The 1,075,050-nt window shown below is 42.0% G+C and overlaps 3 protein-coding genes and 3 long non-coding RNA genes across 14 annotated transcripts; 3 read left to right on the forward strand and 3 right to left on the reverse strand.

Annotated features, from left to right (window-relative positions):
• The first annotated feature begins 207 nt into the window (after window positions 1-207).
• IGSF5 (immunoglobulin superfamily member 5) lies at window positions 208-44,518 on the forward strand. 6 transcript variants are annotated; one of them, XM_045002503.1, is made up of 10 exons: window positions 208-440; window positions 741-853; window positions 5,048-5,126; window positions 12,023-12,343; window positions 13,430-13,738; window positions 21,875-22,000; window positions 22,557-22,581; window positions 26,834-26,946; window positions 29,144-29,220; window positions 42,344-44,518. In XM_045002503.1, the coding sequence occupies exons 2-10, from the start codon at window positions 848-850 to the stop codon at window positions 42,437-42,439; spliced, it is 1,152 nt and encodes a 383-aa protein (XP_044858438.1). In that variant the 5' UTR covers window positions 208-440; window positions 741-847; the 3' UTR covers window positions 42,440-44,518. The 6 variants fall into 6 exon arrangements, with proteins under 6 accessions (XP_044858438.1, XP_044858434.1, XP_044858436.1 ...); XM_045002499.1 differs by lacking the exon at window positions 42,344-44,518 and adding an exon at window positions 35,194-36,031; XM_045002501.1 differs by lacking the exons at window positions 21,875-22,000; window positions 42,344-44,518 and adding an exon at window positions 35,194-36,031.
• On the reverse strand, window positions 39,398-61,642 carry LOC123362155. The gene is made up of 3 exons (XR_006576356.1): window positions 61,518-61,642; window positions 58,142-58,210; window positions 39,398-42,496 (listed from the first exon to the last, which is right to left on the reverse strand). It is a non-coding gene; the product is annotated as an uncharacterized LOC123362155 (long non-coding RNA).
• Window positions 61,643-65,703: 4,061 nt separating this feature from the next.
• PCP4 (Purkinje cell protein 4) lies at window positions 65,704-139,409 on the forward strand. Of its 2 annotated transcripts, none has more exons than XM_044985117.1 (3): window positions 65,704-65,854; window positions 93,678-93,729; window positions 139,063-139,394. In XM_044985117.1, exons 1-3 carry the CDS (start codon window positions 65,846-65,848, stop codon window positions 139,188-139,190), a joined length of 189 nt encoding a protein of 62 aa, XP_044841052.1. In that variant the 5' UTR covers window positions 65,704-65,845; the 3' UTR covers window positions 139,191-139,394. The 2 variants fall into 2 exon arrangements, with proteins under 2 accessions (XP_044841052.1, XP_044841045.1); XM_044985110.1 differs by lacking the exon at window positions 65,704-65,854 and adding an exon at window positions 85,859-86,040 and having other exon boundaries at window positions 139,063-139,409.
• A 49,602-nt stretch (window positions 139,410-189,011) lies between these two features.
• Window positions 189,012-833,208, reverse strand: DSCAM (DS cell adhesion molecule). 3 transcript variants are annotated; one of them, XM_045002507.1, is made up of 33 exons: window positions 832,978-833,208; window positions 728,042-728,359; window positions 721,335-721,481; window positions 446,901-447,047; window positions 437,499-437,777; window positions 434,552-434,827; window positions 431,791-432,087; window positions 430,687-430,962; window positions 417,560-417,838; window positions 404,769-404,888; window positions 397,305-397,478; window positions 330,599-330,795; window positions 324,765-324,861; window positions 323,210-323,338; window positions 313,667-313,834; window positions 305,502-305,572; window positions 298,998-299,238; window positions 297,164-297,310; window positions 294,122-294,277; window positions 280,422-280,555; window positions 263,423-263,576; window positions 255,866-255,983; window positions 254,902-255,065; window positions 250,812-250,910; window positions 250,309-250,497; window positions 248,379-248,669; window positions 243,848-244,024; window positions 233,891-233,921; window positions 229,502-229,617; window positions 226,137-226,286; window positions 220,468-220,665; window positions 215,716-216,018; window positions 189,012-189,845 (listed from the first exon to the last, which is right to left on the reverse strand). In XM_045002507.1, the coding sequence occupies exons 1-33, from the start codon at window positions 833,018-833,020 to the stop codon at window positions 189,505-189,507; spliced, it is 6,027 nt and encodes a 2,008-aa protein (XP_044858442.1). In that variant the 5' UTR covers window positions 833,021-833,208; the 3' UTR covers window positions 189,012-189,504. The 3 variants fall into 3 exon arrangements, with proteins under 3 accessions (XP_044858442.1, XP_044858440.1, XP_044858441.1); XM_045002505.1 differs by lacking the exons at window positions 189,012-189,845; window positions 215,716-216,018; window positions 220,468-220,665; ... (17 more) ...; window positions 324,765-324,861; window positions 330,599-330,795 and adding an exon at window positions 377,419-377,550; XM_045002506.1 differs by lacking the exons at window positions 189,012-189,845; window positions 215,716-216,018; window positions 220,468-220,665; ... (20 more) ...; window positions 404,769-404,888; window positions 417,560-417,838 and having other exon boundaries at window positions 430,788-430,962; window positions 431,798-432,087.
• Window positions 475,529-618,358, forward strand: LOC123362159. Its single transcript, XR_006576358.1, has 3 exons — window positions 475,529-475,581; window positions 477,147-477,244; window positions 618,263-618,358. It is a non-coding gene; the product is annotated as an uncharacterized LOC123362159 (long non-coding RNA).
• LOC123362158 lies at window positions 559,242-602,498 on the reverse strand. The gene is made up of 3 exons (XR_006576357.1): window positions 602,389-602,498; window positions 563,500-563,574; window positions 559,242-559,361 (listed from the first exon to the last, which is right to left on the reverse strand). It is a non-coding gene; the product is annotated as an uncharacterized LOC123362158 (long non-coding RNA).
• Window positions 833,209-1,075,050: the final 241,842 nt, after the last annotated feature.

A 1,075,050-nucleotide genomic window follows, 5' to 3' on the forward strand; every position in this document is an offset into this window, starting at 1 on the left:
CCCCCGTAGTGTAGACCAGACCTTAGTAACGGCAGTCAGTATCATCACCAACCTAACTTCTCAGGTCAGATTTATGTACAGTTTTTTTCTGGATCCACATCATAGGTGTTTACTAAATTCTTTTCACAGTGCTTGTTAATGATTAATAAAGGAATATGCACATTGATTTTGGAATCTAACCTTATCTTATCACAACTACAGTGTCACTGCAAAGCACAGCCATGAAAAACAGTGAACAGAAACTACACTGAAACAGTTTCTTTAAGATCGTCCAGCAGAATGGCAAAGAAAAATAAACACTTTTGAGAGTCATTCAGTGTGTGTGTGTGTGTGTATGAGGAGTTATGTGCATCCAGGTGCCACTGATAGTAGATTTTTGTTCATGTGAGACTATCTGAGAATTTATCCAAGACTTTTAAAAGACAATCTTCACAGCGAAGGTAAGAAAACATCATCTGTATTTATTAGTTTAAAATGGATTAATGATTTTATAATGGATTTTTATAAATAAATCAAATAATTTAATCAGAATCAATCTAAATTGGAGTTAGTTAGTTTTAAAAATATTTCCTGGGGTTAGAAATGGCATTTGAAAAAGGCTTTTGGTTTTCCAACTGTGTGACCAGTTAACTGCTAAATATTCTGGCATAAGGAATTGGGTCAGAAATACAGCTTTAAAAAAACACTAACACTGGGAACAGTGAGCGTGGTAATATGTTGTTCTTGTATTCACGTTTCAGCTGTAAGTTAGGCCCTGAGCCTGCAATGAGCGCTGCTTGGGTGTGTCGTCATGTCCACAGAAGTTAGTAACACCACTTAATGCCCTACCGGAAGGCACTCAAATACTATGGTGGTGAGTGCGGCACAACAACCTTTATAGAATAAAACAGAACAGAACACGCAGAACCCCACTTACCTCACCTCCCATATAGAGCTCAGTCTTTATTCATGGACTAAAGTAGCTAAAGTTGGCATATCTTAGGTAGATTTACCTGGCCGTGAGGATGGCGGTGAGTTGACCACTGCCACTCCCCTGTCAACTCCGTTTCCACCTCTTGCCAGGTGGAGTTCTGGAACTGATGGCAGAGCGATCAGGGGATAGTGTAGATGTACCCTAAGAAGCTCCTAGGTACCAAAAGCTTGAGCTAAGCCTTAAATTCCATGTTTATTTTCAATTCATACTCATTTGTATGTGTCAGCCTTGATTCTCCATTGCTCTGCACCACGTGGGGTCATTTACCTCAGTACACGGTGGGTACAAAGTGGGTGTAAAATGCTGCCAGATTGGGATGGGCACATTTTATACCCAGTCAGTACTGGTGTAAACGACTACACACATTTCACAGTAATAGAGACTCAGGCCCCACATGAATGTAGGGGGCCAGATCCTGCACCTATTTATTTAAAAGTGTTCATCTGTGTCACTGAGTTTAATAGGTGCAGGAGCAGGCCTGGGATCTGCCAGTACAAGAGATTTAAAGCAAAATTGAGTCTTAACGACTATGCAATATTAAGTTTATAAGAGTAGCTGGTTGATATCTTTCCAGCTAATTGGTATGCTGGCTGAAAATGCTACTTTATCAAAATTGAGACTTTCTGTGGGAATGTATTAATTTCAGCAACATTTCATATAGAAAAAGAAAGAAATGAAGCATTTGAATAATGGCAAAATATTCTGTTCAACCTTATCAGAACAGAACATCTTGATTTAATATTAAAATGATTTTTCATTTCAATATTTTATATTCTATTATAAATAGCAATAGAATAGAATTTTATTTTAAAAGTCGAAACTGGAATGAAGCACTTTGATATTATTGAAACAAAATATTTTGATTGACCAGAAATGAATTTTCATTTTTGAAAATTTAATTAATCAGGTAATTATAATTTAGTTTCTATTCCAATTCAGAAGAAAAACAAAATCTGAAATCATGGAATTTTCTCAAGTTGCATAAAGTGCGGGTTAATAACTTTGGATTTGCTTCCTGGCCTGGAAATTTACCTCTATTATTTCTATTAATACTGGAGCTAATTACATGCAAACATTTTCAGATTTTGTGTGGTGAGAATAAATGCTGCAGATGAAAGAGAAAAGTTTCATTTTATTAGGAACTGGATCCAGTCTTTTTCAGATGTTTATTCACCGCACAAAATGTGAGAACCAGCATGTATCTAAAGTAAACTGAAATGCTTTCAGAATATATATATTTATATATATAAATCAAAAACATATCTAAGACCTTGAATCACTAACAAAAACACACACTAGCCTTTAAATTACAATTAAATGAACTGAAAAGGCATTTCTGTTGTTTGTTTATTTCACCTGCCAGGACCTGATTTCAGGGTTCTAGCTATTTTGCAAGAGGTAACCACAGCACAAATAGTTCCAGTGGGGGAGGGAGCCACATACATTATGCACATTCATTTAAGGGCCTTCATCCTAGGAAGTGCTACAGATTCATCTGAGGCAGAAATTTGCCTTTTCCACACAGCTATAATCACTAAATCACTACTGGTTATTAATACAGACCCTTAGCTACAGGCTCTTACTGTAACATAGCAAGGTACTGGATTTGTTCAAGAGAAATAAAATGGTCATGCCAGCTTTTTTCTCCATGTAGTATTGCTTTTAAAAGCAAAGAAAAATAAAACATTTTTATAGGGAACCCACAATGTCACTGCTGCGCTATTAATTTGTACAGGTTCCAGAGTAAGGGTCTGGCTGTCACAAAGCAAGGTCTATTTAAAGGCAAGAGAAGTTTGTTACAGGAAGTAAAAGTTGTGGCCACAGAACAGTGTCCTTTCATCCTCTTCCTGAATGCATGAGTTTAATTCCATAAAGTGTGCACAATGTGCAAGCCACGACAGGCAATCTAGGTCCCTCCGACATACTCCTTATAAATGTTAGGGTTACAATAAAACAAACTACAACTATTAGGAAACTGGAATTGTGCAGTGTATCTGTTTGGAGCTGGGGTGTGATTCCCAGCTTAAGCAGACATACTTGCACTAGCTTTCATTGAGCTAGTGCACTAAAAAATAGTAGTGTAGCTGTGGTAGCATGGGCAACAGCAAGTAGTGGCATGGGCTAGCTGCCCTGAGTACGTACTCAAGGGATCTGGATGGGTTTATGCTCAGGTGGCTAGGCTGTGCCACTGCAGCTACACTACTCTTTTTAGAAGGTTAGCTTGATGAGAGCTGGCAGAAGTATGTCTCTGTGAGCTGAGCCTCACAGACTCACATGTAGATGTGACCTGGGAAATGCAGTGCTAAGGTGGTACTTTCACACAGGACAATCCATACAACCTTAACTCTGCCCTCTTTGGGATGCCAGCAGAAGTTGGCTTTTGGGAGTGGGGGTATTTGTCTTTTCTGCCCTGAGTAAAGTGCAGAAAAATAATATTAGGACATACCCTAATGTACCAATAGCCTCTTTAATTGTCACTGCACAAATGGAAACCAGGAAATGCAGCTCAGTGTGTCCTGTTGTCTCTGTCAGTCAGCAGCTAGTAGTCTCAGGATCAATGGCACCACACAGAGCACACTGAGAGTCTTGTTGAACTATGTGACTAAAAGTTCTGAGTAGGAGCTGTGTTGGGCACAGAGAAAATAGCAATTTTTTGTAGGGGAAAGTAAAATATCGTGATGTATTTCCAGTTCCTCTTGGTTCTCTGCAAGGATAGAGCTAGGGTTGTGTAACCACCTTGTGTGCCAAGTGTTATCTTATCTGCACAAATGCAAATATCACCCATATTGTAGCCCTGTCACAGCTGGGAATATAAGAAAGGTAGATGATATTGTAACTGCAGGGAAACAAAACTATTAATATATAACTGACAGGTGAATGGGATTTGTGTGCAGCTGTGCAGTAATAAGACTAATATCAGTGCTTTTGAAAATCATGTTTTAACCATGATTCATTGTAGTTTGCTTGGTCAGTAATTCTCTGGAAACATAACCAATATGGGTTCATTATGGGTAGGCTAGGAAGCATCAGATTTTTATTTGGTAAATGTCAATAAACGTTGATTTCACTGGATACACATAAACCAAAGAAAAAAAATCCATTGGTAATAATCAAAATTTACTAATAGGCAAAGTAAGAAAAATGCTGCTTGAGAACGTATTTGAGTTTGGTTTAAGGATCTTTACTTTGTATATTTTGACAGCTGATACTGAACATCTGTATAGTCATGGTTATAAAACGTTAACTTTTTGAATCTCAACCTCTACTGTCATTAAAAAGTTATTGTCTGCCCCTCCCTGTTGTGTTACCCCCCACATAATTTCCCACAATTATGAAAATTTTAATAGATAAAAATAAATGCTTAAAACCTATAACTTTGTGCAACTGTGAAAATTTAAATGGATACAAATAAAAAATGATTAAAAATAAACATTGATATTAGCCATCAAAATTACAAATCCAACCCCAAAACTCAAATTCTGCCAAGCCTTGTTGTGAGGAAATAAAATGGGCTTGAAACCAGTGTGGATTCTAGCACAAAGCCCAGACAGAAGGGGTTTCAGAGGAGCACTATTCCCACAAAACCCACTATGCTGGGGATCCCAGAGCCAGCCAGAATAGCTTTAAAAGTGTGTGGTGCTGGTCAGGGCGGAAATGTACTGAGGGAGCCTGGAGCTGTACTCATTAAACGCATCCCAGGGGTAGCCTCAGGCATGAATCAAACCCCGTCCAATTACTTTAGAGAGGACAGTTACATGAGTGACCATAGAGTTCTTTAGTCTGCCAGAACACTAGCAGCAGCATGGGCGATGTCCTAAGAGTACACATTTGATTGCAGACAATTCAGAATTATTTCTCCCAGCTGCCCATGATCCATTTTCACTATATTAAAGGGTCTCCCTGACACCTTTAATCTTCTCAACGTGTGTGTAGTACAGGACACAAAGGGACAAATGTTTAAATGCTAGAGCGTCATAAAACCAGCAGCAACACATTACTGATTTCCTCAACAATTCTATATTGTGTAGCTTCCTTATAACTATCCAATGACAACTGCATGCCTTTTTGTCCTAGGTTTCGGGAGAAAATGCTCCAATGGATAGCCTCCAGAAATTTATCCCAGTCACTTTTATCCTATTTGCCTCACTAACAGGTAGGACACTTCTAATTCATGAAATGACTCATAATGGACACCATTCATAAACTAATTTAAAAGCACTGTAAATATCTATTACAGGAAGTATCAAATGTATGTTTCAAATAGTGAGTGAATTTATTGAATCTGCTTAGAAGGGATTGCTTTACCTTTCAAGCCTGAAAATACATCATGAATTTGGCTGGACCACAGTATGAAGGTGTTAGAAAGGGATACAGTGGGGAGGAGGGAAGAGGAAGAAGGTATAATGGAGTCAGGGAAGCAGATGCAAGGAAGATCGTGGCAGAGGGAAGGCAGACTTCCCCCTCCTCCTGCCTCTGCACTGCCTGGGGAAATGACACATCAGGCAGCAGAATTTCAGTAGGGAGCACAGGAGGAGATGTATCTGTCTGGGGAATTTATGAGGCTCCAGGCCTTTCCACCAGCAGGCGAAGCAGCACTAATAGCTGAAGGGAGAAGAAGAATTGTCCAAGCTGGGAATCTCCTAGCTACCTCTACTGGATTATTTTCTACAGGACGATATGTCTCCCTGCTGGTTCTCCCTAGGGGACTGAGAGGGAAAGAGGCAGACCTTACTACTTCAACCTCTCCCTCCCCTCCAGGGGAAATGGGAAACCCTTCCCCGCTCCTTGACTGAATCTAGGAGAAAGAGAATGGCCCTGTCAGGTCCCTCTGCCCTTCGAGCTTTCCATAGTGGGGTATGTGTCAGTGGGGAGAAGATAAGGCGTACACGGGTTGTTCCCATGCCACCACATTTACATGCTCACACTCACTTTGTTTGGCAGCTGCTTGGGGACATCGACACCTTTCACACATTTATTCCCTTATCTTCTATTTATTCCCTTATCATCTCTATGTCCTGTCTCTCACACAAGACACTACGGTGTCATTTCACCACGTCACCCTCTGTGATGACATAAAGCCACCAGAATTATGGAGCACCTCCCTTCCACTTTGATCTGCTTTAACCTCTGGTTACCTCACTCAGTTATCTCACAGAGACTTGAGCTTCCACAGCAGCCCAGCCAGCTAGGAGTGGTGGGCTAGCATGGCGAGGCTTACAAAGTGAAAACCAAGAACAGCTACACAGCAGCAGGAAGGAGGTAGGGGAGAAAATAAGGCACTTTCCCCTACTAGGTGACCAGTTGATAAAATACAAAAACCATCCCCACCTCACTAAAACTGATGCCTTCCCCGTGCCAGGATCTTCCTCCCATCTGATGCTTTGATTCCTTTACTTTTACCCCCACAGCCTCAGTCCTCCCAACTCCTGGGCCCTGGACCTTCCCACTCCCTCCTACTGCCCCTGCTCACTCACGCACCATGACAGGTCCAGGCCCAGAACAGGTGAGTCTGGCTCCTCCTCACTTGTCATCATCACACACAGCTTCCAGCCTGAGGCAGCAGAGCAACGTGCTCCTTTTCCTCTCTCAGCTTACTCCCTCCCTCCCTCTTCTTTCAACCTCACCTCAAGCAGCCACATCCAATCAGCTGGCTCCAGCTCTCGTTCCCCTCTCCTTTCCTCCACATCCAATAAATAAGCTCTGCTCCGATAAAGCAATGAATCCCCACACGTCAATTATCCTGGAAAGCAACTAATGTTGCCCTCCTTCCCCAAATCTATGTATGCTGCCCCACTACCTTTCTGCAGGCCCCTGTGCTATGGGTGGCCCATCTCTGCTCCTCTCCTGGGTTTGTAGAAACCCTCAGCCCCCAGCCAATCCTCCTTCTGCATCTGGTCCTTTTTCTTCTGTTTCTCCCTCCTCTATTCTTAAAGAAGCAGTGGCTCAGAGCCTGCTCTTCTCCCTCTCCTCTGAAAAAAGCCATGTCTCCATCTACTCAGTTTCTCATTTTGCTTCCTATCCTGAAAAAGCACTAGCAGTGCCTGAGCCACCCCTCTCAGATCCCTTCCTCCCCTCTCTCACTTTACACAAGACACAGCACTAGGAATGCTCCCTGTGTCCACACCTGGTGTCTCGGTGCTCTAGTGAAGGTGGAACAAATCCGCAGTGCTAACAGAGTGATGGGACTATTCCCTTGTCCCTTCAAACTGAGACAAGCTTAGTAAAGCAGGACATCTGGTGATCCTAGCTGAGTCAATAATTCACAAAGGCCTGTAACTCGGCATCATCCCACTAAACTGGTGAAGCTGACCCAGTGACCTCAGAAAAATATGTTCCTTCACATCAGCCCAGCAGGTAAGAGATGCTTAATCAACATCTGCCTTGAAATCATTCTAGAAAGCTAGAGATGAGTCAGTAATGTCAAAGTGGCGTAGCCCTTGACACCAGCATAGCAAGCTAGAGATGTTGAGCCAGAGGCCTCAAGCCTTGAAATCCTAGCCAGTTACAAGGGATGATTTAGTGAGCTCACAAAGGTCTGTATCTTGGCATCCTTCCAGCAAGCTGTAAGTGCTGAGCCAGAGACATCACAGAAACCTGTCTCATACCAACCAACCAGCAACTAGTGGGGCTGCGCCAGTGAGGCCACAAATACTTTGACATCAATCCAGAAAGCAAGAGTTGCTGAGCAGAAAATAAATTAAAGAGGAGAGTGTATGTGTGCGTGTGAGTGTGTGTGAGAGAGAGAATGTGTGTACAGGAGGTGGGGGGGGAGGGGAGAGAGTATAGCTCTCCCTCCTCTGCTAAAAAGAGGGAGCATTCCCCTTCCTTTCCATCTTTTACCTCTTATATGGCAGATGAAAGGGAGACTCAGCATGTGGGAGCATCTGTAGTGAGTGATAAAAAGAAAAAGGACGTGGCTCTGTGGGAATGCTTTAAAAATACTATAACAGAGATAGAAAAAATGATTAATGAGGAGGACTTGAGAGTAAACACATTTTTCCCACCCCATCCCTTGCTGTAATGTGTTCTGATGTGTTATTTATCAAGGACAAGGAATGTAGTCAGTGGTGGAGGGAGCAGAAGGAGAAATGGGCACTTTCTTCTCAATGCTTTCCAGATGCCAAAGCACCTGTTTGAAAATCTGATCCCCCTCTATGAGAGGAAGAGCAGGTGAGGACAGGAAAATGGTAGTAGGAAGGGATGGTTTTCGGACAAGTGTCTCATTAACTTGTGCACCATTTGCCACTGGCACTGTGTAAGTGTAAACAAAAAAAGCATTTATTTCTGAAGGAACCATAATACCTGTTCCAGTAAGTTTGTGTGACAGAATGGGGAATAACCTCTCATAGAACAATTGATATGCACTATGAACACCTTTGGATTGCCTTTGGAATATGTTGGATGGCTGAAACTCAGAGCTGTACCCTTAGGCTTAAGTGAAATATTCTTGTTATGAACTTTCATCAGGACTGATCCTTTAACAAACGTCTACTGATATGCCCAAGGCAATGCAAAGCTTTACTAACCCACACCTTATCACGCAAAAGCAAATGAATAATATGATTTCATGGAGCATTGTGCATGGTTTAGAGTTTTCTCCAGTGGAGAGTAATAAAGTGGGGCTAGTTGTCAGGGCAAGAATTTTCATCAGTGTATGGGGGAAGCTAGGTGCTGAACTTGTGTTAATAAGAATTGAACATATAACTCCCTGAAAAAAGCAATGAGAATTTAGTTTGAGGTCTCAGTTTTTCTCAATGAACATGTAAGATATTTTTCAGACAGTAAGGTGATGAAATTGATATTGAAGTGTATTTGCTGAATTAGGGAACACTGTACATTAGAGAGGAATGCTAATCCTGAGGTTAAAGCATTAGTCTTAGACTCAGAAGAGCTGGGCTTAGTTCCTGGTTCTTCCACGGACGTCCTTTGTTCCCAATCGGAAAAATAGGGGTAAGAATACCTCCTTTTCTATTTAGGTTGCAGAGTTCATGGCAGGGCTGTTTCTTATGATGTTTCTACATCGCCTGGCACAATGGAAGCTCATATTGATTTAGGCCTATGTCCTCCTGTAAAATAAATAATAAAAGTTAAAAAAACAAAGAGATGAAGTTTCTCTTTGAACAGGGCCGCCCAGAGGATTCCGGGGGCCCGGGGTCTTCGGCGGCGGGGGGCCCTTCCGTTCCTGGACCCGCCGCCGAAGTGCCCCGAAGACCCGTGGTGGGGGCCCCCCGCCGCCGAAGCGGGACCCGCCGCCGAAGCGCAGCCCGGTCTTCGGCGGTAATTCGGCAGAGGGGGGGCCCCGCCGTGGGTCTTCGGGGCACTTCGGCGGCAGGTCCCGGAAGGGAAGGGCCCCCCCGCCGCCGAATTACCGCTGAAAACCGAGCTGAACTTCGGCGGCGGGTCCCGCTCTGTCTTCGGCGGTAATTCGCCAGCGGGAGGTCCTTCCGCCCCGGAGCGGAAGGACCCCCCGCCGGCGAAGAGCGGGAGCGGCAGAAGCTCCTGCGCCCGGCCGCACAAGAGTTTGCCGGGCACCCCGGAGCGAGTGAGGGACCCCGCTCCAGGGGCCCTGAAAAACTCTGGTGGGGGCCCCCGTGGGGCTCGGGGCCTGGGGCAAATTGCCCCTCCTGCCCCCCCCTCTGGGCGGCCCTGTCTTTGAAACAACAGGTAAATGACAGAACATTTTTTGGCAGAAGATACAGGAGAAGGCATTTTAGTGTCTAACCACTCCTTAGACTCAGGATTCCCCTAAGCAATACAATGTGGGTGGGCAAGCAGTGGTACCATCTTCATGAGGGGCGGGCAAAATTTTTGGCCCGAGGGCCACATCTGGGTATGGAAATTGTATGATGGGCCATGAATGCTCATGAAACTGGGGGTTGGGGTGTGGGAAGGAGTGAGGGCTTTGGCTGGGGGTGCGAGTTCTGGGGTGGGACTGGGGATGAGGGGTTCAGAGGGTGGGAGGGGAATCAGGGTTGGGGCAGGGGGTTGGGGCACTGGAGGGTAAGGGGTGCAAGCTCTGGGCAGTGCTTACCTCAAGCAGCTCGCGGAAGCAGTGGCATGTCCTCCCTCCGACTCCTATGCGGAGGCACAGCCAGGCGACTCTGTGCACTGCCCCGCCCGCAGGTGCTGCCCCTGCAGCTCCCATTGGCTGTAGTTGCTGGTCAATGGGAGCTGCAGGGGCAATGCGCAGAGCACCCTGGCTGCCCCTAGGCATAGGAGGCAAAGAAGGGACATGCTGCTGCTTCCGGGAGCTGCACAAAGCATGGCATGTGAGGAGTGGGGCAAGCCCCTGACACCGCTGCTTGGCTGGAGCTTGAGGGCCAGATTAAAATGTGTGAAGGGCCAGATGCTGCCCCCAGGCCATAGTTTGCTCACCCCTGATCTACACTCTGTCTTGGGATTTTCTGTCAAGGAAAGGCACCTTTAAGTTATTGTGGGGATAGGTTAAATCAACAGTTCCCCCAGTGGATGTGAACACTCAGAATTCAATATATCAAAATTGTATAGCCCCACGGGACAGAGACAAGTTCTGTCACATATGTTTGTGAGGTCACAATCACAAGAAAAACCCTGGGTCAGAATGTTTGGTGGCTCAGAGAATTGTTAAGGATACAGAGTTTTTTTCACTTAAGTCAGTGGTTCACATCTGGCAATGGTCAATAATGACCAGAAGTCATGATAATCTGATGACTGTTGCTATAAATGGAGCATGTAAAGCTGGTTAGGGGTTTCAGTCTGATTCCTAGCTACTGTACCGACATCACACAAGCCACTGCTGTTTTAGTGATGTCATCAGCAGTTGTAGGTTAGGATGCCCTCAGTTAATAAAACATGTTACATGTTTACATATAATTGTGTTTCAGGACTTGAAACAACTGTAAGTTTAAAGCACTCCAGTTCACCTTTAAGATAATGATGCATGCTAAGGATAGCTGCAACTATACAAGGAAAAATGGGCTATTTCTGTTGAAAGGACAGTGCTTTTATAATGTATTTTATGATTTGGATAACTAACCGTAGAAGTGAAGTTTGCATTTGATTGGCTATTCTGTCGCTCATATACAGAGATATTTAGGAGACTGCAATGCAGTGGAAAGGCACAATGCTTTTAATGGAAACCTGTGAAGGCAACAAATCTCTATAACAGTCTTCCATGAACATAAAAGCAAATTGGTGTGTACAGAATCTTTTCTTTTGATGACTATTTCTACTGTCCTCCTCCTGGAGGGTTGAAGGAAAAGTGTATTTTCCCCCCTAAGGAAATAACAGTTTAAGAATTTGAGGTATAATGTAACTTTTCAAATGATAAATAAGTTAAAATTAACTGAAATCTTGTGCATAGGAACATTTTAACATATATTTAATTCCCCACCCATTAGTCTTCATAACTGAAACTTCTCCTCCAACAGAAGCCTTAACTCCGCTCTGTTGTGACACCATGAAAGGAAAAAAAAATCAAATGTGTCTTTAAAAATCAATTTAATCTCATCTGGGATCACAAACACTTAAAATGACTCAGTCATAATCACATTGTTTTTGCATGTTGTCACTACAGAGCAGGGTTCAGGTTGTTGGGTGCCCTAACTGCATTTCCATATGGTAAGTTGTTTAGGTTTCATTTAAGTTTAACTTTAATAATTGTGTATTTCCTAGGTTTATAACACTTGGTTTGGGGATAATACAATATCCTTGCAATGTATTCAACCTTAAAACTACTGATATAAAGTCAAGCTTCCTTATCCTTAACTCCATTTTAACATAGATTTTTTACTGGGAATTATTAAATGATAATGGGGATTTTAAGCTTTCTCCGAAACATCTGGTATCACTTATTGTTAGAGATATGTTGCCAATTAGAGGACTCAGTGGTCTTTTCTGATATGTTCTTCAGATGTCAAATACACAAAATATTCACGTGAAAAAGTGCTGTCACTCAGAGCCAAGTATTTTTGTTTTGTTGTCTTATCTTGCTGAATAGTCAAGGTAAGCCAAAGGCACCTCATTGACATTAGTGCTGGTATATTTACAATCTTGTTTTTTTCTTTCCAGGTTTTGGCTTTGGTTATTCTATTATAAATGGCCCAGCTAATGCAACAGTCCTAGCTGGTTCAGAGGCTCGGTTTAACTGTACTGTGTCACAAGGATGGCAAATTATCATTTGGCTTTTAAACGGGAATGCTGTTCTCACGACAATTCACCTTGGAGGAGCTGTTGTAACACTAGATCGCTTCACTCAGCAAAATTATACCAGTGGTGAGACTTTTACCTCAGAACTGATCATCCACAATGTCCAACAGAGCGATTCTGGTAAAATAGAATGCAGCATCCAACTTGGTATCCCCAACAGTTATGCCTTTCTTTCTGTGCAAGGTGTGTATGCCTTTTCATTTTTGTCACAGAATTTTTATTAAATTGTACTTAACAGAAATCCTGTGGCACAATGCCAAAATTACCAGTCTGTATGTGTACCGACTTTCAATGAATGCCCTATGTCTGCTAGATTTCTCATCTTGAAAGATGGATCAGTAATTTCATGTACAGATTGGCATTCCAAGGTAGACTGAGGCTGCCACTGCAAAAGACTTCTGTTGTGCTCACTTTTTCCTGTAGCAGCTCTTATTCTGTTTTGGGTTGTGTGAAAGTGCCAGAAGCCTGTATCAGTGCTGCCAGCCATCAGTCAAAAACAATCTCTTTTGGCCAGAGTCTTTATGGATTTTTTTCTCATTTTTGTACATAAAACATCTTTTGCATTTAAAGTAGATCTCCTTCCTACTGTCTGACCTAGGAATAGTCAGCCTCCACCCAGTTTGTGTTGGGGTTTAACATAGTGCAAAAATTTAGCCTGTGAGTCACGAGGTGATATCCTTCATGTGACTGCTGCTGTACACTACAGCGTCCAGGATACAGTAAACCTTTCATGTATATCAGACATCCTCTCCGTAGGCTTCCTCAAGTATCATTATTAAGAAAATGCATCCAATAAAATGGAATCTTCCCTCCATCTACTATTCATTTGTCCAAAAAAGAAGAAGCCTGATGCCCAGAGCATCACCTTTCTATAATCTTTCTGTGATAAACCTGAAGAACATCTCTAAGAGGCAACAGAGAAATAAAATCCTGATGACACATGGTCCTTTAGCTGGTGCAGGAGATATTTCAGTATGGCCAAAGAGTGACACTTCCAAAGCTTTCATTGAACAAATGGTGGAAAACTAAGTCTAGTTGTAAAGCCAAAATGGACTATAACATGGCCAAGAAGCTGCAATGGCTCCACCTTTATTTCATGTAAACAGCATCCCTATGTTTTACGTCTTCTATTTTATTTTCATTATTTTTTTAAGTTCCAAATTTCAAAATATGATTGATTTTTAGTAGCTAAAGATGATTTAAAACTGGCAATAAGACACCAGTGCAGTTAAATATTCTGAAGGAACAAATAATCTTTTCCCCCCACAGTTAATGGATCTTTGTTCATCAAAGATCACAACTCGACAGTAAGAAAGAACGAAACAATTGAAATTGTTTGTGAAGCCTTAGGATGGGCTCCAGCTCCAAACATGACCTGGATGATAAACAACTCTTTTGTAGATAAGTCCAGGTATGTTACTAACCACAGTCAAGGATCTAATGATCTTCACAATGAAGTGAGCACCTTAACTTTGACTCCGCTGGCCAATGAGACGCTGACTTGTTTAGCTTATATAGAAGCACTCCCTAAGCCCCAGAATGCAACTGTAACTCTTATTGTGCAGGAGTCTCTTGCAGGTAAGTGAACATTCTCTATACTATGCCTTTTTGTTTTGTTTTGAAAATCTTTTATTCCAGTTTAAGCAACATGACACCTGCAAATGTAACAGAATCAAACTCCAGTAAACAGTACAAATGTCACATAGTGTTAAAATCACTCCTGTCCTGAGAATCACTAAATTCTCTCTATTTCGAGCAGCACAAGGGAAGCAGAACTCTCCCTAATGCTCATTAAGGACTTCATTGGATACAAAATTGGATTTTCTGCCTTTTGCATGATCTCACCCCATGAATTTAGGCATTGAAAAAAATTGATTCAGGCCATGAAATAACAATAGATTTCTATCTGTCAGTCACATAAACATCTTTTGCTATGTCTTGTTTGCACAGGACTAAATCCTAATGTGAAATCTTGGCTCTACTGAACTCTGAAAGTTTTGCCATTGACTTCAACAGAAGTAGGATCTCACCCCTACTCACAACCCAAAGTAAACAGTTGTGCACAACAGAATGCACTTCACAAGGTTACACAGCAGGCATGAAGCTGTTCTGCCATTGCAGTTACAGCCTAGGAACGATACAGTGCTTGGTACCCACTGTGCTTCCTCCTGCAGGGTGCTGGCTGTTCCATCAGCCATGGATGACTGTAGAACAGTGGCATTCCAGCCGCATGCACTTTCCCAAGCTTCACTCCCACTCAGGAATTGCCATGCTCGATCAGACCAGTGGGCCAACTCGTCCAGTGTCATGTCCCAGATAGTGGCCAGCACCCAAACATATTGCTAAATTCCTGGCCTCACCAGCAACCTGTGGCAATTAATCCCACAGTTTAATATGACCCCGATGCCAGGGGAATCACCAATCAGATGGATAAGCTGAGCTGCCACCTGCATTGTGCTGCCTGAGTAGCACAAAGCCAGTGGAGCTAGGGGACAGGATCTGGCCCATAAGTGTATATCAGCAAACCTGTTTTTGAGGTAGTGATGGATGGTTTTCTGTTCCAAGTGCTTGCACAATAAGAACAAACCTCAACTGGGGCTAAGCAGCACTTGGTGAAACAGAGGGAGGAGGCATGAAAATGCCCTTTTTGGCCCCTCAATCTTGGGAATTACCTGGCCATTTATCCCCAATGCTGTAAAGCAGAGGAGTTTCAAGGCTGCTGGAACTAACACCAGCTGCTCATGGTCTCTAGGGGCTGTTACAAAAGGTGAGATTACTGGGGCACAAGGACACTTTTTTTCATCCTTCCTATGGTGGGAGCTGGAGGGGTGGTGTAGAAGCCCTTATGGTGACTCTGTGCCACCCAGAGTTTCCCCTAGGCAGAGGAGGTCCTTAAATCCATGTTTCTTTTAGTGATTGGGTGAGCGTGGACAAAAGGAGCTGAGCTATTGACATCAAGCTGACAGCTCTTTGACTGAGTTGGCACCCTTCGGAGTGTTACGTGATATGTGACTCATTCCGTGTTCTGAAATGGGTGGCACTGCCATGATGTATAAAAGGCATTCAGATACTACAATGATGGGTGTGGTATAAACACATAGATAGATAGATAGACAGACAGACTGGCTGGGCCTTTTACTTTAAGTGTGAGCCGTTGTTAGCAAGTTTCTCAGGACCATCTGCTTTGTAATGCAATTGAAAAAGGCCATTTTACTAGTTTTAATAAGACTTCCTCTAAGTTAAATTGCTTCTAATTACTGACTAAACAAAAGAGATCTGTCCTGAGGACTTAATAAAATGATTAAATTCCCCAGCCTACTCATTCTACAGCTATTGAGGCATCCACCCACAGTTTCCATAGTTACATGCTGTACATTAGAAAGGAGAAAAACAGATGTCACAGACACAATTAGTACATAATTAGCGATCATATAGGACCATCATGCATTCCTCTTTGGGAAAATGATTATGCAGTAACAGACACTCAAGATTTCTCAGCATAGGCATAGTTTGACGTCTATATTTGGAGGGGTGGCTCCAGTCAAGCCAATGGGACCGCACGTGGGGGTGAGAGCGGGCAAACTCTGTGTCTGCTCACAGGGGCACCATTTCGGATTTGGGGGGGTCCGCAACTTTTACCACGATTCCAGGGGCTGCTTAGGCAACTGAAAACTCTAATGTTTTTGCAGATAATTTAGAAATATCTGACAGGAGCACTGTATTGAATTCCTATATCAAGAAAGAAAATTAAATAAATATTAGACCCATTCAGCTCTAATACTAACATGTTCTGACATCTTGTGGCAAGTTGCTTATGGGACACTGGTTAGGTTTAAAATGGTAATGTATATTCCTACTCAGATACCTTTACTAAAGTCAGAAGAGATCATCGTGATAATCTAGTCTGATCTCCTGCACATTGCAGGCCACAGAACCTCACTCACCCACTCCTGTAATAGACCCCTAACCTCTGGCTGAGTTACTGAAGTCCTCAAATCATGGTTTAAAGACTTCCAGTTACAGAGAATTCACCATTTACACTAGTTTATTCATAATTGCACACGATATTCCAGATGAGGTCATTTGATCCTTTATTTCACTTGTAACATCTGAAAGGAGAGATGGCCAAAGTAAGGCTTGCTAGTTGAATTTCCTTGTGTTTTATTTAATGGCCGAGGCAAGGCATCACATAATGTTACATTGCGCCTGGCCCACAGGGACTTAACTAATCTGTCAGTTAGGCTATGTCCACACTAGAGGCCTTACAGTGGCACAGCTGTACCGATGCAGCTGTGGTGCTGTAAGATCTCTTGTGTAGCCGCTCTATGCTGATGGAAGAGAGCTCTTCTGTTGACACAATTAAACCACCCCTAACAAGTGGTGTTGGCTATGTTGGCAGGAGAAGCTCTCCCACCGACATAGTGCTGTGCTCAGTGTGGTGTTTTTTTCACACCCCTGAACGACATAAGTTTTGCCAATCTAAGTGGTAGTCAAGTATCAGGGGGTAGCCGTGTTAGTCTGTATCCACAAAAACCACAAGGAGTCCGGTGGCACCTTAAAGACTAACAGATTTATTTGGGCATAAGCTTTCATGGGTAAAAACCTCACTTCATCAGATCTGAAGAAGTGGGGTTTTTTACCCATGAAAGCTTATGCCCAAATAAATCTGTTAGTCTTTAAGGTGCCACCGGATTCCTTGTTGTATAAGTGGTAGTGTAGATATTAGAGAGACTAAGGTGAGGGCTTCCTCATGCATAATTTAGCAAAATACTATAGTTCTCCTGGGGCTGCAGTCCCTGGGACAAGCAGAAAGATCAAACAGGGAAGAGATTCATTAAACTGCCAAACTGGGAAAAGCAGATGATAACGATGACAGGAGTTGAGATGGGGAGGGGGATGGAAAGGAAAACTGGCACGTCTGTGGCTGTTTATTTTTCACACTGATTTATATGGAAGTGTTAAACCATACCGGCAGCAGCTGCTCCAGTTCCTTACAGGCACATTCCTGTTCTCCATAACATACTGAACTATGAGGGACAATGTGGTACAATGCCATCTTGCAGACACCGCAGATAACTAGTAGGAAGTAGGCTAGGCTAGACACAGTCAGAGGATATGTCTTCACAGTAGCTGGGAGGGAGGTCTAATTTGCAGCACGGGTAGACAAACACCTAAAAATAGCAATGTGGCCCTAGCCGCTTGAGTACGTATCCAAGGGATCAGGCGGGATTGTACTCGGGTGGCTAGCCCAAGCAGCTGCGTGTGCCACTGTGGCCACACTGCTATTTTTAGTGTACTAGCATGAGTAGAGCTAGTGCATGTACATCTACCCCACTGGGATTTACGCCGCTGCTGGTTAGACATACCCATAGAGTTCTCTGAGCCAGACACTGGATGCAGTCGCATCCATTACATTGTTGACGTAACAGCTTTTTACTGAAACCTAAGACTCCCTGCTTCTTCAAGAATACTACAGTCAGTCTGTTCTCATCCATGTTATAAAAAGAAAATCTGCTGTGTTTTACACACAACAATCTCGTTTCCGCCTCTGCTAGATCTTGTAATGGATTCTAGTGATACACTGTAGGAAGTACCTTTCCTGCTAGTTCCCTTTCAATCCTGAAAGATGGCTGTGCTCCACTGCAGTGAAAATTCCACACAAATCTCATCTCAAACAGAAGATTTGTGTATAAAAAAAAATGAAGGAAGATGATTCCTTAAGCAATGCACTTTTTTAGGTTTATTGAAATATCTGAAAATTATCCTGGGCACTTTGCTTGCAAGACTTGTTTCAAGCATGTAAAGTTTCCTGACATCAATGTGCAGGCTTTTTGTAGCCCTTGATCTCAACAGAGTGACAGTGCAGGGGACTGGTTAAAGTATGCACGCTGAAGGAGTTCCCACAGTATGGAAATAACTTAGAACTAATGTGAAAGATGCTATTAGAGAATATGCTGACAGGAGACTTATTAGACTTATATTAACCTGAGGTTACAGAGTATGGATAAAGTAAGGGAAAAAATTAAGGACACTTTTAGAACTACAAGTATATGATTATTATGCAGTGCAGGTTTCTTGTGCTTAGCTTTTCCTATCAATTAATATTGAATTTCTAATGATAATTAGAGTCCTCTGCTTTTAAATCAACATAGTTCTTGGGAATCACAAGTGTTAAAAACACTCCTCCTGAACAGAGTGATCATTTTGAGTGACAAGTACATTGGAAAAGAGCTGGTACAGAGCACAGGAGCAGTGCCATTGGCACCTTCCTGCTTCTACATTCCAATGCTGGCAAGTCTTAGTGATCCATGTATGTCAACCCTCAAGGGCAGGCACTGAACGAAAACCTTCCCTTGCTCCCTCTTTCTGCTCTGTGCTGCCTGAAAAGCAGACTATTCCTGAATTCGACCTGAGCAGCCATCTGACTTTGGCAAATGAACAGGCCATCAAGGCTCAAAGGCTGGTTAAATGAAAATCACAAGAACAAATGAAGCTGATATAAGAACTATTCCTCAAATCTTAGCATCCCAGTTGCTGTATTTACCAAGAAATGTGAAACTAATGAGAGTGTAGTGTTTGCCAAAGTATAACATTGCAGCTAATAAACAGAAATCTTAGGCTATCACATATGGAGATCTGTTTCTAGGACTCATTAAAAATATTGACTAACACACCTCTATTTATCTATATGCTGCTTGTATCTAACCTTGATATGACTTAGCACAACACATTATTTTCTGCATGTATCTTATCACAAATCTGTATTAAAGTTAACTGAGAAAGGTATTACAAGAAGCTAAATATAAAAACAAGATCTTAAAATAAGACTACTCACAATAACTGATATTTGGTAGCAATAACTTACTAAAAACATAATTAAACATACAGGCAAGATTAACATTTATTTCATATTTTAACTACCTTAAAATCTCCACAACATTTTGTATGGCATAAAATAAAATAAAATAAAAAAATAAAATGCAGAATTATGCTGTAGATTTATTTCTTCCGTGCAAAAAAAATCACAAAACACTTCATAATTGATTTATACATATTAACTATGAGGCTGCAGATTATAATATACTGGTAACCTCAGAAGTTATGGCAAGGCAGAACAAAAGCTATACAAGGACAATCTTAGGAAGAATGATTGAAGACAGAGACATGGAAAATTAAGGGCTTGATTCTGCTTCCCTGAATGTAAAATGGGAGTTTGCCACTTATCTAAATGGCAGCAGGATCTGGATGGTTAGTTTTCTCAGAGAGTGCGTTAAGAGCCCTAGACCAGAAAGAAGGATGAAACTTGTTGTGATGAGATTTGAAGGAGGACAGGATTCAGAAAGATGCACAGAGAAGGAAGCTGTTCCAGAGGTTGAGCACAGAATGGGAGAAGGATTGGTTGCTCAAAAAAACTGGGCTGAAGGGGAAAAAAAATTTGCTGTTTGAGGTGTGTAAGGAATGAAGTGAACAGAAAGTATTGGGGGGGAATTAGGTGTGTTGTGTGTGGCCAGAGGAGGAGGATGGATGCATTCATACACAGGATTTCCATTACTCTCATGGAATTAATGTTCACACACATAAGGGCAAAATATCCTCTTAGGAGAGAGAATTAATAATGACCATTGAAATGGAGACAATACATTCTTGAAGTGCTCTAGATGGATAAGGATATTAAAGTTGGAATCCAGGAACATTTTGGGTAGTAGTTTATAATTAGATCCAGGAGCAGCCCCTCAATGTTTAATTTGGTTAATTTGCATGATCAATTTATGTGCTGATAGTTCATAAGGATTAGAGAAGAGACTAAACTGAATAATTTGTGAACCATTCAATCTTTGGAGTGTTCAGAATTCAAATTCAAGTCCAAATATTGGGGCTGGGCTATTATGCTGTAATGGGCCAATCCAAAACTCCAGAAGAACATCTGCAAACTTTGGTGAGTCTGAAACCTGTATCCAAATTTTGCCATTCAGGCCCATCTTCAATTAGGAACACTAAAAAGGACGTGACACAAACAAATCCAGTGCAACCGAGGCAGTACTGTCAAGTCTGAACAAACCTTGTGCTTTTGGGTTGGATTTGAAGTCTGTTTTTAATATAGCTACCAGGACTATATTTTGGACTGCTTTTGGAGCCAGCCTTAGCTTTTGGGCTGGGGCTGCTCACTGCAGTTAGGAAGATCAAAGATTGGTCCAGTTAGTAAAGAGCACCACAGCTATTGGATGAGCCTGATGGACAGGGCCATATTACCATCAGAAGAAGTGTCTATTGCAGGGGCGGGCAAACTTTTTGGCCTGAAGGCCACATCGGATTTCGGAAATTGTATGGAGGGCTGGTTAGGGGAGGGGATAGTGTCCCGTCCCCCACCCCCTATCCACCCCCCCGGGTTCTCCTGCCCCATCCAACCCCCCCTGTTCCTTGGCAACCCCCCAGGACCCCTGCCCCATCCCTCCCCCCTGCTCCCCTGTCCCCTGACCACCCCTGGAACCCCTGCCCCTGACTTCCCCCTGCTGCCCCATCCAACCCCTCCTCTCATTCCTGACTGCCCCCCCGGGACCTCTGCCCCGTCCAACCCCCCTGTTCCCCACCCTCTGAGTGCCCTCATCCCTATCCACACCCCCGCCCCCTGACCACCACCCCCCGAACTCCCCTGCCCTCTATCCAACCCCACTGCTCCCTGCCTCCTTACCGCGCTGCCTGGAGCACCAGTGGCTGGCAGCGTTACAGCCGTGCCGCCTGGCTGGAGCCAGCCACAAAGCACCGGGGCAGGCCCTGGCCCTGCAGCTGCGCTGTCCCAGGAGCTCACAGCCCCGCCGCCCAGAGCATTGCACCAGTGGTGGAGTGAGCTGAGGCTGCGGGGGAGGGGGAACAGCAGGGATAGGGGCTGGGGGCGAGCCTCCTGGGGCAGGAGCTCAGAGGCTGGGCAGGAAGGTCCCACAGGCCGGATGTAGCCCGCGGGCTGTAGTTTGCCCACCTCTGGTCTATTGTATGTTGACAACTAGTTAAAGGGTAAAAGCTCTCAATTTAATGTTGATTATTTTGAGGGATATATGGTGAGCACCTTTTGTTTGTGGCAACCAGAAACAGGGATACATTGAATGATTTTGAAATCACCCGATTTAGCATTATAGGTAAAAAAAATAAAAAAATTGAATCATAGTTATGTGAAAACACTATAAATGCATATTGTACATCACTATGCAATATTATATGTTATAGTCTAGGAGGCAGCAATGTGTTAAGGTTAGCAATCTCAAACTCAATGGATGTGTTGTTAACATGCTTGTCCTTTGCAGTGGACAACAGAGGGTTTTTTGAATTATGCACCATAAGTGTGATCTAATACCTGTTGAAGCCAATGGAAAGACTCCCATTTGCTTTCAGTGAGGTTTAGATTGGGCTCAGAATGTCTACAAAATACATTTAAATGGGAAGAATGAAGAAAATTAGCAGCCTAGATTTGTCAGAAATATAACTAGCAGATAAAATAGAATAATTGTAACAAAGAATTATTGTGATCAAGGTATTTTGTGGTACTGGGTATCATCAATATAGGGTGAAGTCATTTTGAACACAAATGAGAAACACAATCCATCTCTTGTTTTAAATAATCAACAAGTAATTTAATAATGCTTCCAGAAAGTTGGTCACGCGCTTCAGAAAAAGAAAGGTCACAGCTCTGCTAGTGTAATGCTTCTTCATTTCATTTAATAGAAAATGGTAACCAAGAAGACAGCACACGGACACGGACTATTATACTTGCAGTCACACTGTCAGTTGGTTTTCTTCTTCTGATCATTATTATTTTTATAATAATATACTGCTGCCTAAAAAACAAAGGTAAATGGATTTTTGCTACTGGCTCTGCATTTTTTAAACCTTAAATTAGATTTAATCTATTACTGTTTCAGTTAAAGCACAGTGCACAGTTTGGTAAGGATTGTTCAGGGCAGAGAGGTGATTCTGATAACCAGTGGCTTGTAGATACTACAAATAGTTGCCTGCTGACTTCTTCCAATATAACTTGTTTCCAGTGGCACTGGTGGCTCGTTAGTATTTCCGTCAGTAGTAAAAAGGAAGGGTAAAATTTTCAAAAGTGGCTAAATGACTTAGAATACAAATCGCATTGAAAGTCAGTGTACATCTACACCTAGATTTGTACAGCTATACAGTGTACACCAGCTACAAATGCATTCAGTAAATTCTTTCCTAGCATTAATTTTCCACGTAAGTAAGTGCACCAGGCTGTTCTGTGACTGCAGATGGGAGGGGAGGGGGGCTATGAGATAATTTCTGTATTAAAATACAGTCTGAACTGTGAGAAAGTGGGAGAACCTCAGCAGCAAGCCTTATTTTATTTTGCTGTATTTTAAAAACATTTCTTCCTGTCTTTCAGAGTCCACCTATCAAAAGGAGTTGAGGTAAGTTGAATACCCTGGATTTCCCCCTCTGCTATGCCCCTTGGATGTTTCTGCAGCACCATAAAAGAGCCATTAGAGCCCCAGATCTGTCCAGGAGAGAACGGTGCAAGGCAGCTTTACACTGCCCCCTATAAGGCCCCTATCGCAAGCTTAGGCCTGAGGGGTGTGCCAGGAGAGGTGGGGGAGGGCCACAGCTGGTAGCACTGTGGGAATTCTGGGCAGTGCTGTCACCCACAGGCTGCCCTCCTACATTATTCTGGGGCCTCACTGGCTCCCCTCAGCAGCCCAGAACCCTAAGGAAGCAAAAGTGGCTCAAAGCCACCAGCATCACCCTCCCCTACCCCGGGATGCGAGTTTTATGCTGAGCCTCTTAGGCTACACTGCAAGCTACAGGTGTGAGTCCCTGCTTGTGGACACATACTGGCTCTAGCGAGTATAAATAGCAGCATACTGGGGTTGCATGGGCAGCAGCAGCCGCTTAGCTGTCTTGAGTACAAACCTGCCCGATCCCCGTGGGTATGTACTCGGCACGGCTAAGCCATACCTCGGTGCTGCTGTGCCTATGCTATTATTTATGCTCGTGCCAGTTCTCATCAAGTTAGTGTGAGCTATGTGGGAATTATACCCCTTGTTTGCAGGGCAGACATAGCCCAAAATCTCATTCCACTTTTAGTTTTCTTCCCAAAATGATTATACAATCAAGTCTACATAATTGGAAGTTATAACAGATACCGTGAATCACTATCTTTAAAAAAAAATACCACCCCCCCGTCAGAAAATTGCCCATTACACTCATTGGAGTGAACTAGCAACACCATATTACTGAAAACTGTAACTGATGTTCCCATAAAACTTCTTTTGAAAATGATCAAAATGATTTAGTTATTGAGTTCCAGATTCAGCAATATACCTAAGCATGTGCTTAATTTATAAGCATGTGAGCAGTCCCAATAAAGCCAATGAGAATACTCAGGTACCCAAAAATTAAGCATATGCTCAAGTTTTTTACTGAATATGGGTTTAGATTTGATCCTATACTTCTTGATATTCCTATTTTGCACCAGATTTCCTCCAGCCTCACACTTAGCATTTGCAACAAATTCCACAGGAGGTCACTGTGCACCAAAATAGCTCTCTCTTCCAAGTTTCAGTCAAGATTACTGTAGATTTACAACTTGCACAGAGCATAATCCGACTAGAATATCTGTGGTACAGAAGAAAGGTTGAAGCTGAGACAGATTGATGCAAATTAAATGAGACAGATTGGCAGACAAATTAGATGATGTCCCCTGCTTTTTTAAGGATCATTAGTTATACTATATAAAAAGCTGCCAGTGAAACTTGTCAACACTTCCTACTTAGTATCAGACACATCTGAATACAAAGCAAACCAATTGTTTTTGCATTACTGCATTAGGTTGAAACACCTTAAAATGTAGGATCCTGTTAATCAATATTAAGATCCTATTTGTCAGAACTAATGTGAACAGAAAAACTTTTTCAGTGGGGCTACTTTGTGTTATTCTTTTTAATTTTTTAGGTGACCAGTGTGAATTCAACTATAGTTATTATATGCTTCTGGGATAGTTAATCCTACTTTGTTTTCTGTCTCCTAGCTATTTTTGATTAATGACAATACTTTGCCTCTCACTCCATGATACTTAACTTCTTTGGTAACATCTTGTGTGAAACCTGGTCAACAGCCGCTTGAAAATCTGTCAACACAGCTACAGCAACACTACATAAATACATTTTGTCATTTGGTTCTCCTTTATCCATTATTTTATTGACCCATTAAAAGAATTCTGAGAGATTAATGAAACAATGTTTTCCTGTGAAGAAACCATGCTGAGTAGTCCCTATCATATCATGATCTTCCAGGTGTTTTGTTATTCTGTTTGTAATTATTGTTTCAACCAATTTATCAGGTACAGATGTATAAACTGGTTGGACTAAATCAACAAAGCATCTGAGGCCAAATGCAGGTCCAAGTCAATTTGTATTTTTGATTCAAATAAAACTACTGCAAAAGTATCTGTCATTATGGCTCCTGTTCTGAGTCCTGACCAGATTCACTATATAGCTTAATCCTGCTAGGCCTGAACCTATTGGTATGTCTACACTGCAGTTTGACACTGGTCCGTGCCAGCTTACACGGGCACACAGGGTTTGGTTGAAGGGGCTGTTTAATCATTGGGTTGATATTTGGGCTCATGCTGCAGCTTGAACTCTGGGATCCTCCCACACTACAGGGTCTTAGAGCCCGGGCACCAACCTGATCTTGAATGTCTACCCTGCAATTCAAAGCCCCTTAGCCTGAGCCCTACGAGCCCAAGACACCAGCCATGGATTTTTAATTGCAGTGTAGACATACCATATGATTCTCTGAGGAGGGAATCTACACAACAGATGAAGTCAGTAGTTCAGGGAGTGTAGATGCTAAAACACAATGTTCAAATCTCTTGCCCTCATCCAGGTTGCCCACGCCCACTTGTCTCTATTCACGGAGGACCCACACAGTGTTTTTTCCACAGGTTTTGAAGGAGTGCAAGGCAGGGCATAACAGTTATGTCTGGTTGCCTCTTTCCTGTGTACACATATTATTAAAATAAAAAGGAGCTTGAATTGGGCCCATGGTAAATTAAGTTGGAGCTTCATGAAATGCTACATGCTTTTTAGTCCCTAGTCTAACACAAGAAGTCCTGTTGATTTCAGTGGGACTACTCATATGATTAAAGTTAAATACTTTGCTGGCTCAGGGCCTTAGGGTTTAGATTGAATTTAGGAACTCAGCAAAGCAAAGACTTTAAGTACATGTGCAACTTTACTCATGTGAATGGTCCCAATGAAGACAAAGGGGCTACTCATGTGTTTAAAATTACACACGAGCGTAAGTGTTTGCAGCATTGGTGTGTTTGTTTTCTAGTTATATCTATAAATGAGTGCTCTCTATCCTCAAATACTGCATTGGAACAACTCTGGTTTCATATAGGGTTTTAAAAAACTCATTGCAGTCTACTCATCAGATCCTAACATCTATTTATTTAGATCTATAGAAGCATTGGCAATGCCCCTGTCTGACAGTCTAGGCACCTTGTACATTATGTTAAAAGTATAGAAATAAATGCAGCAATTTCCCCACATAATGGGAACAAAATAAAAAATCCCACTCCAGTTACAATTCCCAGCCCTTCTTCTGCATACCCCTGCCCTTAACTGGCTTGTCTCTCCCCAGAAGCCTGGGTAAAGAGATGGGCCTTGCAGCGTGCCCTGGAGGACCCCAGACTTGGGGCTGTTTGGAATAAATGACGAGTAAAATCCCTTGTAGTGCAACAGAGTGATAAATAGAGATGTATTATCTGCATACCACTGGCTACAAATGTAGGCGTCCACTCTGCAAATGTTTACATATGTGCTTGACGGAGGAGTAGCCCTATTGACTTCAGTGGGATGACACACCTGCTTGAGGTTAAGCATGTGTGTAAATGTTTGCAGGATCAGGGCCATAGGTCAGATTGTGACAGAGCCTTACATGGTGTGTTTGGGAGGGTGCACACAAGAAGCTTCCTGTTGCCTTGCACAGCTTGCAAAAAGACCTGTCAGTTATACCCCCTCCATTTAACTCCAGGTGTGCATCTCATCCCAAAAGGGAGCTTGGAGGGGGGGAGGTAGAGGCAGAGCCATAGCCTGGCCTCCCCACCAAACTGGTCCACTGAACCACAGGAAGCCGCTTGCACCCTCCTCTATGGTGTGGGAAGGCAGAGGGAGCAGACTGCATAGTGCCCCTGCACACAGGGGTACTCTCCCTATTGCTCCCAATGCAGGGCTGTGGTTAAATCACACAATCGAGGTCAGAATATGGGGTTGGGCTTTAGTTTTTACAGAAACTTTGAAATGGGTCACAGACTTGAAGTCTTAAGATGTTAATCATCTTAATTTCCCAAATGTTATTAAGCAGCTGATCAGAACTTTTTAAGCAAATCCTAGTTAGGATTTATACAAGACCGTGCATGCAGTAGGTAAATTCTTTCAAGGATTATACATGATTTTTCTTTACTTTTTTGGAAGTTGGATTCACCTGCAAGTCCTTTGACCCAGATCTTCAAAGGTATTTAGGTATCTAACTTCCATGAAAATCAATGAGTGTTAGGTCCTGAAATACCTTTGAGAATTTGTGCCTCTCTTTCTGTTGGATACTGCCTAAGAATGCTTATAGAATGTAGGTTTTAATGATTGGAATTTTTATTTCCAGAAAAGTTTCAACTAAGAAAACCAATGATGGTAGTGAGAAGACCAGGAGAAGCAGTGGTAATGAAAATTCTGGATACAGTCCAGAGGACCCAGTGCACACAAAACAAATGCCAAGTGAGTCAAACATGTCAGTGATAATGAAGCAAGCGTAATAGAGTTGGCTCACCGATTTCCAAGAAATATGCATTTTTTACTCTGTGCTACTTAAATGAAGTCTTAGAATACACAATAAATTATAGAAAACACAATGTGTGCCTGACCTTATTCAGGAAAGTTCAGATCTCTCAGAATGCTAGGGTGTTTGGAGGCTTCCAAACACAGTTGTAGTTGTAGGGGTGGACCTTTGCCCAAAAATCTAAGTGAATGTGTGAACTGAGCATTTGTGAAGTTGTAAAAACTTTGGTTATTAAAAAAAAAATCTTCCATATGCCTTTTCATTTCCAAATTCCTGCGAGGGCCAAAGATGGAGGTACCAGAATCCCACAAGAAAGACTGTTCTTGCAGTGATTTACAGTTTGACTGAAAGCAGAAAATGCAAGAAACATCACAACAAAGCCTGTGGGCATGAGATTTCCAATCCAGTTTTGCAGAAATTCGAATAGTTTAGCTAACTCTTGGAACGTTGGATGCTTTTCTGAATACAACCGCATCTGTGATTGTTTTAAGGCTCGTCCATCACTATTATTTTGCTACCCATGTTATTTAATAATAATTGCAGTTGGTACTATCATCTGTTTTTAATTAATTCAAGCAATAAATGTTGTATTGTTCATTCATGCAGGGTGACCCACAAAAGTACTACTCTAGGAATGATATCTCTGGGTAACATTTCAATATTCTCATAGTTTTTCAGGCATGGGTAGGTATTTCTTTGGTTTATTATCTTATACAATAGCACAGAGATATTCTTAGAGGATGATATATTTTTGGATGATATACTTATGGAATGGTGAACCCCACTGACATGGTCAGCTTCCCACCACAGTACATTCTGTTACCATGTAGTAGAACTCTTAATTAGAGCTGGGCAATTGGGTTTTTTGGGTGGGGGGTGAGGGGTGGGGGGAGAGGAAATAGTAAATTACCCCACAAATACATTTTTGGGAACACGAAAAATATTCAAGAATTCAGGACAAATTTTGTGACTAGTTCAGCCAAAAAAGGCTGATTTTTTTGAAATGTTGAAATATTTAGTTTTGACATTTTCAAAGTGAACTGTTTTGACATTTGGTTCCAAAGGCACATTTTCTTGAAAAAATGCCATTTCAAACTGACATTTGAACTGTTTAGTTCAACCCAAATCATTTTTTTTCAGTGAGAAATATCAAAATGCAATTTCAGTTCTAAAATAACGGACTTTTCCTCCTGCGTTTTCAGTTTGGCCTCCAAACCAAAAAAACTAATTATTCACTCAGCTCTAGTCTTAACTGTATAGACTACATAATCCTGGGGGTGGGGGAGGTTAAAAAACCCAACAACTACATTTTAAAGTGATGTTTTTTGTAATGTTTGCATTCACCAATGGTGACCACAGAGTTGTGGCTAGGGATTTGGTAGACCACTGACTGCTGTACCACTTCTGGAAGATATAGGTGGAGGTACAAAAATTGGAAAGAGCCCAATTCTTTGAACAGCTTATGTTTCCCCACAGAAATACAAGGAAAAACAATTGTCCTTGGCAATCCTTTTCTCCATGTTGCTGAATATATGTATGAAAATGTACTAGAGAGTTAAGATTTTAGCAATAAATGACTAATGTAATGCAAATTCCAGCTCCCAGACAGGAGGTCTGTTCTTGAACATATATAAACAAATAGTAAATGTAAATCTCAACCAAATCCTCAAATCCTTGCTTGCCACTTGTATTTATAATCAGATTATTTTTCTGTATCAAATTAAAGGATGTAAAATGATTGCACACAGCAAATCCAACTATGCATACTTTTTCCTAAAAAACAATTAAATATAAAGAAGTGCATCTACTACGAAGATTGCAGGGTACACAGAAGCAATATTTTGCTATTTCAATAAAGTATATACTTAGACAAGCTTAGATAAACTTCAGCAAGAAGATTCAACAGTCTCCTTAGATCAAACCGGCCCGGCCCGCCAGGGGCTTTCCCTGGACAAGCAGCGGACTGGCTTTGAGAACCACTGTCCTAGATGAGCTTCTTGAAAATTCATTAGGCAGAAGTAATTCTGCAAAACACTACAGTAACAAATCATATTTGATTTTTATACCAGAATGATTTATGGTTCATGCCATGTTGGACAGTGAATAACAATGATCTTACATATTCTTCTGTTACAGGAATCGCCCCTCTTCCCCCAATGGCTTCCAACTTTCATCGCCCAGAAGAAGATTTAGAAGTCAGTTCCGCATCAGAGGTAATTGGCAAATAACCCACTGAGATCGTAACATTTTCATATAGCCAATATGTACTATATTTAGATCATGGATTTCTACAGGACTCTGAAATTTAAAAGCCAAGTAGGGCTCTATTCTGGCCTTCAACATTATTCCTTTTAGCTTCTGTGAAGCGCCTGCTTTTCAGGACATACACTGGATGCTCATGCTAGTTTCTTAGATTTGCATCTAAAATTAAAAATCTAAAATTTGGTTAAAATGATTTTTGTTTTTTATTACAATGACGTTACACCTTCTTATCAGCCTGAGATATAACTACGCAAGATCGAGGCTCCTTATCATATGCCCTTTTCTAGTCCCAACCACCCAGTCCCATTAGATTATGGAGTTTTTTGCCCTGCTTTCAATGTGCAACATTTCCCTACTTTTGTGTGCAATAGTTGGCTAGTGTCCTCCAGCTCATAAGATGCTGCAATTCAGTAGCACTGTATGTACATAGGGCCTGATCCAAACCACCCTGAACTCATTGGGTGAGTTTCCATTCATTTCAGCAGCGTTTGGATCAGGCCCATACTTCGTAAAATGTTTTGAGATGACATGGTGATATAGGTATAAAGTACACTGCGGGGCATGCCCTTGGAACATGCTTTAATGCGATGGCTATTTTACTAGAACTTCTCTCAGGAAACTTTCCTGTTTAATTTCAGTGGAAGTAGGGAGAAGGGGATGGACCATTATCAAAGTGCCATTGGTTAGAAAAGAAATGTGAGCATACTCTGTGGCATAAAAGATGGTAGTGTATCATTCACAAGACTATCTTCTCACACATTTAGCTGAGCTGGCTTCTCTGCCCTCAGTAATTCATGATCAGGATAATATGGAAGTTCATTTCCTCTATGATTTTTGTTCTTCTCAGCATATAAGTCTCTTGGTCTATTTGATTTGGAGCTGAGAACAATAGCTGTTACAAGAAAGCACCAGGATGACACTGAGTGACAGACTCAGGTGAATGTAGGAACAACAAAGTGACATGAAGAATGGTGTAGCTCAATTCCATAATGATCTCCCCTGTATAGTACAGAATAAAGATATAGGTTATCACAAAGTAGCAGTTTGGCAAAACTGCAGTCCCTTGACCACTATAGGGACTTAAAAAGCTAACTTCTATACACAGGTGTCTCCCCGGCCTCTCTTGTGTTACTCTCTCCTGAGAAGGCTTTGACTACTTGACCAACCACCCTGCTCCATCTAAAGTTCTTTTGTAGACAGATCCTAGCAAGCTGGTCTGCGAAACTCACGATGCAGTGTTTTTGTCAGAGTGCTAACTCGATAATTTCACAAATGTCCCTAGCGTTTCCTTGTTCACTTTGGAATATTGATATTGCAGGATTTAGTAAGTACTTAGCCATACAACAAAATCTTTCTGGTTTATGTATTTATTTTTCTAAAATAACTCAGAAAAGACCTTTTATGCCTCCATCTTCCTCCTCTCCAAGGGTGAAATCCTGGCCCTACTGAAGTGAAAGGGAGTTTTGTCCATTTTGTCAGCCCTTTGCTATTCTAGATTTTCAGGCTTGTCTGATTTGGCATCTGAAACTACTGTTGCTGCTAGAAGTTACAAGTACACCAGTACATAGGAGCACATACCTGCTCACAAGGATAGGCCATTACACTGTGAGTTCTTTGTGGACTATTTTAGGACATTTTGCTATTGCACGAAGCTCTGCACAATGAGAAGAATAGGTGTATTTACATGTTTAAGTGCCCAGTACTAGGTGCCTAATATGTATTTAAAATAGGCACAAATGATGTTACATGCTCAGAATGAGGTGAGGCCTTGCATTGCTGACTACAGTCTAAGGGTGAGATTGTGACTTTAGACACACACAGCATCACTTCCTTTGCTATCTTGTATGGTTACCTGATACTGGTTCCACTGCACATGCTCTAAAATGCTGCACATATGCAAGTGTTTTTTCTGTGGTGTTACAAAACAACTGAAATGAAATACGACCAAATAATGGTTTCCATGTAGATTCATGCGGATTATTATTTACTGTTACTTTTAATTGAAGTTGAATGAATAGTTGTAGTACAATACTCATTTTCAAATAAAACTTGCTTAAGAAAAATTAGCTTTCAGTACAGCTAGCTAGTCTATTATTTAAACTCTCCCACTTTTGTATTAATTGAAGCTATTCCATTTGCAGCAGATACCGACTCACACATTGCTTGCTTGGCCTTTGCCTTTGCCTTGTACTGTAAATTGGGATCGGTGGTGCAGATATATAGAGCATGTGTGATTTGCACAGCTTTTATAAGCCAGCTAGCCAGGCCTGATGTTCTTGGTTTGAAATCAGAATTTTCCTTCTCCTAGCTGGATTGCTGAGCCCCACCTGCCCAGGCTCACACATTAAAAAAACAAAACCTCTGGGCTTTCTCAGGAAGACTATGTTGATAATCAGCATAAATATCCTAAGCAGTACTGAACTGTTTGAGAAGGGGCATTACTAGTTACAGCTCTAAGCCTTGCAATACCATCAAACTTGGAGGCCTCATAGTGTTTTGCTTCCACCATTCTTAAAGGGCCAAGGGGCTGGTTGTCTGAGGATGTGTCAACACTGCAAAAAAAGACCTGCGATAGCGAGTCTCAGAGCCCAGGTCGTCTGACTCAGGCTCGCAGGGCATGTGCGATGGGGCTAAAAAATAGTAGTGTAGACCTTTGGACTCAGGCTGGAACCTGGGCTCTGAGACGCACCCCGCACAACAGTTTTCAGAGCCTGTGCTCCAGCCTGCCACTTTTAGTCCCAGAGCGGGAGCCCCACGAGACCAAGACACTTGACCTGGGCTCTGAGACTCACAGTTGCGGCTCTGTTTGTTGCAGTGTTGACATAACCTACGATGTAACAGTTCTCTATCCACTGTAGTAGTGGAAGCTGGGGATTGCGACTCCTTCATAATCACAGTAACAACACAGATTTGCATTTTCCCTGCATGATTTTTTGCTGGGCCACCTGACAACATTTTCTTTATTTTCAGATTTCATGTCACCATTACAGATACTAACATTCTCACGAATTTTACAAGTCCTTTGACTCACAATATTTGGCATCTAAAATGAAAGATACAACTTAAAGCATGTATGTGCCACACAAGTGAATGTAGTACCTTGTGCCCATTCAATATGGCTGACGCATGAAGAAGCAGAGTTCAGTATTTATTCTCTTGTTTGTTCCCTTCTCTACTACCTCCTCACTTAAGCGTAGCTTCAAGCTCTAACAGCTGGTAACACACTCAGGAAATGCTGGTCTGCTCCACATTAATTTATCCTGTAAATTTGTAAAAGAGCTTTAGTATGCCAACTAACATCTCACCAATATTCTCTCAGGAACGAGTCAGTGATGTGGCATTCAGTTCCTATATACTCTGGTTTCTCTTCAAATTGTAAAAATCTTTCATCTTTACTAAAGATTTCTGTGGACTGGAACATGTACCAGTCTCTGTACCAGTCCCATATGGTTTAGTGGTCAGGATTCCTGGTTTTCACCCAGGTTCAATTCCTGCTGTGAGAACAATGCTTTGGGGGGAGGGATAGCTCAGTGGTTTGCACATTGGCCTGCTTAACACAGGGCTGTGAGCTCACTCCTTGAGGGATCCATTTAGGGATCGGGGCAAAAATCTGTCTGGGGATTGGTCCTTCTTTGAGCAGGGGATTGGGCTAGATGACCTCCTGAGGTCCCTTCTAACCCTAATATTCTATGAACATTTATGAATTTATACAGCACACTGAAATCTTGTTTATTTTGAATGAGATGTTTCAACATATAGAAAGCTGAGAACTATCTTCTGATGATATCTTGTATTAATTCACTGAAGAGTGAGCCTAGATCTTTCTCTATATTATGCAATTTAGAAACTTCTCAGGATAACTACTTAAAATAATCAAAAATCTTTCTGGGTAGCCATTCTATTTCAGATGGACTGCTAGCTAACAAAAATATCACTAATGCAAAAGTGTGAGATATGTTCAAAGCAATTGAAGATGCAACATCAAAATCATCACTAGCTCTTTTAATTGTTGCAACATTATCATGAACAGTTTGACAGCTGTCTTTCATTATCTCCCATTTTCTCACCATTGTCTGATAAGCTTTGGAATTTTTGGAACCCTGGATGGTCTCACAATATAAAGATGAAGCATTTCTCTTAAACTAGCTATCAGTCCAGTGTGCCGGCAGACCATGGAAGGGCTGTGTTGTCTATCTCTGATTTCTCACATCAGAGAGGAAGACAGGGCAAAATTAAGGTGGTTTACATCTACATCAGTAACTGCAGGCACATTCTTTTACAGAGGTCAAGAATTACTCTGAGGGTGAAAACTTTTTGTAATGGTATTTTACAATATGGCGAGAGAATGTTTAGCAATCTAACCAATGTCTTGGTCCTCCACAGTAGACTATGGTTTCACATGATGTATAAGTTTCCCAACAGGACACTTTGTGTATCTTTACAAACTCCAGAAATTCCACTTTCCACTGTCTCTTCTGAGTCCAGTGGCCATGGCTAGATCCCCAATCTGAACACAACAGATTGCCCCGTTAGCCCTTTGGCTTCTCAGTACACCTCTGCGTGTCTAACTTATATATGGTTGATTACAACAGTTTTAATATTTTATAAGGAAGCCTTTCCAGAAGAGACGGTGGTTTTGCAATTTGTGGACTCAATCTATGACATTATTCTCAAACATGGTGAAAGATTCCCCCCCCCAAAAAACCTGCTTTCTTATAGTCTTCCCTTACAGATTCAGAAACAAGGCTTCCTGCCAAAAGATTGGCCACATTTGAACACCGACTGATCAATTACTGCAGGTACCAATATGTCACACATGTTAAACACTGGGCTGCTCATTCAAGATATTAAATGTCTTGTCAACCAGGAAAAAAATCAGATGGCCAGACATATAACTGCATTTGTTCTTGGTTGGTGATTACTGTTCAACCAAACAGCATGTTCAGTAGCCCTCTACACTCCTGCCACTGCAGTCCCTGGCACAGGCACCTATGCTTCTTGCTTGTCTCTCTCTGTCCAGGTTCAGCAGACACTACCGGTGGCTCTTCTTCTTCCTTACCCTATTGCTCTTCTGGGTATTTTAATAGAAATGAAAAAAGGGGAGGGAGAGGAATTATGTGAAGAATTGTTTCCACATTCCAGGAGGATATGGGAGTGAAGACCCCAGCACCCGGCTCACGGTCCCTGGATGATAAGGAAGGATAAGTAAACATCTGGGTGTTCGGCAATACTTCCATGGAGGATAGGTGGGGGGAGTGAAGAACCTAGCTTCCAGCTCTTCCTCCCTGGAGGAGAATGAAGAGGAAATGAACACACTTGCTCCCCTTCATTGAAGGAAAGAGAATGGGAAGTGAAGACCCAAGTACTTGTCTCTCCATCCCTGGATGATGGAGGAAGGGATTGAGATCTCGGTGCTTGGCTTCCTTGACACCCAGAGGAATCAGCAGAAAGAAGAATAGAAGCATCAGTGGCAGCAGGAGATGGGCAGGGTTTGATGACAGGGCTTCATTTTCAAATGGTATTCATGCCTGGAGAGATTGACTCTAATGCAAACACAGTCACTGAGAATGAATAGAATCTGAATCCAAATATTAGCATTTTTCCTAGTCAAAACTGTATGTGTGCTCTAATAGTATTGTGAGTCCTATTATGTTCATAATGTACTCACTGCAGTGCAAATAAAGTAGTGTGCAGCCATCAGAAATATCATACCCATAGTACTGACATCTTAGGAGGACTGAGAGGAGGTCTTGCACATTCAGGCACTATAGGGCCATAAATAGGATTGCTCTGACCTTTATGTTTGTCTTCAACTCCTTGCGGATTCACATGTACTGATCTAGCCACAAACATGTTGGGTATCTAGCATCATGTGATTATTCAACGTGCATTCTGGTCATAACCTGCTTCCTTTTCTCATACAGATCTCAACACATGTAAGGTGGCAGTCAACTCAGGTCCCCAGATCATCACGTTCTCTTCCATACCACACTTCCATTTCACCTGTGCATCACCTTAATCATCATAGGCAGCAACCTAAGACACAAAACTACAAGAGGCAGCAAACGAGGACCCCTCACTTAAGGATCATTTACCCCAGGACCCTGCAATCCAGAAGCCAGCATCCACATAGCAGGACCCTGTACCACCACAAACACCAACACAGACATCAGCACCCACACACTAGGGCCTGGCATCCCAGAACTCAGCAACGAAAGGGTCAGCACCTACATACAAACAAACAACCACTCAGAAGTCAGCACCCACAACCCAGGATCCACCAGCCCCAGGGGCAGCAAATCAAGAACCAGCACCCTTCTGCCAGGACCAAACAATTTGGGGGTCAGCAACCCCAGTTAAGGAACCAGACATCCACAGGCCAGAACCCCCAACTAGTGACTCAGAAACCAAAGGATCCTCATCTGTAATCCAGGAATCATCAATCCAGAGGCCAGCACCAGCAACTCAAGACTGAACAAACGTGAAGCCCTCACCTGAACCTTAGATCCATCAATCTAGGAGCTGCCCCTGTGATCTTCCATACCACCAAGTGCAGCGGCATTACTTTTGTTTTTACAGACCTTCTACCTTTTGTTTTGCTCCTTCTTTCAGATTTGGAAATTGTTGGTTTTGTCTCCCCTTTCCTCCATTATAATCAGGAAGGTTTTGGTTGGGTTGTTCTTCTTTTTCATTTCCTCCATTATTGAGTTCCAGGTTTGTGTCTTAGTTCCCTTCTTTAAAATAAATTCCTTGTGTTTAGCATATTGTAACATTCTGTACTGATTGATTTAAACATTTCTTCTGTACAGTACATTCCCCAGCCTGCATGAAAATTAGATGCAAAGTGTTAGGCATCTAGGGCCTAATCTAGCACACAATGCAGCCAGTAGAAAAACTCCTATTGACTTCAATGGGCTTTGGATCAGGCTTCTGATTAGGATCTTAAACCATGTTGACATCAAATTTGGCATTTACTTTTAAATGCTTAACAAGGTGCTATTTTAAATTACTAGATGGGATTTGGCACCAAAGATTTTGTTTACATAGAAATCCTTGCTCCCTACCCCTTGGAGTAAAGCACTCAGGAACATACAGTGTCTCTTTATATAAACTGGCAGCATAGAACAACGCAGACAACAGCTGTCATAAATTAATCTCATCAGGATAGAAACTAATGTAAAACGTTCATAGACTACGAACACTGGTTCTTTTGCACAGCAACTGCACTGATCAATTCATACCATAAGCAAAAGATTTGGCAAATCATCATAGGGAAAACTAATGCTGTAGCATTTATCAGTTTAAAAATGATATGATATAAATATTGAGCTAAGGAGAAAATTGCCAGCAAGCAGAAGACGAGGCCAAGGCATCTGTCCAGAGGTACTGGAAAGTCTCCACTGTGAATATATTAGCAAAGGAAAGGCCACAGGAAGATGAGAGTTGCAGAATACTGTTTAATTGCATATTTTGTTACTGTCAGTGATGATAATGAAGTGTGCTTCTTGTTCCCAGTCACAGGAGTAAGCTATTGACCAAATTTATGCTTTGGGAGTAAGATACTCTCAATGCATTTAGCTTTGGTCCTTAGGGTTGTTTAATTTCTTTGAAGCACTGATTTCAGTCCTACATGGCATGATGCAAAGTCCACGCAACTGAAGTGCTTACATTGACATCAGTGCACGTTGGGTCAGGACCACAGGGTTTTTTTGCCCCAGTAAGGGCTATGAGGGCCAATTGTAAAGGTGCTGAGCACCCTCGGTAAGGTACTGAGCTCCTTCAATTCTCCTTGATTTCAATACACATTGAAAGCACTCAGATCCTTGCAGGACTGGGTGCTCTAGTAAGCAAGCCCCATAACTGGCCCACTTAATACATCATAAATGTCTCTGATAGACAAGATGATCATTTTGTAAAATCATCTGTATATGTAGAGTGGACCAAATCTATCCTCAGTGTAAGTCAATTATCTTCAGTAGAGCTACAGCAGGCTTGGATTTGGCATAATATCTGCAGTCCTTATTTTTTAATCCAACATGAGTCAGAGTTCCAGTAATAGGGAGGGATCTGGTTTTCATTCTAACTACTACAAATGACAGCATATACATTAGAAATATTAGTTAGTTGCGGTTATGGTTTTATGATGGAATGAGGCTGGGGTAGTGGCCACACTTATTGCATTACATATAAACAACATGGGGTCACTGTGGATTGTTTGAGAAGAAAAACTGCACTATCAAAACTAAATTAAAAGGCCAATAAAACAGAAATACAAGCCATGACAGAAAGTAACTTCACATTTAAGGGTGAAATGTACCATTGAGTATGTCCTGTTATGATGTTCATTGGCCGGTGAATCTTTATTAATAGGACAAGAAGTGGACATGACACATTTGAAGAAAAGGCAGTTCCAGTTAATAGACACAATGATGATTATTTTTCCCAGATGCCCAGTCCGGGGAGCAAGTTTATGATCTTGTTTTGGGCATGTGTGGGGAGTGACTTCGGGTGAGCAGGAGAGTATGGCTGATGGTGTTACACAACTGAGGGATGGAGGCAGTCTGTTCTGTGACATGATTTTTATCACAATGGATGTTGTGATATGGTGCATTTGAATTGCTTTTTTGCTGATTTATCCATTGAAATAAATATCTCAAATAAAATTTGGAATTAAGAGAAACAAATATGGGTAAGTAACCTTGAAACCTAAAACAAACAGGAGATGTCCCCTGATCTACCAGCTGGCTGACACTCAGTCCCACATCTGGAATGCACCTGACTGGAAGAGCTTCCAAAGAGGTCCCCCAGTCAGCCTCTTTAAAGACACACCATGCATTCAAGCACACAGAGACTCCTCTCACTGTAAGCCAAGCCATAACAAAGGCCTGAACCTGCAGGTTAAACCCCCACTGATTGCAGGCAGAGTTTTGCTTGAGTAGGGACTGGGCCTCTAAGCTGTGTGCTGCCCAGTAGCTCCAGCTGTGAGTACAGTAGAGTGAGTCAAGCAAACAGACATGCTTGGAAACATGCCTACTATATAAATTTCAGCAATTTGTTCTAATGCCGTTGGAGGTGGAGCTTTGGCTGGGTAACATAGGCAGGGCCTTCAGCTCATCTCACATTTGCATAGCATCTGGGTCTGAGGAGCTGCCATCTGTCAAACCAATTTGAAGTTCAAACCTCTGTTTCATAATAGCAGATGTGTGCACATCATTCATCTACTTGATGTCATACAGGAATTAAAATGACTACACTGTGCTTGTACTAGCTGAAATCTTTCTTTCACTGATTAAAGAAACACAGTTAAAGAATTCAACCCTGAAGTGAGCTGGTGCATGCACCAGTTTTATCCTTAGCTTCATCCATGGACTACTACTTCCTTTTGTGTGGCTGAAGAGCTGTAACAGACAGAAAGATTGATCTGGTATCCAGTTCCTCCCAACCAAGCCAATGTGATAAGAAAGGCTTTATGCTTTCAATAACCTTGAGGGCAGTTGATAAATCAGCATGTGTGGTTTTAAGCTTTTTACTGACAATCGTCAATGGATAAAGAATGTCATGCTATGACTACAGAGAGATTTAAAGCTATGAAGAAGGAATGCTACCATTTTGCTTCATATTTGGCAGAGGGGATCATTGTGACCATCTAAGAACATTGATAATACAGCATCAGATACTTCAATAAACGAGTCAAGCCTCACTGTTGCTACTTCTTCTCCTGTTAGACATAATTGACAATGAAACCATTAATCTTCATGAGGTCCGAGAGGGAACCTGTGAAGACTGGAAACACATATGTGCTGAATTATTCCAAAGAAGAAAAAGCTTTGAATCAAACCAAGCTGAGGGCATGGCATCCATAACACAATGATTGAAATCAAGAAGTTACTATTGTGCACCACCTAAGTATCTGAATTTCATGTATGAAACCGTATAATGCATCTGATCTTTTTAAATCTTCATTAGGGAATGCTAAATTGCTAGGGGCTAGATAGTACAGCCACAGACTGAGTAGAGCTGCGTGGCTGCAGGGGGATCTCGCAGACACTGGGCCTAATTCACTGCACTGTGTGTAGGCATTTACACCAGTGCAGTGTGGGTGTAAAACTCAGCCAGAGCAGGGTGATAGCCTTTTACACGCACTTTTCATTCACTTGGAACTGGTGTAAATGTATACACAAGATGCAGGGCAATAGTGAAGCAGGCCCATTGTGCTTTTAGGGGCATAATCCCTTTCTATAGTGCCTGCAGTGGGAGTGCACATACTGCCCCAGCCTTTTCTGGGTGGAGAGGGAGGAACTGCAATTGTCCATACCTTTGGATGGGATTTCCAAGGCAATAGAAGACTCCCCTTCCCCTTCCCTATCTACGAGCCCTAGTACCAGGGCAATCTGGCCATAACATTATTCAAGACTGCCTCTGTCAGTTCACCCTTAATAAAACAGCCACCACCACCAGCAAAAACTGACTCTACTATGGCATTGTCTAATGATGTGGAAAAATTACCACACATTGTGTTTGGATCAGAACAGCCTGAGGCTCTTTTATTACAAGCATGCAGGGAGACACAGCCAGCCTAGCTGGTCTGTTTAACAAAGGAACACAGAAGCTTATATAGCTTAAAACCATATTTAGTCAAACACACTTTTCATTCATAATATCCTTTTAAACAGAAAAACAGCTCCTTATTAGGAATACAAAAGCAACAAGCTTTCCTGTTTATTATCAGGTTGTACTTTTGCGGTTAAGGCTTCTAGCGATTACAGTTACATTTCGCAAGACTGGCATTTTTCATTCTCTCTCTCCTGCCCCTTGTACACAGTTATTTTAATCAAAGTTATCTTGGTCAAAGTTTGGGCCTACTCAATTTTCCCTTACACTAATAATGGTCCCAAACCCTATATCTTACAATAATACTACAGTAATGTTTTGTGCAATTGACTTTTTTAATAAAGTCAAACACATTGAAATATTTTGGTGCAACAAAACTACGGAAATGTCACGGGTCTACACTTTGCTAAACATCAGCTTTTAAGAAATTCCATATGTTGGGAAAGTTCAGAGCCAGTTTTGAACTATGCAATTCTGTTCTGTCTCTATTTGAGACTTCATGGTTATTACGTGCAACAAACAAACAAACTGAACCTCCCCACTATAAGTTTAATCTTTTCAATATGATTTATATTAGATGGGCAGCCCAGAATATCTGAGAAGCAGGTGGCTGCGTTCTGCAAACATAACATTTGCCTTCCAATTTTTTCAGCTATATCTGCACCATTTCTTTTATAAATCTGTAAATTTTTCTGCAGATAGCGATCCTGCACTTTTATTTACGTGACTTGTCTCAGATGGTCTGACATAATGACCATACCTATAACTGAAGTATCAAGAAATGCCCAATATTGTTTGGCCATAACCTGAACAATTGCTATCAGCTATTCTTCTCATAGGTACCACAGACCAAAGGAAAGATCCTCTGTGCTCTGGAAATTACAAGTGAGCAATGACTCTGCTGAGGGAGATAGACAAAGTCCTCAGACTGTTGCTAAATTGCAAGAGGCTAAGATCAGCAGGGACCAGCAAAAAGGTCCCTGAAAGGGTCTCTGGAGCAGAGATGGGCCACCTAGTCACTTCTGAAAGCACTACTCACTCTCCATTGAAATAAATAGTTAATAAACGTGGGTAAATTTGGCAACTAATGTATGTTTCAGTGATGCAGAAGAAAAAAGAAACAGACTCATGTTTGAAACTTATGACATGTTCCTGGAATAATTATATTTATCCTGTGGTTTTCTTTGAGGTGCTGGGAGCCATTAAATCCAAAGCTATATACTGGAGCAATATTGTCCACATTTGTTATCTAACATTTCCTTCTATGACCTATTAAATAATTCATATGTACCAGATGCATTATTTAAGATGTTAAATACAGGCAGAATACCAAAAGAACATAGATTTCATGCACTTACACTTTAGACTCAAGCAAACCACAGGAAGACTATTCAGTAGCTGAGATCCAGTTTCCTCATCTTGGGTATGATCCAAAGCCCCACTGAAGTGAATGGAGAGACTCCCATTGACTTCAGTGGACTTATGGTCAGACCTATTATGAGTCAATCATTGCTAGTCAACCGGGGACTATACTGGCACACAGATTGTCCAGGGTTTGGGGAGCCCAAAGCCAACTTTTTTTTGTTCCACCTGTCCTGATTTGCACTGTATGCTCCTCAGCCATAGTCGAGGACCTGGGTCATTGGCTATAATTCCCTGATAGTTTACAATTGTGAAACTACATTTGTGAAGTTGCACAATTATAATTTTGCAGTAATTTCTTGTCTTTGGAGCTCCTTAATACGTAACTATTTTCTTAAACCTCTGTATTTTTTTGAGGTTTAACAATCTGAAGTACATATGTCTTGGTTGCAGTAGCTGAGGATTTTGAGTCTTATTCTACCTCGTCTTTTCTCTTTCATATGATATTTGCACAGACTCATACGTAATTAAGAATGGAAGTCTGTTATACTAACCACAAATCTTCTAGGGGAGGATTTCCAAAAGCGCTCAGCACAGACCTAACTCTGGCCCCACTGTGATCAATTGTAAAATTCCCATTGCCTACGATGGGAGCAGAGGTAGGCCAATGCCTTTTGAAAATCCCACCCTAAATCAACACTGCAAAGTCAGGTGATCTACTTCTAAAATATTGCTTCCCTTTGGTTGGCATGTTTAATATTTTTAATTTTAGTATTAAGAGAACAATGCCAGAAGTCCTACTTTTATTTCAGCTTGTTGAATAGCTTCAGTAAAAAAGATAAGAGAAGAGGTATTTCAATCATTTTTTGCTGAAAGGGGTACAGATTACAAGGGTGTACTAGCAGCTCTCAGACTGCAAATGATTAATTAACAAATGCCAGAATTGTCAGTCCTACAATCAGTGTGTCACATGTGAAACATACATAAGTGTATTCTTTCTTCCCGATGCTGTTTTACTTTATACTTGGGTTTGGAGTGGGACACTGCATGGATTTCATTCGGATATAATCTAATACATAATTGTTTGTTAATTATCCACAGGTACCTTATAAGGTGCATCAGAACAGAGTATCACCTCGAAGACCTACTGATTATCCAGTCAACCCAAGGAAAATCAGAAACATGACACTTGTATAGGAGTTACTGCCCTTTGAGGTTCCTGTATCGCTGAAATTTACACCTTTGGATGACTTCCTGCAACACATAAAGATCACCATAATTTCACTTATATTTGAAAACAGGACCATAGATGTATCTATTTTTCATATAATGAACAATTCCTACCAAGAAGAACTAACAATCTTGACTTTAACATACACATTTTCAACAAAATTCTGTATACAAATGATGGACCTGATCCTGTAATAGGATTCAGGCAGGTGCACCTTGCAGAGCTCCACTGACTCCCAGGGGACTTCCCAATGGCAAGGGGCCATGCAGTGGAGTCCCATGGAAGTCAGTAAGGCTCCACGTGGGCACAAAGGTTTGCTCACCCAGATCCAAACTAAAAGATCAGAGATTATATAAACTGGAGATTTATTAGTCCGGAACAGCAAAATCTATTGCTGGGTAGTATAATGTTGCTTTTATATTACTTAATTTATACTTTCTGATCATCCCAAGCTCCATCATCAACAAACATTTCCATTTCTTATTTCCTAATATGAGCCAAGATTTCCAATAGGGCTGGTTGAGGATTTTCAATCAAAAAATTTTTTTTGCAAAAAGTGTCCATTTTCTAAAGAAAACTTCAACTGTTTGTCAAAAAAAGTAAACACATAAAAGCAAAAAATTTATCAGTTTTTGACTGGAAAACAATATGTCAGCTGAAAAATGTTGATTCAGAATTCATGTAGCAATGCCTCATGAGAGCTGAAGTTTGGATGTGTCATTTCCCTGTTCTTCTCTATAAGATGAGTTCTCTAGCCAGACATCTCTCTTGGCTTACTCTGGCCAGATTGTCTCATGATGCATCACAGTGGCTCATCAAGATGGGAGACTGTGGTGCATCATGGGAGATGTAGTCTGACCAGGGAGCTTGGCCTATAGAGGAAAATGGGGGCATGATGCACCTGAACTACAACTCACATGAGGCACTAAAGTGGCATTACCAAGGACAAAGTTTTCGTTTTCAGCCAAAAATTATGGGATGAAACTTTTTCAATTTTCAGCTGAAAAATTTCAGTTTATGATTTTTCACCAAAAAGTTACAATTTTCCATGGAAAAAACCCATTTTCTATCCTGCTCTAGCTGGCATATACTCATAACTTTCTAAGTTATCCTGTAATTTATATATTGATATTTCATAAGGATCAATACTTTTGAATGTTGGAAAGAAGTGATTATCTCTACAATGATATTCTATGCAACAAAGAGAATAAATCCAGATCCTGAATTGTGGGAAAATTTTGTTTTGCACTCTGAGCATTTTCAATTTAATTAAATTGTGACTATTGAATCCAGATTCTGCATTATTAGTATCATTTTACAGTTAGTCAGATCAAATGCTGAGGCCAATTCATATTTTGACACATCCAGTTGTCTACAAAGATATTTCAAATTCTGGAATACTCCCCCACCTTTTTTCTGTCTTGTCTATTTAGGATGAGATTTTTCAAATGAACTCTCATTGACCTCAATGGGACCCAAAACATTGACATTATACAGAGATAACATAAATAATTTATATCTAAGAGTCTATGTCTCCTTCCTTTGTATTAACAATGAATTGAGAAAAATCAATATTGTATTGGTATTAGTATTAATATATCTGATATCCCTTAATATTAGCGTAGGCTAAAGCAAATCTGTAACAAATCTAAAGATAAAATCCATTTGCAACAAAATGTAGGGCCCAAATCTATGAGAGTTCTGCTAGGTGGAATTCCCATTTAATTCCATGATCAGGCCTAAAGTTACACCAATATTCAAACTAAACTGTATCACAGAATAGAAAAATATAGCTTTGGTAAGGCTTACAGTACAAGTGAATGAATAACAAGCTCTCCTGCATCACTGTATTGTGGTACAAATATGAAAATTGTACTGAGAAGAAATTTTATTTAACATTTAGAGCTGGTTGAAAAAATTCTAACAGAACAGAAAATGCTGATTTGATGAAAAATTATCAGACATTTTGTTTTGATAAGGTAGAAGAACCTCATTTCAACTGTATTGTTTAGACTTTTATATTACCTTAATATAATATATATATATAAAACACTCAAAAGGCACTTTGATATGGTCACTTTGATATTTCTGAAACAAAAATGTTCAGAATTTTCAGTTCATGGGAAATTTTGATTTTTTGTTCCAGTGATAGGAAATTTTGAAATGTCAGAAGTTCCCATGGAACAGAAATTATGACATTAGATCAGTTCAGGTTCTCCACTAGAAAATGTTGATATGACAAAACTGAAATGTTTCATGCGAAAATAGCAGCATGGTAGACAGTTTCAATGGGCAATTATCAAAATGTTTCATTTCAATAAGGTCAAAATGTTTAATCTTTATCATTTTGAATATTATATTATTCTGTAACTTAAAAGCTAAAAAGAAACATTTTGAGGTTGAAATAAAATATTTTTGGAATGTTTTCATTTTGTTCAAAATTCCAAGATTTTGACTTTTCACTCCAGTCTGGGACAAAACCAAATTTCCAGATTTCATGCAGGATGGAAATTACATTTTTTGGTCAACTCTAGGTCAAGTCTGTCTTGGTCCCAATACATAAGAAAGAAGACATCCTTGAATGCAGAAACTATTGAGGTATAAAGTAACTATCTCATGTGATGAAGATACTGGAATACATCTTGGATTCTAGGATTAGGAGAATGGCGGAACCCCCTTCTTGAACAAGAACAGTTCAGCTTTAGGAAAGGACAAGGAACCACTGATGCCACATTTGTAATTGGGCAAGTGATAGAGAAATGGTTAGAGTACCAATAGGATAAAAGTTTGTGAGCATTTATAGACCTAGAAAAGGCATATGATAAAGCTGACAGAAGGAGGCTCACACCAGTGCTGAGGAAATATGGAATGTGTGAGTATTTAATAACTATGGTGAATGCCGTGTATAGATCACCTAAAACAGCGATCCCAACATGTTTTGGAATAACAAGCCCCTTTGAAGTAAAAGTCGGACTGCATCAGGGGTTGGCCCTCAGTCCACTACTGTTTATCATATTGATAGACCAAGTCAGAAGGAAGATCCCAATGGAAACAAAGTGAGAAGCTGCTATATGCAGATGACATAGCAGTAAGGGTATCCTCAAAAGAAGACCTAGAGGAAATAATAAATCAGTGGTATGACCATCTAAACAGCCATGGGATGAAAATGAACATGACTTAGATTGAGGTCATGTGAGTCAGTAGAGGTGCCACAGGGAAATTGGATATAGAGATTAATGGAGTACGATTAAACCAGACTGATCAGTTCAAGTACCTTGGTGCCTGGGTTACAGAAGACAGAGACCTTGAGCGTGAGATACAGTCCAGGCTGGGGAGTTGGAAGACTGTGGAATAATATCTCAGGTGTTGTGTATGAGAAGCATGTGCTACTGAGACTGAAATTCCAACGATATAGAACAATGGTGTGGCTCGCAATGCTGTATGGTGCAGAAACATGGAGAATAAAGAGACAGCAGCTGCAACACCTACAGATGCGATGTCTTCACTCAATAAAGAGAGTTACACAAAGGAAGAGATTACAAAATGAAAGTCAAAGTCCATGATGTGGCTGACAAAATCCAGGAAGCGCGACTTCACTAGTTTGAACACACACAAAGGATGAAGACGACCTGGTGAAGCTAGCATGGCAGGAAAGGGTGGTAGGAAAGAGACTCAGAGAAAAGTTGAGGAAGTGATGGATAGATTGCATCAAAGAAGATGGTAAGCAGGTGGACCTTAGTGCTGCCTCAGACAGACAAAGATTGTGGATATTTGCAGGATGACTCGGCTCCAGATGATGGGATAAAGGGAAGGAGAAGGTCATCTCTAGTACTATTGTTTAAAAATGCTTTTAATTCATTTACAGTTTTTTAAAAACACTACTGCTGTGATCTACAGTGTGAGATAGCAGGGAATGGCTGAAGTATAAATGTTTTTTATATCATAATGTAAGGACTTTCAAACTGTATTTTTACCTTTTCTCCTACTAATCTATAATCTAACGTAGTAATCAAAAAGTGCACTGCTATGCACAATAGTGAAGAACATGCGGATTCTATTGTTCTACTACAAGATATAAGATTAAGAATATTTTCACAATTATATGGTGCCTTTCATTCAAGGAAGTTCAAGTTTTTACTTGATGTATGGTACATGCTTTTTTGGGGAAGTTCTGTGGCCTGGGCCTGACCTCACAGGAGGTCAGACTAGATGATTGCAAGGGTCCCTTCTGACCATAGAATCTATTAATCTATATAGGACCAAATGGTCTGTTGTGTTGTTTCTTCTGGGCACATCAGAGAGGAGGTGCTGTTAGGGAGCCAATTATGGCTCCCTCATTCTTTGCCTGGCTCTTATCACAGGTGTGGGTTAACTCAGCCTGAGGCCCTGTTCTAAACTGCAGCAGCTGACTATGGGAGCCCTGTGGACCATTTGTTAGGAGGGGACTGAGCACAGCGTACTCCAATCACTCCCCTCACTACTTCAACATGCACTAAGGTCTACAGGGAGAAGAGAACAAGAATCAGCCCATGCCTGCCAAGTGCTCCTGCAGCAACAGAGTTACAAGAGCCTCTCCATTTGTAGCACATGAGTGATACAAAGGAATCTTGTCATTTATTTCACTGAGTTCCAGCTCTAAAAACACAGCCATCCCCAGAAGCAGATTCTGTAGTTTTCTTTTCATTCTGTAGTAGACGGCAGGATACAGCAATATGAATTATGCCTACATAACATGATGTTTATATGGTATTGTAAATGTCACAAACTAAAAAAAATGGACTTTTTTCAGAACTGTGCAGTGCAACCACAAAATGTATGTGCTGACAGACTGCATCTGTTTGCTTTGCTGTCAGAAACTGTAGTTCAATCATGCAGCTACGGTAGGTTTTTATATAGCATTAGTGTAAGGTTCATTAATGCCAAGAATATCTTTTAAAAGTATTAACTGGTAAAATGAAAATTCTCAAGGACATTGGCTAGGGTTGCCAACTTGGTAAAACCACTCCATGTTCCATTATTAAGTATTCTGATTTAAATTCTTTACATATAGGCCTGGAAAGAAATATTTCATGGACATACAGTATTTCATTGCAGAGTAAGGTTTCTTAAGGTTGTCTCCTTCAGTTTTGTATTTCACAGGGTATTAGGAATAAGCTACCTGAACCCACCTAGTCATAGCTATTTAAAAATAGCCTTGACTTCTTGCACCGGTTTCTCTTTACAACAAGAAAGCATCTCACATTTGAGTGGGTTGGGTAGAAGTAACTGATGCAAACTCTCAGCATTGCCCACAAAAGGAATTCACCTTATTGACTAAATATTTATTTCCCCCCTAATAAGATAGCATACAGCTTTCAGATATACTTAGTCTCAAACATTTATGAAATGGGGTGTATGGTACTTGGTTATCAAACAGAATTCAGCTAGTGAAAGTCTTTTTTTAATATATACCTTGTCTTTGTAAAAGTTGCATCTGATGAAGAGCTTCAGGGTATTGAGGCTACAGTTGAATTGTAGGAGAGTTGAAAGGGTGAGATAGTGCTTTACCATAGCACTTAGTTGCCAAGGCAACAAATGTTTGAGTGAAAGCCATAGGAAAAATAACACCTGAACATAATGTACTGAGCAACCTCAGTAATTTAAACATAACACAGAGTTCACTGAATACATTTTGCCTTAGAAGCCTTAAAAGTGTATAATGCTCCATGTTGCATTATGTAAACTTAATGTGAGAAGAATGTATAATCTCATACTCATTTCAGGACATAGCAAAGGGCCAGATTCTGCTCCTTTTGTTCCTTTGGCTTCAGTGGAAGTTTAGAGTGAGTAAGAGCAGCAGGATATAGCTCAAAGGCTGATATAGATCTAGTCAAAACAGGCAGATTTTCAAAGGCACATACATAAGAGCCATTTGTACCTTTGAAAATCTACCACACTGAGTAAAACTGATCATACTGAAAAATAATTTAAATAGATATAAGCTGGTTGAATTTACAGCTGTTATAAGATTGGGCCAAAATAGACTGCATCCAGGATTGACATTTTTTAATGCTTTCAAACATATAAAGATTATTTACATTTATTACTCACAACAATACCACAGGAAGTGGAGGTTATGAAAGGAGGGGATGGAGGAAGAAAGAAGTAACTGAAATACAAAATTTCATTGCATTTAATTCAGACATGGTAGATTCAGCAGAGGGTTGGGGAGATTCCACAGAATGATTTTTTTTTTCATGAACATGAACCCAGATTTTGGGCTTGTTTCAAAGCTCATTGACATCAATTAATTTCTTTCAATTTACTTCAGTGGACTTTGGATCCCGCTCTTTCTCAGTAACTACTAGACTCGTATAACTGGCATTTGCTTCATAAAACAGCAACTGGTGAATGGGTGCATAGATTTTTCAAGCCCTAAGGAAGATAATTAAAAGGTCAGTTTTTGTAACAGGTTTAAAGCTTGCTTTTTGGAAATCCCATAAACTAATTATCTGGATACATCTTTTTAAGTTTCCCCTACGGGGGAACAAAGAGCTCCTATCAGCATATGGAAATTGAATTAATTTAGGCGTTTTCATGCTTTTTAAGCACAGCCCCAAACTGATGAGGTGTGGAGCCGCATAACCTTAGTGCAATTCTGCCTCAAGAATTCCTAAAGCTCTCCAGAACACAGTGATAGCACAGGCCTGATACTATACTCTTCTGGGTTGCAACAAGCCTCCTCTACTGCACTGGGTCAGCTCTTTTGGGTCAATACATAAGGGGTAGAAGAATCATGTAGGGTGACCAGATGGGATGAAGAAAATATTGGGACACATGCGGGGGGCGGGGGGGGCAGTCCTGCCAGTGGAGAAAAAAAAAGCAACGTCCTGCTGGCACAGCAAAAAGCCTGGAGTCCCGGAGTCCCACTAGCAGAGAGAAAAAACAAAAAAACAGAGTCCTGGAGTCCCGCCGGCAAAGACAGGAAAAAAAAGAAAGAAAGAAAAAAAAACGGAGTCCCACCGGCAGAGAGATAGAGAGAAAAAAAAAAAAAAGGAAAGAAATAAAGAAGAAAAAGCAGAGTCCCGCTGGCAGAGCAAAAAAAAAAAAAGTACGGAGTCCTGGAGTCCCGACGGCAGAGGGGAAAAAAAAAAAAGGAGTCTTGGAGTCCTGGCGGCAGACTGGCGGGGGGCGGAGGGGGGAAACAGAGTCCCACCAGTGGAACAAAACAAAAAAACCCAGGAGTGTGAAATATTGGGACAAATTGCGTCCCGACCAAACATCGATCGGGATGCGGGACAAACGCCTAAAAATCGGGACAGTCCCAATTTTATCGGGACTCTGGTCATCATAGAATCATGGCCCCACTAGTTCCCATCTTACTATAGTGTGCTTCCGAGGGCTGCTTGCAGGAAGCAGTCTCTGTGCTCCAGGTAGGACAGGAACTGCAATTATACCCTTCTGCTGAGCAGGCTCCTTGAGCCTTTCTCTGAATTATGCATCCATAAACATGTGGATCATTGTAAAAAATGCCCCTTTCTAGAGCAGTGTTCCCTTATCCCTTGTTTGCTGATGCTTCTCCTCTTTCCCTCCATCCTTGGTCTATTGTCACTTCTCATTATGTTATCTGTCAGAGTATAAGCACTCAGAGCAGGCGTCTGGTCTTCCTACTGGGCTGCAAAGTGCTGCACACAGCAATGTGGAGCTACAGAAATAATAAGCATAAGTAATGAAATCTATATCACTTGACCCTCATTGACCAGACTGCTGACAAGTTTTGCCCTGCATTGCAGAGGCTGTTAATTTATCACAATGAACTCAATCAGAAATAATTAATGAAGAACTTCTAATGGATATTGATAAGTTGTCCACCAAACTCAGTTTTTTTCCACCCTCTTATACCACTAGACTCAGCAACTTCATAATTAATAAACCTTAGTCTCCTTAAATTCATCAGTTAATCCCTTTCCATGGGGTGGGGGAAGATAGAATTAACAGCAGATGCATTCTGAGGTCGTTAGGGGTGCTCTAGAACAGAAACTGTAAGAAGATCCCAGGAGCTACAATTACCAATGTTACATTACTGAGATATGCACCTGCTTGTGTTTGTTAATTTTACAACTGGATAAGAATTGCTTAACAGACACCAAACATATTCTTCCACTCTTGTTTTACACAACGAACGGTTATTATAACGTAGCTAGACTAACTGCATCTGAAAGGTAATACACTGAAACTTCCATCCGCATAGTTCTCTTGCTCTGCAGCACTCTTCTCACACGCTGGTGGGTTACTGCCCGTGATGATCCAAAGCAATGGCTAAAGTGGCTATAATTATAGCAATTTATATGAAAGGTCCTAAAGTGCAGTTGCTGTATTTTCCCCTTCTATGCATATATGGCAGCATAAGCTGCAGTCCAGAGTAGAGAGTCAGCTGGAGCTGCAGAGCTCAGAGGTAATAGTTCATTGAACTCAGCTTGCTCCTCTCGCTCTGTTTTCTGCTTTGCAAACACAGTTCTCAGATAATTGCTAGCACTGGGATATGATTTTTTTTTCCTGTCAAGGAGCAAGCGAACTTTATGATGGTTTAAAGATCTGACTGAAAGGTCAATTGGCATAATCAACAATTTAAGTAATAAATCTATTATCATTCTTTCAGTTTCATTACTTCAGCTAATGACTCCTTCCCCAGGGTTAGAACTGGCATTTCAGTGCTAGTGGAATGACTTTTCCCCACAGTCAGGTATGCTTCTGAGCGCGCATTACTGCCAAGGTAATTTATAATAAAAAACTCAAAAGGACACAATGGTTACTTTGTACTCTGATCAGTCATATATATTTTTAAAATATAATAGAATAGATTTATTAGGGGGATGGGGTAGATTCTGGTTGTACCTGCACATCAGTTTCTGTAATATTAGTCAAAAATAAGAAAAACATTCTGACAAAGCTTTTGGAAATGCACAGAAATAGTGCCACAGTTTTGGGGGGAGATAAATGCATATGACTTCACAGAATAAAATGACAGTAGCAGTTTTGGGGTAAATTCTCATCTTTGTTTTGCTTCTCTTTTAAAGAAACCTTATTGAGGTTGCAGGAACAAACCATCCCGATGTGTAGGAAGAAAAGTAAATATGGCAGGCAACCAGCTTGGCTCAACAGTGAAATCCTTGCTCATCTTAAACACAAAAAAACAGCTTATAAGAAGTGGAAGATTGGACAAATAACCAGGGAGGAGTATAAAAGTATTGCTCAGGCATGCAGGAGTGAAATTAGGAAGGCCAAATCACACTTGGAGTTGCAGCTAGCCGGAGATGTTAGGAGTAACAAGAAGGGTTTCTTCAGGTATGTTAGCAACAAGAAGAAAGTCAAAGAAAGTGTGAGCCCCTTGCTGAATGAGGGAGCGAACCTAGTGACAGAGGATGTGGAGAAAGCTAGTGTACTCAATGCTTTTTTTGCCTCTGTCTTCACAGACAAGGTCAGCTCCCAGACAGCTGCACTCTGCAGCACGGTATGGGGAGGAGGTGACCAGCTCTCTGTGGGGAAAGAAGTAGTTCGGGTCTATTTAGAAAAGCTGGATGAGCACAAGTCCATGGGGCCGGATGCACTGCATCCGAGGGTGCTAAAGGAGTTGGCCGATGAGATTGCAGAGCCATTGGCCATTATCTTTGAAAAATCATGGCGATCGGGGGAGGTCCCGGATGACTGGAAAAAGGCTAATGTAGTGCCCATCTTTAAAAAAGGGAAGAAGGAAGATCCAGGAAACTACAGGCCAGTCAGTCTCACCTCAGTCCCTGGAAAAATCATGGAACAGGTCCTCAAGGAATCAATTCTGAACCACTTAAAGGAGGGGAAAGTGATCAGGAACAGTCAGCATGGATTCACCAAGGGCAAGTCATGCCTGACTAATCTAATTGCCTTCTATGATGAGATAACCGGCTCTGTGGATGAGGGGAAAGCAGTGGATGTGCTATTTCTGGACTTTAGCAAAGCTTTTGATACAGTCTCCTACAGTATTCTTGCCAGCAAGTTAAAGAAGTATGGGCTGGATGAATGGACGGTAAGGTGGATAGAAAACTGGCTAGATGGTCGGGCTCAACGGGTAGTGATCAATGGTTCCATGTCTAGTTGGCAGCCGGTATCAAGTGGAGTGCCCCAAGGGTCGGTGCTGGGGCCGGTTTTATTCAATATCTTCATTAACGATCTGGAGGATGGTATGGACTGCACCCTTAGCAAGTTTGCAGATGACACTAAACTGGGAGGAGTGGTTGATACGCTGGAGGGTAGGGATAGGATACAGAGGGACCTAGACAAATTAGAGGATTGCGCCAAAAGAAATATGATGAGGTTCAACAAGGACAAGTGCAGAGTCCTGCACTTAGGACGGAAGAATCCCATGCACTGCTACAGACTAGGGACCAAATGGCTGGGCAGCAGTGCTGCAGAAAAGGACTTAGGGGTTACGGTGGACGAAAAGCTGAATATGAGTCAACAGTGTGCCCTTGTTGCCAAGAAGGCTAATGGCATTTTGGGTTGTATAAGTAGGGGCATTTCCAGCAGATCGAGGGATGTGATCATTCCCCTCTACTCAGCACTGGTGAGGCCTCATTTGGAGTACTGTGTCCAGTTTTGGGCCCCACACTACAAGAAGGATGTGGATAAATTGGAGAAAGTCCAGCGGAGGGCAACAAAAATGATTAGGGGGCTGGAGCACATGACTTATGAGGAGAGGCTGAGGGAACTGGGATTGTTTAGTCTGCAGAAGAGAAGAATGAGGGGGGATTTGATAGCTGCTTTCAACTACCTGAAAGGGGGTTCCAAAGAGGATGGATCTAGACTGTTCTCAGTGGTAGAAGATGACAGAACAAGGAGTAATGGTCTCAAGTTGCAGAAGGGGAGGTTTAGGTTGGATATTAGGAAAAACTTTTTCACTAGTAGGGTGATGAAGAACTGGAATGGGTTACCTAGGGAGGTGGTGGAATCTCCTTCCTTAGAGGTTTTTAAGGTCAGGCTTGACAAAGCCCTGGCTAGGATGATTTAGTTGGGTTTGGTCCTGCTTTGAGCAGGGGGTTGGACTAGATGACCTCCTGAGGTCCCTTCCAACCCTGAGATTCTATGATTCTATGATTCTCTAAATCCAGAATAACTCCACTGAGCCCACTTTGTCCAACAGAATAACTCCAGATGTACTCCAGAGTAGCTGAGATGAGATTCCTGCTCATTATTTTAACAATCTGAACAACAAATCAAAATATGCTTTAGGGTGTAAAAGTTGCTTTTTTCCAAGTTCTGCACTTAAGTTCTCTGCTCATAATTAGCTTTCCTTATTTGATCATGGTCCATATAGAGTGTATATATATCTTAGTAATAGTATTTTGATATTTTATAGTGAATTCAAATTTGGTATAGTTAAATCAGTATCAAACTGAAAACAAATGTAGAACTCAAAGCATAATTAAATATTTGACCTAACTAGGTAATACTGGGTGTCACCCAATTGCCTGAAAGTATGTGTAATATCATCTAATTCTCAGTCCTTATACTGATTATGGGTTCATTGTCTTGAACTCTCAAGAATGAACAGAAACCACATGCCAGGCAGTGAAGCCCCATACTTCTTAGTTCATGGATTATAGGTTAATCTTACTAGTTAGAGAAGAACAGGCTGTACCAGGTAAGACGTTTAATTTTCCATTAGGGCTATGTCTACACTTATGGTGGTGTGTAGAGTATATACACGACACCCACCCCAGCACATGTTTAAATAGCAGTGTAGATGGTGATGCACTGCCTAGGTAAGTAAAGACATGCCAGAACCTTAGGGAATATATCCTACCCGGCTCTTTACATGCTGCAGCTGTGCCTCCCCTGTCTACATGGCTATTTTTAGTACTGTAGTGTCCTGCTGCATCCCCCCGCCTGAGCCTTTCACTACTGAATGTAGCTACACAATGGCGTTTGGATGCAGCTTGCTTTTTGCCGCAGCGTGGAGCTGCATATACCTTACACGCCACCACCAGTGTAGACAAGGTCTATGTGTAGCAAGGATCAGACTCCTTCCTGGCCCTTTTCTCCTCAGAAGTCTTTTGGAATCTGGTGACCATTCTCACCCTTCCCAAAGATTTCAGAAATGGAGCCACCAGGAGGTAGCTAGAAGAATGAGGAGACACCAGAAGTGTCCCAGGTCTTTCAGGGAGGTGGTGGTGATGACCGCTGATAGGGTGAGAAAGTGGAGGGAAGCTGGCTGAGGGGAAGATGTCTGCAAATTCTCCTAATTGTGTGAAATTCCTAGCCATAAGGTTCACAAAGTACAGAAGAACCCCAAACCAAGGCTCAGTTCAAGTAAGTTCAGCTTCACCATACATTTTTTGCACTGCTCTATTCCATAGTAGTTAGTAGCCACTCCTGTACAATACGGTTCAGATTGTACCTGGACCTGTACAGGGGACACTACACAGGACTTGTGCCCACAGCCAGGGCCCTGCCTCATCTGTACTGGCCAGCAGAGCTTGCCAGACGAAGAGGCAGTGCTGCCCGCTCTCCAAGAGTGGTATAGCAGCTGTACTTCTCCTGCACACCTCAAAGCTTAAGAGACATTGTGACTTGTTGAGACACAATGTCTCTCAGAGGTCCCACTGGCTACCAGGGGCTTGTCTCCACTTACTGAGGGATCGATGCTTGGCGATCAATCCACAGAGGGTCGATATAGTGCAGGGGTTCTTGTGAAGACCTGCTAAATAGACCACTGATGGCTCTCCCATTGACTCCGGTACTCCATCGGAACGAGGAGCATAAGGTAAATTGATGGGAGAGTTTCTCCCATTGACCCAGTGCGGTGTAGTCACTGCAAAAGGTCGACCTAAGCTATGTCGACTCCAACATGTTATTCAGGTAGCTGGAGTTGCTTAACCCAGAGGATGTGAAGGATAAATTCTACGAAGAACTAGATGCTCTGCTATCATCAGTGCACCGCACAGACAAGCTGATCCTGCTTGGCGATTTTAACGCAAGAGTCGGATGCGATGCCACAGCCTGGGAAGGAGTCATCGGAAAAAATGGAGTGGGAAAGTGTAACAGCAATGGCCTGTTACTGCTGAAAACTTTTGCAGCACATGACCTTCTGATCACCAATACGGTCTTCTGCCTCCCTACCCGTAACAGGACTTCGTGGATGCATCACCCTTCCAAGCACTGGCATCTGATCGACTATGTCATCATCAGGAGAAGGGACAGACAAGATGTCAGGATTGCAAAAGCTATGTGCGGCGCTGACTGTTGGACGGATCACAGGCTCATAGTATCCAAAATGAAGCTCCGTATCATGCCAAAGAGACGACCACAAGACTGTAAGGCTCTCAAAAGGATCAACGTGTCGAAGCTGAAGAACAGCCGCATCACTGAAATTCCACAGAAATTTAGAGACGTGTCTATCGTGCACCTCTATAAGAGGAAGGGCAATCACCAGGTATGTGACAATCACCGTGGAATCTCGCTGCTCTCTACAGCGGGGAACGTTCTTGCACGGGTTCTGTTGAACCAATTGATCACTCCCCTGGAGCAGGGCTTACTGCCAGAATCACAGTGCGGCTTCCGCAAGGGACGTGGGACTATTGACATGATCTTCGCTGCGTGTCAGCTACAGGAGAAATGTCAAGAACAGAATCGTGAACTCTACACAACTTTTGTGGACCTCACGAAAGCGTTTGACTCTGTCAGTCGCCAGGGCCTGTGGAGGATCATGTCGAAATTCAGCCATCCAGACAGATTCATACTAATGGTACGTCAATTTAATCACGGTATGATGGCTCGTGTCCTGGATGACGGTGAAACATCTGAGGCCTTCCCAGTCACCAACGGCGTCAAGCAAGGGTGTGTTTTAGCACCCACTTTGTTCAGCATGATATTCTCTGCCACTCTGACTGATGCCTTTCAACACTGCACTGAAGGAGTAGGCCTGAAGTACAGAACTGACGGGAAACTATTCAATCTGAGGCGACTGCGTGCCATCACCAAGGTGAAGGAAACTGTACTTCGAGACTTTCTCTTTGCCGATGATTGTGCTCTGAATGCTAGTACAAAGCCAGAAATGCAAGCCAGTATGGACAAGTTTTCATCTGCATGCAACAACTTCGGTCTCACCATTAACATCAAGAAGACTGAGGTCATGCACCAGCCAGCTCCCCACGCTCCATACTCAGAACCGTCCATCACTGTAAATGGACAGAGACTTCAGGCAGTGGACCACTTCACATACCTGGGCAGTACCCTTTCCCGAGCAGTGTCAATCGATGATGAAGTAAACTGCAGAATTGCTAAAGCCAGCTCTGTATTTGGCCGATTGCGCTCCAACGTCTGGGAACGTCGAGGGATCAGCCCACCAACGAAGCTGAAGATCTACCGAGCAGTGGTGGCTTCCAACTCTGCTGTACGCCTGCGAGATGTGGACTGTCTATCGGAGTCATGCATGAAGGCTCAATCACTTCCACATTTCCTGTCTGCGAAAGCTTCTAAAAATCAGATGGCAGGACAAAGTGCCCGATACTGAAGTCCTTACCAGAGCCAGTCTGCCGTCAGTTCACACACTGCTGATGAGAGCCCAGACCAGATGGGCCGGACATGTCGTGAGAATGTCAGACGAGCGCATTCCTAAACAGCTCCTCTACGGAGAACTCACCCAGGGAAAGTGCTCCCATGGAGGACAAAAGAAGTGGTTCAAGGACACGCTGAAGACCTCTCTGAAGTCCCTCGAGATCAACACCGCCACATGGGAAACCCTCGCACTGAACCGTCCAGCATGGCACAGCCTCATTCACACAGGCAGTAATACCTCTGAGGCGAGGCGTACTGCTGAGGCTGAAAGAAAGCGTGAGCTGCGCAAGTCCAGAGCTGCCCGCACATCATTGACAGTGCCATCACATGTCTGCCCAACGTGTGACAGGACGTTCCACACCCGAATCGGACTGATCAGTCATCTTCGGATGCACAGAGCCCGGTCATCGAACGAATGAGTTGTTGAGGTCTTCATCGACAACGATGGACGAACATCATCAGGTTGACTGTGCCCTGTTGGTATAGCCTGCTAGCTGGGCTTATCTCAGTCTGATTCTATACATGAGTGTATGCGTGTAGGCCAACCTCAACATGAGTAAATTCCAGAATTCCTGAGACTAATAAGAGGTTGGCAGCTCAATAATGTCTGCTAGACCTGCTAGATGCTACAATGGATTTCTGCAAAAATAGCAGGCCTGTTTCTGATGCAGGGTGAAAGAGGGAGATATATTTACCTTAACTTTTACAGACAGAAAAGTACGTGAGTTTGGGTTGAGATTTGGGAAATTTCTTACTTTTAGTATAATTATTAGCAGTAGTAATTGTTTATATTATGATAGCAACCCAAGGCCTGAACCTATTGTGCTGGGCCATGTGCAAACACAGAAAGGAGAAAATCCCTGTGCTGGAAGGCTTGCAATTTAATAACACAAACATATGAAGGATAGAGGAAGGGGATACACTCACCTCAAGTCAATAGAAAGGTGTGGTCATATCTCTAATTGCATGCCATGTGACAATGCTTTTATAAATTCATAGATTGGGTAAATACTAATAAAATACAATATACCCTGTCTCTAGACAAGAATCATTGGTGTGATGCTCTCTGCAATCTAATTTGAAAGGCTGTACTAAGATACCTTTTGTGGTCTAATCGGAAGTCATGACTCCATTCTGCAGCCATTTCTTGGGGCAATGTAACAATCCACCTGTAAAACACAACACAAAAGGGATAAATTAATGCTCATTAACAATTCCTATTTTATTCATAGTGATATGCTCTAAAAGATCAGCCAGCAAATTACTGGCCTTACATGAATCAAATGTATGTTATCCAACACCCATCCTGTATATCAGGTGAAATCATCTGTGTACTATTTCATAACACCATTAAAGTTTTAGCTTCTGAAATTTTAAATACAAAGAGACGGTATGCTAAATATTTAAGAGAGGCTAGGATTAAATTCCTCTGACCTTCAGGAACTCTTCCTAGTAATTTATAATAGATGAGTTTACTTACTACTTGAAAAAGAAAAACACATACAAATCAGGGTTAATTAGTTTTACATTTGAGAATAAAACTATTTGTTAACCAACCATGATCCATATTTCATTAACCTGAAAAGTTTGTTCTAAAGGAGAGTTTCTACTTTACTCCGAGCTAAATTTATCTGACTTTTTATGATTATTTCTATGAATGTTGTATTTTTGGTTCAACCAGATCACAGTGTCATATATCACATAAGGCTTTATGGTACAAATTACATATCCAATGACTCTGGATTTAAGGGATGGGATTTTCAGAGGGAATTACTGCTGGCATTCTCTGCTCCCATTACAGTCCGTGGGAAACTAAGAACATAAGAATGGCCATACTGGGTCAGAACAAAGATCCATCTAGCCCACTATCGTGTCTTCCGACAGTGGCCAATGCCAGGTACCCCAGAGAACATGAACAGAACAGGCAATTACCAAGTGATCAATTCCCTACTGCCCCTCCCAGCCTCTGGCAAACATAGGCTAGGGACACCATCCCTGCCCATCTTGACAAATAGCCGTTGATGGACCTATCCTCCATGAATTTATCAAATTCTTTTTTGAACTCTGTTATAGTCTTGGCCTTCAAAACATCCTCTGGCAAAGATTTCCACAGGTTGACTGTGCATTGTGTGAACAAATACTTTCTTTTGTTTGTTTTAAATTTGCTGCCTATTAATTTCATTTGGTGACCCTAGTCCTTGTGGTATGAGAAGGAGTAAATAACACTTCCTTATTTATTTTCTCCACACCAGTCATGATTTTATAGATCTCTATCATATCCCCCCTTACTCATCTCTTTTCCAGGCTGAAAAGTCCCAGTTTTATTAATCTCTTCTCATATGGAAGCTATTCCATACCCTTTTTTGTTGCCCTTTTCTGTACCTTTTCCAATTCCAATATATCTTTTTTGAGATGGGGCGGCCACTTCTGCACACAGTATTCAAGATTTGGGCATACCAGAGATTTATATAGAGACGACATGATATTTTCTGGCTTATTCTCTATCTCTTAATGATTCCCAACATCTTGTTCGCTTTTTTGATTGCCGCTGCACATTGAGTGGATGTTTTCAGAGAACTATCCATAATGACTCCAAGATCGCTTTTTTGAGCGGTAACAGCTAATTTAGACCCCATTATTTTATATGTATACTTGGGATTATGTTTTCCAATGTGCATTACTTTGCATTTATCAACATTGAATTTCATCTGCCATTTTGTTGCCCGGCCACCCAGTTTTATGAGATCTCTTTGTAATTCTTCGCAGTCTGCTTTGGACTTAACTATCTCAAGTAGTTTTGTATCATCTGCAAATTTTGCCACCTCACTGTTTACCCCAAATAGTTCCACGCTATTTGCTGATTTAATCAGTTTTGGGCTTCTCTTTGAGGGGAGGGGGGGTGGCACGGCTTTTTTATTTATTTATTTTTATTTTTTATTTTTAAAGATGCTGGCGTTTTTTGGTAATTTTACCTCAAAGATCAACTTGCATTCAGGACTGGGTTTTTTGTTTATTTTTTTTTATGAATATGTTGAATAGGACTGATCCCAGTACAGACCCCTGGGGGACACCACTATTTACTTCTTTCTATTTTGAAAACTGACCATTGATTCCTACCCTTTGTTTCTTATCTTTTAACCAGTTACCAATCACTAGAGGACCTTCCTTCGTATCCCATGACAGCTTACTTTGCTTAAGAGCCTTTTGGGGTGGTGGGAAACTGCAGCCAGCACATTCCTCACCTGCGCCGCTTTCCGCCACCCCCATTGGCTTGGGACGGTGAACCAGGGGAGCCACGATTGGCCTAACCTGCCAACATGGCAGATAAACAAACTGGCCCGGCCCACCAGGGTGCTTACCCTGGCGAGCCGCGTGCCAGAGGTTGCCAACCCCTGTTCTAGTAGATTGGTGAGGCATGATTTCTCTTTACAAAAACCATGTTGACTCTTCCCCAGCAAATTATTTTCATCTATGTGTTTGATCATTCGGACTACTACTGTCTTGAATGGGAACAAATAGGCCAGCTCTTAGTGCCTTGGAAAACCCTTCCCAGAATATACAAAATACTGTAGATGGTTTCATTGCAATGATTCAAAATAGGGAACTATGTCTCTGTCATATACACATATATAATTCACGGTTTGTGTTAATGTAACACCGACAGATCCCGGTTGTTGGCAGGTGGTATTGAACCTGGGGCCTCTGGAGCTTAGTGCATGAACCAAAAGCCATATGGCTGTTAGCTAAGGCTCTAGAGCAGATTCATTAATCTCTCTCTAAGTGGTCTCAGTATCCTTAGATGGGACAGAGCACCACACCCAGGAAGTGCGTGGGTTACATACTTCCCCTAGCTGAGGAAACACGTCCCAAGCTTCAGAGTCTTCCCAGTTGAAATCCTGGATGAGCCACCACTTGTAACACTGACAGATCCCGGTCGTCAGCAGATGGGCTTAAATCTGGGGTTTCTGGAGCTTAGTGCATGAGCCTCTACCACATGAGCCAAAAGCCATATGGGCCCTTAGCTAAGGCTGTAGAGTAGACTCATTAATCTCTCTCTAAGTGGTCTCAGTGTGACTAGATGGGACAGAACACCACACCCAGGAGGTGTGTGGGTTATATTAATCTGTTACAAGTATTATTTTCTTAATATCTTTAAAAAGGTACTAATGGGTCACAGGGAGAGGATATTCTAGCACAGGCTGTGGGAAATCTGGGTCTAAGGTAAGGTCATGGACTCTTAAACCACAATATCATCATTAAATGAAAGGAAATACCCAAACTAGACAGCATTATTGCTGTTATAAAGCATTGTAACATAATGCTTGAAGAAAACAAAAGAATTTTTTTCCCCTGTGTGGCTAGTGAGGTGGTTGTGAAAAAACAGGAATTTCCATTAGTCAGATGGGTTGCTTTAATTTTCTGCTCTGCTTTCTCATTTAAAAAAAAAGTACCAGTAATTATAAAAATCATACTCACCAACAGGAGCAGTTCTGCTGGTACTATATCATTTCAGGCCTTGTTTCCTTTGTGCTGGTAAATATACCACTTTCCTGTTGACCACCCTCTCCTGGCTCCCTGGTCTCCCTTTCCCCACCATTCCGCCTTGTGAAGAGAGATATTATGTTACAAATATGGGAGTGGCCATGCTAATGAGATGATGTAATGCTAGTGTGGCTATGGCTGTGATGGGCCTCTGAGTACGGCTGCTATGGAGTAGCTAATTCTAGAAGCCTGAGCAGACCCAGACTAATTCATCTCAAACTGACTGGTGCAGATTATAAAAATGCTGTCTGTGCTTCTTTTCAAGCAGCTTGATTTCTCAATGGCTACACTTTGGAGAGGCTAAAATAAAAAAGCATAGCAGTTTCCAGGCTTTCCAGTCCCAAGCATTCATATCATGAGTCAGGCCTCAGAAAGTCAGAAGATTTAAAAATAAAAATAAATAAATAAATAGATGTCATGTTCTTTTTATTTTCTTTCTGGTGTCTGAGCCTTTATGGTGCACCCAGGTCATGTTTTCAAGCTTTTCTCCACAACCATGGGGGTTAGAAACTTCCTTGACCATCCTCTGTCTTCCTGCAATGTGCTGACTCATCCCCAGGCACAGGGGTCCCATGGGAAAATAGTATACGATCATGTAATTAAAGACTATTATAATGCATACACACAAGGGGGTGGGCATTAAGGTTGCCCAGGCATAATTCTGGGATTTCCTAACTTTTGAGCGTTTGGCTTTGCAAACTTAACATTCTTTTAATGTAGTTTTTTGGTATGTAATTATTATTTATACAGCACCAGATATACTAGGTACTTCCCAGGACAAATAGAATGGCAAGGTTCTTGTGCCTTGCCTTTCTATTTTTGTCCTGTGAACAGCTTCAGACAAAACGAAGGAGCCCTACAGCATGGGCAGCAGCAGCTCTTCTGAAACCACTGCCCATCTGAGGAGGAAGAGCAAGCAGAACAGTAACCAGACCACAACTTCACTTTATTGAGACCAGGAGGAAGAATGATAATAGCTACAGCCACCACATTAAGGACACTAGACTATCCAGGGGGAATGCAACTACTGTGCCACCATAATAATGCAGCGTCCCCTCCCCTTGTTCCTGGCCAAATCAGTTTGTCAGGGGTGGGGAGAAAAAGGATTCTGACCCTTTCCCTCTATGGAGAGGTGAACACTGGCAGCTCGATAGTGTACTTCAACACCCTGACTGCCGAGACTCTCCTTGGTGACCATCCATTGCACAGGGTGTATGTGGTAGGGAAAGAGACACATTTGCACCCTGTTCCTCTCTTGTGCACCGACAATCATGATGATCTTGTCCTAAATGTCGTCTTATTCGAAAACACACTTTCATGAGCTGTTAAACGGTGAAGGTTCTCAGGTGAGGCTGAGGAGAAATCCTTCATTTCTACATGTTGTTGACAACCTGATGCTTTTTTTTTTTTAAATCCAGAGTAGAAAGAAACAAACACTAAGCATGAAGACTTTGTCCTTAACTTTCCCAGTACCAGTAAAATGAAGTAGGGAAAGGGGTATACTTTTAACTTCATCCTCTTCCCAAACTTCAAAGAATAACTGCTGAGCATCTTTTTAAACACATTAATTCCTTTGCCTGAACAGAGATTGAATATTCTAAACTGATAATTAATATGCCTTTTACCTTTTAATTAAAAAGTTAACTGCCACGGGTAAGTGCCAGGTAATATTTGAGTGCTGGGTATTTTCAAATACTCTCTTCTGCCATAAGCAACCAGTCAGAGTGGAGACAAGGAAGCATTATTTATGCTTCTAAAGGTTTAGGGGACTTATAATGACTGAAGCTGGACATTGCTGAGGGACAAACAGGTTATCAGAGAGCAGATATCTACTTGTTACCTGCATCACTATTTTCTAGGCTGACCTAGAAACAGAGTTTTATATTTTGGGTTTTTTTAGGAAGGAGAGATGATTCATATTATACAATAAGCTCTATCCCACATGTCTCCTGATGCAAGACTGTCAATTTTTCCAAATTGCGTCTGATTCTTTTGTGACATTGACAGCTGTGGGACTCTGCTGTAACCATTGACTCATTTCCCTTGCATGGGCCCAGAGGTTAGACTGCAACTTAAGGTCCCAAGTGATTAAAGCTTATTTTATATTTTAAACCATTCACACCTTTGAAATTTGGTTTATTTTTATATTTTTCATGTTTTAATTGGGTAAGCTACCGGGTAAGTCTGGATGACCAGTCTCAAATCATACAGTGATTGGAGATATGCGTGTTAAACCCCTTACTATTAAGGAATTAATTAAAGCCTATAATTATAGCATGCACAGGGTAATTAAGGCTGAGCTCCAAATTCCATTCTATACCCCTTCCCTTTTCTGAGACACATACCTTCCTCAAACAAAAGACTTCCTGTCTGAAGTTCCCATGTTTGGTTTCAGCCCCAAAGTGATTTTTTTTTAAAAGAAAGTTTGAACAAAATTGGTTCAGCTGCTCTTGAGTTTATTTAGCAAGAAAGCATGAAAATGCAAAGAAGAATGGCACATATGGGGAAAAAAATCTGAAATTTTGTGCTGGGCTTGGATAACTCTTCTGTCTTGTTTTTCAGTTACCATTAAAATACAGTTCTACGCTGCAAAGTGACTATAAAAAACAGCATGTGGAGTTTGATAGCTATTGTCTCTCATTGATTTCCAGTTAAAATGCACTCAGTAACTAGCCCAGCAAATTCCACCTGGGTTCTGAAAATCAAACAAGATTCCAGCCAACTTACATATCATCACTAGTTATAAAAAGTGCTGCAGACCAGTGAGCCCTTTAGTTGCACATGTGTAACACATTGTCTTCCAATTAGCCCCTAGTCACATGTGCATAATTGTCTTCACATTGTTGCACATGTGAAAGTCATTGGAAGTTAGTGAACTCTACTATTGATGATGGACAAAATGGAACAGAATACAGCTCACACTCTCTTAGCTGCATTGGGCTTACAGGATTAATGGGAATAAAAAGCAGTAAGGCCCAGAGCCACAAAAATACGTAGGCAACTAAGTCACAGTTTTAGGCTCCACTGTGATCCACAAAACTCCCACTGTACCCTGTAGGTGCCCACATTCCCTCACTGCCTACATTTCTGCCTCTGAGCATGTGCACTGCTGCCACACTTTAGGCATCCGGGTGCCTGCCTCCAAGCATGAGCCATGAACGGAGAGAGAGAGTTGTTTGGTTTGGCTGCCTAACTGGCATGTGGGGCCTATCTGGTAGGAAGCCTCTGATTGTGCCTACCGGATTGGGTCCCGTTCAAAATCTGACAGGAGGAGGATGTGGTGGTGATGGCTAACTTATAATATTTAACCCAGTGGTTAGAACGCACTGGAAAAATACTTAGAGAGTCATTGGATCAGAAACAGGGTGAGAATGACTTGTGTAGCCCGGTGGTTAGGGCACTTTTGTGAGAGACCCAGTGTCTAGCCCCCTGCTCTAATGACTTTTTAATTACTTATCCACAGTGGAAAAGTTTCAGCAGGACAGCTTGTGGGAGCCCCACATCAGAATATCCCATAGCTCAGTGGTTAGAGCACTTTCCTGAGAGCTGTAGGAGACTCCTCTTCAAATCCTTTCTCCCTCTCAGTCAGAGGGGGGAATTGACCCTAGGTCTCCCACATCCCATATGTGTGTTCTAACCATTGGGCTATAAAAGTTATAAGATAGGCATCACCACTAACCGCTTTGTGTGCAGTGAGGCAGGTGCCCAATTTATTCTTCCAAGAAACACACAGAAAAGCTGGGTATGTGCAGGAAGTATGAGATTGTAATGAATATATGCATATACAAATATGGGACAGCACAGACACTCTTGTTCTCAGGAATACTGATTTATAAACTGGTTTGCTGTCTCCTCGCTCCTTTTGTTACAGATTATATGTTTTTGAATATTTTCATTTGTCACTAGGTGAAATAGTTGCATCTTATAATTAAAAGAAACATTTCATACTCACTATGTTTTCTGTTCTCATCACATATTTCCCCCTTATCAATGATCCTGAACTATGAACATTCCATTTAGTTGGAACGACCCAACCTGGAGTTTGAATCTGCTTTTCAGTTTGTACCACTAGGTGGCCCTTTGTGCTCTCGGATGTATGCTGAGGAGTTCAGCAGGTGAATGCATCTTATTGGTTTACTAGCGGCATGATGCCACTGGGCAGCCCTTTTTAAGAGAAAAGCCAGGAACAGTGGAAAGAGCTTTTGTACAGTCTCCCTGTTGTGAAGAAGTGGAAATCTGTGAGCTGTCATTTCAAAACAAACATGAGTGAGGTGAGTGGATAAACCTATTATCTGGAGAGAGAGATGTAGGTATCTGAAGCAGGAATAACACCAGTAACGGGGAAATGCAGCTTAAGAAAAATCAGATGAGTTTTTTTAAAGTCAATTTAAATCAACTATGGAATGAAAAGTTTGAGAAATGAAGACATTCATAACTGAGTAAATTAATGAATACATATAGTTAACAGGATTATATAATGCTTTGTTTGAATATGTAAAGCACCCAGAGCTAAATATTATTCTTACTCTTATAAATAAGATAGTTTGGAAATGACCAGGTAGTTCTTATTTTTTTACTTAATTAAAAACAGAATGAGATCACACTGTACCTCTTAGCATAGCCTGCAGACATATGAAACATCTGATCTCTGGTTGTGAAATATGAAATACATCTGTTTCTAACAAAGATTATTATTAATTCTTGTTATCTATTACTAAGTATAGCTCTATAGGTATGCATGGTACTTTGGAGATATTAAATAAGACAAGCTTTATCATCTTCTAAGGTTTCATTTTATGTTTTTGTTCAATGTAGAAGAAGTGAGCTGAGAGGTCAGTGGTGTAAAAGTTAAATATTAAAGTATAAACCTCATTTGAAAAATGCCTTGTTTGTAGTTTGCCAGTGCTATGAACTGGGTAGCTATTGTCCTGGGAAAGATTACATCTACACTTGTCCTTATAGCCAGCAAAGGAAAAATGCAAATAACATCAAGCATGAAAGGACCTTTGTGTATTTCGAAAAAGAAAGCTGAATATTCAGTCACTACACTTACTCTATTTGCAGTGAAAGAGTTTGGCAGTGACAAGCCAATATTTTTATTTTTAAAAGTGTATTCATTCCAAATATCAGGCAGGTTCAGCTAGTAGAACCCTGATTTCTATAGTTCATCTCTTTACCTCATCCCAAATCAATTGAGCTAGTTGTAATTATGTCTTACTTAGCACTTATTTTTGGAGGCTTCTTTTCTATCACTGTCTTTTTTGACAGATGGATGTTCCTTTCTTGGCAGTCAGGGTAAAATTAACAACTACACAAAGTATGTTTCTGCCTATGGCTATTGCTATGTTTTCTACCACATCTTAAATGACTGACTTGTGATATAAACACAATGAGGAGACATAAGGAGAGATGTAGAATAGTGGTCTTTGCAAAAGGGTCATACGGCAGGCATATTTCCGTTTCCATTATGCGTACCTGAACAGGCTAAGAAATGGGGAATCCTCATCATGTGTTCCTGCTATGTGTAATGTACATAGAATACTGAGATAAGGCACCCGTAACTCCGCAGCTTTTCATCTGCTGATTGGATGTCTACATTGAATAAACTGGATACAGTTCATATTGTAGCTTTTATATACAAAGTATCCCTTTGTCACATACATTAACAGAAATACTTTTTCTGCTATGGTATCATTATTCTGGTAAAATGTTAACTTTTCCTAACATAAAACGATGACAGGTTGATTATTATTGTCTATATCTGTATCATGCCAACGCAGTTTTGTATTACATTGCCATTTCAGCAGCTGTTCATACAGTAGTTCACAATGCAATAGTTTACATTCGGTTCCCCTCTTTGACATAACCTCTCTTTTCTCTAATCAAAGAGTTCTCATGAGCATCAAAGTCATCATATCTGTACAACAACTGGGATCCCATATTTTTATTAATATACTTACCTGTCCCACACTTCTAGCAAGTCCCCATCACAGAGGATACTGCTTTCCTTCCCAGTACATTTCTCAAGCCCCTGCCAAGTGTCTATTTAACAGTTTTTAACTCTATCATTGATGCTTCGAAGGACAGAGCTGCTGTCATCGCCATACAGAAGATGATAATGCTTGGAGCACTTATTTCACAAACTGCACTAGGGAAGAATGCCTTTAATTATTCTTTAGTTGATTATTTCCCTCTCAGGACAGAAAAACAAATGGAGCAGCCCAGGTTATCTTAATTAGAAGGGCTCTGGTTAAAGAACTGAGGCAAAAAGAAAGCTTGTCAGAAGACAATCACTTTAGTTGTCTGAGTGTGCAGTGTTTAGACTCCTGAAGTGGCTCCTGATGGATTTTGTCTCAAACATAGTAACTGGAAATGTTTAAGATATATATTTGCACCAGATCGTTTTGTTATCCGCCATGAAATCAGAGGATAATATGAATGAAAAGCCAGACTCAAATATGGCTATCAAATATCCAGAAGTGGGAGAGGGAAAGCAGGTAGGATGGTGAGGATGGTCCAGTGATTGTATTTTTTTATGCTAATCATTGTCACACTGTTAGTGGAGCTTAGAATGCAGACTTAGAGACATACAAACATAAGAACATAAGAATGGCCATACTGGGTCAGACCAAAGGTCCATCCAGACCAGTATCCTGTCTGCTGACAGTGGCCAATGCCAGGTGCCCCAGAAGGAGTGAACCGAACTGGTAATGATCAAATGATCTTTCTCCTGCCATCCAGCTCCCCTTAACTGAACTTCAAACCCTATTTGCTGCACCTTGTTTTATTTTTCATATTACTGCTGCACAAAAGTCATCAGTTTTGTTTCCCCTTTCTGGCCACATCATTACAAATCAACTCCTGAAAAAAGCTGAGGAGCATAAAATAGTCGTCAATGTGATCATGCCATTTTTTTAATTTCTCTACATTTAACTTGGTTTTGGGGGGAAGAGATAGATATTTGAAAGAAAAAAGCAACAAGGCTTTACTGTGGAATATTGACAACTGCAAATTTGTTTATGACACTAAGGGGTAGATCCACAAAAGGATTTAGGCACCTAACTGCCACTTTAGGTTCCTAAATCAAAATTTAGACCCTCAACATTCCTGCACAGCTGCTGCCTAAATTTCCACCACTGAGCATGCACACAGCTACCTATGTACTGATGCCCAAGAACCAACAGGATTCACAAACTAGGCCTTCCCCCACCTATCTTGCTTGCTCACAGGTCACCTTAGGCCGGGTATGTCTACACTGCAATTAGACACCCTCAGCTGGCCCATGCCAGCTGACTCAGGCTTGTGGGGTTCAGGCTAAGGTGCTGTTTAATTGTTGTATAGACATTCAGGCTCAGGCTGGATCCCAGGCTCTAGGACCCTGCAAGGTGTGAGGTTCCCAGAACTTAGGCTGCAGCCTGAGCCCAAACATCTACACTGCAATTAAACAGCCCCTTAGCCCAAGCCAGTGTAATGTAGACATATCCTGTGAGTACATCTACTGGACTGGTCCCCACAAAAAACACAGCAAGCAGTGGTTGTGCCCCCGTTAATACTCATTGGTCATGACATTCACCCAGGATGTGTGAGACTGGGGTTCATAATTCCCACTCTGCCTGATGGGGAGTGGGGATTTGAATGGAGGTCTCCCACCTTCTATAGCAGGGGTCGGCAAACTTTTTGCCATGAGGGTATAGAAATTGTATGGCGGGCCAGGAATGCTCACAAAATTGGGGATTGGGGAGGGGGTGAGGGCTCCAGCTGGGGGGGGTGGGCTCTGGGGTGGGGCTGGGGTTGGGGGTACAGGAGGGTACTCCAGGCTGGGATCTAGGGGGTTGGAGGGCGGGAGGGGGATCAGGGCTGGGGCAGGTGGTTGGGATGCGGGAGGTAGTCTGGGGTGCAGGGTCCAGGTGGCACTTACCTCAAGCAACTCCCAGAAGCAGCAGCATGTCCCTCCTCTGGCTTCCATGCGGAGGCACGGCCAGGCAGCTTTGCATGCTGCCCCATCCACAGGCACCACCCCTGTAGCTCCCATTGGCCGCAGTTCCTGGTCAATGTGAGCTGTGGGGTGGCGCTTGGGGCGGGGGTAGTGTGTGGAGCCGGAGAGAGGGCATGCCACTGCTTTCAGGAGCCATGCGGAGCATGGCAAGCCCTCGACCCTGCTCCCTGGCTGGCTCACCGGAGCCAGGGCTGGTGCAACCATTTAGGCGACCTAGGCAGTTGCCTAGGGCGCTAGGCTTTGGGGAGCGGCATTTTCTTTGGCAGCGACCGCGGCGGCTGGATCTTCGGCCACCCTGGTTGCGGCCAGCATTTAGGCGGAGGGAGCTGGGGCAGGGGAGTGCTGGGAGGGCTGCCTGCAGCAAGTAAGGGGCAGGGGCAGCAAGCAGGGGAAGTCCCCACCCTAGCTCACCCCTGCCCCGCCTCCTCCCCGAGCACGCCGTGGTTGCTTCACTTCTCCCGCCTCCCAGGCTTGCGGTGCCTAAGCTGATCGGTGCCGCAAGCCTGGGAGGTGGGAGAAGTGAAGCAGCGACGGTGTGCTCGGGGTGGAGGCGGATCAGGGGTGAGCTGGGGTGGGAGGGGGTGCCTCAGGGCAGAGGGGGGGGAGCTGCTGCGGGGGGGAGTGCCTCAGGGTGGAGGGGGGAGCTGCCACGGGGGGGCACCTCAGGGAGGGGGCACCTCTGGGCGGGGGCTCGGGGACGGGAGAGGGCGCAAGGTGGAAGTTTCGCCTAGGGCGCGAAACATTCTTGCACCGGCCCTGACCGGAGCAGGGCAAGCCCTGGACCCTGCTCCCCGGCGGGAGCTTGAGGGCCAGATTAAAACATCTGGTGGGCCGGATGCAGCCCCTGGGCCATAGTTCGCCCACCCCTGCCCTATAGGGAGAGTCTTAACCACTGAGATCCAGGGCACGGTCCTCTCAGTCTTGGTTCTTGAAGCTGCTCCACTCTGCATGGAAATACTTAACCAACGAAGTGGGTATTCACCCACGAAAGCTCATGCTCCAATACGTCTGTTAGTCTATAAGGTGCCACAGGACTTTTTGCTGCTCTTACAGATCCAGACTAACACGGCTACCCCTCTGATACTTAACTATAGAGTGGAGCAGAGACTGGAACTAGACTCCCCCATATCCCAGAGGAGTGTCTTAACCACTGGGATATGGAAGCACTTGTGCTTGCTCTCTCTGGCCCAATGAATATTTAAGTATCATCCAAAGTGGCACCGCTTCACTGGGAGAGATTGAGCTTGCCATAGGGCACTGTTTAGGGCATTCCTGTGGGAGACCTGGGTTCAAGTCCTTGCTCCATAGCAGGCAGAGTTGGGATTTAAACCCATCTCCCACAGCTTGGGTGCATGCTCAAACCACTGGCACATACAGGGGGTTCCAGGGCTGCCTCCTCAGGGTTTTTTTGTGTGGGAAAGGTCTGACCTGGCGTAAGCACCAAACTCCAGGAGCAGGTTCATGGCTGTGAATCCTGATCAGCAATAGGCACCACTGAGCGGTGGGGCTTAGGCCATACACCATTCAGCCGCATTTTTTATTGGCTAGCTTAGGCAGCTACCTGCTCAGTGGGGAGGCTTTTGTGCATTTCATCTGGAGGTGCCTAACTCTCCCCATACGTTGTATTGGGAGCCTGGGCATTTAATTTGAGGCTTAGGATTCCACCAGGCAGCACAGACCCCCCCACAACTTCCCAGTGCCCCATACAACCCTCCCCCCCACTGCCCAGCATCCTCACCCTCTCTGCACAAAGCCCACCCACAATCCCCCACAGAGGTCCGTTCTCCCACGCCTTGCCCCCCGGCCGCACCCACTGGGAGGTGACACTGTCAGCTGGGCTGAGCAAGGAGCCCTCCAGCAGGGCTGTGTGGGGCCATCTGCCCCTCAGCCAGCTCCACTCCCTGCCAGGACCCAGGAGCAGCAAAATTTGAATTTGTAGGGCCCCTAGAATACCAGTGCCCCTAGGCATATGCCTAGTGTGCCTAATGGGAAATCTGACCCTGGAGGTGGGATTTTTCAAAAGTACCTAAGCAGGATAGGTGTCTAAGCCCCATCGATTTCCATGGGAATTCGGCACCTAACCTGCTTAGGCACTTTTGAGAACCCCACTGGGCACCGACCTATTTACATCTTTAGGCACCTAAACACCTTTGTAAATGTGTCCCCAAATACTTGTTCAATAAGGGCCTGATCGTTGGATCAATGGGAGCTTGTCAGTTGTCTCCAATGGGTTTTGGTCAGGCCCTAGGGTTTTAGTTTTTGTTCCTTAGAGTTTTCCAGCTCCTTACTGTTAAATAGAGATGGTTAAATAATGACAAAAAATTCTGAATAAATTGTTCACAGAAAAATGCCAAAATACATGAGATAAATTATTCACACCTAAGAGTTCTGAACAGCTCTACTATTGAGCCTTTAGACTCAAATCTGGCATAAACTTGACACACATCAGTGGAATCATAGCATCTCATCACAGACATTTAATTATATGACACTTCATGGGCAATGTCTGGTCATGCCGACATTTTCTTATGGTATGAGGGTTCACTGGAGATAGTTCATCACACAGTTTTTACAACAGTCACGGACACATTTGTCTCCAGTATTAAATGTGAGGCTGTTGTTAGGAATCTGAGATCCAGACCTAGGCATGAGCAGAAGTCTCCCATTAAAGGTCATGCAAAATGTTGCAGTCCCCAAAAACATGAGCACTGTCATTCAGCCCTGCTGCTGTTTCTGTGATGAAGCATTAGCTGAAATAAGTGTGGCAGCTTGGAAACCGCTTTAGCAGGGATTTGTCTTGATGATTTTTTAAAAAGACATATAAAGGACCGGACTGAGGCTGGCCCTGTCCAAGTACAGAAGGTGAGAGAGCTAGAGTACAAGGAGCCTTCCTTCTCTTAGATGCTTGCAACAGCATGGTTAGAGCTGGGTGAAATTTTTCAGCCAAAATGGTTTTGGTGAAAAATGCAGATTTGGTGACACAAAGGGTGTTGTGAATTTGTGTCTGTTTTGCCAAATTGTTTTGGTCAACCTCCCCCTTCTCTCTGTCACAACAACAACAACACACACACACACACACACACGCCAGAAAAAAACAAACATTTCATTTTGACATTTTCTAAACAAAATGTTTTGATTTTTTTGTTCAAAACAACTTTTTGTTTCAAAAAGTCCCTTAATTTTATTTTAAAAATATTAAAAGCTTACAGGTGGTTAAAATCAAAACAAAATGTTAAAATTTTGCTGCAAGAAAACATTTAGTTTGACCCAAAAATTTTTTTTTCCAGTTAGAGCCAAAATGATCCCCTCCTCCAATTTTATATAATTGCTAGCAAACTAAAAAAATCCATTATTTTCCCAGCTTGAAGCATAATCCAGGCATGGAATACAAACACTAGAGTGGAAACTAACCTCCCTGAAGGAACTGAAAGGACAGGGGCCATGATATCTTAACCCCTCCACAATGCCTAGCAAAGTTGGGTGTGCGTGGGGAAAGGGAATACATGCTGCCTCCTTCCCTTTTAATGACTGAACTTGCACTGTGATCCAGGAGGAAATCTGGTTGAGCAGCTAAAATTCTCTCAGGACTGCCTTCTGCAATTTATTCTTCACCCCCACCCCCAACATCTGCCTCAGAGCAGCAAATTGTCTGTAGCAAAAATCAGGAGAAAATAAATATTTATGCAAACTACAGAGGTAATATAGGGCGGAATTCTGCAGCTGGCATCAATTGGGGATGCGGGGAAGGAAAGCACAGCACTTTTTAATTTTAACTTACACCCATTTATTAGCTGGGTGGCAAACTGCAGCTCAAAAGGGGAGGGAAAAGGGAGAACAGTATGTGTTAGACCTGTCAGTTTGCCTACTTTCTTCTTCAGCGTGGCATCAGAACATGATCGGGCATCTCTTAAAATATCCCTTAAAAGTTAGAAACTTGGAAGTCAAGTTCTGCTTAAGTTTGAGAGACTGGTGACCACGTAGTTTAAAAAGAAAAGCATGAGTCTTCCTGCCAGGTATGTAATTACTGCACATTTCAACACCATATAAATGTATTATTATTGACTACATTTAATCAATTAGAGATTTATTACTGGGTTTCATATCTTTCCATTTGCTTGTGAGAGAGTAACTACAAACTGGTGCAACTCTAAAGGGAAAAAAAACAACCCAGACAGATTCCTTTCATGCCTGAGTCTGATGAGGGTTAATAGGTTATAAAGTTGTCAACGGATTAACTGTCATGAAGACATGTTATTTTGTAGTCACGTTTCTGGAAAAACAGCATTCCATTTAGCAAAAGAATTATGAGGTTTTGCAATTTTATTTTTGTTCTGCATTGGAGTGAAATGGAGCCCTTTTGAAACGAGAGTGAGCAACTAAGCACACAGTAGCCCAGTGGTTAGGACCCTCACCAGGTATATAGGAAACCCAGCTTCAAGCCCCTACTTTGAATCAGGCAGAGCTGGGGCTTTCACCACCCGGTGAGTCCCCTCCCCCATACTATCTTAGTGTCTCTCCTGTCAAAACCAGAAATTCAATCCTGGACCTGAGAAACCTTCTAGATTACAACTCTGGTGACATTGATCTGTTTCTGCAAACAGTTTCAATTTTGACTAACTGGCATTTTCTGACAGAAAAACATCTTATAAAAAAATCCCAATCAGCTCTATTTAAAAGAGCAGTTCTTTTTCTCCCAGTTTCTAAATCTTGGGCCTGATCTAGATCTCACTGAAACCTATGGCAAAAAGCCCACTGACTTCAATGGGAACAGGTCGGTCTTTTTATCATAGGGAAAAGTCACCAGTCATTTGCTTACTGATTTGAATAAAATGTATTTGGTTTCTGTGCCACCATTTGCCTGACTTTCTTGTTCCGCTATTATGATGGCCAGGAAAATATCTGTCTCCCTCAGAAGAACAAGTGGACTTTACCTATGGTCTATAACTGTGAGCTCTAAAGCAGCAGTTCTCAACTGGGAGTCTGTCCCCCTGGGGGGTTCGTGAGCAGGTTTCAGGGGGTCTGCCAAGCAGAGCTGGTGTTAGATTCCCTGGGGCCCAGGGCACAAAGCCAAAGCCAGAGCCTCACCACTGAAGCCCAAGCGCCAAGCTGCAGTGGGGCTGAGGCCTGGGTCCCACTGCAGCAAGGCTGAATCTGGAGGGAAGGCCAGAAAACCGTTGTTGTGGCACAGATGGGCCAGGGAGTTTTTATAGCATGTTGGAGGAGCCTCAGAAAGAAAAAAGTTAAGAACCCCTGCTCTAAAGAAGAACCTGTAATACCACTAGAACCAGAGTGGGTGGCAAAAGATAGAGCAAGTATCGGCAACCTTTGGTCCACGGCCCGCCAGGGCCTGTTTGTTTACATGCTGTGTCCCCAGGTTTGGCCAATCTCGGCTCCCACTGGCTGCGGTTCGCCGCTCCAGGCCAATGGGGGTGGCGGAAAGCGGCGGCCAGCACATCCCTCGGGGCGCAGCCCCCACTGGCCTGAAGCAGTGAACCGCGGCCAGTGGGAGCTGCGATTGGCTGAACCTGCAGACGTGTCAGGTAAACAAATCAACCTGGCCCACCAGGATGCTTACCCTGGCGGGCCACGGGCCAAAGGTTGGTGATCCCTGAGATAGAGAATAGACCCAGGTCCACAACACAGAAAGGGGAAGGGGGGCATTTTCCTTCCAGACAAGAAAACTAGGAGAAAGAAGCATCCAACTGTGTATGTATGTGTGAGACTGTCTTTTTCTTTCTACTATCTTTGTTGCTACAGAGCTGTCACATCATTCTGAGCCCCCATAAACCAATATCCTTATACTGGCTACACTGTCCAGGATGCTCTAATGAAGATGGATAACCTGCAGTCCCTTATCTGACAGTATTCTACTGATCTTTCTCTCCACTTCCCTTGATGTTGTTTGGCAATAAAATAAAAAAACATGCTAGTTAAGTTAAAACTCAAACAACATGTATCCATACATTTGCTTGAAATAGATGTTGAACCTTCCCTAAAATTGAGATCCAGTGTTGCCGATCCCCACTTCCAATGCAAAATGACTTTCTGTTCTGATTTCTCTTTATCACAAAGATGGAAAAGACCTATTAGATCATGTAGGCCATCTTCCTGCTGAGGCAGGAAAATAGATGGCAGCATCTAGGCTCAAAGCTATGCAGCCGCAGAACAGTTACAGCTGCAAATGTTTTATCTAATGACAGGATTTTAGATCACAACTATTCTACACACTTGATGTCTGTATGCTTCATAGACAACGCTCGAAACTGGTTATTGTATCTCCTCATAGTTCTGGTTTGGGCAAGCTATATGTATGGGCCAGATCCCCAGCTGGCGTAATATGACACAGCCAATTTACACTAGCTGAGGATCTGGGATATTTATTTCTTTTAATATTTGTCTCAATAGTTAATTCTGCTAATCACAGGAATTAGAGATAGAAAAACAAAATAATTCAGCTAGTTCATACCCCTGCTGGTGCAGAATTGCCCCTTACAGTTTAGTTCCAGTGCTTTTTCCTGTCTCGTTTTAAATGTCTCAAGTAATGGGTCTTTTGCTACACCTCATGGAAAAAGTGTTCTACAATTTAATAGACCTCTAGACCCCCCCAAGGACTAAATCCTGCTTCGTGTTTAAGGCCTGGAATATTCTGGAAGTAGAGTTTAACAAAGGAGTCTTACTGGTTGAAACTCTCCCACGCTACAAACTTCATGCATGTGTGCGCATGTAAGAGTGGCTTTATTTTCTCATTGTTTGTTAGTCAAATAAAATCTTTAGTAAATTGAAAAGCCAGGACTGGCTTATTGGATTTCAAGGACATAACAGGGAGGAGAGAGCTGGAAGGAAAGCTGGAAAAGTTATACACAATAGAAACAAACTTGAAGGGAAGAGGGAGGAATGAGACACTGAGACATACAGTCAAGGAGAGAAAAGGAAGAGCAAATACATTGGATACCAGGGCCGGCCCACAACATTTTGGCACCTGAGGCGGGGAGTGCAAATGATTCCTCCATGCCCCCTCGCTTGGGCCAAAACTTTGAAAAGTCTCAATTCTGCCTTCCTCCAGCACAGCTCTCCACCATCTCTGTGTATCTAAAGCAGAGAGAATACATATGCACCAGAAGCAGACACAATTTTCTGTACTCTGGGTCCTCGTGGTGCCCCCACACAGTCTGGCACCCGAGGGGCTGCCTCAGTTCGCCTCATGGTAAGGCCAGCTCTGTTGGATACATAGCACAATTTGAAATGCATATGCAGGAGTACATATCCTGCACTTAAGCTAGGGCAGCCAAATGCAAGCCAATGTCCCTCCAGTTCAATACTTGGCTGTTTATTACTACTCTTCCTTTAGTTCATCCAATCAGCTTTGCAATCCAGGAGACAGTACTAATAGCCAAGCCAGTTTGAATTATCCTCTTCAGTAAGATTGTGTGAGGCACTCTATCATCATTTCACTGAGTTTGAGGGTTGAACATTTTTTTGGTTTCATGTAAAAGTTCAAACATGTTTGAATCTTGGATGTGGGCTTTTCGGCCAGATCCTCAGTTGTCGTAGACTGATGTAGATGCACAGAAGACAACGGCACAATGTCAGCTCGCATCAGCTGAGGAGCTGGGCTTAAAGATTCAAAATTACAGAAACAATGTATATTGAAAATAATATGCATTCTGGCACTACCCTTTGGGGGTTTTGCATGTAGGCTTCCTCCCCTCCCCCCAGCTGTCTACAAAATTTTAGAAATAGACGGAACATAGAAGTGGATCTAAGCAACAAGAAATAGTGAACTTTCATCATACTTGGCCACTGTGCTTTCCTTGTGAAACTCTGAAAGGTACTTTTTTTTTTTTTGCACATTCAGTGCAACAATGAACTTATTAAATACCTACATTTATTTTTAAGGTGAAACATAATAGGACTGGTTTTTGTCTGCCTTTCACGATCAGCAGTCATTTTCACCTGTGCAGCGTTGGTATAAAATATCATGATAATTTGATTGCATTTTAAATCCACTTTGCACAGGTGCAAATGACTACACTAGATACAAGGCAGCAGAGAATGAGGCCCAGTGAGTTTTGGGACCCAGAGGCACACAGAGAATGTAAGGTTGAATGCCTGGTACTAGTTTCTTGGCTTTTCTTCAGTTTTGTGTCTGTGAATGAGAAAGAGCCGAGTAAGTGAAAATGCTTGACACTACTTCCTGGCAGTCACTGTAACCTTACATATCACCCTGTCTATTTTCTTTCCAGTATAGTATGGTCACTTCCAAAAGCTTGGCTTCAGTTTAGGCTCACAGAGCCAAGCCAGACAACAGGGTTTTGCTTTGACTTGTACATAACTTCAAGCTCTCCAAAGTCTTACTAGCTCAATTTCAATACGTTTGAACAATAAGAGGCAGATTCTCTGTCCACTTATATCTGATTTGTGCCACTCCAGTGTCTCAAAACAAATGTAAAGCCACCCAAGTGGCCAGTTGAAGATTCTCCTTGCATAGGGGAATCTTCCAGTGGCATAGAGACAGCAATAACAGCTCTGCATCATCTCTCCATGCAGCTGCCAGCATAAGGATCATGGCCAAGGACAAGGGGTCTGGATGCAGTGCACTCACCCTCAATCCCCAGCTTGTGGAATAGCCCCTGTGAAGTCACTGCAGCTGGCATAATCTAGACAAGCCCTGAGGCTGCTCTAAGTTGCTCCTTGTGACTGGACTGGCAGCCTGGACATCAAGAGTGGCAAAGGTGAAATATAGCCACTTTTGCTGCTTCTCCTTGGAGCTGTACTGGATATGGAATAACTTGTCCTGTGGTTTTTGTCCTTCTGTGAAAACAGGAAGCTGCATTATATGACAATCTGAAACTTTCTTCAAATATCATCTGTTCAGACTTTGACTGGTCAGTTACTAGTTGCTAATGCAATATATACCGAAAGTTATTGAAATGTATCGTAATGCCTTTTTGTTTTATTTCTGTCTCTACTGAAATATGTAGGGAGTCCAGGGAGAAAGAGAAGACAAATGTGTTTTCAGTGTACAATTGAAAAAAACACTTTCATTCTTCAGGCATGTGAAGGAGATAAGTCTGTCTTAATAATGTTAGGATCAATATGTTCAGATACGGCACAATTTGTTGGTGCAAACTTCTGCCATTAATAACTGTGCTGTCCCTTGAAGACAGCCTTAAACTAAATTACAGCTGGGTTTGTTTCCTAGCAAATTAAATTCTTCTGGATTTCATGGGGGTTTGGAAAATGAAATATGAAGCAAACATTTGTTACAAAAACCCACCAGTATTCATTTGGACTAGGCATGAGCAAAAAGTCTGATACTTATACTTGGATTCGGATACTATTCCAATTTGGGGGGCCTAATAGTTGGGTAATATCAGAACCTATCATCTGATTCCAAATATCAGCTTCTGCATGCCATCCTCCAACAGCCCCAAGTCCCTGATCCACTCCCCACTGGACATTACAGTCAAAACCATCAAAAGCTGAACAGTCTTGTCTCCAGGCATTTAACAGAGCTGAGGTATTTTCCCATTAGAGAACCTTCCCTCTAAATGATCTTTCAACTGAAAATATAGTTTCTGCAAAATAAAAAATTTCCACAGAATTTTTTATATTTTCCCTTGGGAAAACCAAAGCAGTTGGTTTGAAGTGAATCAAAATATGTTGGTTTGTTGACCTGACATGGGTGATGTAGTCTGGCCAGGGAGTCCAGCCCATAGAGAAGAATGGGCCATCAGACATCCAAATGACAACGCCCTGAGTCAATGTAGCACCCATAGGGAGATGCAGTTTAATGTTTAACTGACTCAAAATGAAATGTTTTGGTTCCATTCAACAGACTAAAACAAAATATTTTGATTTTGGAGTATCACAAGGTTTAGTTTCAATCAAATGTGCCAAATGGAATGCTTTGCCATTTCTGAATCAAAAATTTTCAGACGCTGTCATTCTCCATAAAGTTTCAATATTTCAACTTTTTGTCCTGTTTCAAACATCAAAATATCAGAATTTCTTACCGGACTGAAATTCCGATTTCCCCCTCAGCTCTGCTTCCTATGCTTAGAAGCAGGTACACGGTCTTATTCACATCACTGTGAAGCAGCTTTCCCTGGGAGGAGAAAGTGTGAAGGAATGAATGGAGATGTGTTCAGATATGACAAGGCAGAGGGCATCTAATCTCCCCACCAACTCCACAGATATTATTCAGAAAAATGAATACAGCCAGATCATCCCTCTCCTCCAAACAGAGGTTCCTAGGGGCGTTTTTGTGCACAATCCTGACTTCTTAGAGTGCTGTTTAAGGGAAACTCCTTGTGGAGTTATCAGCCTCTCTCCAGGGAAGACAGAAAGCTCTGGACCTGAATCCAGACTTCTGGGTCTGGCCCAATCTATATACATTTTGCAGGTCAGGAGATATGTATTGATGGTCTTAAATCTAAGATAAGAAATAGTAGTAAGAGGAAGAGACCCTTTTGCTTAAGAGGTTTGCCATTTTTTAATTTCTGTCAACCAGATTTATCAATTAAAAAGATTTAGAGCATTTCTCTTAGGCCACCTTGACATCTTTTTTCAACTTTAATTAGGTACAGGCTGTATTACTGTAGACTGGAGGGGAGGTAATTTTTTTTTTGGCAATCAGAGTGGTGAGGCTTGTTCTTTGGCCAACTGAACAATGTTTGCCCTTTGCTAAACAAAATTTAATATGTTGCTTAAAGGAATTTCACATTAGCACACCAAGGGCTTGGTCCTACTTCTCTTACTCTTGCAAGTAATCCTACTAAAGTCACTACAACTGCGTGCCTGAGTAAAGGTTACTACATAAATACGTCTCGCAGGATCAAACCCTCAGCCTCCACCAGAATAATGAAGGATATCTTCTTAAGGCCTGCACAGTAATTAACAGGATTTAGGGAAATACAGCACATTCTTGCAGCTGCTTTCAAAATTAACTGCAAAGATTCCATTAATTCCTGCCCCCTCAGAAAAATATGTGATTACAATGTCTTCGGAGAAATATCTACTTAATCATGTTTTAATTCAAAATATGCCAATAAACCAAATATTAGACAGGCTACAGTTTGTGCTAATTATGTCGATTACATTTGCTCTTGGTGTAAATATTCTTTGTTGAGAAAATTACACTGAATTTGAATACAAAATTAGCGGTTTCTTGCTGTGCTGGTTTATAAATTCCAGGATTGCAATGGTAAAAGAGAATGAGAAAGAAAGCTTTTTCCCTCTGTACCTTTACAAGACTTAAAACATGACTATTATACTTCCCTTACCCTGAATAAAGCTGTTCTATACTTCATACAATTCATGGAATTCTATGGCAAATCGTTGCAATTGTAAACTATTAACAGATATAAGAACATAAGAACGGCCATACTGGGTCAGACCAAAGGTCCATCTAGCCCAGTATCTTGTCTTCTGACAGTGGCCAATGCCAGGTGCCCCAGAGGGTATAAACAGAACAGGTAATCATCAAGTGATCCATCCCCGCCGCCCATTCCCAGCTTCTGGCAAACGGAGGCTAGGGATACCTCCATCCCTGACCAGCCAGGCTAATAGCCACTGATGGACCTATCCCCCATGAATTTATTTAGTTCTTTTTTGAATCCTGTTATACTCTTGGCCTTCACAATATCCTCTGCCAAAGAGTTCCACAGGTTGACTGCTCATCCCATCTGAGATTTCCAAAAATAGCTATTACTAATTACACCATTGTAAAAATAAATTAAGAAGGACATATTTTCAGTGGAAATATGACCTAAACTGGTAATTTTAAAAAGCTACATCTGCCAGTTAATCAGTTAAGTATAGGGCCCATATTAACTTCATGCAGGGCCGGCCCACGACATTTGGCACCTGAGGCGGGGAGCTCAAATGACGCCCCCATGTCCCCTCCCTTGGGCCAAAATTTTGAAAGGTCTCAATTCTGCCTTCTTCCTGTTCTGCTCCTCTCATGGTATTGCTCTGCTACCTACCGATGCCCCTCTGCCATGTACATTGGCCAAACCGGACAATCTCTACGCAAAAGAATTAATGGACACAAGTCTGACATCAGGAATCATAACACTCAAAAACCAGTAGGAGAACACTTTAACCTGTCTGGTCATTCAATGACAGACCTGCGGGTGGCAATTTTGCAACAGAAAAGCTTCAAAAACAGACTCCAAGGAGAAACTGCTGAGCTGGAATTGATATGCAAACTAGATAAAATCACCTTAGGTTTGAATAGGGACTGGGAATGGCTGAGACATTACAAACAATGAATCTATTTCCCCTTGTAAGTATTCTCACACTTCTTATCAAACTGTCTGTACTGGGCTATCTTGATTATCACTTCAAAAGTTTTTTTTCCTTACTTAATTGGCCTCTCAGAGTTGGTAAGACAACTCCCACCTTTGCATGCTCTCTGTATGTGTATATATATCTCCTCAATATATGTTCCATTCCATGCATCCGAAGAAGTGGGCTGTATCCCATGAAAGCTTATGCTCAAATAAATTTGTTAGTCTCTAAGGTGCCACAAGTACTCCTGTTCTTTCTGCGGATACAGACTAACACGGCTGCTACTCTGAAACCTACCCCAATAAAGGAGAACTAACAACTTAAAATGCCTTGTTCAAAAATTTTAAGTAACATCATACAACATCCCAAATATAGTGCTGTGTTCTTTGAGCTGCATGAAACGTTCTTCAACTGACTGTATTGCACAATCTAGCACCTGGTTAAAGAATTCAACTTTGAATTGTTGTTTGGGGTCTCTTATGGGATTATCCCGTGTCAAAATGTCTTCTTCTTCGGTGACACTTGTATTCTTGAATGGGTGGGAAAATAGCTTCAAACTGGAACCGGTACAGAGAAGGGCTACTAGGATGATCCGAGGAATGGAAAACCTGTCTTATGAAAGGAGACTCAAAGAGCTTGGCTTGTTTTGCCTAACCAAAAGAAGGCTGAGGGGAGATATGATTGCTCTCTATAAATATATCAGAGGGATAAATACCAGGGAGGGAGAGGAATTATTTAAACTCAGTACCAATATGGACACAAGATCAAATGGATATAATAAACTGGCCATCAGGAAGTTTAGACTTGAAATTAGATAAAGGTTTCTAACCATCAGAGGAGTGAAGTTCTGGAACAGACTTTCAAGATGAGCAATGGGGGTAAAAGACATATCTGGCTTCAAGACTAAGCTTGATAAGTTTATGGAGGGGATGATATGATGGGATAGCCTAATTTTGGCAATTAATTGATCTTTGACTATTAGTGGTAAATATGTCCAGTGGCCTGTAATGGGATGTTGGATGGGGTGGGATCCGAGTTACTACAGATAATTCTTTCCTGGGTGTCTGGCTGGTGAGTCTTGCCCACATGCTCAGGGTTAAGATGATTGCCATATTTGGGGTCAGGAAGGAATTTTCCTCCAGGGCAGTTTGCCAGAAGGTCCTGGGGTTTTTTTGCCTTCCTCTGCAGCGTGGAGCACGAGTCACTTGCTGGAGGATTCTCTGCACCTTGAAGTTTTTAAACCATGATTTGAGGAATTCAATAGCTCAGACATAGGTTAGGGGTTTGATACAGGAGTGGGTGGGTGAGATTCTGTGGCCTGCATTGTGCAGGAGGTGAGACTAGATGATCATAATGGTCCCTTTTGACCTTAAAGTCTATGATTCTATGATTCAGTGTGAAGTTCCTCTGCCAACTTCTGTGCACCGTTCAGAACGTTCTGAAATCCCTCATCTGACCAGTAAGACTGTAGGTATGACTTTGCTTTGTCCAGTTGTTCCATTGCTCCAGATATATCATGGTCAACACCTTGGAGTCTCTTGCTTACATTTATTTCAAACAGTATGTCAAGCCACAACACTAAGCCACAAGGAAATTTGAAGTTATGTATATATTACTGGTGATTCCATTTCCCTCTGCCACTGTTCTCCCATGAACAGTTCCTGTCATAGCATTATCCTCCATAATGGCAACTATGGCATCATCTATCTTCCCAATTTGGTGTTTGATAGGCTTTATTGCCTCCACTCTACTTTCCCATCATGTGGCACTCAGTGGTTTCAGTGTCAGAGAGGATGTTCCCAGATGTTGCTTCAAAATTTGCCATTGATGAGTTGATGCAGAGAAAAATACAGACATGCTTTGAATTACATCAGGGGTTCTCAAACTGGGGGTAGGGACCCCTCAGGGGGTCACAAGGTTATTATGTGGGAGATCAGCAAAGAATCCTGTGGCACCTTATAGACTAACAGACGTTTTGCAGCATGAGCTTTCGTGGGTGAAGAAGTGGGTATTCACCCACGAAAGCTCATGCTGCAAAACATCTGTTAGTCTATAAGGTGCCACAGGATTCTTTGCTGCTTTTACAGATCCAGACTAACACGGCTATCCCTCTGATATGTGGGAGATCTTGAGCTGTCAGCCTCCACCCCAAAACCTGCTTTGCCTCCATCATTTATAATTGTGTTAAATATATAAAAACGTGATATTAATTTATAGAGGGAGTCACATTCAGAGGCTTCCTATGTGAAAGGGGTTACCAGTACAAAAGTTTGAGAACCACTGAATTATATTAAAAAATTCAGCAGCCTCACTAGAAGCTGATGCTTCATCACTGACCACCAAGTCCAATGAATGAGAACTGCATGGGACAAAAAAAGCTCAAGGGTTTAACTCTACACACCTCTGTTCTTTCCTCTCATGTTGGCACCATTATCATAGCCCTGACCTCTCATGTCAGCTATTGCAATTTCAGTATCTTCCAGCTTTTTAAGAAGCACATTTGTCATACCAGCTCCTGTAGTATCATCAGTGTCAATAAATTCTAGAAAATGCTCTCTGACAGTCACCATTGCAGGGACATTTTCACTAGTTCTGTTGTTGTTACAAAATGCACCATTAAAGTCATTTGTTCCATATGGCTGATGTCAGGTGTGCAGTCCAGAATAACAGAGTAATATCTTGCTGACTTCAAATCTGCCACAATCTTCTGTTTGACTTTTGTTGCCAGTAATTGTATGATCTCATTTTGAATTGTTTTTCCAAGGTAGTGGTGTGTGTACATTTCTTGGGTGGTGACTCTTCTTAGATGCTCCTGGAGTACAGCATCAAACTCAGCCACCAACTCCACAATTTCAAGGAAGTTTCCATTGTTTGGCACATACAGCTGAGATGAAGAGCCACACAGTACTAGGTTTTGGGTAGCAAGCATTCTCACAATGGCAATAAGCCTTTTCAGAACATTTTGCCAATAAAGAGACTCTGATGCAATCTTCTCTTGATGCTGATCATCTATGGTGGCCTTTAATCGTAGTCTCATCTCAAGCTCTTTCCACCTATAGAATGCTCTCTGGTGATGTGCTGCCTTCTCATAGCATGCCAGATTTCTAGCCAGATTTTTCCAATCCTTTGTTCCTGTAGAACCCAAAGTGGCTGGAACATTAGACTGGAAGAGTTTGCAACAAAAACAGTGTGCAGCATTCTCTGAGTACATAAGCCATGGCCTCTCCACTTATTTCACACCAGTAATGTGTTGGATGGAAACTTCTGTTTTCATTGGGGAACATGAAATTTGGGGAACATGAAGTTTTTCATTTGCTGTTGCCCATGCAGTACAAGGAAGTCCCTCAAGGTACTGCTCAAGTGGGTCCACAGTCCTGGATCATCTAGACTTAAGGAACTAAACTCAGCAGCAGCTGTTTCTTGCCCCTCCACCACACTCTTCTCTGATCTACACTTTTCTTCAGGAATGTGCATGGTTACATCCATTTAAGATGGAGATATGGATGCTGCAGTAGCTGCCAGGTCACCTGCACTCTGACTAACTGGAAGATCAGGCATCTCCTCGCCACTCATATCCTCACTGGGGCCAGAACATTTGTGTCTATGTATCTCAGGAGAGATCCTTCCTGCTTAGATAGAAAAGCTTTTGCCTTCTTCCGTTTTCTGAATGCTGCCCCAGAGGGGCGTTTTCTTCTTTCACTCATGACTGCTGTTCTGTGCCAGCTATAGTGGCTTTCAACACTCAATTGAAGGGGACAAATAAGCAGGCTGGTAGCAGGGCCTGAGTGATGGAAGATATCAGTGTCTTAAGGGCCTAACTGGCTCCTACTACTTCAGTTGACTGCCTGTTCTCCTCAAGCGGGTTCAGGGAAGCAGCAGGAAACAGGAAGCTCCCTGAGAAGCTGGTGTTAATCAGTCCAGGCTCCTGGGGGTGCTAGAGGTACATAAGAGGCTCCTCCTCCTCTCTCTCCCTGCAGCTCCTGCTGCTTTCTGTTATTCCCTCTCACCTTTTCTCCTGCCTGCCTGTTTTGTCTCTTGTGCCCTCCTTCCTTCAGCACAGCACTCCACCATATGCACCAGCAGCAGACACAGTTTTCTACACTCTGGATCCTAGTGGCACCCCCACACCGTCTGGCATCTGAGGCAGCCACCTCAGTTCACCTCATGGTAAGGCCAGCCCTGACTTCATGGGAGTTTTGCTTGTTTGTAGACTAAAGTATTCAGCCTATGGATGTTGGGTGGTCTATTTTTCCAATGAGGTTTAAGTGGCCTGATTCCCCACTCCAATCCACCCTTTATAGATCTGTACTGTACACTAGTGCAAAAAAGGTGTAAGACGTTGCCCTCTGATTTGGTAATGTTTTAGACCCACTTTGCACTCATTTTACATAGGTGTAAGTGAATTAATAAGGTGCAGAATCAGGAGAAGAAGCAGGTCCACAGTATCTAGAAGGCAGGTCTGCTCCATGTCTCCCGGTCAGTTCTGCTGGTTATTGAAAATATTACATCTGTCATTGAAATCTCATCATGTACGTATATGGTTGGTGGTTATAGAAGTGCATAAAATCATTACCACTGGCGATGCAATTTTTCAGCCATTGCAGTTTGGGTCAGGTCACTCCATTGTAGCCCACCTGCAGCACTCTCACTCATAAAGCTAATGGGAGAATCCCAATCAAAATGACTGTCCCAGCAAAAATTAGTACAATCAAGGGATGGTTAAATAGCATACTACATGACCATGTAGCTACTGAGAGGAACTGCCAAAATGTCCACAGAAAATTTTTATTTTGACAGGTAGATGCTGTTACTGAGGGCCAGATTCTGGCATGCTATTTTACACTGCTCTAATAGCACAAAACAGCTAGAAAATTGGCTCCACCGGTACTTGTGAATTCCCAATGTGTCAGGGTATGGTGAAAAGCTGGCATACATATTGGCCATAGCCAGGAAAAAGGAGATCTTGGAGGAGTGATCAGCCAGGTATAAGTTAGAACAGCCTTTGTGTCTCTCCATCTTATGTCAGAGACTGGAGTCATTTCTGGTAAGTCCCAGAATCTAGGAGCTACAAAGGTGGCATACAGTGACATATGCCCCCTCCCCCTAAGTTGTGCTGAATACAGCTCAGACACATCTGTCTACCCAAGTAACTGTATATTCAAGTATTTTTTTACTGTAGCTTATGTTTACTGTAAGGTGCTCAGGCACCATTGCCTATGACTTTTTTTCCATCCATATGTAAGACATAAATAATTGGGTAACTTGACTCACCTTGTATTTATATCCAGTGTTGGCTGGGTGTTCTGCATTTGATGAAATTATCCCCAAAAGACTGATGGGGAATGACAATTTTGTCTCATTAATATTCAGCACCACTTTCCTAGCATGGAAATAAGCAGAGAAACATGAAGAGGAGGTAAAAGTAGAGCAACGAGAAGAAGAAAGTATCAGAGGGGTAGCCGTGTTAGTCTGGTTCTGTAGAAGCAGCAAAGAATCCTGTGGCACCTTATAGACTAACAGACGTTTTGCAGCATGAGCTTTCGTGGGTGAATACCCACTTCTTCAGATGCAAGAGAAGAAGAAAGGTTTCTTAATGATATTAGAGATTCTCTAAAGGATCCCTGACCTCTAGCTAATCCTAAAATAGTAACATAATACATGTTCTGCAGATGAGCAATGCCACCCATACAGATGAGCTGATTTGGCATGGAGGGTTTTGATTTTGTATATGCAGCAGGCCACATGGCAACCAGGTTTTGGGGAGGCAACACCAATGTTTTTTTCAGCAAGGGGTTTTCAGAGGAGAAGGGAGAGAAAGCACATATGTGTGTGTTATCAGCTACCAGCCAGTACTTGCTCTCTGTCTCCCAGTTCTGCCTTATCCTCTCTAGTACATGGTCAAGAAGCAGGTGTATTAAAATAAATTCTAGCTTCATCTTTTAAAAGTCAGGTGCTCCTTACTGTCTTCATTAAGCAGAAGGTCCTTCTGTCTGTAGCTGGGGCATCAGCATCAGTGTTCCCCTTCTTAAAAGATTTTTTTTGGGGGGAAGATAGTGAACATCATTATGACTTTCTAATAATCCTTGGAGAAGACAAAGATCTGGTAAGTAGAAGACAAAAATTAACAAACTTTCTAGCTCCATATGGAAGTACTGACTGCTACAATTACAGGTAAACTTCTGAACATACGCTAGCATGGCCAAACATAGTAAACAAGAACCCTTCATTAAGGAAAAATTTAATCTTCCAACTTTCATACACAAATGTACTTGACACCCTAAATTTTCCAGGATGTATCTGCCGGCTCCAACTCACAGTTGCTTGGCTCTACCACTCCTTAGTTGTATATTGGTCTTTCTGTTTTTCCTTTCTGTGGGCTGTTTGAGTCCAATGGCTATTATTCCAACAAGATACTTGTGTTCTCTGGACTTATAGGGCATGGGTGAAATTCTGACCCCACTGAAATCAATGGCAAAACTCTCATTGAGTTAAATAGAGTCATTTTGAAATGGCACTTGAAAGGATTTTGATCTACCAATAAGATGCATTATTTTCTCCAGTGTCAGCTACCTATTTTTAAATGCAATTTAAAACCAAATGCAACTGTAGTCAATAGGAAACGTTCACCTGGTTTCAGAAAAATTTAGAGTATTTGAAAACTTTCCAGAGTCAGGGAGTGCAGGGGTGTGTGTGTATAGATTATATATGTAACAGAGAAGGAGGTCATGTTGAAGATCTGGATCCTGCTATTGGTCCTCAGGGTAGTCAGATCTGGGTTTTTATTTCAGACTTCTCTCTTATACTTTATCATATACTTCTCTCTTATACTTTACCATAAATACTTTGTACAATTTAAAGACAATGTGATAGAATATAGGGCATTTTGATTACAAGATTTGAAAAAAACACTATATTAAATTTATACTGTAGCATATGGTAGCAATAGTCATGTGCTAAATTGCATCTATCGTGTACTTTGACCTCATCTGCCGAATTCCTAATTTACCTTCACCAGGGCTTATTCTAACATTCCAAACTTCTGAGCAGCTTCAAAAAGTCACCAATGTTTAAAAATCAGCTTGCAAGAGAAGTCCTTCATTTGCCACTCAAATGTAAAAATTTTCCTCCAAAATTAGATTTTTCTGAGGTGCTGGACAAGAAATATTTAGTCCTGGACAGACAAGGGGAAAGTTTAAGGTCTGGTATCTCATGACCGTTCAGTAGTAGAAATGGGAAATCCCAAGCTTTCCTTGCTTGGAAGCCATGGAAGATCCACAGATATTAGACATTAAAGGAGTAACATTTTTATGTATGGAAAAGCTATTTTTATACAATTTGTAGAAGTTTTAAAAAATGCATGAGTTATATATTGTCTCTTCCTCTCAGGTCTGTGCAGTTGGACACACGGTAACCAAGGCAACTGGTTTTACAGGCAGAGAGATGAAAAATAGTAAATAGACATAAGACATTTGTGCAATAGTTTTTCTGTAAAATATGAGGTTGATACGGAATATATAATGGTGTGGTATAAAGGCTTTACAGGTACCAATTTGGCATGACCCATATAACTCTCTCATGGCTTTGAATAATGACACTCCAAACTCATGAGGCTATTGCCTTTATGCCACATCACATCAGCATGCATTCTCTCGCTCTCAGTTCTGCTAACTCAGGTTAAGATAGCAGTGAAGACATGGCAACTCGGCTTTTAAATGAGTGTGCAGCTCAGTTTCAACCATAGGCTCCTATAGCTGCTAATCTGAGCAGTTAAGAGCTGGGTTGCTGTGTATTCATGAATATTTTAACCTAAGTTAGCTAACAAGGATTAGCTAACACGAGTTAGCTTTTTTTTTTTTGCAGTGAAGGCATAGCCTATATTATATGTGTATAACTTCTTTGCTGTTATGAAGTTTGTAATCTAGCAGTGAAATAGGGCTTAGATGAGACCTATATGGTGCATAAACTTTGTTCTGCCTCTGTGCACATGGACAAATTTCACCCCATCTACTTATAACATTCTTATAGCATATTTCCTCTTTACTAAGTGCCAATGAAATAGGACTGTTTTTGTCAGTGCAAGCAAATCTACTCCCATTGCTTCTGATTTTAATTTTGAAAACAAGAACAGTTTATTTTCTCTGCCTACCCTTAAAAAATCACAGCAGTTCACACACATCCAAAAAATGTTTTTAAAATGGTGAAATTCCAACAATTCTATTTTTAATGTTAACAAATTTTGACCAATTCTATAGTTGGTCAAAAACACACATTTTCAACCAACATTTTTTTTGCAGGGTTTCTCATCAAAAATAGAATTTTGGACAAATAAAATCACCAAAAACTCAAAATTTGGAAAATGTTGACATGGATGATCTGTATCCCACTGCCTGTATCCCACTTCCACTTGACCTGTTCTTTACCCACTGAACACCCCATGGAACACCTCCTGTCTTTCACTTCTGCCTGTCTTCCCTTCCCTTTTTTCCCCGCTGGCAGGTCTTTCTTTGAAGCTGCCCTCTTCCTTTGGCTAATTGCATAACAGTATACCTGTCTACGCGTCAAATAATCAGTTAAACAAACCAAAAAACCCAACAAGCTCACACATGGGGTCCCATTTTACAACTTGTGTGCCTCAGCTAGTGTCCCCAGTTTTGCAGTTAAGTACCCAAATACATAGTTTAGGTGCCTAGGTACCAACTGGAGTACCCAAATGGCCATACTGGAAGCAAGGCTTAAAAGCTGGATTTCTCTTGTTACCCACTGTAAAATTATAGAAATATAGGGCTGGAAGGGACCTTAAGAGGTTATCTAGTCAAGCCTTCTGTACTGATGCAGGACCTACACCATCCCTGAAATGTTTTTGTCCATCCTGTTCTTAAAATCCTCCTGCAGTGGTGGATTCCATAGCCTTCCTTGGAAGCCTTTTCCACAGCTTAACTACCCTTATGATTAGAAAGTTTTCCTAATAGCTAACCTACATTTCCTTTGCTGCAGAATAAGCCCATTACTTCTTGTCCTTCATCCAGTAGCCTTGGAGAATAATTGATCACAGTCTTCTTTATAACAGCCTTTAACATGTTTGAAAACTGTTAGCAGGTCCCAGTCAGTTTTTTTTAACCTTTCCTCATAGGTGAGGTTTTTTCTAAACCTATTATAGTTTTTATTGCTCTCCTCTGGACTCTCTCCAATATCACATCTTTCTTAAAGTGTGGCACCCGAAACTGGACACTCTATTCCAGCTGAGGCCTCACCAGTTCTGAAAACAGGGGGACAATTACCTACTGAGTCTTAGATATGATATTCCTTTTAATAAATCCCAGAATATTAGCCTTTTTTGCAACTGTATCACAATGTTGACTCTCTTTAATTTGTGATCCACTATACCCCCCAGATCCTTTTCAACAGTATTACTGCCTACTCAGTTATTCCCCATTTTGTATTTGTGCATTTGATTTTTCCTTCTTAAGTGCAATACTTTGCACTTGTTTTTATTTAATTTCATTTTGTGGATTTCAGACCAATTCTCCAGTTTGTCAAGGTTGTTGAACTTGAATCCTGTCCTCCAAAGTGCTTTCAACACCTCCCAGCTTGGTGTCATCAATACATTTTATAAGCATACTTTCCACTCCATTATCCAAGTTATTAGTGAAAATATTCAATAGTATGGGACCCAGGATTGACCCTTCTGGATCCCCACTAGATACAGCCTCCCAGTTTGGCAGTAAACCATTGATAACTACTCTTTGAATATGGCCTTTCAACCCGTTGTGGACCCCCCTTGCTGTGACTTCACCTAGATCATGTTTCTCTAGTTTGCTTATGAGACTGTGATGTAGGACTATGCCAAAAGTCTTACTAAAATCAAGCTATATCACACCTACTGCTTCCCCCCAATTCACTAGACCAGAAAATATATTTCCCCCCTCATTTCTTTACTTTTATAAATACAGAAGAGATCAGAAAGTAATACATTTAATTTGTTAAATATATAGTCAACTCAAATAAGAGGAAATAATTAAAAAAACCAAAATATTAAAATATTAAACAAAAAACAAAATATTAAAAAAATAGTTTTCAGGCTGAGACTTTCATCAGCCAAATTTTAGCTCAAAGGAAATTTCTGTGGCTCAGTGATTTAAAAAAGCCTTTCCCCCACAAATGTTTATTAACACCTGACCACAATCCCTAACCATAGCAGTGCTGATTGGTACAGTATAATAGCAAAGGTCAGTAAAATACAAGATAGGAAAAGAATCTGAGATCAGAGGCAAAATTGAAGCCTTGAAGTTTTGGGGGGGTGAAGAATAAATTGAAAAGGTTCATGTTATAATTTTAATTTAAGTCTCAAAAAAACCCACTCCTGCCTGAAAATTCACTTCTGACCCTATTTTCTATATATACGGGATTAAATTAGCATTGTTTTAAATGCCACATTAACTAGATATTTTGTGTATTGCACTGAGAATTCTGTAGAAAAATATCAGGGGCAGAAAAGTAAACCCATTCCTTTCTTATAATATTTGGCATATTCTGTAGCCCTTTTCCCTCCTCTTCAGACAAATGAGTAGTGACTTTGATTTTGGAGGAACATTTAATGATGTGCCTTTGATATTCTGCAGAACCACTGCGTTAAAAATTCATATGGCCCCAAGCATTCATAAACTATGTTTCCTCCTACGCATGATAGCAACAAAACTGTTTATCCTGTTTTACTGTATAATCATTATGGTTTTGCACTTATATTCATTTTATGTTGAATATCTTATGTAATGCCTCTATCCTCTGATATCTGGTGTTTTCCTTGGAAAATCCTGGGGAAATTCCAGAAGGAATAAATAGTAAAACTGGCCAAAAGTGACATGTTGAATAGAAGACTGCTTTTGTCTCTTAAAATATGGTATATAGTTCAGGGTTTGTCTAGATATGAAAAGACAGTGTTGTGATCTGCAACATAATTTGTGATTCATTTAGTTTGTTGATTTTATTGATTCTGCTGCGTACAGGGAGAATTTATGCTATTTCTCTCCCAGGGCTATGTTCTACTAATTTGTGACAATATCTACACTAACTACTTCCAGCTGTGTGTTCTTCCATACTTTGATCATATTATTAAAAAGCTATCCCTTGTGTTGCACACCATGATGGCATCATTAAAGAGTGTAGAAGAACACAAAGACTCCAAGAGTTAATAATCCCAGCATAGTACAATTTTTAAAAAAAAAATAGGACTGTTGACTGGACTAGATTAAGGCCGAATACTTTGCAGGGGGGTTGATGGCAGTGCATACTGCTTGTTTAAAAGAGTTTCAATGGCCCTGTTAAGGTAAAATTGATTTTTCCCTTTCCTCCTGAATCCATTGCCATTAGCTGGAAGGCAATACACTTCCTTCAGATCAAAGTATGCATATGGCATGGAAGGCAAAGCTATCAAATGCATTTTGAAATGACTTTCACACATGGTCACTGAACTCTCACAGTCTCTGCTATTTTTGACTGAATTTAAACCAGAGGGAAATGTTCTGTCTCCATAGGGGATTAAACCAGATGGGACAAGGGAGTCTTCCCTCCAAACATCGGTCCTTATTCTTCACTCCCTTGGACCTTGTGTGGAGATTTGCCTTTCTGCACAGGTGGTGTAAAATGCACCCATCTGATTTTGTAGCATTTCAAATCCACTTTACACTGGGGTGAATGACTTCACAAATATGAGCCAGTCAAGAGAACCAGGCTCTAACAGTGATTCAAATTGAAGTCTGCAAACCCAGGGAATTCATATAATAACATCCCTTTTATTTCTCTCTCAGAGACAAGGTACTGGAGCAACAAATGGAAAAGACAAGACATCTGGTGAGAATGGTAAGACTAGATTTTATTTCATTTTGGAGAATATCAAGACAAGTTGTTTTCTTGTATCAAAATGTTTCATTTACAATATTGACATACATCAGCCTTTTCCTTTGCGTCAGTTTGAAAACTTGTGATTGCTGTCTTCACATTTATGTTTTTAGCATTTCAGTGTGAGCACAAGAGCCCTGATTTTGAACTTACAGGAGTGTCAAATAGGAGTAACTCTACTGAAGTCAATGGGTTATATGGGTATAAGCTAGTACAAGTGAAAACAGAATCAAGTACCAAATATATTTGCCATCATGGACAAGGAGATTAGACGCAGGGCTGGCCTTGCCATGAGGAGAACTGAGGCGGCTGCCTCAGGTGCCAGACTGTGAGTGTGAGAGGGGCGCCACTAGGACCCAGAGTGTAGAAAATTGTGTCTGCTGCTGGTGCATATGTATTCTCTCTGCTCTAGATGCACAGAGATGGCAGAGTGCTGTGTTGAAGGAAGGAGGGCACAAGAGACAAAACAGGCAGGCAGGAGAAAAGGTGAGAGGGAATAACAGAAAGCAGCAGGAGCTGCAGGGAGAGAGAGGCGGAGGAGCCTCTTATGTACCTCTCTAGCACCTCAGGAGCATAGGCGGCAGGTTTGTATAATTTTTGGTGGGGCCCAAAATGGTGGTGCCCCCCCGCTCCCGCCCTGTAAGCCGATATAAAATGAAGCTACAACGCGTCAGCGCCACAAGATTACAAGGGTCAATTAAAAGTGGAAAGTCAGAAGCAGCACTTGCCTACTTCAATATACGGTATTATATTTTGTTGCATCTGTTGTGATGAAGTGGGAATGTTCTTAATATTTTCTCTGAATACTGTGTGGGTGCCTCAGTTTCCCCTGCAAGATGCCAACTGAAGGTGTTGGGGACAAAGAGATCAGGTGGCTCCTTGTCCAGAAGAGACACAGAGGCCAGAGGAGGGAGTTGTCAGTTTGGAGCTGGCTGGGGAAATTGGGAGAGACCCAGAACTTGGTTCTGGGCTCCCCACCCCCCCAAGATGGACCTGACAGAGGGGTTTCTGTTTTCTGTACCAACAAGCTCTGTTTAAACTGTGTTCCCGTCATCTAATAAACCTCTGTTTTACTGTCTGGCTGAGAGTCACATCTGACTGCAGAGTTGGGGTGCAGCGACCTCTGGTTGCCAGGACCAGCCTGGGCAGACTCACTTTGGAAAGTGCATGACGTGGAAAGGGCATGCTGAATGCTCCGAGGTCAGACCCAGGAAGGTGTAAGCTTCTTGCCCTGGAGACAGTATGCTCCGAGAGAGGAGGCTTCCCCCAGAGTCCTGACTGGCTTTGTAATGGAGATGTTCCAAAGCATCACAGCATCCCCTTCCACACCGTGCACTTCCCAGAAGTCCGCACAGGCACTGACACTCCCTCCTCCTCCTTTGTCTCTTTTCCAGGCATTAGGAGGCCACCTGATCTCTCTGTTCTCCAACACCTTCAGTTGGCACCTTGCAGGGGAAACTGATTTGGGAGAAATGAAGTAAAAGCTGCCCAAACCGAGCTTGAGCACTCCTGAATTTTGAGGTGTTCAAATCTGGAAGGCAGGTGCTGGGGGTGGGAGAGGGCTGTGGGCTCCATGGGGGAGCATGGCAGCAACTGTCTGGAGCTGCATGGAGCCAGATACGCTGGTCTGAGTGGCACAGTAAGCGGTTTGGGGGTTGGAGAAGAGGTAGGGAGTTCCGGGGGGCAGTCAAGGGACAAGGAGCAGGGGGAGTTGGATGGGGCAGAGGTTCGAAGGGGCAGTCAGGGGACAGGCAGCAATTGGATAGGCATGGGAGTCTAAGAGGTTTATCAGGGGACAGGTAGGGGGTGCGGTTCCTGCGGGGGGGAAGTTGGGTGGGGTCTCAGGAGGGGGCCAGTTGGGGACAAGGAGAAGGGAGGCTTAGATAGGGGCTGAGGTCCCAAGGGGCAGTTAGGGGCAGGGGTCTCGGGAGGGGGTAATTGGGGGAAAATGGACCTGTGGGGCTTAGTTAGGGGGTGGAGGTTCTGGGGGGCAGTTGGGGCAGGGGTCTGGGGAGGGGGCAATCAGCGGACAGAGGCTGGGATTCAAAGGGCTCTGGGCTGCTGGCAGCCGCGGGGATCCCAGAGCCCTTTAAATCCCCAGCCCCGGCTGGGAGTCAGAGGACTCTGGGCTGCCTGCAAACCGCAGGGAGCCCAGAGCCTTTTAAATCCCAGCCGGGGCGGGAATCAGAGGGCTCTGGGCTGCCCGCTTGCGGCGGGGAGCCCAGAACCCTTTAAATCTCAGCCGCTGCTGGGATTTAAAGGGCTCTGGGCTGCCTGCAAACCGCGGGGAGCCCGCAGCCCTTAAAAACTCAGCCGCGGCAGGGATTTAAAGGGCTCTGGGCTGCCTGCAACCGGGGGGGAGCTGAGAGACCCTTTTAAATCCCAGCCGCAGCCGGGAATCAGAGGGCTCTGCGCTGCCCGCTGCGGCGGGGAGCCCAGAGCCCTTTAAATCTCAGCCGCGGCTGGGATTTAAAGGGCTCTGGGCTGCCTGCACCCGCGTGGGAGCACAGAGCTTTTAAAATCCCAGCCGCGGCCGGGAATCAGAGGGCTCTGGGCTCCCGCCGCAGCAGGCAGCCCAGAGCCCTTCTGATTCCCGGCCGCGGCTGGGATTTAAAAGGCTCTGGGCTGCCCGCCAGCGGCGGGGAGCCCAGAGCCCCTCTGATTGATTCCCGGCCGCGGCTGGGATTTAAAAGGCTCTGGGCTCCCCGCGGTTGCAGGCAGCCCAGAGCCCTTTAAATCCCAGCCGCGGCCGGGAATCAGAGGGCTCTGGGGCTGCCTGCTGCAGCGGGAAGCCCAGAGCCTCTGATTCCCAGCCGCCGGCTGGGATTTAAAAGGCTCTGGGCTGCCCGCCGCAGCAGACAGCCCAGAGCCCTCTGATTCCCGGCGGCGGCTGGGATTTAAAAGGCTCTGCGCTCCCCGCGTTTGCAGGCAGCCCAGAGCCCTTTAAATCCCCAGCCGCGGCTGGGATTTAAAAGGCTCTGCGCTCCCCGCGGTTGCAGGCAGCCCAGAGCCCTTTAAATCCCAGCCGGCGGCCGGGAATCAGAGGGCTCTGGGCTGTCTGCTGCGGCGGGCCGCCCCGAGCCTTTTAAACCCCCGCCGCCGCCGGGAATCAGAGGGCTCTGGGCTGTCTGCTGCGGCGGGCAGCCCAGAGCCCTTTAAATCCCAGCCGCCGCAGGGAATCAGAGGGCTCTGGGCTGCCTGCAACCGCGGGGAGCCCAGAGCCTTTTAATCTCAGCCGCTGCTGGGATTTTAAAGGGCTCTGGGCTGCCTGCAACCGCGGGGGAGCCCAGCGCCTTTTAAATCCCAGCCGCAGCGGGAATCAGAGGGATCTGGGCTTCCCGCTGCAGCAGGCAGCCCAGAGCCCTCTGATTCCCAGCCGCGGCTGGGATTTAAAGGGCTCTGGGCAGCCCTGGCGGCGGCGGCGGCGGCGGCAGCGGCGGGGGGGCGCTCCAAGCAGGGGAGAAAAAACATTGGTGGGGCAGAGCCCCTGCTTGGGATTTATTCATGGGGCTAAAGCCCCAGAGCCCCATATAAGTCGGCGCCTATGCTCAGGAGCCTGGACTGATTAACACCAGCTTCTCAGGGAGCTTCCTGTTTCCTGCTGCTTCCCTGAACCCACTTGAGGAGAACAGGCAGTCAACTGAAGTAGTAGGAGCCAGTTAGGCCCTTAAGACACTGATATCTTCCACCACTCAGGCCCTGCTACCAGCCTGCTTATTTGTCCCCTTCAATTGAGTGTTGAAAGCCACTGTAGCTGGCACAGAACAGCAGTCATGAGTGAAAGAAGAAAACGCCCCTCTGGGGCAGCATTCAGAAAACGGAAGAAAGCAAAGGAAGCTTTTCTATCTAAGCAGGAAGGAGCTCTCCTGAGATACATAGACACAAATGTTCATGGTGAGCCTTCCAGCCCCAGTGAGGATGTGAGTGGTGAGGAGATGCCTGATCTTCCAGTTAGTCAGAGTGCAGGTGACCTGGCAGCTACTGCAGCATCCATATCTCCATCTCAAATGGATGTAACCATGCACATTCCTGAAGAAAAGTGTAGATCAGAGAAGAGTGTGGTGGAGGGGCAAGAAACAGCTGCTGCTGAGTTTAGTTCCTTAAGTCTAGATGATCCAGGACTGTGGACCCACTTGAGCAGTAGCCTGAGAGACTTTCTTGTACTGCATGGGCCACAGCAAATGAAAAACTTAATGTTCCCCAAACTTCATGTTCCCCAATGAAAACAGAAGTTTCCATCCAACACATTACTGGTGTGAAATCCCCAATGGTGACAGAGTGGAGAGGCCATGGTTTATGTATTCAAAAACCCAGATTGCTGCACACTGTTTTTGTTGCAAACTCTTCCAGTCTAATGTTCCAGCCACTTTGGGTTCTACAGGAACAAAGGATTGGAAAAATCTGGCTAGAAATCTGGCATGCTATGAGAAGGCAGCACATCACCAGAGAGCATTCTATAGGTGATGGGATGAGACTACGATTAAAGGCTACCATAGATGATCAGCATCAAGAGAAGATTGCATCAGAGTCTCTTTATTGGCAAAATGTTCTGAAAAGGCTTATTGCCATTGTGAGAATGCTTGCTACCCAAAACCTAGCACTGTGTGGCACTTCATCTCAGCTGTATGTGCCAAACAATGGAAACTTCCTTAAAACTGTGGAGCTGATGGCTGAGTTTGATGCTGCACTCCAGGAGCATCTAAGAAGAGTCACCACCCAAGAAATGTACACACACCACTACCTTGGAAAAACAAGTCAAAATGAGATCATACAATTACTGGCAACAAAAGTCAAACAGAAGATTGTGACAGATCTGAAGTCAGCAATGTACAATTCTGGATTGCACACCTGACATCAGCCATATGGAACAAATGACTTTAATGGTGCGTTTTGTAACAACAACAGAACTAGTGAAAATGTCCCTGCAATGGTGACTGTCAGAGAGCATTTTCTAGAATTTATTGACATTGATGATACTACAGGAGCTGGTATGACAAATGTGCTTCTTAAAAAGCTGGAAGATACTGAAATTGCAATAGCTGACATGAGAGGTCAGGGCTATGATAATGGTGCCAACATGAGAGGAAAGAACAGAGGAGTGCAGACATGGACCCAAGAGTTAAACCTTTGAAGAGGCGATAAAGCCTATCAAACACCAAATTGGGAAGATAGATGATGCCATAGTTGCCATTATGGAGGATAATGCTATGACAGGAACTGTTCATGGGGGAACAGTGGCAGAGGAAAATGGAATCACCAGAAATATATACATAACTTCAAATTTCTGTGTGGCTTAGTGTTGTGGCATGACATACTGTTTGAAATAAATGTAAGCAAGAGACTCCAAGGTGTTGACTTGATATATCTGGAGCAATGGAACAACTGGACAAAGCAAAGTCATACCTACAGTCTTACCAGTCAGATGAGGGATTTCAAAAGGTTCTGAAGAGTGCACAGAAGTTGGCAGAGGAACTTCACACTGAAGCTATTTTCCCACCCATTCAAGAATACAAGAGTCACTGAAGAAGAAGACATTTTGATTACGAGGCACGGGATAATCCCACAAGAGACCCCAAACAACAATTCAAAGTTGAATTCTTTAACCAGGTGTGTAGCAGGGTAGTCAACCCACTCTGGCCCGGAAGGGGTTAAACCAGCCCAGGGAAGAGGCTCAGGCTGTGAGATGGCTGCTGCTGGGGTAAGCAGCAAGCCTGGGCTGGAAGGGAAAACAGCCACAGCTGGGGCCATGCCCCAGTCAGGGCCCAGCTGGCCCTTATAAGAGGGCAGTGGGCCAGGAGCTCAGACAGAGTCTCTCTCTAGTTGCTGAGAGAGGAGGGCCTGGATGCTGGGAGCTGAGCAGGGTACCTGAGTGGAGCAGGGATGGGGAAAGGCTAGAGGAGCTTGGGACCTGAAGCCTGGAAACTCCCCAGGCTGCAGGCCTTGATAAAGGCCGGAAAGTACTGGGGATCCAGAGGGGCAGCCCAGGGTAGGCAAAGGCAGCAGGTCCAAACCCTCCTTGCTGATGATGAGTGGCAATTATACTGCAGTCCACCCCAGTGAGCGGGGGCTTGATGGTGACTGGCAGTAGCCAAAGACTGAGGCGAGGTGGGGATAGGGAGTTGGGGGTTCCCCTGGGAGGGGAGACCCAGAGAGCTGAAGGGGTACTGCCAGGGGCAGCATCCAAGGAAAAGGAGCACCGGGGTCTGGGAGGGACACGGGGCCAGCAACAGGTGAGACTCAGGCCTGCATAAGGTGCTCCAAAAGCTGGAGAGCCAATTCCCTGGATGACCAGCAGGAGGCACTGCAGGGTGAGTTGTTACCCCATTACAAGGTGGTAGATTGTGCAATACAGTCAGCTGAAGAATGTTTCATGCAGCTCAAGGAACACACCAGTATATTTGGGATGTTGTATGATATTCCAAAACTCCTCACTATACCTGAAGAAGCCCTACATCAGCAATGCAGGACACTAGAGACAGTGTTGATGCATAATGACATGCGCGATATTGATGCGAGTGATTTAGGTGATGAACTGAATGCCCTTTCAAGATACATTTCAGCAGGATCAACTCCAAAGGCTGTTCTAGAATATATGTGCACAAATAAGATGACCACCCTCTTTCCAAATGCTTTTGTTGTTCTGCACCTACTTCTAACACTTGCTGTAACAGCTGTCAGTGGAGAACGCAGCTTCTCCAAGCTGAAATTAATAAAAACACATCTACGCTTTACAATGACACAGGAGAGGCTGGTTGGACTTGCAACCATCTCAATAGAGCATGAGCTGGCCCAGACTGTGGACCTTCAGCAGGAAGCAGTTCAAATCTTTGCAACCAAGAAGGCACAGAAAGCACCACTTTGATTATTCAAACAGATAAAAATGTCACTGTTTACTATGCAGACAAGGAAAGTTACATTTGCTGTTCAGGCGTTCGAAAGTTAAGTGTTACTTAAAATTATTGAACAAGGCATTTTAAGTTGTTAATTCTCCTTTATTGAGGCACGTAGCAGAGCAGTACCATGAGAGGAGTAGAACAGGAAGAAGGCAGAATTGAGACCTTTCATAGTTTTGACCCAAGCAAGGGGAATGGGGGCGTCATTTGAGCTCCCTGCCTCAGGTGCCAAAGTATTGTGGGCCGGGCCTGATTAGAGATGATTCAGTATTATGGACTGGGTCATCAGTGTCTGCTATATGACTGAGCAGGGTGCATAAAGACAAGCCAGCTGTCCCAGGTCTGCTCATGTCAACAATAGTCTCTCTGTGCTTTTATTCTGGGGAGCAGGTAATTGCGGGTTCTCATGCCCTTCTGGGGAGCTGGACACTGAAAAGGAGGCAGGAAGGTATAGGTTTGTGCCATTTGAATGCCGCTGTACAAGAGCTGACTCACTGCTGGCTTGCCCCCTTGTGTCAGGGCATGGCATTGTAAGCTTTCCTCACCTGTCACTCCCTGCCAACAGCCGTTCCAGCCCTGTGGCAGTCTGCCTTTTCTTGTGACTCAGTTATCCAGGCAAATCATTTATAGTCCCACCTCTCCCAGGGTAAAAGAGACCAAGAAACAAAAATCTAACGTTTTTATATCAGGTCTTTAGGCTCTGTCTAGTCTTATACCCTGTTGTCTCAGGGCTTTCAAAAGTGCTTCTCCCCTTGTATCAAGGGGCTCCATGCCACCTTCCTGTGTGACTGGCAGGTGAACCTAGGCCCCCTCTCTCCTCTGGGTTCCAACCCAGAGACCCAGTCGTGAGCAGGCAAGGTCTATTCAGACCCACCCCCTGATATCTGTATGGGCTTCTTCCAGGGCAAACTGGTCAGAGCATGATCAGCAAACATACAGCATGCAGCCTAATGGTTATGTGACATCATGTCACATGACCTGAAGATGAGCTGTGTGTAGTTTTGAAAGCTTGTCTCTCTCAACAACAGAAGTTGGTCTAATAAAAGATATTACCTCACCCACCTTGCCACGTCACTTTAGGCTTTTTTAAGCATAAACAGTTTAAAAAACATCCAAACAGGCCCCTCCTGTTCCTGCCCAGTTGAGCCTGCTTTTAATTAGTGGCCTTCTTGTAGCCTACGTCTCTCCCCTACTGTTTAATTAGGCCTACCTGGCCTGATTCACCCTCTCAGAGCCACTGTGGGGAATATATGCCATTAGAATCGCTTTCATTCTTCAGAAGCCTGTTCAATTTAATCTTCTAGAGGATTGGGCCAAAAGAAATATGATGAGGTTCAACAAGGACAAGTGCAGAATCCTGCATTTAGGACGGAAGAATCCCATGCACTGCTATAGACTAGGGACCGAATGGCTGGGCAGCAGTTCTGCAGAAAGGGACCTAGGGGTTACAGTGGACGAAAAGCTGAATATGAGTCAACGGTGTGCCCTTGTTGCCAAGAAGGCTAATGGCATTTTGGGTTGTATAAGTAGGGGCATTTCCAGCAGATCGAGGGATGTGATCATTCCCCTCTATTCAGCACTGCTGAGGCCGCATTTGGAGTACTGTGTCCAGTTTTGGGCCCCACACTACAAGAAGGATGTGGATAAATTGGAGAGAGTCCAGCGGACGGCAACAAAAATGATTAGGGGGCTGGAGCACATGATTTACGAGGAGAGGCTGAGGGAACTGAGATTGTTTAGCCTGCAGAAGAGAAGAATGAGGGGGGATTTGATAGCTGCTTTCAACTACCTGAAAGGGGGTTCCAAAGAGGAGGATCTAGACTGTTCTCAGTGGTAGAAGATGACAGAACAAGGAGTAATGGTCTCAAGTTGCAGAGGGGGAGGTTTAGGTTGGACATTAGGAAAAACTTTTTCACTAGTAGGGTGGTGAAGCACTGGAATGGGTTACCTAGGGAGGTGGTGGAATCTCCTTCCTTAGAGGTTTTTAAGGTCAGGTTTGACAAAGCCCTGGCTGGGATGATTTAGTTGGGTTTGATCCTGCTTTGAGCAGGGGGTTGGACTAGATGACCTCCTGAGGTCCCTTCCAACCCTGAGATTCTATGATTCTATGATTCTGCATCAATGCTGTAAACTTCTTCAGGGGTCTAAAATGCATCATCAAGTTCCTCTTCTCTTTGAAAAACTGCTCTCTTGAGCAAGAATTTGAAGATAAAAATTATTTTTAGATTTAAGCATTAGTTTTTCCCATTGACAGGAAGAGTTTGCAAAATATAGATGTATTTCCTGCAAAGTTGAAAAGACAGCCTTCTGGTCCAAACTGGCCGTATCTTTATCACCATGCACCAAAACTAGGTTAAAATGATGTGGTGGGCAATAGAAGTATGTTGCATATACTTTGTCTCCCTTTCCTGAAAGAAACTTTCTCATTTTTGTTTGGAATCCTACACAAGCTCCGTTTCATTGTACTGGCCCCATCATAACCCGGTCCAGACAGGTATTTGGAGTCTAATACATACTTCCAGAATAAAACATTACTTAACTAGTCACACAAGGATGCAGTGCCTGTCTCACTTATTGCCCCAAAGCTTACAAAATTCTCTTTTATATCTATTTTTTCCCTTCAATATAATCAATACGAACAAAGTGAAGCTAAATGGACATTTGCTCAACATAGCTAATATCCAGGGTTCCACCTACAATGGCAGTGAAAAACAGCTGATTTGCGGCTATTAAGTATGTGCCTCCTGGCTTTTGACGTTAAAAGACTTACGTTCATCAGTAATTGTTGTGCTCAAATATTTGATTGTCTTGGTGTCACTAATATGTTGGGGGGAAAGTTGTATTACATCTGGCAAGTAGTTTATTGATGCTCAAGTAAATACCACAATTATTACTCTCCAGCACTTCACTGTGGCTGTGGAAGGGGAGACCTAAAATAGCTTAAGCTTTGATTGTGTCAAGCAATATTTTAGTACATACCATTTCCTGATGTTTTCATTTGCTTCCTTATCAAAACATACATTGATACTATGACCCTTCATGAGCTGTAGAGCTGCCACAAGTGACTGAGTATGCTGCCTGCTCCTCCAAGAACAGACATCTTCCAATAGCTAGAACCTGTTATCCAAGTTGATTTTTGAGTTTCTGTATCCTCGAACACGCAACACCATGACAGTATGCAGAATCTGAAAGATATGAGTATACTAGTCACTTGATATGCAAATCTTCATGCAGTGCATTTTTCATTCTGTAAAATGAAAAGGAAAATGGTGGGTTGTAGGGAAAGAAATTAAACTGTTCATTTGGCATATCACTGTTAGTGGGCTGTCAAGGACCAGTCCATATCAGCATACACAGTTGCTCAGTTGAAATAACTGAATCTTGAAAGTGACTTTTATCAGATGGGAACTTCAAACGTGTTTCGTCAGGAAGATTGCTTTGACCTGATCACCTGAGGGTCTTTGGGTTTCTGTTTTAAGATCATCTGTGGGATCTTTAGCTTTGTTGGTTTGCGGCTTATCTTCAGGGTCTTCAGCTGTGCTGGTTTCAAGCAAAGTTTCTCTGGAAATATCATTGGCTACCACTACAGGTAAAATTTCAGTGGTACTGCACTAATAGTTTTCCTGACTTACTCGTGACACAACAACAGATTCATGCTTGTGAACTGAGATGCAGTTCTTGACTTTCTACTTCAGACTGAAGGGGTTGATCAGGAAGTTTACAATGTAATAGTTTAGAGGATCTCTGGAGGCAGTTTGCAACAACAAAATCTCTTTTTCTTTTCATTTTCTAAAACCAGACTTGTATTTGTGTGTGTTTTTCATTTCCAGAGATCTTCCAGTATGAGAATAACTAAGTTGGAAGTATAGGCCTAAATAAAGTGTCTTTTTGTGCTTCTTAATTTAGCCTTCAGTTGCAGAGGTAATCTTAAAAAATGTTGATTTTTCTCTACAGACTCTCCCCGGGGCCTTTTCTTTCAGCCTGCCAGTCTCTCCATTCTCTAGTGCTACAAGTGGGATTGCAGAATTCTGTCTCTCTCTCCTTGCAGTCCCCTTCTACTCTGGGCTTCCTCTCTTTATAGTAACCACCCAGCTCCTTGCCCAGCTAAGACTCCTATTTAATTGGGACTGGTCCCCACTCCAGCTGCACTAATTGAATATCCAGCTCTCCTTACCCCTTTCAGTGCCAATAAGAGATTTACATCCCATCACAAGCACAAAGCTACTATAAATAGAGGTGGTTGGGAAATGTTTTTCTTTTTATCCTATGGAAAACTTGACTTTTCATAAAACAAAACAAAACAAAAAACCACCAACCAAACAACCCCCTGAAAGTTTATGGCTGAAAACTCAATTTTCCGCAGAAAGCAAAAATTTTGCTTATTCAAAAACCCAATTATCCATCTATAAACACTTTTGAAGAACATTTTTTAACCAACCTTTGCTTTAATGCAGCTGAAAAATGGGGCAACTGTCAGCTTATGGACAATTCATGAATAGGAAAAGGACCAAACTTACCAAATAAATTGTCCATTTCAAATTCTTTGCCCAAGTCTAATCAAAAGAGAAACTGTCCCGGCAGCTCTGTGTAAGCTCAAAAGCTTGTCTCTTTCACCAACAGAAGTTGGTCCAATAAAAGATATTACCTCACCCACTTTTGAACTAACTGAAGGAAGGAAGAATTGAAAAAAAGGCATGAACAAGCCTGTTCTCACAAGATTTCAAGCTCATTTCCCCCAAGAGTTGAGAGATTTGGATTGTTCAGATATTGTTCAGATAAGGTTTGGATATGCCTATCAATTTTGTTATTCTGAAGTGAACCTCTGTACCTCTTGAGATTAACTCATCCTGAGATGTTATTTCTGTTTTACTTTCCTATTAAGGATAGATGATTTTCCCATCAGTGTTGTTTATATAAAGTTATAGTGAAATGAAATCAGTACACTAGGTTCCAAATATTCTAAAGCTATACAGTTAACAAAAATTAAAGAAGAAAGAGAAATACATATTTTGCTAGGGTTTTTTAACACGTTGACGCATTAGGCACAGATTTTGTTTCATTGCACAAGTTCACACACACAGCAAAGTCATTCATGTCCTCAAGTTAACTAAAAGGACGTCATAGAAAATATTTTAGTTATTGGTAAGGTTATTGGAGAGGTCTTTTTCTTCGCTGTTGCTGCACATTGTAAACTGAGATTGTTTTCCTTGTGTTTCATCATGAATAAAACTGTCCAATCTCCTAAATTAATACAGACTCAGAGACTCAAATCCTGCCGACCTTTGGTCTCAACAGGAATTTTGTCTGAATAAGGACTGCAAGGTTTGTTCAAAAGTAAATTAGATCTTTAGTTAAACGAGACTTTTTTATGCATGGTGTTGACTATCTATTATGTACAATGTAAGCAAATTTGGTGTCAGTAACATTTTTTGTGTAATGTAATGATAACAAAGAGTGTCCTGTCTATAAAATAAAGTTCAGGGGCTCCCAGGGAGATGGGTGAAGGTCCTTTATGTCATCTCAACCTCACACACTTGCCTGAGGGTCACGGACAATCTGATTGCCCGTTTGGAATTCAATTTTAAACAAAAATGAGGCAGCAAATATATTAAAATGAAAGTTGGACCCACAACTTTAGATCTTGCTCCATAAACTGTGTATTGTAGGTACTCCTAGTTAATTAAGCAAATGTGAATTATTCCTTTGGAAGCTGTGCATATATTGTATACATACCTACACACGCTATACAGCCTCCTTAATATATTTTGGCTGGAAGTCTGGAAAATGTCAACACCCTAAGCATGTTTCCATTGCTGCTGCTGCCACCCATTATCTCTGCTGATGCTCTCTCCAGGGTCAGGATGATGCTTTCCATTTTAAAGGAAGAAACCCCTTCTCTTTACTGAAGGCTGTCCAGCTGCAGAGTCATGCTAAGAAAACAGCACATTAAAACTAGTCATTGCCAATGTTCCCTCTAATTTTTCCCATGCATGTGCAGAATTAATTTTATGTGCACTAATATGGAGGTGATGTGTGTTGGGGGGGGAGGGCTCTGGCTGGGGGATGAGGGGTTTGGGGGCTCATGGCGAGGGCAGAGAGTTGGTCTTAGGGTGCAGGAGGGGGTGAGGGATCTGGCTGGGGGTGCAGGCTCTGTGGTGGGACCAGAGATGAGGGGTTCAGGAGGTGGGAGGTGGCTCAGGACTGGCGCAGAACATTAGGGTGCGGAGGGGTGGTGGTGGTGGTGAGGGCTCTGGTTGGGGGTGTGGGCTCTGGGGTAGGGCTGGGGATGAGGCATTTGGGGTGCAGGCTGCCCTGGGGCTGGGGCCAGAGAACTCCCCCGCAGCCCTCTTTCTGCCGGCAGCAGCTCCGGGGCAGAGGTGCTTCTTCCCAGAGACAGGAGCTCTGGGGACAGGGGACAGGCCTGTAGCAACCCAACACGCCCCAACTTGCTCCCCTCCTCACCCACTCCCTACTTCTCTCCTCTCCAGGCCCATGTGGCAGCGTGCCTGTATAGCCTGCTGCGCAACTGCGCAGCTTAGAGGGAACTTAGGTCATTGCCCTTCTTCCTCCACCACCCAATGATCTAACTGTTAAGAGGACCAGGAAGAGCTACTGGAGACTAGCACTGGGTGAACCATAGAAATAATTACTTTCAAGCATTCTGATGAATTAGAAGTGGAAATTTGATTCATCATGTTCAGATCCCTGTTTGCAGACACTGGTGCGGATGAAGTTTTGTTCTTGCAATGTTTGTGGGAAATGAATTTTGGGCCCATAGCAGAAATATACAACACTATGCATGTTGTTGCTGTTCTATTTGCTGATGTGTCATATGCTTAAAAAGGTTTATGTGAAACAGGTGTGCCTCTTCGTGGCTAGGTCTGTCAATTAGCTCGTGCCCCATCTGGTGCCCCCTTCTGTTGGTTACTCTCGCTGAGTCTGTGACCCTTCTCTCTCTCCGTGACATGGGGTGCACTCTCTTTGTTACTTGGCCTTCTGGTCAGGTCACTATATAGTTGCACTCCCCCTCCTTCTGGGATAACAAAGGTCCCACCAGACAAGCTGTCCATATGCCATGTCAGGCAGTCTTCTGTTCCAAAACCAGATCCTGTACCACTTTGCATTGCCCAGGGACCCTATAACTGGCAGCCAAGATCTACCCAATCCCACTCCTTCCTGCTATTTCCCTGGGCTTCCTCCACTTAACTTCTCTGGGTTGACCCTTCTTTCAGACCTAGAATCCCAGGGTTTATTTTCCACCCTGAGTGTTCTCCTCACCACCTCTCTGTTCCCAGAGAGTGACTCCAGACTCCCTCCCTGCAACCTATTTTTGCTCTAAACTCCCTGGCTTTATACTAACCAGCCTACTTTTGCCTTGCTGGGTTTCATGATCAGTGAAGCCTGCCTCTCCCTCCAGAGGCAGCCAGGTATCATAAGTGGCCTCTCAGGCCCAGATTAACCCCTTCACTCCCCATCACAGTTTCCAATAAAAAAAGGGCATTTTGTGGGACAAATAAGCCCATTTCTTTGCTCTGCTTTCCTTTCATTTTCTTATACTTTACATACTGATTGCAGTGGCATAGTGATGGGAGAAGAATTAGTTTGGTTCCAGCTGCTCTTTTTGAAGGTTAATTTATTTGATTAGCAAACACCTTTTTTGAGTTCTGCGCAAGTTTGATTTTCTTAGAGGTATTTTTATTGGACCCACAGGTACTAACTGTGATGTCCTGTCCCTTTAAATGTTTGAGCACTATCCCCCTCCCCAGTGGAAAGCCTCACTTTCCTGTTGTTTTCAGTCTTGCTGCCAGAAAGCTACCACCACAGCAGAAAGCTTTGTTTCTATCAGCTCCCTCTGTCCATCCATTTCCTTCTCTATGGGTAGAAATACAATACTAAGTCTGGAGGTATTTCAAGCCCATCTGGTCTTTTATTGTAAGTTCATGCATCCCTAACTACCAACTGTTTATAAGCAAAACTAATGGGACAGTTGCAGGCCTATTAATTTCATTTTGTACAAATGTATAACACACATGCAACACATCACTCCAGCACTGGAACAACAGACTTTGCTTCTATGTTCAATCACAAGGCGCTCATTTTTCAATGAATGGAAACTGTGCAAAACTTTCCAACAACCATAAGAACCATTGTATTTTCTCTCTCTCTCCTTGAAGACATGAATGGCATTGCTCTCAGCACAACTCATACAATGAAATGAAATCTGTGTTAAAGACTCATTTTTATATTAGTGGACATCTTGGTAAATACTCATGATAGTATGTTCTGGTTTGATCTCCACTAGATGGCAACCCTATCGTGGTAACAACATCTCATTTTGACTTCCACAGCTGAGACTTCTCATGTTCCAATCTCCCAGTGAGAAGACTCCTTTATCATTTGAGAAATATAGTCACAGCCCCAAATTCACTCATCTGGGACTGCTTTGTGGTGACCCTATTGCTCGTTGGTTCTTGAAGAAGAGCAACAGCAGAAAGTGGGCTTCAGAAAAGGCAGTAGATCCCCTCCCAGCACCTAACACTGGTGTGAGCTGTGTAGATTGGAAAGGGATGGAGTGGAGCAGTGTGGACTAGTTCCAAGAACTATTTTGCCAGTGCAGGGTAGCATGGCTTGTAGCAGAGGGAGATCATGTGCACAAATCATATTCCTAACAAATTAGGGACCTGACTAGACCCCTATGGGATCATGGTGCACTAGCTGGACTTCTCTTCTGCTGCTCTCTTTCGTACTCTATCATGCTGCTCTGTGGGTCCAGCGGGGAAGTGTGTGGAGAAAAAGGTCTCTTCTCCCAGGCTACCTGTGCAAAACAGGACAGGATTTCTCTGCAAAACATTTCAAGATGACAATTCTCTGTGTAACACACAACACCATGTCCTCCTCTTGTGTATGTGCAGCAGTTAACACAGTGGGCCACTGAATCCTACTATAATAGAAATATTAAATAATACCACTCAGCTGGAGCTCAGGGGCAAAAGTCACATTGACCTCAGTGGCAGCAGAATTAGATTATTAAAGATATTTATCTCGCCTGACAATTGTAAGTAGCTGTGGCTTGGCTTAGTGTTCTTCTACAGGTTATGATCAAGTCACGCTGAAGACTGAAATTTTACCATTGTGATACCATCATGGACTGATCCAAAGCCCATGGAAAGACTCACATTGACTTCAGTGGTCTCTAGACAAGGCCCGAGTATCCTTCTTGGCCAATATTTACAATAGTGCTATTAAGAAGCTTGTTATCCAAGAGTGGGGAAGAATAACATTATTATTAGGAAAATGGCACAATAAATTAATGTTCTTAGGAGACAAGGTTGCTTGTGCTACTTACACAGAAAAGTGAAAAAAATCATTCTCTGTTTTACTGATATTTTGTCATTCGTAATCTTTCCAAATAGCCTATTAAACCCTATAGGCACTTAAATAAAAATGCTTGGGTTTGCACAGGCACGGAAAGCAGATGCATCTCCCCACAGATTTCAGAGAGATTTGGCAGTACTCAACATTTCTGCAAACCAGGCCACATTCGTTTAGATGTCTAAATATGAGTGTAAGGACCTAAAAATGTATTCACTTATGTTTGAAATTTTTGCCCTAAATTTATATCTGTCTTCATTGCAGGACTTGAAGTAGCATATCATCTTAAACTCAGCTACCTATGAAGTCAGTATGTTTGATGTCCTCATTATTCAGCACAGTTGCTACTGTTTGAACAAGGTCCCCTGTCTGCCCATAGAAAGAGGGAAACAAGAGATGATAAACTGAGGACACCAGCGAGAAAGCAATGTTTAACTGGACTGTGGCACTGCTCTCCGAGGCATAAGACAGATTAAGCTTTGGTTTACACCAGCTTCAGTTGGGCTGGAGCACATGACTTATGCGGAGAGGCTGAGGGAACTGAGATTGTTTAGCCTGCAGAAGAGAAGAATGAGGGGGGATTTGATAGCTGCTTTCAACTACCTGAAAGGGGGTTCCAAAGAGGATGGATCTAGACTGTTCTCAGTGGTAGAAGATGACAGAACAAGGAGTAATGGTCTCAAGTTGCAGAGGGGGAGGTTTAGGTTGGACATTAGGAAAAACTTTTTCACTAGTAGGGTGGTGAAGCACTGGAATGGGTTACCTAGGGAGGTGGTGGAATCTCCTTCCTTAGAGGTTTTTAAGGTCAGGCTTGACAAAGCCCTGGCTGGGATGATTTAGTTGGGGATTGGTCCTGCTTTGAGCAGGGGGTTGGACTAAATGACCTCCTGAGGTCCCTTCCAACCCTGAGATTCTATGATTCTATGATTCATGCATAGAGCCCCAGCAGTAGGAAGGTTCAAAGCAGCCCGAACTACCAGCCTTGACTGGAAGATGTACAGAGGGCCAGGCACAGCTCAGACAGAGGGAGGCACTGGCTAAGAAGGGAGCATTGCCACCATTGGCAGGGGATTTACTGATTCATGGTATCCCTTCAACAGTCTCTACTAGCAGAGCTGCTATGGCACCCCTGCCATAATTTAAAGCTGCTCCCCCTTGGTGGAAGACAGAAACGCTATCACCGCTTGCCCTCTCATGGTATAAATCTCACCTGGGCACATGGAGCCAGTCTAGTGCAGGGAGGTGTAATTTACATTTCGTTTACCAATGTTGGTGAATCTGGCAAAGTGTGTTTTTAAGTGTACTTTCTATTCTAGTGGAAAATAGTAGTCAAAGAAGTAGTACTTATTTCCTATCCATTCCAGGTGCATGGCCTCCTTGTGCTTACTAGTCTTGTGATGTCACAAAGAGGTTTTCCATAGCTCAGCACTTGTCACCGTTCACCTCATTTCACATCATTCTACATTCTTCTTACATAAATTACAAGCTGTCACCATACAAACAACTCTTTACAACCTAGCACATTCTGCAGGGGAATAATTGCATCAGAACCAGTGGGCTCTGTCTTTAAATTTGGAAACATCCTTTTTTGCTATTAATAGAGCCCCTACTTATCTTCTGAAAGTGCATGAGGTACCCAATTATTATTTTTGTATGGTTGTAAATTACTTTCTCCATATGTCAACTCTACCATCAAACATTATGAATAACTACAATTACAAATTGTATGTATTTTCATGTGACTATTGTGACAGCTTTCTGGGACTGCTGAGTCAAGAGAAAAGTAGGACAGTTTTCGTTAACTCTTTTGGCAGGTAGAGTAGACCCACCCTGCGGGGCTAGGGTGATCATTTAACAAATGCCATTCTTCTTTCCAACTTCCTGTTCCTTTCTCAAATACTCATTTGATGTATGGTCTCTGCTTCAGAGTGTGTCCATAGAGATGCTAGTGGAACTGTGGTCTGGATCTCATAGTCCCCAAGGGTTACGATATGCCATGGCCACAACTGAACTTTTGCTTAAAGAACTCAGGCTATGGGCTATTTTGCATTCCATCACTTCTGTTTCAGTCTTTATCTATATTTCTTCTTTCACATTTGAAACAACACAATCTGAACTCCCTGAAATATGAATGCTTATATGCCATATTTTACAACACATGCGAAGAAGTCATCATGCTGTGCTTCTCATCATTGTGTGAATTATTAATAGGCATGGAAATATCCATCATAACTCTCCAACCAGCTATTCCCATGCACTGTAGTCAGCACTCCATTCTGTAATGGCTTTGTCCAAACAAGGACTTAGGGAGTACTTGCACAACGTAGGAGAGCTTGAGAACTGGGGACAACTATAGAATTGCTGTGTCGAGAAGACGAATCAATCATGTTTGCATTCACTTGTGTGCAATTCAGAGCACAATGGCACCAGAATCCTTGGCTGGGGCCCATAGTTATTAATGGGGCAAATACTTGTGTTTAGGAACTCAGAATTCACTTCCCACTAACATTTTCCAATACACACTCAACATTTATTATTTCTGGGTGCAGTCCTGCAAGTAACCTTGTTATTTGTGGAAAATGAACTCAAAAGGGAAGGGAACACCTCTGAAGCTAATTTGCTTACATATTCAAATTGAATATTCATGGAATATGTTTTGTAGTATTTGCTTAGCTATAGATGTCATGTCCTTTTGGCACAAGGGAGGTTCGTGACTGAGCTATCACACTGCATTATATACTACAGCATTGTTTATTTTGACCTTCTCTCTCATGCTGCTCATGTGAAAAATGGTCTGGCAGGCATTTGCTGAATCAATGTAAAACATTCTTTCCAGACTGAGGCTATCTCTGGCATTTTACCCCATGGCACCAGTTACAAGTTAGGTAAGGTGGCAGTGTCTGAAACTAATTAATATTGAGCTTCCTGGGTTTTAGGTAGAGTGGCAGGGGGAAGTGACCATGCAGTACACATGTCCTCAACTGTTTTCATCATTGTATTTTACTAGTGTCCTCTCCTTAGAAGTGATGTTTTCCAGAATGTGATGTCCAAATCAGTAACACATATCTTCCTCCTCCTTTCCACTTCTGATCCACAGATTCCAGCAGTCAAACTCTGCACCACCTTATACCCTTTAAAGCCCAGCTGATGTCAATCGGGACGCATGACGTGTCAGTCAGCACAGAATTTGGCCTCGTGTCCAAGCCTCACCTCTTAAAGTTGCAAAAATACCCTCTCAAGAACATCCATAGGCACATGGACATCAATTACAATTATACAACACCTTAACTAAGTGTGCATAAAAAAGTATCTAAATCCCTGCCATAGTTAACTTAACCATACATTATGTATATAATTCCTAACAGTCGCACGCTGAGAGTACAGGTGGGCCCTGCACCATGCTCTAATGATCAACAAACTCAGTCTCTTTCAGACCAATGTGGGAAGCAAATTCCAAAGTTGAGGGCCCTATACTGAGCCACCAGCCATTCATATCTAAGGACCATAGAAACAACACTCCAGGTGACTTATCTGCTGAGACAGCATTTAGGAGGAGAGCCAGTCATGCAGGTAACCAGGTGCTAAACCAAACAGGTCTTTATAGATTTATGTCCTCCCCATGACTGTTACTCCTTTAGTAATCAGATCTGATCCCCCAACTAGATGTTCAGTATCTCACACTGTCTTCCTCCTTCCTATCTCCTCACCTCAGCCAGCATATCTTAGATATAGCCAATCTTGTCCTTTATATTAGCACTCTTAGGCTGTTCTCACATCTTCCATGTGTGACGGAGTTACAAATGAATTACATTTCCTCTCTTAGGTGAGTTTCCACTTCTGAGGTGCAAGGCTAGGTACAGTTTCTGATCAGAAGAGCACTGTGTGCTTAGTTACCTAGAGAGAAAAATCAGCAGTCAAGAATCTTCTCCAAAACTTTCAAACCAAAAACAATTGCTTATATATGGTTTATTTAGTGTTAACACAACTTTTGCTGTGTGCATTAAATACAATCCACACCTTCTGAAATTACACACACATACACAAAATGATGATGTGGTTTTTTTGGAGAGGACTGAGGGAATATTAAGAAAAAATATGAAAAAATCTATGATTTAAAAAATTGATATAGCATCTGGGAGAGAAGATACTGCTCTTGTTTCTTTCTTCTTTGACATGTTTAGTATCATTTTGCTTTTTATTGCTACATTGCAGCTGAATATTTCATCAAATAATAAAGAGAACTCTCAATTCCACATGTTTTCTTAACCAGTACCTTATTAAAAGTTGCATCAAGTAAATCAGCACAGCAGTGACTGTATAGTCTGGTCAGTGTTCTCTCTCTGCACAGGAAGTTATCAGTTCTTGTATCATTTATCATGGATTGCAGTGACTCCACCAAATAAATATACCCCCTAATACAAAGAATACAGCATTGTATATAAAGTGTGTGTGTGTTTATCTGATGTGACTTTTAATGACACTGTTTAAAAAAAAACCCCAAACCCAACACATTGGAACAGAAAGATTCCTTTTTCATCTGATGAAATGTTCCCAGACAAGCACACCAAACTCAGAAGTCCCCAAGGGAATAAAAAAACACACAAGAACTACTTCAACTCCCCAAACTCTACCTGAAATTTTGAACCTTTTAAAAGAAATTTCTACCATTCTTCCTTTAAAGGCCCCCTCAGCAGAAAGCCAACTAGCTGGAACATATGGGACAGAAAAAAATCCTCACGTCTGATGCTCCTGCAGCAAATCTGTGTAGGTACTTATATGGCCCTCAACATCATAGTGTCTGAGTGCCTTCCAAGTGTTTAAAAATAGAGATAACAATAACTGTCTCTCTCTCTCTCTTTTTTCCAGACTGCAGGAGCAATAGCTTGATTAGTTTATACAGATTTTTGTGTTTGTTTCCTTATGCTTGTGTGTATGGTTGTATTTGGAAGAGATCTAAAATGGGGCACAGAGGAGAAGATAAGTCCACATTTTCAAAAAAATTAGCCACACTTTTGGGAGCTCACTACCGAAGGCATGCGTGCAAGTTGGAGATTTGAATGCATACATACCTATGTGAATGTGAATCTGTAAATGCTTACTGGCCATTGCATGCTTGCAAGTCAGGCACACGCAAAAGTTCAAGCCCGTTTCTGAAAATGAGGGTCATAAGGAGCACTTTTCATGGGAAATCCTGGCTCAGGTCCCTGCACCATTGTTACGGAGTGAGAAAATCAGAACTGCAGTGGCTCTACAGCACACAGGTGGGAGGCAGCCTATAGAAAAATAGAAGATAGCTTCATTAATTATTATTACTTATGACTGTACTATGGAAGTGTCTAGTGCAACCGAGCCCCATTGTGCTAGATGGTGTACCTACACAGAGTAAAAGAGTCCCTGCCACCCCTTCCCCCAAATAGAGAAGACAGGCAAAGGATAGGTGGAGAAACAGAGGTCAAGTCACTTGCCCAAAGTCACACAGCCAGGGCCGGCTTCAGACCCCAGCATGCCAAGCGCGCGCTTGGGGCGGCATTTTGCCGGGAGGGCGGCAGGTGGCTCCGGCGGACCTTCCGCAGTCATGCCTGCGGGAGGTCCACTGGTCCCGCAGCTCCGGTGGACCCTCCACAGGCACGTCTGCAGGAGGTCCCCCGGAGCCGCGGGACCGGCAACCGCCAGCGCGCCCCCCCCCGCGGTGTGCCGCCGTGCTTGGGGCGGCCAAATTCCTAGAGCCGCCCCTGTACACAGCAGGTCAGCATAGAGCCAAGAATAGAATCCAGGTCACCTGACTTCTAGTTGAGTGCCTTAGCCATTAGACCGCACTGCTTCTCAAGTACTGTCTTTTCTCACACACCCTTGTATTTCAGAAATTAGAGCAGAAAGTGCCTCTCTCTCAATCTCTCCTCTGTCACACTCTGGTTTTGCATTGTGCTCTTTGCCTCAGCTTTCCACACTAATTCATGGTGACTGAATCTGTTCTGGGTAAGAGGCTGTCTTAGTTCATTTGTACTTTTAATTATGTCAGTCACTTAGGCCCAGATTGTAAAGGTATTTAGGCATTGCTAGTCACACCATTGCAGTGCCTAATTGACTTAAGAACCTAAGTCCCATTGCCTTTCAGTGAGACTTAGACATGTAAGTGCCTAAATCATGTTGAAAATGAGACTTAGGCTGCTAAATCAGTTGGGCATTGAAATATTAAAAATCTGGGCCTTAGAGCCCAGAATGGGCATTTTTTTTATAGTAGTTATACATTGAAATAAAGGAAACTTTGGACATGTCCCAATTTTTTGCTGCTTAGCTCACTCAGAAATGTGTTTAAGTGCCTGTCAAATGTTAGTGAGTAAGGGCGTAACTGAAATTATGCCCTTGACAAGTACCATATTTCTTTTTGAAGTCAGCTTATAATTATCAGTGTGCTGCTTCACCACATACCAGAAGCAATGAGACCGCTTCCTGTGATTGGCACATACCTGACACCTACTGACTTGCTCCTTTCAAATGACAGAGGTAACATTTAAAAACCTTCCTACCACACACACTGTTGGGATTCTGTCTTGCTGCTGACATGGGAGTATGAGCCAACTTCATCCATAGTAGAAACCCAGTGAAGTCAATGGCATTCCATCAGAGATGAATTTGGCCCAGTATCTTTAGGGACTCTATGGGAGTTTATATGCAGACTCAGGGGCAGATTCATAGCTGGTGTAAATCAACCTAGTTCCATTGAAGTCAATGGAGCTAAGTTGATTTACACTAACACATGATGTCATTCTCAGGGTTCAAAACCTCTAACAGCATACGTCTAAAAAGCCTGATAAAAGTGGAGCAGCCCAGCAATTTACTTTCTAATTTAGTGGAAGTGAAAAATTAGGAAGGAAAGAAATCAGTACACAACACTAGTTACCAGTACATTCTAAAGCAGCAACATCACTTTTATTTTGACTACATGAACTAATTCATAGAACTACTCTTTCCCCATAGAAGACTTGTTTTTGGAAATGAAAAATGCCTCCCCATTTATATAGTTCTTCTGCTAATAATTTGATAATCTATTAATCATCTTCCAAAGGTTTTTATGATTCTAATATATTGCGTATTGCTGGCATAATGCATTTAGCCTGATGCTCTACAATCATTATGTAATTTGGTATAATTGGAAGTCCCTGCTCAAGGGAGTGCCAGCATTTCAAATGGCATAAGTGCTACAGGTTAGGATTGAAATCAAGGCTATTTCCAGTTGAACTGGTGTCCTGGATAGAGAAGAGATTTAGTGTTCCAATCCATCCCAGGTTGGGTCCCGTCTTCTATTATTCTCTTGACTCAGTGACCCTCCAGCTACTTACCTGTGGGGTTTTTTACCTTCTCTCTCCCCCTCTCAGTCATTGAGTGATCATGTTTAGTTCCAGATGTACCCCCAAATCCTTCCCAATGTTTACCATCTTGCTTTAGAGGAGGTACTGGAGTAACCAGCACAAAAGATACTAAGTTTGCATGTGAGTCCCAAAGCCAATAGTTGCACTCAGCTAAGTGGAAAACTGCATTTTTCCAGCTGCTGACATAAGTTCAGAGGGCAGCTCAGCGTGTGTTTAGCACCCCTTTATGTTAATCCCGAATTGCACTGCATGGGAAACAGAGAAGCCTTAGTGAGGCTGCTACAACCCTTGCTCTGGTGCAAGTGGGCAGAGCCTTGGCTGCATCACCCCCCTCACCACGCTGACTAGCACAGCTACTCAGAGTCACTAGCTGTCCAGGGGCAGGGCAACCATGGATTGTCCTTTGCTCGGTGCTCATGGCAAAACCATGACTGAGTCCATTATAATGCATGTGAATCCTTGTATACAAAAGTAGAAAAAGGCGAACTAAAGGGTTGTGACTTAAGCTGTAATGTAGGAGAACAGAAGGCTGCCAGAAGGAGTAGGCTGGAAGATGCTGGGAGTATGTGTGTGTGGTTGAAGGAGAATGGGCAAGCACAAGCTGGAAGACATCATGCCAAGGGATTGCTGCCAGTGGTTGGCGGATTCACAGGCTTAGAGAGCCAGCCGAAGGGAGGGCTGGCCAGGGTGAGCTTGAGCCCCATGTATTGCTGCAGCTGAAGGACTGAAGTGGGACAGAGAAGGTAGTTAGAAGATGGCATCAGCATGGCAGTGAGAAGAGTGGCTTTCCTTAATGGATGTGACACCTTGCACAGTGGCCTACCCATAATACTGCCTTTCACATGCAGTGGGAAGTTTGTACAGGAAAAATTTGTTCCTATACTATGATGGTCTCTGTCCAATATATTTATTTCTTCATTTTCATAAGCACTAAATTATTCACCACCACCACCCCAGTGCTATTATTATTGTTGTTGTTAATTTAACAAAGTAAGCTTACTATTTCTGGCCCTGATCCTGCACACACACAATGCACATGAATAACTTTCCACATGTGAGTAATTCCACTGACCTCATGGGTCCACTTGTGTGTAAACGTTTGCAGGACTGGGGCCGGTGCTCAACACGATGCAATACGAAAAGGTTCTGAGTCTATTAGCTTTTGTACATTATTTCCAATTTTATTTCACTTGCGTCAGAGTTTAGAGCAATGGGGTTGGAGTAGGAAGGACTGTGGAAACAACATGGTTTTGAAGTAGAATTTTAAAAAGAGGAGGAAACTTGACTACCTACAGAGTCAGGGAGGACACTGCAGGTGTAAGCAGCACCATGAGAGAGGGAACAGAGCTGCTTGTGTGAGGAGATAGCTGGCATACTAAAGTGTGGAACTGGCAGATCAGAACTTCCAGCAATTGTGTGCAATGATACTAATATTATTTAATAGTAATAATTAATAATAAATTAGATACTTGAGTTCTGTTTCTGCACTTTGAATTCCATCAGCGTTATATTTGTCTTAATAATCCATATGGTCCCATAGATTACTGATCCGCTCTGCATATGGAAACTATTCATTCTTGATTAGTTATTAGTGAAACAACTGATACTTCCCAGTAGACAATTGAGAAAACCCTTTATTAGTAACACAGTAAGTATAGGGCAATATAAATAAATAGCCCTGTTTGAATTTCAAGCATATTAAAAGCTGGGCTCATATCCAGGGACACAATGTGTTTATACATGATTTTGGAATTTATTCCTTATCTATTCTAGTCAGTCCCAAAGCAATTAAGGTTCTAATCTAAATTAAAGATCTCAAATTGCTATCCAGTTAATGGTAGAGTGTTAGCCTTTATAATCACAAATGGACTATTTCTTCCAAATAGTTTCTACTTTCACAAATCTCCCCCTAACCCTCATATCTGAGAATGTATTGGAACAAGAGCATCTCTCTCTCTCACACACAAAATCTAAGTCAGAGACTCTTTCACCTGCACATCTTCAGTTATACTGTACATTAATGGTGCGTTAACTTCCTAAGCATCAGGACCTTTGTCTTTTGTAGTGTGAAGCTCAGGCTAGCTTTGCTTTGTTACAATAGTTCTTGGTGGGATTTCTCTGAGTAAAAGATCATCATTGCTCCTGTACAGTAACTCCTCACTTAATGTTGTAGTTATGTTCCTAAAAAATGCGACTTTAACTGAAACGATGTTAAGTGAATCCAATTTCCCTATAAGAATTAATGTAAATGGGAGGGGGGGGGTTAGGTTCCAGGGCAGCTTCCCCTACTCTGCAAGCACCAGGGGCAGAGGGCTTGACCCTCAGCCCACCCCCTCCATCCCTTCCCCCAAGCCCCAACCCTTGACCCGCCTCTTCTCCCCCCCGTCCTCCTCCCCCTTTACTTCCCATGCTGCATCCTTGTTCCTCCCCCTCCCTTCCCTCCTTTCTAAATGTCGTAAGCCAGCTGATTGCCGCGTTCAGGAGGCAGGGGAGGGAGGGGGAGCCTGCGCGCGGAGTCATCGCTCCTCCCCCCCCACCTCCAAAACGCTGCAAGCCAGCTGATTGCCTCTGGCGGGAGGGAGGGGGGAGGCCCGCCGAGTCCTCGCGCCTTCCCCCTGCCCAGGGCAATCAGCTGGCTTGCGGCATTCAGGAGGCAGGGGAGGGAGGGGGAGCCTGCGCACCCAGTCCTCACTCCTCCCCCCTCCCTCCTGCCTCCAAAACGTGCAAGCCAGGCAGGAGGCGGGGAGAGGAGGGGAAAGGCACTGATCCGTGGGGGTCTGCCGGCAGGCGGGAGATGCTTGGGGCGGGGGCATAGGGAGGCTGCCAGCTGTGGAGAAAGCAGGCAGCCAAACATAAGAGTGGAGCATTACACAGCTTTAAATGAGTATGTTCCCTCATTGATCAGCAACATAACAACGAAACAACATTAAGCCCAATGACGTTAAGTGAGGAATTACTGTACTTGGGAAATATTTTCTACAAAGAAGCTGTGATTCACTGTATATTCAAACCATATTAATTCATTATAATCTTATCTTGCTAGGCACAAAATAATTTCATTTTTATAAGAGTAACTGTACGCTGATATTTTACTTGCAAGTTTTTTCATACTGCGCTGTAATTTACACATATCAGTGTTTCATTTAGTTGTTATAAATATTTACATGGCACCGTAGTATCTGCATACACTGTGTGTGGCTTGGTTAAAAGCAAAAAACCATTCTTCTATGTATAATATGAGAAGCTACCACTCCTTGACCCAGCTCAGCAACAAAATTTTGAATTGGAAGACACTGCCACTAGACCAAACAACAGAGGAAATGGAACTAGTACTTATCAATAAGCCCTGGTGCCTGTGACAGGCAGAGAGTGTGGAGTAGGAGCTGCAGGAGGAATCACATGTGACTGGGGAAGCCCACTTTAGGGCTACCTCAGCTGGAACATACTGGAAGGTCAGGGCTTCTGCCTCCAGTTTCCTTCAGCTTTTTTTTTTTTTTGGCCATTAGCTTAAACCTCCCATACAAGCACAGGGTATGTGGCAGGTCAGAAATGGGGAGATGATCTCTGAGCAAGGTGGAGTCCAGGTCTTTCTAGGTTTTGAGGTAGCCAGGACATTGCATATCAGCCAGAAGACTACTTACTAGTAGCTACTGCACAGCACTGGAGTCATATACATTCACCAGGCTACTTTGCTTAGAAAGCAGGCAGGTATTTTTCGCAAGCTGAAATTTCTGGGAGACCTTTGCAGTTAGTCGACTAGTAACAAAAGCACGGAGGGCCATAGCAAGGTCTGCCTCAGAGAGGAAAGGTCAGTCTCCTGCCCCGCAGAAGATGGAAACAGGTGTTTTTGGCCTCAGTGTGACCCTAAGAGTATTCCAGTGGCAGAGGCCAAGAAGGGGCTCACGGCACCAGGTATCAAAGTAGTAGCCCTGTTAGTCTGTATCCGCAAAAAGAACAGGAGTATTTGTGGCACCTTAGGGACTAACACATTTATGTGGGCATAAGCTTTCGTGGGCTACATCAGATAGTGAGTTTCAGTTGGCAAGACCAATTCAGTGTGTACCTGGGCTGCTTCCAGGGCTCTACTACCTAATCCAGTTGGGGTGATTTCAGAGTTCCTTTGAGTGGGCTGCCGCTCTCTCTGTGGCTTCAACCTAAGTTGTCTAGTTCTGCCACTGCTCCACATCACTGCCACTGCTCTGAGCCACCTATCATTTTGAAACTATGCCATTGTGCACTGGCCATCACCTTGGAGCTGCCACCAGTCTGCAGTGTCCACTGTTTAACAATCCCAGCCAAATTCTCAGATAGGGATCAGTAGTGTCTAAGACCATTAACAAAGTGCTTAGCAGCTGGGAGGCAGCTCTAGCAGAAGCCAAGAAAGTTTTCTCTCTTTCACGCTCCTTTATTGAGTGTGGCTTTATCCTCCTCCAGTGGTGATCCAGGTAGAGGATGACAACCTACTATTGCTTTCAGTCACTCTGTGAGCTCAAATGACAGAGTTCAGGGTGGTGGATCCAAATGTTCCAACTTTGCTTATGATCTGGATGGATGTCAAAATGGTTCCACCTGATAGAATTTCTGTTTGATTTAAAAAAAACCTAGGAAATAGCACACGTGTGCACACACACACAAATTTTATTAAAAGAACATTAAGGTTGCCATGTAAAAAGTTAGGAAAAGCCAGAATTAAGGTTGCCCATGCAACCCTAATTCAGCCCCCTTATATATATGCATCATGATACAGTCTTTAATTAAATGATCACATACTATTTTTCCACAGTTCACCTGCCTCATTCATCTCAGGGGATGAATCAGGGTCATACAATGGGGGTGGCTGCCTTATTTATTATATAAGTTGGAAGATTTTTAGTGAATGAGGTAGGGCACTGCAGGAAGAGAAAGAGGGTCTCATTGCTAAGACAGTTGACTGTTGCCCTGGAGATCTGGAATTTACTCTCTTACTCTGCCACAGAGTTCCTGTTTGATGCCAGGTAGTCACTAAGTGTCTGTTCCTCATTTTCTGAGGGCCTGACTAGAAATCCTGGGGTCTGGCTTGAAGAAGTTCTTAGTACTCACAACTGCAACTGGAGTTAATAGGAGCTGTGCTTTGCACATATGTAATGCTAAGAACACTAAAAAAAAATTACGCCCTAAGAGTCTCAGATTGGGCATCCAAAATTAGCAGACACCTTTGACTGTGCCTTAGCTCCCTATCTGTAAAATGGGGATAACACCATCCCCTCACCTCACCCAACTTTTGCGAAGATTAATTAAACACTCATTAATTAAACACACTATATGATGAGTGCCACAGAAAAGCCCAGGAAGAAATTAATACTTCTGTCTTCAGAGCAGGGTTTGAATTGTGTGCAGTAAATAAGGCCTGGAGACACACATTGAACAATGAAGCTAAAACAAAATATTAAACACTTGTTCATTAACTGAGCATCATGCATCCTGTCCACTGTAGGAGACAGAGGTTCTGGGAAGAATAGTTTATGATCACGTGATTAAAGATAACCGTAATGCACATGCACAACAGAGCTGAATTAAGGTTGCCCAGGCATCCTTAATTCTGGTATTTCTTAACTTCTGAGTACTTAACTTTGCCACCTTAATAGTCTTAACTTTTGTTTTGATGTATTTACTCACCATACACGCACACAAACACCACTTAGTTGAGGGAAAAGCCTTTATTTCTTGGATTCAATTAGGCTCCTACTGAGTTTAATATATTTCTAATTGCGATTGCAAGTTGTTTGTTAAATCAATGCCCACTCTTCCCTAATAAAATAGATTTTAAATTGCAGTTTTGAAAAAAAAGGCACCAAGTCAAAACTAAGTGAAAACAAATAGACAAAAACTCACAACCACCACAATCTTCTTTGTTTTCCTATCCCCTTCACACTGGAAACATTTCCATTTTCCTAATTGCAAAGGTTTTAATTGAAAAATAGACCATTTTTTTCACCTTTTGAATATCACAGAAATATTGTGAATCCACAAGAATCTAAAATAGTGGACATTTTTTTTTCTAAGAAATACCTTTCTGGGCATTACCATTCTAGTACTTCATAGCATTTCTCTGCCTGAAGGTTATTTTTTTGAGGTTCAAGCAAAATCCATCCTCCTTTTTTGAGATATGGAATACATTTTTCCATTATAAACTAATAAAAGCCATAAAGCCACTTCTGGTCATGCTCAGTGGGCATTTGCTAAACTTTCAGCAAAGTTTAACAAAGTCCTTCCGCCTTTGTGACATCACTGCATATTCTCCTTTCTGGTGCCTGGGCAAGGCGTAAGGGGTTGCAGCTAAAAGCTAATCGGGGACATACTCCATAAAGGAGGTGATCATGGTATCACCCTTAAAGTTCTGTTACTACAGTTTATTTGCCTGTATATAGTGTAAGGGTAGATTGTGTCTTGAAGGTAGACCCTCCACTGGGGCAGTTTGGAATCTCTCCATCCAAAGGGGAACACAGGAAGGCACTGTATTTTGAACAATCACAATCCTTCCCTAAGTCCCTGGGGCACCATACTTTCTTCTCAAAAACCTCAAGTTCAAAATAAGATGCTGGTTCAATGCCCCCTATGTAAAAGAAAAGTTGAAATTCTATTTTTCATTAGATGGAAAAAAGAAATGATTGAAGAAAGCTCTGTCTAGTGCCTTTGGTGCCTGACCTTGCTCATTAGTCTCTCTTGCTTAAAAAAAAGGCTCGGAAAATTGCATTACCCTATACCATCAACCCTCACTCAATACAGACACAAAAGGCCAGAGAGAGAAATCCCACAGAGCTCTAGTATTGACTTGTTAGAATTCCAGGCGTCTGCCAGCAATGTAGTAACTCTCTATAAGTAATGAACAAACATCTGAGAAGGACACCGTGCCCTTTTTGATTCATGTTCTAGTCTTTTAGAGAATCTATTAATTGTCATTGTTTTTCCCCTGCACTTAACAATAAATTTTCCAGTGTGCCAATAGGTGTTCTCTGCTACTTCTATGGGGGAAATTTAACTTTTGCTCAGGTGGATTCTTTGTAAAGCAGGTTCCTCAAGATCCCAGTTGGAAATGCATGTATTAGAGCTCAGACTGGGCAGAAATACATTTTAATCTTCTTAAGAACTCCTAATGTTTGTGTTTTATGTGGAGGAGTAACACTTTTCACATTCTTTCTCGTGGCCACTAATAATCCTTTCTTTTGAGTGAATTTCAAGTGTCAAAAATGTGTCATGTAACATTTGTGTAAGTTTACCAACAGTTAACACTGAATCAATGATTTGCCTATTCTGGGCTTTTAAAAACTAAGATAAATATTTATACCATTTTCATATGAAACTTGTATAGCGAATATCAAGCAATGTTCCATGCATAACTCAGTGGGTACCCATGCACGGCAGGGAGGATGGCTGAGTCCCAGTAGGGAGCGGCAGAAGATTCCCTACTTGGACAGCAGTGCTTGGAGGCACATGGGCAATATGGGGACTTATCTAAAGGCCACATGAGGCTCTTGATTCAATAGGCATTGAATCAGGCCCATGGTGAGACGCAGCCTTTGCTGTACCTTTAAAAAGGCAGAGGCGCCAACTTTGAGTTCTCGGGGGGGTGCTCAACCGCCACTCTGCCCAGGTCCCGCCCCCTCTCCACCCCTACCTCCAAGCTCCCACCCCCCCCTTCCCGCCCCCACTCCTCCCCTCCCCCCACTTCTTCTTGCGCCCGCTCCTCCTCCTCTCCCCCAGTGCCTCCTGCACACTGCTGAACAGCTGATCACCGGCAAGCAGGAGGCACTGGAGGGAGGGAGAGGAGCTGATCGGTGGGGCTGCTAAGCACCCACTATCTTTCTTCCACGGGTGCTCCAGCCCCAGAGCACCCATGGAGTTGGCGCCTATGTAGAAAGTGCTAGCCAACATCCCCCTGCCCAGCATGTCCATTCTAGTAAGCAAATAGGCTGTGCTGTGGTCCCACTAGACACACCCACTCAGTCCCCTCTGTCTTGCTGTCTTCCGACCTGCAGCCAGTCATGGCTGCCTTTCCCATATGTGTGCTAGACATAAGAAAATTCCCCCAGAGACCTCTCCACCCTACAGCACATGAGCATAAGAGAAGCCATAATTTGGCCTAATGTTAGCATAATAGTACAGCAGATTTTGTGTTCACCAAGGCAGTCAATTCCATGATTGTTTCCACAACAAGTGTAACTTGGGTCCTTGTTTACATGAAGTATTTTCTCTTAATCACTGTGCCATTAACTTTAATCCCCTATTACAGAAGCATGAGAAACATTGCCAAGTTAACTTCAAAATTGTCAGCATAACTTTGGTTAAGGAAATACTCAACCTATGTCCTATCAGCAGGCTTAACATTTCATATCCTTGATCTAAACTGAAAGGAGAATAAAAGGCGCTGATGTATTTGACTGCTCAACTGCAAAAAAGGCAGCAAAACATGCTGACCAATCAGTAAGTGTGAAAGAACTTGGTAAAAAGTCACCCCCCTAATCGACCCCCCTTACTGTCAATATGCTGAGCTATCCTTTCACCACAAGCATTAGGTTTGAAGCACATGGTTGGGATAACGTGAGGAAGCATGAACTACCTTTGTCTCTTTTAAATCTGTCCCTTTCTGGGGCAGGTAAGGGATTTGAGATTTTAATGCAGTAAATATAGAACCTTTTGTGAGTATTAAATTATAATTTTTAACGTGAAGGATATTCAGATTAAACATTTCCTCTGCACATAATTTTGTCCTTAACTTCCATGGAATCCACTTATGATGCTCTCTAGCTATGTGCTTCCTTCTCATCTTCTTTTAGTACTACATTGAGAAAGGGGCCAAGATAAAGCGGATTCATCTGTTTAAATAATGGGCAAGACAAAAGAAAAACACAGGAAATTAGCTAGAACTTTCCCAAGATACAGGCAGAAGTTGTTTTGCTCTAGGGAAGAAGCAAAACAACTATGGGGTACTAGTTTCCAAGGGAGTTAAAGGAACCGGTATCCTCCATTTAGTGAATGCCATTTTTACTGTAGGCGATTTAAATAAACTTCTTAAAAGGGGTCAGTTTATATGCTCATTCACGGAGTACCCCTTGTTCATTTCAAATCAACCCATGTGTATTATTCCACAGTCTTTGCCCAGGCTGTGACCAAATCACCTTGGTGCTGATTTGGCATTCTTTGGGCAAAATGGGAGCCTGGGATACAATGACACTGATTTTACTAGTAATCATCATCACATCGCTGCCAATCCAGTCGAGTCCATATTTCCTGGGTTCAGCTGGCAGGACATGGTGGGCTGCAGGGGGAAATGGCCAGACCTTCTTCTGCTAGTTTCTCTCCAGAAAAAAAATTCCTGGAGCAGTGGCTCCACTAGGCTGGTGCTGTGCCATGACAACTTTATGACATCAGCGACATGCTGCAGTGCCTGAGGTCACTGACATCAATCTTTTAGTGTTTAGATTTAAAATCAGCAATGGTAATTTGTGATGGCTTATATTTCCCCCCTCACTTTTATTCTTAATCTGCCCAATAAAAGAAATACCCTTATATAATCTTATTTGGGAGCCATTCCTTGATATATCATAAAATGTAGAGGTTATGAAATAACTCCCTGCAACAATTACTTTGTTATAAATGACAAATCCCAGAGGTGTTGTGCCTTGCACTATCCGCTGATGGACTGTACAATTAATTACATTACAATCAACACACAGTGATAGCCTTTACTCAGAGAAAAATATACCACTGTGACCATTACAAGCTCTAATATATCACAATTACTTAATTTAACTTTTCCTTATAACTTAACTTCTCATTAGCTACTAATAGAATTATCCTGGTGTACAATGGTCTCCTGAAACTGTCCTAATTTGGTAGTTTGAAGATGGAGCAGCATAACATTTTGCTCTTCTCTTTCCTGAAATTTGTTAGTTAAAGACGCCCCCTTTGACTCTATGCTGGAGTTTTTCTGAGTCCTCATTTTCCTGATTGACAAGTTTTTTCCTGTAACCCATGTCATCTTTCTTGTCTCTTCTTGCTTTTGCAGTGTATGTCACCTTTTCTACTGCTTTTGTATGGTACTTCATACTCACTTCCATTTCTTTGAGTTTATTCACTACACTATCTTGTGAAAGCCAAAGCAAAAGAGGCATTCTTGGAGAAATGTGGAAGTCATAAAATGAAGGAAGCTATATCAGAGTTGAGGATGAATACTTCTTTTGTGGTGTTGTTCATCAAGGCCTTGGGTGCCATTGATCATTGCAATTAATAATTGTTTGAAGTCATTTTTATTAAATTTGTTAGATGTCCAGGGTGGCACAATCTTCCAAAGGACTCGATATTCTACTTTTGAGTAAGGACTAAGGTCTTACTTTTAAACTTTACATTCTGAAAGTATAAGTGCACTTCATAGAAATTGTAAGCTCTTTGGGGCAGAGACTTATTCTGTGTTTGCATAGCACCTAATGCATTGGGGTCCCAGTTCATGACTAATGCTCCTAGACACTACCACTATAGAAATAATATATTCATCAGTTAAAGAATATGTTCCGTTTCACAATAGATACACAGTGAAGTTAGATAACATACAATACTCTTGCTGGAATGTTGCAACATAACCCTATTTTATTTCTTAGAATTCACAACAATAGCACACAAGAACCCCAAACTAAGAGAAACAAAGCAGACTGCTCCCTAAAACAGAGGAACAGCTCAACCCACCTTACTGTCTGTACCATGATCAATGGAACTGGAGTCAGAAAGCCCATGTTCCGTGGAGGGACTGCTATTGATCAGATATCAGGAAAGAACACAGGGAGTTAGGCTGGAAGCCACTCAGGCACATGGACAGAGCAGAGCACAAATGTTCATGAGATTCCACTTGTTCAACTTGCAGATATTATCCTCACTGTAGGAAAAGGCAGCAATGATACAGAAGCTGAACAAGACCATGTCAGAAGACTATAAACTTTTCTACAGTGATATGGGGAAAAGAGCATAAAACTCAGCCTAGAAAAAAATGCAACTCAAACAGCGAAGGTGAATATATTGGATGCTTGCTCACAGCAGAGGGCCTGAAAGCAGATCCCAACAAGATCAAAGCAGTCAGAGACATGCCAGCTCCAGTGGATGTTTATGGTCGCTCCAATCTGTAGACCGGAGCAACCATAAACAACCGCATTACAAATAAAGTCATTCCACTTTGTGCCCAATATATGACATTGACATTTTGTGTGGAAAGTCTCCAGCTTTGCCCAGTGTGAGTGGCATAGTGTCCACTATGGACACTACTGGGGCGCTGGGTGTCAATAATTTGTTTTTAGTGTTTATGTAAAAATATTTGTAAAATTAGGAAACATGAATCTTGATCAATGGAACTGAAGCCAGAGAACTAATGTTCCCTGGAGGGACTTCTTGATGGGACGCCAGGAAAACTGGAACATGGGGAGTTAGGCTGGAAGACACTCAGCGACACGTATAGACCAGTGGTCTTGTTCAACTTAATCTCCATTCAGCCTCACTCTTTGCTAATGAAACATTGTAGGCTGGCTTTCTGCAGGCAGACTGTTGCTCGGCCCAGACTGCATACATCCCTACAGACCGCTTTAGCATGCATAAAGGATCATGAAACCTCTTGCATTTAAAGTGATAGCTTGTAATTTTCATGCAGTTTACAATACACCAGAGTAGGGTGAGAGGGAGGTTCACTTCACACATTACTGAAATGCAGCCAGTTCTATGGCAGAACAGTGTAGCTGTTCATTTATACACAGCAATACCGTACAACAGCTTCGGCAGAAAGTATAATACAGGGAATTTAATAAGGCAGCATGAAAATTCCTAGTTTAAACTTGTCCAGTACATTGGGCTAATGCTCATATTCCTGCAAAGAGTCTCACAGGACCTTGAGCTGATTAAAAGTAGTCAGGAGAACCTTGGTTTTTCATATCATAAGTATAACACCTTCAACAGCATAGTACCTGCTGGTCAGGAATTGGTTCAGTAGTGATTCGGAAGGAAGAGGGAGTGCTGTCACATGACCATCAACACCACTTCCTGGGGGAGGGGTAGCTCAGTGGTTTGAGCATTGGCCTGCTAAACCCAGGGTTTTGTGAGTTCAGTCCTTGAGGGGGCCACTTAGGGATCTAGGGCAAAAATCAGTACATGGTCCTGCTAGTGAAGGCAGGGGGCTGGACTCAATGACCTTTCAAGGTCCCTTCCAGTTCTAGGAGATTGGTATAGCTCCTATTATTATTATTTATTCCTGTGGCACCCTGAGTTTTCCCTATGTGCTAGCCACTTGAGGACTGATCAGGCACAACCTTAGCTAATAAGATCTGATGAGATTAGAAGCTTGAGGTGGCATGTTCTATCTGGTCATCATTGCATGAAGTAGAATCCCTGTATTGGTATTTTAATTATATAACTTTACACCCACAATCGCTCCAAGATCCAAGCTAGCACAATCTCATATTTTTAAGCCTTTTAAAAAGTCTATAATTGGTGTATTAATATAATTATTGCTGAAGAAAGAAATGACTTAAAATATTAATGTTTCAGTACAAACAATATTTGTCACCATGTTAATTGTTGAAGAACATCATCTTTAGCAGGTTAGATATTAGTTTAAAATAGAATTTTGTAAATTTATCTTTATGGCTGTTCCTTTCTGTGTCATTATATTTTATCCGATTATACATAATTTTCAGCTATTGCATTTATCTTGTGTCAGAAATAATATTGCTGCTCTCTAACATTTTTAGAACTGGAAAAATATTAATCAGACACTTCAAAGGCCTCATGCTGAAAAAAACATTTTAAACTCATAAAAGAACCACCATCTTTGCCCTACATCAAAACTAATTTTTCACATTTGAGATAAAAACACTGCATTACCAAAGTAAAGGTCAATCTGAGGGAAAAAAGGATTCTGGCTGACTAATAAAGTCATCTTTATACCAAACGATAATTTACAGTTTTAACAGAAAGATGTTAATTCCTTTTCCCTCTTGTTTCTAGGAGTATTAAGGAATTGCTTGCTGCTGGTCAGATAAATAGCTGTAGATTTAACCTTATCACTAGTCACAACCTTTATTTCTCTTCACACTGAGTGTGCAGTCATACTAGAGATGCAGGTTCTGGGGTTTGCTGTTCAGGGTTAGGTGTTGATTACTGTGGGGAAGTTATACCATCCAGGCACCTGTTTCCTTCAAAATAACCAACTACTGCAAAAAAAAAAAAATCTCATACTTTCAAACAGAACAGGTTGCCTTTAAGATTTGAAAGTGGTATTTGAAAATGTAAAATTATTAATACCATAAGCTAAGGAAATCAGAACCAATATATTGGCGTGCAGAGAAAACTCCATCTCACCAAGTAGAATGGTTACAACAAAATTATATCCGTGTATACACTACCCTGTAGAATTTTAAATGCATAGATAGGAATGCTCTTCTTTAACTCCTGAGCTAGTTGGTAGGGATGTCCTTCTTTTAAAATAATGAAATTATTGTGTTGATTCGCATCTTTAGAATTAGATTCTCATATGCCATTGTACAGGGGTTGGGGGCTTCATTCCTCCCCCTCCCCCCCAAATCCATGTACTGACCTATCACAACTGCAGGGATGTGAAGGCACAGCACCCCAGCTGTGTCCTCAAACTTGGTAAGGAGTAGATAGGGCCACGCTCTTCTGACACAGGCAATAACTTCACAAAGGCCTATGCCTTGGCATTATAGCAGCAAGCTAGGCAAGAGGTGAGCCAGAATGGGACTCTGGTCTTTCACATAAGTCCACCAAGCTGGAGAAGATCAGCCAGGAATCTCACAGAGGGCTGTCTCTTTACATCAGCCCAGCAAGCTGTAGCTGAGTCATGGAGCTCACAGAACTTTGTGTCTTGACATTGGATCAGCCAACCAGAGGTCTGGGCCTAGATATCAACTCAGGAAGCTAAAAGAGCTGGCCAGACATGCCAAACCCGTGAGAAAAAAAGCAGAAATTGGGCTTGTTTTTGGCTTAATTGGCTTGTGAGTTGCTTGTTGGCTAGTTTTTGTCTTGCAGCTTGTTGTGTGTTTGGCTTGTAGCTTGTTGCAGCTTGTTGCTTCTTTTTTTTTTATCAGCTTCCAGCAAGCAGGGGCAAGGGTGGGGGAGAGAGTCAGGGGTGCACAGCGGCCCACCACAGTCCCAGACTGCACACCGGCTGGATCTAGTCACATAGTGTGTTGGGGTCCTTAGGGATTGGCTTGTTTTGGACTTGTTTTGAAATGGGATTAGCTTGATTTTTGGCTTATTGTGAAAGTCGGGGTGCTTATTTACCGTGTGAAAGGTGGCAACTGTGGAGCTGACCCATAGAACTGACAGAAGATAAGGCCAGCCCAATAAGGTGGAGATAGTAAGGCAGTAACCACACAAAAACCTGGTCTCTGACGGAGCAAACAAGCAAGATTAGTGGTAACCAGTTGTCATAAACAGATAGTTAAGGGTTAATGTCTCTTTTACGTGTAAAGGGTTAACAAGCTCAGTGAACCTGGCTGACACCTGACCAGAGGACCAATCAAGGGACAAGATACTTTCAAATCTCGGTGGAGGGAAGTTTTTGTTTGTGGTCTTTGTTTTGGGGGTTGTTCTCTCTTGGATCTAAGAGGGGCCAGACGTACATCCAGGCTCTCCAAGCTTCCTTAATTAAAAAGGTGGATTAGTCTTTTATTTGTTTTTGTATTTGCAAATGTGTATTTGCTGGAAGGATATTTTATCACTGTTGCTGTAACTTGTACTTAAGCTAGGGGGGAAGGAGTCTCTTTAGTTTTTATAAGCTGTACACCCTGTAAGCATTTCCATCCTGATTTTACAGAGCTAGTTTTTACTTTTTCTTTCTTTAATTAAAAGCTTTTCCTTTTAAGAACCTGAGTGATTTTTTCCCCTTGTTTGAGACCCCAGGGGATCAGTCTGACTCACCAGGGACAGGTGTGGGGACAAGAGGAGGGGGAAGGTGAATCCCTCTTTGTTTTAGATTCAAGGAGTTTGAATCAGTGTGGAGCATCTCCAGGCAACCCAGGGAGGGGAAAGTCTGGGGGGGGGGGGAAGGAGGGGGAACGGTTAATTTCTCCTTGTGTTAAGATCCAAGGAATTTGGATCTGTGTTCCCCAGGGAAGGTTTGGGGGGAATGGGAAGTGTACCAAAACACTGTGTTTTTGGTTGGTGGCAGTGCTATCAGATCTAAGCCAGGATTTAAGCTTAGAAGGGTACATGCAGGTCCCCACCTTTTGGACCCTAAAGTTCAAAGTGGGGAACAAACCTATGACATGATTGGCAGCGGTTGGGATTTTTTAAGAACCAAAAGCTAGTGAGATTTTGTTTTGTTCTCTCCTTCTAAGGCTAGGAAAGCAGGCTAGAGGGGATTGTTTTAAAAACCAAAGCAAGGGAGTTTTTTTTCCTTTCTGGCTGTTTGGAAAAGCAGCCTGAGGGCAGAGGTGTTAAGTTTTCTAACAAGGCTTTGTTAGAAGGGGATTCCAGCTGGGCTTAGCTGAAGGGTAATTACAGTTTGCAGAAGACAAGTCACAAACCAGTTTTTCTCGTCTTTTCTCATTCAGAGAAGTCCAGTTAAAAGCTGCGAGTCAGCAAACACAAGCAAAAGGCATTTGCAAATGAATGTTTGTTTTTTCTAACTCATTCGGGCATAGAAAGGTTAGGAAATCTCTGTAACACCTCCAGCTCCCCCTCTATTCCAGGGACAGATGGAAACTCTGTCTCTGGCTTCCCTCCTTTAACCTGAATCCAGGGGAAACCGAATGGTCTTGTCAGTTCTCTCGGCTTTCCTGGCCCTGTATAATGGAGAGGGTCTTTGGGAAGACCATGATTTGCCTATTGTGCTGCTCCACAGTCTGCGCACAAATCCACACTCTCTGGCAGGGTATGAGCCTTCATGGGAACTGCTGTGGAGTTTGGTCAAGTATTCTTTTGTCCTATCACACAAGATGATGCACCATCACTTTACCACATGGACGTAACATCCATGGGATCAGAAATGAGGAGCTCCCCACTTCAGTTTTGGTTTGCTTTAACCAGGGCCTGTACTGGCTGGCTGAACAGGCTGGGGTCAGGGAAGCATAAAGAATGGTGCAGCCTGTGTAGTCCTCTGAGCACTGGGCCACTTGAGGAGGCATTGACCCTACTGGAGGTAAAGTGCCTACATGAGCTAGCTTTCTGTGGGGGTGATGACATTCTTCCCCATCCCTTAGTTGCGCCAGTTGCTAAGTAATGCAATTCAACCCTTGAAAACAATGCATTCGTTGCAGTATAGTCTACCCACGTTTCTGTAACTCCTGTTGATCCTTACTGGGATAAGGAGAGAGTGTGGTACTTAGGGTCTGAAGTGTCATTACTATTTATAGTTTTCAGCCTATGCTCCAGTACAGTTTCATACCGAATGTTGTTAGCGGAAATGAAAAACAAACTTTGCTTCATTTATGGCAACATGAAGCTATTCTGAGAGCAAAGAGTGAATTGAAACTCTTAAGTTTAACTCTCTAATTTTCTAACCGTGTTTGAAACGTGTTTTTCCCTATACCCCCTTGCTTTAATGCCTCATAGGACTGTTTTGTATTCATGGCTTGGGAGGAAAATCTAACGTTTTTCCATATTCCTGTGCTGTCATCATTCATTTTGGTACAGACTTGAGAAGTAAAGAAAGAAGTTAGCCAAAGGCATTTGTGAGTAATTACACTTGCCCCACATTTCTCAGGAGTTAGCTGGGAAGCCTCAGTGTGTACAAGGATTGTTCACCTCTTTACAGGAAGAGTCTGACAAAGTTTCGTTATCCATCTAGTATTGGTTATTGCTTATAATTTTCTGCAGCACAAAAGAAGGTTAACATTCTAGTTCTGGAAATGGAATAGATAGTTCTGTAATACTCACTTATAGAATTAGAGATTTATTGGACACTGCAAGTTCCAGTACCAACTCCAGCACACACAGGCAGGAAGACTGAACTTGCTAATCACCCCAGATCACAACAACAACAACATAATATACAAGACAACAGCTTAATGCTAAGATAAGGATATAGCACCATCTACTGATGGAGGTGCTGTCTAAAGTGGCCAGTACAGATCATATAGTATTGCAGCTGGCAGATAGTTCACTATGTGAAATCATTTTGAGGGGTGTTATAAATGGGAGACTCAGCTTAACTTGCCCATATAAAATAAAAAAAGTGGGGATGAGGGATAATCTTTGGACAGAGGAGGGGAATCCTGTTTGTGTATCGGTACCAGCATTTGAGCATGTTAGTAGTGGACAAGTCTTAATAACCTGGGAGTCTGTGGTTTGTGAATGTTATGTTGCATTTTAGATTGGACATAATGCTCCATTGGGAGTCTAATGTTGCTGACAGCCATAGAACACCCTTAGAATGTGTCTTCACGGGGAAAAAATGGTGTGATCTGAACCCAAGTTAGCCAACTTACAGTAAAATCTTACAAAAGACAGTGCAGTGTGTAGTTTCACAAAAGGTTGCCAGTCATGTTAAAGATTTTACCTTGAGTTAGTTCAACTGAGTTAGCCAGCTCAAGTTAAGAACACACTTCCCCGCCCCCTTGTGAAAACAAGACCACGTGTGTCCATCTGACTCATTCTACATAGGGACATACCAAATCCAGTGTCTGACAGTGGCCAACTGATGCTTCAGAGGGAGCTTCTAGAAACCCCACAATGGATAATTATGGAATAACCTGCCTACTGGGGAAATTTCTTCTTAACCTTCTTCAGTTAGTGGTTGGTTAATTCCCAGAATCGTGAGGGTTTATAACCATTTTAAAACAAAACATATATGTTATCATAGATGTATCATGCGAGAGCACCATGTGCCGCCACTGTTCTTGTAAGTAACAGATTAGGTACCTGACTTCAGGTGGTTCCCAAGTAGACATAGGTACCTAACTCAGCCCAGATACAGGTGCCTAACTTCCCAAGATGGGCAGGGCTTAAGACACAGCCTCCTTGTCAGCCCCTGCTCTTGGCTAGCTCGGGCAGGCTTTTGTGGATCCTGTTTTCAAGTGCTTATCTCTGCACATGCATTGTATAGGGATCCTAGGTATGTAACCCAGGCTTTGTGGATGCCACTAAGGGGCTAGGAGCCTAAAAGTTAGGATGAGCATTGCAACACTTAAGTCCCTTTGTGCAGAGGCACCGAGTCCCTGGGCACACTGGAGCTTGTGCACCCACAGAAAAAAATAGCGGGTGTTCAGCACCTACCAGGCACAGCTGTTTGGAGGCTCAGGAAGGACTGGAGAGGGCAGAGAGCGGCAGGCAGGTGGGGGCCTCATGGGAGGGGTTGGGGCGGGAAGAGGCAGAGTGAGGGTGGAGCCTTGGGGTGGAGCATCCGTGTGGAAAAATAAAAGTCAGCGCCTATGCTTTGTGGATCTGGGCCCTGGCATTGAAACTCATATTTCTGTAATGGGGAGCAAGTATGGCTTAGGGTATGTCTACATTACGATAAAAAAAACCTGTGGCATGACTGTGGGTGGCCCAGTTCCGTTGACTCAAGCTCAGGCTGTGGGTCTAGCAGTGCAGATGTTTGGGCTTGGGCTGGAGTCTGGGCTCTGAGACCCTGTGAGGAGGGAGGACCTCAGAGCCCGGGCTCCAGCCCAAGCCCAAACATCTACACTGCAATTTTATAATCCCACAGCCCAAGCTTGAGCCAGCTAACCTGGGCTCTGAGACTCAGCACCATGAGGTTTTTTAATCACCATGCAGGCATACCTTTAGAGGTTATGAGAGCTGGGCTCTGTTCCTGGTTCTCCTACTGACACATTGTGTGAGTCTGTGCAAATACCTGCCTCAGTTTCCTCATGTATAACATGGAAATTATGTTTCTGTATCCCATAGGATCAATGAACGAATGTTTGTAAAGAGCTTTGAGTTTCTTGGATGGAAAGGTTTTAGAAGTGCAAAGTAATACTAGTGGGATTAAGTTTTCCACCAAGTAGCCTTAATTTAATTAACCTTTTGATTGCACTATGCAACCAAAATTATTGTATGATCTCAAACAGGTCATCACGATGATGGAGCAGCCAAACTTGAGCAATGCTGTGAGCAGGTGCACCAAGTCATAAAGCCACTCACTGAAGTTTGGCTCACCTGCCCCCCTCATGACAGAAAGTTGGGTGGGCTAAACCTGAGTGGTGCTGTGACCCTGCATGCCAGGTTACAATAGATAGAGTAGGGCACCAGTTCTAGCCCCACAGGAGAAAAGGAGCTGCTACTGCAGGGTGAATCATGGACACACACACACACACACAAGTCATGAGCAAATGGAAAAACACTATCTATGACTTTTTTCACACCATGACAAGCTTAAAGCCTTAACAATGATACAAAATGTCAAGCCTCCAGGGGCTCTCTAAATTGCATGGGCCCCTGTGCACTTGCACCCTCTACTCCTCTGCCAGTGTTCCCAGGCCACATCCTACCTCCCAGTCCATCATGCTGCCTCCCCACAGCCTGTGTTTAACACAGCCTCTCCTTTGGTTCCCAGGTTTCTCCTTAGGTCCTCTCAGCTCCTTCTTTCCCTGTCAGAACACCAACTCCGCGGGACTGCCTCTCAATTCCTTGCCCCATTTCCAGGACCACCTCAAGGATTAATTCCATCCCTGTGGGCTTCTCCAATCTGCCTTTCCCAGACTCTTTCCAGAGTCAGGGAACTGCCTACGTCCTCTCTCCTGGACCTTCTCTGTAGCTTTCACTTGCTTCCTTTACAAAGAAGACCCAGGTTCTCCCCAGCTGGGTCTAATAACAAATCAAGCCCATTATAATCTCCAGATGCAGCAAAGTAGACTGAGCTCTGACTCCTATTAATTCTTTGTTCACCTGTGTGGGGTAGAAGCCCCATCACAGATGGGGTAACAAGAAAAGATAGATAAAGAGCTCTTGAAATTTAAATAATTTATTTCAGAATTTGTTTTATAAATCTGTTACAATTTTCTTAATAAAAAAGAAAAACAAAATAATGTCAACATGTTTGTTTATTAATAACAATCATTATTTACAGAAGACCTTATTGTGTCATCCTTACTCATGAGGAAGATTATCTTGCTCTGAGTAGTTCCACTGAAATCAGTACGATTGTTTGGGATTAAGGTTCTGCTCAGTGCAAGAATCACTGAGTTGGAGTCCATAGTGTCTAAACTGTGGTAGGCACTTCAGTAAACAGTTGAAAAGACATGCAGTATCTCCACCCCCAAGTATTCAAAAATTATGCATTAGGTACCCCCTAATGATAAGATTTTTAATACAATCATGAGATTTCAAGAATAGTATATTTGGCATTCTTTTTATTTGGTCTAGGACAGGGATTGGCAACCTCTGGCATGCGGCTCACCAGGGTAAGCCCCCTGGCAGGCTGGGCCAGTTTGTTTACCTGCCGTGTCCGCAGGTTCAGCCGGTCGCGGCTCCCACTGGCCACAGTTCGTCGCTCCAGGCCAATGGGGGCAGTGGGAAGCGGCGGCCAGCACATCCCTCGGCCTGCACCGCTTCCTGCAGCCCCCATTGGCCTGGAGCGGCGAACCGCAGCCAGTGGGAGCCGCGATCGACCAAACCTGCGGACGTGGCAGGTAAACAAACCGTCCCGACCCGCCAGGGTGCTTACCTTGGCAAGCCGCGTGCCAAAGGTTGCCGATCCCTGCTCTAGGACTTTTGCACCTTTAGGATTCATATTTTAAGCTTATCTCTGCTAATGTGAGGGCTAGCTACTTCCTTATTCTTTTTCAGTTAAAGGGCTAGCTACTTCCTTATTCTTTTTCAATTAAAGCTGAATTTCTGGTGTAGTTCCATGACTCCAGGATGTAGGGCTTTAAGAAACACCTCAAATATTGCAAAACTCATGATAAAATTACAAAATATAGAGACACCAGAAATGGTCTCTGCCCTGAATATACTGTAGATTACAATTCGAGGCAAGACAAGGCAAGTTGTTCTGAATGAGTGGACCCCTGGATCTGCACAGAGCCCTACTAACGCCATTGGGGCTCCATGCAGGCATAGACATTCGCTGGCATGCAGTTCATTGTAGGACTGGGTGCTAAGTTTGGCCATAACATTTTATAAGTAGAGCACGGTGAAAATTTTTGGATGAAACTTTTTTTTGGTCACCTCCCAAGAATGCAGGTTGAAACTCTGTGCACGTTCATGTTGAATTCGCCATATTGTTTCAGTCAGAACTCCCAAATCCCTCGAAACAAAAATTCCAAAGAAGTCAAAATGTTTCCTTTTGACATTTTCAAAAGAAAACATTTTGACTTTTCAACTCACAACAACTTTTCATTTCAAATTTTAGGCCAGTTTTATTACAAATACTTTTAAAGGTTAAAATAACCTTGAAAACAAAACAAAACTTTTTTGGTTCAGACATCAAATAAATAGATCTTATTTATAATGAGAACTCTGCTATAATTAGAGCACCAATTAGAGCACTGGAGTTTCTGTGACCAGAATGTTAGTTCAGCTGCTGGGACTCAGCACTCTGTCACAGTTGCCTTCTGGTTCTCGAATAGCCTTTGTGGCTTCATAGACAGACTATGTGAGAGAAACAGGGGGGGGAGCGACTTCCATCTCATGGTGCATGAGATGCATGGTGCATTAATTTGTTTTTCATTTTCTCTGGACAGATGGACAGAAGAAAATTCAAGAGGACTTTGACATAGACATGGACGCACCAGAGACAGAACGGGCTGCAGTGGCGATACAGTCTCAGTTCAGAAAATTCCAGAAGAAAAAGGCAGGATCCCAGTCTTAGTAGCTACCTTGTAGTTTAAAGTGGTAGTTCTGAGGTGATCTGTCAGGAAATTAATAAATAAAACTAAGATGCATGTACAGAATATTTAAAACCCTATTGGCAGGTATGTAACAATGAGCTTGTGAGTGGCTTCATCCTTGTGATTATCTCCAATCCCTTTTCTTCTGTAACTCACCATTTTACTTGATGTTGTAATAAAAAGTTAGGATGAAGTAATTAAAGTGTCTTCTTTCATCTGTCTTTATATTAATACAGCAAGCACAGTGTTACAAACAAATCCAGCTCAGATACCTGTTTTCCTCTTCACTTACAGCTTGGAGACATAATGTAGCACCGTGTATTATGAGATTTTTTTTCTGAGGGAAGATATAACATGTCTGAGCCCTGCTTACCTCATTTAGAGAATTCTAGCTGCCAGTCAAATGTGACAATAAAATGATTTTTCCTGTAATGAGGTGAAAGTGAAAAATCACAGACAGGAGGTGGTATGGAGGAGGCAGGTGAGCCATTTATTTTCGTCTCACAATTCGGACAATAAAATGGTTCAGGTGAGGAAATCACCACCCACAGTGGGTCCCAAGATCGAAAACAGAGAACACAATACATCCCCATTTGGATCCTACTGGTCAGAATTACACAGCTTATGCCAGATGTCAACAGTTCTAGAAATAACCCTCCCCCTCCACCTCCCACCAACATACACATTCAGAGATTTGATGTAGAGGGAGATTTTCCCCTCTAAACTCTTTCTTTCCTGATTATCCAAACAATGAATGTATTTTTCCTGACCCTCTGTATTTTCCCATGGTTTGCTAAGTAAACCACAACATATGCTTTGCCTCCTGTTACAGTTTTCTCTTTCTCTAGGTACTTTATGTGACCATCCTTCCCCACCCCCACCCCCCAGTCACTGAAATATGTTAGCTTTTCATTAATACATTTAGCTCATAGCACCCTTGTAAAGTAGGGAAGCACTATTTTTCTGACAAAGTAAGTAAGAGCCAGGAATAAATTAAGATTTTCTGAATCCTAGTTCAGTGCCTCAACCACAAGATCATATTTTGTCTCTAGCTTTGATGCCTTTCTGTTGCTTACCTCCTTTAGAAATTTCACAAATAACTTGTGAATATGAGCCTAGTAATCTCAGGATATAGACCGTAGAGAACACAGACTTCTCATTTTTCTTTCAAAAGGTACACCACATCATATAATAAGAGCCTCAGGATGATAATTTTAAAATTGTAATGGGTTTTGGGTTGTGGTAATACCATTTTGTTTAGGTCAATAAATCTTTATAAAATAAAATAATAAAGGATTGCATTAACCTTGTGAGCTAGGTCATGTGAAATAGCATAAACTTTGTAATAGTTCCTTAATTGGATAAAAGCTATGGACAAAGCAATAGGCTTTTATTCTTTATCTGACACCACTTGGAGTAATTTAACTCACATGGTTAAATCATATGGTTGGGGCAGAATGAAAACCATTTCATTGTTGAAACACAGCAACTAGGGCTATTGGTAAATGGATTACTGACCTTTCAGCAACAGGACTATTTTTCAGCTTCAAGATCAGAGTGCAACTCACAAATAAAGTCTGCCACACGATGGAACAATCAAGAAGGCGTGAGAGAATGACATTTGGATTAATCGCTACAGACTTTGATGCAGACAATCCTTTTATAGCAGAGTATTTTTATACCACAGCTTCATTGCAGATTCCCATCCATGTGGGCACCATTCTAACATCTAACTCTTGCTTTTCATTGGTTCTTTGCTCATGTTCAAGTCAGAACAGTTTTAAACAAGGCTTTCCTTGTCACAAATCTGTACCCTCAGTAGACAAATATGGCTGTTGTTGGGCTGTGGGAGGGGTTTGCAGACATAGGCATGCTTTTCTGAAGCACATGACCTATATTCAGCCAATAACTTGCCCTATACTTGGGGCTATGCTTATAATTTTCATTTGTAACTCATTTTTACTTCCAAACACCAAGCTGGCACTCAATTCACTTGCCCTGGGAGTTTCCTAGCTGAGAATAGCTAATATCTCAATTACGTTTATGTTGCTGCTGAAATACCCAGGTCCCAACAGGTAATCTGAAAGATTGTTCCACAACAGATGCTCTGAGAGAATAGAAGGACATCAGCCCCAAAAAGTACCTATCACAAATCGGTCAAAGATAATGTAATAGTAGACAGTGGGTTGAGTAGATCTAGACCCTTGCCATGTGTAGGATTTTAACTGTGAATTCAATGGATAAAACCTCCAGACAATCACGAGGTGGAAAATGACGAAGATCCCATCTTTCCATAAGCAGCTCCAGAGACTGCAACACTAACAATTCCTGTGAGATGGCCCCACTAAATGGTTAATCCTCAAACTCATCAGTGAATAATCAGCAATGTCATGGAGACAGGAATCAAATGCTTAAGTCACTTTTAAAAAACCCCCAGCAGCTTATTTTTTATAATTATAGCTGTGTACATGCCTGGTTACGTGTGTAGTTAGGACAAAGTACAAATGTTTTATTGTTAGCCTATACTTCAGTGGGGAAGGCTTGTGGAATAGTCAGCTACTCATTCCATGGTTGTTTACTTCAGATCAGAATTTAGGCAGATCCTGGGTAAGTCCAGACTACTCACCATATTGGCGGGTAGCGATCGATCCCTGAATGCGCTCCCCGTCAGCTCTGGAACTCCACAGGAGAGAGCGGCGGTAGTGGAGTCGACCAGGGAGCCGCAGACGTCGATCCTCCACCGTGAGGACGGGAGGTAAGTCAGAATAAGATATTTCGACTTCAGCTACGGTAGCTGAAGTTGCGTATCTTACATCGACACCCCCCCCCCCTAGTGTAGACCAGGCCCCTGTGTGGTAATACAACCTGTCTTCCTGTGTCTGTGAGCTAGACAGCCAGGGAACTGCAGTGTCTGTGTGGGCCCAGCAGCCTCAATAAAGGAACTTCCTTCTGTTTACTACACCTACGCCTGTCTCTTCTCTGTTATGAGGGATCTGGCAAGTCCTCTAGATTTGCAAAGTGCTCTTCACATTATTAATTTTCTTCCTGGATTGCTTGCACATGTTGTCCATTCTCAGGCCAACAGTACATTTTCTTCTGCCTTATGGGATCCTAGTGAGCTGCCACCCCTGGGTGCCTCACTTGCATTATGACCAATGGTTTTTCTGATCCAGTTATCTACCTGTTATCCCACAAAGTACCCTGCAGCCCATGTGTGGTTGTGGTAGTGTTCCTGAATATCCTGTCCAGGCCCCAGTTCTGGCATCCAAGTAAGAGATATACAGGTGTCTTGTTTGTGCTTATTTCACTCCATGTGCTAATAATTAATAATGACATGTTGTTCTGGATGCAGCAGTAAAAAATATGCCTGTCTCCCTTTGTAGTTGTACATCTTATATAATGCAGACCACCACAAGCCTTGCTAGACTATGCAAATTGCACCTCTTTTTGACATTCACCTTCTTGAGTATAAAATGACCCATCTAGAATCAGCCAGGGAATCAAGCCCAGTGAACGTAAAGGTGCAATGTTAAGAGACTGAGTAACTGGAAAGATAGTTTCAACTATATATACACAGTGCATAGGCAGTAATAAATACTCTTTTGGATTGCTTGCAGAGCAGACTTTTCATCAGATCTGATTAGTGAAATGTATTTCAGCAGCTACTGTATAATCTAGTTCAGCCAGAAATACATCAGTTTGCAGCACATTTGAAATTGATCCAAAATATCTTGGCTGAATATAGCAGTGTAAATATGTCAGGAAAGATATTTAGAGAAGTATGAATTGGGGAGGATGGTGGCAGACAGCAGAGGAGGTTTGCTGAATAAAAAGAAAATAAATGTAGTAAATAAGGGGTGTGGGTGAAAGTTCACAGAATCATTTGAACGGAAACGCTAATTTGTTAAAAACTACTCTTACCCTTTTTTGTGGGGGTCTGCAAAACAAGTTTTTCTTCTTTGGTCTCCAAAAATGCCCAACTGCTGTCTACTATGATGACACCATTATGCTTTGGGCTGGCTTGAGGATTTGGGGAGGTTAGATGATTCGTTGAGATACAACCAAACGCAGCTGATTCATTTTAAATAAAATTTTGTGTGTGTTGAGAGGGAATCTTCAGACCTCCCAGTTTCCTGTTACAGAAGTGTTGCCCATGTGCTAGGATCCATGTGTAGTTGCCAATATTTGATAAAAGTTTTTTCCCTTCAGGGTAAATTGTTCAAACAAATAAGGGAACTGTAGGCTCCTCCTGCCAGAGGGATTGGGTGCATTTTGGTGAATTTTAGCACATATAGCACTTTACAGACATTTGGGGCCTGGTCCGAAACCTGCTGAGGTCAGTGGAAAGACTCCCATTGAATCCGGTGGGCTTTGGATCAGATCCTATGAGATCTCATTAATCAGCACAAAACTCCTGTGAGGTAATAACAATACGTAAGAATTGTCATCCTCATTTTACAGGGAGGCAAACTAAGGCAGAGAGATTAAATGACTTGATTAAGACCACAGTGGGAGTCTTTGTCAGAGCTGGGATTGAAATGCTGGAGTCCTTTGGTCTCAGTACCATGTTTAGTCCTTTAAATAAAGTTGTCTCTCCTGGCCAGAGGTTGCAGGCAGTGGCAGTGGGACAGTTTTTATCAGCTTTAAGATCTGTTATTGCCAGAGTGGGTGATTCTGAGCTGGGATCCTCTCAAACGTTGCGAAACCTTTAGCCATGGCTGTCACAGACACAAAAGTTGATTACTAGGAAGCTGTAAGAGGGTTCGTTAATTACTTATGGTTCTAATGGATATGTATACACTTGACATTTTAGTCATATTTTAACACACATTAACTCACCTGATTGTAAATTCTAGTGTAGAAACTCTACAGATGTTGGATCCAGGACAGGTGTGTGTGTTCTGTGTACACTAGACATTATAATCATGTTTGTTAATTAATGTGTGTTAAAAATTCAAATGGAGACATACCCAAGGTAAAATCAATTTAGTATTTTGGCCTAATGATTGGGTTGCATTAGTTTATATCAGGGGTCCCCAGCGTGGTGCCCGCGGGCGCCATGGTGCCCGTGGGGGCATCTAAATGTGCCCGCGTCCTGGCTGGCGGTGGTGCACCCGCCAAAATGCCACCGAATTTCTGCAGCGTTTCGGCAGCGACGCCTCTCGATGACACCGCTTGTTGCTGACAAGTGACATGAACTTGTCAGTGACATGAACATCGAGAGGCGTTGCCACCGAAATGCCGCCGAAATTGAGCAGCATTTCAGCGGGTGCTCCACCGCCGCCACGGTCCTTCGTCTGGCGCCCGCCAGACAAAAAGGTTGGGGACCACTGGTTTATATCTTCACAGTGAAAAGGTCTCAAAACTCATCTAAAAAGAAAGCCAAGATTAACTGTGACATTTCTAGTGCTCACAGTCCAGCTCTGAGTTGGTTACTTACTCCATCTCCTATAATGTGGCACTGCTGTTTTTATTACCCTTAAACTGTCCCTGACAGATGGGCTCCTACCCTTCAATAGCTCTAGTCCTGGTGAATATAAAACACTTCTTTGGCTGTGTGTTCCATTCTGAACTTTTCTTAAAGCTATAGAGATTCCTTTGTATTTTACCTAAATCTTCCTTGTGCCACTTATACTCATTTGCTGTAGACCAAATATGCCCAGTTCCCTTAACTTTCCTCACAGGTCTCATATTCCAAAACTTTTATAATTTTTGTTGCTATCCTGTGAACTCTGCCAGTTTAGCTACGCACTTGAAACTAAATGCCTCCATCCAGCTGAAACATAACCAATGCCAAGCACAGCCAAATAATTCCCTTGATTATTCTATATGCGATACTCCCCTTACCACAGATCTATATGGTTTCTGGCATTTTCATGACAGTGTCACTTTGTTGGTTCATATTCACTATTATTTCCATTAAGTCCCAGAGCCTCTCTGTGTTCCCACTGTCTAGTCTATATTTTCCCATTCTCTACACAGTTGTCTTCATTTTTAAAAGAATGTATTGGCTGTTAAGTACCTCTTCTATCTTTCTAACTCAAGTACAACTTTGTAATGCTGTAACAGTTCAGGAATCCAGGAAAATACACTTTACCCACAGCTCTTTACCCTGTAAACTGAGCGGGAATTTTAATTAGATCACACTTTTGTGTGTGTTTTCTAGTACTTAATTATTTCAGCCAGGTGCAGAAACACCAATGAACTTTTTTGAACTTAAGAAAAGGTTTGGATCACTTCTTTTATTCAAAAGAGTTGGCTGGTCTCTTCTTGCAATGATGAATTACTTGGTGGGAAAAGTCTGAATATGCTTATCTAAAAATAACCCATAAAATAAGCCTGAGGACTGCTACCCGCTTTCAGTGTGGTATGCTGTCGTACAGGGGCCAGACTGTGACGCTATTATTTACAATGAATAGTAGTTTACACCATAAATAGCCTTACCGAAGTCAATAGGCCTATTTGTAAAGTAAGATACTATTTCACCTGATTAAGGGTATTATAACCTCCCCCCCCCCCGAAAACACATAAAATAGGTACATTTAGTTTAGAGTTGAGGCAAAATGATATTGCTATTTTTCTTTAACCATCAACATTTCAGTAGGGATTCAAGTCTAGTTCACTTAAAATGCTTTACTATATAAATATTAATAGTGATAATAAAATACTGATAATAAAACAATAACAAAGCCAAAATCTTAAATTATGGTAGCACTTCCAAAGGCAGAAAAAAATATTGTCCCAACCCCAAAAGTGTACAGACTGGTATTGAACAAATGCATTTTTATTGAAACTAGGATTATTATTTTTTCAGTGCAATATATTTTTCAGACAATCAACTGTAGTTTATCTTCACTTTCTTTGGGCCAGTTTCTGATCCACATGCAGCTGCCACAGAAGCATAATGGGGAGTGGAACACACCCACCCACCCACACACACACCATGCCCATGTTAATATCCCTCCCTCCCTGCTTCCAGCAGTAGCAAGGGGAAGAGAGTCTACATACCCAGTATTTTTCCTGTCCTATGTAGGTAGGCAAGGAGTGGTCAGAGTGCATCATAGAAATAGGCAAAGTCTTGAATCTTCTGCACAACATATCAGGCAGCATAGCTGAGCTGATAGTCCAATAGCAAATCATTGTCCCACACCAAGTGCAAGACAGAGGACAGAGAAGGAATTCTGTGTTACATGCTTATTAAAATGGCCCTTATTAAAGATAGGTCAGAGATGCAAAATTTGGAATTTTTCAATCTTAATTTTCCCAAAGTTGTAGTTGTGTGTTTTTAGAGGCAGGGGTTTGATTCAGCCCATTAATGGTGACCGGAACCAGTAAAAACACTGGGATCTGGATTCAAACTTCCCCACAATTTAGAGAGTTCAGTTTGGAGGTTCAGTTTGAGGACATTTATTTCTAAAGTCTGATTTATACTAAGCTCAAATTCTCCTCTTGCACCTGCACAGTAAATCCAGATGCCAATATTCTGCTTTCTCTTCATGTGTGGGACTCCCATGGCAAGGTGGGCAGGATATTAGAGTCAAAATCTGTTGGGAGAAATTTGTTTTGAATATTTTAGATTCACTAATTGTTTAGATTTCTCTTAACAATGGAGGCCCCACATCTAGTTTCCAATGTAATGTTTGAAGTCTATTTATGTATTTGTATTTATAGATACAAGAAGGCACCTCTCCAGTGCTCTAGGTGCCCTTGACACCAAGTTAAAAATACATAATTAAATAAAACCAGCAGCCAATACACCACCATAGAACTCATACCCACACAACACTCCTGTCCCCACAAACAGGGCCTCCAAAGCCCATGGAAATGGATAAACCTTACAGCATGCACAGGTCAGGCTGTTTTGGACTGATGATTAGTGAGGAGCCACTATGCTCTTCAGTTGATTAATTCCCACAGAATAAACTCTACCACCAGCCTGTTGCTTTAAATCAAGGGGAAACACAATTTGAGCATCTCTGTTGGTCATAACTGTGGCAGCATGACATAAGGAGAGAGGTGGTGCCTCAGGCAGGCTTTAGATCTCATGAAAAACTACTGAAGCTGAGCAGCTAATTCGGGGTTAGAAGAGGAAAATTGGAAAAAGTTTCTAGCTCATATGTTTTGGGTTGCATAAAAAGAAACCTTATAAAAAGTATTAACTTGTAAAGAGTTTGGCCTAATTTTTTTGATTTTTGGATACCTCAATTTTGGTTGCCCATCCTGACACATCTTGAGGGGACATGATTTTCAGAGGATAGGTGCTCACCGCTGTCTGAAAAATCAGGTCTCTTTATGGTATCTCAAGTTGGGCACTCAGAAAATTAAGAAACCCAAGACTGCCACTCGTTTTGGAAAGTTTTGGCCAGAATCCAGACAAAAACCTTGCCATCATGTAGAAAGGAGTAGTTCTGCTAAACTAAGGAAGCTCCTTTGTTTTCTCATGATTCCAAAGTAACACATCCTGAACAAAGAGCTCCACTGTGTTGACTGGCTGAGTCACTGCCTGCTTATTAGTAAGAACCCTTCACAAGCAAAATGACAGAAACCAACAGAGTACATCTAATCCAGTGTGCTAAAAATGCTGTAGATTATCTACAGTAGGTCATAAAACAGCAAAAGATAGGAAGGAAAAGCTATTAGTACTAAATATGTCATTTAGTTATATAAGATAAGACTGCTCTATAATCACAGACTGGATGACAAGAATAAAGACATTGAATCAGCTACGCCTCCAGCACACGAAGATAAGATAAGGAAAATGGAATTGGGTATCGGGGTACAGCTTTGCTCATTGTTAATTTTAACATACATGCATTATATTATCAAGTGCCAATAAGGAATGGGATGGCTCAGGCAATTGGTAATAGGATACGAAAACTGTCACCCATTGCTTCTTGGTTCAGATTTGCCCATAGATCTGGACATATGTAATTGGGGTTATTCTTTATAGGCTCTGTTTATTCTTTTCTGGGAGATCTCAGAGGGCAGTTCCAGGTATTTGCTTATCTACCCTCAAGGGCTGTCTTGTAAGGGATCCTGCAAGGTCACAGTCTAAGTTGTATGTGAGAGACTGCTAGATGAGAAAGTGTAGCATTTTGGGCTACAGTACCATTACGATGTGCCAGAGCCTCAGCTGGTATAAATCAGTGTAATTGCAGTAATTGATTGATACCAATTTACACTAGCATGCCCCCTAAGTCAGGGACTGCAAGTGGGGCGCACAGCACTGAGTCATTATAGCAGTTGTATGTTGCTCAGTGAACCCCCTTATGCCAGAGGTATTCCACAGGGACTATTTCTGTTGGCCGCCCATGCCACTAAAGTGATGTATAAGAGCTGGATCATGATGGAGGATCTGGCTCAGCACATCTTCACACAGGATAAGTGGTTCAGCCATATTCTCAAGGGTCTTTCATTCCTCATATGTTCTTAGGGTTAAGATCAGTTGCCTAAAGCTTGGTAAAGAAGCAGCCCAGCGAGCATAGGTTTGCCCAGCTGCCAGGGTAGTAAGCTACAACCTACACTCATTGCAATTTCCAACAGCATGAACGTGTTTAAAAAAACATGGAGTTATCCTGTTTCTACATGGGAACCTTTGTGTTCGAGAAAGTATCTCTTCTTCCCAGCTCAATATGGTTTGGAAGTACTTTGGTCACCTTTAAAAGTATACTGGTTTTGCCTTTGGAAAAGTCACATTAATTAGAGCATTACCTAAGTATTGCCTGCTTAGTTATCTAAAACAAAACCGGGCAGTATTGTTTATGGGCAATACCTAGGCAACACAGGAAGTCCTGAGGTACTGTAAAATTTTAAAGTTCTGTAAAGCAACTGGCACATTTTTAAGGATCACAGCTTTATAACATACATTTTGTTTTAGAAAAAAAAATGAAAACCTCAATATTTGATCACTCATCTCTTCCTGTTCGGTTCCTAGAATTTTCCTGAGATATGGTACCAACCAGTCTCTGGAGAATGATCTAGCATTCCTTACAGCTAGGATAAAAATGGATTTAGATAAATCATATATGGGGAAATTAAAATAATTATTTACAAGGAAAGGCAATATTAGTAGAATTTTTCTGTCACAATATCTACTTACTCACTGAAGTCCCATATTTACAGTAAATAACTCAATACTATCAATCATTTTTAAGCAGTGAGTGGAAACACATAAAATATAATTTGGTCATAGGTAAATACAATACTATTTTTCCACTCAGCATTAATGCACCTATCCATGGATATTAGTAGGGGTGTCAAGCGATTAAAAAAATTAATCGTGATTAATCATGTGATTAAAAAAATTAATCACGATTAATCACACTGTAAAACCATAATAGAATAACATTTATATAAATATTTTTGGATGTTTTCCATATTTTCAAATACAATATATTGATTTCAGTTACAACACAGAATACAAAGTGTACAGTGCTCACTTTATATTTATATTTTATTATAAATATTTGCACTGTAAAAATAAAAGAAATATTATTTTTCAATTCACTTAATACAAGTACTGTAGTGCAATCTCTTTATCATGAAAGTTGAACTTACAAATATAGAATTATGTACAAAAAATAACTGCACTCAAAAATAAAACAATGTAAAACTTTAGAGCCTACAAGTCCACTCAGTCCTACTTCTTGCTCAGCCTATTGCTCAGAGAAACAAGTTTGTTTATATGCTGCCCACTTCTTGCTTACAATGTCACCTGAAAGTGAGAACAGGCATTCACATAGCACTTTTGTAGCTGGCATTGCAAGATATTTATGTGCCTGATGCGCTAAAGATTCATATGTATGTCCCTTCATGCTTCAACCACCATTCCAGAGGACATGCATTCATGCTGATGATGGGTTCTGCTCAATAACAATCCAAAGCATGTTCCTTTTAATCATTTGAGCAGATGTCACCAGCAGAAGGTTGATTTTCTTTTTTGGGTTCTGTAGTTCTGGCATCGGAGTGTTGCTCTTTTAAGACTTCTGAAAGCATGCTCCACACCTTGTCCCTCTCAGATTTTGGAAGGCAGTTCAGATTCTTAAATCTTAGGTTGAGTGCTGTAGCTATCTTTAGACATCTCGCATTAGTACCTTCTTTGCATTTTGTCAAATCTGCAGTGAAAGTATTCTTAAAATGAACAACATGAGCTGGGTCATCATCTGAGACTACTATAACATGAAATATATGGCAGAATGCGGGTAAAACACAGAGTAGGAGACATACAATTCTCTCCCAAGGAGTTGAGTCAAAAATTTACTTAACATATATTTTTTTTAACGAGCATCATCAGCATGGAAGCATGTCCTCTGGAATGGTGGCCAAAACATGAAGGGGCATATGAATGCTTAGCATATCTGGCACGTAAACACCTTGCAATGCCGGCTACAGAAGTGCCATGCGAATGCCTGTTCTCACTTTCAGGTGACATTGTAAATAAGAAGCTGGCAGCATTATCTCCATTATTATTACCATATATGTAAACAAACTTGTTTCTCTTAGCGATTGGCTGCACAAGAAGTAGGACTGAGTGGACTTGTAGGTCCTAAAGTTTTACATTGTTTTGTTTTTGAGTGCAGTTATGTAACAAAAAAACCCCAAACAAAATCTACATTTGTAAGTTGCACTTTCATGATAAAGAGATTGCACTATGGTACTTGTATGAGGTGAATTGAAAAATACTATTTCTTTTATGATTTTTACAGTGCAAATATTTGTAACAAAAATAATACCAAGTGAGCACAGTACACTTTGTATTCTGTGTTGTAATAGAAATCAATATTGTGATGTTGCACTCTATATGATTTTATGAAAATATGCTAATATAACTGGAATATGCTTCATGCAAAAGGTCTCTTGTAAGGTATCATTACAAAGCTTATAATCTACTGAGTGTGATAATCCTATTTGTATAAATGTACCACTCTTGATCTGAAACTAGAAATATGAAATATAACTCTGAGGGCCTATTGTAATTACACAAAGCGTGGTTTGGAATCTTGATGACTCCCATTAATTAGGACAATTGACTGCAGATGGCTCTGTTTTACCTGTAAGTCTCCCTGTGTGCTGGCAAGTGGGTAATGAAATCTTACAGTGACATGTGATCATGTCACCTGAACTGGAATCCATCTTTAACCTGGGGCTTTTCCACCGAGGGAGGAGGACCCAGAGGGACAAAGGATTCCTGCCTTATGCAAAAGATCTATAAGTGGGTGGAAGAGAGAAAAGGGAGAGCCATCATGAGGAATCCCCTAGCTGCCACCTGAGCTGGAACAAGGGCTGTACCAAGGGAAAGGTTTGTGCCCAGACTAGGAAGGCGTCCAGTCTGTGAAAGAAATGTATTGAAACATCTCTCAGGGTGAGATCTTATCTGCATTCAGTTTCTTACTGTGTTAGACATAGACTTGTGTGTTTTATTTTATTTTGCTTGATAATTCACTGTGTTCGGTCTGTCACTACTTGGAACCACTTAAATCCTACTTTCTGTATTTAATAAAATCACCTTTTACTTATTAATTAACCCAGAGTATGTATTAATACGTGGGGGTGGGGGGTGGGGGGTGGGGAGGGGGAACAGCTGTGCATCTCTCTCTATCAGTGTTATAGAGGGCAAACAATTCATGAGTTTACTCTGTCTAAGCTTTATACAGGGTAAAACAGATTTATTTGGGGTATGGAACCCACTGGGAGTTGGGCATCTGAGTGTTAAAGGCAGGAACACTTCTGTAAGTTGCTTTCAGTTAAGCCTACAACTGTTAGGGGATGTGGTTCAGACCCTGAGTCTGGGTTTGCAGCAGACTAGTGGGTCTGGCTCAAACCAGACAAGGCATTGAGGTCCTAAGCTGCCAGGGCAGGAAAGCAGGGGCAGAAGTAGCCTTGGCACATCAGCTGGCAGCCCCAAGGGGGTTTCTGTGATCCAGCCCGTCACAAATATATTTGAAAATGTAGAAAAGCATCCAAAATATTTAATAAAAATTTCAGTGAATATTCTATTGTTTGACAGTGTGATTAAAACAGCGATTAATCACGATTAATTTTTTAAATCATGATTCATTTTTTTGTGTTAATTGTGTGAGTTAACTGTGATTAATTGACACCCCTAATATTAGTACAGGCTGTGTTGAAAGAGAAGACATTGTCTGGAGATTGGAAGACTCCTAGAATGGAAAACTACCACTTAAGACTTCTGTAACACACACAAAAAAGATTGATGCTTAGCCTGTCCATTTCTGCTCATTTTCAATACTGCTATACTGATGAGTGTAAGGGAAAGTCATGCATTATACATTCATAGTCTATACACTTACACAGAAGAGTAGTAGTAAATGGTCTTTTTATAGTCAGAGAAAGGCACTTCTCTATTACCATATGTTTTCCTTAGCATTAGCAATCTACCTAAAATGGCTCAATTCATACATATATGAATGAGCCACACAGTGAGGTTATAATTCTGCAAGCCTTGTAGTAAATAAAACTGATTTAAAGGAGCAATTGACAATAGTGTTCACAGTTCATGTCTGTGAAGGTTTCAATATTAACAAGAAGAAGAAAAAGGAAGAAAGACATATGGAATGTCCAGTGACTGAGTAGGAGGGAAACTCTCCAATGACCAGTCAGTTATAGCTGTACTTCCAATATACATGCCATAAATGAGCCGTTGGTGCAATTGGACAGAGAGAACAGGACACTCGAGAATACTATTGGGTGAAATGTAGTGATGTTTCCTTTGTGTATGGGCTTGGAGCTTACCCTTATTTGTGTGGAGTAGTATTTCACTCCACAGGTCGTCCAACTGACTGGTACAAAAGGCTTGGGTATAGGCAGGGCCGGCTCCAGACCCCAGCGCGCCAAGCGCGTGCTTGGGGCGGCATTTTGCCAGCAGGGCGGCAGGCAGCTCCAGCGGACCTTCCGCAGTCATGCCTGCGGAGGGTTCGCTGGTTCCGCGGCTCCGGTGGACCTCCTGCAGGCATGACTGCGGAGGGTTCGCTGGTCCCGCAGCTCGGGTGGACCTCCCGCAGGCATGACTGCGGAAGGTCCGCCGGAGCCGCCTGCCACCCTCCCAGCGCACCCTCCGCAGGCACGTCTGGAAGAGGTCCCCCAGAGCCGCGGGACCGGCAGCGCGCCCCCTGCGGCATGCCGCCCTGCTTGGGGCGGCCAAATTCCTAGAGCCGCCCCTGGTTATAGGTACTGGTAATTCGAGTAAGGATGGCACAATCGCTCACTAAGTACTACTCTCAGACTCTTGTTTGCAGTGCAAATACTTGCATTTACAAGTTCAAAATTCATATTCTATATATATCCTCTAATAGTCTCATAAAATTCACTCTACCCACAAACATTCTTGCCCGTAAACTTGGCCATTAAAATGCTCAAAATAATGGTCAGGCAGCTGGTGTGTTGAGATTGCCTATCACCGCTGACTTGCCTCATTGTTTCCATGTCCTCCCCTATCTGTTTGTAGCGATTTGTTGTCTCTCACATGTAGATTGTTGCTCCTTAGGGCAGGGATGTCTTTACTCTGTGTTTGTACAGTGGGGTCCTGGCCAATGACTGGGGTGTCTAGGAACTACCACAAAGCGAACAACAACCAAGAACAATCAGGTTCACAAAACATCCAAAGGGGAAGTTCCTGTTTTATTCAAACAAATATTTATGGAAAATGTTTGAGGAATTTACCCAACTCTGCTTACCATGCACCCCCCTGTACAGCAGCAGCAGAATGAAGAATGCCTCATAGAATCATAGAATATCAGGGTTGGAAGGGACCTCAGGAAGTCATCTAGTCCAACCCCCTGCTCAAAGCAGGACCAATCCCCAACTAAATCATCCCAGCCAGGGCTTTGTCAAGCTGGGCCTTAAGATGGATGGAAATTCCACCACCTCCATAGGTAACCCATTCATTTCACTTCAGCTCTCATTTAAAAAACAACAACTTGCGTTATAGACTCATGACCTGTAAAATTTAATTTAAAATAACCTTTACATTGCAGAAGTTCAATAACACATGTGCCAAGAAAGACATTATAATGGTGGCATTAAAGCCCTCAGATAATAATACGAACCTCAGGGAGATACTTAACAATAGTGGCACTAAGAGGCACAGCCAGAATCAGCTGGACTTCACACTTTTTCCCTAGCAACCAAAACTTCCTCACTTTTGTTCTTTTCTCCTTCCTTCTGCTAAGATACTATCAGACAAATGGCTCTCCTGCTGATACACTGCAGATAAAGTTTGATTTATATTCTGCTGTTGCTGGTGTCAACATTTTTATTTTTAGGTAATAGGAAGGTTCTGTTGAATATCAGCTTTAAAGGTTACCCTTGTTTGCATGCCTTATACCACATTTCCCCCCCACCCTGTGAATCCATTATCATGTACTGCTGTCAGTGACAATATTCTTTAGATGAGATGAGAAGTCAAGATTAGTTAGTTTTTCTTGCTTGCCTCTTCTCTGAGCTATGCTGACCAGATGATTTTCACCTAGTAACTGCTCTTTCTTGGCAGATGGGGATAGTTGCATGATTGACTCCACCAGTTTAGGCCTTCTTGTAACTGTTACATTCCATTTTTCTAGGTAGCCCCTGGACGAGTATTCATTATTCTGGATTTGTTTTTCCTTCCTGTCTTAGTCTAATTAACACAAAAGAAAGCCTAGTCATACGCATGTAATATTGGACGGCAATTCGTTTTGGTTTTGTCCTGAACTAAGTGCAAAAATATATTGACCTTAGTCACAGAGGCTAAGGTTCTCAAAAGGGATGTAGGAGCACAAGTGTCATTGAAAGTCTGTGGGATTTGTGTTCTTAAGCCTCATAGGGTATGTCTACACTGCAGTTAAAAACCTGCAGCTGATCTGTGCAATTGACCTGGGCTCACAGGGCATAGCGTGCGGAGCTCTTTCACGGCTGTGTAGACATCCCAGCTCAGGCTGCAGCCTCAGCGAGCTCTGGGACCCTCCCACCTCGCAGGGTCCCAGAGCCCGGGCTCCAGCCCAAGCCTGGAAGTCTACACTGCAATTAAAAGCCTCCCAGCCCGAGCCCCATGAACCCAAGTCAGTGGCACAGGCCAGCCATGAGTGTGTAATTGCAGTGTAGGCATACCCATTGGCACTTTTGAACATCTCTCCCAGAATTATGACTGTTCTATATCTTATTGTAACGATTCAGTGGTGAACAAGGTTTCTGCCAGCTAGTGAGGTTTGTCAGCCCCTTTCATCATAGTGCGGTATTGTTAAAGAATTCTCATCAATAACATGATAAACCACATATATTAAACACCAGCTTCCAATTAGTAGCCACCAGTTTACACTGTCACAATTTCAGTGATATCTAATTGTTTTTACACCGAAAAATTAAAAACCAACATTCCATCTTATTTTTGTTGTTGTGAGAGCTGCATATGTTAACAATAGAGTAAAACTTTTTATCTGTAAATGGGGACACTTGAAAAAAAACAATTAACATTAATGGGCAGATTTTTTCCTGGAGCCATTGTATGAGCAACTGCTCACGGTTAAAGTAGGTGATGAAATGAATGAGCAAGATGGGCTTCAGGGGGGATTGCCACAAGACAGTACATCACATTTATGCTCTACATTGGCTTTTGATCCAATTCCAGGTCCAGTTCAAGAACCATAGCCCAGCCCAGAACCACAGCCCAGAACCACAGCCCAGCCCAACCCAGCTCCATTGGGAGTTAGGTGCCTAAATACCTTTCAGGAGCTGGGCCTTGTTCCTTATCTTTAAAGCTTTCAACTGTGTGATAGGGTGCTCAGAGGGCTGGCCAGCCTAGTGGTTAGAGCACCTGACGTCCAGCCTCTTGCCTCTCTGTCAGGGTAGTAGAGATGCCTGTTCCTGACCCTAAGCAGGAATTTTCAGCTCTCCACCTGCATCTGGGTCTTGGCCCTTAGGAGTGTGGTAAGGGGACCTGGACCTGGACCTGCTGTAGGATTGCCAACTTTCTGATTGCAGAAAACCAAACACCCCAGCCCTGCCTCCTGCACCGGACCTTCCCGAGGCCCGGCCCCTGCCACGCCCCTTCTCTGAGGCCCTGCCCCCGCTCACTCCATCCCCCCTCCCTCAGTCGCTCGCTCTCCTCCACCCTTGCTCATTTTCACCGGTCTGGATAGGGGGTTGGGGTGCAGAAGGGGGTTAGGGCTCTGGGGTGAGGCCAGAAATGAGGGGTTCAGAGTGTGTGTGGGGGCTCCAGGCTGGGGCAGGGGGTTGGGGTTCAGGGGGGTGAGGCCCCCAGCTGGGGTTGCTGGGCTGGCTTTGGTGTGGGGCTGAAGGGTTTGGAGAGTGGGAGGGGGTGCAGGCTCTGGGAGGGAGTTTGGGTGTGGGAGGAGGCTCAGGCCTGGGACAGGGGGTTGGAGTGTGGGAGGGGGCACAGGGTGTGGGATCTGGGAGGATGTTTGGGTGCGGGAGAGGGCTCAGGGGTTTGGGATTCAGGAGGGGGTTCGAGCTCCGGGCGGTGTGCACCTTAGGCAGCTCATGGAATTGGGCAGATGTGTACTGCTCAGGTTCAACGACCTATGTGCACACTTAACAAAATCTAATACCTGCATGCACACAAATGTTATAACTTGAAGTCAAAAGATCCATTTGCACCAATATATGCTGCAGGTAAAAATTCTAACACTTCCACATGAGCAGATGTTAAAATCATTCATGGATGCATATGTAACCCTTAAAAGGCTTAATTATTTGAAGAGGATCCCTAAAGTAGGCTGTTTAAGCTTTACAGATGATTTCTAAATCCAAGGATCAGGGGTGGGAAATGGTAAATCTGCACATGAAGCAGCCATTTTGGCCTAGAGAAGAATTGGGAGCAGGAAAGGAAAGTAACTTTCACTAGAAAGTAGGGCTGTCAACTGATTAAAAAAAATAATCTTGATTAATCATGCAATTAAAAAAATTAATTGCGATTAATTGCTCTGTTAAACAAAATAGAATACCATTTATTTAAATATTTTTGGATGTTTTCTACATTTTCAAATATATTGATTTCAATTAGAACACAGAATACAAAGTGTACAGTGCTCACTTCATATTTATTTTTTATTACAAATATTTGCACTGTAAAAAAGAAACAAAAGAAATAGTATTTTTCAATTCACCTCATACAAGAACTGTAATGCAACCTCTTTATCATGAAAATTGAACAATGTTACCCAAAAGTGAGAACAGGTATTTACATGGCACTTTTGAAGCCAGCGTTACAAGATATTTACTTGCCAGATGTGCTAAAGATTCATATGTCCCTTCATGCTTCGCTCACCATTCCAGAGGACATGCTTCCACGCTGATGACGAGTTCTGCTCGATAACGATCCAAAGCAGTGCGGACTGACCCACATTCATTTTCATCATCTGTGTCAGATGCCACCAAGAAGGCTGATTTTCTTTTTTTGGTGGTTCAGGTTCTGTAGTTTCCACATAAGCCTGTTGCTCTTTTAAGACTTCTGAAAACATGCTCTACACCTCGTCCCTCTCAGATTTTGGAAGGCACTTCAGATTCTTAAATCTTGGGTAGAGTGCTGTAGCTATCTTTAGAAATTTCACATTGCATTTTGTCAAATCTGAAGTGAAAGTGTTCTCAAAACAAACAACATGTGCTGGGCTGTCATCCGAGATTGCCATAATACAAAATATATGGCAGATTGCAGGTAAAACAGAGCAGGAGACACAATTCTCCCCCAAGGAGTTGAGTCACAAATTCAGTTAATGCATTATTTTTTCAACGAGCATCATCAGCATGGAAGAATGTCCTCTGGAATGGTGGCCAAAGCATGAAGGGCAATACGAATGTTTAACACACCTGGCACATAAATACCTAGCAATGCTGTGGTGCCATTAGAACACCAGTTCTCATTTTCAGGTGACATTGTAATTAAGAAGAGGGCAGCATTATCTTCCGTAAATGTAAACAAACTTGTTTGTCTTAGTGATTGGCTGAACAAGAAGTAGGACTGAGTGGACTTGTAGTCTCTGAAGTTTTACATTGTTTTGTTTTTGAGTGCAGTTATGTATCAAACTACTTTATTTAATTCCAGTTTTGCAGCTTCACGTTAGACTCTGTTTTTGAAGGTTTTTTTGTTGAAGAATTGCCACTTTTAGGTCTGTTATTGAATGACCAGAGAGACTGAAGTGTTCTCCTACTGGTTTTTGAACGTTATGATTCCTGATGTCAGATTTGTGTCCATCTATTCTTTTGCATAGAGACTGTCCGGTTTGGCCAATGTACATGGCATTGCTGGCACATGATAGAATATTTCACATTGGTAGATGTGCAGGTGAACGAGCCCCAGATGGTGTGGCTTATGTGGTTAGGTCCTATGATGTTGTCTTTTGAGTAGATATGTGGACAGAGTTGGCACCGGGGTTTGTAGCAGGGTTTGGTTCCTGGCTTGGTGTTTTTGTTGTGTGGTGTGTAGTTGCTGGTGAGTATTTGCTTCAGGTTGGAGAGCTGTCTGTAGGTGAGGACTGTCTTCCAAGGTCTGTGAGAGTGAGGGATCGTCCTTCAGGATAGGTTGTAGATCTTTGATGATGCGCTGGAGAAGTTTTAGTTGGGGGCTGTAGGTGACGGCTAGTGGCGTTCTGTTACTTTCTTTGTTGGGCCTGTCTTGTAGAAGGTGACTTCTCGGTACCCTTCTGGCTCTGTCAATCTGTTTCTTCACTTCACCAGGTGGGTATTGCAGTTTTAAGATGCTTGATTGAGATTGTGTAGGTGTTTGTCTCTGTCTGAGGGATTGGTGCAAATGCAGTTGTATCTTAGAGCTTGGCTGTAGACAATGGATCATGTGATGTGGTCTGGATGAAAGCTGGAGGCATGTAGGTAAGTAGAGCGGTCAGTAGGTTTCCGGTATAGGGTGGTGTTTATGTGACCATCGCTTAACAGACCTAAAAGTGGCAATTCTTCAACAAAAAAACTTCAAAAACAGACTCCAATGTGAAGCTGCAAAACTGGAATTAATTTGCAAACTGGATACCATCAGATTAGGCCTGAATAAAGACTGGGAGTGGTTGGGTCATTACAAAACCTAAACTTAATTTCCCCAATACTAATTTCTCCCTACTGTTACTCACACCTTCTTGTCAACTGTCTGTAATGGGCCACTCTCTTACCATTTCAAAAGTTATTTTTCCTCCTTTGGTATCCTGCTGTTAATTGATTTATCTCATTAGACTGACCTCACACTTGGTAAAGCAACCCCCATTCTTTCATGTATTTATACCTGCTCCTGTATTTTTCACTTCATACATCTGGTGAAGTGGGTTCTAGCCCACGAAAGCTTATGCCCAAATAAACTCTGAAACCTGTGAAGTCACTGACTCAGCATTGGTGCTTAAAGTATCTCCAAACAGGAGGGGTGAGCTGAATAATTCTGGTGAATGCATGTTGTCCTGGAGGAATGACATCACCTACTAAAGTTATATTTCAACATCAGGTGAGAGAGGATATGCTATCGGCAAGGGAATGGCTTGAAGAGGTTTCCATCATATACAGGGTTTACAGTTTAGTTCAATGGCTCTCAGCACTCCCACTATAAAAATTGTTCCAGCCCTCATGATGGAATCCGTGTCCCCCAGCAGGTCCAGAGAGTGTGGGGCTATGCAGAAGAACAGCCCTTGTTTTCTCAACCACCCTTTCTACACAAGCCTGCTATGGAGAGCCAGTAGGGTAAAGGGATTCCAGAGGGCTATTCTGTTTCTCTTGGATTCTGGCTAAGGGGAAACCAGTGGCATGCTCTCCCTCCACAGAGAATTGTGTCAGAGATTGCGGGCTCTACCTCTTTCCACCTCTGTCTCCTTAGGGGGAGAGGAAGCCAGCACGGGGAGTAAATCTTTCTGTAAAATAAAAGCAGCTAGGGGACACCCAGCTTGGACAATTCTTTTTCTCCCATCAGGAGTGATTGTGGTCCACTGACTGGCAGGAAGGCCTAGGACTCTATAAACACCTCTGTCTGCTGCTTCTGCCATAGATTCTCCTGCCAGATGCAAACTTATTTCACCGGTCAGGGAATAATCATGAGAAAAATTTAGCTCCCTCAAACAAAACCCAGGAAAATAATCTCTCCCTCTACTTTCAGTAGGGGGTAGGAAGGAAGCTGCTTTCCTTCTGACTTAAGCCCTTGAATGTTTGTGAGATGCTCAGATGCTGTGTTGATTGGGATGGATAGTAACCTAGTTAGGTAACTCATTTCGCATATATATCATTTTACTCTTTTTTACTCAAGATCCTTACAGGTTTTGTATTCACTTAAACTATTAATGTCCACCCTTAAAGGGTTTAAAGGCAGCTCCACAATTTGGGCCTCAAGAAAGTTAAATATTTTTTTGAACAGACTTGTTCTCATTCTTTATGAGTACATCTTGGGACCCCATTTTATTCTACAAGAAAAGTTTCTATCGTCACCCTTGTTAGCTGTTCATGGCTATTTGAGAGTAACTCAGTACTGTCAGTTTCCTCTGAGTTGTCTGGTTGTTTTTTTTTGTTCTTTTCCTGGCTAAAGTCATAGCATGAATCATTGGACAAAGTCATACTCCAATGGACCATTGCTAAAAGAATTACTTTCATTTAATGCCTGCTAGTCTTCCATGGAAGTTGCTGGGTGCTCAGTACTTTTGAAAATCTAGCCAGCCATCTCTAGAGGTGCCTAAATATGGACTTAGGCCCAATCCTCAAAGTCAAAGGGAGTCAGATGCCTAAATTCCTTTGATGATCTGGGTCTTAGGAACCTAATTTTAGGTAGTTTTAAAAAAAATCTGTTATGATTTACCTATGTACTCAAAGGTATTTAAAAGTATCTATTTCTCTAGCAAGAGGGGAAAAGATAGAATGTTATCAAAGAACAAAATGCACCTTTTGTAAGCAAGTTTTCATCAGAAATTCTAATAGAGATATGATGCGTCTCTTGGTGAGATTTAGGTGTGATGCTATGACTTCCAAATAACTTTTCTAATATTATCTTTAGTTAATGTATTACTCTTGCAGGTTCCTGAACTGACAGCCCTGGAGATTGAAGTCCTGTATACATGTACAGTATACATGCAGCATGGAAAGCAACGATGGAAGCTTCTGCATGTTGTCCCACAATGGACAAGTCCTAGGGCATACTGGTCCACCATAAGCTCTGGGGGTGATTTAGTAGTACAGTGTCCATGTTCCTTCAAACTTTGGATTCTTTACAAAGCCATTTAATGATGACATTTTAAGTAACACGAACACCTATTCTCTTTGGATATGACTGAGATGACCAACTTATTTCCCATGAGCCAGTGAACAGCTAGTCAATGGAAACTTTCAGACACTACTCATCTGGGCTATTTTTGAACCCATGTCCTACAAGTGAAAGGTGCAATATCAGAATTTACTGAGTCACCCATCCCTTCAACATCATCAGCTTATTATAGTGTTCTGGGCCAAGCTTCTTACATCAAACCTCCTTCAGTTAGGCCTGTGATGGGTTGCCCCCTTTTAAGATGCCTCCTGATGTACTGGGATACCACTGAGCCTGCCTGTTCTGCCAGCCTGGGCACCCTTTTTACCTGTCTTGCTGAGCTAGGCTCTTAAGCCTCCTCCAGCACGCACACAGGCAGGGCCACACCCTGCTGCAGAATAACACAGACACTGAGATCAGCTCTGAGAAGGCTCAGTTTAAGGGACTTGCCCCAGCACTCAGGTGCCCACCTCCCTTGGAGTGCAGACCCAAAGGTATATTGTCTTGCGCTGTATAGAAAAATCTGTACAGCGCAAGCTCATAGATATTCGCCCTCTTCCTCAATGTGAAGAGAGATATGCATGACTTCTTGCCCCCCCCCATTAGAAATTAAATAAGCCGGGTTTAATAATAAACAAAATAAATGGATTAACTATAAAAAGTAGATTTTAAGTGGTTAAAGGGGTAGCAAACAGAACAAAGCAGATTACTAAGCAAATAAAACAAAACATGCAAACTTGATTCACTAAAGAAATTGGTTACAAATAGTAATTTCTCACCCTATATATCGTTGCAGGCAGATTACAGAAAGTCTTGAAAGGCAGCTGCACTGGTCTCCAGCTTGAGACTTCAGGTATTATTACTCACAAGCTGGACCCCCTTCCAGCTTGGGCTCAACTCTTCTCTCCCCAGTTCAGTTCTTGGTTCCAGGTGTTTTTCAGTGTCTCTTTGTGTGGGGAGGCAGAGGAAAACCATGATGATGTCACTCCCCTGCCTTATACAGCTTCTGTGTAAGGTGGGAACCCTTTGTCTTCCAGTGGAAAAACACTGGCATTCCAAAAGGGTAGGGGGGGCATCCAGAACCAGGATACTCGGTCTCATGTCTCTGCAGGGCTGTATTACTCGCAGGCTGTCAGGAGCGTCCACAGGAAGACTAAGCTCTTTCACAGTCCATTGTCTCTGCTAATGGGCCATCAGCCTTGTCTGGCTTTTTCATTGTTGTACCTGAAGGGCTAGTTGGGGGTGTGTGGTGGGCCTGGCAATGCACTGCCTCTTTGGGGCGGGGGGGGGAATGGGGCGTCCGAACCTTGCCACTCCCAAGTTCATGTGCTTGCCTCTCTGTGTGTGGCCCGATGTGGCCTAATAGCCTCCCTTCATGCAATCACCCCTTGGTCAGGGTAGTGTGCCCTAACGATGCGAGTTCATATAAATTGCTCCCAGCATCAGAGCCGTGCGGCCCAATGGCCAGAGTCTATACAATCCCCTCACAAGCAGGGTAGTTTAGCCTAGTGGCCAGAGTCCAGGTAACTCACCCCAAACCTCTGGGCAGTGTGGCCCAATGGCCAGAGTCCATATGATTCCTGTGCCAGGGGATAGGGCCCTGGTAGTGGCAAGTTCCCCTTGCCACTGGCTCGACGGGGATCTGCCCGAAATACGCCGAGCCTCTATGAGACTTTAACGCCATTTTCTTCTAAAGTTCCTCTGGGTCACTTCCTACCATAACCTCCAGGCCCTCCATTTCAGGGGGTCCTCTGCTCTGTTCCCCTTCTGTGATGAACTCCGGCTGGGCATTGGGGCATGTCCCGGCTTGGCTGGCCGTCAGAGCCTGGAACACAGGCTTTCCCTCTTCAGAAGCTGGTGACATGCCTCCTTCCCCTCCAGTGGTCAGCCCAGACTGAGCAGCTTTTATACCTGTTCTCCAGTTGGAGCATGCCCAGCAGAGCCCCAAGGGTGTGGCTTCCTCTGCTAGGAAGGAAGGGTTAACCCCTGCAGTACCAGTGTGGGGCCGCTCTGCCTCGTCACAGGGTGTCACCCAAAGTAATACATTTGAAATACAGATACATGGTCAATATTCCTGACTTCAGATACAGGAATGATACAGGCATACAAATTGGATAATCACATTCAGTAAATCATAACCTTTCCAATGATATCTCACATGAGCCATCTTGCATTGTCTATCTCAGTTATGCCATATCCATATCGTAAGCATATTTCCATAAAGAATATGGAGTGTAATGTCAAAATGCCCTTATTTGTTTTACTTCTCACACTTAATCTCCTCTTAAGGGGGGAAGATGCTTTGTGACCATGGTTAAGATTTGCAGCACTCCATTAGCTGAGAGCAAGCCATGGCTTCTGACAAAAAGCAGCATGCTGGCCCCTAATGTTCTGCCACCATTCTGGCGGCACACAGTAAACTTTTGTCTGAATGAATTTGCACAATTCAAGTTTGTTTATTGCCCAAGCTAGCTAAAGGCCATGAAATGCTAATATTAGTGCTGAAAGCACGTTACTGCTTCTGTAAATTATTTTAGCCAACTTCTTTTGATGGCATTTGAGTAAGCTAAACTGCCAGTTGAACTGAATTTCTTGGGTAGTTCAACATAAAAAAAACATGCTGGAGATAGATTTGTATTCACAGGCATCTAATTAGGGAAATATCATAATAGTCAATGTGAATGCCTCCCAAGGAGCTGCATCTGTTCACCATGCATCAATTGCATATTAAGATTGCTGACTCCATTTCCGAAGCCATTAAAGCTATACAACCATCCAAATTTCACTGACAGCCTGCCTAAGTGAAAAAGCAAGGCTTCCTTCTTCGTTCTTCAGCCCTTTGTGTGTTAATTATTTTCCTCAGTGAAATAATTAATGAAATAGAAAGCAAAATCTGCAATCCAGCCCTGGTATGTCATTGGGAGCTTAGCAGTGGTGGTGAAAATGGATTGTGTTTACAGGTTTTTTCCCCTCAAAAAGAAAAAAAACCTAGTTCAGTATGCTTCAAAAATTAAAGTAAAAATGTCAGTTTCAATGATAAACTATAATGGGGCCAATTATTATTATGTGCATTGCAGAGGAGTCTAGAAGTCCCAGTCAGGATCGGGACCCCATTGTGCTGGGCCCTGTACAAACACAGAGTAATAGGACACTCCATGAACTGAAGATCTTACAATCCTAGGCCCCCAATCCTCCAAGAGCTCCTCACAGGTGGCCCCCTTCTCCTGTGTAAATCCCCAGTGAAGTCAAAGGAGCACTGCATGAGTTCTGGAGATTGCCATGCAGAGCAACTTGAAGGATTAAGGCCTTAGAATTTAGTTTCGGGGGGATGGGGGAGAGGGGAAGGTAGTATACATAATGAACCAAATTGTCCCTCAGTTACACCAGTGCCACCCTGCCGACTTCATGGCACATCCCCATTTTTTTTGTTCATTGACTTCAACAAGGTTACTTGGAGATAAGCAGATCCGCTGACAGCAATTCCAGGCCCCAGGCCAGAACAGTCAATGGGAGCCCTTCCAGCATGGCCAGGGCTTCCACCTGCTCACCCGGCTAGAAGCCCTGCAGCCCACCTGGGTGGATTTAAAAGGGCCCAGGGCAATTGCTCTCTTTGCTCCCCCTTGTTGGCGGGCCTGGAGATGAGTGTGAACAGTATTTGGTTCATTGGATATGTCATGATCCCACAGGCAACAGCATTCTTCTTGCTGCATGACCTCTTTCAGCATTTATGGGAGTTATGCATGTGCACTTGAGGGGAAAATTGATCCTGTGTGCCATCAGCACAATCCGCATTCTTTCCCCATTCCCTAATTAAATAGTGCACTGTATGCTTCCTTCCCTCTCTCTTCCTTTCTGCATGTTACTACTGTAGAGACTAAACTTCTCCTAAGCGATAAAGAATTTCTCTTCTCCCTATACAAGGAATCACTTTTTACAGACAAGGATCCATTTCAATGAAATTTAGGCACCTAAATACCTAATTTATACCTAAATACCAATGAAATTTAAGCAACTAAATTTGAGGATGTGGGCCAAAGCTATTAGGGTCTTCACTAGCAGTAAGGTGGAAGTACATTTAAAATCAGAGAGGAAAAAAACTCTCAGTATATACAATTATTGTTGCATTCAAAAATCTATAGACTCAGATCCATGAGCCAGAGTTTTTGTCTGCTGAATTATCAGACTTGTTCTCCAGCCTATTGGAGTGCAGCACTTCTACCAGTTTCTCAGTAAGATAGTAAGAACATCTTGTAGAAATTTGGCTAATATGCTGGTGTTAACATTCTTTATGGGTTTAACATTAAGGCTATGTCTACACTACATGCTAGGAATGTGGTTTCCCTGCTTGCATACACATCCTTGCCCTAGCTTTCATGGAGCTAGCACGAGTATAAGTAGAGTGTACCCACGGTAGCATGGGGAGCAGCAGCAGGTGCAAGGCTGAGTCATGCCATGCATGTACCCATAACTTTCAGGCAGGCTGTATTCAGCATGGCTCAGCTGTGCTTCTGCTGCCACTACTGCGGCTACACTGCTATTTATACTTGTGCTAGCCTAGCGCTCAGTGAGCTACTGAAGTATCTGCACATGAGCAAGGGAACCATACCCCTAGCTCACACTGTAGACTATGTTTCTTGTAGGGGTTTTGTGGCTATTATTTAAAGTTTTTAAAGCACTTTGAGATTGTCAGATGAAAAGCAATGTAGAATAGCAGTAGAATTATTCCTGAACCTTTACAAGTGATACAAAAAAACCTTGAGGATCTATACATACACTCTCTAATCATAAAAATAAACTTGTTGGCCAGCGATTTAGCCTGGATTAAAAAGTAACAGCTCCATTAAACTCAAAGGAACAAGCAATTTTGTTCAGGTTCATTTGGAGATTTGACGATACATTTGAAAAGTCCGGCAATTTTGAAAAATCAAATAGAAAATTAGAATGAGCTAGCAGCCCTGTTCAGTTACTGTTCTTTTAGTAAACAGACATAGCCTTTTCAAAAAGGCCTTGCCTAACACAGCCTTAGAAAACTGTTTTGCAGGAAGTCCTAGTTCAAAAATCACCACAGTTCTGTTTGTAGAACAAATGAGGCTTTAATGGCCTACATTCTCATTGGAATATTCATGATAATGTGCACTTTTTTCATTTAGGAAATAATTGTGTAGTAACGAGGCATACTGATTAATTCCAAATGCAGTTGTTATAGGAAACTAATTTACTCTGATTCTTGACAAGACTGAGAAAATTACCACGTCCATTAAGGAAATTAAAAAAACCAAAAAACATATGTTTTCCTTTACCTACTCAAGCCTTAAATATACCCAGCATATTTTCCACAATTAAAGCGCATTCTAAAGAATAAGGAGGCACATTCGGTCAAGTATTAAAAGCTCAGATGTAAGGTCATAATTATATTGATGTTAATAAAAAGCCAGAAAAGGCCACTTCAAAGCTTCGTACTCAAATATATGTCATATACTGGGAGTGAAGAAGAAAAGAGAAAATACAGCAATGAAGAATTTAAGGAGGCATTTGATCTCTTTCTCAGGGCAGGTCTACACTACAGCCTAAGTAGACAAAACTTACGCAGCTCAGAGGTGTGAAAAAGTCCCTGCACCCCCCGCGAGCGACGCAAGTTTTGCGCTGGCCACACCAGCGTTATGTAATCGGGGGACTCTCTCCCGCCAATATAGCTTCTCCTTCTTGCCGAGGTAGAGTAATTATGCTGCAGGGAGAGCTCTCCCGTTGGCATAGTGCGTCTTCACCAGATGCGGTACAGCGGCACAGCGGCACCACTGCAGCTGTGCCAATGTAGCGCTATAGTGTGGACTTGCCCTCAGGTTCTGATCCTCTTCCTCACCTGGTATAAATTGTCATAGCTCCATTCCACAGCTATACAGATGTAGACAGATATACTCATTCATATGTGTAAACACACACACACACACGCACACTAAATCTCCCTTCCTACTACACCTCTAGTCCCTGCCAAAAGAAAGTTATGATAAGATAATGGATATTTATACAATGAGCTAGATTCATAAAGGAACTAAGACAGCTAATTCCCACTTTAGAAGGCAGCTGAGCAGGGGTTTTTGAGGATCTCAATAGCACCCAAACAGGGGGGACTTAAACAGGAGAGACTGAGAGAATCCTACATCAGAATATCCCATAGCCCAGTGGTTAGTACACATATTTGAAAAGCGGGAACCTCCTGTTCATATCCCATCTCCTCATTAGGTAGAGGGGGGCTAGGAACCTCCCACATTCTGTTCCCTAACCACTGAGGTAAATGTTAAAAGGTAGACTTCCACCTGGCTGTTTTGTGTGGGGCTAGGCATGCTTTGAGAATGCCTACTAGATCAGACCCTGCAAGTGAGGTCAGAGGCAGATTGTGAGGCCGTGGGCCAGAGCAAGGTGGGGGGTCCATTCCCACCCCTTCTGCCTGCAGTTCCCTGCCCAGTGGTCCTGCTGGGTAGCTGGAATTACAGAGCTCAGTTAAATAAAGCCTATCTCTGTGGTACCCATCCACAACCATCTTCCTGGCTGCTTCTCCAAAACATTTGTCGAGGCTTGGCCAAGCCAGGAAACAGAATGCTTACCTTAGCATGTGAATTTCTCTGGGTGATCTCTCAATGATTCCCAGTCAAACCCAAAATGAACAGTGACACACAGCGTCTGCAGCGGTTTAGTAACACATTTTCATCTGTGCTTTTGATGAGAGGTTCTTAAGCTTGGAATAAAATGTGAACAAAATCCTGTGGGTTCAAAAACGGAGTGTGACCCCAAAACGAGAATTTCAAGTGATTTCAGTTTTTGTAAAGCAAAATATAAATAAAATAAAATGACACAAGAAATGAAAATGAGTTAATTGTTAACTGGAAATTATTTAAAAGGAAACTTGATTTAAAGTGAAAGAATTAAAAAATATAGTATGCTTGTATTTATGCTTTTTGTTTACTTTTTGCATTTTGCTCTACTTGAGCAAAGAAAATCAATTATGCCAGTTCACTTTAGTTTGTAGTCATTTTCACTTTCAGCATCCCAATGCTGAAATATTTGGGTTGTAAAAATTACAGGGGAACTTTAAAAAAATTAATTCCACTGGAATTTACAAAAAAAATCATGGAAAACTTTTTGTTTTACAATAGCTAATTTTGGGGTCAAATATAAACCGACAGTGTTCCCTTACGTATTTCCCATATCTTCTATAACTGTGTAGCTAAATACAATGGACAATTCTGTAAAGGATCTTTGTTTTGCATTTTTTGTGTGTAAACAATCTCATTGTACTATATTTACAGATGTTCTTTTCCCAACAACTTGTGTCATAGTTGTTCCTTGTTTTCTTTATCCATATATAATATAATAAAACAGTGACAAAACAAAAAAAACAAGCAAAGAAAAAAAACCCTAAAAGTATAGCTGCACTATGGCTCCTTTTAAGCAAAGTATTTAAGCATGTGCCTTACTTCAAGCATATGATTAAGTCCCACTGACGTTAATGTGTGAAATCCCATTGAAGTCAATGGGAGCTTTGCCATTCACTTAAGTGGAGCCAGGATTTCATAGAATGGGTCTTAAGCACACACTTAAGTACATCCATAGATAGGGATAGACTTAAGTACACGTTACTTGCTTTGCTGAACTGGGACCTGTCGTTGCAAGACCAAAGAAATGTAGCTGATAAAAATAAGGGAGTTAAGAGAAATGGAATACCTGTATTAGGTTAACAGATGAACTGTTGGAGGAAAGAACAGAGTACTCGTGGCACCTTAGAGACTAACAAATTTATTTGACTTATGCTCAGATAAATGTGTTAGTCTCTAAGGTGCCACAAGTACTCTGTTCTTTTTGCGGATACAGACTAACACGGCTGCTACTCTGAAACCTGTTGGAGGAAAGGTGGATCCTGTGGAATGAACAGATGAAAAAAATTATATAACAGTTCTAGTAATGGTACACTTATTTATTGCAACCTTAACTGCCTTTGCTCTGCCACATTCCATTATAAACTTGTATAGGTGAAAACCTTTCTTTAATCACTAATAGAAAATTACTTGTCCTGTCAACAATTCTGTTTACCTTTAATGAAACAAGTAGTAAACAATGAATTAGTGCCATTTCTGGTCTAAGGGTGATTCACCTTGAATTCCAGCTTCATCATGTGTTTCCCAAATCTAAAACTATCTGACACCTAACTCATAGCCCACTGGTTTGTTGCAGCATGTCACAGCATGTTTTTCTTTAACTATTTTGAAATGTTTAAAATTAAATAGTTTTTCCTCTTATTTTTTCAATAACTTCATCTTATTATTTTCCTTCTCCAGAGGTCATTTTGATTCATATTAAATTCCCTCCAGCAGATATTTCTGCTGCTAAACTAACATTTAGAGTTGAGGGACCCCTTTGGAATGTCTATATTCAACGTCAGATCACAGTGATGTTAAATGAACTCCTTTCAATAATTCATTGTAGGCTTACTTTTATCAGGCTCTTACAAAAAAGAAATTCAATTCATGGGCTTCAGTTTTGCAGAGCTGAGGAATTGCTGTCCAGTTGCTCCACCAACTGCTGTATGTAAGGGGACACCCTTCCACCAAAAACCAAACCAAAACCAAATATCAAAACCCAGCCAAACAAAAACAAACAAACAAGTGCTTTGTCATCAGTCAAGTAGAGAAGGCGATAGATTGAAAGGAGAATTTATAAAATACCTTCCAGAAAGAAAGGGTGAAGGTTTTTTTAAATCACTGTTGGGCTGATTGGTAGGTTTAAATACATCTTTTCTTTTCTATCCTCTCATTCCACAAGTAGAAATAGATTTCAAGGCTGAATGTATTCACTGAATGAATGAGATATACTGTATTGTACATTAGTATTGGGAGATGAAATGTGAATATTACCTAGTGACCCTGTGTGGGGAATCTCACATTCAGTGCTGCATTTAAGATTTGCCCACATTGGCAAATAATTCATAGGGTACTGATCCAAACCTGACTGAAGCCAAAGGCAGTCTTCTATGGACTAAAATGGATGCTAGATTGGGCCCATATGCAATAACAAATGACATGATATACCAATGTGAAAGCTTTAAAAAAATTAAGACTGTATAGGCTTACATACACAGTATTATATTATAAATATATGGACCCAAATCTAAGACTCCCTGCCTATTATAAATATAAATACGCACACATACAGAGTCAAATTCTCAGCTGGTGTAAATTAGCATTATGGCATTAATTTCAAAGAAGTGAAGCTGCTTTACACTAGGTAAGCTTCTGGTCTCTTGTGCGTCTGTCTATCTATTTAGGTGTTTATAAGGTTGTCCATCACCGTGGTATCAGAACATCTTCCACTAGAAGTGAACACAAAATTTTCTATCTCTAGAGCCTGTGCAGTGAAAGGGGAGGCCCGTGGATACTAGATCCTCCTCTTCAACAATCCTGGCCCAAATTATGATTATGAATAAGGAAGGGGAAAACATGGACGTTTCATCCAATATGGCAATAGAGCAGTTCATTAAACTTTTCTTATAGGGTACCATCTCCTGTAATTGTCAAATGGCAAAACAAACAAACAAACAAAAAACAAATCTTCTAGACCTCACCTCTTATTTTTGTATTTCTGCTGATCTTCTATTTGTTAAGCACAAGCTAGTAAATGTGTTTACAACTATACAGATGCAGCATAGGCTGACTGGGGTCAAATTCAGCTTTCAGCAGTATTTTTGAGCAGTCCTATTGAGCTCTCAGAGGTACGGAAGAAGAGATAAAAGAAGGGACTTAAGTGAACAGTTAATTGGATGACAATTTGGCTTCAATTTATAAGCTCCAACAAAGCAGAGAACTGTAAATGTCATGGTAGTTTGTAACCTTTAAAATATATGCATGCTAAAAAAGGAGAGTACCCATGCACCTTCCCTCCTCCTTTCCTTTATATTTCAGAGTGATTTCATTAAAGGGTAGTGCAGTCTCAGTGCTTCTTACATGTTATCTTACCTTGCCAGATCACCCTTTCAGGTGAGAAAGTCAAGTGCTTTGAAGAGCACTAGCATTCTATATTTGCCAGAAGACACAGATTAAAAGAGTCTGTTCCTCAGTATCTGGAGTGAGTTAGGGCTCAGTCCTGCCACCATTTACACACGAGTAACTTTACTCTCAAATAATGACAGGTTTCAGAGTAGCAGCCGTGTTAGTCTGTATCCGCAAAAAAAAAAAAAAAACCAGGAGTACTTGTGGCACCTCTCCTGTTTTTTTTACTCTCAAAGAGTCCCATTGAACTAAATGGGGACAAGTTATGTGAATAAACTTACTCATTTGCATAAGTGGTTGCAGAATTGGGCCCTTAATTATCAAGAATCTGACATCTGGTTGGTAATTGGACTGTTATCTTTATACACCTCTACACCGATATAACACAGGTTCGCATATAACGCGGTAGCAGCGGGGCTCCGGTGGTGCTTTAAAGGGTCTGGGGCTCCAGCTGCTGCGGGAAGCCCAGGGCCCTTTAAATCACCGCCGGAGCCCTGCCGCCGCTACCCCGGGAATGCAGCAGCAGGGCTCGGCCATCGATTTAAAGGGCCAGGGCTCCCTGCAGTGGCCGGAGCCCTGCCGCTGCTACCCTGGGGCTGCGGCAGCGGGGCTCGGGCGGCACTGTAAGAGGTCCGGGGCTCTGGCTGCTGCAGAGACCCCATGACCCTTTAAATCACCGCCAGAGCCCTGCCGCTGCTACCCTGGGGCTGCGGCAGCGGGGCTCACCGGTGATTTAAAAGGCCTGGGGCTCCCCATGGCCGGAGCCCCGGGCTCTTTAAATCACCACTGCAGCCCTGCCACCGCTACCCCGATATAACGGCGTTTCACCTATAACGCAGTAGGGATTTTTGGCTCCCCATGACCATGTTATACCGGGGTAGAGGTATAACTAGTCAAGTACAGGGATTTTGTCTGCATATATCCAGGAAGTTTCCGTGTCTTCCCCTTTTCAACTATGGTTTAAAAGGTTAGACAGGTTTCTAAGGTACTAAGATCAGTACTGAAATTCCTAGGAATTGGTGACCAGTACTTACACTTTGTAAAAATATTGCAGCATTTCCATGTGCTTGGAAACAATGTTTTGAAAACAAGACATATAAAACAATCCCAGAATAACATACAGAATTCCTAATGTATGGAATTCAAAAAGTCCCTGGGAGTCAGTATAATAAAAATGATAACACAAAATGGAAGCATCATTTTTTATAAATGTCAGCCCTTTATTAAGTATGTAGAAAACACTTTAAATGTATATCAACCAGCAAACCTTGCAAGCTTCTCTGCATATTAATGTGACCTTTTGTTAATAGTAGTTTTATTATCTTTGTATTTTTATATGTATTGCCCCAGTGGCCACTTTCTAGGCCTCTGGGATACTTTGACATGTGATTCAAAACAGAATATATTCAAGACAGAATATATTTTGGCTTGGAACCAAGAATATCCTATTGGTTGAATGAATCACCTATAAAAGTTATTTCTAAACATAACTATTGGCTGACACCTATTCAGTATTTTTGTAATATTATATTTTCTATATTATATCCATAAAACTAGGTTGCAAAGTCAAGCACTCAACAGTTAGGAAATGCCAGAATTAAGGTTGCCTGTGTAACCTTAATTCAGCCTCATTGTGTATATGAATTATGATACAGACTTTAATTACATGCTCAGCTAATATTTTTTTCAAAAAAATCGAAAAACAAAAAAACCCAGTATTCAATATTTAATTTTATCCTCCACTTTCAATGTGTAGCCCCAGGCCTTATTTAATACCTACCATCCAAACCCTGCACTGAATACAAAGTGATTAATTTCCTCCTGAGGGGTTTTATGGTGTTCTCTCTTCAGTACCTGAGTGCTGCACAAACATTACTTAATTTATCTCCACAACATCTCAGGGAGCTTAGGTGGTATTATTATTCCCATTTTACATCAGGGGAATGGAAGACTAGGGAGATTAGGCCCAAATTGTCAAAAATTTTCCTATAGGGCCTGATTTTTCTGAGTATTTAGTATTAGCCGATTTCAGTTGCAGCTGTGAATGTTCAGCATTTCTGCAAATCTCGCACCAGGTGTCTCAAATTGGGCACTCAGAAAATGAAGGACACACAGTTAGTGGCCACCTGTGCACATTTTGGTTTAAGGCCCACATCCACAAAAGCATTTAGGTGCCTAACGCCTATTGAAGTCAATGGGAGGTAAGTGCCTAACTCCTCTTAAGGATGTGGGCTGCAGTGGGATTTGCCTAGTCTTGCCCCGGAACTCTGTGGCAGCGGTAGGCATAGAGTCCCCTTCCCAGGGTGGCATGCAACTGCCTTAGCCATGAGCCCAGACCTTCCCTTCCTACAGTCTACTGGCTCAGCCATTACACATTTTCCAACTTCTGCAACAAATGAGGTGTGTATTAGAGAAAAGCCTCAGAGGAAACAAAATAACAGCTTTCCTAAGACCTGTCATCCTCTGGCTCTCTAGTGCTAGGAATGGCAGCTTTATCCACTTGGGAGGGGAGATTCCCCTCTTTGCAGTCTGACACGGCTCTTGGACCTAGTCCTGTGACATCTGAGCTTACAGTTGTGCCACCCTTACAACAACTGAGGGCTTTCCATTTACCACATCTCACAGAGCAAAACTAACGTTTGACAATGCAGCTGTTCCTAAATGTTTAAACTTTGATTAAAGCTATAAAAAGGACGCTACCAAGCATCAGTCTGGCTCTGTAATACAGACATGTAAATGTGTAGCAACGTCAACATTCGTATCATGCTGGGTTTAAAACTGGCAAATTTCAGTACACTGTGCAGTTTTAGCTTTTGAGCTGAAACTTTTTCAGCATTTGTGAACCCAGGAGACCATGTATACTGCTTCTTGCTGGCCTAAGCCAGACGTACTTGCTCACCATAAAACCCCACTGAAGTCATAGGGTTCTACAGGTTATAAAGCAGGACATAATTTGGGTCTGTATTATTATCATTATTATTTTACCGTGAATACAACTGGCTGTCACATAATTTGATCACTAATTAATTCTATTGTGGGTGTTAATTTTTCTGCTCTCCAGGTACCAATTAATTTGGATTGTGTTTTTACTGGTATTTTGATCACCTTAATTTGTTCAAGTAGGAGTCAGGGAAAATGCACCAAAAGTTGGCTGGGTTCTTTCAGACTGAAGGCATCATCTAAAAAAAGACATGCTGAAAATTGAGTGCTGGTTGAGCTCTGAGAGGAGCTAAGCACTGTCACAGGTTACTGAGCATGGTGACATAGGTTTCTAGTCCATCACCAAGCAAGTTGCTTGTTTTCTTGTCACACACTTCTTCTTCCTATCTCTCTTTCTGCATGGCTGGAAATTAAGAAGGGCTGCCCCTCTGAGAATTGCTTACCCACTCAAGGTTAATTTGCAGCTCTTCATCCACAGTTTTGGATCGGAGCATGGGCATGTGTGTTACTGCAACATGCATGGAAAAGTTACCCTGTATTTTGGTAGAAATAGCGAAGTAGAGGAGTTAGTAGGTTGGGCCTGATTTTCCTTGTGTGGCCCAGGTTAAGCTCAGACAGTTAGTTCCCTTGAGCCCACACCGAACCCATGTTCTGGAAAGCAGTCTATTCAATTCAGGCTATCTCACGGGGATAGAATACACTCCTATATTCATACGGTACACACTACTGTAATAATCTTTGTACACATTAGGCCTTGTGAGGTATCATTTAAAAATTCATAAGTTGCCAATCAGTAATATTCTGATAAAATATGTGTGACAACATTGTATGCGAAGTTATGATGAGGTTATTAACACATGTTCCAAATGCCGCAGCCCTGCCCAGAAACAAGTTGGCAAACGGGTCTGTCCTAAACAAAGGAATGTGTGCTCGCCTTAATTTGCATTTATGCAGTAAAGAGAGTCAGCAAGCAGGAAGGAGGAAAAAAGGAAGCTCAAACAGGTGAAAAAAAATCCATCCTTCCACAGAGACTCTTTGTCTCCCAGTTCTCAGCTATAAATGTTTTGGGGGACTGACAAACACCCCAAGACACTCCCTGCCCAGCACAGTCTTCTGCACCTGAGAAGACAAAAGGAAACAGCCGTTGGACTTTTGGGGGTGGGGAGGTGGAGGGGAAGAACCTGACACAAAGTTTTTGGTCAATAATCTTGCTGGTAGTATGTGGGGAGAATTTTTCTCTTGAATCCAATATAGTTTATTAAGTTAAGGTACTAGCAAGCATTTTATTTTTCTTGTAACCATTTCTGACTTTTGTGCCTCATTACTTGTACTCACTCTTTGTAGTTAATAAACTTGTTTTATTGTTTCCATCTAATCCAGTGTGTTCAAGTTAAAGTGTCTGGGTAACTTCATTTATCGTGATAAACTGGTGTATATTAAAGGAAAAACAAACTTACTATTTCTGGACTAGCTGGGAGAAGGCTGGACAGTGCAGTACATAGTTTCCTGGAGGAAAGTCCGAGATTGGGCATGTGTTTGGGTCATCCTACAGTATAATTAAGTCTGATGACAGCCATGGTCTCACTGGCAGGGTGCAGTCATGCATACACATCTGGGAGTGACCTGCACAGCGGTGGCTGGTTGTGAGAAGTCCAGGTTGGAGGCTACAGCAGCAAGGCATTGTAAAGGGCACCCCCAGTCACAGGGCAGGGATGACACAGCACCCCACTGGTCTGAATTCTACCTTGGTATGTCACAGTACCATCTATTTTCTAGCACTCTGCATATTGCTTGTGTGTTTAGAGGTTGCACATGGGGATTTGCTATGCTCAGTTTCCCATGGATTCTGAGATCAATGGCAGGTTCAAATACATAAGTGCTAGTGGATCATGCCATTGGTTGAGAACTTCAGTCACTAATTTTCAGGGCAAAATTTCAAGTCCTCTCAGCTAGTGCCCATCATACTGCTAGTTGAGTGTTATTTGAAAGTTCTAGCTCAGCCCTTTGTGCGCTGTTTCCATATGGGCTATACCCAATAATTTTATCAAGACTGTGTAGAACCAGTCCTAGTCTGGCTGTTCCATTTTAAACCACACACCATGAGGCATAGGTATTAATGTGGTGGTAATTGCTTTGTTATACACTGAACATGTTCCCTGTTAGCCTGTTAGTTTTGTAATAACACTGCTTGCATATGCTTTAAGGGGCAAGACCCCGGCCCTTTTCCCACATCTGCCCAGGGCCCCTGAGAGGGGAATTGATGTAGTTCTGCTGTACGATGTGGGGAGAACACATGGTGGTGAACTCAGCTTCATAGCACTATCTGTGTGCAGAAGGTGGGTCAGAGACTGTGCTGCTATGTTAAGCCACATCCCTTTGAAGAAGATATTTTAGGACCACAAGGACTTGTGTAGCTTTAGGACAGATGTAGCAGTTACCCAGGGCCTGGGGAGAGGTGTCTATTCCTCTAACCCCTTCACATCTTCCCTGCACTCAGTCAGCGATTCCAGCTGTGCACTGGACTGAGCATCCTATTCTATATAAGTTCTTATAACACATTCCTTTAGAAAACTGCCCATAAATGCTCTGTTTCGTGGCCTGGTGGGCAAAGGGTTTGAAAGCTCAATTCAGTACTGTGATCAATTGAGAATAAGAACCAAAATGACCAAAATAAGGGGAGACGCTGTCTGCTAGAAAGGAAAACATTTGCTAAAGGAGTTGGCCTTAAATTAGTAATACCTGCACATACACCCACAGAAGAACACTTCAAAGTGATGTGATTGCAAGTGGTTGATTGATGAGGTTTCACAAAGCTAAGCAACTTTCCCTCCTCTGTTCCATTAAGAAAAATGTACAGTGATAGTAACAAGAATGTGATAGATTTCACATTGATCTTGACGTTTTCTGTGCAGGAGAATGTGTATTTATGTCTGTTTGTTATAACCACAAATAAACAAACCAATCATAGTATCGATGACAGCTGGATCCGCAGTGCAAGACTGACTTGAGACTCCTGGAAATCCCATTCTGTTGTTCAGTAGATAGATGAGAGTATGCTCCACCGTCATTGTTGTCTTTCAGAATGTGCACTTTCTAAAGCGTACCTGGCTGTACCAGTGGCGATGCACGGCCAATCAAACTCCAGCCAAATTCAAAACATGTCCTGTGTGTCATATGCTGTGTAAGCAGGTGAGCACACCAGCCGAGTGTTATATGTAATCTTGCTGGAGTGGCTACACGTCCATGTACTAAACTGAAACTCAAGCAGTTTTTGGGAGTGCACTTTCAGTGTGGTGTGCAAGGAATTAAAGGCCAACACTTTCAGATTTGAGGGTCTAAAGATAGACACCTAAACAAATGGCCCAATTTTCAGAGGTGCCGAACACACAGCTCAGTGCCTATGAAAACCAGGCCACATATTTTGGTGCCCTTATATGGGTTTAGATTGCTAACTTTAGACACCTATGCCTAAAATATTGGTGTATGTAACATGTAAAATCATGACACAATGACACTGAAATATACCCCATTTCTCCTTTTCCCCAGTGTACCACACTAGTTTTAAAATAGCTACTCTAGCTACACTCTTCTCCAGTTGTTACACAACCTCCCTCTCTTTTATTAAAAACAACACAATTCTTGACAGCATTATGAGATTTGACTCTTGATCTTCTTCTCACTGAAATCAATGTCAAAACTCTCACTGATTTCAACAGTACAGAACAGAGCCCATGCTATTACTTTTCAGAGCCACTTTACCTTGCATCACTCTGCTTATAAATACTGAAAAGGGTTCACCTTCAAGGACAGTGACTTAATTAGAGCTGGTGGGAGCTGTTTGCCTACAAGTCAAAGCCTAATGAACAAGCCCCTCTAGGCTGGCTTGGAATAGTTTACCAAACCACCTGTCAGTCACCCATTTCCCTATGTTCAGGATAAAAGACAAGTGAGGCTGTTACTTTTTGGTTTTGGTTTTTAAATAATAGCTATTAGATTATTTTAATAGAGACTGGAATCCCCAAACAACATGAGCAGCTTTCAGTTCTTTGTATATGTTGGCTCAGGTGTGAATCTATTCTGCCACCAACTTTAATTTAGCATTCCTTTAGCCCCTGACTTGTGGGAGCTTTAAGATAACTTGCTCTGTTGGCAGCAATGGTGGTGTGTGCTTGGCAATTTTCAAGTTCAAGTTGATTCAGGTTGCAGTTAACGTACGTTCCCTCACAAAAGCATATAATTACACTATTAGTGAAGCTAGGGTAATTATAGAGAGGTGAAGAAACTGCGGTGGTGTGCAACCTTATAGCTCCATCATGCTTTTCTTTTTTTTAATTTGTGAACAAAAGTATCTTCAAACTAGGCCCCTGGAATAGCACTACTTACATCAAACAATCTCGGTGAACTTTTAGGAACCAATTTGTCTTGGTGAACCTAATGAAATGAAGGAGATATTAAAACACAGATTATCAATTTGTCTATGTAGAGACATTGACAGGTCCCACAGCGTCGGACTTCCAATGGGACTAAAGGCTTATGAACCGAAATCCTTAACAATATAATCCCATTTAATCTATCGGATACAACAGGGTCATTTTAACAGAAATGCCAAAACTAATTGAACACATGCCACGTTTTTCTTTATGGTTTCCAGAAAAATAATTCAGCATGTGGAACACAGCAATAATCCTGTGTACAACAGCAGCATCTTTTCCAGGTCACAAAGAAGTGAAGGCCAACAGATTCAAACCCAAGTGCTTAAAGTGACAAAGAATGTCCCAGTGGTTAGTGTGCTAGTCAGGAGTTGGGAGACCCGAATTTAGTTCTCTGCTAGGCTACTACCTCCCGGTGTAACATTCGTAGGAATGTAGGGCTGGAAGGGACCTGTAGGGGGCTTCTAGTCTGTCTCCCTGTGCTGAGGCAGGATTAAGGATACCTACACCATCCCTGACGGATGTTTGTCTAACCTGATATGAAAAACCTCATATGATGGGGATTTTACAATTTCCTTTGGAAGCCTATTCCAGTACTTAGCTCTTCTTACCATTAGAAATCTAATATCTAACCTAAATCTCCATTGCCCATTAAGCCCATTACATCTTGTCCTACTTGCAGTGGCCATGGAGAACAATTGATCACCATCCTCTTCATAACAGCCCTTAACATATTTGAAGACTGCTATCAGGTCCCCGCTCAGTCTTCTTTTCTCAACGCTAAATATGCCTATTTTTTAAACATTTCGTCACAGGTCAGGTTTTATAAACCTTTATAATTTTTTTTTGTTCTCCTCTGGACTCTCTGCAAATTATCTACATCTTTCCTAAGGCGTTGCACCCAAAACTGGACACCCTATGCCAGCAGAGCCCTTACTGAAGCTGAGTAGAATGGAACAATTACCTCCTTTGTTTTACATATGATACCCCTGTTAATACCCCCCAGAATTATATTAGCTTTTTTGCAACTGAATCACTTTACTGGCTCATATTAAATTTGTGATCCACTATAACCCCTAGATCATTTTCAGCAGTATTACTACCTAGCCAGTTGTTCCCTGCTTTATAGTTGTGCGTCTGATTTTTTGCCTTCCTAAGTGTAGTACTTTGCACTTATCTTTATTGAATTTCAAGTTCTTGATTTTGGACCAATTCTCCAATTTTTCAAGGTTATTTTGGATTCTAATCTTGCCATCCAAAGTGCTTGCAACTCCTCCCAGCTTGGTGTCATCTACACATTTTGTAAGCACACTCTCCACTTCAAGTCATTAACAAAAATTGTGAATAGTACTGGCCTCAGGACAGACCCTCTGCAGAATCCCACTAGATACATCTGCCCAGTTTGACAGCAAACTACTGATAACACTCTTTGTATGGTCTTTCAACCAGTTATAGTAAGTTCATCTAGACCACATTTTCCTAGTTTGCTTTGACATTGGGCAAGTCACTTAGTCTCTGTGTGCCTCAATTCCCAAGCTGTAAAATGGGGATAAAAGCACTGCCCTACCTCACAGGGGTATTGTAAGATTAAATACAATAAAGAGTGTGAGGCACTCAGATGCTAAGATCATGGATGCCGCAGATAAATAGAAAATGTTAGGCTCTTAAATCAATATCTAGCCACCAAGATAAAAGTGGTCGTATTTTCATAGAAGACAACAGGAGCTAGATATGCCCAACACTTTTGAACACCAGGCCTCATTTATTTAAGTGCCTAACTATGAGTTTAGAAGCCTAAACTTTAAACATCTAGATGTGTAAATTTTGACGTAAGGCTGTGTGGCTAAATGTACATTATTCACTTCATGCAATGTGAACCACTTTTACTATGAACGATTAACAAAGAATAAATACATATTAAATATGTCTTTTTACTTGGGAGTTCAAGGTTACAATATATATATATATATATATATATATATATATATATATATTTTTGGTCGGGTGAATCAGGGGAAACTTTTCTTATCCAATCAGGACATAGAGATGCCTAAAACAACGTTATTACTCTCCCTCCCAACTCAACACCTTGAGACAATGAAACTCTCTCTAATTATCCAAGAGAGGAAGAAATTCATTTCAGGCTTTAAATGATTTTCTGTAAAAGGCCAATACCACCATAGGATGAGAAGCACTTTACAATTAGTCAGTGGAGTTGCAGTCACTTACTCAAAAACTGAATTTAGCCCGTCGTGTTCTTGGATTCATCCCACACAATCACACTCTCACATGTCCATATGCACAGACTCAGTCCTGCAAAGTGCTGAGGACTCTCCACTCCCACTGAAGGCTGAAATGTGCACAGCACCTTGCAGGATCAAGCCACACACAATATACCTATGGCTTTTCTTGTGTCATAGCCTGTTTGGTGGCTGAATTGCAAATGTGAAAAACGTTTGTTTCAGCCAAGTGAAACATTTTGTTTGACCCAAAAGTATTATAATTCTTTGTGCTTTTGTTTTATTTTTAATTCATGTTGTTTGTGGGTGCTTTTGCTCCTTTTTTTTTGGGTTTCTTTTCCTATATTGGGATAAATTTCTATACAACATCATTTTGAATTAAAAAAAAATCTAAGCATTTTGTTTAGAACAAGGATCGGCAACCTTTGGCATGTGGCCTGCCAGGGTAAGCCCCTGGCAGGCCAGGTCAGTTTGTTTACCTGCCGTGTCCGCAGATTCAGCCATTTGCAGCTCCCACTGGCCATGGGTCACTGCTCCAGGCCAATGCGGGTTGCGGGAAATGGTGAACAGCACATCCCTTGGCCCGTGCTGCTTCCAGCAGCCCCCATTGGCCTGGAGCGGTGAACCACAGCCAGTGAGAGATGGGATTGGCTGAACCTGAGGACGCGTCAGGTAAACAAAGTGGCCCAGCCCTTACCCTGGTGGGCTGTGTGCCAAAGGTTGCCGATCCATGGTTTAGAAAATGACAGAACAAAACGGTTCCATTTTTTTCATTTTTTTGCCCGAAACTGTTCACCAAATTTGATCCAAAGGTGCATTTTTGGTGACTAAGCTATTCATCTAAAAACTTTTGCCCAGCTCTAGCCACAAATTGCCACACAGAATATACCATTTCTGTAGACTCACCTGGACATTCACAGAGACCTCTGAACACGCCCAGAATCAGCCTGTTATGACATTGCCCAGTAATTGCATGAAATCCACTATTGATGCAGTTCATAAATATGGAACCTTTGAAATCTAAGTTAGCTTTTGTAAGTATGCTGCATGGAAATGCTGATATAAGGAAATATAACCTATTGGATATAATTGTCAGCCTTAAACCAAAGCAGGTGTAGAATGTCCCCCTCACTGCATTATGCTGTGACCTAATATGTTCACTGGACCTGAATATTTCCTGGTGATAGACGTGTCTCTTTTGGGAGGAACTGAGATCTCCCCTGGGAAGCTCAGGTATGATCAAACAAAATTAATACTGAAAGGCATTTTTTTCCTTTCTGGAATATTCCGGAGTCAGCAGCAAGAGACCATTAAACCGTTGCCATGACCTAAGTGGAAATAACCTAGCAAAGACTTACAAAATTAATAGGCTGCATGTTTGATTTTATTTCTCCAAAGGGGATCTTCCCTCCATCCTCCTTCCCCCCAAAATATTTGAAAAAGAACTCAATTTAAAAAAAAATATAGAAGAATGTACTAGATTCTCATGTGGTGTAAATTGTGTAGCTCCTTTGACTTCAATGTATCTTTCAGATAGCTGAAGCTCCCTCTATATCTCAGGGGAGCACGGTAATGACAAAGTTTGAATCGACTGCTGCACAAGACACCAAATTATAGTTAGAAAGAAGAAGTGAGAAATCTGGAAGGTTGTTTGTTCTGTGACTTTTCGCGGCAAGTCAGCATAAAGTGCTTCAGCACAGATGTTCTCATCATTATGATATGTTGGAGGAATCGGTTGGATTCAGCACATTCATACTCACCTGTGTGTTGTTTGCATTGTCTATATAAAAATAAAAATTACACATACACAAATTCATCCTGGTGAAAGATGTTGGTTTGATAACCCTGGGAACCAGAATTCTTTGAGGGGGTAAACAAGCATGTGGACAAGGAGGACCCAGTGGATATAGTGTACTTAGATTTTCAGAAAGCCTTTGACAAGGTCCCTCACCAAAGGCTCTAAAGCAAAGTAAGCTGTCATGGGATAAGAGAGAAGATCCTCTCATGGATTGGTAACTGGTGAAAAGATAGGAAACAAAGGGTAGGAATAAATTAATAACTGGTCTGAAAAAGGGGTAAAGAGTGAAGTGGCAAAATTTGCAGCTGATACAAAACTACTCAAGATAGTTAAGTCTAAAACAGACTGAGAAGAGTTACAAAGGGATCGCACAAAACGGGGTGACTGGGCAACAAATTGGCAGATGAAATTCAATGTTGATAAATGCAAAGTAATGCACATTGGAAAACATAATCCCAGCTATACATATAAAATGATGGGGTCTCAATTAGCTGTTACCATTTAAGAAAGAAGTCTTGGAGTCAAACAACTCAATGTGCAGCAGCAGTCAAAAAAGTGAAGAACGCTGTGAATCATTAAGAAAGGGATAGATAATAAATAATCATATTGCCTTTCTATAAATGCATGGTATGCCCACATCTTGAATACTGCATGCAGATGTGGTCCCCCCATCTCAAAAAAGATGTATTGGAATTGGAAAAGGTTCAGAAAAGGGCAACAAAAATGATTAGGGGTATGGAACAGCTTCCATATGAGGCGAGATTAATAAGACTGGGACTTTACAGCTTGGAAAAGAGATGACTAAGGGGAAATATGATAGAGGTCTATAAAATCATGACTGGTGTGGAGAAAGTAAATAAGGAAATGTTATTTACTCCTTTTCATAACACAAGAACTAGGTGGCACCAAATGCAATTAATAGGCAGCAGGTTTAAAACAAGCAAAGGAAGTATTTTTTCACACAACACACAGTCAACCTGTGGAACTCTTTGCCAGAGGATGTTGTGAAGGCCAAGACTATAACAGGATTCAAAAAAGAACTAGATAAGTTCATGGAGGATAGGACCAACAATGGCTATTAGCCAGGATGGGCCAGGGTGGTGTCCCTAGCCTCTGTTTGTCAGAAGCTGGGAATGGGTGACAGGTGATGGATCACTTGATGAATACATGTTTTGCTCATTCCCTCTGAGGTACCTGGCATTGGCCACTGTCGGAGACAGGATGCTGGGCTAGATGGACCTTTGGTCTGACCCAGTATTGTCATTCTTATGTTTTTATATATTCTGTGCTAATCTAAAATCATTTAAAGCATGGTCAACTGTTGTACAAATCCAAACAGACCTCCACATCCTTAACTCTCAATCTCCAAGTCCATGGAATCTTTGGCTTTTCTGCAGAGACTGCCAGTTAGTGTAAACGAAGATGGCCCTTTAAAAGGCACAGAATAAGACATGGTCCCTGCAACAAGGAGCCCACAATTTACCACAAACAAAACAAAGGACAAAATGTAAGTAAAAAAGGGTGTGATGAGATAATATCTAGATATACAGACCTGTCGTATATCTCAATTTATGTCTCTGACATCCCCTTGTTGATGTCTAGCCTTCAGCTGAAGCTCAGCATGGCTAAAACAGAGTTCTTAATCATCCCCCGAAAACTCTCCCTGCTACCTTGTTTTTTGAGCACTATGGCCAACACCACCATCCTGCCTGTCACTCAGGCCTGTAACATGGGTGTCATCTTCAATTTGTAGCTCTCTCTAACTCCTCACATCCAAGCTATGTCTAAATCGTGCAGCTTCTTTCTGTATATCATCTCTGAGATGTGGTGTTTCCTATCCATCCATGTTGCTCAAATACTCAGCCAGGCTCTCATTATCACACATCTTGCTTATTGTATCATCCTTTAATCTGGCCTTGGTAAATATACTAAGGCTATGCCACCCTCATATCCATTCCAAATACTGCTGCAAAGATCATTTTCCTTGCCTGTCACCGACCAGGTCATCCCTCTCTCTATAGACCTCCACTGGCTCCATCTTCTGTATCCCATCAAACATAAGCTGCTTGTCCTCACTTTCATGGCCCTTCATGGCCTATCTCCTTTTTATCTATCATCTCTCAATCACTATTGAAATGTCAGCTCGCACTTCCGGTCAGCTTGTGAAGTCAGCTTCCATGGCTCACTTGTTACATTTCCAAACAAGCACCTTTGTGCTTTCTTCTATGCTGCCCCTCATGCTTGGGAGCACTCCCTGTAAACAGCTGCAAAGCTAACTCCTTAGCCTCCTTCAGAACCATCCTTAAAACTCTCCTTTGCCATGAAGCCTACAAAAAACTTGACAACAGCTAGGTTGCCGGTGTGCTGAGACCACAGCCTACCGTGCAGACCAATATCGTCTCATTGTTTTCCTTGTACTCCCCCGTTGGTCTGTCTGTACCTAGCTGTTATATCTTGTCTTATAATCTTTGGGTGCAGGGACTGTCTTTTGTTATGTGTCTGTACAGCACTGAGCACAATGGGGCCCTTAGATGCTACAATAATACAAATAATAACAACCCATTACGTATGTATATGGCCTCCATTTCTGTAGTATCTGAGCATCTCACCCTCTAATGTATTTTATCTTTGCAACACTCCTGCGAGATAGGTAAGTACTATTATCCCCATATTTCAGCTAGGGAACAGAGAGACAACGTGACTTGCCCAAGGTCACACAGGTAGGCTGTAGCAAAGCAGAGGCTGGAATTCAGGTCTTCAGCTAGTGCCCTAACCACTGGACCACCTTTCTTCCTCTCAGTGGATCAATGGAAAGGACAGAGAATGGGTGGTTGGTGGACAGAAAATAGGAGATTATTCCAAGCATGGCTAGGGGTGGATCATTGGAGGAGGTATGAAGTAGATAAATAGGAATTGCAACGGAATCACCACCTCCTGCAGAAAAATCTGTGCGAAGAGGCTTGGGGGCAGGTGGCAGTGGAGGAAGACTCCTCACTGAGGTTGTCCTTATTTAGTTTCCTACAGTTTGTTTTATCTGGTAGATGGGGTTTCACCTCCATCCCACTCCCAATGCTGTGGAACATATGGTAGGGTTTATCCCCCCAGAAGCTGTCAATCTCCACACTGAGTGTGGGGAATCCAACGGAGGGCCTATGTCTACACAGAGCTCAGGGATTGCCTTCCCCATTACTTAGGCCCTGGGTCTCTAGCACCAAGATCCACTATTTAGGCTTAGCTCCTACACAACTACCTCTAAAACTCTCCCCGCCTCATTATAAATGTTTCGCAATAAAGAGTGGGCTCCATACAAGAGTTAATGCAGACTCAGGTTACATTGGCTTTTAGTAGAGTTACCACAGGTTGCAATGTGTGTCCTCCTGGCCATCTCTCCCTATGTAGATCTATGAAGGGCATATGTTGGAGATAGTTGACACGCCAATGCCACTGTAGGAAAGGGGAAACCTCCATACAGCCTGGATCCTCTTTGCCTGGATCCTGGGTACCAATTCCTCCCATAGCTTGTTATTTTTGTGAAACCTGTAAGAACGTTAGACATTTTTCTACATGATCTACACTTAGTTTAATTGGGGTGGCTGCTCCTTTTCTATTTTGTGGGGTTAAAATAATAAAAGCTACAGTAGAGATTTTGCCCTCAACCCTGGGCACTGTCAACTATTCACAGTTACTGCATGCACCACAAGAAAGCAATTTCAACCAAGCATTTCTAAGTCTGTTGCAATAAATTCGAGCCCAGGTTCCTTCCCTGGGTCATTCACACGTTTTGATGTAAATCGATTAATTCTTTAAGAGACATTTTAACAGATGTGTGCTTTTGTCTTAATAATAAAGGAAAAAGTGTGTAAGGATCACAGAGCAGTAAAGACCCAGTTTTGTGGGGTGCTGAGTACTCTGTTTCTGATCCAGCAAAGCACTGCAGTGTGTGCTGGGATTTTTCATTTGATTTTCAGATGAAAATGTTGATTATTAAAAACCCAAACAAAATGGCAATTTCTATTTGAACCAAAATGAAAAAAAATTCAAGTGACAAGTTTACACTAAAAATGTTTCCATTTTTCATAGGCAACTTCTAAGTGAAATGTCATGTGAAAAATTGAAAAAAAATTGTAATTTGGAAATTTTTGCTGGAAAAAACCCTGGGTTTTGACCAGCTGTAGAATCAGGTTGGTGAGGTTAGTGGTCTACATGGAGAAATGGTCATCACTAAGACTAAGATTTTGTCATTGTTATTTTTAGTAAAAGTCACGGACAGGTCATGGGCAATAAACAAAAATTCACGGAAGGTGTGACCTGTCTGTGACTTTTACTGCTGTGGCTTCATGGTTTCCCCGCCACCATGGTGGCTGGGAGCTGTGGGGTTCCCCCTCTCTCCGTAGCAGCTAGAAGCTGCAGGGTGACCGTATTTTCCAAAGAAAAAATGGGATACCCCCAGCTGCTTGCCTGAGGCATCCCGCTCCCCCCGTCACTGGAACCCTGAGGAGGGCCCCCTCAGGAGTCTGTCACCTGTTGCTGGAACCTTGCAGGGAGCCCCTTGTCGCCTGTCACTGCTGTTGCCTGTCTCTGGAACCCTGCCAGGGCCCCACTGGCTGCCAGCACCAGTCCCATAGCCCCAGGGGCTGAAGAAAAGAATGGACATTAGCAGGGCCAGCTCCAGTGTTTTTGCCACCCCAAGCAGCGAAAAAAAAATTTAAAAAATTAAAGCCGTGATTGGTGGCAGCTCTACCACCGCCGCTTCGTTCTTCGGTGGCAATTCGGTAGTAGTTCCTTCTGTCCGAGAGGGACTGAGGAAGTCAGGGATTCCGTTACTTCCATGACCTCTGTGACATAAACATAGCCTAGTTGTTACCCTCTATTTTTCTGTTGGCCTGCCAGCTGAAAAGGCCTTTGGCCATCTTCATTTTGTCCCTTCTGCAGTAACAACCACATCATTAGTGCTTAGGCCCTGATGTAATGAAGCATGTAAGCACATGTCTAAGTCCCATTGACTTCAATAGCATGTGCTCAAATACTATGCTCAGGGGCTTTACAAATACATAATAAAATAATAAGACATACAGTATGCTACCCTATTGTTATGGATATTCCATCAAAGAGAGAAAGACTAGAACACAGAAATAGGAGCTTAAAGATTGCTAAGGTTATTTTTTTGTTGTGTTAAACCCACAAACTGTATTGGTTTAATACTTTCTATTTTCTGCAAAATAAACAATATTTTCATGTAAGCAAAAGATGCAATGAAGATCCATGAGTGGGGAAGTCCTTGGTAAAAAGATGTCTTTGTCTTCCTAAAAAGAAGAGACAGGTTGATAGAAAGCACATTTCTTATATTTGCTTAGGAAGTAATGCGTACAAAGATTTTTCTGGATGGCTGGAAAGACCCACCTTGTCCTGTCATAGGGAGAAGCTTGACTATTCAGTCCTGAAGTAGACAACATAACAGTGAAGCCAATGGAAATGATGCCTACATAAAGGACTAAAGATTTACCCCTAGAGCAAAGTAACACCAAAACACTTCTTGTTACATTTTCAAAACGCTAATAAAGGGCCTGATCGAAAACCTATTGAAGTCAATAGAAAGACTCCCATAGACTTAAATGGGTTTTGGATCAGATCTAAAGAGTACACAGAAGGTCCAGTGATGGTTTTGTTCCAAGCACCTCACTCCTTTGCAACAGTCTTGCCCTTTACTCCATTAGCAAGGGATCTCTGTCTGAGCAAACCCCAATACATTTTAAAGGCATGTCCCTGCTCTCCTTACATAGGCCAAACTCCATTCTAAATCAAAGATTCATAGAATCTAAGGCCAGAAGGGATTCTAAGGCACAGGCCATAGGACTTCCCTGAATTCATTCCTGTTTGAACTAGGTCATCTCTTTTATAAAAACATCCAAACAGCAAAGTCAATGAAGGTTTTGCCTGTGTAAAGTATACAGGGAGAAGTGCTGAAATAGTTACTGGACATAAAGAAAACCAAGCACAGCAGAAAGCAATGCAAGCAAAGATCACAAATAAAGGCAGAAGACCCTTTTATTTCGCATAGACAAAATGCAAAGAGTGTCTCATTAAATTATTTTAAAAAAAAGAAAAGAAAAACCAAAAGCAAATTGATCCCCCCCACACTCCACTGACAGCACTCATCCTAATTAACAACAAAACAAAAAGATCGATCAAGGACCCATTTTCTAATTAAAAAAAAGTGTGCAAACATGACAAAAGACTTTTTGATTTCCCAGATCAATGTCCCTGTTAAATTCACAAATAGGGTGATTTGTTTTCCTTCTTTTTAATCTTGTGTGATGGAACTTCCAGTTAAAATGTTTTATTTAGTCCCCATGCACTTTGTAGAAAATCAGTAAAAACACAAAAGCTTGTGAAGATCAGAAAACTGGACTTCTTTTACCCAAAAATTCAGATGTCCAGTCAGATGAAGCTCACACTCAGACAGAAAAAAAGCAGGAGAGTCTTTGCACTGTCTGTAGTTTGCATTTTTTTTCAAATATTTTGGCAATCTTCTTTAATTATAAATATTGGAATTCAATAAAAAAGGTAGCTTTGATTGGTTTTTTTAATTGTAAGTATTTACAGCCACTGTCCAGCCATGCTCTCTTTGTTATACCAGGGTGTAAGATTTTGCGTAGGGATTGTTTCCTTTCAAGTGGCCCCGGGAGTCCAGCAGGGATTCTTGGGAGCTGCTCATTTTAGCTGCCTGTCCTAGCTCAGCCCCTTCTCGCTGAGGTAATGTTGCCACGGCACCAGGTTGCCATGACTGTACTTCTCTCGTGGAGGATGTTTCCATAGGTATCGGCTCCAGAACTGTGGGACGCTTCAAGGTTCGGCTTTTCTGAGGTTCCAAGCAGGCTTGGCCCAAACCCAGGTCTCTGCTAGTGCCTGAAACTCCTCGGTTCAACAAAAAGTCCATTCTAAGATACGGTGGCAAATGCATGAGGTCACCTGTGAAGAAAAATTTGAAAAGACACCTCTTAGTTATCTTCATGCAATTCAGTAAAACTGCCTATTTGGCTGATATAGACTCAAGCATTTAGGCATCCATTTAATCTGATTTCAAAACAAGACTTCCCTGACCCAGTCAGAATGTTCATAACACAAAGGCAATGAAGCTGGTCAAAATGTATTTTATTTTGTATGAAAAAAAATTGAAGGACTTTTTTCATAATTTATTGTTAAAGACCAAAAAAATAAATAAATTTGTTTTTGGTTGTCAAAAACTGGAAGGCTTTGGCCATTGAACTTTGAAAAATATTGGTTTGGTTTTTAGTGACCTCCCCTCCTCTCCCCAAATTTTGACTAAAGGCTCCATCTAGCACAAAAATAATTAATTATATAACATCTGGATGAAATAACACTAGGTTACAAATTTAAACACACCAAACTCAAAATATAAAAAAGTGAGGTCCCTTATAGTAATATCAATGTGCCCTCTTTGCACAGCCTGTATGTCTTATGACATCCATCTCTGGTCCGCAACACAACACCATCTGAGTGGTAGAGAAGTTCTATCATCCCTGTTGTACAGATGGGGAACTGAGGCACAGAGACTAAATCTGTGGTAGAGCAGGGTATTGAATCTGGATCTCCAAATTACCGAGGTTAGTGGCCAACACACTGCAGCATGCGTCTTCCTTTCCTTATGGTTGCCATTTAACTACACACACATTCACTTATTAGCATACACATTAAAAGAGCAACACAGGGATACAAAATACAACACATGAACAATTAACACTGTTCAGTTAACACTACTATGAACCCTCAATTTTTTCATCTCTTGACTTTTGAGCATTTATAATTGTAGCCAATAATGCTACACTGACGGGGCTAGAGGATTTATGATTGCACAAATCCTCCCATCATTTTTTGCAGGCAAGGGGCGTCATACAGAGCTAGGGAACCCACTCCCACTGTTGAATTGGAATAGCCTCTTTGGAGCTGCTCTGTGGTCACTGTGCACCACGTGGGGAAGATGATGTAGGGTATCCTTGTTCTTATGTATGCATCTGCCCATCTGCTAGCCCTGCTACACAAACCAGTTTAATTTAATCTAATATTGTCTTATTCTTTCATAGACTCACTTGCAAAAATTCAAGGAGACCAGAAAAAAGAAACAAATTTAAAGCATGTCTCCTTCCAAAAAGCTTTGATATTGAAGATGCATCCATGGGTGATGATGGTGGGAAATACCTTCAGATCTGGGTGCTTAGTATAGCAGGATAATGACAATTCATCTTTTTTGGGCCTCCACTCCCATCCACAGCCACATAACTGAAGATCTCTACACTGTACCTCACCGGGTTCCAGAGTCTGGGCTCCAGCCCAAGCCCTAATGACTACACTGTAATTAAACAGCTTCCTAGCCCAAGCCCCATGAGCCTGAATCAACTGGTGCGGGTCAGCCACAGGTGTCTAACTGCTGTGCAGACATACCCTAAAAGGGGATGAGAGTTCTCAGAAGCTTATAGCTTTCTATTACAATGCAACAGCAACCACTTCCAGCATCCCATGATTTAGATAAATTGGAGAACAGCATTTTCACATGTCAGAGTACTCCTGTAAATGGATAGAATTCCCTTCAGGGTTATATGTAAAATTACACCCATATTTATAAAATGAATGCATGCCAAATGTTTTAAGTAAAAGTCCTTTCTAGCACAAATAATAGTACATACACCTGAACTGCTAGAAATGGCAGAAATACAGGCCGGTTTATATCAGTATCATAAACAGCAGAGAACTTCTTGATACCATGTTGCAGAGAGAGTTTGATGTGGACACAGTGGCAAAATGAGAACACATGCATGGAATTAAGCAACAGGCTGCAACTTTTATTAAACTTTAACACAAGGGAGGGGCGCTACCTGCCAATCATCCTTACTCTCCTATCCCAGACATTTAGTTGGTTCCAGGACTCCTTACCATATGACCCTTAACATGAGATGGCTCTCCTCAGTCTACCCCCCAAGACTCAGCTCTTTCTCTCAGTCCTAGCACCTTCCCTCTGTGAAGTGGATAGAGGGTGCAGCAGGGTGGGGACCGCAGCCTGCAAAGGCCACAAGGTCTCACCCTATCACATGAGCCCAAGGCCCATCACCAAAATCACAGGTCTTTTACCTCTGGGAACTGTTCATTTTATTCGCTTACCCACACTGGAAACCGGCCACAAGTTGAGCTGGATAAACAACTACATCCAAGTACCTCATTTAGGTAGTAAGCATGATCCTACTTAACCCATGGTGGCTTGAAAATGCTGCGAGAAAGGCAAAAATCTCACTGGTCTTCTGCCAAATGGCACATGGGAGAAAAAAATCCTTCCTGACCCCCTAAACAGGTAATTGGCTAGCCCTGAAGCATCTGTCAGGCTGGGTTCACATTCCTAGTTCGGGTGGGTAGGGTGGGCTGCTGGAATAGAGCTGAATAAGGCTCCACATGGCCCCTGCACTGGACTAAATTCTGGGAAGTGGGGAATGCTGGCCAAGAAGCACCCCTCTCCTTGAGCTGGCCAATGGGTGCCAAAGACTCCCATGGGAGGAGCTACATATTGTGCCTTGGCAAGTTCCTCCCTCCCTTTCTACTGGGACTGTCCCCCTTTCACTGCTGGCCCGGTCAATTGATGCAGGTGGGTGGGATTTTTGACTAATCAAACTGAAAGTTGCCCAATACTTTAAAATAAAGCAGATTCTTTACCTTGTCCTAAAAGTAAAGGCAATGTTATTGTTATCTAAAAATAGCTTCTAATCTAGCTTCTAATGTATTCATGATTTAAAGTCCAGGACAGAAAAATTGCTGAGAAGTTATATTTGGACAGAATCACAGTTTATTCCTGTGGATCTCCTGCAGGCACTGTCTGGCACCATATGTTTTATTCTAGTTACATTTCTAATACAGATGTACAGTACACGGTATTTAGCCCCCACATAGTAGGATGTAGTGCACGTCTCAGGATTCAGCTGACATACTGCAGCATCATTTATACAAGAGCAGGAAAAAGAGTGTGTGCCAGTAATCATATGGTTACCACTTGGAAGATGAAAGGCAAATTGTCAAGGGCCTAATAATTACTACTTTACACTTCTCTGATACCTCACCCCAGAGGAGTTTACATGAACACGAGCCACTTTAACTACTGCAGGACTGCAGCCACCACAAGGGTGAAGTGCACCAGTACACAGCTACACTGCTCAGCTGGTAAGGACAGGAAGTGAACGACAGTGTATGCAACTGAAATGGGAGGAAGAATTATGGTAGATGGTATGTAATTACCTATACAGGCCTGTGGGATTCACACGTTTATGCTTGCAAACGTTTTGAGGTTAGGTTATTAGCCATCAGGACCTGGGTTTTATGTTGCATCTGAACAATGACACACTCAGCAGCACAGAGCCCTTTAACACCATGTTGGAACATTGGTTCCATATGCTTCAGGGAACAAGCGCCATCTACTGTACTGAATCACCAAAACAATTTTTGCAAAAACGGCTTTTTCCCTGGAGATCACTCTCATCATAGTAATGATTTTAGCGCACCTAACTCCTACGATCCACAGTGCAAGATGATACAGCTGTACCACTTCATTAAGAATAGCATGGAACTGGTCATGTCTTAAATATGCCATACAAACTGGCCATTTATACCCATTGCAGCTTGCACTATATGTTCCACAATATACTTTATGTAACAGTAACAAACTCAGAGTGAAATCCAGATCTTGGATTATTGGCAGGCCCTACTCTCATATTAAGTATGCATTTCAATCACTTACCACTTTGCTGCTTCCTGAGACTAGTGGATTAAATATGGATTGTAAAAAAGAAAAGTGTTTAACTTCATATAGCTGAAGTTTTACTTTCAAGATGCTGGATAAAAAACAATATATATACACACATTTGAGAGCTTTCTGTACTATATGAAAGAAAAAGGTTTCTCTGAATCCACTTCTGCTAAGAAAGTCTTTGATCTTTACAAACAATATGCAGTAATTTTTATAGTAATTTGCATATGAAGGGGTGCACAATTTTAACAGGATTGTATTAATACATCACAAACTAAGAAGTGCACTAGATACAACCTAGATGGAGCTACTATAAGGTGGGTGCATAACTGGTTGGAAAATTGTTCCTAGAGAGTAGTTATCAGAGATTCACAGTCATGATGGAAGTCATAATGAGCGGGGTCCCACAGGGATTGGTTCTGGGTCCGGTTCTGTTCAATATCTTCATCAATGATTTAAATAATGGCATAGAGAGTACACTCATAAAGTCTGCAGATGATACCAAGTGAGGAGGGGTTGCAAGTGCTTTGGAGGACAGGATTATGATTCAAAATGATCTGGACAAACTGGAGAAAAGGTCTGAAGTAAATAGGATGAAATGCAATAAGGACAAATGCAAAGTACTCCACTTAGGAAGGAACAATCAGTTGCACACATACAAAATAGGAAATGAATGCCTAGGAAGGAGTACTGTGGAAAGGGATCTGGGGGTCATAGTGGATCACAAGCTAAGTATGAGTTAACAGTGTAACGCTGTTGCAAAAAAAGCAAACATCATTCTGGGATGTATTAGCAGGAGAATTGTAAGCAAGACACGAGAAGAAATTCTTTCGCTCTTCTCTGCGCTGATTAGGCCTCAACTGGAGTATTGCGTCCAGTTCTGAGTGCCACATTTCAGAAAAGATGTGGACAAATTGTAGAAAGTCCAGAGAAGAGCAACAAAAATGATTAAAGGTCTAGAAAACATGACCTATGAGGGAAGATTGAAAAAACTGGGTGTGTTTAGTCTGGAGAGAAGACTGAGAGGGGACGTGATAACAGTTTTCAAGTACATAAAAGGTTGTTACAAAGAGGAGGGAGAAAAATTGTTTTTCTTAACCTCTGAGGACAGGACAAGAAGCAATGGGCTTAAATTGCAGCAAGGGCTGTTTAAGTTGGACATTAGGAAAATCTTTCTAACTGTTAGAGTGGTTAAGTACTGGAATAAATTGCCTAGGGAGGTGGTGGAATCTTCATCATTGGGGATTTTTAAGAGCAGGTTAGACAAACACCTGTCAGGGATGGTCTAGATAATACTTAGTCCTGCCACGAGTGCAGGGGACTGGACTAGATGACTTCTCGAGGTCCCTTCCAGTTCTATGATTCTCCAAAATCCACTAACAAAGTATGTCATCTTATCTTGGATTTACCCTGAACACTAGCTATTTTGTGTGATGTGCACATTTTCATATTGTAATGAAGCAGTAGTTTTTGTAACAAGAAAGAAGCATAATTCCCTGCAACTTCTAAGATAAACAGATGATTAAAAGTGTTGAAAAAGAAAACTTTCAAGAATCTAACATCCCCCTTACTCCCCTTGTTAGGACTGGAGCCATATCACGGCATGAAAAAAGTCTTTGATTTGTTAGAACTAATATTTCTGACTGAAAAACAGTCTTTGAAATATGACCACAGGGGTCCACTTTAGCTTCCTAGATCAAGGGTGAGGATATTTTAAGAAGATTAAAAAGGATGGGAGAGCCATGGCTACAGAAATAACATAGCAAGATTTCATTTCTCATATTTCTGGATACATTGGTATATTTGTTGTCGGTTTGTTCCTACTCTGCCAAAGTTGAATTCAGTTGAATGTCAAAATTTTCAGGCAAAGCATTATGAGGTTTTAAGATGGTTCATTGCCTTTGATGCTCTAATTACCTCTTTTCAGTGCTGTGTGTGCCTTATTAGCAAAGAAAGCAAACCTTTCAACTGCGTAAGCACTGCAAATGAATACATTTAATAATTTATGCATTTAGGCTTAATTAGTACAAAAGCCATTCAGAATCTACAGCTTTCTGATGGGTTTAAAAATAAGAGATATACTGTCTGTGGAAAAATGGAGTATGTACATCAATTCTAATCATCCATTCAAATATGAGCCCAGCAATTTAATTGAGCATTGACTTTGTCCTTCCTTCTGAGTGGCCAAACCTCTACAGCAGTTGAAACAGTTCATACAGTTCATGTTATGAAGTGATATCTTCTAGAAAATTAAAATAACCAAATACTGTGACTTCCATACATGCATTTATCATTTATAATATCTTTTTCCCAGAAAAGGAATGTTTCCTAAGGCTGTGACTGCACTGCAAAATAGGTGTGTTTTTACATTGAGAAAGCAAACGATGGAAAATCCTAGCTAAGATGAGTAATTGTTAACTTCATGCAGCTAAGGGAGGTCAGATCCAGGCTGGGGGACATAGGGCTGACCTTGACTGGCTACAATGAGATAAAAACTACTTATGCTTTTCCTCCACTAGGATTTTAAGTGAGATAGCTATTTTGATCCAAACCAAACAACCAATTAACTCAAACCCAAACCAAGCCCACATCTTTTAACCTGTGAAGACATAGCCTAAGTATCCTTCAAACTTCAGAAAGTTTCGCCACCTTTTTTTTAAACTCTTCCACACAAGCCAAGGATCTGAGCCATGCTCATTACGGGAGTCTTGTAGGCTGTAAAAAGATACTCTTACCAGTTCGGTATGCAGTATCTGTGTGGTGTGTCTAATAGTTCGTGACTTTGCCAAATCAAAACCAATTTTCACCTGAACGCCCCAAAGTATTTCTCCTCAATGACGACCATTTTCCTGACAAATTTCAACATTCTATTCCCACCTCTTGAGGTATGAAATGGGTTCAAACAAAGTGGGCAAGATTTTGAATAATCAAAAAGGCTTTTCATTCTCAAATATGGCTAAACAGTTTTCACTCAAACATTAAAAAAAATTTCAGCTTGGCTAATCGCAGGCTAGGAAACATCAGTTTGAAAGAGACATTTCAGAAAGTTACAAGTGGCTGAAAATTGGGTGTCAGGAAATTCTTAGGTAGCCTTAAATAGGGTTGTTGTCTCAATCTAGCTGTAATACTTCTTACAATTGTTGCTGTCAGTATTTTGAAATGAGATCTTGCGCCCACATTGACCGTTTTATGCTGCACTGAACCAAAAGAGTTGTCTGTGTTGCATTACAATAATTTCCATAGCAACAGGCTATGGAGTTATAATAATCACAAAGAATAAGTGAAGCTATGAGAAAGAAAAAGCCTCTATTCAAACACAAACCTCTTAGGATTAGATAGTGCTCATGTTTTACTCAACTGAGTAGGGCAGTAAGAAGGATCACCCTTGTGCCTCCTTGCTTGGCCTACACAGATCTTGGGTTTGAATCTGATGGAGAGCACATCTCTTGCTTTGTGAATGCTAGCCCCAGAGAGAAACTCTGCTCTGCTTCCTCCCCTTCTTACTCACTGGCAGTCACTGGCCAGCCATCAGGGGGAAATAAGCTCTAGCCTTTCAAGAGCTAAAATTACTTATTCTCTTTCACAGGAAGAGGGAATCACCTGTTCCTGGCAAATAGAAATTACGTCATCCCTTACTAAGCACTGAGTCTCAGGGTATGTCTACACTGCAGCTGGGAGGTGTGATACCCTGCACAGACATACATTACACCTAAAATCCGCAGTTGCATAGGTTAGCTGCCCAAGTACAATCCCACCTAACCCCTTAGGTACATAGTTGGGCAGCTAGCCTGAGACACCACCTGTGTCACCGTGGTCACACTGCTATTTTTAGCGTGCGAGCTTGAGCAGAGCGAGTGTGAATCGGTCTCCCTGTGCTGGGAATTACACCTCCCAGCTGCTGTGTGGACTTACCCACAGGCTCAATTTAGCCCTTAAAGAAAATGAAAAGGAAAAAGATTAGAAAAATATTCACCCAATATTTTTTAAATGTTCACTTTTTTCAAGACTGCTCCAGTATGCAAGTCCCTCTAAGCGAAAAACAGGGAATGAACACAGCCAGGGTGTTTTAAATTAATATACTAATGTGGAAAACTCAACAGAGGGCAGAGTGATCAAACAGGACTCCACTGTGTGCTGAAGACTAGTTGAAAAGGAACTGAAATTTTCCCATGCAAATTAGTGACTGCTCAACTGAATAGAGCCCTCAACTAGCTCTCAACCAAATGGAGCCCTCCAGTAGCAATGAGCTATGGAAACCTACATTCTTTTGGGCACTTCAAAGCACATTGGATAACCTCTAGGTCCTCTAAGAAAACAGGCAGGGTGACTGAACAACAGATGAAACAATCTTTCAACTTTAATAGGAAGCTTTTCAGAACATATGCTTTGTAGCAGCCTCAGAGCTCTCTCTGGTTGCTGAATCCCTTAGAGTAGCCTAAGCCAGAAGAGGAAGTGTAACCGCATGCTTTATACCACAGCATTTGACTTTCTCCAGAAGAGGGAAAGAGAACCAGTGGGGAGGAGACATGGATCTTAGTTGGATGGTCTGTGCAGAGAGCCAGGCAGGATAACTCAATTAGAAAGAGCCAGAAACTTCCAGAACAGATTGTGGTAGTTACTAGGCATGCTCAATAACTGTTCTGAGGCTGTATAGGAAATTTTCATTGAGGGCCACTTACCTGGCAGGTTATACCCTAGTAGCCCTCTGGGAGTAGAGCCAATCAGAGCCTTATGGACTCAGTGACTGATTGGCACAGGACCAAGAAATGTGACTGCAGTGAGGGCTGGGTCCCAATCCCTGTACTACTTTGGATACATTTCTGTTGCACCAGCAACTGTGAGAACCAATCAGCTATTAACCCAAGGGCTGGAATGCCACTAGCTGTGGAGATCCCCAGGCTGTTTGTTTGCTGACAGGGCTCTGAAGTGCTTGAAAGGACTGAGGTGCTGCCAATCTCCTCCAGCTCTGAAGACTACAGGTGACACACGCTATATACTATGGTCACACTATAAAGACTGAGAAACCATCTCCAAGAGGAGATCAGCGGGGAATGTGTCTTGATGTGTGTGCTGAAGTATAGCAAGTGTTATGACAAAACCTTATATTTGAATCTTTGTAACAGAAACAAAGGGGGATAATACTTAGTCCTGTCAGGAGTTCAGGGGACTGGACTAGATGACCTCTCAAGGTCCCTTCCAGTCTTATGATTCTATGAGTCTATGAAAAGTCTGTGTAAGGAACACCAATAGCTTTACTGTGTAATAGCTTTTGTTTAAAAGTTATTCATAGTATTCCCAATACCATTTACAATGTTTGATACTATTAATGATGTGTTTAGTGTGCATTAAATATTTATGTACGATATGCTCTCTTTGAAATTGACTGGGACCTATTAACATCTATTTACTAAGGTTTTACGTAGAACACCCCTGAGGTTTAACTTGGTGTATTGCTTTTCAAAAAGTCCTGAAAAGACAAAATGCTGGCTTGTGCTCCAGCAAAGAGTCAAGCTCAGGTGCAGGAAGAAGGAGACTGCATAGTTATAAAAACTATTGCTTGAGTTATCCGCTGCCTCCCCTATTACAGAAGGACTGGGCCTAGCCTATTCACTCCTTTTTCTACCCCACACACTAACATAGAGCTATCATAGAACTATTATCTAGCCTGAGTTGGAAAGTGTTCGTCAAAGGAGTGGCTCTATTATTGACTAGCCATGTAGCCGGGAGAAAAAAGGAAGTGGAAGTGTAACTCGTTCTCTGATTGGCCAGAAACCTAGCTGTGAAAGCACTCACTAGTTCTCAGCTTGGTTTGAATCCCTTCAACTAGAGCTCAAATGCCTATGAAAACACCTCAAAGGGCTCAACTTTTGGCATATTTAAATGAGTTAAAGGGTTAATTTTGAATGGGATCCAATAGGGATACTCAATTTTTGATGCATTTTAGTAGTTTGCTAACTTGCAGCTAGGTGACTGTCAGCTTCTCTTTTTCATATGGGTAACCACCATGACAGTAGAGCCCATGCCATTCCATATTTAGAGTTTCTCACAGAGATGGAGATAGGGGTTTTAATAGTTCACAGATGGCACTAAAAAAACAAAAACAAAAATAACCCCAACCCAAGATGAAAACATGGACCTATGCCTGTAAGCACATAATGTAAAAGAAATAAAATCTCTATGCTACACTCCACTAGTGAGACACTCATTAGGAGATATCCAGAACTTCCCTGTAATATTTACTATATCTAGACTGGGATATTAAAACTCCTTTTGTTCCCCTCATGGCTGCATTTTATACTCGGGAAAGGAATTATATTTATGAAATCATTGTAGAGCTATATATCTATGCACACCTATATACTTAACTGCTTCTTGCAAGCTGCTGATGTTTGCGTGTTCACAAAAGCTTTTCCCCCCTAGTTTTTTGAATAATTAGCAGTTAAGTTTCACGCAATGAAACAAACCCACCTGCTGTTGACTCCATTCATCATTGTTCAGCTACTCATTTATAATCATAATCCAAATATCCACCGGGGGATGAGTAATGCTATAGTTTAGTGGCCAGAACCTCAGTTTGTGTAAACTGGCATAGCTACATTGATTTCAGTGAGACTAAACTGATTTACACTTGGTGAGGACCTGACCCTCAGTGATCAAAAATGAAAATTCCATCTCATATGGAAAATTTTAAAAGAATGTAACTTACTAAGATACTTAGGCTTAAGCCTTCTAATTCCTAAAACAGGTTCTTAATCAATGAGTGTCTTAAACAAAACCGCTACCACTATAATTGAACTGAGAACATACATTTGTATTAAATCAATGAAACATACTTAAACAATGCACCTATTAATTGGATACTAGCAGGCATAGACATTTCTAGTTTGAAGCCTCTAATAAAACAGTAAAAGAAGTACTTTTCTTCTCCTTACTGTTGCAAGCAGAAGTGGGACTGACTTACAGCACTAGACTTTAAAAACTTGTCAGTTGCCTCATACTTAAGTAAGCATTTGTATTTAGACAATCTTAGCACAACATCTTCAGTATCCAAGGTATTTGCTACAGTAGAAAGTACAAGGGAACATTGCAAAATCTTTGCAGTAATTTTAGTTATATGTATCAGGCAAAACTGGTACATCTTTAAGGGCAGCCACTGTGCTGCTGGCACTGGCACTAAGAATGAATGAACTCCAGATACCATAATGGAAGTACAGAATCCTTTGGATCCCACAGCTGGTGGGTGGGAGTCCAGGTTTTGACAATACCAGCACAGATGCAGATCTGAGGCTTTTCTAGTTCAATATGAATGCAGCAGCAAGATTGTAAAAACGACCTCTCTGGTTAAATCAACATTTTTGGCTCATCAGCCAAACTGCTTCATGTTTTTAAGGGCACTTAGAAACAATGATCTCCAGTCCATGAGGCAATAGAGAAAACATACTAAAGTTATCACTCAGTTATGCATGGTTAGTAACACTAGTGTTTAACAATGACTGGATGAACTGAATGAAAATTCTTTAAATATGCACCATCTCATAGAGTTGCCACTTTCAAGAACCTGGTACACCTCACAGTATATTCCTGGGATATTTTAGGATATTCAACTGGCAAATATAACCCGATTCAAAGCCCAATGAGGTCAATGAGAGTTATTCTATTGATTTCAATAGGCTTTGGATCAGGCCCTGCTGTTGAAATCCATGATTAAATCTGACATAAACCTTGTCTACATACAAAATACAAGTTGATATAGTCACATTGTTCAGGGGTGTGAAAAATCCACATCCCCTGAGCAACACAGTTATGCCACCCCAACCCTTAATGTAGATGCAGCTAGGTTGATGGAAGAATGCTTTCATTAACCAAGCTACTATTGCTTGGGGAGGTAGCGTTCCTACTCCAACAGAAAAACACATTCTTTCAGTGTAGGCTGCATCTACACTATGTGACTATGTCAGTGTAGACATGGCCCTAGAAATCCTATGAAAAAAAGCTCAAAGTTAGGCTTTCAATCTCTACTAATAACAATAGTAGGAAGATCTGGAAGCAGCAATCAGAATCAAAGGCTGTTGCTGATATATAACATCCCTGAAGTGATGCTCAGAGCACAGGTAGTGTAACTGGGTCTCATTATGCAAAGCAATGGAAGTAATTTGAGTGGTGATGACAGAGTGCATTGAGTAATTCTTGCTAATTTATCAACTGGGGCCAGAAATCCAGATTTTCTTACTTAAATTAAGAACTTTCTAGCTGCTGACACCAAAGGTTGAACACATAAAAATATGTATATATTAAATGTTACCATCTGAAGAAGCCTTCACACTGAGAAAAAATGCAGTTATGATAAGGCTATGCTGTTAAATTGATTACCTGCACATACAATGACACTTGTTACCTTGCACATTATGGTCTGACAAAAGCATGATCATGTTCTTGCAGGTAATCACAAACTAACACTTCCAGCTGCCAACATTTTAGATATGTTGTAAATCTAAAATTGTAATAAGGTCCCCTGACATAATGGAAAGAAACAGAACCTCAGGTATGAGCTAGTTGTGACAGGGACACCTGTAACTGACCACAGCATCTTATGGCACAGCTGGATCATTTACTGTTTCTATGGAAACAATTGTTTCTGGTTACTCTGGGATTGCCTTGACATGGCATATAAAAATTACACAGCATTTCACAAAACCAGCAAGATGAAATGTTTCACTCACTATTCATTAAAACGATGCTTCTTAGGTCAATTTAGGTCCAAAATTAAGGTTTTGTAAATCCAAAGTTTAAAAAAATATCAGATGAATAGAATTGTTTTCACAAACTACTGTTTTCATTAAAATAAAACAAATATTTTTAATTTGGATTTGAACATTCCCTTGTAGTAGTGTTTGCAATCTAAACATTTCAGCAATGGGCTAGAGCATCGACTGAAAACAAACTATAAATTTAACCCCTGCTTTAAGTATAAAACTTTGCCTTCCCTATGGAGTTGCATCCATTACCTCCATGGTATAAAAGACACTGGGCTGTTTAATTTTATTTTCAGCTGAGAGAAATACAAAGAAAGTCAACAATCCGAATTAGTAATGAAAAATAAAGATTTTTATAAATCTTTCATTTTTAATCATTTAAGTTGTTGCTAATAAAGAAGGACATTTGTGTTCTTTTATACATACGCATGATATAGAAAAACACGGGATTTTTTTAACCTGACAGAAAGTGAAAGAGAAAACAAACTACACTGTAAACTAAAGCAGTCTAAAATAAGTACTTGTGAAAAACCAGTTATAAACTTTCAAATGAGAAGAATGAAAATGAAGCACCAATTGAGAACAAGATGAAAACAGATCACAGTTCTGCCGTTTGACACTGTTACTGGAATCCGTGAGGAACTGGACTCTAATTCTGTTTTCTTCCGTGAGCTTTACTGATTCATATATAGTAGCTGCAGAACCAAGCTACAACTCCTGTACGCCCATTGAACTGAATATAATGTTCAGGTCTATCATACTCTGTTTAAACTGAAATGTTCACGCTAAAGCTAGCTGGAAAACAGGATTAGATCAAAAGAGCTGCAAGATTTAAGCATTAAAATCACTTCAGTATAGTTTCCAGTTTGATACAAAACCAGTACAGTCACTGATCTAACACTGTTCTAGTTCAATATTAATGCAGCAGCCAGGTTATACAAATTGTAAAAATGAACCTCATTCTGTAAACCAATTAAGGAAATGACACAAGCCAGTGATTTAAACTCTGTAATGAGTCTCTATTAAATGCAGAATTAAGTGGTTTGCAGAACATTAGCTTATCAAGGCTCAAAGATGGCTAAACCCCTGATATCCCAAGAAAGAAAAGCTGAGAGAAGATGTTGAAAATTTCTCTTTTCATCACTGATGTGCTGCCCCTGTGACAAGATGCAGACTGCATGGATCTGAATTTTGAAGAGGCCCTCCTGGTTTACCAACAGCACAATAAAACATAAATAATTATCCCAAGCATAGAGAAAAACATAATAAAATAAGATGTTAGATGCCATTCCTGCAAAGTTGATCCAAGGGAGTAACTTCAGAATCAGGAGATGTGTAAGGGTTCTGCCACACAGTACACATTAGGGGACTTGCTAGTGAAGATTAAAAAAACATAGTAAAAATCTATGCACAAACATTCCACCTGCTCCATTGTTTTCCTGCCTGCTTTGATTAGCCTTATCCATCCAGTTTTCTCAGCACTGGTCCTGGGTCCATTTAACTCTTTTATAGAGTCAAGTCGATGATTTGAATCAGTCTTGGAACTGCTTCCAGCAAACAAAACCTTGACTGAAAATATTTTCTATTGCATGTTAAGTCACATGATGCAAATATTCAACTGAAAAAGCATCCCCCTCCATCTGGTCACCCCATCTCAAAAAGAATATAGTAGAACTGGAAAAGTTACAGAAAAGGGCAACAAAAGTCATTAGGGGCATGGATCAGCTTCCTTATGAAGAGAGATTAAAAAGACTGAGACTGTTCAGTTTAGAAAAGAGAAAACTAAGGGGGGATAGGATAGAGGTCTATAAAATCATGACTGGTGTGGAAAAAGTGAATAGGGAAGTGTTATTTATCCCTCCACATAACACATGAACCAGTGGTCAGCCAATGAAATTAATAGGCAGCAGGTTTAAAATAAACATAAGGAAGTACTTCTTCATGCAACACCCAGTCAACCTGTAGAACTCATTGCCAGGGGATGTTATGAAAGCCAAAAGTATAACTGAGTTCAAAAAGGAATTAGATAAGTTCATGGAGGATAGGTCCATCAATGGCTATTGGCCAAAATGGTCAGGGATGCACTCCCATGCTCCAGGTGACCCTAAACCTCTGACTGCCTGAAGCTGGCACTGGACAACAAGGGACAACACTAGATAGTTGTCCTGTTCTGTTCATTCCCTCTGAAGCATCTGGCACCAGTCACGGTTGGAAGACAGGATACTAGGCTAGACTGGCCATTGATCTGACACAATATGGACATTCTTACATTCTTATATCATCCATTTCACTCTTTTTAGTCAGAATCCTGGAACAGCTGCTGAATGTCCTCTTGCAACATTTGTGCAGGTTGAGAAGCATAGAGTTAGTATTGCAAATCCAAGGATATTAAATAAGCACTGTAAAGGACTGGGTAATGCTCCCTAGGATATCTCTAGCAGCTACTGAATGTTGATGGTAACTGGAGAGGGAATCCAGGTCCCTTCACCAAATAGAAAGGATGGGCCTGATTCTCCATTGCTTTACACCTCATGCAGTCATTCACATTTCTGCAAATTCTCTCACTTAGCCTAAGTGCGAGTGATTATCAGGTATAAGGAAATGGAGAATTTGGCCCAATTTTTGATGAAAAATGGAGTGACCATATAAGTGCAAATTTTTCACATAGAGTTCAAAAAAGCAGGAAGAAACTCAATGTTATTCCAACCAGTTTAATCAACTCTATAGACTTGTCACTATAAAGAGTAATCTCAAATCACACAACCTGCAACTACACGATTTATCAAACAGCATACAGGTTTCAGTTTAGATGTGAACTTAAACCAAAACTCCAGATTCAAACACACTGAATCTTTAAGGAAATTCAGTTTTAGTTCTGGAAACAGACTTTGCAGCTTGGACTCACCTCTAGTTTCAACCACTGCAGAAATACAAGAGAGAGAAAAAAAGGGACATAAAACATTCATTTTCTCAGGTCAATGCTATTCTTGAGTCAAGCCTCACAGTCATTAATAAATCTCCAATGGCTGAGTTCATATCAGGTTCAGGTACTGCTGCCAGCCACTTTTCAGTAGAAATTGAGTTTCAAAATAGATTTCCCCTCCATGTTGCACTCTAATCTTTGGCAGGTAGAAAACTGAACCCCAGCTTCAGCATCATTCAATTCATCACATACCAGTTCACATCTCTTTTGTCTGAGTTGCAGGGCTAATGTTTGAAAAGAAAGAATGAACCCTTTGAACTTTATTACTGCATACTTCATTTTTTCCCCTCATTGCACTGAGTAGCTTATTTTTATCCATACTGAACGAGTCTGGAAAATAAGATTTGTGCCCAGGCCACTCTCTTAACTTTCACCTCCTGCTTGGGATCATAAAGCAGCACTCCACATGCAGCAACTAATCTTCAACATCTGCTTGAGGGGCTTTATGAGTAATTATTTCATAGAAGTGATTGCATTCTGCATCTCATGGGCTTGTCCTCACTTAGAAATTTTGCTGCTTTAACTATGCTGCTATACTTAATGTGGCAAAACCCACTGGCATAGATGCAGTTATAGTGGTATAGCTTACTGTGGTTTGGTAAGTGGAATAAGATATACTGATATAAGATGCAGTTATACTAATATAACTGCATCTTCACTGGGGCTTTTACTGGCAAAGTTAAGTTTCCAAAAGAATCATTTCCCTAACTAACATCGTTATGCCAGAGTAAACCAGACCTCAGTCTTCTGGTAGGCACGTCTAGCATTGAATAAATTAGAAACTAAAGACCTTATAAAAGTTGTTATTGATAAAGGGCATATAAGAGAATTCTTGGACAATGTAAGCGTATTTAAATCAGAGGATCTGGATAACATGCATACTAAAAGCTATATTGGGAGCAGTTCTTCACATGGCTACACAAAGGATAGAGGACAGCCAGGATTCCATCCCTCAGACAGCCTTCACTGGGTGCTGTGGGGACCGCTGGGACTTTATGCCTGACATAATCCTCATGGAGCAAGTTACCAAGGAGGGGTGGGGAGTAGGCAGAGCCATAATTCCTCCCCCCACAAATGACACTAAATCTATTTCATGTTATTATGACTTCTGTTGATGAGGCTATTACAAGATTTAAAATGATAATAACAGAAATGTATTTTTAATAAACTCCATGACTGGTATGTTTATTGAAGTTGGAATAATTGTTGTGATAACTCAATTTTGTGTTAATATTTTCAAAGCAGAAAATAGCAACATTATGAGAAAACTTCAATTATGTCATGGGGTTTGCTACTCACTACTGTGACACCTCCCTGTGGCCGTACCTGGGGATTATCTCTCAACCAGTCTGATGCACCCTCCTTCAGTTCTTGCTCCCCCCCTCTCTTGAATCAACTGCTCCCTTTTCATGGCTTGGCCTCCGGCTAGGTCACTATTGTTTTCCCCTTCCAGGGTATCCAAGTCCCACTGGACGATCTGTTTCAGGCAGTCGTCTGTTCCACTGGCCGGACTATGCCAATTCCCCAGGGGCTGGTAGGGGAACCCAGTCCTGCCTTCTGCTCTGGGTTCCTGCCTAGGGATCCTATGTCTAGCAACCATGGTCTAAGCAATCCTAAACCCTGCCACTTTTTCTCTGGGCTCTTTCCTTTCTCTGTCTTCTGGCCCATGCCTGAGTTACCACTGGAACCTCCGCCATTCACTGCGGCTACTTCACCCTCTCTTGGGCTCTTGCCAAAGTCTGTTTTCTCAGGCAGGATCCCAGAGTTTATTCTCCCCTAGGATTCCTCCTTGTCTCTTGTCAACTCCCCTCCTCTCTAGGGTGTGACAGTAGAGTTCCTCTCTACCACTACCAACTTCTCTTTGTAAACCCAGCTCAGCTCCTCCCCGAGCTGGGCTTCATCAGCCATTAGTCCCTATCAGCCCTGATTCTCCTCCAGGTGCAGCCTGTCACAGGGTAATTGGCCTTTTTTACCTGCTCAGGCCTTGTGTGAGGTAAACACCCCCTCATAAATTATTACAATTATCTTTTCTTATCTTCCATTAAAAAAAACCATTGAGAGGGCAGTGAAAGGCAAGAACGGGGCATGTCTATTTCAAATTAATAAATTCCAAGGCCAGAAGGGACCATTGTGATCATTTAGTCCGACCTCCTGTATAGAACATCCAGGCCACAGAACTTCCCCAAAATAATTCCTATAGCATATGTTTTAGAAAAACATCCGATCTTGATTTAAAAATGGACAGTGAGGCAGAAGTCACCATAGCACTTAATAAATTGCTTCAGTGGTTAATTAAAAATGTATGACTTACTTCCAGCCTGAATTTGTTTAGCTTCAACTTCCCACACCAATTTTTTCAAAGCAGGTACTAACACATTTATCAGTTTCCCAGGTAGACCACAGGCATTAGCAGTGGAAATTGCCTAACACTGATGTGCTAATGTGCCTCAGTCATGACCCAAAGGACTAGGGCTTGTGCTGAAATGATAGTTCAGTCTCCATAACTGGTTCAATCACAGTTGAGACTGCCAGATAGTGGCAACAGGGGTGCAATCTGTGATGTGGACACCTCTCCACTAAGAACCACACTAAGCCCATCAGCTCTTCTCACCTAGATGACTGGATCACCATGAAATGTTAATTGATTGAGGCACCTACTAGCCTGAGCTATTCTGACATTGTTGATCAAGAGGTAAAAAATCTCTATATTTTCAATTTCCAATTGCTTTCATTTGATTTATCCATTGTTCTCTTGAAGTTAGGTGAACTCCCAGACTTCCAGGAGCTTTGAAGTTGAGGATGATATTAAGTTCAACGCTAACAATATCTTGGCATCATTTTTCACATATTACATGTTATTAACACTATGAAGATGATGGACATTGGGAGTCTGTGACACAGTAGCCATTGGTGGTTCACTACTTTGTGTCATCAACTTTTGTCAGGCCTGACATCTAACCCACCTAATACCCTGTTGTCATGACGTGTACCCAAACAGGTAGCATGTAATATAACATTGAAAAACTAATAACTCACTGATCATTAATATTCGTGTGTGATGTATTTATGAGGTGTGTACAAAGAGTTATGGATTCATGCTGGAATTATGTTCTTAAAATGTGTTTGGCAAGCAGTGTGTAAGCCCAGTCTGCTCTAGACAATGGAACGTGTATTTGCTTGTTGTCAAGCAGAGACAATGAAGGCACATTTACATAAAAGATAAAGCCATCAACCTAGCGAATGGGGGAGACTGCCTCTTTCAGGAGTCTGAACCTCAGATGATAAGCAATTGATCAACTGATCAGACACAATATTACTGCATTATAAAAGTGCATCATGTAAGGTATTTTATGAAAGCTAATGACACACTGGTGATTAATATCACGGTAAAATTTATGTATTAGCACTAGATGAGGAATTATGAATACTCACTGATATTATGCTTTAAATTCTGTGATCAAACAAAGGGAGGAAAAGGTTTCTTCCAGACAGGAGATAAGGCAGCTATCTACCTGTCTCCAATGAAATTAAGCAAGGCATGATCAAAAACAAAGATAGCCCTATTGGAAGACCATAGGAAGGGAAGAACAGTATGAGGTCATCTTGAGTCGAGGGACAAAACAGTGAGTTTGAGAAGATAAAAGGTGAAAGACTAAGCCATCTTCTTCTCCATCCCTGGACAGATACAAAAGGCCAGAGCTCATGCAAGCTGAGAAAGATGGGGGCTGGAGTCTCTTGGAACTGAATATAGGTGTTTAGGCAAAGACCTTTCACCTAGGGAAACATGGGGAATGATCAACTTGTACTTCTGTGAAAGGTCCTGACTGAGAGAAACTCAGCCATGGGTGGAAGGAAAAAGATTGGCAAAAAATCTACCAATGTTGTAACTTGTCAAGTTAGGTCTTAGCCACTAGAAAGCATATTTTATTTTTATTTGCTCGTAACCATTTTGTCTTTATCCCTTTGTCGCAGGGTGGTCACCCACTCCTACCTTAAAAGGCTTAAAACAGCCTGGGGAGAGGGCTGTGACAGGGAAGGAAAAGTGGGGCTGATTGGGGGAAGCAGCCTCAGCTGGGGGCCATGCCCCAATCAGGCCGTGGCTGGCTTAATGGAGGCCCAGGTGGCCCTTATAAGAGGGCTGGGGCCAGAAGCTAGAGCAGGACTCTCTCTCTCTAGCTCTTGAAGGAGAAGGCCTGGCTGTCTGGGAGCTGAGCAGGGTACCTAGACTGGAGCAGGGCTGGGGGAAGGCCGGAGGAGCTGGGGAGCTCTGGCCTGGAAACCCCCGAGGCTGCTGGCCTTGTTAAAGGCCAAGAACAGGTATTGGGGTTGCAGAGGGGCAGCCCAGGGGTAGGCAGAGGCAGCAGGTCCAAACCTCCCTTGCCGGTGATGAGTGGCACTTACACTGCAGTCTGCCCCAGGGAATGGGGGCTAGGTGATGACTGGCAGTGGCCATAGTCTGAGGTGAGGTGGGGATAGAGGGTGGAGGTTCCCTGAGGAGGGGAGACCCAGATCTCTGTGGGTACTTCCAGGGGGCAGCACCCTGGCCTGAAAGGGTCACCGGGGTCCAGGAGGGACTTGGGCCCAGCGGCAAACGGGACACCGGCCTACAGAGGGTGCTCCGGAGGCTGGAAGACCTAATTCCCTGGACGACCAGCAGGAGGCGCTGCAGGGGTGAGCCCTGCCCCATGACACCCTTGTACTTGAACTCACTTAAAACCGATCTCTTTTTGTTAATAAACTTGTTTTGCTTTTAATCTAAACCAACCCAGTGAAACTGCTCTGCTCAGCTGTGTTTGAAATGAAGTGTTTGCTAACTCCAGTTAAAGTAATAAACCGTGCTTTTGTCTCTTTGAAGAAGCAACAAACCTTATTAATTCTCTGAGTGTTCCAAGAGAGGGCTGAGACTTCAGTGAAGGTGGTTTGGGGGAAATTCTTGACTGGGGGGTGTGTTGGGGTCCACTTGGGTAACAGTAACTAAGGTTGGTGGAGACAAGAATGTGGCTGAGGTGTAATGAACAGGCTGCTGGAGTCAGATTTGTTGAACCAGGGCTGCTTAACACACAGACACTCAGTGCATACTTGTATGTTGGCTGGGAATGTCCAAACAGGGAACTACAGCAGCAGAACACTTTAAGAAACGCAGGGTTTCAGGAAGAGCAGTGACACAACCTCTCACTGGTTTGGGTTGCACCCCAAAACATAACAGGCCTCCTCGTTATGAAGGGCCCATTTTGCACACAAAGTTTAAAATACTATCATACTGTCTCTCATGTCCCCTTGTTCTTCTAACCTTCATTCTAGCACATGATGCCATCACCATGGCATACTGTGCAGTATGACCATCACCAATACAAGATGACCTAGACTCAGAGAGCCAGTTAGATTTTGTACACCGAGTCAGCAAGGTTTGCAAAATCTGTAAGCTGCTCTGTGCCTGCAGAATTGTAAAAACTCCAGGTATCAAGATGCAATTATTAACAAGAAGATTCTATTTATACCACTCTTGGCCCATCCAGGAGGTGGATCAGAAAACATGTTCTTGCATTTTGAAACTTAGGGAGAAGGAGGTACAGTGCAGCAATTTTATTTTAATCGTCTAAAATGTCCAACTGACCATTATTTAGAGGTAAAAGAAAAAACACTGTGTTAATGTTGACATAAAAGCAAAAGCAGCAAATAATCTGAAGTCTCTCCAAAAAACTGTATGTGAGTTTGGAAAGATTAGCAAAAATGCTTTTAGAATTCTGCCTTTAGAACTCTGAAAGTGAGAATTCATAAACCATTTTAGTTCTCTGTTCCATCTCCTGCAGCTGTGATTTCTAAAAAAAAATATATATTTAGAAAAGCACAACTACTGGAATATTTAGTAATGCAACCCCTCCAATGGTACCTTATAAATATGCTTTGTGGAATATGTTCAACTGATATAAGTGAAAATGATGGAATGCTTGTGATGTGATGGAGAGAGAGACATATTGTAGCAGAATATGCTTAACAGTCTGCATTGTTTAAGAATAATTTAGCTGAATATTTAAATGATTTTCCAGTGATGCTGCATGTCTCTAATTTAGTATAAAATTATTCTTGTTTTCAGCTTTGTCAGTTTGTTTTATTAGGTCCTATCATTTTCTTTTTCTTTTAAATGACTCTTATTGCAGTTTAATTGACTAAATGTTAAATTCATGATTTTATAGTTTCATGTACCTGACTCTCCTCATTGTATAGACTAAACATTATGAATAACATAGGAGCAGAAATCCAGGTAAACTAGAAGCCAATTCTAAATATGCCACTTGCAGGTAAGCCTGAGCATCAGAAAACAGGCGATCAGAAACACAGTTGGCTGAGTATCAGAGGGGTAGCCGTGTTAGTCTGGAACTGTAAAAAGCGACAAAGAGTCCCATGGCACCTTATAGACTAACAGACGTATTGGAGCATGTGTTTGGCGAAGTGGGTATTCACCCACGAAAGCTTATGCTGCAATACGTCTTAGTCTATAAGGTGCCACAGGACTCTGTGTCACTTTTTACAGTTGACTGAGAGAGAAAAAAAGTCACAGTCTTTAATTTCATCCCAAAGGACTGAAAGGTTTACAGTGGATTGGAATAAGTAGAGATCTTCTATCACATATTACTAATTACACACTTAGAGTTGCATTTAAAGTGTAGAGGTTCCGGAAAGGCAGTCCTAATTCCCAGCTCTAGTGCTGTAAAAGATCACATTTTAAGCCTGCCTAGATGTGTGATGAGCCATCCAAATTGAATTCCAATGTAAAATGCCAACCTGGCATGATTATTTGCAGCTGTCATTTATAGGGATAAGTAAATATTCAAATATTTGGATTGAGATGACACTTTCTGAATGAAGCTGAGCTGAAGGGGAATAAGGGATGATCCTATTATTCAGATCCCTGAATACAGACCTCATCAAAAGTGAAAATGGGCTACCCTGCCTTTCTCCCTCCCTTCTTTCAAATAGGCCCCCAAACTCTCCAGTGCTCACCATTAGCCATCGTCAGTGGCTCAACCTAATGGCTGAAATGCTACTTGTTGGATGAGTCAGCCACTCTGACTAAAGGGCTTAATCCTGCAAGGTGCTCAGTACTTCCATGGATGCTATGTTCCCACAAATCAATGGAATTAATAAGAATAGAGGGTGCTCAGCATCACATAGGCACATCCAGCAGTTTGCAGGATTGAGCCCTAAGGTTTCAGAGTTTTGTCTACATTAATGAGAGCAACAGACTGTGGAATGGTTAGCTATGTACCTGAGTGGTCTGAATGTCAGCCCAAAATATCCTCAAATCTTTGACTCACGGACTTTGGCTAATATTCGTGCTATACAGCAAGTTATTTTATGCACCTCTCTCTCTATCCATTACCTTGCTCTAATGAAAAGGAGCTCTTACCATCAGGCTGTTTAGCTGCAGTATTTCCAGTCTTTGAAAATATCCAGTTGTTAACAATCCGGTGTGGAATGTCTTGTAAATTCTAAATATATTCTATTTTTAATCCAAAACTCTCTTGGGATTATTTTTGAACAATAGCTATTATTTATGCAGATATAAATTGGCAACAGGAGGGCTACAGAAGTTTGATTGAAAGGTGAGATCAGAAATTAGGAAGAAGGAGGCACAGGTTACAGAAAATGATGTAATACAAGAGACAGAGGAAAAGAAAAATACCATGGAAACAGACAGGTAGATGTGATCTTGAAAAAGAATGACATTAAATGAGAACCAGAATCAAAGAGCATTGTCAAGGTATGCACCTTCAATTGTTTCCATCAAGCAAATCTAAACATTTTAACATTTTTATTTCTTCATCATGCTACCAGATGCACAATGTTGTCTTTAAGTAATTATAATTCAATTATTATTAACTTCCTCATCATTTCTAAAAAATTAAATGATTGAAAATAATGCCCTTTGAGTCACCCATCAACAGTGTGGACACTGGGAATATTAATCTATCTTCTAGCATTCAAGAATCAACTTCCTTATAATTCCATATGTTGTCTAAATCTTTTAAGTTATAAAGTATCATTGAAAGCTCATGTTCAGAAACATTTATTATAAATGAACCATAATTAAGGCTCAGAGTCTGTCACGGAAGTCATGGATTCCATGACTTTCCAGGACGTTCTATGACTTCTGCAGCGGCCAGTATGTCTGGCCCCAGGGTCACCCAAGATGCTTGGGCAGCCCCTGGGCCACCCCCCCGCCCCCCGTCAGCACCAGCAGGGGTCTTTGGCTGCTGAGTCTCTCTCACACCTCCCAGCACCAATGGGGGTCCCAGGCCATGCACCGCCACACCCCACCCCCACAGCACCTCCAGCGCCCCCTGCCACAGAGCACTCAAGCTTTAGTCAGGAGTATATAGTAAAAGTCATGGACAGGTCACGGGCTGTGAATTTTTGTTTACTGCCTGTGACCTGTCCATGACTTTAACTTAAAATACCCGTGACTAAAATATAGCCTTAGCCACAATCATGTTGGGCCACTGGAACTTGCATCACTATTCCAAGTTATTAAATCTAATTACCATGTCACATGATAGATTGCTGCTCCTTATTGCAAAAGGAAATTAAAATTAAGCAAGAAAATGGGTGTGAATTCAAATCAATTTAGCTGATGGCCTCAGGGCTGACTACAAATCTTTAATTCACTGGAGGGGAACTGCTGAGATTTTAAACCATGAAGCTTTCCAACTCAAGCGTGGGGACTGAATTTTAGCACTGGCTGCCCTCAGGGAGCATGTACATTATTTAGAATACATTAGAACATTTACAAATATTAAATAAGCATAAATAATTTATTTGGAAAAATGAAAGGAGTTTACTCTTCTATTTTCCTGAGGAATTTATAGAACATGTCTGACTGATTGGAAGGGGCAGATTGTAGTTTTCCTTCAACTGTGAAATGTGGATATTTCCCCTAAGCAAAGTAAGAAAAAAATTACCTTTAATTCTTGTTTTATGTAGATTCACATATCCCAAGTGATCACCACTCTTGGGGTCTGTGTTTCCAGTGTGTAACCAGGTAGGAATCAGTCATTTTCTCCACTAAAGTATTTCCTCTACCCATCCCTCCTTCATCCTTTTGAATGGCTTGGTAATTCCCTTCCTATTTTATTACAACTTAATTTCTTCTTTTTCTGAGTCCTTTCAAATTATTCTTGTATACTTCTCCCACAAGCCTCTCCTGGCTTCCCTCCATGCTACTTCCTGCTCCTGGAACAACCTGTTCAACACTATTTGTTATGCTTGTTTCCTCTCTTCCCCCAAATCCCCTTTGTTCAATTAGTAGTATTTATTATTTGTGTTAGGATAGCACCCACAATGTATGATTTGCTTTCTAAACATATAGGGAGCCCTGACACCAACCCAGCCTAATGAACAAGCTTAGTAAAAATGAAATTACAAATAAAATAAATAACCTCAATGTTTTACTGTTTAAATCCTTCTTCACTTACATCATCTCTCCCTGAGTCATGTCATGATTGTCTAACCTAGACTGTAAACTCTTCAGAGAAGGGATTGTGACATATTTGCCTGCAGAGCACCATGCATACCTATGCATTGTATAAATACATACATAGTATTAGGGTGTCACTAAAGATATAATTTGTTGACTTCCAGGAGCTGGACTAAAATCAATAGGTACCCATCAGGCATTATTAGTCACTAACAACTTGGGATGGACTTAAGTTAATGACCTACCAGTGGAAGGCTCCATATCCCATTGTCAGTCAGGGGTGCTGGAACAATTTGTATAGAGGGGATGCTGAGAGCCATTGAACCAAATTGTAAACCCTGTATATGTTGGAAACCGCTTCAAGCCAGGGGGTGCAGCAGCCCCCCTAGTTCCAGCACTTATGTTGTCAGTCCCCTGAGGTAGCCTGTTCCCTTGATCTTAACATTTTTTGTTTTTTTTCCAGTTTCAGATAGTTGTGCTCTCCCCTTCATGTCTGTGCTTATGGAATTATAACACCTCAACAACGTCCTTGAAAAGGTGGTATATCTATCTGCAACCAACTTCAATGACATTTTGCGGCATTCCTTTGAGATTAATGAAAGGGTATTACTATGTCATTGTTTTTAATTTGTCTGTATACAGGAGGACAAACTTACACTGAATATAACATCAGTTACGATAAAAAGTGATTCTTTACTCTGCAAATACTTACCTTAAATATGAACATTTTCTTCCTTCAATCTGATATATCTTGTTCTATCTATCATGTTATGCATGCAGTGAAATACTCACCCAAAGTACCAAAAAAGTTAGCTCTGTACGCTTACCTGGCCGATGTGCCTTTGGAACTGCCATGTTCATCACGCGCCCTCCGTCCTGAGGTTTGGGGGGTGAAGCAGTAAATCTGCAGATCCCCGATTCTGATGGTGTGCTTGAGGTCAGACTGTCTGTGTATTCATTAGTCCCTGCCGTTAGCTGTTCCGATGATGTGTCTGATATAAAGCATTCTGTAATTGTGAACTTGGCATGTCTCAGCTGCTCTTCCATCTTAGCATGTTCATATGCTCTCGCTAGCTCTTCGTACGTAGAGGAGGCACTTTCTGTGGAGACCATGCTGCTTCTTGCTCGATCTAAACATCCAAAAAAGATAAACAGTGTGGTCATACCAGAACCTAAATCATTAATATTAAAAGGTTTTTAGTACAGTGTAGTTTTCCTGACTATGACTTGGATGAAATCTACTTCATCATGAATATTGATCTTTCACACTTAAAATGAGGTCTCATTGCCTTACCAGCAGCATATGAATCAGAACTGACTTGCTTGCTTAGAGGCAGAAAAAAACGTTTATTCAGTAAGAAAAATGTGATTACTCTTCCCTCCGCTCCTGCAAATTTATCTTTTGAAAAGTAAGTTTTTAGTGCTTTACACGTCAAAAGAAAAACAGAAGGCCACTGTTTATCCACAAAACAGACACAGCACTGCCAAGGACAGTTTCAATACAGTATCCTGTTAATGTGCCTCCGTCATGTTTCCGAGGGCTCACCTGGGCTGGGCCTGAACTGGTGAAAGGAAAACTCTTTCTGTATTCATTCACTCCTTGGCCCTTCTGTTGAGAATGCCAATAAAGGTACAATAGAATGGCAATGATTCTGAGACAGACATCTGTTTTCTGGGAACCGGACTGAAACCACCAACTCATCTCACATAGAGCAAATGGCTGCATCAGAAGGTAACAAATCTGAGACCAGAGCTTGAAAGCAGCTCAAAATTGGTAGACTCTTTGTTCATTTCATTTATTGATTCTTAGGCCAGCACAACATTAAAAAGTTAGGTTGATCCAGTTACATCACTCAGGGGTGTGAAAAATCCACACCTTGGTGCAATGGAGTTAAACTGACCTAATCCTCAGAGTAGACAGCAGTAGGTTGATGGAAGAATTCTTCCATTGACAGCCTCTCAAGGAGCTGGATTAACTAGACTGATGGGAAAACCATCCTGTTGCTGTAGTATGTGTCTACACTGAAGCACTGCAGCTGTGCTAGTGCGGTGTTTCTAGTGAAGACATCGCTTTAGACATCTAGCATGGCTATGTTTGGTTGTACAACTCAATACACAATTGTTTCATCTTTTAAAATAACAACAGATTTATCACTCTGACCCCATTCCTCTCCTAGAAATCAAAAGCATAGCACATATACTGTTTTGTCATCCCTGTGTTGTGTACCCCTTCCATGACCCAACTGTACTTTTGATTTTAAAAAACTATTTTAATTCTAATATAAAAACCCTACACATCTTAAAGGGCAGGGATAGAGTTGGAAGGTGTCTAGTAATTAACAACTTTTGTTCAAATACTATAGGTTATGAAGCAGGCTTGTAAAATCATTGTTAAAGTTTGCATGTCCTTTTCCATGATGATTGGATGATGATGAGAAAACCAAGGATATTTTACTTGTCCGTCAAATAAAATGACCCTGGATGAGAGGAATCCTGCTGTGCTGGGATATGTGACAATATGCTTGTGACGCATGTGGGAATTTTCTGTAACACTTTTATGAACTATCCATATGACTCTGTACCTATCACCTCAGTATTGCTACCCAATGAGTGACAAAAGGGTTAAAATGTTGCTCCAGGGGCAGGGCAGGACACCTGAGGTGTCTGACTCACACAGCTGCCTGGCTGGAGACCAGAATAATTAGCAATGGAGGTCCTGGAAGAGACAATGGAAACTCTTATGACCAAAGGTTAACACCTAACTGCAGAGGCAGCTGAACATGTGAACCCAGCCAGGCTGTGTCCTGAGAACAAAGGCAAGGTGTGTCAGATGTCTGTGATAAGAACTGGCAACACAGAAACACAGCAGCTCTCACGGGAGACTGAAGGACAAAGAGACAGAGCCAAGGTGAATTCTAGAATAGCTTGGCTGGATGCAGCCCCTAGCATTGGCCAGTCTGAACTCTCTCTTTATCTTTGCTTCTCTATGCTAACCTAAGGACTTCCCAATGCTGTATTCTAGTTGATTAATAAACCCTACTCTGTTTTGAAAAGGCTACATAAAGTCACATCAGACTGATGCACTTCAGCAAATATCTCCCAAAGGGGTAAAAATCTCTGAACAGTTGGACTCTCTGCTTCAGTTGGACTCACTGAGAAAAACTCACAGTGAGGAACAGGTGTTCTGGTGCCTGGGAGGCCCAGTGCCAGAGGCACTGAGGCCATGTGGCCTACCTTATGGAAGAATGTGACTCCTTGGGAGAGTCTGACACACTTAAGGGGTGCCCCCTGGAGATGGTCTACAGGTTGGGGCATAGCAAATCCAGGATCTTGCCCACAATCTAGCATGCCTATAATAAGGCTTTCACCATCCTTCCAGAGAAAGAAGTCTGAAACTGGAGGCATGTCTGATGGGCAACATGAAGTACTCTCTATTTAACCAAGATGGACATACTGCCTTCCTCGACTCTCCTACTTCCTGACAGCCCAAGAGAGTCACCTGGATTTCCATGCAGCTTCGCACAGCAATATCCATGAGCCATTAGGGCAGCCCACCACTGCGCTTTTTTAGATTTTAATTTGTACATTATTAGGGCCCAACCTTCCCTTTGAAGAAAAAAAAATATTCTACTGATTTAGATATGCATGAATCTTTTACAGCAAAGTACATGTACCTTGATTCTTAATTGAATAAGTCTTACAAATCTTTTTATTTTCATGTATCTATCCACAGTCATGTAAATTTCACATAATTTGATTTAACGATGTACCTTACAATGACAAAAGCACAGCCCATAGGAAATTCCTGATATTAATGTTGGATAGCGTATTTAAGCAGAGGGTAGATTTTAAAAGATATTTAAAAGGACGGTGTCCATTCTTAAAAGATAACAGCTTAATCCTACAAACATTACTGGGCACACAGTGCTTACTACTCTGAGTAGCCCAGTGGAAGTCAATGGGCGATATATAGTGCTCAGCACTTCTGAAAATCAAGCTGCATATTTAGGTCCCTAAATATGGATTTAAGGAACTATCTTTAGGAATATATTTTTGAAAATCATGGACTAAACATTTTTAGATCAAGGCAAGGCTAATGTCTGCTTTTTCTTACTCAGAGAATAACTGGTTTTTTAAAAAAACAACAAAAACCCCCTCATATTTCTATTTAGTGAAAAGCTATTTGTGTATACTGCTTTGGATGGTTTTCTCTTCTAGGGCCTGACTGTTCTGAGACTTTCCTGTGTAACCACTCTAAACCCTGAGGTGAAAGTAAGCTGGTACGGTATGGTATGGCGTACCAGTAAGAAAGTGGCTGCCGGTACACAGCCGACCAGACCAGCAGGGCCCCTGATGGTGAGGGGCAAAAGGGGCAGTTGCCCTGGGGCCCAGCGATTTAAAAGACCTTGGGCTCCCGGGCACCACCGTGGCTACCCCGGGGTTCCTGTGGCGATTTAAAGGGCTCGGGGCTTCCAGCTGCCACTGCTACCCTGCCAGCGGATGGAACCTCAGGCCCTTTAAATCGCCGCCGAAGCCCCATGCAGTATGGGCCAGGCAGTGCTGAAGAGCTGGCTGGGGGAGTCTGGCCCCAGCCCCATCCCTTCCACCTGAGGCCCCGCCCCTTCTGGAGACCCAGAGCCGCCACCCCCACCTTGCTTAGGACCCTGGCCAGCCTGTGTACCTATAAGTCTGTTAAATTACTTTCACCCCTGTCTAAACCCCCAGGGATTACAAGCAGTTGCTTCTGGCGAGCCTTGAGCTAGGCAGGGAGTCACCTCATCTGTCAGTGAGATGCCTCAAAACAAACATTTTCCATGTTTTTTTTTTTTAAACCTATCTTTGGAGCTGCTGTGTGAGTATTTCCCTGATCACATGATGTAACTCATTTAAGGCTGCACATTTTTTCATCTCTTGTTCAGTATAGAGGAAAAAGAAAATCAGCTTCACTTTTTAATCTCACAACTGCATTTTAACTGGGACACAACAAGGCTAGTATTAAGATTGAGTGAAGAATTGCATCTTCAAGTTCCCCCTTCTCATTAGTTATATAGTTGTTCCCAAAGAAAATAAGGGCTTTGTCCAACGCCCATTGATGTTATTGAATACTGAACTGGGCCTGAAAGCTGGACATTCCCCCAATGAGCAAATTACACCACTGGAAACAACTTACCTTATAGTAGCTCAAACCTTAAAACCATTCCAGTTTTGATTCCATTTTCCTGGCGCTAATACTGCCACTTCCTGGCTGGTGCCATTTCATGAAGCAAATTCTCATACCTCTCCCTTACAACTCAGGAAGTACATAGTTTCAGTGACCAGAAAAATTACTCACAGAACCATCAAAAAGATTCTGGAGTACATTTTCAGCATAGGAAGTCACGTACACAACGCCTGTTATCATAAATGGTACTATAACCCAGCAGCAGTTGCAGTTAGAAGGTATGTTTTTAAAATGCTTTAAAAAGAAAATAAAACTCTTAATCCCAGCAGCGAATATGGTAAATCTCATGCAGTGAATACTACTCCAGTTATGCTACTAGCCCTGTCTTTAGAGGAGAATTCTGCAAGTAACATTATACCTGTATCCTGCGAGGGGCTGACACTGTAGCTGTCACTTTCCTTGTCTACTGATCCTGCAGCTCTGGGTGTCGGCAGCCTCCAATCTGTGGTGAGGGTGTGGGCTGATATAGTGGGATGGGGTCTGTTGAGAGTCCATTGACTAGCGTACCTGTTGCGAGCTGTTGGCCCAGTTTTTGCATTCCTTCTTGTAGTAGGATCTGTGATTGACAAACAGAGAATCTTTGCCATTAAGTTCTTAATTAGTCAATGAAAAATCACTAGCAGAATAACTGAAATGAAGTGGTGACTGAGATGTTGTTAAAAACAAAAACTGACAAAAAGGAGTTAAGGATGAAAATGTGTTTCAGTGCAGTGCAGTGACTACATCCCCAAATTAGGACATTTTCTTCACAGAAATTCTACATGTTTATACAATCACAAATGTTAAACAGTCTGGGAATGAACAGGTAAAGGGATCCAAACAGTTCCCTACTGCCATGTAACTCTACTTGACTCATTATCACTTCATGTGAATCATAATAACTCCCCCTGACCCCAAATTTAAAAAATATAAATGAAAAGATTATAAATGGCTAAGAGAGTATATTATCACATTTCTTATTCTAGGGATCTTGCTTAATGTTAACATACAACAGTATTACTCACTACCAAAACCCTATTTGTTTATTATTTATTTATTAGTTTACATTTGGGCTAGTATGTTATTGATCATGCATGCTAAAGGGCTGCTAGCAGGTGCTGAATACATAGCAAATCTCAAAATCCTCCAAGGAGGAAAAGCTCAGTGGTTTGAGCAGTGGCCTACTAAACCCAGGGTTGTGAGTTCAATCCTTGAGGTGGGCCACTTAGGGAACTGGTGTAAAGATCTGTCTGGGGATTGGTCCTGCCTTGAGCAGGGGGTTGGACTAGATGGCCTCCTGAGGTCCCTTCCAACCCTGATATTCTATGATTCTAAGTTCTGATGGTAAATTTATTCATAAAGATTCTTACAGTGTCTGAAAAAAATAAAATCACCCCAATTCTTCCTTAGAATTAAAAAAAAAAATCAACTACTTATGTAGGGCCTAAAATATTTTATGCTTTGCTGCTCCAGAGACAATCCATCCATCCTTCTAAGGGAGTACAAGTAAGCTAACTGCCAAAATCGACTGCTTAGGCTTTGTTGACATGATCAGTAGCACTGGTACAAAAACAAGGTTTGTTTTTCATCGTATGTAGGGCCCTACCAAATTCACAGTCCATTTTCCTAAATTTCATGGTCATAGCATTTAAAAAATCTTGAATGTAATGGTTTCAGATATTTAACTTAAAATTTCACAGTGTTGTAACAAAATATAATCATGTAAAGCCCTTAAGACTCAGTGTTCCTCTAACTGGGGGTTCTGACCCACAAGGGGATCACAAACTATTGTAGTGGGGATCACGGTATTGCCACCCTTCCTTCTGCACTGTTTTCAGAGCTGGGCGGCTGGAGAGGTGCAACAGCTGGCTGGGTGCCCAACTCTGAAGGCAGCACTGCCGCCATCAGCAGCACAGAAGTAAGGGTGTACTTTTGTATACGTTTACCTTATAGCAGGGGGTAGGCAATCTATGGCATCGGTGCCGAAGGCGGCACGCGAGCTGATTTTCAGTGGCACTCACGCTGCCTGGGTCCTGGCCACTGGTCCGGGGGGGCTCTGCATTTTAATTTAGTTTTAAATGAAGCTTCTTAAACATTTAAAAAACCTTATTTACTTTATATACAACAATAGTTTAGTTATATATTATAGACTTATAGAAAGAGACCTTCTAAAAATGTTTAAATGTATTACTGGCACGCGAAACCTTAAATTAGAGTGAATAAATGAAGACTCGGCACACCACTTCCAATAGGTTGTTGACCTCTGTCTTACAGTATAGAGTAAAAGAACACAAAAGACCAGAGTTCATGGGGGACACCAGATTTCATGGTCTGTGATGCGATTTTCATGGGCATGAATTTGGTAGGGCCTTAATCATAAGCCAAAGGGAAAAGAAAAATCTTTAATTGGCACATGGAAAGTGACTAAACCAGGGATCGGCAACCTTTGGCACGCGGATCGCCAGGGTAAGGCCCCTGGCGGGCCGGGCCGGTTTGTTTACCTGCCGCATCCACAGGTTTGGCCGATCGCGGCTCCCACTGGCTGCGGTTCGCAGCTCCAGGCCAATGGGGGCTGCAGGAAGCCACAGTCAGCACATCTCTTGGCCCACTTCCCACAGCCCCTATTGGCCTGGGACGGCAAACCGCAGCCAGTGGGAGCTGTGATCGGCTGAACCTGCAGACGTGGCAGGTAAACAAACTGGCCCGGCCTGCCAGGGTGCTTACCTTGGTGAGCTACGTGCCAAAGGTTGCCGATCCCTGGACTAAACCACCAGGGAAAGCTTTTTCTTTTGAAGCTTCTATGGTGAGTAAAAGAATTAAACAGTGCTCTTTGACATTCAAATGGCAAGGCTGTTCTATCACTTAGGAGTGGGAGATTTGAACAAGAACAGGTTTAAGGATAAACCATCACTAGATACTGACTTGGACGTTGTTTCTGAATAAACATTCCCTATGAAGCATTTACAGCCTGTTACTTCAAAGGTGCAGGTTATTTATAAATACAAAATGGCCATGCCTGTTTGACCTTCTGTTCAGATCCTCCTCCAAAGCAAAACAAAAATACAAACTCAATGCCATTGATAAACACTGTATCATGCCTGCTCTTTAGAACAAGGACAATAGTTAGATGGCTAGTATCTAGTTATGAAAAGATAGCAGGTTATTGTTGGAAATTACTAAGAGACTAGATTGAAAATTTACAACTGACCCTGAGCAAGGCATGGTGCATAGCTGCGCCACCTCAGAAGCAAACTGAAGGGGGCAGTAGAGGCAGGTGCTGGGAGCTGTGAAATTACTACACCATTAGCAGATTTTTTCCTCCTCTGTGACAGCTGAGGTCTGCTGAATGGAGGGACAGAGCCTTGTCTCTGATCATTCCCCATTCCTGTCTGTCCACTGTTGCTGCTCTCCCCTAGTACTATGAATTGTGATATCAGTATTTGGATGGTCAGGAGTGGGGAGCAAGGTGGTTCCTTGTGCCTCCTTATTCTCCTGTGTGGCTTTGTAAGGGTAACTCACATCCTCTGCAGATGTGAAATCCAAGAGGCAAGTGAGTGTATGTGGAAGATGCCATCCACAAATTCCCTGTGTCTAACAGCTGCACTCTGCAATTAGACACTCATGGCGGGCCTGTGCCAGTTGACTCAGGCTTGGGGGCTCGGGCTGAGGGGCTGTTTAATTGCAGTGTAGATGTTCAGGCTTGAGCTGCAACATAGTTCTTTGCCATTTAGCAGTGTTCCCAGAGCTGGGACATAAGTAGCTATTCCTTGACTGGCATTTGGTAGCTATACTGTTTAGAAGATCTCAGCTAGCCCAGAATATCATTGATAAATAAACAATTGTCTATGTTTTCAGAACCTTTCATCCTGAAGGATCCCAAAGCCCTTTACAACTTACTGTGAAGTATATACACAGTGCGCCACTGAAACACAAACATCTGTAGCAGGAGAGGGCAACCACCAACAGTACACAACACATAGCACAGCACTGGGCAGAGGACAAATTATGGCCAAGGATATTGGAACTACTCTTGCAAAGAAAAATGCCAGTGGATCTTTGAAATCCATGCAAGTCATGTAGGACCCTCCGTTTTTTGAGATATCAGAGTCACCCTGAAGACATGACCTAAATCTCCTGAATCTTATTTGAGTCCATTTCCCAGACTTAGTCTTAGAATATCTTGAAACATGCATGAACTTTAAGGACCAAAGGTGAAATCATGGCCTTATTGAAGTCAGTGTAAGTTTTGCCATTGACTTCAATGGGGCCAAGATTTCACTCCAGACTGTGACTGTCCCAGTGCAGGTGAGCGGCATGGGTGAAAAGTGCACGAAGCTTTCCTCCTTCTGTGCAACTATGCAGGTGCCAGCTATAATCCTAGAGCTTATGCTCCCTGAATGCAAGGAACAGAAGAGTCTAATCAATAGACTTCAGAAAGGAGACAGAACAAATGGAATGAAGGCCCTAGCAGAGCCCAGCTGGATCGTGGACACTGCAACAGTTGTACCCAATTTTTGTCTTCTGAATAAAAGTTTAGATTTTGAACAACAATTGTGTTACAACTTAAAAAAGGATGATTCAACAGACTTTTTGCAATCACATATATGGATTCTGTTGGAGGGATGGTCTCTGCAGTGAGGGGGATTGGCAATCTCAGACTTCCAGCTTGTTTGGAGAATTGGTACTTTAACAAATCTGTTTAAACGCTAGTAGCTATTCCTGGGCCACAGCACAAACAGTTGGGCTGTTCTTCCCTTGCAGCAGAGAAGGCTGAAAATTGCATATCCTTGAGTCCCTCAAATTCATTTAAATGAGTCTGTTAAACTTGGGAAACACTACTCAAAATTCTAAGACTGGCCCTGTGCACAGCAGGGGTGCTGGAACAATTTGCATGGTGGGGGTGCAGCCATTGAACCAAACTGTAAACCCTCTATACGATGGAAACCACTGCAAGCCTGGGGGTGTGGCAGCATCCCCAGCATCCCTAGTTCCAGCGCCTATGGTGCACAGTTTTACTTTCAAATATTCAAGGAATATTAAAATGCACAATAAATATATTTTGCAGGTTTCCCACCACACTTGCTGGGATGCATGTGAACCAGACTATTGGGCTTGATTAAAAGCCCATTTTAAGTAACAGTATTTCCATGGACTTCAATGGACTTTTATTTGGAGGAGATAAGGGATGGAAAGTGTAAGTATCCTGGGGTGTTGTCCAGCCTCTAATTATACCTAGGAAAGACAAGTACTTTTGAAGTGCAGGATCTTTCAGCATTAAAGATAGTTAGATTTTAAAACGATGCAAGGTTCTATTATATTGTTCATTCTCATAATCTTGATTCTTCAATATAATAAACATCAATGACAGTATTTGATCTCTGTATTTCTATACATCCTAGGAATTGTTTATATACTTCAAGTATGCCATATTACTATCTAATAGGTATTCCTTAGATTAATGAAACTTTTTCAATTATACCAATATGGAACACATTTATAACTGAGTTTAGGAAGAATGTAGTGCAATAGTACATTTATTCATTTTGTTTAAATCATTGTAAGATGATCTCAGCATGGATATAGCTGGGAAAATGGATTTAATATAGTAACTAGAAATGTAAATGTTCAAAAATGCAGTAATCAGAAAATGTATTTTTCATATCCTAGAACATTAGGAACAATCACAGTTAATTGAGAAATTAAATAAAGATTGATTGCTGAGAAATAAATATCTATTAGCTATGAAAATCCACTAGAAACATTTGCTCAATAGAGTCTAGATGCTAAAATGCAGCATAAATTTCCTTTGAGGAATATTCAGGTCTGAATTACCTTAAATTACACCTACATTTTAACATGCAAAAGAAACTTTTGCTGCATTAACTTTAATATGTACCACTTTTACAGTGGGTCCAATTGTAAAAGAGACTATTTCCTGCTGCACAAAATAGTTTCTATACTACATTCGAAATAAAGGAAATACCACGATAATACAAATAGTGTGGTAACAATATCTGCTATAGGTAATATAGTCTCTTTTATACTCACTTGTTCCTGGCCGGGCATCAGAAACATCAACCAATGGTCCAGTAGCTTGAGAGACAGACTGGTAATGTACTGTGTGAGTAACTGTCAATGACTTCTGTTTAGATGTCTCTCCAAAATCAGCATCAGTTAATAACACTGTTGATCTGTCATCTATAAGCAATAGAAAATGAATATTAAAATAATAACTAAAGAAATGAATATTGGCTGCGGGCCTTCATTTGTGATATGATGACTTTAAGGGACACAGTTAGGCTTTTTGTGTATCCTAAAATTTAGAAACTTTCTATTGCCTGTAACAATCTTTTGCTTTAAGTACTTGGACTTTTTCCATTTTGTAAACACTGGTCCCCCCCGGCTCTTCATGTTTGTCATTAGCATAAGTGATTGTATCTGTGATGTCAAAAGGAGATTGTTAGCTCACTTGTGCTCTCTCTTCTGGCTGGCTTCGCCTCTGCAGCACCAGAACAAACATATTGCAGCATTAGGGCCTTCATCCAGTAAAGGGCTTATGAACTTGCTTTAGCATTTGAACACTCTTGTGGAAGTTGGTGGGACAAATCTTGTGCCTACAGTTATGCACACGCATAAATGCTTTTGTGGTCTGGAGCCCATGGGCCAAATCTTGCCTCTTCCTTATGTTGCAAAGTTCCTGCAGCACAACTGACTTCATGAACGGCTGCATGGAGGCTTCTTCCTATCTGCACAACAGGATTGGTGGAGTGGGGTACGGGAGAGAGTTAGACCCCAGGCCGAGTAGGGGAGAAAGAAACACTTGTGAATCCACTACTGCATGGATTCTCTTCAAAGAAACCGCAGAGGCCACTGCGGAGGATTCCTTCTGACTTTCCATACAGAATCTCCACCCCTCCCTGCACCAAGCCAGGCTAAAGGGGGGAGCAGTTGGTCCTGTGGCAGCTAGTAGCTTTTTTCTTTACAATTGTGATCACAGGGCTGGTTTGTTTTTTTAAAAGAAGAAGCTATACAGAATGCAGAGTATGTTGTCCACTCAATCATACAAGATTTAATAATAAGTCCCTTCCTGCCCCCACTATAATCAATGGTAAATCTTCCATTGACTTCACCTTGCAGAACAACTACATTTGTATGCTTAGTGTTATCCGGGTTTAGTCTCCAGGTTTTATTTTTACATTATTACAGTCTTTTTCATCTATTCTTAATAGTGATGAAAACCATGGGAAATTCCTGCTCTCATACCATGTATAGCTTTTTAATGCATTTCTAAAAGGCACTGCCAGCAATTTACCCATCAGCTATGGCTGATCCATTGCTTCTAACAATTGTTTTTTGTTTTTTGGGGTTTTTTTTTCAACTGACAAGAGAACATTAATGTGAACAATTCTTCACAGTAACATAACTGGCATTTTTTGCCCAAAAAAGGGCCCTAAATAGAATGAACGTTATGAAACCAAATTACACAGTCCCTGGCAAAAGAGGAGCTCTTACTCCGGTCATGAATAAAACCTACCAAAGCCTATGTGAAATCCTGTCAAAGTGCTGGCTTACTATTACTGCTTTGTGCACCACAGTCTATTACTGTGGCACCGATCACATTGCTGTAGTTAAGGAGCTAATGGCATTTCCATTATAAACCCCTATTGCCCAACTACTAGAACTCAAGAGTGAAATCTCTGTCGTAAAAGATTGCAGCACAGAAATGAACTTTGGAAACATAAAGATGGAAACAAAAATGTCCAAGTTGCAGGTGATGTGTGAATCTCATCTTCAAAGCAGCCTTATAAATCATGAAACACAGAAAGGGCTGAATCCTCTGGTCCAGCCAAATCAAGCTAGCCTGGCCCAGGATGTGATGGGACAAAGTTAGCTCATTCTTCCCCAATCCTGGGACTGAGTAGGAGCCTCAGAGCTAAGCTACATTATACCTGCTAGCTCCACTGGTCCTCTCCCCTCTGACCACATCCTAAATGTGACCACTAATATGATCTATATCACTGGAGGATTCCTCAATACAAGTGGAATCCTCTGCTGACCACTTAATCATAGAATATCAGGGTTGGAAGGGACCTTAGGAGGTCATCTAGTCCAACCCCCTCCTCAAATCAGGGCCAATCACCAGACAGACTTTTGCTCCAGATCCCTAAATAGCCCCCTTAAGGGTTGGACTCCCAACCCTGGGTTTAACAGGCCAATGCTCAAACCACTGAACTATCCCTCCCCTGGAATTTAAGCCAGCTTCAAGTTTCTTTAGACTGCTTTTTGTCCAAAATGGTAAAAATCTGGCAAGATCAGCTCCCTCTGTGAGAGCCCTGCCATTTTGTATAGCAAGACACTCATTAAATCAGTTGTTTTTGCGAGCTTTCAGCCATTTTGCGCTGAACTCTTAGGGAAATTGCTGTTTTTGTGAGATTTCAGATGCATCCCAGGCATAATATAAGTTATTTATGGCTTTTGACCTGAAACCAGAATGACAGTGGTGAGTCTGGTTCCAGGAGATTTGGTATCCAACCTTCTGAAATGTAAAAGATTTCACCTTCAGGGTCCCAGATTTAATGTATCTCAATTTTTTTCTTATTTATTCAGTGTAGCAAAATACAGAATAACTTTTGCTATAGCTAGGCAGATATATAATTAGGTAGTTTTATGTAGATTTGGGTGGGAAACAATTTTCTAGACCTGCAAAACTTTTAGAGATTTTTTAATTTTTTCTTGTCCCAAATTTGGGGCAAAAATTTGAAATCTCAAATATAAGAATGGCCATGCTGGGTCAGACCAAAGGACCATTTAGCCCAATATCCTGTCTTCCGACAGTGGCCAATGCCAGGTGCCCCAGAAGGAATGAACAGAACAGGCAATCATCAAGTGATTCATCCCCTGTCTCCCATTCCCAGCTTCTGGCAAACAGAGGCTAGGCACTCCCTGCCCATCCTGGCTAATAGCCATTGATGGACCTATTCTCCATGAAGTACTTCTTTTCATTTCACAAGCAGATAGTCTGAAAAAACTTCAGATTGGGTCAATCAAAACATTTTATTTCAGTAATTTTGAAATGTTTTGTTTTAATTTCAACCTTTTAAAAATAACCTTTTTTATAATAAATTAAAATTTCAAAACAAAAAATCATTTTAAAATGGAAAATTAAAGTTTTCATGTTGAAAATGTCAAAATGGAACACTTCACTTTTTGCTGCCCTACTCTACTTTAAATTTTCTAGGGTTCCTTAAAGCTCAAAATGATTCATATGTAGAAAAGGCTTCAATTCACTTTTCAACCATGACAAATTATCTTGCAAATTAGGACCCTAACCCTTTTTATGTATAAAGGATGCAGTGCAAAGTCCACCAAAAACATTTATTATATAAAGCAACATAAGTGCATTGACATTTTACCAATGGTCTCCATTGTGTCCCTCTCTTCAATCAGAAGCTGAGCTCTAGGAATATCTATGTGCATCCTCAGCGTCTGCTGCTGCTTGTTAAGTGTATCTGAGGTCCTGGTGTTCTTACTAAGCGCAAAAGACAGACAAACATGAAAACGCCCCCCATATGAAAAGATACTTAAATATTTCCTTTTAAAAAATCCGTTCAACTTAAGCTAATAAAATTACCATAGTCACCAAAATTCTCATACATTTTATTTTCTTTCTTTGTACTTTGAAGCAAATAGGTGGTATTAATTTAAAGTATATGGTAGGGAGATGAGAAAAAATAGGTGGGGGGAAAGGGACTGAGTCTGGCATTATTCAGTGGCTTATCTATCAAAAGCCCTTATTAAATCTTTTCGATGCAGCTATTCAATATTGAAACTGATGGGAACAGTTATAAAACTGCCATTTTTTTGCATTTCTAAGATTTGACTAATGAACCCTTCAGCTGACCAAACAGGTCAGTGGGAAGATGGTGTCTTATATAAATTTCTCATATTAATTAATTTTCAGCAATGATTTAAATCCGGAACATCATAAGAATTGGTAAGTTAAGAAATCAATCAAACATTCATTAGAAATTCCATTAATAATAATGAATTACATAAGGAAAAATGAAGACTTTAGTTCTGTTGACATTGCAGTAGTAAGAAATTATAAACCTTGTTAGCATTCATGGATTAACTCCTTTCATTGGATGTGGTATTTTAGAACAGGACTATAAAACAATTATTGTATCATCACACAAGCTATAACAAGTTTAAAGTCTGTGTACCAGAAAATTACTCTGAGAATGAGCCATCTACTAATAAGTAAATGAAAATGGGTAATAAAACTGAGCAGCATAATCATATGCAATTCAGAAATTGCAGTAAATTCCTCCATATTACACTAAAATCCAAGGACCTGTTCACCCCTTTCTATGGAAATGCTAACGGGAAGGAAGGAACTCTCCATACGGGCCCCCTGGTTTTCCCTGAATCATTTTGTAAGAGGAATTTCCTCCCCTCACAAAATGGGCAGCACTTATGCCTCTAAACCCAACAGATCCAATGGGATCCACCAGAACTGAGCTAGGACATATCTGACAGAATCTATTTTTCTAGTCTTTTCCTCACTTTGTCTATTTTAGGAATTATGGCTCCTATCAATGGTATTTAATGTGTTTATTCTCACAACAACCCTGTGAGGTTCATAGACTCTTCCTAGATTCTAAGATCTGAAGGGACCATTGTGATCATCTAGTATGACCTCTTGTATGGCTATAGAACTTCCCCAAAATAATTCCTAGAGCAGATCTTTTAGAAAAACACCCAATCTTGATTTTAAAATTGTCAGTGATAGAGAATCCACCATGACCTCACTCCCAAGAAGCCTTCTTCAAAAATGTCTCTCTCTCTCTCTCTATCAAAATTCTATCCTGGAGATGAGAAACCCTCTTAATAAAACTGATTTGTCTCCATGAATAGATTTTTTTTCAAAGAATTGGCATTTTCCAACCAAAAAAAATGGTGAAAAATTCCCAACCCACTCTAGTGACTGGGTCTTCAATGTTAGAAAATCCAGGCTATTAGCATCAAGGGATTATAACAGGAATTGGCAAACTTTGGCACGCGGCCCACAGGGAAATCTGCTGGTGGACCAGGACCACCTGTTTACCTGCAGCATTAGGAAGTTTGGTCAATTGCAGCTCCCACCGCCTGGAACCGCCATTGGCCTAAAATGGCGAACCGCGGCCAGTGGGAGTTGCGATCAGCCAAACCTGCGGACACTGCAGGTAAACAAACCATCCTGGCCTGCCAGCGGCTTTCCCTGACAGGCCGCGTGCCAAAGGTTGCCGATCCCTGGATTATAATCTCATAGGGAAAATATAATTTACTTACATTTTAATTACTCTGAAATTAAAAAAAAAAGAGACTCTACCTGATCAGAAGCCTTAAATTTGTCTCAAGGTTGCTAATTAGCTCCCTAGACATTGTGATGGCGTGTATATAACATACCTCATTTATTGACTATGGATAAATATTTTTGTTTGTTTGTTTTTTAAGCAAGTGAAATGCATGATGTGTTAAAGTTTGTTCAAAATGATTAAAGAGATGAACATCATTTTGAATAACTGATCTAGACATTAACCCCCCACTCAATTGAATGACTTAAAAATATGCACATTCACAACAGGGTTGAATTTTACACACCCATTTATACACAAAGGGATTACATATGGCACCTATGTAAAACTAAGGTCATTTTGGATGCTTGGTCAACAGTCATGACTCTTCATTAATTTTGGGGGCTGAGGTCAGCAAGTAGGTTAATGCAAAAGAGGTATGGAAAACGATTCCTTTGTAAATGTGAAGGCTGGGTTAGAGATTCAGGGGTAACGTATGTCTTATTCTATGCTCAAAATTAGAAACATGAGCCAGTTCCTTATGCTAATCAATGATGAACAGTTAAGAGGAATTTATCTGGAACTTGCTGCCAAGGGAGATTTCTAGACTTTCTAGATTTGTATATGATACTAGGTTTTGGTATAATATAAAGAAATCTTATTCATAATGTACCAAGAAATTTAACATATGTGACTCTGTGAGTTATTGGGGTTTTGCCTCCTTTGTCTAGAAAAGGCCTACATTTTCAAAAGTTAACTAGTCATTTTGGGAGCCTCAGTTTTTGGTTACCCAATCTGAGGTAACCCATAAAGGGGCCTGATTTTTCAGAATGTGCGGTGCATGTGCCCTCTGAAAAGCAGGCTGTCAGAAAGTGCCAAAAGTTGAGCACCCTTTGACACTGTCCTAAATCAATTTTGAAACTGTCCTAAATCACATATTTTTTTCAAAATGCCTATTTTGATAATTGTTTGCTGTTATTTATATCTTTAAAAGATATGTATGCAGTAGATGTTTTTAAATCAAGCAACCAGGTTTTTAATGGGATGGGGGAAGGAATGACTATCAGTACTCACAAAAATTAAAGGCTGGCAGAAATCATTGCAGATAAGTAACATGATAGCTGTACTAAGACATTTTGCCAATGCAACTTGATCTGATCTGCTATGTTAGTACTGGGTCTCTTTTGAGCAGAGGCTTGCCAAATATGCTGAACTACGTGGGTTTTTTGTGAGATGGAGAAACACCAAAGAATGACTCTATTGAAATAATTTTTACTTGTCACTTACAGTTAGCAAGGGCTCCAATCCTGGAAACATGCATATATGTAATTGTACCCACACAAGCAATACTATTGAAGTCAGTGGGACTCTGCAGATATGTAAGTGTTTGAAGGATGGGGGTCTATATTAACCCTATGTATCACCAACACACCAGACAGAGATAGTCTAATAACTAAGGTGTGCCGTAAATTCAAATGAAATCTAAAACCTCAGAGATGGGGGAGTTTGAATTTTTGAAAATGGTCCAAACTGGCAAATCATCAGATATCCTGGAGGTTTTTATTTTCTTAAAAATAAGTATGATTTTCAGTTAATATAAACCAAAATGGTCCTATTTTCAAAAACCCACAATGGTTTCAAAGTTCAACATTTTTTCCAGACAAACCAATAAACACTGAAAATATGAAATTTCCATATTTGCAGGCTATTGTTGCAAAAAGAGTCATTTTGTTGTCATTTCACAAAAGAATTATAGTTCTGGATAGTGAAATGACTCAAAACAAAACAGCAAAATAATAAATAAACTGTCCCCACTTTCACAAAGTTCTACTTATAATCAGCTAGCAATGATATGTATGTGTGTATGTATGTGTATTGTATTTTAAAATATGTGCTTCCCAGCATTTATTGCCTTCAATAAGATGATCTCTGAAGAGCAATTCCTCTTATGCATATTATGAAAACACTTCAGTGAACAGGCAAAATGTCCAAAGGGACCTAAACATGTTCTATAATTTAATCCACTAATACAGGGGTTCTCAAACCTTTTTATATTGTGGTTCACATCTTAATAGAGATATTGCCTCATAGGTCACCTTTTTTGCCATTTATGACTGCACTGATCACCTCTCTTTTCACTGATTGAATAAAATCGCTGCAGCAAGTTCAGCAACTGCTTAAATGCACATCCAATATTAGGAAGTGTTCAATGCATCTTCAGCCCCTTTTAACATGATGTTATAGGTGGAAACAAGGAGGTGAATCAGCATCATGTGACTGACCAGATTTCTGTGGAACTCTGCTTGTCTCTGGACCATTAGAATTCACTGGTGTGTTTGGCACATAGATACAAAGAATTCAAGAATGGAAGGTTTAATAATTAAGTTGTTCCCAGGAATGATTTTCAATATAATCCCCTGAACCAGAAACATCATTAAATTTGGAATTACTAAACATTATTCTTACCTCATAAGCATTTCAGCCAAACTCTTTGCATCTAGAAGAAAATAGGGCAAATATTAGTTCCCGATAAGTAGCTAGTTAACACTTTAATTTTTGTGCTACAATGAAAGTTTTTTGGTAGATGGATTATTAAGGAGTGGAAGATTCAGACCAGCCATTTATAAGAGATTATTCTCTTTCCTCAGATCAGCCATCAAGACATAATAGCCTCTAAAACTCCTTATTTTTGTTAAAACTGCATTTGACTATCATATATCTTTCTGACACGCAGAGCATGTATAATTCTCCAGTGGCAGTGAAAATGCTCAGAAACATATTAAAGGCTTTATTGCAAACTGTTCATCTTGACTTTGAAGAAAACTAAATTTAGAACAGAATAGAATTTAACTTGAAAAAGCTAAAGAAATTCAGTAGAAGAGAGAGACAATATAAAAACGAAAACAGCCCTAATAAAAGCATTAGCACTGTCCCTTCTTCAACACAATTAGCTTAAAAGAAATCAAGATAAGTTAAAGTAGTTCACAAAGTTTCAGGTACGTCTGAATAGGAGCAAGTCATGATATGAATGAGCAATCTCCTACCTGGGCACCACCAAACCAAATCTGATTGCCTGGAGAATTGGCCAAGGAAGAACACAAAAGAGTGAGTTTGTTTGGTCACTATCAGGTATCCACACCATTCCATTAGCTATTATGCAGAACTACCCCTTGGTGTTCAGAGGGAGCCCTACATACAAATCAGTAGGTAGCAGCTTATTCCAATAAGAGTCAGTCATTCAAAACTATCCCAGTGGGTGGACCCTTATTCCCTCACAGAGTCCCACTGACTTCAATAGGGCTCCAACCAGGAGTAAAGGTCCATGTGGGTGCATGTTTGTGTGTTTCAAGCCACTAGTTTTTAATTTTAATTTTAAAACTTTCCACTGTAATCCCCTAAGAACTAAGTCTCACACTGAGTCTCTACCACCTTGCAGTTTCTTTTGTCATAATGGTTCACTGTATCCTCAGCCTGACGTCTTTGAGGGACTACATCTTCCAGACGGCAGTTGGGAACTGGCAGTGAGGACAAAGCAGTTCTCATGGGAGACCAGGCCAGTGAAGGAGGGCTGTTCAGACAGATAGGAAAATGGGGTGCGTTGGGTCTTGTTCCTCCCAGGAGTCCCAATCCAATCTGACATCCAGTATTCAGAAACTGTCCCACCTGCCTTTCACAAAAGTCCCTGATGGATCTTTGAAATTAGCTAGATCCCCAGTTAATATACATCTCAGAAAGAGGAAGCTTTTTATGTTATTTATTATGAATATTTATTTACAGGTTTTCCAATTTCTAAGATTATGGGTTTTTTTCCTCCTGGAGATCCAAACTCAATTTGCCTCCGTAGCCTCCTCCTGCTCCTTTTATATGTTAATTCATTTGCTATGGATATCTAAATTTTAGATTGTAAACTGTCTGGGGCTGGGACTGACTTTATGTTATTTGTTTGTACATGTCTCCTACAAGGGAGTGCTGATCACTGCTTGGAACTGCATAAATACCCTTTGCTGTTTATGTGTTCAGGTGCTCCTTGAGGAGGGAAAGTTATAGGCACAAGTCCCATCAATGGCCCCAGTGCAAAGCCAGCAGTTATTTCAGGAACAATTGTAATGCCCACCACCTCTGAGTACATCACAGTCCTGATCGCTTCACAAACCTGTGCCATGACAATCCCCACAGCTGATTTGCCAACTCCAGATTGGCTAGCCAGGGACCTGTAGCAGACTGGGATAGCCAGCTTCCAGATGGCTATAGCAACCTGCACCTGGACTCATATATGACCTCCAGTACATGGGTATCCTGGCACCTGATGGTTGGGGTAAACTGATCACCAGCCTCCAGAAACATCTGCTTCTTCATGGAAAAGTTCTGGAGCCACTGCAGGTCATCCCAGGTCTGCATGATGATGTGATCTCACCAGTCTGTGTTTATGGCCCTGCTCCAGAAGCACCAATCTACATATGAGGAGTCTACAGCTAAGACATGAACAGCATCAGCTAGGTTGTAACTGGCATGTGAGTGTCCTTCTCTGAGAGGTGCCTTCTGCAGGCCAAAAACTGACATTGAAATGTTCACTGGCATCTCGCATATGCTCTGCCTGATTCCTGAAATAGGACTGACAGCATATGGTGGAGAAGTTCTTCCACTAGGTTAGGATCCATGCTGATGGCTCTGGCTCTTGGGGGTGTGCAGATACATAATGGCTCAGCTGGATATGTTGATGGGCAAAAACCACTCAAAACACTTTCAGCCTACTCCAGCTGGACAGACAGACAAGTTCTCCCACGTCCCACTATGAAGCAAGCCTGAAGTAGTGCTAGGAACTCTGGGATATCATGGGGTATATGCCCACAGAAGCTGAAGTTCTGACTCAGGTCTGAGCAGGGAAGTATGGATACACTAGCATGGTTGTGAAGCCCACGTTTCAAATGCAATGTGAATGCCAAGTGCAGGCTTGGAAACGCTGAGTCTGCATGCACAGGTCCCACAGACCCAAGCTTACAATGCTGTGTAGACATTCTCATAGCCCTTTCTGGGTATCATTATCAACAGAGAACAGATAAAAGGGAACCCTTTGAAGGCTGGTCGACTCAAAGTCTGTCTTTCAATGTTGCCTCTTCTATTTGTTTGTAAAATGAATATAATTATTTTTGTGGCATTTTTAACAAAACAATGACTGATGTGCATCCCCCCACAACCAAAACATGAAGTAATTTAAAAACTGGTGAGTCCAGAGATCAGAAGCAATCCCAGAACAACAAAGCAGTGTGCAGGTGCAACAGAGGGAAAGAAATGTGATAAGAAAACAAATCTCAAGTTTCAAGCTTTTAAGGAGTTGTTCTGTCAAATACTGGTCATGTGGAACCCTTAATTTACCTTTTCCTCCCTTGGCTCCTTGTTTGCAAATCTATCAGCATGTCCAGGATATTGGCAGAATTTGTCTTTATCTTCTCCCTGCCTCTGCTGAAATCTTTTACATTCCTTAATCACCTCTGGGGTCTACTGCATGTGTTGCAAGTTCTTCATACACGGTCTTTTAAATGTCACATCTCTAAACTTCCAAAGATGTAGGAAATAATGGGCAAACCATTCACATGTTCCAGGAGGCAGGAGCATATCACCACTAGCTTAATGCCTCACTCTTAATGGAGTTTTATTCAACTTTGACTATAATGCAAAATGGGCTATCTTTGCTTTTAAAATCCTACAGAGATTTGCAATACCCTACATCTTGACACCAGCCACCTTATCTATCTACGTTGGGTTTTATACCTCACTCTGACTGAAGTATCTGAATGTTTGTTCTCTCCTTCTGCTCATTCCATTCTTTCAGAAACCTTCTCTTTCCCTATGCAATGCAAGAGCAGATAGCGGGGGATGGAGAGGAGAGGGTTTTTTTTTTCACTTGAAATGCCCCATCTAATTTGAATCACTGTGCCATTGAGCCTCTCTCTCTCTCTTACGTCAATGGGTTTTGCTGTTAACAGTTGATTGACAATTTATACAAATGGTGCTACATAATAACAAGAACAATATTTTTAAAATTATAAACCAAACTAAGGGCCTGCTTCTGCTTCCAGCTGAAGTCGATGGTGGTTTTACGGACTTGGCAAGGTCTTTATGTACAAAAGACCAGGGAAAATGAAGCCTATATTGCCTAGAAAATGCAGCCACTGATGCAAAGTAAGTTCTGATTTCTTGCAGCTCTCAATTGTGTTTCTTGGTGCTGACAAGTTACAGCAATATTTGGGATGATGGAGAGACCAGATCCAAATATTATCCACAACTCAGACTTAACAACATTGCTGTGATACATAAAAACTCTCCTCTACCCTGCAGGAAGCTTTAAATCAGCAACTCATAGTTCCTACAGTGAGACTACAGATAGCTAGAATGCTGGTTGAAACCAAGGAAAAGTTTTTTCATTAAATGTTCACTCCTTTTTTTCATTGCAGCCTGTCCAATTGGCTCTAGAAAGCAAATACACTGTCAATCACCCAGTGCCACTTGTCTGGAATAAATGCAATGCAGCATCAATATGCCCACACCTGTGTCCTTTCCCCTTGGTTTCAAGCAACCTCTTTCCAGATAGTCTCAGCTGCTGCTCAGCTATATTGTGCTCGTCACTGGATCTGAAAAAAAAAATGGAGTGAGTTTATGTTGTCATCACCACAGACATGTGGTAGGATATCCATATGCTGATTTAGCTGGCCTTAGAACATTTGTGTAAGGGAGCATCTCCTCACAATTTCACCCAGACTGCCAGAAGGAAACCTGCAGCACTATGCAATGGTACATAAAACACTGAATGAGAAAACGCTGCAGTTTAACTGCAGCACCAATATTTAGCACAGCAATTGCCCAAGTTGGTCCATTGCCTCAGACAATAGCACACAAGGGCTATATGTGCCTTCCATGCTCTACACAAAGTTTACACGTGCATGGCAGTGACTTACTGAATGAAAACTAACGTATCGAGACTACATGAAGGATGACTCAAAGTCTGTGAATACTTTACACATTTGGTAAAAAAACACCTGTGCCAATTGCAATAAGACAACAATATGTTCAAAACATTAACTGAAGCAGAAATTCACACTCATTGGCATGCTAACTGTACATGCTAGAAAGGCTTCTGGTGCATGACTACATCAGGATGTGAAAAATGGGAAATCCAGCTTCTGTGCTCACTTTTGCTCACTGGGATCTCATCAGTTATATTTCTTAACCCATTTGGGTTGACTGGGGAAATCAGAGCTGTGCTGCAGTTTTAAATTGGGCTTTGCCACGTATCAGGTATCATTCTGTGCTGGTATCTCTTGCTTGGATAAAAGTGAGCTGAAATTCAAAGCAAAGGAGATACTGTTTTGGTAACAGTGGGGGCTAGGTTAATAGCAGAAAAAGAGTGAAAGTCCGCAGTTTTCTTGGTTCTACTATAGACTGAGTTACTGAATCACTATATGACCTCAGGCATAACTTGACCTCCTTGTGCCTCAGCCAATACGGCTGAAAAATTGGGTAAACAACTGGTTAAAAACCAAGTAGTGCCTTTGTACAGAGAGTTCTTGAATAAATAAATTATACATCATGCGACACTGGAGGAAGACAATTTTTAGCGGTCTCTACATTTTAAACCAATCATTAAAATGCTTTAGAAGGAAGAGAATACTGGGTAGGTTGCTTAATTTGCCTGGGCAGAACTGAAGCCATAACCCCATTCTAGTTCATAACCGTAACCCCAAATATAGATCATGGAAAGAATGCTCTTATGAAAAATGCACTGCAAGTGACATCAATCTATGAAAAAGATGTTGGGGCAATGGTGGATAATCAGGTGAGCATGAACTCCCATTGTGGCACTGTGGCCAAAAGAGCTAATGAGACCCTGCGATGCACAAAGAGGGGAATCTCAAGTAGGAGTAGAGGGGTTATTTTACCTTTGCATTTGGCCCTGGTGCTACTGCTGCTGGAATAACGTGAACAGTTCTGGTGGAGGTTGATACATTGGAGAGAGTTCAGAGAAGATGCACAAGAATGGTTAAACCATTAGAAAACATGCCTTATAGTGTCGGACTCAAAGAGCCCAATCTATGTAGCTGAACAAAGAGAAAGTTAAGGGGTAGCTTGATTATAGTCTATAAGTAGCTACATGGAGAACTAATATTATGAATGGGTTCTTCAATCTACCAGAGAAAGGTACATCATTATCCAATGGCTGAAACTGGATGCTAGACTAGAAATTTTTGACAGTGAGGGTAATTAAATGTTACAACAGTTTACCAAGGTTTGTGGTGGATTCTCCATTCCTGGCTATTTTAAAATCAGGACTGGATGTTTTTCTAAAAGATCTGCTCTAGGAATCATTTTGGGGATTTTCTATGTCCTGTATTATACAGGAGGTCAGACGCTAAATGATCACAGTGGTCCCTTCTCCCTCAGTTGTGTATCTTCAAGAAGATACACACACCATGCAATAATGTTCACACTTCCTAAAAATATTTTAAAAGCCTTTATGCAGAGAAAACAATTTCAGAATTATATTAAATGTAAATGTAAATAATGTCAGTGAAAAGTGAGTCAGTGATGGCTTTAGGATCATAATGATTCAATAAATATTTCTGTTCTGTAACTGGATAAAAGCCAGATGATGTCTTCATATCATATGATGAAATATTTTCCATTGTAACAGGAACTCAGAAAGATGTTAAACAGCATCTACTAAAGTTAGATATTTTTAAATCAGCTGTTCCAGACAACTTGGATCCAAGAGTTTTAAGAGAGCTGGCCAATGAGCTCTCTGGACCATTAATGTTGATTTTAATAAGTCTTGGAAAACTAGGGAAGCTTCGGATGACAGATAAAAGCTAATGCTCTGCCAAAATTTTAAAAGAGTACCTGGGACAAACCAAGTAAATATAGGCCTGGGCAAAATAATGAAATGGCTGATACTGGACTTGTTTAGTAAAGAATTGAAGAAGGATAATATAATTAATGGCAATCAATGTGGGTTTATGGAAAACAGAGCCTGTCAAACTAACTTGAAATCTTTCATTGATGAGATTATGAATTGGGCTGATAATGGTAATGGTGTTGACGTAATATACTTAGACTTCTATTTGGCATTTGATGTGGTACCACACAACATTTTGAATAAGAAACTAGAATGAGACAAAAAGCAATATAGCACACATTAAATGGATTTAAAACTTCCTTACTGATAGTACTCAAACTTTAGCTGTAAGAAATATTTTGACATTTGTTTTGATCCTGAAAGGGGATGAAAAATCAAAATATCAACTTCTATTCAGGAATGAAAAGTTTAGATTCAGACATGTCAAAACAGGGGTGTTTCTAGTGGGGTCCTGCAAGGACCAGCTTTTGGCCCTATACTATTTAATAATTTTTATCAATGACATGGAAGAAAACATAAAATCTTTCCTGATAGTCTGCAGAAGACACAAAAATTGAGGGAGTGGTAAATAATGAAAAGGACAGGTCACTGATACCAACTGGATCAGTTGGTATGCTGGAGGCAAGCAAACAATATGTTTTTCAATACAATGAAATGTAAGATCAGACATCTAGAAACAAAGACTGCAGGCTCTATTTATAGGATGGGGGACTCTATCCTGGGAAGTAGTGACTCTGAAAAAGATTTGGGGGTCATGTTGGATAATTAGAATAACATGAGCTCCCAGTGTGATGCTGTGGCCAAACAGGCTAATGCAATCTTTGGATGTATGAACAGAGGAATATTTAGTAAGAGTGGAGAGGTTATATTACTTCGAGGACTGGCTTTATGAAGGGTGGGGCCCAATTTGAATACCCGGCGGTGGTCCGGGGCTTCAGTGGCACTTCAGCGGCGGGGGGGGGAGGGGGGGTCTGCTCTAGGTCTTCCACAGCACCAAAGGACCCCTCACTGCCGAAATGCTGCTGAAGACCCCTGGAGCAAACCCCCAGCTGCCGAAATGCCGCCGAAGCCCCGGACTGCCACTGGGTAAGTAATAAATAAATAAATAAATAAAAAGGTGCCTAAGGCGCGGGGCCCTAGCATGGGGCCCTCTTAGGCACGGGGCCCGATTCGGGGAATTGAGCGAATCGGCCTAAAACTGGCCCTGATTACTTCTGTATTTGGCACTGGTGTGACTACTACTGGAATACTGTGTCCTGTTCTGATGTCCACTATTGAAAAAAGATGTTGTAAAACTGGAAAGTGTTCAGAGAAGAACCACAAATAATTTTTCTCTGGGTTGGATTAATTTAATAAATTAGAAGAACTTTAGGGTGAGTTTCACACTCTGTACTGTTTGACAGAATGGGGTATTGACTGTCTTGATAATGAAATATTTACACCCACTCGTGGGCATGTGAAAAGTCCCCATGTAATGTTCCAAAGCAGGTTTTCATTAGAATAGGTTGTCCGGGTGCTGAGGATTGTTTTGCAGCATTCTGTGTGTATGGAAAACATGCCTTATATCAAAAGACTCAAGGAGCTCTATCTATCTAGTTTATGAAAGAGAAGATTAAGGAGTGAGTTGATCAGAGTCTACCTTCATGTGGAATAGAAACTTGATAATAGAAGGCTCTTCAATGTAGCAAAGATACCATGAGATCCCGTGGCTGGAGGTTGAAGCTAGACAAATTCAGACAAATTCAGGAACAAGGTGCACATTTTTCATGAGGATAATTTACTATTGGAACAATTTACCAAGGGCTGTGGTGGATTCTCCATCACTGACAATTTTAAAATCAATGTTTAGAAGTCTTTCTAAAATATAGGCTCTAGTTATGCTTTAACAGGAATTAATGCAGGGAAGTTCTATGGCGTGTGTTATGCAGCATGTCAGAGTAGATGATCACAATGGTTCCTTCTGGTTTTATAATCTATGAATCTATGAAAACACAAATTAATTATCAGGGTAAAATTACTCTGGATGTGCATAATGATAATGCTTTTCACCCAATGATCTCAAAGCACTTTACATCATTAAAGGATTGAGTCTCACAATATCTCTGAGAAGTAGGTAAGTATCAGTATCCCCATTTTTATGATGAGGAAAACTGAGGTACAGAGAGACAAAGTGTGCCATGACTAATGTCACACAGGAAACCTACTGAAGAGCAGGAAACAGAATCCAGATCACCTGACTCCCTGTACTGTGCTTTAAATACAAGATCATTCCTCCTCTGTGACCTACGCATCTGTACAGTTCTAACGGCCCTGCATCAACACACATGCAGGTGTCACTAAAGGAAGGCAGGAAGCAACCTGAAGAAGAGGAGGGTGGATACTAATATTGGGAGGAAGATGAACAGGGATTTCCACATGTTATCTTGCAAAATCTATGGTTGGCCCTAGTTTTAATCATCAAGATCACATGTTGTGTGAAATATCTATGACTAATTTTCTTTCATGCAGTACTTGGAAATAAACTCATTTTAAGGATTACAAATATTTTTGTTATTATGTAGTGCAGGCTCTGAAAGGCTTTTAACAAAATAATTTCAGTAAGCCTTGATGTCTATTCTGCACGCTTCACAAACACAGCCAAGTCATGAGGCACACAGGGCAGGGTGCAGATATGGTACTGTCCCCCATTGCAATTAGTGGTGATGGAGTGATAAGTGCATTCATCAGAAGAAACAATGAAATTGCATTAATTCATAGCTTGAATAACTACCGTATGTCAAGTGCAGACACTTATGTATGAATAGGGTAATGATTAGAGAAAGGGACAACTCAACAACAAAGAAAACGAGATATAATAGGAGAGCAGAGTTAAATAGACAGTATAAAACTTTTTCCATTGGAAGCGAACAATGAAGTATGCTATTATTAAACTTCTGCTATAATACAGTACATTATATAATATAATTAATGTCCATCCCAATAAGCAATATGCAATCACATCTTTTGCAAATATATATGATCAAGTCAGAGAATTTATGGGCGTGTTTTTCTAGCTCATTGATATCTGGTTACTGCATCAGAATTATCCTAGATGTGTGGGTTATGTTTTCTTGAAAAGTGGATTTCCCTCTCTCCCAAAGAACAACCAATACGATCTTTCAAAGAAATTGTAACTAAGGGATGCTGAAATTCTTTAAAAAATAAATAAATTAATGGATACATGATTTTTCCCCCAGATAAAATAATCACTTTGCTTATGGAGATGAGAGACTTATTTTTCAAAAAGTTATTTCTTTACAATATTCATTTCTGTAAAAAATATTTTTTTAAAGACAAATCACCTGTATTACTATAGTTACTAACTTAATATCACAGGAAAATGACACTTTATGTAGAAAAATATCTTTGGTACACTCTACAAAGTCCCACAAGCTTTTCTCTTCACAGCCCCATTTATACATTCACGCTAGATGACTAGGAGTATGTGGGAATAAATGCCAGATGTCTTCTCTTACCTCTGAGTCTCTTCAGTCTCTGCTCCCTCCTCCTCCTTCGCACAATCAGCAGAAGCACAAAAAGCAGCAAGACTCCCACCAAGATACAGGAAATGGTCACCAGCATCTTTAGCCCTTCGTTGGTCGCCAGACCTTCCTCACTTTGGACAACTGATTTAATGAGTGGAGGGATTGTACCTGGAAACAGTGTCATGACATTAGATGCCTATTAATGAAGAGAAAAGGTTGAGTTTTCATAGAAACTGTACTGTATATTCCAAGGGCATACAAGCCATTAAGAGGGTTTTGTCATGTTCAACATGGTATTACCTTCACACATTACATATTTAACCATTACAAAGAAACTGCAGATCTAAAGTCTAACCTATTTGTTTCATTCTTTACTATGGGAAATTAGTATTTGTGTAACAGATTTACATAATTTATCAGGTATTCCTTTAAAAAGGAACGTACATTCACTGCTATGTACATCAAATGGGCCCTTTAAACAGAAACGTTCTTGTATCAGGTGTCTAAGTGGGCAGCACTGCATTGATCTTGAGTTCAGATAACCTACCTGCTGCTAATTCTGAAGCTGATAAAGACTTTCTGAGATTTAGCTCATGAAAGAAATAGGACAACAAGGATAAGAGGAAATCATGAGATTTTAAAAGTGGAGTAGGGGAAGTAGTTTATAAAGCACAGCCATTATAAGAGTCAGGCAACTTGGTCTTTTCATTTTGGGATGCATTTGCATTTTCAGCATCATTACTTGACATATTGTCAGTAATACTTCACCCTTCGTTTTCTTTTCAGGGATATGAGCAGCATGCAGCACTTTCTAAAGAAAGCTGTTTAATCATAAGAAGGTTCTCATTCACTTCCTGATTGCTAGTAACCTGCTATATGCATCCACAAATGGGGCTATAAAATGTAGATTTGTGTGGAACATGAGTAGAAATATGTAAGTATTGTGAACTCTGATGACTGCAGATGAACGCTATTTAATTTTAACCAGCTACTGAAGCGTAAAACTGGCTATCTGCTTGCTGAATGGATAGGAGGTTAGGATTAAAAAATAGATACATTCTCTTTTACATCTTAACTGCTGTATTGTGTCATATGGCTGTCTCTCATTAAGTAGCATACAAAATCATACAAGTATTATGATGTGATGCAATGTAAGTGCCATAATTACAGATCAAATGTAAAGATCTACACCCTTTTTGCAGAATAGCTACTTGTTTTGTACATAATAAGCACAGTGATACCCTAAAGGACTTTGGGTAAGCACAGGATGACACCTAAAGGACTTTGGGTAAGCAAAGGATGTGCCAATATCCAAGGTTATCTCAGATACTTCAGCACATTTATTTTCATATGATAGCATTTTTCATACACATTGTGTAGGGTTTTTTCCCCTTTGCTGAGCTACAGTGTTCACGTTATACCAGAAATAATGTGGTTTAATAGGAAACCAAGAATAATAACAGCTTTATAGAGTAAAGCATGAAAACACATTTACACAAAACTAACGGAAATAGTTAGCTAAAGGAACGACAGAGAGAATGATCAGCTAAAGATATGGAAAGAGCTGCAAACTAATGAAGGGCAAACTAATCTCTGCAAAGTAATCATCCCAAATTCTCCCACATACTAATGACTAAAATTTGCCTTCACTTACAGTTACACATACCCTTTGGCTAAGGAGAGAGTTAGGCTCAGTAGTATCTAAAAACATGTCTTTCAAGATGCTATATTTTGACTTAAGTGGTATTAAAATAGTGTCCTAACTTTAAATTAAAACCTCAGTTTTTAGGTAAATACATTAAATGTTCTATAGCTATTCTAAATAAAGTGCAAACCTGGTACATTATAGATGAGCACTGCTAGTTTAATACAATATGTACCTCAAGTTTAATAGAACTATATATGCTTCACACAATCAGCGTATGATGTTTAGTGTGTGTAATTAGTGCTGAGCGAAAACCAAAATTTCCATCCCATGGCAATTTCTGATATTTCAACATTTGTTTTCATCCCAAATTGCCATTAAAAGTTAAAATATCAAAACTTTTCACAGAACAAAAAGTTATAAATAATTTCAGCTTGCAAATGTTTTGTTTTGGATCAGTTCAACATTCATCTGCATCTGCCTGAGCTGCTGTGGTGCCTCATAGAAGCTGTAGTTTGGGTGCCTCATGACCCCATTTATCCCTATGGGCCAGCCTCCCCAGCCAGCCTACATATCCCATGATACACTCTGGACCTGGTACTCCAGAGTGTCTTATTCACTGCATTCCAGCTATTTTTGGCTGTTGGATGAGCCTTTGTGGGCCTAGTCAACTAGTGTAGTTTAGAGCTGCTACTGAACTGTTCTAATTTATTCCAGGATTAGAACTGAACCAGCCTTAGAATTAGAGATCCAAAACTGGCTCCTTTGTAGTCCCCCATGCCATCCCCGCCCCTATGCTCAGTGCATACTTACAGCTAAGAATCCAAGTATTTTGGTTTGAATGTAATTGAAATGCAAGCAAAAATAGAAGGGACACAAAATTCTGCAAACTGAAACCACTGGGAAAGGTTAGCTGACATGTGTGGGAACTGAAATCAAAGAATTTCACAGAGCACTAGTATGAATGCTCTAGACTTTCAGACTAACTGGCTGTACACAGAGCTTTACGTTTTAGGGCATTTAACCTAACACCTATTAGCTGTTCCAAACTGAATGCAAACCAAGCAACTGAAAGGATGTGCAATTCAGAACTTTCTGCTAACTTTCTGAAGGCTTTACCCAAATTCTACTATTGCTAACAAGCCCTCATCTGTAGCACTTTACATCTTAAAACCCCAGTACAATAGTCCTTAAACCAACTTACAGTACATAAATTCAGAAGTATTATTATTTCCTTTCTACTGGTAGGGAAATTGAAACAAAGACCAGTTAAATGCCTTGTCCTAGGTCACACAATGAGTCCAAAAGGTCAGGATTAGCACTCATGAATGGAACTGGTTGGAAATTTCACATCTGAATGATTTTCTAATAGAAAATTCACCTTCTGCAAAATCAAAATTTTCCTCAGGAATATTTAAATTTTGCCAGAATATTTTGAGTTTCCATTGGAAAATTGTCTCCAGCTCTATGGCTCCCCGCTATCTTGGCAGCCCACCAGAGAGCAGTTAGGGAGCAAGAGGACATAGGGAGTACATTTCATTTTGGCAACACTGAAAAACATCCCTGCTGCAGGAATGTTTTGGTGTTTCTACAACAAATTATTTCAGAATTTCATGGTTTTTGTCTCAATTTGGGATGAAAAAAATCCTTTCATGTAAATAAAATTCTGTTTCCCATCCTGCTCTACAAACTCCTCTGATTCCCAGTTATGTGCTCATTTTTCTAGATCAAACTCTCTTTCTCTAAGGCTGACTGTAGCCACTTTGGCTGTAGATCTTCACTACCAAAGCACTGTTATCAAACGGGATAATCAGTGTCAGAAATGTCTGCTGCTCTTTGTGAGATTTTCCAGTTGACCAGAAGCAGTGCCCCATTGAAATAGAAATACTTTTACAGTTTTATTGTCTTGTTATTGCAGATTCCATATTGCAGCACACAAAGTTAAATGGCACTTAGATAACGTTATGTGAAATTAAATTATTTACCGTCTACTGACCAAAAAGCATGTGAGCTGCCTTTTGAAAACAGTTTTTCAGATAAATTTAGTGGCTAACTGCTCAAGTTCTTTTATTATACACTCTGGTCTGCGCCTTTCACAACATCCCAACTTAATGTGCATCTTAAAACAGCAGATCCAGCCATGCAGTAATTATTGTGCTTGGCTTTTTTAAATGTCAGGAAAAGGCAGAAAAAACTGTGTGTGAAAGGATCGAGAAGGAGGAGACAGAAGGGCCTAAGTAAAACACTAAGAAGTCAGCTGATGGTTCTTGAGTTATAGCCAGCACTGATTGTATAACACAGTAAGGAAACCTCCTGCACCAAAATAACTTACTGCACTCAAAAAGGACTAGTTTTAACTATTAGTCCTGCACTCTGAGTTGTTCAGACTCAGACTTAGTGGGTTTGGAGTTCTGTCACAAAGAAACTCCAGGGAATGACACTGCAGCCAATCACACTCTTTCTGGTGATGGTTACAGGCACCAGTCATAAAAAAAAGATCAAAATGACTCTGGGATGGAAGAGAAACATTAGATATTACACAAAAATTGCATCTAAACCAGTGATTCTCAACTTATTTATCATTGTGGGCCATATATGTGACCCACAATATGTTACCTGGGCCACAGAGGCTGGGTGACAGGGCAGTGGCAGCCCGGACCCTGACTCCAGATCCCCACTGGGCCTGGGCCATCCTTTCCTCTTTGCCTGATCCCGGACTCCTGGAGCTTGTGGGGCTGGGCGGCTGCTCCACAGCAACCCCAGAGCTTGCGGGGCCGGGCGGCTGCCCCACCCTGGACCTCTGGAGCTTGTGGGGCCGGGCGGCTGCAGGTTGAGAACCACTGAGCTAAACCAAATACATTAAATGGACGCACTTACTGCCATCATAGTTGAGTGTGGCAAACTTGGCCTGTTTCTCTGCACAGCCTGCACTGTTGCACACTCTCATTTGCAGTTCATACCAAGTTGCTTCCTGGAGGTCATATAGTATGTAGGACTTAGAAAGTGACGTCCGCTGAGCCGTTGTCCATACTGTGGTCCGAAATGGCCGGTACTCCAGGGTAAAGGAAGTGATTGGACAACCACCATCATTCCAGCCAATAAGGTTCAATCGCACTCGAGTGGTGTTAATACTGGCAAAGAGTTCTTGTTCTTTGGAAAACTGTGGCTCTAAGAGAAAGTATATTTTACGTGAAATACTTAAAATAGATAAAAATGAATAAGGAATAATTGACAGGACAGTCCTGCCTTTTTCATAAATCATTCTCAAATTTTTCTCCCTGTTTTAAAATGTTTTTTTTCAGAGACCCAGATTTTTAAACCCAGAAATAGTGTGCATGCACTTCTGTGTGGACTGGACTTGCACAAGTCAGTTTGCACTTTTGCACAAGTCAGTTTGAAAATTTCAGAATGTTATTTACTGCTGCCCAAACAAAAACCAGATATATAGAAAACTAAGTGAAAGTGTCATAGAAAGGCAGGTAAACTTGGAAAAAAATTCTACATTAGTGAATTGCCCTTTAGAGCTATATTCTTCCTTTGAAGTAAAACTGATCAAAAATTTTCAGGCGTAAATTTTGGGTATAAGGGGTTTTGTCAAAATCAAAAGATTTTGTGGTAAAATGTTAATTTTGATATAATTTTCTGTTTTTGTGATGGGAAAACTCAAAGCAAAAGCATCAAAATGTTGGCATTTTGAAATGAAACACTGTTTTGTTAAAAAATGTCCAAATGTTTTGTTTTGAAGTTTCTGAATCTAAACTTTTCATTCCTGAAAAGCAGCTGATATTTTGACTTTTCATCCCATTTCAAGATCAAAACAAATGTCAAAAATACTAGAATTTCCCATGCTACAGAAATTCTGTTTTCTGAATAGCTCTATTTTGAAGCATATGGGCAAGTCCCATTAATGGTAGAGGGAACAGACTGTACATCTTTAAATTAACAAAAAAGGACAGCTATGCTAAAAACTTCAGATTCAGAGGTAAAATTTACCAAATCATTTTGGGACCAGTTAAATCAAGAAAGGTGCACATAAGGGCTTGTACACCTAACCTAGTCTGCCATGATAAAGACGTAGCTGAAAATGTTTTCAAAGAGACAAGGTAGCTGAGGTAATTGACCCCTTCTGCTTAACAATCTATCCCAACTTGTATTTAGTTCAGAAAATCTGCTTCCTTTCCCAGACTTTGAAAGCTTGTACCTTCCACCAACAGAAATGCTGCCGAATTTCTGCGGCGTTACAGCGGCAATGCCTCTCGATGACGTCTCTTGTTGGCGGCAAGTGGCGTCATCAAGAGGCGTCGCCACCTAATGGGCGTTTCGGCGGTGACGCCTCTCGATGACGTCACTTGTGGGTGGCAAGTGACGTCATTGAGAGGCGTCGCCACCGAATTTCTGCGGCGTTTCGGCGGCAACGCCTCTCGATGACGCCACTTGCCACCGACAAGTGACATCATTGAGAGGCGTCGCTGCCGAAACGCCACAGAAATTCGGCGGCATTTTGGCGGATGCTCCACCGCCGGCCAGGACGTGGGCGCATTTAGATGCCCCCGCGGGCGCCATGATGCCCGCGGGCACCTCATTGGGGACCCCTGATCCATCTTGTCTCTCTCATGCCCAGGGACCAACATGATTACAACAACAATGCAAACAATGTTTTCAAAAGCAATAACAAAATACTCAAAGCAACTAAAATTGGAACATCTGTGCTTCTCTTTCTAACCATAACAACAGAATTACTTCTATAGCAGGATGGGAGAGCTCACACTCATTAACTGTCTGAGTAAACATGACAGCAATTCAGTACCTTTTCCAAGTGTTTTGGCCTCTATGATCTCACTGATGCGTCCTGGTCCCACTCCATTCTGAGCAGTTAGTGTGAACTTGTACCAGGTACCACATTTCAAGGTCTCTAAACGGTAGGACCGTTCACTAGGGCTAATGGGAAAACTACCCCATTGCTCACTATTATCTTCAGAGTACTGCAGTATATAACCTGCAAGAAAAGCAAAGACAATGATAAACCAGCTACCTAACTTCTTTAGAAGATACAAATCACAAATTCTGCTGAATGTGACAAGATATTATGAGGATTTTATATATTAGGAAACCCTTTAGCACAGAAAGATATTGAACTCTCTTCTTACTGGATTAATTCCAATAGATTCTGTGTAATATAAATATACATATGACTTGCATATGTGACTTCCACGACCTCCGTGACAGACACGGAGCCCTAATCATTATTATATGCCAGGCCTCTAAAGAGATGATAATTTAGGAAGTTGCAGTTAACCTGAATTCTATTACCTCGGATAGAACTACCACCATTGTCTCCAGGTATCCAGGAAAGAGTGATAGAAGAAGATGTGGTTTTGGACACAGTAAGTCTTGGCTGGTCTGGTGGCACTGGATGGGAAGGAGTTAAAAATAGAAAATAGATTTAAATGATTATGCATAGCTTTAAACCATTCTAACAGTCATTTATCAAATAACTGTTTTGTGTGGCAAAAATGCAAATTATTTCTGTCAAAGTGTCTGTATAGTTGACATCCTCAGTTAGGAGCAAGCAGACAAGCTCTCATTTTTTATATTTAAATTTCTATACAATTTTATCTTTCATTTTTCCCCACTTTTTCTCTGAACATCTGTATTTCTCAGCACTGCTGTCCTGCAAGATCTCCTTCCAAATGACCAGGAATACACTTGGCCTCTCATAATTAACTTTCTATTAATTTTCACGCCTGTTTTAAGCGCAATGGCTGCAAGTTTAGCTGATGGAAATTGAGGCCGGTTTGCAAATAAATGGCACACACAGGGATGCATTTGCACCAAATAGTGGTAATCACATATGCAAAAGTGGTTACATACACATTTTTTGTTCAGCTCCATGTGTTGAAAATTTAGCTGTGTGCGTTAAATGGCACAGGAATGGAGTATCTCTGCCATGAGGAAATCCAGATTCCTCTTTGCAAAAGCAGCTTTTGCAAAGCCACAGCTCCTCCAGATGTTTCTCTTCCATTCACGATGCCCATCCACATGGAGGAGATGCAGCACTACCAACAAGAGGTGGGTGAACCTGGAGAAGTTTTGGTTCTGTTGCTGTGCACAGAGTCTATCAGACCCAAGAGTTTGCCTGGGCATAGAGGATGGATTCCCAGAGCAGAGGGCATCTGGGGCTGATTGTGGGAAAGTGACCATCCCTCCCTCTTTTTCACTGTGACAAAATATCATGATTCCAACACATGAGCTCATCTTGCAATATTCTGGTTCATTTTGGCAGACTCATACATGGCTTTGATTTCCAACTGAATTATTTATCTAGTCTTATTATGCCAACTGAGAATTCCTGAATGCGGAGACTAAAAATGCAGTGCATGCTGTGGACTCCTTGAAGATGAACATTTGCCAGGCTGATGCCGTTTGTTAAAAAATTAACAAGTAGTGGTAAGTGAAATTCCAAAGAGTTGATTCAGTTTGGATCAGAGGCCTAGGGTCTGAATATTTATCTAAACTTTATCTGAATCACTTGGATTCACAATTCTGAACTAGAAATTTGATGAGAAAAAGCTCTCATATGATTTCTGGGATTGCCTGGTTAGAGTTAGGCCAGAAATATGGCAAGGAAAATTTGTGGGGTATTTAGTCACTTCACGTCCCCTTCTGCTCCTAGTTTGAATCAAGAGAGGTAGAGGTTCAAGATTATTATAAATTAATATTTTTTAAAAAGTTATGTACACTTTACAATCACAACACAGGTTCAGTTCAAGTCGAGGTTTTGTCTGAAAGTTTGGATTTGTTCTCTCTCTACCCAACCAGGCTTATCCATCCATACTTTCAGGTACTGATGACTGGATAAAAATCTTTCTGACATTTGCCCTTTTCTGAGGGAATCCTGTCCCTAACGTTTACACATCTACATGTTCTTCCTAAGAATTCTATGATGTAGTCCATACTGTAAGAAACACCTCTGAAATCTCTAGGATTGGAAACTAGAGCTGATCAGGAACTTTTTTTATGATTTTTTTTTCATTAAAAAATGCCAATACATCAAAAGTAAAACTGTCTGAGAAACAGGTAAGTTTAATGAATCTCCTGGAGTGACATTTTTTTTGAGAAAATTTTTGAAACTGTCAAAATCTTTTGTTTCAATGTTTTCAAAATGAAAAATTCAGTTTGTCCAGTTTGAAATGACTTTTTGTTTAGAAACCTAAGCCAACTAGAGTGAAAAAGAGCACGAAGAAAAAAATGCCAAAATCAAACATTTTGAAATGATCAGAATGAAATGTTTCACTTATCCTGAACTGAATTAATTATTATTGTTATTGTTATTGTTATTGTTATTATTATTATTATTATTATTATTTTGGTTTGTGAAAATTTAGTCCTGATTCAGAATAAGAAAATATTTTCACACTCTTGAAAATATTCCCAGGATTGGAAAACTGTTTCTCACTCAGCTCTGTCAGAGACATCCTGCCCAAAAATGCTTGGAGGGAGCAGAATCTTAATATAGGCATCATCTCTTTTTTCACCATAGATAGAAGAAGTGAGAAAGAAACTGGAGGCTGAAGCATGTGAAATTGAACACTATGGGTGAAATCCAGACTCTACTGAAATCAATGGCAAAACTCCCATCGACTTCAATGAAGCCAGAATTTCATCCTATAGGCCAGATTCACTAGCATGCTTCAGCAACTAAGCGCTATTCGAGTGACACAAAGCAGTTGTAAATACAGCTGGATTTATGGACTCTTTGTGTTCCGCAGAGCAAAGCAGCTTGAGTAATTTCCTGCTGAAATTCCCATTCAAGTCACAGGACAGCAATTTGATCAGTGCTGATGTGAAGCAAGACCACCAATTTCACCTCGTTTATAGGGGGGCTGATCTTAGTTACTTAACTTGCTAAGTACAGTGTGAGTGCTGGAGAAAAAATAAACTCTATACTCCAGGGAAGATTAGTTACATCAGATGTACTGTATCATTTCTCCCTTATTCCTTTTGCTTTGGTACTTTCCACTGAGAGTTACTGAACATATTACACCCTAAAAGATTGAACATAACATTTTTCATTACAGTTCTCACCTTCTCCACTTAAGATCCAACATATTAGATGCCAGTCTCCCTTTATTCCAAAGAATTTATAGTGATTTGCTTTTAGTTATTGCAGTTTAATAACTTTGAGAATATACAATTATGAAAGTATGTATTAGAGTACAAGAAACAAGGATTCAACTTAACATTATTTCTGTCCCATTTCCCTATTGTGATCATGTTTCAGACATTACAAAAAAGCATTCCTGCTTCTTTGTTGGATTTTAGGTGAGTTAATGCACTCACTGATATTTGTTTCAAGGCTTAATAGATAGGGATACATAGAAATACCTACACTGCCTTAGAGACCACCTCTCTCTTTGTGTTCTAAATTGCTGAGCTGCTTGAGCTGACAATTTTTAGGACTGTATATCTGAGGACTGGGAACACAGTGTTTTTCAAAGAGCGTTCCATGTGCTCAGTTCAGTAATATATTTCCCATGTCTGATAAGTTTTGACAGTTAAGGCACATTGCAAGGGTTATTTGCTCAAGCTTTGCACTGAGGGGGAAAGAGGAGGAGAGTCTTGTGAGTTGAGGGATCTTTGTGTGTGTGCGCACATGAACATTGTGTGCTTTTGTTGATATTAGTGTTATAAATATTTTCACATTGTTTGTGCACCTAGCAATACCATGTTGGGTGACTGTATACATTTAAAAAATATTATAGCAGGTACCTGGTAATACCTGCTAACTAAGATTATAGTAGGGGGAAATATTAATACCCACTCTTATAGTCACCATAGCTTTCTGTACATTTCTCCTTTCATGCTGAAGTTTTCCATGCTAGGTCTCAGTCCAGGAAAATTTGATTTGGACATTTTAAACAAAATTCCTTCAGCTATTGTTAAATTTTGCAACTTTAAAATGATATATTTATATATACATAATAACAGTAAGAGCATAAGATGTTATTTTCCTTATATAGAACTCAAAACCAATTGAAAGTGAACACTGTGGACCTGATTCTGCAAATGCTTATCCACATGCTTAACTTTAAGTGAATGAACAGTCCCACTGAAGTCAATGACTTTATCATATTCATTTTCAGCTTGCAAAATGTATACCATAAAATAGACAGGATGATAAACTGCGAAGCAGCCAAGTCACCGTTACTGGGAGAACCTTTCTTATGAGTTCTCATGTCTCATTTTTGATTATTTAAATTTGCAAAAATATTGTTTATACATAGACATGCAAACACACGTGCACACACACACAAATATACATAACACACACTCTTACACATTAACTAACAGCCATGATAAGACCATCAAAACAATTATGTAAAAGGTCCAATTGGCTTACCTTGTACCTGCAAATTCAAAATAATTTCATCAGATCCCCAGTTGTTACTGGCCACACAGCTGTAATATCCAGAATCCTCTGCTTTCACAGTACGGATAACAAAGCTGCCATTGCTAAAGATGCTTCTTCGCCCATCAATCATCACTAGACTGGGTGTCCCGTTACTACCTCACAGGAAACAAAATGCATACATTAAAGAAGTTACAATCGGATTAAAACAAACAAAAGAAAGAACAGGACCCTCTTTAGTTAAAGCAGCACTGGAAGCATGCCGCTGGAAAATGCCAATGGTCAGTATTTGGATAAGTGGGAATCCTGGCTATGATTTGAATAATAAAGGAGAGGGCTTCCTCCTTAATTATCTACCACTTCAAAAAGTACAACCAACTCGGGGCATAATGTAACTCAGACTTGTACAATGCATCATAATCACTGGTATGGGACATGGATTTCTCTCTCATAGCTTCCAAGTATCACTGCTGATCCAATATTTGGATCAAATTATTGCCCATACAGTTACAGCAGGGCTCTCCAATGCATGATCAGTATGTTTAGAAAAGAGCAAAATGTGTGTTGTGTACTATACTCATGAATGTTTTCTTTTTAGAAAATTACTACAATTAGCATTTACCATGGATTTTGATTCACATTAGCAACACAATGATCACTGACACTACAGTTATATTCCCCAAGCCTGATATATAAATAGCAATTAAAACTATATTTAAAGTATTTAATATTTATCTCCTCCCCCCCTGTATTTTCAGTACCTTCTAACCCTTAAAGTCAACAAGTTTTAGTCAGTTGGACATTCTGAACTTTCCTTCTGAAGCTGTAATCAGTCTCTACACAGTGAAGCAAGGGTATATTCCTCTTGACACACTCATGCAGTGTCATGCCCAATCTTGCCCATGATTTAAAGCTAAAGCCCCTTTTTCAAGCTACACATATAGTTGCTGGTTACCTATCCTTCATCCATTTGACTGTAGGAGATGGGTCCCCAACGGCCTTGCAAGGAAGGACAATATCCTTCATCCAAGGGGTCGTTACTGTGCCACTGAATGTCAGAATTCTGGCTGGAGCTGAACAATAAGAAGAGGAAGACTGAAACAGAGGAGCTCTTTTTCATATATTCTTTAGAGTAAAAACACACAAATGCAAAATTAATTATTTTTACCCACATTATCAGCTATTTATTTGAACACAAATAATGTATTTTTAATATCTGGAGGAAAGAAGACTGGGGATGGAAGAGCCTTGAAGTAGAATAAATCCCCAAAGCTTTTAATCCCTGAGCCCTCTTTCCTTTCCTATTACTTTATGAAAACTTAATCTTTTGTATATTTATTGGTGGGAGCTAAGATGAAATGTTATATCAAAGGGATTCCCCTCTTTGAATTATCTTCTAGTCCACATTTTCTGGTAGTCGTATCTACAACACGTCAGAATCTTAAAGATTCTAGTTACTGAAGAACAGCATACCAGCATCCTATGATATCTCCTAGTTTCATTTTGACAAGCAAACACAAAATCTTATTCACCTCAGTGAAGTGAAAGTTGAAAACATTCTGAATTGATCAATAGTTGTTTTGATAATCTCTTTTATGACTAATCTATGTCTTCAATGGCCCAGATATTTCAAAAGTCAACATTGTTTTATTCCCTGCTCTTGCTATAAACGAGACTCATTTTTTACAAGTGTCAAACCACCTTAGGCTTTGTCTGTATGGTCCTATGCCCCACTGCATAGTCTTTCTAAGGTAATCCTGTGATCAGAGCTTGTTCCAATACCTGCTCTACTTCTGTGCAAGTGGCACGGGTGGAAAGATTCTTCGTTCTCATTTTCTCGTAGTTCATGGAATACAATAGGCTCTTTTGAAGCAGTCTTGCCCATTATCTATGTTTCCATCCAAAGTAATGTTAATGTAAAAAAGGAAACTATTACCCCAGATAAAACATTGTCATCTTGAACTCCAATGGGTACCATCACTATCCACAGCCTGGTGAGAGTTAGCAGTTTAGGCTAGATACCTACTGTACCAGAGTGGGATTGTTGGTGGAACTGCCAGGGTTCATAACCTGATGTGTGATTTTCAGTTAGGTCTGTATTTTCTGGCTGAGACTGGCTCAATGGGGAAAAACAGTGCCAGTGATTGAATATTATAGTGATGCACGCTATAAAAATGCCTACAATAGACAGACAGATAGATTTTGACAATTAGGTCAGTCTATGGATGGTTCATCTCCTCTAATGATATGAGCATTACATCAAAATTGTCCATAGTCGTGAACTCTCTGTCAATAATTCACTTCAGATATAGAGTGGAGGGGAAAATGTGGCTTAATGTGCCCCTGACCCTGGAGCCAGTCCCCGGTGCAACTTAAAACAGCCCTTTGTCTGATCTAAGTTGCTTCAGGTTGCAATGGTACCCATGGGCCATTTTGGCAACTAGAAATCGCCAGAGAAGAACAGATCATGGGAAATGTGATCACACACATGCTAAAGTCAGCAAGGTATCCCATCTGAAAACATTCATGTGGATGTGCAAGATGTGTCCTCAAATGCATGGCCCACAGATAATTTTAGCAATACAAGACACAATTTTAAATTCGGTCTTGCACCAGTTTGGGCCTACAAAATTGTTGTTTGTGTACTCAGAACGAGCTGTCTGCTTTGAAAATGAGACCTTTATGTTGTATGGGATGAATTTTAAAAATATGAAAAGTGTGGTTGTCAGGATCAAGGAAATATTTTATAAATTGGCTCATAGAGGAAACTTCATTTCATTCCACTTTAGCACATGCTTGCTTAAGCCATGAATTTTAAATGTCTATGGCTGCAACAGCAGGATGTTCAACACAAGTCAGTCGTGTGTTCTCTTCAGCATGCTATGACAAGCACAGACTAAAACATTGTATCTGGGGAAGATTAATTTTCTTCTGAATTGGAAAAGCTCAGATTGGTATTTTGAGCTGTGGGAACTTGGAAAATAGATTTGTCATTTTTAATAGATCCCTTTTGTGCTACATAACACAAAGCTGTTTTGTTTTTCGATATGAAATTTGCTAACTTTAGGAGGGATAGTCTCACCACAATTACTAGGGAGTTAGGCAAATAAATCGGAGGGTGCAGAGGGGATAGGAGTCTAACTTGAATCCACAAAAGCTAATAAATTCAAAGTTAAGATGGCAACTCCATCTTTAACACATACTGTACCTAAGGATTTCAGCAAAATGTTACTGTAGTATTTTTGTTCCATAATACATAGGCCCTGTGAGGTCATGTTTTAGCTTTCACATAATGAATTTCCCAGGTATGACCCTTAATGTAATTATTATTCATTTTTAGTCCTTAAATCTGCATCTAAAAGCACCATGCTGAAATTGGATGAAACTACATTTCATAGTGCATTTTTAATACTGATATTCTTCAAGCATGCATGTTGATCAGAACTGACAGTTAATGATCCATTTTTGTGCCAATTAGACAAACATGAAAATGAGAGTCAGCATCAAATGTAACTGAGATGTTTCATCTCAGTGGGTTCTTATCCTCTGCAAATAATATTTAAAGTAAAATCATACATAGAACAGGTCTTGAAGAGTGAAAGAAAATTACTTCTGTGGGCTGCAGTGGGACTGCTGGGATTCATGAAGAGAAAATGAAGCCATATATTATGTACCGGTAATCATTTTGGATTGTGATGCCTAGATTCTCTTAATGTATGGTAGAAGCCTGAGCTTATTAGAACATTTGCTCTGGTAAAAAAATGAATTAAAATATACACCAAAAATCAGTTCTAACGATTGAGACGAACAGATGAAATGAAGCCTAGGTAGTAGGACTACAGTATATTGCTGATAGAAAAAGAGCCAGACTGAAAATGCCCATTACTTGCTGATGCTAAACAGCAACCAACAAATACCTGCTTACTCTACATGTGCAGGTACTTCTGAAACCACCATCCCATCAAGGCTAATGAAGCACTGTCTTGAGTAAATGATATCACCAGAATAGCATGAAGTCAGTCAGTTGTCACTTGTGATGGTGCAGTGTTGTTTTCTGCGGTGCCATTTTCAGGTGCATATGTTTTGGGAAAGACTAACACTAGCATGACAAGACCACACAGTAGGAAAAGGTAACTGGATAGTTAAAAACAAGCTAACTAAAACAAACAAAACCCAAAAGTCTACCCACAGACTGACCACCTGGAGTGAAATCCTGCTTCCACTGAAGTCAATGCCAAACTCTCACTGATTTCAGCGGAGCCAAGATTTTACCACTGGAGTGTTTTTTTAAGTTAGTCATTCTGTCTAAGAAAATAGCAGTTAATGCAGTCACTATAATTTATCTACAAAACAGACCCAAAGATACCTTGAAGTATCAGTAAAAGCTGCAATCCACTTGTGAGCAGAGATGGAAGGAAACTAGAATTCCTCCTGTTCCACGGAAAATTCCAAATTTTAAACAAAAAATAATCATTCCAAAAAAGACCAAAAAATTAAATTGCAAAATTTCCCATGGAATAGATATTCATTTCAGAAGTGTCAAGAGAATATTTCATTTTGATATTTTCAAAATGTTTCTGAGACTACTTAAGCTCTCTTATACTGACTGAAATTTTCTGTTATTTTTTACTACTATTTTGGACTACTGCAAGATCCCTGACTTGAAGAAAAAAATTTGTTCATAGAGCAGAATTCCAGTAAAAGGCCTCACCAGGTTCCTACCAACCTTCTTGTGTAGTTTTCTTACTTTCTGAAGGTAACTTCAAAAGTTAATTACTCCCTAGGTTACATAGATTCATAGATTCTAGGACTGGAAGGGACCTTGAGAGGTCATCGAGTACAGTCCCCTGCCCTCATGGCAGGACCAAAGACCATCCCTGATAGACATTTATCTAACGTACTCTTAAATATCTCCAGAGATGGATATTCCACAACCTCCCTAGGCAATTTATTCCAGTGTTTAACCACCCTGGCAGTTAGGAACTTTTTCCTAATGTCCAACCTAAACCTCCCTTGCTGCAGTTTAAGCCCATTGCTTCTTGTTCTATCCTTAGAGGCTAAGGTGAACACGTTTTCTCTCTCCTCCTTATGACACCGTTTTTGGTTCCTGAAAACTGCTATCATGTCCCCTCTCAGCCTTCTCTTTTCCAAACTAAACAAACACAATTCTTTCAGCCTTCCTTCATAGGTCATGTTCTCAAGACCTTTAATCATTCTTGTTGCTTTTCTCTGGACCCTCTCCAATTTCTCCTCATCTTTCTTGAAATGCGGTGCCCAGAACTGGACACAATACTCCAGTTGAGGCCTAACCAGTGCAGAGTAGAGCGGAAGAATGACTTCTCGTGCCTTGCTCACAACACACCTGTTAACGCATCCCAGAATCATGTTTGCTTTTTTTGCCACAGCATCACACTGCTGACTTATATTTAGCTTGTGGTCCACTATAATCCCTAGATCCCTTTCTGCCGTACTCCTTCCTAGACAGTCTCTTCCCATTCTGTATGTGTGAAACTGATTGTTCCTTCCTAAGTGGAGCACTTTGCATTTGTCTTTATTAAACTTCATCCTGTTTACCTCAGACCATTTCTCCAATTTGTCCAGATCATTTTGTATTATGACCTTATTCTCCAAAGCAGTTGCAATCCCTCCCAGTTTGGTATCATCTGCAAACTTAATAAGCGTACTTTCTATGCCAACATCTAAGTCGTTGATGAACATATTGAACAGAGCCGGTCCCCAAACAGACCCCTGCGGAACCCCACTTGCTATACCTTTCCAGCAGGATTGGGAACCATTAATAACTACTCTCTGAGTATGGTTATCCAGTCAGTTATACACCTACCTTATAGTAGCCCCATCTAAGTTGTATTTGCCTAGTTTATTGATAAGAATATAATTCGAGACCGTATCAAATGCCTTACTAAAGTCTAGGTATACCACATCCACCACTTCTCCCTTATTCACAAGATGTAAGGTCCCTGCGGACATTGCAGTTGTGGTTATGACAGGAAATGGTTTTCAACATTTTGTGTGTTCTACATCATTAGGGTGCGCAGAAGTAACATAACTTCACAGGAACACAAACCACTTGCAAACTGACAGAATGCAGCTCACAGGACATTAGGGTGACCAGATCACAACACTAAAATATCGGGACACATTGGGGTGCTGTCAGCCCTGCTTACGGTCCACCCCCGCTCCTCCCAGGTTCCACCCTCACTCTGTCCCAAGCCTGCCCCCTCCCCGCTCGCCTTCCCCCCCACCATGCCCTTCCTCATCCAGCAGGCCCCTTGCTGGCTTGCTGCATCCCTCCTTAGTCCCCCACCCACCGCTCGCCTCTTCACCCCTCGCCTGCCACTCACCCCTACGGTGCCGACTTCTCCTCTGCCGGGTGGGTGCTCGCCCATGCCCTGCCTCTTCCCGTCCAAGCATCCACCCTCGCTCCACCCCATCCACCCCCTTCCCCCAAGTCCCCACCCCTGCCCTGCCTCTTCTCCACCTCCTCCCCTGAGCGCACCATGTCCCTGCTCCTCCCCCCTCCTCCTGGAAAGTGCTAAGTGCCGCCAAACAGCTTTTAGGTGGTGGGAAGTGCTGGGGGGTGGGGGGAGGAGCGGGGACACGGCACGCTGGGGGGAAGGGGAGAGAAGGAGGGGAGGAGGGGGGAGCTTGGCTGCAATTTTTCCTTGTGGGTGCTCCCTCCCGCTTGCCTCCTTATCTGAATATCGGGACAAATGGAGTCCTGATCGTACATTGATCAGGATGCGGGACAAAGGGTTAAATATCGGGACAGTCCCGATTTTATTGGGACATCTGGTCACCCTACAGGACATGTTCACAGTATAAAAGAAGATGATGCTACTTTTCTTGTAATTTATAAATTTTAAATTTTAAAACGGCTCACTTCATCTGTACCACAAAATAGAGCCCTGCACAGATACAAAATTTGTATCTGCATCTGAGCCACAATCTGCAAAAATGATCCACAGATCTGAAGTGGATATCTGCCGATTTGCAGGGATCTACCACAAAATACACCACAACAGCTGGTCAAACAGAAGTCTCCACACCAAACTAAAGATCAGATTATACCATGTGATTGTATTGGTCACCCTATTAAAGCAGAGAGACTTGACCAATGACAGTGGCTAATGAAAACAGATGGCTGCCCATCACCATCACAGACGGCTAAGAAAGATACTTACACATTTCACAGAAAGACAAAATAACAAATGCAAGAGAAGGGAGCTCACAGAGCAGGACATGTTAACAAATATAATTACAGAAAGAAGGATCAAATGGTTGGGACATGCACACCATACAGCAGAAGGGAGAGGTGCTAAGCAAGCACTGAATTGAGTACCAGAAGGAGGAAAGAGAAAGCGAGGAAGGCCAAGGAAGAACTGGCAGAAGACAGTGACAGAGGATACTGAATGTGCTGATATCACCTGGGAAGTACCACCATAATTAGCATCATAATCAATGGAGATACTGGACTGCCCGATGTGTCAGCGGCACAGGAGGAACTAAGGTCTAAGGTAAGGCCCACTACTTTCCATACACTAGATACTCTTTTAATGTTATTTGCTTGTAAAGTAGATAGTAAAGCAGCTTGGAAATCCGTAACACAAACATTTCTGCATAATTTAACTTCTAATAATCTTCTGAGATTATTCTAACAAAAATACAAACAAACTAACCTAGAAACAAACAAAATTCCCAAATTCCTTAGAAAACAATGACTAGTTTAGAAATTATAGCAGGCATATATGAGTATAAAATACTTTGATCCTCACAAGTGAACTGAGACAGCTTGTTTTGCCCAAGCTATCAACAGCTTATTTGCAAGTCTCACATTATTTTACTGTGTTGTCAAAACACCCTGCATTCCTGCAAACTGCCTACTAGCCTTATATTAGAGGACATGACATTGTATTAGTGTGACTTTTGCTTTCATAGATTGTAATTTCACCAATCCTGAACTGGCATAAAACAGCTTTGAGCTCCTCCTTTCTCCCCCAAGGGAGCTTCTCACACGTTCACCAATGAACACTCTGTCCCATGTCATTGTTCCTGGAGGGAACAGAACTGCAGGCACTGAAGATAAGTCAGGCCTGCTGAAGTAATCACAGCTAATCATAGGGGACTACAGCCCAGCACCTGGTCTGAGACTGGGAGGCATGTGTCATTCCACCCCAAGAGAGATGTGATAGCTTGAGGCCCGAGACCTGGCAGGGGTGCACTCACCCCTCCAGTATGTCCATCGTGAGGGCACTACCCCCCCACCCTTTGCAGTTCTGCCATCCTTATACACTGTTGTTTTCAGCTTTACTAGCTCAATTAAAGCTAAGACAGGTATACCTCTGATTGCCACACAGACAGACCATTCGGTAAACTTAGAACTGAAACTTAAAAATAAGCAAACCACAACACCAATGACAATTAAGGTATGTTAGTAACTGGTGTTCTTAAAAGACAAACAGACAGGCTATTTTATAAAGGGCAGTCTCCATACCTTTAGCCAATGGTTCCACGGTGATAATTTCGCTGCTGTTGCCTCTTCCTGCAGCAGTGACAGCCACCACCCAGACACTGTATTGTCGATTCCGACTCAAGTTGGGGATTCTGTAGGAAAATGAGTCAGGAGAGGCTTCAAACTCGCTGATTACCTGTGATGGGAGAGACAAATGTTTCCAAACTAAAATAAACAATATCTAAAGAAAGATTGTTGAGTGGAGTCGCTCAAGTCTTTTACCTCTGGACGTCTGGAGTGAATGATGGTAATTGCTCCAAATATACTGCACATGGTACTTAATAGGATAGGGCTACATTTTGAAATCAATTTATTCAGTGAATTTAGCCCTAATTTCTTTTTGCAAATTGTCTGTTCATAGATCAAGATTTTTATGACTTTGTTTCTTTTAATTGGGTTGATGAATAGTTTTAATTAACATATTTGACAATGGTACTCCATGAATAGTTCTTATTAACACGTTGCCCAGTGGGTTGTAGTCAAATCATCCTGAGAGAATATTCACTCATTTGTCTGATTAGATTCACCAGACATGCTTTGTGATGGGTCACCCACATCTTTAGGCCTGGTTCCTATACTTTGATTGAAGGACTTAACCCAGTTTCTTACTCCGATGGGATGATCTAAACTTTATAAATTACCTCCATTCCACGTAAATTTTGTTTAGTCACAAAATGAATTTTGTTTTCGATTTTAAAGATTCTCAGCTATGGATCAGGACGATAATAGGTATAATGCGGGCAGTGGACGGTCAGTCTTCCCCAAATTGCCACACCAATATGCTTCAACTGTGTGCTGGAGAGATACTAACAAGGTGCCAGCTAGTGCCAGTTGTGGTGAGATAGGTTATTTTGGATACACTGTAAACTATGTAATTAAAGAAGCATGGGGATTTAAGGATGGCCAGGGATTTTGTATGTAAGTACACACCGTACAATGAGGCTTTATTCTTCTGAGGGTTTGATCTGGGAAGGAAATTTTGTCTCAGGCTTGAACAGTAAATGCAACTGGAATAATACAATAGACAGTGCTGAGTATCAGGAGCTAGCTGTGATATTACTGTCTGACACCACACTATTACCAACTTACTTTCTCCTGCTGGTTCAGCTAGAAAGGAGTTGCAGTAAAAATATTGAAGCCAGTAGTTAACAATTACGTACAGTCAGAACATCCAGTTTTATTTCTAACATGGGTTCTGTGCATCTTGAATATAAAAACAGCCAGGATAACCAATCAGTTCAAAGGAATAAAACAGAATATTTTTTATATGCAACATTACACTTGGGTCTCATTAGCTAATGCCAGGCTACTAGAGTATTAATGATGCAAATTACAATTGTGTTGAGATTTTTTTTTATTACAAATAAATATTCATATAATTCAAGGTTCATTAAAACAGACAGGTTGGGTGCATGAATGCCCTTTGATATACAAATATCTCAGGGTGGTAAAGGCCAATTCCAAGTAATTGGTATTTCAAAGGAGACTTTGACCTGAAAGTGTTCACATAAATTGTCCTTCAAAAGGAAATTCAGAATAAACGGGCCGTTTCTCAGGTGTCAATTAACACCTCTGTAGTCTGAACTGACAGGAAGTCTCAGCAAACTGGTGGGGCAATGCATACTCCTCTACCCTTGAGATGGCATCTTCTACACTGGGAAAAATGGATCATGTTAGAACATTTCAGGTTTCAGAGTAGCAGCTGTGTTAGTCTGTGTCTGCAAAAAGAACAGGAGTACTTGTGGCACCTTAGAGACTAACACATTTATTTGAGCATAAGCTTTCGTGGGCTACAGATGTGGGCATCTGATGAAGTGGGCTGTAGCCCACGAAAGCTTATGCTCAAATAAATTTGTTAGTCTCTAAGGTGCCACAAGTACTCCTGTTAGAACATTTGTTAACTAACAACATGTTAAACTCCATTTTGCCTTTAGGGTGGAGAAGGAATGCTTTGTTTAAAAATGTGTTGTCTGATCACTACCTCCATTGCCACTGGGACATTTACTGCCATTCCGTTGGTGGAAGAATCACAACATTGGTGTCTCCAATTCCTTTTAAGCTCCCTCATGTTCGGCTCCTTTCCGACTGCCACAGAGACTGGACAATATTAGCACTTGTATCTACTTCAATTAATTATTCACTCTTTCACTGAATCAATTCATTAATTGAATTTGGCATAACTAGCAAATATATCCATATTCAACTGGTATCTTTTTAGCAAGCTTATTTAGCAAACCATTTCAGTTTCTAACTGGTTAACAGAATTCTTGCATTTCAACATCTAAGGCCTGGTCTACACTATGCGTTTAAACTGAATTTAGCAGCGTTAAATTGATTTAACCCTGCACCTGTCCACACAATGAGGCCCTTTATATCGATATAAAGGGCTCTTTAAACCGATTTCTGTACTCCTCTCCGATGAGAGGAGTAGCGCTGAAATCGGTATTGCCATGTCGGTTTAGGGTTAGTGTGGCTGCAAATCGACGGTATTGACCTCCGGGCGGTATCCCACAGTGCACCATTGTGACCGCTCTGGAAAGCAATCTGAACTCGGATGCACTGGCCAGGTAGACAGGAAAAGCCCCGCGAACTTTTGAATTTCATTTCCTGTTTGCCCAGCGTGGAGCTCTGATCAGCACGGGTGGCAATGCAGTCCCAAATCCAAAAAGAGCTCCAGCATGGACCGTACGGGAGATACTGGATCTGATCGCTGTATGGGGAGACAAATCTGTTCTATCAGAGCTCCGTTACAGAAGACGAAATGACAAAGCATTTTAAAAAATCTCCAGGCTATGATAGACAGAGGCCACAGCAGGGACTCAGCACAGTGCTGCGTGAGAAGCGTAATGGAAAGCCAAAGAATCAAATGGACGCTCATGGAGGGAGGGAGTGGGTACTGAGGACTCCAGCTATCCCACAGTCCCCGCAGTCTCCGAAAAGCATTTGCATTCTTGGCTGAGCTCCAAATGCCTGAAGGGTCAAAAACATTTTCCCTGGTGTTTCAGGGTGTATGTCATCAATCTACACCCTTCCCCCCACCGAAAGAAAAGGGAAAAAAATCGTTTCTCGCCTTTTTTCAATGTCACCCTATGTCTACTGCATGCTGCTGGTAGACGGGGTGCTGCAGCGCTGAACACCAGCATCCCCTTCCCGGTGGCAGACGGTACAATATGATTGCTATCCATCGTCATCATCAGCCCATGAGTGCTCCTGGCTGGCCTCGGTGAGGTCGGCCGGGGGCTCCTGGGTAAAAATAGGAATGACTCCCGGTCATTCCCGGCAGATGGTACAAAACGGCTGGTAACCGTCCTCATCATAGCAACTGGAGGCTGAACTCCATCAGCCCCCCGCCACTTTCATGTCTAAAGAAAAGATTCTGTACTGCCTGGACTATCATAGCAGCGGGAGGCTGCGCTCCTCTCCCCCCCACACCCTTTAATGTCCTGCCTGGACTATCATAGCAGCTGGAGGCTGCCTCCCCCTCATTTTATCTCACTAAAAGTCAGTGTTCCTTATTCCTGCGTTCTTTATTACTTCATCACACAAATGGGGGGACACTGCCACAGTAGCCCAGGAGGGTTGGGGGAGGAGGGAAGCAACGGGTGAGGTTGTTGCAGGGGCACCCCCTAGAATGGCATGCAGCTCATCATTTCTGCGGGATCTCTGGGGCTCTGACACAGAGCGGCTGTGCTCTCTGGTTGTCTAGTACACGTGCCCCATATTCTAGGCAGGACTGACTCTATTTTTAGACAAAACATAAAGAGGGGAATGACCCAGGGAGTCTTTCCCATTTTTGTCCATGCGCCCCCGGCCAACCTCAGCGAGGCCAGCCAGGAGCACCCATGATAGCAGCAGATGGTACAAAAGGATTGATAACCATCATTGCCAATTTCCAAATGCAAACGGTGCAAAATGATTGATAACCATCATCTCATCGCCAATTTACAATGGCAGACGGTGCAATAGGGATGGTAATCGTCTCTGCTACCTTGCAAAGGCAAATGAATGCTGCTGTGTAGCACTGCAGTACCGCCTCTGACAGCAGCATCCAGTACACATACGGTGACAGTGACAAAAGGCAAAACAGGCTCCATGGTTGCCATGCTATGGCGTCTGCCAGGGCAATCCAGGTGAAAAAGGGCGTGAAATGATTGTCTGCCGTTGCTTTCACGGAGGAAGGATTGAGTGACGACATTTACCCAGAATCACCCGCGACACTGTTTTTGCCCCATCATGCATTGGGATCTCAACCCAGAATTCCAATGGGCAGGGGAGACTGCGGGAACTATGGGATAGCTACCCACAGTGCAACGCTCCAGAAATCGACGCTAGCCTCGGTACATGGACGCACACCGCCGAATTAATGTGCTTAGTGTGGCCGCGTGCACTCGACTTTATACAATCTGTTTTTAAAAAACGGTTTCTGTGAAATTGGAATAATCCCGTAGTGTAGACATACCCTAACATTAACTACCAAACACTTGGGGACATCCAGTGACAAGGAATTGATTTTACTTCTAGCTTTTTTTCTTTAATTTCAGCTAGACTAATATGTCAGAGACTTACATTGAATAAGGGGGAAAGGGAGCTTTATGAGCAAGAAGATTAAATAATTAAAAAAAAGTTGTAATAAAACATTTTAAAGGAAATGTCTCCTTGTCATATATTAGGCTTTGCATGTCCCATTATGAATGCCCTATGCTGAAAGGAATGCTAAACTTGCTCAAGGGTTTCTTTCTACTGACTATTCTTGGGGGAATTCTGCACCAAAAAATTAAAAATTCTGTGCACAATATTTTAAAATTCTGCAAATTTTATTTGTCAAAATAACACTCTAGAATAAATGCTGGTAATTTATTTAATAATACCTGTCAGCAAGTATGTCTGTAACAATGCAGACAACAAAAGAGATTCAGGATTATTTTTTTTGACAAATAGATTCTTTACTAGGCATATTAATACAGAACTCTGAGTAATAATTCACTTAAACTACAATACAGAAATGCATTTCCTGAAACCCTCCCAAGCAGTGCAAAAGCTTGGTGGAGTCAGAGGTAACAGAGTACCTGAGGGAGAGGGAAATAATTGCTGGGAAGAAGCCTGAGAATGAATCTGGAGTGTTGGGTGTGGGTGGGAGAAGTATGGAATAGCGGGATGGATTCTTAGGGAGTTGGGGAGCCTCCCATATGACCCCAGCTCCTCCCATTCAATCAAGAACATTTGCCCCTGTCCTTATGTGTCCCTGTGCACCCCTTTGCCCCATCCCATGTGTCCCTGCACCCCCTTCCCGTCTCCATGTGTCCCTGCACCCACATTCAGCCACCCCTGCACCTGTCCCCATGTGGCCCTTCATCCCCCTTACCTGTCCCCATGTGTCTCTGAACCCCCTTCCCCCATGTGTCTGTGCACCCCTACTCAGACACCCCCCAGCCCCATGTGACCCTGCTTCTCCTGCCCCCATCCCCATGTGGCGCTGCACCCCCACTCCCATTCAGCCCCTGCCCCAGTCTGTCTCCCCCAACTAGCCCTTCTGAACACCAGTCTATGTGATCCCCCAGCAGTCTCTATCTGTCCTCCACCATATCCTGGGCCTTCTAACCTGGCCCAGTGGGCAGGGTGCTGTGAGGAAAACAGCCAGCTGCTACTGCTGGTGAGCCAGATGCTCTGTTTTGGCACCACAGCAGCCACTGGTGGGAAAAAGTGTAACTGCAGCACCTCTCCAGCAGAATATATTTTTGGGGGAGAAAAGCGAGACACATGAAGTCTGCACGTGCATAGTGGCACAAAATTCCTCCCAGAATAACTGACTGTGCTGGTGCAGTGGCTTCTTCAGCTCCCCTCTGTTGGGTTTATTGTTTGCTGTTTCAGTTCACTGTCTATGAAGCACAGCATGGACCATGACCTTGGAAAACCAGCTGGGTCTGTGCAGCATGAAATGGAAGCTATGTGACAGATTCTCCCTTCTGTGCATTCTCTCTTCTAATTATCCATGTAGACCATCTACCTGGTGGAATCCAGGCAACAGAAAGAGAATCAGAGGAACAAACATTCTAGGTAGCATACTTTCCCTCTCACATAGCCTCAAAAATATTACAAAATAGATTAGTTAATGCTATTAGAGACAGCCTTAACTATCCCTTCCAAACTCTGTGACTTCATCAGAGGGACTGCAAGGTGCGGGTAACTAGATGGTGTCAGCTAGATGCAGAACAGCAGCCGGGCCACCTGTTTTGCCATGGCTGGGGCAAACCTATGGAACCTGCAGAAGAAGAATGCCTCTATGCAGCAGTCCAGGTATCCACAGGGTTAGGATTAAGGCCAGGATTTCCTGTGGATACACAGCCAATGGGACAAGAGCAAGCTGCTTCCCCTGTCTGCACTGAATCTCAGCCAGTTCTGCACTGAGGACAATTACTGCCTTGGAAATCTCTCTCTGTCCTGACCCTGCTAAGATTCCAAGGTATCACAAGTGTTCCTCTCCTTTCACATTTTCCTATGGGATCACAGAGATCCAGGTTAGGACTAGGATGAATTGAAAGAGCTATTTGAAGACTGCTGAGAGAAGAATGAACACTGGGACTCACTTAGACTTATGCTCTGGCTTGTGAAGAAACAGCAAAGTCAGTGCAGCTAACACTCCCAGCATGAGCATAAAAAGCATCAAATTAAAATGTAAAAGAAATGACAGCATTACTAGAAAATGTGATTCTATTCTGAAATATGACCTTCTTATTCAATAGACCTGTTCCCTGGGGGTATTCAGAATCACAGCTCCTTAGATTAGTGACTAAAATAAGATGTTACTCCTTTTTACTCTTCTTAACGCTGCAGAGTCAACACAGCTAATAATAAACTGGATTCTATGCCTTCTTGTACATCACCATCAACAGAACCAGCTTAGTCCTTAGGTGCACCCTTTGCAAACCTACTGAAGACAATGGAGTTGCACAGGTGGTGCTGAAGAAATGAATTAGCCAGAAGAATCTTTATTACTAGTGGTGATGAGTAAGACAAAACCCAGTTTGAATCTTCCATCCTGTAGTGTAATCTATTCCTCAGTAATCCATTTCATGATTACTCCAATTGGGCTGGGATTTAGGCAGACACTGAGTGGGGCAGCACAAGCTGTGTATCTCAGTTGGCAAAGCAGAGAGCCAGGGAGTTACAGAACATATATGTGTCCAACAGCCTCAATAAAGAATCGCCTAGCTGTTTACTACAGCCAAGTCTTGTCTCTCATTGCTACACGTCACTGGTAGAGTTTGTAAGGGTGGCAGTTAGAAATAAACATGGTTTTACTTGTAAACTGAAGAGGTTTGGGCTTGGAGACTTAGAGAGAAAATAATCACAGAACTCCAGCAATGCTATTTGTAATGAGCCGCACTTTAAAGAAGAATGACTCTTTAATTTACAGACGTAAAAAACCTGTATGTGAAATCCTGACCCTAATGAAGACAATGTGAGTTTTGCATTGACTTTCAAAGGTTCAGGATTTCACCCTGTGCTTTTGGAGCTAAAGGTTGTGAGTTCTATCACTGATATATGTTTAAGAGGGTGTGAGGAATCCATATGTGTTGAAATGATCAGATACTCAGTATTTTCTGTTAAAATCCATCAGCTGCCAAATCTGAAGCTGGGTAATGAGACAAGTCCACCATTTTATGAAAAAAAAGGACGAGTTTTATTTTTAGCAGGGCTTTAAAAGAAGATGTGTTTAAAATGATATTGTATAGCATATCAGTGCCATTTGTGCATATCAGTTAATCTGTTATTTCCAATCTATTTTAGAGATATGCACTATGGCTAAAAATGTTAAACAAAAAATTAAAGCTGACCGATTAAAACAATGAATCTACAATTATTTGTGCTGGTAATAAAGCTGTAAAATAGTTATAAAATAAGACTATGGTGTATGAATAGGTAAGTATTTTTAAAATAGCTGAAAAATATAAAATAAGTCTATGTGTGGTTTATAAAAATAAGTATTAAATAAACAATTACTCTCATGCTGTATGAAGTGCCATGTAATCAAATTGATAGATACTTCCTGTAATGCATGTGGATTAGAGACAAAAAGCTCAGCTCCCCTCCAGCAACCTTGACTCCAGCCATGCCTCCCTCCTGAGTGCACCTTTTATCCATGACTCTGCCTTTTTAATAGTCACCAATTTTCTCTTTCCTCTTTTAAAAAATTGATCATACTCTTAATCTACAAGGCCTGTACCATACCCCCACTTTGTTCATAAGTGGTTTTGCATTATATTGTGTAGTTTTTGCTCATGTCTTCAAAACTAGGGAGGGATAGAGATGGATGCAAAGACATCTTCATCAGGGTTAGGATGCAGGCAGAACCAGTTGTGTTCCTAAATCTGCAGCTAGAGAGCTAGAACAGGAATGTATTTGTTCATCACAGGTCATCTGCCATACAGTGCCATGTATCCTCATGATATTTATATAAATAACAGAATAAATTACAAGCAGTGTAATAACCAACCTTCCTGCATTTTCTGCGTGCATATGTTCTGCGCAACAAAATAATCGCTCAAAGTGAGTAATGATGGGCAAGTCAGAGAGAAAAGTCACTTCAGTAAGAGGAAGATGAGGAAGACTGATTGTAATCTTTTCCTCCCATTTTATTCTATGGATCTCCTGTGAATGGTGGGTAGGGATCTGTCTCTTCTCTGACTGTACAATCACAGGAGCCAGCAGACAGAGCATGTATAGCGGTGCATGCAAAAGTCACAGCATGCAGGGATTATACCACCAGCAGATATCCATATGTTGTGTTTGACACGAGGACAAACAATGTAATGTAAAACAACGTAATACATCTTTCCTATTGGTGGATTGGTGTACAAGCCAAACCTGGATCAGATACTGACTACCTTATGAAGTAAGTTTAAGATGTAGCGTCTAAAACAGTGGTGGACAAATTTGGTTCAGGCAAAACAAAAGTCGAACAATCCTTAACCTTTGTCAATTCCCCAAATCAAATAATATTTTAGGGTCCAATTGGTTTGGTTCCCTGGCCAAACATAATCTTACTTCCTCTTTCCCCACAACTTCTTTAGGTCCTCTATCTCCCCGTCTTACTTTTACAGAAGTATTGGCAGACCTAGCCGAATCTGTGCCAGGCCCACTGCACTTCTACTTGAACTTGTTGGGGGCGGATTTATTTATAAATGCCATTTTTCCTCATATCTGTTGAACTAGGCAATTTTCAGAGTTTCCATGCGACCAGTAAACACTATGAAAACTAGTTTCAGTAAGATGAAGAGTGTGAAGCACTTAGTCAAAGGCAACGCACTTAAGGATCACAATTCTTCCATAATCTGCTGAAGTATTATGATTTCGTATGGCATTGCGTAAGGTGTATCAAATCACGCAGTCTCTAGGGTACCCAGTAATAGCTGTGCACAACAAAGATAGCTTTTCAAAGGAAAGCGATGATAAGAGTTTACATAACCATACTTTCCTAACATAAAAAAAAAATCCCCAGCAGTGTGTTTTTCTATTACACACACACTTTTACAAAAATAGACCAAATGAACTTGAAAAGTAATTTAGAAGTCAGTCTAGTCTACTGTTCAACCATTATGATTTGTCATGTAATTAAACCTTCCCTAATTACAAAAAGTGCATATTATTTCTTTGTCTACCATGGAAATATTTATGCAATAAGTAAAGAAAAAAATTAACAATTTTATAGCTGAGATGTAACCTTCTGAGAAAAATGGAATGTATAATGGCAACAAAGATACCTCCTAAATAAGGCAGAGGAAAAGGCAACACTGAAATCCTTCAGACATTCGAGGTCATCAGCAGAGGTGGCACACCTTCCATTTCAGTCCTCACTAGGTACAATAGGCCAAACTAATTCTGCTTTTATACTTCCCTTAGCAGGAAATCAGAGTGTTGTAGTGAAGTCATCTTACTCCACATCTTAATATGGTGGAATAGAAGACAAGAGCTAACTGACTTCCATTTAGTATCCTTTTAGCGTGCTGTTTTACTTAAATCGCTCCTTCTTCCCCATCTCTAACCATCCCACAGACAGAATCTCTTCCTCTTATTCACTCCCAGTGGAGCATAAGGCGTCAACCATTCTCCTCCATTCATTTCGTTCTTGAGCGAGGCAGCAAATTTCATCCCACTTCATTCCCATGCCTTTCATTTCCTCTTCAATGGTCCTTTGCCACGTCCCCAATGGTCTACCTCTCCTCCTTCTTCCTTGTGGTGTCCATCGTAGGGCAATATGAGGGTGTCTATCAGTACCCATTCTCAACACATGCCCCAACCATCTCCATCTTCGTTGTTTGACTTCATCCACTATGTTGTTAATGCCCGTTAATCGGCTCACTTCAGCATTGGTGATATGCTGCGGCCAGGGTATGTTAAGAATTCGCCTAAGACACCTTCCTTCAAAACCCCGAAGCCGACTTTCTATCTTCTTGTTGGTCCTCCATGTTTCCACCGCATAAAGCAACACAGAGCGGACGTTCGACCTGTAGATCTCTACCTTGGTTTTCATTTGCAAGATGGCCGACCTCCAAATGTTCTGAAGTCTATAGAATGCAGTTGCTGCAAGACCGATTCTGGTAGATATCTCCTTCTGAATATTACCATCCGCCGATATGTAACTACCAAGATATTTAAAATCGTTCACCTCCTCCAATTCTACGTCACATACTACTGTCTTCATCGAGCTGGCTGTTTTTACTTTCATTGTTTTGCTCTTACCGGCGTGGATATTAAGTCCCACGCACCTTGCTGCTCTACCTACTCTATCAGTCTTCTCTTGGCGGTCCATCTGAGAGCTTGAAATCAGGGCGAAGTCATCCGCAGACAGAATAGCTGATTTATTTTCAGTTAAATGACCCACTTCATGGAAGCAGCAGAATAACCTGCTTTAATGATTTTCCTTTCTAAATGTATTACCTCATGTGATGAGCTGAGAGCCTTTGTAACCGGCTATGCAATCTAGGTTTTAATACAGTATATTTCTGATAGATGTCACCATACACTGTTGAACTACATATATAGTCCACATTTTGCATAAGGTCACGAGTCCTTAGTCTTTTGCTCTGCTTTCCCATCACATCTGAAGTCCTGCTACTCTTCCCCTCTGTTTTTCCACCAATGAAATTCTGCTCTTTATTCCTCATCCGACTTTGAGCATGAGACACGTGTCTTTGGTCTGTCTCCCTTTTCCTATCCTGACATTGCTATTTCCCCCAAACAGGGAGGCTTCTGTCACTTGCTATTGTGATGCAGTTTTCCAGGCTCTTTCTGCTTCCCAGTTTTTATTTAATCTAAATTGGTTCATTCACCACCTCTTATATAAATGGTAATCTGTTTCTGCAAGCAATTAAGGTTAGCAGTCAGCTTTAAAATGTAGATGCATTTTTGTATTTTTCTCTGTTTTGCACAATGAAAAAATATTCTTCCAGAATGAAAAGAAAAGAGAGTATAGTTCACAATGTTGTGCGGTGTAGGGGTCCTCTACTGGAATCTTGGACAGAAACTGGGATTTCAATGAGAGTTCCTTTTCTGTTTTCATTTGTGAATCAAATTCTTCTGTTTGAAATATTCCAGCCAGATGCTGCCCTTTGGAATCAAAGTGTTTCAAGCTGAAAAATTCAGTTTCCCTTTGCCTAAAGTCAGCAGAACTTCTATCAGAGTCTGCCCTTGCAAATTGAATTTGGCTGTGAGAAGTGCTGGCAAATCTGCACTGCAGAAACCTACAGGGTCATTTGATGGATGTATTGAGTAGAAGTGTGCACAACATGGCCAGCAATAATTGTTCATTTTTTTGTTAATTCAGAGTGGTTTATTGTGGCTTTTATATACCCAGTGGACTCCCAAGAATTGCTTTTACTGGAAAGAACATTAACTATATTTAGGCATGGCAGAATTTGATTTTTAATTTTTTATAATTATAACAGATATCATCAATGTTTATTCTGAAGCTTTTTTTCCCAGTTTTTGTCCATTTAAATTTTCACAGTTGCAGGAAATTATGTGGAGGTCAGACAATAATGATTTAATGATAGTACACTTTGAGATTCAAAAAGTTAAACCTTTATAACCATTAACACACAAATGGTCAACATGACATGTGAACAAATGCTCCTTGTGCCCTGGTTCTGGTCTCAGCTCCCCCCTTGACACACACAAGAGGAAATTCAGTTCCATCTAGTTTGCTTACCTTTAAAAGTCTTGCTCCTCCTGGGGAGATTTGTAAAAGTCCCCCCCCACACACTCACAGGAGCTGGTTAAAGGAAATGGGGAATGTCCATCCTGCTTTCTGGCCTCCCTCCTCACCAAGAACAGCCAGGATCCCAGCAGCAAGAGAAGGTGCATCCCAGCTTTGCCTTTTAGTGATCAAAGGAGGAAAGTTCACCCACTGGGAGAGAGCAGTGGGAGCTGGCAAGCGGACAAAGTTTGCAGAAGTTCCCCAGATGGGAAGATCACACAAGATGGCGACAACGTGTTTTAGAGGCCATTTTCAGGAGCTGAGACCAGAACCAGGGAGAGGGGCTCCAGCTCAAGAGAAGGGCTCATCAGGGGCGTTAGAGAGAAGGGTCCCACATTAGCAGAGGAAAGGTCTCGTACTGGGGGCAGTCATGCAGTGAGCATCCTGCACAGCAAGGCTATGGAGAAATGGGGACCATGCGCAGGGGTCCATTATGGGGCACAAGGACAACAGGAGAAGTGTGATGCCTTTTAGGCAGTCACCCATCTCGTCTCAGCGCTGCCTCCCAGTCTGTGTGCAGGTCTAACCATTCTGGGGAGTGGATGAACTCTTGGGCAGCAATGCCATCGTGAGTGGTCCCCTGACTCCTGGGAATCCTGGAGTTGAAGTTGTCTTGGCTGAAAATGATCTGGGTTTGGGGGGTAGGAGGACAGGGTGATTGGGTACTAGGAATGTTTCTGCTTCATCAGGCACTGGTTCTGATTTACTCCAGATTTCAAATGCAGTGGCAGCGGCCGGGATGAGTGGCCATGAAGCTTCCCTCTGGAGCAAGAAGGCAGCCTGAACCCATGAGGGGGGTGGTGTGTTAAGGCTGGGGGCAGGCATCAGGCTGGGGAGCAGCTGCGCCACCCTTCTGGCAAAGGCAGGAAGGGGAAGAGAGGCCACCCCCTGCAGCGAGGGTCTCTGAAAAGTGAAAAACAATGCAAATGATGAGCCTCCAAAGGGAGGTGAGCCACACCTGGCATTTGCCTCTTGCATGGACAGCCTTTTTTCCCTGATGATTCAGGCAAATTATTCTGGGGAGGCTTAGCCTCCCCAAGCCTCTTATACATGCCACCCATTATAAACATAGAGTAATTAAAGAGATGTAGTCAAAGTTGGTCACCTTCATCTCTCACCTATTCTCTTTTTCCTGGTATCTTTTTGCAAACTCTGTATCACTCTGTTAATGTGGTGGATTCTCTGCAACCCTACAGGCAGCAGTTCAAGTAAGGGGGTGAAGTGCAGAGCACTGATCCTCTCCCTTTACTGAAAGCAGAAAGAAGGTTCTCCCCTTCACACTTTCTACTGGTCTTGGAGGAGATCGACTCCCCTAAAGCTCTACCTTCTCCTACCAACTCTTCACTGAGTGATGAAAAAAGGACAAATGAAGAAGACTCCTCAGTGGCAGCAGCAGCAGATGTACCTGGCCGGGGGGGGGGGGGGAGGGGTTGGGAAGAGAGAGAGTTATGGGACTCCAGGTCTTCTTGCCACGAGGTGGAGCTCTACCAGCACCTGACAGGAATAGAAGAATTGGCGAAGCTGAAGGTCACCTATTTTTCTTCTTTCTTCTCCTGTAAGATCTCTTCCCCTGCCGATTCCCCTCCCTGCCAAGTGGGGAAGAGAGGAAAATAGGCAGAGCTTGGTGCCTTTAGCCTCCAGGAGAAAAGGGAGCTTCTCACACAAGTTTCCCCAGCCCAGCCAAAACAGAGGTGGTTGGTGGTATAAGGATTATCCCACTACATAGTTGCACCCTCTATGAGTGCACACATGCACTCACGTACGCGCACGCACCCACCATTTTTGTTTTGCTGGCTATGGACCTGATTGAAGATAAGGACTCCTGCCAAATACATTTATTCCTTTGTCCTCAGACCAAGTCCCCCCACAGAAGATGATACCGGGCCACTTTGTTACATCATCTCCAAAGCCAAGATGGCATAAACACCACCACCAAAACTGATGAGCGCCTTCTTCTATTTTCATCTACTTTATGAATGCCTACAAATTAATGTATGGGACTGGGAGGGGGTAGAATTTATGGATGAGTGCAAAATTATATTATGGTTGCTGGGCGTAAGTGAGGGAAATATCTGGCTCTTGTTTAGGACACTGTTTTCAACTGTGTAATGTCCAAGAAGTGCCTATAATAAATCAGTGAGTGTTTTTTTTTTCTCAAATGAAAAATGTAATAATGGGGGCTTTTAAAACAGAGCTCTGCCAACTCCAGGGTACTATAGCAGCAGCATGCAATATGAAAGCACTGTTCTATTTACAATCGCTCTCTCTCAGTTTAGGTTTCAATAGACGATGGTAAAATCCTTATCTGAGGATGTTTTTATGACAAACCAAACAAACAAAACCAAACAAAAAACCAAAGACATTTTGTCTTAACAAAAAATATCAGGCTGAGGTCTTGTGGTCTTGTCTTACCCTGAGAGGATGCCTAAATTGTGGTTTACCGATGCTGACAATTTGGTGTGATTGGCCATCACTGTTCAAGATAGAGTGCTCTGTACTGAATAGGAGGTGCTGCTGGGAAAGTCATAATTATTTGAATCAGTAGAGTTTTATGGAGGAGTTTACACAGCCTGCCCTTATGATTTTTTAAATTTATAATGTATGCAAACAGCAAAAGGGTCCATATCCATAGGCTCTAGGAACCTTGCCATTACATCACAAAATTGCAGCAGCACAATGCAACATAGTCCAACACCAGCAGTGGCTCTAGTCAGTCCTAGCAGAACACTCACATTTACTCCACAAAATGTCTCTGTAGCATAAACCACGAGAGAAGCATTTTGACCCTAATAATCAGGTGTTAGCAAAACTTTGAGGTTAACACAATTTGTGAGACAACAAAAAAGAAAAAAGAAAAAAAAAAAAAAGGTTTGCCCAAGAAAGAATATAATCAGAGAGAACCTTCAAAACAAATACCAGTTACTGGATGTATTGTATGGTGCTTAATCTCCCTGCAACATAAACCCACGTACAACAATGTTTCCAGCAAAGAAGCTGAAGGAGGAAATGTGTGAGAAGTAAACAAAAAGAAGCAGCAGCACCGCCTGCTGTTTTTTCTAAACCATAGACACAGTTACTTAGTAATTAACCTGTTTGAAGCATCACAATCATGACCTAAAAAATACAGGCAAGGTCTGGTTCAGTAAAATTCAAACAACCTTCTTTGAGCAACACCTACTCCCTTACAGTACGTCTACACTTACCTGCTGGTTCGACGCGGAGAGTTCGACTTTTCGGAGTTCAAACTATCGCGTCTGATCTAGACGCGATAGTTCGAACTCCGGAAGCGCCGCGGTCGACTCTGGTACTCCACCTCGGCAAAAGGAGTTGGCGGAGTCGACGGGGGAGCCGCGGAGTTCGACCCCGCCGCGTCTGGACGGGTGAGTTGTTCGAATTAGGGTACTTCGAATTCAGCTACGCTATTCACGTAGCTGAATTTGCGTACCCTAATTCGACCCCCGCCCTTAGTGTAGACCTGCCCTTAGTAGTCAGTGCAGTACAACCAATAGCTAGTTTAACACCAACAGCAACACACCATATTATCAAGATATTTTGGGTTTCAACAGAGTGATTTTTGTAATAATGGCATTAGGGATAAAAATGTCAAAAACTGCGTAAAAGCCTAAGTCCCATTTCTAAAGGGCCAGATTTTCAAAAGTATTTAGGTGCCTGAACATGCAAACAGACACCTAGTGTGTTTCAGAAGCATCTAGGCAGGTTAGGAGCCTATTTCCCATTGATTTCAATGGGAGGTAGGTGCATAATCTCATAGGTGCTTTTGAAAATCGCAAAAGGGTCCTGCCTGCATCTTTAGATACCTAAATAGCTTTGAAAATTAGTCCTTAGGTTCCTAACTCACTTTTGAAAATGAGACTTGGGCACTTTTGAATATTTCCCCATAGGCCTCAGAAACAACATTTTTATTGCATCATAAACTACAGATATGTTCAAAGTACCATGGTTGATGAATACTCTCATTTAACATTCCCACACCCTTCCGCTACATAGAGAAATAAATATAAAATGCAATAAATAAAGGGTATTGATAAATATGTTACATTTGTATCAGAGAGACAACTATTGATGTTTATAAAGAATAGATGTTCCCCCAGATTTTAAAATAGCTGGATTCCTTCCTGACTGAGGGAGGGAGAAAGGCATGAGATGGCTAGCCAATGTTCAATTCAGTTATCCCTTGTCACATTTTCAGTAAGTAATAATGTGCATATATAGGATGGACAAATGCTTCTGGCACAAATACACATATTCACAAGCAAATATGCTCGTTCACACATCATTACACTCATTCACAAATGAATGCCCAAGCCAGAACTGTAGGAACACAGATTCAAATGCAAGTTGGAATTAGCAAATATATTCATAAATAAATGTTTCCACAATTTGCCCAGCTCTAATTGTGTCACAGATAGCTGGCAGTTGTCCTTGTGAGAACCAACTAAAAAGCTTCAGAACCTGTGCCTTTAAAATCATTCAACCTTGGAATCCTATGATTTGAAATGATTTGTAAATTAGTGTGCTGTATTAAGCTCTAAGTACTGTCAACAAGAATATATATGAAAACAGCAGCCCCTCTTAATGGAAAAAAACATTTCAGAGAAAGGAAAAAAAGGGAGAAAATTCAATAAAAGTGTTAGGCACTAAACATCTGGAAATGTATATGGATCGATTAATAATGAACTTCTAAAGTTGTTTTGTAGAACTTACTGTGGGATAGGGGTGTGAGCAGAACACTGTGTACTTTCGGATGACACCATTTAACTTAAATGGGGGGAGCCAGGACACAAATACTGTGGATGGTGATGCTGCAGCTGCTTTAACTCCAGCAGGAGGACCTGGAACTGAAAGAGCAAAATGTATAGTTATCAAAGTGGACCAACACAATCGAAAAAGACTGACCTGTACAGTACAGCATATCTAACAAGAAAACAGCTCAGAGGTCTTAATGTACTCAAGAAATGGAAAGAAAGGGGAAGAAATCCTACCAAGAGTCAATTGCATCCAGTGAAGTATTTACTATAATTAATATTTTATATATCATTCTCCCGCCCACAAATATTATTGAATCTTTGCAGAGATTACATATGTGAAATTATGTGCTCTACATATTTATAATATAAATGTGCATATATTTATATACCTCTATATCCACACAATTATTTATTTACAGTAAATCCTTATGTATTGCATCACAAACTACATGAAAAAACTAATTAAGGCTGCATAGTTAAACACTCAAGTCAGGAAATGTCATATTTAATTTTCTGTGTACAACATTAACCCTGCCTCCCTGTGTATTTGCATTATGAGAAAGAATTTAATTATATGCACTCATATTTCTTAAGCATACAATATACTGTATAATTTTTCTACAACTTCAGATATATAGGCATAGCCTCTTCCTATTGTGTACAATTTGTATATGTGAGAACGTCCATAAAATATTAAACTTATATGAAAAGTACGCAATAAATTGTACTTATTACAACATGCTACAAGGTCTATTTAGTGTGAAAGCCGTTTGATTTTTTTTTTTGACAGAAAAGTTTTCCACTGAAAAATGCAAGTCAGTAAAAAATCTAAATGTTTTGTGGGAATGAGTCCATTTCAACAAAATTTTCTATGGGAAAAATTCAGAATATTTCATATTGATAATGTCTAAACATTTTGTTTAGATAGTGTTGAACATTTTCATTATCATTATCATTTCAACTTAGAATACATTAAATATTATTTTAATTATAGATACACCCGTAACATAAAAATTAAAACAAGATTTTCAACACTATCAAAAAGAAATGTTTTGATAGTATCAAAACAAACCATTTTGATGGTTCCAAATACATTTTTTTCTGAATTTTTGAATGGGGAATTTCAGCTTATTGTTCTGATTCTGAATTTCTTTTTAATGTTGTAATTTCCTGTGGAATGAAAATTTTGGTTGCTGATCTGGTCTTTTCAGTATCATAAAAAAATTGCTACTAAATACATACCATCTTAGGGCCTAGTTCTGCAAGCTGATCTGCATAGACCAGAGGTGAGCAAACTACGGCAGCCTGTGGGACCCTCCTGCCCAGCCCCTGAGCTCCTGGCCCAGGAGGCTAGCCCCGGCCCCTCCCCCGCTGTTCCCCCTACCCGCAGCCTCAGCTCACTGCACAGCCAGCGCAATGTTCTGGGCAGCGGGGCTGTGAGATCTTGCCTGCAGTGCCAATGCAGACCCACGGCCGGACCCAGGTCTCTGTGCTGCGCGGTGGTGTGGTTGGCTCCAGCCGGGTGGCACAGCTGCCTGTCCTGATGCTCTGGGTGGCGCGGCTGTAGCGCCGCCAGCCACAGGTGCTCCAGGCAGCACGGTAAGGAGGCAGGAGCAGGGGGGTGGATAGAGGGCAGGGGAGTTTGGGGTGGTGGTCAGGGGGCAGGGCTGTGGATGGGGTTGGGACGGTCACAGGGTGGGGAACAGGTGGCTGAATGGGAGCAGGGGTCCTGGGGGGACAGTCAGGAAGGAGAGGGGGGTTGGATGGGGTGGTGGTGGGCAGTCAGGCAGGGGCAGGGGTTCCGGGGGTGGTCAGGGAGAAGGGATGGTTGGATGGGGCAGGGGTTCCCAGGGGGGGCAGTCAGGAATGACAGGAGGGGTTGGATGGGGCGGTGGGGCGCAGTCGGGGTGGAGGGTCCAGGGGACAGGGAGGGGTGGATGGGGCAGAGGTTCCAGGGGGCCCATCAGGGGACAGGGAACAGGGAGGATCAGATAGGGAGTGGGGGCCGGGCCACGCCTGGCTGTTTAGGGAGGCACAACCTCCCCTAAACGGCCCTCTGTACAATTTTGAAAACCCGATGTGCCCCTCAGGCCAAAAAGTTTGCCAAGCCCTGGCATAGACAGAACTTTATCCCTGTCCAGATCTCACTGAAATTAATAGGTACCACATAGGTGGTAAAGTCTGCTCGCAAGGAGAAGCTAGTGAGATTGGGGCCTATGTTTGCAGTTAAAATTAGTTTCATAGTTAAATGCCTCAGCCTTTGAAATGCATTTAAGGAAAACTTCAGTTTCTACATGTGCATAGACAGGGCCGGCTCCAGAGCCCAGCGGGGCAAGCACCTGCCTGGGGCGGCCCTTTCCCGGGGGGGCGGCAGGCTGGGCCGGCGGACCTGCCGCAGTCATGCCTGCGGGAGGTCCACCGGAGCCCCGGGAGCAGCGGACCTGCCGCAGGCATGACTGAGGAGGGGACGCTCGGCCGGCGGCTCCAGTGGACCTCCCGCAGGCATGACTGCGGACGGTTCGCTGGTCCCGCGGCTCGGCTGGACCTCCCGCGGGCATGACTGCGGCAGCTCAACCGGAGCCGCCGGACCTGCAAACCGCCCGCAGCTGCGGGAGGTCCAGCCGAGCCGCGCGACCAGTGGACCCTCTGCAGTCATGCCCGCGGGAGGTCCGCTGCTCCCGCGGCTCGGGGGCGCCTCCCGGGCATGACTGCTTGGGGCGGCCAAAAACCTAGAGCCGCCCCTGTGCATAGATAAATCAGCTTTGTAGTACACTGCCACTCAGCTGCATCTAATCTTTTTCTAAACAATGTAAGAAAGCTGATTGGTAAGTACCACCAACTACAATTTTGCTTAAGATGCAGACATTCAAAATACTATGGAAGCTTCCTGTAATCCAGCATTTTCTATTTATACCATATTGAGAATGTTACTAAGAGTCCAAATAAGGAGCTCATCATTATATTCACATCAAAATCCCCCCATCCTCCCCACCAATCCTTGCTCTGAAAGGCTAATTCATTTAGTAGATTCTATCCAATCCAGAATAAATATTGATGTTTGACAGCATTCAGCTCAATATTTATATCCAGCTCATTAGAAATGCTATTTGTTACTGCTGCTGAAGAATGAAACCTGGCTCTCCTGGGTAATTACTTAGCCCAGTGGGAGATTCCTTTATGGTTAGTAATGTCTCCTGAAAATCACTGCAACTAGATAAGCGAGTTTAAAATAATTTATTGCCAAATTAGTGTTTGATCCATGGGGAGAGGTTCTGACGGGAGTGGCTCTTATCTGTCAACTGCTGAAGGATTAATTCAAAATTGATCTAGAGTTTTCCAGACACATGAAAAGCTTTAATTTTCAGCGGATTCCTATATTTTCTCCTATAAGGTGCAGATATTGACAAACTTTAATTGCTAATAATTTTTCATTTTAGATATTAATTCGGAAAACCCTGAAGGATATTGCTGTGACATGTAAATCCAAGTTTGTTTTTAACTGAACGATGAAATTCAATAATCTTCTCTCTCTAGATATATATACAAACATACATACACACATATCCGGCTTCTGCATTCAGGAAAACTACATGAGGCTGTGAAAGTGTTCTATTCTGGAGCATAGAGTTGGTTTATATAATAAAATAACTGGGATGCTTATTAAATGTGATCTCTGAATATTCTGAAGAACCTGTGTTTGGTGGTGGTATGCGCTGCTGACCTTATTACTGAGAGACATGCTCACAGTCCTACACTGGTAGCCACTGTCACCATTGCCACTCTTTTCTATGGAACTAATAGTACAGCTGGGCAGGAAATGTTAGAGTTTTTCCTGCTAGAGTTTTTCAGAGTTTGAATGTTTTTCTGTCCCAAAACAGAATGAAAAATTGAAATCACAAAAAAGGTTGAGAGTTGATAATCTAGAAAAAATACAGACAAAAATACAATAAAAATACAGACAAAAATACAATAAAAATACAGACAAAAATACAGTCAAAACATTTTGAAAATGTCAGAACAAGACTTTGACAATTTCAATTCTTTTTTTCAAAAATGCGCAGACGGAGAGATTGAAACCAACCCCTTCTCATTAAAAGTTTAGATTTCAAGTAACTGATATTTTCCCATGAAGACGTATTTTGTTGGAAAATTCCTGACTGACTGTGCAAAATAGCTTCTGGTTATGATAGGAAAGATAATCCCACATGTTTTCTCAAAATTGGCTAATGGCTGTAGCAATTTTAAGAGGGTGAATTCAAAGGTGATCTTTTGGTTGCAGCCTGAGAATTCCATCATTCTCACAAGCTCTTTGCGTCCTCTAATACCTAACAATGACAAGCTAGACATGGCATGTACTATGGACTGTTTTTCAGTGACTGCCAGGGGTGAGACAGAATAAAGGTGAGTTGGGTGGAAAGAAAGACTCAACACCAAAACACTAAACATGACTCAAAGCTATCCTTATGATTGGACATTAGACCCCAAGTTTCATCCCATGGACAATATGAGCATAAAAACAGCATAGAGATAGCATGTTTCCTGCCATGTAGGAAAGGGAGCACTTTGTGCTGTCCCTGTGGCTGCGTGAAAATGTGTTGAAAGGTGGGAGAGGAAAATTATACTGAGAGGACGAGGATTTAGGGAATAGAATTTACTGATGGTAGAGCGTGGGGATCCAGAGTGGCTCCAGGAGCTCTCTCACAGCAGGTGTGTAGCTGCTATTTTTCTTCACAGTACTAGACACCCAGGAGGCAAAAGTGCCATGAATGGTACATTTGAAGGCTCTATCACCCCTGTGAGAGCAAAGCTTTGCTCTGTACACAGGATTTTGACTCTGCAGTATACAGAGCCAAGCCACTAACGATTATGTCTGGCACCCAACTCTTTTGGGTGGAAAAAAAGGCACTGCTGCCTAAACTTGTATTCCCTCTAGACAAGATGAGCAGAATGTTTTAAAATAAAAAAGAGTGAATTTGAAAAGCAAGACAGAAAGACACATGTATCCTTCTGGATCACCCGAGTCCCAAAAGCTGTATATGGCAGCTATGCAATAATACAAAATCAGACATAGCAGATTAAGGCTGCCACAAGGCCAAATTGGGCAGTATGTACCCACATCTAAGTGTCCCTTTTTAACAGAACCTTGAGTGAGTTAATAGCCCAGATTCTCAGCTTGTGCAAATTGGTGTCGTTCCATTGAAATCAATGGAGCTGTGCTGATTTACACTAGCTGAGGATCTGGCTCAATGGGTCTATCTAATAAAGAATAGAGATTCATTGTTTTAATTAAGGTTTTATAATGTATCATTTCCAATAAAGAAATATGAAGGACATAATTCAATCCCCATGCCATCAAATATAGCTTGTGAAAATGCAGTTTAAACCCAAGGAGGGAGAGAATTAGAAAATCTATTTTAATTTTTAATGATCAGTAAAATAAATCCACGGGTGAAGAAGACACTTGGCTTATGAGTGGCTCCATTGAGAGTGAAAAGGGTAGGGTAAAATGCAATGAATTCTTAAAATAGGAAGTTTCTGCTCCACTTCTCATGGTGCCACAAGGATCTCTGAGAGGAATAATTACTTTTTCCGAAGGATCCTGGGGAGAAAAGCTATACAAAAACATTAATGATGCCACCTTAAAAGGAAGCCTCATTTCACATTCTCAGCTGGAATCTCTCATTTCCTAAGCTCAACAGCAGCTATGTCTGACCTCTGGTGTCTAAAATCAGTATTGATTATTACAAGAAATCCAAATCCAAACTCATTTTCTCTAGCCTGATTTCCTTATCACTTGGGTTACTGTTTACATTTGCTACTTGGGAAGAAAACATTTTGTCTATTTCAGGGCTGCTAAAGCTATTCTAGATTTATGGACATGTATATCAGAGCTGGGAACCCATATTTAAGTGATGAATGGCCACAGTGTGCCTTTATCAATAATACTGGGACATACCAGGCCATTGATTTAAGGAAAACTTCCTACTGATGTAAAAACAAAAAAAACAAAAACGACATGATATAACCCAATAATAATAATAAAGAATTAGGAGGCTTGATGGTAAGGTAAAGACACTCAAGAATAAGTTTATTACTGAAGATTGGGATACTCTGGCCTCAATTGAAGTAGAGATGAGCGACCATAAGTAGAAGATATGAGCTCTCCAGAGCTGAACTCTTCTGAAGATGTCATATATTTACCACCAGAGTTTGTAGAAAGAGCAGCCAGCAGCATTATTCAGATGCTAACTTCCTCAAAGTTCAGGGGTGTTTGGCTCCATGGCTTTAGTTTGGACCATTTCTAGTTTTAACCCTCTCACTATCTTAACAAAGATCTGTACCACAATGAAAATAACTGCAGTGAAGCTGGTACAAGATATGTATATAGATAATGTCACTATTTCATATCTACATATGTTAAATGAGATTCCCTGTTGAAGAATTAAACAGTAGGGCCATTGAGCTGACTCTTGCAATATCTGAAAAATTTGGGCTTACTGGTTTAGGGCCAGATACTGCTTAACACCTCTGTGGTTTTTCAGGGAGGAGGAGGGTTAAAGGAGCCCCCTTTTGAACCAGACACAATCACTGCCTCTGTGCTTTTCAGAATGCGGAGACTGCTCACTCCATGCATCCCAGGGAGCAAGACACCCAAAAGGAGTCAGGGACAGGGCCGCTCAGAGGATTCAGGGGGCCTGGGGCAAAGCAATTTCGAGGGCCCCTTCCATAAAAAAAATTGCAATACTATAGAATACTATATTCTTGTGGGGGCCCCTGCGGGGCCCGGCGCAAATTGCCCTACTTGCTCCCTGCAATGGGCAGCCCTGGGAAAAATAAACCTTCTGCATCTCGGCACAAACCCAGTTTTGAGAAAACTTCTTTACAAGGTATCACTGGTTCTCAGCATCAGCTAGTGCTAAAAGGCACTAAAGCTCATTAAAAGGGTTGGACAAATATTTTCCGTCAAAACTTTTTCTGGATCGAAATCTAGGGGTTTTAAAAAGCAGAAAAAAATCACGGACAATGTCTGCTTTCCTTCAAAATTTGTTATGGGTTTTTTAATTGAAAAGCTGCAATTAGTCTGCCAAAACCTGAATATGATTTGGGGCTTCAGAAGTGTGTGGCCAAATATTTGCTGCTTGCTGAGTTTGATTGTTTAAAGAAACAATACAAGAATTCTGCTTAAAAAAAACCCAAAACTTTTGAAACACCTCAGCTCGTGACCAAATGCCTGAGCCCATCCAGTCAGAGATTTTTCCAGGTTTCTGATACTCTGCTGGCTTCCCTGACTCATATCTGTCTCCATAACTTTGGGTTCATTTAGTTTAGAACATAAGAACAGCCATACTGGGTCAAACCAAAGGTCCATCCAGCCCAGTATCCTGTCTACCGACAATGGCCAATGCCAAGTCCCCCAGAGGGAGTAAACCTAACAGGTAATGATCAAGTGATCTCTCTCCTGCCATCCATCTCCACTCTCTGACAAACAGAGGCTAGGGACACCATTCCTGACCCATCCTGGCTAATAGCCATTAATGAACTTAACCTCCATGCATTTATCTGTTTCCTAGAGACTGGCTCCATGGGGTCCCTCACAAACTGGAGAAGGTTACGGTGGGTTTGTCTTTAGTATCGCTTACGTACATACTCCACGAACTGAGCATTTGAGCTTGTTCCAAAATCTGGGATGAGCCTATGTTGTGAAAACTGAAATGCTCAAAATAGCACATGCATGTGAATGGACACAGGGTGCTAAAATTAAATTAACCAAGGGTTTCTCAAACTGGGGGTCAGGACCCCTCAGGGGGTCACGAGGTTATTACTGGGGGTCGCGAGCTGTCAGCCTCCACCTCAAACCCCGCTTTGCCGCCAGCATTTATAATAGTGTTAAATATATAAAAAAGTGTTTTTAATTTATAAGGGGGGGGGTTGCACTCAGAGGTTTGCTATGTGAAAGGGGTCACCAGTATAAAAGTTTGAGAACCACTGAATTAATCCCTCTCGAGCCTCAGGGAATGTAGGGGAGGGGGGATCTCCCTTGGTAGGGTCGGGAAGGAGGCAGGTGGTGTAGGATATTGCTCTTCTCATGTGATCCCTCCCCCAGTGGCTAATTTTAAATGAAGCTACCCTCCCCTGACATGAATCTCCCTATGGCACTGAAATTAAATGTAGACTATAATTTGGCATTTGAGAAGTGAAAGGGATGGTAGCCCTAATGAAAAAGCTAACAGCTTGGCTCTTCTGCAAGCCTCAAACTGCTGAATGAGCTTTAGGGTAGGGAAGGCTGTGCCTCCCAAACAGCCTGGCCCTGCCCCCTATCTGACCCCCACCCACTTCCTGCCCCCTGACTGCCCGCCCCCCGTCAGAATCCCCGACCCATCCTGCTCCTTGTCCCCTCACCATCCCCCAGAGACCCCACCACCACCATCCTGCGACCCCACCCTGCTCCCTGTCCCCTGACTGCCCCGACTCCTATCCACTCCCCCGCTGAGTTCTGACAGACCCCTAGAACGCTCACGATCCAACCTAACTGCCCTCCCCAACCTCTGCCCCCTCCTTGTCCCCTGACTGTCCCTGGGACTACCTGCCCCTTAGCCAACCCCCCCCCCCCAGCCCCGGCCCCTTACCCCCGGCTCCCCCCCTCCAGAGCTCAGCGCATCCAGGAGCTTCCCGGGACAGCCCTGCAGCGTGGCTCCGGCAGGGCCCCTGAGCCCCTCCCCGCTCAGAGCCGCGTGGTGAGGGGGCGAGGCTGCAAGCTCCAAGCCGAGCGGAGGGAGCTCAGGCCTCGCTGCAGCTCGCAGCCCCACCCCCTGACCACGCGGCTCTGAGCGGGGCAGAGCTCAGGGGCCTCGCCGGAGCCACGCTGCAGCGCTGTCCCGGGAAGCTGCTGGATGGGCTGAGGCTCCGGGTGAGGGGCGGAGACGGGGTCGGGTGGGGCTGGGGAGGGAGCCTCAGCCATTCTCGTGGGGGACCCTGCGGAGCCCGGGGCCTGGGTCAAATTGCCCCACTTGCCCCCACCCCCTCTGGGCGGCCCTGGTCAGGGAGAAGGAAGAGACATGACCCTACCCCTCCGTCATAAGACTGGCCAGCACACATTTGGTGGTATGCTCTACTCTCCCTGAAGGGACATAGAAGCGGTGCTCTCCCTCTGTACCCTCAGGTGCTCTGAGAGGAATTCTGCCTCCCTGAGACAGAATTCTTCCTGAGCTCCCCTGGAACAGCGTGTCCCACTCTTGACATGGGGGCGGAGCCCTCAGTGCTAGGTCCCTGGAATGGAATATTTACTCAAGTATTGCCACATTGGCTTTCCTGTCACCTCAAATGCAAAAGTCCTTTGAGAACATATTACAGTATTTTACAATTTTAAAATTATTTTTAGACATTTGTTGAAGCGAAAGACACATCTATAGCAACTTCAAGCTCATGGCATTTTAGAGTGCCACAACAAGAAGGTTGGTGGTGATTGGATGTCTAACATAGTGAATGTCAGTGAAAATAAGGTAGGGTCAGAGGCTAAAATAGGGAAAGAACAAGTTAAAAATTACTTAGACAAGTTAGATGTCTTCAAAGAACCAGGGCCTGATGAAATGCATCCTAGAATACCCAAGAAACTGACTGAGGAGATATCTGAGCCATTAGCAATTATCTCTGAAAAGTCATGGAAGATGGGAGAGATTCCAGAAGATTGGAAAAGGGCAAATATTGTGCCAATCTATAAAAAGGGAAATAAGGACAACCGGGGGAATTACAGACCAGTCATCTTAACATCTGTACCGGGAAAGATAATGGAGCAAATAATTAAGCAATCAATTTGCAAACATCTAGAAGATAATAAGGTGATAAGTAACAGTCAGCATGGATTTGTCAAGAACAAATCGTGTCAAACCAAACTGATAGCTTTCTTTGACAGGGTAACAAGCCTTGTGGATGGGGAGCAGGGGGAGTGGTAGACATGGTATATCCTGACTTGAGTAAAGCTTTTGATACTGTCTCACATGAACTTCTCATAAACAAACTAGGGAAATACAACCTAGATAGAGCTACTATAAGGTAGGTGCAAAACTGATTGGAAAACTGTTCCCAGAGAGTAGTTATCAGTGGTTCACACTCATGCTGAAAGGGCATAATGAGTGGGGTCCCACAGGGATTGGTTCTGGGTCTGGTTCTGTTCAATAGCTTCATCAATGATTTAGATACTGGCATAGAGAGTACACTTATAAAGTTTGTAGATGATACCAAGCTGGGAGGGGTTGCAAGTGCTTTGGAGGATAGGATTAAAATTCAAAATGATCTGGACAAACTGGAGAAATGGTCTGGAGTAAATAGGATGGAATTCAATAAGGACAAATGCAAAGTACCGCACTTAGGGAGGAACAACCAGTTGCACACATACAAAATGGGAAATGACTGCCTAGGAAGGAGTACTGAGGAAAGAGGTCTGGGGGTCATAGTGGACCACAAGCTAAACATGAGTCAACAGTGTAACACTGTTGCAAAAAAAAAAAAAAGAACGTCATTCTGGGATGTATTAGCAGGAGTGTTGTAAGCAAGACACAAGATGTAATTCTTCCGCTCTAATCCACACTGATTAGGCCTCAACTGGAGTATTGTGTCCAGTTCTGAGCGCCACATTTCAGGAAAGATGTGGACAAATTGGAGGAAGTCCAGAGAAGAGCAACAAAAATGATTAAATGTCTAGAAAACATGACCTATGAGGGAAGATTAAAAAAATTGGGTTTGTTTAGTCTGGAAAAGAGAAGACTGATAGGGGACATGACAACAGTTTTCAAGTACGTAAAAGGCTGTTACAAGGAGGAGGGAGAAAAATTGTTTTTCTTAACCTCTGAGGAGAGGACAAGAAGCAATGGGTTAAAATTGCAGCAAGGGAGGTTTAGGTTGGACATTAGGAAAATCTTCCTAACTGTCAGGGTGGTTAAGCACTGGAATAAATTGCCTAGGGAGGTTGTGGAATCTCCAACATTGCAGATTTGTAAGAGCAGGTTAGACAAACACCTGTCAGGAATGGTCTAGATAATACTTAGTCCTGCCATGAGTGCAGGGGACAGGACTAAATGACCTCTCTAGGTCCCTTCCAGTCCTATGATTCTATGATTCTACGTGCTCTGACAGCCCAAACATATAGTCTTACAAAATGATTTGAAAGGATTTCACTGTCTTTTGGGGTGTGGCTAAGACATACAGAGTGGGAAGCAGCATCTCAAGGCAGTTTCAGACAGAGTAATTGCTGCTGATGAACTAAAGGAGTTTCCAGTGTTGTAGCTGTGTTGGTAGTAGAATATCAGAGAGACAAGGGGGCTGAAGTGATGTCTCTCATGAAAACAAGTTAGTCCAATAAAAGATAAGCTCTTGAAAAATAAAAGATAAAGGTAAAAGATATTCCCTCACCCACCTTGTCTCTCTAAAGGAGTTAAAACATAGCTGCTTCTACTGAGCTCTGGAAGTAGAACTACATTTATGAATCATAAGACGTGCTCCTGCTTTCGCGGTTAATCCGTCTTTGTTCAAAGTAATAAAAAGAACTATGTAAATATTGAAAATAAAAACAAATCTGGGAACAAAGAGCCTGAGTAAAGCTGAGTGAATAATGGAAAGAAATATACATTAAGGGCATGTGTCATAGGGTGGCTCTGCCTGGAGTGCCCTCTAGCAGCAGGCTGTGACAGAACAGGCACAACTGCCTCAGTTTACCTTCTCAGGCAGCCCAAAACCTCCATGACAGTCTCTTGCCTAACAATGTCTCTCCTTGGGACCAGTTTATTACAAAAGCATAGTTCAAACAGCACATAACAACAGTCCCCAAACAGTCCATTTATCACCCAAGTGCAGATAGTCCCTTAAAACCCCAAGACATCTAGTTCCTCAACACTTCACATATCAAACTCCTGTGTCTGCCATCACTCCTGGGCTCTTCTTCAGTTCACTCCTGTCCTTTAACCAAGTCAGCTACCCTAGACTTTCCAGCTGGGATATAATCCACTCTTCCCAGAAGGAACACCCTTCCCCCAGACACTACGATGGAGGGCACCACTGTTCCTCCTGTTCAGTTAACTTTTCATATCTCACACAAACCACCAGATAGGCCTTTCCATTGCTCACCTGGCTCCAGCTCTCCACCACAGAGGTGTCAGCAGATAAACCCTACACTGCTCCCTTACCTTCAGCCCGTAGCTTTGGCTCTCTGGCTTAGAAGTCAGCAGGCAACACCCTCTCTTGCCTCCAGCCCTAGCTCACTGGTTTAGTCAGCCTGCAAACCCAACTTGCTGCTCTCCTGCTTTCAGCCTTCCCCCACAAATCTCCTACAGCTTCCTTCAAGCACCTCCAATCTTTTGGTCCCTGACAGCTCTCACCTGCCCTTTCCCTCATTAACTCCTCCAGGCAACTCCCATTTTATATGGGCCAGGTGCCCTCTTAAAGGTACGTCCACACTACCCGCCGGATCGGTGGGTAGTGATCGGTCTATCGGGGATTGATTTATCATGTCTTGTCTAGAAGTGATAAATTGATCTCCGCCGCGCTCCCCGTCGACTCCAGAACTTCACCAGGGCGAGACGCAGAAGAGGAGTCAACGGGGGAGCCGTGGCTGTCGATCTTGCGCCGTGAGGACGGGAGGTAAGTCGAAATAAGATACATTGACTTCAGCTATGCTATTCTCATAGCTGAAGTTGCATATCTTACATCGATTCCCCCCGGCCCTCCCCAGTGTAGACCAGCCCTAAAAAGACTCAGTTAGGAGGCAGCTGATGAGTCACAGGTACGTAGCCTCTTCCTTTCTAAAGGCCTAGTGCCATCCTGCAATAGCTTGATCCTCATTTGCCGTGAGGCCCCTTGACACCACTCTGTCAGTGTAAAGTGACATTAAAATGGGGGTAAATTTCAGAACCAACCCCTTAATACTTGGTTTGATTAACTTAATGGAATTCTTCAATGAATGAAAGTCAATAGGAGTTGGACACCCCCTCCCTTACGCATTTCTGTAAATCCCCTTCCCATATCAATTTTACTAATATTCATGCATTATCTATAAATTGGATGAATAATAAAGAAAAAAACTATTGACTAATTTATTTGAAAAAATATCACAAATGTCACTGAAGAAATTATTGAACTAATATTATTCAGTCAGCTCTGTGCCTCACACTCCTATCTCTGCCAAAACATCCTTGACCTTTGGAGAACAGATTTTCAAAGGTATTAAGGTGCTCAAAGATGCAGCTAGGTGCCTAGTGGAATTTTCAAAAGTGCCTAAGCAGGTTAGGCTCCTACCTTCTATTGATTTAGAAAGTCTACCTCAAGGATAATTAAGAAACAGGAACATGTCAAAGTTGTTAAATAAACTGTTGTTACATTTAAAAAAAATACGAACATGCTTAAAATTAATCACATTCTTAGATGCTTTCCTGAACTGGGGCCTTAATCCTTAACCTGGCCATAAAAGAAATGAATAAATAGAAATGCCCAATTTTTTTCAAACTGTGCACACAGCACTGAACATGTGCTCACAACTGAAGAGCTATGCATGCAAATCCCAGTTTGTGCATGCACACTGGGTGTTGTACACACATTGCTTTGAAAATCTGGGCCAAATCAAGCAGTGTCATGTGGCAGGCTGGCTATGGAGAAGTTCATAGTTCTTACCATCCTCTTTAGTGCGGGTGAAAATTTGTTCACTCCTGACTCCATCTCCAGCTCGTGTGAATGCCAACACCTGGATGCTGTAGTTGGTATATTTTTCCAGGGCATCAAGCTCTAGCGAGGGCTGTGTTGTAGTGACATTTTTAATCTCTCCCAGCTCTAGGGAACAAAAAGTGAACCAAGTTATTGGCAATGCTATTCTTCTTTTAATCATACATGTCTATATTTGTATAAAAATAAATCGGGAATCTTCTGATTAAAAAATATGCACTCATGGGGGGAGGGATAGCTCAGTGGTTTGAGCATTGGCCTGCTAAACCCAAAGTTGTGAGTTCAATTCTTGAGGGAGCCACTTAGGGATCTGGGGCACAATCAGTACTTGGTCCTGCTAGTGAAGGCAGGGGGCTGGACTCAATGACCCTTCAAGGTCCCTTCCAGTTCTAGGAGATAGGTATATCCCCATTAATTTAAATGAAAGAGAAAGAATATTTTGTGATTATTAAAGAGATACCTTAAATGCTCACACTGATCATTATTATAAAATAGAGCAGATGGAAAAAATGACATTTGAAATTTGAAATTTTTATCTCAGTTCCTTTTCACATGATAAACAGCAAATTTGTTTTTAACTTTTTAATTTATTTAGCCTTTTTTTAATTGAAATATATCAAAACCACTGTCAAAATGGTTATTGAAATTTTGCATTTACTCAGAAACAGCTTTTCGGTAAATAAAATATTTCTATAATGGTACTTACAATACTTACAATTTAAAAATTGATAATAATCATACAATATTTTCCCCTCAAAATAAAAACATTAAAAAAAGTCAACAATTTCTACAACAGTTTTCATGTCTGAAAAAAGGCCATTTTTTGTAAAGTTAAACAAACAACGCTTTTTGTTTGAAAAAATTTGCCTAGCTCTACTGTAAAGTGCACTATGGTCAGAAGCATTAGTTAATGATAGATTTAAATGTGGTAAAAATAAATTCACTTGCACGGAGAGATGGGGCTTATCACATAAACCTTAATGTACTAAGCTGGAAAACATGATTCATGTGCAAAAATGCTTTAAAAGAACAACTAGGGCAGAAAATATATCTAACAAGATAAGGAGATTCAAAGTTATAATTTCAGGTCCAATAGCTGCATTTTGCAGGGTATAGCAGGCTATACTGTTATGTAGCTTTTCAGCAGTGTAGGGCCTAATCCAAAACCTACTGAAGTCAATGAAAAAAAATTACCTTGTCTTGAATCAGGACTGCACATTTTCTCATCTTTATTTTTCATTCACCAATGAATAGTCACTGTACCTCATAAGATTTCTCACTTGAGCATTATCACCATAGTGAGCCTCCGGGTTACATTCTGCCCTCATTTACACCTGTGCAACCTCATGTTTGAACAGGTGTAACTAGCATAGGATAGAATTTGGCAAGACAATTGGAATTTAATTATGGTACATAAGAACAGCCATACTGGGTCAGACCAAAGGTCCATCTAGCCCAGTATCCTGTCTACCACCAACAGTGGCCATGCCAGGTGCCTCAGAGGGAGTGGACCTAACAGGCAATGATCAAGTGATCTCTCTCCTGCCATCCATCTCCATCCTCTGACAAACAGAGGCTAGGGACACCATTCCTTACCCATCCTGGCTAATAGCCATTAATGGACTTAACCACCATGAATTTATCCAGTAATATATGGAGATATACCTATCTCACAGAGCTGGAAGGGACCCTGAAATGTCATTGAGTCCAGTCCCCTGCCTTCACCAGCAGGACCAAGCACTGATTTTGCTCCAGATCCCTAAGTGGCCACCTTAAGGATTGAACTCACAACCCAGGGTTTAGCAGGGTTTACTCAAACCACTGAGCTATCCCTCCCCCCAGTAACTATTCCATTGATGGATACACACACCAGAATATAATCCAGCTCATTCTGCCAGAGCTGAGACAGCTCTGCACTGCTAGCAAGAGTTAAAAAAAAAAAGTTAAAATGTATTGTTCACTATAGTCCACAAAAAGGAAACAAATATTGAGGTGATATCATGATAAACTGCAGAATGTGGTAAATGCATGCACACTTGATCACCTCCCTTAGGATCTATATTAACTTTCCAAACATCTGAGCACTTCAAATACATGTTGGGGGAGGGGAAAGCTGCCCCAAACCTGTTTCCTTCCTTCACCCTAATTGTGGAGGCAAAAGCACATTGTCAGCATATAACTAAAAAAAAAATAAAAATACTGGGAGCAGATCTATCGAGGAGGATGGTGTTATGTTCACAGTGTCACTACTTAGTGTACACACACACTTTACTATGTAATTTTTGTTTCAAATCACATGGAGATGAAAAGTGCTACTGTCAGATAAACTGCAACTTGTTTATTTACCAAAATGGTTGAAATACTTTAAGCCATTTGCTAATTACAAAACAGAAATCCCCTACATTATGGGCCTCAAAAGCCAATCACTGAAGACAAGTCCATAATACAAAATGATTTCAGAGGTAATTCTGTTGACCTTAAGAAAAAGAAATGCCAGGTAGGTTTCTTTCCCCCCCCCTCGGAAAACAAGAAACCTTTGAGTATTTAAAAATATATATTTTTAAAAACAGTTGTGGTATTTAAACAAGGATTCCTGTGTTTAATTTTGTTCTTCCTGGATGAATAATTAGATAACAGGTATTTTGAAAATGCTGCTAAAACTAGCACAGTAATCTTTAAAGGAAAGGCAGTAGCTTCAACTCTGAGGAGGTAAAGAGGAACTGATGATACTCCCACACTTGCCAAAATTCTCTTTTGAACATGTGTGTGTTCATAAATAGTTTTGTAACAACCTGTCAGCTACTCAAAGTTCTGTACAAAATGATTCAGACAGAGATGTATGATGCTCTGTGTAAAATGATGATGAAAGAAAATGTAAAGTTTTCCGATATGCTTTTCATACTGGAGGACAAAATGATATTAACCGCTACGAATTTCCAGTTATCCTGTCATTGCTATTGGCACACACCTGATGGATTGGTTAAAGCTGCTTACCTCCATCCAAGAGATTTGCCCAGTAAATAACTCTGAATCCCTGTAGAATCCCATTCAGGGCTTCTTTGGCAAGTGTAGACCAGGAAATGGAGATCGTTTCTGGTGATGTAGCAGTGGCTTGGACATTCCCTGGAGGGCAACTGGGTACTGGAATGAGATATTCACCAATTTTAGCTCTAGATAACTTCTGTGCACAAGTAAAACTGTATTCTTAAGAGATTACAGTCACCAGTGTGAAACTGAATGTTTAAAATGCACATATATATTTTCTTCTTCATTGGAGACACAAATTAAATAACAATTATACCCACTTCTTGGAAGAGTCCCTTTCTACTACAATTTCAATTTTCATCACTTAAGCAAAATCCATTATTTTAAGCTGTTTCTACTTTGCTACCGATGGAACTGCTTGGTTACTGCTACGTTTGTTTTTGAAAGTACAGTTCACTTCCCAGAAATATCTTTGGACCCTCACTGACTTCCTCTTCATTAGGATTTGCCCTTGCTACTAAAAGGAAAATAAATTATAGAGCTGATTGAAATATACAGAAAAAATGATTTTTTGAATATCTTTGAGATTTTTTCTAAATCAAAATTTACAGTTTTTTGAAAAAATTGAAAATTTGAAAATGTTCTAAATTTTTGTGAATCAGCTTTAACAAATTTATATTTAGTAATTTCTGTTTCAAATGCACTACTTGCTAATCTATCATTTTGCCTTCTTGATTTATCTTATCCTCAATTCCCATAATGACCTCACAGTGATGTTACAAAAATGTTCCCAAGAAAGTACCCATATGTGCCAGATATAGCAGAAAAACTTTACACCTGTTGCAGTAGTAAAAACATGCATGTTTAAGTGAATTGTCTTCCATCATGCTGTATTCTGTCTAGTACTAACAGGATTTGCAGTAAATGTAAAACACCAGTGTTCTCTGAAGCATATGCCTCAAACACTGTAACATTCAAAAATGTACAAATGTGTTTCTCTGTTTAACATACATAAGGTCAGATTCTCAGATGGTGTAAACTGGCATTGACTTGAGTGGATTTATGCCAATTTAAACTGCAGAAAATCTGGCTTTTGATATCTTCCTTGGTTGCTTGTTTTAGAATTTACTTTTATACTGTTTTAAAATATTAAACTCCTCTCTATAGCATATGGAATAACTCTTTTTTTCCACTAGAGGACTCTCTATCATTATTTGAGAAGTGCTCTTCTGTGTGGTTTAGAAAAGTAATTCTGAATTGCTTTTCTCAGTGGACAGCCTGAAATATACAGAAAGTGCCAGTGACTTTGCTTTTATTAGTTTGGACATTCTTGGAAAAACTCATGTCTCATTTTAGGCTGGAAAATTATGTTACAGCATAAGCATAGCTCTGGGTTTCACAGTAGACTTATCTGAAAAATAAGTATTTTTACTTTACGAGATATCAAACCACACTATGATCCTATGTTGAAAGCATGAAATTGGCAACTGAGTCAATATCAAAACAAGGGTGTTTCTAAGAAAGGCTATGTTCTCAATCAAGTTCTCTCACAACTGCACATTATTAAATCAGAACAGTCGTATTTCTTAAACAGAACTATATTGTGTAGCTAGCAATTTGAAATTTGTACACAACATGCAAGTTGATTTGTTCCCTCCCACCTGTCTATAATATAACTATTGTTTCCAAGTGTAACCATTCTCTTATCTACTATATAATGAACACTAATCAGGCAGTAGATACAATTAGGTCAACGTATCCATCAGTGAGAATAAAAGGGCTGATAAAGAAATCATAAAATGTGTACAATGGTATATATGATATTTGCTTGCCTAGGACCTACCATCCTCTAGAGTAGTGGTGATGATTTCCTGAGAAGAAGGTCCTATTCCAGCCCGGTTACATGCCTGTACTACCATGCCATACTGGGTGAATTTTTTCAGGTTATCCAGGGTATAAACTTCACTATCTCCAGTGGTGTCAATACTGATGATGTTGAACTGGAAATTGCCCCCTGCACTGTACTCCCGGTAGCCTATCTGGTATCCACGAATAATTCCATTTTGCAAGTGCTTCTTTGGAGCCTGAACGGGATAGGAAATATTATATGTTAAGAATATATGTGGAAATGCAAATAAATTCTGTCCCTTAAGCACTTTGAACTGCACAGAAAGTCAATGTTTTCTTTAATTGAACACCACTCTATTTTTAGGTCATAAATTGAGGGAGTCACTGTTCATAAGGCAACAACTCTTTACTATGCTAAACAAATTTCGGGCCAAGTTGTTTATTATCCAGGATATAATCACCAATGAGTTAAAAAGAATTCCAGACTGCTATTTTACTAAAATAGCTAATGGTGAAATATTTTTGAAGCCTAATTTAGATTTGGAAGTTTTGTCTGGATAAATCAAGACTTTGAGGCAGCCACATCTGTTGTGGGCGCATAGATGACCTCTGAAGGCAGTAGTGAATCAGAATGTAGGAATTTCTACACTGAATGGCTATTGAAACAAGTGTTTGGTATCCAATGTTAAAAAATGTGCCCAGTAAATGTATTGTACACTATAGTTCTGAGTCACCATACAAGATTCCTGCACTCTGACTGACAGATCTTTCCATTTCAGTAGACTAGCATAAAATATAGTAGAAAATAAAATAAGCATTGTTAACTTGGTGAGAAAGTCTATTAGGAACAGAAATGTTTGTTATGTTTCCACTTACATAGATGCTGAAATTTGTTGAACTATATTTCATTTTGTAAAAATGTTCCAATATAATGCTCTGGGTGCATATACAATTATTGTAAAATTTACAACTACCACTTAGGGTCCATGTACAAAAACTAATACACACACACACACACACACACACATATATCCCAGCAGACTACCCAAACAAGCTCTCCCACTACCATCAGCACACCATACTGAAGTCTATAATCAGATTTCCTAGAGTAACGGGATTTTATTTTCAGATGCCTTGTTTATTTTCCACTGCATTTGGTTTCCAAAAAAGGAGACAAAGCTTCAGGCAGGAATCTTTTCTTAGGATAAGAATATACTTCAATTCCCCCAGTAATAACACATTTTCTAAGAGAGTGGTTGCCACCTCTTTTACTGTTTCAACGTGGACCTTTAGCTAATGAGAAGTCATAAAGACAAATATACATAGCCTAATCACTAAGCCCTCATACACCAAATCCTCACTGATTTCAGCAGAAGTATACAAAAGAGATGCAGAATCAGGGCCTAAGTTCATGCATGAGACCTCAGGTGGGAGTAGAACCATGCTTTCTGATATATAATGGACCAGTTATTTTTCTTGGTTTCCTGAATAACTCTGTCCTGTTGGGTGACTGAAGACATTCCTTTAAAAAGTCACATCTTATAAAAAATGCATTAGCTGACAGTGTGGCATCATAGTCTCAATTCTTTTACAGTTTGTTGCTCTTTACATGACTGTAAAACTTCATATTTTACCATGGTGGAGGGCGGGTGGGAAGCTGGTTGGAATTTAAAAAATCTGGATTTCTTCATGGGAATGCAGAACATTTGTCCCAGTTAAGAAGGAAATATCACAGTTATATTTTAGTGGGTAAGTGAGTAAGTAAAAGGCAAATAGTTTTCTTGATGGAAGCACTCCGCACTCCGTTTCATAACCATTGCATAAAATGTAGACCATCTTTGTGAATGGACAGTGTAGTTTTGTTGTGTAAAAAAAAATCCAAAAACAAAACTAAAAACAAAAACAAAAAATCCGCCAGAGCATAGACAGCAGAAGTATTAGAATACTCAGTTAACTGGTCATTCATTCACTTTCTTGCTTATATGTCCTTTTCTTATAATTTGTTGAAATTGAAAATTTGTTGAAAATTTTCTGTCAAAACTGGTTTTGGATGGAAAACTAATTTTTCTGTGAAAACAGTCTCAATGGAAAATTTTGATTTTTTTTTGTTCAAAGGCTGAATGTCTGAAAACCAAAATGTTAAAATAGGGTGCAGATGTGGCAGTAGAGGCAGGGGCGTAGATGCCCTGAGTATGATCCTGTTTGAAATGCTGGGCACGCACATGGGGTGGCTAGTCTTGTCTGCTGCTCCTGTCACCACAGCTACAGTCTATTTTCAGTGTGCTAGCTTGATTAGAGCTAGCTTGGGTCTGTCTCCTCAAGCTAGAATTTACACCTGCAGGTTGAAGTGCAGACATACCCGATTAGCTATTCTGGGACGGGTGTCTTTTTCTGACCAGAAACTCCACCTTGTACTTCAGAAAGTTTTGCTAAAACCAGTATATTGTTGCACGAAGTTTTGGCTGGGACAAATCAGTATTTTCTGACCAAAATTTTAAAAAAACAACAAAAAACAAAAAACTGTTGTGGAAAAATTCCTGACCAGCTTGTGCATAAATATGGATTTTGGAGCATTACTCTATGTGAGCAGGTTTGAAAATGTTAGCTGCAATGTTTTCCTGTTGTACTTTTTATATAGCAAGAACCAGGGGTCACCCAATAAAATTACTTGGCAGCAGACATAAGGAAGTGCTTCTCACAACATACAGTCAACCTGTGGAAATTGTTGCCCGGGGATGATATGAAGGGCAAATGTATAGCTGGGTTCCAAAAAGAACTAGATAAGTTAATGGAGGACAGGTCTGTCAATGGGTATTAGCCAAGATGATCAGGGACACAACTCTATGCTCTGAGTGTCCATAGCCTCTGACTGCCAGAAGCTGAGACTGGACAACAAGGGATGGATCGCTCCATAATTGCCCTGTTCTGTTTACTCCCTCTGCAGCATCTGGCATTACCCACTGTCAGAAGACAGGACACTGGGCAAGATGGACCATTGATCTGACGCAGTGTGGCCGTTCTTATGTTCTTATCTTAGCGTATGCAAAGCAATAAGGATGCAACCTGTTTGTATCCAAGAGGTTGTGTACATGTCACTTGTATAGCAAAGTCACCATTCCACCCCTAAATGGGGCCATAGAGACTAAGGCCCAGAGTCTCCCTGTCAGAAAAGAAGTCTCCCAGTAAGGATCATGATGGGTAAACAGTAGTCCCAAGGGAAAGGCACAGGAGGGCTACTGGCATAGCAGTAGCCTGAGCTTAACCAGTGAGGAAGATCCTTGGTCAAAAAAGAAAAAGAAAAGAAAGAAGTAGTCATCTTTTTTCAAACACCATGTTGAAACCTAGCATTGTTTAGATGAGCCAACAGATCATCTGTGGACACTTTATATTCTAGAACAGGGGTAGGCAATCAATGGCACGCTTGCCAAAGAGAGCACGCGAGATGATTTTCAGTGGCACTCACACTGCCCGGGTCCTGGCCACCAGTCCGTGGGGCTCTGCATTTTAATTTAATTTTAAATGAAGCTTCTTAAACATTTTAAAAACCTTATTTACTTTACACACAATAGTTTAGTTATATATTATAGACTTATAGAGAGAGACCTTCTAAAAACGTTAAGATGTAATACCGGCATGCGAAACCTTAAATTAGAGTGAATAAATGAAAACTCGACACAGCACTTCTGAAAGGTTGCCGACCCCTGTTCTAGAACAACTCTAAATACCACTGAATCAAAGTGACTGGTTTCCTGTCAGACACCTGGGGAACTGAGAGCAAGGGAGATTGGTGCAGCTGTAACCAAAATACTACTTCTTAACGCTCCATACTGAACTGAAAATAATTTTTATTAAGTGAATATCATGCCTCTTATGGAGCCTCTCTAGAGCAGAAGAGTGAAGGTTGTGGTTCATGGTCTGTGGTGTATGATAGCTGCAGTAGAGTTAAGATGTGCGTTTATGGATAGAAGAATAGAGGGTCTGTATTGATATGCGGCTTAAATGACCATTTCCTTGCTTTTGTGGTTTATGTCAGGTAGGTTGAGTGTGTAGCAACTTTAACTGTTGCACTGTTACTATTAATACTATTATTTATTTGTATATGAGTTATAATAAATTATCTTACTGCTACATTATAGTGAATGTCATTTGTTCTTTCAGTATAATATGCTATTGCATGTTCATTTTATTATAAAGTGTACAATGCCATCACTTGAAAAGTGTTGTAGTTTCACAGAGCAAATCAGTCTTGGCCATGATTCTGAATGCCCTCTGTACAAGAAAGGGACCAAGAAAAGCTCCAGCTGCACTAATTTAGATGCATTTACTTTCCTGACAGCACACAGAGACTAGGTAGTTAAATGTCTAAATGGATACAATTGCAGGCACAGCTGATTGTGCCCACATTTAATTAAGAGTGCAAAATTGTACCTATGATGACGGAGGCAATTTTTGAAAATTTAGGCCAGGAAGTTTCATTTCAGCTGTAAATATCTGTGTTGATGTGAGTTCATAATGCTTAAGAGGAGATTTTCAAAAGACACCAATGGGCAATGAGGTGCATAACTCCCACAGAAAGTCAATGGTGCCTAACTCCCATTTGTGCTTTTGGAAATCTCCTCCAAAATCAGCCTTTAAGTATTTCTTCATATAAGGCCAGAATCAGTATACGGTGTACATTATTTCAGAAGATGACTGTGTGCTCTCCTGCTAATGGTAAAATATATTAAAGTATGGCACTTCATGTATCCTCTTTAGCTTTCTCTACTGGTATGTTATGGAGCTTCATTTTGCCTGCTATATGATGCTATTCTTTGTAGCCACAAACCACTGCTACCTGTGAAAACCACAGCAACCAGGGGCGGCTCCAGGCCCCAGCATGCCAAGCATGTGCTTGGGGCGGCATGCCGCGGGGGGCGCTCTGCCGGTCGCCGGGAGGGCGGAAGGCGGCTCCGGTGGATCTCCTGCAGGCGTGCCTGCGGAGTGTCCGCTGGTCCCGCGGCTCTGGTGGACCTCCCGCAGACGTGCCTGCGGAGGGTCCGCTGGTCCTGCAGCTCCGGTGGACCTCCCGCAGACGTACCTGCGGGAGGTCCACCAAAGCCGCGGGACCAGCGGACCCTCCGCAGACACGTCTGCGGGAGGTCCACCGGAGCTGCGGGACCGGCGACCAGCAGAGCGCCCCCCATGGCGTGGCGCCCTGCTTGGGGCGGTGAAATGGCTAAAGCCGCCCCTGACAGCAACAAAAAGTATAACTGTACGACATGAAGGTGATGCAAACATTATCACTGTATATCTGACAACTAAAAAAGGACTAGCAAAGAATTTTTTCCTGATTGAACAAGTCAAGGCAAAATCACTTCCTTACACATCGCAGGAATTTTAAATAGGATGCAATTTGCTGCATTTTATAATTTTATCATCTCCCCTCCCAATCTGAATAATTATATTTTGCTATTAGATTTATATACTAAAAGCAATGCTTTGCAGATGACACATGCACCACAAAGAACAATGCATACCTCAGCAGCAAAGGAGAATCATCCCCAGAAACCAAGACCACGGAGGAAAAACTGAGTTTTGTGCAAAGCACCTTTAATATTATTTGTATTTTCATGTCACCCTCATGTTTGTGGGGTGGAGAAGAATAAATTTAGGATTGATGATAGGGAAACCTGTATTTGTACTTCAGTGGACAGCCCCTGGACACAGTTTTTTCAATGTATCTATTTTTAACTACTACTAATCTACTCAAGACTCCCTAGCATGTGAGGTTTGTCTGCATTAGCTGGACAATTCATTAGATATAGTCTGTCTGTCTGCACAGATGCTTCCTTTATATGCAGGATAATCTTGTTCCATCATGAACTGTCTGAAATGAGAGTGTGCTGGTATGATAAATTGCCAGCATTCTACAATTATTACCACGACACTCCAAAAGTTCTGTGTTACAGGGCAAAGTTCACATCCCATTACATAAGTTACAGTAACCATGTAGAATTTCTACACAAGTTTATGGCCATTATGCTGTAACCTTATTTTAACAGTTTACCCTACATATTTCTGAATATGGTATGGAAATTGCCACTCTTATTAAGATTATACATAGTGACTATGCATCTTTATTCTGTTCATCAGGATGTACAGTTTGGTTTAATATATTTATAAACCTACTGGTTTCAGTGTTAAACAACATATGTAAAACTTTTCAGTTATCAGGACACTGAATAAAAACAAACCAAGTCACAAGCATTAGAGTACAGCAGTAACAATAGAGATTTTTTTAAATTATATTGGAAAAATCGATAATTTTGACTAAACTATGTATGAACTCATGGACTCTACTTTTGATCAAATTGAGACATAGCACTGAAGAGGGTCTCCATTCCTCTATTCAAAATAAAATACTTCTGATCCACAGTTATTATAATATTCACCCTAACAATAGCTCTCTGAACATGCATAAATACTGCTAGAGTCCCTGTTTCCTGCTTTGGTTACTTACTTTCCAAGTGACCCGAATGCTTTGTGAAGATACAGGCTCAAGCTGAACTTCCTGAGGTGGGCCATCAGGAGCTGGTGAGAGAGACAGAGAGGGAGACACATCCATCATAAGGCAGGTTCTTATAATGTGGCAGAAATAAACAAAATATACAGTGTTGATGTATATTCAACACTGTGGCATAGAACACTGGCTTTGGGTTGGTATGAAACCATTTAACAGCATATGAAGCATTGAAGGTATTGCTTTACTCAAACAAAACCGAAAGGCTAAGGAGTCTCCACTAGCTGGTTGCGTGGTATTTGTGACAATGAAATGTTGTTTATTTCAAGATTTAGCAAGTTTGCAAATAAAACAGGAATGAGTCGCATGTGACTTTCCTTCAAAAGCCTTATTTAGTGACATGCTCATGATGCTTTTCTTTCCCTTTGAAGTCTTCTCTACTGATGTACTGAATGTGCTTTAAGCGGCTGTGAACGCGCTGGCACTGAAAAGACAGCAGCACCCATTCAGAATTAGGGAACACAGCAACTCTTCAATCAGCTTTGATCATTTCAGCATGTAGCTTCTGATTAAACTCGTTCTGTTAACTAAAGACTGAGCAAGTTCAGTACAAAATTATTATTTTATGAAGTAAAAACTGCACAAATAGTTGTTCTGTGTCTAAATATATCAGTGTGGAAGCCATATAAAGAATATCCTGCCTGATTAAATGAAGCCAGGACAGTTCCTGCTGGCTCAGTCAGAGGGAGTCTCTCTTATTATTTATATACTGCCAACAGTATGTGTGGTGCTTCACAAACAAATGGGAAGACAAAGTTCTGGTCCTGAGAAACTTCTATTTAAATTAGACAGTTACAATGCAATGAACACTGATTGGAGGCAGTTAGTGTTGCAGTGGGGATTTGTAAAAGAAAGGTAACAAAACCAAGTCGTTTTAATGGAAGGATGTGAAGGAAGAGATGGAGATATCTCAGAGCTCTAGTAGAAGATTTCTATATATATGAGGTGCCATAAATAAAAAGTAAGAAATCACAAATTTAATAATATGAGAAAGGAAGCAAAGGAGACTAGGTTGTGAGAGGGAGAGCAGGAGGAAATGAATGTTGCAATGAAAGCAGTCTGAGGGGTAAACAGCAGCAAATGACTGCAGTGAAAGGAGTCCATTTGGCTTACATGGGTGAAATTCACGCCTGTACAGAGACCTAGCATAAGGCTTATTCTCCATTGAAGTCATGTACCAGTCCTATTTTGTGGGTTTTTGTTGGCCCTGTGCAGTGGGGTGAATTTCACGCATGGTGAAGTGGAACCATTGCCTATAGCTCATGTGGGTCCTTAGTTTGAGGGCATGTCTACACTGCAATCAGACACTTGTGGCTGGCCCATGCCAGCTAACTCAGGCTCGTGGGGCTCAGGCTAAGGGGCTGTTTAACTGTGGTAGAAGTTTGTGTTGGGCTGGAGCCTGAGCTCTAGGACTCTCCTACCACGCAGAGTGCTAGAGCTCATGATCCAGACTGAGCCTGAATGCTTACACAGCAATTAAACAGTCCCTTAGCCTGAGCCCCGTGAGTCTAAGTCAGCTGCAATGGGCCAGCCACAGGTTTTAGTTGTGGTGTAGATGTACCCTAAGTTTCCTATGAAGTAACACACAGTAATGAAAACAGGGTAAGTACAACAGCAAGAGTGGGGTCTCTGCTAGTTCTTTAAGTCAACTCTAGACTCTGACCACCAGTTTACAGACACTAATGTCATCACTCTAGATATATTATTCTGTAGTAGATATGTGCAAAAAAATTTGGCTCATGAAATGAGCTGGTAAAATCCTGGCTTTTCATTGGCATCACAATATGGCAACCATAAATCCCCTTTATGCCCACAGTTTATTTCGTTCCTCCATGTGCAGAAACATATTCTCTGTCTCTGACGTGGAAGTTATTACTGTGAAATGTTTATATAGGCTAAACCTTTGCATGTCTGGTCTGAAGAATTCAGACTCACCACAGGAAGCTCATGCAAGTAGGAAGGAAATCGGAGAGAAACACTGCAGCAAACATTAGCTAGCGATTGTGCCTTATTTTTTGTAAAGATTCTGGATTGTGTTGCTACGTTTGGGATAACACATCCTGGACCCAGTTCTGCTCTCACATTGGTTTCAGACTAGTTCTCCTGATTTACATCCATGTAAGTGAGAGCAGACTCAGGACCTTGCCTGGGGGACTGTGAAGGAGATAGTTGCTGTTGAATGGGTTGTGATAAAGAATGTAGTGAGTCCATGACAGAGTGAATGGTTGTATACTGGGTCAGTGGGGAGCTGGAGGGGGGATGAGATAGTGTGAGGGCAAGTAGAGGGAGACAGGTCCTGTGTCTTGGCAGGGGGTTAGATTAGCTGACCCTGGTGGTCCCTTCTCGCTCTATGGTTCTATGAATCTAATGGTGATGACAGATGGTGTTATGGGCTGTGGGGTGCAGTAGATGGTATAGTGGAGTTAGAGGTGAGGGCGACTATGACAGAGAGTGTAGAGGAAGGTGAATGGTGGAGACAGACTGTGGGTGAGTTTGTGATGGAAAAGCCATGACAGAGGATATGGTGGGAGGGAGCAGACTGTGACAGAGGGTATAGCAGAGTGTGTTTGTGTGAGGGCATTGGGATAGGGGAGAGGATGGTGACACAGGGCATAGAGAGGAGAGGGGGAGTGTACTGTGACAAAGTGTGGGGTAAGGAGGCTGTGACAGAGGTTGTGGTGGAGTGAAATTAGTGTCTGCTAATTTCACTGTACACATTCACCACAACTTACATGATTATGAAGAGTTGCTAGGAATCTAACTACTACCCTGAAGGCAATGAGGTGAATTTCCAGTATGGTTTCCAGGAATTAACTAGGTGATTTTTTGCAAACACTCCATCCAAAATGTGCAAGGTTATGTTAACCTCTTAGGGCAGGGGTGGGCAACCTGTGTCCTGTGGGCCACACACGGCCAGTCAGGGTAATCCGCTGGCGGGCCACGAGACAGTTTGTTTACATTGACCTTTTGCAGGCATGGCCGCCCACAGCTCCCAGTGACTACGATTCGCTATTCCTGGCCAATGGGAGCTGCAGGAAGCAGCGCAGGCCACAGGGTTGTGCTGGCCCCCACTTCCTGCAGGTCCAATTGGTCGGGAACAGTGAACCATGGCCACTGGGAGCTGTGGGCGGCTGTGCCTGCAGACGGTCAATGTAAACAAACTGTCTCACGACCCAGCAGTAAATTACCCTGATGGGTCGCGTGGGGCCCGCAGGCCACAGGTTATCCATCACTGCCTTAGGGTATGCCTACAGTGCAATGAAAAACCCACGGCTGGGCCGTGCCAGCTGACTTTGGCTTGCAGGGCTCAGGCTGTGGGGCTGTTTCATTGCAGTGTAGACTTCTAGACTTAGGCTGAAGCCTGGGCTCTAGGACCCAGTGAGGTGGGAGGGTCCCAGGGCTCAGGCTGCAGCCCAAGCCTGGAATGTCTACATCACAATTAAGCAGCCCCACAGCCCGAGCCCCGTGAGCCGTGGATTTTTAATTGCAGCATGTCTGCACTGCAGCTGGGAGTGAACCTCCCAGCCCAGGCAGACAGACTCACGCCTGTGGGGCTCAAGCTAGCATGCTAAATATAACAGTATGGACATTGCAGCTTGGGTGGCTGTTCAAGCTCTGAAGCCCGTCCAACCAGGGGCGGCTCCAGGCACCAGTGCAGCAAGCACATGCCTGGGGTGGCAAGCCGCGGGGGGCGGTGTGCTGGTCGCTGTGAGGGCAGCATTCAGGCAGCCTTCGGCAGCACGCCTGCGGGGGGTCCGCCGGTCCCGCGGCTTCGACGGCAATTCGGCAGCGGGTACACCGAAGGTGCGGGACCGGCAGATCACCCACAGAACTGCCGCCGAATCTGCATGACCGGCAGACCTCCCATAGAAACGCCGCCGAAGGCCGCCTGACTGTGGTACTTGGGGAGGTAAAAAACATAAAGCCGCCCCTGCGTCCAACACCTCTGGTTCTGAGCTTGAGTAGCTAGCCCACGTCTCTGCCAGAACCACAATATCCACACTGCTATTTTAGCATGCCAACTTGAGCCATGCTAGCACAAGCCTGTCTACCTAGGTTGTTCCCAACTGCAGTGTAGTCATAGCCTTATACACATACACTAAATCCACTGAGCCTTTGATAACTATTTGCATGTGGGAGCCAACTTTCCTGCAGCCTTGCTTGCTCTAGCATGCCATACATTTCCCTAGGGCCTCACATCTAAGCATCTCTAAAGGATTTAGAGACATGATAGATTTAAGCCTAACAACATCACTGTGAGGCAGGTAAATGTTTTATACCCATTCTACAGACAAGGAGACTGAGGCACAGAGAAGATAAATGAGCATCTTAAGGTCACTCAGAGTCTGTGGCAAAGCCAGAAAGAGAACTCTGATATCTCAGCTTGCACTGTTAAACTTTAACAATACACAGAAACAAAGAAAAACAAGCCCTCTGCTTTCCTGTCAAACACTGAAGGAAATTAGCTCTCCTGGTCTATTTTTCAAAGCAATAGCTATTAAAGGTTAGGGGGGAAAGCTCCAATAGCCCTGAAATCAGCTCCAGATTAGTGAAAGGACAGAGAATATTGCTTGACTCTCTTCCTGCTGAAGGCATCCTTTTCAGTTTACTTTCTAATAAATAATGCTGGCAGCCTGGAGTCACACTAGTGTAGGATATGTAATTTGCACCTTTGCAGTAAAGGGGTTTGGATTTTTAAATTTTTAATGTTGTTTTTCTCAAGCCTTCATTTTGATCTCTTCCCTTAGGTGTCTCCCTCCTGCTCAGCACCCTGTGCTAATTTAACCCTCCTGATGTAAGAGCAGCGAACAGTCAACAATGACAAATGACTGCACTTCTGCATACTGTGCGACTGATCAAACCAAAACCAAGACAACAAATGCTGTTGCCTTGCCTAGACCTGACCTTCCCTCTGCTGATTGCTCCTTGAATAAATCAATGACTTTTGACTGCGGTTCCACATAACTGGCCTTTCACTCTGACTGGACAGCTCCTTAATGAGAGCAGTGAAAGGCCCAGTCATCCTGAAACTAGGTCAGAAGGCATTGGATAAAATGTGACATCTAGGTTTCAGCCTAACGGGGAAGCTAGTCTTTAATGGGAGGTCAGTTGCTGATGCTGACATATTAATTACCAGACAAAAGAAAGTCAGTAAGTAAGGAACACTCCAAGTTTATTAACAGCACATACTAATAACTTGTATGAGTATATGAGAAACACAATTTCTTTAGGAGATTTTGGGGAGGGGAGAGTGGGAGGCGGAGGTATTCCGGGCTCTGGGGATGGGTAACCTGTTTCTCTAAAGATTTCATATTTCACCTTGCAAACAGGAAAAACATTTCTGCATTCAACATGTAGTTTTAAAGCAAACAAATTACTCGTCCTTTCCTTGATATATAGTAAAGAAATCTGCCCCACCACTGAAGAATCATATAAAATTAAAACCCATAATGCGGAGTTCTGTTCATTCTCTCTTCCTTTTCTAACACAGACATTATTTGTGGGTGCAATATATATGCTAAAAAAGGGTATCAAGGGTTAAAAATGAATGCAGCTCATGTTGTCTCCTGTTTGCTTCCGTTTGCACAGTAAGCCCTTGTGCTCTTATTCTTTGTCACAAATCCTTGAGAACTGAGAATCTGATCTCACAGCAAGGGGTAAATTTTCACTGCAGTGATTTAGTCTTCTATTAATATTAATAAGATTTGCACAGCCAAATTCTCATATGTGGTCTGAAAACCATGCCACTGAGTGTCTAGAACCCAGATCATCACGTAGCTTTAGAATGCGGTGGGCGGCCTTTATCTGCCATAATCTGCCCCCAACCACTTACATTATTATTTTACCTCTCAACTGTACATAGATTCATAGATTCCAAGGCCAGAAGGGACCATGGTGATCATACGCTGACCTCCTGTCAAATGCAAGGCCCTATGGCTTCCCGAAAATAACTCCTAGCACATATCTTTTAGGGGAAAAAAAAACCCAGCAGGGAGGTATTAGCATGTTAGCATAGAAAAAAAATATGTGTGATGCAGGTATGCTTTTCAAACAAGAAATGGCAGATTCTAGTATGGCCTAGAGTTTTCAAAGGAACCTAAGGGATATAGGAATTTCAGTGGTGTTTGTATGTTGAATTTTCTTAGGCTCCTTTGGGAATCTCAGCTGTGACGTCTATTCATTTAATTGCAATATGTAACTTTGATGGGAGATATTTGCAGACATTCAACATTATGACGTATAATTCAAGGAAGAAAACGATAGGGCATTGGCTTCAGAAAGAGGGAGGCATCAGAGCAAAGGAAAGCAATAAAGGATAACTTCTTTCACTTCAGCAAGTGAGGTACATAGAGACTTGAATGCAAAGAAGCCACTGCATACTGCAATGACAGGCTCAAAAGGGGCTATCCCAGGCATTAAGGGGAAGGTGTTGGCAGGGTACTCTTGCCAGAACAGAGAGACAGTGGCGCTGGTATGACTGCTCTGTGAAAAGTCAGTCACTTGTCCTCCTGGCTGGAGAGGAAGTGCTGCAATGGCCAATGCCATCTGCGGTGGAGGACTGCATGAAAATTAAATTCAAGGAAACAATATTAATAAATTAATGCAAACTAACTTTAATTGACATTAAAGGGGTGGAGAATAGCTCAATAATAACATTATTCATGTAGATCAATATTTTCAATCTTGGGAATCTTAAGTTAGGCACCTAAACCATATTTGGGTGCTTAAATAGGGATTTAAATGCATAGCTTCAAGTCCCCAAGGTTGAAAATTTGGGGCATAGTGTCTTTGACCACTAGATGCCACTGAACAGTTTTAATGACAGGCCTGCACAATGACGTTTCTGAAGTCATGCTTTCTTGGAATATTTTAGCATCCTCTGTGAGACAGTTGTAGTAGCGTAGCTGGCATTTCAAACAGAAATTTCTAGTAAGGAAGAAAATTTGAGCTCAGGTAAGATTTAGACCAGTGGTTCTCAAAGGGGGGGGGCTGCAACCCCCTAGGGGTCCATGAGACCTTTCAGGGGTCTGCAGGGCCCCCCGGCTGAAACCCGGTGCACCGAGCCCTGGCACAACCCCCAACCCCCCCCAAAAAGCCAGCAGCTGTGCAGCGTGGAGCTGAAGCTGGCAGCGATGCGGGGCAGAAGCTGGGAGCCCTGGTGCCCCCTAGTCTGAAGCTGGGATTGGCATGGGGCTGAAGCCGGAAGCCCCTCCCCCCCCCCCCCCCCGCTGAAGCTGGGAGCATTGGTGGAGCCCTGGTGCCCCCGCCCCCATCTGAAGCCAGCAGCGGTGTGGGGCTGAAGCCAGGAGCCCTGGTGCTGCCCTCACCCGGGGGCTGAAGTTGGGAGCAGCACAGAAGTGAAACCCTCCCTGCAGGAAGAAGCCCTGAGCCTATGGGCAGAATTGGGGAGGCACAAGGGTGTTGCTCCCCCAAAATGCAGTGCCTTACACAGAGTGGGGCCATCCTGGGGGCCAGGGGCGGCTCTAGGTATTTTGCCGCCCCAAGCACGGCAGGCAGGCTGCCTTTTGCAGCTTGCCTGCGGGAGGTCCGCGGTCCCGTGGATTCGGTGGCACACCTGCGGGAGGTCTGCCGAAGCCATGGGACCAGCGGACCCTCTGCAGGCAAGCCGCCGAAGGCAACCTGCCTGCCGCCCTCGCGGCGACCGGCAGAGCGCCCCCCGTGGCTTGCCGCCCCAGGCACTCGCTTGGCGTGCTGGTGCCTGGAGCCGCCCCTGCTGGGGGCAGCCCTAGCTACCCCTCTCCCTGCACACTGAGTGGTTTTCAAACTTCTTGAATTGAATCCCCGCTTTGAGTTATATTTTTTGGTTGCATCCCCTGTGGGTGGCCTGCTGAGGTGAGTCAGGGAGTGGAGGTGGCACTCCCCCCCGGATTGCATTGTGTGGAGCTGGCCCTTGCCTACCACCAAATAAAAGTCAAACTACGCCTATGCTCCAGGCCCCCTTTCCCTGCCCCCCCCCCAGCCTGGAGCCCTGAGTCCCCCCTCGCCCCTGCTGGGCCCTGGAGTTTTTATAGCATGTTGAGGGGGGCCTCAGAGAGAAAAAGGTTGAGAGCCCCTGATTTAGACAATACAAAGCCAGAACGTACCTGCTTCATCCGTAGTGATAGTGAGCTCATTGCTTGCTTCGCTCTTGCCAATGCGGTTTTTGGCATACATGCGGATGTTGTAGGTGGAGGAAGGGTGGAGGTCAATGATAGTGGCCTGGTTCAGCTGAGGAGAGACATCTTTGGTTCGCTGAACAGAATCCCAGGAGTCTATTTAATAAATGGGGGGGAGAGAAAAAACTAAAGACAATTTTGCATTCATTTTGTTATTTCAAATATTTAAGTAACTCAAACTTATAAGAGAAGACCTCCTGTTTTCAGCATCAGCACTGGGAAAACTTTGTTAATACAACCTAAATGGCATATCACGTTTCTCTTCAGTACTCCTTCTCACTGATCAAAGCTCTTAAAGAAAGAATTCTCAACCTGGGGTGCATGAACAGGTCCAAAGGGCTTGCTACAACCCTCTTTTTTATAGTGGAAATGAGAGTGAGAGGGGTTCCCTCCCTTTTTTTTTTTTTTTTTGGTCATGTGGGAAAAGGATGAGATCCGCTGTCCTAAAGGAATTCCATTCAGTGCTCCTCAGAGGGAAGGTTGGTTACTGTGACAAGGAGCCTTGAAAGGAAGTTGTTCGACAGGAATGAAAAGGGGGACAGGAAGGATTCTTAAAGATGCAAAGGATCATTTAGAAAGATGAAAATGTTTTATATTTTAAATTCTTAAGGGCTCACTCCTGCAAGCTTATTCAATGAACTATGCAGATAATTAAGCATGAGTTTAAGTGGGATTGGGGCCAGAGTATTTGGCACCTTTCAGTATCGACTACTAAGCCATTGAGATGTTTTCAGGTTAACGATGCAGATCCACATTCAATGAGATTTAACATCGGTGCAGTCATTAATCCCATGAGTTGTTTGTATGTGCTTGTAAAAGGAGGAATTTTATCCAGATTAAATCAATATCTAAGGAAATCTGGGGTTATCCACATTTAGCATAAATTATTCACTAAACTTGCTTGACACATGGTAATAGAAAGGACAGAATTTAGTTACATATAGTAACCACTCGGCCTCAACGTAACATTAAATCAGTCCAAATAAAACAATGGGACTGATCTGTTTTAAATCATCTTGACATCTCTTATGTGTTGTCATCTGTCATTTCTTTCTCACTGTACTGCATATTCCTCCTTTAAACTCTGTAGTATCCTATGGGATTTAGCTGGGAGCTATACAGTGGTGTTGTTTAGCGAGGGTCACTGCAGGCAGCATCACGAAAAGCTCACCAGACAGAAAAGTCTTGGGTAAAAATAGGAAAGCATAGCAGGAAACAATATACCATGTCCAGTTTTTGAGGCAGTGTGTAATTCTTTCTCTCTGTGTCTCTCTGTGGCGTCCCTTAGAGATGGGCAAATTGTTTACATACTAAATAATTTTGTTAGTTGCAGAACAATTTCATTCTTCATCTGTTTGTCTGTATTTAAAAACGCCCAAACATTTAGCTATCAACTGATGCTCATTTAAAAACTCCTAAACATGTAGGTATCAATTGATGCAGTGCTAATCAACGGCATCTGAATTCATTTACTACTCTTCACTGCTGCCTTTGCAGTGGTGCTCCCAGGATGCCTAAAGGCCTTCTCTGGACATAGCCTTGATAACATTTGCTTGGAATACTCTTTGTACACTTTATGGACATTTTTAAATGGTGCTCTTGAGCAAACACTGACACTGTCCTGATGTGTTTTGGAAGACTGTTAACATTTGAATTAATTACAGTAGCCATCACCCTTCAAAACGCTGCAATTTGGGGATTGCCATACCAGAATAAACCAATTGTTCATTTAGTCCAGTATTCTGTATATGAGACTGGTCGATGCCTAATACTTCAGAAGAAAGAATGAAGCCACCATACTATACAAAATGGGGAATCATTCAGTGATGAACAAACCTCAAAATGTTTAAAGTTCATAAAAACATCCAGAAATGGGAGACTCTCTACTAGGTGTTCAGCTGGCAAAACATACTCCTATGCCACCCTCCTGCAGCCATTGTCACTGGAGGGCAAGAAGGAAGCATAGCTGGAATGCACTGCATTCTGGCTCTCTTTCGCTGTCAGTCCTTCGGGGACTACTGCCAGCTGATACATTTAAGAGCAGTCATTGGGCTATACTAATCTGCTCTAGGGCTGGGCAAAGAATCAGGGAGCTGCAACTGGCTCCCTGATGATCCCACAACTCAGATGTACCCCGCAGAATCTCAGGGCAGCAGAGAATCCGGCCTGTAATATTTAGCAATGGTTGTTGTTGTTAAAATAGTGGATAGGGACCTCAGCCAAGATATGTGCCCCATTGTGCTTAGCGTTGTAGAAACATAGAGAAAGACAGTCTCTGTCCCAGTTTATATCATGTCAACTGTTCTGGACTAAAAAGATCCAGTTTGTATGGAGGATTAAGTAAACTTCCTTTGTGGTAGATGATAATTTTGATCTGAATATTTTATAAAATTGATTAAGATTTTTAAAAAGATCTCCTTCAATGTTAAAGAGTTTTTTTAAAAACTATTAAGTTACTCAAAACAGAGTATCCAGCCTGGAAAACCCCCTAGGCTCTTTGTAGATTAAATAATGACGTACCAAGGTAAGGGAGGAAATGGAAAATCAGAATCTTCAAGACTTCTAGATATATTTTGTTCCAGAATGATAGTGTAGGTAAATACATGGATTTTAGAGTATATTTTATATGCATTTCTGAGGGAAAAATAAGAAAAGCTTGAGACACATAGTCAAGAAAGAAATTGTTTAATTTCTCTCCAATGTTGTTGCCAGCTGACGCAACAAAAAATAAATGGTGATTTAAATTCTTCTGCTAAATGATAGAAATAAAATTACTGTTCCTGTGTAGGCAGTACAGTAATCATCCACTGGGGTACTGTGATTGATTTATGGCTCTTTTGTTTTCCTGCTACCATACTAAAGCATTTTAAAATCAATGTATTTAATAGGGTTTTAACTTAGAAATAATATACAGAACAGATAAGAACAATACATAAATGAACCAAAAAGAAAACATAAAATTTCAGTTCATTTTCCCCCCTCAAAAAGAGATATTTTTTTTAAATCAGGCAATTCTCAGTGCTATATGAAATGAACATAGACAGAAAGGGTTTATGAAAATCCATAGCTCTGTGTTGTATTTTTCACTAATTCCTATGATAATAATTGAACCATAAAGGTCCATTTACAGAATCTAGCTAGGCTAAATATGTTTTATATTGTACTTAACTTCTGATTTGGGGGAAAGATTGTATATATAAATACTTTAGCCAACGTTGTGAATTTCTATTTTGTGTGTGAGATGCCATCTAGTGATACTATTTAAAACTGCACACATTTGTGGCACACTTTGCTAAAAGATGTATGATTTCTTGAAGCCATTCTTGTCAGGCTGCAGATAAAGACCTTGATTCTGCAAATCCATGTACAGCATGAAGCAAGGAATGCAGAGCTGTTGTGCTTAAATGCAAGTGTGAGCTGAGTCTATGTATGGGCACGAGGAAGGCTAAGCACTAGGCATAATCCTCCCTTTGTGCACCTTGCTCCCTAACTTTCAAGGATGCAGCATCAAAAACAGGCAGGGTATGGACAAAGAATGGACATGTTTGAGAAGACGTAAGCTCAAGCATGATTAGACACCTGGTTACACCGTGTCTCCTACCCCTTGTCCCTTCTCCTGCTAGAAGCCTGGAGTAATTTGTTGACCAGACAGCAGTAATTTCACTGCAAAGTCAGGTTCCTGGGCCATAGATGGATTAAGACACAGATGGGCACTATCAGCCCAAGCCTGGAATCTTAGGTCCTGAAGCCATGTGATAATATCAAAATCTCAACTTTTATTTAAAAAAAAGTTTCTGGCCCACCTGGTTGTAAAGAAAAGCTTGAAATCTGGACATATAAAGGATGCAAAAAATGTCTACCTAAGTCTGAAGGGAAACTGAGACAACAGCTCAGAGAGGGATGAATTACCCCATTCATCTCAATGAGGTGTTAATTCCAACACCAACTCCTCTGGAGAACCCTGCAACCTCTCCCCACCCTTTGTCCTGGAGGACTGTGTGTGTGAAAGGAGGATAAGAGCAGGGGCGGCTCTAGGAATTTTGCCGCCCCAAGCATGGCAGGCAGGCTGCCTTCTGCGGCTTGCCTGCGGGAGGTCCTCCGAAGCTGCGGGACCAGCGGACCCTCCGCAGGCAAGCCGCCGAAGGCAGCCTGCCTGCCGCCCTCGCGGTGCCGGCAGAGCGCCCCCCGCGGCTTGCCGCCCCAAGCACTCGCTTGGCGTGCTGGGGCCTGGAGCCACCCCTGGATAAGAGTCCCACTGATCCAACAGTGACATCCCAGTTATTGGAATAAGTATGGGAAGCCCCCCTTGCTGCCATCAGTGAAGAGAAGGTGTGGGCCCTGCTTCCATTCCTGATGGAGAGATGGGAGCCTCATGATGCCTATAAAACCATGAATGTTGTGGAGAAAGTGAATAGGGAAGTGTTATTTACCCCTTCACATAACACAAAAACCATTGGGGGTCACTCAGTGAAATTAATAGGCAGCAGGTTTAACACAAATATAAGGAAGTACTTCTTCACTCAAAACACGGTCAACCTGTGGAACTCATTGCCGGGGATGTTGCCAAGGCCAAAAGCATAACTGAGTTTAAAAAAGAATTAGACCAGTTCATGGAAGATAGGTCCATCAGTGCCTATTAGCCAAGACGATCAGTGATGCAACCCTATGCTCTCTATGTCCCTAAACCTTTGACTGCCAGAAGCTGGGACTGGATGGCAGGGGGTGAATCACTCAATATTTGTTCTATTCTGTTCATTTCCTCAGAAGCATCTGGCACCTGCCACTGTCAGAAACCAAGATACTGGGCTAGATGGATCATTGGTCTGATCCAGTATAGCCATTCTTACGTTGCCCTGCCTTTCTGTGACAGGAGAGGGGCCCACTGCCATTTAAAATGGGGAAAGGGCCATGGTACATGGGTGGGGCCCATGAGAGGTCCCATGTTATGATGCATCTAAACCAGAGATTGCCTTTATATGGTCCTAGGTTGCCCTGTGCTCCCCAGACTTGCTCATCACACTTTACCTTATAACACAACACTCAGCACCTGCATTGTACAGGATCAAACCTACAGTAAAAACATCATGGTGAGAGTGAAAAGGGCTAATGACAATGTTATGCAGTGTGATTGGGCAATAATTTCAAAAATAGATTATTAAACACCACATGCCATTTTAATCTGCAGAATGCTTCTTTCCCATGCTGCTCCTGAATGGGTCCCTCATATCCTCCTCTGCCTTTGCTACAGTTCATTCATTCATGTAAAAGGCCTTTGACTCATGTTCTCATGGAAGTCATGGAAACTGAATATTCTTATCTTCTGTGATGTCTCGTGTTTAACTACTTATCAGTACTCTTTTAAATTTGCAGGAGCTTCAGAGCTACAAATGCTTCTTACTTAGGCAGTGGGTAGGTTTGGGTGATGGAAGATGAGCTCAGGATGTTTGTCAAAGGTTTGTGGCCATTTCTGTCATTCTGGAAGTGGCAGTAAATCTGGTTGCTTTTTGAGAACAATTACAAGTGGATTTAATCAAAAGTCGGAATGAAGGAGGGTGTTAAGGTGGGTTTGGTATCAGAGAAAGAGAAATGGAGATGACATTGGGTCACTATTTAGGAACGGTTGTGAGAGACTTGCTGGTTGGATTGAGGGTTTGCTGGACCTATGACTTTAGCTTTTTTTCCCCAGTGACTTGTCCATGAAATTTTTAAATATTCACCTAAAACTTACTGTAGGTAGAGCTTTGTTCATTAACTGATATTTCTAGGCTGACACACATTTTAAGACTTGCGAATAAGACACTCAGGTATAATATAATCAGAAAAAACAATTGTACACATGTTCATGTTGGGTGTAATGTGTATGGCCATAAAGCCATAGCTCAGAGAGTAGTGTCCTGAGGTCTTTTCATGAATTCTCACTTTAAGCAGAAGTTCCAGAATAGATGGGAAAAGAATCACCTCTTCTGGTTTCTAGTCACCACTCTGACTGCTATACAATCACTAGGACCCAGGTACCTAAGTAGTCAGTTGGCATATCCATCAGTAACCTGCAGTGTTATTTCTTAAGTATCTAATTCTCTTTAAACATAACTATGCTGGTTATTTTCACTTGTATTCTTGGTAGGGTATTACAGATGCTTATCATATACTGGATGTTTTGCCTAAATTATCTTCTAGGCTGTTATTTCCTTCTTTCGTCTGTGTACACCAAGCATTGGGTTTAATATTAGTTCAAGGATCTTATCTTCCTAAGATCACAGTCTCTCTTAACATCTGAAAAAATGCAGCGATAACCCCTCTTGACTCTCTTTTTCTTCAGCATTGCTTTCCCCAGCCATTCTGCATAAGTTAACTTTACCAGTGCTTTTGTGTTTTTTGTTGCCTTTCTTTCTTCTTGATGATTTTTCTATAGAATTATGACCAAAAACTGGGCACAGTAGTTCAGTGCAAATGACCACTATACAGATTTTAAAGTTTTGTCTTATATACCAGTCTCCAGACCATTCCTTTTTCTTTCCAGACTCAAACTTTTATTATTATAATGTGCCCTAGTCACATAACCACTTTTTAAACTATTATGCTATCCTTGCTTCTGGTTTATCATGTGGTATTGTTCAGATGCAGTTTTGAAATCCAAGCACATTATGTTCACTACTTCACCCTTGCATGCACTCTGTATTATCACCTGAAAAGATTCCACCAGATTTACCAGAGAAGCAGGGGCGGCTCCAGGCACCAGCACGCCAAACGTGCGCCTGGGGCGGTAAGCCGCGGTTGGCGCTCTGCTGGTCGCCACCAGGGCGGCAGGCAGGTTGCCTTTGGCGGCATGCCTGTGGAGGGTCCGCTGGTTCTGCGGCTTCGGCGGACCTCCCACAGGCTGCTGCCGAATCTGTGGGACCGGGGACCTCCCGCAGGCAAGCTGCCGAAGGCAGCCTGCCTGCTGTGCTTGGGGCGGCAAAATACCTAGAGCCGCCCCAGCAGAGAAGATATAGACCCTGATTCTGGGCTGCATTCTTGCCTCTTTACATCACTCCTCCAGCCTAGCAGGAGAGGAAAGCAGTTGGATGGCTCCAGGCAGGAAGTCTCCAGGTGCAGGGGATTCCCTGAGCAGTGTAGGGGTAGGCTCAGAGTTGGAGGAGGGTGCGTCAGGGAGGGATGGCATTCTAAACTCCACTTCTTTTGGCTTGGTGGAGTGGATTACAGGTGGATAGGGAAAGCCAGACCCAGAAACATGGAAGTGCACACATAACTTAAAGTCATATCACCTGCTAAACTGCTCATCCTGGGCTGTGCTTCCAGGGATGCTAGACTGAGAATCTGGCCCATAATCTTTAGGGAACCATACTCGCTGGTATAATTTCAATTTTTAAATAATCTCATTTCCCCTTAAAAACCAAACAAATAAAAAACCCTGATTTATGAGAAGTTTATACAACCAAGTGTGATGTTTGCTTCTATTTTGTGGCACAGCATCCTCCTAACTCCCACTTCCTAATCTAGCAATAGTAATATCATATGCTATTTTTGCATATCACAGACCATGCACAGGTAGGATTGCTACCTCTGTGTTACACAAATGGGGATGTCCAGGATGAACCTGAACCCATAAAAATGAACAGCTGGTAGTGTGTACTGAGCACCCTTACAGACTTCCTGGGACAGCCACCTCAAAAAAAGAAACAATTCAGGGAAAACCCGTACAGTGGCAACCCTATGCACAGGAAAAATACAATACAGACTAATCAAATGCAAAATATTAAAGACATACAGTGGAATATCATTTGTACAATTAGTTATCAGTTTCAAAAAGTTAAAAATATAATATTATACAAATACTCTCTCATAATTAATTTCATCAGCAATATGTTTGCACCGATAACCATATATATTCAAAATGCATCAGTTAGACTATGTCCACAGATAATCTCCGTAGACAGAGTACAACAAACACCAGAATGAGAAGCAACACAAAATAAACAAACAAATTCAATATCCCTTTTAAATATCTTTTAAAGCTTACTTATCAATAAGGTGAATCTTATTCATCTATAATTTTCTGCTTCCTTCCTAGTCCTTTCTTGGGCCGTGATATACGAGAGTATTTAAACATAGGCTTAAATTTTAAGCATAACCTTAACTTGTATGGACTTCAATGGAATGCGAACATGTGCTTAAAGACAAACCTGTGTTTAAATTCTTTCCTGATTAGGAATGATTTCCTGAACCAGGAGTTATGTTTATTTTCTTCCAGTTCTTCAAGTTCTCACTGTTCTCCAATGACCCTTTCAGCTTTGCTCCATAATCCTTTATCTTTTTTGCATTTTCTATTCCTATACAGGGTATTTTCCTTCTCTCCCCCTCCGCCCCCAACAATTTGAAAGACTTTATTTGTGAGTGTGTAATGTCTTACAAAGTTGTATACAAAATGTTTGTGAAACAGATGGACTCACATCTTTCATCTACATGTTTGTAACACTAAATTAACCACAGTAGCATAACACACAGCAACCAAATATTATATGTGAGAAAGCATAAATGAAAGTGATGTCATGACCTTACCGGTAACGCTTTCTGCCAACTGTCCAAACACAGTTGAAATTCAAGCCAACATGCACCTTTTACATTACAGAGCAAATGAAGTTCAGCCCAGAGGCAGAGCTATGATATTTAATCCAAAGTTCGTATATTTAACAGTTTAAAATGTCATTGTGTCTCTGTATTTTCCCTTTAAGAATACGATTTAGCACACCTGTAGTGATACAGACAGATGGGTCAGCTTTACTTATGAGCTGCATGTTGATATGGCTGAATGCTGACCTAGTAGAAATATATCAGCTTACGTTGTACTGCAGATATGTTCCACTAGCCCGTCCCTTGCAGCATTTCAGAGGTTACTGCAAACTCAGTTTGGTGGCTCAGCAAGCTACTATACAGCTTGCTTTGTCTATCCTAGCACACTACTAAGACTGCAGTTTGGCACTTAACCCTGCTGTTCAGGTGAAATGTCACACAACCCTACGTACAACAGAAGAGAATTTCTGTAGCTCAGCACTCCAGATAAAAGGTCACTGTTCAGAGAAATTACCCCCCTGGGAAAAATGGGCACTGGGGGAAAAAAAACAACAGAAGGAGGTAAAGGTAATAATAGTGGCCTAATACCATTCAGCATCCATTGTGGAAGTCACAAGCTGGAATGGCTAAGGCTGCATCAGGAAATCTGTGGATATCCCAATAAAAAAAGGGAAGAGCAACAATCCAAATATAAACAAAATGGTCATAATACAAGAAATCAAAAAGAGTGACATGGCAAAAGACAAAGCCCACTGTAGAAAAATAAACAGACTGTGGAGGAAGAATTTCCATCAAGATGTTTTGAGTTATGATTCACTGTTTACAGTACAAACAAAATAATGAAGGAATAAAAACAAGTTATGAGAAATGGATCACTTGCAAATGAAGACTATCTCTTACCAGACTTGTTCTTGCATTCAATATCGTAGCCTGTGATCGGGCTATTTCCATCAAATCCCATGGTCCATCTGAGGGCAATGCTGCGTGCTCTCACCTCTCGGATTTCTATTTCAGGAGGATCTGGTGGCTCTGAGTTAACAGACAGACTCTGCTTTAGTCAAAAGAACGCTGGCACTAAGCATAAGCTATAATAATGAGCATGGCTCTAGGGTGGTCTGTTAACAGGATGATCTCATGCCATTTTCTCTGCTCCCTCATTAATATCTATACTCATTTAACCACCCATTGGAGAACACTCTGTGGAGCAAGGAAAAGTCACTTTTCAAAATCAGAGTGGCTGAATTTGTCTTGGATTACTAACTAATGGTAGACCTGCACAGATGCAACATATTGTAATATTGCTTAAACTCTACTCCCATTTGCAGAATTCATGCCAGGGGAGGTTCTGGCTATAATTGTCACACTGCGTTGGTACTTCTACCTTTTGAATGTCTGTGATGGCATATACATAAAGACAGTACTTTTAGGACTAAACTATCCAGGGTTGGGGGGAATAAGAATCCCAACCCTTTGAATATAAATACATAAAAGAAGGGTTCAAAACCAAGGGCCTGATTCTCATTTACACTAAGCCCACTTTATGCTGTTACACAATGTGGCATATATATTTATATATAGCTTATGTCCACTTTAAGATCCCTTTTCATTGCCAGAGCAGTATAAAGGACCCTTAGGGCAAATGAGAATCTGGCTCCCAGTTTCCTCCTGAATTTCTTGACAGGGCTGGTTCAGACATGCTGTGGAACCTGTAGTCACAGGGAACCAAGGATTGGAAGAAAGATTTGTTGCAAGTATTAGAAATGTTATGCTCCAAGGCATAAAAGCACATGAGCTAGTGTCATGTGGCAAACCAGCAGTGGCCAGTGGCTGAGTTCTGCCTCTGCTCTGCATCTAAAATACCATCACCTTAAACCACTCCACAACCTGCTGCTGTCTGCCCGACTGAACTCCCCACAGGAGGGAGAACCCAGCCCCAAGCAATACAGGCTACCGGAGCCTGAGTTGCACAAATATATTAAAATTTATTTTGACTGATTAAACTTGAAATATTTTGTTTCTAAATATATAGTGGGTTTAACATTTCTCCTGAAAAAACATCACATCAAATCGCTTTTGCTTTATTTCACCTGAGTTTAAACCATTTTCTTGATTTAAAAAATAAATAAACCTCAAGTATACCATCCCTACAGTATATGTGCTGGATGGATTTTTATGTCTGACAAGTAGATTGTCAACTAGTGAATATAAGAAATACTCCCTTTACTCATCTGTACATTTCTACAAAGACTCTGGAATTTAAGCTTCACTGTGATTGATTCTATGGTGCTAGAAAACATGAGTTTAAGATTCTGATGCAACTTCTAATTTCTCTGACAATTAGGAATATGTTTAATTAGGGACTAGCACCTCCCCCCCAAAACAGATTTCTGAGCATGGCATACACTTACTGTACTACAATAGTTGTGTTTTTTTCCTTATGTTGTCCTCTTCCTACCTTGCACAGTGAGCTGAATTATTCCACGGTCCTCCCCATAAGAATTGATAGCGTGGCAGGAAAAGAAGCCAGAATCTTCACGCACAGTTGGCAAAATCTAGAGGAGGATTGAAAAGAAGCCATTGATTCAACAATATGTACAGAAAGGAAATAAATGTAAGCATCTTTCAGATACAGGTTGGGGAAATGATACAAACTGTTTCTCTTTGCAGTAGTGCACAGATATTGGATGTGTGTGTGTATGTGGAATATGCAAACACCCATGTAACTATGCAGAATAAATATTAATGGCATGAGTGTAAGGTCCAAAAAGCTGGTATCTATCAAGACTAGAGGCAAGAGCTAAATCTGTTAGAAAGCTGGGCGTCTCCCCTTTCCAGTGGTAGAACCCTTTTTTAGCTCTGTTGGGTTACATGAGGTCAGATCTTTAATTTTTCACTGATCCAGGGCTCAATACTACCTATTCTGCACCTAAGATCACTTTAATATTTTACTTTGGAAGCATGAAAGAAACTTTTCTTTGATAGGTTGGTTTTTTAAAAAGGAGAATGGCAGATGTTTGAAGCAACTTAGTATGTGGAAGTAATCCTAGTGGAGATGGATTTGTGGGCAGAGTGTAGGTGAGGTGGTCAAAAATGCATAATAAATGCAAGTTAATGTACGGTGTCACAAATTATTGCAGGAAACTCTGGATATAAGCACCATAATAATAATAATATATATACGTATATATTTTATAGGTGGACCGGGTAGAGCCAGCTATTATTAAGCTTGCCTAACATTTCCCATTATAAGACCCTGTTGCTTATATCTTTGCCAGACTTTAATAATTTGGGCTGAAATTTTTTTTATACCAGGTGTTTGCCTCCGGCTACTGTGTTTTTTTTTTAATTTCAGTCACAATGGTCAAACCCCATGTTTTGGAACAGGGACCTGAAATTTGGCAGGGGGGTGACTGTGTCAAGGATGTGCCTTTTTTTCCATCCCCTTGAAAATCCACCCAAATGTAGCCAAGTTATAAGACTTTGAAAAATCCCAGTTTGTAAATGCACAATAGAGAGCTCTGACTTCAGCAGCTAAAATCTCCACAGACTGCCTCCTAACTGAGCATGTTCAAACCTCTGCCAGCTCGAAGTGCTGACTAGACTGCTCATGCATCATCCCCTCAAAGATCCTACATGTGACAGGACTGCACATGAGCTGTCCACACAAATTTACTGAGCATGCTGCATCCTCTCTCTTCTCCTAGAGCTGACCAGATGCTGCATGAGCCATACCCACAGAGTGGCTGAGCGTGCACCTTCCAGCCCAGGGCTACATCATAGAAGCTGGAGTTTCCCTGTAATGACTGCTCCCAGCTGCTCCAGGCCAGGATGGGGCCAAGCAAAGGAACTGAGAGCAGGGCCGGGGCAAGGATGTTTTGCGCCCTAGGCAAAACTTCCACCTTGCGCCCTCCCCTGTCCTCGAGCCCTGCGGCAGCTCCCTGCCCCCTCCCACCCTGAGGCGCCCCCCCCCGGCGGCAGCTCCCCACCCCCCTTCTGCCCTGAGGCGCCCCCCCGTGGCAGCTCCACCCCCGGTCCCGGGGAGCCGTGCGGCAGCTCTCCGCCCCAGCTCACCCCTGCTCCGCCTCCTCCCCGAGCACGCCGCCGCTGCTTCACTTCTCCCGCCTCCCAGGCTTAGGCGCCGCAAGCCTGGGAGGTGGGAGAAGTGAAGCAGCGACGGCATGCTCAGGGAGGAGGCGGAGCAGGGGTGAGCTGGGGCGGGGAGTTCCCCTGTGTGCCGCCCCCCCTGCCTTACTTGCTGCAGGTGGCCCTCCCCATGCCCCCCTGCCCCAGCTCCCTCCGCCTAAATGCTGGCGGCGACCGGGGCGGCTGAAGATCCGGCTGCCGCAGTGGCTGCTGAAGAAAATGTCGCCCCCCAAATCCTAATGCCCTAGGTGACCATCTAGGTCGCCTAAATGGTTGCACCAGCCCTGACTGAGAGAAAGGAACGTGTCTCTCCTGTGCTCTCATTAACTCTCTTGCTGGTGATCTAGGCAGTGTGGAGAAGACAACTGTCTGATTCTAACATACAGAGGGCAGGGAACTGTGGGAAGTGAAAGGATGGTCTTATGGTTAAAGCAGCTGAATGCTGCACTGGAGAACTGGATTCTATCCCTGCCACTGTCCCAGACTGCTTAAGTGATACTTGGCAAATCACTTAAACCAGACCTTTCACAGATGGTCACTAATTGTGTTTTCTCATTTCCTGGGTGTCTGATTTGAGACCCTTGGATCTGATTTGCAGAAGTTCTGAACACTCATAGCTGCAACTGAAATCAATGGGAGCTGTGCTTTTAACATCTAAAGTTCTATATAATGCTACATACTCTGAAAAATCAAGTTGTAGGTGTCTTAAAATGGACACCCAAAATTAGTGGAAACATTCGATAATAATCTCTCTGTGCCTCAGTTCCCCATCTGTAAAATGGGGATAATACCTCCACTTCACCTCACCAGGCTGTCTGTAAAGATAAATTAATTAATGTTTGAGAAGCCCTCAGATAGTATAATTATGAGTGCCATAGAGAATCCTATGAGGAAATTAATATTTTTATATTCAGAACAGGGTTTGTATAGTGTGCAGTAAATACGGCCTGGGGCCCACACAGAACAATTAAAATAAAATATATATCTATATATTCAACAGCTGTTCATTAAGTGAGCACTGTCCATCCCATGTGCTGAATAAGGCAGGGTTTCCTGTGGAAAAAACATTATGTGATCATGTAATTAAATACTATGAGGGGGACAAATTAAGGTTGCATGGACAACCTTAATTCTGACAATTCTTAACTTCTGAGAGCTTGACTTTGCAACCTTAATAATATTATTGTAACTTTTTTGTGCATTTATATCTATAACTCTCTCTCTCTCTCTCTCCAGTATATCTCACTACCATATTATTTCATGAACAATTTGCTAACCAAGAAAGGGATTAATGCCCCATTCTTGCACACAGAAGTGCTATCATGTGCACCCAGATGGAATCACACTAAAATCATCAAGATGGTTGTGGGTGCAGGGACTCGTGCTAATGTATCTATTTGCATAATAGATTTATTTGTATATAATAAATATTATTCATTGCATATGTACATGCACACACATACTTAGGACCTTATCCTCTCTCACTGAAGTAAATGACAAAACTCACATTGACTTCAACAAAAGTAGAACAGGAGCTTTACTGGATATTCTCCAAAACATCTTTCAGCTAGTGAAGAAAGCGCTATATTTTACTGTGAGAGTATACCTTAGCATCATCACAGAGCTAGAGTTATTTCCTTGAGTTCGATATAAAACATCTCTTATTGTTTTGTTTTTGTATAGTATAACTGAAAAGCAGTACTGGAAATCAACAAGAATTTTGCCAAATTATGGAGAAAGTTTTGCATTGGATTCTTTGGAAGGTTTTTTGAAAATCTGTGGGATTTTTTAAAATATATTACTAAATATACATGGAAAAACATGTTTTTACTAAATGTACATGTATGTTAGTAACTTATGTTTATCGATGAGTTTTAAATAAAACTCACTGTTTAATTCACCGGATCTTGTCTTTTCTTAATCCTTCCCATCTGCTGAATATATTTTTTTCTCAAAAATATTTTTCTTCCCAAAGACCTCCCACTTCCTTTTATGCCTCCCTTTGCAGTTGTTGTCAGTCCCTCCTCCACTACATCTTTCCATCCATCCCCAGACAGAAGACAGTAGCAGCTCAACAAAGGAGATGCAGAAAAGTGAACTGTTGCTTAGCCCTGCTGCCCAGAGAGAAGTGGGGGGAAAACAGCCTTGTTGGTGTCCTTCCCATGTAGAGGAGGGAGATAAGGGGAGACACCAGTGCTTCCAGGGATCTAGAGCCTGGAGGGATTCCTGATGACAAATCGCACTGGAAATGATACTTAAAAGTAAAAGAAGATCAAAGAAAGGTGCTCCAATTGTTACATTAGGCATGGCATCCAGCTAAATCTTTAAATACATGGTACATCTCTATCTCGGTTTAACGCGACCCAATAGAATTCGGGTTCACATACAAGGAGGTAAAGCTCTGACACACTGCTCTGAGCAGCGTGTTAAGGGTGCCGGGCCAGGCTGGGGCCGAGGGGTTCGATAAGGGGTAGAGGGTTGGGGCTCCCCTCGCAGGGTTTGGGTGGCAGGAGCTGTGGGAGGGCACTTTTGGGGACCCCGCAGTCCCAGAGTTTCCCGGGGGATTAGTGGGGGGCTGGGAGCAGCCTGCTCTGCTTCCCTCGCCCTGGCGCCAGCCGTGTCACTCAGGGGAGTGGGTTTGGGGTAAGGGATCCCCCCAGCTCTCACCGGCCCCAGCCTGCTCCACTCCACCAGCTCCCAGCTGCAGCACTCTGCTTCCCGCCACAGGTGAGTACGGGGGCATACTTTCCCCAACCTCCCCGCACTCACCGACAGTGGGAAGCGGAGCGGCGCTGGTGGAGTGGAGCAGGCTGGGGCCGGGCTGCTCCGCTTCCCACCGCTGCCGGTGAGTGCCTGTCAGGGGGTGGGGAGTGGGGTGGATAGGGATCAGAGCAGTCAGGGATAGGAGGGTGGAGTAGGGGGTGGGGTCCTGGGGATAATTAGGGAAGGGGGTCTCTGGAGGGGGCAGTCAAGGAACAAGGAACGGGGGGGGGCAAAGCAAGTTTGATATAACACGGTCTCACCTATAACGTGGTGAGATTTTTTGTCCCCTGAGGACTGTGTTATATCAGGGTAGAGGTGTATTTGGACCAAAAAAAGCAGCAGCATCAGATGTAGCCTGTGTTGATGTCCTTAGTCCTGATGTCAATTTCAACACTAAGAAGGGCTGTACTACAAAACCATGTTAGGATTCATCACTTGGTCTCAGCTACTTGGATAGTGTGTTATACATGTACTGGTAATACAGACTCCAGGCCAAACTGTGGCTATGCCAGGCTGGAGGTGGGGAGAGGGCACAAGAAGCCCTTTGTCCCTTGCTTAGCACACTTGTGCAGGAGGCAGCATTATTTGGCTGCAGGCTGCCGTAATGGAAGAAGGGACAAGCTAGCACCACGAGAAACGATACTGTCTCAGAATGCATTTCTTGGCAGAGTGAGGGAAGGATCATGGCACCAGCCCACTAGGATCGCTTCACTTGTTTAGCAAGGGCTACCTCTACTCTTGCTCCCACTACTGCCCATGCATCATTAATGCCAGTAAGTTGGTACACCTCCTCCCCATACCCTTTCCAACGGAGCCTCTTCTGGCTCAACTGAGCCCTGTCTATATTTGACAGATAAAGCAAGAGTCATAGCTATGACCCCACCAGAGAGCTGTATTTCACATAAGTAACAGCAAAGCTGTGAAATATGACTTCTTGCCAGCTGGCTGGATGATTTTTGCTACAATATCCAGGATCTGCTGAATATTAACAAACACAGCGCAAGTCCTTCTCATGTCCCTGAGGCACTTTTTCCTTTAACCTCACTTGGCTTAGGATATTGTAATGGACATTTTATCTGATTATTACTTTGACTGCCTGGGTGCCACTCAAGTGCAGATGGGAAGAGGGAGAGAAGGCACTTGAAAAACACGGGGCCTGATTCTCTTGGTACACTGGTTTTGTACCAATATGACTCCACTGACTTCAGTGGGGTTACTCCTGACTCAAACCAGTATAAGAAAGAGGAGCATCAGACCCAATGTCATTATTTTTAGATTGGGGGTGGTGGTGGCAGCTGTGCCTGGTGTCCTAAGCCATAAAAAACAGAAGCAAGCAATCCTCTAGAATGTATAAACAGGTCATTGGTCACTTTGCTTTAGTACCTGCAGGGTAGAGATGACTTCATCACCCACTTCCTTGGTGGAAACAAGATAGCGGGACATTTCAGGGTTAATGATTCGATCCTCTTTCTCCCAGCGGACTATGATGGGTTTCTCTCCATGTGCTGTGCAGCTCATCTCCTTCTTTTGACCCTGTGTTGCCAAAGTGGTGTTTGGATAGGAAGTGATCATAGCAGGAACTAAAATAAAAAAAAAAGGCAGCTCATCAGTGAGACAGCTATTGTAACTGAGGTCTGGCCTTGTAGTCTCAGGCTCAGCCACGCTCTTGATATGTCACTAGCTAGCACAAATACTTAGACAATGGTTTTATTTTCATTTTTATATAATATAAGAAATAATATTTTAGCTGAAGATGGTCCCAAGCCAACATCTGAGATCCAAACAATTCTTCCTATACATTAGAGTTCTAGGAATCTAGATTTGAAGCTTGAGTCCATCCTTATCTTTAATAAATTAAAATATGCATAGATACAGAAAATTACCATGAGCCATAAGCAGTCGGGTATGTGGCCTGTAAAGATGTGATGGAAGAACTTTATACTCAGTGTCATGCTACTATGATGAGATTCAGCAGAAATGATTGAGGAAGACCAATGGGACATGTATTTACATTTCTATTTATTTATAAACATATTCTGCATTATTGTCAGCATTACAGTGGAGATCAGAGCCCCATTAAGCTAGGAGCTGTACAAAAACACAGGAGGAACTTATGATCTATGTACGTAGAGTATATACCGTAATTATCATATGTACCGCACATGTTTATATATAAAGCTGATGCTAAATCTACCCCAATTTTCTCCTACTGTATTGAGTAGTCAGTTTGGACATGATTTTCAGCCTACTCACACTAAGTGTCTGCTATGTTGTCTCTACAGGGCTAAGAAGAATAAAAAAGCTGTACAATCTTACTTTTGTCACAATTTATATAAAGAAAATGCAATTTTCAAGTTTCATTTCAAAATCTACATTATGGCATAGATGTAATTATCTGTAGTGCTCAGAAGTCTTTTACTGCATGTCCTCCCCTCACAGTTCCTTAAAAAGACAGGCTCAGAACTGACAAATCCAAAACTGTACCTCCTCAACAAAATCAGACCCTGAAATCTCTGCCTTCTTTTGACACTGGGTGATGCAATAAAGTAAAACCACAGCTGAGTGACTCACCAACAAGTGGACCAGGTGCTGGGTTAGTTTGTGGATGCTGCACTGTACTATTTCTCTGCTCTGCTTGTTCTGGTCTCGTGAGCCAGAAGGTAACTGACATTTAGAAAAAAAGAACAGGAGTAATTGTGGCAGCTTAGAGACTAACAAATTTATTTCAGCATAAGCTTTCGTGGGCTACAGCTCACTTCTTCTGATGCATAGAATGGATCACACAGACAGGAGATATTTATACATACAGAGAACATGAAAAGGTGGAAGTATGCATACCAACTGGAAGAGTCCAATCAATTGAGATGAGCTATCGTCAGCAGGAGAAAGCTCATCTCAATTGATTGGACTCTTCCAGTTGGTATGCATACTTCCACCTTTTCATGTTCTCTGTATGTATAAATATCTCCTGTCTGTGTGTTCCAGTCTATGCATCTGAAGAAGTGGGCTGTAGCCCATGAAAGCTTATGCTGAAATAAATATGTTAATCTCTAAGCTACCACAAGTACTCCTGTTCTTTTTGCAGATACAGACTAACACAGCTGCTACTCTGAAACCTGACATTTAGGGTATGGCTACACTGGCGATTTGCAGCACTGGAAAGCCTCCACCAGCGCTGCAATTAGTAAGTGGCCACACCTGCAAGGCACTTCCAGCGCTGCAACTCCCTGGCTGCAGCGCTGGCCGAACACCCCTCTCGGCATGGGGAATAAGGATTCCAGCGCTGGTGCTGCAGCGCTGGTCATCAAGTGTGGCCACACACCAGCGCTGTGATTGGCCTCCAGGGTATAAGGATGTATCCCAGAATGCCTGTTCAGCCACTCTGCTCATCAGGTCAGACTCTACTTCCCTGGCCTCAGGTGACCCGCCCTTTAAATGCCCCGGGAATTTTAAAAATCCCCTTCCTGTTTGCTCAGCCAGGTATGGAATGCAATCAGTGAATCTTTCCAGGTGACCATGCCTCCACGTGGCAAACGAGCCCCAGCATGGAGCAATGGTGAGCTGATGGACCTCATCAGTGTTTGGGGGGAGGAATCTGTGCAGGCACAGCTGCGCTCTAGCCGTAAGAATTATGATACCTTTGCCCAGGTATCGAGAGCCATGCTGGAAAGGGGCCATGAGCGTGACACGGTGCAGTGCAGGGTAAAAGTAAAGGAGCTGCGGAGTGCCTATTGCAAAGCACGTGAGGGGAACCGCAGATCAGGCAGTGCCCCCACGACCTGCCGGTTTTACAAGGAGCTGGATGCGATTTATGGGGGTGACCCCTCTGTAAATCCAAGGACCACGATGGACAGTTCAGAGCCGGTAGAGGAGGGGGAGGGGGAGGCAGACAGTGATGCTACTGTGGTGGGGGAAGCCAGCCCGGAGGAGGCATGCAGTCAGGAGCTCTTCTCAAGCCAGGAGGAAGCTAGCCAGTCGCAGCCCCTGGAACTTGGTGCAGAAGAATCACAGGAGCAGGTCCCAGGTAAGCAGCTTTTATTGCAATGCAAAGGTTTTGGGAGAGTAGGGGGGATGGTATGGCTGCATGCCTGCATGCCTAGACATGGAATATCCCATTGATGTGGTCTATCACGTCGCAGTAATCTGCCTCTGTAATCTCTTCAAAAGTTTCTGCAAGAGCATAGGCAATTCGCGTGACCAAGTTTAAAGGGAGAGCCATTGTGGTCCCTGTCCCATTCAGGCTAACGCGTCCGCGCCACTGTTCCAGGAGGGGTGGGGGAACCATGCTTGCACAGAGGCACGCTGCATAAGGACCCGGGCGGAATCCGCATTGTTGTAGGAGACCCTCCCTTGCTTCTTTGGTAACCCGCAGAAGGGAGATATCTTCCAGTATTAACTCCTGTGGGAAATGGAGGGAGTGTTTCAGTGCTGGTTTCCCCAACTGCATAGCGCGGCAGGCAGGAACCCCAGGAACCCCAGGGTTAACAAAGCCCCGAAACAGGCAGCCTAGCCATGAAGCAAGAAGCACCCTGCTCGAGCAGACCGCGGAAGGAAACCCCAGGGTTAATTCCTGAGGGACATGGCACTGCTGCGTTTAACATCAAGCAGCCTAGCCATGAAGCAAGAAGCACCCTGCTCGAGCAGACCGCGGAAGGAAACCCCAGGGTTAATTACCATTACCATTCCTGGGAGGCTGTGAATTCTCTAGCAGTTGCTGAAATGTGTGAGGAATGCTTGTGAGACTTTAAAATAACTTCAGATTATACACAATGGAAGCTCTCTTAAAATGTATCATTTGCTGTATTTTTACAGTGACCTTGAGTAGTCCTGGGCCGGTCTTATCAGTGACTGAAAGAAAGCTTCAAAACCTGAGGAGGAAACCGAACAAAAGCAAAAAAGAATTGGTGAAGGCAGTTATGAGCCAGTGTGCAACAGAGAATAAAAATGCGCAGGAATGGAGAGAAAAGATGCATCACTGGAGGCAAACAGAAAGCAGGAGAAAGGCGTTGACGCTGAAGAAAACCACGAGGCAGCTTATAAACCTCATTGCGCGCCAAACAGACTGTATGCAGTCAATGGTAGCAATGCAGGCAGAGCACTACCGTGCCAAACCCCCACCCTCCCAAACCTCTTTCCCCTATGCACCAATGTCAGCTCCAAGTCCCGTTCCCCAGCATCCAGGTTCTTACCTACACCATCACCAGCTGCCCCCGACACCTGTATGGTCACCTATGAGCCCAGAGAACTACGACCCTTACCCTCTGCACTCAACCCCCATCACCATGCAACAGTACAATCCTGAGGTGCACAGCACTCCTGGCAGTACATATGAAAAACTATGAATGTACAGTTCAACAACCAACCCCCCTGCCCGTGTACTTCCTTTTTTTTAAATAAATGATTTCTTTGATTATGAATCAGTTTTTATTATTGCATAAAGTGAAAGATAACAAACCCCAATGAAAACACAGGTAACAAACATCAAGGAAAACACAGGCACTTAAAAGCACTGTAACCAGTGCACGTCACTCCTGGTCAAGGCAAAAAAACATTACTGTTGGCTTTCAGCCTCAAATTTCTCCCTCAAGGCATCCCTAATCCTTGTTGCCCTGTGGTGGGCGTCTCTAGTAGCCCTGCTGTCTGGCTGTGCAAATTCAGCCTCCAGGACTTGCACCTCGTTGGTCCATGCCTGGCTGAATGCTTCACCCTTCCCTTCACAAATATTATGGAGGGTACAGCACGCGGATATAACCGCAGGGATGCTGCTTTCCCCCAAGTCTAGCTTCCCATACAGACATCTCCAGCGAGCTTTTAAACGGCCAAAAGCACACTCCACAGTCATTCGGCATCGGCTCAGCCTGTAGTTGAAACGGTCCTGGCTCCTGTTCAGCTTCCCTGTATATGGTTTCATGAGCCAAGGCATTAATGGGTAAGCGGGGTCCCCAAGGATCACAATGGGCATTTCAACGTCCCTTACTGTGATCTTTCGGTCTGGGAAAAATGTACCTTCCTGCATCTTCCTGAACAGGCCACTGTTCCAAAAGATGCGTGCATCATGCACTTTTCCAGGCCAGCCTGTGTAAATATCAATGAAACGCCCACGGTGATCCACAAGCGCCTGGAGAACCATAGAGAAATACCCCTTGCGATTAATGTACTCGTAGGCTAGGTGGGGTGGTGCCAGAATAGGAATATGCGTCCCATCTATTGCCCCTCCACAGTTAGGGAAACCCATTTCTGAAAAGCCATCCACAATGTCCTGCACGTTCCCCACAGTCACGGTTCTCCTTAGCAGGATGCGATTAATGGCCCTGCAAACTTGCATCAACACGATTCCAACGGTCGACTTTCCCACCCCAAACTGGTTCCCGACCGACCGGTAGCTGTCTGGAGTTGCCAGCTTCCACATTGCAATAGCCACCCGCTTTTCCACCGTCAGGGCAGCTCTCAATCTTGTGTCCTTGTGCCGCAGGGTGGGGGCGAGCTCAGCACACAATCCCATGAAAGTGGCTTTTCTCATACGAAAGTTCTGCAGCCACTGCTCGTCATCCCAGACTTCCATGACAATGTGATCCCACCACTCACTGCTTGTCTCACGAGTCCAAAAGCGGCGTTCCACGGTGCTGAGCATTTCCGTTACCGCCACAAGCAATTTCATGTCACCCGCTTTAGGCAAATCCATATCATCATCGGACTCCTCACTGTACTTTGGAGCTGAAGGAGGAATAGCTCAACTGCCAAACGTGATGTGCTGGCGACAGTCAGCAGCAAATTCCTCAGCAGCTCAGGCTCCATTTCACAGCGTGCTGAACTCACAATGGCAAGAAACGTGGACGGCGAAACTGTGACTGCTGGGAAGTGAAGCGATGCACCACGGGGCGTTGGAACAGGAAGCGGAATGACCCACACACTTCCTTCCCCTTCCCACAATACTCAGCGCCAAAACGGCGCCAAAACGGGATGAGGTGCTCTGTGGGATAGCTGCCCACAATGCACCTCTCAGTACAGCGCTGGAAATGCTGCCAATGTGGCCACACTGCAGCGCTGGTAGCTGTCAGTGTGGCCACACTGCAGCGCTGGCCCTGCACAGCTGGATGACCAGCGCTGCAAACTACCAGCGCTGCAAACCGTAAGTGTAGCCATAGCCTTAGAAGACTCCTAAATTTTGACAGTAGCCTGATCACAAGAAAGAAGCAACAGAGCCACACAGAGGAACAGTGTGGCATCAGCTTTGTGTCCAATTGTATGTGTAAGTTTCTGAACAACATGGTCTAAAGCAGGCCAGGATGGGCCGTGGAGCAATCAGACATGTAGCCCATGGAGTGGACTCTGGGATGAACTCAGGGCCATTGCCTCTCCCCACCGCAGACATTGGCCAAAAACTGAGCACTGCCGCAAATGCTGTGATCTGCTGCTGAATATCATACTACATTACAGTCACTCTTAACCACCTATGGCTTTTCTACACAGCATTTTGGAGCACGCCACCCAGCCTGTGTCAACAGCCCTGGGCTAGCAGGGCTTGTGCTAGAGCAGTGGCTCTCAAACTTTTGTACTGATGGCCCCTTTCACATAGCAAGTCTCTGAGTGTGACCCCCCTTAAAAATTAAAAAGTCTTGTTTATATACTTAACACCATTATAAATGCTGGAGGCAAAGCGGGGTTTCGGGTGGAGGTTGACAGCTCATGACCCCCCCATGTAATAACCCCACGACTCCCTGAGTCCCTTTATTTTATTTGACCCTGAAGGGTCCCGACCCCCAGTTCGAGAACCCCTGTGCTAGAGCTCTAAAAATAGCTGTACAAACAATACTTTAAGTTGTAGCTCAGGCTGGAGCTCAGTCAAGGAGGGGTGTGGGCTTCAGAGCCCAGCTCCAGCCTGAGCTGCAATTTCAGAGTGCTCTCTATACAAATATTTTTAGAGTGCTAGCAAGAGCCCCTCTAATCCAAGTTGGTTGACTTCAGCTGGGAGGCTATCTCCAAAATGCTGTGTAGACATACACCTAGATTCTGCTCCCTGAGTTGCCACCTGAGGGAGTGGAGAAGTGCTTTATTCACTCACACATCTGGCTCCCCGTTTATATGGAGATCATGGCAGGTGAGAAGAAAGAACCATTCAGTGATTAGAATCCAGCCTGACCTGTGCTGCTGCTGCAGCATCAGAATGAGATGCGGCTGAGGTCCTTCTTTCTGTCTGTCTGATAAGCCAGCCACAAGCCTCCTGCTTCTTCCCAGGAAAGGAGCAAAGCCTGCTTCCTTTTCTTCATCTTGGAGTCAGGCAGGCTAAGTGTTCCCTTCTTCTGGGTGCTACCATCATTAAGCTGTTGGCTGAGCAGAGTGAGAAAACAGTCCCCATCTGAGGAAATGGACTGAAGTAAGTGTGCCCACAGATTGTATTTTGGGTACAATCTTGAAGATTTGTCCTCTGACCTTGGGTTTCCCGGTAGGCTACCACAGGCACAAGGTATAAAAAATGGTGCCATGTTGTGCCTCACCCTGCTATCCAGTGTTTGGAATAACAGTGGATAAAAGGGTGTGGACATGAGTGTCAATGGATAAGGATAGGCAGATATGAGGAGTGTCACCACTGTAATGATGCTGCCTCTGGCAGGACACAACTGAGAGTATCAATTCAGGACAAATTGCTTAGAGCAGGGCAGTTACAGCCCAAAGCTGGGTTTCCTTTATTATTAAGGCACACCAAATCAGCCAAACAGAGAGGACTTCGGTCTCACTCCACTGGCTAACCAGCAGTCATACAAGCAATTCCCTTAGACACTCCAGTTTCCCAGTATCACCACCAGTGCCACTTGTTATGGGGATGAATGCTTATGAAAACCAATACCCCAGTAAAAGAAAAAAGGTTCTCCCAATCCCAAGGGACCAAGCCCCAGACCGAGGTCAATATATAAGTCCAATCTTACTCACAAATCACTCTGTTGCCAATCCTTTAGAATCTAAACTCTAAAGGTTTATTCATAAAAAGAAAGAAATATAGATAAGAGTTAGAATTGGTTAAATGGAATCAATTACATACAGTGATGGCAAAGTTCTTGGTTCAGGCTTGTAGCAGTGATGGAATAAACTGCAGGCTCAAATCAAGTTTCTGGAGTACATGCACAGCTTGGATGGGTCATTCAGTGATTTGTTCAGAGCTTCAGTATGTAGCAAAGTTACTCCAGAGGTAAGAAGCAGGATTGAATACAAAATGGAGATGATGCAGCTGCCTTTTATATTCTCTGCCATGTGGAAGGACATCCCTTTGTTCTTACTATGGAAAATTACAGCAGCAAGATGGAGTTTGGAGTCATATGGGCAAGTCACATGTCCATGCATGACTCATTTCTTTACAGGCCGATGCCATTGTTTACATGTTAGTTTGAACGTTCCCAGGAAAGCTCAGATGTGGATTGGCATCTCCCAAAATCCATTGTCAGTTAAGTGTTTCTTGATTGGGCACTTAATCTGCAGATTTCTTTCTCAAGAAGCTGACCAAATGCTTCACTAATGCTACTTAAAATCAAACACATTGAGATACAAGAACATAGCCAATATTCATAACTTTAACTACAAAATGATACACACATACAGATAGCATAATCATAACCAACAAATCATAACCTTTTCATTGCTGCCATATGATGGCGTATATAACGTTGGTGGATGTGCAGGTGAACGAACCGGTGATGGTGTGGCTGATCTGGTTAGGTCCTGTGATGGTGTCGCTGGTGTAGCTATGTGGGCAGAGTTGGCATCGAGGTATGTTGCATGGATTGGTTCCTGAGTTAGAGTTACTATGGTGCGGTGTGCAGTTAATGGTGAGAATATGCTTCAGGTTGGCAGGTTGTGGGCGAGGACTGGCCTTATAACCGCATCTGCTCCAACACCTCAGACAGAGACCAACACCTACAAAATCTTCACCAAGTATTCTCAAAACTACAATACCCACACAAGGAAATAAGGAAACAGATCATCAGAGCCAGACGTGTACCCAGAAGCCTCCTACTGCAAGACAAACCCAAGAAAGAAACCAACAGGACTCCACTGGCCATCACATACAGTCCCCAGCTAAAACCCCTCCAATGCATCATCAGGGATGTACAACCCATCCTGGACAATGATCCCTCACTTTCACAGGCCTTGGGTGGCAGGCCAGTCCTCGCCCACAGACAACCTGCCAGCCTGAAGCATATTCTCACCAGTAACTGCACACCGCACCATAGTAACTCTAACTCAGGAACCAATCCATGCAATAAACCTCGATGCCAACTCTGCCCACATATCTACACCAGCGACACGATCACAGGACCTAACCAGATCAGCCACACCATCACCGGTTCATTCACCTGCACGTCCAACGTTATATACACCATCATATGGCAGCAATGCCCCTCTGCTATGTACATCGGCCAAACTGGACAGTCACTACGGAAAAGGATAAATGGACACAAATCAGATATTAGGAATGGCAATATACCAAAACCTGTAGGAGAACACTTCAATCTCCCTGGACACACAATAGCAGATTTAAAGGTAGCCATCCTGCAGCAAAAAAACTTCAGGACCAGACTTCAAAGGGAAACTGCTGAGCTTCAGTTCATCTGCAAATTTGACACCATCAGTTCAGGATTAAACAAAGACTGTGAATGGCTTGCCAACTACAGAACCAGTTTCTCCTCCCTTGGTTTTCACACCTCAGCTGCTAGAACAGGGCCTCATCCTCCCTGACTGAACTAACCTTGTTATCTCTAGCCTGCTTCTTGCTTGCATATATATACCTGTCCCTGGAAATTTCCACGACATGCATCCGATGAAGCGGGTATTCACCCACAAAAGCTCATGCTCCAATACGTCTGTTAGTCTATAAGGTGCCACAGGACTCTTTGCCTCTTTTGAACCTTTTCATAGATACCTCACACAATAACCTTTGTACAATATTTGTTGCAAATATATGACAGTGGTTGCAACAATGATCTATACAGTCACAGTTTATGTCAATAACGTCACACCCTGATATCCAGTGTTTGGAATAACAGTGGATAAAAGGGTGTGGACATGACTGTCAATGGATAAGGACAGGCAGATATAAAGAGTGTTGGTGGATAAAGGCGATGAAAGATTAACCCTTTCAAATGCTCTGGACTGAGACTAAAAATGTTGCTTCACTGCCTCAGCCCTCTCCAAGCCTTGGAAAGTAATGAAAAAATAAAGACCTTCCGTGTGTGTGTGTGGTGGGGGTGTGTGAGAGGGAGCATAGGAGAAACACAGTATATTATTGTGATAATATGTTCATATGAAGAACATAAAGAAAGTGTATGACAGAAAGAAAATCTTAAATAAATGATTTCAGATCTCCACTATCAGCCATTCAGGCAGTTAAAAACACAACTAGTACTTTTCCATGTCAACTCTTGCTGTAGGGTTGTTATGCAGTCATGGATGGGAGGAAAGGGGACCTGGGCAATTCGAATAGGAAGGACGTCTGTCACTCAGTTAAGATCTGGCCCACGCTGAAAAAGTTTGAAAGCTCTGTCTGCTGAACGAAACCACCTTCCTCTGAATCAAATCAGGCTTTTTACTTGGAGGTGCCTCGGGGCAGGAGTAGAGGGAGGACACTCCTTGTCAACCTCTCACATCCAGAGCTACTTCCACAGTACCCTTCTCTCCGCTTCTATGCCTGGTGAGTCTGCCTCTTTCTGTCAGGCAAACAGTCAATTTGTTTCATTTACATTTTTGTGGGTCTCACTTTCAGAAAGAAAATAGTGCCACTCAACTTGGTTTGGGGCCTTTCCAGTCTTTTCTTCCAGACTAAGCCATTTCTAGTGGACAGAAGAAGAAACCTTTTTTAAACGAATTACTATAATTGCAGTTTTCAAATGCTAATGTTTGGTGGCATGACCTTTTCACATGTCAGAGCTATTGATGCTTGGATATGACAATATGTCAGGATGCAGCCCTTTCCATTAGAAGGGTTTCTGAACCATAACAAACTGATCTGATAATTAACAGGGTTGTGGAGCTGTGGCTTAGAATTAAAAATTGGATCTAATTACAGAAAGGATTCTTAGAAAGGTTTTCTCTGGGGTATGATGCACTTACCAGGCACCATTATGCAGTCTGATTACCTATGTCTTGTAAAACTGTTTGTATATTAAATCCTGATAAACTTTCTTACAGAGAAGTGTTCCACATTAGAAATTACTTGGAAGAGGAAACTGAGTTGAGAGGAATTCCTGCTTTCATAAAAAGAAGTGGTGGTCCCCATTTCTCTAGGAGTCTCCCAAAATATAATACTGTACTGCTCAGCTGATTTATTTCACCAAAGCATGACTTTCCAACTATCAAGAAGGCCATACATACAGAGGGTCAGCTTTTGGGGCATGCACCCATTTGCATCTAAACTTACAAATCAGTAAATTAGGCATATACAGTTGTCCAATTTATGGACACAAAGGTGTGTTTTATATGTGTACCTGGGGGCACTGGCACATTTTGGCCCTGGTCCTGCAACTTTGGACAGACAGCTGCACCTATGCACTACATATCGTAGGAAATGAAAGGGAGGCCCTTTGAAAATGTGGCTTGCCAGTTCTAGCGCCACTTGCCTGAGCTTGCACCTTTGAATTTAGTCAGAGTGGGCATGGGGCTTAGAAGTTCACAAGCATTTTCTGTTTGTTGTAAACTATATTCAGAGGGTATTTCTACAGTAGTGTATGAACTCAATATTCACAAATTTGGTTAATCATGGAAGCTAGCAATGGAAAAAAAACAATTAAATAATCTAGTTGATTGATTCCCCAATCAGTATGGGATATAGTCCCCAAATAGAGGTTATAGCATGATGTAGAACTTAGTAAAAAGGGGGGAAAAGAGGACCTGGGGAATTATAGACCAATCAATCTAATGTTGATACCTGGATACTGGAACAATTTATTAAAATCCAGTTTGTAAGCACCTAGGGAATAGTAGGGTGATAAGTAATAGACAGCATAGATCTGTCAAGAAAAAATCATGCCAAGTCATCCTATTTTCCTTCTCTGACAGGGTTACTGGCCTACTGGATAGGAAGGGAAGCAGTAGATGTGATATAGCTTAAGTTTAGTAGGGCTTTTGACACAATCCCACATAATATTCTCATAAGAAAATTAGAGAAATGTGGTTAAACTGAAATTACTATAAAGTGGGCACATAACTGGTTGAAAAACTATACTCAAAGAGTAGTTATCAAGGACATGCTGTCAGATTGGGTGAACGTATCCATAGAAGTCCTTCAGTGGTCTGTCCTGGGTCCAGTACTATAATGTATTTTCATTAATGATTTGAATAATGGAGTGGAGATTATGCTTATAAAATTGGGAAGTGACGCCAAACTGGGAGGGATTGCAAGCACTTTGGAGGACAGGATTAGAATTCAAAATGACCTTGACAAATTAGAGAATTGGTCTGAAATCAACATGATGAAATTCAATAAAGAAAAGTGCAAAGCAGGAGCGGCTGTCACATGGATTCAATTGCACCCACCATGAAACCAGGAAGGCCAAACCTGAGTGGCACTGTGAATCTGTGTGCCAGGCCACAACGGCTGGAGTGGGGAGCCCAGCCCAGCCCCATGGAACAGGAGCCCCCACGGCAGGGTGAGGTCACTCTCCAGCTGCCCCTCCCTCTGGGCTTCCCCTCCCTATCAAGACAGGATTAGGGTTGCGGTGCTGGGGCAGAGGGAACTTTCGTGGGTGATCGGTGTCCCCCTTGATTACAGTATAGTGCATCCATTGAATTGAGCAGTTACCTCTGCCCTGGTACAAAGTATTACCACTTAGAAGGAAAAATCATAGGCATAAATGCAAAAAGGCTGTCCTCCAAAAAGGAGAATAACTGGATAGGTGGTAGTACTGCTGAAAAGGATTTGGGGTTATAGTGGATCACAACTGAATATGAGCCAACAGTGTGATACAGTTGCAAAAAAGGCTAATATCATTGTGAGGTGTATTAACAGGTGTGTCTTGTGTAAGACATGAGAGGTAATTGTCACACTCTACTTGGCACTGGTGAGGCCTCAGCTGAAGTACTGTGTCCAGTTTGGGGTACTACACTTTAGGAAAGATGTGGACAAATTGGTCAGAATCTAGACGAGAGCAACAAAAATAATAAACGGTTTAGAAAACCTGACCAATGAGGAAAGGTTAAAAAAACTGGGCATGTTTAGCCTTTTAAGAAATGAAGAAGGAGGGGTGAGGCCTCTGCGGGGAGGGGGATGGAGGGCTGAAAACAGTCTTCAATTAAGTTAAAAAGTTCTTATAAAGACGACAGTGATCAATTATTGTCCGTGTCCACTGAAAGTAGAACATGAAGTAATCGACTTAATCTACAATGAGGGAGCTTTAGGTGAGATATAGTAAGAATAGTTAAACTCTGGAACAGGCTTTCAAGGGGGTTTGTGGAATTCTTGTCACTGGTGGTTTTTAAGAATAGGTTAGACAAACACCTGTCAGGAATGGTCTAGGTTTATTTGGTCTTGCCTCGGCGCCTCTTGAGGTGCCTTCCAGCCCTACAATTTCTATGATTCTGTGTGTCATTGATTTTTTGGTTCGGGGGCCAAATCAAAAAATTTGAAAAAACTCCCAGTGTTTCTAAACTTAATTTGTTTTATTTTCTCACCAAAATGAAAACAAAACAAAACAAAACACAAAGTTTGTTTCAGATTGAAAAACACCCAAAATGAAACAAAACCATGAAACCATTTTTTTTTCATTTTTTCATTTTGCTTTGTTGTTTTAGGGTGTTTTTTATTTGAAATAAAGAAAAAAAAGTTTTCATTTTGTTTTGTTTCTGCTTTTTTAAAACTTTTTTTTGTAATAAACAGAGCTAAACTTCAAAATGAAAAGTTTCAAAATGAAAAGTCAAAACATTTAATTTCAAAATAGTCTAAATGAACCATTTTGACTTGTTTGAAAAAAAATCCATTTTTTCCAGCTAAATCTACTTACCAAATTTGACCTCAATTCATTAATATTTTCTCTAGTAGCATAAAACTGATAACAAGTATCTCTCCCTCTACTACGGAGTTGTAGTTCAAGAATGTCCTGGACACAAGTCCGAGAATAATTTAATTTAAATACTTGCTGCATGAATTTAATTACTCAAGCATTAAATCTCATATGGCCTACAAAATGAAAAAGGGGTATTTTAAATGCTTAACTCAAAAGGGTCAGCTTAATAAAAAAAGCTTTTGATATTTTCAGAATTTGAGTGCAGCGGCCTATAATACTAATATTTCTATGAGTACTCAAAGTCCAAAACTGATATTTTACATCTCAGTTATACATAAGAATCTTAAAAATCCATTGGGTGGCTATGAAACACAGATACTGCATCTACCAATTTGCATGTCTGAGTCACAATCTGCTTTCGTGGCAACTATGCATTGCCCCATACATTGAGCTAGTGGCAAAGGCAGAATTTAGCACTGTATAGCTGCAAAAAATGTGAAGTTTGGCTCTGAATCTGAATTCCCCGAGCTTCAGAGAAATTTGGTTTTGGGGTTCTTTTTTCTTTTCTCTAGTTTTAACTGTGCCAGCAAACAGCTAACTGACTGATATTTCAATACCAAACCAAATTCCATTCCTATCCTTTTTCCTTTATAAAAAATTGTGATGATTTGTGAGAGTCTATCTACGTGCCACTTACAAATTCTGGTTGATATTGGGGACCTTCTGTGTCAGACTGAAAACTATTTTGAATGCAGAGACTGTTTGCCTTCTCTGTTGTCTTTTGCCTCCATATTGAGAGATATCACAGGAGATAACAGGAGAAATTCTTGCACCTGGCACATGGTTAACAGTAGATGGTCATTAACCTCTGCTGACTGAACATTCAAATGGAATACCCTTGGACAAAGAGATGGCTGCCACCCAGTGAACACCAGTTTTTCAAGTCTGAACTTCAGGGGTGAGGTAACTAAGCAATGAATCACCTGACTTTGATCACTTGATGAGGCTGCCAAAAGGGATTGGAGGTTCTAAAAGAGAGGGCCTCTCATTGAATAGTGGATGGTGTGGGGGAAGAGTATGTGTGGAGGGATACTGACTGGAAGGATCAGAGAGAGACACTCTATGATTCAGAGGAGAAACAATGAACTGCAGGAGAGGGATCAACAACACTGCAGAAGACTTTGACCTAAGCCCAAGGAATGTTCCAGGGTGGTGAGGGAACCGAGGCAGGGAAATGTTTATAGGATCTGTGTATCTTTTGAGCTCGCTAATGTAAAAAGTAATTGTGTTTAGAAATCTTTGTGTGTTATGTGCTATACCTATCAAGTGTCCTGAAAAAATTGAATGGTAAAACCACAGTGTGCACAAGGATACAGCTCTGGGAGAGGATTTGGTGAAGCTACTGGGGGGTTAGCATGCTGGTCCTGGGGTAGCTGGGCCATCTGGGCCTGTTTTGTTAATCAGTAACAGACACAGGGCCTGTGCCCGGGAAATGTGCCAGAGAGGCCAAGAAAAGAAACAGTGTGACAGTCTCCTCAGAACAAGGGAAGCTTAAGGACAGAAGGGTCTACAGCAGGAGTAGGCAACCTATGACACACGTGCCAAGGTGGCACGGAAGCCGATTTTCACTGGCACACTGCTGCCAGCCGGGGTTCTGGCCTCTGGCCCCGCTCAGCCCCCTGCCTGCCTTGGTGAAGGGAATCCTAGGCCGGCAGCGGGCTGAGCAGGGCCGACGGCCAGGACCCCGGCTGTCAGGAGCTGGCGGCCGGAACTCCAGACCATCAGTTGGCTGAGCCGCTCAGCCCACCACCGGTCTGGGGTTCCGTCTGCCGGCCCCGCTCAGCCAGCTGTCGGTATAGGGTTCTGGCCACCGGCCCCTTGCCAGCTGTTGTCCCGGCCCCGCTCAGCCCATTGCCGGCCTGGATGGAAGGAACCCCGGGCCGGCAGTAGGCTCAGGGGGGCTGGCGGCTAGGACCCTGGCTGGCAGGGCCGGCAGACAGAACCCCAGACCGGCAGCGCAGGTGGCAGATGGAACCCCAGACCGGCAGTGTGCTGAGCCACTCAGCTCACTGCCGGTCTGGGGTTCAGTCCGCCGGCCCCTGCCAGACGGGGTCCCTGCTCCCGGCCCCACTCAGCCCGCTGCCAGTCTGGGGTTCTGTCGGGGGGGGGGGGGCCTGTAAATGTAAAATTTATTTTGGCACGTGAAACCTTAAATTACTGAAGACTTGGCAGTAGGGTGACCAGATGGCCCGATTTTACAGGGACAGTCCCAATTTTTGGGTCTTTTTCTTATATAGGCTCCTATTACCCCCCACCCCCATCCCGATTTTTCACACTTGCTGTCTGGTCACCCTACTTGGCACGCCACTTCTCAAAGGTTGCTGACCCCTGGTCTATAGGGACCCAAACACAGCAGTCTGGTGAGTGTCCAGCAGAGGGAGTGTTACCAGGGCTGTGTGTGTGACACAAGTATTTAGAATGGATCATAAGAAACAAAATATTCAAGCAAACTTTCTAGAAAGGACATTAGAAAAAATATATAAGAAGAAATCATTTTATTCTTTACTTACAACTATATCCCTCCTTAGCCTCTGTTTCCTCTAACACAGTTGTCAGCACTGAGTCTTCATTGCCATAGCAAGGACTCGTACAGCTACATATTTCCTTTCCCTCTAGAGCTGATTTCTTACTCTCCACAATCTATTTGCAATGATCCTAACCCATAAACTCTCCAAGACTCTCCTCTTATTCCCTCCATGTCAAAAGAAGATCTCTGGTATCAGAGCCACATTCCTAAGACTGCATGTTTCTCTTTCCTTCTATCTTTAACCAACTATTGTTAAGTGGTGTAAATAGCCTAATTAAATATCTTGGTTCTTTATTGACAAACCATCTTGAACAATCTATTTAATAAAATCAATAAAATATATTTCTCAGTAGAATTTACTTCATCCTTTTGGCTTTATTGGCATAAGAAATGTGCCAAAACCAAAACCCGAATCCAAACAATGTCTGACATTAGGAACATTCAGATTGAGATAAATAGACTGTGGAACAAACTCCCACAGCATGTCATCAAGGTCAAAATTTAATAAGATTCAAACAAGAACATTTATATGAATAACAAGAAGTCATAGCCATAGCAGTAAATACTTACTTTTGGAAGGGATATAAAGCATCATGATCCAGGGCTTAACCATCTCTAGTTATTAGGATTTAGGAGGAGGCTTCCCTGGGGGCCAGATTGCCCCACATCTGCCTACTGGGGGGTTCTTTGCATAGTATCTGTTGCTGTGCTGACCCCTGTTGAAGATAGGATTGTGGACTATATAGACCATAGGTCTGAGCCTGTATGACAGTTCATATCTTCAAGATCTGAATTTTGCAGTGTGAGCCCAGATCTACTGGTATGTATGTAGTGAGGGTTCTGTATTTAAAGCTGGTCTTCTGCCTGGAAGGATGATGGTTTAATTTTTTACATGTCAACCAGTTACATTCCCTTTCCTTCAGTGGACATTGTAGGGAATAACTTCACTGGTAGAGATTGCTAACTTCCCCATCCAAAATCAAGGTGCAGAATTCAGTAGAACAGGTTACTATTAAGAGCTGTTGAACTGATTCAGATAAAATAAGAACTTGTGCAGACACCTTACACCTAAATCTCAAACTAAACTGAACCTGGACTTTTACTGAGTTTCAGTAAAGTTTGTTAACTTGCCTTTATTTCCTCTCTTGCACCACTGCACTTATTATTTCATCAGGAACTGAAAATGGACGTATTGATTTACCGTTAGAAAAGCTATTTCTTATTCCACACCAAGGAGGCTCCAATAAGTTAGGATAAGTTTGAGATAACCATCTGAGCCAAACTTCTCAATCTTTTTAGATTCACCCATCACAAGGCATTAATAAACTGAAGTGAACCTGGCATGAATTCCACTGAAAATCCCTTTATAAGAAATTTGCAACGTTGTGAGTTTTTTCATTTTTTCTGTTTTTAGCTGAGTTCAACCAGTTAGATAAAAACATCCACCAAGGAAGAAAAATGTTAAAAATACCCTCTCTCTGAACATATAATGAATAATTACCACTATAGTGAGCCTCCAAGCAGCAAATAGGTGCTATATTCCCCAGGATTCCTAGAAGCTGAAGAAAGAACTGTTGATGGGACGATAGCACTTGCAGGCTCTCTATAGTAGGGTGAAGGAGCAAATGTGGTTTGCCCAATTCCAAACCATCTTTAAAACTAGGGTGACCAGATGTCCCATTTTTAAAGGGACAGCCCCATATTTAAGCCCTCCTGCAGGTGTTTGACTTTTTCTTTAAAACGGGAAAATTGTCATGTATTTTCTGTCTCCCCCACATCAGTACTGGTGGGTCCTGCTGCTGGCTGGATCTCTGCTCGCCAGCCACCCAATGAGGGGCCCAGTGGCCGATGATGGGGGTGGGTGTGCAAGGCTGGTGGCGGGGCGTAGCTGCAGCATGCAGGGCCGGCCGCTCTCCCTGCTGGTCCGTCAGTTCAGCCCCCACTGCATGCTGACTGTTGGCCAGCAGGGTCCTACCCCCCATCCTGTTTCTGGCTGGCACTGGCTGCGTGCTGCAATCTGCGTTGGTCGATGAGTGCGGGCGGGCACCAGGCAGTGGCTGATTATGTGTTGCCTCTGCTGCCCACCCATCGCCCGTTTATGTGCTTCCCCTCTTGCTGTCCTCTCCCTGCTTTTCCCCTTCACCTCCCCAGCCCTGCGGCTCTTCCATATCCCCCGCAGCAGTGTGCGTCCCATTCCCAGCACTGTGCAGAGAACCGGCCCCTGGTCAAATCGCTCAGCTCATCTACAGACTGGCCAGCAGGCTCCTTCCTTCCCCCACTGCCTGTGGCTGGGAGGTACCCCAGGAAAGCCCAAGACCCTCTGGCCTGGGGCGCTGGCCAGGAGGAGCTGACTGCATGTGCCAAATCCCCACACAGCGCTGACATGGGAAAGCCTCTCTGCCCCTTAGCTAAGCTCTGGAGTGGCGGGGGGAAGCAATTTCCAGCCTGTTCATGCCCTGATCCTGCAAGCTCCACAGCAGCCCCCCAAGCAGGGGCTTAGCATCCTCTTCACCCACCCACCCTGCCCTGGGTTCTGCCCCCAGGGAGCGCAGGGCTGCTCCATCCTCTAGGCACCCTCCTATGCTGAGCTACCTCTCTTGCTGGGTTCACTGAAGCCCATGCAGTCAGGTCCCCTGGGCCCTGGTGCACAATGCATCCATGGGGCTTACCCCCTTCCTGCTCGTGCTGTAACCGGGGGACAGGAGGCAGCAGGGTTATGTCAGTGGCCAGCAGCAGCCTGGAGGTGTTAGGTGCCTTTTGACACTGTGTGGGTAGGAAGGGACAAGCTGCTTCCAGCCACACACAGGAGTGGTGTGGGGTTGGGGGGGAGAAGGAAGAGATGAGCTCTGTAAAGACACAGGCCAGGTCATCCCTTCCCCCCATCCCCTGCATCTGGAAGCAGCTCCTATCTCTTCCCTCTCGCACAGTGCCGAAAGGCTGCTGTTGCTGCCCATTTTCTGGTGTGAACCCTGGCAGAAATCTGGGGAGGGGTGGCATGTGACCCTGCATGCTGCCCCCACCCCATGTGTTGCCTTAGGAAGATGAGGTGCCACATTTCAGGAGAGGCGGGTCCATCCCAGGAGCCCAGCCAGGCATGGAGGGTGGAGAGCTCTGGCCAGGGAGGGTCGGATCAGTCAGTCACCCTGCCATGTGAGAGAGGTGTACGGGAGTGTGTGTGTGTCACCCCACCCCGTGTGTGTGTGTCGGGGGGGCGTTAGAGGTATGTGTATCACCCTTCACTGTGTGAACCCTAAAGCCTTAAAGATAAGAAGGTAAATAAAAAGAATTCAACTACTCAGTATTTCTTTTTAACAGAGGCTCAGTCAACTTGATGTTAATTTGAACATTTGTACGATTGATTGCCATTGAACTCGCTTGAAGACGAGTACTTTTACCAGGTGTCCCGTATTCAGCATAGGGAAATCCAGTCACCCTATTTAAAAGTGTTCAAAGGTTTGAGTCAAATCCAAACATTGCATGGATTCAAGTTCTGCTTAAGTGAGGTGATGAAAAAAAAGAAGGAGAAAGGGTCCAGTGAGAAAAAAACCCATTGGAAAAATGAAGCAGAAAATGTAGCAGATAACAAGCAGAGTTAAAAAATAAATACAAAGGGAACTCGAGCAACAGTATGGTCTAGTAGATATGGTGGTAGACTGCTGTCTCAGAAGATGTGGGTTCTGTTCCTGGTGCTCTCACTGACCTGCTATGTCATTTCACCTCTGTTTCTTCTCCCACTCTTGTCTATTTAGCTCTTCAGAGCAGGTCCTGTCTGTCACTCTTTGTCTGTACAACTTCTAGCATACTAGGGTCCTGATCTTGGTTGGTGTTGTGACCCAGCACCCCATATTCTTCACAGTGATGTTATTATGATATGGTTATAGCTAGGGCCTTACCAAATTCACCGTTCATTTTGGCCAATTTCACTGTCATAGGAATTTAAAAATCATAAATTTCATGAGTTCAGCTATTTAAATCTGAAATTTCACAGTATTGTAATTTCACGGGTTGAGGTTCTGCTACGCTTACTTTTGCACTGCTGCTGGTGCCTTCAGAGCTGGGCAGCTGGAGAGTGGCAACTGCTGGCCGGAAGCCCAGCTCTAAAGGCAGAGCCTCCACCAGCTATAGCGCAGAAGTAAGGATGGCATGCTTTGGTATTGCCACCCTTACTTCTGCGCTGCTGCCTGCAGAGCTGGGCCCTCAGTCAGCAGCTGCCACTCTCCGGTCACCCAGGCAGCAGTGCAGAAGTAAGGGTGGCATGGTAAGGTATTACCACCCTTACTTCTACACTGCTGCTGGCGCAGTGCTGCCTTCAGGGCTGAGCACCTGACCAACAGCTGCCACTCTCCAGCCAACCCGCTCTGAAGGCAGCACAGAAATGAGGGTGGCAATATCACGACCCACCTAAAATAACCTTGTGACACCCCTGCAACACCCTTTTGGGTGAGGACCCCCAATTTGAGAAACGCTGGTCTCCCCATGAAATCTGTATAGTATAGGGTAAAAGCACACAAAAGACCAGATTTCATGGGGGGGAGACCAGATTTCACAGTCCATGATGCATTTTTCATGGCCATGAATTTTGTAGGGCCCTAGTTATAGCATAATTACGATGTATTTTATGCAAGAGAAGTCATGTGAGATGTCATTGAAAAGGTTATGATTTGCTGAATATGATTAACCTATTTGTATGCATGTATTGTTTTTGTATCTGAAGTTATGAATATGGACTATGTATCTGTATTTCAAACGTAGTTACACCTGGGTCATGTCCACTTGACAAGATGTTTTCAGTCTAGATAGTGGTGGGGAGGGGGAAGAGGAAGGGCCTATTCGGGGCAGTGGGCCAATAGGGAAAAACAATAGGCCTTAGGATAAACTTATCTCCCACATGGTGAGTCTTCTTGTGAATGCTCCAAACAGCCTGTGAGTGATGACTGCTATGACTCTACAAGGACATGTGATGAGACCACATGTCTCTAGACTCCATCTTGGGATGTCAGTGTTTTTCCACAGACCAGTCTGGGAACCAAACTTTGAAACATGGGGTTCCTACCGTATACTAAAGCTATATAAGGCAGGGAGTGACATCATCTGGTATTCTTCACTCCTCACCCAAGAAGACTCCTGGAAACACCTCAGGAAAAAAAGACTGAACTGGGTGTAGTGCTGGACCCAGGCTAAAGGGATTTTTAGCATGTGAACAAAACATCTGGGAATTCTAAGCTGTAAAACCCTTTAATATGCCCCCTTAGAATCCCTTGCCCCTTAAGAATCTGCAGCCTCCTTGTATCATCTCTTAGGGTGAGAATCTGCTAATTCATATCCAGTCTATTTAGTATATTAAGTTTAGTTAGCATTTTTTGTTTATTTGCTAGGTAATCTGCTTTGATCTGTTCGCTATCACTTATAATCACGTAAAATCTATCTTTTGTAGTTAATAAACTTGTTTTTGCTTTATCTAAACTAGTGTGTGGAAACCATAACTCAGGGGCAGAAGGCTGTTGCATATTCCTCTCCACATTGAGGGAGGGGGCAAATTTTATGAATTTACGCTGTATGGTTCCCTGTGCAGTGCAAGATAATATAATTTTGGGTTTATACTCCAGAGAGGGGAAGTGCCTGAGGAGCTGGGAGTAGCTTTCCCATGCAGGGGCTAGTCAAAGAGCTTGCCTGTAATTGCAGCTGGGTGAGTCCATACCTGGGTGAATGCTGGTGAAAGTGCAGGCTGGAGGTCTTTGTAGCTTGTCACAGCAGCACAGTGTGAGAGGGAGCCCAGGCTGGTGGGTCAAGGGGCTCAGTGGTACCCCAGTTCCAGGTGACACCCCGGGGGGAACCTGACAAAGAGGTTTCTATGTACTTCTTTAACTATAATAATATGAACAATTTAGCATAAAGCAGAAAAGAAAAAATGTGAATGAAAAAATAAATGTAGTATTTAAAACTTATGCAGGAAACCCTCAGGATATAGGGAATGCTCGCCTAGTGATAACACATACAGCAGATTTCACTTTAGCTAGAAAAAAAAACATGTTTTCTTTTCAAAACTGAAACACCCTTAAAAATAAAAGAATTTAAACTTCAGGAAGCAAGTTCACAGTTTCTAAATAGTTTAGCTAAAACCAAAACTAGATCAACTGGTTTGCCCATATCTACTCTATTGATTCCCATTAACTAATCTCCTTTCAAATACAAATAAACCTATAATATCCTACTGGTAAACGATTAAAATTTGCCATTTAATTTCAAATTTCCCTGTTGGTAGAGGCTAAGTTTAATACATTAGCTTCCACCTTTTAGAGACCTGAATTCAAATACATACAATGGCCCCTATCTAGCAAAGAACTTAAAGTCAATGGAACTACTCAAGTGCTTAAAGGTAAGAGTATGCTTACATGGATTGCTGGATCAGGGCCTATACAATAAGTGAAAATACTCATCTCATCTTAGCCCCCACTTAGTTCACATCATTTGACAACTCCGGAGACGCCCAGGCCTAGAACAGAAATAACATTGCCTGTCATGACTGACAGAGCTGTGTGAGAAAGATAGCAGTGTGGCTGGTTCATATTAATAGAGCCCTGCAAATCTGTGGATATTAACTTTATAACCATGGATCATTTTTGCGGATCGTGGATCGGATGCAGATACAAATTTTGTATCTGCGCAGGGCTCTACATATTAATACTATATTAATCACTCACTTTTAAGAACACTAAATTCACTCTCAGAAATAAATTAGAAAAATCAGCCCTATGATATCTCGCCAATTCTTCTGTAAATAGTGCTATTTCTAATGGAAGCAATGGCTTACAGTGGAGCTGAGCAAATAATGGAAAGCATTTTTTATTAGTATTTATTCAAATATGAAAATGAATTTCAGTGCGACTGCTTTTTGAGATCCTTTCATATTTGCTTGTCATGAATAGTGAAAATCAAGCTTTTTTGGCATAAATTCTTGCAAAAAGAAAATTCTAAGCTCAAATATTTGAATAGTTGTTGGAAGGGAATTTTACATTGTATATTTTATCATCATGTTTGGAATTCATCCCGATGAATAGAAGCAATGCAAGGTGACTTATGTAACTAATTAATGTGGTATGAATTTCAAAGTTCAAATAGCAAATATTTTGGAATAAACTGTTAGTGAGGTATTAATACAAGGGGAATACATTACAGATAATTTCAAACTAATAAATGAGAATTTTGCAATCTGCTCATGAACACTGTGGAAACAGAAAATGAGGGGGAGTCTGATGAATTAATTATTCAGTATGAATTACTCACTCAGCTTTAGTTTAGAGTACTGCACTGAAATGCAGGAGATTTTGCATTGTGTATGAAATTAATTCAGGCCAGCTAGTTAGCTGATTTTTTTAAATAATCAAACCTGGCAAACAATAAGGCCTTTCAGCCTTATATTTACATGTGTAACAGCATTTGTTAATTGACAGTTGCCTTGCAACTCATTTAGGTTTCATTAAGTTCTCTCTACTAGCAGGACAGTTGTCTGAAAGTAATACTTGTTGAGAAACAGTGTCCCATTGGATGAAAGATAAAAATACAGGGGGGATCTTGTCTTCATATTTGTTTATACAGCACCCAGCATTTTAATAGCCCCATATATATAATAAACTACAATTGTAAACACAAACAGAGTTCTTGTCAGTGACCTTGCAATCCCCAGATCAAAACACTTTTCTTACCCAAAACTTTATAATATGTAAAAACTGCAGCGTTAGGGCCTGATTACTGGGAAACCTTAATCCTTATGAATGAAAATATTTCTTCAGCCTGGAATTAATAAGCATTCAGGACATTCTTAAATATCATCTCTGCTGGCTTACTACAGTTATATAATGAAGTTACTTGATAAAAAGTATTACTCAAACATGTGTTTCCAAACTCAAACAGGCCTTATTTAATGCTAAGCTTTAAAAAGATTGACAATGTTTCGAACACTAGGCGGCTTCTCCAGAGCCTCATGATATGATTGAATGTGTCAGGGTAAAGGCTGTGAACATTTAGGGTTCATATCTTATTCACTCAGAAGCAGTTTCAGGTCAGATTATAGGAAAAGGAGTTGATTTATTTTGCATGGCAACTATGAATTTTAACCAAAAGACACATTAATAACAAGGTTTTTTTCTCTCAATTCACTACAGGCAAGTCTTTCCCTTTTCCTGAGCTTTTTCTTGCACTCATTTTATGTTCGTACACTACAGACTGCTGTCTGCAAATTACATACCAGAGACTAACAGTGCTTATATTTTTTCATTCTTTCTCTCATCTGACATAGTTCTGAAATGAATGTGACTTGATTCTGCATTGCCATGTGTTTACAATTCCCATTTTGCTAAGTGAACTTCCTAATAACCAACAGAATGAAAATGGTAAGCTGACAGCTTTGTTCCCTGCAGTGAATTATAGTAAAAGCCTGAGGAAATTTGGGAGAAATTGTGATATATCATATGAGACTTTGTGAGATAAATATCATCGAAGCTAGACTAATAGCTAAGAAGAAGAACTAATTGGAGATTTATAAACAGTTTATTTTTATTTTAGCATGATTCATGAAGAATTGGAAAAAGACCATCTTCTCCATAGGAAATTAATGAGCATTATTATTACACTACAAAGGATGGATTTCTCAAAAATGTATTGGTATTTGAAATGTTCATCCACTAAGAGTAAATTTTTCTTGGACCCTTTTTTTAAATCAGCTTTATTAGCTGCTGTGCAAAAGTTAAATCTAAGATCAACAGAAATGTTAACATATTTATAAGTAGTAGTAGATTATTCTGGATGTTTTCCCCTTTGCTTTGATCCTAAGTTAAGTTCAGTGCATGCACTGAAACACCATCAGGTTGTAATGTTAAATAACAATATATCTGTTACCACAATTTTAGACCCATTGAGTTTTCAAATGGCTTACTCTTACAGATTATAAATCAGTAAAAACCAGCGGAGGATGTTAGAGTCATTGGTGAGAGTTCCTATTTACTCTCTGATTAGTTGCCATTCCTGAAATCTTCTGTTTGTGTCCTTTGATAAAATCAGAACTAGGGTCTGAAAGTCCTTGGAAAACACAAGCTTTTAATCAGGAGATATTTTATAACCATGCTGCTCTCAGGGGCTTTTTAGATTTTTGAGCCTTGTGAAGTGACATGTGTAAATGTCCCTCCCAGGGGAAGAGAAGCAGGCACTAATTGAGGTATTGAGGGGGTTAAATGAAGCAGAAACACACTAAGAAGCTCCAGCTACAACAAAAATGAGTGCTGCTGAGCAATGCATGCTGGGACACTAATGGTTTTCATTCACTGCTCGTTCATGCAAGTAAGTATACTTTTAAGCACAGTGACTTGGGTCTATAACCGCACAGTTCTGAGCTAAAAAGCCATGAAATACGATCTGCTGATGTATACAAAGTAGAGCTCTGGTAGAAATACTCTAGTATTGTTTTGCCTTTTCCGAATGAATTATAGTTCTAGTCATAGATTGATAGATAGCACCTGATACCATGGTGATGGCTGAAGCATAAGAACTAGAATAGAATAGAAGCAGGATATATCTATTCATATATATTTGTGTGTGTGATACATACACAGAGACAAGGTGGGTGAGGTAATATCTTTTATTGGCCCAATTTCTGTTGGTGAGTGAGACAAGCTTTTGAGCCACGCAAAGCTCTTCCTCAGGTCTGGTAAAGGTACTCCCAGCAAAATAAAGATATTACCTCACCTGACTTGTCTCTCTAATATTCTGAAAACAACATGGCTCCAACTACACTGTATGGCACACACAGTAGATAGAGCTCCTCTGCATATAGATAGAAAGATGTGTTTATACACACACACACTCGATATGCATGGTTGTACATACATACAAGTAAGCACTGAGTCTAATTTAGACAAAAACAAGGAGATTCATGATATCAATAAATATAACTTTCTGAGAAGGTAGAATTATCCCTAGTTTAAATGAAAACCTAATCAAAGTTCTGAAGACATTGTATTTACATTAAAATGCATCTATCTTGCTTCTCCAATCAAAACTTTAATATTGTCCTTTGCTCCAGAGACCATTTGGGGAATTAGGCAGGCAGGTAGGAATCCTGACTGTGTTTGGACCAGCTCTGTGGCTGAGTATTAGCATCATCCACTGCTTTTTACATGTATTGTATAGTCTGGGTACATATAGTGTACTGTCAAATTTAAGGCCTAGGTCTTTATCTTCAAGGCAGTCAGTGAGTTGGGCCCAAGATACCTAAAAGATCATCTAAAGCTCTAGGATGAGGACTGTGGTTGACAAGTCTGATCCTTAGACACCATTGAAAAGAGTTCTTCTATACAGCTGAGAGAGCTTTCTTGAGGACCAGCCCAAGAACCAATGGCTACAGCATCTCAGCTCCATCTTGAACCTCCTCTCTTTCCATTCTAAGTGCAAGGTGTACTTCCTCAATTCAAACCACAGCATCTACACAATAAAAGTGCTTTAAAATAAAATAAAGTTATTTTAAAAATCCAACTTTGTATGGAATTTTCCTCCTTGTGAGAGGAAGGAAAAAAGAATGAACCACATTTGGCACATGTTAATCACCTCCCTCACCTCCCTTAACGATTTTATGAAAGGTGTCAGATGTAGTGATGGGCGTGCTGTGGTGTAAGAACTAAAATAGAATAGTAGCAAGACAGCAAGAAGTGCTCAGACACTGTACTGATGACCACTACATAAATACGTGTCAACAGAGATACAAACTCTATGGCCAAATTTTGCTATTGACGATACAGAACTTGGTATTTACAGGTCCAGATCCTTGCACTGCCATCATTTTTTGCCACACTCACAGCACAAAGAAGCCATAAAGCCAGTGTAGCCAGCCATAAGAGGTTTGCCCCCAGTGCAGTGAACACTTCCAGTGGCACCAAGCCAACATACCCTATGACACACACCCTCCCTGAGCCCAGGGGAAAGTGGCATGGCCTGGGCATCCCTACATGCTGCTGCAATTTGGCTGTTGTATAAAGCCCTTGGGGCCAATGGAAGTTGATGCAACTTAAATCAGCTTCATGGCTGCTCTGACTTATTCTAAGGGACTAACTTGTCCAGCCATTTGAGGATCAGGGGAACACAAAGCCATGTTTGTACTCCTCCTCGATTGTACTGTATTCTCCTGGGCCGTAGTTAATGCTTTGGACCGAAAGGATCTGATTTTTTAAAAGCTGTTTTTCATGGAGTTATAAATCTTGGAATAAGGATTTAAAATATCTTGAAAAGAACAGAGGAATCCCCCATCACGCCCATACCTAGTGTTTCCATTATTATGAGGCTTTTTGTTTTCAGCATACTCTGAAAAGAAATATGTTTCTACTTCTCTGGAGACCACGTTTATCCCTGGGCTAAGGAAAGGCATAATAAATTCCAGTGCCTCAGGCTGCAGTAAATTATAGCTATCGATCTTGTGGACAAAACACATGGTAAAAGACTCCAGACCCCTTTTTACCACCACTGACTGGCACATTTCATAAAATCTATGAAGACCTTCATTCATTTGGTTTATAGTTTCCTTTAATGTTTTGCTTTAAATGAATGGAAACACCTCCACTTCAACAAATATGTCAATGTGCAGTGAAGAAGAATGGCAAAAGGGATATCGTAGCTGCATGCAAGGTAAGAATTAAGTTATGTCACCCAGCATGGTTTAACACACGCTTTGTAATAGGTACTGAAATAATAAATCAAGCTAAGCCACCTGCTACAGTATTATGTTAAATGAGGACTATATTTTAGCATGACTTTTGATCAAATTGTCTACATTTACCATCTCGATTGCACCCACAAAATGGCTCTAGCCGTTGTGTGTACAAAACCCATGCCTCAGCACTGGTCTAGGGACAACACTGCAAGATGATTGGAGAGAGTCCAGCGGAGGGCAACAAAAATGATTAGGGGGCTGGAACACATGACTTATGAGGAGAGGCTGAGGGAACTGGGATTATTTAGCCTGCAGAAGAGAAGAATGAGGGGGGATTTGATAGCTGCTTTCAACTACCTGAAAGGGGGTTCCAAAGAGGATGGATCTAGACTGTTCTCAGTGGTAGAAGATGACAGAACAAGGAGTAATGGTCTCAAGTTGCAGAGGGGGAGGTTTAGGTTGGATATTAGGAAAAACTTTTTCACTAGTAGGGTGGTGAAGAACTGGAATGGGTTACCTAGGGAGGTGGTGGAATCTTCTTCCTTAGAGGTTTTTAAGGTCAGGCTTGACAAAGCCCTGGCTGGGATGATTTAGTTGGGTTTGGTCCTGCTTTGAGCAGGGGGTTGGACTAGATGACCTCCTGAGGTCCCTTCCAACCCTGAGATTCTATGATTCTATGAGTGGCTGATCCAGTCTAGTCAATTCAAAACCTTACTCTGGCCAATCTCCTACCACTATCCCTGCACCTGGCCAAACTTCCCCCACGGTACTGGAAGGCTGTTGTGCCTAATGGAGCAGATTTGACAGTGTGGTGCAATGGTTGTCATGTATGGTGGTTGTGCTAATGGTGAGGTTTGTGTCGGTGGGTGGAAGAGTAGATAGTATGCACCGTTAGGTGCCTTAACTTTTCATTTCCCTGCTTTTCAGGTAGCGTGTTAAATATGTAAAGTGGGCAGCAACTTTTACTGACAGTCTTTTTGTTTATGCATTTCCTCAGTTTTTTTAGACTGAGATAGGATCTCTGATACAGCAGCATGAGTCTGCTTTCATGAAACACAGGATTTCCTTGAAAGTACCCAGCTGGCTTAGGCATACACCTGCTAGAAAAACAATGAAAGAGTGTCGTGAAAATGTAGTTATTTTTTTCTCTTTACAGTTGTCATCTACATTTTAATAGAATTAATCAAAAAAAAAAAAAAAGCTCAGCTCCAGAGCCCCAATCCTGAACTGTCTGGACACTTTCCAAAAGATGCTGAACCACTCAAAAATGATGCTGTTCATGTCAGCCGGTGTCTCCAAGTGGGTCAGCTCAAAGTGATTCATCGTAACAACAGCTGATGATGACCTAAAATAATTGGTATGAACATCAGCTCTGTTCATCATTGCAGTCGGACATCACCAACCAAATTGACTAAGCCCGTATAGGGAATGGAGGTGGCATTAACGCCAGAATGAAAGTACTCAAGAAAGTTGCAGTACTCAAGTTAATACTACAAGTGCCTTGCCATAACCTTATCAAATAGCCTGTTTCAAAAACAGGATGTTAGAGTCAGAGCAATAGTTGATAAGACTGCCAAGAAAGGCATTTCTTGGGGGGCAAGGGGTGTCTATCAATTGGTTGCTTGGGGAAGTTCTGCCATTGCTCATATTGAACTTGTTCAGACACAGAAAATATTGGTCTCCTGTGTTGTCTGTCAAGTGTGTATGGAGTGAATACTTCATTGGTAAAGATTGTCATTGTCACCACCTCTTGACTGACACAAATCTTCTATTTATTCATCAGGAGACAAACATGTTCTGTTTATTAATTCAACAGTTACAACATGGATGGCAGCAATACAAGTTTTCCCCATACCTCCTTGCTAATGCCTCTCAGCTATTACTTGTACAGTCCATCCGCTGCCAAAGTGTTTTTGGGTATCCAAGTTGAATCAGTTCTAACCCTCCCTGTGTAACATGCCAACTGGGGAGCTGACTGTAACAGTTAGCTTCGTTATGTGGAAACCTGACTACTCAAAAACTGGACTGAGAACACCAAACAACTGTTAGATATTTTCATTCACACTAATCTAGTCAGATTCAAACTGGTGACCTAGAAGGAAAAGACTACTTATTTCATTATCAATCTCCAGAGCTACCAATTCCCTAGGTGGTCCATATTAATACTCTGACACATGGCGACTGATGTAGCTCATTAGAGTAAATCTACTTAGAATTACAGAAACCCCCTTATAAAGAATATTTATTATCTGACAAAAGCTGCTTATCTAATATGGATTGAATGATAAACAGAGCATAGTGTATTTGTTTTAAATCTCCACCCTGCACCCTGCAGTAACTAATAACGAATATCTTTCTATAACTAACAAGAAGAAGCACCACCAAATGAAGGCATTTAGAAAAATGTGGCAGAACTGGAGAAAGGAATAAAGCTATGCATCATGCTAGGGAAAAGAGCAGTGAGAGATATTATTTAATTCTATATTGTCCAAATCTTCCTTGCCTTACTCATGCAATATAAATCCTATTTTATACGTAAGATTCCTGTAATCCTAGTTATAGTTGATTGGGAAATTACAAAATTCACTGAAAAATTGTTTGTTGAAATTTTGAATTGATATGAAAAGCCAGACAATATTTTTGTGAAAATTTTCCCTAAAATTCCATTCATTTTTGGACAGCTGCACTTCCTAGAACAGCAGTTCAAACTAATTAAGGCAGGGTTACTCAGACTGAGGCTCGGGAGCCACAAGTGACTCTTTAATACATACAGAAACCATTCATCAAATGAACATTTTTTAGGTTTGCAAAGTCCAGCACTGAAACACAGGGAAATGACAGAATTCAGGCTTCCTGGGAAACCTTAATTCAGCCCCCTTGTGCCTACGCAGTATGATACAATCTTTAATTTAATGATCACATACTGTTTGTTTCACAGAAACCCTGCCTCATTTAGTTTGCATGATTCAGGGGTAGGTAGTAAATGAGGCTATTTCTAGGATTCGTCTCTTTTACTTGAGAAATTCATGGATATACACTGAATAAGACAAAGAAGTGCAGGAAGTCAAAGAATGGTTTTGTGGTTAAGGCATGTGGAAACTACACAGGCTAACTTAGTCCTAGCCTATCTTCTGCCACAGCGTTTCTATATTACATTGGGCAAGTTGTTTAAACCAACAGTTTGGCAGGTGGTCACTAACTGTGTGTTCCTCATTTTCTAGGTGTCCAGCTTGAAAGCCTGATTTACTGATGTGCGGAGCACTCACAACAGCAACTGAAGTCATCCTAAGAGGAAGTCCTCATTATCTGGGCAGATAAGAGTTTTCACTGGAAAAAAGTAAAGCAGTAGGTGCTTGTTGTCTTTTAGAAATGGACCTATAACTAGAAGAAACAAAATTTTAACCTTCTGTTTGCCAAAGACTCAGAGTCTGATGAAGCAATGCTTTCTCCAGGGCACACCTGGAAACTTCATGAAGATTTGTGGGCTTGGAGCCCAAAATGTACCAATATTAATATTGTATATTTAATTCAGTTGCTTTGTGTGAGTGTGGCATCAGCCAAGAGTCAGACAGTTCAGAGCTTGAGCTACATGAGCAACTCATTAGAAAGTTGACCTGTAGAGAGCTGTAAAAAAATAATTTAAAAAATGCAGTCTTATCCACAGCAGGGATGAAAGGAAAAGCCTGCTCAGTTCTGTCAATTCAATACATTTTTAATACTGCTGCTAACAAATAATAACCCTTTGATTCTCTTTCCAAAAGCCTGCAAAGTTGCTGGCAGCTCCAGTAACTCACCCAACTCCTATTGTCAGTTCTGCCATCTTCTGTGTTCTAATCTTTCACAAATCTCAATCCCTTCTACCTGTCTATCTGGAGCTCATGTTCCTTGCCTTGGCTTTGGCCAGAAAAAAAGCCTGTAATACCATACACAGTATTTTTCCAAGTCTCCTCCCTTTCTGAGCAGGCTCCTGCTGGGTCCTTTAATTAGGTTGTGTTCCTTTTAGAGACTTGACCTTTGAGGGAAGGAGGTGAAAAAAAGGCCAATGGAAATGTATTGTATGTATCAGGCAGACCTAGCTGGCAACTGCAATGCTGCAAACCTAAATAAGCAGGAGTTTTGCAGAAAACATCAAAGATTTGGAACTTCAGTTCAGAAAAAAACAAACAAGCCCAAAATTTGGATCATTATCTTAATCATATCCAATCATCTGAAAATTAGGCTGGCAATCTTATGAAAATGAGTCACTTGTCAAGAATTTTATTCTATCCTACACAGGTTTTTATACCATGCTCATCAGCATAGTATCTGGGTTCCTAAATTCCTATATTTACTACTTCTGGTAGGGATAGAAATATTGCAAGAACATGCTTTCATGCTGTTTTGGCACTTCCCCTTCTGGACTCAGCTAGAAACAAGTAGTACAGAGGTGTGAACTAGAATATCAGTGTTTTAAATGTTATCCATGTGATTTTCCAAATCTCAAAAGGATTTCTTTGTGTTCAGACTTGGACTTGCTTTCAACCAGATTGATTCACCCATCTGTATTTGTTACATAAAAAGGCATTAATTTCATGAGGATGTGTTTATTGAAATCCGAGGTCTGATAAAGGTAAATGGGATGGCAAAGGTCAGATTCTCTCCATTATTACTAGTATCTAAAGACTGAATAAAGCCACTGAAAGGAATAACGAGATGGTCAGGCAGATAAAGCACAGGTCTGTGAGAGAACATCTAGCTCTTATGTAGTGCTTTAGCTCATCAGACCTCAAAATGCTTTCCAAAGGAGGACAGTGTCATTATCCGCATCTTATAGATAAGAGTTCTATTCTCAACTCCATCACAGATTTCCTGTGTGGCCTTTGGAAATCACTTACCTTCTCTCTGACTTACACCATGTCGACACTACAAAACGATGTCAACCTAACTTACGTCAGCATACAGCCACCACAGTTATTAAATCTCTTGTGTGTGTGTGTGCACACTTGGCTCCTTGTGTCGGTGGTGCACATCCTTACCAGAAGTGCTTGTATTGTCAGTGTGGAGCATGTGGGATGGCTCCTGAAAGCCAGTAACATTCGACGTAAGCAATGCAAAGTCTACACTCACACCACGTCAAGCTAATTACATCTACCATGACTCTACACCGCTCGGGAATGTGGTGTTACTACATTGGCATAGAGAGGCACTTACGTCAGCAGGAGCCAAACTTAAGTGAAGACACTTCCACAGCTAGGTTGATGCAAGGCAGCTTACGTCAACCTAATCCTGTAGTGCAGACCAGGCCTTAGTTTCCTTTCAGTAAAATAGGGATAGCAATATTTATCTAACACAATGGAATGTTGTTGTGAGGCTTATTTCATTCATATTTGTGAGCTCCTTAAATGTACAAAATATTATACTACTCTCTGGAGTCTGGGGATGTTCACATCTAGGATTTTAGTTTGGTTCTGCATAGAATTAGAAGCTACCAGAGTATTTTGGATTCCATTTCTGGATCCAAAAATTCCACTAAGTTGAAGTCTTCGGACCTAAAAATTTCTCTTGGGACCATCTCTACTTGCAACAAGACTGACATGAGATCTGCCAAATGCATATGATAGTTACCAACAATGGAGGCTGAGGGGGGTGGGTGGGAGAGAGGGAACTGGTATATAATAAGAAGTAAACATTATTGCTATGCCATCTTATTGTATTAATATTTCCCGGTACTGTAACAGAAAATCCAATAGAACACAAATATAGAAACCAATTAACTGTAGTCTTATGGTTTAGAAAGAAAACCTTAAAATATAGCACAAATAAAAATAAAAAAACACTGTCAAAATGATTCGGAAACAATTATCTGCCCAGAATCTTCATTCATGCACTCCTGTTTAAAATCTGGACTGCTCTTCAAGCTTGGACTGGTTCAGATAAAGAACCCTCCAACTTCTGGCTCCCTGTATCTTTCTCATTAATCTTCACCAATAAGCCAAGATAAACTCATGGTATGGTAAATGGAATGTGCTTAGACACGGATAGCTCCCAAATTGTCCAGCTGCATTGAAGTCAAAGGAGTTATACTGCGGATAAACTGGGCAGTCTGAGCTTTCCTACAAATTAGCTATTAAAAGAAATAACTCACTAGTGCACAGGCCAGGAAAACTACTCTCCTGAACTACTCTGTCATGATATTCAGCAGCAGCTACAATATTTCAGTCTTGTCTGAATTCATGACAGAATGTGTGTCACCTGTCTTGCCATTGTCGAGCCTCTCTCAATGAGCTGGTCTTAGAACTTTTCAGAGCCCATCCAAGAAGACTTTGAGGTACCAATCCATCAGTAAGTAATATATTTATGAAGGGTTGTCGTCTGTGACCAGGCATGTACAGGCTTAAGACTAACTATTCATTCCTTTATGGGACAATATTAAAGTGCTATTGAATTTTTGTTGACAAGTAACCTTTGCATCAGTGAATTTTCTGGATGCTTACTCAGACTTACTGTGTATTTCCAACTGCCAACCAAGAATGTAGACCCTTCAAGATTTATCTCCCTTCACATTCACACTCATTCATTCTTTCTACAGGCCAGTATATTTGACACTTGAGTGACCTTCAGATCTAGTTTCCCCTAAAAAAATACAGTAACAGTAAATCTTCAATGGGAGTTTTGCTTGCATGTGACTGGGAATGTGCCATTCATATGAAGGAAAAAGAAAAGCAATGCATAGTGTAAATAGGGTAGTTTGATTGAATCATTTGTGCTTTATTTGTATGACATTTAACTTTAATAGAATAGAGTCTATATTATTCATTGAGGCCCTCAACTAGCAAAGCCCTTAAGCTTGTGAGTAATTCCACTGACTTCAACAAGAAAACCCATGTGCTTAACATTAAGCATATGCTTACAAGCTTTGCTGGATCAGGGCCTAAGGATGAAATTAACTATAATTGCAGGGGACTCTGCACTTGTAAGACCCTTAGGACTATTAGAGTGAAATCCTGGCCCCATTGAAGTGAGTGGGAGTTTTGCCATTGATTTCTATGGGGTCAAGATTTAACCCTTAGCCTTTAATGAAAATGGGTTTATAGTGGAACTGCTTGACAGCCCGTAACTATACCAGTAGTCACTGACAACAGCTATAATGAGTATGTTAAATCAGATTTAACCACAGTATGTTACAAAAAATCAATTAATATTTAGTAAGCATATAATTCACTTCTGCACATTTTTAATTCTAAAACAGCTATTGAACGCTACTTATTACCAGTTAGATCCTTGATTCATGATTAATGTACTGTTATTCAATCACAATAAAAGCCTTAAACAGTTCATTGTTGCATCATTCTGTGCATTTAAGATATCTAAAATCTCAATTGTTTGCTCTCTCCACTATTAGTCGCCTAATAAATTCACCAGAAATTCAGCTATGATGGTATTGTTTATCATATATGCAATGGTGACACCTGATAATTTCACAATCATTGCAAGACACCATGTGGTTTCTTTTGACATCTTGTGACAGGCTGTATTATCACACACAATTGTTTTCACAGGAAGCAACTGCAGCACGTGATCCTTGGGACATTGTATTATCTCCTGGCAATGGTGTCATTACATGTGTATACTATAATTAAAGACTACAAGAGTGATTCATTTGAGTAAAGCTTAGGAATCCATTTTATCTAAACGGAGTAGGAAAACCTAATATATTTTGGGCTCAGATCCTAAAACCTACTCATTTACAACCTGCTGCAGTGATATCGGGCGACCTATTAATTGCAGCACTTTAACCAAGAAGTGTTTATTCCCTGTTATATTATGGGATCTTGGATTAGGATCATTATACTAATGATTGTTCTCATGGAGATCAATAAGAGAAACACAAACCTAACGGTTTTACAAACCCTTTGTCACCTTTGCTCTACCAACTGTAGCCTGAAAACAATTAAATTTCAGAGTTCTTGACTAACCTAATGAAGCTGAAGTAATTTAGATAGCAAACCTACTACAGTTAATGCAACCTCCTCCACCCACACAAGAGATAAGGCAGAAAAATACATTTCTCACATCCTTGTCCATAAGCCACATACAAAGCAAAATTTCTTTAAGAGCTTTAGACAGACCAACTTTCAATATAATCCATAATTATTTCTATGAATTATGCTGTAGTAATGTATACCTCCTTAGCCATGTAAACATATTGTCTACAAACTCTAAGAAGGAGTCATCTGCCAATGCATTTTGATGCTAATGTTGATTAATATTTTGATGCACTTATACCAGTTGTAGTACAGTATTATAGCATCAAGTCATGGCACTTTGGTTGCAAATCCCCATTTATATCATTCTGGGGTGGAAAAAAAAACCAACCCTAAAACCTTTGGGAGTTCTCGAAATTTGTTTTCAGCACAAAATTTATTTCCTCCTCTCTTAAATTTGGTAAAATTCCAAGTGGTCTTTTTTAAGTTGTTAGAATTTTTTTAAAGTATGTTAGTGCTTGCAGAATATTTTCATATAGATATTTGCACTTGGACACAGTCATTAAAAATTTGTTTGATTTAAGCAAAACTCCAAGCCTGTCTTAAATTTAGCCCTCAACAGCAATTTCCTATGATACATTTGAAGAGACTGGAATTAGCTTAGACAAAATTAAAGATATATGAAAATAATCTCTTGGCATGCATTTCACATAAGCCTCTAAGGGCTAGTTCATATCCAATTCTACAAGTGGAGGAAAATCCACATCAGCTACATATTGTTATGAAGGCTTCATGCTCCTCCCCTAATCACTTCTTTCTGGGACCATAGGTAAGCTTCTCTGTTGGAATGAGAGGTGGGCAATGGATTATATTGACGGTGGGGCTTGAGGCAGGACAGGAAAGGACAGAGAACCAGTCAGGAATAGTAGCAGCATTGTCCCCAGATTTTGAAGCAGAAATCTGATCTGGACTGAATGCTGCTTGAAGCACCATTCATCCCAGCTAGGCTACATGGCTCCTGGGGCAGTGTGCTGCCAGGGGCATGAGATGATGGCACCCAGCAGAACAGCCCAAAGGATCGAGCTCTCCACCTCCTGGCCCTGAAGGTCCAAGGCTTCCATTTGGAATCCACAAATGAGAGATTGTACATACCCCTGCCTACTCTATGCCCCTCACCAGAACTCTACAGCCTGAGAAGATGACTGCTTGGAAACTATACAAAGTCAACCTCATTACCCTTCCTGCACACCCTGACATCTATTTTTATATGGGAAGGGAATATTTAAACTCAAAATTGTTACATTGCACTGAGGTGCAGAACACTAGGTACATATATATATTAAGCCTACACACATTGGCTCCCTGAACACTAAAAGAAACATTGTTGTGTTTATTTCAATTCTTTTACATTTATTTATTTTGGTGTGCAATGCTATATTTCTTTTAAACCAAAGAAAATTAAGCAACAACTGAGGGTACATTTATACTTACCGCGCGGGTCGACGCGGCGAGTTCGACTTCTCGGAGTTCGAACTATCGCGTCTGATCTAGACGCGATAGTTCGAACTCCGGAAGCGCCGCGGTCGACTCCGGTACTCCACCGCGGCAGGAGGAGTTGGCGGAGTCGACCTTGGAGCCGCGGAGTTCGCTTCCGCGGCGTCTGGACGGGTAAGTCATTCGAACTAGGGTAGTTCGAATTCAGCTACGTTATTCACGTAGCTGAATTCGCGTACCCTAGTTCGACCCCGGGGCTGTGTGTAGACCAGGGCTAAAATAACAACGATATACTCTGTTGATGCAAAGAAAATGAAGCAACAACTAGAGCAACTCGGTTGATGCAAAATTATAGTTGAATATTTAAATGCATGAAGGTCAGGAACTTCAGAATTACGGTTTCTAGAACTGTAACTCAATAGCGTAGTGTGTCACATGGATAAATTTACAGTTTAGACTAATGCAATGCTAAAAATGTCCAAGGGGCCAAGTCATTGTTGCTGGGAGAACTATAATCAAATTTCCTGACTTATACATGTGCTTAACCATAATGTTATATTGCCATCATTTTTTGCTTTATTTGTATTTTAAAAAATATTTTTGATCATATTAAGGAACAAAGCAAAGTATTGTTTCCTCTCCACAAAGCCTGATTCAGGACAGCACATGCTTAATCTTGAGCATGTGTTTAAGTCTCCTTAACCTCAACATGCTTAAGTGCTGTCTTAAAGAGAGATGCTTTCGTGAATCAGGGCCTAACATTCAAATATCCACACTGAATTAATTTGACTTTTTATTTATAGTATTTTAAATAATTACTCATTACCTCGTAGTCTAATATAACACTGTCTGTACAGCATACTTCCCCCCAAAAATCTTATAAGTCCAAGCAAACTCTAATGGTGCTGTAACAAGCATTACTGAGAAGTATTTTTATTTTTATCTGTGTAGTGAGGCGGCCTGGCCCGGCCGCACCTGAGAGAGAGGAACCAGAACAACCATCTCAGTGGGCGGAGCCACCACCACCTGTCCCCGCCCCCCGGAAGTCAAGGGGCGGGACAGGAAGTATAAAGGCCCGGCCCCAACGCTCAGTTGCAAGCCGGCGGCCGGAGAGGACAGACGCTCCTGCCCGAGCTCCTGCTAGACCGAGCCTTCCCCGAGCCAGGTATCCGGAGGTGGACGGACCGAGCCTTGACCGAGCCTTCCCCGAGCCAGGTATCCGGAGGTGGACGGACCGAGCCTCCCCCGAGCCAGGTACCCGGAGGAGGACTGGCCGAGCCTTCCTCGAGCCAGGTACCCTGAGGAGGACTGTCCGAGCCTGCCCCGAGCCCGGTACCCTGAGGAGCTGTTGGAGCATCCCCCTGACCCAAGTCCTGAGGAGCAGCCCGAGCGAGCCGGCTCTCAGCACGGCGAGGAGCCCATGGTGTGGGACCCAGCGCCCGACCCCAGAGATGAGCAGGTACCCGAAGAGGGGGAGATGGAGTGTAGCCCGGGGGTAGCCGACCCCTGTCAGGCTGTAGGCACCGAGGTGCCCATGTCAGTGTGTTGCGGTCAGGACCCCACTGACCAGCGGCAGTGATAGCCGCTAATAGGGCCCTGGGCTGGGACACAGTGGAGTGGGTGGGCCTGTGTCCCCCCCCTGCCACCCCACTCACGGGTGGCAGCCTCCCCCTTCAACCAGCGCTCCGGCATCGAAGCCTGCACTTACCTGCTGTTGCTCGGCTCCTGCTACAAGGACCTGAGCCCTGATTTTGTTATTGCTGTAGCTCAGCTCCTGCTGTAAGGATCTGAGCCCCTTGAACTATTGTTTGCTGCCCCGCCCTGACTGAGGGCCTGGGCTTCCTGACTTTGTTACTGCTCAGCTCCTGATGCAAGGGCCTGAGCCCTGAACTCTTATTGTTGCTCAGCTCCTGATGCAAGGACCTGAGCCCTGGACTATTATTGCTGCTCAGCTCCTGCTGTAAGGATCTGAGCCTAGAACTGCTGTGTTGCTGCCCCGCCCTGACTGAGGGCCTGGGCTTGCTATTTACTCTGTGTGCTCAGCTCCTGCTGCAAGGACCTGAGCCCCTTGAACTATTGTTTGTTGCCCCGCCCTTGAGGGCCTGAGCTTAGAACTGTTATTTGCTGCCCCACCCTGACTGAGGGCGTGGGCTGTATTGACTGCTTGCCTTTTGTTCAGCCCCTGCCTGAGGGGCGGAACCCCTGGACCTTCGGAGACTGATCACGAACTTAGGCCGTGTAGTGAGGCGGCCTGGCTCCCGGCCGCACCTGAGAGGGCCGAACCCCCGCACCGGACTGTTACAAACTGAAACAATTCAATTGTAAGTAGATCACAGACCTTAAAACTGATGGAAGAACAAAACAAAAAGTTGCCACAAAGTCAATACGAGGGATGTAAAAGTTCACTGAAAATTCAAATTTCTCATCTGGCTCAACAGTTTGAGACACAAGTGCTGCTAAAGCATTGTTTTTAACAGATAACGAGATGTATGCCTTGTCAAAGTTAATGAAAATATATTTCTTATAATTTAATACTACACAAGTTTTAGCAGGAAAACGTTTGTTTAATACAGACAACCTAAAAGAAGAACATCACACAAATGACACTTTAGAGTTACTAGGCTTATACTTTCACTGTAAATGTATAGGAAATCTAGGTAATGATATGAAGTGTGTTTTTTTTAATGTACTCTTTTTAAAGAAAAGAACTCTCGTTTTAAAAGAATTCTATGGAATACCACACACGTCAGATTTTTAGTAAATAGTCAATATTTTGCTAGGAAAACATCACACTGCATACATTTGGTATGCCAGACTCAAATTCCACTCAAACATTACATTACTTGCATGAGCGCTGTGAAAATCAATCATATATTTCATTGCTGAAACACACAATAAGAAGACTAAATGGATACAAATGCAATATCTTAATCTCATTAGAAGTATAGGAAGTAAAAAAAAAGGCAAAACAAAACAAATATAATATCTTGATGATGACTAATTCTACTTGTTAGATATGTAATAGGTTCTTAAGAAAAAGATGTAACCCTTCCCCCCCTTGACATTATGGGATGCAGAGATATCTATGAAGAGAAGGACAGAGCCTATGTGTCTTGAATTAAGACTTGAGACAATTTATTAGTTTTTCTATAGCATGGTGCTATATAAATGGGGCCAGGGGCGGCTCCAGGCCCCAGCACGCCGCGGGGGGCGCTCTGCCGGTCGCCGGTCCCGCGGCTCCGGTGGATCTCCCACAGACGTGCCTGCAGAGGGTCCGCTGATCCCGCGGCTCCAGTGGAGCATCCGCAGGCACGCCTGCGGGAGGTCCACCGGAGCCGTGGGACCAGCAGCCCCTCCACAGGCACGTCTGCGAGAGGTCCACCAGAGCTGCGGGACTGGCAGAACGCCCCCCACGGCGTGCCGCCATGCTTGGGGTGGCGAAATGGCTAGAGCCGCCCCTGATGGGGCACGTTCTTATGTTGATCATCTTGAGGTGGCTTGTCTTTCTGGGAGCTTCACCTCCCTTCATCTAAAGGCTTGTCTGTGCGGGGAAGTTATTCCAGTATAAGGTACGGTGTGAATTTAAAGCACTATATTTATACTGGCATAACTCCATATGTGGACACGCCTATTACAGTATCAGAGGGCCTTTTTTCAGTTTTGTTTATGTTGCTTTGCAAGTGGCTTAAACTAAGCTGAAAAAGCCACTCTAACTCCAGAATACGAGTGTTCACATGGGGAGTTATACCAGTGTAACTATAGCACTTTAACTATACTGGTATATAGGAAGAATTGGAAAAATATTCCAGGTAGACAAGCTCAAATGAACTGAATGGAATGGTTGGAGAGCAGCATTTATACTTGACAGCATGTGTGTGTATAGCCATGTAGGGAGCCTGGCTCACCCTCCACCTTGCTACTTTTTCCGTCATGAGTCAAATAACCTTAGGAACAATGGTTAAAGTAGATTGAAACAGGAGGGGGAGCTCTCGCCACACCAGCCAGGGCAAATGCAGCTGCGGGAGCTGCTCCTCCAGGGCAAGGGAAGAAAAAGCAAGTATGCTCTTCTGCACAATTCTTAAGAGCTTTGTAAGTTCTGCCAGTTTCGTGCTCAGGAGCTAAAGTCAAGAAGTGAGAATCCTGCGCAACTGGTATCTTTATGGAAATAGTTTTGTTGATAGCAAATATTTTAATAAACTTGAACTATTACTACATGGAATTTATAAATTAACAACATTCAAAACCCTTTTTCAAAACAATCGGTCTATAGGTTTGCTGCTTTAAATATGTTTGAGTTTAAGAGGGACTAGATGAGTAAAGCTGTTACTGGTATTTCATACAAATTTTCCTTTTGAAGAATATATATGTTTATAAAAGTAGCAAGGACACACAGCAATTGCATTTGCTTGTTACTCCCATGTCTAATGGATTATTAGGATCCATGAAAAATGCGAGTTAAGCAGAGATGTTTTATGATGAAAAACAAAATCCTGTCTGGAATATTTCAAATCAGATTGGCTGTATGATCAGGTACATGTATCACATGGAACCAGCAAAAATCATGAGGGCCAGGGCTTTGGCAGTCATGTTCACTATTTAAATACATGCCCATTTGCATTAAAATACATTAACTTCATTAAGCAATTACTTATATCTTAAATAGAGAGGGACATTAGGTTTGCAAACAGTGAGGGGATTTTCACTGATAACACACAATCATTTACTGGAAATCTACTCTGCCTTATTTCAGCTGGGAAAGTCGCTGTTTTAAAAACTGATTTCCAGCTGAAAATACTGGAGTATGACTTTAAATATTTGGCAGGGAGCCAACCTTTGTCAGCCAGAGGTGTATGAAACAGTGTGACGTGCCTACATCACAAAATGCCTCTTTCTTGCTGTTTGTAGTGTAGCTGTAGCCATGTTGGTTCCAGGATATGAGAAGACAGGTGACGTAATATATTTTATTGGACCAACTTCTGTTGGTGGAAGAGACAAGCTTTCAAACTACACAGAGCTCTTCTTCAGGTCTGGGGAAGGAAATCAGAGTGTCTGAGCTAAATACAATTTGGGACAGAGAGTTAAGCATAAGGGTTAACTTTGATGCTTTGGGAGTTCACCCAGACCACTAAGAGGTTGTGTCACCACCTGCCTTACAACTTGGGGTTCTTCTATGCTGTGCAGTTTTGGCTCAGATTTCTGACACCAGCAGCCTGCTTTCAGCACAATTGCCTCATCCTGACTTCTACCAGCTTAGTTATTCCTTGCAGGGTGATGCCAATACTGCTTCCAGCCCCAAGTCTCCCCAAAACAGTCTCCCCTGCAGTGATCAGCCCCTGTCACTGTAGTACTAATAAAACCTTATCAAGGTCACTATTCCTTTAAAGAGACAGTACACAGCACCAGCCTGTTAGTTTGACTGAGGTTTTTACTCTTCAGTTTGAAACACTGCACTGAGATGGTTGTGTAATAAACCAAGATTATGTTTATTAACAACAAAACAATAACAACAACAAAAAACAGATATTTAAGTTGAGGGAATTGAGCTAGACATGATTTAAATAAACAAAAGTAAAAATATGCTTCTAAAGTGAAAACCTAACTTAAACAACTAGAGTTTTGTTCAGGGTAATTTTCTCACTATAGTCGTTCTTCCAGAATGACTGGCAAGTTCTCAGCCAGGATCCAATACAGAGCTCAAAGCACTTGCTTTCTTTGTCTCTTCAGGTGAACGATACCAAAATGACCTTTTCTCTCTGCTTAAATCCTTGAAGTTCTATATTTGTTTTCAAAGTCAGGAAGCCCTCCTGGGGGCTCGGCATGCTGTTTCCACTAGGGAGCTGTTGCCATGTTAAATTTTGCAGTCTCCTCCCCCTGTCATCATAGTTAAGTGGTTGAGGCGCTACATGCTAGTTTGATGGCTTTGTCTACCTTTTTCGTAAAAGTACTTTCATTGTCTCTCTTTGCTCAGTTTATATTGGAGAAGCATTCAAGCATGCAAGACCACATTCCTTTGTCTAGTGTGGGGTGATTTAAGCCCTACCTGCCAAACATATTTTAAGTACATATTTCCAGTACATATTTATAATTTGTCATATATCACCCATACATACACCACACAATAATATTAATGACCAGCATGTTACCAGTTTGCACATATCATCTTACATGGCAGCTTTTAGATAAGGATGAGGACAACAGTGAGTTGGGGTGCACTAAGTCAGGCCAGCTGAGACTCAGTTAAATACCAGAGAGCCCCTTGCTCTCTGGCACTGGAGTACTGTTAGGATCACACTAACACATGTTGTAGGAGGTCACTTGAAATAGAGTGGACAATAAGGGTGGGTGAACACTTTTCACAAACTAATCACTCCATATCTGATCTTTCAATATTCACTTTCAAAGGAAACCTGCACAACACCTTCAAAAGGTGAGCCTGGGAAATTAAATTCATGACACTGCTAGACACTAAAAACCATGGACTTATTAGAGATATTGGTTTCATGGCTCATTACAACAATCTGTAACACGTAACACATATTGGGGAGCCATACTAGTACCCATGGCAGTTCCCAGGGTTTAGACAAAGTGTGTGTTGTTGAATGTAAAATTGTTATGGGTGAGGATGAAATGGATGAGTTTGGCGATGTGTTTGCGGTGGATATCTGAGGATTATTCATTTTCTTGTAAATATTTGAAGCGGGCAGCTATCCTGTCATTGCAAGGGACGCTGGTGTAGAGAGAAGTGACATGCACGGTGGCAAGGCTAAGGGAGGTTGTTCATGTTGTAGAGTTTGTGGAGGAAGTTGGTTCTGTCCTGGAGGAAGCTGGCCCTTTCTATGGTGAATGGTTTTGAAGATGGGTTTCTATGAATCCTGATATTCCTTCAGGAAGAGAGCCGTGGCCAGATATGTGTACACACACACACACACACACACACACACACACACTGAATTCTCCCATCCCTCCCACACAGTGGTCAACTAGTTAATGTTATATTGCCAGTTTACTTGTTTTACAACCCCACTTGTAAATTCAAACACCCCCTCTAATTTCAATTCCTGGGAAGGATTGAGTTCCTTTGTTTGTGTATCTTGGGAAGCATGTAGAAGGTCCCTGGGGTAGGCTCTTGAGGGCGGGGGGAGGGGGGGAATGAGTTTATAAAGTTTCTCTTGGAGTGGTGCGGGGAAGGATTTGATGATATCCTTAAATTCCTGGGTAAATTGTAGTGTGGGGTCTTCTTTGATTTCTTTATAGTTGGTGGTGTTACCTACCATCCCACACTGTAACCCATATGGGGTATCATCAGACCATTACAATCTATACTTGATGGGGACCCCATCCCAAAATAAATCTTTCCTGAAATCCCTCTTCTAGCTTTCAAACAACCCCCCCATCTCTATAAGTTCATCATCAGAATCAAGCTCCCCACAGACCAGGACACACCAAACCAAAGCGGCACCAGACCCTGCCAGAACAAGAAATGGAAAACCTGTAGACTTATCTCCACTGTTACAACAATCAACACCCCCCATTCCACACCTTTCAAGATCCATGGGTCCTATACATGCCTATGACAACATGTGGTGTATCTCATCCAATGCATTAAATGCCCCAATAACAACTATGTGAATGAAACCAGACAATTACGACCCTCTCAAATGAACTGGCACAGGAAAATGATAAAAGACAAAAAACAAAAGGAACGGTGAACCATGGCCACTGGGAGCTGTGGGTGGCTGTGCAAATGTAAACGAACTGATGGGCCGTAGGCCGTAGGTTGCCCACCACTGCAGTATATAGTACTATCATAAATACTAGTCATCATTGTTTATTTTTCTTAAAAGTTTAGGCCAAGATTTTAAAAGATAGTGCCTAAATTTAGGAGCCTAAATAAATGTCCAGCTCTTCAAAATGTATAGTATTAATCAGCTCCCACTGAAATCACTTGGAACTGTTGGTTATTCAGCATTTTTGAAAATCAAGTTATACAGCATGTCCCTTCTCTTAGGTAGGGTACAGAGTGCATCATTCTCTCTCTCTCTCTCTCTCTCACACACACACACACACACACACACACACACACACAAAGTGTTGGTGACTGTGCACAGTAATTAAGGAGATCAAAAAGGGAAGGGTAGCAGACTACTTTTTGTCATTGTGTGTTTTAATGGATGATGACACAGTGTGACATTCTGCAAAACTAAACATGGAAATATTCAGCACAAAAAGTTTTGAGTATATGGAAACAGGATGTGATATAGAAACCATTTTACCAGTCTTAACTATACTGTGCAAGTTCATTATACAAATGATACTGCTTCAACTTGTGTGATGGGACATAGCATGGGAAAGACACACAAATACAATAATAGTTATAACAATTACAAAATGTTAATCACATGCACACACTTTGCCCACACAGATGGATATATTTAGATTTCCAACTAGCTGTCCACAATGAATGCTGTTTATAAGTAACTTAAATCCCTAAATAATATCTGAAGTTGTAAAAGATCAATTAGCACTATTACCTAATCCAGTGGTTCTCAAAGCCGGTCCACCGCTTGTTCAGGGAAAGCCCCTGGTGGGCCAGGCCAGTTTATTTACCTGCCACGTCTGCAAGTTTGGCCGATCGTGGCTCCCACTGGCCGTGGTTCGCCATCCAGGCCAATGGGGGTGGCGGGAAGCAGCGGCCAGCACATCCCTCGGCCCGCGTCACTTCCTGCCACCCCCATTGGCCTGTAGTGGCGAACCACAGCCAGTGGGAGCCGTGATCGGCTGAACCTGTGGGCGCGGCAGGTAAACAAACTGGCCCGGCCCGCCAGGGGCTTTCCCTGAACAGGCGGCGGACCAGCTTTGAGAATCACTGTCCTAATCTTTTCAAAGCAGAGCGAGTAATGTTTCAGAGGCTCAAATTAATACTGGAACTTTAACAGAAGTCCATAAGGTAAAGAAAGTATTATCCTGTCATTCAATAATAACAATGCTTTTCTTCAACGAAAGAGTAAAGACTTTGGTGTTTATTCTCATCTTGAAGAATCATGGAATATTTTATACACATACATCCCCACACATTAATCTGAAACTACATCCCTGTAGGGACCTTTGCATTTGCCGGATGAAAGCTAAGTGTTAAATAAATGACACTAAGGGAAGCAAAATTAGTTTTACAAAGTAGTCTATTACTGTTATGACAACACTCTTTCACCAGTTAAATGAAATACTCAAATATTCCACCATATGATGGAAAAGAGAAAAAAGTCAATGCAGAACCTGTTAATTATTCTGTGGCCTGGTGGAGAAAGGTACAATTAACCAAGACTGTTCCGTTTTTAAGTGATTGGGACAATACTGTGAGTTCTTTCATTGGCTAATCATGGCTCTTTTTTTGACAAGACTTAACCCTGATTCACCTAATGAGATTTATTTAAAAATTAAGATACATTTCTTTAGTTCTTTATGATGGACTATGTACCATAAAGACATTCTTACAACAGTTTAAAGCTAACAGCTATTGTTATAAATGGACAGCTCCAAAGGCTGTCCTTGCTTCCAAAGAAACATGCAGGCAGTAGATTATGGTATATACTGGCATCACACATTGAAAATATCTGAAGAAAGGAAAAAGAAAAAAACTTTAATAGGCATTCAGACACTGATGCTGAGATGAAATCTTTGTTTAAGTATACAATTCAGGTCAAAGAAAAACAGTTTCCAACAGAGCAAATCTATCTAGGCGGCTGAAAACGACTGTACTTTACTAACCATTTGCAAGTGCTTCTTTGTGAATTACTGTACATGATGAACGCACAGCAAGAGGCAGTCTGGGAAACAAAATGCCAGAAATTCACTTGTCTGCAGGGATCTTTGACCTAATGTATAGTCCTCCTTTAGTCCTGCATCTTCTGTAACTTCAGTGTGTCTCCAAACTGTATACTTAACCTTTGCTTTTACTGTGATTATTATAGGATACACACATGGTATTTATACTGAATAATCATAGGATTTTCATAGAAAGATATGATCACAGCTACCATGTAACTCTTGAATAACAGTTTGAAGTACAAAACAAAAGACTACTAAAATGCTGTTCTTTTATCTCTCAAGACAAAATTGCTTCCTTTACAAAAAAATGCTTATACGTATAATGATGGAAGCAGCTGGATGAGAACCTCTTTGGCTAGCAGAGATACTTAATATTGTATTGAAAATCAAATATGCTCTTTGGATCCAAAGCATAAAATATTTGCATAGGAACTACGCTCTTTACATTTTCCTTTGCCACATGAATATTATGCAGCAAAATATATGTAACTACTGTGGAGTGTATGTGTCACTCAGTACTCAGGGATGGTTTATACTCTCTGCATATATTCTCAAAGGATGCTTCTTTGTTGGAATTCAGTGCCTTTTTCTTGAAAATGACTTTTTTTAGACTTAATAAAAGTCTTGGACAAATAGTCTAGTATAAGATGCTAACTTCTAAAATGCTCTCTAAGTTTTCCAGTGTGTTAAAAAGCTTGCCTGGGGAGGGAGGAAGAATGAGGAGTCTAAAATTAAATTCTTTGTAAGGACCCAGAATGCAAGATAATTTAATTTTTATAACTAATAGAGTGAGCACCTGGTAGAACCTATGACAGTCAAGATTAGTAAAAACAGTTTCTGTTATAACCCCCGTTTTCAAAAATGCATAACTTTTTGAAACAAACATTTTGTGCTGAAAATGTCCATGCTTAGCTCATCAGGAACACATGAAACTGTAGGCATGAAAAATCATGGATTCATGTTTTAAGGATCTGTCCACAACTTCTGCTGCATTTAACAATATTCTTCAAATTCTACGTTTTCATATGAGAGGTGAGGGGAAGACAGCTCAGGTATAGATTTGTAAATAATCAGTAAGGAGATGGTAGCTGAACATGCGTAAGTGGATGAGGTCACCTACGGTTAAGATAGAGAGGAAGGCAGGAGGAAGGGCTGAACCTTGTAGAATACCAACAAATATGAGGTGGAGGAAGGAGGAACCTCATAGATTATGGAAGAAGGGCAGAAAGATAGAAGAAGAATTAAGAGAGAACAGACTCACAAAGCTGACTGGTAGGATAGGTTGTTGAGGAGGCAACGACCAAGGAAACCAAAACCTTCACAGAGATCAAAGAGGATGAGGAAGGAGTAAAGGTCCTCCAACTTGGGCCTCAATCCTGCAATTCATTGCGTGTGGTTAGACTGCTGGGCTCGCACAATGCCCCACTGAAGTCAACACATCATAGGATTGAGGCCTTAGTCAGGAAGGGGTCACTTAGGCCCTGGTAAGAGCAGTTTCAGTAAAGTTCAGGGAGCAGAAGTCAGGTTGAAGGGCTTCAAAGAGGAAAGGAAGTCAAGACATTTTTTGTAGATTGCCCATTCAAGGTTCTTAGAGAGATGGGACATTGCCACACTTCAGGGTGCAGTTCAGATGAATATGGTGTTGTGTCACCTCTTGCCTTGCAACATTGGGTGTTTAACAATGCTTTGCTGCTATAGCTCCCAGCCTGGGATGCTCACAGCCAGCCTATAAGCATGCAGGGCCCTGAGTGTCTGTGTGCTAGACAGCCCTGGTTCAGCAGCTCTGACTCCAGAAGCCTATCTACAGACCCAAAGCCCCACTCTAGCTTCCACCAGCTTTGGTGACAACCAGCAAGTTGACACCAAGACACTCCCGGTCCCAAATTTGCCCCAAACCGTGTGCCCTGAAGTGTCCAGCCCTCTCCTGGACAGCTCAGAGAAATAATAAGGTTTATTTTGTTTCTGTAAAGAGAAAAAAGCACATCAAAACTTATTAACTGGCATAAATACAGCCTTCCCTGCAAACACAGCACTGAACTGGTTGATAGTAAAAATAAAACAAATGTATTAACAACATATACATGAGATTAAGTGAGTTTGAGTATAAGGAATGAAGATAGAAAGAGTTACATGTTAAACAAAACAAAATACGCTTTCTAATGGCTAAGATTTAACAAGCTACAGTCTTTGTACAAGGAAGATTTCTTACTAATCTTTTTCCTTTCCAGCCATGGCTGACTTTCTCTCACAGTCAGGACCTTCCACAGAAGCACAAAAGGCTGCTTTCCCTTGTCTTCCTAGGTGAAAGATCTTTGCCTAAACAGGTTTCTCACCTATATTCAGTTTTAAGATCCTTCAACCCCACATTGGTTGAACGACCCACCTTTCTCAGCTTGCAAGAACTCTGTTCCATTGTGTCTGTCTAGTGATGGATGCCAAAGATGGCTTCTGTCCTTGCATATATCTTCCAAAGTTCAATGAATTTGTTTCAAGAGGACGGATGACCTCATGCTTTTCTTCATTTCCTGTGGGTTTCCCATTCCTTTGTATGTAAATGGGGCTTCCATTGTTTTGATTCCACTATGCCTAATTTATGTAGGAGACAGGTATATAGCTGTGACGTTCCCTCCTCTCTGGAAGAGATCTGTTTTTTCCCTTTGTTTGGACACAGAGTGTAAAGCCTAATATCAAATGAGTATTCACAATTCCTTATATAATGTCAATACATACATTTTACCATGATATTAATCACCAGTGTGTCACAGACTTTCATAAAACACCTGACTCGATAAACTGTTTTAATACAGTCATGTGGAAGTAGAGAAAGATCTGACAGGGATTTGTAGGGGATCTTAATGCAAGACAGTCTCTGTTAGCAAGAGTCAGGCTAGCTGTAACCCTAATAACACGAGATTTGTAGAGGCGACGATTGCATGAGGCGAGTGGGAAAGAACTGTGTGAGAAGTTGTTGTGACCTTGTGTCAATAATGAGGAATGTAGACTGGCATCTCTTTAGAAATGAGAAAAACAAGATATCAGGATGACCTATGTATAAACAAAATGCAGCTGTTGCTTATTATTGTCTGTAATAAAAGGTATAAATGCTTGCTGTAATTGTTTACCTGTGGAGAGACCTGCCTGGGACTGGGGCACTCCCTTCCTCTATACAATTGTAAAGAGAAAATAAAGTATCTGACTCTGCTGCACCCAACCAAAATGTGAGAACTAAGTTTTTCTCCGACAGTCATATTGTAATTTGATTGTCTGTACCCCTATATTCACTCCTTTTATGAGACTATGATAAATTTTGTACAAAGTATGCCTTGTGAAGTATCTTTTTAAAACTCATAATTTGCTTATCACTACTGCCCTGGTAAAATGTGTGTGGCAACATTACATGTAAAGTTATAAAATTCCTCTGTATGTTATTACAAGACATATTCCAAGTCGGGGGTAGGGAGGGGGCAATCATAAACCAGTTTCCCATGGACAAAAGGCTAGCCAACACCTCATCCAGTGTCAACAAAATCAAATGGTGATAACCATCACCTAGTTAAGTGGCCTTCTTTGGCAGGAAAGAGGATGTGGGTGCAAATCTACATCCTGACAAAGAAACAGCTGAGGGTTCCTGTCCACGCAGACTTTGTTTCCTGAACCTCAGGCTGGAGATGATTCTTGAAGAAGAGAAAGAACTATAAATGGAGGAGGTGCCCCAAATTATCTGTTCCTCCTTTCCTCTCTACCCCTAGAAACCACAACACCTGGAAAACAAAGGAAGCAGCTTTGGACTGGAGGAAGTATGCTGACTGAAAGAATTCAGCCAATAAGACTCTAGAACCTGGTCAGAGAGATCTTTGCTTTGAATTTACTCCAACTTGTTAAGTTAGGCAATAGTTGTGATTTACTTTTATTATCTTGTAACCACTTCTGATTTTTATGCTTCATTGCTTGTAATCTTAAAATCTATCTTTCTGTAGTTAATAATCTTGTTTATTGTTTTCTCTAGACCTGCGTGTTTGGACTGAAGTGTTTGGGAAGTTCCATTTGAGATAACAGGATTTGTGCCTATCATTTTCTATTAATAAAATGACAAATTTTATGAGAGTTTGTATTGTCCAGGAGACTGCTGGGCAGTACATGACGCACATTTCTGGGGGAAAGTCTGGACCTGGGAATTTGCTGGTGTTACTTTGCAGTATAATTCAAGGATGGCTGGCTGTAGCATTCTTGCAGTATAATTTACATGCTGGAGGCTGTGTGAGAGCAGACTAGGAAGGTGTCTTTCACAGCAAAACAGTGTAAAAAGTGCCCCAGATTGGAGAACTGAGGGGGACACAGTTGTTCATCAGTCCAGGTTGTACTCTCGGTAATGTAACATGTATACAATCAGTTGATTCAATTGCTTATCAATTGAGGTTCTAACCCCCTGCCTTTTGTAGCTCAGATAAAGTTTCTCTTGCCTGCTGGAAGCTGTCTCTGTCCCATTTGTTAGCCTGAGGCTGTTTATCTAATATGCAAAGAGATCGTCATTGTCTCTGTCTGATGACTGGGCCAGCCAGAGAAGCAAATACACATTCTTTTGTCTAGGGCAGATCTATGTGCCACCTCACCCTGACATGCCTGGTTTAGACACACTTTAGTCATAATTTCAGCATATCTCCATAACTCTCAATAAACACTGTGTACATACATCATACAAGAATATTAATGATCAATGAATTATTAATTTTCCAATGATACATTACATGACATCTTTTAGATTCAGATTATAACCACAGTGAGTTGGGGTACACGGAATTGGTCAGGCCAGCCGAAACTCATTACCTGACACCAGGGAGCCCCTGGCCCTCTGGCACTGGGATGCTCTTAGGGTCACAAAACTTGCATTTTTGCTCTTTATCATTTGAGAATATCAGCTTCTGCCTTGTAGTTGAGTTTTGAAACATACTGTGATCAAAATATACTGAGAAGTGGCCTGATGACCTGTATGGAAGAAAGTGGCTTGATGGCTATGGATAGAAGAAAAGAGGAAAGGCAGATGAAAAATGAGAAAAGTTATGAGCAACATCCATATCTTGGTGCATCTTGGCCTTGGAGTGTATTTAAGTTGGTATATGCTTATAACTTTATAAACAGGAAGCACCCTCAAGTTAGCACTATAGTAAGTAGAGAGAAGAAAAACTAAAAAGGAGAAATGTTCATTTCTTAAAAACAGGGATGAAGTAATCAACACTTCTGAGGAGGAAAATAGTCACATGTACTGTATATGGCTGGTAAATTGATTGGTATCTCACTATCAGTTTTACCATATCTTCTTTAGAAGTATGCCATTTATCACTGATTTAAGCATATTCATTTTCTGTTAGCAAATTTAGCCCCAACTCCTGATGAACTGCAAATACAAAAAGTAAATGATGATGAATCATGCATGTATTTCCTATAATGGGAATTTATATTCTGCTGGGTGCCAACACACACACACGCCTTCCACATTAGGAAAGTAATTTAAATTTGCTCCATCATCAATGAAAAAAAATCTATTAATAATTGCACATATATTTTTAAATATTATTCAAGAAATGGGGTTGATATAACCACCAAATATGGTCAATGTATAGGGAAAAAGTGGAGTTGTATACCTGTGTCTATACGGTAGTATAAAAAACTCATCCGCCTGCATGTAAACTAATCAGAATCACAGATTAACTGTGTGCATACGTACAATATACTAGCTAATACTTCCTATTACATATTGAATAAAAATGAAACTACCACAAAACTGTTTTAACAGAGTATTTTGGTGGCACGGTAACAACTCCATATTTAAGGCAGCATTAATCTTTTGACTTTAAGAGGACTTTAAAACCTCTCTGTAGCTCCCAGGTTCAGCTTCAGCCAGCAGTTCTTCATCCATGAGCTGACCTAATGCAAGTACTGGGACATCTTGGGGGTAGAGGTATGTGATGAAGGATAGGTAGAGCTGTGTGTCATCTGCATATTGCTGGCACTTTAGTCCTTGCATCTGACAAGTTCACCTAGTCGCTGAATGTAAATGTTGAAAAGAACCAGAGAGAGAATTGATCCTTGTGCGACTGCACAAGTGAGGGATTTTTTGGTGGAGGTCCAGTTTCCCATCACGATTCTTTGGGTGCATCCCTCCAGGAAGAACTCAAACATTTAGTGCATTACCCTGGACTCCTGACCCCTGTCTCAAGTAGGGCTTGAGAATTTACAAAGACCCAAAAAGCCAAGAAAAGGAACCCTCTGGAGTAAGAGACAATATTCTATAACTATATAAGTGATGGAGAAAGCACAAGTTGTCATCATTGCAGAGGAGAGACTCTGCCAAGAGGGGTGTCTCATGAAAGGCGGGTCTGAGCTATCTGAACTAGACAAAAGCTGTAAGGATTGACTATTGGGTAAGAAGTACCTTATTAGACAGGAAATAACTTGTTAGTAAGTGTAGGCTATTGATTGCGTTTATGTTTTTCTTTTACTTGGAACCTTAATTGCAAACCCTTAATACTTGCTTTTATTTCAAACTCTGTCTCAAGCTCCATTAAACTTCAATTTGGTTTTACTATAAACCTAAGTGCGTAGGTGCTGACTCTGTGGGTGCTCCAGGGTTGGAGCACCCATGGGCTGCGCCAATCGGCTCCTCCCCATCCCCCGCAATGCGTCCCACTTGAGGAGGATCAGCTGTTCAGCAGCAGGCAGTAGGCAGTGGGAGGGTAGAGGGGAGAAGTGAGTGTGTGGTGTGCTCAGGGGAGGGGGCGTAACAGGGAAGGAAGAGGCGGGACATCGGTGGGAAGAGGCAAGGCGGGAGTGCAGCCTGGGGGGAAGGTGTGGAGTGGGGGCAGGGCCTGGAGTGGACTGGGGATTGAGCACCCCCCAGGAACTCGGAAAGTCAGCACCTCTGCGTAAGTGCCTTGTACTAAGGAGACTGGTGAACTAGGACTCGCTGCTTTCACGGAGGCAGCAGACAGGTGTACATTATGGGTGTCCAGAAGAGAAGAGACAGGGCACGCAAGTGTAACAAAGTGGGATGTGTAAATTGCTAGCCTGAATTGGGAAAGAGCTGGGCTCCTGGAGGCTGGATAGGAGTGCCTGTGTTGCCAACCACCACTGGGGAGGGCTCCCTTGGTGGGCACAGATCAGGCTCTTTCGTGCTGTAAGCAGGTGATAGTGATCCACACAGGGCCGCCCAGAGGGGGGGGCAAAGGGGGCAATTTGCCCCGGGCCCCGGGCTCCGCAGGGGCCCCCAAGAGAAGAGCAGAGGCTTCCGCCTCCGCCCCTCTCCTGGAGCCTCGGCGCTTGACTCCGGCCGAGCCCCTGAGCCCCGCCCCGCTCAGAGCCGCGTGGGGAGGGGGCGGGGCTGGGAGCTCCAACGGGGCCTGAGCCCCGCCCCGCTCAGAGCACCGTGGGGAGGGGGCGGGGAAGCTGCCTCCGCTTGGCGTGGCGCTCACAGCCCCGCCCCCTCACCACGCGGCTCTGAGCGGGACGGAGCTCAGGCCCTGCCGGCGACGCGCTCGGTAAGAGGCCGAGGCCGGGGCCGGGGAGAAGCTGGGGCTGAGGCCGGGGCCGGGAGGGAGAAGCGGGGGCCGGGGCCAGGCGGGGTGGGGGGAGAAGCCGGGGCCGGGGCTGGGGCCGGGCGGGGGGGGGGGAGAAGCCGGCGCCGGGGCTGGGGCCGGGCGGGGGGGGGAGAAGCGGGACCCGCCGCCGCCGCCGAAGCGCAGCCCGGTCTTCGGCGGCGGGGGGCCCCTTCTGTTCCGGGACCCGCCGCCGAAGTGCCCCGAAGGCCCGCGGCGGGGACCCCCCCCCCGCCACCGAATTACCGCCGAAGACCGGGCGGCGGGTCCCGCTTCGGCGGTAATTCGGTGGCGGGGGGGGGGCTCCCGCCGCGGGTCTTCGGGGCACTTTGGCGGCGGGTCCCGGAACGGAAGGGCCCCCCCCGCCGCCGAAGACCCCGGGCCCCCGGAATTCTCTGGGCGGCCCTGGATCCACACCAGATACCTTGGGTAACTCTGAAAAGTGTCACAATGGAATGACAAAATATGATCTGGGTCATTAAGGGGGCAGGATAGAAAAAAAATACAGAGCTCTCTCCAAATATATTTTAACAGTGCAGTAAGCAACTACAAGTAATAGTGAAACTCTGTTAAGCTAGTTGGCATATATTTGCTTAAAAGCCTATTTAGAAAAACATATATTATTCCAGAAATCTACATGCAGGCTTCATGTGATGGTACATCTAAACTGAATAATTTTGTTTTAAATTCTCTCTTTCAAAAAAGAAAAAGAAAACCCAAATGATAAGTGAGGACATTTTCCAATACACTTCCTGTAAAGTGGAAGCATTCCAAGATTAAAGTATGCCTCTTAACCAGCTTCCTTTATATGCCATTATATTCTAATGCCACTGACATTGTATTTCCATGACAAATGAATTAGACTTGAATATCGGGAGAAGAAAGAGAAAAAAAGAAAGAGAGGCGCTCTACATTTCAACCAGCCACCTATAATATACACTGGATTAATTTCCCTCTCTCCACAAGAATTGCATTGCTGTGACAAGTGAACTGTTCTCTGAGCAGGGCATGCTGCCCCTTTAACTAGCTCAGTGGTTCTCAAACTTGTTCCGACACTTGTGCAGGGAAAGCCCCTGGTGGGCCGGGCTGGTTTGTTTACCTGCCACGTCCGCAGGTCCTGCCGATCGCAGTTGCCACTGGCTGCGGTTCGCTGTTCCAGGCCAATGGGAGGTGCTGGAAGCGGTGCAGGCTGAGAGACATACTGGCCGCTGCTTCCAGCAGCTCCCATTGGCCTGGAGCAGCGATCCGCGGTCAGTGGGAGTTATGATTGGCCGGACCTGTGGACGTGGCAGGTAAAAAAAACGACCCAGCATGGCCCGGCCAGCCAGGGGCTTTCCCTGTACAAGCGGCAGAACAAGTTTGGGAACCACTGAACTAGCTTTACTGTATCTTATATTTTAAATATCCATTTTAATTCCACTCCACTCATTCCGCTCAACACAAAAGGTTTATAAGATTGATGAAGGTAAATATGAACTGGATAATTTTCTATGTAATAGCCATCACGGAAGTACCAGAATATCAATAGAAAAATGGAAACATTTTACTATTATTTATTCTGGTCCTGCTCATAATGTGCTAGGTGCTGTCCATATACATAGGAGACACAGATCCCAACCCTGTGATGAGCTCTGTTGGGAAGACCCTTGAGGGCACGCAGTTCCATTGCCTTCAGTAGGTCTGTGTCTGGGTGCTCATTGCAGGATCAGAGCCACTGTCCTGTCTCCAAAAAAAAGTTACAGTTAATAGGACGAGCAACATACCAAGGGCAGGGAAGAGGGATACAGTGAAAATATCTGTAGTTTTATACATATTTCACCTATCGTGATTATTTATACATTTTTAAATAAAAAGAAATAAAATATTGGCTACACTACACCATCTCCTTCAGACTATCCAGTAGTAATTGGCTAGTTTCTTAGAGGCCTCATAGCAAAAGTAAGTTTGAAAGAAGGCTTTGAAGCAGGAAATGGTAATGACTTTACTGCGTTGATCATCTCTGCAATGATGCCTTAATATTTTACATCCCTTATGATACCTCTGACAGCAGAACACTTCTGAAAATAGAATTACAGTCCCAACTGAATGTTCTCTATGTAAGTATTAAAAAAAATCCACATATACTTCATGTTTAATTTTGTTATGCAAGCACCACAGGGCTTGGAGAGACGACTATCTACAAGAGAAGATAATGAGTGTGATGTCGTTTATCCAGATAAAAAGATATTGTAGGTCTATATATACTTATCTATATTTGCCTTAGGGTAAGAATGTTTCATCTTCCTGCTAGCAGCATTGCTGGTGCAGCTAGTTTCCTGGGAAAGAAAAAGGTGCTGCTATTTTTTTTTCTCCCGCATAGCCAATTACAACAGGGTTCTTTCTTTAAAAAAAGAGAGCAAATTTCCAGTCCCTTCTTTAAAAAATGACGGTAATGTGATGATTTGCATACAAAAGCACTTTAATATTTGTACTGTAGTGCATCTGGCAATTATCTGACGAGATATAGCAGTCGTTTCAGCCATTTGCCACAGGCTTGACATTAGTGAGAAAAGTAAAAAGCATTCAAATCTACAGAAAAAAAGGGATATTCCAGTTTTCTACCAGCTACCTTGAACATACTTCACGTTTAATTTCACCCTGTTGCCACAAGCACTGTGTTGTTATGACGGCTGATCTGCCATGGAATAGCTGTAAAAGAAAATCAACAAAGGGTCGCTTCAGCGACTTTCAGTGCAATTTACTGGCACTTGTATCTTGCGGCTGCTGCCGCCTGTCGGGGTAATGACACATGATGGGTGATTAAAGTGCAAGTCCTTAAATCAAAGCTGTGCCGATGGTCTGAAGAGGCAGCAAACAGCACTCAGAGCTTGTTCATTTCTCATAGTGGGAGGACCTCATTAGAATAAAAAGGGGCCTGTTATACTAACAAGAGTGAGTATGTGTGTCTAGGGAACCTTTTCATGTTTTCAAGATTTACCATAGCTTTTCTCTAGCTTCTCCCAGACTGCATTCAAAAATAAAAGTACTACAATCCATCAACATTTACTTGAAATTAGAACAGAGGCTCCCAATAGTTTGTTTATACCTACATATTTCAAGAAAGATACACCCATCCTTTGGCCAGGAGGGTGGGGTAGAAAAAGGCAAGGCAATTGGGTATGGCAAGAAAAAGGCACTTTTGGGGTGTATATGCTGCTTTCAGTTCAGCTGAATTAATTTTTTATTATTTTTCGCCTTTACTTACTCCATTGTTCTGATGAGATGTTTAAGTCATTGAACTATGGAGTCTCCCTTTTCCATTGGCCAGAATCTCAGGCCTCTCTGCCTAAGGTGGCTGCAACAGATAAGAAATTTTAAACTTTGGCTCAAGATGGCCGAACATAGAAGGAGAAAATAATAAAACACAGAGTGTACAACTGGAGTTTTGTCATGGAAAACACTACTTATTGACCATGGAACTGCAAAATATGGAATAAGGCCAGATGAAGAAATAGCAGTCAGAATAGTTGGGCTTCTTCACAGTGAACTTGACACCATGAGACAATTGTTCTTCCTACAATGGATTTTTGAACATGCTACGGATGGTAATTTTTATTTCTTTACAGCACACCATGGGTGATTAGTTGGAATTACTTTGCTGAGGTAAGCACCAGGGCCGCCCGGGGGGGGGGGGGGCAAGTGGGGCAATTTGCCCCGGGCCCCGGGCTCTGCAGAGGCCCCCAAGAGAACAGCTGAGGCTCCTGCCTCTGCCCCCATCCTGGAGCCTCAGCGCATCGAGCGGCGTCCTCAGACAGCGCGGCAGCGTGTCTCCGGTGGGGCCCCTGAGCCCCGCCCCGCTCAGAGCCGCGTGGTGAGGGGGCGGGGCTGCGAGCTCCAGGCTGAGCTCAGCTCCCTCCGCTCGGCATGGAGCTCACAGCCCTGCCCCCTCACCACACGGCTCGGAGCGGGGTGGGGCTCAGGCCCCGTCGGAGATTCGCTGCAGCTGTTCAGCGATGCGCTGAGGCTCCGGGTGAGGAGGGAGCCGGGGGTAAGAGGCTGGGGCCAGGGGGGGTTGGCTTAAGTGGCAGGGAGTCCTGGGGACAGGGAGGGGGCAGAGGTTGGGGGGGTGGTCAGGGGGCAGGGAATGGGGGGGTTTGGATTGTGGGCATTCCGGGGGGGGTCTGTCAGGACTCAGCCGGGGGGGGGGGTGGATGGGGTTGGGGCAGACAGGGAGCAGGGGTGGGGTCCCAGGGTGATGGTGGTGGTGGGGGGGTCTCTGGGAGACGGTGAGGGGACAAGGAGCAGGATGGGTCAGGGATTCTGAGGGGGACAGTTGGGGGCAGGAAGTGGGTGGGGGTCGGATAGGGGGCAGGGCCAGGCTGTTTGGGAGGCACAGCCTTCCCTACCCTAAAGCTCATTCAGCAGTTTGAGGCTTGCAGAAGAGCCAAGCTGTTAGCTTTTCCATTAGGGCTACCACCCTTTCACTTCTCAAATGCCAAATTATAGTCTACATGTAATTTCAGTGCCATAGGGAGATTCATGTCAGGGGAGGGTAGCTTCATTTAAAATTAGCCACTGGGGGGAGGGATCACATGAGAAGAGCAATAGCCTTCCCAACCCTACCAAGGGTTCTCAAACTGTTGTCCTGGTGACCCTTTCACATAGCAAACCTCTGAGTGCGACCCCCCCCTTATACATTGAAAACACTTTTTTATATATTTAACACTATTATAAATGCTGGAGACAAAGCGGGGTTTGAAGTGGAGGCTGACAGCTCACGACCCCCAGTAATAATCTCGTGACCCCCGAGGGGTCCTGACCTCCAGTTTGAGAACCCCTGGATTAATTTAATTTTAGCACCCTGTGTCCATTCACATGCATGTGCTATTTTGAGCATTTCAGTTTTGACAACATAGGCTCATCCCAGATTCTGGAACAAGCTCAATTGCTCAGTTCGTGGAGTATGTACGTAAGCGATACTAAAGACAAACCCACAGTAACCGTCTCCAGTTTGTGAGGGACCCCATGGAGCCAGTCTCTAGGAAACAGGTAAATGCATGGAGATTAAGTCCATTAATGGCTATTAGCCAGGATGGGTAAGGAATGGTGTCCCTAGCCTCTGTTTCTCAGAGAGTGGAGATGGATGGCAGGAGCGAGATCACTTGATCATTACCTGTTAGGTTCACTCCCTCTGGGGCACCAGGTATTGGCCATTGTCAGTAGACAGGATACTGGGCAGGATGGCCTTTGGTTTGACCCAGTATGGCTGTTCTTATGTTCTAACCTAAATGAAGCCAAAGTTATGGAGACAGATATGAGTCAAGGAAGCCAGCAGAGTATCAGAAATCTGGAAAAATCTCTGCCTGGATGGGCTCAGGTGTTTGGTTACAAGCTTAGGTGTTTCAAAAATTTTGGATTTTTTTTAAGCAGAATTCTTTTATTGTTTCTTTAAACAATCAAACACAGCAAGCAGCAAATATTTGGCCACACACTTCTGAAACCTCAAACCATGTTCAGGTTTTGGCAGACTAATTTCAGCTTTTCAATCAAAAAAACCACAACAAATTTTGAAGAAAAGCAGACATTGTCCGTGATTTTTTTCTGCTTTTTAAAAACCCCTAGTTTTCGATCCAGAAAAAGTTTTGATGGAAAATATTTGTCCAACCCTTTTAATGAGCTTTAGTGCCTTTTAGCACTAGCTGATGCTGAGAACCAGTGATACCTTGTAAAGAAGTTTTCTCAAAACTGGGTTTGTGCCAAAATGCAGAAGGTTTATTTTTCCCAGGGGCGCCTGTGGGGGGGAGCAAGTGGGGCAATTTGCCGTGGGCCCCGCAAGGGTCCCCAGAAGAATATAGCATTGCAATTTTTTTTATAGAAGGGGCCCCCAAAATTTCTTTGCCCCCAGCCCCCTGAATTCTCTGGGCGGCCCTGGTAAGCACACTGCAAGCTCCATTATCATTCACTGGCTTTACTGCAGGAACAAGGGATCACTGAATAAAATTAATAGGCATTAGGTTAAAAACAAACAAAAGGAAGTACTTCTTTACACAACACACAGTAAACCTGTGGAACTTGTTTCCAGAGGATGTTGTGAAGGCCAAAACTATAACTGGGTTCAAAAAAGAACTAGATAAGTTAATGGAGGATAGGTCCATCAATGGATATTAGCCAAGATGTTCAGGGGACATAACCCTATGCTCTGAGTGTCTCTGACCTCTGACTGCCAGAAGCTGGGACTGGACAACGGGGATGGATCATTTGATAACTGCCCTGTTCTGTTCATTCCTTCTGAAGCACCTGGCATTGGCCACTACTGGAAAACAGAAAACTGGGCTAGATGGACATTGGGTCTGACCCAGTATGGCCTTTCTTATGTTATTATGTAGGTATTTTGGTAAGACAAACTCATTTAAGTGTGTCTTTATTCTGCAGGATAAAGGTACACAAAGGAGGACAGGTGTACATTTGTTTTTCACCTATGACTACTGCAATGTCTCCGTGATATGGTAGCATGTTACCTTTCAACAGTGGAAGATATAGTTTCACGGGACTCAGAGTTCCCTTATATAAGCCTCCATTTGTTCTTTGTGTTTTTGTATTTAATTATCATCATTTCTTTGTATTGTAGTAGCACCTAAAGCCCCCAATTGAGATCAGAGCCTCTCCGTGCCAGGTGTTGTACACACAGAGTGAAAGAATGAAAGACAACCTTGCTGTGAAGAGCTTACAATTGAAATGGAGTTACCAGATATAGGGTGGGAGGGGAAACAGACACAGAGAGGTGAAGTAACTTACCCAAGGTCATACAGCAGGTCAGAGGAAGAGTAGAGACTAGAACCCCAGGCTCCCAACCCAGGGCCCTAGCCACTGGCTGTTTTCTTCTCTGCTCTGAGCTCTTGTCACAGATCTCTAGCAGGGTTTAGCTAAAATATTTAAAGTGGGGTAGCTTAGCATGATAACTATTATCTGCGATTAATACATTCATGCTGGAAGGATGCATGAGTCTGACTCCAGGGTACAGCTTTAGGTTTATGTATTAATCATGTATAATTCAAATAGTCAAGAAGTGTATTTGAGAGGAAAGTGAATGAAGTGATTTTATTGGTAGACAAGACTTGCTGGATGTGTTTTGGTGTTCAGACTAAATGTCACCAGTCTCCCTGCTGGCACGCAAATGACTGATGGATTTAGGAAGGATCAGGGAAATCATGGCTGAATCCAGTTGATGATTTTAATAGGAACATACCACAGATTACTTCCTATGTTTTATACTGAAGCTTGGCTCCCATTAGAAATTCTTACCAAACTGTTTTAACATGTTATACATGCTCTAGTTTGGAATTAAAGTGTGGTAGTGTTCAGATGAACCAATCTGTGCAGTTAGTTTTTGAATGGTGCTTATTTTAAATAGACATCTCTTCTCCTATGACTCCTGGACAACCTTCAATTAACTTTAGTTCTTCTCTCACCTTCAAAGGCTTCTTATCCTCTGTATAATTTCCTTAGAATCCCGTAATTCCAACCACCACTGGAAAAAAGTCCATTTCTGGATGCCTTCTTTCAGGGCTGTCTCATTGGTTTTTTTCACATTTTATATATCCTGGCGCATGTGAAGTTTGAAAATTGCATATGATGAGCCCAGCAGAAAGACAGTCCTACCCGATGGTAATCTTCAGATGGTAAAGAGATGGACTATAATTGTTAGGCATAGACTATGTTTTTACGGTTCTCAGTCTAGCCCTTTGGCTGCTGCTCCAATATCCACTTTGGAGGCTCTTTCTCCTCCTCACCCTTGGAAAGTGGGGAGGGATAGCTCAGTGATTTGAGCATTGGCCTGCTAAACCCAAGGTTATGAGTTCAATCCTTGAGGGGGTCATTTAGGGAACAGGGGTTAAAAAAAAACTGTCTGGGGATTTTTCCTGCTTTGAGCAGGGGGTTGGACTGGATGATCTCCTGAGGTCCCTTCCAACCCTGATATTCTGTGATTTTCCTTGGGGCTCTGTCCTTTGGTACTTCTTTCTTCCCTGTATGCTTATTCCTTACGCAATCTCCATCAGTCATGCAGCTTTAGCTATATTGTCTGAGGTAAATCATCTTACAACAAGCGCCATTTGGAGCGCTAAATAATATAAATACATATCTAGAATTGTCACCAGGTGCTAGCAAGATTGTTTTTTAGCCTATATCAACTGCATAGTAAGTCTGTTTATTTGAGAAAAAAATGAGGAAGAGGCAATAAACCAGGAAAGTACATTAGTTCAAATGTTCATTCTAGCCAGTTATAAACTACCAATAAAAACACTTATCTTATGTTAACATCTACTTTAAATAGGGAATAACTTTGCATACTTGATACTAGAAATGATGGAAGAAGAAAGAATCCAGACTTTCAGAAAGATGAGATTTATCTCAGTTAATATAGAAGACTTCTCTGAAAGTGTTAAAGTAGACAAAGGAGAAAATGGAGTTGACAGAAACACTCATTAAAAATGGAAAAAATAACCTGCATATGAGATTATTATTATTTTTAATTCATGGTTATACTTTCAATGGTTGGCATATGTGTACATATGTTGCTAGTTGTTCAAGAGATAGGCCAAAAAGGAGGGGTGGAAGGAACCACTCCTTATGTCTCTTTTTCAAAGTGGTTTCAAGAGCTCAATGACTTTAAGTCTGTATTAAGCCACTTATTTCTTTCTCAAGTGACCTGAGATGCTACAGTTTGGTATACAGATTGAAAATCCATATAGTGTGTCAGGGAATACAAAGAGGGGGAAAGGAAGCTGATTTGTCACAAGGAATCTTCAAAGAAAATAAGTAGCAAAATATTTGTGTTAATCTTTTTGAATTTTGGAAAGGATATTCCGTTCTAACCCTGTCACCCAGAAATCACTACCTGTAGCATATTTTATCCCCTTCTGCCTTTGAGTAAAAGGAGGCAGTTAGAGTGAACACATGGAGCTGGGCAAACACGTTATGCAGGATCAATTAATGACTAGCACAGTGAATTTCACTGAGGAAATCTGAGGCTTTCATCTAGTAGCAGGGATATCCCTGAGGACTACAGCATAGAGGCCAGTGTGTGACAGAGTGGGAAAGGGAGCAAGAATAATCACAGGGGAAAATAAAACAACATACAAACAATAGAATACATCTGGAGAACACCACATAGGTATAGGGTCTCCTTTGGAGTAACAGCAGTTTATTACATTTCAACCATCATAATCCCCATTATAACTGGGGATTCAGCCATATCATAGGCACACAACTGCACTAGTCTACTGATGTCACTCCAGAAACCAGATTGCCCTTAATGTATGTTTGATTAAAACTAAGTCTGAATCTCCTTTAAGCATACACCCACATACAAACACTGTATGCTATAGCTGCTTTACTAATCCCACGCTGCGAACAGTATGTATGTGAGTGTGTATGTGTGAGAGTACATGCATGTGTGTGTTTGCTATCTTAGAGCCAGAGGGGTTTTCATTAGATTCAAACAGTAACTAACTCTCCAGGGAGGCCCCTGCTCTTATTTGATAAGGGATGCTCTTTTATCACACATGAAACTGCATGCAGTGATCAGACAGGCACTGTGCAGAGCTGCCAACTAGGGAGAAGATGCTTTTCTATAGCGTATTACAGAAATGTACTGCTACTGTGGTTGAAAACTGGTTCAAAAAATGGTCAATTACAGAAGCATGGGAAACTGGTGTTAAAACCTGATTTATGAAAACCATTAGTAATTGCTCATAATTTTGGTTTTGGAAATTTTGGATATCACATTACTCTGGTCATTTCTGCGGTGATCAGGAAAAATGGTCCTCTCCTTCGTACCAATCAGTGTGTCACTTTTGACAAAAGATAAACTAGAGCATGGAAGATGTTTGAGGCTATAACTAGCAGGTGTAATAAGATTCACACTAGTCTTTGCAATCCATTTACAACATTGAATACAACAGTATTCAAAAACTGTATATCCTAGACTACAGATCCAATGAAGAATTAATAATCCGGATTTTCCCTCCCTTTCAGGGAAAAATGCCTTTTTACTTTTGAAGATAGCCCGGTGTCAAGACAATTGACATCCAGAACTCCCAAAGCATTCAATCAATCTGTGAAATACAACAGACATGAAAGTGCATGCTGTCCCTGGTGGTCTCCAGCAATGCTGTTCTAATAAGTCAACAAGGAATGTTTGAAGGATGGTGTGTGCTGGTGTGTCACTATTTCCTGTACCTCTCTATGGTGAGGAAATGCATCAACATTGTGACTTCCTCTGGAATATATCTGTGACACTGATAAACCAGCTCTAGCCAAAACCATAGGCCAATTCACTTGTATGTGGATATCAAAGAAGGGTTGAGTGTTAGTATGAGTTCAAACTAATTCACTCATATGCTAATAGAAATCAAAGAGGGGATGTTGATTGTATTGTTTTTGTCTGTCTATAGCCTGTAGTTTGCTATTACATTACTTCTACATTATATATACCATGTAATTAAATAACCCTAGATCAAAGGTGTGTTAAATGAAGAGTGTATTCAGGTATTAGAACTTCATGAAAACGAATGGACTGTTAGGTGTATTGTTCTCATTATCTATTCAAAGGAAGGCCCATGTGGGTACAAAAGCTGTCAGCTAGCATTCTGTGTGAAGAAGATATAAAAGATGGATTCTAGGAAAGATCCTTCAACTCTGGACTGTTTTGGATTCCAGAAGAGTGGAAATACTGAGGGCGTGGACAGAGATCCCCAGAGTTATACTGGGTAACCCTGAAAGACTTTTGGAGACTAGCAGATTACCACATCTCTGCTATCCTTTTGGATTTACAAATGTAGACTCAACTGTTAGTGTATTTTACCTATTTTAACCTGTCAATAACTCTCATTTCTTTTTCTTAACTAGTAAACCTTTAGTTATTTTACTAGAGCAACAGGCTGTCAGTGTTGTCTTTGGTGTGAGATTGAGAGTATCCATTGACCTGGGGTAAGTGACTGACCCTTTGGGATTGGGAATAACCTGACGTGATGTGATGTTTGGTATAGCGACTAGTATCACAAAATCCACCTGTCTGGGTGATAAGATAGGCTGGAGAGCCTAAGGGGGCTGTCCGTGACTCCATGGTAAGACTGTTCTAGTGATCCAGGAATACACATTTGTTACTGGCTTGGTGAAATCTAATTATAGAACATACCACGAGTTTGGGGTGTCTGCCCTGTTTTCTGACAGCCTGACCTGAGATTGGCACTCTCGGTTGTGAGCCACTCCAGACAGCATGACAATATTATCATCTCTATAGTCTCACCTGTGTTTACATTAAAAGAAGTTCTGTATATATTATCATTAAAATGTATTGTTTGTATTATTGTAGCACCTAGGAGCCCCAGTCATGGTCCCGGGCCCCATTGTGCTAGGACCTTTACAAGCACAGAACAAACACATATGTTAAAAATTATCCCTCCTGCCCACACAGTAAAGTAGATATGTTTAAGCCCCGTAAAGATCTCAGATCAGATAGAAAAGGCTTTGACCAAATCTTTTGCAGAAGTAAATATGTATGTGTTTTCTGAAAACAATCAACCAATGACCAATTTAAAATAAATGTAATAACTGCTGCGTACGGTACCTTGAGAATTAGCCCAGGAATTCTTCATCCTTCTTCTCGGCCAACCTTGGGGCTTGCTAGCAGATACTCATAGTATTTCTCCTTCATTATTCATTCCTTGTCCTTACCCAAAGAATGTTCTTACCACATTCTTCACTGTTGAACTATAAGTAGTGTCAACGCTCTGCCTTTTCATCTGTTTTTTAACTCTCCTAAATAAACCTTACCCAGCTATACTGACATTCCAGTTACAAGAATATGCAATTGAATTTCAAAATCAAATTAAAAAAAACCTATTTTATCGGGAACAAACAAACCTTTGTAACTCTGCTTTGGATCAAAAAGAATTGCTTTTAGTTCTTACTTTTAACAGTGAGGTACATGGACTTGCTGACGTCCGCTCCCACATCATTGCTGACCTTGCAGAGGTAGTATCCACTGTCTTCCTCCAGCACATGTTTAATCAACAAGGAGCCATTTGTGAGAAGCTGGATACGGCCATTCAAGGCAATGGGCTGGAACTGGGGGACCCCAGCACCTACAGAAGAACCCAAAAGATTAATCAGAAGGGAAGAGGTGGGGAAAGAAGAATTTATTTAAAAGGCAGCACTACAACAGCTATCTATTATTACAGGCTAAATTCAATTAAAATGAAATGTTGCTTTCTGGCATTCTAACCATCTACAGAACAAACTGAATGCCTTTTGCCAAAACTAAAGTCATTCAATGGAAAAAAAGAAAAAAAATAGTCTTATCAATTATAACTGTAGTTACAATTCACTACAAAGTAGGGGGTGGAGACGGAGGGAAAAAGGAGTAAGAGGGAGAGGAAGATTTGCAGAGAGCTCCTGGGTAAAAAGCCACATTTGTTGTACATTTTGTGGCTGATAAATTATTCAAAATTACAGCTGAACAGCCACAAAGTCTGCATTCCTTATGCATATACCAAATGAATTCCTTATGATCATGAGGGATGTCTATTGTAGTAAACATGGAATGCTCAAGGGACTTTAAGGACCTTGTTCACTAAACTCATGGTAGCATGTGGACAAGCACATCAGTGAATATTTCCTCCTACAACTGACAGTCTGATCACACACAATCTCTGAGTCTCTGTGTTCTGGGACAGCATTCAGATTGATGCAAGAACACATCTAACTGCAGGTGCAGTTTGCTATAAAAGAACTATAGTTGGTGCACAACTCACTCAGAACATGCACTGGTCACTTTTCTATCAACAGTGAAATGAGGCATTGAACCAAACACAACTCTGGTGTAACTGCATTGCAGTCAAGGGAATTCAGCAGGGAGGGAATGCTGAGATGGAGTTGTTGATATTCATCTCCTTAAGAAAATCCTCACTTCTCAAGGTTAGATTTACAGTATTGTATAACACCCTCCTGCATGTGTCCATCAAATTCAGTTTATTTCAGATATATTTATTCTTTGCTAAGAGGTATCCCTTTCTAATAGTACATATTCTCATAGGGCCTGCATGAGGCCTACGGTGTACTTAAGTCCCACTCTTTTGATCTATTTTGATTCCATTCACCAGTGCTGTAGTGTTATTCTGCAAATTGTGGCGTCTGGGGTGGCCCAGTATTGAGATGTGCATGTAAGTGGAGGACAGCTTTGCAGCCCCACGCTGACTTGCGCAGAGCATTCCTTGGCTGGACATCAGGCAAAATAGGGAGTATGATGCTCTTAGATAATTGTTACTTTTTAAATAGTTTTTATGGCTCCTAGATACCACAGTGATGTCTGAATTTTATATGCATTAGATTAGATTAGACTGAGTACTGTAATATACTAGGATGTCTAATAACTGATACCAAGCATTCTATTACCAGCATCAGTTGTGCAAACAGAAGCCAGCTTAATAATAATTTTTGGATTGAAACAACCATCTAAAGGTAAATCTATGATATCTGCAAATATGTAGACGTAGCCAAACTTCACTCTTTGGCATGAGTAGGAGCAATGAAACCAAATTAAAATGCAATGTACAATTTAAAGGATTTCAATCTGTTAATTTTCTCAGAGCTGTAAAGAATGTAATAAGGTGTGAACAAAGCTGTTAAACTTTTAAAAACAAAAACAAAACCCAAACTGTGCAAATCCCTCAGGGAGCAGATATGGAAACTGTCATAAGCTGCATAAATGGCTCTGTGACATTTCACTCTATATTCTTTATGAAAATATGCTTATGAAATGGATATGACACAACTGATATATACTTTATGCAAGATGGCTCATTTGAGATATCATTGGAAAGGTTATGATTTACTGAATGTAATTATCCAATTTGTATGCCTGCATCATTTCTGTATTTGAAGTTAGGAATATTGACTATATATCTGCATTTCAAATATGTTACTTTGGGTGTCATCCCTAACTAGCCCTTCAGGTACAATAATGGAAAAGGCAGACAGGGCTAATGGCCCAGTAGCAAACACAATGCGCTGTAAAAGAGCTCAGTCTTCCTGTGGACACTCCAGACAGCCTACGAGCAATGGCTGCCACAGCCCTGCAGAGACATGGATCTGAGTCACCTGGTACTGGACCCACCCCATTGGAATGCCAGTGTTCTTCCACTGGAAGACAAAGGGCTCCCGCCATACACAAGAGCTATATAAGGCAGGGGAGTGACATCATTGTGGTTCTCCTCTGCCTCCACACACAAAGAGACACTGAAAAACACCTGGAAGCAAGGACTGAACTGAAGGGAGAAAGGTTGAACCCAGGCTGGGAGGGCATCCAGTCTGTGAGTGGAAATACCTGAAGTCTCAAGCTGCAGGCCAGTGTAGCTGCCTTTCAAGACTTTCTATAATCTATCTGTGACAAGATTTAGGGTGAGAAATTATATTTGTAACCTGTTTCTTTAGTGAATCAAACTTAGTTTCAAGTATCAGAGGGGTAGCCGTGTTATTCTGGATCTGTAAAGGCAGAAAAGAGTCCTGTGGCACTTATAGACTAACAGATGTATTGGAGCATGAGCTTTCGTGGGTGAATACCCACTTCATCAGATGCATGCACGAAAGCTCATGCTCCAATACATCTGTTAAACTTAGTTTGCGTGTTTTGTTTTATTTGCTTAGTAATCTGCTTTGTTCTGTTTGCTACCCCTTTAACCACTTAAAATCTGCCTTTTATAGTTAATACAATTTGTTTTGTTTATTATTAAACCCAGTTTCTGTAATTTCTAATGGGGGGGGTGGAGTTGTGCATATCTTCCTCCACATTGAGGGAGAGGGCGAATTTATGAGCTTGTGTTGTATAGATTTCTCTACAGCGCAAGACAATATACCTTTGGGTCTGCACTCCAAGGGAGGTGAACACCTGAGTGCTGGGGCAAGTCCCTTAAGCTGAGGCCTTCTAGAGCTGATCTCAGTGTCTGTGTCATTCTGAAGTTGGGTGTGGCCCTGCCTGTTTGTGTGCTGGAGGAGGCTTAAGAGCCTGGCTCAGCAAGACAGGTAAAAAGGCTGCCCTGGCTGACAGAACAGGTGGGCTCAGCGGTATCCCAGCACATCAGGTGGCATCCTAAGGGGGGTAACCCGCCACAGGTTCAACTTAACAGCTAGTTTAAAATACAGAATTCAGATCTGTCTTATGACTTGGCAGACATGGAGGCTGGTTGGACAGAAATGAATCATCTGCTTGGTTAGGTCCATATGCTTCCTTTCACACGTTAAAAAGGAGGACAGATCTAGAAGGGCCTGGGCCATTATACTTCCTGGAGGTGGGTCCACAAGCAGTGTGTACTCTGCCACTTCTTCTGACAGACAAAGTTTTGCTGGAATAACGGAATCATGCCCCTTAGATCTCCCTTAGAGCCCCTGTCTGCTCTTCTCCCAGGCTTCCCACACAACAAGGCAGCACAGCATTTGTCTTTGCTTCATTGACATTGACTGAGCCCCATCACAGTCCCCAGTGGAAAAACTGCCGAGAGGGATTTACTCTTGCTCCTGGCAGCACTACATTTTGGTGCTTTCATGCTGATTTGATAGAGGATTAAGCCACACAGAATAGCTGTTCCCTCAATTCCTTCCCACGTCCCACTGGCTGTACCCTACCCAGCTCTGTGGAGTAGGGCTTGTATAGAACAACTGTCAAGGAGAAAAGGGCAAATAGACAGAGTTGCTTAACCTCCCATGTGGCCACTTTTCCCTTCCACTCCTTAGCTGAACACTTTGATTCCCTTCCACCACACAGCCGAGTGAAGCATAATACCCTTCAGTAGCAAACTTATTGTGCATATTTCTGATCTGGAATCCACTGATTCTTGAATCATCATTAAACATTGAAGGTCTTGCTCATGCAAGAGAATAAAGGTCCCATTTCCAATCCCAAATGATTGAGCTGAAGCCATTTTTGCATGGGAATGGAGAGACTGGATGATTCAGGGGACAAGTAATAAGATGCAGTACCTCAGTTGCTTGAATTTGGCCCAAGTCTGTACTGACTATGGTTGCTTCCCTATTCCCACTTCAACATTGGTGGTTTCAGTCCAATTCTAATGCTACAAATGCTCTCCACACAAAATTCAACAAGAATTGCGTATGGCAACTAAATGACCTTTTCGCTTTTACAGGTACTCCTTCTAGAACAGACTAGAACTGAAATGCGTTTAAAGGGAATCTTGCACTACCATTGTCTATGCTTCGGCACTTAAGGTATGTCTACACGGCAAGTGGAGGTGTGATTGCAGCATGTGTAGCTCAGGGAATACTTAATTTTCATTTTGGTGACTGAACTGAAAAAAAGACTTTCAATTTTGTCCATTTTTTTTCATTTTTGTTTTCAACTGAAATTATTTGACAAATTCAGCCTGAATTCATGAATAGTTTCGGTTCACCAAAAACTGTTCTTTTTTTTGCAAATAAACTATTTATCCAAAAAAATTCACTGAGCTCTAATGTAGACGTACCTGATCTGGCTTTAATCTAGCTAGCATGGGTACCAATAAGTGTAGCCACGGCAACATGGGCTTCAGTGTAGGCTAGCCACACGAGTAAGCACCCAGCGTCCCATGTGGACTTGTATAGTCCACACTAAAGCCTGTGTTGCCACAGCTTCACTACTCCAGTACCTGAGTTAGCTAGATTTAAGTTAGCTTGTGTAAGTCTACATGTGCAGCAACCACACACCTGACCACCGATAGACATATGCTTTGATATTGTGTTGATAGATTCCTTGGAAAACCTTAGAGAGATTACATAGATAGTATTTGTATTGTTGATAGCTAATTTCCATTGCTATCAATTTAGTTTACATTTAGATAGTTGATTACAATATAATGTTTATATTATCATAGTGCCTAGAAGCCCAAATCAGGATCAGTTCTTACAGTGTTAAGTGTTCTACAAACACATACAAGGACAAGGGCCCTGTTCCAAAGGTTTGACAGTCTAATTTGGGAGGCAGTAGGGAGCATTATCAGAGAAATCACATGGATATATTTTTCAATGGGATTCTCTTATATAACTTTCTGTACATGAATTTGATATCCATCAACATTAATTACTATAAGCAGTGGGCTGAGTAAGCCTAAAAGAACACGGAATGAGAAAAGACTATGGGGAAAGAGAACGCTATAACAACTCATGAATACAACATTTGGAATGTTAAAATTTAACATGTGCAAATTTAAGCTTCTCTAATCCTAAAAGAGCTTACTTTTGGGACTGGCAGTTACATGGAAGATTACCAAGGCAGATGCACTGAACTTGGTAACATTATAGGATAATGTCTGCACAGATATTAGCTGTCATTAATGATTTTTCAACTGTATTAGTCACATTAATGTTGTTTCTCTTTTCCTACTTCTTTTTCTTGAATGAACCAACTTTCTTGTGGTTAGTGCAAGGGAAATAGTTAAACTTCATGAATTGTGTGTAGTGGCAAAGCCCAGGTATCTGTGCACAGATGCTCTCTTCTTGTATCCAAAATTCTGTGGGTAATTTGGTGCTCAGAGAAAGTGAGTGAAGGACTAATAGCACTGGTGAGAGACAGGCACAATTTGGGAAAGCATCTACATGTAGCTATGCAAGGGCATCTCACTGCTAACTTGCAAAACACCAGCTATTCCAGGCCAAAGTCCATCCTGAGCAGTGACTGTCAATCATGCATTACTGTGTACTGAGTTTTGTGACGTGACTGAATGTTCCTTAGCGACTAGGATAATATCACCTTGCTTATTATTACTTGTGTTTATTTATTGATTTAGGTCATAAGTCTGCAGAAGTGATAAGGTTGTCAAACATTATCCTGTTGTGCACAAATACCATTCTGCCTTTCCTTTTGCACTAACTTTAGAAACCTTATATTGGCCATGATGCTAACTGGTTTTCAGATTTGTTGATAATCTGTAAACTCTACATGGCATCTACAAACTTGATGGTACCTGTGCGCTTTGTTGTTAAAGGCCTCCACCCCAGTACTTATTTTGGATCCTAGTACAAACCTGTCACAGTATACAGTGTGCCATTTTAAGACAAGATGGACTGTGTAGCCTAGAGATCTGTACAACATTTTAATTAAATCTTCTGATGAAATTATGATGTAACAACAAAATACAGTGTCAGCATGAAAATATTGTCCATGTCAGCTAGAGCTGTTCTGGAAAAAAAAATACTGGAACTTCAAAAATTCAAACATTTTTGACCACTTCTAATATCAGCTAAAACTTCGTTCTGCATGACAAACCTACTTCATCCAAGATTCAGGAAGAGCTATGAATGGAGATCATTACAGGATTTTCACTTAGATGTGTACAACATCATTAAAATGAAACTACTCTTTTCTGCTACTAAAAAAAAAACCCTAGTGGTGCTTACATGCTGTTAGCTGGAATCTAGCTAGCCTGACTTGGCCTCCCTCTTCAGAATACAAATGGAATACAGAATAATTGTCTTTTCCTTATTAGCACAACATGGAAAGTGAAAATAAAAGCACATCGAGAAGTGTTTAAATTAATTCCATATTTTCTTCCATGTACTGGTAAAAACAAAACAGTGCTATTAAACTGAAAATGACATGTAGTGTTGCCTCAGCTAGTGCCCCCAACAGCACCAAATTTTAGCCAGAAGTCAATTGGTTTTTTTTCTCTACATACAACGTGGTGTGATAAGGTATTCTCTTTTATACTGTGGTAAAGGGTTAACATCTAACTAATGTATACAGTACAGTTGCTTTCTGGAATAACACCAGCTTTGACACAAGGTAAGCATTAACAGATAATTGGCTAAAAGACAATCTAGCAGGAAGCACATTTTAATTAAAAAGCTGTCAATTTCATGTGGTTAGCTGGGGTCAAGTGGGGACAGTTTTAATGCTCTGTTACATAAAAATAAAATGTTAAAGCATTATGTAAAGTGCATACTGAATTACTGGGTTATGCCAATACTATCTGACCTTTCTTCTTTGCAGAAAAGATATGATTGGCTGTGTTATCATGGATTTTAAAAGAAATAAAACCAAACCAAGTAGTACCAATGAACCTTGTTCTGAAGGTCACAGCAATCAAAGCAACATTTACCTTCCATACCCTTCTTCTTGGGACTTTATTCAGGTTTACTTTCAAGAACCTAAAATCACTGTAGACAGTCAAATGCCCACAGAGGAATGTATACACATACATGCAGATGCAATACATGAATTTTAATAGTACTACTTACTCTAAATATCAGGGGAATAAATTGTGGTACTCGTAACTCAAATTCAGTATTACTCCATGACTAGTGCTATTGAATTACATGGAGTAAGGTGCTACTAAACTGAAGTATGAGTACCAGAATATGGACCCAAATGATTATGAAAGAAGTCATACCTTTTGAGTACTTCCAGACAATGGTGGGTACAGGATAACCCTCTGCAGAACAATTGAGGATTACAGCTTTACCATAAATCCCATCTTGATCACTTGGTTGAACCACAAATCTAGGGGGAACTGAGGGAAAAACAAGGAATCATTGAGAAATAGTGCAGCTGAGAAGATAATTCAGAAAATTACTGGCCAACTCTAGGAATTTTAATGGGAATAAAAATTAGAAATGGGCACAAAATTTTACACAAAACAAAATAAAAAATATAACTTTTCAGTATTCAAATCTAACAGCTAAACTTTTTACTTTTGATTTTTCTTAATTTGAATTTGCACCAATTTAAAGCAGTTTTTGCCATTGAAAATGATATATATATATATATATATATATTGTGCACCACTGTGTGAGAGATTACAGGGCGGGGAAAGGTTGAATGGTAAATTCCACTTGCTGCCTCATGTGATCAACCTTAGCATCAGGCTCATATGATGACATATCCTCAGACTCAGCACAGGAGTGCTAGCTGTGGAAGACAGAGGTAGAACAGGCATCTAAGAACAAGCAACAATTTTAAAAAAAACGGCTGCCCTTTTGTATCAAAATAACTATGGATGCTGACAGGTTTTAGAAAAAGAGGAAATCAAAGAAAATAAAGCAGAAAAACAGACCTAAATATCATTGAACAAAGCAATATGATAACAAAAATATTAATACTACCTACCTCTTAGAAAGATCACTTTACTTTAAAATGATGTGGTTCAAATGAGTGCCTATCGTTCTATAAACAAATGTGGAATTTTTTGGCTGATCTCTACTTCTTTGAGGTCATGCTCAAATGAGAGAGAAATGATCTGAGTTATCTGATATAGATATGTATTGCGGAGGTCACTAGATGTGTTGGTTTTGAGGAACTGACCAGAATGTGCCAATAAGTATACACAATGTAGGAGATTAACTACTTGTGACAATATTGGCACTACGAGCTGACCATGAGGTGCCACTACTAGACATACTTGCACAGACAGACTTGCAAAGGTGACAACCATGATTTATGGCTTTCAGAGTTTGAAGTACTCTGAGCCGAAGGTGCTAAAAAAAAAAAAAGAAGAAGAAGATGGCCTCAGGCATATAGGGTCTAATCTAAAAGTCCATTAAAGTCAATGGGAGTCTTTCCATTGACTTCAATGGGCTTTCAATCAGACCCATAATCATAGATATTGACTGGAAGGGACCTCAAGAGGTCATCTAGTCCAATCCCCTGCACTCATGGCAGGACTAAGTACTATTTAGACCATCCCTGACAGATTTTTGTCTAAACTGTTCTTAAAAATCTCCAGTGACAGAGATTGCACAGCCTCCCTAGGTAATTTGTTCCAGTGCTTAACTAATGACCACACACTTGGAAAACAGAAGTGTATAAATTATTTGTATCCTCCATATGTACAAATCTTCTTGTTGTTGTTTTAGTGCCAGACAGAAAACCATGTTAAGTGACTGAGCCTGTAAAAGGTGTTATTTAATTTGATATATGGCATGCACCAGAAAAACAGTGCAATGGAAGCAAAGTAGAAACAGCAGAATGACCAGTGCTATACTATACCGATGACCTAAATTTTCCAGTATAGGTGGCTTAGTGGCTTATGTAAGTAGTACCATCCCCATTGCAGGTTTGAGTTAGCACTTGGAGCAATGTTATTGAGGGCAGACAATCATTTTACGAGTTTCTTTTCTAAATTAAATCCGAAAGCTTTCTTAAGGACACTGAATAATCTAATACAGTGTGAAGCTGTTAATTAACCAAATGTGAATAAAGACAACGAGCAGAAAACAAGAAAAGTCAGTATGTCTTAAATCGTACTGCAATAAACCTCAGGAGCTAACTGTGACAGAAACAATATCCCCCTTTGCACTGAAAAAGGCAGGTTCTCATTTATTACTTTGCAATGGAAAGGGCTACTGTATTTATTGTTCATAATTATTCCAGCTTTCCAGAGGATTGCCATGCTGTCAAGCACAAATCAAGTATCGCATTAATTCACATGAAAGCTATTCACCAAAACTGCAACCCTAGCAATCATAAACTTGGACAATAGTCTACATTATTCTATTCATTAACATAGAATATTTACATCAGCATATGAAATCAAATTATTGTAAGTCCATTTCATCACCAAGCAAATAGAAAAGCAGAAAAGGGGATCTGGGGTACTGATTCTCCAAGGCCTGCTAAAAAACTCCACTACTAGGCAGTAACACAAACATACTTGGGTTTATATGTCTCACAGTCTAGTGACATCAGCATGTTTCACCTGGAGAACTGTTAATGGGAAGCAAATTATCTTCAGGATTTCCCAGAATCAACAAAGAGGTGACCATCCATAAATTCTTCCATGAAAATAAACTGCTAACATTCTGTAAAACAAAATACTTTGCCTGATTCAGGAAACATTCTGTAACACATTTTTGGTAAAAAGATATGGTGCATACAAAGGTGACTGCCTGAGGCCCGGAAATAAAAAGCTACAGTTCTGATTAGAGTAGCACATGCCTCAGACAAGGATATGTTGGAAAATGGACATATTTATAATAAAAGGAGATATAATTTTAAAACTAATGAGACACTTGAATTTCCTCCAGAATTGGATGGAAATGTGTTGCACTCAGCTTGACATTGCTTGATAGAGATGGGATCTGAGTCAGTGGATAATGGGTCAATTCAAGAGCATAGGTATTCAGAGATTAAAATCCTAGTAACATTGTCAAAGGTTGAGAATAAAGATGTGTCCAGTACAGAATCAGTATCTTTAACCTTCGTTTTCCAAGGTGCAAAATACTATATCACCTAAACATTGTTAATACAATAACAACTGAACATAGTAGTTTAGTAACTCTAAATGACACTCTAAGATAATATGCAACTAGATAAATATGGGACTTATTTTGTCCTTCAAAAAAGTGGAGGCTACAATGTTACACTACTGATCAATTTTTGTTAAGTGTTTTGAGATCCACAGATATATTTGTTATCCGTGAATCTCAAAACACATTACAAAAATGGGTCAGTATCATTACTCCAGTTTTACAGACAGGGTAACTACACCACAGACAGCCCATGTCACACATAGGCTTCATATAAACGGTGCTGACCAATCACAACTTCCGATGAATTCAGCACATCTGAAGATGTCAACTATGAGTTAGAACCTAGCTCTCCTGACTCCCAGTCCTATGCCCAACCTACCAGATTTTGATGGGACAGGTGGCTTAGTGACATTGGATTCACGTCTGACTCCCTGGAATCACTTGTTCATGTCCAGACATGGTCTCGCATTCCTCCTAGAGCAGTGGTTTTCAAACTTTTTTTTCTGGCAACCCAGTTGAAGAGAATTGTTGATGCCCATGACCCAGTGAAGCTGGGGATGAGGGGTTTAGGGTGTGGGAGCTGGGGCAGAGGGTTGGAGTGAGGGGGTGAGGGCTGCGGGGTGGTACCGGGAATTAGGGGTTCAGGTTGTGGGAGGGGGCTCTGGACTGGGGCAGAGGATTGGGGTGCAGGGCAGTGAGGGCTCTGGCTGGGGGTTTAGGCTCTGGGATGGGGCCGGGGATGAGTGGTTTGGAGTGTGGGAGGGGGCTCCAGGTTTGGGGAGGGGCTCAGGGCTGGGTCAGAGGATTGGAGCATGGGGTTGGAGCACAGGCTTACCTCTGGTGGCTCCTGGTCAGTGAGGCAGTTGGGATGCAGAGGCAGGCTTTCCACCTGTTCTGGCACTGTGGACTGTGCTGCGCTCTGGAAGCGGCCAGCAGCAGGTCCGGCTCCATGCGGCTCTCGCCCGCAGGCACCACCCCATGCCAGCTCCCATTGGCCAGTTCCTAGTACTGAGTCATGGCCCAAAGTTTGAAAACCACTGTCCTAGAGGGATACGTTGAGTTTCTTGTACTTTGGGGGTGAATGCCTTTCAGAGAAGGCCTTAAAAACCATGCTCTGGGATGCTCTTTATGGACATGACAAATTCCACTGTACTTCCATAATGTATGGTTTTGCTCAGATATCCTTAGCCAAAATTTCCCCTCTCAGGAGCTGTATGTTGTACACTAGCTGATTACCACTTTACCACAACAGTTGTGGTTGCTGTTCAGTGGTGCTATGTACAAACATAATTTTCCATACCAGCTCAGGCAAAATGATCCATCACATCGAGTATCCTTCCTCAGGCTGTAGACTACCATGAGCATGACGCTTAAGAGGATTTTGAAAAAAAAAACCTGTCAAGGTGTACCTGGCCAGTTGTGCGTATAGTGTTGTACATGGGGAGCGGGGGAGAGGAAATCCCAGTCCCACCATGATCAGCTGATGCCCTGAAGCATGATATGTGATTACTTGTTTTACGAAAAGGAACAATAATTTTGTGAAATGGTTTATATCCTTCAGGATCAAATGTGTGTATATAATTTATCATTATTAATTTATTGCTACTATTATCGAATTTAGTGCCAGATTGACAACTGTGGAAATTGGAGTCTAATATTTAGCTACAGAACAAATACAGCATGAACAGCGGCATAAAAGCTTTCCCACACAGATCCACGAATACAGAGTGCTTCAACCCTTACAAAGATGAGTAATAAAGGAATTCATTTCTATGCCCATTCAAACTTTGGTCTCTCTGGAAAGACTACCTACAAGAATATCATTTTGTGCCAGTTGGGCTGGTATCTTTATTGCTATTACTAGATTTCCACTGGACACCAGAAATGTTGCTACAACAAAGCAAAATGACACAGACTTTTACAGTAGTTCAATGATCTTTCATCTACTTATTTTCTTTTGTCTTCTAGCCAACCCAAAGGACTTTCTTCTTCTATGACTGGAATGGGAAGTAGCCAGGTGATAAAAAGAAAGGACATCTTCAGTTTCTCTTTTTAAAATGTTTTTTTTTGCTTTTGTTTTTCTCAATTCCTACCCCCTGCAATTTTATTTTCAAATGAGTGATTACTTCAGTGTTACCAATACATTTTTCGAACATACACACACAAGCCGTCATCTTTTGATTTTGACTTTTGATCTAGTTTTGCCCTATAAAGATGCTCTCATGGTCCAGTTTCTTCAAGGCATTCATTGGACCTTGGAGAAATCAAGAACATCTGCCTGGTAAGGATTTCTCCAAGTTGACCAGGCTGATGAGCTTAAGTAAAGTCAACTCTGGGGAGAGAGCCATTAGTCTAGTGCACCCCTTGCTGTGGTATTAATGCTTTGGTCTAACCTGCCTACACATCACTTCACAAATACATTCAAAAACAGAATGAGACTATGATGGAGTGATTCCTTTCTGAATATTAGCTTTGGCTCCTGAGCTTATAAAGGTAGACATTTTATATTGATTTAGCATTGAGTTTCTTTAAGGTTCATTCATTTCCTGTGACCGATGGATCTGTGCTAAGGACTGAGTTGCGTAGGTCATCAGGCTCAAACTATTTAATGGTTGAAGTCAGAGGGACCTAGAAGGTATTTTCCCTCAATATCATGACTAAAAGATTCAGGCTTTAACAAAGAGAAAACAAAGGTTCAGAGAAATCAAAACGGATTGAGGAAGATAAAATTTAGTGCCACAGTGACATTTTTTAGACTAGGAAATATTTTATTATCTGCTTGTCTGAAAAAGTCCCAGAAAGTTAGGGAAAGGTCAATCAGTGATTGAATTACACACTGTTCACCAGTATCATATTGATGGACTTGATCCAAGGTTACTTAAAAGAAATAATTACACAACCATTGCTGTTCTTTAATTTAATTTTGCTTTTCATAAACCCAGATATCCTTCCTGACTGAATTTTAAAAACAGTATTCATCATATTCTTAGTAGCATGATCAGAGTATGTGGGATATCAGACTAGGCACTCATAATGGGCCTTTCTGGCCTTAAAAGCCATCAAAGTGTTTTTGATCCCAACTATCGTTAACAGTACATTATACCAGAGAGTAATTCTGAAGACTCCTAACATGAGCTTTTCTAGTGAGTCCCTGGAGTCAGAGGCAAAACAATCCAAGTGATTGGCCCAGAATACAATGTTCCATTTTTACATGAAACATTTGTAGTTTACATTTAGGTCATACTGTCAAAATGATGGAGGAAATTTAAACACCAAAGCAGCCACTGATGTATTAATGAATAAGATCATTACACACTGTTTTTTAGCAGAGATGAACAGTTATTAAATTTGGTAATTGGACCTATGGGATCAATTTAGCGGGTTTAGTGAAACCATTTGCTCTGCAGTTCTAGAAAAGAGATGTTCTTTGCCCAAGTGAGACAATGCATAGCAGTTCATGTTGATCGGGTACGTCAAATGAGAACACTAAATATGACATGAGCCTTTCAAGAGTAGCCTTCAGCTGCAATGTAAATACCAATAAGGAAATTAAACGGAGTGTTCAATAATGACAATGACCGTTTGTCTTCCTTTCCTTACTTTTCAATCACAGTCTATATTTGTTACAAAATGTTTTCAAAACGTCAGTGAACAAACACAGACTCTCTTCCTTTATGGAACATTCAAGGCTCTGGAACGCCTCATGGGCTGCTTAACTATCTATCAATATAAGATAGACCAAGCAAGCACAAAATGAAATCATATTTCCACTAAGGGCATTATGGGGGGTTATTAGGTACAGTATTTAAAGACCTTATCTCAATTTAAACTCATGATGTGTTCACACAAAAGAATGTTAAAATCATGATTTATGCATGATCACATTGCTTTCTTTGAAATCTCTGTTCTAGTAGTATTTCAGAATTTGTGAATTCATAATATATTTATGAGGGTTTTTCTCACCAATTAAAACACTTCTGACTACACTTTTTATTTCACAGTTATTTTACTCCTGTATTATAAAAGCCCCAGAGGAATTATTAATCATAACCTTTCTGCAGAATTTTTAACCAGCCTATTGAAGAGAGAAAATGCTGAATTTAATTCTGTAAAATGGTTTAAAAATTCTATAGGAAGGACATAGTTCTCTGAAATACAGCAGGAGTCATTTTCTTTCTTTTGTGTTTGTATAGTGTGTAGCACATTGAGGGTGCTACCAGAAATAAAATAATTAAAATAAAATAATAATAATAATTAATATAGATTTTACAGTAATTTTTACATAGCCATATTGATTTAATCCCTAGTAAATTCTATAGGACTTTTCCATAAAAACTGACAGGAGCCAGCATAGCATGAGTTTATAAAAGTGAACCTCATTATCATTCACTTGGCTTGATTACCAGCCATCTTTGAAAGAAGAGGGTGGATGGATTTCCCTTCAAGTGAGTGAGTTTATTTTTAAAACAAAGGACTAGAGGAGAGGCCTCCAGCATAACTCAGACAGCCCTGGGGTCACTCTGGCATTTTTATGTAGCACTACAGGGCTGGAGCATGGTGTAGGATCTGACATAAGATGCACACAATTCAAAGAAAATGTTTTCCACCATGACCATTTTTATTGCCTGAAAAATGGCAGAGTCTAAAGACAAATTAAAACACTTAAATTAAAAACACACAAGACTTATTTGACAGCCCCCCAAATTAACAAAGATATGCATGTTTAAAAATTACAGATAAATATGATTTGACAGAGAATAATTGAAGATTATTTTCTCCCCAATTTATGAGTCACCGTATGGACCCTTCAAAAGTTCATACCCTCACTGGTAATAAACAATTTCCTATCTTGCTTTACAGTATTGCAGGTATTAATGATGTTGTCAACAGCCACTGCAGGAGAAATACAGACCCCTAAAATCAACTGTTGGCAGATAAAATGCTCTTCAATTCGATATTGGATTGCAGTGTTTTTCGATGCTATTTTAAGTCTATCCATGGCTGTTAAATTATCTAGACTCCCAAATATTTTAAATGTAATTATCTATTTTATAAAAAGCATTTTAATTCAACTTTAAAATTAATAACATCAATGTAAAGAGCAATAAGGAAGAATAATATTTACGATGAACAGTCATATTTCTCTTGACTTTTCCATACCAGCACATGAGATTTCTCTCTACTCTTGTATAAAAAAACCCACACTCTTCACATAAATGAGACTTTTCCAAGAACCCATCCCCTGCCGGTTGGTAAGGCCAGTGTTTAAGTCCAGAGCATATTGTTCAGAAGCTGTTGGACAATATGGATTAGAAATGGGAAGAGCTTAAGTACCATTTATTCTCCCATTACATAGGGGAAAACTGCTTTGCTTATTTAGAAAACTAACACACACACACACACACCCCGTTCTGGCCTTGATTCAGGAAAGCATCCTTGTTCAGGTTAATATTTTAGCACATGCTTCACATTATGCACATACGGTACTTAAACCACAAATGAAATATAAACATGCCTTCAAGTTAAACAGTTAAGCACTTAAGTGCTGTCTTGAATAAGGAGGAATTTAAGCACCTCCTTAAGGGTTTTCTTGAAATGGGGCCCCTGCTTGTAAGTTGTATCCTTGTTCCCCCGTCTTTGTCTGTTTTTGTCTTCATGGACAGTAAACTCTTCAGGGTAGGTACTGTGTCTTTGTACAGCACCTCGCACAATGGGACCCCAGTTCTGACTGGGGTCTTTGGGTACTACTATAACACAATAACAAAAATAGTTGTAATACTGTAATAGGATAGTAAACTTGAGAATATACCAAAGGGAATGATCTAGCACTGGGCCCCAGAGAAATGGGTTAAATATAATATATAAAGCTGGTTGAATTTTTTTGTTTTAAATTTTTTTCAATGACTTTTCATCAATAGCTTTTTTTATGAAATATCTACTTTTAATTAGAATTTTTCAGACTTGTAATTAAAAAAATCAAAAACTGAAAAATTTTGTCTGAACAGACAAAATTTCAATGAAACTAAACATTTTGCCTTGCAATAATTTTTTTTTCATGGGGCGGGGGGGGGGGGGGTTTGGTTGCTGAAACTGAAAACCTCTCTCTCTCTCTCTTTTTAATGGAAACCCAAAAAAATGTTGCAGAAAATCTTTTACAAAAACAAATTTTTTTGTTTTCCTGAATTTTTTTCACAGTAAAAAGAAATTCCAAAGTATCTCTTCTAACAGGTCTTTTCTATCACTAACTTTTGGGATCCTATAATCACATTCCAGAGATTTTGAGTTTAAAGCAGGTGCAAAGACACAGAAGGACAATATCTAGCTAATTACAATAATGTTTTAGAGTGGTATCCACGTTAGTCTGTATCAACAAAACGAACAAGGAGTACTTGTGGCACCTTAGAGACTAACTCTAACTGTTGTCATCATGAATAGGTCGGAATATGAACGAGAGGCTACTAGGCAGCTCTCTAACATCACACTCTACAGGTCATTACCCTCTGATCCCACTGAGGGTTACCAAAAGAAACTACACCATCTGCTCAAGAAACTCCCTGAAAAAGCACAGGAACAAATCTGCACAAACACACGCCTACACCCTGACCAGGGGTATTCTATCTGTTACCCAAAATCCATAAACCTGGAAATCCTCGACGCCCCATCATGTCAGTCATTGGCACCCTGACAACAGGACTGTCTGGCTATGTAGACTCTCTCATCAGGCCGTACGCTACCAGCACTCCCAGTAGGGGTGAAAATAACTTAAAGGACTTACCAGTACGCCGGAGTCCTGAGCGGGGGCGTAGCCTCAACCGGAAGAGGTGTGACCTTTCAATATTAAAAGGCCCTGGGGCTCCGGCTGTGGCTCAGGGGCAAATTAAAGGGCCCAGGGCTCTGACCGCTGCGGAGCTCCGGGCCCTTTAAATCACCACGGGAGCCCTGCCGCCGCTACCCTGGGGCGGCAGGGCTCCAGTGGTGATTTAAAGGGCCTGGGGCTCCAGCCACTTAGGGGAGCCCTGGGCCCTTTAAAGTGCCGTCCGAGCCCCGCTGCCAGAGCTCCCGCGGTGATTTAAAGGGCCCGGGGCTCCCTGCAGTGGCTGGAGCCCTGGGCCCTTAAAATCACCGCCAGGGAAGCCGGTCCAGTCCGGCACGGTGTACCAGCTCTTGCCGGTATGCTGTACCAGACCGTACTGGCTTACTTTCACCTCTGACTCCCAGCTATCTTCGAGACACAACTGACTTCCTGAGGAAACTACAATCCATTGGTGATCTTCCAGAAAACACAATACTGGCCACTATGGATGTAGAAGCCCTCTACACCAACATTCCACACAAAGATGGACTACAAGCCATCAGGAACAGTATCCCCGATAATGTCACAGCTAACCTGGTGGCTGAACTTTGTGACATTTTCCTCAACCACAACTATTTCATATTTTGGAACAATGTATACTTTCAAGTCAGCAGCACTGCTATGTTTACCCTCATGGCCCCACAGTATGCCAACATTTTTATGGCTGACTTAGAACAACGCTTCCTCAGCTCTTGTCCCCTAACGCCACTACTCTACTTGTACTACATTGATGACATATTTATCATCTGGATCCATGGAAAAGAAGCCCTTGAGGAATTCCACCATGATTTCAACAATTGCCATCCCACCATCAACCTCAGCCTGGACCAGTCAACACAAGAGATCCACTTCCTGGACACTACAGTGCTAATAAGTCATGGTCACATGAACACCACCCTATACCGGAAACCTACTGACCGCTATACTTACCTACATGCCTCCATTTTTCATCCAGACCACATCACACGATCCATTGTCTACAGCCAAGCTCTAAGATACAACAACATTTGCTCCAATCCCTCAGACAGAGAAAAACGCCTACAAGATCTCTACCAAGCATTCTTAAAACTACAATACCCACATGCTGGAGTGAAGGAACAGATTGACAGAGCCAGAGGAGTGCCCAGAAGTCACCTACTACAGGACAGGCCCAAGAAAGAAAGTAACAGAATGCCACTAGCCGTCACCTTCAGCCCCAACTAAAACCTCTCCAGTGCATCATCAAGGATCTACAACCTATCCTGAAGGATGATCCCTCACTCTCACAGATCTTGGGAGACAGGCCAGTCCTTGCTTACAGACAGCTGAAGGAAATACTCATCAGCAACCACATACCACACAACAAAAACACCAACCCAGGAACCTATCCTTTCAACAAGGCCCGTTGCCAACTCTGTCCACATATCTATTCAAGGGACACCATTATAAGACCTAATCACATCAGCCATGCCATCAGGGGCTCGTTCACCTGCACATCTACGATGTGATATATATCACCATGTGCCGGCAATGCCCCTCTGCCATGTACATTGGCCAAACTGGACGGTCTCTACGCAAAACAATAAATGGACACAAATAAGATGTCAAGAATTATAACATTCAAAAACCAGTTGGAGAACACTTCAATCTCCCTGGACACTCAATTACAGATCTAAAAGTCACAATTCTTCAACAACAAAAACTTCAAAAACAGACTCCAATGAGAAACTGCAGAACTGGAATTAATTTGCAAACTGGACACCATTAAATTAGGTTTGAATAAAGATGGGAGTGGATGGGTCATTACACAAATTAAAAACTACTTCCCCATGCTAATTTTCCCCCTACTGTTACTCACACCTTTTAGTTAACTGTTTGAAATGGGCCATCCTGATGATCACTACAAAAGTTTTTTTTTCTCCTGCTGATAATAACCCACCTTAATTGATTAGTCTCATTAGAGTTGGTATGGCAACCCCCATCTTTTCATGTTCTCTGTATATATACACATCTTCCTACTGTATTTTCTACTCCATGCATCTGATGAAGTGGGTTTTAGCCCATGAAATAAATAAATTTAGCCCATGCCCAAATAAATTTGTTAGTCTCTAAGGTGCCACAAATAATATTTTAAAAACTGATAAGCAGGAGGAAAAATCATTCTCCTGCTAAAGGCAGTTCCTAGAAATTTTCATGTTCTCCAGTTTATTAGCATGATTTGTAGGAGATGCGGTTCTTCTAAATTAAAAATACGGAGAATCATACTAGAACACCAATAAAGGGAAACTAATATAATAGCAGTTTAAATGCTTTGTTCCCAAAGAATGAGTGGATTGGTGCTTCAAAATATTTTCCATAAATTAAATCCCGTGGCACCCATCTGTGCCCTAATGCATTCCTCGCAGGGGCGGCTCCAGGCCCCAGCCCGCCAAGCGCGTGCTTGGGGTGGCATGCTGCAGGGGGCGCTCTGCCGGTCGCTGGGAGAGCGGCAGGCAGGGTGCCTTCAGCGGCATGCCTGCGGAGGGTCTGCTGGTCCCGCGGCTCCAGCAAAGCCATGGGATCAGCGGACCCTCCGCAGGCACGCCTGCGGGAGGTCCACCGGAGCCGCGGAACCAGCGAGCGGCAGAGTGCCCCCCGCGGCATGACACCGTGCTTGGGGCGGCGAAATGTCTAGATCCGCCCCTGATTCCTTGGTTGCAGATTAGGTTCAAGGCTCAGTACTTTCAGAAAGAAAAAGTTATGTTTGTTTTTCTGCTTTATTGTTCTGTGTTCTTTAAAATGAAAGAATCATAGAATATCAGGATTGGATGGGACCACAGGAGATCATCTAGTCCAACCCTTGGTCAAAGCAGGACCAATCCCCAGACAGATTTTTGCCCCCAGATCCCTAAATGGCCCCCTCAAGGATTGAGCTCCCAACCTTGGGTTTAGAAGGTTAATGCTCAAACCACTGAGCTATCCCTCCCCCCAAAGAGGGGACTTGTCAGGCCTGTGGGATTACCATATATTCCACGATTTTATACCTCCATCAAACAGTGATCATTTGGAAATATTGTTGACTTCTGTTTAATTGGTGCCCTTCAGACTAATTACATATCTTACCTCTCACAATTAATTGGCTTTGGCGCTCCACAGCTGCAGCGTCATTTCTTGCTATACAGGTATAATTCCCATTGTGCATCAGTGAAAGATTAAAAATCCTTAAGGAGCTGGTGAAGTCAATGTTGTCAATGGTTACTCCAAGACTGGCTGGGATTGGCCTGCCATCCTTCTGCCAAGTGATTGTGATTGGCAAATCCCCTGAGACCACAACACATGGAACGAAGACTCGCTGTCCAATGGAGAACCTTGGAAACTCAAAAGGCTGGATGAAAGGTGGAACTGAAATGAAAAATTAAAAGAAAAAAGTTATTGCAAATACAGTATAATTATGGAAAACACTATAATTGTTGAAAAGAAAACTATCTTCAACCTGCCAGGTGGTATGTCGCATATGTAATAGTAATACAAAATAATAACTACATAGCAGTTTTTATCCAAGGATCTCAATATGATTCGCATTAATTAAATAAGCTTTACAGCACCTCTATGATGTAGGCATTATTTCCCCCATCTAACAGATGGATAAACTGAGGGGACAAGACCTTCAGAGATACTGATCACCTACAATTCCAACTCAAGTCAATGGCACCTATGAATGCTCAGCACCTCTTAAAATCAGACCATTACATCCTGATCCAGCAAGTTGTGTTTCCTGAAACATTCTCAATAAGGCCTCCCAGAAAACAAAAATTCCATTTTGCAAAAAAATCTTGAGGTTTCAGCATTTGGTGAGAGGGGACTACTGGCAGGATGATTTTAAAGAAGGACCACTGGCTCTCGAATTGACTCCTGCAACTACTTTGACAGACATACTGGTTTCACACCAACTCCCCTGCTGTCATAATTCCAGAATTACACCCAGGCAGTTGGTTTTACATCCACTTTTCCATTATCATAATCCTGATTTTATAATCTTACATATATGTGTGTACACATATATAATATTCATGTGTAGGCACATAACATATTATATATATCATACACATATACCAGCCATAACCCTCAAATAAATGAGTAAGAGCCAGTTATTAGAGAAGAAACACCCTGATATAATTCCTCTATCAGGTTTGCAGGAGGTAAGGTGGTGTAACTTCAGCGGGAGGTAGTGGGAAAGTCTCTAATCACAGAGATAAATAAGCTTTATGAAATCAGTGACATCACTTTTGAACACTGCATTCTTTTAAAACTGTGCTGTGTCGTCCTCTCTCTCTCGGAACTTCTTTTTCAATTAATTTCAGTAAGGGAAATGAAAAATTCCCCCAAACAAGGGAAATTCAAATGCAAAGAACTTAAACGAAAACAAACGAAAGCCCTGCCTGAACATGGCGTTAAGGGTAGAGGTGGCTGACATTTTTCAGACAGTGATGGCCGTGCTTCCCTTAATGTTGTCGGCCCAGTGCTTAGCGCACTCAACTGGGATATAGAAGACCCAGGTTTAAGACCCTGTACCTCATATCCAAGATGAGTGCCCTAGCCACTGGACTAGTGGCTGCGCTGGGGTAGCTCTCTCTCTCTGTCTCTTTCTTTCACAAGAAATTCCAAACTGGCCTTGAGTAAAGTTTAATCAAAGCTGCTAGGTTTCTGTGCCCGGTTTGATGAATTGGCATTTTTTGACAAAAAACTATTTTGTCAAAAAATTCCCAGCCAGCTCTACTACTCCTGTAGACACAAATACAATACATTTCATAAAGATTTATCAAACCAAAATTAATAGGTCATACTTTTCTATTTGCATTAAGCAACAGTACACAAAATATTTTGTTACATACTTGTACATGACTCATTCTCCATCACAAATACAGTCATAGCAATGCAACAGCTTCCACGTCTATTTTTCAGCGGTGCCATTGTTTGCATTTTTGGAAGTAAAATAATCAGAAGTACATAGCAGGACAGACATATTGTCTGCTGCAGGACTCAGGATACATGTCACATTTGTGTTTTTTTATTAATGGAATTCAGCAACCTCTACACTGTGTTAATGCATACAAAACAATTTTTAAAAAGTTGAGATGTGAATTTGGAAGGTTCCCACAGAAGGTATTTCATGTGAACATAGCAATAAGAGCAGCAAGGTTGCCAATTAATATAAAGGTACTCCAAAATATTAAAAAAAAGAAACAGCACTAGGAAGGGGGATCAGAGCTGATTTGCACCTGGCATATGCAATGGACATATCCACCAACTTTCACCTGACAAGACAGCACAAACTGTTTCCTTGCTTTGTTGAAAAGTATTAGACTATAGAGAAGTTGCAAAGCATATCAGCAAAGAGAGGACACAGTGTAGGGCTGTCTTATCATATAGTGTTTTCTCAAGTCTATACAAGGTTAAAATATCATTTCATGCAAACTGTGTATTTAAGCTGTTCAGGCCTCAATGCCTTGTCTCAGCTCACTTACAGCAGAGGCTAGGAAGGATATCAAAGCTAAAAATGTTTCTCACTCCAAACCTTGCAACACTAGTCTCACTAGTGCGGAAATGGAGTAAGGCCTTCCTTATGTACATGCATGCAACAAAGCTCACATTTACTGTCAGACATATTCTAACGATTGAACCAAGCATGAAAGAACTAGCAGATTGTTTGATGAAAGTATAAAGAGATCCATAGAACCCTTGAAAGATTCTAGTTTTCTCCTTTCATGCCTATATAGTTTTCATTTTCTAATGCAGCCTCCCATGCTCCGATCTGCAATGCAAATCAATGGGCACCATTTTATTTATTAGAGAAAAACAGACATTTCCCAAGAAAGGCAAAGAGGAGCTATTGAGACAGTTGTAACATAAAATACCTTAGAAATAGCCCATAATTGGTTTTCCCGTTACCAGAGAAGAAACTCTAATATAATTCTTTTATAAGGTTTACAAAAAGTAAGGTTATGCAACTTCCTCTAAACCATAGACATAAATAAACTCTATGGAATCAGTGATATTACATTTTAACACTGCATTTGTTTAATGATGTTGTATCCTCCACTCTCTTGGGCTTCTTTTTCAATTTGTTTCAGTAAGAGAAACGTGAATGAGAGCAGGCTGTTCAGCTGGGAAGCATCTCCTATGAGACTGACCCAAAAAATCACCACTTAGTTCTAATGGGTTTTACTATAGCTTGAAAATATAATAATAATTTTGATCTCACCATTTGAAGGGTTAATTTTTCAACAATATGTTTCAAAAATATAATTATATATATACACACACATACACACACCCTGTATTCAGTTACTTTAACTGTCTGGGCTGTAGTTGTCTGTTGAGAATATTTTGCTAGCTTGGCAGTTGGTAGTGTGGGAAGCTAAGATGTTTAGGTTTTTAGGATGGGTTAATTAGGCTTTGAGCTTTGTTTTGAGAAGTTGGCCTTGGCTAGTTCTATGAAGTTACAGCTGCGGGTGTGTTAAATTTGTTAACCAATTAGCAACTGCTTGCTTGCCTGCTTTAAGAGTATAAAGAGCATGCTGGAAATGAATAAAGTACTCTCTGCTTATGATCACATGGGTTGTCAGACTCTGTCCCTGCTCCTCTGCGATGCAACAAATGGTGACCCCGACGTGATTGAATGAGGACAGTGTTGGTGGCCTGAACTGAAAAGAAGAAAAGGAGGCGCACCTGAGTCTCAGTGTCGAGCGGCGGCCGCAGGGCGTCCGAAAAGAAGGGCGCACCTGAGTTCAGTGTCGAGCGGCTAGGAGCCGCAGGGCGTCCGAAAAGAGGGGCGCACCTGAGCTCAGTGTCGAGCGGCAAGCCGCAGGGCGTCTGAAAAGGGAGGCACACCCCAGCCCAGAGGTGAGCAGCTAACATGGGAACCGCTGCATCAGCGGAAGAAAGGACGGTGCATGAATATTTGATGCGCATCGCGGAGCGGCAGGGAGAGAAGCTCCCCCCTGATAAGTTATCCCGTCTGCTGCGGTGGGGACGGAGAAGGGGACTTTCTGTTCAACCAAGTACAATTTTTGATAAAACTGTTTGGGAGCGGCTAGGCTCCGAGCTTTGGAAGTCGGTGGCTCGGGGCGATAAGGAGGCCTTCTCCCTGAGTCCAGTATGGAATAAGGCGAAGGAGATAGTAGAAACTCTCGCGGCCGAGGCAGGAGTGCAGGCGGCCCTTTCTGAGCTTTGCCGCCCAACGCCCGGAATGCCTTCTGTGTTGCCGGTTGGAGCCAGAGAGTTTTTCGGTGGTGAGGACACGGTGATACCTTTGGCTTCCAACCCCTACCCTATGGATGATGTTGCCCCTGCTACGGCCCCACTACCCTCCAATGTGGCTATCGGCCCCGACATGATTGATCCTGCTACGGTCCCGTTACCCCCCGATACGCCCGAGCCTATGGAGACAGCCTTGCCGTATGCACCCCCTCCAAAGCCATGCCGTGTCCACGGGGCCTGGGGGTGCCACGATTGCGGGGGGACAGAGGAGGCTCGGGTGGAACATGTGCCATCGAACCCATATCCCGATTTGACTACGTTTCCTCAGTTTACTCAGTCTGATGCCTTCTATAAGGAGATGGAGCGCCAGGGTCGACAGCTGCAGCATATATGTGACAAGTTGGACCAATTGGAAGGTCTTCCACCTGGATCATCGCGATCGCATCTTCACAAGTGCTTTCATTCGACTCGCCCCCCCGCCCCGCCTGGCCCCGGGGACCCTCCAACTGGAGACCCTCCGGATCCGGTACAGCGCTGGCATGGGGTTTTAAGAGAAGCCATCCTTGAAGGTCTAACACCTGAGGCCTTTCCGGTGATTACGCCAGACCCTCAACACCCTAATCATAGACGGCGGGCCCCTTTGGACTGGAAGTTGATCCGTGAGGCACAGAAATCGATCATGGCTTATGGACTAGATAATCCGTATGTACAGTCTATCATTGAACAGATATTTGTTGGCCAAGCAATGTGTCCGTACGATGCGATTAAGCTAGCTGACATGCTTCTTACACCTACACAGAAACTGTTGTGGAAAGATGATTGGGCTAAGAGAGTTGACTTGGCTCTTGTCCGCAATTTGGATTTACCGGATGATGATCCTCGGCGCCTGGCCACTGCTGATATGTTTTTGGGAGCCGGTCGCTTTGTTGACCCGCACTTGCAAGCTCGCCTTGAGCCCCGGATCCTGCAGCAATCACAGGAACTAGCTTTGGCTGCCTTTAAAGCGGTGCCCCAGATGGGAAAGCCGGTCCCTCCCTATGCTAAAATTACACAAGGCCCATCGGAACCGTATTCCACCTTTTTGGATCGCCTTCGAGAGGCTATTGATAGATCTCCCAATCTGACGCCAGAAGCCAGAACTGCAGTTGGACTTGATCTTGCCACCCAGAATGCAAATCCCACTTGCCGCCGTATATTAGCCACCTTGCCCAAGACTGCGACCCTGATGGAAATGATTGAGGCATGTGGTAGGGCCGCTATGCTTGAGGAGACGGATAAGGCGGCAATTCATGCTAAGGCACAGGCCTCTGCACTGGCCGTGGCGTTACAACCCCTGCTCGGGGGACAGCGGGGGGCTAGAAGACCGACCCGGCCAGCCGGCCCCTGTTTTGGTTGTGGAAAACCCGGGCATTTCCGGCGGGACTGCCCTATGCAAAATGGGCAGCAGGCCTCTGATGTGTCACCTGAAGCTGCAACTGGCGCTTGCACACGATGTGATAAGTTTGGACATCGCGCCGCCGACTGTTGGGCGCGTTACACGAAGGATGGAACACCGCTGCCGGGAAACGGATCACGGAGCGCCCCTTGGAGGAGCGCGACGACACAAGTGCCTCCACCCGCCAACCCGGCTGCCTGGAACACCTCACCGGAGCAACCCGTGGCAGTGCCGGAGTGGACTTGGCCACAGCGACAGATGTAGTTTTAGAGACTGACGAGGTTCAAGTTCTTCCTTCCAACATCGATGGTCCATTAGGATTTGGACTGAGTGCCCTTTTGATTGGCCGTTCGTCGACATCGAAACAAGGTATTTTTGTTTTGCCTGGCCTTATTGATGCCGACTATACGGGGAATATTGGGATAATGGTACGTGCCCTCTGTCCCCCTGTGACTATAACTGCTGGTACACGTCTTGCTCAGTTAATACCTTTCAAGGGATGTGTGCCCCGACCGACCCCGATTGACCGCGGGTCTCGAGGGTTTGGATCCACTGGCCCTCCCCAAACTGCCTTTGCTATGGACATTACTTTGTGCAAGCCCACCCGAACTGCTCGGCTTCAGGGATCCGATGGGCGGCAAATCACTCAGGAAGCTTTTATTGGGGATGCAATGCAGAGTGGGGTAACTGAGGCACCTGGGACGACAGAGGTAGAAGATACTGTGTTTACCTTGGAATTAGAGCACACTGAAGCGGTTGCAGCTGAGGCCCCCATGCAGAATGATGTAGGAGATGCGCCATCTAACCTAGTATCAGAATGCCCAGGGGCAGTTGTAAATGGGGCCCCTCTACAGAGCGACATGTGTCCTCAAGAACTGCCTGTGTGTGGAAAGGGAGACGAAGAGGAGCAAGAGAATTTAGCTGTGCAGCTGGCAGATACTGGCTCACCCATTTTTAGTATTGAAAGCTCTGGGGCTCAAAAAACATTTGTGCCTGTTACAGCTGCAGCAATTGAAGAACAAATCATTGCAGAAACTGTAACATCTATGGAAACCTCAGCTGAAACTTTAAAGCCTTTAGAAGCAGTGCCTGGAAAACTATTTCCTGAACTAGTCCAAGATATTACCACTGCTCATTCGGGATTTGAGGCTGCAAACAGTAGGACTGAAGAAATTGCAACTGTGTTAGTATCAGAGATGTCTGCTGCTGCAGTGGTGGATGGAATGTCTGAAAGAGCCACACGATGTACACAACCTGGGCCCCTGGAGGAAAGTTGCTTGTTTGCTATGCCAGGATTCTTTTTGTTTGATCCTCCCTGAATGATTTAATTGATTGAGATAATTTTTGCTTTGCCTGAATGTATAGGATGATGTCCTGATAATTTCCCCCGTAGAACTTGAACCACGATGGTGGTGGAACAGGAGAAAAAACACTTACATTATTGATATTGCCAATGTCTAGAAATTCCTGACTAAAAAGACATTGAGAACTGACCCTGGTAAAGAAGCAAAGAATTGCACACTGGCAGGAAAAAATTTGGGACTCCTGCTAAAAACTGTGGTATTGATTGGATTTTGGGGTTTATTTTGCAGGCTGCGCCCTGTGTTGTGGAATTTTTTTTTAGCATGTATTGCCCTCCCTAATTGGATTGTAAATGATATTACCCCTCCCCAAAACCCTGTTTTTTAGAGCCTATTTGTTTTTTGTTTTTAAAGTTTGGGAAAACTCGGCCTAAAGGTTTGTTTGAGTATTTTTTAAAGCGGGAGTTGTAGGCATAAATCTAGGAAATTTGGGAGAATGGCTTTGAATTTATGTGACCCAAAATACCTTTATGTAAAGTGCTTTGGATCGGGCCCAGGCAGGCACGCAATAGATAGAGAACTTGAGGAGGAAAAAAGGATCGGGCCCAGGCGGCGGGCAACAGACAACAAGCTTGGAATACTGGTTGATAACCTTGAGGGTGTAGTTGATAGAAAAGGTAATTAATTACTAGCGAGTAATGTTAGGCAGAGTACAAAGTTAACTCTGTGGTTGCTGGAGGGAATAGCAGTTGAATTTAGAAGTAAGTTAGGATGCAATTGTATTACTGTAAATGATTTAATTGATGATGTAATTTTCCTTTTTTGCCTGATGGTACTAAGGGTATTTGTGTATTGTATGTAATGATTGATTGCCCAGTAGGGGTAGTTTTGTTTTGTTTTTTAGATATTAAGAAAATTGGTGTTAGCTGCATAGCATTTTATGTACCATGCATTTATTTACAGAGTTAAATTTATGTTATGTGTTTTTTGTTTTGTTTTGTGGTGTTTGTTTGTTTGTTTTTTTCTGGCCAGGATTGTTTTTTGTGTTTTATGTGGTTTATGTTGTGTTTTTTCTAGGACCCCCCCCTCCCTCAGTGTCAGTTTGATCGCCTGACATCTGAGGGATAATTTGGTAATAGAAGTTTGCCACAAGTTGGTGTGCTATTGAGTAGGGGGGAATCCTGTAGAATTTACACCATTTATTTGTTGTGCTTTGTTTTTGTTTGGTGTTGTTGGGGTTATGTTAAGAATTGCATGGTTATATAGGTTGGCTTTATAAAGTTTTAATTTTGGTTTGTGATAGATTGTGGTGTTATGTTGTTATAAGTTGGAAATGTTTTGCTAATGTTTTTATCCCTTTTTTTTCCCCTCCTTTTTGATTTTGGGTGGAGGGGGGAGGTGTTGAGAATATTTTGCTAGCTTGGCAGTTGGTAGTGTGGGAAGCTAAGATGTTTAGGTTTTTAGGATGGGTTAATTAGGCTTTGAGCTTTGTTTTGAGAAGTTGGCCTTGGCTAGTTCTATGAAGTTACAGCTGCGGGTGTGTTAAATTTGTTAACCAATTAGCAACTGCTTGCTTGCCTGCTTTAAGAGTATAAAGAGCATGCTGGAAATGAATAAAGTACTCTCTGCTTATGATCACATGGGTTGTCAGACTCTGTCCCTGCTCCTCTGCGATGCAACAGTTGTCCATGCTGGGTGTCTGCCACGGGCTGACACTTTTTTGAAAATTTCAGCCACAACCGTTTGGCTGTTTCCAAAACAAGGTTGGGGGAAAATATATTGTTATGCTCATGTAAACCATTCTAATAATCTTTCCTTCAAGAAGCTCTCGCACTCCCATGCTTAAGGGCAGGGACTTCAAATTTGTCAGGGAGGTGGCTTTTGTGCCACGGATGTGTCCTTTACTATCCCTGAAAAAAAGCCATTCACAGCTGGCCAAGTTATGACTTTTTGAAAAATCACATTTCACACATGCTCAATAGGGACTTGCTAGAACGTCACAGCTAAAAACTCCAGAGATTCTATCTGCACTCAGCATGCTCCAGCTCGGCTTCCAGTGGCGGGGGAAGGGAGCAGAGCTTTCCCGCAATTGCTGTGGACGGCTGTGGGTGAGTTGGGGACAGGCATCAGAAATGACAGCAGGGAGCCTGTCTCTCTTGTGCTCTCAGTGTTCCCTTGTCACAGTTCTCGGGCTGATGATGGGTGCTTCCTACTGGACGGGCACTGAAAAGTCCTCAGGGTGCCCCCCTCTGCCTAAATAGGAGTCCCTAGGATTTCTGGGGATGGAGTTCTTGGCTCCCACTCCCCTAGTCCATTTTGTCTGTTCTCAGCTTCTCTAATCCCAGTAGGAGTAGAGAGTAGCATCAGCAAGCAACTAATCAGCTTGCCTTGGGGCTTGCCGGACCTATCTTACCTGGCTGGTATAACTGGGTCACTGTCTCCTTGTAAGCAACTGGGGCAGGGGATGGTAAATGGCCTTCCCAAGGGAAGTTCCCATGAAGGCTTCCAGGAGTCTCCTCTGGGAAGTGTAGAGTTGCCATATGCTCTTTCTCACAGCTGCCAAGCAGCTACTGGGAACTTCCTGTTTTTAAGCCTTTATTCCACCCTTGACTTGATTGACAGAACCAGAGGGATGGGGCTAGCCTTGCCCACAGCAACTCTTTAAACCCTTCATCACCAGTGCGGGGTTCATACACCCTGTCACACCCCCTTTTGGGTCCAGTCAATATGGAGGAACAAGCTGCCCAATTCAAATGCAGAGGGAACAAGAGCTGTACCCAGGGGGTGAGGGAGAACTGAAAATGGTTGGACAAGGAGACTAGGATGGGGAGCTCATAGGGGAAGACTGGGACTGAAAAGCCTGTGGAGCAGAGAGTGGGATTGACAAGGTGAAGAGAATTGAACTGGAAGGAGGACACAGGTGGGGAAACGATAGGACTTAAACAAGAACAGGTTGGACAGGACAGAGCAGAATGGGTCAAGTTTGGGAGGAATGAGCAGAAGAGTCTGTGCAAACAGGAGAACCACCCTTGAGTTCAAGAGACAGTGGATCTGTGCAGTGGATCTAAAGGTTACAACCCTGTTGATCACCTATGGTCAATATGATGCCATAGGATAGAATTTTTATGTTTGCAATTTGCTTTATTAAAAAGCCAGGAACTTACCCACAAATAGCTATATTGAAGAAATATTATTAAGGTGGCAAAGGCAAGCACTCAGAAGTTAGGAAATGCCAGAACTGAGGTTGGCTGTGCAAATGAAATGGATGAAATGTAAGGGCTTGTGATATACAGAGGGTCAGACTAGATGATCTAATGGTCCCTTCAGGCCTTAAACTCTATGAAACTATTTCAAGATATTTGAATTCATATATTGAAGCTGCTCCACATTTTGTATTTTTCAGTATCAGACATAACAGTGTCAGTCTGAATTATAGAGGAAAAGATAGCACACTAAAATTATAATAGTTTACATTATATTTTCAAGCAATAGGAAAATACTGACTGTTAACTGCTAATGCTCCAAGGAACTATATATAATATGCAGGATAAAAATCTGTATGTAGTTATTAACTATTGCGACAAAAAATGTGTAGCTGTCCAGAATAATTTATGGCAGTGCTGGACTACAGCTAAAATATATAACAACTAAATTAAAATTTGTTCAGATTTGACGAGACAACAGAATAAAGCCCATTTTTGGAATCTTGTATTTAATGTAAAAATAATTTGTTAGGATACGGATATAGCTAGTTTATTTTTTTAAATACCTCACTCTTGTCAAGATAAATTAAAAGCCTCTGAATCGTTTGAGACTTTCAGAGAGAGGCAGAGTCACGTTTGAAATCTGTTATCCACTGGAAGTCAAAATGCCACCCACACACTTCAATGGGTGGGGGAACTTAATGGGGCTGGTGGTGAAGGAGGGGAGCTCCAGCAGCAAGGGTGGGAGACACATTGAGAGATACCAGTTACCTCCTCTCCCCCCAGAGTATCTGGCACCCATTGGCCAGCTGGGGTGGGGAGGACAATGTTTGGCTCACATCCCCCAACTCCAGGAATTTAACCTGAAGCCTGGGCAATGTGGGGCCTCTTTCATCTCCATTCCAGCAGCCCCATCCTCCTACCTACCCGGAGCTAAGAATGGGACTCCAGTCTGGCAGATGCTTTGGGTCTAGCTGTTCACACATTGAGGGTCAGGAAGGAATTTTTTTCTTCCATATGGCTAGTTGGCAGAGGACTGGAGAGATTTTTTGCCTTCCTCACAGCACCTTGGAGCCACAGTAGGTTAAGCAGGAATGTACTTGCTAATTGAGGTACCTGGTTGAGTTATTAATTCATCAAAACTTGTGGCTGGTTTCCAGTGCCATTAAAAAGATAAAGTGAATGGTTCCCAGAGGTAAAAGACATGGGATTTTGCTGATGGGTCTTGGGCTAATGGGATAGGGTGAGACCTGGTGGCACTCATGGGCCAAGGTCCCCACCTTCTGCCTCTGTCCCCCTAATAGGGGCAGGGTTGGTAGGACTCAGCCTGCTGAGTCGTGGGGGGTTAGGCTGAGGAAATCCTACCCCAAGTTACAGGTTATATGGAAGGAGCCCTGTAACTGCTGTACTGGAACCACTTAAATGCCTGGTACTGGAGACCAGGAGTGATGGTGGATGGCACCCCTCTGCTGTATTAAAGTTTAATAAAAGTCTTAAAATCCATCCACGTGTCTGAATCTAAGGCATCAAATCGCTTTCAGAATGGGCGTTGTGTTTTGGTCTAGATATCTGAATTATATCGGTATGGCACCAAGGCTTTTCTTTACAAACATAGTCAGAGCACTCCCATTTACATCTGATTATATTAGCTGTCATAAGCACTTGAAGAATGATATAATTAAAAGATGGCATTCTCAACCAGGGGGAACAGCAGAGACCATATCAGCACAATCACTAATTTAACATTCATTTTCACAGAGATGCACCAACGGCAGTTTTGCAACACTATTACGGTGACAGAGAGGATAGAGCATATGATAAAAAGTTGCAGTGTTAGCAGCTTTTTATAACAGATTGCGTGGAACAGTGCCCCTTCTGGGCTAAAGAACATGATGGGTCATTCCTTGAAGGGTTCACAGTACTACTGGTTACAAGCTAATCCCTCCACCCCTTCAAGTAATAAGCAATTAACATAATTCTAGAATGAAAACAAGAAAAAAAGCGTAGAAATGTCCTTGGTATCTTATCTAAGGCCTGACACATATTAATCAAAAAAAAATGCAAAAGGGTAGAAAAGCTTTTGAACAAAATCATAAGGGGAAAATGTACTTCAGTTCATCCTGTAGGCTTATGTGAAATGAACTTGTTAGTCATCTTCGATGGGGGACTGTACCACATCGCAGTATAACCTAGTTTTGAACAATCAGGCATAATGAGCACTTTTGTGCTTTTTATCTTTAATGTCTTTGTGTATGGTCTGGATGCAATGCTTGGAAATCATCATCATCTACTTCTGAATGTTTACATATCAGTTTCCACATCTTTGTATGGGAACTTTTGTATTGATTTCAAACATCCTGTTCCAAATTACAAGTCATGTAACATTAAAATGAACTTAGAGAAATGGCTCTCTCTTTAAAGCATCAACATCTCCCTGAAAAAAACAATTCCTATTTTTTTTTTAAATCAAGCTTAATTAATTTAGCTCTTGAATCTGTTTACTGCTTACTGGAGAAAAAAGGAGAAATAGATACAATTCATAACTAACAAAACCTCATTGCATTTTCTAGCAGCTGAAAAATAACTAGGTTGCAAAACTGACTTGAGTCATCAAGAAGAGACAATGACCTATGAAACTTCAATGAACGTAATATTGAATGACCAGTCATCCTCAGCCACTGAGTCATCTCATAAGAAAACAAAGGATTACATTCCATGCTCTTTAGTCTTCAGTTTTTAGAAGCACTCGAGTGCTCGTCATCATATAAGGCCAAATTCTCCCAGATTTACTCATGGTGAGCAGTACCTTACTATGCAAGTAGTCCCACTGAAGTCAACAGGACAAGGTAGATCTCAATGAGAGCAATTATGGTACAATAGGATATCTGTAGATGACCATTGGCTATATATCATGCCTACAAAAAAAATGCAGATTAACTGTCCTATTGCTTATTTTCTAATCACCTGTACAATTTTACATGTGTGGATTCTTGTACTGATTAAAAACCATCTGGCCATTAGCTTAGCTTTATATTTCAATATAAACATTACCTTTTACAGTCACATGTACACTCTGGCTTGTAGACAGCTGGGGTTGAACCAGAACATTGCATGTATATTCCCCCTCATCCACTTCCTTCTGCACATCTGAGAGTTTCAGCGTTCCATTGTTTTCAAATGCTACTTGGCGATGGTTAAAAGGAAGCAGGTCAGAGTTCTTGTACCATTTAATGGAGTAATATGGATAGCCAATCACACGGCAATGTATATAGGTGTCCCGTCCTGCTATTGCTGTGATATTTTTCATTGGACGGATGCTTGCTGGCCCTGGAAAAGTACAAAGAAACCCTTGAAAATAATTTAAGGGCATACTTGCTAGAGGAAATATTCATTTTTTGCTGATTATATAAATGTTTACAACATCCATTAATGTAGCCTGCATAACATTTTGTCTTAACATTTGACAGTTTTTGCTTTTAAGAACCACTTAAGCAGTCTCCCTAATCTTTATGTGCTCTAGTTTCTCTCGCCCTACAGCATACGTTCTAATTAGGGCTGTGGTATATGTTTGTATTATTGAATACTTGTCTGATAAAATCTTTGCTGCATTACAAATTAAAGGCTAGGGAATGATTTAATTAAATGTCAAATACTAAAACGTATGCTAAGCTAGAATCCTGTTACACATGAGAACATTGACAAAGTTAGCATTCATTCTAATGTATATAAAATATAATATCATGAGGATGGGTATTATGCCATGTAGAACTACAAGTTCAAGGTAACGTACCATGTGCATGAGTAATTAAAATGAATGTAGGACAACTAAAGGAGGAAAGGAAAATAAGAAACATATGCATGCAAAAACTAAAATAGGAAAACATATTAGTGAGGACACTAACCCTCATGCTTGAGGAAGGTAAGTTTAGGGAAAGAGATTGTATAAGAAGCTGACTTCACAAGCCAAAGAGGGAAGGGGCCTTCCAACCTTAAACCATACAACAGAGTTTCTAGAGGGGGTTGAGGGAGGTGTGAAGATGGGAGAACCACAGTATGTCAGTTTTGGCATTCCAAGATTCAGACCAGTGCATGCAACAATCTTCTCCACTACAATGAGTTATGTGTGTTTTTTTGAGGAGCTGATTTGACAAGCACCTCTTACGTTTATTCGAGCCTGGTACAGGATGACTCCAGCAGAGTTGTTGGCAGTACAGCGATAGACTCCCCCATCTCGAACTTGAGTGTTAGAGATATTCAGGTAGCTGACCACATTGCCCTCAGAGGTGATAATCTGGCTGATACGGTGATTACCATCTTTGATTATGGGATCTTCATCTAGTGTCCAGGTGATTGTAGGCAGAGGAGTCCCCTTCACATTGCACATAAGGGAGACAGGCTCTCCTGGACTCACCACTTTCTCACTGAATGCAGAAATGATTTTGGGAGTTCCATCTGTAGAGGAAAACGGAAAGCAAATGAACAGCCCATAAACCAAGAATTCTGAAAAGGACGCAAATCCTCCTCCTTCAGGAACATAAGCCAACTTCTAATTAATGAAGGTTAGGAAGGATTTTTTCCTGTGGATAGCTTATCTAATAACTGCTTACTGCAGGGTTTCTTTTGCACCTTCCTCTGAAGCTTCAGGTACTGACCACTGTTGGAGAGATGATACTGGACTAGATGGACCATTGGTTTGTTCTAATATAGCAATTCCCATGTTTCTGTGAAAAAGGCTTGGACACCATAGGCAATTGAGAAGCCAAAGAAGTAGAGTGTAAGCCTAAAATGGGGTTTGGGGATATACTTAAACATTTCAGTTCCTTTGAAAGTTAAGGACGAATAATGTTGGCCAAAGCCAGGCATAATTTGTGTATGCTAATTCCAAACATCTCTGCCAATTCAGTTCAGTCCTGCAATATCTCTCTTGTACCAGTATTAAAATAAGCCTTTTCCAAATACAAATTGCTACGCATGCTGATGATGACATTTTTTGAGGTAGCTCAGTGTTGTACACAAATCTACCAAGGTGGAGAGGACAACAAATATATTTTCTTGTGACTCATGTCACAATTTAACCAAAGTCTCCAAGGTGCAAGTGAGAAAAGAAAAAGGTAAGGATTTTCAAAGTATGGAGTAGAATTAAATTATTCTCTAACTGGATAGCACAGAAGTGTAATGGTTTTAACAAAAATGACACCCTATTATTATTTAGAAGGTTCTTTCCCAGATTTTGCAATACAGTACACTCTTTCTGTTGTTCTTTTTTAAATTACAGTATGCTTTAAGAGTGGTGTTTAGAATGGATTTAAATATAACTGGGGGTAAGAATGCATCTGGTTCAGCTCATAATATGTAGGAAGCAGTCTAGTAAGAGGTTTAGAAAACAATTCTGTATGCCATTGTCTGGATCTAATGCACTGTGGGGGCCAGCCAATTAGTTTTAAAGTTGAGAAAATATTAGCATCAGCAAAGACTATAAGAGGGTGGTTTAATCACAGTATAAAGAATGGCTTAAGCCTCTTGAAAACCCCTCTCTTCCCACCCAGTGGGCTTTGCCCTATGGGAATAACTCATTTTAATTCCATACAAGATGTAATGGGGAAGGACATCAGTGACAAGCATCAGTAACTCTAATATTGTGAGAGAATACGTAGTGCACTCTGCACATTTCATGGAGGCTCAGACCAGCATAATGCCATTGGAAATAGCCTCTCCTTACCTAGTAATCTCAACACAGGATCACACAGAAAACTGAGGGAGATCTTGTGATGTGTGTGGAGCTTGAATTGCTATCCCTACAAAATGTGCTGAATCTCAGCAGGATTAAAAAAAAAAAAAGTACAGCAGTGTTCTCTCTCCCCAGCACAATCACCTAAGAGCATCAAAATTATCATTTCCAGTACATTGAAACACCTACATTTCAGCAGGGACATTAGGTTGGGTTTCTTATATATTTTTTCTCTCTCCCTCTCTCTTTGTTCTTGTCCTATTGGATGCGTAACAGAGTATTTAAAATTTCTTTCTTCATCTCTGACTCTCTCTCTCTTCCTTTTCTTTTCCATGCATTCGCACTGTCATCTCTCACAAGACAAAAAAGCTATCGGCTTTTTATCCTGAATGGAAACTGACACACGACAAATAAATCAGTGAGTGTGCTCAGTATGCACCTCTGCCCTTTTTTTTATTCAAGTGACAGGCTTTTTTGGAGATGAAAGCAGACATTATTTTCCCAGCAAGACCCGAGTGTCTTTGAAATCTTTCCTGCTGTCGCTCTCTGATAACCTGCACTCTCTCGACATCATTATAGATTATCAATATGCTCTTTAGGCTTTCTTAGTCACAAGAGATGGTTGCCGAGGTAACTAGGTCCAGGCAGGTAATCTCTTCTTTTTCTATAAAGACTAAAAATAGTGGCCATGCCATGACTGCACTACAGCCTCATTAGTGAACCGGCTCTGTACAAATTGATTACTTTCCTCACTTGATTATTATGTGGAACATTGTGTCAGTTACTTAGCATGATCTCCAGACCTTCAACTGATTTCACAGCCAGCCTGAAAACTGCGTTTGGAATGAAATGTTTGATCCTCAGTAGGGATCTCTCTTCTCTCTTGTCCTGGAGTTACAGAATTTTGGATAGCAGCAGAAAATTAACGCAGTTGGTGGGGCTTCAGTAGGAGGAATATTTTTCAAATCAATTTATTTGACACTTGGACCTTCATTTCCTCTCATTTGTTGTTCTGGAGCACGAAGAGGCACAAATATCTCCCAAAGTGTGTGGCTAGTTTGATCCTTCCTACAGGCACAGGGTCTTCTCTCTTTATAATTGGAGACCACAAGCATATTATATATACTATATACATACAATAACACTTCACTGTAGCCAGTAACCCCACTAAAGCAGGTAATGACTAACCTTCTAGCACCACCTGAACATAGTCTTGAGCAGACATCTTGTCCTTGCGTACAAAGCACTGGTACGCTCCACCATCACTTTTGGCCATGCCATCCATAATGAGATTCTCACGGTTGATCCCCATGATCCTCACATTGTTTCCAGGGTTGATGATTTCACCATTTCGGTACCAGGAGAGTTCTTGGTCCTCAGTTCCAGTCACACTGCAGGACAAGGACACTTGACTACCAACACTGCTTTTAACTTTCCGTGGACTGATTGTGGCTTTCAGAGGCTCTGAAGATTTAAGTCAAAAGGAGGGGGGGGGGAAAGGAAGACATTATGTATCTTTTAAAAAAATATGACTAACAGGTGACCTTTCACTGAGAAAAAACACTAAATCACAAATACACATCTCTGAAATGAGAATAGGTGGCCATGTTTGATTTCAAGGGCCTTTTAAGGCCACAGTCTCACAATTAGTTCTGCACAGGCAGACCCCTATACCCAGCTGGAGTCCCATTGCCATCAGTGGGGCTCTGCCTGGATGTGAGGGTGCCCCTGTGTGGAACTCACTGTGGGATAAGTACACAAAGCAGTAAGATAGCCCACCTGACTTTATTCTCAGTATCACCATTTAAGAATATGAGGATATATTTTTATTGAAGTTTGATATTATGTGTGAAAGAAAATTTACAGTATTGAAGTAACAATAGTAAACATAAGCAAGGGAGTCTTTATCCACACACATACCAACAACTAAACCTACTGGATTTGGATCTGCATCCCAACCTCCCTACATTTTGATTGGGCTCAGTACATATTGTGACAGACCCAGGCCAGTGGGGTACAGGAGTCTGGTAGAAGGCAAATATACTGGTCACTGGATTGAGTAGTTTTCTGTTCCCTGAGTGACCAGAGCAAGGGCTGCACTAGAGTAATCAGGAACCTGCTAGAACCAATTAAGGCAGACAGGCTGATTAGAACACCTGCAGCCAATCAAGGCAGGCTAATCAGGGCACCTGGGTTTAAAAAGGAGTCACTTCAGTCAGGGAAGGAGTGAACCAGAGGAGAGGAAGTGCGTGTGAGGAGCTGGGAGCAAGAGGCGCAAGGAGCTGAGGCCTGGTCTACACTAAGCGGGGGGGTCGAACTAAGGTACGCAACTTCAGCTACGCAAATAGCGTAGCTGAAGTCGAACTACCTTAGTTCGAGCTACTCACCCGTCCAGACGCCCAGTCGACTCCGCCACCGCCGTTCGCAGTGGTGGAGTTCGAACTATCGCGTCTAGATTAGATGCGATAGTTCGAACTCCGAGAAGTCGAACTCTACGCGTCGACCCGGCGGGTAAGTATAGACCTACCCTGAGAGTGAGAGGGTATGCTGCTGGAGGACTAAAGAGTACAAGCGTTATCAGACACCAGGAGGAAGGTCCTGTGGTGAGGATAAAGAAGGTGTTTGGAGGAGGCCAGGGGGAAGTAGCCCAGGGAGTTGCAGCTGTCATGCAGCTGTTACAGGAGGCACTATAGACAGCTGCAATCCACAGGGCCCTGGGCTGGAACCCGGAGTAGAGGGTGGGCCCAGGTTCCCCCCAAACCTCCCAACTCCTGATCAGACACAGAAGTTGACTCAGACTGTGGGGAAGATCACTGAGGTGAGCAAATCTGCCAAATAAGCTCAGGACCCACCAAGGTAGAGGAGGAACTTTGTCACAATATATAACATACCACCATGAAATTTATATCCAGATGGGATTCTCCCCCAGGCTTTTTGTTCAATACCAGCTCTATCAAGAAATAATTCAAAATATAATATATCTCTTTTATTATCTGTGGATATGTGTTATGAATCAAATGTGATGAGATATCGTTTGTTTAGCATGTTTAATGACCAACATTTTACCTAATATTGGAAGCGCTATCAATATTGCTTATTTATTTTACCTCTCTCTCTCTCTCACACACACACACAAACACATGCACACACACACGGCTATAGATATAAGATGTTATACTATATTCTGTAAAACAGATGAGTTAACTAAAGAATTATATATATTTTAGACACATATACACAATTTCCTAGTTAACTTAATTCTGCTTTAAAGAATATTGTATAATATAATAATGTAAATATTATTATTTCCCTATTGAGGATTACTAGATATTCCTGATCTGTTATGAGCCTGTACAATATTAAGTGGATCTGATTCATCTACCTGTTATGAATGCTTTACAAATGTAGCCATCTTTTTAAATTTTTGAATCAATGATAAATTATCCTGATTTTCTTTGGATGTATTTGTTATTTGTAATTATTCACTGAATAATTTTTAGACAATGGATTGTTCACACACTTTTCCTTTTCACAATTTCTTATTCATGTTGTGTGGTTGGAAATCTAAGTCAAATGGTATTGTTTCTGCTCCTTTATACCAAAAAAATTAAACAGAAGAATAACAAACAGCAAATAATGCCTTTCCAATACAGCATTTCAGACTAATAATCATTTATGATAAAATTCATGAGACATTCAGGATTTTCATACATTTTCATGAATACTCCAGGATTATCTGAATATTCAAAATAATGAATAGCAGAAATCCCAGTGACCAGAGCTTGACACTTTTATTCAGAAGACAGTTTGCAATTCATCTATTTCTATTACTAAGCAAAATACATCCTTTATGTGAAAAATCACATAACCATGTGATAAACTGTGTTCATTTTGCACTTCTGATCTCTCATCTGCATTCTGCTCACTAATCCATCTCCACTAAGGCAGTTTATAACATTCCAAACCTTTGAGCAGCTTCAAGCAGCCACCATTGACAATAACAAAACAAGTAACAGCAACAAAAACAATAACAAAAGAAGCTTCTACAAAATATTTCTTTCGTTTCCTTCCATTGCAAAACCAAGCACAATCATGGGTTTGAAATTATACTTGCCACATTCAGTCCTGGACTTACGTTTTACATGTAGATGCCCTATCACCTCAGCAGTACCATAGTTGTTCCACACCTCACAAACGTAGTTGCCTGAGTCTGAAGGACGTGTGTTCTCTATCAGCAGACCTGTGACTGTCTGCCGAAACCTGCTATCTGGCTCCCAGGGAACATTGTCCTTCAGCCAACGGTACTTTGGTGCTGGGTGCCCCGATGCTTTGCAAGGCAGCTCCACTCGCTGTCCTGCCATGGCTTTACGTTGGTCAAACCCATCCAGAATAGACGGTGCTGAGTTTGCTGGGTCTGGAAAGCAAATAGATGTTTTCAGTGTAGTTAATTAAGATTATTACATTTTCTAAGCAATATGCTGCTATTTATCTTTCTTTTTTTAGTTGCTATCCCAGAATTTTATGTACTGTAAACTGCTACTGTGCACCAGTCATCCAGATTGTGGTATCTCAGCAGTACTGGCTTACTTCCAGCAGCATGTACTAACTAAACATTGCATGATTACTTGGAAGACCTCCCACTGGATTTTTTCCAGGTGGCAGTCATTTTTCACGTCACCCATCAGGAAAGAGAAAGAGCCAGAAAGTGTAAACACATTTCACCAAGAACTAAACCAACATATTTTGCCCACTTCTAAGTGGTCGGAGGGTTTTGAACTAGAAGAGTGAATTACTCCCTTGTCAGAAGAGAAATGGGCAGAAGCAAGGGGCAGTATGTTTGTAGTCTAATTGACAAATATTGTATATTCTTAAAAAGGAATCTTAGATAGCAAAAGTAAACTAGAGCTTATAACTCCAGCAAACTGCTCTTTGTCCAGGTTCCCAGAAGGGACACAAACAAGTCCCAACTGCCATGTGACTCTTGTTATTTCTATTCTAGAGAAACGTGCCATATCAACTCCATGTTTATGCTTTGATACCTTCACCAAACATAGGCACTACCACACAATACATGTTTATTACTACTGCTACTAACGTCAAATAAAATAAATAATGATCATAATATCAAATGTTGACTTAAATGAAGCTATTTTTCTTCTATCTTAATCAATGTTGCGACATTTTAACCATGGTAGACTCCACATGTTAAACTTCGCCCTCTCTCTCACCTAGCATATGTTGATCTATTTGTTGCACTCCATCTTCTGTGTACTATAGAGTTGTTATGCAAGTTACAAAAACAGTTCTAAAAAATGAAATGCCATTAGACTGAAAACAAATGGACTAAGCAGTCACCCACGTTAATTTTATATAAAAAGTTAGTAAAATGTGAATTGTGAGGTTTAATCAAAGATAACCACACAATCTTTGCCTCTGTCTGGATGCTAGCAAAACACTTGAACCACTATAAAATGGTTACTTAACCTTTCCGTAACTGTTGTTCTTTGCTGCCTCATGTACTGCACACAGCTGTAAAGGGCAGAATTGTCCCTGACTCCCCCTCAGTTCCTGTCCCCCAGAACACTCCGATAGAGAGGGGAAGGAAAGCAGGGTCTGGAATGGACATGTGCAACACATCTTGAAGAACAACAGTTACAGAAAGTTTACTAACTGTTTCTTCTTCTTTGAGTGACTGCACATGCCCGTGCCACTGCAGCTGACTCACAAGCAACCCCAAGTGCAGGTGGGTTCAGAGTCTATGTGAACAGGGACTGGAGGACCACTCATCCAAATTTAGCATTGTCTCTAGATTGTTGGGAGATGGCATAATGAGAGGTAAATGTAGGACAAGATTACCAGGTTGCTGCTTTGCCAATGTCTAATATGGGAATGTTAGCCAGAAAGGTCACAGAAGCTGCTTGGGACCTAGTCAAATGGCCCAACACTCTATCCAGAGTCTTCATGTTAGCCAACTTGTAACAAAAACAAATACAACTGGATATCCAAGACAAGATCCTTTGAGTGAATACAGAACTGCCCTTCCTACTGTTTGCAAATGCAATAAACAACTGAGTTGAAGACCTGCAATGTTTAATCTGATCCAGGTAAAAAGTGAAAGTTCTTCTAACATCAGAGCATGAAGGCTCTCCTCATCCTGATGACCATGATGCGCTGGAAAGAAAGTCAGCAAGAAGATTTCTTGGTTAATATGAAAAGTGGAAACCACCTTGGTAAAAAAAATTTGGGTGAGGATGATGGCAAACGTTTTCTGGGTAGAAACATGTCTATGGAGGATCTGACATTAGTGCCCTGAGATCTCCCACTCTTCTGGCTGGTATAATGGCCACTAAAAAAAGCTACATTCATCAAAGCATGCAGCTGGGAGCAGGTCAATAGAGGCTCGAAGTGGAGGGAACCCATCATCTTTGCTAAGATTAGATCCAGGCTGCATGGGGGAGCAGCGTTCTGCAAATGCAGAAATAGTTTGTCCAGGCCCTTTAAAAGTCTTACAGACATTGGGATGGAAAAAAGAGATCAGTTAGCAATAGGTGGGAATGATAGGCTAGATGCTGGGTGGAGGGATAGCTCAGTGGTTTGAGCATTGGCCTGCTAAACCTAGGGTTGTGAGTTCAATCCTAGAGGTAGCCACTTCGGGATCTGGAGCAAAATCAGTACTTGGTCCTGCTGGTGAAGGCAGGGGGCTGGACTCAATGACATTTCGGGGTCCCTTCCAGCTCTGTGAGATAGGTATATCTACACGCTGATTGAGCTAATCTCCAACACTTCGTGTTTTAGGGACAGAAGATAGTCCAGCATGTGCCTAATAGAAGCGAGGATTGGGGAAAACCCTTTCTGTCTGGATCAAATGGAAAATCTTTCATTTAGCCAGGTAGAGTGCTCTTCTGTGATGGTTTTGTACTATTCAGCAGCACCTCCTGAACTTCCCTAGAGCAGGACATCTCCACCAATGTCAACTGGGGGCTGGTCCCATTCCCACTCTTCTTGGGATTGCTCATGAGAAGGGTCCTGAATTTGCTTATCAAGTATCAGAGGGGTAGCCGTGTTAGTCTGGATCTGTAAAAGCAGCAGAGAGTCCTGTGGCATCTTATAGACTAACAGACATATTGGAGCATGAGCTTTCATGGGTGAATACCCAGTTTGTCGGATGCAAGTAGTGGAAATTTCCAGGGGCAATTTGCTTGGTGCTGGGCTCAGTACCAACGCTAAGTTGTTTGCAGCACTGATGCTCCTTATGGCCAGTAGATGGAGTTGAATGAGATGGATGCAGAGATGCTCTTGATTGAGGGGGAAACCCTCAATCCTTCTCAAAGCAGGGCTTAAAGCCCTTACACATGCTACATCTGTCACTTACGTGAGCCTTTCCCAAGCACTTAAAGCAGCTGAGGTGAGAGTCCCTAATCAGCACTGCCTTACCACAAAAGTGGCAGGGCTTGAAGCCCCGAGAGTGCAGCATAACTCCAGTACCCGGGCTGGTACCCAGATTAGGCACCAGAAACACACAAACAACAAAAAAAGCCCACTTTTTTTCTTTTTCAACTAATCTACGCTAACTAACTACAAAGATTCTAAAAATGGTACTGCTTCTACACTAAAAGAAAAGACTTGCAGAATCAATATAAGGGAGCTCCAGCAACTGTCATGGGAAGTAGGAGGGAACTAAGAGTGTGTGTGTGTCGGGGGTGGGGAGTGTCAGGGTGGCTCTGCCCTTTATACCTGCGTGTGGTTGATGAGTCAGCAGAAAGCTCTTGTGCCACCCCAATGGGCATCTCCAGGGGAAAAAACTCTCCAACAGCTGTGCCGTGGAGCACACAAACACCTACAGTGGAATGGACATGTGCAATCACTTGAGGAAGAACATCAGTTCTACAGCATGCTTTCACCAACTGTAAGCTCTACCATCCAAACCAACGATTTTACATGCATCAATAGCCATTGGGTCTATCTTTGGCAACACTACCTATAACATTTGTTAGCATGTCGTGCTGTGCATGTGCGGCTTTCAGAAATTACACTCTCCCTGTAACATTTTAGAAAAGCTGAAAGCAATCATAACAAAGTGGTTAACCTGCTCCTATTTCTTCTCTGGTTTGTAGTGTCAGACTAACTAACGTGAAGATGTTGTGTAACAAGAGTTTTCTGTATATATCCTGTTTGGCATCCTGCTGCCTCAACTTGGTTTTGATGGAGTCAACTCGGGAGAAATGCAAATATGGATAGGATGCTAGTAATGGTCCCTAAGATGTGCTGACACTTCAGTGGACTGTTCAACATAGCATATGTGTAAGGAGCTTCAGGTGCACAGTGATCTTCTCTGCTACTAAATGAAGTACGGATGTAGTCTTAATTACACCAGGGATGTGCCTGGGATGGCTATAGGAGCTGCATGTAGTGATACAACATTTTATATATTTTCTAACCAGACTCAAGAGGACACTAACCTGTATATTACCCCTGATGTGTGCTATTTTATGGGCATTTAATCAAACCACAAAGCTGATGAGTTGTGATGCTGCTGGTATCAACCAGATGATATTGTCCATCATGATGCTGGAGTGAAAAAAAGATCTGAGGCCCATCAGAACAAAAAGGTAGATGAAGTAGCACTATCATGAGGGTGTAAAATACAACAGATGCTACAGAGTAACTGAGAATCAGTGATGCAGTGAGAAGATCATAACATCCTGGCCACCTTAAGTCAGTTTGTTTAATTTTTTTAAAACTGATTTTATAATTTTTTTAAAACTTGGAAGTGACTTTTAAAATACATCCTGGCTGTGATTGTCAAAGCTACTTAAGGGACTTAGATGCCCATGTTCCACTAAAACAGATGAGGTTTGGATATCCTGTTGTGATAATAGGGCCTGCAAATTTACCCTGATTGTGAGCCCAACTGTAAAAAGTGAGTGTAAGTTCATGAGACACCACAATAACCCATAACAACAAATGTTTATGGAAAAGGGTACGAAAAGGAGACAAAGACTGAATTTTTTAAAAAGGCCTACTGATATTACTCAAGCACTGTGTTAAGATCATATTTGGTAAACAAGAAAAGTGAACCATAATTGGTGTGTCAGAAACCAGGCCTAATTGTTGACAAAATAATGAGGGGACAGGTTATTCCATCCCTCTGTTTGCAGGTCCTTAAAGAAAGAGACTTTGAGGAGAAAAATTGGCTACTAGAACAAGTTTCACCATCGTGGCTGACACTCTCCCTATCTCCTGGGACTCTGGGCCTTCGTAACCCTAATCCTGAGGGGTCCTGACAAGAGGGACCCAGATGACATCACAACCTCTACTGGCTCCAGCTGAATCCCAAACACCACCTAGGTAGATCTGAATTTTTTTTTTTTAAGTGTTTTCATCCCTCGTCTACAAGTTGCATATAAAATGGCTACACATTTTACAGGAAATTCCACTTCTTTGTTTGTTTGGTTTGGTTGCCACTTTTGTGCAACACTATTAAAAAGCTTCCAGGAGCAGGAGGTTTTTGAATAAATGTTTTCAGTTTCAAAGTGTTTGACAGGTCTGAGTGGTACAGTTTGCAACCCCCTAAAGTGAAAATCCATGAAGTGACATTCAGACCTTGAAACACGACAAGGATCACCTATTCAGATACAGGGAACTAAAGAAGTGGATTGAGGAAAAAAAAGATCTAAAATACCAGAGTCCAACATGCGTGTGCTTGCTTCAAGGAACAGTTATTCCCTGTGGCACATGCACTGGTTTACAAAGCATGTGTGGTGGAGGAGATAATATAGATATAGATAATACAGATCCATTTTGGGATGTACAAAATAAAACTAAAGTGACCCCTCTTTCTTGCATTCTGTTCCAATGTATTCAAGTATCTCTTCAATAGCCATATTTTCTCATATGCTAGTCCTCAAAAAGATTCCTGGTAGGAGCTCCTACAAAGCCATTAGCCATTTTTCAGTTAAAAACAAAGGAAAAGAGGAAAAGAAACCCAATTCTCTATTTGTAATCACCTCCAGTAAAGTAAACAGGAAAGCAATATATCCCAATTCAAAAATCTAAAGAAAAACAAACTGCAACAACCTCTTTAAAATATTGTGATTCAGCAGTCAGCTGCAGGAGGCTGTGAACAAGGACAATGGAAAATTGAGGCAAAACATTGTGTCTGACACTGTTCGGCTGTGGATTTTGTGTGTGTGTCTCCTGTTAAAACAAAGTCATTGGGAGGTGGAATTCTGTGCATGAAGCTAGATTCGGCTCTTGGTTACAGCTTGCTACACCAGGGATTTCAGCAGCATTGCATGAGTGTAAATGAGAACAGAAGTTAGCTTTTCAAGGGTGTAAAACTAACCACTTCAAAAGCCCCAAATGCTGAAGTTAAGGTGGTGTACATTAGGATGCACCAGACTTCCCACAATGCTGTGTGTGTGTGGAATAGGGCAGGAAAGGGAACTCCATGTAGAGGTATATCCCCTGGGCTGCTCAAAGTAAGCATAAGTGATGGAACAGGCAGAAAGCCCTCTCTCCCACTTTTTCCAGGAAGCAACTGGGGTAGAAATCCTCCTTTGTTGGTCAAGATAATGGCTTGATTACAGATTACCACTGGTTCAGTTTTAGCTTGACTGCATGAGGGAGTGGGGCAATATTTCAGGGCTGAATGGGAAGGATGGAAATCAACTTTTACTGTTAAGACCAAATATCTGGGATAATCAAACAGACCATTGTGCTGGACTTATATTTCCTCATCTGGCTGGAAAAATTAGGAGTGAGTGTTTCAACCACATGGGACATAGTACAAATAGCAGGACTTGAATAGTGAACTACTTCTGGATTGTATAATGAAATAATATTTAGCATTTACATACTGATTTATATTTTCAAAGGGGCTGACCAACCATTAGATAACATTCACAGAAGAAAGGGGAACAGTCGGTTTGATCCTTTTGCAAGACTTTGTGACCTAAGATCTCAGTCACAGCTGGCAAACTGCAAGAAGTGGGGATTTGTGGATTTAATCACCAGATTTCCCTCATAAAGGATTAATCCCAGAGAAGGAGAATGAGTCCTTTAGTTGCTGGCTTGTGACAGTTGCTATACCCAGGATGATCTGCAGGGCTATGACTATATAACAGCTGATTGATAGTGAAAACAGGTAATTGCTACAATGCTGTAATTAGAGCTTCTGTTTTCAAGTTTATTAATTTCATTTTTCAGAATTTATTTTTAGCACTTTTTGAGTTTTATTTGGATGTCCAAAAATCAGGGGCAGGTGGGCTTTCTTTTTTGTATATACTGTACTGTAAAGAGTAATCTCTTTGTAATATTCTCTAGCATGCTGTAATGTAGTACTGTTTCAGACAGCATTACATTAAAGCACACCAGTGAATCTTTAGTGAGCACCTGCCAGGTCTATACTGACTAATTAATGCACACCACATTAATGCACTTTAGAAATCATACCCCTGTAATCTGCATTACTGCTTCGTGTAGACAAACCCTTAGATATAAGTAACCATGTCTAGTGTTTATTGGATAAACACCAAATTACTTTCTTTTTTTAAAATGAGAGATATATGGGTGTTTTATCAGTGTTTATAAATTAAAAATGGGGGGGAAAAACCTCAGAAACCCTAGCTATAAACCATGCCATATGCATCAAAAAGGAAGGATAGCCTTTTGGGAGGCTGGGAGGGGGAGAGGCTGCGCACTTATAGTCTGGGACACAAAAGCAGCTGATTTTGCAGATGTGTAATGATTTTTGGATACAGAAACAGACATGTACAAAGACATTCATTCACACACACACACACTCTAACCATCAGAGGAGGGATGTTTTGGAACAGCCTTCCAGTAGGACTAGTGGGGGCAAGAAACCTAACTGGTTTTAAGATGGAACTTGTTACATTTATGAATGGGATTACATGGTAGGGTTGCCTGCAATAGCAGGGGACTGGATTCACTGACACAGAAAATCCCTTCGAGGCCTCTGTTTGTAAATGGGGGTTCTAATCCTATGCTGTGGCACTAAATCCCAGTCCCAGCAACCCTTGCCTCCTCTTGTCACTCTCAGCTCCCTCCCGGTTCCCTGTATTAAGACTGGGAACAGAGGGTAGGAGACAGGGGACATGGAGGAGCGCAGTATAACAACCCCTAGTGTTCCAAAATCATTAGATATACAACAATTGTGATGCTGGCTTTAAAATAATGAGATTGTAAAAGAAAAATAAAACACACTGCTCTATGATCTGCCTTCTCATTTGTAAGCCTGCAGGGTGAAGACACCTGGATGCAATTTAAATATGATCACTGACTCCTGCTTTTTAACCTTACTCCTGACACTAACACCCTTGGTTAAGTCACTTACCCTTTTTTCTTCAATTATGCCCTTTGGAAAACTTAGGATAGTAATGCATACCTATTTACCTAATGGAAGTGACAAATTAATGTTTGTAAAGCACTGTAGACCTACTAAAATTCACCAAATACATACTAAAGCCTAGCTCCTATTCTCTCCCCGCCCCCCCCCGGCCCAATGTTATTTGGAGAAGCATTAATTTTTTATGCAGCTTGCCTGTCCAATTTTGAAAATAACTTCCTTTTTGGACATGCAAATTTGTTTGCATAATTCAATCAAATCCCAGGACAAATTTTACTGACCAACCTCTTTTTCAAATTTTAGGGCCATGTGTATTTGATTACCAAGATACAGGAAGGTGGAGTTTCATTTTTAACTCTCTCTTTCCTAGCTTTATCTGCTTTTTACTCTTTGTGCACACTAATTAGGAAGACTAATACCTCAGTGATAGTTTGACATGATGGCACTGAGTGTTGCATTCACAGGCCCAGTGGCTAAAATAGGGTGACCAGACAGCAAATGTGAAAAATTGGGATGGGGTGGAGGGGTAATAGGAGCCTATATAAGAAAAAGACCCCAAAATCGGAACTGTCCCTATAAGATGGGGACATCTGGTCCCCGAGGCTAAAATAAAATTGTTAAATCATGAATATTGCAGAATGGGAGCCATCTCAATCAATATTTACTAGAAAGTAGAATAATAATAGCAAGTGAATCTTTCAAACTACAAGAGGAAAAGACCACATGCCTCTAAATGTACTCATGAAAAGGCCATTTGCGAGAAAAAAAAAAAGTTAAGATCTTACTGTAGAAAGCAACATAATTTTGTGGATTAAGAGCCAGGAATTCCTGCATTTTTATCCCTGTTCTGAGACTGAATTGCTGTGTATCCTTGGACCTGCAGCTTCTATATTTTGAGGGGATAGTTTACATTATAGCATTCTGGACAGTATTTTCCACATAGGATATAACAGAAAATAAATAATTGGGGGGGAAAAAATAGAAAAAGCAACTTAAATTTATAATGTTTCACTTCTACAGGAAAAGTACTGTAGATTCTTACCTACTTACATGTGCATTTAGTTTGCTAGACAAGTGATTATTAGTACCAGTAGTTCCTGCCTTATCAGTTCAGTATGCTAGAGAGAGAAATATGTAGGATACTAAGTTTAAGAAATTCCAGAGTACCTGATACAAAAAGTCTTGCGCTGTTGCTTTGTCTTGTTTCTCCAGTGTATCTGTGCCGTGTGATACATCGGTAGTTATACAATCCATCTTCATTCTGTACATCTACAATATACAAGGCTCCCGTGGATGTGATGAGAAATCTAGATCCTGAAAGACAAAAGAGTTTACAGTGTTCAAAACACCTGAAGATTTTTGTTGTTTTGTCTTCGGAGGTAAAAAATTGAAGTTTTCCTCATAAGAGTCTAGAGATAATGGGTTGCCAATCTTATAGTAGAAGCAGGGTTAGGCTGAACTTTGAATCTATTATTTTTCCTCATTTTTGCAAAAGACAAACTATTATTCTGAGCTGCTGTTGAAAACTACCATTGAAACATAAATATACAGGATATTGAGCTCCTGCTCACTTTGGATCAAATGCAGAGCTCAGTGCCCAACCTGAGCAGATGTGGTAGACATGGGACAGATGTCGTAGGGAGAGCGAGGGGAAAAGGCTTTTCAGCCATGTATATCTGTGGAGGCACTTTGGGAGTATATTTAAACCTAAAACATGAAGTGTTTACCTTTAGATGCTGCTTTTTTTTTTTTTGGACTATCCAAGGACCATTGTCTTGAAAATTTTAATTACTGAAATGCACAAGGTTTGTCTTTCAGTGCAGATTACTTTGAAACAAAACAGGCTTCTTAGCATAGTGGAAGGCAGATACCACCTCCTGGGAGATAGTATTTCAGAGCAGTACAATTATGGCTAAAATATACAATGTAAAGCTCACAAGGAAAAAAATCAGCATTTGTATTCTAAAATATTGGAATATCTTTAATTACAGTGTTTGGAGAAAATGGTATAGTCGATCTAACAATGAATAACTAACTCAATAAAAATGGTCAGCACCATTCCTTTTACATAAGAGGTTACTAGTGTGACTACGAGCTCTTTTACAGGAGTAATGCTTAGCCAAACAGGGATTCTTTGGCTGTGCAGGTTACTCTTCATACAGCAGCTGAACAATTTTACTGACAAACCTTGCAATGGGTGAAAACACAGAAATTAGAGATTTGAAAGTATCTATTAGATCATCTAGGTCTTGACTAGCCAGTATACGCTTGCTCTCTACATTGCATTTTCTAATTATTTGTACGGTCTACTTTTAAATGGCTCCAGTGATGGGGCTTCTACCACTTCTTTGGAAGACTGTTCTATGGTGTTTCACTGGTATTCAGTTAAAAATGTATGTTGCTGAGTTTCACCATATTACTCTTCATTATATCCCCTTGCACCATGCTAAGTAACCCTCCCTTTTCCATGGCATTTACAACCTATACACACTCAGACACAACTATACAATCCACTCTCCTCTGCTCTTACTCATCATTTGGCAACCTAACTTCTGTGCAGCATTTTCATACTTTGTAAAGATTCCAATATCTGTGCTCAAAAGGACACTTGCCATGTCATGCCAAAAACTCAGCGCACAGTCCAGATCCAGAACTTGTGAGGTATCTGACCAACATGTCTACAGAATCTAGACCTTTATTTTTTTTAAAGTTTATATTCCTTGTTTGCAAAGAAATCCTCATGTCGTGAACCGTGTAACCAATGCACAGATGTTTTCAGCCTGGCATGATCACTTCAAGAGATGTGAGCTGCCCTCATTAATCTCAGTTGGGGCTAACTCTTAAGCCTAATGATCACACTTGAAAGAATGAATTTTAAGTAATTTAAGTGTACAGTTATGGTCTTAATTATCTCATTTACCCAACCATGTATGAGAATAATGTAATTGCATGTGCAAATGGCCAAACAAACGTCCTAAAAGTGCCCTGCATCACTATCACCTGTATTTCTTCTTCTTAGCATATGCACAACCTACCTCAGGTGGCACATGACCAGGATTCATTACCAAATTTGGTCAGCGGGTTGGATCATTAGCTTCCCAGGCTTGGGCTGGGTACTGACAAGGAGTGCATTGTGAATGCTGTTCCATGTCCCCCTCTCCGATACCGACTGATTCTGGTTACAATAGTATCTTTACTAAGTAAAGCCCCAGTCCTACAAAGATTTAAGCCACTAAGGGATTATTCATGCATAAAGTTACACACATGCCAAAGTCTTTGCATATACTTGGTTTTAAAAGTTGAATTCCCACAGCATCTCCCACCTAATGCATATTATTTCTACCAATATAAGAAAAGGAATCTTATGTTGAGACCTATTTATATTGCCTATTGTTGCTCTAAGGGACATACGGTATATGCATGGATATGTAAGCCACTCCCAGACCCCACAATGCCCCTTTGCACCTCTGCATGTTATTGGCTGAGCCTTCTTTCCCCTACTCCAGCCTACAAAAGTTCTCACATGCGCCTATGTACACATGCCAGTCAAATTTGGTCGTATTTTTTGAAAAGCCTGTCTGAAAGCTAGAGAAACGTCACATTATGTCTCTGCACAGCTAAGAATTTGTAAATGACCATTAGCTGAGTAATGTATTAAACACAATTATTTTGAAATATAGAGTTATTGATGTACATGTAATCTTCTTCTAGTCTTAGCCCCACGTATATGGGCTTGCCCCCTTGAATGTACACGTAATATTAACACTATTTAAATGATCTCACGATCAGATATAAGAAAGGGAGTTGTTAAATAAAACCTTTACTTACTACATTCTTGAGGAATTTTTGCCTGACCCTCTTTAAACATGACTCAAAATAAAGAGCTATTGCCATCTGTCAGATTTATCACACAGTATACATTCCTCACCAACACACACTGTGTATAATTACAAGGTTAAAGCATTTCTCTTCCTCTTTTTCTTAATATATTTTACATATTTATGTAACACTTTTATAACTAACTCCTTTAAACCATAAAAATGCTAGACATAAAAGATGGCAAAACATAAAAGGGAAAATGTATGTAATTTCTGTCACCTTCTAAACGGAGAGCATTTTCATTAAAGCCGACAGGCTGTCAGCTGCAACAAAGCCTAAGTGTTGAGCATTCTGTGTACTGTACTTCAAAAGTGTTTAGAAACGCACCAGGATGGGGAACGACATGCATTTATTACACTGTTGATCTTGGGGAGTGTTCTGTTCTCCAGGCATATTTAATTTAATCACTTTTGGTTTTGCTCTAGCAAAATCAATTTTTTTTTATTTACCTACTTAATATGCTAAACAAGAATGTTTTTAAAGATGCATCCTTTCAGAGAAATTTAAGCTTTTTGTTTGTTTGCTGTTAGCAGGCTTCAAGGGAGGGAGGGAGGCAGAGAAATCACCTTCATCCCAATTAATAAAAGAACACTGTCAAAATATATTTCATAATTTACATTTATTTTCCTTGCTATTGAATGTAATAATCCCTTGGAAACTTGATAATTATAATAATTTTAGAGACTGATTTTCAGGGATGCTGAGTGCTTGCAGCGCCTATTAACTTCAATTGCAGTTTTCAGTGCTCAGCACCTCTGAAAATCAGGCCCATCATTTGCATATAGTGTCTTTCATTCAAGGATCTCAAAGCATATTACAAACACTGATTACTCTTCAGAACACAATTGTGAGGTAGGCAAGTGTTATTACTAATATTATACTTATAACTGTATTACAGATGGGCAACCAAGTCACACAGATTAACCAGAGACTTGCCAAATATCTCAAGGGTCAGTGGAAAAGATGGGAACAGAACCAGAGTCTTCACCTGTCTCCACTGTACAACTTCACTTCAGTATGAGGATGAATAGTTTGTGGATTCATAGATTTTAAGGCCTGAAGGAAACCATTATAATCTTCCACTCACACAGTAATTCCTATATGAAGTCCATATCTTGAGGTTGAGCTAGAGCATATTTTTGTAGAAAGACATAAATCTTGATTATAAACTTCCATGGAGAAACCACTACAACCACAAGGTAAATTATTCCAATGACTAATTGCCATCACTGCTGAAAGTTTGTACATTATATCTGGTCTGAATTAGCCTAACTTCAGCTCCCAGCTATTTGATATTGTTAGGCATTGTCTGTTAGATTAAAGAGCTCCTCTATTATTAGAAATATTCTCCTCGCATAAGTACTTACAGACCATGGTCAAGTTACCTCTTAACCTTCTCTCTGATAAGCTAAATAGATTGATCTTCCTAAATCTTTGATTGTAAAGTGGATCTTTCAGACCTTGAATCATTTTTGCAGCTCTTTTCTGAACCCTTCCCAGTTTTTCAACAGCCTTTTTAAGTTCACACCCCTGAACTGGACACGATATTTCAGCAATGGTCTCAGAAATACTGTATGCAGAGATAATACCTTCTCCATACTCCTACTTGATACTCCCCTGGTTATGCATCCAAAAAACATGTTAGTCTTCTTAGCCACAGTAACTAATGTTGATTATTCACCATAACCTCTGATGTCCTTTTCAGAGTGCTTTCCAGAATACAGTTCCCCCCATCCTGCATGGGCCTTGGGCATTGGTGGCACCTGACACTCTCCTGTTCTCTTTCTGTGGCACACAATATTGAAGTCTTCTGAGGACTGAAATACTTTAGTCCAACTAAAGTCATAGGGCTCAGTATAGGGGTATATGGGGAAATTTAATTGCCTGTGATATACAGGAGATCAGACTAGATGTTCTAATGATCTCTTCTGGCCTTAAACTCTATGAAATTATGACCTATATTCTTTGTTCCTAGACCTTGCATCTAGCTGTATTAAAACACGTGCTGTTCAAATGAGACCAGTTTATCAAGTGATTCAGATCATGCTATACAATTGACCTAATCCTTATTATTTACAACTGCACCAATTTCCGTGCCCTCTGCAAACTTTACCAGCAACCATTTTAGTTTCCTTAATCAAATTACTTTCCATCAACTGTGAATAACATTCAATTTGTATTTATATAGGAGACATTACTAAAGCATTTAATCTGAGGATACAAATAAAAAATTAATAATCATGAAAAGAAATAGACGGAGAGAAAGTAGGTCAAATTGGAGCCTGCCAACCTGAACTGTCTCCCTTTAAACCTCTTGGATGGCTTCTAAAGAAGTGCATCTCTTATTTTACTAACTGCTGCCGACTGCCCTAAATAACCCAGTGACTTCATTAAAGTTTAGCTGCATTGGCAAATATTGTATTAATTTCTCTAAGTGATGAGAGGCCACATTAATAACATGAAATTGCTCGTATGTAAGGTTTTTATGCCATCCATTAGACTGGATAATATCAAAGAGTAAAATAAAATTTTACAGGTCTTAGTAATAAAGTTAAGATAACTCCGTTTGGGTTTCCAATATGAAATTTTTCTCATGTATAATTCATAAAAGAGTATTTGAATGCTTTCTTGTGGAATTAGTGTATGAAAAATGAGCTATTTTAAGACTCTAACATTAATTATTCTTTTTTTAATGTTATTTATTTCCCCCTTTCTGGCAGCCACAGTGTTAATCTTGGAATAAGGGGTAATGTTATTCTCAAGATGGGGCAATAAAAAATATTTGATTTTCACTTTGTGGGAAACATATCATGATTTTGTATTATTGCAGCCTAAATTGGGTTGACAAAAATTAAAAGAACAGATGGTTCCTTTAATCAGATGCTAAATGATAATATAGCACAACTAAACTTTTATCAATTGTACCCATCACTTCCAACTGAGAAAACTGTTTTTCTAGCAATGATCTAAAATGGTTACCCTGAACCTTTCCTAAAAAAAGCCATTCTAGAGAATAACTTTCTCACCATTTTATAGCATTGCTACAACATGATTCTCTAAACAACAAAACAATCTGCATGATTGAGTTAAACAGTAGTGGTACTCTTCCAAGATCCACTCACAAAATATGTTCTATCCATGTGAGTCATCAAAACAGGATGCCACTCACAGTAGGTTGTGCTGATGTCCAAAATAAGAGTATGCATCCCTCTGAGCTCCACTGGCTCCCCTTCAGGGGGACTGATTATACCCATGGGTCCTGCTGGGCTCCTTAGCTTGCATAACTCTTTCTTGTTTTGTGGTGGGGGGGGGGGGGAATAAGTTGTGATATCTCTCAAATGTCACTCACTTTTGGCACTGAAATGAGATGTTATTCAATAATTTTTTCAGATCTATGATCCCCATCTCTTTTCTGACATGAGAAATAAAACAAGTAATCATTTAAAACATTTAAATCATGACCACTAGGCATCTGAGTTAATACCTTATTGAGATGAATGGGGCAGTTCACAGCTCTCAGAGGTATTGTTCCAGTTCTCTGCAGACTATCACAGACACTTCTGCATCAGTTATATCCTGACTTGGTCTACATTATCAGCTTGTATCAGTAAAACTACATCACTCAAGGGATTGGAAAATCCATCCCCCTGAGTGATGTAGTTATACTGACCTAATTCCTGGTGTAGACAGCACTATGTCAATGGGAGGCCTTCTCCTGTTGACATAGCTACTGTCTCTTGGGGAGGTGGAGTACCTATGCTGATGGAAGAAGCTGTTCCATCAGTGTAGGTAACATCTTCACTAAGGATTAGAGAGGCGCAACTGTGCCACTGCAGCGTTTTAACTGCAGACAAGCCCTCAGTTCATACTTTTGAGGTTTTCTTCAGAACTATAACAACTACAGAGTTAGGGATGGTGTTTTTCTCTCTCTCCTCTCAAAATGAAAGCTGACTTTGTAAAACAAGATAGTAGCTTCACAGAGCTGGCAGTACAGCATATAGGCTCATACCGGCTGTTCTGAGCCTTTATGTGAACTCAGTGGGATTACTTTCATGAGTAAAATTAAGAACCATGTGTAAATGTTTGCAGACTTGAGGCCCAAGATGGTTTCAGTTGTAGTGTGGAAAAGGCCTAAATTCTTGTTTTCATTGGTGGATAGTTTATTGGTTTGAGCTATCAAATTTACACACAAACACAGAAGTTTCTTAATCTTTCATAATTTTCAAAGAAACAGATAGGTTTCCATTGAAATAGCTTTCCAACCCAGAAATGATTCTGCTAACTAATAATTCTGCTAAGGGACATAGTGGATTTTCCATCATCTACAGTCTTTAAATCAAGACCGGATTGCTTTCTAAAAGATATGCTATAGGTTAATCAGAGGTCAAAAGCTAGATACAGAAATTATTTGGCAAAGTTCTTTAGCCTAAGTCAGGCAGAAGATCAGAGTAGATGATGATAATGGTGCCTTCTGGCCTTAAGAGCTATGAAATTGTGAATCCAAGAATTTTCCAAGCTCACACTCAAGGTCAAGAGTTTCAAAGTTTTGCATATTTATCTATCCTAGATCCAAACTTTAGACTTTTTCTGGTTTGCTCATCACTGCCATCAACTTTGCTTGCAGCAGTGCTGACATATGACTTCCCTTTCTGAGCTTCTAGTGAAAGAAATCTGAGTTTGCAAACTGAATAATTAATTTTCTGATTAACACAATTATTAGCCATATTTGGCTGAGCAGCTGTCAGAGTTTTGAGACACCACTGAGTCAGCAAGCATTCTCCCTCCTCCAATCCTTCAGGAAGGGGACAGGGAAAAAAGACCACCCTTCTCCTGTTTCAGTTCTCATGGGGAAGATAAAGCCCTCAGGTGCAGTTCCCCAGGTTCCCAAGAGAATACTGCCCTCACCCCATCCTTGAAATATCTCATGGGCAGAAGCCACTGTAGTTATATGCAAACCAGGCAGATGCTTGGGGGGCAGCCAGATGAAACCTGCTGCGAACCCATGGCACAAGGTTTCAACGCCACTCACTCAAATTTGGCCTGGCCACCCTTCCGTTATGGCAAAATCTGTGACATTACTAAGCTACAATAACAATCTGCTTTTACATTTAAAAAAATCTTTCCCTGCTCCTAGGACTATGAGGTAACTAAAAAAATGTTCAAAAATATGCAAACAACAAGTTCATTTTTATAAACTGACATGATACAAAGGACTAAGCAGTGACTAGCACCTAAGTTTCGAAGCCATGTTGCATTCAGATTCACAGGAAGTGGTCTGAATCCGATGACGCAAATCCAAATACCCCTAAAATTTATGGGAGTTTGAATTCATACTTTTGGTTGATACAAGCTCAACTCTAGTATCATGATACTGTCTCTCTCTAAGAGCAGAATAAATAAGAAAAAATGAATAGATAATCTTATTGTGTATACAGTTTAATCATTTTAATAAATTAAATATAATATTTAGATCTGTGATAATGGGCACCATAGAAAACTGAAAGTTACATTAGATAAATCAGAACATTTAAGGAGATGCTCCTCCTCATTTCTTTTTCCTTTCTCACCCATGTTTTAGAATTTGCAAAAAAGGGGGCATATTTGCTATCAGTTGTCAGTCTTACTTGTACTTGTATTATGTTCTGTTTGGGGTTTTAAAATTACGTGTTTATTTTCTGTTAAGGGATTGGTAGTTCAAGGGGGAAAGGAAAAAGATCAATATTAAATTGTACTTTTATGTACTTTGTCAAGATTTTGTTAATTAATAGTTATGTCAATGTTAATTATTTTTGTGCTGTTTGATCATGAAAAATGATTCAAAACATGTACATAATGCACAGTCTCTTTTCTCTAAATCTTCCTTGAGAGCATTTGGTCTGGGTAGTTGCAAATCTCTTCTGTAGTAGTTAGCTGTCAATCCTCCAGCATGTTAAGGAAAATTGTCATAATCTTAATACTGCAGTTTTAGACGATTCAGGCCTTTATAGACATTACTCTTGTCAGCTGCTTTCCCTCTTTCAGTTGCAAAGAAAGCAGTTAAGTTTTAAATCACTAGCTAGTTTTAAGACGGCTTTTATTAAACGGGTTCACTTGTGGTATATGGAGCTGCCTGAGGATTAAAATCAGTTCTTGCTGGTGAATCCTTAATAAATATGTGGCCTATAGGTGACCAGAAGCACAATACAGCTAAACTTACATTTACTCTATGATACCAGGAAACCTAATTCATCCCCTTTTCCATCAACAGGGAGATTTAAGAACAAGCAAGACATCACCCATTATATGAAGGAAGGACTTGCATTTCTTCTGAACTGAACAATGGTTAGGTTTATGCATCAGACTTAATGGTTTGTACCTTCAAAGTCACTTTGTATGCATAGTACTTTAGGTCCAAACATGATTAGCATTATGTTAGCATTAACATAAACATGATTTATGATTAGCATAAATCATAGCCTAGGACAGTGGTTCCCAAACTTGTTCCACCGCTTGTGCAGGGAAAGCCCCTGGTGGACCGGACCAGTTTGTTTACCTGCCACATCCGCAGGTTTGGCCAATCGCAGCTCCCACTGGCCGCGGTTTGCTGCTCCAGGCCAAAGAAACATGCTGCAATTTTTATGATTTGGCATGCTACGACAATTTCTTCCAGATTGCAAAGTAACAAAAAAAAAAAGGAAGAATATTCCTGTTTTTCAAAATCAGACAGCATAAAAATAGTAGAGATAAAGGCTTTAGACTAAAATTATTTTTGCTTCCCTTTCTTGATATTAAACTTTAATTTGATAACTCTATTTTCTGCAGGTAATGGTTTAGGGATGTGAACAGGCAGAAATAAGTTTCATAAAAAGAAAACTAATGTGGTAAAATCTGAACAGCTGGATGGCATATGGCATTTATTCTATGCTAATTCTCCAAAAATTCAACCTCTTAAGCAACTGCCTCATTAGAATGTATTAGGGTCATAGTTATTTCTTTAGACTCTCACAGGGACTTTACCTCGCAGGAAGAGGTCAATTTCTCTTGCTAAAATTCTTTATGATGCCATCCCAGTAGCTTGTATCATAGTACCCAGTATTAACATTCTACACTGTGTACCTCTGAACACCCTAGTCCCCTCCCCACCTCTAAAGAATTTAAATCAGAAACAAGATATACAGGAACTCCATTACTGGACTTTGGTTGATTTGTATTCTTTCTGTAGTGTAAAGATCATATTGTTCAAAATGTAGTACACTGAAGAGCAGAGGAGGCAGAGGATAGGAGTAACTATAAAATAAATTAAATTTTAAAAAACGTGCTCCAAGAGTCAATATATTGTGCTTCACTTATTTTTCTTCAAGACAGCAGTAGTGGCACCAGAGTCTACCAATTCAATAATAATGATTTAAGGCTGATCTTCAATAGTGACCCAACAGCTGGCGCCTCTTCTATTCAAACTGACATATAAGTGCACAAAAAAGGGCTTTAATAATTAATTACAAGTGGTTGGATGGGATTTGATTGTGTGACCAACCGATTATGTTTGTTGTCTTTGACCTACTCTTTCAAAACTGGGTCTTAAAGCTGCAACCCTTTTACAATAATCTCTTATTACCTGGCTATCTTTTAACATGTAGAATAGTCTGCCTGGGTATACCTTTGAGATGACTGTAAACAAAGGAAAGACCTGATTTCACTTGGGGAACTAGGATTTCAGGCTATGAAATGGAATCCTCTTTGGTGTTCGTACTCGGTACAGTGTTCTTGACATTCAATCCCATTTGGTGGTAGACATCCAAAACATGTGGGGGGGGCGTGCGCACGGGGGAGGAGGAGGGGGAGGGGAAGAGAGGGAGGGTGATTGAGTAGGGGAAACAGCAGGGAGAGGAAGTAATATTGCCTAAGGCCACAGCCGTTTCCTAATGCCTACCTTTCTACCTTGAGAAACCTCTGGTTACAGAGCTACTCTCGCCTTTCAATTTGGAAGCATTTTTTGACTAAATGTCTGTAAACGGGTCGGACTCACCCCTGCGGCACCTCCTGCTGGTGACTCATGGAATTAGCTCCGTCCAGCGCCGGAGCGCCCTCTGCAGGCCAGTGATCCACCTGTTCGTCTGGCCCCCGTGTCCCTCCCTGGACCCGGTGCCCCTTTCTCTGGGGTGCTGCCCCCTGGCAATAACCCCCGTCTCTCTGGGTCTCCCCTCCTTAGGTAACCCTCACCCTCTATCCCTACCTTGCCTCAGTGTATGGCTACTGCCAGTCATTGTCTAGCCCCACACTCTGGGGCAGACTGCAGTCTCAGTGAACTCATCCCTGGCAAGGAGGGTTTGGACCTGCTGCTTTGTCCTACCCCTGGGCCGCCCTCTGCAACCCACAGTACCTATCGGCCCACTCCTAGGCCGCAGCCTGGGGCTTTCTAGGCTGGAGCTCCCCAGCTCCTCAGCCTTCCCCAGCCCTGCTGCACTCAGGTACCTGGTCTCTCTTTCCCAGCAGCTAGGCCCATCTCTGTCTGAAGGCAGAAGAGAGACTGTCTGGGCTCCTAGCTTCCCTGCCTTTTATAAGGCCCTGCTCCTCAGTTTGGGGCGTGGCCCCCAGCTGTAGCCACTTCCCCAATCAGCTCAGCTCTGTCAGGCCACTTTTAACCCCTTAAAACCCCGGAGCAGGGTCCACCCTGCTACAATGTCAAAATGCCAAACTCTTTTTTAAAAAGGCGGATGGATAAACAATCATTGGCAAGAATATGCAAGCAGCTGCACTTCTAACTTAAACTGTGCCTATTTGCTTTAGCAATGTAGTGACAGAATATGGAAGACTTTCACCTAGCATGTCTTCTGGCCGAGAGGTAAAACTGAAGTGCTCCTGACCATTTGTGGTCATTAAATATCCCATAGCCCTTTTTACAAGAGTAGGATCAAGAGTAGGATTCAAGCATCCTGGCCAAATTATAATTTGGGGTAAATATTAGAACTGGCTGAAACTTGGAATTTCTGGTTCATAGGAAGCTGACATTTTGAAACGTGCTTTTGTTCCAGTTCAGACTGAAAGCAATTTTTTTCACAATATCATGTAAATTTGAACTTCTGTGAAATTTCTGTTTGGGGAACACTGACACATGGTATTTCTGAAACAAAATATGCTCCCTGGACTGTGGCTGACTGAAAATGATTCATGTCAGTTTCAGCCCTACCATTCAGAGTGCCCACTAGAGCCGAGGATCTCAGGGCTTCCAGGTTCCCAGCTCCATATCAGGAAGCCTGGAAGCCCTGAGTACCCCTAAGGTTTCTAGATTTTTTTTTAGAAGTTTTCCATTGGAACGCTGTTTGTGGTATGATGAAAGTTCAAATCGGAGATATTTCTGTGAAACATTCCAGACTTGACAAATCAGCACTTTGCAACAAACTCTGTTGTTATTGGACACCTGACTATGTTCTAGTCCCTGTTTCAACCTACACTGTACAGAATAATTATTCTGAAAGTAAAATAATCTTCAATTTACTCATAAAAATTCAAAATTCTTTTCAGAAAGTTTTGTTTTATTTATAGCATTTTGGAATGTGACATAAGATCAATGACAATATATCTTAAAAGACTGTTCACAACTAGACAATCAGAATATGTGAAGAAAAATATAGAGTGGTGCTATTAAGAAGCCAACATTTACCATATTACAGCTTTTGAATTAATTGTGGTATTTACTATATTTAAAATGTAATATTATGAAAACTTATTCATTTCATATCATGGTAAACATTTGCTTTTTAATGGTACTTATACTACATGTTATATATAAAGCTATTTTTTTAAATGATTTGTAAAACTTTTGGGAGCAAGTTTTGTTTGGAATATAACCAAGGTTAAATATTAATACACTAATAAGAGTATTTATGTAAGAAAATATCCTACGCCTGCATGTCTACACATAAATGTCTTTATGCATGTGATAAATAATATAAGGCCCCTGTGTGTGATAAATTATGTAAGTGATGTATAATACATAAATTGAGAGTTAACTGTGGGCAAAACTGTTCACACACAAGAAGTTGGAAGGAAGGAGTCCAGCTACCTACAACACTGTATTGAAGACAGAGAGAATACATGTAAATATCAAGTCTAGAGCACTAGCTTCTAAATTAAGTGTTCATAAAGAACAGTTATCAAGTCTTCGTATCCAGGAAGCAGAAATGGACTAGTGGGGAGAAAGTAAGACAAAAATGAAATCTTAAATTATCATTAAAAATGTTGAAAAATTGGAAAGGGCACAGTAAAGAGCTGCAAGAGTGATTCAAGGTCTGGAAGTCCTGCCTTACAGTGAGTTAAGCAGCACAGTCTATTTAGCTTTTCAAAGGAAAGGTTAAGAAGTGATTTATCACACTCTATAAAGCACCTTCTGATGGGATTTACAGACCCCACACAAAGGAGCAATACAGGGCCAAGAGGGCCCTGCCCCCAGGGGCAGCTCCAGGCCCCAGCACGCCAAGCGCGTGCTTGGGGCGGCATGCCGCAGGGGGCGCTCTGCCGGTCGCCGGGAGGGCGGCAGGCGGCTCTGGTGGACCTCCCGCAGGCACGCCTGTGGAGGGTCCGCTGGTCCCGCAGCTCCGGTGGTCCACCAAAGCCGCGGGACCAGCGGACCCTCCACAGGCACACCTGCAGGAGGTCCACCGGAGCCGCCTGCCGCCCTCCTGGCGACTGGCAGAATGCCCTCCGCGGCATGCCGCCCTGCTTGGGGCAGCAAAATGTCTAGAGCCGCCCCGGCCTGCCCCTCAGCAGCTGGAACTATACTCCAAATAGAGGATCTGCTTTAAAGGGGACTCTGACAGTCAAGCGTAGAGGGTGCAGGGGTCTGGGGGGTGGGGGTTGAAGGAGAGGCTGTGTGAAAAGATGAAGCCAGTTTGCAGCTTCTCGGACAGAATGATTCATGGGAGAAGGGTCTGGATTGAAGATAAGACCCAGCTGGTAGGTCAAGGACCTGACCCTAGTCTGTCCCCTGCTCCCTGACAAAGGAGAAAAACTGGACATAGATAAGTGGACTGGGGAGTTCCCATTTGGCTGTTTGAACTGCTGAGACTGATTGTGAACTTTCTGTTGGGTCAGGGGCTGGGGGACAGAGTGCTGTGATCCTATCCCAAACTGAAGATACAGCAGGGAGGTAGGAAGCAACCCATTCCAGGCTGGTCTGGTGTATCAGGAAGAGGAGACTGAGACACTCCTTTTCCCTTTCTCTTGGGCCTGGGCCAGGACTCCGTGGAAAGGGAGGGCCCGGGTCCCACTACTTTCCCCTCCCCAGCTCTGTGTGCAGGTGGCGGAGTCCCCCACGCTGCGCCAGAGATTGGTCCTGGCAGACGTCACCAGAGGCGGAGACCTCCTGGACTACAACCAGGGAGACTGGCTGGATCCCCTGACGCTTGCTCAGCACATGGGGCTCTCCAGGCCTCGTACTCCCCAGCATGTACTTCAGGAGGTGAGGGCTGCTTTGCCGCCTGCTGCTCAGGCCTACCTAGACCGGGTCCTGAGAGAGGGCATGCCCCACCCACCCTCCACCCCAGGCTCTCCAGCCCTTTTCATCAGGCCACTGCCCCATGGACCCAACCGGCCCCCCCGCCCCTTCACCATGAGCTGGCTGCACGACTTGCAGCTGGTTCATTTCCAGACCACGCCAAGGAAACATCTGTATGTGCTTGTGCTCCACACCCTTCACTTCCTCACCCTCGCATCCTGCCCCGGCACAAAGTGGCAGGACCTCATGCCACCTCTAGAGGGTAAGGAGCCCCGGTGGGCCAGCCCATACTCTGCCCTGGTCCCGAGGCCCACCAGGGATATGAGTTGGCGGCTCCTTCATGGGGCCGTGAGCACAGGCATGTACTTGGCGTGGTTTACATCCGTCCCGGACACCTGCCCCTCTGCGGCGTGAGGGAGACCCTGGTGCACATTTACTTGGAGTGCGTCAGGTTGCAGCCCCTATTCCGGCTCCTCACAAATATTTTGTTATGATTCTGGCTGCACTTTTCCCCTCACCTCCTTCTCTACGCACTCCCCATCCATGGCCCCACAAAGCCACAGGACCTTCTGGTCAACCTCCTCCTGGCCCTGGCTAAAATGACCATCTATAAAACCAGGGAGAGGAGGTTGGCCGATGGGGTCTCCTGTTACTGTGGGGCCTATTTCCAATCCTCCATCCACTCACACATCCGGGCAGAGTTCCTCTGGGCAACATCCGCTGGCTCCCTTGACACCTTCGAGGAGCAGTGGGCGCTGTCCGGAGTTCTCTGCTCGGTGTCCTCGTCGGGTTCCTTTTGACCTCACTCCCCTCCCTGTTATCTCATTAGTTGTCCCCCAGAATTATTTGGTTTCCAGGCCCTGTGGATCCTCCCCTTAGGGTGTGGGGGGTGTCCCTTTAAGAGTTGTGCTGGCGCATATCAACTGATTGCACACCCTGTGCTACTGTGATGCCCACCATCATAAGTGACATGCTGAAGACTGAACTGAAGACTGTTAGAGCTAAAAGCATGAGTCTCCACAGCTTCAGTTTAAGAGCCAGAATCAAACTCTGTATCTAGGAGCTGTTACAGACTTTCATTCTCTATGGATGAAGTGCAGAAAGGGAACACATGACACACTGACCAGTGGGTCACATAATCAATTGTGGTGAAAAGTGTTCTCTTAAATCCAAACCATTTACGGTTTTATAGGTTAAAACCAATACCTTAAATGTCATAAAAAAATGACTGGTAGCCAGTGCAGATTACTGAGCACAAGGTTTAATATGTTTCCTATGAGAAATACATAGTTACTATTATTACTAGGAAACTAGAATTACAAATACTGAAAACAAACAGCTCATCCTGCATGTAGACATATTTAATTGTTGGACAAAATATTCCAGCTTCTACATTCTATGGCTTTGCTTATCAATATTTTCCAGGCAATATACTCCATTTTTCAATAAAGTGGAAAATGTGTCTGTCACTGAAACTTTCAGTACTATAACTGTCAGATCTTATTTTCTCAAGCTGGGGTTTGATAGTAACAACATTCTTTTCTGGATGCTATAGTTAGACAGTGCTAGGTACCACAGGTGGAGCTACTGCAATTTACACCAGCTGAGTATCTGGCCCCACAAGAGGAAGCAACATGGAAAAAAAATAATTTATGCAATTGATGGCTTCTACACGCCATTGTCCAGGCTGATGCACAATTTTAAGGAGTTTTTGAGTAAAGCGTAAGTAATTTCAAGTTAGCCACTGAAGGAGGCTAAGCCAAATGGGTAATCCGGAAGGTATCCCACAAATAGGTGTAATAGAAATATTCCAATAAAAGCTATATGTAAAAGCAGCAATTCAAAAACTGTATCATAAATACTTTTAACTTTATAGACTTTGATGACACAACTATGCGATGGCAAAAGCCTGTTTTGGGAGTTGGTTTTTTTGGTTTTGTTTTGTGATATTTTGCGCATGAAATTGGTAGGTCTTCTGGAGAAGTTGCATCATATTGCCAGATATTCAAAAGCAATTTTACTCACAAAATAACAAAGGATGAAAAAGGAGGAGATGGAACTGAACCAACATTCATTCATGAGCCACCACTGATCATTTGCTGGCTTGTCACTTAAAAAAAAACAACCAAAAAACACAGAGAGAAAGAGAAAAAAAAAGTGAAGGGAGTATGCTGCTTCATGTCCCTGTCCAGAGAAGGATAAAGAATCCCCCCTTTATGTTTGTGCAAGGTCTAGCACTTTGTGGGTGCTACTGGAAACAACAAATAATATAATATATAATGAGAGCCTTATGTAATATTTAAATTTCAAGGGATCATTATAGGTATGATTTGTTTTTATAAGATTGATTCCATAAACCTGACATTCTATTCTGTTCATCTGGAAACTCAGATTCCCTTAACAATGTCTGCATTTTTGTGCTTCCTTTGTTTTATGCTCTGTTGCCTCTCTGAAAAAAAGAATATTGGCACCTACAAAGTGAATGACTGTGGAGCCTGATCATTTGCCAAGCATTATTAAAAGCTCCCTGAAATCACTCCAGTGCATTGCCCTTTACAAGCCATCAGCCATCAATTCAGACCGTCAAACATGATTACCAGCACTCTTTCTGAAGCCACTTCCAAGCCATTAGTCTGATCGAAAAGCTATGTCTTTGGTCCCAAGTGTATGCAAATCCACTATACCACTGCCTCCAAGTTACATGTCGACTCATTAACTCCAGAATAGCATTTACAGTGTTAAATCTCCGAGATAAGATGGCATTTGTAATGTTGAAATATTCCCTCATATAAATATGATTTTAAGAACATCCACACATACACCTCTTTCTCTCAAACAACTATATATTTCAAACACAATCAATTCTCAAAGATGTGTGAAATGTTAGTGAGTAACAGTTCAGAAAAGTTTGATTATGCAAATTATGCTATCTCCCTTCCTGCAGTTATGGAAGGTGTTTTTACTACTCTTGCATCTCCCTCCACCCCTATTTTAAACAACAGCAAAAGATCAGATAATTCAAAATAAGAATCCATCTAGGGCTGTGTGGAACATCTGTATAAAAATTGTAAACACTGGAAATTGGCCCCTTTTTGCATTCACATTGCATCTCAGAAAATACATCCTTTTTTGTGGAGTTTTCTGCATGAGGAAAAATTAGAAGCTGAGTGCTGGTTCCCCTCTCCCACTTCCTCCAAACTATCTGGATTACCATGGGAATTTCAAGATAAATTCTGAGCTGAGGTACTTAGGAATGGTCATGTGGTTTAAAACATGTGCTGTTGTTTTTGTCTTAATTGTCTGACTCCCCTCATGTGCTTAGGAGAGTCAGCACGAGCCTTTTTACTCTCTTTCTCTGAGGGAGAGGCTGGCTTTAGTTGTGTAAACTCATCTCTCTGAGCTAGTCAGAAATACAGTGACTGCACTCCCCATTTCAACCCACTTTTTTCCCAGTCAAAACTACGACTGGTAGTACAAGCGGCACAGACCGACAGATCAGAGAGTACTTCACTCCTCAAGGCGACTATTTTGTTTAATCACCCACTTTATACAGGTGAAGGACTAATTATATTTTCATCTATTCAGCATCCTATTAGATTTCATAGTTCTTCACCACATTACAGCACAGCACAATGTGTTCAAAGAATCTGCTGTGCATGTGCCCTAGGCCAAAATGATCAAACTCGGGTGCCTAATGTTAGGTACCTAAATGTACATTTAGGCATCTGAATCCATGGCCTGATTTTTAGAAGTGCTGAGCACTCACAATACCACCAAAGTCAATGGGAGCTTTGAATGCTTAGCACTCCTGAAAATCAGACCACGTGAATGTAGGTGCCTCACTTTAGGCGCTCAGTTTTGCAAAGTTCCTACTATCTCAGCTTCGAGATTGAGACTCACTCATGAATAAAAATAAAACATGCATGGCCATGGCTATATTTAATCCCCTCTTGACTACACACACAGGAAAGTAAGTGGCCTGCAGATATTTGACAGATCTTCCCTTATCAATTTAGAACAGAGCCCTGTTATAATCTCTCCCTATCATATAGTTGGGCAAGTGAGCAGCTTTTAATCTATTTGAAATTGTAACAGTCTCATATTTAGTTTAGAGTTGTATAACTGGATCACAGCATCCCAGGATCAGACATCTTTTTCATTTGACTGAGGAACCAGAATGAAACTGCACACAGTGAAGATGTCCTATAGCAACAAAAGCAGCAGAACTCATTATAAATGCAGGATATATATATGGAGAGAGAGAGAGAGAGAGACAGGTAACTAAAAGATGCACCATTCCTAGGAAATAATTCATAGCAAATAATTTATCAAATTTCACCACTTTTTCTCTTCACAATATGTTAGCAAGATCACACAGTCCTAAAACTGATTCTTCACCTGAAATTATTCATTATATTGCTGTTTTTTTTTAAAGATTAAAAAAAAAGCTTCTCACCCACTGCAAACTCTTTTACTGGATTTGAAATTAACATGTAGAGATGGGTTCAAATCAACTCTGGAACTGCACTCTGGGGACTTTGAAATCTGGATCTAACCTGAATTTTGCAGCTTGATCACTTCTACATTTATTTAAAAAAAACAAACAACCATACCCACTCCACACATATAAGTGGCATAAGCTCTCTTCATATTTATAAATGATATATTTTTAATATTTCTTTCATTTTATTTTTAATAACTCAGCCATCTAAATAGCAGAAAGATTCAACTTCAGATAAAACTATTAACCAACAACAGGTAGCTTTTTTGTGCCACCATTCTGTCTTTTTAATTTAAAGCTCCTTCTTTTCCCCCACTTTGCTCATTAGATCAGAATCCGCCATAGCTAGTGTCAGACAAAAAATCCTTGGTACCTGTCTTCTTGAGAAAGCACTCACTCCTAACAGGTCAGAGAACAAGCCCTCACTTCATCTTCCTCTACTCCCATCCAGAAATCCCAACCAGTGAGCACAGAAATCCTTGCAACCTGCAGTCAGAACTGGAGGTAACTGAACAGAGATGTCTAGAAATTTGGTGTAATTGCTGTCCTCAGGTTTTGAGGACACTATAAATGTAGATGGCAAAAGCATCACAAGCATCACCAGCAGTTAAACTCAAAACCAAAGACCCAGTTTTTTTGCTCCAGTGACTCTGATTTTAAGGATCCAGGTTGAACAATGACTTCTTTCCATTATCACCTTCTAGGTCTCCTGAGAATAAAAGATCCAATTTGTCCAGTCAGACTCCTCTTCCCCGCACACCTGAATGCCACTGGCAAACCTGACAGCTGAAAAGCAGGAGCTCAGAAGTGTTGGGGTTCTACTACTTAAAAGAGAAAAAGGCCTTGCCTAAACGTAAGGGTTATTTAGTTGAACTTAGCATGAATCAGGCTTTTGACTGTGTGTGTGCAGTGGATGTTATCAGCGCGGTAGGGTGAAGTCTAGCTTTTGCTGTCATTCTTATTCAGGTTCAGAGAGCTGATAATTAAAAACTAAATTATTTTTATTTAAACATAACATGACAGCAACAACAGTCTGCTGGAAGCTGCATCCTGCATTGCTTGTTCTGCCCTCTGGGCTCCAGAACCCATCTTCTAGCATGGAGGAGGGCTTTAGGTTCTGCAGGCACACTCCACATTCTAACACATCTGTGATGTCTACTGTACACATAGCCAAAGCCTCCTGGTCCATTAGTGACCCAGACATCAGCCTCACTTGCTCACCCCAGTGGTCCCTTCTTACCAACTGCACATGGCTGGCCAAAACCAGAAGTTCCCAGGCACAGCCACCCTCTAAGAGCAGTAGGGCATGCTCCAATCACAGTTCCTCCCAGACACATTCCCTTATATCAGGAGTTATGTGGGGGGAGGGGTGGCATAGAGTAGGCTATACCGATTCTCTGCTACCAGGAGATTCTGCCAACCAGCAGAATCTTCTGATGGCCACTTAGCACCTGAGCACCTTTAGCAAAAGTTTAATCAATTATTTAATTTATTTTCTGTTTTCAAAAGTGCCACAGTCTTAATTACTTTATTTTCCCAACAGTATAATGTCATGGATCATGCTTGTGGCATAAAATACCACTTTTAAAAACTCAAAATCCCAGTGTTGATGTAAACATAAAAAATACAAAAGCCACACCCATCAGTTATCGTGTCAATATAGGCCGCAAACAGAAGTGCATTTAAAATGTTTGCTTTCCTATGTAATCCTTTATTTTTAGTTGCATGTTGTCTGTTTCCATTTTTTTATTAATGGAATTATGCTGCATGTTTTGCAATAAAATCTTGTCCCAGAAAAGTGGCCATTAAAAGAATGTCCTGGATTGAATACATATCAATCAACACATTCTGGTAAATTCCAAGGAACACAAAGAAAAAACACCAATTGTTCCGGATTCTTATATTTCTCCATAATTTTATTCACTACTTAGATGTTGTGATATATACTTTATAAATACCCATGGCATTGCTACAATGGTTCATGTGCTGGGATGTTGCACCTTTCATAGTTGGCACCCAATTTCACTTATTTTTGTGCCACCCCATACGTTATCAGGGGGGATGGTTAATTGAGTTCCAGACAATATCTCCTGGCAGGCTGATACAACACAGTAAGGAATCACTCTGAATTCTTGTCTGTATCCTCAAAAAAAAATTCATATTGTTCTGAGCATTCTGAATCATAGGGTATGTCTACACCAAAGGCAGGAGGTGTAATTTCCAGCTCAAGTAGACACACCTACATTAGCTCTGATCCTGGTAGTGCACTAAAAATAGAAGTGTTGCTGTGATGGTAGAGGCAGTGGGAGGGGCTAGCTGTCTGAATATATACGTAGGTTCTTGAATAGAATAGATCACACTTACTAATAATGTAGATAAGCAGAAATTTTTTTTAAAATAACTAGAAATTTAACTTTTGGGGAATTTAAAGTTTTTAAATATTTTAGTTACACCTAAGGTAACTTTTTTTTTGGCAACAAGTGACAAAACACATTCTGCCCTCGGGGAGATAAAATCATTAGTACTGCTCCACTAGATCTTCAGTCTCCCTGATGAGAACAGAAAATACATGAAATAATTCATTACACTTACTAAAGACTCAAGCTGGGGTTTATACTGTACTTTAAGATCAAATGGCCATAACAACTTAATAGTTACATCATAGAAGAGGTCATGTGGGAGTAAGGATTTGCAGTCTCAGCACATAATAATTGGAATTACCTTCCTGTGGTTTTAAAACCAGATACTTCAGTATTAAACTTTAGAACTACTGTAAGTTAAAGTCTTTGTGGCCATTTCCTAACAAGTCTGCTAATATTTGCTCTTGCAGTGAAACTCGGGGGTATACTGACGGCTCTGTGAAATGTTAATAGAATAGACATTGCTTGCATATAGGAAACTATTCTACAAGGTATCACAGAGCACGTTTCAAAAGCTACAAAAACATAAATAGCTACATTTCAGCAACAGGCTAAGGGTTATGTCTACACTGCAAAGAGAGACGTGTTCTTAACTTTGGTTAGCTAACCCTCATTAGCTAAATCAGGTTAAAACAGCAGAGAAGACATGATAACTTGGCTTTTAACTTAGGTTAGCAGCTCAAATTAAAGCCTACAAGGAAATATGCGGTAGTGAGCTTCCAGCTGAGGTAGACAGACTCACAGCATGCTATAAGTATGGACATTGGGCAGCAGCTCAGGCTCTCAAGCCAATACAACCCCCAGGGTCAGAACTTGGTGGTTAGCCAGAGACTCACCCAGATCCATAACATCCACATTGCTCTGCTTAGTGCACTTGCTTGAGCCCCAACTAGGGAGACTCACTCCCCGTTGCAGTGTAGACATACCCCAAGGTAACCTGAGGTTGAACAAGAGCTGCTAAGCCAAGTTGCCATGTTTTCACTGCTGTTTTAATATGAGTTAGCGAATGTGGGTTAGCTAACCTGAGTTAACATCTTTTATTTGCAGGGTAAACATACCCTAAGGGGCTCCTTGTGAAAATGAGAGACAGAAAGTGTTTGTGTTTATGTATGGGTATATATATACATAGAGAGAGAGTAGATAGAAAACACGGTGATGTCTATAATAAGGCTACGCAAGCATTTCTATTCTAAATAGACATAGTGACACATTTCTCATACTTATAGCTTTCAGGCTGATATTTTGCACATTTGTTTTCAGCTAAGCAGTCAATTTGGTCTGAATGTTTGTGACAAAATATAATTTGGCCATATTCAGAAATAAAAGCATGAAAAAGTACACTTTGCCATTCTAAAAACAATAGTTTGCAATCTTTTTATTATTATTATTATTATTATTTTAGGAAAAAAGGCACCTCTAGAACCTCAACAGTTTGTAGAGATTTGAAATGTGGCAGACGTGCAGATCCTTAGTTATGACTGTACATTTTGGTGGGCCAGTGAAAAGTCATTTTGGCTGGGTTACAATGTTTTAAATTACGTACACCTAAGTGCATGCACACTGTATTTTGTATAGTATATAGAAATGACTTGCCGATAGACAACCACTGTTGTCTTGTGAATTATGCTTGGGCCTTAAAGAGACAAAATGGATGAGGGAATATCTTTTATGGGATCAGCTTCTGTTGGTGGAAGAGTAAATTTTGACCTACACAGAGCTCTTCTCAGGTCTGGCTTGGGCCTGGCAGTCAAGAGAGCTGGATTCCACATCTTATTTTGATACTAATTTGCTGTGTGACTACAGGCTTATTATTCATATTCTATCTAATCCCGATGTCCTTATTCATCAGGCAAAACTCCGATTTTCTCCAATGTGAATTTTCCCTCAGTAAGGACTTCAGGATTCATACATTTATGATTATGCTGCTCTCTCTCCTGTGAAGTATACTAAAGGGGCTTTATTTAGCAGGCTGTGTTTCAGTATGTCAAGCTGTCTATCTTTCTTCCTCATCCAGGTCTATTTTTATATACCAGTATGTTTCTACAGTACCCTGATCAGTAGAAAAAGTACTATAAGGATGTGCCATTCCTAACAGGTAGATACATTCTTGCATGTAGTACAGAATGTTGTGTTCCCTGTAGTGTCATTCATAATTCTATCTGACATAACTAGTGTTCTTAGGTTGATGTGTTTCTGATTAATGAGGCATTTGTTCTCTATCAGGTAGCAATTTCAGAATAGTCTATTTCCAATGAGTTATGAATATGACTTGATTATTCCCATTTGACCTAATCATGTGTTGGGATGATTTGTCGCTATATTTTTCCCAGAGGAATGACCAAATGTCGTTGCCTTGAATGTCACTGTTATGTCCCAGTAGTTAAATGTAGATGAAAAAAATTGCATAGTAGGCATGGAGTCTGTCTGTAGCATGTGCTATTTTAAGATAATTGCATGTATACAAAAGTTCTTGTGCTTTAAAAATGCATGCAACGAGTTGTATAAAAATTCTACAGAATTGCTCTTATACGAAATACAGCTGCCTTTGTTACAAAGATGTTTTAAAATGTATGAAGTCTCTCTTTTTTCTTTTCTTCTTCTTTTTTAATTGGGTCCTGATCAGGGCCGGTGCAAGGATGTTTCGCGCCCTAGGTGAAACTTCCACCTTGCACCCTCCCCTGTCCCCGAGCCCCCGCCCTAAGGCACCCCCCCTCGCAGCAGCTCCCCCCTTCACCCTGAGGTGCCCCCCTGCAGCAGCTCCCCACCCCCACCCTCTGCCCTGAGGCACCCCCCCCCGCCCAGCTCACCCCTGCTCCGCCTCCACCCCGAGCACGCCATCGCCACTTCACTTCTCCTGCCTCCCAGGCTTGCAGCACCAATCAGCTTAGGCACCGCAAGCCTGGGAGGCGGGAGAAGTGAAGCAGCCACGGCGTATTCGGGGTGCTCGTGGGCGGAGCAGGGGTGAGCTGGGACGAGGAGTTCCCCTGCGTGCTGCCCCTGCCCCCCCCTTACTTGCTGCAGGCGGCCCTCCCTGCGCTCCCTTGCCCCAGCTCACTCCGCCTAAATGCCAGTGGCAACCGGGGCAGCCGATGATCTGGCCACCGCGGTCGCTGCCGAAGAAAATGCCACCCCCGAAATCCTAGTGCCCTAGGCGACTGCCTAGGTAACCTAAATGGTTGCACCGGCCCTGGTCCTGATCCAAGGCTTATGCTAGTCAATGGGAGTCTTTTCATTGGCTTAAATAGAATTTGGATAAGGCCCATAGTGAATTCTATGACACTGTAGTTTTGCTTATGGGTCTCTGTGTGATTATGATAATGTGAATTGATTTGGTATTGTTTAATTCTGAAACTAAATGTCATCTTTGTCTATAGATAAGCACTGATACATGGTCTTGGGAAAAACACAACAATCTAGCATGGTTTTGTCATTTAATCAGATGACAATATAATAATAATTCTAATAATCATGAAGTCATTTCCATTTTGATGTCAAGATAATAATATTATGAAAAATAACAGTACTGTGCATGCTCAATGGCTAATTTTAAAACAAATATTTCTGCCATTTACATTTTTTTCAAATTCATGAAGGGCAAAATGTGATCTTGTTTCCCATCTTATTAGATTTGTTTAGATCTGGTTAAAAAGCAGTATTCCCCCCTTCCCACCCCAATTTGTTTATTCTAAAACCATAGGGCCTTACCTGCAGTCCTTACTTAGTAAAACACATTTGAATTTACGGACTAAAAACTCATCCAAACTCATCCTGGAATAGAACAAGTTACACTGGTCTACAATTTTTGAGAAGTCGTCTGCTTCAGAGATAAAATGTGATATTTATTATGTATTTTGATGTGCTGAATTCAAATATGACAAGTAAAACAACTGATTGGCTACTGTTTCTAAGACATTTAAGTTTTTACATTTTATGTCTATGTATATTGTGTAGATAGTAGAGTTTTAATCATAAATTGTAAACCTAGGTCTTTTCATGTGTTTATGGTTGCTTTACATGATAATATTTCATCTGTCCTGTTTATGTAACACTTTAAAAATCAGCAAAAGGGTTATATAAATACAATTTATTATGAAACAAAAGCCAAAAAATTATTATGTACATAGTTTAGTCCTATTCAGTGTCTACTCGGCGCTTCTTGGCTTGTCTCTTGTATTCATTAAATGGAGCATCTCTTGTCACTGTCCAGCAATAGTCTGCAAGCATTGATGGGCTCCATTTGCCCTGATAGCGTTTCTCCATTGTTGCAATGTCCTGGTGAAATCACTCGCCGTGCTCGTCGCTCACTGCTCCGCAGTTCGGTGGAAAAAAATCTAGATGAGAGTGCAAAAAATGTATCTTTAGTGACATGTTGCAATCAAGGCTTTTGTATGCCTTGAGGAGGTTTTCCACCAACAATCTGTAGTTCTCTGCCTTGTTGTTTCCGAGAAAATTTATTGCCACTAACTGGAAGGCTTTCCATGCCGTCTTTTCCTTGCCACGCAGTGCATGGTCAAATGCATCATCTCGAAGAAGTTCACGAATCTGAGGACCAACAAAGACACCTTCCTTTATCTTAGCTTCACTTAACCTTGGAAATTTTCCATGGAGGTACTTGAAAGCTGCTTGTGTTTGGTCAATGGCCTTGACAAAGTTCTTCATCAGACCCAGCTTGATGTGTAAGGGTGGTAACAAAATCTTCCTTGATTCAACAAGTGGTGGATACTGAACACTTTTCCTCCCAGGCTCCAATGACTGTTGGAGTGGCCAATCTTTCTTGATGTAGTGGGAATCTCTTGCACGACTATCCCATTCGCAGAGAAAACAGCAGTACTTTGTGTATCCAGTCTGCAGACCAAGCAAGAGAGCAACAACCTTCAAATCGCCACAAAGCTGCCACTGATGTTGGTCATAGTTTATGCACCTCAAAAGTTGTTTCATGTTGTCATAGGTTTCCTTCATATGGACTGCATGACCAACTGGAATTGATGGCAAAACATTGCCATTATGCAGTAAAACAGCTTTAAGACTCGTCTTTGATGAATCAATGAACAGTGTCCACTCATCTGGATCGTGAACGATGTTGAGGGCTGCCATCACACCATCGATGTTGTTGCAGGCTACAAGATCACCTTCCATGAAGAAGAATGGGACAAGATCCTTTTGACGGTCACGGAACATGGAAACCCTAACATCACCTGCCAGGAGATTCCACTGCTGTAGTCTGGAGCCCAACAGCTCTGCCTTACTCTTGGGTAGTTCCAAATCCCAGACAAGGTCATTCAGTTCACCTTGTGTTATGAGGTGTGGTTCAGAGGAGGAGGATGGGAGAAAATGTGGGTCCTGTAACATTGATGGTTCAGGACCAGAAGTTTCATCCTCTTCCTCGTCTGACTCAAGTGAGAATGATTCTGGTGCATCAGGAACCGGCAGTCCTTCTCCGTGGGGTACTGGGCGTATAGCTGATGGAATGTTTGGATAATGCACAGTCCACTTTTTCTTCTTTGACACACCTTTCCCAACTGGAGGCACCATGCAGTAGTAACAATTGCTGGTATGATCTGTTGGCTCTCTCCAAATCATTGGCACTGCAAAAGGCATAGAGTTCCTTTTCCTGTTCAACCACTGGCGAAGATTTGTTGCACAAGTGTTGCAGCATATGTGTGGGGCCCACCTCTTGTCCTGATCTCCAATTTTGCAGCCAAAATAAAGGTGATAGGCTTTCTTAACCATAGTGGTTATACTGCGCTTTTGGGATGCAAAAGTCACTTCACCATAAACATAGCAGAAGTTATCTGCACTGTTCACACAAGTACGAGGCATCTCTGCTCACTTTGGCTAAACAGAAATGTGTCCCTTTGCAAAAATCAAACACTGACAAATAAGAGAGCACGACACTGTATGATTTCTAGAGCTGATATAGGGCAATTTGTTCAACAGAGTGATGTAAGCTTTGTTATGATTGCATCATCCATGACTTCTAGGAATAACATGATGCAATTCATATCATGTATGACGCAATACCAGCTTCAGATTGCATCATTCATTGTTTTGCCTAAAAAGCAAGTACTGTCCAAACCCAGTCATAGATTTATTCATAGATCCAGTCAAAGATGTATTTTAGTCATTTCTGGTTTAAATTGAGATCCCTTCCCTTTATAACTTACTTATCCTCCGCTATTCCCAAGTCAAGGGTCATATATACTGACCCAATAGCATATCTTGAAAACTAGAGCCAATCAACAATTTTAAGCATCATTTTCGTTCTCAGTGACCCAGAATTAGTAAAGTTAGACTACATTTATTTCAGAAGCATTTTGGCTGTAGAGCAGTGAGAGAATTTGATGGACAGGTCATTATGATACAATATTTCTTATAGCAACACAGCAGGTGCAGTGTTGCTTTTGAAGAATAAACTATATTCTGTGTGGTATATTTGGGGGATGGTGGTTATTATGCATTTTTTCCACCAAAGTGGATTACATTTTTCAGGTGTCATTGTTTTAAGTGAGGATCCTGCAAACACCTAAGTATATGAGAAAGCACATTAACACATGCCTAAGTGTTTGTAGGGCCTAGAATGTAGTTTTTGTCACCATAAGAAATCTTAGCTGAAAACAGATATTTGTAAGAGCCACTTGCAGATTTCCCATTACACCATATTACAGTGGTGTCCAAACAAGATCAGGGCCCCATCATGCTAAGCGCTTTACATACACACAATGACAGACAGTCCCTGCCCCAAAGAGCTTTCTATCTAAGTAGACAAGTAACAGGGTGGGAGTGGAATGGGTGTACAGGGCAGGATCCAAGGTTACACAGCTCACCTGTGGTAGAGAACAGAGGCCAGTTTCTCCTGAGGCACAGTCCAGTGCCCTGCTCATTGGGCTACCTTGCCTCTGCATTCTGAGGTACTTGTATTTGTAAAACATTTAGTAAGGTAACAAAAATATTGTTGCAATATGTGCTACTTGTTAAAATAATGAGAGCTTAACATAAACATACTGTATTTCCTACGAGTGTGCAGATTAAAAACTTCTAGTTTTTCTTTAAAAGGAACTGCACAGTTTTATGTGTACTGGTTGTTTTGCTTCACACCATATTGCGAATTAATTTTTGCTTTTTCACGCGTGTTTTAAAACCACCCAGAAAGTTATTTAATATAAAAATAGTTTAAATTGCTCTCTGCACCTCTCTGAATTAAATAAAAGGCCATTGCTTTTGAATGGGGAGCACACTGCATAATAGGCAAAAACACCATCAAAAGTAGTAAAACTAGAAAAGTGATGAGCCTCAACATGAGATGAGGCAATGAGAAAGGAGTGCTGTCATCTAATAAGGTCTGTTCTCAGTAATTACAGCAACACAATTTGATCAACAAGGACTAAGTATCTTCATCTGAAAGGGATCGGATGAAATTAGTGCTGATGTAATAAGTACCATTTATCACTATTAGTGAGAGAGGTGTTGACAGGCCCCTGCTGTTGCCGTGGTAACACTGCAGTTCTACTTCTCTTTGTGTGGGTTTAAACTATAACAAGCCATACATGTCTAGAAGGTACAGAAGATATTGCCAAGGTAACTTAATTACACTCGGGTCATTTAGGGCCATCTAATACCATCAGAGTCACAATGTGGAGCTCTGAAATTTGGCAAAACTAAAGCCTTAGGCTTTAGAGACTTGAGAGTGGCCTCTGCAGTAACTTTTGGCTCAGCTGATCTGATGCCATTCCTTTACAAAGGGCAAATCTCCAGGTCAGCATGCTGTCCACAATCATATTACAGATGCCTCTAAAGCAGGTATGGACTGACAAAGTGGGTGTTAGCCAAAACCCAAACTAAGCAGCATTATAAAATACCCAGAATAGGAGAAAAATTAGTGAATTTAGGACTTATGAAATACCATAGTTTTTGCCATTTATATGTACATGTTGGGTGGAATTTTCAACAGGGAATCATGCCCCCAACTTCCACTGAAAGTCAAAGAGTTGGTTCTCTCTTAGGCCCTTTCAAAATCCCAGTCATAGTCACCAAGAAACTATGAGTGCATTTCAACCAATATATCTCCCACAAGTAATCGCTTATGTCTAGTGATTCCTTCCCATATCAACTTATGTAAATATGTTTGGCCATATCACCCTCTTATTACCATTGTATAAAGAATATCAAATCTATGGGCTTGTCTAAACATACAAGTTGTACTGCTTTAACTCTACCAATACAGTTAAAGTGGTGCAACTGCCTAGTGTAGAGTCTGTTATATTGGTAGCTGTAATGGAAGTGGAATAAGCAGTTTCATACTGGTATAACTGCATCAACACTAGAGGTTGTACTGGTGTGACCATTTTGGTAAAAATATCACACCCCTCACCAAAATACGTATACTCGTACAAAAGCTGTGAGTATACTAGGTCTTACATTAAATCACGTCAACTCCCAGTACAGCTCAATTCACATTGGCACTAACTACCCCTTCAAATAGAGAAAATCACTTCACCCATGGAAATGTCATCAATTATGTTCAGGGTGCAGATTAAACTGCACAAAGTTAGAGGTGTGAAATCCACAACTTAAAGTAGGATCAGTGCATGGAGCTGCTGCATAGACACCTGCAGGTGCTTCTTCAGTTTGTAGATTGGTGTATTAGCTGCAGCCCCTCCAACATTTGTGTTGTGTGAGAATCACAACCAGCATAAATATGAATCCTGTGACTCTCCCCTTGCTGTCAATCTTCATCAGAGCAGATTGGCACAGAGATCGCTCCTCAGTACTCAGGTTGGTCCAAAGATAAGCCTCTGCACCTGCTCTGCTGGCAGCCTCTCCCATGCAGCCCTAATGAGAGACATAGGAATAGGGAGGGCTTTGCATTGGTCTGCTTAACTATGGTTAAAAATTGTGCTTTTGCAGAGACCTGCTTCACTTCTACACAACCAAGTAGAAAAAATCTGTTTTGAAATATAAGTGCAGCTCTCATTGACTTCACAATAACCCTCTGATCTGCAACTGGACATATATAGCTAAATTACATGTTGTTATAACACTGTCTGATAATATATCATGTAATGTGATGTAAAAGGATAAGATCAATTGTACTTAATTGAACAAACTGTGAAATACCCCTCCCCCCAAATTCTCTTCATCAGATATTCACAATCAATTAATTTATCCAAGCACAGTCCAAATTACCATCAGTGGGTGGAAGCATCTTGGTTATTAAATTACCTGCAGCAATTCCAAACAAGTGAGTAACCTGTTTACTGCTTCCTGAAATTGTAATCATGTAATCCTGCAATCTGCCATATTTTATTTAATTAAAAACTTAATGTACCATAATATAATAGCAATATTAAAGCTGTCAAGGGGCACTCATCACTATTTACTTTGATCTCATCTATTAACACTAAAGAACAGTAGCTAAACTGCAAGGCAATAGGAGATTAATAGGGCACAGAGAAATGAAGAGTATAAAAAGTTCCTTCCCATCCTCCAATATATCTAGGGTTGCCAGCTCTGACTGAAGCTATTCCGGGAGGTTTTTTTTTCCCCAACATGCCATAATGTCATTTTCTTAAAATATCCTATTAAAATCTCCTCGATCACTATCAATCGTCACTGGGAGATCAATGTCAATTCTGGGAGACTCCAGGCCAATCCTGGAGGCTTGGCAACCCTAAATATATCTCGAATTCACATCCCATTTGTATAAGGTATAAAGAGTATGTATGAAGAATAACAATTTGAAATAGATAATAACTTGCTATGGAAGGATATAAATGAATGGTAGAACCTATTATATTAAGGTTGGACAAAAATATTTACCAGAATTGAATAATGATAAGTAATAATCACATACAGTTACATACTACTGAGCAACCCTACAGGATCCCTTACTCCTTTTCAAACTTATACAATGCACAAGAACCATTCATCATGAAATGCTGCCACCTTTGGAGTGAAAATCTGCAGCACATGAAGAAATCTTATCCAACTGGAACAGATGGGGAATTAAGTGGAAAATATATATACACCCCCTCTCCTAAAAGACTTATCAGAATATCAGGTAACATCTCTATTTGATGTTCTTCTGACAAGAAGTACTCATAAGAATGGCCATACTGGTTCAGACCAAAGGTCCATCTAGCCTAGTATCCTGTCTTCCCATAGTGGCCAATGCCAGGTGCCCCAGAGGGAAGGAACAGAACAGATATTCATCAAGTGAACCATTCCCTGTTGCCCATTCCCAGCTTCTGGCAAACAGAGGCTAGGGACACCATCCCTGCCCATCCTGGCTAATAGCCACTGATGGACGTATCCTCCATGAACTTATCTAATTCTTTTTTGAACCCAGTTATAGTCTTGGCCTTCACAACATCCTCTGGCAAAGAGTTCCACAGGTTGATTGTGTGTTTGTGTGAAGAAATATTTCCTTTTGTTTGTTTTAAACCTACTGCCTATTAATTTCATTTGGTGACCCCTAGTTCTTGTGTTTTGTGAAGGAGTAAATAACACTTCCTTATTTACTTTCTCCACATCAGACATGATTTTATAGACCTCTATCATATCACCCCTTAGTTGTCTCTTTTCCAAGCTGAAAAGTCCCAGTCTAATTAATCTTGCCTTGCATGGAAGCCATTCCATACCTCTAATAATTTTTGTTGCTCTTTTCTGAATCCTTTCCAATTCCATTGTATTTTTTTGAGATGGGGTGACTACATTTGCATGCAGTATACAAGATGTGGGTGTACCATGGATTTATATAGAGGCAATATGATATTTTCTGTCTTATTATCTATCCCTTTCTTAATGATTCCCAACATTCTGTTTGGGGTTCTTTTGACTGCCACTACACATTGAGTGGATGTTTTCAGAGAACTATCCACAATGACTCAAAGATCTCTTTCTTAAGTGGCAACAGCTAATTTAGACTCCATCATTTTATATGTATACTTGGGATTATGTTTTCCAATGTGCACTACCTTTTATTTATCAACATGGAATTTCTTTGGCCATTTTGTTGCCCAGTCTCCCAGTTTTGTGAGATCCCTTTGTAGCTCTTTGCAGTCTCCTTTGGACTTAACCATCTTGAATAGTTTTGTATCATCCTGCAAATTTTGCCTCCTCGCTGTTTACCCCTTTTTCCAGATCACTTATAAATAATTTGAATAGTACTGGTCCCAGTACAGACCCCTGGGGGACACCATTATTTACCGTTCTCCATTCTGAAAACTGACCATTTATTCCTACCCTTTGTTTCCTATCTTTTCACCAGTTACCAGTCCTGAGAGGACCTTCTCTCTTATCCCATGACAGCTTACTTTGCATAAAAGCCTTTGGTGCAGGACCTTGTCAAAGGCTTTCTGAAAATCTAAGTACACTATATCCACTGGATTCCCCTTGTCCACATGCTTATTGACCCCCTCAAAGAATTCTAGTAGATTGGTGAGGCATGATTTCCCTTTACAAAAGCCATGTTGACTCTTCCCCAACAAATTATGTTCATCTATGTGTCTGACAATTCTGTTCTTTACTATAGTTTCAATCAGTTTGCCCAGTACTGAAGTCAGGCTTACTGACCTGTAATTGTTGGTACCACCTCTGGCGCCCTTTTTAAAAATTGGCGTCACATTAGCTATCCTCCAGCATTTGGTACAGAAGCGTATTTAAATGATAGGTTACAAACCACAGTTAGTAGTTCTGCAATTTCACATTTGAGTTCTCCAAGAAAACAGTGCCACCAAAGATCATTCTGGAGGATTGGTTCAGTACTAATTCAGAGGGACAAACATCATCTACAGAATCAACATTATCACTGCCTGAAGTAGCCTCAATTTTCCTCAAAAATCTCCTATTCAAGTACTGACAAGGCTCAAACTTGCTTAGCTTGTTAGTTTTGAAATGATCACAACCTGAAGTGGTGTGGTTGCAGTACCCAGGCAGCAGTAGGTTTTTGCTATTATAACATGCATATACTGTTGGCACAACAGTATCGACTGACACACTGCTGTATGTGAATAGCAACACAGTACCATGTGAGAATTGGTGTTACACAGTAAGCACACTCCTCCCCTGCCTCCAAGTGCTAGTGGATTTAATGCACTAAGCAACCCTGCAGTGCTGATAATTACATCTGGAATCATAACAGATTTTTCAGCTTGCTGGCATTTCTAAAAAAATTTTAAAGTTTTGTTTCAGGTCAAACAGAAAACAGGAGGTTACTTACCTGTAACTGGATGTTCTTTAAGGCATGTGGTCTGTATTTGTATTCTAAACATGGGTGCGTATGTGCAACATAGGAGAGTAGCCATGGGTGGGCCTAGGTGGGCCATGGCCCACCCACTTAGCATCCAGGCCCACCCAAATCTGAGGAGAAGCTTTGTGCCTGCCCTTCAGAAAGCTATGGTCTGGCAGCTCTGCCTTGCCATTTTCTGAGCCTTCCCATGTGTGTGCCCAATTCAGTAGGTGAAGCCCTGTGTCTGGGGGCACCAAGGCTAGGAAGAGGGCATTGCTTTGGGGGAGAACCTGAACTAGCACAGTCTGTCATTGCCCATCCACCCGAAAGTTAGGACCCAGCCAAATTTCCACTCCTAGCTACATCACCGGTGCACTACGTGCTGGATGTTTTCAGCAGCAATGTCCATTGACCCGCACATGCATCTTATGTTGCCTCACGCTCCTGGTGCAGTTATAAGAGGCCATATGGGGTGACGTGTCCTCAATCTCCCTCTTACTGCTAAATAGGCTGCTGCAGCAGAGGGGATGGTGGGCAGGTATTGGAATACAAATAGGGACCACACATCTTGAAGAACCTCTAGATACAGGTAAGTAACCTCCTCCTCTTCAAGTGATGGTCCCTATATGTATTCCAAAAACAGGTGAGTATGAAGCAGTGATCAGCTTGGAGGTGGGTGCAAGGATGTGAGAGGTATCACCTGCTGCAGGATGGCATGTCCCTTGATCACATCTGCAGCTGCCCACTGGTCAATGGCGTAGGGTGCTGTGAAGATATGGATGAAGCGCTAGATCACTGCATGCCAGATATTGTGCCAGGGATGTCCACCAGGGAGGCGGAGGTGGTTGAATGTGCCCTCATGGAGTGGGCTGTAATTCTGCTGAACAGCATGGCGTTGGACTGCACATAGCATTCCGCAATGCATGGAGAGGTCCACTTGGATATGTCCTGTGAGGAGAGGGCCTCTCCTCACAGGACAGTTCTGCAATGGCCATAAAGAGGTGTGGGGAGGCATGGGAGCCATGAGTCTTGTCCAAGTAGAACGTGAGTGTGCGTCGGATGTCTAACAAGTGGTGTGTCCTGTCCGTGGGAGTGGAGTGCGGCTTAGGATTGAAGACCAGGAGATGGAGCAACTGATTGAGGTGGAACTCAGAGACAACTTTGGGGAGGAACTTAGGGTGAAGGTGCAGGGAGACTTTGTTCTTATGAAAGACTGGGTGGGTGGGGAGTTAGCCATCATGGCAGCCAATTTGCTGACTCGCTGAGCGGAGGTGATGGCAAAAAGGAAGAGGACCTTTATGGATAGGTGTGAGAGGGAGCATGTGGAGGTCTAGTGATGGCAGAGAGCACAAGATTAAGGTCCTGGGAGAGGGGGGAGGAGGCTATGTGTAAGGACTGGTGGGAAGCAGTTCTTCAATCCATTCAGAAACTGAATAGTGGTAGGGTGGGTAAACACTGAGTGTCCGTCCACTGGGGGGAAGAAGGTGCTGAGGGCAATGAGGTAGACACAGGTAGAGCTAAGTGTGAGCCCTTAAGTTCCAAGAGGTAGTCTACAATGATGGGCACACATATGTCCTATAAGGGAAGGTGGTGGCATTGCACCCAGGAGGTGAAGTGCTTCCATTTTACGACATAGCACATGTGTAGAGTCCTGTTTGCTGTGCATAAGTATACAGTGGATGGGTGTTGAACAGGCATTGTATAAGTGTGAGCCTCATCCAAAAACCAGGATGTCAGCTGAAGCGGGCCTGAGTTGGGGTGTCAAACTCTGCCATGTTCCTGAGTGAGCGAGAAGAGTGATTGGTGGGTGGGCGGACAGTCTGAGTAGATTGAGAAACCAGAACAGTCAGAGCTAGCATGGGACTACTGGGAGGACCATGGCCTGGTCATGGTGGATCTTGAGCAGAATATGGGGGAAGAGCGGAAAAGAGGGAAAGGCATATCCGAGACTGCTGCACCAGGGAAGGAGAAGGGCGTCACTCTTGGAATCTCAACCCTTGGGCCCTCAGGAGCAGTAGAGGGGGAACTTGCGGTTCTTGTGAGTGACAAAGAAGTCCCAAGGAGGGGAGCCCCAGGCCCAGTAGTTGGAGTGGAGTTGTGGAGCTCCTAATCGTGGTTGAGGTACCAGGTCTGGCTGAGTGTGTTCACCGGGGAGTTCTGTGTCTTCAGAAGGTACGCCACATGGAGCATGGTGTTGAGGTGAAGACACCAGCTCCAGAGGTGGATGGCTTCCATGCAGAGCAACTGGGGCCTGGTGCCTCCCTGTCCATGTATATATGCCATTGCAGTGGTATTGTCCAAGAGTATGTGGATGTGCTGATTGAGGAGAAGAGGCAGGAATGTGCGGCAAGCTAGTCGGACCATGCACAGTTCCAAGATGTAGATGTGCAAGCGCATCTCACAGAAAGCTCATTTCCCTTGCATGGCACAGCCATCTAGGTGCGCACTTCCTCCAGCTAGGGAGTTGTCCATGGTGAGGATGGCAATAGGGACAGGAGTGGTGAACATAGTGCTGTGTAGCACCTTGGTGGGATCAGTCCACCAGGTGAGGGAGACGTTGTCCGAAGGCAGGATCATCAGGCTTAGTCATTTCAGTGAGTTTTGGTGCCACCAGGAGCCAGTTGTACAGTTAAGGGAACAGGAGACCTTGACAAAGAGAAAAGGGGAGGACTCTGAACTGGTATTGGTTGTCGCTTATATGAAAATGGAGGAACTTGTGATGGGCCAGGTAGATATTGATATGGACGTATGCATCTTTCATGTCAAGGGCTGCAAACCACAAACTCTGGGGAAGGCAGAGAATGATCGATGCAAGCATCACCATATGGAACTTGGTTTTCCTGATGAAGGTGTTGAGTACGCAGAAATTGAGGAAAAGGCAGAAGAGGCCCCCTTTCTTCGGAATAAGAAAGTATGGGGAGTAGAAGCCCTTGCCGATGAAGGGGGCAGGCATGTGTTTGATTGCACCCTTTGTTAGGGGGGCGTTCACCTCGTGTTGGAGGAGGGTGCATTGGGCGAGTCTCCCCGGAGGCAACTGGGGTGGGAGGGGCAGTGGGAGGAGAAGGTGAGGAACCCTATAGAATAGCTGTGTCGTATGATCTCCAGGACCCAATGATCCGTGGTCATCTAGCCTCAGTGGTAGGCGAATAGGGCAAGACGCCCCCTGGAGGTGATGGGGTGGAGATGGAAGCAATGATGAGAGGGGTTCACAGCTCTCAACAAGCACATCAAAATTGGGCCTTCAGTTGGTGTCATGCCATGACAAAGGAGGTGATGGTAGCCGGTGGCCGTGGATGCTGGGGCACCATCAGCCAGACTTCTGGTACTGAGCGTAGGTAGGCTGATATGGGGGTATGGTGGAATGGTGGCTTATATTGCTAGTGGTGGGCGTGTGGGGTTCTAAATCGCCAGAGACTGAAGGGTCGCCCTAGAGCCCTTCAAGGAGTGGAAGGCTTCATCAATCTTAGCAGAGAACAGTTTGTTCTTGTTGAAGAGAAGGTCCTGGATGGTGGACTGGATCTCCCTGGAGAAGTCTGAGGATTGCATCCAGGCCTCTTGGAGCATAACAACACTGGCGTCCAGGGAGGAAGAGGATGTGTCCACCGCATCCACCACTGCCTGTAGGCAGACTTTGGCTGTCAAGATGCCTTCCTCCACCAGGGTCTGGAAACTGTGCTGTTTCTCCTGCAGGATATCCTCCAAGAACTCTGCCAGCTTGGCATCATTATTGAAATCATACATTGCCAGCAGAGCCTGGTAGTTTGAAATGCAGAACTTCAGGGCCACAGAGGAGTAAAGTTTGCTTCCAACCAGGTACAGGCGCTTTGCTGCCTTATCCAGAGGGGTGGAGGAGTGCTGTCATACCTGTTCTGTTGCTGCATGCACCACCAGTGAGGCCGGGGCAGGGTGGGAAAAAAGGAAATCAGATCCCTTGGATGGCACAAAGTAGCAACATTTCACCATCTTAGGTGTCAGGGCGCAGGACGCTGGTGTGTGCCAGACCTCTCATGGGATGGAGGATGGCCTTGTTAATGGGCAGAGCCACGCATGCTGGTCTTTGAGGCTGAAGGATGTCTAGCAGCTGATGGGGTCAGTCCTTCAAGAGGATACCCAAATCAAGGGCCAACCACTGCAGCAGTTCCTGGTACTGGCGGTAATCATCAGGAGATGAGAGGGTTGGGGCAACCTGTGCTTCATCTGGAGACGAGGATGCCACCATCAGGACTGGGTGGCACCAGTGGCACTGGCTCACACTCTGGGCCTGCTTCCAGGTCCAAGCTGGACGGTTCTGGAGGAGGGGCTGGGATGGAAGGATGTGAGGCCTGTGAAGGTAGGTACAGGCGGTGATACAGATCTCATGTGGGACACTGCAGCTGTGGGGCAGGATACTGTGGGCCCCAAGAACAAGGATACCACTACGGCAGGACCAGGGGTAGCCTGTTTGATGCGGTGGATGTGCTTGGGGGTCTGAGCTGCACTGGAACACCGGGGAAATGACAGCTCTTCTGTTGAAAATCCCTCAGAGTCTGAAGAGGCCTCCAGCAGCAGCGGGGCCATCAGAGTGGGCAGTCCCATGACCATTGGGTATGGATCCCAGCCCAGGCGTAGCGGTGTTTCTGCTGGTGTAGGTGGCTGCAGAGTCAAGAGGCTCAGGTTAAAAGGGGAAATCATGGGGAGCAGCGGTTCAACCTGCTGGGTGTCCAAGGCACAACCCGCTGACTGCTGAAGGGGGCGGGAATGCACGGAGCAGAGTGTGGGGACTCCTATTGAGTTGGAGGAGCATGCCTCGGAGGGCTGTCGCATTGCACGGCTGGCATGGGAGCCGACGGTACCAGTGCCACCTTCTTCCTCTTGACCTTCCCTCCCATGTGTGGAGTTGTAGGAGGCGGTGAGGCAGGTTCTGCATACAATGTCTTGTCCAATCAGGCATGGCTCGGGGAGGGAACATTGTGCTTTGCAGTAGTCCGTGACGAGGACCTGCTGTGATGTCCATGGCAGCGCTTACATCTTTCTTCTTGGCCTTATCATGCTTCGGTAGTGCCACTGGATCTGGGCGGGAGGTAGAAGATGAGGCACTCTTCACCAGTGAAGTGTGGGGCACCACTGGTTTCACCGGTCCAGGAGTGGATGCCATGCAGGGCCAGAGTGCTTCCTCCATGAGGAATTTTCAGAGGCACAGGAGATGAGCCTTGCAGGTCCACGGTGGAAAGGGAAAGTGGCATTGTCCGAGAATGAGTGATGGCATGAGGCACAGTTCTTAAACCCTTGACCATAGGGCTTAGTCCCCTGACAAAGTTGGGATGAGGCCCAAATGGGGCAACTATCTACACTAACTACCTACAAGCTATGTACACAACTAAGACAAACAACTGAACTAGCTAATGATATGTAACTAGATGCAACAGATGATCGTTCTCGTAGAGGCTACTAGTGCAGGGAGAGAAGATTCCGACTCCGACTATGTGGTGCTAAGAGGGAACTGGGGGCATTTTGCCCCTTACCTGAAGCACAAGGCATCATAAGGTGCGGGTTAACGTACACTGGTCTTGAAAACCTCTGGCTCCAGCGCATGGCACGCATGCACACCCTCACTGGAATACACATAGAGACCATCACTCAAAGAAGAATATTTTAGGCAAATGAAAAGCTAGAAAAAATTGAGTCAGGTCAAAACAATGTCATAAGAACATAAGAATGGCCATACTGGGTCAGACCGAAGGTCCATCTAGCCCAGTATCCTGTCTACTGACAGTGGCCAATGCCAGGTGCCCCAGAGGGAGTGAACCTAACACGTAATGATCAAGTGATCTCTCTCCTGCCATCCATCTCCACCCTCTGACAAACAGAGTCTAGGGACACCATTCCTTACCCATTGTGGCTAATAGCCATTAATGGACCTAACCTCCATGCATTTATCCAGTTCTCTTTTAAAACAAAACAAGGTCAAAACCTGATATTTTTTTGTTTGATTTTGGGCATTCTGACCAAAGCAAAGGAGGACTAGTTTCACAAAATGACCTGGGATGCATTTCCTCCTCCTGCCTGATTAGAAGAAATTTGAACCTTGGTGTCTCATGTTGCTAAATAGTCAGGTGGCTAGAGCAGTATCAGATATTCTAATGTGGGTCTTTCTCAGTCTCTCCTGTTGAAGCTGTTCCACTTGTTATAAATAATTAAAGAGTCATTAGAGCATGGACTTGAACTTGAGGCTCTCCCATCACAGCTGAGTGCCCTGACCAGCAAGTTATAGTGTCATTCTGATGCACTTTTCCTAGCTCAATGACTATTCATTGTCATTCACAGTGGCACTTCACAGTCATTCATAAGGACCATGAATAGTCATTGGACCAGAGAAAGAAAATCAGAATGACTCTACAGTCTGGGGTTAGGGCCCTAAATCAGGGAATAAGCTATTCCGTGAAAACATTTCACCAGCTCCATTAAGAATTACACATCCCATTCAGCATCCTTAAAAAAAACCCCTTTTTTTCTTACTTTGTTTTGCTGAGTAGTTAAACTAGCTGGGTTGTGGGAGGGGAGTATTTGTTTTATAATTCAAGGTCTCCATTTTACAATGTGATAATTTTTTGTGCATCACTAAGTTATTGAAACTGTGACAACAGTGGTTTATTTGAAAAACATTTATTAGCAACGTCACCAGTGGGGCAAATCAAGCAGCACAAGACGCATTAGATTTGTAAGTAGTGAAGGATAAATTAACACCATATTCTGCAGCTCGTAGGCTGCTAAAGAATGAGCAACAGATATGGTTTAGGTTACTCACAGTTTTCATAGATTCCAAGGCCAGAAGGGACCATTTTGATCATCTAGTCTGATCTCCTATATAAAACAAACCGCAGAACTTTTCCAAATAATTCCTAGAGCATATCTTTTAGAAAAACATCCAATCTGGATTTAAAAATTATCAGTCATAAAGAATTTATCATGACACTTGGTAAGTTGTTCCACTGGTTCATTACTCTCACTATTACAAATTTACACCTTTTTTCCCGTCTGAATTTGTCTAGCTTCAACTTCCCGCCCTTGGACTGGGTTATACCTTTATCTGCTAGTTTGAAGACCCCGTTATTAAATATTTGTTTCCATGTAGATACTTACAGCCTGCAATCACCCCTTAACCTTCTCTTTTTTAAATTAAACACATTGAGCTCCTGGAGTTTATCACTTTAAGGCACTTTTTCAATCCTTTAATCATTCTCATGGCTCTTCTCTGAACCCTCTCCAATTTATCAACATCCTTTTTGAATTGTGGACACCAGAACTGGACACAATATTCCAGCAGTGGTCACACCAGTGCCAAATACAGAAGTACCGTAAAATAAACTCTATGACTACTACTTGAGATTCCCCTGTTTATGTATTCAGGGCCGGCTCCAGGCACCAGCTTATCAAGCAGGTGCTTGGGGCAGCAATCCGGAGCGAGGCGGCACTTTCAGGCATTCGGCGGCAATTCAGTGGAGGGTCCCTCACTCCTGCTCGGAGTGAAGGACCTCCTGCTGAATTGCCGCAGATTGCGATCGCGGCTTTTTTTTGCTTTTTTTTTTGGCTGCTTGGGGTGGCAAAACTCCTGGAGCCAGCCCTGTATGCATTATCCCTTTTGGCCACAGTGTCACACTAGGTGCTCATGTTCGGCTTGACCCTCAAATCTTTTCAGAGTCACTGCTTCCCAGGATAGAGTCCCCCATCCTGTAAGTATGGCCTACATTCTATGTTTAGCCATAGGCGCTGACTCCATGGGTGCTCCAGGGCTGGAGCACTCCCGGGGAAAAAATGGTGGGGGCTGAGCTCCCCCCACATTCCACCCCAGCGCCTCCCGCCTGTCAGTGGGCCCTGCAGATCAGCACCTCCTCCACCCTCCCAGTGCCTCCTGCCCCCTGCGAACAGCTGTTTTGTGGTGATCAGGAGGCTAGAGAGGAGCAAGGATGTGGCGCGCTTGGGGGAGGGGATGGAACTGGGTGGGAAGAGGCAGGGCGTGGGTTGAGCAGTGGCAAGAAGAGGTGGGCTGGGAGGTGGGACCTTGGGGGTAGGGGTGAAGGGGGTGGGGCCTGGGGCAGAGCTCTGTATTAGCAAACTGTCCTCTTCATTATTTATTCATTATTGATCACTCCCCTAATCTTTTGTGTTATCGGCAAACTTCATCAGTGATGATTTTGTTTTCTTTCAGGATATTAATAACTGTGTTAAATAGCATAAGGCCAAGAACTGATCCTGCAGGATCCCACTAGAAACACACCTCTTCTGTGATGAGTCCTTGTTTTCAATTACATTTTGAGACCCATCAGTTAGTCATGTTTTTATCCATTTAATGTACGCTATGTTAATTTGATTTTTGAAGTGTTGTTGTAGCTGTGTTGGTCCAGAATATTAGAATGACAAGGTGGGTAATGTAATATCCTTAATGTATTGTATATCATTCTAGTTTTTTAATCAAAATGTCATGTGGTACCAAGTCAAATGGCTTATACAAGTCTATGTGTATTACATCAACACTATTATTATATTTGCTTGATAAAAGTCTCATTAAAAAGATAGCAAGTAAGATCCTGAAAAAAATTATTTTCCATTAACCCATGTTCATTGGCATTAATTATATTATTTTCCTTTAATTCTTTATTAACCAAGTCCTACATCAGCTGCTCCATTATCTTACTTGAGATCGATGTCAGACTGACAAGCCTATAATTGCTCAGGTCATCCTGTTTACTCTTGTTTAATATTGGAACAAATTAACTTTCTTCTAGTTTTCTGGTACTTCCCCAGTGTTCCAATACTTATTGAAAATCAACAGTAACAGTTCAGCACCTCAGCCAGCTGCTTTAAAACTCTTGGATGCAAGTCATCTGGACCTGCTGATTTAAAAATGTCTAACTTTAGTAGCTGTTGTATAACATCTTTCCAAGATACTAGCGATATGGAAAGAGTGTTATCATATTATATGACTAAATCATCTGTTTATCCCCAAATACAGAACAGAACTATTTATGGAACACTTCTGCGTTTTCTGCACTATTGCTGATAATTTTATCATTTTCATCTAATAATGGACTAATATTGTTAGGATTATTTTTGTTCCTAATATTCACTAAAAAGAATCTCCTCCTTTTTATTGTCCTTAATTCTGCTGGCCATAGATTTCACTTTGTGTCACTTTGCTTCCCTTATCAATATTCTACAGTTCCTAACTTCTGATTTATATTAATTACTATCAAATTCCCCTCTGTTTTGTTTGCTATTTATTATTCTTAATTTTTTTTTATAGTTGCCTTCACTTCTTCTCTAACCAAGTCATTTTTTTAACCATTATGGCCTTCTTCCTCAACTTTGAGATTGTGTCTTTTGGGGCCTTTAGTAAAGTGTTCTTAACAATTACCAATTATCATTGACATTTTTCTGATTAAAATCTTCCTCCCAGCTGATTTGTGATCAAGTCATGATGACTTGTGCCTAAGTTATCATTAGATTTTAGTTCTGTGATCTGTTCCTCTTCATCTGTCAAGATGAGCTCTAATATAGTATTCTTCCATGTTGGCTGCAACAGTTTTTGAGTTAGTAAATAGTCATCTATAATATTTAGAAATTCCAAAGATGTTTTAATACTGACAGAAGTATCAGATTTTTATATTTTCCTTTCCCATAATGTGGGTTTAGTGGCTAGGGAACTGATGAGGGAAACAGGAGACCTGGGCTCTATTCTCATCTCTGCCACTGACCTGCTATGTGATCCTGGGCAAATAACTTCACCTTCATTTATCTGTCATGTCTGTCAGATTGTAAACACTTCAGGGGTAGGGACTGTCTCTTAGAAAGTGTGTATATAGTGCCTCGCATAATGAGGTCTTAATCTGGTATGGGACTTCTAGGCACTACTATAAAACAAATAAATGCTAATATCATGAGCGGCAGGTACGGGAGGCTGGGTGAGGCTGTGCCTCCCCAAACAGCCAGGCATGGCCCTGCCCACACTCCGCCCCCAAGGTCGCACTTCAGCAATGCTGCTGGGCTCCAGGGGATAGGGAGGCTGCAGTGGTGTTGCTGCATGCTCTCCCTCCTGGTGCTTCAGGGCTGTGGGTGAGAGGCTGCAGCGGCACCACTGTGCGCTCTCCATCCCGGCACTGCAGGTCTGTGGGCACTAGCCAGCCTGGGGCAGGGGCTGGTGGCCACAGTGGGGGGGGGGCTCTGGGTTCCAGGGCACATGGAAAGGGCAAGGCCTCAGGTGGAAGGTGTGGGGGTAGGGCTGGGGCTGGGGGCTAACCTCTCCCAGCCAGCGGTTCATGCGCCGCCCATGGCTAATATAGTAATTCACCAACTGTACTCGTAGCAGTAATGCAGGATGGTGGGAAGGACACAAAATGCTGGTCCAATGCAAATAGAGCTATGTTTTTTGCATCCATTCCTTTACCTTGGATCTTAACGTTTCCCATTCTGATTCTTAATTTCCTCACTAGTTTTAATCTTTGAGCTTTCAAGTGAGGGAAGAGCTGCTGGAAGAATTCCATTTGAGTGCAGTATCTTTCTGGGCTTACATGAATATTTCAAACAAATGAGAAGACAAACAACATGTACATATGCTGACTAGCTCTGAGGACAACAGCAGTAAAATAGTGCTCTCAAAAATGGTATTTGTTTTATTAAAAACAACAACTACTTTTGCCCTGTTTGTCAGAGCTGGTTACAAACCTTAGGCCTCGTCTACACGGGGCATTTGTCCTAGCTAAGTATTGGTGGGCAGTGACTGGGTGTAACTGCTTCATTACACACCTCTAGTGTAGACAGGAAAAGTCACTATAAGCTGTGATTTGCCTTAGTGCAGTTTACTTCAATTTCAAGAAAGGAGTTAAATTGCACTAGTGCAAACCACAACTTAGAGCAAACATTAACCAAAAAATAAAAATAAAACAAACAGTAGCACACCATATAAATTCAATTTTAAATATAATGTCTTCTAATACAGAATAATCAAAACAATTATCCCTTCCCAGAATCTTCACACTAACATATATAAATTTTCCCTAATATGGGTCATCACCCCAGTTAGAACCTGTGACTGACAGATTCTTACTGCTTCAGCTATCAACGTACCAGGAGGACAGGGAGGGGTGGGTGTGTGTGTGTGTGTTGGGGGCGGGGGGAGATATGCTGTTATTCTGTGTGAGAAGCTGCCTAGAGACCCAACATGCACGTTATCAGTGGTTACTCAGTGTGTGAACCAGAACTAGAATATTGGGTGTCAGGAATCCTGGGTTCTAGTCCCAGGATCAGCATAGTGGTTAGACAGAGCATACTTGTGTTGAATGAAACCGTCTGGATAAGCGCAAGCTTTTGTCACTTGAATTACGCGATGATGCACGCTAGCATGGAGACAGTGATGGATTCTTAAACTGTATACTGGTCTGATCCAGATCCCACTGGAATTAATCCCAGTGACTTCAGTAGTCTTTGGATCAGGCCTTATATGGTCTCGCCACTAGAGGGAGAAAAAGACCTACACTCGCTGTTACTGTAGATTACGCAACACATAATTTGACAGCTTTCACCCAAAAGGTAATGTGGCTGTGAGCTGCCTGACTAGGGGATTGGGTTCTAGTCCCAATCCTGCCTACAGTGACCTGCTTCAACTGATCTGTTACCTTATTTGTAAAATGGGTGAATAATAGTTGTATCCCCCCCAGATAAGTAAGATAAGAGGTCTTGGCTAGAAAGAGTTGTGTAGTCCACAGGAACATTAAGAACAGTCACTAGAAGAGATGAGATCTTGGCTTATAGTTCAATGCACCTTCCGTTGGGGGTTGGTCTGTCAGTAAGAGACATTTTACTGGTGGTGCAAGAATACATGACAAGCCTGCAAAATGCCTGTGCACCACATGAAGTGTGTGACATTTGTTACATCTACCCTTAATTTTTTCTGCCTTTTGTTTATTGCAGCAATGAAGCTGTAAACAGTACAACTTGTTCTTTGATGGGTTGCTGCTAGCTGGGCTTTCATTACAAAACTATAGAAAGCCATTTTCAAAGTTATGTTTTCTTTTTTAAAAGTAGCATTCTTTAGTGACTGCATGATTAACAAGAACTGCCTGTTGTAAGTTCACCCCTCTGATTCAGTACAAGAGCAGTCCATTATGCTAGGAGGGATGTAATGTCATAACAGGCTGGAATTTCTAAAAGTGGTGTGATGTTCTAAAAAATAAAGCAAAGATTATGAAAAACCATTTAAATAATAATTTAATTTTACAAATAGATAGTTTTATTAAAAGTTAGTGCCTTGAAGTGAACAGCTCTCTACAACAGCGGCTCACAGCACAGCAGATGTCCTGGAAATTAAAAGTAGGAACAAGCGAGTAAGAGAATGAAACGTTTTTCATGACAGGGCCAATTCATCAAAACCTAAACAGTATGTGTGAGGGAAAAGGTTGGTTTTCATGAACTTCTCATTTGAAAAAGTTCGGGGAAAACATTTAAAAATTGTCAAAATTACCCATTTAGACATTTTCAAAACAAAAAAAATCATTTTCATTCTAAAGAAAATAGAAAGGTTAAAATCTAAAATAAATTTTTCATTGACCTGAACCAATTTTTTTTTTCAGATTGTCAATTAAAAAAAAAATTGAGAATACAACTATTTGTCCCAAATTAGGCCAGGAAAATGTTTCGAAATCTGGAAAAATTTTCCTAGGACAGAAAAGCATTTACCATCCAGCTTTGCTGTAAAAGCATATAGCATGTATCCAGTCTAATCAAAATCTCTGGTTCTATCACAGTGACAGTATGCTTCGCACAACAAACAACTTGAAAACTGCCAGGTTGTTCTTAATGTAGAGCACTGTACAAAATCTTCTATTACAATGAATCCTAAGATTAAAGGGGAAAGACAAGCAGGCTGAAAAGCAATCTATATTACTGAAAGACAGCATATCCACAGGGTTCAAGTGGTGGTCTCTTAACAATTGATGTTTTAAGGAGAGAGAGAGGTATTAGTGAAGTCCCAATAGCAATCAGTAGCAACGAATCATTCCGGAGGCCCCTCCAGATGGCAAAACTATTTAGGAACACTTTGGGCTTGGCTACACTTGCAAATTTGCAGCGCTGCAGCAGGGTGTGAAAACACACCCTCTCCAGCGCTGCAAATTGCGGCGCTGCAAAGCGCCAGTGTGGTCAAAGCCCCAGCGCTGGGAGCGCGGCTCCCAGCGCTGTCCGTTATTCCCCACAGGGAGGTGGAGTACGGACAGCGCTGGGAGAGCTCTCTCCCAGCGCTGGTGCTTTGACTACACTTAGGGCTTCAAAGCGCTGCCGCGGCAGCGCTACCGCGGCAGCGCTTTGAAGTGCTAAGTGTAGCCACAGCCTATGATGAGGAAGTATCAGAGGGGGAGCCATGTTAGTCTGGATCTGTAAAAGCAGCAAAGAATCCTGTGGCACCTTATAGACTAACAGATGTTTTGGAGCATGAGCTTTCGTGGGTGAATACCCACTTCGTCGGATGCAAAAGATGAGGAAGTCGATCCATTTTATCAGATACTTCTAAGTGGTTAACATAATTATTTAATTTGCACTTGCTGGCATTTCTCTACATTTTATTCAGTGGTAAATAACCCTTTGCCCAATTAATTTTGATTCTTTCTGGTATCTCAAATGGGGGCATTGTCTGCTTTACCATGACATTCTGTTTGGTCACAACAATACACTCTCCTGCAAATCCATGTAATCGTTCGCCAGAAGGCTGTCCAAACCAGGCAGTACTTTTCTGTTTAATCCTGAAAGCATTTGTGTGCATAAAGGTGGACAATGCCAAGAAGAAGGTAATCTAAAGTTTTTTACCTGAAAGGGGCTATAGACAGATAGAACTGCTTTATACTTGATGTGGGAGAGGTGTGAATACAATTAAGTGGTTACAGCAGGGTTCATGGAGTTCAGTAAAAGTAATTTTCTAAAGTGGAGTGCTGTGGTTGGTAGTATAGTAGAATGGGCTCATCCCAGCAGCAGCCTAAGGCTAATTTTTTTCCTATTACTCTCTTACGATTATTGAAATACACAACAACAACAACCCGCCCCCCAAGCTTTATATCTTAAAGGCCCAAATCCTCAGAGGTGCAGAATACCTGCAACACACACTGACTTCAGTGAGTTTCAGGTCTTTGGCACCTCTCTGGATTTGGCCCACTGTGTACAACCTACAGTAGTTTTTGCTGTTGATTAAAGAAGCAAATGTCTGAGTCAAGGGCTTTCAGTCATTCCAGCAGAAGCAGTTACTGTGTGAGGCGAATTACAACTATGCAGTCCTGTTGCTAAACAACCACCAGGGTGATATTTGCTATTATAGAAAACAGCATGGATGGGATAGGTACCCAAGTTCTGCATCCTTTTTGGAATTTGCTCTAATTTTTATTAGTTCGTATTTGACCCCCCCCATCAGTACCATATAATTTGACTACACACGATCCATTGTCCTTTAACATCTGTTAATATCTTAACACTCCCTCTTAGCTCTCTTTAATATGTATTCTTTGAGATGTTTCATTTATAGATGGACCCAAATCAAAACTGTGGTTCCTTATGCCCTGAAATCTGGGGGGAAGGTTTGAACTGGGTCTAAATTAACAGAATGGGTTATGCCCCTTTGCACCACTCGGGTGGCACAAAAGAGGCGTGAGCCAGCCACAAGTGTCTAGCAGATAATTCTACTGCCTTTGTGCTGCAGCCAAGCCTGGTGTCCCTGGTCCCACCCCTTCCTGAAATAAGGTGTGTGGCAGTTGCTGCACTAGCATAATGACCATTATGGACCCTAAGCCAGTCAAGCAGCAATGCTTTAAGTTACGTGGAGGCCAAAGTTGGCCCTCTGAATCGCTCTCTGTCCCTCCTCACCCACCCTCCTGTATCCTGTACTGAGTTTTGCTCAGACAGAAGGGAATCTGCCCCTCTATTGCTCAGGTCCCTCTCTAGTTTCACTGCACTAAAAAGCAAGTCCATTTAGAAAACCTGGCTCTTAGAAAAATCAAAACCATTTTAAATTGAATCAAGTAAAACAATAAAAAGGAAAATATTGTTTCCTGTTTTAAAAGGAAAATACTCATCAGAAGTTTTGGATTTTTATGTTTTCCTTTCCCACTGTGTGGTCTACTGGCAAGGAAACTAGACTGGGAATTATGAGACTTGGGTTTTAGTCTCATCTTTGCCACTGACCTGTTGTCTGACCTTGGGTAACTCACTTCACCTTGGTTTATCTGTCGTGTTGTAAACACTTCAGGTTTGGGACTCTCTTAGAAGGTGTTTATGCAGTGCTTCGCAATAATGGGGCCCTGATCTGGTTTGGGGACATCTAGGCACTACTGTAAAACAAATGAATATAGTAGTTCACCTACTATACTGGTAGCAGTTATGCAGAATGGTGGGAGGGACAGAAAACGTTTGTTCCAATGCAAATGGAGTTATGCTTTTTTTAATCCATTCCTTTACTTTGGATCTTAACATTTCCCATTCTGATTCCTAATTTCCTGTCATGTTATGTGTATCTGACTAGTATTCTTACTGCAGAGGACACATTTTCTGAATCCAGTATCTCCGCCACTGCAAATAAGGAGGGCTATCAGCTTCCTTTGCTCTATGAATATGATTGTTGCTTCTAAATTTAAGCAATTTCCCAATCTAACTGTGTCATAAATAAACAGATCAGGGTTAAGGCCTCTTTTACCTGGAAAGGGTTAACAAGCTCAGTAACCTGAGAAACACCTGACCAGAGGACCAATCAAGGGACAAGATATGTTCAAATCTCTGTGGAGGGAAGCCTTTGTCTGTGTTCCTTGTTTGCTCTGTGTGCTCTCTTTGGATCTAAGAAAGACCAGACATGTCTCCAAGTTCTCCTGGAGTATTTCCTACTATCTAGTATAGTGAGTATTAGTTAAAAAGGCGGATTAGTCTTTTGAGTTGCTTTCTATATTTGCAATTCTGTGTTTTGCTATAGAATTTCTTTAATTCTGTACTGTTATTGCTTTTACTGAGAAAGAAAGGAGGGGGGATTCTCTCCAGAGATTGATAAGTTTAGACCCTGTGTATTGTTCCATCTTGGTATTACAGAGACAGTTACTTTCTTTTTATTCTTTAATAAATCTTTTCTGTTAAGGACTTGGTTGGTCTTTCCTTGGGTGAATTCTCAGGGAAAGGGGAGGAGGGAGGAGGACGCATCCCTCTGTAGTTGGATCCCGGTATCTCTCCTAGGAAAAGGGAGGGGGGAGGAAGCAGGGGGAATGGTTTATTTCTCCTAGATGTAAGAACTCCATGGATTTGGGGCTCTTGGGATCCCCAAGGATTTTGAGGAAGGACTGTGTCCCAATACACGTGCATTATTGGGTGGTGGCAGCTTTTACCAGATCTAAACTAGGATTTTAGTTTAGAGGAGTCCTTGCAGGTCCCCATTTTGTAACCCAACAGCTCTAAGTTGGGGTGAGACCTATGACAAACTGTGACAACAGTCAGTAATCCTAAAGCCACTTTCAAAGGTACAAGTTTCTGGAGTGACAACATGAGCAATGAATCTTTCCCAAATTCCTGGGTTTAAATACATTTTAGCCCAGCCGCTCAAAAATATCTAGCACAGGAAAAGGGAGAAACATGGCATGCTCAGGTTATACAAGCAATTGTGATGTAGTAACTCAGAGAAGTTTGATCTATTAAAAATTCTGAGAACTTAAAACTATCACTTCTTTAGCCTAACTTACTTTATTACTGCAGTAATATTTAGACAATAGCTTGAGCATGTTACACAATTCATTCGATGTGGGAAGAAGACTGTCTTGCCCAACAGGAATAGAGAAAAAAGGAAATTAATCCTAAGAACAATGAGCATTTTGTAGTAAAGCAATAGAACAACAGGATACAATTTACCATAATTACTGCAATGAGAGAATGTAATTGTCCCTCCCCCTTATTCCCCATTTTCAGTGTTAAGGCCTGATCCTAGGAGAATATGATCCTTACAACTCCCATTGAGAGAACTGTAGTTTGCAAAACCCTTCCACAGCTGTATTTTCATATTTCACTTGCACTTCACTTCTAAGTCAGTTATGCTCAAAGAAGAGGTGCACATTTATATTGGCCCTAAAGTAAAGGTCTAACATTGATTTAATTTCACTTGCCAATTGCCCAATATCTATCTGTTCCTATGGGAATCTAGTGGTACAATTATGGCACTTAAAAATCCACATCCTATTTCTAAAAAATAAAGAGTGAACAACTGCCCAGGAATAAAATACAATTCCTGGTGCCTTGAGGATAAATGGAGTTGGAGTTAAGCCTGAGTTTATAGGTCTGGTTCTGTCACTAGGCAACAAGTATCTTGCAGCAGCCAGCACTTTTCACTCCTTTTGTTTCTTAATGAAGCCTGGTCCTTGACTGGTCAAAACACACACACACACAGGTAGTGCTGCAATTGTGTAGGTGCATCAGGCAGAGAAACATCTGGAATTTAAAAAACAGGGTTTTTGTATTGTGAGGATTACTGCACATATACTATGTCTTCAGTGAGGTTCAGTAGCTAAGCACAGGAAAAAGCTAAGTTGTAGGCACAGACCAAAGAATGGAAAAGTTTCCTTGATTAAAGCATAATTTGCTTGAAAACTGCAACTAGTTGCCTAACAACCTTGGAAAACTGTGGATTTGTAATTAAACCAAAAACATTTTTTTTAAAAAATGACTGCACTAAATCCTATGTTTATAGATTCTAAGGTCAGAAAGGACCATTGTGACCACGTAGTCTGACCTCCTTTGTAACACAAGCCATGGAACGTCCCCCAAATAATTCCTAGAACAGAGCTTTTAGAAAAACTCCAATCTTGATTTAAAAATTGTCAGTGATGGAGAATCCACCATGAGCCTTGACACCATGTTCCAGTGTTAATTATCCTCACCGTTAAAAACATACGCCTTATTTCCATTCTGAATTTGTCTAGCTTCGATTTCCAGCCATTGGATTGAGTTGTACCTTTCTCTGCTAGATTAAAGACCCCATTATTAAATATTTGTTCCCATATAGGTACTCAGACTGTAATCAAGTTCCCATTAACCTTCTCTTTGTCAAGCTAAATAGACTGACCTCCTTGAGCCTCCTGCTAAAAGGCAGGTTTTCTAATCCTTTAATCATTCTCATAGCACTTCTCTGAACCCTCTCTGAATTATCACCATCCTTCTCGAGTTGTGGGCACCAGAACTGAACACAGTATTCCAGCAGCAGTCACATTAGTGCTAAATACTGAGGTAAAATAACCTCTCTACTCCTATTGGAGATTTCCCTGTTTATACATCCGAGGATTGCATGAACTCTTTTAGCCCCAGAGTCATAATAGAAGGCCATTATCTACCAAATCTATTTCAGAGTTACTGCTTCCCAGGACAGAGTCTCCTACCCTGTAAATATAGCCTACATTATTTGTTCCCAGATGTATACATTTACATTTTGCCATACTAAAACACACATTGTTTGCTTGCACACGGTTTATCAAACGGCCTTGATCAGTCTGAATCAATGACCTGCCTTCTTCGTTATTTACACCTCCCCCAATTTTTGGGTCATCTGCAAACTTTATCAGTTATTATTTTATGTTGTTTTCCAGGTCATTGATAAAGATCTTAAATAATGCAGGACCAAGATCCCTGCGGGACCCTACTGGAAAAAGAAAAATACCCATTTACAGTTACATTTTGAGACCTATTAGTTAACCAGTTTTTAATCCATTTAATGCGTGCCATATTACATTTGTATTATTCCAGTTTTTTAATAAAAATGCCATGTGATTCCAAGTAACACACCTTACAAAAGTCTAAGTATATTTTATCAACACTATTACCTTTATCAACCAAACTTATGATCTCAAAAAAAAAAGATATCAAGTTAGTCTGACAGGATTTATTTTCCATAAACTCATGTGGATTTGCATTAATTACCCTCCTTTAGTACTTTATTAATAAAGTCCTGTATCAGCCACTCCATTATCTCACCTGAGATTGATATCAAGCTTACAGGCTTACAATTATCTGGGTCATCTCATTTACTCTTTTCAAAGATTAGCATATTATCCGTATCTTCCCCAGTGCTCCAAGGCTTATTGAAAATCAACATTAACAGTCCAGCAAGCTCCTCAGCCAGCTCTTTTAAAACTCTTGGATGCAAATCATAGGGACCAGCTGATTTTAAAATGTCTAACTTTAGTAGTTTCTGTTTAACATCATCCAGAAATACTAATACTAGTGGAATGGATATAGTGTTGTTATCACCATCTTATGAGACCGCATCATTTCTCCATCCCCACCCCTATACAGAACAGAAAATATGTATTGAACACTTTTGGCCTTTATACAATATTATTGATAATTCTACCACTTTCATCCAGTAACAGAGCAATACCTTTGTCAGGATTCTTTTTGTTCCCAATATATTTTTTTAAAACTAATTCTTATTGTCCTTAGCTCTGCTGGCCACAAAGTTCTCTTTGTGTCCCTTGCCTTCCCTTATCAATTTTCTACAATTCCTAACTTATTATTTATATTCATTACTATCAACTTCCCATTTCTTCCATTTGTCATTTATAGCTGTCTTCACTTCCCTGCCAAATCCGGTTGTTTTTTAACTGGGACAATCTTCTTCCTCAGTTGTGGCTTTTGGGTATTCTTAAATGATTCCCACTGACAGAAGAAGAATAACTTATCAGAATTGTTTTACAGAATTTAGATTTGGGGCCAAATTTAAAATTGACATCATTCCTTAAATTTAATCAGTTTATTCCCCCATATGGAACCACAGAATCTAGATACCAAATATGAAATTCATTTTAATTATAAAGGGATATTAAAGAAAGTGTAAAGAGCACAAACAAATAGTGGCAAGTTTGACAGTAGATTCTGTATGGTGGTCTAATCATTTATTTACTGGTAATTATAAAGAAATTCCACAAAACATCCTTGAAGTCCTACAAAAATCATGCAGACTAAGAATGCATTGCAATGCTAACAAAAACAAGAAAATGAAACATGATCATTGAGACATGCATTATCCTAGCACTTAGTACAATCTTACTTTGTTTATTTTCTCTTTACTTCTATGGTGCAAATGGTTGCAAGTTTACACCATATACTTCCAGTTCTGAACACCATTATCTTCAAAAATAAAAACACCCATATCATCCCACAATTTGTTGCCAACCTTAAGGTACTTGTTTTACCTGAGAGCACTGTAATTAGTATTTGTATGTACTGCACCTGTAACATCTTACAGCAAGAGCAGTGACACTGGCATACTACTTTAAATTGTCAGAATTACAATGTTGCACGATAGTGTAAAAGTACAGAAAATCCTCTATCCTCTCTGCCTGGAATTTAAACCCATCTTTCCTAGAAATGCACAGCCTCTGGGTACAATTAAGTTAATTTGACACTTTCTATCACTGATACAAAGCAAGTCAGAGAGAACTAAGCTCACTGTGCTGTCCTGATAGGATTTCACCAACAACTCTCAATTTGATTTGGTAATGTTTGTGCCCCTTTTTGCTCATTTTCCCATGAATATTTGGATAATTGGTTTCTGTTTATTTTTTGTGTGCGGAACTGCTATTATTTCATATTAATACCAATCTTCACACTTGTGAACAAGGTCATTTGTTATTTGGTATTCATCATTGTATACTCTCATGTTTTAAATAGTTTCAGTCATTCAGTCAAGGAATAGAAACAACACCCATGTGACTTAGATGACCAGCCACACAACAAATAATAGTGTTCACTTCACAAGTCAGCCATAGGCTGTAATTTGTTCTGGCTAGTGGTGCCATAAATAATTATGAATGATAAAACAAATTCAGGAAAAGCCACATGGGGTCAGAGGTAGTTCACAAACAGAATATGAAACACTCAATTCATTGAAAAAAGTCATCACTGCAAGTTGTGCACCCAGCTCTAGTCACACAGAAGCACAGGGTAAAGGGTATCTCAGGTAACTGGGTTCCAGATAATTCAAAGATTTAAAAATGTTAGCTAACACATTGAGTAACACCTGGATAAAAATAGGAAGTCAAAGCATACATTTTATTAGAGAGATGTTATGTACTAATAGCAGCCTACTTCACTCAGGAGGCCAGCCACTACATTTTTCACCAGTGAAAGCCTCTAGATCAGGAGTAGGCAACCTATGACACAGGTGCCGAAGGCGACACGCGAGCTGATTTTCAGCGGCACTCACACTGACCAGGTCCTGGCCACCAGTCCGGGGGGCTCTGCATTTTAATTTAATTTTAAATGAAGCTTCTTAAACATTTTAAAAACCTTATTTACCTTACATACAACAATAGTTTAGTTATATATTATAGACTTATAGAGAGAGACCTTCTAAAAACGTTAAAATGTATTACCAGCACGTGAAACCTTAAATTAGAGTGAATAAATGAAGACTCGGCACAGCACTTCTGAAAGATTGCCGACCCTTGCTCTAGATAGTCTTCATTATTGTTATCTCTACATAGAGCACTTTACAGTACTCTAGCCTGGAGATGATAAAGTTCTGGCTTACAGAGGAATCATAAAGAGTTCACTTTCATTCCCATCCCTGTCACAGACAGGCATTTGGAAACTAGACTTCTGAGTTTAGTGTAATGAAAATAGAGCCAAATATCATCAGCTTATACACAGCACACGATAGCCCAAACATCTCTCTATTTTCTTTGGTGGGTTTACTTGCAAATTGAACAGGAGGAGGTGATAAAATAAAACCTCACACAGCTAAAATATCTGCAGACTGCAGTACATATCTGTCATATCCTGGGGTGTAAACCAGACCAGTGAGGGGTTGTGTCATCACCTGCCCTGTCACCCTGGGTGCCTTAACTGCTCTGCTGCTGAAACTCAGAGAAATAATAAGGTTATTTTGCTCCTTAAAGAGAAAAAAGCACATCACAGTTTATTAACTTAATGGGGTAAATACACTTTTCCCTTCCATCACAGCACTGAGTTGGTTTATTGTAAAAAGTAAAGCTAGTTTATTAAACTAGTCCTATGTTAAGTGATACCAAGTGGAAGGAATAAAGTTAGAAAGATTTAAAAACAAACAACATTTAAAATATACTTCCCAATGGCTAAGATCTAATTTAACAAGCTACAGTCTTTGTTCAAGGTAGTTACCTTACTAATCTTCTGTTCCCAGAGATTTCAACAATCTCAGCTTGCAAGAGCTCTGCCCCTTGTGTACGTACCATGATGGACACCAAGATGGCGTCTTCTCTTTCCTTATATCTTCCCAAACTTAGGCCTTGTCTACACTACAAGACTATTTCGAATCAACTTAGTTCGAATTTGTGGATTCGACCTTATGAAGTCGAATTTGTGTATCCATACTAAATACACTAATTCAAATTTCTGAGTCCACATTCACGGGGCCAGCGTCGACTTTGGAAGCGGTGCACTGTGGGAAGCTATCCCACAGTTCCCGCAGTCCCCGCTGCCCATTGGAATGCTGGGTAGAGCCCCCAATGCCTGCTGGGGGGAGAAATGTGTCGAGGGTGGTTTTGGGTAAGTGTCGTCATTGAACCGTCAATCACAACCTCCCTCCCTCCCTCCTTGAAAGCGCCTGCGGGCAATCTGTTCGTGCACTTTTCTGGTCAGTGACAGTGCGGACGCCACAGCACTGCAAGCATGGAGCCCGCTGCGATCATCGCCGTTTTCTCCTCCTCGCACTTTATCGTCCACCTCTTCCACAGTCAGCTGATGAGAAATTGAGCTACTTTTCAATGGTGCTGCAAGCACTGGGGGACCATAGGGGACGTTTTGCAAACATCAACGTCGGGTGGCCAGGCAAGGTTCATGATGCGTGTGTTTTCAGGAACTGTGGGCTGCTCAGACGCCTGCAGGAAGGTAGTTTCTTCCCGGACCACGAAATAACTGTTGTAGATGAGCAGATTCCTAAAGTCATCCTCGGGGACCCAGCCTGCCCGCTAATGCACTTGCTCATGAAGCCCTATACAGGCGCCTGGGACAGCGACAAGGAACTCTTCAAATACCAGCGAGCAGCGTGACCTGTGACTGTTCAGTCTCTTTACAGAGAAGCTGAACCTGCCCCTGTTTCTTTACCCACTGACTGTTGACTCTCCTCTTCGGTTACAAACCCCGTTCACCCCGTTTCCCCCACTTCCAACACACGTGTAAAAATAAAATACATGTCCGATTGTTACTGAAGAAAGGTTTCTTTATTCATGACTTTGCGTTAAAGGGTTGAAACTGGGAGGCAGACTGTGCTGGTTAGGGTGTGCGGTGATGTAAAGACCGCCTCTAAACTCAACGAATGATAGGCTCCTGCTCCTAGAGCGGTCCGCAGTGCCGGAATGCTTCTTTCAACGGAGCCTGCCATCCCTCTTTTTCGAATTCTGTGTGCGGGGGGATATGTGACCTTGTGGCGGAGAAGTACGGATACAGATTCCTCTGCTGCGTGACTCAGCGGTCCAGGACAAGGACCGCTGTATAAGATCTGTAACCGCCCTCCCCCGCTACAAAGTCACATCCCCCCCGCCCACACAGAACCTGGAAACCACCTCCCATACCGACCATGGTGCCTACTGACTGCACTGTGTGTGTGACCCGCTGCTGATCCTGCCCCCGTGTCTGTACCCTGGGAAAGGTGACTGTCCTATGCAATTAACAACCCCCTTCCCCACGCCCCCCATTCAAACACAGTCTTCTTTGAAAAAACATGACGGAAACAGTAATTAACAGCAAAGTATTTTTATTACTTAAGTAGACACTTAGGGGATGGAACTGGGATTGGGACTTGTGTGAGTCCGGAAGGGAACGACTTCTGCAAAGGTAGGGTATGAGAGCTTTTGGGTACTTGAGCACTCTGCTGGGGTGCAGTGACAGTTTACACGGCCTCTGGCACCCCTACTTCTGGTTATTTTGGGTGAGGGGGGTATGGGACTTTGTGGCGGGGGAGGGCAGTTGCAGATACACTGCAGGGGGGCTCTGTCCTCCTGCGGTCCTGCAGAACATCCACAAGGCGCCTGAGCGTGTCCGTTTGCTCCCACACTAGTCCAAACATTGTTTGAGTCGCCTGCTTGTCTTCCTCATGCCACCTCTCCTCCCGTTCGCTGTGTGAGCGCTGGTACAGAGAGACGGTCTCCCTCCACTGGCTCTGCTGGTCCGCCTCGGCTAGGTAGCAGCCCATACGTTCATCGAACATCTTGTCCCTTGTCTTTTTCTTTCTCCACCTAATCTTTGCCAGCCTCTGCGAGGGGGATGCTGTGGCAGGTCTGGAGACAGTGGAAGCTGTGAGATGGGAAACAGGGAGTGAATTCCTTGCAAAGATACATTTTTGCGAACAATTAACTGAGTCTAGGCTGTCTCTGTGAATTCTGGGTTGAGACCCCTGTGCCTGCTGGGGCACAAATAATTTTCGCGGTGGATTCTGGGTAAATGTCGCCAGTCATTCCTTCCTCCGGGAAAGCAACGGCAGACAATCATTTCAAGCCCGTTTTCCCAGAATTGCCCTGGCATATGCCATAGCGTGGCAACCATGGACACTGTTTTGCCTTTTGTGTATGTCACCGTATGTGTACTAGATGCCGCTGACAGAGGCGGTCCAGCAGCGCTACACAGCAGCATGCTTTTGCTTTTGCATGACAGCAGAGATGGTTACCAGCCATATTGTACCATCTACCATACCATAAATTGGTAATAAGATGGTAATAAGATGGGCATGGTTACCTGTCCTTTTGCACTGCACCATTTGGTGCTGTCATAAGTGCCCCTGGCCGAGCAGCCAGGGGCGCAAAAGCAAAAATTGGGAATGACTCCCTGAGTCAATCCCTCCTTTTTGGTATCTAAAAATAGAATCAGTCCTGCCTAGATTATGGGCAAGTGTACTAGAGAACCACTGTATCATAGAACCAGAGAGCACAGCTGCTCTGTGTCCAATCCTGCATAAATTATGAGCTGTATGCTATTCACAGGGGGTGCTCCTGCACCACCACCACCTGTTCATTCCGGCCTTCCCACAGCCTTCCTGGGCTACCATACCATTGTCCCACCACTTGTGTGATGAAGTAATAAAGAATGCAGGAATAAGACACAGTGACTTGTTTGTGAGAAATGAGTGGAAGGAAGCCTCCAGCTGCAATGATAGTCCAGGCAGGACATTACTGTGGATGAAGGAGCCCATCATCCCTCTGCTAGTCCAGGGGCAATTCAATCTTTTCTTTACACAGGAAGGGTGGGGGCTGATGGAGCTCAGCCCCCTGTTGCAATGATGAGGACGGTTACCAGCTATACTGCACCATCTACCATGAAAAATTAGGGCCAGGCGCCCTTGATCGACCTCACAGATGCTAGTACGCATGGTTACCAGTCCTTTTGCACTGCCCCATGTGCCAATAGGCTGATGATGAGGACGGATACCAGCCATATTGCACCATCAGCCATCCATAGCGTGGGGGGAGCAAGGATGTTGGTGTTGAGTGCTGCACCATTGCGTCTATCTGCAGCATTCAGTAAAGATAGGGTGACATGTAAAAGAGTCGAGAGGATTGTTTTCCCTTTCACTTCTGGTGGTGGGTGGGATGTGTGCGCAAATTGCCGAACTATGCCCTGACCCACCGCAGACACTGTGTTTGACCCTAGAAGCATTTGGAGCTCATCCAAGAATGCAAATACTTTTCGGAGACAGCAGGAACTGTGGGATACCTTGCGTCCTCATTCCCCCCTCCCTCCATGAGCGTCCATTATATTCTTTGGCTTTCCGTTACGCTCGTCACGCAGCTGCATGCTGAGTCTGTGCTATGCCATCTGTCCATGGATTTATTAAAAATACTTTGGACCAGGCGCACCATAACAGTAATTCCACTACTTAGATGCATGAGTCTCCTAGCGAGATCACCGTGAGGACGGGCACTGAAGGAGATAGAGAGCGCATGCTGCGTGAAATCCATCACGAACCGATGCAGCCGTGCTCGGGGAGGCAATGCTCCCTGAATACCGCATGAAAGCCTCGCGCGGAAAAGGGTGCTATCATGGAGCACCCAATAAGGCAGCTCTCCCCAGGAACCTCCTGCTGATGCTTATCGATTAACAGAAGGAGAGCTTCGTGGAGATCTCCCAGGAGGATTTCTGTTCTATCACCATATATAGAGAGACCTCCTTCTCACACACTTCAGATTCCTGTTATATTAAGAATAAAAGTTAACATGGTTAAAGCACTTACCGACTGCTCCTTCCCCTGATTCAGGATCTGGGTTCATGGCCGGGGAGGGTTGGTAGGGGATCTCCGTGACAGTGATGAATAGATCCTGGCTGTCGGGGAAACCAGCGTTGTAAGCGCTCTCGCCTGCCTCGTCCTCCACAAACACTTCCTCATCTTCCCCGTCCGTGAACATCGTCGAGGAACTGTCCGTCGACACTGTCCCATCATCAGAGTCCATGGTCACTGGTGGGGCAGTGGTGGCAGGCTCCGTAGCGTCCGTTTGCCGCTTTGATTTTTTGGTAGCCTTGTCTGGGGTCCTTGATTTTCACGCGGCGATGCGTTGCATGACGGCTGTATCCTCTGTCTCTCATGGCTTTGGAGACCTTCTCGTAGGTCTTTGCATTCCGTTTGTTGGAGCGCAGCTCCGAAAGCACAGACTCCTCGCCCCACACACCGATCAGATCCAAGAGTTCCCGGTCAGTCTATGCCGGGTCCCTCTTTCTATTCAGAGATTACATGAACTCCTCTGCTGGAGAGCTCTGCATTGCTGCCGGTGCTGCTGAGCTCGCCCCGATGTCCAACCACGAAATGAGATTCTAACTGTCCAGAAAGGAAAAGGAATTCAAATTTTCCCGGGTCGTTTCCTGTGTGGCTGCTCAGAGCATCGAAGTTCGGACTGCTGTCCAGAGCGTCAACAGAGTGGTGCACTGTGGGATAGCTCCCAGAGCTACTAAGTTCGATTTGCATCCACACCTAGCCTAATTCGAGCTAGCCATGTCGAATTTAGGGTTACTCCACCTGTCGGGGTGGAGTACCAAAATCGAACTAAAGAGCCCTCTAGTTCGAATTAAATGGCTTCCTGGTGTGGACGGTTGAGCGGTTAGTTCGAATTAATGCTGCTAAATTCGAATTAAAGTCCTAGTGTAGACCAGGCCTTAGTGTTTTGCCCCAGATTCAGGACAAGTTCATACTGTTCTTCCTTTCCTGTGGACTTCCCATCTCCCTGCTGATTCATATGTATATGGAGCGTCCTTTGTTTTTAGTCACATTTTGCTTAATTTTGTTAAAGTCAGAAAGATAGCTTCCTTCCTTCCTGTCTGGGGGAAAACCTGTTTCTCCCTGTGTTTGGTCACAAAGTTTAAAGTATAATATCATTAAGTATCCATAATTCCTCATATAGTGTTAACGCATACATTTCACGTTGATATTAAATCACCAGTGTGCCATTAGCTTTCATAAAAGACCTTACTCAATACACTTTTGTAATACAGTAACATTGTATATAATCAGTTGATTCCGTTACTTATCATTTGAGGTTCAGACCCCCTGTCTTTATAGCCCAGATAAAGTTTCTCTCTCCTACTGGGGTGCGGACACCATGCTGTCTTCTCCCCTGCTTGATAGCATTGTTTGCTTTATATGTAAATAGACCTTGATTGCCTCTGCCTGATGACCAGGCTGGACAGACAAGTATACACTCTTTTGTCTACTGCAAACTGTGCTTATGCATTGCTTGCCAAACATTTTAAGAACGTAACTCTAGCACGTATCCATACCTCTTTGAGCACACCCTGCATATACATCATGCAAGAATATTAATGGTGAGTGAGTTATTAGATTTCAAATGATATATTACATGTCAACTTTTGGGTATAGATCATGATAACAGTGTGTTAGGTGTGGTGAGTATGTCAGGCTTGATAAGAGTTGCTGACAGAGTAGAAGCACCAATGGGCCTCTGTCACAATGCCACATGAAGACCAAATCAGATTGGTTGAGGAGGTGAGCTTTCTAGAGAGAGAGAAAGTTCACAACGTGTAAATATTTTAATCAAACACTAGTATCCACGTAGCAGATATTGTAAAGGACTGTGGTACTATTTAATTATTTGCATGTGGCAGAAAACATCAGTGACTGCTCTTACCTATAATCACAGTGCTGACAATGTATCAGGATGCAGCATAATGCTTCCATGTGAAGCAGGTATAGATCACAGGAAATATGCTACAGGCTATTTCATCTTCCTCCCCAGTTCAATTATGAAACAACTGTCTTTTCTTCTCAGCATGTTCCTTTTATCTTGTCTTCACATGTTTCTGAGTGATTTTTTCCCTCCTTCATGCTCTAGCAATGGTGTTGAATGCTAATGAGGCAATACTAAGTGTAACCCCAGGCAGCTCCTTAGGTAATTACTTTGGATATTAAACACACCTGACCCACAAACATTCAAGCACCAAGTCAGTCTGTTATCTGAAACAGGCATGGGTGTATTGGTGATGCCTGAATCACTAAAACTCTATCTCTTAAAACAAAACAAAAACAATCTAATCTCTTTGCAGAGGGAGGAAAAAATCCCTTTGTTTTTAATAGAACAAAGATTCAAGAAAGATATTTTCCTTCAAAATGTGGCATTTTCCCAGGCTTACTTTCCAGAGGTCTACAGTAATTAAAAATAATAGCAACTTAAAAGGTATTTTGTTTTACTTTACTTGCAATGTTGAAAGGATCCATTTTCTTTCACTGATGGGAAACCATGTGTCTCCTCCCAGCAGGAAAAAAATTGTTCTGTGATTATAATGGCATCATGCTGCCTTTCATGGAATGTTATAAGTCTAAGAGCTTGAGAAGAAAGAGGCAATAACACACACAATATAACACAGCAGTTTAATCTTTTTAGTAGAAAGAGTGAGAGAAGTAAATGAACATATTTTATTTGGTCTCTGAACTTTAAAAACTCTTCCCTCTCCTCTAAAACACTTAGAAAATTCAGGAATGTATTCATATATATGAATTGTAGCTTTATTTTGGGTGTCTTCAGTACTTTAATTAGAACAGGCTAGATGGCCCAGAACCAAATCCCTGGATCCAAATCCCCCTGGAGCTCAAATCCACGCCCAAAATTTGCAGCGCAGGTCCATCTCCATAACTGATGGAAAAATCTGAGCGAGACAGAGAGAAGTATTTGGTAGTATGTTGTACAAGCAGGGCTGGCCTTAGGGGTGGGTGGGCTGGACCACAACCCGGGGCGCTGTGCTAAGGGATGCCCTTCCTCCCCCTGCTGCTCTCTGCAGCAACCTATGCTCCTGCTTCCTCCTCCCTGCCTTGGAGCTGCTCCTGGCCAAGCTGCTCCAAGGAGCCTTCTGTCTGCTGTGCAGACAGGGGCGGCTCCAGGCACCAGCACGCCAAGCCGCGGGGGGCGCTCTGCCGCCGAAGGCAGCCTGCCTGCCTTGCTTGGGGCGGCAAAATACCTAGAGTGTGCAGAGCATGGTGGGGTTGAGGTCAGAGTGTCCCCATCCCTGCACCCATGTACCCAGTCTCTGCTGAGCTGAGGGGAGGGCACTCCCCCCAGACGCACTCTGTCTCTTTCACATTACCCCAACACATACTGTTTCTCTCTCACGCACACACTGGTGCTCTCTCTCTCTCTCTCCCACCCACCCACACACCGAACACACACACACTGTCTCTCTCTCACACACACATACTCTCACATACTCACCCAACACATACTCTGTCTCTCTCACACTCCCCCAGCACACACACTTACTTTCACACACACGCTGTCTCTCTCTCTTTCACACACACACACACACACACACGTTCCCCATCTCTTATCACTTCCCCAACATACACACTCTCCCCCTGACACACACTTGCATTGTTATTGTTGTTGTTACATCTTGTTACATCCTGTCAAAATGTGCACCGCACATATATTCTCTGTAATTTTATTCTTTCAAAGTTTGTTAAGGACTGCAGTGCCATTATTTTAGTATTTTGACTGGTCTGTGCATTTACTAATTTTATTCTCTTTTATGTTTAAATTTAATTCTTTGAGTAGTGAGTTCTAAAATGCCTCACCTATCCTGGTTAGAGTAATTATCATTATTACTTTGATTACCATATTGTGCTCTGTCATTCATTATTTAAAATGGTACAATCAAATAATAGTATCCTTCGAGAATGTAAATTTAGCTTGTACTCACCTTTTGCAGTGCCAATTTAAAAAAATTTAGTTAAACATAACTTTAGACACTGTGCAGATAAAGGTCGCTTATTTTTAAATTGTACTTTTAGTTATATCTGTAAAATAACTTAAAATTCATACAAAAATAAATGCAGTTCCAAGTATGATACTAATAGCAATGATGGAGTCAGAAGTTAGTGAGTCATGTACCTGATTGTGACTGGCAAACATAAATGCCACAATAATTAGAAAAATAAATTCCCATTCTTAATAAAAGAGGAGAAAAAAACATAATCGTGTATGTTAAAATTAAGTAAATACATTTCTAGTGGAGTAATTTCTAAGTTATTATTTGCAAAAAAACAGGAGTTTTCAGGTGCTTAAATAGTCCCTGGAATCACGGTTAAAATTGCTCCCCCCAAAAATCTGAAATGGTGCCCTTGGTGAGCCAGGAGTGACAAGAGGGCTGTGGGAAGGCCATGGGCTTTGGCAAGATGCAGTCCCAGTGTGACAGCGCAAAGCCTGCCTTGAGCCACAGGCTAAGCATTACTTCCCACAGCTTCCATTGGCTGGAAATGGCGAACTGCGGCCACTGGGAGCTGCAAGCAGCTGTGCCTGCAGATGGTCAATGTAAACAAACTGTCTCACGGCCCGCCAATGGATTGCGGCCTGTCAGGCCGCATGTGGCCCACGGGCCGCAGGTTGCCCACCACTGACTTAGATTGTAAAGTCTTTGGTACAGGCATCATAAATAACAAAAATATTTGTACAGTGCCCAGCACAATGTCATCTGTGACTAGGGCTTGTATGCGAGTCTAGGACAATACCAATAAAGAACAATAATAATCACATCCAATAACATATGCAAGATATAATTGAGAAATAGCAATTTCTATTGAAAGGGAACAAAAAAAGGAGAAAATAAAAACACAAAAATGCTAGAAAGATGAAAATCAAATGTATACAGAAAGAGGGGGGGGGAGAAGAACATGAGAGGAGAAAGAGAAAAAGAAGAGAAGCTTATTCATCTCTAGACCAATGTTGGAGTCCTATACTTGTGAGTTTCCTAAAGCCATTACCAAGAGAACAGCTAGCCAATATACCCAGAATAAACTACTGCAAGTGTTTTCCAAGTAGCCTGTTCTTGGGTGCAGAGTGGTTAATTGCCATCCTCAATTCCTGAACATATTTTCTTTACAGAAGACAAATAAAGCCTCAACCCCAGAGGAAATTTTGGGAGTTATCACATTGCAGACATCAATTTGCTACTTTGACATTCCCATCACTCATTTCTACACTATTACTCTTTGGGAGTTCTTTTTATTAAAGTAAAAAAACCCAGCTTAGACTCATTATGTTAATTTATAGCATTATACACATTACACGATGATATATGTAAGTGTTTCTACACGTATTCCACTGAACACTGCTTATGATGCGGCATAAAGGCTTGCACATGTTTCTAGTGGTTTTACATTTGTGATGAAAACTTTTTTTTTTTGGTCAGACAGTAATCAAGTACCATCTTATCAAAAACAACAACATAGTAACTGGCTAACAAAACATGTTCCTACAGCAAATTACACTAACCCAGGAAAGAGCCATTATTGGCCAAAGGCTAATTTCACAGACCTGCTAACCCCCAGATGCACTATAGTCTTCATTTTTATATATTCATTTTGACTGCTATTGAAGTCTCTAGGCACCTAACGAGATTTACAAATACACAGATTGTCCTATTAATAGAAATAAAGGCAATCTACCCAGCCATACGGTAAGACACAACCTAAATCCTCCTTCATTTCCCAGCCCCTTCTCTTGAAAACCCACAACCACTGCCTGGAAGAAAAGAAGGGTGTTGCAGCCTGTCTGAAGGTTAATATATCAGGGCTCTAGCAGAACAAGAAGAAGAGCTGAGGAACCACCCAGGGAATATCCTGCCAAGCAGCTTCCTTTTGTTTATATCCACAAGGCTCTAGCTTGCAGATTTCAGCAGATCACAAATGAGGTAATACCACACCAAGTGTGAGGTAGTGCCTCAAATCACCAGAAACCAAACAATTTAGGACTTTATAGATTAAAGCCAGCACAATTCAGCTCCACCCAGAAATGGACTGGCAGCCAGTGAAAAGCATAGTACTGGTAATATATGCTTCCCGTGTGACGACAATCCACTCAGTAGGCAGGCAGCTGCATTCTGCAGTAGCTTGAGCTTCTGAGTAGTACTGATGAGCAGTCCCATCTAGAGAGTATTACAATTATTAAGTCTTGAGGTGACAGACATAGATGATGGTGTGCAAGGCCTGAACTGGAGGTCACATCCTTCTCACTAGGCAGAGATGCAAAAACATAGCACCTTTTAGGCTACATTGTCACTCCAAGATTGTGAAGCTGATTTACAAACTGTGGCCACCTCTGTGATCCTGTCTAAATTAAAACTGAGCTAGCTTACCCTTGTCCACATTCAGATTTCATGGAAACATTGGGTTATTCGTTCCATTGCAACAGGCAGATTCACTGTTATGGATACATAGAGCTGGTTATCATCAGCATGCTGAATACACCGCCATCTGTGTTTCCTCACAACTTTACAGTTGACCTCATATATGTGTTTAACATGAAGGGAGACAAAGTGTACCCCTGCAGAACATCGCTCATTACAGAGCCCTCAAGGCTCAACAAGCAATTCCTGGAAATCACCCTTTGGGACCTCCAAGATAGGAAGGAACAGAAACTCTCAAAAACAACTCCACTCACTTCACTAGGATTGTCCCAACAAAAAACCTTGGGTGATGATTTGAGAGACAGCTGGCTATTAGCAGTATTACTTATTATTTGTATTACAGCAATGCCCAGGAGTCCCAAACAGGATCAGGACCCCATTGGGCTGTACATTGTATAAACATACAATAAAAAACAGTCCCTGCTCAACAGATCTAATAAAATCAACATGAACTCAGACTGTGAGCTCCTCAGAGCAGGGGCACTCCTTTCCTGAATGTATGAAGAAAATCTAACAAATTGTGCAGGCTACAGTACACACATTAAAAATGAACACATTCATTTTATTCTAATGTTGTCCTGAATATTGGTTCCATAGTATGGCCAGCTCTATGAGAAGACCCAGAAGTCACCTGGGATAGTCCATTTGTCATCATGGAAGTCATGAAATCCTGCACTGATCCAGAGGAATCAGATGTGTGGACCCTGAAATTATCAAGCACTATTAGCCTGTCTGTTTCCACCACCACCACCACTAATACCACCACAGTGAATAAACTGATCACCTCAGCAAAGTATTCCTGACAATCAGTGCAAGCCCCTTCACACCCCATCTCGGACTCAAGCACCAGCTGGACACACTAAGTTAGATGCATCTTCAGGATAGCAGAACACCTACACTTGAAATCAAATGCAAAAAGCACAGCCAGCACTGCACAGTCTGACCCCCCCTCACCTCATACGCTTGCAGAATAATAGCACTTTGATTCCAATTTTTACAAACATGATGGATTTTCTGTGAAGCAGCAATTTGAAAATAAAACTAAATCATCACTGAAATGATGATATCAGAGGGGAAAAACATCAAACAAACAAGGAACATGTTTTTAAATCTGTATCCAGCACAATCTAAATGAAATAAGGGCCAAATGCCAAAGTATTATACAACTAGCCATGTAACTATCATCTCCAAATTATAACACTACCAAACTCTGGCTCCAAAATCCAGCACAGTATATTAAACCAATGCCCTTTAAAATTTGGAACTCATTTACGATACATGCGTATGGCTGCCTTAGCTCCTAAACACAGTCTTCTGGCTATGTGCTATAATTACACAAAAAAATAAGGATAAACATGTAGAGATGTAGCCCTACAAAAACCAGCTGAGACTTAGTACTTGTGAGGTTCTGAATTAATCTCTTCTGTTCTTCTGCAGTGTCAGCAACAATGTGTAAATATCCGAAAAGGTGCGTGGGAGGGCAGGCAAGGAGGATAGAAGCAGCGGGATGAAGATACTTGTCAAAGAATTAGTAAGGAGAATGTCAAAATTTGATACGTAGGAGAGGTCCTTGGCAAGTGAAGTATTTTAACCTTTTCACTTCTAGCTCAGGCTAAAACCCAGTAATGCAAAATTGGAGAAGGAATAAAGTAAACCAAAACACTCAAAAATAAAAAAAGGTTTGGGAGAAAGATCAGATTTTTACTTATTTTACACAAAACCCATCTGCCTAATGCTACAAGGAATTCTAATATTAATCAACACTGTATATGGAAAATCTGTTAATTTATTGTATTGTATTGAATTCAGCAATTTTGCACCCTTTCATTACCATAGCATTAGTTACTTAGTTTTCTTCAGCATTAGCACCCATTGTGGCAAAGTACCTGCTTCTCCCCAGCTGGCTCAGTCCCTTTTTGCCTTGGGGACACAGGCTTGGGCAAAGTAAAAACCTTCCCAGTCACGCAGGGTCTGGCTGATCCTCCTCTCAGTCAGCCCCTTGCTGTTTTTCTCCCCTTCTGGGGACAGAGTGCAGTCTTCCTTGCTGGAAGAGGGCAGAGCCTTGCTGCGCCTATTTGCTGGCTGCTTCTCTCACTCCCCCCCCTCCCCCGTTTCCCTGCCAGGGAGGGTTTAAAAAGGTCACCAGCAATTGGGGCCAGCTGAACCAAATTAGTTCCCTGGTAACCCTTGTTCCAGCTGAACCTAATGTCTCACAGCTGCCTCTCCTCAATGGATAGGGAGAAGCCTTTTAACCCCCCTGGGACTAATTCCTACCCCCCCCTTTGTAGCCATTTGGCCTGGGTTTGCCACACCATTCACCCATTATGGCACCCATTCATGTAAACAAATGATGTGAACCAATTTTTTGCACTAGTGACAATGGCAACATGGCCCTGATCCAAAGCCCATTGAAGTCAATGGGTGTCTTTTCACTGATTACAGTGAGGTTTGGATTATGTCCTATATGAGCAGTGACTTCTGCATAATGGATGGAAATATTTTTAAAAAGATTCAACAAGATTGAGAGGAAAGGCAAAATATATTCCCATTTACTGGCTAATTGGCCTTCTGTTCGTCAGTCAGTAATGCACCAACACGGAGGGTATCTCGAGTCACACTGACAAGCTAGATGACAACCAATCATCACTCAGGATTTTCCTGCTCTCTAGGGCTCCCTCCTCTACTTCTCCAGTATGATTCCTTCTGATATCATGATATTGTTAACCTAATTTACCCCCCTAAATGAGATGTTGAGTCTCTTATCAAAGCCCGGGCTTGGAAACCCCAGTATGGTGAAAGTCTCTTTGGTCACCACCTTCAAGAAATATGACAAAAGGGGGAAGGATCCAAAGTCCCTCACAACTACTGAACTCCTTAAGACACTTAATGCAGAAGCCTTAACCCTGACAGTGCAAAGGTCAAAATCTAGGCCTTTGACAAAATCTTTTGCAGGTAATCTAAGATAGCTGGGAATCTAGCCTGTCTAGCTAAAAAAACAAAACAAAACAAAACAAAACACCAACCACAATAACCCCTCACCTTTCCTCTAGAGTCTGTACTATCTAGAAAAAATCACCCAAACCCAATAGAGAAAAAGGTAATTCAGTCATGTATGCAACATAGGCTGGCCCACCCTGTTGGAGATACCATTTAATAGTTTAAACTTAGAAAATATAACTATGTTAAATGCAACACATGTAGTGTATCAACTTACATACTAATACAACACAAAATCAGTTACAATAAGCATTTATATATGTATTATGGGCCAACACCAGCTGAGGTCTGGTGCTTCATGTTAAAGCAATCACCATTAAAAAACCCAGTATTTACCAACTAGACTAAGAAAAAGAAAGACAAGTAGAGATAGTTTTTGGTACCTTCTACTATATGAAAAATTTAAGAGCCTTAAACAAGGTCTTCATCTCTTTCATGAAATTGCCTTAGTATCAGTATCTTTAATGTAAGAAAGAAGGATTTCCACAACACTAATGACAGATCTAGGGTCTCTATTCTGTTGCCAAAAATTTCACAGCTAATACACAAAATGTAGATTGATTTCTATGTTTTATCATCAAAGTCAGCCTTAATGTAGTGTTTTGGTTTGGTTTGGTTTGGTTTTAAAAGGAAATGATGAAAAAATGGTGCTGTTATCTGTATGGCCCTTGTCACTTTGCAGACGCATAGCCACCCCACAGATTGCTACTAGAATTGGATCTAGGCATTTGCATTTAGTTCTCATTATATTAGATGTAAAGAGATAACATTACATAAAGACTTTGAGTGACACTCTAAACCAGCCCTGACATTTCAAGTTTGTTCTCGTCACCAAGCATAAAGCATCATGACTGCCTTGCTAGTTTATTTGAATTGTATAGTGTATTTCTAAATATAAACACATACATACATACAACAGAGGGAAAGGAGAAGAGGGGTGGGGGGGAAGGTAAGAGCAGTATGTCTTGCAGTATGACCTCTCTCTTTTCAGAGGTCACTGAATCACCAAACACTGGATATCCTGAACCTTTCCTCTTTAGGCTGCAAACACTTTTGAGAATGTGAAGGGAAAACATTAGAAAAGCTCTGCTCAGTTCTGTCACGTTGTCTTAGTGTGACATGAAATTCTGTGACATGTGACATTAAAAAAGGTCACATTGACAAGCTGACTACTGCAATGCCAGCATATTTTTCACTATCCCTAGCAAATAAATGGCAAATGACTTCATGTCTGTAACAAACAAGAAAAAAATAATTTCTTTCTGTGCATTTTAATAAATGCTACAATAAGCTTTGTTCACTCCTTATCCTGTTCTCACCCCTTTCCCTCAAGTGTTTTTCTGCAGCAGTTTTTTGGTTTGTTGGTTGTGTTTTTTATGCTCAAATACTACAAAAGATTCCTATCTACTGCATGGCCAGAAAAGGAAGCAAATTAGCTTCTTTCCTACAATATCTCAGATAAGGGTTAGAGCAGTAAGGGAGTAAAAGCTATAAAAGCAACATGTAGTAGCCCCAAACCTTCCTTTTGCAGAGTGATCAGCATTTCTGTAGATCATCTAGGAGCCTCCAGCCTCTTTCTGCTAACAAAGCCTTTGACTGGCATCACAACAATCAACTGCCATTATAATGAAGTTTCAAGATTTAAAAGGAATGGCATCCTTAGAGAGGGATGGGGCAGTTACCCTGTAAGATTTGCAACTCCTAATCAGGAAAAACAGCAACAGCAGCAGCTTTGCTGGAGAGCTAATAACACAGAATTTATCTGGTCTTCCTAGCTTGTATGTATTTAGTTAGTTTCCAGTTGCTTAGTGATGTGACTCTTCTAAAAAAATCTGCTTCATGTTTAGATTCTGATTGGCTTGTGATTATTATAGTGGCACTTTACAGGGTCACTACCCTAAATGTCTGTTAGCTTTTTTAATGTCAGCCATTCCTCTGATGGGCTTGTCTGTTTTATTGTACTTCCCGCAATGGTTAGGTGCTCTTGGGTGTTGCGGGTCTTCGAAATTTGTCTTCAAGTTGCCAAAGCTTCTATTTTAAAGAGAATGGCAAAAATAAGCATTTGTTTTCACAGGTATTATTTGTATCACAGCACCTAAGAGCTTCATTCATGGACCAGGACCTCATTGTACTAGGAGCTATATAAGCACAGGAAAAAAAGTCAGTCCCTGTTCCAAAGAGCTTACAATCTATGTGAGCGATTTACAAGGTTTATTTACTGGGCTGGTGGTCAATGGAGGAGTATAAATAATAATTTATCATTGGTTTATTTATAAGCTTGGGCTGGGATTTTCAAAGAAGCCTAAGGGAGTAAAGTGACCCAATTCCTGGTTCCTGATTCCCGTAGCCTCCTTTAAAAAGAAATAAGGAAGAAATGGCAAAACAGTGACCATTGGGCACATCTCTAAGTAGGGAATGAAGCAGAGGTGCACACCACTAAGGAAGAATCTGGAAGTGGGCAGGGCCATGGAGCTATTTCCATCTCTCCCCCTTTTGGGTCATGTGTGTCCTGAATTCAAGTACTGTAACGGTCTCTGCGTTTATCTGAAAGTGTGGGCTTTTTGGCCTTCTCTGCCAGCCACACCCACACAAGGGCCAGGCACAATCCAGCCCCAAAGGAAAGCGCTCAGCTTTGTAGAATGACCGTGTGACTGTGTATTTTAAAAATAAAAACCTTATGGAAAGAGTTAAGCTTGCAAGTGATCAAACAGGAAAATGTCAGTGTGGTTGCATGGGTGTCACTGAGTCTGGAATTTGCCCTACTCTGCAAGATGTGCAGAGAGCAGGCTTTCATATCTGCCCACTCTTTTAAACCTCATATTGTAAGGGAAGGGATGCTCTTTGGATGTGATACCTTAAATCAAGCCCTTACAAAGGATCCTGTAAACGTCATTGAATTCATTCTCGAACTTCATGGCCTGATATGATTATCACGGGACAAGATGACACCAGATAAAAAACATTTGACCCTATACTTCAGTTTCATCGTGAAATCTGAGCCTATATTGTGATGTTAAGGCACTTGCTTCAGAGTCTAAAATTCCTTTTTAAAAAGCGACTTAGACACTCAGGAGCTTAAGTCTCATGGAAAGGCAGCTCATGTGCTTTTGAAAATGTTATGCTTATGAAAGTTGGCTTTGAGGCACTAATAGGGCTTAGTTGATTTCAGTCAAATTGTTGCTATATCATGACTTTGTAATCAGGTCTGTCCGGCTCTTGGTTCTAGGTGATCAGATGCCGTGGTCAAGAACAGGTACCAAGGGCTGAAGCTGGATGTAGAGTCGGGACTGCACCAAGGGCAGGGCTGACACAGGGTCCAGGGACAGGCCATGAGTCAGAACCAGGGTCCAAGTTCACAGACAAGCCAAATCAGGTTCAGAGTCCGGAATCAGGCTGAAACCAGGTTGGAGTCAGTCCAAGGGTTTGAGGGTCTGGGCTGGAGGAGATCAGGAACAGGGGCAGGATAGGGCACAGACAAGGCTGACGCAGGCTGGAAGAAGGCTGGGGCAGGGACAGGGACAGGATCGAGGGCAGGCTGGAAGCCTAGGGCATCTAAAACCATGAGGCTACGGGAGGGTTCCTAGCCGAGCAGTACTGTTACACGAACTAACTTGTGGCGCTGACAGTGAGAGTGAAATACCTGTGCCTGGGGGCCATCTGACCTAGACCCTGCCCAGGGATAGCCTGCTGCAGCATGTCTGAGAGTGAGTCACTGCAGGCTCCGCTGGAGGTGGACACTATTGAGTATCTGGGGGAGGGGTGGGCACAAGCCCACCCACATCTGAAGGCCCTTTCCCCCACCTAAGAAGAGGAGCTACTGAACCCAGGGCTCAAGTAAGTTCAGGGGACAACAAATGAAACAAACAGAGATGGGAGTGAGGGTCACAGGGTCAAAAGCAGGGAGCCAGGAGGGGACACCAAGCAGAGAACCCGAGACAGTGCCCACTGCTCCTCGAAGGCATCTGGTGTTATTCATTGTAAAATTAGGCTCTCTAGAATATTGAGACACATAGAAAGCAGCAATACTGGGCAGTTTTCATGTAAATTTGCTCCACATATGCTGTTATACATGCACAGTACATTACACACTGTACATTTGAGAGTGAGGCAGAGAGATTTTCTATTAGAAGTTTGAAGTAAACTATTTAAATAAAATATTTGGATTCCTGTTCCTGAAGTGAGTACATTCCTATTTAGTGAGTAGTATTACAACTGTTTTCTACATTACAGCAAGTAATTCTAGGAGTTCTGTGGAAAAATGAACCTTAAATATTTAGAATTGCTTCACAATAAAGGTTTAAAGGCATTTTAACAATTTTAGAAAAACATAGTTTGTATTTATAAATATTCCCCGTTAGAGAGCTAATCCAAAACCCATTGAAATCAATTGGAGTCTTTCCACTGACTTTAGTGGGCTTTAGATCAGGCCCTAGAGGAGGTAGACAAAATACCATCTTTATATTCATCCAAAAAATTAAAACACCAGGCTTTCAGGGATTCCTTCTTCAGATATATAAGTTTTAAATATTTGTGCAAGTGTGCGTATGTTGATGCATACTTGGTTATATTTGTTAATGAGTTTTTAAATTGTTTTCTCCTTCCCAACAGAAGAGACTATAACCCCAAGGACCTGAAGCAGCAAATACTTTCAAAAAAAGAAAATACATTTGCAGAAATCATGATAGGCTTGAAAATGGCTTGCAAAACAGAAAAGTGGTCTAAATGTGTAGGATAATTTATTCACAACAAATCACTTGACAAGCTCTATGGAGAAGTGAATGCTGGATCTAAAGTAGCAGTGAAATGAGAAACAGCATTTAACCAAATTCAGCTCAGGCATAAATGGGTCCTACTCCCATTGAGCTAGGTCTGATTTCTTCATTACATTTAGATTTCAGTAGAAAAAGTGTAATGCACATAACTGAACCCAAGAACCACCAGATCCAGTGTCATCCAGTTTTCTTTGTATTGCATTTTCTCTTTCTAAAAAATATGAATGGCTCGAACACACTATTAAGTGTACTACTTAAACCAAAAATATATTCAAGAAATTCTGAGATAAGGCTGCCACGCTATCCTAAAGATACTCTGCCACACCTTCACATTGCAGAGACCTCCAAACAATTATGTATCATGTGGGCCATAATGTCTAGTTATAGAATGATCTCTTCAAAACACTGCACATTGAATACTACACACTGTCAAACCTGGACACTGAGGTCCGGATCCAACTCCCATTGAAGCCAAAGATAAGATTCCCATTGATTTCAATGGGAGTGAAATTGAGCCCCAAATGAAGCATGAATCCTAGAGAAATAATAATATATGATAATAGGCCTGTGTTGCAAGGTCCTGTCCCAGAGTGTGTCCCTTTGTGGGACACCATGGCACTGCAAGCATCCTGCATCAGTTTCCCTCTGTCTTCAGCACATTGCAGTCACTAAACAATGAGGTTTCTGCCCCTGTAGTCACAAGCTACCCTGATGCTCCTTCCCAGGGTCTCTTCCTTTACTGGCTGCTCTCCTCCTCTGTTTTAAAGCATGACTCCTGCGACCCTTCTTCCTGGAGTTCCTCTGTTCAGCTCTCTGACAGGTTCGGTCACAGAAACTCCCTCAAGACTGTCACTAGCTGTGCTGGGATACCACTGAGAGCAAACACCTCTGCCAGAGAAGGCTTCCCTCCACTCCCATCTTGCTGAGTTAGACTCCAGTCAGCTACAGCACAAGCCAAGAGGTTGGGCCATGCTCCCCTGCAGTGCACAGAAACTAAGATTCACTTAGCCCAGGGGCTTCTCAGTTAACAGGGACTTTCCCAGCATCCAGTATTCTGTCTTTCTGGGAGCCTAAACCCCAAATGAATCCGTTTTACTCTGTAAGAAGCTTACACAGGGTAAACTCATAAATTGTCTGCCCTTTATAACACTGATAGAGAGATATGCACAGCTGTTTGCTCCCCCAGGAATTAATTACTTACTCTGGGTTAATTAATAAGCAAAAGTGATTTTATTAAGTATAAAAAGTAGGATTTAAGTGGTTCCAAGTAATTATAGACAGAACGAAGTAAATTACCAAGAAAAATAAAACAAAACACGCAAGTCTAAGCCTAATACAATAGGAAACTGAATACAGGTAAATCTCACCCTCAGAGATGTTTCAGTAAGTTTCTTTAACAGACTAAACTCCTTCCTAGTCTGGGCCCAATTCTTTTCAAACCAACTTTGTGGTTTATGGCATGGGTCCAGCAATCACTCACACCCCTGTAGTTACAGTCCTTTGTCCTAGTTTTTTTGAGGCATCTCTTGGGGGTGGAGAGGCCATCTCTTAAGCCCGCTGAAGACAAAACGGAGGGGCTTCCAGAGCCTTTTATATTCTCTCTCTTGTGGGTGGAAACCCCTTTGTTCTTCTGTGCAAAATCACTGCAATAAGATGGAGTTTGCAGCCACATGGGCAAGTCACATGTCCATGACTCATTCAGCTTTTTGCAGGCTGATGCCATTGTTTACATGTTATTTTTAATATTCCCAGGAAAGCTCAGATGTGGATTGGCATCTTCCAAAGTCCATTGTCAGTTCAGTGTTTCTTGATTGGGCACTTACTCAGAATAGTACTTTCTCAAGAAGCTGACCAAATGCTTCACTGATGCTACTTAGAATCAAATACATTGAGATATAAGTACATCATCAATATTCATAACTTCAAATAAAAATGATACACACATACAGACAGCATAATCATAACCAGCAAATTACAACCTTTCTATAGACACCTTACTTGACCTCCTTTGTACAAGTTTTGGTGCAACTATAGGACCTTGGTTGCAACAATGATCTATACGGTCACAGTTCATGTCAATAACATCACAAGCTCCACATCAGAATTCCTCCCTGCTCCATTCCTTTTCTGGAGTCACTCCCAGTCTGTTCCTTGCCATCAATCCTGTGTTCAAACATCTTCTCCCTTGGGATGGGGGACCACTACTATCCTTCCTGGGATTGTGTTTCACTTCTGGGAAGCTTCCACAGCTGACCAGGTTCTGCTCTATCCCCAGGACACCCCTCCCTGCAGATCTCTCCTAATTTTTGTCTTCCCCCAGCCTTGGAAATCTTCTCAACTTGTCTCTTCCCCTCTTACAGAACCATAGGCTGCCTTTTTATCTCCCTGTACACCTCACTCCTAGTCACCTGACACTTTGTCATGTGACTTTACTTGTTTCCTTCACCTGGAGGGCAAGGTAAGTGTGACACAGCTGTAGCTGAGCTCCAACCCTCTTGAAGGGTAGGTTCATCCTGTAACAGCCCATTTACACTATGATCCTTTACACTACCACATTGGTTTTCTATGTATTGAAAATCTGTAGAGTAATGTAAAAGCAGCAAAGAATCCTGTGGCACCTTATAGACTAACAGACGTTTTAGAGCATGAGCTTTCGTGGGTGAATACCCACTTCGTCGGATGCAAGTAGTGGAAATTTCCAGGGGCAGGTATATATATGCAAGCAAGAAGCAAGCTAGAGATAATGAGGTTAGTTCAATCAGGGAGGATGAGGCCCTGTTCTAGCAGTTGAGGTGTGAAAACCAAGGGAGGAGAAACTGGTTTTGTAGTTGGCAAGCCATTCACAGTCTTTGTTTAATCCTGAGCTGATGGTGTCAAATTTGCAGATGAACTGAAGCTCAGCAGTTTCTCTCTGAAGTCTGGTCCTGAAGATTTTTGCTGCAGGATGGCCACCTTAAGATCTGCTATTGTGTGGCCAGGGAGGTTGAAGTGTTCTCCTACAGGTTTAAAGGTTCAGAGTTAAGGTTATAGTCAGTCTTAGCGTTGGTGTTTCCTGATTGAAGGTGTTTCATTTTTGCAACTGTAACCCTCATTTAACATAGTTTTTCAAGTGAATTTAGATAATGTTTGAAATGAGTACATTTTCTCATTGTAAAGTATACCACCAAATAAACGCTTCAGCTTTAAAATTTTGTTTTCAATGTTCAAGCAATACTGTATTCCTTCTATTATTGCTCATGTGCAATTAAAGAGATGTATTTAATTCCTTAATATTCATCAGAGTGTCAGCTGACCTGATCCATTCTCATGCGGCCATTCCTAGATGTATTCTCTATTCAGGAACACAAAAATCTTTTCCCTTAGATCTTAATATTCAGCCTAAGAACCTGTACACAAACACAAAGATACACTCTTCTTTATACTGGGGTGTGGCAATCTGTCCCAACTAGGCCTGTTCAATTAGTTTATCATTTCATCATTATTAATCTCTTTCTGAATTAAATCTGGAGTCCAAGACTATTGCTCGGCTGAATTTAGGGATCTTTTCTGTCTTTCATGGTTTGGTCTAAGCTCGTAGGTATATTTGTGATTATTTTATTCATTGATCATATTAATAAGAGTGTTTAGTAATCAGATGACTGCTCCATTGAATAAGTCAGTTCATTAGTCTGCATTATTTTCTTTTTACCTTACATCTTTCATTACACTTCCAGTTCTTTTTAAAATAAAATAGTGGGCTAGAAAATAAGTAATTTTAGGCCATGATACAGCAAAGCACTTAAGCACATGAATAAATGTAAGCACATTATTTAGTGCCATAAGCTGCAAATTCCAAACAGACAACAAAAAACTAGAGTTTATGCATCTGGAAAAATTATTGGGGTTTTCTTTTGTAAAAAAAATAAATCTAGTTTTGAATAGGTTAATAGCTACTTATTTTTTTAAGATACTCCTATGATTATTGGGGTAACCTGCTACTCTTGATCTCTGAATAGAGTTAGCATTCATGGACAGATAGGCTGGGCTGTGGATCAGGACACTATGCTACAATTAAGGCTACAGTTGAAATCTCTCTTCCATGTGCAGATCTAATTTTTTTTTTAAAAAGTTTAATGCCCAGATGGTCAAAACCACAAGCCATTTACCATACAAGTCAGGATGATTTCAGCAATTCAGTACCTTGGTCCTATCACCCTGCTGCTATTGATATGAATGAGAATTGTGTATGGCAGGGGTCGGCAACCTTTCAGAAGTGGTGTGACAAATCTTCATTTATTCACTCTAATTTAAGGTTTCACATGCCAGTAATAAATTTTAATGTTTTTAGAAGATCTCTTTCTATAAGTCTATAATATATAACTAAACTATTGTTGTATGTAAAGTAAATAAGGTTTTTAAAATGTTTAAGAAGTGTCATTTAAAATTAAATTAAAATGCAGAGCCACCCGGATCGGTGGCTAGGACCTGGGCAGTGTGAGTGCTATAGGTTCCCTACCCCTGGTGTATGGGGAAGGGAGTAGAGTGTGCATTGGAAATTCCCTTTACAAGTTATGGAGTTGTCAACAAAGTATTTTTAATGCTGAGAATTGATTTACGGTGACATTCTAAATGCATTATCTCGGGAGATTTATGAGTTATCAAAGAGCTGATAAAGGGATTGAATAATTTGGGCTGCATTAGCTGCACTGAAACTGATATTTCAGCAATGGTTCACTGCCTTCTCTCTGAGGATGGTATTTAAATCTGTCAGAATATGCGACATTTGAAAAGTTAATATACAAAATGAAAAATAATTTAGATTTTTTCTTTTAAAACAATATGCTTCTCGTTTCTGAATGACCTAGTGGAGTCTATCCCAACAACCTCACTTATTTATTATGTGCAAGGTAACGTGAGTGATGTTAATTAGCTCTTAAATTTACGTACAGGTGTCATTTTTCCATCAGAAAAAATACTGCCACATGAGTATAACCACAGATGGCATCAAGAAGAGAGATAACTCCCTAAGAGGGCTGTTCCTGCAGTTTTGAAAATGGGGTCCACAGATTTTCACAAGGGGACGTAGTTACCAGTAATCCATTTAATGGTTGCTGAATTGATATTTTATTCCTCCTTTTGAAATAGGTAGAGGACTAAAACATTAGTACACTCTGTGTAATTGACATTTTATTTTTGCCATGAATTTTAACAGCAGGAATAAAACACCAGTCATGCAGGGTCAGATTAAATAATAACTCTGACCAGTTTTTACTCAACAAATAAGTCCACAAAGCCATGCACACACTGAAAGAATCAATGTTTAGGGTGAAGGGAGGGTGGGGTAGCTTTTGACATCACGTTCACAATATTAATAAATTACTGAACAAGCAACTGGGAGCTTGCTCAAAAAAATTACAATATTATAAAACCAACTAATGAAAAGAAGAATTCTTCAAAGCTGTGAAATTGAGGAAAACTGGAATTACATTTAGCCTATCAATCGAGCTGATTAATTTAACATCAACACTGTGTTTCTTATCTTTAGGAAGCAAAATCAAGTGAGAGAGTATGCACTGAAATAGCATACTATGGGGACATTTCAGAAAGAATTAGACCAAACGGCAATACAAACCCCACAGGAAAAACCTTACTGGCTCCCCAGAATCTGTTTCTCCTCATGTTTTTATTCAGTCTAATGCACCTGTGTAGTCCATGTATTTATTTATTTATTATTCCTGTGACTTTCACCAAGGCAATTCATAATTGTTAATATAATTGCCTAAAGGCTTTTAGGTGTAAGTCAGTGAGCAATGAAGTGAGGTGGAAAAGTAGCTTCCCTTTGACAGATGTATGCTTGAAAACCAGGTGATAATAGGTAAAATGGTATTAAGGAGACTAATGACCTACAATAACAAGCCTGTCTCATTGTGATGATTTAATTAAAGCAGAGCTGCTGTAATGGTGATGTAATTATTAAAAATATATATCTGGCTTTCTGTGTCAGATCAATCTGTTGTTTCAATGTAAGAATAACAGGCAAATTATAAAAACGACCAGATCTAAGCAATTCATATAAATATTTTAATTTGCTCAATTGTAGGTTGAGAATATTTCAATAGAATTGAAAAAATAATCCACATTTGTGAGTTCTAGTCAGAAGCATAGAATGGCAGTGACATATATTGCAGCCCATTATTATAGTGCATAGCATTTTTATAATATAACTTCAAATGCTATGAATGGCAAAGATGACTATATAAATGACAAAGTACGCAATAAAGATTTTAGGAAGAAAAGTTTTGTAGCGTGTGACAAAATTAAATTTCCTCTCTCTCAGTTCTTTCATACTGCATTATTTTCTAGAGAGCAGAAGATACATTATTTAGAATTATCCAGGATGATATATACCTTGCTTCTACAGTCAGCAATTAGCTACGTTATGTAGCATAACTCAAAAGTGCACGTTGTAACTTTAAAGTTTTGTTTAGCAGAAAATATCTTCCTTACAATCTTACATAAATGTAATGCTCATGAAAAAAGCAAATTCACACAGGTGCAGAAACTGACACACAGAAAAGCTAAGCGATTGTCGACTGTCAAACAGCAAGTCAGGTCAGTGGTGGATCTGACTATGAGGGGATCCTCCTTACTCCCCAATCCACTGAAACTGCCCTCAAAAAAGTTATTGATCACCTCTTCATTTCCAAAGCTATGTTTACATTGCAGAGTTTTGTCGCCAAAAGTTATGCCGCTTTAATTAAAGCGCCATCGAATATCCACACTAGCTCCTTGTGTCAGCAGAGCACATCCACACTAGCAGCTCTTGCATCGACACAGAGAGCAGTGTGTGGTGGGTAGCTATCCCACTGTGCAACTGGCTGCAGGGTGCTCTGGGAGGGGTTTGCAATGCCTCATTGGGCAGGTACAGCATCACATGATGCAGGTTTTTCAATCCCATCATTCCATGGGCATCCTACTAGATTGTCAGCTGCTTTTCAACTGAAGTGTGTGTGTGGGGAGAGCATGTGCAAGGAGTGTGTGTGGGGAGGGAGAGACAGAGTGTGTGTTGGGGAAGTGTGTGAAAGAGTGGGTGTGTGTGTGTGAGAGAGAGAGAGAAAGAGCCAGAGTGTGTTGGGGGAGAGTATGTCGGCACGCTGTCCAGCTGCTGAAAGCAACCGGTCCTGAAGCGGGGGAGGGGGACACCCCCCAACATCAGTCCCCAGCTCCCTCCCTGGCTCTTCACAGCACAGCAGTCTCTCTCTCTCTCTCTCTCTCTCACACACACACACACACACACACACACACACACCTGCCCCTGTCTGCCTCTATGTTCCTAGTATGGGAAAGAGTAGGAACATTCCACCTTAATGCTTTGCTCTTTGTTCCTGGAGCAGAGCAGCAGGCTGAGCTGTCAGAACTCCACAGAGCTTTGAAAGGGGAGGGTGCATGCCTGCAGGGCAGCCAAGTTCAAAACAGCGAGCAGAGCAGTCACGGCAGGCATTGTGGGATACTGGGGGAGGCCACTTCTGGCGATATAACAAACAGCAGCGTCTACACTGATGCTTTCTCATTTTAACTTTGCCACAAAAAGCCCTATGTTTCTCATAGAGGTGGTTTTATTTTGTCGCCAAAAGTGGCATTGCAGTGTGTACACCTCCACTATTTTGCCAACAAAGCTCTGCAGTGTAGGCAAGGCCCAAGTCTTGTCTTCATTCCCGCTTCCTCAATTCCTCTGCCACCATCAAAGATTTTTAGGGTCGGAAAGGACCATTGTGATCATCTACTCTGACCTCCTGCTGAACACAATTGACCACCAACTTTTCCTCAGGGCTCGATGAAGGCATAGACACTATTGGCCTGTCCCTCCGGCTCCAGATCCTGCTGTTGTGTGATTACATCAGAATCTCAGCTTCCATAAAATAAATTTTAAAAATGATTTCTAGATTTCATGGTTGTGAAGAAAAACTTGAAAACATGACTCAAATGGAAACAGTGCAATGATGTCTGAGCCTGCAGAGAGTTTTGAAAAACAGATCTGAGAAGTGTGAACTACTCCTGGCATCTCAACAGGGGGAACATCAGAACCCACTGCTCAGGGTGGAGGGAAGACATTAACATCAACCCAATAGGGGATTGTGGGTGTGGCAGGAGTAGGTTGTATTGAGCTGGCACTCCCCACTCCCCTAAGAAAATACACTCTGGCTCCTAGGGTAACTATGGCAAAGAGGCCCTACTGCTGCTTCTGGGATGGGGATAATGGAGCATTGTGATGCTGGCCTTGACTCACTGGGATCTCTGGTTGAAAAATACTCACTACTGCAAGAGAAACATTTCTTGTATTGCTCCCTTTGCCCACTCCCATTCTCACCGCAGTGCATTTTCACACTGCTCTCTAAGCCTGGAACAGTGTCCCTCATTGGGTTCAGCAGGCACTTTCACTCTCCGCTTTTTGATCCCTTTTCAATATCCATTTCCTTTGCCTTTATTTCCTCTGCTGATTCCCACCACTGTGTGCTAGAGACGCCTCACTATTTCCCAACCTCCATCTCTGGCAAGTACTAGAGATTACAAGACTGGCTCATTAGAATATGACTCAGTAATTGTTATTAACTCCTCCTTTCCTATCTACTTCACTTGGGCCCAATCTGTGGCCCTCACTCACACTGAGTAGCACCTTACAGGAAAGGCAATACAATTCACATCCTTCCATAGCAGGGATGGATGGTGCAGTGGTTAGAGTGTTAACCTGGGCTATGGGACACCCAGTTTTAATTCATGCTTCATCACAGACATCCTGTATGACCTTCTGCAAGTCATTTAGTCTTTCTGTGCCTCAATTCCTCATCTCTAAAGTGGGAATAATAGCACTGCCCTACCTCACAGGGATGAGGTGAGGATAAATACATTAAAGATTGTGAGGCACTCAGATACAAAGTGATGGGAGACATAAAAAGTACCTTAGACGGATCAATTTAAATAGTTCTAAATGCAACTACATGTGATGTACCCTTGGTTCTATGTTTGTATAACACAGATTATACATTCTTTCGGGTAGGGAAATTTTCTCCTCACGTCTGTCCTAGTCTCTGTAAAAAGCCATAAACAACAACAGATGGTGAGTGAGCAGATAAACTCTGAATAAGCATCCAAACATTTATCTGAACTATCCAAAACACCTGAGTCTGAAAAACTGGGCTTGAAATCTTTCACGTGAGATTTCCAACTCTTTTGCTTCCAGTCTCATCTGGAATTACTGGGAGAACAGCATTTCTCCTGTTATTTCAGCCCCTGTAGACCCTGCTGGAAAGCAGAAGTGAACAACATTTCTGAACCTTAAGGAAGGTTTGGTTCAAGTTTTATCCTAGAAATGAGTGAACGTTTTTATTTTGACTACACTTGTGCCCAGCTGGAAAAGGACACAGGGTACCCAACTCATTTCACATAGGGCAATGAAGGCAGGTGAAAGTGATTTTCTGTCAATAGCACCCTCGACTGGAATTGAACTGGTGATCTAGAGGTGAAGATGTTGATACCTCAAAACCCACAAGTCATCCCATGACTCCACCCAATTAAGCTATTTTTCCATAGTTTATTTCTTCTTGCCTCTCTCCCCCATGTAAAATAACCCATCCCATTTAGAGGAAAACATTCTCATAATGCTTTTACCTTTTTTCAGTGTGTCAAACACACAAGCACCGTGTTTCAAATGGAGCTCAGACAATTCTTCCCATCCCCACATAAACTACAGCACCTGTACTTTCAAATTTATTCTAGCACGGTGTCACTCCAAGACATCTTGTTTTTTGCACCAGCATCATTAATGGTAGCTCCAGGAATAGTATGGTTTAAATGCTGCTACTGAGCCTGAAAAGATTGCACAAAATAGTTTTTGTGGGTCTCAAAAGCAGCAAATTTGCAGAGTGAGAATTTGGCTCAAAAAATCTAAACACATCTACATCACCTGAAGGCATCGTTATTGGCAGTGGAGAGCCCAAGGAATCCTTGAAGCTCATGTGGAGACACAAGGCCTTGCAGTGGAGAGCCACTGGTTTTGTGGGGGCAAACCGCTCACTTTTTCCACAGGCGTTGGGCAGGAGGTGGGCAAATTATGTTTGACCCAAACAAAGAAGGAAGATGAAACTCTAAAAGTGGAAAGTCATGGATTTACCTGTCTCCTGTGCTGGAGGAGCATATGCAGGGGTTAAGTCTCACAGAACATGCACTCTGTGTCAGCGTAAATTACAACAGAACTTAACATTTCAGAAGGAAAACAGAAAAGGAAAGTCTTCCAAATTCGTAACACTGAACAACACAGTCACATCACTTGGCTAAAAGAGATAAATCTAGTTCTAAGGTTCTTTGTTTTTTTTTTAAAAAAAAACAATAAAAAGGAAGGACTCATTTCAGTGCTTTTTACAAAATATTTAGTGACTCCTGATAAGGAAGGAGAACAGATATGCAAAACAGGAACAATTTTGTATGATTGGTTCCAATTTATCACTGGATAGTCACAAAATGCAAAACCTGCACCTTCTTCATACGTACACTGTCACTTCAGAGTAATACCATCAAATAGAAAATGAAAAAAATCTGGAAATGGGAAGAAAAAGGAAAATGAAAGCCATATAATAATGGGGAAATTGACAGCTATGTAGGTTTTGGTAATGCACCCTACATGAAGTTTGTTGCTTTCTGTTACCAAAGGACAATTTATACATAACAAAAGGTACTTCATTTTTTATTTGGGATAGCTAATTTGATTAAATAAATTTTTGGTCAAGGAAACAAGTGTATTTATTAGGGCACATTTCTGCTGCCACTGGCTTCTATGGCTGCAGGACTGGACATCCAGGGTGAGATCCTGACCTCACTGAAGTCAATGTCAAAACTCCACTAACCTCAGTAGTTTGGGATTTCACCCAAAGTCTCTCTAGTGCTAATTATTCAGCTACATTTTAACCTGGTCCCCAATCTTGTGAACTGCTATGCGTATGACTAACTATACTCACATACCTAGAAAGATTGGACCTTTAGATTGTAAGCTCCCCCATGGCTTACTCTCTCTGTAAAGTGCCATCCACACGTTTTGTGCTATATACAAAAGTAAAGGAACTGAAGAATGCAAAATATTTTTCTATGATCAAATTGTGGTGGCAAACACTACTGCAATCATAGCTCCACTGCATGACATTCAATCTGAAAGAAACCGGCACTCCACTAGGCAACACTACAGAGACCTTGTATAAACAAAGTGGCTATTGTATGCATAAAATGCAATGGAGGAGAGAAATCCCTGCATGTACTCACAGCTCTCAATTAGGTCTTCAGGGCTCAGTGTCATTTGGGATCCTTGCCATGCGGCCAAGTAATGGCAAAAATTCAACCTTAATTTCCTGTGAAATTGATGGATTTCCCAAATCTTGGCAAATGCTATATACTGCTTAATTGGACCATGTTAGATTCAAGTCATTAAACTACTGCTATCTATAGTGTACTGGCCTTTTTTCTTCTATGTATCATAAATACTTCAGGGTGTTTTTTCCCTTCCAGCGTCAGGGGGGCAACATCATGAATATTCATGAGCCATTACTAAGTAAAAATAAATTCCTCACCTAGTTTGTTAGCAGAGAAATGTCAGATTAAGCTTGAATATATGGTGATCTATCTTTGCTGTCAACGTTTTTTTTTCCTTAAAGATCTAAACGGGAGATGGAATATGCAGTGCACAGATTCCCAATGTTTAAATTTTCATCTTAAAATGCAAGCTGTATAGTATTTAGAACAAAATAGGCCACACAGGGCGTAATTGCCTCCCCCAACTAATGAATTTAAATAAAAAATGTACTGATTACCAAATTACAGTTTACCACATGAATTCTGATTAGTAGGAAGGAAAATCATTTATTTCAAGAAAAAAATTGACCTTGGCATTCAAGTAGGACAAACTCTACTTCGAAAGTGACGAACATTACAGTTATTTCTTTAAGAACTCTTTAAAAGAAATTCCCTCAACCAGGAATAGGCTCATGACAAGACTGCAACCAAGGTAATATGTGTGTATTTTGTTTTATATAATATTTTTAATGTTCTATCATTATAATGCTCACATAAATAGAAGCTTGTATGGAAGTAGGGGACATGGGAAGAGACAGTTTGTTTGGGTTACAAAAGGTCCAACCACACTTAAGTCAATGAAAAAACTGCCAGTGATTTCAATAGACACATAGGGTGGGGGAGGTAATATCTTTTATTGGACAAGCTTTTGAGCTACACAGAGCTCTTCTTCAGGTCTGAGAAATGTACTTAGAGTGTCACTGCTAAATACAAGGTGGAACAGATTGTTTAGCATATGTAGTTAACACACATCATAAGAGACCATTGAAGGTGAGGTGTCCTTTCACACCTCTGCAGTCATAGGACAAAAAGGGGGGTTACAGGTTGTTATAATAAGCCATAAATCCAGGCTCTTTATTAAGAGCATAATTTTTAATATCTTGCAAAGTTACAAATTTAAGCTCCCAGTCTAATGTTTCTTTTGAGAATGAGAACTGAGAGGTCAGATATGAAGTGATCATTTTGTGAAAAGTGTTCGCCCGCAGGTGAAATGGTGTTTTTATCTTTCATCATTTTTCTTTGTGAGTTCATCAAGAGCACAGTGATTGTCTGGTTTCGCTCACATAGTTGTTATTGGGGTATTTAGTGCATTGGATGAGGTACTCCCCATGTGTTAGACTCATGGATCTTGAACAGTGTGTTTGGGAGGAGTATTGACTATTGTAACAGTGGAGAGATATTTGCAGGTTTCACATCTCTTGTTCTGGCAGGGTCTGGTGTCTCTTTGAGTTAGTCCAGTAAAAGATGTTACCTCCCCCTCCTCCACCTGGTCTCTCTAATATCCTGAGACCAACATGGCTACAACAACACTGCACACAACTGATTTAAGTGGTATTTGGATGAGATCCACATTGCTTAGTCACAGGAAATAATCCTGCAGTCCTCACTCAGGCAAAAATCTCGCTTCCTTCAGGCAGTGTTTTGCCTGAAAAAAGACTGCATACTTTGGACCCATAAACAAACCATGATAAATTACATTATTCTAATTCTCATCTGCTGTTGAATACACTCCTTAAATTAATTTATTTACTAGAACTTATACTGAAGTCCAAAGAGCACTACAAAAACCCAGACACTAAAAAAATATATATTTTCAACAATATTAAGTTTTGCACTTTAAGTTTGAATACAAGTCTTGTCAGTTGTATGACCTAAAACAGGACCCAGTCCTGCAAACACCTCCTTCCAGCAGCAGCACTTACTACTGTGAAAAGACTCAGAAATACATTTTTGCCAGATTTGGTCCATAAGCATCATGGTCTATGTGAGAAATACAAAATTAGAAAGTAAGAGGGGGGAAAAAATTAAAAGAGAAATAAGCAGATGGCTGGAGGAGTTTTGCACTTAATGTTATTGTCTGAATTACATAAAGGTACGAGGAGAAATTTTCAAAACTGAGTAAAGGATAACGTAACTCATTACTTTTTTGATAGACTTGTGTGTCTATCCATTTTCTTTGAAAATGTTAACCAGTATGTACCATAGTCTACAGGTGAGAGCTGAGTGACCCTGTGGCTCCAAGTAGCTGCAGCATGCGCAGTGGCCACACCCTGGGCAACGGCTTCGACAGGCCGGCCAAACCAGGTGAGCGTAACTGATGGGACTCAAACCTTCAGTGAATTAAAGATATGCCTACCCGTATGAGATGTCAGCTCCGGCGGACTGGGAGAAAGAGATTACTATGATCCAACGGCCAAGAAGGTGGTTCTGCAATGCTTTGTGGAAAGCGAAGGGCTTGATGAGGCACAAAAGACGTCAAGGCCATCCACTGCAACCAAAGAAGTTACCAGTCGTGACGATTTTTTGTAACATTGGTGTTTGGCTTCTAAGGTCGAGAGAGTGGGATTGCTCCCGTGCAATGGCTCTACCACTTAAAAAGCTTTCACGCACAGGTCCTGTGCAAATCATCAAACATCATCATACCATCCAAGTCCTGCGGCGATGGGGGAGGGGCAAAGCGACAGGTGGAGGTTACCACTGGGAGTCGTAGTCCCAATCCTGCACGCAGGCGGCCTGTGGATAGGTGGTCGTTCAGCTCTGTAATTGGGGGCAGCAGAGTTGCCCGGCAGCATCCCAGGCGTCTGAGCAGCCCTCTTTAGGACAGCACTGCTCACCCTAGTAAGGGAGGTGCCTAGAAAAAGTGGCCTAAAAATTGCCTGCCCTACAACAGCTGGCCAGCAAGCCGCGGCTGGCAATTTAACCCATTCTGCGGCCGAAACCAAAAGAAAAATTTGAGAAAAGTTACCATTGGTGTATGGAATGTTCGTACCCTCATGGATCGAGAAGCTGTTGCAAGACCTGAGAGAAGGACAGCTCTCATTGCTCGAGAACTAGCCCGCTACAACATTGATATAGCAGCATTAAGCGAAACAAGATTGCCTGGGGAAGGTTTCTTGAGCGAACCAGGAAGTGGTTACACCTTCTTCTGGAAGGGTAAGACTGAGACAGAGGACAGAATACATGGTCTGGCAATAAAAACCTCATTGATGCATCAACTCCCAGACCTTCCAGTGGGTACCAATGAAAGATTGCTGAAACTACGCTTCCCACTAAATGCCAAACATCATGCCACCATCATTAGTGCATATGCACTCACTCTAACATGCTCTGACAACTCAAAGGAACAATTCTATGAAGATCTCGACAGACTGATCAAGGCCACACCTGTAACAGACAAACTACTCCTACTTGGAGATTTCAACGCCTGAGTCGGGGCTGACAACGAGAACTGGAAAGGAGTAACCGGGCCACATGGTGTAGGCAAAATGAACAGCAATGGACTACTCCTTTTGAGCCTTTGTTCTGAAAATGACCTGACCATTACCAACACTCTGTTCCGACAAGCGGATAAATACAATACGACGTAGATGCATCCTAGGTCCAAACAGTGGCATCTGATAGATTATGCCATTGTCAGAAGAAGAGACATTCGAGACGTACTGATCACCAGAGTGATGCGAGGCGCAGAGTGCTGGACAGACCACAGATTAGTCAGGACGTCTCTCCAACTTTACATCGCTCTCTCTCGGCACAAACGCCCTAAGCATGTGCGACCTGCTTTCAACATAGCCAAACTGAAGGATGCTCAATGTTTCAACAACTTCCAGAAGAGTCTTGATGACAAACTGACATCCCACGGACAACTGATTGGTACTGCAACCGAAAAGTGAGACCAGTTCAAGCAGATGGTGACTGACACAGCAATAACATCTCTTGGACCAAAGGAAAGAACACATCAGGATTGGTTTGATGAGAACCAAGAAGAAATATGCTCAGCTCTGGAAGTAAAGAGAAAAGCCTTTATCAAATGGCAGAATGATCCCTCCTCAGTCTCCAAACGGGACCATTTCAAGTACCTTCAGAGCAAAACACAGAAAGACCTCCATCAGATACAAGACAACTGGTGGGAGAGCAAAGCCAAAGAAATTGAGCACTATGCTGAGACCCACAACTCAAAGATGTTCTTCAGTGCTATTAAGACTGTCTATGGACCTTCTAAACTAAGGACCACCCCACTGCTCTCATCAGACAACACAACGCTGATTAAAGATAAAGAAGGCATCAACGAAAGATGGCGAGAACACTTTAGCAACCTTCTCAATAGACCATCAACCATGAATAATAATGTCCTCAATGAAATTCCACAACAACCTGCTCTGACAGATCTTGACTCTCCGCCGACTACAGATGAGATTAAGCAAGCTGTTAGCCAGATGAGTTCAGGAAAAGCTCCTGGAAAAGATGGGATACCAGCAGAGATATACAAAGCAGCAGTTCCAGCAGCACTAGCAGCATTCCACAGCGTGATCATCAGCATCTGGGAGGATGAAAACATACCACAGGACCTCCATGATGTCTCTCTTTTCAAGAACAAAGGCAGCAAAGCAGAATGTGGAAATTATAGAGGCATATCCCTCCTCTCCATTGGAGGGAAAATCATCACCCGCATCATCTTGAACCGCCTAATAGCCAGTATTTCTGAGGCAAATCTACCTGAAAGTCAATGTGGTTTTCGACCTGGCTGGAGCACAGTCGACATGGTGTTTGCTGACAGAAAAATACAAGAGAAGTGCATTGAACAGAACATGCACCTGTATGCTGTCTTCATAGATCTGACAAAGGCATTTGATACCATCAACAGGGAAGCCCTTTGGACTATTCTAACACGACTTGGCTGCCCAAGAAAATTTGTCCAGATTATATGCCTTTTCCATGACAGCATGACAGGTGAAGTATTGTCTGATGGAGCCACATCTGCCCCCTTCAACATCACCAACGGCGTGAAACAAGGATGTGTTCTCGCTCCTGTCATAAACAGATAGTTAAGGGTTAATGTCTCTTTTACCTGTAAAGGGTTAAGAAGCTCAGTAAACCTGGCTGACACCTGACCAGACGACCAATAAGGGGACAAGATACTTTCAAATCTTGGTGGAGGGAAGTCTTTTGTTTGTGCTCTTTGTTTAGGGGTTGTTCGCTCTTGGGACTAAGAGGGACCAGACATCAATCCAGGCTCTCCAAATCTTTCTGAATCAGTCTCTTATGTTTCAAACTTGTAAGTAATAGCCAGGCAAGGCCTGTTAGTCTTATTTTTGTTTTCTCAACTTGTAAATGTTCCTTTTTGCTGAGAGGATTTTACCTGTTTGCTGTAACTTTGAACCTAAGGCTAAAGGGGGCTCCTCTGGGCTATACGAATCTGATTACCCTGTAAAGTATTTTCCATCCTGATTTTACAGAGATAATTTTTACCTTTCTTTCTTTAATTAAAAGCTTTCCTTTTAAGAACCTGATTGATTTTTTCCTTGTGTTAAGATCCAAGGGGATTGGATCTGGACTCACCAGGAATTGGTGGGGGAAGGGAGGGGAGATGGTTAAATTCTCCTTGTGTTAAGATCCAAGGGGTTGGATCGGTGTTCACCAGGAACTTGGTGAAAAAGCCTCTCAAGGCTGTCCAGGGAGGGGAAGGTTTTGGGGGGACAGGAAGTGCTCCAGACACTGAAATTTCTGGATGGTGGCAGTGTTACCAGATCTAAGCTAGTAATTAAGCTTAGAAGTGTCCATGCAGGTCCCCACATCTGTACCCTAAAGTTCAGAGTGGGGAAGGAACCTTGACAGCTCCTGTCTTATTTAACCTGTTCTTTGCATGTGTCCTTAACCATGCAATGAAAGATCTGGATCGAGGTATATATTTGAAATACCGGCACGATGGTTCACTTTTTGACCTCCGTCGCCTGAATGCAAAGACTAAGACAGCGCAGAAACTCCTTCTTGAGGCACTCTTTGCCGACGACTGTGCCCTCATGGCTCACACTGAAAACGATCTTCAGCACATTGTCAACAAGTTTGCCGAGGCCTTGCAACTCTTCGGACTATAAGCCTCGGAAAGACAGAAGTTCTCCATCAACCTGTACCTGGATCAAATGCTTCTGTCCCGAGTATCTCCATTGATGGCACTCAGCTTAAAGTAGTGGAGAACTTTAAATACCTGGGTACTGTCATATCCAGTGATGGATCACTGGATACACTGGATAATGAGATCAACGCACGAATATCCAAAGCAAGCCAGGCACTTGGCTGTCTGCGTGTCAAAGTTTTAAACCACCACAACATCCGGATGTCAACAAAACTGCTTGTGTACAGAGCTGCTGTTCTTTCATCTCTTTTGTACGGGTGCGAAACATGGACACTATATAGGCGTCACATCAAGCAGCTCAAAGCATTCCACATGCGTTGCCTCTGCAACATCATGAAGATCCGCTGGCAAAACAAAGTGCCCAATCTTGAGATCCTCGAGAGAGCCCAGATGACAAGCATCGAAATGATGATCATGAAGTCACAGCTACGTTGAACCGGTCATGTCAGCCGCATGGATGCCAACAGAATCCCCCGCCATCTTCTCTATGGTGAGCTCTCCCAGGGCATCTGGCATATAGGTCGTCCACGAAAACGTTACAAGGACACCATCAAAGCCAATCTGCAGTATAGCAGTATCAAACCCAGGGTCCTTGAGGACACCGCCAGTGACAGAACACAATGGCGTGCAACAGTCAGAAATACCTGCATCGCCTTTGAGGAAGACTGCTGCCAGCATCTACAAGAGGCACGCGAATGACATCACAGAGCACCAGCAGCGCACAACCCACTGACTGCAAACTTCCCATGCACCATCTGCAGCAAAATGTGCACCTCTAGAATTGGCTTGTATAGCCATCAAAGGGCACACCATGAGACCAACAATAGATGATTTGCTCAGATTTGTCATCATCGGATCGATGGATTACCAATACCATAGTCTACCAATCCTACTAGTAAATATATATAGTTATACATAAAACACTGTAAAAGTTGCAAAGTTAAGCACTTAAAAGTTAAGAATGCATGAATTAAGGTCGCTCGTGACACCTTAATTTGACCTCCTTGAACATATGGATTAATATAGCCTTATCCAGCATCACATATGAAGTCTGTGACAAAGCCAAAAAATAGAATTTAGCTCTTCTGGGTTCCAGTCCAGGGCCTTACATTCAAGAGAACATTCTTCCTTGCAACCCTCTGCCTCAATCATCATCTGCCTTTGGCACTGAGTGAGAAAGGGGTTCTGTATAACAAAAATTATGTGATCATGTAATTATAGACTGTATCTTAATGCATACACAGAAGGGAGATGAATGAACATTGCAGGAGCAACATGAATCCTGGAATTTCCTAACTTTTGAACGCTTGACTCTGCAACCTTAGTGTTTTAACATAGTTTTCTGTAAACAATTTCTTAACAATTCTTTCTTGAAGAAAACTGAATCACAACCCTCCCCTTCCAAATTCCATCACATGGAACCATATTTACCCCCTGCATGAGAGGAAAAGGAAGGAACATAGAATCTAGGGTCCACAGCACAACCTCTACCACTTAATCTAATGATGTAATAGGTTGTGGTAAATATTTGTTATTCTATATATGGACCAGTCACTAGAGGGAAACAAGACACATATTTTACTAGTGGCTTGCACAACTATTTGCTAGACAGCAGAGGAATGTTAACTTTACTTATTTTTCAACCTGGACAGTTTACTTTGCTTTTGGACATGTGGCGATTATTAACGTTCTGCATGTTCTCTCATTAGTTCTAATAGATCTATATTAAAATGTCCCTATCATAGCTAGAAAAAAGAACCAACAGGCATTTAGACTTAAAGATGGAATATTCACATGGTAGTATTGGGCTAGCTTCTCAGCTGGAGTATGATATAGTTCCATTTAAATCAATAGAACTATCCCAAATGACATCAGCTGAAGGTCTAATCGATTTTAAGTTCTTCAGGGGCTGTGTCTGTACAGTGCCAAATACAATGGAGTCCTGGTTCATGAATGGGGTGCATAGGCACTACGGTACTAACAAATAATAAACAGTGTGGTTTATTTAGTCATCTTCAGTAAATATGCTAAGGGAATGATAGAAAGTAGGGAGCAAAGATTTTTCCAATCTTTGTTGTAAAGATACTCCTGATACATAATTACTACAATTTCTGATAAATCTGTTCTGACATGGCAGAATGTTGGCTTCCAACAACCTCTTTATAGAGAAGTACTCTGCAAATATAATTGTCTTCATACTGTTTTACATATGTGCACATACTAAGTCACAGATACAGTCCTTCTAGAAGAACAAAATATGCATTGCACTTGCCCATTTTTATTTGATTTGATCCTGCAGAAGAGGTGCCATTCACCACAGTAGGTGCAAGTTTCGACATTGCTACATCTATGGATAATGACTTTCACTAGTGAATTGAACTGTGGTTTAATACAGAAACCGAGCTGGACAAATCTTAGAGAGCATGGAAGACCAAGTACTTCAGTCGTACTTCTAAATCCTGCTGTAAAGAAAGGAGAGTGGCCAATGATAGCAAAACAAGCTAAGTGATGATACTTCCTAGCGTTCTATGTTTGACTACACCCAATTCCAGAGAGACCAGAAAGAAAGCCCTGTAAGATGAGCTAAGAATCTCAAGCATACTTCATGCTTGTTTATATTTTTGCTTGTTTCTAAGTTAAAGGAAATGAAACATGTTCTACTGGTGAGAGAGCACTTGCATTAACAAAAATAATTATAGCATCTGGGGCATTTAAAATTGAGCTAATTGCTTTGAATGACCTGCTTCTAACTGTGATTCTGTTCTTGTTTTGCTAATTTTATTCCTAAAAAATATTTCATTACACAGTTATGATCTTCTTGGTTCAGCCAATGCGTCAGACACATCCAACACAGTTACTCTGTAAATATCGCAGTGTGTAGCTTTATTAAATTCATGTAACATTTGCTACTGCTGGAGTTTAGAATTTCTTGTATCGTATACTATTTTCAGATACTTGTAATGTCATTTCATGCTTCATCATATCCTTCATTATGCTTTATCTCCCCAAGAAGACATAGCAAGTTTTGCAAAAGAACCTGAGGCCAGACAGCATCATGGTGAATGCTGACCTTAACATTTACAAGGTATTTGAGCAAGAACAAAAGTGGATCATGAAGCTTATTTTGAGAACGTGGCAAAGGAGGCAGAAAAGGGAACAAGATGTCATAAGTTATGACCTGCATTCAGAGCTATTAAATAACTTTGATCCAAAACTGAACTTTGTGCAAGGGCTATGCTGATAAACAAGACATGGTAAAACATGCTTAAATCCAGTAAGTCCTGCTTAGATGGAAAGAATATTATAAGTCCACTCAACTATCCTGAAGTGACTCAGTGTTCATAACTGGACACATTAGCAGTAGACGCAATCCCTGAACCTGAAACATGTGTAGATGCACCTATGTTGGAAGAGGTTTGCTGTGCCATAAAGAAACTGCAAAGCAGGCATGCTGCTGGATCTGACAGCATAGAATCCAAACTTCTCAGTGGTGCCATAGAGTTCACACTCGTAGCATTGCATCAACTCTTTGTCCAAACCTGGACTATTGGGAAGGTACCAGCAGAGTGGAAGGGAGGGATCATTAACACACTCAGTAAGGGGAAACGCCTATGCACTGAGTGCAGTAGCTAAAGGCCAACAATTCTGCTCTCTGTTCCTGAAAAAGTCCTCACACATGTCCTACTCGCTCAGCTTCTTCCTCTCCTTGTGAAACATCATTGCCCAGAGCAATTGGATTTCACTTCCAGGAGATCTACAATGGACACTATACTTGCTCTCCATCTTTTATCTGAAACCTATTGTGAATTCAACTGGCCTTTGACAGCAGCATGCATAGACCTAAAGGCAGCCTTCAATTCTGTCGATAGAGCTGTCTTCTAGAAGGCCCTAGGAGATATCAGTGTTCCCGACATCCTCCTGAGGCTAACTGAAGCGCTACATAATGACTCAGGGGCATAGGTACATTGCAGGACCTATAGGTCTGACAGGTTTCACTAGTTCCAAGGTGAATCAGGGATGTGTCCTGGTCACAGCCCTATTCTGCCACACAATGGATTGGCTCCTTGAACATATCTCTGCAAACAGAGGTAGAAATGTCAGTTCAACCTCTTTTACTGTCCTGGATTGTGCAGGTGATGTCATCCTCTTCAGATAGGATGCAAACAACCCCAAAGACACAGTAGAGAGCTTTTAGTACAAGGCAGCTGCCCTTGGGTTAAGGGATTTTGGGGCAAAAACAAAAATCCAGAGTGTTGGCATAAAAGTTGTGATACAAGACATCTGTGCTTCTGGACAAACTGTGGAAGCAGTGAATGACTTCATCTATCTAGGCAGTAAATTGTCATCAAATGGGCACAGCCAGATGGACATCCTAAGGAGAATTGGTTTAGCAGCATCAGCCATGGAGCACACACATAAGGTCTGCAGCCAAAAGAAGGTGAAACTATATACAAAGTGATGGATTTACCAAACCTTTGTACTCCTGATCCTCTTCTATGGATCTGAATCACGGACTTTGCTTAAACAAGACATCAGGAGCTGGAGACACATTGAATGCATTGCCAATGGCAACTATTGGGTAGGAGATGGTTTGATGTTATCAGTAACATTGAGAACTGGCCTTGAGAGGACTGAAGCCATCATCAGCCACTGCTGGCTGGCCCTTTCTGGTCATGTTGCCCACCTTGGAGACAAAGTCCCCACACACCAAGCTCTCAATATTGGACTTGAAGTCAGGAGGGGACACTGCCCAGTCATGGAGTGGCAGTGGTCATGCAGTAGTTCACAATTAATCTGGCTTTAACAGATCAGTACTAAGCCTGTGGAGCTCCTAGACATTTGGAATTAAGCCATATAGTGTGGCCATGGACATTCAACATTATGGAGCTCCGTTGTCTAAATGTATTTGATTGTTTTACCCAAGAAGATACAAACCATCACGGTTCTCTGTAGGTTAATGTACTTAGATTGTATAATGTAAACTTTGACATTACTCCATCCTTTTAGATATGGGACAAAAGCTCATGATGCCAATTCCTCACTCACTCACATCAAGTGTAACTCTATTGACTTCTATGGAGTTACTCCTGATTTTCACTGGTGTGAGTGGGAGAATCAAAACCATATTTCACATAATCTGGAGTTTTTGTCCATATGAAAAGCAGAACATCTTGTGCTCAGAGATTCACTCTGTGTGTGTGATGCAGAAATCAGAAGAAATCTAGATGAATATACTATAATTATTATTGGATAGTACAATCATGCCAGTTTCTAGAAAATGCCCTGTTCTAATTTTGGGCTGACAAGGTATCAAGTGTTTCCCACTGACCTTTTTGCAGGTTAAAGAATTATTTCTCACCACCACTTTTAAATGATTGCTCTGCTATTCCATTCTATGTTGATCAACTTGGATTACATTTTGCTAGGATGATCTCAGGCTGACGTGATACAACAGCATTTTTTTTCAAGAGATAGAGAGTATTCTGCTGCTAGGCAATCAAAGTCATTTTGCTTATTTAAATTTGTAAAACGCTATACTAATGGTAAAACTTTATTATATAAATATTGCTGAAGAAGCAGGAGTGTTTCCATCATGTCTTAAATGAAAGTGATTAGAGTTTATAAACATTAATTAAAAAGTGGAGTTTGGATGACATTGAAATTTTTCACAGAAAAACTAGTAATTTTCTTTGAGTGTGTGTGTGTATATTTTATATTTGAAAAGGTTAGAGAAACCCCACTTATTTTCACTTTTTTACTTACCAGTGGTGGAAAAATGAAAATTCCAAATTAAAGCTTCATTTCAATTTTTTTTCAGAATTTATAAAGGGAAAATGTTTGAACTCAACAAAATCTTCATTTTATGCAAAAATTCACAAAAAAACCTTCAAAACAACCCAAATTTCAACCTGCAGTGTTGAAGGAATGCAATAATATATGCCCTCCCTAAATTACATCACTGTGATTTGGGGTGTTAGAAGGCAGATTAGGACCATATTTTGTTATTACAATAAACACTTTTAAAAAGTTATAGCTTTCTGAGTATACTGCAAAAGAATATTGTCAGACTTTAGTGTACTATACATGGGTAGATGAGTGTCATATATTTGCTATTGCCAGAAAAAAACTGTGTATCCATGTTTTCCAAACCCACCAAGTCTCGATTTAGAGATTCAGGTACTAGATTATAACAGTGAAATCCTAGTCCAACTGAAGTCAATGGGAGTTTCGCCACAGACTTCACTAGGGCCAGGATTTCACCCTAGACAATAAAATTACATGGTTAATTATTGCTGCAAGGAGTAATCTACTTCTTTTGCCTATAACAAGTAACTTATACAGTTACTTGTAAGTTTGGATTTCACAGTGTCACAGATCAGCAGTTAAAAAATACAATTATACTTACATTTTGAAATATTAAAAATGATGGATTAGGAAACAAACACAATTACTAATTATTATTTGTATTATGATTGTATCTAGAGGTTCCAACCAAAATTAGGGCCCCATTGTAGTACATGTTGTAGAAACACTAGCATGAGCCACTATCTTCCAGAAAGATTTTACTATCTAAATAGACAAGACAGACAAAGGAAGGGAGAAGAAAGAGGCACTGAGAGTTGAAGTGACTTGCCTGAGGTCACAGAGTAGGTCATTAGCAGAGTAAGTAACAGAATCAAGGGCTCCTAAGTTTCAGTCTAGTACTCTAGCCACTGGACCATGGCACTAAACTTCTTTCAAATTAATTCAAATTAGAAAAATGTTTTTGCAGCATTAATCGTTGGAATGCAAGTTATCATGTCTCTTACATCTCTTCAGTGTAAATACTCGGGCCCCAATCTGACAGGGAATTGAATTAACAGTAGAATTTTTTTTAATGTGAATATGTTAAGCAAGAGTGTTTTCCTTCTCAGTTTATGGATTTACAAATGGCTTTGTTTTACAAAGTGGGCATATGCTGCCAGATTGTTGCCAACAGTAGCAACATCTGATTACTGGGATTTTTTCCTGTTCTTGCAGTTACTACCCATTGCTAATTTGAAGAAAGGTGCAAAGGAATGTAAGAAAAGGCATAAAGGAGAACTATTGATTGTATTTCCATCTCTAAGAGTAAATGGTAGAAGGAGTAAAACATGCAAAATATCTCAATATACTGCAAATGAACTGACAGCACTTACATGGGAGAAGTCGTTGGTTACAGGATTGAGTTACTTGGTCTATTGTTCTATTATAATCATCAAAGGAGAGATTCAGAGTTCTGAACAAACCAGTTTTAGATGGATTATCATTTCTGGCAAAATAATACTGCAAAATCAGGCTGAAATAACCAAGATAATGTGATATAAAACTGAGGCAGATCACAGAGGAGAGGAACTAAATTCATTGCTACAGTACTTAAACAAAATGACTTTCAAACAAGTGACTTTAATACATTCTTCTATTTATCTAAGAGGAAAGGATGAAAGTCTAGATTAGAAAAACAGATTGCTCCTTAAAATCTATGTACACACGAAGAAGCAACAATGTCAACTTCTTTGATTTTAAATAACACCATATAATAAAAATCATGTCAAGTATTAATAGTTTTTGGGGAATTTCAGCTGATGCCTAATTAAATATTGCAAACATAAAATTTCAAGCATAAAATGATAATTATAGTTTGAATAATTAGAAACTTTTGACACAGAGCAAAAAGATGGAGAAAAAAACCTCGTTTAAAAGGATTCTGTTTTATGTAGGGCACAAGAATATAAGGCTGATTTATTTCTGCCAACTCAAGGTGAAGGATCCAAGCTCTTAACTAAGGGATTGGCCTAACTGATATGGATTAGTTCTAAAAAATGGTGTATAAACTTTGGGACATCCAAACCACAAGTAAACTTTCTGCTTTCCTAGAAAAGCTTAGAGGGAGGTGAGAGCTAATTTGAATTCACATCTTCCATAGAAATCATAGAAATTCAGGTCTGGAAGGGATCTCCATAGGTCATCTAATCCAGTCCCCTGCAGGGAGGCAGGACAAAGTATTATCTAGACCATCAATGACAGATTTTTGTCTAACCTGTTCTTTAAAACCTCCATTGACAGAGATTCCACAGCCTCCCTAGGTAATGTGTTCCAGTGTTTAACTACCTGTACAGTTAGGAAGTTTTTCCTAATGTCCAACCTAAGCCTCCCTTGTTGCAATTTAAACCCATTGCTTCTTGTCCTGTCCGCAGTGCTAAGGAGAATAGTTCATCACCCTCCTCTTTATAACAACCTTTTATGTACTTGAAGATTGTTATGCCCTTCCCTCCCCCACCCCAGTCTTCTCTTTTCTTCTCCAGACTAAACAAACTCATTTTTCCACAATCTTTCCCTGAAGGTCTTGTTTTCTAGACCTTTAATCATTTGTTTGCTCTTCTCTGGACTTTCTCCAGTTTGTCCACATCTTTCCTGACATTGTGGCATCCAGAACTGGACACAATACTCTAGCTGAGGACTAATCAGCGCAGAGTACAGTGGAATTACTTCTTGTGTCTTGCTTACACAATCCTGCTAATACATCCCAAAAGGATGTTCCCTTTTTTGCAACAGTCTTACATTATTGAGTCATGTTTAGTTTGTGATCCACTGCAACCCTCAGATCCTTGCAACCCCTCCCAACGCGGTATTGCTCACAAACTTTATAAGTGTTCTCTCTATGCCAGGGGTGGGCAACCTGCAGTTTGTTTACATTTGCACGGCCGCCCACAGCTCCCTGTGACTGAGGTTCACCGTTATCAGCCAACGGGAACTGCAGGAAGTGGGACAGGCCACAGGGATGTGCTGGCCGCCACTTCCCACAGCTCCCATTGGCCGGGAACGGCGAACTGCAGCCACGGGGAGCTGCAGGCGGCCATGCAAATGTAAATAAACTATCTGGCAGCCCACCAGTGGATTACCCTGATGGGCCACATGTGGATTTTTGAAAACATGGAATAAAACCAGACACAGGACAGATCCCTGCAGGACCTCACTTCTTCCATATTTCTTTGCTGAGTTCTATGTCAGGAAATGCAACTTCACCTGAAACGCTGATGTGAAAAGATACATAAGAAATGGAGTTTACGTTCATCCTTATTTGAGATTCTTTAGGTATAGGCTGTTGAAATCTAGATTTAGTGAATTACTGTAGATCATTTTCAGATTAAATTAAAAATCAAAATGCTCATCCATGTAGAAAACAATATCTGTAATCATAGCAAATTTCCTAGTCCAGAGGCTGTAGTCAACATGAGTTATTTTCTAGTGAGAAGGCAGCCCTAAAGGGAAAAAACCTCAAGCATTCTGAGGATGGAATATTGTTTTGGAACAATGGCAGATAATGATTAAAAACCATCTCAGAAGAAGGAATGTATTGTGAGAGATCTCAGAATTTCACTGTACAGAAGTTTCTCTCAAACACAAAGAGATAACATGACAGCATATGGGAATGGGAATATTCAAAGGTGGTTTCCAATAATACATTCCATGCAAATGGGGAGTGGGAAGGGAAGGGATCAATTGCCCAGGGGCCTGGCGATTTACAAGGGCCCAGGTGGATGGGATAGATATGTATTTTATTAATAAAAAATAAGATAAAATGCTCTGTACAGAGTGCCGTCCCCCATTGTGACAGTAACAGTTTGCCAGAGCACTGCTGCACCCCGCTGGTCTGGCAGATTTCAGCAAGAGCAGCCTGGGAACCATGAAGCTTGCTGCCTCCTCTGGCTGTTTGGGAGCCACTGTGCCTGCCGTGCTGGCTCTCCGGTTGAGGGGCTGAGGAACTTGAAAAAGGGAGACTTGAAAGAGGAACAAGCTCCCTCTGCACTACCAGATTTCCTCCCCCAAGACTGCAGGCTCCTCGCCAAACACAAGCCAGCAAGTTCAGCCACCCAATCGAGCTGCCCTAAGCTTGCTGAGAGGCAGCTGGGGATAGCCCCCTCTTCGCTGCTGCTAGCACTGGCTGATGAGCTGCTATCATGAGCACAGGATGAGAAGCCACCTCCACCACTCTGCCACGGAATGAGATGCAGGTTTTCCCTCTGCCTTTGTCCCTGGCCGCCTCCTCGAATATCTGCCGCTAGTTGTGGCGTGCCATGCCTGCCGTCTCCTCACTGCTCTGGGTGTTAATGTCCCACAGCACCAGCAGTGCAAGTATTGTATTGTACATTTTAACTTTGTTGGTCATATTCAGTTACATTTTGTATATCAGTTTTTTCCTTGTCATTAGATTACACATGAATCACGATTAGGTGTTTAATTAGTCTATTTGATATTTTAGGTATTTTCTTACTCTATGCTTCTTTAAATGCCTTACATATTAATTAATTTCATTCCACAGTGTATTTATTTAAATTAAATATATAATTCAAAATAAATTTTACAGCTCATATTTAGGCTCACAATTTGTTTAATACTGGTGCTGTAACTGGAAAAAAAAGTTAACTAGATCAAGCAACAGCATAACTTATGCATGGTGGGTTCTAATGTGTTATCAATAAGATAAAAAGTAGTGTCATTAACCTCAACCATCCCTTTCAAGGGGGGCCATTGATTGTTCTGCCCTGGGGCCCAGAATTGCTGTTGGCAGGCCTGCATGTAGCAATTATCTGCTGGAAGGCAGTGTGGTTTGGAAGAATGTGTGCAGGACTGGATATCAGGAGGTCCTGAATTCTAAGGCTGGTTCTGCCAATGACTTGCTATGTGGCCTTGGACAAGTCACTTCATTACCCTGCCTCAATTTCCTCCTCTGTAAAATGTGGATAATCTTACAACACACCAAACTGTGAGGCAGGTGGTTTTATTAATTAATGTCTGTACAGTACTTCGAATATATAGTGCCAAACTCTGTACTGTGTAAACTGGCACAGCTCCACTGACTTCCCTGTAGATGCATCAATGTACACCAGCAGAGAATGTGGACCATGCTGTTACGCAAATTCTAAATATTATCATGCTGTGTTACTCCCAATTCACTCTGCTTCTAATTTGCAGATGAAATTTTTTCACCCCTTGTCAGTGTGAAAAACAAAAGTGCCTTATCTGACTCCTGTGATTTTGAATATCTTACCAAGGTTATCTCAAAGTCTCATTTCAGCCACAGTGGATAGACTCAATAGCATTTTCTTGTGCCTTAAAATCTGGTGTTATTGGTGTTGCCATCTTGCATGTCAGCTTTCTCCAAGGTGATAACATCCTTCCTATGAATAATACCTACAGAATATCAAATGGTGACCAACAAATCTCTTCTACAAGTCCATGTCATCATGTCGGCCACATCTCACAGTGTGACATTCCTCCATGAACAGTGTTGTCTTAAGCATTACATATGTAGGGGCTTTGATTCCTATTTCCAAGCCCACATGTAATACTAAGGAAATAATATCCACAAACACACATTGCATGGTGGGCTGGAGTCTCTCTTACATAGTCACCCAATTGCTTATTTTGGGGGTTGTATTCCATCCCTTTGCTAGTACAATTTTGCAATGTGTTTGCATTGTTCACTATTGCTCTGTCCATAGTCCTGATGATTTTAATGACTTTTTCTCAATAACCAATGAATTCTTTCCTGATTAGTGTGCTGGGGTGATTGGTTTCTTCTTCCCAGACTAATTGTTTTACATATTTCTATATTGAACTGCATTTGCCATCTGCTGACCTAATTACCTAAATAATCCAAATCCTCTTCAGTCTGGTTGCACTGTTTCTCATTCTTTGCTCTGATTCTAATTTTAGTGTCATCTACAAGCTAGGAAAGTTCCTTTTCCATATCTCATCAATATATTTATATGTACACACACACACACACACACACACACACACAAAATATTTATAAGTCCTAAAACCAACCACGAAGTTCTGACCAATGGTCACATTAGGCATAAGCAGACTAAACAATTGTTTAGAGCTCCAAGCAGCTCAAGATTTATAAGACTCTTCTGCTTAACAAACCTAAAGCATACCAGTGGATAATGTTTCTCTTGCCCTGCAGTAGTGTGGCACTAGTGCTTTATATTATGGGACAAAGTACCTTATTGACACATTGGTGGTATTAAAAATTGTGTTTATTACAGACTGATGTATCATGGTTTCTAAAGTGCTTTGTACAATCCCTCTTAAAAATGCTACAGTAGCGATGCAAAACACAATAGCACTTCAATAAGTGGTGGTGTCTGGGAATATTACTACAGAAGATGATAGCATGGTTTCTTCATTTTTAAAAAAAATGGGATGGCAGAAGGCCTCTTTCTCAGCATTGGTTTCAAATAAATGGGAGAATAAAAACCAGAAGGGAAAGACATTTGAAGGTAGTGAGTTAACAGGCTGCTATTTTTTTTATTATTTATTTTTTAGGGCTAGGGATTTGGAGTTTGCTCTAATTGCCTGCTTATTCCTTCATTATGGTTGAAGGGTTCTGGTAATTCACCATTATTAAATATTCAAGGCCTGGTCTGGAGGAAACATTCTTTGGGGATTGCTCTCATCACTCCAGCGCCAGTTGAGAATCCAGCTTTGTGCCTGTTCATGTGTGCAAATAAAGCTCTGCTTTTCCCTCTTTTATTGACTGCCTCCATTAAAAAGACGTCAAGCATAGCAGTAATGTGAGATTATCTAACAAATTAATGCTCGTGAATCTTTCATGGAACTTTCCCCCCTTTGGAAAGACTGGCTGTTCATACTTTGAAAGAAGAGAACGCTACTCCCCTTGAGCAGGGCTACCATATACACCGTCCCACCCCCCCACCCTTTATTACAGGAGAGTCTCTCCAGCTGGCACCGTCTGCATACCTATTAGCATCCAAACAGCACCCTCCTCTCACTTCTCAGATGAGGCTGACACGGATAAAAGAAATGGCCACATAGTGCATACCAATCAAGTGTAACTTGGGGATATAAAGAAATTGTGACCAGTACAGGGGAGCTGTCATTTGTATTACAGGAAAAGCCCCAACCAAGATCAGGACCCTACTGTACGAGGCACTATTCATACACATAGCAATAGATCATCCCTGTCCTGAAGAGCTTACAAACTAAATAGAGAAGACAGACGCATTATTTGTTATTATATACATACCATTATACTCGTATCTGTTTGAGGGAAAAAAACAGGGTTTAACCTCCCTCAGATAAGCAGGTGCACACAAATGCTCCATTAGTATGTGTCTATATCCTGGCTAGCAGAAACCTTGTATTTATACAGCCTCTTCTTACCCCACAATATATCATTTCAAGGAACAGGAATAAATCATATGGATAACTGAGTGCATCAGGGCACTGTGTAGTGTTAGGGACTATTGCTGGTGCAGAGGTTAATTTCATTTCCTGTGATGTTCTAACCGAGGTCTGAACTACACAGCACCACAGTCATAGCATGACACCCACTTGTTGGTGCAGATGAGCCACAAGTCTCATTTCAGCATGGAGAGGAACGGTTCCCAGTATACATTTCTTACTGGAGAAGGGTAGAAAAATACTCTAGGTATTACCTTAATTTGGGTGGATGCTGTTTTCACACCTGCATTACCAATGTTCCCCTTCCTATTCGCTTTGTAAATTATGGTTTGCTCAATCTACTCCTTGTGCACATTGAGTCATACCCACTTACTTTTTGCAGGAGGGAAAAAAATGTATTGCTTTTTGTCCCTGCTAACCTTGCAGAGACTACAAAGCTATGGCAATGTGACCTGGTTCTATAGAGGCTGTGCATCAAAAATTATATTTACTGTATTTGAACTGCAGGGTTAAGTGTTGCTTTCATTTATGTTTGTACAACTCTATTTAGGACAAGTATTATCAAAGGCAGAATCTGAAGATGAAGTTGCAAAGGCATGAGTTGGGCATCCATAAAAAACAAAACAAAACACACCACCACAACCTTGGCAATCTTGATGGCAGAATGTGGCCTATTTCTAGTGATGAGGCACACTTCTAAGGATTAATTACTATGTGACTGTTAACGGCTTTGAAAATTTAAGATGCTAGAGAAATGTTATGCATTATTACTACTACAGATCATGAGTCAAGTCAAACTTGGAACTCCTGACCTGAGCTACCCTGAATTTTGGCAAAATTTAGATTTGCTTTCTAATCTAGACACAAATAATTTCAGGGCAGCCTCTTCCTGGAGCCACACTATCAGACAATGATATTGCCACTCACTTCATAGGATAAAAGGCACTACGTTCCCCACTCACCGTGTCAGTTTTTTTCTAACAGGATTATTTATCACTGTATATTATGTTTTTGTATATTTGCAAATCTACATTTAATGGCTTAGAAAATGTAAATTAAAAGTTAATTACATTAAATATATAAGGGAATAGAATTGTTAACACACCACAAACAGCGTCAAGTGAACACATTTCAATAGTTGAATTAAACTGTGAAGTTATCTATCTTTATGAAATTCTGTGGCCTATGTAATGCAGATATGACACTAGGTTATCATAATTGTTCACTCAAGCCTTTAAAAATCTATGATTTATATATATATACATAAATATATATATACACACACACACACACACACATTTAATGCATCTTAATATCAGCATCATTTTTTTCCAAAAGAGTATATCAGTGTTGTGAAGTGAGGTATTGCGGGGAAATTATTTTGTACCCAATGCATGATCATCCTCCATTTCCCCCCCAAGTATTTTATACTAGTGAAGGCGTGAATATAATGCCATACTTCTATTTTCACAGCAGTAGCCTCTGAAATATTAACACCCAAACTATCTTTGCTTTTTTTCCTGGAGCACCTAACCAGACTAGAAATGCACCTCTGAAACACAAACTCAAGTCACTTCTGTCATCCGCCATCCTGAATTACCAAAGGAGGCCTATTAACATAAATTTCTGACAGGAGAAGGGCATGTCTTCTGTCATGGTCATGAAATAACTAGAATAAGCAAGTAAGCAGATGCTCATTTTCTTACAGAGCTGTCATGTGTCTTAAGTCCTATCCACATCAGGTTTTGTTACCTACAGCATGTCACATAGCTAAAAGAACTATGAAATGCTTAAAAAAAGTTAAGAAAGAATAAAAATGTCAAGTATTATGACAAAAAAATCTTTTAAGTTCTGTTCCTTTAGTACTGAAATTTAAGGGGTTCATATCTTGCCTACAGAGTAATGCCATAAGAACTGAGAACTGTTTTTATTAATCTTCTTCTATAAGACTTGCAATTCTTAATGCCTGAGGCAAATCAGCATTTGAAATATAACAATTCAAAATAATTCCAGTGTTCGACGCACTCCCATGACTTTAGCCCTGATACATCAAAGTATTTAAAACCATGCCTAAGTTTAAGTATGAGAATAGTCCCAGAGAAGTAAATGGATCTAGTATTATATTTAAGTTATGCATTTGCCCTAATGAAGAGAGACATACGACAAAATCCACTCAAATACCCAGGTTCAAAAGAGAGACATTGGGTTGTTTTCTCTACAGGCTGGCAGTATCTGAAAGCATCATGTCAATCAGACCTGCTTTGAGCAAGGATACATGACATTGTATTAAACATGACAACAGGCTCTTCACAAGGGCTCCCCTACGTTGCTAATACCTATAAAGCTGGAGAGAGGTTAGCAACAGTAGGACATTTTTTTAAAAGTTTCTCGGCTGTAGACGGTAACTCTGGATCTCTGCAAATCCCATGGTTTTCTTGTCCCCATGCCTCCTAGGATATGCGGAGTAGGTTTGTTTGTATAGTGTTTATTACTGAGGATTTAAGCAGTTAAAATTAACAACGAAGGTTCTGTACAGTAAGTGACTTCTGGGCTCATTTTGAAAAGAATCTTCACTAGCTGAAAGTTCATAGTAGGTTTGAACTAAAAAATGGCTGCTTTCCTTGCCATTGCATATTTATATTGACATTTTTAAAGCCAGTTAGGAGATTTGGCTGTCTGCTGGGGAGGGTATCATTATTATTACTACAATTTGCACACTTTCCACAAATCCATTGGACTGAGAAACATCATACCTGGCTTCCAAGTGTGTTAACGAATTACCTGCCAAGTCTCTAGAAACAACTAGTTTGGGTTGCTTCTCCATCATTTTGAAATGTGTCACATCCTCCCACTAGAGAGACATCTACTTTTCTTACTGGAACTCCAGTTCACATCTAGGACCGTCCATACAACAGAGCTCTCACTTGGTAAATACTATTGATTTGCTTCAAATTTCACACCTGTTTACAGTAACCGCAGTACATGTTGGCAAGAGATCAGGCAGTTGCTAAGGTGTGGGTGGTAGTCAGCGAGAACCCTGCAGCATCTAGTACTCCAATTAAACTATTCCCCTAGGATTTAAATTCACAACACAGGGTCATTTAGGACCTATTTAATGACAGTGACAAACAATGCTCCTAATTAAAAACCCTACTACTATTTCTGTTTGCAGTACCTCTGTGCACAGGGATAAAGACATTCTAGACTAACATTTTACCAATAACCCTATTAATTGACACATCCTTCAAATAATGAGCATGCAGCAATTATAAATATTTGGCATTTTTTCATTCATGTTCATGATGATGTAAGCTCCCATAAATAAGGAACACAGCCCCCCAACAAACAGGAACAATAATACCCAGCTGACTTCTGCAACTATGAAGCATCTTTCCAGACTACTGGAGAAACATTTATTACAACATACTGCACTCTTGTTTCATTAATATGTAGCCAATGTATAAAACTGCTCTGTTAATCTTAAAGACTAATGACTGCTGTCAGAGCTTTGTTACAGATTTATCTCTACCCCCAACACTCATGCACTGGGACAATAACGACGTACACTGCATCTGGTCCCAAGACCACTAATGAAGAATGCATATTCTAACTAATTAAAATACTCAATTCATAGGACTGATCTTATTTTCTAGGACCCTCTACCAGAGGTTTCATTAATGAGCCAGAGAAAGGACCAAATGGTAGAGTTAACCTACAAAATTTAATCTGAAGGAAAACAAAAGAATGATACTGTAGGTTGTGGGTTTTTTTTTCCAGTTTCTTTGCCTTCCTACTTTCACTCAGAGACTGAATAATCCAAACTTCAAGGAATAATAAAGTCAAAGAACAAGAAAGATTCAGTGTTTAAAGATTAATGTTTAAACTTGTTGTTCTACTAAGAAAGTGGTTAAACAACTTCATTGATGGGCCTGCAATTTTTAAAATCCTTTGGTGGCCAGAGACAAAGCAAAGCAAGGTTAATATAAAGCTATATTTATGACTGTACAACTCAGAAAAAATTCAAAGGAAAGTACTACAGACAGGGGCGGCTCTAGGTATTTTGCCGCCCCAAGCACTGCAGGCAGGCTGCCCTCGGCGGCTTGCCTGCGGGAGGTCCCTGGTCCCGCGGATTCGGCGGCGCACCTGCGGGAGGTCCACCAAAAGCCGCGGGACCAGCAGACCCGCCGCAGGCATGCCGCCGAAGGCAACCTGCCTGCCGCCCTCGCAGCGACCGGCAGAGCGCCCCCCACGGCTTGCCGCCCCAAGCACGCGCTTGGCGTGCTGGTGCCTGCAGCCGCCCCTGACTACAGACTAAATTTGGATTCTGGTGCTTTCCTTATTGTACATCCGCACTTAAGTATTTTTCAATCACTATAAAAGCAGCTAACAAGTCATACTTGAGGACAAGTTGGGCATGGAATTAAATGGGTTATATTCAACTTCATTTAGAACCCAGAAGAGCATACTCCATTTCTAGGGACTGAACAGTTCAGGGGATTAGAAGAGTTTCAGCTGTAGGCTGCTATTTTGAATCTGGCCAATGCTTTTAGTGACCAGAACTTATTAACCTCTGATGGCTCTTTGGTGGACTATATATAACGGTTTGGTGGACTATATTCAGTGCATGGGGGAACAGATATCTACATTACTAAAGCCATGACCACTATTACGTTTATGTGATTTGCTGAATTGGGGGCCTGCTTGGCAGATCATTTTGTTTTTCTAAGCTACAAGGTATTTTAGGAGATGAAATAAAATACATTAAATAGACATTTTATGTAAGAGAGAGACCTCACCACAGTCCCCCCAATAAAAACACTGGAGAAGTACAGTTCACAAAGGAATGCATTTTAATTCAAATATAGAAACAAAGATTATACTGGGGAAAATGTATTAAATGGAAATGCAACATTAAATCAGTAACAAAAAGTTGTTTTATTTCAGCAAAGCCAATATATTGCTGCACTGACTTTTTCAATACACCCAGAAAAGTCTATTTTCTTATAGATTGAATGTTGCAGTATTACATTTATCTTTCATATGGTCATTCTTCCCATATTTAAATTAAACTGTGTTCTTAATTGTTTTGGGAAGAATGTGTCAAAAACATAATCATTCTATTATTATTAGAATCAAAGTGAGAAATGTGGCATCCTTGGAAATGGCTAGTCTTCAAAATAAGTTCTGCAACAGGCCAGTTTGGTCCCAAGAATAAGATTTCCATTTCACTTTGGAAGAAAGTTCCAATATCACAGTAAAATTCAAATGAGTTCTGTGGTCTGTAGGTGATTCTGCTGAAAGTGAAGCTACCTTACTTAAAATTAAGACATGCAGTTGGGTTTATATAAGTACATTAGGATTGTTGTTGGGGCAGCAGAAGGGAAGAAATAGGTGGGAATAAATGGACAATTCTATAGAAAGAATTCACTCAAGATGAAAGCCCCCAAAAATCTTCTGTCCACAGGCTCAAAAGTAAAGTTGACCAAAATATGTTAAATCAGGCTTAGGTACTGTAAATCACATCTGCGTTTGACTTTAAACCTTCTGCATCTACAGTTTTCCACTACCTGACATACAATTGTATTTTTATTTATTGCTAACTGTACCTTCTAGTCCACACTTGAATCTCATTTCTAATTCCTGAATTCTCTTAAACCAAGTATCAGGGAGTTTTAAATCATTTTAAACATGGTTTTGGATATTATTCTTTTAGGGCTATATTGGAGGAGGAAAAACACAAAGGGAAGGAAACTTCCTCTTGCATTTACAGATGTCATAAAAATCATCCAAGTTGCACTGATGCATATTCTAATGTCCTGTGGTAATATCTAATGGGGTGAACAAGATGGAAAATACCTGATGTTCCTTTAAATGACACAAATGTTTTGCATTACAGGCCACAGAGGTAATGCATATTGCCATCAACAAGGACCCCTCTGAAATGTTTATATGCTGCTTCACATATTTTTCCTCTCATGCTGTATTTGTAGATCTGATACAAGCTAATCATCCTTGTCTAATGTGAATGACATTCCAAAATATCTATCTTGATTGCCCACTAGGTGTCATACTAGAAGGCCTATATTTAAAACATACACTTAGGAGGCACCTCATGTTCAGATAAAGCACATAAGATACCAGATACATTCTCTTTAAAAATAAGATACCAATGATACACTCAGAAAAAGTCATTTTCCACAGAACTTCTCTTAAAATAAAAAATTCCACACTGATATTCCTATAAGCATTCACAAGGCTTCAGTGTGTGCTTCATATAGCATATTCCCAAAGAAATACATTAAATGGGAAAGTCTTCTACTAATGGGAGACTCCCTGGAGAATCTATAATTACCTTTAGATTAGACATAAACTTACCTTTGCGTACCATTTTAAAATATCAAGGTGGAATTTCCTGATGGAATGTTTTAAAGCTAACTTTTAAGGCTGTGTTATAGGAATGGTGTTTAAAAAATAGACCAGTTAAGGAAATAAAAGGTAAAAGTGAAGTCTCAGTGTGGCAAAATGGAAAATAAGTTCACTATTGTTACTTATAGAAAAATAAGTAACGCATTTCACAATAAAGACCTAACATACAATAGTAAGTACTGTAGCATTTTGTATCATTACAGCTACAAGCTGTAGTGTTTTGAATTACTCCTGTTGCATACTGTACAAATATCTATTAAGCAATGATAAAAAAAGTCAAGAATGTTTTGGACTAAATCTAAAAACAGTCTTTACACCTTCAGAATCAATGAGTCGCTGGTGCAAATATTTGAATTTATACATCCAACTACCTGCGTGCGCCACAAAGCCAGTAGTTAGTTCCCTAAATGCTAGCATTTGTATTTACAGTAAATTGCACACTGAAAATTCTGCCTGCAAACTCAAAGGCGGATTAGTGACTCCTTTAAGTTTATTAGCAGCTTATGAAAGACATTGAGCTGACAAGCCTTACATCCAAAGTCTGCTATCCACAGAAGAGTGGCAAGTCCTCCACTCCATCCATAATCAACTTGTATATTATAACACCATTTTGGAAGGACCATATTAATGAGCAAGTTCAGGCTCCATACCAGATCACTTTCCCAAATGAGCTTTTGAATAGCGTGCCCACCTAGTCCCTAGTCCCTTTGGACGGCCTGCTAGCACACTTTCCAAATGCTGCAACTCAGGAGTGTCTGTTCTGGTTCTAATTAACTTAATTAGACACATTACAGGTAAAACACTACATATGCACTGGTTAACAGGAGTGTCAAAAAAAGTTGCATTCTACCTGCTCATACTGAATACCCTTATGGAGCATTATTGTAACACTTGATTAGCACTGAAATCTACTCAGGGCAGGTACCACTGATGCAGACTTTAATATCATGTGGTGAGATCTAATTATGAACAGGGCTTCAGTATTAAGATGATTATGGAAGTAATCATTTTATGTCTTTCTCAGAAAAAAAGCACACTAAAAAGTCCAAGACTGACTAAAAAAACTGATTTACTTCCATTAGAATGAATTTTAAATAATGGCTTAGTTTTATCGCTGTTACTTCCAAAAAATGCTAATTAATTCCAATTCAGAATGTATGTAATTATAATAGTTCTGCTGGAAAACAAATTATCCAGTGCCCTTGGGGTGAACTAGATGGAACATATTTTATATTCCTTTCAACAGCATAAATGTTTTACCTTTTAGGCCATAAATGTAATGTGCCAAATCATAAACATTTTTTTTCTCTCAAATGTTTACAGTGACTGTTTTGTTCCTCTTAGCATGAAGACACTAAACGAGCTGACAGTTTGCTTGCCAATCAGTTTAATCCTCCTCTCTCTGTGGGTTTGTGGGAAACTGTGGCATGCCAGGTTATTTTTGGCCAAGTGCTGCAGTACAAAGAGCCTTCAGGAGTCTTCATTTCATCAGTGGTCTAACTGGCAGCTGCTGTACCTGCAGAATGTGAATTGATATTACCATGGAAATAGAATAGTTCTTTTTTGTTTATTTGTTCGGTCATAGAATATATGGATCTGTTCTTGTATGGAGGATCACTTTAGGAAAAATCTGCGATGTGTGAAAGGAAAACACACGGTAGGGAGAGGCTTCACATCCACTTTTGCTTTCTGAGAGAATTCCAAAGCCTATTTGCGCTGACCAATGAAGAACATATTTTCTTATGAATCCCCTGTTCTCAGTTCATTTGGGTCATCTCTTGGTAAGAGAAAAAAAAAGACATTCATTTGTCTAGCTGTCCATTGACAGGAGTATATTTTCGTTAGCTTTGTCATAATGATCAGACCTCATATAAGCCACTCCTTTTAAAGGAAGATAAAAACAAACCATGATAGCTATATTCAGGATTTTTTTTCTTTTTTAAAAAAAACCTTTTATACCAATCATCTTTAATTACACACAGAACTTGTGAGTTTGTAATGAAAGCTGATTTCCATTAGCACATGACCCAGAGTCACAAACCTACTTAAAGTTGGAATCCCCAGCTGGATGAGAATTGTGGCCTGAAAAATGAAAATTGTGTGCCTCAGAATCACAGTCAGTTCCAGGAGAGACCTCTCTACCCTGGTTCTGTCTCCATATTTAAAAAACAGTCAGACACACATTCCCATGTAGCAATAAACCCATCATCATTTTATCAGACAGTATGTTAACCTTGACTCTCATACAATCAATTAAGTATGAAGTCACTAAAAGTGTCACAAAGCATATCCTCTAAGGAAAGTTTTCAAAAACAGAAAAAACTGCTGACACTGTTAATTGTTTATTTTCAGTAGAAGACTAAGAGTCCAACCAACAGCAAAGGAGCTGCAAATATCAGAATTTAGCAAGTCCTCTCAGACAACAGTCCAAAGACTAAGTCTGATTTACTGTATCTGCAGAATTCAGCTATCCTTGTGACTACAGTGTGCTCTCTCTCTTTCTTTTTGAGGCATACAGCTTTGTGTGATTTAAAATGTTTAGATGAGATATGAAAGTATAGGTGGCTATGGTATTATTATTATATAAATGCCATATCCCCTTGCAATGTAGTATCTGGTCAGGACTAAAAATTAAAAATATGCATGATGAGGTGGGATTTTCAAAGGCACCTAATGAATTTGGGGAAGAGGGATAGCTCAGTAGCTTGACCATTGGACTACTAAACCCAAAATTGTGAGTTCAGTCCTTGAGGGGGGACACTTAGGTACCTGGGGCAAAATCAGTACTTTGTCCTACTAGTGAAGGCAAGAGGCTGGACTCAGTGACCTTTCAGGGTCCCTTCCACTTCTATAAGATAGGTATCTCTCTATATATATAATTTATATTTATTTTAAGTCTCATTGAAAGCCATTGTGACTTGTGCTCCAAAAACACCTAAGTGCTTTTGAAAAATCCCAGTCCATGGTCTGCAGAGTCCCCTGCAAGTTTTATTGGAGGGTAACTGAGGTACCAAGATATCTTCCATTTCATTAATTGTCTTCCCACTTGAATTCTAGAAGAGAGACAAAACCTTCCTGATTGGTCCCTAACATTAATTGCTTCAATATTTCAATGGAAGGTGAGGCTTCCCCATGTCTTCTGCTTGTTGATGACATTGAAATTCTTGCAGGATTTTAGAAAAAAGTCTCTGCATTTGACACCCATCCAAGTCTTCCTATTTGCTTTGCTTTTCCTCTTTTCACTGCATGTCTATTTTAATAAATATTCAATCACATGGACCAACACTTCCCATTTCCTTTTTACTTAAGGTAAAGATAACTGAAGTAACGTATTAGATTAAAAAGAGGGATAAAATCATTTTGCTCAGACACATACTTTTAAACACATCAGTGTTTGCCTGATTTGCTTTATGGGGTAAGAGATGTTAGTTGAAGATTCAACAAAATATTAAAAGGAACAGAGGAAGAATGGAGACGTTTTTGGTATATATGCATATTATAAGATATTTATGTTATATACCAAATATATACCGTATATACCAAAATAGCAAAGATATGAGAAACAATAATGGTCTGAAATAAATATTTGAGACTAAAACTCACAGAAGAACCATTTCATGGGCACCTACCCAGTGATGAGCTGCTAAAATCTTAACAACCGGTTCCCTATAAAAAGTTCTGATTTAAGGGATGTGCCACAGCATGTATTTTTAGGGTTACCATACGTCTGTATTTACGTGGAATTTTTAAATTTTAAAAATTCCGCCCAGACAGTGATTTAAGAACCAAAAAGCCTGACATGTCCAGGAAAATACGGATGTATGTTAACCCTACCTAAAGTTCTTTTTCAAAAAGATGGGCCTGAACTAGAAATGAGCTCCTTTTCACATGTATGGGTCCCCACCACTCCCTAGGAGTGTGCTAGAGTGACCAGATGTCCCAATTTTATAGGGACAGTCTCAATTTTTGGGTCTTTTTCTTATATAGCCTCCTATTACCCCTCATCCCATCCCGATTTTTCACACTTGCTGTCTGGTCACCCTAGGGTGTGCACATGTGGGTCCCAGCTGCTCCCTGCCCCTCCCCCCTCATTGAAGCAGGTGTGCAGGGTTACTGCCCTGAGAACTGCAGGGCACCAGTGGAGGTGGGACTGGCTGCAGACAGGGGCGTGGGGCAGGGCTAGCTGGAGGCAGGGAGTGTGACACACAGGGCCGGCTCCAGACCCCAGCGCGCCAAGCAGGCGCGTGGGGCGGCATTTTGCCGGCAGGGCGGCATTTGGCTCCGGCGGACCTTCCGCAGTCATGCCTGCGGGAGCTCCACCGGAGCCCCGGGACGAGCGGACCTGCCGCAGGCATGACTGCGGCGGGTGCGCTGGTCCCGCGACTCCGCTTGAGCTCCCGCAGGCATGACTGCGGATACTCCACCGGAGCCGCGGGACTACCGCACCCGCCGCAGACGCTTCTGCCCCGGCCGCGGGAGCGGGGAAGGGCGGCGAGCGCGCCGCCCTGCTTGGGGCGGTGTAATTTCTAGAGCCGCCCCTGGTGACACAGGTTGGCTGCAACAGGGGCTGGCTGTGGGCAGGGGCTGTGGCTCTGGGCAGTGTGACAGGGTCACACGGGGAGAGCGGCTGGGAGCAGCCCGAGCAGCAGGACGCAGCCGGGGACCCACCAGGCAGCAGCAGGAGCCCCAGGGCCAGAGGTCCAAGGAGCAGCAGCAGCAACAGGGCCAGGAGGCAGCCCACATGGCTCCCGCAGCGCCCCCTGGCGGCCGGGAGGAGGAATTACAGGCTTCCCAGCCGGAGTCCATCAATGCTTCCCTCTCAGGGAAGCCAGTTAACAAGCGGTTCTAAAACCGCTTCTAAATTTAACAACCGGTTTGTGCGAACCGGTGTGAACCGGCTCCAGCTCACCCCTGCATCTACCTTGTTGATGGGTTAACAGCTCATTATTTGAAGCTATTTCTGGTAGTACAATGTGTTAAAACTACTGATGGGCTTATTTAAGACCTTGAATGAAATCCTTGATGTTAATAACAGTTTAGTCATCGACTTTAGTGGGGCCAGGATTTCATCCCTTGTATTTATAACAAAACAGGAAAGTTAATTGAGTTCTAGTCATCTTCCTTTGTGTTCCAGAGCAACTGGACAAAATAGGGAAACTCATTTGCCCAACTACAGGAAGATTGACACTGCTGTAGTCGATGCAGCAGGGATCGATTTAGCGGGTCTAGTGAAGACAAGCCCACAGATAGAAATCTGAAGCTAAATTCTGCACCACATACACCAGAGCTGACCTGCACCACTGAAAACAAGACCACCTATCTTAAATGCAGAATTAGATGCTTAACAAGGAGGCACACAAGCATAAAGCCCTATTAACATGTACATGTACATTTTAAACCTATTCAAGATATTTGCATGGATAAATTGTTGATTAAACACACTGAACATTTTTTTTTAAAGTTCAAGTTATTGGAGTTGTTGTTTTTCATGTTATCTATCTAATAATATTTATAACATTTGCAAATATAGGGTGGTTGTTTTTTAAGGATTAAATGGTCTATTTGCCACCCACTGCTGAATGTGTATTTCAGCACTGTAGATGTTTCAAGGCACTATGTATGAAAAGAAATGCATTGTGCTGCATAATACTCACATTCTTCAAGCACTGACAGCAGCCATACTAGCTCAGATTTATTTTTTCCAACACGGCTACTTTGTTTTTCTGACTCTAGAAAAGGCAGTAAAAGAGTCTTCATACAAAAGCTGAAGTATATAAACACCCCTCCCCTTGTCGCTTTGTACTGATTCAGGGTCAATTTCATTTTAGTTTAACTTTATTCATTTCAGTGGAGTTATATGGGGATGAATCTGACCCTGCAGTGTTTAACATAATTTTAACATGAAGGACTGTTGAATAGCAGTAGGAAAAAAATATGTAAAAATATGGTCTTTCAAATTTCCTATTCATATTTCATGACTTCCAGCACCTTCTTTTAAAATACTACTATATTTAGCGAGTGCTATTGCACATATAAATATAGAGTAGTGCCAATAAATATTTCTTTGTTGACATGCAGTGCGGAATTTTCAGTGCTACCATACATCAACACAATTTCTGTCAACCTATCAGTCTGCCTCAGTAAGAGGTAATAGATCCATTTCTGCTTGTATTTTAATCATAGAAATGTCTAGTCTGGACTTCACTGGTTTTGCTGGAGGACCTTCCTGAGAGTTTTCACCAAGACATCCTTTTTCCAATGTATTCATTAATTATTGGAGTTTATAAAATGTAAAAAAATAAAACAAAAAGAGCCAAAAGTTGTAAACATTCAGACTAAAATCTCTTCTCAGTATCGTTGCTTTCCACCACCTATCTCATGATGTCATAATTTCTTTAGTTCTCCACTAACCGTTAACTCTTCTAGGTCAAAGAAAATTTTAATTTATAATTCTTTCAGGCATCTCTTATACATCATAAAGGAGCAAAAAAGGACATATGCCCTTTTTGTTTCTCATATGCAAGTCACCTTTAAAAATAACTTAGGATGTTAGTCTGTAAACATATGACAAGGGCTGTGAACGAGCATGGCCTGACCTTAGTGGTGGGCAGCTGAAAAGAAGGAAAAGAAACAAAGACACCCCCAAACACACACATGCATGTGCACGCCTAGGCGCTGGACCTAGAGGTGCTGGGGGTGCTACTGCACCCCCGGCTTGAAGTGGTTTCCATTATATACAGGGTTTACAGTTTGGTTCAATGGCTCTCAGCAACCCCACTATAAAAATTGTTCCAGACCCCCTCCACACATGTATGCTCTGACACTTAATGCTGCAGAAATACCAGTGTCCACAGAGTGTTTCTCTACTCTGGATTATTTTATGGGGAGTTACATTTTGTTGTTTCTTCAGGCCAACCCAAAAGAAAGAGCAAAATAGTAAACAAAGGATGGGTTGTTTCAGCTGGAGGTAAAACCAAATAGCCTTCAACTTACAAAAGCATCTGGTTAGCAATGTACAGTATCATGTAAGCAAAGTGGTCAATTTTCCAGCTCCTCATTGTTTCCTGGTCTGGTGTGTGGGGGCTGTGCGTTTCCAGCCCCTGTTTCCAACTGTGACAGGACAGGCAGAAAGCTTTACTTTTGTCTCAAGGGTCCTCCCCCAAACTTCCGCTGCTTCCTCTTTATATTTCTGATCTAATGAACATATAAGTAAAGCTTTCCCTGCTTCTCTTACAGTTGGGGTATTCCAACCCCCATCACAAGCTCTTTTTGAATCTTAGTAATTTTCTCACTAACCCTACCTTCCCAAAATATTAAAAGGTTCCAACCAAACACATAACATTTGCAGCACACCATTTAGAAGACATGAGCCCCTCTTCCAAAAGAGAGGATATCTACACATTTTCATAAATTTGGGGAATTTTTGTAAATGCCAAAGTTTCAAAACTCCTCGTTTGATTTCTTCCTCCAATCTTCCAAAAAACAACTCTCCCTGAGGATGGAATGAGATACTGTATATAATATAGTTCAACAATATTCATTTCTTTCTGGGAAGAAGGGGATTTGGAAACTGAGCTTATAATTGGAAGCTAGCTTCATCCTCCACTAAGGAATACCTAATACTCCTCAATGGCCTTATCTAAAGCTCACTGAAGTCAACCAAAAGATTTCTATTGATTTTAATAATCAGAAACCTCTCTATCTGGATGTTTGTGCCCTTTGTAGTCCAAGAAGATACACAGTTATAAGCTATAAACAATCATTTTCTCTTGCTGTAAATAATTTAGCAAAACCTAGGATCCCTGCTTTTCTTTTTCCTCGTATGAGCTCTCAGCTGTGTTCATGTTTTGAAGATGGAATGTTAGAAGAGATGATCCAATTGTGATGACCCGTTGATGCTGTAAAGATTCTTCATTCAGTGGGGAGTAAATGTGATAAGTTGTTAAATAATTGATTATTTCAAGAGCTTAATGCTGAGTGCTTTTTATATACCAGTGCGCCATTTTATAGGTGTCAGTGTGTCAGCAAGGCTCAGCTCGAAACGCTCACCTAGAGGTATTTACAAAGTGCACTACTGGTGAAAGCTAAAAAAAAAAAGAGTGTGCCATCTGTTTTTTGAAAACATTTTGCTGTTTCATTTTAGTTTTTTTTTTTTAAAACAAATCCTTTTGGTTCAGATTTGTGCCTTAGGATGGGTGTTATTCCCACACAAGGACTTGTCAGCCAAACTCTGTATGTTTGCAGTTTTTTTCTGGAATTCTTCCATAAGCAGGCAGTATTTGCTCCACCCACACCAACTTATTTAGGTTTCATCCCCTAAACCTCTTACCTAATGGGCTCAAGGCCTCCACACTGCTACTCAAACCCTCTTGGCCCCTCTGTAAGACTTTGATGCCAGGTGCTCCAAACTGTGAAGATGCTTAGCTAGTAATTAACACGGAGAGGGTCATGACATAGACTCATAGACTTTAAGATCAGAAGGGACAATTATGATCGTCTAGTTTGACCTCCTGCACAACGCAGGCCACAGAATCTCACCCATCCACTCCTGTATCAAACCCCTAAGCTATGTCTGAGCTATTGAAGTCCTTAAATCGTGGTTTAAAGATTTCAAGGTGCAGAGAATCCTCCAGCAAGTGGCCCGTGCCCCATACTGCAGAGGAAAGCGAAAAGCCCCCAGGGCCTCTGCCAATCTGTCTTGGAGGAAACAGGGGCGGCTCTACGAATTTGGCCGCCCCAAGCAGTCATGCGCGGGAGGTGCACCGGAACCCCGGGAGCAGCGGACCTCCCGCGGGCATGACTGCGGAGGGTCCGCTGGTCGCGCGGCTCGGCTGGACCTCCCGCAGCTATGGAGGGTCCGCTGGTACCGCGGCTCCAGTGGAGCTTCCGCAGTCATGCCTGCGGGAGGTCCACTGGAGCCGCGGGCCGAGCGTTCCCTTCACAGTCATGCCTGAGGCAGGTCCACTGCTTCTGGGGTTCCGGTGGACCTCCCGCAGCCATGACTGCAGGAGGTCCGCCGGACCTGCCTGCCGCCCCTGCCGGCAAATGCCGCCCCACGCGCGTGCTTGCCGTGCTGGGGTCTGCAGCTGGCCCTGGGAGGAAAATTCCTTCCCGACCCCAAATATGCAATCAGCTAAACCCTGAGCATGTGGGCAAGACTCACCAGCCAGGAAAGAATTCTCTGTAGTAACTCGGAACCCACCCCATCTAACTTCTCATCACAGGCCATTGGGCATATTTACTGTTAATAGTCAAGGATCAATTAATTGCCAAAATTAGGCTATCCCATCATATCATCCCCTCCATAAACTTATCAAGCTTAGTCTCGAAGCCAAATATGTCTTTTGCCCCCACTGCTCCCCTTGGAAGGCTGTTCCAGAGCTTCACTCCTCTGATGGGTACAAACCTTCGTCTAATTTCAAGTCTAAATTTCCCGATGGCCAGTTTATATCCATTTGTTCTTGTGCCCACATTGGTACTGAGCTTAAATAATTCCTCTCCCTCCCTGGTATTTATTCCTCTCATATATTTATAGAGAGCAATCATATCTCCCCTCAGCCTTCTTTTTGTTAGGGTAAACAAGCCAAGCTCTTTGAGTCTCCTTTCATAAGACAGGTTTTCCATTCCTCAGATCACCCTAGTAGCCCTTCTCTGTACCTGTTCCAGTTTGAATTCATCCTTCTAAAACATGGGAGACCAGAACTGCACACAGTATTCCAGATGAGGTCTCACCAGTGCCTTGTATAACAGTACTAACACCTCCTTATCTTTGCTGGAAATACCTCGCCTGATGCATTCCAAGACTGCATTAAACAAAGAGTCCTGTGGCACCTTATAGACTAACAAATGTATTGGCACATAAGCTTTCGTGGTATTTAGTCTATAAGGTGCCACAGGACTCTTTGTTGCTTTTTACAGATCCAGACTAACACGGCTACCCCTCTGATACTTAAGACCGCATTAGCTTTTTTCACGGCCATATAACATTGGTAGCTCATAATCATCCTCGGATCAACCAATACTCCGAGGTCCTTCTTCTCCTCTGTTTACTTCTGACTGATGCGTCCCCGCTTATAACAAAAATTCTTGTTATTAATCCCTAAATGCATGACCTTGCACTTTTCACTATTAAATTTCATCCTATTACTATTACTCCAGTTTACAAGGTCATCCAGATCTTCCTGCATGATATCTTGGTCTTCTCTGTATTGGCAATACCTCCCAGCTTTGTGTCATCTGCAAACTTTATTAGCACATTCCCACTTTTTGTGCCAAAGTCAGTAATAAAAAGATTAAATAAGATTGGTCCCAAAACCGATCCCTAAGGAACTCCACCAGTAACATCCCTCCAGCCTGACAGTTCACTTTTCACTATGACCCATTGTAGTCTCCCCTTTAACCAGTTCCTTATTCACCTTTCAATTTTCATATTGATCCCCATCTTTTCCAATTTAGCTAATAATTCCCCATGTAAAACTGTATCAAATGCCTTACTGAAATCGAGGTAAATTAGATCCACTGGATTTCCTTTGTCTAAAAAATCTGTTACCTTCTCAAAGAAGGAGATCAGGTTGGTTTGGCACGATCTACCTTTTGAAAAACCATGTTGCATTTTGTCCCAATTACCATTGACCTCAATGTCCTTAACTACTTTCTCCTTCAATTTTTTCCCCAAGACCTTGCATACTACAGATGTCAAACTAACAGGCCTGTAGTTACCTGGATCACGTTTTTTTCCTTTCTTAAAAATAGGAACTATGTTAGCAATTCTCCAGTCATATGGTACAACCCGTGAGTTTACAGATTCATTAAAAATTCTTGCTAATGGGTTTGCAATTTCATGTGCCTGTTCTTTTAATATTCTTGGATGAAGATTATCTGGCCCCCCAGTTTAGTCCCATTAAGCTGTTGGAGTTTGGCTTCTCTCTCGGATGTGGTAATATCTACCTCCATATCCTCATTCCCATTTGTCATCCTACCATTATCCCTAAGCTCTTAATTAGCCTCATTAAAGACTGAGACAAAGTATTTGTTTAGATATTGGACCATGCCTAGATTATCCTTAACCTTCACTCCATCCTTAGTGTTTAATGGTCCCACTTCTTCTTTCTTTGTTTTCTTCTTATTTATATGGCTATAGAATCTTTTCCTATTGGTTTTAATTCCCTTTGCAAGGGAAAATTCTACATGGCTTTTGGCCTTTGTCACTTTATCCCTACATGTTCTGACCTCAATAAGGTAGCTTTCCTTGCTGATCACTCCCATCTTCCACTCCTTGTAGGCTTTCTGCTTTTTCTTAATCACCTCTCTGAGATGCTTGCTCATCCAGCTTGGTCTACAATTCCTGCTTATGATTTTTTCCCCCTTTCTTGGGATACAGGCTTCTGATAGTTTCTACAACTTTATCTTGAAGTAATTCCTGGCCTCCTCTGCCTTTAGATCCACAAGTTCTTCAGTCCAATCCACTTCCCCAACTAATTTCCTTAATGTTTTATAGTTAGCCCTTTTGAAATCAAAAACCCTAGTCACAGATCTATTTTTGTTTATCCTTCCATCTAGTTTGAACTGAATTAGCTCATGATTGCTCGAACCAAGGTTGTCCCCTACAACCATTTCTTCTATGAGGTCCTCACTACTCGCCAAAACCAAAGCTACAATGGTATCCCCTCTTGTTGGTTCAGCAACTACTTGGTGAAGGAATCCATCAGCTATCACATCCAGGAAAATCTGAGCCCTATTATTTTTACTAGCACTTGTCCTCCAGTCTATATCTGGAAAGTTAAAGTCTCCCATGATCACACAATTCCCATTAGTATGTACTTCATTAAAAACATTAAAAAGGTCTCTATCCATATCCAAATCAGATCCCGGTGGTCTATAGCACACCCCAAGCACTATCTCAGGGGAGGCTCTAGTAGCTTTCTTTCCCAATGTGATTTTTGCCCAGACAGACTCTGTCTTATCCATTCCATCCCTTCTTATTTCTTTACAGTCTACCTCATCATTGATATACAATGCTACTCCACCACTTTTGCCTTTATTTTTGTCTTTCCTAAACAGCACATATCCTTCAATACCTGTACTCCAGTCATGACTACTATTCCACCATGTTTCTGTTATCCCTATAACATCTGGTTTCACTTCCTGCACCAGTAACTCTAGTTCCTCCATTTTGTTACCTAGGCTCCTCGCATTGGTGTACAAACATCTTCATTTTTGCTGTTTGGCTTCACTCACATTCTTTACCCGATTAGGCCCAGCCATTCTACTGCCAGTATCACCTATTAGAATTGTATCTACAGTACCCTTCCTCCGTATGTCCATTCTCCTACCCACAGCTGTATCCTTTCTTACTTCGTTTTCTTCCCTCACAAAGCATTCATATAATGCTCTCAGGTGGTACAAATAAATCATAATAATTTTAGCTTTTGTGGTGTGGGGTTTAGATGCAAATGATGCCACAAGGCAGCACTTACCTAAAGGTAAGAAGTTTCATAAAGATTTAATAAAGTTTGTGAATTTGTCTAAATGCACACTTTCAGAGTCTTCGTGTACCTTCCTACCCACACAGTGTTCACTGTCATGCTATTCTTTGGTAAAAATCTCTGAGGATATTTAAATTCCACCTATATAACCACTGGAGATATTCGATCAGGACCTTTGTATAATGTTTCATCAGAAGGATAGTATCTCTAACAGTGCAAACACAGGATCCATAGTCTTGTCTGCCTTTTGTAGAAGGAGGGAAATAAGACCCAGAAGATCTGGGCCTGGGCCAAGTGCTGCTTTTGTGGCATCATTCACACATATATGAGGTGAACAGTGACTTGAGGTGCCTCAACTTTTTGAGAGCTCAACTTAAGACACCCTAAAAAGGGCCTGATTTTCAGAGAGCAAGTGCTTAGCTCTTTCTGATCATTAGGACTCTTTTATGGTGTCTCCAGTTGAGCTTCAAAAATCATTATTCACATTTGAAAATGTAAGCCATGTTTTTGTCTGTGAGGCCTGCAAAGGAGGTAGACAACCTCAACATTTTTATTTGCAGTCAGGTCCAAATTTTATACAAATATTGCCCTCTCCATACTACTCCAGTGGATGTGATTTAAAGAAACTTCAGATCAAATTTCAAAAAGATGTTTTGTGTATTACCATTTCCAATAGGGAGCTGAGCACAAAATTGTTCCAGGGTTAAAAAAATCAAATCAAATCTGTGCAGTAGCAATCAATGAATAAGCGAGTTTCTGTTTTTGAAAACTAGTTACTAGTATGAAACTGCAGGGGGAGAGTGCCAGTCAGGAATAATACTCATTTGTCCTAACAATAATACATGTAACATTCTGAAACTGATATATAAATATATACAAAGAGAGAGAGAGAGAGATGGGACCTTAAAAATAAGCAGCGACTACATAAAGGAATATAGAGTAGATGCTTTCATATTAACCATTTATGAGCTATCTAGAGTAAATTCTAGGGGGAATAGTGAGGGTTTTTGTTTACATTATTTTTTTCTTAGTTTTCCCCAGTACAGTCTGTGTTTAACACAAGTGGCGTGCATTGCAACAGACTAAATTAAAAGTCACGTGTTCTGTATCCACAGTGGAAGAGGTTGGGTTTACGATCTTATTAAAATCGGAACACTGAAAGTGGAAATCAGAGCCAAACTAAACTCAGGAGGAAATCCTTTTACTGACCTCCAATCAAAATGATTATTGCATCCAGGTGGCAAATCCAACATTATGCAAATTAATTCTCAAAGTTTATGCTACACATTTTGATATGAAGCATTTCACTTTTTCATGCTTTTCTTTTCTCCCTATTTTCTTTCTTCTATGTCCTTCTTCGGCTCTCCTTCACTTGACATCCTTATTTAATATCACTGGATGGGCCAAACTGATAGTTACTTTGACAACCAAAGAAAATAAGAGCAGTATGACATCAGTGACAAGAACAGAATGCATGAACAAGAAGAATAAATGGTACCTCATAAGACTCAGTCTGTCTCTCTCACATACTCTCTTTTCTATCTTATTTCTGCACCATAATAATGAAAAATCAGTTTCTCTCTTACATGTCCTCCTTTTAAGCTCTGAAGTAGTAAATAACCTGAAAAGGCTGCATGAATGTTTCTTTCTTTGCATTAAGGAAGGCAAGAGGATTTTCAACAGCTTTCTGTTATATGTGCTCTATACATGTCCTAAACAATAGATCAACAAACACATTGTAGCAACATCAAAGGAAAATAACAAATGGTGATAACATGCATAAAAATACTTATGGAATCATTATGAATGTTTCTCCATGGATTTGGAAATTAATTTAGAAAGCCCAGACTTTTTCCCATAAAGATTTTTTTTATTGACTTTTGGCTACTATTTACCTTCACATAATCATTACATATCATAAAAAATAAATGTTTGTTTTGCAGTACATGAAACAAAATATATACATATATTTATCCAATTATGTTTATATAATATTATAGATGTAGCTGGCAGCTATGGCTATTTCTACACTATCGAGACTATGCTGGCATAGCTATGTCAGCATAGCCATGCTTGTACAGCCCCCTAGCGTGGATGCAACATATGCTGGCAGGAGTTTTTCTGCTGGTGTAGGAACAGTCTCACTGAATGACATTAGCTATGCTAACAGAAGCACTCTTCTGTCCGCATAGCTGCATCTTCATTGGGTGTTTAGTCTGCATAGCTATATTGGTCAGGGCTGTGAGTTTTTCAGAACTATGCTGGTATAATTTTAAGTATAGACACAACCTATGTCTATATTTAAGGTTGCCCAATAGTTTCCATTATAAAACCCCATTTTCCATCGCATCTAACTTCATCAAATTTTAGCCATTTGGGCTGATGCTTTCCATGTCGGCGATGTGCCTCTGGCTGATTCCCCTTCTCCACCTCCCCAAGGAGAGCTGAAGGAAGGAGAGGCAGTCTGGGAAGTGGAGGGACTGAGAAAGGGAAATAAAGACAAGCTGAGAGGTTGGAGGGCAGGAACAGAAGGCACTATAGCCACTAGAAAACTGTCCATTGGAAAAAGAACCCAGGATTCCGGAGTTCCAATACCAGCTGGGCAATAATTTTTGAGCATTTTTTTCCCCCAGTGAAAAATGTAGATTTGGTAACAACAAAATGTTTGGTGAAGTTGTGCTGATTTTGCCAAACTGTTTTTTGGGGAAAACACCTCAACATTCAGGAAAAACTGAAATGTTTCATTTCAACATTTTTTCCAAATGAAGTAGTTTTTTTTGGGTTTTTTTGGTTTTTTTGGGGGGGGGATGTCAAAATAACCTTTTGTTTGGAAATTTCCTTTAACTTCTAAAATTTCCTTGTTTAAATGTTTAAAATTTCAAAAACATTTAAAATCCCCAAAATCAAAACTGAATGCTTTATTTTGGGTCAAATGAATCTTTTGTTTGACCAAAAACATTTTTTAAAACTTTAAAAATTGCCAGTGAACTGGATAATCCATTATTCACCCAGCTCTAGTCCCAGTATTCCTCTGCTGTCAGGAAACAACTGTGAAATCTACTGGCAAGTGTGTGTTTCATCCCACTCTGGTGCCTGACTCATTAGAGTGGAAAACAGGTTACTACAACTGAATACTCCATTAGCTCAAGCGGCAGAGGTCTGTGCGGTGGATCTAAAGATCCAAACCATGCTGATGAACCATGTGGGGCCCAATAGGAGTTTTCATCAGATGAAACCATTTTTTTTAAGGACTAGAAGAGTATATATGAGAACTATGTTAAAAGAACATTGAGGTTGTAACGTCAAAGACTTGGAAGTTAGAAAATGCCAGAATTAAAGTTGCCTGTGTAACTTCTTGGCTTTCATTCATTCTCTCTCTCACTCCCCCTACCACAAGCTTTCTCCAGTGCTGGGAGGGGAAGTCAGTTGCTGCACAGGAAGAGGGAGTGCTGCAGTATCTGTGACCCTTCGTCTCCCTGCACACTCTGCTGTCCATAGGATACAGACATGACACCCACCATAGCCAGGGTGGGGAGGAGACAGAATGCACTGAATGGAGAGAAGCAGCAACAGGAGGCTACATTGTACCTTGCAGTCCTTTCTAACCCTATGATTCTAGGGGAAGTCTATTTTTTAAATCCCCAGACCTGAGGCAGGCAGTGTTGGTTGGCCAAGGGCATCACTGACTAGGAAAATAGTTTTGGAGCAGGGAACATGTCTTAAACCCCCTCCCCCCCGCCATTTTTCCATCTCCAGCACATCCACACATGCATAGTGGTTGCATCTATGATTCCATCTGGCTGCTTTAGATATATGCAGGGAGATGCCTGAGAGCATGCTGTCGGTGAGCATGCTGGCTGGGGCACATGCAATGTTCATATTTTTTTCTTTGCAGCAAGCCTCTAGTAAGCACTATGGAGCAGAACACAGAAGGCAAGTGGGGATTTTTCAACAAATTATAACTGCCAATTCTGAACGGATTTTCAGCACAACGCACCTCTCTGACCTCAGAATTATCCACTTGCCAAATTTCAAGTCCTTGCTGCAAATTATGGAGGCATTACAGATATTTTCAAACATGTTTATGAATTATTTATTTATTTTTAAATAATGGAAAGTTTTAAGCAACCGTTCAACACATTGAACTGCTCCCAGAAACTAGTACGAAGACAGTTCAAGCAATGAAACAGATATTCCATGCTCCCCATGAGCAACACTAAATAAACAGGCAACTACATGCCACCCTATCTTACTTTTCTGGTGTAGTACCAGAAGAAAAAGAAGAAGAGAAGATCTTTTCAGTCTGTGCTCTGTTACTTATTACTACTTAAGTTTTTCTCTTTGTTTTTTTCTCTAGCCTCCACTGGTATTGAACACAGGGCCTTTGGATCATACGGAAGAGTGTATTATTAAAAGGAATCTATTTACATTTAAGAAAATAAAACATTTCCCCTTTGGAAAACATACTAATGACATATGTTGATTTGGCACAGGATCCGATTCTTGGTATATTATTTCACACCTGCTCTAGATAGTAGAATATCATTAAAAATAAGTAAATTACACTGATGTAAAACTGATACAACTGAGTGGAAATTAGACTATGGATGAAATCCTAGCTCCATCAAAGTTGATGGAAGTTTTGTCATTGACTTTAATGTGGCTAGCATTTCATACTATATCCTTTAGTGTAACTTCTGAGAGTAATTTCTGTTCCATTAGAAACCATATTTTGTCATTGTGCAATGTCAAGTCAGTTGAGGCCCTCCTCTGTATGCTGCCCAACAGAAGTCTTGCATACTAGATAATGCTAAGAGTTCACTATCTCTTGGGGTTATGTATTATCAGAAACTTTCTACTTGATCAGGAAAAATTTTTTGTCCAGCAGCATTTTCATTTTATCTTATATTTTACATTAGTATATATAGAGCAGATTGCAAATCTATAATTCTTTCATCTTGTACCTCCACAGAAAATACAATTTATTCCTGGCAAAGATATTCATGTTTGCTTCTCACTTTATTCCTATCTGAGATATATTATAGTTTTACCATTCTAGCTGAACTTTAACTCTTTTCTTTAAAATCATTGATAAGGGTCCCCTCCCCACATATAGTTTCTAATTTGTGGGTCAAATAGGCTGTACTTCCTGGTATTTAATTGTTCCTTGTACCTATTTCAGTTTAAAATGTTCTGTAATTCTCATTACTATTCCTTCGTTAATATGCAATATTTATGATGTGCCTATATACTTGTCCACATTTTTCAGCTTTTTATAACTATAAGTGTAGAGACTCTTTGTGATATTTAATATAATTAATTCACTTGGGGCCACAGAGAAAGCTGATTCTGTCAAGGAAGCCATGAAAACTTAACAAGGAGAGTGGTCAGAAAAATTCTTTGTTCCTCAAAAGAAATATCTAAAAACTCAACAGATTAATGGTGCATTTCAAAGGCATTTTGCAATTAAGTAGACCTCTTCATCAGCCAGTGTTTACTCTTTATTACGAATACAAATTTTCAAATTCAAGAGCAAACATCCAACAGGCAGAACTGTCAAACAGAAATGGTTTAAAAGTATCACAAATTGGCAGATATTGGGTCGACTCTTGCACTATGAGAGTTTTGTTATAGACTTCAATGGGAAGAGGATCAGGGCAACAATGATCATTTAAAAATGTAGGAACAAAATAGGGGCTAACAATCTGAATGAGGGAACAGTAAGAAAACTTGAATGAAATTTTAAACTTTTCATTGAAACATGTTTCTTCATAAAAGGGAAATTCTTTCAAACCTGTCTTAAAATTAATGTGAAATGAAAACCTCTCCCAGTAGCTGAGTGAGGCTTAGGAGATATAGAAATGTCAGGAGCATAAAAAGATAAAACTCCATCGACCAACAAAGAAAGCTGTGAAAAACACATGGTTTTGCTGTCACAATATCTTCCTTGGATCAAATGGTCTTGTGGGTTTAATAATGGAGAGTTTCCAACAGCAGGGGAGAAGAGACTTCAGTGGTGACAGAAGGAAATGACACTTTACTGTAGCTACAAAAAACAAGTAAAAATGCTGTCTTCTTAGGGTTAAAAAAATAGATATCTTGGTTCTCCAAAGCAGTAAGATTCTCTTCTTTCATTATCTTTCTGCTGAATAAAATATTTCATTTTAAGAATGGTGCTAGGCAGTGAAAATATACCCATTTATGCTTTTTAGTTTTGCTGCTTTTTTCTTTTGAAGTGGTAAGCCTTGTTAGAGGGAGCTAATCCTTGAAAAGAAATGTTTAATACATATGAAGTAGTCATCATGTGCAGCAATGCCCCTCTGCTATGTACATTGGCCAAACCGGACAGTCTCTACACAAAAGAATAAATGGACACAAATCGGACATCAGGAATGGTAACATACAAAAGCCAGTACGAGAACATTTCAACCTCCCTGGATATTCTACAAAAGATGTAAAAGTAACTATTCTTGAACCAAAAAACTTCAGAAACAGACTTCAAAGAGAAACAGCAGAACTAAAATTCATTTGCAAATTTAACACCATTAATTTGGGCTTGAATAGGGACTGGGAGTGGCTGGCTCATTACAGATGCAGCTTTGCCTCTCCTGGAATTGACACTTCCTCATCTATTATTGGGAGTGGACTACATCCACCCTGATCGAATTGGCCCTGTCAACACTAGTTCTCCACTTGTGAGGTAACTCCCTTCTCTTCATGTGTCATTATATAATGCCTGCATCTGTAACTTTCACTCCATACATCTGAAGAAGTGGGGTGTTTTACCCACAAAAGCTTATGCCCAAATAAATCTTTTAGTCTTTAAGGTGCCACTGGACTCCTTGTTGTTTATGAGGTAGTATGAATCTAAGGCTCACACTGAACCAAATATTCAAACATAGGGGCCTATGTTGTGCTTATAAAACATTGCTGTAAAAAGATTCCACAGGAAGAAATTAGGCACCTGTTTGAAAATGTGTCCGTTACTGCCTAAGGATTAGATAGAACATTTATTCTATGTTTTGGGAGCATGGGGTGATGTGCAGCTACATCACCCAGTAGGCTCTCCAGTGCAGAATGGTGACTCAAGGTTAATGATCCAAACCCTACTGAAATCAATTGGAGACTTTCTACTGATTTTATTAAACTTTGGATGAGGGCAAAAGGCTTAACTTAAAGATATGTAAGGGTCCTTTGGGGTAAAATTCATCCTTAGTTGCAGTATTAACCCAAAATCCTTGTTTTAAATCTTTAAGCTTCAGAACATTCTATGGAAACAGATAATTATGTTGTTCCCACAAGTAGCAACCAATTATCCATTTGAAACATCTTAGTTAACATTAACTGCTGTAGATTTTAGACACCATGGAATGGAATGTTCACTTCAGCCCAAAATCTCTCTCTAGAATAAAAAGAATGTCTCACTTGGCAAATGCTGATTATTATGTTTCTTTCATTCCTCAAGAAAACCATAATAGCCTGTAAGGCAAAACAGTTCTTTTCACATTGGTTGTGGAGGCACAGTAATTACCTTTCAAAGGGAAAGTAGTTCATATCAACTCCATGAGCTGCATTTAGGCCTATACTTTTAGCTCAGTACAGGGTATCTGAACAATTATGCATATAATGTCAGTTATTAGTTAACAAGTTTTACATGCATCAGACATAGAACTCCTGATGTACCATACTGTTTACCCCAAAAAATCCTCAAATAAATAACATACCATCAGAGGCGGCTCTAGGCACCAGCAAAGCAAGCAGCTGCTTGGGGCAGCCCATTTTCAGGGGCGGCAGCCAGCAGGGATCCAGCCTGGAAGCTGAGAACCAACAGGAGGGCCCTGGGAGCTGTAGTTCCTTGGTTAGCTCCCTGCCTATGGAGCCAGCCCTGGAGCAGGGAAAGAACTACATTTCCCAGCATTCCCTTGGCTGCTATCAACAGGAAAGGGAGGGGGAGGGAGTATGGTAGCTGAAACCTCAAGCTGCAGCTTGCTGTGAATGGAGAGCTCACTGCTAGAGCGGGGTGGCACTGTGAATGGGGAACAAGTGTGCCCACAGAGTAGAAGGCTTTTGCCCAGATATCCCCTTCAGAAGACATCCCCAGCCTGCATTAGGGATACTGGTGTGACCTCACCTTGCAGCCCCCAAAGAAGGAATTGGGTGGACTAAATGGACAGTGCCCCTCTCTCTCTGAAGCCTAGCAAGGGAGGTGCGTGGATCCCACTAGCATTTAAAATGAAAAGTAAGGGAGGGGAGGCTCTACTGGACCTGGGCAGCTTTAGATACAGTACCAGGCACGTAGGAGGATTTCCACTTCTGAGCCATGGAAGCAGAAATTGACTTTTCCTTTCCAGATTTAGCTAATATTCAGAAAGGGAATCTAGCACCTGCCTTCCAGATTTGAACACCCTCAAAATTCAGGAGTGCTCAAGCTCAATTTGGGCAGCTGTTATTTCATTCTCCCAAATCAAATATACTGATCCCACTGTAACTTGATGTAGAAAAAGTAGGATAAAATTGAGCAAGAAATGCGTCCCAGTGGTTTTTAGGACTGGAATTGCTATTTTCAACAGCCATTGCCTTTTTTTTTTTAAGTTTTATTTGTTTAAAAGGAAGCCAGTGGTATTGCATTGGCAAATTCCCCATAGAAACAAAAAGTGGAATAAAAGAATAATAAAAGTACCTCAACTTTTCCTCATTTATGGAGGACAGTCTTATAATATGCATCCAGATATCCTCCAATCACACAAGCTGAACATTGTTCCACTTTACTGCAGTTATGTAACCATATGGGAGCCAATCCCGTCTGTGTTCTGTGCACATCCAAAATTCCTGCTGAATGACCCACTCTGGGAGGAAGTTACCAGTGACTCAGGGCTGGGGCGGAAGGAGGGTGCAGGTGGCAGCGGGGAGAGCCCGGGGCTGGGGCAGCAGGGGGTGTGGGTGGAGGTGGCAGAACCCAGGGCTGGGGTGGCAGGGGGTGTGTGGGTGGCACTGGTCGGAGGGGAGGGGGGAGCCCAGAGCTGGGGCAGCACGGTGTGTGTTGGGGGGGGAGAGTCCAGGGCTGGGACGGCAGGGGGTGTGGGTTGGGGAAGGCCTAGGGCTGGGGCGGCAGGGGGTGCAGGTGGGGGGGAGAGCCCAGGGCTGGGGCAGCAGAGGGGTGTGGGGGGGAGCACAGGGCTGGGGTGGGGGCAGCCAAAAATTTTTTTGCTTGGGGTGGCAAAAGACCTAGAGCCGGCCCTGCATACCATTAGAGTCAAGCAAAATTTGAAATTTCCACCCTGTAGGACATTCCAACATTTCAATGGGTTTTCATTTTGGGGTGGGTTTTTTTTGTCCCAAATTGGTACAAAATCTGAAATTTTGGCTTTTTTCTCCACAGAGCAGGAATTTCAAAATATGTTATTTTGGAAATGTCAGAACATTTTGTTTCAATATTTTTGATCAAAATGAAACATTTCAACATTCCCAAAATTGAAGTGTTTCATTTTGGTTAATTTAATTGTCTCAAAACATTTCATTCTGGGTCAGTTCTATCTTAAACTGCTTTTTCCCATAGTGGTGCATTGCCTCATGGAGTTGTAGTATGGGAGCCTGATGCCCCTCATCATCCCCTATGGGCCAGGCTTCTTGTCCAGACTACATCTCCAGAATGCACTATGTACCTCTGTCAGAGGAAAATCCGCATTTCATTATGGAAGAGGTAGTCCTCCAAGAAGCCCAGACCATAGGAGAGAATGGGAGTCCAAATTGCAACTCCCATAAGGAAATGCTCTGATACGGAAATGCAATTTAATGTTTTGTTGAACAGGTATTGAATGAAACATTTTGGAAATATTCTGATTCAGGTCAAAGTGATTTCAATTTTTCTGATGGAAAACTGAAAATTCTCATTTTCCATTGGAGAACTCCTGACCAGCTCTACCCATCACCTTGTCAAATACTTACAGCTAGAACCCTGGGTATGGCTACAAGGTACACTGTACAGGTGAGGAATACAAAGATGAGATATAGCCCAGTTTCTCATTCTCCTGAAACTGGGCCAGCTATGTGTTGGCTCAGTCTACAAGGTTAAGTTAGAGTAGTCTTAGAGTTGCTCTAAGTTACGATGGATGCCAATGGCCGCTTACCTGGGCAGCTCCCATTTGGTGTGAGGAGTGCAGGTGGGAATGTGGAGGGGGAGGTGCAGGAGCTCCCATTTGGTGCTCAGGGTGGGGGTAGGTATGTGTGGAGGTGCAGGAGTCAGGGCAGGGGGCTGTGGGTGTGTGAGGAGGGTGCAGGAGTCAGGGCAGAGGGCATGTGAGGGGGGGTGCAGGAGTCAGGGAATAGGGTGGGGGGGCTGGGTGTGTGTGAGGGGGTGCTGGAGTCAGGGCTGGGGTAATGGGGGGTGCAGGGGTCAGGACAGGTGGCTGGGTGTGTGTGAGGGGGTGCAGGGGTCAGGGCAGGGGCTTGGGGAGTGTGGGAGGGGGTAGGGTGGGGAGCGGGGTGGGAGTTGGGACTCCTGGGCTCTGGGAAGGGGCTGGTGTCTGACACTCGGGGGAGGAGTGCTGGAAGCAAGGATTCTGGATTCCTAAGTTTCCAGCTGGGCTCTAGTTGTTCGAGGGGGTGGGGGGCAGACAAAGATTAAGGCTCTGGACTCCTGGGTTCTGCCCTCAATGCCGGAGGGGAGCAGGGTCCAGTGACCTGGGAGGGGTAAAGAGGCATGCCCCAGCTGTTCCCAGGGTCCAGCAGGCAGCGAGCCGCAGCCCTCGAGCTTGGGTTTAGGTTGTGGGATGCAGCCTGCCCCAGTACAGAGCTGAGCTCATCCCAGCACCGAGGCTCCAACCCCGGGGCAGCCTGCCTGAGTCCAGGAAGCGGGGCCGGCTGTGCACGGGGCAGGCGGGCGCACAGAGCTGCTGGGACCCAGGACCCTTCCCCACTTACAGGCCTCACGAGCGCCTCCTGTGGGGCCGGGTCTTTCTTCCTGCCCCTGCCAGTAGGGCCGCTTCTGGAGCCGCTCAGACTCCGTGGATACCAGGTAGCGGTATGGACACGCTAACCCGGAAACACAACCTCCCACCAGAAGTGACGGAGGTCAGAAAAGCATGTGCAAATGCCAGAGGGAGGGACTGAGAAGGGCGGGCTGGGCCGGGCAGGATTTTTAATGGCACGCTGCTGCCTGACGAGGTCCCGGCCGCCAGCCCTGCTCAGTTTGCAGCCGGCCTGGGTTTGGCCGGCGGTCGGGACCCCAGCAGGCAGCAGCATGCCATTAAAAATCAGCTTGCATGCCATCTTTGGCACACATGCCATAGGTTGCTGACACCTGTTATAGGCCAATATCATAATAGCTGGCAATAATACTTGGCCAGCATTAGCACATTCCCTAAAGTTACCATAAGACCTTCTGAAAACTATTAAAGCAATTCCATAAATGTCCAGTCACTAATACTAAGTCAGACTGGGTGTCGCTAAATGCATAAGAAATATCTGTAGTAACCCAGTTGGATTGTTTATTCCTCCTTGGCCCATTACCACAGTACATAAACTGTAATATACAGGTCAATAACTAACGGATGTTTGGAGGAAATATCTTAAAACCACCAAAAGGAAAGACTAATTTTAAAAGGTGCACGTAACCAAGGCAACAGCTCAACAGACTATGTGATGTAGACTTTCATAAAAGGAACTCTTGATGTTTCAATGCAACACTCACAATGTTCATGTTTTCCTTTTAAATTCATGAGCTAGATAGATAGATTAGATACACTTGGTCAAGCCCACAATATATTTGTTTATTGAGAACAAAAGTGCTCTGATTTCCTGATTAATTGCAGGAGTAAGAAGGATTTTTAAAAAAAAAAACAAAAAAGTTGCAGTCACTCTTAGATGTCAAATACCATTAAAGGCAACTCTGCCTGTTACTAGAGAAGATAAAAGCTGTATTTAAAAGCCTTGCCAAAAATGTCCTTTTCAGTACTAATTAGAATCAATGGTCAAAGCTGCAAGAGCAAAAGAAGAATGGGGTGGGGATGAACAAGAGAAATAAATATCATCTCTGACACAGACAGTATTTTTTTTTTTAACATCAGCTCACGGTAGAATTTTTTTAATGTAACATCTTATGTTTATATAGCACTGTGAGTAGGTACCCTTCTCAACTCCACACATAGAAAATCCACACACAGAAACTCCCTTTTCTTAGAGTATGCCCAACCAAGAAATTAGCAATAATACAGCATGAAGTGTAGCACAAGTCCTCTGGCCAGGCTTGACTGCTCCAAGGATTCCTACTTCAGGATTCTTCAGCTCATACCCTAGCTCAGGGGTGGCAACCTTTCAGAAGAGATGTGCCGAGTCTCCATTTATTCACTCTAATTGAAGGTTTCGCGTGCCAGTAATACATTTTAACCTTTTTAGAAGGTCTCTTTCTATAAGTCTATAGTATATAACTAAACTAGTGTTGTATGTAAAGTAAATAAGGTTTCAAAATGTTTAAGAAGCTTCATTTAAAATTAAATTAAAATGCAGAGCCCCCTGGACTGGTGGCCAGGACCCAGGCAGTGTGAGTGCCAATGAAAATCAGCTTGCATACCGCCGTCGGCACCTGTGCCATAGCTTGCCTACCCCTGCCCTAGCTTCTCTCTCTCTCTCTCTCTCTCTCTCTCTCTGGATGCTCCCACCTCCTCTTTCCCACTTGAGGTAATAAGTCACCTGATTCAATGAGTCAGCAGAATGCACTCAACCTTCTCCCATCAGGGAACCCCACCCTGCCAACAGGTGAGGTGTTTCAAGCAAACACTTGCCAGACTCTTACCAGCCTCTTTCATCCCAGAGGACCTGAAGTGTTTTAAAGGCTCAGTTCAAACATCAATGAACTACATTCAGTGTTCTAAACAGATCATGATTTTGTGACCTTGTTCTAAAAATGGACCTGAACTGCTGCAGATTTTTGGTTCCTGATTTTTGGTTTAGAGCCACCTGAATTTTACAGATAGCCTCCATGGCAAGGTTCCCTATTTTGTGATTTGGTTTAGGCTCATTAAAACTTGAAAGACTGAACAAACAGAGTAGACAAATGTTAATGAAGCTCTAAACTTTGTGAGATGGGAGGGGCATGGTCCCTAATGTTTCAAACTGGCCAACCGGTCACTAGATTAGTATTAATTTGTTGCCAAATACAACTTTGCTGTCTCATTTGTAAGAATCTGGAGGCCATTCTGTGTATCTGGAACATTTTCCCCTGCTATGCAAGGTGAACTTCACATAGTATCACCAAACAGATTTGGAAATTAACGCTGGTTTCATCAGCTGAACATTTTTAAGTCCTTCTAGATGTCTACTTTATGTGATAATGCTATAGACCCTGGCCCTCCTCTTTCTTGCAGTGATGCAAATCAGGAGTAACTGTGAAAATCAATGGAGTTACACTCCAGGAGAACAGGCCATTCGAATCTGTACATTTCATAGTTAACGCCAGTTCTAAATATGCGTCACATCCTAAAAACTGATTAGCCCTCAAGTCTCATATTCCTGGGCATGGACCCATTTTAACTAAATAAAGAAATAAGTAAAATATAGTGCTTGTGAACTGGCAGCCTTGGGCACTGAAATCTTCCTCTCTGTATTCCCAGAAGAGGCATAGCATGGGCACAGAGTCAGTGTAAGCCTCCCAAACCTACCCTGTCATTATGCTTCAGCTGTGTTTTGGAAGGTGCCCTCTTTCATATTCTCTTTAGACTGCCTTAATGCCCCAAATGCTTCTACTTTTAAACTAGACACTCTAATGAATCCCTCAAAGGGTAAAAGCTCAGTTCATCCTCCAGTCCTTGGCCTTACTGCTGAGACTATCACCAAGAATGCCCATTGTTGTACTGATTTTTGTGATGTACAGTGGACATCTAGTCTTTAGGGATTAGGCTGTAACTATTTATGCATTTTATATATGTAATTGAACATCTAGTAGATGGAAATGGAAATGACCTATATATATATAGGTCATTGGTTCAGATACAGGACTGGTAGAGAGTGAAAGCCATTTCCATCTACTAGATGTTCAATTACCTATATAAAATGCATAAATTATACATATAATTAGTCTGCCTATCCACCCTGTTCCTTGATGTTTCCATTGTTTTGTTATGTTGAGCAAATAAGGTGTTTTTTCCTCCTGTTCTAGGACAGGAGTCACAAAAAAAGACTGAGCTGAGGTTTCAGGAAAAGAGCCTCAAAATTTATGATGCAAAAAAGTTGGCATGCCTATGTATTCTCCATACTAGAATGTCCATTGGTCTAAATGGTAGGAATGTCACTGCACAGGATACATTTCACAATATGAGAATCCAGAGGTTAAGTGAAATAGTGCTGCTTCTTCTGAATCTTCATATCCAAATCTCTAGGGTAATCAACATTGCATCTTCTGTGAAAATCAAATCATATTCTTAAAATTCTTGCATTTTGTGAGGCCAGTAAAATAATAAAACAATCTAGAATTCAAGTTACCCCAAAGATGAGATATTTACCAAAATCCAAGTATAGATGAACAACCCAGTTCTAGAGAATATTAAAACCTACATTTCTTCAGGTTGCATTTAAAATGTGCTGACAACATAAACAGATGAGGAAATCTTTCATAATTAATGCACTCATAATTAATTACACCAAGCATGTCATTTAGTCTGTCTCTACCTCAGCTCCCTATACGTAAAATGGGTGTTTTGATGACATTAATAAATGCGAGGTACTTAGTTAGCATGGCGACAAGAGCCATATAAGTACATAGACATATAATTATAAACAATATCAATTACTTTTCCAGAACAGATATGAATCAAAACAGACAAATTATGGGTCAGAGTTAAGGTTGTTTTGTGGTGATGAAATATGCCTTTCTTTATACTTTATCACAATTGCCACGTGCATTAAGTTTTACAATATTTTCAATTATCTATTCCCTTTGTTTTAAGGAATTGGGTTTCACAAAATGGTGTGATAGATTATTACATTGCTGTCACAGTGTTAACTGGTTTTTCAATATTTTTTGTTTGCTTTGGTTTTAAATAGCAATTTAACTTGTTAATTATCTTTATATATAATATATAATTAAGATAATTAACAAGTTAACAAATCACTATTCAATAAACCATAAAAAGCAGCCAGCTTAGGCTTCTGTATGTAAAGAGAATAACTAGAACAAGTCTACCCCACCTAGGGGGAAAAACATTTGAACTCTTCCTGTAACAGTGTTTATTTAAAATATAAAATTCTCACTGGGTAAGGGTTGATGCAGCATGAGGAGAAGGGATAAGGAAGGCAACACCAGCTTTTTCTTTCCAGCGTGTTTCCTATGCCCTCAAAAATTTCTCTTGACAGCACCTCATGTGCTGAAGAGGAATTCTTCAATGTGCAATCAGCAAGGGGGTCTCTGTAGCTGCAGGTTGGCATATGGTGTCTCAAATTTCTCAGTGACAAGTGGCATGTTAGCAGAGCAACAGAGTAGCAGGGAAAAAAGACATTTTGCTAATCACTCCCTGTTGCCTGCACCCTCAGGCAGAATCATATTGCTTTATGCAGATGAGCTCATAACAGTTTCTTCAATTTAGCTTTTATATAAAAAAGTGCCAGCTCCTAACGCTATGTCAACAGGCACCCGAGGGCCTACCACTTTACATTGCAAGTGTATTACTATTTAAAGACGAGCTTTTAGCTTAACATCAGTGCTTGCCTTCAGAGTTTAATTACCGCCCTCCCCATGGGGCCCAATGAGCCATCTACTCCTCCTGAGGGATTTCTGCTTGGTGATGATCTTTAACTAAATAAGTAAATGCCAAATAAGCACTTCTTAAAGATGCAGTATCTTGTTTCTTGCCTGACTTTGATGACTGCAGAAGCTAGGCTGCAATTTGCCTCTGACTCGCAGTGTGCTATGTTGAATTTAGAAAGCCCAGTTATAAATCTCATGTTTAATATAAAGTGGTAGAGGGATTTTAAAAGAAAGTTAATGAAATCTTTATTAGGGCTGTCAAGAGATTAAAAAAATTATTCGCCATTAATCGCACGGTTAAACAACAATAGAATATCATTAATTTTAAATGGTTTTAGATGTTTACTACATTTTCAAATATATTAATTTCAACTACAACACAAAATACAAAGTGTACAGTGCTCACTTTATATTTATTTTTTATTACAAATATTTGCACTGAAAAAAACAAAAAAATGTATTTTTTCAATTCACCTCATACAAGTACTGTAGTGTAATCTCTTTATCGTGAAAGTTGAAATTAAATGTAGAATTATGTTAAAAAACGGCATTCAAAAATAAAACCATATAAAACTTTAGAGCCTACAAGTCCACGCAGTTCTATTTCTTGGTCAGCCAATCACTCAGACAAACAAGGTTGGTTACAATTTGCAGGAGGAAATGCTGCCTGCTTCTTGTTTACAATGTCACCTGAAAGTGAGAACAGGCATTCCCATGGCAATGTCATAGCTGGCGTTGCAAGATATTTACGTGCCAGATACACTAAAGATTCATATGTCCCTTTCATACTTCAACCACCATTCCAGGGGGACATGCATCCATGCTGATGATGGGTTCTGCTGGATAACAATCCAAAGCAGTGAGGACTGATGCATGTTCATTTTCATCATCTGAGTCAGATGCCATTAGCAGAGGGCTGATTTTCTTTTTCGGTGGTTTGGGTTTTGTAGTTTCCGCATCAGAGTGTTGCTCTTTTAAAACTTCTAAAAGCATGCTCCACACCTCGCCCCTGTCAGATTTTGGACAGCACTTCAGATTCTTAAAACCTTGGGTTGAGTGCTGTAGCTATTTTTAGAAATCTCACATTGGTACCTTCTTTGCGTTTTGTCAAATTTGCTGTGAAAGTGTTCTTAAAACGAACATGTGATGGGTCATAATATGCTATAATATGAAATATATACAGAATATGGGTAAAACAGAGCAGGAGACAAACAATTCTCCCCCCAAGGGGTACAGTCACAAATTTAACTGACACATTATTTTTTTAAACAAGCATCATCAGCATGGAAGCATGTCCTCTGGAATGGTGTCCGAAGCATGAAGGGGCATACTAATATTCAGCATATCTGGCAAGTAAATACCTTGCAATGCCAGCTACAAAAGTGCCATGTGAATGCCTGTTCTCACTTTCAGGTGACAGTGTAAATAAGAAGCATGCAGCAGTATCTCCTGTCAATGTAAACAAACTTGTTTGTTTTAGAGATTGGCAGAATAAGAAGTAGGACTGAGTGGACTTGTAGGCTCTAAAGTTTTACACTGTTTTGTTTTTGAGTGCAGTTATGTAACCAAAAAAAATCTGCATTTGTATGTTACACTTTCACGATAAAGAGATTGCACTTCAGTACTTGTATGAGGTAAATTGAAAACTACTATTTGTTTATCATTTTTACAGGGCATAGATTTGTAATAAAAAATAATAATATAAAGTGAGCATTGTGCACTTTGTATTCTTTGTTGTAATTGAAATCAATTTTGAAAATGTAGAAAAATATCCAAAAATATGTAATAAATTTTAATTGGTATTCTATTGTTATAAGTGTGATTAATTGTGATTAATTTTTAATCGCAATTAATTTTTGAGTTAATCCAGTGAGTTAACTGCGATTAATTGACAGCCCTAATCATTATTCCTTTGCTGTTTATTATCCTCAACATGTCATTACCTCTGGGCAGAAGTAAGTCACTGAAAGGAGAATCCCTCATACCCAGTTTTATTTCACCTAGATACGCAGATTCAACAACTATAGTCAGCCTCTGAAAGCAGAAACACTCTTCCATGGTATCTTCTCATTTTTCCCTCCCTTGCCTTGAAAGCTCTGTGATAGAGTGGCCATGATCATCATGTTCCTATTACATCTCTGGCGTTTAGGGCAGCAATGAAGCTCCTTCACTCCTGTCTCTTTCTGGCAAGTCTTTCAATTGTTCCCCAACTGTGCCCCAGTTTTTCAGCTCGGTTTCCACAGCTCTTCACCATGTTGCTTTTGGGTGGCATCGTTTTCACTTGTCTTCAGGTGTCCATCTTATTGCCACTCTGGTGATGGAATCAGTTTCCATCTGAAGCACATGGCCAATCCATTTCCAATGCCTCCTGGCAATGGTGGTGCTCAAATCCTCTTCATTCCATACAACCTGCCTCAGGAAAATCCTCCATATCTTTTGTCCCAAAACAATCTCAAACGAAGATCTATTGACACAGAGTGGTACTACTATGAAATTAATTACTCCCTTAAAATAGATATCTGAGTTGGGAACCCAAAGTAAGGGTCCAAACAAATATCCCTATTTCAGTAACAAGTTGAGTTAATTGGTGAAGATTACAGCTCTGTGAGCAACAGATTTTTTGGTGCACGGACACTTTCAGGGGGGAAAAAAAACCTGGTTCTCTTCATTTTGGCTTGACAATTTTCAGAATTTTCAGAAATTTGAAAATTAAAATAAGCCCCCCTTTGTTTCAGGTTGAATGAAGTGTCCCAAAACAACATGTTTCATTTAGATTGAGAGTTGTATGTTTCACGTTTAAAAAAAAAAAAGGAAATTGCTGAAATTGCTGAAAATTCCAGAACAAAAAAAATCATTTTGACACTCCAACCCTCCCTCCAAAAATCAAAGTGTTTAATTTTGAAAATGTCTAAATGAAGTGTTTTGATTCTTTTGGGAAGTTTTCATTTGTTTTTCAAGACAATTTGGGAAAACTGGAAAATTCGTGTAAGGCTGTGGTGTTTTTGAATCTGCATTTTTCATCAAAAAAGATTTTAGCTGAAAATGTCGTCCAGCTCTAGTTAGGACAAAGGTTCTAGCAAGCTGAATGGGCCAGTAAAAACAGAAACTGACACCCTAGTGTCTAAGAAGGAAATGGTCAAATGTGAGTGGATTATTTGGTTGATACAAAGCAGTTATAGACAGAAAGGATGATCCATTTACCTAACCCCCAGGACCACATGGACAAATACAAGAAATATTTAGCACAAAAAGCAAGAGATGAAGTTGCCAAGTGTCACAATAAAATGCCCCCCATGGCGTCCCCAGGGTCAGCATCAGCGTTGTATATTGCTAACACCTTTATATGCATTGGAAGGTATCTTGGGAAGGGTTGAAGGTGTGAGTGTGGAGTGGAAGATTCCTTTGCATGTTACAAGAGGCCAAAGGGGGAGGAAAGGAGAAAGGAACGGGTTAACTCGACGATCCAGCTAGGCCCAAAGACAAGGAACGAAACTGCAGCCCAAAGCCAGTGCACACAAACAAGCTCCTTGCTGCCAAACAGCCAGAAGCCTGTAGCTCAACCCCACCTAGCTATGAGAAAGGAGAACTGAGCCAGACAGAACTGAAGTGGTGAAAAATTAGTAGGATTGCGAAGGTCAGTGAGTGGAAAAACAACAGTCTTGTGACCCTGAAACTGGTGTGTTTGGGGGAAAATAAGGGAGCTGTGGAAGGCTGGTTCGGACTGGTACCGAGAGCATGGGGATGAGGGTCCATGGATGAAAATGCTCCTGGAAGAACCCAGGGCTTAAAACCTTCCTGAGAGCTGAAGCAAGTCAGAAATTTACAGCGGACCCTAGATGACCTGTATTCAAACTTTCCTGACTCCATGGAAACCATAACATAATGTCCTGGAAGGTCTATTGACTAGTTGTATTTTCTATCATTCTATTCAGCAGCCATTGGAGATGATATTGTACATATTTATCATGCATGTCTGAGATTTGTGACTGGCTTCAGAAATGAAATTCAGACTCAACAAGCACTCTGTTCTTAAAGCAGAGAGAGCAACTGAGCTATAGCCAAACTATGCTGAATTAATGAAGGTTTTGTAAGAGCTTAGAAAAAAGGGGAACCTTACATTAGACAAACATGGCCTCTTCCCCCTCAACATTACAAAACAGAAAATTCCAGGTCATAGCTTCCAAGTCATTTTCATTTGAGTGGGAAGGGGGGAAAATTATTTTGATTGTGTTTCAACTTTGCAAAAGTGAGAAAGCTCACTTTAAATGCATATTTCAGAAGAAAGCAGAGATCCAAGGTTTGGAAGCTGCGGGCTTGGCATGAATTATGTATGGTAGGTTATTATGGTGGCAGTCCTCCAGCAACATTTTGCTACAATTTTAATTTTCTTCTTTTTGATTTTCTATTATTTGTATTTATAAGACAAGCTGTAGAGAAATCAAAAACAGACGTGTTCTCGAAACAGTTATTGTATCACATATGGTGTCAATAGTGTCTGAATGCAAACTAGCCTCTTGTCATCACCAAGACTCTATTTTTATACAATATCCTTTACTATAAACATAACCATCTCTGTTCTTTTCTTTTTTTTTTTTTAAAGACAGGTATCATCCATTTCTTTCCTTAGCCCCTCCCACAAATGCAGGTGGGGTTACTGTGGGAAAGCTAAATCAAACAAGTGAGCTTTACATTTTGTTCTGAAGGCAGTGAGGTTTGTGGCCATTCTGACGTGTCCTGAATATGCCACTATGTCATAGCCTGCACACACATGAAGCAGAGCACCATTTGGAGACTGGATGAATATAGGAGAATAAAAGGGCCAAGTGTAGAATCTATTTAGCAACCTGAGACTATTCTTTGCTGGTTGAACAATGGACCTAGAACAAGACAAGTTAATGGATATTCTGCTGCAAGCACAAAGTATGAGAAATCCCTCCACTTTTACCTACATCTTTTGAGTAGTGAAGTGGCAGAAATGGACAAAATATTTCAGGTGCATCCTTTACCAGGGTCAACTATCATTTCCCTGCTCTACGATGTGCAGCTTCTGCACACACAGTCCCAAAACTGCTTTCTTGCCCCCACATTTTATTGCAACTTGCTCTATTATCCCAAGGTCTGTCTTGGCTGGATTCCACTCTTCCAATGAATGTTTGCTTCAAATTCACCTCCCTCTCCCCCTGCCCATGTATTCGCATGTATTCTTCCTAGCTGAAACTCATTTTATTTTTTTAATGCTTATGCCGTATTTAAACCTATCTAGGTCTCATTACATTAATGTTTGTCCTCAGTGATATTTGTAACAGCTCTTAATTTAATATGATCTGAGAATTTCATTAATGTGTAGGTAATTAATCCCCACTTCCAGATAAGTAGTGAAGATGTTAAATTAGATGGGACCTAACACATGTCTCTGAAGCTGCCCATCATTATCCCTTTTGGCCAGACTGCAATCCATATGTATCTAGGGTGGTACAAAGTAGGATGGACAACTGAATAAAACGAAAAGAAAGAAATTTAAGACCAAGTAGAAAGGGGGGTAACTTTTTGATAGTGAGATTTATTACATAGTGTAATAATATTTTTAGGAACTGGTGAAAGCCCCATAGTTTGGAACTGTTAAAGAGTGGACAGCATCGTCTGGAGAAATTACACACACACAGAGTTGGGGACTCTTGGGTAATAAACTAACAAAATTTGTTTTAAAATGATGTTTTACTAACAGTTAAATGTGAATTCAGTGTTGCATTTTCCCATCCCTGCTTCCACTTCCTAATTCAAGCTAGGAGCTGGGAATTACTTGTTGGTGAGAGTGGAGATGAAAGCAGACAGACACTAAACAAGCAGTATCCTACCCGAAGTCTTCCTGGGATGCTACAGAGTGATCATAAACCACCCGTGGGGCCTTATTTACAGCAGCATTTCCCCACAGTTGGCCGGATCAGGGCTAGACAGCAGTACTGCACCCTACCTACATTAGCACTCTCTCCCTTGCAACTGAACAGGTGCCAGGACAAAGTATGGACCAGTGCTAAAAATTCAGTGTATATGTAATGTCTGCTTGTGGGGGACAAAAGTGAGGGCAGATAATTACTGTAATGATCAGGGAGGGGAAACCAAATTTCTCCAGCTGTGTGTGGAGGTGGCTGAGGGGGTGGGGATGGATGCTGCCACTGCTAGCAAGAGCAAGCGAAGCAGAGAAAGGAAGCCCGCCAGAAGGGAAGGACAGTGCCCAGCTGCTATAATAAAACAAGGGTGAGAACTGGGGAAGAGCTGTCCTCTATGAACAGCTCGGGCTTGGATTGCTTCCAGGATCCAGTCGCAGCTGCAGCACAACCTTTGCTGCTTACTGCACGAACAAGAAAAGGAACCAGCAGCGAGCAGCACTGCACAAAGATGCAGCTGGGTCACTCCAGCAGCAGCAGCTGCTCACAACTGGGGGACTCCAGCACCCCCAGTTACTAGTAGTGGTCACCTCCTTTTCTTCCCCTTCAAGCTCAACCTTTAGAGGAAGAGGCAGAGAGGGCAGGAGTGTTCTCCATTACTAGCATTAAGTCCCTAAGGGGCAGAAGCAGGTAGACAGCAGTTCATTTCCTGCCCCTCCTCAAAGCAGTGAGTAGATATAGGAGCTGGGAAAGTGCATATTCAATTATTAAATCACTCTCTTTAAACAGTTTATGGAACTTACTTCAAGCACCAACAATACTTGCATGCTGCTGGAGATTAAAAAAAGTTTTGACAACCATACATTAATGGACCAGATTATGAGCTGGTGTAAATCAATGTAGCTGCACAGAAGTCAACAGAGCTACGTTACGTTACACCACTTGAGGGTCTGGCTCCATAAATCTAACCAGAACACAGCACTAGTCCATCCTCCACTGAAATAATCTAGCACCAGCAGGAGGGATGATCCACTAACTTCCTTCTGTCTCTAATTTCTATGCTTCACATGACAGCACTGATAGCCAAGTCAAAATGATTTTTTTCAAGTAAGATTGTCAGACTATTTACCAAACATTTTACTGAAATCTATTTGCTGGCTTTGCATCAGACACCAAAGCCCTGATCCTGCAATTAGCTCCAGATCAGGGACTGATATTGTAGCGATACAATCAAAAGCAGTCAAGGTTGTCCGGTTTATAAACCCATGCTGATAATGGCTCAGATGTCCTTTATGGTTTGTTTTATCTTCTTTGTGTTTTCCCCATCATTTTACAAGGAATTGAAGTTACCCTACTCTGTGTTAATTGCTAAAATGGTTCTCCTTTTTTGAAGGTCAGTAAGATTTCGCCAGCCCAATTCTCCATGACTTTTCAAAAATAAGCAACATTGTTTCCAAAAGGGCTAGATTCTGTCACCCTTACACTGAATTGCATCTTGCTCCATGAAGAGACCCATTGACTTCAGTAGGACTACTTGTGGAACAAGGTGTGACCCAATACAAATATGGTTATTGGAGAGTTGTCACTTAGTTAATCCCCTTAACATCCAAGAATGCTTATCACAGGGACCCATTGCAGATGATGTACTCAAATTTATCAGTCAGTCTCTTCCCTGCTTTCTATCAATTCATGTATTACAAGAACTTTCAAACTTCTCCATCTCTATTTGTGTCTTTAACAAAAGAAATCAGACTTTTATAAAAGCAGTTTGGTATCTGAGCCATTTTGGAGTCAGTGACTTTATTTTCTTTGTGTATTAAATAAGGGAATTTTGTTTTCATTGCAAACTTTCACAGATATTTCATGACAGTGCTATCTCCTTGTCAATGCCAAATCTGACTTGCACTACTCGTCATTTTTAGCATGGTTGAATTGTCTACTGTTATATGTCACATGACATAATAGGGTGAAGAGCTGTATATTTCTGCACAGTCTTCTTAGATTTATTCCTTCACTAAATATTATAATGGGTATTATTTTACAGACAGATAGCTGACATATTTCAGTGATTACAGTAAAAGAGCATTAAAATCAGATAAAAACAGATTTCTTATGTTTTAGACTTGGATTATTGTTAAAATCCAACCCGGAAATTGGAACAGTCCTAAGCATCTTTGTTTATCTGCATTACAGCTCCAAACCATCTGCACTTAATTGTAAGACAACAAATTGTCTGAAAATCAGTGAGGATTAAAGGACAAAGCCTCTTATGAACAGTTTATATTAGTGAAATTTAAAGACGACAGAGATCACAGTACTCCTTTTAAAATGTTTTACGTCAATCAAGTCCCTATGCTTGTGTTCTTAGTGTATGCAAAAATATAGACTGTCACCACATTCATCATTTTATAGAGGCAATAAGTGGTTTATCAGAGTTTTAAACTCTGCTGATCAAGCCATCGCTAGTTTGTGAGTTCCCTGACATTTGGCCCTAAAGTTCATATCTGGCAAAGAGATCAGCTGCTGACACCAAGCATTCAATTGACTCCCATGTTTAAGAAACTGGGGCAAAGGAGCAGAAGTCAATTTGGGACACATGCTGAGAACATATGTCTTTTTTTTTTAAATGAGGTCTACTAGCCCTAACCCATTTTTTCTGCCTCAAAATGAAGTATATATATGGTGCTTAAGCTAGGTGGAATAGGGAAACATTCTGATCCTTGGATGAACTAAATGAGTGTAGCTCCACTGTGGTCAATAGAATTATGCTGATTTGTAGCAGCTGGTCTAAGATATATACTGAATGTTGCAGAAATACAGTTTCAAACAGCTGGTTGGTTCAATTATGTTCATGTCCCCTTTTATTTATTTTGTTATTTGATATTCACCATTTGTCCAACAAAAATAGTGAGACTTAGGTAGCCATTCACACACAATGAATAACGGCCATCTACAGTCAAAGTGAACAGTCTGGAAAAAACCCATATACTGACAGCCAGTCATCTAAACTATCTGGCAAATTTTGCAAAGAATTATACATCTGCCAAGATTAAAATGGTTTGCAAATCATTTGAAAATAGAAAAAATAATCATTAATTAGCTAGTTTACTCACAATAAGTAATTTGACCAGATCCTCAAAAACAAATCACTCTAACAACTCCAGTGTTCTCTCCTCTCTGTGCTCTGCCCCCATTCTCTCATACTCCAGGACTCCTTCACTTTTAATTTTCTGTATTCTCCCACTCCCCTTTTTTTAAAAAACCAAACCCTTCCTATTCCTGTTTCAGGTTTTGCCACCTCAACTCATGTTGGTATTCCTCACCAATATTGCTGTTTGCCTGACTCTCCTCTGACTTTTAACTTTGATGCTCTATTGCATACATATATATATATATATATACACACACACAGAGAGAGCTATATACACAGAGATATTAGTGCTGTCAAGCAATTAAAAAAATAATCATGATTAATCGTGAAATTAAAAAAATAATCATGATTAATCATGCAAATAATCACGCTGTTAAACAATAATAGAATACCATTTAAATATTTTGGATGTTTTCCACATTTTCAAATATATTGATTTCAATTTCAACACAGAACACAAAGTGCACAGTGCTCACTTTATATTTATTTTTTATTATATATATTTGCACTGTAAAAATAAAAGAAATAGTCTTTTTCAATTCACTTAATATAAATACTGGAGTTCAATCTCTTTATCATGAAAGTTGAACTTACAAATATAGAATTATGCACAAAAAATAATTGCATTAAAAAATAAAACAATGTAAAACTTTAGAGACTACAAGTCCACTCAGTCCTACTTCTGTTTCAGCCAGTCACTCAGACAAACAAGTTTGTCTACATGTGCAGGAGATAATGCTGCCTGCTTCCTGTTTACAATGTCACCTGAAAGTGAGAACAGGTGTTCACATGGCATTGTTGTAGCTGGTGTTGCAAGATATTTATGTGCCAGATGCGCTAAAGATTCATATGTCCCTTCATGCTTCAACCACCATTCCAGAGGACATGTGTCCATGCTGGTAACAAGTTCTGCTCAATAACAATCCAAAGCAGTGTAGGCTGACGCATGTTCATTTTCATCAGCAGAAGGTTGATTTTCTTTTTTGGTGGTTCGGGTTCTGTAGTTTCTGCATCGGAGTGTTGCTCTTTTAAGACTTCTAAAAGCATACTCTACGCTTTGTCCATCTCATATTTTAGATGGCACTTCAGATTCTTAAACCTTGGGTCGAGTGCTGTAGCTATCTTTAGAAACCTCACATTGGTATCTTCTTTGGATTTTGTCAAATCTGCAGTTAAAATGTTCTTAAAACTAACAACGTGCTGGGTCATTATCTGAGACTGCTATAACATGAAATATATGGCAGGATGCAGGTTAAATACAGAGCAGGAGATATACAACTCTCCCTCAAGGAGTTCAGTCACAGCATTATCTCCCGTGAATGTAAACAAACTTGTTTGTCTTAGCAATTGGCTGAACAAGAAGTAGGACTGAGTGGACTAGAAGGCTCTGAAGTTTTACATTGTTTTGTTTTTCAGTGTAGTTATGTAACACAAAAATCTACATTTGTAAATTGCCCGTTCACAATAAAGAGATTACACTACCGTACTTCTATGAGGTGAATTGCAAAATACTTTTTCTTTTGTTTATTGTTTTTACAGTGCAAATATTTGTAATTAAAATAATAATATAAAGTGAGCACTGTACACTTTATATTCTATATTTGAAAATGTAGAAAAACATCAAAAATATTTAATACATTTCAATTGGTATTCTATTGTTTAACAGTGTGATTAAAACTGATAAATCGTGATTAATTTTTTAAATCACAATTATTTTTTGAGTTAATTGCATGAGTGAACTATGATTATTATATTATTATATATAAATAAAACACACACACACACATATACATACAGGTTGCCCAACTTGGGGTGGAGTGGGGGGTTGGGGGAAGAAAGAGGGATATCTTAAAAGTAAACACTCTCACGGCATCAGTACTACAATCTTTCTGAAGTTAATATATGGCAGTACTGATTTTGTTGATTCTTCATCAAAATAAAGAAAATCCAAGCTTTGCATAACGGATCAGAGACTGAATCAAAGATTTGAAGGAAATGTCTCCTGGCATCCACAGAGTAAATACAATGAATTTACCTTGAAAATAAGTGGTTAAAATATTTAAAGATGAATGGGAAAATAAATTTAATAATCCACCACCTAGAATAAACATATATTTAATACACTAGTAAATACTTATTCTGAGCTACTGAACACACTAACACTGTTATGATTAGTTTCATCATCTTATATTACCCATATACTACTGGCTGGGTTCTGTATTACAATGATGTTTATTCTCAACAGACTTTTTGTACATGATTCTGTGTCTTAGCTAAAAAAATGCAACACAAACAGTAAATAATCCCATCGTTGCATTTTCTCAGTAAAATAATGTTAATTAAGTTAATATTGCTTACTTTGTGATTTGTACAGCTGGTAGAAGTTTCTCAAACAAAAAATGTTTAATTGAAAAATTGAATTTTTTTGCTAAAAATAATGTTTTCTCCCCCAAAGAATTGTTGGTATTGTTGATTATTATTTTTTACTTGCAAAACGTGTCTCAAATATATTTTAAAATTTATCACAAACATTAGAAGATTCAGGGTTTAGCAAACAAAAAATTCAATAGCTCTGTCAATCATGTTTAATATGTTTATTTTTTAAATTGAAAAAAACAACACTTTTTAAAATTGGCCTATTACTAGAAGGGACCATTGTGATCATCTATGGTCTGTATTGTACAAGACTAGAGCTTCCCCAAAATAATTCCTAGAATCCACCATGACTCTTGGTAAATGATTCCAACTGTTAATTATGCTCACTGTTTAAAATTTACACTTCGTTTCCAGTCTGAGTTTGCCTAGTGTTTCAGACACTTCGAAGTAACTTTCCAAAGTATCAGTATAACATTCACTTGTGAATTAAAGGCCCTGATTCAGCCCCTGACTTAAGCAGGTACATTGCTACTTTGCTGAATCAGAACCTGAATCCAGATTTTGATATACATTTTCAAAGTTGAAGAGTTAGTGCACTAACCCACAATGAAGTTTAATTCCTTGTGCATGATAATTTTCCATGACGAAAATCTGTGGTCCTAACGCCTTTTTACCTCAAAGGAACATAAAGTTTTCTATTCTGAATTTTCTCTGCATAATTTATAATGACATATGTCCCCAACTGACTTTAAAAGTCATTTAATATGTGTAGGTGTCTAAAGCAACTTTTTAACAGATGTGCCAAAAAAAATGTGTATCCCCCACCTGATGGAGCAGGACTGACCCCTCAGTATTGTGTAGTTTAATAGGTACATGATATTTTTAAACAATTACAAACCTGAATTGATTCTTTCATATTTTGAAGCCAGACACTTTCCCACAACTAACAGCAAATATTCATATTATATTCAGGGATATTTTCACAAAATATATTAAAAATAAAATACTTAAAACGTATATAAAATATACTTCAAATGTCATGCTTTAAGATTTTCTATTTCATTTCTAAATTTTGTATTATGGCAAAAGGCTGCCTTAAGGATTACATTGACAAAATATCTTTCATAACAAAATGTCTCTACTACTACTTTTCTAGTTAATTTTATACATGTAATTTATTAATGCTGGATATAATATTTTTCTGAGCTTAGGGTGATCTTTTATACACAAAGGTATAGGTCTGAAGATTTTTTTAAAATAAATCCTCATCAGATTTCTTTTTCATTTGCAAAATTGAACTACTAATGGAGGTGGTTTGTGGGGTGGTGTAAACATTAGATATCGATACAAAAAATAATAATTACAAATCCTGAAACCCAGATCCGCAGCTGGTGTAAAGTGGCATATCCTCAATGAGCTCACTATCATCTATTTTCTAAGACATATAATACACTGAAATCAAAGGCCCTATGCCAGTTTACCCAAGTTTACCCCAAGTGGGGGTTTGCCCCCTCTGTGTAACCCATCACACTGTCTTAATTAAAAATATTGATACCCACAAAAAATGTGTGGGATCTTTTGCTACCCACAATCTCAAGCTGAACGTAGCTTCCAGAGTCATTCTGAATCTCAGAAATTCTCTGGCCCATGTATCCCCCTCTCTAAAACAGTAAAAGCAATAACCAAAAAAAGTCCAGAACAAAGCAAATCAAAATAAATTCCGCTGGGCATTATGACTGATGTCTAGAAGTCCCCTAAAGTTGCTAGGTATCCTAGTGTAGGATCTCATCTGACCACTGGCTATATGAGAGGTTGGTAACTGCCACCATCACCATTAAAACTTATCCAAATAATGTTTGATTCCGACATTAGCTATTAGAGATCTTTGGAGATACAGGTGAGCCTCGGGCACCAACCAAGACCAGAGGGTAGAACTGGTTGGAAAATGGGGGTTTTCCTGTGGAAAATTTCAACAACAAAGACATTCATTTTCATCCATGGAAAATTTTGACTTTTAATTGAAAATCCAAAAACCAGACACTTTTGACCAAAACCCAAAAGTTTCCATCATAAAAATTGAAACGAAGTACTAACTTACTCAAACTATTTTGGTTTGTTAAACTGAATTAAAATATTTTGTTTCAGAGCAGTTTGACCTATTCAGCCATGGTGCTTCATGGGACTTGTAACTCCGATGCCTCCTGCCACTTTTACTTCTATCGTCAGACTACAGCTCCCATTATTTACCATGGTCTCTACTTTTGCTGACCTGTTGCAGGACTTAATGGGAGTCACATGGTTGTACTGCATTATGAGACATGTCATCTGGTCAGGGAGCCCAGCCCATGGACAAGAATCCAAACTAAAACTCCCATTGGTCACCACGGCACTCACCCACTGTGAATGAGACTAGGCTCTTAGGAGCCTAAATTGGAAACTTTACCCAATTACAGTTAAGTATTTATATTAGCTCAAAGGTGCAAATCAGGCTCAGGACCCCATTGTGTTGGCACTGTACAAACACATACAAAGATGGGTGAGGTTCTGATGTGCTTAGTCTAAGATGAGGAGAAACACTATTTAAATATAAAGTTACTATAAAACAGAAGTTTAAATCTTATACACCTATGAAGCTTGACACACAAGTGCAATATTTATTTGTGCACATAATTTAAAACATTGCATAAAGCAATGAAAGCTTTGCAATATGCTCAGACAGATATAGCTCATGACATATGGTATCAAAAGAACATTTTTAACAACAACAAACACTTTTACCCTATATCTTTTCTAATTCCCTGAGGTGGTAGGAAATGATAGAATGGGGCTACTAAACTGACCTTTATTAACTGTTCAACTCAAAATCAGGATTCTGTTACAACAGTTTCTTAACCCTCCCCCTTCTCTCCTCTCCCCCAGAATTAGAGGGAGCTTTTTGCTAATGCTAGAGTGGAAGATTATAAAAATGTTGTCACATACAAACTCCAGATTGGAGACATATTGCTAACTGTTATAACAAGTATAAAGTGCAAATGTTCCAATTGCCTGCTCATCCCACTATTGCAATTTCAAACCATCTAACGTACTGCTGCTATTAATTCTTAACCTCAGCCTAGAGCCTTCCAGGATTACCTGGGATTTTTTTGCTAGCCCCAACTTGTTTTCTAATACCCACTCTCAAAATTTTAGACTTACGTCTGTCTTCATTATTTCTTGACTGGTCTAAAACAATACAATCTGGCTGGGCATGAAACTGTCGGCCTTGAGGAAATGACATCTACAAAATGGACATGTGGACTCACTAAATTGGTTCCCTACAGATATCACATGAAGTTAAAGAGCACAGTCTTTACCTTCAAGGTGCCTAATTATTTGGGATTGGGATACTAAAAGACTGCCAAAAGCTCAAAGACTACTGTTGACAACTCCAATATTTGGCACAATAGAACTGTCTATATCAAGGGTAAAGCTCATTTCTGTACAAGACAGTTCTTCCGGTGCTGGTCCATGTCTGTGGAATGAAATCCTCAAACAACAACAACAACCACAAACCTCCCCACTCTCCACTGGAAGAGCAACATGCACTTCTTCATCTTCACTTCACTAATAAACATCACACAGAACATCATTCAGAAATAACAATACTCTACACACAATCTTCCTCCTGGGGAGTGGAAGAAAGACAGACTGAGCCACATATGACAGATGCTAGTCATGTTAATTACTGCACTTTTGAAAGAACTCAGACACTACATTGATGAGCGTGGTATAAAAGATCTGAAGAAAACAGAACAGAAAAAGAACAGAATAGGAACTTCAGTTCTATTTGCATGCAGCCACATTGATTGCAATGGGAATGCACAGGGGTATCAGAGTAGAAGCTGTCCCAGCGATATTGCTACGGTATCCAGACTGCGCATGGAAGACCAAAAGGTTCCTATGTCAGCTAGCCTATGACTGCTAGACTGCTCCACTTGGATCCTCACATTGGCCCTAGGGGTAAAGTAATCTTTGGCTGAATGGCACAGGAGATTTCTCTTCACATTGGAGGAGCTGAACAAATCCAGGCCATTCTGCTTTTTGCTTCTCATCAGGGCTACCATTGTGACAGAGTGGCATATTAGAAATATTATTGGCATTGTTGTCTCCCTGTTTTCACTCTTTCACTGCTACGTTGTCACTGGACATTTTTTATTATGCTATTTTAACCACAGATTTTCTTTTTCCTCTATTGAGAATGCTAACATAGCACTTGGACATAAGCAGTTTGTTCTGGTTCTTTTTGTGACTATGAACCATTTGTCACAGATTGTTGATTGAACAAGCACAAGGAGTCCTTACAGGAGGATCAAATTATTCAGTCAGAGCAGACTAAAGTTGAGGGGAGGTGGTCTGTATCTCTCAACCTTGAGGTTTGAGATACCCAGTGTTAGAGATTGTTGCGAGTGGGTCTCTTGATGGCTCTAATGCTCCGTATGGGACTGGAGCATTATATCACTCACTGTCTGGGTTACATAGCCAGGGGTCTGACGAGGGATTGAGGGATTCTCTTGTAGCCATCCAGTTCTGAGTTCTACAGCCAGAGCTTCTCTTTGATGCAAGGACTATTCACAATTGTGTTACCTGACCTGTTTAGTAAGCTAGCACTTCCCATCATCCCACTCCAGAGCCAGGGCCAGACTGGTAGATACAGTCAGCTCAGATAATATCTTTAGAGCAGCCCACAAAATTTAATCACCCTTCCCTTCTATTCCCCACATTCGCATGTGCATGTGCTCTGTGTGTGGAAGTTTTAGTGGACTTATGTCAGTCACTAAAAAGACAGTGCTAAGTTCTTCTGCATACTCAACATTAATGAGGTTTAGTTATTGTAACATTTTGGAATGAAATGATCTATTAAATTAGATTACCTTATGATGTCTCCCTTCATTTTATTCTTTTTCGTTTACTTTCATTCACTTCATTTCTTCTTTCCCTCTAGTGTGTATCTTGATGAATCTTCCCTCCATTTCCCAATAACTCCACCTGATAACTCTGACATCACAAACTCACCCTCTGCTCCCATGCACCATTTCCCCCACTACAACATAGTCACTCATATTAAATCAGACCTGCTGGGCAGGTCGCTTCCAAGGAATGCAGGTCCAATCAGGGACCATTTCTTCACTCATGGTCTCTGCTGAAGGTGTTTTTTGTTTGTTTTGGTTTGTTTTTTGTGCGGGCTGGGGGGGGGGAAGCTTTCTTCTTTCCTGCTTTCTTTCCCACAGAAGTAGCAGAAATGAACCTAGATAACAAAGTTATTTCAGTTTTCCTACCTGAGGCCAGGAAAGGGAATTGCCTGCTTTGGTGTTTCAGCAGTGCCAATAAGTGGTGCTGGTGAATGGAAGCATGGACTTACTGACACTCAGCTCACTTTACTTAGACTAACAATAGACATGGGGAAAACAACTGGTGCATCTGGCCAACTCTGCAGCCCAAGCAAGGGACTGGTCCAAGTGGCCAAAATGCCTGCTAAGTGGATGGGTGCCTTAGTTAAGACCAACCTAAAACTGTCCTTCTGTCCTCTTTTAGACATACTCACAATAATATTTGTTAGACAGTTGAAAAACACTACCACTCTTACTAACTGTGGCTCTCGCTTTTCTTTATGTCTCAACGACTGCCCTTGTGTGGACTATCTGTTGCACAGCACTGCAGACATGGGATATTTAGTGTCTCTCTGTGTGCTTTGAAACAACCCACCAATACAGCCTGAGTTTTTAAGCGCTGATGTTTCCAAGCGCACTACTAAGGCTGAAGACATTCTACGGAGAGCACTATAAATAGTTATGGGTTTTTTGCAGGTAATGAAGACTCAAACAATGACAATGAGAACTCTCCTATATGTGGTTCAAACTGATCAGAACTAAAGCAGTGGGTTTTTAAATTGAGATTCCTACTTGAACATGTTTTCAACTATATCCTTGAAAACATATTGTTTTCTAAGTTAGAGCAGTGCAGTGATTTGATACATTACTTAGAATACTGATTTAGTGTCAGGCATAACTGTTCCAGGAAAGTAATTTCTCTGCTGCAATAAACCAGGTTTATTGGGTAGTTGTCTAGTAATGCATCTGCAGTACGATTATTATTTACTATCACCTGATTTCATTCTCTATGTAGTAATGGTTGATAGACAAACAAAATTGCCAAAACAGTTTTATCTCTGATCCGCCATGAAAATAATAAAAAAATACAAGAGGCATTCAATTTTCATTCTTTTACTTAGCAAATCTTCAGATTGCATGAGGAGGAGATTCGTTTTCTAAGTCAGCTCTTTCACTTTGCTATGGTTTAAGTACTCCAATCAGCTCTCCTCTACTAATTCTGACACCTATCATTGTTTATTTCACAAATCATAATGTGCCCACCAACTAGAAGGGGTTTTAATCCCTGGTTACTTTTAGCTTCATGTAAAGGAATGTCCTTCATCAGGGACAACAGGATATGGGATAGAATTTATGAGCCAATGTATAGAGCTGACTAATGGTCAGAAATCATTTTTATTATAAATATAAAATGGCATTTGGATTAAAGGACAACTACATTTTTCAAGATGACAACCACCATGCACCTTAGACAAGAGACTCTAAAGCCCATGGTTTGTGTGCATGTGTGGGGGCAGAGGGGTTAACAGCTTTTGCACATTATTTTAGACTCACAGCTATGCAAGAATGTTAGAAGAGAAAAAAATTAGCCAACAGGATTTAAAAAAATAAATAAATGTTAGACACAAAATCCTCCCACAAGGTAAACACTTAAAATTATTTTTTAAAATCTATATAATATATTCCAGGAATGTCACTCTGAAGTCTAAAATATCTGTTGAATCAGTAAGAGGCAATGGAAACAGTTACAAACATGGTTGCAAGTTCTTTTTGTTCAAAATTCTACCAAGTTAAATCATCACTGGGATTCACAGTCTGCTACCATCCAAAGTCTAACTTCTCAGGCATTTTGACTTTACAAATTACACCTGTGTAGTGTACAGCTATAGTAAGGCAGGTATCTGTGCCATGCCAAGACTCCTAGACCATTGTGATATCAGAGGTAACTCAAACAATCACCACCCTTATACTACAGCTACTTTGCATGCAACAATTTCATTGGCTGTATGATGGAGGCTACACAGATGGGGATTACTTGACCCATCCGCTATACCCACCATGAACCCAACTGTCACCTGCATAAATTCAATACAAATCTATCAGCACAACCCTCACAGAGGCAAATCAACACAACCATCCACACAACACAACAACCAGCATACACAATAAACCACTTCTTAATTTGTAATGAAAGAGGTGTTGAGGCTCAAGCAATTAGATACCAGGGCTCAAGCAATTTTTTTTAACATTCATAATTGATGCAGCAAGCCCTACAAATTGCCAAGTCTAAAGGTGCCGGGGCTCAGTCCTGGCAAGCCTTGGCACAAATTAAGCACTGCAATACACCCCAAAACACAGCCCCTCACTGCAGCACACATCCCTCATTTGCCACACACAAAAATCCATACAACTCTGCCAACACAACATAACCTACATGCAATTTTTTCCAGCCACTCACACAAACCCCACAAAGAGCACACATCATAAACTCAAACATCATTCTGAAGCCTTGAAAGTTTGTTGAGTCACTGTGTAAAGAGAAGGAAACAGTCACACAAGTGGTTGAGAGCATTTTTTGTTTAGAATATCACCAGTTCAATCATCATTGGATCTTCTTTCTGTTACAAACTCCCCTTCCCCCCAATTTTTAAGTTCTTAGCCATTTGGGGCTTTTTTACACATATTGTTTTTTAATTGCTCCTGTTTAACAGCATGGGCTTTCACCTACTAGTAACCATGTAAAACTTGGTAATGATCCTAATACAGCTGAGTCAGGAATGAGTCAGGAATGTTCTTCTAATGTTCCTGCAATAGGTCTGGTCTTAGAGTCAGAGTCAATAACCTAACAGAAAAGTGTGTAAGATACACTTATCACAGGTAAAATATATAAATAAATAAATAAAACAGATTTTTTTTTTTTACTGACAAAATGTATCTCAGTTATAATGTTATGTTAAACTGACCCTACTTTTGCCCAAAGAGTGGAGTTTCAGGGATCAGAACCTGATTAATATAAATTAAAAAACCATCTTCTGTTTAGTGGTTATCAACAAGCCTAGATACCATCTTCACTGTTCTACTTTACAAGACACTGTTATGAAAGCTAGAGAGGAAGCTGATGATGATGTACTATATTATTGAATATATTTAGTGAAGAGGAAGAGATCAGACTTTTAGGAAAATGATAAAAACCTCCAATGGTAATGAGAGAAGATGCAGTAGCAAAAGATCAAGAAGTTCCACAGAATAAGAAGATGTCGCAATGGAAAGAGATTGAAATTGGTTACTATTTATATGCACCGTTACCAAGAAGCCAAAAAGAAAAAAAAATTCTCAGTGCAGTTTTATACTCAACATTCAAAGTACATTAGCGAAGAAATGAAAGAAGAAAAGTTTCTGCAAAAGGAATATCACCATGTGCAAATGCCTGCCATAAGAACTCACCTGAAAAATAACCATGTGCCTTTAAAGGAATCCTGGGGGAAAACAGGCACACAGGTCCAGAGTTTTAATAGTGTTTAGGCATCTAAAGATGCAGACAGGCACACAATGGGATTTTCAAATATGCCTCGGCACCTATCTGCATCTTTAGGTGCCTAAACACCTTTAAAAATCTGGCCCACAGTGCCTATATTACTGAGGCTTCACCCAAGAGCCTCTTCTATTGCAAGGACACTCAAATTCTCCCACTGATAGGCTACAGAATGTGTAACAGGTGTCAGAAGATATGGACCCTATGTCTGATTGTCTTCTCACTGACTGTGATGTAAGTTGAAAGTAGCTGCATTGGAATCAATGGAATTACACCAGTGTAAAATCTGGCAAAAGAAGACTCCGACTTTATGACTCTGAATAGCATTGATTAATCCACATCTTATGTGGACATCTAATACAAATTATTTAATAAGGTAATTTTTCAAGTGGTTTCTTAGAACAGATATTTCATCCTTTTTTTTTTTTTTTTACATAGAATCTTTCTGCATGCAAACAGTGTATTTCTTGACTGTTGACTCTTGGTTCTAATGAAAAAACCACACACTGATATTATTTTCCTTTTCAGCTTGCTTATGATGAAGCAAGTCTTAGTACGCCTCAGCTTTCTCTTGGACTCCCCTACCTGAGCTAGACTGAACCTAGCTAGCACAGATAAGAGTCACTTTGAAGACAGCACAACACGGGCTTCAGAGCAGGCTAGCGATCCAAGTACATACCAGGGGTCTATGCCTGGTTTGCACTGTGCTGAAGCCCTCATCCTCTGTCTTTACTGTTGCTACCCAGGCCAGCCGGATTCAAACTAGCTTGGGTAGGCTTGCCCATGTACCATTTTTGCTATATAGACATACCCTCAGTCTGTAAAAACAAATGTAGCACTACACATCCTTTTTGCTTCCCTCACCCCTAATCAACAATCCTGCATAGCTTAAGCAGCTGAGAGCAGAAACTTGCTTCAGGTTGTTATGCTGACATTTTTACCAAATGTACGTTACCAAGTAGCAAACTGGGATTCTCAAGCATAGTAACCTCTATAAAGAAGCCTAAGGGGTAAAGTGCATATGTACCTATCTACACATCCAAATCACAGCTGGACAATTGTTCCTAGCTACTATGAGAGAAGATATTTTAATAGGTTTTCTGATTCTACAGTACCTCTTTTCCCCCCCGAAAGATACTTTGCTTTGGAAGTAAAATATAGAAAATGGTCAAAGCATGCATAAGTCTGGATTTACAGACCATGCTGGCTCTTAGCAGGCAGCACAAGGAAACTGATTATATTTGACCAGGAAACAGATGCTGCAGGGAACTCAGAGGTGCAGGACTGCATTAAAACTTTAATGATTTTGCCATTCAGGACGGAAGATAATCCAGTGATATACCACAAGGAATCTGTTACTTAAAGTTCATGTAAGCAATACTAGAGAGTACATTTTACAGCAAATTCTATTTCGACCACTACCGTATTTTAAAGGCATAAGGCTGAATTATCACATAAGCATAGGAAATTAGATATAGAAAAGACCAGTTAGATCATTGTGTCCATTCGCCTGCTAGTGAAGGATTGAATGCCTTTATATGTGATCCTTCAGACAGCTTGCAATGCATATTTCAATACTTAATCTGAGCCAATCTGAATGAATTTTTCAAATATTTTAACTCAGATTTCTTTAACAAATGAGTATCTATTCCATTCAGCCACTAATTTTATAATTCCATCCAAAAAATTATCATCCTTGTGTGAAGCAATTTGTTCCTTATATAGCATTGCTGTTTATTGCTCATGGGTCTGATATCCCCTAGGGCTGGGATTTTCAATGAAGTTGTGCACCTAACTCACTTCTGGAAATCCCAGCCAATGTTCTTATAGACTCATATTAAACCTCCGCCCCCCACACACATTTGAAGTCAGATTTGCTAGATTGATTTGTTGCCCTTTTTCAAAAAGACCAGTGCCACATTTGCTGTTTCCAATACTCTGGTATTTGCCCACTCACCATTATTGTGAAAAATAATTGCCAGAGCGTCAGTAAATTAATTTGCTAATTCCCTTCACAACCAAAGACACATGAGCTGGACCTAACAATTGTGTATAAGTGTTGACTGTATACATCATAGACTTATTACCTTTTGAGTAAAAAAAAAAGTCATTCAATAGTTCAGTGGTTTGACCATTGGCCTGCTAAACCCAGGGTTGTGTTCAAAACTTGAGGGGACCAGTTAGGGATCTGGGGCAAAAATCTGTCCCAGGATTGGTCCTGCTTTGAGCAGGGGGTTGGACTAGATGACCTCCTGAGGTCCCTTCCAACCCTGATATTCTATAAAATATCAAGGATGTTTATGCTTTGTTATGCACATAAACAGCCATTCCATCCTTATTCAAAATTTTCCTCAATACTAATTTGTTTCACAAAGCCTCTCAATGGTATTCCAACACTGGAAATGCCTTATTTTATTTTTAAATTAAATTAAAATAAACAAACAAGGAATCCATGGAGAAAATAGCTTTAACCTCTGTTCTCCACAGCTAAGTTGTCCCCAATGCAGGGGTGCTAGTTCAATTTATTTAGTGCTGAGAGCCACTGAACCAAACTATAAACCCTGTATATGATGGGAACCACTTCAAGCCAGGGGGTGCTGCCATACACCCCAGCACCTCTAGTATCAGCACCTATGGCCCAATGTCCACGCCATATTTGCATACCTTTGCCCAAATCACCTCTCCTCATCTTGACTAGCCTGTTGTCCTTTTGTTGTGTTTTGGGCTAATTTAAGATTAGAAGCCTCTTGAGGAAGAAACACTGTATTTATATTTGCCTATAAATTGCTATGTACATGTATGGCACCATACACATTCTAATAATACTATATGAAAAGTATTCTCCCTCCCACTTCTTTAACAATTGTAGTATAGTTCTATTTATTTATGACTTTACAATATAGTATTGAATATTGTACATTATGTAAAAGCAAAGCAACTCTAGTAACATGAGATCTCATAGCATTGTTCTGGTATCCAGTTGTTGAAAAGTGGGGAAGAAAACAACAATTTGTGTGTCTCAGTTAAATGTACACTTGGAGGTTTTACTGTATTTTTAGATACTTTATATTAAACCACTAAATGTACAAGGTCTTCATTATTTCTTAACTGTCCATACTGCTTTCCCTGTTTTACCTCTGCAGTTCATGAGTTCAGTCATTTTAAAATCATTATTTTACTTTCTTCCTCTCTTTCATTAACATAACTATTTTCTCTCTAGGATTTGTTTTCTGTCTGATGTATTTGTACAAATACAAATTCACTTTGATCTGTTTTCCTACCAATAATGTCTACCCTTCCCCACTTTAAGCCTTAATTAAATCAATCTGTTCTTGTTTGAGTCCCACCCTCCTTCTCTATTTCCAACGTGTTTTGCCCTCTGATCCTTCAGCACTCCTTCATGAAGTCATATTACCACTTCTGGTTTCTTGCATTTTTCGAGTAAACAGGGCAATTGCCTCCCATGTCTTAAATATGACATTCCTGTTGATACACGCTAGAATTATATTAGCCTCTGACTCAACTGCACTGGATTGTTAACTCATATTCAATTTGTAATCCACTATAATCCTCAGATCATTTTCAGCAGTACTACCACCTAGCCAGTTGTTCCCCATTTTGTGATTGTGTGTTTGATTTTTCCTTCCTACGTGAAGTACTTTTCACTTGTCTTACTGAATTTCATCTGGCTGATTTCAGACAGTTTGTCAAGGTCATTTTGAATTCTAATATTGTCCTCAAAAGTGCTTGGAATCCCTCCCAACTTGGGGTCATCCTCAATTTTTATGAGCACACTCTCCACTCCATTATCCAAATAATTAATGAAAATATTGAATAGTACCAGACCCAGGACCGACCCCTGTGGGACCCCACTAGATACGTTCTCCCAGTTTGGCAGTGAGCCTTTGATAACTACTCTTTGAGTATGGTATTTCAACCAATTGTGCACCCAGTTTATAATAATTTCACCTAGACCACATTTCTCTAGTGTGCTTATGAAAATGGCATGTGGGACTGTGCCAAGAGCATTACTAAAATCAAGATATATCATGTCTACAGCTTCCCACAACCCAGTAGGCCAGTAACTTCCTGGAAAAGAAAAAAATAGGGTGGTTTGGCATGATTTGTTTTTGACAAATCCATACTGGTTATTCCTTATAACCCTACTATTCTCTAGGTGCTTACAAACTAATTGCTTAATAATTTGTTCTTTCCAGGTATCAAAGTTAGGCTGACTGGTCTATAAGCCCCTGGCTCCTCTTTGTTCTCCTTTTTAAAGATAGGTACTATGCTTGCCCTTCTCCAGTCTTTTGGGACCTCATCCTTCCTCCATGAGTTCTTGAAGACAATTGAGTTCCTTCCCTCATTTTTAATATTAATTGTGTTGAGTATCTGGTCACCGTGAACTATTTTAATGGCAACTGAAGCAAAATGGGCATTGAACTCCTAAGCCTTCTTGATTTCATCAGTTATTAGCTTTCCCTCCCAGCTAAGTAGGGGATCTACACTTTCCTTCATCTCTCTCGTTTCTAACATATTTAAAGAATCTCTTATTACCTTTTTATGTCTCTTGCTCTATGTTACTCATTTTGTGCCTTAGTCTTTCTGGTTTTGTCCCTACATGGTTCTGCTATTCATACTCCTCTTTAGCAATTGGTCCATGTTTCCACTTTCTGCAGGAATTCCTTTTTGATTTTCAGGTCATTGGAGTGCTCCTGATGGAGCCATATTAGTATCTTTCTATTCTTCCAATCTTTCCTTCGCAATGGGATAGTTTGCAACTATGCCTTTAATATTATCTCCTTGAGAAACTGCCACTACTGAACTCCTTTATCCCTTAGATTTTCTTCCCAGGGAACCTTATCTACCAGTTCCCTGAGTTTGTTAAAGTCTGTTTTTTACGAAGTCCATTGTTCTTATTCTGCTGCTCTTACTCCTTCCTTCCCTCAGAAACATGAAATCCATCATTTCAGGGTCACTTTCACCCAAATTGCCTTCCACCTTCAGATTCACAATCAATTCCTCCATGTTGGTCAGAATTAAGCCTAAAAATCACTGTTCCTCTCATTACTTCCTCCACTTTCGGAAACAAAAAGTTGTCCTCAGTACATTCCTAGAACTTAATGGAAACATTGTGTTTTGCTGTAGTACTTTTCCAACAGATAGCTAGGTAGTTAAAGTCCCCCGTTACTGCCAGGTCTTTGGTTTGGGATATTTCTGTCATCCTAGAAATGCCTCATCCACCTTTTCTTCTGGATTTGGTGGCCTATAATAGACGCCAGGCATGACATCATCTACTTTTATCTTTTATCTTTACCAACAGACTTTCAACTGATCTGCCTTTCACCTCCTTCTGGACCTCAGAACAAGTGTACATATTCTTGATGTATAGTGCAGCACCTCCTCCTCTTTTCTTTCCTGCCTGAGCCTCCTGGCCAAGCAAAACCCCTCTATGCCTATATTCCAGTCATGAGATTTATCAGATCAAGTCTCAGTATTGCCAATTAAATCATAATTTAACTTGTGTTCTAATACTTCCAGTTCTTCCTATTTATTCCCTATGATCCTTGCCTTTGTGTATAGACATCCAAGATGCTGAGCAGGATTCCCCCACTGATTTCCCCCTTTGAACCTAGTTTAAAGCCTTCCTCACTAAGTTAGTGAGTCAGTGCGTGAAGATGCTCTTCCTCTTCTTGGTCAGGTGGATCCCATCTCTTTCCAGTGGATCTCCTTCCTGGAACAGCATCCCATGGCCAAGGGAGCCAAAGCTTTCCTACCCATTGACATAATCTATGCAGCCAACCATTCATCTCCAGGGTATGCTGGGACCATGCCTGGGACCTTACCTTCAACCAGGAGAATGGACAAGAACGTGACCTGAGTCCCTGACTCCTTCATCCTAGCTCCCAGAGCTATGTAGTTACTGCTGATCTGCTCACAGTCAGACCTGGCAGTATCATTAATGCCCATGTGGGTGAACTACAGTCATTCAGCAGAGGTCTGAGCACTTTAAGTCCCATATATATAGTCTCATGTGGTTTCAACCCCATCAATAGCTGATCCAGAAATTTTAAATTATTATTCTGTTCCAGCCCTAAGAATTAAAGCTCAATAACTCTTTTATTTTTTTCCATTTTGACTTTGAATGCTTTTTATGAACTTGCTTCTTTGCTCATTGGTCACGCTGTCTGCACTTTGGCTCTTTGTAGTAGTGTGATCATACTCACGGAAGAATCTTTATAAATGGTGCCTACATAGGGAAAAATGGAGCATCACTATTTTTTAAAGTTACAAGTCATTAAAAAAATGCAGTGGATGATAGAATTGCCATGTCTTCTCTTAATGGATGATCTGCAAGTATGATTATTACGAACTATGACATTTTTCCTAATAGAAACAACTTGACTGACTGAAAATTTCTTGTGGACGTCCACGGAAGAATCTTTATAAATGGTGCCTACACTGAACATCTTCATATGTTTTTTCCCATTCTTTCTATCCTGCTATCAACGTACTGGTTCTCTCTTGCTTTTTTGATGACATTCCCTTTGTGAGCCATATGATGCAGTTTCCCTGAGTGACTTGTGCTTCTCTTTCTCCTCCATCGTGGAAGCAACTTGATACTTTGGGAATATGTAGCCCTGCCCTGATCTTAAGAAACAGGAGCACTACGTATCTTCAGTATCAGACTGTTTGTTTCTTCTACTGGCTGTTTTATGTACTAGTGATGCCCTTGTTTCTCATTAGACCTCACTTGAGGTCTAGGCACTTTCCAAGAAATTTAATGGTTTGCTGCTCACTCAGTTGGTTATGCCCCTGCTGCTATGCAACATTCAGCTCTGCCCTCTATTGCAATCACTCCCAGCCACAGGAGAGTTTCAAAACAAAGCGTGCTAACAAGATCACCCACCAGATCTGAAATCATCTGCTCAAACCATCACTTCTAATCTACTGCTTTATTCTACTTGCTTCTGTAAAATCTCAGAAGCAACTCCTCAGGAATTCACCTTTTTGATGTTTTCCTGTACTAATAACTAAAGAAAAAAAGGGATGGGTGGGAAGGAGAGCATGCCATCAGTTATTTTCCCACTCGATTACATATCTTATTCTGGGCTCCTTTAGAAGCCAGGTTCTAATGCTAGGATTCCTAGTTATCATAGCCATGCTAATGGTAAGCTTTGGTTGAATGGCAGTGCTGAGGAGGAAGGTGACAGAAGGCCTTCATTTTAGTTGGCTGCAGTTGCCTGTTTAATATTGTACAGTAGGATGCTGCTTAACAGCTTCTGAAATGGTGAACCTGCTGCAGATTCAACATCACCAATTAAAAGATTTCAAGTCTCCATAACATCACACAAAGAATCAACCAATTTATACATAAATGTTTATAACAACATGTAAGAAAATTCTTCTTGTTCTATCTCCTCACTTCTGTACATTTGATCTGCTTTCTTTCCCAACAGGCTGGGAAATGTTGCAGTGCTGAATAGCAATGGCAGAATAAGGGATCCCCGTATATAATTTATGCTGCATATCAATTTCTAAAGTGTTTTGAGATCCTTCAGGATGAAACAGATGAGATCATATATCTATATATAATTTTCTTTAGCACTTCTGAAATGATCAGCTTACTAGAAAGTGGTCACAGCCCTGAGTAGGCAATTGTATATAATTATATAAAATTACAGAGATCCTCAACCACATTCACAGCTAAATCAGTAAGCCTGGAAAGTAGAAGACACAATTTAACTCTAACATGTTCGATTTCTGTAGAGTTGTATGGATAAAGTGAGAAGGAAAGGTAATAATTCTGAACTTCATCCCCTCCCCCAGCTTCTACCCTCCTTGATTATTTATTGTAGGGTTCCCTTGGGTGGAGGGGATAAGGGGGGGGAGGGATAACAGTGTTCAGATCTCTGAGTTTGCAGGTTCCACTTTTAAATAAAATACAGGGACAGAAGAGATTCCTAAATGTGGCTTCTTTAGGATTTGCCATTGAGCTATAGTCCCATGCTGAGGCAGATTGAAGCTCACTAATCATGGTGTTTTCCATCCAAGAATAGCACTGTTATCAGCCACATGCAGGCTTTGACCCCGTAGGCTGCCTATTGTGCAGCAGGTCTGCTGCATCTTGGGCTGTCAGCAAGGACAATAGATTGACCTGATCAGTTTTTGCAAATTGAAGTTGCTTGAGAAAACCAGGTTTAATACCGCTGGCTGGATGAATTAGAATGAGAAAGAAGAAGAAGAAAAAGAAACATCCACATAGCATCTTGATCAGTCATTGGCAGGACTTTATACCTGCAATGAATCTGATCTAGACAGATAGGACTCATCCATTTTAATAAAAAAATTAAAAATAATTAATTGAATTTATTTAGCTGATTAAGAAATCTGCGGCCAGGCTATGGCCCACAAGTATACTAGCTGCAGATATAGGAAGGGACAAGGAAATAGCAGAATCAGCTGAATGAAGTAGATTTACCAGAATAAATAGAAATGAACTAGTCTTGAAAAATAAGGTAAAAATTGAAATGTAATAGGGAAAAATGGAGCATCACTATTTTTTAAAGTTACAAGTCAGTAAAAAAATGTAGTGGATGATAGAATTGCCATGTCTTCTCTTAAAGGATGATCTGCAAGTATGATTATTATGAACTATGACATTTTCCTAATAGAAACAACTTGACTGACTGAAAATTTCTTCTGGACATACTGTTATGCTTAGTTATAAGATTAATAAATATGAATAATACTAGATGAAAAAAATATGTATAGCAACACTAAAGCTATCTGTGTGTGGAACTCCATCTTTGTAGTGTTTGCATGAAAGAGTCTGTTCTTTTTCCATACCATGTATAAATCACTAACGGCAATTATACACAGAGGAAAAGGAGATTATACCTCATAAAGTAGGCTTAAGACAAGAGGGATAATTCAATTCCCACCCAACAAGCTTGTGGACAAACATTCTTTTCATTTAAAATATATATATCAGTATATTGAGGCATTGGCATTTGCACATATAGCTATGCAGAAGCCTTTCTTTCCAATTCAAAAAGAAAATGTATTTGTACATAATAATCATTTGACGTTTATTATTAAAAGTTACTTATAGCTTTTTATATAGCACAGAAGTTGGAACATTATAACACCTCTAGAAATATAATACCACAGGAAATGAGTAGTGGAAACACCATCAACACAGACACATGATACAGTATATTTACTTAAATGAATCACTTTTGTGGCATTCCTGAATGTCTTATTCTAAAGCCAACTGCACACAGAATTTCTAGGTCAGCGCTGGTCCCCAAAATAATTTCTATTTATGGGGATGAATTCATTTTTAAATCCAGTTCTTGCCAAGTAAGTGGTGCACTTACCTTCTCTCCTGCTCACCCCTATCTGTTATCAATACTTACATTTCATGGTTCAGATTTCTCCAACTAGTTTGCACTAGGCATGCACTCCAAGAAGGAGAAAGCCAACTAAAATCACCGTCTGAAGACATTGCACTATGGAAAGCATAGGCAGATATACAATTCCTGACTGGATGTGCAAAAGGTATTTGTAATACTTTACAGGGAGCAGATATTACAGACCAACTACTCAGATACACACAGGATTTATTCTCTCCTTGGTGAGGTGGAGGGCAGCAGAGGAGGAAGGCTCACAGCATTTTTGCCAGAATCTTCATGCAGGGGAACTCCCCAATGTGGAATGAGCAGGGCATTCAATTCCTCAGAACTCACATATCTCAGGAGAATCTTCTGGAGGCAGTATGGTGGCTAGGCCATCAGCATGTTTCCATGGTGGCTATGGGACCCTCTTCTCCTTCTTGCTCCCTAGCAGTGTTGGGTTCCTGGGAATCTCTCTCTTATGGCTACTGCCGTTGATGGATGTTCCTGGAATATCCTCTCCCCACCAAAGCAAGGAGGTTCTCCAGTGTGGAGAGACTACCAGGCAAAAGATGATCCAGACTCAGGCTATGTTATTAACTTTTAGGTGGATTTATGACTCGCAACCACAGGGAAGCCCTGCCCCAGTCCCTCCCCAGCCCTGAATCTGCCATCTCTTCCCCCTCATGCAAACTCCCAGACCTGCAGATGTCTGGGAAAGATGCAATGGAGAAACATGCAAACTTGGTATTTTTTGAAATCTCACTGAAGTTTTGGTTCACCCAAAATGTATGTAATGACTATTTTCTATATATTACAAAATTAACTGTTGAGTCATGCTGTACTTTCACATAAGCAAGAATATTAACTGCAGCACTTGAACAAATATACAGTTTACTACTATACATTCAGAGAGAAAAAAAATCTTATGTAGAAGCTGTACTTTATATTTACCATTCCAATATCAACATGTTCCAAAAACAATGGAAAAGTTCATTTCTTACCGATAATTCCCTGATTCCATAGACCAGTAAGAAGGCCTAACAATAAAATGTTTCTGGAGGAATTACCCAGGTAATTATTTTAGACAGTGATCATTCTGTGATTCCAGATTAAAGAGGAGAATTACTTTTGACAGGTCACTACCGAACACTGTTTGAGTTGGCTGCATAAATCTGTTGGGGGTATACTGTTATTTTAGTTTAACACAACCTATGTAATCAATCTTTAAATCAATCAATGTAAATACCTTTTAATGACTAAATTAATATTTGATTAAATGAAGTTAGGTATTTTACAAGTTAGAGCAAGCAAAGTACTCATTGTTATCAGCCAAAACACTAATTTAAATGATGAAAAAGATGTGAACAGAAAGGAAGGAAATAAGCCAGGAAATTCAAAATGAGGGATGTTATGATTATCCACAGGTCAAACCAGAGTTTAAATAAACAAACAAACATCATAAAATAAAATAATCAATAATCAATAATAAAATAATGATAATAAATAATGAATACTATAATGATAATTAATAATAATTAATAATAATAATGTGGTGACACAAAGAAGATATAATAATGGATACCAATAAATCATGGATCCAGGTATTATAAGAAATAAAATTGGGAAATAAACCCACACACAAATAAGAGAGAACTACTACTACAGGAGTACAATTCCCAAAGTGTAAATAGAAAAAAATTAGGGGCTTTCTTCTCCACTCCATGATACCAGCGTTATGTCACTGCATTTACACTGATATAAAAGGCCATGCAACAGAGTGGAGAATCAAGTTCAAGACAGTAAAAAAAACCAACAAACAACAATTCAACTTTGCACTGGCTATTCCAAAGGTAGGCCTACTGTCCTCAATATTATTTGTCACAGCTAGTGAACCAGTGGGGTATCACTCATTAGTAAGATGCGTAGAAAGGTACTTGGCCCAGAAATAAACTTAAGCAATCAGATCTAAACTTCAAAGCATGATGCTGTATGTATCTAATGGTTCAGTCCATTACAGCAATGGAAGCCAGCTGTGAATTTCAGATCAGACCTCCCTAAAGTTCAGGTGTATTTAGAGAGTCAGGATTTTGGGCTGGACTATCCTCAAATGTAGAAAAATCATGATCAGGCCCGAGTTCAACAAATATAGAAAGTGAGAGGAGAGTTGGTCTAAATGTCTAGCTGTCTAATGAATGCAGTGAGAACACAAATTATACAGGTTGTTACACAGAGTTCAGTGGTCACTGAAACACTGCCTTTCAAATCTCAGGCATAGCAGCTCTACAGACAGGGAATACAGGAGGGTATTAAAGGAGAGGCTTCAGGAATGACAAGATTCCTGACAATTTGATCCTACTACTGAGACATAAGATGCTCTCCCAAAAATAACAGACCACTATGCAACCTGAAAAAATCCACCTTAAAGGGGGCCTGCAACCTAGAGATGAAACATCCCAGAGGGTGTTGACCATCCCCCCTATTATGCAGGATCAGATCCAACAGTGGGGGCCTGCACAAATGATGTAAAATTCCCTGGTGCATGATTTCCATGATTTGTTGGCTTTCAAAACCTGTACAACTGGTGTAAAATCACTAGATGGTGCTTAGTGTTGGCCTTCTTTCAGCAAGATCCTTCCTGTTCTTGTCCCACTTCTCCCTCTCCCTATTTCAGAATTTTCTTTGCTCTTTTCTTCTATTGCTGCAGAGGAAGTACAATACAGAAAGGAGAAGTTGAGAGAGCTGAGAGGTGAATTCCAATATTACAGGAGAGGAGGCAAAGAATACTGAAGGTCAGGAAGGGGGCGCTTGGGTGTCTATAAATCTGCCTTCTTGTTTCCCAGAAGATGGACCCATAACGTTGATGGTCTGTAATCTTTTGCAGGATGGAAGGAAAGGGGGACAGATAGCAAACAATCTGTGTTCACCTTAACTAACATTTCACCACTTTCATAAGAGATGTGAAATGATCACATAATCGGATTTGGTTTGGATCACTCAAACTTCCAGTGTTAAAATGGGATGGAATTTAATCCAAGCTAAATTACTTAACCTTAATAAAAGCCTTATGTAACAGGCAGTTTTGAGAAGGAAGAATATATGCAACTTTTATGCACAGCTGGATATCTAATGACATACTAGTCTCTTGTCTCTGTATCTAGTATATTTGGAAAGGGTTTATTTTTGTCTTGTTGTCCCTGTAATCGTTATCTGCTCTATCCCAGCAGGAGAGGATTTCAGATAGGTTAAGTCTGCACACTCTATTATCTTCCATAGTTTTCTGTGTAAAGTTAAGTTGCCAAAGTATTTTGTGGTGTGTGTGTGCCTAGACCAAACACACACAGACAGACAAACAGATTCAGGAATGTGCTTTCATTCAGTTGCCATAATGCTTGATGAGAAGCACCAAACAGGAAGAGCCTCTGCCTCCAGCAAATAGCTTCCAATGCAACCAGCATTCAATACGGACAAATAATCTATGAAAATTTAGTTTGGTATCATCCTGTCTGGCAAGGAACCATTTCTCAACCGTTGTGGTTGTGAAATCCTCATTTGGGGGGAGGGATAGCTCAGTGGTTTGAGCATTGGCCTGCTAAACCCAGGGTTGTGAGTTCAATCCTTCAGGGGGCCATTTGGGGATTGGTCCTGCTTTGAGCAGGGAGTTGGACTAGATGATCTCCTGAAGTCCCTTCTAACCCTATGAATCTATGAAATGCAAAGTTCCTTAGGAAAGACCAATCAGTTCACACATAAAAAAATGGAAGGAGTACTGTGGAAAGAGATCTGTGGGTTATAGTGGATCACAAGGTAAATATGAGTCAACAGTGTAACACCATTGCAAAAAAAGAAAACATCGTTCTGGGATGTATTAGCAGTAGTGTTGTAAGGAAGACAGGAACAGTAATTCTTCCTCTCTGCTCCATACTGATTAGGTCTCAGCTGGAGTATTGTGTCCAGTTCTGAGTGCCACATTTCAGGAAGGATGTGAACAAATTGGAGAAAGTCCAGAGAAAAGCAACAAAAATTATTAAAGGTCTAGAAAATATGGCCTATAAGGGAAGACTGAAAAAATTGGGTTTGTTTAGTCTGGAGAAAAGTTTTCAAGTACATAAAATATTGTTACAAGGAGGAGTGAGAAAAATTATTCTCCTTAACCTCTGAGGACAGGACAAGAAGCAAGGGGCTTAAATTGCAGCAAGGATAGTTTAGGTTGGACATTAGGAAAAACTTCATAACTGTCAGAGTGGTTAAGTACTGGAATAAATTGCCACGGGAGGTTGTGGACTCTCCATCATTGGATATTTTTAATTACAGGTCAGTCAAACACCAGTCAGGGATGGTCTAAATAATACTTAGTCCTGCCTTGAGTGCAGGGGACTGGACTAGATGACCTCTCGAGGTCCCTTCCAGTCCTACAGTTCTCTGATTCCTCGCTCCTTACTCCTGATAACTGCCTACAACATGGGCTATAACTCCCAGCTGGGAAGACAAAGCCACTTTCTAAAATAATTTCTTGCATGAATACTAACTCTCAGACAAACATTCCCCTTTACATCTTAAACTTCACATAACAGTATTTGTAAAAGCCTTATCCTATCTGGTGTCTCATCCTCACACTCCTCTGCCTTTCCTTGTAACTCCTGCCTACCAGAGGTAAGTTCTCAGATTTCTTGTGAAGGGGAAAAAAAAGTCTTTTTGGGAGGAAGACACGGTCTCCATATGCCTTAGTTTGTAATCCCTCAGGGTTTCTTTCCATCAGAGGAAGCAGCAAATCTGACCTTCTCAACATTGGACCTTGACCCAGGCTGTGGCTGAAACACACTAAATTCTTATACTCCCATTAACATTAAATGGACAGCCAGAATACATGAGTACAAGCAAACATGGCATATGAAGAGGGAAGCTAGTAATGTGCCGCAATCAAAGATGGTTATTCAGCCAAATGTGGGAGATATGCTGGCACGATACAGTTTCTCAGCCTGGAAAAGTGGAGTTCCTGGAGTCCACTGGCTGTTACCTTTGTAACACATACTGCCTCCCCTCCACTCCTTTCTCCCCCAAAAAAGTTGCTGTTTTTCTTTTAAATTAGAGTTATGTATAGCAGAAAATGGTGAACATCAACTGATTTTCCTGATTTGATGAAAAACTGCAGGGATTTTTTGGGTTGAAAATTCAGTTTTCAGAAAACTGATCTGCTCTACATTTGCATTAATGTTTTCCCTGTAGGCAAAAAAAGTTTGTACTTCCCTAATGTATAATGTTAAGAAAGTGTAAACACAAGGAAGTGGATGGATCAAATGTACTGGTAATGGAAGAAAGTCAATTTCACTTGTGAATCAGCAAATAGAGCCGGAATGACAAAGTCACGGGTTAGCTCTTGTGAGGCCCAATGGTATGTCTACACAGCAATAAAAGAGTCTTGGCACAGCCGCATCCGGCCCAAGTCACTGACTTGATCTCCCAGGTTTGGGTCGCCAGCTATAAAACTGCAGTGTAGACATTCAGGCTTGAGCTGGAGCCTGGGCTCTGTGACCCTGCGAGGGGGGAAAGTCTCAGAGCCCGGGATTCCAGCCTGAGCCTGAACGTCTACACTGCTATTTTTAGCCTGGCAGCTTGAGCCCTGTGAGCCTGAGTCAGCTGACCCAGCCTCTGAGACTTGGTGCTCAGGGGTGCTGGAACTACGGGGTGCTGAAGTAGTAATAACAACCAAATACATGATTTCTATTTTTAGCAACCCCACTAGAAAAATTGTTCCAGCACCCCTGTTGGTGCAGTGGGTTTTTTTAATCGCAGCATAGACATACCTTAAGTGAAAGGAGTTCCAGTCCTCCATAGAAGGGTACCTGGATTGCAAAATATTATCACACATGAACTTTGGATGCCACGAAAGCTCCACGGGGCTAGTATGGAGGGATACAGTTAACAGGATTGTAGACATAGTAAGGCATTATGTTTCTATGCCTAAGACTTCCCGATGATTACCCTTATTGGCAGTGGCAGCAGAGAGCTCTAGGTGAGAGTGAGCATGGAGAGTGAACTACACTCTTATCCTTACAGATGTCCTCTTCGGCTCAAAGCTGAAATACTTTAGTGAGATGTATGGGGAGGTTTGTACCACTACCTCCTCTGTCCTGAGAGTACTTCTCCTGAGAGTAATAAGAAGACTTTTGTCACCAGTGCTCTGTCAACTCAGCACTAAATGCATTTAAAAATAAATAAATAAATAAGAACGCCAATAATAAGAAAATAGGTATACATATCAAGGTGCAGTATCTCACTTTTAAGCCACTGTTATGCTATGACTTATGGGAGGTGCTGATCTGCAAAATTCATAATGAAAAAGCAAATGAGATTTCCTGGTACTGTAAGCCCCAGAGAGACTTTGGCTGCTACAAAAAGGTATTAAATGTTTAGTACCACTGAAATCAGGGCCCTCTGAGAAATTCAAATATATATCTATTTATAAACAGGGCTGTTTAATTGCTAGAAAAGCGGTGGGAAACAATGAAGTTATGTGTGTGTTTTACTGTGTATAATGCACCTGGGTCAAGTATGATTAATGGTTATAACGCACACAGATGAATGAAAAACGTATTTATCCATGGAACTCTTTTTGCATAGTTCAAAAATTATACAGTGTATACATGCCAGTGTATTTTATTGTTCTGGTATACATCCACCTGCTCTAACCACTAGAAATTTTTCTGAGCACTGTTTATCTTTAAGCTATTTGCAAAAAGATAGTTATATGAAACACAAGCCAACAAGACATAAGTATGATTAATTATATTAGTCAGTTTCCTTTGTATAGCTGCATTAGAGCAATCTTTGAGACCTCACAAGTTTTAAAATCTTCCCTTCATTCACTGACTCAGTGCTTTAGGGGTCTTTCATTCTGAGCCTAGTGTGTGTTTGGTTTAAATTCTAGTGCAGTCATCTATCCCAAGAATCTTAGCTTTGGGATTCTTTGCTAGTCACTTTCAATATGCGTTACTATGGGTACTAGAAAACCTATTACAATACAAGGGAAGAGCAACAAGAAAGAAAAAGATAGACACATTTTTGTAGCAAAAAGAAGTGGGTAGGGGAAATTTCACAAACACCAATAGGAAAATATTCTCTGTGGCCTTTTTCTCTTACAAAGGCTGAAAGTCTTAATGTAGTTAGTAGCCAAGAAATAACTGAAGGGGAGCACTTCCCACCTCCCTTGAATTGAACAGACTGTACATTAAACAGTGTGACACTCTAGTTCTTCTCACCTCTCTTGCAATATTATGGGAGTAAATATTATTCACATCAGAACAGCACTCTGTCAACAAGTCTCTTTTACTACTGAAATAATCAATGAAGAAACAGCAATCTGCCCTGCAGCCTTCTGCACTCTCCAACATCTACAATAAGATTTCTACACGCTGGCAGTCAATATGGTTCAATTAATGTTTAATTCATGTTTTCTTCCTGAAGCGAGATGAAAAGACAGAACATTTATCAATAGCAGAGCTACAGCAAAAACAAATACTTTTTGTTCCAATATTACCATCTTTTTGAGATGCAAGACACCATAGCTGAGAAAAGGCAAAATGTCATCTGCCTTTTATTTTCCAGAGCTAGATTAAGCTCTGCAGATGATCAGATGAAATATTGGTTCTAAAATATATTGTGAGGGGAATTTTAAATTGTTGTAGCAATCAAGCTTAAGCAGTGTGTAGCCACTTTCATTCTTTCCAGTGGCAATACTCTGAAAAAGACAAAACATCAAATTTAACCATTCTTCATTTCACCTTGCTAAAAAATCTTCCTCTCTCTCCAGTTTATTTCTGGTCATCAGAAAGACTGTTGGTCATCAAAGTGAATGCTTACTGCTAATAGGAATTTGATTGAAGAATTCCTTCCAAAATGGCCATGATGTCTCTCTGCACAGCAGGTATCAGTCTCTCTGAAGGCACAGGGTATTTTATCTCCATGACAGAATTGGTGTCCTACACCCAAGGGTCTAGGAATATGAGTTTAAATCTAATTCGCACCTACAACCCACCTCATCACCCAACAGGTTTTAGTAAGTGTTTTTTCTTCATTTCCTTTTTAGACGCTCTTAACAGGCAGACATGGCTATAGTTCTTTTCTGTATTAACCTCTGGGCCCCCTTCCTAGATCCAAGTCAGTCACCAGAAGAGCTTGTGAGGAGAGAGTATGCAGTAGGATAAAACCACAGCTGCCCTTTATGTAATAAGTGTTTTAATGTTTGTGGGTACAATACTAGTTTACTGTGGGGCATGTTTCTGTCCATTTCCCTGGAAGTTCCCCATTACTCACACTGGAATGTCAGATTGGGAGATGGTGATTTGGAGGGTGGGGAAAGGAATGGTTTATACTACATGCAGGGCCAGTGGGTAGCAGAGAATTAAAAAGGAAGCAACATTTTTGTGTGTTCTCAGGGTACAAGGCCAGGAATTTTCCATGTGGCCTATGAATCTGAGTTGAAAATATCCACTCTAAAGCACTTGGCAAGAGAAAGAAATGCAATTGACCAAAATTCATATAGAGAGTCACAGACATCAATAAATCTGTAGTTCTCTCTCGCACTTTATTATGGATATCTTCCCCCCCACCAGGTGAATCAAAATATTTCTTAGTTTGGGAACGTATCCTGTAGTTCTTATAAATACCCTACGTTAGTGACTCGGATTGATGACTGTCTGATAAGTTGGGCAGGAGAAGAGAGTGAATAAGAGATATCCTATATATCGTTCCTTTGAAATGGGTACATATTATTTTGACTTCACAATATTTAGCAAAGATAACTTTACAATCTTTGCCCAATAACATTGATTAATAAACTCAGTTCAACATTCAGAATCATATTTGTAATCACCACAATACTGTGCCTCTTTCACTGCAGGCAATGAGCGCTGAAGTATAACACATGAAATACTATGAGGGGTCATGTCCTCACATACAGTACATCAATAGAGAATTAGGTAGTTGTTTTTATTCTGATCAACATCCCAGGATTCATTTAATGTTAATATTCAGCACTATAAAATAGTATTCAAGGTTAGAGCAAGGACTCAGTTTAGTGTTATAACCAAGACCTATATACTTTGCAGCTAGATGGGCAGAAATCCTCTAGTTTTTGCAAGGTGTCTTAATTTTTGCAGAACTCTAGTGCATCAGGCTGGACATTAAGTATGAACATGAATAATATAATGAATACAGTGTCCCATGTTATTTATCTTTATATTAGATTTGATGTGTTTAACTCTGTCCCTACATTTGAAATTTTCAGTGGGACACGGATATTTATACTGACTGAGCCTAACTGCACTGAAGAGGTTTTGAAGGGGGAAGAATGGAAGTTTAAGCAGTTGGGTAGGGGAGTACTCTAGAATGCATGGGAGAGTTTGGAATTGTGAGATAAGTACATGGGCTAGATGTTTATGTCAAAATGGTCATTAGTGAATCAATAATGCTTAGAGGGACTAGTTACATGTGTAAAGAACTTGCCTAATATAGGTAAGAACTACTGACTTTAGTGAGACCACTCATGTACCTAAAGATTAAGTACATATAAATAAATAATAATAATTGGAGGTATACCAATCTCCTAGAACTGGAAGGGACCTTGAAAGATCATTGAGTCCAGCCCCCTGCCTTCACTAGCAGGACCAAACTTTGCTCCAGATCCCTAAGTGGCCCCCTCAAGGATTAAATTCACAACCCTGGGTTTAGCAGGCCAATGCTCAAACCACTGAGCTATCCCTCCCCCCTGGCTAGGTGTTAGAGAGATCATAGCCAAATGAAGAAATGGTACTGTCAGGCACATACCCTGTAACTTCAGTTAAAGGAGACTGCTTTAAAGTGCATAGGAAATTTCAATAAGTAGGGCATCTGATATCTTAATTGTGGACCAGCTTTCACATATACATATGGAAGAGAATCGTAATGCCTCGCTTTTCTTTTCTGGGCGGAAGATTGCCATAGACCTCAGTCTGAGCTCCAGTGGAACTTTGTAGCTCAGTGGAAAAAATATAGTAACCGAATTTTGGTCTGGTGAGGGCTCTTAGCCACTCCCCACTAGTACATAAAGAGAACAAAGACAAGAATTGAATCAAATGTTTCATGCTGTAAGCAAGAGGCAACCCCACGTAATATTTTAAGTTACATTTATCATTACAAAATTGTTCTTTGCTAGTTATGTCAAACTAAAAGGATTATTTGTACAAATACTGAACTTATTTTAAGCATACATTATAGTTGCATTACTTTCATTTGTTCTGTGTTCTAAAGAAAGTAAAGATATTTGAGTTTCATTTAAAGTAATTTAATATCAGAATTTTTGCAGATTTCAGGAAAACACTTTTTTGGAGGGTGTTTTCACTGAGTGGTAGCTGGTCAGAAAAACTGGTTGCATATGATTTAGGAATAATTTAACTATTAGTGTCCAAATCAACACTCAGCTAGTTTGGGAAACAGACACCTTAAAAATCTACATAAACTGGAAATATTACTGCTGAATTATATTATTTGGTTTATAGTAGCACCAAGAGATACCATTCAGCATGAACAGGGCACTTCTAGGTATTTTACAAAAACAGAGTAAGAGAGATCCCTTCAAAGGCCACTCTATGAAAACCTAAGTCACAACACTGAGCAGTTACTCAATCAACTAGTTCCATTTAAGTCAATGGGTCTAACCATGTGATTAACTTCTCATCAGTGGAAGTAGGGTGTTCAGTAGGGTGATATCAAGTCAGTGCCAGTGAAGTTAAGTAATCCTACCTGCACCCAATTTGCTGCTATACTTTGATTTTAGAAAGAATGGCTAGGGTTTTCCCCCCTACAACTGAAATAAAGTTGCATATTTAAATTCTACAGTCTGTATCTAGATTATGACATGTTTACAAGGGAACAAACATAAATGGAATGACCAGAGGAAACAATATTGCTAATAAAACTGTATTTTTCCCCATAATACATAAAAGCTAAGAAGGTGGTGGGGGAGGAGGGGTATGTGGTTTTTGTTTTGTTTTGTAGGTTTATTTAAACATTTTGTTCCCTTTTAATCCTGACTAACCAGAAGGCTATTTAGGTACCTGCTAGGTGAAATATCTCATTTCTCTAGAAGGTAAGAATTTCAGCATTTTGCTCGCCAATTCAGCTAATGTTTAATTCATTGCCTTGTCTGCTAGCGAGATTAAAAGAAAGAACATTTATCAACAGGAGGGAGCAGTAAAATACGACCTCGTGCTCTGATCCTAATTTACAAGATGATCCAGTTCCAACTTCTTGATAAAAGATGTATATGAAGGGAGGCCTAACTTGTGATTGCAAACCATAAAAAAAAACGACTGGGACACAAACATAACTGATGATAAATCCTTTAGGCAAAGTACAATTTATGATCTAGTTAAAATGGAATATCTTGGCACCTAATGTCATCATAGTGCTAATGGGATATATCTGTTGCCACAAACTGAATTCTCCATAAAATACATTATTTGCTATTTTCCTATTTCTCAGCTTGCCTCTGGCTTTACTCTAGGCAGGGACTAATAACAGAGCATACTGCAAGGGAGTCATTTTTGCACAGTATTTTGCAGAATTCATGTATTCAGTACCACTCTAAGAAAGCACAGGTATTTTGGATCAAAAATCACTGCATAGATCAAATCTGCAGACTTACATGTCCAACGGGGAGCTACAGAGAAAGAGGAGAACCATACGGAAATGCTTTTTAGGGATTTGTGTCTATTTTTGAGCCATAACAAAGAGGTGATTAATCATAGTGTGTCATGGAGCAAGTCATGTAATGCAGTACGTGTATGAGAGGTAGGCATTATCAAGAGAATTACTGGTCATGACTTTCCTAATGAAAAGCTGTTTCCGCCAAACGGGAGAATATAACTGACATGCTAATTTTTAAGGTCTACGATTTCTATCGTAATAGTTCGGAGTTTTGATTGCAACACTTCTTATTTATGTTTTATGAGTTCCAAAATTCTAGCATATTCCTTAAACGCTCACCCCTTCAAAAATGTACTGAGTTTTATAGTTCTGATTAGGCAGTTTGATTCAGCTCTATGGGAAGCAAACTTTCATATCTGTATATGAACACTACATGATATATTGAGCATACCAGAAAGAATGACAAATGCAAACTGCTGTAGGCTCACATATCTGGAAGGCTGACATCTAGAAAACTACTGAACTGCTATAATTTCTATAATATAATGACGTTGCATCATATAGAAGAATCATAGAAGATTAGGACCTCCCCCACTGCAACTTGAGACCATTGCTTCTTGTTCTGTCATCTGCCACCACTGAGATTAGCCTAGATTCATCCTCTTTGGAACCCCCCTTCAGGTAATTGAAGGCTACTATCAAATCCCCCCTCACAGTTCTCTTCTGCAGATTAAATAACCCAAGTTCCCTCAGCCTCTCTTCATAAGTCATGTGTCCCAGCCCCCTAATCATTTTCGTTGCCCCCGGCTGGACTCTCTCCAATTTGTCCACATCCTTTCTGTAGGGGGAGGGGGGCAAAACTGGACACAATACTCCAGATGTGGCCTCACCAGTGCCAAATAGAGGGGAATAATCACTTCCCTTGATCTGCTTGCAATGCTCCTACTAATGCAGCCCAATATGCTGTTAGCCTTCTTAGCAACAAGGGCACACTGCTGACTCATATCCAGTTTCTCATCCACTGTAATCCCCAGGTCCTTTTCTGCAGAACTGCTGCTTAGCCAGTCAGTCCCCAGCCTGTAGCAGTGCATGGGATTCTTTCATCCTAAGTGCAGGACTCTGCACTTGTCCTTGTTGAACCTCATCAGATTTCTTTTGGCCCAATCCTCCAATTTGTCTAGGTGACTCTGGACCCTATCCCTACCTTCCAGCATATCTACCTCTCCCCGCAGCTTAGTGTCGTCTGCGAACTTGCTGAGGGTAAAATTCATCCCATCATCCAGATCATTAATAAAGATGTTGAACAAAACCAGACCCAGGACTGACCCCTGGGGCACTCTGCTTGATACCGGCTGCCAACTAGACATCGATCTGTTGATCACTACCCATTGAGCCCGACAATCTAGCCAGCTTTCTATCCACCTTATAGTCCATTCATCCAATCCACACTTTTTTAACTTGCTGGCAAGAATACTGTTGGGAGACCGTATCAAAAGCTTTGCTGTACCACCTGATAGAAAAAAAGCTGGCAAACATATAAACAAAGGACATAGTGTAGGGGGTTAAAAAACCAAAAATTACTAATTTCTATTTTGTTATCAATTTTTCCCACTGTTTTTATTTTAATATAATGGAGTCTTTGTTGATATTGCAAAATGAAAGCGGGAGAAAAATTCAGCCCTAAGGGGAAGGAAAAACCTTGCAGGTTTCATTTATTCCTCAATCATTAAGCACATCCTTTCACAAGTAGATTTTATCAAGAGAGATGTGGGCATGTTTCTGGAATGTTCCAGAAACTCAAAAGAAAGTAACAAAACTGAATGAACTCTACGCCTGTAAGAGTTCAGATTAAGAGTTTCTTCTATTCCCTCTCTCCATTCACAGCATGGCTACAGCTTACTCCATCTTCACCATTACTCTCTAAAAGAGCCTCTTCTCAGTTCTCAAAAATTGATTGTATGTGACTGAATTGAAAGAAGCCTGAAAGTCTGTTTAGGTTCATCTATCATTAGAAGAAAGGAAAATAATGTGTGGACTCCCTTTTGTTTTCTGCATGACATCTGCACCGGGCACTTCCTCTTACTCCCTAACCCCCTCATGTCCCAAGAAACACCATCGAAAACAAAATCATAATGCAAAATGCCCTGACTCCACAACCAGAGAAATAGCTACTGAATCCATCCCTAATGGCAGCATCAGTCTCTAGAAATTAAAATGTCATTATTTAATAATTTTCTAGCCTGTGAGGATAACCTTGGAAATACGGCCTGAATGTAAACTGAGGCTGTGTTATTCTTCTGAGTCTGAAGCAGCATGAAACAATTACTCTGAAGTGGCATAGGTAACATACAAACAATTAAACTATTAACAAAGCCGATAATTTAACGTGAGTTTTGGGGTTTCATATTCATATCAATGGGGTATTAATTCTGAAACACAAAGTTGTGAAAATGTCAACTTTGTTAGCTATTTGCTTGCTGATCCTTTTATCAGAAATATGCAGCCAACATGCATATCTCAGAAGCACAAACCCACTCCCATATTCCCCCCTCATTGTCAAAACCTCCATTCACTCACATCTTCAGATTTCCCTCTCTGATTTAGCTATGCATTGCCAATGGACAAATCTACAGTGTACTGAAAACCAGAAATGTGAGGACAGAGTCAAATAAATAGAATATAATATAAAATAGGTAGAACAGGGCCTTTTGTCATGGCTGTATTGCTCATATTCAAATTAAATTCATTTAAATCCTCCATTTTTGAACGTAAAATAAGCTGTTGAGGAAATGCCTGCATGCCACACACCAGAGCACTTTAGAATGCTGGGACCTCAGTGCAGAATTTAGGTCCAGTTTGCCACCAGGCACAATGAGCCTTGCCTGTATGCAGGATACAGTACTTCCTTCTCCTAATGTTAAGGGATTAAGAACAAGAGCAGTAAAAAAAAAAAAAAAGCAACAGCATTCTATGGGGAATCCAAGTCTGTCCCTATTAGAGGGAATGGTTCTTCAAAGCCACGCAGCATGTTGTTACTGCATCAGGGGCACTTGCCACCAGCCTTTTTAAAATTGCTTACAGCGTCTTCTGCCAACACTGCCACTGTCTAATCAGATTTACTTCTACATTTTAATATTCCCCAATTTACCAGAAAGTTCTCCACTGCAATGAAATGGACCACAGGAACAGTGACTACTCAGAAGATACTAAGGGTTTCTGTGGATTTCATATGGGTTAATTCCTGATTTTTCTTGTAGGATTATTATAAACAGAGGGCACTTGGGTTCATCCCACGGTGAGTTAAAGATAACTTGAGGAGAGATTTTTTTGACTATTTCTTTTACTCATTCAGAAAAAGAATATGAGATATTCATGTTTTTTTTTAAAAAATACAAGGAGTGGGGAAGAGGGCAATCCTTTGCTCATTTGTGTCATGCTTGCCAAATACAAGATAAACTCTCAAAATGGCAATAAATATGGGGTAACTTTTCTACTTAAGCTCTGATTTATCTTGTGTTTTGTACCCACGAGTACAGTGCAATGCTGGAGGATACTTCTTTGTTCCATTCTCCTTCTTTCAGGGTATCTAATACCTGCAACCACACATCATTACTTTGGGTGTCACCTCTTAGTCTTTAGTTAAGCCACTAGTCCATGGATAGCCAGAATGAGGAACTTAACAAATGTTTGCTTGCTGAAACAGGACCTTATATATGTACATACTAAATGACTGAGGACCAGATGAGCTATGAAAACAGCAGCATCTAAATTATAATAATCTAGTGCAATAAAACATCCTTAGCAGATTTCTGCACAGACACATGAAACTGTATCAAATTAAACATCTTTGAAACTTCAGGTATAAAAAAAAGTCCCAGGTTCTACATTAATTTCTCTCAGGCAGTAGTGTCTACAGCTGGGGACTGGGGATCAGGGCTCCTGTGGAGAGTAGAAACCCATTTACCAAAAGGGTTTTTCCCCTGCACTAATCCAGCTCCCTTTCATTCTCTACATTTAACAAAGGGCCTACATTGTAAGCCTGTCTTTTCATTCATTCAAATGTTTCCCCTCAAGGGGATGGAACCACAGCAAACTGCTAAAGAAAGCCTTGGAAGCCATTTAAATCTGCCAAAAATTGATCAAATTTAAATTATAAAGAAAATATATTTAAAACCATTAAGATATTAGAATCCATCAATTGTTAATTAAAAACATTAAAACAGTCAACTTTGGTGCAAGGACCACCACAATACAGGAGTTCTACATTTGGCCACTTATCACATATTTGATAGGTTACATCACACATTGGCAAATATGAGGGCTGAGCGGCCTGTGACCTACTCTCAATTCTGGATCTGCAGAAGGCGCAAGGTACTGCACGGCCAGTTCATTAACTGCTGGAGTGCAGTTGCTATTTCTGTTTGCACTGGCTGATCTTCCTTATTTCTCCCTCTTTCCACAATACAATTAGTTCTCTTGATAGGTGACATTGTTCATCTCCTTTAGGTTCTTCCCATTAACTTAGATATACTATTTTCTTCTATCATGTGGCCATCTTCTATGACCTTCAGTATAGGAACAATGCTATTAAGGGCAACTGAACAATGCTGTTTTCTTCAGAAAATGTAGAATATAGTAAAGCTTCCTTGCCAGAGAGTGCTGTGCTACTGCATTAATATAAACAAGATAACTATGCATAATAGCAAAACATGGAAGTTTTATTTGTAGCTTTCTCCAGGAGTGTTTGAGTGCACAATCACTGCCCTCTTCCAGTCTTCTCTAAAGTGCTCGTAGGCCCGAGGCTAACACATGAAGAAAGGTGATATTCATAGGAATCCCAGCTTTGTGGAGAAAAATATTAACTAGAACTGGGAAAAAGGAAAAGGAAGGTGAAATTAACATTCGTTAACAGCTGATCTCATCTACTGTTTCTGATAGGCCTTAAACAGCTTGCCACATTCTAGTGGCTTAACACAGTAACAGACATGTGCATGTGCTGCTTGCTGCAGTTAAAAGACTGTGATCCAGTCGGCCTGGGAGTTGCAGTTGTGGTAGTGGCCATGAGTAGAAGAGACAGAATGCGGGGAGGGTGAGAGAGAAAGGATTTTTAGGTAACCCTTAGGGCTTGGCTACACTTACAAATTTTCAGCGCTGCAGCAGGGTGTGAAAACACACCCTCTCCAGCGCTGCAAATTGCGGCGCTGCAAAGCGCCAGTGTGGTCAAAGCCCCAGCGCTGGGAGCGCGGCTCCCAGCGCTGTCCATTATTCCCCACAGGGAGGTGGAGTACGGACAGCGCTGGGAGAGCTCTCTCCCAGCGCTGGCGCTTTGACTACACTTAGCGCTTCAAAGCGCTACCGCGGCAGCCTTAGAGGGAAGCTTCAGAAGCTGGATTTCAGACTTTTACAGTTGTGATTTTGCATTGGTGCCTAGTTGTGGGTCAGTTTGTGATTGGCAGAGCTCTGAAATGGGGATGTCTACAATGATATGACAACCTGTCACCACCAGCAAAGTAAGAAGGTGCTGCTGAGTTAATAAGCATGGGAGCCTTTAAAGAAACAAACACAACAAATGAAAAAGGGTAGGGAAGAACATAAGGTGGTAAACAAAAAAATACACGGAACTCTACCCTCCATCTCAAAAACCAAACCAAAAAAATGACCTTTTCTTCCACAATGGATTATTCATCCCTCATTCATAGATTCCAAAGCCAGAAGGGACCATTGTAATCATATAGTCTGACCTGCTGTATGGCACAGGTCACAGAACTTCCCCAAAATAATTCCTAGAGCACATCTTTTAGAAAAAAAAATCCAATCTTGATTTAAAAATTGCCATCAATGATGAATCCACTACAACCCTTAGTAAATTGTTCCAATGGTTAATTACTCTTACTGTTAAAAATTAACACCTTATTTCCAGGCTAAATTTGTCTAGCTTCAGCTTCCAGCCATTGGATTGTGTTATATCTTTCTCTGCTAGATGGAAGAGCCCATTATTAAATATTTGTTCCCCATGTAGCTACTTCTAGACTGAGATCAAGTCACTCCTTAACCTTCTCTTCATTACGCTAAATAGATAGAGATCTTTGAATCTATCACTATGAGGCATACTTTCTAATCCTCTAATCATTCTCATGGCTCTTCTCTGAACTCTCTCCAATTTATCAATATCCTTCTTGAATTTTGGACACCAGAACTGGACAAAGTATTCCAGCAGCGGTCACACTGGGGCAGGGGTGGGCAAACCTTTTGGCATGAGGGCCACATCTGGGTGGGGAAATAGTATGCAGGGCTCTGGCAGGGGGTTGGGGTGCAGGGTGTGTGATGGAGTGTCGTGTGCAGGAAGGGGCTTGTGGCAAGGAGTTGGGGCAGAGGAGGGGTGTGGAGTGTATGAGAGGACTCAGGGAAGGGAGTTGGGGTGCAGGAGGGATGTGGAGTGCAGGAGGAGGCTCAAGAGGTTGGGGTACAAGGAGGGGTGCGGCGGGGGCTCAGTGCAGGGGATTGGGGTGTAGGAGGGGTGCAGGATGCAGCAGGGAGCTCAGGGCAGGGAGTTGGGGTGCAGGATGGGTGCAGCAGGGGACTCAGGGCAGGGAGTTGGGGTGCAGGAGAGGTTCAGGCTCCGGCCTGGCGCTGCTTACCTGGAGTGCTTCCGGGGTGGCAGTGGCGTGCACTGGTGCCAGGGCAGGCTCCCTGCCTGCCTGCCTGGCCCCCACGCTGCACCACTCCCGTAAGTGGCCGGCACCACATCCCTGCAGCCCCTGGGGGAGGCAGGGCAGAGGGCTCTGCGCGCTGCTCTTGCCTGCAAGGACCTCCCCCAAAGCTCCCATTGGCCGCGGTTCCCTGTTCCTGGCCAATAGGAGCTGCGGGGGGCAATGCCTGCAGGCAAGGCAGCGCACGGAGCCCTCTGCCCCCCGTCCCTCAGGGGCCACAACCAAAGTTGCAATCTCATCAAAAAAAGGTATCAAGTTAGTTTGAGAGGATCTATTTTCCATAAAACCATGTTGATTATTTTATTGATTATATTGCCCTCCTTTAAATTCTTTATTAATAGAGTTACCCTTTTAAAATATTGGCACAAGTTTAGCTGTCTCTGAGCCCTCTGGAACTTCCAGTATTCCAAGATGTACTGAAAATCAATATTAATGGTTCTGTGAGCTGATCAGCCATATCTTTTAAAAACTCTTGGATCAAATTATCTGGACCTGTTGATTTAAAAATGTCTGACTTTAGTAGCTGCCGTTTAACATCCTCCTGAGTTATTAGTGGAATAGAAAGAGTGTCATCATCATCATTATATGATATGACTACATCGTTTGGTTTTTTCCCAAGGGAACAGAAATATTTATTGGACACTAATGCTTTTCTTGCATTATTATTGATAATTCTACCATTTTAATCTAGTAAATGATCTATACCATTGTTAGGATTCTTTTTGTTCTGAATAGATTTAAATAGTTTATACAAAGAAAATATTTCTTCATAGTGACCTACTCTTTCAACCCTAAACATCACTGTGCCCCTATGACTTAGGACAGCAGCGTTTCTGTAGTGGCATGGAGTGTGTGGACCATAGACAACTATGTAAAATATGTAAAATTATTACTGATATCCATCTTTAATTTTGACATATCCAATATGCTAGGGCACACCCTGCTTATAGTTACTGCTAAGGAGTTAAGTTCTCAGATTGATTTGTTGTTTTTCCCAAGAGAAAACTCAAAACCTGAAACGGTGACACATTATAATGGTGGTTGTAATTTGTAATGTAAAATACAGGTGCCACTATGAGTCATTATTACTTCAGGAAACAGGTGCCTAGTAGTGGCAACTTGTGGTTCAATGGGATAACGATGCTGCATTATCTCAGTAATGGTGCTGCAGAGCATGTGTCACCACAGCATCCTGTTTGATGTGAAAGACAGTTTTCAAAATATCGCAGCTGGACAAGTCTTTCCCCTCTTTGGCCTACATATTTACTGAAGTGTTGCAGAAGTCTGAGCTAAAGAAGCATCTACATTATCTAAAGGAGCAACTATTGTACACTGACCCTTATACCCTTTATTTGCCATACTACTCCATCACTTTATTATTTCAGAATAATGAGCAACTATATAAAATGTATTTATAAGCATGCTGCACAGTAAGGGTTAGGCTGATATATTGAAAAAACACAAATATATAGCAATTCTCTAATTATAATCCAGATTAGAGCCTGATTAGATTATAAATGTAAAATATCAAAACAGGTCACAAAATAATTCCATTGAGTTAAACAGAGTTATGCTGTGACTACTCACTGTATTTCACATAATCACTTGTCATCATTGCAACTTTCCTGGATGTTTTCAGGACATTAGATTGAAGACAAATAATTCTGAGTCAGTCTCATGACAGAAATGCTCAAAATCCAGTGGATTTCACAATCTCTGTCTCATAGTGTCAGATTATGCAGAAGGCTCCTGGAGTAGTGTTTTTATATATATAACAGTGTATAGATTTATATTTTTAGTTTTACGAAATACTGATATTTCTCAGTTATCCTGTACTTTGGTCCATCCAAATCATTCTTGGTGGCTCTACCCTGATATTCCTTGCTCCTGCCATGCATGTTCATTTAAGATTTCGCCATACCTTGAGTTGTGGGGGCTAGTTCTGTAAGGTAAGTCAGGACCAGCCCACCTGTGGTAGGCTCTGCTAATGAGAATAAGCCAATCCAGATTCACCTGTGAGTAGTTAATTACCTAGGTAGCTGGGTGGCAACTAATTAGTTGGGAACACCTGAGCCTTATAGAATCATAGAATATTAGGGATGGAAGAGACCTCTGGAGGTCATCTAGTCCAACCTCCTGCTCAAAGCAGGACCAACACCAACTAAATCATTCCAGCCGAGGCTTTGTCAAGCCGGGCCTTAAATACCTCTAAGGATGGAGATTCCATCACCTCCCTAGGTAACCCATTCCAGTGCTTCACCACCCTCCTAGTGAAATTGTGTTTCCTAATATCCAACCTAGACCTCCCCCACTGAAACTTGAAACCATTGCTTCTTGTGCTGTCATCTGCAACCACTGAGAACAGCCTAGCTCCATCCTCTTTGGAACCCCCCTTCAGGTAATTGAAGGCTGCTATCAAATCCCCCCTCACTGTTCTTTTCTGCAGACTAAATAACCCAAGTTCCTTCAGCCTCTCTTCGTAAGTCATGTGTCCCAGTCCCCTAATCATTTTCGTTGCCCTCTGCTGGACTCTCCAATTTGTCCACATCTCTTCTGTAGTGGGGGGACCAAAACTGGATGCAATACTCCAGATGTGGCCTCACCAGTGCCTCATAACCCTTTTAAAGGGTTATGAGGGCTCAGACTGGAAGCCCCAAAACACAGTAAAGAAGCTCCTGAGGAATGGGACTGCTCAGGAAGCTGGCTAGAGAGCTCATTATAAAACAGCACCTAGGAAAGGTGCTCCTGGAGCGGGTTTAAAAAGGGTTGAAGGTGGTAAAGGCCTGGTCCCAGTAAAAGGACCTTACCACACAGAAACATGAGGTCTAGATCATTGGGAACCTACACACTACTCCGGAGGAGAGCTCCAGAGGTTTGCCCTCCACTGGGGCCCTGAGTCCAAGGAATGAACCTGTCCTCAGGTGATGGCAGAAGGCCTGATTCTAAAGATGGCCCTGGGTCAAGAGGGCCTTACTGGTGAAAGGAGAAGGATGGACTCGGGGGTGGGGGGCAGCAGACCAATATTAACTGCTCCCCTCTTCCTCAGCTAGGACACTGGGGGTGAAGACTTGCTTGCATGTCTGTTTGGCCTTTGATTAAATAAATTAGACCCCTGAAGGGGCATCATTCACTCTGTACAAGTCTTGTTAAACTTACTGATAGCCCATAAGGGGGAACTGAGTCAGGGACACACATGCCATTCTACACTGGGCCACCAGCGGGCATGCGGGGCCCCCCAGGGCTAACACAAGGGGAGGCTCTGAGGAAGAATGCCCACACTATAACACCCACCAATGACCACAGCTAGCAGCTCTGCAGCACTTTTTGACAATAAGCACCCTCCTGCCACACATCTTTGACTGATTAATTTGGCTTTTTATCTCACTTCTGCTTTTCTTATTCATACTGTTTAGGCATAAACACTGTTACATTGCCGCTTGAGATAAAGTCATGTTTTGGAGCAGTATATGGACAATGTTATTTTCTGATCTATTCTATAGTTCCATGGAATAAGTTTATTGCCATTTCCTTTCGGATGTAATATACCAATGTATCCAATTTTTAACATAACATTCCTCCATATACAATCTTTCATTCTTCCCCCACTACAATTTCCATTCACATAATACATTGTACTACAAAGCAACCTATTGAACCTGGATAAGAGCATAACCTTTTAACATAGAGTTTCATTTCACCTATTAGAAGCGGTATGGTTTACTTTCTTAGCAGCGTCAATTTGCATACTGATAGCTGTCTTCCTCTTTTAATCACTACATATAAAGCTACCGTATTTCTGTAATAATTCCAATGCACAACATATATTATTTCTTTTGATGTATTCAATCACTTCTAATGGCTAATGAATTTTTCCCCCATACTCTTTTGTGCCAACATGAATGTTTGCAGGAAATGTGATTCCTTTATTTTTTCTAAAAATCAAAGAATACATATAGAGAGTCATTAATGGTTTCAAAAGAATTATATTGTTTTATGTTGAAAAAAACGATGTCTCGTTCCCCTGCATTCTTGGGTTCTCTGCCACTTAAACGTGAAATAACTACAAAGTCAACAAATTCTCATTAATATTAATTACTTGCCACAGGGAACTGCATGCTGATGGTTTATAGTTTCACATGGAAGAAACAGATTATTCAGACAGAGTCAGGTGAAAGGAGTTTAGGGTCTATTGGCTGATTGTGTCAGAATTTACCGCAGAAAGAATGTAAGAGGTATAAGTTAATGAAAAAGAATAAATAAGGTACTCGCAAGGTTAGGGGACCCATACAATTTCCCTCAAAGGTATCAATAAGACTATACTTTCTGCAAGCAAAAAAGAGTGGTAGCAGAAAACATAGCTATTTTTATAAATGCTTAATGTTAGCATGCCATGTCTCACTGCATGCACAGGGCCAAATAAACCATTAACATTATTTCTTATTGGCAAGAGCACACAGAATTTATATGCAGAAGACCAGGTATGTGCCTTTTTTACAAAATGCACATTTATATCCCTATGTTATGAAATAGGTTAATTTAAAAATATTTTCTCTCCTCTCACAGCATTTTGTTTTAATATATATTTATTATATATATTAATATATATTGCTAGTTCGAGGTTATTGTTTACACAAAATTTCCAATGGCACTATCAAAACCAGCAGTTTAAAATATGTTCAGTCCTTCAATTTTCCCCATCACTACTCTTCTCTCTATCTGTATTGGACATACTGACCTACATAAGAGTGTGAAACTATGCATTACTGTCAATCTGCACATTAATGTAATGGGTATTTTTAAAATCTCAGAGCTAGGTATTTTCCCATTTTGCAGCCCAGTGAAATTGCACTTATGCTGAATTCTGTATTTTCACAAACCAGTGGAAATTCACAACTTTCCTAGCAAATGAAAAAAGCTGAATGCATGCATGAGAGGGTGGGAAGAAGAGTAGGTTGTGATGGAAGCTGTCTTTTGTTTTCACTAAATAATAAATGTGATAACAGAAGGTACACCTTCTTCCTTTTTCAAATTAACCCCCCCCGATACATTGCTAGAGAATAAGAATTTTGTTTACCCAGATCTATTCTTCATATGGAATGAGAGTATCAAAGATATGATACTCTTTCCAGTTTTATCTCCCTATTGGTTCTATCATTAAGGCTGAACCTGCAAATATAAAATTCTCAATGTCAGCATCACTTGGTGGTTCATCAGTCTTGTTGCCACTGACTCACTAATTGATTGTAGTTTCTCCAATTTCTGGGTCAGTAGGTTTCTTACATGTAGCTATTTTACAGGTAAGCATTAACTATAGCAGAACCCTTGTTTATTAATGCAGTGCTACTGCACCTTGGTGAATAAGAACAGAAAAGAATTTAACACAGCATTCTCAAACATATTCCTTTTCATCTCCTATAATTTTCATTTTGAATGACAAAATATTCCCTCTTCAAACTTGAAATTCTACATTCCCTAACAAGTTTTTAAATTTCCTCATTACCGTAACTGTGATGTTGACCCTGAGCTCTGTCTTCCACTTCCAATAAATGTCTCTCTTATGTTGAAAGGCAAAAGAGCACTAGTTGTGCAACATACCCATCTATGAAGAGAAGATGCAAAATCAGTCTCAGAGAGCCTGATTCATAAGCTGGTATTCTCATCAATAGAGCTATTTTCCCAAACAGAGTATTAACCCATTATGGATAATGCATTTGTCTCAAATTCTCAAGTTGTTTTTCATTAGGTGTTTTGAACAAGATATTTTGGCTTTTTATTAATATTAGAATTGCCAAAACTATGATTGTGGGGAGGTTGTGTACTCTTTAAAACAATACTTTGATAGGAATGATTTGTTATGTTACTTTACTGATCAATTATCAACCTCTAGTTACCTTTTCATCAGTTGCTTGTCTTTGCTATTTACATAATGGACAATGCATTCTGCTTTCTTCTTGTTGAGTGTTGATCTCTACAATAGTAATTCCGAATAGAGGAACACAAATATGAAAAAAAAAATACTGACGTTTATTTCCAAGGTAGTTGTTTATAAGAGAGATATTAACATCATTTTGAAACCAAAAATCATGGTAAATTGACTGTAGGCAATTCTATATGTCAGTAGGCTGTCCTTCTGACCTTCTTTGGCACAGAGACATACTTTGTTAAGACTCGTATAATTTCTCCAGTTATTTTATCTGACAAGGAATCATCCCATATGGAAATAAGGAAAGTAAGAATGATGCTGTACAAATACAGATATACCGTATATACTCGATCATAAGCTGGTTCGTTTATAAGCCAACCCCCCCTCAAGATAGATAAGTAAAAATAGAAAATTTTTATAACCCATTCACAAGCAGAGGCTATAATTCAGGGATCAGCAAACTTTGGCTCCCAGGCCATCAGGATAAGCTGCTGGTGGGCCGAGATGGTTTGTTTACCTCGAGCGTCTGCAGGCACGGAGGTAAACCTAAGTAAACAAAGTGTCCCGGTGCGCCAGCTGCTTACCCTGACGGGCCGGGACAGCAACTGGTGGGGAAATTTTTTGTGGGGGAGAAGCTAGGGGTCAGGGGAGTAACCCCTGTGACCATCCCCCATATGAGCCCACCCCTAGCCTGGGACCCCAACACTCTCCCCATCCCATCCCTTCCCACCTTATCTGGGGAAGGCCAGAGGAGAATGTCAGACCAGGTGGTGAAACCGCAGCATGTTCCAGCAGGCTGGGCCGGGCGGCACGGATGCAGCGTGCTCTGGGGGGAGGGGCCAAGCGGCATGGCTGCAGCCTGCCAGCCCTGGAGCTCAGGACTGGCTCTAGGCACCAGCAAACCAAGCAGGTGCTTGGGGCAGCGCAATTCCAGGGGCGGCTTTTTTTTTGCTTCGGCAGTTGGGCTCTCAGAGGTTTTTGTTTTGGTTTGTTTGTTTTTTTTGCTTGGGGCAGCAAAAAACCTAGAGCCAGCCCTGCTGGAGCTGCAGCTGCTTTGTAGGCTGAGGGGAGAGCAGCGTGGCCAGAAGCAGAGACTCTGGCCCCGCTTCTTCCCTTCTGGCTCTGCTGCCTCTCCTTTCCCCTCTGTTGAGGGGGGTGGGGGCAGTGATGAGCTGCCAAATTTTTAACAACGGGTTCCCTCCTCCCTCCAAAATTTTAACAACGGGTTCCCTCCTTCCCCCCCCTCCGTGGGGGGGGGGGTCGTGCCCCATCCAACCCCTCATGTTCCTTAACACACACACTCCGAGACCCCTGACCCATCCCCCCCTTCCCTGTCCCCTGACTGCCCCTTGCCGCCCCACCCAATCCCTCCTCTCATTCTCAATGGCTCCCCAGAACCCCTACCCCATACAACTACCCCTTCTCTCTGTCCCTGAGTGCCCCCACCACCTCATCCAACCCTGCTCTTTCCTGACTGCTCCCTGGGACCCTTGCCCCCATTCAATCCCCCTGTTCCCTGCCCTCTGACTGCCCTGACCCCTATCCACCCCCCCACAACCCACCCCCTCCCTGCCCCCTTACCACACTGCCTGGGGACCGGGTCCACTCTGCCAGGACCACGACCGGCGCCGCGGGGCCCGACTCCCCGGGCCGGGCCGGCACCGGGGCCCGACTCCCCGGGCCGCTTGGCCCGACTCCCCGGGCCGGGCCGGCACGGGGGCCCGGCCGCTCGGCGGCAGCCGTGGGGCCCGACTCCCTGGGCCGGCGCTGGGCTGGAGGGAGCCGCGGTCTGGGACCGGGAGCTGCTGAGCCAGCCGCACCTCCCCTCCCCCTCTGCGCCCCAGCTTACCTGCTGGCTGCCTCCATGCTGCTTGTTCAGGCTTCCCGCGAACATCTGATTCGCGGGAAGCAGGGGAGGGGGAGGAGAAGGGGGCGGAGCAGGAGAGGAGTGGGCGGGAACTTTTGTTAAATTTAGCAGCCCTTAACAAGCGGTTCTAAAATGGCTGCTAAATTTAACAACGGGTTCCCGCGAACCCGTGCGAACCCGCTGCAGCTCACCCCTGGGTGGGGGGGCTGTGTCTCATCTCTCCCCCTCTCTATACCTGTTCATAAGCCGACCCCCTTCTCTGGTTGTTCTTTTTTTTACTAAAAGAATTTGGCTTATGAATGAGTATATACGGTACTATTTAGCTATCTATGCTCTTGAAGTGGCATAGCAGTCTGTATTAGAATGCCAGTATAAAATGCACAAAACCTTGGCTTTCATGTTATCTGACTGATACACTTAGAAAAACTGCAGAAGTGCAGCACTTTGGACAAGTCAAAAATCCAGTTTCCTTGGAGCCAGCAAAAACAAGATGAGGATGCCTGCTCTACACATTATTTTATACATGTGAAGAAGGAAGGATTTTGGGCTTCCTGCATTTAAGTTGCATTTAAGAAAGGAAGATATAAATTTCTGTAACAGTGAACTATTGCTGCTTCACTAGGAACACTAGCTACCAAGACTAGCTCCTGCCCTACAACAACAGAAGGGATGTGTCAAGAATCGCTGTATAAAGGGCAGAATTGGACAGGAATCATGGAATCAAGCCAGACAGTATTAACCTGCCATTGGTCAACATGTTGAAGATACAATAAAAGTTACAGTGGTCCTAGAATCAGTGGCACAAAATAAATCAATCAATAAAACACAAAGGGTAAGAAATGTATACCTTAAGGCCTTTAAACAGCTGTAACCTTGGAAACCTAGCATTTCTGGTAGAATCAGAAGGCAGGGCATGAGCTGTTAGAGATGATGACGCAAACTGCTGATCCTCTGCCAATAAAACTGTGTTCAGCCTGTCCCATAGTGTATGCGGATTTGCTTTCCATCTTCCATAAGCTCAGTTTCATGTTTCAGGTAATAAATTACAACAATAAGTGAAACAACGGGGTTGCTGGGAGGGGACAAATGTTAAATGGGGTTTCATATGGGGTACATAAGCATATATTGATTGATTTGTAGTTCAAACACTGAATGACATTATGGAAGCTTATTTTGTGTAAACAGCTTATCTTACAGGAGTACATGCCACTTGCACTAGTCCTTGGTGGGGAGAGCAACAGCAGCATGAGAGTGAGAGGGGGAAGCAGATTGAGCCTGATCCCAAACCAACTGAAGTTATTGGGAATCTTTGCCTTGACTTCAATAGGTCGAGCAGATTAAAAAGGGTCCAGAAGAAATGATAGAGATTTTCTCCTTCATTTTAAGTAGTATTCTGATATAGACTAATAGATTTTAGAGTTAGAAAGATCCTTTAAGATTATCTGCTCTGACCTCAGGTATACCACAGGCCATAGAATTTCACACAGTAATTCCTCCACTGAGCCCAATCACCAGAGGTTGAAATAAAGTGCCCAGTCTTGAAAGACACCCAATCTTGATTTAAAGATTTCAACTGACAGAGAGTTTACCATAACCTGGCTGGCAATCTGCACCAATGGTTAACTGACACGCTGCTAAAAATCAAACCTGAAATAAAACCAATACAATTCTGACAGGCTTCCAGCCACTGGTCACATTACACCTTTGCTAGACTAAAGAGATCTGAAGCATAAGATATCTTCTCCCGGCGTGGGTGCTTCTAGGTGGTGATCAAATTAAAGCACTCCCTTCATTAAGCTAAAGTGGTAGAGTTCCTTAAGTCTCTCACTCAGATCATTCTTGTATCTCTTCTCTGAACCCTTTCCAATTTTGCAACAACCTTTTTACTCTGGACTGTACAAGGGGAAACAGGATGCCAGTAGTGGTCTCACTAGAGCAAATAGACAGAGATCATATCAAATCCCCAGTCCTGCTCAATATGCTCATCCAAGGATAATACTAGCCCTTTTTGCAGCAACTTTGCAATGGGAACTCATGTTTAGCGTAGAGTTTTTTGGGCCAGAATTTACACAGAAGAGTCTTGACAGAGCTGAAAAGTCTTACACAGGCACCAGGGCTGGCTCCAGGCACCAGCGTAGGAGGCAGGTGCTTGGGGTGGCCAATTCAAAGGGGCGGCACTCCGTCCAGTATCAGGGCGGCACGTCCGGGTCTTCGGTGGGAATTCGGTGGCGGGTCCCTCATTCCCTCTCTTCCTCTTTGAGCTGCCACCGAATTGCTGCCGAAGAGTTAGAGAGGGGGGACCAGCTGCCAAACTGACTGAGCTGCCGCCGAAGTGCCGCCGCTTTTTTTTTTTTTTTTTTTGCCGCTTGAGGCAGCAGAAAAGCTGGAGCCGGCCTGACAGGCTCTCTGTACTGATTTATAGAGAATGTTAGTTACAAGGAATTCTCCAGTTACACAGTTACTGCACTTTCTGTGTCACTCAGTTCCACTGCCCGCCTTCAGTATCCCTGTTTTATTATTGGCCTCAAGTACCTTTTAGACGCAGACTTTCTAAATGCTGGTGATCCCACTTCTCACATCTGCGCTTGATTGTCTCTCATTCTGACCCATTGTCTATCTATGCACGTACACTGCATCTCTCTTCTTAGTAGTACAATAACATTCCTTAATTATTCTAACCTAATTAGGTGCAAGGCCTTTCACTGTTTTCACTTGACAAAGCAAAAACTACAATTTCACCAAAAGAACCCTACCCTGCCTCATCCCATCTCTACTAAGGGGAAATACCTGGAGATTACTTTATTGTTCAAATGGTGAAGAACACAAGATGATAGAGTGGAAGAAATTTAGCATGCTTGAAAAATTTTGTAAAGCGTTGTTTAGTTGTGCTTTATGTGCATATATTACAATGGGCCAGTGTACAGAATAAGTCCATTACAATAATAAACACATTGGTTTAAATATAGACATATATGTGAAAAGTGTTGGTTTCCAAGGCTAAAGAATTCCTTTTCTTTAGAACAAGATTTCAAAATCTTTTTCATATAGAGTGGACATCAGCTTAAGAGAAAGATTGTATTATGGACTGTCACCTCCCATTCAAAGTCACGTAAAGCACCTCCCTTAACATTCATAACATCCTTGTGGCAAGTAAAGTAATAATTTATGCAGGAAAGTAATATTAGGAAAAACTTCAATGCATTTTTTGCTGAGTTTAAAGTGATGTAGCAGCTGGAAGAAGAACTAGAACCACAGCTCTCCATATACCACCAGCAAGTGCTCAGTGGACCCAGCAGTCCATGAACCACAGTCTAGGAACTACTACTCTAGAAATGAGGTTGACAGCAGATCTTCTAGGTTGCATATTAAAATGGAAAACATTGTTTTAGTAGAGGGTGGAACAGCCACTCAGAAGACTGATTGATTGACCTGGACGTACTTCTATCAAGGTACTGGACACATTTTAAAAACAAAACAAACATATTAATAACTTCTTTGCAAGAACTACTGGCTTAATATAAAGGTGGTGTGGAAGGTATAGTTCTTATAACCCAATATTGTTTTATGTACAGTAGTTGTATTGGTGTCCAGCCACCATGATGATGGGCACGTGTGATTATATGAGTGAGACAGATAGATGGATGTCTATATTTCCTGAATACAAAGTACTTTCCAAATATTGTCAATGCTAAAATAGAATATACTGAATGTATGAATTTAAATGTGGTTAAAACATTCAGGAATAAAAGGTATTAATCAAAAGACTCATCTAGCAATAAATCTCTCTGATGAGGAGTAAATTATTATGTGTATTTATAATGAGTCCATTGTCTTAATAGTTTCAAAATAAATGCTTTATTTTCAGATGTGTGTAATTACCTTTATATTTCTCTCATTTACTACCAAATACACTAACCATCTCAAATAGCTACAATCTGTTTGCAAACAAATCCCAGAACTTTTTTGTCTCCTTCACAGGGCTCTTATTAAACCAAACATAGCAGCAGGTCTCTTCAGTAGAATCAAACCAGAATATACAGGCTCTGCATTCTCACACACATGATTATTATAGTTAACCATTTTGTTCTATGGAAGCTGATGAATTCTGATCCTATTCAGAAAGAGAGAGGAGGGAAAGGTCTTACAGACATAAGTACACACCCCACAAATAATATAACAGATGCTGACTCCGCCCCCTCGGCACTTAATCCTACAAAAAGGGACAGATCTGGGCTTCAGTCACATTCCCCACATCTTGAAGATGCTCATTCCGAGATAAACATATATTGAAGATAGTCAGCTATGATGACATCATGGAATTTAACTGCACTGTGTCCTTTCCCCATTGTCATTGCTTAGGCAAAGGGGAAAATGTCTCAAGGCATACTGGCAGCAAGCCATTCACCAAACTATCAGAGAGCCTAAAATTCTTTGTAAACACTTAAAAATATTACTACATGGATTGAGGGCATATTGCTTTCAGTCAAGTAATGAAGAATCCTATTACTAAGAATCAGGTACAATACTGAAAACAAAACAACCTCCATCAGAAAACAGTTGTCTTCCTTGTGCTTGTAGGGACTCGTACCCAGTTGGATGATCAACAGCCCAGAAAAGCTAGATCAGAAGTATAGCTACTTCACCCCTTTCGGCTATCTTAATAATCTTAAAACATCCCTCCACCTTCATTAGATGTGCAAGATCATACATATTCTGTCAGGTGGACTTGAGAGAAGCAGGAGCAAGACTCATTGTCATAAGCTTCTGTCTCCTTAGCAACTGTTCACATCTATCTTAGATACTTATGGCTCTCCCATAACCATACTATCTGAGCACCACACCAGGTGTTAATGTATTTATCATCATAACACCTCTGAATTAGGGAAGTGCTACTATCTTCATTTTATAGATGGGAAACTGAGGGTAAGAGAGGGTAAGTGACTTGCCCAAGGTCACATTGGAAGTCCATAGTGTGAAACAATGGACTTGCCTGCAAACTACTGCATGGCTTAATCAAATTTTTGTTGAATGGCTCATCTAGGGGTGCAGAAATCACTTTTGTCCATAGTGGAGTAATTACAAACACTTTGAATTTCAGAAAGAATCCACAGTGAGTAGGTTTTAATGGTTTCTATTTAATACTTTTATTCTATTTTTTAGAATAAAAGTATTAAATTTAATAATGCTAAAAATATATGGAAATCTGTGCTAAAAACACCATCAAAAATTCTTTCGCCTTAATTTACCCCAAATTTTTGTTTCATACCTGGCTGTTTTGACATTACTTAACACCAAGAAGTGTTTAAATTATATTTTGATACCTTAACATGGATTTTAAGTGTGCACAGGGAACAGCTTCCAACTTTGTGCATCTGCACTGCTTGTATAAGGCCCGTATACACAATTGCTTGAATGTTATGCTAACTATATAGCCAAGTCACGGATATGCCCATGTGAGGACAATGAAACAATAATAGATTTTGTTTCTAACACCCAACATCATCTTGATGTGAAATCAAATTGGCAACTCTGCTTAGTGGGAGGAGAGGAAGAGACAAGCTGTGCTATGAGTATTGTTATCTTGGGAACAAATGCCAATTTACAATGCAGTACTTTATGCAGATCTGTGCATATCCTCAGGGTTTCACTTTGCAGGGATTCATCTAAACTTTCCTTTTGGTTCATGAAGTTCATGACCCAATAATTTTCATTTCTTTTTTGTTTGTTGTTAAAAACAAATATCTGAAACTCAGATTAATACTGGATTGAGACCATTAACAACCTCCTGGTTTTGCACAAAAACATAGTGAAATAATGAATTTTAACACAAAATCATAATCTGGGTCATGAGTTCTCAAAACTGAGGCAAAGTATGTCCTTCAACCAACAGTGTCAGTATTTGTACAGTAACCCAACGTTTTACAATTTCAAGTGGTTTGAGATTAATTGTGGATATTTTGCATAGCTAATAATGTGTGTATGATACATGTACATTTACGTTTATTTAAATACCAAATTACCTCAAACATCTAAATAAATAAATAATAATACCTCAATTATTATTCACATCAAGCAGCATAAAAAAATATACCTGTGGTTAAACCCAGAAAAAGATAAGTAACATTTTCTCATCGGGGCTTCCTGACTCCCTCTTTACTAAGTGTCGCTGCCTTTTGCAGGGTTCAATCTCTTGGGAATATGGCCCAGAGAATCCCATTCTTTTGCTTCAGCTGACACAGTTCTTTTTGTGGCAGATGGTTTTAAAATATTTTAAAGGAGGTGCTCAGTGTATCGTTAAGAATCCTTCTATCAAGCACTGAGCAACAGATCTCTCTAGAAAGGGCTTACTGTGTTTCGTGTGCAGTCTCCTGAGTAGTGTGAATTTATTAACCAATTTGAAGTGGTAAAAACGTGATGTGTATATGCACAGAAGATCCAAACAGTATAAAAACCAGCCAGGAAATCAATCAAGCAGCTTTTTAACAAAGGTATTTCGAACCGATCAAAAGAATAGCCTAACAGATACATGCAGCTGATCTAACACTCATTACATTATCATTTCAAGGAAATGTCTTTTGCAACTGAAAGGTGAAGGCTATCCATAATGAGCTCCTTCTGAGTCAGCAACATGACACTTTTTTATAATGCTGAGACAAAATAAATATGTGGCAAACACCAAGGAGAAATTATTCTCTGCAAACAAATGGTTTTCTGTATGGAAGGGCTCTTGCTTTGAAATGGAATGCTGCTTAAAAGCCATGAAATGTAGAAAGAAGGAAGGCTTTAATGTGGGACCTTTTCATTAAAAGAGTGAAAATGTAATGTAGAGGTGGTTGCTGTGAGGGATGGGTAAAAGGGGTGGGAAATTATACTTTGCCTAACATTAGCAGATTCAAATATATGCTGAGAGTGCAACTCTGTTTGATTTGGTGCTAGAGAAGCTGTGTTTGATATTTGCCACGGATCTCTCAGTTGGAGAAATGGGCTAATAATTGTATTCAAACAAAATGTATTTTGCAAATGAATGAGACATAAGGAAGAGTCTCAGAGACAGGAAATGGCATGGGCTGCAGCCTCCGCTGGAATAAATCAGCATAGGCCTATTAAATAATAGACCTATAGATATTTATACCAGCTGAGGATTTGTCTCTAATTTTATGAGTATATTTTATTACTTTCTAGTAGAATAACTGGCATGGACCAGGAATGGGCAAGTGGTTCATTTTTGTAACCGAAACCGGCCTACCCCAGCAATCAGTGCTTCAGATGACATACTAGCCTATAGGACACTGTGTGCGCGCATGTAGATGGAGAATAATAATACTGCTCAAAGGTTTGTTACCAACATGTTAACAAAGGAGCCTAACAAAATAAACAAGATGAACAGGGATGCATGTGTTTACAGCAAGTAAGTGTGCGGGAATTGGGAATTTCCCCCTTTAATAAAAGCACCCTGTCATAAACAGAACTAAGGCTGGAGGCAGTGCTACTTGGCAAGCAAACATATATTAGGTGTCAGAGTAGCAGCCGTGTTAGTCTGTATCCGCAAAAAGAACAGGAGTACTTGTGGCACCTTAAAGACTAACAAATTTATTTTAGCATGAGCTTTCGTGAGCTGCAGCTCACTTCTTCGGATGCATAGAATGGAACACACAGACAGGGGATATTTATACATACAGAGAACATGAAAAGGTGGAAGTATGCATACCAACAGGCAGAGTCTAATCAATTGAGATGAGCTATCGTTAGCAGGAGGAAAAAAAACTTTTTGAAGTGATAATTAAGATGGCCCATAGAAGGTGTGAGGAGAACTTAACATAAGGAAATAGATTCAATTGGTGTAATGACCCAACCATTCCCAGTCTTTGTTTAGGCCACTGTTAATAGTATCTAGTTTGCATATTAATTCAAGTTCAGCAGTTTCTCTTTGGAGTCTGTTTTTGAAGTTTTTTTGTTGCAAAATTGCCACCTTCAAGTCTGTCACTGAGTGGTTAGAGAGGTTGAAGTGTTCTCCCACTGGTTTTTGAATGTTATGATTCCTGATGTCAGACACTTCAACCTCTCTAACCACTCAGTGACAGACTTGAAGGTGGCAATTTTGCAACAAAAAAACTTCAAAAACAGACTCCAAAGAGATAAATCGATCCCCAATAGATCGATCGCTACCTGCTGATCCGGGCGGTAGTGTAGCCATACCCTTTGTCTTTTACCTTGGCTACCAGCTTTTATTAGGACTCCTCACCATGCATAGTTCTGATCTAACAACGAAAAAACCAAAATATTCCCTTTGCCATTAAGTTACTAAGGGGAAAAAAAGTTGTTTAAATATCTTTTTTTGTCATTCTTCCTACCCTCTCTCATCTCTTTTCAAAGTGATATTTCAATTCATATTACACACACGCACAAGTGCAGGCTGAAATTTACAAAGCCGAGCAAGGGATTTAGACACCTAATTTTCAATGGGAAATGGGCATTCAGGCTTTTTCGTTGATTTTGGAAATCTCAGTCTTCATGTTTTAGCAGGTAAGACAGTTTTTGGCTTAAGGATATTATCTTCTCTCCCCCTACCCAATCCCCCTACCTCGTCCCTCACTCCCAGCTGCCTTTCTATCATCAACCTACTCTTTGGCTGCCTTTAAAGGATCCCAGAAGCAGGTGAGAGGCAGAATGGTAGAGGCAACATGAGATGGAAATGTGAAGAGAGGTGTGTGTTGAGCAGAACAAAGTGACAGTTTTACATTATTACTGCCTCTAAAGCGCCAAGCTGCCCTTTCACCCTTTCAACAGAAGTCTGGGGAACTCCAGTTTCTTTTAACCAACTCTGTATTGTATAAAAAAAAAAACACCAAACACAAACAGCTTGGGGATCATTCCTGTTGTTTATAATTTAAAAATGGTTGGAGCACAGATTGCTGCTGAAAGATCCTGGGGGTTTTGGGGAACAGAAGGAAGGAAGAGATCCTTCTGCAACTTAGGGTATATCTTCACTACCGGACGGATCAGCAGGCAGCGATCGATTCAGCAGAGATCGATTTATCGCGTCCAGTCTAGACGCGATAAATCGATCCCCGAGCTCTCTCCCGTCGACTCCTGTATTCCAGCTCGGCGAGAGGTGTAGGCAGAGTCAACAGGGGAGCGGCAGCTGAAGTTGTGTAACTTAGATCGATACCCCCCTCACTGTAGACCAGGCCTTACTGTTCATAGTGAAAAATGCAAGCATCCATTGCACAGCTACCTCTCCTCCTCTCCCTTGTTTTCAAAGGAAATTTAATGTAAAATTAAAGAGCCATAACCCTACAGCAATAAGCCATGCCACATTGTGAATTAATACAGCTACTGGTGCCCTTCTCCAGTAGAGGAAGGCACTTATATTAACTATGTCCTTGGGGCTTTCTCAACAGACAAGAAGGGATGGTCCTCACCCTGAGGAGCTCACAGCACACTCAAGCATACATGCAACCACTGGGGAGGTGTGGTATGTTCATCAGCCAACTTTAATACCTTGTTATTGCCTCTTCAAGGTGGCTGTGGGATTAAGGCATTCTCATTCCTGCATCCCTACCCGAACCTTTTTTGTGTACAATTAAACATACACACCTAAGACATGCACTGAACGGCTACTACTGTATAACTTGTTATGACAGATAGAATGCTATCTGGTTTGCATGCAGATCTTGTGTGAGCTGCTATAGCAGAAGTTTGTTCATTTTTTACTCTAACTTTGCATGTTCTCACTGGCTCCAAAGTATATGTAATTTTTCATGTCCACCTGTAGCACACTACCTTTGTTGTGTTAGTAAATATCTGGGGTTTTATAGCCTTCCCATCACCATGACATCTGAGCACCTCTCAATATAAATATTTAAACTCTCACTTTAAATAATTTCTGTATATGTGCAGTAGCTAATTTTCAAGTGTTAATCACTCGGCCATTTTTGGTAATTAAAAATAATGCTAGCAGATCTGTGTGGATACTAAAAAGGAAACTGGAAAGTTTGGAGGACTATGATTGAAGAAATATTTTTTGTTAGTACAGTTAATATAGATTTGTAAGTGTTAGTGTCATGACTAAAATTTAGTGTAATCAGTGAAAAATGCAATTACAAGTCCAAAAATTTCCATTGTACACTTGTGCGAGCTGGGTTAGGTTTTCCATAGGTGTTTGTATTGCTGTATTATTATTACTTTTACTCCACTAGAATGCACGTACATGTTAAAATATTCAATGTGTGGCAAGTGCTTGTAGAATAATAAACTCATCACGTATATTATTAATAGGTAGAATTTCAAGAGTAAGGCAAGCCAGTGATAGGGGAGTGTTTATCTCCAAAATAAAGTATAAGGCAGAGAGCATTCTTCACAGAGAAGTAGTGGTAATAGGTGTAACAGAAAGAGAACATTACAAAGAATGCTGTTTCCAATTATTCCAGTCTGATTTTCCCCACCATATCAGTATCAGATTGATTTTTGCAAGATGGACTTATTGTAAGCACTGCAAATTAACAACCGCATGAGGAGTCCCACCTCTTCCCTTCCAGCCTAAACTTCCTGAGCACATCTGCCATTGACAAACACCACTGAATGAAAGCAAACACAATTGAAAGGTTCCAGTTATTACGGCTATGAGTATTTGCTTTTCTCTCATTGATCACCTGCCCATTTACTTACAGCAGCTGGAATGTTATCTCCATGTGACTATCTAAAAAGGTTATCTTACACACAGATGAACAGGTGATATACTTGTTGACACAGTACAAAATATTCCTCCTCCGCTTGTTGTAAAGAGTTTGACAAAACACAAGCATAATTGTTGTTTAAAATGTATTCTGTGATGACAAAAAAGTTTCCTAGACAATATGGTTCCCTGTTTTGGTAGCATCTTCCCATATTATTTCTCTTTATTTCTGCTTAAAATGCTACTGGGCTACGTACAATAACTTGTGCATTTTGTACAGACCCTCTATCCATTTTGCAAGTTATTATTTTACATGTGGTTGGCACTGGCAATTGGGTCCAACAATTTACAGTTGACTCTTAGTGCTGCAAAAATCTTTAATATATAATTAATCAAGATTCTTTTACTTAGGGTTTGAATGAAGGGGGTCAGGGGCAGCAAGGATACACTTTCAAGCCCTGCCTCTGAATCAAGATCCATCCGCAAACAAATTTCTGTCCATTTGACATGCCAAATTGAGATGTCCCTCAAAACAGATTATGTAGATGCTCAAAATACGGTCATGTATGCTCTATTGGGTTCCACTGGGCTCCTTTGGTTTGACTCATTGACAGAGGAGTTCCCATTGGCTCTGCAGAGTTCCTCAGCAGTTGCTCAGATGTCCTGCTGAGCTATGCTAGGCTTCTTGGTTTATTCTTGATAGAGGGCAGGGAAGTGGTTACACTCTCCCAAGCGCCACAGACTTCAGGCAACAAAATAAGCTGTCCTTCTCAGTAATTTGTGCAGATTTTTATAATAGGATTATCCATCTCCTTTCTTGCATGATTTGATCAGTAATGAAATAATTAAATAAGGTTGACATTTACATTATCCATGAGCATCTGTGCTAATGCTTCATTGAAATGTAACAGGAGTAGTTCACACCTCTCCAAGCTTTTGTTTCATTTTGCAAATTCAGGGAGATATCTACACTATAGAATTAGACTACACTGGTCTACAATATAGAATTAGGTCGAAACAAGGCAGTTTATGTTGACCTAACTCTGTAAATGTCTACACTAAAATTTTGCTCCTGCCAACGTAACTCACCAGCTACTCTGATTTAATAACTCCACGTCCACAAGAGGCATAGAGTCAATGTCTATGTAGTTCGGTTGATGCAGTGTCTGTATATGCTGCATTGCTTATATCAATTACTGCTGGCTTTCAGAAGTCATCCACAATGCCCCACACTGACAGTACAATTGATACAAGCCGTCCTGGTGATGATACGCACCGCTGACACAAGGAGCAAAATGTAAACACCCACAAGCAAGGTAACAACTGCGGCAGCTGTTTGCCTACATATGTTAGGTCAACTTAATTTTGTAGAGTAGACATGGCCTCCATTCATAGTTTGAAGGGTTTCTTTTGAACAGTAAGTATTAGAGGTTTCTTTTTCTTTTTTTTAAAGTTAGCTGAGACTTTGGTGTACAAAAAGGCAATTTAGAAAAGTAAAGGCACTCTCTGAGTCCACATACTAAACCTAATTGGAAATCTTCATCTGATACAATTGAGAGAGATGTTTGGCACTGGTATTTTAAAAATACACTTTTTTCTTCTACTGTTAAATTTAGCTGTTTATAATAAATCCCTATTGATTTCATAAACCTATATATGAGCAAACAGGTCTGAAATCCTCCAAAGCATTAGACATGGTAATCACCTCCAGTTTCATGGAAGTTAAACAAACAAAATAATAATTGGTAAGCATATTTCCCAGTAATAATGGAGGCCCAGAGATTTAAGAATCTGGATTATAATCTGAGACTGAAGACAGATAAAAATTCTGTAAAGTGAAATTTAGCTTATTGGAAGAGAAGTGAGTGGAAAAGAAAATTTTACTAGTAATTACAGTAAGTAGCTTTACACTATATAGAAAATGGAAATCTAAACATTATAATATATTTACATTCCATAAACCTTTTAATTAGTTTGAAAATACTGAAAGGTAGGGAAGGGTCCAAATTCCAGGAAAGCAAAATATCAAACACTAATACAGCCTTGGACTGAAATGGAATAACTTGGAAAAAAATCCTGGGAAACTTTAGAAAGAACCCTACTAAAAAAAATCCCAATGCTCACGTATTAAAGGTTTATACTTTTTGGAGGCATTGTTACCAGAGTGCCAACAAATACAATAAATATAAAAACAACAGTACCAAAAGCAAAACCCCATAGGGGGGTTTCATATATTATAGTAGCAAGCACTATCCAGCTGAAAAGCTCTAAAGTGCTTCTAAAAAATTAAGAGCCAAGTTCTCAAAGCCATTTTACCCAGTCTCCCATTTGTGCACACAAAGCTTAGTTCCTGCAAACAACTGGTAGTACATTTAAAGCACTAACCTCCAGGTGTATCAGAATGTAACTATGCAATCCCCACCACTCCTAAATGAGTTTTAGGCAGGTAAATACTACCTCCTGTGCATGCAGGTGTTAGTGCTTGAAAAATACATATGTAGCTCTGGACAGGCACAGAGCTGCATGCGTATAAATACAGACCACTTTTTGAAAATTTGCCCCTTACTCACTAAGTCTTATAATATATCTGTGAGATAGACAATACTGCAGCTGAAGTTCCCACTGTTTTTAAGCATTATTTATTCTGGAAGGCTCCCTTAAGAGCACTCTCCTCCCTCAAATATTCAACAGTCTAAACAACTGATTTGCAATGAACCACAGGAAATAAGCAATCTCAAGTGTCAGATTTATTCTGATTGGCTCCAACCATCAGTCTGAGGTCTTGAGTATTACAGATTTGTTGGATTGCACTAAGAGAGGGAATTCATTGTCCTAGAAGCAGAATTGTGTCCAGCCACACATTTCATGCCAGGCAAGAAATTAAGGGCCAGTGTTTTTACAACATCGATTGCCAACCTTTTTAAAAAAAAAATAGTGTATTGTGGCTGTTTTCAATAACTGCTCCATCAGTTGATGGGGAATATGAGTATAGGGGTTTATTTCTAAGAAAATGTTCCAAGTGTGAATGGAAGGAAAGTTGTCAATGCTCTCACAGCAAACATGATTGATGAGAATGGTGAGGTTGAGGGTGTCTATGACAACGGTGATGAGGCTGATGACAACATCCTGTGTTCATCATCGAATAACAGTTGCCATTCAAGTGGAAACATTATTGCCATTCTCCTGCTAGTCAGTTGAAGTGGTGAATATGGCTAATTGCCCAAGGTGCACAAACCAGACACGGCTGTAACTTTGAGTGATTCACACCACTGATTGGGCTGGGATGACAGCTGCTAAGAATAATATGTGAACATCTCCAAGAACCGTTAACCTCTGGCATTCAGGCAGATCCATTATTTTCTCAACTGAGCTGCAGTGACCTCTCTGAAATTGTCTAATTCAGATTTTGACAACGATGGGCTAAAACTGAGGAAGTCATCCAAAACCAATGTCATGTTCCAAGCATTTCCTGAAAATAGGAAATAAACTATAAACTTCTTTCCTTATACCAGTTTACTTACTAAAACATGGCTGGTTAATGTTTAATGTTGACACTCAATGCTGCATCTGGGGGCTAAGTGAAGCAAATAGACTTTCAAAAGGACAAGTTATCCTTATAAGATGTATTTTACTCGGCAGTATCAAAATGAGTAAATCTCTGCAAAAACAACAACAACAAAAATGTGTACGTTGTATATAAATAACAGATATGTATGGTTTTAGATTCTCCATCAAGAAAGTATATCACAGTGGCCATGCATTTTTGTTCGTTAATTATTGCTTGAGTCTCTGCTGCGTCTACACTCCTTTTGCCATGTTGTTGGCCGTTAGTCTCCTGTGTTCTACATAAGTAGCTGATGAAAACCTATCTAACACATTATATGCGCAGAGTTATTCTGAATTTTACTATATTCCTTCTTTGGATTAATTTACTCCCTAATTTTCTGTCAGCCATTTAATCGCCAAACTGCATATTCCATCCTCAGGTCATTATTAATCCTTGTGGCATTCCATTAGTCACCTGCCTCCATCCGAAACTGCTTCTATGCAAATTACCCTCTTTGATAACCTATTCTTTACTCTCAAGTATCCCACGCATTGATCTCTAACTTTACAGATTAGTTCAGGTAAATTATTTCCATAGCTATTCGCATAACATCACATTATTTCTTAAGTAATAATTTTAAAAAGAGAATTAGATTTGCTAGGCATGACCTCCCTTTTGTGAATCCATGCTTACTTTTTAAAATTAAATTGCCTGTTTAGGTGTTCTATTATCCCATCCCTAATTAATGCAGAGTGATTTCCCCTTCTCCGACATGAAGTTTATAAATACGTTATTTCTGAGATCTTCCCTAGACCTCGTCCCAGATGTGTTGCAGAGGTTACTAACAGCCTGGAGAGAAGCAGTTGTAACTCTCCTGCATATAGCTAACTCTTCTCGGCTCCCTACACAGAATACAGAATTTAGACTTAAACTTTCATGCTGCAGACAAGCTATAGAGTAGACTTTATATTAATGTTTTTTTAAAAACTACAATTAACCTCAGGGTCCAATTAGTACAACACAGTAAACTTGTCTTTACTAAACATGAGCAAAAATTTTTCCTTTAGCTGAAGCTCAAGATGAACAACAAATGCTGGCAAAGCAAGAGAAACAAAATGGCTCTTAGAAAGAGCATGTGTACACAGCACCTAGAAGAATATGTCTCTGCTTGGGCCTTTAGGTGCTATGAAACACAGACAGTACGGAAAATGGCCCCAATCCTACAAATAGATGCACCTATATGGACCTTTATGCTATTATAGACTAGCATTGACTTTACACTGGAGTGAAGCTCCGCTTCAACACATCTGAGGGCAAGATTGAGGCCAAAAAATGCAAATACAGTAGTCCCCCAAAGTTTAAGCTAATAGATTGGATAAATGTTGAGTGACCTAGCAGCACTAGAAAGATTTTCTTTGTCAATATTAGATAAATATCTTTAACTATTTCAATTCTCTTTTTGTTAGTATTGTCTAAATGACACCATCAAAAGAAGTATATTCATTTTTTGAATGCTGCATCTAACATGAGTTTTGGGCAGATCGCAACTCCCCAAGAAACATGGGTTCAGGACAGTTTTGCCTGCGCCAGTGTCAGATATCTCTGTTGTCCTATCTCTGGTGACAGAGAGGTTGGTTCCAATTGGTGCAAAGGTGTCTTTCTCAGAGCACTATGGAATTGGAAGCTAGGCTTTCTATTCTCCTTTCTCCAAGGCATCTACTCTGATGAAGCCCATCTAAACACAGCCAGGGCCGGGGAAGAGGGGAATTGCCTTCAGATCCCTAAGAGAGGTGTCAGCTCTGAGCTCCTGCATAGGTATAACATGCTGAGGCGGTCACAGCAGATAGTTTCAGTGCTGTTTTAATGCCTAAACAGTGACCAATGCTTCAGAAGACTTTGCCTAGAGCTTCTTTTGGATGTTGGGCTGAAGCCAGAGCAGATGCCTTTGCTCACTTGGCAATACTGGGCCTCAGTGTTGCTGATAGCCATTCTGGGCCCTGCATTCAGGTGCCAGTGCCTATCCCTTTAAGGCTTTTCCTGTGAGGTAGGCTTGCAGTCTCAGCGAGTCCATCTGTGATCCCAGCACACTCTGGGGGTGAACACTCGGAAGACTGAGCAATGTTCTGGGGAATAAGTTTCCCCAACGCATATGAGGCACTTAACACACACGTTCAGTTCCCTGGTAAATTCTCAGGCACAAGGTGCACCTCTGAAGTTAGAGTTGCCAACTTCCTACTCTCACAAAACCAAACACCCTTGCCCCACCCCTGTCCTGCCCCATCCCATGCCCTGCCCCTTTTCCGAGGCTCCGCCCCATTCACTCCATCCCCCCTCCCTCTGTCGCTCACTTTTCCCACCCTTACTCACTTGCTCATTTTCACTGGGCTGGCTCAGGGGGCTGGGGTGCTTTGGCCCCACCACCTGGGACAGTGGGGCTTGGGCAGGATCAGCTTTGGTCCCTCCTACTGGGGTCATGTAGTAATTTTTATTGTCAGAAGGGGGTTGTGGTGCAGTGAAGTTTGAGAACCCCTGTTCTAGGGGATGGTCGTGCAGCCCCAGAGGACCCAAATTTGCTAAGAGTTCTGCAAGCTTAAGGTATCAGGAGGCACCATCCAACAGCTGGAGGGGACAGATGCCCTTGTAAAAGAATATATAATATCCCAGCAATAATTTGTGCTTTTTTTCCCACTCTAACCCTTTCTTTGTGTTTTATTGCTAACCATGTTATTTATTTCTATACTTATAAAACGAAACATAAGCCGGAGCAGGCCAGAGATAGTAAAAATGGAAAATCTCTTTGTGAAGTAGGGTGACAAACATGTCCCTTCTTGAATTTCAACAACTAAAAGAGCTGCTCATGTGGACTTTAGGACCATTTTTTTAATGCTCTGCCTTTTTCTGAATCATACATTTTGGGATACGTGCAAACCCATATATAGCACCAGTAAATGTGTCAGAAAAGTTATTTTTAAATGTTTGCCGTGTAATAAAATGCAATGCTTAGCTCATATTCTTTTCTTTAAATTTCAATCCTTTATTTACTTTTTTACTATTATGGGATATATAGAGCTACACTCTTGCTCCAAACACCATTAAAGGCCATATAAACTCCTTTTAGTTCTTTAAATTCTAGCTCTGAACCAAACACTTCCCTATCTCTATTTTGATGTTGTTTGGGCTATTCATCTTTTTTATATGGCAGTTAGAGGTATATACACAGAAATTACTGCACCATTAATGGGAAAGCATGAGCTTTCCTTGCAGAAAGGATTGTAAAAAACTAACATTTCGCTTAAGCTTAGGCATAACATTTCCACAGCAAGAATTTGGCTTTATTAATGTCCCATTAATATCAAGAGGGATTTCAAAGCAAAATCTTTCTCTTCCTCTGCTTCAAACATTAAGCTCTTGAGGCTTGTCATCACTTGAAAATGAGGTCAAGTTAGATGACATGGTTCTTCAAGGTTACATTTTAGTACTGCATAAAGCATGGCACTGTAGATAGAGACCATTATGCCACTTGATCATGGGTAAATCCTACTGGACCTATAGGGTTTGTGTCAGCTGATTATAATTGACCCTATAGGTCCAGTAGGATTTACCCACAACCTGCTGAAGCAGTGTTAAAACACAACTCACCCCTGCTGATTACAAAATCATATTTAACATCATGTTAATTAAAATGACCTAATTTTCTAGAGAAGACAAGAACTTAGAGACTTAGAATGTCGTTTTGAGGGTTTTGTAACTTACGGCTATTTTGAGTTTATTTTCTTCTCTTTTTTTTTCCCTCCCTAGTTTCATTACCTGATGTTACTCTGAATTGCCTGTGTCATTTTTCTGCTACATCTTTCTGTTTTTATTCAAGTAATTTTGAACGTTATTGTCCCCCTGCCATCTCCAGTTGTGTACCAGCAGCAAATTTCATAACCTTATCACACATTCTTTCTACTAGGTCATTTCTGTCTGGGGATATGTTCATTGAAGGAATAACTAAGGTATTTTATATTTTCCAATTTTAAACAAAAAAGAGGCAAATGGTAAATTAAAAAAAACACCACATATGTTTAGTGATGGTTTCTAAGGATGGGTAAAATTAGATCATTATGCCAAAACTATTTGAGAAAGTTTCATTTAGTTGCACTTCTTGTTTCTCAATCCCTCATTTTAGCATAACAGGAATATTTGTCCACTGCTGTTGCAGCCTGATGCTCCCTCAGTAGCTATGCATCAAAGCGTACAGCATGTCTGGGAAGTTCTAAACCTGGTACATCTTGGGGCTAGTGAACCTTCCTCTGAAGATTCTAAATGGTGACAGGAGTTATGAAGCTTGCTGTATGAAACAACAGCTGACATTGAGAAGGGAGACCTGCCAAACATCTCTTACAGAGGTTCTTGCAACGGAAGGGAGGCATTAGAATCCCTATACGATTGTTGGGGGTGAGGAAACAGGGCCATAGCCACTCCTCTGATGAGTGCTGCAACTGACAGGCTGAGATAGGTGCCTCATAACAGAAGCAGGGTGCAGAGGAGGAGCATATGCATATGATTTAACTTAGTTTAAAGAGGGGGAAAATGCAGAAACCTCTTCCAAACACACTGACAGCACATCACTACTTTTGTATCTTATTTCAGAATTATGAGATAGATGCAGAGTTTTGTCCTTGAATTTTTTCAGTTTCAAGAATATCAAAATACGCTTCTAAAGCAGAAATCACACAACAATGGTTCTATACATGGTCTACTAGGCCAGCATTTTTGAGACCCAGCAAATAACCCATGCAACAAGGTTATTTTTGAGACCCTGCATTGAGATGCAGTGATCTTGTGAGTCACCCTGGCAGCTACCCAATTAGCTCCAAGCCAGGAGTAAACTATTAAAAGTTTGAGTAACAATCTGAGGCAGAGGAAATATTAGTGACAGAGAAATCCCTTCAGGGAGCAACCCCAGAACAGAAAAGCTCAGACTGAAGTCTATCTCTGATGTCACGTAAGTTAACAGAAAAAAGAATATCAGGAAAGGTGTAAATCTGACCATATCTAGGTTGGGAATGCTATCTCCTTAAACACACTCAATGGATCAGTTGAATTAATTTTTAGTCTTGAAGCCATCATGAGGTGTATAAAAAATTCCAAGATGTAGTTCTATGAGAATAGCCCTCTCAGACAGAAGTAGAAGTCACAAGCAGATATTTCGCTACTCATTAGCATAGACCAGATTTTCAGAATGTTCTCAGAACCTAGCGGCTCACCCATCCCCCACCCCCATTGAGAACAATGGATAAACACTTTATTTAGGTACCTAAAATAGGAGTTGCATGCTGAACTCTGAAAATTTTAAGAGCAAGTTAGACAAACACTTGTCAGGGATGGTCTAGATCAGTGGCCCATCATGACAATCCGCTGGTTGGTCATGAGACAGTTTGTTTACGTTGACTGTCCGCAGGCACATTCGCCCGCAGCTCCCAGTGGCCACGGTTCACCATTCCCGGTCAATGTAAACAAACTGTCTCGCGGCCCACCAGCAGATTACCCTGATGGGCCGCATGTGGCCCACAGACTGCAGGTTACTCACCACTGGTATAGATAATACTTAGTCCTGCCATAAGTACAGGGGACTGGACTAAATGACCTCTTGAGGTCCCTTCCAGTCCTATGATTCTGTGATTCTATGATTCTAAAATCTAATCCATGGATGTGTAATATTCAGAAAAGGGGTGTTAGCTGTCTACCAGCATCATTAAACCTTGCTGCCTTGAACTGAGATTTTCTGATATACCAGTGCTTGAGAAAGAAGCATAATTAAAAAGTACTTTATGGATCCACTGATCTAGAAGTATTTTAGAGATACAAGGTGCACCTTTCCCTGTTGATCTGTTGTTATAATTCTCACCCAATCCCAGCTGGTTCAAGAAAAGTGTGTTTTAAAGTTCCTCTCACAACCTTCTGAAGAGTGGTTTGTAATACCACCAGGTGGATCAGCCAGCCAGCTGAGGTGGTGATGACCTTTCATCTAAAACCCCTTCTTCCCCCCAAATAAAATTTCTCTATAGCTATGATTTTCTATCATATCTTAGCATGCTATACTGTTGCTGTTGGTGGTGCTACTGTAATGCTCCTTTTATCTATTTTCTAGCTGTTATGTGCCTGATAATTATAATGTAAATGGGCTTTCATAGCTACTGGGCAATTCTTGTTTTTACTCTCTTTATAATAAATTACTCTTATTAAATTACAAATAGGAGCCTGAGGCTGTAGATTTGATACCCAGAGGCTATTAAAAACTTTCAACCTCATTTCTGACAACTGGGGAATTACACAAAAGTCCTCACATATGTTACAGTTACAATAAACAAGCGGTAGTTGCTTGTATCTTAAAGAGTATTATCTATTCTGCAGATATATTTTTCTTAACATTTTATGAAGACACAAGCTGTTTTATAGCTTTTAATACTGTTTTCAATGCTGTATGGTTTGTAACACCATTTTACAAGCCAGAAAATAACATTTATTTTCATGTACACCATTTCCTTGGCAAACAGCAATTTCCCCTAAACAGCCCCCACCCTCTCAATTTCCAACAAAGCTGAAATTAACATTACAATTTCTTTTCATATTTGCTTCTTGGTGGATGATGTTAGCATGTAACTCAGGCCCTGTTTACATGAGAAAATTGAACCAGTTGAACTAAAGATGCGATTTTAAACCAATTGAGTTAAACCAGTGCAAAACACTTATTTTGGTTAAATGTCACTGATGCATCTTTCTTGTGTAGACAAGATCTACAAGCAGTTCACATTAGACAGCAGTGGGTGCAAAACCAGAAGAAGGGAAGCACACTTGGGTCACAGAAATATGGTGGGTTTTTTTTTAAAATCCTCTAATGAGTGATGGATTTTTAAAAAGTAGATATTTTTGGTGGCAAATAATATTTTTAAATGGTCAAATCTGAGTTTTAATAAATTGGGTAGGTTTTAATGAGCTTTAAAGTGATTCATTTTATACTTGTTAAAAGAATTACTTTAGGAGCTGCTAAATTTGGAGCTTAGGTGATTAAAAAGCACTTAACAACCTTCCTCTTTTTTGTTTGTTTATTTGTTTGTTATTTTCTAGGGAGTGAACACAGCTAATGCTATGTCATGATTTTTAAAGGTACAATAAATTGTCAAGGCAGACTTAACATTCAATGGCAAGCCATATTGTATCAGTGCAAAACAGGTGTATAGATGTTTGAATTTCTGTGTTTATTAAGAAGCTTCTGTGGGTTAGGTGCCTTTGAAATTCTCTATTGGGTTTACACTGCTGTTTCAGCCTCTCTTCTTCCATTAACATAGACTATGCACATCTGCGGTGGACTGTGAAAAAACCTCAAACATTACAAGATTCACTTTGCTGACCTGAAGGAACAGGCCTCCTGAGTGCTAATTTTCATTAATTGAAGCTGAGATGCACAGCTGAACTGAATCTATATATCCCAAAGAACAATATCCACTTCCATGTACCTATCCTCCATAGTCTAAACCAAGTATTAAACACTGGACAACACACACTGGTGGGGAAACAAACAGTCCTTGTAAAATCTGACTCATGCAAGTGAGCCTTACTTTATGAGAAAAGTCTGACTAATTTCAGTCGGGCTACATTAATGCATAATGGTAAGAAGAGTATTTCATTAGCTCTGTTGGTTAGCAGGCCAAGGGGATCTTTCATTCTGAGTGCAACATAACAAGTAGTTCTACATCAAAGAAAAAATAAATTCCAAAGTAGTAATGTGTATTGATAGCATTTAAATCAATACTTTTTTCTACAATATACTGTGTTTGGAACCCAATATCAGAAATAAAATAAAAAGAAACATAAGCTTGTTTCACATGACAACCTTGTGCTTTCACTGGGATTCTTCTAGGGTGAACAAAGGTTAAAGAACAGTTATTTTTCTAAAAGAAAATATTCTTAAGATGAATAAAACACAATGAAAATCTTTTAGACCAAGAGAAAAAATCAAAATGCATATGGTCATGAGAAAAAGGAATATTTTCCCCCAAATATTTTCCTAATAGATTATTTCAAACATGATAAGCCGCTTTGAGGAAACCTAGGTGACTCTAGAAAGATTATGCAAATAATTATTTCATTTCTGCTCTTTTTAGGGTGAAGTATCCTTGCCATTTTTAAATCTGTGAAGTCCCACCATTCCCTATCTCCACCACACAGCTGGCAACTGTAGCTAATGGATTATGCATAATATGCATGTGAGCCCACGAAGCAAATACATTTATTCAGAGTTGAAAAGAAGTGGGAATGCTGCAGTCCTCTAGGCACAGAGCAGAGATTCTTAAATACATTTTCATGATTTCCCCCTCCCCCACATCCACAAGAAGAGGTTAAGTATCACAAAAAAAAGTAAAGAAATCAAAGGCCCTTCTACTGCTGCTGTGTGTTTTGTATTTTAAAGTAGGTTAATCTATAGAATCTATTCTCCCGTCCGGGGACATGTGCAAATCCCCATTAATGTTAATGGTGGTTACACAAGCGTATCAAAAGAATGGTCAGTCATGATACCCTTTCCTACCTATTTCCCATAGAAACAGTCTATCTTCTCCTCACCTCAGTTCTGGGCATAGAAACATTCCAGCTCTATTATAATGGCAATGACTAAGACTACAGGCATAATAAGGAAAAGATTTCCCACATATTTTAGATCATACCTGGTTCATTTAGTTGTGGTACTAGCTAGATAAATACAAGTGTTATGTTTTATGGGCTCCTGAGGTTGTTACTGCCAACTCAAACACAAAGCTTTAGTTAGCTCTAGCTGATTGTTAATATTGTTGGTACAATGTTAGTGCCTAAGGAATGATCAAGAATAGGGCCCCCATTGTGCTAGGCACCACACTGTCAGAGCAGTAGCTGGTCCCTGCCCCACCGAGCTGACACCCAAAATAGACAAGACAGACACTGGGGAGTTAAAATGTATATTAAAAAGTGATACTTCCACTGCAAAATTTAGGATCAGGTCTTCAGCTGGTGTAAATTGTATGTTGATTTATACCAGCTGAGGATTTAGTCTCAAGATCTTGTTAAGACAAAACTGAACAGCTGCTATTACCGGAGGGGTTAATGGAGACATCTTTTCTAAATGTAAATTCCATTTTCTGCTTTTCCTGATTTCAAGCACAGAAAAGCAGGGACTGTAATTAGAGAATGGGTAGTCAGCACCGTTCACCAGTTGTGCGTAAGCTTTAAACTAATAACTCAGCAATTAGAAGAAAAATGAGCAGTAATTACACAGATTTTTACTCACTGCTAGACAGATGGAACATTTTCTGCTCATTATTGGCAAACTGTCACTGCATTTATTTCATTTTTAGTGTTTACTGTTTGTTGTAGTTTGATTAGGAATAATTACAGAGTAGGAAAAATATGAAAGAAATGAATAGCTTTTGGGGGAGAATACAGCTGTTTCCACCCCCATCATCTTCAAGATGAACATAGCCTCCTGTTCATATTATTATTAAATTAAGACATCACCTTAGAGAGCTTGGTGACCGAGCATGTAAGCACATTAGCCTTCCACGTCCATGGGGCTGACTCAAATTTGTTTCAGATCACAAGTGACCTTGGTCATTTCCCTAGTGGGCTTTGTTCCATATTACAAAACTATGCACCAGTTGGTATGCATTTATTGCGATTAGTAGTCCATTGTCAAAATAGACCAGGAGTTGGAAAAGATTCCTAGAGGTACTGCTGGTAGGGCCTGTGCTGAGGAGAAAAACTCTTTCATTTGTTACATCATTTAAATTCGTATGCAGACAACGCAAAGAGTGACTGACACCTCCCTCTCCATGACATAACTGGTAGTTAAGATTGCTGCAGGCCCTTGTGCTGGAATCCCCTAAATTTAAATGAGAGGGAGCTGGCAGCAGAGCTCTCGCTATGAGGGGACCTTGGAACTTGCTCTCCCTTTGGTCCACCAGAGCCTGGGTTTGTTAATCATAGAATCGTGTATGTGTAGGACTGGAAGGGAGATCAATAGGTCATCTAGTCCAGTCCCTTGCACTCAAGGCAGGACTACATAACAACTAGACCATTCCTGACAGGTGTTTGTCTAATCTGGTATTAAAACTCTACAGTGATGGAGATTCCACAACTTCCCTAAGCAATTTGTTCCAGTGCTTCACTACCGTGACAGTTAGGAAGTTTTTCCTAATGTCAAACCCAGGGGTCAGCAACCTTCGGCACATGGCCCATCAGGGTAATCCACTGGCGGGCCACGAGACATTTTGTTTACATTGACCATCCGTAGGCACGGCCCCCCACAACTTCCACTGGCAGTGGTTCACCATTCTGGCCAATGGGAGCTGTGGGGGGCTGTGCCTGCGGATGGTCAAGGAAAACAAAATGTCTCACAGCCTGGCAGTGGATTACCCTGATGAGCCATGTGCCAAAGGTTGCCGACCCCTGGTCCAACCTAAACCTTCCTTCTTGCAATTTAAGCCCATTGCTTCTTCTGGTTGTTAGGCTATAGCAAATCCATGGCTTTAGAGGTCAGGGAACTTCATAAAGGTTACGCATGTAGACAAGCCCTATTACTCAACATTTTTGGAAATGAAATTCTACAGAACAAGGCCCAACAGCAGTTTTATACTGGCATAGAACTGCTGAAAAGGAGTGGAGAATTGAGACCTAAATGTCCAATTCTGATCGCTGTGGAATATGTATTCTAACTGAGCTGAGACAAACAAGGATTGTTACTGACATAATTAACATACAAATTAGAAATGTCAAACTGAAAAATTAAGAGGCAGTCCTTCTTAAAGCACAAAAATCACTGACATTGGTCCATTTAGTGTATGTTAATTCTATTTCTAGGAATGCATTCATAATATTTTCAGGTCATGTTTCAGCTCAGCCATGCTCTGCATATATATATATATATATATATATATATATATATATACACACATACACACACACACACACCCCTTCACTAACCTAATTAACAATATTCTGTGATAAAAGCATTTGTCTCCAAGTCCCAGCTAGTTCAGAAACAGAGCTTCCTTTTGTCTATCTTCATTGAGAGCAGAGCCTTACAAGGATATTTAATGACACAAGCTTCATTAGACTTGGCTCAGAAATGTCCATATTTATTATGCTACTCATAGCCTTTGGGTTGTAAGGATTTTTCTAGACAGATTATTAGTGTATTTGGAAGTGTGGAAAACATCTCTAAGTATTTGCAAACAGCTTAGACTGGATTCTGATCTACTCCAAACTGAAGCATCAACATTCTTCCTGTGTTTTATTTTTATGTTTTGTTGGGTCAGTGGACTACCCTACTGCACATGTACATAAGATGCAGAGGGTGAAAAAGAGCTGAGAAGAATTCTAACTAATCTTGTGTCCTATGAAATTTGTCTCAAAAGTTTTTTCTTTACTTAGGATTTTGAGCCATGATTCCTATCCAGAGTCTAGGTTTAGACGCACAAATACCTGTCTGTAGGATCTTCTCAAAGATAGGTTAATACAAATAAAGTTATTTTTGGTAAGCTTCAACTAAGTATGACAAACATCTAGCAGGTAGGAAGAAAGTAAGATCCCAAAGGGTTCTCTTAACTCTCTATTTTTAGGTAATAATAGTCACCTACTTCCATTCTGCTTTAGCAACAACAAGAGATAGAAAGTCAGGCTCAAGTAGTCGGCATTCTGTTGGCTTTTCTTCCCTTATTACCACAGTGACAGAAATTTCCTGCAATACTCTTCTAAAGTCTTATTGAATTAAGTTTCACTATCTTTGGTGTCCACTGTATTATAGTTATGTAATATTGCAAACCTGGCTGATCAAAGGACTATACTGAAACTGTGGCAGACAAGAATGGTATTTTGGGACAACAGGTGTGAACTGGAATTCCTGGAAAATATCTAAGGGGAGATGAATGCAAATGCCCCTCCAGTTATGCAAAAACCCAGTCTTTTGAAGCTATGCCCTGAGGAAGGGACCATTGTCTACTGATTACCTGTTCCCAGAACCTGAAGATCAAAGACCCAAACTGCATGGGTGCTCTTGTTCTGAGCTAAGGCTGTTATGAACTTGTAGCCACAGAAAAAAAACTCTTTGTGGAGTTTGAAGAATTGGCTACTATCAGAGCCTTGTTTGAATTGGGGTGAGCTCTGGTAAGCTTATTAGCATGTATGTAAGTTCTTTTACTGTTTTTATATGTTTTCTCTGTAATGCTTTCACCTTCAGAATAAATATGCTTGCTTAAAAAGAGCTGTGTGGTAACTTAACTGCTGGCAATTGTGCTGTTTATAGCCTCTAAGGCAGTGGCTCTCAAACTTTTTTACTGATGACCCCTTTCACATAGCAAGCCTCTGAGTGCGACCCCCGCCTTAAAAATTAAAAACACTTTTTTATATATTTAACACCATTATAAATGCTGGAGGCAAAGTGAGATTTGGGGTGGAGGTTGACGGCTTGTGACCCCCAGGGGCGGCTCTAGGGATTTTGTCGCCCCAAGCACAGCAGGCAGGCTGCCTCTGGCGGTTTGCCTGCGGAGGGTCCGCTGCTCCCTGCCTGCCTGCCACCCTCCCAGCGCCGGCAGAGCGCCCCCCGTGGCTTGCTGCCCCAAGCACGTGCTTGGTGTGCTGGGGCCTGGAGCCGCCCCTGGTGACCCCCATGTAATAACCTTGCGACCCCTTGAGGAGTCCCTACTCCCAGTTTGAGAGCCCCTGCTCTAAGGAGAAGGCAAAGCACAGATACTAGCCTATTTAGGCAGTTTGGCTTGCTGGGAATAACACAGTATAGGCAGGGAACTGTGCAGCCTGGAAAACCCCAGTCAGAAGGGAGAGAGATATGGATCTCTTTCCGTCCAAGAGAGGTGACATCTGAGGAACCAAGAGTCTAGAATCGGTGCCCTTGGTGGACCACAAGGCAGAAATAAAGATCCAGTTGCCCTGAACCATGATAACCACTGTCAGTGAAACCTGCTTTATAATGCCATAGAACATGCAAGGCAAGGTTTTAACAGTATGCCTGCATTCCTAAAACACTCAGATTATGTCCATGAGAGTATACTTTAATTCCAGAGCCAAGCAAGGATTAGTCTCTGGTTCAGTCCACAGGTTTAGTTGTTTTAAAGCTGATACGTGAAGATGGAAACAATGAGACTGTGGCCTAGACATTTAAAAGAGATGGGCAGGGAATTGTTTTTCCATCCCATGAAAATGTTTGAGAGTTTGAATTTTTTTTTCCATCTCAAATCAGGATGAAAAGTCAAAATCTGAAATATTCACAAACCAGAAAACATTTTTTTTTCATTTTAGGTCAATTGAAATGTTTCATTTAGATTTCTACTTTGTTAAACCTTTTTTCACTCTAATTAGATACAATTTTGAAACAAAGTTATTTCAAACAGGAAAAAAAACATGAAATTTTCATTTTGAAAAATCTCAAAATGAAATGTTTCAACAATTTCAAAACTTTTCCTCCACAATTTTTTGAGTCAGAAAATTCATCAAGCCCACATTTTTTTTCACACAGTTTCAGTTTTTATGAATCAATGTTTTTGGACAAAGATGACCCTAAGTTTCATTGAAAGCTACTAGGACTTCGGCACCTAAGTTACTTCCAAAATTGTCCTTTAGGCTTCTAAGTATGTTAGGCGTTGCAACATTGAGTGGAACAGAGACACTTTTAAAAATCTTACCCTATGGTCTTAGGCAAAGTCATTGCAGGACTGGCTATGTACTGAATAAAATAGCTGAACAAGCTAAAGGGGATCTTATTTTAGTTGCATCAACTGAATCCCACCCAATATAGTCTGCAGGAGTTGGCAATAAACTAGCCCCTCAGGTTTGCCTGAATGTTTAGTGTTTAACATTAGGATCGACCAATGAAAACACTTTATAAAAGGTTACTTATTCATGTTCTCAGTCTACGCAGCAGCTAAAAGAAATCCAAAATGGTGGTCACGGGGTTTGGCAGGATCTACATCTCACCACAAATTACTCTGCAGTTTCTCTTCTGGAACATCATACTTTTCTGCAGATTGCCATGTATCTTTATCCTGATTAAAGACATTTCAGTTATTAAAAAAGAAAAGCTATGAATTGAACAGTTCAGTCACACACATGTAAACATAATATCTAATGTTATCTATTAGAAAAAGTTTGTCCCTACAATAGGTCTGCACAAATATCACCACTGACGGTGATAGGGTGTAACCTGAGGGCCAAAGTTGTGTAAACGGGTCTTCGTATAAATGAGAATCAGGCCCACAAAAGTGCTTTTAAATATCTTGTGAATAAACAGACTCTGGGAAATAATAGTCTCAATCTGGTTCCTATACATGAATTTAAACAATGTCATTTTTTGGAAGCTGATATGCAATCTGGTACTTCTTTCATGTTCACTAATAAAGTTACACATAAAGAGAAATACTTACGGTACAGGTCCAGTAACATGCCAAACAAACCTTTAAATGATCAAAATAATGTCCTTGATAAGGTCAGAACTTATGACACATGCATGAATGTTTTAGATCAAATATCTTCTTTGATTTTTTTTTTATTTTAAGTATATGAATGGCTAAAGAAAAGCAGTAGTAAGGATAATTGGCAAACAAACTGTACAATCCATTTGGAACCCCTCTCCTGAGGCTCACATTTCCTCCCTGGTGTTTGCTACTTGGAGTGGCTTCTTCTCTCTCCTCACATGGGCTGGGTCCTGGGTTCTTTTCTGTGACACCTGGTGCCTCCACCCAAGGTGACTTCTCACTGTGGCCGGAACACATGGGTGGTGTCCATTGGGAAAATTAATAATGCTACCACTGCTGGCCAGGAGTATAAAACCCAGTACACAAAAAACAATAAAGTACACCAACACAAACCCCAGCAAAGAAATGACACACCCAAAAATAACAGTAAAACAAAGGTGGACTTTGTTGGGAGCAGGAAAATAGGATCTGGGAAAGGGTTAGGGTTAACTAATAAGTATTAAAACATCAACAAATCAACTAACTCCCCACCTCCCAACGCTCAACTCTTCCCAACCCCAGCTACCTCCCTGTTTCCTTCCCAGGCAGGTGGTATGTTGAGAGTGAGTCCAGAGATGAGTGCTGCAGTGCTGTGAACGTTGGCTAGCTTAAACACACAACAAAATGTGTCTTTTTACAATGTCTTTGCCCTGGTGGGACAGGTTCCTCTCCTGGCTCCCTGGTCTGGATTGCTGTAGAACTTTCGATTGCCTCTTGGTAGCCAGCACCAGATCACATCTCTGCTACACTGGGTGCTGGCATTTGTGGGGCTGGAACTTCTTGACCCATGCACTAGATCCCACAGTAGTTCAAAGACACTCTTTGTGGGGAGGGGGAGTTAATCAGAGACACGCTGGACTATTCTGATTCTCTGTAAGCTCCCAATTCCCAAACACACAGCTCAAAATCTGAAATTAAAATTAGTCTCTTTGTCAGGCTGTCCCTGCCTACAGAAGGGCTGAGCAGCCCTGGCTCATCATTGGCCCAGAAAACTGCCTGTCCCTATAATTCCATGCAGAAACTTGCCTACTGACCTCAGCAGGGGTAAAGGCTATTCTATCCCCAAACCTGACTTCAAGCATGTCAGAGGGCTCTGAAGCTCAGTCCAGAGACCCAGAAGCTGGTAAACGCCAAATGAGAGTTACACATTGAATAATTTATAGTGCGTTCTTTGATGTAATCCTAGGGATAACATGTTTATAGATAATTGTGAAGTGTATTTTGGTTAGGATTGTCTGATTTATCTGGTCCAGTAACATGAAAAGGAAATAAATCCAGATCCAGCCAACTTAATCTAAATAAACATTGTAGGTGTCTGTCAACTCTGAAGGTATCTGATTACGTTCTAGCCTTTGCGGTTAAGTTATTATCTCAAATAATCATGTCTTAGTGATCTGGCAATTTGAATGCATCGATTAGAAAAAAAATATTAACTGAGTAGCATGTACAAATAAAATGTGTCTCTAGTAAAAAAAACACATTAAAATTGTTTATTATTGTAACTTATTCTTCTAAAGAAGACTCGTGGACGTTTACGGACAGTGTTTATGTACCAAAAGCATTAGTGACTAAACCAGAACATATTAAAAATATTAAGCAGATTGTCTCTCTAAGATTGGAATGCACATACCCTTTCCCAGTTACCTCTGGCTCAGCTGTGAAGACAGCAAGTTTTTTCCCCGTGATTAAAGAAATATCAGACCAATTTAAATTCTTTGCCACCCTCTCTTAATTCAAGGACTGATCAAATGACAATACTAATAAAGGACTGTTTTATTAAAGTGTTATGTATCTTTTATATATTTACGTGAACTTTGCACTGTTAACCATTAACCCACATAGATTGTGGGATGGAGCAGTACTCAGGTCAAGAGGGAGTAATGTTTTCCTTTTTAAAGTAGTAATATGAAGAGAAAGGGTGAAAAAAACATTTTGTGCCTTTTGTGTGTGCGCTCTTTTACAATGCGTAAAGGAGGCCTAGCAGGATTTGTTTATTTTGTAGCTTACAAATATGACAAATGTCAAAGCTGATCCTCCCTGTTTTGCTGTAGGTCTTTCTTGGAAGACCCAAGATGTGGTTTGGGGGCTGATTCAGCTCTTACCTGCAGCAGAAAGAGTTTTGAATCTTTAACAAGAAAACTTTTTTCCCCTGATGTTTATTCAGGCATTTAAGTTCCCCAAGAGTTTTTAAAAAGAAAACAAAACCCAAAAGGTTTCAAGCAGTGTGACCAAAAATCACTTCCTTCTCAATCAGAGTTCACTTCAACATAGTCAATGATGCCATAGACTTATCAGTTTTCCACTCAGCTATAGAGACTTCCAGGAAAAACAAGGTAAAAAATATAAGATCTTAATTTTCATTTAAAAAAAACAAATGAAGTAAAACAAAAACATTACAAAGCCAAAACATCTTTCAGGACTTCTTTGGATAAAACAGATAAGTTAAGACAGCACAAACCATTCTGCCACAATTGCCTCTCTAGATGACCTTTAAAGAGACCATTCTAATCAATGGGGCCACCAGCATGGAGCAGTTTGCAGGATTCGGTCTAAGTGACTGACCTAAGATCAGGCAGTGAACTGTTTGTAGTATTTATAACACCTGCTAAGAGTGAAATCCAAATTCTCGCCCAACTGAAGTCAATAAGAATTTGCCTTTCACTTAAGTGGGGCAAAGATTTCAACCCAATACTTGCATCAGACGAAGTGGGTATTCACCCACGAAAGCTCATGCTGCAAAACGTCTGTTAGTCTATAAGGTGCCACAGGATTCTTTGCTGCTTTTACAGAACCAGACTAACACGGCTACCCCTCCGATACTTGAACCCAATACTCCTGACTCCCAGACCTGTGCAGTATCCACTGGGTGTAATTCCCACCCAGCTCCAAACAAACTCTACATATTAGTTGTAAAGTTAAAACATCACTCCTCCTGGGGCCTGGCTTTGTAAACAGAAAGGTTAATTCCAAAACTGTACATTGCATACATCTCAGCCTAAGTATTTCACCAAGGCTTGGCTTTTCCTAAGGTCCCTTCCCTCAGGCCTCACACCATCAACCCATCTCCTGGAGGGAAATATCTATCTCCCTTACATTCAGGTTCATGTGTAAGAAGCTAGACCTGCCCCACTGAGTAATAAAACTGCAACTCCCTGCTGGGCTCCAACACTTGCTAATAAGGTGAGCTAAAGGAAAATCCTTGTCAGCTTGTTACACAGCCTCTTTCAAAAATAGATGTCATTGAATGACCCGAGACCAGAAAAAAAAAACATATTTTGTTCTGGTTTTATTTTTATTTTATTAATGCCAGAATAGACTTTGAATTGACTAATGGAAAACAATCGTTCTCCAAATATAACTGCTTATTGGCCTCTCTTTCACAAAGAATTTATGTGCTTGCTCTTCTCTTCTCCTTCTTTAATGTTTTTCCTCTCTTTTTTCCCTTCTTTTTATGACATAGTTAAAGCTGCGACAATTATGTAGAATATAGGGGTACTAAACAATGGCCACCACATTTGTCTTGAGTATGCACTTGGGAGAAGATTAGTATAATGGGTAAATATTGAAACCTATATGAATTGCCTATGTTACGGCTATTAAAAAAAGTGTAGAAAGTGATATATTCTATAAAAATAGCATAGGAAAGGCAACTGCATAAAGGTAAAAGTTAAACTGAAAGGCTGAGGGCTTGCCAATTGATTCTTAGCTGAGTTAATATTGCTATTACAACAGTATAATAGGTAATATAAAGTTATTGATGTTACTAATTGCACCATGACACCTACTGCACCACTGTTCTGTCAGGTTCCTAAGCAAATTGTAATAAATACAGTAATTACCCTTTTCAGTTAGCTAGTAACATTTTAATATTCCACACACTGAAAAAATTGTCAGAATCAAGATATTATGGAAAAACCTTACTTCATTAGAAAATAATCCAGAGATATACATGGGGTGTTTCATTGCCCAATCTACTATCAGAAAAGGAAAGGAAGCAATTCCAGTGTAGTACAAAATTCTAAAGCAGAGGTTTTTTACTATCTATTGTTTGTAAGATAGAAGTCCCCAGAGAGATCAGCACACCACAGTGGTAGGTGTTGTACAGAAGGGGAACTGAAGCACATAAAGACTAAAGGACAGATTTTCCAATGTATTCAAGCACTTAAAGATTCAGACAGACATCTAGTGGGATTTTCAAAAGTGTCTAAGCAGGTTAGGCAACTAAACTCCCATGGTTCTAGTTAGGTGACAAACCTGTGTAAGCAGTTTTGAAAATCCCCCTAGGCACCAATCTAAAATCTTTAGATGGCTTAATACCAATAAAAAATGGCACTAACTGACTTGTTCAAGGTCATAGGAGTTTGTGACAGTGTGGGGGAACTGAACCCAGAGCTTATGAGTGGCAGCTCACTTCTTTAACTACAAGATCATCCTTTCTATAGTTCACCTATAAACTCTAAGGCGTTGTCTACACTATGCACCTTTTAGCGACACAGCTGTGCTGCTACAGCAGTGCCGCTAAAATGCACACACTGTAGCTGCTCTTTGTCGGCAAGAGAGAGCTCTCCTGCCAACAAAAAACTCCCCCCCCCTTTTCCAAGCGGCAGCGGCTTTGTCAGCAGGACAGCGCTCCTACGGACAATGCGCTGTTCACACCGATGCTTTTCATCAGTAAAACTTTTGTCATTCGGGGGGTGGGGTGGTTTTTTTACCCTCTGTGTGAAATAGTTTGAGGGGAAAAGTTAGAGCCTTGCTGGCCCAAATTAAGATTTAGTCTTTACCTTAAAAGAGGATCTTACAGATCAAAATAAGTCGCAGTAGGAACTGAGAACAACCACTGTGGCATTCTAGGCCCTAATGAATGGATGACAGAAGAAAAGGGATCCTTGCACTCTGCGACATGACAAGTTGGTATAAGCCAACTAAAAGCTGCACAGCTCTGTTAATTAGTATGCAGTAAATATGAATGTCTATGGGCACATACAGTAGTCAAGCAAAACAAAATCCATTTTCAAAGCTTCATGTGTGTGCCATACTCCGAACAGGACATCAGATAGAAGGGAGAGCATAATGCAGAATGCATGTGAGAGAAGAATGGGGGTGGGGGTTCTTGGCTACCAAAGTAATGGATGTCTCACACACCACAGATAGATTGGATTAGATGGGGATTCAGTTGATCAACCCATGTAACCTGAAATGTGTAACCCTTTAAGTCATACTTTAATTATTGATTTACAATGTTGATTTAATAATGAAAAAAATAATGATAATAGAATTGGAGCCTCTACGTTCTTCTGATCCACTTCAGAATAAATCATCTCTCAAATATACTTTATATATTCTGTATATGGGAAAATTTTAGTGAGATGGACAAAATTAACCAAGAAAAATAAAGATGATTATTAGGTAAATAAAATATATTGATTGAAATTAAGGTAGAGAATAAAATAAAAACATTATGGATTTGTGGGTGAATTTATATAAATATTTATCAGTTAAAGTGAGTTTGGTTGACTTCCAAGAAATACCAAAGTATAAATCAAAGGTCTCTTAAATCAGTCTGTTAAAATTAAAATGCAACCAGGTACAACTCTTTGAGATACCTTTATCCTAGACTATTTGGCAAATTCTGACCCTTTCAGTGGTAAACGTATTTTTAAAAGTACTGCATTTCTTTTGTGCAGTTCTTATCCAACCCAGCATCTGTTCTTGCTCAGGATTGATGTAGACTTTCTATAGATATGTTACTAATAATGCCATAAAAATTAGACACATTTATGGGTCCAATGTGTCCAATGGTGACGTATTATAGGAGCAGTTATGGTGACTTCCCATTTAAGCTTATCATCAAATTAAATTCTACTGGCCTCCCCACATGGTGCAATAACATACCATAACATTTGTATATTAGCTAGGACATAGTCCTTAATCTGCCTGCAGAACTCTCAAAGATTTAAATAAGGGTGATGCATATGGACAGATGACAAAATAAGGAGCTTTGGCCAAATTTTCTGCTAGTGTGATTCCATTGACCTCAGTGGAGTTGAGCCAGTGGAATATATGGCCCTTGTGTTTATTCTGGGGGTGAAGGAGTTTATTCCAATTCCTTGCAATTGGATAATATTAATTGTCAATATAGTTTATATAAACTATCATTTCTAGCAAAGGGAGATGATCCATTTTGATTAGAGTTGGTACAGTGTGATTAGATTTTCAAGTAATAATTATGCATTCCTCACACTGAGAAATGTGAGCTATTCTGTAATTTACTTCAGAGATTTATCAGTGTTGTAACCAGAGTACAGGCATTATTCAATATCAAACCCCATGGCAATGTGGTGAAAGCCTGGCAGGAAAGGAAGTATTATTTGCAATTAATTGAAAGAAAAACTGCATTTTGCAGTATGAGCTGGATTATTCCAAGATAATATATGACAAAATAAAATCCATAGTCACAAGCATATAGATTTGGAATGTTTCAGAATATAAAATAGTAAAAAGCAGATTTTCTTCTATAATGTTTTTAAACCTATTCCTATCAAGTCCAGAGCCTTGTTTTTAGAAAAGGCAGGCTGTCTCCAAGCTATATCAAGCCTGTTCATCCAACCTTCCCTTTTGATGGATGTATTTAGGTCTATGTGAATCAACTTTGCCCCCTTCGTCCAAGGAAGAAGGAAAATAACATCATTTAGGTACCTGAGGTGACAACTCTCTGTCACATACACATATCAAGTTTTATAATAGGATTCAATGCAGGCTTTTTCACCTTTGAATTCTGAATTCAATAAATCTTGGGAAACCATAAAAGTGCTGGATGCTAAATTATCCCTCCTAGCCCTTTAAGCCTAGCAAGAACAATAGAGCCCTTTCAAACTGTTGGATCAGAGCTCGAACCCCCCACATGGTGGCAATCATCCCCAAGTACAGTTTTCTGCTTCTTTGGGGGCAAAATTTCTGCTTTCACATATAAAAATATTTTTATTAAGCTGCAGATTCATAAGCTCTGAAATGTTTCAGCAGCAGCTAAAGTCAGCCTGTCAAATTTATTTATTTTATTTATTTTGTTCCAAATTGAATCCACAACCACTGGCTGTCTAAACCAGTTAGCTCAAACTCAGGCCACTAAATCTTGTCCTGATGCTGTCCATCATCTGCAACACAAAGCCATTTAAATAGAAATGAATTATTTGCTATTTTTCCATGGCTAACAAACTCTAATTTGGAATGTTGCCATATTATAAAATAGACAAACCATATTATCACATCTACACTGTGAATGCAAAAATCCTAATTTTCCTTTATAGCAATTTTTACTTATTTATTTTGCATTCCCTCACTGGTACAAGTCTACTCTTATCATTTATCTTACAATGACACACCACTGGTCCCTCAGCTCCCTCGGGAATCTGAATACCACTGGATTTCCATTTATTTTCACAAAGTTTCCAGGCACTCCCTGGTGTGCAGTGAGCAAAAAGCCATTGTCACTTACTCCATTAGTGGCTGGGCTGTCAGACAAGCTATGTGTGCATTATTTTTTTTAATACCGCCTCAACCTGACAAGACTGAACTAAATTGCATTATTATGTACTTCAGTGTGAAAAGATGGTCTGTATGTACAATCCTATCATTTTTGCCTCCCTTTTCTGGAGAAAAAGGCAGTTACTTTTGCACTATCACCGCCATCACCATCACAATTAGTCTTCCAGCATAATTGCCTCAGTACAGTTAATTGTGATATTAGGCACAGTCTTTCTACCTGTCTGTTTTGAGGGTAAGAAAAGTCAAGAATGAAGTGTTGGATTGCAATTAAACTTGACATATGCACAGAGCATGACCTTCCTTGGGCTCTTAGATATTATAACTTCCCAGGTCAAAGAGGGGGATGATAGTTAAAAGGGAAACCTAGATGATGTGAAATTCCTTTGACTTACATCAGGTCACAGCTTGACAAAGGAAATTTGCCTTGCAAATTATACTTACCAGAAGTAACATTGCTACAGTCCTAAGAGGACACTAGAAAATTAGGTTCAGGAGTCAAATTGTACCAATTGCAGAACCTTTGCATTCAGAAACTTTCTGAAATAGATTTTTATCTGGATGTATACAACACTATCTCCATTTATTTCTGGAATCATGGTACGAATTTAACTTCATATGGATGACATGAGTTTGGTAGTCTCAACTCTATTCCCAGTGAACACTAATTTAGATCACAAGAGTAACTATTTTAAATATAGTGAGACAGATTGGATGGTGTCTGCTCTGGAGAGCTCTCTTTAGCCTGGTCTACACTAACAAGGTAAGTCAATCTAAGTTATGCTAGTTAAGTTACATAAAATATGTAACTTAAATTGGCGTAGCTTAGATTGACTTACAGCAGTGTCTACACTGCACCATGTCAACAGAAGATGAACTTCCATCAACATAGCTTCCATCTTTTGGGGAGGTGGAGTACTGAAGTTGACAGGAGAGTGCTCTGCCATTGACTTATCGTGTATTCACCAGACCTGCTAAATCGATGCCTGCTGCATCGATTACAGCAGTGCTGATTTAGCTGGTAGTGAAGACAAGTCCTTTGAGCTGACATGGATCATATATCAAAATCAGCCTTTGAGAAGATGTTCACTCTAGGTCAGGAAAAAAAACTATTACAGCATTATGTTTTGCACAATGCAAATCTCGTGTCATACTGGCTGACAGAACAAGAAATATTTACACAGAAGCAAATATTCCATCGTTTTAGAAAAAAGGAGCAAAGTATTTTCAAATATATGAGAAGGTAATGAAATAATAAAGTGACCCTGCCCTATATTTTAATATTATTTACTATTTAACATAGGAACTACCATATTGCATCACTCCAGTGGCCCACAATAGCCTGTGTTTGACAATAGCCAGACATACATCACAATAGTGCTCAGAAGCATCATGGCTGTAGATGTTGTACAGCCATATAGTAAAACACAGTTCATATCCCAAAGAGTTTACAACCTTAGTAAGACACAGTAAGGTGGATGAAAAACTAAGATGAAGGAGGAAATCGGAGGAAGGATGGAGAAACAGCAACAGGAACTTGTTTTAGTTTTAAGGCCAGAGTGGACCATTATGATCATCTAGTATGGTATGACCTCCTGTATAACATAGGTCATAACATTGTTAGTGATTCCTGCATCAAACCCATAACTTCTATCTGAGCTACAGCATAACTTTTAGAAAGCTATCTAATCTTGATTTAAAGACCACACATGACTGCTCCATGTCTCTAGGTAAGTTGTTTTAATGGGATAAGTATTTTCACTGTTAAAAATGTGCACCTTATTTCCAGTGTGAATTTGTCTAGCTTCAATTTCCAGCCATTGGATCTTATGTGGTTGCCTGCTAGATTAAAGAGCTCTCTATTTTCAGAAGTCTTCTCCCTGTACAGGTACTTATAGTCTATGATCAAGTAACTTCTTAGCCTTCTCTTTGATAAACTCATTAGATTGCTAATCTTTAGTTCTCACAGTAAGGCAAATTTTTCAGACTTCCTCAAACCATTCTTGTAGTCCTTTTCCAAACCCTCTTCAATTCTTCAACATCCTTTTTGAAGGACAGATACAAGAATGAGAAACAATATTACAATAACGGTCTCACTGATGCCGCAGTCAGAGGTACTACCACCTCCCTAATCCTACTTGATATTCTGTCTATAAATCCAAGGATCTCACATTAGCAGTGCAAGTTACCCAAGTGCTACTGTAAAATTAACTCTTAGTTAATTATGTCAACATTTAACTCTGAATTAAAACTTAAAAAACAAAACAATTTGATTGGTAAGTGGAAAGTGTGTCTTAATTTTTTTTGCGACTGTGTTTTGTATTTTTTCATTGAAGGTCAAATTCTGAAGTCAATGGGATGACTTGTGTGAGTATGATAAAGAGTTTCTAAACAATCAGTTACTTTTACATAGTGTGTGTATGTATATATACACATGTACACAAACACTTCTTTTTTGGACAAATAGTTTATTCACCAAAAAATAATAATGCAGATTTGGGTCAACTGAAACTATTAGTGAATTCAACGTGAATTTGCAGAATAGTTTCAGACAAAAAATTGAGGCGGGAGGGCTAGATTCAGAGAAGAGGAGGTGATATCCTTACATCCTATAGCCCAATGGTTAGGGTATTCATCTGGAGTATAGGAGACTCAGATTCAAATTCCTGCTGTCAGGGTTCCTTCCCCACTCTGAACTCTAGGGTACAGATGTGGGGACCTGCATGAAAGCCCCCTAAGCTTATTCCTACCAACTTAGGTTAAAACCTGGTACTCTGCCACCACCAAGTGATTTAACAAGAAACAGGGAAAGGACCACTTGGAGTTCCTCTTTCCCCAAAATATCCCCCCACACCCTGGGGAAGCTTGAGAATAATATCTTAACCAATTAGTTACAAAGTGATCAAAGACCCAAACCCCTGGATCTTTGGACAATGGAAAAATCAGACAGGTTCTTAAAAGAAGGATTTTATTAAAAAGAAAAGGTAAAAATCATCTCTGTAAAATCAGGATGGAAAATAACTTCACAGGGTAATCAGATTCAAAGAGCCCAGAGGAACCCCCTCTAGCCTTAGTTTCAAAGTTACAGCAAAACAGGGATACCTCCCTCTAGCAAAGGGACATTCACAAGTTGATAAAAACAAAGATAAACTAATATGCCTTGCCTGGCTATTACTTACAAGTTTGAAATATGAGAGATTTATTCAGAAAGATTTGGAGAACATGGATTGATGTCTGGTCCCTCTTAGTCCCAAGAGTGAACAACCCCTAAACAAACACAACCCTCCCCTCCCCACCAGATCTGAAAGTATCTTGTCCCCTTATTGGTCCTTTGGATCAGGTGTCAGCCAGGTTACCTGAGCTTCATAACCCTTTACAGGTAAAAGGATTTTGGTGCATCTGGCCAGGAGGGATTTTATAGTATTGTATACAGGAGAGTTGTTACCCTTCCCTTTATAGTTATGACACCTGCTTTGAAGTACATGTGTACACACACACACACACGCCTATAGCCTGGTGGTTAGGAGGGGGGAAATATTTTGTTAGACCCAAACAAGTTTATTTTTATTTTTTTTTGGAACCACCAGTGAACCAAAAAAGTCAGTTACTCACCCAGCTCTGTTTGTAACATCTGTCCTACATTCCCCCTGCCTCATCTTTCTATTTGCTCTTTTCTTGTCATAGTTACACACAGATTGTAAGCTCTTTGGATCAGAGACTGGGTCTTTTTGTCAGAAGGTGAATGGGGAAACAGAGGCACTGTGAAGTGAAGTAACCTGCCGAAATCACACAGTAGACCAGCAGCAGATCTAGGAATATAACAGTGCTTTGACTTCCAGTCCAGTGCTCTGTTCACTAAACTACACTGCACTCAGTATCAGTATTATTTAATTCCAGGCTGCTGCTGAATCTTTAAAGACTTGACCTTCAGAATTTCAGAATCTGCACTGTGATGCAATTGAGCAACAGTGAAACACCAACAGGTTACGATAAGATGAGATGGAATTTTATTGCTAAACTGAACCATAGAGTATCTAAGGAATTCTACATGAATCTTTGTTTTCGTGAAGCTTAATTATTGCAAAATTGCCTATCTGCAAAATACAGCTACATTCAAGTACTGAATTTGAGAGTAAAGCATGAACAAAGAGAAGAGGCTTCCCACGAGATGTCTCTACAGTCTGTACAGAGAGGCACAAATGTAAGCACATTAAAAAAAAAGAAAAAGATCAGACATTTATCCTGAAAAAAACTAGAACTGCTGCCATAGAAAGGAAATTACATATGGTTTCAGAAATAAGATGTTTTCAATCATAATACAACTTTCATAGCAAAGAGGGTCCATAACAACTGAACAGCATAGTATAGGAGAAAAGCAAGAAATAAGTAAGTTGTATTTATTATAAAATAAAACAACATTTCAAAGCATTAGAGATCACACAACATACGTCACTGCTAGGAATGATGACAAAAGGTCACAAGCCTCTTACAAATTCAGTCTTTTAAAACAACAGTCATGCATAGTGTAATATGTCATTCCTGGGGTTCATTAGCTCCTGCTATAATTTCAGACTCTGTTAAAGTTAGCTCTGAACTAGGCATTCATGTGGGAAAGGAAAATGCATAGGCTCAAATCTTTTCAGGAAAAGCAGGAAGACAGACAGAACCACCAGCGTGGCATGCTGCCAACATACCAACTTTATGTCCCTTGTCTTACAGTCTATGGAATAAGGAACGTGTTAGCGGCGTGACCAGGGGAAAGGAACTGTGGCTGGAGCATTATTTTCTCATCTGCCGCTGTTGCCTCTGGAAATATAGGGAGCCAGATGTAGGTTACAGCTGAACCCAGGCTGCTGCAAAGGTAGCAAACAGCCATCTGTGATCTCCTGCTCACTCAGTCTTGCTCAGAATAAGTTCAGCTCAGCTACTGCTCAGAATGGGGACCATAATATTTTGGGTAAATAATGTGGGAAAACAATGACTTAGCATGGGAGTAGTGGGGGGCAAAAATCCTAACTGGCTTCAAGATTTGATAAGTTTATGGAGGGGATGGTATGATGAGATTGCTTATAATGGCATGTAGCTGATCTGCGACTGCTAGTAGCAGACATCTCCAATGGCTGGTGATGGGACACTAGATGGGGAGGGCTCTGAGTTACTACAGAGAATTCTTTCCCAGGTGTCTGGCTGGTGGGTCTTGCCCATATGCTCAGGGTCTCTCTGAGCTCCATATTTGGGGTTGGGAAGGAATTTCCCCTGGGTCAGATTGATAGAGACCCTGAAGGATTTTCAACTTTCTCTGCAGCATGGGACACAGGTCACTTGCAGGTTTAAACTAGTGTAAATGGTGGATTCTCTATAACTTGAAGTTTTTAAATCATGATTTGAGGACTTCAGTAACTCAGCCAGAGGGTAGGGGTCTATTACAGGAGTGGGTGGGCAAGGTTCTGTGGCCTCCAATGTGCAGGTCAGACTAGCTCAGGGGTAGGCAACCTATGGCACGGGTGCCGAAGGCGGCACACAAGCTGGTTTTCAGTGGCACTCACACTGCCTGGGTTCTTGCCACCAATTCGGGGGGCTCTGCATTTTAATTTAATTTTAAATGAAGCTTCTTAAACATTTTAAAGCCTTATTTACTTCACATACAACACTAGTTTAGTTATATATTATAGACTTATAGAAAGAGACCTTCTGAAAACGTTAAAATGTATTATTGACACACGAAACCTTAAATTAGAGTGAATAAATGAAGACTTGGCACACCACTTCTGAAAGGTTGCTGACCCCTGGACTAGATGATCATGATGGTCTCCTCTGGCCTTGTAATATATGAGCCTATGCGTCTACAAGATGACAAGTAAAAATAAAATAGCAATGTTGTTTAAGCCAATATAGTTGGAGATGACCAAATTTCCACTCCATCCACTTTTAAATCCAGCCTGTGAAATCTGAAATAGGTAAAGACAAAAATGGAATATCTTGTGAGGTAGCTGCAGGAAGAACTGTGGATAAATCAGTAGATGGTACCCTGTCCTTTGAGTCAGTACTGAACTAGTGACTACCATGGTGCTAGGAGATGATGTGCTGCAGGAGGTGCTGTTTTTCAGGAAAAATGTAAAACCAAGGTCCTTGTGTTCACTAGTGATTCCATGACACCTTTTACGTGAGTAAGGGTGTTCACACTGGTTTCCAAATTCCAGCTTGAGCAATTACATGCCAACTATTTAAATTTCATGTAGATATAATGTACTAAGATACATTTTCACTGAAAATCATCATTTTTATTACAATCATTAATAACAGAACATAAGAACGGCCGTACCGGGTCAGACCAAAGGTCCATCTAGCCCAGTATCTGTCTACCGACAGTGGCCAATGCCAGGTGCCCCAGAGGGAGTGAACTTAACAGGCAATGATCAAGTGATCTCTCTCCTGCCATCCATCTCCATCCTCTGATGAACAGAGGCTAGGGACACCATTCCTTACCCATCCTGGCTGATAGCCATTTATGGACTTAACCACCATGAATTTATCCACTTCTCTTTTAAACGCTGTTATAGTCCTAGCCTACACAACCTCCTCAGGTAAGGAGTTCCACAAGTTGACTGTGCGCTGCATGAAGAAGAACTTCCTTTTATTTGTTTTAAACCTGCTGCCTATTAATTTCATTTGGTGACCCCTAGTTATTGTATTATGGGAATAAGTAAATAACTTTTCCTTATCCACTTTCTCAACATCACTCATGATTTTATATACCTCTATCATATCCCCCCTTAGTCTCCTCTTTTCCAAGCTGAAGAGTCCTAGCCTCTTTAATCTTTCCTCATATGGGACCCTCTCCAAACCCCTAATCATTTTAGTTGCCCTTTTCTGAATCTTTTCTAGTGCTAGAATATCTTTTTTTGAGGTGAGGAGACCACATCCGTACACAGTATTCGAGATGTGGGCGTACCATGGATTTATATAAGGGCAATAATATATTCTCAGTCTTATTCTCTATCCCCTTTTTAATGATTCCTAACATCCTGTTTACTTTTTTGACCGCCTCTGCACACTGCGTGGACATCTTCAGAGAACTAGCCATGATGACTCCAAGATCTTTTTCCTGACTCATTGTAGCTAAATTAGCCCCCATCATATTGTATGTATAGTTGGGGCTATTTTTTCCAATGTGCATTACTTTACATTTATCCACATTAAATTTCATTTGCCATTTTGTTGCCCAGTCACTTAGTTTTGTGAGATCTTTTTTAAGTTCTTCACAATCTGCTTTGGTCTTAACTATCTTGAGAAGTTTAGTATCATCTGAAAACTTTGCCACCTCACTCTTTACACCTTTCTCCAGATCATTTATGAATAAATTGAATAGGATTGGTTACCCCTCTCCATTCTGAGAATTTACCATTAATTCCTACCCTTTGTTCCCTGTGTTTTAACCAGTTCTCAATCCATGAAAGGACCTTCCCTTTTATCCCATGACAGCTTAATTTACGTAAGAGCCTTTGGTGAGGGACCTTGTCAAAGGGTTTCTGGAAATCTAAGTACATTATGTCCACTGGATCCCCCTTGTCCACGTTTGTTGACCCCTTCAAAGAACTCTAATAGATTAGTAAGACACGATTTCCCTTTACAGAAACCATGTTGACTATTGCTCAACAGTTTATGTTTTTCTCTGTGTCTGACAATTTTATTCTTAACTATTGTTTCAACTAATTTGCCCAGAACCGACGTTAGACTTACCGGTCTGTAATTGCCGGGATCACCTCTAGAGCCCTTTTTAAATATTGGCATTACATTAGCTAACTTCCAGTCATTGGGTACCGAAGCCAATTTAAAGGACAGGTTACAAACCTTAGTTAATAGTTCCGCAACTTCACATTTGAGTTCTTTCAGAACTCTTGAGTAAATGCCATCAGGTCCTGGTGACTTGTTAATGTTGAGTTTATCAATTAATTCCAAAACCTCTTCTAGTGACACTTCAATCTGTGACAGTTCCTCAGATTTGTCACCTACAAAAGCCAGCTCAGGTTTGGGAATCTCCCTAACATCCTCAGCCGTGAAGACTGAAGCAAAGAATCCATTTAGTTTCTTCGCAATGACTTTATCATCTTTAAGCGCTCCTTTTGTATTTCGATCGTCAAGGGGCCCCACTGGTTGTTTAGCAGGCTTCCTGCTTCTGATGTACTTAAAATACATTTTGTTATTACCTTTGGAGTTTTTGGCTAGCTGTTCTTCAAACTCCTCTTTGGCTTTTCTTATTATACTCTTGCACTTAATTTGGCAGTGTTTATGCTCCTTTCTATTTGCCTCACTAGGATTTGACTTCCACTTTTTAAAGGAAGTCTTTTTATCTCTCACTGCTTCTTTTACATGGTCGTTAAGCCACGGTGGCTCTTTTTTAGTTGTTTTACTGTGTTTCTTAATTTGGGGTATACATTGAAGTTGGGCTCTATTATGGTGTCTTTAAAAAGCGCCCATGCAAGTTGCAGGGATTTCACTTTAGTCACTGTACCTTTTAACTTTTGTTTAACTAACCCCCGCATTTTTTCATAGTTCCCCCTTTTGAAATTAAATGCCACAGTGTTGGGCTGTTGAGATGTTCTTCCCACCACAGGGATGTTGAATGCTATTGTATTATGGTCACTATTTCCAAGCGGTCCTGCTATAGTTACCTCTTGGACCAGCTCCTGCGCTCCACTCAGGATTAAATCTAGAGTTGCCTCTCCCCTTGTGGGTGCCCGTACCAGCTGCTCCATGAAGTAGTCATTTAAAGTATCGAGAAATTTTATCTCTGCATTTCGTCCTGAAGTGAAATGTTCCCAGTCAATATGGGGATAATTGAAATCCCCCACTATTACTGGGTTCTTAATTTTGATAGCCTCTCTAATTTCCCTTAGCATTTCATCATCACTATTACTGTCCTGGTCAGGTGGTCGATAATAGGTCCCTAATGTTATATTTTTATTAGAGCATAACATTTCTATCCATAGAGATTCTATGGAACATGTGGATTCGCTTAAGATTTTTACTTCATTTGAATCTACATTTTCTTTCACATATAGTGCCACTCCTCCCCCTGCACGACCTGTTCTGTCCTTCCGATATATTTTGTACCCCGGAATGATTGTGTCCCATTGATTGCTCTCAGTCCACCAGGTTTCTGTGATGCCTATTATATCAATATCCTCCTTTATCACAAGGCACTTTAGTTCACCCATCTTATTATTTAGACTTCTAGCATTTGTGTACAAGCACTTTAAAAACTTGTCCCTGTTTATTTGTCTGCCCTTTTCTGATGTGCCAGATTCTTTTTTATGTGACTGTTTATCATCTGATCTGGCCCTTACATTATCCTCTTCCGTCCTCTGCTCCTGACTATAACCTGGAGATTCTCTATCATCAGACTCTCCCCTAAGAGAAGTCTGTGTCCAATCCACATGCTCCTCTGCAGCAGTCGGCTTTCCCCCATCTCCTAGTTTAAAAACTGCTCTATAACCTTTTTAATGTTTAATGCCAGCAGTCTGGTTCCACTTTGGTTTAGGTGGAGCCAATCTCTCCTGTATAGGTTCCCCCCATCCCAAAAGTTTCCCCAGTTCCTAATTAACGTAAACCCCTCCTCTTTACACCATCGTCTCATCCACGCATTGAGACTCTGAAGCTCTGCCTGCCTACCTGGCCCTGCGCATGGAACTGGGAGCATTTCTGAGAATGCCACCATAGAGGTCCTGGATTTCAGTCTCTTCCCTAGCAGCCTAAATTTGGCTTCCAGGACATCTCTCCTACCCTTCCCTATGTCATTGGTACCTACATGTACCATGACCACCGGCTCCTCCCCAGCACTACACATAAGTCTGTCTAGATGCCTCGAGAAATCCGCAACCTTCGCACCTGGCAGGCAAGTCACTATACGGTTCTCCTGGTCATCACAAACCCAGCTATCTACGTTTCTAATGATTGAATCTCCCATTACTAACACCTGCCTTTTCCTAGAAACTGGAGTTCCCTCCCTCGGGGAGGTAACCTCAGTGCGAGAGGCAACCCCAGCACCATCTGGAAAGAGGGTCCCAACTATGGGAAGGTTTCCCTCTGCTCCCATTGACTGCTCTGCTTCCCTGGACCTTTCTTCCTCCTCAACAGCGCAGGGGCTGTCTGACCGGAGGTGGGACAATTCTACAGTGTCCCAGAAAGCCTCATCAACATACCTCTCTGCCTCTCTTAGCTCCTCCAGTTCCGCCACCCTGGCCTCCAAAGTCCGTACGTGGTCTCTGAGGGCCAGGAGCTCCTTGCACCGACTGCACACATACGCCATCCGCCAAAGGGCAGGTAATCATACATGCTACACTCAGTGCAATAAACTGGATAGCCCCCACTCTGCTGCTGGGCTTCTGCCTGCATTGTCTCCTAGTTAATGAAAGGGTGGTTTAAAGAAAGAGGTTTTGAATGTAGTTTGGTTTATAGGTTTTAAGGGGACTGAAGGGCCACAGATAGGACCGACAAGGGACCCCCGCTCCCTTCCCACTCCCTTCTAAACTCCCTTGTCAAACTCCCTGTTAGCAGCCCCTGGTCGCTTGTGCGCCGCTTTATAAAGCCCTGGCCTGAGTGAATGCCCCGCCCACTGATTAAGGCTTAGCCAATTACCAGAGGCTTCTAGCTTTCAAACTTTCCTTTGAAGCTCACAGCCTCCAACTGCCAGCCACAGCACACGGTCCTTCAAACAACCAACCAAACAGACTGACAAACACAAGCTCAGCACACAGCAAGTAACCCCCAAACACAAACAAACACACACTACAGATGGTCACTTACCCCACAGATGCTGTATTTGCTCCTCTTTCACCTGGAGAACTCCCTTGTGAAACTCTCTGTTAGCAGAATGCAGTCACAGTAGCAATTTACCCAGATGCTGGAGCCCTTCAAATGGCAATAGCACTATACATGTTAAGTGACTTTGTTTAGACATCTGGGGGGAAAAATAGCTTCTGGGCATAATCTTCCATATATCGACAGGAGAGGCACAACACTGGCATCATCCTCACACTGTCCAGCCAGAATCTCTCAGTCTGACCTTACTGGGTCACTGTCAATCCTTATTTTCACTTGGGAGCATCATTGATGTTTAGTGCCATTCTGGTGGTTGTTTCAATAGGTAGACACTTGTCACCTAGTAACTTGATTAAGACCAACTACCCAGCAGTCTAACCATATTTGAACAAATGATCTATAAGTCCACATCATGTTTTGTAGTTGTCTGCATTAAAATAAATAAATCAGATATCTGTACGGACCAGCACATTACAGTCTGAAAGATGGCTTGCCTTGATGTCATATAAACAAGGCATCTCTTTGGCCATTTATTCTGTTAATAGCAGTGACCCTTCATAGTGTACTGCCTCCCCAACACTGAACCTGGGAGATATTTGTCAGAGGCAAGAAAATCTTAGGTCAGAGATGAAGGAGCTGCTAATTACTCACAATTACTGTAAGGCTGCAAGAGTTTTACAAGTGTAAAACATATTGTGAGGTTTATGACGATAATGAGGTAATGGCAACAATCTATTTTCTTATTCTGAAAGCATTAAAATACCCACTCTTCTCACACCAGTTAAGCTATTAATGGGTCCCCTATAGATGTCAATATCCAGTGGGGATTCTGGTTTGTCTTGGCAAAGACCTCACTACAATTCCTAAACTAGGGAAGCTTCCTGAAGTGTCAATCTGTTATTTACACATTAACCCAAGATGATGTATATCTCAACTTGAATATTATGCAAAGGATTTGCAGATGATCGCACCAAGAAACATTTGGTGAAGAGAGACATAATCATGCCTTTTGGAAGGCAATTATAAATAAGTGGATAAGGTAATCCTTTTGTGTCCCCAGGCAGTCAAGAGCATGGATTAAAAGGACTATTTTAGTAAATGAAAAAGGGCTAAAGTCAATTTTGCATGGGTAACTATCACTCAATGTGGAGCAAAAATGGATTTGCAAAGCATTTAAAAACATGTTCTTTGCACCTACCTATACAGAGGTTAGAAGAAAAGTTTCCCTGTATAGTTTGAATGTCTGGTTGTAAAGCACTTTAAGATCCTTTGGGATGAAAGGCCCTACGGAAAAAATACTACTACTAGCAGATCTTTATTTGTCTCTCTTCCATTTTCTTCTCTTCGTTATCCAGCTAGTCTCTCTTCCATTCCCCTTTCTGGTCCACTCACTTTTTTCCAGAGTCCCCTTCTCTTACGACTGTTCCTCTTTCCTTTCAAAGCTAATGAGAAATAGAATTCTCCTGTAAACCACAGAGTGCGTGTAAGCAAGAATCTAATTCTTATTATGCAGCAAATATAATTTTAAACTATCATATGCTAACTACAGAATATATCTATCCATGATCATCAGATAGTCAGAGCTATTTTGTACCGGGTAATCAGAGACTGTGTGATTTCTTTGTTTATTTGTTAAAAAAATTGAGTTTTTGGCTGATGTTTTTTTTAAAGCTGATTTTCAATACTAACTCATTGCCTCATCTCCATCATCACTTTCACTATTTTAACCCCTCTCCACTGTGAGCTTCCAACTCTGTGAGCTTCTTCTGCAAATGAGTCTGCAATCCTGAAACTGATGGACTGTTGCATCCACACAGAACCCCAGCACCACTAAAATCAATGTCCACTGTAAATTTTAGGATTGGTGTCTCAAAGGAGCTGTATATAAAAAGCAAAAAACAGTACCATCTTTGTCATAAAGGCAGTCTTGATGGTGGGAATTGTCTTGGTGCCCTCTCCTGCTACTATGTTCTTACCTGTAGCATTGTGTATGCTTACCAGTTTATTCAGCTATTTTTGAGAAAAGGCTCCCCCACCACACCCAAATCAATATATTATAATCAAGCGATTAAAGCGGATGTGTATTGTTGCCTTCAGCGGGACGGAATCAGTATTGCTCTAATATGTTGAGCATATGTCTATCAAGCCGCTAATAAATAAAAGATTTTCCTCAGGCTCAAGTGTCTGTGCTTTGGGAACATGAGGTTCTGAGTCTTACTCCCACAACTGGAATGAACTTCTGAGTGGCCGTTGCAGATGACTGGCTTGTGGATTTGTGGCATACAGCGGTAGTGGTAGTTAGGGTCGTCTCAGGGTTTTTTGTTTTTGTTTTAAGTTAAATGAGAATTAACTAAATTTAAATATTTTTATGTTTATTTTCACAGCATGTTTTACATTTATAGGTGGGTCATTGGAAATTGGTGGTTTTGACACTACTTTTGATGGTTTAAAAAGTAATTACATACAAAATACTTGAGTGAAATATGATGGCTTTGACATTAGACGCATTTTTACTACAGTTGAGCCTTTTGTCATTTTCCCCATTCCAATCCATTGCTTTTCTTACGTAGCCCTAGTTCTCAACATTTCTAGATTTCTAAGCATCCGGGGGAATATTGTTTGTAACAAGTCAATTAATTTAATCCACTTTATTACTTGTGGCTAACCCTTACTTACAATTGTTTGACCTTTCTAATGGAATATCTTTATCTTGACATTTGCCATTTTCTCTGTCTGGAGGGAATTTAACATCTCTCCTGTAAGAATATATTAAATTCCAGAAAACCCTACTTTAAAAAATCAACATCAGCATTGCATAGTTAAAATGACAAGTCAGGAAATACAAAAGCTGAGGTTCCAATAATATTAACTTGGAAGAGCAGCACATCCAGTACACTATATTACATATATCTAAAATCACAATATATTAAGCTACTGTACATATTTAACCAAAAATTGATAGAAGATACTATGACTTTGTAACAATTGATAGAACATTACTGTTGGAACCTTAATATTTGCATTTCCTGACCTTTGATTTTAGTTCTGTAACTATAGATGTAAAAAGAACTATTAATGAAATGTTAATCTCCCTTGTTTAAAAGAAAAGAAAAGGTCATATGCTTAATAATGTTAGCATTTAAACTGCACCAATTAGATTCTAAAGAGTCAGAAATAAGCTAAGATATTTATCTTCCTTTGGGATTTCATAAATCCCCAACACGACAATAAGTAGGTGCTGAACTGAAACAAAAGTGGGTTGGTTCGGCTCTTGGTTTATTGCCATTTTTGAATCTGAAAACGGGATTATAATGGGAACTGTTTTGTAACCATAACAGATACTGCTAGGTGCTTGCTATAATGCACATGGAAAGGAAAATAGTTCCATCAGTGCTATAAAAACATATAAGAGGACATCCTCTCTGCCTAAGGAGCTTGCCACCTACTACAGACAAAACAGATCAGACATATACTATATAGTACTGCTTCAGGTGCCAGAATAAGTTTGAGTTTGTACAGGACTGTTGCTGACGTTTTTTCCAAAAGTTCTTCACAGAAGTTTGCTTCTGAGGGCGATATTGCTATATTCCTTCTCATAAACACCATGATCAATAAAAAGCAGTTCCGAAACTTGGGGTCAGGCCACTTTATTACAATGGATATATTGAATTCTACAGTATTAGAAACCTTCAATTACTTTATGTGTGGCTCACTTTCAAGGATATGCAAATGAATATTTTTCGTGAAATCAAACTAAGATTCATGGAGAGTTCTAAGAAAGAGCAAATGAGGGATTTGCAAACTTTTTCCATTGTATGGACTACATCTTAGGAAAGACAATATCAGTAGCTCCTGGACACCTTGTCTATTTATGGACGATCCTCCAACCCCCTCACCTTCACATATCAGCTACAGCAATTGCTTGTGTAGTAAAACAAAATTAAGAAAGCAATGTATTATACCTTCTTTTAAAACGTATGTTCTCTCTAGCATGGTTATCCAGCCAATGGAATTTCAGAACTAGATCTACAAACATCTGTATCACCTTTGTTGTCTGTGTACTTAAGCCTAGAATTCACTCTTTTAAAAGTTGTTCTAGATTTTATTTGAATAAAATAGTTGAGAGTTTCACTACATACGTAGGGTCTAAAACAAGACATGAGGATTCTGAAATGGTAGCTGTTGAATCTTGTGTATGGGAAGAAGTGACCTAACATGTACGATGTAGCCAGTAAACCGAACTGAGGATCTGAATTTGAGGAGTAGTGACAGAACTGGGTTGGTTAGGAATTTTATTAAGTTCTATTCCTTGATTCTGTGACCTACAATCAAGTAAATAAACTAGGAGCTTTGTTAAAATGTGAGCAAGTGCCTCCATTTGTTTCACTGATAAATTGAGGGTATTGGATTCAGCTACCAAACACCTGTAGTTCAGTTTATCGAGTAAACTTCTGATATGTTGACAGTAGTTAGGTGTGCTGTCTATTCCGGTAGCAAACACAATCTCTAATGAGGGATCCATCTGAAATGATCATCAAGGTCATGACAAGTAAAGATACCCATCATTTTAGTGATTTACTAGTTTTACATGCTGGTAAATATAGTCAATACCAAAACTCACGATGAGTTGCTATTAAAAGCCATTCTAGACGTACAAACCTATTTTTGCCCCTCTTGCCATCATATGGTCTGAATGAACAAGACTGAAAATGCTAGCTGTAGAAGCTGAACTCTCTCTAAACAATTAGACCTCAGTACCAAATCTCCTCCTCTCCTCCATCAGACAAGCTTGGCACTGAGCCTTTCAACTTAAGAACAACATTTGAATCCATGTATTTAAAGTTGCTTTTAAGACTGATATTTGAACATCATTTTTCATAAAACAAATGCAATCCACTTCTGCTTGTAACTCATTAAGTTACTAATACTTTAGTGACTGGGCACATTAGTTTTGTTGTAAGGTAATCAGCCCTATATCCCCTCCAGGGGTTGACTTTGGTGAGTTTACCTCATGTAAAACTAAAGTGTCCAGTGTCACAGCTACAAGGGGTCCAGTGGTACAGTCTCACCAGGGCCCATGAAGTAATGAGGGCCCAAACAGCAGATGCTGCGCTACCTTACACACCATTGTAATTATGCCACAGGCTACCTGGGTAGATGGTGCTCTGAGGAACAGAAAGCAGCCTGCAAACAGCCAGGCTGCCAGGGAAGTGCTTTCACCCCCTACCCAGCCGCTCCCCACTCCCAGCACGTGCAAGATCACAACTGTGGCTCAGCTTCATGTCACCACCGATACTGCATCTGCCACTCCACCCTTGCCTCCCATGACCCCTACATCCTGGGCCCTGTCCCTTCCCCTGCCACCTTCAATGTACACTGTGGCCCCATTTCAATAGCTAGGAGCTTATCAAGACAGGTGTGGGAGGTGGACTGGGGGGGGGGTTCAGGCTGAGGATGCAGGAATTGCTGGGGGTCAGATAGGAGGTGCAGGCTGGGATGGGTGTGTGGCGTGCAGGTGTCCTGTTGTGGCTGAGCTGAGAAGCTCTAGGAGAAGGGTTGCAGGGGACTAAGGAGGAGGCAGATGGTGGGAGGGTTGTGGGGGAGTGAGTGGATGGGGCGAGAGATGGGAGGTGGGTGCCTGGTCTTGCGGGGTGGAGGAGAAAGCTGGGGAGAGTTGCGAGGGGCAGATAGGGAGTAGGTGCCCAGCCCTGAGGGAGTGTGGAGGAGGTGGCCAAGGGAGGTTTGCACAGGGGTGAGGGATGGATGGGGGAAGTCCCTGATCAGAATTAATCTCTTTATTCTCTTAGTATGTGTTTCTCCTAACTAGGCTAGATTCACCGGTGCACTCTAGCGCCTATGCAACATTTTGACAAAGGAAAACCCATTGTCAATCTGGTCTGATCAGCCAGTTTATGGAGTGGCCCAAAAGAAGCTGTAGAATACAAGTGAATCTTGCCTTATATTGGGGTAGAATCAAACCCTATCCAAATAGTGTGTATATCTTAGAGGTACTTAGAAGACATTACAAATGTTGACGTTGCGGGTGGGAGCTGGACTTTTCATGTAGGTCAGGTAACATTTCTATCATATGGAAGCAGACTGACAGTGATGCAAAATGAACTAGGTATCACAATCTTTGAGAAGTGCTGAGGTAGCAGTTTTGTGAATAGAATTTTAGTTTAGTTTAGTTTTTTAATTGCATGGCAGTATGGATTCTTGTGTTTGCTTTCTGTGACACAGACCACATTTTCAAGAGTGGTTTGAAGATTTGTGACAAAAGTTGTTTGCATTTGGTGCCCACCCACATGACTGGCGAATGCAAGCAAATGTTATTTGTGCTCAAAGTACAAGTTTTTCCATTGGCAAAACTGTGGGTTCAGGTATAAAGATTTGGGGCTTGATTCCCCATTGCATTACTTCCCTTTTCACACAGTATAATTCCATTCATTTAATTCCAGTAGAGTTGCACCAACCTGAAACTAGAGTAACACAATGATGACTCAAGCACTTGGGCTTTCTGACTAGCTACATGTGTGCTTTGGCTGTGCCTTGCTACTTAGCTTTAGGTATGGCACATAAAAACTGAGGTACACGTGTTATGATAGGTGTATTTATTACTAATGTGTGAGGTCTCATAATTGCTGTTATGCAGATTTTCAATTAGCTAAAAATTTACTGGTAAAATGTTAGTTAGGTTTTGAATATGGGTGCTTTACTTGTGACTACATCACACACAAGATAGATTTTGGAGACTCTCTCACCTGTAACAGAATTACCAACTTCAGATAATTTCTGCAGGACTCCTGCATTATAAAATGTAGCATTATATCACTGCCAGTGAGCATTTTGTATAAATGTGTAAACAGAACTTTTCTCTGCGTAGATAGCTTGCAAAACTGCATAGACATAGCTCGCACATTATGGTTGGGTTGGGTAATTATGGACGGCAAGGAAAATGTTAGGTGTCAGAATTGGGAAGGTGACCCCAACCTATTCTTGCACCCAGCTTTCTGAGACCTTGCTACACTCCCGAAAGTGCCTGGTCTTCATTGTGTCTTTACCTCTAAATTTCTGATGTGAGCTACTTACCCCCAATGTAAAAAACCACCTTTTTAGCAGCAACAACAAAGCTTTAGTATTGACTGACCATCATCCAGTCATATGCAGGGAGATGAATCAATAAAGATATTCCATCTTGGCTCTAACAGCACAACATCTCTGCAGAAAAAAAGTTTTGCTTTAAGTAATGCTAAAATATATGTCCAGAAGAGCAATTCTTGACTGAATCTCAAATGGATACACAAAGAAGATATTCTGGAGGGTAAAATAAAAGGCATGAGTATTTTCAAATGATCAGTACTGCAGCTTATTGGATTTCAGTCTAATGTAGGTCAAATGTACCTCTCCAACTATGGTGCTGCCCAGTGAGTCCAGGGAGAGAAAGAACAGAGTCTTTGAACTTAGTGCTTCAAAAAAAAATGTTACTAAAAGCTGGTCAGGTGGGTACTATTGGAATGGAAGGGGTCTCCGGAGTCCTGCTTCTCAGTGAAGTGACTGGATGCCTCAGTGAGGAAAAATTCTATTTGAAGGACCAGTTTGAATATTCACCTGTAGAATTTATGGTTACTCTTTGTGACCTATAATGTGATATTTTTAAAAAATAGGTTTGTGCTCCTTTTGACTTCTTTAATAATAATAAAAACAAGACTACAATTTTTGTTGCTGGTTTTTCTAAAATAATTTTTCTTCTCTTTTTATACCTTTCAAGGTATCAGTATCATTATTGCTCCTCTCTGCTTTTCCTAAAAGATTTGTTCCAGGTTTTAGATATATATTTGAAATTTATAACACCTTAATTAAAGGAGTTTAGAGTGTTGAATCTAAACGAAAACCTCCTCTCTCTAGTGTCATCAGGCATCAGAATTTAAAAATATTAACAAAAAACAAGAATTTTAGAGAGTCTGACTAACTATCCCTTCTCTCTCTGCTGATGTTTCACTTCCTTATAGTTTGTAATACAATAATTTTACTGGTTCTCCAGTCACCACAGAAATCTCAAGGATGGTCAAGTCCTAAATTTCTAATTAAAAAAAATCCTTGGTTGTTCTTCATTTACCATAAAGCAACACACAGACACATCATTTTCCCTTGCTTTGGAGGTCACCTTTAAATGAGCTGCCAAGAATCACTAACTGTGCAATGGCAGCTGGCTACCATGAAAAATTAGAAGCAGGGAGAAAATGCAGACCAAAAATGGTAGGCCTGTATTAAAGGCTGCCCAAGGCAGACAGCTGAAGCCTTGCCACCTAGGACTGACAGCTGGAGCCCCAGGTGGCAGGGCTCCGGCTCTCAGTGCCCCACTGTGCCACATACTGACAGTGCAAACGCCTCTGATAAGGATGCACACAACCAACAGAAGGTGCTAGTGTGGACATGCCAACCCGATTTAATTACTGTGGTGGCTGAACATCGACATAACTTACATCAACTTAATTTTGTAGTGTAGACTTGCCCTCGGGTAAGAAATAGTGACAACTTTTTTGGGATCCAGAGAGTCTGCTTTTAAAAGGACACAACTAATGTAACCTAAAAGAGGTGCCAAAATGCATCATGCTATCTGAATTTCTTTTAAAAACTTCATCAAAAATGCTTTTTAAACACCCACCTTCCAAAAACTTTAAGTCTAACATTCATAACTTGACACTACAACAGTAATTAGCTATGTAGGATGCCTGTATTTTGCTAATGTAGAAACATTAAGTAAGAGCCTATAAGAGTTATTTTAATTCCAGTATGTAATGTCTGCATTCTCAATAGGATTAAAAAGGTGTAGACACAATTTATAAATAAATTCATACTAGCAAGTCATAAGCCAAAAAGTAATAAAGACGACCCCAAATTCAGGCCTTTTGAAGAAAATGGGAGTTTTGCCAATATCCCTCAATATAAGCATTCATATAAAGTAAAAACCCATACACAAGTAGATCCTTTCTGCAAATAACCTATTTCCATTGTTGAACTAAAAACAATAATATAGTAAATGTGGGCAAAAAATTGTAAACATTAAATTTCCTAAAAAACAACAATAATCTGTTGTACAGTTACTATATTTAATCACCTAAACACAACCAATGCACAGCACATTCAAATTCTAAATGACTCAAAGGGCTGGAGTTTGATACTATAAGGGAACAAAATCAATTTCTGTGCTATTCCATAAAATAATCCACACTCCACAGCCTCCTCCCCCGCCCCCCCAAAAAAGGCCAGACTCTCCCTCTATGCTATAGACTGATGAATGGGATCATCAAATGTTCTTTGCTTATCATTAGACTCACGTTTCGCTTGCCTCTGCACAAAAACTAACTTTCAGTCTTGCTTGTTTATATAAAGCATAATTCAGGGTGTGTGTGTGTTACATGTAACTACAGTATGCATTTAAATATAATCTGCTTGCGTAACCCACACATCTTCTGGGCATGGTGTTCTGTCCCATCTAGTGGCACCAAGACCACTTAGTGAGAGAGAGAGAGAGAGAGAGAAAATAAGTCTGTTCTACAGCCTAAGGTAAGAGTCAGTTGGCTTTTAGCTCATGTGATAGAGGCTCATACACTAAGCTCCAGAGGCCCCAGATTCAATACAGCCCACTGATGACCAGGGTCTATCAGAGTTACACTTGCACACATATATGTACTATAGTGAGTATTTTTCTTATATATTGATTTATATATTGTATTTAGTGGCACATATTAACCTTTTGCATTTTTGAACAATTAGTTGGCAGGCATGACCTTCTGATCAAAAGCAGCACATGCTAGTTGTCCCACACTCTTGCTAGAAGGCAATAATCCTTGTATAAAGGGAAGTATGAAGTCCATGCATGTCACCTGCTATTTCTGCTGTTATTTAGGAATGTCTCTTGAGCAGCTGAAGGGAATCAAGGAAATGTTTCCACAAAAATTTCAGCCAGTCAGCCAGCAAACAGGTGCGGGGTGGGGAAGGGTGATTTCACCAAAAACATTCAAGTTCAAATTTCAGAATCTGAATGATTTTGACCAGCTCTATCCACATCATTTCTTAGGCACCACACAACCAGTTTTTACAGTAATCCCAAAGATTAACAAATCCAAGGACAAAAGGAATTAAATTTTGGATAATAGAGTAGTTTCATAATCTGTTTTTAAGCCTTTGACAATATTTCTTTGCTGTTTTCCATCCCACCCAGTCAATACTTTTTATATGTATAGGCAAACACACAGAATGACACACTATTCAATGATTACATTACAAAATTAAAATCAAAAGATCTACATATAATCAAAATATGCTTGAGCTGATGGAGAAGTGTAACCAGCTGTTATACTATGCTCCTACATCTGTGACACTGTTGCAAGTTGAACAGTTGAGAAAATGCTGGAGGATGCCATCACATTTTGGGGTGTACGTGCCATAACTTTATTTTCCTAGTTTAAGAACTGCTTTGTTTCTCATTTTTTTTAAATGTTTTATTCTAATCTCCTACCACAGTCTTCTGAAATTAATCATAATATATATTCCTCCACCTCCTACATCAAGAGCTTGTCTATACTTTTGTCTAAATCAGCACTGCTGAGATCGATGCGGTGTCGATTTAGCAGGTCTGGTGAAGACAAGCTAAGTCGATGGCAGAGCGGTCTCCTGTCGACATCTGTACTCCACCTCTCCGAGAGGCGGAAGGTAAGTTGGTGGGAGAGCATCTCCATTAAGTAATCTCAAGATTTTACAGATATAAACCCAGAGTCAGCAAGACACTTATGTGCTTAACATTAAAGTACCTTGCTGAACTGGGACCTTCGATCCATCCTGCAACCCACTGGACAGTCTTTGTGTGGAAATTGGATGTTGTTTCATTCGTTCTGCAATCAAGATGAAAAGCCAAGGGAAAGCTCTAAAGGCTTTTTAGTCAAAGAATGAAGCTTGGGATAAAATACCAGTAAAGAGAATCTCCTGACTGTGTAATTCTGAAGGTAGGAAGAGAGATTCTGGACATAGTGTCACCTTATCACAAGAGGACACAGTGTATGATGGGTCAGCCATTAAGGCTCCAAGCTTCCCTACCTCCTGGCTGAGGTAATGGCTATGAAGAACAAGGTCTTGAGGGACAAATGAAGGAGGCAAAAATTCCCCACAGGTTCTAATGGGGCTTTCGGCAGTACATTGAGGACTACGCTGAGGTCCTATGGTGGAGCTGGTTTGCTGACAAGAGGGAAGAGGTTGAACAGGCTGTTGATAAACCTTTTAGTGGTCAAGTGGGTGAAGACTGAAAAATCCTTGATGCGGGTTGTGTGTGTGTGTGTGTGAACACCTGTGATAGCAACTAGGTGAACCTTAATAGAGCTCAGCAATAAGCCTGGGTTTTTTTAAATTCAGCAGGTAAGCAAGATTGTGTGCCAGACAGGACACAAGAGGGCTAGCTCAATGGTTTGAGCATTGGCCTACTAAACCCAAGGTTGTGAGCTCCATTCTTGAGGGGGGCCATTTAGGGATCTGGGGAAAAATCTGTCTGGGGATTGGTCCTGCTTTGAGCAGGGGGTTGGACTAGATGACCTCCTGAGGTCCCTTCCAACCCTAATATTCCATGAGTCTATGACTGGAAGGGACCTTGAGAGGTCTTCTACTCCAGTCCCCTGCACTCATGGCAGGACAAGTATTATCTAGACCAGGGGTTCTCAAACTAGGAGTTGTGCAATTTAAGCCCATTGCTTCTTGCCCTATTCAGAGGATAAGAAAAACAATTTTTCTCCTTCCTCTTTGTAACAACTGTTTATGTACTTGAAAACTATCATCATGTCCCCTCTCAGTCTTCTCTTCGCCAAACTAAACCCAGCAAATTTTTTCAATTTTCCATCATAGGTCACATTTTCTAGACCTTTAATCATTTTTGTTGTTCTTCCCTGGACTTTCTCCGATTTGACCACATCTTTCCTGAAATGTGGTCTCCAGAACTGGACACAATATTCCAGTTGAGGCCTAATCAGCACAGAGTAGAGCAGAAGAATTACTTCTCATGTCTTGCTTACAACACTCCTGCTAACACATTCCACAATGATGTTTGCTTTTTTTTGCAAGTGTTACACTGTTGACTCACATTTAGCTTGTGGTCCACTATGACTAAGGCTATGTTTTAGTCATGGATATTTTTAGTAAAAGTCATGGACAGGTCATGATTTCAACTAAATACCCCTGGCTAAATTGGGGGGTGGGGAGCGGCAGGTGCTCAGGGGGGTGGCCCGGGGATTCTGCGGTTGCTGGGGGGCAACATGCATCCTGGGACCCCCACTGGTGCTGGAGAGGGAGCTGGCATGCTCCCTACTCATCTCCTCACCTCCCCAGAAACAGCGACATCCACCTCGCTCAGCTCCTAGGCAAAGGCATGGCCAGGCAGCTCTGAGCACTGCCTATGCCCAGAGAGCTGGCTCCGCAGCTCCCATTGGCTAGGAACTGTGCCCAATGGGAACTGTGGGGGAGGTGCCTGAGGGTGGAAGCAGCATGCAGACAGGGGCGGCTCTAGAAATTCCGCCGCCCCAAGCAGGGTGGCGCGCTGCGCCGCTCGCGCCGCCCTTCCCCGGTCCCGCGGCCGGGGCAGAAATGGCTGCGGATGGTCCCATGGTTCCGGTGGAGCATCCGCAGGCATGCCTGCAGGAGCTCCGTCCAAGCCGCGGGACCAGCGCACCTGCCGCAGTCATGCCTGCGGGAGCTCAAGCGGAGCCGCGGGAAGAGGGGACCCTCCGCAGTCATGCCTGCGGCAGGTCCGCTCGTCCCGGAGCTCCGGTGGACCTCCCGCAGGCATGACTGCGGAAGGTCCGCCGGAGCCAAATGCCGCCCTGCCCCGACAATGCCGCCCCACGCGCCTGCTTGGCGCGCTGGGGTCTAGAGCCAGCCCTGCGTGCAGAGCTACCTAGCCACTCCTCTGCCTAGGAGCTGAGCAAGGGGAATGTCGCCACTTCCAGGGAACAGCCCGAGGTAAGCACCGCCCAGAGCCCAGCTCACCCCGTCCCACACACCAATCTTTTGCCCCTTCCCACATCCAAACTCCTGCTGCGGTGCGGGGAGCGCAGTGGCCCGAGACTGCTCCAGCAGCAGCCAGTGCAACTGGCCCAGGGGCTGCCTGAGCTGCTCAGATGGCCCCTAGGCCAAGCACAGCACCCACTGCAGAAGTCACAGAGGTCCCAGAAAGTCATGGAATCTGTGACTTCCATGACAAACTTGCAGCCTTAACTATGACCCCCTGATCCCTTTCCACATTACTCTTTCTTAGGTAGTTATTTCCCATTTTGTATGTGTGCACCTGATTGTTGCTGCCTAAGTAGAGTACTTTGCATTTGTCCTTATTGAATTTCATCCTATTTACTTCAGACCATTTCTCCAGTTTGTCCAGATCATTTTGAATTTTAACCCTATCCTCCAAAGCACTTGCATCCCCTCACAGCTTGAGATCATCCTCGAACTTTATAAGTGCAGTCTCTATGCCATTATCTAAATGCAGAAAGGCTTGCTGAGGGAGTCCACCCTGGCGGATAAACCACTGAGATCTGTACTGAGTGTAAATACACACCAGTTTCATAATTTTACAAATTCAGCGCATAAGGGCTGGGATCTTGCTTCTCCTTGTTGATGGATATAATATGTTGCTGCTCTGGTAGCCAACTTTATTCTGATCAAATGGCCCCTGATGTGGAGTAGAAAATGCTGGCCAGCGTAACAAATCACTATGAGCTCCAATATGGAGGATCTGCCTCCTGAGGGGTCCACTGGCCCTGAGCTCTGAAGCATATCAGGGAGGTGGCTGTAGTGATGACCCTCAAAGAGGAGGCTGCAAGAACGCAACTCCCATGCACACCTTTTGTGCCTTCTTTTACTAGTTAGAGAATCCAGGACCCTCTGAGGTATGGACACCCTATCAGATAGAGTTAGGCTGTGTTTGTTGAGGGTGTAGATGGTGAAGAGCTAGGCCTAAGTGAGTGGGAGGTGTTACCTAAATGGTTGGAAAACTCATGAGTATCCAAACTTTTGCATTTCATCTATAATTAATCTAGTGGCTATGAAATTATTTTAAAAGATAGAAAGCTTGGAGGGTCAATATAGATAAATCCTCGACTGTGTGAAATACTGAATTTTTAAAAATCTGAAAATGTTGTGATAAATTATAAGCATCTTTCAATGGCTCAAAGGATAATAAAATGTCACAATGAAGCATTTCATTATCTCTTTATTCCTTCCTTAAAGATTCCACTTTGCAAACTAGGGGAAAATAAGATAATTACTTATAGGAATTAGAAGAGGTAGCATATTGCTATACTGCAACATACTGGTAATTATATTTATCACTTACATTAGACTTTATGCATACTTTTAAATTAATTTTCCAACACTCACAGGTAGTAGTTCAATAAGTAATTTCATTTTACAGCTTGAAACACAGTGGGGTTACATGATTTGCCCAAGGTCATATATCAAGTCAGTGCCAGAAATTACGCTGTAACTAAGTCCTATACTTAGACCACATGGTATAACCTTTAGGCCACATTTTCAAAGCTCGGGTTGTCTCTTCAGCACATTTTTCATTGTTTTATATTCACTGGTATGTCTGCATTTTAATTTTATTGCCACATGTCTCATTCTGAGGCCATTTCCAACGCCAGATTAACCCAATCCTCGGTTCTGTCCTGCTCTTCTGGACCCTCACTAGTTTTCTTTCTAATCTCGTTGTACAATTCTCACACCTGCTGGTTATAAAAACAATAAATCTAAAATGGCCTAATAGATTGTCATTACAATAATGTTGGACCTACAGGACCAAGTTCAGTCCAAAAATCATTTTTATGATCGTCTTATAAACTCCTGAATACAAGATTTCTGAACAGAAATGCTGATAGATATCTATAAAAGTACTCATATAAGATCGCTATAAAAAGTACCCATATAATAATTGTAATGTAGAGGTTGTGATGGTACCTCCCATAAGGCTCTATGGAAATATGCTTAGAATGTGTTTCATGCTACATAAGCCATGTAAGATATCTCTGTAAAGGTAATGATCCACTGAATGTATTATTCCTATTTGTATGCATGTATCATTTTTGTATTCGACGTTATGATTGTTATGAATGTTGGCTGTGTACTGGCTTGATTTCTAAATAACCCTTAGTAGTAGAGCATTTGGTCAGTTCCTGGAGAAAGGAATGTTGAAATTAAGTACTTAATCAAGAAACACTTAAAAGACAATGGATCTTGGAATGCTCCAATCCACATAAGAAGTCTATTTGAGGATGTTCAAGGTAGCATATAAACAATGGATGCTACCTGTAAAAACTGGAGCTGGACTTTGCATAGGAGTGAGGAGGGGGTCTCCACCCACAAGAGAAAGTCTATTTAAACCCCTGGGTGACCCCTCCATTTTGTCTTCAGTTGGCTAAAGAGACAGCCTCTCCACACCCCCACCCCATCCCCCAGGATACTTGAAAGAAACTGGAACAAAGGACAGTGACTGAAAGGGGTGTGACATGTGAGTGATTGCTGGACCCAGGCTAAAAGGAGATTAGTCTGTAACAGGGAGCATTCTGGAACTGGTGAGGATCTTATCTGTATTCAGTTTGATTAGACATAGATTTGTGCATTTTATTTTATTTTGCTTGGTGACTTACTTGGTTCTGTCTGTTACTACTTGGAACCACTTAAATCCTACTCTCTGTATTTAATAAAATCACTTTTTACTTATTAATTAACCCAGAGTATGTATTAATACCTGGGGGAGCAAACAACTGTGCATATCTCTCTATCAGTGTTATAGAGGGCAAACAATTTATGAGTTTACCCTGTATACGCTTTATATAGGGTAAAATGGATTTATTTGGGTTTAGATCCCAATGGGAGTTGGGCATCTGAGTGTTAAAGACAGGAACACTTCTGTTAGCTGCTTTCAGGTAAGTCTGCAGCTTTGGAGCAAGTAATTCAGACCCTGGGTCTTTGTTGGAGCAGACGGGTGTGTCTGGCTCAGCAGGACAGGGTGCTGGGGTCCTGAGCTGGCAGGGAAAGCAGGGGTAGAAGTAGCCTTGGCACATCAGCTGGCAGCTCCCAAGAGGGTTTCTGTGATACAACCTGTCACAGAGGTAATAGTGTTAAAGATAAATTTTAAAACATCCCTCAAACCTGAGTTGCATGAATCTTGGTTGTGGTACCGTAGGACAACAAAGCAGTCTTAACGAAGCAAGCAGGGCACCCAGATGTGACCATATACTTCAGTACTCCTCATTAATGCACTGGGTTGAAGCCAATACCTACTTGCACCTCAGCAACTCGTGAATCTTATGATCCTGCAATCAGAATGAAGGTGAAAAATGCCTGTGTATTTAACTAAATAGGTCCCTATTAGGAATGCAAAAATGGCATTGATTTCATTTAAGAGGAGCAGCTTGGATGAATGACGTAGTTAAACTGCTACATACAAATCATCTCAGCTCTAACAGTTTTAATTCAGGAGAAAATACAATATTCTGCACAAATGTTCTGAAGGAGTTTGTTAACATACAACATGTTAACTTAATTGAACTGAAATATTCAGTATTCCTTTCTCCATATAAGAGTCTGGGGAAGAATGTGGGAAATTAACAGTACTGTAGAAAACTCCAGCTAAGCCACTTAACTTCCACACATGATTCAGATAAGGTATTAACTGGAGAGATTAGAATGCAACTTGAATTCAGCAGTGCATATCATTTGTAAAGGACATGAGTCACAAAGAAGAAGGGAAAGAAGTCTCCAGTTTTAAATGCAATTCATTTTCACTGATTAAAACACAGACAATCTTCAGTTTTCTCTGACATATTTAGGGCATTTTTTAATACTTGTTCATACTGCTTCCTTATAGTGATTTATTACTAGGCAATATCACATGCAGTAAGAAAATACATCTAAATAAAATGAAGCAGCAAAAGGCAAACCGTTTTATTTGATTTTTACTGACTATATTTATCAGCAGTGATTTCCCATCACATTTCTTTTAGCAAGCTTGACATACTAACTTTTCCACACAGGGAACTCCACTCCAAGTCAAGGGAGTTCTGGCAATGGCAATCCGAGATCATGCAGGATTGGGTTTACACACAAGACAAAGCAGAGGCATTCTCACCACAAAACTGTGGCCAGGGGCGGCTCCAGGCACCAGCGCTCCAAGCGGGGGCGCTCTACCGGTCGCCGCAAGGGCGGCAGGCAGGGTGCCTTCGGCGGCTTGCGTGCGGAGAGTCCGCTGGTCCTGCAGCTTCAGCGGGAGGTCCGCCGAAGCCGCGGGACCAGCAGACCCTCTGTTCTTGGGGCGGCAAAATGTCTAGAGCCACTCCTGACTGTGGCCATTGTTCTCCCAGTTCTAATTTCTTTTGTGTCTTTGTTGGAGGTGATGGGGAAATGCACTGAGAAAACTTATAGGGTGTGAAACCTTTCTTCTGCTAATCCAGTATTTATAAAAGAAATATATGAAAATGAAGGCTCAAACCAGAGGACTACACATTAGGAGACCCAATTTCTGTTCCCAGCTTTGCCACAGAGTCTCAGAACTTGGGCATGTTAATAAAACTCTTTGGGTCTCAATTTCTTCATACATAAAATTAAGATAATAATACTAATACCTCACAGAGCTTCACAGGGAGATTTTCAACTGATTTTCATCAGGACTTGTGTTCCTAAGTTCCTTAAGCACTTTTGAAAATGTCCCAAAGTACCTTAAGATTCTTGGATGGAAGGCCCTATTGAACTGCAAAGTATTAGTATTAATAATGCTATTCCAGTAACAAAATTATAATGGATATGAAAAACAGGGTAGGCAAAAGTAGTAGAGAAATTTTTTTAAATCCTTTTAAAAATTAGCACAGCACCACAGAATGTACGTATTTGTCCCACCATGACATTTAGGGGAGATCTTTCTATTTTCCACCCTAAAAATGCTGAGTATTTGTTGTACCACTGGTTATACTATCTGACTTTCTATTCTTTTTCGCTTCTGTTGCAAAGTTCTAAAGTTGCTTTTTGGCAAGGCATATAACTTCCACTTAGGTAGAAATGGTTGGGATTTTTCATTGAATGTTAAATATCAGCATGGGGTAATTTTCAGGGACAGAAAATTTTATGAAACACTAATGTTTATGAAACCAAAAATGTTTGAGAAAAAAAAAAGGCCATGAAGCTCACAAAACCTCTTACTTCACCAGTGTTCCCAGCCTTGCATTCCATATTTAAATATAACATGGTGCAAGTGTATTAGTCTTTGATACATTCCTTGTGTTTCACTATGTTCTTTTTTCCAATCTCTCCCTCACTCCATTAATTGCTTATGCTTTTTTATTGCAGGAGTACTGAGGAAGTTGAATGAGATTTCAGATAAATGAATTGCAATAAAAAGATTATTGTAAGTCATGCTACATGCACATATAAAAATTATAAGAAGGCTGAATATACAGATCTAAGACTTCGCACAGATATTTTGTTTTAAATGAGAAATTTGCTTCAAGGCAAGTTATTTCATTTGTAAGGACAATTTCTTCTTTTTTGCACTGAATAGTACTTTACATAGTTTAAATGTAAAAAATAGTATGTGGATTTTTTAAAAAGAATTAAAGGATCGCCATCACATGAAATCTAACCAATTTTTTAAAAACAGGAGATAAGTCATTTTGCACATGGCACCAATTCATTCAGTCATATTATTGTGATAAAAATAAAAACACAGCGCAGATTTTCTATTTTCAAATAAATGGTTCTCTTTCTTCTGTGTTGCCCGACTCACACAGAATTGCATAAATGGACAAAGTAAACAGTATAAAAACAAAGAAAACCATCTCTCAATGACTGCTTTGAGGGTTACTTCCAACAGTGTAGAAAAACACAGCACAGAAATGTGATTTTTATATTGTGTCCCTTTGAATAACCCCCTACATTTTATTATTTATATAAATACCAAGGTGTTTAAAAGACACAAAAATAACAAGCCCCAAAGAGATTTTTTTTCATTTCAAATTCAACTTATTCCCTGACTCTGAATACCTTTCTCAGAGTGTGTCTGTCATGTGGTGTCCTCCTTTTGGAAACAGATGTTTGGAAGGAATTTATTTTTTCCACAACAAATATGATCAGAAAGAAAAATGCTGTAAGTCAACTTTGTTTTCTCTGCTGAAACATGTAATCCCTGAACTGAGTTGCTCTGACCTTCCACAAGTAGCAGGGTGATCCTTCTCAGGGAATTTATGAGTATCACCATCTATTTGAAAAGAAAGCCCATGGATAAAAGAGGAAAATTAATTTGAATGTACAGTGAGAGTGAACATCAAGTGCTGGGCCATTCCCCAAATGGAATTTAGCCAGACTTGATCCTTAGGCAGAGAGCCAGAGATAACGTCCTACTGGTTGTACATGCTATATTTTTCAGAAGTAGATATATGTCGTGTGTGGAGTGGGGAGGTGGGAGAGTCTCTTCCTCAAAGCAGGCTGACAGTAGGATTTAAAGACCCCGGAGCATTAATCTTATCAGCTGTCCATGTTACCAGACTCAAAACCAGGGCAGCAGTAAAGCTTAAGTTTTTGCTAGAAGAAGATATATGGAATGATCCACCTAAAACCACTGCAGTGTAATTAAGGATAAATCCTTCCAAAAAAAAATCTTATGAAACTAAAGTTTATAATCTAGACCACAAAGATCTATTGAAAAGATGAATATGTTAATTCATAATTAGTTTCAATCAGCTCATAAATTTCACTAGCATCAAATTACTCTCCACAGTGCCTCCCTCCCCACTTTATATATAAAGTTCCCCATGCTTCTGACAGCAATTCAAATTTGGAAGCCAGGGCTCAAACACACACATTTAGAAATCAAGCTTACTGATTGTGATTGTCTGTGATATACTATTCAGAACAGCCTACTCAGATGGGGAAGTTGGGTTGGTATTCCATGCACAGGTGTGGATTTTTTTCTCCTGAGAGGTCAAAGCTCATACCCCACTGCACTGCCACAGAAGTGCTCAATTAGACAGGAGGACAGTGGCTCACCTGAGACATCAGCAGTGCAGACATGAATTTTTAACTCTTCTGTGCAATGAAGCATCAGTTGTTTTCAGTCCAATTCACTGCATGAGATGGAAAAATCTTCGCTTTATATCAAGCTAAAATTCTTGTATTAATTATTATCAATTTGAATAAAATGCAGATGGAGAAAAATGGCAGTACAGAGAAAGTTAATACACAGTTTTCTGTGAACTGAATTTGATTAGATGGTTTTAAATGGATTCTGAATGTTAGAAGAACATATTGGAATAAATACAAGACCATTAAAATAGAAAAAAAACAGGTAAGCACAGAAAGAAAGACTGAACTGAGATAGAAAAAAAATAGTTGCCATAGATATATACCTACATACTTCATTTCATGCACTCATAATTCTCTCCGGCAGCTGCATGATTAATTCAAAGATTTATTGATTTTTTTTTCCTTGCACAATCCTGCTGACCTGCTTTTGTTGACAGGTCTGTGTGGATCATACTACTCTGTCAGCTGAAAGTATGGCATCATGTTGGTCTCGGTGGCCTGGAGTAAACATTTTTAGTAGTTCAACATAAATAGCATTTGAGTGCATGATAAAAACATGACTTGCATCCGAAGAAGTGGGTATTCACCCACGAAAGCTCATGTTGCAAAACGTCTGTTAGTCTATAAGGTGCCACAGGATTCTTTGCTGATAAAAACAAACACCCTTTGTTTCTAATTGGGCAGATGTGAACTAAAAAAAACAGTAGCCTAAAAGCTGAGAAATATACTGAAAGTATAATGCATTTCTTTGTATTAAAATAGTTGTTTAGGGTTTCCCCTACAAGAAAGCCAACAGATTCAATTCTTCTAACAAGTCACTAGAAAAAAAATGGGACGGCCTCTTATTGAATGCCAAAAAGTTTTAACTGTTATTGTGTGTACACAGGATGATCAATTATCATCAAGCAGGAGGATAGTGCTTCTCCCAGAAAATTAGGAGTAAGAAGTTCTTGTAATTATTGCACAGACCACAGGTTGTAAAATGACCCATATTCCTAAGTAATGACTGATCATCTAAAACTTAGGCTGACCAAATATATACATTTTATTGGGGTCTGCATTTTGGAGACCAAAGTGAAGAAACAGAAGAAAAGCTGTTCTTATGATATTTTTAGCCAGAGTGAAATCAGGAGGTACCAGATATCTCAATAGAACTGATTTTCTAGTGATCTTTTTCAGTTCAATTTTGACTCTCAAGAGAGATGGATGGATCAGAGTAAGCATCTGAATTTTGGATGTCTGTCCGTCTGAACCTCTGAACATTGAAAGGTTTATCCATGGCAACAGTACTACACCCATTAATGGAGTTATTTTACTTCAACCAGTTAGACTGGTCAAAAAACTTCACCAGAAAATACTATTTCAAGCTTAATCAATGTCAATGTCAGTTGTTATGAATTCACTCCATATCAAAATAAAAAACAGGTCAGACATCATTGCTAGTGAAAGTTTCTACATTTTACCACTTTGAAATCACAGCTAAACCACAAATATATAAACTTGGAAGGATTAGATCACTAAATGCCAATTTCACCATACACACATCAATCAATACATATACATTTCCACCAATGATAATAGAAATTTACAGATAGGCAAAGTAAGAAAAATGCTGTTTGAGAACTTAAGAGTTTGATTTAAGGATATTTACTTTGTGTATTTTGACATATGATGTTGACAGTTTATGTTTTAATAGTTATAAAGTTTTAACTTTTTGAAACTCAATGTCTGCTGTCATTACATAATTTTTGTCTGACACTCACTCCCAATAATTTCCCACAACTGTGAAAATTTAAATAAATAAATAAAAATAGGGAAAATGCTTTAAATAAGCATTGGTATTATCCATTAAAATTATTAAAAAATAAAAATCAAATTTTTATAGGGGACAACAGCTTTATGGTGTAATAGTTTCTGAGCAGTAAAGCATTATTTCATTAAAATGAATGAGCTGATACGTCAATTTCATCCCTTCATATCAAATCCATCAGTAATCACAGGATGTTTTTCTCAGGTCACTTTCAGAATTTTGTTGGAATCATCTCGAAAACCCAGAGGATACTCAGTATCTATTCACCAACATATATAAAATTATGTAAATATCTAGGAGGGTAACAAGATCCATAAGCAGCTAACAGCATGGGATAATAAAAAAAAGAATGCTATGATCACTATTTTTGATAGAATTGCAAAGTTAGGGCTAGATCCACACAGATGAGCACACCCATCCGCATCTGTATTACATATCATGGGATTGGGGCTTGAATGAGTAGAGCCCATGAAGAAATTATAGGCTTGGACAGTGTCTCACATGCACAAATTAAAGTCTTGGACAGGGCCTTGAACACATAAGCAAAGTCACATGGATCAAAAACTGTCTGAGGAATTGTAAATAAAGAGAAATAATAGAATGCAATGTGTCTGGTACAGGAAAGGAGTCCAGTGAGCGACTGTGAAGTTTAATAGTCCATTCTATCTTAATTCATATCTTTAATAAAGATCCAGTGAAGAGGAGGGGTAAACACCATGTTAATAAATAGTACAGAATATTTGGCAGTGCAATGAACTCCAGAAAGAGGACAGAGAATAGGGAGACAGAGTTGCAAGAAAAATCTGGCAGGCAATAATATGTTATTTAACCTGGAAAAATACAGATAAATTCAGGTACATCTGGGGGAAAATAATCCAATGCGTAGATATTTCCAGTGAGAGACAGAAACATTGCTGAAAGTACCTATTCGTGACTATGGATATCAAATTAAACATCAGTGTACAAAATAATAAGATAGCCCAAAAAATCAAAACCAAAACCCAATATAATTTGGCACTCACGTCTTGTAATGTGATGTATTGTGCAACAGGCTGCTAGGCCTGTGCTGAGCTCCCCCATACATATTGTACTGCAGCATTGCCATAGGCCATATATTAGAATCATCATGCAATAGTCTGAGAAGGTGAAAGCACCTTTCTTTTTGGCACAGGTCAGGCCCTAGAACATGGTGCTACTTTCTGGGCCCTTCAGTACCAGAAAGATGTGGACAAAACTGGAAGGAGAACCTGAAGAGAAATAAAATTGATTAAGGACTGAAAGGACTCAGTCATTTGGAAAAACTAATTATTATGCATATATTTATATTTGGTGAGGCTATAATGACTAGGGAGTGTGGCATGTAATTGCCTATTAATATTCTAAGGATGGTGATACAATAAAGGGAGAGTGTTGTAACGAGGAAGAATGGGATTAAATTAGAAAGATATATAGAGATTGAGTGTCAGGAAAAGCTTCCTAATATTTGAAGACCTGACCCAGGAAGAAGATCCTCACTATTTCTCCTTCCCCACTCGAGGAAGGAAGGAAGGGCAGTGCCCCTTCTCCTCTCCAAGGTACCCATGCCACCTCTTCTTCCCCTCCTTTTGTGCAAGATCCCTCCCCTAGAGAGGTTCGAATCCTGTCAATATTCCTATGCTCCTTATCTTTAAAGGGAAAAAGAAAAAAAAGGCTGCGGAAGAAAGAGGAAGAGATGGGGTGGAGAGATTTAAATGAAGGAGAAGGAAAAATAAAAAATAAAAAATGCCATTTGCTTCCTAGGCACTCTTCAGTACTGACCTATCTACAGTACCTTCACCCACAGCTGTGTCCTTTCACTTAGTGTAATACAGATAAATTAACCAAAGGTGGGGCAGATTTCTGCTCCCTGGATTTTTGGTACATCCCTTTATGATCGATCCCTTCCCCCCTCTCCAACCTCCCACAGGCATCCATCCACATTCCCAATACTAAAAGGAAGAAGGGGCTGGGGGTGAAAAGTCTGAAAGGTCAACTATTACCCAGAAAGAAAATAACTGTGCTACTTATGTCCACTCCATCTGTAGCCACTCTAAGAAATACAAAACAGAACACTGCTTTCACAGCTCCCAACCCAGCTCTTGCACATATGCTCTGCAATGCTAGCTCAACACTAAAAAACCATTCACTAGCCATGATCATAAATCCAATGAACCCTCTTTCCCTTTGTCTACATTATCAAAACATGATTAGATGACTGCGGACCTGTTGCTAGCCCATAGCATCCCTCCAGGCTATTCCAGACATCACTGTGTCAGAGGGCCCGAACCAAAATCCATTGAAGTAAACAGAGAGACTCCCATTGACTTCAGTGAACTTTAGACCAGGCCCAAAATGCACAGAAAGAGTATCTATCTACTCCTAAACAAGAAGAATCTTTCCTGGGAAAAAAGTCAGAATATTTCAAGTGTATCCCTTATTTGCAAGTCAACAAAATCTAAGTTAAAAGTCATGCCAAACAACTGACCTCCAGATCATGAAGGTTTTCCCAGAAAAGCTGAGAGAGACTGTGGAAGAATCCCAAAAACTCATTGCCTTAGGAAACTTCAGGCTCATGGAGATGACACATCTGATGCAATGGTCCAAAATTTTCTATACACCTATAGACCATGAATTGCCTGATCAACACATGTAATTGCTCACACCCTAATCTAAAAGTGGATATAGGAGATGGAAGTTCATCTCTATCTTGATCGGATCACTAACCCCGCCAATCAGACATCATAACACAAATTCACGAAGAGGAAACATTAGTCACCACGGTGTGTCATCAAAGCCTAACAGTTCCAGTTAAATTCCAAGGCTTCCTTATGAACACCATAGCCAACTCATGGACTAAGTAGCAGAAAGGCAGGTGAGACATTATTCCTCCCCCCTATTGACACACTCATATCCAGACATATCCTCTCCCACCCACAGTTTAGCATGGTTCTCAGATTATCAGACTCCGATACAATGTAACGGAAAATATAGATGAAATAGATACCGTATATCAGCCAGTGGGAAGATTCTCCAATGAATGGGAGAAACGACATTGCTTGAGTCAGCTAAAACTGAACTACATAGTCACAGGAGAACATACCACAAACTTGGATTGGCAGGAGAGGTATACAAAACCTAATCGATCCTTCCCATCTCTAATTTCTATAATGTGGTACTCCCCTCTTTAAACACTACTACCAAACGTAGAAAAAGTTGCAAATGCAATAACCAGGCATTACTTAAATAATCCAGTACGTTACTTTTCCCTAATGGTTCCTTAGGAAAATAACTTTGTTGAAAGAGAAAGCTAAGAAGCAATATCAGTTTTAGAAATGAGTGAGCTTTACAATCTGCATGAAGCTTGGAAAACACATTGCTGTTGCAGCAAACTTAAAGTCCAATCCTGAAAAATGCTGAGCGTCTGAACTTCCTATTAACGTCACTAGCAATCAACAGAAGTTGCAGGTGCTCAGCAACTCTTGAAATCATGCCCTGAAAAAAAGAAAAAGGAGGAGGAGTCTGGCTGTGGCATTTTTCTGTATAGTATTACAATTTAAAAGAGTATTTTAATTCCTTAGCTGCATTATTGATATTATGTTAGATTATTCAAAAACTCTACATATGTTTAAACCTCTTTTACTGTCAACATTAGGTCTATCCATTTAGATTTTTATTCTGTTCAGCTTGGACAATGAAAAATCTTATAGCTAGAGCATTTGAAATTATGTTATATGGCTATTGATTGTTAGAGAGAAATGGGTGAATTTTGGATGCATTTAAATCTGGATCTCATCTTTGCATGTGGGACCATCTTCTATATTGACAATATTTCTAAAGGACTATAATTTATATAGAAAACTATCTACATTCATGAATAATATTCATCAGAAAATTTAACCTATTTTAGCCCTGCACAGCGCTCACTATTAAGGAGAAAAATACTCACCCCAAGGACTTTGAGATGCTACCATGATCTCCAAATATAAGTACAGATCTTAGATACCACTACGTGGTAACTACTGGCAAACAGGACTGCTGACCATCAGTCACTGCAATTCATAGAACTCTTGGTGGAAAGAGAACCAAGAACCCTTGGAGCCTTCTAAAGTTAAGACTTAAAGAATGCAGTGTAAATTATGCAATTCATTACATTAAATGCAGGCCATTGTGCATCAGTGACACATTCTCAAGCCTTGGTCCACTGTGTCTTATTTATGGCCCATGGAAAGTGCAGAGGCTCAAAGACTCTACAGCTGTCATCCTCATGTCAATCAAAGCCCTTCAGGGACTTGTTTACCTTTCATAGTTCTATACCTTTCAGTCAAAGCTGCTATTCTTTCACTGCTAATTAAATCCCCACAATAAATACTATCTCTCTTCTTTTTGTACCTTTTTTAAGTCATTATATTTTTCACACAACTCAGATCCTTTCAAGGTTTGTTATTAGACAGGAAAAATGGGGGAATTTACGCAGGAGGGTCCATGCACCTCTTGTTAACCTCATTAAACTACACAGGTCCATTAAAATCTCAAAAAACCCTCACAGTTCTCATCATCTAGCTAGCGTGGTATTCAGAATAAACCAAGAACAGATATAAAGAATGTGTGTGTTTAGATTATATACAGCTACCCCTTCAAATATAGAATATTGCAAATATTTTAATATAAAGTTTTTATAGACAATATTATTGAGCTATTTTGTTTATATTTTTTCTCTTTTCACTTCCATTTTCTTCTAATGCATATCATAGTACATCCTTTCTGCTGTCTTTTCAGTGTCTGCTTTCAGTTGTCTGTTGAATATTATAGAAAAATCAGACAACGTTTCAATTTGTTTGTGTCTCATACCGCTGTAACCCCCAGAAAGACAGGTTCTCTCTCACTACGATTACAGTTTATTTAACCTTCTCCCTTCCACTCTTTTCCTCACTTTTCCCCACTTAATCTTCTCCTTCCTTGTCCCTTCACTGTTCTCTTACACTCACCCCTTTTAATAATCCCCTTTCAGTCACCACTCCTGTCCTCCACTCATCCCAGGAACTGATCAACAATTGAAGGGGTATGGAGCTACTGTTTACCCACCCACCCCCGGGAGAATCAATGACTATTTTGCCTTTGCCTGTCCTCTTCCCCGCCTGGCTATGCTGTTTGTTGGGGCTGCCTGAAGTACACAGAGCAACAGTTCGGAACTGAGACAGAGATCAGAACCAAGCATTAGTCCCCTTTTGGTGGCTGAATGCCGAGGATGAGGGGTGGGGCAGCAGTGGCAGCAGAAAACACAACAGCATCATGCATTACACTTTGTTTTCAGTTGTCACTGCACAGATGTGCTTTACTGCACTCTTTAGGCCCTTCTGGAAAAATGGTTTTCAGTAGTTGCAAAATCAACACAGCACAGTGCCAGATTCTAATGGAGTGGCAATCTGTGGGGGTAATTTCATGAGGGAAAGCAGTAAGGACTAAGAAGAAACTTTGTATGTACAAAGTTAGCTAGTAGTCACATGATAAGATTTACAACAAAGGATTACTTAAATTTTCGTGTTTAGTGTGACCTGCAAGACATGATTCACTAGAAAGCATGTGGGGGTCTCAAAGATCTAGCTACAATACTTAAAGACACAAGTGCAAGTCCCTCTAAAATTGCTCCAAACTACTGTAAATGTTTCTATTTTTCACATTTCAAATGTTGTTAGGCAAGGCCTGTATTGTGGGGGAAAAGTGATTAAGAATTGTTAGTGCTAGGAAAGATGGATGAGCAAATACCTGTCTGAATGGATATAATTTTTCTATTTGTAGTTTCTAAAATTGATTTTATTTTAAATTTTCACTGAAAAAATTTGTGGAAAAACGTTTTCATGACACATATTCACCATTTTTATTAAACACAGGCAACTAGTGCTTTAAATTAAGGGGAATCTGTTAGCAACAGAGCTCCAGATACGGTCCAGACCTCTCTTCTGGGGATGCCTTCCAGTGGCCTCCTACCCCTTCACCTTTGCACTAACCCTGATCCATGGCATGAAACCAGAACCAGGAAATAGAGAAAGGTCTCTTACCAGCAGTCCTGTGCATTACAGCTTTATTACACACAAAAGCTCCTATGGGCAGCTTTCTGCTCTCAGATAACTTCAGTGGGACCTCCTTATGCACAACCAAAAGCACAATCTAGCCAACAGATTATAAAGTTACAGAGGTCTAGCATGTTGCAGCATTATGAAACCAACAAGGCTCCTACTGTCTGAGCTAAGACATATTTCCTAAGTGTTCTTCTAAAAAACTAGATTTTGGTATATATAATGAGCAGCAATGCTTTTAAAAGCATGCAAGCATGCAGAGGGTTGGTTTTACATAGAAAAAAGGACTCCTAACATACTGTGTAATAGTGGAGCATCTGAAAGAAGGATGGTGGCTCATTTGCAAGTCCCTTTATTCTAAAATTCAGGATGGGATCTCCATATATTTTAGTATCTGAAATGTTCACTCTATATTATATCTGAAAGGACTGTATGCAAGTGTAACGAATTCAAAAGCAAAAATCACTCTTCTAAAACTAGAACATGCAGCACCTGTTAGCATGCTGGTTTGTTTATCTTTTTTAGGAAGTCTCACACTTCCCTCCATGAGTCTACACTTGCTGTCTTACTTGTGTGTTCTTCAAAAGATAATCCTTATGGGAGATTTTCAACTTTCTCCCTTTATCGTACTGTATACTTAGTTTTATCCTACTGTTTCCATGGCATTTTGTCTAATACAGTCTGTGATAATCTCCAGTAAATATACATCCCTAGCAGATTCCTTGTAGTGGTTTCTGCTCATTTTAACTTTCCTTTCTGATGACATCCACTACTCACTGATAATCAGCCACATTTTTCTTTTAATCCTATCCTGTCACTAATGTTCTAATATTAAATTGGCAGATGCAAAAACATACTATTGCCTATTTCTTTTCAACACTTCACAAAAGTTGATCAGACACACATGGGAAAGTTGTTCTCATATTTGGTACCTATGTTAGTATACATTTTCCCTCAAAATATTGATCACTAGTGGAAAACAGATCAATAGTCCTGTTATGTCTAAGCATCCTATTCATCAGCACTGGGAATCCAAGACTTTGAGGTTAATCACTATCCACCATTTGAGTTCATGGCCATATTATTGTTGAATTGATCAAGGAGAGAAATCAAGGCAATTGTCTCATAAAACACATCATTTTTTAAAAAGCTAGCACTATTAAGCTGCTGCTAAAGTACTGTGATAGTAAACAGCAAACCCTACAGTCATTCTAGTTAAACTGGACTGATGTTCCCTGCCTCCCTTTAACACTGGTATTGAGTAGTTCATCAGAACAACTGTAATTAAATATAGACTTTATATTTGATCTGTACTGTGACAACCTCAGGAATTAGATTCTCTAAATTATTTTATATGATATGGCAAGATACACTAAACAACCTTTAAAAGAGCATCAGTTTTAATGGATAGTTTTTACTTGCTTTGTGACTGCACACAATTTTTTTTCAGATATGCTATTGTAGGATCAGAGCCATGATAAATGTATTAAGTCTTCATTTTTAATGGCTTGCTGTACTGTTTCTAAAACAAATAAGTTCCAGATGTAATGACTTATTAGGCCAATCCACCCTATCCAGCTCATGGAAATGCAGTTCCATACTTTTTTTCTTCCAGGGACATAACCAGACTGGATTTAATGGAGGAACAAGACACGGACAGGAATGAATGGTGATACTGTACTGCTCTCTGTGTCTATAAAGATGCTTTGGGATGAGAAGAAGATTTTTAATGGATGCAGCTTCATCAATTAAAAAAGTCAAAAGTCCTATGAGAAAAAAATCTTTAGGCCCAGCTGATCAATAAAGGACTATTATTATGTTCCTTCATAAGAACATAAGAACGGCCATACTGGGTCAGACCAAAGGTCCATCTAGCCCAGTATCCTGTCTTCCTACAGTGGCCAATGCCAGGTGCCCCAGAGGGAATGAACAGAACAGGTCATCAAATGATCCATCCCCCATTGTCCATTCACAGCTTCTGGCAAACGGTGGTTAGAGACACCATCCCTGCCCATCCTGGCTAATAGTAATTGATGGACCTATCCTCCATTAATTTATCTAGTTCTTTTTTGATGCCTGTTATAGTCTTGGCCTTCACAACATCCTCTGACAAGGAGTTCCACAGGTTGACTGTGTGTTGTGTGAAAAAATACTTCCTTTTGTTTGTTTTAAACCTGCTGCCTATTTATTTCATTGGGTGACCTCTAGTTCTTGTGTTATGAGTAAATAACACTTCCTTATTTACTTTCTCTGCACCAGTCATGATTTTATAGACCTCAATCATATCTCCCCTTAGTCATCTCTTTTTCAAGCTGAAAAGTCCCAGTCTTATTCATTGCGCCTCATATAGAAGCCATTCTATACCACTAATCATTTTTCAGTCACTAGAAGGACAGATGTTGAAGGCAGAGGCTTGACTAACTAGGTAGACTGTTTCTGTGTACTATGTAGTCATTGCGGTTTCAAGAGGAGCAGCATTTCCCTCTACAACAGTAGGGAAGAGGCTGCAGAAACATATATTGTACTCTAGACTTCAGAATTATGAGGAAAATTGAGCCATCCAAAGATGTGGTGGTGTTCCAAGAGGGTAGGAATCAGGCTGTGAGGAGACAAGTCACATTGGTGAAATTTTTCAAGATGTTCTGAATTGATAATTGAGAATGAAGGACCTTTTAATAATATTAAATTATCTAGCTTAATAGACTATTTTAAGATTAAGAGAAATTAAACAGAAACCCATGTAATTATCTGTTTGGTCATTTTAATTGTATTATATATTCTTTTAACAGGTTACAATAATAATAAAGATATTTGTAACATTTAATGGCTCAATCCTGTTCTTTAATGCATGACCACAAATCACATCATCTGTATTTTATTTGCGATCCCAGAGTCTCAACTACTATAACTGGATCTGGGGAGGCAGGTCCCTCTGTTCAATGGCAGTATGCATGGGTGCAGGTTTCTATCCATGAATATCAAATGGACTAAAGTGGATTTAGTGCACTTAAAAACTATACCGATATCAGTGGACAAGGTGACTGATCACTTAAAAATACAACATTTCTGTACCAAACGAATCTATTTTCATACTGTCTCAAAAATATCTATGAAGGGACAAAACCTTTTAAACAATAGTTTTACCACAGACAGGAAGTCACATTTAGAAAACAAGATATATAGAAACAAAGAATTCCATTTCTATCAGCACCACATTTATCCAAAATGGAGGGTGGTTAACCTAGGAACTTACAATCTTCAACTCATTTCAGCACATACTGTAGCATAGTATAAACACATTCTTAATATACAACGCACTGACATTTAGCTCTGATTATTGTCACATTGCTGCAATACTCAACAGCTGTACTTTCACATCCTGTGCATGTACATCATTTACTTGAGCATATAATAGCAGATGTATTCTGTGTTTATCCACATAATGCACATTTCAGCTGTAGAACAACAACATGAACTTTCCATGTGATGAAGTCTCTATACACATATGTTGTTCTATGGATTTCTTACATAGTATTAGCTAGAAAATGTTGGATTGCTACGGTGAAATCCTGGCTCCCCTGAAGTCAATGGTAGAACTCCCACCATTGACTTCAATGGGGCTAGGATTTTACTCCTAGACCCGTTTGTGAGGTTAAATCAGTTCAATGGGAGTCTTTTTTTTTTTTTTTTTTTTTTAAAAAGAAAAGGGCTCTTTGCTGCATCTATACATACTTTCAGTACATACTGTAGATGTTTTGCGGGGTCCTAACTAGAAAATTCAAATATTTTCATGACAGTTTGCAGTTTTCCAACAGCAAAGTAAATTTTCTGTATACACAGCAGTGCAGATAGTTATTTTTATAAACATACAGTTTAACGTCAATATATGCATAAATATATTTGGCATACAGCAAAAAGTTTATTATGTCTGTGGATAGTATATAAGCTTTCACACTGTGAAAGCTTTCAAATGTTGTCTATAGGCATATCTGGTACAAAAATATTATTGAAATATGGGAGTCAATTGCACATATTTAAAAGAACCAAAATAAATGTAACTCGAGATTTCTTTTACTCCATAACTAACTTCACCACTAGAAAACAATCACAACCCAACAAACAGATTATGACACCCAAAACAAAAAATTATATGGCAAACAGAATTTCCTTTTAAAAAAAACATCAAGTCAACACACGCCACAATGCCAAGAAATTCTGATTTCGTGTCTAGTGTAAAACAAAATACATGTTAATTTCCCTGGGAGCAAGCTAAAAAAAGCCAGAGCTGTCTCAAAGCTTCAAGTCACACCTAATCACGAGGATGCATCAGAGCTAAATGTGCTATACATTAATTACAGTGGAAAGATGAAATATCATTCAGTTATAATCAACACAAAGGAACCACCGAGCATTATGGAAAACACAAACCATATCCAATAGGGAAAGAAAGCCATTAAAGCCTACCTGAGACAAGTGAGACTGTGTCTTTCTCCCAAGAGACAACAGTGATGTATGCCTCCACAGAGGAGGGGATAATGCACTTGAAGACCGCTACATTGCCTCTCATGGCTTTCTGGTCCTCCACACGGACTGTGTAGGGTTCCCGTAAAACTAAAATGGAAGAATAGTGAGTTTTTGTTAATGAGTGAGATGGTAAAGCCAAGGTAGAATTAAATAGAAAGAAGTCCTGTTTGGAAAGACAGGTGGGTATCATTTCCCCAAGGACTGAATGTAAACAACACATTTCCTCGGCCTTTATAAAGGAAGTCAGAAGATGAGCTCATGCCCATCACTCCTTTCACTTTCACATGCCTTACAGCAGACTTAGTCAAAGCCACAAACCCAAAATGGTGGGATCATGCCCTGCTCCAGTTCTTGCATTGATCTTGCACAATTCACCCAGGATAAAGACAAATTAGGCAGGCAAGTAAAATATTATTAGACTTTCTTCATCCTAATGGCAAGGGTAAGAAAGTAAATTTTGTGTCTTGGCTGGTAAATCTGTGATAATTTTACACTGCTGATCTGAAGAGTCTCCCTGAAAGAACTCCAAGATCCTCTTGATTACTCCAGTAGTATACTATACCCCATCACATTTCAGTGTTCATCCTCTAGTTAATTCTAGGTGTAAGGGTAAAATCATTTCCCAAGGGAAACAGTCTCTACATGGAAAAAATGATGCTCTGTCTCATGCCAGCTTCTTTAGGTTCTTATACCACACTTCCTTCAGAAGCTGGGTGTTCTACTTTGCCAGAGGGAGCATAGGCTCCCCCAATACTGGTGGGAGATTCCCATATGGTGGTTCTGTTGAATTAAGCTGCCAACCTTCTCTTGGTGCGAAGATAAGTGGGACAACCAGAAGGATGGGAGAGAGAAATTTAGGATGGAGGAAAGCGAGAAGAGTTGAAAGTGCTAACTGTGGACTCAACAGAGGTGAGTGAGAGGGAAGGAAGGAGGGTGCTCAGATTTGCAGAGAAGTGAAGCGTGTTAATAGACTGAAGGTCTCAAAGGTTGAGCAGAAAAGTGAGAGCAGAGATGGAGTGGGCAACACTGAAAGAAATAAGGTAGTGATCACAAAAGGGAAACTCTGATAGTGAGGTACATTAGTGGGAATAGTACTAGTGACCCAGCTGGCAGCTTGGAGAATTGATCTAGAGATGAAGGTCAAAGGAAGATGGTAGGGAGTGGAAGAGGCAACAGCATCTACCAGGTCAATACGACAGCTGAGCATTTTTGGAGTAGGCGGTGGAAGATAAATGGGAGAAGAGGAAATCCATGCACTGTAATCAATGAAAAATAGAGATGAGAAGCCTGTGGACAGTAACTAACAGGAGAGGGAGATAGAGATTAATGTCTGATGGAGTACAGTTCAGAAGTGGAAAAGTGAGAAGTGGCATGAGGGAGACAGTAGGAGCTCAATATCACCATTGCTTCATATCCGGGCTGTGTGAGAAGAGAACACTACAAGAATGCAGCTACAAAAGAGGTGTTGGAGAAGGGGAAGGCCAGTTTCAGTGAATACAAAGAGATGAAAGGAGCAAGAGGCAAAGCGGCCACGCAGGTCTACTAGTCATCATTACCAATGAGCGTAATTTCAGTGCCCTAAGGTAATCGTGTCAGTAGTGCTATAGGACCATTGTATAGAAACTTCCTCTACTCCCACTGCAAAACAAAACAAAAAATTAAACAAAAAAAATTCACTGAGAGCAAAATTTAAGTTTAAGCACATTCACTCTAAGTGGGTGTGGCTGTATTTGCTTCCCAGTATTTAGAAAACTAAGTGATTGGGCAACAAAATGGCAAATGAAATTTAATGTGGATAAATGTAAAGTAATGCACATTGGAAAAAATAACCCCAACTATACATACAATATGATGGGGGCTAATTTAGCTACAACAAGTCAGGAAAAAGATCTTGGAGTCATCGTGGATAGTTCTCTGAAGATGTCCACGCAGTGTGCAGAGGCGGTCAAAAAAGCAAACAGGATGTTAGGAATCATTAAAAAGGGGATCGAGAATAGGACTGAGAATATATTATTGCCCTTATATAAATCCATGGTATGCCCACATCTCGAATACTGTGTACGGATGTGGTCTCCTCACCTCAAAAAAGATATTCTAGCACTAGAAAAGGTTCAGAAAAGGGCAACTAAAATGATTAGGGGTTTGGAGAGGGTCCCATATGAGGAAAGATTAAAGAGGCTAGGACTCTTCAGCTTGGAAAAGAGAAGACTAAGGGGGGACATGATAGAGGTATATAAAATCATGAGTGATGTTGAGAAAGTGGATAAGGAAAAGTTATTTACTTATTCCCATAATACAAGAACTAGGGGTCACCAAATGAAATTAATAGGCAACAGGTTTAAAACAAATAAAAGGAAGTTCTTCTTCACGCAGCGCACCGTCAACTTGTGGAACTCCTTACCTGAGGAGGTTGTGAAGGATAGGACTATAACAATGTTTAAAAGGGAACTGGATAAATTCATGGTGGCTAAGTCCATAAATGGCTATTAGCTAGGATGGGTAAGAAGGTGTCCCTAGCCTCTGTTCATCAGAGGATGGAGATGGATGGCAGGAGAGAGATCACTTGATCATTGTCTGTTAGGTTCACTTCCTCTGGGGCACCTGGCATTGGCCACTGTCGGTAGACAGATACTGGGCTAGATGGACCTTTGGTCTGACCTGGTACAGCCGTTCTTATGTAGATGTATATTTCTGGAATAAAGAAGCCATGGACTTATAAAATGGTGACCTCTTTACAACTGCTCCTCAAAAAAAAGTGCGTCTGGGCAGATTCAAATTGTAAGTTATGCATGTACAAATAGTGAAGGGTTTCGAATTACAGTGCAACCACTAGCTCATGAACAGGAAAGTGGTTTTTTTTTAAGTTTTACAATCTGCATAGACAATTATATAGTTTAAAGGTTAACACGTCTAAAAATAAAATAAATCAAAATTAAGTATTAAGGCATCATTAGTCTAAATATATATATTGCTGATTATAAATAATGAGGCAAAGTAACTAACTCTGATCACAGACTTGCTGGATTGTCAGAAGCATATGTTCTCTTACAGTAGCAACCTTGGAACACCTCTTCCCATGTGAAAGAAGCCAGCTACCATCTTCTTTCCATGCTCCAGTGAAGGGCTTGCAAAGCACAAGGATCTCCTTTATGTGGCTAACTGTCTCCTACCACTAATGCTCCAAGGATAGCTCGCAAAGCATGGGCTATTTGGAGAAGGTATCATGACACAATATTATGAACAGGGCTAGTGCAAGATGGTTCACATTTTTTCTGAACTACTTGTACAGTTACAAAAACCTGTCATGTCATTAAAAGCCACTTCCAGGGCAATGTTTCCAAGAAGCAAATGTACACAAACACCTGTAAATCAGTGAAACTTGACAGAGGCAGAAATAATCTTATTTCCTCAATCCCTTGCTGGGGAGGGTTACAGTATCTGGACCTTGACATTTTGGCATATGGAAAGGGAGAGGGCACACGTTAATCAGATTTCCAAACCAAACAATTAATCTTTGGAATTTGCAATATCCAAGGGGCTGAGATAGATCACAAGTACTTATTCAGTTCCAAACTGCATGAGACAGTTCTTGTTTGTGTATATGCACTAACATTTTTGTTTAATGCACCCACAATGTTGCTAAACCTCATGATTTTATCATGAGCCTTGTGATTTCTGCTGTTTTTCTTAAAGCCCCAGATCACAGAGTCATTTGATTGCATGAGACTCATCTTTCATGGGGGGGGAAAAAAGTCTCTAGCTTTCACAGTTGCTTGGGAAAACAACAATTTGAAAGCAAGATGGACCTACCTCCATCTACCCCCGGTAAGGATCTGGCCCAAAGAGTTTATCTACATTACATGCAAAGCCAAAAAATTTTCAGCTCAACCATCTCCTTTGAGCACCTCCACCATCCACAAAAATCCACAGGATAGCCGCTGGACAGGCTAAGTTTTCTTCCAGGGATTTCCCAGGATGGATGCCAGGGATTCGTTGCCTCTCCTGACCAATCACGAACTAGCTTTGTGTTAGACTATTCAATTAGTCACATATCTAGCTTTAAGAAATTCTCTGATTGGCTGGGAAGGAGGGCACTGCACCCACTTTATGCGGCGCTGCGGGGAGCAAAAGGCCATTCCAGCTTTCATAGCAGCTCTCTACCTGCTATGGGGTAAGGCTTAGGCCCAGTTGGTCCTTTCCTCAGGACTGCATTTAATTACCAAATAGAGAGAGGTTTTATGTTGACTTATCGCTGCGTTCTCCTTTCTGCTGTGGCCAAGCCAGAATCATGTTCAGGCTTCCATATGATCCAGCATTTTGTGTCAGAACTTTTGGGGGACTGTGTAGTCTTTGCCAGAAATTACATTTTGTCATCTCTTTGCTCTCTTCATAACATAATAGGCAGGGGCTGCACTGGTAGCTGGGTTCCAAATAACCGTGTTTACTAACTATATACAAATATACAAGGTCTCGCTATCTGTACACACTGCTACTCTGGCAGGGTTCTGATGGCTCCTGCAATAAAAAATAGGGAGGCCCACTAGAGGGCTCCAAAACTATTTATAGGGATATCACCCAGTTCCTATACATTGCAAATACATTGTCCAGATTCTGTAGGGATCGCAGGGAGGGGTATATATATATATCTCTCTCAGAATTGTGGGATTGGGCGTATCCCTGGGACTGAGACTGAATGATGGAGATAGCTTGGTATCAGGCTCAATGGCAGCTCTAATGCTCTTGATATTTCTTGGTGAGGAGGAGGGGGGATTTGTGATCCAAGCCCTGTATGCAGGCCCAGATGGGCTGGGCTGTTTATCTGGAAGGATAACTGTTTTGACAGTGGGGAGAAAGGGTGGAATATGGCTGGGCAGAAGCTGCAGGCACACTTTGCAGAGGCTATAGTTATTCCCTTCTTTCCTTTGCTTATGCTATTGATGTTTATTAGCAAAATTGCTGTCTTTTGTGCCATAGACTATCCTTAGATTCTAAGGTGGTGTCTTGGTGACCCCACGAGCCACAGAGGGAACAGGAAAATGGCTTTCACATTCAAGTACCTATTTTCATAATTACTTCTTATATACACCTATATACTGGTACATGATTGGGAGTACAATGGAGGTATGTGCACATTTTCAGCTGCTTCATAGGCCCCTGGAGCTGCATGAACCTCATTGCTTGATCAGAGCCTTAGTTAGCAAGGTTTCAAGATACAGTCTTCTTTAGGCAGTCACATTAGTGTATCCACAAAATTAGTGTATCTAATATTTGAATCTTTAAGCATCATTAGCATGCAAAATTTTATGAGGAAACCACCCAACACTTTAGAGTTTCTACTTAAAAGAAGCTCAAGGAAAGAACTGCAAGGAAGTAAAGACTGAGATGTACTGGCAAATCCACAGGGAAGCTGATATGACATCTTCTCTCCCTAAAAAGATCAAATCTCTTGTCTACAGATTCAATAAAACTCAAAAAAAGTATATTCTGCACAGAAAATGAATGCATTTTTGTAGACTGTATGTTTTGGATAGTGCATTTCATTAATTTCTTGATGTCAGTTTTTCTTTGTATCTTCTAATTATCACTTTTCATGTCTTTGAAGTCATATTTAGCATTAGTAAGACTAAAAGTCAGGAAGTAGAAACTATTAACTGGCATAATGCACTTCACTATCTGGTTTTTCCTTGTTTGCAAACAGAGAATCTTAAGAAGAGCTATAACCCCAAAGCGCCATATTTGTGCATGGTTTGCAATTTCTTTAATATAGCTACATGACTGCAGACACTCTAGGGGACAGATCCTCAGATGTTATAAATTATGCTGATGTAACTGGTGATTAAGCTGGTGTAAACTGAAGTTACTGGTGCTCTCTGACAATTTCTATCTGCTGAGGATCTGTCCCCAGAATTTTTTTTAATTAAAATTTTGATTAATTAAAATGTCTAGATACCAGGTTTCAGAGTTCTGTGCACTAGTAGAATAGTGGTAATAGACTTGAGTCTAATTACATTTAAAATCAATTCTCCCTTTTTAGGGACCACCCCTTTCTATTCAGTCAACTCAGAAAATAGTTGCCAAACTGGTATGCCCATAATACAAAAAATCCTTTGCTTACTTTAAGTTAAACATAAAGTGATTCCTATATATTTACAATACCATTTTATTATTATATCTCAATGCACATGTTCATCTCTGTTGAGTCACAAAACCAGATCACAACTAAAGACAGGCAAAATAAGGGGAAGATTTTGTTATGCAAAAATTGGATCTATTAGCCATTTTCCAGCCCCCGCCCCACCCCACCCCAAAAAAACAGTGCAGGGCGAGTCCCTATTCCCCCACCCCCAACTCTTTGAAGAGTAAATAGATTCTGATGAATGGCCCATCTCTAACTGTTCAGCTGGGAATCTTGGCGTCTTTCAGAAACTCATTTGATTGATGGACTTTGGGATGGGACTTTTAACTTCTCTTTTATAAAAATAGGCTAAGCCAATATTGTTTCAGTTGATTTTATTAAGAACTCTAGGGATTGCCTTCTAGACCCACAGTCTTTGCTCCAGTTCACAATGGCTACTACTTTTTAGCCAGAAACACATGGTCTCCCCCCGAGCCCAACTTGAAGTCATGAAGTAAAGAACCATACTTACCGGCCTTAATGTGAACATCCTGACTTCTGATTTTCCCTGAAGGATTTTCAGCTGTGCAATAGTAAGTGTTATCATGGATTAAGTTATTAAAGCTTGAAGGAGGGAAGGGGAAAATTTGGAGAGTGCCATTGGGGTGGACGTGGCGGATCCCTGGGACATCATAGATCTCCTCGCCCGTTGCTAGGTACCATCTGAGTGTCACAGGAGGGATCCCTGCTGCAGGACAGGGCACCAGTGTCCCTGTGGTGCTAGCAAACACTACCTCTTGCAAAGATGCATTGACAAAATACAGGCTGGCATGTAGATCTTCACTGAAAACTGCAAGATAAAACAGACAAATGTGTATTTAACAGCTAAGAAAATATTACTGCACATATCACAATTTTACTCCTACAACTTAGTAGTATGATAGTGAGGCTCAGGACTTTTCTGCTCCTTTAAGTAATTTCTTTTTGTAAAACACATAAATCACAATCAATTTTGAACTGTTATGACAGTTGATAGAGGTAACTAGAGCAACTGGATCCTAATATAGGATAGGACAATTTGTTTGTGTTTTGTCAGAATAAAACAACTGAAAATCTATGGATCTCAAAACACAAAGCAAAGGAGTTACTCCCCAGCAAGATTACCATTAGTCTGGAAAGAAGCAAATTAGATCACCTTTCCCATTGCTGATCCAGTATTCTTGCTAAGACCAGTCAAATACTAGCAGTAATTTACTTCAGTGAAACTTTCAGTAACTACAATTTGCTGTCTGGCAAAGGCTGTTAGCATTTATAAATAGAATTTGCTTTTATGTATTTTTCATCTCTGAGGTATATCAAACAATGTAATGTAATGAGAAGAACTGAGCAATTAATGAAAAAAATCACCGTTTCTTAAAAACGTAACAAGAAATTTGTAGAAAAAATTATTTGACCGGCGCTAGTAAAAAGAGTTGGATACGTTTAGTAGAGAGACTGTTTAAGGCTAACATGTCAACTATAGTTTGCTCAGCAATAGCTCCCCCCTGGCCTTGGGCAATAGATCTTGTTATACTGAGAGGGTAAATACTGGCCAGCATAGGAAGTTATCCCCCCATTCTTTTATGAAGGAAAGCCAGGAGATCATTACCTTTTACCCAGAAAACCAGAAATAAACAGAAGGAACCTCACTCTGTTTCATCCATAGTATGAGACCTCTAATACAGCAGCATCTCCCTACTGCTCTGTGTTTGAGAACATGGCAGTGGAAAGCTTTACTTCTACATTTCTAGAAATTGGGATTTATTTTAACTGTACGACCACACCAGTGCTTTATATATTTTTGCATTTAATATACACATAGTATTTACCCTAAAAACTAGCCAGTTCTACCTTAGACAAATAGCTAAGGTTGCATTATTATCTGCATTTGCACTTCACTACAACTTGAATTCTATAAACATTGAAGTAAAGTTATCCAGGGTAACTGGCAAGTTTTAAAAAGGTATCTATTGTGTATCAGGCCAGAGTAAGTATCTGCCAGAGAGTTCAATACTGGCCTTTATCTGAAAAATGCATCACCTTGTGTTGGGTATAAAGAACCCCTAGCAACTACAAAGCTAATCTTGATATGGTGCTATCTACTTCTGCTGCTCAATCTTATGGTGGTTGGCTGTGTAAGAGGGAGGGTTTCCTTACTTCTCCTGCCCACTAAGGGGGTGGGTGATAAGGAAGGAATAAGTTGTTTCGTGATACTTCTTTGAAGACCATAATGGGTTGGAACAAGTGACCCTTCATGGTGACCCCCCACAAAGAAAGAGGAGGATAGGTCTGGCACCCCCAGAAGACCTTAATGGAAGAGATCCTCTAGACCCATTAGGTAGCAGGAAAAGCAGATTGTCCACCTAAAAGACAGCAAAGCTAAGTGGAGAGGGATTTCTGGGGAAATCTCTGGAGGCAGGCTGAAAGGATCTTGTAGGTTTAGGAATCTGAATCTTCTAGCAGACTGACAGGAGATGGCTTACAGCGAGCCCAGGCAAACAGATATTACAGGTGCTGGTTCAGAGTAACACATAGGAAACAGATCCTTCACGGTTGGTTCAGCTATAGTCAAAACTTGATTTTATTTTTTTTTAAGCGAAACAAACAGATATGAACTGAATACATACAGGAAGAAGATGGTGTCACTTCTATATAGTCAGATTTCTAATTATAGCCACACTTTAAAGTAGGGAACAAAACTGATTGTAACAGGATAGAGAATGAAAAAAAAAGATGTGGAAGTCACCATTGTTCATTTAACTATAAGAGCTATTCTCTATAATTAGAACTGAAATATTATTTAACATATTTTAATATTCATCTCCAAAGAGGAGACACTCACAGTAATAAATATACTGTACAATCACTAGCTCTTAATATGCTGTGCTGCATCTCAACAGATGGTCAGGTATAACCAGTAGGTTTTCTGATTTAGGATGAAGAGGTATATACCAAATGGTCAGCGTCATAAAATAGAGAAGATTATCAGACATTAAGTTTGGTGCCTTACATAGAGCCTAACTTTTCCATGCACAATTTAAATCAAAATGCTATGCAAGTGAACTGGATGCAGACTAGATGTTATAATACACCTTTAAGAAAATATCACCTATTCCAGTTGCTTGGTATCCCCTGTAGCAACTTTCAATACTCCTGACTAACTTTTCATCCATCTGCCTATAGAATAATGCTTCACTTTAAAGTAGCATCTAGTACACATTCATCTTAATGGAAGCCACATGCACATATCAAAAAGAATCCCTGGAAAGTAATTGTAACGATATAATATACACACAAACAGAAGATCCAGATGTATTTTGTTGCTGAGCACAATGGACAAGCTGTTTGGTTGCATACTGCAGAAAAAAAAATCCAGAATGGGATAATATCTTTCATTAAAGAACTATTTCTACTATGCTTCATAGAAAAAAATAATTTGCTGAACAACAGAACAGATAAGGTACCAAAAATTAACTGAAACTGAGATAAGGGGGGGGAAGTATAATTATATGTTGTTGTACCTTAAAATTTGTTAAATATTAAAATAGAAAATATGGGGGCTTAGTCGGGAGAGCAGCAGTGAGACCACACCTGATGGCACTGGACAGAGGAGAAAGGGGTAACTGATGAAAGCAGTCAGGGTAAGGGTGAAAACAAAGAGATGAAAGCTTGAAATAGGAAAGACTATGAATACAAGCAAAGGATAAGAAGATCAGACAGATGTTGGAACGAACCCATACATTTTCAGAAAACAATAAACTTATTTATTTTAAAAACTGGATCTAAAGCTGACTTGAAGAAGTCAATCCACATTTCCCAGCACAGAGCACAACATGCTATAGATACAAGTAAACACATTTAGGCCCTGCTCCTGCAAATTGTTCTATGTGGGCAGACCCCAGCACTCACAAGATCATCCACTGAAGAGTTTCAGGAGGTCTGCCTATGTGGAGCAAGTTGCAGGGCCCTGGAGCTGATATGAATCCAGACTGGACTTTAACTTTCTCTCCTAAACCAGAATCTGTTTACTGGGTCTAATAACCGTCCGTTTTGATAAGTATAGTCCAGTAATTATCCTGTCTCCCTGCCTGAGAGCCACTCGCTTCCTACAGCTCTTTAATAAGTCATGAGTCCAATGTCCCTACATGTATTCTGTATTTGAAGGTCTTATGACAAGGCCAGCCAGTCTAATAATTTTTCTGCTTGATCCATATTGCTGGTGTCTACAGGTCTCTCTTGCTCCAGAATTCACACCACACTAGGCGAGACACAATAGGGGCTGCTAAAACTGCTGATTATACAGTGGGATCAAAGGCAAAAGGAAGGTGAGGTCACTCAGTGTCTGCAGGGGGTGTCATAGTAACTGTGTGAGAGAGCTAGACATAGGAATTACCATAGCGATTCAGGCCAGTGGAGAGGTCCATCTAGCTGTAGTATAACATCCTGTCTCCAACAGTGATCAGTACCAGATGTTTTGGGGAAGATGAAAGAAACCCTGCAGGAAGCAGTTATGGGGTAATCTGCCCCAGGGAAAGTTTCGCCCTAACCCTTGTTAATTATTGGTTTATACTCTGAATCATGAGGATATAGATTCCCTCCACAACTGTTCATTATTTTTTTTTATTCTTGCTATGACCACTCAAATATTCATGTTATCCATATATTGTCCAACCCCTTTTTGAACCCTATTTTTCTCCAACTCCATGAAACTTGTTGCCACATAATTAAGGCTGAGTTGTATATTTCCTTTTATCTATTTTAAATATGCTGTCTTTCATGTTCCACTGAATACACTAACATTTCTTTGTTTTTATGTTCTTGTCTATTTGCTCTTCAAATTCCATTCTGACTCTCATAGTTTCTTCTACAATAGATGAATTGTAGACCTAATTTCCTTCTACTGTAAAATAATGAAGAAGCAAGTGAGCAGTCTAGAGCCTATACACAAATACTGCAGGGAGGGAGGAACAGATGCCTAGAGCCGTGAGCCCACAGCATGTTTCTAAGGATGGAGAAAATTCTGAGGGTCATTGTAAAATCATGAAAAAGAAAGGAGAGTAAACAAGAAATTGAAGAGGGAGCCTGAAAAGATTTGGACAAGTATTCAACCTTCTACAGATTATTTGAACTGCATTTCATGAGATTTGACCATTGCAGGTTTGTGTAGAGAGTAACACTCCTTTGTCAGTTTGGGTAAGGAGTCATACAATGCATTCTTCAACTAATTTAGCATTGGAATGTAAAAGGAAATTACAACAATCAAAATATCAGAAGTAGATAAGCAACAGTTCTAGCAATAGTTGAATTTCAATATTTATAGATGACAGACTATACATACACAAATATTTAAATAGTACAATTTCTGTGTGCATCAAATTTGTAAAGCTATTGAAATCTAATACTAGTTCTATTGAAAAAATATACATTACTCAGTTAGTGATTATTTATCAGCATTCTAATTTATGTTGCCTTCATTTTCTACATTAAGGGCCAAATCCTAGCCTTACACTTGGTTATGTAAGGAAGAATTCAGACCTAAATTAATAAAACTTTTAAAAAACACAAAAATATTTTCCCATTTTCCCTTTGATGAATCCAATCTGGCATTATAAGACATATGAATCAAGGGCAAGTTTAGAGGTAAAGAGGGCCCCACGTATCATATTTTACCAGAAAATAAAGTCAGTGTAGAGTAGATAAGTGATGTAATTAAACCCTTTGTGTTGTTCTGCACAAGAGCAGACGTGTGGCCGCAGAATTTGAAGCAATGGTGCAGTAGAACATCAGGTGCATGGTGTAGCACAGGACTTCTTGGCTCTTTGCTCCCCATCAAGTTCATTAGGGTTGACTGGGAGGTGGAAGCATAGGAGCCATTGGAGCCACAGCTAAGCCAGGACCCTCAGAGCTTGGAAGCCAGGGTTCCTAAACTCAGTCCCACAGCGGGGCTCCCAGAAGCCTTAAAGGAGCCTGGAAGCCTTAAGACCTTCTGGGGTTTCTAGGTTTCCTGCCTCGGAGCTGGAACCTGCCGCCTGGTAGCCCCAAATCAAGCCCCATTAGAGCTGGGGCTCCAAAGGTTTCCATGGCTTAGTGAGGCTGCTCTGCAGCCACAGACCCTGGACACCCGGAGACCCCAGCAGTCTACCAGGTAAGCTGGCAGGAAGCCACCTGTCTGGTGCGGGTTCCATCAGAACCCTTCCCAGGGGTCATCAGAAGTTTGTCAAACCCAGAAAATTTCTGAGAAACACTTCAGATTCAATGAATTGGCATTTTCCAGCTAAACCCCATTTCTTCAGAAAATTCCAGACGACAGCTAGAAATTAGTTTATTGGTCAGCAATCAAATATTTGACTTTATTTAAACTGGTTCAATCACACAGTGTGCCTATCTTTAAAGTTTCAGCACCCCTGGTAGTTAAGCATAAGTCCCATGAACAAAGGCAAGCCAGCAGCAAACCCCCAAAGTGTAAGTAAGGAGTAGCAAACTGTACAGTGCAGAATAAAACAAAACCTCACACTCAGTGGATATCAGCCCTCAAACAGCATTCCCTTCTCAGGATGTTCCCTTGCACTGCTGAGCCAGGCAGCCCACTCAGCAGATTGGGGCTTTTTTGTTTCAAATGTGGGAGCACACTCCAGAAGAGAGGAACACTCTGCCAGCAATCACCTTTGTGATTTTCAGCAACTAGGGAGGCCTGGTTTGAGCATCTCTGCAGACCAATTATGGCAGGTATTGACACAGGATGAGAAGCAGTTTCTGAAGTATTTAGGGGTCTAAGGCCACTTAGGGTTTTATTGGTCAAAACCCAGCACCCTTAACTCCACCCAAAAAGCCTTTGGACAGCAAGTGTAGATTCTGGAGCACTGATTGTATAGGGTGTAGTGCAGGGGTGGGCAAACTTTTTGTCCCGAGGGCCACATCGGGGTTGCAAAACTGTATGATGGGCCGGGTAGGGAAGGCTGCGCCTCCCCAAACAGCCTGGCCCCTGCCCCCTATCCAACCCCTCCCACTTCCTGCCCCCTGACTGCCCCCTCGGAATCCCCCAACCCATCCAACCCCCCCTGCTCCTTGTCCCCTGACCGCCCCCTCCTGGGACCCCTAGCCCCTTATCCAACCCCCCAGGGACTGCACCCCCATCCAACCCCCCCTGCTCCCTGACTGCCCTGACCCCTATCCACACCTCCGCCCCATGACAGGCTCCCCAGGACTCCCACGCTTATCCAACCCCCCTATTCCCTGTCCCCTGACTGCCCCCCTGAACCTCCCCCCCATCCAACCGCCCCCTGCTCACTGTGCCCTGACTGCCCCCCAGGACAGGGGCCCCTTAATCCAACCCCGTTGCTCCCTGCCCCTTTACCATGTCGCTCAGAGCAGCATGTCTGGCAGCTGTGCTGCATGGCCAGAGCCAGCCACACCACTGTGCTGTGCTGCGCTGCCCGGCAGGAGTGTTCAGTCCCGCTGCCCAGAGCACTGCCCACGCGACGGTGTAGCTGCGGGGAAGGGAGAACAATGTGGGAGGGGCCAGGAGAACAAGGACTGGGCAGGATGGTCCCACGGGCCGGATGTGGTCTGTGGGCCGTAGTTTGCCCACCTCTGGTGTAGTGCATCACTAATTAAGTAGGCAGCCCCCATACTGTACTAAATTTAGTTTCCAAATAGATTGATGGGGTTTAATCCTATATATGGAGTCCAACCTTGTTAAAGCTGCTGGGCATAACAGCTGCCCTCCATTCAGGCTAAATGGGGGAACAATTATATGCCCTTTTGTTTAGAGACAAGAGAAGCAATAGGAGCCACCAGCCAAAACAAAGGTCACAGTGCATGTAAGGTCACTCAGAAATCTAAACTATGTGCATGGAGGGATTTCACTACAGGTGAAATGCAAATTCAGGGGACTGATTGATTTGATTGCTGTGTGAGTGTGAGTGTGTGAGAAAAGAAACACCATGGAAGCACCCAGAGAAGGAGAAAAGAAGCCTCAGACACAGCCAGAGAAGCACTTGTAGTGTGACCTTGAGAAAAAGCTAAGAGAGACTGCTTTGGGTTAAAGTGCTGACTGAGAGAGGCTTGCAGTTGTGAGCCAAGAAGTCATCTGCTATTTTTGCTGTGTTCTGGGAAACAGGACAGGGTTTCTTTGTAAATAAACAAGATTGCAGCAAAGAAATACCTGACTCCAGCATCAATTTGTCCTCCTGTTGGAAACAACCTGCAGGACCCTGAATTTTGGCTAAGTGCTTGGGCCAAGAGGAGTACAAATATATAGGGATTATATTGAAAGAATCTATACCTATTCCCATTCCCCACCCCAGCCCCTGCACAAAAATCCCTTCAGCTTTAATATTTAAGATGCACAAAACAAATTATTAAAATTGAAGCTGGACAAAAGAAATAGTTTAATCATAGAGAAGACTCAGAAGAAATACTCACTTTCCTTAAAAACTGGCAAAGAAAAGAGAACATTACTGGCATTAAAAGAAGTGGCACCCAGAGCAATAGCTAGAAATTTGGTGGCCATGAGGGTTTACAACACAGCTAGACCTGGGCAAACAACTGATTTTTTGGTTCATTGGCAGTTAAAGTCAGTTTGGTTTCCTAATATTAAAAAATTTCAGCAAATCAAAAAAGTTGACAAAAATTTCATTTTAGTGGAACAAAATATTAAGTCTCTGGGCATTTTTTAATAAAAGCAAGGGAAATGAAGGACGGGAGAGATTCATAAATTGTGTGGGGAGTGGGATCTCCCTTACAGCCTTCAGCCCAATGGCTAGAGAGCTCACCAGGGATGTGGGAGACCTATATTCAATCCCCCCTCCTTCCTGCCTGATGTGGAGCAGGAATTTAAACTTGGGTCTCCCATATTGCAGGAGTGTGTCCTAACCACTGAGCTAGGGGGTACATCACTCTCGGTGTCTCTCATTGAAGCTGTTGTACTTTGTATCAATATTTGAATAGTCATCGGGCCAGAGAGGGTAAGCGATACTGACTCTACAGTCTGGTGGTTAGGGCACTCACTTGATAGGAGAAGACTCAAGTTCAGATCCCTGGGTCAATGACTAATTTATACACAGTAAATGGCACTATTTTAAGACTACTGTGGAAGGGAAAGAGAAAGTTGCAGAGATCTCCTTTTGTCCATTGTAAGAATTTTTCAAGGTGCTTGGATATCACTGTAGTGAGCATAGTATACAAGAAAGATAGATTAGGTAGACAAGTCTTTAAATGTAGTCAAACATTCCTTCCTCTCCCCAAAAACCCTACCCACACCTTGGTAAAAAAAATGGAATTGACAAGTAAAAATAATCATGATTGCAAGGACTATTCAAAGAGACTTAATGAAGTAGCTTCAGCCAGAAGAAGGTGGTCAGAGAAGCATGGTATATAATACACTGGCTGTGATCATGTCTCCCTCTAGTGACTTGCTCCAGTGACCAGTGAATGTGGAATTGCAATAGATATTAAATATTTGTATTAGAGGAAGAAGAAAGTGAATGAACGAATGAATGAAGGCCAAATTCTGATCTTAGAAGCATACACAGCTCCTTTTAAGTTAGTGGGAATTTGATGTTCATACCTGAGGGAAGAATTTGGTCCTCTGTATTTGGGGGTGAGAAGGTAAATGGAGATCATACAAAGAACAAAACTAGGGCAGAAATAAGGCAGACACTCAGGAATGTTGCGAAAAGTAGGGGAAAAGAAAAATGGCATTGAATGACAGCAAGTTAGAAGAGGGACCTCAAAGGACTCTCTGAATGGTACCAAGAGCATGAAGGAAAAATTGAGTGCATTGAAGCATAATAATGAGAGATAAGGAGAGTGATAGATTAACACAAAATATTTCAAATACAGAAAACAAAAAATGAAGTCAATTACACAATCATGCGATTAAAAAAATATAATTAACAATGAACCGACAATGTGGATATTAAAATAGTACATCAATATATAAATGAATATGGAAGCACCAATAAAACCAATACCCTATAGAACAACAATTTTAAGTCTAACCAGAAGCAAAGCAAGAGATGATCAGAAAAAAACATTTACTTGCTACAAGCCACTTCAATCTCCTTGCCCAATGCTGCTTTCTTGTAAGAATTCAAATAAGACAAAATAAGATTCTCTTTCCCCAGAACAAAACTTTCAGAATTTGTTCTAATCAGACCAGTAAACAGATAGTTTTACTAGAGGAAAGGATTTACTAAATACTTCCTATCTTCTGGCAAAAAACACTAACTCATCCCCTGCTCTAAGTAACAGAACAAGTTTCTCCAATCTCTCCATAAGTAGCTCTGAATGGTTTTCCTGAACAACGCATAATTAAATAGTGCCGGTCAAATATTTTTCAACTAAACATCTTTTTGTCCGAAAGTGCCAATGTGTCAAAATTTAAACTTTTCGCTGGGTTGGTTTTGACACATTTTTCAACTTGAAACAAATTGAGAACAAGTTTCAAAGTTTTGACTGTTTGTTTAGAAATTTAAGATAGCTGAAATACAAAATAATAATAAAGTGGTTGAAACTGAAACAAAATGTTTAGATTGACCCAAATAAAAAATTTGGGTGGATTTTTGATTTGTGGAAATTTGAGATTTCAACTTTTCAAGCCCAATTTGGGAAAGAAATTTTTCAGTATCTTGAAAAAATTTGCAAGGAAAAGCTGAGAAAGGCTATTTTCTGTCTAGCTTTACCAGTAAGTTCCGTTCTCCAGGAACTCATTATACCAATCTAAATGGATTAAACTAACTGAAATGTCATGAATCAGAAAGCTGAAAAGTTAAATTTAAAAAAGGAGCCAAATAAACATCCAGTTCATCTCCCTGTTACTGTAGCATTGTTTTATACAGTATTTTTTCCAGTCCATTTTCAGTAGTGTGTTTACTTGCCCAGAACCTTAAAAGAAGAACTATAGCCTGGCTACCTCCAGGTCTCCTATATTACGGGAAAGATACTGATTACATACTTCCCTTATTTCCCTATCTTGTCATGTCAGAAGCTAGGACTAGTAATATGGCTGCTAGTTTGGACTACATATCCCAGCCTGCCCTGCTCTTCAAGTTCTGAGAAGGAAACTGGTAGAACCCACCAGGACCTCTCATCATTGTGGTGGAGAGTGGAGTTTCAGCCCATCCTATCCATGGGATTCCAAATGAGGGCTGTAAAGCCAGCATCAGCAGCTTCGGCTTCTCAATGAAATCCAGACGACTTCTCTCTCAGTGGCAGTGTCCCCTAATGCCACAGGCAAACTTGGATTGGAATAATACTAGCCCAAGAGGTTTTCCCTTAGAATCATAGAATCTCAGGGTTGGAAGGGACCTCAGGAAGTCATCTAGTCCAACCCCCTGCTCAAAGCAGGACCAAACCCAACTAAATCATCCCAGCCAGGGCTTTGTCAAGCCTGACCTTAAAAACCTCTAAGGAAGGAGATTCCACCACCTCCCTAGGTAACCCATTCCAGTTCTTCACCACCCTACTAGTGAAAAAGGGTCTGTACACCCAGTTACAGTCTGTAAATTCCATTAATATGCTACTTGCTTCCTCTTCCAGGTCATGATACAGATCCCGAACAAGTCAGCTACCAACTCAAATCCCTTTTGTAATGGGCACCTCTCCGCCATCTTGATACACTGTATCATCAGAGGGTAATGAGGGGAGAGTTGTAAGATTTAATCATGATAATAGATTAAGTTGTCAGGGCAATTTTCTAGAGGGAATCCACATGTATTGGTGTTATGACTGTTTGCCCATTCTCCATTATTACTTATTCCCTGTATAGTGCTGGTATGATAGATATTAAGTTTGTTTTATGTCAAATTCCATACTGAAATTAGATGTTTATTGCTTTAATGTTCTGGCACAGTGTCAGTTAGTGAACTGCACCTGTCATAATTTATATTTATTGTACAAGAAAATTCTAGTTATTTTCCGGCATCACTGTAGCAACCAAATTCGTTAAATATTCAGAGTCAGTTTACACTCTGATAAAAGTACAATTCAAAATACAAAGCAATTCTTGGCCGTACTATTCTACGAAATTCATGCAATCCTGTAGTGTATTACTATTGCAGAAACGTGAAATGGAATGATCAAGGGGCAATATGGAACACAATGTGTGCAAATAAGTTTTGTTAGCTTGCATATTGCATATGTCTTTTGTAACTGGTGCCTCTCAAAAAACCAAACAATTTTGTTCCATGGAATACGTTTCATAGTTGTAGAACTACTTCTCATGTAGTGTATTCTGTACTGGTAGTCAGGCTATTAGTATTTTAGGGCTGAGAAGTATAAAATTACAGTGTATCCAAAAGGAACAAAACCAGACTGTGCATTTCCAAATTGCTACTCCTATTCCATGTGCCTACTCTCAATTTATTATTCCAAGGGTGTATTCATCTGAAGCAGCCTCAAAACCTCTAATGAGGATAATTAAGTAGGCAATTGTTTTTTTCCATAGAAAAAGATTACAAGTCAACAAAAAGCGCACATTTTTACATTGCCATTCTTACAGGATAGCATTTTATATTAAAATCAAAGCAGGCTTCCTCAATTAAAATAAGAGGTCCTCAGGTCAAACAATAAAATAAAAAGTGGAGCCCACAAATGAGTTGCATTTCTGGAAGTGTGAAAAGTGGGGTTGTTTGGTATAGTGCATGGCAGGGACGTGAACACAGATACTAAATGACAAATACCACATGGAAACCTCAATTAGTTAGGAAGGTATCATTTGTTTGTGCCCAATAATGTCTTGACAGATAGAAATGCATGTGGAACAGCTACTTCATTGCTTATTCATGCTGTAATTGAACAGTTAATGTTTTAAGCTGTGTGATAGCAGTATAATTTTTTTGGGACGGGGGGAGGGATTGGTCATTTCCTTTTTAAAATACAAGAGAAGTTTTAATAGGACACTTTTGACTTTTATTTGTTAGCTTGTTTTCCCATGAGCTCTTCTTGCCTCTTGCAGTGGGAAGCTCAGGTGAAGCCTATTTGTTATTTTACAGTAAGAATAAAGAAATGAGCAGACTTGAAGAAAGTGGTTTGATGGTCATGAATAACCACTCAGAGACAAGAGAATAGTCCAAAAGGTACTTTGTGTCTCCCCCAGAAGATTTAAAAGTGATAAAGAGGAGGAAGAGGAACATCTACTGAGCAGCACTCTGTGGCCTAGTCAAACAACTAAAAATATTAGTTAGCCCCTTTTTAATTTTGAATTGCAAAATTATCTCAATTTTTCAAACATTAATTATTTATATGTATTTGCTGACTTGAGTTTTCAGCCTCTGAATTGCTTCAGTTTAAATATTCCTTGTTGGTGGTGTGCAATTGGACATCTACATAAGAAGATAAGAACAGCCATACTGGGTCAGACCAAAGGTCCACTAGCCCAGTATCCTGTTTGCCAACAGGGGCCAATGCCAGGTGCCCCAGAGGGAATGAACAGAACAGGCAATCATCAAGTGATTCATCCCCTGTTGTCCATTCTCTGGCAAACAGAGACTAGGGACACCATCCCTGCCCATCCTGGCTAGTAGCCATTGATGGACTTTTCCTCCGTGAATAGGGCCCTACCAAATTCCTGGTCCATTTTGGTCAATTTCCCAGTCAGAGGATTTTAAAAAATTGTCAATGTCATAATTTCAGATATTTAAATCTGAAATTTCATGGTGTTGTAACTGTAGGATTCTTGATCCAAAAAGGAGTTGCGGGGAGAGGGGTTACAAGGTAATTGGCGGCTAGGGGAGTAGTACTGCTACCCTTACTTCTGCAGCACTGCCATTAGAGCTGGGTGGCCGGAGAGCGGCAGCTGCTGGCCAGGAGCCCAGCTCTGAAGGCAGAGCCGCCACCAGCAGCAGTGCAGAAGTAATGACACAGTACGGTATTGCCATCTTTACTTCTGCACTGCTGCTGGCAGGATGCTGCCTTCAGAGCTGGGTGCCCGGCCAACAGCTGCCGCTCTCCGGCCACCCAGCTCTGAAGGCAGCACAGAAGTAAGGGTGGCAATACTGCAACCCCCCTAAAATAACCTTGCGACCCACCTGTACCTCCCTTTTGAGTCAGGGCCTCCAGTTTGAGAAATGCTGGTCACCCCCATGAAATCTGTATAGTACAGGGTAAAAGCACATAAAAGACCAGATTTTACAATCCGCTACACGTCATGGCCATGAATTTGGTAGGGCCCTATCCATTAACTTATCTAATTCTTTTTTGAACCCAGTTATAGTCTTGGCCTTCACAACATCCTCTAGCAAAGATTTCCACAGGTTGACTGTGCATTGTGTGAAGAAATACTTTCTTTTGTTTGTTTTAAACCTGCTGCCTATTAATTTCATTGGGTGACCCCTAGTTCTTGTGTTATGAGAAGGAGTAAATAACACTTCCTTATGTATTTTATCCACACCAGTCATGATTTTATAGACATCTATCATATCCCCCCTTAGTAGTGTCTTTTCCAAGCTGAAAAGTCCCAATCTCCTCATATGGAAACTATTCCATACCCCTAATCATTTGTGTTGCTCTTTTCTGTACCTTTTCCAATTCCAATAGATCTTTTTTGAGATGAGGCGACCAGATCTGCACGCAGTATTCATGATGTGGGTGTATCATGGATTTATATAGAGCCAATATATTTTCTGTCTTATTATCAATCCCTTTCCTAATGATTCCCAATATTTTGTTTGGGTTTTTTTGGACTGTTGCTGCACATTGAGTGGATGTTTTCAGAGAACTATTCACAATGACTCCTGATCTTTTTCTTGAGCAGTAACAGCTAATTTAGACCTCACCATTTTATATGTATAGGTGAGATTATGTTTTCCAATGTGCATTTATCAACACTGAATTTCATCTGACATTTTGTTGGCCAGTCACCCAATTTTGTGAGGTCCTTTTGAAACTCTTTGCAGTCTGCTTTGGACTTAACTTTCTTGAGTTAGAAACAGGAAGTTGTTTCTGCATCCTGATTGGATGACAAACTCTTACAATTAAATCATAACAAGTGAAGGGTAATGTAATTCCAATACTAAGCTAAAGTTGATTAAACTTTCAGGATTAAAAAATGCACAGCAGTTTTCCAACATTCAAAGATCAATATTATGATGCCATTAATTTGAGAAAAAATTGGGAATTGGTTTAAAATATTGGACCTGTTGTAATGATTAGTCAGGTTTACACTAATTTGCTGTACACTCTCTTTCTGCATATACCCGGAGGCTAAGTCATTAGTCCTGCCTTAATGTAACCAGTGGGTGTAGACATTTCCCTACGTGTCAAGATCAGTTCAATATTACCCCAAACCTTATGGAGTTCTATTATACCCTCTTGTTGTTTTTAGAGATTATATGACTTTTAAAAAGGGGAATTCCTACTTACTAAGTTTCACTATTAATAGTTAACTTGTTCCTCCCACGTCCTCTCTGGAACCCGTTTCATGCTCTAAATACTATAACTACTTCATGATCAGCAGGATTATATACATATAATAGCATTTGTTTATCTCATTGGTGGAACAGTATTATGAGAAGAATAAAAGAAAAACAGGGGGTTTACTAGCCAAAAGTATTATTAAAATAGCTTTTGGGGGGAGGGGGGCACCAAAGGAGAAAAGGATAGTTAATAATTCATGGCTTGAGTGCCTACCCCTCTTCCCATGCGGTACACAAGATCTTTTTCTCAGAGTAGATCCTATCCCTGGGAGGGAAATATTTCAACAAAAGAAACTAGGAGAGAAGAATGGCAGGGAGGGTAAGTTTGGACCTGCTGCAACAGAGATGAGGGAGATATCGGTTAGAAGAAATGGGGCATGAGCTGGAGGTAAGGTGAGAGGTGATAAGTAGGAAACAAAATTAAATAAGCATTATTTAATCTCACTACTACAGGGGTGAATTGCCCCTCCCCAAGAAGTCTTATTAATGTCTAAATTATCCCCAGCTACACACTGAAAACAATACCCCAACACCACCAAGATGTCTGAAGCATCACTAAGCTAACCCAAGCTTTCATCTGGCACCTTACACTTTGTCTCCCCCTCCTCTACCATGTCTCTACTCAGACTGTGAGACCTTCAGGGTCTTATGCAACTTGATTTGTCTGTATGAAACTTAGTAACTTTTGGACACTAGGGCATGCACAAACGGCCCAGTGAAGAGGACAATGTTAGCACAAAGTAGGAGCCATTTCGTTTGTGCTCAGAATGTCCACATGGGCGGAGTTACAGAGCAGCACTTTGGGGGCACACTGCTATTCAGACCCCGTAGTTTGAACTGCAAGGCAGTGCAGAAAAAAAACAGAAATCCAAGGTTCAATCACCACATACAGCACAGTCAAGTGCATAATTACATGTCCATTATCAGCATATAGAAAACAGCACAATAGAATCCTTCTTGGCAACATTGTTCTCAGAGCACTCTGAGTCCCTATGCTTAGTGAGTGACTGTAGGTTCAAAGGCAGCCACGGTATCTCCCTTCCCCTTATTTTAAAGGGATTTGTAAAGGGTAACGTCAGAGTTACCAGGCAAACTGCACCTCTGACCCCACAGATCTCAGGGTCCCATTCACACAGGGGACTACAAGCAAGTACCCAGTCTAACAACAAAACAGACTGTATGCATATCTATATTTTCCTTAAGGCTCACCGTTCCCTGGAACTGGGGAGGTCCAGCTCCTCTAAACTCCTCCCCACAGCCTGTCTCCCTAGACATCTGCTCACAAGATTCTTGTGAAGGGGATTACAAGACACTTTAATTGTTTGGGGCCCTTTAATTAGGTAGTTCTAGCTCTAGAAAAACAAGGTTTGAAACTCACTGGAGACAGAGGACACAGGAGTCTTGAAACTAACAGCTTGGCCCCTTGTCTTTCTAGGGTGATATCTAGATGGTATTATCTGGGAAGCTACTGAGTTGCTTTCCTGTTTGTGCTTCCCACAGCCCATACTGAATCCAAGTATTACAGCGTATAACAACATTCCACTACCCCGATATAAATGTTATGCATCCTCTCTGAATAACTAGGTGACATATCAATATTCGTACATAGCAGCTCCTTTTGTATTCATAACTTTATTACATACCAGCTTTACTTGTGTCACAAACTGGACCTTCCTTTCCTTGATGTAAGCCTCATCCAACTGCCTCTGAGGTCAATGGAAAGACTCATTCACTTCAATTGGAGTTGGATCAGGCCCTAAAATGGTGAGGGGAGCACATACGTCACATGAGGACGGTCCTACACACAGAGTGAAAGGCACTTTCCAAACAGGACTATATTTTCCATCCAATTTGACTAGAAACTTAGCCCAGTCTGGCCCATTAAAATGTTGACATGGCACTGTAGTAATAGGATTTCCTTTTTTAAAACCTGTATAAACTGGGCCCTAAAACCTTCTAAAAAATGTTCCAATACTCTTGAAAGCCTGGAGTTGCTATAAAATAGAACAAATAACATTCTGTTAGCTAGTGCTATTATCTGATATCAACTCATAAAGAAAACATAGGAAAGTGGACCCTGAAACAGATTTTATCTCAGGAGTGGTGCAGAAAGCGTAATGATACACAGTACTATATATTGGCCAATGGAAGGAGGACACATTTTCTTTTGGCTCACAATAAAACATTACAGAATGTCCTCCCAACTTCAATATATATATTACTGTGCTCTGCAACAAGAAACTAAAATACGGACTGAACTAGACCAGAACTTTGATTGTATCATTCTAATCCCAGTATGTACAATAGAGACCCAGAAACAGAGCAGTAAGGGTTTTGCAAGTCAGGATTTGCAACCATAGCAATATTGCCAAAAGCATTGGGTTATTCCAGTTCTGTTCTTTACTAAATATAGCAGCCTGTTCAGACAGTACAGCCATACCTAAAGCCACAAGGGGCCTCTGGGTTCTAGTAGCCTCTCTACCCCCAGCCCACCAAGGACAGGTTGAAATGCTATGTGCAACATATGCTGCACTACTATATTATGTCAGGTACACGCTCATTCATTTTGAGAGAGCTGAGACACTAATAACTTGAGCTCCCTGGAGAGCATTGGGACATCTTCCCCTTTATCTCAACCCTGACTGGATCACACTAAGTTTATCTCCATTCCTTTTCAAAAGAGGAAATTGCTGGGAGAGCAACTTGAGCCAGCTTCAACTGGTGGATGGGAAAGAGAAACTGAGGCTTGGGCCACGCAACTCTGGGCCATACTGAACAACTCTGGAGGGGGGCCCAAGTTTGCTTGACACAGCCCTTTCCTAAACTAGAAACCTAGTTACAGTCATTTCCCTTTGGAATTCATAGCCTGCTGTGCCTTCTCAGACAGATACAGAGCAAGCAGTGTATCTAGCGTATTTTGTAGCATAATGCTAATTCACAACTGTACCAGGCATTTCCCCTTGGGAACTGGATCTCAATTTGATTTCATTCATTTTGTCAGTTTGCCCATCATATTAGACAAGGCTGGATTGGCTGAGTCACAAACATCCCCTCTACAGAACAAGAGTGGCACACCTTTATCTAGCACATAGGCACTGAGAACACAATAAGAACTACTTCCCATTGCCCATGCGAGAGTTCGCACCAAAGAGAACACAGATTCTAATCATGCTGAAAAGATAGCCCACAAGTAGTGCATGGTGCAGCCAGAGTAAAATGTCCTTCATGTCAATTTGGACAGCAAGTACAAGTTCAAATATAGTCAGGTCGTCATGGGTCTAAGCAGATATTCTCCCTTCAGTAAAAGGAACAGAATCTGTACTGAAATTGGAAAAAGACTCCTAAAATGATCTGACTTTAGTCAAGCATCAAAATAAAGCTATTAATTATGTAGGCACTATATAGTTAGATACTGCAACACAGTGAGGCACAGTAAAGAAAAGATGCCTCTTTAGCACTTATTGATCAGCTTCATTTTTAAGCTACTTTGGAGTTTGCTATGAAGTACTAATTTTTATTTAGTTCTCTCTCTTGATGAAGAGAAAGTATAATGGACTGACTACTCTTGGCCTCTATTTCTCTAGAAGACTAGACGAGCTATGGTGAATTACGTGTACCCAAGAGAGTAGATGATTTTCACCCAGCATTTTGGTCTCTAAGAGTGTAATGATTTACACACTTCCTCCTCATTTACTTCTATTTCTTACAAAAGACCAAAACCACCTTATTCCATCAATCCTTGGGCGGCGGGAAGCTCAGGCTCACTTTGAAATCTGGGTTTTCTATTTATGGACAATGTTTTCTTTTTAAGGAGGACATCTCATTAACAGGAAAACTAACTTCCTCATCAGCCAATTGGAGACACAAAATGGGTGAGGTAATATCTTTTATTGGACCAACTACACTGCATTATCAGCCAATTAGCATTCCCAAGCATTCTGAAGGATTCCTAAAATAACATTCGGTCCTTGAAAACAGAGAATCATGTGTGCTGATCAGCTGAAGAGCAGAGATTTCCAATGAATTTAAAAAAAAGTAACCAGGTGCACAGTATGTGAGCATTTTATATACCCCTGCCATACAGTTATACTTTAGTTATTCTTAATAAAATACAAGACTTTTGTCTTAAGGACTTCATAGCCTTCCTGAAAAGCAAGCATACAACACACCAGACTTGGACTCAGGAGATCTGGGTTCAGAACCTGGCTCTGTCAAACTTCTTGTGTGACCTTGAGCAAGTCATTAAGTCTCTCTGGGTATTTCCCCCCCCCCCATTTGTAAAATGAGGCTAATAAAAGTTTGCTTCCTCACAGATGTGTTACAGGAATGAATTGATTAATATTTACGACATGCTCAGATACCACAGTGATATGCGTGCCATAGCTAAACCTATCAATACATACTAACTTAATCTTATATCACCTTTGTCTTTGTAGAGCAGACACCAGCTTCCAAGTGCTTGTACCTTATTTGTCCCAAAATGATTTGCCTACTTCAGATTTTTGTTAAACTTCATCCAGTAGAAAATAGTGTCAATGGCCTGAAATTAATGACTGACCCAAGGGAATGCTCCTTCAAGCCTGTATCAGTTAAATAACTGCAACTAGTCCATTTACTGCATTTTCAATAGGTTCATTTTAAACAAACCCTCTGTTCCAACTCCTGTAGCATAATACTGTAAAGATTGTGCCCTGGGGTGCTGGTGCTGCCTTAAACAGTTTGTTTACATAAAACATTTTCTTTTTATTGGCTGAAAGCGATTGTAAAACAATCGGGGAAGTGGGGGTGAGGGTTAAATATTTGAGTTTCTCCTCCCTTGGTTTTCACACCTCAACTGCTAGAACAGTGCCTCATCCTCCCTGATTGATCTAACCTCATTATCTCTAGCTTGCTTCTTGCTTGCTTATATATACCTGCCCCTGGAAATTTCCACTACTTGCATCCGAAGAAGTGGGTATTCACCCATGAAAGCTCATGCTGCAAAACGTCTGTTAGTCTATAAGGTGCCACAGGATTCTTTGCTGCTTCTATTTGAATTGAGGTTGCTATTTGGTAATAGTTCTCTAAAGAGCAGGTAGATATATAATTTTCACAAGATTTAAAAAAAAAAAAGGCATTTCAAAAACTAGAGATATCTTTATGCACAGACAGGACAATGTTGGACTGTCTACCTTGAGCACCAAGTTTAGATAACTGATCTGGGAAGACTGTCAGAATGTCTGAGGGTTGAAAATCACAAGAAACCAGTGATGGAGAGAGATTAATAAAGGATTCAGTCCTGCAAATCCTTGCTAATGTAAAGGGTATGACAGGCCAGACGCGAACTGTCCAAAGGAAAAATGTCCCAGTTCTACCTTTAGTGTCACAGGTTAAATTCCCATAAAATGGGAGTTTCACTTACATAATTAGGCCCAAAGGAAGTGAGAAAGTGACTTTAAAGTTCTAAGCAGTTACATTACCTAATAGGACAGTGAAACAGTGTATGTACTCTAAAAGATGACAAGAGTAGTATTTAATGAAGGGTTTTGTAAAACGGAAGTCCCATAAAAGCTTAACCACGGTAGAAGATACAGAAAAGGGCTCAGACTGCATCCAGTAACTTCAGCTCTATTAAAACATTTTATAGCAGCTAAAGGGTACATTTTCAAAGCATTTTGTGCTGTTTTAGTTGCCTAAATTAAAACCTGCACAGTGCTTTGAAAAGTATATCTATTCCTACCTTAACTTCTCCAAAGGTAGTAACCCCAATAGTTCCTTATTTTTCATACACTGGTATGGTGAAATATACTAGCAAGGGTATGCCACTGCTGCCCTCCTGCATTCCCCAAATAATCTGGACCACAGTCATTATCTATAACAAAGGCCTGTAAGACCCATCTTTTACCCCTCAGCCTGATGGACTCAGTATGAGTTGATGTGAACACGGCAGTTGGGGTCTTCATGAAAAGTTGAATCTGCAGTTCATCAGTCACATTAAATAATAACTAAGGCCCAATAAAATGAACCTATTTGACAAAATACCTTTTTTTCCACTTTTACTTCTAATCAGTGCTATTTAAGTACCTGCAACATATAACTGGCAGCAATGTAGATTTTGAAGTCTGATTTAAAGTATAAATAATGATCAGATAAAAGATCTTTTAAGCAAAATCAAAGTATGAAATAGTCATTATGTGTAATCATTATCAAAATTTAATGGCATTTTCTGGCCATGAGCTGGCATGAGGGTGTCTAATCACCTTTTATTATTTTCCCTTCATGTTTGTCCCAGCTGTCTAGAAAAATGCCAGCTGCCACATGTACCTTTGGCAGGTTAGTCTAGTGCAAATAAGGCAGAAGTCCCTGAACTCTGGGGCATGTCCCCTTAGGGGGGGGCATGGAGAAATGTTCAAGGGGCACAGCACGGGGGGCCCGGGCCACCCCCCACAGGGGGCGGGGAGGAAGAGTCACCCAGCCCTGCTCTGCCGCCAGCTCTGCTCCAGCCCCACCCTCAGCTGTGGCCCTGGCTTCTGGCTTCAGCCCCAACCACGGCCTGGCCGTAACTTCCACTCCCAGCCCTGACCCCAGCCTCAGCCCCTGGCTGCAGCTCTGTTCCCAGGCCCAGCCTCAGTCCCAGGCCCAGCCCCGCTCCCTACCCCAGACCCACCCACAGCTGTGGCTCCAGCCTCGGCCCCCTTACCCCTGTCCGTGCCCTTCTCCCAGCCCTCATTCCCAGCCCGATTTGGGGGTGGGGGGGAGGCACGGACAGGAATAAGGGGGGCATGACCATGAAAAGTTTGGGGACCACTGAAATAAGATATCTGGGGCAATTATAGTGTTATAGTTCAAAGGATATGAAGAGCCCATGTTGGGATGAAGAATTCTAATACTAACTAATACTAATATTAATTCTATCCTTTAAAAATTGTCATATCACTTACTAACCAGGCTAAGATAGGAAAAGCCACACCAGAAGACTTCCTTTCCAGTCAGACAAACCAACCCATCCTGTAATACATATCATACAAGACTACACACTCACTAGTGAAAGAGAGATCGGGAAATACGCAAGAGTATATATTTTTATGTGTGCATATATATGTAAACATTACGCTATGTGCCTAAAAATACATGCTCAGGAAAAAATGCAGTGGCAGAAGAGGTGTAGCAGTTATACACTTCAAAATGCCCATACCTTGCTTTTGCTTTATTGTTTGTTTATTTTTGTTTGTTTCTATTTTGTGAGCACTATTTTGCTCCTGGGTTTAGCGGGCAAAGGGCTTCCAACCATGAATAACTGCATAACTTCGATGGAATTACTCATAGGAGGAAGTACCATGCCTGGTATGGTGTGCAGGATCAGGCCCTCAAATTGGTTGTAAAGGTACTTCTATTGAACTTATCCTTTTTCAACAGATTTCTGTGTTTTTAGTTTAACACGTAATCTTCCATTTGTAGAACAAATTAGCAATACCAAAGAAACTCAAAACAACAAACACTCCTTAATTTCTTCTGTTAAGCCAGTCAAGGCAGAAGTCAATGAACAATAGCAAAATAACTATAGCATTTGCTACTTAGGCACGATGGAAAGGAGGGAAGAAGAGTTAAGGACTATGAATGAAATCTTGACCCGACTGAAGTCTATGGAAATTTTGCCATTGACTTCAGTGGGGCTAGAATTTCACTCTGTATTTTCATGCATTGGTTGATATCTGGCATACTGTGTTTATTTGTTTCATTAGTTTCCAATGAACTAGGCTATTAGAACAACATCCTTCTGATTGTGTAGTACAGAGACATTTAGGCGTCTGTGCGGGAGTGCTGGATCTAATCTGTGAAAGGATGATATGAGATGTAATTTTCTGGGCCAAAGAAAAGGCTCTGGATTGATCCAAAAAGTATTGGATTTCAAGTTGTCACTCTGCCCACGAATGGGGGAACACTAATGCAGCCAGTGGAGTCTGCACACACACTGAGGAAATATGGGTGTAACGGGTTGGACTCACCCCCGCGTCGCCTCCTGCTGGTGACTCCGGGAATTAGCTCTGTTCCAGCGTTCGGAGCGCCTTCTGCAGGCTGGTGATCCACCTGTCTTCTGGCCCCCGTGTCCCTCCCTGGACCCGGTGCCCTTTCACATGGGGTGCTGCCCCCTGGCAGTAACCCCTTTCTCTTAGGGTCTCCCCTCCTTAGGGAACCCCCACCCTCTATCTCCACCTTGCCTCAGTATATGGCTACTGTCAGTCATTGTCTAGCCCCACATCCTGGGGCAGACTGCAGTATCAGCCTTGCCTGTGATGAGTAGGAGGGTTTGGACCTGCTGCCTTGGCCTACCCCTGGGCTGCCCTCTGCAACCCCCAGTACCTGTTAGCCCACTGCTAGGCCGCAGCCTGGGGCTTTCTAGGCTGGAGCTCCCCAGCCTGTCCCCAGCCCTGCTCCACTCAGGTACTCTATGTCAGCTCCTAAGCACCCAGGCCCATCTCTCTCTGTAGCCAGAGAGAGACTCTCTGGGCTTCTGGCTTCCCTGGCCTTTTTATAAGGCCTGTGGCTCAGTTTGGGGCGTGGCTTCACCTGCAGCCACTTCCCCAATCAGCCCAGCTTCTAAAGCAGCAGCTCTCAAGCCCTGCCAGGCCACTTTTAAACCCCTTCAGGGCTGGAGCAGGGTTCACCCTGCTACAATGGGTTTAAGATCACCTGGCAGAATCTCAGAGGTGAAAGAGAGACTGCGCACAACAGCGTGAGAGGAGTTTGAATACACCCTTGCCCTATTTGCTACTTGTACAGACAGAAGAAGCCATAAACAGAGGACATGTTCAGACAGAAGACCGTAGCTTTTATTTGCTCACCCAGATACATTTTGAATTCAGGTTGGTTCTCTCTCATCAAAGCCAGGGTATAGACTAATATCCCTCACATCTCTGAGGCGTGTCCTAATCTTGTGTAGAAAAGCTTATTGTGGTACTGAGAGCACACTGATCAACCCTTCACTTTTGGCTACTGGTTCGGATATTTTTGCTCTGTCTTTCTCCCTTTCCTCCTCCCCTCTCTGTTGTATCAAAAAATTTCAGGAATGATTATTCAAAATGTATTTTCTTCTTCATTTGTAGGAATTAAAAGGGAATCTGGACAAATCCTCCAGCTACCCCCACCAAGACCACATTTTCCCTTTCTCTGGCCTTCTGCTTCTTTACTGAGAGATATCAGCTCCAAATCTCCAACAGACTGGCTTACTACAATAGAACACCAACTACTAACCAGCGAACACAATAGAAACATGCAAAAGTAATGCTTAATTGCTAGCAAACACAAACTGTAACTTCTACAATTAAAAAGAGACAAAAGTCAATCAAAATACTGCTAGGAGGTCTGAATTTTACCAACAGAATATCATGTTTTAATAACTGCTGCCCCTTCCCCCCAACCCCCTCTCCCCATCACTTGTCCTTACTGTCGGTAAGAAGTGGGAGGGCCACTGCCCAGACACCATAGCATGCATTAGCCAGCTTCAAGTTCTTTTGCACGAGATACTGAACATTTTGGCTAATTTTGCAAACCTTAGTGCTTAAAGTTAATTCCTCAACATCTAATTCCGTACTTCAATGCCTATAAAACATGGTCTGTTTTTCAGAACTGTGGAGACACCCATGGGTCCCATTGATCTACAGTTGTGTTCAAGTTTAGAAAACAAAAAAAAGGTAACAAGCAGTGCTCAACACCATAATCTGATTAAGGACTTTTTGCTTTTGTTTCAGGTTTCATAAATTAAGGTGTTCTTTGTAACTCAAGAATACCTAGTTTTAATCTGACAGTATGAGTTTAAAATTATTCTGTTTTTTGATTAAGTGAGATCCTACCTTCAATTTTTTTCAAGTGTCTTCTTCTCACATACCATTTTCTTAAAGAATATTGTTACCTGAAAAGTCTCAGAATCTAGGTCATTACTGGGTGACAGACCCAGAAGGACACAAATATAAAAGAAGCATTTGTTCCTCTGTGCAAGTAAAACTGAATTTTAAAAAACATCGACTCAGAAACAAATAAGGTGATAATTTGATCAAGTAACATGATTTTATATGCTAAAGCAATCACTGGAGATGTAAAGTATAATGTTTTGATGTCTTGACTATTACAGTGGGTGTGGCAATTTAAACTGGGATTTGTTTTGAGATCTTAAATCCTCTATTCTTTATCCTCAAGAACTTTGAAAATGGTTTTCTTCTTCCAGTTCCTGGCCCTAGGGAATCTTTACAATGCACATTCTTCTTATGAATAAACAAATATGCCTTACCTTCTGGGAAGAATGCAAACAAATCACAGTATTGATTACTGCTTTTCACTAAATTGAATATTTAAATTGAACTTTAATAACAATATACTACTGAGATCTTAAGGGGGGGGGAACAAAAAGGGCATGATGCGGGTCTGAGCTGGTATGAATGTCCCACTTTGTAACTCCTAGCAATCTCTTCTCAGTCCATACCAAGGGGTCTATATTCTCCCAGCTGATATGCTTTAACATTGCACTTTAAAAATGGAAGAAGATCAAAGTGTAACCTACACACCTCCTGGTGTGGTGTTCTGTCACTGAGACCACTTACAGAGAGTTTAATGAGTCTGCTCTACAACTTTAGCTAATAGTTAGTTGGCTTTTAGCTCATGCACTAAGCTCCAGAGGTCACTGGTTCTATCCTACCGAAGACCGGGGCCTGTTGGCATTACAAAAGCACATTAGGGAAACTGTAGGGTCCATGCAAACAGTTAGTACACTACACGCTAGCGTGCTGTTGAGCTACACCCCAGTTTCCCAAGCTTAGAGAGCAAGCTACAAAAGATTAGGACACCAGCCTTGCTTTCCTAGGGAGATAAGAAAACCTCTCTCTGAGAAACTGCTTACATTTGGTTGGTTGGTTGGTGTGTGTGGGGGGGGGGAAGTTTGTAAAGTGTGGGAGTGGTCTTTGAAATACATATCTGGGAATAAGATTTAAATGGTTAAAGCTCATTTTTACCATGAGTTCAAACCATAGACCACATTCATAAAAAGGAGTAGAGTGTAAACATGAAATTATTGCTGCTAAATGTCTAATACTGAAAATTGATATAGCAGATACTAAATCTGTTATCTATATTTCTACTAGAGTTCTGTAAATATTCAAATTCACTAGAGATTTTCTGTAAACTATATTCATGTTAACGAATCATGCACAGTGAACACTACTTAAGGGGCACGAATGTCATTTATGTTTAAGTTAGGGAAGTGGTGGGAAGAACAAAAAAAATTTATTTGAAGAATATGGGTTTGCTTGTAGCTTACATTTCTGAAGAAAAGGTACAGTATCATTAAGAAAGCTAACTCCCCTAACAGGGCACAGTTTAGTGCAACCATGTCTGGCTTCTTGCAGATTTCACATTGATTTATTTGACTAGATTAGGGGTGGGAAAACTACAGCCCAGGAGCCGCATGTGGCTCTTCAAACATTTTAATCTGGCCCTTGAGCACCCGCCGGGGAGCAGGGTCTGGGGCTTGTCCCACTCCGCACATACCCTGGCTCCACGCGGCTCCTGGAAGCAGTGGCATGTCCCCTCTCTGGCTCCTATGCATAGGGACAGCCAAGGGGGCTCTGCACGCTGCCCCCACCACAAGTGCTGTCCCCACATCTCCCATTGGCCAGGAACCACACCCAGTAGAAGCTTCAGGGGCAGCGCCTGTGGATGGGGCAGCATGCAGAGCTGCCTGGCTGTGCCTCCATGTAAGAGCTGGAGGTTGGACATGCCCCTGCTTCTGGGAGCTGCTTGAGGTAAGCGCTGCCTGGAGCCTACACTCCTGGCCCCCTCCCGCACCCCAACCCCCTGCCCCAGCCTTGATCCCCCTCCTGCCCTCTGAACACCTCAGTCCCAGCCCAGAGCACCCTCCTGCACCCCAAACCCTCATCCCCAGAGCCCGCACCTCCAGCTGGAGCCCTCTCCTCCTCTCCTGCACCTCAGCCCTGTGCCCAAGCCTGGAGCCCCTTCCAACACACTGAACTCCTCATTTCTGGATCCACCACAGAGCCCAAAACCCCAGCCAGAGCCCTCACCCCCTCCTGCACTCCAAGCCCCAATTTCGTGAGCATTCATGGCCCGCCATACAATTTCCATACCCAGATGTGGCCCTCGGGCCAAAAAGTTTGCCCACCCCTAGACTAGACTGAAGTTCCCAGACAAAAACTACTTGGACTACAACCATCCAGTGGAGAAAAAAATAGCCTTAGAAGAAGGGTTTATCTGAGGTCTGTTTAAAGATATTGATATTAATTTACTGGAAGAAAACTCTATTTGAGGTACGGGAGGAGCCTAAGTTATAGAGTTGAGCCACTAGAATTCTTCTGCTGATGATATATGTGACATCAGTCTTGTGGCGTCACTACTGGAACAAGGCCTTATAGTTCAGCACCAATATAATGTAGTTGAGATATTATGGGTAATGTAATTCAAAAAGCAATTTTCAAATTAATTTGATTGCCAACTGCATTTTATTTACTAGCACACTTATGTAAGGCAGCATTTAAATTGTTTGTTTAAGCTAAAAAGCTAATTCAAGGCCATTTTAAAATACCTTATTTGGATCTTTGCACAAAAAGTATAATGAAAATGGCGTCAGATAACAGGACAGAAATTTAGTGCAGGGAGAGGAAGTCTCAAAGCAGGGTAGGGGAGACAAAAAGAACAGCGGCTAGAGCTAGATTTGGAACACAAATAATTGTTTGGAGACCCACTGGAAAATGCCATGGTCACCCCACAACATGCATAGCGCCAGCCTAGTGGTTTTGGAGGTGGTCTGTCAGAAGATTCTTTGGGACCACTCCCAAATTTAATTGACATATATCCCTCTACCCCTCTCCTCGGGAGCCAACAAATCTTACCGCGTTATAGGTGAAACCGCGTTATATCGAACTTGCTTTGATCCACCGGAGTGCTCAGCCCTGCCCCCCACAAGCACTGCTTTACTGTGTTATATCCGAATTCATGTTATATCGGGTGGTGTTATATTGGGGTAGAGGTGTACATAGTTGCATACATACATACAAATAAAGAGGGGCAAGAGAGTTGACTCTTTGGACCACTACCAGTCTCCTCTATTAGTGTTATTGTCTGTGGTCAAGTACATACATCAGTCATCAGTAGGAAGTTCTGAATCATGACTAATTAGCAGAGAGCGTTATTATGACTGTGGTCACATACACACAGTACAGTCATCAGCAGGGATCGAAATAAAGAACTCTGTACTAACCCTTCCCCCTCCACCCCCTCACACACACCGACAACTCTACAACTTGAGCTAAAAGGAAAACTTCCTAGCTGTAAGTAGCAAGATGTTATAATCCCTGCAGCAAATTGCTAGAGGGACACATGAATTATACAGGTTAGGACAATGTATTACACCTGCATACAGGAGGTGTGAACCTTTGTCTTTTCAAGGGAAAACTCTCAATAAGATAAGCATCTGGGGGCTGCTAGTCTTCCTCCTCGCCCAAGCCAGAGGATTATTTGAACAATTCTGGTGAAATGTAGGTTTTTTTTTTTACTGCCCTTTTCTTCAGTTAATTTATTGCACAATCAAAAGTAGTCTTCAATATTAATATAAATAAGTGTTCAGAATAGCTAACTCATTCCTTTCTCCCACATTTAGAGATCTGGGATATCTTTCAGGTAAGTAGAAGAGTATAAAGTATATTAAATTTAATTCAGCAGTTCAAAAGTTACACATCTTTTCTTGCATATCTCCTTCCTCCCTTTCTTTATACCAGTTTCCCCCAAACTTGGGACGCCGCTTGTTTAGGGAAAGCCCCTGGTGGGCCGGGCTGGTTTGTGTACCTGCCGTGTCCGCAGGTTTGGCCGGTCGTGGCTCCCAGTGGCTGCGGTTCGCTGCTCCAGGCCAATGGGGCCGCTGGAAGCGGCACAGGCTGAGGGACATACTGGCTGCCACTTCCAGCAGTTCCCATTGGCCTCAAGCAGCGAACCGCAGCCAGTGGGAGCCGCGATCAGCCAGACCTGTGGACGCGGCAGGTAAACAAATCGGCCTAACCTAACCCAGGGGCTTTCCCTAAACAAGCAGTGCCCCAAGTTTGGGAAACACTGCTTTATACCCCTCCCTGTTCCACTCTTTCAGTCTCCACTCCACACCTTTTCTCTCCATTCTCTTTTAGTAAACAGTGGTTTTCCTAGTTAGCCATTGTCTGAAACAGGGCATCTAACACCAAACACTTCTAAAAGAAGGTGCACAACTTCCATAATGGAGTGTTATGCAACAATATCCCTTTGGAGAGTGCTTCCTCCTACTTCAACCACCAACCTTTGGAACACAGCTGCAGTAATGTTAAATGGATAGCAATCCTCATTCTTCAGGATCAGATAAAATATACACAGGTGGAGGAAGAGAACGTTCATTATATCTCTTCAGAGAAAAACCACCACCACCCCACTCCCTTCCACACACACAAATATCACAATTTTTCCCCTTCCTATTCTTGATTTTGACAGAAATTTACCAGCTCTCCAATTCATAAAAATGAATTATTTATTTTGTATCCAGCTAAGCTCTTTGTCTCCACAATATTGAGTGGCAGTGAACTGGATAGGCCAGGCATTACTTAAAGTGGTATTTCCTTTTAATTTCATTCAGTGTCCTGTAGGTCTTGAATGATGAGACACTCCTGTTTCCTTTCTCCATACTATTTACTAGTTTTATACACCTCAGCCATGTCACCTCATCATCTTCCCTCTCTAAGTCAGTTATCCATTATCTTCTTTCTCTCTTCCACTCTCTTATTGAATTCTCTCCATACCTGCAATAGCTTTTATTGTCTCCATCTAGATTTCTATTAATTCTTTTGAAGTGGGGGTGAGCAAAACTGAACTAATCGTGACCTCACTGCAGTCAATGGCAGTTTTGCCATTTACTTCAGTGGGACCAGGGTTTCAGTGTTTACACAATATCATTATAATGTTTTCAGTATTATACTTTATGCCTTTCTTGCAGAAACTTAACCCTTTATTTGCTCTTTTGACAGCCATCATACACCGAGCATAATTTCCTGCAACTATAGAAATTTAAATAAATAAAAATTTAAAAAGCTAAAACCAAACATATCCATTTTACTTATAAAAAAATAACTGAATTCTGCAAGACTGACATACTAAATCACATTTTACACCAGCTTCCAAATAGTAGCCACCAATTTACATCACATTACCACCTGGATTACATTGACTTCCACTGGTAAATCAAAATTAAGCACCACTACCACAGCACTCCAATGTATGGATTATCTCCATTTAAAGATGTGAAAGATAAGGCAGAAAAGTGAAGTTACTTCATCATGGCTGCAGAGAGATTCTGTATCAGAATGTAGGTTAGAAAGTGTTGGTGAATTATTCTAAATTCCATGCTTAGTACACTGAACTACATTGTAATATTCTTTCTTATACTATTAAACTGCATTTTGTTCTAAAAACTCAAGGTAGGCTGCAGAGGAGACACATATTCTGTGCTCTCTCATGAAATCTTCATTTTTATTCTTTTTTGTAGGTTTTTCTCACTATAAAACAAAGAACAATATAGCTGCAAGTACCTGCTCACTGTTTACGAACAAACTACTTCTTTGCAAGTTATTAGAGCTTAGGTTTTTCCAGAAGCCAACTAACTTTTCTCTTCCTCTTGCAAGGAAAAGCTTCCCATTTACTACTGTTGAGAAGTGAGTGGATTTTTCATGACCTGGCAATAGTCATAAGCTATTGTAGCATGAGGGGAGAGCACATTGTCAAAAACAAAAAACTTTAGTGCAGCCAGAGATCCCACCTCACCGTTCCTCTCTCTGCTAGAGCAGCTAATTAGAGCCAGTTGGCATTTCTGATAAAACTGTTTCACTGGACAGTTTCCGATTCCTAGAACCCAATGTCATGTTTTTGTTGAAACATCACTGGTTCAAGAATTTTAAGTGAATCAAAACTCTTTGGTAGGTAGGGTGAATTAAAGCTCATCGGATTGGTGGGGACACTGGTCTTCCAGGGTCCACAGCTTTTGGGCAGCCCCACCATGCCAGGGCTTCCAGACTCCCTGCTGTGGAGCCAGAACCCTAAAAGCCTCTCAAAGCCCAGTTCTAACCAGGGCTCATCTCTCTGCCATGCAACTGGAAGCCCTAAAAACATGAGCTTGAGCCAGAGCTTCTCAGGATTTTTAAGAGCTTTGTCATGGAGTTAGAAGCCTGTGTCTTTGGCTCTGGGGGCAACCCCACCATGCGACAGGCCCCAGACTCAGGGCCTCGGGGCTTCCATGCTCCCCAGCCTGATTCAAAATAAAACCAAGTATTGAAAACACACAAAACGTTTCCCACAAACTGGAAATCCCTCATTTAGACCAGTTCTACTGCCAACAGGGAGCTCCACTCTCCAAGACAGACAGTTTGCTTTATTTTCCATTATTCCAACAGCATTTCTCAAACCACGCCCATCTGCAGCCCAGCGGGTTGGGGTTAGAGGGAAGCTGATTACACTATGAATTTATATACTGAGAGGGACTTGTTACATAATTACCACTCCTTCCTGTGCTAGCCCTAACACCTTTGCTGCTTCTAGCACCCATTGCTCTAGTTCAGGGGTCTCAAACATGCGGCCCGCGGGCCGCATGCGGCCCGCGGAGCTCTTCCCTGCGGCCCGCGGAGCTCCCCAGGGCCGCCCAGAGGGGGGGGGCAAAGGGGGCAATTTGCCCCGGGCCCCGGGCTCCGCAGGGGCCCCCAAGAGAAAAGCGGAGGCTCCCGCCTCCGCCCCTCTCCTGGAGCCTTTCCCTCCCCCCCTTACCCCCCCCTCTTACCCGAGCGCGTCTCCGTCCGAGCGCCTGAGCCCCGCCCCGATCCGAGCCGCGTGGGGAGGGGGCGGGGCTGGGAGCTCTGGGCTGAGCGCTGCGCTCGGCGTGGAGCTCACAGCCCCGCCCCCTCACCACGCGGCTCTGAGCGGGATGAAGCTCAGGCCTCGCCGGAGACGCGCTCGGGTAAGGGGGGGGGAAGCGGGAGCCGCCGGGGCCGGGCCGTGGGGGGGGGAAGGGAAGCGAGACCGGCCGGGCCGGGCCGGGCCGGGGGGGCGGGAAGCGAGACCCGCCGGGGCCGGGCCGGGGCGGGGGGGGGGAGGGAAGCGAGACCCGCCGGGCCGGGGGTGGGGAAGGGAAGCGAGACCCGCCGGGGCCGGGCCGGGGGGTGGGGGAGGGAAGCGGGACCGGCCGGGGCCGGGGCGGGAAGCGGGACCGGCCGGGGTGGGGAAAAGAGGGACCCGCCGCCGCCGAAGCGCAGCCCGGTCTTTGGCGGTGGGGGGCCCCTTCTGTTCCGGGACCCGCCGCCTAAGTGCCCCGCCGCCAAGCCACCAAACAGCTGTTGGTGGCGCTTAGCACTTTCCAGGAGGGAGGGGGGAGGAGCGGGGAGCCGCGCGCTTAGGGGAGGAGGTGGAGAAGAGACAGGGCAGGGGCGGGGCCTCATGGAAGGGGTGGATTGGGGGTGGGGCCAGGGGCAGCAAGGGGGCGTGTCAGTGATGCGGCCCTCGGGCCAATGCACTAGTCCTCATGCGGCCCTCGGGGTCATTTGAGTTTGAGACCCCTGCTCTAGTTACAAAAGTGCTCTGTAAATGAGAGATGTCTGTATATACATAAATAGTTACTAGATAAAATGGCAGTCAACAGGATTCATGAGTATGTACCGTAATTACTGAGTTTTGTAGGTTCAGTAAGACTTGTTGTGCACAGTATTGCCGCCCACAAGCATCAAAAAAATCAAAACTCGAACCTTAAAATAAATACCCCCCCACACAATATTCAGGTCCCCTAAGAAATAGGTAGAATGACTACAAACTAACCTTCTGTATACAAAAAACAATTATTGCTCCTTTCGATTAATGGTAAAACCATTAAAATGGTTTCTTTGTAAATATATTTCATTTCATTTAAAAATGCATATACTTTAATCATATCTATTTGCAAGAAATATGTTGTCCACATATATGTTTTTATATTACACACACACGCAAAAGAGAGTTCTCAGAATATTTACATGGCTTAGATTTAAATGCCCTTACTGTTCGGTTGTCCCCAACCCCCTTTTCTCCTCCTTCACTTTATGTCTCAGGGATTAGGATTTGTGCAAGCTCATCTCCAATAATTGGGAATGACATAATAAGCAACAAACGCCTTGAAACCAAATTAGGAGAGAAAAAAAATCAAGTTACATATTATGCTTTTTCTAACCAATGGCAATTAGGCAAAGAAATTATCTATCTAGGGAGGTAGCTGGCACATCGTCATTAGAGGTCTTAAGAGCATGATCAATAAAACACTTGAGGGACTAGCATAGGAAAACATATCTTACTCCATACCAGAGGGCAGACTAAATGACCCAGGAGGACATTTCTAGGCATATTTAAGACTGTAAGGTAATACTTTTAATCTGCAAGAAGAAAAATTATAGAAAGCAAAATCTCATTTCTTTCTCGTTTTAAGGGTAAGGGGAAGCTGCTATTTTTGTTTTTCTAAATTCCCTTATATCCATTTTCTAGTAGTTTTTCTTCTAGTGATATGTTTCCATGCAATGTACTTCAAGTGACTCCACTTAGATAAAAAGGTCTTTCAAATGATCTTGTAAAAGTATTTTCTTACAAATGCATAGATAGAAATGGACTTTAAAGGTCAGCCTTGTGATTTTCAAGATGCTATGTTCACATATTCCGTTAAGGGGCACCTGCCTTGCTTGCAAATGAGGAATGGTTTGTTCTAAAATGGACGCAGATTGATTTGTGTTTTGTTTAATGAAATCTAAAATAAAAACCAGCATTAATTCTCCTAATAAACTGCTTCTCCTTTTAAATGCCACAAGCTGGCTTTTCTGGATAAATAGTCAACCAGAACCAGCTATCGGGACTGATTCTTCCCTTGGATGCACACGCAGTCCTTCCATAGAAGTGAATGGCGGTATGCATGTACATCTAAACACAGACTGCAATCAACACACACCAATAAACTTGTCCTGCAATCAAAATAATTCGGTTTCACAACCTGATTCTAGTTATGTGTTAGAAAGTTTTCACAAGTTAAGTATCAACACACAAAAAGTTAGTCCTGTACAATATAAAACAAAAAGATCTGAAAGTTTTCCCTTTCTAGCAGGTACACAAGATTAAGAGGTTACTGGAATCATATAATGACACATTAATTGTTTGAAAGATGGAGGATCACCAGGCCCTTTCTTCACTTCCCTCATCCAATGCCACATCCGTCCTCCTCTGAAATGTCATTGGCCAATTGTGGAGAAAAATAATTAGTTTCACTCTACTTCCTGCTAATTATGGAGTGTATAATCTGCCAAATGATGTACATGCTCTTGTTGACTGTGCCCTACTGCCTCCCCTTGCTATCACAGACATACGCACAGGCAGGCAGCGAATGGCTTACCAGTGACAGCTGGCAAACCAGCCTCTGGGAATAAAACATTTTAGCACTTCATAAATTTCTAACAAGGTTTCAAATTGCTTCAGTTTCCCTCCTCTCAGCTCTATCAGCCTAGCAAAAGGAGGGAAAATGCTAATTAAATCTACAGCGGGAAAGTATAACTGGTAAGATAGTTCATTATTTTTAACAAGTAGCAATTAGACCACAACTCCAAGGAAAGTTGGAGTCCTCCCCCATCCCAATGGGCAATGTGGAAAAGCCAAAATAAATTCTTCTGTCTCATTGGTTTTAACCCACTAAAGAGTAAAATATGTTAAAGAACAGCTGCATAACATTCTGAAACTTAATGGAAGGTGATGCACAGCACACTAGAAACCTGAAATGAACACGCAACACAGCTGAATGTTAATGTTGAGGTTTCATACCACCATTTATAACATACGGTTTCAAAATTCCTCTGTAAATCTGCCATCAGGATAAAATGCTGAATTATTATTGATGTGAAAATGTACTGGATTATTGTGCATCTGACATCTTGTCAATAGGAATACAGCTGATGTAAAGTAATGGAATGCAAATGACAATTGATCATATTTATAGCACACTATCTTACGGTGAACAAAAGCAGCTCTCATTTTAAATGTGAAAACAGAGGAGTAGGTCTAGGGACAAGGACAGCAGGAAATCAGCTTCAGTTAATTCAGTGATAAGGAAGGGTCTGAAAGACAGGGGTATACATGCAAGATGGGAGTGTGGGATGGAGGAAGGGAGAAGAGGCCTCTGGGAAAGATTATAAAATATAAATATAAAAATTTTTTATGGAAAACAAACACTGCTGTAGATAGTGTAAAAGAAGAGACTGATATTGCCCACCATCATACCTATTTTACCTAATGCACCAAATTCAGCCCTGGATACATGCATTCCTATCTCATCATAATTAGCGGAAACCACACACACACACACATTTGTTGGCAGAATTTGTCCCCTTTGCTAGTAGGGTTTTATTTAGACAGAGTTCGTGTACTGTAACTATAGTGTCAGTACATCACTCTTCACCTGAAATAAGAATCAGATACTAGGAATTAAAACAAAAGAAAATAAAACAGTGAATTTGAATCACATGGCCACAGTGGAGCCCTCAGCTAAACAATGTCAACTCTCATAGGTGGGAACTGAGGACAGTACACACCAGAGAAGATGCCTTTATTCTGCTCTGGCAAAAAGAAAACTGTGCCATTAGGACAACTGACTGTAGTGCCCTCCTCTCAGTTGATTCTCAAAACACAGATGCCTCTTCCAGACAGACATTTGCCATGAAGTATGTTTGTTTGCGTAGGGAAGATTAATATAAAAAAATATATTGTCAAATAGAGAGGCAAGTTGGGTGAGGTAATATCTTTTATTGAACCAACTTCTGTTGGTGAGAGAGGCAAGCTTTTGATCTTACACAGAGCTCTGCAGGTATGTGTCAGTTCGAAAGCTTACAATAAAAGGTATTACGTCACCCACCTTGCGTCTCTAATATCCTGGCACCAACATGGCTACACCACCACTGCAAACAATGTTGTCAAATATTCAGTCCCCCTAATTATCTTACCAGTGTGTAACAGGAGGCATCCACACTTGGACATATTTCTGAAAAATGACTTGCAATAAAAATATATCGAAGCTGCTGTTTAGTTTTTGAAACAAGTAGGCTTTAAAACTAAAAAATGTCTGAGTGAGCATACTGAAATATCTGCAGACTGCTACCTGTTTTTGCCCATTGGCAGTTCTAAACAAAAGTGACCTACTTATGTCTGGTTACCCCATTTTCTAATTAACCACAATAACTTAGGGCACTGATGCTATCTTTATGGCATGTGATGCCTGCTATGCCGGCCTCAAGTGCAGTTTGGAAACTCAGAGAAGATAGGCTTGTAAGGTTGCATTGCAGCTGATCCTGAGTCAGTGTCACATCTCTTCCCCATAAAAACATCCTTCACAGGCAGTTACTAGTGTGTTCCTGCGAGAGGTTAGTGTTTTATCATAAGAAGTGGAGTCAGAGAGAGGACAGGTGTTAAAGGGGAAGAAGGCAGGAAGGGAGGGGACATAGACCGAGAAGAGGAAAAGGCGCGTGAGGACCGATTAAAAGTAAGAGAAGGGACAACAGAAAACACATTATGCTGGCCTCATATCTGGAATTCGCACTCAGAGAGATTCAGAATTACAGATTTAGGCTGATTGCTGAACCACCATATCCTACATCTCTTTCCATGACATAGAGTTGATTCTCATACTAGGGGTTATACAACTCTCACAAGTCACCTTCCACAGATTCAAAAAATTCACCAATAACAACTTCTCCATCGCGCAGGTAATGATTAACAGCAAATATATCTTTTCTTACTTTCAAGTATCAGAGGGGTAGCTGTGTTAGTCTAGATCTGTAAAAAGCAAAGAGTCCTGTGGCACCTTGTAGACTAACAGATGTATTGGAGCATGAGCTTTCGTGGATGAATACCCACTTCGTCAGACACATCAGCTCCCCAGCTCCTCTAGCCTTCCCCCAGCCCTGCTCCACTCCCAGTACCCTGCTCAGCTCCCTAGCTGCCAGGCTCTTCTCTCTCTACAAGCAGAGAGAGACTCCTGAGCTTCTGGCTGCTCTGGCCTTCTTATAAGGCCCGGTTAGTCTGTTTGGGACATGGCCCCAGCTGCAGCCACTTCCCCCAATCAGCCGGGGTTTTGCTCCCTTCCCCAGTCCCAGCCCTCTGCAGGGCTTTTCCAACCCCTTCAGGGTGGAGCGGGTGCTCACCCCGCTACAAGTCGATGCCATGGTTCTGTCTGTAGAATCAGCAGCATCCAAACCTGCTTAAAAGCAAGGTTCTGGCCACTAACTTTCCCTCATCCACCACGATGAGAAACTCTTCTCTTACGTCCTCTGGCAATCTGTCTCTAAACTTTAAGATATTGTCCCAGAGGTTAAAATCGTAGTGTCCCAGCAATACCTGCTGGTTAGCAATTCTGAGTTGTATAAAGTTTTCTGCAAATGAGGTCAGTCTTCTTTGCATCTTTTCCTTTTGGAGTAGATGCCTCACAGGCAGCTGAGACCAACCTGAGTTGACTTTTTCAAAACCTTGGGAGGGGACATACTACCAGCACTCAGCCCTTTTTGTTATGGTCGGAAGGGAAGATGGAGTCGGTCATAGCACCTCAGTGGGCTCCGTCATTAATTGAGATCGCCACTCGAGAAGGTCCTACAGAAGCTAAAACATCAAACAGCTTGTGAGACCTCTCTCAAACCTCGTCCATCTGAATTATCCAAGGCAGGACCCATCCTTTTTAAAAGGTCCTGCTAGGCTTTATCATCATAAGGAGGAGGTGAGGAATCCTCTGATCCCACTGCCTCATCAGAGGCAGGAAGCCAAAGCTGGATGCAGCAAAGCCTCCTCTGATTCCTGCAAGGGGAGATTCCCCAGAGCAGTTTCCTCTTCCTCGGTACCAAGCCTGCTAGAGGGAATGGTTGCCTGCTGCATTTGGTGGGATGGGTCTTGATGCCTACTAGATGAAGTAGAGTCGTGAGGGTGCAGAGACAACCTGGGAGAAGGGGGAAATCCGAAAAGGTTCCAAAATGGCCATTGGTAAGGCACTGGCATCCCATTTCTTCCAGGCCATGGACCTCTACTGACTGGCCAAGACAGAGCCTCTGGTGGGTACCAACGGTGGTAAGCACTCGGAGGGAAACTATGAAGTACATAGCATGACTGCAACATGTATGAGCCAACCTCTGAATCTAAAGATGAATCAGCTTCCTCCAACTAAGGGAAGGCTGTTCCTGTTGGTGCCAGAGATCAGTGTTGGAAGCCATAGAAGATGGTACCAGAGAGCTCTTCACCAGTTCCCCTCTGGACAGCACTGTACAATGTGGCACGCAAGTGTCTAAAGGTGCTCATAGTGCCACATGCTGGGATGAAGCCGTTGGCATGGTTTAACAACAGCTGATGGTATCACATGAGAGCGCTCTTGGATTGCTAGTGAAACCAGTGCCAAAAAACTCTGCAGATCCCTTGATGCAGCATATGCTTAGGAGTTAGCAGCACCAGGATAGTCTCTTGTTGCTGAGACAAGGAGGATGGCTCTGCACAGCTAAATGATTCTGCTTCAGGTGCCATTGTCAACAGTGCTGCCTTGGGGAGTGCCTTTGCCTCGAGCACACTACACTCTCTTTCTCAGCATGCTTGGTCGACTTTGGTGCCAGGGACCTTGATCTCATGGATACGGAATCCTTCAAAGACATCTTCTTCCTTAGCAGCAGGATTCAGCCGAAACAGGGGGAGTGCTGCTGACAGAAACAGATGTTCTTGGTACCAGTTCTGAGCAGGGAGGCTCTGAGTGTGGGCACAGGGCTGCCTCCACCAGAATAAATTTAAGTCTGGCTTCCCTGTCTCTTTTTGGCCCTTGGCTTAAAGTGTCTGCAAAATTTGGCACCAATCCCTAACACGAGTCTCTCTCATGATACTTCAGGCAACTGGACTGCGGGTCACTCGCTGGCATCAGTTTCTTGCCAGAATGGCAGGGTTTGAAACCCGATGACTGAGGCATGCCCTGGCACTGGTGTGGTACCCAACAATGGGAGCCAAAGTGTATCTAAAAACCAGTCTAAAAATTAAAATGTATTACTAAAACTGCCTAACACTAAATAAGCACCAACTATGTACAGAGAGTGAGAAAAAATTGTGATAGCAAGATAACACTGGTTCTTGTATTATTTACCCCTTCATATAACACAGGAACCAGGAGTCATCCAATAAAATGAATAGAAAGCAACACATAATCAACTTCTGGAACTCATTGCTGGGGGATGTTGTGAAGGCCAAAGGTATAACTGGGTTCAAAAAAGAATTAGATAAGTTCAAGGAGAATAGGTTCATCAATGGCTAGAAGCCAAGATAGTCAGGGACACAATCCCATGCTCTGAATGTTCCTAAATCTCTGTCTGCCAGAAGCTCGAACTTGATAACAGGGAATGGATCACTTGATAGTTGCCCTGTTCTGTTCTATTCTATTCATTCCCTCTGAAGCACCTGCCACTGGCCACTGTTGGAAGGCAGGATACTGGGCTAGATGGACCATTGGTTTGGCCCAGTACAGTCATTCTTATGCTGTTATTAACACACTCCAACAACCGTCACAGGCAGTAAGAAGGAACTGAGGGTTGTCGGAGAGGCTCTGCATTTTGTACCATCACACAACAGCATGAGGCAGAGGGCATATGCACTGCCCAACTGGTACCACTGCAGAGAACAGTGCACTAGGGATCACACACCTGGAGTGGAATGGATACATGCAATCGCTCAAATTAAAAAAACAACTTTTAAAACCCCACAAGATGACAGATTTTGGTCTCAAAACAGTAATGGAAATAGAATGCAATCTCCACTTACATGAGTCCCCAAAAGAGTTCCTAAATCAATCTGGTTCCAGAGCTAGTTTGTCAGGCAAAGATTTGGAAAGACTGACAATGGCCATACAATCTATGCTGGACTTGTGAGGGTCAGTCATGGGCTACCCCACTACCAAAATACATCTACCTTTGAACAGGTTATAGCTAAGTTCAGCCTCTTTTGTATGCTACAAAAATTCTGCACAGACCAGTGTGTTTTGTTTCTAGACTAATCTTAATTTCAAAGGGTGGGCTTTGCTCCAGAGATGTTCCCATCTGTTGACTACAGAAAACTTCACTGAGTCATAAGTATAAGAGGAAAGAAAATTTCAGTTAACTCAGGCCTGAAATTCACACAGCTAACTCACCTTTACCTAAATTCTCTGATCATTGGACAAGGTTACACTAAAGCACTTCTGGGTCAATCCAAAGCTTTTGTTTATCCTAGAAAACATGCTGCATTTAATCCTTCGGTTTATTACATCCAGCAGCACACATGGAGGTTTAAGTAACCTGCATTACATAATCTGAGTGATAACTTAGTACAGAAGACACCAATAAAACATACCCATTAAAGCAATAAACCTCTTGTAAGAATAAGTGATTTCATGATCAAAACTTAAATAGAAAGACCATGTGTATAGGTATTGTTTTATATATCACAACTTTAACAAAGGTAAGGTTGACACTTGGTTCTTAATCAGATCATTGTTGCTTAATATAACTGGTACAAGAATTAAAAATTCTCCATGCTGCCCATTTCCTAGGCAGTCTTTGACTTGACAATGCTTGCCTGCCCCATCCACATAAGAGTACAGCTATACTGCATCTGGGAGTGTGCTTGCCAGTGACAGCAGACAGACATGCACTACCTCTGCTTGAGCTAGCATGCTAAAAATAATAGTGTTGCGGGGAGTAGCATGAGTGGTGGCTCGGGCTAGCCAAACCCAAGTACAAACCCAGGGGGTACCAGTGGGTTCATACTCGGTGGCTAGCCTGAGCTGCTGCCTGTGCCACCCCCAGCTAGGCTGCTATTTTTAGCACTCTCGCTCAAGCAAAGCTATTGCCTCTGTCTGCTCTCATGGTGAAGCATTCTCCTCACTGCAGCGTAGATGTATCCCAAAAGAAAAGAAAAAAACCCACAAGATTCCACTCCAAGCAAGAAGCTGCATCAGACCAGTAATGAAAGAGTTAACTCACTCCATGGTGCCCTGACATTTCTAAATAGTGTCTGTGGGATTCTAATGACCTCACAAAATTTTGTCAAGCCAGGCGACACAAGGGAGGGATCCTAACCTTTTCTTAGATCATTCACTGCTATATCTTTTGCTTTATACTAGGATCATCTGCAAGTTATTAAAATAATCAAGAAAAATGAACAGTTTCACCAGCATGAGCCAGTTTATACACATCCCTATTCAGTGGGACACATTCCATTCACCATTCTTGCTATGCCACATGCCAACCTCTGGCTAAAAGGATAGGATTGAAAATATTTAAACTCAGATGGATGATGTGTGGGACCACTATACATTTATATTACCTAGGACTCTCAATATGCCATCAAATATTAATAATGCTTTTAGGATATTCCAAATCTAGAGACAAAGACTTAAAAATATAAAAAACAACTGGAGAATGTCCTTCATCTAAAAGGCTTTCATTCTGAATCTTTTATTCCACATGAATTCCTGTCACTGGGAAGAATCCAGAAGTACTAAATACTCCTCTATATGGAAAAAAGGGGAAATATAATAACGGTATATGCTTTATTGGCACCTTTAGGCTCCAAAGATAACCCCAGCAAACTAGATTTATATAGGCAAATGTGCTAGTTACAGGACAGAAGAAATTAAAATACCAGGGAGAAAAAAAAGCATTGTCTAGGTCCCTCTCATACTCATACAAAGTCAGAAATATTCATATTCATGTGTACAAAATAAGACTTATGCAATGTACCAAATACACAAACAATTTGTGGGTATTTTATTAGAAAGCCCTAAAAACATTCATTTACTTAAACAGCCACACAGCTCCCTCGTCCCATCATAAGAGCACTGACGGAAGAGTTATCAAAACACACCCTCATTTTATTGAAGCATATGGCCAATGACTCTCAAACTTAAAATTATACTTTAAGATCCAGTATAGCGAATACATGATCTTGAAGTGTAAAATACTCCTTTTATTCAAGTAAGCAGCAAATAGGCATGTAGCTTTTTCTGGTGGAAAAACTAAATGCTAATGATATTTTAGTATCAGAGGGGTAGCTGTGTTAGTCTGGATCTGTAAAAGCAGCAAACAGGCCTGTGGCACCTTATAGACTAACAGATGTATTGGAGCATGAGCTTTCGTGGGTGAATACCCACTTCGTCGGATGATAAAATGATATTTTAGGATACAGTATCTTGCACTGATGAATATTCAGGATGTATTTTAAGGAGGATAGAAAACATAGCATTTATGGTTTTCCATACTTTAAAAATAAAAAATAGGTTGAAAGTGGAGAATAATCAAGATTTGTTTATATTGTAATAGCACCCATCTCTCACATAGTGCTTGTCATCAGTAGATTGCAAAGTGCTTTAAAAAGGAGGTCACATTATCGTTATCATTAACCCCTTTTACATATGGAGCAACTGAGGCAAGGTGAGGTGAAGTGACTTCCCATGGTCCCCCAGTAGGACCAGTGGCAGAACTGGGAACAAAACCCAGGTCTCCTGAGTCCAAGTCTAGTGCTCTATCCACTAGTCCACATGGCTCAGGTTGTCAAATAGGTTTTAAAGATATCTATTTAAGAATTTTATAAATCAAGAATATTTCTACAGACTACTGCAGTATCTGTGCTCCTTAAGGAATCCTAGGAGAGTAACACTGAATTATATCAGAAACACTCTCAGCATACAGTGAACACTGATGTCAGAGACAAGGCAGCTATGAAATACCATGGGTCAATGATGAAGTTAAAACTAGGGCTGTCGATTAATCTAACTGCGATTTAAAAATTTAATTATGATTAATCGCACTGTAAAACAATAGAATATCAATTGAAATTTATTAAATATTTTGGATTTTTTCTACATTTTCAAATATATTGATTTCTATTACAACACAGAATACAAAGTGTACAGTGCTCACTTATATTATTTTTATTACAAATATTTGCACTGTAAAAATGAAACAAAAGATAGTATTTTTCAATTCACCTCATCTAGTACTGTAGTGCAATCTCTTTATCATGAAAGTGTAACTTACAAATGTAGATTTTGAGTGCAGTTATGTAACTAACAAACAAAACAATGTAAAACTTTGAAGCCTACAACTCTACTCGGTCCTACTTCTTGCAAATTGCAAAGATAAACAAGTTTTTGTTTACATTTACAGGAGATACTGCTGCCTGCTTCTTATTTACAATGTCACCTGAAAGTGAGAACAGGCGTTTGCATGGCACTTCTGTAGCTGGTGTTGCAAGGTATTTACATGCCAGATATGCTAAACATTCATACGTCCTTCATGCTTTGGCCACCATTCCAGAGTATATGCTTCCATGTTGATGATGCTTGTTAAGAAAATAATGCATTAATTAAATTTGAGACTCAACTCCTTGGCGAGAATTGTTTGTCTCCTGTTCTGTTTTACCTGCATTCTGCCATATATTTCATGTTATATCAGTCTCAGATGATGACCCAGCACATGTTCGTTTTAAGAACACTTTCACAGGAAATTTGACGAAACGCAAAGAAGGTACCAATGTGAGATTTCTAAGAATAGATACAGCACTCAACCCAAGGTTTAAGAAATTGAAGTGCCTTCCAAAATCTGTGGAGCATGCTTTCAGATATCTTAAAAGAGCAACACTCCAATGCAGAAACTACCTAACCCAAACCACCAAAAAAGAAAATCAACCTTCTGCTGGTGGCATCTGACTCAGATGAAGAAAATGAACATGCTTTGTTCCGCTCTGCTTTGAATCATTATCGAGCAGAACCTGTCATCAGCATGGATGCAGTATTTTGAAATGGTGGCTGAAGCATGAAGGGGCCTATGAATGTTTAGCACATCTGGCATGTAAATAGCTTGTGATGCCGGATACAACAGTGCCATGCAAACACCTGTTCTCAGTTTCAGGTGACACTGTAAACAAGACGTGTGCAGCATATCTCCTGCAAATTGTAACCAAACTTGTTTGTCTGAGTGACTGGCTGAAGTAAGACTTCGTGGACTTGTAGGCTCTGAAGTTTTACATTGCTTTATTTTTGAATGTAGGATTTTTTTGTACATAATTCTATATTTGTAAGTTCAACTTTCATTATAAAGAGATTGCACTCAGTAAGTGTATTAGGTGAATTGAAATATACGATTTCTTTTGTTTTTTACACTGCAAATATTTGTAATTAAAAAATAAGTATAAAGTGAGCACTGTATGCTTTGTATTCTGTGTTGTAATTGAAATCAATATATTTGAAAATGTAGAAAAAACATCCACAAATATTTAAGTAAATGGTATTCTATTATTGTTTAACAGTGCAATTAATTGCATGATTAATCGCTATTAATTTTTTTAATCACTTGACAGCCCTAGTTAAAACAGCAATCAAGGCAGGTGAATTTTGAGGGTAAAATTCACCAACTGCCTCATTATGCACTGACAAACTATTTATGTGATTAAAAAAAGTCATACATGATATTGTGATGTACATTGATTTTATGCTCTATTTCCTGAGGCTACATATTCATTTTTAAACTAAAAAGGTGAGCCTCAACATCAAACTGTTAGAATAGTTGTAAGAGTATTGATGGGCATCTCTATAAACAGCAACCGCATATTTACATACATGTAAATAAAAGAGAATGCAAATATCTGACCATCAGGACCCTGCAGTTGGTGGTTAGTATCAGAGAGGTAGCCATGTTTGCTGCTTTTACAGATCCAGACTAAGAGTCCTGTGGCACCTTATAGACTAACAAAAGTTTTGGAGCATGAGCTTTCATGGGTGAATACCCACTTCGTCGGACCCCGACGAAGTGGGTATTCACCCACGAAAGCTCATGCTCCAAAACTTTTGTTAGTCTATAAGGTGCCACAGGACTCTTTGCTGCTTTTACAGTTGGTGGTTGTGATGCCTTGTTCCAGTGGCCTAATGGACAGAATACAAGAAAGTGCACTAGTTCGGCATATATCAGCTCAAATTATATGGCTGAAAGGATAGCTATTCTCACCACACTGAGAAAATAAACAGCAGAAATAGAGGCATATGTTGTGAGATTTGTTGACTTGCAGATGGCAATTTTCAGTTTCTTTCAAATAAACCAGAATGCTATGATCAATGTAATTCATAAAAAGGCTCAGAGTATCAGAGAGGGAGGCAACAAATTGACTTTTCAATGTATTCCATCATATGTAAGGGAGTGAGGTAGCTGATGATTTGGCCAAAGTTGGAAGGTTGAAATTCAGGTAGGAATGACGATAGTCGAAGATATCGACTATGAGTTGTCAAGGAAAATTTAGCTGAAATAAGTGGTTGAAAGATAAAAGAGCCTCTGATTGACATTGAAGTATCTCGCTATTGCAAGCTTGCATACAGGGCACACTATCACAAGCTTGTGTACAGGGCACACTTCAGGAATGAAAGTCAGCAGCTATGGGACTAAGATATACCCACTCTGCAAAATGTGTCGGGAGCAGGCGTTAACACCTGCCCACCTTTCTGAATGGCATATGGTAAGGAAAGTGATGCTCTTCAGATTTGACACATTGGATCAAGTCCATATGAAGGACCCTGTAAGAGTTTCCCAATTCATGCTTGAACTTCATGGGTCCGATATGACTATCATGGGACAAGACAAAAACAACAATAAAAAATGTATTTTTCTTTGTACCGTACAAGCTACATTTAAATGGGGGACTAATGTTGGAAAGACAGACAGAAGATTTGCTTGCTCTACAAAGCACAGAATGGTATGGGTAAAACTACAGAACTGAACAGGAATACTCTTTATCAAACTGTTCCCATACTTGCATTTGTTAAGCTTAATACAATGAGACTAAATATCTAAGCACTGAGTAAAGTTCACTTGGGCCTAAACTCACTCAGAGTTTGCATAGTTTTTTTTATTATTATTATTGGGTGTTTTATTTGGGAGACAACAATGCACACTTGTTTAGATTTAAATATATAATATAAATATGAGAATAGGCAACAATTATTGTGAAACCAGACCACACACTCAATGAATGAATTTACCACCACACTCAACTCAAAGAGGCACTATCAAGATTAATCAAGATAGAATGTAATGTTCTCTGCCACAAAGTCCATATAATTGTTTGTACCTTATAAAAGGACCTTTCCTTTGCCAAAAGCCCTAACATCATGAGAATACAAATATAATTCTGCTGCAAAAGTTAAGAGCCACTTTTTATTTTCAAGTGCCCAAAGAGTTATTATAAAAAGGGTGGGCAAAGGAAAGTATTTAAACAACTGCATGTTACTGTGTGTTCAAAAAATGATATGTAGTAATTGTACAGATTGTAACCAGAACTTGCATGTCCAGTTGTTATAATCGACCACACTGAACAAAAGATGACATTACTATATACAGAAGACTCACATTGAAGCCACATTCAAAATTATCATGGGATCTCCAGCATTCTTCCTCCCCTATCACATTTAAAAATAAAGTGCTTCATTCATTTTCTTACAGCAGAACCAAAGGCTGTGGTACCTCGCAGCAGCAAGCCCAGCAGAAGCAGGAAATGGCAGGACCAGCCTTCCACTATCCCCCCACTGCCAACCAGATACATGGCAGTGACCAGGACACCAGCCCAACGGTGCTTGATACAGCACATGTCCATCTCATATCTGCTTTTGGGAAAGCTAGCAGGGTTTCAGTGTACAATGGAGTCCTGGCTGGAGTTTATAGCTGTTCCCCGTTTCAGCAGAGGGAAATAGCAGTACTTCCATCTGCCCTTCCCACCAGCTGTCAATCCCCCCCTCAGGCACAGCTGCTCCTACAGATGCAAGGAATGCAATCTGTACTTCACCATACCCAGGGAGGTAAGTCAAGTTCAATATGCTTTTACTGTTATGCTCCAAGGCCATCATACCTCTTCATAAACAAGATATAACAGGGCATTGTTCTCACACAAAATGTAATAGAAATGGGAGGAAGCTATAGCAGTGACTGGAAGCAGAATTATAAAACTTGAATAAAGGTCTCCACTACCCCGGCATTTGGTTATTCTTTACACAGTACTTGACCTGCACTAACTAACAAGGAGAGAATATAAAGAGGTAAAATGTTCTTACTAGAGGATTTTTCTGAACAGCTTCAGAATGTTCAATTTGTTCTCATATTACTGACACACTTGCTGTTGGCTTCCAGTTTGGTTTGGTTCAATTCATATTTTAGACACAGTTGTGGATCAGTTCTTATTTTATCTAAGCCATTTCCTCCATCCCCGTAAGATTTAGGCTGAGACTACCAAGTAATTTCATATAAGCCTCGGAATTCCTCTTGGATTCTTCTTTTGGCTACTGAACTTGAACTAATGACTTTCAAATGGAAAAACTAATTCATTTAGCATTTCTCTAGTTCATACTATCCCAGTGTATAAAATAGTTGTACCACTGCCTGTCAATCAGTCTGCTGGAAGTTTCACTTGTGAATTCTGGGAGATAGATTCTTAGTGATGTCACAAAGCTTCCAAGTGGTAGTGCAGTGTAATGTCAAAAAATATGCAACTGCAAGTCACTAGCTTTTCTGCAGTAGTGAAACATTTTTAAAGTGTCCCATGAGCAATTAACATCAGTTCAGCCCCACAAGTGCTAGCAATCGTGATAACATTAGTATGGATGGGCTGCCAACTTCAGTTGTCATTTTAAATACTGTAATGATTAGCCCTGAAGCCTGTCTACACGTGGGCTCCCAATGTTGCTAACACTTGTGGAACCAAAGTGGTGCTAACAATGGTGAGACATTTTTTCCAAAATTTTCCTAGTTTGGCTACTCAGGGGCCAAAATGACCATGATGACATTAAAGCAGCTGTCAAAAGGATGAATGTTTGCAGTGTCTCCATTTTGCCTCATAATCCATTAAAATATTCATGTTATTAAAATGTCATAATTAGAGCTAGATGAAGTTTTTCAGATGAAATCTTTAAGCAAAAAAGGAAAGAAAAAAACCACACATACACACATATCCAGAAATCCTAGAACATTTTGAAAATTTGTATCAGCTTCACCAAATTGTTCATTCAGAAAAAAAATTCAAAATTTTGCTTCAAAATGACTGAGGTTTTAAGCTGTTTTGGAATAAACAGTGAAACAAAAAATCTATTATCCTCCTAGCTTTAGTTGTGATATAGTCTTTCCAGCAGAAGTCTCAAGATTCCAAATGACAAAATAAGCCTTTGACGATAACTCTGAATGTTTTATAGAGTAAAAGTAAAGTAATAAGTAAACAAAAGGCTAACCACTAAAATATTTCTTTTGTAGCCATTTTCCTCCACTACACCTTTATACACTGTTCAGTTCTGGAAAAGCATAATTTTCAAGCCATATGGGGAATAAATTTTTAGATTTACACAAAAATGTACTTTGTGTGACAAAAAAATATTCACAGTACTTTTCCATCAAATGCTTCATCAGAAATGCAACAGACGAGCTCTTCCTGGGGAATTCAGAAGAGGGAAAAATGTGTATAAATCATTAAACATAAATACAGAGACCTGGCCCATAGTGCACCAGGCTTCTCTTGCCACAAGGACGGCACAAGATTAAATTCACTGGAAGATTAAGAACATTTGCAAAAAGTTAAGTTGTCCATTACTAAAAGTTGTGACTAAGGCCAATAAACCACCATAGAGAAAAAGGGCAATTACTCTGTATACCTAAATGGTCTACCACATTCTGTCACAGGTTATGGTTTCTGTAAGGTTGTATGGGACTGAACTTGTAATCAATATGTTTCTACTCTTGCTCGATAATTACACACCCCAAGTGGTGGATAACCAATCTACAGTTGCACTATCAGAAGATAAGACCCTGAACGTTCTCATAGACTAGTATACTAGTCGTAGGCCTAGCATTTCCCATATCCAGAGTATCAGGATTTCAATGATAACTACTGTGGGGTTTTGTTTGTTTCTTTGTTTTTTTAAAGATTGCAATCCTAAAATACTTCCATGTCCACAAGGAGGCTGGAATCAAACAGCTTTCCTTTAAAATTGACGCACACAGAGACCTAATGTTGGCTAACCTGGTGCCAAAGGGACCTCTTTGGCATCAGATGTGTACAGGACAGCTTTAGTAAATAAAATGTTCCTCTCACAATTGTATCCCAAAACACTCTACAAAACTAATATAAAAATTTTACTTTTAAAAATATCAAATCTTTAATGAATTTTAACAAAAATAGGAATCCCCCCACCCCCGAACAATTACAAACTAGTCAGTTTATTCACAAACACTGAGTAAAATCCTGGCCCCACTGAAGTCAATGGCAAAACTCCCACTGACTTCAGAAGCCAGCATTTCACCCTATGAATATATACATATTATATATACAGATACCACACACCTACCCCTACAGACTCTCCTTATATGTATATATTCTCTCCCTTTCTTCCTACCTACCTTATTTATACATATATACATGGTATCATCTCTGTAACAATGTTCATGTAAGCGACTGCTTTGACACTACCTCTGCTAATTCCCATCTCTGACAGTTGGATTACTGCGGTTCTCCTCTATACGCCCTTGCCAGCTTGCAATTCTCTACTTCAGTATGAGCAGAACATTGCAGTCTTCCTTCTCAGATGCAGGGGATCCCAACCACATCTCCCAGTGCTCAAACAATTCTACTGGCTACCCTTTCCTTTCAAGCACCCGCTCAAAATGTCCCTCTCATTTTTAAAATCCTTCATGCATTTGCTTCAACCTGTTTCATGCACCTGGTCACTTTCTATTCATCTTCCTGCTCATCTTGCAATAGCCTTTGCGTCCCTCGTGGAATGGTACTTGTGTTAGCACGAACTTTATATATTTTATTCATTTTATTTTTTTTGCAGCCTTTGCCATCTAAAAGTTCTTGAATCTCTGGCTAACCTAGTGAGGAGGGCTTTAAACTAGGTTCACCGGGGGAAGGAGACCAAAGCCCCGAGGTAAGTGGGGATGTGGGATACCGGGAGGAAGCACAAGCAGGAGATTACAAGAGGGGAGGACTCCTGTCTCAGACCAAGAAAGCGGGACAATCATCGGGTTATCTTAAATGCCTATACACTAATGCAAGAAGCCTGGGGAACAAGCAGGGAGAACTAGAAGTCCTGGCACAGTCAGGGAATTATGATGTAATTGGAATAACAGAGACTTGGTGGGATAACTCACATGATTGGAGTACTGTCATGGATGGATATAAACTGTTCAGGAAGGATAGGCAGGGCAGAAAAGGTGGGGGAGTTGCGTTGTATGTAAGAGAGCAGTATGACTGCTCAGAGCTCCAGTATGAAACTGCAGAAAAACCTGAGTGTCTCTGGATTAAATTTAGAAGTATGAACAACAAGGGTAATGTCGTGGTGGGAGTCTGCTACAGACCACCGGACCAGGGGGATGAGGTGGACGAGGCTTTCTTCCAGCAACTAACAGAAGTTGCTAGATCACAGGCCCTGGTTCTCATGGGTGACTTTAATCACCCTGATATCTGCTGGGAGAGCAATACAGCAGTGCACAGGCAATCCAGGAAGTTTCTGGAAAGTGTAGGGGACAATTTCCTGGTGCAAGTGCTGGAGGAACCAACTAGGAGAAAAGCTCTTCTTGACCTGCTGCTCACAAACAGGGAAGAAATAGTAGAGGAAGCAATAGTGGATGGGAACCTGGGGGGCAGTGACCATGAGATGGTCGAGTTCAGGATCCTGACACAAGGAAAAAGGGAAAGCAGTAGAACAGAGACCCTGGACTTCAGAAAAGCAGACTTTGACTCCCTCAGGGAACTGATGGGCAAGGTCCCCTGGGAGAATAACATGACGGGGAAAGGAGTCGAGGAAAGCTGGCTGTATTTCAAAGAAACCTTATTGAGGTTGCAGGAACAAACCATCCCGATGTGTAGGAAGAGAAGTAAATATGGCAGGCGACCAGCTTGGCTTAACAGTGAAATCCTTGCTCGTCTTAAACACAAAAGAACAGCTTACAAGAAGTGGAAGATTGGACAAATAACCAGGGAGGAGTATAAAAGTATTGTTCAGGCATGCAGGTGTGAAATCAGGAAGGCCAAATCACACTTGGAGTTGCAGCTAGCCGGAGATGTTAGGAGTAACAAGAAGGGTTTCTTTAGGTATGTTAGCAACAGGAAGAAAGTCAAGGAAAGTGTGGGCCCCTTGCTGAATGAGGGAGGGAACCTAGTGACAGAGGATGTGGAGAAAGCTAGTGTACTCAATGCTTTTTTTGCCTCTGTCTTCACAGACAAGGTCAGCTCCCAGACAGCTGCACTCTGCAGCACGGTATGGGGAGGAGGTGACCAGCTCTCTGTGGAGAAAGAAGTAGTTCGGGGCTATTTAGGAAAGCTGGACGAGCACAAGTCCATGGGGCCGGATGCGCTGCATCCGAGGGTGCTAAAGGAGTTGGCCGATGAGATTGCAGAGCCATTGGCCATTATCTTTGAAAAATCATGGCGATCGGGGGAGGTCCCGGATGACTGGAAAAAAGCTAATGTAGTGCCCATCTTTAAAAAAGGGAAGAAGGAAGATCCAGGGAACTACAGGCCAGTCAGTCTCACCTCAGTCCCTGGAAAAATCATGGAACAGGTCCTCAAGGAATCAATCCTGAACCACTTAAAGGAGGGGAAAGTGATCAGGAACAGTCAGCATGGATTCACCAAGGGCAAGTCATGCCTGACTAACCTAATTGCCTTCTATGACGAGATAACCGGCTCTGTGGATGAGGGGAAAGCAGTGGATGTACTATTTCTGGATTTTAGCAAAGCTTTTGATACAGTCTCCCACAGTATTCTTGCCAGCAAGTTAAAGAAGTCTGGGCTGGATGAATGGACGGTAAGGTGGATAGAAAACTGGCTAGATGGTCGGGCTCAACGGGTAGTGATCAATGGTTCCATGTCTAGATGGCAGCCGGTATCAAGTGGAGTGCCCCAAGGGTCGGTGCTGGGGCCGGTTTTGTTCAATATCTTCATTAACGATCTGGAGGATGGTGTGGACTGCACCCTTAGCAAGTTTGCAGATGACACTAAACTGGGAGGAGTTGTTGATACGCTGGAGGGTAGGGATAGGATACAGAGGGACCTAGACAAATTAGAGGATTGGGCCAAAAGAAATATGATGAGGTTCAACAAGGACAAGTGCAGAGTCCTGCACTTAGGACGGAAGAATCCCATGCACTGCTACAGACTAGGGACCGAATGGCTGGGTAGCAGTTCTGCAGAAAAGGACCTAGGGGTTACGGTGGACGAAAAGCTGAATATGAGTCAACAGTGTGCCCTTGTTGCCAAGAAGGCTAATGGCATTTTGGGTTGTATAAGTAGGGGCATTTCCAGCAGATCAAGGGATGTGATCATCCCCCTCTACTCAGCACTGGTGAGGCCTCATTTGGAGTACTGTGTCCAGTTTTGGGCCCCACACTACAAGAAGGATGTGGATAAATTGGAGAGAGTCCAGCGGAGGGCAACAAAAATGATTAGGGGGCTGGAGCACATGACTTATGAGGAGAGGCTGAGGGAACTGGGATTGTTTAGTCTGCAGAAGAGAAGAATGAGGGGGGATTTGATAGCTGCTTTCAACTACCTGAAAGGGGGTTCCAAAGAGGATGGATCTAGACTGTTCTCAGTGGTAGAAGATGATAGAACAAGGAGTAATGGTCTCAAGTTGCAGAGGGGGAGGTTTAGGTTGGATATTAGGAAAAACTTTTTCACTAGTAGGGTGGTGAAGAACTGGAATGGGTTACCTAGGGAGGTAGTGGAATCTCCTTCCTTAGAGGTTTTTAAGGTCAGGCTTGACAAAGCCCTGGCTGGGATGATTTAGTTGGGTTTGGTCCTGCTTTGAGCAGGGGGTTGGACTAGATGACCTCCTGAGGTCCCTTCCAACCCTGAGATTCTATGATTCTATGATTCTTCAACTCTCATCAACTTGCCATCTATTTTGTCAAATAACTAACTCTGTTCTTCTCTGTAGTACCTATTGATTTATCTGTTATTGCACTTTACCTCTCTTCCTTTTTGTTGTTTTTGGTTGGTATGGGGTAGTAGTTTCAAGAGTCCTATATAAACAAGTAATGTCAGACATACACAAATGATATGCATTCAATAAGATGAAGAGCCTTCTGATAAATCATTATCATGTACAGCTGACCACCTCATCTGCCCTTTGCCTGCTAATGCATCTCCAACATGAGATATTGACTGATCACATGATACAGCATAGTGTAAAGGTTCTATTAGCACTCATTCAGGATAACACCAAAGTTACGCTGATAAAACCTCTATACTGAGAGTATGGTGTAATTCCAAATGAGTGCTAATAGGATCGTTATACCATGCCACATCAGCAGGAATTCTCCATTTGCAAACAAGTGCATACATATTTACATATGTGTGTTTTACATATGGTGGCAAGCTTCATGATGTAGGCTGGGAGAAGTGTATGGAGGGATTTTAGGGGGTAAAAAGGAGATTTTGAATGGGATCTTGAAATTAAGGGAAAACTAGTGAATCAGAATGATGTGCTCATACTTCACATATGAGAAGGAAGGCAACAATGTGCATGCTAGAGTTGACAGCGGTAGCTTGGCAAAGGCAAATAGAAGGGAGCTGCAACACTCAATTGAGAAAAGAGGAGGATTCCATCAGAAACAGTCTCAACAGCAGTGCACTTGTGATTATAAACAAACAGACATGCGTAAGAGAGAGAGAGGAAGAAAAGCAAAGTTCAAGGTCAAGGATGAAGATGATGATGCTAAGGTTTCAGAGAATGAAATTTAAGTATTTTCACATTTCGGGGATTAGGGACCTGCAGGCTAAAGCATGTATTTGATAGAAAAATTGCATCTTAGTTCAAAACAAAAAGCAAAAGGATAGAAATCTTTTCCCCCATTCTTCCCAGTTTACTGACCGGAGTCAAAGGAAATAGTTCCACAGGTCACAATGAATGAAAATGCTCTTATCAGTAGAGCAAAGGAGCCAAATTGGGCCAGAAGATGAGAGGAATGAATCATCTCTTGTTGCTCTTGAGAAAATGAGAAATTAAAATTCATGGAGAAACTGTGTCTACTTCATGCATATAACATGAATTGTAGGGGGACCAAGACATTTTTGACAAATTGGGCCTTAAAATTAACATGCTTATTAATTCATAAATTAAAAATAAGCTCAGTTACTCTACCAGAGAAAACTTTGCTTGGTGTTGTTTCCCTCTTCCTTGCTAGTTATTTTAATATCATCCCTGCTGTAAAAACAGACTTTAAAAAAAGAAATCATAAAGGACTTTGCATCCATCTTGAACCACAGTGCCTCTTTGCATCTCCGAGTGAGCTGAAAATTTTAATTGAAATGATTTTTCATGAGTTAAACTATAAAGGAGAAATAAGTGATACATTTAAATTATTTATGCAGCTTATTTATAATTAATTAGCTTTTTCTCTGTGCACTGCCAGGCTGTACTGGAGTGTTTGATTTTTAAAACCTTCTCTATCATCAGGCAACAATGGATGACTGCTTTTCTCATGTCACTTTTGTTTTAGTTTGCTATGGAGACTCAGACAACTTGAGTTCAAATCAATGTTGACTTTAATGCATTAACTCTTTTGTAGTCCACATTTTGGCTGGGATTTTCAAAGGTGTCTAATGAGTGTTAGAAACCTAACTCCCCATGAATTTCAGTAGGATATGGCCAGTGGTGAGCCTGAGCTGGTTCGCACCAGTTCGCGCGATCCAGTTGTTAAATTTAGCAGCCATTTTAGAACCGGTTGTTCCAGGACAACCAGTTCTATAAGGGCTGCAAAATTTAACAAAAGCTCCGGCCCAAGCTCTCCTGCTCCGCCCCCTTTCTCCTCCCCCTGCCCTGCTTCCCGCGAATCAGATGTTCGCGGGAAGCCTGAACAAGCAGCAGGCAGGCAGGCAGGTAAGCTGGGGAGGGGAAGTGCGACTCCGCGGCGCAGCCTGGCTCGGCTCCTGCCCCGGGCTCCGCGGCAGGGGCTCCTGCCGCCCCGGGGTCCGGGGGGCGTGGCACGGGGCAGGGCCTCCTGCCGGTCCGGGGTCCGGGCGGCGCGCGGCGGGGCAGGGCAGGGCCTCCTGCCGGTCCGGGCGACGCGGCGGGAGCTCCTGCCGGTCCGGGGTCCGGGTGGCGCACAGTGGGGCGGGGCAGGGCCTCCTGCCGCCGCGGAGTCCGGGCGGCGCGGTGGGGCAGGGCCTCCTGCCACCGCAGGGTCCGGGCGGCACGCGGCGGGGCCTCCTGCCGGTCCGGGGTCCGGGCGGCGCACGGCGGGGCGGGGCAGGGCCTCCTGCCGGTCCGGGCGGCGCGGCGGGGCGCGGCGGGGGCTTCTGCCGGTCCGGGGTCCGGACGGGGCGGCAGGGCACAGCGGGGGCTCCTGCCGGTCCGGGGTCCGGACGGGGAGGCAGGGCACAGCGGGGGCTCGGCTCCTGCCCCGGCGTCCGGGCCCCAGCCCAGCTGGGCCCCCATCTCCAGGCAGCAAGGTAAGGGGAGCAGAGAGGGCATCTTGGATAGAGCCTGGATGGGGTAGGGGTCCTGGGGGGCCATCGAGAATGAGAGGAGGGGTTGGGTGGGGCAGCAAGGAGCAGTCAGGGGACAGGGAAGGGGGGGGATGGGTCAGGGGTCCCGGGGGTGTGTGTCAAGGAACATGAGGAGTTGGATGGGGCATGACCCCTCCCCCGGGGGGGGAGGGAACCGGTTGTTAATATTTTGGCAGCTCATCACTGGATATGGCTACGTAATTCTCTTGGATTCTTTTGAAAATTCCCAGCCATTATTGCCAATATTGGCAACACCAAACATTCGAAAACCAAGAGTCAGGTCCCCCAAAATGCATGAGGTTAGCTTAAAACAATCACAAGGATTAAAAAAAGATAATAAATGTTTAGTCTTTGTATTTGACTTCTGAGTCTTTAGGGTTCATGTTTTCAAGCTTTTCTCAGTAACCACAAGGGCTAGAAATGGCCTTCTTTTTAAACTAAAGCCAAGATTCTCACATCATCATGTGATTCCAGGAGTTGGGCTATATGATTTGCAATAAAAATCACAACAGAGGGCAAAAGTGTTAATCTAAAAAACAAGTAAACAACTTTTATAGAACAGGGAAAAGGTTTTACCTGTTTATTTTCACTTTTTTTGGGGGGAAGAATTCATTAGAGCACCTAAGAGGTCTACAGTAGCAATGTATCTCCTCCAACCTTTATGGAGCTCTGTGACAATGTGGATAGGCCCCGCATTGACGGGAAAGGTGCCAGAGAGATCCTGTGTGCAGTGTTAGCCCTCCCTCTCCAGCCCTGACAATCATGTATGATGGGATGAGGCCTTTAAAAAGGAGGATACTACAGTAAGCTGAGCAAGAGAGATCACCGTGAGCAGACAACTGCTGGAGTGACTCCTGAAGCTTCAAGGGGGAAGAGCCATCCAGGAGATCTCCATCCCCGACCCTACGAGTAGCACAGCAAGCTCCCAAGGTAAACCTGACAGAGGGGGCCCGATTCAGCAGTGCAACCAGAAGGACTCCTTGCAAACTGCTACCGAGACAGCCCAGAAATAAGAAGGCACTGTTGGCCTTTGTCCCTTTGAGCTGGCCCCAGAAAGAAGTTATTCTCGAGTGTGCTGGGACATTTAATTTTCCTTTTGAGCCTCCATCAGAAGAGACTTAAGAAGGCCTGCAAAGGGTGGGATTCCCCCTTACAAGGTCTAAGAAACAGGGACCTATGTGTAAGCTCCCACCCACACAAACACTGTAGATAACTGGGCATGTCCAGTGTCTTCCACCTTCTGGGAATAACTAAAGGGGACTCTTTTTTACAAGCTCCCATACTTCCAACAACTTTATACACCAGGAGGTAACTTTGGTAATACAATAAAATGGTGAGAATCTATAGTTTATATGGCTGGAGGTGAAATCCATGTGATAAATGGCAGAACCATGTGACAACAATGCTTGATAAACTGATGTCACCATCTCTACTTTTCTCAGTCAACTGATTTCCCTCCCTTAGTGTAAAATTCCAAACAGCTGAGCAGCTTCAAACAGATGCCATTTAGAACGTACACAAAGTATATTTATAGAAATATATGAAAATAACTGACTGCTTGAGTCACTTATTTTCTGTATTGCCAACCCCAGTCATTTAAAAAAATGTAAGTCAAGCCCTCAGCTTTAAGACAGGCTTAAAAATTAGACTAAAAATGTTGGGGGGTTTTTTTAAACTTTTTTTTTTTTATCCTTTGTGGTGTATTTATGTCATGTCTTCAAGTTTTCTACTGCAACTGTGAGGTCTAAAAACGCTATTATTTTGAATGAAAGCTGAGAGTTTCATGTATTCAAATGACTCCAGAAACTGGAGCTTCAAGAAAAACACTAAATGTCATGAGACTCCTAATAAAATCCCAAGAGTTGACAGCACAGCTTTCTCCAAATAGGAGATGTACTACAGACAAAACAGTCTATAAGATTCAATGATGTAAAGTACAAGTTCTCCACTTGCAATTCTATTAAAATAAATTAGCCTTAATCATGGAAGACTATTGGAAATTTAGCCCCACAGGAAAAGGCAGAAAAATGTATCTCATCAGAACTGTACTGTTTAACTATGTGTGGGCAATCTGGATTTTCTGATATAATATTTTATCCAAGATTTACTAGAAATGAGAGGGGCAAGTCTCCAGAAGCTTGAAATTTTGCATAAACAACCTGTATGAAATGTTGGGTTTTTGTTTTTTGTAATTTGAAGAACTAGTTACATAAAAAAGACATTTTCAAACTCTTCAATTCATTTCTCCCATCTCTCCCACCCTCAGCTGCCCACAGGTCTCCCAAATAAAGGAAAAACTTATTCTAGGAAAAGAGGAATCGTGGGTGCTGCAGATGAGGAATGGAACACACCCACCTGCCCTTTAACTATAAAACACGGTCGGCTGGAAGTGGGAGTACTGCAAATTGTATGTTTCATGTTTTTTTCATGAGAAGTGTATTCTCCCTCCACCCATTTCCCCCAGTAATCTCTCTTCAGCAGAACACAAATGCAGTGCTCAATTCATTCTCAGTCAGAAATATTGTAAAAAGTTACTGTCTATCCCTATATAAAAGTAATATACAACGGCATGCTGAGTTTAAGATTATGCTATTTTGCACACAAAGCTGAAGAGATAACAATTCAATACAGTATAAAATTCTATTTTTGGTTACTTTTTACACTCAAAAAGCTGGCAGTCAGACAGTCCTAGAAAACTATAATGGTCTATCTGCACATAAATAGTTACACTAGAGGCAACAGCCTGAATTTTCCTATATCATCTTAATACTCCTTTGAACTATTATTTTTTAAAGTTAACTACCCAGGAAAGGGTCAGAATTGAACTGTTACATTGAATCATTTATCAGAGACGACTTCTAGATTCAAATGCTAGAAATCCAAGCAAAATACTTGTGTGTTCAATCACTGGTGCAGGTTACAGACCTCAAGGTGAATGATTAAATGATAGCTGGAATAATTACTAAAGCTCTGATCCTGCAAATAGATGCATGCAAATAACTAAATCACAGTCCGAGTTCAGCCAAAATATTCACCTGAGTACATTTACTCATGTGCAAAAGTATTTGCAAGATCAAGGCTGCAATTTGATCCTCCTGTTGGGATCAAACCCGACTGTTGGAAACGCAGATAGGTTATGGTACTGATGTGTTTTAGGCTTTATCTTCACTGCAGAGTTAATTATAATTATCTATACTCAGGGCTTACATTCAGCCAGAGCTGTCCAGAGCAGAGCTCCAGTAAATATTTTCAACCACCCTGGAGTTTTATAGGATATTGGGGGAGGAGATGTAGTGAGCTCTGGGAAATGCTCTGAGAATTTAAGCCCTGTCTATACTCAAGAGAGTGGCCGCACTGCAAAATAACACTTGAGCCACACAGAGCAACTGTGTTAGCAGCTGAGGAGTTGTGCTAACTCAAGCTGTAGCCTATACCCCCTGAGGGGCCAGCTATCTCGTTTTTATGTGTGAACAGAATTTGAGTTTAGGGTCAATGCTTGAGTTATAACTTGAGTTAATTCAGCAGTGAAAAGATGCCCGCAGAGATTAATTAACCAATTTAATATATTATTGTCTTTAGTTCAAAGGAAATATAATACTGGATGTGTTTTACATAAACCTACACATCTGCCATAAATTAATTCTCATTCAACAAGATTAAAAAATTCATTGAAAAAAAAAAAACCACTACAATTTCATTAATTTACCTAATAAGAGGTCCTAGAAATTTCATTATGTACATAAGTACCTACCCCAACTTCAGGGTTTGGGGGTTTTGTTTGTTTCTTTGTTATACTTACCTTGCTTTTTGCACAACCCTGTTATCCTTCTGCTCTACTTTCAAAATTTTACACATTTTAGAGCATCCTAATGCTTTCCATGGAAACACACACAAACTTCCCTAGCAATGGGGCTTTCCTGGTAACACAAGTTTGATTGCTAAAGCTACTGATAATTAGCAAGCCCAAATTATTACTGGAGAAAACATACCAAAATTTTAGCATACCGCACCACATCAGCAATGCCACATAAATAGAAAAAAATAATCGGGTCTTGCCTTCCAAAAAAAAAAAAAAAAAAAAAAAAAAAAGAACAGCTCAAATATTTATGTAAACTCCAATACTTTTTTTTAGTGCCGTATCTAAAATGTACTGTTATTAGTGTACTGGCAAGGTGTCCTTTGTGCCCTAGACTGAGCCATAACTCTCAACCTCCTGAAGCTCAACTTTTAACAAAATATAAAATGAAGGACCATAAATTGTCCCATAACCTTAGTGACCTAATCTTCTTTCGCACATGTGCATTTTTCTAAGTCAGTTAGTAGAGTCACAATTTACAGAGACAGTGAGGAAATGAGTTATCTGTAGGTCCTAACTAAATCTCAGTCAACTACTCAGAGTGATGCACCTCATATTCTGGAAGGGCAGAGAGAAGAACTCAGTTCTTCTTACAGACAGACTTGGTTCCCCCCCATAAGGTCGCTACATTATACTGTTTATTTCTAATGTGAAAGTTATATGTAGTTAAAGGGGAAAAAATAGCAGAATTACACGTGTTTCTTTCCCTTCGGGGGGTTCTATTTCACCTTTTGATTTAATCTTGTTTGATGTTTCACTCACCATATTAGAAGTGTTTTCAAAGCAGACAGTCTCCCATTGAATCTCCTTCCTAAAATAAAAGCTTATTATGGCCGATGATTTATGTAGGTCAAGAATAGTTTTGCAGATACTAGTGTAAATAAGGTATAAAAATGAATTACCCATTGGGACTTCCTGTGCCGTCGGGTATGATGATGTTTTAATTCAGATGGTTACACAAAGTCGTACCTTTGCAAAATGAGGGTTGTTTTTCTTTTTTAGAATCACAAAATTTCATGTCCCGTGGCCTCAGGGTTTTTCTGTTTGCTTGTTTTGTTAAAAAGCTGTGGTTTTGGCAGTCTGCCTTGTAATCATGTTTATTACAGGAAAGATTTTCAAATATAGTTTGCAAAGAAGTGTTTTTGTCCTGTTTGCAGGTATTTTGATCTCTACACATTTAGGACTAGATTCTGAATCCCTTAGTCCTACCACTGAGCAGTTACTCCCACAAGTTGTCCCACTGAACTAGCCCCATTCTGGGTACTTTTGTTCAGCATAGTGTACATAATTGCACCATTTCCCCCCATTGTAGCTGTTTAAACATAATCCAAATGTGATACCCTCTCTCATAGCGGGTAGCCCCACTAAAGTGAATGGGGTCACAATCTGGCCCTTAATATCTGTGAGCAATATTACAGTAGGTACCAGTTAACATGAATGCCTTATTCCACAAGTAATCCCATTAGGTTCACTGAAACAACTCATGGTGAAAAAATACCACTCAGCATGAATAAGGACACTACAGTCTGGCCCTGTACAAATAACAGAAGGAGGCAAAGGTAATGTATTTGTTTGAATTTATACTGCACTTAGCAAGCTCTGCTCAGCTTTAACAGCCTATTTTATTAGATACATTTTAAGGAACAGACTCCAAATAACACTACCACATCACCAATATGTGTAATGAGTCCAACTTCAAAAAATAATAATAAATAAATAAATAAAAATCAGCAGTAGACCCCAAACCAACCTTGCTCTCCACAAATATTTTGGAGATCATCACTACAGAATTTCTCAAAGTTAACATCTGTAGAAGCTGATTTTAAAACAAATAATGCCCAAGCACATTATGTGTTGCAATGGGATAGGTCAGGACACAGTGGTGACCAATCCCAATTGTCATCATCATGTGGATTCCTGTTGCGTTCAACTTTCTTGAGAGTGTTAAGGGAACCTGATTAAACTGATAATAGAACCAGTTGGAACAGCCAGGTAAAGTATACCAGAAAGAAGAATTCTAAATCTTGCATAAAGCAGCAAATAATTCTTTTTCGGCTCTATGACTTGTTCTTTAAAAGACAGGGATGAAATGATCAAACACGAAGATGAAATTCGGGAATCAAACATAACTCCCATTCAAAGCAAAGGGGGAATTTTTCTTGGGTAAAGACTAATAGTCTGATCCAAAGTCCACCAAAATCAATGGGCTTTATAGCAGGCCCCTTGAGGATGCATCATGGACATTGCCTAATTTTTTTTTTTTTTAATTGTACCAAATTCCATACTACTGAAGCACATCTTCCCTGGCCAACATCTTCAAATTGTCTCAAAATTCTGGCAGAAGTGTCAACTAATAAGCTGTGGAACTACAAAAGTGCTTATTGTGAATCTCACAGCCTCACCAGCTAGCGCACAAGAAATCTCTGAGTGCTTGACATTTTTATTTTAGTGGAAAATTTTCAGAAGCAGGCCTCAAGCACAGCAGCCAAATTTACCAGCTGTAAACTTAGTACACTTGTGAAGGTGGTAGACTGGAAAAACAAGTACTACGACTCCAATATTTAACCACCTCTATCCATTACCTGTGAACAATGACTGTGGTTACGTGACCATCCCATTGTTTCCATGAAAAATGTGTTAGTCTTTTTTAGTTAATTAAAAGAGGCAAACAAGTGACTTTCAGAAGAGAAGCCTGAATCTTTATCAATCTTTATCAGGATACAACATGAGGGTATACAAAGCTCCCTCGTGGTTTGAACAACTCAGCCTTCTTACCACAAGAGCTCAGCAGCAGAAAGTAATTTGTTTTTAAAATCATAAGGATTATCAGCAGTAAAATTGATACAGATGGAACCACTGACAGGTTGTTTTTTTCTTTTGCCAGCTCTCACTTTAGTTTTTAAAGACAGTGAATAAGAGGATTCTGGGTAGGTGCTCAGATACCACCATGATGGGAAACATGTGTGTGAAAGTATATATTATAGACACAAGAGATTAGATGGGGCTCTTCAACTGTAATTTGCATCAGTGCAATATCCTTAACCTCCCCCCCCCAATTTTTGCATAAATTAAATTTTAAATAGCTTGTAGTGCTCTGGTCAGTTCTTAACACATTTTGCTTCCTAACAGTCCCTTTCTTTTTAAAATAAATAAATAAATGCAAGTTTGTGAAAGTTACTAGCCGACAATCGTGGAGAGATAACTATGTATCTACAAACATGTGAAGCACAGACATGTGCAGTATATGCTTCCCCAGACTCCTGCTGAGTAAGATGAAACATGTTTAAGGGTGAAAACTTAGGATGAGCCCGAAGACAGAGCTGCCATTTGTGTTTCTGTTTAGACTGCTAAAAAAAGGGGCCATGAGGTGATGTGGATGCATGCCCAACGGATTGGATGGAGACCACAAACTAATCTGACAAGACAATAAATAACCGTCAGGTGGCAATGATTTTGGATTACTGCAGACATGCACTTTTATTTAAACGGGAGACTTGGAAATGAACGTCTGTATATCCCATTACAAATTCTAGTAAATGATCAACCAGTGCCCCCATCCCTCTCTCATTTTGACCTGATGCTGCCTCGCCACATAACATAATATACACTTAATGCATTAAACTATTTAATGTATAAATAGGGCCTATTCCCACACTGACATATGTGCCATTAGCTCATTAACTTTACTGAGAACTCTAGACGCTGAAAATTGCTGATTTACAAATATGCTTATATACACTAATCCAAATTACATACATTCTAACAAACCACTCTTTCCATCTTCCCCCACTCTCCCCTCCCATGCTACACAATGTAACTACATTCCAGAGGTTCAGGTAAGTGGTAAGTATTTTCCACTGATGTAAATGATCAATCTAAGCATATTGATGTGGACACAGTGGCAAAATGAGGACAGACACCTGCATGGAATTAAGTGACAGGCCACAATTTTTATTAAACTTTAACACAAGGGAGGGGTGCTACCTACCAATCACCCATCCTCTCCTTAATTTGTTCTAGTGTGGGGGTTACAGGGCTCCTTACCATATAACCCATAATGCGGAGTGGCTCTCCCCAGCCTACACGCCAAGACTCAACTCTCTCTGAGTCCTAGAACCTTCCACCTGCCAGCAGGACAGAGGTTGCAGCAGAGTGGGAACCTCAGCCTGTGAGGGCCACAAGGTCTGACCTAGGCCCACGAAGGCCACAAGGTCTCACACTATCACATGAGCCCAAGGCTTATCACCAAAACTGCAGGTCTGGGAGCCATTCATTTTATTCTCTTAACCGCACTGGAAACTGGCCAGAAGTCGTGACAAATAAACAACTCCACCAAAGCACCCAAGTTAGGTACTAAGCAGGTTCCTACTCGACACACTGTGGCTTGAAGATTTTGTGAGGAAAGCAAAAAACTCCCTGGTCCTCTGCCAACTGGCCTATGGGAGAAAATATTCCTTCCTAACCCCCTAAATAGGTGATCAGCTAGACCCGCAGCATCTGTCAGGCTGGGTTCCCATTCCTAGTTCAGGTCAGAAGGATGGTGCTGCTGGAATAGAGCTGAGAAAGGCTCCACATGGCCCCTGAGCTGCTTAAATCCTGGGAACTAGGGAATGTTGTCCAATCAGCACTCCTCACCTGCTGCTGGCCAATGGGTGCTAGTCACTGGCGTGGGAGGATCTACCTATTATCCCACAGCAAGTGTCTCCCTCCCTTGCTCTGGGACTGTCCCCCTTTCACCACTGGCTCCATCAAGTTCCCCCAGCTGTTGATGCAGGTGGGTGGCATGTCTGACCTTTTAAAAAGACAACAATACAAGCAACTTTCAAAAAGAATGTAAGATGTCATCTCCTTATAAGGGTACAAATAATATTCTTGTAGTGAGAGTATTATTGATTTTTGGAATCAAATATTCTGTGTGAGCAAAACTCTAGGGTAAGTGTGAGATGGTATGTACCCGCAGGATATTTTCATTAAAACATATGTATGTGTTCTAATAAAGACTGCACAGAATTAACTAATTCTGTCCGCTTTAATTCTGACCAGATAACTAAAAGAAAATATATACTAGAGTACACAGTTTTTTCAGCGATAACAATGGCTGCCACTTTCCATTTGGTGGGAAATTGTCAAGATAGTTGGCAGGCACGGTGGACAGCTGGTGCTGCATTTCTTGTATCTCTAATAACAGCATCAGCCCATATACTCTTACCAGATCATCACTGACTAAGTTGGTAACCCATATAAAATCAGTCAGCCAGGGGCAGCTCTAGACATTTCGCCGCCCCAAGCAGGCAGGCGTGCCTGCGGAGGGTCCGCTGGTCCCGCGGCTTTGGTGGACCTCCCGCGAGCCGCGGGACCAGCGGACTCTCCGCAGGCACGCCTGCGGGAGGTCCTCCGGAGCCGCGGGACCAGCGGACTCTCCGCAGGCACGCCTGCGGGAGGTCCTCCGGAGCCACCTGCCACCCTCCTGGCGACCGGGAGAGCGCCCCCTGTGGCATACCGCCCCAAGCACGCGCTTGGCGTGCTGGAGCCTGGAGCCGCCCCTGCAGTCAGCAAACCAGCAAGCTTCACAATGATCAGCTTTTTGATTCCCATTTCTGTTAAGCAACACATGCAGAGGTGACCTATTTACATGGAGTATGGGGTACAAGTTACACCAGTTTATAGGTCAGTATTGATGACCAAGTCATAGAGCTGTAGTGATGGACATATGGAAGAGGACAGAGTTAAGATTCTAATACAATGGTTCTCAAACTGGCAGCCTGTGGTCATGGTTCTGTCTCATTAGGAAAGCACCTGACACTGTTCAAGCTCTGATGCTTCCTGATGACTGTAGTCCAGGATACAGCTCTTATGGTTTCCAAAAAAAAGATTTTGTTCATCTAAAATTCAAATACACAATTCTAGTTTGCATCATTTACAGCTGTTTCTTATTTCTTATCTCATTCATTATTTTAATATCCAATCTACAAAACACACAAAAAACCATGCAAAATAGATTATCTTAAAGTCTTTTGGGGGAAACAAAAATCCCTTCTGGCAGAGAGCAAGCATGAGAAGTTTATTTTAGCCTAAAAGGTAATTGTTTTGGAAATGAATATGCCACTGAAAATAGGGTAGGCAATAGGAATTGCCATCTCAACCATCATTATTATTAGAACAGCTAACAAATAAGTGCGCTCTGTCAGTAATAGATAAAATTGCAAAGCTTGATGTGGATAGTGCAAAATACATTAAAGTTTCCAAATGAGTAAGCAACAAATGAAGGATAATCCTTATTTGTGAGAAATCCATTCCAGCAAGAAATTGATCCGGGGACTTCTGAATCGCAAACCACTAGGGCTTTCCCCCTTTCCACCACTTCAGTAATAATCTGCTAATGGCGCGTAGGCAAAAATTTTATACAGAAAAGATACCAACTTTTTTTCCTTGAAGGTATTATTTCCATATTGACAATGAATTGCTTAATCTGAAAAAAACAGAAGTGATCAGGTGTATTTGGCACAGCCACACTTTTTCCAAACCTCACCTACCACCTCTTCCTTTGCAGCTTTCTGTGATTTCCATAATTTACTCCTCACAGGATGTACCATACATAACCTATACCATTATTTATTTAATTATATACTTTTAAATGTTAAATGTGTCACCGCACAGTTGCCAAGTAAAAAAAAGAAACAAAGATTAATATTGAGAGAGAAAGAGATCCAAGTTCTGGAGAAGGTATATAAAAATTAAACATGATAAGATCTCTGGATCTGAAAAATCATCAGGTTTAAGGTCAGCCACGAGTCCCCTCACTGTCACATCCAATAGAATGCAGTGATTGTAGAATCAGGCATTGGAATCTGCAAACAGAGTCACAGCCTGCTGCTCATTTCTTAATTATGTGGAAACTGATTTAGTGCTTGTGCTCAATGCGCAATTTTTCAAACAGCTAAATAAGCTTCTAACCTTCCATTCTTCAAATATGGGAAAATCACTAGCTGTTGTTTGAGACTAGAGACAGTAAGAATGCCCTGCTACATCTTCACTATACTTGTTTGTGTAGACATTTCACTGCATTTTTTTTAATTCAGCCCCAAACTACAAAAACGTGAAGATTTTTGGTTTTCTAATGCAAACAATCAAGGAAAGTAGACACTGAAATATTTGCAAAAAGAACAGGAGTACTTGTGGCACCTTAGAGACTAAAGCTCATGCTGAAATAAATGTATTAGTCTCTAAGATGCCACAAGTACTCCTGTTCTTTTCGCGGATACAGACTAACACGGCTGCTACTCTGAAAACTGAAATATTTGTTTTGTTGAAAATCCAATTGTCTGTCCAAAAGAAGTTAATAGAATTTTTTTTACCTGCCTAATTCAAGGCTATGCACAATACATACAGAATTTGAGAACAAAGCCATTGGAGTTATAAAGCAACTAAAACAAAAACACAAAAGAAAACAATAACTATTTCAGCTGCAATGAGTTTAACTGATGAAAATGACAACATGCGGATTTGTATACAACTTTCCAAGAGTAGCTTCTTGACTAAGAAATTTCAGTCTTTAAATTAATTTGATAAAGTTATAACCTAGCAAAAATAGGAGTTTAGAAAGCAGTGTGAGAATGGAAATATTATTTCATCTTAGAACATTATCTGCAAATCTCTGTGATGCCACTCTGAAATCACACACAAATAGCAGCATATATTGTAACATTGCATGTTAATACCAAGACTGGATTCTAAATTGGATGTTTTTCCTGACAGATATTTCAGCTGTGCTTTATAACAATACAGGTGACTCAGAGACATGTTGTGTCTCTTTATGTATTTCATTTTTCTTTTATCTTTTTCTCTGTATACAAAGGTGAAAAATTATTTTGGAGGTTCTCTTGTAAAAAGTATATTTTACAAAACTATAGCACTTTTACAGTGCTTGACTTTATAATATTATTTAAAAGGGAAAGATAAAAAAAATAGTCCCTATTTTGCTACAAATAGCTTAATCTAACTCCCACGCAAGTCAGTGACTTCAATGGGAATTGGTCAAGCCCTAACAGGGTATGGATGCTGAACATGTTACAACTTGAACAAACAATGCATCTTAGCTATACTTGTTTATGTAGATCTTTCACTGCATTAAAAACAAACAGTCTATATAGCATAAGAGCATGAAGTGAGAGCAGTCATTCCTGTAAATTAGCAAAGGTTTATCACAGCATCAGCATTTCTTCTGGCTGACCTGGTAGCCCACAGCATAAAAATGGACTTAATTGGGTGCAGAAACTGCATTGGATTCTTTCACAGACTTTCCATTTAGTTCAAGTCTTCCAGGACATATCCATTTAGTGTAAACACACTACTGTTAAAAAGTAAATAAAAAAATCATTTATACCTCTATGATAAATGACATTTAGGTTGAAACATTATCCATGAAGTAACCATTTATTACAGAACCATATATTATACAACTCTCATTGAATTTGATTCAAATTTACAGGTGTGCAAGAAAACCTAGCTACCAACATGCCACAGAGTAAAGCCTTGTGATTTAAAATATGCTACCTTTTATCACCAAACGGCAGGGGAATACAAACCTTTACTTTGTTTATTTTACTTTTTAAAAAAATCTCAATCCCGCTTCCCCCCCACACACACACACACACACTCCCTGCAGATGAGGCAAGAGAAGGAGCTAAAAGCCTGCTCCCTTTTGATTCTGAACAGCAAAGAGAGTCAGGAGACATGGGGGAAGTATGAGGAAGTCTGTCACACTTTCCTTCAGAGATCCTCTTTCCTCAATAGATTTCAGTTGTAGGGAGCTGAAGATGATTATACTAGGGTTTAGATCAGTGGTTCTCAAATTTTTGTACTGGTGACCCCTTTCACACAGCAAGCCTCTGAGTGCGACCCCCCTTATAAATTAAAAACACTTTTTTATATATTTAACACTATTATAAATGCGGGAGGCAAAGCAGGGTTTGGGGTGGAGGCTGACAGCTCGTGATCCTCCATGTAATAACCTCACAACCCCCAGTTTGAGAACCCCTGGTTTAGATCCATACCATCTTGTTGCCAAAGTACCACATGCCAAGCGTTTAGACAGATGTGTCTCACCCGCTGTACTCACTGTAACACAGCATTTCCCAAACTTGAGACGCTGCTTGTGCGGGAAAATTTGCCGGTGGGCCGGGCCGGTTTGTTTACCTGCCGCGTCCGCAGGTTCGGCCGATCATGGCTCCCACTGGCCGCGGATCGCTGCTCCAGGCAATAGGGGCTGCTGGAAGCTGCACGGGCCGAGGGATGTACTGGCCGCTGCTTCCAGTGGCTCCCATTGGCCTGGAGCCGGCCAGACTTGCGGACGTGGCAGGTAGACAAACCGGCCCAGCCTGCCAGGGGTTTTCCCCACACAAGCGGCGTCCCAAGTTTGGGAAACACTGCTGTAACAGATCAGCCGCCTTCCACACACCCTCTCATGGCCAGGGGCGACTCTACAGCAGCCTGCCACAATTTCCTTTCTTCCAGGGCTCCTCAATAAAGTTCACACACACAGACTTCTCTCTGTGTATTTAGCCTGCCTTCGGGTCTGGATTTATTAATATCAAAGCTGAAAACAAAACTCAGAGTTGCAAATATAGGACTCAAAATCCAACTCAGTTCCCTGCTGTTAGCAGGCCACTCCCAGCCCTACCAGTGTGGGGGTCTCTAATTCGATCAATGTGCTGCTTGTGTCACTTGTGTTCTCATATGGAGCTCTACTTCTCCCTTCTGCAAGTTCCCTCCCAATGGAACTATCCTGCAGGACCCACGTCCCCCAGGGCTGGTTTTCTCCAGCCCCAGAATCAAAGGAGCACACACACACACACAAACAGAGTGCGCCTGAGCAGATCAGGTCAATCAGCACTCACAAGCTGACATCTTATGTGTCCCTGGACTCAGCAGGCTGGGTCAAGCAGCACTTCCAAGCTGTCACCCTCATGTGCCCCTGGACTCAGCAGACTGGATCGAGCAGCACTTCCAAGCTGCCACCTTCATATGCCACAAGTTCAGCACGTCCCTATCCCCACTTTCACATTACAATTGTTCTGGTAGTAACCCACTTGATGAGCAAACCCCACAGGATTTTTGGGCGCTGCAGGGATCTTTAGCTTAGGTAAGAGGAGCGTTGCTGCAGAGCAAATGGGGAAGCCAAAACACAAAGGAGAGAGAGAGAGGGAAGGAAGCAACCAGCTTAACCATGAAAGTTATTTATTGCCAGGTAATAACCATAGGGTAGCCAAACAAACAAAACAGTTACAATATTAAATCTAACAAATTTAATTATAAAATTCAGGTTTAGAAAACTGTAACTGATCTCACAAGTCAGGGTTAGAAAGCTATACCTAGAGTAGAAAAAAAAAAAGAGAGAGAGAGAGAGAAAGAAAGATGGGTTCTCACCACTCCGTGAAGCTTGAATCGATCAGCGGTCCCAGGTGGTGGTGGTGGTAGCTGAGGATCCGGAGTGCTGGAGACAGGCAGAGCCCCCAGCAGGATCAGTCAGGAGAAGATGAAGTCCCAATGGAACTGATGCAGATTTTGGATCCAGGCATCAGAACACTTATTTGAGCATGGGTAGGCGTTTTTGTAGGGAAACAACAATGGCTCAAGGGAGAACACTGGATTTGTTTATGGGTAAACTGATGGCTCAAGGGAGTATACCAGGGTTGTTTTGTTCAGGCTAGACAATAGGAACTGATCATTCCTGGCTACGGGCGGTGTTCCTTCGAGGGAGCTCCCAATGCAATTAGGCAGCTTCAGTATTTTGGATCCAGTAAAGGATTTATTACTAGAATGGGTCTGATAACTACTGAGCTGGGTATGTGCAGGTGTGGGTTCATTAACCTCTGGAGCAGAGATCCCCCATGATGCAATGCTTCCCTGCTTTCCTGGTCCCATAGTTCAGTGTGGTTCTTGCCTTGGAATCTCTGTTCTCTATTCTGTATGCTAATAGTGATGCTTCCCTGTCCCATCTTCAATGCAAATGAGGCGAGGGGAGTTTCCTTAATCCTCTCACCCTCGTCTGGAGGGGTTTAGGTGCGTCTCCCACTGCCTTTTCATTGCTATTTGTAAGTCTTTCTTCTGATCAGCTTTGGTTCAAGCAGAGGCTGGGGGTTGGGGTAAGTCAGACAGGCTGGATACTGCATCTTGGTTCCCCAAGAACACAGAGCTGACAGGTAACACCCTGTTCCCTTGAGGATGACAAGAGCTGCAGCCGTCTTCTCAGAAATGTGAAGGCAGAAAAAGGTGAGCTACTCCAGAGACTCCCACAGGGACAAGGACCCACTGCATTGGTAAGCTGTCCTTCCTTAGCTCTAGGGGTCCCCCGCCCCAACTAAGCTCTATCTCTTCCGCCTTAGGAGGAGATAGTGATGCTGTGGAAGGTGCACTGGTGCTTCCTGGACTGAGAAGTAGCAGTGAAGCTGACCAGAGTACATGGCCCACCTCTGGTCCTTGGACTCAGCTACTCTGTGGACAGTTCCTTCCTCTGCAGAGTTCCAAGACAGGCACTTGCTCCTCACCCCCAGGAGTTGTTCCTCCAGCCCCACTGGGGGGGGGGTTAGAGGTTGTGGAGTCCTTCTTTTCACCTGCACAGCTTTGGGGTGAGCTCACGTTATGGTGTTAGGTTAGAGGATGGACCAAAACCTCTGGCTTTTGGTGGAAACTGCTGACTTTCTGCCCTCTTCTCTGATTTTCTGACCTCCCAAGCATGTGTCTTTGACCTTCCTGGCTCACTACAAAAGTCATTTTCCTCATTGTGCTCTCCTATGGCTGCTGAGTGGCAGGAGTTGAATGAAGAGATTCCCTCCCTCCCTTTCCAATTCCCTGCTGGCTGCTCACCAACCTCTACTCCTGGTTACTCTTCTCCCATCTGCCCCCATATACAGAAACGCAGCAGCAGCTAGGAGAAGACTACAGACTGGCAAGCAGGGATAGGAGAGGATCCTCTGCAAGCCATGGGAAACTTAGGAGGAGAAGGGGATATGGGCACTGCAGCAAGACTCCTAATCAAGGCCCTGAGAGCTAGATGGGGTTGGAGAACTACATTAGGGTGAAACAGGGAAGAATCTGGATCATCACTAAGGGGAGGGAGAGATGTGAATGTGGTGCTTAAGACATTGGGGGAAGTGGGACAGATTAAGATGGGCGGTAGAAAGGAAGCATTTGGAAGGGTGGCACGGTGTGGGATGGGGATTGTTGTGTATTTGGTTGTCATGGGTTTTGTTACTATGGCAACTGAGTTAGACTATTAAGGGATAGCTCAGCCGGTTTCAACCGGCTGAGTGAGCTCTCTGTTTCTGTAAATAAAATGGAGGTTTTGGTTAGCTGTCTGCTCTCTGGCCTCAAGTGATTGCTTCCTACACCGGCTGCCCCTAGGACATAACACTGGCGACGAGGGTGGGATCCTGGCGCTGCTCTAGTAACAGAAGGAAGTAGAAGTCAAGGTAAAGACCAAACAAAGAAAAAAAAGCTGCTTGTTTGCACTGACTGTGAAAGTGAAACTAAAAATCATGGCTACTCTGACCAGGCCCCTGGAGCCTTTTGATGAGAATACAGAGCAGTGGCATGTGTATACTGAGCGTTTTGAGCTTTTTGGTATTGCAAATGACATTACAGAAGCGAAGAAGGTGCCAATATTCTTAACTGTTGTAGGGGCTAAAACCTACTCTCTGCTACACAGCTTACTACACCCTGTTAAGCCTGAGACTAAATCTTACAGTGACATTGTGGAAATCCTGGGGTCTCATTTCTCCCCAAAACCACTGGTAATTGTTGAAAGATATAGGTTCCACAAAAGAGACCAAAAGGAAGATGAAACAGTTGTACAATTTGTAGCCATTTTAAAAAAGCTAGCAGAACACTGTGAATTTAAAGAGATGTTAAATGATGCCCTGCATGACAGGTTAGTGTGTGGCCTCTGCAGTGAAGCTATACGGAAGCGCCTACTGACAGAGGCTCAGCTTACATTACAGAAGGCTGTTGATATTGCTGTCTCCATGGAACTGGCTACAAGGGAGGCACAATACATCGGTGCATCCCCTAGGGTGCAAAAAGTGTCACAAGAACTGACCCACAAAACGGTGCAGAGTCAAGAATGTTACCGCTGTGGTAAGCTGGGTCACCAGGCATCAGAATGCTGGTGTAAGGACCTGGTGTGTCGACACTGTGGCAAAAAGGGACACATTGAGTATGCCTGTAAACAAAAGAAAAAGAGGCCTGTGGTCTGGCCGACAAAAAGAGGAACCTTGCATACCCTAGACCAGACCCAGGATGATCAAGGTGACACCTCCTCACAAGAGGAAGTGCCACTGCATGTTTTGTCTTTGGCAGCGGGCTCACATGAATACTGGGTAACCCCCTTATTGGAGGGCAAACCTATACGCATGGAACTAGACACCGGTGCAGCTGTCTCGCTGGTTCCTGAGACTGTGTATAAGGAAAAGCTACAGCATCTTCCGCTTAAGGCAACAAAAACTGTTCTGAAGACGTATACAGGTGAAGCTGTGCCCATGTTGGGCACTATTGATGTTAAGGTGGAGCTCAATGGACAGGCGGCTAAATTGCCACTGTTTGTGGTGAGAGGTGACTACCCAGCCTTAATGGGTAGGTCTTGGCTTGGGAAGATTCAGCTGAACTGGGCAGAAGTGCACCGGATGACTAAAGAAGAAACCAGTCTAACCCCTATACTAAGGAAACATGCTGCTGTTTTTGGAGATGATTTGGGAAGTATGAAGGGAATCACTGTGACATTGAACATTAAACCTGGCAGTCCACCAAAATATCTGAAAGCCCGAACTGTGCCATATGCCATCAGGCCAAAAGTTGAAGCAGACCTGGAGCGCCTGGTCACCAATGGAGTCCTAATACCAGTTACCCATAGCTCATGGGCCACTCCTATCGTTCCAATAGTGAAGAAAGATGGCTCTCTCCGGATTTGCGGTGATTTTAAAGTCACTGTCAACCCAGTGTTGTGTGCAGAGCAATACCCGCTTCCCCGCATCGATGACCTCTTCGCAGGCCTGGCTGGGGGACAAAAGTTCAGTAAGATTGATCTGAGTCAAGCATATTTACAGATGCACGTCGATGAAAAGTCCCAAGAGCTGTTGACTATTGTGACTCATAAGGGGCTTTATCGATACTGTCGCCTACCCTTCGGAATCACATCGGCTCCCGCCCTGTTCCAGAGGGCTATGGACCAGATCTTGTGTGGCTTGTCAGGAGTTCAGTGCTATCTGGATGATATCCTGGTCACTGGAAGAAATGAAGAGGATCACTTAAAGAATTTAGAGGCTACCCTACAAAGACTGGAAGAGTATGGCCTACGAGTTCGCAAAGACAAGTGTGAATTCTTCAAGCCCTCTGTTGAATATTTGGGACACATCATCGATTCTGCAGGTCTTCATAAGGCCCCTGCAAAAGTTAAAGCTATTGTGGAGGCTCGCCCACCTCGAAATGTAAGCCAGCTACGCTCATTTCTAGGACTACTGAACTATTATGGAAAGTTCATCTCACAGTTAGCCACACTGCTAAAACCACTTCATGAGCTCCTTGGGCAGAACAAGGCCTGGAAGTGGACTGAAGCCTGTGATGTTGCATTTAACAAAGCTAAGGATGCATTGTTAAATTCTGAAGTTCTAACGCACTTTGATCCATCCTTACCCCTGCAATTGGCCTGCGATGCTTCCCCTTATGGAGTGGGAGCGGTCGTGTCACACATTATGCCTTCGGGAGAAGAAAGACCTATTGCTTTTGCTTCACGCACTCTAAGCAAAGCAGAAACTAACTACGCCCAAATCGAACGTGAGGCATTAGGAATTGTTTTTGGAATTAGGAAGTTTCATCAGTACCTGTTTGGGCGAAAGTTTACTCTTCTTACAGACCATCGACCTCTGACATCAATTTTTGGACCCTACACAGGCATTCCCCCATTAGCTGCTAGTCGTATGCAACGTTGGGCATTGATACTTTCTGCACACACATATGAAATCAAATATCGGAAATCCACTCTGCACGGCAATGCAGATGGCCTCTCAAGGTTGCCTTTACCGGTCAAACATCAAGATAGTGCCCAAAAGGAAATCTTCTACTTTGAACAGGTAGAGAATACACCCATAACTGCTACTCAGATAAAGAAGGCAACCCGCATTGACCCAGTATTATCCCAAGTTATGGACCTGGTGATGCATGGAAAATCTCGACAAACCTCTCCGGTCTCACCCGACCTTGTTCCCTACATGTCCAGGCGGACGGAGTTATCGGTCCAATCTGGTTGTTTGTTGTGGGGGAGGCATGTCATTATTCCACCACCCCTGAGATCACAGATGTTAGAACAGCTACATTCCGGTCACTGTGGAATAGTGCGCATGAAGGAAATTGCACGAAGCTATTTTTGGTGGCCTAGATTGGACAGTGCTATTGAAGAGAAGGCAAAAGCTTGTATGTCATGTCAGAGTGTAAGAAATGCACCCCAGTGGGCACCCCTACACCCATGGGACTGGCCTGAAAACCCGTGGCAACGTATTCACGTTGACTTTGCTGGCCCCCTTGAAGGAAGCATGTTCTTGGTGGCAATAGATGCCCATTCTAAATGGCCAGAAGTCTCTATAATGCAGTCCACTACTGCAGAGAGTACTATCCAAAAACTACGAGGACTCTTTAGTCGTTTTGGTCTGCCAGAACAACTTGTGAGCGACAACGGACCGCAGTTCGTCTCTCAGGAGTTTCAAAATTTTATGAAGGCAAATGGGATACACCACATCACGTCAGCACCATATCATCCGTCCACCAACGGATTAGCTGAAAGATTTGTGCAGACAATGAAAAACACTTTGAAATCAGCAAAGGGACAACACTCCATTCAAAAGCGTCTGGATACCTTCTTACTTTCCTATAGAAACACACCTCATGCTACGACCCAGGCTTCCCCAGCCTTTCTAATGATGGGACGACAGCTGCGCACTTGCTTTGATCTGCTGAAACCTTCTGAACCCAGACAAACTGTGCAACATCAGCAGCAATATCAAGTCATCAGACGGGCACCCAGAGCAAAAGACCGAACCTTTAGCCCAGGGCAGCCAGTTTTGGCTCGGAATTATACTTCCAGAGCTAAATGGGTCCCGGCCACAGTCATCACTCAAACAGGACCTGTTTCCTATACAGTCCGGAATGCAGAGAATCTTACCTGGCGGCAACATGTAGATCAGCTGTTGCCAGGTCATGCCAGTCTTCAGGACCCATCTGCAGTTGAGGGGTCTGACTTCACCCCTCCTGGTGAGACACCGAATCATGAGTCACCTGTTCCTGACTGTTCTCCTCCATTACTGCCGGCAGCTGAGATACTCCTTTGCCCAGCACGAGCTGATACCACCTCCTCACCTATTCGTGCTGCGGACCCTGAGCCCCTAGTACTTTCGGGTGCAACAACACCAGAAGTTCGCCGTAATCCACCTAGAGACAGAAGGCCTCCTCATCGGCTGGATCTTTAGTTAGGGTGAACCCACGGTTATGGGGCAAAATAATCCCCAGGGTTTAGCCGGGAATGGAGGCAGTCTACCCTCCTTCTCTAGTTTAGTGTGTGTTTTATTTAGGGGATGTTCTTATTAGGGGGGGAGGAATATGTTGTGTATTTGGTTGTCATGGGTTTTGTTACTATGGCAACTGAGTTAGACTATTAAGGGATAGCTCAGCCGGTTTCAACCGGCTGAGTGAGCTCTCTGTTTCTGTAAATAAAATGGAGGTTTTGGTTAGCTGTCTGCTCTCTGGCCTCAAGTGATTGCTTCCTACACCGGCTGCCCCTAGGACATAACAGGGATAATTTATGTGATCATCTCTCTGCAGAAGGGAGGAAGGTGCTCCTGGAGATTCCAGAAGGGTAATGATGTTTCATGCTCCCACATGTAAAAGATACTCAATTACTGAGAAAATGTATGCAAATTTATGTTAGAGCTCTCAGACTTCTATTACCCGGTCAAGTCTGGATGCAGAGTGAATCCTGTCTTTCTAGACACTTAGCAAAGGGGCTATATTCATGCTCCCTGCCCTGGTCAGCATCCCCTCTCAGTACATTCTCCTCAGCTCTTCGGTTTTAGCTCTCTTGTGCAGGGCAAACAGAGAGTGTCTGGAGGAGGTTATGTTGAGTAACATCATTAATACGAGATCAGATTTGCCATACCCTGTGCTGTCATCCTCTTTTAATCATTGGCAGGGGGGAAAGCTATCTTCTTGTAACCATAAAGTTGGAGGGAGGGAAAACAAGATTCACTTTAACAGAAATATCACATTACAAAACCTCCACAGGACACCCACAATTTTAGGAGAAAGAAATACAAGTTAAAATTGAAACTATTCTGTATTGCAGCAAGTCTAGAAGGTATAAACAACCCTGTTTGTGCCTCAGCCCTCTCTCTGAAATGAACACAAATCTTTATGGCTCAAGTTTGGTTCCTAAGGGTGACAGCATCCTCCAGTCAAAAGGAAGGATCCCTTAGTACCTCAGAAGCAGTTCCAAACACAACCTTAAACATTCACAGCACAGCTACACATGGATTAATTTTCTTGATATTCAAGGGGCGGAAAAAGCTGCCACACTTGCTTTCCTGAGATGTGTGTTAACACTCTCTCAGTGGGTCACTCAGTGGTATCTTCTTTAAACGCAAACAATGACACTGAAATTATATTTCCCCCAGCCCTCAAAAATGAGATACAGTGTTATATTTGCCTTCTGGGGAACTACAGTAATTTTTTTTTTAATCCACTACCTGCTGCCGACTCATTAAACATCTGCTCAGACTGACCTTTCTCTCTCCCTCAGATTTGATAGCAGATAGATATTCACTGAGGCCTGGTCTACACTGGGGGAGGGGGTCGAACTAAGGTACGCGACTTCAGCTACGTGAATAGCGTAGCTGAAGTCGAACTACCTTAGTTCGACTGACTTACCCATCCTGACGCCGCGGGATCGAAGTCCGCGGCTCCCCCGTCGACTCCGCCACCACCGTTCACGGTGGTGGAGTTCCGGAGTCGATGGGAGTGCGTCCGGAGTTCGAACTATCGTGTCTAGATTAGACCCGATAGTTCGAACTCCGAGAAGTCGAACTCTCCGCGTCGACCCGGCGGGTAAGTATGGACGTACCCTGAGATTGCCTAGACTATTAAAAAACGTAAATAATCCCCCCACACCTGACACTATATGACTTTTCCATCACATCCCTATTAGTCTATGCAAAACCCTAATATAAACTGGTTTTCCCCTGGAAGCCAAGGAAGTCACCCCTGATTTGAAATACCTTATTGAAAAGTTTTACCTCATGGACAGTACCTATAGCCCTTTTTAAGCATTTAAAAGGCCCTGCCACAATCTTAAAATAGATATTTAGAAGGATATGTGTAAATTAGGATAGGGAAGGGAACATACATTATATAAGATTGTGCATAATGGGACTGATCCTGAATCCATTGAAGCCAGCTAGTATTTTGCTATTGATGAAAATGAGGGTAGGAGCAGGCACTCATACATTTAAAACAGTGAGACCAAGTTAAATCATTGCCAGTGTTAAACCTATAGTTTGTTATATTGCCTACTACGGGGGCACCTTTGATTAAAGGTGACTTTGCCTTGACAATTACCTAGGAGCTAATAATTAGTGTGCCTCTAAGTGCCTTTTAAAATGTGCATACTCTGGCTTCCAAGAAAGGCTGCAATGAAAGTCCCTAGAAACAGAATATGACATCATAAGAATGTTTTGCAGAAGCTCTCACTGCATGTCCATTTATATTAGTCTCATCATCCATAACAAGTGTTTAAAAAGCAGAATAGCAACCAGGATGCATAATGCATTGTGTCATGATGCATAATAATTAGGACTCATCCTCCAGCTCCAGAAGTTCAAAAATCTCTCCAAGCAAGCATTTCATTCTAAAGGCTTTGACAAAAACACCATTTAGAGACTTTCAAGTTTACAGCTATGCAATTTGTCATCATTTATATTAGAAAGAAGGTAAAAATAAAGATGATGATAATGCAACGCAATTCTCCACTACATGAATCTCCTGTTGACTAAAACTCCCTTTGCCTGGCAGTCAAAAAAATTATTAACCTGCCAATTACAGATTGAGTTTGTGTATTTTTTTTTCCCACAGAATTCTTTAAGCAGCACAATATTGGGCATTCTATGCTCAAGTATTAGCCAGGGTTATTTGCCGTTGGAATATTGATTAGCACAACCCCTTTGGGAATTATTTCACTTTTCCAAAGCAAATTAAAGATCTAAAAAGCAATTCTCAACTTAACTTCAAACGTAGTTATTTAAAAATGGACGATTAACTCAATTACTGTCTAGTGCACAGAGCAGTGCCTTCCAGAAGCATCTAATGGAATTCTCAGTTAACTCTGCAACCAGATTACCTCAAAGGACTCCCCTTCTCTAGGGAGAAAAATAAAATTGGTACAAGGGACTATATTTCTCACTTGAATAAGATGCACACTTTCCTTCTAGGTATATTGTATTTGAGAAAGATGTGGGCATGGTCTGTTGGGGCTTTTAAAAATATTTCATAGCTAAGCAGGAGTGCATGGAGTGATTAACCTTTCTTATAATGTTATTTACTAATTCACCAGCATTTCTTGTTTGGCTACTGGACAGAGAGTCACCTGTTATTTTCTTCTCACTCTTAGGCCTGGTCTACACTAGGACTTTAATTCGAATTTAGCAGCGTTAATTCGAACTAACCGCTCAACCGTCCACACCAGGAAGCCATTTAATTCGAACTAGAGGGCTCTTTAGTTCGAATTTGGTACTCCACCCCGGCAGGTGGAGTAACGCTAAATTCGACATGGCTAGTTCGAATTAGGCTAGGTGTGGATGGAAATCGAACTTAGTAGCTCCGGGAGCTATCCCACAGTGCACCACTCTGTTGACGCTCTGGACAGCAGCCCGAGCTTGGATTCTCTGCCCAGCCACAGAGGAAATGACCCGCGAAAATTTGAATTCATTTTCCTGTCTGGGCGGTTTGAATCTGACATTCTGGTTGCACATCGGGGCGAGCTCCGCAGCACCGGCAGCAATGCAGAGCTCTCCAGCAGAGGAGTTCATGTAATCTCTGAATAGAAAGAGGGACCCGGCATAGACTGACCGGGAACTCTTCGATCTGATCGGTGTGTGGGGCGAGGAGTCTGTGCTTTCGGAGCTGCGCTCCAACGAACGGAATGCAAAGACCTACGAGAAGGTCTCCAAAGCCATGATCCAGACAGAGGATACAGCCGGGATGCAACGCAGCGCCGCGTGAAAATCAAGGACCCCAGACAAGCCTACCAAAAAATCAAAGCGGCCAACGGACGCTACGGAGCCTGCCACCACTGCCCCACCAGTGACCATGGACTCTGATGATGGGACAGTGTCGACGGACAGTTCCTCGACGATGTTCACGGACGGGGAAGATGAGGAAGGGTTTGTGGAGGACGAGGCAGGCGATAGCGCTTACAACGCTGGTTTCCCCGACAGCCAGGATCTATTCATCACCGTCACGGAGATCCCCTACCAACCCTCCCCGGCCAGGAACCCGGATCCTGAATCAGGGGTAGGATCTGTCGGTAAGTGCTTTAACCATGTTAACTTTTATTCTTAATATAACAGGAATCTGAAGTGTGTGAAAAGGAGGTCTCTGTATATATGGTGATAGAACAGAAATCCTCCTGGGAGAACGCCACGAAGCTCTCCTGCCGTTAATCGATAAGCATCAGCAGGAGGTTCCTGGGGAGAGCTGCCTTATTGGGTGCTCCGTGGTAGCACACTTTTCCGCGCGAGGCTTTCACGCGGTATTCAGGGAGCACTGCCTCCCAGAGCACGGCTGCATAGGTCCGTGGTTCGTGCTAGATTTCACGCAGCATGCGCTCTCTATCTCCTTCAGTGCCCGTCCTCACGGTGATCTCGCTCGGAGACTCCTGCATCTAAGTAGGGGAAGAAATGTTACGTTACGCCTGGTCCAAAGTATTTTTAATAAATAAACGGACAGACGGCATAGCACAGACTCAGCACGCAGCTGCGTGACGAGCGTAACGGAAAGCCAAAGAATCAAATGGACGCTCATGGAGGGAGGGGGGAACGAGGACGCAAGCTATCCCACAGTTCCTGCTGTCTCCGAAAAGCATTTGCATTCTTGGCTGATCTCCAAATGCTTCTAGGGTCAAACACAGTGTCCGCGGTGGGTCGGGGCATAGCTCGGCAATTTACGCAGCCCCCCGACCCCCAGAAGTTAAAGGGAAAACAATCCTCTGTTGACTCTTTTACATGTCACCGTATCTGTACTGAATGCTGCAGATAGACGCGATGGTGCAGCACTCAACACCAACATCCTTGCTCCCCCCACGCTATGGATGGCTGATGGTACAATAAGATGGAAATCCATCCTCATCATCAGCCTATTGGCACATGGGGCAGTGCAAAAGGACTGGTAACCATAACGACCGTACCAACTTGCTTGGAACAGGTCGGTCAAGGCCGCCTGTTGCTAATTTTTCATGGTAGATGGTGCAGTATGGCTGGTAACCGTCCTCATCATTGCAACAGGGGGCTGAGCTCCATCAGCCCCCACCCTTCATTGTAAAGAAAAGATTCAATTGCCCCTGGACTAGCAGAGGGATGAGTGGCTCCCTCCTCCACACCCCTTAATGTCATCTCTGGACTATCATTGCAGCTGGAGGCTTCCTTCCACTCATTTCTCACAAACGACTACCTGTGTCTTATTCATGCATTCTATATTACTTCATCACACAAGTGGGGGGACAATGGTATTGGAACCCAGGAAGGCTGGGGGAAGAACGGAATGAACAGCTGGGGTTGTTTCAGGAGCACACCCTGTGAATAGCGTTCAGCTCAAAATTTATGCAGGATTGGACAGAGAGCAGCTGTGGTCTCTGGTTGTATGATACAGTGGTTCTCTAGTACACTTGCCCATAATCTAGGCAGGACTGATTCTATTTTTAGATACCCAAAAAGGAGGGATTGACTCGGGGAGTCATTCCCAAATTTTGCTTTTGCGCCCCTGGCTGATCGACCAGGGGCACTTATGACAGCACCAAATGGCGCAGTGCAAAAGGACAGGTAACCATGACCATCTTATTACCGTCTTCTTACCAGTTCATGGTATGGTAGACGGTGCAGTATGCCTGGTAACCATCGCTGCTGTCATGCAAAAGCATAAGCATGCTGCTGTGTAGCGCTGCTGGTCCGCCTCTGTCAGCGGCATCCAGTACACATACGGTGACATATACAAAAGGCAAAATAGGGTCCATTGTTGCCACGCTATGGCGTGTGCCAGGGCATTTCATGGAAAACGTGCTCGAAATGATTGTCTGCCATTGCTTTCCCGGAGGAAGGAATGACTGGCGACATGTACCCAGAATCCACCGCGCAAATGATTTGTGCAACAGCAGGCACAGGGGTCTCAACAAAAAATTCACAGAGACAGCCTAGACTCAGTTAATTGTTCGCAAAAAAGTATCATTGCAAGGAATTAACTAACTGTTTCCCATCTCACAGCTTCCACTGTCTCCAGACCTGCCACAGCATCCACCTCGCAGAGGCTGGCGAAGATTAGGCGGCGAAAGAAAAAGACAAGGGACACGATTTTCGATGAATGTGTGGGCTGCTACCTAGCCGAGGCGGACCAGCAGAGGCAGTGGAGGGAGAAAGTCTCTCTGTACCAGCGCTCACACAGCGAATGGGAGGAGAGGTGGCGTGAGGAACACAAGCAGGCGACTCAAGCAATGCTTGTACTACTGAGGGAGCAAACGGACACGCTCCGGCGACTTGTGTATGTTCTGCAGGACCGCTGCAGGACAGAGCCCCCGGCAGTATCTCTGCAACTGCCCTCCCCCGCCACAAAGTCACATTCCCCCCTCACCTCAAATAACCAGGAGGATGCCCGCCCTGGGCCGTGAATACTGTCACTGCACCCCAGCAGAGTGCTCAAGTAACCAAAAGCTCTCCTACCCTACATTTGCATAAGTCCTTCCCTTCCGGACTCAAACAAGTCCCAATCCCAGTCCCATCCCATAACTGTGTACTTAAGTAATAAAAATACTTTGCTGTTAAGTACTGTTTCCGTCATGTTTCTTCACTGAAGACTGTGTTTGAATGGGGTGCGTGGGGAAGTGCGTTGCTAATTGCATAGGACAGGCACCTTTCGCAGGGTACAGACACGGGGGCCGGATCAGCAGCGGGTAACACACACAGTGCAGTCAGCAGGCACCGTGGTCGGTATGGGAGGTGGTTTCCAGGTTCTGTGTGGGCGGTGGGGATGTGACTTTTTAGCGGGGAGGGCAGGTACAGATCTTATACAGCGGTCCTTGTCGTGGACCGCTGAGTCACGCAGCAGAGGAATCTGTATCCGTCCTCCTCCGCCACAAGGCCACATAGCCCCCCGCACACAGAATCCCAAAAAGGAGGGATGGCAGGCTCCGTTGAAACAAGCAGTCCGGCAATGCGGACCGCTGTAGGAGCAGGAGCCTGTCATTCCTTGAGTTTAGAGGCGGTCTTTACATCAGCGCACACCCTACCCACCGCAGTCTGCGTTCCAGTTTCGACCCTTTAACGAAAAGTCATGAATAAAGAAACCTCTCCTCAGTAACAGTGTGACATGTATTTTATTTTTACACGTGTCTTGGAAGTGGAGGAAACGGGGAGAACGGGGTATTTAACCGAAGAGGAGAGTCAACAGTAACTGGGTAAAGAAACAGGGGCAGGTTCAGCTTCTCTGTAAAGAAACTGAACAGTCACAGGTCACGCTGCTCGCTGGTATTTAAAGAGTTCCTTGTCGCTGTCCCAGGCGCCTGTATAGGGCTTCATGAGCAAGTGCATTAGCGGGCAGGCTGGGTCACCGAGGATCACTATAGGCAAATGCACATCCACAACAGTTATTTCGTGGTACGGGAAGAAACTACCTTCCAGCAGGCGTCTGAGCAGCCCACAGTTCCTGAGAACACACGCATCAGGAACCTTGCCCGGCCATACGACGTTCATGTTGGTAAAACGTCCCCTATGGTCCCCCAGTGCTTGCAGAACCATTGAAAAGTAGCCCAATTTCTCAGCAGCTGAATGTGGAAGAGGTGGACGATAAAGTGCGAGGAGGAGAAAACGGCGAGGATCGCAGCGGGCTCCATGCTTGCAGTGCTGTGGCGTCCACACTGTCACTGACCAGAAAAGTGCACGAACAGATTGCCCGCAGGCGCTTTCAGGGAGGGAGGGAGTGAGGGCGTGATTGACGGTTCAATGACGACAGTTACCCAAAACCACCCTCGACACATTTTTTCCCCCAGCAGGCATTGGGGGCTCTACCCAGCATTCCAATGGGCAGCGGGGACTGCGGGAACTGTGGGATAGCTTCCCACAGTGCACCGCTTCGAAAGTCGACGCCGGCCCCGTTAATGTGGACTCAGAAGTTCGAATTAGTGTATTTAGTATGGATACACAAATTCGACTTCATAAGGTCGAATCCACAAATTCGAATTAAGTAGATTCGAAATAGTCCTGTAGTGTAGACAAGGCCTTAGAATGGGGATTTTTTGTTGGTTTGTTTTTAGGAATGATTTACTGGCAAAGAAAGTTTATCGGTCATTAGTACCTATTTAAGGTACTTATATAGCCCCCATTGCCATGGTATCTGATTGCCTCACAGTTTTTAGTGTGTTTATTCCCTTTGAGGTAGGAAAGTACTTGTGACGCAGAGGCCCATTGGTGCCAGCTGGCAGAGGGTTCACTACTCTGTGACAGCAATGCCTAACAGGCCTGACAAACTCACTACACTTAGCACATCACGTTCATTGTATTTATTCATAAATAATATCATGTAAAGTATCTATAAATGCTTGTCATACTGATTCTCATAACCATTGTACGATGTACATACAGATGATATTTAAGGAGTTGTGTATGTGTCCTGTAAATACATTTTAGAGTCTATGTCCCAGGCAGGGTTGACAAACAGGTTCTGCCAGAGAAAGGGATACATATTTACCCACCTGCCTATGTTCATATGTAGATTAAGCATTGTAAGCCAACACAGTGGAAGCCGAGTTTGCATATGGAGTCAACACATGTATGTAAAGACATCATGGAGCCAGCATACCAGGAAAGTAACCACAGGGGTCATTCTGACTCTGGGGATAAAACAATGAGTTTGGGGAAATATACGGAGAAGCAAAAGGACATTTTATGATCCATTCACTGAGGAAACCCCTTGAAGAGTGGGAAGTGTTCATGAACACTTGGATCCTGGTTGAATGAAAACCAGCTAGTTCAGCAAAAGACTGAATTTGTGGGGGGAAATCTGCTTTATTCATAAGTATAGACCCAGACTTGCATTTTATGTTTTACATGTAACCATTTCGGTTTCCATTATCCTTATTCATTATCTCTTAAATCTTAGTCTTTCATAATACATTTAGGATTATTTTCACTATAACCATATCTCAGGGCTGTGAGATTATAAAGGGCCTGATCTTGAGTTGTACTAGTCAAGGTGTGTATACACTGTTTCCTTGTGGACAGCAAACCTGGTAATTTCTGTTAGTGTCCAGCAACAGGGGTTGGATACTTCAGAGGGACTCAGGTGCTAGGATACACCTACTGCTAACATGCAAGGCAAAGTAAGGACTGGTGGAGGCCTAGGGAGATTGTTTGGATAGCTAATGGGCTGGTGGTATCAGGGAGCTGACCACCAGTTAAGCATCAACAGGTTTTCCTCTCAGTGGAGGCAGATATTAAGACAATTTACAGTCCCCAGCCCTCAGAGAGCATCAAAGTACTATTATCCCCATTTTTACAGATGAGGTACTGAGGCACATATCTTCTCCGTGATTTGTCTAAGATCACATGAGATGATTGTGGCAACATAGGGACTTGAACCCAGCTCTCCAAATTTTAGTCTACGCCCTAACCACTGGACCATCATTCTACTGCTTAATCAGCATATAAAAACACACTAGTAAAAAAATGAAGTGTAAATATGTCTAATTAAGAATTCCTTCAATTAGTTCTCAATTTAATACATGTTAATTGTAGGAAAAACAATGTGTACATCTGTTGAATATTACATATGCACAGTAATATACATCCCAATTACTTCAGTCACATTTTTCTTATTTCAGGTTCTAAGATTTCATCAATTATAAGCTTTCATTAGATAGCATAAGTGATAATGAGTCATAGATCAATAGAACTAAAATGTTGGTAGCAGCACTATGTATAGTTTGTCAATCAATATGCCTAAGAGCATGTAGATATTAACTGAAGTTCATTGTTGTTTTTCAGTCATGAATAAATACTACCTCATATCATATGTACCCTCAGATTCTGTAAAATTTGTACCCTATATTTTTGAAAAGGTAATTTGTAAAAGACTCAGATATTTTCCAATTTCATATCTTGCACAATCTTTGTGCATTGTCTTAAAATATGCGCACTGAGGATCTAGTCCCCAAATTTCTTGATTTCTTTCCAAAGGGGAGGTAGGTACCATAAGCTTTTGATCTTATCTTAAGATGTCTGTGTTATCTATACCAAGGATTTAGTTATACTTCATATCCAGCTGATTTCCTAAAAATTGGTTGAGTTTGTGTCAGAACACTTGGTTCTTTAGGCAAACTCCAAAACCAGCTTGATCTTGGCCAGGTGTTAAATGTATAAATCCCAGCAGATGTATTAGATACATGTATAGATGTATTATGGACTTTTTACCTGGGAAACTATGTTGGGAACTACTGCCTTACCATTCCAATCTGTGGAGGGAAGCAGTATGGAGCGATGTTTGTATGTGATAAGGGTGGAGGAGGGAATACTGGGACTGTCCAGGAGCCAGCCCTGACAGGAGCAGACTTTTTAGAACACTTTTAGTCAGCCTGTAACTACCTATTTATTCCTTCCTGCACATCTCACATATGGAGTGACGAGAGTGGAAGGCCATCACTTTGGGTCAGTAATGGCAGAACAGGTTGGCTGGGGCCCCAGGTAAGCAGGCTGGGGAAGGCTTTGAGATATTAAAGTATAACCAGTAAGACAGGTAGCTTTGCTATTTTGTCAAAATATCTGTCTACCTGTCTTGTCCCTTGAGATAGGAAGACTGTTCACTCTTTATGAAAGGGAATGTGTCTCTACAGACACCCGACTGGACACTACCACAATACAAACAAACAGTAAGCTGTTGTGCTGGTATTATTTATATCCGGTCATATCCAGAGATTGTCCATGTATGTGCATTTTAAAATGATCTATCAGATTGTGTTTTTGAGGCTTTACAAATTAATTTACTTTGATATTTTGTCTGATAATTTTTTCTAGAAACTATAGCAAATAAATTTAACTGGTCCCAGGTGTAAAATTTCCAGTTAATAAGATTAAATCACTCCAATATTCTTTTCTGTGGCAATTTCATTGATCTGCTCTTTGATCTCTTTCTTCACCAGAAAGGGTTTCTAAATATTCTGTCTAATTTTTTTAAACCAGCTTGAGATCAGTATGGACAAAACTTGAAAGAAATATTGACTCTATGGAAGCACATTTATTTTGATTAAGTTAGCTCTTCCAAGAAAAGGCAGAGGTAATTTGTGCCAGCTGTTTAAATCCAAGTTGGTTTTAGCACAACATAAAATTGAATGAGATCAGTTTGTGCATCTTTGAGGACAGGTTTATTGTGATTATTTACATTTGTGATGTGACCAGTTGGTTGGGAAGAAAAGTCAAGTAAAGTAAGGGGTGAGTTTTCTTTCCTCCAACCCATGTATTTGTACTGACAGGAAGTCATGAGATGGAACTGTGTTCTTTAAGTGAGTACAGTGATTTAACTCTGTTTAACTTCACTAAATAGTATAAGATGTCCGCAAAGTGGGCTATCCTGTGCTTCTGCTCATTGATCATAATTCCAAATCTGTTTAGTTGTTCTGGACAGCAGTTGCTTGTTTTACTATAGAGATGACAACTATTTATGAACTAAAACACAAGAATTTGCTGCTCATTCCTATACAGGACATACTGATTTCTATCCTAGGCCACTTTCTGTCTCCCTTGCTATCATTGGCTCAGCATCTGTTGAGATCTGTTCCTTGCAGTTCACAATAACCATTATATATTTAGGAGGAAGTATGAACACTCCAAATAGATTCCTACGCAGTCACCACTGGCCAGAAGGATTGAAGTTGCAATACTTCAATATGGAGAGGAGGAAAGATTAGGAGAGTGGTAAATAAAGACGAGGACAGATCACTGATACAGAGTCATCTGGATCATTGGCAAACAATGTGTGATTCAATATGGGTAGGTATAAATGTATACATCTATGAACAAGGAATGTAAGCCGTACATAAAGGAAGGGGGATTCTATTCTGGGAAACAATGACTCAGAAGAAGATTTGGGGGTTGCAGTGAATAATTAGCTGACTAAGAACAATTCAATAAGGATGTTGATAAATTAGAGAGGGTTCAAGGAGCTAAACTTACTGAGCTTAAGATAATGTTAAAGGGTGACTTGATTACAGTCTAAGTATCTACATGGGGAACAAATACTTGATAATGGGCTCTTCAATCTAGCTGAGAAAGGTTTTATACAATCCAATGGCTGGAAGCTGAAGCTAGATAAATTCAGACTGGCAACAGGATGTACATTTTTAACAGTGAGAGAAACTAACCATTGAATCAATTTTAAAAAGGTTGTGGTGGAGTCCACATTGCTGATGATTTTTAAATCAGGACTGGATGTTTTTCTAAAAGCGATGCTCTAGGAATTTTTTCATGCAAGTTCTAAGCCCTGTGTTATATTGGAGGTCAGACTAGAGGATCACAATGGTCCATTCTGGCCTTAGAATGTATGAAACAGGAAGCATACTTGGACTTCTTGGCAGGGGCACATAAACCCATTCTCCAAACAGTAGATGCTGAAAACCTTCATTTAAATCCAACCTCCACCCCCGCACCCCCCCACACACACACATAATGAAGTAGTTGTGGGTTTGATGGCCACTCCATAAGATAACCTCCAGGAAGAGACCTTGGGGGAGCCAGACTCCATGAAGTTAACCTCAAAGATCCCCCTCCACTTCCCATTATACCTTTGGGAGAGTGAGGATGGATCAGGATCCACCATCCTAGCAGACAGGCAGCTGTTTGGTAGTCAAATACCTCATTTCAATCAAGATCCATGCAGATCCTGGTATCTCCTATAGCAGAGGTATCAAACACCCAGCTTCTTGCAGGCCAGATCTGGAGCATTTGGTGTATTTATATGGCCCACAAACTATATTCATATTCTGCAGAATCTCTGTTTTCATTTTTAAGTAAGCTAGTGTCTAGTCCTCACACTTGCAAATAAACCTTTCAAACTGTGACCCAAGAGTAATCAGTCTGCTTGAGTCTGCAGACAGCCTGAAACAACGACCAAGACATGTGGACTCTCCTGTCCTCATTACAGCTCATTGGAATGTTGAGTCTAAAAGCCATAACACTTTAAAATGGCAGCATTAACTATTTCATTTATCATTTTTCAGCAGATAGAATAAGAATGAAGCTAACAAGGGAGTAGGAATTGGGAGCTGCTGCAGGGCAGGAGATGTAGAGGAAAGAAAGGAACAGGAACATACATACACAGTGAATGAAAGGGGTGGGGTAACAAATAGCAAAAAGAATCCTGGTCATAAAGGCAAGCATATTTTCTAATGAGCAAGACTGAATGCAATGTCCTGAACAAATAATCATGTTAACAATAAAAAGACCACTCTCCCTTTGATCTTTAGGCAAACAGCACGTTGATTTTTGAGAGAGTTCTGCTGTAGCTGCGGGTGATTCTGTAACCCTTAACGTACACTTTAACCCCTGGATTATAATTAAATGGAATTCAGTTTTTCCCCCAAAAGGCATTTTACAGATGAGAGAAGGGTGGTCCAGTGGTTAGGCTACTATCCCAGGACTGGGGAGAGCCAGGTTCGGTTCCCTGCTGCACCAACAACTTCCTCTGTGACCTTGGGTAAGTCATTTAGTCTATTTACAGTCCCCCCCTCTGAATAATGGGGGGATAACAGCACTTTCCTAACTGTGCAATCTATACAAGAAACTCAACCGCCTCCAGACAACAAAGACATATGGTTACATTTAAATCGAGGAGTTTCCCAAAATATAACCAAAGGGCACTACCTAAAAGTAGCATTTGATACATATCACATGAGCAGGTGAAAATGGGATTTTGAAGTGTGTGATGACATTTGCTATCTCTCATCTCCTTCGCTCCACGCCCCCCGTCTCCCTGGATGTACCAGGTGCCTCTCTTACATTGAATACAGAAAGGATTTTAAAGAAAAAAATATTTAATTATGGACAGCGCCAGATGAGAGACACATGCAAGTTAAATGTGTATAGCTCTAGTACAGGAATTATTATTATTTGTCTTATGGCACCTAGGAGCACTAGTCATGGATTGGGACCCCACTATTCTAGGCACTGTACAGAACAGAAAGATGAACCCTGCTACAAGGATCCTATCATTTAAGTAAAAGACAAGAGACGGCTGTAGAGAGGGGAGTACAAGGAGCCAGCATGATAGGCAGTGGGCTCAGCATTTATAAACAAGAACACTGTAATAGACCACAGTACCAGAGACTAATTTTACATTAACCTATTTATATTTTTTTAAAGGCAAAGCTTGAGAAATAGAGGGAAAAAATACATAGTGTACATTAAAATAGAACAGAGAAGCTTGAGTATTTTCCCAAACAGAAACATAGAAGAGTGCCAGATACATAGAAGGATCAGGGATCTGCCAAATTTACCAGTAGGTTTGTTATTTCAGAATGCCACTGAAGTGGCAAAGAGTATGAAATCATTTAGTATCCTAATTTAAAAGGATGAGAACATTTACAGCACCGTGTCCATGCATGTTGTATTTAGAATGGTTCACTGTAGTGGTAAACTGCTGCACATTGCCAATCTTTTACCCCAAATAAACCCCTATAATAGGATGGAGGAACTTCTAAAAACCCAGAGACACCATATAGAGAGGGCATTGGTGCTGGGGGGGGGGTGGAGAGAAGGGAGGGGTTGGTGAGGGCTGCCCCTTATGCTTAGGCTTAGATTTGTCCCTCTGGTACACATGTGTGTTTGGCACAATGCAATTAGCTCTGACTTCTGTTGCTAGACACCATTAGTTTTGCATGCATTTAACAGCATAGACATGTTTCTCTAGGAAAAGGGAGTATGAGGTCCAGTTTTGGGTACCACACTTTAAGAAAGATGTGAACAAATTTGAATGAGTCCGGAGAACAGCAACAAAAATGAGAGGTTTAGAAAACACGACTTACGAGGAAAGGTTGAAGGAACTGGGCATGTTTAGTCTAAAGAAGAGAAGACTGAGGGGGATGATAATCTTCAAATATGTAAAAAGTTGTTACAAAGAGGACTCTGATCAATTGTTCCCCATGTCCACCACGGATAGGAAGAAATAATCAGCACATGCAACCACTCCCAGCTTGGTATCGTCCGCAAACTTTATAACTGTACTCTCTATGCCATTATCTAAATAATTGGTGAAAATATTGAACAGAACCCAGAACTGATCCCTGTGGGATCCTACTCAATATGCTCTTCCTGCTTGACCTTTAAACACTGATGATTACTGTCTGAGTACGGTTTTCCAACTTTTTGTGCACCCACCTTACAGTAGGTTCAGGTAGGCAATATTTCCTTAGTTTGTTTATGAGATAGTCATGTGCAACAATACCAAAAGCCTTACACTATATATATATAAATATAGTTAAAGCAGCGCATCCACCCAGAGTGAATGTAGTTATATTGATATAAAGGTGCTTATGCTGGTTTAACTTATTCTCATAAGGGAAGTGGAATAAATTACACTGATATAAGCAACTTTATACCAGTATAACTGCGTCCACACTAGAAGTTGGACTGGTATAACTATTTCAGTAGAAAAATTACAAATCTAACCAAAATAGTTAAATCAGTATAAAAACTGTGAGGAGCCCAGGCCTTACTATTGTGACTAGCATAATGTGGCCTTCATCTCAGCTGGGGCCTCTAAGTGCTACTGAAATATGAATAATTACAAATGAAAAGATCAGGGTCTCCCAAGCTGAAGGTTTTGCATGTAGCCAAACTGTATAGCTACTTTAGCGTTTGTTGTGATTAACAGGTATATTCAAAAGTATAGAGGTGTTGGAGGGGTTTGTGGTTATTGTTTTGGCAAACCTCCTTTGCTCATGTTACTGACAGTATGTGGATTTTCTCATATTAGTCGTGTGATGAGATATTAAAATCCACTATTGCTATATGACTCTGCCTTGTAAAGACCAGATGTGGAACAGGGGTGTTGAGCAACAGCACTTTTAATTAAACTCCCAGTCTCTAATCTTCCTCCCTATTTTGATTTGTACTTGTTAAAAAACAAATAAAGAAAAAAAAACACCCTATTATATCATGGAACAGCTACAGTACGGGCTAAGTTGTTTTATGGACAACCTGGCAGGGGTTGAATAACACTTAATATGGGTTTCACAAATGGTTACTAGCACTGAAGGTAACAAAGGGGTGGGGATGTGTAGGACCCAATATCCTCATTGCCTTGCTTTACCTTGCTGCAGCTGGGGTACAGAAGAGGGAGATCCCCAAACACAAAGCTTGGCATCTCTTTGTTAAATTTGTCTCTCACACTTCCCCTGGGAGGAAGTTCAGTAGGATTCTCAGTTGGGGAAAAACAAACAAAAAAAGATTTTGCACTATAATTGGAAATTAAAACAAAGACTTAAATTACAGGGTAAAGCAACCTCCCGAGCTACCACAACCCTTCCTGAACTCTTGCAGCCACCGCTGCCCTACAGTGACTGCTAGAACAAGCCACCGGTGCCTACAAATGTTATTGTCCTGACCTGACAAATATGGAAAAAGCCACATTGAAGCCAAAATGTCTCCCTTTTAAATGCAAATATGTGCTACAAATTAACTTTAAATGCCAACAGTGCAGCCTCTGTTTTATTTACGAAGATTCTTTGGGGATCACTCCAAAAAGGGCCCTAGTATTCAAGGGAAAGGAACAAATGCAGCTAAGTGTTCATCTTTTAACCACACCGAGTTTATGAATTCAGTATATTCTGTGTTCTTCTCTTGCTGGAGATTATCTACTGTACTTGACATGCAAAAACAAACCTGGATAAAACAGGGGAAGTGGGGTTTGGTGTGGGGGACCCTGACAAAATACAAAAACATTGTTCTACAAAGAAGTCTTCTGGACTCAAACATTTCAGCTTTGGAAAGGGATGTATTGTTATGAGGAAATGTAAACAGTAAATATCAACAGACAGAACTCTTTTCCCCTTTCTGTTTTATCCCCCTCCATATAATTCAGTTCAACTAGGGGGAGCCACATTTCCGGTCCTCATAATGAGGGTAGGAAACAAAAAGGCTTCTCCTCCCTTTCCTAATGTCAAAGAGAATCAATGGTGCTTTTAAAATAGAAAACACTATCCACAGGAAAAAGCAAAAGCCTCGTATCAGGCTGCAAACAGGAGCGCTTAAGCACAAGGCATTCAGGCAATGGAAAATGCATTCAGAGCGTTTAGCACACAGGATTAATCGAATTATAATTTAATCATCTGATCAAACACTAATTAGCATAATCACTTGAGGGGAAAAGCTGCTAGAGGAACAGACGAAGGAACACCTTAGGCACCCAGCACATTAATGACGCCAGATCATGCACAGATGACTTTTTAAAAAATAAATAAATAAAAAGGAAATTGAGGTTTGTAGTGCTGGAAAAGCAATTTAAGTTTGTCATCTGGATTGCATGTTATTCTTTAACCCTGAAGAGATGTTGTCAGAACCAGATTTGCCATGGCTATGATTTCTTAATTTAGACATTCACCAAATCCCAAGGACAGTTCTGCACTAGATTATCACAGAAAGATTTAAGAGTGGGCGCATATTTTAGCCCATACAATTTTATCATAATCATCTCCAACCTTATCCTGAGAGTCTCCTCCCTCCCCTCCCCCTGCACACACACACACGCATGAGTGTTTAAGGATAGATCACTTGGATGACCTTCAGGGATACAGTAAAGTATGTGTCCTTTTACAAACCCTGCGTTTGTAGTAATTAGTCCAATGCTGCACTACTTGCTTTTGGTGGCTCAGTTAAAGGGAGGGTGAGGCTGAGGGGAGGAAAGGAAAGAAGACCCATTAAGTGATGTTCTCTGTGTAATAAAACAGCGAAATTTGGGTTGTAAATCCATTTCAGTTATAAAAGCAGAAACAGCAGAAAATTTCCTGAAGCAGCAAAACATTAAGCATACCCTTGATGTTTACCTGAGTAATCAAATGACACTCATTTGTATAGACACAGTGGGGGAAATGTAGTGACAGAAGGAAACTGGAAAATATTTTAAACAGTATTTAAAAAAAAATCTATTGTTTTTGTTTTATTCTGACGAAAGATGGGATACGAGTTATTTTTAAGGCAACTAGTTAGCCTTTTCAAATTGACTGTTCTAGTTGAGTTTCGTGGTACTAAATATAGTGATGTGGGAGTTTATTATATGTTAGTGAGCAAGCCCTGAATGAAAGAAATTCCCTACAGTACAATATAACCTAGTAGAATAATTAGGCGCTACCTACATTTTAAAGATTCCAGATCATAAGGGATAAACTGTGAGCTAATTTAAATTGGCTATATCCCCCACTAAGGACCTCTATCGATAATCCTTTAGGCATCTCAAAATAACTTTACATTAATAAAAAAGGCAACCAATTACAATACAGCACCCATTATTTTTCCTATTATTTTTCCACATTATGCTTAGAGGGGATGCTATTTTAAAATATATAGTTCAGTATGCACAATTTTAAAACCACACCCCAAAGTACAGTATGCATTTTCTGTAGAGGAAAATTATTACGCCAAAAACAAAACCTCAAGGGCTAAAAGTAATATGAACAGTATAGTCATCTAAAAATAAAATAAAGAGCTGAATCTTCTCAGTTTTTAAAGATGTGTCACCAAAGATCTTTTCGTGCTAAAGGAGCTGGTACAATTCAACTGACTTGTTTTGCTGCTGAGCCAGTGAGAAACACTCATGTTGCAAACATTCCTGGATTTTAATCAATCATTCATTCATGCAGCAACAGACCGGTAGCCCACTTAGTTGTAGTATGGATCCCTTGATGCATGAGCTACAAGATTTTTAGAATTTTTTTTGTGGAGTTTTTAATTACTTAGTTTAAATCTACACTGGTTTTTACTAGATGCTAATTTAAAAAAAAAATCAAATAAACTCAGGAGACTGTCATCTCAGAACAATCACACTAGGGGGAAAGGGACAGACAGTGGGGATGGAACAGCTGGTAACACAGTTGAGACTACAGCCAAGGTCAGAGATAACATGGTACAGGAACAACAAAAATTCTCCTATTGGCTTATCGTTACACAGCAATCTTTAGCCAGATAACAGCATCCCCTGCTGGTATCAGCAATGTACCTCTATACTCTGCAGTCTGCTCCTTATTCAAAGGGAGCTGCCAGTATTGCACCGGACCATTTTATATAATAACTCAATGCTTAAGTTATTCATTTCTGGTTCCTATCAATTCACTACAGATAAGACCTTGGCACAGCTGATATATATTACTTCAAAAATATATATTTTAAATAACTTTATTTAGGTTGCAAAGTCAAATATTAGAAGGTTAGGAAAGGCCAGATTTATGATTGCTCATGTCACCTTAATTCTACCCCTTTGTGTACTCATGCCATGCATTAAATGCAGCAGGGCTCCTGTGGGAAAAATAGTAAATGATCATGTAAGAATAGATTAGCAATGCAGCAGACTTTTACCACTTGAGATACCAGACTAACTGCATCAGCCGGCAGCAGAAGGTTGCTATCCCAGAAGGTAAATGGGCTTCTCTAACTCAATAGCTTTATCTGGTCCTCCCCTTCCCCCGGCTACCACTTACATTCGTGCAAATTGTTTCCCCCTTTACTTGTTACAACTGCTGCTGCTTCCACTTCATCCTGCCCCCTTTTTTCCCACTATGACCCTTCAATTCTCTTTGCCCCTTTCTACCCCCTCTCAACCCAGCTTCCTTCTTTACCCTCTCCTCTCTCCTACTCCAGCAACTCTTGCCTGTTCCCATTCGTTATTTGGAATATCCCCCCCAAAGCTGGCTAAAAGTACTTTTCATAATAAAAACAAATACAGTGAAAATAAACCCAAAACTAAACACCCAACCTCAACAAATCTGCAAATAATATGATGTGAGCCTGTCCTTATCCTGATCCCTTTGCTTGTAGGCTGTACCTGTCTGCTTCTCTTCCCACTTCCTCACATTTTGATTATAGGCTTGTTTATACAGTGCCTAGCACAATGGGGCGGTGATCCAGATTTGGGCTTTTGGGTCTACCGCAGTACAGACAATAATAAAGAAGGAAAGGGATGTTGCTTGGTGCATCGAAAAGAGGTAAAGTATTTCAAGCATGCAGCGAGAGTGAGAGGAAGGAGAGAAAGGGAATCTTCCTACATATGTGAAGCTAAAAGTGTGGACTGAAATTTAAAAAAAAAAAGTATACCAAAAACACCACCAGAAATACCTAAAATAACCTACACCCTGGTTAGGGGCTCACAGATTAATGGGTGGACATTATGACACAGCATCATTAAATTTCAGTTTTGCCAAATTGTGCCTGTAATCCAACAACTTCCGGTTCACCAGGCCCAGAGAGATGCACAATTAAACAAAACTTTAAGGCACCTAAACACAAACCAACCATTAGAGCAGGACATGATTCTTAGTGGTAGTGGATTTGGTACAGTGCTCCTGGGTCCCCTCTGAGGATAAACCAGCATGGGCCTTTTCTATTTAAAATGTGTCCCTTGTGTATATCTAAAACTGGCCTGGATTAATAACTCCCTTGTTTCCTCTTTCACCACCATTAGCCTAACCTAGCAGAACAGCATATACTTCCCCTCTCTAGCACATGTTCTAGTCTCCCCATCTTTATGTGCCAACAGCCAGAGAGTGTTTTGTTTCTAGTCAAACAAACAAGCAAAGATCCAAAACAAAAAATAAGAGTGGGAGACAGATTGTCCGGTTCAGCTAGTCACATATGATCTTAGAGAGATTTCCAGTGGCCCTGGTTTGAGCCAGTACATAATTTGGAAGTCCTTCCTACTCTCCCTCTGCCCCATCTTTTAATCTTCTTCATGCCCTGACTTAATAGGACTTAAAACCATGCTTAAGTGCATAAAGATGTTTTCCTGAATTAGGACAATCAATAGATTATCCCTTGCTGCTGCAGTTGCACAGCAGTCCACGCTTATGGCAGAACCTAGGATGAGATATCATGGCCTGGAGAAAAAGTAATTTAATATTTTTATTCTTGGCTGCTCCATGGCATAATTTCTATATTTATGGCAGGTTACATAAATTAAAAAAAAAACACCTTTCTCTGCTTTCAACTGTAGAAAATAACATTGTTGAAGTCAGGTGGGAACAATGATTTCTGATTGCCTAACCCATCAGGGAAGGGAGGTCAATTAGATTCAGAGCTAGCATTTCTAGTTTTATACATAACCTTCCATTGTCTGGAAAAGCAGATAATTGATTCATTTCAGGGAATACTAACCCCACTTTGTGACTTGTCTACAACAGAGGATATTACAATAACAACATACGGGTTCCTCAGAGGTTGCATGTTTCACTGTATGGCTGGTCCTCTCAACCAGCTTATATCCTTGGGTTCACACACCTACACCCCACTTAGACTCTCATTTAGTATCACAGAATGATGGTACTAAACAACTAGTGGCCTCAAGTTAGTTAAAATATGCCAATCATGAAGATACTGCTTAAGAGCAGCATTGAAGCTAACGAGCCAGTGCCAACCTCCATGAAGTCCCTTCATACTGTGGCAACTATAAAATGAAGCAGTGAGTGCAGCCACTCTGCATTGGGAAAGAAAGAAGTCCTTAGCATGCAGACTTCAACACAGATCAATCATTTGCAAACACAACATGGCAGCATTTCTTTTCCCTGGAATTCACACCCTGGGAGATGCTTGTCGCAGAGTTGCTCTGTCTATGCTTTATGCATCTTTACTCATAGCTATGGCAATTATAAAGATAGACACCAAATTATTCAAAGCTTCAATGCAACGCATTTTAATTCGGGTCACAATGTATTAACAATGTTATCTGTCCCATTAGAATATTTCTGGTCACTCCAGAAATCATGTCTCTAATTTCTTATTATGTAATAACAGCCACCTTTTAAAGGCTATTTGTTTGTTTAAATAATTATTATTTCTTTTACCCTTACCTGAAAAGAAACCTGTGGGAATATCACTTTTCAATATTTGCTGACAGTACAAAGAGAGGTATCATAATTTAAGACAAACATTCAGTACAGGATTAATGTGTAATTAAGTGTAAGGAGACAGCAGCACCTAAAGTTGGACATTGGAGCGAGCATCCTGTTCTTCCATACACAGTAGTTTCCAAGCCATCACACATACTGTATATAATTTTGTCCCTGCTTGTAACACTGACAGCGTTAGATTAACAACTGCGTGCTTGGTCTTCATTTTAGGTGATGCAGCGCACGTTCAGATGCCTTGAATGGTATTTCATCAACATAGCCTCTGAGCTGCTGCACTCCCATTTGTTTGCATCTGGCTTTGTAGCTGCCATTTAAACATGGACCATGAGTGCCACTCCCAGCGGTGTTCCTGTGCTCCACTGTGTTCCTGAGCTCATGTGTGGTCTGCCCTTCTAGAATGTTCAGCAGATTGCCTGATCAGTGATTCAGCACAGTTTGCTGCACTGCTCTCTCCCCGCGTTACTAGGAAGCTCCAGGGATGCAGGCGTTTAGTATGGAGGTGACTCTCCTTCTCAAAGCCACTGCATTTAAAAATGGCTGTCTATAAATAGGACTGCTGGCTCATTCTTAAATCTTACTCTCTGCCTCCTGAGTAAAAATAACTTAAATAGGGACGCAGGCAAGACTCGTTAATCTCTGTCATTCTGACTATCCATCCACTAGCCTTTCTTTCTTCCTATCTCAATGTCTATGTCCTTAATATCTGTTCTCCCATTTCACTATGAGATATATTTATGCAGCCTATTTTCTCTTTTTCTGGTGATTAAACCATTACTTTAAAGGGGGGAAATATTTAGAAAGTCATGAGAAATGAATGACATACGATAGCTGGAGATCAGTGTGAAAAATCAATGGCAAAAACCACCAGGTAACAAGTATCTGTGGAACGTGTGGTTTACTTTTAAAGATCATTTTCTTCAATGCTTTTTTGTGATACGAAAGGCTCTTCTGAAACACTTCTTCCATTTTATTTTGTTGAAGATACCAAGCTTTAAATGTGGTTCCTATAAGACAGTGTAGGCCCATGAATTAATGAAATGAGATGGATCTGTAAATAAGCGAGGTTAAGAAGGTGGGGTTTATTTTATGGAATAATACATATAATGTAACAGCCTTCACCCACTCATTCACCTTGGAGTAGGTATTCAGGATCTTGTAGTCTGCAGTACATTGGAGAACCTTATTGCTCAAGAGGGTTTTGTTGCTACTTTTACAAAATTATGGTATCAGTAACTGTATAAGGAATAATAATTTTTAAAAAAAATCAAATATGCTGCAACTTTAAGTAATCAGGGCAAGATAATAAATTCCCACATCTTTTTAAGGAATTTTCATTTTGGCATGCTATAGGAACTGCAATACTAAATCAGAACCAGTGTCACACTTAAAGAAAAGTTTCCACTCTAACAATAGCCAGTACGAGATTCTTCAACGGAAGCTGTGTGATGGATAATGCATATAATAATCTGGCTTTAGGGGAAGTTTCTTCCTAACCCAGAGTGAATAGTTTGCCTATGACCTGAATAATTAGCAATGCTACCACTTTTAAATAATAGAGCTAACTGGAAAATGGATTTCCAGTGCCATGAAGGATTTAAAAAACACTACACATACTCATTCTGAATGGAGAAAAAAGCCAAAATTTCCAAATTTCTCACAAAACAAAATTCTGAAGAAAAAAATCATTAAGGCGTTTTATTTTGATTCATTTTAAATATTTAGTTTCAATTTTGACATTTTATTTTTTTTAAAATTTATATATAAAATAAAGTAAATTTTGGGGGGGAAAAATCAAAACTTTCCATTCTGAAAATGTTGAAATGGGATTATTAAAAATTTGCAAAAAACATTTTTTCTATTTTTTTTCCCCAAAACAAAATTGCTAAAACTGGTAAAATTTTACAACAAATGTCAGTTTTGTTGAAACATCAGCTTCTGACCAAAAAAAAAAAAAAAAATCAACTGGTTCTACAAAATAATACTAATCCTAGCTTGTGCAACTTCCAAAAATGTATAGGCCTTTCTGATTTAGAGTTTTGTATTGGTGCCCGTCCCGGTAGTATCTGATCATTTATAATACAATGTTTTGCAAACACCTTTGAAAATCATGCCATGCATTCCTGGCCCTGCTATAGACTGTTTATAACACTAATCAAGTCAATAACTTCTGACTCACCTTCTCGAGCTTTGGGGTGCTGAGAGAGGCTTAGATCAAGATTTTCAAAAATGGGGCCATAAAGTTAAGCTCACAAGTCCATAATTTAGTCACTAAATAGATGGCCTGATTTTCAAAAAAAAGCTGAGGACCCATTAGCTTAAATTAAAGAAAAGGCTTGATGTTTGATGGTGTGGGGAGTTGAGTGGTACCTCTATAAATGACATAATTCAATACAGTGTGGAACTGCTGAGTGTAGGCAGGTTAAAATCAACCAACCTCAGGCTATCCATTAGCTTTCCCACTCACCAGTTCCTTTGACCTTTAATACCCAAAAAGCCTGATACTGTACCACTGAAGGGAAGGGAGTTTTTACCATTGTCTTCAACAAATGCAGAATCAAGCCTCAAGTTCTCATTACAGCTTATTGCTATTTGTGGAAATCAACCTCATTTTAAACTTTAATACAAATGTAGCCTCTAGACTTCTTGTCATTAATAATTGTTATTCAATGCTCACAGGAGGAAAAGAAAACAGAATAGTGAGCTCTGCAAATTAAAGGGATAGTGACCCTGCAAGACAATCTACCTTCATAAATCCTCCCTTCGGTGACTGTTTATTCCCACTGTTGTTTTGAAGTGTTGATAGTCTTGTGTGGTTTGCTGCCCACTAGTGTCCTGTGATACTGACACACTAACATGCAGACACCATGTCGTAGTATCTCAGTCTGTGTTTGGTGAAGCTGGTCAGGAATTCTTAATGTGCAGTAATTGCTATATTCTGGAATATTACTAAAAATGTAAAGAAGGGAAATGAGTTCTCTTTTAAAGTGGAGGAGCAGATTTCTGTTGCACTCTGTCTAGCTTTCTAGTTAATGCAAATTTCATTTTAATCACTCAGTGATCAACTAATACTTATTGCAAGAAAAGAATTAAAAGCCTCAGAAGTAACAAGGTCAAAATCAATCAGTAAGATTGGGTTATCCACAAACACTTCAATAACTATATATCAGCACATGAAGTATCATACTACCTGAGAGCAAGGCTTTGGCTACTCAAACTATATTTTGATGTCACAGCTATTCAAAAAAAACCTTCCATTGGGAGGAAAAGCCCTATTTATATCAGTAAAGGTGTTAGCCTTCCTGTTTGTTTCTAGCAGTACTGATCACTGTTTCTTGTGGCAAGTATTCCTATTACCTCTGTTGTACCTTCTTACAGTTTTTGTCTACTCCCTCTGCCCCCATCCCAATTTATAGTCTGGCTCTTGTCCTGCTTGCAGTCTGATATGCTAGTAAAAACTCGTTTGATATATCAAAGATGGACATGTGCACACTGGGATTCATGCATTATGGATACAAAATGGAAATCATTTTAATGGGAATTTATTTTTAGTATCAGCTGTACTGTATTGGGTACATCCTGGTGTTCCATTGATCTGTGTTGAAATCAATGGACCACAGGCAAACAAGAGTTACAGTGGAAGAGAAGCCTGCAAATGATTTCAGCATATTTATGTCAACATATTAAAATGTTACCAAGAAATACCGACATTTGAATACACAGAGCAATAGCATGTCTAGCAAACACATTTCAAATAAGCCAGTGTATTGCTGGGTACAGGAATTCTGAAATGTGTAAAAAAAGTTTGACCTTTTTGATTTTTTTTCCCCATGAAGTAATCAATAAAATATGCCTATACTCATTGGGATTGGACTAAAGTGGATTTTTTCATTTATATCAATAATTTTAAATGCTTGCTTCTAGAATATTTTAATACAGTAACCCAGAAGGTAAATTCTCAGTGTGTTGCTCAAGGTTATAACTGCATGACTCACCTTACCATCAGTTGAAGTTCTTCAGCTTAATTCACTGTTTTGAAAGGGTACCCCCATCTTCTCAAATGGGTTGACTGTATTTATGGTTAATAATAATACTTTTTTATCCATATTTTAATAAACCAATAGTGTTAATAAATAAAATCAGTAGTTAGAAATAACAATTGCAGTTAGAATTTGGAAATTTTGTTCCAGAATCCTATTATTTGGATATTGTCGGTGTACTAATATTCTATTGCACTCATAAGTAAGATATTTTACAGACAGTAAGTCCATTCAATGAAGGTACCATTTATCGTGATGAGATTTATTTGTGCTGAGTGATTATAGGGAGAGATGGAGGCCAATCCTGCTGTCCTTATTCAGATGGCTCCCAGGGACTCTCCAATAGAAATTTTGCCAGATAGAAAGATTGCAGGTTTGGGCCCCAGGGTTGTTAAATACAAAAGAAAAGAAATTAAAAATAGTAGTTTTACCTGCTATACTAGATTTTTATTTCATTTTATAATATATCTAGACCATAATTAGATTCCACACACACTTGGGTGCGAGAACACATGTGTGTTGTAAGTAGATTTGTGCATTTCCCTGGGGACTTCTGAAAGGCAGGTGGGTAACAGCAACCACAGAAGTCAAGCTTCAAGAGTTAATTTTTATACAGTATCATAAAAGAGTGCCCCATATTCTATAAATATATAACATTTGTATTTGTGTATACTGTCTATACTGTATTTTCCTTCAAACACAGAAGTATTAATCATTTTCAAAATATCACCAAAATCTTACGAGAGTCATGTGAATAGTGTATTCTAAATTCAACAGTGTAACTAAAAGCACTTTCACAATGAGCATTTGATGTTTTAAATGCAACCAGACACTACCTCAGGAAACACTTATCACATGTATTCTCATAATATATATTTATCCATAACACCCCTAAATGCAGAAGTATCATCTTCCCAGTTTTCATGCTGGTATACATACCCTGTGTGTGTGTACATATAAGAATCTGCAATACACACAGAGAGAGCTTACTATCTTATATTTACTATATCATTGAAAATGAATGTCAAAACACCCCATTTTAACCAGTTTTTAAGTTAATAAAGATTCACTGAACCATCCATTAGATATTTCTAGTGTTGTAATATTTAAAAAAATTGTGGTGTGTATGTACCATGTATGTACATATACACACAGAGTGTATGTATATCAGCATAAAATCTGGGAAGATACATGTATCTTCTGTGTTTAGAGTGTTAAAAAATTCTCAGAATACATATTTATCCTTATGTTTGATTTTAGTCCATACTTGTGAATGTTGAAACTGTGACATTGCTGCAGACTACATGAATAAATGAGAGAAAGTGTTTTTCATGCAATTTCAACCTTAAAAGGAAAACAAGGTTAATTTATTATTCTTCAGAATTGCAGATTTTTTTTTCAGGTAGTCTACCTTAAAAGTATGCAATTTAAATGGGTGTGAATTCATGTGCGTGCAGGGTACACATGTATCTGTCTTTTAAAGACCTACAATTTTTGGACACAAATGTTGCAGTTCTAATTTTCTATGCAAATCCTTGTTTAACTGAATAGCCCTGATAAGCGAATATACTTTCACAGTGATCCTGTGTTATTAAAAGCAAATATTTTCTCCAAGGTATCTGCCTGCAGTGGATACAGAAAAGGCATAGTGCCATCTGACAAAATAAATAAATACATTCTTCATGCCAGAACTTATTGCAATGTCTTACTGCTAGGAGGATTTCAAAATAAAATAAAAAGTTCGGGGGTTATTTTGATGATTTTACATTGTACAGTATACTGTGCATCAAAACATACTTCTCGATGCATCTTCCTTACTCCCTTACCTTCCTTCCTGCTTCATCTCTTATTGCCTTAATTTTATGATATTTCTTTCTATTCATACTGGATTTGCTTTGCCTGTCAATGTATTTTCTCATCGAGTATCTACCTAAGCAAATATGAAGGCACTCTCATCCAGCATTCATTCGTCACCCTTTGCTTGGAGCTTCAATTATATTTGTATCTTCCAGGGAAAATTTTACACTTTACCCTGAGTTTATCCCTCATTCATTCATTCAAGCAACATTTTCCTATTCTGTCTGGTTTGCCTATTTTGAAAATTGTGTGCTTAATCTTTCCATTTTAACTGCCAGTGTACAATGAATTTTAGGCAGAGCTATGTTCTCAAATTTGAAAATAGGAAGGTAAAATAATAGGAATAACTAGCATCACAGTATACAGCATAATTTGTTTTCTATCCTAAAGATACTATATTTATTTGCATATAGTTCAATATGCACCTTAGGATGATACATATGGTCAAAGACTAACTATGCAAGTCTAAGTATTAAATATATAAAACCTCACCTGTATTAATAACAGCATTAAAAACTGGGAAAACATTTATCTATTGCAGAGGAGTACACAAACAAGGGTTTATTTTTTATTGTCTTTCCATTGTTATTTCCCCTTCATAACTTTGAAATTGACTGAAAGAGTCTTTAATCTTTTTTAGATGATGTAATGCTTATCAGTGCATATTTTTACATAAATGAGTGTGTTGAACACATAGCAGGTACCTTCTTAGAGAAATGATGGCGAGAGGAAATTTAAAAATATTTTTCCTTAAATAAAAAGCCTGCATTAATTTGGTTAAATCACATGACAATTTAAGAATTGAAATATAAAAACATGAAAACAAAAACAAAATCCAAAAGCTTGATATACAAGCCCTTCAAATTCACTCAGTATGCTCTTACAGATTGATGCTCTGCTTGGCAAAATTCTGTACTTTTTTCAGCCAAAAAAAGAAAAATTGCATCTATCCCTATTTCATCAAGTACAGTTTTATTCTGAATGAGGAAGATATATCGTAACACACTTAGGTTATGGGCACTTACTTTGCTAGGTAAGCTAGTTTAAATGATTACAGAGCAATTTCTTCCTTCTCCCGACAGCTGCTAACAACCAGCGCGATGCTTTAAACACAAAAGATAAAAAATCATCCTATTCCCTTTGACACCCTTCCCAATTAGCTGAAATAAAATGAATCACAAACTAAATGATTATATTGCTCACCATTCAAGATGCTCTGGAACAAGAAGATAGCCAATATCCACATGCCCCTGCTCCTTTCTATCCTCCCAGCTATGTGCTTTTAGCTTTCCACTCTTTTCCTTGCTTTCTGTTTCCCTGTTTGTCAACTGCAAGGTTAAAGCTGCAAGCTAAGAGGGAAGATCAGTCCAGCTTATTTTGCTGGTAGCAGTGTAGCTGCTTGGAGAATGCGTGTATTTGTATGATTGTCCTTAAAGCAAGTGATCTGTCTCTCCTTTAGCTTCTGTTCTCCGCTGACACTTGCTTGCTAGCTTTCTGTTTCAGAAAGATGCAGCTAGAGGGAAAAGGGAGGCGGGTGCTTTAAGCCCAGGTGTGTCGTTAGCTCAGGGAGACACCAGCAGGTTTGCAGAGGCAGGTCCACAGGTGAAAAAATCCTCCAATGCAAGCATAAGATCATCGCTGGTAATATCCAACCCAGATCTGCAGAAACCAGGCTGCATATACACCACCCTTCAACCACCACATCCAGGCAGCAAGCAAGCAGACTGACACATCTTTCCTCTCCTACAGATTTAATCACATTGATCCCTCTGCTAACCTTCTCTGCCTCTGAGCAGAACAGAGGAAAGTATTAACCCTATCACAAGCCTCTGTCAATTTTAGCCCTCTGCAGTCTTAAAGCAGCAGAAAGTATCCATAGAGGGGAGAAAAACAAGACGAATAGAAGAACATAGTAGAATATTATACAATTCTATAGTTGGCTGAACTGCGTCCGTTTGGCATCAGCTGAGTTTTATATGACTAATGTGTTGACAAGTAGTAGGGGGTGGCACTTCTGGAAGGTCATAGCCTAGACACAGAAGCATGTGAAATAATTTACTGAGATTCTTAACCAAATAGTAAACTCTATTTCCGACACTTTTAAAGCACCCAATACAATTAGACTTTGAAGTGTTTCTTTACTGTGGGAACTGATTTTGTTTCCTCTTTTAGCAAACTGTAAACTGCAGCCTCACTAACTAAAAGCAATCTGTGCTTCTACCTTGTCTTTCATGATGTGAAGGCCAATCAAAAAATAGAAACATTAAAATAAAATAACTAGAATCAACACTGTGAACTACACTGCAGAATTAGGCTAATTCAAGATTTGTGTTAAAATTAGTAAAACATATAACAAAAAAAAAAGTCATTTATTATTGGGCTGAAGAATCTTGCATTGTCCAAAGGGAGCTCTGCAGGGTACAAGCTTAAAGTGGGGACTGGCACACAACACATCAATATTAAAAAATACCTGCTTTGTGGTCGTAAAGATGGCCAACTTGGCAAGACCCAGCCTTGTTCGCTATAGTGGAACCCAAGAAAGGATGCCCAAAAATAAGACAAAAGGATTATTATAGCCAGAAAAGTCACTAGTATAGCCAGACAGGAAAGATACACAGTCCAGAGACTTCTGTGGTACATTAGTAATGGACTGAAAATGGACTAAAAAATATCAGAAGCATGATATAACACCATAAGAACATAAAAATGGCCATACTGGGTCAGACCAAAGGTCCATCCATCCCAGTAACCTGTCTACCAACAGTGGCTAATGCCAGATGCCCCAGAGGGAGTGAACCTAACAGGTAATGATCAAGTGATCTCTCTCCTGCCGTCCATCACCACCTTCTGACAAACAGAGGCTAGGGACACCATTCTTTACCCATCCAGGCTAATAGCCATTAATTGACTTAACCGCCATGAATTTATCCAGTTCTCTTTTAAACCCTATTACAGTCCTAGCCTTCACAACCTCCTCAGGCAAGGAGTTCCACAGGTTGACTGTGTGCTGTGTGTGTTCCTTTTATTTGTTTTAAACCTGCTGCCCATTCATTTCATTTGGTGGTCCCTAGTTTTTATATTATGGGAACAAGTAAATAACTTTTCCTTACTCACCTTCTCCACACCACTCATGATTTTATATACCTCTATCATATCCCCCCTTAGTCTCCTCTTTTCCAAGCTGAAAAGTCCTAGCCTCTTTAATCTCTCCTCATATGGGACCCGTTCCAAGCCCCTCAGTTGTAATTCTTAAGGAAGCTAAAAACCAAAATGAAAATCAGCAAATTGCATCAGGGACAAATGGTTCATTTTCTGCATCATGTTATAGCTGGGGTTGTGGTCAGGAAAGGCAGGAGGATCTCAGTTCTTCAATTTACAGTAGTATAGCTGGGCCTAATAGGGGGCAGGGACTAATGGCTCATGGGGGTAAGTGGGGAAAAGTGTTTCTTAAAGTAGAGCGGAGAATACTGGGTGGAGACAAGGGGGGGGGATGCAAATTTTTTTTTAAAAAAAAGCCAGTTTGCTTTGATGGGATTCAATACCCTGAATATTAACTTTTCCATAAATTGTTTTCTTAGGTTGCAAAAGCATTGGTGACAAGCGAAATCTGATGAATACTCATGTGAATGAGTTTTGGGAAAGGTTTGGGCCAGACTTATTCATGCAGCCATCTTTGAATTGCTTTGTTTTCCTTCTTTTTGTTTGTGTTTCAGTCAACCAGTCAATCAGAGAACAGAAACAATGCCACATGATCACCCATACTCTCAATATGTGAAATCATAGTTAGCATGCACTGTTTCAAGTCTGGATGCCAAGAATGGCCAGGTTCATCATTTGGGATTTAGGGTGCATTAGATTTTCATCCAAGGGGAAGAATTTTATTTTCATTTTTTTGTATTATTAGTTTGCCAGGCCTCTCTTTTAGTATATTTTACTGAAAAAGAACATTGTGGATTAAGGATATGGAAAAGCAATTATTTTTTTAAATCTTACCAAAACAATCCAAGAATTTTCCAGAAAAATGTCAAAATTTATATTTGTGTATATATAGATGACGCAATTTATATTGCGTCTTTTCTGGAAAAATCAAAATAGCTGCCATAGTTACTCTGTGGTCCTTCATCAGATCACCTCTATCAGACAGAAAAGCTGTTTAGGCTCCATCAGAAAGACCAGTATCAAAGCAAGATCATTAGATTAATTTCAACCCTGTGTAGAAAGCCAGCACAAGCCCTATCCACCACATAAATATCTCTTAGTACTTGAAAATAGGGCTTCAGTGGGATGTAAGGGGCACACAGACCTCATGCTCACCTTCTGCACAGTAAGTATATATCACCCTTACTTTCTAACTTTCAGTGGTTACCTTACAGAGTCTAAGGGGCATATCCTCAGCTGGTGAAAACTGCAATATGTCCACTGACTTCCATGGAGCTATGGCAGTTTGCACCAGCTGAGGATCTGTCCCCTACATTTTTAAACACTTACCATTCCAGATGATGTGTGGAAACTATTGTAATGGGAACTCATTAAGACCCTGAAACACTTGGGCCAGATTCCAATAGAGCATCTAGAACAAAACATTTTCTGACAGTTCTGCCCACACATACTCCAAATATAGTGTGTCCTGGACCAACACAACCTAAGCTAAAAAGACTACTAAGTCCAGGACAAAAAAGCACAAAATTCAGCATTCTGAATAACAAATGCAGGAAGGTTTGAGTGGTAAGATCAGCAAACTAGCCTGACATCCTTTATATACTCTGTTCCCATTCTTGATGGGAAGTATTGTTGTTAGATACTTGATTTTGATAGCACATCCAACAACTGACTACAGCAATCTCATAGACTCAGACTTTAAGGGTAGAAGGGACCATCATGATCATCTAGTTTGACCTCCTGCACATTGCAGGCCCACAGAACCTCACGCACCCACTCCTGTAATAGACCCATAATCTCTGGCTGAATGACCGAAGTCCTGACATCATGATTTAAAGAAAGGTGGACTCAAAATGACTATAAAGAAGGTTGAGTAGGTTGTTGTATTCTAACGGGCTGAACATCTAATGTTCTAATAAGAAATATAAGATTGGACCAGTCTTACAGAGATGATGTATTGGGTCCTGAAGTAAAATTCCCTTTCCTTTATGGACAAAGATAGGAAGACCTATCTACTATAAGCCAACACTGATTTGGGCCTCAAGGACTTCTGTGAAAACCTTTCACAAAGACTGATTGGATTGGAAATAATAGAGATAATCAACCTAATCAGACATAGGACCATGACACTACTCTAAGGCTTTAGGAAGCTCACCCAAATCTCTTCTACTGGAGAACTCAGCAATTTGAACAGAGCACCTCACTGCAGTTTATTACATGTACCTGGTTTCCAAATTCAACTTCTAAAAGATAAGAATAGTATTTAGAGGCAGGGCTGAATTTACTGTGAGAAAGTGGTCAGAAGAGTAGAGAAGTTAACATTGGTGAAAAGGCTAGATGAATAAGAAGACAGACCTCCAGTGACCATTATCATGGATCATTCATCTCCCAGCTTCTGAAACTCTTTTGCATCTTTTGGTTATTATTGATTATCAATTTCTCATCTAGGTAAAGGTAACCACTACAGGTGTAACCCTGTAATGGAAACAGAGCTAACATTAAGGGCAATCTTTACAAGTGATATTATTTACCTGTCATGATGCATTGAGTACCATTGAAAAGAGTTACAATTCTTTCAACTGAAAAAAAAAAACCCAAGATGGCAATATATACCGAAATGTTTCGTTTTTTATTAAGCTAAAGCTTACCAGAAAAATTTGTTGGTAGCTAAAATGAAGGATTGGTGAATGAGTTAGATTAAAATAAAGTCCAGTCCAAACTTTTACCCAAATCTCAAATTGTATCCAACTCAATCCTATTTGAATATTGAAAATAAAAAAGCTTGATAAACTCCCCTCCTCCCTCATTTTCATATGATCCTGAGATTTGTAGTTTGGGCCATTGTTAGAAGAGAATGCATTCAAAAAGTCTGTGTGGAGTGAAGGGTGCAGGAGAGGGGGACTTTTCTTGCCATATTCCAGCCTGACTGGAAGCAAGTAGAACCAGGAGGAATCTTGTGAGAAAACATGTTCTCACAAGATTCCATGTCTGATTTCATACCAAAGAGATTCAGATAAATTTTGAATGCTTGTCAGATCCAATCTCTAAATCTTTTGCTGTTCACTCACGACTGGTTTAACACTTATTTTCATTAATTCATAATCAGCCATTTTGATCAAAATAAGTTGAATTTAAGCAGCACAAGTCAAGTATTTTCAATGGGATACCTCAGAACTGAAAGCCATTTCTAGGTCTATAAATATTGCTATTAACTTAATGGTGAAAGACAATGAGTTTGGAACATAAAATAACGAAACAAATTGGACTAATAGAATCTATATGTCCTCCGTTGTGCAAGCATTGGAAAGATTCTTTGATATAAAGATGTCTTGTTTTTCCCAGTAATGCCAGGGGATATGTATGATTAATTTCCTCATGTTCCCCACAAAGCATACATTACTCCATGAAGATAATATGCAAAAATATTGCATTCTAAGGTGCCTATCTCTTCCTCTTCATTGTATAGGGAGCCTAACTCAGCTTTGCAGATTGTTGTGTTGTTCCTGTGATTTTCTAGGAACCTGAAACTAAGGTGCCATAATGCTGGGCGTAGCAATGCCTAAGTCCCTTCATGGAGCCCACCCTTGGTTTATTAGTCATGATATGTCCATGAATCAATGCATCATAAATGTTACTATAGTATTCATGTTAAAACTACTAAAGTTGAAAGCACATAGAAAAACAAAATGGTTGTTCTATCAGTATTTTCACTGAAGTTTCTCTTTCCTTCAGCAGCTTCTGTTTCTAGAGTTCTAGGAATGTCCTGCAGAATTTTTTTTTAAAAGAACCTATTTCTTATTGAGTATGGGAGAACGCAGTACCTGCAAAAATGGTATTAAGATTGTATATGAAATTCATATTCTCTTGGGAACTTTTCTTCCCAAAATTCCTTTTGTTGCCTCAGAGATTATCAAGTTTTTCTAGTCCAAAAGAAAAAACCCAGCAACAAACAACAAAAACCACCTCCTAGACAATTAGAACTGATCAAACACCAGGACAACATTTTTCTTAAAAAGTTATGAAAAAATTAAATTCCCCACCACCTCAAAATGTCAACAATTTCCTCAAATCAAAATTGTGAAATTTCCAAAATTTCTGACCAGTTCTACTAATAACTAATTGTAATTATTAAAGAATATCACTAACAGGCTTTGGTAGGAAGTTCATTCAGTTCTCATTGGCTGAAAGGATGGTGACTAGAACTGTAAGAATTTAAGAAAACGTGTCCATTTGGGGTAATTTTTGAATCATAACATGTAAAGATACAAACATCTACATTTATGTGAAATTTTGGGGGGGCCTCAGGATTTGGAAGAATATCTAGCATTATTTTTTTCTTTTATAAAGAAGAGAAACGTAGGAGAGGATGACTAATTTCACATATAAAACATGTTCTTGTGATAGAGCTGAGGAAAAACTGCATATAAGGTAACTGAGGGTGGAGGGTCAGAACAGTGTGTCCAAGGTTTCAGACAACTTTATCTTGCATAGTGTTGGGCTTACAGTATTACAGGCAGGGTTGGCATTTGACTTGCTGGGGCCTTGGGCAGAAACTAAGGAGCCAAAGCAGAAGCCTTCACAGGGCTGAAGCTGAAGTCCTGCTTCACAGGGCTGAAGCTGAAGCCTGACCATGTAACTTAGCTTTGAGGGGGCACCCTGTGGTGTGGGGCCCTGGGCAATTGCCCTGCTTGCTACCCACTAACACCAGCCCTGATTACGGGAAATGCACAGATGGCAGATGGTGGTTAGTCCTGGACCTGGGAACCAGACAGGAGTATAAGAAGCTATAGAAGTGTTACAGCACTATAGATGCACATCTAGAATACTCATAAAGAGGAGTACTCTGCCCTTTACATGTCTGATGTATGCACAACAAGAAGACATGAAAAAGCTGAGCCTGAAATTCTGTTTAAAACCCAACCTATTGTGCTTTACTACTGCAGCAGTATCAAAATCAGTGACTTATGCAGACCATACAGTATATGCCGTGGGAATTTCACTAGTAAATCTATCAAAGGTGTCAGTCAGATTTTTAACAGTGTTTAATTATAAAAGAGACTGAGTAATCAAGTGGTCAGAATAAATAACTGTGATCTAGGAAGATTCGGGTTCTAGTTTTTGTGGAATATATAGCCACATCCTTTAAAAATGCCATAGGAGCTTGTGAGGAAATTTGGGGTCTTTCAGATTCCAAGAGGCTTTTTCGAAAATGAATGACAGTCTCAGCGGTCTGCAGACCTTTATTTTTAACTATTCCTACAGTGCAATCCATTAAATACTGTAATTATGCAAGAAGGAGTTTATCCCTGGTCTTGAGTCAAATTCTGCCTTCATTTACCTGTGTGGAACTCCTCTGATTTAAACAGAGTTGTATCTATATAAATGAGAGCAGAACTGAACCCTTTACGTGGACCACTTCTCCTCTGGTCAGAATCAGCATGCAGAAGGAGCCAGGAAGAGCAGTGTTCTGCATGTCTCAGGAGATGCAGAGTGTTCTCTGTATTCTTGTCGTCCACAAATGGCTTCCACCTGTGTAGACGTGCTGTTGAAGAGGCACGTCTGCTGCTTGAAAATTTCTATGACTATGAATCTTCCCAAGTCTTTTATGTATGTGATAGGGAGAAAGAAGTGCAGCTACGAAGCAGAGTTGCTGAGCAGAATTGTAAAGGTGGGGTGTAAAGCTGAGAAAAGAAAAACCAATACAAAATACATCTGCCCATTTGGGGCAATTGCCATCTGCTTTCCCCAGCCGTCCCACCATCTCCACTTAGTTATTTGGAGTAGATCTGATGACCAAATCTGACCCCAACTATTTCTTACACCATGAGCTGTGCTCTGTTCCTGGAAAAAGTTAAACAGGACAAGGGGAAATGGAGAATATTATCCTTGCCATCTTGTTTTATGGAAAATGCAGAAAAAAACAAAACCAAACAAACAATCAATCTATTGTGTCTTCCTTGAACAGTCGTAAACAAAATAAAAAGAAACAGGCTGTCCCTGTCCCCATGTTTGCATCAGCTGCTGTTCATTCTGGAAAACCACTGACAATCACTCAGTTTAGAAAGAAAAATGAGTGCACATCACATTGGAAGTTTTAATTTTCCCTATACATCATCAGAACCTTGACTTCTCAACAATTATCTTCTTTCTGCTGATCACTTCCATATTAAGTTTTCATCCACTTTTTTGTGCCATTGGTGATGTCACAAATATTCCATACTAAACATGACATCAGTGACATCATTACAACATCAGTGGCTGAATTTCTAATGTAAGGCAAAAATGATGAACGAAAGTAGGAATTAATAGCGGGGAAGAGAAATACAGGACATACAGTAGAGGTCAGTGTCTTAGAGGAACATGCCCAGGGCTGTGAGCCCAGAACTTCTGATTCCTACCTTTGCAACTGAATGACCCTTATAACACTGTACACCTAAACAGCACTTTACAACCACTGTTAGTCCCCACCATGCCTTTTCTGTTTAAAGCATCATTGCCCCATTTTACAGTTGGGGGGAACTTATGCTTCGAGAGGTTAAGACCTACATTTTCAGACATATTCACTACATGTGGATACCACACATGAGATCTGCTAGAGTTTGACAGTTGGAGGGACAAGGAAACTCATTCTATTTAGCAACATGGGAAACGTATGGTGATCCTGACACTGCTCTTCCCATACCGATCATTGACTTCTGTGGCACTCTGCATAGGTGTAGGGGTCTGCCTGCACAGAGCAGCTCACAGGATTGGAGCCAGAGTGATCAGGAAATCATTGGCACACATCTTGTTAATTTCATAATTTTTTTTACCCTCAGCTGCCCTCTAATCATTCCCAGGTGTTTTTGTTGTTGTTGTTTTGCCACATGTAAGTAATGGTGACTCATTAAAAAGTCAACATATGCTAACAGTTATTTCTTTTTGTGAGTATAAGGAAAAACTGTTATCTCAGATACAGCAATGTGCTAACGGTTGATAACTGTTTGCTTTTAATGGCAGCCACTTTAACAAAATATTTTTAATGTCAGTTTATAGGAGGGGAAACAGACAAAGAGGCTAAATGATTCACCTGGGAGACACTGATCTAGAGGTTTAAGCATGGGTCAAAAGCATTTTTCCCTACTAGTCTTAACCAGCTCTAGAAATTTTGATCCAAACATAGGCCTAGATCAAAACAAGGCACAAGAACATATTTTAATGAGCATCAAATTCACCCACACTACCACATTTAAAAATAACCACAAACCCAGTGATTACCTGTGCATAGTACTTAATATTAAAATCTTGTCAGTCCTCTGAAATTAGTAGTGCTCTTGGACAACTTATTAACTGTATGTTTCCTCAACATTCTGTAAATCTGATTAAATAATTTTTGCTTGTGTCCATTATATATTCATAAGTGCAATAAACATGAAAACTGTCTTTAGATTAAATTTCTTAGAAGACGTAATTGAAAAACTTTCCTCTTTTTCCAATAAATTATGTATAACCTCACTTAAACCATGTGGCAAGACAAATTAACAATTGTAATTCCAAACCAATCAAATCAAAATACAGACAGACATTAATTTTTCTTTATATTACATAAACACATTACTGAAAGGCATATAGTTAGCTGTGTCCTATTTCAGAAAATAATGTACTTTCACAATAAAACCAAACCACACTGATCACTAATGCCCAAACAGCAGCATCTAATTCCAATTGTAGCAGATATGTTGTTAAGTTATGGATGGTCACTTTGCTAGGTAAGCTAGTTTAAATGATTACAGAAAAATTTCTTCCTTCTCTCCACAGCTGCTAACAACCAGCGCAATGCTTTAAACAAAAAAAGATAAAAATTCATCCTATTCCCTTTGACACCCTTCCCAATTAGCTGAAATAAAATGAATCACAAACTAAATGATTATATTGCTCACCATTCAAGATGCTCTGGAACAAGAAGATAGCCAATATCCACATGCCCCTGCTCCTTTCTATCCTCCCAGCTATGTGCTTTTAGCTTTCCACTCTTTTCTTTGCCTTCAGTTTTCCTATTTATCAACTGCAAGGTTAAAGCTGCAAGCTAAGAGGGAAGATCAGTCCAGCTTATTTTGCTGGTAGCAGTGTAGCTGCTTGGAGAATGCGTGTATGTGTCTGATTGTCCTTAAAGCAAGTGATCTGTCTCTCCTTTAGCTTCTGTTCTCCACTGATACTTGCTTTCTGTTTCAGAAAGATGCAGCTAGAGGGAAAAGAGAGGTGGGTGCTTTAATGCCAGGTGTGTCGTTAGCTCAGGGAGACACCAGCAGGTTTGCAGAGGCAGGTCCGCAGGTGAAAAAAATCCTCCAATGCAAGCATAAGATCATCGCTGGTAATATTCAGCCCAGATCTGCAGAAACCAGGCTGCATATACACCACCCTTCAACCACCACATCCAGGCAGCAAGCAAGCAGACAGGCACATCTTTCCTCTCCTTCAGCTTTAATCACATTGATCCCTCTGCTAACCTTCTCTGCCTCTGAGCAGAACAGAGGAAAGTATTAACCCTATCACAAGCCTCTGTCAGTTGTAGCCCTCTGAGTTCCTACAGCAGAAGAAAATATCCACAGAGGGGAAAACCAAGACTGATATAATAAAGTGGAATTTAATAATAAAGTGGAAGTTACTAAATTTTGATTATATTGGGGTCTTGCTAGTATCTATTTAATGTTTACTGATAGTTATATATAATGGCTATTAGGAAGATGTATAGAAAGATACACTGGAAGGACCATCAGGAAAATAAATTGAACTAAATCATATTGAGCATTACAATTTTTAAACTGTCCTATGTCTGTCCAGTTCTATTTTTAAGTAGTGTTACACAGTACTTTTTTAGCTGCAATAGGCTCACTGGGTTTGAAATCTCTTTTACTGAAAGGAACAGCTGAATTTCAAATGTTAAAGTAAATGAGAGAACATAAAGTTATCAAACCAATAACTGTATTGTGCAAGCCAGAAGATAATGCCAGTGCTCCAAGGGTTAAGATCTAGATTAAAAAGTGAAGAAGACAGGGGCCATGAAGATGGGCTCAGGAAAGTTGTTCCATGAATGGGGTTCCCTGTGAATGAAAGCATGATGGTGGTGATTGTGTGAGAAGTTTACGTTGGAATGTGGTGGAAAGGAGATGATGTGGGGCAGCAAGGAGCTTCTCAAGGGAAGATAAGCTGGGGGAGGCAGAGTTGTGTCATGTTTTGAAAGGGGTGACAAGCTATTAGCAGATGGAGAGCCAGCAGAGGGATTCAAAAAGGAAACAGACGCCATCAAATTAATAGGCAAGTAAGCTGACCTCAATGGATGTATTTTGTAGGGATTAAAGGGGGAAAATATGTGTATATTTGGGAAGCCAAAGAGGAGGATCCTGCAGAAGTTGAGGTGGATATAATATGGACATGGACAAGAGATTTGGTTGTGGAGGTAGAATAAAAAGCATGGATCTTGGCGATTCTGAGGAGGAAGCAGCAGCAGGATTTGTGAGGCAAGGGAGAGGGAAGAGACAAAAGAAACCTCCATACTGAGGTCTGAGTGATTGGTAGGATGGATAGAAAAGAGGGAGAGGAAGTGGAGAAATCTAAGGATGAAAGAAAAGAAGGGGACTAGTTAAATTTAAGTTGCTTCCTGAGAAGTTTTTTGAGGCTCAGCTAATGATCCGTTTACTCCACCTTTCCCAGCTGTCTCTGCAATAAACATAACTCCACAAATTATCCACAAAAAAAATCTCCTTCCATTTCCAACCCTAGAACACTGAAGACCACTTGTGAAGACACTGCATTAAAATATGAGTATTGAAGAGCAACTAGGCTCTTAATATATTGATCTTCAAGGATCCCAATATCCCAATTACCTGCACATTGCTCCTTACATTTAAAAAAATATTAGAAACCAGTAGGATTTTCTGTACGTTGGAACGTATGTATCTAGTGCTCATGTATCTAGCCAGACTGTCTTTGGAATTCTAGAGACAAGGTGGGTGAGGTAATATCTTTTATTGGACCAACTTGTGTTGGTGAGAGAGATGAGCTTTCGGAGCTACACAGAGCTCTTCTTCAGGTCTGGGAAAGGTACTCACAGTTGTCACAGCTAAATATGAGGTTGAACAGACAGTTTAGCATAGGTAGCTAGCGCATATTCTAAGGGGTCATTCAAGGGGAAATGGTCCAGAATTCTAGGCACTTTAAAAATAAATAAATAAATAAATAAATCACTAGTAGAGGCCAGTACTGCCCTTAATTTCAACATAGGCAAACTGGCTGGTGAACCAGCAGAGGAAGCTAAGGTGTCTGATGGCTTTAGTCCTGACTGAAGTTTAATTTGTCCTATCTTCTCTGCCTATGATTCCTATACTCACATACACTTTTTATCTTCTGAGACCCTGACCCTGTACCTGGGGATCCCAGTGTGACTGACTTCATGGGACAAGTTGCAGGATTGGGTCCAAATACTTGACTATATAACACATTTTAATACTAAAGGATGATACTTCTCTGAGTCATGTGGCACACAATGGAGGAAATTTCAAAAGCACTTGCTGTGTGTCTGACTCTGCTCCCACTGAAGTTAGTGGGAGTTTAACCAATGACTTCAATAGGAAAAGAGCTAGGCTAATGCTGAGTACTTTTGAAAATCTCACAGTGAATGCACAGCTATTAAATACACAAAGTTAAGTAATATAGGACATGCTCCAAGCTACCCAATTTCAATATGGTATGTTGATGTCACCTCAGAGGAGGTTTAATCCAAGTTATTCCATATGATTTATCTATCTTAGATACTTATGGGCTCCCATTACCATGGCATGTGAGCACCTCACAATCTTTAATGTATTTATCCTTACAACACCCTGTGAGGTAAGGCACCACTATTATTGCCATTTAACAGGTGGAGAACTGAGGCACACAAAGGCTAAGTGACTTGCCAAAGGTCAGAGAAGAAGTCTGTGGCAGAGGAAGGACTTGATACACACACACACACACACACACACACACACCGCTCTCTCAACTCCTGGGCTAGTGCCTGAACCAGTGGACAATCCTTCCTCTCATGGCAATGGTATTAATATACTGAGGTATCCTTTGATGTTGAATATTTGATAAAAATTTCTTACAGATACCTGAGATTTTCCAAGTGTAATTTGTAACTTCTAATTTATGAAGTGATTCTTTTCATTTGTTCTCAAGCCCTTTCTTCCTCTAAAACCGTCTAGGTAATTGAAAATGTCAGTAATTATATGTCTCCATCTATTTGAATGTTCATTGTTATAGTGATAGTTCCAGGGGGTAACATTACTAAGGATTTTAGAGAATAGCTTACCTTTATGTAAAAACCACTTTCAATACCTTGTGAAGAAAGGTGGCAGCCAGTTTTACCCTCTGTAAATATGTAAAGATCACATCGAAGTTCTCTTTAAAGGCTGTTTGAACAATTTGTACTAACTGTACCGGCAATATCCTTGTTTTGCATCTACAAAGGTTGACGAGAACAAAATGTAAATGGAAAAAATGCCATGGAATGTACAAGTGAAGGCAGGTTGTGGACCCTTAACTCTTCTCCGCTGCAAGTTCCTATTACAATGCAGTTTAATTGCATGTTCATAAACACCACTCAGTGGCCTTGCTCCCAGAGGCTGATGCCATATTCCCTTGGCCCAATTCCCAGGGCCATCTAAAAGCTGCTCCGTTTGTGGCCAGCTGAGCCATAAGTGGGTTTAGCACAACAGGGATACAGAGTCCTGGGTCCAAACAAGTGCTCCTCAAGCAGCCAGGCCAGGGACTTATCCTTCACATCACACCCACCAATGTTTCAAATGGTGCTGAGATTTAGCCTACATCCAGAAGGAATGGTTGTACCCTGCTTGCCAAGCACAGATGATAAAATGCAGTCTTGGCAATAGCTGCTAGCTGAACACAGAGGGACAGGGGCAGCTCTCGAAAGATAACCTTGGGTTATTGAGCTGAGCAACAAATGGCAGGCAGTCAAGCATGCTGATATAATTTCTGCCAATTCTTCCAGTTGTTTTCCTCAGTCTTCATCAAATTGAGCTTCAGCCAGCTCATCCAAGCCCCAGTCTCATGCAGGCTCTGGCCAAATTGCTCACCCAAACTCTCTGAACTGGAGGAGATGAAGAATAAATCTGGGTGTCATCAGCACACTGAAGGCATCAAAGCCCACACCTCTTCATTAGCCTTCTGCAATCCATCATATAAGGAAGAGCGAAACCATTACAAGGCAGCTCTACCATCCCTTATTAGAAGTTTCAAAAACCTCAAGCCCAACTGTATCAAAGGCAGCCAATAGAGCCAAAAATAAACCAAATCAAACAATCCCCAAAATACAGCCTACACACCTGCTCTTCATCTGCTGGCATAAAATCAACTATTTCATCTAGCACAGTTTCTGTGCTTTACCCACACCTGAAATCAAACTGACTGGGGTCATGGAAAAACTCCAGATTCTGCTAGATCTGTGTCTTATCACAAGTTTCTCAATTACTTCTGTGAAAAAAAAGAGTCAAATGGGTCTATAATGGGCAAGTCTGTCTGTATGAGAAGATGGCTTCTTGAGCAGAGGCTTAACAAAGGCTTCCTTAAAGGAAACCAGAACCCACAATCCTCCAGAAATGAAATGCTGACTGTCTTAGAGCTAGGAGTAGATCCAGAACTTCCCCATTGCTATTCAGCAACCAGGAAGAGTAGGTAATACCTAATAACTCACCAGAACCTGGTATTCTTCCAAGAGTTCTGAAGGAACTTAAATACCAAATTGCAGAACTTCTAACTATGATATATAAACTATTACTGAAATCAGACTCTGTACCACAGGACTGGAGGGTAGCTAATGTAAAGACAATTTTTTGAAAGGCTGCAGAGCTGATCCTGACAATTACAGGCTGAGAAGCCTAATTTAATACCAGGCAAATTGGTTGAAATTATAGTAAAAGACAGAATTATCAGACACATAGATAAATACAACATGTCGTGGAAGAATCAATGTGGTTTTTGTAAAAGGAAATCATACCTCATCAATCTATTAGAATATTTTAAGGATGTCAACAAACAGGTGGACACGGGTGATCCAGTGGATATAGTGTACTTGGACTTTCAGACAGCCTTTTACAAGGTCCATCATCCCCAAAGCAAACTAAACTGTCATGGGATAAGAGGGAAAGTTCTCTCATGGATCAGTAACTAGTTAAAAGATAGGAAACAAAGGGTTTTCACAATGGAGAGATGTAAATAGCCGGGTCCCCCAAGGGTCTGTACCGGGGTCAGTGCTGTTCAACATATTCATAAATTATCTGGATGAGGGGGTGACTAGTGAGCTGGCAAAATTTGCAGATCATACTAAATGACTTGAGATAGTTAAGTCCAAAGCTGACTGCAAAGAGTTGGAAATGGATCTCACAAAACTGGGTGACCAGGCAACAAAATGGCAGATGCAATTTCTTCATCTGTGAAATGGCGATAGTGACACTGCCCTCCTTTGTAAAGCATTTTGAGATCTACTGATGAAAAGTGTTATATAAGAGCAAGGTAGTATTATTAATGATGTTTATTAAGATTGTTCCTTAAACGGCATATGGTGCACAAAATAAAGAGAATCCCTGTTTTCAAGAACTTGCAGTTTAAGTTGAGGTGGAACTTGATGCATGTTGATTACAAACACTAAGTGTGGGAGTAAATGAGGGTCACTCTGAGGTTATGTGATTGATCAGGTTGGCATCATGGAGGTTCCAAGCATATATTGATTTTTCAGCTGTGCCTGCATGTGAGATATGGTTTCTTTGAAGGGAAAAATGGGCTTTATAGGCTTCAAGAAAAAAAGTATGTTTTGAGGAGGGAGCTTAAAGCTCTGTGAGGAAGACCATGGTCAGCAACTTTGCTCCTATGGCACAACAAAACTTTCTACAATAAGGGTAAAGCTCATCTGTGCAGGAGACAGAACTTTCCCAGGGGCCAGTCCCAGACTGTGGAACAAACTCCCACAGAAACTAAGGGCCTTCACAAACCTCACCACTTTCGACTCTAAGTGCAAGGTGCATTTCTTTGATCTTGCATTCTCTAATATAAACACATAGAGACTCTCTCTCTCTGTGTGTCTGTAACACTACCAACAGAAAACATTGCACTGTGCAGATTTCTCCCTCTGAGCAGAGGATGAGAGAACAAACCACATGACAGATGTTAGTCAAGTTGCTAGATGCACTTCAGGGAGGCAGTCAAACAGTATGTTAATGAGAGCAGGATAAGAACTGATTTGGAGAAGAAGAGCGTTAACAGAATATGGGTGGTACCCAGTGCCCCCACAAGCTCTCATCTTTCTGACCATTCTCATTTCCACCTATTATGAATTTCAAAGAAAGCCTGGATACTAATTCAGGCAGCTTCACTTTCTCCAAAGACAGAAGTGACCGTGAAAATGGTGTTCTCAACAGAGCAGCAACCCTGGAGCCCCACAGACCTGAGACACATCTTTTTGGAGTTCTGGAGCATATTAGAGAATGCTGATGCATTCTACACCAGTTTACAATACAGAATTGGAACCACTCAACTGCTCCCCCCCCCCCCGCACACACACAAAAAATGCCTATCAGGTATAGAAAAGTAATGTTCTTTAGTGACCTCAGCTGCTGAGATCTTTTGCCTGCAATTGGATGATACCCCTTCTTTATGTTCTTTTTAGCATCCTAAACATCCCTGCAAAGAACAAATGGAAGGTCTTTTTCATGGGCCAAGTTAGACAGAAGTGGGTCTCACATCTGCAGGACTCAAATCTTCAGGTTGTCATGGGAAGACCACAGTGCTAATATTGTTGTTTTATTTCACCATCCTATAGTGAGACTTGCCTCAGCAATAAAATCAGGGTGGGGGTATAAGTATTAGCATTTTAATTTATGTATGTCTGCTGATTGGAGTAAAACTGGTTATTAACCCACATGGAATTACTGATTTCCCAGCACTGCCACTTCAGTGCATGCTCTTTGCTCCAGGTAGAAAATAATGCCTTAAAATGTGTTGGTTAATAAATCATTGTCAGATTTTAATATTAATAGTCCCTTTGAAACGGACTCTTACCAAATATCACAGTTAGTGGCTGCTTTGCTAATGTGTTAATGGGTCATTAACTAAAACCAGTCATTAGCTGCCAGTGTAATAACTTCCATAAGGACTTATTAAGGTAACCTCATATATTATTAAAGAGAAATTTCATGGATTTAATTTTTTAAAAATTTGTCTCCCTCAGGCTTCCACTGATATTGCTTCTAAGGTGGAAATGTTTGCATATCAGATAATGATAAAGTCCACTTCTATTCTTTTTAAACAGTCATAATTTTATTTCTAAAGTTGCCCTTCTCTTCTCAAGCACTGGGAGGCACTGTACATCGCGTAAAAGGCTAATGCAGCAAAAGGGTCTTTTTTTTTTTTTTTAAATACTCTTATAGTAGTCACAATTAAATAGACCAATTTGAGGGGGATCTGGCACAGGAAAAAAGAAGAAAGATTAAATGATTTCATCTGTGTTTATTATCAAAACCTATAAAAGGAAATCCTATTTTCATACATTGCATCATCAAACTGTGGAACTCATTGCCACAGACAGTCACTGAGGCCAAGCGCTCAGAAAGATTCAATATGAGACTGGACATTTATATGACTATCAAGAGTATCCAGAATTCTCATAATTTATGTGGACATTTCTGGAAGGGACATTAAACCTTGTGCTTCAGGGCTTAAGCCAATCCCTATTAGAGTCCAGGATGAGATCTATCTAGAGGCAGATTATCCCATATCCACCTACTGTGGGGGTTTTGCACCTTCCTCTGAAGCACCTGGTACCACTCACTGTTAGAGAGACAGGATACTGAACTAGTTAGACCATAAGTGTGATCGAATATGGAAATTTCTATATTCTTGTTTTTTCTTTTTTCTTTTTTTTTAAATGGATGGATTTCAGGATTCAGGAGCTTCCACAGCTATTGTTCACCACAGAAAAGGAACAAATGATTGCCTGGTGACCTACAGACATTTAAAAAAAACCCACAGTGCAATCAGTTGCCACACATTGGTATCAGAAATATCAATTTTTTTCCTCCATCACTAAGAATGTGAGGTAACTTTAGCTTTGATTCTGCAATGGGGTCTATCCTGGAAGACTCCTGCACCTATGCAGAGCCTCGTTAACTTCACTGAAGTGCCACCGAGATGTGGAGATGTGCCCATGCTGAAATTATTACAGGATCAAGGCCTTTGTGGTAACAATAACAATTCACTTTTTGTTAGGTTTCACACTGAGGTGAGAATGATGGGATCCCTAAAAGTTCAACAGTGTGTGAGCACAGACTGTCAGCATCTAGAAGTACTGGACATAGGGTACCAGATGTCCCGATTTTAGAGAGACAGTTCTGATATTCAGGGCTTTTTCTTATATAGACACCTATTACCCTACACCCCCATCCCGATTTTTCACACTTGCTATCTGGTCACCCTAGGACATTCTATCTTGTTCAAAGAAAATATATTTTAAAACCCATATTGTTATGAAAATTGGAAGATCTTATTCACAGTCATCTTATGTGAAACAAAACAAATCAAGCCGTCGAACCACTGTAATTTACATCACTGCAAAAATAAAATTTTGATTTACAGGCTGTTAAAGGTTAGTAAGTTGGTACTAAATGGTTCAAATTACATCCTGTTTTGTAATCTGTGGATGAGCTGGAATTATTTATGAATGCCATATTTTCTCAGAATGGTCTTGTTTTATTTCATCTCTGCAAGGCAATGCTGCAGAAATTCATCTAAAAATATTGCAGTGATAATGTCTTAATTTATACCTCATGGGGGGGGGCATAGAAACAGAAGGGATGTAAATGATATCTGATGATAAAACTTCACGACTTCCTGTTTTTGAGAAATCACCTGTGAAATGTCCTTGTATATTAGAAAAATCTTCAGCACTATCACTTAAGTACCTTGTCAAACTAAGGATCCCACAACTGAACATGGAATCGTGAAAAAGTCTTACTGTTTTTGTGCCTGATTAATTATAACATTTATAGCTAGAGTTGTATTGTTTTTTTCACTAGCAACTGCTGATATAACTGTTAACTACATAATCGGTTGAGCTCAGTGTTGATTGTACCTTTGTAAAGCAAGAATGCATCTTTCACAGGGTGGAGAAAGAATGCTGGGTGCATGATTATTATGCTTATATGCAACTGCTTTTCCATAAACCAATGTATTCCTTGTGATAAAATCACAACCCTCCTGAACACTATGAATCAAAAAGGCTAACACATCCTGGTAGAAGCATTTGGTAGCATGACAGGATACAAAGCTTTCCCTTACCAGTAAAGACTAGAGATGGCCCCAAATCAAGACTCTCAATCCAAAAACCAAATGGGAAAGTTCAGATCTGAATCTGAAGTTTGTCACTCATGAAATCTCTGATAAAGATTAAATTTACCAGCCAGTATAAAATAGCTGAAAATCAGAACTTATTTTCTAATTACTAATTATTCAGTGTAATGATGTCTAGAGTAGGTGGAAGGCAAAATGCCAACAGTCACGTGATGAAAATCAGCACTAAAGTGAAAGGTTCAACATCATGCTCCGTCTAAGAAAGCTCACAACCCCTCCTCCCCACTTTGTGTCTCTCCGCTGGCTCCACTGCAACAAAAACAAGCTGTTTTTCCTTGCATTTAAGGCCTCTCACTAGAGAGCTCCACCCCAAAAACTCTACTGAGTTGTTAAGCAGTCGCTCCCCAGCCTTTGCTCCGCCAATGATGCCAGTCTTGATTGTCTGCCTATCCACTCCCACATCAAGCACCTCCATGCTTTCTCTCGTGCCACCTTCCCCAGGTGGAGCCACCACCTCATCCTCTTACATCCATCCTCAACGCCACGTTCTGCTGGAATGCCTACAAATCACTATCATCTGCAAGTGGCAAGCTGTACCTTCTACTTTCCTGCTGAATTCTGTTTTACTGTTACCTCATCTCCCCAACTCACCCTCACGTTATTTGTCTACTCGTTGTGCTCTGTCTGACACCAAGGCTGTAAGCTCTCTGGGGAAGTGACACTTTTTGTTACTTTTCAGAACAGTGCCTAGCACAATGGGGCCTTGATTCGGGGGCTCTCCTGGGCACTCCTGTTACAAATAAATAATTATAAGAACTCTGCAGAGTTTGTGCGACCAAATCTTTATTTTAAAATGTGCTTTACGTTATTGTAAAAGAACATGTGAGTGACTGGTCAAAGAGGAGAGCTCCGAGTATTATTTCAGTAGCAACTGAAGTGCATGGGGCACTGTCCAAACAAGTAAGGGCCCAATCCAATGTCCATTTAAAACATAAGAACATAGGAACGGCCCTACTGGGTCAGACCAAAGATCCATCTAGCCCAGCATCCTGTCTGCCGACAGCGGCCAGTGCCAGGTGCCCCAGAGGGAATGAACAGAACAGGTCATCATCAAGTGATTCATCCCCTGTCGCCCATTCCCAGCTTCTGGCAAACAGAGGCTAGGGACACCATTCCTGCCCATCCTGGCTAATAGCCATTGGTGGTCCTATCCTCTATGAACTTATCTAGTTCTTTTTTGAACCCTGTTATGGTCTTGGTACCTACTTTGGTAGGTACTGGAACAGGGCCTAGTGCAGGGGTCAGCAACCTCGGGCCAGGCCAGTTTACCTGCCGCGTCAGCAGGTTCGGCGGACTGCAGCTCCCACTGGCCGCGGTTCGCCGTCCCAGACCAATGGGGGAGGTAGGAAGCCGCAGCCAGCACATCCCTCACTTGCGCCGCTTCCTGCCTCCCCCATTGGCCTGGGACAGCAAACCGTGGCCAGTGGGAACTGCAATCGGCCGAACCTGCCGATGCGGCAGATAAACAAACTGGCCCGGCCCGCCAGGGTGCTTACCCTGGCATGCCATGTGCCAGAGGTTGCCAACCCCTGGCCTAGTGGAATAAGGACCTTGCCTCAAGGAGCTTATCCTGATTCCCGTGGAACTACCTGTATGTTAGGCAAGCCAGATTTGACCCAGTATTTACAGTTAAAGAGCATGGGATTGAATCTTCACTGCCTTGCACCTTTGTAATGAATTACTCTTATGCAAAATGGGTGTAAAAACACAGCCATTATGATCTGGAAGCATTTTCCACCTACTTTGTACAGGAGTAAATAATGGCAGAAAGTGAAAACAGGGATGGGGGAGGAATTAATCCCTACATGTTACTATTCACTAACTAGCTCTCAAAGGAATATACATTAATGGAATAGAAAGCCAGTAATGGTAGCATTAAAGCAGCTAATAGGCATAAATCACAGCACACCTACAGTAGGAAAATCTATCATCTGGGTATGTCCTACTCAGTGATTAAGTGAGAACTCACCCCAACATGAAACAAATTGAGCCCCAGCTTTCAAGGTGCAAAAAAGGTCAATTAAAGACATTTTCTTACCTCTCCACATATAGTGGGGGTGTTAGCATAGGTGTTATTCGTTTATTTACCTTGTGTTAGCACCTAGTGGCCCCTTTCAGCTCTCATGGTGCCAAACATTATATATATGCACACAGTAACAAATCATTCCAACCCCATAGTGTTAACAATTGAAGTAGACAAGATGGAGAAAGGGTGGAGGGAAATTATTATTTTTAGAGCAGGTTAAACGTTTTTGTCTGAAACATTTTTTGATGAAAAATAGCGCACTCAGCAAAATGAGAATTTTTATGGGAAATGTCCAAATTTGACCATTTAGATGGGGGAAATTTTGCTTTTAGGGTTTTGAGTTTTTTGATGAAATCCCAAAAACTTGTGAAGAAGCATTTGGTCAAAAAACTTTGTGAGAATAAAATACATTTCATAACCAGCTCTAATTATCACTCATTTCACAAATAGGGAACTGAAGCAGAGAGAGATTCAGTGACTTGCCCATGGCCACACACAAATTCTTTGGCAGAGACAGGAACTGAACTCAAATCTCTGTTGGCCTAGTCCAGGACCTAAAGCAAAAGACCACTGCTTCTCTCCTCTCTGCAAACTCCGCATAATACATTATTGTATAGCATGAAATGTTAATTCAGGGCTTGTCTACGCAGTGGGGTAATGCGCTACAAGATTATGATTTCTAAAGCACACTAATATGCTGCACATTCATTGGTCCATGTAGACTCTGCTGGGGTATGTCTACACAGCTTTTTGGAGTGAACCTTCCATCCTGGGTCAACAAACTCAGGTTAGCAGGGTTCACTCTTGCCCTCGCTCTGTGTAGACAGCACTTTGAAGTTGCAGCTTGGGCTGGAACTCAGGCTCTGAAGTCTAGGCTTTAGAGCTGTGTAGACATAGCCCTGGTGAGCACTAAAGGTTCCCTGGTGTGCTGTAACATAGTGCTGTCTGAAACAGTAATGTGTTAAAGCACACTAGGGAACCTTTAGTGCACACCAGCAGGGTTTAAGGGACCAAATAATGTGCAATATGTTAGTGTGCTTTAGAAATCACACCCCTGTAGAGCGCATTACCCCACTGTGTAAACAAGCCACCAGTGATGAGCGAACCCAGCACAGTGGATAACACCAGGGCAAGGCCAGTTGCTCTCTGAAGAGGTTCCCCAACCCAGTGTGAAAAAGAAAGAGTGGGGGGGAGATCATGAAGATAATCCTGAAAGATTCTTAACAGTAAACTCCCAGCTGCCTCTCAGTGGAAAACACGTGGCCACTTTATCCATTGACATGAGGGGTAACAGAGGAAGAGTGAACAATCTGCAGTAGTTGTAATGCATCTATATGGCTACCAGTGCCCAAATGATTGTATTAGACTTTTTCATTTATTTCTGGTTCTTAAAGTAACATGATAGGTTTCCTTTCATTTCCATGTTAGAAAGTACACTAACTTAACTTTCACTAACCTGCTGTGCTGTTTAGTGCCAAAGGCAACAACTTTTTAATCCAAAGCAAAAGTTAGAAAATGAAATACATTTACCAGGATAAAAAAAAAAGGACCTCTCTCAACCGCTCAGGTATAACTGTGAGCTAAATTAACAACATATATTGTCAGCTGGAAGCTCATTTGTGTGAAGAATTCTTAGTACGTTTTGACAATGTACAGGCAGAGCACGGCGATGGAGCTAAGCATCTTTCCCTTCCTTCTGGCTGTGCAGTAGTGAGCAGGTGCGGGAGGTGACACTCCCCTAAGGCAAGTCACAGCCTTCAAAGGATGGAATCCCAGGGAGCATCTATTCTGGATCCCATTTAGGATGCAGAGAGGGACACAATGTGTAGTGGAAATGGAAACATGGCCCTCCCTCAGAGGCACAGTACAATGAGGAAGATGCCAATTTTCAAATCCAAAGATTAAACAGGAAAACAAGAAATAGTTGGAATCCCCACCAGCAACCCCCTCCATCCTCTATACTTTTAATAAAGCAAAGGGACAAAACATCAGTTTGATTTATTTCTTATTGCTACCAGCATTAGCTGAAACAACTAGCTGTACAGCATCAGTGTAAGTGAATTAAAATCATAATGGGCAACGCTGAATATGGTTTAATCCTGTACCACTGAAGTCAATGGGATTTCTACCATTGACTTCAATGTAACAAGTATCAGGGTTTAAATGACAGACAGTGCATCAAGCCTTATTCTTCAGGGTCTCTAAACAACACTAAACCAAGAATGACAGAATAGCCATTAATTCACAGTCAACTTGATATCACGGATTATTAATAATTTAAGTCTCTTCTCACCACTGCTGCAGCCCCTGCACCTGGCTGTTACAAAGCCTCTCGTGCAAGTAGAGACTCACTACTCTCAGAGGTGGCAGAGGATCACTTGGTGGTTTTCTCACAGTGCATCTCCACACTTTGCTAATTAGTTAGAGAAACCAGCAGCACATCTCTTGTCTCTAGTGGCAGGCTATTAAAATGAGAATAAACTGTTCAGGAGGGATAACTATGGCTGCTGCCACCTCTGCTGGCCTCGGTGAATGGGGAGTTGTGCAGGAGAAGCTGCAATTTCTGTTAGTACATCTAATGGTGCATCTACTTCCAGTGCACTACCACACTTGTAGCATCCACTCCAGCCTCTGGTGCTTCCTCTCACTGAAAGCTTGGGGGATGGGAGCACTTTTTCTAGGCTGCTAGTTTTTTCTCTCCACCCTTTTGACACTCATTTCTTTTTTGATTTTTGTTCTGATTTTGTAATAATTTTTCTTGAAGAACCACAAGTATTGGCTGCTTGTTTTCCTTCCAGTATTTTTAGACTAAACTACCTCTAGAAGCTCACTTCTACTTTTCTATATTTTAATTAATCAATCTCCCTATATCTGTTGCCCAAACTATTAATTTAAATTGTGTATGCCTCACTAATTACAAGTCTTTATGGATCCAGTAATGAAATCTAGATAAACTAATATAGTTGCTGGGTATGTTTAGGGAACAGGTCAGAAGGCTGAGAGAGTTCAGTTAAGGTTACTTAGGAGATTTTTTTTCTCCTTGAGAGAGAATATATGTATGTATGTATGTAGTGTTTTTCTTGGGGCTACTCTATGTGATATGTTGCTGAAACTTTTTGTTGTCTTTAAATTTAAGTTATTTGATTTAAATTTAAATGAATATTTGATTAGAAGCCAAGATTTCTTTGTCGGCCATTATGCAGTCTGAGGATGGATTGGGGAACAGGATTGATGTCATGTAAGTAATGATTGACGGAAGCGGCTCTAATCCCAGTGAGTGAAATTCCCATATTCACTCTTTGTTTTGCCTTTTTCTGAAGGTTTAATTCAGCCAGAAATAAATTTTAGTGTTTTAGGTAGTAAAAATACATAGTATGTTGGAACCTGGTAAAACATTACTTAAAATAAGATTGAAATGGTAAAACTAATTTTAATACTATTTATATTTAGAGGGGAGTGTGTGTGTGTGTGTGTGTGTGTGTGTTTTTAAAAAATAGTCCAGATGCAGGTAAACAGACCCCTTTAAAAGTGAACAGGTACACTTTCACAGGCCTTGGGTGGCAGACCAGTCCTCCCCCACAGACAACCTGCCAACCTGAACCATATTCTCACCAGCAACTGCACACCGCACCATAGTAACTCTAGCTCAGGAACAAATCCATGCAACAAACCTCGATGCCAACTCTGCCCACATATCTACACCAGCAACACCATCACAGGACCAAACCAGATCAGCCACAACATCACCGGTTCATTCACCTGCACTTCCACCAATGTAATATATGCCATCATATGCCAGCAATGCCCCTCTGCTATGTACATCGGCCAAACTGGACAGTCTCTAAGGAAAAGGATAAATGGACACAAATCAGATATTAGGAATGGCAATATACAAAAACCTGTAGGAGAACACTTCAACCTCCCTGGCCACACAATAGCAGATCTTAAGGTGGCCATCCTACAGCAAAAAAACTTTAGGACCAGACTTCAAAGAGAAACTGCTGAGCTCCAGTTCATCTGCAAATTTGACACCATCAGCTCAGGACTAAACAAAGACTGTGAATGGCTTGCCAATTACAGAACCAGTTTCTCCTCCCTTGGTTTTCACACTTCAACTGCTAGAACAGGGCCTCATCCTCCCTGATTGATCTAACCTCGTTATCTCTAGCTTGCTTCTTGCTTGCTTATATATACCTGCCCCAGGAAATTTCCACCACTTGCATCCCAAGAAGTGGGTATTCACCCACGAAAGCTCATGCTGCAAAACGTCTGTTAGTCTATAAGGTGCCACAGGATTCTTTGCTGCTTTTACAGGTATGTGTGGTATTCATCTCCTGCAAAGCAACATTTCTCTTACATTACAGAAATAGGAATAAGTATCTCCACTTCCTTTGTAAAGTACTTTAAGATCTATAGATGAAAAGTACTATATTAAAGTCAGCTTTTATTTAATATACCTATAATTTTATTTATTAAGACTTTTGTTCAAACAAAAAGTGAGAAAAAGTAATGAAGAATGCATTCATGGAGATGATTTAAAAAGGAACATTGTATTAGCTGGGAGACAGCACATTGCACTTTTACCAGTAATTCACAAGCTAATTCCTCCCTGCACTTGTCCCACAACACACATACTCCTAAAATGCTGGATTACACTAGGATCAAAGCTAGTGGTTAATCTACAGATTCACATGGCAAAAAGAGAAGAAAACATACCCACTCACTCCCCACCCCCACCCCCGGTAATTGGGCCCTTTTTAGAAAAGCTCAGCATGAATTTTTGGGGGACATTATTCTCAGACATGCAAAAACATGCCAGTGCTGTTCAAAAGGTTTAGCATAAATATACTGTAGGTAATGGTGAGAAAGGCTACGCTGTGGCTGGCAGCTGCAATTGTTAGTTTACTGCTTGCACCATTAATTACTTTCCTGAACATTCAAGTCGGTATTTGTGACTTGAATATTTATCAGTAATTGCTAAATAAGAAAGCAGTCACCCACCATTGCTACTACCAGGTGCATGATTGTGTTGACTTATGTTCAATATTCCCTTTAGGATGTGCACACGCATGCACGGGTGCTAGAACTAGGGATGCTGGGGGTGCGGCAGCACTTCCTGGATTTAAGTGGTTTCCATCATATACAGTGGCTTCAATAGCTGCAACATTCTCTTCAGGGGGAGTGGCAGAGAGTTAAGTGGCCAAGAAACTTCAGCATCTCTTAGCTGGCCACACACTTTTTCTTCCCTTCACCCCCTCTTCCCTGCCCACCTCTCTAGGTGCTTTCCCCTGTACTTCTCATGCTACTAGGTGCTCCGTGTCTTCTCTCCCCACCTGGTCTTCTTAGGGATGTTGCTGCTGCAGTTGTATGAAACAGCAGCAGCTTCATGTTACCTATCAAAGAAAAAGTGATTCCCTGACTCATTTTCACAACAAGCTAAATTAGAGTTTGTGTCGATTAAAACAAAATACTGACCAAGGTTGGTCACGTAACTCACCATGAATCTTATTTTGTCTGAAAAGTGAGGCTGTCGAGTCCAGCAGCCCTGTACGCAGGTGATGATTCATTGCAAGCTGTTACAACAAGCAGGGTTTTCGTGTCTATAACATTCTGTCCAACAGTATACAGTAAACAAGTCAGCTAGGGCTAGTCAAAACATGTTGGTGACTCTGCTCCCCCAATACAACAGGTTAAGGTGCTAAACTCACTCCCTTTCCAAGAGTTTATCTTGTAAACTTAAGCAACCACAGAACATAAAATTAGGCTTCCACTTAAGCATGATTTTGTTCTAAAGATTTCTTTCTGCAAATTCTCTCTCCTCAAAGTGGATAAAGCAGCTGCAAACCCACATCTAGCCTAGTGGGCATTAACGAGCTACACCTGCCACTATGAAGCCTGGTCTACACTAGGCGTTTAAATCGGTTTTAGGAGCGTAAAACCGATTTAACGCCAAAACCGTCCACACTAGGAGGCACCTTATATCAATTTTAATGGCTCTTTAAACCGGTTTCTGTACTCCTCCCTAACGAGAGGAGTAACGCTAGTATCGGTATTAACATATCGGATTAGGGTTAGTGTGGATGCTGATTGACGGTATTGGCCTCCGGGAGCTATCCCACAGTGCACCAGTGACCGCTCTGGACCGCAATCTGAACTCGGATGCAGTGGTCAGGTAAACAGGAAAAGCCCCGCGAACTTTTGAATATTTCCTGTTTGCCCAGCGTGGAGCTCCGATCAGCACGGGTGGCGATGCAGTCCGAAATCAAAATAAAAAAAAGAGCTCCCGCATGGACCATGCGGATGTGATCGCTGTAAGGGCAGGCAAATCCGTTCTATCCGTTCTATCAGCGCTCCGTTACAGAAGATGAAATTCAGAATCCTTTTTTAAAAATCTCCAGACAGACGCCATAGCAGGGACTCAGCGCACTGCAGCGTGAGAAGCGTAACGGAAAGCCAAAGAATCAAATGGATGCGCATGGACTGGAGGACTGAAGCTATCCCACAGTTCCTGCAGCCTCCTAAAATTATTTGCATTCTTGGCTGAGCTCCAAATGCTTCTAGGGTCAAACACAGTGTCCGCGGGTCAGGGCATAGCTTGGCAATCTACTCACCCACCCCCCACCCACCCCCAGAAGCGAAAGGTAAAACAATCCTCTGACTCTTTTACATGTCACCCTATCTTTACTGAATGCTGCAGATAGACGCGATAGTGCAGCACTCAACACCAACATCCTTGCTCCCCCCCCCGCCATGGGCGGCTGATGGTACAAAAGGATGGAAATCCATCCTCATCATCAGCATAAGCTGATCGTACAAAAAGATGGAAATCCATCCTCATCATCAGCCTCAGCTGATGGTACAAAAGGACTGGTAACCGTCCTCGTCATCAGCCTATTGGCCCTAATTTTTTCTGGTGGATGGATGGTGCAATATGGCTGGTAACCATCCTCATCATAGCAACAGGGGGCTGAGCTCCATCAGCCCCCACCCTTCATGTGTAAAGAAAAGATTCAGTTGCCCCTGGACTAGCAGTGGGATGCTGGGCTTCTCTCCTACACACTGCTTAATGTCCTGTCTGGACTATCATAGCAGCTGGAGGCTGCCTTCCACTCATTTCTCACTAACAAGTCAGTGTGTCTTATTCCTGCATTCTTTATTAATTCATCACACAAGTGGGGGGACAATGCTACGGTAGCCAAGAAAGGCTGGGGGAAGAACGGAATCAACAGGTGGGGTTGTTACAGGAGCACCCCCTGTGAATAGCATACAGATAATAATTTCTGCGGGCTCTGACACAGAGCAGGTGGTTCTCTAGCACACTTGCCTATATTAGGCAGCACTGATTCTATTTTTAGATACCAAAAAGGAGGGATTGACTCAGGGAGTCATTCCCAATTTTTGCTTTTGCGCCCCTGGCTGATCGGCCAGGGGCACTTATGACAGCAGCCAATGGTACAAAACGATGGAAGGTGCAATATGGCTAGTAACCACTCTTGGCTTTTGCGCCCCTGGCTGATTGACCAGGGGCACTAGCAGCAAATGGTACAAAAGGACTGGTAGCCATGATCATCCTCAGTTCCAATTTATGGAAGGGTTTGGATGGTGCAATATGGCTAGTAACCATCTCTGCTGTCATGCAAAAGCAAAAGCATGCTTCTGTGTAGCGCTGCTGAATCGCCTCTGTGAGCGGCATCTAGTACACATACGGTGAGAGTCACAAACGGCAAAAAAAGCTCCATGATTGCCATGCTATGGCATCTGCCAGGGCAATCCAGGGGAAAAAGGCGCGAAATGCTTGTCTGCCGTTGCTTTCCCAGACGAAGGAGTGACTGACGACATTTACCCAGAACCACCCGCGACAATGATTTTTGCCCCATCAGGCACTGGGATCTCAACCCGGAAGTTCCAAGGGGCGGGGGAGGCTGCGGGAACTATGGGATAGCTAGGGAATAGCTACCCACAGTGCAACGCTCCAGAAATCGACGCTAGCCACGGACCATGGACGCACACCACCGATTTAATGTGCTTAGTATGGCCGCGCTCCACCCGATTTTATAAATTCTGTTTTACAAAACCGGTTTATGCAAATTCGGAATAATCCCGTAGTGTAGACGTACCCTGAGTCATCATTTGCACCTTTATAGCAGTGTTTTAATTCCCAATAAAAGGTTGAGTCCAAAAAGAGATGTACATATTAATAAGGATCCTAGACCATGCCACCTTTATGTTGTAACTAATGAAATAGGTTACATGAAAAACCCCACATTAAATCAGCAAAGAATCCTGTGGCACCTTATAGACTAACAGACGTTTTGCAGCATGAGCTTTCGTGGGTGAATACCCACTTCTTCAGATGCAAGTCTTGCATCAGACGAAGTGGGTATTCACCCACGAAAGCTCATGCTGCAAAATGTCTGTTAGTCTATAAGGTGCCACAGGATTCTTTGCTGCTTTTACAGATCCAGACTAACACGGCTATCCCTCTGATACTTGACACATTAAATCAGTGTGGGTTTTGTTCCCCATCAGTGGCTGGATCACTTAAGTCAGTGGTTCTCAAACTTTTGTACTGGTGACCTCTTTCACATTGTAAACCTCTGAGTGCAACCCCCCCTTATACATTAAAACCACTTTTTTATATTTTTAACACCATTATAAATGCTGGCGGCAAAGCAGGGTTTGGGGTGGAGGCTGACAGCTCGTGACCCATGTAATAACCTCGCGACCCCCAGTTTGAGAACCCCTGATTTAAGTCTTATAAACCTTATGAGCAGAGCTAGGCAAGAACCAGATTTTTCATTTCATGACTTGGAATTTCTAGTCTCTTGCAAAATGGAATGAAAAACAAAAAGGAATTTAAATTTCCTACAAAATAAAATTAAGGAAAAAAGTTGATTTAGGATTGATTGAAGCATTTTGACTTTTCACATTTTTTTAATTAGTGTTAAAAGTCTTTTCAAAATGGAAATTCTAAACATTCTGTTCCAAAATGGTCAAAATGAAGGTTTCAACTTTTATCTAGAAAAAAAACTGGAAAAAATTTTTTTGTCAAAATTGTCAAGTTTCCATGCAATATTTCACTTTTGACAAAGTGGCATTTTCCAACCAAAAAATACTTCATCAGAAAATTTCCAATAAGCTCTACTTTATCTTTGAATCTGCTGCTGCCCCAAAGCTAATGGACCAGTTTGTTTGGGCGTTTTAGAGGCTCATGCTTTTGGATTCAGATATCCCAGGTTCAATCCCTGCAGGTGACCCAGCCAGGGGTGCTGTTACAAGTGATTTGATCATTCTATCAGAGGAGTATGGGTCTAGAACAGTCTCCCAATAGGAATTGTGGGGGGCTAACAACTTAATTAGTTTTATGAGAGCTGGTGACATTTATGAATGGGATTGTATGATGTGGTTGCTTGTGATGGCAGGGATCAGAACACAGCCGCCCTTGCATTCCCTTCTGCTTTATGTCTTCTGTTCCTAAAATCTCATGTGTCAGGGCTTCAGCAAGCAACTTTCAGGGGTCAGAAAGGCATTTATCTCCCACCCTTCCCCCAATGTATTCTGGGTTTGTTGTTTTTTGTTGTGGGGAAGGGGTGGGGGGGTTTCTGTTGTTGTTGTTTTTGCTCTCCTTCCCCTGAAGTATCAGAGATGGCCATGGCTGGACATGTGACATGGGGTGGGCCAGTTCACTGAGGTGGCACTCAGCATTTTGTCAGGAGCTTGGCTGGCTGGTTTTTGCTCACATGCTCAGAGTGTTACTGATCACCACATGTGGGGCAAGGTAGGAATCTTCCACCAGATCAAACTGGCTGTGACCTTGGGGTGTTTTTTTCACCTTCTTCTGTAGCATGTGGGTGCTAGTCACTTGCCAGGATTATTTGGGTATATGTCACTAAATCATTTCTCTGATTTTGCAGAGCCTCAGGCATCAGTGTACCTTGGTCCCCACCCTGTGGCCTATAATTGTTTAATCTCCTGTGAACTATAAGACCTTGGTATAATTTCAGTTGTCAGGTTTAGTGCGTGGACACTGGGTGCTGCTAATGGCCTCTGATACACTTCAAGTCTGACTACATAATCTGGTGATCCCCTCTGGCCTTAAACTCTGACTCTCTGAGTTCATTGTATCATCTAACTTTCATTGTGTTATGTGGTGTTATGGTCAATTCATATGCTATTATATATATAATCAATGTATGCTAAATGGGTTTACATTGTAGGAATACAGAAGTATGAGATTGACAAGTATTTAGGAGTAATGAGTATGTATTGGGTATACAAGTAAAGCATGGCTGGCACAGAAGGCCCACAGGCTGAGACTTGTAAGACTTTAGCTTACCAGACTAGACTATAAACTTAAGAATGCTTAACATGAGTGGGTAAGGCTCTGCCAGTAATGTCACAAGATTACTGTAAAAGATGTGCCAATAAGTGATATTATGAAAAAGTAGATTGCAATGGACCCCAATGTATTGTCCAACACCACAAGACACCGGATTGTAACGTCTTTGAATGTTCAGTCCTGACCGCAGGTTGCCATAGACACATGTTGTGCGTAGATCCTAAAAGAGTCAGAGGAACTAAGAAACAACCTATGAAAAACTGGGCACCAAAATATTTATTGGGTGTGGAAGTACAGATAAGGAAAAGAGGGTTGAAACCGTTATGCATGTGCATAAGATTTTGTACTTGTGATTGTGTCTGTAGTCACTGGCCTTGGACTGGGTATGTTCCTAGCATCTCCAAATTTGAGAAAAGCATCAGAGGTGACTTTCACTTTGTTGAGCTTGAAACTCCAGCAACCAGAGCTGAACCCATAGTGCTGTCATACAAAACTGCTATATTTGATTTAAATAGATCAATATGGTACAATGTTCAAAGTGTGTTACAGATCCTTGCAGCAGTAGCTTTTCACGTAAGTCAAAATGCAACCTTTTATTGCTTATACTACACCTAAAGGTGTGCTAGGCACCTTCCAAAACAGATAATTAAACAAAGTCCCTATCCTGAAGGCCTTACCAAGGGACTCAACAAAACGGCATATGACTTGAGTTGATTCTGGAAGTGAGCCGCGCATGTCATTTCAGCATTGGAGGCAGTGAAAGTTAGTGTGTAGATATATTGACAGCTAACAAAATGTTCCGATTGCTGTATGCTATTAATGAAACAGAGAAGGCTCTTCTGTCGTTCATTTTTTTCAGAATAGTCACACCACAGCCAAAATAGTTACCATTATTCTTTAGATTACAAGAAGTGTTGGGAATCAAACTCCAGTGCCCTAAGGTCCTAAAAGCCTGTCTATATCCTGCTGAAATTCAGAAAGTTTAGTGACATCTAACTCTGAATCTCTCTCAGACAATGAGAGTCTAAAATTAATGCCCTCTCTGACATTAGCATACCTTGGATTCCACAGGTATGCATGTCACAGACTAATCTCACAGACCACTCAATACTGTGCTTGTTCAGTTCTCGGCCATATGATGCAGCCTGAAGCTATACGAAATGCTCAAGATTATGTAATAGCGGTATCATTTCCTGGTCTTGCTTTGTGATTATAAATAACCATATTACTTATAAATGTATCTTCAAAGAACATTACCAAAACTACCTAATTAATCAATTAATTCTCACAACACAAGACAAGGGTTTCACCATGTTCTGGAATTTCTTTTTCAAATTTTCTCTTGTCTGCTGATCAAATGGCTCAGAACATCACCATCCATGATGAATTGGTTCTCTCTTAGATAATCAGCTTCCACAAGCCTCAGCTGATGGATATACCCGTATATAGTCAGAGTGAAAAATGGCACAGTGATGGCATTTATTCTTATCATTCACAAGTCCAAAAATATACAGTAAAAGAAACATGAAATACAAAGAGTTAAATAACAACCAAATTACTAAAATTATCTTGTAAGTACTGCTCAGGTAACTGAAGAGACACAGACACAAGATAAACAAAATGGGACAGGTTCATGCTGGATGTTACACCAGAGAAGTTCATGAAATTACATCAGGCATCCTTGTAGCCAAGCAAGGCTTACAAATACACATTCCGAGGAATCTTAGAGACTAACCCCGCTTACCTCACTTTCTCGAGACCCAACCATCTCACCAACTAGTGTGTGTGTCAATGACTGAGAGGGACCCACCAAGAATGACACATTTTGTTTGATCCTTATCTAACGTGATTTCCATGCCCCATCCTTCCTGCACAAAACAGAGACTTGCTGTGCTTATGTCCAGCCTGCAGACTGAATAATTTTAATGTTTAAGCTAGATGAACCAACAGCTATGAAGTCATAGGCCAAATTCTGCTCACAGTTACCCAGGCATTGTTCTCATTGACTTACACGGGATTTGCATCCACATAACAGAGAAGAATATGGCTATGCATGCTCAAGTCAATTTTATGATACTCTAGGTGGACCTCTGCCTCCAGTCAGTAGAATGTAATATAAGGACAACCATTGGGTGTCAGTTCACATCAAGTCATTGGGAGGGGGTTGTCCTTTTGTTTGCATAGTTACAAAGTGAATTGCTCCATTACCATAGGTCATAAAAGGCCCATTAAAAGCACTGTCCTTCTACCCAGCAGAAGAGACTGCTCTTTGTGAATCACCTTTTCCCACAGATACTTCATGAACTTCAATTTCATTAATTCTCACAGGATCAAAAAATATATTTTATTAAAGAAAAATGTGCACACAAGCCATATCTTGTCACAGTGCTAAAAAGGCATAGTTGAAATGATTTGAAGATAATGACCTGTATGTCTCTGTCAATCACCTCAGTCTTAGGTCAGATAAGCATTGAATGATTCATGTAAGTGTTATGTATGACATTCTTTGGTATTATTTTATGGGGGCTTTATTATTTTATTGTTGTATTTGACACTGTGATTATATATAATTGATGGTTTCCCTGATACTGCCTAGAAAGAGCTCATAAGGTGATACCCATAAACTCAAGCATGTTTACTTCTATATACACATGGGGTTCATCTTATGAGTCTTCTTGACCAAGTCATCATTATAAAGGAAAATGTATTCTCACTGAATGAAGTGGTTAAATACATGCTTTGACTGACAATGGAAATAATTTTCCAACAAATCCCACATATGGCAAAGCAGATAATTTCTTTAGGCAGTATTGTCCCACTGTAGCATGATGAAACAATGCATAAGAGCTCTCTCTCTCCATAGCACTCAGAAATACTATGACCTCAGGGCTCAGAAGTTTCTGCAACTTCATAGTTTCTGAAACCTTTACTGCACATTGCAGTAGGTTTCCTGATAGAATTTAATTTAGATTTAGATTCAAACCAGGGACGTTCAAGTCAAAGGCTTCATTTCACTTTGCCAGACTCCCAAGGCCACTAAGAGCCCTATTCTTCTTGGAACATTTGGTATACCAGATTTCTACCCTAATTTTTCTTGGTTTGTCCACTCTAATCTCTGCTCACCTTTTATATTAAAAGCGGGAATCAAGTTATTTCACATAGGAAGAACTCCCTCCATAACTGCAAATTTACTATCTGCAAGTTCACTTACCTCTAGTCTCCACCCCAGAGGTGAATGCGTCAGAAATTAAACACTGTTCAAAGTAAACACTCCTTTCATAAGCAGAAAAGGAAAAAAATGGACATGAGTAGCATTAACCTCTGCTTCATCTAATCTGTTTCCATCATGCAGGTCAAACCCTTAATTATACTATCTGTTTGAGAACAATTTTAGAGCTTGACCTACAGACAATTTTGCTGAAAATAAAAATTTATTTTCTTTGTATACAAAAATAGACATAATCCTGCATACAGCATACATGCATAATAGATATTAGAAATACAATTGTCTAAAAAATCAGCACAGTTATCTTTGATGTTATGGTTTTAGGAAGGTTAATGAATAATTTGATTTTTCAAAGATATTGAATATATGAACGGCATGTTTTTAAATATCATATTTAGTTAAGCGTAAATGGCCAAGACAGTACATTCAAACTGACAAGGATTGAATGGGCTGGATTTCGATCTCTCCTGACTGATAAAAGTCAGGAATAATTCCACTGAAGCCACTGGAGTTACACCAATGTAAAAGCAGCATAAAGGAGATCGGGAGCCTGCCCAAGGGGGCTGTGTCCAGCCCTCAGCCTGAAGAGAAAGTTCAGCTCAATGTGGGTCATTGTGGAGGGAGAGGAACTAAACGGAGAGAAAACCCTCAAGGCTTCTTGATGTTCTTGAAAGACCCAGGGGAATAAGCTTCATAGACAACTGTATTATAGACAGCAGTGTCTATCAAATGGTTATGCTACTGCACTACCTTTCTAGATACTATTTCCTCTAGAAAATCCTTTCATACTTAATTTCTATTATTCTACTGGTGAATAAAGTCATAATTCCTCAGTTCTAGGCTCCTAAATATAAAAGCAATGCATGTTTTATTATAATAGTCACAGAGTCACTGTTGTACAGTAATAAATAAGCCTGATTTGGTAAGATATGTTGTTTATATGCTTTCTATTCCATCTTGAATTAGCTTGAATTAAAATATATAACAACTGCAACATCTGTAAAAGAAAGAATGCAACTTGAACCTTTCAGCTAAGCTCTCACACAGTACCTGGACAATAGCCAGGGGACCTCAGTAAAACCTTCCACAGTTGGTGGTATAACTATGTCCTTGCCTCAGGGAACTTTAGCATTACAGTTATTAAATAAAGCAGCCAGCCTGGCAGTTGGCTATGAGAAGCAATTTATACCATTGTAAATGGATTAGCAAATTGTAATTTCTTTTAACATTTCAGTTTCAATTATTCCAAATGGATGTGCAGTTATAAATGTTAAGGAATTGTTTAAATGTTTCTCAATGTAAAAAGTAAATATATGTTATAGTTTTTGTTTCCCTGGTGTATTTCCCTGGTTTTTCGCCTCTGCTTATAATACTGATTTTGTGAGTTGCGGTATAAGTTGCCCATTCGGAGACCAGAAGAAAAATATTTGTGCTCTTGAAGATATAGGGTATTATACTAATCAGGAATGTATAGATTTGAAATGTCTTGAGGACCAGAAGAAAGCCTCTGGCTGTTCTTATCCTGCATTCTCAGCTGGTATATTTTAACATGAACACCCTGGAGCAGTGCATGAGATACCAGGAGAGAGACTACACCAGGGTATCGGGAGGGTGGTTGGGGAAGGAGGGAAAGAAAACATTGTCTCTTAGCGTGCCTCTGTGGATTTTCTCTAAAAAGGGTTAATTAATATACATAGCTAACAGCTCAGAAGCTATCACACTATCCTAAAGTGGTTTCAACAATATCTCACCTGATTTTTTTAAAGGATGTAGCAATTAAGCAGTAAGGCATGACAAGGAATATGACTACTGGCATGGGATAATCGCATCCTTGGGGTGTGATAGAGAATGCAGAACAGATGAGTGGTTCTAATCCCCTGAGGGTGTGATTACCTCATGATAGCTGTATCCACTGGAGAGACCACAATGCTATTATGAATTGTTTTGCTATTATACACAAATATATTATCTAAGTGAATTACTGTGTGCATTGCAACTAACATTTTGTGTCAGAATGCTTAGAAGCAGGAGGTTATAACTGTTATAAACGGGCCCCTCAAAATGCTTCACTGACGCCCATTAGAGGTAGGAGAATTCTACCAGGAATCCTGCATGGTGTAGAAAATTCCCACTTTTTAAAAAGGCTTGTGCATTTTTAGCCACACTTGCGAGCTTAGTCAAAGTTGCTGGAGAATTTAAAGGGGAGGGGAGCTGGGGAGGGAGGCACAAAACTAGGACAGTAAGAAACAATAAAAAAGACTAGCTCAGTTGAAAGCAGTCCTGGAGAAGCCCAAAGGCTATGATGGCAGTCAGCACTGATTCAAGGGAAGGGAGAAGTCAAGGACAGGGAATGTCATGTGAGAACAGCAAAGAGGCAACACAAGAGTGCTTAGCATGGCCCATTCTTCTAACATCAGAGCCAATGAAAAAGTGCATTGTTGTATTTGTTTATTTGCTGCTTGATATTACTGAGAAAAATGTCCAAAATATTACACTTAAAGTAAATATCTGTCTTCTCCCTCACGCCGACTACTCAAACCTAATTTAAAATGTGCTATCTACCAGAGTCAACTTAAAATAGTTATTTATAAACTAGGTTAGCAATAAGAGAATGCTCTGTGCAGTATCAGCCATGTCAATATGCAGATAAGAAGCTACAACATATTTGGCCCCAAAAGGATAATCAAATGCTGAAAGGAAAACTATGCTAAGCAACTAGGGCCTAGTTTTCAGCAGGCTGCATCTACTTGCAAACATTCTACTGTGCATCCATGCCCCCTAGTGCATTAACACCTGTGCTTGTAGATGATAGAATTTTCTGGCAAAAGCCTCATTTACCCAGTGGGTTTTGCACTTGCAAGTTATTGTACTCTCGCACACAAGTGACAGAAATAATTGTCCATGTGCTGATGTTTGGCATTTTTGGTGTGCTATCCTTTTGTGCATGAACACACACCCACCCACACACAGGAAGGTGAGGTTCAGGACACACCAAAAAGAAGGCCCATAATTAGTTTGTTAAATTGGCCAATAAGTTCTTTTACTAATTGCTAGAGCTGAGCAAAGAAAAGTCACTCTCTTTTGTGGATGATTTTGAGATTTCAAAATCTGGTTTCATTTCAATTTGGAACAAAACCCAAAGATTTCAAAATTCACCATGAAAGGAAGCTCCAGTTTTGGGGCAACCCACCTGACAGGAGTGCCCCAGAGCTGTGGATCTTGGAAGCTGGAACTCCCAAAGCTTCCAGGCTCTTGACTTCCCTTCAGCCAGACAGACAGGCTATGGGGGAGCTGGGTGGGTGAGTTGGCAGGAAACCAGACAGATTTCTAACCCTATCTGAGTTTCATCACAACTGAGTCGAAATCAGACCATCTCTGTGAAACGTATTTTGACTATTGATTTTGACTAATCAGCACTGTTTTTTCCTTGGAGAATTTTGAACCAGCTCTAGTAATGGGCTGATCTTTCTGCCCCAAATCTACGTACTGCCATGTGGAATGTTCTTAGAAACGCACTAAGCAAGCTGTACTTTTGTGGTGCACAAAACTTACTTTGGAGTTATGAGATAGCAAGTGTCACAGGTTTGCTGACCCTTGAAGGCAAGCCCGACTCAGCCTGGCCTGTGACCAGACAGCTATCCCATAGCTGAGAGTGATGGAGACTTAATTATAATGACTAACCACAGTGGGGGGAGATTAGTGAGAGGACTACTTAAACAGAGCTGCAAACTCTAGGGGAAGGGGAGCCAGGAAAGGGAAGGGCCTGGGGAAATCAGGCTGCAAGAGGTCCACAGATCTCAGGCTGAGATAGAATCTGTGAGGAGCAGGGAAATCCCTGAGGAAGCTGCAAGATTCCCTGGGGAAAGGAAGCAGTGAGGGCAAACCCACAAGGAGGAAGCAAAATAGGTGAAGCCCTGCAGGACCCAAGAAACAGAGAATTTCAGTGTAGCCCAAAAGGGGCAGAAGAAGAATTAGTTTAGATATTTATTTGGACTTAGAGTTGGACCTTGTGTTACCTTGGAAGAGGATCAGCCTATAGTTGACCTGGCTGAGGGTCAAGCACTGGAAAACATGCACAGAGGCAGGCCATTGTGAGGCTAAGGAAGTGGCCACCAGAGGGGCAGCTAGAGTCAAAGTCCTCTGCAACACCACCACCTGCCATCAGAGGGCGCTATGACAGTAACAACACAGCAAGGAAATTGTTGCAAGGGAGGGACTGTAATGAAATAACCCACTCTTATAGTAAAACATTTTACTTTTGTCACTGAATAATAATACATTTCCTTCAGCACAGGCTGAATTTCACCCTAAAGTACAGCTGAAATGGGGATTCAGTGGTGTATAGGCCTTGTGCTGGTCTTCTCCACAGCAAAGAATTTCATTCACCCTTAGTGATGAAGTCAAAAACACTATTCCCCCTCCCTACCCCTGAATCTGTTATCTGACTTTGATATTCTCTGTGCTTCCATACAACTGGAGACGTTGTTTGGATTACTTACTTTACTTAACATACTGCCAAGAATGTAGTATGTGCTGGAGCCCTGGGCCCTTTAAATCACCGCTGGAGAAGCCGGTCCAGTCTGGCATGGTGTACCGGCTCTTGCCAGTACGCCACACTGGACCGTACCGGCTTACTTTCACCTCTGAGTAAGGGTGACAATATGTATAACATAAAAAACAATACAAGTTCTTATATGCATGCTAAGAGCTTAGTTGAGGTCACCCAATGGTCTGATGGGGCCTCAGTACACCCAAGTCTTTCCAACCCTTTCCAGGAAGACTTGTCCCCCCTGTCCTTCCCTCCCATGCCAACTTTTCATAGAAGGTCCTGTCCATTTGTGGTTTGAGCATTGGCCTGCTAAACCCAGGGTTCTGAGTTCAGTCCTTGAGGGGGCCATTTGGGGATTGGTCCTGCTTTGAGCAGGGGGTTGGACTAGATGATCTTCTGAGGTCCCTTCCAACCCTAATAATCTATGATTTGCTGGATCAGAAAGAAAGTCATGAGTCAGTTTAAACTCAGGCTATTTAACTAAAAAACCTTTCTTTGTCTGTTGGTCACTCACTGGAGAATCCAGTTTGAACTAGTATATACAAACCTCTCCAGGTGGTGGTACCTCTCTAGAGGTGTTACAATATGAGTGAATTTGTCTAATCACCCCCACATACACTGTGCATAGTTCCTGGAGGAGTTGTGGTCACCTTCTCACATAGAATTACATACAATACCTGGCCCACAATATTACATAAACTGAATACTGTAAGATTCCCCCAAAGACATTGCAGGAAATTGCCAATTCTGTCAAAAAAGGCACTCAATTCTAGCAGCGTCTGCCCCTTGATTCCCAGTGGGTTCCACTAACTTCTCATCTTAACTATAGTTTTTCTCTCTCATTTATTTTGCTAAAATTCAGCAAGTGGAAGACTCAATGGGGTTGGTTTGTCTGGAGGCTGTTTATCTTGTCTATGCTGCTGCTGAAAAGCTTCTACAAAGTATCAGTATTTGCTCTTACTGAAATCTCTCTCTGATAGAACTTTACTTTACATAATATGGCAGATAAACCAAAATGAACTACCTGATCCACAGGAGAACCTCTGCATGTACTGATGCTGCTGGTGAAGTGAGTGATAATTACTCTTCCTGGTTGTCACTTGGTTCTCTGACCTGGTTTCATATTTGACATTCTCTTATTAAAATGTATCCTTATTTTATAGTTTGAGGTGAAAGCACTTGGCTGACGATTTTTGAAGCTATAAGAAATGTACTAGGCATCGTCTATACGTTGTGTGGATTTTAAGGTTGATCAGAGGTGACAGATAAGACAGCCTTGGAGAGAGAAATCTTATTAAGCCATAGAATAGGTGCAATGCAAGTCTCAGCAAATATCCACTAAAGTATCTCATGCCTGTCCTAAAAGAACAACTACTAGGAAGGAGAGTTTAGTTTTCATATTCATTTAGGGTCTGAACCTGCATGTTGCTGAGCTCCTCCTTGCAGTATCAAGCCCTTAACCTTTCTGCTGAGACCGCCAAAAATTCCAATTAATGGTGGTTGTTTTTGTGACATCTTTGCACTGGAAACTAGAGACCAAATGACCAACAGATAGTAACAACTTTCAGCCATTTACTAAACCTGGGCTTGATTTGATTTAGAGACCTTGAGGACACCAGAGAGATTACTGATGAACCCGGGAAGCTGAATAGCACTTACTGCCTCCTCAGCTGCCCTAGAACCTGCATGGGGCATATAAAAGTTCAGGTTCTTCTGGAAGAGACAAAGCACTTTTCTGGCAGGGAGGCTTGGGGTCTGGGGAGGGGAGGCATGGCGTGGCTGGGGCAGCTCCGGCCAGCCTGGGGCTCCTTCAGGCAAGGGAGGGCAGGCAGAAGAGGCGGAGCCAGCAGCAAGCCTCCCAGAAGCGGGACTTCACCCGCCGCCCATGTCTCCCCTTACTAAACCTCTGGGCAACCCAGTAAACCAAAGTGTAAATCTTGAACAAATGTAACCTAGCCCTCATTAAAAACAACTGTTTTTTGTTCTGCAGCAACATTTTAACATTATTTGGTGATTTTAGCAACTTTGCTTCACATAAGATTAGTTTTCACTACTGTAATACTAGAAACTTTTTAGTTATTTTATTACTTAATACAGTATTTTCATTTCCAGAACAGCTACATTTGCTATAGTGTCGTCATTATACACAACAGGGACACCTTTAATTCAGCTACCTCTGGTTTCCCAAAGTTCTGGAGATTTTGTTGTTGTTGTTTTTTAAACTAAGAACTCCCAGAGGCCTTGGCCATCATATCACTGAGTATAAAGGTTTTTCTACAACAGCCTCTGTTATTCTTAAACTTCAAAGGCCAGATACTTTTTAATTTGTTTGCATTAATTTTGGCAACAAGATTGAGATTTGAATATGTTATACCAATTTGGCATCGGTTTGGTGTCTCACTGATGCACAGAAAGATTGAGAAAAGAAAGAAATGAACGTGGATGCCAACAAGCTATTTGAGATAACTAAGGCCTGGTCTACACTAGGACTTTAATTCGAATTTAGCAGCGTTAATTCGAACTAACCGCTCAACCGTCCACACCAGGAAGCCATTTAATTTGAACTAGAGGGCTCTTTAGTTCGAATTTGGTACTCCACCCCGACAGGTGGAGTAACGCTAAATTCGACATGGCTAGCTCGAATTAGGGTAGGTGTGGATGCAAATCGAACTTAGTAGCTCCGGGAGCTATCCCACAGTGCACCACTCTGTTGACGCTCTGGACAGCAGTCGGAGCTTGGATTCTCTGACCAGCCACACAGGAAATGACCCGGGAAAATTTGAATTCATTTTCCTGTCTGGGCACTTTGAATCTGACGTCCTGGCTGGACATCGGGGCGAGCTCCGCAGCACCTGCAACGATGCAGAGCTCTCCAGCAGAGGAGTCCGGCCAATCCAAGAATAGAAAGAGGTCCCCAGCATGGACTGACCGGGAAGTCATGGATCTGATCGGTGTGTGGGGCGAGGACTCTGTGCTGTCGGAGCTGTGCTCCAGCAAGTGGAATGCAAAGACCTTCGAGAAGGTCTCCAAAGCAATGATAGAGAAAGGATACAGCCGGGATGCAATGCAGTGCCGCGTGAAAATCAAGGACCTGAGACAAGGCTACCAAAAAGTCAGAGCGGCAAACGGACGCTCCGGAGCCCTGCCCCAGACATGCCGCTTCTACGAGGCACTGCATGCCATTCTAGGTGGGTCTGCCACCACTGCCCCACCAGTGACCGTGGACTCAGTGGATGGCATAGTGAACCTGGACAGTTCCTCCTCGATGTTCGCCGATGTGGAAGATGAGGAAGGGTCTGTGGAGGACGGCGCAGGCGACAGCCAACACAATACCGCTTTCCCTGACAGCCAGGATCTCTTCATCACCCTCACAGAGATCCCCTACCAACCCTCCCCGGCCGTTAACCCGGACTCTGAATCAGGGGAAGGATCAGGCGGTAAGTGCTATAAACATGTAAACATTTATTTTTTATAAAACAGGTATAAAAAAATAGAAATACTATATATAAAATTTTCAATGAAAAACTATATGAAAAGTAGGTCCACACATATAGGGATTGAACAATAATCCTCCAGGGACAATTCAAGAAAGGTCTCATTTAGGTCCTCGAAAAGCCTCCACAGGAGGTTCCTGGGGAGAGGTGCCCTGTTGGGTGCTCCATGGAAGCACACTCTTCCGCGCCAGGACATCCTTATGTAGATGGGAATCATCGCCTCCACAAGCATGGCCGCATATGGTCCTGGTCTCTGCAGGGCTTCCCTTAGCATCCGCTCTTTGTGACTCCGAGGGACCCGCATCAGGGTGATCTCGTTCATGAAATGCTGCATCTAATTAGGGCAATTAGTGTATTGTTACTGTTGTGAATGGTTGACTTTTACTTTGCATAACAATGACCCTCGCTTAACAGCCACGTGTTGTAGGCCACATAGGAAAAGCATACATTGATCTTTCCCGTGCACTGGCGGGAGTGGCTGGAAAAGGGTCAGAGTATATGATTTCCAGATTGCCTTTAGCGGGAGGGCACAGCTATCCATTAACTGATAAGCAGAATGTACTGTAAGGCTTACCAGGACTGTCTGCTAGACGGATTCAGCTGTCTCTCCCCACTTGTCCGCTCTCCTGTGCAATGCCGCAGCCAATGAGAGCGTATTCCGAAATCTCGAACTTGTCCTGAGATCTCGTGAGACTTGTTGCCCTGTATGGTCTTGTTCAGAGAAACTGACTAGACTGTGTTCACTGTTCGCAAACATGTATCTGTTCAAGGAAATCAGTTACTTTTCCCATCACACAGCTTCGGCTCTTTCCCGGACTGCCCCGGCATCCCCCTCGCAAAGGCTGGCGCAGATTAGGCGGCGAAAGAAAAAGACTAGGGACGAGATGTTCGCGGAACTGATGGCTTGCTCCAGAGCCGAGGCGGCAGAGCAGAGACAGTGGAGGGAGACCCTATGTCAACAGCATCGCACACACCTCGAACGGGAGGACAGGTGGCGGCAGGAAGACCAGCAGGCGACTCAAACACTGCTTGGGCTAATGAGGGAGCAAACGGACACGCTCCGGCGCCTTGTTGATGTTATGCAGGACCGCAGGCAGGAGGACAGAGCCCCCCTGCAGTGTATCTGCAACCGCCCTCCCCCGCCAAGAAGTCCTGCCCCCCCCACCCAAAAGTACAAGACGGCGGGTCGGTAGGGGCCGTGAGAACTGTCACTGCACCACTGCATAGCGCTAATGTACCACACACCTCTCACGCTATAAATTTGTAGAAGTGCTTCCCTTACAGGCTCACCCAGTCCCAAATCCAAGTTTCATCCCCCCAGTGTGTATTAGATTATTAAAAGCTGTTTGCTGTTATTCACTGTTTCGGTCACGTCTTTCGTGTCAGAGGATTTTTTTGTGTATGGGGGGGGGAGGGGATTTATAATTGCACGGTATAGCCTACATTACCAGGGTACAGACTTGGGGCCATGATCAACTGCAGGGCACACACACACTGCAGTCAGTAGGCACCAGGGTCACTCTGTGTGGTGTATGCTGCCCCGGGTCATTCTGTGATGTGTATGCTTGTCCAGGGTCCTAGCGCCTGCCACCCCCTTAATGTTAAGGCACGCTGCCCTTACCATGCACTTCCACCGTAGCAACGAGCCTCTCCGCTGCCCTGAGCCCCAACAAGAGCCCTCATCCACGGACAGATACTCACCCTTCCCCCACACCCCTCACCCCTTCCTACGCCCAAACCCGCAGCCCACTGCCGTCATCCAAACCCCTATCCAAAGAAGGCACCACTCGCCCCTTCCTGCAAACCCACCCCTTCCTGCAAACCCTCCCCTTCATGCACAACCACTTGCAACCGTCCCCCACCCCAGAGACCTATGTAGGAGCAGGAGGATGTCATTCCTCTATGGAACAAGCGGTCTGTACATCAGTGCACACCGTGCCCAGCACAGTATGTGTCCATGTTTCAACACCTGAACAGAAATGCAAAGTAAAACAAAGATTTATTAATAATGAGTGTTACAATTAATTTGCTTTAAAACGTGCTTTGGAAGTGGGGGAAACTTGGAGAACGGGGTATGTAACCGCAGATCGAAATCGACACATACAGACACAGGCCCAGGGTCAGTTTCTCTTGAAAGCAAGTAGAGAGTCATAGGTTACCCTGCTCTCCGAGGAAACTTGCTTTCAAAGCCTCCCGGATACACAGCGCTTCCCGCTGGGATATTCTCTCGGCACGGGTGTCTGGCTGAGCGTAAACTGCAGCCAGGCGATTTGCCTCAACCTCCCATCCGGACAAAAAGGTCTCGCCCTTGCTCTCACAGAGATTGTGTAGCACACAGCAAGCAGCAATAACTATGGGGATATTCTTTTCGCTGATGTCCAAGCGAGTCAGTAAGCTCCGCCATCTCCCCTTGAGACGTCCGAAAGCACACTCCACCACCATTCGGCACTTGCTCAGCCGGTAGTTGAAGAGTTCCTTCTCTCTGTCCAAGGCGCCTGTATAGGGCTTCATGAGCCAGGGCATTAGCGGGTAGGCTGGGTCCCCGAGGATCACTGTAGGCATCTGCACATCCCAAACCGTTATTTTGTGGTCCGGGAAGAAAGTACCTGCCTGGAGGCGTTTAAACAGACCAGAGTTCCTGAACACACGCGCGTCATGAACCTTGCCCGCCCACCCAACGAAGATGTTGGTAAAACGTCCCCTATGGTCTACCAGTGCTTACAGCACCATTGAAAAGTAGCCCTTTCGGTTAATGTACTCGCTGGCCTGGTGGGCTGGTGCCAGGATAGGGATGTGAGTCCCATCTATAGCCCCACCGCAGTTTGGGAATCCCATCGCGGCGAAGCCATCTATGATGTCCTGGACGTTTCCGAGAGTCACTACCTTTGAGAGAAGTTGCTCAACGATTGCGTGGGCTACTTCAATCACAGCAACCCCCACGGTAGATTTGCCCACGCCAAAGTGGTTCGCTACTGACCGGTAGCTGTCTGGCGTTGCAAGTTTCCAGAGGGCTATGGCCACTCGCTTCTGCACACTCAGGGCTGCTCGCATCCGGGTGTCCTGGCGCTTCAGGGCAGGGGACAGCAAGTCACAGAGTTCAAGGAAAGTGCCCTTACGCATCCTGAAGTTTCGCAGCCACTGTGATTCATCCCAGACCTGCAGCACTATGCGGTCCCACCAGTCCGTGCTTGTTTCCCGGGCCCAGAATTGCCGTTCCACACCATGAACTTGACCCATTGCCACCATGATCTCCACTGCACGGCGTACCCTGCTTTGTGAGAGGTCTGCGCCACTCTGTGAATTCCTGTCCTCACCGCGCTGCCGGAGCCTCCTCGCACGATTTCTCAGCAGCTGACTGTGGAAGAGGTGGACGATAAGGTGCGAGGAGTTGACAACGGCCATAAGTGCAGCAATGATCGCAGCGGGCTCCATGCTCGCAGTGCTGTGGCGTACGCGCTGTAACCGACAAGAGAAGGGCGCGAACAGATTTCCCGCCGGAGCTTTCAGGGAGGGAGGGCGTGATTGACGGTTCAATGACAACAGTTACCCAAAAGCACCCTCGACACATTTTTCCCCCAGGAGGCATTGGGAGCTCTACCCAGCATTCCAATGGGCAGCGGGGACTGCGGGAACTGTTGGATAGCTTCCCACAGTGCACCGCTTCCAAAGTCGACGCCAGCCCCGTTACTGTGGACTCAGAAATTCGAATTAGTGTATTTACTGTGGATACACAAATTCGACTTCATAAGGTCGAATCCACAAATTCGACTTAAGTAGATTCGAAATAGTCTTGTAGTGTAGACAAGGCCTGTGTCACAAACAAGAGGTCTCAGGCCATGGTTAAGGAGGGTGATCCCAAAAGCAGAGTGAGACAGAATTTCTGTTGCAGAGTGGCTGAAATATAAAATAAGCTGCCAATGATACCAACAGAAGAAAGAAGCATTAATTAGTTCAAGAGGGATTTAGACAAATTTTGGGTAAAGGTGGGAACTGTTAAGTCACAAGCTAGACTTTTAAGGTTAGATGCTGATTACAGAAGTTGATCTAACAATGAAATAAATATACACTCATGGGAGGACAAAAGCCAAACTAAAATAAGGTCAATAAGATCTGATACCGGTGGATGACTTATTTCAGGGTGAATGAAATACTTTGTTCAACCCAACATAAAATGTTTGTTTCATCTGAGCTCTTAACTTTGATATAGAAAACTGAACTTCATAGCTAAACAAAAATTCCTTTTGAATAAAAAAATCTAAATGTTTTATTTCAAAAATGTCAAAAAAAAAAGTGTTTGGATTTTTTGGGAAAATTTTTGGTTTTGTGTTTCATTGGTCTGCAGCCATGGAGTCTTTTTGACCTTACCAATGCTATTAGAGTCAGAAGCTCTGGCTTGGTGACAAGCCACAGGCTTTTGTGAGCCAACTGGCTCAAAACCCTTAGCTTGCTAGACTAATTTCAAGATACAAGCCACTGTGAGGTCAGTGAATCAGCACACTAATTCACTGAGATGTTGCTAAGGAACATGCCTCTGTGAGGTCACTGGTGCAGCACTTCCAACTTCCTGGGGTGGTGTCAAGACATAGGCTTATGCAAGGTCATTTGATCAGTATCTCTACCTGTATGGCTATATAGGTTAAATTTTTTAAAATATGACTATAGGCCCATATTCTGTGCCCTGGGTATCTATCCCATAAATTAAACAAAGGATTATCCAAAAATACCCCTACCTCAGTAACCTCCCTCCTCAACAGCCTTAGAGAAGAAAGAATAAAGATGAGTTTTGCATCATTTGCAGAAGATTAACAAATATGGGCTCTGGCAGACCAAAATGGGGAGTGAGTTTCAAAACCATGGACTGCTCTCAGAGAACGACCTACCAGAAATTCTCTCTTATTGATATTGAGATAGCTCCAGCTCAAGTTCCAATGCAGATCTCAACTGTGGCCATATGTCACACAGATACAGATGATCTCTCAGGTAAGTAGGTCAAAAAACATTTTGGGCTTTATATGTTAAAACTAATGCCTTTAATTCCTCTTGGAAGCTTCTGGAAACCAAGCACAGATAACAGAGAACTGGTCTAAAAGTGTTCTCAACATGCTATTCCAATAATACGCTCATTACAGACATTTTATCACAAGGTGACAATTGCATGAATCAATTGTGGCAAGGTCCACATCAGTGTGAAAAGGCTCAGGTGAAAAGAAATTGCTCTTGGCCACAACTGCTATCTAGGCATCCAAGAGCAGCCCACTATCAAATGCCCTCATGTTGTATGTCTGTTTTACAAATGGTAGTCAAACTCCCCAATGCAATGTGCTGATATAAGTTCCACCAACTCATCCAGCAGCTTTTCCCATCCCATTGGCATTAGGAAATGATCTTGGAACCATTAGCAATTGTCTTTAAGGACTCATGGAGGACAGGTGAGGTCCCAAAGGACTGGATTGGGGGCAAACATAGTATCTATCTTTAAAAAGGTGAACAAAGAAGACCTGGGGAATTATAGACCAGTCGGCCTAACTTGAGGATTTTTTTCAAAATGGAAAAGATGTACAATTACCAAGATACCACGAGAAATATTTTCTTACAGAACATTTGGCCTGATCACAAGCCCCAGAAACTTTATAGGAAAGCCTGACCTCATGAAAGTTGCAGCCCAATATGTTGCAGATTCCTAAGGATTTGACCCACTGGGAATTTATCTGAACCACAGAACTAGTTGATATTAACCCCTCATAGTAAGGCACTGATGTAGTGCAAATGATAGTGTGGATTTCTCTTTTCTAAAAGAATAATTCTTATTTAGAGGGTTTCTGGGAATCCGTTCAATTATTGGCTTATGAAACTTGTTAACGTTGCTTATGCGGGAAGGCTGCCTCATTACACAAGTGTACATTGATCAGAGTTAGAGTTTCCTTGTATAGCCCAAAAAGGTAAGTCCTCTCGGATTCCATATTTAAAATCTGCAGTCAAATGCACCACTTTGCCACATCTATTCCAGAAGCCTGTGCATGAGTAGATCTTGGGGATACAGTATAGGCCACTGCTTGCATCCGAAGAAGTGGGTATTCACCCACGAAAGCTCATGCTGCAAAACTTCTGTTAGTCTATAAGGTGCCACAGGATTCTTTGCTGCTTCTACAGAACCAGACTAACACGGCTACCCGTCTGATACTTGACAGTATAGGCAGGATACTGTGCAGGCAATACACTCAGACTGCTATGAAGGGCTCTATTTGCTTGGATTTTATACAAGTTTTAGTGTATAGTGTATATTCCAGTGCATGGGTAAATCCTATGAGACTTCATCTACTGCAGTCTGATGACTGTGCTGTAAGAAAGAGGCACCTCTTTCTATGCCACTTATAGTCAGTGAAGCTCCATATGAATAACATAGAAAAATCCCCTTGATTACAGATCTAATTCTTTTCTGTTTGGGGTATTACCTATATTATTATGAATGTACATAATTCATTTTCTGCACCCCACCCCACCCTTCAATTGTTTTGCAATTGCTGTTATGACTCTGCAGATATTCCAGTAGGAGCAAAAAAGGCATGTTTCTGTACCAAGATTTTTTTTAAGTTATTAGTTGCTATATTTTTAGTCCAGAACTGTGAAGAAACACATGCAGCACATTATGATAATGTGCTATGCCAGGTTACACTGAGTCACATTGTGTTTAAACAACCACTTTATTCTACCATCTGCTACATAATGGGCTTTTTGATAAATGTGTGTCTGAGCTTTGACTATGGGATGCACATGAGTATTGAGGCTGCACTTTTCCAAGATGTTAAATGTGCCTGAATCTCCATCACGCTAAACTCCTGTACGCTTTAGCAATATGCCAAAGCCTTAAAGTGGGTGTAATTGCAATGCCCTCCCACTTTACAGCTCCTTTATACAGCTAGAGCAGTTTAAAGGGGACAATGTAAATGAGAATAAGAAGGGCCTTTCTGGCCAGTGACTGTGCCGTTCAATAAAACATTAGAAAATACGCTGTTGGGAACAATTCTGCATTGCACACCATATTGGGTCTTTACCAGCTTCTAAATTCTGTCATTCCATTATACATACTTTTCTGCTGATTCTGTGATGCTAACACATAATATCTCACTGCAAATTTCCAGCATCATCCTGTTACTTAAAAGTCTTTTAAAACTACAAATTTAGCAGTTGTCTAACATACTAGATAAAATACATCAGGCACAATATAACTCCAGTGCTGTTTAGTTTTCATAGAAATTGCCATACCAGGTCAGTCCAGTAGTCCATCTAATCTGATATCTGCCTCCAGCCTTGTCCAGCACCAGATAAAGTATATTTCACTTGTACAGCAATTTTCATCCAAGGTGGGTAAGTAGTATTAGCCCCATTTTATACAGCTGCTTCAGGAAGAGCTGTGAGACACCCACAAAGGACACTTATGTAATAATATGTCCATGTGGAAAGTTCATTCATGTTCCTAGTTAATTAATACTTCACTTATATCCAGAAGCACAAGGGGTGATACCCCATAATTTTTTATTCTAGGATATATAACTGAGGGTGTTTATTTACATATTCTATTACATCTATTCTTTTTTGAAGTCCTACTGTGTTCTTTGTCTTGATGATAGCTTGTAGCAGTAAGTTCCATAAGACATTGTGTGCTTTGTAAGACAGAAAAAAAAATCTTTGTACCATTTTTAAAATCCTTGCCTTACTTATTTATTGAGAATTTCCCTTTGTTATTGTGTTATGAGGAACAGTAAACACAATAGCCCAAGTGACTCCTTCCACATAATAGTCTTTATTTTATGTATGTCTATCAGGTTTCCTTTTATAAGTTCTTCTCTGAACTAATTACTTCTCACTTGTTTAAATCTCACCTCACAGGAAAGTCTTTCCTGGCCTCTAATCATTTTTGTTGCCCATCTCTGGGCCTTTCCCATTTGTGCTATGTCTTTTTGAGACAAATTAAAAGTTGAACAGTATTCAAAATGAGGGCATTATGACATTTGCACTATTATTCTCTATCACACATCCTTAATGCCAGCCTAAAAATCATATTTACTTTTTGACTGAAGCAAGGCATTGAGATATTCACAATGATACCTTGGTCTTTTCCTTGAGTGGTTACAGTTAAGTTAAAACTCATCAATGTTATGAGTAGTTCAAACAGTTCTTTTCAATGCACAATGCCTTGCACCTGTTGAAAGGAACAACTCCAACTCCTCCTACATGTTGACTGATTCTAAAAGCATACATATGTCATGACATTCCATTGAGTTTGGAGTATTTGTCTCTTGGAATCACAGTAAGAACTTCCACCCCCCGAGGCATCCCCAAAACTGGAAACAAAATCGGGCTGAGGTATCAAAGGGCTCTGCAATCTGAGTTGCAATCTGTTTCGTTTTTATATGCAGAAAAATATTACAAAGAAAACAGTGAAAATAATGTTACACAGCTGCTGTGCAAGACTGCCCTAGTAAATGACTACTTAGGTCTAGGCCTAGTCCTGAGGATGGAGAAAATAATCTTGCCAATTTTATTTTAGGCATGATTTTTTAAAATCCAAATCTAACTGTTACACCCACCTTTTTAATTATATATCATAGTGGAATTACTGTACCCTTACAAAATAGCTACCATAATAGTGATGTGATGCACTGAACAATTTTAAGTCAAGTGACCGTTAAACAATGGTCCACAAGTAGCAGCAGCAGCAGCAGAATTCTTACTATATTTGGAGAAAAATATAACTTAAGGGGCTTTGTACCTGAAATAATTTTAGACCTACCTAGAGAAATTCTGTCCAGACTGGATTAGGTTCCAGTATTCCATGTTGTACTATATCATTCAACAATGGGAGCTGAACTGATCTAATATAAGAGGATAGGGTGTGTTAGCACAATATGGATGTTACAGGTATATAATAAACTGTGGGGCCCACCATCATTTTGGAAGCAATTTCATGACCTAATTTTTTCCTGTAATTAGTAAGTAGTGATCAGAGTTCACTGAACGTCTCACATGGACTGCACTATACAGGAACATTTTCAGAGGTTCCCCACTATATGAGAATAAACTTTAATTTCTCAATTGCTGTGGATAATTCCACACTAAATGCCATGGGACTTTAGTTACCAAGAACTGAAAAGTAATTTATGTCCAAAATAACAGGGAAGAGTCTATAAAAGTACCTTGAAGATTGAATTTTTTATGGCTAATCATTTTAGAAGCAAAACATCCAAAATCCCAATAGTGATGTATGTTACTAAAGCACTTTGAGAGCCTTCGATGGAAAAACATGATAAATGCACAAAGTATTATTATTTAAGGCCAGATTCATCCCTGCTGTACCTCCGTAGGAATTTGACCTATTCTATATAGTTTTATTACTACTACTAGAAAAAAACAAGGATATTTTTAAATTTTTAGTCTTACTGGATAACTACATATCCATTGAAAATTATAGTGACAAGATACCTTATGAGTAATTGCCATCACTTAAAAATCACTTCTCTGCTTTTAAAAAAAAAATAGCTTAAACATTTTTTCTCCTTTATCTATAAGAGAGCTATCTCCCATGTGCTTAAGTGTGTGAATTACAGCTAATGCACATCCTTGGATACTTAACCTTTGCTGATTTAGAACTCTGGCCTGGTCAAAATTCATTTTCAGTGTATTTTGCTGCAGAGCCTCTGCAGAGTTTCTTCTCCTGCTGAGATGAATCCTGATTCTACTGACCAAAGTTGCTATCCATGGAGCAAGTTCTGAGCAAGTCCCAGCTCTAGGCATGCCTTCTTGAGTAGAAAAAAAGCCATGTCTACCCAAGAACATATGTGAGAACATAAAAACGGCCATACTGCATCAGACCAAAGGTCCATCTAGCCCAGTATCCTGTCTACCGACAGCGGCCAATGCCAGGTGCACCACAGGGAATGAACAGAACAGGTAATGATCAAGTTATTCATCCCCTGTCACCAATTCCCAGCTTCTGGCAAACAGAAGGTAGGGACACCATCCCTGCCCATCCTGGCTAATAGCCATTGATGGACCTATCCTCCATGAATGTATCTAGTTCTTTTTTGAACCCTGTTACAGTCTTGGCCTTCAAAACATCCTCTGGCAAGGAGTTCCACGGGTTGATTGTGTGTTGTGTGGAAAAATGTTTCCTTTTTTTTGTTTTAAACCTGCTACCTGTTAATTTCATTTGGTGGCCCCTAGTTCTTGTGTTATGAGAAGCAGTAAATAACACTTCCTTATTTACTTTCTCCACACAGTCATGATTTTATAGACCTCTATCATATCCCCCCTTAGTCATCTCTTTTCCAAGCTGAAAAGTCCAAGTCTTTTTAAACTCTCCTCATACAGAATCCATTCTCTACCCCTAATAATTTTTGTTGCCCTTTTCTGAACCTTTTCCAAGTCCAATATATCTTTTTTGAGATGGGGCGACCACATCTGCATGCAGTATTCAAGATGTGGGCATATCATGGATTTATATAGAGGCAATATGATATTTTCTGGCTTATTATCTATCCTTTTCTTAATGATTCACAACATTCTGTTCATTTTTTGACTGCCACTGCACATTGAATGGATGTTTTCAGATAATTATCCACAATGACTCCAAGATCTTTCTTAAGTGGTAACAGCTAATTTAGACCTCATCATTTTATATGTATAGTCAAGATTATGTTTTCCAATTTGTGCATGACTTTGCATTTATCAACATTAAATTTCATCTGCCATTTTGTTGGCCAGTCACCCACTTTTGAGAGATCCTTTTGTAGCTCTTCGCAGTCTGCGTGGGACTTAACTATCTTGAGTAATTTTGTATCATCTGCAAATTTTGCCATCTTACTCTTTACCCCTTTTTCCAGATCATTTATGAATATGTTAAATAGTACTGGTCCCAGCACATACCCCTCAGGGACACCACTATTTACCTTTCTCCATTCTGAAAACTGACCATTCATTCCTACCCTTTGTTTCCTATCTTTTCACCAGTTACCAATTCATGAGAGGACCTTCCCTCTTATCCTGTGGCTACTTACTTTGCTTAAGAGCCTTCGGTGAGGGACCTTGTCAAAGGCTTTCTGAAAATCTAAATATACTATATCCACTGGATCCCCCTTGTCCACATGCTTATTGACCCTCTCAAAGAATTCTAGTAGATTGGTGAGGCATGATTTCCCTTTACAAAAAACATGTTGACTATTCCCCAACAAATTATATTCATTTATGTGTCTGACAATTTTGTTCTTTACTATAGTATCCAAGGATGTACATTAGCTGTAATTCACACACTTAAGCACATGGGAGATAGCTCCCTTATAGATAAAGGAGAAAAAAATGTTTACGCTATAGTACTATAGTTTCAACCAGTTTTCCCGGTACTGAAGTCAGGCTTACCAGCCTGTAATTGCCGGGGTCTCCTCTGGAGCCCTTCTTAAAAATTGGCATCACATTAGCTATCCTCCAGTCATTCGGTGCAGAAGCTGATTTAAATGATAGGTTACAGATGACAGTTAGTTGTCCTGCAATTTCACATTTGAGTTCCTTCAGAACTCTTGAGTGGATACCATCTGGTCCTGGTGACTTATTACTGTTCAGTTTATCAATTTGTTCCAAAACCTCCTCTAATGACACCTCAAACTGGGACAGTTCCTCAGATCTGTCACCTAAAAAGAATGGCTCAGGTTTGGGAATCTCCCTCACATCCTCAACTGTGAGACTGATACAAAGAATTCATTTAGTTTCTCCATAATGCCCTTATAATCCTTGAGTGCTCCTTTATTATCTTGATCATCCAGTGGCTCCACTCGTTATTTAGCAGGCTTCCTGCTTCTGATGTACTCAAAAAAAAATTGCTATTACTTTTTGAGTCTTTGCCTTGCTGTTCTTCAAATTCTTTTTTGGCCTTCCTAATTATATTTTTACACTTCATTTGCCAGAGTTTATGCTCCTTTCTATTTTCCTCATTAGGATTTAACTTCCACTTTTTAAAGGATGTCTTTTGCCTCTCACTGCTTTTTTTACTTTGTTGTTTAGCCACGGTGGCTCTTTTCTGGTTCTCCTACTATGTTTTTTAATTTGGGGTATACATTTAAGTTGAGCTTCTATTATGGTGTCTTTAAAAAGTTTCCATGCAGCTTGCAGGGATTTTACTATTGGTTATATACCTTTTAATTTCTGTTTAACCTCCTCATTTTTGTGTAATTCCCCTTTCTGAAATTATATGTTACAGTGTTGGGCCGCTGTAGTGTTTTCCCCACCACAGGGATGTTAAATTTAGTTATATTATGGTTGCTATTACCAAAGGGTCCAGCTATATTCACCTCTTGGACCAGGTCCTGTGCTCCACTTGGGACTAAATCAAGAATTGCCTCTCCTCTTGTGGGTTCCAGGACCAGTTGCTCCAAGAAGCAGTCATTTAAGGTGTCAAGAAACTTTCTCTCTGCATCCCTTCCTGAGGTGATATTGTACCCAGTCAATAAGAGGATAGTTGAAATCCCCCATTATTATTGAGTTTTTTATTGTAATAGCCTCTCTAATCTCCCTGAGCATTTCACAGTCACTATCACCATCCTGGTCAGGTGGTCTGTAATATAGCCCTACTGCTATATTCTTATTATTCAAGCATGAAATTACTATCCATAGAGATTCTATGGTACAGTTTGATTCATTTAAAATTTTTACTTCATTTGATTCTACGCTTTCTTTCAGCTATAGTGACACTCCTCCACCAGCACAACCTGTTCTGTCCTTCCGATATATTTTGTACCTCTTGGTATTACTGTGTCCCACTGATTATCCTTATTCCACCAAGTTTTTGTGATGCCTATTATATCAATATCCTCATTTAAGATGAGGTACTCTAGTTCACATGGAAGAGGAATCATTTTGATGATATAATAAGGGCTCAACTAAACCTGCTTGGAGGCAATAATGATAGCAGTATTTCAGGAGGAAGACTTCGAAGTTTGACTACAGAATGTTATTGGTGAATGAGCCTTAAAAGTCTTGTGCCTACTGGCACTTCATCAGATATTTAATGGATTTGAATAATAAGTTAATCTTTCTTTTTGTAAAAACAGGGTATAAATCTCATCCTGGGGAGAGGACTGAATTCCATTTTGAATTATAGCTTGTGGGCCAAAGTGAAAATTTAGAACAATAAACTCCCATCCACACTAGAACTCCCAAAGGTGTTGATCACAAAGCTGGACAAAAACAAACTTTCAGTGGAACAGTTATGTCAGAAAACAATGTTTCATGGAAATCAAAATGTTCCAGAGGAATGTACAGACTGATGAAATTTTCACTGGAAAAATGTTGAAATGAATAATTTAGACTCATTTAGATAAAGTCAAAATAAAACATTTTCACCCTATCATTTTAAATCACTGTTTCAACATTTATATTATATTGAAATATTAATTGTATATTATATATTATAATGTTGCGACATTAAAACAAACTGATTCAATGTTTTGAAATGAATTTTTTCCCCTCAATTTCTGTTCCATGGGAAAATTTCAACTTTCATTCCAATTCAGAATGAAAACAAGTTTCAAAGTGTCAGAATTCCCGTGGAATGGGAATTCCATTTTCAGACCAACTCTAGTCAATGGGAGATTAGCAGAGAGCAGGTGTGACGTCCTGACCTTAATGAAGCTAATGGTATTTTTGCCATTGTCTTGAGGGGAGTAGAGAATTTCACCATGGGTATAGAATATGGCCCTAATGTACTAGCTAGACTTTGTTATTTTTGATTGATTGTTCAGAACTTAATTGTCAGCATCACCCAGTAGGAAAATATGCTCCTGTAGCAGAGAGAACTCACTGCTAGCCAGGGCCGCCCAGAGGGGGGGGCAAAGGGGGCAATTTGCCCCGGGCTCCGCAGGGGCCCCCAAGAGAACAGCGGAGGCTCCCGCCTCCGCCCCTCTCCTGGAGCCTCAGCGCATCAAGCGCCAAGTCTCCGCCGGGGCCCCTGAGCCCCGCCCCGCTCAGAGCCGCGTGGTCAGGGGGCGGGGCTGGGAGCTCCAGGCTGAGCTCAGCTCCCTCCGCTCGGCGTGGATCTCCCAGCCCCGCCCCCTCACCACGCGGCTCTGAGTGGGACGGAGCTCAGGCCCCGCCGGCCGCACACTGCGGCTGTTCCGGCGAGCCGCTGAGACTCCGGGTGAGGAGGGAGCCGGGGGTAAGAGGCTGGGGCCGGGGCGGGGGGGAAGTGGGACCTGCCGCCGAAGTGCAGCCCGGTCTTCAGCGGCGGGGGGCCCCTTCCGTTCTGGGACCGCTGCCGAAGTGCCCCGAAGACCCGCGGCGGGGACCCCCGCCCCCCCCCCGCCGAATTACCGCCGAAGACCGGGCTGCGCTTCAGCGGTGGGTCCTGCTTCGGCGGTAATTCGTCGGCGGGGGGCTCCCACCGCGGGTCTTCGGGGCACTTTGGCGGCGGGTCCCGGAACGGAAGGGCCCCCCGCCGCCGAAGACCCTGGGCCCCCGGAATCCTCTGGGCGGCCCTGCTGCTAGCACACCCCATTACAACTGGGTATGGCATAGCAGGCTCTTTCCCCTTCTGGCACCCCCTGCTGATAGCTGGTCTGGCCCCTTTCTTACTGTAACTCAGCCCTCTGGCTAGGTCATATTTTAGTCCACCCCTTGTGTGGTAACAGAAAATCCAACAGAAAACAGCCCAATGTCCTCACAAAAGGTCTCAGCCCCAACTCTGGGTCCATGTTCTCCATTCCTGTCTCTCAGTGCTTCCAGTAGTTCTTACTCCCTTATCAGGGGCTTCGCACCATCTTCTCTGGTGGCTAGTAAAGGAACCCAGGTCCTTCCACTCCACTGGGTTTCAGCCCAGAGACACTGCAGTGATCAAGCAATTTTTGCCTATATCTCATGTCCCTGGTACCTCACAGTGCTTCTTCTGACTGTAGTCATTTACCAGACCTTCTCCACACAATCTCTCTAGGTTTACCCTTCCCTCAAGCCTCTTCCCTAGAATCTCTCCTGCAACAAAATCCCAAAATATGGACAAACCCAACTTCACCCCTCCTCAGGCTTGATCTTCTGTCCCTCTTGGCTGCTTGGTTTTCCCTGCTTTGTTCCTCAACTGAACACCTCCAAGGGCTTTCTCCCTGAAGTTCCAATCCCAACTGTTTTTCAAGGCACACCACCAAAGCCTGCTCCACCCCACTGGCTGCTCTTATCTTTCTCCTGGTCACTTGTCAGCCTTCCCTATTCAGGAGAGAATCCCAGGACCAAATGTCCCCCGGGATTTCTTGTTGATCCTGTGGGTCTCTCCAGTCTCTAGCCCAAGGCCTAGAGGGTGACTGCAGAGTTCCCTCCTTTCTGCTCCACTCTTTTTGCCTCTGTAGCACCACCAACCTCCTTCCCAGCTGAGCTTCATCTCTAATGAACGTTGTCCCATTCTCCAGCTGTAACCAGGTAACAATTGGCCTCAGGCCCGTATTAACCATTTCACTGCCTGGGGGAGGTACACACCCCATCACTGCTCTTCTTCAGGGCCATCGTTCTTTCTGCCCTTTGTTTCTCTTCCTTCCCCAGCCTCCTTTTTCTATTTCTATTTTCTTTTCTGCCTTTGATTCCCCTCAACAATTCTCAATTCACCTCCCACACCTTGTTTTTCTCCCAGCCTCTTTCCCATCCCATCAGCTAAAATAAGCAAAGAAATAGTAAATGTTGACATTTAAAATGTCATTTTGCTTTAATGTCAATGCCTCAATAAGATTAATGGTAGGTGGGGAAGCACACACTTCAGACATTTTTTTTAAAATAGTTTGCAGATTCAGGAAAGTCATACCACATTGGTTACACTTAGTTCACATTTGGAAGATTTTCTTCAGAACCATAAGGGTTAGACATTTATTTTTAAACTTAGATTCTTGCAAATGTTGAATGTGCCACATGGACCACAAACACATCGTGCAAGTCATGTATTTGACATTTCTGCAACAATATGCGTTTTCTGGATTCTGTAAAATACTATGCACATTTATAGCATTAATTGTTTATTATTAATAGTAATAATGTGAGATCTTTATTCTGTTTTCACTCAGTAATTGTTTTTGAAAACCACAGATACAGCACAGAATAATAATAGTCAAGTTAATCCTAAAATTGTCTTGAATAAAAATAAAAAAGCCATATGTTACTGATATAAAAAAATTACTGCAGTGAAGCAGATGAAGTATGATATCACACCATACAAAAATATATTGATGTTAACCACTTTATAAACTGCATATGGAACAGATATTCCATACTCTATTAATAATCAACACTTCTGAAAAGTTTGAGTAAACTTTCAGAATTAAGTGAAATTTACAAATATCATAGGGAAATTGTCTAGTGCAGCATATTTCTATAGCTTGTACAGATAGCTTACAACACATATGATCACCCATTAAGAAACATTCCAGATTCCTGGGAAAAGTCAAGGTTCAAGAAGCCCTAATTCTGAAAAGTATTACACATAGGTGACTTTAGAGACCACTGATTTCAATAGGGCTCTGTCCAGATGCAGGTATTCATCACATACAATACATGGCAGAATCCAGGCCATAAATGGACCACTCAGTGCTATTTTTACCACCTCCCTCCCCAACTTAGCCTATAAAAAAGATGGCAGTTGATTTACAAGCTAGTAAATACCAGTCTTCCAACAGCCAGTCTTGTTGCAGCCTTCCTCTGCAGCATGGCGCACGAGTCACTTGCTGGTTTAAATTAGTGTAAATGGTGAATTCTCTGTAACTGGAAGTCTTTAAACCATGATTTGAGGACTTCAGTGACTCAGACAGAGGTTGAGGGTCTCTTACAGGAGTGGGTGGGCAAGGTTCTGTGGCCTGCAATGTGCAAGAGGTCAGACTAGATGACCATATGATGATCCTTCTGGCCTTAAAGTCTATAAGGTGTGCCCACTGCTCAATGAAGGTTACTATGAAAAAAACAGGAGTACTTGTGGCACCTTAGAAACTAACAAATTTATTTGAGCATAAGCTTTCATGGGCTAAAGCCCACTTCATCGGATGCATGCAGTGGAAATTATAGTAGGAAGATATATATATACACAGTGAACACGAAAAAATGGGTGTTGCCATACCAACTGTAATGAGAGTAATCAATTTAAGGTGAGCTATCATCAGCAGGAGAAAAAAAAAAGTTTGTAGTGATAATCAGGATGGACCATTTCCAACAGTTGACAAGAAGGTGTGAGTAACAGTGTGTGTGTGGAGGGGCAGAAATTAGCATGGGGAAATAGCTTTTACTTTGTGTAATGACCCATTCACACCCAGTCTTTATTCAAGCCTAATTTAATGGTGTCCAGTTTGCAAATTAATTCCAATTCTGCAGTTTCTCGTTGGAGTCTGTTTTTGAAGTTTTTTTGTTGGAGTAGTGCAACTGTGAGGTCTGTAATTGAGTGTCCAGGGAGGCTGAAGTGTTCTCGGACTGGTTTTCGAATGTTATGATTCCTGATGTCAGATTTGTATCCATGTATTCTTTTGCGTAGTAATTTATGTCACTCAGGGAGGTGATTTACTCACACACAGGTGTGTGCAAGGGGGGTCAAGCAGGGGCATGACCCTCCCCCCACCCCCATGTGAATTTATTTATTAATTTATTTATCATTGCTAACTTGAAGGATTTTATCCCCAGTCTCATGATATGTTATTTAGAGCCCCAGCATTTGGAGACAAATGATTACATGAGAATTTTGGCTTTAATTTTTAAGAAAGTTACTTTCCAGTCCCTATGACTGTGGAAGAGAGCTTGGAAATATGATCTGAGCACAGTGTCAAAGCTCAAAAGCTAGCAGGCAAATAAAAAGAATCATGGTTTAGAGAGAGAGAGAGGCTTGCGGGACTAGATATATATCAGTGTTGGTCAATGTTGCTTTCACTGTACACATACACAATATTTCCATTGGTAATAGAAATTTATAGCTAGGAAAAGTAAGAGAAATTCGGCTTGAGAACTTAGAGTTTGCCTGAAGGATATTTACACATGCAATGTTGACAATTTGTGTTTTGATGGCTATAAAGCTGTAATGTTTTGAACTTCAACATCTACGGTCACGAAATAATTGTCTGAACCACCCATAATTTCCTGCTGCTATGAACATTTAAATCAATAAAATAAAAAAATGCTTAAAAATAAACAGATGTTATCTATGAAAATAGTTTTAAATAACTAATTCTGCCAAGCCCCCTTCTCTCTCTTTAATCTCATGATTTTAAAGTCAGTCACATGATGTTGAGGGCCTGACCCAATTTTTTAATATTTGGGGTTGTCAATAGTGACTTGCATATTCAACCTGCAGCCAATACAAACTTTAACGCTTATACTGTACTTTACAAAACAGTTTCTGCAATGGTATGCTGCTTGGGGGAAATTCCAGCAATAACCTTAAGATAGAAGATTGGTTTGAAACTAGACACAGAGTTGTGTTTCCACCATCCAACAGCATCACTGGCAAGTGGGATGCATCAATACAATACGATCACTGTGACGGGGTGTGCATACCCCACGCTGGGCCGGAAGGGGTTAACCCCACACTACGGGTGGAGGAAGTCCTGCCCATCAGAGCATACTGGGCATGCTCCAAGTGCTATGCTAGTATAAAAGGGAGCAGCCTGGCTCAGTCTGGGCTGATCACTACAGAGGAATGACCTCTGGTAGGGGCTCCAGCTGAGGAGCTGTCACAGTCCTTGCCTGCGGAGGCTGGAAATCCTGCGATCTGGAATGGAGATCTGTGGCCAATGGGGCCCCAAGGAAATTATCTGTGCTGAGGAGCCCGGAGACCCCAATGCCCCAGGGACTGTAGTTTCAGAAAGCATGGTAGGAAGTGACCCAGGGAGGGTGAGCAAATGGCATCTCACACCCATATGAGGTCAGTGTGTTTCCATGGGATTCCCTGCTGACCCAGTGGTGGATCACTCTTCCACTGTTAGGGCCCTGGGTTGGGGCCTGGTGGAGTTGGGTGGGCCTGTATCCCCATACCTGGGCCACCGGGTTCCCCCCTCTCCCGTGGCTGCCCTTTGGGTATCGATCATTAGACCACACTGCCCTATATGTAAGGGCTGTTATATTGACACTGCCCTGTACTGAGAGTTACTATATTGCCTCTGACCATTAGGCTATGTGGCCCTGAACATAAAGGTTGCTGTACTGACCCCAGCCATTAGGCCAGGCAGCCCAGAACCCAAAGGCCACTGCTTTGACCCTGACCATTGGACCTCATTGTGGTGAGGCCCAAGACAGTTGGGTAGGCAGTAACTGCAGTGTCCGCACACCCACTGTCCACCCTGACAGGAGATGGGGTGTGCATACTCTGCCATGATCAACTACAGGTTGAACCTCTTTAATCCGGCACTCCCTGGTCCGGCAACATCTGTGGTCCAGCATAGGCACTGACTCCGTAGGTGCTCCGAGGCTGGAGCACCCACGGGGAAAAATTAGTGGGTGCGGAGCATCCACTGGTGCCAAGCTCCCCTCTTTACGCCTCTCACATACCAGTGGCCCTGCACTTACCACCTCCTCCTCCTCCCTCCCAGCACTTCCAGAGTGCCACGAACAGCTGATTTGCAGAGTTGAAGCTCCGGGAGGGAAGGGAAGGATCTGGAGCCGGCAGCTAGGACGTGGGCAAGGGGCCGGCGGCTGGGATCTGGGGCTGGCATTGGAACCCCTGGGTGGGGAACTGGCGACCGGGCCCCCAGGTGGGGGGCCGTGCTGCAGCACCCACCACACTCCCACTTCCGGTGCCTATGGAGACCTGCTGGTACTCTGCATTGACCTCCTGGGGTTCTGCAAATTCTCTGGTTCGGCACCCGGTCAGGTCCCAAGGGTGCCGGACTACAGAGGTTCAGCCTGTATATCATTTTATCAAAACAACTGTCAGTGCTTAAAGTAGACTGAAACAGGAGTGGGAGCTTTCCTTGCACTGATCAAACAGGAGAAAGAGCAGTCATCCAACCTGGAGAGAAGAGGGGGAGTGCTTCCTTCTTTTTTTAAGCTGTGCTTCACTCCTGCTCTGCCTTACTTTAATCTCTGGCAATTGCTCAGACTTGCTCATGTAGGACCTCCCTGTGATGCAGTCTGATTTTCAGAAGATGGGTGCTCAGCACTTCTGAAAAATCAAGCTCTTTCAAAGTGTCTCTGGGCACTCAAAATAACTAATCAGTTCTGAAAATTTAAGCCTGAGTTTAGAAAAAGAAGATAGGTATAAACTTAAGAGGGTCCAGAGATATTGTAGATTTCTACTTTTTTGAAGAAAAAAAAAGTCTATTATACTGTGCCAGTGCATGCACACATACAATTTTGGTTGAAATTTAAACAATAAGAAACCCCCACACCAACCTGAGAGCCGCCTGCATGAAAAATTTCAGCTCTAATGATTAAAGTTTGGGAAAACTATTAACCACTAAAAACAGGGTCTTATAATGGAAAGTGTTGAGCAACCTTCAATAGGTGGTACTACCAGCTTCAGTTATAATATATATAGCGAGAGACCACCACTTCATATGTATTCTGATAAAACAATTTTAACAGAGAAACTTTCTGAAACCAGAGCTTTCCTGAAACCATGCTGATAGAAGTAGCCCTGAACTGAGAAAGACAGCATGGTCAAGAAACAAGAAGTTACTATGGCAACACTGTTTGCGCAAAAGAAGAAACCCACGGTTAAAAGGGTATGGTCAGTTATGTAACAGAATGGCCCCACCAACACAGTGACAGTTCAAGGGACTAAGTGTCCTACTAGAGCAGAATGACAGTCATTTGGCCAAATGACTAATACTTTCAGTCATCTTGTCAAGTGACCAATTTCACTTGGGCATTTGACCAAATGCCTAAAACTCCCAGAGATTTGGGGATCTGATTGAAAAACTAAGTGAAGGCATTTGAGTACAGGCTGCAAATTGCATTGTGAGGGTGATATTTACCCGTACCCCTGTGCACAGGGCCAACAAAAGGACTACACACTAGCTTAAATGGAGTTCAAAAGATTATGCAGGTCCTCTGCACTGGAGCAAATGTGCCCCTCAGTTAAACAACCAGAAAAATATCCATGTTATACTTTATTGCATGTCAACTCTGAGAGAGTATCAAACAACCACTAACTATGAGTGCTCTGGGGTTTTCTATCCAGGGCTGGCTCTGGCTTTTTTGCCATCCTAAGCACACAAAAAAAAAATTCGGAGGGGGAAGGGGGGCGGAGCAGCAAAGCAGGGGGAAAAAAAAACCTGCGTGCAGCGGAGTGCGTGCCCGGTCTAGCGGGGGGAGGGAGAGGGAGCGGGGGGAGAGAGAGAAGGGGGGCGGCCAGGGCTTCAGCAGGGTGCTCGCCATGCAGCCCCTCCCACCGCGCCACCTGTTGGGAGGGCTCTGTGCTGCTCCGGTAGGCTGGGAGGGAAGGATGCAAGCTACCCTGCCGAGTTTGTTGCAGGGCACTCCCCTCCTCCGCGCCGCTGCCCTCTACAGGGCGGCCAGAGCAGGAAACTAAAAAGGAAAAAAAAAAGGGGCAGCTGGAAGGTCGCCCCTTAGAATCTGCCGCCCCAGCACGAGCTTGCTCAGCTGGTGCCTGGAGCTGGCCCTGTTTCTATCTCATGCACTTACTTGTTGAGGTTTATGTAATATTGGTTGTTAATGATTAATATTTTAGGACACAGGCCATTTCAAATTTCTTAAGCAAAGCTAAAACATCCACGCAAAAAAGCCAGAAATTGAGATTATCAAAAGTCCATCAAATCTTCAGAGAGATTGGCAACAAGACCCATCAAAGATAAACAAATTCATATAAACTAAACTGAATTAAAACAGATTGATATTCTGCTGTTAAATGGCCAAAAGAAGGGTTCCTGAGCCATTCTGCAGATATGCTCTCTCTCAAGGGATATGTCCACTATCTGTACAATATTTCCAATCTACCAGCCAGAAATCAAACCCAGTTTCCCCCTATGGAGGTGAATTGCATTATAATTAGGCCTCCTCAAGATGCATGACAGTAGATAATGATAGAGAAGCCAGCACTAACATTAACATGAGAAATAAAGGAACACAACAGAGACTGCTTATATAGTAGAATGGAGAGTGGTCTCTCCATCACTGAACATCTCCCAAACAAAATGAATTTTCATAACACCCATGAAACATAGGAAGATATTATTACATCCATCTTGCAGAGGGGAAATTTAGGCACAGAGAAATTAAGTCACCTGCCCAAAGTCTCACAAAGTCTATGGCAGAGCTGGAAACTGAATCCAGGGTTTCCACATATCCCTGTTCTTCACCTTTTACAGAAAGCTGGCTTTTTGGTTAACCAGCACCAATAGAAATGTACACGATATAAACAGAGTTGCTGGCATGCAGTAAGCAGTATTATATGGCATTATACAATCAGAGACTGCGTTGGTGTTTAGTTTTGTTTTTTTTAAGCTTACTCCAATGCTATTTCAAAAAAAGTTATTCAGACCTTGCTTTCCCATATCCTCAAGAGTGCCTTGTGTAAGGATAAACCATTGATTTTTTGCTCTCAGGCAGACAGCTACAGTCATAAACATGCATTAAGCGTAATTTCCCCAGGATTCATATCATTTGTTCTCCAGGGTTTCTTCTTTATGGAAATTGAATTTTGAACAATTTTTTGTAATCTTTGCTATTAAGATTATAGATATTGAGATCCATTCAGGATATGTACAGGGCTCAACATTTTATTTCTCCAGACTTCCCTGAAGAAGTATTTTTTGTAGGATGAAAAGAAAGTATTTTCTTCCAGCACAAGTCAGCTGCAATTCTTTCTTCTTTCTGAGCTGACTCCCAGCTAAGTCTCATTAAAAGTTATGTAAAAGGGCCTACCTTTCCATTACTGGAGTAGCTCATGTATTGACCAAATTCTTTGCCTGAAATCTAATTCTGATTTTCACTCGAAATCTTCTGAAACACACTTTTTGTGCAATGTTTCAGTGCTATACCCTAGAACATGGAAAGCAAGAATCTTAAACATAAGTCTGTTGCTGTAAGAGACTTGATAGACCAATGTGGCAGAGCGCTAGCCTTTTGCCTTTGGAAAATGGGATTCAGTCCTTATTTAGGTGACGTGAAAATGCATTTATGGGTCATCTTAATGGGTCTCATCTTAGTCCACTGTGGACATGTGTCCACACAGCTAATGCAATATTCGGTTGTCAATATTTGCTCAGAGATAACCTGTAATAGCAGGTCAAGACTAAGGTGCATCAATAGATCTGTTTAGGGAATCTTACCAAAAGTCTGTCCACATTATGTCTTGCTCTTCTAGGTAGTACTACTAGCACCTGCACTTACATAAAAACCCGGTTCCCCCTACTCACCACTTTTTTTCAGCATGAGTATTCTAGAGCTTGAAATAAACCTACTACTCTCCTTGCACTGTAGCTAGATGCCTTTCCAACGTTTCATCTAAGCAATGATTACAAGAGTGTGAATATGATGGTTGTGTTGATTGTTGTCAATGTATAATTTGTTAATCTCAAATTATTGAGCAACCATATAGTACATTCAGATATTCTTCCCCCTAGTAATTTCAGAGATACAATACTGAAAGCAGGTTAGCAATTTTCACATACAAGACCATTAACAGGTACCATAAGAAGTGATTAGGCTTTTATGATGTACAATATATACTACTGTACATGAGATATTTGTTACAGATTAGGAACACCTCCCCTCCTCTTTCACCATCCTATTTCTAAATGTCCATAGACAAAGAATGGTGAGTGAGGCTTATTTTAACCATTAAAACCATGTGTACACTTTGATTAAATAATTCCCACAGAACATCTCTAATGAAGAAAAGATGTGCAAATGCAACTTCACCACAAATGCTGGGTGGTCACTTGTACACTCCGCTTCTGGTCCCACTACTGACTGTCCCATGAAAAATATTGGTTGTAGCACATTTGCTGCCTATTTTTGATATTGAAAGGACACTGCAAAGGTCCTGATGAAAAATGATGGCGTATTTAAAATATTAACTGTCACCAAGTATCTTTGTCAGTTCATTTTTGCATTTCATTCAGCATGAACATGGAGGCCCAGCTCCAGGAAAGCACTTGCAGGAAAGTACAGCCAACCCTTTTTTCTTCAACCTTAGACAGACACATAGTATCTTCTACTACTCCTTGTATACCAGATATATAGCTCTTCCATATGTCATTTATATAGAACTTTTCCATAAAGTCCTACAAAATTTAGTAGAGAATATTATACAAAAAAAGTAGGAATATTACCAGTCCACAGAATTCTTAGAACAGAAATATTATTCTCTTTTTAAGTGTATAGGCTGCTATAAAAATCCTGCAGATTTTTGAGTCATTTCTATGAAACCTGCTAGTTGCATCCCTATTACATTCTACAGAGCTTTTCTTTAAGGGCAAGATGATATTACATAGTATCCATAGGATCCAAGACTGCATCATAGTGCATATGCACCAAGGGCATAGTTAAGATTGGGGTTTAAGGATGCACATACAATCTGCAGCTTAACAGATATATTTGGGCATAAGCCTCACTTTTTACCCATGAAAGCTGATGCCCAAATATATCTGTTAGTTTTAAGGTGCCACCAGACTCCTTGTTTTTGTGGATACTGACTAACACGGCTACCCCCTGATAATCTGCAGCTTGTGGCATGAGGGCAAACTACTGCATCCATGCAGATTCCCACTGATTTAACTGGGGCTCTGCACCAGTCTATACACATGACACAAGCTGCAGGATCAGGGCCTGTCTGGCATTTGTAAGGTGAGTGGGTACTTGAGTGTTTAATACTGAAACCTTTCATAGATTCATAGATTCTAGGACTGGATGGGACCTTGAGAGGTCATTGAGTCCAGTCCCCTGCCCTCATGGCAGGACCAAATACTGTCTAGACCATCCCTGATAGACATTTATCTAACCTACTCTTAAATATCTCCAGAGATGGAGATTCCACAACCTCCCTAAGCAATTTATTCCAGTGCTTAACCACCCTGACAGTTAGGAAGTTTTTCCTAATATCCACCCTAAACCTCCCTTGCTGCAATTTAAGCCCATTGCTTCTTATCCTATCCTCAGAGGTTAAGAAAAACTATTTTTCTTCCTCCTCCTTGTAACAACCTTTTATGTACTTGAAAACTGTTATCATTGCCCTTCTCAGTCTTCTCTTCTCCAGACTAAACAAACCCAGTTTTTTCAATCTTCCCTCATAGGTCATGTTTTCTAGACCTTTAATCCTTTTTGTTGCTCTCCTCTGGACTTTCTCCAGTTTGTCCACATCTTTCCTGAAATCTGGTGCCAAGCTGGACACAATATTCTAGTTGAATCATAGAATATCAGGGGTGGAAGGGACATCAGGAGGTCATCTAGTCCAACCCCCTGCTCAAAGCAGGATCCATCCCAAACTAAATCATCCCAGCCAGAGGCCACATCAGCAGAGAGTAGAGTAGAAGAATTACTTCTTGTGTCTTGCTTACAACACTCCTGTGAATACATCCCAGAATGATATTTGCTTTTTTTACAATAGTGTTACACTGTTCACTAATATTTAGCTTAATATTCCACTATGACCCCCAGATCGTTTTCTACAGTACTCCTTCCTAGGCACTGATTTCCCATTTCATATTTTTGCAATTGATTATATCTTCCTAAGTGGAGTACTTTGCATTTGTCCTTATTGAATTTCATCCTATTTACTTCAGACCATTTCTCCAGTTGATTTTGACATTTAATCCTATCCTCCAAAGCACTTGCAACTCCTCCCAGCTTGGTATCATCCGCAAACTTTAAAACTGTACTTTTTATGCCATTGTCTAAATGATTGATTAAGTTATTGAACAGAACAGAAGCCAGAACTGATCCCTGTGGAACCCCACTTGATATGCCCTTCCAGCTTGACTGTGAACCACTGATAATTACTCTCGGGGAATGGTTTTCCACCCAGTTATGCACCCACCTTACAGTAGCTCCACCTAGGTTGTATTCCCCTAGTTTGTTTATGAGGAGATGTGAGACAGTATCAAAAGCCTTACTAAAGTCAAGATATATCACATCTACCACTTCCTCCCTATCCACAAGGCTTGTTATTCTGTCAAAGAAAGCTACTAGGTTGGTTTGACATGATTTGTTCTTGAGAAATCTATGCTGTCTGGTACTTATCAGCTTATTATCTTCTAGTTCGGAGCAGGCAAAGTATGGCCCACGGGCTGGATCCAGCATCTCAAAGCTTTGGATCCAGCCCACGGGATTGCCACCCCTATGGTGCCGTGGGCCCTGCACCGCTGCTGGAAGCAGTCGGCACCACATCCCTGCAGCCCCTGGGGGACAGGGAGGCAGAGGGCTCTGCATGCTGCCCTCCTCCAGGCACTGCTCCCCGCAGCTCCCATTGGCCAGGAACAGGGAACCGTGGCCAATGGGGGCTTCGGGGGAGGTACCTGCAGGGAAGGGCTGTATGTGGAGCCCTCTGCCCCCTCCAGGGGCCACAGATATGTGGTGACAGCTGCTTCCGGGAGCAGCATGGCGCAGCGCAAGGCCAGGTCAGGCAGGCAGGCAGGCAGCTTGTCTTAGCCCCACTGCACGCTGCTGCCACCCCGGAGCCACTCCAGGTAAGCAGCACCGTGCTGGAGCCTGCACCCTGAACCCCTCCTGCACCTCACTCCTCAACTCCCTGCTCTGAGCCTCCTCCCGCACCCCACACCCCTCCTGTGCCCCAACCCCCTGCCCTGAGACCCTTCCTGCACACCGCATCCCTTCCCACACCCCGCACTCTCTCCCGCACCCCACCCCCCTGCCCCAGCCCTACATTCATGGCCCTGCATGCAATTTCCCCACCCAGATGTGGGAAAGTTTGCCCACTCCTGTTCTAGGTATTTGAAAATTATTGCTTAATTATTTGCTCTGTTATCTTTCCAGATACTGAAGTTAAGCTGACTGGTCTGTAATTCCCTGGGTTGTCCTTATTTCCCTTTTTACAGATGGGCAAATATAGAGCTCTTTTCCAGTCCTCTGGAATCTCTCCCGTCTTCCATGACTTTTCAAAGATAATTGCTAATTGCTCAGATATTTCCTTGGTCAGTTCCTGGAGTATACTAGGATATATTTCATCAGGCCCTGGTGACTCGAAAACATCTCACTTGTCTAAGTAATTTTTAGCTTATTCTTTCCCTATTTAGCCTCTGATCCTACCTCATTTTCACTGGCATTCACTATGAGAGACACCAAATTGCTACTAACCTTTTTGGTGAAAACTGAAACAAAGTCATTTAGCACTTCTGCCATTTCCCCTTCCCCCTCATTGAGTAACAGGCCTACCCTGTCCTTGGTCTTCCTCATGCTTCTAATGTATTTGTAGAATTTTTTCTTGTTACTCTTTGTCTCTAGCTAGTTTAATCTCATTTTGTGCCTGAGCACATGGCCAGTACAGAGTTTCAGGACGGGGACAATTGTGCTCTAAAGATGTCTGAGGAACCACCTCACCCAGTGTGGGAAGGGAAAGATCAATGTGCAGAGGATAGCTTCTGTGTGCAGATCTCAGGGACACAATGCAGCCCTATGAGACCATCTGAGGAATTATTTCATCTGCACTGTAGGAGGAAAAGTACATCCTATCCAGACTACTTGCACATTCATCCTAGAAGACTAAGAACATCATTAGAGAAAGTACAGTACATTGTGAAACAGCTTTTTCCCTAGGGAAGTAAAGAACATTCCCAAACCATACAGTTAACAATAAAACACTAACGTAATATAGTGCATCTTTCTCCGCAGAATGGCATCATCTTCTGTTTCTTTAGAGCTGTGAAAAATAAAGCCACACAGAGAAAAGGTGGCATATTTCTCTTTTTTGAGGCTTTAAGGACTGGGCAGAAAAAATTATTTTCCTCACTTTCACAAGCAGTGTCGGCAGTTTTGCCAGCAGTGGAACAGATTTATTTGTTAGTAAGAACAGAGTCGATTGTTATATCTTTCAGATAAATTAATATGCAAAACCCCAAAAAATCCTATGAGAATTCTTCTCCTATTTATTTGAGATCTACTGTAAGACAGAAGACTATTTTATTTTTAAGGTGAAATTAAGGCCAGGTCTCAGCCCCCTCCTTTCACAGCTATTAGGGGTTCTATGCTCAGGGAAAACCATGTGGTTCTGTTGTATCCAGAGGGGATGAAAAGCCAGAACCCAGCAAACCCACCAGAAGCTAAGGTCTTCTGTTTATTATAGAAAGGAAAATAAACCTTACATTCTAGTGGCTGGCAAGGCCAGCTTTTCCACCTTGACTTGCTCAAAAGCCTCCGTTCTGACCCAAAGGGATGATCTAAGGGTGACAGGTTAATTTAGTCTCCAAACCCAAGCTAACACACATATCAGTTCATAGCCTCCCTGCTGAGACTGTTAAAGTTACCAGTTATGACTGTGATGTTTGTCACATGGACATCTGTGCAATATACACTGGACCCTGACCACTAACTCAAAAGTATTTCAGGTGACGCAGATAGAGACCCTAATAGATTTGGTTGCCCAATACTTTTCTTATAAGAGCCTATTTTCAGTTGCTCATAACCTTACACATTCAAACTGTTCAAGCTGCAATTTAGGTGTCTGTCTCAGGCTGAATCTTTTTTGAAAGTTTCAGCTAAAATAGTTCAGACATTTCTCAGAATGAGGTCAAAGAAAGATGATTGTTTTGTTCCCGTTAAAGACATTCTTACAACCGTTTTATTGAGATGCTCTAGTGTGTCCATGCTTTGGAGCAAGAACTTTAAATTTGACAAGCAGGTTGTCCTAATGCCAGGATGTAGCTTTTACCATCTCTAAAAAGTACCCACATTTGGCCAAGTTATAAGCCTCAAATTAAAACAAATGATTTGCACATACTCACTAGACACCTGTTGGAGATCGGCAGCTAAAAAAGATGGCTGAAGAGCCCATCTGCACTGAACATACAGTACATGCTCCATCCCACCTGCCAACCAGACTGCACATGTGCTCTCCCCACAGAGCAACTGAGCATGCTCCCTCCATTCAGGGGATGGAGGGGCTGAGTAGGATTTTCCCTGTAATTATTCCTCTTGCCTGACAGGGGCTCCTATGGTGGCAGGCACAGACACTGAGAGCAAGGAGACAGTCTCCTCTGTACTTTCAGTGACCTCACACATATATTGGGCTGAGGCAGCATGAAGAAGAAGTAGGAACCTGCCTGACTCAAATGCAGAGGGCTAAGAAATTAAGAGGTGGAGGAAAGAGCTACAGTGTGGGAGTGGGATAGGAGCAGGAGAAGAGTGGGGAGGGCAGGAAGAGAAGGATGGGTCAGGAGTTTGGCAGAGGTGAGATGGGTAGGAGCAGGAGAGAAGAGAGGAGAGAAGAGAAGAGGAGAGGTCACAGAAGGGTCTGTAACCACTGGAAACACCCTCCTTCAGAGCCTGATATGGAACCTATAAGTTCTAGGTCTCAGCATTCCCTTGCTGTCTAGCAAACAGCCGAGACACCCACCAGCAGGGTCTCTCTCCATTCCCCTCTTGTGGCAGAAGTCACAGCCATCTGGTGCTACCAACTACTCTTAGCTCAAGTGGTAGAGGACGGTGCTGTGGATGTAAAGATCCCAACCCTGCTGATGACCCATGCAGAGAGTCTATATGATTTTTCTTTTTCAGTTTAAGTTTTATAAAAAATGAGGAAATTACATTTTTAAAGCCTATGTTAAAAGAACACATTCTATCCTATGTGCTGAATGATGTCGGGATCCTGTGGGGGAAAAATAGAATGTAATTGTGTAATTAAATCATAATGCAGGCACACAAGGGACTGAATTGAAATAAGTATGGGCAACCATAATTTGGGCAGTTCCTAAGGTCTGAGTGCTTGACTGAACAACCTTAGCATTCTTTTAATGTTGTTTTGTGGGACATAATTTTATATATAGGCTACTGAACAGCTTTCAGAAAATGATGACTGAGAGGCAGTTCTTGCTTCTTAGCTTCTCTCCCTTCTGTGAGGATTACATTTACATTCCCGTGAAACAAGGCTTTCTTCTGTCCTGTCTCATGGATTTACCATTAGATATTAGGATTCTCTGTGGAATGGGTCTTATGCTCACTCAGCAAATCCTTTCATTTTTTCTCAGGGAAGCTGCTGTTGGGTACTCCATCACTCTGACATTTTTTCAGCCAGGATAATGATGGAGCAAACAAGCAGAGCAGCTGACTCAGGAGCAAGTTGCAGGATTGCAGCGTGCCTAAGTATTGAAGCAACTGCTTATTTTAAAACAAACATCTTGTGAATTATAAACAACCACCTTCCACAAAATTAGAAATTACAGCAAGACTGAGCTGAAGTTAGTCAAATTCAAAAGAAAGGCTCTTAATGCTCACGAAAATGCAACAGCAAATTACCCTTTAGAGCTTGTACAGAGCAGATGATTAGGAGCTAATCAGTAACTAGAGAACCAAAAACATGCTCAGCTATAAGAAGGCAATGCCAGACATATCAAAATTGGGATAATGGTAAAGAGCAGGGATTATGCAGTATTTGGGAAGGGTTTTTTAACAACCAGTCATATATTCATCTGTGTGTCATGAATCTTATCTAACATAGTAAAAAGTTAGTCGTATCTAATAAAAAAATCTCAGTCACATAATGGCTAGATGAATCCATATTTTGTCAGACAGTCTACTAATACTTTCACAGGGTAATGTAATACTGTAATATTTTGAAATGAGACATTAATCTACATCAGGATCATTATTTTCTCTCAGATGTGTAATATTTCATATCATGGATATAAACTTGCAATCCTGTCTTACTGAGGAAAATAAAGTCGTATTACCACAATCTTCACCAAATAAATTCTACCTCCAGTTTTTTCCCACTTTCTTATTCCACAAGCCTCTCCCTCATGGTACATGCCAGAAAAACAGCAGGTTGCTTTCACATTAGCAAACGGTGGGGTTTTCTTGTGAAAATATAGTAGGGATTTTTTCTTCTCAGTACCGCGACTGGTAGAATTTCTTTTGTGCAATTACAAATAGTAAATGAACATGTTATAAAGGCCTTAATACGTTTTATGACATTTCTTTGTACTGTTCAATTTCTGGTTTCCTTAATTTCTATCCTTTCTTTGTAGGTACTGTATTTCTCACTTGCCACTTGAAGCAACCTGAAATAACCAGACACAATAGCCTAAATTCTCTTGCTACACCAGTACAATTTCAGTGGAGTTGCCCAGTTTTGTGGAGAAAATGATGATGCAATGGAAACAGAACCCATAGTGCCATTGCTATCATGGCTTGAAAGGGCAAAACTTTCAAAATCAACTGTGTAACTTTGGAGCCTAAATTGTATTTTCAGAATTCACTTAAGCACTTAAGAGCTTAAGTACTATTGACTTACAATGATACTTAGGCCCCTAAGTGACTCAGGGCCAGATTTTCAAAGGTATTTAGGCACCTAAAAATTCAGATTGGCACCTAGTGGGATTTTCAAAAGTATATGCCTTCAACTTTAGAAGCCTAAATACCTTTTAAAATCTAGCCTTTAGACACTTTTGAAAAAAAAAATCTTTACCTGTTTCAGAGGTCATCACGATGTCAGTCCTCTAACACTATTTGCAGTTTTATTTTACTTTTTGTTTCCCTTTTATAGTATTATTATAATAGTAGTAGTATTTCCTTTATGGCATTATCTAAGTGCCCACAGAATACATATTAGGAAAGGATTAGGAAGGGTGCATTTTTAAAAGTTGCCTAAATATAGATAGATGGACTCAAACCAAAACCCCAGATCCATATGCCCCTGAAGTTTGGGGGTGTTCAAACACTGAAACCAGATCCAAATTTTGCAAAATGGCCCCTTTCTCAATAATGAGCCAAAGCAAAACCCAATGAGCCAAAGCAAGAACACCCCAAAATGATGGGAAGTTTGATGTCTACCAAAATCTGAATTTGCTGCTTTGATCCCCATTTAGGCAACCACTTTAACAGCCTTCCATATTGGTTAGTGTGATGGCTCCACCTTGCAAATGCATGTATTGCAGGTAAGTGGGACTGTTTTAAGTATTTTATTTGTCTTATAGCCCATAGGAATTGTTATTTCCTCTTGGGTATACCCTGAGCAGAAGCACTTTGGTAAAAAGACCAGTTTGACTTAGATCACAATACCTCCATCAAATCTTGCATTTAAACCTTTGCCTTGAAACCTTATCATGTGCTACTATGTTGGGTTACTTTACTCACTGAAATGCCTGATCAGAAAGGTTTCTACCAAGAGTTACGTCATAGTGGCACTATTTATTGAGATAACATTTCTTATAGGCATTTTTAGAGATTCATGTATCAGCAGCAGGTAAGTAGTACTGGGGCCCAATCTGAGGCCAACTGAACTCAATGGCAACACTCCCATTAACATAAATAGGGTACAAGCAGGTCAAATAATAATCCCATTTGATGTAAACAGCAAGATTCCCCACTGACTTCAATAGTGCACTAGCAGACCCTCAGTAAGCAGCTGGGCAGGGCAGGTCAGTTCTCTCAATCCCCATCCACATGAGTATATGTATTGAAAGTTTCAGATTAGAGTAACTTTTTATAGCCAAGATATAAATCCCTGGAAAATGAGGTTTATATTGAATTTGCTGACAGACTCTTAACTAGAGTGCCACAAACAGCACTGTTGTAATGATTAGTTGAACAGGCTGATTACTGGGCTTGTCTGCGCTCAGCAATGGCAAAAACTCATTTGATTTTCAATACAGCTAGCCTCTTGAATCAATAGTTTGTATTCTGTATTCCAGCTGAAGTACTTGCATAAAAATGAAAAGTATTATTTTACCTTAATGTTTTATTTTTAAAGAGAATATAACAAAATTAAACATATTTAATGTTTGGCATGCAGTCTAATCACAGGGAGAGCTTACCTGTTTGCATTATATGCAAGGTGTGTGTTTTCTACATAGCCATATGTTGATATAGCCTATAACGTATATAGCCTACATTTTCAAAAAAGTGGGTAGTGATTTTTGGGCATCCATTTGAGACAGCTTAAAAGGGCTTCATTTACAGAAAGTGCGGAGTGCTGCCCCTTTATGACATGCAAAAATTGAGGCACTCAGAATCTCTTGTTACTTTTGAAACGATAGGCCATAATATGGAGACCGCTTGTGCATGTGTGTGCAATTGCATAAAGGCAGACACAAAAATTAAATCATACTTGAGTTCTTTACATTTAAACAAACTCCATTCTCTCCTTGGAATCAGTGTCATCATAGCCAGTCCAGCAAATGTTTGTATTTAATTAACAAGGTCACACTAAAACTGAAATCACCATGGTAATATAATGTAGCCCACAAGGTTAATTCTACTTCTGTGTTTAAATTACTTAGTTCTTTAGCAATAAATTGAAATGCTTTAAACAAAATACCACATTGAAAAAACTGTTTGAGATCTCAGATCACTGAAGGACCAAATTCAGGATCCATTGGGTGGCAAATTGGCTGTGAAATGAGGATGCCCAAAGCAGGTGATGTCAGGGTTGAATCCTCTCCCTACACTATAAAGTTGCAGCAGAACAGAATGAAGCTCATGTAACTACCGGACCCATTCTCTCATGGTCCATCCACAGTTTGAGCTGGAGGTGTATGCCTCAGCTCAAGACGACATACCCATATTTCCTCTGATTGAGCGAGGTTGCTAAAAATAGAGTTTAGCTAAGGCAGCGTACCCATCTGAGATGTTAGGCACATACTTAGGGTGGCTAACCCCTGCCAGTGTTTGTGCTGCTGCAAATACACTCTGATTGATCAGCGCTAATGTGGGTATGTCTCCCCAGGCTGGAACCTCCACCTCCAACTCAGACTAGAGAACCCTAAATTCACACAATGTGTTGGCTATTGGTTTCAAGTACTTGTGAATCCACTGACCCATTCCTTTCTCCCTCCTCCATGCTGAGGCTCAGGAATCCCCCACAGTATATTCCATGGAATCCAGGTGGCATGGCCTCTCTGTGTAGAGGTACTGCATTCTTCCTTTATATCTTCATGTCTTATTCACCTGTACGCAATACAATTGCGCCAGTTTCATTGTGTTCCAGGCCTTCCACTCATGTAGATTGGAGACAAGGTGGGATTAACCCCTGTGATTAATTTGTGAAGCTATACATCATAAATTAAGACCCAATACTGTGTTGTCATAGGGCGGCGAGGGGTCAACTGACAGGGAGACCTATGGTATTCCATGAGGCTCTGAATAGGTACAGATCTGACTGCAGGATCAAGATCTAACTCAATTTAACTGTGATCTGAAAGGGTCAGATGCTGCAATCAGTTACACTGATATAAATTTGGAATAACTCTGTTGAAATGAGATTTACTTGGGTGCAGGAGCAGAATCTGGACCAAACATGGTTTTTTTAAACCTGTCTAGCATTCAGGTTCTTCTGAGACAGTTGATATTACTGGCATCTAAAAGTAGTGTAGAGAGTTGTATTCACTGCCCCATGTTAGGTGTTGGAGACGCCATTGACTCCAGGGTTCTTTGTGTGATTATGGCACCAATCACTTTGTAAGGGAATTTTAACATGTAGCACTTCAGCTAGGAACTTCTTGCCTGAAGATTCCCTTACAGATGGAAATCTTCATTTTGAGGAAGTTATCCTAAATTTATGAATATCACACCAAGATGGGGAGCCAAATACTTTATCTGCAAGACACTTACTTATTGGGAGAAATCCTGGCCTCACTGAATTCAATAGGAGTTTTGCTACCTGCTTCAGCGGGGCCAGGATGTCACCCACAGGATCTTCTGAGAAGAGGAAATAAGTAAAGTACAAGTACGCTGCCCATCTAACTAGCATTTATCTTAATTCTCCTGCAAAAAAATCGACTGCTGTTACAGCACTAATGAAGATACTAAAAAGTTGTATTTGAGCAAATTCTCAGACCTGCCCATTTGTACTGATATCAGCTTACAATTTTCTCCAGGCTGTGATTAGCCAAACTCCAGCTCTCCTGTATTCCGATTGGTTGTTGATAAAGTAATGACAGTATTAATGTACGCTAAGAAATGCTGTACAGTGAAAATTAAGAGAAAGGATCCCCTTTAGAAACTAAGATCGTGATTCAGGAGAGCACTCAACCATGTGCTTAGAACCTAGGGACTTCAATGGGACATAAGCATGTGCTTCAAGTTAAATGTGTTTGACCGTGTTTCCTGAACTGGGATGCTTCCATGTACCAGAACCTAAATCACTTTCAAAATATCCTCTGCAGTGTAACCTTGTAATGACTGTGAGACTTGTAATTGGCACCCTGAAACCCACTCCACTGCCTAGGCTTCCAATCCTCACAAACATCTTTCCTCCAACCATCCAGTAGAGATAGCTATGTTATGCGAGTTCAAGAAAACTCTAGCTAACCAAAAGCTCCCACTCCATGATAATCTTGTTCACCCGCCTTGTCCTCACATTAAGGCCTGGTCTACACTACGCGTTTAAACCGATTTTAGGAGCGTTAAACCGATTTAACGCCACACCCGTCCACACTAAGAGGCCCTTTATATCGATATAAAGGGCTCTTTAAACCGGTTTCTGTACTCCTCCCCAACGAGAGGAGTAGTGCTAATATCAGTATTACCATATCGGATTAGGGTTAGTGTGGCCGCAAATCGACAGTATTGGCCTCCGGGCGGTATCCCACAGTGCACCACTGTGACCGTTCTGGACAGCAATCTGAACTCGGATGCAGTGGCCAGGTAGACAGGAAAAGCCCTGCGAACTTTTGAATATCATTTCCTGTTTGCCCAGCGTGGAGCTCCTATTAGCACGGGTGGCGATGCAGTCCGAAATCCAAAAAGAGCTCCAGCATGGACCATACGGATGTGATCGCTGTATGGGCAGACAAATCTGTTCTATCAGAGCTCCGTTACAGAAGACAAAATTCCAAAGCATTTTTAAAAAAATCTCCAGACAGAGGACACAGCAGGGACTCAGCACACTGCTGCGTGACAAGCATAACAGAAAGCCAAAGAATCAGATGGACGCTCATGGAGGGAGGGAGGGAGGGGGGACTAAGGACTCAAGTTATCCCACAGTTCCTGCAGTCTCCGAAAAGAATTTGCATTCTTGGCTGAGCTTCCAATGCCTGTAGGGTCAAACACATTGTCCGGGGTGGTTCAGGGCATAGCTCGTCAATTTACCCCCACCCTCAGAAGGAAAAGGGAAAAAAATCGTCTCTTGACTCTTTTAAATGTCACCCTATGTCTACTGAATGCTGCTGATAGACGCGATGCTGCAGCAGTGACCTGCAGCATCCTCGCCCCCCCTCCTTGGTGGCTGATGGTGCAATATGACTGCTATCCATCATCATCATCAACCTGGTGGCAGATGGTGCAGTACAGAAGGACTGGTATCCATCCTCATCATCAGCCCATGAGTGCTCCTGGCTGCCCTCCCGGTCATTCCCAGTAGATGGTACAGAACGGCTGGTAACCGTCTTCATCATAGCAACAGGGGGCTGAGCTCCATCAGCCCCCGCCCTTCACGTGTAAAGAAAAGATTCTGTACTGCCTGGACTATCATAGCAGCGGGATGCTGGGCTCCTCTCCCCCATACTGCTTAATGTCCTGTCTGGACTATCATAGCAGCTGGAGGCTGCCTTCCCCTCATTTTATCTCACTAACAAGTCACTGTTTCTTATTCCTGCATTCTTTATTACTTCATCACACAAATGGGGGGACACTGCAACGGTAGCCCAGGAAGGCTGGGGGAAGAGGGAAGCAACAGGTGGGGTTGTTGCAGGGGCACCCCCTGTGAATGGTATGCAGCTCATCATTTCTGCGGGATCTGACACGGAGCGGCTGTGCTGGTTCTCTGATACACTGGAACCCTAGTACACTTGCCCCATATTCTAGGCAGGACTGATTCTATTTTTAGATACCATAAAGGAGGGATTGACTCAGGGAGTCATTCCCATTTTTGTCTTTTGCGCCCCCGGCTGACCTCAGCCAGGGGCACCCATGACAGTACAGTACAGAAGGACTGGTAACTGTCATCTCATTGCTAACTTACAATGGAAGCAGATGGTACAGAACGGCTGATAACCATCTCTGCTATCATGCAAAAGCAAATGAATGCTGCTGTGTAGCGCTGCTGAATCGCCTATGTCAGCAGCATCTAGTACACATATGGTGACAGTGACAAAAGGCAAAACAGGCTCCATGGTTGCCATGCTATGGCGTCTGCCAGGGCAATCCAGGGAAAAAGGGCGCGAAATGATTGTCTGCCGTTGCTTTCCCAGAGGAAGGAGTGACTGACGACATTTACCCAGAACCACCCACGACAATGATTTTTGCCCCATCAGGCACTGGGATCTCAACCCAGAATTCCAAGGGGCGAGGGAGACTGCGGGAACTATGGGATAGGTACGGAATAGCTACCCACAGTGCAACGCTCCAGAAATCGATGCTAGCCTTGGACGGTGGACGCACACCACCGAATTAATGTGCTTAGTGTGGCCGCGTGCACTCGACTTTACACAATCTGTTTTACTAAACCGGTTTATGTAAAATCGGAATAATCCCGTAGTGTAGACGTACCCTAAGACTCGACAAACATTCTGGGTAGCTGGAGCAGGTCTTTTGTCATCCATCAACCCAAAAGACACCAGGCAGATGCAATGGGCAGGCTGTGATGTAAACAACAAGCACCTCATAGACGATCCCACTGTTGAACCTCCTGGTTTCTTCCTCTGCTGAAGACAATGGACAACCTTCAACTCTATTAGGATGTTACATGGAAGATGCATGCACCTGATTCACAAATGGAGAATCAAGTATTCACCACAGTGTGAACGTGGAGACTTCCAAACCACTGAACATATTGTGAACAAGTGTCCAATCTTTTCATTTCCAGGAGGTATAGCAAAGTTGCACTTTGCCTCTCCTGAAGCCCTCAAATAGATTTCAAATCTTTCTATTAACTTGGAAATGTTGCTATTTCCATATGAAAGAAGATGACTTTGTAATGTTAGGAACAATTGGCCATAGGTGCTTTTATGGGGAAAAGTCAAAGCAAACTCCATTGCATATTTTCATGAAAGTTCTTTTACTGCTTTGAGCTATTACTGGAGAAGGAAATAAATTTGGATGTGAAAATTGAAGTCTGAAATGTTGCTGGGTGAAATTTTGGAAGTGCTAAAGATAAAAGGAACACTAAAACCCACAGTTCACTGTAAAAATGTGAGTTTTCGATCAAACCAGCTCCCCATGTGTGGGGATTAATGCATCAAGAGTCCTAATCTCCCTGTTAGTAGACTGGGTGTTTTCTGAGTAATAACCGACACGCAGGATAATAAGACAGTATCTCTATAGTACCTTTCATCTGCAGACCACAAAGTGGAGGGGACTCAGGAGTACAGAAGCTGCACCTAGACTTCCAAGGTACTCATAGAAGGGCTTGTGTACATATACATCATAGAGACTGTGGGGTGGGGCTTGCAGCCTAATCATTACTGAGGAGAATGCAGCTTTGTCTGGAGAACCATGTGGAGGGGCTCCCAATGAGTCAGCAGGCAGTGGGGCTGAGCCCTGGCCAGTGGGACCTGCATGTGATCCGTAACTGGGGAAAGGGGTATTCTAGGTGCTTAGGCCTCAGGAATGCAGCTGCCCCTAGGGGCCCCAGCTAGGAATTGCTGTAATCATTGTAATTAAGCCACTCTACTTAAGGTATTTGTAACAATTTCCTCTTTTGCCAGCCCCAGTAAACAATCCTGTTGTGTGAGCCATGGCTCTGCGTGTTTACTGACACCCACCAGATGCTAGAGCCTCTAGTGCTTGCCTTAGCGTTGCGGTACATTTGACACAGGCATGTAAAGAGGTTTGCAGTTTAAATGTACCCTCCCAGTGCTCAAGTCTGGGCACATACTCAGGATTTCTGCAGGCTCTTGAGCAATCTAGATACTTATTTTCTATTCTTCTCTGTGTCAGGACAGCAGGATTCAGCGGTTGCCCCATCCAGTTAGCAGATGCTGGAACCCTGCAGAGTGCTGCAGATTAATTCCTGCTCACTCACAAAGACAGAAGTGGCTCATTAGACTTCACTTCTGAAAGAGGGGGCTTGGGTCTGGAACTGACAGGTCCTGAGAGAACGAACCCCAGAAGCAGTCAAGCTCCTAGTAGGAAGGCTTAGGCTGGGAAAAGAGCCATAGGAGCAGCCTAGTTTGAGCAGGTATCTTGGGCTGATATTCTGTAATTACTTTTAATCACCTTTTATGTTAATAAAACCTACCCTCAAGTGGGGTAACTGTTTTGAATGTGTAGCTTGTTTTGACTTGCGTGGAGACTCCACTAACTTACATCCCCATCCCAGCTCTACATATTTGAACTGTTACTCAGTGAGCTTTTACTGAGTTCCAGTTGCTAGGAAACCTTTGTCTTCAGCTAGTGTTAGTACTGCTGCAGTTATATCCATATTGACTAGGTCTGAATTACACCCTCTTGTCCAAGGGTTACACAGGTTGCCGACATCACAATCTGATGGCCAAACCAAAGATGAGGTCATTCAAATAAAAAATCAAGATAGATTTCTTTGTAATTCAGCAGCATCATTCACAGTTCTCATCTGGAAAACAAAACAATGGGCAAAATCCATCCCTGGTATAATCCCAGTGAAGTCAATGGAATTAGACAAGAAGGGATTTGGCCCAGTGATTTTGTCAGAGTTTCACTAGTGATAAGAAAAATGATTTAATTTGTTTTCAAATATGAAAATAGTCAGACTAATGCAATCAACTCCTTTCTCCATGGGCACATTATACAACACTGGGCAGTTATACTAGTGCAGCCTCCTCGGGGTTCAAGTACATTGCACTGGAGTAACAGGCAAATTCTCCCCTCTGCTTCCATAACTGGGGTAAAAACCTTCAGATTCAGGCCTGAGCAGAAGTGGGGATAAGGACGAGCAGAATGCCTGCTCTGTGGCATGCTCACCCTGTCCCCTCAAGCCCTGCTGCAGGGCACTGGCTGCCAGGGAAGCCCAGCCCCTGCAAGAGCCACATGAGCTTGGGGAATAAGGGAGGGCAAGAGAAGACAGAAACAGTGTCAGGTTGCTGATCCCAGACTACAGCTTTCTTAGGAACAGGGTCTGTGAGTTGGGCCCCCTTGACAGTTCTCTGTGAGAGGGGTCAAAACCACTCCTGAACGTACAATTTGCTGAAAACTCAGGGAGAGGAAATCCACTGAGTTTCCAGTTTCTTACATGCCCATACTCAGCACAGGGGATGATCTGGGACTGACAGCAGAATTTCCCCAAATTTGTAATTGTGGGGTTTTTTTGTTTGTTTTTGTTTTGGGGCATCTTGTAAATATGGCCCCACAGGGAGGGGTCTCTTCTTTTCAGAAGAAACATACGCAGTTGGCAATACTGCCTTTGTTAAAAGGAAACAACTTTTTTCCTTAAAATATAATGAAAGTTATTTCCTTAAAGTTATTGGCTTAAAAATAATGAAAGCTATTGTCCATCTGAGTTTTGAGCCTTTGGGTTTCATGTTTTCAAGATCTTCTCTACAACACAGAGGGCTAGATACTGCCTTTTTATTTTAAATGAAAGTTGAGATTCCCGTGTAATCATGTGATTCAAAAAGCTGTGTGGCAGCTTCTCAAGCTGCGAGTTGCCTTGTTCCCCCACCTCCCTGCCTCAATGAGAAAGAAACTTGCTGTGCTAACTCAATGTCAGCTCCCTAATAACACCTGTCTGTTAGCCACCCACCCCAACAAGCAATATCCTCAGGGCTCTGCCAGCTCTTATTTTGCCTTTCAGGTAACAGTAGGTGTACGCCACTGAAAGCATCCCCCTGTAGTATCCAGCCCATCACTGGACGCTCACAAAAGTCACCAGGTTTGCTGTCCCCAAGGGAACAGTATACAGACAGCTAGACTGCTACAACTCAATAATGAGGTCCTTTATACCATCACAGCACTGAGATAGAGTTATTGTAAAAACGATCATTATAATAAACTTAAGATGAAGATTTAGCAGATACTGAGTAAGGATAATGGAAACAGAAATGGTTGCATATAAAACAAGCAGCATAGACTAAGAAGTGAGTTAAAGTTAACTTTAACAGGCTAAAATCTTTGTCAAAAGTAGTGTTTCCCACTTAAAACCACACCAATGTGACTAGGACCCATCCACCTTTCCTTAATGCAAAAAAGCACTGTCCTTTTTGCTCCCTTACTGGTGAATAAACGTGTCCTTTTGCCTTCGTATATTCCCAAAGTTCAATATGTTCTCTCCAGAGTCAGGATAACCCCTGATGGTTTAGACTCCAGTGACTTCCCAGCTCTGTTTACGCCACATGAAGATTTGGCTTCCACTATGTTGACTTACAAGGTTTAATTTACATAGCTGCCACTGCAAAACAGGTGAATCAACGTCTTTTGTCTGACTCAAAAACTTGTTTGTCAATCAAGCCTTAGTTTAGACATATGTTTAGCATACATGCACTAGTTCTTAAATATCTGTACATACATCATGCAATGACTGAGGAGCAGCATGATCCTGACTTTCATTTAAGACCTCACATGACAGTCTTTATAGATAAATACTATCACAACAATGTGTTGGGTGTCATGAATTTGCCAGGCCTTTCAGGGGCTACTGTTATAGAATGGTAAACCCTTTGCCAGTTGTCACAAGTTAGTAGTAAAGTCTATAAGGATGTACTCAGCAAAACATATGAGGCTTCGGTTCTGTTAGCATGAAGGGCAGCTGTGCAGGTCTAGTCCCATGGACTGAATTGAGAATAAGTTGCAAAAACATGTGTTTTTACTTGGCTATGAATAAAGGCTATTCAAAACTCCCCAAAGATGCTCTAAGTTAACACAAAGAGGAGCAAAATCCGTTTGTAATCCTTTCAGTTATATCTTTTTGATGATTATCATTGTTCAGAAAGGAAAAAATACAATGCAGTTTTGTAAATTACCACACAGAAATCATAGCTCACTCCCCCAAAAAGCATTCTCAGCTGGGTGCTCTTATTGCTGGGGAGTGCACTCTCGACGCCACCCTTAAAGAAGACCCATCATATTTCGAGTGGCCATTTCAGGGGAGGCGCATAGCCAAGTTCCTCCTTCCCCTACCTGCAAAGGTTAGGGGTGCTAGTCCTAGAACTCAAGGACTCCTCTACCCAGCCACTACGCCAAGGTTCTAGGGCAGGGCTGTTTGCCCCCTTGCCTTTCCTTGGGCTGGACACACTGACTTGAAGACTGTAATGCTGTGGGGATTCAAAACAAAGTGTTGGGGGTCACTGAGCTAGATAAGACGTTTGTCTGGTGCATGATTGAAAGTATAGTGGTAAAAAAAAAAAAAAACAACCCTTCAGTCTCCTCTTCACCAGCTCGCACAGCTGCTGCTGAAAGAAAAATGTGAATCCAAAAGGAAGAGAAAATGATTACACAATACAGATTTTAAGAATTCTGAACACACTGACAGAGACGTGCTGTGTAGCTTAAATGTGTGACAGTTAAAATTAAAAGGTTGCTTGCTGCGGTCTGAATGGTGTAAGATTTGACTATTTCTTGCTTTTTCTGAAGCACCTGAATTTGTTTCAACTCATACAAAGTCTTGCTCATTCGGGGAAAATAATTACATAATAAAGCAAAATATAATATAGGAAGTTGTTTAACCTATTCCATCATGTTATATCAAATGTACCAAACATAATTGCTTTCTCACCCCTTCCACTCCCAGCCTCCCCAGAAAAAGACTGTTATTAAATACATAGTTCAAGAAATATTTGCAAATAAATTAATTATAACCTAACATACAGGCACTTTCTAAAGTTACCCAGATACTTATATGCATCCTTATTTGTTAATGTCACAAGGATATCTATATCCTCACATAAGGTTTCAGTCTCAATGTGGTGTCGGTGGGTGGAGAGAATTCACTAAAAAAAAAAATCACATTAAGAGCCAAGGAACTGAAGCACTTAATTCCCGATACATCATTTGGAAAATACAGTCTTCTGTGGCAGCGGCCGGGAAAGAGAGAACAGGAGACATAGTCTGAGGAACAGCTTAAACTAAACTACTTGGTGAGCTTCTAACGCTTCCTAACTTTAATATGAATTTAGGCCTTCCATATCTTATACAGCTTTCCTGCAGTTGAAACGGATCACACACAGTTTCATTGTCTTCAAAAACAGGGAAAATCCCCATCTTGCCACATCAGTAGAAATCAGAGAAGGTAACTAGGGGAATGATCTGGTGTAGTGTTTACCTGAAGGGGTTAACAGGCTTGAGCCTGAAGAAAATTTTGCAGTTTCTCTTTATGCATTTTTAAATCAATTCTAAGCTACTTACAAACACGGGCAATTACTTTCTGCACTTTGCTTTGTAATAAGATTTAATGACTGCCGTGTGAGTCTCTTGGTGAGCACTGATAAAATTTATCTCATAGTGTTTGGTTAAGTTTAACAATTTTGTATGAAATAAGGAAGGTTTTTTCAATCTTTTATTATAAGTTGGGAATCTTTCAACTTTAATATTCACAATCAGAATAAAAGTAGGTGGGATAGGTGGGGCATTTCTTTCATAATGGCTACCAAAATACCCTAGACCATATACCCATGAATGAGGGTTTTTTTTTAATGAAACTGTTTTGTCTCCCATAAATGTATGGTCCTATTTTCAGCAAGCTTGGGTATCTGTAAAGCTGAATAGTTATAAAATTATGTATCTCTTGCATATTGAGAGATCCCAGTGTGAAATAACCATCACTTTATATCGGTGCATCTAGGAAAACATTGGCTTTCCTTGGACGATTTCTCTGTTCATATTAAAGTGAATTTAGTGCTTGTGAAAGGTGTATGCCTACTTTATGACTAGGATTGGTGGCTGGAGCCCACCAAATCAATAGAACCATCTCCCCTTTAAGAGAGGGGCCACAGAACCCAGACACAAACAGTCTGAGAGGCAAAAAAGAAGAACAACGAGAGGGATGTTTTGACCATATGACTTACAAGAGAACCAGAAGGAGAATCCCAGACAATGCCCGTTGCTCCAAAAATGAGTCCAAGGAATCAGTGGACACTGCCCAGACTAAGTGGGGGGAAAAAATATCTATTCACCTCTGAGTCATGGACCCAGCACACCTCTACTGTACCACTCTGCTGTGCTAAAGGTAAAAGATACAGCATGGACAGTGCTGAAGAATTAAATCTTGTTTTTTTCCCCAGATATGTTCAGCAAAGGCAGCACAAGTGCAAGCTTCTCCACACTACCAAACACAGTGCCTCACCTTGACGTGGAGGAACCATTTACAAGTCTTACACCTTCACTGCCAAAAAAAGATGTTTCAGAGAGATAACTCATGTGCGTTAGTTATCCAGCTGTATAATCCTAGTGAGACAAGGCATAGGCAGTTTCTGCTATGACATAGGTAGGTGAGATCAACACTATTTCCTCCCCCTAGTCAACCTTGGCCTAGCTAAATCACAGTAAAAACTTCCTGTGCCTTGTCTCCACTAGGATTATACAGCTGGATAGCTAACACACACAACTTATCTCCCTGAAATGCCTTTTTGTTATGAAGATATGGCCTAAGGCTTAGGGGGCATCATGAACTGTTTCATGTTCTACAATGTCTTGGGTGTAGATGGAATGTCTTTCAAATGCAACATTAACATTGCTCAGAAAAATCAAACCACCATTGAAACAATAGATTTGACTGAAGTTTGATTACATTATAGCAGGGCAGTAGTACCTAGGTCTATGCGTAGGAATCTAAGCTCCTCTGTTTAGCCACTGAGGATCAGGGGCTAGAACTTCATATAAAAAGATGCTGATTAATTACTGCTGACTCCTGCTGGAAGGCAACTCTTGTTAGCTTTAACCAAGACATGAAGGGATGGAGTATCTTAGGATAGAGGGAACTAGGGGCTAGAACATTGGAGGTCATTCAGGGGAAACCATCTGATCAGTGAAGCTTAAGGAGTAAGTTTAGGCCAAGGTATAAGGTGCTGTTATTTGAGTTACCAATAACATTTCTTTCATATGGATAGGGTGTTTTTGTTTTAAAGGTGCTAAAGGATTGAGGGTAGCTTTTTTTTCAAACTTAAAATACAACTCTGCCAGAGGGCTCATACAAGAGTATTGCTAATTCCAACCTTCATACACACCGGTAACCTGAGTTAGTGTCATTAATGATGGGCCATCACAGAAGTGGAGATACTGTACTTCATATATAGGGATAGCCTAATCATTTTGGTAAAGAAAAACCTCACAAGACTCACCCTAAAACTCATCCCAACTCTGGAACAGAACCCCTATGAACTCATATCTGATTTTGGGTAGGAAAACATTTAAATAAGTGCAACCCATCCTTCTTCTCAACTCCTAGTGAATCTTCTATCTTCATTGAAATCCAGTCAAGGAGACTGTCACTGGGGCTTGGAGTTCCCAGCTCTGTTTGTGGCGCTTTCCCTGTTTTACCACCACAGCTGGGCTCGTTTTCTAAGTAAATCCCATTATACCGAACTGAGGTCACTAATTAGCTCTGATGTTGCCAACTGCTCAGTGAGGCTGTGGGACAGCTGCTAAGTCATGAGCAAAGCTGAGCCCAGCTTTCCTCAACATGCCAGCCAGCCCATGACACTACCACAATGGATTCCTGATCTCAGTTGAAGCCGCTAGGTGTTATAACAACTATTATTCCCAAAAGAACCAGAACCCTGTGCTATTTCAACATCTTATGATGGATAGGATATTCACATGTATCATTACCATCATCAGACCACTTCCTTATTGCTTTTACTGTCTACCAAGATACTATTTTTAAAAAAAACCAAACCACTAATATAGGGGGACCTGTGGCAGGGTGATGACTCACTGGCAAGGTGCCTCCTACTGGTTGTCCAGGGAATTAGCTCTTTTCAGCCAGGAGCACCCTCTGCCCACTGCCGTCTCGCCTGCTGCTGGCCCGTATCCCTCCCGGACCCCGGTGCCCTTCTAGATGTGGGTTCTGCCCCCTGGGAGTACCTCCTTAGTCTGAGTTTCCCTTCCCCAGGGAACCCCCACCCCCAATCCCTCCCTTGCCTCAGTGGCAACTGTCAGTCATCGTCTAGCCCCGACTCCCTGGCACAGACTACAGTCTGTACCACTCATCATCGGCAAGGGGGGTCGGACCAGTTGCCTCTGCCTAGGTCTGGGCTGCCTCTCTGCAGCCCTAGTACCCTTTCATGGGCCTTCACCTTGGCCTGCACTCTGGGGCTCTGCTAGGCTGGAGCTCCCCAGCTCCCTCTGCCCTTCCCCAGCACTGCTCTGCCCTGCCCTAGGTATCCTCCTCATCTTCCCAGGCAGCCAGGTCCTCCTCTCTCCATGTAGCTAGAGACAGTGTGTGTGTCTTGGTGTCTGGCCTCCACCCTCTTATAAGGGTCAGCTGGGCCTGCATTAAGCCAGCCACAGCTGTGGCTGCTTTCCAATCAGCCCAGCCTTTCCCCTGCCACAGCCCTCTCCCAGGGCTGTTTTAAGCCCTTCAGGGCAGGAGCGGGGTAACCACCCCACGACAGGTCCCTTTATGATGGTACTATTCATTGAGAATAAGGCTTTTACTCCATAAATTATCCCATTCAAGCCAATATTTCTACACTTGGAGGAAGATGCTACTCAAATGAGCAAGGATATCAGAATTTGGTCCATACTTAGCAGCTCTGAAAGCTAAAAGATGTATCCCTCCAACATGAAATCATTTAAGACTGATCCAAGTTTTCTGTCCATTTGTTGCTATGGCTTAAGATGAAAATATAAAGCAACGTTAATGGAAAAAAACTGAAGTGAACATGCATTGTTTTTCAGATGGGATATATGCATTATCAATTCAAATATACTGTAATGGTATCTGATTTCAATTTTTGAAGTGAGCTAGGGCTGTTGAGAAGCTTTTAACTGTAATTTTGAGAAGAGGGCAAACAGCAGGTAGATAGCACGAGTTATTTTTGAACTATAGTTTCTGGTACATCTCTCTTTAAACTAAAGATAAATGCAAGCAGAGGAGACATTTAAAAACTGGAAAAAGACTACAAAATTAAATGGATTATTTCATTACTTAGTGCAAAGAGTCATAGATTATAAGGCCAGAAGGGACCACTTTCATCACCTAATCAGACCTCCTGCATAACACAGGCCATGGTACTTCCCTGAATTAATTCCTGTTTGAACTAGACCATATCTAAAAAAAAAAAAAAAAAAAATCCAATCTTGATTTAAAAATTGCCACTGATGGAGAATCCACAATTGCCCTTGGTAAATTGGTTAATTACCCTCAATGTTAAAAATTTGCCTTGATTTGATTTTACTTTGCTCCACTGAAAGACATTTAGAAATAAGTTATATCTGCCTCTAAATGGGTATGATAGAAAGTATTGGTAAAAAATGACCTTTTTTCCAGGGGGAAAAAAATAAATTACCCTAGTATTGGTTCCAGGGGCAGGGAAGGACGTTGAAAAGACTTATATGGCTTTAGGTATTGGTTGTTTTCCATTTAAATTTCTATTTCATTCTGAAGTATTTATATGAACATAATGTATTGAAAGAGTTTTTATACTACTTTAATTCTGAATGAATATTAACTATTTTAAAATGCCAAGAGGAAAGTAATGAGAATATTAAAGTTCTTGCTTTCATAGAAATGTAGGGCTGGAAGGGATCTTGAGAGTTCATCTTCTCCAGCCTCCTGTGCTGAGGCAGGACCAAGTAAACCTCAACCATCCCTGACAGGTGTTTGTCTAACCCATTCTTAAAAACCTCCAGTGAGGCGATTCCACAGCCTCCTTTGGAAACCTATTCCAGAGCTTAACTACCCTTACAGATAGAAAAGTTCTCCTAATATCTAACCTAAATCTCCCTTGCTGCAGATTAAGCCCATTACTTCTTGTCCTACCTTCACTGGACATGGGGGACAATTGATCACCATCATCTTTATAAAAGCCCTTAACAAATCTTCAAATATATCAGCCCTTCCCCTGCCATCTTCTTGTCTCAAGAGTAAACATTCCCAGTTCTTTAAACTTTCCTCGTATGTCAGATTTTCTAAACCTTTTATCATTTTTGTTTCTCTCCTTTGGACTCTTGCCAATTTGTCCATATCTTTCCTGAAGTCTGGCATCCAGAATTGGACACAGTACTGCAGCTGAGGCCTCACCAGTTCCTGTAAACACTTCCCAGAATAATATTAGACTTCTCTGCAGCTGCATCACATTGTTAACTCGTATTCAATTTGTGCCTACTATATCCCCCAGATCCTTTTCATCAGCTCTACCACCTAGCAAGTTATTTCCCATTTTGTAGCTGTGTATTTGATTTTTCCTTCTGAATTGCAGTACTTAGCACTTATCTTTATTTAATTTCATCTTGTTGAATTCAGACCAATTCTCCAATTTGTCAAAGTCATTTGAATTCTAATCCTGTCCAAAGTGCTTGCAACCCCTCCCAGACTGGTGTCATCTGCACATTTTATAAGCATACTCTCCACTCCATTATCAAAATCCTTAATGCCTATTAGGAAACAATACACAAGTTATGAAAAATAAATAGAATCTAGAAGCCTAGAGGGGGGAAAAGAATAGGTGGAATTATTTGGTGACTAGTGGGTGAAATCAAATGTCACTGGATATTGAAAAGAGTATCTATTGGGGTGAGGTTGGTTTGCTAGAATCTAGAAACTTCTGGATGATCTGCATGGCTTTGTCTAATGTGGTTCTAAATGAAACTAGCTAGTTTGTCTTACTATTCTGTTTGAGTTTTCAATGTTCAGTACACAGGGTAGGTGTTTTTCAATCTGTTGTACTAAATGTGAAAGCTGATGATCAAAATTGCAAGTACATAATTAATAGAGCAAAAAAAGCAGACAATTTTGCAATTTAAAAAATATTCCCCTTTTTTGAAGTTAGAAATTTCAGAAATTCAAAATTTCAGACATTCAAAACCAACTGTATACTAGATTTAAAAAATGGGAAAGTGAGGAGGGGATTTCACAACAAATTCAAAGTTTTTCCAGTTTTTTTTTATTTCAAAATTTTGGATTTCAATATTGTTGAAGTTTGGAAATTTAAAACATTTCCAACAGCTCTAGTGATTAGTATTATTAGTATTAGTATTAGTGATTATCACACATCAGTGTATGAATTTACCCAATTCAATATACCTAAAGTTGAAAGGAGTGCTAGGAGCGAATAGGGTGAAGTAATAAAAACTGATAATTCTTTCAAAGCAAAATATGAACATTGTCATAAATTAAGATAGACATCATCCAGATGTAATTAGCAAGATCTTGTGTTCATGTGAAAAAAGATGTGGAAGGCTTCTTTTTTGGGATCCTTTAAGATCAAATGTAACATTAACTTGAAAGAGCAGAATACTGATGTGTGGGATGATACAGAAAGGGAGAATTTTATAAATCATCATAATTATTGAAACATAGTCAGAATGGTAATTAAGGTTCTTCAACATTATTCCACAACACACACACACACCCCTCAGGATTGGCTGACTGAAAAAAAAGTTGAATGCACCAGCTTCCCAATGGCACTTAATGGAACCCTCAGGAAGACTGTCTATGTTTGCATCCAACTACCGTAAATATGTAAACATTTGCACTGAATTTGAAGAGGACTTCAACCAAAACGTAGTAGATATTTGGCACAAGGGACTCCATCCGTTAGTCTGTTTTATTGCATTTAGATTGATTTGACTGAAGCTTCACAATAAAATATGCACCACAAAAGCAGAGAGCAGAAACAAAGAGTGGGAGGCCTAGTGTTTTACTTGAAGAATTTCAAGCTCAAACTCACAGATGTTAAGGCAAGAAGGGACCATCATGATCATCTAGTCAGACCTCCTGCACATCACAGGCCATAGATCTTCACTCACTCCTGTAATAGACCCCTAACCTCTGGCTGAGTAACTGAAGTCCTCAAATCATGATTTAAAGACTTCAAGTTATAGAGAATCCACCATTTACATTAGTTTAAACCTGCAAGTGACCCATGTCCCCTGCTGCAGAGGAAGGCAAAAAAACCCCAGAGTCTCTGCCAATCTGACTCATGGGAAAATTCCTTCCCAATCTCAAATATGGCAATCAGTTAGACCCTGAGTATGTGGGCAAGACCCACCAGCCAGACACCTGGGAAAGAATTCTCTATAGTAAATCAGAGCCCTCCCCCTCTAGTGTCCTATCACCAGCGACTGGAGATATTTGCTGCTAGCAGCTGCAGATCCGCTACATGCCATTTTAGGCAGTCTCATCATACCATCCCCTTTTTATTTTGGGCATATGCCATGATGAAGAAGCATGCCTATGAAGTGAAACACATAGTATGTGTTCCATGTTTCATTGATTAAAACCTTTGTAGATATTGTCACTGGGTTTGCTTGTGGGTATCTGCATGCACACACACACCCCCCGACCCTCTGAAAAGATGAGTTTTATTGGGGTTGGGAGGGGAGGGAATCACAAAAACCCTGAGTGATGGGGGTAAGAGGATCTAATGCCTACTCTGTGTACATTTCTTGATGATGTCCCCAATCCAATTAAATTAAAACGTATTGTGAAACAGCTCCTGCAGTCCTTACTGAAGCTCACTTTGGATTCAGTGAGTTACAACTGAATAAAAACTGGAGGATCGCTAGAGAGAAAAATCTCCGTTTCAGTGAGATCTCTTCACCCTCCAGCAGATCTTGGAACTAGTGAAACATTTCAGATTGAGGCCTGGGTGCTGATTTCCATTAGGTGCATCAAAGCAGATCCCAGCAGGCATTTGTGATATGGTTTGCTGTTGTGCTGGATTTACAACCAGTGTATAATTGTTGACATTATCTGGAATGTGTCATAGAACAGTGTGAAAGAAGCCCCTATTTCCTCTTATGTTAAGCCATGATGTTGCTGTGTGTCATTTTCAGTTTTTCCCTATTTAGATTTGGACCAATATACATTAAAGGGAATCATATGTACTTTATTTTACCACAAGTTATTTGCTGACCAAAAAAAGATGCAAGTCCTATAGGCTCACTCTATTCATGTGGATTTATCCTTTCATTTATATCAGTCACAAAGCTGAGATACAGGAAGAGTTATCTTTCTTCTGTGCTATTTCTGTTATGAAGGCAGGACCAATGTATAAAAGTTGCATCTTCAAAAAAGTATGGGATGTGAGCAGAGTACAGCTGAGTAAGAGGTACACAAGCTCACTTTCCTCACAAGTGCAAAATTATTAGAAATGCCAAAAATAAATCCAAATTTTTTTGTGCAAAGAAGAGCAAAAGGAGCTGGGTACATATACATAAGGGCAAGAGAAGGAGTTGGAGTGGAGAGAGTTTGGGAAGAAAGTCGAGGAGTTTAGTTTTGGCATGTTACGTTTAAATTGAGGGCCAGACTTCCAGGAGGAAAGGTCAGAGGTAGGTTAAGACATCTGACTGGATTAGGAGAGGAAAGGTAGCTTTTCAGCTCTTAATGAAGATAGGCTAGAGGATGAGATCACGCACACAGACTGTGTGAAAGGAGAAGAGGAGGGGGCCATGGATGGAATCCAGTTGGGACCCACACCCATGAAAAAGTTGGAGAAAGAACTGAGTGTATGACTAATCAAAGTAAGGGGGGACACCAGGACTCTTCCTTGAATGAAAGGCACCATGACTGATCAATTATCCACATTATATAAAACTCTTTCCGTCCATAAGCTTATGTTCCCTCGCAGGGATCAGCAATGATATGGAAGCTGGCACAAGTGATGGACAGCTGAGAAGCAGCCATGACACCAACCCAGAAAAAAAACCTACTCAGCTTTATTGTCCTCCATATTTTACCAAAAACCAGATAAAAGACCATTCATGAGAGCTTTACACAGAATCACAAAAAGATGCAGAAATTAAGTTATTTGGCAGTGGGAGTTACAGTTCTATCCTTAGTAGTCAAAGCAACACTAGCATTAGATTTCCTGGCTGAAGGGGCATTCAGACCATTGTAGAAGGAACTACAGGCACTAGCCATTCAGCGATCAGCCAGGCCATTATACATTATACTGATGTTTTATTGAAGAAATCTAATCAATGGAGTATATTTCCCATTGAATGATATAGAAGTCATGCTTTGCTTGCTGATCATTTAATTTCCCAGTATCTACGGACAGTACAGACATTTCTGTCTATGTGGAATTAGAACATATTCAGGAAGACCATCTATTCACTTCATCGGCACATGAGGTGCAACATGAAAGGTAGTTCCTGGATGTGACAACTGAGAGTCCTAAACACCTTTCTATTGCATGGCCCAAAGCAGTGGGAGTTATTGCAGAAAGTGCCTAAGTCACTGAAGGAAGTGAAGCCAATGTGGAATGGTCCCTCCTTTCCCACCCCGCATCTCATCCATGTACCTAGAGCTCTGTGGATTTGCAGGGGAAAAGCTGGGGGATGGGTGGAGACGGAGTTTGGCAGCAGCCAGTCTGAGCTGTCTTCAAGATCCTGCAGATTTCTACTTGTACACGTGAGGGAGTTAATGTTTAACAATTAGTTAAGTCCCAGAGACTCCCTGTCATGGCCTGTACTGCACAGTTCAGAAGGAAGGGGAATCCATTGGCAGCATGTGATCTGGGCTCACCAAGGGAGGAAGATCCATAGGGCAGCATGATGAGACAGGCCTTCCACACAGAGACCCGACATGTGCCTGAATGGCTTCAATTTCTCTGCAGCTCTTTGCACGCATCTGAACCCTTTCTATGGACCCAATTTGCAATTTGGGGGGTTAGTGGGAAGGGGCAGGATTTTGGGATTGTGAAATATTGAGATTTCAATTTTTCATCCAGATTGAGAATGGGAAACAGTTGGAAAATCTTGATAATTTTCTCAAGATAGGAAAATCATCCTCCCCTCTGCCCCCATCCCCCGTGAAAGAGTGTAGGGAGTGAGCTGGTGAGCCAGCACTCTGGTCACATGGAGGCTTACTAGGGCCACAGGACAAATGGATTGGGGTAATTATTTGATCAGGCTGGTGGGCTAGGTGGGGGTAAGAATGCAGTTGGCCCCATCAGCCCACGGCTGATAAAAGGCACAGGAAGGAAGTGCGTGGGGGGGGGGGTGCAGAGTCTACCTGAGCCTGACCTATAGGGAGACCTCTGTTCCCCTCGGATCCTGCTGAGAGAGCCTAAATGTCAGCAAACACTGTAAATAATGGTGAGCACAGGGGACTGTGGGGTTATTGGTGAAGGGGACTTGGAAATAAAGCTTCACTGCAGCACACCTGGAGGACTTTCTGCAGGGAAGAGGATGAAGGTGGAGGTGGATCCCTATTACACCCCCCATCCCCAGCTCAAGTTTGCAGAAAGATGTTAGTATTAGGTTTTTAGTCTGTACATTTTAAGAAAATGCTTTGTGGCTCACTGGCCTCTGCTGGTTCTGATAAAAACCTTGGAGCTACAAGATAGTAGAAAGAAAAGGGTAAAAAAACTGAAGTCTCATCAGTATTGGAACTTGCTTTCTTCTGCAACATTATTTCCTGACAGGTTCAGTAAAGAAAAGTAATGTGCATCTTCCGATGTCCCAATGATGCCATCCCTCTGCCTGTCAAACAACATTGTGTTGTGTCCCTATTAACGACATATGTCCCTTCACTATGATATCAGGCATTTCAGGGTATGGAAGGGCCACTTGTCCCCCTACACCAACCCCATCTACTACAGAATTCTGACAATAGGTGAGGAAAGCTACCATTGACCGTGATGCTGTAAATGGACAGAATGAAAGAGCTGATTGTTTGAAAGACAGGATATTTCGAGATGTTTGTCAGTAGTAAATTATCAAAAACACACAAGAGTTTTGCTTACAGGTACTCTGTGTAGTGTCAGCCTTCTTTCTTTGTATGAAGCATCTGCACTGCTTGAAAATAGTTTTCTGTCTGACAAAAGATTAAAAGAAAAAGGATTTAAGGCTCAGAATGTGTCTGCACACAAGGAGATTGAATTTTATCCTGTTCCTCTTCTGATTCGCCAATAAAGAAAATCCCAGACCTCAATCTTGCTTGATTTTGTAATGCTCTCTTCAACACTTTGTTTCATACAATTTTACTTCTTCTCTGTAACAGCGAGGACAGTACACTTTCTTCTCTCTTTCCAGCTTTTTGGTTTTGATTCAGAGGATATCTGATGCTGACAGGAAGATAATCTTAATCCTTCAAAATAAACATCCAGCAAATTAATTTTCTCTTTCCCAACCCACTCCTATATTATGTTGAGGAAGCTTAGAGAAGATAATGAATCTACATATGCTCACAGTAATGGATCTACCCATCCCTCGGTGTAGACGTTGCAGCTTGGGTGGGAGCTCAGGTTCTTAAGCCCATCTACTGGGTCTGAGCTTGAGTGGCTCTCCCAAGTCTCCGCTGGAGACTCAACATCCACAGTGCTATTTTTAGTGCACTCGCTCAATCCCTGGTAGTGTGTGTCTGTCTACAGATGCTGGGAGGCTCACTCGTAGCTGCAGTGCAGACATAACCACGAGTAATGGAGGAAGCCTCTAGCCCAATGACTTATCAAACCCCATTTTATGCACAGACAATGGTTCCAAAACATCATGTATTAACTTCTAAAGTGTGCACCCCTGACCTTCTCTGTCAGCCAGGGATAGCTCAGTGGTTTGAGCATTGGCCTGCTAAACCCAGGGTTGAGAGTTCAATCCTTGAAGGGGCCACTTAGGGATCTGGGGCAAAATCAGTACTTGGTCCTGCTAGTGAAGGCACGGGGCTGGACTTGGTGACCTTTTGGGGTCCCTTCCAGTGCTATGAGATAGGTATATCTCCATATATTATTGTCCTGTGAACTGCCATTCTAATGAAGGATTTGTGCAGATCCCATATTCATGACAGAGAAAAGGTCATTTTATAAGGGGTGGGGGAGAGAGAGATTCTTTTTATTCCTTCTCTCAGCTTCTCTTCCAAACCCAAATTCCTTCTTATAAGCACCTCTTGTGGACATCCCTGTTTTTCAGATCTTTATCATTTCTGCTACCCTCAGGCAAAGCTAAAACATTTAAAGTTATAACCAAGGCCGTCGTATGTAACCGGGTACTTGGTAGCAAGCTAGAATTTTGTGGAAGGTGCTCCCACTTTCCTTCTTTACCAGCAGTAGACTAAAATAAGATCTGTGGCACATTCAGGTAAATTCGTCAGTGGAGGTTTCTTATAGAATTCAGTAAGAAAACAAATACTATCAGTGCACTATATCTTATATTATTGGTTTTGACATTAAATTCAATGAGGTTTCTTCTCTCTCTTCAGTGTTGTGTACATTGCAGGTTTTTGTACTTAAAATGCAGAACTGCACATTAGAAGTTGTCAAAGGAGAAAGCTGGAGGTTTTGAAATCTGAGTAGGGTACATCTGAGGCTTTTGTCACTTGGGAAGTTATGGGAGATGATTTAGGATTAAAGCATAAGTACATTAGTGCATTTTTCTGCTAAATTGATTAACGGTGAAGTTAGCTACATTGGCATTTCTCAACTTTAGGTTTCAAATTGGCCAAAGAAATGAACTGTGCAATTCTGACCTCTTTGAGCTATTGCTATAGGGCAATTGAAGACTATGGTCAGCATTATTGCATCAGTCACACACACTGTTCATTTTAAAAGCTTCTTTGCAACCATTAGGGCTAGAAAATTTTAGTCTGCTTCTCCACTGCCTTGTGTGTTCACACAGACCTATGCAAAGTGCATGTAAAATGCTACTTCCTCATTCCGTGGACATTGTCATTATTGGACATGGGTAGATCACACTTTAAAAATGTGATTCCCCTCTCCACTCTAAAAATGTGATTCCCCTCTCCACTCTACAGTTCAGCTGTGACTCACCAAGGACTGTGTTCTATTTAATATGGTCTTATGAGTGATATAGCACTCATGGGGCGAGGGGCTTTCCTTCCCCAGAAAAGAACCCATTGTCCAGTATAATGTGTACACAATTGCATATCTAGTTATGAGTCTAAAGTTATTTTAAATACACAAACTTTTTCTAGTTATACTGTGTTTGCATTCTAAATCTCAGTCCTCAAATATCCCAAGCTAGCCTCTCAAAACCTACGACTCATGATGATCAATCAAGAATTTTTATCTGTAAGTATAATGATAAGTAAAGAAAAACTCACACAAAACCAGCAATGTTGCATCATTGGGGTTTGCTCACTGAACTTAGTAAGTGAAATATCTGATATGACATTGATCAACATGAATTTATTATGTCAAGCACTATTGCAAAGACACAAGGCCTGGTGTAGACACATGAAATATAGGTAAGAGTTCGAGTTTTGCCTGCCAGAGACTCTTATTGGTCTGCTAATGGCAAGCCAGTTAACTCTTGTGAGCTCTGGGTTTCCCTTTGGCCAGTGAAAGATGGTTGCATAAAAAAAAAAATAATGGGTAGGCAAACTTGACACTTATATGTGAACTCAGAGCCAGTTTATAGAACAGGTTAAGGATCATCCTAAAGATGACAAAGCCTGCTCACAAGATTCCATTGCTATTATCCCACAGCTACAGCATACAGCTCAGTGCACAACTACCTATGACTAATCACTCATCAATATAACTTTACAAAATATTAAAAAACACGAAGCCCCTTCGCCTTATGAAATGCTTTAATTTGTCTTGTGGCTCATGAGACACCATCAGCACTCAGACATTATGAAAGATTCCTCACATAAAAAGTGACCAGTGGTCCTCATTTCTACCTCCAACTCAATTGCTGTTCTTGAATAAAGGTTATCAGTAGTTCCAATGTGTAACATCCTTTGAGTGGATGATGAAGTGGCTAATTCTGTACTCTAAACTAAACTGAAACCAGCCACTGATTTGAACATTAACTAATAAAATATGACTACATAATACACTTCTTAATAACAATCTCTGGACATACATGTAGGTCTGAAAAGGTAAAAGACCAGTGCTATGCAAAGACTAAACTAATCCATCAAACCAGTCCCTCCTCCCAGATGTTTCCATTTATGTTACTCATTCAGCACTAAGAGTAAAGAACAGGTAAACAAACATCTATATTCTGAGGAGGATATTGCTACCACCATAGTTTGATTATATATATTTTACACACGCCAACCAAGGTGAGAATTGGTTTTACACCCTTTCAGATTACAACATGCCATTCCTGCCATGTGACCTGTTCAACACAAGATGCTGATCACATTTTTAAGAATCCACCACTCTCTCTGGTGGGGACTGTACTAGTTTGTGTAGCAAGAAACCACACAACTACTCGCCTCAAGGATTCCATACAAAGTGCCATGGGAAATCAAAGAACTGGTAAACATTTCAATGCAAAGCTGCTGCAGCTGTACAAGAAACATCACTTCAGATTGAAGCTCATACCAATTGTTGTGAAAGCTGATATTGAAATTAATCCTATAATATTATTGAAACATAAAAACACAAAACACCTTGGGGGCAAGTTTCTCAAAGCACCAAGTGATTCAAGAGCATATTCCCAATTAGGTGCTTCTGAAAATTTTACCTTGCTATTGTCTCTTAGCAACATTAACTGGTTTCCATAAACTTAAAACCAAAGAAAACCCAGGAAATACAAAATAAAGTCATATGAACATTCATCACCCGTCACATATACACACACCATCCATTATCCTAAGAAATAAACCTACAGGTATTAAGCTGTCATCCAGATAACCTTAACTCCGCCCTTTATGGAACCCCATGAAAGAAAAAGTAATGCACATGTCTCTTGGATGAGAAACAATACAAATATATTCAAGTCAGACCAGAACAAGGTTAAAGGCCCTGTTTAGAAAGAAAATTCTAGGAAATCTTTACCTTATCGCACTGCTGTTACACCACTAGACTGAGTGGTGTTTTATTGACACGTCTATAGTTTGGGAGTGGTTAAAAGAATTTAATGCTCCTTAAAAGTTACCTCATTGACACCTGAAGAAAGCAAGGCCTTCTAAAAAAAAAAAACAGGAGTACTTGTGGCACCTTAAAGACTAACAAATTTATTGTAGCATGAGCTTTCGTGAGCTAAAGCTCACTTCTTCGGATGCATAGAATGGAACACACAGACAGGAGATATTTATACATACAGAGAACATGAAAAGGTGGAAGTATGCATACCAACAGGCAGAGTCTAATCAATTGAGATGAGCTATCGTTAGCAGGAGGAAAAAAAAAAAAAAAACTTTTTGAAGTGATAATTAAGATGGCCCATAGAAGGTGTGAGGAGAACTTAACATAGGGAAATAGATTCAATTGGTGTAATGACCCAACCATTCCCAGTCTTTATTTAGACCAAAGTTAATGGTATCTAGTTTGCATATTAATTCAAGTTCAGCAGTCTCTCTTTGGAGTCTGTTTTTGAAGTTTTTTTGTTGCAAAATTGCCACCTTCAAGTCTGTCACTGAGTGGTTAGGAAGGTTGAAGTGTTCTCCCACTGGTTTTTGAATGTTATGATTCCTGATGTCAGATTTGTGTCCATTTATTCTTTTGCGTAGAGACTGTCCGGTTTGGCCAATGTACATGGCAGAGGGGCATTGCTGGCACATGATGGCATATATCACGTTGGTAGATGTGCAGGTGTACGAGCCCCTGATGGTGTGTCTGATGTGATTAGGTCCTGTGATGGTGTCACTTGAATGGATATGTGGACAGAGCTGGCATCGGGCTTTATTGCAAGGATAGGTTCCTGGGTTAGTGTTTATGTTGTATGGTGTGCGGTTGCTGGTGAGTATTTGCTTCAGGTTGGGAGGCTGTCTATAAGCAAGGACTGGCCTGTCTCCCAAGATCTGTGAGAGTGAGGGATCATCTTTAAGGATAGGTTGTAAATCTTTGATGATGCGCTGGAGAGGTTTTAGTTGGGGGCTGTAGGTGATGGCTAGTGGTGTTCTGTTATTTTCTTTTTTAGGCCTGTCCTGTAGTAGGTGGCTTCTGGGTACTCAAGGCCTTCTAGTATGTATAGATTGAGTTCAGGTAGAGGCAGTCAAGCTTCCTGAAACTGCCTCAACCCTGACCTGGAAGGAGCACCTCTCATGTCCAAGTTTTGTTTCATATCCATGCTAATTCAGTCCTTGACCTCTGATTACACTGCCAACACAAGTATCCATTCGTGCCATTAGTGATGGTGGCTTTGTGATATGGACAGTTTTCAACTAGGAACTGGTTTTGAGAGGAGCAACAAAGGCTACATAACTTTCAGTTGTCGCCAGGATGCTTCATTTATTGTGTCAAGTATCAGAGGGGTAGCTGTGTTAGTCTGGATCTGTAAAAGCAGCAAAGAGTCTTGTGGCGCCTTATAGACTAACAGACGTTTTGGAGCATGAGCTTTCATGGGTGAATACCCACTTCATCGGATGCATGTAGTAGAAATTTCCAGGGGCAGGTATATATAAGCAAGCAAGAAGCAGGCTAGAGATAATGAGGTTAGTTCAACCAGGGAGGATGAGGCCCTGTTCTAGTAGCTGAGGTGTGAAAACCAAGAGAGGAGAAACTGGTTTTGTGAATGGCCAACTACAAAACCAGTTTCTCCTCTCTTGGTTTTCTCTAGCCTGCTTATATATACCTGCCCCTGGAAATTTCCACTACATGCATCCAACGAAGTGGGTATTCACCCACGAAAGCTCATGCTCCAAAACGTCTGTTAGTCTATAAGGTGCCACAAGACTCTTTGCTGCTTTCATTTATTGTGATCTGCACAATTGTGGAGATAAGGGAGAATTGTACAGATTTTATATTCATTTTAATTTTAAAGCTTCAAATTCTGCAATGTATTTTATTTCTAGGCAAATTGTATGACATAAAAAAAAACCTTGTTTCCAGGGCTGTGTTTATTGCTTGCTATTTTCTTGGCTTTCCATTTCATTCATATATTTTTAATGTATTTTTATCTCTCTATACCAAAGGGGGTCTTCTCTGCCAGCTAAGCTCTTCTGATAGCATAGCCTAAATGCCCCTCAACAGCCTGTGATTTGAAGTGACCTTGGGACTACCTTTTCCTCTGTTCCCCCAAGGCCAGTAAAAATCATAAAGTGTTAGCTGTAAGTAACTCTGGATTCCTCTGGTTTCTCTGAGATTCTCCTGACATAGATTCTTTAACCTTTGTATTTTCCTATAAAATAAAAGGAGAATGAAGGACCTCTTCCCAAATAACAGCAGCAAAAAATTCCAAGTGTTTCCTCAGTGATTCTCCCAATCAGCATAATCACCATTTAATCAGAGTAATAGTCATGTATTTTCAATCCCTATAACACTGTGTAGGTGAAGCTTCTAATGGTTGCAAAGAGTGGCAAGTTTCTTGCAAACACCTTGCTGCTGCTTCCTGGCTTCATGACTGGAATGTTGATGATGCATAGTGTTAAGTATCCGATCACCCCTCCACTCAACGCGGGCATCTTTGTAGCTTATTAGAGATATAGTGTGAAAATAAAGAGCAGCAGGCCACCTACATCATTGTTTCAGCATCTTCCTTGGACTTCAGCTCAAACAAGCAATGTTTTTTCTATACATTGTTATTTCTTCTCTCTCTCGGGGGTGTGTATGTGTGTGCGTGTGTGTGTGTGTACCCCCTTCCTTTTCCTACTATGGCAGCAGTACTGAATGCTAACCAATAAAAACTTGGTCTAGTTACTAATGCTCATTTCTGCTAACATCTTTGAGTGCTAAGCACTGACAATTTGCCACCTAGCACAGGAGTTGAAATACCCCATTGGCTTCGTTTGGTGGACCCTGAAGCTATTCTGACTCATCAGGGAATGCAAGTTCTCTAGCATTATAAAGTAGAACATCTGAAGTTATACACACAGCAGGAAGTTGGAGATTTTGAAGTTTCACTCCTCAGAGCATCTTTCACGGGGGATCTCAAAGGTAATTAAGTGTTAACAGACATGACAAATACATGGAAAGTGTCTTTCCCAAGGTCACACGGTGACTTAGCTGCATCAGGAATAGAACTCAGGTGTCTAACTCCCTATCCCATATTTTAACCACTACATGACATTGCTTCCCTATATAATATTAGTACAGGAGTTATGCTATTACTAAACAATACCTACAAATAAGTTATTCTGTGTACACCACTGCAGTTTTGGGAACAAACAGTTGTTTTAAGTGATTTTGTTTAAAAATATGCCATGAGGCAGCAGTCCAAAGTGGATGGGCCAAATTAAGGCCCTGATTCAGAAAAGTTATTAAGAATGTGCTCATGTCCCATTGACTTCAATGGGAGAACTTGTGGGCATAAATTTAAGCACATGCTTAAAAAGCTTTTAAACTAGGGGTGGAATTATTCCCATGCTTAAATTTAAGTACATGTTTGGGAGCATTTACTGAATCAGGACCTAAGAGTCAAAGCTTGAGAAAGTCTAGAGGGCTTAAGATGATGTAACCTTCTTCCAGTCCTTTTAACATGAAAAGTAAAGCGCACCAACTTAAGTCTACTGATACACCAAGGAACAAGAAGAGAGCAGCAAAACAACTAAACCACGGTGTAAGAATGCATAGATTAAACTGGCTACTTGTTCCTTCTTATGGCAACTCAACAACCAACTTAAATTTCCTTGCACTAAGTGGGAATAAGACAGTCAAAGGAGAACATGTGTAAAGGGAATCTAAGTTTTATCCTCTTACCTGTCATCTCTGAAGCTGGCCAGGTGGCTCCAAGATACAAATTAAAAGAAAGCATACTTCATCGTACAATATTATGAGAGAAATAACATCTCACATTAAAAACAAAGCACCTTTGTGACTACAAAAACGCTAAAGAAATCTAAATAAAATTTTCTAAAATAATTCTTCTGAGCAGATAATTTGCCATTTAGGTTACAGCCCAGACTGAAGCATAAGGATTGAGTTATTATACGAACCGTATTCTTTATTATTTGTTAAGTGCTAACTAACAATATGGTCAGCACTGAATAAGACACAACGTAAACCACTTCCCTGTCCTGAGGAGTTTGCATACTACATGATGAGGAGATTGACAGTCTCTCCATAGTTAAGATAATTTCCATTATAAGGCAGAAATTCGTCCACTTCTAACTCCTGACATTCAAATCCCTGTTTTCTAATTTTTAACGTTAACTCTCAGGGTGAAGGAGAGGTGTTCTCCTCTGTTTGAAGGGAGTTCATGAAAGACTTAGCATAACAAACAGTACAAGATTAGCTTTTGAAATGCTGACAGAATGAATTAATGTTTCTTTCCACCTTTTACATTGCTAATGTAATACAATTTTAACTCACCCCTTGGTGGAGAACTAATACAGGTGAAGCATGGAAACCTATAACTAACTAGCTTCCTTATTTGGAATTTAAGAGCTTGCTCTAGATATCATGTGAAATCCTGGCCGCATTGAAGTCAATGGGAGTTTGGCCAGTTACTTCAGTGGGGCCAGGATTTCACCTACAGTCGACTAATTATTTGGAAGGGGTGCTAGAGATGCATGGGACAGGTAATACAGGTTACTACCTGTAGCCTGGTCTACACTAGGCGTTTAAACCGGTTTTAGGAGCGTAAAACCGATTTAACGCCACACCCGTCCACACTAGGAGGCACCTTATATCGATTTTAATGGCTCTTTAAATCGGTTTCTGTACTCCTCCCCGACGAGAGGAGTAGCGCTAATATCGGGATTAATATATCGGAATAGGGTTAGTGTGGCCGCAAATCGATGGTATTGGCCTCCGGGCGGTATCCCACAGTGCACCACTGTGACCGCTCTGGACAGCATTCTGAACTCTGATGCACTGGCCAGGTAGACAGGAAAAGCCCCATGAACTTTTGAAATTCATTTCCTGCTTCCCCAGCGTGGAGAGCTCATCAGCACAGGTGACCACACACAGCTCATCTGCACAGGTAACAATGCAGTCTCCTGAGACTCGAAAAAGAGCCCCAGCATGGACTGCACAGGAGGTACTGGATCTGATCGCTATATGGGGAGAAGATTCAGTGCTAACAGAACTGTGTTCCAAAAGACGAAATGAAAAAGTATTTGAAAGAATTTCTAAGGCTATGATGGATAAAGGCCACAGCAGGGACTCACTGCAGTGCAGAGTGAAAGTTAAGGAGCTCAGACAAGCCTACCAGAAAACCAAAGAAGCAAACGGAAGGTCCGGGGCAGGTCGAAAAACATGCCGCTTCTATGCTGAGCTGCATGCAATTTTAGGGGGCTACGCCACAAGTACCCCACCCCTGACCGTGGATTCCGAGGTGGGGGTTGTAATCTCTGCCATGTCTGAGGATTATGCGGACGGGGAAGATGAAGATGAAGAAGAGGAGGACGACTTAGCAGAGAGCACACAGCACTCTGTGAGCCCCAGCAGCCAGGAGCTTTTTCTCACCCTGACGGAATTACCCTCCTCCCAGCCCTCCCAAGCAACTATCCCAGACAATGACGCCATGGAAGGGACCTCTGGTGAGTATACCTTTGCAAATAGCAAACATTGTTTTTAAGCAAGCGTTTTTTAATGATTTATTTGCCCTGAGGACTTGGGATGCATTCGTAGACAGTATAGTTACTTAGAAAAGTTTGTTAACATGTCCGGGGATTGAGCGGAAATCCTCCAGGGACATCTCGATGAAGCGCTCCTGGAGGTACTCCAGAAGCCTTTGCAGAAGGTTTCTGGGCAAGGCAGCCTTGTTCCGCCCACCATGGTAGGACACTTTACCACGCCATGCATGTAGCAAGTAATCAGGTATCATTGCATGGCAAAGCATAGCTGCGTATGGTCCCGGTGATTGCTGGCATTCAAGAAGCATCCGTTCTTTATCTCGCTGTGTTATCCTCAGCAAAGTGATATCATTCAGGGTAACCTGGTTAAAAATCAGGAATTTAAGTAAGGGGGATGGCCATTTTCCTACTGGGTTCGTGGTCTGCAGCAGCTTAAAAAAAAATCCTTTCCTGCACCTAGCCAAGCGGGGGGAGGGGAGGAGTGAAATGCCAATGATCTTTTTCGTGTTTGGTCAGCGGGGATCTTCCCCAAGCTACCAGCCACGCAGTGGGTGGGGGGGTGGGAAGGGTGTTGATTAGCAGGGAGCTAGCGTGGTATTAGCAATGCGTTGGGGGGAGGGGTAAATCACTACAGAAGCCGAAAGACAGTGGCTTACCATGGCCGCATGCAAGCTGAATTCTGATGCCTGGACCTGTGTCTGTGAGATCTGTAACTCCAGAGCTGCAGGCACTCAGTATTAAGATGAAAAATGCGACCTTGTAGGGAAATCACATGTGATATGTAAGGTGAATAGTGCTGTTCACTGTGAAAGAGTATAACCATTGTTCTGTAAAATGTATCTTTTAAAATATTTCTCTCCCTCATGCAGCTGCAAATTTTTCAAGCGTCCCTCCTCCATCCCAAAGGCTAGCACAGATAAGGCGGAAGAAAAAGAAGACACGAGATGGAAGTAACACGCAAGGAAAGAGCTCATCTGAATGAGTGGAAGGACGTGGTATCAAATTACAGGAAAGATGCCAGTGAACGTGAGGACAGGAGGGACACCCGAGATGAGAGGTGGCGGCAGGAAGACCAGCAGGAAAATCAGCGGTGGCGAGATGCAACTCTGGGGCTGCTGCGTGATCAAACTGACATGCTCCGGCGTCTGGTGGAGCTTCAGGAACGGCAGCAGGATCACAGAGTGCCGCTGCAGCCCCTGTATAACCACTCTCAGCCCTCACCATGTTCCACATCCTCCTCACCCAGACGTGTAAGAATGCGTGGGGGGAGGCTCCGTGCACCCGTCCACTCCACCCCCGTGGACAGCCCTGTGAAATTTTTTTAATGGCCTTCTCCATCCCTCCTATCCTCCTCCCAAACCACACCCTTACTTCTCTCCCTCTTTTTATAATGAATTAATAAATAATTCATGATTTTTAAACGAGAGTGACTTTATTTGCATAAGTAAGCTGTACTCGAAGGGGGAGGGTGAGTTGCTTACAGGGAATGAGTCAATCAAGGGGGGGGGGGTGTTCATCATCAAACACAGCAGTCACACTGTACCCTGGCCATTGATGAAGCTCGTTTTCAAAGCTTCTCTGCTGCGCACCGCTTCCTGGTGTGCTCTTCTAATCTCCCTGGTGTCTGGCTGCGCGTAATCAGCGGCCAGGTGATTTGCCTCAGCCTCCCACCCCGCCATGAAGGTCTCCCCCTTACTCTCACAGAGATTGTGGAGCACACAGCAAGCAGCAATAACAATGGGGACATTGGTTTGGCTGAAGTCTGAGCGAGTCAGTAATGTGCGCCAGCGCGCCTTTAAATGGCGAAATGTACATTCCACCACCATTCTGCACTTGCTCAGCCTGTAATTGAACAGATCCTGACCACTGTCCAGGCTGCCTGTGTATGGCTTCATGAGCCATGGCATCAAGGGATAGGCTGGGTCCCCCAGGATAACGACAGGCATTTCAACATCCCCAACTGTTAATTTCTGGTCTGGGAAGTAATTCTGTTGCTGCAGCCGTTTAAACAGAGTAGTGCTTCTGAATACGCGAGCGTCATGAACCCTCCCTGGCCATCCCACGTGGATGTTGGTGAAACGTCCCTTGTGATCCACCAGTGCTTGCAGCACCATTGAAAAGTACCTCTTCCGGTTTACGTACTGGGTGCCCTGGCGCTCCGGTGCCAAGATAGGGATATGGGTTCCATCTATCGCCCCCCTATAGTTAGGGAATCCCAGTGCAGCAAAGCCATCCACTATGGCCTGCACGTTTCCCAGAGTCACAACCTTTCGTAGCAGCAACTTAATGATTGCTTTGGCTACTTGCATCACAGCAGCCCCCAAGTAGATTTTCCAACTCCAAATTGATTCCCGACTGACCGGTAGCTGTCTGGCGTTGCAAGCTTCCACAGGGCTATCGCCACTCGCTTCTCTACTGTGAGGGCTGCTCTCATCTTGGTATTATGGCATTTCAGGGCAGGGGCAAGCAAGTCACAAAGTTCCATGAAAGTGCCCTTACGCATGCGAAAGTTTCGCAGCCACTGGGAAGCGTCCCACACCTGCAACACAATGCGGTCCCACCAGTCAGTGCTTGTTTCCCGGGCCCAAAATCGGCGTTCAATGGATAGAATCTGCCCCATTACCATCAGGATCTCCAAAGCGCAGGGGCCCGCGGTTTGAGAGAATTCTGTGTCTACCTCCTCATCACTGTCATCGCCGCGCTGCCGTATCCGCCTCCTCCTCGCCTCGGTTTGAAGGTCCTGGTTCACCATATACTGCACGAGAGTGCGCGAGGTGTTTAAAACATCCACAATTGCGGTATTGAGCTGAGCAGGGTCCATGCTTGCTGTGCTATGGCGTCTGCACAGTTCACCAAGCAAAAAAGGCGCGAAACGGTTGTCTGCTGCTTTTAGGGAGGGAGGGGTGAGGCTGTACCCAGAACCACCCGCGACAATGATTTTTGCCCCATCAGGCACTGGGATCTCAACCCGGAAATTCCAAGGGGCGGGGGAGGCTGCGGGAACTATGGGATAGCTACGGGATAGCTACCCACAGTGCAACGCTCCAGAAATCGACGCTAGCCTCGGACCGTGGACGCACACCACCGATTTAATGTGTTTAGTGTGGCCGTGCGCACTCGATTTTATACAATCTGTTTTGCTAAACCGGTTTATGTAAATTCGGAATAATCCCGTAGTGTAGACGTACCCTGTGGCTGTGTGGAGTACACATGCATGAGTAGTGTGATTTTATTTCTTTTTCCATTTGGCTAGGCAGAAGACTTTTCTTTTCCTTTTGTAATGGCCCAGGATAATTCTAAAACACGTACATCTTACAAAGCAACATTTAAAAATCCACCTATAAAGGGACATACTTAATAGCAAATACCTAAATACAAAGCAATCCAGGGGAGGTGTCATGAATTAGAGATTCATTACTAAGAAGTATCTTCTTTTGTCGTTATAAATGAATTGTGTATTTGTTTGCAAAAGGTAAGCAGTGTGAGCCAGAATATTACAACTAACAGTTTCCTCACTGTAATGGTCCTGATTCAGAGCACACAAGCACATGCTTAACTTTAAAGGCATTCTTTAGCCACATTGACTGTAGACGCTATGGTGGGGGCAGGAAGCAGATTAACCTGCAGAGCTTCTCTGCTCCCAAAGATTTTTCTCCAGCACAGCTCCTTTCTCTCCAGATTCCCTCACCCCTTGACTCCTGTTTCATTTTTGCTCCTCCTAAAAGATTACTAAAGTAGGTAATTTGAAGGGCAAGTACTCTAGTTTGAGCCTCTGATTCCCACAAATTCATTAAATGAATGGAAATTATACAAAAGCAGATGTCTATACCTTGCAGGCCAGTGCCCTGTTGGAAAAGAAATCAGTGGTGTAGAGTCTGGGTATTTTCTTAGTGTAAATTATTTATATTTCATCAAATGCACCAGTTCTTGAACAGAGGTGGCCACAAACAAAAAGCAAACAATCCCTTCCCACTTGGTTCCTAGGGGCCAACTGTTATTTGATTCCACATAGAGACACTAAGGATACATCTACACTTGAAAGTTGCTGCAGATTTTGTGTATCCAAAACAACGTTGCGCAAGCAGTGGATCCATATCACATTGTTATCGCAGATGAAGCCATGTCCCTCTGGAATCATTGCATCCATAAAGTGCTGCATTGTTTTGAAATAAGTGCTCAGAATGCTGAGCAGACAACCCATCGGGTATTGCGCTGCCATTAGGCTCTGTGTATTCTGGGATTTTCCTGAATGCATGTTGTGGGATACCTACCAGAAGGTATTGGAACTGTGAGATTTGGGTCAAACTAAATACTTCCTATTTTCCTTCTCATTTCATCCCATCATGTCTTGTTACAACAGAGCAAACTGTGCTACTGCTTGAAAATGCTCATCCAAAAAGAAAACTGCATCATAAAACAAACTACAAATAAATGATTCTGCACAGACATTAAGATAAAGAACTTTTAAGACTATGTCATACCAACACGTTATCTCCTGCCATTACAATATGTATAAAAAAGAATATTCATTCAAACTAACTTAAGTATTTAAAAATGAAGACCATTAACACTGAAGGGAAGGTAGAAAAGTAATCAAATACCCGTTATTTCATACCATCTCAAATTCACAGGTGAGAAATATTAGATGGCACATTAAAATGACAACAGCAAAAACAAGCTGAGTTGCAGCCTGGAGATCACAGCCTACACTGGTGGTGCACATAGGTGTTTGCAAGGGACACATCCCCATATGCTTCTCTGCAGCAGCCAGAAGGAATTTATGTGGACAATATAGGGGTTATAGAACATCACTACACATGTAACTGTATACAGTCGCAAGTATAGATGTACCCCAAAATACGCAGGGTTGGAGTTTGTGGGTTTAGTGGAGGAACTGAATTTCAGGAGGGAAATAATGTGCACTGGGAGAAGGAGGATGTTCCAGAATGGAAGAAAACATACGGGTGAGAGAGTAGAAGAAACTAAGGCCCAGTCCTGCAAGTAGCTCCACACAGGCAGAAGCAAACACCTGCCCAAGTGCCCAGAGCCTCAGCACAGTCAATAGCATTCTGCATACACCCAAGGTTCCACCAAGGCTGAGCACCTTGCAGAACAAGAGAGTAGGGAGGAGGTCTTCATTAGAGAATCATAGAATATCACGGTTGGAAGGGACCTCAGGAGGTCATCTAGTCCAACCCCCTGCTCAAAGCAGCACCAATTCCCAACTAAATCATCCCAGCCAGGGCTTTGTCAAGCCTGACCTTAAAAACCTCTAAGGAAGGAGATTCCACCACCTCCCTAGGTAACCCAGTCCAGTGCTTCACCATGCTCCTAGTGAAAAAGATTTTCCTAATAGCCAACCTAAACCTCCCCCACTGCAACTTGAGACCTTGTTCTGTCTTCTGCTACCACTGAGAACAGTCTAGATCCATCCTCTTTGCAATCCCTTTTCAGGTACTTGAAAGCAGCTATCAAATCCCCCCTCATTCTTCTCTTCTGCAAACTAAATAATCCCAATTCCCTCAGCCTCTCGTCATAAGTCATGTGCTCCAGCCCCCTAATCATTTTTGTTGCCCTCCGCTGGACTCTTTCCAATTTTTCCACATCCTTCCTGTAGTGTGGGGCCCAAAACTGGACACAGTACTCCAGATGAGGCCTCACCAATGCTGAATAGAGGGGAATGATCACGTCCCTCGATCTGCTGGCAATGCCCCCACTTATACAGCCCAAAATGCTGTTAGCCTTTTTGTCAACAAGGGCACACTGTCGACTCATATCCAACTTCTTTTCCACTGTAACCCCTAGGTCCTTTTCTGCAGAACTGCTGCCTAATCACACTCAGTCCCTAGTCTGTAGCAGTGCATGGGATTCTCCCATCCTAAGTGCGGGATTCTACACTTGTCCTTGTTGAACCTCATCGGGTTTCTTTTTGCCCAATCCTGTAATTTGTCTAGGTCCCTCTGTATCCTATCTCTACCCTCCAGCGTATCTACCACTCCTCCCAGTTTAGTGTCATCTGCAAACTTGCTGAGGGTGCAATCCACACCATCCTCCAGATCATTAATGAAGATATTGAACAAAACCAGTCCCAGGACCGACCCTTGGGGCACTCCGCTTAATACTGGCTGACAACTAGACATGGAGCCATTGATCACTACCCATTGAGCCTGACAATCGAGCCAGCTTTCTAACCACCTTATAGTCCAAGGGAAGCAAAGGGAGTGTGAGGGTAAGAGAGGAGAGGAGAGGTATAGGGCTGGATGGGGTTGTACAGAGCTTTGAAGGCAAGGACAAGATGTTTGAGTTGGATATGGAAGGTGAGAAGATGGTGAAGGGCTCCAAAAAGGGGGAGCCATGTGGTTTAAGTGGGTGAGGATGGTAATTTTAGCTGCTGCACTATTCTGAATAGATTTCACTGCAGCAAAATGGGAATCAGCGAAACTAGAGAGAAGGTGGTAGCAGTTGTGAAGGCAGGAGATAATCAAGGTATGGATGAGCATTTTAGCTGGAGAGCTAGAAAGGAAGGGTCAGTTATTAGAAATGTTGTGGAGAAAGAAATGGCAGGTTCTCTCATAAAGGGTTATGATAATGAAAACACTGACAGGCCCTTAACTATAGCAGCCCTGCTGGGTGCCTGCAAAATATAGCAGATTTGAATTGCTTATGCATACAACTTTTATCAGTGTTCTGAGTCATGACCCTTTTTAGGATTATTCTGTTTGACCACAGATCAGGGGGAAATCATAAAGTGTTATGCAAATGACCTTGTCCCCAGAACAACCTGTGTTATTTTCATTGATATTCAGTATTTAGATTTTAATGCAAACAGATAGATGGGCAGACACATGGACAGCAGCTAGATGGGGGCGGGGGCAGAGAAATTCACAAAAAAAAGTAAAGACGGGGACTGACAGAATGATATTTCGAGGCAGATTGCTTGGGCGAGGTTGATGAATGACAGGCAGAAAGAAATGGGAGTATGGAACTGGAGAATAATAAAAAATTAATGTTAGAAGTAAAACCTGTTTTATTTTAAATTCCATTCCGGCATTTTTCAAGAGGCATTATATAAAAGTCTTGATTTAGGTCCAGAATGCCTTGTTTTTTCAGATGTTTCATTGTTAGCTGGGGGCTGGCAAAGGATATACATTGCTTCTCTCCCATCTACTGTTCATTTTATAAACTGCAGTCAGAAGATGGTCAACAGTCAACACCCAGTTTATTTTTTGTGTGGTACAATTGGAGTATTTATTTGGAAATTTCAACTACTGACCGATTCCACCTTCATTTATACCTATACCCACACCCTTCCCCATTTAAGGGTTGCATAGACGCACTGCATAGCAACTGGACACAATTTGGCCCAGGAAATGGAATGATCCAATATATATTCAGTGTTAACACTTTCCATTCTTTGAACCACAAAGATACTGTTCTGCTATTGCTCGTTATTTAAAGATAGCTGTGCATACTCATATCAAAAACCAGTACACAGATACCAAAACTGCAGTCCATTTTCCTAGCTCTGCTCTGTATAATGTAGCACATCATACATTTATAATACTATAGTACACTACAGGAACTGGATAATTTGGCCTCTGCTGAAGAGCTCATCACAGACGGTATCACTTCAGAGATACTAGAGGCACAACTGATAGGAAACTTTAACTATAGACATCACTAACGCTTTCCATTATAACTTAAAAGCCCTATTTTCAACTGCTTAGAACTTTGCCAAAAACTTTCAACTTTTGGTCTGATATTTTCCATTGTTTCCCCGAGGCTGGTCATCCCCCATCCCACTACATCAAGCCTGCACGACATGCGGCCCACATGGGCTCACTGTGCGGCCCGTGGGCAAGCGGCAGAGTGGGGCTGCTGGGTTCACCCCCTGCCCGGGGGGGGCGGGGGACTACACCGAGACCCCTCCCCCAGACTCCCTCCACCTTCGGTTGGGGGCGGGGCAGCTACTGCACTGGTTGGTCCCAGGGCGGCCTCTGTAGTGATCGGGGGGTTGAACTGTCTGTGGGCAGCCAGGAAATCCCTGGGGGAGATGTGTGTGTGTCTCTATGTGTGTATTGCACCTGCTCTGCCCGGACTGCTGCCCCCTTCCCAGGTCCAGGGACCTTCCCCATCCCCAGCCCCTATCACACTGCCCCTCCCGGCTCCCTGCAGCCCCTGTGTTTGTGTGTTGGACAGTCACATCCAATCCCTTCACACTGCCCCCTTTTCCCCTCCCCTCAGTTCACAGCCCCAGAAAATCCCTTCAAACTGTCCCCCTTTTCCCCTCCCCTTATTTCATGGAGGGATGACGAGCCGGGCGGGCAGTGGAGGCGAGGCTTTACACTGGCGGGGGGAGGGCAAGGCGAGTGGCGAGTTGATGGATGGAGTGGGGCATCCATTTTCAGTATTTTAATTTTTGGTACTGGTGTGTGCAGTAATATAGTGATCCCTGGGGGGTTGAAGAGGGGTGTGATGGTAGGGCCGAGCCTGGAGGGGGTGGGTCCTATTGTACTGCTGTGATCTGGTCACCCTATGCATGCTGTTTCTCCACCCCCACCACCTTCCTTTTCGGCCCACAGCTGTTTCAGTGGGGCAACGCTGGGGAAGGAGGGTTTGTTTCTGTGGGGCGGCTGGCGCTGGGGGGGCAGGGGGGGCTTTGGGGGGGGGTTGGCCCTCAGCTGTTTTCTTTGGAGTAAGATGGCCCTCATCGCTTTACAAGTTTTGCAGGCCTGCCCTACACCCTCCGCGGCTGGCCCCCAAGTTTCAGCTAAAATGATCAGCCTTTCCTAAGAATAAGGTTACAGGAAAATAGGTAGTTTTGCTAGTGTCAAAGGTTTTTTTCCTCTCTCTCTTTGAAGAGTTCTATCAACTCATTGCTTTGAAACAGGGTCTTGAAATTTGGCAGTGGGGTAATCCCAGTATCAGGGAGTTGCAGTTTGCTGTTCCTATGAAAACACTCACAAATTTGGCCAAGCTAGAAGAATCTGAAACTGGTCATTTGCACATGCTCAACAGAGCTGCTTAGAGCCTTGCTCCAAAAATCCTGCAACATGCCAACTGCATTGAGCATACTCCCAAGCCCCACAATCCTTTCTATCTTTTAGGAACACAGCCAGAGCACTGACACTGTCAGTGACAGCACACGAGCTAACACCATCACAGTAGCCCCTTTGGAACAAAAGAAGATAAACTGAGCTAGGAGTCAGAAGAAAAGGAGTTTTATTCAGTCTTTCCACTAACTAGGGTTAAAGGCTGTTAAATGCACAGAATCATTATTGTTGATCAAGGCCTCATACCTCTTCCTTAGGAAGCAGCCCAGTATCATCCTCTCCCCCTCCCCCACTTTAGAGATGGGGTAATTTAGAGGTTGTACATTTCACGTCAGGTAGAACTAAGAAAAGGGTCCTGTCTGTAAAATAGCAGACTCAAGTCTGATCTGCTCAGCCACATTGCCTTTCAGAATGAACGCACCAAATCTTTGTGCTTGGCTGTGCTGCCTTCTCTCCACTAGACCATAATCCTTTCAGACACAGGAACAGAACCTAGGAATTCTGATTCCCAACATTTGTCTGCTTTCTACCAAAAAGCCATGCAACCAGCTGGCAAAGTCTGTGTCACATCCCTTTCTAGGGGTTAGTCCACAGACAAAAAAACAAAAAACAAACAACAAAACAAACAAACAAAAAAACCTTACCAGTGCTACTAGTTCCTTCTTTAGCTCAAGTGATAGAGATCTGTACTGTGGATCTAAATGAATTAAAATCTGTGATGACCTTTATAAGACATTGAGATTTCACATGTTGGAAAGAAATTTATATTTTTCCAGTTGTATTAAAAAAGCAAAAAGAAACCTAGGAAATTACAAAAACTATGTTGTGAAGTAAAGCACTAAAAAGTTACAAAGTGGCAGGATTAAGATTGCTTATGCATCCTTAATTCTTTCCCCATATACGTAAACATTATGATGCAGTCTTCAGTTACATGATCACATACTCTGGTTCTACAAAACTCCTGCCTCATTCAGTGCACATGATAAGAAAAGAAAAGTTGTGCTTGTGTGGTTAAGGTACAAGACTAGGATCCAGGTGAACTGGCTTCCACCCCGACTCTGTTTCAGTCTTTTTATGTGATACTGGGCAAGATCACCATAATGCATATGCACAAAGGGGTGAAATTAAAGTTGCAATGGCAACCTTAGTTCTGGTGTTTCCTAATTTTAGAGTGCCTGACTTTCCAACATTAACATTCTTTTAATGTAGTAGTTTATACCGTTCTTGTTATAGAATTGCTCATTGCAAATTGCTTTGAAAATCTTTTCATGTATACAGCCTACAACAGGGGTCGGCAACCTCTGGCACGCGGCTCGCCAGGGTAAGCACCCTGGCGGGCCAGGGCCAGTTTGTTTACCTGCCGCGTCGGCAGGTTCAGCGGACCGCGGCTCCCACTAGCCGCTGTCCCAGGCCAATGGGGGTGGCATGAAGCAGCACGGGCAAGGGATGTGCTGGCTGTGGCTTCCCGCCACCCCTATTGGCCTGGGACAGCAAACCGCGGCCAGTGGGAGCCGCAGTCAGCAGAACCTGCCAATGCAGCAGGTAAACAAACTGGCCCGGCCCGCCAGGGTGCTTACCCTGGCAAGACGTGTGCCAGAGGTTGCCGACCCTGGCCTACAAAGTAGCCCCTAAGGGGTATGTGTGCTATACAGAAGCTGCTGATAGATAGTCTAAAATAGATCCCCTCTTGTGTTTCCCCAGGTGAAAGAGGTTTCTAGAAAGAGAAAAAAAATGTATGTATGTGTATGTATATTATATAATAATAATTTTAATACATCTTTTCCACAGTGGAAAATCACAAACACGGTATATTTATTTCAGACAGCAGCAGCAACAGTCACATCATATCTGAATAAAATTGCTTAGACTTCTTGCTGGCTCTTACTATTTCCCAGAAGAACTTGCATAGAAACAAGACCAAACTTGTTACAGCAAGGATAATCCACAGCCCCAATTTTCCACCTACAGGATACAAGTAGGTTCCATTGCAGATGGAAAAATTGGGCCCCGTTTATTTTAGGTCAGGTCAGGAATGGTCTTGCCCCTTATGCATATGCTCAGGTAAATAAAGGGATATAAGGTGCCCCTTTACTCTCCTGGGACTCTCAGCATGGGGCACACGACTCTACAGCAACCTTTGGCACACGGCCCATCAGGGAAAGCCCCTGGCGGACCAGGACAGTTTGTTTACCTGCAGTGTCTGCAGGTTTGGACGATTGCAGCTCCCACAGGCCATGGTTCCCCGCTCCAGGCCAATGGGGGCTGCAGGAAACAGCGGCCAGCACGTCCCTCAGCCCACGCCACTTCCCGCAGCCCCATTGGCCTGAAGCAGCAAACTACGGCCAGTGGGAGCTGCAATTGGCCTAACCTGTGGATGCTGCAGGTAAACAAATCATCCCAGCCCACCAGCGGATTTCCCTGGCAGGCCGCATGCCAAAGGTTGCCGATCCCTGCTCTATGGACACATACCTGGCCCATCAGCTCTAGGATTAACAGCCTGAGGCACATTCTGATTTACAATAAGCAGAATTTTAAATACTAGATTTTATACTTGAAAGTATTACATTTTACTCAACTAATTTGCACATTAAATTCATGGGTTGGTAAAGAGAGAGTGGAAATCTTGGAGGCGGCACCACTGAACATTTAAGTAGTAGCAGAAATACAGTACAATTTGCTTTCTACTTTACTATCCATAAAAGAAGTCTGCATTGTAATGCTGGCTCTAAATACAGCGCAAACTACATTTTCAGCCTTTCTACGTAATGGAAGTATGCTCTGCATAAAAGCTAGTTATTTATTCCTTCCATTAGGGATTTCATTACTAAAGAGCCCAATTAACAACAAACTACAACAACAAAAAAGGGAAATTATGTACAGTACTTTTTGTTTATTGCAAGGAGACAATCACTGAAAGATTATTATGTACACTGATTACAGAATTAACACACTGCTGTTCTGTGGCTGGATTTAGGGCTTACATACATCCAGGCTGGAAAAGGACTCTGTTGAAATCACAAAGGGAACCATATTGGCCATAGTCTTTGTTATAAATCACAGGAACAAGCAACATTGCCTCTTGCTCAGAGGCACTAATAGACAAACATAAATGGGCATATGCAGAATCCAATTCTGCTCACACACCTTTATAAATCAGGAATCACTCAAGTCAGTGGATTTAAACTGATGCAGGTAAGAGGAAAAACCAGGCCTGTGTCATTTTTGTGATGATCCAAAAACGGTTAGAGGGTCTTGTTGGGGGCTTTTTTTCCTACCATAACAAAATACTTATGTTTATGGAGTAACAAACTAAAAATGAAGACATTCAGTGTGTGCAGGAGCTCTTCTAAACATTTCCTACTGCAGAATTCTGTGTTTTGTCCCATCTCAAAAATACCAGACCCAGTGATGTTAATGAGAGCTTTGTCATTGATCTCACTGAGATTAAGGTCTGGCTCCAGTGGCAATAGTTGTGTATGAGGCTGTAGCGATGCGAGACTCACCGCTGCAGTGCCTCCTTCTGGTCATCTCAGGGACTTAGCTCTTTCCAACACAGAGCACCCTCTGCAGGCCCGTGTCCCGCTGCAGCTTGGCCCCCCTGTCCCTCCCGGACCCGGTGCCCTGTTATCTGGGGTGCTGCCCCTTGGCAGTAACCCCTTTGTCTCAGGGACTCCCCTCCCTGGGGAGCCTCCACCCACTATCCCCACCTCACCTCAGTATAAGACTACTGCCAGTCATTGTCTAGCCCCCACACCCTGAGGCAGACTGCAGTACCATGCATCCGACGAAGTGGGTATTCACCCACGAAAGCTCATGCTCCAATACGTCTGTTAGTCTATAAGATACCACAGGACTCTTTGCTGCTTTTACAGATCCAGACTAACACGGCTACCCCTCTGATACTTGAGTATCAGCCTACTCATCACCGGCAAGGCTGGGTTTGGACCTGCTACCTTGGCCTACACCTGGTCTGCCCTCTGCAACCCCCAGTACCTTTTAGCCCAATGCTAGGCTGCAGCCTGGGGCTTTCCAGGCTAGAGCCTCCCCAGCTCCTCTGCCTTTCCCCAGCCCTGCACCGCTCATGTCCCTGCAGCCAGGTCCATCTCCCTCTACTGCTAGAGCAAGACTCTGCCAGCTCCTGGCTCAGTGGCCTTTTATAGGGCCAGCTGTGGCCTGATTGGGGCGTGGCCCAGCTGCAGCTGCTTCCCCAATCAGCCCGGTAGCTGCTTTCTCCCAGCCACAGCCCTCTCCCAGGGCTGTTTTAAGCCCTTCAGGGCAGGAGTGGGGTAACCACCCTGATACAGAGGCACTGAGACACTCAAGGTTTTCCAAGATGAGTAATAGGGAAGGGAAGAGAAGAGACAAAGAAAGCAAAGTGGGGAGCAGAAACAAGTGAGCATCATAACAGTTGGTGCCAAGATCCTGGTTAACTATGAGCACAACCAGGAAAGAAAAGCAAATCTGCAGATTTGAAAGAAAGTAGGACAAAAAGGCAAATTAATGTCATAATTAAGACAGAGCCTGTGACGATGCTGTTCTGGCGGGACCCAACTGAGAGTGCCAGTTCAGGACCAATTGCTTAAACAGGGCAGTTACAGCCCTAGGCTCGAGTTTTTCCACCTCTAAGGCAAACCAAACCAGCCAGACAAAGAGGACTTTGGTTTCACCCCACTGGCTAACCACAAGTCACACAAGCAATTTCCTTAGACACTCTAGCCTCCCAGTATCCCCAACAGAGCCACTCGTCCTGGGGATGAATGGTTATGAAAACCAACACCCCAATAAAAGAAAACGGTTCTCTCGATCCCAAAGGATCAAGCCCCAGACCCAGGTCAATATACAAATCAGATCTTACCCACAAATCACGCTGTTGCCAATCCTTTAGAATCTAAAATCTAAAGGTTTATTCATAAAAGGAAAAAGGTAGAGATGAGAGCTAGAATTGGCTAAATGGAATCAATTACATACAGTAATGGCAAAGTTCTTAGTTCAGGCTTGTAGCAGTGATGGACTAAACTGCAGGTTTAAATCAAGTCTCTGATGAACATCCCCCACTGGGATGGGTCATCAATCCTTTGTGCAGAGCTTCAGTTTGTAGCAAAGTCCCTCCAGAGGTAAGAAGCAGGATTGAAGACAAAATGGAGATGAGGCATCAACCTTATATAGGCTTTTCCAGGTGTAAGAACCTCTTTGTTCTTACTGTGGAAAATTACAGCAAAATGGAGTCTGGAGTCACATGGGCAAGTCCCTGCATACTTTGCTGAGTTACAAGGTGTATCTGCCTTCTCTCCATGGGTCAATTGTGTAGCTGATGGTCCTTAATGGGCCATCAAGCAGGCTAGGCAGAGCTAACACCAACTTGTCTGGGGTGTCACCCGGAAGCATAGCACAAATTTGAAATATAGACAGTACAGAGCCAATACTTATAACTTCAACTACAAAATGATAAAGACATATAGACACCATAATCATAACCAGCAACCCATAACCTGGTCTTAGACACCTTATATGACCCCCTTTACATAAGATTTGGTGCCTCTACAGGACCTTGGTTGCAACCATGTTCTATATGGTCCCAGATTATATCAATAACATCACAGAGCCATAAAGAACAGCAGGAGTCCATCACCACCATTGTTCCTAGATGCAACGTAACAGAGAATTGGAAAAGATGGGAGCATGTTTTAAAATTGTTACAAAGGTTTAGAGACAGGTAGCAAAGATATGAAAACAAGTGTCTAACACCACATTAGCAGAGAAAGGAAATGAGACACTCATCCTGCACAAATTCTTAATGTTTAGGAATAATTGCAATCCTAAAGAGAACATTGTTTTGGAACAGAAACACTTTTGGTCTCATCCTAATTTGTGAGCAAATGAGAGAGAAAAGATTAAGTAACAGATTTGAGACTGAAGCCACAAAACTGAGCCTGTGAACACTGAAAGTGATCTACTTATAGAGAAGACTGTGTTTAGTGTGACTGGTAGAAGACCGGAAGAAAGCCTATTTAAAGAACTTGCTCTGTGTTTGCCAAGAGCTAGAGACATCTGCAGGGCCTCAAAAGCTACAAAAATCACAAATAAACATAGGGGCTGAGCAAATTACGGATGAGCTCGTATGGGCTGTTAAAAACAATTTTAACATCGCATGTTCAGAATCCAGCAGCTATGAGAGAGCTGGCACAAAGCAACAGTCACTTCTGCACCCCCTTATGAGAAAGAGGAAACACCACCACCACCACCACATCACTGAGAACTTATGTGGAAACGCAAATCATTTCCCAAACATGCAGAGTAACAAATCCACCTAAGAGGTAAAAACAGACTGAAACAGGAGTGCTAATCTATCCTGTTTCTAGGAACAGTGGAGCAGGTCACAAAAGTCACAGCTAACCCAAGAGAAGCTTGGATTCCACACTGTTTGAAAGCAATTTACCTATAAAGTTTAAACTTGATGTTGGGCCTGAAGTGAACAAATAGGTACCAGGTCCCATTCAAATAAGACAGACATAGTTACAGCAATAGCATTTGGTGGTCCCAGGACAGAATCTGAAGAAGTCACCCTGACAGTAATGATAGCCAAGGACAAAGCTAGTAAAGCTGGTTGAAAAATAGAAAGTCTTTTCTCTGAAAATTTTCCTTTTGTTTGGACTTTCAGTCCAAGGAAACAAAACGAAAACATTTTGCTCTTTTACAAAGAAAGAAAGAAAATGGTGGGATTTCCCCTCCCATATTCTTCCACCTTTTTCCCTCCCCACCCCCCTCAAAAAAAAAATCCCAACCCCCAAAATGGTTTGGTTGTCAAAAACTGAACACATTCTAGGATTGCGGTTTTCATAGACCATAATAAAAATCTTCCATGAATGTTTGTTTTGGTTGAAAAACCATTTTTGTCTAAGAGGGGGGGAACATGAAAATTTTTCAACCAGCTCTAAAATGCAGTCATCAGTTCTTCAACACCAAAAGTATCTACAATGCCAGTAGCACTTGGAGACATTTGCAGTGATTAAAAACTAAGCATAACAGGAGTAGGGCACGTTAAATCTCCCAATGCCAAAGAACTGATTACACAATGACATAAAGCAATGGGGTGCATCCCCTATGGCAGCATAGAGGAACACTTGGGAGGGGGGGTGTAACGGACCAGGCCAGCCCCCACAGGGAGCAGGGAATGAGCACAATCCAGCCCCACCCCAACTCTGCTCTGGCCCTGCCCACAGCTGCAGCCCCGGCTCTGCGCCTGGCCCTGGCCCCAGCCTCAGCGCACATCTGCACCCAGCCGGGATCTCGGCTGCCAGCCCCCATGGCAGCTCCATTCCCAGCCCCACCTCTGCCCCCAGCCTCGGCTCCATTCCCAGCCTGGGGCCAAGGCTGGGAGAGGGGGCAGGGCCAGGAGTGGAACTGCACCCAGCCGAGGGCCTGGCTGCTGGTCCCCACCGTGGCCTGGCTGCGGCCCACTCCCAGCCTTGGCCCCTGGGGGAGGGCGGATTTGTCCCCGGGCCCAGACCCACCCCCAGCTGCGGCCCCAACCTCTGCCCCATTACGCCTGTCCACATCTCCCCGCGCCTGGCCCCAGCTCCGGTGGGGGGGTGGGAGGGGAGGCAGTGGAGAGGGGTAAGATGGGGCACGACGCTCAGTAGTTTGGGGCCCACTGCCATAAAGCCTTCCAGAGACTAGTACATCACATCTACATAGACTCAGCAGCCATCTTTGTCCTACAAGGATGCAGGAATTACCATTTAAAGTGATATATTCACACCTGAGTGATCATTTAAGTAGCTGGCAGGACCATAATAAAAGTCATCCTTTTCTCAAAAGAGGAGGCTGATGTCACAAAGCTGTAAAGCAGATATGTGGTTTTAGTTCTGTTAGTACGTTATTAATTATTTCTCATTTGTATTATGGTAGCACCCAGGAGCTACAATCAGAATCAAGGCCCCATTTTGCTGACAGCTGTATTTATAAAATATTGTACTGCATTTGTAAAATAAAAGAATTACTAAACCTTATGGGATTGTAAAATGCTAATTTCCAAGTTATTCTTCCTAAGCATTAGCACACACACACACAAAGAATAACCCTTGTGGTTACCACATCACTTTAGAGAATTCAGATCATGTGCAAAAATGGAAAGGAGGGAACACACAAAACTGAGTTGTCGCAGTCCCATAATGCATTCTGGGAATTAAACTCCAATGTGGTTTTAAATTTTAAAAGAGCTAGAACAGTGGGCTCCAGAGGAGGGGATAATTGGGCTGGCTACTCCAGAATAGGTGAAAAGGGTCATCTCTAGAAGGGGCCAGGAAAATAAATTTGGGGACCAGTAGGCCAATTCAGTCTATTCTCCGGAAGACAGAGTGGAAGATGTGTTCTTCAGTCATGGCAATACCTGAAGGTGCTGGGGGCATGAGGCAGGGGAACAAGGTTTGCTAGAAAGCCTCCTTAAGGTGCCTGAAAGGACCAGTGAGACCAGAGGACTGCTTTCTGAAAGCAACATTGCGATGTTCCAAGCCCCCATGCCACCCCCTCCAAGGAGGCCTCTGCAGGTAAGAAGTCATGGATCTGGAAAGTGGTGAGAGAGAAGACGGGGTTGTGCTATAATGTCGCCACTCCTCTCTCGCTCTTTGCTTAAGCAAAGATTTCTTAACCTTCAGAAGGGGAATTTGTGGTCTTGCATAAGGGATGAATTAAGGTTCAACGGGATTTTCAATTCTTCTGAACCAGCTTGCCCACCTCCTCAACTATTTTGCATCCAGACTGAGTTAGCTGCATACAAACTAGAGTTCCCTATGTCTGGGACTACATAAACTCTTGGGAGGCCATTCATCTGGTCTGCAAGACTTCCTTAATACTGTACAGCTTGCACTGGCCCTGACTGCACAGCTTGCACTCTGGTGTACTTTCTCTTCCCCCAAGCACATAGGAGAAAGTCGTTCTTACCAGAGGTCAAGTCTCTCTTTTGTGGTTCTGAGCTGGTTCTCTGATAGGGCCAAAGTAGGCTGGTATGTACAAATGCTGCAAAACAGTCGTGCACTGAAAGCTTTGCAGTAACCCTATTCATCAGGCAGCATAATGTGTAACTTGCCTATTTTCATGATAGTGGTGGCTGTATTGGGTGGGGTGAGGGGAATCCCATTTAAAATGAAACATTTTCAGAAAATTTACTGACTGCAGAAAGCTGGAATATCATTACAGAAAATTCATGGCAGATTGTGATGAGCATTGTAGTGTGTAACAGAATGTTAACAGAGAAAAAATACATCAGAGCTAATCATATAATGAAATCCATTCCCCACAGCTTTCCAACAGAAAGCAAAGGTTTCATTTTGTAGATTTTAAAACCCTTTTCAGGGGTTACCATTTTAAGAAGGGCGGGGGGGGGGGGGTGGAAGAGAGAATGGGAATCACCGTTCTGACCTTATTATTCAATTCATCAGAAAATGTAATTTGCAAGAATGCATGTTGACTGAGTTCTTCTCCGGGTGAGTCAAATATCTGGAAAATATTTTGAGAGCTGGTGAAACTGTTGCTTCACAAGCTTACAGATCCCATGGATACTTTACCATTGGTTTTCCCCTTTCTGGGTGAAATCCTGGCCCCATTGGGTATGTCTCCACAGCTATTGAACACCCATGCTGGCCTGTGTCAGCTGACTCAGGCTCACGGGACTCGGGCTGTAAAATTTCGGTGTAGGTGTTCAGGCTCACTCTGGAGCCCGGGCTCTGGGACCCCAAGTGACTCTCTCCTTCCCTGATTACAGTGTTTATATATATTCTTTCACAAGGCTAATACTAGCATTGGTGATAGCACATCAATAATATACAGTAAGTGCTGTTTGCTTACATGTTAATTATAATGACGTAGCAAGAAGGAATTGCCCTGTAGCTGTAAGATAATTATTATTTCTCTCTCAAATCAGAATGTTGACTATATGGGGATATATCAGGGCAGAAAATCACTCATAGCAATAGCTTTTAGACCCACTAGGCCTGATCCTGACTCCCTCCCACATTTAAACCTCTCATTGACTCCAGTGAGTAACGCGCATGTGTAAGGCCTGCAGGAATGGGCATGAACTAACTTCAGTGGGAGATATGCATGAATTTAAAGAAGTGCTTCTAATCCTTTTGCTGCCCACGTGCTTTGTTCCATGCTGCCCCTATGGACAGAATGACGCCCCCACATCCAGTTTTCCAAACCCCCCCTCCTTCTCCTTATTAAATCCCTCCCAACAACCTATTTCTCCCTGATGCCCACAAATACAAAAAAAAGTCAATAGATTCAGAGGGGAAAGGAGCTTATCTGCAGCAACTCCTTCCTGTGTCTTGTCACACCTTGCTCTTCTGTGTCCTAGATTGTACACCTCTCCTGAGCAGGGATTGTCTTGATATTTATGTATTGAGCAATGCTGAGCATACTGTTAGCATGTAAATATCTAGTACTATTAAGGAGAGCAGGATTTTGGAGGGTAAGTGTAATTGGAAGAGGATCCAACTTAAATTTCCATTTAAAAAGCAACTGATCATCTAAAATGTGCTACATCCATGCAAATCTGGTTGAATTCAATAGGAGTTGAACAATTCCTACTTAAAGTAGTTAACCACAGCTTCATGAGCTGGGAAGAATTGCAGAGTAACTTTGTGCCATTAACAGTGGCAGGTAATTTGTGTCTTTGTTATATACTTGGCCAACATAGTAATTCTCTCCCCATGAATGGGTCTCTGAAAAGCAATAACCACTTGTGAGACTAAAAATATGGCAGAAACATTGTTGAATGTGTCAGAATATGGTTATAAAAAGTGATTTTTGGATTGGAAAGTCATGATCGTTCCACTTACAATGGTTAGACAAGTTAATTACATAGATACTCTGCAATAAACTACATGGTAATATCACAGTAACTCTATTGGAAACCATGGTAATTACACAGTTACTGAACTGAAAGGTTCCTAAATAGAAAAAGAGAGCTCCAAAAATCCATATAGATGTGGGCAATTTAACCAACACTTCATTTATCTCCTGATGATTCAACTAGTGAATATCCACCTACTTTGTATACAGGTATCTATGCAATTAGGGGCTTAACGTTAAGCATGTGAGTAGTCTCAGTGAAGTTAATGGGACTGCTCATATGCTTAAATCCTTTGTTGGACTGGGGCCAGTGCACTCATCAGGTTCCAGGATCGAGCCCTTGGACAGCTCACATCTCCTACAAAGCATTGCACCAGCTCATGTCTGACAGCAAGACAGGCAAAGATACGGTATGGATGGCTCAAGGAAGAAGGTGCAGAAAATGGTCCGGGTATCATGTAAGGTTGGAATACTTTTCCACTTGATGCATCATGCTGAATTTAGATTGAGCTAGACCAGATCATGTTCAGATTCAGAGCATGAGCATGATTTTTCCTGCACTCACTTATACCAGTTTTAAACAAACATAACTTTCATTAACATCAGTGTAGTTCAGCAAAGCCTACATATCTTTACCTGTTTCTGTGAGGCACCTTGCAAATACCTGGGTGCTTGAAAAATAAATGGACAAATAAAATAGTAACAGCACTTTTCAAACATTAAGCCAGCCTCACACCACCTGTGACAGGCAGGCACGTATTTACCTATCTCTGAAGGGCATATAATCGCCTTCATTCTGAAATGAAATGACTTGTCCAAGGCTACACAGCAAACCAATGCCAGAGTGGAAAACAGTCCCAAATCCCACTCCTTTGCTCCAACCACTAGACGACACCACCTCCTTGCAGGAAACTAAGGGGCAATGACTACTAAAGGTGTAATAAAGAAGTTGGGTGTCCATTCACAAGTTCTGACTCTGTGTGGAGTCATTCTGTAGCTCAAGCTGAACTTTTACAAACCCCTGTGAGGAAAGAGGGTTGTTACACTGGATGCATACTATTATGGTCCTTTGATGACATGGGACTGCTTTGTGAAGGGGTGCCCTGACTATCCTAGATGCACCATGCAAGGAGTTAAGAGTTTGAGTTCTCTCATACAGCGAGATACAAGTTGGGGTAAAAAGAAAACCTTCCAAAACGGGCATGTGCATTTTTCTCCCATAGGGATTTCATTGTGTGAATCATAAAATATATCCTCTAAGGTTTTAAAATGAGAAGTTGCCAGAATATATGGTGCTTTAAAGCCTCTATTTGGTCTCTTACAAAATATTTCAAAGATTTAAGTCAGTCATTTTTGCATTCCCTTTGGTTTTAATATTGTAGAGATGAATGGATCTTCTTGGGAACTGAACACTTAAAAATAGTCTAGACAAACAAAAGTGTGATGTGTGAATTCTAAGGAGTGACAATAGTTCTTTATGGTTCACTGTATGCAAAGCAGATCCAGAGGCCATGTAGCTTTAAGTTTTCCATCTCCTCCATGTAGTAATCATTATAGCTTAATACTATATTGATAATAAACAGCTAAATGAATTCTCACAACTGAATAAGTCTCTAGTACATGAAGCTTTTGTGAATGTGGATGCAGTTCTTGCCATTATGTTCAATTAGAGCTCTTTGAAAGTGTGTTGCCTGACTCTCTGTTGCTTGGTAACTGGTGCATCTAATTCTTCTTCTAAGAGGTCACAGAAATGTCAGAAAACCCATTTTGTAGGGGGGGGGTGGAAATACCCCATTGGAATAGGAACATAGATCAGCTAAAGAGAATCTCATTTCTTCCATTAGTAAGTAGAAAAATAGTGATATTTGTATAGTTCCACAGTGCTGTACAGTTTGAGAGTTGTGCCAAATACATAGCATGCTTCCTGCACCCAAGCTTTTATGATCTGCAAGTAGGCTAGCACAAAGAATGACACAGTTGATGCAATTCACAGTTGTGTGGCAAGTGGCCATTATGGACCTGACAAGAGCCCTTGGAAGTCCATGGAAAGACTCCCCAAAATGGTAAGGCATCATGGAACATATAAGGTTTAATGAGTGTGTGCCAGAAAAAGCTTTGCAAGTGGTGATTGTGAAACTGTTCCAGGCATGGGGAGTGGAACAGGGGAAGGCATGATGCTGGGAGTGAACTAATAAAGCAGGGTGTGAAATTCATTTCTCTGCAGAGAGGTCCAGCACAGAATCCATGTCACAGTGAAATCCCAAAGGAAGCGGTGGAAAGTGATGCTTGTGAAGAAAGGTTTTGGATATATCTGCTAATGTTTTAAGTCAAACTTGAAAATAAATTCCAATGATTTGGAAGTAACAGTACATTATGCACCAGGATAACAAAAAATAAAAAATTGACCAGCCACTGCAACAGGCGAAAAAGAAAAGAAAAGTGCAAGTTTGGAGACACTTCATTTGTCAGAACAATTTACTTTTCATTTTTGTAGCATGCTTTGGCTTTCAATTTAAAAATATTTCCATCCCCTGCCTATTTCCAGGGTTTTCTTTTGACACAGTCAGTGCACTGACTACTTAAAGGGTGATATTCACAGTTGTGTAGAGGGCAACGCCAAGGCTGGTGCACCAGTGAAGGCTGACAAACTCTAAAATAAGGTTTAAGTGGGAGTTCAGTGGTACACAGGCCTGACGCTGGCCTTCCACCCAGGAGTAAATTTCATCCTGTAATGTTCAGCTTCAGCAGAGGCTGCATTTCCTAAAATGCTTTCCATTTTCAACAGAGAAATATACTGCAAATTTTCCTTACTGTGCTTATCATAAAAGATTTCCTGGATGCATGAAGGCAGCTACACATAAAATGCTCACACATTTTAAGGGGATTTGCATCTTGTAACTCAGCTGGAAGAGCCAGGGGCGGCTCTAGGATTTCCGCTGCCCCAAGCACGGCGGCACGCCATGGGGGGCGCTCTGGCGGTCGCCAGTCCCGCGGCTGTGGTGGACCTCCCACAGGCACGCCTGCGGATGCTCCACCAGAGCCACGGGACCAGCGGACCGTCCGCAGGCACGTCTGCAGGAGGTCCACTGGAGCTGCCTGCCGCCCTCCTGCGGGACGCCGCCCCAAGCGCGCGCTTGGCGCAATGGGGTCTGGAGCCGGCCCTGGGAAGAGCACTCACCTATGAAACTTTCAGAGACTAGATTCTAGTCCCTTCTCTGTCTTTGCCTTGTTAATTCATTTCTTAAAGGGAGCCTGATTGGGATCTCACTTACTCTTATGTAGATCAGCATGCACATCAATCAGCACACCTCGCTTAGATAAGAAACAAACATGGACTACAATAGTTTTCTATACAAATGCCACCTCCCCATGAAAAGTTCTCAATATGTATGTAGCTATGAGAACATATACCACTTAGTTATTGTAGGACACGACAGACCATCTGCAATTGTGCAGAAAAATGGAAGGGGCAATAAGGAGGGCCTTGTTACCTGCAGCTCCGCCATTTATTTTATGCACTAGCAGCCACCTTGCCTACTCACCATCCAGAACTCTTCTCTTAGCTTCCAACTGATGTGCAGAAATTCAAACCAAGGTGTAAGATTAATCGCAATGTTTCATTTTATGTTCTGTCTTTTCACAGAGACTTCTAAGTAATATATTACACAACATGCACCTGGTATCCTAATTAGCCAATGGGCAAATAGGTTGTCACACTCCTTTAAAGTTAGTTACTGATTTATTTAGTATGGTAAGCATAAAGCAAAACAGGATTTATTTTAGCTACAGAAAAAATGTGAAGATAAGAGATGCATATTTTGGAGGGCAAACCAATGAAAACAGGATTTTTCCACAGTGACAATTTTTCCTGTATATCTAGTAAATGTATAATGCATTGTCCTTCATTACACATTGGGTAACTGATACTCATTAGATCAAGATTATAGCTCACTTAGCATGTCAGTGCCTCGCTAAGCAAGTATCTCTTTGTACACACACAGAGGTGATATTTCACTGACTGCTACAGTTGTGCAGAGGATCGAAGTTCTGTTTCACAAAGAATTTCAAAATCTGGTTTTGTTCTGAATCAGAGGGAAAAAAATCCTAATCTTTTGAAGTTCTCAAAGAAAATGCTGGGGTGGGGTGAGGTGTCTGGGGGGGGGAGGGGGGGATTTATGGGACAATCCAAACAAAATCGTTTTGATTTTTTGTGTGAAATAACTTTGATTGTGACTTCTCTTTATTTTGTATAATACCACATTTTAAAAGTATGGAAAGTCATTTCAAAATGAAAAATCAAAAATGTTTTATTCCAGAAATGTCAAAATGTCTTGTTTTGGTAATCAATTCCTTCCCCCCCCCCCACCCCAGTTTCCTTCTGAAACAAGATTTCAATGAAATTGGAAAATCAAATCTAAGCATTTTGATTTTGTCTGAATACAGTTCTGTTGAAATTTCTCCCACAAGCTGTACTGACTATCTAATTTGGTGTAGGCTGCCTCAGACAATGAATTTGTAGTATTTAACTTTAGCAGGAGGTTTCCTGTTACATATCTGTATCTATATGTCTCTCATGCCAGCTACAGATCACCTTCAGGAACCTCTTGGTAACCTCAAAAGGTGCCTGCCTGAACTACTTCCATTTTACAGGAGTGTGACAAAGTGGACAATAAGTCCAATGCAGTTACACTAGTATAAGTGAGAGAAGAATTAGGCGCACAATATTTATCACATATATTTCATACTACACTGTGTCCATGCCCCATATTCTAGCTTCCTTTTATGCAGAGTGAAAAAAGATATTGTCAGGGAATGTAGAAGAAATAGAAAGTGGAACCTACCAAATGTTAGAGCCAAAGTCATACATATGAAATAGTATCAGAGGGGTAGCCGTGTTAGTCTGGTTCTGTAGAAGCAGCAAAGAATCCTGTGGCACCTTATAGACTAACAGACGTTTTGCAGCATGAGCTTTCGTGGGTGAATACCCACTTCTTTGGATGCAAGAAAGAAGTGCATCCGAAGAAGTGGGTATTCACCCACGAAAGCTCATGCTGCAAAACGTCTGTTAGTCTATAAGGTGCCACAGGATTCTTTGCTGCTACATATGAAATACGTACTTATAGATGACTGAGCTGAGGAGTCTATCAAATACACTGTGTCTTACTTAGTTTCTTTATTACTGAACTGGTGGGGGAAGAGCAGAAAAAGCTTGGGTAAGGTATGGTTCAATATCCAAGCTTTTGGAAGCATCTCTCATCTGAACCAAGCTGCCAAGTCTTGAGTTTCAGCCATCACTAGTTAGCAATGCACAGTGTGCCATAACTACTTCCCACAGATCCACTTCAGTTTGACTTGAGCAGCGTACCCGAATTTATAAGATGTAGATTAGATTGTACCTGGCATAATCAGCCACTGTTTACCACTGAACTTCAGTCATTTTCTTGCCAAAACGTTGGCTTGTCATGAGTTGTCACTGTAGTGATTCTGCAAGAAGTATCAAACAATTGCAAAGATTTTAGGAAGAAAGAAATGCATACAGTACATTCTGCACTTAAGAAAACATACCCATCTTTATATGCAAAAAACTATTTCCTCTTGAAATGGCACGTACTGCTTGTGATTACACACTTATATAACCCTAGCTTTGTGCCACATGACAGACATAAAAAGAAAGGAAATCTGTTCTCGTGGTTAAAGCACTGGATTAGAATACAGGGGTTCTAGGTTCAATTCCCAGTCTCTCCACACACTTTCTTTGTGAGCTTGGGCTCTCTGTATATCAGTTCCCTCATCTGTAAAATGAGAATAAATCATTGCATTGTCTATTTAGATTGTAAACTCTCCAGAGTAAGGACTGCCTTTTACTAGGTATTTGTACAGCACCAAGCACAATATGGTTCCAATCTCAGTTGGAGCACCTATGCACTATTAGGTAAATAGTAATAAACTGCTCACTCAAAACAATGGGATGAATAACTGATCAAATGGTTATAGTATTTATAGCTCTTTAAATAGATGTTTGTGATTAAGTCATATACCATCCTCTACTCAGACTTGTTGGTTTGATATGTCTAATCAGACCTTTTCAATGTTTCAGTTGGATATTTTTATGTAGACTGTGTGTGATTAGGGTGATCCTATTATTAGTGAGGTTGTAAGTATCCAAAATTAAACTAAGGAAGTTGATCATCCCAGCATTAGAAGCATTTCTTTGTAACTCAGTCCCTCTGTAGTTGGCAGGTATTTGCATGGGATCATTGATCCTGGTGACCTCAGTGGGAACTCTGCCAGACCTTTGGATCAGGATTTGCCCAGAGACCATAGAATCATGGGACTGGAAGGGATCTCAAGAGGTCATCTAGTCCAGTCCCCTGCATTCATGGCAGGACTAAGTATTATCTAGACCAGGAGTCAGCAACCTTTCAGAAGTGGTGTGCCGAGTCTTCCTTTATTCACTCTAAGGCCTGGTCTACACTAGGACTTTAAATCGAATTTAGCAGCGTTAATTCGAATTAACCGCTCAACCGTCCACACCAGGAAGCCGTTTAATTCGACCTAGAGGGCTCTTTAGTTCGAATTCGGTACTCCACCCCGACGAGGGGAGTAGCGCTAAATTCGACATGGCTATCTCGAATTAGGCTATGTGTGGATGCAAATCGAACTTAGTAGCTCCGGGAGCTATCCCACAGTGCACCACTCTGTTGACGCTCTGGACAGCAGTCCAAGCTTGGATTCTCTGACCAGCCACACAGGAAACGACCCGGGAAAATTTGAATTCCTTTTCCTGTCTGGGCACTTTGAATCTGATGTCCTGGTTGGACATCGGGGCGAGCTCAGCAGCACCTTCAACGATGCAGAGCTCTCCAGCAAAGGAGTCCATGCAATCCCAGAATAGAAAGAGGTCCCCAGCATGGACAGACCGGGAAGTCCTGGATCTGATCGCTGTGTGGGGCGAGGAGTCTGTGCTTTCGGAGCTGCACTCCAACAAACGGAATGCAAAGACCTACGAGAAGGTCTCCAAAGCCATGGCACTCAGAGGATACAGCCGGGATACAACGCAGTGCCGCGTGAAAATCAAGGACCTGAGACAAGGCTACCAAAAAGTCAGAGCGGCAAACGGACGCTCCGGAGCCCAGCCCCAGACATGCCGCTTCTACGAGGCACTGCATGCCATTCTAGGTGGGTCTGCCACCACTGCCCCACCAGTGACCGTGGACTCTGAGGATGGGATAGTGTCGACGGGCAGTTCCTCGGCGATGTTTGCCGATGGGGAAGATGAGGAAGGGTTTGTGGAGGACGACGCAGGCGACAGCGCTTACAATACCACTTTCCCCGACAGCCAGGATCTCTTCATCACCCTCACAGAGATCCCCTACCAACCCTCCCCGGCCGTTAACCCGGACTCAGAATCAGGGGAAGGATCAGTCGGTAAGTGCTATAAACATGGAAACATTTATTTTTTAAAAAACAGGAATAAAAACTATATAAAAACTATATAAAAACTTTTCCATATAAAACTATATAAAAAGAAGGTCCACACATATAGGGATGGAACAGAAATCCTCTTGGGACACTTCCACGAAGCTCTCATAGAGGAGCTCGAAAAGCCTCCACAGGAGGTTCCTGGGGAGAGGTGCCTTATTTGGTGCTCCGTGGAAGCACACTCTTCCGCGCCAGGCCATCCTAACGTACAGCGGAATCATTGCCTCCACCAGCATGGCAGCATACGGTCCTGGTCTGTGCAGGGATTCTAGCAGCATCCTCTCTCTCTCTCTCCGAGTGACCCGCCTCAGGGTAATCTCGTTCGGCGACTGCTGCATCTAATTAGGGCAATTAGTGTACTGTTACTATTGTGAATGCTTGACTTTTACTTTGCATAGCAATGACCTTCGTTTAACAGCCACGTGTTGGAGGCCGCAGAGGAAAAGCATACAGTGATCTTTCCCGAGCACAGCCGCGAGGGGCTGGAACAGGGTCAGACTTTATGCTTTCCAGATTGCCTTCAGCGGGAGGGCACAGCTATCCATTAACTGTTAAGCAGCCTATAGTATAGGGCTTACCAGGCCTGGCTGCTACACGGATTCAGCTGTACCGCCCCGCTTGTCCGATCTCCTGTGCAAGACCACAGCCAATGAAAGCGTATTCCGAAATCTCGAACTTGTCCTGAGAGCTCGTGAGACTAGGTGCCCTGTATGGTCTTGTTCACAGAAACTGAGTAGACTGTGTTCAGTGTTCGCAAACATGTATCTTTTCAAGGAAATCACTTCCTTTTTCCCATCACACAGCTGCGGCTCTTTCATGAACTGCCCCGGCTTCCCCCTCACAGAGGCTGGTGCAGATTAGGCGGCGAAAGAAAAAGACTAGGGACAACATGTTCTCGGAACTGATGGCCTGCTCCAGAGCCGAGGCGGCCGAGCAGAGACAGTGGAGGGAGACCCTATGTCAGCACCAGCGCTCACACAGCGAACGGGAGGACAGGTGGCGGCAGGAAGACCAGCGGGCGACTCAAACGCTGCTTGGTCTAATGAGGGAGCAAACGGACACACTCCGGCGCCTTGTAGATGTTCTGCAGGACCGCAGGCAGGAGGAGAGAGCCCCCCTGCACTGTATCTGCAACCGCCATCCCCCGCCACAAAGTCCTGTCCCCCCCTCACCCAAAATAACAAGAAGGAGGGGCGCTAGGGGCCGTGAAAACTGTCACTGCACCTCAGCAGAGCGCTCATGTACCACACAGCTCTCATGCCATAAATTTTGAGAAGTGCTTCCCTTCCTGGATCACCCAGTCCAAAATCCAAGTTTCATCCCCCCACTGTGTAGTTGAGTATTAAAAGTAGTTTGTTGTTATTCACTGTTCCCGTCACGTTTTTCTTGTCAGAAGACTTTGTGTGAAGGGGGGGAGGGGTTTTTTAATTGCATAGGACAGCCTCCATTACCAGGGTACAGACTTGGGGGCAGGATCAACAGCAGGACACACACAGACTGCAGTCACTAGGCACCAGGGTCAGTCTGGGAGGTGTATGCTGTCCCGGGTCAGTCTGTGAGGTGTATGCTGCCCCAGGGTCCTAGCGCCTGCCATCCACAAATGGCAAGGCAGACTGCCCTTACCATGCCCTTCCACCCTAGCCACGAGCCTCTCCGATGCCCTGAGCCCCAGCAAGAGCCCTCATCCACGGACACATACTCACCCTTCCCACACACCCCTCACCCCTTCCTACGCCCAAACCCCCAGCCCAGAGCCTGCATCCAAACTCCGTCCCAAAGACGGCACCCCTCACCCCTTCCTGCAAACCCACCCCTTCCTGCACACCCACCTGCAACCGTCCTCCCCCCAGAGACCGCTGTAGGAGCAGGAGCCTGTCATTCCTCTAGTGCACACCATACCCACCACAGTCTGCGTCCATTTTTCAACCCTAGAACAGGAATTCATAATTAAAGAAAACTTTGTTAATAATCAGTGTTCCATTAAATTTATTTTAAAACGTGTGTTGGAAGGGGAGAAACCTGGAGAACGGGGTATGTAACCGTAGATCAAAGTCAACAGTCACTGAAACAAAAAAAAACAGGAGTACTTGTGGCACCTTAAAGACTAACAAATTTATTTTAGCATGAGCTTTCGTGAGCTAAAGCTCACTTCTTCGGATGCATAGAATGGAACACACAGACAGGAGATATTTATACATACAGAGAACATGAAAAGGTGGAAGTATGCATACCAACAGGCAGAGTCTAATCAATTGAGATGAGCTATCGTTAGCAGGAGGAAAAAAAACTTTTTGAAGTGATAATTAAGATGGCCCATAGAAGGTGTGAGGAGAACTTAACATAGGGAAATAGATTCAATTGGTGTAATGACCCAACCATTCCCAGTCTTTGTTTAAACCACAGTTAATAGTATCTAGTTTGCATATTAATTCAAGTTCAGCAGTCTCTCTTTGGAGTCTGTTTTTGAAGTTTTTTTGTTGCAAAATTGCCACCTTCAAGTCTGTCACTGAGTGGTTAGAAAGGTTGAAGTGTTCTCCCACTGGTTTTTGAATGTTATGATTCCTGATGTCAGATTTGTGTCCATTTATTCTTTTGCGTAGAGACTGTCCGGTTTGGCCAATGTACATGGCAGAGGGGCATTGCTGGCACATGATGGCATATATCACGTTGGTAGATGTGCAGGTGTACGAGCCCCTGATGGTGTGTCTGATGTGATTAGGTCCTGTGATGGTGTCACTTGAATGGATATGTGGACAGAGCTGGCATCGGGCTTTATTGCAAGGATAGGGCCATCTTAATTATCACTTCAAAAAGTTTTTTTTCCTCCTGCTAACGATAGCTCATCTCAATTGATTAGACTCTGCCTGTTGGTATGCATACTTCCACCTTTTCATGTTCTCTGTATGTATAAATATCTCCTGTCTGTGTGTTCCATTCTATGCATCCGAAGAAGTGAGCTTTAGCTCACGAAAGCTCATGCTAAAATAAATTTGTTAGTCTTTAAGGTGCCACAAGTACTCCTGTTTTTTTTTGCGGATACAGACTAACACGGCTGCTACTCTGAAACCAGTCACTGAAACAGGCTCAGGTTCAGCTTCTCTGTAAATCAAGTGGACAGTCATAGGTTACCCTGCTCTCCGAGGAACCTAGCTTTCAAAGCCTCCCGGATGCACAGCGCTGCCCGCTGGGATCTTCTATCGGCACGGCTGTCTGGCTGAGCGTAATCAGCAGCCAGGCGATTTGCCTCAACCTCCCATCCCGCCATAAAGGTCTCCCCCTTGCTCTCACAGAGATTGTGGAGCACACAGCAAGCAGCAATAACAACGGGGATATTTTTTTCGCTGAGGTCCGAGCGAGTCAGTAAGCTCCGCCATCTCCCCTTGAGACATCCGAAAGCACACTCCACCACCATTCTGCACTTGCTCAGCCGGTAGTTGAATAGTTCCTTCTCACTGTCCAAGGCGCCTGTATAGGGCTTCATGAGCCAGGGCATTAGCGGGTAGGCTGGGTCCCCGAGGATCACTGTAGGCATCTGCACATCCCCAACCGTTATTTTGTGGTCCGGGAAGAAAATACCTGCCTGGAGGCGTTTAAACAGACCAGAGTTCCTGAACACACGCGCGTCATGAACCTTGCCCGGCCACCCGACGTAGATGTTGGTAAAACGTCCCCTATGGTCCACCAGTGCTTGCAGCACCATAGAAAAGTAGCCCTTTCGGTTAATGTAATGGCTGGCCTGGTGGGCTGGTCCCAGGATAGGGATGTGAGTCCCATCTATAGCCCCACCGCAGTTTGGGAATCCTATCGTGGCGAAGCCATCTCTGACGACCTGGACGTTTCCTAGAGTCACTACCTTTGAGAGCAGTTGCTCAACGATTGCATGGGCTACTTGAATCACAGCAAGCCCTACGGTAGATTTGCCCACGCCAAAGTGGTTCGCTACTGACCGGTAGCTGTCTGGCATTGCAAGTTTCCAGAGGGCTATGGCCACTCGCTTCTGCACAGTCAGGGCTGCTCGCATCCGTGTGTCCTGGCGCTTCAGGGCAGGGGACAGCAAGTCACAGAGTTCAAGGAAAGTGCCCTTACGCATCCTGAAGTTTCGCAGCCACTGTGATTCATCCCAGACCTGCAGCACTATGTGGTCCCACCAGTCCGTGCTTGTTTCCCGGGCCCAGAATCGCCATTCCACACCATGAACTTGACCCATTGCCACCATGATCTCCACTGCGCGGCGTACCCTGCTTTGTGAGAGGTCTGCGCCACTCTGTGACTTCCTGTCCTCACCACGCTGCCGGAGCCTCCTTGCCCGATTTCTCAGCAGCTGACTGTGGAAGAGGTGGACGATAAGGTGCGAGGAGTTGACAACGGCCATAAGTGCAGCGATGATCGCAGCGGGCTCCATGCTCGCAGTGCTGTGGCGTCCGAGCTGTAACCGACCAGAGAAGGGCGCGAACAGATTTCCCGCCGGCGCTTTCAAGGAGAGAGGGCGGGAGTGACGGTTGAATGATGACAGTTACCCAAAACCACCCTCGACACATTTTTTCCCCCAGCAGGCATTGGGGTCTCTACCCAGCATTCCAATGGGCAGCGGGGACTGCGGGAACTGTGGGATAGCTTCCCACAGTGCACCGCTTCCAAAGTCAACACTGGCCCCGTTACTGTGGACTCAGACAGTCGAATTAGTGTATTTAGTGTGGATACACAAATTCGATTTCATAAGGTCGATTCCACAAATTCGAGTTAAGTAGATTCGAAATAGTCTTGTAGTGTAGACGTACCCTAATTTAAGGTTTTGTGTGCCAAAGTAAGTTTTCAAGTTTTTAAGCTAATTGTAGTGTAATTTTTGATAAGGGGTGTGAGAACATATTTTGAGAACTCCAGACCATCAGCAGGCTGAGTGGGCCCGAGTGTAGTGTATTAAATTGCTACCCATAGGAATGTGCTACTTATGGTGTACTGTTTAGGGCTGCCAGTCCTGATGCTCTGAGCGGCATGGTAAGGGGACAGGGAACAGGGGTGGTTGGACAAGGAACAGGGGTGGTTGGATACGCATGGGAGTCCCGGGGGGCCTGTGAGGGGTCGGGGGTGTGAATAGGGGTTGGGGTAGTCAGGGGACAGGGAGCAGGGGGGTTTAAATGGGGGGGTAGGGTCCTGGGGGGGGGAATGGGGTGGGAGGTCCCAGGAGGGGGTGGCCAGGAGACAAGGAGCAGGGGAGGTTGGATGGGTGGGAGGTTCTGAGGGGGGCAGTCAGGGGGCAGGGGGTCCCGGGAGGGGGCAGCCAGGAGACAAGGAGCAGGGGGGGGTTGGATGGGTCAGAGGTTAGGAGGGGGGCAGTCAGGGGGCAGGAAGTGGGAGGGGCGGATAGGGGGCAGGCTCTTTGGGGTGGTACAGCCTTCCCTCCCCTGGTCTAGTGTATTAAAAATGTCTCCCTGTAGGAATGTGCTACTTATGGTGTACTCTACTTACAGCTGCCAGTCCTGGTGCTACGCAAGTAGCATATTCCTACGGGGAGAAATGTAATACACTACACCAGCAGACAGAACCCCAGACCGGCGGCGGGCTAAGCCACTCAGCCCGCCACTGGTCTGGGGTTCCATCTGCCGGCTCCTTCCAGCTGGGGTCCCGGCCACCAGCCCGGGGGGGTTCCGTTCACCCAGGCTGGCAGCAGGCTGAGCGGGGATGGCAGCCGGGACCCCGGCCAGTGTGCCAGTAAAAAAAAATCAGCTTGCGTGCCGCCTTTGGCGCATGTGCCGCAGGTTGCCGACCCCTGATCTAGACCATTCTTGACAGGTGTTTGTCTAACCCGCTCTTAAAAATCTCTAACGATGGAGATTCCACAGCCTCCCTAAGCAATTTGTTCCAGAGCTTAACTACCCTGACAGTAAGGAAGTTTTTCTTAATGTCCAACCTAAACCTCCCTTGCTGCAATTTAAGCTCATTGCTTCTTGTCCTGTCCTCAGAGGTTAAGAGCAGCAATTCTTCTCCCTCCTTGTAACAACCTTTTATGTACTTGAAAACAGTTATGTCCCCTCTCAGTCTTCTCTTTTCCTGACTAAACAAACCCAATTTATTTCAATCTTTCCTCAAAGCTCATGTTTTCTAGACCCTTAATCATTTTTGTTGCTCTTCTCTGGACTTTCTCCAATTTCTCCACATCATTCCTGAAATATGGCACCCAGAACTGGACACAATATTCCAGTTGAGGCCTATTCAATGTGGAGTAGAGCAGAAGAATTACTTCTCATGTCCTGCTAATACATCCCAGAATGATGTTCACTTTTTTGGCAACAGTGTTACACTGTTGACTCATATTTAGCTTGTGATCCACTATGACCCCCAGATCCCTTTCCACAGTACTCCTTCCTAGGCAGTCATTTTCCATTTTGTATGTGTGCAACTGATTGTTCCTTCCTAAGTGGAGAACTTTGCATTTGTGCTTATTGAATTCCATCCTATTTACTTCAGACCATTTTGAATTATAATCCTATCCTCCAAAACACTTGCAACCCATCCCAGCTTGGTATCATCCACAAACTTTATAAATGTACTCTCTATGACAGGGGTCGGCAACCTCTGGCACGCGGCTCGCCAGGGTCAGCAGGTTCGGCCGACCGCAGCTCCCACTGGTCGTGGTTCGCCATCCCAGGCCAATGGGGGCTGCGGGAAGCAGCGCGGGGGAGGGATGTGCTGGCCGCAGCTTCCCGCCACCCCCATTGGCCTGGGACGGCAAACCGTGGCCAGTGGGAGCTGCAGTCAGCCGAACCTGCCGATGCAGCAGGTAAACAAACTGGCCCAGCCTGCCAGGGTGCTTACCCTGGCAAGCCGTGTGCTAGAGGTTGCCGACCCCTGCTCTATGCCATTATCTAAATCATTGATGAAGATATTGAACAGAACCAGACCCAGAACTAATCCTTGCGGGACCCCACACATTATGCCCTTACAGCTTGACTATGAACCACTGATAACTACTCTCTGGAAATAGTTTTCCAATCAGTTTTTCCACAGACTCAGTAGAAACGGAATAGGTGTATTAGATAGGATCCTTGAAAAAAAATCTAAGATAATATAGAAAAGTCTTGCAATATGCTTGACACACCCAACTGCCTGTTGACTTTAGCTGGAATTTTGGATGAACAGGGAGTCAATGAAGTACTTTTGTAAATATAAACCCCCAAACAGATAGCCAGTGGAAGGAAAACATGGAAACAAATACTGAAAGGGAACTAGCTGTGGACGGCAAATTCAATATGAGCTTCCAATAGGGGAACTGGGCAGGGAGTGAATGTTCTACCAGTAAAGATTTCACCTACAAGGAGCAAGGAGGACATAGGACCTTTGGCAGATACATGGGGAATTGGAGAGTGTTTTGTTTTGTTTTTTTAATAAGGAAAAAGCTATCCTGAATACTTTGTGATTTCCAGGAAAAGTCACCATAAAATCTTTACACTAGTCACGGCCCAATTCAACCCATCTAACTTGTGTTGAACAGTAACTTGCTCCATACATGGGCCCATTGGTTCCAATAGGGCTCTTCAAGGGAGAAGATACAACTTCAGCACAGATAAGGCTGGCTGATTTGGGTCTTTAGTGATCAGCTCACATATTTTACAAGGAAGTATGACAAATATTTACTTTAAAGTTAAAAAAAAAAAAAAAAGCTTAGATAAAGTGGAGCAGAGTTTATATCATTCTCCTCTCACCAAACCTGTAATATGCACAGGACACTCAAATACAATTCATATTTTTCTACTCCAACTCCCCAAAACATTGTTATGCATTAATGGGGTAAGATGCATTCTTGCGCAAAGGCTCAGCACAAGACTTCTGTACCACTTCAAGCCTCAAAAGAGAGCTGTGCTGTCCGCTCACACAGGAGTAAATTTCACTCTAGTGATCATTGAGGGGCAAGAGGAGGGAAACTGTCCGTCTTTCCCCCTCCCCGCCCCCAAATGATGAATGGCCCATTATTCCAGGGAAAGCTCAGAAACAAAAAGAAAAGAAAAACCCCCACAGTAGATTAACACACACAACACGTGTGGTGTTTTGTTTTGTTTTTGTTTTTTTTACAGCCAATAACATAAGCAAGACACATGAGAAAATTGCCTGTGGACAGTGCATTCTTGGAAGCTGCACTACTGAAGAACTGATTCCACAGGTCTGGTTGGGGAATCCATAGTTCACCCACTGTTTTCTGCAGAACACTAACCTCCGCAGGCCCTGTCCTTCCAACGAGATTGCATCAGTGAATATTCCATGCACCCGGAGTGATTTTTTTCCCCTGTGCGAGGTGATTTGGCATACTGGAATAGCAGAGGGGTTATTTTATAATTTAGAGAGGTAACCACTTGACATTTCCTCATTGATTTCCTACTGAAGAATCTGTCCCAGTTTCTTCTTAGACTGTGAGACTTTTAGTAACTCTGATAATGGTAAGTCTTTTACTTCTCCATAAATATTGTCAGTGTTTCCTATTAAGGATCCAGCCACAAGTCAGATATGATACCCTCCCCTGGATTTGGTCTGCCACACACCCTTTTTCTATAGTTTACATGCTATATTAGTTCCAGGAAAAGCAGAATATATTTTGGTTTGTTTTACTATTTACCTTTACAGTTTTGTAAACAGTTACACAAGTGAAAATATAGCTGCTAAGCAAAGGTGTTGAACAATGCTCACCATGGCTTAGAACTGTAAGCCGTGTAGAGGGTACACAAATGTAAATACTTAGAAAGGAGTGTTCCAATGGGGGTCTTACTTTGATAGGCTTTGGATCAGAGCCCAAACTTCTCCCATCTCACACTCCCCTTCTCCAGTGTCAAAAATGCAATACCACATTTTATGCATCTGACAGGGATTAAAAATAAATTTGGGGGTGTGAAGGGGAAAACAATTTAGAAATGGAGGATATTAGCAACCTTCTGTGAATCGCTGCCATTTTGAATTCCATCATCCATGCCAAAGCTAATATTTTTACATCAAATGCAGTATTGAAGACCCTCTGAGTTAGAAGTATTGTTGTTTTCAAGTTAGACAAAGCAATTGACCCTCATTAACTGCTTATATGCTGCTAGGTAGACTTGTTACATGGGCTACAAGGCTTCTCAAATGCTGCTCCATGTATCAGATACACTAAATTTAAACACCACCTTTCCAATTGTGTTCTAAAAGAAGTCATAATACTGAGAACTGAACCTACTACATGGCTATTTTGAAATCCAATCTCACTAAATAAATCCTTCCAAGTCCCAAAGCTTATTTTTAGGAAAATCAGAAACTGCCTGCAGTGGAATGCAGTTGTAAACTAATTTTCTTCAGGAGGAAGGAACACAAAAAAGCACACAAAAAGAACATACTACTTTGTATGTTTATTTTATAAAACACTCATAGAATATCAGTGTTGGAAGGGACCTCAGGAGATCATCTAGTCCAACCCTCTGCTCAAAGCAGGACCAATCCCAAGATTTTTACCCCAGTTCCCCAAATGGCCCCCTCAAAGATTGAACTCACAATCCTGGATTTAGCAGGCCAATGCTCAAACCACTGAGCTATCCCTCCCCCACACTGTAGTTATGTGTTTGTTTTTTTTAAAGGAGCTAGAACAGATGAAAGCTTAAGTATATTAGATGCTCAAAAGGCACTTCAAAATCAAACCTAAAATAGTGCATATGAAAATGACAAATTTAAAGACCTGATGACACCTGTTTAAAAACTACCCTACCTAGGGGTGGTTATACACAATACTGTATATCAATATATCTTCCCTTATTCATTACTAAAGTTATGGGTATCAAAAGAAGCTCTCAGACTTATTGCATAAAACTAATGAACATTTTATTACTAAAATTCAGAATTAATTTTGTCCATTTCACATATGTAACATTTTAAAAGCTTCTCATGATGAATCTCTCCCCCAATTTCTGCTTTTTGCCCCTGCTGCTTACTCAACACCTGCAGTCATGTTTGCAAGATAACAGCTGATTGCTGTGGAAAGCTCAGACTCTGCTCATTGGTGGGTCATCACAAATAGGCATACTCCCCAAGAAAATCATAGTGCATAAAAGTTTATTAAATTGATGAACCAGGTCAATCATTAGAAGGGAAATACAATGGCAACTCACCACCTGCTACTACTGTTGATGTATTTATTACCTGTTTTAGAGAATGCATAAACATGCCCCTAACTTCCTGGCTGAAAGTAATTCTGAGAGAAGTCCTTCCTATTTGTGAAGAGTAGCAATCTTCTTGCTACTCACTCAGAGACCCTTCAACACATTTTCTCACCAAGCCAGCAGTTTATCTTCTAAGAGAGTAACAGAACACCGAGGGGAAAATTCAACTGGCAGCCTGTAGCATTACACCAGAGAGGAGTTTTCACGCTTTGATGAAAGGCAGTATTTTCAGTCAAGTATTTGTCTCCTGACACAAGCTCCTCTGTTACTTCACCCGTGCAGCTCCTTGTTTGTGGAATGACTTCCTTTGGCCCCATATGACACGCTATGTCCTTTCCCCCTTCCTCTCTCTTGTCAAAAGCTTACCTAGTCCAGCCATTTCTCAGACAACCACTTATCTGATAATTTAAAAAATAATAAAACCTCAAAAGTAACACACTGTGCCATCTTCACAACTCCATAGACCTAGTGCGCTCCTCCTTCCCCCTTGTCAGATATTTATTTCCATTATATGCTGTCTTTTCAATGATCGCTTTTGGCTCTGATCCTACAAGCCCTTATGCATATGTTTAATATTATACATGTGAGCAGGCCCACAGAAGATTCAGAAATTCATTGCTCTGAGGGAAGCATGCTGTGTACTATGGCTGCTACTCTAACTCTTCCCTGCAACATGCTACCTTCCTTACCATGGACTCCTATTAAGGAATACATGGCGAAAGCATGACAAGGTCCCACTGCCATACCATCTGCTCATTTCTCTTAAATTTAGCTCCCTTCAACTTGTGCAGAGGGGATCATCTACCCTTCTGGAAAGTTACTAATGTATATGTTAGAGGGGAAACTACAGGATACATTTTTAAACTGGGGCAAAAGATACAGGAATGGAGTCATCCATAAGCCACCTAGAGCTTAGAACAGGGGAGGGCAAACTACAGCCTGCGGGCCGGATCCGGCCCCTCAGGGCTTTGGATCTGTCCCACGGGATTGCCCCCCGTGGCGCCGCAGGCCCAGTGCCACTCTGCAGAAGCAGCCAGCACCACTTCCCTGCAGCCCCGGGCAAGGGGGGGCAGAGGGCTCCGGGCATTGCCCATGCCTCCAGGCCCCACCCCCCACAGCTCCCATTGGCTGGGAACAGGGAATTGCAGCCAATGGGAGCTTCACGGGAGGGACCTGGAGGTACGGCAAGGGCAGCGCACACGGAGCCCTCCGCCTCCCCCAGGGGCCGCAGCGCTTCCGGGAGCTGCACGGGGACGGGGCAGGCATGCAGGGAGCCTGCCCTGGCCCCAGTGCGCACCGCTGCCACCCTGGAGCCCGAACGCTTCCTGCACCCTGCCCACACCCCTCCTGCACCCCAGCTTCCTGCCCTGAGCCCCCTCATGCACCCCACACCCCTCCTCTGCCCCAATCCCTTGCCCTGAGCCCCTTCCTGCACACAGCCCAGATGTGGCCCTCAGCCCAAAAAGTTTGCCCACCCCTGGCTTAGAACGCTCTGAACAGTCTGTAGACCCCCAGATTTAAACATAAGTCCCACAGCAGCTTTAGAAAGAGGTCTGTCTCTGCCTTATCAACTGAACAGAGGGTAGGGGCATGGGCAGATATACCGTGCGTTGTAATGGGACTTCTCATGTGTAATTTTTTTTTCTTTTTTTTTTTTTTAAAGTGGAACCATGTGGTGGAAGATTAAGCAGCATCCTGTTAATCTCCGATTGTCCAGCTCCCCCTGCTGTAATTACATATCTGACACAAATAGCAACAGCTGTTCAGTGTCTAAGATAAGAATTATATACTTAGTCAATATCCTAGTGATTCAAAACACTGATTGGGAGGCCAGAGTTTCTATTTAAATTGGATGACAAAATTAAAGATTTGTAGATGTGTATGAGCCACCGAATATTAATACGAACTTAAATGTGAACCCAGGGAAAGAGATACACTCTAAATAGCACACAGACTAATTAAAATAAATTTCTCAATTTGTGATCACAATCCATCCCCCTTTCAGAGCTCTGTCTCTTTTGCCATCTTTTATATAAACTAATTGAAGCTCCACAGCTTGAAGATATAGGTTGGATATAAAGGCCTTCATGTATATTTCATTATAGATTTAATGGACAGACTAATTTCCTCAACTTAAATCCAATAAAGAGATATATCAGCATATATATTTTGCCTTACATCCCACCCTAGAAGAGCTGATCCTTGACCCTTCCTGCATAGAAGGTATTTGTTGGTGAGATGCTTTCTCAGGGCATCCAGAAAGGTCACCCATCTTCCATAGCAAAACACAGATTTCTTGGTGCTAGCCTGTGTGACAGCTCCCCATCACCCCAGTGTGCTAGCCAGCCATAAAAACTCCGTAAGGCTCTGTGATCTCTTACTTTGTCTTGCAGGTTACACTCGCTCCCCCTAGCTCCCAAGCCCCACAAAGAGCGTTCTGCTGCAATATCGAGCCGGTCATCGGACGCTCACAGAAATGATCAATTCCTCTGTCTCCAAAGAGACAGAACACACACCAGCCTGTTGGCTCAGTGAAGATACACCCCTCACTTTACTAGAACAGTACAAAGATGAAATTATAAAAGCAAGAATAAGTTTATTAACAAAGAACAGATTTCAGTGATACTAAGCAGAGATAGAAATAGAAAATGGTTACAAATGAAAAGTTGAATCGTGCTTCCTAATCCTTGACTATTAAGTTGCTTATCTAAAGCATCCTTTCAGTGTCACTCACCCACTGTTCTAAGATACAAAGAGCAGCACTTTGTCCCCTGAGTTGTAGATAACAAGATGCCCTTTTGCTTCTCCTTATACATCCCCTAAAGTTCACTGTCTTTGTCTCCACCAGGATGAACCCCCCACCCTCATATTTCAGACTCCAACGTGCTGGTGCCATGCTGTTGCCTCATACTCCTGGTAATTGGTGTTTACCTCAGATGCAAATAAATAGCAGTTGTCTCTGGTATTGCCATGCTCAGTTAGCATTGGAGACAGGGAGATAATGATCCTTCCTCTTGTCTGGGAAAAATAGGTTCTCTTCCCTTTGTTTGGTTGCATACTTTAATACATAATATCGAAGAGTATCCATAATTCCTCATGTAGCATTAATACATAGATTTCATAATGGATGTCAATCACCAATGCATTACTGGCTTTTATTGGATATCTCATGACATTCTTTATAAACACTGACAGTAGGTGTAGCGAGTTTGTCAGGCTTGATCAGAGTTTCTGTCACATGACACTGAACCCTTTGCCAGTGGACACAGAGGGTCTCTTTGGTAACACTTGGTTTGGTAAGATGATTACTGTTTCATTGTGATATCCCAGGTACCCACAGTGAGACAATTCTAAGGGAGGAGATGTTTTAAATTAGAGATAGACCTGAGACAAAAAGTTTAGACTCAGATCCAAAGTTCGGGGTTTGATTCTTCCCTTTAGATATACAGAGATTAAATTTGAATATTCATAACATCGGGGATGCATGGATCTGGAGTTTTGGTCCATCTGTAGTTTATATAGCCATGCTTTTGAGCACGACAGAAATCCCTATTCTTGGTTCTTTCACAAGCAAGAGCGGTTAGTCATTTACCCAAAGCTTTTTTTGGATGCCAAAACTTTCAGCAGCGGCTCCATTCCCTCCCCACCCACCCACAGAACATCAGTTAGATCATTTAAAAAGTATGTTATATGCTGCATATCTTTCATTACAATATTACAGTTGAAATGCAAAAAAGATCAACATTTCTTTCTACCAGATGATACACTGGGGGGTTTAACTTTACTTTGTAAGAATCACTATGTGGCAGTGGAATGCTAGTCTCATACTTATAATCAGTGGAATATCTTTGAATGGGGTAGCTTTACATTACTCTCATATTTTCTTCCCCTTTTAGCTAAAGCTTGTGAAATTAGATGGAAACAACAGCACCTTTGGCAAAAATGTTGGGGGGGGGAGACGGGAGGGAGGGAGGGAAACACTTTTCCCTGATTTTACTATTTGCAGAGCCTTAAACTCCCAGCTAGCCTGACCTGTGGAAGGCAAAGGAAAACCTCTATTCACAGCTGCTCTGATTAGTGGCCACTGCACCTCAAGGGCTGAGGTACCCTCTATGGGAACTTGTGTCTCTACCCTCAACAGGGTGGAGAATGAGAGTCCACAGGAGGAGTTCCACAAAGCATGTCTCTATACCAGGGGTAGGCAACCTATGGCACGCGTGCCAAAGGCGGCACGCGAGCTGATTTTCAGTGGCACTCACACTGCCCAGGTGCTGGCCACCAGTCCGGAGGGCTCTGCATTTTAATTTAATTTTAAATTGAGCTTCTTAAACATTTTTAAAACCTTATTTACTTTACATACAACAATAATGTAGTTATATATTATAGACTAAAATGTTAAATAGATTAAATAGATAAAAATGTTAAAATGTATGACTGGCAAGCAAAACCTTAAATTAGAGTGAATAAATGAAGACTCAGCACAGCACTTCTGAAAGGTTGCCGACCCCTGCTCTTGTCATAGGTCTCACCCCCACTTAGAGCTGTTGGGTTCCAAAGTGGGGACCTGCCTTGGTTTCCCTCTAAACTAAAAATCCTAGTTTAGATCTAGTAAAAGCTGCCACCACCCAATCAGGAACGTGGATTGGGACACAGACCTTCCCCAAAATCCTAGGGGATCCCAAGAGCCCCAAATCCATGGAGTTCTTACACCCAGAAGAAATAAACCATTCCCCCCTGCTTCCTCCCCACTCCCTTTTCCTAGGAGAGATACCGGGATTTAACTACAGAGGGATACCTCCCCCTCCCCTTTCCCTGAGAATCCACCCAAGGAAAGACCAACCAAGTCCTTAATAGAAAAGAATTTATTAAAGAATAAAAAAGAAAGTCACTGTCTCTGTAACCAAGATGGAACAATATACAGGTCTAAACTTATCACTCTCTGGAGAGAATTCCCCTTCCTTTCTTTCTCAGTAAAAGCAATAACAGTACAGAATTAAAGAAATTCTTTCAGCAACACACAATTGCAAATGTAAAAATCAAATTATAAGACTAATCCGCCTTTCTAATTAATACTTACTATTGAATAGTAGAAACTACTCCAGGAGAACTTGGAGACATGACTGGCCTCTCTTAGATCCAAAAAGAGAACAACAAAGAACACAGACAAAGGCTTCCCTCCACAGAGATTTGAAATTATCTTGTCTCTGATTGGTCCTCTGGTCAGGTGGTCGTCAGGTACTGCATGTTAACCCTTTACAGGTAAAAGAGACCTTAACCCTTAACTATCTGTTTATGACAGCTCTATACAAACCAGTGGTACATACCCCTGCACATACCCATGGCTTCCCCTTATCCCCATTCTTCTGCACACTGTAGCCATGAAGGAGGGGACTGAATTTACATCTTCTACTGAAGAAATGTGTTGATTATTGGAATAGTAGCCAGTATTTTACTAGCTCTCCAACAAAGTTATCTAGAGTTTTCAGCTGAAGAATAAAATAAAGAGTAAAAGCTGTGAAACATTTTGTGGAATATGCTGGTGTGCCTGTATTGCATGCCAGGACAGATTTATAAAACAGTGCCATTATCTGTGTTATTTATTGGTAAATGTTAACATTTGAATGGCAACCACTTTATAGAAATTCTACATGACAACAGTGTAGTTCACTTTTCTAACTAACTGCTTAGAAAAAGCAAGAAACTCTCCTCCCCTCTTGGGCAAAGCAATGTATAGCATGCACCTGCTACTAAAATTGTATTAGCACCAATCTCCTAAGGATCAAGCACTCCCACACTGAATTTTGATATGATTATTTTGCAAAGAATGTGCCAAAAGATTTACTTATTCTGTAGAACTGTTTAAAGAATGTTGTGGAGATCAAAGCAAGCAAGCATTTTCATGACAAAAGGCATTTGTACTCTTGACTCTAGCACAGACAGTGATTAGTGAGTCATACACAAGTGTCTTGCTTTTCTTTTTTAAATAGCTAGTGTAGCAATTTAACTAGACATTACAGTGCCGAATCAGTAGTTTCGCATGTCTTCACTGTTACATCACCATTAGCTGCTAATACCCCACTGATGCATTGGAGTTTGAAAAAATATATATATTCTCTCGTGGCTGCTCATAAGCAAGCATATACATTTTTACTTAAGATTTCTTGAGAGGGAAAGGAGCAACAGCAGTGTTTGACATTTTAAAACATGTCTAAAAAAGATTTACTTACAACAAAAAAGCATAAAAATTGAAAGTGTCTTTTCTTGAGCTCAGTTAAACACTATTTTGAGTAACAAAATTCTACATGCACGGTAACATCTGAAAAAGGACATTTGTTCCCCATTGCTACACAAACCTTCATCATTCACCCCCACATGGATTTAGTGGTCAAAGTTAGACTAAAATTTGGTTGACTATATGAAAAAAAATTTAGACTAAAAATAGTGAGATTAAAAAACCCATCTTCTACATAGGTGGGAGAAAATGGAAAACACCCACCTTTGTAGAGGGAACTTTAACATTTCTCTGCCTCAGTAGTAATAGCAAGCAAGATTCATTCTCCACTGCAATGCATCACCCTCACTGACCATTTATCCCTACCCTTTGTTTCCTGTCTTTTAACCAGTTACCAATTCATGACAGCACCTTCCCTCTTATCCCATGACAGCTTACTTTGCTTAAGAGCTTTTGGTGAGGGACCTTGTCAAAGCCTTTTTGAAAATCTAAGTGCACTATACCCACTGGCTCCCCCTTGTCCACATGCTTGTTGACCCCCTCAAAGAATTCTAGTAGATTGGTGAGGCATGATTTCCCTTTACAAAAACCATGTTGACTCTTCCCCAACAAATTATGTTCATCTATGTGTCTGACAATTTTGACCTTGACTATAGTTTTAACCAGCTTGCGCAGTACTAAAGTCAGGCTTGCCAGCCTGTAATTGTCGGGGTCTCCTCTGGAGCCCTTCGTAAAAATTGGCATCACATTAGCTATCCTCCAGTCATTTAGTACAGAGGCTGATTTAAATGATAGGCTACAGACGACAATTAGTTGTCCTGCACTTTCACATCCGAGTTCCTTCAGAACTCTTGGGTGAATACCATCTGGTCATGGTGACTTATTACTGTTTAGTTTATCAATTTGTTCCAAAACCTTCTGTATTGACACCTCAATCTGGGACAGTTCCTCAGATTTGTCACCTAAAAAGAATGGCTCAGGTTTGGGAATCTCTCTCACATCCTCAACCGTGAAGACTGATACAAAGAATTCATTTAGTTTCTCCGTAATGGCCTTATCATCCTTGAGTGCTCCTTTATTATCTCAATCATCCAGTGGCCCCATTGGTTGTTTAGCAGGCTTCCTGTTTCTAATGTACTCAAAAAAATTGCTATTACTTTGAGTCTTTGGCTAGCTGGTTTTCAAATTCTTTTTTGGCCTCCTAATTATATTTTTACACTTCATTTGCCAAAGTTTATGCTCCTTTCTATTTTCCTCATTAGGATTTAACTTCCACTTTCTAAAGGATGCCTCTCACTGCTTCTTTTACTTTATTTTTTAGCCATGGTGGCTCTTGTTTGGTTCTCTTACTATGTTTTTTAATTTGGGGTATTCATTTAAGTTGAGCCTCTATTATGGTGTCTTTAAAAAGTTTCCATGCAGCTTGCAGGGATTTTACTTTTGGTGCTGTACCTTTTAATTTCTGTTTAACTAACCTCATTTTTTGTGTAGTTCCTCTTTCTGAAATTAAATGCTACAGTGTTGGGCTGCTTTGGTGTTTTCCCCACCACAGGGACATTAAATTTAATTATATTATGGTCACTATTACGAAGGGGTCCATACAAAAAGACACAGGGGAAATTCCCTCCTGTCTTCAAAGGGAAATTGTGCTTATTGTGAAATCAAACATTCGTAAGTCATGTGTCAGGCTCCAAAAAGTCAGAAGGTTTTTTGTTTAAGCTAATAAAATGGTGGGGGTTAATTTGCCTTCTGGTTTGAGGCTTTAGGGTGAACTTACTTCACAGTCAAGCTTTTCTATGCAAACACTGTGACAAAATAACCACATGCACACACTCCCCTGTTAAAGAAAGCAGAGAATCTCAGAGCCTCTCACTTTCAGGAGCTGGGATTTAAGAAACACCAAAAAATATCACATCACTCAAGTCTCAAGAGTTAGCAACACTGGAATAGTTGGTTTCAATGACCCAAGCCTGGCTACAGGACTATGTAGAATTGCCTTGCCTGGCTCTTCAGGAGCCAAGCAGGCTGCTATTTGAGCCTCTTAGTAGTGGGGAGATGCTGTGCCATTTGCCCTGCACTGCAGGCATCCAAGGGCCCAGCTTAGGAGGGTGCCAGAGCTACTAAGGAGCTAGAGGCCTCCTGGAACTGAAGCTGCCTGAGACCTATATAATGCCCTCACTGCCAGGCAAGACTTTGGCTCATGTTCTCCCATAATCCTGATCAGTTTTAAATTCCTGCTGCTGCTTAATGTAGACAATTTCAAAAGCCAAGCCACAGAGTGAAGTTCACACACCAAGATAGATAAAGACTTCCTCTATGACATAATTTTTACTTGTTGTTTGAGTAACATGCAATTCATGCATTTAGCCGTATGGAGTGGAAATCCATCAACCTCATGAAGAAACTTGCACAAATACAGACAGATATCATCTTCCTTTCCAAATGCAAACGGATGGACATCATACCTAATGGACTAAAGGTAAAAAATCCACTACTATCTACATACTACACAGACCACAGTGAGAGATTATGCCATACTCTATCGAAGAAATTGAGGAACCACCTGATCAGCATCCTATACAGCAAACAGGAAAACATCAAAAAAGAGCTCTCCAACCTGGAGACTCTCATCAATAACCAAACTTCCATACAAACGGACTTCACTAAAATAAGACAGGAGATCTACATTACTCACTTCACCTCTCTACAAAGGAAAAAGGACTGTAAGCTGTCTAAACTCCTACCTGCCACATGGGGCCACAACCGTGGTACCCCTAACCCACCCAGCAATATCGTCAATCTATCCAACCACACACTCAGCCCAGAAGAACAGTCTGTCCTATCTCGGGGACTCTCTTTCTGCCCTGCCACCCCCACCAATATGATACAGTTCTGCGGTGATCTGGAAGCCTACTTTCGCCGTCTCCGACTCAAAGAATTCTTTCAGGACAACACTGAACAGCGCACGGATACACAGTTACCCTCCCACCAGCAGCACAAGAAGAAGAACTCCACATGGACTCCTCCTGAGGGTCGAAATGGCAGTCTGGACCTATACATTGAATGCTTCCGCCGACGTGCACAGGCAGAAATTGTGGAAAAACAACATCGCTTGCCTCACAACCTAAGTCGTGCAGAACGCAATGCCATCCACAGCCTCAGAAACCATCCTGACATTATAATCAAAGAGGCTGATAAAGGAGGTGCTGTTGTCATCATGAACAGGTCTGACTACCAAAAGGAGGCCGCCAGACAACTCTCCAATACTAAATTTTACAGGCTACTTCCCTCAGATCCCACTGAGGAATACACTAAGAAACTGCACCATCTACTCAGGACACTCCCTACACTAACACCAGAACTAATCAACATACCCTTAGAGCCCCGACCAGGGTTATTCTATCTACTACCCAAGATCCACAAACCCGGAAATCCTGGACGCCCCATCATCTCGGGCATTGGAACTCTCACTGAAGGACTGTCTGGATATGTAGACTCTCTACTCAGACCCTATGCTACCAGCACTCCCAGCTATCTCCGTGACACCACTGATTTCCTGGGGAGACTGCAGTGCATTGGTGACCTTCCAGAGGGCACCATCCTGGCCACCATGGATGTAGAGGCTCTCTACACAAACATCCCACATACTGATGGAATACAAGCTGTCAGGAACAGTATCCCTGATGATGCCACAGCACACCTGGTTGCTGAGCTCTGTGGCTTTATCCTCACACACAACTATTTCAAATTTGCTGACAATATATATCTCCAGATCAGTGGCACCGCTATGGGCACCCGTATGGCCCCACAATATGCCAATATTTTTATGGCCGACCTGGAACAACGCTTCCTCAGCTCCCGTCCACTCACGCCCCTTCTCTACCTACGCTACATCGATGACATCTTCATCATCTGGACCCATGGGAAGGAGACTCTGGAAAAATTCCACCACGATTTCAACAGCTTCCACCCCTCCATCAACCTCAGCCTGGACCAATCTACACGGGAGGTCCACTTCCTAGACACCACGGTGCAAATAAGTGATGGTCACATCAACACCACCCTATACCGAAAACCTACCGACCGCTATGCCTACCTTCATGCCTCCAGCTTCCATCCCGGACACACCACAAGATCCATTGTCTACAGCCAAGCACTGAGGTACAACCGTATCTGCTCTAACCCCGCAGACAGAGACCAACACCTAGAAAATCTCCACCAAGCATTCTCAAGACTACAGTACCCACACGAGGAAATAAGGAAACAGATCAACAGAGCCAGACGTGTACCCAGAAGCCTCCTACTGGAAGACAAACCCAAGAAAGAAACCAACAGGACTCCACTGGCCATCACATACAGTCCCCAGCTAAAACCCCTACAACGCATCATCAGGGATCTACAACCCATCCTGGACAATGATCCCACACTTTCACAGGCCTTGGGTGGCAGACCAGTTCTCGCCCACAGACAACCTGCCAACCTGAAGCATATTCTCACCAGCAACTGCACACCGCACCATAGTAACTCTAGCTCAGGAACCAATCCATGCAACAAACCTCGATGCCAACTCTGCCCACATATCTACACCAGCAACACCATCACAGGACCAAACCAGATCAGCCACAACATCACCGGTTCATTCACCTGCACTTCCACCAATGTAATATATGCCATCATATGCCAGCAATGCCCCTCTGCTATGTACATCGGCCAAACTGGACAGTCTCTAAGGAAAAGGATAAATGGACACAAATCAGACATTAGGAATGGCAATATACAAAAACCTGTAGGAGAACACTTCAACCTCCCTGGCCACACAATAGCAGATCTTAAGGTGGCCATCCTACAGCAAAAAAACTTTAGGACCAGACTTCAAAGAGAAACTGCTGAGCTCCAGTTCATCTGCAAATTTGACACCATCAGCTCAGGACTAAACAAAGACTGTGAATGGCTTGCCAATTACAGAACCAGTTTCTCCTCCCTTGGTTTTCACACCTCAACTGCTAGAACAGGGCCTCATCCACCCTGATTGATCTAACCTCGTTATCTCTAGCTTGCTTCTTGCTTGCTTATATATACCTGCCCCAGGAAATTTCCACCACTTGCATCTGAAGAAGTGGGTATTCACCCACGAAAGCTCATGCTGCAAAACGTCTGTTAGTCTATAAGGTGCCACAGGACTCTTTGCTGCTTCTACAGAACCAGACTAACACGGCTACCCCTCTGATACTTGACACTATGCAAGGCACTGCATTTAGCCGTATGGAGTGGAAATCCATCAACCTCATGAAGAAACTTGCACAAATACAGACAGATATCATCTTCCTTTCCAAATGCAAACGGATGGACATCATACCTAATGGACTAAAGGTAAAAAATCCACTACTATCTACATACTACACAGACCACAGTGAGAGATTATGCCATACTCTATCGAAGAAATTGAGGAACCACCTGATCAGCATCCTATACAGCAAACAGGAAAACATCAAAAAAGAGCTCTCCAACCTGGAGACTCTCATCAATAACCAAACTTCCATACAAACGGACTTCACTAAAATAAGACAGGAGATCTACATTACTCACTTCACCTCTCTACAAAGGAAAAAGGACTGTAAGCTGTCTAAACTCCTACCTGCCACATGGGGCCACAACCGTGGTACCCCTAACCCACCCAGCAATATCGTCAATCTATCCAACCACACACTCAGCCCAGAAGAACAGTCTGTCCTATCTCGGGGACTCTCTTTCTGCCCTGCCACCCCCACCAATATGATACAGTTCTGCGGTGATCTGGAAGCCTACTTTCGCCGTCTCCGACTCAAAGAATTCTTTCAGGACAACACTGAACAGCGCACGGATACACAGTTACCCTCCCACCAGCAGCACAAGAAGAAGAACTCCACATGGACTCCTCCTGAGGGTCGAAATGGCAGTCTGGACCTATACATTGAATGCTTCCGCCGACGTGCACAGGCAGAAATTGTGGAAAAACAACATCGCTTGCCTCACAACCTAAGTCGTGCAGAACGCAATGCCATCCACAGCCTCAGAAACCATCCTGACATTATAATCAAAGAGGCTGATAAAGGAGGTGCTGTTGTCATCATGAACAGGTCTGACTACCAAAAGGAGGCCGCCAGACAACTCTCCAATACTAAATTTTACAGGCTACTTCCCTCAGATCCCACTGAGGAATACACTAAGAAACTGCACCATCTACTCAGGACACTCCCTACACTAACACCAGAACTAATCAACATACCCTTAGAGCCCCGACCAGGGTTATTCTATCTACTACCCAAGATCCACAAACCCGGAAATCCTGGACGCCCCATCATCTCGGGCATTGGAACTCTCACTGAAGGACTGTCTGGATATGTAGACTCTCTACTCAGACCCTATGCTACCAGCACTCCCAGCTATCTCCGTGACACCACTGATTTCCTGGGGAGACTGCAGTGCATTGGTGACCTTCCAGAGGGCACCATCCTGGCCACCATGGATGTAGAGGCTCTCTACACAAACATCCCACATACTGATGGAATACAAGCTGTCAGGAACAGTATCCCTGATGATGCCACAGCACACCTGGTTGCTGAGCTCTGTGGCTTTATCCTCACACACAACTATTTCAAATTTGCTGACAATATATATCTCCAGATCAGTGGCACCGCTATGGGCACCCGTATGGCCCCACAATATGCCAATATTTTTATGGCCGACCTGGAACAACGCTTCCTCAGCTCCCGTCCACTCACGCCCCTTCTCTACCTACGCTACATCGATGACATCTTCATCATCTGGACCCATGGGAAGGAGACTCTGGAAAAATTCCACCACGATTTCAACAGCTTCCACCCCTCCATCAACCTCAGCCTGGACCAATCTACACGGGAGGTCCACTTCCTAGACACCACGGTGCAAATAAGTGATGGTCACATCAACACCACCCTATACCGAAAACCTACCGACCGCTATGCCTACCTTCATGCCTCCAGCTTCCATCCCGGACACACCACAAGATCCATTGTCTACAGCCAAGCACTGAGGTACAACCGTATCTGCTCTAACCCCGCAGACAGAGACCAACACCTAGAAAATCTCCACCAAGCATTCTCAAGACTACAGTACCCACACGAGGAAATAAGGAAACAGATCAACAGAGCCAGACGTGTACCCAGAAGCCTCCTACTGGAAGACAAACCCAAGAAAGAAACCAACAGGACTCCACTGGCCATCACATACAGTCCCCAGCTAAAACCCCTACAACGCATCATCAGGGATCTACAACCCATCCTGGACAATGATCCCACACTTTCACAGGCCTTGGGTGGCAGACCAGTTCTCGCCCACAGACAACCTGCCAACCTGAAGCATATTCTCACCAGCAACTGCACACCGCACCATAGTAACTCTAGCTCAGGAACCAATCCATGCAACAAACCTCGATGCCAACTCTGCCCACATATCTACACCAGCAACACCATCACAGGACCAAACCAGATCAGCCACAACATCACCGGTTCATTCACCTGCACTTCCACCAATGTAATATATGCCATCATATGCCAGCAATGCCCCTCTGCTATGTACATCGGCCAAACTGGACAGTCTCTAAGGAAAAGGATAAATGGACACAAATCAGACATTAGGAATGGCAATATACAAAAACCTGTAGGAGAACACTTCAACCTCCCTGGCCACACAATAGCAGATCTTAAGGTGGCCATCCTACAGCAAAAAAACTTTAGGACCAGACTTCAAAGAGAAACTGCTGAGCTCCAGTTCATCTGCAAATTTGACACCATCAGCTCAGGACTAAACAAAGACTGTGAATGGCTTGCCAATTACAGAACCAGTTTCTCCTCCCTTGGTTTTCACACCTCAACTGCTAGAACAGGGCCTCATCCACCCTGATTGATCTAACCTCGTTATCTCTAGCTTGCTTCTTGCTTGCTTATATATACCTGCCCCAGGAAATTTCCACCACTTGCATCTGAAGAAGTGGGTATTCACCCACGAAAGCTCATGCTGCAAAACGTCTGTTAGTCTATAAGGTGCCACAGGACTCTTTGCTGCTTCTACAGAACCAGACTAACACGGCTACCCCTCTGATACATGCAATTCATAAGTAATAATAATGGCAGCTTCATAGCATTTCTTTTTGATGCCCTGTCTGAAGACCTGAGATGTTGAGAAACGATGTTATAACTGAATATTTTAGGCTTCTTTTGGCATTTATTACTATCGAGTCCAGAGATACTTAAGCCTATTAAGGCCTCAAATAAATGTGCACAGAAAGGATAAAGGTATATATGACACTTCAAACATCAAATTAAGGTGGTATGGGAGCCACTGAAGTTTGCTGGTCCAGAGTTTACTATGATGTCTATGTTGTTTTTGTCTCACTCACAAGTTAGGTGAATGGGGGCATGTCTACACTTACCTCTGGAGCAATCCATCCAGCAGGGGTCAATTTATCGTGTCTAGTGAAGGCGCGATAAATCGACCGCCACGCGCTCTCCCGTCGAATACAGTACTCAGGGGCGGCTCCAGAGCCCAGCACGCCAAGCGCGTGCTTGGGGCAGCATGCCGTGGGGGGCGCTCTGCCGGTTGCCGGTCGGGCGGCAGGCAGCTCCGGTGGACCTTCCGCAGGCGTGCCTGCGGAGGGTCCGCTGGTCCCACGTGGCTTCAGTGAAGCTGTGGGACCAGTGGACCCTCCGCAGGCATGCCTGCGGGAGGTCCACCAGAGCCGCGGGACCAGCGACCGGCAGAGCGTCCCCCACGGCATGCCGCCCTGCTTGGGCCGGCGAAATGTCTAGAGCCGCCCCTGACAGTACTCCACTGGAGCAAGAAATGTAGGCAGAGTCAATGGGGGATCAGCTTCTTGACTGCTGCACTGGTGTTGATAAGCATGATTCTGAGGACTAAATATATCTACACTACAATCGGAAGTGTGACAGGAGCATGTGTAGACATACCAGAGCTAGCTTTGATCTAGATAGCTTGCATAATAGTGGTAAAAAAACAGTGTACTTAAGCAGCTACTCTGTGCTGCTGCCCATGCTGCCACAGCTTCACTGCTATTGTTATTCAAGCAAGCTAGATCAAATCTACTTCCAGTATGTCTACATGTGGTGCAGTCACACCTCTGACTGCAGTGTAGGCATACCCTGTGTGTGACTGCATTCCACCCACAGTCACCATATGCCGGACCATGATGGATACACTTAGGCTTGGAAAGGTTAGATTTTTTAAATTGGTGTCAATTTCACCACAAACCCAATGAAAAAAAATGTCCAGTGATAAAGCTTACACATAAGCAAAGAAAGAAAGATGCTGCTTGAGAACTTAGTTTGATTTAAGGATAAGTACTTTGCATATTGACAACCTGTGTTATAATGGTTATAAAGCTTTATCTTTGAGTCTCTGCATCTATCAATAATGGTCCAACCCTCCCTTATTTCCTGCAACTACAAATTTAAAAATGATAGAAAAATTCCTGAAGACACATTATTATGCATCAAAATTACAACAAACTGAATCCTGCCAAGTCTAATTTTTTTTTTGTTACTGTCCCCAGTGCTTGCTTCTTCCTATTAGTAGTGGGTTGGTGGAGGAAGAGTAGGATGTAGTAGTGGAGTGCACCACATGCCAAGAGAGAAGTGGGACTTCCTTCCTCTCCCCTCCCCTCTGCGTTTGCATTTGTTCACAACCTGTTATAAAAATCAGCTTGTATGTTCAATTCATCTCTAATTTCTCCACTAAATCACTCTACTGACTACAAATGCACATTTGTTTTCTTTTTGGAAAGATGAGCCAAAAAGAAGTCTAAGACACTAGCGCACTTTCAAAACAGAAAAAATATATATATTTTCTGATTTTTACCAAGCTTTCCAGAGCAACTTGACCCTGGAATAAGAAATAGAATAAAAGCAATTTCAAGAACAGAACCTTTTCGAAGACTACGTTACAGGTGACAGGTTTCAGAGTGGTATCCATGTTAGTCAAAGACTCCTCGTCGTTTAAGTTACAGGTGTGGTTGAAAATGGGGCTTATAATTAAATACGTGGAAGGGTATTTCCTTCCCTTGAGGATAGAGACTTTGCACTTTTAGAGAGAGGTAAGGGATTGACTCTGTGTACACAAATTTGCAGAGGGACAATAGGGTTGAGATCTGTTATTTCTCACCTCTGTGTATTATTTATTGCTAATACAGAGAAGGACCTGGATATCATACAGGAAGATCTGGATGTCCTTGTAAACTGGAGTAATAGTAATAGGATGAAATTTAATAGTGACAAGTGCAAGGTCATGCATTTAGGGATTAATAACAAGAACTATTGTTATAAGCTGGGGAGGCATCAGTTGGAAGTAACAGAGGAGGAGAAGGACCTCGGAGTATTGGTTGATCACAGGATGACTATGAGCCGCCAATGTGATATGGCTGTGCAAAAAGCTAATGCGGTCTTGGGATGCATCAGGCGAGGTATTTCCAGTAGAAATAAGGAGGTGTTAGTACCGTTATACAAGGCACTGGTGAGACCTCATCTGGAATACTGTGTGCAGTTCTGGTCTCCCATGTTTAAGAAGGATGAATTCAAACTGGAACAGGTTCAGAGAAGGGCTACTAAGATGATCCGAGGAATGGAAAACCTGTCTTATGAAAGGAGACTCAAAGAGCTTGGCTTGTTTAGCCTAACCAAAAGAAGGCTGAGAGGAGATAGGATTGCTCTCTATAAATATATCAGAGGAATAAATACCAGGGAGGGAGAAGAAGTATTTAAGCTCAGTACCAATGTGGACACAAGAACAAATGGATATAAACTGGCCATCAGGAAGTTTAGACTTGAAATTAGACGAAGGTTTGTAACCATCAGAGGAGTGAAGTTCTGGAACAGCCTTCCAAGGGGAGTAGTGGGAGCAAAAGATATATCTGGCTTCAAGACTAAGCTTCATAAGTTTATGGAGGGGATGGTATAATGGGATAGCCTAATTTTGGCAATTAATTGGTCTTTGACTACTAGCGGTAAATATGCCCAATGGCTTGTGAAGGGATGTTAGATGGGGTGCGATCTGAGTTACTACAGAGAATTCTTTCCTGGGTGTCTGGCTGGTTAGTCTTGCCCACATGCTCAGGGTTTAGCTGATTGCCATATTTGGGATCGAGAAGGAATTTTCCTCCGGGGCAGATTGGCAGAGGCCCTGTGGGGGTTTCGCCTTCCTCTGCAGCATGGGGCATGGGTCACTTGCTGGAAGATTCTCTGCACTTTGGAATCTTTAAACCATGATTTGAGCACTTCAGTGGCTCAGACACAGGTTTGATACAGGAGTGGGTGGGTGGGTGAGATTCTGTGGCCTGCATTGTGCAGGAGGTCAGACTAGATGATCATAATGGTCCCTTCTGACTTTAAAGTCTATGATATCATCTATTCTTTTCAGCATTTAGTCCTCACTACTTAGCTCCTGGAATTCTGATGCATGCTGTGAAGGAAATAAGTGACAATGTACTGTGCTAGAAAACAGAGGAGCACACTTATGGTTCCTGAGGATATTTGTCTTGTCAGATCTTACACATTTTGCATCTTTTTGTAACTACGCATCATTTAGTTTATTACCGACTTACTTCAGGGCCATTGTGTTGTTGCAGTCTTCAGGTCTTTATTTTATTTTTTTCAATATAACATGTATTTATATTATACATTTCTTTCCCCAGTCAATTTAGACTGCAGGAGAGAATTAACCTCCTTACTTTTAAAAGCTCAGTGAACTTGCTCCCCTTTACCAGTCTAGCACTGGATTTTTCTCCCCATACAGCCCCATCACCCTTGGCACAAGAATAATTCTCCTCAGCAGCTCCTATAACAGCTTTCCTGCACCTCTCTGCCTGATTTGAATTAAGAGCAGTAGCTAATCTTACTTCATACTTCTGAATCCTCCTCTCTGGGCTGTTATGTATTATTTAACTCTGTAATTGAGCTGCAGTTGACAGTGCTTATTGGAGAATTTCTCAGAAGTGTTCCAGCTCTTATTTCCTTAACCCTGCCTCTCTTCTTTCCTGAACAGTTTTACTTGTCCTGGACAGACTCTCATATTGCTAGCATCCACTGGCTACACTCTGCCTCCAACCATCTTCCCAGCATCCTCTTCTGTGTACTCCCCTTCGCCTAACTGCTTCCTCTGTTTTTCACACTCATGGCTTACCACAATGCTGCCCTTACAGCTGGTCTGAAAAAGCCAGATTTTTGTGGGAATTGTCAAAAAAAATTGTGAGGGTGGTGGGGGGGGGCGTAATTTCCTGGAACAGTTGTGACAGAATGTATCTCTATATTCATCCTTTTTACAAGTCTATGATAAATTTTGAACAACGTATGCCTCGTGAGGTATCATTTGAAAACTCAATCTGCCGAACGTTATTATCCTGGTAAAATAGATGCATCAGCATTGTATGTAGAGTTATTAGATTCTGCTGTATAACATTGCTGTAACATGGGCCAAGTTTAGAAATACTAGTACAAACCAGTTCCTCAGCCAGGTGTCAACAAAGTCAAGTGGACTATCACCTAGTTAAGCTGCCATTCTTTGGCAGAAAGAAGGGTAAAAGCAAAATTTACATATTGGCAATGGAAGACAGCTAGCAGTTCTCATGTAAACAGACCAGCTGGGGTTCAGATGACAGCCAGATATAATCCTCAGATGAGAGAATGGAGCGCACACACACCATTAATTACTTCTGTCCTCAATTCCTCTCTACTCACGGCAGCAACATTACCTGAAGAAACACTGAACTGGGGAACAGGTTCTGGCCTAGAGACTGTCAGCCAATAAACACTACAAAAACCAGGTGGTGAAAAACCTTTGTTTTGAATCCATTTAGCTTGCTAAGTGACATATTAGTTTTCATTTTATCTTTATTTTCTTTGTAACCAAATCTGACTTCTATGCCTCATTATGTGTAATCACTTAATCTCTCTCTTTAATTAATAAACTTGTTTTATTGTTATCTAAACCAGTGTGTTTGGACTGCAGTGTTTGGGAACCTCCATTTAGGATAACAAGATTCATGTATATCATTTTCTGTGACCTTGTACTGCACAGAAGGAAAGAATTGAGCAGTATAAGATGCACATTTCTAGGGACAAGTCTATGAATGGAAGGTTGCTAGTGTCAGCAGTGTAGTTACATGTTTGGCTGCCTGTCTGTTCTGGGGTTTTTTGTGTGCTGTCCCAGCCCCGCGCAGACAACTGGCATAGCAGACCTGAGCAAACTGCCCAATGACCACAAGATGTGTTAAGGTACAAAGGCACCCAGGCAGGGTTATTGTTGACTAAGCACAGTACTAGTATTTTGCACTTTACTGGACCACTAATACATGAATGCTCATAACAATGGACCAGCTTAGTGAACAGCAGGAGTTTGGGGGTTTTTAGGCAAGACAAAAGACTTTAAAATGCTTTTTTATACACTGATACAAACAAGTTACATATTGCCCCTTTGATGTAGTTAGTTGCCACCCTTTGACATTACCACCCATTACCTTGTATATTTTTATTTATTACACTGTCATCCTAACATTTTTAGGAAGGGCTAGTGTGCTCTTGTTATCTTTGGGGAATGTGTTTGTACCAATTTTTGGTAGGGAGTGTTTTGGAACCACCCTTTTGGAATGTGTTTGTGAGTGTCTGTTGTGCCTAGCACTTTTTTAAAAAGTGTGTTTTTTGCAATATTAGCCCTGTTCTTTCCACATTCTGTAAGCAGGCCCTGCCTCTAGCTTACAGCCTAATTTTACTTTATATTAGCAAAGTTTTAACCGCTACTTTAGCCCAGGCCTCAAGCCTTATACCAGGCCTTTAATACAAAGGCTTATGTTTTAGGCGGTCTTCCTACTACATCCTGTAATGTAATTTAGGGGTGGTTTGCTAGAATATGCTTCCAGTTCAGCTGGGAGTGATTTTGCATGCCAGCGGTTGTGTAAGTAGGACCAGGAGTGGTTGCTCTCACAGTGAAGCAGTGTAAAATGACACCCACATTAGAGATCTGAGAGAACACCGCCGTCCAGATTGTACCCTAGAGAATGTCACAACAGTATCTTCAGCATATAGAAAGTCTGTAAAATAAGTAATTTCAGTAACCAAAATAGGAAATTAATCTGAAGCAAGCATAAGGTTTTCAACAGAAGCACAGTCAAAAGGTATGGGCAAAACGTGGCAACATCCAGAGGAAGATTTTCAGCAGATTTACAGTGAAGGAAAAAATAAAGATTTATAGATCACAAGATGTTTGCTTGTGTGCTCCAGAACAGACTACGCTCACTCAGTCTGATATCTGCTTGAGGATCTTTTATTAAGACAGCAGGAGAATCTGAAGTTGCATTTATGTACTCCCTTAATCCCAGTTGTTAGCTAGATAGGAAGAAAAATCAAACTATTCCCTTTGCTTCTGGGGAAAATGATTAGTTTAAATAGAATTCAAGAGATTCTTTCAAAAAGCAGGCCAATTTTATATATATGTAAATATTTAATATGCTTTCAGCAATTCTGTTTTCTGTGGACTTGAAGGGGGCATGACAATGTGCCAGTGAAGGCTCAAAACCTGGGAGTAAATCTCCCGTATTGGCTGACTCCACAATGGCATATATTGAGATTCCATCCAAAGAGATTTGAGCTGCAGATTCATAAGTTGTGTGAAAGTTTGGCACACACACACAAAAAAAATCAAGACATGAACACGTGCGCAAGCGCACACACCCTCCTGTTTGGGAGGACACTCTATACCTAAAACAGGTCTGTGTTCAAAAAACATGTTACACCTTTTCACGGAAAGCTTTGCAAATCTGCATGTTTCTGTAACCATGCTGCCTTTTCCATAAGAGTAAAATTGCAGCAGTGGAAGAAAATGGACAAAACCATGCTACAGACAAACTGAGTTTATTGCATAGGCAGTCTATCCTGCTCCTTTTCTTATTGACTCACTTGATCCACTTAATTGGTTTCTACTCAATTGGGTTTCCTATCACTCAGATGCCATGTGGCATCTAGGAGTTTTGACTATGTAAAATAAATCAGAGTTGTCAAACACTTAGTGCACTGCATACATTTGAAGCCTGCACAGCATATTCTGATTATACAGAATCTAAGCTTAAATTTAGAGACAAAAGAAAGTTTAGTCCTCATGGTTGTTGTGGCAGTGTGTAGCAGGCCCTGAGGCCCCCTGCTGGAGTGTTTGTGGTCCTACCACATGCTGTCCCAGAAAGGAACAGCAGAAGTGTCTTCCAGGCTAGCTAGAGTGGCTGGGAGAAGCAGCCAGTCAGGGCCTAGGAGGGCCATAAAAAAGGAGCTTCCACACTAGAGGAGTGTGCATGATATTCCTGGCTGGGTGAAAGAGCTATAGGACAGAGCATTTGCTGGCAGGGACTGAGGGAGTAAGAAGCTCTAGGCTGGCTGCTGAGATTGAGTACAAGACTTCAGCCTTGCAGAAGGGTGAAGCCTATGTGAAGGTGCTGGGGCCGTGGGAAAGCGCCCTAGGGAACTGTAGCAACAAACTTCACTAAGGAGACACGGCAACATAGGGCTGTTATTCATAGGGTCCCCAGGCTGGGACCTGGAGTAGCAAGTGAGGCTGGGTCCCCCCGTCATTAGGCACTGGGGAGGTAGCCTGACTATTGAATTGTGATACACCGCTGGAAGGGGGACTGAACTGTTCAGTGGCCCAGCTGGAGAGCTAGGGGCAAAAAGTCCCAGAGAGGGTGAAACCATTGCCTCAAGGGAGGAAAGCCAGGGGGTACAGCTCAATACCTGGGCTGGAACTGTGTAGAGACTGAGACTAGGGCTGTCCTTAGGTAACTTGCATATGGCCCACAAATCCTGAGGGAGGATATTGAAGGATGGGGGAGGAGAAGGCAGGGGCTCCATTGAAGACAGTCCTCAGCTGGTGCTGCTGACCCCTGGGTCTCAAGGGGGCATAGCCACCACCCCTGCCTGCTGACCCCCAGGAACCACCACCCCTCCCCCACTCAGCACCACCACCCTTCTCTCCACCACCTGCCCAGCCTCGCACCCAGGCGAGCTTGGGGCTTCTTCCACCCCACGGCTTAGGCTTGGGACAGCAAGATTATTCCATTTTGAGCACCAAAATGGAGCAAGCCAGCTTGCTTCCTCCCTCCAACTGCTGCCAGGACAGGTTGTATTTCGGGGTATTAAAAAAAAACACACCACCACCACCACAAAGCTATGACTATTTGACCAAGTCAAATACCTGTGCTTGTCTTCAGTGGCTCCTGCCATTTGCAAAGGGCCTTCGGTACATTTTTCTATAGTGTTTATACATTAATCTTCCCTTTGGCTTTTCACTACTAAATTAATCCCTCTTTCACTACAGTCCTCTGGGGCATCAATTCCTGCAGATGTTAAGTAATATTTGTTGTTTCAAGTAAGAAATTTGATCAGGTGCAACCATGTCACTGATAAAAAGTCTGCCAGCAGACAGCTTGCTATTTATAACATTACCTCTGGGTTAGGAAGTGAAATCCTTCCTGTTATATCCTTGGGGCAGCTGGTGTAGGAAGCAATCACTTGAGGCCAGAGAGCAGACAGCTAACCAAAACCTCCATTTTATTTACAGACACAGAGAGCTCATTCAGCCGGTTGAAACCGGCTGAGCTATCCCTTAATAGTCTAACTCAGTTGCCATAGTAACAAAACCCATGACAACCAAATACACAACATATTCCTCCCCCCCTAATAAGAACATCCCCAAAATAAAACACACACTAAACTAGAGAAGGAGGGTAGACTGCCTCCATTCCCGGCTAAACCCTGGGGATTATTTTGCCCCATAACCGTGGGTTCGCCCTAACTAAAGATCCAGCCGATGAGGAGGCCTTCTGTCTCTAGGTGGATTACGGCAAACTTCTGGTGTTGTTGCACCCGAAAGTACTAGGGGCTCAGGGTCCGCAGCACGAATAGGTGAGGAGGTGGTATCAGCTCGTGCTGGGCAAAGGGGTATCTCAGCTGCCGGCGGTAATGGAGGAGAACAGTCAGGAACAGGTGACTCATGATTCGGTGTCTCACCAGGAGGGGTGAAGTCAGACCCCTCAACTGCAGATGCGTCCTGAAGACTGGCATGACCTGGCAACAGCTGATCTACATGTCGCCGCCAGGTAAGATTCTCTGCAGTCCGGACTGTATAGGAAACAGGTCCTGTTTGAGTGATGACTGTGGCCGGGACCCATTTAGCTCTGGAAGTATAATTCCGAGCCAAAACTGGCTGTCCTGGGCTAAAGGTTCGGTCTTTTGCTCTGGGTGCCCGTCTGATGACTTGATATTGCTGCTGATGTTGCACAGTTTGTCTGGGTTCAGAAGGTTTCAGCAGATCAAAGCAAGTGCGCAGCTGTCGTCCCATCATTAGAAAGGCTGGGGAAGCCTGGGTCGTAGCATGAGGTGTGTTTCTATAGGAAAGTAAGAAGGTATCCAGACGCTTTTGAATGGAGTGTTGTCCCTTTGCTGATTTCAAAGCGTTTTTCATTGTCTGCACAAATCTTTCAGCTAATCCGTTGGTGGACGGATGATATGGTGCTGACGTGATGTGGTGTATCCCATTTGCCTTCATAAAATTTTGAAACTCCTGAGAGACGAACTGCGGTCCGTTGTCACTCACAAGTTGTTCTGGCAGACCAAAACGACTAAAGAGTCCTCGTAGTTTTTGAATAGTACTCTCTGCAGTAGTGGACTGCATTATAGAGACTTCTGGCCATTTAGAATGGGCATCTACGCCAAGAACATGCTTCCTTCAAGGGGGCCAGCAAAGTCAACGTGAATACGTTGCCACGGGTTTTCAGGCCAGTCCCATGGGTGTAGGGGTGCCAACTGGGGTGCATTTCTTACACCCTGACATGACATACAAGCTTTTGCCTTCTCTTCAATAGCACTGTCCAATCTAGGCCACCAAAAATAGCTTCGTGCAATTTCCTTCATGCGCACTATTCCACAGTGACTGGAATGTAGCTGTTCTAACATCTGTGATCTCAGGGGTGGTGGAATAATGACACGCCTCCCCCACAACAAACAACCAGATTGGACCGATAGGAGTGGCCCATGAGCTATGGGTAACTGGTATTAGGACTCCATTGGTGACAAGGCGCTCCAGGTCTGCTTCAACTTTTGGCCGGATGGCATATGGCACAGTTTGGGCTTTCAGATATTTTGGTGGACTGCCAGGTTTAATGTTCAATGTCACAGTGATTCCCTTCATACTTCCCAAATCATCTCCAAAAACAGCAGCATGTTTCCTTAGTATAGGGGTTAGACTGGTTTCTTCTTTAGTCATCCGGTGCACTTCTGCCCAGTTCAGCTGAATCTTCCCGAGCCAAGACCTACCCATTAAGGCTGGGTAGTTACCTCTCACCACAAACAGTGGCAATTCAGCCGCCTGTCCATTGAGCTCCACCTTAACATCAATAGTGCCCAACATGGGCACAGCTTCACCTGTATACGTCTTCAGAACAGTTTTTGTTGCCTTAAGCGGAAGATGCTGTAGCTTTTCCTTATACACAGTCTCAGGAACCAGCGAGACAGCTGCACTGGTGTCTAGTTCCATGCGTATAGGTTTGCCCTCCAATAAGGGGGTTACCCAGTATTCATGTGAGCCCGCTGCCAAAGACAAAACATGCAGTGGCACTTCCTCTTGTGAGGAGGTGTCACCTTGATCATCCTGGGTCTGCTCTAGGGTATGCAAGGTTCCTCTTTGTCGGCCAGACCACAGGCCTCTTTTTCTTTTGTTTACAGGCACACTCAATGTGTCCCTTTTTGCCACAGTGTCGACACACCAGGTCCTTACACCAGCATTCTGATGCCTGGTGTCCCGGCTTACCACAGCAGTAACATTCTTGACTCTGCACAGTTTTGTGGGTCGGTTCTTGTGACACTTTTTGCACCCTAGGGGGTGCACCGATGTATTGTGCCTCCCTTGTAGCCAGTTCCATGGAGACAGCAATATCAACAGCCTTCTGTAATGTAAGCTGAGCCTCTGTCAGTAGGCGCTTCCGTATAGCTTCACTGCAGAGGCCACACACTAACCTGTCACGCAGGGCATCATTTAACATCTCTTTAAATTCACAGTGTTCTGCTAGCTTTTTTAAAATGGCTACAAATTGTACAACTGTTTCATCTTCCTTTTGGTCTCTTTTGTGGAACCTATATCTTTCAGCAATTACCAGTGGTTTTGGGGAGAAATGAGACCCCAGGATTTCCACAATGTCACTGTAAGATTTAGTCTCAGGTTTAACAGGGTGTAGTAAGCTGCGTAGCAGAGAGTAGGTTTTAGCCCCTACAACAGTTAAGAATAGTGGCACCTTCTTCGCTTCTGTAATGTCATTTGCAATACCAAAAAGCTCAAAACGCTCAGTATACACATGCCACTGCTCTGTATTCTCATCAAAAGGCTCCAGGGGCCTGGTCAGAGTAGCCATGATTTTTAGTTTCACTTTCACAGTCAGTGCAAACAAGCAGCTTTTTTTCTTTGTTTGCTCTTTACCTTGACTTCTACTTCCTTCTGTTACTGGAGCAGCACCAGGATCCCACCCTCGTCGCCAGTGTTATATCCTTGGGGCAGCCGGTGTAGGAAGCAATCACTTGAGGCCAGAGAGCAGACAGCTAACCAAAACCTCCATTTTATTTACAGACACAGAGAGCTCACTCAGCCGGTTGAAACCGGCTGAGCTATCCCTTAATAGTCTAACTCAGTTGCCATAGTAACAAAACCCATGACAACCAAATACACAACACTTCCCCCCCCCCCTCACACACCCCATACACCCCTTCTAGAGCAAGTGTTTGGAAGTTCAGACAAAGAAACAGACTTGTCACCTGGCATCAGTGATAAAGCACATACAACAAAGGCTGTGGCTACACTTAGCGCTTCAAGGCGCTGCCGCGGCAGCGCTTTGAAGCGCTAAGTGTAGTCAAAGCGCCAGCGCTGGGAGAGAACTCTCCCAGCGCTGTCCGTACTCCACCTCCCTGTGGGGAATAACGTACAGTGCTGGGAGCGCGGCTCCCAGCACTGGGGCTTTGACCACACTGGCGCTTTGCAGCACCGCAATTTGCAGCGCTGGAGAGGGTGTGTTTTCACACCCTGCTGCAGCGCTGCAAATTTGTAAGTGTAGCCAAAATTTTAGACCTTGTATACTCTTAGAAGTTGTACCACTTTAACTATGCTGGTATAGTTAAAGTGGTGCAACCCCCTATTGTAGAAGCAGTTATTGGTATAAAGGCAAGTTATCTGTATAGCTCATTCACCATCATGCTGGTGATAAGCTATACTGCTATAAAGCACCTCCATAGTGCATCCACACTAGGGATTGTATCAGTACAACTATTTGCTTTAATAAAAAAAAATACAGCCCTAACCAAATTTGTTATATTAATGCAACTTTAGACCAGACTTGAAATGTCAACTTAAACAGAGCACACGCAGAGTTCCCTCTGGGCAGTGTTCAGTCTGCACCTGCCATACTAGTACAATCCACAAGAAGAGAGTGTGGAGTGTCTTCCATACCTCCAGTACATTTAATTCTAAAACCTTTGGTTTGGAATACCAGAAGTTATGGGAGCTATAAACTTACTTAGATCTGATTTAGCAAAATATTTAAGCACATGCTCAATTGTTTGCTGGATCATGGCCATAAAGAGTGAGACACCTCTTTATTTATATACTACATGTGGGAGGTTACATTTTTTATCATTTATCTTCCTTATTTTGGCCTATCCTTCACAATGACTTTCAGTGGCTATTTCCAAAATTTGGCTGACTAGTCACTTGTGATATGAACGTGTTCCCTGGTTCTTATTTTAATAGCTGTTCATGCATCTGTTTATGGTCCCAAAATGATGGTCAACTCTGCACGTCAACTGAACATAAAAGATCTTTTAATCTGCTAGCAGCTGATGACTATTACTAAGTACAGAGTCACACAAATAGAGCAACAATTTCTATACTAACATGTCTTGTGTTATCTGTGTAATTGAAGACAAACACTAACCAGTTCTCAAGTAACAAATGTTTCCTACCTATGTTTATAAAAGTTTCTACCAAAAAAAGTGTAACTATCTTAATATATTTTGCCATCTTAATCAAGGAGCAGCAGCTCAGACAAATCTTTGCATTCCCCAGATTCTAGGGTCAGTCAGAGGCCAGCCCTGCCCTCCAAAAGTTAAAGTCACCTCAGCGCTACTCTAACTTACACCCAGCTGCCAATGGTACCAAGGAGCAGGATTGCCAGCACATAAAAGCTACCCAGCCAAATCCCTGGTGCCATGCAGACATTCCCCATCAGCAGGGAAAATTGGAGGTGGCCTGGACCCTCTATGACAATCAGAGAAGAGTTAAGAATGAGGCCTTGAATCTCCATTTCATTTCCATTTACCTTTCTAGAGTGGTGAATACAGACTCCTGTAAAATACACATTCAGAGTTGCACTTTGACCATCAAGTAGCAAAAAAGAAGGTTTTCCTTCGTGTATGGAATTGATACTATCACTGCATATGGGTCTCAAACCATTTTCTGAAACACATTTTCTTCAAAGACTGTAGAGGTGCCGACTCATCCCTGTGGCACCGCCTGCTGGTGACTTCCAGGAATTAGCTCATTCCAGCTATGGCGTGCCCTCTGCAGGCTGGTGATACGCCTATCCTCTGGCCTCCGTGTCCCTCCCAGACCCGGTGCCCCTTTTACCTGCGGTGCTGCCCCCTGGCAGTAACCCCTCAGTCTTAGAGTCTCCCCTCCCCAGGGAACCCCCACCCACTATTCCCACCTCAGCTATTGCCAGTCATCGTCTAGCCCCACGCCCTGGGGCAGACTGCAGTATCAGCCTACTCATCACTGGCAAGGAGGGTTTGGCCCTGCTGCCTTGGCCTATCCCTGGGCTGCCCTCTGCAACCCCCAGTACCCCTTGACCTTCTGCTAGGCCACAGCCTGGAGCTCCCCAGCCCTGCTCCACTCAGGTAACTCTGTCCCTAGCTCCCTGCGCGCGCGCGCACACGCGCACACACACGCACGCGCACACAGAGAGAGAGAGAGAGTTCTGAGCTCCTGGCTCCCAGCCTCTTTATACAGGCCACCTGGGGCCTGATTGGGGCGTGGCCCAGCTGCAGCCACTTCCCAATCAGCCCAGTTTAGCAGCTCCCAGCCACAACCTTCCTCCAGGGCTGTTTTAAGTCCTTCAGGGCAGGAGCAGGGTAACCCCTCTGCTACAAAGACATTCTAGAAAATGTCAATTTCTCTTCATTATTTCTATTTGCCAATAAAAATCAAATACATATGCTCAATGTCTTTCAGCTGAAATCCTTTAACATAAGGAACAAGGTCAGTGTTAAACTAGGGTATTTTTTCTTCCTAAAATGGCATACAATATTCATTGGCATGCAAGAACAAGATTGCCACTCAAAAAAAAAAAAAAACTTTCTGCCTCCAAGTTACACATCAAACTTTAAAAATTTAAATATTAAAAGTTAATAAGCCACCCAGAAGGAAATAATGAAACTTATGTCCAGACAACTATTCGTGATGAAAACAAGTTATTGATGCTCAGAAGCATAGAATCAGCTATGCACAATCTGAACTGTTCAGGAAAGCCTCAGTTGCATCACTGATATTTTACATTTAATGTTTAAGAAATAACAGCAATGGCATACTTAAGAGGTTATATAAACATACATGTACCACATCCTTGATGGCTATGAAAGAAACCTCAAAGAGTGAGATGGAATAGTCAGCTGGCATAAATTGTCACTGCTCCACTGACATTTTCATTAGTTGAAGATCTGCCTCTCAGAAGCCTTTTCCTGTAGGACTGAGTAGCACTGGGTCACGTCTTGCATTAAATCAATTCTTTCCCCTTATATTTTTGAACTGTAAGCTCTTTGGGATGGTGAGCACAACTTCCTGTGAATTCATACAGCACATTGTATAATGGGGCCCTAGATCCTAACTGGCATCTCTGGGTACCACCACAAATATAAAGTGTCTCTCTTTAGCACAGGTATTTCCTGAAAGGGAGAAGTAGTTTTAAATATTTTTAGTCAATCAGACGTGTCCTTCTGTGGCAGCAGGAAGAGGTTGTGGGCAGCTATTACAACATAGCAAACAAAAGAATCTTAGACATGTGGAGTAAAAAGGCAAGATTAAATCTCAGCATTTTTGACCAGCTTATTTTCTGCTGGATAGAGAATAAAGGAAGCATGGTCCCATGGTTAGGGCACTAGCCTAGGACTTGAAGACCTGAATTTGAGTCTGTGCCCTGCCACAGGCTTCTTGTGTGATCTTGGGCAAGTCACTTAGGCCAGGTCTGCACAAGAAGTTTCTGCTGACATAGCTATATTAGTGAGGGGTATGATTTGTGACCACCATAGCTGTGCCAACAGAAGCCTCTAGTGCGAAGACAGCTTATCTGTAGATATAGCTTTGTGATGAGGTGAATTCTCATCCTCTGCTAGAGAAGGAAAAAAAACAGAACTAACAACATGATCTGCACTTGTGGGGTGACCAATTGTCTCTTGGGTGGCAGGTGGAGAAGTGGAAGAGCTAGGTGATGAGCTCTAACTTACCTGGGTCTTATAAGCAGAGTGAGGGAGCTCAGCAAAGGGGCTGCAGAGAAGTCAGGACTCTCCTGCAGCAAGGAACCACAGGAGCAGGGCAGGCATAGGTTTCTGTGATCATTAGTTCTCTTCCTTTTAAATTGGGTTTAGCTTTGCATTTGTAATTACTTCAATGCAATTTCTCACAATAGACATAGTTCGCAGGCCCTTAGTGCTGTGCCTTTCAAAACAAACATGAGTCACAGCCCTTAGGTAAGCTTCATGAGCTGGCCCTTACTGTGTGCTAGAGCTGCAGCAAGCTGTTCACCAGAGAGTCAAACTCCTAAAGCGAGTAAAATACACTTCCATTTCCTGATTCCACTCATGATGGTTACCATCATCACTGCAGGACCATTCTGTTCGCTACAGTCTTTTCATGGTGCTGTTGCCAAGATTATTTTCTTAACCAAATGGAGCAAAGTGCCCTTTTGGCTGAGCAGGTGGCAGGTATTTTGGGCCTTGAAGGGTTATTTTTGTTAAGTGGGAAATTGAGGATGATGAGACAAGGCATTCTTGAGCTGAGGAATGACACAAAGCAGGTAGGTTTTGCCCAGAAATCCTGAAGTCTGCACTCCAGAAAGCACTAGGCCCCAGAAGCCTTGTACCGCTCCTTCCTATTAGGGTCACACTCAACTCCTCCTCCTAGCCTTCTACTTCCAATGCAGGCAGCTTGCAAACTGATAGGAGTCCCTGTGTTTGCGACCAGGGGAAACACCTTAGTCCGCATGTCTTAACTCTGACCTGCCACATAGCTTTAATCTCAGGGGAGTCCCACCTTCAGCAGTTTTTACTATAGGGGGCTGACCAATGGCTCCTTCTGTTGAGCCAAAAAAGAATTCATGGCACACCCATTGGTTTTAGTGGAGTCTGAGATGGACATTGGAGCCAAAACTTCCTTTATAGCAGCAATTAGCATCTCTCAGCCTAACAATATTATATACCCTGCAAAAGGTCACAGGTCATATCCATCTTCATTGCCAGCTTTACCTCTGACATGCTTGTGACCATGGGAAAACCTCTGTTTACCCACCTATAAAACAGGCAACAACCCTAGAGCCAGTGAAAACCTACACATTCGTAGGACACATCACACTCCTATTAAATCAGGGGCTCATATGAATGTGACCATTACAACAGCTTTTTCTGTGTCTTTTGGCAGGGGAGAGGAGGGGAAGGGAGAGAAGAGAAAAGGAAGGGGAAAGGGCTAGTTCATTGGGAGACATTTTTGTACATAAGGCCCTAATACTGCAAAACATGACAAAGCTTAGACTTTAGCACACTGCTTTGACCTGACCTCCATGAGACTACTTGTATTTAAAGTTAATCACACACGGAGGATCATCAATGAAGTAACTAGTTACATATGTTATCATGTCTATAGGTACAGACAACTTTAGACAAAGTCAACTGAACTACTCACAGCACATAAGTGGTAAAGATCCTTACAGAGAGAGCTAAAGCTTTTTTAAAAAGTTGAAAAATGAAACAAACTGTCTTGAGAACATTCAACAGAGGTTCTTCATTGATCATGGTCAGTTTTCATAAGAAACCCCTGCAACAAAGAACTGCTTTGTGCGGTTAAACATTCACAGCCATTCTACAGTATTTGAACTTTCAGGATGAAAAAAGGCAAAATTTCACAGACAATGCATCAGTGTCTTGAGCATTCTCTGGAGCAGCAATTCTCAACCAGGGTCTGCAAGCTGGTTTCAGGGCCCCCGGGCCCACTGTGGGGCTTAAATGCTTCAATCTCCAATGCCCCCCGGGGGGGGGGGGCTGAAAGCCCAGAGCTCTAAGCCCTGGTGCCCCCACAAGGCAGAATCCACAAGTCCACTCCCATGTGGGACTAAAGCTGGGAGCTTGGCCCCTGAGGCTTCAGCCCTGTCATCCCATATGGCAGAAGCCCTGAGTCCCAGCAGCGGAAGCCTCAAGTCTCTTCCCCACCTCCCATTTCATGGCTGAAGTCCTGAGCACCCCCCACCCCTCTTGTGGTTGAAGTCCAGAGGCCCACACACATTGGGCCCTGGAGTTTTTATAGTATGTTGGGAGGCCTCAGAAAGAAAAAGGTTGAGAACCCCTGCTCTCGAGTCATCAGCTGCAGTCACTATTAAACCTGTCACAGGCTTTACCTTTAAAGCATCCTATTGCCATGGATACTGGCACTTCCTCTGTCCTCAACAGTTTCCTGTTACAGCCGCACTTGCTATACAGTCACCCTAGAAAGGGGCTGCATTGCTCTACCTACAAGTATCAGGGGAGGCAATTCTCCCTCTTTCTGGGAGTTAACCTTAGTCCACATGAAAAAGGCAAGGTTGAGCACTCTCATAGTGCAGGGTCACCCCTCTCTCCTTAGAGGAACAATAGTTCAAATGTCTCTGAGATAGGGCTACATTTCTAACCCTTTGTCAGCTTAAGAGCCCACATAGAGCTTTCTAGGCTCTGAAGAAAAAGAAACTAAAGTAAAGAAGATTCCTCTATTTATACAGGAAGTCAGCCAACAGGTTATCTTCAGCTACTTACTTAATTAGCACTCTCTGCTCTGGGATCTAGCTCTAGCTTCCCTGTAAGTACTGCTGGTCATTAAGATGGAATCCTTCCTTGTAGGGAGTTGCCTTCTCACAGATGTATTGGGTTGGAGTTGACTGTGCCCTGAGAGGTCATTAACCTCTTCCTGGCTGGCCTAGAAGCCTGTCCCACCACAACTGTCTTTAAAGAAGACACAGATCATGGTAAGTATTACAATAAGCTTAAATCCTAGCACTTCCTCCTCCCCACATCTGTACTGCTAATCTTGGTGCAGATTCCAGACTGTAAAGAGAGATGGGTAGAAATATCACATTTAGCTCAGCTTTGTGTAGAACAAACACACTAATATTTTTTCAGTTGAATGTAGCTTTTTTTGTTAAAGATGAAATGTTACTTTTTGGTATTGCCAACTCTCACGGTTTGTTGTGAGTCTTCTGATGCTTTTCCTAAAGAGGCAACTCCTGGAGTTAAGTGTTTACATGAGAATCTCGGCTTTCATTTAAAAAAAATTCTAAGCCTCATGGTTGTGAATAAAAGCTTCATAATGTGGCCCAAGTGCACCCTGAAGGTTCAAAAACCACAAACACCAATAAAAGGAACCCCAAGTTAGTGGGTTTTTTTTTAATCACATAATTTATAAGCCAATCTCAGGATTTTTGATGGCCTGATTCATTTTTGAATGACTGAGGTAGTAATAGTGTTTCTAGTTCTTTAGATTTGGCTACTTATTACCTTATCATTTGTTTAGCAGGACTGGTTTGTTTTGTTACACCCAAAACTTTCCATAATGTATTTAGCAGTATTAGTATACATGTTGTCTCATAGAGAAACTAAACTCCAGGCCTTTGCCCTGTGTAGGGTGAGCATGAGATCAAGCATGAGCAGGAGATAGAGATTGGTTTGGGCTGTTACTGTGTGGGCTACATAAGCAGCTGACCTGGCTTAGGTGTCAGGAGAGGGTTTGCAGCTGAGGATCCCAAGAGGGGGGATGGTGCCCCACCAGGTGAATTAGGCCAGTCACTTGAGTGCTTAACCCCCCTTCCCTTTGCATTTTACTCCTTCCTGATTTAGGTAGTTATCCACTCAGCTTGCTGGATTCTGCAGATTCCCTCTTTAGGTGCCCAACTCTTTCCATGCATTGTAGGGGAGCCTGGGTGCCTAGTTCAGGGCTGAGGATTCTACTAGGTAGCCGGGCAATGACTGTGGTGTTAGGCATTACAATGCAGAGTGGAGTATTGTACCTTTGAGGATCTAGGCCTGTGTTACCAGGCAGTGCATATTTCAGTATTATCTAAAACTTCCTATCAAACAAGTACAGAACATCAGTGATTTGTCTGATTAATATTTCTCTGGCACTCGCTCTCACTAACTAGTGTTTAGGGAGTAGACTCCTGTCACTGCACCTTTGCTTTACTGATGTTCCCTTTGTTATAAGCCTATCAAGAGTGTTTAGTTCAGACATGTAAGTGTTTCTCTTACATCATCATACATGGCACTGAGAGACATAGAATTATGCTGAGAACTACGTAGTACATCAATTGCGGTGGGATTTGTGGGTGCTTAAGACCTTTGAAAATCAAGACACTTTTATTTACGAGCCTAATTTCAATCACCCTCTTTTTAAAATATGTACTAATTACACATACTGTCCACAGACTGACCCAAACCATTACCATTTACCCAAAACTTCTGTACCTTGCAGGTTTGGATAAATGGAATCTAGAACTGAACCATAAGCCCAAATCAGCCCTTGAACTGTGAACATTTGAACGGTGGAATAGCTTACTTGATCCCTCTCATTGGCTATACAATGCCAGTACTGTTCAGTTTCTACTGAAGATAATCCTAAACCACAGCCCTCGATCTAAAAACCAACAAGCTTTGTGATGGGAATCATCATGGCCCTGGCCCTATCTTTATAATAAGTGCAACTAAAATCCTGGTTTCAAACAGCCAAGAACATTGGTGTGTTCAATACCCAGATACGGAACTTACGTAGAAGATGCAGCTTACGCCCATTTCTAATTTCTACCCTATCAGTGTGATGTGGATGAGGTGCAGTGCTGTCAGATGGTCAGGAATTAATTCAGGGAAATCCTATGGACTGTGCTATAAAGGAGGTCAGACTAGAGGATCACAATGGTCCCTTCTGGCCTTACAATCTATGTAGGGCCAAGGGCAGTAAATCAGCACATTGTATTTGCAAAGTAAAAAAACTACTTTGTCTTACTTTCCTGTTTATTGTAAAAACAACCCTTGTTTTTAAGTTAAATGGGAAACAACTGAATCAAGTGAATTATCTGTCTCAAAATAATTTTATAAAAGCCAAACTAAACACAGAAGGATAAAAGTAAACTGCCACATTTTTATTATGTGGCAGTAATTTGCAAAATAAATTCCCAAGAGAGGAGTTCAGACTGTTTATCCTGCAGCTTGCTACCCTACATCCATGAAGGCCATGTAGCCCACGTTACATAGTGTAAACAAGATGAGCACAGCTAATGAATTCTAATCTTAATGGGTTATCTTGTTCCTGAACTGTCATGTTGACTATTGTAGGTCATTCTGTATCATACAATAGATACGTATTTTTAAAGCAGCAAATGTTATAGTAGCTATTACAGCTTCTTCTTCTAAGCAAGCAGATACTGCTACCTGTGATTCTGAAAATTATTTTTCCAGTCATTTCTCTTTCCATTTCTGGCAGAGATCCAGCTTGTATTTAAATAATCTTGTTTAAATAGATGTATACATATTTCTGTCTTTAAACCAAAAGGACTACTTTATTTTTGTTGTGCGATACAGACACAAGTAATATTTGATTAATGTTTCTGTCCTAAGGAATGCTGAAAAGATCTGAAACTTGCTTATTAAATAATATTTAAAAGAAAGAAACAAGTCACTTGGTTCAAACCACAGATTTCTCAGGTAGGCAACCTACATATCAACTGACCTGAGAAAATGAGTTACTTTGACATCATGTATAAGTCACCCTGTTCCTTCCCTCTGCTATCTGCTCCATTCCTGTGAGCAGGCTGAGAATTGAAATGTAAGACTCCTACTTTCTTAAGCACTTATAGTTCTCCTAATATTATTAATACTTCATACTTACTTAGTGACTTTCATCAAGGAATCTCAAAGCACTGTACAGAAGCGGATGTTATATCCATTTTACACATGGGGAAATAAAAATGGAGAGTGAAATCCTAGCCCTATTGAAGTCAATGGGAGTTTTGCCATTGATTTCAGCAGGGCCACAACTTCACCAGAAAGGTTAAAATGACTTGCCTAAGGTCAAACGGGAAATCAGAGTCAGGAATAGAACCAAGGTTTTCTGACCCTCTGTTCCTTTCTCTAACTTTAAAATGACACTGTTGCTATCGAGAAGGATTACTACCTGTTTCAGTACCCCATTGGCTCATAAGATGAGAGACAGGGAGTGGTGGGACAGCGAAACATGTCTACTTTCCCTATTGAGGGAGGGAGGGAACAACACTTGCCAGCTTCATTTACATAAAATCTAACCCATAGTTTACCTACCGTTCCACATGGCATGTTTTGTTGGTTTAGTTGGAATTTGTCTAGGTTTTGCTTTTTCATAACACTTATAGTAACAGGCACAGACATTTGCAAGATTTATCCTGGATTCAGTGGGTCACCCTGGTTTCATAGGCAGTGAAATAGTTTAGGAACAGGATTCAAGTTCAACAAAAGAAGCTAGCAGGCTCTGTCTTAGGGACTAGGACATCTCTCTCATGGAGAGCCCTGTGTGTTTGGGGTGCCCCACCTAGGTATTCTGAACTATGCATAGAGTGGTTCTGTGTGACTGGGCCGAGGTGAATTGGCAGTGAGGACAGATGAGACCAGCAGTGCCGACAGCATGGAACTGAACCAGGTAACTGCACATCAGAGTAGGTCCTGGTGGTGCAGACTTCTTTGGACAGGAGCAATCAGGCAGAGGAGAGCACCTACTCTACCTACTATGTCCTTAACTACTAGTGAGTCAACTTGGACCTGTGAGTGCGGGTTTTAAATAGGTGGGGGTGTTTTGTGACTAGGAATTCTGGACTTAAATAGGCCAGACAATTAATATTTGGGGCTATGGTGTTGGTCATATTTCTGACACACTGACTGGGTTTTGCTCAATTTGTTGTCTGTAAATCTATATACATGGTAACCATGTTTTCTTTTATTCAGTTTTTTCCTCTCTTCCCCTAAATGGAAGGTACTTTGGTTCCACATTCCTACGGACTCTGAGTGCTTGTGCGTGAGGCAGGGCTACTTGCCAAAGTGAGCAGGGAGGTTCTATTTTAATTAACCAGAAGTAGGAGTAATTGGTAAGTAGGAGCTCTGGCTGGGGCTCTAGCCTTTATTTTAGAAAAGGACCTGGGCATTGTTTCTGCCCTTGGTACCTGGCAGAAAGGTTATAGTTGGAACTTCTAATTTTAAGCAGAAAAGTCCCAATCCAGGCTCCTTTAAAACTCCTTGCTGTGGGAATGTAGGAAAAATTACATTTGTGTGCTCATTTGACTATTGAAAATAAATAGTGAGATGGAAATGAAAGCCTGTCATCAAATCCTTATCTTAGGTACTAAACCACAATGTCTCTCCTACGAATGTTTCATGGCCTTTCAGTACTCAGACCAATTGCAAAATGAGCAGAGTAACGCTTACCCTCCTTCATAACATGTTTTGAGACCGGTAGAAGAAAATGCACCAACGTGGCAAAAAGCATTCTTACTAACTCACATTTTTCCAGTGTGTTAACAAAGAAGTGCAGGGCCTTGGGTGGGAGCCCCACTCACCTAATACATTAGTCATTAGCTGTTGGTACAAAAAGACCAATGGTTTAGTTTAGGGTCTGCTACTAAGTTTGCTGTTTCTTTTAAAGTACTTTTAGTGAGTGTTTGGAATGAAAGGAGGCAGTGCATGTGTATATAGCAAACTTAGGCATGTGGTGCATATCTTGTAGAGTGTGTGTGATTAAGGCATGTGTTTAGAGATGCTTTCCTAAATCAGGGCACCTGTAGAGCCTTGCCTATCAGAAATCTCTCATTTTGATAGACATCACTCATTTTAATTCCAAAATGATCACATTTCACTCAAACTGTGTTTCCTCCCTTTTATTGTTGAAAGTTTATGTACCTCAGAAATAAAGAATCATTAAGCTAAAGGTTATAGAAAGTCATTTCTATTAAAGGACTTAATCCCACAGCATTGTCTGTCACTTAAAACTGACATGCAATAGCCAAAGAATTATGACTATGGCATTTTAGTTTTTGTAGATCAAGATTAAACTGACTTTTCTGAAAGATGTTCAATTATTTTTCCCCATATGCCACCTCCTTCCCCTTTGTGGCATCACCAGGGGCGGCTCTAGACATTTTGCCACCCCAAGCACGGAGGGGCCGCTGGTCCCGCGGCGTCGGCGGCCCCGCGGCGTCGGCGGCCCCTCCGCAGGCACGCCTGTGGGAGGGCCGCCGAAGCCGCGGGACCAGCGGCCCCTCCGCAGGCAAGCCGCCGAAGGCAGCCTGCCTGCCGCCCTCGCGGCGACCGGCAGAGCGCCCCCCGTGGCTTGCCGCCCCAGGCACGCGCTTGGGGCGCTGGTGCCTGGAGCTGCCCTTGGGCATCACAGTGCAGTGCCAGCAACTGGGATGTGGTTAGAGCAAGAATTGGGCACTATTAACGAGAGCTTAGGGTCACAGAAGGAGCCAGAACCAGAAGCCAGAGCAGGGCTGGAGCAAGGCTGGGAACAAACCAGACAGTGTAAGTGCTGAGCAACTAGTAACCTGCGCAGCTGGTTCCCTTCAGCCAATCAGGCAGTTCTGCTGTAGCTGTAAGTGCCAGGCTTGGCTGCTGGCTCTCGTTCCTGACAGGCAGCTATTGTTTTGGTTCCTTAGCATGTTTGGATTTCTTTTAAGTGTAACTTTAATTCAATTTCCTGGGTTTATAATCCCTATAATTTTTTTTTTAACCTTCAAGTTACTGATATATACTCTCAGCCTTAACTCGATCTCAACAGTGGGTTTCTTTTATCTCAAATTTCTTTAACTTTTAAAATTTAAAAATTCATACAAACACTGAAGAAACCCAAAGAGAATGCTACCATGTGATACTAAATAGCTTCAAATAATTAGACTTTGAATAATTTCTTTTACTTTTTAAGATCAGATTCACTGGTACACCAATGCAATTGGAGCACACCAGCCGCTGTAGCTGGATTTACCACAGCTTTGCACCTCTAGAGCAGTGGAGAGCAATCAAAGCATGCTGGTGAATCTAGCCCTTAATTTGCAACCTTCACTCATTTAAGCCTGGTCTATACTAGTCTGTTATTTCAAAATTAGCGAAGTTAATTCGGAAAAAATAAATAAAAATCTTTTTTTTTTTATTTAAAGGGCTCTTTAATCTGATTTCTGTACTCCACTTCGGCAAGTGGAGTAGCGCTTAAATCGAGATAGCAATCCTAGGTTAAAGGTATTGTGGATACAATTTGACATTATTGGCCTCCAGGAGCTATCCCAGAATGCTCCCTTGTGACTGCTCTGGACAACACTCTCAACTCTGATGCACTAGCCAGGTGGGCAGGAAAAGCCCTGGGAACTTTTGAATTTCATTTCCTGTTTGGTCACCATCAGCACAGGTGACCATCAGCACAGTTCACCATCACAGGTGACCATGCAGAGTCCACCATCACAAGAGATCATGCAGTCCCAGATTTGCAGACAAGCTCCAGCATGGTCCGAACAGGAGGTACTAGATCTCATTGCATGTTGGGGAGACGAATCTGTTATGGCAGAACTATGTTCCAAAAAAAGGAACGCAAATACATATGCTAAAGTCTCCAAGGCCATGATGGAAAGAGGCTACTCCAGGGACACAGCAGTGTCGTACAAAAATCAAGGAGTTCAGGCAAGTGTACCAAAAAGCCAGGGAGGCGAACGAGCGCTCTGGGTCACAGCCCCATACATTCTGCTTCTACCATGAGCTGCATGCAATTATGGGGGGATGATGCCACCACTACCCCACCACTGTCCGTGGACACCTGCAAGGGGGGAGTTGCACGGAGCGAGGAGGAAGAGTCATTGGAGGACAAAGAGGAGGAGGAGGAGGAGGACAGTGCACAGGCAGCAAGTGGGGAATCCGTTTTCACCCCTAGCCAGGAACTATTCTTAATGCTGGAGCCAATAGCCTCCCCCCACTCCCAAGGCGGGCTCCCGGACATGACCCTGGAGAAGGTACTTCTGATGAGTGAGAGCCTGATCTGGAGCCATGCGGTGGGGGGCAGGGGCCAAGGGCCGGCTTTAGGAAGTGTGGGGCCCAATTTGAACATTTTCGGCGGGGTCCCGGCAGGGATGACTTAAAAAAAAAAGTTTAAAAAAAAAAACCTTTCATTTCTTCACAACCAGTTCCCTATAAAAAGTTCTGATTTAAGGGATGTGCCACAGTATGTATTTTTTTGTACCAATAGGGTTACCATACGTCCGTATTTTCCGGATGGTGATTTAAGAACCAAAAACCCTGACATGTCTGGGAAAATACAGATGTATGTTAACCCTACCTAAAGTTCTTTTTTAAAAAGATGGGCCTGAATTAGAAATGAGCTCCATTTCACATGTGTGGATCCCCGCCACTCCCTGGGAGTGTGCTAGGGTGACCAGATGTCCCAATTTTATAGGGTCTTTTTCTTATATAGGCTCCTATTACCCTCCACCCCCTGTCCCGATTTTTCACACTTGCTGTCTGGTCATCCTAGGGCAGGGGTGGGCAAACTTTTTGACCTGAGGGCCACATTGGGGTTGCAAAACTGTATGGAGGGCCGGGTAGCAAAGGCTGTGCCTCCCCAAACAGCTTGACCCCTGCCCCCATCCACCCCTTCTCACTTCCCGCCTCCTGACTGCCCCCTCAGGACCCCTGACCCATCCAACCCCCGCTGCTCCTTGTCCCCTAACCACTCCCTCCCAGGACCCCCACCCCTAACTGCCCCCCAAAACCCCACCCCCTATTCAACCCCCCTTCTCCTAGTCCCCTGACTACCCCCCAACCCTTATCCACACCCCCGCCCCCTGACAGGCCACCTGGGACTCCCATGCTTATCCAACCCCCCCCCCACCCCCAGTTCCCCATCCCCTGACAGCCCCACCGAACCTCTGCCCCTTATCCAACCCCACGGCCCTGGCCCCCTTACCATGCCGCTCAGAGCAGCATGTCTGGCAGCCACATCACCCAGCCAGAGCCAGACACGCCGCCATACTGCTCTGCAGGAGCGTGCAACCCTGCCATCCAGAGCGCTGCCCATGCGGGAGCGTGGCTGCAGGGGAGGGGGATAGCGGAGGAGGGGCCGGAGGCTAGCCTCCCCAGCCGGGAGCTCAGGGGCCGGGCAGGACGGTCCTGCGGGCCGCCGTAGTTTGCCCACCTCTGGGGTAGACAGAGGGTCAAAGGAATAAGAGGAAAGGGGTTGTGGCAGATGGGGAGGTGGAAAGAAAAGATACCTGTCAGGAAAGAAAGTGAAAAGGGGGATGGCTGATTGGAGAAACATGGGAAGAGAATTGGAAACTGATAGAGGAGAGAAGGGAAGGTGGGAAAGAGAAGGGAGGGAAGCAAAAGGAATGAAGGAAGGAGGGTGTGGAAAACAGGATGTTGAGGAGAAGATCTGGGAAGGGGGATAGAAGAGGAAGGGGATGGAAAGAGATGGATAGAGGTGGTGGAAAAAGTAGGATGTGAAAAGGAGGCTGGATGGAAAAAATGTGAAAGGGAAATGGATGGTGGAGATTAGGAGGAGATATGGAAAGGGGGCTAGAAGGAGAAGGTTAGGAGGAGGGATGAGGGAAGAGGGTCGGGCAGTTGCTCCGGGCCTCTCGCTTGGCAGCAGCTGTGGTGGGTCCGGGGCGCTGTAACCCGAAACCTCCCGCCCCTGAGTGCAGCGGAGGAAGGAGGAAGCGGCTCGGGCCGGCAGTGAGTGTGTCCCACACCAAGGGGGGAGCGCTCCGGTTTGTTCACTGGCGCTTATGGCAGCTGCAGGGGGGGGGGGGTCTGTGCCTCCTTTGCGGGGCTCTCCCGGCCCCGGGTGGGATCTCGCTGCCCCCTGCTCCTGCGGCCTCCCCGGCCCCACCCTTTCCCGAGTCTTTGCCTCCCGCACCAGCCTTTGTGTGCGGAGGAGGGACAAGCCCGTGCCGGGAGGGAGGCTGGATTTTAGGGCAGAGGAGCAGCCGAGCGCTGCATCTCTGATTGCAGAGCCGGGGGGCCCAGCCAGCAGCGGCGGGGGGGTGTCCTGCTTCTCGCGAGCCCTGTGAGCTGCCCAGGTCCCGATCGGGGCTGCTGGGCCCGGGACAGGCGCTGCGATTTCCCGTGTCACCGTGCAGCGCGGGCGGGCTGGGTCAGGAGCTCGGGGGCCGGGCAGGACAGTCCCGCGGGCCGGATGTGGCCCGCGGTCCGTAGTTTGCCCACCCCTGTCCTAGGGTGTGCATATGTGTGGGTCCCAGCTGCTCCCTGCCCCCCTCATTGAAGCAGGTGTGCAGGGTTACTGACCTGGGAACTGCAGGGCACCAGTGGACATGGGGCTAGCTGGAGGCAGGGCAGGGGCTGACTGGAGGTAGGGTCTGGCTGCAGGCAGGGCAATGGGTGTGGGGTTGGCTGGAGATAGGGGCTGGCTGGGGGCAGGGGGCATGGGGCTGGCAGGAGCAGCTCTAGGATTTGCACCGCCCCAAGCAGGGCGGCACGCCGCAGGGGGCGCTCTGGCGGTCGCCGGTCCCGCGGCTCCGGTGGACCTCCTGCAGACGTGCCTGCGGAGGGTCTGCTGGTCCCGTGGCTCCGGTGGACCTCCCACAGGCATGCCTGCAGATGCTCCACCAGAGCCGCGGGACCAGTGGACCCTCCGCAGGCATGCCTGCGGGAGGTCCACCAGAGCCGCCTGCCGCCCTCCCGCGGGACGCCGCCCCAAGCGCGCGCTTGGCGCGCTGGGGTCTGGAGCCGGCCCTGGGGGCTGGCTGCGGGCAAGGGCTGGCTGCGGGCAGGGGTGCGGGTACAGCCCACCCTGTACTGTGAGTGCCCTGTCCTCCTCCTCCCTCCCCCACCAGGGTAGCAGCAGCAGCCCAGGGCTTGGGGGCTATTTAAAGGGCCCGGGGCTCCCCTGCTTCCACCGCCCCAGCCTTGTAAATAGCTGCGGGAGCCCTGGGGAAGCGGTGGGGCTCCAGTGGCTATTTAAAGGGTCGGGGTGGTAGAAGCAACGGGAGCCCTGGACTTTTTAAATAGCCCCCAGAGCCCCGCAGCCCTACCCCAAGGCTCCAGCAGTGGGGCTCTGGTGGCAATTTAAAGGGCCTGGGGTTCCATCCCCTGCTGGGAGCCCCAGACCCTTTAAATTGCCCCCTGGGGAAGCTGGGCCACCCTGGTACAGCGCACCAGCTCTTGCTGGTACACCATACTGGGGCTTGGGCGCGGGGCCCGATTCAGGGGAATTGGTTGAATTGGCCTAAAGCCGGCCCTGGGGGGAAACCCAGCTGTGCTGGGCTGTTCGCATTTAGTTTAGAGGGCTTATCCCTGATCAGAGCCTCATCGGAGCCACGTGGTGGATGCGGGGGAGGGGGGAGTGTTGTGTGAAGTGATCATCCCAGAGAACCCGCAGGCCCTCCTTTTATATGGCAAATCCACCAGGCATTGCTTGCTATGGGAAAGGGGGCCCAGCAGTTTGAAAGCATTGAAATGAATGTAGAAGAAGCAGAACCCCGTGTGCCCCTAGGCTGCCTGCAAGCTGAATTCTGTTGCCCGAACGTGTGTGATGGCTTACTCACACCAAAGTGGCAGGCACTTCAGTATAAGAGGCAAAATGTTAACTTGTACAGAAAGAACATGTGCTCTGTACTATGAATTACCTGTTTTCACTGAGAGGGAGTGTCCTCTTTGTTCTCTGAAATGTATCTTTTAAAATAACTACCCTCCCTTTTTCTCCTCCTGCAGGTGCAAATGTTTCAATGCAGCACCTATCTACTCCATCCCAGAGGCTGGTCCAGATTAGAAGGTAGAAAAAAATGAACTCAGGACGACACGTTCGCCGAGCTCATGCAGTCCTCCCGCACTGACTGCCTCCAGGCATTCAGCTGGGCCCAAACAATTGCAGAGTCCCGTAAAGCATTACAGGAACACAAAGTGAGGAGGGACGCGCACGATGAGAGCAGGCAGGATGCTATGGTCAAGCTCATGGGGGAGCAAACTGACATGCTGCGCTATATGGTGGATCTAATGCGGGAAAGGCAGCAAGACCACAGACTGCCGCTGCAGCCCCTGTATAACTGCCCTCCCACTCCCTGAGTTCCATAGCCGCCTCCACCCAGACGCCCAAGAACACGAGGGGGGAGGCTACGGGTATCCACACACTCAACCCCAGAGGATCGCCCAAGCAGCAGAAAGCTGACATAAGTGAACTTTTGATTTGGTTTCTGGACTGTTCCTTCCCTCCTCCTCCACCCCACTAACCCAATACCGCCCCCCCCCCCCCAGTCTACCTTTGGATTTCTCTCAATGTGTTGTGCATCAAATAATACAGAACAGTTTTTAAACAATTTTGACTTTATTTCCTTTCATATATAATATATATGGGGTGGATAACTTCAAGAGAAACAAACACAATTGTCACACCGTACCCTGGCCAGTCATGAAACTGGCTTTCAAAGCTTCTCTGATGCGCAGCGCGCCCTGCTGTGCTTTTCTTATCACCCTGCTGTCTGGCTGTGCGAAATTGGCCGCCAGGCGAGTTGCCTCAACCTCCCACCCCGCCATAAACGTCTCCCCCTTACTCTCACAGATGTTGTGGAGCACACAACAAGCAGCAATTACAATTGGAATATTGGTTGTGCTGAGATCTAACCGAGTCAGTAAACTGCACCAGCGCGCTTTTAAACGTCCAAAAGCATATTCTACCACCATTCTACATTTGCTCAGCCTATAGTTGAACTGCTCCTTATTACAGTCCAGGGTGCCTGTGTATGGCTTCATGAGCCATGGCATTAAGGGGTAGGCTGGGTCCCCGAGGATAACTATAGGCATTTCAACATCCCCAACAGTAATTTTCTGGTCTGGGAAGTAAGTCTCTTTCTGCAGCTGTTCAAACAGGCCAGAGTTCCTGACGATGCAAGCGTCATGCACCTTTCCTGGCCATCCCACGTTGATGTCGTGAAACATCCCTTGTGATCCACCAGTGCTTGCAGCACCATGGAAAAGTACCCCTTGCAATTTATGTACTGGCCGCCCCGGTGTGCCAGGGCCAAGATAGGGATATGCATTCTGTCTATTGCCCCGCCGCAGTTAGGGAACCCCAGTGCATTAAAGCCATTCACCATGGTCTGCACATTTCCCAAAGTCACTACCCTTGATAGCAGCTGGTGAATGATTGCACTGGCTACTTGCAGCACAGCAGCCCCTACAGTAGATTTGCTCACTCCAAACTGATTCCCGACTGACCGGTAGCTGTCGGGCGTTGCAAGCTTCCACAGTGCTATGGCCACTCACTTCTCAACTCTGAGTGTTGCTCTCATTTTGGTGTCTTTGCGCAGGGGACAGAAAGTCACAAAGTTCCATTAAAGTGACCCTACACATATGAAAGTTTCTCAGCCACTGGGAATCATCCCAGACATGCAACACTATGTGGTCCCACCAGTCTGTGCTTGTTTCCCAGGCCCAGAATTGGTGTTCCATGGCATGAACCTGGCCCAATGCCACCATGATCTCCCAATCGCCACATGCCGTGCTTCTAGGAATGTCTATGTCCATGTCTTCATCAGTATAGTAATCTCACTGTCATCACTTCCTCGCCCGGTCTTGCAGGTACTGCACATACTGCTGGATAATGTGCGAGGTATTTACAATGAGCGGAGATCTGAGCGGGCTCCATGATTGCCATGCTATGGCGCCTGCATGGGTAATCCTGGAAAAAGGGCGCGAAACTTAGGAGAGCTGTTTGGTTCAAGATGGCCGATAAAAGGCAGTAAATGGTTGTCTTCTGTAGCTTTCATGGAGTCGGGAAGCTCGCTAGAGCTGCAAGAGTGGGAGAACAGAGTTTGTGGTGGAAGCGTGAGCAGAGTTTGCGGTGAAAGCTGTGCGGCTCAGGTCACAAAGGCCGAAAAACAGCGGGGAATTGTTGCCGTCTGTAGCCTCCACAGGAGCCCAGGACCAACAACATAGAAAAAGCCGCAGAAGCTGTGTGGCTCAGTTCATGATGGCCAAAAAACAGTGGGGAATTGTTGCCTTCTGTAGCTTCCACAGGAGCCCAGGACCAAAGTATGAAGTGCCTGCATTGTTCCATTGTTGTAATCATTTGGCATGAAGAAACATGGTAAATTTCTTAAAGGACCCAGTTTTAATTAATTTTAACTCAAGCTAATTAACAGACTTGCTGGTAAATTCTCAGAAAATTTGTTCTGAGTAAGGGCTGTCAGTTTGGGGATGAGGTGCTGTAATTTTACAACACAGAGGTTGAATCCCTGATTTAAGTGTAAAATGGAACTTCCTTAACTATGTAGTCCCAACCAGCACCTCCTTTTTTTTTTTTTTTTTAAGATTAGACTATAAACTATACTGTTAAGTACAGATGTTTTGACATTGATTTAGTAGCTCTATAAGAGTTATAGCAGGAGATAGATTGCTGTTATTTTAGCATATAAAAGGCCTTATGCCTCTGTCAGCAAACACTTAAGTTTTTTTTAAATAAACTGAGGAAGTATATTGGCTGGAAAAATCCTTTAGGCTACAAGGAAAAAGAAATAGAAAAGTAGCGTATTCAATATTTCTTTCTGGATAGGAGAGCTATGCAAAGCTTTTTGTGTCCTAATCTTTAGGCACCTGGAGAGTATGCTAAAGCACTAGGAAATACTCCATGCTTTTGCTATACTCTTGACAATTTCCAGAGAATGTCACATAGGAGCTCAGCCTTCTGTTACCCACTTCCTTTCTTGGCTTCTGAATGCAATGCTGATACACAATAGGCCAAATTCAATCTGACTGAAGTCTGAGTTGCACCTGTGAGAAATTTCATCCAATCATTCATTCAGCTTCCTCTACCTTCACAACATCAGCAAGAAAGCAAAAAAAGGTACTCCTGCTAGTTTTCCCCATTGTCTTGGGAATGATGAGCCCACATTTAGGCTCCTGCTCTGATTACTTCAAAGAATAAGAAAATCCATAGACACAGGAAATGTTTTTACAGCGCAAGTGGTGCACAGAGTGGCAGCATGTTAACCACCTCTTTATGTAACATCATCTTTGACATGTTAGTAGTCAGCCAAAAGCTAAAGAATTGGCCAGCCAACTCCAATTAACTAATTTGTAACGCCATGTTTCATATATGTTTTTAGAGTGATTTAATCAGTTTTAATTACCTTGTCTTCATATATATTATGTGAGACAGCATATACACAGACTTTTTTTTATTGGGCCATATGGCAGTCTGTAATATACTAGCCAAAAAAGTATAATGAGACACACACACAAAAAATCAGTCTGCTATGCAACACTCATTGATAATTTTCAAAATGAATTTCAGTGTTTGCCCAATACAGGATGTGCCGTGCTGTTCTTTCCTTACACAGCCTGGCTACAGGCGCAGACCCACGCTTCATCACATGGCCATATGACAAGATTCTGATTCTCAATTCCAAATCCAGCATGGACGTGGAGAGAGTTAATTAACTTTTAGTGCTGAGCTACCCCACTTCCAAAGGAGAGCAGAGGGAGATGACTGTTACAAATAAGGAGACCCCCAAACTGAGGAAAAGGAGCCCAATCCTGGGCATAGTCAGGAGTTAATGGTTGGGAATTTCAGAAGGAAACACTGTCAGTGGTAGGGTTAAAGAAGTGTGGAGCACAGTTCTGCTGCTGCAGAAAAGAGTAGGGAGAGTTCCGCCTTCACTCCTTTTGAAGGCATCTCAGCTCACACAGAGCAGTTGCTCTTCTTACTACTTCATAGACTGGTGAAATGAGGCTATAGCTGGTATAGGCCTTGCTGGAGCTCTAGGCTGGACAAAGGTGTCCCTCCTATGACTTCCCCTTTTATACATTGATACAAACCGCTTACATATTACACTCCTGACTGGTTGGTTACCACCCTTATCCTTGTACCTGCTAGTTAGAACAAAACATCCCTGTCCGTTATCCTGTCATCCCATCCTTATCGTACTTGGGGTTGTTGTGTTCCTGTGCCTTCTCCTAGGAATGTGTTTACACTGTTACTTGAGAACTCTAGGTGTTCCTAGACCATCCTCTCAGGTCAGGAATGTGCTTACTTGGTGTTAGCCAAAACCTAAGGTGGTGGTGTTTTGCCAAAGTCAGACCTATTCTGGTTCACAGCCTTGGGTTCACACTATTAGTTATGCCTAGGGCTCCAGAAAAGCCTACAGCAGGTAGAAGATACTACAGTGTGAGCAGCTAGAGGGGCTGGTTCCCCGGCTGCAGAGCTTAGGGGGCTTCAAATCTTTGCCTCTCTTTCTATAAGGAGACTTCCCCCCCCCCTCCTCCAGAGAGAATAGGGAGGAGGCCTGCCATTTCTAGAAGTCCCTCCTCCCCAGGTGAAAAGGGAGTCTCCACCACTGACTTGCCCTCAAGAATCCAGGAGCCTACAATGATCAGATTTCCAATATACTGTCACCTCTTTTGGCCCAATCAGTTAGCCAGTATTTTAGGCTTTGTGGATTGTTTCCATTAGGAGAAGAAATTCATGACAGTCAGTTTTTTCTGTGAAGCTATCATGTTTGTGTACATCTTTGTTAATAAAGTCCTGTTTCTTTCAACACAACAGGAACAGAGAACAGCAGGCAGTTTCCTTGCTCACAATTCCAAGCTGCTTTCCAGCCAGCACTCTGCCCAAAAGCTTTTTCTTGGCTTTCTCTTAATGCCACACTAAACGTGCTTTTCTGTCTGCTTTCTCCCGAGGCTTTCTGCTTCTGACCCACACAGAACAACTGCAATCCAATTGGGTCTGTTATCAAAGAAGTATTGAATTGCTCCCTCATTTAGGCTGAATGGAAGGTAGCTAGCATGCCCTCCAGCATAACAATATGTTGCTAGAGCGAGTAAAAATATTAAGAAAGGTTTCATGAAAAAATTCAACTTGTTTTCATTTTGTAGGGTTCAAACTGACCCATGTTACATTTTTCCAAAAATTCATGATAACTTTTACACATTTTTTTTCTAGGATTTCATGTTTTGGTTTTTCCTCCAGTCACTTTTGAAACATAAGCCTATTTAAATGACTGGATCAAGCAGAAAGGGGGGAAAGAATTAAAAGTGATGCATGAAAAGTTTCCAAAATGGACAATTTCTTGGGAAAAAAAATCCAATTAGAGATGGATTGCCAAAAATGGCATTATAACATTACAAACCTAACCAATGAAGGGTTGGGAGAAGCTGTAACAGTCCTTTCCTATTAAGTGTCTTGGCCACAGTAGCTGTCAAGAAAAAAACCCACACCACAAATGAACAAACACCACTGATCCCTTCCAGCATCCACTACTCTGGCTCTGCTGACTCCTCCAGTCCTATTCTCCTACTGCCCAAACCTTCACTCCTTCCTAAAATTTTGATTCATCCAAATTGACAGGCCTGGGTCTGAAATGATTGGGCCAGGCAGAATGAAGCTCTTTCTCAGTAACTCTATAGGTGCTGGGATGCTGCTATACCCACTGGCTTGCGGAGGTTTCCATTATATACAGAGTTTACAGTTTGGTTCAATGGCTCTCAGCACCCCCACCATACAAATTGTTCCAGTATACATGAGTGACTCTCACTCAGGATTGATCTGGAGATTAGGGGTAGAATTAATTCCTGGTCAGGGGTTGCTTAGATATGGGGTGAGACCTCCAGAAGCAGGGGCCAACATCCCTTTACCCAGTACATTTCGGAGCATGGGCTACACTAATTGTCACACAGACACACTGGGGATGGAGAAGAGCCTCAAAAGTCAAAGGCCAGACCAAAAACACACAATATAATTTTTTTTAAAACCCACATTTGGGGGGCCCGACTCATGATTTTTGAGCCTTCCATATTGGCAAGACTAAAGACCCATGTCTTGCTTTGGGCACAGCATGCTAAAGCTGCAAGGCTAATGGCCTCAGAAAAGCATAAGCTCTAACCTGAGCTCAGACTGGTAGAGATGCTGAACTAGAGACTCCAAATAGATCTGTTTACCGAGTTCCATGTGCTGAGCCAACAATGTCACAGAGGCCTGTCCCTTCAGATTGGACCAGCCATCTACTTATGCTAAGCCAGTTACATTACAGACACTGGTTACTTATCAGTCCAGCAAGTTACAGAAGCTAAACAAGAATTAGAAGGGGGCGGGACTTGCAGTGGAGCCAGCAGGAGGGGCTGAATGTGGCTGGAGTGTTTGAGACTTCAGGTCTTCCTGCCAGTGGGTGCAGCAGCACCAGCAACTGAGGGGAGGAGAATTCTCCAAGCTGGGAGTCCCCAGAGTAAGAAGGAGGCAGATGCAAATAGTGAATAGTTCCCCTTTGCTTGCAAGGCAACAGAGAGGTGAAGATGTGACATCACCAGCAAAGTGCTTACTAGAACATTGCATTCTGAAGAAGTGACTGGGGATGGGTGGGGGTGCAAAAGGATTGAAAATGTATTACTTATATGAGCCTTCATCCCTCAATTCAATCTGTATGGGTGGATTTTTGTACCCACATAGAGCCCCTTTCACTTTACTGAGGCTATAGAGAATTACAACGGTCCACCCGCACGGATCCAGTTGCAGGATCAAGGTAGTGCTGATTGTCTTTCTAAGCCTTTCTATTTAGGGCATTCATACGACACCACTTTGACGGGGTCCCCAGGATGCAACCTGGACTGTGGGACCACTGAGCCCTCCCAATGCACCAACTGGGGCTGCCTCTCACATTGTGATGCTGATGTCAAGCTACAAACCTCTGGCAGCCTCTGCTTCCTTCTCCTTTAAGCCTCAGAGGTGAGCCTCCACTTCCAGCTCCTTTAGCTCCAAGATTTGCTGATGTTCTTTCTCCTTTTGGGCTGCTTGCAGTTTGCACAGTGCCAAGCTTGCAACTGCATCACTCTTGCTCATTTTTATGCCTTTTGTCCCTACTTCCCTTCTCTGAAATAAGCAAACAGAAAACAACAAACTGGAAACCTTCTCCTTGACTGTTCTCAGGCACCACACTAAAGTCTCACTTAAAATCTCTACACCAGTGTCTGTCGTGCAAATCTCACTCAGAACAGCAAGCTGTGCATTTTACCCTGCTCACTGCGCCAGGGTCCCCTGGGTGCAGTCTGGACTGTGGAACCACTGAGTCCCCGCCAAACCCAGCAACCTGGGTTGCATCTCCCACTGTGATGCTGATGTCCAGTTACAAACCTCTGACAGGCATTGCACTTACACAGACATCTACCGGCAAGGACACACCCAACTGGGTTACATGAATTATCTCCCAGCCACTCATGACCCTTCAATAGAGAGGCTCCAGACAATTCCCCCCAGCTCCCCAACCTTGTACCCCAGAACTGTACCAACTTGCACTGGTCAGAAGCCTGGCCAGTGTACGCTCATTACCTAGTTCACCACTCCGACAAAAGGGTAATGAACATGTAACAGCCCTTGTTAACCTGAGCTGAGATTTCCCAAGCACTTCAACCAACACACTGTTTTAGGTCAGATATAAAACAGAAACTACAGAAAGCTAGATTTTAAGTGATTATAAGGTCAGAGACAGTTACCTTAATAAAATCATAAGTAAGCACGCATTCTAAATCTAAACTTTTAGTCTAAACAAGAGTTGAATCAAACAAAGTCTCACCCTGACAAATGGTACAAGCAAGTTACTGTTCCTCGACACACAGGCTGGGACTACCTTCTAGTCTGGGACCACCCTCCCCCACTTCAAAGTCTTTGGGCTTGGCTACACTTACAAGTTGCAGCGCTGGGAGTTACAGCGCTGGTCATGCAGCTGTGTAGGGCCAGCGCTGGAGTGTGGCCACACTGACAGCTACCAGCACTGCAGTGTGGCCACACTTGCAGCATTTCCAGCGCTGTATTGAGAGGTGCATTGTGGGCAGCTATCCCACAGAGCACCTCGTCCCATTTTGGCGCTGAGTATTGTGGGAAGGGGAAGGAAGTGTGTGGCTCATTCCGCTTCCTGTGCCAACGCCCCGTGATGCATCGCTTCACATCCCAGCATTCACAGTCTTTCCGGCCATGTTTGGCACAATTGTGAGTCTCTTTCTGTTTTACTCTCTGTCTGTGAATCGCAATTTCTGTTGGAAATGGAGCCCGAGCTGCTGAGGACTGTGATGATGAGTGTCGTCAGCACAACACGTTTGGCAGTTGAGCTATTCCTTCAGCTCCAAAGTGACAGTGAGGAGTCCGACGATGATATCGATGATATCGAGTCGCCTGCCGTGTGTGACACTACAGTGCTTGTGGCATTCACGGAAATGCTCAGCACCATTGAACGCCGCTTTTGGGCTCGGAAAACAAGCACTGAGTGGTGGGATCACATTGTCATGGAAGTCTGGGATGACGAGCAGTGGCTGCAGAACTTTCGTATGAGAAAAGCCACTTTCATGGGACTGTGTGCTGAGCTCGCCCCCACCCTGCGGCACAAGGACACAAGATTGAGAGCTGCCCTGATGGTGGAAAAGCGGGTGGCTATTGCAATCTGGAAGCTGGCAACTCCAGACAGCTACCGGTCGGTCGGGAACCAGTTTGGAGTGGGAAAGTCGACCGTTGGAATCGTGTTGATGCAAGTTTGCAGGGCCATTAATCGCATCCTGCTAAGAAGGACCGTGACTCTGGGGAACGTGCAGGACATTGTGGATGGCTTTGCACAAATGGGTTTCCCTAACTGTGGAGGGGCGATAGATGGGACGCATATTCCTATTCTGGCATCCCCCCCCCCCCACCTAGCATCAGAGTACGTTAATCGGAAGGGGTATTTCTCTATGGTTCTCCAGGCGCTTGTGGATCACCGTGGGCATTTCATTGACATTTACACAGGCTGGCCTGGAAAGGTGCATGATGCACGCATCTTTCGGAACAGTAGCCTGTTCAGGAAGATGCAGGCAGGGACTTATTTCCCAGACAGGAAGATCACAGCAGGGGACGTCGAAATGCCCATTGTGATCCTTGGAGACCCCGCTTACCCGTTACTGCCTTGGCTCATGAAACCCTATACAGGGAAGCTTGACAGGAGCAAGGACCGGTTCAACTACAGGCTGAGCCGGTGCCGAATGACTGTGGAGTGTGCTTCTGGGCGTTTAAAAGCCCGCTGGCGGTCCTTGTATGGGAAGCTAGACTTGGGGGAAAGCAGCATCCCCGCGGTTATATCCGCATGCTGTACCCTCCATAATATTTGTGAAGGGAAGGGTGAAACATTCAGTCAGGCATGGACCACTGAGGTTCAAGTCCTGGAGGCTGAATTTGCACAGCCAGAGAGCAGGGCTATTAGAGAAGCCCAGCACAGGGCTACAAGGATTAGGGATGCCTTGAGGGAAGAATTTGAGGCTGAAACCCAACAGTAATGTTTGCTGCCTTGCATGGGAGTGAAGTGCAGTGGTTACACTGTTAGGATTCTATTATCCCTAACATGATTTCCAGTGACTGTTTCTTTACTGGGATAAGGTATCTTTCACTATGCAATAATAAAGACTGTTTTCAAAGCCAAGATTTATTTTATTGAATAGAAAAATACTTCATTGACAGACACACAACATTTCAGGAACCTAGGGCAGGGGGGTGGGTGGGTGAACTGTAAAGTCACAAGTTTGCATATGTCCTGTCTGCAGTGCTGTGCAATGGCTGCTGCACTTCAGGGTGCATATACTGCATGGTGATGGGGGTTGAGTGCAGAGGGTAAGGGTCGTAGTTCTCAGGGCTGGTTGGTGAACGTACAGGTGTTGGAGGCAGCTGGTGGTGGTAAGAACCTGGATGCTGGGGAAGGGGGTTTGGAGCTAACATTGGGGCAGAAGAGAATAAAATTTGGGACAGGGGGGGCTGTGGGGCAGCACGGGACTGCTCTGCCTGCATAGCTACGAGTGCCTGGAGAGAGTCCGCTTGGCGCGCCAGGATGCCTAGCAGCTGGTCTGTGCTTTTCCTCTTTGCCACAGCGTTTCTCCGGCGGATCCTGCTGTCCCTCTGGCGGATCCTGCTTTCCCTTTCTCTCCACTCCTGCAGCTGTTTACTCTCTCGAGCAGAGTGAGCAATAACTGTTTTCAGCATGTCTTCCCTGGTTTTTCAAGGCTTTTTCCTCAGATTCTGTAGTCTCTGTGCTGTGGTAGATCTGGGCAGTCAAGGTCACTTCTTGAAGGCAAAAATGGCAACATTTAACAGGGTAGCATTGTTAATTATCTCATCCAAACAGTAATTCCCACACACTGAAGGAGTTTTCAGTGTTCACTTTAGCATTCTTTTCCCAAATAAGACCACACATAACACAACAGGAGACAGGAAATGGTGAGTAAGGGGTACTGAGATTGCTTCAGGGCTGTGCAGCAGGGGTTTCTGTGCATTGGGGACAGCAAACAGCTGCATGGGGGATCTGCACTAAACAGTCTACCAACATTTTCCACAGGAGTTACTCCTGGAAGATATCTCCCTGCTGCGGGTCACTAGGGAAGAGCGGGAAGGTCTTCTACAGCAATGCGGATTCCGCCCTGGCCCCTATGCAGCTTGCCTGTGTTCAGCAATGGTCCCCCCACCCCTCGCGGCACAGTGGCGCGGACGCGTTAGCCTGACTGGGACAAGGACCACAGTGGCTCTCCCTATAAACCTGCGCAGGCACATTGCCCACGCTCTGACTGAAACTTTTGAGGAGATTACTGCAGCCGATTACCGCGACGTGATAGACCACATCAATGCGCTATTCCACATCTAGGCAGGCATGAATGCAGCCCTAACCCCCCCCTCCTCTCCGGAAACATTTCCACCCTGAAAATAAAAGACGCTTACCTGTAACTCGCTCCTCTGTCTGTCCTTCAGCAACTGCTGGCTGCTGCGATTGGCTTCCTTCCTCCTGGCTTGAAAAGAGCTCCTGGCTGCATGCCTCCAGGGACTCTGGGGTGTCTTCCCCCATCCCAGTAGCTTCACTCGCGGTTTCCACACCCCCCGCCTCCTCCTCCTCCTCCTGCTGCTCCTGTCCCCCACCCTGCTCAGAAGTGTCCATCGTGGTCCTCGGATTGGCAGTGGGGTCACCCCCAAGTATCGCGTCCATCTCCCTGTAAAAACGGCAGGTCGTGGGGGCAGCGCCGGATCGGCGATTCCCCTCACGGGCTTTGTAATAGGCACTCCGCAGCTCCTTTACTTTAACCCTGCATTGCAGCACGTCCCGATCATGGCCCCTATCCAGCATGGACCTTGATACCTGCTCAAAGATATCATAATTCCTATGGCTGGAGCGCAGCTGGGACTGCACAGCTTCCTCCCCCCAAACACTAATGAGGTCCAGCAACTCGCCATTGCTCCATGCTGGGGCTCGTTTGCCGCGTGGAGGCATGGTCACCTGGAAAGATTACCTGATTGCACTCCACACCTGGCTGCAGCAAACAGGAAGGGGATTTTTAAAATTCCTGGGGCACTTAAAGGGCGGGTCACCTGAGGCCAGAGCAGTAGAGTGCATACTGATGAGCAGAGTGGCTGAACAGGAATTCTGGGATATCTCCTTATTCCCTGGAGGCCAATTAAAGCACTGGTGAGTGTCCACACCTGATGAGCAGTGCTGGATCACCAGCGCTGCATTCCTTATACCCCAACCTGAACGGGTGCACAGCCAGCGCTGCAGCCAGGGAGTTGTAGCGCTGGATGTGCCTTGCAAGTGTGGACGGAGAATAATTGCAGCGCTGGAAAGCCTCCACCAGCGCTGCAACTTGTAAGTGTAGCCAAGCCCTTTGTCTTCCAGATGTTCTTCCAGGTGTTTTGGGGGGAGGAGGGATAGGCCAAGTGATGATGTCACTTTTATACTTTCTTCCAACTTGCTGGAAAGATCCTTGCTGTAAGGAGAGTTAGTTCACCCCATGGCATATATGCCTTCTGCAAGAAGTTTCTAGGATAGTGGATTTTGTGTTGATGAGCCATTAATGCTGTCTTGCTATTGATGGCTACTTCTTTCTTGTAAATGGTTGTGGGTGTTCCCAACCTTACAACATATTTCAGTAACACATATAATAATACTTTATAACTTCACATACAATGATAGTATGTACAATCCAATAGGTTATTATTGTTCAACAGATCTAGACTTACAAAGTATGCCTTGTGAGGTATCATTTTGTACAAAACATATCATACTGTAATAATATCACAGTGGTGAATATTGGGGTTCCAGCATGCTACTGTGAGGTAAAGAGTGTCACAACCACCCTTAAGTTTATTTCTCTTATCAAATGTTTATTTGGTGCGGGGGGGATCCAATTATCTGCTGGAGCCAATGAAACTGTGCAATTTGCACCAGCAGAAAATTTGGCCATTTGTCTGAACAATTAACAATTCCTTGGAGACCATTACAGATAGACCAGAAAACAGTAACTTTCTTTCACTGTCTAAAGAAGATTAGACTACACGTTCTTCCCCTCCACCACCCCCATTATTTTCTGAACTTGGGTAGGGAAACATTTAAGATACCTTAGTACCTCTTTTACAGGAATTGAATCTCATTTAGTTTGAGTGGGTGCCCTTTGTAGACCTATAATATACTGACATCTGGTGGACATGGGAGTAATTGATTTTTTATTTTTTTTTTATTTTTGCTATTAACGTAAAAGTTACACATGGAAGAGAGTAGGGGTCCAATCTATGCACCTCAGCTCCCATTACAGTCAGTGAGAGTTCATGGGGCTTGATAGTTTGCCAAAATGGGATCTAGGCATGTTCCCTAAGTTGCTAGTCTCAAGTGGTTTGCTCAGACTACTTTTAAATGGCTCAAGAAATGGGGATTCTACCATTTCTCTTGGGAGACACTGTCTTTGAGTCTGTTCTTCAGCAAACACAATGTTTGCTTCCCACTGTTACTTCTAATTATACATCCCTGGACCGTGTTCAACGATTATTTTTTTTTAGTCTGATGTTTACGCCCTTCAAAAAATTGTAGAAAGCGTTTGTAGACAAAGATACATAATGTAATACAAATAATACTTCTCTATGAAAAAAGTGTCTTGCAGAGTTCATTTTAAAAGTCTCAGTGGCCACAACTTTATAGGCATGAAATGAGTAAATGATGGAGGAAAAAAGCAAGATCTATACTAAGAAAGTGTATCAAGCTCACCTGTTGATATAGTAGAGAGGAAGAGAAGCTCCCATCCACCCTTTTCTGAAAACTCTAGCCTGGAGCTGTAATATGAAAGCAGGTGCCTAGCCTCCTGTCCTCTCTGCTTCCTCATCCCAGACCATTTCTCAGGATACTCTTTTCCCATTACCCTGCATTTCCTTTGTGATTGAGAAGCATTTGTATAATTTTATGGCAGGTCAGTATTTGACTCTACAGCCAAACTAAACTGCTTCACCTCAGGGTACCACATTCAAAGTCCAAACTACCCAGTCTGACCAGCTCAGGCAGCCTAAAGGCACTTTCAATGCCTCTCATTTTTTTTGTTCAAGTCTGGTGGCAAAATCTAAGTGAACAAAACAAAAGTCAGGACAAAGCAAACTTCCCCACCCTCCTTCTGGGTTCACAGGTTCTCTACAATCACTTGGTGTCAGTTTCCCAAACATTTCTCACTACAGATTTCCTCATTCGATCATCTGGATGTCTCCCACGAACCTTACTGGAGATACCAATCACAGCTCCTGCTCTTTTTTATTCTCTTCTTATTAAGAGAGATAGTAGTTGTTTTTTAATATCCTTTCCCAGCCTTCAATGTAGGGGTAGCCTTCAGATCCCGCTAGTTTCCTGGACTACAATTCCCAGCATTCTCTGGTGTTGTACTGAAAGTAGGAACTCAGTAAAGCTGAACCATCCTGCAAGGGTCAGTACACCCTGTTACTGTATCATTAAATGCACAGCGGTGACAGAGCACAGATACTAACGCAGTTCAAGTATAGCCAAACAATGTCTGTAAATGTTTGCTTGAATACTGAATCACTACCATGTCCATGTAGTCCTTATTGTTTGCTGTTCATAAACATTCAGGTGAACAGCTTTTGGTTCCTGTGCATGTTTGAGGAATAGCTGTTCTCTGTACAAATACCCATATTTGCATATAAACAAGGATGTTCATGCTTGAACAAGAATATCTGTAATTTCATATAAAAAGTCAGTCATCCAACCAGGAGGCAAATATGTAGCCAGGTGACCAGTCACACAACACAAATAGATTGACCACATTGTACACATAGGCTGGAAACTTCCAAACTATACGGTGAATATTAATTTATAGATTTGTAGAAACCAGTTGCCATCTGTGAATACTTCAAAAACAAAAAAAAAGGCTAAATTGCCAATGCATAATTTTTATTGGACCAACTTCTGTTACAACAATCTGTAACACACACCTGCCTGCTAACCCTTAACAGCCCACTTCAAACCCTTTTGCATAACAATCTAACCCTTATTGCCCATTCCATCTCAAGTGAGCTCCTTCAAGGTGTCACCCCTTATGGGTAACTATCTGTCCCAACTTGTATTTAGCTCAGACACACTGCTTCCTTCCCCAGACCTGAAGAAGAGCTCTGTTTAGCTCAAAAGCTTATACCTTCACCCAACAGAAGTTCATCCAATCACAGGCACTGGCTTTCATTTTTGCAGGTGGGTGCTTTTGAAGAAGTGTATGTGTTGGGGGGGGCTATTTTCAGCATATTTATACACTTCTTTCATATTCTAGTTGAGTGTGTGTCTATCATTGGTATCTTTACTATTTTAATAATGATTACATTGTTATGAACTACATAATTACTGTGACGTTGCACTCCATATGCTTTATGAAAATAAGCTTATGAATGTGAACATGATGTAACTGGAATATGCTTTATGCAAAAGGTCTCTTGTAAGGTATCATTACAAAGTTTATAATCTACTGAGTGTGTTCATCCTATTTGTATGAATGTATCATTCTTGTATCTGAAGCTAGAAATATGAAGTATAACTCTGAGGTCCTATTGTAATTATGCAAAGTGTGGGCCACTAATGGTGGTTTAGAATCTTGATGGCTCCCATTGACTAGGATAACTGGTTGTAAATGGTTCTGTTTACTTGCAAACCTTCCTGTGTACCTGTGGGCCAGCCCAGGAAGAATGGAGGCTGGGGTCTCACAGGACACGTGACCATGTCACCTGATATTGGAATCCATCCTAAATCTGGTCCTTTACCATTTATAAGGAGGGGTGAGGACCCAGAGAGACAAAAGATTCCTGCCTTGTGCCCAAGCTATAAAAAGGGGTGGAGCAGGACAGATTTGGGTCTCTGTTGCAGCAGGCTAGCGTGTCTGGCTCAACAAGGCAGGGTTCTGGAGTCCCAAGCTGGAAGGGAAAAGGGGCTCAGAGGTAATTCCAGCACATCAGGTGACAGCCCCAAGGGAGTCTCTGTGACCGAACCCATCACAATTATATTATCATGAATTACAGTATATTAAAATCATTATAGTCACCTACAAGCTGTCTTCACTGACGTCCCAGTTTAAAGACATTACATCTTACTGTAGCTTTCTGGATAAACCGGTTAGCAATCTTATTTACATCTAGTTCCCTGGCATGGTCTGGATGCACATTAAGGACAGTTACATTATTCAGTTGCATCTGTCCCACTGATGACTGGAGATATTTTTTTAAGTCTTCTGAAGCTGGAGAATGAGTGTTCCACAGTTCAGGATGATGCAGCACAGTGAGAAGGATTCTTATAAATTTGCAGTACTCTGGAAGCATAGTGCTTCCAGGATACTGCAAATAACTCCAAGATCTCTTTCTTGAAGGGTAACAGCTAAATTAGACCGCATCATTTTGTATGTATAGTTGGGATTATATTTTGCCATGTGCATTACTTTACATTTAACATTGAATTTCATCTGCCATTTTGTTGCCAACTCACCCAGTTTTGTGAGGTCCCTTTGTAACTCTTTACAGTCAGCTTTGGACTTAACTAGATTCAGTAATTTTGTATCATCTGCAAATTTTGCCACCTCACTGTTTAACCCTTTTTTTCCAAATCATTTATGAATATGTTGAATAGGACTGGTCCCAGAACAGACCCCTGGGGGACACCTCTATTTATCTCTCTCCATTCTGAAAATGGACCATTTAGTCCAACCCTTTGTTTCCTAACTTTAACTGGAGTGCCTGGCAATGCTTTCAGGATCATCTAATGATCCTTAATTTAATTTAATGACGAGCCTTGTTATCCTGACTCTGTTTATAAACAATAGCCCTTCCCTTTGGCCCCAGCCCCGGGGACAGCCTGCCTGTACCCCCAAACTCCTCATCCCCCCGCACCCTAACTCTTAGCCCCAGCCCTGAACCCCCTCCTGCATCTTGAACCTCTCATCGCCAGCCCCACCCCACAGCCCTCACCCCTGCACCCCAATCCTCTGCCTGACCCCCTCCCACCTCAGAGCCCTCACATCTTTACATTTTAAATATATATATATTGGCTTATGAGGTGGGTGGGTGGGTGTGGGAGGGGGGATTTCGATCTGTTCTGGGCACCACCAAAAATTAAACAAACCTGCCACCCCTGGAGTCAGTGCCCATCTTCCAATAAAATACATTACCTTATCTATCTCGTTTCTCTCATATCCTGGGACCAACATGGCTACAACACTACAAATGAATAATTTGACTATCTCTAATTGCTATGTTTGTCAATATCCTTCACCTTCTGAACCATTATTTTAACTTATTTTCTTTAAATATATGTAAATTATTAGATTACTGGGGTAATACATAAAAATATCCTGATTCATTTTCTCAAAGTAAAAAAATGCCCTCAGACAAGACGGCTTGGCATTGCAAAACAAAACAGCAGGCCTTTGGGAAAGGTCAAATAAACATATCAGCAGATTAATGGCCTACACAAGATCTCCTATCTTCTAGATCAGGGGTCGGCAACCTTTCAGAAGTGGTGTGCTGAGTCTTCATTTATTCACTCACTCTAATTTAAGGTTTCGCGTGCCAGTAATACATTTTAATGTTTTTAGAAGGTCTCTTTCTATAAGTCTATAATATATAACTAAACTATTGTTGTAGGTAAAGTAAATAAGGTTTTTAAAATGTTTAAGAAGCTTCATCTAAAATTAAATAAAATGCAGAGCCCCCCGGACCAGTGGCCAGGACCCAGGCAGTGTGAGTGCCACTGAAAATCAGCTCACGTGCCGCCTTCGGCACCCGCTCCATAGGTTGCCTACCCCTGTTCTATATCTTCACTTGTAAACTCTTTGGGGGCAGGGACTGTCTTTTTGTTCTCTGTTTGTACTGCACCTAGCACGACTGGGTCCTGGTTCAAAACAGGGACTTCAAGGTGCTATAATAAAACAATTAATAATAATCCTCAGTGAAGGAGCTTAGAGAAGGGAGATATTCCTCTCTTTATTTTAGGAAAATAGGAGTTGTGACACCAGGTCTAACATTTGCTGTAAAGAAACCATTACCTTTCAGATGCTCTGAGGAAGGCAAAAGCATAGAGAATACACCTATTCAGATGTGGAGTTCTGTGGCAGAACTCCTGCATGCTAAACACTTTATGGCCTGAAATATTAGGTAATATTTCTAGGGCTGTCAATTAATTGCAGTTAACTCACGCAATTAATTGATTATTAATCAATTGCACGGTTAAACAATAGAATACCAATTGAAATTTATTAAATATTTTGGATGTTTTTCTACAGTTTCAAATATATTGATTTCTATTACAACACAGCATACAAACTCTACACTGCTCACTTTATGTTATTTTTTATTACAAATATTTGCACTGTAAAAATGATAAAAGAAATAGTATTTTTCAATTCACCTCATACAAGTACTGTAGTGCAATCTCTTTATCGTGAAAGTGTAACTTACAAATATAGATTTTTTTTTGTTATGTAACTGCACTCAAAAACAAAACAATGTAAAACAAGTCCACTCAGGCCTACTTCTTGTTCAGCCAATCACTAAGACAAACAAGTTTGTTTACATTTACAGGAGATAATGCTGCCTGCTTCTTATTTACAATGTCACCTGAAAGTGAGAAGAGGTGTTCGCATGGCACTTTTGTAGCCAGCATTGCAAGGTGCCAGATATGCTAAACAATCGTATGCCCCTTCATGCTTTGGCCGCCATTCCAGAGGACATGCTTCCATGCTGATGATGCTCATTAAAAAAATAATGCGTTAATTAAATTTGTGACTCAGTTCCTTGGGGGAGAATTGTGTCTCCTGTTCTGTTTTACCTGCATTCTGCCATATATTATAGCAGTTTCAGATGATGATCCATCATATGATTGTTTTAAGAACACTTTCACAGCAGATACAATAGCTACAGCTCACGACCCAAGGTTTAAGAATCTGAAGTGCCATCCAAAATCTGAGAGGGACGAGGTGTGGAGCATGCTTTCAGAAGTCTTAAAAGAGCAACGCTCAGATGCAGAAACTACAGAACCTGAACCACCAAAAAAGAAAATCAGCCTTCTGTTGGTGGCATCTGACTCAGATAATGAAAATGAACATGCATTGGTCCGCTTTGCTTTGGATCGTTATTGAACAGAACCCATCATCAGCATGGAGACATGTCCTCCAGAATGGTGGTTGAAGCATGAAGCGAAATCTGAATCTTTAGCACATCTGGCATGTAAATATCTTGCAATGCTGACTAGAACAGTGCCATGAGAACACCTGTTCTCACTTTCAGGTGATATTGTAAACAAGAAGCGGGCAGCATTATCTCCTGAAAATTGTAACCAACCTTGTTTGTCTGAGCGATTGGCTGAAGTAGGTCTGAGTGGACTTGTAGGCTCTCAAGTTTTACATTGTTTTATTTTTGAATGCAATTATTTTTGTACATAATTCTATATTTGTAAGTTCAACTTTCATGATAAAGAGATTGCACTACAGTACTTGTATTAGGTGAACTGAAAAATACGATTTCTTTTGTTTTTTACAGTGCAAATATTTGTAATAAAAAATAAATATAAAGTGAGCACAGTACACTTTGTATTTTGTGTTGTAATTGAAATCAATATATTTGAAAATGTAGAAAACATCCAAAAATATTTAAATAAATGGTATTCTCATATTGTTTAACAGCGCGATTAATCGTGATTAATTTTTTTAATCGTGCGATTAATGTTTTTAATCACTTGACAGCCCTAATTATTTCTCTTGTATCTTTCTTTTTTCATGGCTATAAATATTATACTCTGGTAGGCTAAAGGGGGAAGAAATGGCCCTCAGGGCATAACCCATTGTAATGCCCCCACCCTCCCCCAACATATAGCTGAAAGAATGGCGCTATGCTTGTGCCTCCCCCAAGCTCTATTGTAGAGTGTTGAGGGGCATGTCTGTGTGTGGTGGACCATGTCAGGAAGGGGTGTGACTAGAATGCTCCTGCACTCCAGCTATTTTTTACTTCCTATGGCCTATAGGGAGGCATGAGAAGTTGAGTGTAAACTACAGCAACTCTGGAGCTGCTCTGACTTATACCCGGGGTTGAGCAGGGCCCAAAAGTGGGTGATTCAAATGTGGTTTAAAGCCACCTTTCCTTCCATCACCCAACCCATCTGTTCCTGTGCCAAACATAGACAAATGGGTCCTTTGTCTCAACTTCTGGTGGCAACAACTCCGGAGGCTGGCAATATATTTTATAAAGTATTGTGTTTGGGTTGGTTTGTTTTAAATGTATTGCCTTTCACTCTGCTGAAGGAACCTCTTGTTCTTGTGCTGTGGGAAGGAGTTAAGAAAGAAGTGCCTGACACTATTTTTCACGCGATCTTTCATAATCTTGGCTATTTTAGTCAAGTCTCTTACCAAATTAAATGATCCCAATCTTTGTTGTCTCTCATTGTAAGTGCCACCATTCTCAAACTATATTTGTTTCCCTTCGTTGAACCTTTTCAGTATTTCAATTAGCTTAATTCTCTGTTGTTTTAAGGCAGGCGTGTAATATTCTGTTCTTGATTAGATTATTACATGCACTTTTGTTTTGTGTTCAACCAATGGATTAACCAGATATGTCTAGATTTGTTGTTCTTGCCCTCAGGGGAGCACAAGTGCTGTAACTGTGACCAGATCTAAGAATGGAGGGAAGGCTAAAAGTTCCTCCTCCTTCCCTCATTACCCTCATGTGAGACTACTCACAGACCAGCCTCAATCTGGCCTTTAACTTGTAAACGCCTTTATGAAAGGAGCAGTCTGTTTTTAATATTTGTCTTTAAATGTCATGCACAGCTCTGGTGTTGCAGCAATAAATAATAATAATGAAAACAATTGTTGCAGGTCTGGATGGCTCAGGGGACTGATCATGTTACAAGGAACATTTCACTTCTGGGTCATCAGTGCAGATCCAGCCCCACTTGATACAGACTGAAAATTATTACCATTTGATTTTTGGGGGACCTGTGTGGGAAATGAGTATTTAATGGATGGGGGGCATCCATGACTTTAAGCATCTGCACCAAATTTGGCACTGATTAGCACAGCTGTTGGCACTCACCACTAAAGTGTGAAGGGCGTGGAGACTGAGAGCTGGTCTACACTAGAAAATTAGATCAGCCTAGTTATATTGCTTGGGGGTGTGAAAAATCCACACCCTGAGCATCAGAGTTAAGGCAGCCTAAGTCCCCCAAGACAGTAGAAGTTGGTCAGCAGAAGAATTCTTCTGTTGGCCTAGTTATTGCCCCTTGGGGAGGTGGATTTACTACAGTGTTGGGAGAACCCCGTGAGTTGCTGTAGTTCTACAGCAGTGCAACTGCAGCATTTTAAGTTTAGACATAGCTGCTGCCTCCTCCCCCTAGTAGGTGCTTGGTGGGGGCTAAGGAAGGGTCCTCCAGTGTAAATTAGACACACACAGGTGGAACAATGAAAGGGAGCTGTTTCTGTCCTGTGAATGATATTTATTATTCTATGGAGATACACCTATCTCATAGATCTTGAAGGGACCTTGAAAGGTCATTGAGTCCAGTCCCCTGCCTTCACAGCAGTACCAAGTACCATCCCTGACAGATTTTTCTTTTGCCCCAGAGCTCTAAATGGCTCCCTCAAGGATTGAACTCACAACCCTGGGTTTAGCAAGCCAATGCTCAAACCACTGAGCTATCTGTCCCCCAAGTTTTCATTCCCTGGACATTTAAATCAGGCATATTTTCATAAGAACTACAGCAAGTCAGAGAGGTGGAAGTGTTTTTCAGGGCAAGATTCTGCTATCGTTACTCACACTGAAAATAGCTCCATTGATTTCAATTGCCTTATTCACAGATTAAAGAACTACTCAGTGTGAGGGAGGGTGGCAGAATCTGCCCGTTCATTTACAGAGAGCAGGGCAGAGACTTCTGAACAGCACCACCTGCAGCTTCTGGTCCAACTGCAGGTTCTGTTCCACCGCTTTTCTAGGACATGACAGAGGCAGAAAGGGTGCTCTGAAGAAGAGAATTTGACCATAAAATTCACTAGAATTCAGCCATAGAAACTGACTTGGCCAATCAGAATAAGTGGGATTAGAGTGACTGCCAGAACTTTAAAACAAGGAGTCAAACTGAGGGTGATATCAAACCAGAACAACAGGCTGCCAGAACATTTTTCCTATACATTCAATTATATTTCAAGTCTTTTATCATTTTAAGAAGTCTGGTGATGCTGTAGTGTTTTGATAACACATTCTCTAATGTTCCGTTCACAGTATATTATTCAGATAACAATAGGCTAGATTGACTTGGTCTACACACCTGTATGGGAGAAGGGATGAAGGAAGAACCCCTCCCCTCCCACTTACATCTGGGTATCAGTTACCCAGACTTTGGTCCAGGCACACAGCGGAAGTGGGTGCTATGTACACAATGCTCGCCTACTCAGAAGAGTGGAGCATTATTTCCACCTCCCACCACACCAGCTAGCACAGCTGAGCTAGTAGAAGGGGTTGTAATTTGCTGCTCATATAAGCCAGCAGTTCCACGCACATACGCCCTCCCCCAGGGCAAGGGAGAAGCAGGGACAGAATTGTGCCTCATTGAGGTGTCTCTAGGGAATAATGCCTCACCAGGCTACTCTTGGTGTGGTGCAGCTCATTCAATATCCCTGCCTCAAGGCAGAGTCTAAAGGCACAATCTATCCCCATATGAATTAGCTACAGCTAGTACTGTTTTATGAGAGCTTCAATCTTTATGCAATCCCCCTCATAAACAAATGCACATGGTCCCCTTCCAGGCTTCCCTTCTCCAGCTGTCTGGCTCTCGCCACATGACTCTTGCAACAGCTGCAGCCATTGGCATGCAAGGCCCTTTCTCAGGGCCCTTAGGTATGTCTATACTGCATCTGAGAGCAAGCCTCCCAGCCTGGGTCCACAGACGTGTGCTAGCAGGGCTCGCCATAGTGCTCTAAAAAGAGCTGTGTAGCCATTGTGGCTGGGGCTTTGAACCCTGGGTGTGAGGCGAGCTGCACCATCAAAGCAACGTCTGCATTGCTACTTTTAGTTCGCTAGCATGAGCCCCATTACCATGAGTGTGTGGACGTGGGCTGGGAGGCTCTCTCACAGATGCAGTCTAGGCATACGCTTATTGGGCAGACAGTGAGACCACACTCTAGCTTCTTCCGAAGTTTTCCATTGGTCAGATCTGCTAGAAGCCCTGCCCTCTTCCAAACCTCTCCTTTTATGGGAAAGTGGGGTATTCATATTCAGTATTGTCAACCCCACATGTTCAAAAATCATGAGGTTGGATTAAAAATAATGATTTTTTTTTAATATTGGGTTCTTGTTTTGCCCTTTGGTTTCTGAGTCTTTCAGGTGCACTGGGGTCACGTTTTCAAGCATTCCTCCACAATCATAAGAGCTAGAAAGTTTTTTTTTCACCTAAATGAAAGCTGAGATTCTCACCTATCCACACTCCAGGAGCCAGGGCTTCTAAAAGAACACCAAATATTGTAAAGACTTGAGATCAAATCTTGAGGATTAGCAACACTCCACATCCCTTGCGGCTGCCCCTCTTTATATTTCTTGCTGTGAACTATATCTGCACTGCTCCCTTTGGGGACTACAACCCCACAAATGCCTGGGTTCTGGGCTGAAATAGTACCAGGATGGCGCTGCATCTGAGGTCTACCCTTAAAAGGCCAGCACATCCCACTGCAGGTTTTTAATACATCACTTGTAATTCTGTGGCGCTGGACAACAGTTACAAAGGAAACAATGAAAAATAATAAACAGAAATGGCAAAGTCAGAAACTGCTAGACCCCAGTGTAAGTGCAGTATTGAGGCATAAGGAAGCTAAGAAGAGGAATGTTGATGCATCATAGACAGTATTGTAGGATTAGGTTGTAGAACATAGAAAGCCTTTAAGATGAGACTCAGAATGAAGAAAGTGAAAGGGGAAGGGACATATTTGCAAAGAGAAGGAGCCAGAGGAGAAAGCTTGATGTTAGAAACAGCATGGGATGAATAAATTGTGCTAAAATTGAGAATTTGAATAAAGGAAACAGGCGGGTGGCTAGGGAGTGAAGAAGAAGGAAAAGTATTTTGAGCAGTAGGAATAAAAATAAGGTGAGAATAGTAGGAAAGGAAAAGGGAGCCTTTAGAGACAGAACAGCTGGGAGACATAAGTAATAGATCAGAGGTGGGCAAACTACAGCCCGCGGGCCACATCCAACCTGCGGGACTCTCCTGCCTGTCTCCTGAGCTCCTGGCCTGGGAGGCTAGCCCCGTCCCCTCCCCTGCAGCCTCAGCACGCCGCACCGCTGGCGCGATGCTCTGGGCGGCCAGACAGTGCAGCTGCAGAGCCGCGGCCTGACCCAGTGCTCTGTGCTGCAAGGTGGCTGGCTGGCTCCAGCCACAGCCGCGCTGCCAGCCACCAGTGCTCCAGGCAGCACAGTAAGGGGGCAGGGAGCAGGGGGTGTTGGATAGAGGGCAGGGGAGTTCGGGGTGGTGGTCAGGGGGTGGGGGTGTGGATAGGGATCGGGGCAGTCAGAGGGCAGGAAAGGGGGGGTTGAATGGGGCAGTGGGGGGGCAGTCAGGGGCAGGAGTTCCGGGGGCGGTCAGGGAAAAGGGGTGGTTGGATGGGGCAGGGGTCCCAGGGGGGGGCATCAGGGTCCAAGAAGCAGGGGGGAGGATAGGGGCAGGGGCCAGGCCACGCCACACCTGGCTGTTTGGGGAGGCACAGCCTCCCCTAACCCACCCTCCATACAATTTCCGAAACTCGATGCAGCCCTCAGGCCAAAAAGTTTGCCCACCCCTGTAATAGATCAAAGTGAAAAATCAGTCATGCTGCATGGTTTTGAACAGATTGAAGGGAGCAACTAAGGAAATGGGGGGAAAGATATGAGCATAGACAGTGTTGTAAGAGTTGAGACACAAAACAAGAAGTGCATGAAAGATGGCACTGGTAGAACTGAAGGTAATATCTTTTGAGTATTTCCCATCAAAATTACCTGCAGGATTTGATAATTTGAAAGACCAGGGTTTAAAAAAAAAAAAAAAAAAAAAAAGAACATAATTGGTTTTAAAGAGACTATGTATTCTTGGTGTTGGCAACTGAAATTATAAGAATATAATTAATAGTGAGAAAGGAGAGGAGAGAAGATGAATAGTGAGAATTGGAGGGGAAGAAAAGGATTGTTGTTTTCATAATTATTACTTGTACAACTAATTATTACAAAGTAGTTGGCTTTCATACACAAAGGAGATAAGGAAGATACAAATAGAATTATGGATTAGTAGTGACCAGACAAGAAAGGAGAAACACAGCTGGGTGTCATCAGCATACAAATATTGCAGGCCAGGAACAAAAGTGTTGCCAAAAGGGCAAGTATAAAAATAAAAGAGAGACCAAAAACAAAACCCGAGGAACATACACTGAGAGAGGAAAAGGATCATCCTCTCAAGACACCTTGAAGGATCAGTCAGACAAGCTGGAAGAAAATTGAAAACAAAATCTGAGAAAGCATAGATGCCAAGGTGAGGAAGGAAAAGGAAATGATCCAAAAACTCTGATAAATCATGAAGAAAGAGGACAAAGGAGAAACTTTTGGATTTCCTCATTTTAAAAAGTGTGTGTGGGGGTGGGGGGGTTTTATGAGAGCTATCATGGTAAAATTACACAAGGTAAAAATGGTTTGGAGGGGTTCAAGAGCAAAATGCTATGTGCCCCCTTTGCACGTATGCACTATGAGTCCGTTTTTAATAACATGATCACGTACTATCTTTTCTACCGGGCCCCTGCCTCATTTAGTGCATTCTTGGGGCTACTGTAAGTTAAGTTTGAGACCTCTCTGTGTTCCTAATAGGGTGACCAGATGTCCCGATTTTATAGGGACAGACCCAAATTTGGGGTGTTTTTCTTATATAGGCTTCTACTACCCCCACCCCCTGTCCCGCTCTTTCACACTTGCTGTCTGGTCACCCTAGTTCCTAATGGCTCCCAGAACCTGAGAGATACACGGGGGGTGTATAACAAGGCAGAACAGAGCAATGGCAATCAGGGGCAAAGTTATGGAGAAGAAAAATAAACACTATCCCTTGCTAGAACAATACTCAGTATCAGTGTACAGGAGGGCCCATGGGTTCTGGGAGATAAAAGGAGACAAATAGCTCAGCTGCAGTGGGACTGGATCAAGAGAAGATTTAAAGAATAGAGAAAATGGAAGTGTTGGGTTAATGGAGGCAGCAAGAGTTTTATGTGGGAAGAATGAGGGAAGGACAGGGTTCGTGATGAAGGCCACAGATGACTGCGATACAAGGACTTCTCTCTGTCCTTGTTTGTAGGATGGAAAGAAATTGTAAGAAGCAACTTTAAACTGTCTTTATGAAAACTGTTGATTCCATGTCCCGTGATGACAGAGAGTGTCGAGTCAATTAAGGAATGCACAGAAGGCAAGGAATCAGTGCGTGGAAGAAGAATAGGTGAGGTCCAGGTGAAACTGAAAGCATAAGAGAGAAAAGGCAAATTGATTAGATATCCTAGGAAGAATTACAATAAGGTTAGTTATGCACTTTGAACATTAGCACAGGATTAGCTGAACAATTCCTGCAGAACAGAGAAAATAACAGGTTTTATAATAACTGACCTACACAATAAGGCATTGTACACACATCCAGGGTTCTGATGGCAACATGCTTGCATAAATTCCTCCTGCTGTTTTAAGTGAATAAAGTATTCCTGGCTTTCTGTCCTGAACTGTTGCTGGGCACTGTTAAGGAACTACCGTGTTTCACTTGAGAAGTGGTTGCACTTCAGTGGTGAGTGAATTCATGTACTGGAGCACTTGCTGGCTTTCCATGAAACCTTATTTCAGCCTCTTTGTGTGTGTTGATACATTTGTAATTACAAGCTATTTTTTCCACAAGACCCCCTTCATTGTGCTGTGCACAGAATGATCAATGCTTACAGAGTGGGCAGCTATTCTATATTTCTTTGTATCCTCATCATTCAGTTTTCTCTACCATACTCTAACCAAACCCTGCACTCACTACAGAGTTATTAGCTTCCTCATGGACTTTTCTGTGGTGCTCTTGTCATAGCTCAGTTCTTTGCAAACATGAATGAATTTATCTTCACAACACTCTAGTAAAGTGGCATTATTATCCCCATTTCATACTCAGGTATTTTAATTGAGGCACAAAGATCAAAGCCAAAAATGTCAACTAATTTTGAGTGTCGTGTTTGAGAAGGCCCGGGCCTGATTTTTCAGAGTACTTTACGTTTTACAGCACTTTATATGTTCAGAGCAGAGCTCCTGTTGGCCTCCTGCCTCATTCATTAGGCACCTTCCAACTTCTACAACAAAGGAGGCAGAAGTCCTGAAGACAACAGCTTATTTCATTACACAACCCTGATACGTTCCTAGAGCACAATCCTTCTTGTGCACAGAATGAGTCAGGTGTCCTGTGGAAAAAATAGTAAGTAATAATGTAATTCAGGACTGTATCTGAATACACACAAACAAGGGGACTAATGATTCCAACCTTTGAATGCTTGACTTTGCAACCTGAATGTTCTTTTAACAGCTTTTGGATGTAATTTCCTTTGTTTTTTAAAATCTTAAATATGGGGGGGACACCACACTGACCCTCCGCATGGATCATCAGAAGAACACCCACAGCACAGTCCTCTAGCAAACACAGTAACTGGTAGCAGTCAAAGGCTGTTATCCTCTATGTGGATGAACTGCTAGAAGGGAAGGAGATATACACTTTGTCAGTGGGTCTCACAACTCTGTGCTGTATAACAAAGAAATGTATGGACTTAGGACCTCTAGATTCAATTCCAGGTTCTGTAGAGGAGAGTGGTCTATCAGATCCTTCTGCCCCTCTTATGCCCTCCCCACTCGTGCATCTTTCTCCTCTCCTGCTATCCCCCTCCCTCCAGCTGCTGCCCAGCCATCCTCCTGCCCCCACCCTTCCCCCAAGTTCTTGTTCCAGTCCTCAGTTGCTGCCTTTTCTTCTACCTCCTCTGCTCCTTTCTCCAGTTCCTGTTCCTAACCTCTTTCCCCTAGACTCCTACACCCTCTCCCTATTACTCTGCATCTCTTCCTCCTTTCCCTCCCCTATTGTATTCCTCACTCCTGTGCTCTCACTCCTCCACACTGCCTGGATGCCAGCAGGAGGAGCATTGACAGTACAGAAGAGACAGAATCTCCCTGTTTTAATTTGAGGGCACTGGCACTGCAAGGTCTCCTGGCCATTAGGAGGAGCAAGCGCAGGGAAAGTCCAGTTTCCCCTGCAGCCCTTGGCTGGAGCATGCTTAGTCACTTTGTGGGGAGGATGACACATAGGCAGTCTGGTTACATGTAGGAGCTAGTGACATGTGAGGGGTTGGAGCATGCCCAGTACAGGTGGAACCGCTAAAGAATTTATCTGCCAAATCCTAACCAGCCTCAGAGCATATGCCAACTAAGTTTTTTCAGAGGTTTAAAAATTCACCCAAATTTGGGTGCATTTTTATGGGGACACAGTAAAAGGCACATCGCTACTACAGGGAAATACCCTTGCCATCTTTCTAATCCTTGGGCCAAAGCATGCAGGTCTTACAGCTTCTCAACTAAATGTTGTAAGATTTTTTTATTTTTTTTTTAATAGGGGGAGAACTTGCATTTTTCCCTAACTTGGTTCTCTGGCTGGAACATTTAACTGGCGCTTCCCAGAAAAGTTCAACCTGAGGCAGACAATCGGCATTGAAAAATTCATCCCAAATGGTTAAAATTCAGTGAAATTATAAGTAACCGAAGACAGTGTATTCTAAAGAAATGCATTGGGCAATGTTAACTGTAGGCAACCCTATCGGCTTTGCCTATAATGATGCAATTTGTTGTACAGCTCAAACAACTAAAAGATGGCAACCCTATATTTCTTGTGGAGAGATGAGGCTTTAACTTGTAGGCAGTTTTGCTACTTATATTTTATTCTCACAAAGCAGTTTTTGCAACAAAAAATTACAGAGACATGCCTGTATATTCAAAAAGAGAGAGAATGATCCTCAAAAAGGGGAAAGGAATCACTCAGAAATAAGCATATGATCACTACTAGGGTGACCAGATGTCCCAATTTTATAGGGACAGTCCTGATTTTTGGGTCTTTTTCTTATATAGGCTCCTATTACCCCCCACCCCCTGTCCCGATTTTTCACATTTCCAGTCTGGTCACTCTAATCACTACCAATCATCTCTTCTCCACATATGTTTTACTCTCAGAAAAAATAGTAAAGTTCAAAGCTCTCTTGTGGGGTTTTTTTAAACTTGCATAAGCTGCATTTCACCAGCAGTCACCAGCAGATCATCCCTGCTTTCACGGACCTTGGTAGCATTACAGGGGTCACATTTTCACATGGATGCATGGGCGCCAACTTATATGGGCTCCTGGGGCTTTAGCCCCAGGAATATTCTCAGACAGGGGCTCTGCTCCAGCAATATTTGGAGCTAGGTTTCTCCCCTGCTCTGCGCTGCCGGCAGCCCAGAGCCCTTTAAATCCCAGCCAAGGCTGGGAGTCAGAGGGCGCGGGGCTGCCCGCAACCGCGGGGAGCCCAGAGCCTTTTAAATCCCAGCAGCGGCCGGGATTTAAAAGGCTCTGGGCTCCCCGCCGCAGCGGGCAGCCCAGAGCCCTCTGATTCCCGGCCGCGGCTGGGATTTAAAAGGCTCTGGGCTCCCCGCCGCAGCGGGCAGCGCAGAGCCCTCTGATTCCCGGCCACGGCTGGGATTTAAAGGGCTCTGGGATCCCCGTGGCTGCCAGCAGCCCAGAGCCCTTTGAATCCCAGCCCCTGGCTTCTGATTGCCCCCTCCCCAGATCCCTGCCCCAACTGCCCCCCAGGACCTCCACCCCCTATCTAAGCACAACTGGTCCTTGTTCCCCGATTACCCCCTCCTGAGACCCCTGCCCCTAACTGCTCCTTGGGACCTCAGCCCCTGTCTAAGCCTCCCTTCTCCTTGTCCCCAACTGCCCCCTCCTGAGACCCCACCCAACTTCCCCCCCAGGACCGCACCCCCTACCTGTCCCCTGATAAACCTCCTAGACTCCCATGCCTATCCAATTGGTGCCTGTCCCCTGACTGCCCCTTCGAACCTCTGCCCCATCCAACCCCCCCTGCTCCTTGTCCCTTGACTGCCCCCCGGAATCCCCTACCTCTTCTCCAACCCCCAAACCGCTTACTGTGCCACTCAGACCAGCATATCTGGCTCTGTGCAGCTCCAGACAGTTGCTGCCAAGCTCCCCCATAGAGCCCACAGCCCTCTCCCACCCCCAGCACCTGCCTGCCAGATTTGAACACCTCAAAATTCAGGAGTGCTCAAGCTCAGTTTGGGCAGCTTTTACTTCATTTCTCCCAAATCAGTTTCCCCTGCAAGGTGCCAACTGAAGGTGTTGGAGAACAGAGAGATCGGGTGGCCTCCTAATGCCTGGAAAAGAGACAAAGGCCGGAGGAGGGAGTGTCAGTGCCTGTGCGGACTTCTGGGAAGTGCACGGTGTGGAAGGGGATGCTGTGATGCTTTGGAACAACTCCATACAAAGCCAGTCAGGACTCTGGGGGAGCCTCCTCTCTCGGAGCATACTGTCTCCAGGGAAAGAAGCTTACACCTTCCTGGGTCTGACCTCGGAGCATTCAGCATGCCCTTCCACGGCATGCACTTTCCAAAGTGAGTCTGCCCAGGCTGGTCCTGGGGCAACCAGAGGTCCCTCCACCCCAACTCCGCAGTCAGATGTGACTCTCAGCCAGACAGTAAAACAGAAGGTTTATTAGATGACGGGAACACAGTTTAAACAGAGCTTGTTGGTACAGAAAACAGAACCCCTCTGTCAGGTCCATCTTGGGGGGTGGGGAGCCCAGAACCAAGTTCTGGGTCTCTCCCCATTTCCCCAGCCAGCTCCAAACTGACACTCCCTTCTCTGGCCTCTGTGTCTCTTCTGGACAAGGAGGCCACCTGATCTTTTTGTCCCCAACACCTTCAGTTGGCATCTTGCAGGGGAAACTGAGGCACCCACACAGTATTCAGAGAAAATATTAAGAACATTCCCACTTCATCACAACAGGTGCAACAAAATAGAATACTGTATATTGAAGTAGGCAAGTGCTGCTTCTGACTTTCCACTTTTAATTGACCCTTGTAATCTTGTGGCACTGACGCGTTGTAGCTTCATTTTATATCTGCTTACAGGGCGGGAGCACCACCATTTTGGCCCCACCAAAAATTATACAAACCTGCCGCCTATGCATGGATGAACTGCTTTTGAATGATTTTTCCAAAGTATGAAGTAAGGACATTCTTCCCTTCAAAGCAGCCATGAATGTCCTTTTTGCCCCTCCAGCTGTTTTTTAAAATTCATTAGACACTTTATATGTTGTGTTCATTGCAAAGAAAATTAATATTAATGGATGAGTCCTTCTTAAACTATCCCTTGGTGACAAAGTATTTCACTCATGCTTTTTGGGGGGAGAGGGGCTGCGAGGTGGGGGAAAAGGATTCCCCTTTAAGATCTAAGTGCAAGAGGTATAGGATTTTCTTCACAGCAATAGTTCTAATTTGTGTGTGTGAGGGATGGAGGGGAGAATAAAGGGTGAGCAGAAGATAATCAGAACTGTCAGAGATCCATAGTGTTGCCCTTGTCAGAGTTCCCATGAGTACCCATAGAGCACACAGCAACTTCTCACACACTGGAAATCGCAGCAGAGGCATTAGCAAGGGTCACTAAGCATGAGGCACTCCTGACACCATTTCTTACAAATCCAAGTGGTTGTTGTAAACTACTCACAGCAGAGTGTAATTCTGGTGGTAGGGTGAACCCACAATGGCTTGTTAAGGCCTTGATTCAGCAGAGTTTTAATTTTAAGCACATGCTTTGCTGAAGAGAGTTGAGATTACTAACAAGATTAAAGTTAAGCACGTGGGGCAGTGCTTTGCTGAGCAGAAGCTTGAGTGTTGCCTGATCATTTTATGCGATTAAAATATGGATGCTTTTCTAGGACCTGTCGCAGAGACGGTGATCCTTGAAAGTGCTCTCCCCCGCCCCCGCCCCCCCCCATTTTAGATTTGTATTTTCAGCAAGTCCACTGAAGGGGATTAGCTACCACATTGCAATGAATTTTGTTTCTTATTCTTTTTTTTTCTAGACTGGCTAATAGGATTACGTTTACTATATCCTGAAATTCATATTCAAATACAGTAGCAGCCAAACCTTTGTCATGGCCAGTGTGCAGGCAAGGTTTTTTGTGTAGGTCTGTAGAATGTATTTGTCTGTTACAGCCGCCACCCTGCTGCATTCCTTTCTGTTTTCCTCTCTGTGTGGCCGCCCCCCCGGCCATGGGGCTAGCAAGAGTCATAGCCTGGCCCTGCTCAGTGGAATGGCCTTTGCAGACTAACCGGAGCCATTGCTCTGCTCAGGTGGGGGTGGGCCTCTGCCTCCTTTGTTCAGACCTGGGCTCGGTGTAGGGGGCACTGCCCAAGAATGCAAGACCTTATATGGCCACATAGCTGAGCATGTAAGTCATGCCTGTGATTTAGGACTTGCCCGGACATGTCTGTGCTCACCTGAAGTCTTCTCTCCTCCCCTGTAAGAAGGGGAACCAATCAAAGTTACTGGCGGGAAACTGCCTAAGTTTGCCTATATAACCAGACATTTTCTAAGCAGACCTCGGAGAAGGTCCTTACTTTGCCACCTGGTCTGATCAGCTAGGGGTCTTTGGGAGGCCCTCCCCCCGCTCTCGTTTGTTTTTGAGCGTACCCCCGTTTTTAAACTCCCCTCCCACGAACAACGAATTTTGCCTGGAGATCTCCTGATTATTGTGAACGAATTGAGTCCTCTCTGTGTCCTCTGATGCTGCTGCTGTGCCTGCCTCTGCTGTTGTCCTGGGGATTGGTAAGAACTCTCTCTTGCAGACCCCCCCTGTTCTAGCTGCTGGCTTTTTCTTCCCCCAACAGACAGACCCAAGTTAACTCCTTGGTCTGCATCTGTAATCTGTTTCTGGTTCTACAGCTCCTTTGCTGCTAGAAATAAGCCTGTGCCTCCCTGAATTCTATCCTGGGCAGCTCACTTGCAGTTGCTCCACTGCTGCAGCCACACCCTTAAAGAACCACCCCCTAGTATAAGGTGCACTCATTAGGTTAAGTTAGGTTTAGCATTATACTCTGTAAGTTAGGCTTAGAGAATTGTTGCATTGTGTTTTGTTACTTGCTAATTTGTGTAGTCTTGGTTAAGTTAGATCATAGATAAGATTTTACTGTGTTTTGTATAATTGTGGTTAAGTCTGTCTTTCTACTGCAACCATCCCCCCCCCCCCAGCTTCTTTGTGTCCCTCTGACTCCTTACAGTCTGTCTGTTCTCTGTGTCTCTCTAAGTTTAAATCTCCCTCTGCTCCACCACGTGCCCCTCTTCCCCCATCCCAATCTAGCATAAAACCCCATTGGTTACTTTTTCCTCTCTGATACACCTCACATTCTATATTTACACCACTGTGACACATTTTTACCTAAAATTGTTTGTTATTTAACATATTTTTTCCATAACTGTTAGTTGGATATATGCTGCTGTGACTCACCTTTCTACATAGAAATTGTTAACTGCCTGTTACATTTATACCTCAGTGTTAATTGTTCACCAACTGTATTGTACCCCACTATTGAAACCCCCTATACTGTTCACCAAAAGAAACCCCTCCCCAATTGTCTACCTCAACAAACCCCACACCCCTCACCATTAAATTTTCCCTGTTTTTGCATTTTCTTAATAAAGTTTATTTTGCACCCCACCCGTGTGGTAATTGTCCCCCAAGATCCCCTACCTGCTGGCAGGGACAGTATTAACATGTAATCAATGCAGTCATTCTCTGGGGAGAGACTTGTGAAGGAAAAAGCAATGATAAATATAAGGATCCAAAAGTCTAAGTCTTGTTAAGATAGATAAGGCAGAGCACTCTATGAGAGAGACTTGCATGCAATGACAATAATACATTAACACAATATTTCTCTCACATACTCAGTATCCCAATGGTATATTCTAGTGCAGGGAATGAAGTGGAGAAAAACAAGTTTTATCAGCTCAATTCGACTTATAATCCTGTGTGTGTGCACATACATATATGTGCTAAGATTTACCATTTACAAATAGGATGTAACTATAGTTAATTTAAGAGATTTTTCACTCACTAAACAGGCTTCACATTCAAAAGTTTTCTTCTCTAAGTGTATTTTCATTCAGGCTTATTATTAACTAATGAGTCTGCCAAGCACGACAGCCAATAGTTACATTTTTACAGTTAAAGATTACATAGATATGGCACACCTATAAACGTACATATGACCGTGTATGTTATATATACCCACACCAAACAGCATAAAAACATTGTCAATATCTATCTTAAATGCCAAAAATTGTTAAAATAAAATTAAGGGTGCAAAGTCAAGGACACAACTGTTAGGAAGTGTCAGGATCAAGGTATCCCATACAAATGTAATTTGGTTCCCTTGTGCATCTGCATTATGATATCATATATAATTAGAGACTATCATACTATTTCACACCACACACGCACACACAGAATAAGCCCTGCCTAGGTCAGTGAATGGGTAGATTTTCCAATATTTCATCTTATCCTCCACATTCAATGCGTGGGCCCAGGTCTTATTTAACATCCACTATCCAAACCCAGCACTGAATACAAAATTGATTTCCACCTTGGCATTTCCATAAAGCTCTCAGAGTATCTGAGTGCTTCACAAATAGCAATCAATCTTCATAACACTTATCTGAGTTTAGGTGGTGGTATCCCCATTTCACAGCTGGGGACATGGAAGCACAGAGATTTAAGGCCAAAGGTGTCAAAGCGTTCACTAATTTTCGGTGCCAAATTTGAGATGCCTAGAACCTGATTTTTTCAGAATACTTAGAATTTCTATAGAAGCACATATGAACTCTGTGGCAGAGACAGGGATAGAATTCAATTCTCCAGGGTGACATTCAGCTACTTTGAATATGAGAACAATCTTTGTGCTCTTGAAATGAATCAGGGTTGTGCAGTGAAGAAGGCTGTTATCTGTTGGACCCTGGCCTCATTTGTTGAAGCAGTTGGAAGGTAGCTGGTGAACACAAGGCAGAGAACTGCTGGAAGACAGTCTATCCTGTGCACTGAATGAGGCAGAGGTCCTGTAGAAAAAAATAGCACGTGATCATGTCAAAGGCTGTATCGTAATGCATATGCACAAGGAGGCTGCATTAAGGTTGCATGGGCAACCTAAAAACTGACATTTCCGAACTTTCCAATGCTTGACTTTGTATCCTTAGTGTTCTTTTAAAATAATTTCCTATTTTCTTATAGGAAACTGGAAAAAAAAACCCCACATGGAACCATATTGACCCCCACATGGTTCATCAGCAGATCTGGGCTATTTAGACCCACAGCAGACCTCTACCACTTGAGTAATGGAGTAACTGATAGTGATAGGAGGCTGTTATCCTTTATGTGGACCAGCCACTAAAGAGGGATGAGACATACACTTTGCCAGTGTGTATCACAGCTATTTTGCAGTTATACAGGCTGACCTGGACCACTTGGTAAGGTGGACTCATATGAACAACATGGTGTAATAGGTCATGCCTGCCCTGTAGTCCCCCCTGCTGAGTCAGTGTGATGCTGTAAGTACACTCTGCTTCAGTTTCCCTTCTCAAGAAGGCAATAATTCTCCTCACCTCAGTCACTCTTGATGCTTGATTCAATAATACCCTCCTTAAGGCTTGTTTATTCCAAGACCCCTACAAAAGGGTCAGAACAAATAGTCCCAATAAGAAAAGATGAAGAGTGGGAGCAGACACTGTGTACAGGCCCATTAAACAGGGTGGACCAGCTGTTCCAAATGTTTGGGGGTTTGTTTGTTTTTTACTATCAAGCCTGTCAGCTCAACACTGTAATGGATTGGAGGTGCTCTAACCCAGCAAAAACACTGGGTCTTTACTGAAGAAGAAAATTGCAGCAATGTAAACAAGGGGTAAACTACCATGGATTATAAAAAAAACGGAAAAAAAACAAACCCACACACGACAGACCCTTCTGAAATTTACACATTCTCCATCCTATGGATTTGGGATAAAACTAGAGAGAAAATCCATTATTTTCTCTCAATGACACCCAGTGCTAATAATCCAGATCTTAACCCAAATCACAAGCCTGAGAGTTTCAAAGATTGTGGGGAGCTGAGGAATACACACAGTGGGCCAGCTAGTCAGTAAAGAAACTTTTCTAAATTATTTAGAGACCAAAACTAACTTTAACTGGCCTATTCTCCCCTGATACCAGTACTTTCAAGTCAGGAATTATATTTCTCAACTTTTTAGAATGCCTGTTTTATACAACAAGCTAATTTTAATAGAAGCTATGCCATCTGCTCAGCTAGGAAACAAAACAAAAAACCTAATTTATAATCAAGTTTTGCAGACCGCTTTCCTAACAAAAGAGTGTCCACATATGACATGGGTAGACAAATTACCCCAAGAGAATGGGTTTTGATCTGGAAAAGAGGACCAGCAACCTTAGGCTGTAGTACAATAAAATAAAATATAGAGAGATTGCATGGGGGTACATGTTGGAGAAACTATGGTGAAAGAGGAGATTGTATGTATGATGGACTTGTTCAGTCAGAGACTATTGGGAAATCCGTAACCAAATATCACAAATTGTTGAATATTTATTACCAAATGCTCCTTTGGTAATCGCCCTAGGCCTTCCTAGTGGAAATGGTCACACAAAAAGAAAATAAAGAATGAATCTGCTAGTAGCAGCTCAGCAATTGGTAGCCTCTCATTGGAGAAAAGAAAGATAGTCCAACCATGGAGGAATAGTTCCAAAAAAAAGTTGTGGTTATGGAAAATATATACACCAGTTATGCACCCAGCACAATAGATAGAAGACAGACAACTCAGATATTTGGTTACCTTTTATTTATTCAGTGCCCAGACAAAGTACATTCATCTCCAAAAAACACCCCCAACACACCTGTCCAGTTTTCTGGAATATTAACATTTGATAGGCATACCGGGTCTGTTATGTGTATACAGAGATTTCACACAATTTAATAAAATCACTAGAAATGACACAGGTGTTGTAATGATGCTCACTCTGTAATATGGTAACACCCTGTTAAACAGAAAGATCTGATGATGATACTCCTATATAACAGCTCTTAAAACAAAACTAACTGTTGTAATGATTGTTTTGTTTCCGATATTTGCATGGCAAGGATTTGTAAAATTGTTGGTTTCCTAAATAAATAGCTTAAAACCAACACAAACAAAACAAATCAAGAAGTCCCAAATACACAAAAGGTACTTCTGGCTTTCAGGTTCCTCTGATGCCTGCCTGCTAAACTCTATTCCCAGTCATCTCAGCAGTCTCAGTCTGTAAGTCTCTCCTCATGGCAGGAGCCTCAGCTTTCTGCAGGAGCTGGATAATTCCAGAAATTATTATCCCTCTCCCTGCCAAGAATCCTGTGCTCTCCTCATGGAGCTGGCTAATAATTTATCTCCCTCAACTGACCCCACTTAATCCACAGGGTCAGAGGGTTTGGAAACCTTCTCCTGCTGGGTTCGGATCCCAGCTAACTGCAGGGGCCCTCTTACTCCTTTCAGCATCAGCATACAGCTGACCTATTGTGAAGGCAAAGGCAGCATTTATGCTGGCCCTTTCCCTCAGCTCATTCCTTATTAGCTGGGTGGGAGGAGAGCCCTGCCCCACCCTTTCTGCACCGCTCCAAATCACAGTCCCATAAAGATACAGTACCGGGATCCCTTCTAAATGCTATTTCTTCCCGGGGTCCCTTTCCTTTCTCCCCATGTCTCCTAAGTCTTTGTGTATCAGACCACCCCAGACTCATAAAGGGCCATGCCAGATGGCAGGATAGACTGACAAGTAGGGGCAAACCACATCTCCACATGTGCATTTTAACAACCAGAAACAAACTCATACTTCTAGGAATGAAAATGGAGATCACATTTATAATCCTGAGGACTTTGAAAAGGACTTAGGGGCTGTGGTAGAGAACCAAATGAACATGACCTCACAGTGCAATGCTGTAGATGAGAGGGTGAATGGAAATCTTGGATGTATAAACAAGGGAATATGAAATAGGAGTAGGAAGGCGGTATTACCTCTCTATATGGCATTAGTGAAACCATTACTGGAATATTGTGTCCTGTAGGCTGCAGAGCTGTGGGGGAAGGAGGGGAGCACCTGAGCTATGGCTCAGCAACTTTTAAGCAGAAATGTGGAAAAAATTGTTGCCACCCGACCCATTTTTTACCGCCCTGGCCACCTCTTCTGCTCTCTGGCCAATAAAAAGAGATGTAATTTGCCAGAGTTTTTTGCTGCACAGGCATACGACTGCACATGGAGTCAGCTTGTAACTAGTGGCCACACACATCATGGCTGGGAGCATGCTGCAGCCAGCACCCATGTCCTGCTCTGTGTGCATGGCATGCAGTGACATGCCCTCATCTACCAGCTGCCAAAACACTGATGGCGCCTCTTAGAGCTGGGAACCAGACCGGAAGCAGGGCAGACCCATCACCCGAGGGTGAGGCTTGCCAGCAGGGAGGGTAAGGTAAGAAGTGGGGTGTGGGAGGCAGTGGCTCCTGGGAGGAGGTCTCCCTCTAGGGCTGAGAGGGGTTGGGGTGGTCAGGCTGCTATTGGATGTGCCTGAGAGGAGGAAGAAGAGTCAAGTGGGGGGGGGGTTGAATGAGGCATGGGGGCACCACTTTAAATGATGCTTTGCAGCCGCTGTTGTGTCCAGTTCTGGTGTCCACAATTCAAAAAGTATGGTGACCCATCGGAAGGAGTTCAGACTAGAAATGGTTAACAGATTTTTACATTTGAGGATAATTCATCATTGGAACAACTTACCGAGAGACCTAGTAGATCCTTCATCATTTGAAGTCTTTAAGTCAAGACAGGATACACTATCGTTCAAAAAGAAGTTATGGGCTTGATGCAGAAAATATAAGCTAGGGTTCTTTGGCCTGTGTTGTGCAAGTCAGACTAAATGATCATAATGGTCCCTCCTGGCCTTAAAATCTATGCATTTATTATAGGAATTTATTAATCTATTTTCTGACTGCAGAGAAATGTAGAGACTGAGGAATCCTGGGTTCAATTTCCAGGTTACTTAGGGGAATGTGCTGTAGTGATTATAGACCCTTCTACCCCTGAACATGCCTGCCTCTGTCACCCTATGCTCCTAGCCAACCCCACATCATTCCTCCTGACTCATACACCCCCACTCACTTAGCACCCAGCTAGGCCCCCAACCCCTGCTCCTGTCCCCCCGTCCTCTGTTTCTCTGCACCATCTGGCTGCTGCAAACCAGTCTTCTTCTGTACCCACTTCCCCATTTCTTACCACTTTGCATTCCATTGTGGATGCTGATGCCACTGCCACCACCTCCTTCTTCTCCCACATGCTGCCTGAGCACCCCCAGAGGAGTATTCAGACCACAGGTGACAGTCTCTCTACTCTCAGTTCCTGTGCCCAGCACCACTTTGGCCTCTGGCAATTACAGGGAAAGTCCAGCTTAGCCTCTGTAGCCCTAGGATAGAGCATGCTCAGTTGCCCCATAATGATAGTGCATACAAAGGGCAGTAACATGTAGGAGTTCTGAGGAGACAGAGCATGCTCAGTGCAGATGGAGTCTTCAGAGAATTTAGTTGCAATACTCTAACAAGTCTCTACTGAGCATGTGCAAACTGAGATTTTTCAGAGGCTTTATAACTTGACTAAATTGAAGTGAATATTCATTGTAACAGCAAAAGACACATCCATGACATGATAGAAAACTCCCTTTCAAATTTCAAGCCCCATCTCCAAAGCACAGAGTTGCTGGAGCTTCTCAAAGAAAAGGTTGCTCACATTTTTTTTAAATGGCAAAACACTATATTTTCTCCTTAGCCTCATTCTCAGAAATGTCTGAATTGTTTTTGCTGAAACTTTCCAAAACAATTCAGCTGAAGGCAAGTTACCTAGCATGGAAAATTTCATCTCAACAGATAAATTTTGGCAAAGTTATAAGCAACAGAAAACAGGGTCTTATAATGGGAAGTGTGGGGAAATCTTAAATGTAGATAGCACTATCAACTCCTGTAATGCATTATTTGAATGTCAAAACAAAAGAAATAGTATACAAATGAATTAGACCAAAAAGAAATTGGTTAAAGAAAAATGGCTCAATTCTGCCCATATAAAGAGCCAGCCAATCTCATTTACTTCAGTGGGTTATACAATTATAAATGAAGGTAGAATTACCTGAAGTTTCTTAAGCTGTTTTGAAAGTTTTGCCTTCTTTGGCTATCTGCCTATGAGAATCTACCTTAATAGAACAGTTTCCGTGGTCCATTGTTTCCTGAAAACAAAGAATGTCAAAAGGCAAGTGTAATTAGTCTCATTGCCAGGTATTTGGAACAAACAGTGGGAGATACAAAAGTTACAAGGAGACCTATGAGCCCAGATCAGGATAAGAAACAATGAATGACTACAAAGATTAAAATAAATAGAAAAATTGAAATGCAGAGGCAGGTAATAATACTATTTTTAAATGTAACTCAGTGTTTTTCAAACTTACTAATGTTTCTGGTTTGTTTTGAAAAAGTATGTATGATGTTTTGTCCTGGTTCATATTTAATACAAATTGGTTTACCAGTATCTAGTTACTATATGGCTTTAAGATGGCATGTGCTTTTATTACTAATTAACTTTAAAAAACCTGAACAGCTTTGTCCCTACCTCAGCAGAAGGTCCTGTGCCAAGAGCTATCAGTAGTTCATTATCAGTTTTTAAACTATGTGTGAGTTTTAGGCAGTGGCTGTTCTTCTAGTTGGAGATAACACTCAAAAACCTACATCTACCCTGGAACATTGTGAAGTAAGATTATAGTTGCTATTGGAGTGCATTCTGTGAAATACAATTCTATATCTTTGTCCTTTAGCCCCAGTAAAATGTTTAATTTAATGAAGGTCTGCAAAGGAACAAGAAGATACTAACAAAGCATATTTTGTAATGTTTATAGCTATACACTCTGACAGACATTACAACTGCCTGCAGTATCTTTGAATCATAGAATCTCAGGGTTGGAAGGGACCTCAGGAGGTCATCTAGTCCAACCCCCTGCTCAAAGCAGGACCAAACCCAACTAAATCATCCCAGCCAGGGCTTTGTCAAGCCTGACCTTAAAAACCTCTAAGGAAGGAACATATTGCATTAAGTTTATGAATGTTCTGTATGTCATTGTGGGCCAGAGATTGTATGCAACTTCAGGGGGCAAGGGTTACCACAACTGGTCCAGGAATTAAAAACAGCTGGGAAGGTGTGGGAGGCTGAATAAGGCTAGTTGTGGATGCATACACTGGTTCAAACTGGGTTTCCTAGAGTTCATCAGACAAAGAAAGGGTCTTTGGTATGAGAAGACTGAGTTTAAACTGACTCAGGGCCTTCATTCTGATCCAGCAAATGGGCAGGATCTTCTGGTGGGGGGAGATACCCTTGTGAAAGGGTTGGAGAGACTTTGGCTCACTAGAACCATCTAAGACGATGGGTGACCTCTCATAAGCTTTTAGCATAGAAACTTTTTTTTTGTCATTGTGTTTTAAATGTGTGATGCTTTTACACACATATTTTTCTTTGAGAAGCCTGAGTGATAACTGATATGCACTGTTGTACCCCCTGGAAAAAGGTTAGCTACCAGTGCTGGAACCTGGTCAGACCTGCTAGGGAAATCACCGTGAGGTATAGGGGGATTGCAAGTCGAAACCGCCCAGTCTGGAAGGAGAAAGATGCAGGTGTTGACCTGAGGGAGGTGATGGTTAGGAGCCTGAAACCTTACGTGGATGCCTTCAAGAAAGAGCAGGAAGGGAGACAAAGGTGCTCTAAACCTGAAACTGTGACATATACCCCTGTCAAATGGACCATGGTTTGGTTGCAAGGAAGATCTGGATAATTGTGGAATATTATTTTTTCTTGGTGATATGCCCACATTGCAAAACTAATCATTCTGAGACATCAGGAAAGATTTGAACCCTATTGTTGGGTTATTTCCTTGTTAGAAGAGTGGACATATGCTAGAAAGAGTCTAATTTGATGTCTATAATGCTGGTCCTAGTGATAATTTTCTCACTGACTTCAATTACACCAAGATTTGGCCCATAATTCCTGTGATAATTTTAGATAAAAATAGCAAAGTTTACACACACAAAGACCACTTTCAGAACTCCAGACAAATCAGCTCCAAGTTAAAATTCTCAGTCAGACTACAGCTAAATGTTATGTTCTAACTCCTCCCCAAACACATTTAATGAATCCTACTAAGTACTGTACCCAGTTTGTCAATCCAAATCCCCCCTCCTCCTGCCAAGGGTCACTCAGACACACTGATCTGAAATCTATGAGCCACATTCAGTTATGAACATCTGCTCTGGGGTTACATTACATCTAACTTAGAACCCCAGGACAGTGTAACTTATCTGTGGTTTCAGGGACTTAGACAAGTTGCAGATTTTAGCATAAATCTTTATGGATGGTGGTAATTTTGTATAACATACCCAGTCTACACAGTCTCCTCCAGGAATTAGTCAGTGTGAAAAAGAGAGAAAGGTAAATAACTAAAAACTGGATCGGAGAGCAATCTGCTGGGATTGATTGTGGGTGTCAGATATGACAGATAGATACTCTTTATTATTTGGCTTTGCAGAAATAATGAGTTATGCAGTTGCTTCCTTTGTGTAATCTGCTGGCCATTTCCTAGCTATTGGTTGGATGAACAGAAAGTGTAATATGGCAGTGTCACAAAATGCCTCACTGTTTATGAGTGGTCAAAAAATTGCAAAATCCAAAACTTCCACTAAATTTTCATCCACATTTCAATGCAAAAGAAAATTTGTGAAAATATAGTTTTGGTTTTTTAGACTGATTATGTTCTTAAGTGACTTCTGTGTCACCCAGGATATCTTACATGCAAGGTTCTGTGTCTTGGTTAGATATTTTGGTTGTGCCAGTCTACTTGCCACAATCACAATGTGATTTTATTTCCTGTAGCATATTCAGCAACCCCAGAAGTAGCAGATATGGCCCATGCAGACCAGAGCAGTTGGCCCTGAGCAATAAGACACTTTAAAATCTTATGTGTGGGAGAGTGAGGAGGTAGTTTAACTTAGGCCTGGTCTACACTAAGGGGGGGGTCGAACTAAGGTACGCGACTTCAGCTATGCGAATAGCGTAGCTGAAGTCGACGTACCTTAGTTCGGGCTATTCACCCGTCCAGACGCTGCGGGAACGAAGTCCGCAGCTCCCCCGTCGACTCCGCCACCGCCACTCGCTCCGGTGGAGTTCCGGAGTCAACGGGAGTGCGTCCGGAGTTCGAACTATCGCGTCTAGATTAGACGCGATAGTTCGAACTCTGAGAAGTCAAACGCCGCCCGTCGACCCAGCAGGTAAGTGTAGACCTACCCTTAGAAAGTTCTGCTAGTCACCATTAGGTGCACTTACACTACCACAGTATAACTGTAAGAGTGTGCAGCCAAGGAAGGGCATGCCTCAATTTGTATTGACTACATTCCCTTTTCTATGTGCGTCCTCTCTGCAGTGCTACCTCCATGGTAGATAGGTGGATTTGACTGGCTGAAGCATGCAAGTTATATTCTCCACACACTTGAACCTCCCAAAGTGGTCAATGGGCAGATTTTCAAAAGTGCTCAGCACCCACTAGCTCCTATTGTTCTTAGTAGGAGCTGCTGGCTGCTAAACTCTTTTGCAAATCTGGCCACTTCATTTAGATGTTTCAGTGGGAGCTGAGAACTTTTGAAAATCTGGCCATACGTTACTATTTGCCTTACCATTTATACCACCCTTAATGTTATAAATGGACTTGATCATATATATGTTTTCTAGTGTTGGTCAAGTGGATTGCAGCCCTGCAAATGTATGCAAATATCTGAATAATCTTTGCATCCTGACAGTTTTAGTGAGGTTTTTAAAGTGCTATAATAGTTGGTCACATGTTTGATTTTTCATTGTTTATAAATGTATAACCATTGCTAATTGTAATGTACAAATGTTTGGAATCAGAAGATCAATGATAGATAATTTAAAGTCTAATCCAGAAATAAGTTTTCCTGTATGGCTGCTGTCTGATGAAAACTCTGCAAGCTTCCTGAGCTGTATTCTGAAAAGTAACCCCTGTTTAGTGGGTGTGGAATGTGGCATCTGATATTCTCCAGCTTCCCTTATACCAAGAGGCTGAGGTTCTGACTCCAGTCTGCCAGATATGGTGATTGGGCTATCAGACTCATGGGTATTGTGGTGAAGAAATGCATGAGTTCTGAGATGGGCCAATAATGACTGAATGTGTTCAGCAGGAGCTGGGGAAGTCTTTTAACCAGTGCATGGATGGAAGACTATCTGTTCCTTATGTCTCACTTAATGATTTCAACCGGAGAGCTAGATCGTGATCCAGATATCCTTGAAAATGGTGATCAGAGGTGAAGATTCTCTACTATGATTCTTCCACAATGGCATATGTGTTTGTTTGCTTGCATGTATCAGCTGTGTGGCTGGGGAATGTCCTTTCCCTATGCCATTTCCAGATTAGTTATATATTTTGTACATATGCTCAACTCTTAGGCTAGTCCCAGAATTGTCCATCTCACCAATTGGGGCAAAACAGAAATGTTTCTACAACCCTGGTACTGTTGCTGTAATTCCCATGATCTGCATGTCTCTTCTGCCCCAGAACAGCCGTTTTGTTCTTTGTCTTCAATGCCAGGATGACCTGTCCCCCTGTGACAGGCCTGCCACTGAGCCAGCATCTGTTATCTCTGCTGCTTGCATCTTTGACTATATCTCTTGCCAGATATTGTCTACTGAATCAGGCCCAGGATGTCATAAAAAGAAACTGCAAAAAGGTAATGGGCAAATGAGCTACTATTTGTGTGATATACACAGGCAAAGAATATGAACTATTATTCACATTACATTAGTATTTATACCACATATTGATAGTATCTGTCAGTACTGCAACCTTCAGAGTATTTTACTATGACAAGGAATACAGGAATATTTGCAAGAGATAATTAGCTCTTGTGTTTTTCTTTTATATAACATATAGTTTCTTGTTACCTTGTTTTAAACTTTTCATGTAAGAATTAGTCATGATGTGAAATGCTGAAATAGTAACTTGATTTTTATTGAGTTCTTGCTTGGCAAAATGTCCCTTGATTTCAGTGGTGTTTTGTCTAAGTTGGGACTGAATAAAACGTGAGTGGAGGCCTGATGTCAGGATTGCAGGGCTAGCTGCACCTCTGTCCTCTTTGTAGTCTGAGTGCATCCTCTCAGCTGTCAGGCCGCAAGCCTTTACCTGTCCTTGGTGGAATTACCCCCAATCAGTTGTCCTACTCTTAGATCAGGCCCAGAGCTATAGAACCCTGTGTATCAACCATTTTTACCCAACAGGTTTGAGGCACCTGCAGCTCATCCCTTTGGGAATCTTTGACCAGAAAGCCTTCTTAAAACCAAAGTATTGTCTTATTTTAATAGTAGGAAAAATGTATTTAGCAAAAGGATTTCAAAACAACAAAGTCTATGCAGACATCTGTCTTACTAAAGGCTTATCACTCTCTGATGCCTGGGCAGGCCTAGCATCTTGAGACACCCTAGCAGGTGGCTGTGTGTCAATCTAAATAGCTCCCCAACAATTACCTCTCTTCTGAAAAGAGAGAGCATCTTTTTATCCAGGCAGAGTTCCTTTGTTCCTTTTACCCTACATGTCCAAATCAGTACGGTAGGTTTCATGGAAGGCAAAGCCAGACTCCTCACAGCTAGAGGCTCTCCCATTCTCCCATAACTACCCACAAATGTTTATCATGGGGTGGCTTATGTTGAGTCTTTGTGTCATGGCCAGGGCCTGGATGGTAAGGCCTAGCAGTGGAGCACCTGGGCCCAGAGCAAAGGGTCAAAGCTGGAGTCAGAAGCAAGATCAAGGTGCAGGGCTGTCATAGCAGCCACTGAGCATCCACCTAGTTGCAAGATAACTTCCTCGTGTCCCCTCTAGGCTTAAGTAGTGTGGCTGGGCCAATCAGGGACCCCAGGAACACTGCTAATCAGGCCCCTTGTGAGCAGCACAGCCTGTGGGGTTTGGGCCTACAAGGCTCACAGCCTACAGAGTGCTGTTTTGCCAAAGGTGTTGGGTGGTGGCATGGATGTAGTAGCCATCCAGGGAAAAGCAGATCCTGGAGCCTTGCACATTGTTCCCCCTTCCTGCTAGGGTTGCCAGGTGTCCGGTTTTTGACCGGAATACCCGGTTGAAAAGAGACCCTGGTGGCTCCGGTCAGCACTGCTGACTGCGCCGTTAAAAGTCTCGTCAGTGGCTTAGTAGGGCTAACGCAGGCTCCCTACCTGTCGTGGCTCCGCGAAACAGTGGCATGTCCCTCCTCCAGCTCCTATACATAGGGGCAGTCAGGGGGCTCTGCATGCTGCCCCCACCCCAAGTGCCGGTTTGGCAGCTCCTATTGGCCAGGAACTATGGCCAATGAGAGCTGTGGGGGTGGCGCCTGCAGATGGGGTAACACACAGAGCCGCCTGGATGCATCTTTGCCTAGGAGCTGGAGGGGGGACATGCCGCTGCTTCCAGGAGCCACCTGAGGTAAGCGCCACCCAGAGCCTGCACCCCCCTTCCACGCAACCCCACGCCCTAGCTCTGATCCCCCTCCTGCCTTCCGAACCCCTCAGTCCCAGCCCAGAGCACCCTCCTGCACCCCAACCCCCTCATTCCCAGCCCCACCCCAGGGCCCGCACCTCCAGCCGGAGCCCCTTCCCACACCCTGAACCACTCATATCTGGCCCCACCCCGGAACCCACACCCCCAGCCCAAAGCCCATACTCCTTCCCACACCCCTGCCCCAGCTGAGAGCCCCCTCCCATACTCCGAACCCCTCAGATCCACCCCCCAGCCCAGAGCATCTTCCTGCACCCCAAACCCTTCATCCCTGCCCCCACCGCAGAGCCTGCACCCCCAGCTGGAGCCCTCACCACATCCCAACCCCCTGAGCCAGCCCAGTGAAAATGAGCAAGTGAGTGAGGGTGGGAAGAGTGAGTGATAGAGGGGGGATGGAGTGAACAGAGGCGGGGCCTCAGATAAGGGGCGTGGCAGGGGCGGGGGCCTCATAAGATGGGTGGGGCAGAGGGCGGGGCAAGGGTGTTCGGTTTTGAGCAAGTAGAAAGTTGGCAAACCTACTTCCTGCTTGTTTTCTCAATGGAATATTAACCCAATATAGTCATACAGTAAACATCCCAGTAACGAGGTCAACATAAAATATTCGTAAAATTACAGGTCAGCTTCACATCTGTCACACATGGCATTCTGTAAATAACAGTGGAAGGCTCTTTTGGATATAGATATGGAGACAATAGGTCTGGTTCACTAATTGGTTACTCCAATTTTATGCTGGCATGATTCCACTGAACTGGATTAATACAGTGGTGAATCAAGTTCCAGCTTGCGTTTCTACATGTAAATGGATGTCTTCATAAATATAGATTTATACCTATGCATAGATGACTATATCAAACTAGATATTCAATCAAATAACTTTCTCATATTTATAATAAGAGAAATATGTTATAGAAACCAGGATTATGTACAGATATTTTAGAAAACAGGGGAAAGAGACACTTAAGATTACCTGCTTCCAGCATTTCATATTTTTTATATATATTGTGCACAAAGTTGTGTATTAAATTTATATGTACCATATGCAAATGACCTGCCCTGGAAGAAATATTTTGGATATGGGTGTCTTCAAATTTTTTGAAGGACTTTGTCTTGCTTTCATAAACCCTGATCCTGCAGTGGCACTGTCATGCATGTGAGTATTTAACAGGCCTATGCACATGCATGTTATGGAATCAGGGCCATAGTTATAAACCACCAGGGTGAATAAAACAGAAATGAGGAGTGCCAGAGACCATACAATTAACCATTGTGCAACCAAACACAAGTCCTGCTGTCATGATGTTGTGGGAGGGAGTACAGTGAATTTGTGCACACATAATTTATTATAAGACAAAACACAATCCTTCAATGTGCAAAAGGTTTTAGACTCCCATCATTTGTAAGCAGGCATTCTAAAAGCCCAGTCCAGTGTGCAACAGAACCAGATAGATTAAAATGTTTACCAAATGCTTAAATTTAAATGTTAAAAAGACTAGTTTCCATTTGAACATTTAGAAGAGACTACGGCATATGTTATATACTTTTAAAAGCTTATACTTCACAGATGTTTCTTCTGACTGCTGTTGCTTTAGCCAGAGATACCATCTAGATATCTTGGCAACAGAGGGAGACGACTTATTGTATTGCACAAGAATTTAAACAAAATGTATATAGCTGCTGACTAATATAATATACCCTTATTGCTGTGAGGGGATGTTAAATTGTTTTCTAATTTCCTTTTCCTTGGCAAGGTGAGGTCATTCCTCCCATTCTCAGCACTCCCACCAAGGGTTCTAATCCTTTGACTTCCCCTGGTTGAGAGTAGGCCTCATATTGACCATACCTAGACAGGTCATGGTCAGGTTACTGAATAACCTCTCACTATCAGTGCATTGCTAGACTAAAAGAGTCATTACTACAGCAATATAATCTTTCTTGGAAGCTCCGAACATGCCACTTCCACAGTTGTTTAGCTGCTATCAATCTAGACACAGGGAGTCTGACTCTTTGAGCCACGTGATGTTGTCTAGTTCTGTTATCTATGATTCCAGGGCATGAGAGGCCAGACACAGCAGGACTTGAAAAATTTCACTCACCTACTTGTCAGTGGTGAGTAGCAAGTTTCCCATGGCCGGGGTCCTAAGTAATCTTGTGTCTAATCCTTGAGTGCAAAAATAACCTTCCAACTGTGAATTTAAGCAGTAGTGTCTTCCTGAGCCTGCAAGAAGGCATTTCCATTGTTTCTGCTAGCATTCCCAGGCAGCAGCAGAATGAAATTAAGAAACCTCTGGTCAGTATCCCTCTGCTGTTGAGAACTCTAAAGACATTAGTGAAAAAGACAAGAATCATGTCAACTTTGCTAGCTGCTTCTTGGGAAAGCTCTGAGTAGCAGCAGAGAGGCAGGTGGAGCAAGTGGGAATAGTGGAGAAGAGCTCCAAAATGTGTGACAGTGGGAGGGACAGAGTTACTGATGCTCCCCCAAAAGAGTCAGGAGTCTGTGAGAAGCATTCAGAGAGGGCTGTGGAACCTCAGATTTGTCAGAAGGTGATACAAAAGCTGGAGGCCCATATTTGGGTGCCTATTTCCCACTGAGGATCTGGGCTGGAGCTTCTAAGCAATGTTCTGGGATAGCCCCCTCACCTGCATTTCTCCCCAGCATGTTGCTCCTGGACCTCACTGGTGTCTCAGTTGTCCCATGGGGATACCACTTTTTGCTTTACAGGGTTGTTGTGGGGATTGATTAATATCTGTAAAACACTTTGAGATCTTCTGAAATGCAGTATAATAGGAAGTCAATGCCTGTCCTCTCTCTCTCTCTCTCTCTCTCTCTGTGCAAAGCTCTCCTTCCTAAGCCATTTAACTGAGGGCTGTCTTACACATAAAGACAGAACAGGTGGTTGCCCAGGACAACAAATTGTTTAGTGATTCTTTAGAGGTTTGCGATTTGGGTTTGAACATTTTCCTGTTTACTTAGTACAGGGGAAAAAGAGCTAGAAATGGTGCAGATTGGACTTGCATCCTATTATTTTTCAAGGGTTTCAGACCTTCATCTCAATTTAATTATCTGGTACTCATTTTATCATTACTGGAGAGGTTAGAAAAAACGAATGCTGCAGTAGGTTAGAGGAAAAGCTTGTTTGATTTCACATCTTTCAATTGTTAAATTATTTGGGTTATGATTATGTTAAAAACCTCATCATGTTTACAACAAAATGATTTATTCTGTGTAACTACACTTCATACTCAAGTCAGTAAACAATATACCATATTAATATAGAAAATGAATGTAAGTGCATAGCTACTGAGATCAGGGTGATTACTAACATATGCAAACTCATTTATCTTTATTGTTACCTTGAACTTCTTCCCGGTTTTGTTTGTTCACCTCTTTATTGTCAAATCCTAGGCTGTGAGCTCTCCAGGACAGATATAGTCTTTATTTTACTTGTTTACACAGATTGTATAGGTGACGCAATAGGGTCCTAATCCCGGATTGTGTTCCTCAGGCGCTAACACTAGAGTGACCAGACAGCAAGTGTGAAAAATCGGGACAGGGGGTGGGGGGTAACAGGAGCCTATATTGAAAAAGACCCAAAAATCAGGACTGTCCCTATAAAAATCGGGACACCTGGTCACCCTAGCTAACACAAAAGAAATTTTATTAAAGTAAATGTTTGAAATGAAATATACACAGGTTGAAAGGGAAGGTACTGTACATCTGGGGTCAGGCTTGGGTTATGGGGCTTATAAATATTGTTTGCAAGGATGAAAAGATACCTACATATTGCATAACTGGCATAGACCCAGATTGGGGTGCAAGGGTTTTTAAAGTGTCAGTGGATAGTAAATGGTCATCATCTCGTTTCTGATCTTGGGCTAGCACTTGTGCACAGCTACACCGATTTAGACGGGCTGAGGAGCTGGCTTCTCGATCACAAGTTATTCCTCTAATTACTTCCTAACCATATACATCTATCTCTCAGGCCTGGTCTACACTAGGATCTTAAATCGAATTTAGCAGCGTTAATTCGAACTAATCGCTCAACCGTCCACACCAGGAAGCCATTTAATTCGAACTAGGGGGCTCCTTAGTTCGAATTTGGTACTCCACCCCGACAGGTGGAGTAACGCTAAATTCGCACTTGCTAGCTCGAATTAGGCTAGGTGTGGATGCAAATCGAACTTAGTAGCTCCGGGAGCTATCCCACAGTGCACCACTCTGTTGACGCTCTGGACAGCAGTCCGAGCTTGGATGTTCTGGCAGCCACAGAGGAAATGACCCGGGAAAATTTGAAATCCTTTTCCTGTCTGGACAGTTAGAATCTCATTTCTTGCTTTGACATCGGGGCGAGCTCCGCGGCACCTGCAACGATGCAGAGCTCTCCAGCAGAGGAGTCAGCCCAATGCAAGAATAGAAAGAGATCCCCAGCATGGACAGACCGGGAAGTCCAGGATCTGATCGCTGTGTGGGGCGAGGAGTCTGTGCTGTCGGAGCTGCGCTCCAACAAGCGTAATGCAAAGACCTTCGAGAAGGTCTCCCAAGCCATGACACAGAAAGGATACAGCCGGGATGCGATGCAGTGCCGCGTGAAAGTCAAGGACCTGAGGCAAGGCTATCAAAAAGTCAGAGCGGCAAACGGACGCTCCGGAGCACAGCCCCAGACATGCCGCTTCTACGAGGCACTGCATGCCATTCTCGGTGGGTCTGCCACCACTGTCCCACCACTGACCGTGGACTCAGTGGATGGCATAGTGAGCCAGGACAGTTCCTACTCGATGTTCGCCGATGGGCAAGACGACGAAGGGTCCGTGGAGGAAGGCGCAGGCGACAGCGAACACAATGCCGCTTTCCCTGACAGCCAGGATCTGTTCCTCACCCTCACAGAGATCCCCTACCAACCCTCACCGGCCGTGAACCCGGACTCAGAGTCAGGGGAAGGATCAGGCGGTAAGTCGTATAAACAAGAAAATATTTATTTGCTCGAAAACATGTATACCAAAAATATAAATTCTATCTATAAATACTATATCTAAAAGTTTTTAAAGGGAAACTAAACGAACAGTAGGTCTACACAGATTGGGATGGAACAATAGTCCTCCATGGACAATTCCACAAATGCTTCAAACAGTTCCTCAAATACCCTCCGCAGGAGGTTTCGAGGAAGAGGTGCCCTATTTGGTCCTCCGGTGAAGCTCACTCTTCCACGCCACGACATCCTCAGATACAGGGGAACCATCGCCTCTACCAGCATGGCCGCGTAGGGTCCCGGTCGGTGAAGTGCTTCCCTTAACATCCTTTCTTTCTGCACTCGAGAGACACGCCTCAGGGTAATCTCGTTACTGAAGTGCTGCATCTAATTAGGGCAATTAGCGAATAGTTACTGTTCTTAATGGTTTACTTATACTTTGCATAACAAAGCCCCGCGCTTAGCAGCCACGTGCTGTAGGCCACACAGGAAAAGCATACATTGATCTTTCCCCTGCAGTGTCGGGAGTGGCTGCAAAAGGGTCATAGTATCTGATTTCCAGATTGCCGTTAGCACGACGGCACAGCTATCCGTTAACTGATAAGCATAATGTACTGTAAGGCTTACCAGGACTCTCTGCTAGAGGGATTCTGCTCTCTCTCCCGACTTCTCCGCTCTCCTGTGCAATGGCGCAGCCAATCAGAGCGTAGGCCAAAATGTTGTGCTTCTCTGGAGACCACGTGACACTTGTTGTCCGGTACGGTCTTCTTCATGGAAATTGACTAGACGGTGTTCACTGTTCGCGAAAATGTATCTGTACAAGGAAATCACTAACTTTCCCCATCACACAGCTTCGGGTCCTTCCCGGACTGCCCCGGCATCCCCCTCGCAGAGACTGGCAATGATTAGACGGCGAAAGAAGAAGACTAGGGACGACATGTTCGCTGAACTGATGGTCTGCTCCCGAGCAGAGGCTGCAGAGCAGAAACACTGGAGGGAGACCCTATGTGAGCAGCATCGCACACTCATGGAACGTGAGGATAGGTGGCGGCAGGAAGACAAGCAGACCACCCAAACGCTACTTGGTCTCATGAAGGAACAAACGGACACGCTTCGTCGCCTTGTTGATGTCCTGCAGGACCGCAGGCTGGAGGACAGGGCCCCCCTGCAGTGTCTCTGCAATCGCCCTCACCAGCCAAGAAGTCCTGGCCCCCCCTCACCCAAAAGTACAAGACGGAGGGGTGGTAGAGGACGTGAGAACTGTCACTGAACCAGAGCAGAGCGGCCGTGTACCCCGCACTTCTCACGTTAGAAATTTGTAGAAGTGCTTCCCTTATAGGCTCAGCCAGTCCCAAATCCAAGGTTCATCCCCCCACTGTTTATTAGATTAATAAAAGCTGTTTGCTGTTAATCACTGTTTCCGTCATGTCTTTCCTGTCAGAGGATTTTTCGGTGTATGGGGTGGACAGGGGTTTCATACTTGCACGGTATAGCCTACAGTACCAGGGTACAGACTTGGGGAAAGGATCAACTGCGGGGCACACACACACTGCAGTCAGTAGGCACCAGGGTCATTCTGTGTTGTGTATGCTGCCCCTGTTCATTTCGTAATGTGTATAATTGTCCAGGGTCCTAGCGCCTGTCACGCCATTACTGTGAAGGCAGGCTGCCCTTACGATGCACTTGCAACGGATCCACGAGCCTATCCGCTGCCCTGAGCCCCAACAAGAGCCCTCATCCACGGACAGATAGTCACCCTTCTCCCACACCCATCACCCCTTCCCACGCAGAAACCCGCAGCCCACTGCCGTCATCCAAACCCCTATGCAAAGAAGGCACCACTCGCCCCTTCCTGCAAACCCTCCCCTTCATGCAGAACCACTGTCATCCGTCCCCCACCCCAGAGACCTATGTAGGAGCAGGAGGATGTCAGTCCTCTATGGAGGAAGCGGTCTGTACGTCAGTGCACACCGTGCCCAGCACAGTATGCGTCCATGTCTCAACACCAGAACAGAAATGCAAAGTAAAAGAAAGATTTATTAATAATGAGTGTAACAATTACTTTGCTTAAAAACGTGCTTTGGAAGTGGGGGAAACTTGGAGAACAAGGCATGTAGCCGCAGATCCAAATCGACACAAACTGACACAGGCCCAGGGTCAGTTTCTCTTGAAAGCAAGTGGAGAGTCATAGGTTACCCTGATCTCCGAGGAAACTTGCTTTCAAAGCCTCCCGGATACAGAGCGCTTCCCGCTGGGATATGCTCTCGGCACGGGTGTCTGGCTGAGCGTAAACTGCAGCCAGGCGATTTGCCTCAACCTCCCATCCGGACAAAAAGGCCTCGCCCTTGCTCTCACACAGATTGTGCAGCACACAGCAAGCAGCAATAACTACGGGGATATTCTTTTCGCTGATGTCCGAGCGAGTGAGTAAGCTCCGCCATCTCCCCTTGAGACGTCCGAAAGCACACTCCACCACCATTCTGCACTTGCTTAGCCGGTAGTTGAAGAGTTCCTTCTCACTGTCCAGGGCGCCTGTATAGGGCTTCATGAGCCAGGGCATTAGCGGGTAGGCTGGGTCCCCGAGGATCACTGTAGGCATCTGCACATCCCCAACCGTTATTTTGTGGTCCGGGAAGAAAGTACCTGCCTGGAGGAGTCTAAAGAGACCAGAGCTCCTGAACACACGCGCGTCATGAACCTTGCCCGCCCACCCGACGTTGATGTTGGTAAAACGTCCCCTATGGTCCACTAGTCCTTGCAGCACCATTGAAAAGTAGCCCTTTCGGTTAATGTACTCGCTGGCCTGGTGGGCCGGTGCCAGGATAGGGATGTGAGTCCCATCTATAGCCCCACCGCAGTTTGGGAATCCCATCGCGGCGAAGCCGTCTATGATGACCTGAACGTTTCCCAGGTTCACTACCTTTGAGAGCAGTTGCTCAACGATTGCGTGGGCTACTTGCATCACAGCAACCCCCACGGTAGATTTGCCCACGCCAAAGTGGTTCGCTACTGACCGGTAGCTGTCTGGCGTGGCAAGTTTCCAGAGGGCTATGGCCATTCGCTTCTGCACACTCAGGGCTGCTCGCATCCGGGTGTCCTGGCGCTTCAGGGCAGGGGCCAGCAAGTCACAGAGTTCAAGGAAAGTGCCCTTACGCATCCTGAAGTTTCGCAGCCACTCTGTGTCATCCCAGACCTGCAGCACTATGCGGTCCCACCAGTCCGTGCTTGTTTCCCGGGCCCAGAATCGCCGTTCCACAGCATGAACTTGACCCATTGCCACCATGATCTCCACTGCCCGGCGTACCCTGCTTTCTGAGAGGTCTGCGCCACT

The sequence above is a fragment of the Mauremys mutica genome, chromosome 1 (assembly GCF_020497125.1).
Source record: "Mauremys mutica isolate MM-2020 ecotype Southern chromosome 1, ASM2049712v1, whole genome shotgun sequence".
NCBI lineage: Eukaryota > Metazoa > Chordata > Testudines > Geoemydidae > Mauremys > Mauremys mutica.

Excerpts from the sequence above, each read along its gene's own strand:
- IGSF5 (XM_045002499.1), top strand. Across the intron at positions 13,739-21,874 it reads TGTGCAGGAGTCTCTTGCAG|AAAATGGTAACCAAGAAGAC; the intron begins GTAAGTGAACAT and ends TTCATTTAATAG. Across the intron at positions 22,582-26,833 it reads ACCTATCAAAAGGAGTTGAG|AAAAGTTTCAACTAAGAAAA; the intron begins GTAAGTTGAATA and ends TTTTATTTCCAG.
- PCP4 (XM_044985110.1), top strand. The coding sequence starts at position 85,945 with ATGCACCAGCAGCAGACACAGTTTTCTACACTCTGGATCCTAGTGGCA. Across the intron at positions 86,041-93,677 it reads CCACCTCAGTTCACCTCATG|AGACAAGGTACTGGAGCAAC; the intron begins GTAAGGCCAGCC and ends TTTCTCTCTCAG. Across the intron at positions 93,730-139,062 it reads CAAGACATCTGGTGAGAATG|ATGGACAGAAGAAAATTCAA; the intron begins GTAAGACTAGAT and ends TTCTCTGGACAG.
- DSCAM (XM_045002507.1), bottom strand. The coding sequence starts at position 833,020 with ATGTGGATATTGGCTATCTTCTTGTTCCAGAGCATCTTGAATG. Across the intron at positions 430,963-431,790 it reads GGCTCGAATAAACGTAAGAG|GGCCAGCAAGCATCCGTCCA; the intron begins GTGCTTGTCAAA and ends GTACTTTTCCAG. Across the intron at positions 189,846-215,715 it reads TCCAAAGGCACATCGGCCAG|GTGACCTCATGCATTTGCCA; the intron begins GTAAGCGTACAG and ends TTTTCTTCACAG.